Source organism: Notamacropus eugenii, chromosome 1 (assembly GCF_028372415.1).
Source record: "Notamacropus eugenii isolate mMacEug1 chromosome 1, mMacEug1.pri_v2, whole genome shotgun sequence".
Taxonomy (NCBI): domain Eukaryota; kingdom Metazoa; phylum Chordata; class Mammalia; order Diprotodontia; family Macropodidae; genus Notamacropus; species Notamacropus eugenii.
The window spans coordinates 40,074,328-41,227,760 of NC_092872.1; the positions used below are offsets into that span (position 1 = coordinate 40,074,328).

Genomic DNA, 1,153,433 nt, shown 5'->3' on the forward strand with positions numbered 1-1,153,433 from the left:
CAGTGAAAGGTTTTAAAATTCATAAATCTGGAGAGCTGTTCGTGTCACAAACAATTCTGCTATTAACATAATAGGCATTGCCAACTGTAGAAAGATCATGAATAAAGATATTTGTGCTTCCTACACTACTTTTTTCAGAGAAAACAGAAGTGATTAAACTCTGTACTTTTCCAAGTTAAGTGTTCAATTCTCAAAAAATTACTTTCAACCTGAGTTTTCTTTTCCAAATGTCACAGAAACAAGAATTTTCTTCAAATACATGCATTTCATTATCTCACAGAATGTAGCAGTGTAGCCACATTGAAGAATGTATTCTCCCTTGGTCAGTCCACAAGTGGAGTACTATGTTAAATTTTGGAACTCATATTCAAGGAAAGACATGGACATGTAAAAGAACATCTTGAGAGAGGCTAACCAGGGAAAGAAGTTCCCCAAGTTCCTCTTACATCCCTTCCAGTTCTGACTGATTCTGATGCAGTTTATATCAATTACGCAGAGGGATTTTAGCCTTAAATACTCCAGTAGCAATGCCAGGGATGTGACTTATGCCTTCACAGGGGGAATTGGCAGCCAAATGTTTGCTACAGAGATAAGGGACATTGTTATTAAGGTTTATTGTTATTTTTTTCTGTGCTTTAGGGTCCCCCTACCTTATCATTAAAATTTTCTCTTTCTTGTTCTAGCTTCAAAGTAAAACAGGAGACAAGATACAAAAGTCAACATATCTGTGTCAAGGTATCATAATTGCTTGGTTTGCTGCTCATACATAGGATTCAGACAGCTGGGAAGGGCCTAAGGAACTCATCTCATTTTTCAGAAATGGAAACTGAGACCTCAAGGGAGGATTTCAGTCTAGATCCTCTGACTCCAAAACAGCCTAAACTCATTGATTAGAGGAGATATGTTTGATTTTTAAGACAAACATAGATGTTTTTCATTGGTTACCCAATGAACAATAAAAATGCAATATGGTGGATTGGAAGGAATGCCCATTATCACTAAGATCACAAATTCATTGAAGTATTGAAGTTTTTCCTGAGTGTGTATCTTTACATTAAGTTCAGCTAAGCAGCATACAGTGAAAAGAGTGTTAGACTGGGAATGAGAAGACCTGGGTTCTAGTTTCTGCTCTTTCACTTATGTTAGCCTTGTGACCTTGGGAGAGTCACCGTACCTTTGTGAGCTGAAGTATCTTCACTGTAGCATCATGGACCTGGAGAGGTTAAGTGATTTGCTCAAGGTCCCATGGATAGTGACAGAGGTGTGAATTTGAATGCAGGTTTTCTGTATTTGGATGCTTCCCACTTTATTGCATGGCCTCTAAGTAACAAGGAAATGATGCCAATGGCCAATGTTGTAGGAGGATTGTAAGGATTGAGTGAAATAATGAATGTGAAATACACTTAAAAACTCTAGTAGCCAATGTTCACTACACTGTCTAGATCTACTTATTTGTTTTTTAAACTCACTAATTGGATTCATTATGAGTAACTCCATCCTTCACTGGCTCTTCCCATCCTCAGGCTGAATTTAGTCAAAGATCAGTGCTGCTTTAAGATTTGCAAAATTCTTTACAAACATTATCTCATTGTATCTTGGAATAGGTGCTATTATTGTCCACATTTTTACAGATAAGGAAACTGAGGCAAATGGAGGGTTTTTTTTTAAAGTAACTTGTCCAGGAGCTGATGGGTAATCTGCCATAATTAGTGAAACATTCGGTAAATAGTTTAACTTTCTCCCTAAGCTTCAGTCTCTTCATTTCTGAAAGGACAGAGCTGGATTCAGTGGTCCCTGAGGTCCATTCTCGCTCTGGACCTATGAAGATTCTACCTAATGGTATTTCTGCTTTGTTATTGACAGCAGTGGTGCTGTGGAATGGCCACTGGTGATTTTGTGACACGATAGGAGCCCCTCTCTCATTGTGAATGCATTCTGAGTGACAGGCCAGCAGCCCACAAATTCCAAACTGTCATAACAACTGAAAGGTCAAGATGGGCATCCATGAAACATCACTCAAGGCCTAGCTGATTCCCTAAAAGCAGGGTAAAGCCATGTAAGATTCTGGGACACAATGGCAGGCTAGGATCCAGGCATATGGCATGGAATAGCTCTTGTATGGCAGATTGTCTGGGATGCAGAGTCAGGAGACAGCAGCTGTGATGTCTTACAGCACATATTGGATCTGAAGTCCGGGGACCTGGGTTTGAAACTGGTGCTGCCATTTAATAGCTCTGTGACTTTTTCTAAGTAGCTTCCCCTGTCTGGGCCTCAATTTCATCTGTAAAATGAAAGAAGGGGGTGATCTGTAAACCTCATTCCAAATATAAAAATCTAGGGTCCTATTTGCCCTCTTTTACAATCAAAATCTTAAGAGTTTAAACCAATATTATCATGTCATTATGAGAGTGATTTCTGTAATCTTAACTCTTCCCGTGACTGTAAAATTTGATTAAGCTTTGGCAGAATAGCACTAGATTTTAGTCCGTATAATTGCCATTGGATAACAATGAGAATCATGTGACCAGATCAAGCCCTCCTTCCCGCCCCTGCAATTTCCTGTACTACTTTCAAAGCTTAGTGTCATAACCTCAGTTGGAAGGGGCCTTAGAAGGCATCTAATCTAGCCCCTCAGATGGGGAAACTGAGGCTTAGAGAAGGTAGTGACTTGCCCAAAGTCATGTAGGATGTGAAAGAGCTGGAATTGGAATATGAGTCCTCTGTCAACACGCTTGAATAGAGATCTCATCATTGCCAGACAATAAGCTTCTAGAGCAAAGAACCACAGGATTGAAAACTAAAAGGGACCTTAGCAGTGACCAATTCAAGGAGCACATCATGGGTCAGAGAGATGAAGTGACTTTTCCAAAAATCATATACATAGAGCTAGTAGGGTTGGCATTCAAACCCAGGTCCTCTGACTCCAAGATACACAAAACTAGCTGATTAGAAGAGACAGTTCTTTTCTAATTCATGGCAATCTGTACACTCAGCTTCCAGCGAATGTAAACTTGGGTTTGATTTGGTAGCATGTAAAGAGTCTGACTCAGGAGTCAGAAATCCAATCGCAGTTCCTCCATTTCCTAACTCTGCCCTCATAGACATACTCCCTTTGAGCCCATCATCTGTAACACAGGAATAGTACCTCCATTACTTACTTTACAAGACCGTGGTCAGGATCAAATGAGATAAAAATATATATATATATAAAAATATATATATGCTAACACATAACTAGGTGGTGCTATGTGTTAGTCATCAGGCTTTTAAACTGCAACTACTTTGTCAGCATCTTTTTTGGTTGCATGAGATTATATGATAGGGAAGTAGAGAGAGTGGTCATAGGTAGATAGAATGTAATAGAACAGTTTAGAAAAGAATACTGGCTTTGGAGCAAGAGGCCCTGGGTTCAGATTCCAACTCTGATACTTCCTACTTGTGACTTTGGGCCTCAGTTTCCTCTACTGTAAAATAAAGGTACCCGACTAGATGAGTTCTAAAATCCCTTCTGGATTTAGATCTGTGATCCTATATAAAACAGAAATGATTTACCTTTATCTCTCTCAATAAACAAATACATGGAGAAAGGAAGGAAGGGGTGGGGGTAAAGGTTGAAGGAGATCATTTATTTAGATTGGAATGGCTACATCATCCTCATTTATGAGTTAATAGCAGCACAATGCAGTTAGGAAGCACATTACAAACGGACTCCCAAACAAAGAAGATTCCCAGTTAATAAACAACCCTAGAAAGCTTAGTGTTACTAATCAGTGAGTTCATGGTCAAGGTAGGGGGAGTCATTCTAAAGTCAACTTTTCTTTGTCCAGAGAGAGCGCTTTATTTCATATAAACAACACTGATACTTGGATTCTAAAATTCACAGAGCATTACACTGAAGATTTTCTGGGGCTGGGGTTACATACAGTATTGGTTTTTATCTCACAAACTTAATTTAAGGTGCAGACAGTCTATATCCACATTTATTTTCTTTTCATTGTTTCTTTGGCACATTTCCTGATTTTATTAAATACAAAAATGAAGGTTAAAATGGACTGATACTGCAGAAACTTGATTATTTTGGACAACAGTGTCAATGCAGTTTTATGCTAAGTATTTACAAATCGAGGACAGTCAAAGCATGAACTTCCTTATGCTTTAGGAGAATGAACACCAGTAGAGCCGAACAGCTCCCTGGGGAAGAATAATGAGGATCAAAGGATGGAAGAGACTCCCCTGGGGTATTGCATATAGACATCGGACACTACGAAGCTCCTCTGTGGAAATCCATCATAGACACAGTCCTTTCCTGGTCCTCACGGTTTGTTCAATCCAGGACATTTAGTAAAATACAGCTTGGCTGATGCAGGTTGGCCCTCTCATTCAGACCTGGGTGGATACAAAAAGACAAAGGGCTCTGGGATCTAAGAAATAAGTTAAAAAACTGATCTGGTCTGTGAGTGGCTCTGTGGTATACTGTCTTATTGTCTTCTACAGAGCACAGGTGAGGGGATTTTTCTCTCTAGCAGCTAAGTTCTGAAAGTCCTAAAAGCATTGGTTAGGCCACCTCTGGTCATCCATTCCCTCCATCTGTCATGGTGCTCATACATAGAGATGGTACAGTAAGAGCCAGACTGACTTCTGCCTTCTGTGCCCCCATGGAGAAATGCTCACATGTCATCCAAGCTTATTAACAGCGGCTTTGTAGTTGCTTTTGAGGAACAAAGAAAGTATTTCACATTGACAGTTCAATTCTGACCTCTGGCAGCTCTATGAAAAAAATAAATGTTTGTGTAGAATAGACTTCTTGATAATGAACATTGTGGTGGGGTTAATAGTTCTTAGGTTTCTAATACATTACTTTTAAGACACAAAACAAGACCACCACCACCCCTCCCTATCTTAAAACGTTTATTGCAGGACTCTGCTGGTATGTTTTCTTTCCAAAGTAATTTGCTTCAGACAAGTGCAAAATGAAAAATTTGGCACACTATCCAGTGGACTTTTGGATGCAGTATAATCTGCCAGAAAAAAAAAAAGGTGGTAAGCAAAAGAAAACGTATCAAAGGAGAGTTCAAATAGTCCTGGGCTCAGAATGGCAGAAGAGCAATAAAAAAAAGGGAAAAATTGAACTATGCCCCGAGAAAACTGAATGATCTTTGCTCAATTTTACAGCTGTGATTCCAACAGTCACTGGTTTACATACTTCCAAATTCCATCAGTGATAATTTTTAAAAAATACAGATAATTATCTTTCTACCCTTCCTTCTCCCCCTTCTTCTTCCTCTACTTTCTGGAGCAAGGGCTATCCAATATAGAAAGTAATCTGGAAGTCTGGGTATCAGGTTGGCTAATTGCTTTTCCCCCCTCTTAATTATGTTTTAATTTGCTGAGAGATCTCTCTTGTGGTGATGTCCTGAAATGCTCCCAGCTCGGGGTATGAAAGGGGGTCTAGAACTGTGATGTTTGAGTAAATGAGATAGTGTCAGATTTGTCTATGGCAAAGCCTCCGTTGACATAAGATTTCTTGGTCTCTGCATCTTCATTATCAAGTATCGTGGATTCCAAGGCAAAGGGGTTCACAATGTTGACTTCAGATGTGACGTCCATCTGCTCTAGCTCTTTTTTAGAAAGCTTCTCTACAATTCCCGTTCCATATGCATCACCAAGAACATTCACCATGGTCCTGAACCGATCCCTAGAGAAGAGAGAAACCTTGGATTAGATAGATTATTTTTTGGTTTTATCTCAATTTGAAGAATGTGAAAGGACACTGTACTATCCAGTTTCCACTCAAGCTAACAAATCAGAGAATTTCAGAGTTGGAACAAATCTCAACGGCCATTTTCTTCAACTCATGCCTAAGAAAGGATTCCCTCTACAGAGTACCTGATAAGGAGTTATCTTTTGTTTGAAGGCCATGAATAACAGGGAACGCATCTCCTGAAGAAAGTCAATTCATTTTGGGACAATCTCTCATTGTGCAAATGAAATCATTCTCTCCAAAGTTATTAATGATTTCATAATGGATAAATCTAATGACCTTTGCTCTGTTTTAATTCTCCATGATCCCTCTGAAGTTTTCACAACTGCTCATCACCTCCTACCTCCTCTCTCCTCTCTGGATTTCATGACACAGCTCTTTTAGTTCTCCTACTTTTCCAATCACTTCTTGGTCTTCTTTGTTGAATCATCATATCATGCCCCCTAACTCTAGGAATACCCTTAAGACACTGCCATGGGCCCCTACTTCTCTCTCTACACCCTCGTGGGGTGAGGGGGAATCTTTATTAGCTCCCATGGATTTAATATCTCTAGGCTGACTCCTAAATTTACATATCCATCTCGTCTCTCTCCTGAGATCTTAGTTTCACATCACCAAATGCTTATTGACATACATTTTTTAAATTTGATGTCCCATAAGCATCTCAAACACAGCACATCCCAAAACAGAGCTCATTGTCTTTTTCTCTAAAAAAAAAACCTTTCAAACTTTTCTATTTTTGTTAACAGCACCCCTTATATGGGGTAGTGGACAGAGTGGTGCATTTGCAGTTCAGAATTTACTAGATCTGTGTAATGTTTGACAAGCTTTCCTGGGCCTCAGATAACATCTGTAAAAATGAGAGGATTAGATTTAAGGGTCTCTAAGGACCCTTCGAGCTCTAAGCTTCAGGCACTATGATCCTTTCAAATACCCATTTGCAATCTTTGTCAACTTTGACCCCTCATCATTCCTCATTCCACATATCCAATCGAATGCCAGATCTTGTCCATTTGACTGCCATATACATCTCATACGTCCCCTTCTCTCCATCACACAATTACCATTTGAATTCAGACCCTCATCACCACACCTGAACCACTGTTATAACCTTTTAATTGGTCTCCCCACCTCAATTCTCTCTTTACTCAGATCTATACTATACTTGTTCAGGCATTTCAGTTGTGTCTGACTCTTCTTGAGTTTTTCTTGGCAAAGATTCTGGAGTGGTTTGCCATTTCTTTCTCCAGCTAATTTTATAGATGAAGAAACTGATATAATCAGAATTAAGTGACAATTCTGTGTCCAGGGTCACACATCTATATTTAAGTGTCCAGGGCCAGATTTGAACTCAAAGATGAATCTTCCTAAATTCAGGCCTGATACTCTATCCGTAGCTGCCCCTGCTTTGTATATGCCTATACATATAATTTGTAGTGTTGTCTCCTCTTTTCCTCTTCCCCCTCCCTCCTTGAGATTGTAAGCTCCATGAATTTAGGACCTCTTTCTTCTTCTCTTTTTTCTTTGTGTCTCCAGTGCCTAGGACAGTGCACATAAGAAGTATTTAGCAAATATTTGTTGATTAATTGATTGGAGCTGAAGTATAAGGGGGTACATATGGAAGTTCAGAATTAGGCCAATAGACTTAGACTGAAGTCATGGCATCTCAACAAAGCTGTGACTAAAGGTAGGTAACGGCGTACTCTACAAGATGCAAGAAGGATACTTTTCAACTAAAAAGATAAATACACACCATTATAATGCTAGAAAACTGTACTCTATGATATTTACTCTTACATAGGTGAAGAAACTGAGGTTCCAAGAGATAAGTTGCCTCACCTGTGCTCATATTTAATTCACATATGTTCTAATGTTGGCTTAAAGCACAGTTCCCAAATCTTGCGTGGTGTGTGTTAACACCCAGTATTGTCTCTGCTCCCTAATCCCTACCCACTCAAAAAATGAAACCAAAAAAGCTAGCAGGCCAATACCAGCTTTCCCACACTTAAACCCAGACATCCCAAATACTAATTCCAGCATTCTGTCTACTGTATTATAGTGCTGATGAGATAAAATGAAGACCATATACAAAATGCAATTACTTTAACGTGAGAAGATTTTATTTTTGAACACTGACTCGATCTTGTGTTACTACATGTATTCTCCTCCACTGTGTTGTTTTGCTGGTAGATTTTATGTTTTATACTTGCAGTGGATATAATTAATATCTTTTCACTTTATAAATAGAGGACCCTAAGACCTCTTCATACTTCTCTCAACTGGATCAAAATCTACTCCCCCCACAACTTGGAAAGTCCCTAAATTTTCCTCCAGTTAGAAATCTGATTACCTTATTTTGTATTCTGATTAGTTATTTTTGCTATAATTACATGGACTTTATGGGCTTATTTAATTTTGGGGGAGGGGTATAAAAATCTGCTTTACTCTGTATTCAGGGTTTTTGAACTAACTGGGGAGTTCAAACTGACCCATTCTTTTGCATGCCTACCTAATAATTCATCTATGCTTAGATTGTTTCATTAGTTATTATTAATTACCCATTATAGTGGCCAATACCAAAGCTGGCATATATAGGCTAGAACTTGATCCGCTGATCAGTAAACATCAGCCTACTACGCGCTGAGGCTTGGAGATACAAATACAAATATGAAATACCTCAAGGAGTTACACTCTACTGGGGAACACAACATACACACATGTAAGTAATTACAAAATACAGTCAAAGTAAATACAAGAATTTTATTTGGGGGTAGGGGGTAGGGGAGGAGAAAAGAGGCATGCCAGTCCTTTAAATACTTGGAAATTAGAATGATGAAAGGCCTTTTGTTAGAAGTGCCTCCTGGGAACATTGTACGCAATAACAACAACATTGTACTGTGATCAACTATGATACTTAGTTCTTCTTCGAAATGCAATGATCTAAGACAATTCCAAAAGGCTCATGATGGAGAATTCTATCCACATCCGAGAAAGTACTATGGAGTCTGAATGCAGATCGAAGCAGACTATTTTCTCTCTTTTTTTCTTTCTCATGGTTTTTCCTTTTTGCTCTGATTCCTTCTTTCACAACATGACTAATGTGGAAATATGTTTAACATGATTGTACATGTATAACCTATGTCCGATTGCTTGCCATCTTGGGGAGAAGGGAGGAGAAGGAGACAAGGGAAGGAGAAAAAAGTTTGGGATTCAAAATCTTATAAAAGTGAATGTTGAAAACTATACATGTAATTGGAAAAAAATAGTATTAAATAGAAAAAAAAGAAAAGAAAAAAATAGTGTCTCCTGGTCTGAGTTTTGAAAGAAGCCAAGAATCCTAAGGAGTACAGGTAAGGAGAGCATGTATTCCGGGAATGGTAAGTAGCTTGTGCAAAGGTATGATGATGAGAGATGGAAAATCATGCATGAGGAATAATAAATGGGCCAGTTTGGCTGGAGAACAGAGTGTGTGAAGCAGAGTAGTATATAATAAGCCTGCAAAGAGAAGCTGCAGCTGGATTGTAAAGGGTTTAAATGCCAAACAGAAGTGTCTGTATTTAATTGGAGAGGCAAAAGAGCCATTGGAGCTTTTGAAGTAGGACAGCGACAAGGTCGGAATGGTCCGGTAGGAATATCACTTTGGTGGCTGTGTGCAGAATGGATTAGAGTGTGGAGACACTTGACAAAGGGAGACCAATTAGGTGCCTGTTGGCACAGTCCACTGAGAGGTGATAAGGGCTGGACCACATATGAATGGAAAGAAAGGGATGGATGTGAGAAGTGCTGTCAAAGCAGAATAGAAAATGCTTGGCATTTGTTTCTTAGAGGAAACCGGAGATTCTAGGGCTTTCACAGACTCAGGCTTCAGTAGTAAAGGGGAAAGGGGAGGGATGGAAAGGGGGAGAGGTAGGGAGGGAAGGGGAGAGGTGGTGGGAAGAGGTAGAGGGAGGGAAGGAAAAGGGAAGGGGAAAGAAAGAAAGGTGGGCAGAGGGAGGAAGGGAAGGAAGGAAAGGGGGAGAGGGAGGGAGCTCAGAGGCCATCTGGGCCAATCCATACCTGAACACGAAGCTTCAGGACGACATACTCGACAAGTGGAAAACCTCCAGGAAAGGGGAACGCATCACCCCACGGGGAAAGCTTTTCTATTTTTGTACAATTCTGACTGTTAGAACATTTTTCCTGACATCAAGCCTAGATCCACCTCTTTGCCACTTCCATCCATCATTCCTAGCTCTACTGTCTGAGGAGAGGGGCAGGAGGAGGAAAGAGACATGCCAGTCCTTTGAATACTTGAAGACAGAAAGGAAAAGGAAGAAGCAGAATGGGGTAAATTATCTCACATAAACAAGTCAAGAAAAAGCTTTTACAGTGGAGAGGATGCTGGGGGAGGTGAAGGGGAGTGAGAGAAACTTACATTCATCAGAATGGTTCAAAGAGGGACTAACCTGCACACTCAGTTGTGTATAGAAATCTATCTTACCCTCCAGGAAAATAGGAGGGGAAAGGGATAAGAGAAGGAGGGGAGTTAATAGAAGGGAGGGCAGATTGGGAGAGGGCGTAATCAGAAGCAAAACACTTTTGAAGGGAGACAGGATGAAAGGAGAGAGAGAATAGGATAAAGAGGAGGGGAAATAGGATGGAGGGAACTATAGTTAGCAAAAGTAATTGTAAAAATTTTTTGAAGCAGGTTTCCCTGATAAAGGCCTCATTTCTCAAACATATACAGAACAGAGTCAAATTTATAAAAAATAAGAGCCATTCCTCGATTGATAAATGATAAAAAGATATGAACAGTTTTCAGATGAAGTAACCAATGCTCTCTATAGCCATATGAAAAAATATGTTCTAACTCAAGATTGATTGGAGAAATGCAAATGAAAACAATTCTGAGTTACTACCTCACACCTACATTGACCAATAAGACAAAAAAGAAAATGAGAAACGTTGGAGGGGATATGGGAAAAATGAGATATTAATGCACTATTGGTGGAGTTGTGGACTGATTCAACCATTCTGTAGAGCAATTTGGAACTATATTTAAAGGACTGTAAAACCCTTTGATCTAGGTCTGTATCCCAAAAGAGATAAAAAACTAAAAGGCTCAGTATGTACAAAAATATTTATAGCAGCTCTTTTCTGATGGCAAGAACTAGAAATTTAGGAAAATGCCCATCAATTGGGGAATGGCTGAACAGAATGTGTTATGTGATTATGATGCAATACTATTGTGCTACAAGAAATGATGAGCACAATGCTCTCAGAAAAACTTGAAAAGACTTACATGAGCTGATACAAATCAAAATGTACTGTGTAAAAAGTAACAGCAGTATTGTAAGATGATCAGCTATGAATGACTTCTCTATTTTCAGCAGCATAATGATCCAAGACAACCGTGAAGGATTTATGATGAAAAATTCTGTCCATCCCCAGAGAAAGAACTGCTGGTGTCTGAATATAGATTGAAGCATGCTTTTTACTTTATTTTTCTTGTAGGCTTTTTTTGTGTGTGGTCTATGTTTTTTTCTCTCACAGCATGACTATTATGGAAATATTTTGCATAACTACACATGTATAATCTACATCAAATTGCTTGCCTCCTCAATGAGGGGGTAGAGAGGAAGGGACAGAATTTGGAACTCATAAAAATGAATTTTAAAAAATTGTTTTTACAAGTAACTGGGGAAAAAATACTAAAGTTTTTTTTAAAGGATAAAAAAAAATACTTGAAGACAGCTATCACACCCTGTCTAAGTTTTCTCTTTTCCAAGTTAAACACACTCAGTTTATTCAAGGAATTTGAATCCTCAGAGAGTGACAAATCTTGCAACTTCACAGAAAAGTGAATGACTTTGACTGCCAAGAGTCGGACAAAGCCCCATTCTTGTGAAAACTGCAGGTAGACTGAATTTGCTTATGTTCACAAATAATGTATTTATGCCCAATCTAGACTGTGCCAACACTGGACATAGAGCATATTGTCAATGATTGATTGACCCTCCTCTGGGTCAATTGGCAGCTTTCTGTCTTTAGATATTTCAGAAATGAATGCCATGGGTAATGAGTGGGACAAGCAAGAGAGAGATTGACTAGGTTCTGGAATCAAAAGATCTAAGTTCAAATCTTGCCTCTGATCTTTACTACTAGGCTCAGGTTTTCTTATCTGTAAAATGATCAGTCTGCAATTAATGTCAAGTCAAGTCAAAAAAACATTTATTAAACCCGTGCTATGTGCTAGGCATTGTGCTAAGCACACAATACTAAAACAAGCAGAAAGAAACACAGTCCTTACCCTTAGAGAGATTACATTCTGATGAGAGAAGACAATACACAAAAATTAATGGCTTGAAGAATCTTTTCTAGTTCTAGACTTCTGATCCCATACTCCCTATGTTGTTCCATTTTCACTTCTTTATGACCCCGTTTGGGGCTGTGTTGGCAAAGATACTGGAGTGGTTTGCCATTTCCTTCTCCAGCTCATTTTGTAGATGAGGAAACTGAGGCAAACAGGTTAAGTGACTTGCCCAGAGTCACACAGTGTCTGAGGGTAGATTTGAACACAGGAAGATAACTCTTCCTGACTCCAGACCTGGCATTCTATCCACTGTGCCACCTAGCTGCCCATATTCCTTATAGGATACTATAAAACACATCCCTTCCCTATGGTGACCTGGCTAGTTCTAGCTCAATCTCTGAGGTTGCTAAAGAGATGGAATCAGGACTGGTATGGAGCTTTGTGTTGTAGCATCTCCATAAGAGAGTTCAGCCTCCCACTGAATTATTCAGGGTCCCTCAGCCTCTTGTGGGGATGTTTGTAGAAGAGGCAGTTGCTGGATCATGGAAAGTATGTTAGATTTAGAGGCAAAAGCCCTGAGTTGTGTTCTGCCTTTGCTATACAATATGTGATCATATGCAAGGCCCTTCCCTTTTCAAGGATTCAGTTTCCTCTTCTATAAAATGAAGGAATTGAACTAGAGTCCAATGTCATGAAGCAGATAGAACACTGCACTTGTAACCACAAGACAAGGATTTGGATTCCTGCTCTGCTACATGCCACCTATATGACCTCATGGTAAGCCATTTGTCTTTTCCGTGCCTCAGTTTCCTCACCAATAAAATGAAAGAGTTGGACTAAAAGATCTCTAAGGTCCCTTTTATGCTGTATATCCTATGATGTACAAACTTTAAACTTCAAACTTTAAAATGTTATGATCAATAAGTGGGCTAAGGTCTGGGACTGAGTAGGAGAGGCACCTTGGGGATAGATGTGAGACCATGGATAGACACTAATCTCCTACTATCTGTCTTTTTGTCCCCTGCCCAATATCTAATCTTGGGCATAACCATCTCTGATGAGAAAATGGTGATACTATTTATTGGCATTTTAAAATCAACACTCATCTTTATTATGATGAGTTAATCTTTAAGCACCTTATCAGGTAGCCTAGTCAGAAAGAAATTAAGATAGCAGCACACGGTTCCTTGGGCCCTCTAGAAAGAGAATGGCCATAGGTATGTTTGGATAAACTTATCCTCTCACCCTCTTACGGACAATGAGATTGTTATAGTTAGTTTCGAGTCAGAAAAGTGCAACTCACAAAAACCAGTCAACAGCGATGATGAGGGTGACGTCTTCAGCTGGCAGGCCAACGGCACTCAGTACAATGACCATGGTGACTAGCCCTGCTTGGGGCACTCCCGCAGCTCCAATGCTGGCAGCTGTTGCTGTGACACTATGGCCAAAACATAAACACAAGAAACAGAGTTAGAAACGTAATCTTCCTTTTAAGGCCCTGTCTTACACCTGACTGTTGTTTCAACTTCTTTCCCAAATCAAACTGAGAAAAGTTCATGACTACTAACTATGTGTGTGACTCTGTGGGGGCATAGGAAGAAGGATTAGACCCTTCCTCTGCCCTCAGGAGCTTATGATCTGGTAGGGGAAATAAGACAGGCGGCATGAATACCTACAGTGCAAGGCAGAATATAGGTATGAAATGGAGAAGAGTTCTAGAGGAGAGGGAAATAACATCTTGCAGACATGGTCAGAGAAAGGTACATTTTGTTGTTCAGTCATGTCCAACTCTTTGTAACCCCATTTGGGGTTTTCTTGGCAAAGGTACTAGAGTGATTCGCCTTTTCCTTCTTCAGATCCTTTTATAGATGAAGAAACTAAGGCAAACAGGGTTAAGTGACTTGCTCAGGGTCACACATCTAGTAAGATTTGTCAGGAAGAGGAGTCTTCCTGACTTCAGGCCCCAAATTCTAGCTGCCACCTAGCTGCCCTGAAAGCTTCATAGCTTAATTGTAAAGGAATTTGGTAATTAGTGTTCCTCCCCCCCAAAAAAACACAATTGTATTCCTAGACCTTACTTAGCACATAAGAAATGTTTAATAAATATTTTCATTCATTGATTCATTTGGTAAAGTTCACAAAATACTTTCCTAATAACTCTATTAGGTAGTGAATAACACATATTATCCCTAATTTATAAATGAACAAAAAGGCTTAGGGACATGAATTTTATTTTGTCATGCATCTAGGAGAGAGGAAGAATGATCTGGGAACATTATAAGACTTACCTATAAAGTGACCTTTGGGTTCCTGCATTAGTAAATAGCTGTTAATTCTACCTGGAGTATAGAATTGTTTACTTAGTGGTTAAGTAATGAAAGTGACTACAAGAGATAGGATAGAGTGAATGAAAGAAGGTCAAAGACAGATCGTTGGGAGACAGTCACATTAGGAAGAAAGGAAAGAATGCAAAAGAAATAGAGATATAGAGAAAGGATGGTAAGAGAAATAGGAGAGGAATCCCCAAAGCACAATGTTGCAGAAGTCATGGATGAGAAAGTGTCCAAAGAAAGGGAAGCAACCTCATGTAAAATGCTGCAAGACAGTGAGGATGGAAAAAGTCAATTGGGTTTCGTTATGGGAAAGTCATTAGTAATCCTAGAAAACAGAAATCATAATAAAAATAATAACAAGGCTATTTATAAAACACTTAAAAGTTTACAAAGAACTTTATGATTATTACCTAACTTCATCTTCATTGCAACCCTGGGAGATAGACAGTATTATTCTCTCCATTTCACAGAGAAGGAAACTGAGGAGGATGCGCTGTTACTTTCCCAGGATGACACAGCTAGTAATTGTATGAATCCATATTTGAACTCAGGTCTTCCTGACTCCAAGTTCAGTGCTCTATCTATGGAGAATTTCAGAGTTTAAACATAGGCCTAGAGACTATTTAAATGAACCTTTACTTGATGGAGAATCTCTTTTATGACGTATCCAACAAGTAATCACATCCAGACTTTACTTAAAGGCTTCTAGTAGGATTTCCCCTCATTCAGTTTCTGCTCTCTGGAACAAGACCTGATAAGTCAGATTCCTCTTCCATCTGACTTGAAGACATCTAGCTGGCTTCCCTTTCTATAGGCTCAATATGACCACTTCCCCCCCTCACCCCCAAATGGATCCTCCTATAACATGTTTCAGAGGGCCCTCAACATTCGTGCCAGTCAGTCACCTAGGATTGATTAAGTACCTAGCATGTGTCAGGCACTGTTATGAACCATAGAAAGGCAAAAGTCCCTGCTCAGTCTAATTGGGGAATCCTTTGCCTTGTCAATACAATTCCTAAATGTGGCTCCTGGGACTGAATATGACATTCTAGATGTGGTCTGGAAAATAGATCGGTAATCTCTTCCTTCTGGATACTCTCCCTCTCAGGGCAGCCTTAGGTCTTGATAACTTATTTTGGCTGCCATCTTGCACTATTGACCCATGTTGAGCTACTCTGCGGCCTCCTAATCCACTGCTTTTCACTCCCAAGCTCCCTTTCAGAGGAAAGCCACACCTCACCCATTTCACATCTATAAAGTTGATGTTTTCAAAGCCAAGTTTAGGATTTTACATTTTTCCTTGGCAAGGAGAGTAGCTAGGTGGTTTAAGTAGATAGAGTGCTGGAACTGGAGTCAGGGAGATCTGAGTTCAAATCTGGCCTCAGATACTGACTAGCTATTTGAAAACTGGGTAAGTCACAACCTCTGCCTGCCTCAGTTTCCTCATTTGTAAAATAGAGATAACAGCACCTACCTCCCAGTGTTGTTGCGAAGATAAAAGTAGGATAATACTTGTAAAGTGTTTTGCAAACCTTAAATCACTATATATGTGTTAGCTATTGTTAATATATCAGTATTATCATATCTTATTAGACCCAGGTCACTGTTTTAGCCTTCACAGATCTTTTTGGATTTTGGCTCCATTAATCAATGTGTTTCTTATCCCAAAGTGTGGTAAGTACACCTTTGATTAAAGTGTTAAACAGCACAGGAGTGAAGGTAGATGCCTAGGTGTATCAACCCATTAACTGCTCCCTGCTCCCCTAATTAGTGAGTGCCTCATATGGATCATAGTAAACTCTAGGTAGTCTCATCCTCGTTTCACTGGACTCCTTGGCCATAGTAACCATCCCTGGACCTTTCCAAAACATGTGCTGACACTTTTGTTGGAAAGTAAGCTTTTTGAGGGCAGGAAGCTTTGTATCTTCACCCCTGATACTTATCTCAAGGCTTGATACATAGCAAGTACTTAATAAATGCTTTTTTATTCATTCATCAATTTTGCCAGTTCCGAATCCACCCATTTTTCCATCTTGTTCATAAAATCAGAGGCCATCAAAAGCGTGGCTGAAATATCAAAAAAACATATCTACAGTATTTCCCAATCTACCACATAGACTATTCTTTCTAGATATTTGGCTAGAAAGAGAAAAGATGAGAGCCTGAGTGGGTAGTAAGATCACAAGGTGACTTTTTTTTAAAGGATGAAAGGGATCTGGAAATGTATTTGACCCAATAGCAACAGAGCCTGTGAGAAAGAATGAATATTAATGTGGAAATTTGTTTTTGGTTGGACTCAGAGATTCCTAAGTCTGTGGCAGAGAACTGTATCCCCCAAATTATCTCCCTTTCAAACCACAGTCTTCACATACATCAAATGACTAGGCATTTGACATTTCATTTCCACCTAGCTCTTCTCAGGTGAAATCCTCTCCACTTCTGACCTTTCGGTAGTATAGTGTGATAGAATGAGAACACAGCCAGGAGCCGTGGGTTTGAACCCTGGCTCTTACACTAAACCATGTAACCATGGACTGATCATTTAACCTCTTGCGTTCCCTTTCATCTCTAAAATGGGTTAGACAATAATTTTTAAACTACCTACTTCCATATGGCTCTTGCAGGGAAAGTATGAACCTTAAAAAGTTTTGCAACTATGCTGTTGTTATTGTATCCTTGAGGCACTTTCCACACACAAATCTACAGCATGAGTCACAAAATTTCAAGAGTGCTGCCAACACTGCTCAACTTGGTCATGCTCAGCCAAACCCTGGGCTGGTTTGCTTCAATTTCAACAGTTTCCTTCTTCCTGGTAGGTAGGTGACTTACACTGAGCCTATAGCAATACTGCTCTGCCAAAGCGGGTGGTTTTGTGGCCACAAAGGCATATTAGACTGCTTTGTTTAATGAGCAGGAAGCCATGATGTATCAAGAATGAACAATTTTCTGCAGACTGAGGTTGGATATGGAACTGAGAGACTATATGTAGTCAAGGAGGACTCCGACTTTGACCTCAGTCCTGTTCCTACAACGTCCAGACATGCCACTTCCTTTGGCCCCCAACTCAACACCTTTAAAGAATTTCTGAGACTTCGCTGCAATTTACCTTTGACTCAGAGGGATTTCTTTTTTTTAGTAAAAGCAAACAAAACGTTTCAGAGTGCCTTTTTGACAACCTCAGGTTCCATTTTTAGGAGTGGGGGCACTCAGGGATCTGGAATTTAATTCTAATTAATAAACATTTATCAAGATGGAGCCCTTGGGGATCTGAAGAGCACGGTACGTCGGAAGAGATACAAAGATATTATCTTTGCATATTATCACTAGTTTAGATTGAATCCTAGATAAAATTGTACTTGGGCAGAATTTATAGTATTTCACAATACTATGGCACACACTGATCAGAAGGGCCAAGTCCTGTGATATCAAATGTGATTTTGTTTGTGCCTCCATGAGGGCCTTAACTGTCTAATGGTTTTACAGTAATCTCAGGATCATAGCATTAGAGCTAGAAGGGAGGGAGGAAGGAGAGAAGCAAAGAATAGAAGAAAGTAAAGAAAGAGAGAAGGAAGGAAGGAAATTAGCATTCATTAAGTATCTATTATATGGCTTGGCACTGTGCTAAGCACTTTACAAATATTTTCTCATTAGATCCTTATAATAACTCAGGGAAGTGGGTACAATTATGGCCTGCATTTAAACTTGAAGAAACTGAGGTAGGCAGAAGTTAAATGACTTGCACAGGGTCACACAGCAACATAAATGCCTCAGTTCAGATTTGAACTCAGATCTTCCTGATTCTAGCCCCAGGACACTATCTGCTATGCATCATGACCTTAGAGTTGTCTAGTCAAACCTCCTTACTTTATAGAGGAGAAAACTAAGGCCCCGAAGAGATAAATGACTCCCCCAAAGGGACAGAGTTGAACTCAAGCTTTCTTGACTCCAAGACTCTACCATGTCACCTAGCTGCCTTTAGAGATAACAGAGTATCTAGAAGGGGAGGGGAAAAATTCAATTCAGGAGGCATTTATTAAGCACCTACTACAAGCAAGGTAAATGAAATAAGGTTCTAGAGAGAGGAGAAGGAGCTCCCAGGTGTAGGCAGCAATGATTTTTTCAAAACAATTACTATGGGTCTAACATATTATTATTGGACTAGGGGCTAGTGGCTGAGGATGTCTTAAATGTATGGCTGGAGTATAATGAATAAATGTGTATGTATCTTGGTGCTTTGAATCTAGGCACAAGGCCTACTTTAGTAGTCAGGGTAAAAAATCAGAAGTACCAGGAAATGGAGAACCAAGGTGAGGAAGGAACACCTGCAGTGAAAATGACAGGTGCTCAGAAACAGGCACTTTACTTAGCTACTTTATGAAAGACTAGATTTGGACTCAGCACTTAAGTTTAAGGCCAGCCACGTAAGTTATATGATCACACGCAGGGCCTCAGTTTTCTCATCTGCCATGCCCTCTTGAAATCCAGTTCAAAGCGTGCTGGGCTTGGAGTCAGCAAGATTCATTATCTTGAGTTCAAATCTGGCCTCAGACACATTAGCTGTGTGACCCAGGGCAAGTCACTTAATTCCGATTGCCTCAGTTCCTTCATCTGTAAAATGAGCTAAAGAAGAAAATGGCACAGCATTCCTATAGTTTTGCCAAGAAAATTCCAAATGTGGTCATGAAGAGTCAGATAAAACTGGAAAAGGACTGAAAACAACAAACCAAGATGGCTGGGAAGAGGAAGGAGATGTTCAACTTGGTTTTCTACCAAAAAGTTTAAGTCTACTACAGAGCAGAGTTGGGGGATTGTTCTAATTGGTAGAACATGGGACATACCCTAGATTGTAATGAAGCTTTTAGGTCAATTCTACTCTGAACCCAATGCAGAGGATACCTTTGGATCAAACTGCAATGGCTGAGGTCTTGAGTTTAAGGGTTCCGACATATGTAGCTTTGGTTATTCTTGGGGAATGAGGCTATGCAGACAGAGTAGAAGTCAAAGGATCATAATCTTTAACTGGAGAATACTCAAAACTTTGAACTATCTTCACAGTTGCTTTATAGGGAGCCTACTAGTAATAGCAATGAACATTCATGTGACACCCTCACCCCACCTAATGGTGATTATCTTTCCAATGTCCAGATCCAAGTCATTGAGTTGTGCAATGAACACGGCAGCAACTGCTTCATAGAGGGCAGTTCCATCCATGTTGATTGTTGCACCAACAGGTAGAACGAATCTGGTGATTCTTTTGTCCACTCCGTTCTTTTCTTCTGCACAGCGAAAGGTAACAGGTAGTGTTGCTGAGCTGAACAAGAAAAAGGGAAACCAGTTCATAGCTGTGGAATGCCAGCCCTGTACTCCTTGAATATTGAAGCTTTTTCTTCTAGAAGGCTAACCTTAAAGAGTATAAAGTATTAAACCTACCTTTCAGTAATTCTAGAAAACAAAATTCAGAGTGCGAATCGTACCTCCTACAAATACGATAAAACCCTTAAAAATTGTTTCATATTAGAAAAGGGGAAAACATTTAGTGGGAGACAAAATATATTACCAGGCAGAGACACCAAGATACTACTACTATTATTTCTCAGTCTAAAGGTTATCTCTAAAACCATGGTACTATTGTATCTACCATTACAAAACAGAGGAAGGGACAGACAGACAAAGACAAAATTCAGAAGGGCCCTTTGGCCTCATTTGTTACCAGGAAAACAAAATATCTTTATTTACCTGGAAGAGATCATGAGGGCTGTGAGTAGTGCCTGTGCCATCCCCATGGCAAATCGGAAAGGGTTCTTTCTTACAACTAGAAAGTAGATGAGTGGGAGGACTACAATGGAATGTATGGCAAGCCTGTAAACAAAGAGAGACAGTTTTATAGATAATAATGGTGGTGGGAGGAGTACCAACTTTTACTGGGATAATAGGTCCATCAAAGCATTAAAGTGTTTTGAATATGTGTGTGTATCTATTTATGTATATATAGCCAGAATTATGATTTTACTGATGTGGGAAACTCTTCTTGTATAAAACTCCTTCCATTAATGTAGCTCAGCAATTTATAACTTAAAGTCTTAAAGATTTACCTGAGAACGCTTAGAAGTTAATTGATTTTTCCCAAGGTCACATATCTACTATGTGTCAGAGACAGAATTTGAACCCAGGTCATGTTGACTCCAAGCTAATTTATCAGTACAAAGTACAAATATATCCTTATATCTATATAGAAACTCTATACTTTATGTAAACATTTTCACATGCCTTATCTCATCTGATCATCATAACAACCTTGCGGGTTGGATACCTCTCCTCCTCCCCCAATTCCTCTTTCATGGATTAGCAAACTTAGATATGGAGGTTAAGTGACTTTCACAAGGTCACACGGCTGGTTAGTGGCAAGAACCAGGACTAAGGGCCTAGGACTTCCTGGCTACTTTTTCAACTACCACATATTTATCACCCAGACAGACATAGTCATAAAAGCCTGAGGAAGACTTCAGGCTCTCAGGCATTCTCTGTTTTTCAAAGTGTCATATTTTGAGACTCTTTTCGTTCTGTCCCACTCTCTCGGCTGGAATCTAGCTCGCTCCAAAGAAAGTATCCCCATTTCAGCTAGAATATTGGAATTACACAATAGGGGGACACAGAAGATATAGAGCAAAGAACTCAGCAAGTGATATACACAAAACAGAGTGATCATTTAAAGTCTGTAGCCTTTTAAAGTAAATCCTTGCTTGAGCAAGGATGAAATCAGTTGGAGAGTTCTGGATGTAGTCATTAGATCTGAAGGCAGAGTTCTTAGCTCATGCCTGAGAACTTGAGGTTTATAATAATGATAAGGATGATGACAATGAAGAATAGCGGTCAGAGCTTCCAGAGAGAATAGTAGGGGATGGAGGGTTAGCCTTGGAGTTAAGAAGAGCTGTTTTTTCCTTTCTGTTACATATGAGCTGCATGACTGACCATGAGCAAATCATTGTACTCCAGACAGTTCTGTGAGTTGGAGACTGGGTTCTGATCTGTATTGGCAGATAGATGTTTGTTCTACACTAAGCAGTCCCTGTATTAATGAATCACAGGTCCAGGAAAAAAACATTTAAAAATAGCTTCTGAGAAATAGTTAGATTGGATGGTGAATGGCATTGATCTTGGAGTCAGGAAGACTCCAGTTCAAATCCTGCCTCAGACACTTATTAACTGTGTGACCTTGATAAGTTATAACCTTTCTTAGCCCAAATTCCCTCATGTGCAAAATGAAGAAATGAAGAAAACAATGCTAACTCACAGGATTGTTGTGGGAATCAAATGGGATCATGTATGTTACGTGCTTTGCAAAAAAAAGTGTTTTGTTTTGTATATATGTTAGCTAATTTTTTCTTCTTCTGGGCAACTAGGTGGTACAGTGGATAGAACATGAGCCTAGAGTCAGGGTGACTCATCTTCCTGAGTTCAAACCTGACCTCAGACTTACTGGCTGTGTGACCCTGGTTACGTTACTTAACCCCGTTTGCCTCAGTTTCCTCATCTGTAAAATGAGCTAGAGAAGAAAATGGCAAACCACTCCAGAGTCTTTGCCACCAAAACCACAAATGGGATCTGAAGAACTGAAAATGTCTGAAATGACTGGATAACAACACTTTTTTCTGTATCACTTTTAAGTTCTTAGCCTTTTTTTGTGACATGGACCCTTTGGCTATCTGGGGGACCCTACATATGCACCCCTTCTTAGAAGTGTTTTTGAATGTGAAAAAAATACATAAGATCATAAAGGAGACAAAATATATTGCAACAGTTGTCAAGATTTTTTTTTTTTAAATTCAGGGACTCCAGGCTAAGAATTTCTCAAAATAGCTCTGTGAAGTAGGCAGTTACAAGTATTATCCCTATTTCACGGAGGAGGAACTTGAGATTCAAAGAGTTGGAGTGACTTATGGAAGGTTGGGGAGCCATCCCTCAGTACAGTATAGCAAGAATGGCGATCATTAGAGCCAAATTAGGAATTAACTTGCATATATATCATAGAATGGTAGAGCTGGAAGGGACCTTAAAGGCTATTTATTCCAAACTCCTCTTTTATGGATGGGGAATCTGTAGGGTGGGGGGAGAGGTAAATGACTCACCCAATGCCTTACAGCTAAAATAGTGGCATCTGTACCAATCTGAAAATGTTTCCATTTCTTATTGCCCAAGAAGGATCACAGAGCAGAGATTGCAAGCAACCTTAAGAAATGATCAAAAGGAAGATTGTATGACTTAGCCTTTCACTCAAAGACTTATTTGTCTGGAGTGAAGATGTACAGGATACAATGTGTGCCCTAATGAGAGGAGACACTGGCTCTTCAGAGTCAGGAGATGGGTTTGGACAGGTCCTTGGGGTATAGTGATAGGGATTGGGACTGGACCTGTAATTTCACTGACAGATCTGAGGTTAGGAACCTCTCTCTACCAACGTAGGTTAGCACCTTCTTTGTAATTTACAGACTTAGGGGTTGTCCAGAGCACTCGAGTGTTTAAGTGACTGGGCCAACACGCGTCAGTGGAGGTACTGAGACAGTTCTTCCTAGATCTGAGGTCAGTTGTTTATCCCCTATATAGGGGTGAGGAACCTGTGGACTCAAATCTATACATAGCCTTCTAGGTCCTCAAGTTTGGCCCTTATCCAAACTTCACAGAACAAATCCTTTTATTAAGGGGATTTGTTCTGTAAAACTTGGACTTAGTCAAAAGGCTGCACCCAAGGACCTAGAAGGCCACAGGTTTCCTACCCCCGTGGGTCTATATCATGTTGGTTCTCTCAATATGTGACCTTGGGTACATCATTTCACCACTCTGAGCCTCAGTTACCTCATCTTTAAAATGGAGATGTAAATTACCTCCGTGGGTTATTGTGGAAATAATGCTTTTGTCAAATTTGAAGACTATAGAGTACGAACTAGCTTTATTGGCAATGGCAGGTATAATAACCGAGAGGGTATCACAGGCTTTAGAAACACAACTAAGCCCTACAAGGCATTCGGATAGCCAAGTGATGCCAGTATTGAGAAGTATTTCCTTAAAATGTTCCTAAAACCTACAGGATGTTCTCAGAGAATGATTTCTGAGCAACTGGTAGGCCTGGAGCAATAAAGTCTGGTATAGCTCATTCTCCCCAAAGGCAGCAATTAGAACAGCATAATCCATTTCCAATTTAGCAATTAAAGAGCAGACCCAGAATTTGCTTATCTCAGAACTCTCTTTATAAATAGCCAAAAAAGCTGATTAAAAATAATAATAGGAGTTCATACGGTCTAGAACTAGACAGGCTCTGTGAGATCATCTAGTCCAAGACCCTCGTTTGGCAGATGAGGAAGCTGAGAACAAGAGAAGTGTGAAATGACTTCCACAAGGTCAACCAAGGTCATTCCTGAATATAGACCCACTGATTCTAAGTTCAGCATGCTCTCTCTTGCTATATACCATTTGGACTTGCTGAAGATCATACGGCAGTAAGCAGCAGTGGCTAGACTCTAGTCAGGTCCTGTAACTCCAGATGAAGGACTCCTCCCACAGTACCATTTGTCATTATCAACCCAACCACACCCATCCAAAGACTGACATACCCACTGAGCACCGTGGCCATGTACAGCCCCAGTTTGCGAAATATTTCCCAGTCTTCAACTTCGATGATCTTCCCAGCAATCAGAAATAAAATGCCCAGGGGCATATACCTAGAATGAAGAGAAGAAACATCACGTTCTGCAGCAACCGCAGTAGACAGTCGAGTTAGACTATTGGTAGAGAGAACAACGGATGACTTCTAGTCTCTTTCCTGCTCCTGAGAGCATTTGTATCTGGAAGGGGCCTTAGAGAACACTTAGACCAAACCCTTCTCTTTACAGAGCAGGAAACAGGTTGAGGAGGAGGTCTGAAGTAACTTGCTTAAGGTTACACAAATTAAAGAACAGATCCAGAATCTGAACCCAGGTCCTCTGACACTGTATCTTCCTCCTTCCCCTAATGAGGTTAGGATGAGATAGCTGGTTCTCTTTCATGTTCACAGACTGTACCTAAACAGTCACCTCACAAATGACTGTTCTTGATAACAAGGGAAACTGGGCAAGGAAGCCAAGGAGGAAAATAAGCATTTATAAAGTGGCTACTATGTATGAGGGACTTTACAAAATAGCTCATTTGGCCCTTATCACAACCCTAGGAAGTAGGTGCTATTACTCCCATTTTACAGATGAGGAAACTGGGACAGACAGAAGTTAATTGATTTGCCCAGGGTCTTAAGTGACTGATGCTGAATTTGAACTCAGGTCTTCTTGGCACTAGGAATAACACTATCTACTCTGATACCTAGCTGTCTCTAATTCAGCATGATGATCCAAAATCATTGGTACGCCTTTATTAAGCACATCCTGTGTTCAAGGTTGTGTTAGATGCTGGGGACACAGAGATGAAAAATGACAGAGGTTCTGCCTTTGGAGAGCTTACAGTGTCATGATGTGTGTGGGATAAGTAAGTGCATGATGGAATGATAGTACTGCATTTATATTGTACATATCTTATGTGCACCCAGTGGTTTACATGCTGTAACCTCCATGAGAATGTAAGGCCAGTGACTATAGTTGTCTTTCTTTGTATTTCTAGTGCTTAATACTACACCTGCCATATAGTAAGGACTTAGTATGCTTGCTAGCTGACCTACCAAAGGAGTGATGGGCACATTTTAGAGAGAGAGAGAGAGAGAGAGAGAGGGAGGGAGAGAGAGAGAGAGAGAGAGAGAGAGGGAGGAGAGAGAGAGAGAGAGAGAGAGAGAGAGAGAGAGAGAGAGAGAGAGAGAGAGGAAGGGAGAGGGAGAGGGAGGGAGGGGGAGGGAGGGGAAGGGAGAGAGGGGGAGGAGGAGGGGGAGGGGGAGAGGGAGAGAGAGATTACTTTCACCTAGGGCTAGGGGAATGGGAGGGAGAGTGGGAGGGCCCAGAGGGTAATACTCCCAAGATCATTTTCATTAGCAGAGGAAGGCCACACATAGGTTTTGGTTCACTTTGCGCAATCCTATCTATCTTAGAAATAATTTCATTGGCATTTTTCTTCCTGTATAATTATACACACTGATTCCACAATGTAGTGTGAACAGTAACAGAGTGAGTGACCTGGGCAAGATGCTCCCAGAAGTAGGGCTCAGAAGGGAATTTACAAATGATCTTGTTCAACCTGCCTCATGTGATAGATGAAGAAACTGAGGACTGAAACTAAATTCTCTATGGTGAGGCAGTGGAGACTTGGACAGAAGAGAGAAAATGATAATGGTGAGAATCATCTGGGCAAAGGAAAGGAAGTGGAGGGCTGAGGCGACCATTTAGCGAAGACAGGAAAGCTGTTGTTGCTTTACTTGGCTAAAAACTAATACAGGACAGCTGATGTTCACTAATAGTAAGGGCTTGTCTCTCCTCAAATGAGGATACAGTTTGTCTTAGCAGAGGCTGGATCCTTTCTTCAAAAAATAAAGAAAAAGCAGGTGATAATTGAAGAAAGACTTAGAGGTTTCTTGCAAATACTATTCATGTTGCATGTAATATTTACATGCTGTCAGGCTGAAGGTCAAAAGTAGTCTCATCATCTGAGAGATTTTGTGAATGAAAAGTGGGACCTCAAGGGAGCCTCTTATAGACTGTTAGGGGCTCAGGATCCCAGGAACACAATAATTCTAACCTTGATCCACCAGCAAAAATACTTGAAAGTCAGGGATTAGATTTCAGTTCCTTGAATGGATCAAAGTTCTACTTCCTATGGATGTGGAGCTCTAGAAGGCAAGTCAAAGACAGTAAACCTTTAAGAATCATTGTGTGTGAATGGTTTGAAATGAAAGGGTTTTTGAGTCATTCACCCCCTCTCCCATCACAATCACCAGAAGACAAGAGCATGGTTATCACCATATCTTTTTAATATTTATTATAATGGTAGATACTAACATAATATCTATTAAAACACTTCCCTAACCATACTCATTCCTCTCATGCACCCCCCACTTTTTGGCCAATCAAGAAAAAGCTGTCTTCCACCCTTTATTCCCTGATAGATGATTCAGTGGCTTTTCTGTATGAAAAAACTAGATGATCGGCTCTTTCACTTCCACATCCTTGTCTAGATATTGGCTTGTGTAACTCTCTCTAGTGTTCCAGAAGTGGGCTGGGCTGTCCCTGAGGCTAGAAGGTGCCCCTTCTTTGGAGACCTTCAATTAAGGACTGGATGACCCATGGTTGGATATGTGAATCTCTTCTGAGATTTTTTTTTCAGGTGTGGGGTGGGCTAGATGACTGCTGAGGTCTACTCCAACTCTGAAATCCTATGATTCTGGGATTTAACTGTGGGGTGAATACATGGCAGACACATAGAAGAGGTGGTCATTTTGGAGTAAGGCAATTTAACGAAAACTTGGAACAGCTTTCTTTCCTGAATAACCAGGGTCACTCCATGCATGTCTCTATAATCCTTTTAACTATTTCCTATACATTTTCCTCATGTACAAAGCCTGACCATAATAATTTCATGCTTTGTTTAGGGAAGCCATACAGTAAATAAAATGCTAGGTTTTCATGGCAGAACCTTAAAATAGAGTAGGAAGGTAACCCCTACTCCTATGGCCAAGTCATAAAATATTAACAGGTGGATTGTCCAGGGTAAAAGGTTGGGTTGCCCATGTCCTTCTCTGTGCGTAAGCCCTCCCCCAATGCTTTATCATAGTGTAGAGGTGACTCAAATCCAGGCTCTTAAAAACAATGTCAGTGGAGCACAAAGCAGAAAGGATTCAAGTGTGGGTCCAGAAATGGAAGATATGTCTGAGGATTGGTCTAAGAGTCTCATCACCAAAAAAGGGTGGCCACCATGGTAGGAATATTTTAAAATCAAATCTAAAGGATGGAAATATAGATTAAGGGAAGCAAGGAAAGGGTTGGAATGATTCCATACTACTAGAATCTTGGCTCCTTGGAGTGTAGAGGCATGCAGATTGCTCAGACATAGATACCTTTTCTATTGGAGAGAAAAATAAACCTCTTCCTTCAAAACTTTTTTTCTTTTTGGGAGGGGCGGGGAAGAAGAAAAGCAAAAGCCAGACAAAAATGAGCTCTCTCACCACATGATGATCTGAACAATTTGCATGGTCGCATCATTGAGTGCGTTGAAGAAGTCCACCAGAACTTGGCCCTTTTCTCCCATTTTCCCGATGACAATCCCAAACACAAGACAAAAGATAATCAGGCCCAGGACGTTGATGCCGTCTGAGTAGAAGCCCACTACTTTGTATTCTTTCGTTTTGTTCTGTGCAACAAAGCCAAGAAAATATCAGTGAATGATACAGATACAGCTGGCTTGCATAATCTGACATGACGTGATATTGCCTCAAGAACAGTCTCCATGTGAATGGACTCGCTCATCCCCTCAGCATGGATGATAACAATAAAAATAATAGGAAGAATAAAAATAGCCTAAGGATTTCAAGGTTTGCATTATCTCATTTGGTCTTCACGACATCTTTGGTAGGCGGGTACTTCTATTATCCCCATTTTACAGTTGAGGAAAACTGAGACAGAGAGATTAATTGACTTGCTCAGGGTCACACAATAAATGTCCAAGGCAGGATTTGAACTCAGATCTCCTTTGCTCCCAAATTCATGCTAGGTCAGGCCCACCTATCTGCCTTGAATGGTATCACAACAGTTAAAATCCATTAATGGCAAAATTCTAAAATTTCTAACATATAATTATGTTTTCATGAAGCAAGAGGAGTCGGCGGGGGGATTATACTGGACTACAATGCTGTGGTGGAACTCAACCCAAGAAGCTCATGGAACTTGGGTCAAATGCAATAAAAGATATTAATTTTAGATGATTGGAGGAAGGGGGCAGGGAAAGGAATAAGCATTTAAAGAATGCCTACTATGGGCCAGGCCCTGTGCTGAGCACTTTTTACAAAAGTCTCCTTTGATTGGTGTTGGAACATCCCTCCACATCTACAGGTGGCTTGAAGTTGTGGGATGTTACACAGAAAGTCAGGTGTGATGGCTATATCAAATGCTTTTGTATCTATTTGACTTTGATTTAGTTTTTATTATAAGAGGGGAAGGTATGGGAATTATCACCGAGGATTATTAGGAAATGATTGGAGCATAAAAGATGAATTGATTACAACTCTAGATTTGTAATGGATGTCAGAGATCATTTGGTCCAACCTGCTTATTTTACAGAAGAGGCAGAGCACTAGCTACAGCTGATATTTTATGTAAAGTATACATGTGGTACTCTGGATGTCTGAAGGAAGGAAAGCAGTTTCTGGATACCTGACTTTAGAGTCACATGGTAGCCAAGATACTGGGACAATCTGGCCCAAATTAATGATGCACATTTCTTTAGTGTTTTGCCCTTTACAAACACTTTTAAAAACAATTCATTGTAGAGTTTGTACAGGATGTACAAGTGCTATCTTTGTCTTACAGTACAGGAAACTGAGGCTCGGGGTCAGTGACTTGCCCCGGGTCACATTTGGAGCCGGCACTGGAATTTAAGACATCTTAATCCAGGAGCAATAATACATAAATAACATTTCTATCTCCTACTCCCTCTAATTTCTCAACAGTTCTTTACTGGTAAAAGAGAACAACTCATTGCCAAAAACATAGTACTTTTGGAACGGCAGTCGTCATGACAGCTGTTACGGATTCTCCTGTGCTGTTTGCCTCTGATTCACTGGAAGTCTTCACCTCCTCACGTTGGGTTTTGTACTGTGAATTGGAAAAAAGAAAGATTTTAAACTTGACTAAATGAGAATAAATGAAATTCTGGCCATAAGAATGAATGAAGGTGGCAGCTATCACTGAACAAACCAGTGGGAGAGTTATCCAAAAATATCCTGCCTGAGCCAACAGTGATCATGTAATGACTACTTAAAGTTCTGTGGTCTTTTGAGTTTTACAAAGCATTTTCTTCACAACAATCCTATGAGATAGGTAATGCACTTATGACTATCTCCATTTTACAGAAGAGGAAACAGGCGCAGGCCCACTGTCACACGGCTTGTAAAGTCAGATTGGAAAACAGGGAGGCACAAAAGGGTTGAAAGTGAGACATGCTCTGAAGCCAGTTCTGATTTTTGTTTTGAAGGCTTCTTCAATGATTATTTTGACAAATGTAGAAAAGAGCAGTTCAAAGGGTCAAACATTTAAATCATAAGATGAAACTACTGAGTCCCACAACCTTCATTCAAAAAATGTTCTCCCTTTCAAAATTTCACAGATAAAACTAGGAATAAATACATGGTATAATATTAAAATGGAGATTCAAATCCTAGTTGTAGAGATTTTGTTTAATAGACTGAGTCCTAACCATTGACATTTTTGTTAACTAATTTTTGAAAATGAAAAAAATTATAGTCATACAATTTATACTCCTGTCATGGTCTCTAAGCTATTAACATGTATATTGTCAATGAAGATAAATGACACTGTGAATTTTCTATAGTCGGGTCAGTACGTCTGTTCTCAGAGTGAGACTTCACAGAATCAATCAAACAAGTGAAGAGTTGAAAATGACCTCAGCAACCATTAAGACCGAATTCTGAACAAAAACCTCTCTACAACGTCTCTGAAGAGCGGTCATCTAACCTTCACTTGAAGAATTTTGGGACTAGGGAACCCATTACACCCCAAGGGAGATCATTTGGAATAATTCTAGTTGTTAGATAGTTTAAAAAAAAAAAATTAACCTACAATGTGCCTGTAACTTCCCTTTGGTTTTCAGTTAAGTCCTCAGTGGCCAAACATAACAAGTCATCCTCCTTCCTTGGGCCAATCCTTCAGATACTCAATCACATCTGACATGTCTCTTCTCTCTCTTCCCCAAGCCAAGCTAAACACCCCCAGTTCCTCTAATTGAGAGTCTTATAGTATGGTTTCCAGTTCCTTTGCTATCTTGCTCACCCTTCACTTAAAAAACCTTGTGTTTCATCAAGTCTGTGGCACGCTGCACGTAGGTGAAAGGAGGACCCGAGGAGCAAATACATTAGGCATAAAGCTTTACTGTAACTGAATGAGGCACATGAGGAAATTCACAAATCATCACTGTGCTGAGTCTGCAAAGACACCTTTGGAAGAAGCACAGTTCCATGCTCCAGAGGTCAGCACGAAGCAATGTAATTGGTCATTTTGCTGGTGAACATAGACTGTTCTGTTCACTCAATCTATGCAAATGAATGCAGCAGTATGTAATGGGCCCAGCTGTATAAATGCAAAAATAAACAAGAGAACAAGGCTTGAAATGTATGGGGTGAATGGACTGTTCAAACAATTTCCCAAAGAAAAGCTCAGCTCTGCTCAATGAGTGAGCAGAGTGCTTGTACTGAGTAAGACACTGTTAGGAAGACTGAATCACTGGGATTGCATGAGATTTCCCAACACTGGAGGAAAAGAAAGATGGGAGGGAAAAGCTAACCAGTTCATTTTTTTTCTGTATTTTATATTATTACATATTAAGCTATTATACTTTTTCTGTATCTATATCTATCTATCTCTCTATCTTAGTTCCTTATTTCATTGCACTGTTTCTTCAAAGGAAAACTCTTCAGTGCTAGGTCATAGTCCTCCAAGTTGGACTAGATGTCCAACTTCTTCCTGCTTAGATCTGTTGGGAGACAAAGAGGAATGAGGAGGGGCATGATACACACTAGGTACTGTATCCCATTTTTTTAGCCATGTGACTCATGGGGTAAAAATGAAGTTCCATTCCTGGAATGGACTATGGGCTGGCACCCATAGAAACCCAGAGCATGAGAATTCCCCTGCAGTTTGAAAACATCTCAAGAGTTTTCATCCATGGCCACATCTGGGGCTGGAATTTTGAAAAGGCTATTTCCTGGACCATACCAGCACAAAACTAAACTTAATTGAGGGGAAGAGGAGGAAACTCAAGCCCAAAGTAGTCATTAATTAATATTACCTGCTGAAAACAGGCTTGGACGAGATTCTCAGGGAACATATTCCTATTGGAGACATGGAACACAGAACTATGTTACGGCAAGAAGAATTTTATGTCTCTGTCTAATAAACTGATGAAGTTTAATTAAATCTAGGTAGCATTTTTACAATTTAGAAATCATGCATTTGGATCATGGGGGTCCCCGCTACCCCCACCCCATGGCACACTTTTTGGTATCTCCCTAGCTTCTTATCTGAAGACTTCGGCCCTCTATTTAATTTAGTTCAACAAGCATTATTTAAGTGCCTACTTTGTGCCAGGCACTGGGGATGCAAAAACAAAAATGAAACAGGCCCTGTCCTCAGACAGCTTACGTTCCACTGGGTCTATCATGTATACATGTTGTATTATTGTCTGTACATGTACATCCCCAAAGAAAATGCAAGATCTTTGAGATTAGGAACTGTTTCTTATTTTTCTTTGTATTCTCAATTCTTAACACAAGTACCTGACACAGTGGGCATTTAATAAATCAGAGTTCTCTTAAAGACATTTAGAAGCTACAGATATGGCCTTCTTAGACCTGCTAGGAGAGAAAGAGATGTCTGTGGAAGAGGAAAGATACACGACAAGAGAAATTTACATACTTTGGAAGCATCATTTTGGCTGATAGTTCAATGTTATCAAATATCAGTGATACTTATCTACTGCACTCAATAGAGTAGGCTCATTCTCTTCATTATAAATCTTTGAAAGAGGCATGATTTTGTTGGTTCATTTCCTAAATGAAATTGACATTGTGCACTCCCTGCATTCTTCCTTGAAGCATGACAGTCACTTACCTGATCAGGTCTAACATGGCATCCACTGTACTGACTTCAGGGGTGGTGCCTGTCCTGTCAAACTCGTCAGGTTTCTGGGACACACCAGGCTGGATGCTCACTACCAGTATAATACCTGTGACCAATGAGAAATCCCACATCAGAGTTACAATCTTTTAGGATGTTTGGAACTCCAAAGGGTAACTCTGAAATTCTAGCCTGTGTGTCCTATACTGGGGCTATAGGAAAGATAAATGCTGGGGATCTTAAATTACAAGCCAAACTAAGAGGTGGCTTTTATTTCAAGGGTCAAGAACTTATACTCCTGACTGTTAAACTAGTACCTGCCTAAACTTTGGGTCCCATTTAAAAGAGTAACCAGATGGCATTAATTCCATCTTTGAAAAAAAACTTGTGTAGCTTGGCTTCTACCTCCCAAATGCTTCTGAAAGCACCTGCTGACAAGACAATTCCTTTTCTCCTCCTTGGCCCACGAAGCTAGATTTAGCAGGTGGGAGCATGAATCATTTTCCTTTCCAGGAAGCTCTTTCAAGAAGGTGGCTTGAATTGTGTGATGTTGGCAGCAGAAAGAAAAAAAATTGCATATCAAGTGCTGCATGAAACTTCATTAATTCAGATTGTACTAATTTTGTCTTTGGGGTATTCAGATGCAGACTGGGCTTGTTTGCCATATTCTTTGATTCTTATTTCTCTTACAATCTAAAAATGATACTGTATTTTTGCTAAGGAAAGTAAAGGCATAAATATATCTGCAGAAGAGAAAAGATGGAGAGAAATTTACATACTTTAGAACCACTGGCTTATAATTTGATGTATCAGTTATTAATAGTTCTTATCTATTTGTTAAATCAGGATTGTCTCAGAGATTTATCCACATCTACCACCTTGTTCTGCCTGGTCCTCTGAGTTGATCCCCTTCTCTCTTCTCACAATGGAAATCCCTATAATTTCAACATTTATTAATCTCTATTGACAATATTTATGGTTAATGGCTCGGACCAGCATGAATATACAAATTATATAGCCATATATTTTTTCATGTTTTGAAAAATAACAAAAATAAAATGGTTAGGACTTGGTACATTAAACAGTCTACTAAACTAAACTTAAAGTTCAAATCTCCCTTTTGATATCATATACTGCTCCTCTTGAAGCTATGGCAATCAGTCAAGGATTAAGTTAGGCATTGTTGGCACTAAGGATATAAAGAAAAAAGCCCATTACTTCCTTGAAGTTGATATGATATCAGGGGAGATATATACACATTTAAATATATACTCAATAAACATGAAAACAAGGTAATTGTTAGAGGGAGAAACTAGCTGGGGTAAGGGCAGAGTAAAGGAAAGGCCTCATGTATTTGATGATGCTTGAGCAGAGGTTTGAAGGAAACTAGAGATTCAAAAGTTTGAACATGAGGAGGGAATGGTAAGGAGGTAGTGTGATACTACAGAACCCCAAAGGATCTGTGCATATATTTCATAGGTCTGTGAACTTGAATGGGAAAAAAATCTCTTAACTGAAATTCAGCCTTTCATAAAACATTATTCTGAGAAGGGGTCCACAGGTTTCATTAGACTACCAAAGAGGTGTGTGACTCAAAAAGGTAAGAATCAGAGGACCTAACTCTTTCCACCTCAAACATTTATTACCTGTGTGAAAAGTTGGCAAGTCACTTCCTGTTGCCCCAGTGTCATCTTTTGTAAAATGAGAGGTTTGGACTGAATGGGGAGGTTTTTTTTTAGCTCCAGATCTATGACCCTATGAATAAGAGTCTTCTTCCTCATTCTGTCATGGAAGTGGCCTGGGGTTCTTGAAGGTATTTATCAAAGTGTAAAGGTTTTGAGTATGTCAAGTGATGAACTTGGATCTTTGTTCAAGGACAAACCCATACATAGCTACGTAGAGAATCTTGTCACCAGAATCAGGCCACAGCAACTTAAGGAACTGCCTTTTGAAGTGTAGGGGAGGGTTGGGTCTATAGTGGTGGAGAAAGTCCTCCCACACAGATGAAATCACAGATCTCAAATACTGAATCACAGGAGGAATTACGCTCCCCTTCTGAAGCAGCTCCCACCTGCTACAGAGCTTAATTTTCTATTTGTGCCCGAAACTCCGAGGTGTTTAGAACCCTTCAAAGATGGAATTAAGGGGCAGCTACATGGCATAGTGGATAGAGCCCCAACCCTGGAGTCAAGAGGACCCAAATCAGATCCAGCTGGATACCTCCTTGGTAACACTTTACTAATTGCCAACTCTTACCGATGACTCTGCACACTAGATATTAAAATGCATTTCCCTGAAGTTGTTTCATGATTATCCTCAGTGGTGCATCCAGGAGTAGATCACCTGAGTTCTTGGCTTTTCTTCCTCCTCCCCGATGTGGCTAACAGAGTATAAAATGATCACCTCATTTCTGTCCCTGCCCAGGGAGGCCCTATTGAGCAGGGCAATAGCTGAAGGTCAGAAAACAATTCAGTTCTTTTGGCCAAAAGATTTCCCATAGAAACACAATCACGAGTTTTATGCTTAATAATAAAGATAAGCCCAACTCCTTTCAAGATATTATCAAATCATAGTTGTATAAAGTAATAAAGCTACAAGCTATAGTTGGACACACAAGACCAAGAGTTTACCAAGAACAACAGCGAAGACCGTAGTGCAGAAATAATATACAACAGCTCGTAATCCGATTTTCCCAGAGACATTGGAATCCAGAGCAGCAACACCTGGAAATATTAAAAAAAAAAAATTATATTTTTAGAAATTCAGTTTCCGGTTATTGAGCACCAATTGGTAACATAATCTTCAAGGTGTGAAGAGCAAAGGATGAGACAAGCTTTGTTTATCCATTAGGGAGTAAGCCTAACCCTGAAGATTTGGAATGTGTTGATATTATGGGCAACAACAACAGGAAAAACACTTTAAAGGATCACAGAATAGGAGGTCTTTATAGATCTCCAGCACAGTACATGCCTTCTCTCTGACATTAATTCCAATTCACCCTATACACAGGGTGTCCCAAAAGTCTTGGTGCAGTTTTAAATTACTAAAGCTAATACAGACACACCCTATGTATCTTTTGTGTATGGTTAGTTACGTGTTATCTTCCCCCATTTGATTTTGAGCTCCATGAGGGCAGGGAGTATTTGGTCTTTCTTTGCATCTCCAGCACTTAGTATAGATCCTGGAACACAGGAGATGCTTAATAAATGTCCACTGACTTCTTAGGTGATGCAATGGTTAGAGCACTAGGTTTGGAGTCATGAAGATGAGTTAAAATCCAGGCTTAGATGCCTACTGGCTATGTGACAACCTCTATTTGCCTCAGTCTCATCTTTAAAACGGAGATAATAGTACCCATCTCCCAAGGTTGTGGAGATAACTGCAAAGCACTTGGCTCATTGTCTGGTACATAGTAAGTGCAATATGAATGTTAGCTGTTATTATTACTGCCATCATCATCATCATCACCATTATTGTTATTGTAACAGTGAAGTCTCAGTAGGTGAAGCTGGGGGTTTTGGTTACTGATCAAATGATAGATTTCTACCCCTCAAAAGATAACCTAGAATGCCAAGTGCAGTTGCTTTGGGGTGAGGCTGGGGTAGACAATACTGTCTCCTTTTTAGAGTCAAATGAATACTTCCCTTCTACAATGACTGGTTTTGCGGGGAGCACAGGACAAAATGACAACCAAATGGAGACCAGACAAGTGGGGGGATTTTGAGCTTAATTCTCTATTTGTGCCCCATAGCCCTTTAAAGATGGAATTAAGGGGCAGCTACATGGCACAATGGAATAGAGACCCAGCTCTGAAGTCGAGGACCTAAGTTCAAATCTGACCTCAGACACGTAATAGCTGTGTGGCCCTGGGCAAGTCATTTAACCCTGATTGCCTTATTCTATCTCCCCCCGCCCCCAACACAAAAAGATAGAATTAGGAGAAAGCAACATGGTGTGATAAAAAGAGTAAAAGTCAGAGGATATGGATTTGAGTCCTACCTCTGTTAATTGCTTTCTGGATGACTTTGGGTAAGTCACTCTATCCTTGCCAAGTCTCAATTTCCTCATCTGTCAATTTGAGGGATAAGACTACTCCCTAGAATTTCTTCTGCAAATGATATTTATGAAGCACCTGAGACTAGACTCCTTAAAATAAAAAAAGACCCATTCATATAGGGAGTTGGGAGGTGGAGTATCATGTGGATTTTCTCTGTCTAACACAAGACTTGGCACATAGTGAATGCTTAATGAACTTTTGTTGATTGACTGCTTGAGTACTTTAAAGCAATTAATATGAACAGTTTTGAGGAATACAAAAAATATGGAAAGACCTTTTATGAAATAATGCAAAGCAAGAAAGGGTAGAAACAAGTATGTAAAGGCGTATGCCAGAAAAAGGATCATATGAGGAAATGAGAAAGAATGGACAAAGTATTCTAATGGAGATTAGTAGAAGGGACCAAAAAGAGTTATTATATTTGAAAGTAATTGATTTAAATATAAACTGTTACTTAGCAAGTAAAATCTTTTTATATTGAAGTTTCATGTAGTTTCTGACAAAATAACTAATTAAAAAAGAAAACTAGCAAAAATATGATTTGACTGTGATGATCTTTTTGTAAACCTTTCCTTAAAATAAGCTAAAGTATATTTTTCTCAATTTATTCTATAATCAGATATTAGGAACCAAAACAGAAAAGGAAAGAGCTATGCTTTAATGGAGCAGGTAGGTGACACAGTGGCTAGAACACCAGACTTAGAGTTAGCTCTGTGACTTCAAATTAGCCTCAGACACATATTAGCTGTGTGACCCTGGGCAAATCACTCAACACTGCTTACCTGAATTTCCTCATCTGTAAAATGAGCTGGAGAAGATAATGACAAACTCCCCCAGTATTTTTGCCAAAAAAAACCCCAAATGGCATCAAAAAGAGTCAGACTGAAAATGACTAAACAACCATATGCTTTAGTAGTTATCCTTATCAATGATCATAGAATTGAGCTTTGACTCCTATACTCCAGCATCCTTGATTTCACTGGTGTGAAAAACTGTACAGATTGAACCCCCAATAAGGACTTAGTAGATACCCTTCAAATATTTCTATGGCTTCTCTTCAACTCTCCCCCCCTTCCCCAAATTAAAATCACTTTACATCCAACTTGATGGCAGACCCTCTAAACTTAGCTAGGTTGGTGCTTGGACAATAGGTACACAATGGGAAATGAGTCCTGGACTTGAAGTCTTTCTGTCTCGATAGAATCAGAGTTTGTACTCCTTTGTCATAGCCTTCAAAAACCTTTGCCACGATGAAACATCCAAGACTTAGTGTGTTTCTTTTAACCATTTACAAATGAGATAATATTTTAAGGTATTTAGCACAATGTCTGGCCTGTAGTAGGTGCCTAATAAAGGTGTGCCCCCGCCTTTTATGTTTTTTTACAAAAACATTAAGAGTTTTGTTAACTAGTCTCTTATTTATTGCATTAGTGACTAGCTCTGGATTCATTCGGAATTCTAAGGGTACTCCTGAGGGGATTAGGGTACCTTTCTCTGATGCTCTTGACACATGCCCCATTAGCTATTGGAGTTAACTACAGTTGTAGAGGGCTAATACTGATTAGAAACATCATTGGATATGTCTGTTTCTTATCAATCTCACGTTTATTTTATTTGGAAAGAATTACTTTGAAGTTCGTGTCCCTGCCAAACAGGGACTAGACAAGAGGTATGGAATCCTTCTCCTGAAAACCCCATGCTAATTTCCAAAGCACATGACCACATGACATTTATTGAACTTCAGCAGCAAAGAAAATCCACCCTGGCCTGCTGCTCTAGGAAGTAACTGCTTAAGCCATTTCCACCCTCAAATCCTATTAAGATGAATCAAAGCACTCTATTGCCAGTCATGGCCTAGAGCAGAAGTACAGGCGTTGGTCTACTGCCAAATCATTAAAACAAATTATGAAATATTAACATATGCTGAAAACAATCATGCACATGGATTTAATTTGCTCTATGGGAATATTTGAAATCCTGTACCACTAGAAGTAAATCTTGAGAAAGTCTTAAAAAGTACAAAGGCACAATTCTTTGATTCTTCTTTAATTCTGACCACTATAAGTACCTTAGCTCGGTTGCTTAAATTTGGAAAACTGCACCTAAAGAAAACATTGATTATAAATATTCAGCTATTGTCTCTGCGCAGGCTTTTTGGAATTCTGTTGAACAAATGAAATGACCTTTTGCACTTTTCTTTTGGAGGGGGAGAGGTTTACTACCATTATAGCTATTTGTTAAAGCATGTTCTTAATGCTTTCAAGTAGTGCAGATCTGTTTCATGCTGATATATGATGTGGACAGACTTTTTTCAGGAAAGCTTGCTATTATGGTCTAATTTCTAATACATGATTCAGCTTACCTTTCTCCTCCTCTACAGCTGCAGGCCCTGTAAAATGGCCCTCTGCTATTCCTATCCAAGGTGACTATAATGTGGTCTGTATATAGTCATCATTGACCCTGCTTCTCCTATAGGAAGGCAGCTACATGGTATAGTGGATAGAGAGTTGGGTCTGGAGTCAGGAAGACATGAGTTCAAATCTAATCTCAGACACGTAATAGCTGTTTCACCCTGGGCAATTCATTTTACTCCTGTTTTCCTTAGTTTCCTCATCTGTAAAATGGGGATAATAATGATAATAATAGACTATATGGTTCACAGTTGTGAGGATGAAATGAGATATTTACAAGGTGCTTAGCACAATATCTGGCACATAGTAAACACTATAAGGGTTTATTATATTATTATTATTTAGATTGCTAGGCAGATATCTTTTGAAAGGTCATGGTTCTCAAAGGAGCCCTTTAGTGTTGTGGACCATCTTGTCCACAAACAGAAGCATCCGAGGGAGTTCATCATCTGGAAGGAATACTATTTGGACTTAGCAAAGAGCATTGTCCATGACACTAGATGACAAATGGTTGGGAATAAATTAGGAGAACAAGACTTCTGTTGTGTTGTTATGAATTTCCTCCACAACATCCTTAATAACCTTTGTTGGAAGATTTTTAATGATGGTGACTCTCATTACTTACTTAATGAGGAAGTCTTATTCTCTTCGAGAATACTCTGTTGTTGGTCTCTTTTAGTTCCACCATATGTCTTTCTGTTGCCTTATTGATGACCTTTCTTTTCTTTTCTTTTTTTTTTTTGATCACACTGCTCGATGATTTAGAGCCACTGTTGTTTTCATCCTTTGTTTTCAAAAAGGACCAATGACATCAGCAGGGTGATGTCTTGACTGGAAAGTGAACTGGATTTAAGTGAGGCAGGGCTGTGCAAAGTCATCAGCCTCATTCTCTCCTCCACAATCATCAGAGTCCAGTGGCAAGACATAGGTCAGGACAACTGGTAATGGACCAGGATACAGTGGGACACCTTGGTCTTTTTTTTTTTTTTTTAATCTAATGGTTCTTTTTTTTTTATTTTCACCTTGGTCTTTTTAAGCTGAGGTCTTTCCCATGTCTCAGTTTGTTTGAGGCAACACCCATGCAGTAGTTAAAAACCAGGTAAGAATTGAGTTAAAGATGGCCTATTTTGCCTTCACAAAAAAAATCAGGGAATGGAAGACCCCCCCCAAGTTTCAGATTCAGAGTCATACAACCCAACTAGAAGAATATCGGTGTTAGAATCCTCATGGTACCCAATCAGGGAACCTCCAAACTAACCTATTTGAATAAAATGTTGATGCAAAAAAAAATGAATAAAAGGTCCATCAACATGGACTATCACTATTTCCTATGGAAACTTAATCAACATAAAGCCAGTTACCAAATTTGGAGGCCACAAGAGCCTAGAAAATAGGGCCATATTGAAACCAATTTGAAGCAGTTGTAGACAATTGTTAAGTTTTCTGTATGAACATTTATATTTCAGAAATTGACTAGTGCTACAAATCAAGGATTTGTTAATTGTTTTGTTGCTTCTCTAAGACTGTGATTGCCTAAGAAAGTGGTGGAGAATATTAGTAATGCAGATTAAATTTAAAAGTGTGTCATGTATTTCCAGAGAGTCAGTTGTTAAACATTTATCAGCATGCCCCAGCAAGAATGTAGTTTAGCATGCAAACACTTGTTCTCTTTGCCAAAAGGAGAGACATACTGGTCAAGAGCAACACCACTTTAGACTGTATGTACATCTGTGCATGCAAATGTCTATGTGTGAATATATATATATACATATATACACACATATGTTGTTTTGTCATTTCAGTTGTGACCCCATTTAGGGTTTTCTTGACAAAGATCTTGGAGTAATTTGCCATTTCCTTCTCCAGATCATTTTACAGATGAGGAAACAGAAGCAAACAAGGTTAAGTGACTTGCCCACGGTCACACAGCTAGATTGTGTCTGAGGCTAGATTTGAACTCAGGAAGCTGATCCTTTCTGACTCCAGGTTCAACACCTTATACCCTGGGTCACATAGCTACCCCATGAATATATGTACATATACATAGAAGAGCTAGCTTTTATATGGCTCATGAAGGTTTGCAAAGCACCTCAATGTGTTATATTCTGTACTTACCTATCTTTGAACATGCAGTAACTGCACATTATATCAGGTACCCAATAGAGTGCCTAACATAATAAATTCTTCGTATTTATTATGGTGCTTAATAAATGCTTGCTTGTTTGAGTGTAAACTCCTTGAGGGTAGGAACCATGGCCTCTCATCTATGTCCCCCAGAGCATAGCACTGTATTCTACACATAGTAGATGCTTAATACATATTTACTGAATTGAAATGCCATTCCTGGGGTACATGTAATAAATCTTGTGGGGTTTCAGAGCAGTTTTGGCTGGGGTAGCAGCAATGATAACTAATGATAATGCTCCTTTATAAAGTCTTTTAAGTTTTACAAAGTGGATTAGAAAAGATATTTTACTTTATGGAAGAGGAAATTAGGCTCATAAATATTAAGTGACTTGGCCAAGAAACAGCTAGTGGGAATATGGATCCAGGGCTCTTCACTACAAGTCCTGGGTTCTTGATGTAACAGCATGCTGCCATTCAGGGAAGGCTTTGTCAAAGAGGTGGCATTGGAGGTGGACCTTGGAGAATGGGGAGGTTTGGGAGGTGAGTCTTTAAGGAGGGGAAAGATTTAGACAGATAGTAAGCCCAAGGCTAGTCTGAAAAACTATGGATGGATCTGAAGGATAGGATTTGGCCAGAATCAATACCTGAAGAATCCATAATTTTGTCAGGGTAGAGAATTGCTCATACAGAGACCTCCTACCCAACCAGATCACAACCCTGTCTTAGGATATAAATCTTAGGATACAAACCTGAAGCATGCAGAGAATATGTGACTTGTCCTGGTTCACAAATCTAGTAAATGGTAGAATTTAAACTTATCATCCTGACTCTAAGCATCACACTCTACCTCCTACACAAAGCCAGAGGGGAAGAACAAAACCTAAGGAGTGTGCCTCAGACTATGAGACATCTAGAATGCTTTTTACCTTCGGAACCTGTACACTTTGACCTCTGATTTCCTTAGCAGAATGTGACAGAGCTGGATCCGACAGGCTGAAGCTCTGGCTTCTGCTTGGAAGTATACAACCTGAACTTTGAACAAGAATGCTACAAAGGAAGTAGATGCTGTGAGCTAAACAATAGCAGGTTTAAAAAATAAACACCTGAAGGCACATGGGTCTTCCTAGAACTCTCTGATTTAAGCTACCCCCCACTGATTTTCCCAAAGTTATTTTTCACCACATCCCTTTCACTCAGAGCAACAGCACTAAAGGTCTTAACTCTTCAGTCTTGGAATTAATTGTTGAATTAATCATTTTTGGTTATGGTATTTATCTCTGAAAGCCACTGATTTTGGAACTATGAATATGTCCTGGTAATAAGGGATTATGATTATGATTATTTTAAATGTAGACTATTCCCAAATCTACTTTGCTGATTCTATCCTCTTTCATGAGCATCATTCAATTCAAGACACTTTGACGAGAATGGACTTGGGGTGTCAGGTGATTTAGGTTCTAGTTCCATTTGGGTCACTAAAATATCTAGAATGAATGAGAAAAAAAGCTGCATTTTATCAAATGCTTACTATGTATTATGAGCACCATGCTATGAACTGGGGGTACAGATACAAAAGTGAGGCAATCCCTGTTCTCGTTATGATAATTTGGACATGTCATTCCATATGGTGCAATGGGAAAAAGTCCTGGACTTGGATGGAGTTGGAAAACCCAGTTTCAAATCACAGTTCTGCTTGTTAGTAGCAGCTTTGGGCCAGTCACTGAATCTGAAAGTAAGAAATTGTACTAAATTATCTCTAAGATCCCTCTCCTCTCTCTTATTGGACTAAGTGGCCTCTGGTGTTTCTTCTGTCTCTAAATCCCTTATGCTTCTTTCTGTCTTCTTCAGCATATAGCCTCATGTCTAATACGTGATCATAATAGTGATTAATTATATGGAAACTTAAGGATAGCAAAGCTCTTTGCATACATTGTCCAATGTGATGCTCAAAACAACCCTGTGAGGGGATTCTCCACTTTACCAATGCAAAAACTGAAGCTGAGGTTTAGTGACTTGCCCACGACAACTTGGATAATTTGTGTGTGTATGCATGTGTGTCTGTGTGTGTACATACACATGCATAGTACACATACATACACACTAAGGTGTGCAGTTGAACTACGGTCTTCCTGACTTGAGGTGCCAGCTTCCACACATTCCACCCCACTGCCAATTATATAATAGGGAATCATTCTGTATTTGTGGATTCACTCTTGGCTCCTAGAGGGCTTGTCTAGGATCACATAGCTAGGACATATCAAGGTTGGATTTGAACTCAAGTCTTCCTGACTCGAGGTTCAATGTTGTACCACCTAATTGCCTCCACCTTATTTGGTCCTTACAACAACCCTGTGAAGTAGGTGCGATTCTCATCCCTGTTTTACAGATAGGGAAGCAGAGGTTGAGGAAGGTTAAGTGATTTGCTCAGGATCACACAGCTAGTAAATATCTGAAACAAAATTTGAACTCAGGTCTCCTTGATCCCCTTGGGCAGCAGCCTCCGACACTTATTAGCTGTTTGACCCTGGGCAAGTCACTTAACCCTGTTTGCCTCCATTCCTCATCTGTAAATTGAACTGGAGAAGAAAATGGCAAACCATTCCAGGAACTTTGCCAAGAGAACCCCAAATGGGGGTCACAAAGAGTCAGACACAACTGAATGGTTCCATAACACCATCAGCCACAACTACTTGACACCAGGTCCAGCACTCTGTCCATTGCACCATGCTCCCCTTGGCACTTAACACTGGGACTTGAACAGAGTCTTCCTCAATTAAAAGAATGAAATCAGGCCAGGCATAAAGGAGTCCAGTCACTAATAACTGTTTCAAACACACAACAGAAGTGGAAAACAATTCACATCAGTAGAACTGCAATGTCTATTTCAGTCAGAGAGTCCTCAGGTGTAATTTTGCTGAGTTGTGCCATCTCTACCACAAAGGAAAGTTAAGCTATGAAATAACTAGGTTAACTCAAATCATCTTTTTTCTTTCTCTGAAATCTCAGATTTTTCCTTTTACTAAACTGGGAAGCTGAATCACATTCCCCAGAAAATGAAAAGTTCACTGGAGCTTCTGTCCTATTAATTCAGAATAAAGGCAATTCTCCCAGAATCTCAGACCTTGCCAGAGGCTAGGTGACCCTGCCAGACTCAAACCTGGGCAGGAGTCTCCTTCAACTGTCCACTTACAGGCTCCATGGAAAGCCCCTCCCCCTCCAGGGGAAACTCACTATCTAGCAGGAGGCACCAATTCCTCTTTCTAACTGTTAGGGTGTCTTCCCAATGAGTGGGGAAAAAAACCTTTTTCTGAAGAATGCATTTTACTTCATATTCTACCCACCAGAATCAAACAGAACAAGTCTAATTCTCTTTCATGTGACAGCACTCCAAATATTTAAAAATTATAATCATGTTCTCACTAAAAACAAGCCTTTTCTTCTCCAGACTAAACATTTGCAGTTCAAACAATCCTCCTATGAAATATTTGGAGTTCTCATCCTAGCCCATCTAGGACTTTCAGATGATTATTATTTTATTTATAATAATAGTTATCATTCATGTAGGGCTTTAAAGGTTGCAAAGAGCTTTACAAACATCTCATTTGATGCTCACAACAACCCTCTGAGGTAGGGGCATTATTATCCCATTTCAAAGATAAGGAAACTGAGGCAGAGAGAGGTGATATGATTTTCAGAAGAAAAAGGGTGATAGGAAGTGAGTCCTGCTCAGAACACTTTCATGATGTATTTTTTATAAATTTTTTTAAATCAATGTCTTAGGTCTTGCTATCTAAAAATCTCTTATTTCTTTCAAGTTCAGCTTGTGGGACACCTTCTACATGAACGTTTTCCTGATCCTTCCTGTTGCTAGTGCCTCCCCTTAAATTACCTTTCATTTGTGTATTTACTTTATATATTATATACACATCAGTCTGTCTATGCCCATGTGCACATGTACATGTGCATATATACATACATACACATGTATGTTGTTTCCTCTGATAGAATATAAGCTCTTTGAGGACAGGAACTATTTCTTGTCAATAAGTCAGTCAACTAACAGTCAGTCAACTAGTGTTCAAGTACCTATTCTGCCAGACACTGTGCTATCCACTTGTCTTTATAGCACCTAACGTAATACCTGACAAATAGTTGCCATTTAACAGATATTTGTTGATCATTATTTGATTGTCTTAATGGGTATGAATTTTGGATGCTTAAAGACCATCTTCTAAGTTGTGAAGGGACTACCAGGTTGCATGAGTGGAGGACAAATAACAGATCCTTGACAGATCCTTGAAGTCAATCCATCGATCAACCAACATTTATTAAGCAGCTACCATGTGCCAGGTAGTGAGGTAGGCACTGGGGATAAAAATGGAACAATTCCTGCTTCCAGGTAACTTACATTCCATCAGAGGAGTCAAATATAAAACCAAAATAAGTCTTAGAAGTTTTCTTCTTCTTTTTGCGCCTCTCTTGGCTGGATCTCAAAGAGTCAAGCATTTCTGTACTGTGACGGGTGGCAGTACTGGTGTTTCGGTCCAATTGTCTGAGAATGCTTGAGATAATTTTCTGTTTTCTTTTTCAACTTTAGAGAAATGTTTAAGCAGCTTACTGCTTAACCAAAGCACATGGAAACCATCAGAAGCACCACAGTGGTTTTCAGAAGCTTGTCATTTTTAGCTCCAAAGTCCATATAATGCCCTGGCACCAACAGTCAAATTCCAGACACTGTGAGACTTAGCCCATGCCTGCTGATTACATGCTCCATAACCCAGTGATTACCCTAGCATCCATCTCCATAGCCCTCTCTAAGAGCCAATAATGGGGATAATAATACCTTCCCTTCACACAGCTCTTTGGGGTTAGCTAAGATCCATCCCATACATTATCTCATCAAGTTCTCACAACAACCTGGTGAGGCAGAAGAGGAGGTCTGACTATTCTTGTCTTAATAATGATGATAAACCATCTTGCCAATGCCAACCTTCTTTTGGTGGTGCTAGAGGGATGGTATGACTCAGAGCATCACCATGATCTCAGGAGAATCAAGATGGTGAGTGAGCCAAAGTGAAAGAAAAAAGGTACAGTGGGCATTGGGAGGCTGTAGCATATAGCTAAATCATGGCTCAACCATCTAAGCTTTCTAAGAGACCACTGTGACATGTGTGGCCAGAGAAAAGGAGGCAGGCCCAAGGTCATGTAGATAAATGCATGTTGCTATGGCTACTGCTAATGTAATGAGAGAAAATAAGAGAAGTGTGCCAGAATGGATGGAATGCTAGCTGACTTTGGATTCAAACCCTGCCTTTGCCACATGTTGGCTGTGTGACTTTGGGCAAGTCACTTAATCTTAACATGTATGTACATGTATGTGTTGTTCAGTCATTTCAGTCTTGTCTGACTCTTCATGATCCCTTTTGGGGTTTTCTTGGACAAGACACTGGAGTGATTTGCCATTTCATTCTCCAGCTCATTTTACAGGTGAGGAACTAAGGCAAACAAAGTTGAATGACTTGCCTAGGGTTACACAGCTAGTAAGCGTCTAAGGCTGGATTTGAACTCAGCATCACCTAGACAGCCCAATAAGTGTATAAGACAGGCATGTGCATATGCTTACACATGTATGCATATATTAGAGATCATTAAGTCAGTCCTCTCTGTTTTGCAAATGAGGAAACTTGGCAGAGAGAAGACAAGTGACTTTCCCAAGTCTAAACAGGCAGTGCCAAGATTTATCCCAGCTTCTCTAACTTAAGCTCTAGGGCTTTTTCTACTATACCTGATGTTTCTTTTCAAGAAAGTGAGAAATGGTATTTGGATTAGCAAATTTACCTTGCGGCATGACTATCTTCTGCCTCACTTTTTTGCTTCCTCTATTGTCCCTGTCCCCAGGACTATCTTTTTCATGGTATTGTTGTGATGTAAGACCATGTTCCCTGTTGAATGACTGAAGCTCTTTATATAACCCCTTTGCTGGTTCCTCAGAGAAAAGGCAAATTAATATCATAACTCCTCTTGATTCAATAGTTGTGCTGGCACTAACTACTTACTTTTTGATGAACTCAGGGAAAGGCATAAATCAATGGTGTGAAATTGCTTAGGCCTTCTCATTTTCTACACTCAGACAATTTATGGCAAGCTATTTTAGTTTTAGCCTAGAGAAGACAAAGCCGGGGGAATGCTAGACAGCTAAGCCTACTCTTTGGAACTGGAAGGGATCTTAGAGATCATCTATTCCACCTCCTTAATTTCACAAATGAAGAAACTGAGGCAAAGAGAGGAAAAATGACCTGCTAAATGTCATATGAGCAGTAACTTTCAGAGCCATAATTGAAACCCAAAGAGTTGGGGGGTAGGGGGCAGGGTTTGAGGAACTGATACAGGAAGTGATGCCAACTCATGCCATGACTCCAAATCCAAAATTTTTTCCACTACAACACATCAGATATCATATAGGCAGAGAGCATGGATGGTAGATAGTGGAAAGTGGATGGGGAGAACTTATTTGGTGTCAGGCATGTTGCAGAAGCATATCCAACACTTCCCCAATTTGTTTGGCTTTTTGTTATCCATGTCTTTAATGTGAAGTAGCATCCGTTTGTCCATCATAAAGGTTATACAATAAAATGAGATCATAGGAGTTAGAACTAGAAGGGAATATAGAAATAACTGAGCCCAATTCCCTGATTTTAGAGAAAGGGAAACTGAGGCTCAGAGAGGGGAAATAAATTGCTTGAAGTCACAGAAGTGCAAATTTCAAAACTGGAATTATAATTTAGGTCTTCTGGGACTCTTTGTCCAATTCCCTCACTTTACACGTTTCCATATAGTATGAAGTGTATAGCACACCAATAGCATTTCTAAAGCAAACATTTAATATTCTTGTCATTAGAAGTTAATTGCAAATGACACTTAGAAGCTGTATAAGTTTATAATCAGTTTCACAGATGCAAGGAGAAAGTATATTTACATATGCACTTAGATGTATATGTCAACCATTGGTTATCCACACCAATGGAGGCACTTATCAGCATGGATAATAGAAAACCATGGATAACCTTATTTTTCAGATCCTCATACACTGGGAAAGGGGCTGTAGCTTCTCACTTTTGGTAGGATAGGATAGTTCTAAGACTACATAACTACATGGGTAGAAGGCAGCTATATGTGGATGGATAAATATGCTCTCTAGCCCATAGACCTTTTTTTTTTTTTTTTGGAAACCCAGTTCTGTTTTTTCACTTAATAGTATTTTCTTTTTTCCAGTTATATGTAAAGATAGTTTTCAACATTCATTTTTGTAAGATTTTCAGTTCCAAATTTTTCTCTCTCCCCTCTATTCCCTTATCTGTCCCCAAGACAGCAAGCAATCTGATATAGATTATACATGTACAATCATGTTAGACATATTTCCACATTAGTCATGTTATGAAACAAGAATTAGAACAAAGGAGAAAAACCATGAAAAAGGAAAAAGAAAAAAAAAGCAAAAGTGTTATACTTAGATCTGCATTGAGACTCCATAGTTCTTTCTCTGTACATGGACTGCATTTTACATCACTCATCTTTTAGAATTGTCTTGGATCACTGTATTGCTAAGAAGATCTAAGTCTAATGTAGCTGACCATTGTACAGTGTTGCTGTTGCTATGTACAATGTTCTCCTAGATCTGTTTACTTCACTGAGCATCAGTTCATGTAAGTCTTTCCAGGTTTTTCTTAAATCTGCCTGCTCCTCATTTCTTATAGCACAATGGTATTCCATTACACTCATATACCACAACTTGTTCACCCATTCTCCAATTGATGGGCAACCCCTCAGTTTCCAATCCTTTGTCACCATAAAAAGCTGCTAGAAATATTTTGTACATGTGGGTCCTTTTCCCTTTTTCTGATCCCTTTGGGATATAGACCTAGAACTGGTATTGCTGGAGCAAAGGGTATATACAATTTTATAGCCCTTTAGGAATAATTCCAAATTGTTCTCCAGAATGGTTGGAACAATTCACAACTTCACCAACAAAGCATCAGTGTCCCAATTTTTACACATCTTGTCCAACATTTACCAGTTTTCTGTTCTGTCAGGTTAGCCAATCTGATAGATAAGAGGTGTTACATAAGAGCTGTTTTAATTTTCATTTCTCCAATTAGTAGTAATTTTAGAGCATTTTTATATGACTATAGATAACTTTAATTTCTTCATCTGAAAACTGCCTGTTCATATTCTTTGACCATTTATCAACTGGGGAATGGCATGTATTCTTATAAATTTGACTCAATTCTCTACCTAGTTGAAAAATGAGGCCTTTATCAGAAACACTGTCTGTACAAATTGTTTCCCAGCTTTCTGCTTTCCTTCTAATCTTGGTTGCATTGGTTTTGTTTGTACAAAACCTTCTTAATTTAATGTAATCAAAATTATCCATTTTGCATTTCTCAATATTCTCTCTTATTCGGTCATAAATTCATATCTTCTTCATAGATCTGACAAGTAACCCTTCTTTGCTCTTCTAATTTTCTTATGGTATTACCCTTTATGTCTAAATCATGTACCCATTTTGACCTTATTTTAATATATGGTGTAAGATGTTGGTCTTTGCCTAGCACCTGTCTTACTATTTTCCATTTTCCTAGTAGTTTTGTCAAATAGTGAAATTTTATACTGACCATATCAGTAGCAAAAATAACAAGGGGGTCCTGTAAACAGGGGGAACCTGTGACTTTGAGGCCACACGTGGCCTTTGAGGTCCTTAGGTGTGGCGCTTTGACTGAATCCAAGTCTTACAGAGTAAATCCTTTTATTAAGGGGATTTGTTCTATGAAGTTTGGATTCAGTCAAAGGGCCACACTGAGGTCTAGAGGACCACAGGTGGCCTTTAGGCCACAGGTCAATGACTATAATAATCTACTTTTTTTTCCCTAGCTTTTAAAGTTTCATCCCCAATTCATTAATCTCCTCTTTTCTCTGTTATATTCATGTAGTCATTTAAAGAAATAAAATTTCCCCTAAGAACTGCTTTGGCTACATCCTATAAGTTTTGGTATGTTGTCTTATCGTCATTCTCTTTGATAAAATTATTGATTGTTTCAATGATTTGTTGTTTAACACGCTAATTGCTTACAATTGGATTTCCAAAGAATTTTTAGTTTATCTTTCCATGATCCTTTATTACACATGATTTTTATTGTATCATGATCTCAAAAGGACGCATTTCTGCAATGGATTGTGAGGTTTTTATGTTCTAACATATACTAATTTTTTGTGCAGGTGCCATGTACCATTGAGAGAAAAGCATATTCCTTTCTATTTCCATTCAATTTTTTCCAGAGGTCTGTTCTATTCAACTTTTCTGAAATTTTATTCACTTCCTTAACTGCTTTCTTGTTTATTTTGTTGTTAGATTTATCTAGTTCTGAGAGAGGAATGTTGAGGTCCTCCACTAATAGTTTTGCTGTCTATTTTTTTCTGTAACTCACTTAACTTTTCTTCTAAGAATTTGGATGCTATACTATATGTTGCATATATATTTAGTATTGATATTACTTCATTGCCTATGGTACCTTTTAGCAAGATGTATTTTCCTTTTTTATCTTTTTAAATTACATCTATTTTTGCTTTGTCTGAGATCAGGATTGCTCCCCCTGCCCCCCCCCTTTTTTTTTTTGCTTCAGCTGGAGCATGATATATTCTGTTCCAGCCTTTTACCTTTACTCTATGTGGATCTCTGCTTCAAATGCATTTCTGTACAACATACTGTAGTTTTCTGGTTTTCAACCCATTCTACTAGCTTCTGTTTTATGGGAGAGTTCATCCCATTCCCATCACAATTATGATTACTGTTTATTTCTCTCCATCCTATTACCAAATTTATACTTTTCTTTCTCCTTTCACTTTGTCCCTCCTCACCAGTGTTTTGTTTCTGACCACTACCTCCCTCAGTCTGTCCTTACTTCTATCATCCTCCCCTTTTCTTTCCCCTTTCCCCTTCTACTTCCCTGCAGGGTAAGAAAAATCTAATTGAGCATGTTTGTTATTCCCTTTTGAGCCAACTACAACGTGAGTAAGGTTCAAACAATGCTCATTCACTCACTTCTTTCCCTCTACTCTAATAAGTCTTTTGTGCCTTTTTATGCAATGTATTTTACCATATTCTGTCTTGCCCTTTCCTCTTCTCCCAGTTTTTCTCCTTTTTTCATCCCTTAATTTTTTATGTCATCACATCAAAATCAACTTATATCCATACCCTGTCTGTGTATACACCTTTTAACTGCCCTAATATTAATATATTTTTAAAGAGTTACAGAGATCATCTTTCCATGTAGGGATGTAAACAGTTTAATCTAATTGAATAACATGGTTTTTACTTTTTCCTTCTTGTTTACCTTTTTATGCTTTTCTTGAATCTTGTATTGGAAGATTGAATTTTCTGTTCAGCTCTAGTCTTTTCATCAGGGAAGTTTGGAAGTCCCCTATTTCATTGAATATTCATCATTTCCCCTGAAGATTATGCTAAATTTTGCTGAGTAGTTGACTCTTGTTTGAAATCCAAGCTCCTTTGCCTTCTGGAAAAATCATATTGCAAGCTCTCCCTCCAGTCCTTTAATGTAGAAGCTGATAAGTCCTGTGTAATGCTGACTGTGGGTCCTTGATATTTGAATTGTTTCTTTCTGGCTGCTTGTGGTATTTTTACTTTGACCTGATAATTCTGGAATTTGGCTACAATATTCCTTGGAGTTTTCGGTGTATTCTTTCAAGATAATTTTACCCTCTGGTTCTAAGACCTCAGGGCAGTTTTCCTTGATAATTCCTTAAAAGATGCTGTCCAGGCTCTTTTTATGATTATGAATTTCAGGTAATCCAATAATTCTTAAATTATCTCCTTTGGATCTATTTTCCTGGTTAATTTTTTTTCCAATGAGGTTATTTTACATTTTCTTCTACTTTTTCATCCTTTTGATTTTGCTTGACTGATTCTTGATGTCACAGTCTTCAGCTTCCACTTGCTCAATTTTAACTTTTAAGGAACTATTTTCTTCAGTTTCCTCTTGGACAATTCTACTTTCAAAGGAGTTTTTTTCTTTATTGGAATCCCCCAATTTGACCAATTTTATTTTTTAAGGAGTTTTCTTCAGTCCATTCTTGGGCTCCCTTTTCCAAGCTGTTTACTCTTTTTTCCATAACTGTTCTGCATAACTCTCATTTCTTTTCCCAATTTTTCTTCTACCTCTCTTGATTTTTGAAACCTCTTTTTGGGTTCTTCTAAGAGGACCTTTTAGCCTTGAGACCAATTCACATTCCCCTTTGTGGCTACATACAGGCATCTTGGCATTGTTGTCCCCTTCAGAGTATGTTTTTTGATCTTTCCTGTTGCCATAGTAGCTTTCTATGGTCAGGGCTGTATTTTGGATTTTTGCTTATTTTTAAAAGTTGAGCTCTGCTCCTGGGGTACAGGGGGTACTGACCCAAGCTTTTTATGCTGGGGGTCAGGGGCCTGGCCACTGGCTTTCCACACCAGGGCCTCAGGTGCTTGTGGCTTGCCCATTGTGCTGGGTGGCCCAGCCTAGTTGCAACCTGTTGTGCTGGGGTTCTGGGGCTGGCAATTTGTGTTCTGCACTTACAACTGACCTACTGTGCCACTAGTCTTCTGGGCCAGGACTGAGGTCCTGGTTGCTCATTGGTGCTGTGGCTAAGAGCCTCTTGCTTGCCTGCACACTATCTGTGCTGTCCCTTTTTATCCAAGTGAGACAGACCTTTACTGAAGTTCTTCTTAAGTTATCATAAGCTGGAAAACTGTTTCACTCCATCTTTTTGTGGGTTCTGTTGCTTCAGAGTCCATTTAAAGGCTTGATTTAACATTGTTTCTGAGGGAAACTGGGGAGAGCTCAGGCAACTTCTTGGCTTCTCTCCACCATCTTGGCTCCACCCTGACCATTCTTCCTATATAAAATGCCTTTCCCATTCCTAAAAATTTATGTCTCTTAACTCCATCCAAACCTGACTTTCAACATTACTACTTCTAGGAAGCTAGATGGTGCAATGGATAGAACACCAGTCCTGGAGTCAGGAAGACCTGGGTCTTCAAGATCCAGACTCAGTTACTTACTAGCTGTATCACCCTGGGCAATTCACTTAACCCTGTTTGCCTCAGTTCCCTCATTTGTCAAATGAGAAGGAAATAGAAAACCACTCCAGTATCTTTGCCAAGAAAACCCCAGATGGGGTCATGAAGTTGGACCCAACAGAAACAACTGAACAACAACCTGCCCTGGTAAATAACTATAATAAAGACAAGCCCAATGATTTCCATTGGTCTTGGAAACTCCAAAAAGGAAGAAACTACTTCTATCAATGCAGGTCAGCACCTTCTTTACAACATTAATCTTAGAAAGTTAAATAGAACAAATGAGAGTTGCTCATCCAGTCTATGGTGGGAACCCAGTTCTTCCTAGTACCCAGACTGGAACTCTATCCACTATGGCACTGCCTTATCTGGTAAATACTACTACTACCACTACTACTAATATGACTACTACCACTACCACCAGCACTACTACTACTACTACGCTTACTACCACAACCACTACTACTGCTACTACCACTACTATATGTGTGTGTGTGTGTGTGTGTGTGTGTGTGTGTGTGTGTGTGTGTGTGTGTGGTGTGTGTTATAAAACACCTTCCTCAAAATAACCTGCCCTGGGAAATAACAATTATAGACCTATGATTTCATTGGTCTAGGAAACTCCAAAAATAGAGAAACTCCTATCAATGTAGATCAGCATTCTTCTTTACAATATTAGCCTTAGAGAATTATCTAGAGGAACTGAGAGTTACTTGTCCAGGGTCCCAGCCTATGGTGCACTTGAATGCAGTTATTCCTAGCACTCAAGACTGGTACTTTATCCACTATAGTACTGCCTTAACTGGAAAATACTACTACCATTACTACCACTACCATTACTACTACTGCTGCCACTACTACTACCACTACTACCACCACCACTATTACTACTGCTGCTACTACTACTACTACCACTACTACTGCCACCACCACTACTACTACTACTACTATTACTATCTTTACTACTACTACTACCACCACCACTACTACTACCACTATATATATAGTGTGTGTGTGTGTGTGTGTGTGTGTGTGTGTGTATGTGTGTGTATGTACATACATATAAGACAGAGGGACAGGGACAGGGAGAGGGAGGGGGGGGGAGAGAGAGAGAGAATGAGAATGAGAATGAGAATCCTGAGGGCAGAAAGGAGTCTTGAGTTATGTCATTATCTGGATGTTTGGCCTGAATTGAAGACTTAAAGGGAGGCATGAGAATTATCACTAACATTTAAAGGCTGCCATATGAAAGAGGGATTAGGTGTATTTTGTTTGGTCCTGGAGGGAAGAGTCAGACAGACCATGTGAAGTTTCAGAGAGGCAGCTTTAGGCTCAATCTAAGGAAAATTTTTCTACCAATTAGAAGCATTCCACTTTTTAATATCTTGGGAGGTATGGGTTAGATTAGATGGTCTCTGAGGTCCTTTCCAACTCTGAAATTGTGATTATGTGATTTAACTACACAGAGAAATATCAGAGGTGTGTTTCAAATCAACGTTACTCCAGTCTCCAAATCCATCACCCTTCCTTCCTTTCCTTCCTTTCCTTTCCTTCCTTCCTTCCTTCCTTCCTTCCTTCCTTCCTTCCTTCCTTCCTTCCTTCCTTCCTTCCTTCCTTCCTTCCTCCCTCTCTTCCTTCCTTCCTCCCTTCCTCCCTCTCTCCCTTCCTCCCTCCCTCCCTCTTTTTCTTCCTCCCTCCCTCCATTCCTTCCCATCTTCATAGCACTTCATAGAGAGTTCTGAACACAGTGGGTACTCCAAGAACACTTATGAACATTTACAAAACAGCCATCAAGAATTTTACTGAAGTTTCTTCCTAGAAATGATTAGCTCTGAGAAAGAGTTGAGACATTTGAGGAAGAATTGCCTAACAAAGTGTGGATTGGGCAGAGGAGGAAAAAATAGAAGAAAAATTTCTCACCTCTTGGCTTTTCAAGACTTATTCTGCTCAAGCGTCTTCCAGGACTATTTCCCCAGCTGCATCCTAGAACTATAAGTCTCAGTGACTTATGAAAATGCAGGGAGTGTGCTGGAGACAGCTTGCATAGGTTTGAAAGAGCTAATGGTTAAATTTGCATTGTGAGCATTTATACTTTGGAATCCAGCAAAGCTAAAATTAGAGTCTGATTGGCTTTATTGTTCATTTGTCTAGACTTAAGAAAATGACAGAGAAATGTTAATAATTTGAGTTAGCCTTAAAATATGATATATATACATTTCCCCATGTAGAAAAGCTTTTAAAACCAAGTTTGCTTTTTTACCAGGATAGTCTTGTATCCTAGTGACTCTCTGGAACTGACAGCAGCATATCTTGAACAGATTTTATGGTATCAATACGCCACAAGATGATGAAAGTTGTAGGACTGATTCGGCATATTCAGTCTAGATGCTTTTTATGGATGTTTTTGGCCCTAATATTCCATGCTTTTATACCAATAATGCTGTCTTAGTCTGTATACTCTTAGAAATATCTACAACTACTACTACTACTACCACCACCACCACCACCACTAATCTATCTATCAAGAATTTATAAAACACCTTCTTCATAATAATCTGTCCTGGCAAATAACAATGACAGAGACAGGACCTATGATTTCAGTGGTCTAGGAAACTACAAAAATGAAGAAACTACTTCTATCAATGCAAGTCAGCATCTATGCTTCTGGGAAACAGAAGATTAGAGCTGGAAGACTCTAATTATATTAGAGAGACTCACATGATTAGGACACTCAATGAAGTATTAAAGGAAAGGCCATTCTTGGACCATGAGATTTCTGTATGGAAGGGACCTTTGCATATGGTCCAACCCTGATTTTAAAGATGAGGAAAGCAGGGTCAAGAGAATTGCACAAAACCATATTTACGCAGCATTTTTTGGTTTATGAAGCAACTCCAGGAGCCAGGTAGTAGTACATTTATTATCATCTCCATTTTACAAAGGGGTAAACTGAGGCCCAGAGAGTGATTTGCCCAAGGCCACAGAAGTATTAAATAGTAGAGCCAAGATAGGAATCCAAGTACTTTGCCTTCGCACCCAGTGTTTTTCCATCGTGCTATTTTGATTCCTGTTGAATTGAGTTGCATTGCAGCTTGAGGAGGGTCTGAAATGTCGAGTGCTATCAATGATTTCCCTAGATCACTTGCTAAGCTGAGTTAAAGTGTAAAATATACTTCAGAAGCTTTACCATGTAAATGTCCCAGACTGTGTAAATAGCCCCTGCACAGTACAATTGCACTAAAGTATGTAGGTACTGTTACTGAAGTGGTTTTATTAAACCTGATTTTCCATTCATTTGCCCCTCTGGCTGCTTAATCTGGACCATCCTTCCATACCATTTCTGTGGACAGATAAAATTCATACTGTCACTCATGAATAGCCATATAAAGAAAGTTTGGAGGATTAGAAAGGACAAGACATTAAAAACAATTACTGTAACAACAAAAATGCTCCTTTCAGTCTTCTAACAAGGTAAGGTATCATGCCTGCTTTATAAATGGTGTTATGCCATGTAAATGATGAAAAAATGAATAAAAAATCAGATACCTTAAATACTCATTTGTTTTGCATAAGAATGATTTATGAGCGATTTTTTAGAAAAGCATCCATTGCGTGAAGTGAGAAATAGTTAATCTTTACATCAATTATAAAGAGGCATGGCACCCTATAAAACTGAAAGGAACATTCACTTATTTATTTTTAATGGTTTGTCTGTTCTAATCCTTAACATTTCATATGGTTACTCACGAGTAACTTTATCTGACGGTATTCATTTTATTTTCATGATTGAATAGTGAATTAAGCAACTCGAATCTATATCTGTATCTAATCTATAGCTATACATATATACAAACAGACATATATCATATCATATATAATATGTATATGCTAAATCCTCTACTGGATGCTCCCATATCTGTCTTCTTGTCTTCGGTCTGCACAAGAGAAGGCTGAGTATGGAGTGTCTCACACAGGGCCATCCCATGGGAGAGGAATCAGGTCTGTTCTGCCTGGCCCAAGTGAGAAGAAATCAGAGCCAACAAGTGCAGATTACAGAGCTAGACTTTTCTGTGTAAGGTAAGGAAAACCTTTCTAACAATGAGAATTCTCCAATAGTGAAACGGTAGTAGACTTTCCTTCTGTGGAGGTCTCCAAGTAAAACGTGACTAGTTGGATAACCACTTGGGGCAGTTGGGGTGGTTGCGGAGGCCATTTTTACTGGGTATAGGTTGGGCAGATAGTTGCTAAAGTTTTACAGAAACCTTCACATCTCACAGGATTATTCTAAGTATTTCTCAGTTTGTTGTAGGAGACCTAAAAAAGTGGCCTATAAATAACACATCAGTAAAACTGATGAGTTTGAGGTACAATACCATTTTCAATTACATTCCCACAGAATATAAATTCCTAGTGGATAAGTATTGTTTGATTTTTGAATTTTTATCCTTGCTTGACATATAGTAGGTGCCTAATATGTTTATTTATTGATTGACTTCCATTGTAACCTTTTATTTAAAGGAATTCTGTAGAGAACTTATTTGTAAAGCCAATATTCCCTAATACAGCTATATTAGAAGCCCAAATTTTGGTGTGTTGAGTTGTCTTAAAGCTAAAATTGAATCCTATTGATGACACAGCGCGGTATGAATAAAAAGGATTCTGGATTTGAAATTGGAGGACATTGGGTCAACTCCTGGTCCTGATTCAAATGTAGCAGTGTCATTGCTATTATGCGCAAGTCACTTAACCACTTGAGGCCTCAGTTTCTTCATTTGAATGGAGGATTTGGATTAAATGGTCTCTGAGGTCCCTTTGAGTTCTAAATGGTCCTAAAATAGCCACTATCTTGAAAGTTTAAGGAAACAAATCTTTGAGAGCAGGGATAGCTTTTACAATTCCTACTTCCCTTACACACATCCTACCCCACATGTCCTATCTAGGGGCAGTTAGGTGGCAAAGAGGATAGAACAGGAGACCTGAAGTCAGTAAGACCTGACTTTAAAACTGATCTCAGACGCTTACTAGCTGTGAGACACTGGGCAAGTCTCACTGTCTTCACGTATAAATCAATAGAAGTAGATGAGATGATTTCTAAGGTCACTTCTAACTCTAAAACTTATAAATCTAAGAATTTCTCCATTGCCATACACCTTAAGGAAGATAGGGGCCATCAGTTGTAGAAAGGCTTGATAAATTGTGGTACTTGAACGTAATATAATGAAATACTTTACTACATTCTAAGAAATGACAAATATAAAGAACTCAGATGCATATGGTAAGGCTTACATGAACTGACATGAAGCTGACATTTTTATAGTTTATTTCAATTGCACAAAGCATTTTCCTCACAATAAATCTGTAAGGTAGGCAGTGAAAGTATCATAATCCCAATTTTTACAGATGAAGTAACAAAGCTTGGGCACTGAGTGACTTGCTCAGGGTCGTACAGCTAATAATCGCTAGAGGTAGGCTCTAAATCAGCTCTCTTGGCTGTCTAGCTATTGCTTTACTGTGATGGTGCTAGGAATCTCTTGGTGTCTTTGTGTCTTTGGTCAGTACGGCATGTTACAGTAGAGAGAATGCAGCCCTTGGAGTCATTGGCCCTAGGCTTCAATCTCAGCTCTGCCACTCTACTGGGTGGCCTTGGGCAAATCCCTTAACCTCTTTGCTGGGATGTAGAAAAAGCTTGAGAGACATAGTTTCTGAGTAATTATTTTATTAATCATGCTGGTAATAATTAATAAAAGGGATCAATGACACTCTTGAATGCCAAATAGTCGTCATGCACCCCATTCATTGCTTATATGCCCTTGGAAGAGTGGGTATTCTTGAGGGCAGCAATTGACTCTGATTGGCTAACTACTAATGAGAAGAGTGAATGTTATAATGAGAAGTGGACCTCTTCTAATGGGGGGGCTGAAGGACTTGATTGATCACTCAGTCTTGGTCAAGGAGACATATCTATACCCATATCAATCTGTCTGAGGTCATCTAGACAAAAAGATCTACAGTCTTTGTCCGAACCTGCCAGAGTGGAAAACAATGGGCCGGAATTCACCAATAAAATTCTTTGTATGGTTCTCTAGTTGGGTGGGGTGCCCCACCCAGGATCAGAAGGCATGTACCTCCTGGATTTTGTAATCTCATCCATCAACAACACCTTCAGAGATAGAGCAATTTATAGACTTCCGAAAAAAATTCTGACCTATATTAACATAAGAGGGAAACAAATGTTTCTCTCACTAGGTCTCAGCTTTCTTATTTGCAAAACGAAGGATTTGGACTAAATCTTATCTTAGCTCCTCTCAGCTCCTGTCTCTAACCCTAATCCTAATTCTGTATCAGTGATGCTTAGTCTAATTTTCTTTCTGCTGTGCTGTACAGGAAGGAAAACGCACGATACAGCAGAAAGCGCATTCCTCCTCTGATGCTTACTACCTATGCCATTCTGGTGATCTCAAATAAGTCCCGATTTCCTCATCTAAAAAAATGAGGGTTAGACTAGATGGCTTTGAGATCCCTTCTCGCCCTAGGTCTGTGATCCTCTCTATAGCTACCTGTGACATCTTTTGTGTACACTCTTCATGCTACAAACGTCTAGAAGGGGAGTAATCTGAAATGCTATTAAAACTGACATCCTTGTTACGCCAGAGGATACTAGCTGATGCTTAGATAACCAAATGTTCTTTCTCTTGCCTCCTGTCACTGCGTGTGAGTTTATTTATAGCAACTGTGAATAATATCATCTTCCTCAGAAGACCTATCATCTGACTTGACTAGTGAAGATCTAAGAGAAAGAGAGGGAGGGAGAGAGAGAGAGACAAAGAAAGACAGAGAAAGAGAGAGACAGAAAGAGAAAGGTGAAAGAAGAGAGCACTGTATATACAATGACCAGGAGCCACCACAGCACCACCCCCCTCTAAACTCATTTTTCAGTCTGTCAGGAACACTTTCCCCAAAGGACAAGACCATTCTCCAAATGCAAAAAGCTCCAGGGATGGTAGAATGTCTCTAATTGGTGAAACTCAGCAAAGAACAAATGGACCCCAGTATTTCTGAAAGTACCTGTAATCATGCTGGATATAATTAGGGGCAAGATGATAAGCTTCAGCATTCGCATTAAAATCTCTCCAGGAAAGGCAAAGTAGAACTTGTCCAGATTTGATAGCTTGCTGTATTCTCGGACCAGGACTCCCACTCCAATCCCTAAAGGAGAGAAAATAAAGTTGGACACAACTATTGTTCAGACCTCCTTGGCACTTGACCCACAGATTTAAGACAAAGACAGATGAATAAACCATTCAATAAGGGTCCTTAAGAAACCAAGATCATAGAGTTAAAGTTGGAAAGTACTTAAGAGGACAACTTGTCCAACCCTCTTATTTACAGATTAATTCTCTAAGATCCACAGAGGTGAAGTGATTTCTCCCAAGAGCACACAGTGACCAAGCTTGGGTTTGATTCCAGGTCTACTTTCCAAATGAAGCTCTTTCCCTCCATATGCACTGCTGCATTTTTTGAGATGCTCTCAAATACCCATGATTGAGGCCAGGAATTTACAATATCATTTTCCAAAATTGTTCTACCCTACCCTATCCTACTCTATCTCACTCTAACCTACCCTACCCTATCCTACTCTACCTCACTCTACCCTACCCTACCCTACCCTACCCTATCCTACTCTACCTTATTCTACCGTACCCTACCCTATCCTACTCTACCTTATTCTACCGTACCCTACCCTACCCTACTCTACCTTATTCTACCGTACCCTACCTTACCCTACTCTACCTTACTCTACCCTACCCTACCCTACCCTACCCTACCCTACCCTACCCTACCCTACCCTACCCTACTCTACCTTACTCTACCCTACCCTACCCTATCCTACTCTACCTTACTCTACCTTACCCTACCCTACCCTACCCTACCCTACCCTACCCTACTCTAGCCTACCCTACCCAATCCTCTCTTAGTCCATCATTTCTTAAGGAAAAACAAGGTAACCTGCCTCCTCCTTTATTAATATCTAGGGACAATTAGACACTAAAATCTTATGGAAAAAGTTAATGCCACTTCAAGCCTAATCAATTAGATAATCCTTGAATGAATGGTTTTTAGACTGCATGCCTTTTTTTATTTTAAATAAGAGCAGCGGGATCTTTTTTTGTCATTGAGAAAATTTCCTCATTCTAGTTTAAGAGAGTAGTCTACAAGCATTAAGAAGTTAAGTGTCTTGGCCTGGGCCACAGTGCCAAAACATGCCAGAGGCTAGACTTAGATTCAGGTCTTCCTGGCTCTGAGACCAGTTCTCCAGGGTGGGTAACCTGCAGCCTCAAGGTCATATTTGGCCCTCCAGGTCCTCAAGTGTGGCTCTTTGACTGAATCCAAACTTCACAGAACAAATCTCCTTAATAAAAGGATTTGTTCAGTACCTTGGATTATGTCAAAAGGCCACACCCAAGGACCTACCCTATAAATGGCCTTGAGGTCATAGGTGTCTCACCCCATACTGCTTTACTCTGTTAACAAGTTTTTAATTTTATTTTTATTATAAAATTAATATTTTATAATTTTACAGGAAATATAATATGCATTTATTTCATAATAAAACAAATATTTTGTAATGAACTACATTTATTCTATAATAAAATAATGACTATAGATTGAGACATAAACTTCAGTTTATTATAACTACCGAGAAGCTGGAGAAGAATTTCATCTGAAACATCTTTAGTTGTAGTATCAACTTAAGTAATGCCTTGGGTTGGAAGATTATTTAATATATTTGAAAGACTTGCTCTAAAAGATCTAAGTTTGAATTCTGTTATATGGGGAATACACATAAAGGTCACATCACACTCGTGTATTGGGGTGGGCATGAAGAACTAAAGACCATGGATAAAATCTAAATAATGTATTAAATATCCTTTTCAGGGGTCAACAATCTAGGCCCAACCTGTACAGCTAATGAACTAAGAATGTTTTTTACATTTTAAAATAAAGATCGTATTTAAAAACATGAAAACCATTCTTAAATCACAGACCACAGAAAAGCAGACAGAGGCCATGTTGGGCTGTCATTTGGTAGCTTGCCTACCTCTCATGGATCCAGCCCTCAACTCCTATCACCAAACCTTTCACAAAGATGCAAAACTAACTTGTTTGAGCTTCTTTATTTTGTTCCCCCGCTCATCCTTTGATGATAAGACTAAAGAAAAGTATACTGGGCAGGGAGTCAGAGGAGAAGAAAAGGCCTGGGACAACGGACAACCTGGAAAACCCAATGTGAATTACTCAATTCTGGCTGTGCACAGTAAAGAACTCTGGGTCACTCTGAAGGGTCATACATTTGGGTGGGATTTGACTGTGTCCAGAGAGCACGGGAAATGAGGTCAGAAGAATAGGGTTAAAATCCTAGCTTAGTTATTTGGTATCTGTATGACCTTGGGCAAATCACTTCAACTATCTCCCTGTAGTTTCTCATCTTTAAAATCAAAGCATCACTGGCCTTAGAATAGGGAAAATCTTGAGTTTGAATCCTGCTTCAGATGTTTACTGGCTGAGTGATACCAGGTAACTGTGCCTCAGTTTCCTCATCTATAAAATGAGGGGGTTGCACTCTATGCCTTTCCAAGTCCCATTTAGTTCTAACTTATGAAGGGGATGAATATAGGAATCCTTAAGGTTCCTTCTGGCTGTAAATACAATGATCTGGCACTGAAATGTAGACATATATAGAGAATAGATGTATATAATATATAGAGACTATATAGTATCCCATATACTGTGTATAGTATTCTATATAGAGAGAATATGTAGATAAAAATCTATACATACTATATATAGGATACTATACAGTATATAGAGTACTACATGTATAAAACACATCTATAATACTATCTATATCTGTAGTATGTATATATATATGCATATATATACATATAGTATATAGAGCACAGACATATTACCTAAAAGATGTTGCTAGGACAAAACTTTGGATGTCAGTATTTTGCCAGATTCAACTTCTCCTAAGGCTTTTGGGTCAGGTGCTAGAGTAAGGAAAAATTCTCTAAGTATAAATAAGGAAAAATTCTCTAAGTATAAATTTATTTCAAGCCAAGAGACATTTATTAAGCACCCTCTAGGTGCCAGGCACTGTGCTAAATCATCAGAATATAAAAAAGTCAAAAGCAGTCCTGACCTCAGGGAGTTCAACATCTAATTTAAAGGCATGTCCAGTTCATTCTGTATTTTGTAAAATTCTCAAGGAGTGAGATTCCACTGAGTGCACTCATGTCAGGGAGGAGCCCTTTGGTTCTGCAAGGCCATACAAAGGCCTACAAAGCTAGAAAAACTGAGTACAAGCCCTACAGCAGACTGTTCTGAGGCCCAGTCTAATAAAGTTTAGAGACACTCATCCCAGTTGGTTGCCATGTTGCAACCTTTTTTTCTTTCTTTCTTTTTTTTTTGGCCACAGTACCTCAAACCATCAGCTAAGGTGGAAAGGGGATTGTGATCAACCTTTTTGGAGGAAGTGTCCACACTAAGCAAATCATGGAATTTCTAATGTACCAAAGTACCAATTTCAAGAACATGAAATGACCTTAGAAGGAATTACGTTGATGATAAGATGTTTGATCTGGAAGGTGCCTTAGATAACATCTAGTCTACCTTTCTCATTTAATAGAAGAGGAAACTGAGAAGCAGAGGAGGAAAGAAAATTTTTCAAGGCATCGTGGAAAAAAAAATGCTTGACTTGGAGTAAGGAAAATCCAGATTCCAATCCCAGCTGCTCCCATACTAGCTGGAGGACACTGGATGAGACTCATACCTTCTTTTGACCTCAGATCATCTATAAAATGAAGTTATTGGAACTGATGGCCTTAAAGTCCCTTCCAATTCTAAATCTATGATCACGTGAAGTTTTGGAGCTGGGTCTTATGTCTTTCCAGGGGTGAGGAACCTCGATCTTAAGGTCACATGTGGCTCTCTAGGCCCTCAAGTGTAGCCCTTTGGCCACAGGCTCCCCACCCTTACTCGACCTTCTCCCCTTCCCTGGCCTGCCCCAAACAACTTACACTATTAGAAATAGTGGGGGTACAGTGGAAAGAATCTTGGAGTCGGAATCAAAGGACTTGAGTTCAACTAGTTCTGACACTTATAACCAATGTGATCTTGAGCAGATCCTAAGTGCCCTGGCTCTAGCTTCTCTCCTCTGTGAAATAAAAGGGTTGAATAAAATGACTTCTAAGATCCCTCTCAGTCCTATATCTGTGTGTTCCTGTGATTATACGGATTCCTCTGGAAGCATCTTGGGGAGGTTGACAGCAGAGGAAGGGGGATAAGCCTGGCTGAAGAGATAAATCCTAAAAGTGCCCTGCTAAGCAGGCAGGGAACCTGACTGTCTCATCTGCCTCCAGTCTTATTACTTGTACTTTTGATAATTGACTGCATGCTTGAGAAAGCACATGAAAGCAGATTAGTTGGAGGGGAATGTCATTTGAGTTCGGGGACCTGAACAGTGGGGCAGATAAGACACAAGAGGTTGGATGTAATTATGATCGTCAGGGCGTCCGGTCTGCCAGGCTAGATTGTTTATCAAAGGATGACTTTGATTAACCTTGTTCTTGATATATGTTGCTGTTAATTGTTTTCTTTAATGTGGCTTTTTTGCCACCTTATGAGAATAATTACTAACAGAAAGGATATGATGGGGAAGTCAATGATGTAATTTTTGAGGAACATGATTACATTGCAGCAGAATGAAAAATAAAAATGTTGGAAATTTGTAGCTGAAGGGAGATTACGTATGTCATCCAATGTCCTCATTGCATAGATAGGAAAATTGAAGTTGAGAATGGTGACTGGACTAAGGTCACAAAGGCACCGTGGGGAAGAAGTAAGATTTGAACCCAAGCCTCTGGGCTTCAATAATTAAGTTTGAGAAACTAGACACAGGACAAGATGTAGCTAACAAATTTCAAAGTCAGGAGTTTAGGGCAGAAGATTTGGAAGGGGGAGAGAATAGTGTTTGAAAGGCTATCATATTGAAGAAGGATAATGATCTATAACATTTATATAGTGCATTAAGGTTTGCCAAGTGCTTTACATTTGTGACCCACACAACAACCCCGTGAGGTAGGTGTTCTTATCATGCCCATTTTACAGATGTGGAAAACAACACTGAGAGAGGTTAAGTGACTTGCCTAGAGTCACACAGATAGTAAGTGAGGCAAGATTCAGTCTCAGGCCTTCCTGCCCACAAGTCTCCTCGGCTCTGTTCATTGTACCACCAGCCTGATGTTTGAATTTTTTTTTTTTTTGGCCTTAGGAGAACAGAACTTGGAGCCATGGGTTGGCATAAAGAGACGAATTTAGGTTTGATTTCAGGAAAACAACAAAAACAGAAATGTTGGGGGTGTAAGCTCAGTTTCATGTGGACAGTCTCGGGCAGGTAAAAGTGAGTACTTCTAAAACCTTAGAGTTCTCATGAGGCCCCCCAGGGAATAGCTGGGAATTGAGGCGTGAGACAAGGGCTATCTCGTGCATCTCCACCTCTTCTCCGTGGGATACGTGCTGGGGAGAGCATCCCATCCTTGAGATTGGCCTGGGGTCTGAGCACACCTGTTGTTGACTAAGCTAAGGGCTGAGAGCACGCCCGGTATTGACGTGCAAACTATGCGGCGGGAGAGCTTAAGTAGGGTCAGGAAAGCCTGAAGGCGCTCTTTGTGCTGAAGGGCCCTTAGAGGGCCTCTCCCCTCTCCCACTCCCTTTCTCTTGCTGTACGATCTTTGCCTCCTTGGGAGGAGGAGGATTCCTCTCTCCTGAGGAAGAATTCACCCTGCACATGTAACCAAGACCCTGAATAAAGCCTAACCCTTGTTCAACTCTGGAAAGTCTCTTCTCTCACACGTTTATCCGGTTTGGCCAGCCGAAGACCTGCGACAGGTAAGGAAAGACTCAGGTAGCCCTTCGGCCTCTAGGCCGAACACAGAAACAGAAATAAAAACAAGTCCCTAACAATTAGAGCCATCCATAAGTGGAATGAGAAGCCTTGGAAAGGGGTGAAACCTATTTCTTTGAAGTTCTTCAGGCAAAGGGTAGATGACCACTCATCAGATAAATTATACAGGATTCTATACAGCAGAGGCTTTTAACTTGGGAATCAAGACTTTTTTTTTAAGTTGGCAACATTATTTCAATATAATTGGTTTCCTTTCTAGTTCTGCACATTTTATTTTATGCATTTAAAAACTTCCTTAGGAGGGATACATAGGACTCTATAGACCTACAAAGGGGTCCATGGTCCTCCAAAAGTTAACTCCTGCTATATAGGATTATTTTGTTAATTATACAAGATTCTTTTGGGAGATAATAGATTAGATTAGCTGGCCTGTGAGGTCCCTTTCAACTTTGAAATTCTATGATTCTATGAAGCCAGAGAGGCTATGTTCCTCCTTTATTAAGTGTTTTTCTTAAAATAAATACAAACTCCCAAAAGACTACCTCAGGGCAGGATTATGGTAGAGACAAGATCATCATGAATAAGGTCATACCTAGGGGCAAGTTCAAGCCCAAGCACTCTCTCTTTGGGGCAAGAAAACCCTCCCAGAGTGCCTCTCAGTCACTGGGAATATAAAAGGTCAAAGAATTCCCATGATGCTGTTTTTCCCTTTTGGTATCCCCAGAGTTTCATATAATGTCTGGCACACAGAAAGAGCTTAATAAATGTTTGTCAACTTTCTGCTGGGTTTGGATATCGAGAATATATCAAGAAGAGTAAAGATCATAGCAATCTCCTAAGAAAATTGCAGCCTTAGTGATGACTAGCACCCAATTCCCTGGCCTTTTCATTCCCCAAAGAACTAGGAAACAGAAACAATAAAGCTGGAAAATACATGATTAGAAAGCTCAGCTCTTTTCATTCAATTTCAATAATCACGGTTTGGAAATCTGGTAACCTAGAACGCTAGGGTAGGAGCAAAGGATGGGGAAGGCGCTCAGAAGACACACCAAGCTGGGGCCAATGAGGTGAAAGTAAGTAGCCATCAACCAATACGTAAACTCATGGAATAGAAGGATTTTAAAAAATGACTCCATTTCATATACATATACATATGCGTATATATACACACATTTATACACATGTATAGATACATACAAATACATGTATGTATATATGTGCATATGCATATATACATACACACACAAATATAAACACACATACTTTTTCTTCTGCTAAATATTGGTTGTCTTGTATCTTAACTTCTTGGTAGCCTGAAAATGATCTCTTTTCATAACTTAGATTTTTTTCAAGAGCACTTGGTCTAAATCTCTCATTTGCCCCTATTAGATTCAACACTGTAGCATATTCATCTGTGTATATGTTGTATCCCTTTAATGAAGCTGTGAACTCCTGGAAGGGAATAGTTGTGTCAGTTTTTCATCTCCCAGGGAGAGGGAAGCGGGAAGGAAATAAACATTTATATAGCACCTACTGTGTACCAGGCACATATTAAGCGCTTTTTATAAGAATTACCTCAGCTGATCGTCACAACAGCCCTGCATGGTAGGTGCTATTATTATCCCTGTTTTACAGTTGATGAATCTGAGGAAAACAGAAGTGACTTGTCTGGAGGCACACAGCTCATTTCTGAGGCTAGATTTTAACTCAGGTCTTCCTGACACCAAGCCTAGCACTGTGTCCACCATCCCCCTTCAATTCTCAGTGCTTGGCACAGAGTACTCACTTAATAAATACTTGTTGAATAACACGGTATACTGGAAATATCATTGAATTTTGTGTAAAAGACCTGGGTTCAGTCTCTGACTCTGCTGTTTATTCCTTTTGTTTCACTGACCAAGTCACTTCCCTTGGCAGAGCCTTTGTACTCTCAACAGTAAAATGAGAGTGTTAGACCAGACCAGGGGTGGAGCATCTGCAGCATCTGCAGCCTCAAGGCCACATGTGATCATCTAGGTCTTCAAGTGAGGCCCTAAAATGCCTCCTGGCCCCAGATGCCCTTCCCTTGCACTAGATCACTGTTTTTCAAACCTTTAGATCTCAGGAGTGGGGGCAGCTAAGTGGTGCAGTGGATAGAGCACCGGGGCAGGAGTCAGGAGGACCTGAGTTCAAACCTCACCTCAGACACTTGACACTTACTAGCTGTGTCACCTTGGGCAAGTCACCTAACCCCAATTGCCTCATCTTAGGTCATCTCCAGTCATCCTGATGAATATCAGGTCTCTGGATTCAGATGGCTCTGGAGGAGAAGTGAGGCTGGTGACCTGCACAGCCCTCCCTCACTCAAAAAAACAAAGTCAAGTGCAAGTCATGTCATTATTTTTCTGACGGCATGGTCTTCAGCAATGAAGGAGGAGCACACACATGCACGAACACACATGAAATCTCAGGAGTCCTTTGCAATGAAAAATTACTGAGGATCTTTTAAAAAACTTTTGTTTATATGGTTTATATCTATTCATATTTATAGTGTTAGAAATCAAAATATTGTAAGTATTATTATGAAAATAATTTTGATCTCACAGACCCACTGAAATGGTTTCAGGGACCCCCAGAGATCTCCAGATCACACTTCAAGAACTGCTAAACTAATGATCTCTAAGGTCCCTCTCTTTAAGGTGCCTGTGATCCTAAGAATGTTTGTAGAGGAAAACTTATTCAAATAGTGGCTGGAAAAAATTCCGTGAGAAGGTAATATTTTCAGAAATACTTAAAAATATTTTCCCTCAGCCTATGAGTCTTATTTAATCAAGAATATCCTAAAATTTAGAGCTCGAAGATGACCTTAGGCATTATTTAATCCATTTGAACAGATGAGACCCGAAGTGGAGAGGTTATTCAGTCATTTCAGTCCACATTTGGGGTTTTCTTGGCAAAAATACTGGAGTGGTTTACCATTTCCTTCTCCAACTCATTTTACAGATGAAGAAATTGAAGCATACAGGGTTAAGTGACTGGCTCAGGGTCACATAGCTATTTTAATATCTGAGTGGAAAAGTGATGCGTGCCCAAATAAATCATTTAGGTAGTAAACACCAAAACTCGGATTTGAACCTGAGTCCCTTGACTCCAAATGCAGAGCTCTTTTCAAATGTGCCGTGTCTTCTCCATACACTAAATTTTAAAATTTCTTTTTGTGAACTGTTGCTTTGGCCATTGGATTCAAAAAGCACACACACACACTTCTACTCTCTTTTATGCAAACAGAAGCAGGTGCTTCTTTGGCTCTGTAAATCTATGTCAAGTGAGACTCAGCCACCTTTTCTGGGGTGAACAGCTTGCTGTGTTCCAGCACAGCCAAAGTAGTCTTTTGCCATGAAGAAGCTGTTACTATGGTAACTCGTAATCTACAAGTGCTCAGTCAAAACAGAGGTATGAAACAACTAGACGAATAGGAACCAAGCTCTCATTCAGAACACAAATTTCTTATTCTTTAGGAATGAAGATAGACACTACTAATTTAAAATGAGATGCTGTGGTTCTACATGCCCACTTTTGTTCAGAAAATAGATGCTAGCTGGAAAAAGAAGCTAAAAGCTGCCTATGTAGCATCCAATCATTATTCTCCGAGATGATGAATTTTATTAATATTTGCTAAATATTAGCAAATATCCTGAACGATTTCTGTTGTTCAGTTACTTTAATTATATCTAACTCTTTGTGACCCCATTTGGAATTTTCTTTTTTTATTTTTAGAGGGGGGAAGGCAAGGCAATTAGGGTTAAGTGACCTGCCCAAAGTCAGATGGCTAGCACACGTGAAGTGTCTGAGGCTGAATTTGAACTCAGGTCCTCCTGCCTCCAGGACCAGTGCCCTATTCACTGTGCCATTTAGCTGCCCCCTGGAATTTTCTTGGTAAAAGGTGTTGGAGTGGTTTGCCATTTCCTTCTCCAGTTCATTTTACAGATGAGGAAATTGAGGCAAACAGGGTTAAGTGACTTGTCCGGGGTCACACAGCTAGTAAGTGTCTGAGGCTGGATTTGAACTCAGGTCTTCTTGATGCCGGGTCTGGTGCACTATCTACTACACCACCTTGCTGCCCATTTCTTTAAGAAGCAATATTATTACCTTCTACAAAGAAGACACTCATACTCTATATAGAAGACTCACATAGTATTTGAAGACCTAAATGCATAAATGCTTGTTTTGTTATTACATGCTATGTATTATATATAGTAAAGAGACCTCTGGGTTTAGAAACAGGAGAACTGTGAGTTCTGGTTCCAACCCTTCCTTGCTATGTGACCATTAGCTCTCTGACCCTTAAAATTCCTCATCTTTAAACTTGGGATGCTATGTGCCCTACCTGTCTTGGTGTTGCTATGAGACTGATACTTTGAAAACTTTGTAAACCTATATAAATCTGAGCCATTATTATCATTCTTCCAGACTGTGACTCCTCCACGTGTTACTGTTTTATGTGATTCTTGTGAATTTTTGTGAATGTTTCATTGATAATCTCCCCAACTTGTAGGGTTACTTCAGTATCTTGAGAGTGTTAATACATCATCTACTGTCTTGGTTTATTTCACTACATGTCTAGATCACTTTCTTTTATGGTCATACTATTTTTTTAAAATTAATTATAAAGCTGATTTTGGGATAATTCTTCTGGATAATATCTTCTGGATAACTGAACACAACAACTGGGGAGATAAGTTAATTTGCCTTTTCTGGTTTCAAAGTTAGGATGAACTGCAGTCTTCACATGGTCCACATTGCTACAAAGTGGTAGCCAGAGTAATGATAATAATAGAAGACATTGACTTGCATGTATGAAGATGTTTACCAACAATGATAGGGCACCATGACATAGTGGATAGAGAGAAAACCTTAGGTTCAGGAGGGCCTCTGGCTTCCGACACACATGACCATAAGTAAGTCACTTAGTGCTTCCAGGTAACTTTTTAAGAATATAAAATTGTAGACCAGTTGCAGACCACCTGGGGATCTATATTGGGTAGAGGGAGTTTTCACAACAGGATTTTCCCACAATAATAAATTCATAAATCCAAACGAACAGTGATGATAGGCTACTTGGAACCAACTACTTTCTTGACCAATACTTGGATTAGTCTATTATCCTAGAATAAAGACCTTCACTGAGATAAACTAACACATTTTAGTTGGTTAGAGTTCTTATTGTAATCCCTGAAATATGCAAAGAACTTTACAGAGACCTTCTTTTTCAAGTCTTTCAACAGCTCTGGTGAGGTAGGTAGTACAAATCTTTATTCAAAGATTAGGAAATTGAGGATTAGGGAGTAGAAATAATTTTTTTTTTTTAAGATCACATAGGTAGTGAGTTGCAGAAATGGAAGTATCCCAGACCAGCAGATCTATTTAGATTTCTGAGCTCTTTCCATGACTTCCTTACAGTTAGGCCTTTGTGGAAGAGAGGAAGAGGTCAGTTCCTCTCTGAGGTTTAACTCCACTAAATGATACTTCAAGAGAAACTGCACCTCCCTAAGCACATATCTTCTCGAAGTAAGAGCTGGCCTCTCTGGCGTTCTCTTTGTCAGAATTTGTTATTTCCATTTGATAACTGACATTCATAATTATGTCTGAGGTACTCCAAGAACATTCTGAATCAAAGACAGAACTTTATATCAAGTGCATTTTAATGGATTTCTATTCTTTAAAAATTACTACTCTATCTTGAATATGTAATAGTAGCTGTCAACCAGCATGCTTGATTAACCAGAACATGTGCTTCTTGACCCAGCTACATTAACAATGGCTATACCAGAAAGGCACTGCGAAAGTCAATCTGGCAGTCAGAAGACCTGGCTTCGGGTACTGGCTCTGCCACTTAGTAGCTGTGTAATGACAGGTAACTCAAATCATTTTTTCGAGCATCAAAGTATTCTCTTTAAATTGGAAGTAACAGTGTTGTTATGGCGATCGAATGGAATTTTATGAATAGGGGTTAGGGACTGAGTCTATGAATTCACTGGTTCAGAATTTGTAAGCAAGGAAAATCCACCAATGCAGGTCAATGCCGACTTGGCAATTTATTGTCAGTCTTGAGAGTTATCCGGAGCAGAAGTAGCTGACTACACTAAACTGTAACTGGTAGAAATTTAACAAAATAAATAAAACTACACCAGAACACAGAATAATGGTAATATGTGGTTTTCTAAATCAATACGTGTCCTGAATGGATCCTTATGTACAGTTTAGTAGCCCCTCCCTCCCCCATTTCTACTGGAGTTTGACACCACTGGGTCAGCATACTGAATAGCTAAGAGACACACAGCATTCCATGTTAGGCAGCATGGTCTTCCTAGCTTGGGGGAAAGCATGCTCTCCACTAATCCACACTGCCTCTCATTGCATTAATGAGGGTTACAAAGTGCTTTAATTTATATTATGTTACATATGCACCATATAAATATACAACATATTGCGCTACATAAATGTCCAAAGGGGTTATTATCACTTCAGGCATATAGGAGAATCTTCTTTTTCTATCTCATTCCAAATACAGACAGTGACAAAACAAACCAAGACCTATCATTCACTTGCTGCTATTTTTGAATTGTGTGCCCAGCAGAAACTGCATCTAAGTTAACCTTTCAGTCCAAGAGAGCTTAATACATAACTAAGATTGTATTTTTTGATGCACAATTGTGTTTTTTCTGTGCAATTCCAAGTCAACTTAACCATAAAAAATCTTCCATTTTCAAATATAATTGAAACCTCATATAAAACTCTTCAGGAAAACTCTACTGAGTTTAGGTGACTCAGTGGATAAGAGTCAGACTCTACCGAACAACCCAGGGTAAGTTGCCAAGAAAACTGCAAAAAGGGACTGCAAAGAATTAGATGCTACTGAATATAACTCAATAACAAAACTGTGGAAGGGTATTATGTCCAGAAGATCATGAGCAAAATAACTTGAATGCACTAATATAACATAAGACAATGTATATTAAAGCATCAAAAGCCAAATTCTGCTTTGGAACAGAATTCTGGGTAAGAGCAACTGTTGGTAAAATGACTATTTGCATTTAGTTTACAGACCCAAATTTTGCAATGAGTGACATTTCAAATTCAGGATCTTTGGGTGACGCCAAGTTTGGTTGGGGTTGCAGGAGTGGGAAGACCAGGTCAAGAGGGGACAAAGGTCAAATGAATATAGCATCTCATACTTTCTTGGTGCTTTACAGTGGTTTCCCAGTCAACAATTCTGTGTGGTAGATATAACTATCCTTACTTTGTAGATAAGGAAACTGAGACCTCTAGAGAGATGTAATAACACATCTCTAGCCACATAATTAATACGGGGTGAGTCTTGAACTCATCTTCTGACTCCAAATCCATTAGGTTTTTTTTTTTGTTTGTTTCTTTTACGTAACAGGTTTCCTCTCTGGTACAATAGAATCTTATCTAGCTGGACCATGAATGACGTATTCTTCTTAAACAAATATTCAGGAGAAAAGAGCCTTCTAACCTCTGAGTCTTTACTTCTTTTTGTCATTTTGTGCCATGGCTGCCTATTCTAGAATTACACAGGTTCCCCCTAGGCTTCTAGGATGGTTTAGAACTCAATAAAGATCATTAATCTTGCTTCCCCTCCCCCCACCACTTAATAGTGGTCTGAAATGGTCATAGAGACTCCTGTTCTTCAAGGAATGAATGATTTTATATTACTTTCCCTCATGTGTTTTACAGCTAAACTGGCCAACTTGCTACTCCCATAATGATCTTCTGCCTCCTACATCTGAACCTTTGCCTGGAATGTTTTCCCAAAAGCCTTTCCCAATTCCCCCAGTTGCTGTTGTTTTTCTCATCCAAATGGTTTTGAATTTATTTTACATATATTTTATATTGATTTATGTTCAAAGGATCACAGACTTAGAGCCAGAAGAGACTTTAAAGGCTATTTAGCCCAACATCTTCATTTTACAGATGAGGAAACTGAGACCAAGAGAAGGTAAGTGATTTGCCCCAGGTCTCCCAGGTAGTAAGTTATCAGATCTTCCGACTTCAGAGCCAACTTTCCTAGGCTTTTCTCTTTTTTAAAAATTTTTAATGTTCTACAATCACTACCATAAACCTTAGATTTTTTTCCACCCGACCTACCCTCCACCACTCCTCTCCCTCCCCAAGACAGCATATAATTCTATATAGGATCTACACATACTTTCCTATTGAGTACGTTTTCACTATAGTCATGCTACGTAGATGAACTAAAATAAATGGAAGAAATCATATAACAAATCAAATCAAAACATAACACACACACACACACACACACACACACACATACACACACACACACACACACACACTAAAATGATCTGCTACATTCTGCAAATGAATTCCATAGTTCTTTCTCTGAGTGTGGAAGGCATTTTGCCTTAGAAGACCATTGGGAATTTTTTTTTTTTAAGTTCTTGTGTTGTTACAAAGTTCCAAGTCTACCAGAAAAAACTCTTGCACACTGTGGTTGTTGCTGTGCACAGAGTTCTCCTGGTTCTGCTCCTTTCACTCAGCATCAGATCATATAAGTCCTTCCAGGCCTCTCTGAAGTCTTCTTGTTCATCATTTCTTATGGCACAATAGTACTCCATTACATTCATATACCATAATTTATTCAGCCATTCCCCAATTGATGGACATCCCCTTAATTTCCAGTTTTTGGCAACTACAAAGAGTGCTGTTATAAATATTTTTGTACGTGTGGGACCCTTTCCCATTTTTATGATCTCTTGGGGATACAGTCCTAGTAGCGATATTGCTGGGTCAAAGGGTATGCACATTTTTGCAGTCCTTTGGGCATAGTTCCAAACCGCTCTCCAGAATGTTTGGATGAGCTTACAGCTCCACCAACAATGAATTAGTGTTCCAACTCTCCCACATCCTCTCCAACATTTATCATTTTCCTGTTCTGTCATGTTTGCCAATCTAATAGGTGTGATGTGGTACCTCAGAGTTGTTTTGATTTGCATCTCTCTAATCAAAAGTGATTTAGAGCATTTTTTCATATGATTATAGATGTCTTTAATTTCTTCCTCTGAAAATTGCCTGTTTATATCCTTTGACCATTTATCAATTGGGGAATGACTTGTATTGTTATACATTTGACTCAGTTCTCTATATATTCTAGAAATGAGTAGGCCTTTCTCTTAATAGCTCTGTCATCTTAGGCAAATCAATTAACTTCTTTGGTTTTCAAGTTTCCTCCTGAAAATTAAGGGGACTTTACTAAGGATCTTGAAGTTCCTTTCACCTCTATAATTCAATGAGTCTATGAGAACACAGGAAGAATACCTATTGCTTACCCCAGGGATTCTTCACTTTTTTTGTGTGTCATAGACCCCTTTAGTGGTCTAGTAAAACCTATGGACTACTCAGAAAAAATGTCTTCTGGAATAAAGGATTAAAAAGGAAACTAATTATATTGGAATTAAGGCACTATTTTTTTTCCTATTCATAGTCACTCATCCCCCCACTCCACCCTGATCTATTCATTATTTTGATATGGATCTCACATTAAAAATCACTGGCATAGGCTATAACATGGAGTAAGGCAGGCTCTCCATTGAGCTAATCTGTCAGTCCAGGTCTTGGCCAGGTTGGGTACAGAATTGAATAGTTGCTCAGTTGTTTTAGTCAAGTCTGACTGTTTGTGCCCCTATTTGGGGTTTTCTTGGCAAAGACTGAAGTAGTTTGCCATTTCCTTCTCTAGCTCCTTTATGAGGAAACCAAGGCAAACAGTGACTTGCTCAGCATCTCATAGATAGTATTTGAAGCCAGATTTGGATTCAGAAAGATGAGCCTTTCTAAGTAGCTGACCCCAAGTAGGAGTTAGGTTATATTGGTTTAGGAACTTATGTAGTATTTTCAGTGATTACACTCTGTGTCCTAATAAAAAAAAATAATCCTAACTTTTAACAACGATAAACTTGTGGGAATTCATCAAATCCTGAAATGTCACAATTTCCAAACAATCAAGACTAAAGTTAACTCCAAGGACAACGGAGAGACAGGTAGTGGGTAAAAACAGACTGCATTCTGGTTAGCAAGAGCGATGTGTGCAAGAACTGGTAGAAAAGGCATCATCAAGAAAACGTGTAAATGAAGAGGGAATTAGGTTGGTCACATACTGAAAGAAAGACAAAATAAATAGATAGCTTCAGCTCTTCACTGGAAACCATTCAGTATTAATGGCCTATAGGAAGATCTCCAGCACCACGGGCAGATTCATAAGAGTCAAGCATGTTGAAACACAATAGACCTTAGAGGTTATTTAGAATAGTCTACTCCTTTAACAGCTAGGTGACATAGTGGATTCAGAAAAACCTGATAGCTGTGTGACCTTGGGCAAGTCACTTAACCTCTGTGTGTCTCAGTTTCCTCATCTGAAAAGTGGAAATAATATCTCCCAGGGTTGTTTCAAGGATCAAATGAGATTATAATTATAAAGTGCTTAGTACAGAGCCTAGCACATAGTAGGCACTATATAAATGTTATTTATTATCATTATTATTTTCTGAAGAGGAAACTGTGGCCCAAAGAAACAAAGTGATTTGCCCAAAGTCACAGAAATAGAAAGTAGATGAGTAGATTCTCTCCGCAGAATTTATGGTTTGCTATAGAACAAAACTGCATGGAAAGAAAAGCATGCTATCAGTTAATATTCTGCATCGTTGGAGGAAGTATTCACAGCAATGAGGTTATCAGTCAGTTGAAATATATGGGACTCTGAATGAATTCACCTTCCCTGGGTCATAACTATGTTGTAAGAGCCTGATATAACACAAGCTAATACAATAAACATTGCAATTCAGTTTAACAGATTTTTGTTTTGTAGTTATTACATGCAAGGCACTAGGTTAAATTCTAGGGATACAAAGACGATGAAAGAGAAATATCTTCCCTCAAGGAGCTTATATAGAAGCAAAAGGGGTGTGGGATAGTGGATAGGGCTCTGTCCCTATAGTCATGGGGGGAGGGGGAGAGGGAGGGAGAGAGAGGTGGGGGAAAAGGTGGGAGAAAGAAAGAGAGAGGGGGGGGAAGGGTGGGAGAAAGAGAGAGAGAGAAGAAAAGAGAATAAGAGCAGGGGGGAGGGGGAGGGGAGAGAGTGAGAAGGAGAGAAGAGAGAGCAGGCAAAAGGGAGAGAAAAGGAGAGAAATAAAGAGTGAGAAAAAGAGGAGAGAGAAAGAGAGGGGGAGAGCAGAGACAGAGGGAGAGAGAAAAAGGAAACAAAGAAGGAGAGAGAAAAAAGAAAGAGGGCATGAGAGAGAAAGGGAGGGAGAGGAGAGGGGGAGGGGGAGGGTGGAAACACATATACAGAGAGAGAGAGAGAGAGAGAGAGAGAGAGATGATCAATAGGACAAACTCCTGAAGGAGATGGGAGGGAATGAGATCAAGGGCAGAAGTTGAGAGTGTAGCCTTGTCAGGAAGGATCTCTCCTTTTTTTGAAAATGGAGCAAATTAGTTGCTTCACAGTTTCTCACACAATTATGATCTTTGTGTTTTGAGATGTTTGTGATTGTTGGTGACAGGATTTTTAAAAATTCAATTAAAAATGAATTGATTAAAGAAAGAGAAGATAGTTAAGATGCAGCAAAGTTCTGTGTTGATGATGAATGAAAATGAGAGAGTTCCTCATAGATGCCCTCAATCTTTCAAGTAAAGCAAGATCAAACACTATGAGAAGTGTGATAAGGACATAATCAGAGGAAGAAAAAAATGATTTTTATGCAGAGGTGAGGGCCTAGATGAGAGAAGATAGCAAATTTCTATCATCTCAGTCTCCATGGTATCATGACATCCTCTAGCAGCATCTAGCAGTTCAGGATTAGGAGCAGAAAATGAGCTCGGTTGGGGATGACTCAGGGATGCAGAATAACAGGGCATGAATAGTAGAGGGAAAAGAGTACAGAGGATCAAGTGTCTGTTTAATTGATAAATAGAGTCAAGACTATGAAGGAAAGAAAAGTCAGATTATGAATGGTGCTTTGGGAACACACGAAGAGAGATTGGGATCAGAGGTTATGCGAAGGATGTAAATCAGTTTTTAGAGAAGTACAGTAGCATAGATGAAAGGATAGGAGGCTGTAATCAAAGAAGAGGATTTCAGATTCCAAGGCAATGGAAGTCAAACAGTTTTGGGAAATGGTGAGAGCTAAGGCTTGCTCACCCCTCTTGATACTTAAGTGAAATGGAGAAAGAGGTCATGGGAGTTGAGATTAAAGAATTGGAAGACCAGAGTGTTAACTTAAATTCTGGCCTCCAAAGATGTGATCAAAGGGCAGGGAGATTCAGAATGTGATAGAAAATAGAGTCTGAGATAGTAGTACTTCTCTACCTTTTAAAGCCCAATTCCAATGCTACGTCTCTTCCATGAAGACTTTTCTGACACATCCACATCTTCAACCTCAAGTATTTTCCTTTACAATTCTAATTCATATATTAAGTAACAGTAAATATTATACTGTGTACATATCACGTACCTTCTCTAAACAGTAAGCTCCTTGTGGGAGGGGGAAGAAGGGAGGAACTGCGTTATTTAATTTTGTATCTCCTCTACCACCTAGTGTGCACAGAGATGGCATAAAATACACAGTTGTTGGGTGGTTTTTTTTTTTTGCCCTACATTTTGACTATTTCACAATTCGATAAGGTTGAAGCGGAGGGGAGAAAAATATTTTCATGCTAGTAGCATGGCAAACTGCCAGAGGAATGGTATTATATTCAAATTTCTAAATGGTTAGATAAATTTGGACTTATTCATTTAATTTCTCACCATCTGGAGGTGAAGATTTGACAACTCAAGGAAAGCTAGACTTGTTTATTAACACCTCAAAGGAGATGATCAATTTTTTAAGAAGCTGTGATTTTAGATTTATAGTCCTTAGTATATCAAGGATAACATCAAAAGCCTCACATCTAAATTAGTCCCCCCAAAAAGAAATACAAAAGGGAACACCATCAATATAGAGACAAAGCATTTTTATAATAGAAAAAGAAAATTGATGACCTAGGACAGGAATTTATTGAGTCCCTACTATCTGCAAGGTATTGTAAGTGTTTCAAGGAAGTCTGTGATCCAATCTCTGCCTTTAGGGATCTATAACGGGGATTAACAGTCAGTTAGCGTTTATTAAGTGCCTACTATGTGCCAGGCAAGGAGCTCCTAGTCTGACAGGGGAGGTACGACAGACAGAAATCCAACAAATAAAAGCCCTGGTTTTCAAAATAGCCTGGGGTGAGAAACCCTCTTCTATTATTTCATCACAATATGAATTTTTAACCTTTCCTTTAAATGCGCTCCTTTGCTGGGTTAACAGTGGGATCAATAGTTTTCTCCTGGAATAAAATACTGAAAGGATCCCAAGATCATCTGATCTAACTTTCTCATTTGGCAGATAAGTAAGCCAAGGCCCAGGGTTTACATTTTTATCAGTAAATCAACAAATATTTATTTAACTATGTGCCAGGTTCTGTTAGGTCCTGGGGATACAACGACAAAAATGAAGTAGTTCTTGCCCTCAAAGAACTTAACAGTCTGATTGAGCAGGCAATACATACATGTATAAGTATATAAGGAATACACAAAACTAGTTAGATTACAAGGCAGTAAGGGAAGTCATGAGTGAAAAGAAAGGGATGGATTTAAGATGTTTTGAAAGTAGACTCAATATGACTTGGAAAGTGATTGGATAGGGATGTGTGGGAGAGGAAAGAGTAAAAGATGACTCTGAAGTTATGAACCTGGGTGTAGTGTCTTGGATAGTAATAGGAAAGTTTGTTTTAAGTGGGGTGAGTTTAGGGAGGGAGTGATGATTTGTTTTGGAAGTGTTGAGTTGGGGATGCTGATGGACCACCCAGTAGGCAGTTAGTGATTATAGACTCTAGCTCAGGAGAGATATTAAATCTGGATATATAGTCTTGAATTAACTGGATAGAGATGATAATTGAACCCCAGAAAGCTAGTGAGATTTTCAAGGGAAAAAATGTGTAGATAAGACAATAGTGCCTTGAACATTATAAATACTTAATACAAGTTTATTGTATTGAAGAAGGACTAGGGCAGTGCCTTGAGGGACATCTGTGATTAAAGGGACAGAGATGGATGATGAACAAACAAAATAGCAAACAGCCATCAATAGCAGAAAGAGAAACAGGAAAGCAGTGCCATAGGAGTTGAAGGAGGAGGGACTATGCAGGAGAAGAGACTGGCCATCAGTGTCAGAATCTGAGGAGATGTCAAAGACACGAACCAAGAAAAGTTCATTGAATTGAGCAGTAAAGATTTGGTTAGTAACCATGGTAGTGATGGAGTGGGTAGCCTGTTTGCAAGGCGCTGACAGGTGAGTAGGAAGCCCAAAGTGGAGTCACAAGAAAAGTAGACAAATCTTTATAGGAATTTGGCAGAAAAAAGAGATGAAAGATACAAGATGCTTGTTTAAATGGATGCCTGTGGTATACCTTTTTCCGAACAGGGAAGACCTTTACATGAAGCACATTTCTTGAGGCAGCCATTCTGCTTTTGTATGGCTCTAATTGTTAGGACTTTTTCCTTCCAACGAACTTTTCTCTTTGCTCCCACTTCTATCATTTGGACTAAGCAGAATAAGTTTAATGACTTATTGCACTGTTTTTAGAATTACAGGATTAAGATCTAGAAGAGAGACTTGAGATCTCCTTTTTTTAATTCCCTTATTTGTTTAAATCAAGTTTGAATTTGGATTGAATCAAGATACACAATTGCAGACAGGCATGATCCTCTAGAATACTATAAGACCATTAGTTGGTGTTCATGATGGGTAAGATACCCAAACTAATTACAACATGGGTAAAAAAGAAAAAATCATGGTGTGGGGTGTAAAATTCAAGTAACGTAAATGGGTTTTGAAATGTCCCTAAAAATAACAAATGTGGCTAAGCTAAAAAGATATTGATAAAAAATGTTTAACACCAAAATGCCAAAGACAGATCCCTGAAACAATCCCTTATACTAGTCCCTCCAAGTTGACATTAAACGAGGAAACAACAACCCTTTATTAAGTGCTCCGTCTGTACTAGGTGCTAGGGATACAAAGGAAGGCAGACAGTCCCTGCCCTCAAGTAACCTACATTCTAATGGGGAGACAACATGCCAACAACTATGTGCATGTCGGATACATCTAGCCCATATCTCTATCCTGTTCATGAGAATAGCTTAAGAGACTTTGTCAAATGCTTTATTCAAAATGATTAAAGGAGACAATATTTATGGAAAAAAATCCTACACATAGCACAGTTCCTGGTGCTACATAAATGCTTATTGCACCTCCCCTACCCATAGCCCCTTCCTGAAAACCAGTGGATAGAGAATAGGAGGTTAAATTGCTCTGGGCTACCAGATGCTTATATTTGTTTCTTCCTCTCTGTCCAAATTTTAAAAGAGACCTTCATTACTGTATGCCTGGATAGGTCATCCTAAGATAGTTCTGCCTCCTGTAATCCAAACTTCATCCTGCTTCCCGAACAATCTTCATTGTGCTTGTATTTAATCACTTTTCCGCTCAGAAACTTTCAGTGGCTCCATATTTCCTCCTGAGTCAAGTTCAAACCCTTTGCCTGGCATTCAAAGGCCACCCCCAATCTGGTGACACTGAACTCTTCTATGCTTATTTCATATGAATCCCTTCCACACGCCGGCCAACTGGATTACCTTCTGTCCTCTGAATACATGCTGTGCTTTTTGGCCCCAGGCCTTTGTTCCCATACTGTGCCTTATTCCTGGAATATCCTCCATCTCCCTCTTCAAGTTGGAATTTGTCTTCATCATCCTTTAAAGTCCAGCTCAGATGCCTTCTCCAATCCGATTGAAACTTTCTCCTTTGTCCCTCACATGACACTTTTATAACTTGGTAGTGAACTCATTAGTAATGTTGTATATTATAGTTCTATCTGTATACTCTATTGGTTTTGAGATTCATGAGGGCAGAAAAATCTTTTAGCTTCTTTCAAGGATCAATTGAGATCCCATCTCTTATGGGAAGCCTTCCTGGATACCCAGGAGTTGGTAGATTTCTCTCTCCTCAAATTATAATCTATTTACTTATTTGTTTAAATGCTGTACTTCTCCAATGGATTATAACTTGCTCAAGGGGCAGCTTTTTGCTTTGCCTTTTAAATAATGATGATGATGCTAATAATGTTAGCACCATATTAATAATGTTAGCATCTTCAAGTTTACAAAATGCTTTATAAATATTATTTCATTTTATCCTTATTATAACTCTGGGAAGCAGATCCTATTTTATTTCCATTTTACAGATGATGAAACTGAGGCAGATAGAAGTTAAATATTTTACTCAGGATCACAAAGCAACTAAGTGGCTGTTTTTGGATTTAAATTTAGGACTTCTTGACTCTAGGTCCATCACTTTATCCACTTTAACACCCCGATGACACCTTGTACAAAGTAAATATTTAATAAATGTTTGTTGAATTGAATCTTCATATCCCAAACCTCCCTCCCCCCAGAAGTAGAATACTGTAATAAACAATAATTACAAATTTTTTTCTTGCTGCCACACATTTGTCATAGTTATCTCCTTCCCACTGCAATGGCTCTAAGAAACCTTTTCATCCTTCAAAGGCTACCTTGGAGACACAGTATGAGCTGCATTTCCTTTAATCCATGTGATATCACATGGGGTGACAGCCCAGCTCTCAAGCAAGCTTTCAGTGTTTGTAGAAGGCTGTGGAATTCCTGGCTTTCAATGCCACACCTCTTCCTTAAGTTCAAGACTGAGCTGTTCCTTGCTAATAACTAGTTTCACAAGTCTCTCAAACACCTTCTGGGCTCATTACACAATTTCAATAAAGCAGTTTCCCTTCAGAGCAAATCTCCAGTTCAGGAAATCCAGCCAACTCCCCCACATGTGGTTTTTGCCATATGTAATCACTCTCCCCTTGCTGGGAGTGAGGGGAGTAGGCTTCCATCATTTTTGTCTTTGCTTGCCTGAGTTGTAAACTTGGGTTCCCTTAGTACTGGGAGTCCCAGATGGAAGAAAAACTTAGCAGGGAGGGAAGTTATTTCCTTAGCTTCTCTCAGCCCATTCATGACTTGCTGGTTAGTTCAAACTAGTTCACATTTCTTTCTTTCTGCTGGCCATTGCTAATTTGCCAATTTACCTGCCCTATCCCTGTGTTCTAGGAAGTTTCCCTGAACTTCTTGGGAGTTGTGGCATTTTCTCCCCTTTGTAAATCTAGAATTGCTCTCTGATGTAAATTAGAGGGTGTGTGTGTGTGTGTGTGTGTGTGTGTGTGTGTGTGTGCGCGTGTGTGTGTGTGTGTGTGTGTGTATTTGTACACACTTTCACAGTCAAGTAAAATATGATATGTGGTGGAAAGAGTATTGGACTTGGAGTCTAGAGACCTGAAACTGAGTCTTATCTCTAATACTTAGTAGCTCTGTGACCATGGCTAAGTAATTTAATCTCTTTGAGCCTCAATTGCCTAATCTATATAAGGTGGATTCCACCTTTAAAGGGCTATTGTAAAGAAAGGGCTTTGCAGAGCTTTAAATATATTTATTATCATCATTCATAATTCCTTAGATTTTTGTTCTCTGTCCTTGGCATATTTGTCTCCTACCTCTCAGAATCTTATTTGATAAGGATAGATTAAAGAGTACTACCTACCAGGATTAAAATAGAAGCTATAAGCTATCATAATTTAAATTAATTTAAAAAAAAGTAGCTTACTGAGTTTGCTTGTGAAAACTGGAGACACACTATTTCAAGGCTAGGTAGGAGAATCATAGCTTTATGCGTTGCACAGATTTTGCTGCCAACTTTGACTCAGAAAAGCAAAGGTAAAATAAGGGTAACCAGGTTAAACTGGCAGAGTTAGAGGGAATTCTGTGTGTGTAGCAGGGAACTGTCCATACCTCCAGGTAAGGACTGGGAATAGAATGCCTAGTGCAAAGGGGCAGGTGAGATGAACCACTTAAAAATTTCTGTTCAGAATTCTTTTTACATTTTCTATTTATTAATGTTTCATATGGGAAAAATGTTGGCCAGCCCTTTTAGAGAAGTTCCAAAGGGTTCTGAAAAAAAGGTAAATTGACTGAGTTGCAAAAGATAGGCCAAGGAGGTTGCTAAGGGAACCACTGTACTTAAAATATTCGACATGAGCTCTCACCTCAGAAAGCAAAATGAAAATGGAAAGGACATTTCATTCCTCTGAGATTACTAGAGGATAAGAAAAGGGAAATATTTATTGGCTTGCCCTAGCTACTGCTGTTGAGGTCCGGGAACTATAATGTTGAGGTTTGGGGTGCTTGGGACCCCAAAATTCCAATACCCCAGGTCCTGCCTGAATGAATTCAACCCAAGCCTTCTTTCAACCAAAGTAAAAAAAGTTTATTAAAGATTCGCCATATTGGGTTGGGTCTTAAGAAGCCTCACCATTTGTGATGCTTGTATTGATAAGCAGGCCAGATAGAATCTGAGCTTGGAGGTCAGATGGAATTTATATACAGAAAGACTATGAGAAGGATATGGGGGTAATCTAGTAGTCTGGGGTGATGAGAAGAGGGTTTAGGGAGTATCTTGAGGAGGAGTTCAAGGAGGATCTCAATGGGACTGGAGTGACTGATAAAGGGTGGAAAAAAGCTGGAGGCAATCAGAAGATAATAGATAATGGAGGCCTGGAATGGGAAGCAAGTGAGGCAATCCAGAGGTAACAGAAAATGGAGGGCCAGGCTAGGTTACAGCCTAGGTAACAGATTTGGGTATGAAAAGCCAGATTAAGTGGGAAGATTCAAGGAATTCAAGGAGATTCCCAGAGTCTGTACCCCATCACTGCCTCAAATATTACTACTCTCCTGCCTCTCTAGCCAAGTCACTTTAAATCTGAAGCCAGAATAGCTATGCGATAGAATGGATGGAGGATTGCTGGTCCTGGAATCAGCAAGGCCTAAACTCAAATTTGGCTTCAAACACTTATTAGCTATTAGTTATGAGATCCTGGGAAAGTCCTTTAACATTGTTCTGCCTCAGTTTTGTTAATTACAAAATGAGAAAAGGAAGATTCCCTAACCCGGGTGGTTGTGAAGATCAAATGAGATAATATCTGTAAGGCACTTAGTACAGTACTTGACTCATAGTAATAACTGAATAAATTCTTGTTCCCTTCATCCTTTCATATTTTTTCCAAAGTTAATAAACTAGCTAGAGTTGCAGAAATGACAGCAGGATGTGGAGAGGACAAGCATTTTCCAGTATTAAAATATCCTTAGGACTTCAGCACCCTCCCTGTGTTTGGAGCTGTGCCAATTGTTATTACTCATTATAATAGTAAGTTTGTTGGGTCTATAATTAATAATTATCATTAATAAAACAACAATAATAATATGTTTATGTAGTATTTTAAGGTTTTCAAGCTAGGGATATGGATAGAAAATCCCCACATTTGTATTTGATGGGAACCATCTTCATCTAGGGTGGAGAGTGGGGTGGGGAAGAGGGAAGCGAAAGAAAAAGGAAAAAAATGTACATGGTAACTATTATATATTTAAAAGAATAGTAAAATGTATATAATAGATTTTGCAGTTTCATGTGCAATCCTATTTTTATTATATTACGGAAATGCTTGTTTTATTCCATCAATTAAAAATAAAATAAATGTGGAAGAAAAAAATGAGAAAAGGATATAAGAAAATCCCCCCTACTCTAATGGGAGAGACAATACATAGGGGAGGGTTCAGTTTAGGTTGCATATGGCCACAGCCTAATGGAGACTAGAGCTGGTATTCAAATGCAGATTTCCTGACTACAGTCCCAATACTTTGGTCACTACCTGCATCTCAGTTAACATTACTTACTGCTGTTTACCAAAGACAGAAGATATACTAGGTACTCAACCAAATCATGATCTAGAAACTCTCCAGAAATCCTTGGGAGGTAGATGTAGATTTTCTTCTTCTTAAGCTGTGATTTAACATCAACACAGTCTTACACATACACATACAGTGTGGTTTGAAATCACCTGTCCAGGCCTGTGACTCCCTCAGAGTATGGAAACTCCCTATACTGATGGAGATTGACAATGTATCTGGGGACCTATTTGATTAAGTGTTTTGCACAGGGTCACAAAAACAGCATGTGTCAGATGTGAAATATGAACCCATATCTTCCTGACTCTAAGACTGATTCTCTATTGAGACAGATTGCTCTCTCTATATATGTACAAGGCATCTCCGAAAGCTGGAAACTGCACCAAGATTTTTGTGATATCCTCTGTGTGTGCCTATGCATGTATGTATATGTGCATGTGTGTACATGTATACACAGTTACATATGGTGTGTATACATGTGTATGTACAAATAGAGGACTGTGTGCTTTGTGTACATGTATGTACAATGTATGTATTGGCTCATGGAGATTTATAGGTACACATACACGTACATGCACATATATAGTCAATTTGTTTTTTGGAAGATGATCTGTGGTCACATAGCATTGGCATCAGTATCTGAGATATAGTCAGTTGTGAGGATTCCAATCTTTTGATAAGAACACTTGAAAGATTTCATTCTGTCCTCTTAAAAGATAAAGTAACTAGATATCCAGGTTTGGAAAAGTCATGATTCTCAATCACCAGATTAAAATCCTTACCATTTAGTTCATTGACAGCAAAAGTTCCTTAGAGTACAGGTGAGCAGTAGGGAGAAAGTCTAAATTATAATGGATTAGGGCACAGATGTTACTCCCTCCCAAATTGATCTGTTTTACCTACATGTTCACAGAATTTAAAACAGAATGAGCTCAACTTGCTTTTTAATTTAGTTTTTTTGTTTTCATATCATCTTCATTTATTATTACAGCCTTCCATCTCTACTACCCATCAAATCAATCCTTATGATAATAAAGAGGGGAAAACAAAGGCAATTTGATAAAACCAACTGATATATCAACCAAGTCCCACATATATACAAAGTCCCATACCCATAGTCCCAGACCTCTGCACTCCCTACCCATTTGGTAGATTATTCCACCTGCCCATCAACTGCCTTGATCACCTAGGGATGACTACCCTAAGGCTTGCTCACTGGTTGGTGTGTCTCTGACTGGGATCAACATTTCTTGAGAAGCACCAGCCATATTGCCCACTTCATTACCAGGTCAACTGACTTCCATCTCCCTACCTCACTTTGCAACTCTTCTTAATGTTTTGTCTTCCTTATTAAAATGGAAGCTCCAGGAGAATGGATTATCTCTTTGTGAGCCAAGAGGCTCAATGAGTTCTAGACTTTATTCATCTACTAAGTACTCTGAGCAGGAGGGACATGATTAGATTTAGACATTAAGAACAATTACCCCTATATGGTGTGAAGGATGGACTGGAGCAAGGCAGAGAGTAGCGTAGGATGACCTCGAGGAGGGAGGGGGAAGTGGATGATGATGATAACAGCTAGCATTTGTATAGTGCTTCAAAGTTTGTAAAGCACTTTATAAACATCTTATTTTATCTTCACAAGTACATTGCTAGGTAAGTATTATCCTTACCCTCATTTTAAAGATGAGGAAACTCAGGCAGACAGAGGCATTTGCCCAGAGTTGCACAGCTAGTAAGTATCTAAGACCAGGTCTCGTACTCTTTATCTATCCAGCAATAAAGGACTAAGACAGTGGAGATGGGAAGGGCAATGGAATGGAAGAGCTAACTGATTGGTTTTGGGGGGATTGGAGAAATCTGATCAAATTTATGGGAAGGAACTAGCATAACAGCAAGGCAGAGATTCAAGACATATAGTTCTGGTTGCCATTCTATTTCTGCCTCTTTTTTTAAAGTTTCAGACAATGAAGTAGGTCACCAGGATTCATTTCTTCAATAAAACTGTGGATAGCACTATCAATAACATCACAGACCACACTGAACTAGAAGTGTTTCCTTTCAAAAGTTGTATATCTTTCTAAACATGATATACTCAATATATTTTTCTCTATAGGGTATACCTCAATTTCTTTGTTCCTTTAAGGGTCAGTATCTTATATCTGCATAGCACACACACACGTTAATAAATACTACCAGCATCAGTTAAATGTATAATCATCAATAAGAATTTATTGAGCATCATTTACGAGACCTTTTTGGGATAGAAATACCAAAAAGAATGGTTCCTGACTTCAAGGCTCTTATTGGAGAGGAGGTAATATGTACAAAAAAATGTATATGTAGAATAAGTACGAAATGAAAACAAGGTAGTTTGGGGAGGGAGATCACTAACAGAATCCAGGAGCAGGTCAGGAAAGGCTTCATCTGCTGAGTGTAGCTGATCTGCTCCTCTCTAAGGATGCACCCCATCCATCTTTGCCCATTCTCAGTGACTCTTCCATTGTCCTGTAATTTGGCCACAGGAGGAGCTGCCTAACATATGCTGGGTACTTTCCTCATATTCTCTTATCGTTGTAAGGCTACCAGTGGCCCGCCAAATGTCCTTGCTCTTGCCACAGGAATGGCTTTTTTTTTTTTAATAACTCATACATTTCTCTGACTCTATTTCTTACGTGGCTTATTATAGTATACATTTTTAAATTTAAATTCATAGTGCTAACTTTCAATTCCCTGCTGCATTATGGGAACTTGTATCCTTGGGGAGGCAGAGGCAGCTAACACTTCAATATGGTGGTTGCTGCACAGGACTGGAATCTTGAATGGAGAAACTGGGGAAGACAGAAGGTGGTGGTGGTGGGGCACTGGAAGGTGGGGTAAAGACTCACTAACTTCTGTCAGTTGGGAACTGCACCATTTTTCACTCCTCTCTCCTGCTTAAGAGGTATTCTCTGATGATTAATGAGATATGAATTTCCCTGAGGTCTCCAGATGAACAGTTTATAAATATAATGCAAAGAACTCTGTAAATATTGATAAACACTTTTCCTTTGTCATGACATGGCCACTCTGGAAAAAAGTTCTTAAAGGAAACACAGACGCAATGTCATTGACCAATTTCCACAGCTAGCCTAGTTAAATGTAATGAACAATTTCTGTAGCTCAAAGACCTCACAAATGAGAATAATCCTAGTCAATATTTATATAGACCTTTAAGGTTTGGATTAGTTGCCCACACATAAGTGCATATAATTATAATTAATATACATTTTAATTATATGTGTATAATTAATCTCATCTGATCCTCATGACAATTCCATGAAGCAAGTACAATAATTATTCCCATTTTATGGATTAGGAAATTGAGGTGATTCAAGGTTAAATGACTTTTCCAGGCTCACACAGGCGTTAAGTTTCTGAGAAAGGTTTGAATTAAGATCTTTCTGACACCATGTCCTGCACTCCATATCAAAAAAAAAAAAAAAGTTCCTGGACCCCAGGTTAAGAATCCCTGAATAGAGGATATATTAATGAAAAATGCTTGTTACTAGAAAAATAAAAGTTGTAAATAAACAAAAAAGAGAACCAATTTTCTAGAGGTGGTAGAGTATAAGTTTAAGGAGAGATAGCCTACAGTATTGGATAGAGAACTGAACTTGCTGTCAAGTTCTTCCCTGAGACCCATCTTAACTGTGAGACTCTGAGCTTGTGGCTTAGCCTCTCAATGCTCCCCGCCCTTCCCTCCCCCCCCCCCCCCGGGGCAACTCTCTAAGACTATTGTGGAGCAGAATTCCCAAGTTGGTAGAGGGGAGTCCTCACTGGGAACTCCCTGCCCAGATGAAATGACAGGTCCAGTTACTGAAAAGTTGGTAGGATGGGTAAGCCTAGTAGATAGAATACTCAGAATCAGAAGATATGGATTCATTGGTTCATAGATTTAGAACTGAAAGTGGCTGACAGGTCATCAAAATCAAGTCCTTCATTTTACAGATGAAAAAACTGAGTCTGAGAGGGATAAGTAACTGCTTCAAATCCCACCCTTCACACTTAATAACTGTGTAACCCATGGGCAAGTCCCTTTATCTGTGCTTCAAGTAGCAGTTTAAGATTTATCTGTGTCATAGAGGTGATCTGTGTGAAAGAAATGAGCCCCCATTGATGAAGTAACAGATCCTTCATGTACTCATCTCGCTATTATTTAGATGTGTATCATAAAGATTAATGAAGAGCTCTCTTGAACTCTATGCACAGAACCAGATGGGAGCCTGAATTACTGGTCTCACAGAGCTGGGTTGTGAGTTTTCTTACTGTTAAGAGATTAATCTTTAATATTAAAAAGTAGGAAAGCCCATTTTAAACAAGTGCGGTAGAAATCTACTCTCTAGGGACAATGTGTTTTAAATGGGCTGCCTGCTACCATTTGTTACTGGCTAATTTCCTTTAAGGGACCTTGAAATCCTAGCTATTTGTGTGACAGCAGCAGATCTGGGACTGCCATAGACTTTCAGTTCCTCAGGCTACTGGCGTTTCCCTGGCATGAGGCCAATGAGCTTTGCCTCCTTAGGACAATTATTTTCAGTCCCAGCATCTATTAAATGTAATCACATTTCCCAACAAGTAATTAATGTGGAAATGAAACTCACACACACATAGACACACACATATGGAGAGATGTTTCTACAGCTAATCCTGAATCATGACTGCCTATTCCTGTCTCCAAGGTTTATTATCCACTTTGATGATCTCAAAGGCCAGTGCCATTGGGTTCAGCAATTAGGGCTTAACCAGAATTAACACATCATTTTAGAAGCAAAGGATCATAGATCTCAAGCTGAAAGGGACCTCAGAGTTCATCTGGTCCAACCCTCTCATTTTACAGATGAGGAGACTGAAGTCCCGGGAAAGTAGATGGACTTGCTCAAGATCACACAGGTGGTGAATGCTGGGGGTAGGATTTGAACCTAGATTTTCTGTGATCCAGTGCTCTTTCCACTATAGTGTGCTAATTAAAGCATCCTTCTTAGTTCAAACATCACCACAAACATTCAATAAGAGCCTACTAAGTGCAATGCAAAAAAGGAGGTTCCCTCTCAGACATCTTCATTTCTTAGATTCCCCAATTGTTAAGTATCTCTGGTTTCACAGTATCAAATTAAACCATTGTACATTAAATTAGACCTCATCTAACAAGATGTGAGACATTTTGTGAAAAGTGAGATCACTTTAGCTGTTAGTATAGACATACAAACCCAGCCAGCCCCCTCTAGGGATTCTGATCCTTCTAAGGCAGCACAAAGTATCCCATTCATTAAACATCTACTAAATAACATTCTAGTGACACAATTAATGTTTGAATTACTTTTTAACTTGCTTCTGATTTCTACTTTGGGTCTGATTTTCATAGACTAAGTCAGAGTCACAACTAGCAATTTTTGAGCTCATGGCTCAAAGTCAACTTTTAAAAATAAATCACCAGCCCTGGAGTCAGGAGGACCTGAGTTCAAATCCAGCCTCAGACACTTGACACACTTACTAGCTGTGTGACCTTGAGTAAGTCACTTAACCCCAATTGCCTTGCCTTCACCCCTCCAAAAAATAAAAATAAATGCAATTGTGGAGTAAGCTGGAGTTCCAGGGGGAAGAGGCTTACCTGAGATAGGACTTTGTGTGGGAGGAAGGGAGGTAATGAACTATCTGTTACCTTTCTAGTTTAACCAATTATTCTTCCTAACAAGGTACAAAACTCATTTATTTCTAGTTACTTCTGGACTACAAGTACAGTCAAGCCTGGCCTTAGGACAAAGTAGAAACCAAAGTAAAGAACCTCTTAGTGATCTGTGGTGCATAGTATTGGACTTGAAGTAAGGAAGATCTGAATTAGAGACCCATCTCAGTAACTTACTAGCTGTATGACTCTGGGACGAGCCTGCTCCCTCACTTGTAAGATGAGGCTAATAAAATACTTGCCTCATAGGGTTGTGGTGAGAATCAAAAGCACTTTACAAAACTTAAATAATTATATTTATGCTGATTATTACTGCCACTACTACTATTATCACTTTACTACTACTACTACTACTATTACAACTATTATTACTTTGTAACTACTACTACTATCACTACTACTAGTACTAATAGAAATGCTACCACCACTACCAACTATTCAGAGAACTTTGCTGATATTAAATGTAACATTGTCCCTGTTCTCATAGTGTTTATGATCTAATAGAAGGGGATTAAACAAAAAACTTCAACACACAGTATTAGAGTATATGTATACTAGAGAGTCAAAAAATAGGGCTGTGAGAAGTCTGACTAGTCTCTGGTACCACGAAGTCAATCAAATAAGGTCTACTTGTGAGAGCTCCCCACTCATGTGAGTGGGGTTTTAAAGGATGGGTAGGAATTCAGGAAGAGTGGGGAGGGAGGAAATTACAGATTTAGGGAATATCATGAGCAAAGACAAATGGAGGGAAGTACTTGGTACGTTTGTAGGGTGGACAATAAAACCATTTTGGCTGCAATATAAAGTGTGGAGAAAGGAACAATGAGATCAGACTGGAGCCATATTGTGAAGGACCTTGTTTGAACTTGATTCAGCAGACGTTTGGGAGCCACTGAAGATTTCTGGAATCCCCCTGTTTGCTTGTGGATCCCTTGAAAGAAAAGACTTGTCTTTATCTTTATATCTTCTCTAATGTAGACAGCAGTTCTTCCAATATGGTAAGTAACAGAAAAGATGTTGAGTGGTTACTTTCTTTGAATTAATGCTATCCATTTAATCTGTCAGGTCTTAACCTATCTGGACAAATAAAAGCATAGCTAATTGTCTGAATCTAATATATGGAGCTTTGGCCACCAAAAAAATAATTAGGGGCCTTCCAGAAGTGTTTAAACCAGTGTACCACAGGATAATTACACTCAAAATGTGATTCTCTCTCTTTCCCCTTCCTTTCCTTTCCTCCCTTCTTCTCTCGCTCCTCCCCACTCCCTCCCTCTCTCCCCTCTTCTTTCTTCCTTTCTCTTCCCTTCCCTTCCCTTCCCCGTCTTCCTCCCATAAACAAGAATGCTTTTGTTCCTCAAGGATGCATGATTAAATCAAAGGTCCTTTCCCTCAAGGAATATTCTGTTTCATTTTTGTCTTTGTGTTTCTAGCACCTCAGAAAGTATCTCATGCAAAGTAAGAGCTTAATAAATGTCTATTGCTTAATTTATATCTCCAGTCCCTAGCACAGTGTCTGGCACACAGCTGATGCTTAATGAATTCTTGTTGGTTGCTTAGTATGTATACCCCTTTCACTAGTACAGATCATAATTCTCAATGCCTTGAGCTGTCACTTAATGAACTTCTTTGGCTGAGCTGTTAAGGTAGCTTTCCATGTCATGATGAGTCATTGGGGGATTTAGTGAAGGAAGATATGAATGGCCTGCAAAAATCCCAACATGCCAACAAATCTCTGAAATTTCTGGCTAGCATTATAGGAAACTCCAATAGTCTACAATCCCAATTACATGGTAATACTTGGTGGGTTTTTTTTGTAATAATTTTGCATTTACAGTATGTTATAGAAGAAAAGCTATGTAGACCAAATAAATTCAAGCATCCACTTGAGGATTTCAGCAGCTGTCCAGAAATGCATTTGTATACAAAGAACTGCTTTTGCTCTGAGCACAAAAGGCTCACAATTATGCCATTTGGGTTTCTGCTGTGATAAGTTGATTAGATATCGGATGTGGTGCAAGAGGTCTGTTTTGTCTTTCATTCTATTAATATGGGAAATAGGTCACTCCTGTTGTTTTCAATGAAAGTTTTTCAAAGCAACAATATTTCTACGCTTTGGAAGCCTCTTTAATCTGAGATGCTTAAAGCTAAAAACAAATTAATTAGACTTCTTCAGATCACTGCAGTGATGAAATAATACACTCATAATTTCATGTTATGTTAACCTGGTAATAGCCCCAGTCAAAACGTATTGATCTATCCCTACCATTCAGTCCCTGAGAGACAATGAGGAGTTAGAAACCATTAGTTCAGGAATACTTCAGTGAGGGTACCGATAAGTCTTGGTGGAGATAGGTGATTGTCAAGACTCCTGTGGGGGAATCTGTGGGCCATCCTCTCAGATAGTGGGTTTTCATGAGTTCCTTGAATATGCCTTAAGTTGATCAAGGCATTTTTACTCCAGTACATTTCTAGATGGCCAGCTCAGGTCTGTGGGGGTCTGCAGTGTAGGAGAAGGGATATGTAGAAGAAGTTGGGTTTGAAGAATGAACAGAATCTGGGCAGATGAAAAGGAAAGAGGCTAGGCCAAGTGTGTATAAAGAAACAGCTGGGACAAATGTGCAGAGGTGGGGATGGGTGTGGCAAATGCAGAAAAAAATGAAAAGAATGGTTTGGTTCATCAGTCCCTGGAGTCCTATGGGGAAAAACACGGCCTAGGAGGTAACTGACCATCTGGGCACAATACACTCTCTTTGTTCATGGGAGTCATTAAAGCAATACTTTCAAAGTTTTTTTTCTTTTTTAAACCACTACAGTAGACCTATTCCTATTCTTTCCAATGACACCAAGATGCTAATGCATTTTTAAGGAGGCAAGAGAGGGAGAGATAGAATTTTGGTATTCTCGGACTGAATCACATGCTTGCAACCTTTACCAGATGTGGATACCAGATGATGAGAATGTCAGTAGAAACAAATCTTTACGAGTACTCCTAGTTACACAGGGTATCTATGCATATAAGGCAAGGGCTCTGACCTCATGGGGTTTACAATCTAATTGAGGAGGCAAAACATACACTTAAAAAGGTAACTAAGAATATCAACAAAAATTCAGGATTAAATGTCAGATCTGAAGAAGGAGGGATATCCCTGTTGTCTGGGCAGAATGCATTAGTAAATAATAAAACCTTTAAGGGCTAGAGAGCCAGACTAAACTTCTGATCTCATTGGTAATAAGAAGCTCCCTTCTGGGTAGGGAAATTCTCCACCAATGCAGATCAGAACCTTCTCAGAGAAATCTTCAGAGCATCGAGAAGTCTTAATCCTCTTAGTGAAGCAATGACCAATCTATGGTCACGTAGCCAGTGTGGGTTAGAGCTAGAATTTGAATCTAAATCTTCTGACTTGGAAGCTGGCTCTCTCTGTACTCCATGATGCCTCTCAACTAAAAAGTTTAACATTTAGGGGAAAAAAAAGCTGACTCTGAAAGTACTAGCGTTCCGTGAGGTTTTTACAAAAACTAGCCAGAGTGAACTGGCATTCCAGTCCTGTGGAAAAGAAAGCAACAACCATGTATTAAGCCCAGCAGAAAGAAATTTAGCTAGTTCTGTTTGAATGTTGCCTTTTTTTTTTCTATTATGTGCTTGCCTCATACATCTCAGAACCCTCATTATCCTCTACAAATTTACAATCCCTTGCCTGGGAAGATGCTAATCTGCTAAAAGCAGGCTAATCTCAGACTCTTAGGTAAATCCTCAAGTTTATGTCCTTCCTCAGTATGTGTTTTATGACAGGATGTTTAAAGTCAGATGCCACGGAGAAATCCGGATCCAAGAGATAGCCTGATTCCCATTTGATGCTTCCCCCTGCCCCTTTCTGTTAGCTCATGTATATATAACCCTTTTTCCAACATACTTCTTATATAGACTACAGCTATTGTTACTGTAGCTTTATAGCAACCAGAAAGAAGGCAAATGGAATGTTGAGAAAAGCAGCTTAGGAATTGAGAAATAGCTCCCTTTGGAATCAGGGGAAGAAAAATGTGTTTTATCTATGATCCAGGCAGATTTATGAGAAATCCGTGGAAAAGACAAAGAAGGAAGAAGATGATGTGAAACTTGCTTGTCAGAATTGTCATAAGGGATATGTTTTAAAGGAACCTTATCAAGAGAATTCTATGAAAAGTTCTTGAGGAGTTGACAAGTACAGTGTGTTTTGAAATGACTTTCTTGTGACTACTGAAAAAAGGTCTAATCTAGTTTATTTATTGAGAGACTAAATTTAACTATTATCTTGGAAGAAATGTGAAGAATCCCAAGAGTCTTTAATAAGTATTTGGGGTGAACTGAATTGTGTGAACTTGTGTTTTCAGGAGGTGACTCTGGCAGTGACATTTGTCCCAGTCAAAATATTGTAAATATGTCACATTGTTATTATTACTACGTTATGGTTTTAATTTGTAATAAATTGCATATATTTAGTGATTTTAAAAGTTAAGCATAGAAAAGTAAGAAGCTACTAAAGGAAAAGGGGATTTCTCCACTTTATTAAATGATTAATATTTAATGAACTGGGATAGGGACTTGAGTTAATTATTAAGAAGAAAGCAAGTTTATTAATAATAAATTATTACAACCTACCCCTGGATTTCTTTAGAGCTTGGGAAGATAATTGCAAAATTAGGGAATGAGTTACGTGGCAGAATGAGGGATGACCTGCAGGCAAATATGACCAGATCCCAGATCTTATGATCTTGCTATATATGGAGGTCACATCCTTATCGACCTGTAAGATATACGTTCATATATGTGTACACAGCAACCCTTCAAAACTCAGGAGTCATTTCCTAAAGACTTCAAGAGGATTTCCCAGTTTGTCCAATTGTCTTTTTCTTAAATCACCTATGAGATTTTAAAATATGCTTAATTGTTAAATACATATAACGTTTTACTTTTCCCCAATTGGTTTAAAAATAAATGTATTTTTAACAAAACATTTGAACTTTTAGTTTAAAAGAAGCTTGCCTGAAGAAAAGTGGCTTAATCCTACAACAGTACCCACTATGTGCTAAGTGTGATGTCAGGTACTGGGGAGACAAAAGACAAAAAATATACCAGTCTCTGACTTCAAGAAGTCAGAGAGTCCTCTTCAAGGAGCTTACAATCTACCAAGAATGATGATGATGTCACAAAGTGAGTGTAGGGACAGAAGAGAGCCCAGGGCAGAGCCTTGGAGGTTACCTAAAGTTAGAGAGCATGGAAAGGAGGAAGATTCAGCAAACGAGACTGAGAAGTTAGGGAGGAGAACCAGGAGAAAGTAGTCATGACAATCTAGAGAGGAAAGAGTGTTTGGGAGAAAAGGGCAGACAGATGTCAAGGTGCTTGGCAATAAATGAATCAAGCTGTAAGTATTTGTCACAAAGCCCTAAATATGGTAAAGGCAATAATGATAACAACAGCTAGCATTTTATAGACTTGTAAGGTAATTGACATGTGTAATCTCATTTGACACAAAGGAAAAATGAAGAACATGTACCTCAGGAAGCAACACATACACATATAAGAATAAATGAAATACATGCAAAATCAATAGAAGACAATCGGAGAGAGCAGATGAAGACATTAGCAGCCTTGGGGTCAGGAAAGACCTCAAATATAGGTTGGCATCTAAGTAGAACTCTAAAGGATTCCAAGAGGCACAGATGAAAAGGGAGCCTATTCCAGGCACCGAGGAGAGTCTGGGCAAAGGTTACAGGAAAAGGAGATGAGATGTTGCTTAGAAAAACAGGAAAAATGTCAGTTTGACTGGATCTTGGAGTATTTGGAAGGGAGTAACATATAATAAGGTGGGAAGGTAGGTTGGATAAATGCTTCTTGATTGACATAGGAAAAGTTTAAATTTCCCCAAAGTTGAATGCTAGAGTAGAATGGGAAAGACCTACATGTACTAGAACAAGATAGGGTTAAACTATTTCTTTTAGCCAGTTAATAGAGGCCTCTTATTTTAACTTGCTAAGAGCAACCACTGACTTCATGCTACCACTGACTTCAGTGTGTAAACACCCAGAAAAAGCTATTTATAGCACCTGATAAAGAGATTCTGCCATCTTAGAATGAGAATCTGATAGTCTGAAATCTACCAGAGGCAGCTCTTGAGAAATAGTCAGTCTTTGTTCCTACCTTGGCCCTAACATTTTTCTTGTTCCTTCTCTAAAAAATTAATTCTTCCAACTAGTAAAAAGTAACTGTATATGCCCTCTTGTAGTTTAGGTTTTGTCTTTAAAAGAACAAAAGCTAATCGCTAATTGCAGATGAAGATGTTAAAGGCAGGAGAAGTTACTACGATCTATAAAAGCATTGCTTCTTAATCTGTGGCTCATGACCCCATATGGGGTCTCTGAAAATTTGGCAATGGTAAAAGGTTTCTGAACATGCAACGACCAGAACTTAAATCAACAATCAAATGTGTAATGAATCCAAGGTGTTTGGCAGCGCTTGCCCACCTTGTATCACACAATTTAAAGCATGTGTGTTTCCCATTGTGCATGTCCTCAGCTCATGCAACACCAACAAAATCTCAAAAAGTGATCAGGAGTGGAAAAAGTTTAAGAAACCCTACATTAAAGGATGATAAATACGATACTATAAAATTGCTTCTCCATTAATATAGATTACACATGCACACCATCAGATGGTTGTCGTTCATCCTTCATTTCTGAAGACAACTAAAGCATCACAAGGGTGGTATCTTGAGTCATCAAATTCCAGGGGCAAGATAAAAGTGACTGGTGATGGCCCAGGATATGTAGATGACCTTGGCATCTCTGATATCTGATTAAGCTCTAAGCACTCCACAGTGCCTGCTTCAGCCACTTTCATGGCTGTTGGAACAAACTGTGCTCATCTGCCCATTCCTCTGAGGGAAGTCACATGCTTGGGGTAGACACACCCTTTCCAACTCATCCAGAGGTTAGAGGTCTATCTGTTACCCATAACTTGGTATATAGCCCATCTACTGCAGATGCTACAGCTTTATGGACCACAGGTGAGAGTTGGGTGAATGGTAGATGAGCAGCCCCCACTGGAGGAGCTAGTCCTCTCTGAACACTCTATACACCATCAGATAGACAATTTTAAGTCATATACTGTAGACTAGCAGAAAGGATGTTCACTGGAAAGTGTTCGTTGAGGCTAAAGAACCCTTTTCCCTGGATGAATTAAACAGCCAGACATTGTAGCAGGAAGAAGACTGTGCTAAGCTGAAATTCTGTCTCTGACTTTTACTAATTTGGGGTCTTTGCTGCTCTAAACTTTCATGTCCTCATCCGTATAATGAGCATGATAATATTTGATCAGTCTGCCTCATCGTGGGAAAGAATACTTGGTAAAATTTAACATGCATTGTAAAGGTTCTTTACAATGAGTTCTTGTCATTATATAGTACTGAATGAAATAAGAGAGTTAACTAACTTGGCGTGTGTGTGTGTGTGTGTGTGTGTGTGTGTGTGTGTGTGTGTGTAGCAAAAGGGAATAACTTCAAAAGATTAATAATTATAGTTAACATGTATATAGTGCCTTCTATGTGCCAAGCACTGCATTAACCACATGACAAATATCTCATTTGATCCTTGTAACAACTCTGCAAGATAGGTGCTATTATTATCACCCCCATTTTACAGATGAGGAAAGTGAGACAAAACAGAGGTTAAATGACTTGTTTAGGGTCACACAGCTACTAAAGTCTGAAACCAGATTTGAACTAAGTTCTTCCTGACTCCAGGCCCCGACTCTATCCACTATAACAGTGTAAGAGCTAGGAGAAGCTTGGGAAAGTGATTATCTCTAAGGTCCCTTCTACTTCATCTGAGGATGAAGTAAGGGCTTTTCTCTAGGGAAGCTAAAAGCATCAGTGTACTTGATAAACCCTTGGAAAAAGAGAAAAGAGGAAAAGTTGAGCTCACAAAACTCATCTCTACTAAAACAAACAAAAACCAACCCACTATATTACATACGCCCTGGATGCCTATAAGCACATTGCCCCTATGGCACCAGAAGATTTATTCATAAAAGTAGAGCAAGAAGTCCACTAAATAATAATTAAAAATCCTTTCCAAACTACTTCATCAGATAGCTGAAATGCCACTTTGAATAGTTGAATTAACAAATTAATATCCAACCATCTTCCAGAAGCCTTTAGGAGGTTAAAACAAATAGATTTATAGGGAATAGTAAGAAATAAAAATAAAGTCAAGGAAAATGTCTTTTCCTATCGGACCATGAACAACATTTTATTTTATACTTATAATCATAGGCATATAGATCTTATCCTCCTAAGACACTACAATCTCCATGAGCACAAAGGGCAGATCTTCTCAGAATTGTTTATTTCTTCCCAGCGTCTACCATGGTTCTCTTTACCTAGGAGGTGCTTAATAAACATTTGTTGAATTAAGGAAGGAATAATAATGATAAATAACATTGTGCTAGTTTTAAAATTACTTCATATTCACCTTTCCTTTTACTTTTTAGAACAACCCTGTGAGGTAGGCAATGCAAGCTATGATTTTAGGAATAAAATCATTGAGGCTCAGGGAAATTTTTGATGCCTTATCCATGGTCACAAAGCTAGTAAGAATCTGAGCTGAGAGTAGTAGCTGTGATGTTTGATGGGAAGGGCCATTTGAAGTCTCTGCATCTGGCTTCAGATAACAGCCCTGATATTTATTTACTTGAGTAATTTTGGGCAAGTGACTTAACTTCTCTTGGTATCATAGGATCTCAGGGTTAGAAGGGACCTCTGAGGTGATCTAGTTGAGACCGTACCTAAACAAGAACTCTCTTCGATATCTTTAAACATTTTGAAGCAAAGGTCAATTTAGCCTCTGTTTCAAAACCACCTGAGCAGGGCAGGATGAGGATATAGGGATCTAGCTCCCAGATGGCAGCCAGTATAGTGAAGGACCAGTAAGGCAGTCTACAATTTGGTGATTCAAGAGCATTCTGAAGAAAAAAAGCTACCTATTTATCACTCCTCTGTGGCCCAAGTAGGATGCCATCTAGGGATGATAAAAGGGCCAAGCTAGAGACCCCAGGCTGAAGGGATTCCCATGAAATACACACAGCCAGGACAGGACACTCTCCCAACATGCTTGTTGGAACCTCCTTTTCCCTTGTCCTGGAAAGCTCACCTTAGCTTCAGTTAGCCTAAAGTCTCTCTTATATTTTACATATATCTTTCAGGGAACATGGCTACAGTACTATGCCAAGGAGAATAGGTGGGTAACAACATTATGTAAGGGATTTTTATGTAAAAAAGAGAAAGAGGAAGAGAGAGGGAAAGCATCTGTGGTAACCATGTCCTAAATGAATGCAGAGAGATCTGTTTCTTTCCATCTTCCTTTCTGGATATATACCTGAAAGCGATGTCAATTTCCTCATGTATAAAAGGTTGGACTAGACCAGGGGTCCATGAACTTTAAAAAAATTTGATAACTATCTTTTATTATATATGTATTATGCTAATTGTCAGTCAATAAACATTTATTAAGAACCTACTATGTGCTAGACACTGTGCTACACACTGGGGATATAAAAAGAGGCAAGAGACAATCCCTGCCCTCAAGGAGCTAATAATGGTCTATTGGGAAAGACAATAAATGTACACAGAGCAAGCTACATACAGGATAAATAGGAAACAATTGAGGCACTGAAATTAAGAGGGGTTGGGGAAGGCTTCCTGTAGAAAGTAGAATTTTAGTTGGGATATATTGTTTCCTACCTGATTCTATGTATTTTTATGTATTTAATAGCATTACTGTGAGAAGGGGTCTGTAGACTTCACTAGAGTACCAAAGGGGTCCATGATACAAAAATTAAGAAGAATATGGATTGTATGATGCAGATCAAAATTGTGTATGTAAGAATTCCCAACATTTCTAAGAAGAGAATTGACATTTCACCCTTAAGATTCACTTCTGTTTGGAATAAGATAAAAGTAATGTAGTTTATTGAAAAACTTAATGGATCTGGAGTCAGTAGACCTAGGTTCAAACCCTTACTCTCTTTTTAATGCCTATATGTTCACACTCAAATAGTTTTACCTCTTCAGATCTCAGTTTTCTGCAAAGTCTGAGCTTTAAAATTAGGAGATTGGATTAAATGACTTGTACTGTTTTACTAGCTAGAAATCCTATAGCTATGGGATTTCTTTTATTTTATATATTTATATGTATTTATAGATAAATGCTATCTAGTCTACATTTTACACATTTCAGATATAGAGAAAGTGAGACTAAGATTGGCGAAATAATTTTCCCAAGGTCACATGGCTAGTTGGTAGGTGAGCTGCTATGAGAAGTCTGTTCCCAGGCTTCTAAGTCAGTTCTCTTTACACTATGCTCTGATCTGGCTGTTTATGTGGGTTATAACAAGGTTAAAGCTTTCTTTTCATGGATCTGTTAATGAACAATGAGGGCATGAGAGGGATCAGCCTTCGCTAAAAATACTAATATTGACTTCAAATCTCTTAGCAGAAAAGCGAATTATTTGTCTCCCCTTCACTTTTCTAATCCAGTCTGCTGCAAAATTACTTAAAAAAAAAAACAATTAAAGATCATATTCTCCATCCCCCCTCCCCCCTATTTTGAACATGGGGATAGCATGGAGGAATGAAAGAGTCCTGAATTTGGATTCACGGAACCTAGGTTCACATTCTGTCTCTTACTACCTGCATGAACTTGGGTAAATAAGTCACTTGACCTTTCTGTGTCTTAGCTCCTCATTTAGAAAATGAGAAGGCTGGACTAAAAATAGCTTCTAAGGCTCCTTCCAGCTTTAAAAGGATCTATATCTTTTCTAAACTCTGTATGTCTTCCATCAGAACGGTGTTTTGCTTAATAAATTTAGGCGCTCTTGTGGGTGGAGTTGTGAACTGGTCCAATCGTTCTGGAGAACAATTTAGAACTATACCCAAAGGGCTAGAAAATTGTGTATGTCCTTTGATTTAGCAATATCACTACTAGGTTTGTGTCCCAAAGAGATTATTTTAAAGAAGGTAAAAGGATCTATTTGTATAGAAGTCTTTATAGCAGTTCTTTTTGTGATGGCAAAGAATTAGAAACTGAGGGTATGCTCATCAATTGAGGAATGACTGAACAAGTTATGGTATATGATTGTAATGGGATGCTCTTATGCTATAAGGAATGACAGGTAGGATGGTTTCAGAAAAAAACACGGGAAGACCTATATGAATTGATGCAGAATGAAATGAACCAAACCAGAAGATTGTTGTACACAGTTATAGCAGTATCATCCCTATGATCACCTAAGACTTAGGACTTAGCTACTCCAATCAAGACAATGATCCAAGACAATTCCAAAGGACCCATCTGTCTTCCTTCAGAAAGAGAACTGATGGACTCTGAGTGCAGATTAAAGCATACTTTTTAACTTTATTTTTCTTGCTTTTTTGGCAATGTGAGTAATATGAAAATATATTTTGCATGATTTCACATGTATAATTGATATCACATTGCTTGCCTTCTCAGTAGGTGGAGGAGGAAGAAAATTTGGAAATTTTAAAATAAATGAATGTTTTATATATATATATATATATATATATATATATATATATATATATATATATATATGCATATAAAGTTTAAAATAAATCTAGGTACTTGATAAATGTTTGTATAATTGAACCAATTAGATTTTGGGTAAGGATGATGCAGGAATTTTGTACTGATGGGACAATGTAGTTAAAATGCATGTAAAATTATAAGGATCTGGGATGCCGGGGAGGGTATGATGAAGGGGGTAGGGAGATTGTCACCAGAACCCCTGTGTTGTTCTCAGATAGGACAATATCCAGTGTAACTTAAACCCTGAGGTCATCGGAAGTCTTCCATCAAGTTCTACATCTACTTGGCAGTATGGTATAGCAGAAAGAACACTGGACTTGGAGCTTGGACAGAAAAACTTTGTTTGAATATTGACTTTGATAGCTGAAGGGTCTGCAACCAACAGCTTGAAACTCCCAAAGTCCCAGTGTTCTCAATTGTAAAATAGAGCTCATAAAGCTACCTAGCATATAGGTAGCATGTTGAACCTGGAGTCAGATAAGATCTGGGTTCAAGTTCTACCTCATATTTATGAGTTGTGTGATCTTCCCTGCCTTCCCTAAGCCTTGGTTTCCTCATCTGTAAAATGGGGCTACCTTATATAACCTACCTCAAAAGGTTATTTTGAAAATCATATGAGGCAAGATCTATCTATCACTCTAAAGTGCTACGTAGACAGCTCTTACCATTGTTTGAGCCTTCTAAACTACCACACAGATTTGTTATAAAGAAAACCGTTTGAAAACTTCCACGCTCAGGGTGAGTACAAGTTAGTAATTGTAGTCATATTGGAAAGAATGCTAAATTTGGAGTTAGGTTCGTACTCTTGCCTTGGCTCTGCCATTTGCTAGTCACATGGCCCTGGGTTGTGTGGGACAGTAGAACAATCAGTGACTTTGGAGTCAGTAGACCTAGGCTCAAATCTTACTTCTGCTACTTACTCCCTATGTAGGCAAGTCTCTTATCCTCTATGGGTCTCAGTTTCCCCACTTGTAAGATGAGGGGGTTGGGCTAGATGGACACTGAGGTCCCTTGCAGCTTTAACCCTGTCATCCTACATGACTTGATTTCTTTGAACTCCAATTTCTCTCCTTGATGAGTATATAATTCTGGCACTGACATAGTAAAGGACTCCAGAAGGACCCCTGGACATGGAGGAGTCAAAAGACTTGGGAGTTGTCATCCCAATTTCTGCAATACCTTGTCTGATCTTTAGCCTGTATAACTTCTATGAACCTCAGTTTCCTTATATGTGAAAGAAGAATAATAACACTTGCACTATCAACCCTGTAAGATTGTTCTAAGGAAAGCATTTGCCTCCCTTCATCATCATGAGCTATTATTAATGCCGCCTACCTTCCAGGGTTGTTCTAAGGATCCACTGAGAAAATGTATTCAAAGGTCTTTAGAATTGGGAAGCCTTAGGTAAATTCAAGTTGCTGTTATTATCAGTGATAAGGGGATGCAGTCCTATCTCAGATCTTCCCATGGGAATTAGCAGAGATGCCAAAATAGTCAGTCAGTCTTGGAAGTCACTGTATGAGACAAATGAAGTGAGAGACCTACATTTATCCCTGCTGCCTTTAAAAGTCTAGCTCCTATTACTAGCTCCAAAAGTGGACAGGGATCAGAGGGGTTTTTCAAATCCTGGTCCTTCTGGAAGGCCTGTGGACCTGTGGGCTGTAGCTTTATTAAAATATAGAATATTGGGATTCAGTGGGAGTGGCCCCACTGTACAGAAACTTGTCAGAGGGGAGAAAACACAGGAGAAATTTTGTTAAGAGGAGAAAAAGTAACCTTAAATTCATCTTCTGTAGAATAGTGGCCAGAGTAAAGGACTTGAAGTCAGGAAGACCTGGATGCCCATACCTCTAACAATTAGATCATGGACAGCTAAGTGGCGCAATGGACATAGTGCCCTGCCTGGAGGTAGGAAGATTCATCTTCCTAAGTTCAAATCCATCCTCAGACACTTACTAGCTTGCTAGTGACCTTGGGCAAGTCACTTCACTCTGCCTCAGTTTCCTCATCTGTAAAATGAGCTGGAAATGGCAAAGCATTCCAGCATTTTTGCCAAGAAAACCCTAAATGGGGTGACAAAGAGTCCCTGAACTTCTTCCCTGTAAAACGGGGGATAATACCAGTAATACATACCTCTCAGGGTTACTACAAGGCTCAAATGAGACAATGAACATAAAACACTTTGTAAGCCTTAAAACACTGTGTAAACATCAATTGGAGCTTGGACTCTACTGATTCTAAGTTCTATAAGTTATAAACCTTTTTATATAGTAACATGCAATAGACATGTGTTATTATTAAGACACTAAAACTACAAGTTATTCACAGGTAAAGGTAATACACGGAAGAAATCACAGGTCCTTAATGCATGAACATATTGTTAAGCCAAATTATTATTGATTTGGGGGAGGAGGGTCGACGTCTGTTTACATCAACAGAAATTAAGAGGCTAACGGAGTTTAATATATATCTCCGATCCATTACTGGAACCTTACCTAGCCAAGTAAGTTGTCCAAAGTATGTTATTTAAATGCAGTCAAGTGGAAAAAAAAAAACACAGGCGCACAGAGAAGAAATATGGAATGAAAGGAAGATTGGATTAGGAGGGGAGGAGTGCCCTCTGAGCAAATGACAATGAAGAATAATGCTCAGATGGTGATGAGGAGGAGGGATCTGGTTTTTCCTGCTACCTCTTTTCTCCATAAGACCCCCTACAGGTCTCCCTCCCTCTCTCTTTCTCACACACAGAAATCCAACTGGCAGCTTTTCAGACATGGTGAAAATGAATGCACTTACTGCCATCGCTCTGGCAGCCACCTCCTCCCTTTAGTGTCAGCAACACACACACACACAATTCCATAAACCAGTTACACACACACACATACACCCACACCACCATATACCCATAAACCAATTCCCCATTAGGAGCCAGTGACATTCAGCACCTAAATAAGCCTCTTAGTCGAACAGATCATTCATTCGCCTTCCAGCCCCTTCCAGATGGTGATTCAGAAATTTTTCTCTTAAAAGATGTAGAGATATTATTTTTTAAAGCATAATTATTTTTGCTGCCAGACGGAAGGACTAGACTGCATTTCCTTTCCCCTTCTCTTCCTTTCCTCTCTGCACTACCCCCTCGTTTCCCCCCAAACCACTGCCAGTTCTTGGTAAAAACAGAAAAACAGCAGCGAACGTCAAATAGGGAGCCACACAAAAAGCATTCTTTCTTTCTGCATGAAAAGATAAATGTGACCAGGAGGTGGCTTGAGAAGCATCTCCCTGTTTGAAACATAAGGGGGTTATCCTCGATGATCTCTGGAAGTCCTAGGATCTTGTGCATGGGTTAGAGATTCTTACCCCCTCCTCGCCCCCTCCCAACTGGGGACACATTCTTCAAGGCTGTCCGTGGGCAGACACAGCTGTGCCACCCACACGTACAGTCATACACACGCTACACATGCTTCACACAACCTCGAGTCCTGGGATGCACACTCCTGTGTTCGTGTGTGTGCAGTCACATCGGCAAGAAAGTAGCCCCTCAGGTGCATCTCCCTAGAGGTTCCCTCATCTGCCCTGTCTATCTCTATCCCCATCCCCATCCCCAACTCCATCTCTATCCAAATCCTCACCTAGGACCACAGCTAGCACTGTGGAGAGCAGAAGCCAGTTGTTCTTGAGGAATCGTTTGCAGTCCCATCTCTTCCTCGCTGGCTTCCCCATGGTGGGTGCTGAAGCTGCCGGCGCCAGCAGCCTCTGATCCTTGGCTGAGGGGCTCTTGATTTTGGCGGTGGGGGGGTCCCAAGGGGTCGGAAGCCTCCGGCCACCCGGGACAGAACAGGCGACGATGAGTCGGGGTAGCGGAGGTGTGCTGAAGCTTCAAGGCCGGCTGTTGCTCTAGAGACTGCTGCCGCTCCTGTGCTTGCCTCTCGGAGGCCGGAAGCCCGCAGCCGTGTGCTCTGCTCCTGCCACCCGAATGCCAACCTCAGTGGTGTGGGGTGGAGAGCGGGTTGGGTGTGGGGCTGTTCGGGCTTGGGCGGGCTCGACTCCTCCTGCTGCCGCTGCTGCGCTAGGCAGCACTGGGGCCAACCAGGGCCCGGAGAGGGAGGAGCAGCGGGCCAGCCGCGAACCGGAGTCCGCGGGGTGGGAGGCTGAGCGAGTTCGCTGAGGGTTTGCGGGGAGAGCCCCGCACAGCCTGCACTACCGTCCCCAGCCGAGTGGGGGCAGCAGAAACTAGGAACGCTTCTCCTTGAGGATCTCCCATATCTCCACAATTCTTTAGTGTCCTCAGTTCTTTTTGCTTTCGCAGAGGTGAGAACGCTGGTATTTGAAATCAAGAAACTATTCGAATCCAGGTTTTGCTACCTGTGCAACCTAAAAGGAGGCGAGCCCCTCTCTACTCCTGGTCCTCAGTTTCTTTAGTAGCCAAATGAAGGCAGGCGCTTAGATTAAATTTACTCTAAGTTCCCTTCCAGCCCCTATTATCTGAGGCTCTGTGCCAGCTAACTCAATTCATTCACTTCTCCAAATCTTTCTTTCCAGTCTCACACACAAGGTCTTCTAAAATGCCCTTCCTTGGATCCCAACCTGAATACCCTCTAATCCTTGGTACTATTTAGTGTTCCATAACGTTCACCTACTGAACTCAGTCGCACTCATCTACCTAACTGTGTACCCAACACATAAAATTACACTCCTTTTCCTAATGAGAAGTGTTGGGGGTAGTGGATACATATTTGATATATTTTTCTGTTTCTCTAGTCTTTGCTTACCCGGAGCATAGCCTCACTCTTGTTCGGTTCATTCATCATGATCACTTTTAGTGTGCTTTAAGATTTATACAGCTTGCTCTAAATCACTATTGATTAGAGAGATGCAAATCAAAACAACTCTGAGGTACCACATCACACCTATAAGATTGGCAAACATGACAGAACAAGAAAATGATAAATGCTGGAGAGGATGTGGGAGAGTTGGAACACTAATTCATTGTTGGTGGAGCTGCGAGCGCATCCAACCATTCTGGAGAGCAATTTGGAACTATGCCCAAAGGGCTACAAAAATGTGCATACCCTTTGACCCAGCAATATCGCTACTAGGACTGTATCCCCAAGAGATCATAAAAATGGGAAAGGGTCCCACATGTACAAAAATATTTATAGCAGCACTCTATGTAGTTGCCAAAAACTGGAAGTCAAGGGGATGTCCATCAACTGGGGAATGGCTGAATAAATTATGGTATATGAATGTAATGGAGTACTATTGTGCCATAAGAAATGATGAACAAGAAGACTTCAGAGAGGCCTGGAAGGACTTATATGACCTGATGCTGAGTGAAAGGAGCAGAACCAGGAGAACTTTGTGCACAGCAACGACCACAGTGTGGGAGAGTTTTTTTCTGGTAGACTTGGAATTTTGTAATAATGCAAAAACTTCTTATAAAAAAAAAAAATCCCAAAGGTGGTTCTCAAGGCAAAATGCCTTCCACACTCAGAGAAAGAAATATGGAAGTCACTCACAAAATGTAGCAGATCATGTTTGTGTATGTGTATGTGTTTGTCTATCATGTTCTGATTTGTTATACGATTTCTTTCATTTATTTTAGTCTGACTACATAGCATGACTATAGTGAAAATATACTCAATAGGAAAGTATATGGAGAATCTATACAGAATTGTATGCAGTCAATTGTATGGCAGTGATTGTTAAACATTAAAACATTAAAAAATAATAAAAAAAATAGAAAAAAAGAGATTTATACAGCTTTTCTAAGGACAATCTTTTAAAGTAGTAATATCAGCCCCCTTTACTGGACAGATGATGAGCTAAAACTCACAGAGATAAAGTGATTTGTCCAAGGTCGCACAAAGAGTGTCCAACTTCAACCTAAGTCAGAGACAATGGCAAAGGTCAGATCATCCTAGAGTCTAACTGGGCGTGTGCATTGTAAACTCTGATTAATGTTTGGTGCAGTTACCGTTAGGTATCTAGTTTTCCTTGGAAAGGCTATCCTTAGTTAAGCTCCTGAAACTAAGCTTGAGAATAGATGCATTTAAGTGGTCATAAAATGATTTAGATTAAATTAGTGGTCCTTATCGGTTTTTTTTTTTAATTCTCAAAGTCCTGATTTCTGAATAGATTTCCAAACTTTGCTTCCTTTTAATAACTCCGAAAATTTCTCCTTTTTTAGTTTCATGACAATCAGTGTCACTTTCACCATTTTTTTCCTACTTCTGCTGAGCCTGACAGCCCTTTTCCTCATCACCCTACCTAAAATTGGGCAATCCTTGCAGTTTTCACCAACTTTTGATTTCTAAGCCACTGTTTCAATGAAGGTTCCGTAGCTTGGGTAAAACAACAACAAAAAATTCCCTATGATTTGCTTTAACGTTTGAATTGTTTTTTTTTTTTTTTAACAACTCAAAATTTGGACTTGAGGTTTTGTCCTTCTCAAAAAGTAAGTACACTCTCTGGAAGCCTTATTATGAACTTGCATCTTAGTGAGAAAAAGAATCTTATTCTTTGAGAAGAACAAGTCCCTCCGCCCTTCCCCCCTCCAAGATGTAGAAGGCAGGAGGGGTTGGATATGCAGCAGGGGTCTAGGACCTTTTAAAAGATACTTTGCTAACTGTATTTTGATATAATTATATTGAAATCTTTTGTGTCTTATGCATTTAAAATGATTATTCTGAGAAGGGATCATGAGGTTTCAACCCACTGCCAGAGGGGGTCAGCATATAAAAAAGATTAAAAATCTCTTGGAGCACTGCTAATGGGAAGAAAGGTGGAAGTAAATATAGTATGATTTCCCATACTTAAGGTAGTGGCAGGGTTCAAAACAAAATCTTTGTGAGGTCTTCAGAGAAAAATTGGAACTGACCTAGAGAGAGCAGTCAGGTCCTCTTGGATAGGTCAGAGATCTTGAAATCTATCTGCAGGCTTCCCTTTGATGCTGACTTGGTGTGACTTGTGGCACTTTACCTCTTACCTCTAGGCACTGAGGGAGAAAGTGCTAATAGAAAAGGACAGTGCAAATATGAAGTATCACCATCATTGCCCCTTATACATAAATATCCTCTATCCCAAGGTATTCCAAAATCCCTTTTTACCATATTTCTCTTGCTTTCTTTAATCCTTTATGTATGTCTGTGCATAAATTTCCTAAATTCTTATTTTTCACAGCACAAAATATCCCCCTGATGCCAGATTCAGAGCCTCATCCATCTGTCACTCTGATAGGGTATAGACTCTGGGAACCTCCTTGAACTCCCCTTGAAAATCTTCCCACTTAATCTGGTCTTTTGTATTCAAATCTTCTACCCTTAACCTAGCCTGGTCCATCCTTGATTATTTCCCACCCAAGCTCTCTTTGTCTGATACCTCCCAATTTCCTCCAGCTGTTTCTCACTCTTGATTACATCACTGGTTACCCCAGTCTCATCAAGACTCTCCCTAGACCCTCCTCCTAGACTACCAGACCACCTCTAGATTTTTCCCATGGTCTTTCTGTATATAAATTCCACCTCACCTCCATGAAGGTGCTCAGATTCAATCCGGCTCAGATTCTGTCTACCTGAGATAAGTGTCATAAATGGTTAGGCTCCTTAAAAGTCAACTCAATATGGTGAATCTTCAATGAACTTTGTTTTACTTTGGCCGGAAGAAGACTTGAGTCGAATTCATTCGGCAGGACCAGGCATGTTGGTATTTTGGGGTCCCAAGCACCTCAAGCCTCATCATAATGGTTCGCAAACCTCAACAACTCCATAGAGAAAAAAATACTTTGACTTTGCAACATAAAGGTTAAACACTGATCTGATTGGGAGACTCAGTAGCTGGATACGAGCCTAGATATAGGTGAATGTAAACCAAGGAGAACTTAGCTTCTACCATCCAGAGCAATGGTTTGCTGGTTGTGCAAAGTAGCAAGGAAACACATGCAGTTTGATTAGCTTTGTCTTCATGGTAGAGTTACAGGGAGAGGACAGTCACAGCTCTGGTCCTGAGCTGCAGCTAATGGTGGCCATCTCTAGGGCTGTGGGGAGGGAAGAAAAAAAAGGAAAAGAAAAGAAATTTCCATGATAATTTTATTAAATGTTTAAAAGGAATAGCAAATTGTACATGTGCAATCATCTTAATGATTTTTTTAAACTATGGTATGGAAATGCTTGTTTTATTCCATAAATAAAAAAAATAAAATATCACATAGATAAAAGAAGACAGGTTACATGGGCTTCAGGACAACTTTCAGCATCCAAGATCAAACCTATCTAGACTTCAGAGAGGTTTGACATCAGAATGTTGGCAACCAGCAGCTGAATTTTTTGGCCCTGTTAACTAATGAAAACATAGAAGGACTGCCACCTGTGCCAGTAGAGAGAATACCCACACTTCAACAATCAAAAATCTTTGAAAATATCAAAATAATTGGCTAGCAAGGGGAATTGGGAATGATACCTGATTGAGTTAGAGAGAAGTCCAAACTGTTGACTATATTTAACGAAGAAATCCTGATTACTTTCATGTAAATGCTATTACAAAAAATAAGGATTAACAAAGTGTTGCTAAGAGCTCTAGCTGGATCTACTCTAATGAAGAGATGAGATTAATTTATAAATAGTGCATTGTTTATATGCACACTTTGCTATGGAAGCAATTTTTGAAGTCCTAGAAAATTACTTTTTAAAAATAAACCAAATATTCATAAATAAGAAATATACTTATGCAAAATGTGATACCAATAGTGAAAAAAATATTATTTTGGATAACAGAATCATAGCATATGGAAAAGAAAGCGACATTAGAGATCATCCCCTTCCCCATTTTATAGATAAGGAAGACTGAGACCCAGAGGGGAAGTGGTTGGTCAAATAAACAATAAGTAATAGAGGTAGCACTTGAATCCAGGTTTTCTGATTGTTAAACCAGTATGTTATTCCACTATAATGCAGCACAACATGAAATGTTATAAATATTTAAAAATGCATACTGTCAGTCTCTATATTGTCCTACTCTGGTGCCTCCTGTGGCATGGAGGGGACTGACCCCAGGTTCTCAAATACTATTTTAGTCAAGCACAAGATCTGGCAGTCTGCCATGCTGGAATGTCACCAAGTATAGTCCTAGGAGTAGACTATGTCTTCATTCAGAGGACAAGGCTAAATAAATAAGGCTTGAATATAACATTCATACTATATGCCAGGCACTGTGCTTTACAAATATCTCATTTGATTCTTGCAACAATCCTAGAAGGTAGGTGATATTATTATCCCCATATTACAGATAAGCAAACTGTGGTAGACAGAGGGTAAGTGACTTGCCTAGGATCACATAGCTGGTAAACTCTGAGGCTAGATTTGAAGTCAGACCTTTCTGACTCCATGCCCAGCACTCTATCCATTTCACCACCTATCTGGCTAGACTTGTTAGGACAAAGATGAATATTAATACGAAATTAGAAAAAAGAATGAAAATAAGAAGGTATTCAATGAAATCCAAAATAAATATCTAAAGATATCCAAAACGAAAAGGTCATCTAATAGAGCTGACTCCAATCTAGCCTATTCAAACAAGCTGTTGGTAGCAAGAAGTAGAACTGGATAAAAGAACAGACATGGGCATAGACTATCTCCATTTTAAAGGACATTTAAAAGATACCATAAGTCTTTTAGCTCTAGTTTCTCTAGTAATTTGTTCAACTCTACATTCCTCTTTTGTTTATCTTTCTTTTAGGTTTGTCCAAAATGGAGAAAATTAGAGTCCATTACTATTATTTTATTGCTGTCCTGCCTTCTTGTAATTCAGTTAATCTTTGCTATCTGGATTTAGATGTGAATGCAGAAGAAATATATAAGTTTAATACTGATATTAGTTTGTTGCCTATAGTTTCTTTCAGCAAGATGTAGTTTCCTTATCTATTTTTATGTTATGAATTTTTGTTTTTGCTTTGTAAGGAGGATTGCAATGCCTACTTTTTTGAATTCTCTTAATACGTAGCATTTATTCCAGCAATTTAATTCAGCAATTCATGACAAATTTTTACTCTACTATTTGTTGGTATACCTTTGCTTTTTAGTTGTTTTTGTAAGCAACAGCTTGTAGGTTTTGCTTTCTTATTCAGTCTTCCATTCTCTTTCATTTTATTAGATTGTTTAATCCATTCACATTTGAAGGTATGAGAGAAAGGTCCATATTTTCCTCCATCTGTCTCTGAATTGGGATTTCTTTTGGTTCCTCTTCCTCTATAAAGAAAATACTTTTTCTCTGGTTGCTTTTTGCTTAATCTAATTTAAGGCAATCCTATTCCTACCAGTTCTTTTTCTTCTTACTCTCAAGCCTCCCTCCCCCCTTTTGTTTCTCAGTCCTTTTCTAGTTTGAGAGTTTTTCTTAACTTATTAATTTGTTTTCCTTTCTTTCTTTTATCTAATTTTTTTCCCCTGCTCCCCCCTTAGTTAAGTAGTCCTCCTTCCTCTCTTCCTCTTCAACTTCTTTGGTTTGTTAATTTTTTTTTCATTTCCTGCAACTTTTTCTAAAAAGACTGTATATATATATACAGCTTTGGTCTATAAACACCTGATCTCTTTGCCAGGTGGAGATAAAAGGACAGCATAAGTTTAGAATACAAGCTCACTTATAAAATCTTACTGTCACATAAATCAGTAAGAAGCAGTGGAGGGGAAAACAAGTTTTCAGAGAGCTCAGTTAGAGAACCAATTAAGCAAAATCATCCCAAGGGCATTTAAGGATGAACATGAAAGGAAGATAATGAACAGATAAAAAATTAAATTAAAAAATATTTCTTTAATAAACTTTTCTTCATCATTGTTATCACAATTATACTCTAACATAAAAGTCCACATGTATTTTATGAGAAATTGGAAATAGCACTAATGAACACAATAATGGGGAAAATAAATACACTTGATTAAATAATAAGAATAATGATAGCCTTTGTTGATTATCCCAAACCCTTTGGTTCACTTCTACACTGATGACATACTAATGTGCTCTATATATGTAAAATAGATACAAGTTTATTGAAATCACGGGAGTATTTGATGTTCCCATGTAAAACTGTTCTCTGTTTAAAGTATATCAGCAGCACAAGGTTAAGAACAATTAAATAAAATGCAGTATTTTCCAAGGATACAATTTTATCCCTTTCTGTTCAACTTTAAATTTATGATAATTTCTTATAAAGAACTAAATATGGCTTCCACATTAAAGAGAGAATTGAATTAAAACATCTTATTTTCATTTGACATAGTTGGGTTATAGCAAGTTTTAGGGCTCTGCTGAGAAACACAGGAAATAATCCCTTTATCTTTCATATCTTTTTCCAATCTTATCTTTTCCCAATGACATAAAAATGTCTTGGTCTTGGTAAGTATAAAATTCCTAGTGTACAGGTAGAAAAGACAAACTTTGAAAGCTTCAACTTTAAAACCAGAGGTCAAATTAAATCATCAAAAGCAATGTTTACAAATAACTTGGTATTTTAAAGGCAAGACACTTCAAGTGCAAAGACACATCAAGGAGAAAGCTGTATCTAAATACATGAAGAGATTTACTGGCATCCTTATATCAAAGTTCGATGGGGAAAACATTAAAAAAAATTAACAGCTATGTAGCATCCCTTTTAATGGACACTTTCAGAACTATAAAATGGACAGTAACTGATTCAGAAAGTGTCCTAAGAGAAACTTGAACAATATTAATGAAACACAAGACACAATGTCTTAAGGTACTATAGAGAGATCAATGCTTTCTTAGCAAATAGAAGGAAGATGGATAGGCATTCTTAAAGCACAGAATGAACATGTCAACAGTCTACAGAAATTCTTCTCAAGCAAAGCAGACATTGCTTCACTGAGCAACAGTAAAGGCTGACAACAGCTATCTGTCAGTGGATTTGTCAAATGTAACCCAGAAGAGTTTATCTCTGGATGGATCCCCTGAAATAACTAAGAACTAAGAGAGAAATCAAAAGATCTTTCATGAATGAATTCAGCCAGCCGTATGTTTCCCAAGAAACATGGAACAAATGTCTGAGTCATGAAATTTGTTTATGTCCATAGTGGGGTTTAAGGTGGCAATTCAGGATCAGGCTGTTGCTATTAGAAATTGCAGAGCAGTTCTCCCTGTTACCTAGACTTAGTTGTCAAGGCAGACTAAGCAAGAAAATGGTAGAAATCCTGCCACTTTTCTCTGTAGTTTTCCAATGTTTAGGACTTCTTAAATACTTAAGAAGATTTGACCTGGTGCCCAGAATTATATAGCGCCTATTATGTACCAGATGCTTTACAAGAATTACCTCATTTGAGACTCACAAAAACCCTGAGAGGTAGATGCTGTTATGATCCTTATTTTACACAATGAGGGATAACTGATGGATAGTTTAAATGCTCCATTATATAAATATGTAATACTAAGAAATCTAGAGGAAGGTTCCCTAACACATTGAATGGATTTTCAGTGGGATCCTTATGGAGGACATAGTCCTCTTAACATAATCATTCTCCCAGCCTCATTCTGGACTATTGCTAGTGATAGTTGATGCTTTTAACTGAATGTATCTCACATTTTTTATTAAACAAATGATATAGTCCTTTATTTTCTATATTTAAATGCATACTTGTACCCATTATTCTTACTTTCTTTCTGTTTTGAAAGGTAATTGGGGTTAAATGACTTGCCCAAGGTCACATGAAGTTTAAGTTATTATTAAATAATCATTAAGTATCTAAGGCAGAGTTTGAACTCAGATCCTCCTGACTCTGGGGCAAGTGTTCTATTCACTGCACCACCTAGCTGCCCCTTGAACTCACTACTCTTGGCAGCATTTAAATTGTTTAGGATCAACTACTTTCTCTGACAATCTCCTCCAAACTTTATTAAATTGTTGTTTATTATAGTAATTCATATAATGCATACACATACTTATGACACATATATGTATATAGCATATGCCTCTTATAGTGTAATATACACTCCTGTTATATATGTATATTACATATGTATACACATATACATAAGTATATGTATATATAAGAGGTGCATATTATATCTGCACCTTTTACACACTCATAGGCAGCCTCTCCATGCTTATTTTATCCTAAGTCATATATGTTGGTGGTCAGGTGTGCTAGAAATAGTGGAGATTGTCTAATGAATCTGTTCTATTTATAGGAGATATCTGGGGTTTGAGCGTTTCCCACAATTCTTGACATAATTTAGTTGTATATACTTCAAAGTGCCTAAGAAACATATCTCTAAGACTTGTCAGTGTCAACCTCTCTTTGTAGCAACATCCTTTGAACCCATAGGTAGATAGTTTTATTCAACTAGATTTTTCCTCTTTCTATTACAGTTCTTTGTGTATAGTTCATATCTACCAACTAAAATATAATTCCTATGTTTCTTTGATGTGTGCCTTTTCAATTATTCCATTAACTGAAAGGGTTGTTCTAGATCATATAGAGGGATTCTTCTAACTCTAATAGTCTGTGTTGTTCCAAGGGATTGTATTTTTCATTCCTTTTCTATTTCTTCATTCTGCACACCCATATGAGGTACTTAGGAACATACTGCCCTGGAGTTATGGACATCTGATGTACAAATGATTCATATTTATAAATCTTATTCTGATGGTCAAAGAATGTTATTACCCAATGAAAAGCATTGTCAAAACATGAGATAATCTGTGGGTTCTGAAGGAGGTAAGAGAAATACTTTGAAAAGCTTTGTGAACCCTAGAACAAGCTGTAAGTCACAACTAATCTGCTTGTTTACCAGCACTTAATACAGTTCCTGGTAACTAGTAGGTGCTTAATAAATGTTTATTGATAATCGGACCCCTGTCCAAAAATGTATTCTTTAATATTGTGAAATTTTCCATTTAGCTTTTAATATGCACTGCTTGAAATTCCACCAATTAGAAAATGATTTAGCAATGCTTCTTTTTTGAAAATGCAAGTAACTCAAGGAGTTGCAATTTCCTTCTAGCTAAACAAGTTTCACTGAGGGAATGGAAGCTTTGATTGGGGGCAGTGAGGAGAACATTCTTCTTGGGGTACTTTTTTTTTTTTTAGGATGGAATAGGACAACCTGAATTTACTGGGAACTTTGGGAGAGAGCCACTCGGAGGTATGAGAGAGATATAGAAAGGGAAATGCTAAGTTGGTAAAGACAAGTTTCAACTATTTCAAGGCTGCCTAAGGAGGGCTATATATACCTAAAGAGAAGAGGCAAGACCTTCATTTTCCATCTTCGTGCAAAAACCTGGCATTTCATTTCCATGATGCAGAACTGAGGTTAATGTTATTATGAAGTAGTTCAGATACATCATGAATTAAGCAGGTTTTTGTGGAATGACCCAAGACTTTAATTACCATTTACAATGTGTTTCTATGGGGAATGTGTTCCAACTTCCAAACAAACAATTTAGAAACGATTTTAGGTTGGAAATCCCATACATAATGAGTGATTAGCAAATGTGACTGATCCCATGAGCCATTGCAAATCTCTGGTAGATCTGAAAAGCTATGTACAAGACCAGATTTTTCCAAGAGAATGGATAACCTCAAGGGAGTGTGCCTACACCTGTGTAAACTTTTGTTAGCATCCTCATTGTGCCAAATCTCCAGTTTTGATTGCAATGTTTGAATCTTCCATGTGATCTATGAATGATTCTCCTGCAAGAGATCCTTTTGATTTTGGCATGTTTGAATAATTTACTCAAGATTTCTCTTTGTAATGCTTTATCAAACTAGCACTGTTCCTCCTCTTAATTCAAGAGGTAGCACCTAGGGTGTGTGATTTAGAAGCTCTTAGGCTCCATTGAAATGGTCCATAGACTGAAAACACTTGAGAATTTGCATCACAGATTTGTAGCACATGGTTTTTCTTTGAGTATTTTATTTTGTTGTTTTAATTCTTTTGAAATGGATGAGAAAATCTGATATCTGAAGCTGTTCTTTGACCAAAGAGGGGATGGAACTATGAGACTTTAAAACAATCACTAAAATACAGGCTTATAGGATTTAAAGATGGAAGGGATCTTAATAGCTGTAAGTGCGAATGCACTTGGAGTAGGTGTAAGAATAAGGAAATACACACAACAGTGAAATCTCAGAGTTGAAAGGAGTCTTTGAAGTAATTTATTTTACAATTCTGTAAACCTGGGTCTAGAGGTTAAATGGATTACTCAATCCGATTTAAGTAATAATAATGAGAATAGCAAACCACTTTATTGTATAGTATCTCATTTGCTCAATAACCCTGTGCTACTGTTATCCTCTTTTTACAGATCTGGAGATCGAGGCTAAAAGTGATTAAGTGACTTCTCCAGAGTCACACCACTAAGTAAGTAAATCATTAAGGTAAGATCTGAACTCTGATCTTCCTCACTCCAAGTTCAGCACTTAGCCAATACAACATCTAGCTGCCTTAAGATAGTAACTGGCAGAGCTGGAATTCATACCTAGGTCCTCTGACTCCAAAGACAACTGGCCCTGTGATGTACAGACTACATACAACAAAGATAAAGAGAGCTTTCTAATTTCTTAAGAAGGTGGATGTTGTATTTGGAAGCATGAGGTAGTAGATAGATCACTGATTCAAAGTCGAAAGGAACCAGGTTTTAATCTCATCTCTGATACCAATTACCTGGGTGATTTTGTGTAAATTATTTTCCCTTTTTGGGCCCTAGTTTTAATATCTATAAAATGATTAGAAGAGGATGAAAGTTAATCATGGGTCATGGGATGGTCTGAGTTCTGCACTTATATTCATAGAATGTTAAAAGAGCCAGAGTAAAGAAATCTAAGAGAAAATAGCCACATTACCAATTTTAAGACCTTTTGGTGGAGAACTTAACTTCATGTGGAATAAACCAGATGGAATTAAAGAGGCCATGAATGAAATATAAACTTGGTCCCAAGTTGGCCCCAACACTACATTTTTATGTATAACTCAGGTGACAGAATAATAACTTTTAATATACTTCAAAAGAAATATCTTATGATGGGTAGACTATAATTCTGGAACTAAATTCTTAGTTGGATTGGTCCAGGACTTGAAAAAAGACTTTGTTATATAAATGTCTGGGTGAAATGGAAGAAAAAAACTCAACGACTAAACATGGACTAATCTCTTGGATTGCTTTTGGGTTGTGGCTTGGATAAGATAGGAGAACAATTACAATAAACGAATGAGGTAACTAAGAAGAAATGAGAAATATGTATACTAAGAGAAAAAAGGCTACATTATATGAAATCAAGATTATCTATTTAGATTTGGAAATTTCTAAATGATCACTAAATAATTTTCCTTAAGTAGTCAAGGACTAGACCTTTCCTCTCAATTCTTCCCCCTATAATGTTCTAAGATAGAACATTAGTTACAGAATCACACAGCGTTAGAAGTGGAAGAAACCATAGAAATCATCTAGTGGAACCTAATTTTATAGATGAGAAAATGGATCTAAATGATCAGTTACTTGTGGTTGTTGGGAGACTCAGGTCTTCTCTCTTGCGACTTCATCTTCTCTCACCTGTTTAATTCTTCTCTCTATGAAAATGACACCCAGTAACTCTTTCTCTTGCTTTGGTTTCTCTTATGAACTACAGTCCCACATCACCAACTGCCTACTGCATGGCTGGAATCAGATATCTGGTGTTGCTGCTCAGTTGTATGCAATTCTTCATGACCCCATGGAGCACAGCATGCCAGAACCTTCCATCCTCCGCTCTCTCTTGAAGTCTGTCCAAGCTCATGTTCATTGCTTCTATGACATTATCCATTTGATTGTCATCCCCTTTTCCTTTTGCCTTTAATCTTTCTCAACTCCTGTCATTTCATTATGTTACCAAAGTATTAAACTTTCTTCTGGTGAATAGCCTGAATTAATTTCTTTGAAAATATTGACTGATTTGGTCTCTTTGCTGTCTGGTATGTTTCTCAAACTGAACATAATTGAAACAGAACTCATTATCTTTCCCTCCAGCATAACCTGCTCCTGAACTTTCTTGTTACTATAAAGGACACCACCATCCTTCTAATCATCCTGGTTTGCAACTTCAATGTTGTCCTTAACTCCTTACTCTTATTCATACCACACATACAATCAATTGCCAATTATTGCCATTTCTGCCTCCATAACGTCTCTTAATATATCTCCTTTTTGTTCTTTTTGTTCACACATCCAACCACCTAGTTCAGGGTCCCATGATGTCTCACCTGGAACACTTCTATAGCCTCCTAATTGCTTTTCCTGACTCAAGTCTCTTTCCCCCAATTCATCCTCCACACAGAAGCCCAAATGGCTTTGTGAAAGCACAAATCTGATCATGTTGTCTCTTACTCAGTATTCTCCAGTGGTTCCCTAATACCTTGCGGATCAAACAGAAACATCTCTGTTTTGACATTCACAACCTGATTCTGACTCAACTTTCCTACTTTATTACATATCAGTCCTTTTCAAACATACTAGAGTCTAGTCACACTAGCCCTCTACCTATGATACATGATATTCCACCTCAAATGTGATATTCCACTTTCTGTCTCTCTCTGTGCTTTGCCCATGCCTAGAATGCATATACTCACTTCTGCCTCTTAGAATTCCTAGTTTTCTTCAAGATTCAGCTCAAGTACCACCTTCTGCATGAGTTCTTTTCTGGTCTCTCCAGTAGCTGGTGTCCAACCCTCCCCCCATATCTATTTTGTGCGTACCTATACATAAACATTTAGGATTACAGATCATAATCTAGATTTTGAAGGGGTGCTGACAACAGATGTAGGGTTTTCCCACTATATGGATGTAGTGGGAAATTTTTGATTTAGATATTGATATAATTCCTTTTAAGAGCCTGGCATCAAGTTTTAGTCTTAGAAGTACCCTATCTAGTTCTATTTTGGATGTTTGGAATACAGAAGCCTTGAATTCTATGTCTTTCCCTGATGGTAAGCATTGTTTTTCCTCATCAGAAAGGATGGGAGGAGATATCTGTTCACTAAGAAAGTAACCTTCTATGGTCTTATTTTTTTTCCCTTTTCTGGGCATTTTCCCAGCCAGTTACTTGACTTCTGAGTTTTCTCTCCACACCCACCTCACCTCCAGATCTGCCTAGCCAGAGCTTGGGGTCTGAGATTCAAATGCTGCTTCCCAGCCTCAGGGCTTTTGGTGGGGCAGGGCTGCTATTCAGTGTGAGATTAAGTTCAGGTGCTCAGGTGCTGGCAGGGGGTTTATGCGGAGACCTTCAACAATGAATCCGAGCTCCTGCCTGCTTTGGGAGTCCTTGTCTGCTGCCGCCTCTGCTGCTGCCTCCCGAGAGGGCCTGAGTTATGGAGACACCCCACTCCCCTCTCAGCGAGCCAAAAAGACCCTCTCACTGACCTTTGGCACCTGTGGGTGGAGGGACCTGCACTGCAGGTGGAGATTCCATCCCTGAAACCTGCTCGGATCTGCTCCTCTCCAGTGCAGTGCAGCTAAGGCAGGGCTGGGCTCTGCTCTGGGTCTGGTGCGCAACGGACCTTTCAGGTCCGTTTTTCAGGTCTCTCTGGAACAGAAATCTCCTCCACTCCATTGTTGTGTGGCTTCTGCTGCTCCAGAATTTGTTGGGAGTTCTTCTTTACTGGTATTTTATGGGCTGTGGCTACAGAGCTAGCATATGTGTGTCTTTCTACTCTGCCATCTTGGCCCCCCCCCCCCATCTAGTTCTATAATCTTAGAGAATTAATATGCTCCCCAGTCTCAGTTGTTTCAAAACACATACACACATAAAACACAACAACAAACAACAAAAAAAAACCTCAGGTGTTGAATTAGGTAATTAAAAATAGATAGTCTGGGGTTTATTTTATATATATATATATATACACATATATATATATGTACTCAACATGATGAGTTTCTTTGATAATTCTGTGTGTTCCATTTTATGTATTCAGAAATATTGTTCTGAGAATGGATGCTTAGAGTTCAGTAGACTGCCAAGGGGATTGAGAACACACATAAAAAGGTGAAGAACTTTTGAATTAGATATCTTCAGAGTCCCTTTCAGGTCTGAAATGCTAAAATGCCCATGATTTAACTATAAAGCACTGTCAATTTAAGTCTATTAACTTAAACTTAAAATTTTTCTTCTAATATTAAAAACTTTTCTTCTAAGAATTCCAACTATAGCTGACAGATTAGGAAGCTAGAGACTGAAGTCATTGATTAATGGCATCATTGGCTATTAGACAACTTACTGGGCTAGGTATCAGAGGATATCAGACTCTAAGGAGTCTGCTCCTGACTTTGTCAGTAACTTTAACTATGGAATCTTGGCCTCAGTTTTCCTATCCATGAAATCTAGGTATTGGACTGACAAGATAACTGTTCTCTCTAGCTCTAACACTGTGATTATGTAGCAAATCACTATCAAACCATAAATCAATAATCATTTTCTAAGTTCCTACAATGTACCAGGCTCAGATAAACTGAGACCTGGGAAAGACCTAGCTTAAAAAAGTCAGAGCCACTGCATCCAGGGCCATAGTCAGTCTTCCTGACCTATATCTTGTCACTGGACTCTGATGACTCCAGAGGAGAGAGTGAAGCTGATGACTTCACACAGTTCTCATAGTCTCCCTCAAATCCAATTCACTTGCAAGTCAAGACGTCACCCTCCTGATGTCATTGCTCCTCTTTGAGAATGAAGGATGACCCAACTGGTCAGTTCCAGTTGAACAGTGCTATTTCCTCCATTACCACCTCCTCCTTCTCTTCCACCACTGGTGTTACCTCTTCCTCTTCTCTTTCTATCTTCATGGGGAGTCGTACCCTTACATGTGCATGCTCCATACAAAGGAATATACGTTTTTAATATTTATGCTTCATAAAGTATCTTGGGTTTGGGGGGTTAGATTTTTCTTTCTTCCCTGCTTATTTATTCCATCATTGTTAATTTATTCCCCCCAAAACTTGGACAATTAACTCTTTTGTCTCATGCAGTTTTCATTTATGATTTCTTGAAAGACAAAAATGACACACCCTTGAAATCATTGCCACTGAGAGAAACTGAGGCTGGAGGAGTCCCGCGTTGCTAAAATTGATCAGGTACCCAGACTAAATCCAGCATCAATGTGTTGAGCTCTCAAGAACAGGGGAACTACTATGCTACCTAAGGAGAAGTGAACTGGGTTACACTTCCAGTCTGGATAAAATAGGGAGAATTGTTTTTAAAAAAAGGCATAATTGAAATTATCTCTGACCTTGAGAAGCTTACATTATATTGGGAAACACATATACACACAAAATAAAGATAGAATATATACAAAACACTGTATTTTCCCTAAGTTCTTGGCTGATATATACCCAATCTATTTTTGAGAGTGACAATTTTGGTAGAAACAGACAGTTGAATTCAGATATGAATATGAAGGGTAGGGAGTGGAGGTTAACACTAGGAGAAAGTGTAGAGGTAATATTACTTCCAGGCTAGTCAAGAAGGTGAAGCATAGGTAGCATGATGTAAGTTATTTGGATTCAGCATCCAAGAACCTGAGTTTGAATCCCGGGTCTGCCATGTGTCACTTGGGTGAACATATAAAAGTCCTTTGTGCTTTCTGGGACTCAGTTTCCTAATCTATGAAATAAGGGTATTAGATAAGATGATCTCTAATGTCTCTTCCATTTCTAAGTCCCAGGATGCTACAATTAGAATGAAGTTGTTTTTCAGTCGTTTAAGTTATGTCTGATTTTCATGATCCCATTGGGGCTCTTGACAGAGATACTGGAGTGATTAGTCATTTCCTTCTCCAGTTCATTTTACAGATGAGGAAAGGCAAACAGGCTTAAGTGACTTGCTCAGGGTCACATAGATAATAAATGTCTGAGAATGGATTTGTAATCAGATCTTCCTGATTCCAAGACCAATGCTGTATTCACCGTGCCACCTACATGCCCAGAATGAAGTGGGCTTAGGTATATTGGGTCAGGCTAGTCCTAACCTTGGGAAGACCCAAACTTTTGTATCTGCTCTTTCCTTGGAATGACTTAGAGTTTGATCACACACCTGGAAAATCTCCTGGAAGGACTACCTCCTTACTACCCCCAACTTCTATATTCAAACCTGTAGAAATGGGTTCTTACTTGAAATCCTGCATATAGGATTATGCACAGATACAGTTCTGATAATGAACTGCTATACCTGTGAATGGGGAGGGATATCTTTCCCTACTTTCCTCTACATAAAGGTCTCCTACACATACCACTAACTTCTAGGTGGTCCCAGATATTTCCAGCCTTCACTCCAGCCTCCTTCTCTCCATCCACGTTGACTTTGGTGCCCCTTCCAAACAGAACCCCAAAGTCCATGGCCTGGAGGAGTCAAGCCTCTCAAAGCTTTGGAAGGCTTGCCCTGGGCCTTGATGCTTTGATTAGTGAGAGCTCACTCTATCTGGACAGCCACATCTGTTATTATGCTTTGCTCTTGGCCATCTTCTTACTCTCTATTTTTTCAGTAGTAATCCTAGCTAACCCCTCCCCTCCCCAGTTCCCCAATAACCATATTGCTCTGAAAGTCATTATCAGATCACCACCAACATCGCTCTTTCAGGATGTTTTTCATTGACCAATTTGATTTCCACTCACCACCTCTATGCCTTCTCATATCAAAACACTGTTCCATGGCTACAACTCGCTTATATGTTGTCTCCTATTTGAATATAAGTTCCCAGAGGGCCAGAATTGGCTTGTTTTTGTATTCATGTACTCAGCATTTATGACAGTGCCAGATACACAGTTAAGTATTTAATGAATGCCTGTATGTTTGTTTCATTCATTTATTCAAGTGCCTTTTTGGGTTGCCTATTTTTGGTAACTGCATGGGTTTCAGAATGATTTTGTTATGATCCCATTGGCACATGCTCACTAGTACCTCAGCTCTGTATTCACTTGTTCTCCCTTGAGCACTCTCTGTTCTCAAGAAGACACTAAGATGTCTAAAGAAAAATGTGTCTAAGGACGCATCTCTAAGGCTTGTCAGAATCAACCCCTCTTTGTAGCAGCATCCTTTGAACTCTAGTCAGTTGCTTTATAAGGGATACTCAGAACCTCATCACCCAGATAGATATAACCTCTATTAGGGTTCCCTCCTCATTGCTCCGTAAATGCTGGCATTGTTCTGGGCTGAAGACCCTAGGACCCAGATCACAATGAATCTCATTGGATAGTTTCATAGATTCAGGGCTACAGCTTGCCTGTACATCACCATAATCCTCCTCTTCTCATGTTTCCTAAATCAAACTTAACACTAGGACAAACTCAAACTCCCCCACCCCTGATCTTCCAGGGATCCACGCTGAGACATCCATAAAGCTCTCATCCTGATTAATTCATAGCTTCCACATAGCCACGGAACTTTTCCCCTTTCTCATTTGGAGTAGACTCACACTGACCCACTTGCTCACTTTTTCTCACTTATATTCTACCTAGCATGTGCTCTCAGGAGCTGATTCACATACTCAGGGTCTGTTTATTGCTTTTCAATTTAGGCAAACATACTCCATTGATTAATAGCATTAGGTATGTCTTTAGTTATAGCCGGCCTGGGTGGGAATTTACAATTGCCTTCTTTGATTAAGGCTAAAGTGGTTGTTAGGGTCAAAACTAGAGCCCTTCATCTTCAGAATCTCTCATACTTGGCCTTTTAAATTAGTTTGAGGAGCTAGCTTCCCACTAAGACTTCAGTGGTCAGAGATGCTCATCTCTGAATTTAATCCACATCTCCACCTTTCTTCATAAAACCTGCTAATCTCAGGTAAATGAAATCACTCCTCTTCACCATCAAGTTCACTTCTGGCTTAGCAAAAATGCCTTGGTCTAGTTTAATTCTAATGCATCTTAGATCTGTGATCTCTGGACTGAGAATTGTTTACTGTAATGAGAGTGAGAGAGTGGATGAGAAAAGCCTATTTGCTTCGATTATATGACTGCAATCCTGAGAAGAGGTGTATATCAGGGGTGGGGAACCTGCAGCCTCCAGGCCCTTTAATAAAAGGATTTGTTCTGTGAAGTTTAGATTCAAAGGGCTACACTTAAGGACCTATAGGGTCTCTTGTGGTCTTAAGGCTACAGGTTCCCCACCCCTGAAAAACACCTGGGGGTTCAACTTTTCATTTTTATTGTGGGTACTAGATTCAATAGGATTCAGAGTTAGAAGGAACCTCAAAGATCATCTAATCAAATACCTCTCCCCATTTTACAGAAGACACTGAGGCCCAGAAAGGTGTAGAGATATGCTTAAAGCTATGCTGCAGGTGGTAAAACAAAATAAAACATCCAACTGAGAAAGACCTTGAAATTTTCTTACTCGTACTTTCTAGTACTAATACTAATAGTATCTAGTATTTTTTCTGTGTATGTGTTAGGCTCCCTGTAAAAGCTGGATTCTAAACTAAAGTTGATTCATGCCTGCTTGGCATGAATTATGCGACGTCAGTTAGGCTCCTGACTATGGAAAACATTTTTGAAATCTCACATTCCTTAAGACAGTAATTTGAGTTGCTTACATACTTTGTCAAGAGCCTGTAGGATCTCTGGATTTTGACCTTTTGTATTCTAGGATAAAACAGAATGATAAATGTAAATGTGACATGAAATATGCACATTCTAATTAAAGCATAAATGGTTGGGATGCAGTGTTTATGATGTTGACCTGAAAAAATCAGGCTTCTAAAAAGTCAGAGCTATGATGCTTTGACTAATACTGCACATGCAGAGCTCAATTCAGTACACCATCCAAACCAAAGAGTATTGTGGTCCATGGCTCTGGTGCTTCTCATGGCCACATTCCAAGGTGTGAAGAAAGCTGGCCAAGGAAGCTATTTGCAAGTAGGCTCCAATCTGAAATCCTACTAAACCTGCTAAGGTATGGGAGCCAAATGTGAATATGTTTGTATTACACATATATATGTAGAAGTGTATGGTTATAATTGTATTATTGTATACATATGTATGTGTATCTATGCACATATATATGTATATGTACACATCTAAGTATAAATTGTATATAATGAAGCCTTCCTTTTCCAAAGTTCTGGATAAATGGGATCTAGATTTTGAGGCCACCCCTCCCCAGTTTTTCAACTCGCTTTTATGTCTTTTCCTCCTTCAATAGGCTCCTTGAACCTCGTTTCACTCAGGGCTGCTATTTGGATGGAATACCTGTTGAGTTCTCTTGCAACAAGAGCGGTTCATCTTTCAGGTCTACTCGATTTTGTGTTGTCTGTAAGTGTGCACATGTTCCATGTGCTGATGATGAGTGGAATCATTTTTGCAGATGTTTTTCTACATTTTCTACATTTTTTTTGTGTTTCAACTACCTAGTGGGATTCCCTGCCTGTCATGGTAATCAGGCCAGGATTGGGTAAGCAGACAATGTTTAGGGCACCTTTTCTAGCCCCCTTCCTCACACCAGGAGGTGAGCAGTGTGATCCTTAAAAGGCTGCTCAGACACCCAGGGGGCTGCCGAGTCCCGCTGCTGCTTCCAGTGAAATGACCCTATGGTCTGGGGCGCCTGTGTGCGGGGTTGTGACTACAGCTCCCAGTGAATCTATACTCCTGTTTCATCACTTACCTGTCACCACAGGACTTTGAGGCATAATAGTAAAATAGTAAGGGTGATATCTTTTGATTCATGCATAAGTTGGATTTAAAAGAGGTAGAGTAGCACGAAATCGTCAGCCTCACTCTCTCCTCCAGAGCCATCATACTCTGGTGGCAGGACAGAGTCAAGATGACTGGCGATGGCTCAGGATGCAGTGGATGACCTTGGTGTCTTCAGTGTCTAACCAAGCTCTAAGTGCTCCACTTTGCTTGCTTCAGCTACCTCCATGGCTGTTGGAACAAATTGTTTTCATGCACCCATTAGGACATGATCCTAGAGAGATGGGCTGAACAATTCCATAGTGTTTTCAACAGACCATCATCAATCAATGCTGAGGACAATGCTGAGGCCATTGATCATTTACCTCAGGTTGAAGGCAGTCCCTCCTTAGCTGAACTTCCAACTGAAGAAGAGGTTTTGAGGGCCATTAGGTTCCTTTTATGTGGCAAAGCAGCTGATGCTGATTCTATTTCAGCTGAGATTTACAGGGCAGGGGAACCATTGCTCATACAAAAGCTGACTGAAATTTTCCAGGTTATATGGCAAGAGGAAGTTATCCTTCAGGAGTTCAAGAATGCCTCCATTGTCCATCTTTATAAAGGTAAAGGTAATAGATTGTCCTGCAGCAATCACAGGGGGATCTCTCTCTTAGTCACTGCTGGTAAAATTCTTGCTAGAGTCCTCCTTAATAGGCTGATCCTTCACCTGGAAGATGGTCACATAGCTGAGAATCAGTGTGGCTTCAGAAAGGGCCATGGAATAATTTATATGGTGTTTGTTGGCCAACAACTCCAGGAGAAATACCAGGAACAGAACAGAAGTCTGTACGCAATGTTTGTAGATCTGACCAAGGCTTTTGACACTGTTAGTCATGAGAGCTTATGGAAAATTATGTCAAAATTTGGTTGCCTGGAGAAGTTCGTCAGTATTGTATGTCAACTTCATGATGGCATGTTTGTCCGGGTTCTGGATAATGAACAAAATGAGTCTCATGCCTTCCCAGTCACCAATGGAGGGAAACAGGCCTGTGTGCTTGCTCCCATGCTTTTTAGCTTGATGTTTTCAGTCATGTTGTCAAATGCTTTCAATGAGGATGAACACAGTATCAAGGTCAACTACTGTACTGATGGTAAAGTTCTTCAATCTGAAAAGGGTACAAATCAACACCAAAGTGGAGGGAGTGTTGGTGCATGATTTTCTGTTTGCAGATGATAGTGCACTCAGTGCAGCTTCTGAAGCTGAGATGCGACAAAATATGGATCAGTTTTCTGCTGCCTGTGCTAATTTTGGCCTAATAATTAACACCAAGAAAGAACAGATGCTCCATCAGCCATCACCACACCATCCATACGTGGAACCATTGGTTACAACAAATGGAGAAGTTTTGAATGCTGTGGATAAGTTCACTTACCTTGGTAGTGTACTTTTCAGGGATGTACACATTGACGATGAGGTTGATGCATGTGTTTCCAGAGCTAGCTCAGTGTTTAGGAGGCTCCAAAGAAAAGTTTGGGAGAGAAGAGGTATTAGACTGACTACCAGACTGAAGGTCTACAGAGCTGTTGTGTTGAGCCGCATTGTTGTATGCCTGTGAAACATGGACAGTCTACCAGTGTCATTCCAGGAAACTGAATGGCTTCCATTTGAACTGTCTTAGGAAGTTTCTGAGGATCACCTGGCAGGATAAAGTATCAGATACTAAAGTCCTTGCTTGAGCTGAACTGCCAAACATTCAAACTATGCTTCAGAGAGCACAACTCCGATGGGCTGACCACGTTATTTGAATGCAAAATGTACACTTGCCAAAGACTGTATTATGGAGAACTCGCATGGGGCAGATGATCACATGATGGTCAGAAAAAGTGATACAAGGACACTCTCAAGGTCTCTCTAAAGCACTTTGGATTTGACTGTGCAACATGGGAGACGCTGGCCCAAGATCACTCAGCATGGTGTGCCCACTTCAGAAAGGGTGCTGTGCTCTATCAGCAAAGCAGAGTTGAGGCAGCATAAAGCAAACATAGGATGTGCACATTTGGAGTATCCACAGCAAATATTCACATGGACTATCTGTACCCAACCTGTGGTAGAGCATTCTGAGCTCATGTTGGTCTGAGCTCACAATCGGACGACACACTGAAACTTCACTTTATCATGGTGATGTCGTTTTGGTCCTCTTCAGGAACGGACAGCAACCAACCAAGCTCCTCGAGGTCAGGAACCATCTTTCATTTTACTTATATTTGTATTCACATTTGTATTCTTTTTGGTCCCTTTGAGAATGGAGGACAACAACCTATCCATCAATTTGTATTCATAGCATTTAGAATGGTGCCTGGCACCTAGTAGGTATGCAACAAATGCTTTTTGACCTGACTTGATATTTATAAAGTACTTAAGCTTTGCAAAGTACGTGCAGAATATATGAACATATATATACATATATATATAGGATATATAATATATAACAGTTTTATGTAAAAAGTACTTCAAACTTTGCAAAGTGTATATAGGATAAGTGGTCATATAAACAGTATATATAAATATATGAAAATAAACACATATCTAATATAATATCATGTATAAAGTACTTTAAGCTTTGCAAAGTACACATAAATTATGTATTACTATACATACATATATATAAATGTAGAAATATAGTAATATGCAGGGTATGTAAGTATAAAATATAAATTATATATGTATATAACATGTTATATATACATATAAAGCATATATAGGATCATGGGTTTAGTCTTGGTAGAAACCTTAGAGAACATCTAGTCCAGCTCCATCATTTTATAAATAAGGAAATGTGACCTGAAGGAACTGAGTAAGCATCAGAGTTGGGCGTTGTCTTCTGACTCCTAATCCAGTACACTTTCCACGGAACCAAATCCCATCTCAATCGTTTGAGTCAATAAATGACAATACTGTGTACTCTTGACTGTCCAAAGGATTTTTTCCACCATGCCCCCACACCCAGTATGGTCACCCCATCCCACCCTCATTTCAGTTCCTTTTAAATGTATTTCCTTCCTCCAATAGAATGTAAGTGCCTTGGGGACAGGGGCTGCCTTTCAACTTGCATGTATATTCCCAGCACCTCGTAAATGTTTATTGACTTAATAAATGAGAACTCCTTTTCATTTGGGGAAGCCAGGGAATACTTCATGGAGGAGATGACACCCAAGTAGGGACTTGAAGGAAGAGAAGAATGGATATGGTAGAGAGATGAGGAAGTATTTTCCTAAATAAACAAAGGGATCACAGAGGGCAAATTAAATGTGCTGGCAAAGAGAGTCAGTTAGGATTACTTCCTTGATCCCATCACTGTGTTGTTTAAAATAAAAAAGCATTGATAGCCTGACCCTAAAAAAGAGGTAGGTGAAGGCACTTCACCCTTTTTCTCTCTAGAGGTAGGGGGTTATGGTTGTGGACAAATCATAATATCAGTTTCTTCTGTTTTAGTTTTGCTGACCAGGTTTCTCTCCTCTCTCTTTAATTTTCTCTTGTAAGAGATGGCTCTCCAGGTGGAAAGGGGGTGGTGGTGAAGGGAGATATAGTGGGATATGCAAAAACAAAAGATGTTAATAAATTTTACTTTAAAAAGGCTCACTTCTTTTCCAAAGCCATCTGAATCCAGTGATCAGAGATTTAAAAGAAGTTCCCAACGGTTGAGCCTTCTCTGGATAGTTAAAAGGAGGACATGTACCAGAGTACATGAGAAATTGTAGGTAGGTTATGATTTGCATTGAGGTCAGGGACTCTTTTAACTTTTTCTTAACATCTTCAGTTCTTAGCTCTCTTCCCTTGCATATGCAAGGGCTCAAACTCATGAGCAAAGGGTAAACTCACAGCTGTGTGCATGTGCCCCCAGCTGGGGGATGGGGATGGGAAGGGGAGATATCTCAATAACAACTGTCCTTCCTGTACCTACTTAGTAAATACTCCAGGATTCACAAGGGCTATAATATAATAATAGCTGCTGCTGACTTAAGATTTCTTTAACTGTGTTAGGGTCAAGATGATAAAAGAGATAGGAACAATACCATTCATGGAAAAAATGATAGCAAAAGGAAGAGCAAGTAGAATAATACAATTGGATTGCAGAGTGCAAGGCAGGGAGGGACTCCAGGCTTAGTGCTCTGTCCAATGTACCACCAAGGTCCAAATACTTCATACAGGTACTTGTCCTCATTTAGGTACTAGGAATGCTAATGGCAGTTCACAAGGATGCACTACTGTAGCAGACGGCCTGAATCCCTACACGGCTTGGTGATGTGGTAAAGAAGAAAGATATGGGAGGCGGGAGAAGATAGACCAACTGCACGTTATTGATCTGAGGGTCAGGGTATTTATAGACAGAAACTGCAAGCCTACATGACATTCTGCTTGTGTCCTGCCCTAGTGATTTAATCAGTCTTAAAACTGTGAGCCTAGAGGACATCTACTTTACATATCCCTCATTTTCTGTAATTCTCTTGTTTGTCTCATGGAGACAGCAACATCTGGGGGGCATGGAGAGCCATTCTGGATGATAATGAGCACAGTCTCAAACAACAGTTTCCCCGAAGGTCTATCCTGATCTTGTCAACTGCACTCCACCCTGGCCCTCAACACACTATCTTCTACTTCTTCCATTGTCTGACCATTTTTACCTCTAATGGTGACTTTAATTTAGAAAATCTGTCATCTCATCCTAGTGACTGGGGAATTTAGATGATGCTGGCTGTACTATCCCAACTTTCCCATACCCTATTTCCTCTCCTGCTGGTCTCCCTACCATAACCGAAAGCAGCAGCTAGTGCTTCAGCATAGAAACCTCATGATATTTTGAGGACAAGAGTCTGGGCTGGGATTTTTTCCCTCTATAGCTTTGCCTTAATTGAGCCTGCCTTCACAACTCAGCAACAAGTGCAAAAAAAACCCCCAAAGGATTATTATGGCTTTGCTCCTGAACCTGCCCAGGGAGTCCTTGCTTAAGAAAGCTTCAATTATCTGAATTTAATTCAATACTAGGGTTTTCTTGCATGAACCACAGGAACCTAAATTCTGCCTCAGTTATTGACCCATCTATTAACCTCTGAGTTCCCTGTCCCATGTGTCCCCTTCAGGGAGATAGTCTCTTACCTCACTAGCCTCTCTCTGAGGGATTAAAGGACCTTCTTCCCACTGTGACCACCATCTCATAGGTGACTTTCCATGGAAGAGGTGGTCTCTATTTCCTGACCTACCCCTAGGCGGACATAGTTATTGAAGACACAGAGTCAGTTGACATTTCTGACTTTGCCTGTTGACCTGGGTCAGGACCCCAGGTTAGTTCCACTCTTAGGATAATCAGTCATGGAGGGAACTTGACTTTTCACCTGGTCCTTTGTCACTCCTATTTCAGCAGCTTTTAAGAGAAAATATTTAAATGATTTTAATTGTTAGAATTTTTAAAAATATTGATTATGAAAGGATAGAAGAATTCTCAGAAGAGATAAAGACAGATGCTAACTAGCAGGGAATGTATGCAGGACTGTGATCACATATCTATGCATTTTTTTTTTACTTTTTAGATCCACAGATTGAAGCAAGAAAAGAACCTTCTAACTGATCTAAAATGCCAGGAAGTCCAACTAAAGCTGCCTCTCTCTTTAGCTCTTAGCTACCCTGAGGCATAGTGGATGGACCATTTTTGACCTCCAGAAACTTCTGGAAGCTGGAGGGAAGTTGCCTGCTTAGGTTACTGACTTTACATTGAACAGTGAACTAGAGCTGAAAGACACTTTAGGAAAGAATTGATTGAAAACTGGATTCAAAATGGGAAGAGAGCAGGCTTAGGTGAAAACCAGATTCCACATTGGGGTTCCTGAAGTTAGGGGAAACCTTGAGCAGTTATACTGCTAGTACTATGATATTAGTGCTTTCTTCCTTCCTTCCTTTCTTCCTTCCTTTCTTTCTTTCTTTCTTTCTTTCTTTCTTTCTTTCTTTCTTTCTTTCTTTCTTTCTTTCTTTCTTTCTTTCTTTCTTTCTTTCTTTTCTTTCTTTCTTTCTTTCTTTCTTTCTTTCTTTCTTTCTTTCTTTCTTTCTTTCTTTCTTTCTTTCTCTCTCTCTCTCTCTCTCCTTCCTTCCTTCCTCCCTCCCTCCCTCCCTCCCTCTCTTCCTTCCTTTCTTTCTTCCTTCCTTCTCTCCTTTTCATTTTTAAAAATTTTAGGAAGAAATTAATATGTTTTTTTTCCCCTAATGTCAGGAATCCCATGTCAAGACCACCCATCTCTTCTTACTATTAAGAGATGCCCTGTTTTCCAAAGCTAAGGCCCAGCACTTGAGCTGTACCCTGAGCTTGACATAACAACAATCCTTTGCACTCACCATCTGGATGAACTCAGCCACAACAAAATTCCAGAAGTGTTTCACACCAGCACAAGTGGTCTCTGAGCTAGGACAAGCACCTGCAGTACCCATGTTCTGGCCATAAAGTCCATCTATGAATCAGACTTTTCTAATGTTGTTGTTACCCTCATTGTCAGGTCTACAACTCACTGTGCTATTGGATGTATTAAGATTTGGCTACATTAAAGTGGGTCTCTTATTAGATGGGGCCTCATCACATGTGTCTGGTTTCCCTCTTCCAGTGGAATAAGGAAAGCTTTTTACTTATGACCACTGTTAGGTCTTTGCATTTATTTTGTTTTTATTTTATTTTTCAGAGTTAACTGTGGTTGTGAAACCCTATGTGAGTTCTTTGGTATTTTAAGCATTCGCAGCAGTTACAAAACCTCTGTGACTCTTTGGTCATTTGTTTTTAGAGCTGACACCAATTATATATTAAAACAATTTCTAACCTTTTAAAAATTATTTATTTTTTTTATTTTTCATTTTTAACACAGTTCATATTACATAAAACAGTTCCAACTTTTGGTCAGGTGATACTTCTTTTAAAGCATTTACAATATAGATCACAAAATAATTTTTTTCTAACATTAACCAACTGAGACACATAATAATTATGTATGCTAACTTCACAAGCCCTTGACCTAATTATCTCCACACTATTACTAAGAATTAAAAGGATTCTAACTTATTGTTGTTGGTCTAAATTCCTAAGCCTAATAGCTTAATTTTAGACTTAACCTTGGATGTTCCCCTACCAACAATCTATAATTGAATAGATCTGACATTAAGCTTACAAACCTTTTGACTATAGGAAATTGCCACTAAGAGTAGGGACATTGCAAGGAAACATATATCTCCCCAACTTCATGTCAATTCCAGGCAGGAGCAGATTGTCAACTTGCATTCAGTCAGGCTTAAAGTCTGCCAGATGTCAGTGGGGAAACTGAGTCAGGAGAATCCTACCTCAGCCCAGGCTGAACAGTCACTCTCCCACCCTTCCCATGGGATCACCTTTTTCAGTTTGTACCAGCATCTCACAGAGTTACTGGCATCATGGATTGGAGGCCCAGACTGCCTTCCTTTCTATCCATACCTGGAGTTAGACTCAGAAGAACAGTCAGTTAATAGTCCCATAGCATCTTAAAATAGCAAGTTCCAATAACCAGGTTTCAGGTATGAGTATAATTTCACATTGGCTAAGGAACATCTTTTGAGGCAAATCTTAAGTGGCTTACATGCCTTTCTATACATGTTCTAGTTCCGGATTAAATAACAATCATAAAATCAAATTTACCATTAAAAGTTAACTTTTCCATCAATGCCAAATTTTACCTGAGGTTACCTGCCTCTAGGAAATTTAGACTAAAATTCTTTTCCTCAAACTAAAGATGTCTCTGATTTAGTCTCAGTAATTAATTCAGTCAATTAATTCAGTCAGTTTTAATACTAATTGCTTTTTACATCACTTTATAGCATGTCCAATTTTTCTCACCATCTCTCTCCTCCTCCCGCTTCCTAATACCTTGCCTTCTAATTACTCCTTCTCTCAATGTACCCTCCCTTCTATCACATCCCATGCTTCCCTTATCCCCATTTTCTCTATTTTCTTGTAGGGCAAGATAAATTTCTATACCCCATTACCTGTGTTTCTTATTTCCCAGTTATATGCAATAATAGTACTTGACATTTGTTTCTAATACTTTGAATCCCAACTTCTTTCCCTCCCTCCCTCCCTAACCATCCCTACTGAGAAGGCAAGCAATTCAATACAGACTAAATATGTGTCATCTTCCAAAAGACTTCCATAATAATCATGTTGTGTAATACTAACTATATTGTCCTCTTTCCTACTCTATACCCCCTTATTTTTTTATTCCCTCATTTGACCTTGTCCCTTCCCCAAAGTGTTTATTTCTAGTTACTCCCTTCTATCATTCCTCTCACCCCATTTGTCACCTACTCCCCTAATTTCCTGTAGGGTAAGATAGATTTTCATACCAAATTTAGTCAGCATGTTATTCCCTCCTTAAGCCATATGTGGAGAGAGTAGCTTCACTTTTCCCCTTTCCCCTTCTCCCTTTTTTCCTCCATTGAACAAGATTTTTCTTATGTCTTTTATGAGTTATAGCCTGCCCCATTTCATTTTTCCTCCCAGTGTTTTCCTCCTTCACCACTTAATTTTTATTTTATTTTATTTTTTGTGGATATCATCTCTTCTGATTCAACACAGTCTGTACTCTCTATCTATATGTGTGTGTATGCACAATCCCTCCACCTACCATATACTGAGAAAATTCTCAAGAGTTATAAATATTTTCTTTCCATGTAGGAATGTAAACAGTTCAGCTTTAGAAAGTCTTTTATGATTTCTCTTTCCTGTTTACCTTTTCATGCTTCTCTTGATTCTTGTGTTTGAAAGTCAAATTTTCTGGTCTTTTCATCATCAGTGCTTAAAAGTCCTCTATATCATTGAGTGACCATTTATTCCCTTGAAGTATTATACTCAGTTTTGATGGGTAGATGATTCTTGGTTTTAATCCCAGTTCCTTTGACTTCTGGAATATCCTGTTTCAAGCCCTTTGATTCCTTAATGTTGAAGCTGCCAGATCCTATGTTATCCTGATTGTATTTCCACAATACTTGAGTTGTTTCTGTCTAGCTGATTATAATATTTTCTCCTTGACTTGAGAACTCTGAAATTTGGCCACAATATTCCCAGAAGTTTCTCTTTTTGGGTCTCTTTCAGAAGGTGATTGATGGATTCTTTCAATATTTAGTTTGCCCTCTGGTTCTAGAATATCAGGACAGTTTTTTTCATGGAAAATGATGTCTAGGCTCTTTTATTGATCATGGCTTTCAGGTAATCCCATAATTTTTAAATTGTCTCTCCTGGATCTATTTTCCAGGTCATTTGTCTTTCTAATGAGATGTTTCACATTATCTTCTATTTTTTCAAACTTTTGGTTTTGTTTTTTAACTGCTTGGTTTATCTCATAGTCATTCATTTCCCTGAACTCAATTCTCTCTTTCAAAGAACTATTTTGTTCAGTGAGTTTTCGAACCTTCTCCTCCATTTGGCTAATTCTGCTTTTTAAAACTTCCTTCTCCTCATTGGCTTTTTGGATCTCTTTTTCCAGTTGAGTTAGCCTCTCTTTAAAGGTGCTATTTTCCTCAGCATTTTTTTTGGTTCTCCTTTAGCAAGCTGCTAATTCACTTTTCAAGCTCTTCCATGGCCTGAGTCCAGTTTAAGTTCCCTTTGGAGGCAGTGGAGGCAAGGGCCTTGACTTCCTGTGACAGTATGCCTTGTTCTTCCTCATCTGAAAGGGTGGGAGGAGATACCTGTTCACCAAGAATGTAACCTTCTATGGTCTTATTTTTTTCCCTTTTTTTGGGCATTTTCCCAGCCAGTTACTTGACTTCTGAATCCTTTGTCAAGAGGATGGTCTTATTTTCCCTCCTTTCCCCAGTGCTCTGTTCAAGGCAGAGATTCGACTCAGTTGCTCAATTTTCCTGCAGCTTTGGGTAGGGGTGGGGCTGTCACTGAGGGCTGGGGTTTAGATCAGGTGCTCCCCACCCCAGAGGCTTTAAGCTGAACTGCTTGGACAATGGACCCGGGTTGCTTCCCGGCCACCACCGTAGCTGCCTGCAGTCTGCTGCCTCAGCCTCTGCTGTGTCCTGGGGCTATTTCTGGGGGAACCCTCTTGCCCACCTGGGAAACTCCTCCCACACTGACTTTTGGAGCTTTCTTTGTTGCTTGTGGGTTGAAGTATCTGGGACTTTCCTGCTAAGAACTCTGCCTGGAGGTCTGTTCAGGTCCTGTTCCTCCCAGTGTCTCGCAGCCAGGGCTGGGCTCTGCTCTACTCAGCATCCCATGCAAAAGACCTTTCCTGTCAGCCTTCCAGGTTACTTCTTTCACTCTGTTGTTCTGTGGCTTCTGCTGCTCTAGAATTTGTTGAGAGTCATTTTTTACAGGTATTTTGTGGGCTGTGGGGGAAGCGCTAGAGTATATGCACCTTTCTACTCCTCCATCTTGGCTCCACTCCTAAAACAATTTTTAAAAACATTTAAAAAAATCTTTGAGTTCCAAATTTCATTTTTCTTTCCTTCCCCCCACTCCCTGAGATGGTAAGATATTATATATAGGCTATATATGTGCAATCATATAAAACATTTCCATATTAGTCATTTTGTACAAGAAGATTCACATAGAAAAACAATGAAAGAAAGGGAAAAGTAGCCTACTTAACTCTATATTCAAATAATAGCAGTTCTTTCTCTGGAAGCATAGTATGCTTCATCATTAATCCTTTGGGATTGTCTTGGATCATTGTATTGCTGAGACTAGCTAAGTCATTCACAATTCTTCATGTAAAATATTGCTATTACTGTGTACAATGTTCTCCTGGTTCTTCTCACTTCACTTTATATCAGGTCATACAGATTTTTCCAGGTTTTTCTGAAATCGTTTTGCTTGTCATTTCTTTTAGCACAATAATATTCCATCAAATCATATACTAAAGCTTTTTTAACCATTCCCCAATTGATGGGCATCCTTTTGATTTCTAATTCTTAGCCACCACAACAAGAGTTGCTATAAAACATTTTTGTACAAATAGTTCCTTTTTCTTCATACTTCCCCCAAATACACACAGATCCATGGGAAGAATGAGTTTCAAGTATAAAGGTACTGCAGTGAATTAATAAGAGTAACTCACAGATCCTGGTACTTAAGGGTCTGAAAGTCTTTTCTTGATTCCATACTTCGCATTCATTTCTGGTACAAGGGATTAGGCTTCTTGAAGCTCTCTCCCTCTATGAGTGATTTGTCTTCTGCATCTATTTGTCTGCTCTGCTCCCAGCTAGATGTGTTATCTTCTAGTATTCCATTTTGTGTGAGCATCCCAACTGGATGAACTGTCTGCTACTGGTCTAGCTCCTCTCATGATATGGTCAATTGGAGCCTGGGGGATGGGGAGGGAAGAGAAAGGGGAAAAATACAGAAGAGAAAAAAAAAACTGCTCACTCCTTTTCACCAAGATTCCTTCTCAAGGGCTTCCTCTGCAGTCTTAATTTTTAATTCCGGAATCTTAATCTCCCAAACTCAGTGTTCTCTGTTGCTCCTGTTTTTATATGTAGGCTGAAAGGTGAGAATGATTCAATCACAAGGATATTTCCCAGAATTCATCTGCCTTTATCCAATGGCCAAATCTCTAGATTCCTCTCCAGTAGATTAAGTATTTGCTCAACTCTTGTTGTGAGGTGTAGAGAATTTGCTTAGCACCTGGTTTATACTATATGATTATAGCTTTTACTTGATAAAGGGATTAAGGATAAGTCTTGTTTATACATTGGAACTAATCATGTCTATGGATTGATTACCTCTGTGATCATCTCCATTGTGGAATCATAGCCTTCTGTGATTACATTAATTGTGGTTGTGACAAGGGGAGGAAAGGATGCAGGCCTCCATTCTTACCCCATTCTATTTCAATCAGTAATTAATTAAAGTTAAGGAGTAGTGAATACAAATTTATTCAATTAAAATATATTAAGCTTAAGGCTATACAGGGAGTAACCGAGTCCTAGAGAAGGAAGCTAATCTAAAGTCTCTGTCTTCAAATATAGTATTCTTTTTACCATCCCCCATGCCTTTACTTATTCTACTTTTTAATTTTATGACAGACTATTTTTAGAGGCAGCTAGGTGGTATATTAAACACCTATGTTTAATAATTGCTTCTTTGTTTCCTTCCTTTTTCGCTCCCTCCCCTTCCCTTTCTTTATTCCCCCTTCCCCTTCCTCCTTTCTCTCTTCCCTCCCTTCCCTCTCTTCTTACCTCCATGCCCTTCCCTTTCTCCCTCTCTCTTCTGTCCCTTCTTCCCTTCTTCCCTTCCTCCCTTTTCCCTCTTTATTCCTCCCTCCTTTTCTCTCTCCCTTCCTCCCTTCCTCCCTTCCTTCTCTCTTTTATTTCTGCATTTGTTCATGGGCTTCTGCTGGCTCTTTGTGTAGTTCTTTTTCCTGTGGTGGGTTAAATACCCTCCATCATACCTCATACTTATATTACACATTGAGTATGTATGTGGGAGTTAGGGACATTTGGAGTAATCAAGTCATAAATTATATCCAAGTTTGATTTTGGAGATGATCAGGATTAATTCTAGTAGGAACAATGGGTCAAAGAGAAGTAAGAGGCACTGACCACCACACCATCTGGGACACCACACTGACGGACATCAGGTAAACTGAGTCTGGTGCAGGGAAGGGTGAACAAGATGGCGCTGGAAGGGATAGCCCCACCCCCGGTTTGTGTTTGTTACTATAGTTTCAGGTTTGTTTGTGTGTGTTACCATGGTTCATTGGGCTGGCTGGCAGAGACTATATAATCAGAGTGCTTGCTTGAATAAATTAGAGTTGCTTCATGACCCGCTCTCCTGCCTCATTCTTTTACTCACGAGCTCCACAGGAGGACGAGCAGCCTGCTGGTCAGGCATAAGACTTGCTCCTCTCAGTAAGCTATGCCATCACCATAGCAACTTGACACCCAAACTGGGGTCACAAGCAGGGGAAAGGAGCAGGAAGCTCAGCCAAGGGAAGTCAGGTCCCTCAGGAACCCCAGCTGAGGGAATCAGGTCCCTCAGTAACCCCCTGAGTGAGTCAGGCTCTCCAGAAGCCTAGACAGTGTACAGGAGCTATCAGGACAGGGCCAAAAGCAGATACCTGAGCGCGACAGGAAACTGTAGCCTGTCTGGCTCACCGACTTCCTCCGGGAAGCGGATCCAAGAAGCGGACCCAGGAGAAGACATGCACATTCAGCTCGAGTGAGATGAAGTGTAACTGTGAGTAAAATGGAAATGGGGAAAAGCTCACAAAAGTTGAGTCAGGGTCAGTACGCATTCTTTCTACATAACATGCTGAAGAATGTGTTCATAAAGGAAGACGGTGGCAAGGCAGTGCAAATGAGAACATTCATCACATCCTCGCAGACAGCCCCGCCAGAGTCAGAGAGTAGTACAAGGGACAATAGCCCAGAAAGGCAGGTAGCACCCATATATCTAAACTTAGAAGAGAGATGGAAGAACAGACAGATGGTGCAGGATTTGCAGGACAGGGTTAAAGAACTAACTGATAAATTGAGAAACCTACTGAAGAAAGAAAAAAGACACCTCAGAGATAAAGCTTTGAAACTCCCAGGTGGAAAGGAGGAGACTAGGCACCAGAGTCTTCCTCACTCCCACTTGCAGTTTCACAACTTTTTCTTTCAAAAACATTTTTAAGGAGTGGACACAGAAGGGAAATTTTCTTGAGTAAAAGTTAGAACCATAATTGAGCTGAAATTTGTCTTCTTGTACCCATTACTATCATTTCTATTGTCTGGGGTCATTCAGAAAATGCTTTGTCTCATAAACATGACAGCTTTTTAAGCACTTGATGGTTGTTATAAATGTCCTAAATATTCTCTTTTTTCACTAAATAACTTCATTTCCTTCAGCATAGACTAGTTGCCCTCCCTGCTTGCAAGTCATTTCCCTTACTTTGAAATTAAACTCCTGTTTGATTCTTGACTCTCCTGTCTCTAGCGTGCTGTGTTTGGCTCTGGCCACCCACCAGTTAGAGGCTGGTTTGGTCCATTTGACAGATTGGAGTGAGGAGAGGCTTGAGTTAGAGAAGTCAATTAGGAGGTCGTTGTAACAATCCAAGGAAGAGGTGAGGGCCTGAATTAAAGCCATAGCTGTATGAGTGGAGAGAGAAAGGGTTAGATACAAGAAATGTTATGGAAGTAGAAACAAGATTAGACACCTGATTAGATATGTGGAGGTTAGGAATTGAGGATAAATGTCAAGGTTACATACAAAGTGAGAGATTGGAAGAATGGTGGTGCACTCAACAGAAATAGGGAAGGTCAATAGAGGGGAGTATTTAGAGGAAAAGATGAGGAGTTCTGTTTTGGACATGTTGGATTTGAGATATCTTTGAGACATCCACATTGAAATGCTCATTAGGAAGCTGATGATGTGGGATTGGTACTCAGAAGATAGATTTACAGATAAGTGATGAGTCATCTCCACATTAGTTATGGTTTTGCCTTAGAGTCATATACCTCAATGATTACCTGAGCAGGAAATATCTTAATAATGTCCTGGACAAATGGCGATCTGGGCTTGATGATCTTCAATGGCAGGACAGTTGCCACTGTCCAATGTACCTACTCTGGTCCTTTGAAAATGGAAACTGGATCTGAAGATGGAGGACCTCTGTCCAAAACCTGACCTTCAGTGGTGTCAAGTACATCATCTGGAAATAACAGAATAAATAACTGACCTTTAAGCAGAAGTGTGCTGGTAAGTATTTAAAAATCACCTCTCTGGAAAAGTACTCATCACACTTTTTTAAGTTCAATTCACGTTATTAACATTTTCCCCCATCACTTTCCCAAATCTAGACAATCAACCAGAATATTAATGAAGACCTGATTTGTAGCATTTTCCAATTTTCAGAGCATAAATGTTTACACTGAAAATTTAATAATTGGCTTTCTTGAGCCTGTTTGAGTTGGCTCCTGCACATCCCAGCCAACATCTTGCCATCTGGCCTTGAGCTGCTCTTTAAAGACTATGGGACCTTCCACCTGGCCTACAGATGAATCTCCTATATGTGTTGTGCCCCCAATTAGATGTGAGCTCTTTGGGGTTTTTTATTTTTTTAGTTTTGGGGACAATTGGTGTTAAGTGACTTGCTTAGGGTCACAAAGCTAGTAAGTATCTGAGGCTGGATTTGAATTCAGGGCTAGCATTTGCTCCAGCTGCTCCAGATCATGAGGTTTTTGACAGGACAGGATGTCTCACCTTTCTATTTGTATTCTAGGCTCTTAGTATAGTGCTTTGTTGAGGGCCAGGGTGGAGTGTGGTTGACAAGATCTGGATAGACCTTCTGGGGAAACTGTTCTTTGAGACTGTGCTCATCACCATCCAGAATGGCTCTCCATGCCCCCCAGATGTTGCTGTCTCGGTGAGACAAACCAGAGAATTACAGAAAACAAGGGATATGTAAAATAGATGCCCTCTAGGCTCACAGTCTTATAAGACTGATTTAATCACTAGAGCGGAGACAAGCAGAATGTCAAGTAGGCTTGCAGCTTTCTGTCTATAAATACCCGGACCCTCAGCTCAAAAAAGTGGAGTTGGTCTTTCTTCTCTCGCCTCCTGTGTCTTTCTTCTTCTGCCTCCTGTGTTTTTCTTCTTCACCATATCATGGAGCAGTGTAGGGACGCAGGCTGTCTGCTACAGTGCTTGGCACATAACAATTGCATAATAAATGCTTTTTTTCCATTCCATATGATAATGCTTCAAAAGCGAGTCAGTAAATCATTATTATGGGCTTTTATGATATAGAAGGATATGTCCTCAGTTGAGGATCTCTCTCAAGTAATTCCATTCTTGATGATAAATGAACTTGTATTTTAGTTGCTGTTGAGTTCTCTTCCATGCCTTTGGCTTATATCATCTCATTTATTAATAATATGCAATGTGTTCACAGATGCAAATCCTAATATTCCTTCCACAGAGGTCATGATTATTGATTCTCAAATGCAATGGTGTTCTTTATGGATTGCAGAGAGCAAAAAGCCTCGTATAACCTAAGTGAGGGAGAACTGCATGGAAAACATTATTCATAAAGAATTTGGAACCCCAAAATTGGGGGGGGGGAAAGCCAGATGGATTGAGAGACCTGCTTGCATTGGTTGAATTATAAAGCTTTTTTAGATGCAAGGCCTTTTATGGGTGTCTAGAATGGCAAAGATGGTGAAGAGGAAGGAGTTCTGAATTTGAAATAAAGAAGACCTGGGTTCAAGTCTTGCTTCAGACACTTACTAGTTGTATGACCTTGGGCAAGTCACTAACTTTTCACATCTTCATGATGGAGTACTTCAGTATCTGTGCTTGGACCCCAATTCCAAAATCACATTTATCCTTAGCCTCAGAACACTATCCCTGGCAGTTTTCCCCTAGCACTAGGACAGCCTGCCCTAGCAAAACATTTATCTCTTTTTCTGATACGTTACCCAACTGTACCTATAGAATTTATTAATTTTAACTGGCTGTGTACTTCCTGAACTGGCTGTGTACTGGCTCATAAAGACATTTACTACTCACTGGACTATCTATATCATCTCCTTACCTCCTTACATATTCCTTGCATCTATTTTGTCAAACAAGACATTGATGGATGGCAGACTGGGTATTTCTCAGTCAGCAGTGACTGTTTGTTGACTTAGTGATGTTTCAGGCATAAAATCGTACCTCCATATAACCCCCCACCTTGTGCTATTTCCCAAAGAATTCTGGGTAAAATGCCTGTGTGGTAGATAGTAAAAGTGCATGCTCCTTTAAGAACTCCTTAACCACCTGCTAATCCCACCCTGAATCACCTAATTACCATATTTAGCACATGTTTTACTATGGTATATCTTATATAAATTTTAACTATACCGCTCCAAGGATGTAGATTCCCTAAGAACTCTTGCTGCTAAAAAGCGTAACAATAAATCCTTGCCAACTTAACTTCAAGAATGCTTGAGTCTATGTATTCATTCCAGATGACCCTGTCCAGTACTATGGTTCTTGAGTCTCTGAAGCCCCTCACCTTTCCAACCCTATCACTAGCTTTCTCATCTACAAAATGAGGGGATCAGACTCATTGACTTCTAAGGTTCCTTCTAGTTCTAAATCTAAGATCCTATAATCCTAAGTGAAAGGAGTTCTAGACCTGGAATCAGGGGACCAATCCAAGATCATTGTCTTCATTTGTAAAATGGGAACAATAATAGACTATCTACCTCATGAGCTCATAATTCACCTGTCACATCTAAGGATTTTTGACTGCATAGACCATTATTAAAAGAAAAAAAAAATTCTTAAATCATTGAAATAGAAAAGCAACTACTTAGTCCTATCATACGTCCCCTCATAGTAGGACAGATTGCTGTATCTCCTGGTTTTATTGGTGACCAATGATCATGAGAAGAATTTTGAATAGGATCAATCTTAACTCTTCCTTGACAATGGCCATGCCTAAACCGGTTAAGAATCCTGATCTGATCTTGAAAGAAGTCGGTGATTATTATTAACTCATCTTTGGAACTTTTTTTTTCCCTGTAAAAAGAAATTCTGGTAAAAAAAATTCTGCCTTTTTCACTTGTAAGTAATAGAGAATCTCTTCCTTCCCCATCCTCCCTCAGTGATCATAGTAAAAAGGATACTTATCCCATTTTCAGTTAGGAAGCTAAAAATAAATCTTGGGACTATGAGACCAGGTTGCAGATTAACTAATTCACATTCTCAAAAGGATTCTGTTGTCATAGTTCAGGTTAGGCAGTTACAGCTAGAAGCTTTTATGAGGACAAAGATTACGTCTGCCCCCTCCCCACATGGCTATCTGTAGACATGGACATTGAATGCAGTATAGCCTCATTTATGGAGGTTTAGAGGGGTCAGCAGAGTCTAATGTCAATAGTGATATGGCAAACAAAAAAAGCAGATACAATCTTGGGATGTACTGAGAGGCTGCATTGTGTGCAAAAATGGAAGTTGGGCATTCTGTTCTCTGCACTGGTGAGACATTGTCTGGAGCCTTGGTTTCTATTCTGGGGGTCTCATTTTGGGAAAAACATTGACAAAGTGGTTAGTATACAAGAAGATGGCCAGGATGGTGAGAATATTGTACACTCTACTTTGGGAGGATCAGTCAAATGAACTGGAGACTTTTAGCCCTATGATGAAAAAATTTAAGGAGCATGCCTATCTGGGGCTTATGTTTCCTTGGTATGATCTTTGAGAACCTATACCCTGCTCCCTACCTTAATGAGACATTGGACGTGGACAAGTGGATCTTTGTGGAACTTCAAGTTTGTGCCAGACATGTCTCTTGATGATGAAAAGTTACATGTATTTTGGAAAGAGGAATAATCCACTCCCACAGCTGTGTGGGCACACATTTTTTCCTGTTATCTGGAAACAAAATAATATGTTTACGCAAAGCTTGAAGGTTTACAAAGTGCTTTTCCCCCTATAAAACTCTTGTAGGACAGGTAGTGAATTATTATTAGCTTACATGTTTCTCACAACAAACATGTGAGTTAGTTTTTATCCCCATTTTACAGATGTGGAAAATACAGCTCAGAGAGATTTTGACTTAGTTATGATCAGATAGCTGTTTAATAGCCATGTTAGACTCTTATTTCCCTTTCTGATGCAATTAAATAATGCTGGAACTCAAAACAAGATCCTCTGACTTCTTCCTGGTTCACTGGGTTTTCCACTCCACCATGATTTGTCACTTTATATAAGAAAGGGAATTCAGAGATCAGGTTGTCATTCTGAATTTGACATTGTCACTTCTGCTGTGGAATTTACTGTGGAATAGAAACTACTGACCTCTTAGTCACACTATATTCCATATCATGTAGGGAAGAATTACTTTTAATAGATTCAGTTCCTGGTGAGTTTTGGACAGAAGTTTTTATAAATAGGGGGAAAGAAAAAAATCATTTGTATTTTTCTATACTCAGTCTCTTAGAAGTTGCCTGACTTCCTGCTATGTTGGCATCTAGAAAGAAAATGGATAGAGAATACAGAATTTGGTGAATATTAAAACAGGATTGGAATGCAGGAAACATTGTATGGAGAACAACTGGATCATAGGAGAAACCTAGGGACATAATAGCCGGCATTCATTGTAGCACTTTAAAGCACTTTACAAATTTTAAATCCATTATATCCTTTCATCTTCTTTGCATTTCAGCCTCAGAAGCCACATTGAGTGTACAGTCATCTGTGAACAAAAAGTGGAGCACCAACTTTCCTTTCACTTTGGTCTTGGCTTGTAGCCTTTTCAAGTTAAATAATTTACTATCAGCATGGTGGAGTATGGATTGATTCTCTGCCATTTATGCTAATTTTGACCTGACAATAAACACCAGCTAGCACTGGACCATCCCTACATGAAACCATTGGTCACAGTGAAATTTTGAATGCTGTGCATAAGTTCACTTATTCTGGTAACATATTTTCCAGGGCTGTCCATATAGATGATGAGGTTGATGCACACATTGCCAGAGCTATCTCACTGTTTAGGAGACTCCAAAAGAAAACGTGGGAGAGAATAAGTATTAGCTGCTTACCAAACTGAAGGTCTACAGAAGCATAGTGCTGGCTACTTTGTTGTATACCTGTGAAACCTGGACAGCACCATGCTAGAAAACTGAACAATTTCTACTAGAATTGTCTTAGGAAGATCCTGAAGATCACCTGGTAAGATGAGGTCCTTTCTTGAGTTGTACTACCAAGCATTCAAATTCTATTGCAGAGAGCTCATGCTTCATTAGGCTGGCCATGTAGGCTGAAAGTCAAACACACACCATTATACCAAGAACTCAAAGAAGGCAAGTGCTCATACAGTGGTCAGAAGAACTTTAGTATGGACTGTGAGACATGGGAGATACTGACCATCCAGCATGGTGTGCCCATATCAAAGAAGGTGCTGTACTCCATAAACCAGACAGAATTACAGAAGCATAAAAGAAATGTGAACTGCCCAAATCTAGAGCCATCTCCATCCCAAATGTTCTCACAGCCTACTTGTGCCCAACCTGTGGTAGAGCTCTCCAAACTCATGCTGGTCTGATCAGCCATAGCTGAACACACTGTATCCTGACCCCAGCATCGTGAAGTCATTGGTCTTCTTTGAATACAAAGAAAAAATACAAAAAAACCCCAACCCAAACCCAACATCCTTTTATCCTTACAACAGCCCTATGAGTTGATTGTTAATATCCTTATTTAACAGATAGGGAAACAGAAGTTCAGAGAGGTTCAGCAATGCACTCCAAGTCACATGGCTACTGTTAGAGATGGAATGTGAACATTTTGGTCTTGTTTATTTCCTATCTCTCCAGCACTTCTCATTAGGAAATCAAAGTATTGTTCCCAAGCCGCTAAAATGATTGGCGAAAAATCACTATCCTTAATGCTTTGGCTTCTATCTCATAAAACAAAGCAATGCTGTCCAAAGTACTTAAGACACTGGAATAGGCTACTGGGGGTGGAGGTCAGAATTTTTTTCCCCTGACATTCTTCAATCATCTCTTCAATAAGGGTTGCTAAACATGGGAAGAGACTAATTAGGGAGGCTGTGGGGGACTTAAAAATAGAATACATTGTCCTATCTGGGCCTGGTTAGTGGTGAGCCTTTAGGAAGGTAAGATTTTGAAGTAAATGACTTCTCAATAATTGTCTCTGCAATTCTAAGGAAAGAGACAATTAACCCTTTCAGACTTCTTTAGGTCCAGGGAACAGTAATGAGGTAACTTGGTAAAAGAGAGGATTGAGCCCTGGGCTTGGAGTCAGGAAGACCTGAGTTCAAAACCTCCTTCAGTCACTTCCTAGCTATCTGATGCTCTCTGCCTCAGTTTCCCCTTCCTTTGATGTAACACCTGCCGCACAGGGTTGTTGTGAGGTTCAAATGACTTGACATGTATAAAACACTTTGAAAAACCCTAAAGCACTATGTAAATGCTATTTATATTATTGTTATTAGTATTATCCTGACTCAGATAGTTACTAGCTGGTTGACCCTGGGCAAGTCACTTAACTGCTCTCAGAATCAGCTTCCTCATCTACGAAATGAAGGGCCCTATGACTTATTAGATCTTTACAGCTCTACATTTATAATCCTATGATTGCATTAACTTTTGGTTCCCTTACAGCCTTAGGTTTCTGAGGTTACTAAGCAGATGATTTGAATTTGTCATTAACAGTGGTTTTGCAAACCTAAGGGTGTTTTTTAGATAGAAGGAACCATTTTCATAAGAACTGGATTTCTGAAATGGATCCTTCAGCACATTCTCAGAAAAGACCTGGGAACTGGAAGATGCTTCATCTACCAAGGTTTTCTCTCTTAGTCTGATGACGGGGTATGTGAGGGTTTTGCTTTTCTAAATGGATCCTTCAGCACATTCTCAGAAAAACCATCATCATAATAGAAAAAAACTCAGAGAAGAGATAATGAACTATGCCTCTTCTTTCACTACAGAGAGGGTGAGGGACTACTGAGATGGAATATTACGTACATTGTAAGACAAGATTTTTGAATTTCTGTTTTTGCTTAGTCATTTTTCTTTGCCATGAGTTGAGGCATGAGAATTTGAAAATGACTATTGACTGCAATGGAAAAAATATCTATAAAAGGATTTTTTTAAATGGATAAAAAAAGAAAACAATAAGCCTCTCCTCACTGTGTACCCTGGACTAGGGGGGAGGGGCTCTTTTTGTAAGTCTCTGGAAATATAAGGGTTTTTTGGATAATAGCCATGGTTCAAATGCATTGGGAAAAAGAGCTATTTTCATTTTTAAAGGGTAGGAATTGGGTCACTCTTCAAACCCCATCCCAGAAGGATTCTAGGGCAATAGGATGTTGACATTTCTAGAAGCATACCGTCACTTTTAACCCAACCCATCCCATCAGAGTTATTCACCAGCAAAGCAGGCTCAACAATGAGTCTATTTGTGGGCAGTATCTTCCAGACAGCCTCTCATTTCCTTCATTTTGTCATGCCATTTCATAGACTTGCCAAACAGGGTCTGCCATAACTGGCAGAAGGAAATGCAACTTAGGGAGGGATGTCCAACATACCAATGGTGTGATTGTATTTTCCTGGGCAAGATTTGACTCATAAAAATACAGCTGCGGCAGTGGAGAGTCTGGATTGGTCATTAGCAGAGTGTTTTGCATAGCAAGTGATGCTTCTTGGGTGGAAAGAAACAAACTCTTACTTATGGCAATTAGAAGCCTGGGAAGCTTGTAAGCTCCACGTACGATAATAAAAGCAAGAAAGTGTGTCAGGAGGAACATCATTAGTTTAGTTTTCTGCTTGCTTAGGTTCATTTGTATGGCAGGACTCAAAGGATTTAGGGCACCTAAGGAAAACTTTTGTACTGCAGATTCAGAAGACAGGGTTTTTGTTTTTTTGGTTTGTTGGAAGGCAAACTCCTGAAATGATCTGAGGGAGGTACAGGTTGTCAATTACAAACTGATAGAAGACTTTCTAACCTTAGGTCAAATGGAGACTTGGGACAGAAACATTGATCTTGCTAGCAAGAGTAAATAGGTTCTAATGCATACTAAGTGTTTTTAGGTTTTAATTAGTTACCTGGGTGTTTTGTGTTCCAAAAGAGCTTGACTCATTGAAATGGAGACCTGGGAACTGGAAGATGCTTCATCTACTAAGGTTTTCTCTCTTAGTCTGATGACCGGGTATGTGAGGGTTTTGCTTTTCTAAAAATCAAGAAACATTTATTAAGCATGGACCATGTGCTACTGGAATACAAAGACAAAAAATAATTCCTGCTTTCAAGGGACTTACATTCTATAGAGGGGAAGTAACATATCCATACAAGCTAAATGCATACAGAATAAATACAAAATTAATACAAGTTAGTCAAATACATTATAGAGAGTCAGGACCATGGTAGCTGGGATTAGAAAAAAAACCTACAACTTTGTGTAAAAGGTAATGATAGTAGTTAGTATTTATATAATGCCTTAAAGTTTGCAAAGCACTTTACAGATGTTGACTCATTTGGTCCTCATGACAAATGAGATAACCTGTGAGGCAGGTGTGATTATTTTCTCAATTTTTAAATGAGGTAACTGAGGTACAGAGAAATAAGTGACACATAGGATCACATAACTGAAGTGTCTGAGGCAGGTGAGAATTGTGGTTTTCCTGACTCTAACTCCAGGGTTCTATGTACCCTGTACCACCTAATTGCAAAGGTAATATTTAGGCTGTATGTTGAAGGAAATTAGAGATTCTGTAGGCAGACAGGAAGGAGTGTAATCCAGGCATGGAGGATTGCTAGTGCTAAGGCATGAAAATGGAATTCAGAAAGTCCCATTTGGGAACAGCATGAAAATCAGTTTGCCTAGAAAGAAAATTCTGGGCCAAGCTGTCAACTGAAACTTGAGCTCTGGGAGAAAAAAACAGAAAGAGGCAGTAGAATCAAACACTTCCTGAAAGGTAGCCCCTCAGCTGAAGACTCCATCTAAAGCTAGAAGGAAAAAAAAGAGAGGTAAGGAGCAACAATGACATGAAAAGATCTCAGGTGTTGATAGACCCAATACAGAGCAGCACCTTTTGGGGAATAAGCCCAACAGAGAACAGTGCCCAATGAGGAGAAGGTCCAAAGAGATGAGCACAATTTCTACACCAGAAAACATTATAGGAGCAGGGAACCTGTGGCCTCAAGGACATATGTGGCCTTCTAGGTCCCTGGGTGTGGTCTTTTGACTGAGTCCAAGTTTTACTGAACAAATCCTTTTATTAAGAGGGTTTGTTCTGTGAAGTTTGGATTCAGTCAAAGGGCCATATTTAAGGACCTAGAGGGCCATACGTGTCCTTGAGGCTGCAAGTTCTCCACCCCTGCTTTAGCATCTCTGCAAGTTTTCAAGCTATGCTGGCCATATCTTCCCTCCATTTCTACCTTTCCATAGGTCCACTCTGACTACATGGTCTTTATAAAACCCATTTTTTTTCATTCACAGTACATTCCAGAATTATGGGACGAAATGCTCCAAGTTCTATTTTTCTTACTATACAATTTCATAAAATGCTTTTGATTTGAATGAATTATATTTTCTGAATGACTAATAGAAGCAAAACCCAGGTTGGGAATTTGTGAGCTATGGTTTTGAGTTATATGGACCCACAAAGCATTGTGAACCTGGTAGGTTTTCTGAGGGTCCCATGTAGGAAAATATTAGTGAGTGGAATATAATGAATATTGACTGTCGATGATCTTAAAATGTTCCAGGTATGTCATTTTATATTCCCATTCTTACTATTGCAGGTGTAGATGTAAATACAATCTGGATATGAATATAGATGTTGTAGGATAGATGTTAACCACCTTGAGAAGTGAAGTGTTTGTGCTCTGACCATTTGCTTTTTGATATTGAATGAAAGGAAGGTTGTATGAATACAGGTTGAATACTAGATCTTGGAGTGAGGGGCTAACATTTGTTCTAGTACGTTAGGAGGGAGGCAGAGTGGTAACCACTTTTTCTCAGAATTAATGAATAAAGCCTGTGCTTTTGGGATTATACTTGGCCATGAGCCCCAACTACAGCATAGGTCTCTGCATAGCCTCAGAAAAAAAATGTATATGTTTAGGAGTAGTGATGGATCATGATTATGCTTTATATAATATATAAAATGCTTAGTAAACGTTAAAGCATTCTAGAAATAAAATATTAACTATTATTATTATCATCATCATAGTTTATCTAAATTTTATCCTCTTCTAGTAGCCAGAACAGTATTTTAAAAACAATAGGTGTTTAATATTATTGAATAAATGTACGTTGGATTGATGGATGGATGAATGAATGAATGAACGAACCAACACAAAATATCTTCGCCTTCTGGTTATAAAGAGATTGATCCATTCTCTAGCCCACTGAAGAGTTATTATAGAGATCTACTCCTGAAATCACTCTAGTGTCTTTGCTGACAAAACTCCAAAACAAAGAGTTGGATGTAACTGAAAATGACTGAACAACAAATGGCAACTCCTGAAAGATAAAACAGTAGGGGGGGAAGATTGATATTACTCTGACCACCATGGAGATTCCCTCAACCCCAAAAATCTTGAGTTCTAGAGCAGAGGATCTATCCTTCATATATATAGGTGAGTGGGGTCCATTGAGAGTTCCCTGCTTATCTGTGAGTATTTATGTGTGGCTGGAGGGATTAACAAGTGAGTTCGGTGCTGGTCAGTCAGAAGCCAATGACCATGGATGAATCAGGCCTTAGCTTGATCTATGGAACTATGGTTCAGAGTCTGTTCTGAGACCCTATTTGTGTTTTGAAGTGGAGGGAAGAATTTCATAATGCTATTGGTTGTCAATGCAAAATCATGGAGGTAAGAGATCAAAGTATGTGTGGGGACCACTTGGCATGTCAGTTTGACTAGAAAAAAGAGTGAATGAAAGGAAGTGATATGAAATAAGATTGGAAAAGTAAGGGAACCATATTTTTCTGAGAGGAATTAAGAGGGCCAGTCCCACACAGACTGAATTTGTAAGTAGTGTAGAGCGAGTCCCATTTTCAGATGTGAGTGGTTCATTCTATGTCTAGTAAAGGATGTAAAAAAAAAACCCCAAACAAACCCAATGTTTGAATAGCTAATTTTTATTTGAAATGACCAGGAAATCATTTGAGCAATAGACAATGAACTTTCCCTTAAGGCACAGATTGCTTCTATACCGTTTTGCTAGCCCTTCATGTGTATAGCCCAAGAAAGACTTAAAAGAGTTTTAGAAAACTTTAGGGACTCTTAAATTGCAAAGTCATTTGGTAATTATTATGCAAATAAATAACCACTTCCTGGTTATGATCTAGTCTGTAGGGATGAAGATTTTAGGCAGCCATCGGAATACCTTATGGAGACGTTGGTGAACTCTTTCACCAAGGGAACCCAGGCATGTACCAGAAAGAATTATTGAAATGAAAGGAAAAACATCTGCTTTCCTAGCCCTGCTTAAGGGAACAGAAGTGGAGAGTCTCCTTTCAATCTTAGATTAAAGTTCTCTAGTCTTCCTGAAAGAACATTGATTCAGCTGAAGATTACAGACGAACCTGAAGCTTGAGGTGGTGGGGTCACAATTACCTAATGAGAAGCAAGTCTGGGGAAGATGTAGGTGGAGATGAGAAGGGAGAATGTTCTACGCTTGGGGGAAAGTCAGGGAAAACTCAGGCTTGGGAGACTGAATGTTGGAAGAAGTGGAAAGATCACTTGATCTTAGAGTATGTGAGTGGGATTAGGCAAAAGAAATCTGCAAAGGAGGAGGGGGTCAGGTTGTTGAGGGCTTTAAATGCCAAGCAGAGAAGATTTTATATTTGATCTTGGAGGTAATAGGAAGCACTGTAGTTCATTGGAGCTCATTGGGTTTTATTATTGCCAAGACTGTAAGATCTCCAAAGGTAAGGACTATGTCATAGTGATGGGGTTCGGACTCTGGGAGCCTCCTTGAGCTCCCCTTGAATCTTCCCACTTAATCTGGCCTTTCTTACTCAAATCTAATCTTCCCTTTTGTTCTGGCAGTTTTAGAAAGCCCATGGGCTTTTCATTATCATTCTACTGAGGTCTCTGTTGCACCCCCTACCCTGGATCCCATCAAAACCCCATTCCCCAGGCTGCTGACCACTCCCATCAAGATCTGTATCCATTCCCATACTGCCCCTATCAAGATCTCTGGATTGCCCCACCTGCTTCCCACTCAAACCCTCCATTGTCTGATATCTCCTGATAGCCTCCAGCTGTTTCCAGCCTTTGACCCTCCTAGGATTCCCTGATTGGACTTCTCCTCAAGACCCTTCCTAACCCCTCCTCCCATCACCCTGGACTACCAGACCACCCCCCCAGATCCCTCCTATACTATTTTGTGTATTTAAGTTCCATCTTGCCTCCATGAAGGTTCTCAGAGTCAATCCAGCTCAGACTCTTGTCTAGCTGAGAGTCTATCTGGCCCGCTTGTGAATACAAGCATCATAGATGCTTAGGCTCCTTAAGAGCCAACACAATTTGGTGAATCTTTAATAAACTTTATTTTCTTTGGCTTTAAGAAGGCTTGAGTCAAATTTGAGCACGACCTGAACTGTTGGTATTTTGGGGTACCTGTCACCCAGAACCTTGTCAACGGAGTTAGGGCTGAAAGGGACCTTAGAGATCATACACTGAGTTCAAGTCCTTATTTTGCAGCTCAAGAAACAGGTACAGAGGGTTCAAATGAATCTCCCATAGGTTACTCAGCAAGTTAACGTTAGAATTGGTTCTAGAACTGGTCGCCTGTTCCAGTGATCTTCCAAGGATTCCACAGGGTCCCTTGTCATTTCTATTGTCTCATATGCTTTAGGATCATAAGATCAGAGATGTGAAGTTGGTAGGGACCTTAGAAGCCATCTAGTTCAACCTCCTCATTTTTATAAAGGAGAAAATTGAGGTTCAGAGAGAAGTAACTTGCCTTACAGACAAAAAGTAGCAGAGCTATTCGACCCAAGCCTTCTTTCAGTCAAAGTAAAACAAAGTTTATTGAAGATTCGCTGTATTGGGTTGACTCTAAAGGAGCCTAAGCATTTGTAACACTTGTATTAACAAGCAGGCCACATACAATCTCAGCTAGATTGAGCTTCAGTTAGATTGAATTTGAGCCCTCCGTGGAGACAAGAAAGATCTTATATACAGACTGTGGGAGGGATCTGGGGGTGGTCTAGTAGTCTGGGTGTTCCAGTGATGGTCTTAATGGGAGTGATCAGTAGCCTGGGGTGTCTAGAGGTGTTGATGGGACTGAGTAGCCTGGAGAATAGGATTTTGATAGGATCAAGGGTGGGAAGTACAACCGAGATTTGGGCATAGTGATAATGAAAAGCTTATGGGGCTTAAGAGAGTGTCAGATCAAGTGGGAAGGTTCAAGGAGGTTCCCAGAGTCTGTACCCCATTATTCTGACTTCCAATACAATGTTCCTTCCATTGGGACACCCTGTCTCCAATTCTACCATTTCTGCATAGCTCCGATGGCTGTAACAGATATGTTATACTGCTTGAATTGATGGTTGTCTGTGTAATAATAGTAGCAATAATCACGGGCATTTATACAGCATTTTAAACTTTGCAGAGTGCTTTACAAATGTTATCTCTTTGATCCTCATGACAACCTTGGCAGTTAGTTGCTATTATCGCCTTCACATTACAGATGATGAAACAGACCAAGTGAATTTCAGGGTGACCCAGTAAGCATCTGAGGCAAGATTTGGACTTAGGCTTTCCCGACTCCATATCCAGTGCTCCATCCCCTGAGTCACTTAGCTGCTCAAGTACTTTTCACATCACATTTTATTTTGTCCTGCTGTTATGTAAGTCCTTAGACTTAGATGATAACAGCCTAGTTTGAGCCTAGAGATATCAGGAACAGGGATGTCTCTTTCTTCCACCTTTCTCAGTGAGTCTGCTAAATGGTTGCCACTGGAGGGCATTAATACCAAGTTTGAGACAAATAACTGATGAAGACTAGAGGGCAGGAGAAAAAAAAGATCTCTTCCTTTCCTCACTCCAAACATATTGGGCCCTTAGTGTTATGTCTATATCCTAAGAAGTTGTAGTCTGAAGTACTGACCTTTCTGGTCTTTGGAGGACAGTTCCCCAGGCTGCCAGAGAACCAGGGAAGTTAAGTTTTGTCCAGGATGAAAAGTGTTTGGAACATCAGATGTCAATGAAAGGTAAGGAGGTTAGGAGCCAGGGCACAGTGTCAAGCATCAACTATTCTTAGTATAAATGTGAACGTAACAAACCAAAGGAAGGAACAAAAACAGGAAGGTTGGAAGAAAAGAGAAGCAGAAGCCAAAGTTAAAAAATAGAACAGGGGTCACAAAAGCTAAAGAAAAACCACTGAAGTGGAGAGCAGAGTGACATCTGATTGATAGCTTGGACGTAGTGCCCTAGTAGTGAGTCCTTTCCAACTGAGATTGGAGATGCTGGCCAAACTCTTTTCTTAAAGGGATACTGCTGGGCTGCCCACAAGTCAAACCTTGTATATGATCAGATGAACGAATTATTGGCCCAACGTTTGCTTTCTTTAGTTCTAAGTAAGATCATTGCTTTCATTTGCCCAATTGAAAATTAAACTGAAAACAAAGATGACTGGTCTAGGCTTTGAAGTAGGATTGGCAAAGAGATTTTTATACCCTTAACTAGACTACATTTTCCCTGAGGACGGAGAACTTACCTAGTCTTGGTATCTCCCCCAGTGCCTAGCAATGCTTTGTACCTAGTAGGCCCTAAGCTAAAGCTTAAATGAAGGCTTGTTTCTTCTGTCTTCCTGCTGTTTGGAACCTGTCCCTGAACCCTAGCCCTCAAAAGTCCATCTGTCCACTGCCAGACTTCTTTTGCTAGAGGCCTGGAATTGGAATAGGAGGATCTGAGCTCAAATTTGGACTTTCTTGCTATCTATATGACTTTGAACAAGCTTCTCTGAGCCTTGGGGCATCTAGGTGGCACAGTGGATAGAGTGTCTGACCTGGAGTCAGGAAGACTCATCTTCCTGAGTTCAAATCTGGCCTTAGTCACTAGTTATGTGACCCTGGGCATGTCACTTAACTCTGCCTCAGTTTCCTTAACTGTAAAATGATCTGGAGAAGGAAATGACAACCTACTCCAGTTATCTCTGCCAAGGAAACCCCAAATGGGGTGATAAAGACTCAGACATGACTGAAAAAGAACAACTTTGAGCCTTAGTTTCCTTATAGGAATAGTAACAGCTGATGGGATTCAGACTCTGGGGGCCTCTTTGAGCTCCCCTTGAATCTTCCCACTTAATCTGGCTTTTCTTACTCAAATCTAAGCTTCCCTTTTGTTCTGGCAGTCTCAGGAAGCCCATGGGCTTTTCATTATCATTCTACTCAGGTCTCTCTTGCACCCCCCCCCACCCTTGATCCCATCAAAACCCCATTTCCCCAGGCTGCTCACCACTCCCATCAAGATCTGTGTCCATTCCCATACAGTCCCTATCAAGATCTCTGGATTGTCCCACCTGCTTCCCACCCAAACCTTCCATTGTCTGATATCTCCTGATAGGTCCAGCCTTTGCCCCTCCTTGGATTCCCTCCTTGGACTTCTCAAGATCCTTCCTAAATCCCTCCTCCCATCACCCTGGACTACCAGACCACCCCCCATATCCCTCCTATACTCTTTTCTGAATTTAAGTTCCATCCTGCCTCCCTGAAGGTGCTCAGATTCAATCCAGCTCAGACTCTTGTCTAGCTGAGATTCTATCTGGCCCGTTTGTGAATACAAGCATCACAGATGCTTAGGCTCCTTAAGAGGCAGCCCAATTTGGTGAATCTTTAATAAACTTTGTTTTCTTTGACTTTAAAAAGGCTTGAGTTGAATTCATTCGAGCACGACTCTGACTGTTGGTATCTTGGGGTCCATGATCACCCCTGAACCTCATCACAACCACCAACAGTATTATGGTGAGGGTCAAATGGGATTAATATGTAGAAGCACTTGCTAACCTTAAAGCGCTATATATATTGTTGACCTGAAAACTTGGAAGGCAATAGGCTAAATGCATACATTTTATGATTTAATTAATTAATTAATCAATTCCCCATAAAGAAAACAGTTACATAATGCATTATGGAGCCAGAAATGTTCTGGCTACCCAGTGCAGAAATTTTCTGGATTATATACATTTTGCCGTGAGAAAGGAACTCTCCTAATTGAGCAAATCATAAATTCAGTAAGACAGGACAATTAACAAAGTAATGTTGGTCAGGTCTTGGGATTCCAAGCTGGGTAAACATATGTCTCGGAAATCCCACCACTAGTAAGTGGCAGGCTTCCTGCCCTAAACAGATAACTGACATAGGAAAGGGTAAACAAAGTTCAATAGAAATTACGACCTAAGATGTCTGTGTTTTCTTTACCGTTAACATGCCATAACATAGTATATGTCTGCAAATATTAAGATATGGAAAACGTCCCATTATTCAAGATAGTGTCTTAGGTTAAAGGTCACTTAAGGAATGTTAAGTCAGCCTTGGCAGGCTTTTGTTGACATAGGAAGAGGCATTCTCTGAGTTTGCTTCAGAGAGAACAAAGAGATTATTCCAAAATTTTATATTAAACATTATCAATATGTTAGTTTTTTTTATTAAAAATCATAAATGATATGGGCTCAATTTCCTCATTTATAAATTGAGGGAAGTTATATTAAGTCAGAAGGTCTACAACCTGGGATCTACAGACCCACAAGGGGTTTGTGGATGAATTTTAAGAGGTCCATGAACCTGGATAGGCAAAAAGAAAAAAAAGTAGCTCTTTATTTTTACTGAGCTCTAATCGAAATTTATCCTTTCTTTTAATTGTGAATGTAGACCACAAACATTATTCTGAAGAGGCATCCCTAGGCTTCACCAAACTGCCAAAGGGACCCATGATACATAAAAGGTTAAGAACCCCTGACCTAGATTGTCTCTTCAAGGTCCCTTGCACTTCCAAATCCTACGGTCCTGTTGATGACAGATGACAGGCTGTCAACCACCTGGACCTCTGCCTTTTTTCCTGTAGTCAGATATGCTTGCTGTACTGTACCATCCACCTACTGAGAAATTTACCTGTTACTTCTTTCCACCCCATTGATGTCTCTCAGCTTTGGCAAGCCTTCTTACCACTGAGGCCCTGGTCTGAAGGTGGCTCAGGTAAAATATTAGCATAAATATCCAAGTGAGAGGCCAAATGGTTTGACAGGGAGCATTTAGAGAAATCAGTTTTAAAATTGTAAAGCTCCTCGTAGCCAAGATCCCTGCCCTGCTCTGGAGAGGCCAGTGACCCAGTGACCTGGTATTGGAACATTATATTTGGAGTCAGAAGACTTGAGTTTGAATTCTTTTTCTGCTGTGTTCTTCTTCTGTGACTTTAGGCAAGTCATTTAATTCCATTTTCTTAATCATTAAATGAAGGGTTTAGACTAGATGACCTCTGAGATTTCTTTAAGCTCTATAATCTAGTATACTAAAGTTTGGATGACAAAAAAATCAGATGTTTTCCCCTATTATATTGGGGCCATCTGCTGTGACCCCCATCCTCCCAATGGGGGAGATTTACATGCTGATAAAGATTCCACACCAGCTAGAAAGAGCAGTGGATAGAACACTAGATTTGGAGTAAGGAAGACTTAAATTCAAATCTGGACTCAGACACTTGGTGGCTATGTGATCTTGTGTGAATCATTTAACCTCTCTGTTTGCCTCAGTTTCCTCAACTGTAAAATGACGATATAATAGCACCTACCTCCCAGAGCTCTTGTGAAGTTCAAATGAGATTTTTGGAAAATGCTTAGCACATAATAGCTGCCTTTTTTGCTTTAGTCTTCTTGGCTATATTTCTTGCTCAAAGACCAAGCCTTAATCCCAAATCATTCTGGAGCTCATAGATTGGACAACAGGTTCCTACCCACCTAGCACAGAGTGAATGCAAATACTAAATAGAAACTTTCTCTTTTACCTAGGAACCCTGAGGGTCTTCCCCTCTTGGTTTGATTTTTTTTTTCTTCATTAAAAAGGACCATCCCATGAGTGACTACTTAAAGAGGTCTTTTCATTGAATGGGAGTATCTCACTCAAAGTGAGTATATGATAAAACCTTAATCTCAAATGGCCAGGGTCTTACATTGCATCCTGGGTCATCTCCAGTCATCTTGATGAATATCTGGCCACTGGATCCAGATGGTTCTGGAGGAGAAAGTGAGGCTGGTAACCTTACACAGACCTCCTTCACTCAAATTGAAGTCAAGTACAAGTCATGTCATCATCTTGATGTCATGGTCCTTTTTGAGAACAAAGGACAAACACACAACAGTTTCCCCCTTTCCTTTGAAATTGAGTAGGCTTATTCTAACCCATGCAGAATAACAAACTGGTTTTTAAAAGAGACAGAGGAACTAGAGACCAAATTGCCAACATTTGCTGTATTATGGAGAAAGCAAGGGAGTTCCAGAAAAGCATCTGCTTCTGCTTCATTGACTACACTAAAGCTTTTGACTATGTGGATCACAATAAAGTATGGCAAGTCCTTGAAGTGAGTAGCTGATCATTTTACTTGTCTCCTGAAGAATGTGTATGTAGATCAAGAAGCAACAGGTAGAACCAAATATGGAACAACTGGTTTAAGATTGGAAAAGGAATACAACAAGGCTGTATCATCTTACTTATTTAACTCAGGTGCAGAACTCATCATGTAAAATGCCAGGCTGAATGGATCAAAAGCCAGGATTAAGATTGCCAGGAAAAATATCAACAATCTCAGCTATACAGACAATACCATTCTGATGGCAGCAAGTGCAGAGGAATTAAGAAGCCTCGAAGTCCACTTCTGGGGGGAAAGGGCCATGGTACCTCAGACTGAGGGGGCCAGTCAGGAGCCTCTCCCGGGGTCTGGGCTGGGAAAGCAGGGGGCTTGGGGCCCGCTGGCCAGGCCATGGATGAGGATGGGCTGCCTCTGGTGGGGTCGGGCATAGACCTGACCAAGGGGCCAGCAATTCAACAGAAAAGGACTGTTGCATTTCTAAACCAGTTTGTGGTTCATACTGTACAATTCCTCAACCGCTTTTCTATGGTTTGTGAAGAGCTGTCATCTATTCCGGGTCTAGAAGATCTTAAATTTGAAATATCGACTGCAAATGTTAATGGTGTTCCAAATGGTCCTGAAGCCCCCTCAGGTCAACAGTCATCTCTGTCTCCTCAATCTGAGCAGAAGAGTATACAAGACACTGGACCACAGAAATGTGAAGCAGCTGCAGAACATATCTTAACTGTAGCTAAGGATCCAAAATATGCCAAATATCTCAAAATGGTTCAAGTGGGTGTTCCTGTGATGGCAATAAGAAACAAAATGATATCTGAAGGACTGGACCCAGATCTTCTTGAGAGACCAGATGCCCCAGTGCCTGATGGGGAAGGTGAAGCAGATGCCAAAGAGAGTTGATAGTGAATCTTCTTTTAGTGACTGAACTTCTTTTAATGACTGAATATAGCATTTATGTATCTTTATAATATATACGTGCATAGAAGGAGGGATGCTTTGACAGCTTATATACTTTAGACCTAAGGGGAAATCCATTTCTGTTATTTTAGAGGGTGACAACTTTCAGAGATCACCTCTCTTACAAAATATTTACTAGCCTAAGATTCTACAGCTCTGCATAATGGCTTCTAATCACAAGTTGAAGAACATATTACCTAGGAATCATCTTAATTTGTGCAAATTTTCTATAATGACTAACGAATTTGATCTGACTCATAAAGGAATTAATAACCAGCCACACAATCAGCCAAAAATTATTTCTGTGTTTTAAAAATGCAAAGGATTTTTTGTTATCATGGTAGATGAGTGGACATCTTATTACCACATGGAAGAATCTATAACCCCAGTGTACCTGAATAAGTAAAATGTAATTAAGAAGCCTCTTGATGAGGGTGAAAGAAGAGACTGTAAAAACTGGTTTGAAGCTTAACAAACAAACAAAAAAAGAAGCTAAGATCTTGACAACTGGTCCCATCTCTTCCTGACAAAAAGTGGATTTCATCTGCAATGGTTATCCCTAAATCTACATCCATTTCAAAGACTCTTTGTTGGATTATTGAAGAACTTCACAGTAATTCAGGGTATCCTTCAAATGAGTATTTGCTCAAACAGGATTTCTTACCCCAATGTGTCTGAAAATGAGTGATTAGATAGCTCTTGGGAGAGTAGTAATTCAAAAGCAATTGGAGTTCAAAGGATGGAGAAATTAAATGATATAGCCCAGAATGCCTCAGGCTTCTGTAACAATTAAACAAAGGTGTGACAGTAAGACTAGGAGATCAAGAGAGGATCAGAACTGAGGCTGAGTCAATCAAAATATTAAATCTAATTTAAAAACAACATGACCAAATTGGCTGATGCCAGAATACCATCTTCCAATTAATCCATGTTCTCAAAGGTTTCTTATGATGCTGTATATTTCAGAAGTGAAGGCTTTGGGATCTAGAAATCATGTTGCCATATTCTCCTATATCATGTTCATTTTATAGAGATCTCATTAGCAGGGAAAATGTGTCCCTATGCCAAGTATATGAAGTACTTCTTATTTCTACTGGGAAAATAACAAGGTGATTTCAGGAACTGTCTAAAGGTCAGGTCATTATTATGAAACTTAAATAAATGTTTGTTAGAGAATTTGATACCCTCTCCCTGCCCTCCCCTTGCATTTCCCTATCTCATTCTGTCTGATACACTGATTAGGAAAACTCCCAGATAGGGTAGGAAAGGAAGGGTCAGGGTGATTACACAGGGCTAAGATCCAAAAGCTGAAATAAATGAGGAGACCAGATGCCAAGCAGAAAGTGAGTTGGGAAAATCCATGTGAGATGAGGAAATCAAAATTCATGAAGCTGCCAGGTGTTGACTATTTGTTTGACACTTCCTGATTCCCAAATGTTACTGTCTTTTTGGGGGAGCAGATTGCATTCCTCACCAGAATGGGGCCACCACTTCTCCTTTAGCCTTGGTTGCCCTTAGGAAGTTATAGGCATGTATATTTCCCATAAATACTTCTACTAAGATATGTTGTAATTTCCCAAAACTATAGTTCTGTGTTTTGATTGATTCCAATTTGTATAACCAACAAACGAGGGTGTTGTGTCCCTACTTCCATGGAGGAGTTCAATGTATATTGGGAAATATCAAGAGAGAGAATCAGGAAGATGATAAATAAGCCTGAGACAGAATCAATCAATCAGTCAACATTTATAGGCATATCTCATAATAAAATGAGATAAAATAAAAAATAAATAGAATATATAAAAGAAATAATATATTATATATAATAGTAATATTATTAATAACAATATATAATAAAAATAAAACTCACTTTATTGTACTTTGAAGATGTTATGGGTTTTTTTGTTTTTGCTTTTACAAATTGAAGGTTTGTGGCCTTGAGTTGAGCAGGTCTGTTGGCATTATTTTTCCAACAGCATGTTCTCACGTAGTGTTTCTACATCACATTTTAGTCATTCTCACAATATTTTGAATCTTTTCATTATTATATCTGTTATAGTGCTTAGTGCTCAGTGATCTTTGATGTTACTACTGGAATTGTTTTTGGGTGTTATGAACCAGATCCATATAAGACAGTGAACTTAATTGATAAATGTTGTGTGTGTTCTGACTGCTCCATCAACAGGCCATCCCCCCTTCTCTTCCCCCTGTCTTTGGGTATCCCCATTCCCTGATACACAACTATATTGAAATTTGGCCAATTAATAACTCTACAATGCCTCCAAATGTTCAAATGAAAGGAAGAGTCAACGATGCAGCAAACTTCATTGTCTTATTTTAAGAAATTTCCACAGTTATCCCAACATTCAGCAACCACCAACCTGAACAGACAGTGGCCACTGAGGTAAGATCTTCCACCAGCAGAGCGATGATGATTCACTAAAGATGGTTAGCATTTTTTTTGGCAACAAAGTATTTTTAAATTAAAGTATGTACACTGTTTTTTAGACATAATGCTATGGCACACTTAATAGACTACAGTAGAGAACAGATATCTTTTATATGCACTGGGAAACCAAAAAATTAATTTGACTCACTTTGTTGTAATATTCATTTTATTATGGTGGTCTGAAACTGAACCTACAATATCTCCAAAGTATGGCTGTATTAAGGGCCTACTATGTGCCAGGCACTGTGCTAAGTACTGGGCAAAAGGATAAATGGCCAGGATCTTTGTACCGAAGATCTAAGAGTAACTAATAAGCCATCTTGAGGTCAAAGCAAGAAGTGCTTAAAATAACAGATCCAGGGAGACAAACGAATATGGTCAGAGTCCAGGAGTAACAGGTTCAAAGCTGGGAAGTGGGTGGGTTCTACCTAGAGTAACATGAAGTAAATATCATGGAAGGGTTGCTTTAGGTTACAAATAGCAATAATGATGCAGAAAATAAGTCTAAGGTAACATTACCTTAGGGTAGTGCCAGGTTAAGTCTGCACCATCACCTCTTAGGTAAAAGTAATGGGCAGCTAGGTGGTACAGTGGATGGAGTCCTATGTCTGGAGTCAGGAAGATCTGAGTTCAGATCCTGCCTCAGACACTTACTAGCTGTGTAACTGAGCAAACCACATAACCTCTGTTTGCTTCAATTTCCTCAGCTGTAAAATTGAAATAATAATAACTCTTACTTCCCAGAATTGTTGTGAGGATCAAATGAGATAAGCTTTGTAAAGCACACAGTGTTTGGCACATAGTAGGTGCTATATAAAAATGCTGCTGCTGCTGACATTAATACTATTTCTCCTCTGGCATACCCTTTTTGTGTCTGTGGCTGTAACTTGGTAGGATATTGATCAAGGACTTCCAGAAACTCTGGGATCCACAGGTGTGCGTTCTTCAGTACTCTCTGTACCCTGCTCCTGACTCTCTAGACTCCTTTTTTTTTTTCATTAAGGACCCTTGCTGAGTGCATATTGTTTTAGCTTTATTTTTTTTTTGCTTTAAATAGTATTTTATTTTTTCCCACAATTACATATCAAGAAAATTATTAGCATTCACTTTTATAAGATTTTGAGTTCCAAATTTTTCTCCCTCCCTCCTCTCTTCTGAAAACGCTAGGCAGTTTGATATAGTTTGTGTGTATATATATATGTATATATATATATACATACACATACATACACATATATACATATATGTATGTATACATATATGTATATATATGCTGTCATATAAAACATATTTCCAAATTCATCACAGTTGTGAAAGAAGAAACAGATCAAAAGCTCAAAAACATGAGAAAGAATAATGTAAGTGAAAAAATATTCTTCTGTCTACATTCAGAGTCCATTAATTCTTTATCTGGATATGGATAGCATTTTCCTTTGTGAGTTTTTTGTGCTTGTTTTGGATCATTGCATTGCTGAGAAAAGCTGAGTCATTTATAGTTGATCATCACATAATGTTGCTGATATTTTAGTGTTTTCCTGATTCTGCTCATTTTACTTTGCATCAGTTGTATAAGTCTTCTCACATTTTTCTGAAATCCACTTGCTCATCATTTCTTACTGCACAATAGTATTTCATTACATTCATATTCCACAATTTGTTCAGCCATTCCCCAATTGATGGGCATCCCTCCAGTTTCCAATATTTTGCCTTCACAAATAGGACTGCTATAAGTATTTTTGCACTGGTAGGTCCTTTTGCCTTTTTTATGATCTCTTTGGGATGCAGATCTAGTAGTGGTATTGCTAGATCAAAGTTTGGCTGCCCTTTGGGCATAGCTCCAAATTGCTCTCCAGAATAGTTGGATCAGTTCTTAACTCCACCAACAGTACTTTAGTGTCCCAGTTTTTTCCACATGTTCTCCAACATGTATCATTTAACTTTTTTTTGTTGTATCAGCAAATCTGATTGGTATGAGGTGTTATTTTAGTTGTTTTAATTTGCATTTCCTTAATCAAAAGTGATTTAGAGTACTTCTTCATTTGCCTATAAATATCTGTGATTTCTTCATCTGAAAACTGCTTGTTCATATCTTTTTGACCATTTATTAATTTGGGAATGGCTTGTATTCTCATAAATTTGATTCAGTTATCTATATTTTGAGAAATGAAGCTCTTATCAGAGACACTTGCCATAAAGATCATTTTCCATTTTTCTGCTTTCCTTCTAATCTTGGTTGCATTGGTTTTGTTTGTACAAAAGCTTATTAATTTAACGTGATCAAAATTATTCTATATTTTGTAATGTTCTCTATCTCTTGTTTGGTCGTGAAGTCTTCCCCTCCCACAGCAAAAGATACTATTTTACTTGCCATTACATGTCCATAGGTGTTTTGACATTACTTTCCTCTTTTGAGTTTGTGTCTTGGTCTTCCCTGTTACCACAATAACTTTCTAAGGTCAGATTTTTCTTTGTGGTTTTTTTGTTCACTTTTTTTTAGGGGTTGTTTTTCCTTTCTTTTAAATTTTATCTCTGCTCCCAGGGAGGAAGGGGCTTTGTCTCAGGCTTCTTCTGACAGTAGCTGCAGGCACTGACTATTTACCTAGTGCTGTGCTGATGTAACCATCCCTGCTATGAGCAATACCAGTCACCAACCAATTGCCATCTATAGTCCAAGAACCCTATAAATTGCATCATTTCCCTCTCCCTCCATACTATTAGCTCTGCTTTCAGTCCCACCTATATCTGCTTCCAGTGGAATAACCTTTGTGCTAGTGAGACCTGATAATTGCCTCTGAAGGTGCTAGTCCCCCTACTTCTCAAAAGCCATACCTATTGAAGACCCAGAAATGAAAGCTCTTGATTCCAGAGTCCTTGGCACAGTTAAATGGTTCAACATTAGAAGATGATATGTTTTATCCGTGAAAATCACAATAAAGAAAATGCATCAATTAACACTTTTCCAGTGTCCTAAGGACCACTGGGCCTTTCTATCTGCCCTGCAAGTGAAACCTCTTATATGTACCCTATATGTTAGTATGTGAGTACCTTGAGAACAGGGACCATCTTGCTTTCTTACTTATGTTCCCAACACATAGCATGGTGCTTTTCACACACTAAACATTTAATAAATGTTCATCTATTCATTCATTCACTCACTTATTCACCTGCATATAGTCTCACTATCTTTTTAACTGCTTCTTCTCTACTTTCTTCATTAGTTCCTTATCTTCTTCCTTACCCTCTCATTTAGAGTACCTGGAACCAATGGACCTACAAAGGATCTATGGGAAGATGTCAAGAGACCTGTGAATTCAGACGAGAAAAAAAAAAAAACATTTTTATCTTCACTCTTTTCTTACTGAAATTTTACCTTTCTTCAAATTACTAATTTTAATTATTCTGAGAAAGGGTCAATAGGCTTCCTGCCCAGAGCGTCCAGACACAAAATGTGTTAAGAATTCCTAATTTAGATCCTTCTCAGGGATCTACTTTTTGACTTCTTCTTTCATCTCTCCTTTACTTCAGTGACCACCCACTTTTACTCAGGTGACTCCCAAATCTCTGTTTCCAGTCCTGACCTCTCTTCTAAGCCTTAGTTGCTTTCAAATTGCATTTCCAATTGCTTTCGGGGCATCTATACTTGGATATCCCATTGATAATTGAAATTAAATATGCCCAAAACTGAGTTTACTAATTTTCTCCAAATGCTTGCTCCTCCATTTGACTTTACGATTCCTGTCTGGGGCACCTCTATTCCACTTCTAGTCTTTCATATTGTGACTGGAAAGTTCTCTTTGATTTTTCCCACTTTTTGATCTCTAACAGCCAGTCAGTTACCAAGTTCTGTTGATGCTACTTCCACAGTATCTTTTAAGCTGTGACTTCTTTATCCTTATTACTGTCATCCTAGTATATGGTCTCATTATCACCTGTCTAGAATACTGCAGCAACCTCCTAACAGATTTCTTCCACTTTTTCCTCACTTCAGTCCATTGGTCCTATTATGGGTAAGCTTTCTTACATAGAGATCAAATCATTCTACTGCTGTGCTCAAAAATTTTCAATGGTTCCATATTGCCAGCTAAATGCAATTATCTTTTTTCACATTGTGAGAGTTAGGGGCTCAGCACTCCTGTGATCTGGAAAATCCATGTAAAATGTTTTGGCTCTCCTTTTGTTCCAGAGAGTCTAAATCATTGGGAAAAATAAAATATTTTGATGTTATACAATATTATACATATATTTCATGCACTTCTGAGTTTCCAAACTTTTTTTGTGTTGTCTGCTCACCTTTGCATGTTGTTTGTGGCTTCCACAAAGCTTCCAAAATTCTCCTTTTATTTCTTATGTCAACTCATGATGTATTGAAACTGCAATGGGGAAAATTGGGATGTGGAAGGCATAACTGTAAGGTTTAAAGTCCCATTCCTGGCCCTGAACAACCCAATACTACCCTGCCTTCCCAGTTTTATCTTATGTTTCTTCCTTCCACACATTCCAGGTAACAGGCAGACTGGATTACTCCAGGACTTCTGAGTGTACCATGTTGCCCTTCTATCTCTATGATTTTTTTCATGCTGTTCTATATGCCTGAAATCCTCTCCTTCCTCTTCTTTACCCAATTAATTCTTTCCTACCCCTTAAAGCTCAACTCATACACCATCTCTTCCATGAAGCCTTTCCTACTTACAGCCACAGAATCACAGATGTAAAGATGGAAAGGGACCATAAAGGCCATCAAATTCAAACTGCCCATTTTATAGATGGAATTAAAAACACTTAAGTGATTTACTCAGGGACACATAGAAGTGTGTGAGTTGGGATATGAACCCAAGTCTTTCTGTCTCTAAGACTTAACACCCCATCTATTATCCCATGCTGCTCTGCCAAGGCCATATTGACCTTCCCTTGAAGGCTGTACTGTTTTCTATTTCTCCACTGTGCTTGTTACGTTATTATTCCATATTTTAGTGTTAAGTGTTAGTAATTCTCTCTCTACTGGACTGGGAGCTCCTAAAGGTCCTAACTGGCACTAATTCAACTGCCTTCATTAACCAAGCAATGCTTTAGCATGGGAGGATTGGGATCCCTTATCTAATTGAAACTTCTGGTAGTAAATTAGATAGGAAGGCAAATACTTTATCTGGAATTTAGCCAAAATACCAGTGCTAACCTGCTAAGGGAAGTGTCAGGAAATCTGAGATACTCCTAGAATTCTGATCTCTTCCATGTCTCCTTCACCTGGGACCCTGTATTTTAGTTATCTGTATTTTATTTCACTCTTCTCTTGCTGTATTTCTGGTTTTCCAGACCTCAGTACCATGTCTCAGCTGTAATCTCACTTTAATATCACGCATCCCTGGGCTTCCTCACCTTGAAATGTCCATCTGCCATGTTGGCTCCCTTCTATCATCAGTGAGTCCTTCTCAAGGCCTCAGTTTCTGGACAGGTCCCAGATCCAGTAACTTCATTCCTTTCCTAGCTGTAATTCTGATTTTCAGGACCTCCACACCATGGCAGTGAGAATACCTTCCTCCCTACCCCACTTTTAAATGCCCTTTTGTGTGTGGTCTTCCCTCATTAAACTGTAAAGTCCTTGAAGGCACGGGCTTTCTTTTTGCTAGTATTTCTATCTTTAGCCCTTAGAATAGTGTCATTCACAGAGTAATCACCTACTAAATACTTGTTGCCTTTTCTGTGTTAGGTCACTGGATCATAGATTTAGAGTAGGAAATGAATTTAGAGATCATATGATCCAACCCCCATATTTTATAAATGAGGAAACTGAGGTCTAGAGAGATTAAGTAATTTGCCCAAGAACACATAGGTAGCAGAAAGCAGAGTTGGGATGCAAACCAAGGTCTTCAGACTCTCAGATCCAGTTCTCTTTCCATTATACTATATTCCTTCTCATAGGATTGACTAAGAGTGGTAGTCAGAACTCACCCAGGACAGGTGTTCCTCTCATTATCCTCCTCCCAACATGTGAGTGTTCTGTTAAGGTCTTCTCTCCAAGTCAGGATTTATTAACCAGACTCAGTCTCACTTGGTTTGTGGAACTTGATGAGATCATAGCTTTTCCTATTGCCCAAAACTTGTCCTTGGCTGGAGACTGGAGAATCAGGGCTGATAGAGAGTTGGGTATCTGTCACATCCTTAAAACAAACAGAACTTTCATAATACCTTGACGAACCAAACTGCATCAGATGACTCAGTACATTTTATTTTTGCCCATAAAGCAAAGAAATGGTAGCATAAAAATGTTTATTTTTAGGTAAGATGATAATGACTGCTTACAATTATTTGAGTTTAAAATGCATTCGTACAGAAAGAAGTTATAGTAAAATTATTTTGAAAATTCATGCATCAATTAATGTGTCTGGTCCTCCTTGTGCAAAAGGCACAAGAAAGACAAAAGAAGGAAAGCTGGATGTCAAGAAACATGAGAAATAATAAGGCTAGATGTGTGGTTTACTTGATTTAGAAATTAACTAAGACTACTTACATATCAGCAAAACTTTTGTTTCAGTTAACTTGACAAAATGACAGGTCGATGGATGGATTTTATATTCTGATTAAAGAAAAATTTTATATTCTGATTAAAGATTAAAAGAAATTGTTTTTGCCTTCTAGGTGACTTATTAGGATTGAAATCAATATACACAATTTCTCTATCATGAACATGGTCTGCATGAAAACCTAGACATTAACCTTTAGCATGTCGATTACGTGCAATGACGTCGGTTTTGTACTAAATGACTAATAAGGAAATACTTTAGATAGGATAATAAAAATTTTGCAGAGATGTGGATTGGAATTTTTAATGAGTAACTAATCATTTATTGAATATTCAGAGAGGGATGGGAGGAAAGGTGTGGTTTTTCTCTAACGCCACTGATTAAGCTATCACAGCTATGGTGACTTAGCTGTAACTGACACTCTCCCACACTTGCTGTAATACAATAGGTAGTTATTGAAGCTGATGTTCTCTCTGTGAATGTATGTATTCCAATAGCCTTCTCTCTCAGATCTTATAAATTACTTTGATAAATGCCTCTCTAGTAATACATACTATGTAATATTGTTTCACCTACACTGATGTCCTATTCCCCTACCACACCGGAGCTCTGGAAGGATGAAGACTGTTTTTAATTGAAACTGTGCCTATCCATAGATCTCCTATCTCTAAGTCAAATTTCTTCTCTTTATCTTAGGCTGCATGCCCAGTGTTGCTTTGTATGAAACAGGCCTGATAAGTAGGGGAAGGACCTATGCCTATTTATAAACAAATATCCAGGTGATGTGGTTATCCAAGGCCAAAGCTTTTTTTTTTTTCTCCCACAGAAAATGAAATGATCCAAATGGGACACAGAATCATAGAATCTCAGTGGTTCTTTAGATGTATTCAGTTCACGTATAAAAGAATCCCTTCTACAACATAGCTGACCACCAGCCATTTAAACTTTCCTTGAAGAGCTCCACTGAAGCTGCCACTTCCTGTGGGACCCCTTCTTCTTTTGGGTCATTCTGATTATTGGGAAGATTTTCCTCTTACTGAGCCTAAGTCTGCCTCGTTACAACTTCTACCTATTATTCCTCATCCAGCCCTCTGGGACGAAGTGGAACAAGTCTGACCTCTCTTCCATAAGACAACCCTTCAGAGACTTGAAGAAATTTATCATGCCTATCCATCTTCTCTCCTCCAGGCTGAACACCTTCAACTACTTCATTTTATCCTTACATGAGATGAACTAAATGCATTTCACTATCCCAGCTGCCCAATTTTGGTTACTGTTTGACTTACTGAGGTCCTTCCCGATGTTTACCCTTTTTGACCAGAGATGGGCATGCTGCTCTGCACACTTAAATGTCATTGTGCTTTTACTTGGAGGAATTATGATAGTGTTGGAAAAATAATTCTTCTTAAAGGATGATTGGTACAGCAGCAAAAACAATGGCTCTGGAGTCAGAGAACCTGGGTTCAAATCCCACTTTTGAATCTTCCTAGGGGTGTGATCTTGGACAAGTTACTTCACTTTTCTATGCTGTAAAATGAGGTTAGACTAGATGGTTTCTAAGGTCCCTTACAGCCCAACATTTAGATCCTATGGTCCTTAAAAACAAATGCTAAGGGAAGAGTTCATGACCAAATGAAACAGAGAGGATCACAGTAAATAAAATGGATAATTTTGATTACATGGAATTAAAAAGTTTTTTTTTAGAAGCAAAACCAATGCAGCTAAAATTAGAAGGAAAAAAAGAAACTGGGGAAATTTTTCTTACAATAAGACCTCTGATAAAGGTCTTATTTCTTAAATATCTGGGAAATTGAGCCAAATTTATAAAATTAGAAGCTTTTTCTTAATTGATAAATGGTTAAAGGATATGAACATGCAGATTTTGGTAAAAAATGTTCTAAATCAGTATTGATTATAGAAATGCAAATTAAAACAACTATAAAATAAAACCACCTATAAAACCACCTCATACCTATCAGATTGACTAACAAGATAGAAAAGGAAAATGATATGCTGGAGGGCTGTGGAAAAATAGGGACACTAATACACTGTTGGTAGAGTTGTGAACTGGTCCAACCATTCTGGAGAATACTTTGGAACTATTCCCAAAGGACTATAAAATTTCTGTACCACTACTAGGTCTGTATCTCAAAGAGAGCAAAGAAAGGGGAAAGGGACCTATTCGGACAAAAATATTTATAGAATTTCTTTTTGTGTTGGCAAAAAACTGGCAACTGAATTCCCATCAATTGGGAAATGGTTGAACAAACTGTGGTATATGATTGTGATGGAATACAAGATATGATGAAGGGGATGGTTTCAGGAAAACTTGGAGACACATATATGAACTGATGCAGAGTGAGGTGAGAAGAATCAGGAGAAAATTCTACACTACTTGTAAGAGCAGTGTCTTAAGGGTAATAAACTGTGAATAAGGTAGCCACTGTGAGCAAAAAAAATGATTCAAGACAATTCCAAAGAACCCATGACAAAAATGCTATCTATTTCCAATGAGAGAAGTGCAGATTAAAGCATACTTTTTAAACTCTAGTTTTAAAAATTGTTTATGTGTTTTATTTTGCAACATAGCTAATATGGAAATATGTTTTGCATGACTTCACAAGGGTATTTTATATCACATTGCTTGCCTTTTCCATGGATGGGGGTGGGGTGGGAGAGAGAGAGAATTTGGAACTCAAAATAAGAAAAAATAAATGTTAGAATTTTTTTTTACATGTATTGGGAAAGATATAATGATATAAATAAAAATATCAAAAACCCAAATATTCCATCAAGCTTTCTTAATGCAAACCATATGCATATCTCCAGCTGACTTCAGTAGAGGAGGTGATGCCAGAACTGGCATCGGACATGCAGTTGACCTTTAGACTTTCTGTGGATTGAATTGAGTTATCCTGAAGATGTTTCATCCGGATCAGGGCTATATCTGCTTCACTTCTACCTCCACAACAACATACACAAAGTCAAAATGTCTCCAAATTAAAGTTTCAAAGTTAGATCTTTTTTTGCCTCTTTTCAGAAGATACAGAGCAGAGGCAAGTCTTCCAGGTTCAGAGATCACTTGCCATCCTTTAATTAGCAGCCTGTACTCCTTGTTCCCAGAGAAATAGATGGCTTTGAGCATTCCCAGATTGCTCATGTATTCCTTCCCCATCTCTGAATCAAGAAAAATATTCCTTTGAATGAAGTCTGGGAGAGCCTAGACCATCAGCCAGTAAGATATGTGCATTATCCATCTTCTGGTAAAGGTCCAGAACGTCCTTAGGGAGTATCCAAGCATAGAAATGAAGGCTACCAGGTGAATCTAAGAGAGATAATGATAGTCTAAAAAGAGAAAAGGGGAAAATGAAGAACAATTTTGCTGTCAGATGAATGTGAAGCTGACTTGGTATGCTCCAGGGAGCCCATCCTCCTAGAAATTTGAAATTTTCTCCTATGGGATTTCGAAGTATACCTGATCCCCTTGGTAAATAATGCTGAGGCTCTTTGAGTATGGTCAGTAGGACCCTTGGCTGATGGAACCACTCACTGGAGACCATTTTGCTCAAGAGGAGAAGGGAGGTGTTTAAAAATACTTAGAGGCAATATTAGGTTTATAACCAGAGGTGTTCTGGAGCAAGCTCAGGCCAGCAATCATTACAAATCAGGGCTTGATCTATACTTTTTTTGAAGACTTAGACTTAAGAATGTGATTCAGGTTGTTGTATGTACAATTTTCTGGATAGTTGATTGTTAAATATTTACCAGCACACTACTGCCCATGACCCAGAAATCAATACATCAACTCATACTCTGATAACTTCTTGAGGCTCACAGTATGAAGGAGAAAGGCCTCTAGATTTGTAGTAAGAGGCTCTGGCTTCAAATTCTGCCTCTTTTACTGTCTGTGTGTGTCTTTGGGCCAAAACCTCTCACCTGTAAAATGAAGAGGTTAGATTATCTCTGTGATCCTTTTCAGTTCTGACATTCTATATAATTTTAGAAACATATGAATCTCTATGGAAATTTTTAGCTCAAGACAGGACCATCAAAATATCTTTTAAGGACTGAAGATATAATAAATAACCCTAATGACAGAGACATACAAGTATTCTTGTAAATAAGGATGGAATTGAAGTACTCTTTGATACAAAGTAATGAGGTTTGAGGTAGAGGAGGAATTAAAAAAAAGAAGCCAAAGAATATTTTTTCCTGCTCCCCTTCCCACCAGGAGGAAAGAAGGAGCTCAGAGGGGAGATGAGAAAAGTCCAGCACCTTGGGGAGGATCTATCCAACCTCTTCATTTTTCAGAGTGGTAAATCGAGGCTTTGGGTGGTGAAGTAACTCTCCTAAAGTCAGTGAATAGGAGAGCTGAACCTAGAGAGAGTTGAAACCTAGGTCCTCTGATTCCAAAGGTTCTGCACCTCATTCTACATATTAATGGACAGCATGCATGAGCCAAATAGGAAGTATGATTGAAAAATAATTCAATAAACATTTATTTTGTGTTTCCTTTGTGCCAGATGCTGTACTAGATGCTTGGGAATATAAAGACAAAAATGAAATAGTCCTTGCTCCCAAGAGCTTACATTCTACTGAGTATAGGCAACATATACCCAGATACACCAATATACAACATAGGATACAACAATATACTCATTTAAAACAATAAAAATAATAACTAAAATGTATATAGCATTTTCAGGTTTGTGAAGCTCTTTAAGATATTATCCCATTTTATCATCACCATAACTCTGGGAGGTATCCCCATTTTACACATGAGGAAAATGAAGCTGGTTAAGTGACTTCCTCAGGGTCACACATGACTTCAAACTCAACCCTCTATTCATTACAGCTCCTAGCGTCTAGCAGATAAGTAAATATATTACACACACGCATACATATATAAGGTAATACACAAAATATATATATATAATATGTATGATTATGATTCCCCCAGTTGTTAGTGTCCCCACATACATATATGTATATGTGATGTATAATAATAAATTACATATAATATATGCAGCTAGGTTGTGCAATGGATAGAGTGCCAGGACTTGAAGTCAGGAAGACCTGAATTCAAATCCAGACTCAAACACTTAGTAGCTGTGTGACCCTGGGGGCAAGTCACTTAATCCTGTTTTCCTCAGTTTCCTCATTTGTAAAATGAGCTAGAGAAGGAAAGGGCAAGCCACTCTAGTATCTTTGTTAAGAGAATCCCAAACGGGGTCATAAAAAGTTGGATGTGACTGAAACAACTGAATAGCAACAGCAAATAACAAATAATCTAATTATATATCATTTAGTGTTTTATAATATAGAAAGTGTATTACATATATGCATGTGTGTGCGTATGTGTATGTGTATGAGGATATTAAGAACTGGGAAGAAATCAGAAAAAAAAAACTTCTCATGGGTCCTTGAGCTTAGTCTTAAAAGGAGTCAAAGGTTCCAAGAGAGAAAGAGTTGAAGAGGGTGGGAATTCCAGGCACAGGTGAGAGCACAGAGATGGATGACTCAGTATTGTGTACAGAGAATGGCACGTGGGCCAGTTTAACTGGAGTGTAAAGTGCACGAGGGGAATAATAAACAATCCTCTTTGAAAGAAGGGTTGGAGATATTTTGTGAAGGGCTTTAAATAGCAAACAGATAAGTCTTTCATTTTATCCTAACAACACCAGAGAGTCACCAGACTTCTTGAAAAAGGAGTGATTGTTCAGTTCAGTCTGTTGGAAATAACAGTTTGGTAGCTATGTGGAGGATACCTTGATTAGTGAGGGAGAGCCTCGGTACAGAGGAACCATTAGAGACTGTTACAGTCGTCTAGGTGAGAGGCCACAAGGGCCTGAACTGAGTGATTTTGTTATTAGTGTAGAGAAGGAAATGAATGTGAGAGGTGTTATAGAAGCAGAATCAACAAAACTTGGCAAATGATTGGAAAAAGGTGAGAGAGACTGAAGAGTTGACAATGAATCCTGGGCTGCAAACCTGGGTGAATGGAAAAATGGTGGTGCCCTAGACCTAGATGTCAAGCTCAAATAGAAATGGATCCCTATTGACTTAGAAAACCACAAATTAACAGCTATCTTGTATTTTTATTTATGTATTTTCCCCAAATTTATTAATTTACTTGTTTTCAGTTTTCAACAATCACTTTCACAAGTTTTAAATTTTCTCCTCCTCCTTCCCCCCTCTCTCCCCAAGATGGCATGCAATCTGATATGGGCTCTACACGTACAATCTTATTAAACACATTTTCGTATTAGTCATGTTGCATAGAAGAATTAAAATGAATGGGAGAAACCATGAGAAAAACAAAATAAAATTGAACAGGACAAAAGAGAAAATAGTCTATTTCATTCTGTGTTCCAACTCCATAGTTCTTTCTCTGGGTGTGGAAGGCATTTTGCCTCATGAGTCCTTTGGAAATGTTTTAGGTCCTTGCATTGCTGTGAAGGGCTAAGTTTATCAAAAATAGTCCTCACGCACTGTGGCTGTTTATTTTTAAAAACATTTTCCAATTACATTTTAAGCTGACTGAGGCCACATTGCGGAGTTTTACAGACCCACAGACCTCGAGTTTTTCGCCTTTGCCCTAGACAATTATAAGGACATAAGAGGAAGAAAAGATAATGAATTTAGTGGCCTTGCTGTATTTGAGGTCCCTATGGAATAACCAGATGCAGATGTCAAACAGGCAGTCAGAAATGCAGTATGGAAGATCAGTGAAGAGATGTGTACTAGATACATAGATCTGCATGGAAATAATAGTTGAGAGGTGATGGTATCATCAGGAGAGAATTAAGAAAGAAAACAAAGGACCAAGCCCTGGGGCAGGGGTAGGAAACCTAAGGCCTTGAGGGCACATGTAGCCCTCTAGGTCCTCAAGTGTGGCCCTTTAAATGAACCTCCTTAATAAAACGATTTGTTCTGTAAAACTTGGACTCAGTCAAAAGGCCACATCCAAGGACTCAGAAGACCACATGTAGCCTCGAGGTGGCAGTATACCTGGCACATACCCTTGTATAGGTGTTAGGTCATGGATGATGATTTTGTACAGGAGACTGAAAAGGACAAATGTCAAACAAGTAGAAGGAAAATTAAGAGAAGGGCATCATGAAGGAGGGGATGGTCAACAGTGGAACACTTCAGAGAGATCAAGAAGGATGACAACTGAGCAAAGACGACTGGATTAAGCAATGAAGAGCTCATTGGTGACCTTAGAGAGAATAATTTCAGTATAACAGTGGGAGGGAAACCAGATTACAAGAGGTCAAAAACTGAGTGGGACATAAGATAGTGGCAAGTGCCATCTACCATCCAAGAGACTGTTGGGCCTTGAAAGAATCCAAGTTCCGGACCCCATTTTGAAGGGCATGCATGAAAGACAACTTTGAGGAGTAGATAGAGAGATGGCCTTAAAGGTAGGTAGACCTTAGTTCAGATCCTGTGTCTGACACATACTGACTATGTGACCCTGGGAAAGTTACTTAACCTCTGAGTTCTCTAAGCAACTCTCCAACATTGTTTCAGAGAAGGTGCTGATCTGCATTGATCAGAATCAGTTTCCTCCCCTCCTGGGAGTTCTCTATGTCAGTGAAATCATAGGTCAAGGCTCTATTCCAATCCCTGGATGAATTGAACTGAACAAGAAAACAGTTGTCAGAGGGGAAGTGTTGCCATGAGGAAAGGGCTTTGTGATCCTTAAAGGGCAATAAGTGTTGTCACTAAAGATATTTAGAATGATCAGAAACAGCAAATCTCAGACTATGGGCACCAGAACAGACTGCCACCATCCACCATCTGTAGCTTCACTCAAGCTTAAAATTGTTGCTGTTTTTAACTCATCCTAAGAATAACTATTTCCATCTCTTAAAGGCAGGAAGGCCAAAGGGGGATCAGTGAGATATAATGTAAAATACATTGCCTTTGGAGTCAGAAGACTAAGTCCCAGCCCTGCTACTCAGAAGCAGAACGAGGGTGGTGGTTTGTGAATTTGCATAGGGCATTTTCCTTCTGTGGGCCTCAGTTTCCTCGTCTGCAAAATGACAGGGTTGGAATAGATAGTCTCCATGATCTCTGCTGTTTCTCAGGCTCCAAAGTTCTATAAACATTGTTTCTAGCTGTCTTATAACTTGCACTATACCTTATTGGTGCATTAGACCTTGTGCTGTAGTTAGTTTTATATATCAGTCTCGTATCCCTTACCAGATACAGTCTCCATGAAGACACGGCTCATTTGTACTTTTTCTTGGTATCACTCACAGTGATTTGTACATAGTTGGCCCTCAATAAGTGTTTGTTGATGAATAAAAGATCAAATCTATCTTGACCTGCTTCCCTGAGACGTTAATTAAAGAGAGTTAATCCTTTTTTTAAAGCAAATTGATTTTTCAAAAAGTTTTTGTTAAAACAAAGTGAAGAAAAGCATGATGCTGGATGTTTGACTTTTGCCCCTTCTGATTTATAGATACCTATGGGATGACCAGGCAAATTATACAATGAGCAATCATTTGTCTAGGGAGACTGGACTCTAGATCTGGATCATCTTAAGAAAGAACTATAAAAAAATTCCAGCTAGCATAGGTTAGGAATAGAGCTTAGAGATCATCTAGTTCCATCTTCTTTATTTTACAGATATGGAAATGAAGACAGAATGGAGAAAGTACATGTCTTAGGTCACATAGCTGGTAAGTAGAAGAGACAGGATTCTCCTGACTCTAAATTTAATGCTTTTTCCTCTACATTACAGTCATTAAGAAGCTGTTTTAAAATCTGTGCAAATAGGTTTGGGTCCCCCAGGCAGCTAATACTTCAAGTTCTAGAAGTAACATTACCAGTAGCTACTGTTAAAACAATAGTCGATGAGACCCCATCAGTGAGTTCCCCACTAAGAGTTAGTTGATTGATTAGAAATTAGCTCTTTGTAAAGGCATTTATTAAGATGACATAGTAAAAAAAAGTAGCTAGAAAACATTTCTCTGCTCCTGGCAACAAAAAGGTCATGTTAATGTCTTCCACAAATACTCACAGAATCTATGCAAATAGTGGGCACAAATTTCAAGTACAGTGGTAGTAAAGCACATGGGTAGGGAGTACATGTGTCAAAGAAAAATAGAACTCCAGACTTGTAGGGCCTTGGAAATCCATTAGTCCTCTCTATGACCCAACCTTCAATTACCAGGGTTAGCTCTCTTTTTATTCCATAGCCAGTTTTTTTTCCTTTTGTCAGGGGTCATGGTCTTAAAATTGCTTCCTCCCTTCGATGATGCTCTCTTTGAAATCATGACTATCTAGAGTGTTTGTCTCTGCTTCTTCCCATTGGTGATACTCTTTGAATCTATGACAATCTAGAGCAGAACTTGTAAAAGGTTTCTGAATGCTCAATGATCAAAAATTCAAAATCAAATACTTAATGAATTGGAGGTGTTTCTGGCATTACTTGTCTGTGTTGCATCATGCAACTTCACTGCAGCCTTGATTCTGCATGCACAACCTGTACACTTTGCCCTATACATGCCATCATACAATGCCACACCAATGAACATGGCCAGAAACACTTTGGCTCAGATTTGAGACTACTGTATGTATGAATTGCAGTGTTTTTATTGTACATACAAAATAGTTAAATGAATTTTGGCTTGGAATTAGGACAGAATTTCCAACAATTTCTGAAATGGCCCTAAACATGCCTCTGCCATTTTGCACTACATATTTATGCAAAGTGGCATTCTCAACATCGACGATTATAAAATCAAAATATCGATCAATTCTGAAAAACAATGAAGGTGCTCTGTGCCCTGCAGTATCAAATATTCTGCCAAGATTTAATTCCTTATGAAAAATAAACAAGCACATCCATTTCATTAGTATACAAATTTGCTTTCAACTTTAAAAAATGGTAAAATTATATGTATACCAAAGAATTTTCTTAAAATAAATTTCTTTGTGATTTATTATCAAGAAAAGCTTGATTTGTATACCTGTTTTGTATACCTATATACCCAGGGTTATGTAAAAATTTCTCGAGGGAAAAGAGGTCATAAATGGAAAAAGTTTAAGAAGTCCTCATTTAAAGTATATGTCTGTTTCTCCCAGCTGGACCTCAGTCTCTTTTGAATTGACTTCTTCAGTTCAGACTTTCAGAGTGAGTAAATCTACTGCTAGATATTTCCTTCCCATCAAGGGGTGGAAATCTGGGTTTTTTTTCCTGACTGCTGACATTCTCTATAACTGCCTCCCTGACTCTAAGGCTTAGCTACTTAAAGCCTTAAGGGGCTTGGCCAGTTTTTTTGCTTGGCCAATAACTAGGTTCCCTTTCTGATTTATTTATTTATTCATCTCTCTCTCTCTCTCTCTCTCTCTCTCTCTCTCTCTCTCTCTCTCTCTCTCTCTCTCTCTCTCTCTCTCTCTCTCTTCTCTCTCTCTCTCTCTCTCCCTCTCTCTCTCTCTCCCTACCTACCTATCTATCTCTTCTGTTGTTAACATTCCCTTCCACAAGATTATGAGTTCTAAATTTTCTCCCCATCTCTCCCTTCCTCCCACCCCAAGTTGGTGTGTAATATGTAAAGAAGAATTAGAACCACTGGGAAAAACCATGAGAAAGAAGAAACAAACAAACAAAAAAGATTAAACAATATGCTTTGATCATTCAGATTCCATAGTTTTTGTTTTTTTCTGGATGTGACAGCATTTTCCATCATGAGTCTTTTGGAGTTGTCTTAGATCCTTACATCAATAAGAAGAGATGAATCTATCAAAGTCATCGCACAATATGACAGTTAGTATGTACAATGTTCTCCTGGTTCATTCAACATCAGTTCATATAAGTCTTTCTAGGTTTTTCTGAAGTGTGCCTGCTCATCATTTCTTATAGTACAATAGTATTCCATTATCTTCATGTACCACGACTTGTTCAGCCATTCCCCAACTGATAGGCATCCCCTCAATTTCCAATTTTTGGCCACTGCTATAAATATTTTTGTGCATGTGGGTCCTTTACTCATTTTTATGATCTCTTGGGATATAGACCTAGAAGTGATAGTGCTGGGTCAAAGGGTATTTATATTTTTATAACCCTTTGGGCATAGTTCCAAATTGCTCTTCAGAATGGTTGGATTAGTTCAAAACTCTGCCAACAATACATTAGTGTTCCAATTTTCCCATCTCCAGCATTTACAATTTTCCTGTTTTGTTACATCAGCCAGTCTGATAGGTGTGATATGGTACCTCAGAGTTTTGATTTGTATTTCTCTCATCAGTAGTGATTTAGAGCATTTTTCATGACTACAGATAGCTTTAATTTCTTTATTTGAAAACTGCCTACTCATATCCTTTGACAATTTATCAATTGGGGAATTGTATTCCTGTAAATTTGACTCAGTTCTCCATATGTTTTAGAAATGAGATCTTTATTACAGACATTAATTGTAAAAATTCTTTCCCAGTTTTCTGTTTCCCTCTGAATCTTGGTTACATTGGCTTTGTTTATGCAAAAACTTTTCAATTTAATGTAACCAAAATTATCCATTTTACATTTCATAATGTCTTCTATCTCTTGCTTGCTCATAAATTCTTCCTTTTTCCATAGATCTGAGAGGCAAACTATTCCTTGCTCTCCTAGTTTGTTTACAGTATCAGCCTTTATATCTAAATTGTGCACCCATTTTTACTTTATTTTGATATATGGTGTAGGATGTTGATTCACACCTAGTTTCTGCTATACTATTTTCTAGTTTTTCCAGCAGTTTTTGTCAAATAGTGAGTTCTTATTCCAGAAGTTGGAGTCTTTGGGTTTATCAAATAGTAGTTTGCTATAGTCATTGACTATTGTGTCTTTTGTACCTAACCTGTTCCACTGATCCAACACTCTGTTTCTTAGCCAGTGCCATGTAGTTTTGATGGTTGCTACTTTATAATACAATTTAAGATCTGGTATGGCTAGGATACCTTCCCTTGCTTTTCTTTTCATTAATTCCCTTGATATTCTGAACCTTTTGTTCTTTCAGAAGAATTTTGTTATTATTTTTTCCAGTTCTATAAAATAATTTTTTTGATAGTTTGATAGTATTCAGCACATTATTCAAGTAAATTTACTTATTCAAGTAAATTAATTTAGATAAAGTTGTCATGTTTATTATATTAGCTTAACCTACCCATGTACAGTTGAAGTTTTTATTATTTAGATCTGATTTTATTTGTGTGAAAAGTGTTTTATAATTGCATTCATATAGCTCCTGGGTTTATTTTGCCAGGTAGACATCCAAATATTTTAAAATGTCTACAGTAACTTTAAATGGAATTTCTCTTTCTATCTCTTGTTGTTGTGCTTAGTCATTAATATATAGAAATGCCAGTGATTTATGTGGCTTTATTTTATATCCTGCAATTTTGCTAAAGTTGTTTTTTATTTCATGTAGTTTTTTACTTGATTCTCTAGGATTCTTTAAGTATACCTTCATATCATCTGCAAAGAGTGATGGCTTTGTTTCCTCTTTGCCTATTCTAATTCCTTCAAATTATTTTTCTTCTCTTATTGCTAAAGCTAGCATTTCTAGTACTATATTGAATAACAGTGGTGATAATGGGCATCCTGGTTTTCCCTTTCTTTTTTATTCAGGGGGATTGTCTACATTGCATAAAGGAATCACCTAGTGGTCTAGTTAAATTAACCTATTTAAAATGTTTCTCCAATTAGTTTAAGCATTCATTACTGTTAGCCTCTAGCCTGTGATTAACCTCTGACCTTTCAAAGACCAACATTCCCTTGCCCAGGAAAGACCATACATGATGTTGATGATTATGTTCTGTCCTGGGTCACACTTCAAACAATCGATCAACTTTAATTAAGCACCATTATGTTCCAGGTGCTGTGCTAAGTACCAGGGGCACAAAAGAAGGCAAAAGACAATCCCTGACCCTCAAGGAGCTTGCAACACTTGAAGAAGACATTGAGAAAGTAGAACAGGTAGCCTTTTAGGTCCTCAAGTGGCGCTTTGACTGAATCCAAACTTCACAGAACAAATCTTTTTTGGCCACATGTGGCCTTGAGGTCACAGGTTCCCCACCCCTGAACTAGAGTGTGTCCAGAGTAGTGCACCCAGAATGGTGAAGGGATTTGAGTTCATGCCATATGGGTATTAAGTAAAGGTTCAGGGGGCCATGATACCTGCCTCAAAAGGTTGTTATATGGAAAACGGACTTAGTTGTGAGGGCTGGAGTTTGCAAAGAGAGTAATTGAGACTCAATGCCATGAAAAATTTCCCCACACAGAGGAATGGAGTGCCTCACAATGTAGTAGGTTCTTTATTTCTAGAGATCTACAACAGAGGCCAGATGAGCACTTGCTGAATGTGCTGTGGAGGGGATTCTTATTCATGTAGGACCAAATGATCTCTGAGACCTCCTCTAACTGAAAATCTTTGATTCTATGAAATGAATTTTACCATATTTTTAATGACATCCAGAAGTCAAACTTCCTTCAGAACCAGTCTTATGCATGCTTATCAGCAAACCTAAAAACCTGCTGTTGTTTTGAGTCTGTCTCATTTTCTTGTCTTCAGGAGAGATGAAATAGCGTTTTGTCTCAGGCCCAAAAGTAACCTTGTGAAGACACAAAGGCAGTCTTTAGCTACCCCATTTCTGGAGGGGATTGGACTAGAACTAGGAGGGGTTAAGAAATAATTGAAGGGAAAATGACACCTTACATAAAGGACCTACACTTTTCCCTGTGAAGAGGAAAATAAACTCTTCTGGTCTATTTTCAGGTTTAAGACTCCCAGTGAATTAATAGTAGGAATCTCTGTTAGACCAAGATCGTAGAGGACCTTTAGAAGTAGAGACCCATAAGCTGCCAAAGGGAGGAGTGAGGAAGAGGAGAATATTTGCTTTGGTTCTTCCAGTGCTGGGATTCAAAAATCAATCTCTTTCCCCTTCCCCCAGAATCTGGGAACCTTTTTTCTGGGGCTTGGACTGGGCTCTGGTCTATTCACACTGTGTCAACCCTCCCCCTTGAATTTTTATTCTGTGCAAAGTTTTGTCAGTACGAGGCCTACAACATGCCCTTGAGTGTTGAATAAAAAATGAATGAAAGGTATTGAAAATGAATATTAAAGGTGGCCTTGAAGGAGAAAATAAAGGGAAAAGACTGAACAAAAGGCTAAGCAAGAAGATGTTTTCTATAGCCAGCCCCAGCTTTCTTCATCCTTTAATGGGCAAAATTTTCAAAAATAAGGATTTCTTTTGTTATCTTCTGCTTTTGCATCATCTAAATTTCCCTCTGAATCTTTTCTTCTTCCCCTTCCAGAGAGCCACCTTAGACAACAAAGAATTTTTCTAAAGAGTAAAGTAAAAGAGGAAGATGAGAGAAAAAACTCCAGTGAAACTGATTAATAAGTGGGGGAAAAAGCTGATAATACATGCAATGTTCCACACAGATGGAATCCCTCCCCCCGACTTCTGCAGAGAAGAGAGGGAGGTCTCATTCCATATATCTTCTCTGGGGGTAAGCTTGTTCTTTGTAACTTAATTGGCCAATTTTACTTATAGAAGGACCTTATTATTTTTGGCCTTTTTGATCCCCTTTACCACCCTTGACCTACATCATTTGCACCATCTTTTGATCCTAGTCCTGTTTATTCTGTCCCATTAGCTCAAAGGCTCATTGAAATGTCTAGCTATAGAAGGGACTTCAGAGAGTAGCTATTCCATCCCTTTCATTTTGCAGGGGCAGGAAGCTGGGGCTCATAAAAGTCAAGTAACTTGCTCAAGGTTATGTACAATGTCTTTATTCCAGGTGATGCAGTGGATAGAGCACTGGGTTTGGAATCAAGCTGACTCATTTTCATGAATTCAAATCTGGCTTCAGATCCTTACTAGCTGGGTGAATCTGGGCAAGTCACTTACCCCTGTTTGTCTCAGTTTTCTCATTTGTAAAATGAGCTGGAGAAGGAAATGACAAACCACTCCAGTATCTTTGCCAAGAAAACCCCAAATTGGGTTGTGAAGTGTCAGACACATCTGAAACAACAGAGTCATAGCAATTATTGACTTGTTTAAGATCCCAGATGTAGTAATTAGCAGAAGCAGCATGTGAACTCAGGTCTTCTGACTTAAAATCTATTTTTTATTCCACTCTATCACACTTTCTCATTACTGTAAAAGAAATGATCACTTCATGGCCAATTTTCTGAAGAGGAGGTACTCCAGTATCTTGATTTTTATGGGCCTGCCTGAAATTGAAATAGCTATAGATGAGTGGTCCCTTGTATGTTCCCTTGACATGAAGGCTACTCAGTGTACATCATTGAATGGAATATGACTTCAATGAATGTTCATTGAATGAATAATGTTCTTGCCATTGAAATCCTTCCCATTTTTCAAGGCCCAATTAAAATGATACATGCCCCTATCCCCTTTCCAGAGTACCTTTTTAAACCCCTTATCAGGAACTCATGCCCTGTGCCGCAGAAGTCCTATGAATATTAGTATTGCTTATATTATGGATATTCTGCTTTATAATTTAGTTACTTGTACATACCTTATTTCCCTTACTAAACTGTAAACTCTTTTATTTTAGGGCCCACATCATATACATACACACTTACATACACACATACATACATAGATACATATCCCACATTAATAAAATTCTAGGTCTTGTCCCCCTCCCTACTAAAAAGACCAAAAATAAAACTTATCTCCAAAGAGAGTACAGGATAACTAATGTTCCACTAATGTTGGACATTATGTCCCTAGACATCATGTCCCACTAATCTTCATGCAATGTCAGAAGTTTCAGAGAAAGTTTCCAGAATGTTCAGTGGATCTGGGAAGGATATGGATGAGTCATATAGGTTGAGCAGACATGAATAGGTTACTGTCTGTAATTGTTGCAACGAATATCCACACCAATGGAGTTGTGACTCCATTGGAATACTGGAATGAAATAAGACATTTCTTCAAGTATGTTATTCTGGGGTGAGAGTTCAGGTTCAGGTCAGAAGCATGAGTCACTACTAAGATCAATAGAGTATGTGTGTGTGTGTGTGTGTGTGTGTGTGTGTGTGTGTGTGTATGTGTTGGGATGGGAGGAGGGGGAGATGTTGTCTGGCTCAGTTAAATGGATCTGGCAGCAGGAGAACAAAGATGAGCTGGAGTTTAGCATGGAGTCCAGGCAGCTCTCCACACTTGGTTCTTGTGGGCTAATGGGTCTTTTGATGCATAGATGCTGGAGACTGGCCCCATCCTCCTGGTCATCATTTTGAATGAACTTCAAATGGGCAGCTCCCTATCCTTGCCAATATCACTGTACTATGAGGAAATGGCTATGTCTGGGTGACAGTAGATAAAGGAGTACTGGACCTAGTTCAAGAGGTATTCTCTTGAGAACACTTAGAATCCTATTGTGGTTTTACCTGTAGAATACTTCTTTCTCATGGGCATTTATTATCCTGGTTTCTCTTTCCTAATCAATTGAGTAAATGGAACAGTATTTCTGTGTGCCAAGCACCATTCTAAGTTCTCATGGTTAAGTGTAACTGACAAGCCTCAAATCTATTGGTGAATTAGTGTGAAGTCTACCCCAAGGGTGTGAAGACTTTCAGAGGCAGAATGGGTGGATGAGAACAATTTATTCCAATGGCTGATGCAGACATGGGAAGCTCTTAGAGCTTGGTCAGGCATCAGAGACACCAAAGTCATCTTTGGGGCCATCATCAGTCATCTTGACCTTTGTCCTGCCACTGGACATTGATGACTCTGGAAGACAGAGCAAGGCTAATGGTTTTGTTCAGCTCTGCCTCACTTGAATCCAATTCACATGCAAGTCAAAGCGTCATCATGTCAAAGTATCATTGGTCCTCTTCGAAAATGAAGTACCCATAATGGGGATACAATGTTCTGTGCACATTCTAATATAATGAAGCATGCTTGTAGGGTAGTGGTGACCAGGGAAGGATATTTTGGTTTGAAAAGTACAGGGTTGGTGAGTGGAGGTGGGGAAGAAGACTGACAAATCCTTTCTAGTAGCAATGGAAGTACTTATTTGATTAAGCTCCAGAACTAGAAAGGGGTGAAGGAAAGACCAGGCAGTGAAGAAAAACTAGAGCTCACCTAGCAATAGGGAGCCTTGTGAGACACTCACAATCAGAATGGGCATGAGCTGAAAAGGTTAAGTCTTTTCCTACAGGGCCTGGTCTCTGTCCAGAAAGCTAGGAGGAATGGTGAGAAGGGAAATTGAGTAAAGCAAGGCTAGAGTCAGCCTCCTCTATCCTCTTTCCCCCACCTACTGCCTGGTATAAAATGTATCTCTTCACCATATTTTTAAAATATTCATTGAATACCCTCTCTGCCAGGCCTGCACAACCTGAAGCCTGTGGACTTATGGAAGCTTGCAGCACTTCCTTCATATACAAAGAATGTTTTCCTCTACATTTTTTGCTGGTTGCCAGAAATTCTTTGGCCAGCCTCAAGTGGCCTGAGGACCATAAGTGGCCCATGGGCTGCAGGCTGTGCAGGCCTGTTCTATGCTTAGGGCACTATACTAGGTCCTGCAAGAAAAAAAAAATATAAGACATAGTTCTTGCTCTCACAGAGGTTATTATCTAATTAGAAAGACAAAATATACATGTAAAGAAAAGAAAAAGAAATAGGAAGTAAAAGATGATGTGTTCCAGACAATTGTTATAGAGTTCAGAGGGGTGAGGTCACCCAGAACTGGAGAAATTGGAAAAGATTGTTAGAAGTGGTTTGATACCAGATGATCTAGAAAACAAGGCTGTTTGAACATTTGCAATTATTCCTGGTCCTGGATCTCAGTCCACAAAGGAATCAAGCACCTATTTAGTCTGACTGGATGCCAAACCTGCTAATAGGTATGGGAACAGCAACTTCTACTCCTGAAAAGAGAACCTGGGATTTTAGATTTGTAAAGGGAAGATGTGAAGAGAAGTAGATGGTATAGAAAAGCTGATGAACCTCAAAAATAGTCCTGTGGTCTGTGGTCAAATTGCAACAGATGGTAAAGGAGTTAATAACTGTCAGTTGATAACATACAGGATAATGTAATATGGTAACCTGGGGGAGATCGACGTTATTTAGAGATGTGAGACATACTTCAAAACCCTTTTCTTTGTCTTAATTTTACAAGCCACCTTCGAAGAATTGAGGTATCTATCATCAGTTTCCACTCCCCTCCATAGCAAGGCTAAGAAATTAAAGGATGTGACCTGCTCTCTGTTGAGTGGACTGCCAAGCACAAAATCTAGCCCCTTATAGTCCTCTGTCTGAATCATCTTCAGAAAGCCAGGGGATCAGGTTCCCATTTTGATTCTGAGGCAAGGGACAGACTTTTGTCAGGCAATATTGGACACTTTGAAAACCAGTTGGTTTTCAGAATAAGTCTTTACGTAGAAGCAGCTAGGTCACACAGTGGATAGAGCACTAAGCCTGGAGTAAGGAAGACGTTTTCCTGAGTTCAAATCTGGCCTCAGACACTTATTAGTTGTGTGACCCTGGGCAAGTCACTTAACCCTGTTTGCCTCAGTTTCCTCATCTGCAAAATGAGCTGGTGAAGGAAACAGTATCTTTGCTAAGAGAACCCCAAACAGAGTCAAAAATTGTTGGACACACCTGAAATGACTGAATAGCAACAACTAAAGCTCTTGATAAAAGGTATTTTTTTTTCTATTGGAGGAGGGTCAAACCACGATGTGCAATAAGGAAACATGATGCTGCCTTTGAGGATGAGAATAACAAGTCATTTATCTCACTAGACTTTGGTTTCCACATCTGTAATATGAAAGGACTAGTCTAAGTGATTAAAGATCCCTTCTAGCTTAAAATCTTATGATACCATAAATTATATTAACTTGTAAAAGCACTTTACATTTAAAAGAAGTGCTCTCACACACATGATTTCATATGATCTTCAAAACAACTTTATGGAATGGGAGGAACAAGTGTTATTATTATTGCTGCTTGCTATAGTGACGGCATAGCTTACCGAGAGGAGCAAGTCTTATGCCTGACCAGCAGGCTGCTTGTCCTCCTGTGGAGCTCGTGAGTAAAAGAATGAGGCAGGAGAGCGGGTCAGTAAGCAACTCTGATTTATTCAAGCAAACACTCTGATTATACAGTCTTTGCCAGCTAGCCCAGTGAACCTTGGTAACACATACAAACAAACCCGAAACTATAGAAATGAACACAAGCTGGAACTATAGTGACAACAACAAACCAGGGTTAGGGCCGTCCCTTCCAGCGCCATCTTGTTCACCGTTCCCTGCTCTGGACTCAGTTTACCTGATGTCTGTCAGTGTGGCGTCCCAGATGGTGTGGCGGTCAGTGCCCCTTACAACTCCCCCTTTTTGTTTTAGACCCGATGACCTTCACAGGTTTGTACATCTCTCAGCTTGAATTGATTTTCAGTAAGCGTCCACATAGTATCTTTTATAGTTCGTAGGGCATATTTGAGACATGCTGGTATGAGACATATAACAATCAAGATAACAATACCTCCTGACAACAATGGACCTAGCCATTTAAACAATGAGGTGGAATGACCAAAAAGTTGCATCTTGTCTGAAACAAAATTTTCAGGTATTAACTTTTTTGTCCCTTGAGTATTTATATCCAATGCCAATTTTTCCAACAGTTTCATTTCACTTGAAATGTTGGTGAGCGTTAAACCATGTAACTGAGCTCTTATTTCTTCCCAATTAAATTCAGTGTCATTGTACAATTTGTTCATCATGTAAAAATGACAATATCTGTAATGACATCTTAAAGCCAATTGTGTTTCTATGGCCTGCAGTTCATCCCCAATTGCTATTACATCATTTCTTAATATTAGAATGGTCTGATAGACAAACACCAAGGATAGCCCTTCACCAGTCCTGTAAAGTTGAAATGTCTACTAATGTCCGAAGGTCCAATACTGGTCCTTGGCCTGGCTCACTGTTAGAAGCAGTAAGATGCAGCTGACTAATTTCATGGCTCAGGCGTTGTAGTTTCTTCTTTCTCTGGCAGAATCCCTGTGATTTCTTCCCTGTGTTGAATGATCCGTAGTCTTTTCACTGGTACCCAGATCTCCTTGTCTCCTGTAAAGATACAAGCATAACCCTTGCCCCAAGTTAGTATGGTATGTGGTCCACGCCATTGCCCTTCCTGATCTCGCCACATGGCTGTCTGTCCCATGGCCGGAGGGGTCCATTCCAATCTTTTCTTAAAATCATCTGGTGGTCTGCCTGATCTGACCATATATTTCATGGCAGGTGTAAGACCGTGCTCATCGAATTTTAAATAATTGATAGTGTAAAGTGCCAATTTTGATTGATCATGTGCCATGGACCTGGGTCCCAAAGCTCTCCCTTTTTGTTTTTGGACATATTGTTTTATGGTGCGGTTTGCACGTTCTACTATGGCTTGTCCTGTGGGGTTATAGGGGATCCCAGTCACATGAGAGATTCCGAATTCTGAGAGAAATTTTTGGAAGGCCGAAGCAGTGGATGCTGGGCCATTATCAGTCTTTAATAGTCGTGGGACGCCGTGGGTGGCAAAACATTGAAGCATATGACTACACACATCCTTGATTGCCTCTCCGGTGTGTAGAGCAGCCATGATGAAACCGGAGAAAGTGTCTATAGACACATGGACATATTTAAGCCTCCCAAATGAAGCTATGTGAGTCACATCCATTTGCCAGATATCATTAGGATGTGATCTCTTAGGATTGTACACTCTTCATGGCATTGGTGGCTGGAAAGGAATGCATGCTGTGCATGATTTTACAATCTTTTGGGCCTCTTTCTTAGTAAGTTTATATAAATGTCTTAATGATTTTGCTGATATATGAAACTTATTGTGAGCCTGCTGAGCTTCCTTAGTGGTTTCTAGGTATACACCTCCTGACACTACTTGATCCACAACCTCATATCCTTCTGCGAGAGGTCCTGGTAGATTGGAGTGTGATCTTATATGTAAAATGTGGAATGGGAACATATGTCCTCTTATGGTGTTTTGGACTTACGCTAGCAACTGTCCAATTTCTAATTGAGTTGATATGCAGGCAGTCTCTAGGTCTGGCTACATATCTACTGTCAGTAATGACATTGATAGGCTCATCAATTTCTAAAGCCTTCCAGACTGCAAATAATTCGTTCTTTTGGGTGGATGAGAACGGAGTATCATATACCTGCAACCATTTATCTTGATACACATATGTGGCTGCTCTATTTAATTTTGTGGCATCAGTAAATACATTCTTTCCTATGTTTCTCAGCCCATGTCCATGGTGTTTCCTGATATATGCTTAGATATATGCTTATTTATGTTCCCTGTTTTGAAGTATTGATTAATAATGACTTGCCATTCTGGGTATTCTGTACAGCATTTCTCTACTTGTTCTTTAGTGTATCTACAGTAGATGGCATCAGGATCTCTTCCTATCAGTTTCCTCACTCTCTGAATTGCCTTGTAAACCACTTGTGCAACTAATACACAGTAAGGGACACAAGACCTGTTGTGTATTCTCTTCAAGTGTATCCACTCTAATACCCCTTCTTCTTGGTGAAGGCATACTGTGGGAAGTTCCACAGTGAAAAGGATAGAGATATACATATTTTCTGTTGGTACATATCTCCTGGTGCTAGCCTCTACGATTTTTGTTTGAATTTTGGAGACGCACTCCAACGCTTGAGGAGTCCATTCTCGTGGTGAATTTAAGTCAGGATCTCCTTTCAGCATGTCATACAATGGGTGTAATTCACCTGTAGGTATTCCTAATTGTGGTCTGATCCACTGAAGCTCTCCTATCACCTTTTGCATATGATTGAGAGTCTTGATTTTAGACACATCTATTGCTGGTGATTTAATATGGATTTGATGTTCTAATATGGTGTGTCCTAAGTAATGTATAGGCAGGTCTTTCTGTATCTTATCAGATGGTATTTTTAAGCCCTGTTTGAGGAATTCTCTCTCTATCATTTGTAATGTCATTTCTAAGATTTCAATGTTATCATGAGCTCCTAAGATATCATCCATATAAAGGAGTATCAACACCTGGGGAAATCTCTTCCTGACTGGGTGTAATGTCTTGTCTACATACCACTGACAAATTGTGGGACTGTTTTTCATTCCTTGGGGTAGTACCTTCCATTGGTAACAATGGTATGGCTCCTGTAGATTGACACTGGGTACAGAGAATGCAAACCTATCCTTAACCTCAGTATGAACAGGAATACTGTAAAAACAATCTTTGATGTCAATCACCCAAAGTTTATAACTGCTGGGAATTGCATTGGGTGATGGCAAACCTGGCTGCAAAGCACCCATCGGCTGTGTGATGTCATTGATCTTTCTCAAATCAGTCAACATTCTGTATTTTCCAGATTTCTTTTTTATGACAAATACAGGAGAGTTCCAAGGACTAAAGGATTCCTCAATGTGTCCTAACTCTAACCGTTCTTGTACTAGGTCTTTCAGGGCCGTGAGATTTTCATATTTTAGGGTCCATTGATCCACCCACATGGGCTCATCTGAGATCCATCGTAATTTTGGTGGTGGAATTCTCATGGTGCTGTCATCAATGGACCCTTTCAAAAATTTGTTGTTAATCTTACCCCTAATTGTGTAAGAAGGTCTCTTCCCCATAGTATTATGGGAAGCCCTTCCAATACTTGTGGCCAAAATTTTCCTGATCTCTCCTCAAAAGTCCACTGTAGTGGTCTGGCCACCTCCCTGGCCCATTGTGAGCCTTCTGTGCCATATACACTGTTTTCCTCTCCTATAGGCCATTGAGATTCCCATTGTGAAAAAGGGAATACACTTCTGTCTGCACCGGTGTCAACAAGGCCTGTTTTAGGTATTCCTTCTATATATATATAGTAAGCATTGGTCTCTGATTGCCAATTTGTTGAGTCCAATATATTGTTTGTTCTATGTTATGATTCATTTGTATCAATTGTGCTACCGGCTGCCCTGTATCAACCTCAACCTTCACATTGTTGGAGTTGCACATCAGGGTCTTGTGTAAGGTACCAAGTGGTGGTTGCTGTACTACGGCCTGTAAGCCTGTGTAAGCATTTGCTGGTGCAGAAATGATAATCTATTGCTTTGTTTTGATGCATATTCCCTCTATTGGTAACCATGCTATTGTGCATGGAGGTATCAGGAAATTCCCTAGGCTTCTAATTAATTTTGACTGTATGGCACCAACTTGAGTGTCTGGTACCTCCTCCTGAATTCTAAAGTGGCCTGTGGGATCATCTCCGCGTCCTCCCAGTAGCCCCTCCTTTTCTCCTGGGCTGGAGGGACGCCCGTCTGCATGTTTAAATATTGAGCACTACCCTTGAGAGGGGAGAATGACCTACACTCTGAAGCCCAATGTCCTGTTTTCTTACATTTTGGACAGGATGTGGTTGGCTTACTCTTAAATGGTGTTCTGTTCCCTTGGTTCTGGAGTCCCTTTCTTCCCTCTGCATTGTCTCTACACTCCGTCCGGTAATGTCCTATTTTTCCACACTTAAAGCATCTCATTTTTTGGTCTTGCCAGTTTTAGCCTTAAGCTTAGCAATACATTCCTTCAGGGTTCTATTCATCCTTTCTACCTGGACTGAATTCTGGGGTCCAAGTACATGCACTCAAGCACCCCACCCTGTCTCCCTTTAAGCAGATGGGACCCAACGTATTTTGGGATAAGGGATGAAGGTCTTGGCTTCTGAAACTGCTTCCTGCTGAGACTGGACATAGAGCTGACCCTGCCTCACAGGGTCCCAACATTGGAGGGGTTAGGTCTTTAACCAGTATGAGGAACTTGATGATTCAGAGGGTGATAGGTGATATTACAATTCTGGAGAAAGGGACATCCTTCCACCTGGTGGAGGGAGGCAACTTACAAAAACTGAAGCACAATTTTTATACCCTAACACAGAGAATCCAACTTAATTGCTCATGTGGCTTTAGAAAAGAGGGGAGATTTGAGTAACTTTTGGGTACCTTCCAAGTTTCAGCTACAGCCCACAGCACTTTCACAAAGAAAGCTGGTAGCTGGTAAGGGGGGGAAAACCAACTGACCATCCACAAGCCCTGGATACCTGGAACTCAGGTATCTAAGGAGAGAGACCTTATGGAAAAGAAATTTTATTTAGCCACTATGCAAGTACTCTAACAAACCAAATTGTTAGGTATAACTGAATTCCTAAATATAAAACATCTTTGACTCTGTTTGAATTCAGATAGGAGTGAAATTTTCCCATGGAGTTGAAATAAGCAATGCACATTAACAGGAATCACATACATAAGAAATTTCATTTCAGATCCTTCTATCTCAAATTTAAAACTTGTCCTGATATAAAAGTCAATTGTTACAACTTTTGAGCAAGTCACATCATTATTTATGAATTATACAAGCCAAACAATTTTCTTAGGACTGATGACCATGTCCACATGAAAGGAGCCTTGGCAGTTTTACAAAATAAAAGGAATTGGCATGGATCCCATGCCTGCCAACTCCAAACATATAGGAGGACTGTTCTGAATGGGCAGAACCAGTCTAAATAAATTATTACTCCATTCATTTCTTTCCACACATAGTAACCATTAACAATTTTAGGTTTAGCATTAAAACAGCAGCTTTTTAGCTGTAACTCTTTCAACAGGCAAAGGTGAAAATACTTGGTTTTCTAAATAACATAACTTTTCCAACATCTTTTAGTTTCAACAAAATTCAGATTACAAATTGCTTTCTCTAACACCGTTTCTGGATTATAGAGTAAAATAAAAATCTTGATGGTTCTAACTTTTACTCAAGAAAATTTCACATCTGTGGCCACTCCTTAAAAATGTTTTTGAAAGAAAAAGTTGTGAAACTGCAAGTGGAAGTGAGGGAGACTCTGGAACAAAGTCCATTGGTGCCAAGTCTCCTCCTTTTCACCTGGGAGTTTCAAAGCCTTATCTCTGAGGTGTCTTTTCTCTTTCTTCAGTAGGTTTCTCAATTTATCAGTTAACTCTTTAACACTATCCTGCAAATTCTGCACCATCTGTCTGTTCTTCCATCTCTCTTCTAAGCTTAGATATATGGGTGCTGGCTGCTTTTCTGGGCTATTGTCCCTTGTACTACTCTCTGACTCTGATGGGGCTGTCTGTGAGGATGTGATGAATGTTCTCATTTACACTGCCTTGCCACCGTCTTTTATGAACACATTCTTCAGCATGTTATATAGAAAGAATGTGTAATGACCCTGACTCAACTTTTGTGAGCTTTGCCCCATTTCAATCTTACTCAAGGTTACACCTCATCTCACTGAGCTGAATGTGCACATCTTCTCCTGCGTCCGCTTCTTGGATCCGCTTTCCGGAGGACTTGGTGAGGCAGACAGGCTACCGTTTCCTGTCGAGCTCAGGTATCAGCCTTTGACCCTGTCCTGATAGCTCCTGTACACTGTCTAGGCTTCTGGAGAGCCTGACTCACCCTGGGGCATACTGAGGGACCTGATTCCCTCAGCTGAGATTCCTGAGGGACCTGACTCCCGCGGCTGAGTTTCCTAAGGGACCTAATTTCCCTTGGCTGAGCTTCCTGCTCCTTCCCCTTGCTTGTGGCCCCACGTTGGTGGGCGCCAAGTTGCTATTGGCCCCACGTTGGGCGCCAAGTTGCTATAGTGATGGCATAGCTTACCGAGAGGAGCAAGTCTTATGCCTGACCAGCAGGCTGCTTGTCCTCCTGTGGAGCTCGTGAGTAAAAGAATGAGGCAGGAGAGCGGGTCAGTAAGCAACTCTGATTTATTCAAGCAAACACTCTGATTATACAGTCTTTGCCAGCTAGCCCAGTGAACCTTGGTAACACATACAAACAAACCCGAAACTATAGAAATGAACACAAGCTGGAACTATATGGTGTGGCGGCCAGCGCCCCTTACAACTCCCCCTTTTTGTTTTAGACCCGATGACCTTCACGGGTTTGTACATCTCTCAGCTTGAATTGATTTTCAGTAAGCGTCCACATAGTATCTTTTATAGTTCGTAGGGCATATTTGAGACATGCTGGTATGAGACATATAACAATCAAGATAACAATACCTCCTGACAACAATGGACCTAGCCATTTAAACAATGAGGTGGAATGACCAAAAAGTTGCATCTTGTCTGAAACAAAATTTTCAGGTATTAACTTTTTTGTCCCTTGAGTATTTATATCCAATGCCGTCCCTTCCAGCGCCATCTTGTTCACCCTTCTCTGCTCTGGACTTAGTTTACCTGATGTCTGTCAGTGTGGCGTCCCAGATGGTATGGCGGTCAGCGCCCCTTATAGCTGCTAATAATAATAATAGAGAACATTTATATAGCACCTTACTTTAACCCTACTAAAGGCTAAGTGCTTTACAAATATCATCTCATTTGATCCTCACAATAACACTGGGAGGTAGGTCCAATTATTATCCTCATTTTAGACGTGAGGACACTGGGGCAAACACAGTTCAAATGACTTGTCCAGCTAGGCAGTATCTGGGGCAAGATTTGAACTTGAACATTCCTGACTTCAGGCCCAGCACTCTAACCACTGTACTACCTAGCTGTTTATAGGGATGAGGAAAGTGAGTCTCAGAGAGGCAAACTGACTTGTTCACAGTCTCACAGCTCATGACTGACTGATTCAGGACTCCATCTTGTTTTCTGACATTAGATTCAATGTTGTTTTCACCACATCACACCGTGTGGCATTTTGCCCTCCAGGGAAGCTTATAATGGAGGATTATAAATTAGTTACGTGGTCATCATCTCCCTGACAGGAGTCTCAGTTTGCCCCCTTGGTAAATGAGGAGTTTATCTACATATCAAAGATCTCTTCCAACTCAAAACTTAAGATCATCTAGTCCAACCCCATTATTTTTACAGAGGGAGAAAGTGAGGTCTAGACCAGGGAAATGATTTACGTAAAGTCACATAGTTATGTACAGCAGAATGGGCTATGCAAACTTCTACATCATGAAATGGTCAAAAATAATGGAAAAGAGGCAGAGAGAGAGAGAGAGAGAGAGAGAGAGAGAGAGAGAGAGAGAAGAGAGAGAGAGAGAGAGAGAGAGAGAGAGAGAGAGAGAGAGAGAGAGAGAGAGAGAGAGGTTTTGGGGAGAAGGAAATAATTAGATAGCAGGTTTGGGGATTGCTTTCTAGGGGAAGGACTGGAGAGGGAGGGGAATTGCTGTATGAATTAATGAAACCTGGAATATCCTAGTGTTTTTAAAATCAGGACCACAAATTCAACCCTGCTATTGAAAAATTTAAAAATGGGAAATAGACAGCAGAGATGACATAAACGCTAACTGTTGTTAAGTATAATAATTTTGTCAAGAAGCTGAACTAATGTAAATTAAATGATTCAACAAGAAGACCAATGGAGCTAAAAAGGAAAAAAGCACCTTAAAAAAAAGCATTTTACTTACCTGCCGAGTGGAAAGAGATGTCTGAGAAAGGCAACATCAACATTTATAAAATTTTACCAAGAAAGGTGACAGGCCTTTATGAGCCATATTGTGTTCTAAAACAAAGAGAATCAGTGAAAGTTAAAAATCAGTCTAAAGAAAACTTGGCAAGATATCCAACCAAGCAAATTCATCCTAAGAACATTCAAGGATGAAAACAATCAAAAGACTACAAAGAGAAGAAAAATGGGAAAGATTGTAAAAATTAAGTGTTTTCTTTACTAAGAGTCCTTGACATCACAGTACCTGGGTGACGACAAAAGTGTAGGAATGACAGTAAAGGGAACAAAGGTGGAAAAATCTGTCAGATTGGACTGAGTTTCTATAGAGGTGATACCAATATGGGGGCACTGAAGAACTAATTTGCAAGAAAGGAAAGATACCCAAGGTTTGGGGAAATCTGATACATAATCAATATCAAAAAAGGTGATTTAGGGAACATCAACAACTACTAACCTATATGACTATTCTATGATGTATACAAAAGTTTTATGAGTTCATCCTTGTATGAATTGAAAATATTGTCAGCATAGGTATTTGTAGGGAATAAACAGATTTTTGCACACGATATTCAACAATTGGCCAATTTTTTTATCATCTCACAACTGAAAGTTGTAAAGAATATTAGATCTTATTATACTTTTTATTTTTTGATTAGGAAGAGTATTACACTTTGTAGATAAAAAAACCCACTACTTTATAGGGTCTTTTACAACAAAGTGTCTCCAATCTTTTCATCAGCACTATTTAAGATTCCATGGAAGATGAAACAACAGAAATAACTCTACTCCAAGACTTTCTGATAGTCCAGTGGGATTAAACAGTAAGATATATTTCATCAAGAATATTTACTACTGTGTTTAAGGAAATCCAAGGCAGAGTTCAGTTCCAGCAGGGATTCTGGTTAGATGGTGAAATTCTATAGATATTCTTGTTTTATGAATCAGTTCAGTGTTTTTTTTTCTTTCCAGTTTTTAAGTCATGGCTGACTCTTTGTAACCCCATTTGAGGTTTTCTTGGCCAAGTTACTGGAGTGGTTTGGCTTTTCCTTCTCTAGTTCATTTTAAAGAGGAGGAAACTGAGGAAATTAGGTTAAATGATTTGCCCAGGGTCACACAGCTAGTAAGCATCTGAGGTTGGATTTGAACTCAGGAAAATTCATCTTCCTGACTTCAGTCCTGACACTCTCCACTGTGCCACCTAGCTGCCCCATGTGTTTATGGACCAAACTATATCAACCGAATCAAACTTCAAGATATTTCAGAGCCTCCTAGAGGAGATTTGGAGCTCTGTAATCCCTTAAGGAAGGCTGACCTATCCATATGCATAAAGAAGACCAATTTGTTGAAAAATTGTCAGTTCCTCAGATTTCAGCATGTGTCTGAATGGACACCCTAGAGAGCTCATCCAACGTTATGTATGTCTGGGATAGACAATACAAATGGACGAATAGTTGGGCTTTGAGTTGAATAGGAGGAGGAGAGCAGGCTGTATTGTTTTTTACTGTCCCCAAGCTTCCCATAAAAGCAAAGGTCCACTTTCCCTGCTTGCCACTCCCCAGTTCATTACTTTTGCTCCATGGAAGTAAGACCCAAGTTGCCATTGATATGGAAGAACTAAAGATGAATAGCACACAGGAAATACTAGGAAGATGCCTGGTGTATTCAAACAAGAGTTAACATATAACTAATAAGGAGTGGGAGGGAGGGAACAAACATTTATTAGACACCTACTATGTGTCAGGCTCTGTGCTAAGTGCTTTCCAAATATTATCTTATCCTGGGTGGTAGGTGCTGTTATTATTCCCATTCTGAGGCAATTGAGGCAAAGAGAGGGTAAGTGTCTTGCCCAGGGTCACAGAACTAATAATTATAACTAATACTTATGTAGAGCTTTCTATGTGCAGTGCACTGTGGTAAAGACTTTGCAAGTATTATCTCATTTGATCTTCACAACAAACCTGGGAAGTAGTTGCTATTATTATCCCACAGATGAGGAAACAGAGTCAAACAGAGGTTAAGTGACTTGCCCAGGGTCACACTACCAGTAAGAGTTTGAGGCAAGATTTGAACACAGGTCTTCCTGACTCCAGGCCCAGGCACTGTATCCACTGTACCATTAACTCCAAAGAACAGGAGTCAGGGACTTCATCAAAGAATTATAATGGCACAAAGCAAACTTGGGTTGATTGCCTAGTGAGAGTAAGGGATGACAGCTGGATGACTAGAATCTTCCACTGTTACCCTTGCAATGTCAAGGGAGATGGAGATGGCCTCCAGCATGGTGAGTGGATCCCTGATAGTGAACTTTGTGGAGGAAATGGACAAGGATAGTGTAGTTGTATAGTATGAGATGCAGCATTGGAGGGAACTCCTGAATTGATGAGATCACAGATCCATTTGAATATAGAGAGCATTAAGTTCATAAATGAAGTTAAGCTGTATTTTCATTTTTATAGCATTTGCTCAACCCCAAAATGAACAGTGAGTATCTTTCCAATTAATTTCTGTAAGGTGCATTTCATGGTTACATTTATACAAGTCTTGAGTATGTTGGAGTAGGTTAACTCCCAGATATTTATGTATTTTGTATACATTTTTATAGAATTTCTCTTTTCATTATTTCATCCTTTCTTTTTGGTTAGCACTTTGTAGAAATATCAATAATTTGTCTAGATTTATTTTGCCCCTTGCTACCTAACTGAATTTTTTTCATTACATTAGTTTCTTTACCAATTCTCTTAAGATTTTCTGAGCATACTATCTTGTCATCTCTAAATCAGGGATAGTTTTTCTCTGTTCTTTGAATACCTTTCTTCTTATTAGGGTTCTTAAGGTTCTTCTTCACCGGGTCATATATAAGATCATAAGATTTAGAGCTGTAAGGTACCTTGGAGATCACCTAGTCTACTCCCAAACCCCATTTCATAAGTGGTAACCTCAGCTTCAGACAAGTGAAGTGATTTGTCCAAGTCACATAGGTGAGTTGCCAAGCAGAGATCTGAATTCAGTTCAGTTTTGATGTTGAAAGTAAAATTCTACCTTCTACATTCCAAGCACTCTGTCAGTTCTAAGGATCTTTGGGAATGGTGCCCATTTGTAAAGATGGCACAATTTTGAACTGAAGAGGGTCAACTGTGTTTGTAAGAAAAAACTACTGTCATGATCCAGTTATATAGCCCATGGTTATCTTTCCCAAGACTTATTTTCTTTGGCTGATACTGAATGGGGGAGAGATGTATTATTATTATTATTTTTAATCTAGTATTCCTTTTCTTTTTTTAAAACACATTTTCACATTAGTCATGTTGCATAGAAGAATTAAAATGAATAGGAGAAACCATGAAAAAAAACCAAACCAAACATAACAAAAGAGAAAATAGTCTGCTTCCTTCTGTGTTCTGACTCCATAGTACTTTCTCTGGATGTGGATGCTATTTTGCATCATAAGTCCTTTGGAAATGTTTTGGATCCTTGCATTGCTGTGAAGGGCTAAGTCTATCAAAAAGAGTCCTCGCACACTGTGGCTGTTACTGTGTATAATGTTCTGCTGGTTCTGCTCACTTCACTCAGCATCAGCTCATATAAGTCTTTCCAGGTTTTTCTGACATCTGCCTATTCATTGTTTCTTATAATGCAATAATATTTTATTACATTAACATACCACAACTTGTTCAGCCATTCCCCATTTGATAGGCATTCTCTTGATTTCCAGTTTTTGACCACCACAAAAAGAGCTGCTATAAATATTTTTGTACATGTGAGTCCTTTTCCCATTTTTATGATCTCCATGGAATACAGCCCTAGAAGTGGTATTGCTGGGTCAAAGGGTATGCACATTTTTATAGCCCTTTGGTCAAAGGTCCAAATTGCTCTCCAGAATAGTTGTATTAGTTCACAGCTCCAGCAACAATGAAGTGGTGTTCTAACTGTCCCGTGTCTTCTCCAACATCCATTATTTTCCTGTTTTGTCATGTTAGCCAATCTGATAGGAGTGGTGTGGTAACTCAAGAGTTGTTTTGATTTGTATCTCTCTAAATAGTAATTTAGAGCATTTTTTATATGACTATAGATAGCTGTAATTTCTCCACCTGAAAACTGCCTGTTCATTGGGGAATGACGTGTATTCTTGTACATTTGACTCAGTTCTATCTATGTTTTAGAAATGAGGCCTTTATCACAGATACTGGTTGTAAAAGTTCTTTCCCTGTTTTCTGCTTCCCTCCTAATCTTAACTGCATTGGCTTTGTTTGTGCAAAAGCTTTTCAATTTAATGTAATCAAAATCACCCATTTTGCATTTCATAATGTTCCCTGTCTCTTATTTGGTCATAAACTTCTGCATTATCCATAAATCTGACAAACTATTTCTCACTCCCCTAATTTGTTTGCAGTATCAGCCTTTATATCTAGATATGTACCCATTTTGACTTTATTCTGGTATATGGTGTCAGGCATTGGTCTAGCCCAGTTTCTGCCACAAAGTTTTCCAGTTTTCCCCGTAGTTTCTCTCAAATGGTGAGTTCTTATCCCAGAATCTGGGAGAAATATTTTATTATGGCCACAATTCCAAATTACTAGGAGAAAACGAGGCATAATTTGATAATTAATCAACATTTATAATATCACTGTGTATTAACATTGGTATTATAAAAATTAATAATTTTGAAGACTTGTATAAATTTATAAAGAATGAAATAAGCAGAAGCAGAAGAACAATTTATGCAATGAGAACAATTTTGTAAAGACAAACAATTTGGAAAACTTTAAGAACTATGGTCAATTACCATTTATGATGCCAAACGACTAATGATGAAACATGCTGTCTGTCTCTTGACAGAGAATTGAATAGATTTAGGGGCAGAAGGAGAAATACATGCATACATACGTATTATATAATATATATAATATGTATATACATATCATATAGTTGATGATGAATTTGTTTTGCTTGACTATACACATTTGTTGTAAGAAATTTCTTTTTCTTTTCTCCCTAATGGAATGAGAGGTAGGAGGAAGATTTCTGTTCATCCAAAAGTAAAATTTAATTATTAATAAAAAGATAACTAAGCAGAGTAGAAGCCTCATAAGAGTGAAAAGAATACTGAGGATTCTTCATCAGGAAGCCTTGGGTTTAATCGTGCCTCTGAGACCTGTTATCTACATGACCTGGGCAATCTCTGTATAAGTCTGGTAGCTCCCTATGACTTATCTACTCAGTCATAGACTTAAGCCGTGGTTCCTAAATGGGTATTTCCCCAAACTGACAAGTCACAAATGTTTCCCCTATTCTAGCATCGCTTAACTAAAGTAGGTAGAATCCTGGCTGACTTTATTACATATGAGTGCCAGAACAGATTCGTAAGTTACTGGAATATCAGATAAAATATAGAAAATCCATAAGTGAGGCAAAAAAATGTTCCCTCCTCTGGAAAGAAGGGGGGAGCTTTTCTATACTGAAAAGGCAACATGGTATAATAGAAAAAGTCTCAGACTTAGAGATATTCAAGGTTGTGCTTGAGTTAGCCCTCAGTGGCTCCCTCACTGATCATCAGATTTCCTACATGAGCATTTATACTTAAGAAATCATCAAACAAATCAGGGCTATACTTATTGTTCTGCTGATTGCTTAGACTTCAGAAAGTGATAGGAAAATATTAATAATGTAGTTTAAACTTAAAAGCATAGAATGCGTTCTTTTTTTTCCTCTTCAGAAAGCCAGGTGTTAAACATCTGCTAGCATACCTCTGGGTTCATCAGATCTGGGTTCAAATCCTAGTTGTGGTGCTTGCTATCTGTGTGACTTTGGGCAGGTCATTTGATCTCTCTAGTCTCAGTTTATCCACCTGTAGAATGAGGTAGTTAAACACAATGATGTCTTAAGGTTCCCTTCAGTTCATCAGCCTGTGGTCTATTTCTTACCCAGTTTACAGAGCTTGAGGAAGGCCCTTTTGTTTTTGCTTTTAAAAATTGAAATATAAGCCCCTACAAGACCACATTAAATAGAAAGAACAATTTCTGGTTGTAGAAGATTTAAGGGCTTTCTACCCAGTTCATCTCTTGGAGAATTTTACAATATTTTACAGTTTCACAATAGTAGTAATAGCAGCAACAGCAAACATTTATAGAGTGCTTTGATTCAGATTTCCAAAGTGATTGAATCCTCATAAATCTGCCCCCAATCCCAATAGTCTAACTTCCTTATGGCCCCACTGAAAAGCAGTCATATACTGATTTTAACCAAACAGTCTGGCTTTACCCATACCTCAGGACCCCAGAATCAACACAGTCCCTGCCCCTAGCTAACCACTGCCCCCAGATCCAATTCATCTATTCAAACAGGGGTATCCTTGCTCTCAACCACAATCACATCATCCAATTAACTCAAGACAGGACCATAATACCTAATTATCCATCTTGAGAAGACAGGACCACAATAGCTAGTGCATCAGAGGGCAGCATGACTAGAATATTTGACCATTGAATCATAGAAAGGATCCCCCCATTACCTAATTCCTTGACAAACCCCTTCTGCCTTTTTAATATTCATAATTTCTGTTATGTAATTGCATCTTTACTCTAGAAAAAACCATGTTGTTTTTTCTGAAGTTGCTGTTTCCTGTTTGAATGTAGCCCACTAGTGAGGGCTATCAATCCTCAACAAATGCCTTTACTCATATTAGGGGTAGTCTGACTCTGAGTTCTTTGAGATGGTGCCACCACAACATACCGTGAAACCACAACAAAAGGACTTTATAAATATTGTTGCATTCTATCCACACAACCACCTTAGAAAGTAGGTGCTATTCTTATCCCCAGTTCACAGATGAGGAAACTGAGGCAGATATCGGTTAAGTGACTTGTCCAGGGCCACACAACTAGTACATGCCTGAGGTCAAATTTCAAGTTGGGTTTCCATTACACCATTTAGCTGTCAATTAGGAAAAGTTCTTACAGCGAGTAGTTGGGGTGTTGATAAAAGAGACTTTGATCCAGATGACCTCTGAAGATCCCATACACACCCATATCATGTTATTTCCAGTTGCCCTAATGTGTTATTTTAAAGGCAACAGGAGAAACGGAAAGTGAAAATGTTAAACAATCTCGGAAGCTCAAGCTGGAATGCTTGTAGAAATCGCTCTTTGGACATATATGGGCTTTGCTCAAACTAGAGGCAGTTCTGTTAGTGGGAACGTGGGCTTCCAGTAAGTAATTAATAACCAGTTTCTGCTCCAGAGGTCATAAAGGTGCCCTATGGACTTGGAGGAGGAAACATGAGGACAATAGTTTTTTTAGAGAGGTTTGATCACCCAAAGAATCAGGAGCAAGTATGTCATGTACTTCATTTTCCTCTTTTTTTTTTTTTGCTTTAATAGCCAAAGTGAAGGAAGAAGCAGTTTCTTGCTCGTTTGTTTGTTTTTAGGCTAAAAACAAGTTCCAGAGAAGCTTCTGAGCAAAGCGTTTGGGAGAAGAGCAGGGAAAAGCTGGCAAGCCCAAGTTAATAATGTCTCACTTCACGTCTAGTTAAGCATTTGTTCCTTAAGGTAACAATTAGCTTGGTCTTTAGTATGTTAACAACCTCAAGATGGAGTATATGAAAGTGATTTTCCTTCTTATCCCTGGCCCTCCCACCTCACACTTTTTAAAAGTGGGATCCAGGATTTCATCTGTCTAATCATTCAATGAACATTTATTTGGCACCTACTATGTGCCAGGAATTGTACTAAGCATTAGGAACATGAAGAAAGGCAAAACCCAGTCTCTGTCCTCCAGGATCTTATAGTCTAATGGGGGATGACAACGTGTAAACAACTCCATACAAACACACACACCCATATACATATGTACATGTACACACATGCATATATACATACATGTATACACACATATATATACCTATATACTTATGTTTATATAGGCATATATGCATGTATTACAATGTAGATGATCAATAGAGGGACTGCTAAGGACCTCCTTTTCCCCATGCAGATCACTAACTTCTCTGCATAGACTCACAGTTGGGGACGGGGGAGCACTGAGAAATTAAGGGATTTCACAGGCAGATTTTCTCAAGAGACTTGAACTTATGTCTTGCTGACTAAGAGGCTGAATCACTTTCAAGCCAAGCTGCCTCACTTACATGACTTATTTTGTATTATAATTATGTATATGTTATAGTCCCCCATAAATTTATATATGTTCATGGTGTCCCCCATAATATATACATTTCTCAAGAACAGAGATTAACTCATTTACTTTTTGTCTTTCTGTCCCTAGTATGTATCACTTTGCCTAGTACACAAATTTGTTGTTGTTCAATCATTTTTCAGTTATGTCTGATTCCATTTGGGGTTTCCTTGGCAAAGATTCTGGAGCGGTTTGCCATTTCCTCCTCCAACTCATTTTATAGATGAGGAAACTGTGGAAAACAGGGTTAAGTGACTTGCCCAGGGTCACACAGCTAGTAATTGTCTGGAGCCAGATTTGAACTCGGGAAGAGGAATCTTCCCAGTTCCAGGCCTGGTACTCTATCTACTATACCACTGGCTGCCCTTTTGTATACAATATAAAGACTTGTTGATTGACTGGAAACTCCATAAGGGCAAACTCTTTGTCCCAACTCAATGCATAGTGTTCTGTACACAGCAGTCACTTAACACATGCTCAGTGAATAAACTGAACTTCAAAGCATGGAGTAAGGAGAGGTGATGTTATCCTTTAAAAAAGTATTCCTTTGGAAAGGTATTATTTGTTGACCTATAAATTAGCTACTGAGGAGACAGTTTTCTTTAGCTCTGACTTTCTATTTTTTTCTGAGTTCTTAGATAATAGGAATATAGATTTACAGCCATAAGAAACCTGAGCAGTTATTAAATCCAACCTCATTTTACTAGTGAGAAAACTGAGGCATAGAGACATTGAATAATTTGTCCTAGGTCACACAGGACTGACATGGTATTCGTACACAGGTTTTCCTGGTGTGGAATCTATTTCTCCATCCCCTAACTACTCTGATGCGACCTGCTACCATTGAAAAAAAGTAAATGGGATATAAACGAAAGTATATAGTATATAATACTTACTACTGGAAAAGCGTTGAGGTTTTCCTACTTCAAATTTTAAAACTGTACCAAAGACATTCATTGTATGCTAGCGACACCTTCTGTCATCCTTGAACATTTCACTCACCCAGTCACTTCAACAAGAATATCTAAGAAGTCAATAAGGCATCATTTGTCAGGTGAGGCTTCCAAGAACCATGGGAAGCTGGGAGTAATTGTTCCCACCCTGTTACCTAAAACCTTGTTGTTGAGAAAAATTATAGATAAGAGAAATAACTGAATTGCTTGAAACTCCATGAGGGTTGCAGGAATTTTGACAAAGGGATAGATTAATGTAGAATTCCTCATCTACTTCTTAGGAGGTTGATTAGGTACAAGGTACAGCGTCAGGAACTTTGGTACAAAGACAGAATCAAAAAAGTCCTCTAGGAGGGTTCGTCCTACTGGAAAGAAGACTGTGACCTTATCCTGAGAAATAAATACAATACTTAGTAGGAAAGTCAAAACAAAGTAACTTCAGGAGGGAAAGTACAGTAACAACTGAGGGGGAGAGGCAGGACCAGGTCCAGAAAATGCCTAGAAGGGATAGAGTAGTCAGACTTCCCAGAGAAGTAGAAGTTATGTTGAACTTTGAAGGTTGGGTAGAATGGGTTGAATCTGCCCAGTGGAGGGGAAAAGAGGGAGTATTCTAAGAAGGGATGGGGTGGGGGGAATGATATCCTCTCTCTATTTTCCTTGCATTAGCCAGATGTGTCTGAGCCTGTGGTTGTGGTCTCTTCCACTGAGCAGAGGGCAGAAGGGAGGTAAGATGGTCCACAGCTAATATACAAAGTACTTTGCAACCTTTAAATGATGTGTAAATGTTGGTTATCGACATCAGTAGCAGCAGCGTTACTATGAGGCAACATGATAAAGGGGGAAAAAAATGTTGCTTCTGAAGTTAGAACAGCTCATTTCAAATCTCACCTCTGACTGTTTTTAATGGTGTGACCTTGGGTAAGTCCCCTATCTTCGCTGGGTGTCTGTTTCCTTGTATAAAATGAGAGTCCTTTCTAGGTTTATGAACCTTAGTGCATAGTTAATAAAGCACTGAACTCTTTCACCCATGAGGTTTTCCTGGTCCTGCTCTGTGGAAGCCCCTGTGGGCTTTGGACCATTGATCTAGAACTCAGGCTGCATTGTCTTATCTAACCCTCCAGATCTAGTATTTAGTAGACTTAGGATCTAGGAGTGTAGCATCATTGGGTAATGGGATTTTAGAGCCATAAAGGACCTGAGCAGTTTTTTTTCTGGCTTTGATCCTTTTTTTTTTTTTTTAATAGGTTAAGTTTGATCCCTAGAAATCAAGTATTTGAATTACAATTTCTCTGCTTTCTTATCTTTTAATCACCCAAGACTTCCCAGAATATTCAATTTCCTTTCCCCAAAATGTCCCATTAAAGATTTTGGTTTTTCTTCAAGATTATTATCGTTGTTATTTTTCAACACAGTTCCTTAGATTTACCTTTTTGTGTATTTTATAAACTCTCTATGTCTCAGCTATATGCAGCAGGGAGGACTCCCCCCACTGTACCCCTGTACCCATTCTAAGAAAACTTATTGGATATGGGAGATTCAGGGGAATGTAGTTGAGGATAAGACTGGGAGTGGTACATACCTCACACATTTGTTGTGAAACATAAATAAGGTATGCAAGTACTTGGTAAACCTGAAAATGTATTTAGATGTTAGCTATTATCATTTAACCACAGAGCCATGCATCGAAACTTTGACAACTAAGCTCATTCTCCCATGACTGGAGAAGATTATCCAGTGGTGGTCAGTTTCATAGAAGATTCTCCCAGAATCACAGATTTTTTTTTAGTTAGTTTATTTTTAATTTTCAACCTACACTTCCATAAGTTCGAAATTTTCTCTCCCTCTCCCCAACCTCTTCCCCAAGATGACATGCAATCTGATTATAGGCTCTACATATACAATCCTATTAAATATATTTTCACATTAGTCCTATTGTGTAGAAGAATTAGAATGAATGGGAGAAATCACAAGAAAGGAAAAGCAAAACAATATAAAAAAATAAAAGAAAATAGTCTGCTTTGATCTAGATTCAGACTCCACAGTTCTTTCTCTGGATGTGAATGGCATTTTCCATCATGAGTCCTTTGGAATTGTTTTAGGTCCTTGCATCGCTGAGAAGAGCTAAGTCTATCAAAGTCAGTCATCATACGCAGTAGTTACAGTGTACAATGTTCTGGTTCTGCTCACTCCACTCAGCATCAGTTCATATAAGTCTTTCCAGGTTTTTCTGAAGTCTACCTGCTCATCATTTCTTATAGCATAACAGTATTCCATTACAGAATCACAGAGCTTTAGAGATAGAAACAACCTCAGTGGCCATCTAGCCCAATCTATACCTAATATTATCTACTGTCACATATTCAACAAATATTATTTGGTCTCTTTAGGGGTAGTTAGATAGTAGTGGATAGAGTGACAGGCTTGGAGTTTGGAAGGCTCATTTTCCTGAGTTCAAATCTGTCCTCAGATATTAGCTGTGTGAACGAGCTAATAACCTTGTTTGCCTTAGTTTCCTCCACTGGAAAATGAATTGGAAAAGAAAATGGCAAGCCACTCCATTATCTTTGGCAAGAAAGCTCCAGATGATGTCATGAAGAGTCATACGTAGCTGAACAACGGCAACTCTTTTTGAAAACATCCAGTGAGGGGAAACTACTACTACCTGGGGCAGGTTATTAAGTTGTTGGATAACTGTAATTTTCAGGAATTTTTTTCCTAACATCAAGCCTAAATTTGCTTCTTTGCAACTTCATTCATTTAATTTATTCATTTGCAACTTCATTCATTTAGTTTATTCAATAGCATTTATTAAGCCTTGTATGGCAGGCATGGTGCTGAGTGCTGGGGATACAGAAATAAAGCAAATGAACAAATGAAATATTCCCTGCCCTCGAGAAGCTTTAACCCTCAAAGGCCATGCAGAGTAACTCTAGTCTTTCTTCCATAAGACAACCTTCCAAATGTTTGAAGAGAGCAATCAATTTCCCATGAGTCTTCTCCAGGCAAAACTTGATCAGTTCCTTCAATTGATTCTTACCCGGCATGGTCTCAAGGCTTTTATTATTCTTATTTCCCTCCTCTTCCACTTTCCAACTTGTTATGATCATTCCTACAATGCGGCACCAAGAATTCAACACAACACTCCATGTATGGCATGAAAAGGTCAGGGTCCAGAGGGACTATTACTCTTTTGGAAGGCATGGCTCTCTTATGCAGTTCAAGATTGCATTAGATTTTGTTTGTTTGTTTGCTTTTTTGGTTATCATGTTACCATGATCATTTAGGTTGAGATTGCATTCTATTAAAATTCCCAGATCTTTTCAAATCACTCCTGTCTACTTTGTGCTGGTAAAAACCATACTTTGAACTTGTGTATGATTTTACATTTGTCCCTATTAAATTCCATCTTATATTCAACCCAAGAGCTTTTTGGATGTGTTGACTCCTCTAGTCTCCATGTTAGCCATTCCTTTAACCTCTACAAATCTGATAAGAAGACCATCAAATCCCTTCATCCATGTCATTGATAAGAATGTCACACAACATAGGACCAACCTCAAATCCTTGGTGCACTCAAGTCCTCTGTCTAAGTTGACATTCAATCGTTAATTACTAATCTTTGAGTCTGATTATCCTGCCAGTTCCAAATATAACTAATTGTACTGTTATCTAATTGACCCACATGCCTCTCCATCTTTTTCTATTGGATAGTATTAGCTGCTTTTTCAGATGCTTTGCTAAGCTTTAGTTAAACAATATATATTGCATCCCCCTGATCTCCTGTTTTAACAATCTGTCAAAAAAACAAAGAAGTTTAGTCTGGCATGAATTGTTTTTGATGAAGGCATGCTAGGTGGATCTTTGTAACTGTTCTTTTCTTTTACTTTTATCTAATGAGTTGCTCCATAATTATGCAAAAAATTGAAGTCAAGCTTGCTGATTATCACCTTTGATGGCTTTTCCCTTTAAAGTCCTGGACTTTTATATTCCCCCTTGTTTTCATCATCACATACTTTTCTGTTTTTTAAAAAATCTTTTCTCTCGAGTAATATACCCCCATGTAAACAGTCTTTCAAGATGGGCAAGTGAAATTTGAAGCTCACCTTCAGTTATTGTCCTTTGTCATCTTAGAGATGGAACACAAAATTACTGAACTTTCATTTTATTTAATCAAAGAGCAGCTAGGTGGTGCAGTAGATAGAGAGTTGGGCCTGGAGTTCAGAAGACCTGAGCTTAAATGTGGCTTCACCCACCAGCCATGTAATCTTGGGCAAATCATTCTGCCTGCCTTAGCTTCCTCTGCTGTAAAATGGGGATAATTAATAGTCCTTGCCTCCAAGGGTTATTATGAGGATTAAATGAGATAATTGTAAAGCACTTAAGAGAGTTTCTGGCACATAGTAAGTACTGCATAAATGCTGGCTATTATTGTTATTATCATGAAGACCAATCCTCTTTCTTCTAGCAGCAGATATACCAGTTGTCATGTGGTACACAGGAGAGTACTGAAGATTACTTCCAAGGTGTGACATTCCCAGGCTTGGAGCGAGGCTTCAGGATGAAGAGCTGGTAGAGGAAGTCCAAACTGCAGTATAGAAGACAATGGCATTTTAACACCTGACTTCAAACACAAATCTGACTTTAGACGTTTGCTAGCTGTGTGACCCTTGACAAGTCACGTAACCTCTGTCTGCCTAAATTTCCTGATCTAATTTAAAATGATGATAATGTTAGCACTTGCTTTCTGGGCATATTGTGAAGATAAAAAGAAGATTACTGTTGTGTGTTCACCTATGAGGTATTTTCTTGACAAAGGTCCTGGGGTGGTTTGTTATTTCCTTCTCCAGCTCATTTTACAGATGAGAAAACTGAGGCACACAGGGTTAAGTAACTTGCCCAAGGTCATACAGCTAGTAAGTTTCTGAGATCAGATGTGAGCTCAGGGAGATTGAGTCTTCCAGATTCCAGGCCTGGCATTCTATCCACTGTGCTACCCAGTTGCCAAAAAGGAGATAGTGTTTGTAAAATGCTTTGTAAACCTTAAAAGTGTTATATAAATGCTAGGTATTATTACTGTTATTGTAGTAGTAGTAGTAGTAGTAGTAGTAGTAGTAGTAGTAGTAGTAGTAGTAGTAGTAGTAGTAGTAGTACCAGCAGCAGCAGCCATAATAATTATTGACTTTCTCCATCACTTCCTCCTCTTCTTCTGACAAAGCACAGTGTAGCAGCAGAAGAAATGTACTCCATTCCGATATTAACAAACTGGGTTAATGTACCAGAAAGATCCTGTGACTACTGAAAAAATGAGGAGGGTAGGGTCTGGGGACTCCAGGCTAAGCCATTCAGACTAGAAAAGAGACTGGGTACCTCTCTAATGGACAGTTTGCACTATGGTCTACAGTAGGGGTGTCAATTTTGACCTCTGGATCACATGTAGACTGTAAAGCTCCCAGGACAGCTGGATTTAGATTAACATGTAACTGGGAAATGCTTAACAAAATGAAAATACAATAAAACATAAGGAATGTTAATTTGTGGTTTTCTAAGTCAATATGCTGCCATTGGGATCTATTTGTATTTGAGCTTGACACCACTGGTAGAGGTTACTCAGCTCTTCCTCCGCGTGTGTGTGTGTGTGTGTGTGTGTGTGTGTGTGTGTGTAGGTAGGTAGGTAGGTAGGGGTGGTGGTGGTACATAACTGTTTGAGAAAGTATTAAAACCTATGTTGGTTTGATGGCCACCCAGCAAGCTGTGCTGATCTATTCCCATAGTACTCTTGATAGCTAATGGAAAGTCATAGTCTATACTGAAGTGGAGAAAACGATCTTGATTATTTCAAGGTCCACTGAAAACCAATCAAATGCAATGGAAATGAGGCAAATCAGAGAGGAAATCAGTTTTGGTTTCCAGATCTCAAAATCTCATCAGTTGTAAAGAACCATCAAAGGGCTGACTGGGCAGCATGATCCCTTTCCCACCCCTGGGTCAACTTCTCCCTTTTTCCACTTTCCTTCCCTTCCACACTAGGAAGGGACATCACCTCTTGGACTAATATGATTAATGCAGTAACCTAAATTCAATCCTCTCTGTCTCATTTCAACATGCTAGTTTCACATCTTTCCAGCAATGGGAAGTAATTCACTTGTTAAAACTTTCTCTTTTGTAGCTCCTGCTGGGTCTGTTTATAAAATGCTGTTTGTATCAATAAATGATTTAATTAATGAGAGCAGGTGACTGTTGTGAAGAGCTAGAGAGAAAGATGTGCCAAGAGGAGGTAGTCATAGAAAAATTCTGAGAGATAATTGGGAGTTGACAGTATTTCCTCCATATTCATCTTTGTTCCTTTGAGTTTTCTCTGGGGAGGTTTGCAAGCTGATCTGCTGTCAGGTTTTTCTGGGGAGTTTTTGGAGTGTCTTGTCCTTGCCACCAGATTGTTGCAGTATCTGTAACCTGGAACCGCCTCAGCAGAAGTGGAATGCTCTTAGATTTCAATATTGTATCTAAAATTCCTTAAGTGGCTCAATTTTAAGACAAAGAAAATTGCCTCCCAAGGATCCATTAAACAACCACTCTTGAAATTCCCATCATCCTTTAAGAATAAACAGGTATAAAAGGCTTAACTGAGCCTTTCTTCATTCCCCCATCCAATCAAATTGGAAAGCCCAGTCCTCCCAATTTAACCTAGAGCACTTTGTCCTGATTTCCTTTTGGCTTTTATCATTGTCACATGGGTACTTAAAGGCTTGTAGAATTTTGGGGTGGAGGGAGAGGAAAGTCTGGACCTTTGATTTCCTTAGTTTAGGGAATTCCCAGGATGGAAACTTCTATCACCAATGCAGACTGGTAGCCAGTACTCATTGAGAAGTTTAGTGACTTGCCCAGAGTTCCACATTCAGTATACATCTGTGGCTGGACTTGAATCCAGATCTTCATGACTCCAAACTAGCTCTCTACCCATCAGTTAGGATGATGATTCTGAGAATAAATACATATAAAACTTTACTGTTTTGAAGCTCTTTCCGATACATTATGCTGTCCTTGGCAATCTTGTGACAGAGGATGGGTTAAGGATTCCTATCCCCATTTTTCAGATGAAACTAAGATCCCAAAAGTTTGTAAGCAGCAGTCAACACTCCAAGCCAAATCTGATTCTAAGACCAGTGTCCTTTCTGTTATATCATACTGTCGTTTTTTTAGAAGGTTTTATTGGTGTGTTTCATTTTTATGTTAGAAAGATTTACAGATTACTACCACTTTTATAAGAAGGGTCCTGTAACAAAGTAAAACAAACAAGAAAAACTAATAATGCAGTAAAATATTATAATATATTAGCAATAGAGTATATTATACTATAGAAATATGATAAAATGAATACTAGTCATTACATTTGAAAATGCAAGAAACATTTACAAATGTAACAACCTCCTTACTTTTAAAAAAGTGAACAGAAATCTATTTTCTTTTCCTCCTACCTCCCCACTCCATTGGGAAAAAGAAAGGAAAAGCAAATTTCCTATAATAAATATACATAGTCCTGCAAAACAAATTCTCTTGAAGGCTAAATACAAATACACATACTTACAGCATAATATATACACATACACACATATGTATGTATGTACACATACACACACATATACATGTGTATATATGTATATATACACACATATATACATACACACACATATATGCATATATGTGTGTGTGTGTGTATATATATATATATATATATATATATATATATATATATATATATATATATATATATATATATATATATAAAATTCTGCACCCTAAATTAATCACTTCTCTGTAATGGATAGCATGTGCGTTCATTGGTCTTCTGGAATCATGATTGGTCATTGAACTGATCATAGTTCTTACAGCTTTCCAAATTGTTTGTCTTTTTAGTGTTGTTGTTATTGTATAAATTTTTGTCCCGGTTCAGTTAATTTCATTCTTCATCAGTTTATAAACCTTCAAAAGTGTTCATTTTCATATGACTGACATTATATTCTATAAATTTTTCTTCTGTTTCTGCTCAGTTCTCTACATATCAGTTCATTGTCTTTCTATGACTTTTTGAAATCATCTGTTTCCTAATTTCTTAGAGCATAATAGTACTGCATCACATTCATATACCATAACTTATTCACAATAGTCTTTGATGGGTGAAATTCCCATGAATTTCCAGTTTTTTGTCGCCACAAAAAGAGCTCTTATAAATATTTTTGTATCATAGGATCTTTTCCTCTTTCTTTGATTGCTTTGTTAAAGGGCACATACTGTTTAATATACCGTGCCGTCTTGCAATTCATAAAATGAAGCCAGATGGGTAGTATAACTATTTGCAAAAAAATGTCACATTCATAAAAAGACCCCCTGCCTTATGAGTTGAACTTATATATGCTTTTTCAGGCAACCTCCCACTACCCACATATACAGTGGTGTTATGGCTCACCTGTGAATGTTACAAAGGTTCTTCCTTGCTATATAGCTTAGCTGAAGGTTATAGTCTAACTCTTTCGTGAGGGTGATGTTAGGGAAAAAAAAATCTTTCCATGCTTACTTCTTTGCTAGCAGACAAGGAGTAGCTGTGGTTTTCTATTATCTATTCAAGTGTATTATACCCTATCAATGTGGTGAATAAATGAGAGTTGACACTATGGGCATAAGGTTAGAGTCCTGTTTTAATGAATATTATTATAAAGCCTTATTCCATGTAACAAGATGATTTGCATGTCCTGGCTGACATCCCAGCCCATAACAAGGTTATGCTAATGTGAGCATGAATTGTGTTGATGCCTAATAGCTGCATTTGCAAAACCCTATCTATACGGGGTCTATATGGCAAAGGTGGTGTCTCTCTTGTACTATTTTTTGAATGGGGATTATATTTAAATACAATTCAGGTGGTGCATCCTCTCATCTAATTCAAAGCATTCTGCTAAAGGGAAAGAGCACTGGGTTTGAAGTCAGACGACCTAGGTTTAAAACTCAACTCTGCCATTTGGTACTTATAAGCATTTGGACAAGTCATGACCTTCTGGGGCTTAGATTTCTTCCTCTGAGAAATATATGACATCTATTTCCTTTTAGCCTAATAGCCTATGATCCAACACCTCTATGATGTAAAAGGGTGAGTACCACGAGCACACTCTTTGTTAGGGAAGTAGATAAAATATAGAAAACCTAGAGATGCAATCTAATGCTATTTCCGCTATACAATGCTCAATTTAGTATCATAGAACCTCAGTTGGGACTGTAGCTCTGCCATTTGGTAGATGGGAAGCTCCCTGAAGAAAGAGACTTTCTTTTTGTATCTTTCTATATTCCAGACAAGAGTAGCTAGGTGGCTTAGTGGAGAGAGTGCCAGGTCTAGAGTTAGGAAGACTCATCATCCTGAGTTCAAATCTGGTCTCAGACACTTACTAGCTGTGTGACCTTGGGCAAGTCACTTAACCCTGTTTTTTTTTTCTCATTTGTAAAATGAGCTGGAGAAGCAAATGGTAAACTATTCTAGTATTTTTGCCAAGAAAACCTCAAATGTGTCATGAAGAGTTGGACAGGAGTGAAACAGTGACAAATCTAGACATATACAGCAGTGCCTTTTCCAAGCCCTATAGGCTAACTAGACTCTGAATCTGGCTGGGTTAATAATTTAAATTGTCTAAAGGCAGAAATAAAAATAAAAGAGCCAGACTACCTAAGTATACCAGACACTGCTAATGGCCCTTTCTCCTGCAATATCTAAGTAATGTTACTTTTGTACATTACTCCAGCTTCAGTGGTAACTAAATCTGCAGCTGTCCCTGGCCATGGTACCAAACACTTCTCTAGTATCAATGCTAACTAAGATGGTGGCCTCAGCTTTCTCATCTGTGAAATGAGAAGATTGGATTATGTGATCTCTAAGGTCCCTTTTAGTTCTAACATTCAATTTTAAAGGTTTCTCTGTCCCTTCAAGATCAATCCATTTGCTTTATGATGCCTAAAATTCTGTAAACAGCAGCATTTAAGTCCATGTTTAGAGATTAGGTTGAAAATGCAAATAGGAATAGGAGAGGAGGTACATGAAAACACATTCACAAAATAAATGATCAAGCATTTATGAAGTATTTTCTATACACTAGGCACTGTGTTAGACTCTGGGGATGCATAACCACAAAGGAGACACTCAAGTTTAATTAACCAATTAGTAAACAAGGATAAATGACTGTTCATAGTCCTTATTTGTTTTATTAGGAGGAATGTACTAGACCACAATTGAACATATTCCCCTGGTGTGATTGTATGGCAGGTTGTATGGGTGTGGTTGCATGAGTTAGACGGGTGGTATCCTCAGAGTAAGATAAATATCTTCTTTAATCTCTGTATCTCTTCCAGTGGTCTAATATAGTATACAATAAGGGCATTGATAAATATTTTTTGGTGGAAACAGTGGAGGTTTCAGAAGAGAAAATCAAGACATGAGACACTGGGGGTTTCAAATGCTTTACAACTCAGTTCATGGTTGGTTTTGAGAGAGGGACAAACTGAAACCATGGAGATGAATTTTTGGTATGTGAGGTTGGGAATGCATATAACTTTGCTTTATAGGTTATAATTTGCTTGGAAAGAACATTGGAATTGGAGAACAAGAGCCTGAATTCAAATCTTGGTTCTGTAAATCTTTGCAACCTTGGTCAAGATATTTCACTTTTCTGGGTCCCAGCTTTCTTATTTATAAAATGAGGGGATTCCCAAGCTTATAGATTTAGAGTTGGGAGAGACCTTAGACTTTATGTAGTCCATCCTCCCTCATTTTCCAGTTGAGGAAACTGAGTCTCAGAGAAGTTTAATGATTTGACTAAAATCAAAGTCATGTATGTAATAAGTGACAAAGCTGTCATTTGGACCCAGATTCTCTGACTCCAATGGATATCCTGTTTGGAGGGATATAGGGATGTTTAACCAAAAGAAATAAAAAAGAAGAGTTAGCAGAAGCATGGCAACTGCATTCAAATATTTGAAAGGTTCTGTCATTGAAGAAAGGTTAGATTTGTTTTGTTTGGTCCAAAATGGCAAAACTGAGAGCAAGAGTAATGAAGAAATGAATTTAACCTTCATATAAGGGAGAACTTCCTATTATAGCTTTTGGAAAGAATGGTCTGTCTTGAAAGATAGTGGACTCCCAATCACTTTAGGTATTCAAGCAAAGTATGACTGCTAATTGAGTATGATGTAGAGGAGCAGCTAGGTGGTACACTGGATAGGGCCCTGGGCCTGAAGTCAGGAAGATCTGAATTCAAATCCAGCCTCAACCTGTGTGACCCTGGGCAAGTCACATAACCCTGTTTGCTTTAGTTTCCTCCACTGTAAAATGGCTTGGAGAAGAAAATACCAAACCACTCCAGTATCTTTGCCATGAAAACCCCAAATTGGGTCGTGAAGAGTCAGACATGACTGAACAACAACAACAAAAGAGGGAATTATTTTTTTAGGTCTACGTTGAAATAGATCAGCTCTGAAAAACCCTTGGAACTCTGAACATTCTGTGATTATTGCAAACTAAAGGACTCCTAAACTCTTTCTAGCCCTTAGTCCTATGAAACCTATAAATGATCCTTATAAAGGATCTCTGTTTTATTGAGGTTTTATTAGTTGGTGGTATCTATCTATAAAAGGTTAAGTATAATATATTTAAAAAATGAGGGTCAGTGGTGGAGTCCTCTAAATATATTGGCACTTTGGGAGGTTATTTTTTTTTGTAAATATTTTCTTATTGGTTGATCATTAGGCTTTTGTGGTACAGCTGGCCTCATACTTGGTGACATTAATGGGAGCCTGTCCCTGGGCTAAAGGTAAGGACAAAGACATTTAATGGAATGTCAGTTTTTAGTAAGAGGATAGAGTGGTTATTACAAAGCATGGCCTTAGCCAGCATAGGATGGGAATCTCAGACCAGGGAATGGGTAATTGTGGAGTGCAGATTGTACCCCTTTCTTTGGTGTTCTTTGAGAAATTTGGAAGGATAGAGAGGAAAAGAAGGGAGATCCCTAACTGGATATGATGCAGCTGCTGGAAAATATAGAAGGAACCTCAGTGAGGTGAAGACTTCCATTTAAGCATCACCTTTTATCCAAAGCCTTTCCTGATCTCCCTAATGGCTAGTTCCCTCCCTCCCTCCAAATTACCTCATATTAACTATATTGTGTTGTTTGCCCTTCATGTTGAAGAGTGAATGACGTCATGATGTCAGGTCAATGTACAGTGTGTACGGTGTGGCTGATCATACCAAGATGAGTGAGGAAGGCTCTACCACAGGTCAGGCACTAATAGTCTATGTGATCATTTGGGAAAGAGGTGTCTCTAAATTTGTGCATCTCACATTTCTTTTGAGCTACCACAATTCTGCTTTATTCATAGAGTAAGTACAGCACCTTTTTCACCGTTGGCATGCTGGATGGTCCTGCGCCAGTGTCTCCCATGTCTTACAATGGATAACAAAGTTCTTCAGATAGAACTTGAGAGTGTCCTTGCATAGCTTTTTCTGACCAACATGTGAATAGCTGCCTTGTGTGAGATCTCTATAAAAGCCGTTTAGGAAAATTCACATTTGGGTGTCAATTATGCATATATTTATATTCCTGTACATTATTTCAGTTGTATCCAATTCTTCATGATTCCATTTGGGGTTTTCTTGGCAAAGATGTTGGAGTGGTTTGCCATTTCCTTCTCCAGCTCATTTAACAGATGAGGAAACTGAGGCAAACAGGTTTAAGTGACTTGCCCAAGGTCACATAGTTAGTAAGTATCTGAGGCTGTATTTGAACTCAGGAAGATGAGTTTTCCCAGACCCAGTACCATCTATATGTCCCTTCAGTCTTTGGGTAGTTGGAAACAACAGAGTTTCATTCTCAGTTGGCATTAATAATTAGTTAAATATGAAGCTACATGAAGGTGGCCTAAGGCATTCTCCTCTCTCACCACGGTCCCCTCCTCCCCCAATCTCTACCACCTTTCCATCCACCAAATGATGTATTGTCCCAGGCCCAATTTGTGGCACTGGCTTTAGTGCAAAATATTCCTCATTATGGTTCTACTTACTCCCTTTCTACTAACATATATGACTACAAGACATGGGCAAGTCAGTGACATGGAATGAGCTTCAACATGGGAGTCAAGTGACCTGGGTTTCAGTCTTAGCTGTGCCACTGGGCAGAACATTAGACCTCAGTTTCCTCATCTGTAAAATGAAGTGATTGGTAAGAATAGATGATCCTGAGGTTTTATTTTACTTCTCAAATTCTGTGCTTCTGTAACTCCGTGCCTCTTCAGTTAGATTCCTTTCCTTCTCAGCAACTTTTAAATCCCTGTTGGAGCCCCAGTCACTGGTATGTACCTCAGGGAAATCACTCCAGGCTAAGAACTTCTCTGGTAAGGAAGCGAAGCAGAAGGAAGCAAGTATTTATTAAGCACCCATTGTGCACCCAGAACTGTGCTAAATTCTTTATAAATGATGTGGCTTGATCCTCATAACAACTCTATGAAGTGGGTACCATTATTGATCCCATTTTATAGTTAAAGAAACTGAGGAAAACAGAGGTTAAATGACTTGATCAGAATCACACAGCTAAGTCTCTTTGGCCGGATTTGAATTCTGGTCTTCCTAACTCCAGGTCCAGTGCTCTGTCCATTGAGTTAGAGCTCTATCCATTGTCATCTAACCACTTTTCCCACACAACCAATGCAAAATGAACCTTACAGATATTTTGGGGGAAAGTTTTATGAATCCATATATAGTTCACCATTTTCAAAGAGCATTCACAAACATATTCTCATTTGAAGCTCCTGCTAACTCTGTGAAGTAAGCAGTACAGATACACCTAGAATGCTTTTTATCCCTAACTCTTAGAGTCCTGGGTTTGCTTTAGAAGTCTGCCTAAGCACATCTTTCTCTGAAGTCTTCACTGATCCTCCCAACTACTAGTGCCCCCACTTAGCTTAGTACTACTTTGTACATATCTTATGTTTGTTTATACTGTATGCTTATTTTTGTGTATATCATGGGCTGGATAGAATGCAAGTTCCTTACAGGGGAGACTGCTATCTTTACACCCTTAGCACCTGGCACATAGATGGATTGTCCCATTTGGTAGATTTGGAAACTGAGTCACAGAGAAGTGAAGTGACTTATCCAAGGTCACAGGCAATTAAGTAACTGGAGCTGGAACCAAAACACAGGTCTTCTGTCTCCTTAGCTCAGTGCTCATCCCATTCCCCTACCCTGGCAATGTGGGTAGTAATAGGATCCAGGCTTAAGGCTGACAGAGAAAGCTCCAGGGCAAGGAGCACTAGCTCCACCTGGGGCTAGCAGTATGAAATGCCCCCTCAAATATGCAGTAAGATGGTGGTGAAAGAGGGCTTTGGTACAGGCAATGGAAGATCAGCACTGTCTATACTATGCTAAAGCTGACAGTACATATTTCATGCTACTTTCAAATATGTGAGCGCAGGGGTTCTTAACAATTTTTTTGTGTCACAGTTCTTTTTGGCAGTCTGGTGAAGCCTGTGGACCCCTTCTCAGAATGATGTTTTTAAATATATAAAATACAATATCTCGAATTACAAAGGAACTGATTATATCAAAATATTTTTTAAAAACAAGTTCACAGACTCTAGGTTAAAAAGTCCAGGCACAGAAGTATTTCCTCTCTCCTTATGTTTTGAAACCTAGAAAACACCCTCTTTTGGACAATGCCCTAGTTAATTATTATTTGAGAAATATTATGTCTATTGAGCATTGCAAAGCAGCGAGTAAACAACAAAGTAAGCTCTATCCTTCAATCAGAATTCTGTTTGAAGATGGAAGTCCCATCAGCAACAAGGCATGAGGTGGTACAGTGAATATTGGGTCTGAAATCAGGAAGACATGAATTCAAATCCAGTCTCAGACACTTATTAGCTGTGTGACCCTGGGCAAGTTAATCACTATCTTCTTTGGTTTCCTCAACTATAAAAAGGGCACAATAATATCTTCTCCTCAGAAATGTGTGAGGATCAGCTGAGATAATGTTTGGAAAGCTCTTAGCACAGTGCTCAGCACATAGTAAATGTTTAATACTTCAATAATTTTTAAATTGTCTCTCCTGGATTTATTTTCCAGGTCAGTTGTTCTTCCAATGAGATATTTCACATTGTCTGCTATGTTTTCATTCCTTTGGTTTTGTTTTTATAATATCTTGATTTTTCATGAAATCATTAGCTTCATTCTTATCTTTAAGGAATTATTTTCTTCAATGAGCTTTTGGACCTCCTTTTCCATCTGGACAATTCTGTTTTTTAAGGCATTCTTCTCCTCATTGGCTTTTTGGATCTCTTTTGCCATTTGGGTTAGCCTATTTTTTTAAAGGGTTATGTTCTTTAGCATTTTTGGGGGTCTCCTTTAGCAAGCAGTTAACTCGTTTTTCATTATTTTCTTGCATCGTTCTCATTTCTCTTCCCAGCTTTTCTTCTACTTCTTTTACTTGATTTTCAAAATCCTTTTTGAGCTCTTCCATGGCCTGAGACCAAATCATATTTTCTTGGAGGCTTTGGGTGGGGGAGCTCTGACTTTGTTTTCTTCTGTTTGTATATTTTGGTCTTCCTTGTCACCAAAGTAAGATTCTATAGTCTGATTCTTTTTCCAGTTTTTACTCATTTCCCAGCCACTTATTTAACTTTTAAGCTCTTTGTCAAGGTAGTTCTCTGCTTCTAGTAGGGGTTGGGGGGTACTATCAGCTGCTGGATCCTCCTACAACCTGTGGGCACAGAGCCCCAGAAACAGTCACTGCTGCTGCCCCTGCTGCTGCCTCTTCAGTGGACTCCTCCACTCCCTCTACCACTCTGGGGCTGGGGCTGGACCACTCTACTCTCCCACACAGGTCCCACAGGCTTTTTCCACTGACCTTCCAATTTGTCTTTAGTGTTTTGAGGTTGTGAAGTCTTGTAACCACCACAGGTATCAGAGATTCAATCCCCCAAGGCCTGCTCAAGTCCTGTCTGTGCCAGGGTGGTCAAGGCTGGACTGTGTTCTGCTCCCTGCCCCATGTGATAGATGCTTCCCATCACCCTTTTAGGCTGTCTTGGGCTGGAGATTTGCTTCTCTCTGCCATTCTGTGTGTTCTGCAGCTCCAGAATTTATTTAGAGTCATTTTTTACGGGCATTTGGCTGGGCTTGGGGGGAGAGCTCTAACAGGTCAGTACTTTTACCTGCCATCTTGGCTCCACCCCACCTCCCCCATGCTTGTTTGCTTGTTTCTCCTTTCCTGTCAGTCTAATGAAAATGGAATGAATTCTCCCCATATTCAGTTTTACACTAGAAATGAACAGTTTGCTGTTGTCCTTTGGATTGATCACAAGATGGTGCCATTGCACAGGGGAGACACACACATACACACACACATACACACAGAAAGAGAGAAGAGGAGAGAGGGAGAGAAAGAGAGAAAGAGAGAGAGAGAGAGAGAGAGACAGACAGACAGACAGACAGACAAAGAGAGACAGAGAGACAGAGAGAATGCATTTCCTATCAGAGCACTGGTCAGAGAGTTCTAAGAATTCATTGTTGATGTAATGAACCCTCACTTAAACATAGCAAGAACATAGTCTTTAGTCTTTAAAATCTAAAGCTGGCATAGGTTCTTTGTTAAAGATATGGGGGTGGGGAGCGGAGAGCGTACCTTCATACCCACTCATACCTTAAATTCCCACCCCACCCCCAATGGTGCCATTTGTGCCTAGAAGAGCATTAAAAACTCCTTGTCATTCCTCCTTAAGGAGGTGACTATGTGCTATGTGAATAGGGGATTGATGGAGCCTGGATTGTCATACCTTCTCTATTCCGGATCCTGAGGTTGGTTGGCCCCTCAGTCCTCTAGTGCTGGATCATATAGGTGGAAGGGAATTCAGAGGCCATTAAGTCCCCATCCCCTCATTTTACAAAAGAGGTACCTGAGTTTTGGGGGAAGTTAAATGACTTCCCCAAAGACATATGGGGAGTGTCAGGGTTGGGATTTGGACACATTCTCTGACTCAGGGATACCTGATTGTTACATGCTCCACCCTTAAAATAAGGTAGGAAGCAGATCTGGCTTTACCTGGAGGAGGGCACATATTTAGTGCTTAAATAGTAGAAGGGAGCTTGACAAGAGAAGAGGGCTGAACATTGAGTCAGAAGACTCGGGTTTAGGTCTCTTCTGCCTCTTATTACCTGTATGATTTGTGAACTAGTCATTCAACATTTCCCTTTCTCTAGAATGAAAAAATAGATAAAATGACCTCTAAAGCCCTCCCAACTGTGAAAATACTATGCTTTTGAAGGGGATGGAACAGTATTTAATAAGCTAAATCTTTTCCATCTAAATGCTCTCTATATCTCTGTGCATCATTCTTTTAACTTAATACTGATCATCTCATGGAACGTGATTGGGATAAGCCTGTGGCCTGACCACTTCTGGTATATGCATATAATCTGGCCAGAGTACTTCTCAAGGAGCAGTATTTCGCCTTAGCTGCTCAGAGGCCCTGGCCACTTTTTGTGAAATATAGTTTGGCTTTTTAAAAGAGGACATGCATAAATGCATGCTTCTGTCTGGTCCCTAAGAGCCATCGCTCATGTCTCATTGATGGGGCAGGGATAGGCTGTGTCAAAGAGTACAGGCCATGGAGCAACAGGAGCTGTAGACTTCAAGGGAAACAACTTTCTATTCTTGCCCTCCTCTGAATATGTGGCTTGGGACTCCAATGGCTTTCTCTCAGATTTAATGGGATTTCTTCCCCATTCCTTCCCCACTTCTCCCTGGGAGCAATAGCGACTGCTTATACATAGGATTAGGCACATATGCTGACCTAGACAAGCCTGAGCCTGGACCCCAAGTCTCTCACTGCCTCTTTTGCTTGTATTTCTTTCCCTGAGGAAGAATGACCAAACAACTATCCTGATATGTATGCTGCTGGTTCCTTGTGGAGTCATTAAAGGGCCCAGAGGTGCTTTCATCAGCTACATCCTTCTCGTGGAGAAAAGAGAATCTTTAGCAGAGAGAGAGTCTTAGCCATTCCCATACTTACTAGAAATACGAACATTGAGTCAATGACTGGGACAGTGTAAAGCTAAGGTGAAAGTCAAATGCTCATTCAATAATGCCATGCAGTGCTTTATGTTGTAAGTATTTGTCAATGGGTGTTTATGAATCTTTTTTGTCTTATATATTTCTTTTGTGCTAGAGGAAATAAATAGCTGTCCTATACCTCATCTACTATGTACACTGAGTAACTTTTTAGAAAGGATCCTGTTAATGCCTTTGACAAAGACCAAGACATCAGCCCAAACTAACCTTTGTTTAAGAGATGAAGGCACAATGAGAAAAGGATCTGAGAAAAGTTATGGCTCCTTTCTTTGGGGAGCCCTCAGGATTGAGCACAGTTCTCATAAGTTCAGCACCAAGGCCTCTTAGTGAGAGAAGGCATTCTACTTCCTCTGAGCTTATGATTAATTATATTAAGGTTCTGATTCCAATTAAAAGGGAAAGGAAGAGATTTTAAATCAATGAAACTTTATGAAAAGATGTTTTTATAGGAAGACTGAGGATAGGGGATGGAGAGCCAATGAGGGGGAGAGGATGTAAAGCCAGAAGGCTGGGGGTGCCCTGACTAATGTTGCCCAACTTTAAAAGCACTTATTCCTGAGCTGTATGTGATGTCAGTACTTACCCTTCTCTGAGATTTTTCTGTTGGTTCTTAGGATCACAAGTGCATAGAGCTAGAAAGTGCCTTTGAAACTATCCAGTCTCACTCCATTTTTAGACAAGAAAACTGAGATCACCATTAGGGAAGGGATCTATCCAAGGTTTTACTCAAACTAAGTCTCTTCCATGGAGCCTTTCTTAACTCTAGTCACTTCAACCACCCCTCATTACTCAGATTCTGAGAGAGGAATTTATCATGTAAATGGGTTTTCTTTAGGTCTTTATATCTACTCCTTTATATTACTGCCTTCAGGATAGGATAACCCATGTGGTATTCCCAGAGTAGGACAGGAAGGTGGCTCAGTAAATGGAGTGCCAGAGGCTCTGTGAGTCAGGAAGACTCATCTTCCAGAATTAAAATCTGGTTTCAGACACTTACCAGCTGGGTGACCATAAGAAAGTCACTTCACCCTGCTTGCCCTAGTTTCCTAATGAGCTGGAGAAGGAAATGGTAGACCACTTGAATACCTTAGTCAAGAAAATCCCAAATGGGGTCACATATCTTACTCAGTTGTTTTGAAGATCAATTGAGATCTTGTGTGTAAAGTACTTTGCGAACTTCAAACTAAATGAATTGTCAGTGGTTATTAAATTCTAACTTCCTTAAGGGATTGGACCCACTTTCTGCTTTCCCTTTAATTTTACATAGATAGGGCTCACATGACTTTCTTGGACGATGGTGTCATTTATATGGTGATAATACTTCACATTTTGCATAATGCTTTACAATTTTCAAATACCATATTTAAAGAAATCATGTTTGGTCCAACAACTGCGTGTAGTAAGCAGATTATTAATTAGACCATTTTATAGAAGAGAAAAAAATCAGAGGTTAAACTACTTGATCGAAATGTCATAGCTATTTGGTACATGGGATCATAACCTGGAGCTCAAAGGGACCTCAATTTCCAGGTGAGTAAACTGAGGTCTAGAGAAGCAAAGTGCAGTAAATAAAAGAAAAGACATTCAAGTACAGGTTTCTACTTTAAAGGAGAATGTACTTTCATACATTCTACAATGCATATGTACATATTATATATGTATATGTATACACACACCTATGTGAGTATGCTTGTGTAATATGTATCCACATTGTAATATGTATGTAATGTGTATACCACATTGCTTCACATTTATAAGGATTAGATATCTCTGAAGTCCTTTCCATTTCTAACCTTCTAAGAGTCTAAACAGATGTCCCTTTTCTCCATTATTGTTACTGATGATGATATGCGTCCTGATGAAGCACCTACCTCAGAACTCATTAGGACCATCTCAGAGCCTCCCATCTCTGAGACTTGAGGGATACTGAGAATCTGGAGAGAATCCAGAGGAAAGGAGTTAGAGTCTTTTGGACTTGTTGTTTGTCTTGCTTAATGAAGGCCTCTGCTGACATAAATAGCATCTTTATTTACTCCAGCAGAGCCAGGGCCAGAAGAGGAAGACTTTTAAGCCATAATAAAAGAATCTTCCTGCTACCAGTGTGGACCAACTATATGAGTAGAGAGAATTCTGGGTTTAGAATCAGAGGGCACAGGTTTGAAGTGTGGCTTTCCTCTTTACTGTGTGACTTGTGTGACTTTGGAGAGGTCACTTTATCTCTCTGTTCCTCATCTGCACAAAGAAGGGGTTGGCAAGGTCTCCTTCAACCTAAAATCTGTGCTATTATAAGACTGCACCAGCAGTTTTTCAGTTCAGCTCAGCAGTTGTCTCAGAGGTGATTCAGTCCATTGTCAGCGTGAAGCAGGGGGTCTGGAATGGAAGTTGCTGAGCACGAGGGCTCAGTGGGAAAGCTGACCAGTCAAACCTGACCAGTGCAGGATTGTAATTTTGCTTAAGGATCCAATTCCGTGATTATAGGATTGTATCTCCTCCAATCCCTTTACTTCATAGAGGAGAAAATGCAGGGGAAGAGGTATAAAGTGAGCTGTTTAAGATCATACAGTGGTAGATCTGGACCCCAAACCCTAGTTTCTTGATGCTCAGTCCAGTGCTATTTAACTGTGTATGTATCCTATTACCAAAAACATCCAAATGTAAGGACAAAAGCACTTTCCCAAATGAAGTATTTGTGATATGAGAGTTATCTATAACTTTGGGTTATCTATCACTTTATAGTTCTCTGTTGGTCAGAATGAATATTGACTTTGGGTAATGAAAGTGAGTTGTAGAATGTTTCTTTTTAATGACCTTTGAAATTAGGAAAGAATGAACTTTTGACATCTTTCAGACAAGTCCACTAAGCTAGGTGAGAATTCCTTTTCCTAAAGCCCAAACCTGACATCCCTTTCTTCAATGCCCACCAAGATCTCCCCTTCTTAAGGGCCTGCTGCTGGGCTACCAGATGAACACAACTGCTTATAGCCTTTTGATGAGCTGGGAGTTCCCAGTTACAATTTATCCAGTAAAATTGTGGAGTCTTAGAGTGGCCTCACCATTCACCTTGTTGTTCATCCCAAGGACCAGTAGGCCCTTCTGTCTGCCCTGCCATGGATCCCTCCTATATGCGTGGTATTCCCCAACGAGAAGGTCAGTTTTCTGAAGAGCAGGGATTGCTTCACTTTTTTTTTTTGTATTCTCAAGGGCCAGTATCATTCTTGGCCAATAATAAGTCCTTAATAAATGCTTTCCCTTTCTGGTTCATTCCATTTGCCCAGGAAGACATTAAGTATATGTCTGTCCAGAATCACATGCATTGACTTAATGATATCTGGAAGTTCCTTTCAAATTCAACAACGTATTAAGAATTGACTATGCGTCAGGTACTATATTAGCTGTCTGTGCTAAATGTTGGGAATAAGTGCACAGTACTGCTGGGTGCTGATGTACAGGTAGAGTTGGCCAATCAACACTCTATCCTTTATGATAAATCCTTCCCACTGGACAGAGCTGAATCCTTCCCAAGCCTTTCCCATCTCCTCTAAGGGAAGATTGGAGACAAGGAGGTTGAGAAAGAGGAAGACACAAATTAACCATAATACAAGAGGGGAGTAGGGATTGAGGATAGTAAGGCTTCATGGAGAAGACGTAACTTAAACTCTTCACCCTTGTTGTCACAGATTTGCACAGTGAAAACAGTGTTGGGAGTAGATGTCAAAAGATTTTGGGCTTAATCTAGGTTCCCATGTTTACTATCTTTGTGATGCAGGGTAATTCACTCAATTTCTTTGAGCCCCACTTATACCACTTTCCCCATAGAGGGTGTTCATAAGGAACGTACTACATAAATGTGAACTGTCATTATTGTTCATATTATTATTAGAACCTGTGATTTCAAAAGGAACAGCTTTTCCATAAATTCCAATCAATGATTCTTCTAATCATGAAATCTCAAAGAGTTTCTTGGAGTACTGAGAGATTTTGACCTTTCCAATACCACATAGTTGGTAAATGTCAGAGGCAAGACTTGAACCCACAGCTTCATGATTCTAAGGTTAGCTGTCTATCCACTTTTGCCAGGCTGACTACCTTACTGAACATTTATCGTGGTGATGAATTCAGGTAAAGCTTCTGATGGATGCCTTGGCTGACTAGCCACCTGTGACCAGAAGGGGGAGCTAGTGGCCTTTCACAGTGTTGTTATTTTTCTGTTGGCCCAACAAAAAGCTTTCTAATGATATGGTGGCACCAGCAGTTGGCTCAACAGTTGGCTGCTTTCCAATGACATAGCAGTTCTGGCAGTAAGTGGGGCAGTAAATGCAGTCCTTGCTCTCTGTGCCCAACCATATGCCTAGACCAGACTGGTAGCTCTAGCACTGGTGCCACAAGCAGGCAGAGAACAAAAGTTTTGTAAACCTGAAGGTGATGAAAGAATGCTAGTTATTGTTATTGATAACATTAGTGTTAATGATCAACATTATAATTAAAGATTGAGTCTGGTATTGTCCTTCATTCTTAAAATCTTAATGATGACATTATTTATGACATGCTATTGTATAAAAATCTCCATCTTAAAAAAAAGAAGCAAGTAACAAGCATTTATTTATCAAACACCTACTATGTGCCAGTGATGGCACTGGAAATGCAGACTGTGAGCATGATATAGATATAGGTGGATCTATATATATATACACACACACATACATCCATACGTATGTATATATATATATATATATATATAAAACATAATGTATATAACACTATATAAAACACAATACATACACACACATATATTTATATACACACATGCACACACATATTTTAAATTTCTGAATTGGATCATCACAGTACTTAAATATCTGGTTAATTCATTAGTGTTGTGAAATGGAAAGAATGAAGAGACACTGGATTGGACGCCCAGCCCAGATACTCATTGGCTGTGTGACTTGAGGTAAATAACTGAACCTCTCTGAACTTAAGTTGGCTCAACTCATGAGTTGTTGATAATAATTGTAGTATCTGCTTTACAACGTTGTTGCAAGAATCAAATGCAATAATGTTTGTACTTTATAAATCTTAAAGTACAATATAAAATGTTAACTATTATTAATTATTTTGTTCAAATCAGTCACCCTGATGCTATATTACAGAAATCATCATTTTTCAATTGGCTATGTTGCCTAAAAGCACCATGGATTAGCATGATGGAATATATCCCATATCCAGTCTGTTCCAATAGCAGGCATATATTAAGCTTATAAGTACAAGATAGCATGCTAGGGATTGTGGATGCTAAAACAAAACAAAACAAAAGAGTATTTTCTGATATTATGGAACTTACATTCTACTCAGGCAATGCAACTTGTAAACAAGTAGGTTTCTACATGATCGTTTAAAGGAGAGAGAGAGAGGGAGAGAGAGAGAGAGAGAGAGAGAGAGAGAGAGAGAGAGAGAGAGAGAGAGAGAGAGAGAGAGAGAGAGAGAAAGAGAGAGAGAGAGAGAGAGAGAGAGAGAACTGACAATTAGGGGCAATCAGGAAATGTTTCCATAAGAAGGAGGCACATGAGGTGAGCTTTGAAGGAGGCTGCGGAATCTAAGAGGTAGAAGTGAGATAAAGTGCATTTTAGGTATGACACATGACATTTGCAGATGCACGGAGGTGGGAAATGGAATTTCAATGTCAGGTAAAGGCACAAAGGCCAGTTGGTTGTAGGAGGAAATTACCTAGGATGAGAAGGCATAGAATGGTTGTGAATAGCACAAGTGAAAGAAGTACCCACCCCAGTGAGATTGCTAATCTATTGCAGTATTGAAGTATTTAAGTTTTGGCTTCATGTATTGAGGCTGAGAGTGAACTCTATTTAAGGCAAATATACTACTGGATTCAGTGAAGAATCATTCCTGAGACTGGGGCCTCAGTTTCCTTATTTATAAAATGGAGGTGATAATAGCATGTACCTTCCATAGTTGTTAAGAAGATATAATAAGGTAATATTTGTAAAGTACTTTGCAAACCTCAAGGCATTATCATCATCATCATCATCTTCTTTATAAAAGGAGGGAGTTAGGTTGGATAATCAAGTCTCTTCCAGTTGTAAAAGCCTACATTTTTATTATCTGTAAAGCCACAGATGAATCAGACTAAATCATTTATTTGCTGTGATTAGTATTCATGAGAACAGGGCTAGAGGAAAAATGAAAAAGTCTTTGTTAGAGTCCTTAGTCCAAAAGTTCTTTCAGTGAATTATCCAATATATCCTACCTCAAAGTGATCCATTCCTCTTCCTTCCCTCCCAGCCTAAATACTCCAATTTCCTTAGCCTTCTGGTCTCAGGTAGGTGTGAAAAGGAAAGCAAGCTCAGACCAAACTAATTCACACTACTATGTGAATGATTGCTTGCTAGCCCCTTTCATTTACCTTCTGCGGAGTTCTGCTTTAAAAAAACCCACAACGCTCAACTAAGATAAATCTAGAACTGATGGTATTTTGGCTGGTATGACAAAGTAAACTGGATCTCAGACAGTATGGAGTTGTAATTTGATAGTGAAGTCCAAGTTGCCATAAATTATCCTCAGTATTCAACTAATTGTTCCTTATCCATTTAAGGTTGGTGATGAGCAAGAATCAGGACCAAGGTAAAATCAGGCCATTTCAAGCAAGATGCAGCAAGACCTTCCATTTGTCTCCTACTTGATATACATCTATATGGGTATCCATCTACCTCTTCTCACCCTCATTCACCTGAGTTTAGCAGGAGGCCATGTATTGTGTGGACACATGATCAAGTGAAGCTGAAGAAACCACTAGATTTTATTCAATCTGAAAAAAACATTAAAGTCTTCTTGTGTTCAAGATCCTATTGGGTATACTAGAGATACAAAGATGAAAATATGGTAAGAGTCTCTTCCTCAAATAAGCAAATAGGGGAGATATGACAAGTGTACAAATAAATATAATGCATGGTAGAACATCATGAGAGCAAAGGTGTCCATACAAAAGTCTAACATTTTGAGGAGGTGGAATTCAGGGAAAGTTTCAAAAGGGAGATAGAATCTGAATACAGACTGGCCAAAGTGGAGAATCTTCAACGGAAAAATGTCAATATGTTTGGAGCCAATCCTGGCGCGGCTTCTTACTACCTCAGTATCTACCCAATCTGTTCTTCTTCAGCGACCTACAGATTTTCAGAGGTCACCATCATCTTTAAAAAACAAAAAATCTGCAATTGACTCTAACATTCCTTCAAGTGATTATCCTATATTTCTTTCTTTTCACTGCCAAGCTGCTAAAACGAGTTGTCTACACTTGTTGCTTCCTCTTTCTCACCGTCTACTCACTACTCAGACAATGGCAACCCAGCTTCTGATGACATAATTTGAGTGACACAACTTTCAAAGCTTCTCTACCTTGTTACTTACGATGATACCTTGTTCTCAGTCCAACTTGTATTTGAACTCATTCAACTTTTGATACGCTAAAGACTGTCCTTTCTTCCTAGACATCCTCTTCTCCTTTGGCTGCTGTGTCACTATTCTCTCCTGATTCTCCTTTGAACTATCTGATCAGGATTTATCAGATTTTTTTGGTTGGTTTATCACTGCTTTTTGCTCCCTAAACATGAACATCTCCTACACTCTCTCCAGGGCCATCTATACTTATTCTCTTCTCTTCTCTTCATTCTCTCTCTCTCTTTCTCTTTCTCTCTCTCTCTTTCTTTCTCCCTCTCCCTCTCTGTCGCTACGTCTGTCTTTTTCTTTTTCTCTGTTTTTTCTTTTTGTCTTTTTCTCTGTCTCTCTCTTTCTCTATCTGTCTCTGTTTCTTTCTCAATTATATGACCTAGGAAACCGCACTTTCCTCATTTCTCAAATAAAAAGGGTGGGATTAGGATTATATATTCTCTAAGGTCTCTTCCAGTTTTGGATCTGTCCTGCTCTGAACAGGTGGAGATACCACAGGAATGCCTTCTAGGCATGTGGAATGCATGGAGGCTAGAGAGAGCTGAATGAGATAAGGGAATAGTTAGTATTCTGGTTTGGCTGGAATATAGAATGAAAAGAGGAATAATGGGAATTAAGGCCAAAAAGGCAGATTCAGAATTCTCTAAAGGTAGCAGCTTTTCTCTCAAAATATCAGTTTTTAAAGAGTTTAGGTTTTTTTCATAGGTTAGAAATGTCCCTCTTGTCATTGGCCAACTCCTGTACTCTGAAACTCATCTTTTGTTAGGTGTTTTCATTAAGGAATATTTATAGGCAACATCAGAGTATGCTAGTACTGGAAGGGACCTTTGAGACTATTAGTACAAGCCCTCATTTTATAGAAGAGGAAGGTCAGGCCTGGGGAAAGGAAGTGATTTGTCCAAGGTCACAAATATAAATGACAGATAGTATTGAAACCCAGACCTTCCAGCTCCAAATCCAGGGTACATTCCATATAACTAACCTGGTTCTTGAAGCTGCAATTTCCTAATAGATTTTAAAATTCCTTAGGACACAGGTCCATGTAGCATCCTTCCTAAAGGACAGAAGGGTTTGGGGGAAATTGCTATGTTTGGGGAGCCATGGAATCTCTACTACCTACTGCAGATCTAAAGACAAGATGAGAACTTTGATCAGACCCCTCCACTCTAAAAATGAGAGATTCAAGAATTTCATTTGGCTTTCAGCCAATGCTTAACCTAGAGGGCGGATTTTATGACTTGGCTCCATGGTTAGGCATTAATGGCATGCATTTTTAATATTTAATTTAGTGACAAGGCTTCTGTGGAGATTATATACAGCCTGCTGTTAAACAAATGGAAGAAAAGGGAAATGCTAAAGAAGACAATCTTACTCTAATGCTGGGTCAGGAATCCTGCCCATTCCCTGCCTGCCGAAGTCACTAGTAGAGACATCAGCAGGTAGCTTCCACAAAAGGCTGTCACTGCATCTCTGTAAACTCTGAAATATCTCCTTTTGGGACTTTTCAAGAACCTTTTAGATGCAGCTTTGAGATTCTGCAGTTGGTACCATGGGCTGATGAGTGCCAACTGTTTTGTTTTATGTTTCCAGGGTAGAGGAATTACATGAAATCACTACAGATTGAACAAGGAGGTAAAATATAAGCCAGTCTAATTTGGAAGGCATATTTGGAATTCTAGATGACTGTCTGATGGATATGTCATGGAGGGAATACTGGACTGGGGAGAGAAATGAGACTGGGAGATCTCTAAGGTCTCTTCCAAATCTGAAAGATGGGAATAAGGACATAGTTGATACTTGTAACAATAACTGACATTTGTAATAATAATACACATAAATATATAATCATTTGACTTTACAAAGCATTCTGCACACATTATCTTGTGTCCTTATCATAGTGAAATAGTAAAGTAAGAAATGAGTATCTTATTCTCATTAAAAAAATGAGACTGAGTACAGAGAGGTGATGTGTATTGTCCAAATTTACACAGCTAAGAAGTAACAGAACTTCAAGTCTTCCGATGAAGTAGTGCTGTGTTGATACATAGACAAAAACAAAACAAAGAATTATTGACTTCCTTTTGTTTTTACATCACAGTGATTCCTGATGCACCCCTGATGTTGAATCCTGTTTTCACAAAGGAAAAAAGCTAAGCACAATGAACAGAAAAAATGAACTTTTGGCATCATATGCAGCATTAAGTACCCATGGTCTTCCACCTCCTAGCACGAAAGAAAGAACTGTGTTTTCATCCTGTGTGTATCATTGCAAGCACTAGTTTAGCATTCCTTTTGTACTGTTTTTAAATTTACAGTATTGTAGGTATATTATATATACTTCTGTTTTCTTTCCTTGTATTTCAATACATACAGGTCTTCCCATGTTTTTCTAAATTCCTGACTTATAGACATAACTTAAATTTATGACTCAGTTTTTGTTTTTGTTTGTTTTTAAATAGCCTAGAGACAGAATCTGATAATTTTGGAGTAATTTTAAGCAAATAACGTTTATTTCTTTCTCATCCCAACAAAGCCTTTCCAGTTTTAAGGTGTTAATAAGAATGCTGATTTCAACCAATCTCAGTTAATGTGGTCACTTCTACTTTAGGCGGCCTTCTGGAGTTTGTATGTCCTTAAGGATTAGGAAACTCTGTCTTCCAGCTTGCATACTGAAGAGTAGAAGCCCATAGAGGTTTCTTTTTCCAGACTTGTTCCTTTCCTTCAGCCTTCATGTAGCATTCGTGGTAGCCAAGCAATCCACTCAATGACCACGGACCCATGTGCTTTTGCTTGAAATAAGGGAATTTGGAAATGTCTGCTCTACACGTTTTGGTCATCTTCATCCAATTTGATCAATTACAATTCAGTTGTCTGGCAGTCAACTGTTATGAATAATGAAGAGTATATCAACTGATTCCTAATAATCAATACACTGGCATTATCTACGCATGGCTTTTACTGGACCCTTGAAAAGATTATAGTGTCTCACTGTCACACTCATGTTGGGAATAAGTGCTCAGGAAACATTTTTTGTGCCTTTATTTTATAGATTTGTCTTACATTCACGTTGCTCTATGGATTAGGATAAAATATCTTCATTTTGCTTCATGAGTCTTCACAAGAACTTGTGAAACAACCTTATTTTCACTGTCATCTCTTTATGATCAGTCCTCCCTCCCTCTCTCCCTCCCTCGCCTCCTTTCTTCCTTCCTTCCTTCCTTCCTTCCTTCCTTCCTTCCTTCCTTCCTTCCTTCCTTCCTTCCTTCCTTCCTTCCTTCCTTCCTTCCTTTTCCTTCCCTTCCCTTCCTTTATTTATCCACCTCCCATCCTTTCATTCTTTCTTTTACAGAGCACTTAACATGGTATCATACACAGGTCACAAGTTATACTTTTTGTTGTCTCTTTAGATGTTATCTCCATGCCTCTGCCAAACCTCTCCTCTCATGTTTCCTCCTATCACAAGCTGGCTCTCAAAGTGTAAGCAAGCCGACTGCAAGTGTTGGTAGGTTCTACAAAGGTAGGAAGGCTCCCATTATGGGTTTGACCTCTGTTTGTATCATTCAAAGACCAGTCTACCTAAGAAGGGTTAGCCACCAAATGATTTTGTTTCTCATCACAATTCACAGAGTCATGAAGATCACTTATTAAGATATTCAGGGGCCATGATTTGCTTTTGTGAAGGGTAAATCTCTCCTGAAGAGAGCACCCAAACATGAATCTTGAAGTGTATATGATTTCCATGAGATCAAAATATTTGATCTAGATTCTTTGATATCCATAAGCATCTCTGATGAATTCACAACAAAATTTCTATTTTTTTTCAGTGAGTTGTTTTGGGGTTTTAAAATAAACCTTTTGTGGTAGGAATTTTAGTCAAACTGGCCCTGGGCCTAGATGGAAAATCTGTGGTCATCAGTATGACAACTACAAAAGAGATGGGTCAGCTTGGGATGGGGTTCACTTTCCTGTTTTCTTACTCCATTGATGATGCAGCAGCTTCTTTTATGATTTCCACTTGTACCCAAACCTGTCAGCAGAAAAATGAGAATTTCCTCTTCACTCTAACTGAGAGGACATTCTTAAAAAGAAATCAAAGTGAAAAGAAAAAAAGCTATCCTAATGACTTCAGAGGAAAGGTGATTAATCATGAGTCATATAAAATAGCCAGTCTTAAAAGTGTTCATAGACTGTTGTTTTCCCAGGCACATGTGATGTCAAGAAGAAAAAAATCATCACCCTTTAGTGATTTCATGTTGTTTGCCTCTATAAGCTTTCAGGGAACATTGCTCCTTGGTTTGTTTCTGCTTTGCACACTAGAAAGGGGACAATCATCGATCCCTGATAGTGGTGACATTTAAAACCTTCTCTTAAATGACAGATATTTTCTATCTCTTGATGAAAAAGAGATGGATTATATTCCAGACTAGCAGAGACAAAACCCAAATCAAGGGAAGATTGTGGAGTTGGCTCCTATGCCAACAGCAAAGTAGCTTTAGATTGGGCTTTTGGAGGGCTTATGCATTGTCAATCCTCTTCAGCATCTTTAGGAAAAAAAACCTAAACCAAGATGTAGGGAATAAAAGGCCCAGCCATAAATAATAATGCCCCATTAAGCCTTTTGGAGTCACTTAGAGTCTCGTAGACTTTAGAGATGAACGAGACCTCTGAAATTGTCTTGTCCAACCTTCTCCTTTTAAAGCGAGGAAAATGAGGTCCACAGAGGGCACATTACTTGCTCAGATCACATAGGAGGTAAAGTCATTATAGATTCAGATTTAGAACTGGAATGGCCCTTAGGGGTCAACTACTCCAACCTTCATTTTATAAATAAGGAAATTGCTACATCATCAATGTAGTAAGAAAGCAACTTGCTTCAGATCAGATGACAAGAAATAAGGTGATTAATTGCAGAATTATAGATTTAGAGTTGTAAGAGATCTTAGAAGGCATCTATTCCAACCATCTCATTTTGTAAATTTCTTCAACGGTTGAATAAATTGAGAGAGACAAGAGTTAAGTGACTTGCCCAGGGTCACACAGCTAGTAAGTATGAGACTGGATTTGAACTCAGGTCTTCTAAAATTCTAACCGTTACTTTACCTTGGTTCCTTAAAATGTCTTTTGCATGTAAGTTCTTCTTCCAGGTCACTCCAAGGGCAAACTAATATGTACATCCTAGAGTTTTGAGAGAGCAATCTGGAAGCCTAGTCTCCTTTTGGGGACTCCATCTTAAATCTGGACATACAACTTTTGGCAAGTAACACAAGAGAAGATTTGACTTTGACTGCCCCATATGTAAATCTGTACTTCTTTTCTGTGTGAACTTCAAGGTAGCACACAGCAGGGAAGAAAAATACACTAACCTTTAAAAGCTGTTTTTACCAGAAATTTGCTTAGGGTTTTGGATGTAACATTTCATCACTGTTGTGAGGTTGAGGTTGACAGGGGATGGGAATGAGAAAGTCTGGACTGATGGGACCAGGGTCATGCTGAAATTAAGCCAAATACGGATGTGGAAAACGAATATATTAGAGGAGCTTCTATATAGTTGAAAGGAACCTTAAGGATCTATTAGTCAAAGATCTTCCTTTACAGATGAGGTAACTGAGTCTTAGCCTTATGCCTTTTCATCCCTTCCCTAACTAGTCAATTTCCAGGATCATACTAATATCCTTAGAAACTAGATTTGATATTGCAAGAAACAAAAATTACATGTTACATGGTTCCAACCAGTAGAAAAGGTTCTAATCAGCTAGAAAGAGAAGGCTATTAAATGACACAGGAGAAAGTACATTAGATTTTTATCAAAAAAATAGGTAAAGTTCTAGTTCTGCTGCTTATTAGCTGTGTGACCTTGTACAAGTCTCTTTTCCTCTCTGGTCTTCAGTTTCCTCATCTGTACAATAAAGACCTTTTACAGATCACTTTAAAGATCATTGACAAAATTATTTCTATGGTTCCTTCCAGGTTGGAAGTCCATGGAGTAATTAATGCATCTTCCTTCTCTTCTTACAGTTCTGTTAGTATAAGATCTCTTGGAGGGCTCTCTTTTAAGATAACAATCCAAGGGCAGTACCTATTTGAAATACTGACAATGCTCTTTTCTGGGGCCTCAGAGCATTTGGCCTCTGGCTCAGCATCTCACAAACTCTCTGAACTTTGGCATTCTCCTAATAATCAGTCACAAACTTTTCTGAATGGTTGTTGCCTTTCTATCCTCCTTTAGTGAAAAACATACAAAACACAGGATTCCTTGATACTGGACTTTTTGAAATCAATAGGTTCTAAGCTGGAAGGGAATGCCCCAAATGCCTTGGTTGTAAGTTAGAGACAACAAGTCAGCTGCTTTCTTAGGATGCTTTTTTATAGTATTATATATAATACTAGATTAAGTTTTTACTACTTGGTATAGGCTTTGTATTTATTTCCTTGGGTATATGCTACATTTCTCCAGTAGAATATAAACTCCTTGAGGGCAGAACAGTTTCATTTTGTTCTTTGTATCCCCAGCATCTAGCATAGTAGTTTGCAAACAGTGGGTAGTAAATAAATGCTTAGGGAATTGAATTGAGTTGAACTCACTATACTGGCTAACCAAGCAGAAAGGAAATGGTCCAGTTCATTCATTTGGGAAGATCTCAATCCATGGGCTACAATTTTGAGGTCAACTTTTTCATGCTAAAAGCACCTTTGCAAATGTTTGAAGTTCCTCTAAAATGCCTCATCTGCTTTATAAATTACACTTTCATCCTAGCATGTAGGCAACTCAGAATACATCTATTGGCTTCTGCTTTTACTCAACATCAAGATTAATTATCTTTCAAGGTAAATATTGACTGAGGTAAAGACCAGGGCAATGTGTACCTCTCAGTTCAATAATTCTTGATGTTAACTTCAGCAGAATCAATGTCTGGTTATTGTATTCCCAAGAGGCAAAACAGGCAACTCTAGTGTTTGGAAAAGATTTTCCTTTTAAAATAAAATAGAAATGGAAGTCTGTTCATCTTGAGAGGATTGTATGGTGGTCCTGCATCTTCAGAATGGAATCTTAATTTAATGTGACAGATCCACCTGTCTTCTAAACACCAATCAGCAGTGGCGACATCCTCAGAAAGTGGAAGAATCATGCCAGGAAAGTAGAGGATGGGAAGCAAGAACAACAGATCCTCCAAGAAAGTACTATGAGGTTTGTTCTCACACTTATAACAATATAGAGCTTCTATGGTCAGAGTTGAAGGAAGTATGTTGTACTGGCTAGGGTACTAGATTTGGGATCAGGAAGGCAAATCTCCAACATTTGCTAACTGTATGTTGGGTAAGTCATTTAAGTTCTTTGATAAACCTCAGTTTCCCCATCTGTAATATTAATAATGATAACAATAGTTGTGAAGCTTAAATGAAATATGTCTGTAAAATTCTTGGTAAATCTTATAATTCTGGTTATTTTTAAAGTGGAAAGAACAAGTGACAGAGTCAGGAGACCAGTATTTGGATCCCACTTCTATCACTTCTGGTTAGGTGATGTATGTATGGCAATTTCACTACCTACACCATTGGCTTGTTGTCAGAATCAGATAATTCAATGATGATCAACTGCTACTTATTAGCTTTATGACCACTGACAAGTCACTTCAACTCATAGACCTTATTTTAAAATAGAAATAAAAATACTCACACCATCTAGTTCATATATTATTGTATGATATAGAATAGGTATATCATTTGCCATCTTAATTGGTGGGGAAGGGGCTGGAGGAGAGAGAATTTGGAATGAAATTGGAATTAAAAAAATAAACATTAAAAATTATTGAATGAACTTTAAAGTGCTGTGGCTAACATTTCAATGCTTAGTGAATTGTGAGATTGTTATTTTGTACCTAGCCATTGGAGCAGAGCCAAAACCATGAATTCTGGCAACCTTGACCAAATTCAGGCAAGACAGGATGCAGAAAATAGTCTGGCCGAGCTCAGTACAGTCATGCCAGTGGTAGGAGGAGCTAGTTTCCCAGAAAGTATAGCCTCTGTCCCTGTGACACAAACTGTTTGTTGGAACCCCTACCCCTTTGAGAACATGAAGGGATAGAGGATTTGGGGATACAGTGGTGGCAGAAGGTGGGACCTAGAGAAAGTAAGGATCCTTAGGGAATGAGAGCCCAGCATTGAGAATGAAAATGGAGTTGGTCACAGTATAGTTTTTGCTGCCATCAATCTGAGCCAGAAGTTTCTCCCTCCCTACAAGAGGAAGTAGCCTCATGAATGTCACTGCCCTGGTGCAAAGTTCCATTCACCCAGCCCTATTTGCAGCTTAGCTTTGGAGGCTGAAAGAATATCCAACACCAATGAATTTATCCAACTCTTTATAGTATTGGTAAGTAAGTATTTTAAAATCATTCCAAACCCTCCTACCCAACTCATTAGAGCTCTCTTCTAAGAATCTAATTTAGCCTTCTTTTCACACATGCTACTCTTTCTGACATCTGTGGGAGTTAGGAATGCAGAAGGGCTTTGGGTTCAAACTCTCAGAGGATTCACTATTGATAACTGTGCTCAATTTCTGGCTCATCAGTGAATTCCAAATTCATGCTCCACTATTTTTATTATCTCCATACTCATCTAGTTTCTTTCTAAACATTAACATGTGGGCACTTTATACATACCTTGATGAAAGTCTGATGCTGTATCCCACATCCTCCACATTCCCACTGTGTATTAAAAGCAGTAGCTTGCATTAAACAAGGGTTAACCTTACCGTGAGAAATACTGTTTTATCATGAAACTTGGCAAAGCCTTCAATTTCCTCCAGTTTAATATCTGTCAAACAGTCCCTCCCATTATCCAGGAAACATTTTCTTTGCTGTCCATGTGAAAGCTGTTATCTCCTATGGCAGATAGAGCCCTACCAAAGGTCTTTCAGCCACAGGAAAGATACCATCTTCATTCCCACCACTTTTTCTCGCTGTCTCTCTGGATCCCTTTGACAACCGCAAATTCCTCTACAAAGTGAGATGCTCTTGGTAATTTTGCTCAGGGTTTTAAAGGTGAAAAGGAAAATCATCCAACCCTTTTGCTCACAAAGCCAATTAAGCATATTGGCCAGCCTCACCAAAGCTAGAAGCAAACCTTCCTGGGCCTACGTAAGGCCAGTCAGAACAGGAATGTTAGTTCCTGGAGACAGATAGAGCATTAGGCCTGCAGTCAGGAAGACCTGAGTTCAAATATGACTCAGACACTTACTGGCTGTGTGACCCCAGGCAAGTCATTTAACCCTGTTTGCCTTAGTTTTCTCAACTGTAGGATGAACTGGAGAAGAATATGGCAAACCACTGTAGTATCTCTGCCAAGAAAACCCCAAATGGGGTCATGAAGGGTGGGATGTGACTGAAAAATGACTAAAAAACAACCACAAAGAATTTAATATGTATCAGCTGTATGTGATGGCAGCCAAAAAGCATATGTGCTATTGAGTTGCATTAAGAGAGCCCTAGTTTCCAGGAATAAGGCATTAATAGTTCCTGTTTTATTGTGCCCTTCTCAGACCATATGTACAAAGTTATATTCTGTTGTGTACAATGCATTTTAGGAAAATGATTGGTAAACCAAGAACCAAAGGAGGATGGACAGAATGGTAAAGAGCCTCTCATCCACGACATATAAGGATCAGTAGAAATAACTGGGAATGCTTAGCCTGGAGAAGAGAAAGCTCAAGTTGGACACGATAATAGTCTTCAAGTAGTCAAAAGGCAGTCATGTGGAAAAGCCCAGAGGACACAACTTGAAAAAAAATTGTCATGGAAACAAATTGAGGCTTAATAAAAGGAAAATCTTTCTAACAACTCAAGCTAAGAAGTCCAATGGGGTGCGTTGGGAGGTAAAGGCATTATTGGAGATCTTCACGCAACGATCACCTTTTTGGATGTGTCTTAGGAAGGGTACTTTTTGGGTATAGATTACATTCACTGAACTCTAAAGTACACTATCAATTCTGCAGGTCTATGGTTCTAAAGAAATTCCTGTACATAGAGATTAAGATGTTCATCCAAAGGTGAAGTATGATGAAGGAAAATGATCACATTTGCATAGAGCTTTGGTCTTTCGAGGGCATAGGAATTGGATCTGTGATTTCGTTGTAGAGGGAACACCCGTATAAGTTACTTTCTTCTACCAGTGCAGGTTGACCTCTTCTTCTTAACTTATCATTTTAGAGAGTTGCCTAGAGACTAGAGAGATTAGGTGATTTACCTATATTGGGAGTGAGACTTGAACTAAGGTCTTTTCCAGATGTCAAAATACTTTCCAATACAAACTCCTTGAAGACAAAAACTGCTTTTCATGCTGTCTTTTGTCCAGGAGAGTACCTTGTAAACAATAGATATTTAATAAATACTTGTGAAAATTAATAATTAAATTGAATTGAATCATTGCATCCATCTTGTAAGGCTAGTATTTAATGATATCCCAATTTAAAAATTACACTGTGTTGTGATTTAAGAAATGCTTGGAAGGTTCCCTCTTCCTAATATATCTTCTATGGTACCTAAATGGCTACCTTTGAAAATTATTTATTTTGGATTGACCACAGAATCTCAGAGCTGGAAGAGACTATAGATGTATATTATGTGTATATGTGTATGCATATGTATATATTCACACATGTATACGGAGAGGGTTTGTCTACATGTTTATATGTCATATGTATGTGTCTTATATAAACACTTGTTTCACTAGGCTTTCCCACAGGAAAGTTATCACTGCATCTCTAAGAATGAAATGGGATATTGTGGAAAGGATGGGATATTGTGGCTGCAAGTCTGGGCAGTTGTTACTATTTTGCTATGCACTGTTACGGAATGGATGAAAGAGTGTGATGGTAACTTAGGTCCATGAGTATCCATGAGAAATCAGCGGAGAAGGGAGAAAGAAAGAAGGTGAGGATAAAGTTCTTCCTTGTAAGAACTTTCTTAACTGTTATTTTATGAAGAAACATTATACAGAGAATTCTCTAAAGAGTTGGTGATAATTTATATTATATATTTTATATATATCACATAATATATTTATTATATTCACAAATGCATATATATACATACATATAGCATATAGTGCATTCAGGAAATACTGTTCTTCTGCTGGGTGAAACGAAGTGAAAGTACAAGTACTAACATTACTTACTGCTTGAGAAATTGACCTAACTTTCCATGAAGAGATATGATGAAGATTCCTGAAAGACTTTTCACAGGTACCCTAAGTGAACTGAGTGGTGGAATTGTGTCTCTAGGAGAGAAGAGATATCATCTGTTATTCAACTGAAGGTTTGAGGTGACTTTGGCAGAACCAATATGTTGTGAGTAGTTATCATTGCCTTTGTTTTATTATAGATTTGACATGTTAATAAATTATGTATTCTATAACTTTAATATTTGTTTAGCAACACAAGATTAAGGCAGATTTATTTAATATGAACAGAGATATGAGTAACTCTATTTGGGAAGCACTTTTTCCCCCTGAGTTCATTAAATAAATAATATTTAAGTGTGTTGGTATAGGGGTTTAAGTCAAATGATTAATTAATAAGAAAGACATTATAATTCACATAATTAATAAGAAAATACTCAAACATGCTCTGGTCTACTGTAGAGCTTAGAGTTTGATTATACATAGGAATAAGTCTAATAGCAGTCTGCATGATGACTTCAGGTGAAGTGGTCAACTGTATAAACTGCGTTTATACATACACATACATATATAATCTCACTTGATCTACACATCAACCCCATATGATTTTTATGATGACCTAATCAGATAGATACGTCTCTTCTCATTGTGTGACTCAGAGGGTCTCAATGGTTTTCTCAATATCATACAGTTATTGGCAAAAACAGCTGGATCAGAAACCTAGGTCTCTTTGCTTCCTATTCAGTATTCATTCCATTGTCTACCACACTGCCACCAAAATTTGTCATTTGCTGTTTTGGCCGGAAAAATTTAGTCTAAGCCAACGGATTTCACTCATTCATCAGTATGCAAATAGCTTAGTGGCATTAATCAAGTTGTTCAACCTTTTTGTATCTTTGTGTGTGGAATGAATGACTTAGCCTTTGGCAAAGTAGTGGTCATTGGGAGAATGCTCTCTCTTACTGGAGGTCTTCAAGCAAAGGGTGGATGGCCTTGATCTGGTATGTTGTGGAGCTGATTTTTGTTCAGGTTCAGGTTGGCAAATATGGTTTCTAAGGTCCCTTGTTGTTACTAAAAGATTCTGAGATCCTGTGATTGATTCAAAAGAATGAATTTTCAAAAAGGAGCCTTTCAGATAACATAGCAGGAAGGATGAGAGGAAGAAGACATTCTTAGATGGAGGAGCCTTCTCAGCATCCCGCAATTTATTTCATGTATAAGGGAAGTCTTAGAAGTTGGCATCATCATATCTGCCTTCTAGGATTTTTGTTTGTTGGGGCAGGTGATTTCTGTGGGAGAAAAAAAGTAAGTAAGTATTTAACTTAACTCAGTAAGCATTTATTAAGTACCTAATATGTGTAAGGCACTGTGCTAGGTCCTGGGGACACAAAGATAAAATCTAAGTCATTCCCTACCCTTCAGGACTATGTATATGAAAGTATTTAAAAAGTCAAAAACTCTCTGGGAATGTGATTTTTTTCTTTCTTCATATTCAGCCCTCAACCTCTCTGTTAAGGAATTTCTTTCTCAGCAAAGGAGACAAAGAAATTTATATTGACAAGAAGATGATAAAGATGGAATAGTTAAGAGCTCAGGTCATAAGGCGTAACTTACTGATTGCCTACAAGAAAAGGCAAAGAGCCATCATTCAAAGAAATAGTGTTGTATAATGAGAGGTGTCCTGAGTTGGAGTCTATGGACCTGGGGGAAAGTTCGGTTACTTTCTAAGCACATTATTATCTGAGTCAAGTCCTTCCACCATCTCAAGCCTCAGTTTCCTACTATGTAAAGTGGGGATAATAATACATATATTACCAACCTCACAGGGTTTTTGAGAAGAAAGTACTTTGTATACATGAAAGTACTTTAGAAATTTGATCACTATGATAATATTATGATCATATAAATATTAATTGTAATATAATATAAATATTACAATGTTATATTATAATCATTATACTATTCTATCTACATATGATATAATTAATATATGTGTAAGACCCTCTTTGGATTGACTGTCCTAAGCTCACACTACTGCTTCAGGTTGGGTCCAGAGAGAGGTGGCTGCTTCTTCTCTCACCTGTGGGTGACTATCCTTTTCATAGTAGCTTATTAATACCCATTGATATGCTTCGTATTAACAAAACCAATGGAACTCAGTTCTTAAGCAAAGACTTTTAATCAAATGGTATTTTGAGAATAGTAGATACAAAGCATTTCCACCCAAACCAGGGCAGACTCTCCCAGAAACACACATAGAGTCCACTGAAGAAAGAGTAGGAATGTATTTCATGTATAATGGTAGTAAGGCACATGTATGGGGAACACATTTGGCCAAAGAAACTCACAACCTCTGAACTGCAAGGCTTCAGCGTCCTTTCTTTCTCTAGAGGGTCCTCATGAAATTTTCTGGCACTGGTGATATATGAGTCATGCTATTACTCAGTTGTGCTGGCTTCTCATAGGGCTCATTATCTCAGCTGGTTGGGGTCAGTCTGCTGCTGCTCTGAGTCAGGTAGATTACTCAGCTGCTACAGTGGCTTCTCACTAGGTTTGTTTGTCATGGGCTCAACCAGGAAGATTGCCTGCTCTTGGCTCCAGTTGCCACTGGACTTAGGGGGGCAAGTCACTCAGCACTGCACAGCTGCCATACAGTACCAGATAGTCCACTCTGCTAAGTAGTAGCTGAGGCTGGACAAGAATGGACTGATCCATCTGATGTTGGACTGCCTTGGACATGACATCTCTGTTGGATGAGTTAATTTGCTGGAATCTCTGGGCTTGCTCTCAATGGGTAACGAAATCTTTCACCACATTCAGCTGCTGGCTCAGATGGGTGGTTCTGTGCTGTTTTCACCTGGAGCATTAGCTCTCTAAGGCCATAACCTTAATTTAAGACTAGAAGGAGGTTTTCCTCTTTGACTCCCTCAAGACCAATTGAAAAACCCAGTTGGGAGAGCTCTAACCTTTCCTTGTTGACAGTCCTTCTTGGTTCAGGGCCAATTCTCTTAGGCAAATATTATTTCTTTGGCTTATGGTGACCAGTCTTGATTCAGTGAATTATATTTCCTGAGATCTTTTTAGGGTCTTGTAAGTGTCTAAGGAGAAAGGTGCAGGCATCTTCCCATGAAATTGAAGCATTCAACTCTCAGATCTTTTCTAAAGAGTGGAATGTCTCTTTTGTACCTGAAAGTCTTCCTTTTGCATTTCAATATCTTTTTGTCTCTTCCAACCATCAAGTCTTACCTGGGACCATTACATATGCTTCATGAAATATTGTATTACATAGTACATGATATTAATGTTACTATATAATATCATGTACTATATTTATAATAATAGAGTCTTGGAATTTGACTTTGAGTTTCACCTCAGATACTTATGAAGTTTTATGATCTTGGGCAAGTCACTTCTCCGGGCCTCAGGGTCCTGATCTATAAAATGGGTATAGTAATACTTGGATTATATACTTCAGGAGATTGTCATGATGCTAGTATTTTGCCAGTCCTGAAGTGCTATAGAAATGAGAGTTAACAGGAAAAAAGGGAAGTTGGTAGTAGAGGGGTGGTTAGGACTTTCCTTTTCTTTGATGGACACTAACGGAACCAACTGGTAACCCTGAGTGGGTTTTCTTATTTAGGGCTCCATCAGTTGCAAGGAGGTTTCATGTTAGGGACCCCTTAGACCCTATCTTCTGCTGCCACATGAGGTTCTTTTTGTGCATGGACTTGGAGTACAGCTTGGCCCTTCTTTTGTTGACAACATACAAACACATATACATACCTTTTGCCAATGCCCAGTAAAGTTCATTGAAATGGCAAAGTGGTTTCCAACCCAGGTTTAGCAAAGAAACAAACTTTGGCAAATGAACTTGAGAAACCCATGAGGCTCCAACAGGCCTGATTAGTTTTGGTGCCCATGAATTTTCATACCTCTTCTTTGCCTTTTCAGTGCAGCCATCCAAGGTCAGAAGACTAAAGAGGTTAACGAAAGCATATCACATAACAAGCAATTTTACAAAGGACAGCATAATGAAGGTGCTGAGAGGTTGCTTGGTTATAAGTGCTTGAACTAGGCTACACCCTTGCTTTTGCCCAGCTCATGTGACAAGAAGGCTGTGACTTTCTCCCCCTTAACAAAATTGTCCCCTAAAAAAATAAAGAGATGGTCACAACAGGGAGAGTTCTAAGTTGTAACAGTTTTTAGAAAAGTTTTGTTGATTCCCTTTTTCATACTGGAGTCCTTTCATAAAATAGCATTATTCCCATTAGAATTTATCTCATAACAAAGGAAGACTGGTTCAGGCAAAGCAACAGACCCTTTTAATGGTGTAATGGAGCCTTTAAACTCCTTGGGACTTCTCTATCATACCCTAGGAATCTCTTCATCCTGGGAAGTATTTCAGCCCTGCAAGTCACACCTTAACAGTACCCTCTGTCCCTGAAGACCTTCTTTCTATTTGGAGGATGGAGAACTTCTCTGAGAACCTTCAATTAGGGAAGGTGCCCAGGCTATCCATATATTTCTTCATTTCCCATCCAACAGCAGGCACCATTCCCCACCCCCTGTGCCAGGTACCTTACCTCCCCCTCCCTCACTTCAGCTTTGTTCTGGGTGTTGTTTTACCACGTTAGACTGTAACCTCCTTGAAAGCAGAGCCTTTCCTTGTATGTACAGTGTAGGATACATAGTTATCACTCATGAAACATTTGATGACTATATCATATTCTGTACCAGTATCTCCCTTCTCTACTGAGAACAGGGAGATGTCTCATCACCTATGCTCTGGGACTGAGATTGGTCCTAACAAGGAATCAAAGTAAGGTTTCCTTTTAATGTTATTTCCATTCCCATTTTTCTTGTCCTTGTGTATACTGTTCTGATTCTATTTATTCCACCCTACCTAAGATTACGTTTTTCTGAATTACTCATATTCATAATTTTTATGCATAATAATATTCCATTATAAGCATATACCACAGCTTCCTATAAGCATATACCACATTCGCTAATCAATGGGCATTCATTTAGTTTTCAGTTTTGTGGGTAAAAATGACAAGGCCCCATATGTAACTTAAGTACATATAACATGTACAAGGTAATTAATTAAACATTTGTGGTTGTGGTACTTACTTGAAGTATTTTGCTTTTTTGTGATGCCACATAGATAGCAATCCAGTCAAAGTGTTAGAATTAACTTAGAATGTGACATCTATGTTAGCTACCAGGTAGCACTCTACTGAAGCTATTTCTCTCTATATTCTTCATCTGAGCAAATTTCTATTACCCCAAAATGAGCCCCACTGGACTTTCCCCATCCCCATCATTACATCTTGCAGCACATGGCATTTTTTCCTTACTTCTGGGCCCAAGGTAGTCCAGGAGATGAAATATTGGCCAAATATTAACATTTAAAATCTGTTATTTTGTCCCAACTTCCCTGAGACGTTTCAGACATTAATTTTTTTTCCTCCCTAGGCATCTGTAGATTCAAACATTCAGTATGTGATTCCATAGCTTTAATAACATGGGATTTAATTGTAAATAGAAACCCTTCTTCCTCTGCCACTGCTCACCTAACCATCATACCTACTTTCTCCTGGATCTTTGGATACTCACAGGAAAAATCCCCCAGCAGGTTCACATGTCAGGAAGGTGAGGGGTGTTCATTTTTTTATCTCAAGTTCATAGGTGTAAGGAAGTGAGGAAGATGATATTTTTCTCCCCAGACCATTGTATTCATCATAGCTACTAGTCCTCAGCTGATTCTGGGTCATGATGATCACTGTGTGCTGTGTGCTTCTTGCTTCCCAGATTGGTTCTAGCAGCTGGTCTTAACCCCAGATGCCACTTGTCTCTGGCTCTTCTGAATGAGAAGACAGAGAACAACACAGAGACTGTTAAATGCAGTTGCATGACTCCTGTTGCATTCTCCTGTGGCAGAGATATGATTTTAATCTTTCCCATACAGGAATCTCTGAATTTCCTCCTCCAGTCTTCCCCTGTGAATTATTTCTTTGCAGGAAAGATCTCTACAGAGGCAAAAGGAGGAAGCAAATTATTCTAGGCTACCTTAACTATTGGAAAAAAGCACATATTTTGTTATGTGAGCTATCAGTCTGACATTTTAGGTTATATGCTAAGTGGTGGAATTATTGGGTCAGCTGACATAAGCAGATGAGTAACTTTTCTCTCATAATTCTAAGTAGTATCCCAGATGTTGGATCAATTTACAACTCATTTAAACTCAATTTGATCAGTCAGTGATCAAACCAAACAATGAGAAAAAAGTTTCAATACATCAGGGAGGCCATGACCTCATCTGTGGGAGGAATTTCCCACACTGAAAATTACCCAGATAATCCATGGTTTTTCATATTGTCAAACTCTGTCCATTTCATTCCATAGATCCTTTATGGAGGATACACCCAATTTATGTGAAGCCTTCATCTTGGTTCTTAGTTCAGGGAAATAATGCAGTAAAAGCCCGATAAGAAGAGAGGTAGAGATAGGATCTGGATTTGTGATTTCATTAGTATTGGGAATTCCCAACTCAAGAGATGTCTACAAGCATTTATTAAGTACCTGCTACTGCTAAGTACTGTGCTGAGTGAGCACTGGAGATAATAAAAAGAAAGGCAAAAACCAGTTCCTGTTTTCAAGGAGCTAACGGGAAAGACAACATGCAAACTATACACAAATAAAGTATATACAGGATAAATTAGAGGTAATCTCAGAGAGAAGAAGCTAGTTTTAAGGAGGATCAAGGCTTCTTGCAGAAAGAGGAAGTTATGCAGGACCTGAAGAAACTCAGAAAAGTAAAGAGGTGAATATGGGGAGTGAATTTCAGATATGAGGGAGAGCCAGTGAAAATGCCTGCAGTGAAGAGATATGTACCTTGTGCAAGGATTAGCAAGGAGGCTGGTGTTACTGGATGGCAGAGTACCTGAGTTACCCTCAGGTCTTCTTGTGTTTGTCCTTCATTCTAGAAAAAGACCATGATGTCAAGATGATGACATGACTTGCAGTTGACTTTGATTTGAGGGAGGGAGGGAGGGCTGTGCAAGGTCACCAACCTCACTTTCTTCTCCTGAGCCATCTGGGTCCAGTTGCCTGATATTCATCAGGATGGCCGGAGATGGCCCAGGATGCAATGTGAAACTCTGCCCTTTCAGGCTAAGGTCCTATAGCATTCTCACTTTGAGTGAAATACACCCATTCAATGAAAAGACTTCTTTAATAGGTGCTCAAGGGATGACCACCTCAGGGTTCCTGGTTAAAAGAGAAACAATTACTATTTAGTATGTAAGAAGACCCAAAAGGTAGGAGAGGGGCAGGTTATGAATGGCTTTGAAGGCCACCCAGAAGAGTTTATATTTTGTAGTGAAAATCATAGGGAGCCACTGGAGTTTATTGACTAGAGGGATAACATAGTTGGACCTGAGCTTTAGGAAGATCAATTGGATGACTGAATGAAGGATAAACTAAATAAGAACATGAATACTATGAGTCTTAATGCACATTTTTGAAACTTCAAAATGGACCATAACATATTTAGAAAATATCTTAACAAAAACTTTGACTCCAACCAAATATAGAGCCCATCCCTAACTCACCTTTAGAATGATCAATACTTCTTCACCCAACGGGAAAAAGAGAATTGATAGACATTCTTAGATCATATGATAAGCAGGTACAAAGCCTGTAGAAATATTTTTGGAATAAGCAGATATCACTTTACTAAGCAGTAGTAAGGGCAGATAACAGGTACACTCCTTTAGATTTATCAAATGTAGCTAGAAGTGGTTTACCTCTAGTTGGAGCCTATAAAACAGCTAAGATCGAAGAATGAGATTAAAAAAAACCCATGTGTCACACCTGCGTTTAAGATTCAACAAATTAGTAAGTCATGTGAATTTGTTTGTAAAAATGAAGAGGGAGGTGAGTGGGAGTAGGTGGCATGATATGATGACATTTTAGGGCCAGATTATTGCCAAAAGAAATCACAGGAGGGTAGACTGTAGAACAGGAAATTGAAAAGAGTAACAGTAGACCAGTGAGTTGTCCTGGAACAATTTCTGTGTTAAATCCATTAAAGATAGGAGGATGAGATGATGGTTGTAAATAATAACAACAACTTTTATCAAATACCTTATATGTACTATCTTATTTATTTGAGTCTTTCAGAAATATTTTGAAGGAAGTGCTATTAATAACTTCTTTTTACAGATGAGAAAAACTGAGGGTAAGCATAATAATGTGACATTCTCGGGATCAAACAGCTCTTGAGCATCCAAGATAGGATTTGAACCAATGTTTTCCTAATTCCAAGCCCAGGCTTTTCTCTATTTCTTAAGTCTTTAAAATGAACCAACTGGGCTAAATGACCTCTAAGATTCTTACTAGCTCTAAGTTTTATGATCCTATTCCCCCAACCTCATTCTCTCCCCAGTCATGGAATGTTAAATCTGGAGAATCTAGGTTAACTCCCACCTGCAACACCTCAATCCTACTGAATTGCTTCCATGTAGAATTGGCCTGCTATGTTCGTGGTGGCCCAAGGACCAAAGGGAAAAATCATTTTACCATTGTTGCTATAACTTGATTTTGAGTGGCAAGCCATTATTTTACTCAGTAAGCCACATTCATGGCTTTTTATATATTCACCTATTTTAAAAATCCATAGGTATCATTTTAGTAATTACAATCTGAACCTCAGGTTCCTAATTCCTAATGTTATCTCATTATATGATCCAGGGGAAGTGAGTTAACTCTCCAGCACCTTCATTTCTCTACTTAGAAAATAGGGCATTACTGGGCATTGTCTGTGGTCTGTATTGATTTTTAGCCATGAACAAAAGAAAGGCTATATATTTGTAAATTGAAGGAGTGTAGCAGACAGAGATAAGCACCTTCTATAATGAGAAAATCCACTCTGCCATCTGTGCAGATGGGAAAATGGAACCTTATTTGTTCCAGAATTACATCACGTTGTCATAAAAATCCTGAGCACTTAATATTCATGATGAATCTTTAAGAAATAGTTTCATTTTGTTAAAAATGGTAGCAATTACTGACTATAAAAGTGGGAAAGAATTCTTTGGAGCTTAGGGCACATCTGATCTTTTCTCTAGGTTCAGAACACTGATTACATTTTAGGGAAGCTGTCTACTTGTTACCTCTGAAAGATACTCTTTTCATACCGCAGGCTGTATAGCCAATATATTACTCCTATAAGGGGCAACTTACTCTCTTAGGCTGAGAGCTTCTGAAAGCCAAACTATCATCTGTTAACACTTCCTCCTTGGCCTCTTGGGTATTTTCTTGACCTTGTAGATCTTTCCTTCATTCCTCACCCTACCCTCTCCATGGACCTTTTGTTTTCGCTCAGTTACTGATGGTCATCCCAGACCTGTGGACTGATGTTCATTGGACAAACTTGGCTTTTTCTCTTTACACACTTGATCCAAAACCAAGTATATTTTCTTCCTCCGGGTCTGGGGGCAGGCAACACCTGCCTTAAGGACTAAATGAATTCCTTTAAAAGAAAAATCAAGAATTCATTTGAGACTCTCACTAAATTATATAGGAAGCAAGTCACCCCATAAATACTGTTTTATGTTTTTGGGTACAAAGGGTTTGGTCTAAGACCACATGTATCATTTGATGATCACCAGAGTCCTCTGAGACACATATTCTTGACAGTTTTAACACCAAGAAACATTTTGGCAAATTAATTAGAATCTACACTGAGAAGGCCAGTTTCAATTCATTAGCATTCTAAAAGGAACCCAATTTGATTATTTTCAAATACACATGGAATTCTAGGTCAGTTGTTAAGTACTTGACAAGTCTATTGAACTGGTTAAATAAGCCGCTATGATCTTAGATACCAAGGGAAAGCTTTACCTTATCTCTGAAAAAGTTCAGGCTGAATTGATGAAGATTTTAGGTATCTAATTTTAAAAAATAGAACCTAGGACTGCTTTTGCCTTGCAAAATAATACAGTTTACAATTCTTCCTTGTATGTATCAAGAAATAAATAAATTAACAATAACTTATTAAGCACCTACTATGTGTCAGACCTTATTCTAGGCACTGGGGACACAAAGGCAAAAGTGAAATATCACTTTGCCCTCAGGGATCTTACATTCTATTGGGACAATTCAAAACATCAAGAACATTCTTTGCAGGTGGGATAGGGTTAGTGTTTCCTTGAGCTTTCATGTCAGAAACTAAAGCCAGTGACTTCATTAATTCATTCTCTACTAGCAATAGTAACAATACTAGCTAACCTTTTTATAGCTTTTTAAGGTTTGCAAAGTGCTTTACATATATTAACTCATCTAAGACTCATAACAACCCTGGGAGAGAGGTACCTTTATTATCACCCCCATTTTACAGATGAGCAAACTGAGGCTGAGAAGTTCAATGATTTATCCAAGGTCACACAGCTAAGCAAGTGTCTAAGTTAGGATTTGAATTCAGGTCTTCTTACTCCAAGTCAAGTCTTTTACCCACTGCCCCAGCTAGCTGTTATTTGCTGAACACCTACTTGAGCAGCAGTCTTTATTTTCACGTAGCTTATAGTCTGGTAAAGAAGACAAGATATTCACAGTTGTGATCTAACTGAAAGAGCTCTGGAATTGGAGTCAAAGGGTATAAATTAAAATCCTATATCTGCTTTATATTAACTCTGTGACCTTGAAGAGGTCACTTAAAATTTGTGAACCTCTACTTTCTACATTGTAAAGTTAAGGGATTGGACTAGGAGGTTATATTTAGTTTCTTTCGTAGCTCTAAAACTTATGCAATAGAAAGCGATACGTAATTAATTGTCCCTAAGACTAGAACAGAAACCAATGTAATCAGAGAATGGAGGGGAGGGGCCTAGCTTTGTGGGTGGAGGTCTTAAGGAAGGCATTTATGAAGAAGGTAGGTCTTGAGTTGGCCTTTGAAAGAAGGGTGGGGTTTGGGTAGGGAAAGAGGAAGAGGAAAATGCACAAACAGCTGGTGAAATGGAAAATAAACATTGCTTATTCAGGAGACGCTGAACTGGATCAACTCAGTTGGAGCTAAGTAGTTGTATAATAATAGTGAATAGGGCACTGAACTTAGAGCCAGGAAGTTAAGTTCAAATCCAGCCTCAGACATGTATTGGCTGTTTCAACCTGGACAAGTCATTTAACTTTTTTGGGCCTCAGTTTCCTCATCTGTAAAATGAGGGGGTTGGACTCAATGCCATCTAAGGTTCTTTCCAGATCTTAGTGTATGCTCCTATGAGCAAAGGGTTTGTTTTAGGGATTAGTAAGGAAATAAGGTTGGAAAGTGAGCTTGGGACCAGATGATTTTTTTCTGGTCAAAGTTCATTCTCTGAGTTGTTGATGGACCACATTCAAAGTTAAAAGGGGATTATATTAGGGAAAGCTAATGAAAAAGACTTATTCCAGCTCCCCAGGGTGACTATTCAGGGTTCTCACTGGCATCAATGGCTTTATGAAAAGTAACCAGCAAGTATTTATTAAATAAAACTGCAGTGTGTCATTTTCTCCCCCTCCGCTGACTGAGGTTGAATTGGATGCTGATTGTAGCCACTTCTGCATTATTTAGAAGCTGATTCTTCTGTCTGTGAACGTTCCAACCCCTTTGGTTTCCCCTCTTCCTCTAGCACCTATTATTTGATCATATGCATTGATACAGCAGGTGATGGGGGTGGGGGGTGAGGGAGGGCCACGGGAAAGAACCAAAGATGAGATTAGTCAAATTTTTATTTAATTTCATTGTTGTTCAGTAGTTTCAGTTGTTTCTGATTTTTGACAGCTTTTGGGGTTTTCTTGGCAAAGACTCTGGAGTGATTTGCTCTTTCCTCATCTAGCTCATTTTATAGGTGAGGGAACTTAGGTAAACATGGTTAAGTGACTTGCCCAGGGTCATAAAGCTAGTAACCATCTGAGGCTGGATTTGAACTTGGGTTCTCTTGACTCTAGGGCCAGAGCTCTATCCACTGCATCACTGAGCTTCCCCGTTGTTAGTAAAATTTGCTACTTTCTATTCAACTCAGCTCAATGAAAATATATCAAGAAACCATACCAATCAATCAACAAGCCTTTGTTAAGTGCCTACTATTCACTAGGCTCAATTAGAAAAGGACATGGTCCCTGTCGTCAAAGCCTTTATATTAGACTAAAACTACATAAAATTAAGCATAATTGTATACAAGACACTAAGCTAATATTCTAATAAAATTGCATATACGCAGCTAAGTGTAAAGAGCACTAAAACCCAGAATGAAATACCTGTCCTCAAGGGAGCCTGTGTTTTATTTGGGAGATACACGTGGCACACGCATGGCGGAGTCAAATCCAAGATAATTCAAAGAGAGAAAGAGGAAGAAGAGAAACACGTGGAGGGAATTGAGAAGGCTTTTGGGAGGAGATGGCGTGTGAGCTGAGCCTTGAGAGAGGAGAAAGACTGGGAAAGAAACATGGGAGAAGAAAATGCCTTCCAGGTATGAGCAACAGCTTGTGTCAAAGTACAGCAGGTGAGGACATATCCTTGTGTTCAGGGACCAGTTTGGCTGGAATAGTGTGTGTGTGTGTGTGTGTGTGTGTGTGTGTGTGTGTGTGTGTGTGTGTGTGTGTGTGTAAGATGAAACGAAGCTGGAAATGTAGGAGGGAGTGAGTGGAATGTTTTTAATGCCAACCTTAGAAGTTTCAATCTTGTTCCCCAGGCAAAGTTGTTCAGCAGGGCAATGACATTTGTCACACCTGAGCCTCAGAAAAACCATTGTGGTTGTGTGTGGGTGATAGACTGGAGAGGGATGAAACAGAAGCAGGGGAGACCTGTTTGGAAGCTACTGATGCAGTCTAGGAGAGAGGAAATGAGGAGCTGAAGTACAGTGGCTGCTCCCTGAAGAGAGAGAAGGGATGGTTGGGAGAGATTTTGTATGCTTAGAAATAACAAGATTTGCAACGGATTGGCTCTGTCAGATGAAGGAAAGTGAGGAGCCAAGGAAAAGAAACCTTGGCACCTGAAGGGATGGTGCCCCCACAGACCTCTTGGCTTCAGCTTCAACAACTTAGCTTTCTTAACCTTTACTTTTACCCTACCTCAGGCACTAATAGGAACGGTTATACTTTAGGCCTCATCTTTCTCCCCCAAAGTGGATGATTAATAGAAGTGATCACATCACATGATCTTGATTTTCATAATGTAACAACAGGAGTTTATTTGCTCAGAGATGGGCATATGCTGGAAGCTTGAGGAGAGATAAGTTTTGTAAGAGCTGCTGCAAAGAGTATTATCAAGATTTTGTTAGAGAAGAATTAAAGGATCACATAAGAGTGCAATTGAACCCAGTCAGCAGGGTTATATGTCTTCTTCCAGGATCATTCAGTAGCTTACAAGCAGGAATGGAAAAAGTGGTGGGAGTGACCCAGGTTTGATGATAGGAAAAACATATAAATGGCCCAAATATGAAGGACAGCGTTAACTGAAAGGATTAATGACAGAATTAAGACTATGAAGGAAAGTGAAGCCAGAGGAGTGAGCACTGAAAGAATGGGGAGGAAGGAAGAAAATGGAGGTAATGAGCAGGATATAGCTTTAGAAGGATTGAAAAAGAGGGAGAAATGGAAGGGCAGGAAAGCATTATGGGAGAGGCAAATCTCTATGTTCAGTATCCCAGAAGTTATTCAGTTTGGTGTAATGAGGAGGTCTACCGCCATTGCCAGGATAATATATTTTTTTAATGCAAAGATCTAATCCTGGTGCTTCTTACCTCCAAAGCCTTCAAAGCCAAGGTCAGACTCCTATTTCTGCTCTTCAAGGCCTTCATCAATCTGACAGTATGTTTTTCTTCCAACATTCTCCTCTTCTTTCTTTTTCCACCCAAAATAGATTTTTAAAATTTTTCATTTCTTCTTACCATTTGGCTTTTCATCACATTCTTTTCTGAATATACACTATTGTGCCACCCCTCCTGGAGGAATCTTGCCTTGTAACAAAAATTTTAAAAAGAAAAGAAAAGTTCCCACCAATACACTATTCCTTACTTCTTTAATGAGGAGAAGGCCCCATCCATATCCTCCAGTCAAATTCATTTCTTCCTCAAACAAATCTTGCAATCTTACATCTCTTTCCCTTTGCTCATGCTATTTCCTATTGTTGGTCTCTCCCTCCTTATGCTTTTCGCCTATTTAATTATTGTTGTTCACTTATATTTCAGTCCTGTTTAAATTGTCACGACCCCATCTGGGGTTTTCTTGGCCAAGATCCTGGAGTGGTTTGCCATTTCCTTCTTCAGCTCATTTTACAGATGAGGAAACTGAGACAAACAGGGTTAAGTGGCTTGTCTAGAGTTACACAGCTAGTAAGTGTCTGAGGCTGGATTTGAACTAGGAAGATGAGTCTTCCTGACTCTAGGCCTAGCACTTTGTCCACTCTGCCACCTAGCTGCCCTTCCTAAATTCTCACCCATACTTTAAAGGCCTACTCGAATACTACTTCTTTCAGGAAACCTTCCTGATTCCTAAGAACTTCCATGTGAGACCTCACAGAGTTTTCTTGTACCCACTGAAGCACTTACAGCTATTTGAGTTCTAATCTAGTGCCCTCAGTTGCCCAGTGCCTTCCCCTCTAAGATTACATTCCAATTATCCTGAATATATTTCGTTTGGACCTAGTTATTTACATGTTGTCTCATCCATTAAAATATAAGTTCTTCAAAGAGAGGGATGGATATATTTTTGTATCTTGATTACTTATCATCGTTCCTGGCATATAGTAAACACTTAATAATTGCATTTGCACTGATAGACTTTGCCTACACATTGTTTTCCCTCGTTGGCTATAAGCTCAATGAAGGCATGGATTATGTGTGATCTAAATGATGTCTCTCCTCAGTACCTAGAATGACGCTCTGCAAGGAGGAGGTGTTCCGTAAAGGTTTATGGTGACGCTGCTGTACTCCTGCCCAATCTTATTGTGGCAATCCCAGTTTTGCCCTTTGGGCATAATTGTTTTCCTTTCATCTGGATCTTTGGACTCCAAACTTTTTCAAACTGAAAGAGGGTCAGAATCTGCAGTTTCATAGGAATTGACTTATTTTACAATTGTTTGAGGATTTAGCTTTTGATCACAACATGCTTTAGGCCCCTGAAGTTCAGGGATGCACCGACTCAAACAGGAGGGAAAATAAATGAAGGCCACCTCCCACTCGCAAAGCCTTTGTTGCAGGTTTGCAAGGACTAAAGAGGTATAACAGTTTTGCTAAGGTTTCTTTCAGTGATAAGGAGCAAAGTGTAAGGAAATTCTCTGAGCCACTCAGTTCTTTTTTTATTTGTTTATTTGTTTTGTTTTTGCAAAATCCAAAGCAGCAAAATTTAAATTCATTCCTTCATTAACAGTTCTTTACTGGGACATAGCAGGTACAATGCACTGTACTAGCTCCTGGCTGGGAGTCAAAGCTTGGGGTAAAAAAGGTCCATGCTGTTTGGATCTTAAAATCAAATAACCTAGAATCAACTCATTTCAACCAATGTGTTAAATTTCTACCATGTGCAGAGCACTGTCTAGGGTAGAAAAATACGGATCCTGCTAATTAGGATCTTTTGGAATGGGGTGGAGAGGAAGGAGAAGTTGGGGAGGTCAGGGAAATATTCATTTAAAGCACATCTGCATCTACATATCCCTTTCACCCCCCACCCCTTTCCCTCTTTCCTAGAAGAATAAAATCCAGGACAGAAGTACTTTTATCACCAGACACTGAGAAGATACGTTTAATCTCATAATCTTCTATATCAAAGTCTCAGCTAGAAATAACCCTGAGTAAGAAGCCCAAGTTTCTGTAAAATGGAAATACACAGTAAAGCAGCAAAATGGCAAGGGGTTTAAGACTCAAATCTGATGATGGGTGTTTGAATCTCTATGGATGTGATGTAATGATTAGTTTCCATTGTAGAGATGACTTTTTAAGTTGATAACTTATTTTAAGAGCTCTGTAGATATGACTTGCCTTTCATAAAATCCCTTGACTTCTCTTCAGTCTAACATATTATCTGGAACATAGTTGGTGTGATCTATCTACGATACACATGTATGTATGGATATATACATACATATACATATGCATTTAACTAGCTAGGTGACACGGTAGATAGAACTCTGAGCCTAGAGTCAGGGAGACTCATCTTTCTGAGTTCAAATCTGGCCTCCAACACCTATGAGCTGTGTTACTGGGCAAGTCACTTTAACACCATTTGCTTCAGTTCCTTATCTATAAAATGAGCTGAAGAAGGAAGGGTAAGCCATTGTAGTATCTTTGCCAAGAAAACCCCAAATGGGGTCTGTATACCTCTATAGATTTTGTTGTTCAGGCATTTCAGTCATGTCTGACTTAGGTAGAGTTAGATAACTTCTCATCTGAAAAATATCTTGGTGAGCTTTAGTGGACTACAAGTTCAATATGAGTCAATAGTGTGACATAAAATATTAATGTGAACTCAGACTACAATAAAAAAGGCATAGCTTCCAGGAACTAGGAGATACTGCCCTTGCTGTACTGTGCCATAGTCAGATCATATGAAGAATATTGTGTTCAATTTTGAGAACCATAATTTAAGAAGGACATTGATAAATTGGAGAATGTCAAGGAGAAAGTAGTCAATTTCATTTCATGTTGTATAAGGCCTGGCTGAAGGAACTAAGAGCTCTCATCATCAAGATGAGAAGGGTGGAAAGTGGGGGGTTGTAATATATATCTACAGATATATCAGAAGGTAATTATAGAGAAGAAAGACTACATTTTATTCTGCTTGGCTCCAGAGGGTGAAACCAGAAACAACGGTTGGTAACTGTAGAGGCAAATTTAGACCTGATATTTGGAAAAACAAAACAAAATCCCACAAAACTTCCTCATCATTAGAGGTATTTACAAGTAGAATGGGCTGTCCCAGGTGATAATGGATTTCTTCTAACTGGAGGTCTTTAAGCAAAGATTGAATAGTTATTTGTCAAGTAGTGTGAATTTTTTTCAAGTAGGGACTGAAGTAGATGCTACTAAGGTTCCTTCTAACTCTAAAGTTCTGTGATTCTATACAGACTCCCAAATCTATAAATTCAGTCTTCCTTCTCTCCTCCCCCCATCTCTTCCTTCTCCTCTCCCCCATTCTGCCCTCCCCTCCCTCCTTCCTTCCCTTGATCTAGTCATTCATCAGCTCCCTTGTAAACAGCTCCTGGATGTCCCATAGCTATCATGGAACTCACCTCGATATATTCATGAAACAGAACTTGTTATCTTCTGTCCCAAGTTTATGACTCATCCAGACTTCCTCTCTGTCACCAGCTTTGTAATCCTGGAGTCATCCTTGAATCTTTCCCTTTCTTTGCCCTCATATAAAATTAATTGTGAAGTCATCAATTCTACCTCTATGAACTCTTTTCTATCTACCCACTTCTTTGCACTCATTCCAGTTCAAGCCCTCATCACCTTTTAGCTGGATTACAATTACAGCCAGTTTCTCTGATCTGCAAGCCAAAATAATTTTCTCAAAGCATAGACGTCATGGTCATTTCCTTGCTCAAAAACTTTCAGTGGCTCACCATTGCTTATGTGACAAAATTCAGACTCCTTAGTGTTTGAGGCCCTCTACATCTAGCTTTTATCCATCTTACTAGCCTCATTTCATATGATTCTTCTGAAGATATTTCTGCCAAAGTGGACTACTAGCCGTTACTGAATTTAATGCTTTTATCTCTTGTTTATCTGTGTTCATTCATGCATACCATTTTACATCTTGGAGTGTATTCTCACCTCACTTTACCTCAAAATCTTTGTCTCCCTTTATAGCTTAACTCAGTTACCACTTCCCCACATGAAGCCTTTTGCCACTTTTTTTTGTTTTTGTTTTTTTTCTCTTTCTTTATTTATTTAACTTTTAACATTCATTTTCACAAAATTTTGGGTTCCAAATTTTCTCCCCTTTTGTCCCCTCCCAAATATTCTCCCCTTTTGTCCCCTCCCCCCCCAAAACACCGAGCATTCTAATTGCCCCTATGACCAATCTGCTCTCTCTTCCATCATCCCTCTCTGCCCTTGTCTCCATCTTCTCTTTTGTCCTGTAGGGCCAGATAACTTTCTATACCCCTTTACCTGTATTTCTTATCTCCTAGTGCTTTTGCCACTTTTTTGACACTTTCTCCAGCTTGAGTTCTTTCGTTCCTCAGTTTTCTAGTACTTATTTCTATTCTCCATCCCCCTCCCCCACTCCAGCCCCCAGTAGAATGTAAGCTTCTTTAGGGAAGCAACTGTTTTGATTTTGCCTTTATATCATCAGCACCTATCACGATGTCTTGCATGGTACAAGTAGTACTTGTAGTGGTAATAATCATTTGGTGTTTTATGGAGTTACAGAAGGGAAAAAAAACCCAGCCAAGGGGTTCGGATTAGCACATTATACAGCATCTGAATTTGTCAATAGGTGGTGCTCAAATTGAATTATTCCTTTAAGTCTGCCTTACTTGTGGATAACTAGGCACTCTGCTCCTGCTGTAGCTTTTCCTATCCCTAAAAGGTTCTTTAGACTTATGTGGCATTTTCCTACGAGCTCTTGGGTTTCAGTCTAGTTCAAGAGATGAAGTCTTTTAAAAATATGAACTACACTCTTTAAGTCTGGGGCCATTCCCCTCAGCCCTAAGAGTATTTCACTTTAAGATATCATTCCTCTGCATTAATAGATTGAAACACAGTATGTTGTGACCACCTAGTTTTAATAATATGGGGCAATATAAACTCTCCCCAGCACACATGCTCCTTCCCAGGTTTTTGTTTTGGATGAGAATATTTCTCAATTGGAAGAAATGGGAAGGAAGGACATTCAGTCCCAATATCAGGTTCATGGATTGAAGGAAAGCAAGAGAGATGAAATTCTCCCTGACTCACCAAGCCAAGGATTCATAGTAGCTGCACATCCTCAGCTGATTCTGAGAGATGCTGATTCTGCTTTACTGCCTGAATCAATCTCTGGGTGCTCCCATGAACTGGGCTGTGCTTGCTTTTGTAGCTGCTACCTCTCTCTCAACCCTTAGCACTGCAATCTCACCTCTGGAAGTCTGAATCATGAAGATGATAGAAGACAGTAGAGGAGAGGAAAGCACAAAACATGGCACAAAGAACAAATATGTCATTTGATCCAAAAACTCTAGGAAGCTTTTTTTTATCTAGTTGGTTCTTGTGCCTATAGCAATAAAGACGAGGGGTGGGGTGGCGATCCTTCAGATACACATGGGAGAGAGGTAGTCTATCTCTCTGGGCTCGAATGTTAGAAATTGCCCTGCTGGCTTCCCTCTTTGAATCATTTCCTCATGTCCTGAGGATTTTTGTAGAGACAAGAAGATGAGGTAGATTTTCCTAGGCTCTCAGGGCATTGGACTAGATCAGCCTAAGGTCACTTCCTGCTCTAAGTCCTACGATCCTCTTATGTTGGTTTGGCAACATTCCTTTTCTCTGTAGCTGTGCTAAGTATATGCGGGGAGGCTAGAGAACATTTTTTAGACCAAAAAACATGAGAGGAAGCTGAAAAAAGGATCCATTCCCCATCTTTAAGGCTCATGCAATGAAATTGCCATACAGTTTATGTACAATTAGCATCACTGTACAGTGTGGATACAAAGTATTTTTAGGATTTCAAAATGTGATGATAAACCAACACAGTAGCTACGAATTCATCCTGAGTTTGCTTGGAGTGGTATAGGGGCAAGAGTACTGTATTTAGAGTCAGAGGACCTGAGTTTGAATCCTCCTTCTGCTACCATGGTCTTTATAACCTTTGGTAAATCACAGTATTGTGGAACTTTGGTTTCCTTAGTAAGAGAATGATAATAATGATGATAAATATTTATATAGCACTTCTTATGTGCCAAGTGCTTTACAAAGATTATACCTTTTGATTCTCACAGCAAACCTAGGACATAGGTGTTATTGTTATCCCTGCTTTACAGACGAGGAAATTGAGGAAATCAGAGGTTAAGTGACTTGCCAAGGTCACACAGCTAATATGCGTCTGAGGCTGGATTTGAAGTCAAGTTTTTCTGACTCCAGGCTTGGAGTTCTATCCACTGTATCACCAAGCTGCCCAGATCAGGAGGCTAAATGATCCCAGGAAACTCTATGATGCTGTAGGTTTTGTTACAAAGGAAGTATGTGAATTCCAAATTAATAATCGAAGGAAAAAGTAACCTGAAGTTGGTATAAGAGAATCTTCCAGGCCTGGACATGTTGGCACCTAAGTTTACGAATCAATCTATCTAAATAGCTAAAAGTTCCCTGTGGCCCAAATCTAGCACTCCAGGGATTCTTTAGACCCTGAGGCTTTGCTCAGACCTACTATTCTAAAATAAGAGTGGCTTTTGTTCCATACTTTTCTAACCTACCAGGGAGGCAGTCTCTCCCTACCCTCTAGAGAAGTGACCAGTGACCAATCCCCTTTCAGAACAATGAGTGAGCCAGGGAGCTGGATGCCTCCAGTTCAAATCTTAGAAGTTGCTTTGGGTGAGTCAATTCCTTACCCTGGCCTCAGTTGCCTCATCTTGTTTTCTCTAACATCTATTATACTCTGGGTGCTAATTCTTTTACTCTTGGCTTTTGGGCTATAACTGACTTTCATGTAGTGGAAAGAATGCTGCTGTCAGAAGACTTGGTTTGCGTCCTGGCTCAGGACATTTATTGGTTGGGTGATGCCACCTTCTCTTTACGTATCTCCCATCTATAAAATGGAGATAATAATGCTTGGTCTACCTACATCATAGGTTTTTTATTTGTTTTAGGAAAAAGTCCTTCACAAACCTTAAAGTTCTACAGACATTTGAGCTATTATCATGGGGTTCAAATTTCTCCTCTGATATTTGCTGGTTAGGTGACCACATACATGCATATTACTTGAAACTTTCTGAACCTCAGGCATCATTCTAAGACATCTACTAATTTTGCTGAGGAAATCACAGATTTTTCATTTATTGAAGATACTTGGAAGAGTTTTGTGAGGAAAGAGTTTTATATGCCTTAAATCATCATAAAAATGTGAGCTTTTATGAAACTCTTTAGTTCTTACTGTAACTTGGTTTTGTCTCTTAGTAGTTGTGGGTGTGTAAGTCACTTAACTTTTTCTGAGCCTCCATTTCCCCAACAAGAAAATGAGGGCATGCTACTACATGATCAGTAAGTCCCCTTGTAGCTCTGAAATTGACATTCTTAGAATGCATTATTACAATTTTAAATTAGGCCCATTTAAAAAATACCCATAAGAGATTTAAGGAATGAAAGTAACCTCCCCCAAAGCCCCTCATTTTAATCAAGTTTGTGTTCTAATAACCCTTTCCTAGCAGTGCTTGTGTAAGCTTTGGAGAGTTAAGAAGCAAACCCAAAAAGGTGAGATTAAGAACAAAAGCCATGCTGCCCTACTCCTAATGCGCAAATACATGATTTTCTACCTTTCAGAGAGAGTAGCAATTCATTGCAGACCCTGTAGCTGCCTCTGAATGTAAAAGCTATAGGGTGAAACCTAAGGCCTGGCTAGGGAAAGCTCCAGCCCTCCAGCCACCACTACTGCTACCATCTTGGGAAGATCATTGCTCTTTTGGTCCTTTTAAGGCCCTTCAACTTTGCCTAGGTAACCTGCTGCCAGCCAGACAACAGTAACTTCCCCATAGTCACCCTGGAGTGAGGTCTCTGGCTATGTAAATAGGGCCCAGAAAAGCCAGTTCTAGAACAAACCTGTTTCAGAAAAAGCCAGCACTGGTGGAAAAAGCTCCCCTGCTACGTGTGGTGGTATAGAATCTGAGGTAGATTTGAAGTCAGATCTGGGTGTGAATGTGGCTTGGGTGATTTTGGGTGAGTGAATGACTAGGAATATCTAGGACTCAACTGGCCAACCACTGGAGCCCCTTTTTTTGTGCTCTACTACCTATGCACTACTACTTCAGGAAGAGCTGAGAGTCAGCAAGTCAACAAACATTTATTAAGCACTCAGATACTACATACCAGACAGTATGCTAAGTTAACTTCTCTGGGCCACAGCTGCCTCATCTGTACAATGATAAGGGGTCAGACTGAAGCTCCTGACTTTCCTAGAGAGGCAGTGTGGCAAAATGGATAAAGTGCTGGATTTCCATGTCAAGTAGACGTTGGTTCAGATTTCCCTTTTGGCCCTAGTTGTGTGACCATGAATCATTTAATTTGCCTCAGTTTTCTCTTCTGAAAAATAGGGAAAATAATGGTATCTACCTCACAGGTTTTATTGGATCCTAGATTTAGAAATGAAAGGGACCTTAGTGGTCATCCAGTCTGACACCCTTCATTTTACAGATGTGGCTCAGATGGCTTAGCAGGAATGGGGAATCTGCGTTCTCAAGGACACAGGTGGCCCTCTAGGTCCTCAAGTGCAGCCCTTTGACTGAATCCAAACTTCACAGAACAAATCCCCTTAATAAAAGGATTTGTTCTGTAAGACTTGGCCTCAGTCAAAAGGCCACAGCTAAGGACCTAGAAGGCCACACGTGGCTTCAAGGCCACAGATTCCCCACCTTTGGTGACTTGCCCTTGGTGATTATAGTAGAATCACAGAGTCCTAGATTTAAAGTTAGAAGGGAACCTAGAGGTAATTTAGTCCAATTCCCTCATTTTACAAATGAGGAAACAGTTTCTGAGAAATTAGGGCATTTACCCAGTGTTGTACTGGTAGTAAGTTGTTATTTGTCCTTCATTCTTGAAGACAACCATGACATCAGGAAGATGACGTCATGACCTGCAAGTGAATTGGATTGAAGTGAGGCAGAGTTGTGCAAAGTCACCAGCCTCACTTTCTCCCCTAGAACCATCTGGATCCAGTGGCAAGATATGATCAGGATAACTGGAGATGGCCCCACTAGTATTAAGTGTGAGCTGGCTAACACAATTGGAATCAATGGAAAAGCTGGGATTTGAACGCAACTTCTGACTCTGAGGATCATGGGAGATAACTGCAGGGCTTCTTGCAAACTTTATATTAGTATATGAATGTCAGCTATTATCATTCCATGGCTTGATAGTAAGATTGCTGAATCTGGAGTCAGAAGAGTTGGGTTCCAGTCCTCTCTCTCCCACTTACTTCTGACATAACCACCCCTAGTGAAAACCATTGTTCTTTCTGGGTTCTCGTCTATAAAAGAAGAAATCTCTTTCAGCTCCAAAATCTTATGATTCTATACGTTTTCTGGATTAATTCATTATAATTCCTATAGAGATGCTTCCATGTTGTGACATTAAGACTCTAATGGGAAAGAGGTCTGCTACGTGCCCAGGATTTACTGTTGGCTCAACCCTGACTTGATCAACCCTTTTTTTTTGGTCCATAAGTGAAATGAGAATAGTAATATTAGGTCAGTCTTGGAGCCAGAAAGACATAGGTTGAATTTCTACCTCTGATACCTACTGACCATGTGACTATGGGCAAGTCATTTAACCTCTTGGTTCTCCACACAATCCTGAGACTCTAAGTTACAGAAGGATTGCTGTACTGCATCTGTGTATGGAGTTTTCACAATGGGAGTTCCTCATTTTGATGAAATCACATATTCAGACCACTACCCTCCCCTTTCCCCAGCCTGCACATCGATACCTAACTTTTGGAACTATGGTTCACCTAAATTATTAGATCGTAAGACTCCTAGACATGCAAAGGACCCTAGAGTTCTTCTTGTCCAATCTACTCTTTTCACAGATAAGGAAACTGAAAATCAAAGAGGGCTAGCAGTTTGCCCAGTGTCCCAGGTTATGGCAGAGCTGGGCCAAGAACCCATAGCTCTCTCCATTGTTACATCATGCCATAACATTCCAGGAAATGCTCCTAGTGTGCTGGAACAGAGTTTCTGTGAATCCTCTGTAAGGGTGGGACCCTAAAATTATGTTATCTGGTCACAGAACAGAGCAAAGCTTACTGACCCATAGAAGGAACTAACCCATAAACTTGGCATCAGCCTGTTCTAACCAGCTCCAGGTGCCATAATGGTTCTAAGGCTCAAACTTGAAGACCTGACAATGAGAATGTACTGCCTATAACCCTAAGGTGTTTGCATGAGAATGCTTAGAAACTTTACAAAAGCTATGTTTTTCTGGGTGGTAATGGCCATGGGGCCAACTTTAAGTGTTAGCCAAGTTAGTACCTAGTAGCCTAGCTATGCATTATGATCTGAGGGGGAGACGGACAAGGAAAGTTAGCCTATCCCCTTAAAGAGAATTTTTTTGCTGATTCTCCCAGAACACTTTGAGCCTCTCTCTATGCCACACGACTTTCAACAAGTTATTTACCTTCTCTATTAGCTTAAAAGCTCAAAAGCAGAGACTCTCTCTCCCTCTCTCTCTCCCTCTCTCTCTCCCTCTCTCTCTCCCTCTCTCTCTCCCTCTCTCTCTTCCTCTCTCTCTCCCTCTCTCTCTTCCTCTCTCTCTCCCTCCCTCTCTCTCTCTCTCCCTCTCTCTCTTTCTCTCTCTCCCTCTCCCTCCCTCTCTCTTTCTCTCTCTTTCTCTCTCTGCCTCTCTCTCCCTCTCCCTCCCCCCCCCTCTCTCCCTCTCTCCCCCTCTCCCTTTCCTGTGTCTTATACAGCTTTATAGCATCCTCAAAGGCCCACACAATAAGTGTTCTTTTTTTTTTAAACTAACTAATTAATTAATTAATTTGACATTCATTTTAACAAAATTTTGGGTTCCAAATTTTCTCCCCTTTTATCCCCACCCCAAACACTAAGCATTCTAATTGCCCCTATGACCAATCTGCTCTCTCTTCTATCATCCCTCTCTGCCCTTGTCTCCATCTTCTCTTTTGCCCTGTAGGGCCAGATAACTTTCTATACCCCTTTACCTGTATTTCTTATTTCCTAGTGGCAAGAACATTACTCAACAGTTGTTCCTAACACTTTGAGTTCCAACTTCTTTACCTCCCTCCCTCCCTACCCCTACCCTTTGGAAGGCAAGCAATTCAATATAGGCCAAATCTGTGTAGTTTTGCAAATGACTGCCATAATAGTTGTGTTGTGTAAGACTAACTATATTTCCCTCCATCCTATCCTGTCCCCCATTACTTCTATTCTCTTTTGATCCTGTCCCTCCCCATGAGTGTCGACCTCAAATTGCTCCCTCCTCCCCATGCCCTCCCTTCCATCATCCCCCCCCACCCTGCTTATCCCCTTATCCCCCACTTTCCTGTATTGTAAGATAGGTTTTCATACCAAAATGAGTGTGCATTTTATTCCTTCCTTTAGTGGAATGTGATGAGAGTAAACTCCATGTTTTTCTCGCACCTCCCCTCTTTATCCCTCCACTAATAAGTCTTTTGCTTGCCTCTTTTATGAGAGATAATTTGCCTCATTCCATTTCTCCCTTTCTCCTCCCAATATATTTCTCTCTCACTGCTTGATTTCATTTTTTTAAGATATGATCCCATCCTTTTCAATTCACTCTGTGCACTCTGTCTCTACGTGTGTATGCATGTGTGCATGTGTGTGTGTGTGTGTGTAATCCCACCCAGTACCCAGATACTGAAAAGTTTCAAGAGTTACAAATATTGTCTTTCCATGTAGGAATGTAAACAGTTCAACTTTAGTAAGTCCCTTATGACTTCTCTTTGCTGTTCACCTTTTCATGCTTCTCTTCATTCTTGTGTTTGAAAGTCAAATTTTCTTTTCAGCTCTGGTCTTTTCATCAAGAATGCTTGAAAGTCCTCTATTTCATTGAAAAACCAGTTTTTCCCCTGAAGTATTATACTCAGTTTTGCTGGGTAGGTGACTCTTGGTTTTAGTCCTAGTTCCTTTGACTTCTGGAATATCCTATTCCATGCCCTTCGATCCCTTAATGTAGAAGCTGCTAGATCTTGTGTTATCCTGATTGTATTTCCACAATACTTGAACTGTTTCTTTCTAGTTGCTTGCAATATTTTCTCCTTGACCTGGGAACTCTGGAATTTCACCACAATGTTCCCAGGAGTTTCTCTTTTTGGATCTCTTTCAGGCGGTGTTCTGTGGATTCCTTGAATATTTATTTTGCCCTCTGGTTCTAGAATCTCAGGGCAGTTTTCCTTGATAATTTCATGAAAGATGATGTCTAGGCTCTTTTTCTCATCATGGCTTTCAGGTAGTCCCATAATTTTTAAATTGTCTCTCCTGGATCTATTTTCCAGGTCAGTTGTTTTTCCAATGAGATATTTCGCATTATCTTCCATTTTTTCATTCTTTTGGTTTTGTTTTGTGATTTCTTGGTTTCTCATAAAGTCATTAGCCTCCATCTGTTCCATTCTAATTTTGAAAGAACTATTTTCTTCAGTGAGCTTTTGAATCTCCTTTTCCATTTGGCTAATTCTGCTTTTGAAAGCATTCTTCTCCTCATTGGCTTTTTGAACCTCTTTTGCCAATTGAGTCAGCCTATTTTTCAAGGTGTTATTTTCTTCAGCATTTTTTTGGGTCTCCTTTAGCAGGGTGCTGACCTGCTGTTCATGCTTTGACTGCATGTCTCTCATTTCTCTTCCCAGCTTTTCCTCCACCTTTCTAACTTGATTTTCAAAATTCTTTTTGAGCTCTTCCATGGCCTGAGCCCATTGGGTGGGCTGGGATACAGAAGCCTTGATTTCTGTGTCTTTGCCTGATGGTAAGCATTGTTCTTCCTCATCAGAAAGGAAGGGAGGAAATGCCTGTTCTCCAAGAAAGTAACCTTCTATAGTCTTATTTCTTTTCCCTTTTCTGGGCATTTTCCCAACCAGTGACTTGACCTCTGAATATTCTCCTCATACCCACCTCGCCTCCTGATCCTCCCAGCCAAAGTTTGGGGTCTGAGATTCAAATGCTGCTTCCAGCCTCCAGGCTTTGGGTCGGGGCAGGGCTGCTATTCAGTGTGAGATTAAGTTCAGGTGCTCAGGTGGGGGCAGGGCTGCCTCTCGGGCTCAGTTCCCTCCGGGGGTTTATGCAGAGACCTTCAACAATGGATCCAGGCTCCTGCCTGCTTGGGGAGCCCTGGTCTGCCACTGCCTCAGCTGCTGCCTCCCAAGGGGGCCTGAGTTATGGGGACACCCCACTCCCCTCTCGACCCGCCAAAGAGACCCTCTCACTGACCCCTGTCACCTGTGGGTGGAGGGACCCGCGTGGCCTCTGGAGATCCCGTCCCTGAAGCCCACTCGGATCTGCTTCTCTTGGTGCCGTGGGCACGACAGGGCTGTACTTGGCTCCCAGTCCCGGCGCCCAGTCCGTGGCACGAAGGACCTTTTGCGAGAAGTTTGCAGGTCCCTCTGGAACAGAAATCTCCTTAGCTCCACTGTTGTGTGGCCTCTGCTGTTCCAGAATTCACCATAAGTTCCTTTTTACAGATGTTCTGTGGGTTGTGGGTTCGGAGCTATGTGTATGTGCGTCTTTCTATTCCGCCATCTTGGCTCCGCCCCCTAATAAGTGTTCTTCTGTGTGACTGCATGAATAGGATAAGGATAGAGACTGTGATTGAGAGTGTTGAAAGAACTCTCTGAAATTCCTCCATTAGCAATTTATTTCTTTGTATTAACCATCATTCTTCCCTTAGTTCTTTTTTTTAATAGTTCTCATTTCAGAGGCATAAAGTGCTTTCCTTACAAAATGTTGTGAAGCAGATATTTACTAGACATTGTCAATCTGTTTTACAGATGAGGAAATTGCAGCTCACGTCTCACAACTAGTAAGCATCAAGACCAGGTCTGGAAGCTTTATTTTCTGACTTCAGTCCAAGACTGCTTCCATTATGCTGCGTTGCCCAACACCTTATTGGTGAATGAGTTCGTCAGCTCTCTACCTTCATAACTGGAGAAGTGAGACAGAATAAAGAGAAAGTGAGCTCCCAGAGATACTTGGGCAGCTAAGTGGTTCAGGGGGTAGAGCCATCACTTAACCTTGTTTGCCTCAGTTTCTTCATCTGTAAAATGAGCTGGAGAAGGAAATGGCAAAGCACTCTAGTATCTTTGCTAAGAAAATCCCAAATGGGGTCTTGAAGAGTCAGATATGACTGAAAATGAGTCAACAAGAATAATGAGAAAAAAGGAGTACTTGGGTTAAGGGGAAACTATCAGGGAGGGATACAGAAAAGTGAGGTCAGACACCTCCTGTATCAGGCTTTTATGAAATAAAAAGCCTGATGTCACTAGAATAGCCTCAGCTCTTTCACTCTTACCTAGAAGTACCAAATCTAATAGAAATAATTTCATATTGCTTAAGCATCTGTTGTTTGTAATTTTTTTCTCAAAAGACTGTCAATTGTTTTTGAAGGCATAATTATCAGACACTTTATGTGTCTGAAAGAAAATACTCCTGTGTAATTATTATGGTGCTGTGTTTATAAATGGAGCTTACTTGGATGAAGGCATGTGGAGGCAGATTGTGAATTTGAACATCTTCGCCCTAAAGGTAGTGTTCTGGTACTGAATCCATCTGCATGGAAGGAGGTCAAGGACTTGTTTCCTCCTCTTCCTCCTCTTCCATTATCTTAACTGCTACCTCTCCTTTTCAATGTAGCTTCTGGAAGGTTTCTTGATTTTTCATTGATTGTGGTCCAATATTCCATTCTGACGTTTTTGTGCATTGGTTTCCTATATACAATCCTTCATTATGTTCACAGGAGAGAGAGAGAAAACAGTGAATTCATTTAAAGACAATATTCATATTATCTTACTATAGAATTATAGGTCTAAAGAAGGAAGAGATCTTAGACAGCTATCAAAATCAATCCTCTCATTTTACAAAAGATGAAACTGAGACCCAGAAAGTTTAAATGACTTGACCAAGTTCACACAGGTAGGAAACAACCCTCCAATAACTCAGGCTAACCAGCCCCTACTCTGCAATTTATAGTGGTAGGGAGTGGTCTAGAGCAATGAATGTTGTTCTATTGGTTTTCAGGTCATTCATCTTCCTTCATCAAGGAGTTCAGAACTTGGCTTGGAGACTTCCTTTCTCCTCTAAACCTGGCCCTCATATTCACAGACTTCAGTATATGTGTGGATGTCCCCTCAAACACCTTAGCTTCTAAGTTCATCAATCTCCTAAAGCTGCATCTTCACTCCCCCTTAGCCAGGTACAGGGTTGGTCAAGTTTTAGGTCTCACCTTCAACCATGAAGGGTACCATCATGAATCGAAAAATCTGAACTATTTCTCTCCAGTCATAACCTCCTATTCTCCAGCCCCTCCTTCTGCTCCATCTAAACCTGTTCCTCATCATAACCTCCAGGCCCCCCCAACCCTTTAGTTCCTTCTTGTCTCAATCCATTACCCTTGGCTCTGGTCTCACTTTGCTTCTTAATCTTGACTATATACCTCACTGGTTCCAGTATACACTGTTTTCCAGACCTAGTCCTATCACTATTCACAACTGTCATTCCCTTACTTCCCACTCTCTTCTCAACCCAACCTTTCTGCAATTAGGTTTTCAATCCCAGAACTGAGTAACTCTCTTCAATGTTACCAATGATCTCTTAACTGTTAAAAGCAATAGCCTTTTCTCGCTACTCATTCTTTTTAACCCCTTTGAAGCCTTTGACATGGTCAGTTGACCGCTCTCCTCTCATTTTCTCCTCTCTTTGCTTTTGTGACACTGTTTTCTCCTAGTTCTCAAGGGGCTACTATATTCCAGGTTCTGTGTTAAGTATGGGGGATAAAAAGACAAAAGTGAACTTAGCACATTTTCATACTCAAACCTGTCTGGGATAGTCAGATAGTGTGGGAAGACCTTCTACCATCAGGGGTGCCCTTCCCTTTTGGGTTTCCTCTTTCTTCCCTCTCCCAGATCTAGGCCATCCCAGGGTTACTTGACAGCTGGCCCAGAAAAGACTGGAATTACCAACTCTATTGCTTTTATTGATGTGGAGCCTCATCAAGCTTTACAATCTGCCATACCATTGGCTCCTAATGTCCTCCAGCCCTAAACAGAAATCCTGCCTCTACACGCACCTCTTCCCTCCCTTCCCCTAACCAAGCATTGGTATCTGACTTATTGACCTAGTGCGTGGATCCACACATTGACCACTTAGAACTTTCCAGGCTTTCCCTGCCTCTCAGAAGCTGACATTTTGTTTTATGTATTGTTTTGTCCAATGAGAGTGTGAGTTCTTGCATTCAGAGACCGTCTTGCTTTTCTATTTGCATCCCCAGTGTTTCACAGTATACTTGGCATATAAAATGTACTAAAAGCTTTTTCATTCATTTATTTGTACTTCCTTTATTGAATTTTCATATTACCAGCACTTAGCATGGTGCCTGGTACAAAGAGGCACTTAATAAATGTTTATTAATTGATTTTTATCTTATAATACATGATTTTTGTATATTTTCTTTATTCAGCTAGACTATTGGCTCCCAGGAGGGGAAGGACTCTTCCTGATTCTTCACTTTATTCCCCAAAGTCCTTGGCACACATATTAGGGGTATAAATAAATGTTTGTTGAATTAAATTGAAAATTAAATTAAATTCAAATAATTAAAATGATTCTGGTGATGTTTAGCCTGGAGAAGAAAAGCCTTAGTGGGGGCATATAATTCTAAAAGTATCTTAAGAGCTTTCCCATGGGAAAGACTTTGTTCTTTTTCCACTTGGCCCTAGAGAGAAGAATTAGAAGCATTGAGGTAGATGCTGCAGAGACCAATTTTAAGGCTGATGTAAGGCAATCTTTCCTTAAAATTACAGTTGTCCAAAAGTAGAATGAGTTAATTTAGCTTATTGTGGTGAATTTCCTGTCCCTGAAGGTCTTTAAGCAGAGGCTGGATTTGAATCTCAACTCTCTTAATTAGTATCAGAGTTACCTTATAAAGAGTCTTAGATTTCATTTCTATGGATCTCAGATTCCTTATCTGTAAAGTAATGGTGATCATTTAAAGTATTTTCTTAAACCAATGATAACAAAAGATTGTTTCAGTAAATCCATGTGGACATTTGTACTAGATCTAATCTATGCCAGATAGCATCGAATGGTAATTGATGATTCTATTCGTAGCAAGATTTTGTAATCTATCATGGATCCCTTGGATCTGGTGAACTCCATGGACAACTTCTTTGTCTTCTTTTTCAACTTCTTCATCTTCTGCTGCTGCTTCTGCTTCTTTCTTCCTCTTTCTTCCTCTTCCTCCCTTTTGTATTTATTATTTAATTTTTTCCCAGTTACATGAAAAAATAATTTTTAACATTTGTTTTTAAAACTTTGAGTTCCAAATTCTCTCCCTTTCTTCTTCCTCACCCCATCTCACTGACAAGGCAAGCAATTTCATACAGGTTGTATATGTGTAGTCATGCAAAACATATCCATAATAGCCATGTTATGAAAGAAAACATAAAGAAAAGCTCAAGAAAAGTAAAGTGGAAAAAAGTTGCTTCAGTCTGTATTCAGATACCATCAATTCTTTCTCTGGGGATGGATGGCATTTTTCATCCTAAGTCTTTCAGAGTATTCATGGATCATCATTACTGAGAATAGCTAAGCCATTCACCGCTGATCCTCTTATAATATTGCTATTACTTTGCGCACAGTATATTTTACTTTGTGTCAAACCATGAAATCTTTCTAGGTTTTTCTGAGAGCATCCTGCTCATCATTCCTTACAGTACAATAGTATTCCATCATAACTACATACCACAGCCTATTCAATCATTCACCAATGGATGTGTATCACGCAATTTCCAATTCTTTACCTCCAGAAACAGCTGCCATAAATATTTTTGAACATATAGGCCCTTTTCCTTTTTTTTTTAAATCTCTTTTAGGATACAGACCTAGTAGTGGCATTGCTATATCAAAAGATATGTATGGTTCCACAGCCCCTTGGGCATAGTTCCAAATTGTTCTATAGAATGATTTAATGAATTCAGAACTTCGACAACAGTACATTAATGTCTTGTTTTTCACACATCCCCTCCAATGTTTGCTATTTACCTTTTCTGTTGTGTTATCTAATCTAACAGGTATGAGATAGTACCTCAGAATTGTTTTAACTTTCATTTCTCCAAGCAAAAGTGAGTTAGAATACATTTTCATGTGTTATAAATAGATAATAATTTCATCTGAAACTGATTATATCTTTTGATCATTTCTCAATTGGGTAATGTCTCTTATTTTTATAAATTTGACACAGTTATCTATATGTTTGAGAAATGAGGCCTTTATCAGAAAAACTTGCTTCAAAATTTTTTTTCACAGTTACTATTGGTGATTGAATTTCCCTCTATCTTATTCACCCTACCTCCTTTTATTCTTCTCTTTCTCCTTTCATCCTGTCCCTCCTCTAAACTGTTTGCTTCTGATTACCCCTTCCTCAAATCTGCCCTGCCTTCTGTTACCCCTCCCCTTCTCTTATCCTCTTCCCTTTCTATTTTACTGCAGGGTAAGAGATTTCTGTACCCCATTGTCTGTGTATTCTATTTCCCAGTTACATGTACAAACAATTTTTAACATTCATTTTTAAAAAGTTTCAAATTCTCTCCCTTCCTTCCTTCTACCCTCATTGGGGAGGCAAGTGGTTTGATACAGGTTATCCATGTGTAGTCATGCAAAAGACTTCCATGATAGTCATGTTGTGAAAGACTAACTACATCTGCCTCCATCCTTTCCCCCCATTTATTCCATTCTCTCCTTTCACCCTGTCCCTCCTCAAAAGTGTTTTTGCTTTTGACTACCGCCTTCCCCAATCTGCTCTCCTTTCTATCACCCCTCCCTTTCTCTTATCCCTTTCCCTCCTACTTTCCTGTAGGGTAAGATAGATTTCCATACCCATTTGAGTGTGTATGTTATTATTCTCCTTAAGCCAATTCTGCTGAGAGTAAGGTTCACCCATTCTCTCTGACCTGTCCCTCTCCTTTCCCCTCTACTGTAAAAGCTTTTTCTTGCCTCTTTTATGTGAGATAGTTTACTCCATTCTACCTCTCCCTTTCTCATTGTCCCCATACATTCCTATCTCACTTTTTAATTTTATTTTCTAGATATCATCCCTTCATATTCAAATTGCCCCCCCCACCTTGTGCCATCTGTCTTTATATATTTCCTCCACCTAACCTAATAATGAGAAAGTTCTCATGAGTTAAAAACATCATCTTTCCATGTAGGAATGTAAACAGTTCAACTTTATTAAGTCCCTTATGATTTCTCTCCTCTGTTTACCTTTTTATGTTTCTCTTGAGTCTTGTATTTGAAAGTCAAATTTTCTGTTTAGCTCTGGTCTTTTCTCAAAAATGTATTAAATCTCTCTATGTCATTGAATATCATTTTCCCCCTCCATGGATTACACTAAATTTTGCTGGGTAGGTGATTCTTTGTTTTAATTCTAGCTCCTTTGACCTCCAGATGATCATATTCTAAGCCCTCAGATACTTTAGTGTAGAAGATACTAATTCTTGTCTTATCCTAATTATGACTCCACAATACTAAAATTGCTTCTTTCTGTGTGCTTACAATATTTTCTCCTTAACCAGGGAACTCTGGAATTTGGTTATATTACTACTGGGCATTTTCCTTTTGGGGTCTGTTTCAGGAGGTGATTGGTGGATTCTTTCCATTTCTATTTTTCATCTGGTTCTGAAATATCATGGCAGTTTTCCTTGATAATTTCTTGAAAGATGATGTCTAGGCTCTTTTTTTCATCATGACTTTCAGGTAGTCCAATAATTTTAAAATTATGTCTCTTGGATGCATTTTCCAGGTCAGTTTTTTTAAAAATGAGATATTTTGTATTGTCTTTTATTTTTCATTTGTTTCATTTTTTTTTTTGATTTCTCATAGAGTCATTAGTTTCCATTTCCTCCATTCTAATTTTTAAGAAATTATTTTCTTCAGGGAGCTTTTGAACCTCCTTTTTCATTTGGCCAATTCTGCTTATTCTTCTACTCATTGGCTTTTTGGAACTCTTTTGTCATTTGGTCTAGTCCGTTAAGTTATTTTCTTCAGTATTTTTTGGGTCTCCTTTACCAAGCTGTTGTCCTCTTTTTCATGATTTTCTTGCATCACTCTCATTTTTCTTCCCAATTTTTCCTCTACTTTTCTCACTTGATTTTCAAAATTCTTTTGAGATCTTCCATGGCCTGAGGCCAATTCATATTTTTCTTGGAGGCTTTGGATGCAGGAGATTTGACTTTGTTGTCTTCTGAGTGTATATTTTGATTTTCCTTGTCACCAAAGTAAATTTTTATAGTCTGAGTTTTTTTTCAATTGTTTTTTCATTTTCCCAGCTAGTTACTTGACTTTTTAACCCCTTGTTAAGGTAGGGCTCTGCTTCCAATGTTGAGAGTGTACTGCACCAAGCTTCAGGGGTTTTATGCAGCTGTTTTCAGAGATACTTCTAAGGACCTGTAAGTTTTCAAGTTTCTAAGGTGGTATGATCTAAGAAGAGGTACTTACTCCCTTTCTGGCCTGTGCACTGATCCGTGAGTGACCATAAGCACTCTTTTCTGCCCTGAAACTGTGAAGAGGGTTCCTTTTTCTTTGCCACAAACTCTATTATGTCAGTGCTCCTTTTCTTCTTGGGACTGACACCCAGGACTGCAACCCAGGTCCAAGTATGGGCAAAGCAACAAAATCTTGCCTCAGTGCCAACAAAGGGACCCCTGTAATCTCCTTCTGACCAGTTGCTCAAAACATTTACTGTCTGTGAGCCAAGAGCTCTGGAAGCAGCCACTGCTACTGCCATCTCTATCTCAACCATATTTATTCAGTCACTCCCCAGGTCTGCTCCTGGTTTGCTGGGGACCAGTGATGTGGTGGGGTTGGGGCTGGACTGTGTTCTTCTCTCAGCCTGGTGCAATAGACCTTTCCTGTCAATCCTGCAGGTTGTCTTGGGTTGGAGATTTGTTTTGCTCTGTCATTTTGTGTGTTCTGCTGCTTTAGAATTTGTTTGGGGTATTTAGAGGGGTTTGGGGGAGAGCTCAAGCAAGTTCCTGCTTTCATTCTCCTATCTTGGCTCTACCCCTGTAGATTTCTTCTTAAAATAAAGTTTTGAAGTGCATTAAAAAAAATACATAGACTTAGAAAGGAAAGCAATTACATTGGAATACACTTATCAAAAAAAAATTGTTTTACAAAAGATTCATGGACCTCTGATTTATAAGGGGCCTTTTTCACCTGGAAAGGGAAGGGAATGGTGCTGTCAGTGTTGAATTAGAAGAATAGGAAAGACCAGCATCCATGCATAGAACCAGGGAAATGCTGACTTCATCAGAGAAGGAAACATGATGTAGAAAAGAAAAGATCATTCGATTTAGAGACAAAAGATCTGGGTTTGAATTCTGACTTTGCTACTTAAGAATTCTATATTATTGGGCAAAACATTTTATTTGAGCCTTAGATGTGAGCTTCAGAGGTATACCTTATGGCATTTTCTAGCTGTGTGATCTTGGGCAAATCACTTAATCTCTGTTTGGCTCCGTTTCTTCATCTGTGAGATGGGGATAATAATAGCACCTAGTGCAAGAATCAAGAGAGACAATATTTGTAAAGTGCTTAGTATTGTGCCTGGAACTATAAAAATGCTTGCTTTTATTAGTAGCTATTATGGAGGTTGAATTGGAGTGGGAAAAGACTTCAGATGGGGAGATCACTAAAAGGCTATTGCCATGGTTAAGGTGTGATATGATGTGGACTTGCAGCAGGGGAGTGACTATGTGAGAAGATGGAAGGGAACTTAAACAAGAGATGTTATGAATTTATAAACAACAACACTTGGGAACAGTTTGGAATTGAGAAGTGAAGAATCAAGGATCATCCTGTGTTTGTGAGGTGAAGCATTTAGGAGGACAGCAGTGCCTTCTGTAGTAATGGAGAAGTTGGCATGAGGAAGATGTTTGGTGGGAAAGATAATGAATTTTGTTTTGGATGTTTGAGATGCCTTCAGGACATGGAGTTTGAAATGTGCAAAAGCCAGGAGATGACATATTCCTGGCCTCAGAAGAGAGGTTAGGGCTGGATATTTTTGGGAATTATATGTAGAAAGATGATAATTAAACCCAAGGAATTGATGAGATCACCAAGAAAGACCATATAGAAGGAGAAGAGGGTCCAGGGCACAGCCTTGGGAAACTGTATTGATCATGTATTTTTTGTTTTAGTATAATCAAGATTGAATAATGTGATTAAAGATCTTCCCCACTCATTAATAGATTTGGGAAGGTTTTTAAGAAGACCTACACCTTTTGTTAAGTTTCTAATAAAGCATTGGTTCTCAAAGGTTGTGCTGCCTTCTGGCTCTAAAAAATGTATAAATACTCTGTGGGTAAAGTTTTACTTTGGGGCTTACTGATTGGAAATGTTTGTTTGACTGGACTCTGGGCAGCCACTAAGGAGCCCCCTAGCTTTGAAAACTCAGCTGTTGGTGCTTCTCTCTCTGTAACTATGTATGTATGGTCAGACATCTGTCGATCTGTGATGCATGTCAGACAGTTGGAAGCCTGTCTGTTGATTTTGATTTCTCTGTATTTTCCCTGGAGTTCAAGGTGCTGACTTTTTCCCCTGAACTAAGTGAATGATACATGTGCTTGATTAAAGTGATTGTTCATCCCTCAAAAGTTGCTTTTCCATTTAGAAAAGCATATCAAAGAGGATATGATAGCAGCCCCCCCCCCCCCAGTATTTTGGGGTCCTTGCTTTTCCAGAAACTAGCATTGTTAGCGAACAGGACTCAGAAGAATATTGGATTGTAGTCAGAGGGTTTGGACTCAAATCTTTATTTTGTTACCTGTGTGTTCTTGGACAAGTCATTTGAGTCTTGGACTCAGTTTTGCCCTGAGGGGATTAGACAGTACGGTTCTCAAAGAGGACCAAAAATGACACCACTATGATAAAGTCAAGTTTTAATGTATCCGATTGTGGCTGATCAGACTAATACAAGCTCCAAATGCTCTACCAGAGATTGGGCGCAAATAGTCCATGTAAACATTTGGGGTGGAAGAGGGTTAGACTGAATGACTTCTGAAGTATCTTTGGTCTCTAAATCTATGAACCTATGGAATAATTCATGACCCCAAAGAACTTCCATTCTATTGGTGGAAAAACATGTATAGATTTAGAAAAAGTCTATGTAAAATACATACAAGGTAATTTTAGGTGTGGGGGAACCATCAATTTTAATGTAGTAGAAAGAACTTATGGCACTGAAAGTCTTGATAGATCTCACGGTACAAAAGAAAGAGTTCTGGCTCTTAGATCAAAGGACCTAGGTTCAATAATCCCACCTTGGATGCTTCCTGTTGGTGTGACCTTGGGCAAGTCACAACCTCCCTGAGTCTGTTTCCTCACTTGCAAAATAAGGTGGTCAGCCTATATGACCTCCAAAGTCTCTTTCAACTCTAGGTCCAGGGTTCTTCTCTTGGATTCTACTTCTTCATCTGCAAAATGAGAAGTTTGGTCTAGATAATCTCTAAGGGCCCTTACAGATCCTGGTACCCCAACCTAAATTGTGTCTCAGCACCTAGAACAGCAGCTCATGTTGTATTTGGTACCTAATAAATGTTTGTTGTTATTTCTTGTATGCTTATGCTTCTCCAAAGCAGAAAGCAAAACCTGAGCTGATTGTGGTTCCTACTCCGTGTGACCCCTCCCGCCCCAAGGATGCTTTCAATTTTCTCCTAAATATGACCAAACATTTGCAGGGGACTTATCTTTACAGGAGATGGAGGGGCTGAGTTCCTGTTGGCCAGCCCCACATCCCCATGGCATTTATGGAGTGGGGGGGAGGGAGAAGGGGTTGGGTTGACTCATTGATTCATTACCTTAGGCATCTTTTTCTCATTAGAAGATTCATCCTTGATAAATATCAGTGCTTATCAAACTGATGGGATGGGCTCTCCTAATAGCCTTTATTCCTAAGGCTACATTGGGTGGGATGGAGAAGCTAATAATGTTTTTTCTTTTCATTTCTTCTAGAATTCTCTTTAGTTCCCTTGGGGAGCTTAGTGGCCCAGTTTTCTATAGAGTATGCTGAAAAATAATCAATTAGTGGAGTTGGCCACTCTCAGTCATTACACAGATGTAGCAATGGACATGCAGCTCTTCATTAAACTCAGCCATGGTGCAACTGCTAGGAATGAGTCAGAGGGAGACTTTTTTTGAGTTTCAGAATTTTTTTATTTTTGACTTATGTCCTTCCAGAATAGAAAGAGGTGAATCCAGCTGACCAAATCATCTGAAAATTCTAGCCTATTTTATTTAGAGAACCGAGGATTTAGAGCTAAAAGAGACCTTAAAGATTATCTACTTCAACTCTTCATTTTATACATGTGGAAACTGAGGCACAGAGAGGTTATGACCTGACTAAGTCATTTGAGTAGTAGGTAAAAGATTCAGGATTTTGTTTTCAGTTTCCATTTGTGGGACTTTTTTAAAAAAGAAAGATCTAGAGTCTTCCTTGATCTTTTCCTTATTCATTTGGTAGATGGTTTTTGTTCTTGCTCGTTCATTTTAGTCATGTCCAACTTTTTGTGACCCCCTTTGGGGTTTTCTTGGTAAAGATACTGGAGTGGTTTGGCATTTCCTTCTTGAGCTCATTTTGCAGATGAGGAAACTGAGGCAAGCAGGGACTTGCTCAGGGTAACACAGTAAGCATATTTCAGATTTTAACTCAGGAAGACTCATCTTCCTAACTTCAGGCCCAGCACCTTATCCATTGTGCTACTTAGATATCCTTGGCACATGGTATGAAACATAAATAATTCAATTTCCCACAAGGTGGGGGATGAATGAAAATTGAGTGCTGAAGCGTAGGAGACTGAATCACCAGGTAACCTGGAGCTGCTGCTGAGGATCCTTATTCTTTAGCAAATCCATACCTTGCCCCCTCCCTCACCCTGCAGCTCAAAATCTGCCCACTTCAGCAAAATCTCCCTGTTTGACTGCATTTCATTGGGTTTAGTCCTTTATTCTGTATACCCTCAACATTACAGACACAGTTTTTATTACATTTATTTGTGTCTTAATTAAACAAGTATAGACTGAGTCCCTGCTAAGTGTACGGCAGCATGCGAAACCCTGTAAGGGATACAAACAAACGTCTAGAACATCGTTTCTGCCCTCCAGGAGCTTTTATTTTATTGTTATTATTTTGTCAAGGCAATGGAGATTATGTGACTTGTCCAGGATCCCCCAGGCAGAAAGTGTGTGAGGTCATATGCGAACTCAAGTTCAGGGCCATTGTGACACCTAGCTGTCCCTGAGTTTTTATTGTGCTGGAGGAGACAGAATTTGAAGCCATGAATAATAATGATGAAGACGATGACGACAATAGCTAATATTTATATAGTGCTTCCTATGTGCCAATCACTGGGCTAAGCACTTCGTAATGGCATCTCATTTGATTCTCACAACAACCTGGGAAGTAGGTGCTATTATTCCATTTTACAGATGAGGACACTGAGGCAAGCAGTAGTTAAGTGACTTATCCTAGGATAACACAACTAGTCAGTGTCTGAGGTTGGATTCACACTCCGATCTTCCTGATTCCAGGCCCTCACTCAATTTACTGCATCACCTAACTGCTTTATAATTATAATTTATTTAGTGCTATCAGGTTTGCGAAGGGCTTCACACACCTGATCTAATTTGATTCAATGACACTGAACTCTTTGATATTCTTAGCACATCATAGTTCATCTCCCAACTCTGTCTCCCATGCCTGGAATTCTTTTCCCCCTCATCTTTACTTCTTATTTTCTTTCAAGTCTCAGCTAGAGTTACAACTTCTGCCAGGAGCTTTTGTAGCCCACTCCCTCCTCCCCTCCCTTAAAGCTAGCGCCTCCCCTCTGAGTTTATCTCTAATTTATTCTGCATGTATCTTGTTTTTGCACAGTTGCTTGCATGCTCTCTTCCCATCCAATGGGAGGTCCTTGAGATAGGGACATTCCCTCTCCCTTCCCCCGCCTAGTATGCCCACTGATTAGTACAGTGTTTTGCACATGTTAGGCATTTAATAAACGATTATTGACTTGACATGGTTTTTTACAGTCCTATGAGGTGTGTACCAACTGCAGGTTTAATTATCTCCATTTTACATATCTGGAAATTCAGTCTCAGAGAAGTTAAGTGACTCCACCAATGTCACATCCAGGAGAGCGCCAGAAACAGGATATGAATCCATATGTCTTTGCCTTCATTTACCAAGTCCAGCCCTCTTTCCATGACAACATATACCTTCCCATCAAGCAATGCAAGGCAGTACAGAATTAGGAGGAAGATGGTGTGATTCCTACAGATAGAGCTGCAAAAGGAGTACAGAGAAGGGAAAAATAACTCTTAGCTAGAACAATCAGGCAAGGTTTCATGGAGAATGTCAGATTCTAGTTGCATATTGAGAAACAATAGCTAATTATGTAATAGCTAAGGGGCACAGCAAATAGAACATCACCTCAAGTGATTCTTAGAAGCAGACCTGAAGTCAGGAAGACATGAGTTCAAATCTGATTGCAAATGCTCACAAGCTACATGATGTTGGGCAAGTCACTTAACTGCTGTCTGCCTCAGTTTCCTCATCTGTAAAATGGACACCCACCCACCTAATATTTGTAAAGTGTTTTGCCAACCCTAAAGTGCTATATAAATGCTATATTATTATTATTAAGCATTTTAAATTTTTTCAAAGATATTTAGGTATGTTATGTTATTTGAAGGATGGGTAGGGAACGAATGCTTGGTAGGAAGAACCTGGCCACCATATCACACCCTGATGGGTCCTTACGGTCTTTAACGTCTTCTGTTTTAAAGAATCATGGACTCTTAGATATTGGAGGGGGCATCGGTGGACAATTCCTCTGCCTTCAGAGGAATCTCCCTTATAGCATACCCAAATAGGGTTAGGGTGTAGTCATCCAATTTCCATCCCTGGAGGACTCTGACAATAACAAATTTACTACTTTCAAGGAAGCCAGTTTTATATGTCATAGGATCATCAGCCTTAGAGACCACCAAATCTAACCCCTTATTTTGCAGATAAGGAATCTGAGGACTAGGGAAGTCAAAAATCTTGCCCAAGTTCACATAAGAAGTAATCGTTGGAAGTAGAATTTGAACTCTTGTTTGCCAGTTAAGTGGCACAGTGGATAGAGTGAGGGGCTTAGAGTCAGGTAGACCTGAGTTCAAATCCAGTCTCAGACACTTACTAGCTGTGTGACCCTGGGCAAGTCACTTAACCCTGTTTGCCTCAATGTCCTCATCTATAAAATAAGCCAGAGAAGGAAATGGCAAACTATTCTAGTGTCATTGCCAAGAAGGCCCCAAATGGGGTCACAAAGAGTCAGACTTGAATGAAATTGCCCAATAGTCAACAACAAAGGAGACAAGGAAGAGAGAATGAGGTGATGACGGGTATAAGATAAGCAAATGAAGAGTCAGGTGAGGGAGAGAAAAAAGGAAGAGTAATTCTGGCAGAGTTGTGAGGATTTTAGAAAGACTGTTTGTTGTATAAAAATGCCCTCGATCCCACTGATCCTTTGGGATAAATCTCCCATGACCTCCCTGATTATTGTCTCCACTGTGGACAGGCATACTGCTCCAGCAACAATCTACTTAAATCCTAAATCCTGTGGGTAAGCAATCCAACTCTCCCTTGAAGTTAGCAGAAATCACTTTATGAAAACCCAAAGTTGGCCTCCCCTGGAATGACTAAACAATAACAAAACAAGCTGTGATTCCAGAACTAGCCATCTTTCCACCATGCCATGTTAGCTCTAATTATTAGGGATACTTTTCTTACATCAAACTACAATTGTAATGATACTAATCATGTTGATTCCATTTTTCTGAAATCTATTTCCATATAACTCCTCTCCATTTGCTTCCAACAGTTATTTTCCCTTTCTCTGTTCTCCCCTTGTATCTATGTCTGTATGCGTCATACCACCTTGCTCCTGATTGTGTACTGCCTGCAAGAATGTTGGGCTCGGCATCCAAAGGAAAGGCGAAGATATGTGGATTCATATCCTGCTTCTGACACTCATCATTTCCTATTGTGGCAAAGCAAAATCAGTCTGACTTTACTTTCCCATGACAGCCCTTCCAATAATTGAAGGCTGTTATTATGTGCTGCCCGCCTCTTTCCCCCAGTTAGCCAATTATACTCTTTGCTGTCCTCTGACTTGAATCTCTCTGTTCTATGACTGCTTATTCCTCACCAAATTTCAGCACAGTAAAAAAAAAAAATACCACTAGGTTGTTTTCTGCACTAAATGGGGCTGCCCTTCTACAAATATCAGCCAACAAGCATTTGTTAAGTGCTTACTCTGTGCCAGACACTGGGAGCATAAAGAAAAAAAAAAACATTTACTGCCCTCAAGAAGCTTATATGCAAATGGGGGAGACATGCTCCATCAATGTGAAAATAGTCATGTCTAAGGAACATGTGTGGGGAATGTGTGAACAAGGTACATGTGTAGATGAAGAAACAATTATGTGTGAGGAGAACACACACATACTTCTGATATAATGTAGGGTTATGTATCTTCTAGGGATTCTATGCTCTCCTTTCATTTGGACCTATTGTCATACAGTCTAAGGAACTTAGTCTACATGTTGCTGCCCTGTCTCAAAACATTTTCAGGTCATCTCTTTCAGAATCACCTTTGGAAGAAATTCTGAGCTCATGCAAGTGAAATCAGTCTTAGGAGTTATCACTATACTTCATTTGGATTGAAAACATGATCCCATGGCTTGATCACCTACTCTTTTCATCAGAATTGGCTCAAAGTGACTTTTGGCTAGATCCAAAAATGAAAACCACTCTAGAAGAATGGAGATTTGCCACCATTGAGGTTATTTTAAAGACCCCTGCCATAGTGTTATATTCTCACGAGAGGCCAATTCCTTCTGCAATCCTACATACCTCAGTACACACACAGCATCTGCTTTACATTGTCTTGGAGTATTGAGAAAGGGACTGAATAACTCACCTCCCTTTGCAAAATTTCTATCGGATGAATCAAGACTCATGATTTTTGTTCTGCCTTTATAGATTTCTTTTTTTTAATAGTTTGTGTATTGTGACCCTTTTTCCAAGCTTTCTGAAGAGTTTTGACTATCATAATTCCATTTGTGTGTAATGAATGAAGTCGATCAATGATATTGACATTACTGTCCCATTTAGTGGAAACATTGCAAAGACCTTAGGAAAAAAAAGGTCCTCTCTACAGTCTTGGTAGAAACTGTCTATAATAGTACAATATGAGAAAGTATTTTTTTTCCCTTTTCACTGGTAAAATTATAATGATAGAATTCTGGAAGACCTCTTTCCCAGTGGTTCCTGAGTGATGAGTCATCAAATAGAATTTGGGAAAGTTGGTAGGAATGGTGCCCTGAGATTGGTTGTACTTGGGTCTTGGGATTTGTCTATTTTATCAGTTAACTGAGAGCTAGAAACAGCCCTAAAAAGGAAAAGAAAAGGTTTAGGGAGGTTCACCCTAGGAATGCATCAACTTTGGAAAAGGAAAGCAGCTTATTGTTATGCCTTGAAAGGAATTGTCAATATGCCTCATAACCTGCCTTTCTAAACTTTGAATCCTCCCCAGTTTGAATCCTTTGTGACAGTCAGGCCAATTTACTAACAGTCTTTTGAAGACATCTTGCACATTTCTTGCTCCATGCCTTTGTCCAATCTCTTTCCCAATTTCTCCTTACTAGACCCTATCCCTCCCTATCCTATTGAAAATACAATCATCCTTCAAAGATCAGCTCAAGTTCTATTTTCTCCTGCAGGCCTTGTCTCTCTACTATAGCGTTACCATCACCTCTCCTTTATTTTTAAAACTTTTCATCCCTAACTTTTGATTTTATATCACTTTAATTTTCCTCTTCATTGTAATCTTTCCTTACCTTTTATAGAGAGCCATATCTTTTAATAAAGAATGTTTTAAAAGGAGGGAGGAAATGACTTTTTGAAAAATGAACCCACACATCAATCACACACAACATTATATGCATATCCATTGGGATCTTCCCTGCCCTCCCCATTCTGAATAAGAAAGGGAGGTGCATTATTATATCTCTTCTTTGGAGCTAAGCTTGGTCATTATGATTTCATAGCATTCAGCTTGGATAATTTATACTCCCATGATATATAGTTATAACCATTCATATAGTGGTATATTTAGTTTACTATTGTACTACCTCACACTGGCATTCACTTTTAATCTGCTTTATTGTCATAAGACATAAAGAAGATTTTAGGTTATGAGCTTAACTATATAGACACATAGACACACTTTAAACTTGGGGCTTGAGTTAAGTGAGGTATCAGATTTAGAGATCACATAGCCTCATTTGGCATTTAACATAACCCAAGGCCCAAGGTTATAGTTAATTTTACCACCATAAGTGAGTTAGATACTGAGAATACAAAAACTGGAAAGTAGTATTGATAACACAGCATGGTAGGGAGGAAAGATTACTACAGTCAGAATCAGAATCAATAATCAGTGAACTTTTAGTAAATACCTATGTGTCAGGCACTGCCAGGTACAGGGTTTACAAAGGCAAATGATATAAACTCTACTCTCAAGAGCTTATATTAATCCTAATAAATATATTATGCATGTACATGTATGTGTGTGTATATATAAATGTGTATATATTTAACATACACTCACATGTGCACATATATATTTAATTAAAATAAATATGAGTTAACTTTCAAGAACCAGCAAAGCTCTAGCAGCTGAATTTAGGAGAGCAGGATCCAAGTTGTTATTGACTGTGTCACTTACTAATGTATGACAGCAAGTCACTTAACATATCTGTAGATCAGTTTTCTTCTCTCTAAAATGAGAATGGTAATACCAGCCCAAATCAGAAGATCTAGGTATGAATGCTGGCTTTGCTACTTACTGTTTTAAGACTTTGGGCAAATTGATTTCATTTCTCTTGGACCCAACTGCATTAATAAGGTGAGATAGTTGGATTTGTTGATCTTTTAAATACCTCATTCATCTCTAAAACTATGATCCTAAGATATCTTTTTAAAGAAAAATTTATTTTCTCTCCCTTCCAATTTAGAATAAAAACAAAACCCTTGTGATAAATGTGCATGATCAAGCAAAACAAATTCCTGAAATGTCTACGCACAAAAATATGTCTCATTCTTCATCTTGAATCCATTAACTCTCCATTAGGAGATGGGTAGCATAGATTATCATCTGCCCTCTGGAATTATTTAGTTATTGCATTGATCAGAGATTTTAAGTCTTTCAAATGCTTTTGACTTTACAGTATTCCTATTTTATTTCTCATTCTCTACATTTCATCTTGTAACAGTTTTTACAACTCTTCCCATGTTTCTCTGAACCCAACCCTTTCATCATTTATTATGGCACAGAAGTATTTCATAACTTTTATATACATAACTTGTTCAGTCATTCTCTAATTCATTGGGGAATAGTTTCTCAATTAGTTTTTAGCTCTTTGTTATTACAAAAGAGTTGCCATGAATATCTTTGAATATGTGAGTCCTTTTCATCTGTCTTTGATCACTTTGAGGTGTAGGTGTAGTTACTAGAGGTACTACTGGGTCAGAGGGTATACACTTTTTAATTAATGGTTGGTTATAATTCCAAATTGCTTTGCAAAATGGCTAGATCAATTCACAGATCTACGAACAGTGCATTAATGTGCCCGTTTTCCTACAGCTCCTCAAACATTTACCACTTTCTTTTTTGACATCTTTGCCAATCTGTTGGGTGTGAGGTAGGACCTTAGAGTTGCTTTAATTTTCATTTCTCTTATTATTATTGGGCAGTTAGGTGAAGTAATGGATAGAGTACTGGACCTGGAGTCAGGACGACTCATCTTCCTGAATTCCAGCCTCAGACAATTACTAGCTGTGTGACCTTGAACAAGTCACTTAATCTTGTTTGCCTCAATTTCCTCAACTGTATAATAAGCTAGAAAAGGAAATGTTAAACTACTCCAATATCTCTGCCAAGAAAATCCCAAATGAGATTACAGATGAGAGTCAGACACCACTGAAAATGAGTCAATAACAACAAAATTATTATCGATTTAAAACTTTTTTTATGTGACTTTTATGTGACTGTTCATAGTTTGGACTTTTTTTTCCTTAGAAAGCTTCCTGTTCATATCCTCTGACCACTTATTTATTGGAGAATGCCATTTTTTAAAATAAATTTGAATCAATTCCTTATACTTTGGAAATGAGACCTTTATTAAATAAATTTGCTATTTTTCTAAGTTAGATCCTTGTTTTTCAAAAATGAAACAGTCCTATCTATTTTTATTCCCTTTAAGTCCTTATTGATAATCAGTTTGTGATTGCTAGGAAAAAAAGTTTGGGAGCTACTATAATAGAAGTCTATGAAATCCCTTTTCCTAAATGACAGCCATATATGACTTTTGTTCAAAAAGTCTTCAATCTTTGATAGAGTCAGGTAGCTTTGACCCTTAGGTATGTCTATTAACTGACTGGAACACCTACTGGTCCTATTGGGTCTTTAGATTGATGATATAAGCCCCTCATTAGCGGGCCAGGGTACCAGGTCAAGAACGACACTGAGGAAAGGGTGCCTTTTACTGAGTTCTCACATTTTTTATTTTTAGAACTTATTAGAAGACTGGGAAAACACTGAATTAGTCATCTCAGTACTTTTTATCACTGGACAGAGAGACTTTAGGATCTAGTTATTCTGTGTTTCTGAGAATGCTCCCTACCTCTGGCAATGATGCCAGCCCTTAAATGGTCAGGGCCCAAGCCTTTGACAGCAGTGAAAGAATGCAACATTTTCATAGATAGATCATAAAGTTGTGGTCAGATAAAGTAGAGGAGGTTATGTTAGAGACACATGGATAATCTATTTTTATTTATTTCTTTTAATCAGATGGTCTTTTATTCTAAATTTTCTTTAGGGCAATTTTCTCTAATGTGAAATAAAATCTGTGGTATAAACATAGGTACAAAGTGGTCCAGATTATATTTGAATCAGTGTTAAAATAATATTCAAAACTGTTTTAATTTAATTTAAAAGTTTAAGTTATCGCCTATATTTTAATGAGTATCATATTATTTTGAATCAGGTAGACTAAAGAGAGAGAGGTCTGGGAATCAATTGTCCTTCCTAACACTGTTTCAGAAGAATTTGAGTCCATTCAAAGGTACCATATGTATTTGTTATTCTTTGTTTGCCTCAGGTTGCAGAGATTGTAGTGAACAAAACCAGAATTCAAACTCAGGTTTTGTTAGGGCTAATACACATTGGTCCATTGACCTGAATTTTTCCTGTGTTTTGGGGGATGTGATAGGAGAGTAGAAGCAATGGTTGGCTGTGATGTGCTGCCTTGATTTGAAGCATAGCAGAGTGAAAGTAATAGAAACTCGCATTTAATGTTGTTTTACCAGGTTTCTTATAATAGCTTATATGTATATGATGCCTTTAGGTTCATGAAGTGGTTTATATATGCTGCCTGTCTGGATCCTTAAAACAACCTTGTGGGATCGATACTATTATCATTCTCATTTTGTAGATGAGGAAGCTGAGGTTCAAAGAAGTTGTGATTTGATTAAGGTCACAACTGAGGCAGGATTTGAATTCAGGTCTTCCTTCTCCAAGTCCACCCACTAGACCAAAAGTTCCCAAACTTTTTGGTCTCAAGAAAACTCTTAAAGATGATTGAAGACTCTCCCAAGAGCTTTTGTCTGTGTGTTTCATAGATCTAGATATTTACTATAGTAGAAATTAAAATGTCTTAGTATTATTATGAAAATAGTTTTGACCTCATACATGACCTGGAAGACTCTCAAGGACCCTCATAGGACCTTGAGAACCTCTGCTTTTAGACCATGCTTCCTCAAAGTTTTTTCCTCATATCAGCTCTGCGAAGTAGGTAATACAATCATTATTATCTCTATTTTACAAATGAGAAGACTGAGGTTTAGAGAGAAATTTAAGATCTACAGTCATAAAACTAGTAAAGGTGCAACACAGAATTCAAACCTAGGATTACTGATCTCTTTCTCCTAAACCATACCAGAGACCATTGAGTTAATGTCCTGACTGTGGCACTAACCAGCTGCATAATCTAAGCCAAATCTCTTAGTCTAGGCCTCACTTTGGTCACATAAAAAATGAGAAAGTTGGATGAGATGCTCTCCAAGGTCTAGTCCAGCTCAGAAATTCCATGTTTCCATGAAATTGCTAATCTCTAAAACCTTTCTCTCTATCTGTCAGAATTTGCTCAGCTTGTCAAACTGAGCCCTCTTTCCCCAGGACCCCGTTTTTCCAGATAGGAATCTGAATGTATTCATGTGATTGGTGCACATTGGGAATTTTCATATAAAGTGCAAAAATGTTCAAGACATGTATGCCAATAAATCTTGCAAAACTGTAACATGGACTATCTGGAATTGAAAACTTTTATAGTCTGAATGTTAGCTGGATGGAAAGTGTTTTTGAGGTTGTTGAAGTTATTCAAGTTTCCGTCTAATTCCCAGAAATGGTAAATCAAAAAACCAAGTTTATCCTGGGTTTATTGTCTTCCAGGACTTACTTGGTATGGAACATATGCTTACAAGATGGCTCATGCATTTCCTCATGGGACAAAATTCTTGTCTCCCTGTAGCAGCTAGCACCCTGGCATACACAAGAGGGCTTGCTGCACAGGTTCCTTTTCTAAAAGGAAAGCAGCTTCTGAGGGGGTCAACAATCTTCTTTAATCACATATACCAAGAGACAAAAGACAAGTGAAGAAATACAGACCAACAGATAGGCCTTCTAAACTGTATGACCATAAGCAATACGTATATCACAGATCAACAGACAGATCCAGCTTTCTGACCATTACATACATACATAGTTATCAGAGAGAGAAAACCCAAAGCTGGGGGGGCTCTCCTTAAGGTCTATAAAGAGTCTCATCTGGCACATGAACCTTCTTCCAAAGAGTAAGCCCCTAAAGCAAAACCTCATCTCAGAGTATATACACACTTTTCAGAGCCAGAGGGCATGACCTCATGACCCAGTATGCTAGCAATTAACAAAAGGTGTGGGCTTTCCTACAAAACAAGCCTCCCCTAATCTGAGGCCCATTAATAGGCAGGGAAGATCTTTACATTACACTCCCCCAAACCTTTCCATGCACAGAGCTGAGATGGGTAGGAGAGAGGGTGCTGGGAGAAAGAAAGTTGGCCACCAGATCAAATGGACATTGGTGATGGCTTTTGTTTTAAGGCTGAAAAGGATATTCAGAAAAATTAAAGGGAAAACTTATATTGAACTTAGGGGTAGAAAATAAGGAAGCAAGGTGACTAGGTTGGCACTCAAGGGATTAAAATCTTATTGGAGCTCAAAAACAAGAGAAATGATTTTTGGTATTTTCCTAATTGATAGTCAATCTGAAACCAGCCATACCAGCATAAAAGCTCATTACTAATGTATGTAGGGGGCTGTTTTGAATAATCTATTCCAGGATTTGATTTGAATCCATGTGAACCAATTTTTTCCAGGCCACATGAATGAATCCATGGGAAAAAAGTTCTTCCCTTCCTCCTTCTCTCTTAATGTTATGCAGAATAAGCCACATCAACACCATTCATTGCTTGTAAGTCCATTTTTGGTAGACTCCATGTAGCATGTAATGAAGAAGAAAAGTGTGCTATTGAATTCTGATATGGAAATCTGAACTTAAAAACAGTCTCTGATGGTTTGGCATCCACAGTATAAATTGGTCATAGTTTTCAACAACTCAGATCAAAGCCAAATGCTGTTTGTATTCAGACAGTGATTCAGGGTCTAGTTTTTATTCTATGTCTTTGAAAATCAACTACAGACATTTTTCATACCTTAGAAAAGAACCTTTGGGCTCTGTAAGTTGTGTATTATAAATTGTTTTGAGTCCTAGGAAGAGGTCTTACATCTTTTATCCAGTGTCTCTTTCAGTATCATTCCAGCATCCCTGTGGTGAGACAGATACTGTGATGATGGTCTCATGCTGTGAAGCTAAAAAAAATTAGACTAATTTAGAGAAATTAAATAATAAAGAGTAAATAAACAGATTAAGAAACATGTATATGGACTTCCTACTTTTAATGATAAAATGCATAGGAATTTTTATCTGTCAGGTGACAACTAACCTGAGCAAAATTATAATGAAGTTCAACTGAAGTGGACTCTGTGTCCCAGCTGAACCTTTCAAGAATGTCTTTCCATTATAACTTCCTTTTCTCCTTTTCAGTCCTCTCTCCTCAGTTGCCCGGTGCCATCATACCAGTGTCGGACTGCCCCTGTCCCCTGACTGTGGTATCCTTCCAACTGATGGCCTATATCTAGACCACCACCATCCTCTTCCCTTCATTAAAACGTACTGGTTTGTGACCCATTCCCTGAAGGCTCTGATAGATACTTGGTAGCCAACCTGAATACTCATTTGACCCAATATAGTAACAGTTGATAATAGCTAGATGTTTTCTACATGCTTTCCACTCCCAAATAGTGTTTTCATCTTAACTTCGGTTAACCCCCAAGAGTGAGTGAGCAATGTAAGACTTTCAGGTACTATAGGAGAGATAGTGGGGAAGATTTTATTTTCCCCCAACAGGGGTATCCTTTTGAGTTCCCTTTAAATCCTTATAAGACTTGACCATTTCCACAACTATTACTGTTAGTATTGTTGTGACTGGAACAGCTAGGTGGCACAGTGGATATGGTGCCAGGTCTGAACTCAGGAAGACCTAAGTTCAAATCCAGCCTCAGTTGTGTGATTCTGGGCAAGTTAATGAACTCTGCTCACCTCAATTTCCTCACTGTGTAAAATGAGCTGGAGAAGTAAATGGAAAACTACTCTAGAATCTTTGTCTAGAAAGCCTCAAATGAAGTCACCAAGAATCAGATATAACTGAAATAACTAAACAATACCACAAATCCTTGTCACTTAAGCAATTGCCTACTCTCTGTTCCTCTTCTTGCTATCATTTTTATAGGAGAGAACAGAAAAACTGGACAGAGTTGGAACAGAGATTCATATAAGTCTTCTCTGAGTCCATCCAACCTTCTATAACTTCTGATCACCTCCTTTCAATTTTGGCGGGTCATTGTTTAAGGTGGTAGGGAAGTCCTGGTTTAAATCACTGGTCTCCCATTTTCTTCTTTGTAAAACAAAAATAACAAGACTTGATCACTCCCACAATGATTATTTAGTTTGTGAATTATATAAGTATTTTGATTTTTCATATAAATATTTCGATTCACATAATAAACCTTTATTCAATTATTCCCATAAGCAGAACCCTGTGCTAGGTACAGGTAGGGGGAACAAACAATGACATAGACCCATCTTCAAAGAATTTAAACTAGAGATGGAGAAAGAAAGAGACAAAAAGTTCCATAGCATTTAAAAATGAAATAACGCAAGGGACAAGGTGTAAGTATCATTGTGGTGTGGTGTGTTCATCCTTCATTGCTGAAGAAGACCATACCGTCACAGAAATAATGACATGACTTGCTTGATTTGTTGTGAGTGAGGGAGGGCTGAAATATCATTGATCCCCTTTTGAAGATGAGGAAACTGGGACTCAGAAAAAAAATAAGTGAGTTGGCCATGGTCAGAGGTATATGTGATCACTCCCCCATGTAGTCTGCAATGCAATGACAATAACGTCCTTGCTATTGCGTTCATAAAACACTACATCTCCATACCACATGCCTTTTCCTAGGTTGTCCTTTGTCTGGAATTTTCACCTTCCTCAGTTATTCTAGCCCCAGCCAAAATCCTACTTTCTCCATCTGTTGGTTATCTCCAAAATTATCTTCTATCTAGCTGGTTTGCGAAGTTATTTGTAAATCATTCCCCTGACACAGCCCCTGAGACTGGGAGCACCAAGAGATAGGGGAGGGTTATTCTTTGTGTTTTGCTTTGCCTTTCTTTGTATCTCTAGCACTTAGCACAGTGCCTCATACATAGTAAGTGCTTAATAAATGCTTGTTGATCAACCGAACCAGTTCTCCTGACTGCAAGACCCCTTCTTTCTCCATTGCATCATACCAACAAATTCGTGGTATAGATAATTTGTGTTAGAACTGACACTTATATGGTGCTTTAAGGTTTGCAAAGCATTTCCCATCCCTTATCTGGTGCTCACAGCAAGTCCCTTATATAGGAGGAAACTGAGTCTTGGAGTGCTATGAACCCAGGATGGGAGAGAGCACTGTGGTATGGAGTGACCCGAGAAAATTTTATGGAAGAAATGGGACCCTAGAAAGTCAGAATTTAGATGGATGGATGGTTGAGTGGAAGGATGTTATAGAAAGTGTTACCAGAGGGAGAAATAAAAATTAATAATAACTAGCAATTATATAAGGGAGAGCTAGGTGATGCAGTGGATAGAGCACTGGACCTGGAGTCAGGAAGTCCTGAGTTCAAATCTGCCCTCAGAGGCTAACTTGCTGTGTGACCCTGAGCAAGTCACTTACCTCTGCTTGCCTCAGTTTTTTCAACTGTAAAATAAGCTGGAAAAAAGAATTTTCAAACCATTCCATTGTGTTTGCCAAGAAAAACTCAAGTAGAGTCACAAAAGTCAGACCTGACTGAAATAACTGAACAGCAGCAGTTATATAATGCCTACTATGTGCCAGGTACTCTGTGAAGCCCTAAATAAGTATAATCTCATTTGAGCCTTATAACAGCTCTGGGAGGTTGGTACCTTTATTATGCCCATTTTACAGCTGAGATAATTGAGGGAAAGAAAGGTTAAATGACTTATCCAAGGTCACATAGCTAAGTGTTTGAAATTGTGACTACAGGTCTAACACTTGATTAAAGGGGCCAAGGTCTCCCAGTGCATCCTGGGTCATCTCCAGTCATCCTGATGAATATCAGGTCACTGGACTCAGATGGCTCTGGAGGAGAAGTGAGGCTGGTGAACTGCACAGCCCTTCCTCACTCAAAACAAAGTCAAGTGCAAGTCATGTCATCATTTCTCTGATGCCAACGAAGGATGAATACAATTGCCCCAACATTCTGTCCACTGTGCTCCCCCTAGCTGCCTAGGTGTCTAAAGGCTTTTATGACTTTCATGGGAAAACACAGGAGAAAACCACTTCTCTCTCTCCTCCCTTTTTCCAATTTGCCTGCCTCTCCATGGTTTCACTGACCCATGGCCCTTCTAGCAGAAGATGAGCAAGGGCCCAGATATGATGGGCCACTCAGATCAATTTAACTATTCATTAGTAGTGCGGACAAAATGTTTATTTGGGGGAAAGAGGCTGAAAGTATGATTAAAGAAACCTTTTGAGGTGGTTTCATAGCCTTTTTTAGCTCTGTATTACTATAGATAATTGAGAGATATGGCTGCATGTGTGGCTATAATGTCATTAAAATTTGAAGCTCATTCTGTTAGCCCCTTTATCACTCATGTTAGAAATTCCACTGTCAGTAGTACTTACAATAGAGCTGCTTATAATGTTAACGCTTTGTATCCCAGTATTTTCTCTGTATATCAGTCTGGTTCTTTTTCTATCTCTTTCTCTTTCCCTTCTTTCTGGAAGGAATGAGAAAGTCGTGCAAGAAAGACCTTAATGTCCTGAACAATACATTGCCATAATAAATCAAATATCACCACCACTGTCATCCTTATGTTATCTAATTGTATTTTTCATTCATCACAGGGTCTAATGTTTCAAGTGCTCCAGAACCTCCCTATTATATTCCTAGAATTTTAAAAGGTAGGTTATTGATAATACATAAGACAGAAAAGCATCTAGACAGTCAAATGAAATAGCTTTAGGCTGAACTGGAGTAGATATCCTAGCATTCCAAGGTCAGAAAGGATAGAATACAATCAGTTAAAATAAAAGAGAGAAGGAGAGGGAGAGAGAGGGAGAGGGAGAGAGAGAGAGAGAGAGAGAGAGAGAGAGAGAGAGAGAGAGAGAGAGAGAGAGAGAGAGAGAGAGAGAGAGAGACCCACGGACACGAGACTCCCAGGCACCAGGGAAGCTGCTTTGACATATAATTCTTTTTCATCTCTCTGCCACAGTCCGAGTAAATCCCCGAGGTTGTATTTTAAATGGCATTGAGAAAAAGTTTAGTTGTAATAGAGATTTTGAAATTTTTACATTTCCTAATATGCACTGAGGTTCAAAGCTTATAATTTTAGACAAGCAACCAAGAGTGTACGCGGACCTTCTGGCTTTTCAGAATAGCAGTTTGACTCCCAGTGGATAACTGACCCCAATAGTTCAATTTGTCTGAAATACTCCTTGTGTGTTGTCTACCTCTATCAGAATGAGAGTTCTTGAGAGCAAGGACTGTCTTAGCACAGTGTTTTGCGTGTAACAAACAATAAAGAGTTATTAATTCATTCAGTGTGAAAGAAACCATGTCTCAAGTCCTAGTAGATTTCCATCATAGTGCAGGGGTGTGTTGGGAACAGATTGTTAAAGTTTCATTGTGAACATCTGCATTATACATACATTCAAAGGCTACAAATCAGTGCTTGATGTAGCTTCTCTGTGCCTCAGTTTCCTGATCAGTTAAATGAGAATTAAGAATAATGAGTATATTCCTCATGGCTTGTGTAAGAATCAAATGAGAAAACATAAAGGAATTTGCAAACCTGAAAGTTATATATTATTATTATATGTGTGTAATATATTATATAATAAATATCATATGTGACATAAATCTATTATATGATGCACTTATATATTTTTATTGTTTTGAATGTCTCTAGATTTGAGAAAATATTCATGATGCAGATAAAACTTAAAAGTGTGCCATGAGTACGTTTTTCCCCTCCAAAGTTGGTTGTTAAATGTTTAGCAGCACACTACTGATAGAATGTATTACTTGACATCATCTTGGCCCAGTGAAAATATTGTAGACAAACAATAAAGTTTTGCTTTGTTATTTAAAACTTGCCTAATATGATGTCATCGCTGATACTTAAATGTGATTTCTAGATAGTTGGTGCCTCCTGGATTAGCTTGTTGAGATGCTGGATGGCAGGAACTCTGTTTTACATTGATCTGTTTTCTTCCTTGTGGCCTAATGCAGAAGGCATTGTACTTAACTGTGCCAAACTGATTCCCTCTGTATTGGCCGTAGCTGGTACATAGCAGAAAAGTAATAAATAATTGAATGAATGAATGAATTCTTGTTCGTCTTTTTTCAATTTCTCCATTAAAAGTTTCCTTGTTTAAAAATATATATTTTTTACATTCATTTTTTAAAATTTTGAGTTCTTAATTCTTTTCCTTCAGCCCCCTACCCATTGAGAAGGCAAATAATATATCAGTTATATGTGTGAAGTCATGCAAAACATATTTCCACGTTTCCATGTTGCAAACATGCACATGTACACACATAAGAAAAGCTAAGTAAGTGGAAAAAAAAGTATGCTTCAATCTCCACTCAGAATTCATCATTATCTCTGGATGCGCATAGAATTTTTCGTCATGAGCCCTTTGGAATTGTCTTGGACCATTGTATTGATTAGAGTAACTCAATCTTTCGTAGTTGAGCATTGTTACAATATTGTTTCTATTGTTTACAGTGTTCTCCTGGTTCTGCTTATTTCACTTTGCATCAGTTCATATGAGTCTTCCCAGATTTTTCTGAAACCTTCCTCTTCATCATTTCTGATGGCATAGTAGTATTCTATATTGATTGTATGCCATAACTTGCTTTGCTATTTCCCAGTTGATGGAAATCTTCTCAACTTCCAATTCTTTGCTACCACAGAGAGAGCTTTTAGTTGAATTTTATAACCTATAGTCCCTGAACTTGTTTTTTTTTTTTAATATATTGAGAACTGTATTTCAATAAAATTTTTTCTTTTGTAGTCTTAGGCATTTCATTTTAAGCATTTAAAAATATTATTCTAAAAAGGGATCCATAGGTATCACCAGACTGCCAAAGACATCCATGACACAAAAAATGTTAAGAACCCTTGCATTAGAAGATTTATCACATATACTAGAGTTCTAGTTCTTTCAGGATTTTATGCATCATTTTGGCTTTCCATCAATTATCCCTCTTACTGCATGATTAGCCCACTTTCCTTTTTGATCATGGGAATCTTCAATGATATGTCTGTTTCATGCCACCTTTTAGACATGAGTCACCACTGGCAACATGCTGCAGTCTATTTATACCCCCAAGGGTCTTGTCATTATCTTTTGAATCCCTACAGTTCTGATCAGCAGAGGTATGACTCCAAGAAGAAAATATTACAGTTAAAAATACAGGCTTTTGTGGCAATGAGCAGTTTGGGATCACTGAAAGCACTGTCTAATTTTCCAGATATGATGCAGCTCAAACATTTCCTCAGGCTCACTTTATTTATCCATCTAAAGTGCCTGTCAAAAATGAATTTATTCATCAACTAACTCAATGAACTGCCCATCCAACGGCCTGACAAAGAATCACGGAAACCCTGAGTTTGACCTTATCGGTCATGTAGAGGTCATTTATTCATGAATCCCCTTTATATTCTCTCTGAGAAGTGGTCATTTGTCCTCTGATTGAAGAGGAGGTAAGTCCTCCTCATTAAAAATCTTGAAGCAGAGACAAGATGGCCACTTTCAGGTATGTTATAGTGGGGATCCCTTTTAGGTATGGGTTGGAGTAAGCGGCTGCTGAGATCCTTTACTACTCAAAAAGTAGTCAGTAACATCTGTTATGTCTAAGGTAACCTGTTCTACTTTTGGACATCTCATGTTAGAAAATCTTCTTTTTACTTATGCTGAAATATGCAATTTCCATTAGTTACTTTGAATTCTTTCATTTGGGGTGGAGGAAGACAAGTTTAATCTCATTTATATATGGCAGACCTCCAAAAACTTGAAGACAAACATCAAGTCTCCGTAAGTCTCCCCTTCTCCAGGACAAATAGCCCTGATTCCTTCAACTAAGCTTCATATTCTGATTGCTTTCCTCTGCATATACTTCAAATTGTCAATGTATTGCCTAAAGATAAACTTCCTAAAATCTGGGAAGTATCCATTTTTGAGTACATACATGAATAAGTGAATGGCAAAATTGGAGCCATAAAAGTGTCTGTCTCTTCTGTCCATTCCTTTAAGAGTGTTCTTGAGCACTCAATTTGAATTACAGAGCCTGGCTGTAGCAGAAGTCAGTTAACAAATATTGAAACAAGCGTAGAGTATATGGTATGATACCTGGATAGCCAGGAGTCTATAATGAAAACTAGAAATACTTCCTGCCATAAATGTGCTTACTTGCTAAATTGACTAGTTATCACTGGTCACCATGTATGTGACTAGTTACGTCCTGTGGGAAGCATGGTGCAATGGTAAGAGTCCTGGATTTGGATTCAAAGGACCTGGGTTCAGATACTGACACTGCTATTTATTACTTGTGTGAGGCTGGGCAAATCATTTTACCTTTTGGGCCCTTAATTTCCTCATCTGCAAAATTAGGGGATTGGATTAGTTAAAGTATAAGGTCCCTTTAACTTGACTTCCTATTAATTCCAGGATCAAATACAGAATGTTCTGTTTGGCATTTAAAACCCTTCATGACTCCTACTTTTCCAGTCTCCTTACTCCTTGATCCCTGACATATACTTTTCTTTCCAGTAAACCTGGCTATTTCATGGACAAGATACTCCATTTCTTGACTTGAATGTTTTCTTTGGCAGTCCTCCATGCCTGGAATTCTCTCTCTCACCACTGCTTACTCATTTCCTTGCTTCCTATAGGTACCAACTAAAATCCCATCTTTTACAAGAAACCTTTCCCCCAACCTTTCTTCATTCTAATGTCTTCCTTTTGTCAATTATTTCTTACTGATCCTGTATATACCTTGCTTTGTATATATTTACATGTTGTCTCCTCTACTGGATTGCAAACTCCACAGAGACTAGGGCTGTCTTTTGTCTCTTCATAACCCGTCCACCCCACATATCCAGTTTTCTTAATCTTACACCACCCCACCTTACATATTTGCTGCTCTTGGTCTTCCTGACATAAAACTCTCCACCTCCAGGCATTTTCTCTGGCTGTCCCCCATGCTTAGAATGCTCTCCTTTTTCACCTCCACTTCTCTGACTTCCTTCAAGATCCAGTTAAAATTATAGGAAACCTTTCCCAATCCCTCTTAATTCTAGTGCCTCTGCTCTCCTGACTATTTTCTATTTCTCCTGTCTACATCTTATTTATGTGTAGCTGTTTGCTTATTCTGTCCCCCATTAGACCATGAGTTTCTTAAGGGCTGTCTCTTGTTTTTCTTGGTATCCCTACAGTGCCTGAAACATACTAGGCACTTAATAAATGCTTACTGACTGATTGACTTTCCAAATGGAAAAGATAGTAATGTCCTGAAGAACCTTCAAATGCCAATTCATTAAAAAAGAATGACTAAACACCTATCAAGTGTTTACTCAGCACTACTTTAGACTTATGAAAAGAAAATGACCAATATTGATGAGTTTGTGTGATCCATTTGTGGTAGATCCAGATGGAACCCTCTTTCTAGCCCAAGGGTTTGTAGATCAAATGTAAAAAAAGAAGGCAAGGAAGCCTTGGAAGTGATGGATCCCCAAGCTCACTACTTTACCTGCATAGCTGGTAAATGAATGCCAATTATGTCTATCCCTTTGTGCACAGACGGCAAGGGGCTAACAGTCAACGATACTGGCATAAAAGGTCAAGACCTTGGGAAGGAGATTACATCACACAGTCATTTTGTTAATTCTTCTGGTAGTGTATGCCTTCTGATTTCAGTGGAGAGTTCCCTAGCTTGAAACCCCATCCTCATGTTGACTCCTAGCATCCTGCTGGAGTTAAGCTCCTGAGCAACTTCCCATTCCTGACTTGACCTAAGTGGTAGTCTGTACTTATGATTTGTACCATACCCTTTTTTCCCAAGAGGAGGTTTCCCATAAAGCCTCATGATTGCCCTAATCAAACCTAGAAATCAGTCTCCCAATGGGTGACCCAAGAATGGGTCTGGGGAATATTTTGTCTGCTCATAGATTTCTACCCCCCATCCTCTTTGTAGCCACTTTAGAGTGCCTACAAGGATCCCATAAACCTAAGAAGGTATATCTTTGTCACATTTTTATTTGTTTTGATATTTTGATTCATGATCACCGTCTTGTGAGTACTTCTTCTACTTATTCAGATCACAGCTTATCTACTCTTATTCCTGTCCATTCCTTTTTAAACCAGATTTGTGACTTTGTTGGTATATAGAGTTCCTACTAAGGCAACTCCCATTGCCGTTGTAGATTTGTACAAACTCTGATTTGTTAAGTGATTTGCCTAGGATTACAATTTGGATCAGACATATGACTGGAACATAGGCCTTTCTGACTCCAAAGCCAGCTCTTTCCCTGCTATAGAACATTGTTTTTAATTCATTTCTTGTCATAAATTTTCTATAGAGAATATGCTCAATGTGCTAGAAGCTCCTTCTGGTCCTTCCACTATTTTGTGGATACCAGTAGAGTTGTACTTAGGGTAATATGAAATGGAAATTCATGGGTCAGGGAAATATTTCACGATATGTAGGGTGGTACTTCAAATGACTCTTGAAGGTTAGAATGATTCAGTATTCTGACTTAAACAAAGGATCTTGACCTTGGAAGAGAAAAAGAAATAATATTAAGAATATAAAAAGTTTGATTATTATTAAATATAAGTCAAAAGATCAAAACAAAACAAGATTATCCCAATCATGTTGATAATGAAAAATTGCATAACTCTTGTGTATTGAGGGAGAGCTTGTGACTGAATTAACTAGCAGAGGGATGAATCAGACGTAAGTGTCAGACATTGATAAAGTAATGTTAGATTTGTTATATTCCATTATTTGCACTGCTCTCCTAGGAAGATAAAAGTGGAAATTTTCCATTTTGCACATTAAGTTCCCCTCTTCAAGTTGGCAAACATTGACTTTTTCCACTGGATTTCTACCTAATTGTACTCAAGCCAACCTCTATTTGATTTTTGTCTAGCTGTGCATGAATATCATCAATGTTTTTGGTCCAACTTTGCTTCAGGTTGGGGGTTAAAACTGGCTCCCCATCCCACTATGGATACCATAGCAGTAAACAACTCTGGAGGTGGAAGGAAGGGAAGTTTCAGGAATGTGTCAATAATTCTTAAGCTGTTTGTTGACAAGTATGTTATCATTTTACCCAGATTGTACCATATAAAAGTTTCTAGGTAAACTTTGTTCTCAGAATGTTTTCTCCAAGCTGTCCCTGCCATGCACAGTTTCTACTATAACTCTTCAGATAAGAGGCTTCAATTCTCCTATCACACCGACAAAGAGATAGGGCTTCATGTAAACATTCATGTATAAGCAAGCACACTGAGATGGGCCTCAGGAGAACTAGATTCTAGTCTCTGCCCTCTTACGTCCATGCTCTATGACTTTGAGAGCGTTAATTCATGTATGGTAGGCATCAGTTTCCTCATCTATAAAATGAAGGACTAGATGACCTTTAAGGCATCTCCCAAATAATAAAAGCCTCTGGGTCTATGTAGGGCACCCATTTTCTTTTCTTATGTCTGGTGGCTTGTCTCTTATCCCTGCCTCCCACCCTAATCTTTAGCTTCTAAAATCTGACCCATACTTTAGGGCCCAGCTCAAAAACTACTTAATTTCATAAAGCCTTTCTTGATCCTCTGGGCTAGCTTGCCTGAAAGATCCTTCTCATCTTAGCATTTCTGTAGCAATCAGTTTTGTAATTCTTGTGATGCACTGAATACATCCTGCCTCATAGTATAGAACTACAAATCTTGTATATGTCTTACAAAGCTGTAAACTCCTTGAGACCAAGAGATATGTTTTGTGGATGTCTATACTGCCACAGGGTTCAGCACAGTAACTTACACATCGGAAGTGTTCAATATATATATTTCCTGAATGAATGAATAACAAACAAGGACAGCAAAATCCTGTTTGCCAACATATGCTGCATCAGTTTCTGGGGTAGCCATGATAAGCTCAGGATAAGACTGAGGAAGGTGCTAGGGGAAGTCCCATCAATCTGGTTGAATCCTGCTGAAATGAATTTCCTAAGTAGCAAAACCCAAGGAGAAAGGGTCATTTTTGGCTCACTTTGGAGAGTAATGTGGCATGAATTACTTTCTTTGATTGCGTTATTTTTCTTAGAGGCACCTAGATGACATAATGGATAGAGTACTGGACTTGGAAGTCAGAAAGATCTGATTTTAAACCATGTTTTAGATATTTAAGTAGCTTTATGAACCTGGTCAACTTAACTTTTCTTAGCCCCAGTTTCCTCATTTGTAAAATAGAGATAAGTTTAGAATTTATTTCACAGGACCATTATGAAAATCAAATGAGATAATATGTGTAAAGTGCTTCATAAATCTTAAAGGTTCTCTGCAAATGCTAGATGTTAATATTTCTAAAAATAATTTCTAAACTTTGGGGTGCTATATTAACGTAAATGGGCAGCTAGATGGCACAGTGGATAGAGCACTGGGCTGGGAAAGATGAAGACTCATCTTTCTGAGTTCGGCCTCAGACATTACTAGCTGTGTGACTCTGGCAAGTCACTTAATCTTGTTTGCCTTAGTTTCCTTATCTGTAAAATGAGCTAGAGAAGGAATTTGCAAACCACTCCAGTATCTTTGCCAAGAAAACCCTTATTACGGTCATGGAGAGTCAGACATGATTGAAATAATTCAATAATAAAAATGTTAATACTTTTTATAATTCACATGGAAGTCCATTTCCACTTTCCCCCTTGCACTTACCCACCACAACTCAAGACAGCAATAATTCACTTTCCTATAGTACTCTGCTTGAATGATAATTCAATGGATTTCATTAAAGTGAATGTTCCTTCCTCTGGGGAAGATTATAATTCATCTATCTCTTACTGTTCTGCATAGTTCTTATTTATGTACTTCAGGATGTCTTCTCTAGAGAACCAGATAAATGGAACTTGTTGCAGCCTACTTGTAGCTATATAATGCATCTCTTCGTGGCACTTTTACAGGTTTACCTGCATCTTGATTCTTTGGAGATTGTGGTGTGCTTTGGTACTCAATCATAAACCATCAGTGGATAAACATTTGTATTAAGAAGATAGATCTTTTTTCTTCCTGCAGAGGAGCCTGGAGTTCTTAGAAAATCTGAAAAGTTGACCAAATATAATTCCAGACTCTTCTCTTCCTCCCTCCTTGACTCATTTTCCATCTGCAATGACCATTCCAGATGCATACATTGATATCATAACACAATGGCCTGGCCATCCAGGTCTAGACAATCATTCTAATTGAAAAATTTCTACTTGAATGCTTTATTGTAGAATAGAGGTAATCCTAGGTTCTTAAAGGATGAATGTAAGCTCCGATTGGTCTCATTATCATGAAAATTTAGTGATAGATGGGGCTTAATGTGTGAGGACTAGCCTAGCTAAATACCTAGCGGTTTTGCATCATTGGGATGGCCAACAGGTGATGCATTCTTTTTTGTTTGTTTTTTAAAATACATTTATTTTAAACATTAATTTTTTAAAAATTTGAGTTCTAAATTCTCTCTTGAGAAGGCAAACAATATGATATAACTTACGCATGTGAAGTCATGCAAAACGTATTTCCATACTAGCAATTTTGCACAAAAAAGGAACAACAAAACAAGAAAAAGAAAGAAAAATATAAAAAGTGAAAAAAGTATGCTTGAATCTGCATTCAGACTTCATCAGTTCTTTCTCTAGAGGTAGAAAGCATTTTTCATCATGGGTCCTTTGAAATTGTCTTGGATTATTGTCTTGATCAGAGGAGCTAAGTCTTTCACATTTGATCATCCTTACAATATTGCTGTTTCTGTGTACAATGATCTCTGGGTTCTGCTCATTTCACTTTGCATCTGTTCATGTAAGTCTTCCTAGATTTTTTTGGAAATCATCCTACTTGTTTCTTATAGCAAAATAGTAACTCATAACAATCAGATACCACAACTTGTTCAGTCATTCCCTAACAGATGGATATATTTCCTCAATTTCCAATTCTTTGTTACCCCCAAAATTTCTGCTTTAAATATTTTTATACATATACATCCTTTTCCCTTTTCTTTTATTTCTTTGAGATATAGATCTATTAGTGGTATAGGTCAAAGTGTATTTGATAGTTTTTTAGCCTTTTGCACTTAGTTCCAAAATATTCTCCAGAATAGTTAGACCAGTTCACAGCTCTACTAACAGTGCATTAGTGTTAGTTGGTGAATTCTCTTGCCATGCTTCAGGGCACCCCATGAAAAAAAGATAATTGAAAACGTGCCTCAGTCCCATGTGAGAGTGGTAAAGTGGCAGAGGATGCTAGGACTAACAGTTTTTAGACCATCTAGAAATATTTATATGAATTGACATGCTGTTGTGAAATCTGAGTCACATCAATATGGATATTCTCATGATAAATGAAAACAGAATATAGAAGAAAGTCACATATAAATGAAAAGATAAACTCCAAGATTCTCTTTGGAGAGACAAACAGAAGAGTTGGCAAGAATGGTTCCATCATGTTGGCAAACACAGAAAGAACCATAAATGCACATGACATGGTCATCTTGCCTTACAATGCTCATAATTAGCATAAATAAGAAAAAATGCCATCACAAAATATTGAAGCTTACATTCAAACAGAGTTTGAATTACGGAGTTATAGAGCTCAGGGAGATAGAGAAATTGTTTGAAGAACTCAGTAAGACCCTTCAAATTAAAGAAACATACTTGAATACTGGGTGATTTCAATGCAAAGATGGGCTAGGGGAAGCTTCTAAAAATATTGGAAAATATGGTAGGGGATTAAGAAAGAAAAGAATTTAGGCTTGTAGTAGACTACACAGAATCTTCATGTCTCTTTCAAAAGAGAGTCAGAAGATACTGGACATGGTGAATTATGAACTATATCACCAAAAAATGAAATTTGACTTATCTCAACAGATAGGAAATAACAGCTAATATCATAACCCGATATCTATATGCAGTCAGATCATGGACAGAAGCAAACATCAAAATCAGCCTCTGATCAGAAGGTTAAAGAGAAGATGATAAATTCAATTGCATCAGCTTGAACTTGATTTATTCAAAGGAACCACTGGTGCTGAAAACTGGGAAACAGAAATTGGCAAAAACTTTGCCTTGTATTATCCTCCCTTCTTTGAAAAGTTAAAGCATCATAAGTCTTTTGATATGGGGAAGAGACCAAGTAAGCCCACCAACCACCTTTGCAGCAGATATTGACTATGCTAAGTTGAACAAGATTGCAGCTAACACTGGTTTAGAATAAATACTTATTTGTAATACACTATGAGGTAAGAGGGTAAAAGATGATGAGCAGTATTGCCTCATAAAACAGATCACTGCAATAAAAGGAAAAACAAATCTATAGAAAGCTTATTATGAGAATCAGCTAAGACACATCATACCCAAAGTATTCACATATGAAACTGACAGAAGAACAAATAGATGGAAAATAGAACAATATTCATCTAGGGATCTTTTTTCAGCATCAGTATGAATAGTCACTTCATTTGGATCATATAATTTCAGAGCCTGATTTTTTTTGTTTTTAAAAAGGCAGAAATTAAGTTTTTTATTTCAAAATCTGAGTTATGATTGACCCCATTTATCAAGTGCCAATGGTCAGTTGCCACAACTGTACCAAGTTGTTTGTGTATTTAGCCAAAAGGGTCTGGCCATTAGCAGACCAGGCTAAGGATGTGCATTGGGGAGGCTTAGCCTTGATGCTGGTGCTGATCACTTCTTAGTTAAGCTCATCCACAATGATTTTGCCCTCTAGGTCCCAGATCTTGATACTGGGTCCAGTGGCAGCACAGAGCTAGTAGCGATTGGGTCTGAAGCAGAGGGCATTGATTATGTTACCACCATAAGTGATGCTTACCCTCATTGAGGTCCCACAGCATGACCTGACCATCCTTGTCTCCAGAGGCACAGAGAGAACCATCAGGAGAAACTGTAATTATGTTTAGGTAGCCTGTGTGGCCAATGTGGTTTGTCTTCAGTTTGCAGTTGGCCAAGTTCCAGACTTTGACCAGCTTGTCCCAGTCACAGGAGACAATGATAGGGTTGCTGCTATTGGGTGAAAAACGGACATAGGACACTGACTCTGAGTGGCTCTCAACCTGCACAGTGTATTTACAGACACCCAGGGTATTCCACAGCTTGATAGTCTTATCCTGTGAACCAGAGACAATCTGGTAGTTGACAGAAGAGAAGGCTACACTCAGTACATCTTTGGTGTGGCCAACAAAACACCTGGTGGTAGTGCCAGTTGTGAGATCTCATTGTCTCCGTGTACCATCCCAGGAGCCTGAGAGTGTAAATTGGCCATCAGAGGAAATGACCACAATACTAACAAAATGTGAGTGACCTCTGAGGGTACGTTGGGGGATCCCATAGTTTGTCTCATCTCTGGTAAGCTTCCACATGATAATGGCCTTATCTCGGGAGGCTGACAGGATCATGTCAGGGAACTGGGGAGTTGTGGCGATCTGGGTCACCCAGCCATTGTGTACCCTGAAGAGTCATCTGTTCAGTCATGATGACGAGACCTCAGTGGATCACTCTAGGAGGAAGGATGGATCCTGACTGCACAGAGAGAGACCAGCTGGCTCCCCTTCATGCTAGCAGCCCAGCAAGATAAAGTCAGATTCTGATGTTCTATATGAAGAACTAGAACCTTAACCACATGCCAAAGAATATGAACCGAAGGGAACTTATTTTATTATGTATCTTGAGTGTGGGGAGAGGCAGGTAGGATACCAAAAGAGTAGGAAAAATAATGAAAAATATTATCCTCCAAAGGACAACCTGGGTGCAGCTGGGTGGCACAGTAGATGGAGCTCAGGACTTGAAGTCAAGATGACCTGAGTTCAAATCCTGCCTAAGTCACTAACTTGGTATATGACTCTGGAAAAGTCATTTAGCCTGTGCCTCAGTTTCTTCATTTGTAAAATAGAAATACTAATAAAAGACCCTGTTTTCCTAACTTGTGACCAGTAAACAGCCATGAGCAGAAAAGTCTCTTATGATCCATTCTATGAAGTTGTGTGAGAGGTCCTGCATGGAACCCAATACAAATGCAAAAAAATTTTTGGAAACTGTGGAGCTGCAGATCTGTCTAAGAACTAGGATCCCCCAAAGGACAAATGTTTCTCCAGCACCATCAGGCTCAAATCCACATGCCAACCTAAGTTTTCTGTGTGAGTTCTGGAAAAGCAGCACTGTGTTGAGGTCAAGGCTGTAGAAATCCCCACATGGATTTTGAAGATGTTGAATAAGAATGAGAAAATGGTTAAAATGTACCATGCCTTTTTGGCCTCTGAGTCCTTGATCAAGCAAATTCCTTGAATCCTGGGTCCTGGTCTGAACAAAGCCAGCAAGTTTCCATCTCTGCTCGTTCACAGTAGGATATGATTGCAAAGGTCAACAATCAAGTTCCAGAAGAAGGTGCTGTATCTGGTGGTAGATGTTGGCCACATGAAGATGACATGATGAGATTGTCTACAACATCTCTCTGCTGTCAATTTCCTGGTTTCTCTGTGAAAGAAAAACTGGCAAAATGTGAGGGGATTGTATATCAAGACGTTGTATATCAATTATATATTAGACAAGCTCTGTCAACTGTGTTAAATCAGCATGATGCTAATAAATGCAAGAAACCGATAATGAATTAATAAATGGGGAAGCCTCTAATAAAAAAAATAATAGACCCTGCCTTCAGTTTTTGTGAGGATTGGATCAAATAAAAAATATTTATAAAGTGAGAAAAATAAAATGGCAAACCTACCCTTCCCACCCAGGGCATTTTAGCTAGATTATTACAGATATATCTTTAGTTTAATAGGTCTCATGATAATTATAAATTCAAGCAAATCCTAAATAATTGATGAAATGCTAGCTGTCACAAGCCTCATTAGATGAGTAGATAAACTTTAGGGATCTCTTGGGTAATGACACATTAAATAACAGTGTTTTTCTTCTCTCAGCTCTATTTCTACAAGTTGTCAAAGAATATAAGGTACCTCATATGTTGTGCCTTGACCTCCTTCTATTACAGTGTCAGTCTTTTGAAATATAAAGATCTGAAAATTTCCATATAATGCTTCTCAGGCCATTGGGGCATTATTTTCTGTGCATCATGCTGAATGACCCTCTTGAGCCTACAAAGAAAGTATAGGATTCTGACTCCTAAACACTTTGAGGTTGTGCAGTTTTCATTTTAATTTGTTTTACAGAGAGGAAAACTGAGGTCTAGAGCAGTAAAGTGATTTCTCCAGGGTCACATTAGGATCATAAGTGGGGCGGGCAGAGTCACTATATTAAGTTGCTCTGATTTCCAAGTTCATGTTATTTTCCCCTGTGCCGCCTGATTTTTCTTGCAGCTTCCATACCTATCAGTCTCATTCCTGCGCTAATGCAGCAGGAGAATCTGGCTCCACAAATGGCATGTGATGCATCCAAAGACTCAGTGTTCTCATCTTTCTCTGCTAAGGCTGAGTCCAGCAAGCTGGACTTAATTGCATCAAGAGTTTTTATGTGAATGTCAGTGATGTTGCAATAACTAGCCACAATGGGATAGTCATGGCAATTTTTAAACCACGGAGTGTCTTTGTTTTTGTGAGCTTGTCTCACGCTTCATTTTATGTGAGTATTTCTGTATGGGTGTCTGTGGTTAAGCATATCTCTTTCCATCCTGGACCCAAACACTTGCATTGAGGAGGAGATAAAGAGCAGAAAGAGAAGCTGGAATATTGACAGAATGATGACATTTCCTTAGCATTTATTATTTCACTGCTTTTGCGTTTTGGAAAAAAAGAATATTCTGGTATGAATTTGTGTCATAGACATAAGAATAACAATCCCCTAAAAGGGGAAACAGAGTGTGTATAGGACTATAGCAAGGTTTATGTAAAAGTATTGTATAAATAGGGCTATTTGTGATATTTATTTCAGAGCCAAAGACTCATTTAGGCTGACGTCCCCAGAGAGGGAGAAAAATTAGCATATTCATTGTGTTTTGGTTACAGTTCCAAGGCTAATCACTTATTTGATTAAGTAGGGGTTTTTCTCCCCCTTTTATTGGAGCCTTTACCACCTGTAAGTTAATCAGGATGTGTGGGGACAGAGAGTTTGGGGAGGGGTGACTGGGAGAGAAGAGTTTTCTGGGAGGTAAGCAAAAGGCTTGTGAAATTCCAAGGGGCTTATGAAATCAGAATGGATGTTTATTTACTAATGGCAACCAGGCAAAAGTCCATATTTAAATGCTCATTTAACTCTAAGAGTAAAAGACTAACTCTGATCACAACAATAACGCTAATAATCTCATAATAATGATAAGCATCATATACTCCAATAATTCAAGGCATCTGGGATCTCATTCTATCCACCAGTGGAGATTGCTGCTTATCCACAGTCTGTTGTTATTTAATATTCTTATCCATGTCTTTACAAAGAGAGTCTTTAAAAACCCTAGAGGTCTTCTTCTGGCTCTTTTGTAGAATGTAAACTCCTTAGGAGAAGGGTTGTCTAATTTTTGTATTTGTCCCAAAGACTCACCTGGCATATATGCATTTAATATGTGCTCATTATTTGATATTGACTGATTCTTTTAATATCTGGCCTTTCTGTTAGATCTTATCTTCCATAAACGAACAGTCTCCTCTTTTAGCATTTATACGTCTATCCATATCCATATGTGCATGTATCTATGTGTATGCATACCATACACATATATATACACAATCTTGTATGCAGTGGTGTCTTGGGAAATGTTTAACAACTGACTCTCCAGAAATGTACAGCATGATCCACTTTTAAATCTAATTTACATTTTAAACATTTTTCTCCATCACTTTCTTAAGTCTAGACAATCAACAAAACAATAGATCAAGCCTTGATTTGCAGAGTTTGCTGATACCTGAGATATAAGCACTCAAACTGAAAATTTAACAGTAGGCTCTGGCTCCATCGCATCCCTTCCTATTTGCCACTTCTCAGGCATAATTCATTGTAGATGATATGCTCTAGCTTGCTGATACTCACATGAATCTTCGCATTGATCTTTGGGGTTATCTGTAATTTTGAAATATACACACATATGTACATATACACATATATGCATGTGTTTGTGTGTGAGCACATATGTGCACATGTATATATGTAGATATTATGTATATACTATACATCCCTCTCACCCCTCTCTGGCATCCTGGGCCATCTCCAGTCATCTTGATGAATATCTGGTCACTGGATCCAGATGGCTCACGAGGAGAAAGTGAGGCTGGTGACCTGCACAGCCCTCTGTCACTCAAAACAAAGTCAAGTGCAAGCCATGTCATCATTTCTCTGATGTCATACATTTGAAAATGAAGGACGAACACAACAACATGCCAAAGTGACATATACATACATGTCTATGTATACATACAGCATGAGAAGTAATGTAGCATAGTGGAGAATAAAGAACTAGGTCTCAGAGTCAGGAATACCTAAGGGCAGATCCTGCCACTGACACATACTAACTGTGCAAACTTGGGTACTGTCATTTATGTAACCTTATTGCCATAGACAATTCTCTTAGATTATCATTTGTTGATCACAGGTCCTCATCTTCACTGGTAAAGGGAGTTTCTTTGCTGGGAGTTCTTGATGCCAAGGAAATCATTTCCCATTCTACACACATACACATACACACGTGTTTATATACATACATATGCCAAGGTGATTTTCCATTTCTCTATACCCACAAAGCACACACACATATATAATGTAGTGACTGTACATATAGGCCTCCAGCAGTTCTTTGGAAAGAGTATTATGGTTGGAGTCAAGAGCTCCTAGGTTCAATTCCCAGCTCTGCCCATTAAAATCTGTGTGACTTTCAACAGGTGATTTAGCCACTATGGGTTTCAGGTACTTCAACTGTAAAATGAAGAAATTACACTAAACGAGTAGACTGAACCATTTAAGTTCCAAGAGGCAGGTCTTCACTCTGACCAGAGAATGACAAAATTTTAGGTAATGACATAAATTGTAGGGAGGGTGGTGATCTGGGTTAATAGAGGACATTCTCATGCTGACAAAATTGTGGATCCTTCAAATTTTCAATGTATTTATACATGTAGACACACAGATATCATATCTATCTACATATCTGTCACTGTCATCTTTCTTTTTTTCCCTCCAAATGCTTCAATGTGTTTTCAGTTTTCAATAATCACTTCCATAAATTCCAAATTTTCTCCCCCTCCCCACCTCCTTCCCCAAGATGGCATGCAATCTTATATCGGCTCTACACATATAGTTCTATTAAACACATTTTCACATTAGTCATGTTGCATGGAAGAATTAAAATGAATGGGAGAAACCACAAGGGGAAAAAAAACAAACATAGCAAAAGAGAAATATTCTGCTTCATTCTGTGTTCCAATTCCATAGTTCTTGCTTTGGATGTGGATGGCATTTTGCATCATGACTCCTTTGGAAATGTTTTAGGTAACTGCAATGCTGTGAAGGGCTAAGTATCAAAAAACAGTCTTCGCATACTGTGGCTGTTATTGTGTATAATGTTCTCCTGATTCCACTCACTTCACTCAGCATCAGTTCATATATGTCTTTCCAGGTTTTTCTGAAGTCTGTCCATCATTTCTTATAGCACAATAGTATTCCATTACATTCATATACCACAACTTGTTCAGCCACGTCCCAGTTGATGGGCATCCCCTCAATTTCCAGTTTTTAGCCACCACAAAAAGAGCTGCTATAAATATTTTCATACATGTGGGACCTTTTCCCATTTTTGTGATCTCTTTGGGATACAGCCCTCAAAGAGGTATTGCTGGGTCAAAGGGTATGCACATTTTTGTAGCCCTTTGGACATAGTTTCAAATTGTTCTCCAGAATGGTTGGATCAGCTCACAGTTTCACCAACAATGAATTAGTGTACCAACTCTCCCACATCTTCTCCGACATTTATAATTTTTCTGTTCTGTCATGTTAATCAATCTGATAGATGTGATATGGTATCTGAGTTGCTTTGATTTGCATCTCTCTAAGCACTAGTGCTTTAGAACATTTTTTCATGACTATAGATAGCTTTAATTTCTTCCTCTGAAAACTACCTGTTCATATTCTTTGACCATTTATCAGTTAGGAAATGACATGTATTCTTGTAAATTTGATTCAGTTCTCTATATATTTTAGAAATGAGGTCTTTATCACAGATATTAGTTATAAAAATTCTTTCACGGTTTTCTGCTGTCTTCCTAATCTTGGTTGCATTAGCTTTGAAAGCAAAACCTTTCAATTTAATGTAATCAAAAGTTATCCGTTTTACATTTCATAACATTCTCTGTCTCTTGTTTGGTCATAAATTCCTCCATTCTCTATAAATCTGACAAATAAACTGTTCCGTGCTCCCCTAGTTTGTTTATAGTATTAGCCTTTATACCTAGATCATCTTTCTTTCATCCCAAAAGTCTTTGTGCAGTCCTAAGCCTCAATAACAAAATGAGTTAAGCTTTAATAGCTTAAAACTTCTCTAAGAATGGGATATATAGAGTAAACCTGTATATAATATGTAAGATCATATACTGATGTGTCCTAATTAACTGCATATCTACCAAATAATCTTAGAATCAAAGACAGGGAAGAGACTGCAGAGGCCAATCAGTCCCAATTTATGTCTGATTAGGAATCCCTTATACAACATTCACCATGGTGGTCATTCAGTCACTATTTAAACACCATCAGTGAGGAAATTCCAACTTACCTCCCTAGAAAGTTTTTCCTTAAAATAAGCCTCTGTCTACCTCATTTCTACATGCTATTTCTCATTTTACCCTTGGAGCACAAGCAGAAAGAATAAAATCCCTTTTCCACATGGTTTTGTTTTCTAACGGATCTGTAGTTTCATCAGCATAGGGAATTTCCAGTGAGGAAAGTTTCTCCATTGCTCTAGGTCAGTAATGTATGATTTTAGTGACATTTTTCCTCTTGAGGATAATGAGAAGTTAAACAATGCCTAGGATTTTATGGTGTTGGGTGCAGAAAGAGAACCCAGGTCTTCCTGAGGCCAAGGCTTTCCTATTATCTGTTAGACTCTAACACCTCTCTACTTGATAGCCCTTCAAAAGCCTCAAGACTGCCATGATCTCCCCACTTGAAGTCTTCTTTTCTCCTGGCTAAACATTGCCAGTTATTTCAAAGATAATCATATAATGTGGTATCCAGTCCTCTAACTCTCCTGATTACCTGCTTCTGGACCTGTTCTAGTTTGCCTATGTCTTTCCTAAAATGTGGTATTGAGAAATGAACATATTATTTGAGATTTGTTCTGACGGGGGCAGTGGACTAGTAACAGCCTCATTCTGGACATCACCCCTTTCTTATTGATGCCTAAGAGAGCATTAGGCTTTTTTTTAAAGCCGCTATATCATACTCTTGCCTCATATTAAGCTTACAGTTCACAAAAATCTCCAGATCCCCCTTTTCCCAGAAACTGATGTCTTGCCATATTTCTTTCATCCTATACCTTGCTTTTTTAAAAGTTGCTTTTTAGAACCCGTATGGAAACGTACATGAATCACCATTAAATTTTATCTTGTTCAATTGTTTCATTTTTTAAAAAAAACCTGTAAAGATAGTTTTGAATGCTAATTCTGCCATTTGATATGTTTAGCTATCCCACTGAGGTGTATGTCATCTGAAAAAATGATAAACATGGCACACATGACTAGGTCCAGTGATAAAAATGTCCAAGGATAAATCCCTGGAGATTTCTACTAAAGACCTCCTTTCAAGTTCATATTGACCTATTAACGACTACTTTTTGCATCCAGTCATTCTATCAGCTCCAAAGCAACCTAAATTTACCATTATTCATATTAGCTAGCATGGGAGCTGTTAATGCCAAGGGATTTTCTCAATGCTATTATGGCATGATCTGTTAATTCTTCATGATCTTTCAAAGATCACCCACAAGAGCTAGAGATTCACATCTTCACTGCTTCATAGTTTCAGGGCTGAAACCAACCTCAGAGATTACTTAGAATCATAGTTTTAGAAATGAAAGAAACTTTAGTAGCCTTCTAACGCAACTTCCTTATTTAACAGATGAGGAACTTTATAGATGATGCCAGAAGAGTTACATGACTTGCTCTAACAAGTAGTAAATAGCTGATCCAGTACTTGAACTTAGGTCCTTTGACTCTAAATTCTATATTCTTTCCACTCCACTCATGTTCATCCTGGCCTGTTGAGGGTTTTCTGATAATTCTCCTCATTTATCTTTAGTTTACACTATTACTAGCCAGCTTGTTCTGTCCTTTCCAGTTCATTATGCTGAGAAAACAGAATCAAAATAAGGATTGAGTAGTTCAGCCTTCTCAGGGTGAACCATCATCTCCAACTCAGCTACCTAGAGCAATGGGCCTAACCCTTCATTCATTCTCCCCTTTCCCCAAACATAACTAAACAAATATTATTTGTTTTCCTAAACATTCATGGACAGTTTCAGCTCAGTCTGAGCTTTAGGCTTAGCTAATTCCCTTGAGAGTCTAGATTCGTTTCTTGAAAGGAAAATTCTTCATTTGGGCTGTCACTCCAATTAATGAGACAAAATTTAAGACAAAGAGAATTTAAAAAAGTCTATTATAAGTATTTCAAAGTAGCACCATATTGATGGACTGATCACTGAAGGTCAACAATGATCTCAGGATGGGGCCAGCTTTTATTGGGAACTTCCATAATGAGATAAAGACAATTTAAATAGGCAGATATCAACAAAAGAGATTGGGCCCTTTCATCTCAGTTCTTCCCCAAGGTAGCAAAGTACAGGATAATTTCTAGAAAGGGGTAACAATGTCACAGGTAGAGGGACAGGGCAAAAAAAGGTAAAGCAAAAAGCTGCAGATTCGATATTGCCTTTCCCAACAGAGCCTCCCCCAACACTGATTGACAAGTAGGGCCGGGAACAAGGGATAGCTGAGTCAATATAGTTTTCAGTAATCAGAATATGTATTTTCTAAGCTTTCTATCTTCTCTAGCACCTAGCACAATTATCTAAACACAGCAAGCAATCAATATATTTTTCCTTTTAACATATTGTTAAAAATTTGTTTTTCGCATTCATTTAAAAACAATTTTGAGGAGTGAGTTTTCTCCCTCCCTCTCACCTCTCTTCCACTCATTGTGAAGGCAAGAAATGTGATATAAATGTAAAATAATACAAAAGATATTCCCTTTTTAACAACATTGCAAAAAATGCAAGAAATAGAAAGTGCAAAAAATAATGCTTCAGTCTGCATTCAGACTCCATCAGTTCTTTCTCTGGAGGTGGACAGCGTTTTTCTTCATGAGTCCTTTAGAATTATCTTGGATCATTGTATTGCTAAGAATAATTGTCATTCAGAGTTGATCATCATTACAATATTTCTGTTACTGTGCATAATGATCTGGTTCTTCTTACTTTGCATCAGTTCATATAGGTCTTGTCATGTTTCTTTTTTCTGAAAACCTCCTTATCATTTCTGACAGAACAATAGTATTCTATCACAATCATACACCACAATTTGTTCAGTCATTTCCCAGTTGACAGACACCCCCTCAGTTTTCAATTCTTTGCCACCACAAAAAGAGCAGCTATAAATATTTTTGTACATATAGGTGTTTTTCTCTTTTTCTTTGATCTCTTTGGGATACAGACTTGGTAGTGGTACTGCTATATCATGGGGTATGCACAATGTTATAGCCCCTTAGACACAGTTCCAAATTGTTCTCCAGAATGTTTGGATCAATTCACAACTCCATCAGCATTGCATCAGTGCACCTGTTTTTCCCACATCCCCTTCCTCCAACATTTGAAATTTTTTAGATCATATTAGCCAATCTAATAGGTGTGAAGTGGTATCTCAGAGTTGCTTTAATTTGCATTTCTCAAATCAATAGTGATTTAGAGCATTTTTTTCATGTGACTATGGATAACTTTGGTTTCTTCTGAAATCTACCTGTTCATATCCTTTGACCATTTATCAGTTAGGGAATGCCTTGTATTCTTATAAATTTGACTCAGTTCTTTGTATAATTGAGAAGTGAGACCTTTATTAGAGAAACTTGCTATAAATGTTTCCCCCAGTTTCCTGCTTTTTTTTTTCTCATCTTGGCTGCATTTGTTTTGTCAAAAAAAATTAAACTTAATGCAATAAAAACTACCCACAATAGACGATTATGTGATGTACATGCTATGTCACATGATTGACATGCTACATCATATGATAGAGTGTTAGACAAACTACATTATGTGATGGGCACACCACGCAAGCCATGTCATTTGATGAACACACTGTGTCACTGAACACCCCATTATGCCACAAAACAAACATGTTGTGTCATGTGGATGGACATGCCACACTACGAGGTGAAATGACACATGCTGCACCATGTGACAAATACTCCACGTCTGGCATCAGACACACCACATCACATTATGCCACACAACAAACATGCTACATTATGCTATGAATAGCCATGCCATAGTTAAACATGCTTGCTATATCATGAACATGCTGTGCTATGTGATGAGCATGTCATATTGTGGCAAACATGATAAACACATCATGTGTGATGAACACACCATGCCATGTGACAAACCAGCTATATAACATGATAAATCAGGGTAGAGCACAAGCATCTTAAATATTATTAGTAGTAATAATAATGATGAATAATTATAATAATAATTATTATTATTAATAGTAATCGTAATATAGCTAGCTTTATATAGTACTTAAAAGTTTGCAAAATACTTTGCAAATAGAATCTCATGTGATTCTCAAAGCAACCCTGGAAAGGAGGCACTATTAACATTCCCATTTTGCATATGAGAAAACTGAGGCAGACAAAAGTTAAACGACTTACCCAGGGTTCTATAGCTAGTAAGTGTCTGAGGTCAGATTTGATCTCAGGTCTTCTTGGATCCAGCTCCAGTATTCTGTTTGCTGTACCACCTAGCTGCCTATGAAATATGTGAAAGATGCCATTTGAAGTGATGTTTAAAGAACATTAGGGATTCTAAGTGATGTAGATGAATAGAGAGTGTTCTAGGCATGGGAGAGACAGCTTCTACAGAGCTTAGAGATAAAATGTGGAATGTAGTTTGCGAGGGATGGTATCAGCTGGGCTAAACTAGAACATGAAGTAGGTAACGTGTAAGAAGAAGATTCCATGAATGTGTCCACTACCATTTCGGTGACCTAAAACTTCAATCTTTGGTGACTGGGCTATTCTGACTCAGCCATATTGTATCATTAGAAAAGTATTGGTGTTATAAAGAAAATTTTTTCTTCATGAAACAGCTTGGGGCGGGAGCGGGATTGAAAGCACTGTGCAGTTTCCCAAATGCAATTCAATCAGTCAATACTTCTCAAATATCAGTGCCTGGCACTGCTCTAACACCTGGGGCTCCAAAAGAAGCAAAAAACAGTCCCTGCCCTCAAGGAACTTACAATTGAATGCTCCCTAACTCTTCTCCCCCTTAGTTAATGGGGGGGATGAAGAAAGAAAGGAAGGGGGGTAGAGGGAGAGCATATATTTTTATTGCAGATTGTACAATCCGAATATATAAGAGCTGGAAGGGACCTTTAACATGTTGTACAGTCTGTGTTTTATTATGAGGACACAAGGGAAACTAGGTGGTGCATTAGATAGAGCACCAGTGCAGGAGTCAGGAGGACCTGAGTTTAAATCTCATCTCAGACACTTGTCTCTCACTAGCTGTGTGACCTTGGCCAAGTCACTTAACTCCAGTTGCCTCATACTGGGTCATCTCCAGTTATCCTGATGAATATCTGGTCACTGGATTCAGATGGCTCTGGAAGAGAAATGAGGCTGGTGACCTGCACAGCCCTCCCTCACTCAAAACAAAATCAAGTGCAAGTCATGTCATTATTTCTCTGATGGCACAGACACAGATCAGGACACAAACCCCAGAGCAGTGAAATGACTAGCTCATGGCCACACAAATAGTAAGAAGCTGAGATTTGATCCCAGGTACCCTAAATACAAATTGGTCAGTAGAGGTAATTTTCTCTTAGACTCTAAACTTAAGCTTAGTTGGACTCAGAAACCTTGAAAAATATATTTGCTTCAGCATTTTTGTTTACAGGAGTCTTTGCTGGAATAATTAACTTTATTTAGGCTCATGTATACAGCAGGCAGTTATGTGCTCTCAAAGAAGGTCTAATAATTGTTTTTCAAAATTCCATGTAATCAAAACCACATTCATAGGATGACCTATCTGGAGCTCAAATGGGTGTCTGGTCCAACCGCCTCCTGTTACAAGAAAGGTTAAGTGACTTACTCAATATTGTATAGGTAATAAGTATGAAATCCAGGAGTTGAATGCAGGTCCTGTGACTCCAACTTTAATACTTCTTCCACTGCACCATAATGCCTCCCATGGCAAGTCAGAGAAGGCTTTAGAGTTGGAAGGGACTTTAAAGGAAGAGAGTATTATCACAAAAATAAATAAATAAAGATGCCCTTAAGCTTTTTTTTTTTTCCAATGCTCCTCCAGGATTCCCTGGATGAGGTGGGCATGAAATCTTTACTCTTTGGTCAATTGCAAGTTAAAATGCATGAAAGTAATTTTGTTTTACCCTCCCATCCATTAGTTCTTCGTGGAGTCAATAAAATGGATCACAGGCTTTGGAAAGAAGGAGACAACTTGTAGGTCATAGTGTTCCTCTGATACAGAGATAAATTTGCACTTTTAATTAACCCTGCATCGAAAGAAATATTGTCATGAAAACAAAATGATTTATCAAGAGCTTTCCTATGCATGCTGGTGCAGGACTTCACTCCTCTGAATCCCTCACCAGTGTTGGTATGACAAGCATTTAAAAATGACAAAGAAAGAGCTTGTGAAACATGAAAAAAGGGTACACAGAGTTGTACTTGAATACACTTGAAACGTTTCCCCTGACTGCCATTCCAGTGTAGGAATTGTTATGTCTATCACTGTAACAATTATTCCTTCCATGTGCCAAACACCCATCTGCATTAGACAAAGGAGGAGTCCCATGTTTTTATGTGTTTGATGAATGTTAGAGAATAATTGTTTGAGGTTACTGAACTTTAGGCATCACATCATCTCTTTAAACTAATTGGAATTTCAGGGAAAAATCCAATTTTGAAGTGCATTTTAAAATTCCAGATACACTTGTTGCTTTTAAATATGCCTTTTCCCCCCCAATATTTGCTGCTATTCAGTAACTTTTGAATACTCACATATACTAAATGTATACTACGTAACTACTTTCCCTCAACTAGTATGTACTCTGTATAAAGTTTTAAGAATGTATAAAACTCTTCCAAAAAGGTATTTGTGTGTTAAAATATTTGACAGTATAAAAGCAACAGTGGTTGTGTTAATTTTGGCTTGATAATTAAGACCAAGAGAACAGAGATTCTCCACCAGCCAACACCATAGCATCCATACATGGAACCTCTGGTTACAGCAAATGGAGAAATATTGAATGCTGTGAATAAGTTCACTTACTTTGGAAGTATACTTTTCAGGGATGATGAGGTTGACACACACATTACCAGAGCTAGGTCATTATTTGGGAGGTTCTAATGGAAATTGTGGGAGAGAAGAGGCATTAGGCTGCCTATCAAACTCCAGGTCTACAGAACAGTTGTGTTGATCTCATTGTTGTATGCCTGTCTACCAGTTCTATGCCAAGAAACTGAACAGATTCCATTTGAATTGTCTTAGGAAGATTCTGAAGATCACCTGGCAAGATAAGATATAGGATATGAAGGTCCTTTCTCGAGTTGATCTGCAAGGCAAGCATTAAACTCTACTGCAGAAAGTGCAACTCTGATGGACCAGCCACATTGTTTGAATGCCAAATGTACCTTTGCCTAAAAGATTATTTTATGGAGAACTCACACAAGGCAAGTGTTCACAAAGAGGTCAAAAGAAGTGATACAAGGATACTCTCAAGATTTCTCTGAAGAGTTGGAAATGATTGAGAGAAGGGAGATGCTGGCACAGGACTGCCCAATGTCCCTTGCCCGTATTAAAGAAGACACTGTGCTCCTTGCACAAAGTCAAATTGCAGTAACTCAAAAGAAATGTGACATGCACAAATTTAGAGATATCTCTACTCCAAACTTGTATGGAGTATTTGTACCCAACCTGTGGTAAACCCTTCTGAGTTTATGTTAGTCTGATCAACCACAGTCAGACACGCTGTACTTTGACCCTAGCATGGTGATGCCATTTTGGTCCTCTTTAAGTACGAAGAACAACAACTAAGTTTTACATAACACTTTAGAAATATTATCTCATTTGATCCTTATAAGAATTCTGAGAGTTAGGTGCCATTATTATCCCAGTTTTACAGATGAGGAAATTGAAACAAGCATAGGTTAAGTGACTGGCCCAGGGTCAAACAGTTAATGCCTGAGGCTGGATTTGAATTCGAGTTTTCCTTATTCCAGGTCTATCTCTTGATCCACTTCACCACTTAGTGGCCTCTAGTAGGGGACAGAGGACTACCGCCCAGTTTAGATTCCCCTCCCCCTTCTAGATAATGAAAGTGATGAGAATGGCTGCATAGGATATAGACATGTGACTAAAGCACATATATGCACTATGTATGTACAGTATAGTTGAAAACTTCAAGACTTTCACTACATTTCTCTTATGCAACAGAACATGGTACAAAAGAGAGTCAGAGAACCTGGATTCAGACTTCGGTTTTATCATTTAATCTCAGTTTCTTTATCTGTATGATGAGGAAGCAAGAGCAGATGGCTTCTCAGGTACCTTCCCTCTCCAAGGCTATGACTGTAGGCGTATGTACTTCCCCTATCCATTTATGAGTGTGCTTTGTAATCTCATGACTGCTGACCACTGTGTGAATTATTACTTATGAAGCATTGTGATATATTTAGTACCACACATGCACACACGCAAACACATTTGTCTCTCTCTAGATAGCACACAGTGGATAGAGGGTTGCACTTGGAAGTCTGTAAGTTCTGGGTTCAAATCTCTCATCTGAAACTTAGCTCCATCACCACAGGCAAGTTATGGCTTAAGTTCCTTGAGCCTCAGGCAAATTCATGAAAATAAATTAGGGACATGCCAGTGACCCATTTGGTGGAGGGAGTTCTCACTCCTAGAAAATCCCAGGTCATTTAGATAGTTTCCATCTTTCTTTTTTACTTTCGGCCAATCAAGCCTTCTTAAAGTGTTTTTGTCTGTTGTAGTTTTTCGAAGGATAATTGGATCAAAACTGGAAAGAATTTCAGAGATAATATAGTCAAATAATTACAAAGTTGGAAAGGACCTCAGAATCAAGTCCAGCCCTAAACCGAACAATAAACTCATTTGCAATTTCCTCAAGAAGTGGTCACTTAACTACTGCTTAAAGACCTCCAATGAGGAACCACCTGAGGCAGTCCATTTTACTCTTTGGACAGCTCTAATTGTTTGGATGCTTTTTCTCACATGGAGCCAATTACGAGGCTCCCTTCCACTTGGACCCATTGGTCCTAGCTCTACTTTCTGGCGCCAACCAGAAGCCCCCTCATTTTCCAGGCAGAGACACTGAGGCCCAAGCTGGTGAACTGAGTTGCACCAAGTCATCCAGCCTAGTTCCTGGGAGGCCTGGAACTGGAATCCAGGCGTCCTAGCTTTTGGTCTTTTCCAGGTACCACAGCTGTTTCCCTTTGAGCACCTAGGTTTAATGGAGAAGAAAGCACTTTGTAAACATTAAAATACCCAATAAATGCAAGTTATTATAGCCCAAGGTCATTCTGGTCGTTCATTCTGGGCTGGAATTGAACCGAAATATTCAAATTCCAGATCCAGGGCTCTTCTCACTGCATGAAGCTGCTTCGACTTCAGGGCCCTCCCTTCAGGCCACTGAAATTTCTCCATCTCAAAAAAAAAAAAAAAAAAAAAAAAAAGTAAAACAAACAAGAAAACAAAACAAACAAACAACCAACCACGACAAAAATGAGGTTCAGTCATCAAGTGATGTCTTTCTTCTGACTAGTTTCCCCGTCTCCCTATGTGCATGTGAGTGTGTGAACGGAGAGAGGGAGACACAAGCTCAGCCTTTGAATTAGCCAACCGGGTGACCAGGCACTACCCGCCCCTTTGCCCCCCTCCCACCTCCCTCCCCTTTTCATTCCTCTGTTGCTCCCTCCCTCCCTTCCTCCTCCTCCTCCTCCTCCCTCCCCCTCCCCGCTCTGGCTCTCGCACTCAGGAAGCGGCTGGCTGCTGGCCCTCACAACTAACTCTCTCTTTTACTTTCTCCCTCCCTCTTCCCAGTCCTTGCGATCCCCAAGTCCACGCAGCCTTGGGAGAAGAGGCACAGGGTAGAGAACACCGCTGCCGCTGCTGCTGGCTTCCCCCCTCCCAACTCCTCCCCATCCTCGGAAGCAGAGGAGCCTCGCACCCCTTCCCCCCTGCCACAAACCTACTCTCCCCCCCTCCCCCCCCCCCCCCCCCGCAATCATTGGGTATCACCCGCCAGTCCACAACCTCATCATCAACCAGACTGGCTAACTTTCCCTCCGTGGACAGGGATGAGCACAACAGGCCAGGCACAGTGAAATGGAAACTTAACTTTAACATATATTTTTTAATTTAGATTTTTTTGGGGGAGGGGGAGAATGAACTGATGCCCAGGGGGCATCTCCTCTTAGACGTGCCCACGCAGCCCCAGCGAAAAGCACCCCGGCTGGGTTTTGCTGCCCCATTCCTCAGCTCGGATGGAAGTTTGCATTTCCAAAGGCCAAACCCTCCAAGCGTGCTGAAGCGCTGGGAGCCAAAGTTGCTGCCTGATACTCAGCCCCTTGCGAGCAGGGCTGTCATTCTCTCTGGTGGAGAGGAGAGAGAGAGGCAGCCCGGGGAGAGGAAAAATGCACGTTGAGCTTTGTTGTGGAAATCCTGGTTACCTGGTAAGTGGATGCCATAGGAACTTCGCTTGCAGGCAAGAAAGTGAGTGGGGGGGGGAGGGGGAACCTTCCAGCTTCCAGGGACCTGTATGAGAAATAGTTTTCTCTGGAAACCCTGTGCGGACGCACTGTTTCAAGTGTCGTGTCCTTCAGTCCTATTTTTTGATGAGGAAGCAGCTTTTTAAAAAACAGTATTATTTTTAAGACGCGGGAAAGGGAATATACTTTTCTTGTCAGTGGGGTAAGAGAGCCCAAAGAGTGGGAGTCAGGGCGGGACGGAGTGCTCCTGGACCGCGGTAAGAAACTGGAAAGTGAAGAGACTTTAAAGCAGGCTCTGGAAAGGAGAGGATTCTTTTTTTACCGAAAGGACCGGCTGTTGCTTAGAGATCAGTTCAAGTTAAGGGACTGGAAGGCATAGTCTGTGCCGACCGAAAAGTTTGTGTGAAAGAGAAAGTTTGGGGAAGTAGGTATTGAAAGGGTGATATAAGTTCATTCTTCAGACATAGACTGACGATCGATCTATCTATCTATCTATCTATCTATCTATCTATCTATCTATCTATCTATCTATCTATCTATCTATCAATCTCTACCTACCTACCCACCTACCTACCTGTCCAGCTCTGATCTATATCATAGCCTATTTGCCCCATATACGTGTATAACAGTAGCAGATACGTAGTATTTTGTACACACATTGTTGTAGCAAATAGACCCCTTAGGGGTGCTTTATTTAAACCCACGTGTTTGTTGATATACGTGAAAGCAGTGTTGGACTTGGGAGTGGTTTTTTACAGCAATATATTCCCACTATAGGGCTTCTCTGCGTAGGTATCCATACACACACCTGTGTCCAGTATCCTTGAGTGTTGCCAGCACACAGACACACTCAGACACAAACAGCCCGCTGCATGTGTCACCGAACGTTTACGTTTTGATCGTGCATAGCAAAATGTCAGGACTGTTTTGAAAATGTCTCATTTTCACTCTAAAAGGACTTTGTCCCGCTTCAGTCTCCATAAATTACCCTTGTGTGTTTTTGAAGGAAGTCTGTCCAAACTGCTCTCCGGAAAGCATGAGTCTGCAGTTCGAGTTCTTGGGCACGCACGCACACACTCACACACACACACAACACACACACACACACACACACACACGCACGCACACAAATGAACATGCACACTCAGGATCCTGTTCTCTCCCCCTCTCCGTCCCCCAGCACTGTGGTGATGTAGACTTCCAAATTACTCACTTTAGCTGACAAATCGGTCAGGGAATGAAGAAACAATACTGTCTGGAAACTTTGGGGGCGCGTCTCCTTGGTTTGGAAGGATTTGTCATCGTGTAGATGATTAAGTTAGGTACCTGGAGGGAGAAACTTTGGGAAAGTTCATTTCCGGTTGTATTATCTCCAGGGTGTTGGGGGTGGGAGTGGTGGTGCAGTGGCCTGGCTCAGGCTGGGGCTCCCACATCTACGCAGTTCCCGTCTTTTGCTGCACCTTGGCACAGGGGTTCCTCGCTCAACTTGCCCCAGGCTGGGGGCTGGGGCGGGGGGCGAGGGGGTGTATGCGCCTCTGGGGTGGGAGGCATTTGGGAAAGGGAAAGGGAGCAGGCCCGGACTTTATGTGCCGCTCTGGTCCGGGTAGCCATTCATGAATGTGACTTTATTAAAGGGTTGCTGAGCGAACCGGAGCCCTCCCGGCAAAGGGCTTATTCAGTCCGGAGTTGCACAACAGGAAGCCTGGGCGCTTTTTGTTTTGCTTTGTTGTCCTTTCTGATAGGATAGATTAGTTTGGTGACTGTGACGAAGGACTAGGAAGGGAATGGTCTCCCCCCATCCCCCCACTCCCCCAATCCAGGCTTTCCTTGCTCTTTAACACCCCTCCCGCCTCCCATGCTGGCCTTCCCCAGGTAGCCAAGGTGGGGAGAGGAGCCCTTGCAGAGAGGGCACATTCACCCAGCCCTGGGCACATGGGGCTTCGGGCTACTTTCAGTCAGCCCAGAGATTGGGGTATGAGAGGTTGGCATAAAGGGGCTCATTCCTTTCTTTTCCCTTTTGCCCCTTTCAAGTTCCTGGGATAGTCTTTGAGAGCCCGGCCTGGATTCAATCCTGGGAGACCTGGCATCCTAAGGGGGTGGGGTGCCTCTCCTTTCTGCCACAGGCTCAGTGAGCACTGACTTTCCTCATCTCTCCTTTCTCCTTTTAGGCACCCTGAACCCCTCATCCCCTTTTCTCGACAGGCTCTGATCCTGGAATTGCAGGACAGTTTCTCTGCCCATCCCTGCTTTGCTGCATGAGCGCTTACTGTGCCTTTCTTGGGTCTCCCCACCACGCTCCCTTTCTTTTGCCACAGCCTTCTCTTCTTGCTTTGAGGCACCTCTGCATCTTTTTGTTTGTTTTTTCCAAGGTCGAAGACAGGTTCTCTTCTCATTTCAGGTTGGGAGAAGAGAACTGGGGTGCCTCTGTTAGGAGGGAAGTTCTTGGGCTCCCTCCAGCGGTGAAATTACTTCTAGTTTGTGGGGCACGGGGGAAAAATCACGTCATTTTAGTTTACTAGGTTGGTTCATAGGGCTGAGAATTGAAAGGGCGCTTATGGATGATCTAGTTCGTTCTCCTTATCTGAAGCATGGGGAAACTGAGGACTACAGAGTTAAAACAATTTGCCCAAGGTTACATATTTGCTAAGTGGTCAACCTAGGATTTGAATTTGGATGACTTCTTTTTTCTAATAGTCATCTAATCTAACACTCTGTTCACCTCAGTTCTCCACACCCCCCACCCTCTTTACAAGCAACAAAAGGGGCTAGGGAAGTTATGTGACTCCCCTAATTAGAAAAGTGACTGAGTCCAGATGGTAAAGAAGAAGCTTGCTGTCAAGAATTTCATTCACTCAGTATGTATTTATCAAACCCCTTCCATAGACAAAGCACTGTGCTAGAGACTCTTTGGAAGATGTCAAGATGTGAGGTACCATGGTGTAATGGGGAGAGCTCAGGACTTGGGAGTTAAAAAACCTGTATCCTAATCTCACCTCAGACTTTTACTATGTGTCTGAGCTTTAAATCACTTGATCTTTCTGTACCTTAGTTTCCTTATGTGTTAAATGAGGGGGTTATATGACTTCTAAAGTTGCTTTCATATCTATGTCAGTGATACTATGAATGACTCAGCCTCTGCCTTACCTTTCTGGGCCCTCAGAAAGCACCTTTTCCTTTCTTCCCATTATCCTCATCCCCTAGCCAAAAAATAGGCTCCTTACACCTCTAGTTCATAAAATCTTAAATCTCATTTTTTAAGAGTTTCTAATATTATTTCTGGCTCTTCCACAACCTTTCTACTTGAGGAGTCAGCTGAATCTCTCTTTTTTTTCTCTCCTTCAACCCTTTCCCCTCCCATCCCCAATCCCTCAAACTAGGCCTGTCCTTTTCTTTAAAGTACTAATAGTTTGGATCAGAAATAGCCACATTTTTAGTTACATCTTCCTCCTATTCTCTCTTTTCCTGAATGGTCCAGGTTCTAATTCTCTGGACTTCTTTTTCTACTGTAACCCCCTCTGCTTCTTTGAAGTTGCCTTTTATCTTTTGTCTCCACCCATTAGAATGTAAAACCCCTTGAGGGTAGGGATGGCCTTTAAAAATTTTTTATTCTATGTATATTCCCAGTATTTAGCACTGTGTCCAATACTTAATACTTGTAGACTTGGTATGAGAAGGCTAACTGTGGCTATTACAGTGTTATTGAGGGTTGTCCCTAGAGAGTTTAGAGCAGTTAGGAGGACAGAAATGCTCATAGTATCATTGTGGAAATTATAGGTCACTTTAGAAAAAGTGTAAGTGAAGGTTTGATACTGGGTGCTATTTGTAAATAAACAAATATCTCATAGGGCAGTTAGGTGGTTCAGTGTATAGAGTGCTGGGTTTAGAGTCAGAAAGACCTGTCTGCCAGTGTTCAAATTTGGCCTCAAATTCTAGCTGTGTGACCCTGGGCAAATCACTTAACCCTTTGTGCCTTAGTTTTCTCATTTGTAAAATGAACTGGAGGAGGAAATGGCAAGACACTCCAGTATCTTTGCCAAAAAAAACCAAACCCAAACCCAAATGAGGTCACAAAGAGCTGGATGTGACTGAATGACAACATCTCATAAGTAAATATAGCAAGTAAATATTATAAATAAGTAATATTTCATAAAATGAAATTTTAAAAATGTTTTATAAACCTTAAAATACTATTTAAATGCTGATTATTAATACTATTGTTTGTAGGACTAAGAACATTCCACAATAGTTTTAAAAATCACTTCTAAAGAGCACCAATCTTCATATATCCCTTCATATATTTTAATACCATAGTGCTAAGGTGAATTTTGAAAGTAAAAATAACATTTGGGGTTATTTTATAGTCTTTGTTATTTCTATTCCCCCAGATCTGACCTTAATAACTAAATATTATCTAATTAATATTAATGTGACTTTAGCCCTTGATAAAAAGATTTGTCCTGTGAAGTTTGAATTTAGGCAAAGGGCCACACTTGAGGACCTAGAGGGCCACATGTGGCCTCAAGGCTGCAGGTTCTCCACCCCTGCCCCAGGAGATTATAAACCCCTTGAGTCCAAGGATTTTTTGTTTCTTGTCTTTGGATTCCTAGCACCTACCACAGTTCTTTGTATACTGTAGGTGCTTAATAGTTGACACTTGAATTGTAGCCATTTTAAACATGTTCTCCTTATTTTATAGTTTGTTAATTTCTTACCTTCAGTCTTACTTGCTGGAAACAGAAATTAGGGAATGCAAGTAGAACTAGAAAACTATTGTTTAATTGTTTTTCCCTCCTTGATTTGCTATTGGCTAATTAGGGGAAATATTCTCTCCACACGTCTACCATGGTAGAATTTCAGAAAACTCTACTCCAAAGACATAGATGATGTACATTCTTGGGACGTGTCAAGTTCCTGGAGTATATTTTTGGGAGAAATTCATTGATTATGAGAAAAAAGAAAAACACCTTTTTGTTTGGTGGAATCCACAGTGCCCTTGAGCAGGACAAATTAACTCTAGACCAAATCAGGGTGGTAGGGCAGGAGGCAGGTCTCATGGAAAAATATCCAGCTATTTTCTATCCATGATGTTCCTTTGCCAGCTTAGATTAGTGTTCAGAAGTATTGATCCTTCCTCCTTTTGTTTACTGTTGTCGAGAGATAGTGTGGGATATTGGAAAGAACGCAGTATTTGGGTTGGATACTCTAGGTTCAAACTGATCTGCTACTTACTGCCTATGTCTCCTTTCTAGGTCTCAGATTTCTCACCTGTGAAATGTAGGGGCAGAACTATCTTTTCCGATCCCTTGTAGTTCTGAATCCTATCAACAGAATTGGGAAAACCTCTTTTTTCTTTGTTTTTTTCTTTTTGTTTTATCTTCTTTGTTCTCTTTTTGCAGTTTTTGTTTTACATCCCATCAAAGTAGGTTGTACTCCTTTCATTAATATGGATCACAGCCCTTCATTTCTTGGGTCACTAAGGCTTTGAAATCATCACCTGGTGGCCAGCCTTCTGGTAGTGTACTTTTCATTCAGCTAGACTGATTCTTGGACAGCAAACACTCTTAGTCACTGGGCCAATTCTCAGAGTTTTACATCTTGGTAGAAACTACTAGAATTTCTTATGTACTGGCTTAGCCTTTGAGAGTTCAGGGTCATATCCAAGCCATCTAGACCACTCAGAGCAGGACTTTGGTGGAAAGATAGCACATATCCCTAGAACTCTGATCACCTTTCTGCCCCCTTCATTCGGAGGTCTCTATTGTATTTATCTGTTTTAACATCAAAGATCTATAGTTGGAAAGGACCTTAGAAGCCACAGAGTTCAACATCTTTGTGTTAGAGTTAAAGGAACTGAGACTACCCTGGTATGTTATTTGCCCAAGCTCCCACAGGTAACAACTGTCAGAAGCAGGATTTGAACCCATGTTATCTGGCTCTAAATCTAACCCTTCTTTCCACTTCAGGCTACCTGTGTAACTTGGACAGAAGTAGAGTTCTTCCTGCTGTACCACAGGATTTCATTTTTATCTTTATACAAAGATATGTAGATAGATAGGTTTATATCTGTCTATCTATATCTATATCTATATAAAGTGCCTACCTGACATAATGCTTTGTGCATAGTAGGTGCTTTATAAACATTTGTTCCAGTGAATTAGTTGAATGATGAACGCTTCCCAGTTATATGAGAAAAAGATTTCTAAGCCCCAAGTTTTCCAAGATGATGGACCTTCAAGAAAATTTAATGCAACAAAATCACAATACACTGGTGAACATCATCTTGAGGATGTTTATAACAAGGGTATCTCATGTAGAAGTCATTTAATTCACACTTGCTGAGTCTCCATTATATGAAGAATAGTGTATTAGGTGCTATGTAGAAGACTAACAAGAAACAGAAAACCATTCTCTGACAATGAGAAACTTATAGACCATCTAGCAAACTCAACTTTGCTTGGTAGGACTATGGAATATTTTATTAAAGGCATGGCTAGTGAAAAGGAAATGATGATCACAATGCTGCTTTATTAAAATAGTTTGTGCCAGACTAACCTCATTTCCTTTGTTGACAGGATTATGATACTATTAAAGTCAGGAGAAGGCTATAAATATAGTTTACCTAGATTTGGGCAAAGTGATTGATAAATTTTCTTATGTTATTCTTGTCGACAAAATGGAGGGATATAGACTTCATGATAGTACAGTTAGTGGAATTTGAAATCAATTGTGATATTGCCAGTGGAGTGGCCCAGCATTCTGACTTTGGCCCTGCACTTTATTTTTAATGTATTTGCATTTATATTCTTAAATATTTCCCAGTGCACTTAAAATTTTTAACATTCATTTTTCAAAATTTTGAGTTCCCAGTTCTCTCTGCCGTGCCTCTACCCCACTCCTTGAGAAGACAAGCTATATTATATCATCTATGAATGTGAAGTCATGTAGACCATATTTTCATATTAGCCCTATTGCAAAAGAAAACACACACATGTACAAACCCAAGAAAGATAAAGAAAGTGGAAAAATATGCTTCAGTCCATGCTCATACTCAGAGTTCATCAGTTCTCTTTCTCTCTGGAGGTGGATAGCATTTTTCATCATGTTTCCTTTGAAATTGTTTTGGTTGATTGTCTTGATTGGAGTAGCTCAATCTTTTACAACTGATCGTTACTATCCTATTGCCAATATGGAGCGCAAAGTTTTTCTAGTTTTGCTCATTTCACTTTGCATCTGTTCATATAGGACTTCCCAGTTTTTTTCTAAAAACCATTCCACTCATTATTTATTATAGCGCAATAATATCCAAGCACAATCATATATCATTCTACGCTTTAAAAAACATTTTTCTTCATGATATGTAAAGAGACACAGAAAAGGTATGCTTTTTGAGTCTGAAGTTGTTACAAAGCTAGGAGAGATAGCTAACATGTTATATGAGAAAATCAAGTTGCAAAAATATGATGGTTCAAATCTAACCAGATCAACTTTATTAAGGAAAACTGTAAAATCTGTAATTGGTTTTAAAAATTTAAGAAATTCAAGATGAGAGATATCTGACTAGATAGAAGTTTATCTGAAAAAGACCCAAGAGGTTGAGGTGGACCACAAAACTCAATATGAACAGTAAGTTGAATGACAGGCAAAAAACATAATGTCTTAAGCTGCCACCCCAAGAAGAAAAGTGTTTAGGAGGAGGGCAGTGATAGCTTCACTCTTCTCTGCTCTGTTCTGACCACATATGGAGTATAGTTTCCCTTTCTAAATGCCGCATCTTAAGGCAGACTTCAGTAAACTTGAGAATATCCAAAGGAGGGCAAGCAGAATGATGGGCATGTCATATGAGGGTAAGATACAGCTTGGGAAGTGATGAGATTACTGAATTTTTTGAATTTGATTTAGATTTAATTTGAAGGAAGCTTCAATGACTCCCTATTGCCTCTAGGATAAAATACAAATTCCTCTGTCATTTAAAACCATTTATAATCTGTCTCTAGTCTATCTTTCTAGACTGATGGTGCATTATATCCCTCCATTTCCAGCTAAATTAGTCTTTGTGATGTTCTACATAGGAGATATTCTGTCTCTCATTTTCTTGCCTTTGCATGGTTCCCCATTCCTGAAGTGTTCTCCCTCCTCAGCTCCAATTCTTTGAACCCTTAACTCCAACGCTCAGTTTAAGTACCTCTTTCCTCTACCTCCTTTAAAAATCTTTTCAGAATTTCTCTATTGTTCTTCCTGGAATTCTATTTTGTGCATATTTTATATTTATCTGGGCACATGTTATCTTATAAAAATGCAAATATCTTGTAAAATGTCATGTCTTGTACAAATGTAAACCTCTTGAGATTAGGGACTGTTTTATTTTTATTGTTGTCTTTGTAAACCCTCTGTGACTGGCACAGAGTAGGTACTTAAAAACCCTTGCTGACCTGAACTGATGGAAGGAAAATCTCCCTAACTTTGAAAGAGTTTCTGAATAACCAGGTCGATCTGAAAGTGGAGTGAGCTGTCTCAGGGAGTAATAAGCTCCCCTAACTGAAGATCCTTAAGGAAAGGTTGGAGGACCATTGTTGAAATGTTTTAGGGTGGATTCTTGTTTGAGTGGTGATTAAATTTAATAGCTTCTCTGTAATATTCTGTGATTCTGTGAGATTGAATACATAAAAATGAAACTGATTAAAGAACTGAAAAAGTAACATGAAAAGTGCAAATATAATCTAAATGAAGGGGAAAAAAGCATTTATTAGATGCTTACTATGTGCAAAGCATAATTCTAGGCTGCTAAAGACAAATTCTAATCACCTTTCAAGGTTGAACTCAAAAATCACTTTTTCTATCAATATTCTCTATCTACCCCAGCTCACAAATTAATGAATAATTGACATAATGAGTTGAATTCAGTGTACTCTTCAGTTAATAATTTAATGAATGAATGGGTTCTATATAAGCTCTATCTCTTCCCCATGACTGTTATCTTTACTGGTTCTTACGTTAATATTTCAAAGATTTGTTGTTGTTTTCTATGATTTAAGCTTTCTTCACTTATGCAAGCCACAGTCACTGGTGATTTAGAAAGTAGTTTTAGAAAGATATTATGGCTGAAGAATTTGTCACCCAGCGGACAGAGTCAGAAATATCTGAGTTCGAATCTGACTTCAGATATTTCTGAGCTCTGTGATCCTGGACAAGTTACTTAACACTCTGTTTGCCTTAATCTACTGGAGAAGGACATGACAAACCCTTCCAATATCTTTGCCAAGAAAACCTCAAGTATAATATGGTTTATAGGGTCATGAAGAATCAGACATGACAGAATGACAAAACAACAACAAACCACCTCATACTGGACAGTGGACCTTTGGGAATTTATTTATGTGTACATAGGAACAGACTTAGAGAACGTCCCTGGACCCATGACTGAAGTCTTTCCAGGTTATTGCAAAGGGGAAAGGGGAAGGGAATCAACATTTATCTGGTACCTACTATGTTCCAGACACTGTGTTAAGTACTTTGTGCAAATATGATCTCCTTTGATTTGGGAGTTTCCTACTATTGTGTACAGTCTTTGAAATCTCAGTTTCCCCAACAGTATGATGAGTACACATTTGAAAAAAGACTTCAGTGGTTACTCAGTCAATCTGGGAGATCACTGATAGATATAAGAAAGAGAGTTGAGTGTAATTTTGCTTGAATTAAATGGATTGAATTGGATTCTTGTGGTAGCTTTTTAGGTGGATGGTCATCATTTGTGTGCCAGGGTCAAAACAGAACAGGATAACTAGTAGATTCGAGTAGTATTATTTCTGTGAAAATCTCCATCTTGAGGAAAAAAGAACAGACTTGAAAAGTGTATGAGATAGGAGATACTCGTTGTTAAATGATAAAATAGATTCACAAACACAAATCCAGTTTTAATACTTTGTACAAGCAACTCTTGGAAATACTGCATAGTAATGAGCGTTGGAACAAAAGAGTGGTAGGCGTAGAGGAATGGTGAGGGAGGGGCACAGAATCACAGGAACTTAGAGACAGAAAGAACCTTCTAGCTTACTTCTTCTGACATTTCTTTTTACAAATGAGGAAACTGAGGTCCAGAGAACTTCATGTTCCCCTTTGGGCACAAAACCAGATGATCTGGGTGAGTCATGGTCGCCAGGGGGATGTTAGTTTGATTGATCTGTACAAGAAAAAACCTTATGGTATCATTCTTCTTGGTTAATCTTTAGGAATTAATAGTAGCAGTAATAATAATAAACAGGTAATATTTATATAACACTTTAAGGTTTGTGCTTTTTAAACATCCTCATAATCACCTTGGGAAGTAAATGCTATTATTATCCCCAATTTACAGATGAGAAAATTGAGGCAGACAAAAGTTAAGTTAATTTGCCGAGCAAGGGTCACACAACTAATAAGTAGCTAAAGTTAGGTTTGAACTCAGGTCTTCCTGACCTCAAATGGATGAAGTTAATATTGCAATGTTGTCCTTGGGCAGATAGGGTCAGAGTGTATGCAGAGCAAGACCAAATCTTCCTTTTTAAAGAGATTTATAAAATTTTCAATGCATCATTATTTCTGAGGTGCAAAAGTGGTATTTCTCTGTTATTTTAGGCATGTTAAATACCACACACCACAACCAGAGGCCACAGATATGTAGGAATTCTTGTTATTCCTACGTGTGAAGGAATGGATTAATATTTTCCCAGTCTTTCTCAGCATGACCAATAGATTCCAACTCTGTCTGTGACTTGACTGAGAGTAGATGAGTCATCCAGAGATTTTTTTTTTGAATAAATATGTTGTCATGTTGGTTAGGGACCTACTCATTGTTACAGAGTTTCATACCTTGGCAGTCATGTCAGCAAACGAAAACAGACTGTTGTTCAGAGGCTCTAGGTTTAGAGAAGTCATTTGAAAAATGGGCAAATTGCTCTCTTTGAAGCAATTCTTACACGTCAGGATATAAATATTCATTTGCACTTAACGCTGAACTGGAAAGTTTAGGCTGTGAGAGCAACACTTTAACATATTTATGTGTAAGGACTTGCTAAGTGGTTTGATTTAAAAAAAAAAATCTTACTTAAGTAGATCCACTTTCCCCCTTTTCTTGAAGTTGCTGCAATCTCAAGCCTTGCCAGCTGTCATTCATGTGGACTGATGCAATGATTTATACAGGACAAATAGGCAAGAATGCCCTTTTCATTTTGTTTGCTGTATTTTATTACCTGTGCACCTCCTGCAGTGAGTTTGGTTGAGTTAAAAAAAAAAAAACCTGCCAGCATCACCATCAACAAAATCCCCTTAAAGCAAAATCATAGCCAGATATTTTGAATATTTTTTTAAAGACAAATTATTTTTACAGTTCTTCCCAAAGAAGAAAACTGTGTCTTAAACGAGCTATTGACATGCAGAGTTGTTCACTCTTTGCCATTCAGGTAATGAATGCAGCAGTGACATCATTGAGAATGTGTTCATTTTTCCATTTCAAATTCCCTTTTTCAAACTCTAATGGGTAACTCATATTAAAAGCACTCTTTGAAAGACTTCAATCTTGAGACAGCTAAATGTGTTAACCTCTTTTTCTTTCACTCGACACTTGGTATCTTGAATGATTATTAATTCATATCATGCATTTACTGAATACTGAAGTCTTTGGGGGCAGAATACAAGAGAAAAGTTTTAAAAGCTACTGCTTTTCTTTGTAGCATCTTCCTGCAATGAAATATCTTCTGAACCATTTTTGGTGCTCTAGTTGATAGGATACACTCTGGCATGGAGGCCAAGCTGAATATGGTAGTCTTGGTCAATCTTTGAGAAAATGGATGATTTCATATCCCACTAGACAGATTCGATTTTTTGAGGTAGTAAGCATGAGTGGAGGTTAGCATGAGGATTCATATGCACAGAAAATTCAGGCATAACTTTTGTAATTTTATGTGAAGTGGGGCAAAAAGGGCTTTGCTATATCCCTTCTGTTCATTTTCCCTATAGCACCAGGTGCTTAAAACATCAGATGATTCTCTTGTAAGCACCTTCCAGGAATGGGGTAAGGGTTGTATATTCAGAGTGTCATCTAACTTACAGGTGCATAACATTTTACTATTCACACACTGATTTTCTTTGCATTGTATACATTGCGTATACTTTATCCTTTCACAACTCTGGGAGGAAGGACGTTTTGTCCACATTTGTGAGATGAGGAAACTGAGGCCCAGAGAGTACCTATCTCAGCTAGTGAGTGGTACAGTTGGGGTTGAGGTAAGAACTCATGCCTTCTAACTCTTTTTCCAGAGTTCTTTTCACTGCATCCTATTCTCTTTCACTACACTAAGCTCTCTCCCCATGCTGGAACATGTTTTTCATCCTAAATCAATCAATCAATAGGTCTTAACCAACACACATTTATTGAGCACCTACTTTGGACAAGGCCTGGTAGAGAATGAATTCAGTGATGGTACTATGTTATCTTATTGTTTTAGAGTTTAATAACCAAAAATGGCAGTTTAAGACTGGGTGGTTCTTTCATCAAGCAAAATGTTGAAGGCTTATTTTGCATTGAGGATATCTTTCTATCTAACTATGAACAAAGAAATGACCGTGGAGCTCAGGCCACTCTTTGATGGATCTAAACATATAATGTAATAGCCACAATAAATACTCTTGGAGGTAGTGGCTGGGTTCAAAAGAGGTAAAACCTGCTTTCTACTCAGTGATCTTTTTGAAATGATTGATTTTTATTTTGAGCTACATTTGTGACTTCCAAGTTGCTTTTACCAGCGAATTGCCGGGGTTACATCACAAGGTGCTGATAAGGCAATGACTAGGAGGAATTTAAACCAATGTCCAGTATAACTGTTACTATCACACTAAGGGGATACAAGGATCCTACACAGAAAGGTGATATATGTTATATGAATGCACTGAAGTGGGCAAAATAAATTCTAGGAGAGTTAAAATTTTTTTAATACTATCCCCAAACCAATATTTTCCAGGTTTTAAATATCTTCATTTCACCTGTAGTTGGTTGGCATAGAGTGATAGAGTTTATAGACACTAACTTGAAGCCCCAAAAGGTAATGTCTCATTTTAAAGACATTTTATTTTTGTAAAGCAATTGGAATTTTCCACTCAGAAGCATTAATTCCTCAAGTGTGTTGGTAGTTTAGTCATTTTTTTCATGATTTTTCATTTTTTTTAAAAGGAAAATTATGTTGGCTAGCAAAATTTCTGTACTCACTACCCCTACCCCTATTTTAAAACAAATAAAGAAAAATAACTTTCTTAGATCAAAAATGCTAAAAAATTGCTGAGAAGAGATGTGGAAATGTCTTTTTAAAAAAACCTTCAGAAGAAATGCACATTAAAGAGTCACAAAATTCAGGAAACATCATAATTCTGAAATCAACATTAGAGACAAAATTAGCAGATGACCTCGAGAAAGGAGGCTTTGGAAACATTTTCTTCAATACTTTTGGTGTAAATGGGCACTACCAGGTAGCTCAGTCCTCCAGTTTAGAGCTTGGTTCTATTTTTTCTTCCTGCTTTTCTTTTTTCTTTAAGAAAAATTCAAAATGGAAGGATGATATTTCTTGGTGGGGTTTGGGATTTTTTCCTTCCTTAAACAGGCTCCTGGGGATTTGGTTCCAGAATTCAAAATTTCTAACTAGTAGACTTTCATAGAATCTTTGTGATGTGTCTTTTTGAGTTGTCTTTGGGAGGAAGTTAGAAAGTAGGAGGGAGAGGATTATTAATATCTTGTTGTTCTTAGTGGAATGTTGTTTTAAAATATGTGTAAAACGTGAAGCTTCTTTTAAATTCATTGTAAGGGAGAAGAGGCTCTCCTTGGGTAAATTCTGCAAATCTGATTCTTTTAGGGCCTGTGGTGCAATGGGAAACACTCTGGATTGGGATTGCAAGATGTGAGTTTTACATTCTGCCTCTACCCGTTATTAATGGCCTCAGCTTTCTTTTCTGTAAATTCTTGGGGGGTGGAACTTGAAAGGGAATTGGATCTCCAATGTACTTTTCAACTCCAAAGCTGTGGTCAGCAGTCTCTTGAAATGAGTAACAGACTTGGGGAAGGCTGGAAATATTTCAGTATTACTAGAATATGTAGGTGTTGGATGACTGGAGTGTGCAAGTGCATACAGTATCACGCTTTCTACCCTGCTGAATAAAAACCTAAAGGACTGGCAAAATTAAATTAAACTTTGTAAAGAGGGATATTATAATACATAGACCTGCTAGATACTATCCAGTATTCATTTAGAGAAGGAGCATTATGCCGGACCAATACAATATATCTCCCCTGTAATAACCTCCTGTTTCCACATGTTTGCACTTTCCTCTAGTTAAAATTACAGACAAGAATAGTTTTGATTTATTGGTGACATCTAATATAGCTGTGTTTATATTGTTGCCAATAAAATGACTTACATGATTGGTTTTTGTTTATACAATCTTTTCTGGGGAGTCAGTCACCTGTGTTAGGACAAGGTACATTCTGCTTTATTAAAATGAACCCTTGGGATCTAAGAACATTCAGCTCTATCTGTCCTTGATTGAATTGCAAAATACGCTTCACCCTGTAGCTGGGCATGAGAATAAATTATATGGCCCATCAATAGGCTTTCTTATTTATATTCTCCTGGCTAAAAAATACTTAACAATGAAAACAATTAGGAAAAGATATGTCACATTAGTGACCAGAGTAGGAACTCCCTAATTTTGAAAAGGTCGTTTTCATGTCATTTAAAAATTATTAACTAAAAAGGGAACTACATCAACATGTATGTACAAATATGTATATAAACAAGAGTCCACAAAGGATTCAGGATTCTATTTTAGGTAGTTTCCTCATTGGCAAAGGCTTTTTCTCCTTTTTGACCTTTACATTAAAGCTGAGTTGTCTGTGCAGGGTAATAGCTACTCTGCAAAGGCTTTTCAGCACGAGGAATGGAAAATGCAACAAAGACTAAATGTAGCCTAAGGAAATTAAATGATGTATGAAAATTAATTATTAACTGGCTCATCAAATGAATGATGACTCTAAATGAGTCTATTAATGTTATTTGCCAAGAAACAGCTTTTGACTTCAGGTGGATATGATGGAACCTAGGTTTTTTGGAATGATTTCTTGGGCCTCACTGGGTTAGCATTGTTTCTTTTATGATCAGTTAAATAGTAAGGAATGGATAGGGTTGAACACAGAGCTGGGAGTCAGCACCTCTAAGTTCTAATCCTAGCTCTCCCGGGAAATGCCTGAAGTTATCCAGCCTCTCCACATCCCCAGTTTCCCTTGTGTGCTAAATGGGATTCCATAGTGGAGACCACTGGACCTGGAGGTAGAGACTTGAGATTGAGACCTGAGCTCAAATCTTAGGGCAAATGACGACTTCCCCTTCTCTGGGTCTCAGTTTCCTCGTACGTAAAATTTTATGGTGACTTACAGATAGAAATCTTAGGAAAACTGCACCTGTTTCTAGAATGTAGAAGTGCTGGGAAAGAAGGAAACACTATTAAAATACTCAGTATTCATTTATTAAGCACCTATTATGGGTCAGGCACTGTGCCTGATACAAAAAGAGGCAAAAGACAGTCCTTGCCTAAAGGAGCTCACAGTCTAATGGGGGAGAAAATCTTTTAGCACACATGGTGTTTAAACTACTCTCCTTCTGTTTGGAGCTTTGAAAAGAGGAATGTCACTTCATAAAATAGTAGACTATTCAAGTGCAAGTCATGTCATCATTTCTCTGATAGCATGGTCTTCTTTGGCAATGAAAAACGAACACGACAATAACATCCCAAATACACAAGTGATTAAAATCGACACTGATGTTGTATACTCATCTCCCTTTTCTTTTGCAACACCCCAACCTTGTGCCTCTGTATGAATAGCAGTGACTCAAAGTGCCATAAAGAGGAAAGAAGAAAGAACCAGGAAAGATTTTCAACTAAGGGAGAACTTCCATACATACATTTTAAAGTCCTTAGTCCTTTTCATTTCCTTGTTAGATTTTCTTTTTTTAATATACCAGTAGGACAGGGGTTATTCTATTGATTGGTTATGGCTTATCAACGTATAGGGTTGACAAATCCATTTCAAAGAGATTTTCTCTGATTCTCTGGTTGGTGCTAGGGGTTTAGGGCAACATCAGAGACCATCCTGGAGGCTATCTTATTCCATTTATGTTAAATCCATTAACAGTTTCCAATATTCACATTTCTTAGTCTGGAAGATAATTACGAATTCTTTCTAAGCAGTCTAAAGAATCGTAGAATGTTGGAGATATAAAGAACTTAAGGATTATTAATGTAACCATCCTCATTTTACAGATGAAAATTCTCAAGTCCAGAGAAATGAAGGGTCCAAAGCAATATAGCTATCTTGTTGCAAAGCTGAGAGTAAACCTTGCCCTCATGACTATTTCCACTAGAGTTTGTTTTTATGAGTGAAGCATCTGCTGTTGATTGTATTCAGCAAATACAATGTTTCTTGTGTACAATGCATCAGTGTTAGATACTAAGTACATACCAGAATAGATAAAAAACTAGCGTTTATATAGTGCCCTTTACATGTAATCCTGTCCTCACAACAAGCCTGTGAAAATAGGTGCTATTATTATCCTATCTTATAGCTGGGAAAAGTGAAACAGAGACGTTAAGAGACATGTTCAAGATGATGCAGCTCATAAGTATTTTGAGGCAGTCTTTGAACTTGGGTCTTTCTGACCCCAGTTCACATGCTATATATACACTGTATTACTTTGCTGCATCTCTCAAAAAAACTTACAAATTAATGAGAAGCACCAGCACATAAATGAAATTTTTTTGCTCAGAGCCAGAACTCTGAGTTTATGTCACCCGGGTTTGATCTTGAGGGGCATCTCCCAAACCAGTCTCTTTGTCCAACCCAGCATTTCCCTTGGGGATACCAAAATATCATAGATCTACTTCTCTGCAGAAAATTTAAAAGCTCACATGCAAAGCACCACTCAGGGCTACTGAACAGACAAGCCCCTCATCTCTATCATGAATCTTACCTTTCCCAGGGAGTCCTTGAGACAACATTTGAGTCCCTCCCTCAAAAATAAGGGGATGGGGAAGAACTAGTGTGGGCAACTGAGTGCCAACCCTTTCTATGTAATGACATTTTCTTCCCTTTTCCCTGTACCTTGCTCCTCGACTATTTCAATAGCCTGCTGATGGATCTGTTTGCCTCAAATCTCTCCTCCCCCTAATCCACCCTCCATTCAACCACCAAAGTGATTTTCCTTAAGTGCAGGTCTGACCATGTCACACCCTTCCTGCTTGCCCAAATTAATAAACACTAATGCCTCCCCAGTACTTCCAGGATCACATATAAAATCCTATTTAGTATTCAAAGCCTCTTTGCAGTTTTCTTACAACTTACTCCTTGCCACGTACTCTCCAGCCTGGTGATACTGGCCTTTTCTCCGTTCCATGAACAAGACATTCCATCTCTGGACTCCCAGATTTTCTCTGGCTGTCTTTCATGCACAGGATACTCTCTTTCCTATACCCACTGGCTTGCCTGAGGAGGAGAAAGTGAGGCTGGTGACCTTGCAAAGCCCTCCCTCACTCAAAACAAGGTCAAATTCAAGTCATGTCATCATTTCTCTGATGTCATGGTTCTCATTGAAAATGAAGGACAATACCTGAATGGGGACCCAGCTAGTTGGGTACTTCAGCTCATCCTCTCTCTCAACCTCTCCCTCTCCCCTTCTTTCTCCTCTCCAAAAGAAGGTAAAATTTTGATGGCCAGAAGCAGCCCAGTTAACTTGGGCTTTACTGGTTAGATTTCTTTCTCCTCCCTCCTTCCTTCCTTCCTTCCTTCCTTCCTTCCTTCCTTCCTTCCTTCACTTCCTTCCTTCCTTCACTTCCTTCCTTCCTTCCTTCCTTCCTTCCTTCCTTCCTTCCTTCCTTCCTTCCTTCCTTCCTTCCTTCCTTCCTTCCTTCCTTTCCTTCCTTCCTTCCTTCCTTCCTTCCTTCCTTCCTTCCTTCCTTCCTTCCTTCCTTCCTTCCTTCCTTCCTTCCTTTCCTTCCCTTCCTTCCTTCCTTCCTTCCTTCCTTCCTTCCTTCCTTCCTTCCTTCCTTCCTTCCTTCCTTCCTTCCTTCCTTCCTTCCTTTCCTTCCTTCCTTCCTTCCTTCCTTCCTTCCTTCCTTCCTTCCTTCCTTCCTTCCTTCCTTCCTTCCTTCCTTCCTTCCTTCCTTCCTTCTCTCCCTCCCTCCCTCCCTAAAACCTTATACTCAGTGCCCTCTGAAGGCTATAGATTGAACAACAATGGGTCCCTGCCCAAGCTCCACTCAATGGCTGTTTTTTGGACCCTCCTGGCTTACAGTGAATGCCAATAGTAACTGTTGTTTTTCTTTGAAATAATGCTGAGGGTCCTGAGGCCTCTCCCAGTTTGAGTTATTTATTTTTCTTTTCTATTTAAAGGGGGCATCCCCTGGCTACTTCTTAAAGAGACCTATTCACTGAATGGGCATTATTTCACTTTAAGTGAGTACTTGAAAAGGCCTTACCCTAAAAGGCCAACGTCTCCCATTGCAACCTGGGCCGTCTCCAGGCATCCTGATGAATATCTGGTCACTGGATCCAGATGGCTCAGGAGGAGAAAGTGAGACTGGTGATCTTGCACAGCCCTCTCTCACTCAAAACAAAGTCAAGTGCAAGTCATATCATCATTTCTCTGATGCTATGGTCCTCTTAGAAAATGAAGAACAAACATAATTGGCTTCCCTAGTTTCCTTCAATAGGAAGCCTTTCCCAACCCTGTATAATGATTTCCTAGTTATCTTGTATATAGATTGCTTTGTGTTTTTTTGTTTACTGTCATCCATTAGATGGTGAGGGCAACCACTATCTTTTGATTCTCTTTCTGTATCCCCAGGACTTAGTACAATGACCTGAACCTCAGTACTTGCCAAAGAGACTTCAGGGATTTCATCTATGGGGCTTTTTTACATTGTGTGTTGTTGATCAGTCCTGTCTGACTCTTTGTGACCCTGTGGACAATATCAAGCCAATACTGTTCAAGGGGTTTTCTTAATGAGGATACTGGAATGCTTTGCCATTTCCTTCTCCAGGAGATTAAGGCAAATAGAAATTAAGTGACTTGCCCAGGGTCACACAGCTAGTAAATGTTTGAGGCTAGATTTGAGCTCAGGTCTTCCTGACTCCAGACCTAGTGCTAGATCCACTAAGCTAGCTAGCTAGCCTTCTTTTACCCCAATAGGGAGAAGTATTTATTACCAGAGCAAAGTTCTTATCCTTTAATCTTGTTAACCCAATTTTGGAGGAATTAACCTTGATGAGATTTTTTTCTTTTGGATATACCTGTATATAAATAATTGTGATGTAAGGCAGAGTAGTACCAGGTCCTAGGAAGCTTATTATTATTTTTCTTTGCTTTCTAAGAGCAAAGCTATTCTTTATATCTTTCTTATTTATGTAATATTTTATTTTTTCTCAATTAATTGTAAAATTTTTAACATTCATTTAAAAAAATTGAATTCCAAATTCTCTCCCTTTTTCCCTCCCTCTTTCCCCTACACCCTCGTTGAGGAGGCAAGACATTTGGTATGTATGTGCAGCCATGCAAAACACATTTCCATATTAGTCATGTTGTGAAAGAAAACACAACCAAAAAACTTATGCTTCATTTGCATTCAGACTCCATCAGTTCTTTCTCTGAAGGTGGATACCATTTTATCTTAAGATTAGCTAAATCATTCACAGATGATCATTGTATAATATTTCTGTTACTGGTTCTGCTTACTTCACTCTGTGTCAGTTCATTTAAGTCTTTCCAGGTATTTTTTAAATAGCATCCTGCTTCTAATTTCTTATAATACAATAGTATTCCATCACAGCCATATGCCACCCTCTGTTCAGTCATTTCATTCTTGATGGGCATCTCCTCAGTTTCTAATTCTTTGCCACTACAAGAAGAGCTGCTATAAATACTTTTGTACATGTAGGTCCTTTCCCCTTTTTTATGATCTCTTTGGGATATAGATAGAGTAGTGGTATTACTAGATCAAAGAGTATGCACAGTTCGCTTATCCTTTGGGCTTAGGTTCAAATTACTTTCCACCCTTCCTTCTGTTAGCGCCTTCCCATCTTATTCCTTTATTCCCCCTTACTTTCCTGTAGGGTAAGATAGATTTCTATACCCAGCTGAGTGTATGTGTTATTTCCTCTTTGAGCCAATTTGGATGAGAGTAAGGTTCAAGCACTCCCCTCTTCCCCACCTCCCTCATCTTCCCCTCCCCTGTAAAATCTCTTGCACCTTTCATTTGAAATAATTGCCCCATTCTACTTCTCCTTTTCCTCTGTACATTCTTCTTTCTCACTCTTTAATATTTTTTAGTTATCATCCTGTCATACTCAACTCATACCCATGTCCTCTGTCTATGTGTGGTCCTTCTAACTGCCCCAATAATGAGAAAGTTTTAGGCATTGTAATTGTTATTATCCCATGTAGCAATATAAACAGTTTAACCTTATTGAATCCCTTATGAGTTCTCTTTCCTGTTTACGTTTATATGCTTCTTTTGAGTCTTGTATTTGAAAGTCAGATATCCTGTTCAGCTCTGGTCTGAATCTCTTTCAGGAAGTGACCAGTGGATTCTTTAAATTTCTAGTTTATCTTCTGGTTTTAGAATATCAGAGGCAGCTTTCCTTAATTGCTTCTTGAAGTATGATGTCCGGGGTCTTTTTTTCATCATGACTTTCAGGTGGTTCAATAATTCTTAAATTTTCTTTGATCTATTTTACTGATCAGTCTTTCTAAGGAGACTTCACATTTTCTATTTTTCATTCTTTTGATTTTGTTTTATTGTTTCTTGATATCTCGTAGAGTCATTAGCTTCCACTTGCCCAAATCTAATTTTAAGGAATCATTTTCTTTAGTGAACTTTTGTACCTCCTTTTCCATTTGGACATTTCTACTTTTTAAATTCTTTAGAGAATGTTTGTACATCTTTTTTCCATGTGGCCAGTTCTGCTTTTTAAGTTTTCTTCAGTGGATTCTTATCTTATTCGTATCTTTTTTTAATCATCATTTGACCTATTCTGTTCTTTTAGGTGTCATTGTTTTCTTCAGTATTTTTTATGCCTTCTTTACCAAGCTGTTGAATCCTTTTTTTCCATAATTTTCTTGCATTGCTTTAATTTCTTTTCCCAATTTTTTTCTCCATCTTATTTGCTTTTTAAAATCCTTTTTAGAGCTCTTCCAAAGGAACTTTTTGGTCCTGAGACCAATTCACATTTTATCTTGAGGCTTTGAATATAGCAGCTATGACTTTGTTATCTTATGAATTTGTGTTTTGATTCTCCTTGTCACCATGGTAATTTTCTATGGTCAGGTTCTTCTTTTGTTGTCTGTTCATTTTCCTACCTAGCCCATTTCTTGACTTTTATGTGAAAGTTGGGCTCTGCTCCTAGAGAACTATTCCAAGCTTCAGGTTTTTGTGCAACTGTTTTCAGAGCTAGTTCTCGAGGAATGTAAGTTTTCAATTCTTCCAACATGGTATGATCTATGGAGAAATGTATTTACTACTTTCCTGGCCTGTGTGCTGGTCTGTGAGTGATCACAAGCATTCTTTTCTTCCTCGGAACTGTGACTAGGGCCCCCATGCCAATGAGGCCACAAACGCTAGTGTGCTAGTGATCCTCCTTGCCCTAGTTCTGCAACCAGATTTGTTATGAATGACATAATAGAGTCCTGCACCCTGTACCAACAAAGAGACCCCTGCAATCTTTTTCTGACCACTTGTCCAACTCCATTACTGCCTATGGGCTGAGAGCTCTGGAAGCAGCTGCTGTAGATTCAGTTGCCTGCAAGGCTTGTTATTGACTTGCTGAGACCCAACCTACTGCTCTCTTGTAGGGGTATTGCCTACATTGAACTGAGCTCCACTCTCACCTCTGGTGAGATAGACCTTTCCTGCCAACCCTCTACATATTCTTGTGCTGGAAAATTGTTTCACCCTATTCTTTGTGGGTTTTGCTGCTCTAGAATTTATTTTGAGGCATTTAAAAGTTGTTTGTAAAAGAATTTGGGGGTGTTCAGACTACTTCCTGCCTTTTCTCTACCATCTTTTCAGGAAACATGTTGTTGAGAAAACCCTCCCATAAGGTGATAACTATCCTATAAGATTCCATCAGCCTTCATGCTCTACCTCATCATCACTCTCTGTCCTGATTGGAGAGTTGAGCCATGAAATCTAAAACCTCCATTGAAGGAGGATGATCAGCTCAGACATCTCTTTTTTTCACCTTGTGTGCACTATGGGGCTACTCTGACTTTTCTACTGTGTGTCTGAGTTAGATGCCTTCCTCCACCTTTTCAGTCTATTGTGTTGTCTTACTTCCATCAGATTGTAAGCTCCTTAAAGGCAGGGACTATTTTTCTTTCCTTTTTTTTTCTTTTTTTGTATTTGTATCCCTAGCACTTAGCACAATGCCTAGCACATAGTAAGTGGTTAATAAACATTTGTGGTCAAATTGAATATGATAGCATGCAGGAGATGTCTGGAGTGAATACAACGATAAATTTAAGGAAAGGGAGATCACTTTTGGGAGTGAGGGGAGGGTTGGTCAAGAGAATGTCAAAAAGGAGATGGTACCTTGGTCTTTTAAGGAAGGGACAAACTTCATGAACCAGAGGACGTAGGGATCCATCCCAGGTATAGGGGTGGGGCAGGGTGGAGATGGAAGATAATCAGCTAGCATTTATTAAATGCTTATTATGTGCCAAGCATTCAGTTCACTAGTACTGAGGATACAAAGATAAAAGTGAAACAGTACCTGTCCTCAAGGAGCTAACATTCTGTTGACAGAGACAACATGTGTATATACAGGTATATATATGTGTGTGTATATATATATACATATATATATACACACACATATACACACACATATGTACAGAATATATACAGGGTAATTTTCTTGTGGGAAAATATACAGATAGGAAAGGGGTCAGGGAAAACTTCTTGAAGAGGGTAAATAGAGATTGGAAAAATAGAGATTCTAGGACAATACTAAAGTGATGGGGAGGTGAGGATGAGTCCAATTTAGATGGAATATTGTGTTAGTAGTACGAAATGAATCTTAAAAAGTAGATTGGAACTGAACTGTGGAAGGCTTTGAATGTCAGTTAAAAGTTCTATTATTATTTAGTTGGAAATGGGAAATCCACTGACGTTTTAAGAATAAAAGGCATGGGTTATCCTACATACTATCCAACTTGATTAGTCAACAAGTTGTTGAGAAAAAAGGTGCCCATACAATCATACCGTGTTATTATGATTTTGGAGCTGGCGTATATATTTAGAATATACTCAAATGAGTTTTTTATTCGTGGGTCTGACACTGGAAAGGCTATTCAGTGACAGTTATTGTGGAAAAGTGGAATTTGGATATGTTTAAATGTGGTTTCTTTTATCTCTAAACTGGTCTTTTTGGATCACTTTGAATGAAGTGATTGACTTTATCATTGACTTTAGCACTTTTTCCTTATGGTGGTAATAATTTTTCTTGTTGGCTATGTTTTTTGGATATCGTATTTTAAATTATAATTTTATTTTTAGTTTGACCCTTAAGCTATTTAACAATGAAAGGGCATGGTTTGTAAAAAAACGAAAACAAAATAAATATCTTGTCAAAGGCAGGCAGGTACAAGTGTCCAATGCCTAATTAAGCTCCTAGTTATTTAATTATTTATTCTTTTGCATAATTTCTCCATCCTACTGACCCAACCTAATAGTTTGATAAGTAGGTATGTTTTTTGTTCAGATTTTTGATGGGAATTCCTGATTGTATGTGTTCTTGCTGCCAAAAATGACTCCCTTGTTTTAAAAACCTGAAAATGGACATAGTCTAAAAATTTACAGACACTTGTCACTTGGACCGTAGACTCAGTGACTCATATTTCCAGTTCTGCTGGACAGTTCCCCAGTTTAAACAAATTGCCAGTAAATCATATTTCTTTCAATTTTTTTTTCTGGTACTGAGTAAGTGCTTTTCTCTGTAGAGTTCAAAGGACTCCACAAACATCATTTAATTAATGTCCAAGAAATAAATGGCAAATGTTATCTGGTAAAACATCAGAAAACAAAATGACTTGCCATAATCCCCCAGTGAATCAATAGACTGACCGGGAATAGTATCTAGTTTTTTAAAATATGAATACTAGGAAGATTGCATTGAAGTCTTTCCAGGGCAGAGATGGGAAGATTATCCTGAAGTATTATCTCTTTCTCATTTTTCTGCCTTAAATCAAGTGGTTGGCATTTTTTTATATATCTTTAAATACTAACTTTTAACTAGTCTATTATGAAATCCTAAAAAGAAATTGTTGGAAAATTTGCTCCTGGGAATGAAGCAAACAACAGGGGCAAAGGAGCAAAAAGAAGCCCTATAATTTATATGACTAAGGTGATCATAGATTTAGACCTAGAAAGGACCTTAGAGGTCATCAGATCCAACTCCCTTATTTTATAGGTGAGGTAACTGAAGCCCAGAGCTGGTTTAAGTGATTTGCTAAAGATAAGAGAAAAAGTAAATGAAAGAGACAGAATTCAACCCAAGTTCTGTGATTCTGAATATTTCCATTGTAATATGCTGATCAGCTAAACAGTCACAGCGTTATAACATTATGATGGGGTATAGTTATAATGTATTAATAGCATTATTTTGGAAGAACCTTGGTCAGGACAGCATTGTGTGTACTATCCAGTGGTATGCTAGTAAATATTTAATAATCAGCTCTCTGAAAAATACAGAAAACACTTTTAACTTTATATTTTTAAAATTTATATTAATATTTTATGTTAATATTTATATTTTAAAAAGATTTTTCCCCATCACTTTTTAAAGTCTAGCCAATTGACCCTCCAAAAAAAATCAAGCCCTGATTTGTACTTTGATGACTTCAGAAGTATAAATGCTTACCAAGGAAATTTCAACAATTGGCTCTCTCAGACCAGTTAGAGCTTATTTCAGTAGACCCTTGAATAACTGTAGATCATTTGAAAAATGTATATACTCTAAAAATTAGATTTTTTTCTCATTGTATCTCTGTAAATTAGCTTTTTCCTTGCTCTAGATTTTCTTTTTAAAATAGTATTTAATTTTTCCAGTTGCATGTAAAGATAGTTTTTAGCATTCATTTTTAAAAGGTTTTGGGCTCCAAATTTTTCTTTCCTCCCCCCTCTCCAGGACAGCAAGAAATCTGATATAGGCTATACATGTACAGAAAGAAGAACATGAACATAAGGGAAAAACCATGAGAAAGAAAGAAAAGGAGAAAATAGTACACTTTGATCTGGTTCTTTCTCTCTATGTGGATAGGATTGTCCATTACGAATCTTTAGAATTGTCTTGGATCATTGCGTTGCTGAGAAGGGCTAAGTCTATTACAGTTGAACATCACCACAGGGTTGCTGTTATTGTGTAAAATGTTCTCCTGTTTTTGTTCACTTCACTCAGCATCAGTTTATGTAAGTCTTGCCAGGTTTTTCTGAAATTGGTCTGCCCATTATTTCTTATAACACTATTGTGTTCCATTACATTCATATACCACAATTTGTTCAGTCATTCCCTAATTAACGGGCATCTCCTCAATTTCCAATTCTTTGCCACCTTGTATGTAAGGTCCTTTTCCCCTTCTTTTGATCTCCTTGGGATATAAACCTCATAGTGGTATTAGTGGATCAAAGAATATTCCCCTAAATTTTCTAAAGAATTGTAGGAAGCATAGAAATTTTACTTGGAGGTGTGTGTGTGTGTGTGTGTGTGTGTGTGTGTGTATGTGTGTACATGGTGAGGAGTACAAAGGTTGCTAGCACTACAATGAAATGATTTTGTGGTTAGGGGAGAAGGGATAAAGGTCACTTACTTCATTAACTTCCTTTTAGTTTTGTTTCTGAGAAAATTTACATCAGTAGTGTCAAACTCAAATAAAAAGAAACTACTAAGCCATTCACACAGAGTCTGCATATTGACTTAGAAAACCATGGATTAACATTATCTATGTTCTACTGAATTTTTATTTATTTTGTCATATATTTCCTCATTATAAGATCAAATTCTTGTGGCACATTCTAGAGTGTTGCTGGCCTCTGTTTGTTTCATCCTTCTGATTTACAGGGACTCAGGTTAGACTGGAAGCATAGTGGAAGTGCATAGGCATCTCCTCATCTTTTACACAGTTCCCCCTAGGTCCTTTATTGTTTTACTAAGTGTGAGATTGTGATATAATGCATAGATTCATACTGGCAAATGGTTATACTAAGGAATGTAGGCATGATGCCAAGCATTTAGGAATAAAAAGCAAAAACAGAATAGTCCCTGCCTTCAAGGAACTTATGTTTCCCTGGGAGGAAACAACATATACACAGATAAGTCAGTACAAAATGTATACAAAATATATACATAACACTAGCAACTAGGGAAATCCAAAAAGGCTTCTTGTTAAAAAGTGGCATTTGAGTAAAGCTGAAAGGTGTGAAAATGTCTGGCCTGGGGAAGCCTTACCTCTTTCTGGAAGTTCTGACCTTCCCATCTCATTCTTCCCCACCCCCACTTACTTCTGAAGGGCATATCCAAATGGGAACCGTAGATATTTGGGGCCATGGTGGCATTGTCGGTGTATGATTTCAGAACGTGGCCCTGAAGACTGTGGGTACTCATTCCTCTCTGCTCTTTGGTGGAGTGGGTATTCTGTACATCTCTGGGCTTGATTTTTCTACATGTGGTGCCTGGTGTAGCAGAGCATAAGAACAGTGGATTCAAGAGTCAGAGGACAAGGACGTGGATTTGAGTCCTGACTCTTCTTGCTACCTACATGACCTTGGGCAGGTCATTTACCTCATTCTAGGTCACATGAGTTTCCTCATTTGTGAAATGAGATGTCAGACTATCGTCAAGTTCCCTTCTAGCTGTCTTTGGCAGTTCCATGCAGGGTCAATGTAACTTAGAACATTAGATTTCTTTTTTCTTTTGCTTATATTCCACTTTCATGCCTGCTCTCTCTTTCCTCCCCTTCTAGAGTGTTAAAAAATGAAATTGTCGGCAGTATGGTAGCTTAGATTTATTTCTCTGCTCATGGGCAATATCATGTTATTACCCCAACATTCCTGGCTTCACTTCCCAGCTTTCTGCAGGCAACTACCTATCCTAAACTTATTGGAAGCCAAGACATGTCATGGCTCACTTTCCATTATGTGCCACACAAGGGCACATCTAAGTAAGGATATGTATTGAATCCCAGTTTTAGAAATCAGCTTCCTAGAGAGATAAGGGGGAACATAGAAGATTTATTACAAGGAGAAAATATTCTTGGAATTTGGTTTGCTCATAAGTATTTGCTCATAGACAGTCTAATTTTTGGACTATTTCAGAGACTTGAAGTTCCTTGGTTTCTTTTTATAAAAATTAAATTAATTTTTTTAGTTGATAAGAATCTGTTTTCTTTTTTTGCATCATCACCTTTATTGAGGTAAAAAATAACAATACGAAAACTCTTATAATAAATATTTATAGTCAAGCAAAACAAATTCTGTCTTGGTCATGACCAAAATATGTCTCATTCTATACCCTGAGTCCACTTCCTCTCTGTTAAGAGGTGAGTAGCATTCTTTATCATTGGTCCTCGTGATTGTGTTGATCAGGGTTTTCAATTCTTTCAAAGTCTCAGTTTCTAGAATTAAAGGCACCATTAGGAACTTTTTTAAATAACAATTTCACAGCTCACAAAGATTGAGTTGTGTTTCTTCTAGGCTAGAAATCTATAATTGTCAAAATGAACTATTTCTTAGGAAAAGAGATAATTTGTTTAGTACAATTGTGACATAGGTATCTTTTTTAAAAACCTTTATGTGGATACTGGGGATATGGACTATTCCAATGAAGTATTTTCATTCTTGATTTTTAAAAAAATTCCTATGTTTGTTTTTAAAACAGGCATAAATCCTATACCATGGGTAATTTACTGAACCTGGCCTGAAAGAAGTCACCAGTACCACTGGATTTATTGACTCCCCTAGCCACTGGCTTTTCACAATGAATGGAAGGTCATGCAGTATGAATCTGCACCGTACATCAGGCACCCCACAGGGTCCAGGGATGATCAGTGGCCAGCACATCCCTCCTGTCAGAGTTCCATCAGGGACATCTTGCCCATCATCCAATGGCAGCACACCCAGCCCTGCTGTTGGAAACCTCCATCTCAAGCTGCCCTCAGGAGGAGGAGTAGCTCCTCAGAGCAACTCAGCTGATAGTCCCATCCACCTTCCAGCACTGAGCCCCAGGAGACAAGTGGTTACCAATGGGAAGCCTCTATTCCAGGTTCCCCAGGGGCCAGGGATGCCAATGCCACATTCTTTGAAGCCAAAACAGCAAGACTTTGGAAACCCCTTTCCTACAAATCCAGGGAAAGGTAAGATTATGTATCCATGTTTAAAATTTTAAAATTGAAATTGTTTTTGTTTTCCAATCCAAATAATCCCCCTCTGTCCCTAAATAATGTTGTAAAAACCATAATACAAACTGAGGGTCATAGATGGCTTTCTGATAATGATACACAACTTGTTTCATTGTTGTGTGAAGCAGTGTGTGTGCACACATCTGTGTGCATGTGTGTGATGTGTGGCCCAATACACAAATAACAAAATTTAAATTTAGTTTGACCCTGGATTATGATAATTTTACCAGACATCACCATCATCTCTGACTGCTGACTATCCATGTGGAAGTTGTATAAATAGGAGGAAAGAGTCATAAGATATGTGACGTTAGGGCAGGAAGATTAGGAAAAGGTAGGACAAGGGTAGGGAATGGCCTCAGTTGCTCTAGAATGCTCCTGGCATATGGGATGAGTTTGGCTATGTTTATGCCTTTTGGTGTTAGACATCTGAAGCCATGATAGATAATTGGTTCTAGTGCTCACAAAAGTCAGTTGGGAGCTGGGGGATGCAATGCCATGGAGAAGAAGACAGGACCTAGGGAGTGACCAGTTGCTTAATTTATTACAGACACTTTATTTGAGTAGAGTGGTGGTGTTATGTCAAAGTAATAGGAAGAAGATTATTAAGAGTAGGAGTGCAGTTTCGATATAGTTGTTGACTTCAGATAATTGAAGTGAAAATTGTTTGGGCTAATATTTCAAGGAATTGTGAATATAGGGAACTATAAAACTTCATTAATTTGAAATCCATGGGACTGGAAAATGCATTTTCAATGAAACAGGTATGAATATCATTATGAAAGAACAATAGGACATATGATGAGGGGGAAGGAGAATAGGGATTGCTTTGAATTATACACAATTTTGATAAGCTGATGTTGACTTAATAAGGTTTTACCGCATGTGGCGTTGCTCATTGTTAATAGGTAAAAACAGAACATATCCCTTGCAAAATCAGTAGCTTGTAATGGAAAAGCTCACAATTATATTGTCCTCAAGGTATTTGTAGCATTGGATTGTTTTAAATATTTATATGAAATGTACTTAACAGAGCAAACTCAACATTGATCTACCAAGCACCCACACAAATAGCCACTCACTCCCTTAATTATGGGGAGTAATGATTCATATCAGCAAGTGACAAACACATCTGACTGCAGTTGTTTTAATATCCATATATTTCTCTGTGGAGTGCAGTCTTCTTTTTTTTTTAAGGGGTCTTATGGGCTGATTAAAGAAAAACCAAACAAACCAAACAATTCTGTGCAAGGCTATGAGATCTGACCTTTCCCTGTTCAGCTTTGAGACAAGCAATCATCTTTGGTACTGACATTTGAAGTAAGTGTAAGAACAGGTTTTCCAGGGGCTGCTTTCTATTCATATTGCTACCATGACACACTTGGCACATTGGCAGTTTAGGAAGTAAAGCCTCTTTAGCATAAAACGCAAATTTGAACTGTGAGGGGGCTGAGGCCCAGTGAACTCTTTCCATCACGCTTGGCTAGTGAACTGCAGTTTGCACTGTTAACTTTTGTAAGGGAAGTGTTCATAAGGAGAATAGGACCCAGTTTCAATGGTAATTCCAAAAAGTGCATGCCCAATAAAAATGAAAGAGACCACAGAAAAATCAGTTTGTTTCACCCTTTTATTTTATAGAAAAGGAAACGGAGACCCAGTCAGGGGAAGATTTGTCTAAAGTTACATAGCTAATTAGGGGCAGGGTTAAGATCCAAATTCTTTAAAACAGAAGGGTGAGGGGGGGAACCATATCAGTGCCATATACATATATATGTAGTATATATTCAATAAATGTTCACTGATTTGAATTAGTGATGAGAGGGATTTATTCCATAAAAGGACTATAAATTGTTTGATAGTGTGTATATATATATATATATATACATATATATATATATACACATAAAGTTTGAAAGCTCATATGAGATTCTCCAGTGAGACAAACTTAGAAAATATACATTTCATCATAAAATTTTTCATTTTAAGGATATTTACCTTGTTACAACACATTCTTGTTCCATCTTCAGTTTAAGAAAGGCAGTACATCACTACATGCCTCAATGAAATCCAAGACATTATAACTGCTATTTTAAAAATAAAGTTTCCCCTATGGATTTGGAGCTATATGATAGTTATACATTTCTCCTCCCCTTTTTTTCATATATACGTTAAATTAGTAGATTTGTCTTTCAAAAAGAAAACACTAAGTTCTATAACCTTGTCTATTTTTAATGTGGTGAAATAAGCACGATTTTATATATATGTGTATGCATACGCATATGTACGTGTATATGTATATGTGTATATATGTGTGTGCATATACATGTAATTTGACTCAATCAGTGAATAAGGAATAATTGAAAAAACTGGAAAGTATTCACCTAACCAGGATATTATAGTACTATGTATGGGTTTATAATATGACTAATGGTAACATTCCCTACCTCCCTCTCAATTGCTCCACATATAAATAGTTAAAATAATTAAACAGATGAGACTGCAAGAAAACCACTTTTTGCTTACCATGTGATATATTTTTAATATAAGTATTTAAAGACTTAAGACATCTCTGTGTTCTGACAACCTTGAAGACTATAGAATTGAGAGGTTTTTTTTCACTTTAAAATACTTTTTACTTCACTGCTTTCCTTGGAGGCAAAGGGAATTAGTTACTCATTAGCATTTGTAAGCTGTTCATTATTGTTAGAAAAAAATGGAATGACAACAATGTAGGACATTAAACTATAATTTGGACCTCTTTTCCTATTTAATACCGGTGTTGTGAGTTCTTTGGTACAAAACTAGTTTGGTCAATATAACATACTAAACATCTATGGAATGGAAATAATGATTGTTTTCAGACAATTTCTTTTTTCTTAAGGGTTTCCTTTCTTAGGAAAGGAATTCAGCTGGTTAGAATGCCGAGTTAATGAAACTCCTAAAGGAGAGGTTGTCTCATTATGGGACAGTTGATTTAATTGCCTGACCCGACCACCCTCCTTAGTAATGTAATTACCTTAAGTAACATACACTAAACCATTAGTTTCTGGACAGCTAGGTGGTTCAGTGGATAGACTCATCTTCCTGAGTTCAAGTCTGACCCTCTGGACAAGTGACTTAACTCTGTACCTCAGTTTCCTCATCTGTAAAATGAATTGGAGGAGGAAACAGTAAACACTTCTGTATCTTTGCCAAGAAATCCCCAAATATGGGAGGGGGGGGGATGACTGAAAAATGACTAAACAGTAAGAACACATTTGTTAAGAATATCATGTGCATTTGAGAAAATGTATAGAGCTTAGTGGCCTGTAATGATCAGAGAATGTTAGAGCTAGGAAAGGACCTTTGCAACTGTCTAGGGCCAACCTTTTTATTTATTGGATGAAGAAACTGAGGCCCAGTGAGCAGTGACTTGCCCAATTAAGTGGCAGAGTGAGGATTTGAACCTAGCTTCTTTCCCTAGGCAAAGCTTCTACTCCTTGGGAAACAACTGATGATGAAGTCCAGTTAGGATGGTTTCAGAGTAAGAAAAAATAAGGGTCTTGTTGCCTCTAGAAGACGGTGGTTAATATATGAGCTGCCGAAAGTTGTGGCAAATACACACAGCAACCTACATTTTTCCTCCTTTGCTTTTTAATCATTTATATTTCATTGCACTTCCACTGTGGCTTCCTGCAGATTTAAAGCAAATAAAGTTAATATTCCAGAAAAGGTTCCAGAAATAACCAATCTAGTCAAATACTAAAGGCATTCTTCCAGTGGATGCAGCCAGTTTTCACTGAGTCTAGCCAAATAGGTAGGTGAAACACAATGTTTACTTTTGTTTACTATCTTGGCTACACAGGGGCTACTTTTGTGTGATTTATTAATGCTGGGTGTAAATCAAATGCATGATGGATTTCCAAGCATTACTGAATGGCATGCATGATTTGTTCCAATTATAAAAGCTGTTTGTCAGCCTCATAAAATTCCTCCTTAAAAGAATCACAGAATCCTAGATTATAAGCTGGAAGGCACCTCAGAGATCACATAGTCCAGCATCCTCATTTCATAGTTCAAGTATTAGGCATTAGGAGAGGTGCAAAGTTTAGAGAAGCTGTAAACTCTCATAGAGCTTACAGTGTGTGTGTGTGTGTGTGTGTATGTGTGTGTGTATGTATATGTGTGTGTGCATGTATGTGTGTGTATGTGTGTAGGGGGATATAAAGGCACAGATACACATAACTACAATGTGCAATAATTCATGCTAACTGAGTTAGAGAAGTACATTAAACAAAGTGTCACGTGAAGTTCAAGAATGAAAGTTGTTACCAACAAGGAGGAAAATGAGGAAAGGCTTTCTGGAGGCAATAGCATTTTGGACTGGCCTTTAAAAGATGATTAGGAATTCATTAGATGAATATGGTAAGGGGAGAAGATTCTAGGTGCAGGGAACAATTTGTACAAAGGAGTGGAAGTGAGAGTATGCAGGGCATATTCCAGGACAGATAGTCCAGTTTGATTGGAGTATGAGAGGTGTGAGACAATTGTATGAACCAAGGCAGGTGACAGGCTGTTAATGCCTAGCAAAGGAGTCTGAACTTCCTAAAATGGACAGAAGGGAGCTACTGAAGGTTTAATTAGAGGAGTGGGGGTGACCAGATCAATGTATCAGGAAGTTTAATATGATAGCATGCCTCCTTAAAATTTATATGCTTTCAGAGGTGACACTGGCAGTCTCCCATGTGCCTGGAATGCTCTGCTTTCTTACTTCAGCCTCTCAGTATCCCTGGCTTCCTTCAAGACTCAGCTTAAGTTCCATCTTTTATAGGAAGGCTTTTCCCCAGTGCCCCTAGGTGCTAATGCCTTTCCCTTTCAAATACCCTTCATCTACTCCCTATATGTGTTGTATATACCTAGTTGTTTGAATGTTGTTTCTCTAATTAGAATGTGAAACCTTTGAGGGTATTTTCATTTGTCTTTGGGTCCCCAGCACTTAGTACAGTTTCTAGCACATGTTGCTGTTGAGTCATTTTTATGTCATGTCCTACTCTTCATGACCCCATTCAGGGTTTTCTTGGCAAAAATACTGGAATGGTTGACTATTTCCTTCTTCAGTTCATTTTACAGATGAGGAAACTGAGGTAAACAAGGTTGAGTGATTACCCAGGGTCACACAGCTAATAAGTGTCTGAAGCCAGATTTGAATCCAGAAAGATGAGTTTTCCTGATTTGAGGCCTGGAATTCTACCCACTGAGCCACCTATTTGCTCTTAAGTGCTTATTGACTGTAAGAGAGAGTTCAAAAAGAAAGGGAAGAAATATATGTTTACCTTAGTAAAGTAGTAAAGCTGCACTATTAGGAAGAAATTAACTGAAATTCTATATATGTAAAATTGAACTGGGAATTCATGGTTGGAAACATTTAGATTTTAGAATAAATAAAATTGTAGGATTTAGACTCAGGGATTTTTGAGATCGTCTAGGCTATAGAGGTTCTTAACCTGGGGTCTATGAGCTTTTTTATTTTTAAAAAAAATTGATAACTGTATTTCATTGTAATTGGTTTGCTTTGCCATCTTATGTTTTATTTTGAGAAGGGGTTCATAGGCTTCACCAGATTCTGGAATAAAAATATTGGGAACCCTTGAATTTTAGTACAATCTTTTTTTTTTTGCATATGAAGAAATTTAGATCTTGTGAAGTAAAAATAATTTGCTCAAAAGATCAAAGAGGTAGTAAGTAAAATTACGATTTTAACCCATCTGCTGCCTCCAGATTGAGTATTCTTTGGACTACACCCTGCTTCTTTTAGCATGGAAACAAATATTAGTTTGATTTTAGAAGCAGTAGTTGGTGAATAGACTAATTCTTGGATGTGAGGAAGTCTCTCTAGATATATTAGACACTAAGACATTAATTTGTATGTTTTCATAAAAATTATTGTGTATAATTCAATCCTTTAAGGCTTGGTGAATTCATCAATTTGGTTTCCTTTTTTACTGAAGCAAATTTCAACCCCTTCAGACCAAAGCAGTTTGTCTTTCTGAGTTTCGGTGGCAGAAAAAACAATCACTTTCTCTGGGGCCATCCTTCTGACTTTGGGTCTCCTTAGAGGCTTTCCAGCTTGGGTGGTCTATCCAGAGTTTGAATTCCACAGAGTCAGAATCCAGGGTCACCTCCATCTTAAGATGAGGTATCTCAGCAGGACTTTAGTGAAGGCACTCCATAGTACTATTAAAATTCCATTAAAGTGATTACCATTACAAAGAAGGGCTCTTTGTAGCAGAGCTGTTTCCATGTTCTTTTTTGATGACTGACTGAAACACTGGTTTGATGACACAGTTATAATGAATACTCTACAACTGGGTTATCCTCTGGAACAAATACATTGCCTCAGCACAGTGGCTCCAACAGTCACTCTGAGTCAAGAATATACCTGATTATGGACTGATTTTGCATGATAGGTCAGAGGACTGTAGGATGATGGCAAGAACTGGCAGGGTCCTCAGAAGTCATGCATGCAAATGTGAGTAAACTGAAGTCCAGGAAGGTTATGAGTTGCTCAAGATCACACAGGTATTTAAGTGTCAAGGTAGGATTTGGGTCTGGTTCCTCTAACTCCAAAGCCCAGTGACCTTTCCAGTGTACCACTGAGTTTCTTGACGTGGGGCAAGTCACTTCATTTTTCTGGGAGTCTGTTTTCTCATCTGTAAAGTGAGGAGTTTAGACTGGACAATTATTAATTCAATAAAAACGTTTGTTAAACAGTTCATGTGCAAAGCATCATGCTAGATGTTGAAAATACAAAGACAAATCAGCCCAACTAAAGCAAACTTAAAACTGACTCTACCTTCCCATACATTAAAAAAAATACTGGGATATAATATGTGCACATGTAAGTAAAGACAAAATAACTGGAAGAGGGAGAGAACAGTTTTAAATGGGGGCAGGGTGAAGGGAAGAGATCAGGAAAGACTTCCAGTAGGAAGTGAAACCCAGGCTAAACCTTCAATGTCAATAAGGATTCTGAAAGTTGAAGTTCAGAAAGGGTGCATTCCAGGAATGGAGGACAGTTTATAGGAATGCACAGAAGAGAGAGAGGAACCATCAAGTCCAGAGAACTGTTAAAAATACAGTTTGCTTAACAACTGCAGAGTTTTATTGACTGTCCATCTACAATATTTCTTGACTCTCTCCTTTTCTTCTGACTAATATTATGACCACCCTAGTTTGTTCCTCATTGCCTGCTTTCCTTTTTTCTTTTTTTTTTTCTTCATCACTTTTTACCTGGACCATTGAAAAGCCTCACATAGTCTCATAGCATCCAGTTTCTCATATCTTCAATTTTCCCTCCACACAACTATGACACTGGCATTTCTAAAGCACAGGTCTGATGCCACTTTCCTGCTCAAGAAGCTTCAGTGGAAGCTTTCTTATTGGTTCTAGAATAAATTAAAATTCCCTTTATAACATCTCTTTGGTAAGATGTGGGATCACTGCCAAAACCCTGGGAATCTTATCTCCTTCCAGCCTGGGAAGAGGTGGGTATTGTTCTTTGTCCTTCATTCTTGAAGAGGACCATGACATCAGGAAGGTGATGCCATGACTTGCAAATGAACTGGATTTAAGTGAGAGAAGGTTGTGCAAGGCCACCAACCTATTTTCCCCTCCAGAGTCATCTGGGTCCAGTGGCAAGATGTAGATAGGGATGACTGAAGATCAGGGCTGGAGGAGCAGTTTCCTCCTCCAAAGGGAGTTTTGGGAGAATTGCTGAGAGAGAGAAAGCTTAAGAAGGGAGGAGAAGGAGAAAAGAAGAGGGTGGCGTAAAGTCTTCTTTCCACCCCTACCCCTAGCAGCTTGATGTCAGCAGGTGGTGGTAGTTAGATCAATAGTTCTTTCCATCAAACTAGAGCCTCTAAATCAGACAAAGAGAGGCAAAAGTTTAAGGGGCAAGTGGGAGATGTAAGAATGTAATTTTAAAAAAATCATAGGTGCTAACTTAAGTGATTGGAATACTGAGGAAAACAGACTTGAGGAACCATTGGTCTTTACTCTCCTACCTTGACTTCATGGGCCTTTGTTCCTGATCTCGTCTACTTAATCTACTAAAGACTATATCTGGCTGATCTCATCTTATTTCTCATAAACACTGCTTTATAACTTTTAAAACCCTTCACAGTGGGACTCTAGCCTATCTTTCCAGGCCAGTGACTATCTCCTGCAAACACTCTCTATTCTAGCCAAGCTGGTCAACTTGTTAATGCATGTCATTCTACCTCTGTCCTCTTAACACAGATGTCCAATGCTTTCTCTTTACTACTGACTCTTGGAACTTCTCACTCTCTTCAAAACTCAGCTCAAATGCCACCTCTTACAGTCTTTCCCAATTACCCCAGTTTTTAGTCTAGTCCCTCCTCCCAATTCTTCTGAATTCATTTTGTATATATGTGCTATTTACTTACCTATGTACATGTTTACATCCTCGCCAGTAGAATGTAATCTCCTTGAGGGTAGCTGCTGTTTAATTTTTGTCTTTATATCCTATTGCCTAGCACATAGTATATATACTTGGTGCATAGTAGTCACTTAATAAATTACCTCCAAATTAAATTTTCGAATGTAGAGTGTGTGAAGGTTAAGTTCTTTTTATATTTCTGATAGTTATCATTAACTTAGAAACCTAGAACTTGTTAAAATTCTTTGTCCTGTCATCAAGTCCAATTACTTTTTAATTTCGCTCTGAAACCAAAAAATAAACAAAAAACCTGGAGCATCCACATACCCATTAAAAAAAACCCACAGACTTGAGAGCTTAGAAGAGAGAAGGGTAGTAAGAGCAGAGGGTGCATGATCCTTTGATCCTTTCCAATTTAAATCCAAAGTAGCGAATTTGTTTTTATTTGTTGACTCATTTCATAAAGGTTAAGTCTTACCTCTGTTTCATTTCCAAGCCCACAAAATGAGATAATAAACATGAAAGCAATTGGAAAAAATTTAGGACTATTGAGTAGATATAAAGTACTTTGTTTTCTTTTAATTATTATAACGAAACTATTGTAATTATTAACAAAAGGACAGCAATCATCCTCCATCTCCAAAATTTGGTGGTCCCAATATGTTCATTGTCCTAAAGAGCTTTAGTCTGAAATAATTCATTTAACACTCTCCCCCCATCACCCTCCCACAACCCCCTCCCAATGCCCCCCCCCCCCACACACACACATACACAACTGATTGAAGGAAATGGTAATGTTTGACCTGGGGAAGAGGACAATTGAGAGGTAATATGGTCTCTGATTTTAAATATCTGAAGAGTTATCATATGAGAAAAGGATAAAACATTGTCTTTAACCCCAGTTAAAGTCAGTTTATGGGTCCAGTAGAAAATACACTATAGCAAGTAATCAGGCTACATGGGTTCAAATCTTCTCCCTGGTTTTTTTTATGTATGCATTTGTGTATGCATGTATTTAAATTCAATTTTATTTTATTTTTAGTTTTATATTCTCTCCCTATTTCCTCTCCACCCAACCCAAATGGGAAGGCAAGAAAAAAAACACAGCCCATTACAAATATCTAGTCATGCAAAACAAATTCCTGAATTGGCCACGCCCTGTGTTATCAATGAGTTGTGAGAATGTAGGCAAACCATTTAACTGCTTTGAGTTCTAGTGTCTTCATTTACAAAATGAGGGCATAGATTGAATGACCCCTAGGGTTCCTTCTGAGGGCAGCTAGGTGGTATAATGGACAGAGTACCTGGGCCTGGAGTTAGGAAAACTCATCTTCCTGAGTTCAGTCTGGCCTCAGACACTTGTTAGCTGTATGACCCTGGGCAAGTCACTTAATCCTGTTTGCCTCAGCTTTTCATCTGTAAAATGAGCTGGAGAAGAAAATGGCAAATCCTTTCAGTGTCTGTGCCAAGAAAACCTTAAATGGGTCACAGAGTCGGACATGAGTGAAATGACACCAAAACAGCAACCTCCAGAGGCAAACCCAAAGGGAAGAAACAATAGAGACAGATTTCAGTTCAATATAAATTTATAGGAGGTAGGGAGTTCTCCATCTTTAGGGAGGTTCAAGTAGAGGCTGCCTAAACCCTCAAAGGAAATTTTGCTGAAAGGAGTCATGCTTCAGGTGGGAGTTTTTCCTAATTCAAAATCACTCCCAATAGCCTTTAAACTCAGGGGACAGTTTAACTGGACTCATCCACAGGATTTGACCAGAGTCAATGAATGAAAAAATTGCTTCTCAGGGACACATGAGAGAACAATGACATTTTATTACATACTGTGCAATAGCTTTCTAACTGCTTCAGGTTATAAAGGCGAGTTAACCCTCCTACTAGATTTATACATGTATGCATTTATTTATGGAGGGCAGTGATGATGCAAGGAATTAGTTTCATGAGATCTGAGAATAAAAGTTGTCAAAATATAGATTACTGGATTTCTAGTGTATGATAGTATCATGTCTGGTAGTTTTGGCTTTTGTTTAATAAAGACAAACTATTCACTATAGCTGGAAAACTACTGCAAACTTAAAGAATTATAAATCATGGTGGGGAGAGGGAAGGAAAGGGAACAAGAAGTTGTTAAATGTCTACTATGGTCCAGGCACTGTGCTAAGTGCTTTACAAATATCTCATTTGATCCTTAAGTCAAAGGTGGCAGGTGTTATTATTATCAGCATTTTACCTAAGAGAAAACTGAGGCAGATGAGGTTAAGTGAGATAAGGATCACCCTCCTACTAAGTGTCTGAGGCTGGATTTGAACTCCTGTCTTCCCTGCTCCGGACCCAATACTTTATTTAAATTGTTTTCTAAAATTTAATATAATTTATTTTCAGTTTCCACCACTCACTTCCACAAGATTTTGAATTCCAAATTTTCTCCCCATGTCTCCCCTCCCACCACCCCAGGACAGTGTGCACCCCAACCACCCCTTTCCCCAATCTTCCCTCCCTTCTATCACCCCCCTTCCCTCTATTTTCCTGTAAGGCAAGATAGATTTCTATGCCCCATTGCCTGTACAACTTATTTCCCAGTTGCATGCAAAAACAAATTTTAACATTTATTTTTGAAGTTTAAAGTTCCACATTCTCTGCCTTCCTTCCTCTCCACCCACCCTTACTGAGAAAGAAAGCAATTCGATGTAGGTCATACATGTGTAGCCATACAAAACACTTCTATAACAGTCATGTTGTGAAAGACTAACCTTATTTCCCTCTAGCCTGTCCTGCCCTCCATTTATTCCATTCTCTGCCCCCCGGCCCTGCCCACAATAGAGTTTGCTTCTGAATACCCTTTCCCCCAACCTGCCTTCCCTTCTATTATTCTTCTTCTCTTATCCCCTTCCCCACTGCCTTCCTGTAGGGTAAGATAGATTTCCATACCCAATTGAATGTGTGTTATTCCCTCCTTAAGCCAAATCTGAGGAGAATAGGGTTCACTTGTTCTACTTATTTCCTTTTATCTCCCCCCTCTTCCCCTCCATTTGTGAAAGTTCTTTCTTGCCTCTTTTATGAGATGATTTACTACATTCTACCTTTTCCTTTCTCTTTCTCCCAGTACATTCTTTTCAACACTTAATTTTATTTTTTAGGTATCTTCCCTTCATATTTAGCTCACCCTGTGCCCTCTGTCTATTTGTCTGTCTATCTAGCTATCTATCTGTATGCATGTATATACACACACACATATATACATACACATACATACATATACACATAAACACATACACATATATTCCCTCTAACTACCCTAATACTGAGAAAGGTCTCATGAGTTACAAATATCATCTTTCCATGTAGGAATGTAAACAGTTCAACTTTAAAGAGTCCCTTATGGCTTCTCTTTTCTGTTTACCTTTTCATGTTTCTCTTGATTCTTGTGTTTGAAAGTCAAATTTTCTATTCAGCTCTGGTCTTTTCAACAAGAATGCTTGGAAGTCCTCTATTTCATTCAAATTCTATTTTTTCCCACTGAAGTATTATACTCAGTTTTGCTGGATAGGTGACTCTTGGTTTTAAACCTAGATCCTCTGATCTCCAGAATATTATATTTCAAGCCCTTAGATCCTTTAGCGTAGAAGCTGCTAAATCCTTTGTCATCCTGGTTGTTTCCACAATACTTGAATTGTTTTTTGTTTTTTCTTTCTGACTGCTTATAATATTTTCTCTTTCACTTGGGAACTCCGGAATTTGACTACAAGATTCCTAGAAAGTTTCCTTTTGGGATGTCTTTCAGGAGGTAATTGGTGAATTCTTTCCATTTCTATTTCCCTCTCTGGTTCTAATATATCAGGGAAGTTTTCCTTGATAATTTCTTGAAAAGGGATGTCTAGGTTCTTTTTTTGATCATGGTTTTCAGATAGACCAATAATTGTTAAATTGTCTCTCTTGGATATATTGTCCAGGTCAGATGTTTTCCCAGTGAGATTTTTCACATTGTCTTCTATTTTTTCATTCTTTTGGTTTTGCTTTATAATTTCTTGATTTCTCATAAAATCATTAGCTTCCATTTGCTCCACTCTAGTTTTTAAGGAATTATTTACTTCAGTGAGCTTTTGAACCTCCTTTCCCATTGGGCCAATTCTATTTTTTAAGGCATTCTTCTCCTCATTGCCTTTTTGGATCTCTTTTGCCATTTGGGTAACACCTTTTTAAAGGTATTATTTTTTGGGGGGGCTTTTTTGTGTCTCTTTTAGCGAGCTGTTGACTTGTTTTTCATGATTTTCTTGCATGACTCTCATTTCTCTTCCCAATTTTTCTTCTATTTCTCTTACTCAATTTTCAAAATCCATCTGAATTAATCAGTTGCACTACTTTTGCCCTCTTGGAGGGCAGAACTAGGAATAACGAGTGACAGATTACAGTTCAGCACATAGAAAATCTTCTTAATAGTAAGTGCTATCTAGAAGTGGAATGAGCTGCCTTTTGGGGCAGTGAATCTCCTAACATCAGAAATGCTTCAGTGGGCCTGGAAGACCTTGAATTCATGGGGATTCTGTAGATGGAATCCTTTATTTCAGTAAGAGTTAAATGATCACCTGTTAGGACCCTTCCAACTGTAGGATAACAATAATAAATCTAATAATGCCAAAACTGTAATAATAACTAGAATTTATATAGTGCTTTAAGATTTGCAAAGTGCTTTACAAATATAATCTGACTTATCCCTGGGAGGTAGGTGCTTTTATCACTCCCATTGTACAGATGAAGAAACTGAAGCAGAGGTTATGTGACTTGCCCAAGGTCACATACGTCAGAGTTACCTGACTTGGGAACCAGTGCTCTCATTCTACTGTGACATTTAGCTGTCTCTGTAATTCTAGAATTAATTTTAATTAAATATATATACACATATACATATATCATGTAATGTATGCATATATTTACATGTATAATATAATACACATGCAAATACATTTTTATACGTACATGCATATGCATGTATACATGTATACTGCAAAGCCACATATGTCATTCCTCTTTGAGGTCAGTTTCATGTCAGTTAATAGTTTTTAAAAAGTTCCACTTGGCTGTTTTCCAGCTTGGGTTGTATTAGGTTGCCTCCCCAATCCCCATGGCTTGTTGTCCCAGATCCTCTCCTTCCAGAATAGGAACTGAAATCCAGCTCTGCTGCGTCATGAATTGGAAGAACTAGACAGAATTAGAATTTCCACTTTTCACCACCGATTGTTGTGAGCTGTCAATAGAGTCCACCACAGCCAATCTCTTCTACCACACTCTAGCACTCTTTGTATCTAAGACAGCTTCATGTCCACCACCATTCACCATACTCTCAAATAAACTTCCTGTATCTCTTCTGCTTCATTACTAGACAGAATAGTCTACACTTGTTACCTCTACTTCCTGAAAACACCCTTCTGGCTTCCGACCCTCCCACAGTATCAATATTGCTTTCTTCAAGGCATCTCTTAAATTCTAAATGCAATAGCTTTGTCTTATGACAAATCTGTTAAAGACTCCTGCTTTCTCCACCTAGGGAACTTTTTTTGTTTTGGTCAATAAGACATTTTATGTTCAAATCCCTATGATAGAATAGTACCTGTTTTGTATGGTTTAGTTTGGTTTCCTTTTAAGAGGATAGAGAAACTGTCTTCGTGGTTTAGTTGGCTGGGAGACTAGAGCTCGAAATATTGGTTTTACTTATTTGTTTCCTTAGGTACAAAAGGCCTAACTTCTGGAGGAGTTAGTGACTTTAACAGAATTTAACAGCGATTTCAATAGAACTTCTCCTACCTTGTGATATCTTTCTGATCTAGCATTGTGATTACCATAGTGAATAAGGGGATGGAGGGGTGTAACATTTAATTTTAATTCCTATCCTTTTCAATCTCCTGAATTTTTTCATTTTTATCTTTTTGATGTTAGCAAAGTCATATTTATTGCATTTTATGGTCTCCTACCATCTCATTGCATTTTTATTGATATCTTATATTTTTATATCACCTAGATTTCCCCTTGTATTCCTCCCTCTTCCCAATTCCAGAAAGCTATTCCTTATAACAGTGATTTTAAGAGGAAGAAAAGAAATTAAGCAAAACTGATCAAAATATTGAAAAATGGGCATAGTATGCATTGTTCCACACCTATGGACTTCCCGTTTCTGCAAAGGAGAGGGGAGTGGGTCTTGAGTTCCAACTTGTTCTTTAGATCTTTTCAATATTCTGCTGTGTTTGTTTCATGATTCTTCTTTGTAGTCATTTAGTCATTTTTCAATCATGTCCTGATCCCATTTGGAGTTTTCTTGGCAAAGATATTGGAATGGTTTGCCCTTTCCTTCTTCAGCTCATTTTACACATGAAGAAACTGAGGCAAACAGAGTTAAGTGGCCTCCCCAAGGTCACATAGCTAGTAAGTGTCTGAGGTCAGATTTGAACTCAGGAAGATGAGTCTTCTGGACTCTAGGTTAGTTATGCACTAATTCTAACTAATGCACCACCTAGCTGCTCCATGACCATTATTGTAGTCTTTGCATATGTTGTTTTCTTGACTCTGTTTACTCCATTTTGCATCTATTCGTGAAAGTCTATCAATGCTTCTCAGTGTCTATCATATTTGTCATTTCTTATAGCATAGTGGCATTCTTTTACACTCATCCACCACAATTTGTTCATTCCCCAGTCAATGGGTATTTAATTTGTTTATAGTTCTTTTCTACCAAGACAAGTGCTCCTACAAATATTTTGATATTATACAGTCTTTCTTTTTGTAACTGACCTCTTTGTGGTATATGTCGCCTAGGGGTAGAGTCTCTCATCAAAAGGTATGGACACCATGTTTGCTTAATTCCAAATTGCTTTCTATCATGGTTGTACCAATTCAAACCTCTACCCAATATGCATTACTGACTGTCTTTTTACAACTACCCTCACATTGACTAGAGCTATCATTTGTCATATTTGCCAGTTTCTGGGTATGAGATAAAACTTAAGAATTGTTTTGAGTTAGCATTTCTCTTTTTAAAAACTAATTTGTAGCATTTTTTCATAAAGTTGTTAATAGTTTGTAATTCTTCTTTTGAGAATTGTTTGTTCACATTCTTTAATCACCTCTCTGTTCAGGACTCTCATTACATTCTAACACTGAGCCTAAATCTCTAGACTAGACTGAGTTAAGCCTTGACAAGAATAACCTCATTCAATAAACATAATTTTGTGTGTGCATGAGAGAGAAATATCTTAACCGGAATTATCTAGCATATAGACTATTGGGGAAATTCATAACTTAAAAAAGAATTTACAGATCCATTAAAATAACTTCTATAAACTGACTATACTCCTTAACCATAACCCTTTGTTCACGTTATTCCCTTCTTCCCTGTAGCATCACTGTCCCTTGAAATCTCTTTTTTCCTAGAAGACCTGTCTCAGGTACAGTCTCCTCCATGAAACATTCATGATCTCCTTCCTCTCCCCATTATGTGAAAGTATTTTGTTTGCCTGGACCTCTCCTTTGCATTCATCTCTCTTCTCATGTATTTACACATGCATCTTTCCCCTGATTAGATCAGATTAGATTGAGAGAAATGTCTTTTATATATAACTTCTATGTCTAATGCCTAGCATAAGGACTGATATGTAGTAGAATATATATGCACATGCATATGCACAATACATATATACATATGTGTATATTCATATACACATATGAGTATAAACATACACTTGTGTGTTTGTATGCAGGTGTATATTTGTACATGTACATACACATGCATACACAGATACACACACATCTATTCACACACATACATGAATTGGTCGTCTCCTGCGAACAGGAATTGGGCAAGAAGTGAGCTGTCTTTCTATAATTAATTAATGAAAAATATTAAGCATTTATTTTTCAAGCACTGTACTGAGCTCTTAGGAAACAAAGAATGGCAAAAACAGTTACCATCTCAAATAATCTTGAGAATTCTAATAGAGGAGATAATGTGAAAATAACTTGGTATATACAAGAAATTTACAGAGAAGGTGTAAGGCAGGAGAAGTTAGGTAAAGGCTCCCTGTAGCAGGTGGGATTTGTCCTAGGACTTGAAGGAAGCCAGGAAAACTGAGGTGGAAGTGAAGGAGAGCATTCCAGGCACGAGGAATGGTCAGAACAAAGGCACAGAAATGGGAAAGGGGGTGTCATGTTTGAGGAAAAGAAGTAGGCCAGTGAAGCTGGATTGCAGAATTCAAGGAGAGGACTGGAGATGTAGGAAGGGGACAAGTTATGAAAAGCTTTAAATGTCAAACAGAAGACATTATATTGGATCCTAATGGGGATGGGGAGCCACTGGAGTTTATTTAGGAGAAGGGGTGACATGGTCAGCCCTCCACTTTAAGAAAATCTGAGGCTGTTGACTAGAAGATGGATTGGGGGAATGGGAAGACATTTGAGACAGAGACCAACTTGAAGGCTATGGAAATAATTCAGGCATGAGATGGTGAAGGACAACACGAGGGTGATTGCAGTGTGAATGGAAAGAAGTGAACATATATATGAGGGTTCCTGTCAACTTGGAAATCAGCTTTGGCAACTGACTAGCTATGTGCAGTGAGTGAGAAGTAAGCGATGACATCAAGGTTGTAAGCCTGGGTGACTGGGATTCTCCTAGTACCTTCTACAGTAAAGGGATGTTGGGATGGGAAGAGGATTTTAGGGGAAAGATAATGAAATCTGGTTTGCAAGTGTTGAGTTTGAGATGCCTGTGGAAGACATCCAGAGACTCCTCTGGTTTCCTTTCCTTCTCTTCTACTCTGTAAAAGATATTTTTACTGAGAGGGAAGACCTGATAATCCTTGGCTAAGAACTTGTTTTATTAGAAAGTCTTGGCACTCTGGAACTTGCTGTCACTTTCTACAGCATTTCGAAAGTACATCATACAATCTAACAGAGATTTGTTAAGTGCCCATATGTGCAGAACCCTCTGCTAGGTACTTAGCAATACAAACATATATGTATGTACACACATGTATGTATTTATATATGAATTTATTCTTGCCTACAAGAAGCTTATAGTACAGTAAGGGAAATTTTTGGGGGTTCTGTCTTCAAGGTTTCCTGATCCGCCATACCAGGGTCAGTAGTCCAGTCCAAAGACTGTCTAGAGTTTTCTTCTCTCCTGGAGCCAGAGTTTAGAGGATAGCCATCTCTTCCAGACTGGCTGGCTTGTGAGGGGTCCTGTGCTCTCAGAAGTATGACTACCTCTTATAAAACTGGCTGATCTGTAAGGCTGGCCAATCCTTCTCATCTTTGTTCATCTAAGGCCCAGAGGACCTGGAACCCAGTGAATAGAAAATGTCTGCAAACTTCAGGAATCTGGCCAAAGTCCCATAAAATTGGAAGACAAGCTGCACTGGCTTAAAAATGCTGTTCATTGAGGTTAGGGATGGGCATGGGGGTGATTAGAGGGGAGTGTTTTTCTAGCTTCTGAAGGGTTGGCACTCCCCCTCACACCCATCCACCTCCTCCCTTCTTTTCCTCCCCCTACCAACACACATATTACAACGTCTTGGTTTTTGGGAAGGAATCAAAGGTCCCTGTGGTCTGTTTCTTGTGTAGTGCTTATCAGCAGCTTTGTGAAATTTATGGGTTTATTCAGAGCCAGAAGTGATTTCAAATTAGATTCAGGGGGTTGCCAAATGTCACTATTTTTTTGTTTTTGGCAAATTTTGAACAAAAGAATAATTTTGGCTCATGTTCAACAGTAAGCTTGAGTAAAAATCCTTGATTTCTTTTCCAAATAATCTTGAAGTTACTGCAGAGTACATCTTGTTATCATCCTTTAGAATACACACATACACAACTATAGATGTATGCACATATATATTTATAGTGAAATACTACGTATAATTATTGCAGTGTGAAATCCTTTATTGTGCTGGGAAGGAGGAAAGAGAGAGAAAGGGAGAAGGGAAAGAGAGAGGGAAGAAGAGAGAGGGAAAGGGAGAAGGATAAAGAGAGAGAAACATACCTCAGTATAGGCTCCCAGTTAAGTCTATGGCTACTGGTTCTTCCCCCAAGTGTGGTCCACTCTTTTATAGCAAACACTTACTTGGAATGTAATGAAAGCTAGTATATCTTTATCTGGAGACAAAATCCATTATAAAAGTACAGATAGCAAATAAACAAGGTTTAAAGAGCTCCCACAGGTAAGCAGACTTGCCAAACTTGCCAATCAATCAATAGTGAGACAGAGGAGAGGTAGGAAGTAGAAAGGGGATAAATTCACCAGGTTCCCAACGTGGCAATAATTTCTCTGCAGGCAGATCACTCCTTAAATGAGCCATTGAACCCAATAAAGCTTCAACTGCTCATGATTATAATCGGTTCTAAACAGCAGTGCTATTTCTTTGCAGTCAGCTGGTTGTTGACCTGGTACATGTCTGCACCCTAGGGCTCCAAAATTTCTGGACTTCCTACATTGATCCCTCTATACTGCTTGACTTTATCTCCTATGATACTTAGGTTTCTCCTTCTAGTTGGGCAACACTACTTCCCGTCAGTCCCTTTGCCTATAATGGCTTCAACTGAATGATTATCCTGCTACACATACAATGTCCCCTTCCCCCCAAAAAAGCTAATATGGAAAATATCCTAGAATTTAAAAAATGTTGAAGTAGCCTAGGTCATAGAAACTGATAACTTAATAGATTTTTAAGTGGGATTCCATTATTTTATATTGCCATAAGAAAAAGAAGCGTGATATGTAGATTTGCATGTAGGAAGGAATGGATATAAGAATTATCTTTTCTTTCATATATCCCTCTTGGTTTCCAGTCCCTGTTCTGACCCTGAACAATGATGGAAGACACTAAAACACACACACACACACACACACACACACACACACACACACACACACACACTTCACTGGAGCCATGTCAAATGGAGAGAGACTATAAGATGTCAGTTCATTTTAACTAGAATCAGCAAAAGTCTTGGATAAGGTGTTGGTCTGGTTCTTTCTCATTTAGCTAACTGGCTCATCTGAAGCCAACTGGCTCATTTACTGAGTGACAAAACAGGAGCCAAAGTGTATGTATGAAGTAAAAATGCTTTAGTTTTGGTTGATAGCAGGTTATGAAGTTGTCATCTCTGTAGTCCTTTATCAAAATTTATAATCTTTCGTAAGGGAGATTTTATCATATTTGAAAATTGGACAGTGAAATTGTATGACTAAATGCCTTCAGTACTGTCATACCATATGATGTGCGTGGGTGTCTGTGTATACGTGTGGACAAAGATATCAGTATGTCTCCTATTTTTTTTTAACATATTTGGAAGATGCCAAATAAATGCAAAAAGTTTTGAAATGAACACTGCCGAAAACATTGATATGTGTTGAGTCAGGTGTGAATACAATGATTAATGCATTTGACTTGCAGACCCATAACTCAACAAAGGGTTTTTCCTTTGTTTATTTTGTTTTGTTGTAATTGTAAATAAGAATAAACTATCAGTAGGTGTACCCGCTAAATCCATCCACTCTTTAGGGTCTGCAGATACTAAAAGAATAGTCTCTAACCTCTTGTGATTTCACATCCCTATTAGTAAAAATTTTGCACACACAATCCAATACATGTATGTTTACTTATAAATTATGTGCATATTCTATTATACTAACATATACATTATATATAGCTCCTACAAAAATATAAATTAGAAAAGGATGAGATAAAATGAAATAATGTTTGATGCTAAGATTAATAGATAGTCATTGGAATTTAATGGTAAGAAAGTGTTGTGGACAGACCTGTGGAAATCACTTTGGCAATTGTGTGATGCATGGATTGAAGAGAGGAGAGTCTTGAAGTGGGGAGAACATTTCAGGGTTATTTTGGGGTCCAGGTGAGATGTGATAAGGGTCCGAACAGGGAATGTGGCTATGCAAATAGAAGCGAACAGATGCAAGAAATGTTGTGGCAGAATAATGATAAGATTTGGCACCTGGCTAGTTGGAATGAGAATGAGGAGTGGAAGGTGACATCCTGATTATTAACTAGGGAGATTAGAAGAATGTTAATGCTTTAGCAAATAATAGTGAAGTTTGGAAGAAGGGTGGCTTTTGAGGAAAAAGATAATATCATGAAATCTGTTATGAATCATAACCTATTTCTGTATGTTCATCTTGTACAACCATTCTATCCCTCCAGAAATAAAAAAGAGGGAAGGAAGAGTTCTTATTGTTCCTCAACTGCCCTTAGCACTGAACCTCCCTTCCAAGGGTTACCTATAATAATCTCTTACTTCTATTTACGTAGAAGTATGTAAACAGTGTCTTTCTTCATATGTCCTTTATAGTTAATTTGGGGACAGCTAGGTGGTGCAGTGGATAGAGCACCAGTGCAGGAGTCAGAAGGACCTGAGTTCAAATCTCACCTCAGACACTTGACACTCACTAGCTGTGTGATCTTGGGCAAGTCACTTAACCCCAGTTGCTTCATCCTGGGTCATCTCTGGTTACTGGATCCAGATGGCTCTGGAGGAGAAGTGAGGCTGGTGACCTGCACAGCCCTCCCTCACTCAAAACAAAGTCAAGTGCAAGTCATATCACCATTTCTCTGATGGCATGGTCTTCTTCGGCAACGAAGGATGAACACACAATAGTTGATTTGAGTATTTATTAATAGTCAAAATGACTTATTTGCTCAAATTCATTTTTTTTAATTTTTGGAGCGGGGAGGTAAGGCAATCAGGATTAAGTGACTTGCTCAAGAGCACATGGGTAGGAAGTATGGAGTTTGGATGTGAACTCAGGTCTCCCTGACTCTAGGGCTGGTATTCTATTCACCGTGCCACCTAGCTGCCCTACAAATTTATTCTCTTTTATAAGGGGAGGTGATGCAATTGTGGTTAAGTGACTTACCCAAGGTCATACAGCTAGTGAGTGTCAAGTGTCTGAGGCCTGATTAGAACTCAAGTCTTGCTGACTCCAGGAGCATTGCTTTATTTACTCCACCTAGCTGCACCCAAATTCATTCTTAAAACAACATTGCTATCACTGTATACAGTGTTCTGCTCACTTCACTTTTCATAATTTCACGCATATAATAATAATAATTTCATAATTTTTTGTGTTTCTAAGATCATTGAGCTCCTCATTTCTTTTTTTTGAATGAATAACTGTTTTTAATTTTTATTTATTTTATTCTGAACTTGGGAAATCAAATAATCATTTCTAACATAACAGAATAGGGAAAAAAGATGATTGCACATGAAACTACATGAAGCTCTTATGTAGTATTGCTAATTTATTATATATTACATACTATACAGTACCTAGAGTATATATGTATACATACTACATATTAGTATTATGTACCAATTGCTATTCTTTTAAAATGTATAATAAAGTTATGATATAACTTTCTTTTTTCCCTTTTTTCTCCCTCCAGATATCTACCATTGGACGTGTGTGTGTGTGTGTGTGTGTGTGTGTGTGTATGTGTGTGAGAAATCATTTGGCACATACTTCCATTTGTCAGTTCTTTCTCTGGATGCAGATAGCATCTTCCTTCATAACTCCTTTGTAGTTCATTTGGGTATTTATAATAGACAAAATAACAGTCACAGTTGTTCTTAAAACAACATTGCTGTTACTGTATACAATGTTCTCTTGGTTCTGTTACTTCATACAAGTCTATCCATATTTTTCTAAGGTCATAATTTCTTATAGGTCAGTAGTATTCCATCACAATCATATATAATAACTTGTTCAGCCATCGCCCAATTGTTAGACATTCCCACAATTCCCAGTTCTTTACCACCACAACGAGAACTACTATAAATATTTTAGAACATATAAGTTCTCTTCCTTTTTCCCTAATCACCTTTGGGAGCAAAGCTAGTAGTGATATTGCTGGGTCAAAGGGTAAACAGTTTAACAACTCTGTAAGCATAATTCCAGATTGCTTTCCAAAGTGGTTGCATCAGTTCACATTTCCACCAACAGTAAATTAGTCACCCAATTTTTCCACATCTACTCCAACATTTGTCACTTTTCCCTTCAATCATTTTAGCCAGTTTGATAGGTGTGAAGTGATATCTCGTGGTCGTTTTAATTTCCATTTCTCTAATAAATAGTGATTAATAACTTCTGATCTGGACAAATTTTGCTTTGGACCTACAAGGTAGTGAAACTGAACAGTATTATGCTGCTACTCATTTTCTTTTTTTCTTTCTCAATTAGTTTTGTATTTAAAGATATCATAGGTAATAACATAGATAGCTTCATCTTATTTAATAACAGACATGATAGGCTGTCATTAAGTTTGCCTGTTGGACTCTTATTTTCATCCTGGTCTGGGCGACTATGTTTTTTTTTTTAATTTATTTATTTCAAGTTTTCAACATTCATTTCCACAAAATTTTGAGTTCAAAAATTTCTCCCCATCTTTCCCCTCCCCCTACCCCCAAATGCCAAGCATTCTGATTACCCCTACCACCAATCTGCCCTCCCTTCTAACATCCTTCCCTTCCCTTCTCCCCATCTTCCCTTTTGACCTGTAGGGCAAGATAAATTTCTATACCCCATTACCTGTATTTCTTATTTCCCAGTTGTATGCAAGAATAATACTCAACATTTGTTCCTAAAACTTTGAGTTCCAACTTCTCTTCCTTACTCCCTCTCCACCCATCCCCACTGAGAAGGCAAGCAATTCAATATACGCTATACATGTGTAGTTTTGCAAATGACTTCCATAATATGTGTAAAACTAACTGTATTTCCCTCCATCCTATCCTGCCCCCCATTTCTTCTGTTCTCTCTTTCGACCTTGTCCTTCCCCAAGAATGTTTACTTCTAATTGCTCCCTCCTCCCATTTGCCCTCCCTTCCATCATTCCCCTCACCCTGCTTATCCCCTTTCTCCCCTACTTTCCTGTATTATAAGATAGGTTTTCATACCAAATTGAGTGTGCATTTTATTCCTTCCTTGAGCCAAATGTGATGAGAGTAAGCTTCACTTTTTCGCTCTCACCTCCCCCCTTTCTCCCTCCATTGAAAAGGCTTTTTCTTGCCTCTTTTATGAGAGATAATTTGCGCCATTCCATTTCTCTCTTTCTCCTCCCACTATATTCCTCTCTCACCCCTTAATTTTATTTTTTTAGATATGATACCTTTCTATTCAACTCACCCTGTGCTCTCTTTCTCTCTCTGCATTTGTGTGTGTGTGTGTATGTGTGTGTGTAAAATCCCACCAACTACCCAAACACTGAGAAAAGTTTCAAGAGTTACAAATATTGTCTTTCCATGTAGGAATGTAAAAAATTCAACTTTAGTAAGTCCCTTATGATTTCTCTTTCTTGTTTACCTTTTCATGCTTCTCTTGATTCTTGTGTTTGAAAGTCAAATTTTCTTTTCAGCTCTGGTCTTTTCATCAAGAATGCTTGAAAGTCCTCTATTTCATTTTTTCCCCTGAAGTATTATGCTTAGTTTTGCTGAGCAAGTGATTCTTGGTTTTAATTCTAGTTCCTTTGACTTCTGGAATATCATATTTCACACCCTTCAATCCCTTAATGTAGAAGCTGCTAGATCTTGTGTTATCCTGATTGTATTTCCACAGTACTTGAATTATTTCTTTCTAGCTGCTTGCAATATTTTCTCCTTGACATGGTAACTCTGGAATTTGGCTACAATGTTCCTAAGAGTTTCTCTTTTTGAATCTCTTTCAGGAGCTCATCAGTGGATTCTTTAGTATTTAGTTTGCCCTCTGGTTCTAGAATATCAGGGCAGTTTTCTTTGATAATTTCATGAAAGATGATGTCTAGGCTCTTTTTTTGATCATGGCTTTCAGGTAGTCCCATAATTTTAAAATTGTCTCTCCTGGATCTATATTCCAGGTCAGTTGTTTTTCCAATGAGATATTTCACATTATCTTCCATTTTTTCATTCTTTTGGTTTTTTTTTGTGATTTCTTGGTTTCTCATAAAATCATTAGCCTCCATCTGTTCCATTCTAATTTTTAAAGAAGTATTTTCTTCAGTGAGCTTTTGAACCTCCTTTTCCACTTGACTAATTCTGCTTTTTAAAGCATTCTCTCCTCATTGGCTTTTTGAATCTCTTTTTCCCATTGAGTTAGCCTATTTTTCAAGGTGTTATTTTCTTCAGCATTTCTTTGGATTTCTTTTAGCAAGGTGTTGACCTGCTTTTCATGATTTTCTTGCATCTCTCTCATTTCTCTTCCCAACTTTTCCTCCACCTCTCTTACTTGATTTTCCAAATCCTCTTTGAGTTCTTCCATGGCCTGAAACCACTGAATATTTATTTTGGATATTTGAGATACAGAAACCTTGACTTTTATGTCTTTCCCTGATGGTAAGCATTGTTCTTCCTTATCCAAGAGGATGGAAGAAGATACCTGTTCACCAAGAAAGTAACCTTCGATAGTCTTATTTTTTCCCCTTTTCTAGGCATTTTCCCAACCAGTTACTTGACTTTTGGATTCTTTGTCAAGAGTAGGGTGTACTCTGGGGACCTGTAATATCTCAGTTCCTCAAGATGGCACAATCAAGCCTGAACATTGCTCTGGGAGCAACCAGAAAACTTTTGTGCCCAGAATTTGTGAGTAGTAGAATTTCCTCTCCACAACCACCTCACCTTCAGTTCTGCCATGCCAGCGCTGGGAGCTAAGATTGAAATCAGCTGCTCAATTCCTCCAAGGACTTTACGATGAGGCCTCCCACAATGAATGGGGGTTGCTGCCTTCTCTGGGAGGTGCTGCTGCTCTCTGAGGCCTCTGACACTGCCGCCTGGGGGCAGAGCTGTGGGGAGACCCTGCTCCCTTCTTGGCCAGCTGAAAAAGCCCTCTCACTGACCTTTGGCACCTGTGGGTTGAGGGAATCTGTGTTGCTGCTGGGGACGCTGTCCCTGATGCGTGCTCCTGTCCTGCTCCCCTGCTCCTCCTGTTGCTGCCTGGCCAACGCTGGGCTGAGCTCTACTCCATGTCCAGTGTGACAGACATTTTTCATCAGCCTTCCAGGTCACCCTGAGCTGGAAATCTCCACTCTGTCTTTCTGTGGCTTCTGCTGCTCTAGAATTTGTTGAGAGTCTTTCTTTACAGATGTTTTATGGGCCTTGGGGGAAGAGCTAGAGTATGTGTGTCTTTTTACTCCACCATCTTGACTCCCCAGCTCCTCATTTCTTATAGCACAGTAGTATTTCATCACAATCATACACCACAACTTGTTCAGCATTCTCCAATTCATGGGTGCCCCTGCAATTTCTAGTTCTTTGCCACTACAAAGAGAGCTGCTATAAACATTTTAGAACATATGGATTTTTTTCCTTTTTCTCTAGTCATCTTTGGAAATAGACCTAATGGTGGTATTTTGGGGCCAAAAGCTATAGGTAATTTAATAACTCTTTGGGCATAATTCCAGGTTGCTCTCCAAAATGGTCCGATCAGTTCATATTTCTGCCAACAATGAGTTAGTGTCCCAGTTTTTCCATATTCCCTCCAACATTATTGATTTCCCCTTCAATCATTTTAACCAGTTTGATAAGTGTAAAATTTTTCACAGGGGAGGGACTTGGGATTAATTGTTAAAAGCAATGTGAAATTTCCAAAATAGCAATCAAGTCTGTTCTTTTCTTCTAATTTAATCTTAGGACTAACTCATTATTCATCTGCTGTGCCTGTACTAGGTATATGTACTGATCAGACCTATGCACTGAAGTGTGACCTCTATGGGTCATTCAACTTTGTCACAATTTGGGCAATAAACACTTGTTTTCCTTTCGGTTTTTTCTGTGGGGACTGTTAATAGCTATGTGAATCTGGTCAAACCCATTAACATCTCTGAAGCTATCCTGTTAGGTGGAGACAATAATAAATATTACAAGGTTATCATGAGGACCAAATGATATGATTCATGTGGAATGCTCAGTGCATCTTAACAATCTCTGTAAAGATGAGGGATTTTTTGTTATTGTTTTTAGTCCTTACATGATTTTCATGGGTGTTGTGATCTCCCAATGAGGAGATTCCTTCTATCCATACAGACTGGCAATTTTCTGTAACTTATAGTCTTGCAGAGTTGACTGAGCAGTGAGAGGTTGAGTGACTTGCTCTTGTCAGACAGTCAATATGCATCAGAGGCATGATTTGAACCCACATTTACCTGAGTGATCATACCATCTTCATCATCATTGACATTCTTCTCTTCTTTTCTATTCTCCTTACCTTCATCAGCATAATCATATCTTTTTTTTTAATCATGGACCTCATTAAGGAGGTCCTGAAATGTTCTGCAGGTTAATACAATCAGAATGAAGTCACCTGCAAACAGGAGCATCACAGTCCATTGGCAATACTTCTTATACATGCAGCCTGTGCAGGGAATCCTAATAGTAGTAGGAAAAAAAACCTTTGATGAGCATATACCACATCATAAGACTTTCCAACAATTATCTATATGCTTGTATTTATCAGAAAATCTTGATAAATTAACTTAAGTCTATCTTCCTCCTTCCCACATTTTCATCAAAGATATCCTTGACATGTATGTAGATTATTCTGATAAAGGTTTTCTATAGATGAAAAAGTAACTACTTGGATCATTCATTTAATAAACATTTATTAAGCACCTAATGTATGCACAATGCTATTTCATATGTTGAGGTTACAAAAACAAAAATATTTAACAGTCATTATTGTCTAGGACTTTACATTCTACTTGGGGATACAGCAGATATACTGTTAAGAAAATGTCAGATAATTTGAGCAGAAAAAGAGCACTAATAGCCAGGGAAATTAGGGACAGCTTCAGGTAAGAGGTGAAACTGGATCAGGACCTTGAAGTAAGATTCATGGGCAGCTAGGTAGTACAGTGAATAAAATGAAAGACTTGTAGTCAGGAAGAACCAGTATATGAACCCTGTCTCAGATTCTCTCCAGTTGTGTGGCTGTGAACAAGGCACTTAACCTCTGTGCCTCAGTTTTCTTATCTATAAAATGGGGTTATAACATATCTTTCACAGAGTTGCTATAAGGATCAAATGAGTTAACGTGTACTTTGTGAGCTTTAAGACAATAATTATAAAAATGTTAATTTACTACTGCTACAATGACACAGTGATGACTACAATAACATTTACTCTACCACCAGGAAAGATAAGGATTCTGAGGGGTAGAGATGGGGAGGGAGTACATTTTAGGCATTAAGGACAGCTGGTATGATGCATGGAGACAGAAGATGGAATGCTAAATTTTGAGAACAGTTCCCATACTAGTTTGCTGCCTATGTAAAATAAGAAAATGTTCTCTTGATGGGCTGAGTTTTTGTTTTGTTTGGTTTCTCCTTTCAAATCATAATACCACTTGAAATTTTTTCCAACCCTTTGGTACCTTCTCCCAGGGATATCTTGTAGGGCAGTCTCCCAGTGTTTTCAAAATTGTGGCACATTTGACATGTTTCTTTTGTGTAGTTACTCTATACATCCATTCTTCTTTCCTTCGTCTTTTTAAAAAATATATTAGTTATTTTTATCATTATTTTCTTTTTGCATTTTGAGTTCCAAATTCTCTCCTTCCCTCTCACCCCTCTCCTACCCACTGAGAAGGCAAATAAGTGATATTAATTATATGTATGCAGTCATGCAAAACATATTTCCATATCAGCAATATTGCAAGAAAAGCATGAAAATTATACTTCAGTTTGTACTCAGAGTTCATTAGTTTTCTCTCTGGAGAAGCATTTTTTTCATCATGAGTCCTTTGAAATTGTCTTGGGTCATTGTATTGATCAGAGTTGCCAAGTCTTCCAGAGTTGGTCACCATTACAACATTGGCATTACTGTGTACAATGATCTCCTCATTCTTTCCACTTACTTTGCATCAGTTCATATATATTTTCCCATGTCTTTTTCTGAAACCTTCCCCTTCATCATTTCTTATAGCACAATAGTACTCCATTCCAATCACATGCCTCAACTTGTTCTGCCACTCCTCAATTGATAAGCATCCCCACAATTTCCACCACAAAAACAGCTGCTATAAATATTTTTGCACACATAAGTCCTTTTCCTTTTTCTTTGATTTCTTTGGAATACAGACTTAGTAGTAATATTGCTATGTCAAAGGATATACACAATTTTATAGCCCTTTGGGCATAGTTCCAAGTTGTTCTCCAGAATGATCATATTAGTTCATAGGAGCAGCTAGGTGATGCAGTGGATAGAACACCACCAGTGCAGGAATCAGGAGGACCCGAGTTCAAATCTCATCTCAGACACTTAATACTCACTAGCTGTGTGACCTTGGGCAAGTCACTTAACCCCAATTGGGTCATCTCCAGTCATCCTGATGAATATCTGGTCACTGTATTCAGATGGCTCTGGAGGAAAAGTGAGGCTTGTGACCTACACAGCCCTCCCTCACTCAAAACAAAGTCAAGTGCAAGTCATGTTATTATTTCTCTGATGGCATGGTCTTCTTTGGCAATTAAGGACGAACACACACATTAGTTCATAACTCTACCACCAGTTTATTAACCTATTTTCCTTTAAACTCCCCCTCCCCCCCAGCATTTGTCATTTCAGATATGTGTGAGGTGATACTCTAGAGTTGTTTTAATTTGCATTTCTCTCATAGTGATTTAGAACATTTTTTATGTGACTATAGATAACTTCAATTTCTTCTAAAGGTTGCCTATTCATATTCTTTGATCAATAATCAATTGGAAAATGGCTTATTTTTACAAATTTGACTTGATTCCTTATATATTTGAGAAATGAGACATTTATCAGAGAAACTTGCTGTAAAAGTTTTTTATATTAGTTCATTGTCTATGGTACCCTTAAGCAAAATGCAGTTTCCCTGCTTCCTTCAGTTAGGTCTGTTTTTGCTTTGAGATCATAATTATTACCCCTGCCTTTTTTTAACTTCAACTAAAGCTTAATAGATTCTAGTCTAGTGATTTATTTTAACTCGGTATGTCTTTCTGTCTCAAGTGTATCCTCTGTAAGGTCTTTAATCCATTCTACCTATCTGCTTCTGTTTTATGGGTGAGTTCATTCCATTTACATTCACGGTTATGATTACTATATACTTCCCTCTATCTTACTTTTTATGTGTATCCTTCTCTTTCTATTTTTATCCTGTCTTCCTCAAGAATCAGTTCTGATTCTGACCATTGCCTCCCTTAATCTGCTTTCCCTTTTATCACCTTTCCCCATTTCTTTCCCCTTCCCCTTCTATTTCCCTATTGAGTCATAAACCCAACTGAGTGTGTGTATGTATATTCTTCTTTCTTTGAATAAATTCTAGTGAGAGTGAGGATCAAGTATTACCCACTATTTTTCCTTCCACTGGAAAAGCTCTTCATTGTGTGCCTCTTTTATATGAGACAGTTTCTCTATTCTCCCTGTCCCTCCCTGTTTCTCCAAGTGCATCCTTTTTTCTCACTTCTTCATATTTTTTGGAGATCTTCCCAACATCATTGACTCACACTTATGCCTTCTATGTAGATCAGGGCCCTTGCTCTAACCTCTCCACTCTGAAATTGCCACCCAGAACTGCTTATGGTGGGTAGAGTTGTCAGTCATCACCAGCTGCACCCAATGATGTCCAACGTTTGCCTGTAATCTCCTTGTGTTCCCCCGTCCCTTTACTCTCTTTGAGATGAGAGCTCTCAAAGCTGCTGCTGCTGCTATCTCCAAGGCCTGCTAGTGGTGTTGCTGCCATATGCATGCACTCTGGACAGACCTCTACCCCGGTGTCACAGACCTCTTCTGCCACCATCCTAAGTTGTTTTAGACTGGAAAAATGTTTCACCCAAACATTTTATTGGCTCTGCTAGTCCAAAATTTGAGTCGAGGCATTACTTTAAAGTTGTTTGAAATGGAATGTTGGTTGTTGCCTGTCCTCCACCATCTTTGTAGTTTCATCTTCCTAAGGGCCATTTTTTCCTTCTTCCTTGAGCATGCTAGGGATTAATCTTAAGTGTGGTGGTTTCATTTTCATTAGTTAGAAAAATGGATCATTATAGAAATGCTGACAAATCCATTTAATTTCTTTTTGTTGTCTTCCTGCCAGTTTTATCTATGAATGCTCTAAGAATAATTTAGCTTATTTGGGTCTCATGCCAAGCTTTTTGCATGCTTGCTTTTGCTTCTACTTCTTGTCACAATTTTATGAATTAATAGGAATATATGTACATATGTATATGAATGAATACACACCTACCTTGTACTCTTTAAATGCCTCTACTCTTCTTTATTAGAATTATTTCTGCTTGAATCTTCAAAATGCCATGCTTCAGACATCCTCTTCCTTCTGGGGCCAACTTCTGCAAAATATTAGACCACTGGATATTATCTATCCATTCTCTGAACTCTTCAGAATCGAATCTTTCAGAAACTAAATTGCATGTCAGCTTGTGACTAAGCTGCCTTCTCCTCTTTTATTGAGATCTCTGTGATGGAGGTTAGTCCTAAAGGTTCCTCTTGTTTCCACTTCAGCAACCAGTTTCACATTGGGTCAGAATTGAGTCTGGAAAACTCCTTATTGTTATCTGGAAAACACTGTTGTTATTACAACCACCTTTTGAAGGATGAAATGCTCATTTTCCCCTTCACTATCCTTCAGTCGATCAGTATTTATCAAGCACCTACTATATGCTACGTATTGTCCTAAGCACTGGGGATGCAAAGAATGGTAAAAAGACAGCCTGTACTCTCAGAGGGTTTACATTCTAACAGAGGAGACAACATTCAAATAATTATGTGCAAACAAGGATAGACTGGAGATAATCTAAGAAGGAAGGCACTAGCATTAAGGGCTTCTTCAAGCAAAGATGCACTGGGGATGCTGCAGAAGGGTTTCTTGTTAAAGTATAAATTGATTAAGAGACCTTTGAAGTAACTTCTACCCTTGATATTCAGTTATCCTTTGTCTCCCAAATCTAGTTTTTATTGTTCAGTCATTTCAGTTTTGTCTGACTCTTCATGACTCCATTGGGGTTTTCTTGACAAAAATACTGGAATGGTTTGCCATTTCCTTCTCCAGCTCCTTTTACAGATGAGGAAACTGAAGCAAACAGGATTAAATAACTTGCGCAAGGTCACACAGCTAGTAAGTATCTGAGGTTGGATTTGAACTCAGGTCTTTCTGAGTCTGTATCCACTGCCTTGCTTAGCTGCCCTCCAATTTAGTACTTCTTATGACTCAGAGTTATTATGATCGAAGTTATTAGAAATTTTCTGATAAAATGTTTTGCAAAGGTATGATTCCAGTTTTGTATATAGAATGGAATATTTGCATATATGGGCAGAGGAGGCAGAGAAGGTGAGTTAGATATTTCCTGCTGACATGTTTACAATGCTCAGTCAATAATAAGACCCACCAAAAAATTCACAAATGCAGATGCAAAATCTTACTTAGAGACGTGTTAATAAGACTCTCCATTAATGCCTAATGCTGAAATATGTATCCCACTGACTTTAAGAAGAACTATATTTAAACTTCACAGAGGCAGAATTGGTCTCTTTGTGTTTAGAGAGAGAAAAGAAAGAATGGGTCCAAACAAAATTGTATTTTGAAAAGCGGCTTTGCCAAGGAAAGCTTCTCTCTGTGTTTTGACCCAGTTCTAACTTTTGACACCATTCCAGAGTTTCTCACTATCAACCCAATGCCCTGAGAAATAGTGCAAGACTCTAGGGTGTGGAGGGGACAAATCTCTTCTGACTTACCATGGCTGGAATATAAGGATTATGGATTTTTTCCAACTGGGAGGACTAAAGTAACCATATCGACTGTCGTTCATTACTGGTTCTATTGCTTTCCCTTCTCCTTCAAAAAAAAAAAATTCTCCAAATGGAAAAATCCAAACAGGATCCCTGTATAAAAAGAAGGACAATGGCATTGCCATCATCATAATATTCGGACAAAAGGGTTTTTTCAAATGTGTTTTCATGTTTCTGTGGGAGGCTGGGTTGTAATAAACAAGAGACATTGATAGACACAATGCCTTGTACCTAATAGCATAATAAATGTTTTAAAAATGGAAATGAATAGATCCTACTTAATGAATATTAATGAGCTATGCACTTATTTCTTGGATAAGAGTTTCCCCTCTAGGGATAGGCTGGTAAACTCTAGCTCACAAACATGACTTACAAATGACCTATACATGCAAACAGCTGTTCAAGTTTGTGTATCCAAAAAGGATGGGAACTTTCTTCTTTTCTTTTTCCTGCCCCACATAGGAGGACTCTGTGCCTAAACCTGAACTCCAACCAGTTCCATTAATGAAATGGTCTAGTTTTACTCTGGGTTTCAGAAGTTTTTGTGGGTTCATTCTAGAGACCTAATCATAACGTGCAACATTTCTATGGTAAGATGTTCCTGAGTTCCAAGAAATTACCCGATCGTTGACCTTTAGGAACATATATGGTTTGTGAGCTGGGTACAGCCTGGACCTAGGTGCCTCCCCTTAGTAGATTATTGGAGAAATTTTTGTTAGCATTGATAGTATCTGACCCTTATAAATTTAAAAGATCTCTAAGTCAAGCAAAGGCTCTATCTGCACAGAATAGGAGTTATAATTGGTACTTTTGAACTGTAAGTTTCAGTGGACAGATGGCTAATTTTCTAGTCAACGACCTAAGTTTGAAGTTGAGTCTGCTACTTCTGAAATAATTTTATGCTCTTTTCCCCTTTACTACTCTTGATTTTGCCTGGTAAGGGGGAATATTCCCATTTTCCACACTCAAAACTACCAGATGGCATTTTATCCCAGGAAGCATTAAAAGCCATGGATGTAAGATTAACAGTTTGCTTGGTCTGTCTGTTGTGGTGACAAAGTACAATTTTTATTTCTCTCCTCTTCTTTCTCTGTGAATTAAAAGGCAAGTAGGGGCAGAGCTTTGCTTCTTTTGCTTTAGTTAAGTATTATCCTCCTTTTCATGAGTCACCCTTGCATAACACTGTGGCAAGTACAACCTGAAGGCTCCCAAGTTCAAACTTTGATCTGAGTTCCATCTATATGGAAGTGGAACTAAGAAACTCATTACAATGGAGGAGTGGATGAGGAAAGGCATTATGCACAGAGTGCCTGCTACCTGGTAGACACTAAATAAATACCTGCTGATTGATATATAACCCAAATGACCATCTCCCTTTTATTTATATGATTTCTTCCTTGTCCCCTATATCCCAACTCCAAAAACTCTCTCATCTTTCTTGACTAAGAAATACTTTTGAAGTTCATTGGTAGGATGGTTCAATTAGAGCTTGCCCTGTCATCCAACTTTCCATATGTTGGACATTTAGGTGGATTTTGTTCTCTCTGAACTCCAAGAAAGACATAGCACTTTTTTACTTAGGGCAAGGCAGTGTGGAGTAATGAAAAGACTAATAACCTTGGAGACCAGGCCTTACTCCAGTTCTAGTTCTGCTATTTACCATGTATGGGCAAGTCATTTAACTTTTCTACACTGCAGATTCCTCATTTGAAAAATTAGGGGTTTGTACTAGATTGGAATTTTGGAATTGGAATTGAAATAATTTATTTTTATGAGATTATCTACTCTATCAGGAGGATGAGAGAATGAGGCAGAGACATTGATTACTCTGTTGACTGTCTCAAATGCTTGTTAGCTCAAGTGGGATGGGTGTGGAGTGCTGACAGTATCAGGAATGACCAAGTTGATCTCAAAGGTTGACCAATTGATCATGACTGAATATCTAGGGATCCTGAACTAGAAGATATTTAAAGTTCATTCTAGCTCTATTTTTTCTAATTCTTTTTGAGTACTTATGATATTCCTACCACATGCTGAGGTCCCATACTTAGCCTGAGATAGCATCCCATGGGTGGGATTGCCATCCTTATTAAGTATAAATGAAGCATGTTCAGAGAAGGGATAGGATATGTTGAGAAGAATATAGGAGATGATAGAGCTGCAAGGGTCTGCAAATATTTACAAGAATAAGGTTCATTTCTGGATGACGGGGTATTGTAGTAATAATAAGAAATGATTTTAGGAGTAGGATTTTAAAAGTATTTGTCAGTTGAATAAAGGTTTGGTTTTTACCAGATTTTGAATGTGGATTCATTCTTGGATAAATTAGAGTGAAAAGAAAATGAAAAGGAATGAATATAGTTCTGAGTCCACAAACAAAAGGACAATGCTTTATCCAGACTTTGTCTCTGACCTCATACCCAACAGTACTTGGCATACATTAGGTAACACTTATTATTTATTTGTTGAATTGAATTGAATGTAAAAAATGCCACAAAGAGTTAGCTCAATAATACATATTTTCTACTAAGTGTTTTCCATTAGATATTTTGTGAATATTCTGTGTTCTCTAAATCTATGATCCTATGCTCCAAGATTGAGAGGTAGCAGCCAGTATGCTGGCTTTTGTGTCAGTGTTTCTATGTCCAAATGCTTATCTCTTATGTGACTGATGTAAGTCATTTCACATTTCTTCCTGCTTTCCTCATCTACTCATAAGATGAGTAGGTTAGATTAGGTGGTCTCCATGACCTTTTATAGTTCCAGATCCTATGACCTTTTATTAACTTCAGAGTGGATACTAGCACATGTCCACAAAATAGAAGAGGAAGAAGAAGTTTTCTAAGTCAGTATGAGGCCCCCAGTGAACCTTATAAATGGTTTAGTGGCCCCCAGTTATATTGATACCACTGTCCTAGAACCCTGAAAGAACAGGTAGAAGTCAACCTCTGGGGATGCATTTTGCCAATTCAAATGGAAACTGAGATAGTTGTTCAGGAGAATGAACTACATACAAAATGAGGGGTTGTAATAACTTGATGACAACTGAAGTCCCTTAGGGCTTTAGATCTATGAGCCTATGACTGGAAATATGATAGGCATTGAAGGAGTAAAGAGAGACAAGCAGGACCCCAAAAGAGGAAATATTTGTTGAATTTGAGACAAGTGGACAAAATAGCTTAGACATGAGTAGAATTTACTCTGAAAGAGGGTAATCTTTTAATAGCAGAAGAATGAATTTGATGATATCTTACTAATGTATCTGTTTTTGTGATCTGTTTGAAATGAAACCAATGTGTAGCAGCAAGCCTGGCTTGTTTAGCACAGAGGAGGCCAATCAGTCAGATGGTGCCAACGTATGAACAAGTGAAATGGAGGAGATGTCCCCAGGAAAAAGAGAATGTTTCCTTGGACAATTCTGTGTTATAAAAAATATGCATAGCTTATTGCTGTTGAAAGAAAAGAACTTGCAGAGCCAGTTCAAGACTCCAAAAAGAATGAGTGCATGACTCAATTTTATTTGGGAAATGTTTGACTTGACAGTTTAGGAAGAAAAAAGCAGGAAAATCAGCTCTTGATCACAACCTTTGTAAATGTCCCATTAGAAATGAACCCATGGGGATCCACAGCAGGTGCTGAAACTGCCCTGATGCTTCTATCCTGGAAGGAGATGTTTCTAGAAGGGCTTAATATCTGAGTGATATTTCCCAAGTCCCATTTCAGGGACAAGCATGGGAGACCCTCAGAATTGGCAAAAAAAAAAAAAAAGAAAAGAAAAGAAAGATGGAAAATAGAAAAGAGAGCTTTTAAGGAAAGTGCATGTAAATTGTAGTCCCACAAGACCCCCTGTAGTGCTGTGAAAATATTTTGCCTTTAGCTAGGTGGCAGAGAAACTTTGTTATCTGAGTTCTTGGAGAAACAGCCGTGACTTACTTCTTCCTCCAGGCAGAGGGAATGTCTATTTTATTTTGCGTGGATACACTTTAAATTTTGACAAACAAAACTGTTTTAACCCTTATGGGGAAATAAATTGTTTTCCCTAGGATTTAGTGCTTTGCAGCATCGAGATTTAATTGCTTTGAGAATCAAGATTGCTGGAGTGGGGGAGGGGCTGCCCAGGGAAAAAGTAGGCCTAGAGAAGTCAAATTTCTCTTCTCTGTTTCATCTTTTTGTGCTTTGCTAAGGCAGGATGGGAAAGAATATAAAGATACACATGACAGTGACAAGAAGGTAAAGTCAGTAAGTCTAAGTCAGCTTGATGGTCATTTGGAATACTGTGTCTTAGAACTCCTGGTAAAGTAAGCTCATCTTGAGTAATTGTTGGAAGAGAAAAGACATTAACGGAAGATGATAATGCATTTGGGCTTCATCTAACCAAACTGGGAAAATCGCACACTGACCTTTATTTTGCAAATTATGTTCTCTTGTCATCAGGGTCGGGGAGCTATTTGATTCAGATTTAGGGTCATTGCCCCAAAGCCTTAATGGAGTAGAGTCCCACATGTGTTTGTCCATCCATCCATCCATCCATCCATCCATCCATCCATCCATCCATCCAATACTTACTGAGCTCATCTGTCTCCTAATAAACTCTTACATTTTTATATGCTATCTTTCTGAAGTGGTTTGTCCTCAATATCTCATTTGATTCCCTGGGATGAGGGCTGATTTAGGAGTTAGAGGATTTACATTCAAGTCCCATTCCAGCCACTTGCTGTCTGTGTGACTGGCCAAATTATTTAACCTCTCTGGGTCTCTGTTTTCTTATTTGTAAAATGAGGGAATTGCCCTTTAAGTTCCCTTCCAGCTCTCAGTCTCTGATGTTACAAATCTGTTTAAAGACAAATTTATAGTTGATAAAGGCAACTCCAATTTTCAAAGCATTTTGATCTGGGTTAGAGGGCCTGAGTTAAAAACTAGGTGTAGCAGCTAACTTGCTTATGTGAATTTAGAGAAGTCCCCTTTTTTTTCTATTATCCTAAAGTACCTCTGTGTCAAATGTAAGGGAGCAGGGAGGAGGAGGATTTTGATGGTGGTTGTTGACTAACTTACTTGCAGTTCTTTCAGGTTCTAAAGCCTATGAGTTTGACTTTAAACATGTCTGAGTTGGAAGTGAACTGAGACTATCCATGTGGAAGCATCCAGTAAGATGAGAAGTTTCTCAGAACTACTTCAGTCTTTTGTTATTTTTCAGTTGCTTTCAGTCATATCCAATTCTTCATTGACCCCATTTGGGGTTTTCTTTGCAAAGATACTAGAGTGGTTTGCCATTTCCTCTTCTAGCTCATTTTGTAATGAGGAAACTGAGACAGAGTTAAGTGACTTGCCCAGGGTCATAATCTGATAAGTGTCTGAACTCAGAAAAATGAGTTTTCCTAACTCTAGACTGAGCACTCCATCCACTCACTACCTAGCTGTTCCACTTCAGTCTGGCTTGGGTTTTTTCATGGTATTTGAATAGTCATAGTGTAGGAGACTTACCACTACCACTATGAAAACTGTACTATGAAAGGAGATAAAGGGTAGCCTGTCCCATACAGGACGCCCATTTCTTGGGTTTATGGAGCACATGAACTCATTTCTATTTAAAAAGTGGATTTTTTTTTTATGGAAGTGGAAGGTCATTTTCCTTTCTCTTTAGTCACTCAAGGAATAATAAGCCTGTTTTCCAAGGAGAAATGAAAGTATGACACCCAACCAGTCATACCTCCTTTCATTCAAAACCCTTCTTCAATTCCCACTTGTAGGAAATGTTTTCAGACTAAGTAGAATGAGTGAGGAATCATGTCCATTTCATTTAAAGAGTCCCTAGGGTCAGAATCTTGAATGGTCAGTTAGTCTACTCTTCCACCTTTGATCAAGAACACATCTAAAAATCCTAGAGAGTTGAGAAGCAACCTTATTCTAAGAAACTTTAAAAGGAGATCCCATTACCTTACCTAGTATCCCATCTGGCTTCACCATCCTCTGTAGGATAATTATTCATGCTGCTGAAGGTCATTTTTATATCTATCTTTCCTCAGTCTTCTTTTCTTTAAGGTAAATGATCCCAATAGCGATCCTCTGAATATAGTAAGTATTTCCTCAATATTGTCTACTTTTATGTAATTATTTTATTGTGATTTTCACACAATAAGTTTTCTATTGTGTATATTATAATTCTGTTGCTTTTTAGTGGTTTCTCTTCAAGATTTGTATCATCCATCAAATAGAAAAAAAGAAAGGGAGAAATAATATCTTAACCTTTCCTGCACAACAGTCAAATTAACCATAAAAAGTAATTTGCATTAGTATTGCATTACTGTGTGCAGAATCTGAGGTTTGTATTGGGATCCTCCCTAAGGCAAAACTGTAAAGGAAGCAAAAGTTTCTTTGTCTGTTTGTCTCTCCCTCACCTTCTCTTTCCCCCATCCCATTGATGGTGGTCTGTTTTTTATAGTCTTATCCTAGATGGCCTTAATCTTCCTGATGGAAATCAACCAACCTCTTTTAATGTTAAATAATTTGGGACACCTGTTGAATATGGGAGTAGAAGCTACCTCTCTGGGGTAGCTGAATCTTCATAGAAAGTCAAAGTTTTCTTTTAAGCTGAACTCTGAGGTCAATTCCTACAAGAGATCTTTCTGTCCATTCTAAACACTGCCCTGAAAAACTTTGGATTTATTTCCTATATGCCTATTTTATATATACTTACTTTATACATGTAGTCTTCCTTTATAGAGCATAAGGTCTCTTAGGTTCTATAAGGACAGGAGATTTGTGTACTGTGTCCCTGGTACTTAATATATAGGTGTTTGCTAAAATGTTGATTGATTGACTTTTAAGAAACTTTTTATTGATACTTAAAAAAAAAACTTGATACTTTTCAGTGCATTCCTCCCCTTTGTGTTGATGAGTACTGTTAAATACACTAACATATTTGCCATGACTGATAAGGTATGCCTTATTCCATAACTAGTCCACTACTTTTGGGGATAGCTAGGTTGCATAGTGAATGAATGGCAGGTCTGGAGTCAGGAAGACTCATCTTCCTCATTTCAGATCTAGCTTCAGACATTTACTAGCTATGTGACCCTGGGCAAGTCGCTGTTTGCTCCAGTTTCCTCCTCTGTAAAATGAGCTGGAAAGGAAATGGAAAACTACTTCAGTATCTTTGCCAAGAAAACCACAAATGGGGTCATGAGGAGTCGGACATGACTGCATGAACAACAAGAATCCTCTGCTTTCCTGCCAAGAGGAAAGAGATAAACATTGCTGTTAGTAATTTCAATAAGCATTTATTACATGCCTACTATATTCTAGACACTGCACTAAACACTGGAGGACAAGAAGCAACAAGAAACAGTAAGAACAGCACAGGAATCTTGAAGATGAAAGGCTTTTAGGATCCAAAGAAATGAACCACTGATAGGAGAAGGATAGGTGACACTGACGTTGCTAGTTTTCTAGCGTCCCCTTATATCCTGATTGGAAAAAGGGTAGCCTTACTTTTTGCCTTGTGGTATACTCACCAAGTCTGGTGGGCAGACTTACACTGTGACCAGGGTGAACTACCTAGCTTATGGGGTCCATTCATTGTAGCATTTAAACTGTTTTCTGCTTAGTTTCAGTCCCCCGAAAACTTGGAAGCCTTATTCTCTAATTTTGTGTTCAAACCCATGAGTAACAGGGGCCAGTTGTCCCTTCTCTACTTCCTAGAAGGCAGCTTGAACCAGCCCCGCTTCACTCATAACCATTGGGAAGGAGACAGAGTAGGAGGCAGAGAGTCAGATTGCCCCTTTTGTATATTTATTGAGACAGCTGGGTTGTGCCATGGATAGAATTCTAGACCTGTTGTCAGGATAGCCTAGGTTAAAATCCAACCTCAGGTACTTACTAGCTGTGTGACCCTGGGCAAGCCTCTTAACCTCTGTTTGCCTCAGTTTCCTCATGTGTAAAATAAGGTTAATCATAGTATCTATTTCCTAATGCTGTGAGGATAAACTGAAATAATGTTTATAAAATACTTAAGTGCTATATGAATGCTAGCTTCACTTATTTATTTATTATTTAGTTTCACCTAGTAGTCAGAGAACTTTGTTATTTCTCATTTCAAGCCTCTGAGTCATCAGCCCTTGAGGCTCAGAAGCCAATTAGGGAACTCTTCCTCTTCTCTTAATTGAAAACCTCTCAGTCACTCATGGACAGGTGTCTTTTTTTCCCCCCAAGCATCCCCACAGTAGACTGGAACTGGGCAGAAAAGATCTATGCAGGCTTCAAGGAATGACTCCCACAGGTCAATACACCTGCACTACACTAGAATGTAAGGGGTTACAGTAGAGACTGTGGCTATCACATGGGGGTTCTGGGGAACTCCGGATGCATTGTTCACGTGGTTAGACAACTTCAAGGAGCAAAGGTGGCTCTCAGGGAAAGCATTAGTCACATGCAATAACCACTGGAGTCAGAACCTCCTGTCAAGGTTGAGGGTTTGTTATACACCTTGTGTTGTTGATTTCACCTCAAAGAAAGCAGCTGGATTCTTAGAGGTGTCTGAATAAAGAGGCTTGTTCTTTTGGAAGAGGACTGCTGAGAAAACAGTAAAATTTGATCAATTTTACTATAGATTAGTTGGCACACATTTTTCCTCTTCCTGAAGATACCCTGGGAATAAGAAGTTAAAAAGCAGCCAAGCATGAGAGAAAGGAGGAATGAACAAAATCATATTCCTGAGGCTGAGCAGACTAGGAGTTACCAAGATATACAGAGGGTGACAGGGAATAGGGCAACTTCTCCCTTGGTTATACACTTTTATCATCATCAGACTCAGACACTGCCCATTTCTTGCAACTTAAAACCTTGTCTAATAGAGAAACTAGATTTGAGTCCAGGCTCCAAAACTGATTAATTGTATGATGGTGGACAAAGTAACTTGACTTCCCTGGACCTCAGTTTACTCACCTGTAAAATAGAGAGAATCATTTTTATACTGTCACTGGGTTTTTAATGAGGAAAGCATTTTATCAAACTTGGCAAGATATAACCTTTTGGAGATTCAGTTTCCTCAACTGTAAAATAGGAAGAATTATTCTTATACTGTCTATTTCACATGATTTTTGTGAGGAAAGCAATTTATTATCCTTGGGTAAGGCACCATCTCTTTGGGACTCAATTTCCCTAGCTGTAAAAAGGAAATAATCATTTTATTAAAATTATCATTTATTTTTAACATTCTTTAAAAAAATTGGATTCCAAATTCTCTCCCTCCCTCAAGCCCTCCTCTACCCATCAAAAAAGCAAACAATATGCTATCAATTATACCTATGAAATCATGTCACAAAAAACCAAGAAAAATAAAGAAAGTGAGAAAATTATACTTCAATTTTCACTCAGCATTCATCAGTTCTCTTTTGGAGGTGGAGAGCATTTTTCATCATGAGTACTTTGGAATTGTCTTGGATCATTGAATTGATCAGAGTAGCCAAGTCTTTCACAGTTGATCATCATTACAGCATTGCTGTTACTGTGTACAATGTTTTACTCCCTTGACGCTACATCAATTCAAATAGGTCTTTCCAGGTTTTTGTAAAATACTCCTCCTTGTCATTTCTTATAGCACAATAGTGTTCCATCACAACCATATGCAGCTTATTTAGTCATTCCCCAAGTGGTTGCTGTCTCCTCATTTTCCAATTTTTTACCACTACAAAAAGAGGTACTATAAATATTTTTATACATACAGGTCCATTTCATTTTTCTTTAATCTCTTTGGGATACTGACCTAGTAGTGGTATTGCTGGGTCAAAGGGTGTGCACAATTTTGTAGTCCTTTGGGCACAACTCTAAATTATACTCCAGAATGGTTGAACTAATTCACAACTCTACCAACAGTTCATTAGTGTCCCTGTTTTTTCATATCCCCTGTAGAATTTGTCCTTTTCCTTTTTTGTGATGTAAGTCAATCTGATAGCTTGAGGTAATACCTCAGAGTTGCTTTAATTTGTATTTTTCTAGTCAATAGTGATTTAGAACAGTTTTTATATGACTGTAGACAACATTGATTTCTTCTTCTGAAAGCTTCCTGTTCATATCCTTTTGACCATTTATCAATTGGGAAATGACTCTTTCTAAAAAAATAAATTTTGACTTAGTTCCCTTTTTGTTTGAGAAGTGAGACCTCAGAGAAACTTGCTGTAATATTTTTTTGAAATTTGTTCATTGTCTATGGTACTTTTTTGGTTTGAATAATATTTTATTTTTCCCCAATTACATATAAAAACAATTTTTTTAAAAAAAATTGAGTTCCAAATTCTCTCTCCTTTTCTCCCTCTCCTCTATTTGAGATGGTAGGCAATTTGATATAGGTTATACATGTGTAGTCATGCAAAACACATTTCCATATTAGCCGTGTTCTGAAAGAAAACTCTTAGTTCTATATGAGACAATCATTCATATATTGTCTATACTACAGAATGTAGTGTGAGGATTTTTGTGAGGAAGGCATTTTATAAAATTTGGGCAAGTTGCACCTTCTCACAGACTCAGTTTCCTCTTCTGTGACATAAGGAGATTCTACTAAATGGCTGAGAGTCTATTCAGGTTCTTGATTTATGATTTTATGATCCTACTATTTAGAACACAATAGAAATATGAGTTATTGTCATAACCACTGTTTATAAAGAGCCTCTAGTTCTTTATGCACATGGTCAAGGTAATCCCTGGTGATCATGTTGGCCATTATTATGCTAATGTTTTACAGTCAGGGTAATCTGAGAAACAGGATGCTGAAGTTTTTTTTTTTTTCTTTCAAATCCTGGGCACACATTAATGGTGCCAGCAAGCAAACCGGCAAGGTCCCTCCTGAAATCTTTTTTTTTTTTTTAATTTTTAATTTTCTTTATTTTTAGTGTTCTACAGTCACTACCATAAAACTTAGATTTTTTTTTTTCCCCTACCTACTCCACACCTCCCCACTCCTTCCCTGAGATGGCATACAATTCTATATAGGATCTACATATACATCCCTATTAAATACATTTTCACTATAGTCATGCTGTGTAGAAGAATTAAAATGAATGGGAGAAATCGTAGAACAAAGCAAAACATAATACACACACACAAAAATGATCTGCTACATACTGAGATTGACTTCCACAGTTTCTTCTCTGGATGTGGAGGGCATTTTGCCTTAGAAGACCACTGGGAATTTTTTTTTAAGTTCTTGCATTGCTATGAAGTTCCAAGTCTACCGGAAAAAACTCTTGCACACTGTGGTCATTGCTATGCACAAAGTTCTCCTGGTTCTGCTCCTTTTGGTCAGCATCAGATCATTTAAGTCTTTCCAGGCCTCTCTGAATCCTTCTTGTTTATCATTTCTTATAGTGCAATAGTATTCCATTACATTCATATACCATAATTTATTCAGCCATTCCCCAATTGATGGGCATCTCCTTGATTTCCAGTTTTTGGCCACTACAAAGAGTGCTGCTATAAATATTTTTGTATATGTGGGACCCTTTTCCATTTTTTATGATCTCTTGGGGTTACAGACCTAGAAGCAGAATTGCTGGGTCAAAGGGTATGCACATTTTTGTAGCCCTTTGGGCATAGTTCCAAACCACTCTCCAGAATGGTTGGATCAGCTCACAGCTCCACCAACAACGAATTGGTGTTCCAACTCTCCCACATCCTCTCCAACATTTATCATCTTCCTGTTCTGTCATGTTTGCCAATCTAATAGGTGTGATGTGGTACCTCAGAGTTGTTTTGATTTGCATCTCTCTAAACAAAAGTGATTTAGAGCATTTTTTTCATATGATTATAGATATCCTTAATTTCTTCTTCTGAAAATTGCCTGTTCACATCCTTTGACCATTTATCAGCTGGGGAATGACTTGTATTGTACATTTGACTCAGTTCTCTACATATTCTAGAAATGAGGCCTTTATCCCTGAGATTAGCTGTAAAAATTCTTTCCCAATATGCTACATCCCTTCGAATTTTGGTTGCATTGGGTTTGGTTGTGCAAAAATGTTTCAGTTTAATGTAATCAAAATTATCCATCTTGCACTTCATAATGCTTTTTATCTCTTCTTTAGTCAAAAATTCTTCCCTTCTCCATAAATCTGATAAATACACTATTCCTTGCTCCTCCAATTTGTCCATGGTATCAATCTTTATACCTAGATTGTGTGCTCATTTGGACCTTATTCTTGTGTATGGTGTCGGGCAGTGGTCTATGCCTAGTTTCTGCCACACTGTTATCCAGTTTTCCCAGCAATTTTTGTTGAACGGTAAGTTCTTATCCCAGAAACTGGGGTCCTTGAGTTTATCAAACAGTAGATTGCTATATTCATTGCCTACTGTGTCTTGAGTACCTAGTATATTCCACTTGTCTATCCTTCTGTCTCTTAGCCAGTACCAAGTGGTTTTGATAATTGCTGCTTTATAATGCAATTTGAGATCTGGTAGCGCTAGGCCACCTTCCCTAGAATTTCTTTTCATTAGTCCCTTTGGTATTCTGGACCTTTTGTTCTTCCAGATGAATTTTGATACCATTTTATCTAGCTCTAGAAAATATCTATCTGATAGTTTAATTGGCATGACACTAAATAAGTAAGTTAATTTAGGTAGAATTGTCATTTTTATTATATTGGCTTGGCCTACCCACGAGCAACTGATGTTTTTCTACTTACTTAGATTTGACTTTATTTGTGCAAAAAATGTCTTGTAATTGTGTTCATATAGTTCCTAGGTTTGTTTTGGCAGGTAAACTCACAAATATTTTATAGTGTCTGCCCTAGCCTTAAATGAGATTTCTCTTTCTATCTCTTGCTGTTGGGCTTTGTTATTAATATATAGGAATGCAGAAGATTTGTGCAGGTTTATTTTGTAACCTGCAATTTTGCCAAAGTTGTTTATTATTTCAAGTAGTTTTTTTACTTGAATCTCTGGGATTCTCTAAGTATATCATCATATCATCTTCAAGGAGTGATAACTTAGTTTCTTCTTTGCTTATTCTAATTCCTTATCTTATCTTATCCTTAGCTTATCTTCATTGCATATAATGCTTGCTGAAGGTTTTAGGTAGATGCTGCTTATTTTTTTAATGGAAAATTCCCTTTATTCCTGTGTTCTCCAGCCTTTTTAAAAGGCATGAGTGTTGTTTTTTGTCAAAAGTTTTTCTGCATCTATTGAGATAATCATGTGATTTCTGTTAGTTTTGTTGTTGATATGGTTGATAATGCTAATAATTTTCCTAGTATTGAACCAACCCTGCATTCCTGGCATGAATCCTACCTGATCATAATGTATTATTCTTCTGATAAGATGCTGTATTCATTTTGCTAAAATCTAATTTAAAATTTTTGCATCTATATTCATCTGAGAAATTGGTCTATAATTTTATTTCTCTATTTTGTCTCTTCCTGGTTTAGCTATCAAAACCATATTTGTATCATAAAAAGAATTTGGAAGGACTCCTTCACCAATTTTCAAAAATAGTCTATATAGTACTGGAATTAACTGTTCTTTAAATGTTTGATAGAATTCACTTGTAAATCCATCCAGCACTGGAGATTTTTTCCTAGGGAGTTCGTTGATGGCTTGTTCAATTTCTTTTTCTGAAATGGGGTTGTTTAAGTATTCGGCTTCCTCTTCTGTTAATCTAGGCAATTTGTATTTTTTAATATACTCATCCATCTCATGTAGATTGTTGAATTTATGGGCATAATGTTGGGTAAAGTAATTTCTAATTATTGTTTTAATTTCCTCATTGGAGGTGAGTTCATCCTTTTCATTTTTGATATTAGTATTTGGCTTTCTTCTTTACTTTTTAAATTAAATTGACCAAAGTTTTATCAATTTTATTTGTTTTTTCATAAAACCAACTATTGGTTTTATTTATTAGTTCAATAGTTTTCTTAATTTCAATTTTATTAATCTCTCCTTTGGTTTTCAGTATTTCTAATTTGGTATTTACTTGGCGATTTTCAATTTGTTCTTTTTCTAGCTTTTTCAGCTGCAGTATTTTCTCTTTCACTTGATAGTTCTGGAATTTGACAATAATATTTCTTGGGGTTTTTAGTTTGGGATCTCTTTCGGGAGGTGAATGGTGGATTCTTTCAATGACTATTTTGCCCTCTGCATCTAGCACTTCTGGGAAGTTTTACTTGATGATTTCTTGGAAGATATTGTCCAGACTCTTTTTTTCATCATGGCTTTCTGGTAGGGCAATAATTCATAAATTTTCTCTCCTGGATCTATTTTCCAGGTCAGTTATTTTTCCAATTAGATATTTTACATTTTCTTCTATCTTTTCATTCTTCAGATTTTGTTTGACTGATTTGATGTCTTATAGAGTCTTTAGTTTCTATTTGCCCAATTCTAATTTTTATCAGATTGTTTACTTCAGTTAACTTTTGCATTTCTTTTTCCATCTGTCCAATTATTCCTTTTAAGGAATTATATTCTCCAGTTAGTTTTTGAACTTCCTTTTCCATTTGTTCAATTCTCCTTTTTAAAGAAATGTTCTCTTCTTTGAATTCTTTTTTCATGCTTTAAAAATCATTGGCCAGTTTCTCTTCTGTTTCCTTCTTCAGCTGTTTCGGGAGAGCTGTTTGTGCATGTGAGCAGTTCATAGTCCCTTCTGAAGTTTCATATGGGAGTACAGTCTCACTACTGACCTTTTTGGTATTTGTGTTTTGGTCCTTGTCTCCATAGAAATATTCTGTGGTTTTTTTCACCCTTGCTTTGCTTTTTCTTGCTCATGATGGTGATTGTGTGTTGCAATTTCTGTGTGAGTTTCCACCTCTCTGGGGCCCCTTTCCTTCAGGTTCATTTCTGAGTAAGGGGAATCCCCCTTAGCTATTTTCCTAGCCTCAGGAGTTATGATACTCTTTGCCCCGTTGGTTGTTCCACTGATCCAGGATTTTTCTGGGGAAATATTTTATGGTTCTTTTGTGGTGAACAAAGGAGGAGGAGAGAGCATTTACCATTCACCCAGCCATTGTGGCTCCCAGAAGTTCAAGTAGGTGACTTACAGACATTTAGTCTTTGGACTGAAAGTCTCTGGAGCTGCTACAGGCTGATATCTAGTGCTTAGTGGCTGTCACTCACTTGGCTCTGCTGATCTCCTGCCCTGGGCTGCTACTCTGCCTTTCCACTGTGCTGCTGCTGTCTGCAGCTGCCCCAGGGTTCCCTCACCTGAAATCTTGTCATAAGGGTCCTTCATCATCTTGAAGGTGTTAGAGATAGTCTCTGTAATAGCATACATACCAGAAGAACAGAAGAAGGAAAGTGGTGGTCCCAGAAATACAATATATATGAAAATTTAAAATATTGTCAAATAGTTTTATAAGGAAGATGCCAGTGGAGGAGGAGAGGAGCGGAACATTATAAAGGATATAACCCAACTCAAAGAAAAAAGAGACCAGCAAAGGATTTTTAGGGCAGGGCAATTAAAGGCAAAAGTCCAGTTTTGAAGTTACTTGATTCCAAAAGGAGGTAGCATAATCATCAAAAGACTTTGTATGAAAAAATGAACCAAGTAAAGTAAATCAGACTGGGACTTTATGGGAGCAAGTTATAGAATTGGCTTGAATTGGCTTCTTACTATCAGGATTGGGCCAATAGAAATGTAATAGTAATAACTACTCTTTGTGGTATTGTGGAAAGGGGACTGGATAAGGAAACAGGAGATCTGAGTTTGGGGCTTTGCTCTGGGGTAAACTAAATCAATGAACTTGGGCAAATAACAATTTCTTTAAGCCTCAGTGTTCTTACCTTTAACAAAGGAGTAAATGTGCTTGTACTGCCTTCCTTTTAGGGCTATTGTGGGGAAAGTATGCAAACTTTAATGGCATTACATTCTTGTGAGCTAGTATTATTATTATTTATTTATTATTAACCAATGTTTATCGGATTCCATTTGGCACGTCACCTTACCTCTCTGAGCCTTATGTTCTTCATTTACAAAATATTGGATATTTTAATTTAAATTATTTATTTATTTATTGGATATTTTAATTTAAGTATTGGATAGGATGAAGTTTGTGGTCATTTCCAACTCTAAAATTATAGATAATCTAGGAAAGTTCCTCATTTTATAGATGAAGAAAATATGTTCAAGTACAGGGAGTGATTTACTTAAGGTAACATAGTCAATAAATAACATTGAGACCAAATTTAAACTCCATTGTCTTGATTCCTTGTCCTATGTTCTTTCCCCCCAACAAATGAGGGAAAATATCCAATTTTGAACACTAAGGTCAGGCTCAGAATCATAGACATTCCCATTTTGTAGATAAGGAAACAACCTCAGAGATGTGAAGTAACTCACCATTGGAGCATAATGAGTACTTACATGGATAATAATCATAGCTCAGACTTACGTAGTACTTTTAAGGTTGATAAATTTACACAGAGTTTTAGCTGTTGAAGCAACCTCAGTGGTCTTCTAATCTAATATGTTCCCACAAAGAACCTCCAATATAACTTATCTGACACAATCTTTTAGTCTCTTATTGAAGACTGCCATCGTTTTCTGATGGTCTGTCCCACTTTTGGACAATTCTGAGTTTTAGGATTTTTTCCCCCATATCAAGTCTAAATTTTTCTTTTTGCAGCTTCTATTCATTACTCCTGGTTCTGCTCTCTGGGACCAAATAGAGCAAATTTGACTCCCTGTGAACTGCACTTCTAGTACTTGAAGATAGTTATGCCCCTGCTAAATCTTGAAGTTATGTCACCTTTTTTTTTGTATGTCTTATGAACTTTGAACATGTAAGAATTATTCTTAGTTTTCCCAAGCATCAAAAAACAGGCAGCAGATTGATTTAGCTTGTAAAGATCTTTTTGAATCTTTTCTCCATCATCCAGCTTGCAAATTTCCTGTGCATGCTATGTAGGACTTTGTATATCCTTGACAAGTATGTTGAAGAGCCCAGGACCAAGTAGACACTCCTGTGGTACTTTTCTGGAGTAGTCCTGCCACACTTACTTTGAACCATTCACAACTAAGCTTTGGGTCTGACCATTCAGCCAGTTTGGAATCTTATCTAATTTCTTGTTATAGTCTAACTAGTCCCTCTTCTGCCATCTTTTCTACAAGAATAGCATTACCAAAAAACTAAGTAGTACAAATTAAATTATTAACATTAAATCAGTGGCCAAAAATTAGGTAATCTATATCTAAAGCATTTCCTAGGTCTGTCAGTTTAGAAACCTAGTCAAAAAAAAAATTAGTTGGGCATGACCTGTTCTTTATGTAGCTGTGTTGGCTCTTTGTAATCACTTTGTTGTTTTCTAGAGGATTATTAGCTATCTCTTTAATGGCTTGTTCTAGAATTTTTACGTAAATAAAAGTGAAGTTTACTAGTTTACTTTGCAGATTCCACAATCTTTCCCTTTAAAAACAAATAAACAAACACAGGGACAGTACTTGTCCTTTTTTGGTCATGTCATATTTTTTCCGTTTTTCCAAAATCCCAAGATCACTGACAATGGCTCAGCAATCATATTAACTCCTTGGACTATTTGTGATAGCTGTAACTCTATGCCCTCAGGGATGTATGATTCAGATTTGGGAAACAAAGTCAAGTGTGGAGTTGTTCAGTGGTAGGAGGCAGTAAAAGTTACAAACATGGATACAGTAGGGGTAAATAATAGGCACCCTCCTCTTCTTCCCATCTGTAGAACCCTAGACTACATCTGAATTAAGAATTCATTGTGTTCAGGTTCAGTGTTGAACGACTTGAAGTTTTGGAGTGTTGAAGCAATCCTTTTAACAGTCAATAAAACAGGGTGGTCATCTGCTTAGTAGACCTTAAAGGGGCTACCTGAGCTCTGCCATTTCATCATCCTTTCTCTGGGGCATATGGCATAGATCTCTCTTTACCTGTCCTCTACCTCTTCTCCTTCCCTCTCTCTCCCCCAATTCCCTTCACTCTTTTCCCCCTTCTCTCTCTTTTCTCCCTTCTGCCTCCTCCTTTTTCTCTCCTGTCCTCTCTTGTTCTCCCTCTCGTTCTCCCTTTTTCTTTCCCCTGGGAGATGCCCCCCTTTCTTCCCCGCTCCCCAGTAATGGAAATTGCCTAGAAATGTCAACTAGAGCATATGCTTCCTTTGTGAGCCTAGCTTGGACTTTGGCTACTTTGTGTTGTTTCCAGAGAATAGGTGACAAAATAGCCATCATGACATAGCATTTTTGAGAGTGGATGCTATGGGTGATTTAGGATTCTTGGGTTCCCTATTTGTTGACCTTTTCAATTACAATGCTTCAAGGAAAAGAAAACCACTTTGGAGGAAGAGTTCAAACCCTGCCTTAGTTTGCCAAGGGAACCTAAAAGAATTGTTCAACTAATGTAAAGTTAAGGTATAAGTACAATGTCTATTTAGCTGTCCCCCCTGAATATCCTTTGTTTAACTATTTTAAAGATCAATTTCATGATAGAAAATAGTAATGCTTATAATTTTCCATGTCACCTTTAAGTTTTTGTTAATGTGCTTTTGAGTCTTTTGTGTTGAAATAATAAATAGCTATCCTATTCTGGATTTACATTGTACATTTCTATGTCCCTTTGGGGCCACCCTAGACTTGTGCCAAGTGTAAATTCTAAGTGTTTTTCTCTAAGACTTCAGGGTAGGGGCATAAAGAGCCAGTTAGTATGAAGAAGAGCCTATTTGCATGATAACTTTATTATATATTTAAAAGAAATAGCAAGTTACATAAAAGATTTGCAGTTTCATGTGCAATCATCTTTTTATTATACTGTGTTATGGAAATGCTTGTTTTATTACATAAATTAAAAATAAAATAAGTTTTAAAAATACATTTTTTTTTTTAAAAAAAAGAACTGTAACTAGTTCACACCTTAGTGGGAGAAGGCAAACCCCCTCAGTCCTCCTGGTTGAGTGCCAATCTGTTATTCCATGGAGAAAGAGCAGGTGGTGGGAAGAAACTTAGAATGTGATGAAAATTTTTCCTGAAATTTGTTAATTACTCGAGAACTAAGCAGATTGAAATGACTAGTCATCTGAAGAGAAGCAGAGGTGACCCAGTAATCACACTGCCCCTTCCAGGTTTAAGTCATTTGTCTGACTCATGGAAGTCTTCATGATGAGTGGCTTTGGATTTTCAGGGTGAAGGGGAATGGTGGGGAACTTATTTATCTCTTTCATATTTACTATAAATCATCTGGATCTGGAATATTCCTGGAAGGAAGGCAGTTTTGTAGCATGATTAATTTGTATTCTCATAACGGCAGTCAAATCTCAGTCTGAAAAGGATTAGAAGGTTTGGAGACAAATGCCTCAGAATTTCTCAATAGAAACAAAAGACAATGCCCTCTTATCCCAAACCAAGCTAAAATAGAGTAATACCCTACTATTGGCAGAGTTGGTGAAGTTATTAAGATAAACAGGATGGAAAAGACTAACCCTAGGATAACATTAGTTAAATGCCACTATGTTCCCTTGCTTTTAAAGTACAGGCTTTCCCCCTCTGTCCCTTTTTATTTTGAGCACATTATCACAGTGCCCCAGGAAAAAGTCCTAGAGAAAGCAATAGGAAGTTCTCTAGGATCTCTCCTTGAGGTTTGAGTTGAGTGAGCCTTAAATCTGCTCACTGACTCATAACTTCTAGAGAATGAGGAGAATTTTAGGGGAAATACTGTCGTGAAGAATTTTGGCAGGAAGACAATGAATGCAGAAAGCATACTGAAAAGGCAAATTGAAGGAGACATGTTTTATTGGTCTGCATATAAGCTTTTTCCAAATATAGACAACCTTCAACCTCCCTCTCCCCATTAGACCTCTTTGAAAATAACCACACATAAGTTCACAGGATTTAATAGAATTAGAGCTAGAAGGGATCTTAGAGATTATTTAGTTTGAGTCCCCAAGAATACACTGAAAAATAATTTTGCAAAATTATACTTTAGTGCTTTAACAGATTGATTCATAATCTCATCAGTGTAGGCCCTGCTAGTACCACCAGCTGATATCCATTTCTGCCTTTTCAGCCTGTGTGGTTCTTGTCCATATATTTCTATAAATTTGCCACAGGTGATCTATCCAATATGCCTGATGCCTTCCTTTTATACTTTTAATATTTAATTTAATATAACTAATTAATTAAATGAATAAATTTAGAATTAAAAATATTGAAATGTAATATTTCTTGAATTCAAATGCAATACCTGGGCCATCCATCTGGAATACCTTAGTTTGGTTACATGACCAACTCAGCTCCATTTCCACAGGTCCATTTCTTCCAGTCTTCTGGTACTATTTGGTGCATTCAAGTAAATACAATCTACTATCCAATACATGGCATTCCATTGCCCTTTGGGTTACTTGCAATCTGGATTATTCTGAAATCGTGTTGCTCTATTACTTATTCCATCAAAATTGGTTTATCTTCAGTGATTCTCTTAGTCCTTTATTTGATCATGACCTCTTCCCTCATCCATAAATTAGAAAGGTAATATCTTCTTGTTTCTTTAATTTGTGTATAATGTCATTTGTTACGTCTAAGTCATGTCTCATTGTGGAGCTTATCTTGGTATATAATGTGAGATGTTGGCATATCCCTAGCTTCCGCCAGACTGCTTTTCCCAACAATTTTTGGCAAATAGTAAATAATCTTGCCTCAGTAGATGCAGTCTTTGTGTTTATCAAACACTAGGTTATTAAATTTGTTTGTTTATGTTTGTTGCATATGTAATCTATTCTACTGTTCAACCTCTCTATTTCTTTATCAATACCCAATTGTGGTAAGTTTTACTGTTTTGTAGTATTGCTCGAGATCTGGTGTAGATAGGACCCTTCCCCGATGTTTTATTATTTTCCATCAAATGAATTTTATTATACTTTCCTTAGCTACATAACTTAATTATATGATAGTTTGATCCATCTGGAATTGAATTAGTAAAATGATTTAGAAAATATTGTCATTTGTATTGGTTTGGCCTACCCAAGAGCAATGAAAATTTCTTTAACTATTTAGGTCAGTATTTGTATAAAGAATGTTTTATAGTTGTATTCATAGAGTTTCTGTATGTGTGTCTTGGTAGGTAGATTTCTGAATATTTTATGGTTCTGTAGTTATTTGAAGTGGAATGTGTCTTTCTGTCTCTTCCTGTTGGGTTTTTATTGGTAATTTGTAGAATTGACAGCAAATTACGAGGATATTCTTAATATCCTATAACACGACCAAAGTTGTTTTCAATAATTTATTTATTTACATTTATTTGTTATTTATTATTAAATATTTATATTTAAGTAATCTTAATCGCTATTTATTTATTTATTTATTTGGCTTTTTATTTTATTTATTTGACTCACTATTTGACTCTAAATATACCATTATAACATTGGTAGAAAGCAATAGTTTTGTCTCTTGCCTATACTTAATCCTCCAATTTTATTTTTCTCATTGATTTAGTTAGCATTTCTAGCACTGTATTAAAGATTAGTAGTTACAATGGACATCATTGTTTTACCCCTAATCTTACTGGAAAGACCTAATGTATCCCCATTACATGTAATGACTGTTGGCTATTGCCATATACTTCATATAAGGCATAATAATAACACTTATCTTGCAGAGTTGTTATGAGGATCAAATGACATAATATTTGTAAAAAGTGCTTAGCACAGTGCCCGTCACATAGCAAGTACTACATGAATACCTTTCCCATTGGTTTGGTGAAGAAAGATCTGTCTGTTTCTATGTTTTCTAGTTTTTCTTATCAGAAATGAGTGTTGTATTTTGTCAAAAAAAAGTTTTTTCTGCATCTATTCACAGAGCCACATGATTTTTTTCTTCTTGTTATTGATACAATCAACAGTGTTTATAGTTTTCGTAATGTTGGACCAATCTTCAATTCCTGGTAGAAATCCAATCTGGTTATGCTTTATAATCTTTGTAATATAATGGTTATATTATATAATCTGCTAATATTATATTTTAAAATCTTGCAACAATACTCATTTGGGATATTAATTTAAAGTTTTGCTTCTCTACTTTGAGTCTCTTTGGTTTAGATATAAAAACCATATTTGTATCATGAAAAGAAATTTGTAGCATCTCTTTATTTCCTATTTCTGAAAAGTTTGTAAATTATTAGAATTAATTGGTTTTTTTGAATGTTTGATAGAATTTTCTATTAAGTCTATGCATGACTTGTTCAATTTCTATTTTCTAAAATTGGATTGGTTAAATTCTCGATTTCTTTTGTTGCTAATCTGGACATTTTATATTTTTGTAAGCGATAATCCACTTCATTTCACTTGTTGGTTTTAGTAATATAAATTTGGGTAAAGCAGTTTCTAATAATATCTTTTATTAATTTCTTCATTTGTTCTGAATTCTTTGAAATTTTTTTTACTGGCAATGGGAATATTGGTATTAAAAGGATAGTCCTTATGCAAGGAACAGTGTGGTATTACTGAAAGTATTAAACAATTTCCAAAATGTGAATAAGCCTATACACTTCTTTCTACTCAGTTCTTGGTCTAATTCTGTGTATCTGTCCAATATATACATACCCAGTGGACCAAATGAAATGATCTGCTGGACCAGTTGTTATGTCGTAATCTTGACAATTTGTATTTTTATCCTCTTGACTTTTCTTATATACATCTGTACAATATTAACTTGGACATCATTTAGGAGACTGCAACTTGATGCAGTCAATGCAGCATTCTCCACAAATAGGAGCATCTGGAGAAACTCACCCTCTATAGCAGGAAAACCTAGCAGAGGGTCCATTAACTTGTCTTTTTTAAAACTATTTTGATAATTATTTTAATATAATTGCTTTTCTTTGTAATCCTATGCATTTTATTTTATGCATTTAAAATTTTAATTCTGACTATCAAAGTGTGGGGAGGTGTTCATGGCTTTTAAGAAAAGTTAAAAATCTCTGATTTCTAACAAATCCATCATCTGTTTAGATTGTGTACAGAATGTCCTTCATTACGTTGATGAACACTTTTTATGATCATATCTCTTTGTTTTGCCAGTTATTTATACTTAGAGGATTGTTGGATAAAGTTGCTCTTTTGGTTGAATCTTTCAGAGTCTTCTTTGTTTTTTAACATGCATAGGAGACACTTTGTTAGAAGAGAACCTTCAAATAATGTATTTTCATTTTAATTTAATTTAATATTTATTTATTAAATTCAATTTAATTTCATGTTAAATAAAACACTTTTATTACATCGGCAAATAACAAACACAACTCATTATTTGAATAGTGTATACCTAGGAGTCAGTCTTAAAGATGTGATCTACTATAAAAAAGTCATCCTTCGAAGTCTAACTCATATCTTTATCAAGGATATCCTCAATATCCTTGCATTATAGCATTCTGATAAATATAGAAGAAAGAGGTAGTTATTGATGTTTGATTGGTTGTCTTTCTTTTTTTTGTTGTTACATTTTCATCCATGATATTTATCCCTCTTTGGACTCTGTCCTTCTTTTAGGGATATATGGGAAGTTCAGGAAGGTCTAACCCCTTGATGGGTGGCCTTGCTTAGCACTTTTCAGGGCTGCTGAACCATTTTTGCTGTTCATCTTTTACCCAACTCTCACCTGTAGCTGCAAGAAGCTGTAGAATACTCACAGCCACACACTGGTAAAATCATCTTGGCAGATAGACTAAACTAGATTGAAGGTAATCAGTAGGCCTCAAATACATTGGTGAGTTAAGGGTGTGTCTACCCCAAGCATGTGAGGATTTCCCCTGGTGGAATGGGCAGTTGAGAACAGTTAATTCTAATGGTAATGAACCTGGCAGAAGCAAGTATTATAGAGTGCTCAGAGCTTGGTCAGACATCAAAGAAACTAAGGGTATCCACCACATCTGGGGCCATCATCTTGACGTGTCACTGGACTTCAATGACTCTGGTGTGCTTTGTTCTTTCTCATCCAAAAGGATGGAAGAAAACACCTGTTCAACAAGAAAGTAGCCTTCTATAGTCTTATTTTCTTCCCTTTTTAGGGCATTTTCCCAGCCAGTTACTTGACTTTTGAGTCCTTTGTCAAGTGGAGGGTATACTCTAGGGACCTTAAGTTCTCAGTTCCTCCAAGGTGGCACAATCAAGCATGTACACTGGTCTGGAATTTGGCTACAACATTCCAAGAAATTATCGAGGAAAACTGCTCTGATATTCTAGAACCAGAGGGTAAAATAGAAATGGAAAGAATTCACCTATCATATCCTGAAAGAGATCTCCAAAGGAAAACTCCTAGGAATGTTGTAACCAAATTCCAGAGTTCCCAGGTCAAGGAGAAAATATTACAAGCAACCAGAAAGAAACGCAATCAGGAAATACAATCAGGATAACACAGGATTTAACAGTTTCTACACTAAGGGATCGAAGGGCTTGGAATATGATATTCCAGAGGTCAAAGGAGATAGGATTAAAACCAAGAAACACCTACCCAGCAAAGCTGAGCATAATACATCAGGGGAAAAAATGGAATTTCAATGAAATAGAGGACTTCCAAACATTCTTTTTGAAAAGACCAGAGATGAATAGAAAATTTGACTTTCAATACAAGAATCAAAAGAAACATGAAAAGGTAAACAAGACAAAGAAACCTTAAGGAACTTATTAAAGTTGACCTGATTACATGGAAAGATGTTATCTATAACTCATGAGACCTTTTCCAGTATTAGGGTAGTTAAAGGGAATATATATATGTGTATATATATATATATATATATATATATATATATATATATATATATATATACATATATATATATATAATATATATATGTATGTAGGTGTGTATGGGTATGCATGTGTATATTATATATGTATAGATATGTATATGTACATAGGTGTATGTGTGTGTATATACATATATGTATATATGTACACCTACATATACATAGACAGAAGGCACAGGGTGAGCTGACTATGAAGGGAGAACACCTAAAAAAATAAAACTTACTGTTGAATGGAATGTACTAGGAGTAAGAGAAAGGGAGAGGCAGAATGTAGCAAATCATATCATGTAAAAGAGGAAAGAAAGAGCTTTTACAATAGAGGGGAAGAGGGGATAGATAAAAGGAAATAATTGAGCCTTACTCTCATGGGATTTGGCTTAAGGAAGGAATAACACACACTCAATTGGATATGGAAATCTATTTTACCCTGCAGGAAGGTGAGAGGGAAGATAATAGAAGGGACAGCAAATTGGGGAAAGGGATAATCAGAAGTAAACACTATTGTGGGAGGACAGGTCAAGGAGAGAATAGAATAAATGAAGGGCAGGATAGGACAGAGGGAAATGTATTTAGTCTTTTACAACATAACTATTACGGAAGTGCTTTGCATTGTTACACATGTATGACCTATATTGAATTGCTTGTTTTCTCAGTGAAGGTGGGTGGGGACGGAGGGAGAGAATATGGAACTCAAAGCTTTAAGAATGAATGTTAAAAATTATTTTAGCATGCAACTGGAAGTTAGGCTTTACAGGCAATGGAGTTTACATATCTATTTTGCCCTACAGGAAAATAGAGGGGGAGAGGGGAATGGAGAAGGGTGGGTAATAGAAGGGAAGATAGACTGGTGGAAGGGGTGCATGGAGTGCATGCTGTCCTGGGGTGAGCGGTGGAGAGAGATGGGGAGAAAATTTTGAATTCATATTCTTGTGGAAGTGTGTTAAGAACTGAAAAATAAATAAATTATATATTGAAAAAATAAAAACAAAAATTTAATGAGAAGAGTGAAATTGTTTTACTTATCTCTTTTAATAGCTGACTTAATAGAAGACAGCCAGATTCATGTATCCACTTCTATATTCAATCTCATGGAATATGTCATTTTGGTTGAATCTCATGAAGAAAATCTGACTTCACATAGAAATGTAGTTGGAAAAGGTGGAAGTATTTTAATAGGCAAATAGCTTTATTATTGTGATTATTGCTGTTTATTAATGATTATGAAATAGTTTTGACCTCTCAGACCCCTGGAAGTTCACAATCTATATGCTTTGAGAATTGCTGATCTAGGGTGATTCCCACATTTTACAGATGATGAGGTAATTTGCACAAGATTACATAAAGATTCAAACCTAGCTTCTCCAGATTCTGTATCCTTTTCCTTCAACGTTACATCACTTTTAATTGAAAGACATATTTAAAATACTGTCACAGTGAATTTATGGAGACATTTTGTAAATTGCTCTTCATATACATATTTAGATTTTTTCCTCCCCTTTAGGAAAGGTCATTTTTTTAAGGGAGTATTCTTTATATGGTGTGGCCTATATACAGAGTAGCCAGTATTCAAACCCTTATGGTATTATTCAGTTGTTTCCAGCTGTGTCTGACTCTTCATAACCCCTTTTGGGATACTGGAGTAGTTTGCTGTTTCATTTTCTTGAAACTGAAACAAACAGGATTAAGTGATTTTCCAAAGGTCACATAGATAGGAAGTGTCTGAGGCTGGGTTTGAACTCGAGTCTTCCTGACTCCAGGCCCTGAACTCTACTTACCATGTTGTCCATACGGTATGCAGAGCCATATAATTAGGGTTAAGCTATGGAACTTTATTCCAGAGAACTGACATGGGTGGGAATCCCTTGGCCCTCCAATAAGTACCTTCAAGAATGTAGTACCTTCCTCCCTTCTCCAGGGTCTGATATGGTTGTATGCTTTTTCTATGATCCATCCATTTTTCTCATTTACTATCTCCTTTTCTCCCTCCACCAGCCTTTCTCTTGGAGTTACATGATTTGAGGGGGAGGTATAAGGAACATGGGTCAGACTGTATGGGGCATAAGATATTCCTTCTCCTGAAATATCTAATGAGGAAGACTGTTCTTTGCTTTGTAGGCCCAGGAACTTGTACATACCTTTCACAGGAAACGGAATCGGCAGCCTTGGCAAATGATAGTGTGTGCCTGGTGGGATCCTGAGGTCTACATGTCCCCTAGGGGAGTCTTCCTGGCCTTAACTTGCTCTGATCCCTGCCCAGAAGCTGTGATCCAAGGTCTTCACCCACAAAATCTCTCTTAAGTCTCTGGTCAGACCTGTTACTCCTCCCCATAATTTATTAGTCCTGAGTGTCAGAATTCTTAGTCTTATGGTTTTGAAGGTATTTGCCCTTCAGTCACCCTTTTACCCATAGCTTTTCAGAGTCTTTCTGCGTTCTCTAGAGTCAGCTAGGTGGCATGATAGATAGAAGGCTGGGCTTGGAGTCAGGAAAACCCGAATTAAAAATCCTGCCTCCAATACTTACTAGATGTGAAATTCTAGGTAAACCATTAACTTTACTTTTTCTATCTGTAGAATGAAGATAACAGGAGCATCTGCCTCCAATGAGTATTTGGAGAATAAAATGAGACCATATATGTTGAGTTCATGGCAAACCTTAAAGAGCTATATAATTCTTTATTATTCTTATTAGCTTCTGTTTCTGTTGCTGTCATGCTATGGATATTTTTCATCGAAACAATTCCTAGATATTCCCATTCATACTCTATACACCAATACTTGTTCAGTTGTTTTTAGTCATTTCCCATGGTTCATGACCCTATTTGGGCAAAGATATTGGAGTAGTTTGCCATTTCCTTCTCCAGATCATTTTACAGATGAAGAAACTGAGGCAGACAGGATTAAGTGGCTTATCCAGGTTCTTAAAATCAGTGAGTATCTGTGGTCAGATTTGAACTCAGGTCTTCATGACTCCAGGCCCTGTGCTCTATCCACTGCACCACCTACCTGCTCCTTCCATATACTAACAGGCAGGGTTAAAGTGATTATATTTTCAGATGAATAATTTAAAATATGATGCAAAAGCAACTCTAGTGGTTACTTTAGAAAATACACAAATAATTCAGATAAGGGTTAAGGGAGTCCAGGCTTGGGAAAAAAGCAAATACAACAGAGAAATAGGCCACCTGGGTTGGGAATGGGTTCTGTCTCCCTCACTGGAAATCACTAAGGGGAGGCTAAGTGGCCAGGTCAGGAATGTTATGAGAAGGTCATTCCTGACCAGGTACAGATCACATTAGATAGCATCAGAGGTCCCTGCCAACTCTGTGATTTTATGTCTGTTGTTATGGACAGAAGAGAAAATAAGGCATTAGCCAAATGACAGAATAGCTTAGACCTTGGTGTATCAGAGCTGTACTACAGTGATACCCAAACTTTTTGAGTACTATAACTTTGTATAATTTGGGGTACTATGATTTATAATCCCCTAATTTTGGTCTCAGGACTCTTTTACACTCTTAAAAGAGACTTTCAAGGGGTCATATGGTCAAAACTAGTTTCAAAATAATACTAAGACATTTGAGTTTCCAATAGATTAAACATCAATAAATATTTATTTACATAAAGAAAAGTTCTTGGGGTTAGGAGTCCCACTCAGTGGATTTTGACATTTCAAGGAACCCTCCCACTGAGTCCTTTGCTAGACTGGACTGTTCCTTTCTAATGACAAGTCACCCTTTCCAATCAGCTCAGTAGATAACCACTTATTACAGGTCTGTAATTCAAGACCTTGGGTTCAGTGCCGGGAACAGAAAATTTGAACAAATAAGGATATTGTCTCTTCTAAGAATTTAATTCTTCTGAAGGCAAGAAGGATAATTTATGTTTTGAAATTTCAGTTTTGTCTTTCTTTGTCTGCTTTTTAAAAGGTACTGGTGTTCATGGTTGTTGTTGTTGTTGTGTGTGTGTGTGTGTGTGTGTGTGTGTGTGTGTGAGTGAGACGAAATTATCAGTCATAGCTTAGAAGTGGAAGGATAAAGTTCATTGTTTCAATCCTCTAATTTTGTAAATGAGGACACAGAAGCCCAGTGAGTTTAAGTGACTTTCCTGAGGTTACATAAATAGTAAGTCTCTGAAATCAAGAACTTTATAGTCTAGGCCTACAAACAGTTACACTCCTTTTTACAAATACTGCTGTTACCCAAAGCAAGTCATGATATGTTTTTAAGTGAACAATGTGAAAGTAAAGTAGAAAAGATCCAAAAAAAGTGCTGAGGGAGCTCAAAGGAGGGACAGCTGAATGATGGCTGTGGTGCAAGAAATGGATCAGGGGAGAATTCATAAAAGAGGTGACACTGAGCTGAGATTTAAAGAATGGTCAGGATTGTACAGACAAGGATCAGGTAGGTTGGTCAGAGGGCATTCGGTTTGAAGGGAATACAGTGAGGGAATGAGTAGGCTGGTCATAGCACACAGTTAAGTTGGGTAGTTTGGAATGACTGGAGAGGAGAAGACTACTGGGATGCAGAGACTGGGTAAGATCGCAAAAGAGAAAAAATTGTAAATTTTGGAAGAAATTTTCACCTTTATCCGTAGGCAGTAGAACTTCACTATAACATTTTCAGCAGCAAGGTGACATAAGCATATGTAATTGAGTTCAAGGAAGATTATGTGGTAATGCTTTTTAGAATGAATGGAAATGAGAAAAGTATGGATGTAGCAGGAGACTTTTTCAGTTATCCATGCAAGAAGGTAATGAGGCCTTGAACTAGGATGGTGGCCATGGAAATAGAGGGAAGAGGATGGTTGGAAGGGATCACTGTTGTTTGGTGGGGATGGGCGGGCATGGAGAAGTGGAAGGCAGTAGTGGGAAGGGTAGATTGGAGAGGGGGATGGGATAGTCAGAAATAACTGTAAGATTAGGTGACTGGAAGTTTAGTGGTACCTGGAACAGATATATTGTAGGGAAAAGAAAGTTTTCAAGTTTTCCTAAAATGAGGCACACCCAGACCAGAGAACAGTTAGTTAGGGCAGTATTTGTAAAGAAAGTAATTCTCAGTAATCATTTTCTTTAAAAAATGACTCTTCAGTCCCTCATACCTCTGGCAGGGTAGAAAGGGGAAACACAACACGTCCCTGATATTTTGTTTGGAGTGAGAAAAGTTCAAAATTACCATGTTGATAAGTGAAAGACACAAGGGTGAAAACCATCCACATACATGCCTCATGCATGAGGTCACTCAGACCCTTCCTCACCTTGAAGGCAGAAGAATTACCCTCCATCCTCCCCTCCCATCTCCCTTTATTTTTGACAACCTCCTCAGATCTTGAGTTGGAGAAAGGAGCAGGTCCCCTCCGATTAAGCTGTGTGAGAACCATGGACTTGGTCAGCCAGAATCTTTTGCCTGCAGTTGTCAACAAAGGCTTGTTTTACTAGGAACAATGACTGCGCAGGTTTGGGGAGAGTGTTGTGTGCAAAAGATTTAATCAGTAAGCAGCTTGAGCCATACTCAAAATCTCTTTTACATAGTTATTTTGCTGTTTAGGGGCTATTGTGTTTCTGTCAGTTGGCACCGTCTGAAAAAGGAATTCATCAGTATGCTGGGATGCCTCTAACATAGAAAGCTTGACTTGGTCTTTTTTTTTTTTAAGTTGTTCTCTTTAATCAGTTTCCACCAGTTTACAGTCCAGTTATTATTGCTGTTTAAGTACAGAAAAGTGATTAAATGATAATGATCTTGGTGCCTGTCCAAGATGACAGATTTTTTTTTTTCCGGCTTCAGAAATATTGCAGTATCCCAATCATGGTGTTTAACACACACACACACACACACACACACACACACACAAACACACCCCTTAATCACACAGAAACTAGAAATGAGGGCTCTTGGCAATTGGGAGAGGTATACAGCTAGAGCCAATAGGACTAACTGGGGAGAATTCTTCTGTTGGATTTGGCTCCTATCAAAAGGGTTTAGTACAAGACATTCCCTTAACCTAATTCTTGCAGGGTTTTAATGACCAAGTAAAAACTGTTGGAAAGTAGGAATGGGGGTCGGGGGAGTGAGCAGTAGAGAACAAGGTTGGCCTTGAGGCTTAAAGCTTACTCAGTGTGTGGAAGCCTCCTTCATTTGGGCATTGTCCATTACTGTTTTCAAATTAGATTGCTAAATGTTCTTTCCCCAACTTATGCTTCTGTGTTGTTATATTTGAAAAGGTTAGAAAAACTGAGCATGTGAGATAAGCCTGTACATTACTACATGTGCTAATTCCAAGTATTTTACTTTATGCTGGACTACAGGAAGATCTAATTAATACATCCACTGGGAACACAACTCATTTTAACAAAGTCAGCCTGTGTGTGGAGAGGGTTGTAGGAACTTACTGTTTCTTTAGACCCAGGTTGAAGGTAGAGGTGAGGGGAGCACTGACGCTGCCTCAGGAAGAAGCCTTTTGGGGGAAATGCAAGGCACTGAAATTGTCATGTTCGTTCATGCCTGCACATTGCTGGGTAGGTGTGGGGAGTCCTCAAGGAGACATGGAAGGATCATAATACTACAGAAAAAAGCATTGTATTTGAAGTAAGAGGATATGGAGAGGATATGGATCATCTCTGAATCTTTAGTTTCTCATTTACAAAACGAGAATTGAAGTAGATGACCTTCAAGAACCCTTTTCATGATTCTATGATCCTAGGAAGTCTACTTCCCTTGCATTATAGGGAAGGATACTGGGAAAGAAGGGAATGAATCATCAAAGTTTAGTGGAGAGGGACTATAGTTAAAAGTTACTGGTAAGAAAACAAAAAAGGGAACCCCTTCCTGTAATGGAGACTTTCTGTAGGTATATTCCTGTACCTGTAGCAGCTCATATTTTTACATCATTTTAAGGCTTACAAAGTACTTTCTGCTCAACGTGTCTGTGAGTTAGGTAGCATGAGGATGTCTTAACTATGCTCATTTTATACATGAGGAAGCTGAGACTCTGATAGGTTGTGATCTGTTATTTAGAGTGGAGAATAAATCCAGGTATTCTAAGTCTAGCATGCTTTCCACAATGTAACTCAGCCTCTCTGTAGTGATGATTGGCGCTACAATTAATCAATTAACTGAAAAAAATTTTAATCAAGCAATTAATTATTTACATGTTAATAATTATTTTATATTCTAGGCACTGTGCTAAATGCTAGGATACAAAGAAAGAAAAAAAATAACCCCTGCCCTGAAGGAGCTTATATTTTAATAGGTATGGAGGGAGACAACATGTAAATAAATCATTGCATATAAGAGATGTACAGTCAGCTGCGACGTTGTATACCAGAAACTTGAAGCTAAAACCTGTTGAGAAGAGAGGCAGGATGAATTATGACAAATTCAGTCGTAATTTTTCCTTTTCTGGATCATGTTTCAAAATGTATCTCTTCTCTTTTGCCATAAAACTTGCTAGTTTGCTTGTTAGTAAACTTAACAGTTCCAATGTTTCATGTCAGTCTGATGTCTAGAATTCATTTTGTTTGACTTACTGCTATGCAGATAGCCATGACTTCCAGATTTGAAGGCTCAATGCATGTGTTGGGATGGGCAACCTTTCAGCTGTGCGGATGGCAATCTTTCCATTCTTTAGCGGATGGCCTTTGTGGATTAAGTTATTAAAAAAATAAGATATGTAATTTTGTTGTTTCTCTTTTTTAGTCCTGCCTGGCTCTTCATGACCCCTTTCTGGGGTTTTCTTGGCAAAGATACTGGAGTGGTTTGCCATTTCCTTCTCTAGCTCATTTTGTAGATGAAGAAACAGAAGCAAACAGGGTTAAGTGACTTGTCCAGGGTCACACAGCTAGTAAATGTGTGAGGCCAGAGGAGTCTTCCTGACTCTAGTACTCTGTCCAGATCACCTCCCTACCCCTGTCATATATAAAGAGCCTTGCAAAACCTTACAGTGCTATATAAACGCTAGCTATTATCACTGCTGTTACTGCCACTAATATTTGACAGACAATCTTCTGATCATGAAGTTAATTAAGATAGGTCTTGGACAATAGGTATAGTCTGTTACTGGCCCTGTACTTAAAGCCTGCTTGGTGTAGGACCTACCAAAACTTCTTTTCTACTGCATGGCCTTCAAAAACATGGATTTGCATTCATATCACATTGAGGCACTGAAGGATATTAATTTAACTCAGCCCAACTCAACAAGTACTTAAGCCCCTACTTAATGTGTGATGTTGTACTAGTTACTCTATCTTGTGGGAGGAATGAAAGACTATGATGAGATGAAAATAATAGTTTTCTCTTTCACTTCCATCAGCTCTTCAGATAAATTCTTTTGAAACTGAACTGATTTTTGAAATCAAGGATGCTAATCACATAGGGTCATGGAACTTTAGAAAGGTCCTTTAAAGAATCTCTAGTCTATTTTCCACTCTTCCATTTAACAAAAAGGAAAACTGAGAATCAGAGAGGGAAAGTAATTTTTCCAAGGCTACACGACTAATAAGTAGTTGAACCACGATTCGAATCCTGATTGTCTCATTTGGAAAACTGTATTTTTTTTTAAAGGGCACAACAGTACCCTTGGTAGGAAGGAGGTGTGGAACAAAACACTGTAGTATCAGCAGTTTAGTTATGAGTTGAGAATAGAGTTGAGTGGTAGCCTAGAGCAGGGCTTCTTAAACTGTTTTCACTCATGAACCTTCAGCGCTTCTTAAAATGTGGGGCATTGTCCCACATTTTAAGAAGCACCGGTCTACAGTTAAAAAGTACAACCAGAAGATCCCCTTTACTTAAGACATCTCATCAGTTAGATTGTAAACACCTTGAGAGTGGGAATGTCTTTTGCCTCTTTTGCATCCCTAGCACTCAGCATAATGTTGGCACATAGTAAGTGCTTAATAAATGTTTATTGATTGATTAAATTAGAGATTCATTTGGATTAATAAGTGAATTAATAATTAATTTATGAAATTATGAACTCTGGCCTCAGATGCTAGCAATGTGGCCCTGAGCATATCACTTAACCCTTTTTGCTTCAGTTTCCCCATCTGCAAAATGAGCTGGAGAAGGAAGTAGCAAACCACTCCAGTATCTCCACCGTAGGACATGATTGAAAAAATGACTGAACAACAGTGCTCAATTCTTTGGGTACTCACTGGAAAATACTATGATGATCGCAGGAAACAGGACTGTAGTCATACTTTAACAAAGCACAGAGCAGGTGAGAGCAAATTTCATAGAAAGTACAGAAAAAAGTAACAGAAGGGGTTAATAGCGGATTGGGAGGGTATGGGGATGGGATGATGAAGGAAGGCAGGGAGGATGAGGAAGAGGATGGAAAGAAGGAGAGGCAGAGTATCATTGACATAATCATGGTTTAGAATTGGGAGCACTAGGAGGCAATGGACTAGTTGGAGATGGAAGAGTCCTCAGAGGGGCAGGAGTTTGAGGCCTCATTTTTATAGGATTATTGGTGGGATTATTTATCTGTGTGATCTTGGGGCTAGTTCATTAACATAACCAAATCACTTCAAAGTTGTCTGTAAAGCTTTAAAGTTAATATGTGTACATCATCTCAAAATTATCAGCACCATTTGGTGATCTGCTGTGTGGAGGTCTGGAATTTGTCTGGAATTTACATATCATGGGACCAAAAAGCCCTGATAGCAAAATCTAGTCCTAGATAGCTTCCCCTGACTTAGCATATATTACCAGGATGTGATTTTTGGTTAATAGATGATGTAATTTGTAAATCACGCTCCTTTGATCTTTGGGATGGTTTTGACGTGAATTCTGGGTTCCCCATTGCAATCTTACTTTCTACGATTGCCCCTTAAGGGGCTGTAAAGGCTACTTATAAATTTGCTATATTGACTGGAAGGGGGATGGTGGTAGTGAGGGGACATCAGTACAATGTACAATTTTAACACAACAAGATCATCCATGACCTAATATCAACTGCTAAAGCAGATGACAACCTGGCTGAGGTTTTTCTCCCTGAATGTGAGTTATAAATCAGGGAGGAGAGAAAAGGAAAGTTAAAGGAGAAAGAAAAAGAAGAGATATGAACCAGCTTAATTCAGATTCCAACCTTTTTTATATTAATTTTGATAAATAGCTCACATTTCAATGATACTTAGAAGTTTACAAACAAAGCACACAACAATTCTCTGTTGATGTAGACATATTTCTCATTCTATAGATGTGGAAACTGAAGCTCAGAAGGCTTAAGTGACTTGACTAAAGCCACATGATTATTAAATGTTGCCTCCAGGCTTTCAACTCAGATCTCTGACTCCCAAATCCAGCACTCTTTCCACCGTGCTTCAGTTTGCCGAGATCCCTGATTTGTGGGCTCCCAGAAGACCTTCCTCTCAGGGTTTCCTGTTTGTTGTTTATTAAAGCACTGCTATTGCATCAATTCTTCAGAAAACAGAGGATCTGGATTCTTCTTTGGTTACCTCGAATGGTCAAAGTTTGGAATAAGTCTCCTAGTGCTACCTTTAAGGTAAATGTCAATTTCAGCTAAGCTTTCCAAAGAATAATATTGGGAAAGAAGCAAGCTTCTAGAAACTCTCAAGAACCAATTTTCAAAGGATTTGACATTTGATATGATAGAAACTCAAGTATAAACTTCCACTTAGCTTTCACATGTGACCTTGCAAAACAGTTGGATAATTCTTGTGAACTGTTTTTTCTTTCTTTCTTTAAAAGACACAAAATTGGGGCAAGAGACAAACTTCCTTTTTATCAAGGCTGTGATTGCTAAAACAATAGCAAAAACATAAACAGTGTATTTTGTAAAAAGATAAACAGATCTAAAACTAATAAACCACAATTCCAGAAACTATTTCTGCCCTGGTCAACTTATTAGAATACCTCCAGAACCTTTAGACCACAAAAATGTCCAGCTACTTTTTGTGTTCACTATTGGCTTCCACTGACCACAGATGAATAAACTGGTTGAATTTTGCCTAAGCTCCAAGCTTGAGTTTTGCCTAATAACTTGCATTGGGGTTTATTTTAAGACACCCCAAAGCCTATCGGAATTCATCAGCTGCATGCAAATCTCACTAGCTATTGATCTGAACTTTAAATGGAGCGCTTATTTCAGCTTTCTCTCCTGATGGACTTCTCCTTTGCCATTGTGATATCAGAGGAGTCGGATGCTTTTCCTTCCCCTTTCTTTCTGGGAAACAAGTTTTTTGAGACTTTAGGAAACAAGAAAATAAATATCTGCTGTAAGGAAATCAGCAAAAAAGTTCCTTTCAGTTCTCTGTTTTCAGCAATAGGTGGCACCAGCCATTTCTGTATTGATGCTGGATATAGACACAGATGCATCATCATTTTTGTCATTTTTTTTCATGCTGCTGTGTTTGCAAATGACTAAAAGCACAGAAATGTCCTTCTGCAAATCTAGCTTCCAGTAAACAAGTACACCTAAGATCTGGTAAGAGTGACAGCTAAATACATCAACTATCTCTGTTGGACACTGTATATTTAGCCCTACCTAAATGTATGGGATGCTCGAGTTCCCTTTTGGCTCCATGATGCTTTGCACTCCCAGTCCCCAAAATCCCAAAGTGAGTGTAGCACTTAGCACAGTTCCTGGTACATAGGAGGTGTTTAATAAATGCTTGTTCTTTGGTCAATAGTGGAAATTAGAGTAGTTATATTTGGAGTCAGCATACCTGGGCAAGCCATTTAACTGCTCTGTTTCTTTATCTCTATAATGTGGATTATGATATTTATACTAACTACCTTGCAGGTTTGTTGTGGGAAAGGTTTCAGAAACATTGAAATGCTATAGAAAGGTGAAGTGTTAGTGTAGAAACACGATTCATTGAATTTCTTAGAAGATACAGATTCTTTCATTGACTCTAAAAAGGGGGAACGTAGGAACCTTCAGGAACTGGCTTCTGTCAGTGCAATTCATATTGGGGTTAGAGGTCATACTAGGTGTGACCTCTACATCCATTTGAGATGACTTTCATTGCTAAGATTCTTCTATTCCAATGACTATTAGGAACGAATGACATCTTTGAAAAGAAGGACTTTTATAACCCTTCTACAGTTCTTCCCACATTCAACATTCCTAGCAGCCAATGCCTAAAAATAAACAAAATTGTAAGGAAGAGGCATGGAATAGGCAGTTATGGATGCATTGTGATGTGCATCATTGGAAGGAACATCCTAATAATGCTTGAAGGCACAAATGCATTTGAGTACTGACTTTCTGAAAGCAGAATTTAACTCCTTATAAGGTATTTTTTACACTGACTGAACAAATACTTTGAAGTAATATCTCCCAAGTCTTTGGTTGAAAATTTGTGTCTTTGCTTGTATCAATGACCAAATGTAAGGCTATTTAACATAGAGTTGTATATTGTCCTAGCTTCAACTTTCACCTGTGTGTGGGTGACTTACAGATCTTTGTGACCAGACCCTGATGTTTCTTTCAAAATCAAGATCAGGTGTTCTTAACTTTTTTTTTTTTTTGAGTCACAGAACAATTTGAAATTCTGGTGAACCTTACAGATCCCTTTTCAGAATTATGATTTTAAATGCCTACAATGAAGACAGGATTATTAAGGAAAACTATTATATTGAAATGCAGTTATCAACATATAAAAATAGCAGCAAATAGTTCACAGACAACTTAAAATCTATCTGTGGACCTTGTGAAGAACCCCTACACTAGACCTATATTATACATATATACCTCCTAAATCTTTCTATGTAGCTGAATCTCCCTGTGGGAGCCCCTTATGGTAGGGGGGTCTCTTATTGGGGGCATACATTCAACGGGTTAAGAGAAGCACAGGCAGACAGAGAAGGAGTTAAGACTGTATGGAAAAAAGGACATCCTTCAACCTACAGAACCCTGGGCGTGCAATGTCAGATTATTGACTCCTACATCATATTTTCTTCTTGTTGCTAATTCCTCAGTATCTGACTCCTTGGCTCCAGTTTTCCTCAGGGCTCCCTAGAGGAAACCTTGCACTTACCCACTGTTTCCTCCCAAGATGAATTTCCCTGGTATGATTTGGCCTCCCACACATTACCTCTCTGGCTCAAACTGTTGACACCTTCTTCTAAGTACCTTATGCTTGCTCTATCAGTTCATAGAATAATATAACCTAAAACTCAACATTTCCTAAAATTAACTCAGCCTGCTTTCCTCAAATCAGATCTTTTCCTTTACCTATTTTTGTCGTCATTATGTCAATCACTTAGGCTTGAAAACTTCTAATTATCTTTAATTGTCCTTCTCCTACCATCCATCCTCCCCCCCTCACCGTCTCATCAGAACTTGTATATTCTTTCTAATAATGTCTTCTAAACCCTTCTTTTCCTTTCTGATTGCTCCTAGTTCAAATCTCCATCATTCTGGATCTAGAACCCCCTAACTAATTTCTTTCTTTCCACTGTCCAATCCATCCTACATAAACTCTTTAGATGGATGTTCGAAGCTTTCCTAACCTACCTTTCCAGTTCTACTCACAATGCTGGAACCAGCAAATTGGAATGAGCACCACCATTAAAGAGATCCTGGTGATGTCACTGCTTGGGCAGTGATGGGGATAGTCAATGGAAAATAAGGGAGAAAAGTTGATGGCTCTACCAGTGGGTACTAAAAATGGGTTCCTCTCTTCCCTTGCACCACTTTTGCCTCCCCACCAGTTGCATGTTATTCATTTTATCATTTCTTTCCCCTTTAAAGACTGTTCATGATATTTATGTAGACCTGGTTTCTTGCTTTGATATCTGAAAGATCGAGAATATCATGAGAGTTTGAGTTTTTTATTTTTAAATTAATACACGTTGCCATCCTCCATACCTTAGTAGATGAACGTTGTGATTTTCTGTGGCCCAAATTTGTCAATTTCTTGATAACCTGGCAGTGAGCCTTTCTGAGATATGCTATTCCTTGGACACTGGGTCTGGAAGTCATCCTTGGGTCCATGTTTGAAACTTCCCTAGTTTGGAGGGGTCTGCCAATACAATGCTCCACTAATGTCACCTTGGAGTGTCTAAGGTCATTTCCACAGTCCAGTCAAGAAACCTGATTTTACTATAATTAAAATGTTTTAGGATTACAAGATCATAGAATTAGAGCTGGAAGGGATTGAAGAAGCCATCCAACTCAATCCCCACCTTTATTCAGGTGAGAAAACTGAAGCCCAGAGAGATTAAATGACATTACACTAGGTTGCACAAGCAATAAGAAACAGTCAGTTGAAAAGTATGTATTTAGAGTTTTCTAGATGCTGGACACTGTGCTAATCACTGAGGATACAGAGAGAGGCAGAAACACTCTCATTACCCTCTTAAACCCTTGTCATCTTAAGGGAGAAAACAACATATAAATAACATATTAAACATGTATGAACATACACAAGCAAACATATAAACAACATATGAAAATTGTCCACACAAGTAGCTTCTATTCAAACTCAAATGCTCATCCTTTTACTGCAAATCTGACATTTTCTCTACTACACTATGTGTGCATGTGCATGGATGACAACATAATATATGATTTCTCTCTGTTCCATATTCCCTTAAAGATGGCCCAGGGCTCTGGATCCCAGAAAGGAGAAAGAATCCTGCTTGCCTTTAGATATGAATCTTTCCTGTACCTTAGGAATTAACTTCCAGGCTACATACTATGAAGAACTAATCAAAAGAATCCAGAAAATGGTCCAGTTTTCTTATCTTGATCTTTACTTAATTTAGTCTACTCCATGAGGGCAATGTTCATCACACTTCTCTCTGATACAGAGTGCTACCCTGAGTAGACCTTCCTCTTCTACAAATTTCCATGGAGGGGAGCAGGGATAATGGCTTGAGTGTTTGGATTTCAAAGGATTTTCCTGCTGGGATGCAGGCAGCATGCAAATCACAGTAAATAGAAAAGGTGCAATGGTACCTAGATTTATTGCCCATAAGTGAAAGGCAAAGTTGAAATATCTAAACTGTTTCTTGATAAATCTGAACATATGCTAAGATATGTTTCTTTTTAGACTCTAATATCCCTAACAAGGAAGAAGGATGAACAGTTAGAAATTGGAGTTTTATTCATTCCATCATGGGCTTTATGATTTGTTACCTACTTTACTAAGTCCCTTTGTTTTGATTATGGTATCAGAAGGAAAATGTTGACTTCAACTTTATCATGCTATATCATTTAGTATAAATAATGCAGACCCCTTTTTTTCCATGAGAATTTTTTTAATTTTTCTGATTATCTTTTGTTTTTACATCATCTTCATATCTGTATATGCTCATCCTCTCCCCAAGTCATTCTTAGTAGCATGAAAAAAACAGAGGTAGGTGAGAGAGAGGCGGGGGTGAGGGGGGGAGAGAGAGAGAGAGAGAGAGAGAGAGAGAGAGAGAGAGAGAGAGAGAGAGAGAGAGAGAGAGAGAGAGAGAGAGAGAGAGAGAATGTGTGTGTGTGTGTGTGTGTGTGTGTTTGGTGGTGGTACTGAAAGAAGATTGAGTCTCTATTTCCAATCATTTGTCCTTCTTTACAGAGCCTGGTAGTCCCCTTGCTCACAAGGGCTCACTATATTGTGCCTAATCAATTTAAATCTGACTTTAGCTCAGAACTCCTGAGCTCAAATGATCCAGTCTTGCCCTCACTCAGTAACAGGGATTATAGCTAATGTACCACCACATCCAGCCAAAGTTTGGAATTCTAAGAGGTTAAGATAGAAGCAGCTGCATTCCAGGCATGGAGATAGAAGATGGAATGTCCTGTGTGAGGAACAGCCAGTAGGTCACTTTGGCTGGAATGTAGTGCAGCACTTTAAATGTTAAAGCCAGTTTGTAGTTTACCATAGAGCTAAAGGAGAGTGACTAAAAATCTCTTCAGCTGCTGTGTTATGGGGTGTATGTGTGTGTGTGTGTGTGTGTGTGTGTGTGTGTGTGTATGGGTGTACTTTAGGTTTATCAATTCGGAGGGTATATTGGAGAGGGGACAGGCTCAGGGACAGGGAGACCATTTTTTAAAAAGAGATTCTTGGAATAGTCCCAGTTAGAGGCAAGGGCCTAAACTACTGTGGCGTCTGGGTGAATGGAGAGAGGGATCTGATATGAAAGGTGTTTTGGAGATGAAATTGATAAGACTTGACAATTTTGGCAGATTGGATTATGGGATAAGGGAAAGTAAAGAATTTAGATTATGTTCCAGGTTGCAAACTTGAGGGAGTGGGAAGGATGATGATGTTCTTTCTGGAAATAAGAAACTCCAGAAGAGGGATGCATTTGGATGGAAAGATACTGAGTTCAGTTTTGTACTTGTTAAATTTGCGGGGACTTTGGCAAGAACATACAGAAGTGTCTAATAAGAACTTTATAAAAATTAGAACCATGGGAGCAGATTATATTCCCAAAAGAACAAGACAGAGGGGGAAAAGAAAGGGGCTCAGAGTAGAGACTTAGGGAACATGCACAGTTGGGGGTAAAATATGAATTAGGGTCTATGAAAGGGGACTTTAAGAAGGAGTGGACAGACAGGAGAAGAATTAAGAGAGAGCAGTATCCTGAAACACAAGGGAGAGACTCAAGAACCTGAGAGTTATGGCTAGAAGGAACTTCAGGAATCATCTAGTTCAGCTACCCTATTTTACAGAGGGGGGAGTGAGGTACAGAAAGGTGAAATAACTTTTCCAAAGCTGCACAGACAGAAAGTTTTAGAGCTGTGATTTGAACTGAGATTTGCTTACTTCAAATCGAGTGCTCACGAAATTGCAGCATTCTAAAAATTCAAAACCATTTGGGCCCCAACGGTTATAGAGAAGACAAAAGAATAGTTCAAATAAACAGCTAGTGAAAATTGAGAGCATAAGAAAAGATTCTGAAATAATTCGTAGATTTATAGATTTTTAGAGCTAGAAGAGAACTTAGAGTTCAATTCCTTATTTTACAGAGTCCCAGAAAAGTTAAGTGACTTCCCAAACAACAGAGCTGGAAATAGAGTCCAGATCTCTTGACTCCCAGGCTTGCATATCTTTTGCTACACATAATTTGCTAATAGATTTTCTCATCTTGAACAGATACATGATACATATGTAAAATATACCTATTTTCAATTTTGGCTGAGGTTGGAAGCTTTATTAAAGTTTCAAGTTATCTTTGCCTTTGTACCTGATGCATATTAATAGAATCACAAAATGTTAGAGCTAGAAGAGATTTTAGTGATCTAGTCTAACCCCCTTACTTTACAAATGTAGAAACTGAGGCTTCAAAGGTTACATTCAGAGTCTTTTTTTTACCACTCAAATTTATGCTTCTTTTGATGAATAGACTGTAGCTTATTCATGGTTCCAGAGTTCAGGTTGTCAATCTTTCCCCATCTCATGCATTTAATCATTTCAGTCACTTGGAAATTAAGAATATTTGAACTTCATGACTCTTTCTCAGATGTGGTTAAATAGTGTTCAAAGTTGCTGAGGTCACCTTCACCCTCAAGGAGTAGCTAATGAGATCTTCCCTTAGGTCGCACTGGTCTAAATTTCATGGACCACTACTGAATTCATTTCAGGAGGCCTGGTGACTCAAACAGCAGTTTATATACTCTGAATGACTCTTCTCTAGCAGCCCACATGAAAGCGTTTATGTTTCTGGTTAGGTTGCAGGAATGAGTTTTCTTAATGCCATCACCGAATTCCAAAGATGAAGAAAAAAAAGTTACTCATGCCTTTTCTAATGACTAAAAAATTTTCCAGCGTCTCGGCTGTCTAGTTCTCATCGTGTAGCAGTTCCATTACCAAATCGTCATTGGTATAATTTGAGTAACAGGCAGGTATTAGAAAGACCAACTAAATAAAAAATCTGAGCCATAAATTCCAAGACAAAATTGCAGAGTAAACTCTTTTTGAGAGGCCCTCTTTATGATGCTAGCTAAAGTAGCAATTATATGTTTAACTCTTGGCCATACAAGATCATGCTTAGGAGAGCATTACTGAAGATGAACCTTCCAATACTGCGATGGTTTAGTCATAGTGTGAGTGTTTTATATTCCTGGCAAAGTGGAGTGGGCTGCTGAAAAGTGACTATGAACAACACCACCGTTCTGGCTTTTGCGGGGGGAGTTATTCTAGGGAGTGGGTAAGTTTTATTGATGTGTGTTGGTTTTCAAACCAGCATTTCCCATCATACTCCCCTCTTCTGTAATAGACATGGTGAGGCTTTTCTTGTAACAAAGTTAAATAGTTAAGTAAAAACAACTGATATAATGACTGACGTCATCTATGACATTCTACATCTGTTGTCTGTCTATGTTGTTTTAATGCCTTTACCTAAAAAACTATGGAGAACCCATACAAGGCAGGTGCTTACATGGAGATTGGAAGAAGGGATACAAGGACACTCTTTGAAGAATTTTGGTATTGATTGTGATTTGGCAGAGGACTGCCCACCACGGCATGCCTCCATCAAAGAAACACTCTAGGAGCAGAGCAGAATTGCAGTAGCTCAGAAGAAAGATGTGCACATTTAGAGACATCTCCACTCCAAATGTTCATATGGACTATTTGTGCCTGACCTGTGGTAGAGACTTATAAGGTCTCGTTGGTCTGATCAGCCACAGTTGGACACACTGTACCTTGGTCAGAGCATAGTGATGTCACTTGGATCATCTTTGAATATGAAGGACAACAGCCAAAGCAAAGCAGCCTGTAGTCTATCCCCTTTCTATAAAGAGGATAGAGGCAGCATTTCTCATCTGTTTTCTGGCTATAAGATCAATACAGCTAATCTGAGTTCAGTTGCACTTTTCTGCTGTTCTCTTACCCACCCCTCCCTCTTGTAGTTGTATATTTTGTGCTGATTCTGCTTACTTTTCTCTGCATCAATGCCTATGTTTTCCATGTTTGTCTTAGTTCCTCATATTTCTCATTTCTTATGGCATAATTGAATTCCTTTCCTTTCACATAGCATAATTTGATCGATGGGTATCCACTTTTTTTTCTAGATTTTTTTTGGCTATATCATTATACATATTTTGAATGGGACTTTCCTTTTTGTCTTTGATCTCCTTGGGGGTAGCTGTCCGTGTTTTTTTTTTTTTTACATTGGTGATATGAGGTATAGCATATTTTAATATTGGTAAGAAATAGACTGGGAGGAGGAGCTTTTGCACCCATCTACTCTGACTTTCCATTTCCACCCCTCCCCCAGTTTACAGGTGAAGATACTCAAGAAGGCTGTGACTTGTTCAAGGTCACCACAGCTAGTTAAAGGAGCAGCTGGGACAAAAGCCAAGGACTTTCAGGGGCCACCAAATGAGAATAATTTGTTCTGAGTTCTTCCTGGGCTTGAGGTTTTTGCAGTTTCATTTGCAACAGTATCCACCATTTGATCCTTTCAACACCGCACCAGTTAGCAGTAACTTTCTAATCATCTGTCTCAAATATACCTTGTAAGTGTGGCAGTGTACCCCAGTGATTTTCTAAAGTACACCCAAGAATTATAGAATTGATTTCATTCAGGGCAAGTTTTTTGCATATGATTTGCTTTGTTTTGTCCTTGTAGAAATGACCTTTAAGTCTGCAAAACTGGGCTTGAAATGGGGGAAAGGGGCTTTTCAAGAGATTAAAAAACATTTTTTTGTACCATTTGGAATAATCTCCTCAATAGTGTCATCCTTTAGGCCTTCAATCAAAGTAGTGCCCTGGAAATGTGGAAGAATATGGACTTTCAAAACAAAACAAACCCAATCCTTAAGAATGAAAAATATTTAAACTCGAGGAAAAGGCTTAGCTAGGAATTTGGGGGAGGTTTGGGTCAGATCTTATAACACACTTGTTTGCCCAAATCTCATGGTATGTTACTGCCAATAGGAGGAAAGCTGGTTCAGGAAGTTCCAGTGGTATTCTAGATACTGAACAAACAAACACACAGTCCTTCGCTTCAAAGAAGCTTAGCTCTACCATGAAAACAAGCAGCCGTCCAGGTGTCCAGGGACTTTTAAAAGAAGAGTTCAGGGTAGTAATAGTGGAAGTGCCTCACCTGGGGTCAAGAGGAACATAAGGTTAAAATCTGATCTGATGTGTGCTGGTTGTAGTGTCCTGAACAAGTCACTTAAACCTGTCTTGGGAGTCATTAAATGGAGTTGCTGATGTTTAAACTACTTACCACACTGGGCTCTTGTGAGTAAGGACCTATAGAATATTAGTTATTATTATTTATTATAATAAATGAAAGAATGATGAGTCTAGAGTGAATCAGAAATCAAAATCAACATGCGTTTGAGCATCTCTTCTGTACTGAGCATTTGGGGAGGGGAGGTGTAGTACATTTATACTTAATTTTATGTTCCAGCAACAGTAATACTCCCTAGTGAAGCCTGAGCCAGATTGTGAAGCAATTGAGAACTATTTAACAAAATAAAACATAGATAACACTACATTTTAAAACTGAGCCAATAGTTAGCCAATAGGGACCCTTATGTGTGGATCAGTGGCCTGTGACTCTATGTGCATTTGATACCACTGCCCTATACTATGTCATTCCTGCTATCCCTAGTTATCAGTGCTCTCTCCTACCTCAAACTGCTTTGTATTTGTCTATCAGTTTACGTGTTGTATTCCCCAGTTGAATGTAATGTCTTTTAGGGCACAACCTGTTTTTTGTGTCCATCAGTGTGCCTCACGTATAGCATACTCATGATAAATATTTGAAGGATTGAATGGATATCTGTGTCAGTATCTATATGATGCACTCCCTGCCCTCATGAAGCAGAATAGGACCTATATTCGAGTAACTATACTACAAAAGAGTACATAAGTCCCTAACAAATACAAAATGTCATAGGAAGCCAAGGCTAGTCAAAGATCACTGGCAGAAGGGAGGATCTGGGAGAGCTTCCAGGAGGAGATAGACTTTGAGTAAGGACTGGTGAAAAGGGTGGGACTTTAACAGAGAAGAGTCTGTGTTTAGGTGCATTGTGACCAAAGTTAGCAAGGCAGAAATGAAGGTGAAAGTGAGGGACTGGAATAGTTTTTCTGGAACATGGGACACTGAGAGGGGAGTAGTATGAGATAAGGCTGGTGGTATCAGACCGTGGAGGTAGGTATACTATAGCTCTCATTTCCATTCTCTATGTTAATTTGTTTCATTGAATCCAGGCAGGTCCTCCTTTTGCCTACAGACATAAAATGATAGAATTTTAGAGATCGTTTAGTCCTGGAGTTCTTTATTCCCACCACCCCTCCTCCTTTGTCAGCCTGGTGAAACCTGTGGGTGGAACCCTTCTTGGAATAATGTCTTCAAATACATAAAATAATATACAGAAGATTACAAAGGAACTAGTTTGATTACGAAAATAGTTACCAAAATATCTTTCAAAAAATTGAAGCATTCCAGATAAAGAACCCTTGACCTAGCTCAAGCCTGGATATTTTCATAGATAGAATCTGAGAAAAAATATAATTTGGCCAAGATCACCTAGTTAGTAACTGAGGGAATCAGGAGAATCCAGTTCTCCAAATGACCCATTCTGTGCTCCTACTCGTATGTCACTTATGATCTTCTTTGTGGAGCAGTAGTAAGAAAGATATGCTCCAAGGAAAGAGAATACGTGGGAATGGGAGAAATGCCAGTACTTGTAGAGCACAATCTTCCTGATTTCTCCTTAAAAGATAACTTTTTTTTAACACCAAGAGCTGAAATTATAGGAGCTAAACGAAAGGCTGCTGAAAAGTCACCCAGACAGAGATGCAAGCAGCCATTCATCTTGACCTGAGCACAGGCCTTGTGAATGTTCACACCTTGGCATGCGAAATGAAACCCTGCAGTTTTTCCATGTTCCTGACAGCAAAAAAGATTTGGTATCTTTTATCTCAAACATATGCACTTGCTAAGCCAATTTGTTAGGTATACAAACCCCAGACACAAAATGTACACAACATTTTTATGAGTTAAATTGTTAGCATATGGCTCAACTTTCCCCTGGAAATTGTACTTTCAAGTCAGAGGGCTTTCCCTGGCTACACTTGTCCTAAATGAAAGTTTACTTCTGTATATTTCATTTCAAGGTGCACCATCTTTGTCCCCTAAATCATTAAACATTAGATCTCCTAGATTAGTGATTTATGTCTACTCTTCCAGGATCCATGATTTTTCTTGGCCCGGGCATTATTTCAATCCATGTGCCTTAGTACATGGTCTTCTTGAATTGATGCGGTTGAAAAACAAATCATCATCTGGTGGGCAACCTTACGATGATGAATTTACCCAAGCAGGGCCCCACAGGAGAGGCAGAGTCTGTCATCAGGTTGGTATTTGCAGTCTTTCTGGGTTACTGGCACTCACCAAGTTAACTCTAGTATAGTCAACAAGCATTTATTAAGCCCAAACCACTGTGCTAAGTACCAGGAGATACAAAGAAAGGCAGAAAAACAAAACAAAACAAAGAAAAAACAAAACCCTGTTCATAATCTAATGAAGAGGAAGGAGAACGAAGAGTGTACAACACACAAACCACTATTCATTCGATAATAATAATAGCCAAGAGGAAGTGAGTCGAGTTCTGGTTCTGCAGTCCTGCAATCCTATAAGCCAAGCAGATGTGAAGGGATACTCTGAGAAACAGCATTGGGCAGAGGAAAGAATGCTGAGTTTGTAGTCAGTGGGTCAGAGTTCAAACTGTGGCTCTGCCATTTATACCCTATGTGAACTTGGGTATGTCAGGGTAACTTTTCTGAACCTGCTTCTCCTCATTCATAAAATGAGGATGCTGGATAGCATAACCCGTAAGGACCCTTCCATTTCTAAGCCCATTATTCTTTAATGTCCTATCATGACCCTCGTTTTTCAATAGCTCTGCCCATGGAGTGGAAGTATGTCACAGTCTGCCAAACTAGAAAGGCTCTCTAAGTACGTTCCAATCAGGAGGAGGGTAGACCAACTTAGCTTAACCTGGTTTGGCCACAAGGCGATGAATTCTTAGGTTATGGAAGCCCATGAAGTAGATTGTACCACATTAGTCTGAAAACAAAATAATCTATTTCCAAATATAAACTATTTATCTCCCCAAACGTAAAAGGAAAAAGAAAATGAAGAGATATACTCTGGGAAAAATCCAACAGTGAATGTAAGCTGAAGTCAGGTTTTTATATATTTTACATATTTATATATTTAGGCTACTCTACTAAAGATGAAAAAATGGCAGAAAAACTCAGAGAATAAAATATTGGCAAACAACATGATATGTAAGTTTTAAGCAGGGGATCAACTATATCCAATCCAAAGTCACATACTTTAGAGGGATCAAAATCCAGAGCAGAACCAAGGCTTTCTCTTTCCAAATCTATCATTCATTGCATCTTCATATTATCTTTGGTTGAGTAGGAGGAGTTGGTATATTCCTTGTTCCCACTGCCACTTCTAGGATCACTAGTAACCTTTCCTTCTTTGAAGTTTGTTCATTTATCATTATTCTCATTCAGTCAAGATTATGGTAGTGGTCTATTGACTTCCAGGAAACTTTTTTTCCTTCAATGAGTTTAGTTCCTGGCTCAATCCTTTTGTCCTCTCCAATTCCTGCCCTTATTCTAGGGAACTTCAACATACATAATGATCAGACTCCCTCAAACACATTAACCTCTTAATTCCTCAGCTTACTCATTTTCCACTTAGCTATCAAAGTGATCTTCCCAAAATGCATGTTACCTGTCCCCATTCCCCCAACTCTGTAAATTGCAATGGCTCCCTGTCTCTGCTAGGATCCTTTACCTTCCTAATAGCCTTTTAGCTGCTTTGGAGACTACTTTTACCTGGGGATATTTGAATGTATATGTATATAGGTGTGTATGTATGTATACATACACACCTATATACATATATAGGTATATATACATGCACACATATATTGATTAAAGGGAATGCTTATTTGAACCCTTAGCTCCTGAGTGAGCCATCAAACTGTTGTTGAATTGGTCCCTGGATAATGCATCATACATAAGACTCAAACCTAACTCTTTCTAGCTTTGGAGTCAACTTTCTACTACTCCATGCTGCTACTACTGGTGATGATGATGATGACAAAAGAGACCAGGTCTCTGCCCTTATAGAGTTTATCTATTTAGGAGATAAGTTTTAGCTGCCTGACACTAAGGAAATTAAATTACTTGTCCAAGGTCACCTAGTTAATCAGTGTCAGAGGAAGAACTTGAACCCAGGTCTTCCTAACTCCATATCCAGAGCACTATTTACTATTTCATTGTCTCTCTGCAAATCACGTCATAGGATTGTAGACTTCAAATCATAAGAGATCTCAGAGACCCATCTGGTTGAACCCTTTCATTCCACAGATGAGAAAACTGAGGTGCAAAGAGATTAGGCAAGTCGTATAGTTAATAACAGAACCAGGATCTAAACTCAGGTCCTTCATTGCTAAATACAGAACTCTTTCTGCTACTATATGATCGTCCCATGTAGAAAAGAGTTCACTTGTCCCTTTCTATTTTCATCTACACATCACTGTAGGCATTTTGTATTGAATGGCAACATGTTGGATGTTTTAGATAATTTGAGTATTTTGATATCTGAGTTATTACCTGTTTAATTAAGGTCCATTTAATGATTGATTTTAATGTATCTGTGATCCAACATTTTCATTTAGCAATATTGTTTGGGACATTTTTTTTATGATGGAAGTAAGTTCATTTCAAAAAAGTTCAATTATATTTTGAGATCATGTTGGATGGCTATATTTGTCTAATAATTTGTTCATTTGATAAAGAAGCCAATGTTATAGGCTCTAATTCCATGTATTTAGTGAGCTTGGCTCGGAAGAATCTTTGTCCCATGGCCACGATGCCCCATTTAGTCGTCTTGTGCCTTGCAAACATGTTCCCTTAGTCTTTTTTTTTTTTTTTTTTTAGCTTTTAACATTCATTTTCACAAAATTTTGGGTTTCAAATTTTTCCCCTTTTCTCCCCTCCCCCCCCAAACGCCAAGCATTCTAATTGCCCCTATGACCAATCTGTTCTCTCTTCTATCATCCCTCTCTGCCCTTGTCTCTGTCTTCTCTTTTGTCCTGTAGGGCCAGATAGCTTTCTATACCCCTTTACCTGTATTTCTTATTTCCTAGTGGTAAGAACATTACAGCTGATCCTAACACTTTGAGTTCCAACTTCTTTAGCTCCCTCCCTCTCCACCCCTTCCCTTTGGAAGGCAAGCAATTCAATATAGGCCAAATCTGTGTAGTTTTGCAAATGAATGTTCCCTTAGTCTTAAGGAGAACTGGTTGAGGAACGTAGATAGTGGGAATGACCAAATGCCACCAAACATCAGTTCTCCACTTCTGGAAAAGTAAACTCAAAATGCATGCAGAACTGCTGATGGGTCAGTAGTGTCCTCTTCAGAGAATGTATTATTTAAATGAAAATTTTCATAATTTCAAGTGTAAAGTCTAAATTAGCCTTAATGGGAATGGAAACAAGAAAGAAAGTCCATTTTGATGAGCTTTTCAATCTTGTAGCAGCTGTTAAATAAGTCCCATATGTTTGTAAGTCTTCATCTTTGTTTAATTTCAAAGAAGTCATTATTTCTGTCAGATATTTTCATAAATACTACTTGATGCTGCCATGGATTGTAATTTCCATAGAACTCTCATTTGTTTAAATGTTTGTTAAGTTCTCCTTTGGGCTGCCAGGTGAAAGCCACAAGAAAATGAATCATTCATCATTATTGCAGAGTATCCATTGTGACCAGGCCACTGGGTGGGATGAAAAGAAAACTGAATCTAGAGGTAGAAACAGGTTCGAATCCCAACTCTAACCCTTAATACCTCTTTTGTCATGGGAGAGTCACTTCACTTCCTAGACTTGTGTTTCCTCATCTATAAAATGTAATGATTAGCCTAGATGATTTCTAATACCCCCTCAGGCTCTACATCCTATGTCTCTGATTGACTAAACTGTTACTTGTCTGACCCTCTTGTACAATCCAGCTTAATAATCCTACCTTAGTTGCTGATGGAGGTGAGTTGGATGAGCTTCTTCATCCAGAAAACAAGGAGAGATATACAGATAAAGACAGCTGAAATGACTAATGAATATCCTTTGGTCTGTATAGTCAAGATATGTTTTTTTTAGTAGCAATGTGTTGCTGGTAGAGTTGAACTTATAAGGAAAGCTGAGCACCACAGAACTGATACTTTCAGATTGTGGTGCTGTAGAAGGCTTTTGAGAGTCCTTTGCTCAACAAGGTAACCAAATCCATCAATGCTTTAAAGAAATTAATTCTGACTTTTCACTAGAAAATCAGATACTGAAACTAAAGCTTAAATACTTTGATCACATTATAAGAAGAGGAGATAGGACTCATTGAAAAATTCCCTGATTTTTGGAGACTGTGAAGGCGCAAGGAAAAGGAAACAGCCGAGAATGAAATGAAATTCTGCCAACCAGAGTTGGCATTTAAATTTACTAATCTGTTTATGATAGGAGTATTCAAATTCAACTGAAATTTGCTTAACCTTGATTGGACCATTAATCTCCCTTTGTTAAGCTCAGTATGAAACCATACAGTCCCTTAGGTTGGGCTGTAAGCCAGGATATCACTAACTCTGAGAAGCAGTTCCATGCACAACTTCATTTCTCTTGGCTGTGCTAAAATGGACTGTTTATCACTCAGTAAACCTTGTGGTGGGATCAGTTTGAGGCAGGCCTGGCCACGTCTCTCTATTATTTCGTATCGTGAACTTGAACGAGATATACATGGTCAAATATTTTATAACTTTCAAAACACTTGCCCGAATTCTCATATATAATTTTCACTTGATCCTTGTGAGTTCAGTTCTGTAGTCTTCGTTTTACGTGCCTTCTAAAGATGAACATTATGGCCTGGTGGGTGGCTGTGAGACTTTGCTTGGTGACTGGCCTAGCTTAGAATCACCAGCAGTTCTTGGGCACTTTGCAGACAGATGATGTGTTCAGCTCCTGTGTATTGTGCAGGGTGCATATAGAGCTGTGTGTGTGTGCGTGTGTGTATGTGTGTGTTTGAACGTATGTGTGTATTCATGAACACACTTACCTTTTCTTAGAAACCTCTGCAAGCAGAGCCTCAGCTCTGAAAAGAGCCACTTGCTTTCTGTGTAGTCAGAGAGAGGGACTGTGTTGACAGTAGCTGCCTGGGGAGCACTGAACAAGTTTTTGAAATGCTACAATGCTCTAGTTCAGCATATGGCCGACATCCAGGTATAGGGTTGGAGCCAAATGAATGAGGCCATATTCATGCCTTCTTCTTTGCACACATTCCAAAGCGTAAAGTTCTCTTCAACTGCTAGGGTTTGGGTTCGCCATTTTTACTTATACCCAATTTACTTCTCAAAAAAAACAACATAATTGCTTAGTACCAGTGGAAAAGATTATAGGGGAATCTGACCAAAACAAAGGAGAGTTTGCTTTGGAAATGTTGCCATCTCCTTTCTTCGCTTTCCCCTAATGTTTTCCAGTGTCACAATTTTTGGCTGCAGTCTTTTTTTCGAAAGGATGTTTTGTGGCTTAGCTCTTCTTTGAATATTCACCCTTTAATGTACTGAGGTACAGTAGGCTCTTATACTGTCATGTAGATGACACTCACTCTTGTTTACTGTTCGGTGATGGAGATCTTTTCAAAGCAACATATGCAGCTTTCCTTGTTCACTTCTCAACAGGGTCCCATGACCTGTAACCAAGAAAGGGCTCATGACCTTTTGACATGGTCACTATTACCTTTAGGCATCTATCTGCCTAAGACCTCAGGATCCAGCATAAGACTTTTCTCAGGGACACATACAGTGGAGTGGGTAACTCAAAAAAAAGACACATAGGCTTGCTCCTTGGCCATTTTTATACCATGCTTTTATGCTTCTGTTTATGCCTTCCATACTGGGACATGGACTTGTGTTTGGTGAACATTCATCATTTCTAGCCTGTCTAGATCCATCATGCTACTGATCCTTGGCCATTTTCATTCTAAGCCCCAGTCCTCATCACTGCATTCTTTCCACTAATTGCTCTGGCAACAGTAATTAAATCATTATTGCCCTTCAAGTAAAGGATCTATCAATCATTACCTCTAACCCTCTACTCACCATCCCTATGATTTCCTCTAACAAAAAATTATTCCACCTCTCCCTTGTAAGCATTGTCTTCTCCTGGTAAGCTTCTAGAGGTCAGGGAATGTCTTCCTTTTTTGCATTTGTATTTCCAGAGCAAAACATAATGCCTGTCTTGGGCAGCTAGATGGCACAGTGGATAGAGTGCTGGGCCTGGAGTTAGGAAGGCATGATTTCAAATCTGACCTCAGACATTTACTAACTGTGTGACCTTGGGCAAGTCACTTAACCCTATTTTCCTTTTCTGCCAAATGAACTGGAGGAGGAAATGACAAACCACTGTAGTATCTTTGCCAAGAAAATCCCAAAAAGGGTCATGAAGAGTCAGCACTAAAAAAAGACTGACCAACAAAATTACCTCTCTTATGTTGTTTTGTTTCTAAATAACACCAATTCATAAAGACCATTCATTAAAGAATGGAAGGGTTGCCATCTGCACAAGTGAAAGATGTGCCCACACCAGTACAATCATTGATCCTTCAAGTCAGTATGGAAGTAATGGTTGTCTGTACAACATTAAGTCAAACAAAAGGAAGAGTCAGACTTGACTGATTTAGCAACAAAATAGTGAACTCTTAAACGCTTTTTGATTTATTCATTCATTTATTCATGGGGAAAGTCACCCAAGCAACAATCAAAGCTGCCAAACTATTCATAGTGAGGTTTCACCTGACTTATTCTCTCTCTTCCGATACAATCAGCTTTTTGGACACAGTAAAAGGGCTAGTTTCGAGAATATCATTACTGAGGCCTGGGCTCTCTCTGCTTTTTATCTGCTGCGTGTAGGAAGCTTCAGAGTGGGAACAAGGCTAATACCTTCCCTAGGGCAGTGGGCAGCAGGTGGTAGCATGTCATTCGTCTCACAGCCAGTAACTTTACTATGATTGTTTATTGACATGTCTTTAAGGTTGAGGAAAGAAAAATAGGGGTTGGGGTGGAAAGGTTTGGGAGAGGTGCAAGGGTTTGGGAGGAGTAGAGGGGGTAGGAATAATTTGTTAGGAAAAAAAACACACTTGGATCATTTAGAGACATCCGTCCAAGGCTAGGTTGAACTTTCCACATACCAAAGATCATAATTTGGAACCTAGAGAGATGTCTTTTTGTTGAGGGAATAGGATTAAAGAAAACAAAACCAAACCCCAAGCAAAAATCAAACAACAAGACATTCAACTCAGTGACTGAAGTCTGTGGTTACCTGAGGTCATTTGTGTATTCATGACAACTTGGGCTGTGTTTGTAAGTCTAACCAATTCATCAAGTCAACCCACCTTTCTTTTCTTCAAGGAAATGATTAAAACTAAGGAAGGAAAAGTACCATGGCAGCCGTTTTCTGTCTATTTCAGTAAAGGGAGAATCACGTTAACCTATTCTTCCTTCAGCAGCCTTCTGTGAGAATTTCTATGGTTTTCTGCTCTAGCTGGCTTCCTTGACAGTTGGAAAGGGTTCTGAAGACCAATTGTGCGAGCAATTTTTTTTCAGTTCACCATCAGAAAGAGGATCTTTGTCTTAGATAAATCAGAAAAATCTGTGTACTGGAATATTAAAAATGATTTTAAAAGAACCATATTTTAATTTACTTTTTGATATAGTTGTTAAATTAATCATATATCTACTCCTACATTTTTTCAGAACTGTTTAATAATAATAAAAAACCCTAGCATTCATATAGCACCTTAAGGTTTGCTTTGATCATTTTATCCTCGCAACAACTCTGTAAAGTAGGTACACTATTTCCCCCAATTTAAAAAGGACGAAATTGAGGCTGAGAGAGATTAAGGACTTTAACATATTTACATAGCTAATTGTATTTTAAGGCAGGATTTGAACTCAGGTCTTCTGAACTCGAAGGTCAATACTCTGTATACTGGGCACTTCCAGATTTGACAACTTCTCACCCCCTCTTCACATTTCCTATCTTCTTACTCTTTATAGTGCCCTCCCTCCTTTAGTCATGGACTCTTTGATCCAATGACACTGTCTTCCATGCTATCCCTCAAATAAGACACATAATAGGCATTTAATAAATACTTACTGATTAACTAACTTCCAAATCTACTATTTTTGGAGTCAGACATATAGTAAATATTTTATTTCCTATTGAAGGAGAAGTCATTGAAAATGCTTCTTTGGAAATAACATAAAATTTAATGCTTTTAGAAAACTTCCTGGGGCTAAATGGCAGCATTATTATTTACATGTATACCTTTCCCATGTGTTTGGGCAGAAGATTGTACTGGGAATGCTCTTGCATCAATATTCAATTGCAGTAAGATGGTCATGGTCGCATGGATCTGCGAGTGGGTGATGGGCTCTGTTGTACTTGGTACATTGATAATGAATGGAAGGGGTCAGAGAACTCAGGATGTCATTATGTCAGCAAGCTAAGGAGGCCAAACAGAGCTCCTTTCCTTTACCAGGACTAATTTTTCCTTTAGATAGGTCACGCCGAAGTTCCTAAACCATCCTTTGCAAAAGTTTATAATCTCTGTTTTAGAAAGTAGAAGTGTTCCTCAAGAATGTCTTTAAACAGGTTTGGTGACTAGTGGTATTCATCCTTTATTCTTCTCTGAGCTCTGTTTCCCACTCTCTGGACTTCATCATAATGTGGGCTTCTTCCAGCATCAAGCCTCTCAGCTCCCTTTTAAATGTATTTCTTTCCCACGTAAAAAGTAAGCTCCTGGAGGGCAGGGACATTTTTCTTGTATTTATTTTCTTATCACTTACCACAGTACCTGACACCTAGAAATATTTAATAAATACTTATGGACTTGACTTGATTTGATAGTGATCACAGATCTACAGCTCCTGCCTCCATAACATGTAATTTCTAGCCATTAACTAACCACATGGGATCTAATCAGGGCCTTCCTGAGGCCAGATGTTGAGGGTGGGGGAAGGAGTTTGAGATTGTATGTCTCTACATGTCACTTACATATTAGTGTGCTGGTAATTAGCCTCTTTGAAGAAGAGGGATGAGGACTGGCCCCAGAAAAATCTTATTTCCACATCAATGAGGCTGCCATTTCTGCCCCTTTATATGTTCCTTTGTTTAACATTTCCCTTCCACAGTCATAAGGTTTTATGCCTTGATGAGATATCAAAACATAGACCTATCTCTCAGTAAAGCTATTAGCATGACTTAGTTATGTGATACTGACCAACCTTTTTCTTTGAGCATATGAAATGTGCTTTTACTGTGCCAGACAGTTTTATAATTATGTAATTTGTCATGTCTCAGACCTGAGAATCCAAGCCTTCTAGGTAAAGGGCCCAAGGGAGGATTTTTTTCAAAAGTCTGAATCCCAAATTCTGACATAATCTTGGTTCTAGGGGATTAAAAACATTTGTGAATTTAATTAAAAACCCAAACTAGCCAACACAAAAGATCTAGATTCACCAATGGAAATACTTTCACTGTCCACTGATGTTGACACAGTAAACTGTACAGGACAATATAGAAGCTATTTTCTCCAGACTTTGCAGAAAGTCTCTGCCTTCTTAGACTAGCTATTTGACATGTTAATAGCTTTGAAATAGAATATGGGTCAATTTTACCACTGCCTTCTTTCCGCAAAAATGCATATTTGAAAGCTTTTATGACAAGATGACCAGAGAGCAGAATTTATTTCCGGAACAATTATCGTATTTTGTGTTAATGTTTATTCCATTAACTTTCATCTCGAGTTTTGCTTGATATATGCTAAAATATAGTGTATATTAAAAGAGTGAGGACCTTGGCAAAAGCATAAGTAATTTGGTGGTACAGAGTTTAAATGTATCATGAATGGAAATGCAGGTTCATGGACTATTAGAATAGGAAGGGACTTAGAGATCACCTTGTCCAACCTTCTCATTTCACATATGAGTTAACTGAGGTCCAAAGAAGAGGAATGCTTTGCTCAAACAAGTTAGTAACCAATTTGAGACTATGAACCAGATCTTCTGACTGCCAGGGTGGAAGCGGGGAATGAACTTTTATTAAATACTTGCTGTGTGTATCAGGTGGGGTAGATAGGTGGCTCAGTGGATAGAAGGACAGGCTTGGAGTCCGGAAGATTCATCTTCCTAAGTTCAAATCTGACCTTAGACATTTACTAGCTATATGACCCTGGGTGAGTCACTTCATTCTATTTGCCTCAGTTTCCTCATCTGTAAAATGACCTGGAGAAGGAAATGACAAAGTACTCTAGAATCTTTGCCATAAAAACCTCAAATGGGATCACAAGGAGTCAGCCACAGCTGAAAATGACTGAACCACAAAATATACCAAGAATTGTACTAAATGCTTTGCAAATGTTAACTCATCTGATCTATCAGAGCACTCTTCTTTCCACAATATCAAAGTACCTTCCAAATAGCATATCCAGTATCTTATAATCTAATCTAGTCTAAACAGAACATTAGAGATTTAAACCTTGAAGAACAAGGCCATCTGTTCCAACCCTCTTATTTTACAGATGAGAAAATGAAAATACAGAGAAGTTAAGTGACAAGTCCAAGGTTACAAAGATAAGAAGTGAGTGACAGTCAGAATTTGAACTGAAGTGTAGAGCTTTATTTTAAAGTTCTCTTTATTCAATCGCTCTCTCACTCTTCTGTCTCTTACATATACAGAACAGGTATGGACAATGTACTTCTATTTATTCAACATGGAAACTTAAAATGCCTACAAAAGCAAAGACAGAGCCCATTTTCCATGTAGACAGGTAACACTCATTACATAAAGACATGTCTGGTATAGGGTGAAAATCAGCAACAAAACAAGCTCTCTTGTTGGGTTGGAAACCTTTTCTATGTTGGTTGAATGACCTAAGGTGGCTTTGAAATGGAAAATTAGACAGATGTGGCTACTGCTCTTCTGAGTCAGTCCCTGAAACTTTAGATTTAAGAAAGGAAATTATAAGAAGCAACACTGGGGTAAGATGGGGGGCCATGACCTTAAATTAAATCCTTTATTGAATGGGCAGCTTAAGGAACAAAAGAGAGAAGTCCTCTCTTGAGCTCATCTTGATTCTACCCCAAGAAACAGGCCATACCCACTATGTGGCTCAGGGTATTGACTCCTTTCCCACAAATACTTTACTATTGTGACTGAAGAGTAAAATACTAATAGAAGTAGCTTAGTAACTCTCTCCATTGTTATTGATTTGAATTTGGACTTCATCTTGTGTCATCTATCTCAGGAGATGAGACATCCTTCTTGGAAATACTGTGGCTCAGTCAATCCCTGCCAAGGGTAAAGAAGATAAAGGGTTCATATTTCCGTGACTTGAGTTACAGATGTGTTTCTTGACAGTTTTCAACAGAGTGGTGCTAGGAATAGATTGATAGCTTCTCTTTAGGGTACTGGGAGATACACACACAGATGCATAGACACACAGACACAGATACACACACACATACACACACATACACACACTGAATTCTTGGATCTAGAGGAAGACTTAGTAAAATGAAAAGCAAGCTGGCTTTGGAGTCAGAAGAGCTGAGTTAAAATCAGAGCTTTAAAACTAACTGTGGGACTCGGTGAAAGTTGCTGAATTGCCTTGAGTTTCAATCTACTCATTGATAAAATGAGGGAGTTGGACTGGTTTATTACTAAGATTTCATCAAGCCCTAAATCCTATAATATTGCTTAAAAATAGACTGTTTTCTTAGTTTGTACCTGTAATTTCATCAGTCTAGAAACTCTCTATGAGGAAACTACCTTCTCTGATGTAGCTGAGGAACTTTTGGGGAGCTTATAGTCTTAAAGAGGGGTGTGTGTGTGTGTGTGTGTGTGTGTGTGTGTGTGTGTATGGTGGATGAGTGGTGCTAGAGTGAGATTAAAAGTGTAGTGAATTGTCTATGATCATAATAAACCAGTTTTGATTGACCATCTTCTTTCATGCCCAACACTATACTATTTAAATGAGTTATCATTTATTCCTATTGGAATTCAGAAAACTAGAAAAGCTTAGGTTTATAGATTTAGAAATGAATCAATACCCCCATTCCATAGATGAGGAAACTGAGACCCAGACAGATGGAATAACTTGTCTAAGGTTATACAGGAAACGTTACAGAACTGGAATTGAAGGTCTTGCCATTCCAAATCCAGTAAGCTCTATCCATTGTATGTTTGAAATAATCAAGGGGAGAAGGAGTCTTCCTGAAAGAGGTACACTTTCAGTTTGGTCTTGAAGAATGGGTAAGATGTACATAGGCCAAGGGAGAAAGTAAAGGCTTTTCATGTGTGTGGTGGTGGTGGTTAAAGTGAAAGAAATGTTGGAGTGTTTGTGAGACAGTGAAGCAAGTTCTGACCAGAGCAGCAGGTCTGTATTTGGGGGAACATGGGGGAACATGAAGGAATAGGAATGAAGATGTAGTTTCAGGCCAGATTATGAAGGACCATGAATCCTGTGAAAGAGTTCGTTTCTCACAAGATTAGCAAGATCGCCACCATACCTATTTATTTCTTCGTGGCAGCTAGACATTGCTCATTTTTAAACCAAAAATTCTAATTCCATGGAACTTAGAATCCCTAAATGGGAAAAGAATCCTCAGAGCAGTGCAATGAAGCAAGGCTTTTTTTAAAAATCTCTGTTTAACAGTCATAAATAGCTCGCTGAATATGAATTTAAGCTGACTAAATCTGAAATTCTATTCTGGTTCAAAGCATCCTGCACAGCCGTGTTTTCAGATTGGTGATTTCAATGGATTTCCCAGCTAATATATTAAGGTATCGAATAAACTAAGATTGCAATAAAATTGGAAAGGCAATTAGCTGCCTAGATTTTACTGATATCCATAGATAGTATAACCTGAATTTGAGTTTCTGGGCAGATTCATTGCAGATGAAATGATTACTCACACCACAAATCCTTTCTGTATACAAAGTCATCATTATACGTACTTAGTTCTATTTTCTCAAGAAGGGCTTTACTTGAGACTTCCCTTTGCTTATTTAGTCTTGCCTACAGAGGCTTAAGTGGACGGAAGTATATGTGATTATTCTGAAGAACTCAAAACAAGTGGATGGAAGAGCCAGTGTTTTCTGGTGTTGTCTTTCAGTGTCTAGATGTTCAATGTCAATTCATAGAACATACTTTAGAGAACGAAAAAAAACAAAACCCCCAAACAAATACAAAAGCAGACCAAAGAGAAAAGGCAGTGACATAAGGCCTTGTTTGCTTTTTCCCCCTCACATATTTAATTCTGCAGCCTTGATAATGGAGCACATGGAGAAATGAAGTTTGATATGACTGTCATTTAATAAAGTCACCAGTTGTAGGGCTTACTTGTGGAAAGGGAAATCAGGCAATCTGCAGAAGCATGATGAATACTGGCTCTGAAGACACAGGACCTGGGTTTGTTCTTGTTCAGTTGTTTGAGTTGTGCCTGACGTTACTTTTCTATGTGACCTTGAGAAAAATGTTTCGCTCCCTTGGGCATCATCACTTTATGTTTAAAGCTGAGAAGGATGGACTATGTGAGTTCTAAGATTCCTTTTATCTCTAAATCCTGTGATTCGCAATGGAGATTTATCTTCTATTTGGCTTTTTTTATTGAAGTTAGGTAACTTGAGTTTAAAAACAACTCTGTCATTTGCTATCGTATGACCTTGGACAAGTCACAACCAGTCTGTGATTCTGTGTTCGTAAAATGAGGTTGATCTAGATCCTTTTCTGTTCCATATCTATGATCTTATAACATCTTTTTTCTTTTAAACCTGCAACCTACTTGCAATTCTTTCAACCAAAACCATAGTTTCTCTGCTATAATAGTTTCTATTGGTATTTTACCAAGCTCAAGTAGGTGGGGCACTCCATGGAGCTAATTTGTACTGGATAAAAATGGGCATTTCATGCTTCATGCCCCTCTGAGAAGAGTAAAACAGAATTCTTGTTTTAAAACATATGCTATGCCATATTGAGCAGTTTATAATGATTATATTTTTAAGACCACTCTTTGGAAATCATTCATTGCAATGGTCTTCTCTCAGACCCCATCCATTGACGTCAGTTAAAACTCCAAGGAAGATGTGAGTATTTCAGAACTGGACCCTTGCCATTTGAAGTTGCAGGGTTTTTCTTTTTTCTCCTTTATTTTCTTCTTTCCTTCCCTCATTCTAACCCAAACCCTGTCCTCACCTCAAGTTCTTGTCTATCTGCTGGACTTTAGTCATTTAAGAGAGGAAATGGATTGCCTTTAAAAAAAATAAAAGAGAAATATTTTAAAAAATCATCTAGTTTCTCAGGTTACTTATGTGCGGCAGAGATCTGTTTTGACAAATAAAAGCCTTTCACTCCCGGGATTTAACTAAACTGAGTACTCCAGGCTCAGTCAGGACTGCTGTTGGCAGGCGAGAAGGTTAATGTGACGTTAGTGGAATGGAAGTAACTTCGCTGTTGGTTTACAAAACTGTTATCAAGTCGCACACACTAAACATACTGTTTCGAGCAGGCTGTCGCTGTCAGCAGCTTTGTTCAATGCACATATATCATTTCTACTTTTATTAAAGTGGACGTACTCTACTCCAGCCAGTTAGGGGAAAATTTTAATGACAATCATAAAACAAGCAAAGACCTTAAAAAGTCAATGGATTTAAAGCTAGACACCAACTCATCAACACCTCCATCTTACACAAGAGGAAAGCAAGGCCCAGAGATACATAAGGACTTCCCCAAATCAATGGACTAAGTGGCAGAATTAGGACCTGACCCCAGGTCTTCTAACTTCAGATGGAATGCTCTTTCCAGCATAACCTATGGCAGTGGTGTGACCCTTTGATTTGAGGTGGCAGTGCAATGAAAGGGGACCAGGCTGATGGTTATTGAACCTATTTATAAAAATTTCCAGTCTGATTTAGTGGGGGAGGGAATAATAAAATTGCATTTTAATATTAAAGGCATCCCTTTGCATTCAGTGAAAGGCACTTGACTAAAACATAGCTGAGAGGATTTATTTTTGCATAAATTGGAGTTTTGCAAATGAAATCAGGTCCTGCCCCTTCCTCTTTCTCTGTTACACTTGGAGGGATGGGTTTGTATCCTCTCAGTTGTTTTATGGGGAATGTGTAGAAAGTATTCCCTCTTCCTGCTTGTAAAAACCTGTCTAAATTCACAGCCGCAGAGCACAACTAGACTACTCAGCTTAAAGAGTGAATAGAAGCTTTCACCTCAGCTGAGAGATTGGGTTTAGATACAAAGAAGGATTTAAAACATTGTAATGGCTCATAGGAAGTGATTGTGGAATCTTTTCTACTGTATATCCTTATGAATAAGAACCTCCCTACCTGAATGTAGGGGAAATGGACTCTAGTCTCCCTCAAGCCTGGAGATTCTGAGATTTAACAGTATGAACTGTCTTTTGCTCCTGCCAGGAAAAAAAAGTGTTTGGTTTTAGTGGGCATTAATATCGAAAGAAAGGAAACTGGCTTGGGTTAAGTAGTTGTTATTTATCATCAATGTGGATTCAGTTATTTTTCTGAAATCTAAATACACCAAATACTTACATTAGAATAGATTTGGCTCATCACGGTCCTCTGTCTTGGTATCCCTGGCACCTCAGTTAAATAGATGTTTGAATAATTCAGCTCCACTATGCAAATTAAACTAGGAAATTGATTTGGTCAGATTGCCTTTAAATATATATTACTTAGGGTTGATTATCACTTTTAGGGATATTCTAATTTAATAATGATAATAATAGTAGCTAACATTTATATGGCATCTACTATGTGCCAGGTACTGTGGCAATAATGATGATAATAACAATGGTTAATATTTATATAGAGCTTACTATATGCTAAGCACTATACTAAGCACATCACAATTATTATCTCATTTGATCTTCACAATAGCCCTGAGAGATAGCTGCTATTATCACTGCCATTTTACAGATGAGGAAACTGAGGCAGGTGGACGATTCACACTTGCCAGTAAGTGTCTGAATTCATATTTGAACTCAGGCCTTCTTGAGTCCAGAGCCAGCCCTTTACTCACTATGCCACCTAACTTCCAGTTGAACTATAATTAAGACAAGTAAATAGGGAATGCCAAGATGGTTCAGCCCTAATTAGACTCTATGCAACTCAGTGTTCTGTATGTATTGGTGGCACCAACTGATATTTTATGAAGGGAACAATTTTCCCTGGGAATCATCTTCATTGGAATCAGTCTCAAATTGCCTTAAAATAGTCTCGGTTCCTTGAATTCAATTCAACAGTTTTTTGTTTTTTTTTTAAGCACTGACTTCATGCCAGGGACTCTGGTAGACACGAGGGACAAACACAAAGTTGAAGTGGTGCCTCCATTGTAGATCTGTCATTGATGATTCACCAGATCTAATAGTCTTTCCTCAGACTTCAAGCTTCCTTATCTACCTGCTGCACTTGACCCTGTTAACCACCCCTTTCTTCTTAGAAGACCACTGGATAGAATACTGGATTTGTAATCATTAGGACCTGGATTCAAATCCTTAATCAGGCATTTACTTAGCCATTTGATCCTTGATAAATCATTTGATTCCTTAGTCTCAGTTTTCTTATTTGCAAAGTGGAGATAATTATAACACCAGCTTTATAGGGTTGTAAGACACAAATGACATTAATATATTCAGGGCTCTTTGTAAATACCAGTTATTACTAGACTTATTCCTCTCTGGGTTTTTGTGACAGTACTATCTCCTAGACTGACTGAACTGCTCCTTCTCCATCTCCATATCTTTCCCCCTCACATTGGGTGTTCCCCAGGAGTCTGTGGTAGACCCCCTTCTTTCTTTTCTGTATCTTCTCTTTCAGTAACCTCATTAGCTCTCATGAATTTAAACTATCAGTTTTGTATAAATGATCCATACATATAAATATATGTCCCTATTTTATGCTTCTCTTACTGTCAATAATCAAAGGGCCATGAACCAAGCTCTCTATAGTTGTATTTATCAAGCAATCTTGCATCATTTTAGCTTATACGTGACAAATTTCTTGTTGGGGGAATTTCCTTTACATCTATATTTTTTATTACCAATTCTTTTTTTTCCTTTTATGAGCCAATTAGGGTTACGCAACTTGCCCAGGGTGATATAACTAGTAAATATCAAGTGTCTAAGACCAGATTTGAACTCAAGTCCTCTTGAATCCAGGGCTGGTGCTCTATCCACTGTACTACCTAGCTGCCTCCATGTATTATCAATTCTAGTAGTTTTTATTTTTTTTAATCAACCAATAAGCAGCAGTATCTTGTATTCTTTGTATTTTTCAGACAATTAGCTGACTGTAAAGATGTAGTCTGCTTTTGTGAAATCATTTGCAAAAGCCTGCTTGTTTCCATCTCAGTTTATCAAAAGACCCTAAATATGTATGTAGAACATCCTCAGAAAGATTTTATAAAGTTGGGAAAGTAAATATATGGGTTGGTAATTAGTGGTGTCTTCATGATCACCTTCTTGGTGGGCCATCATTTTGGGGGCTAAGTTTTTTTGTAACCTCCTCCCTATCTAGCTTTATTCAAAGCTTTCCTCGTTGGATTACATCCAACGTTTGAGCTAATCTTCCACTCAACTGCAACTTGATTTTGCCTTCTGGTTTTGTTTATCACAAGAATATTAATATTCTATGCTTCTAATAGTTTGTTAGTTTGTTAGTCATTTGATGTCATATTTAGATTATGTACAGGTAAGTTAATGTTTGTAGATTGTCTACAAACTGTGATTCTTAGCATCCTCTGCTACCTTTTCATTATGCTACCACCATCCCTGATGAATCAGAAAAGGGCTTCAAGGGATAAGGACCTATTTCTTAAAGTTACTTCATGGGTTACTACAACCAAAGAATCCATCTCTTGTGGCCTACCTGCTAATGACTCAGTATTTTACTAAGATGGTATTTGAAGGGACCTGAAGCTTTTCCAATATGGTAGAACCTATCAGAAATTATACACCAATGGCATAGCTTGATCTTCTGTAAACTTTTGGGCATCTCTTCTAATATTCTTTCTTCATTATAGCCACTGTTATGAGTTTCTAGTTTGGTTAAAATTCATATCCCCTCTTCCCCTATCCTTTTCTGTGCAAAACATTTTTTGTAAAATTAGATTTGTGAGGCTCCAGGCAAGTACATTATTGTCAGCCCTTGTTAGAGGAGCTGCATTGGCTTGAAACCTGTCAAACTTCCTCTTTTTGAGAAAACTTGACACTTTTTTCTTGTTCTTCACTCTAAATGGGGAAGGAAGAAACTATTGTTGATGGAGAATCTGTCCACTTATGCTAAACAGATGAAGGAACTTGAGGTTTTAACAGTTGGGACAAACTTACCAGTTTGGCCTTTTTCTGCCTCCATGGTTTGTAAGCTAGTGACCAGAACCTTCCAAATACCTCCAGGAGATCTGTCATTTCATAGGTGTTGACACTATCTTTCCTCACAGAAATCCCAAATTACTCTGCATCTTTAGACATGTTTTTCATGAATTGCTGTCATAAGAATTGACTTTCTAAGGAAGAGTCTCTCAAAATTTAAATAACTAGCTGGGGGAACCAGGCATGTTTAGCCTGGAGAAGAGAAAATTAATGGGCCTATGATAGCAGTCTTTAAATGTTTTGATGGTCTGTCATGTAAAGGAGGGTTAGATCTGATCTGTTTGGGCCCAAAGGGCAGAACCAGGAACACTAGAGATGCAAGTGATGAAGAAGCAAATTGGACCCTATGTCAGGGAACAAACTGAACCAAAGTTCTTGGCAATGAGAGCCCTCCAAAAGTGGAATGGGCTGCCTTGAGAGGTGATTTGTTCCCCCTCTTTGGAGGTCTTCAGGCAAAGACTTGACAAGTATATTATAGGATGGCTTGTGTGTGTGTGTTTGTAGGTGTGTATATTTGTAAGGATTGGACTAGATACCTTCTGAGATTCTTTCCAACTTTCATATTGTTTGATTCTGCATGAATTTAGCTCGACTGGCACGAAAGGCAATAGGCATTATGCTGTTGGGAGCATTCTCAAAGCATTTCCCATTGTAAGTAAGGCTGAAGCTTGTGATCAAGTGACCTTTGAGAACATATGCACACACCCATACTACAAGAAGAAATGATATCCACAGTTGGACCTTAGCAGAGGACTGAGCTGGTAGTTTAAAGAAAATATTAATTTGAAAGTATATTATGCATGACTCTGGGGCAAACTTTTAGATGATGACCGAACTCAACTTCTTTTCTCCTCTTTGATTATTAATAGCCTGAGTGCTTCCAGGTTGCTACTAAAGCTTTCTGGTATGGTTCACACATTTTGAGCTTTGCATTTCAGACTGAACACTTGCAAACTACCCAAATATAAACATCTTTAACGAAGCAATAAAATACTCACTGGAAACAATGCTCAAGGTGTGAATTATTACACCATCCATAACACAGGCTGAAGTGTGACTTATTGTGATTACAAAATGGCTGTTTGCCAGGATGTGAAATAAAATAAGAAACCTGGCAAGTCCTATACTTAAAAAAGAGAAATCCAATGTTAGTCCCCCTTTCCCAAACGCATTTTTCATTGAGTAGCAAACACAAAAATCATAATCCAAATTTTAAAAGCTCGTTTTCTTTACTTTTCATTTCATTTGAGATTTTATGTTTAATTTTGTTAATGCCCCTGCTCCTTCCACACCATCACTCCCCCATGTTTACAATCTCTCTTTGTGTTTTAATGATATTATATTAATGGGTAAGAGGGGGGCTGTCTTAGTCTTCTGGCAAACACTGAAGTAAAAAACAACTTGAGAAATACATGAAAAGAGCAGTGAAAAGAACAGAAGACTTGGATTCAAATTCTGTCTCTCCTGCATACTGCCAATGTCACCTTTGACAAACCACTAATTTCTCAGCACCCTTGTGTTCTCATTTATGGGAAAAAAGGGATCAGACTAGATAATTTCTAGCTTCCTTTCTATTATTCTGTTATCATTATTGTGTTAAATTATTATTATTGTGTTAAACCTATAAGTGTCAATAACCATGAATCCTTGCATATTGGCTTGCATAGACAAGCATTTCAGATTTCTTTATGCAATTGAGATCTATGAATTTCCTTTATTAAGCACCTCCCTAAAACTGTTGCCAATATTGTGACATTTGATCCTTACAACCCTGGGAGGTCAGTGCTGATATTATCCCTATTTTATAGCTGAAGAAACTGAGACAGACAGGTTAAATGACTTGCCCTGGGTAACACAGCTAAGAAGTACCTAACTACTCAAAGAATGGGGAAAGTGAAGTCTAATAGTTTAAGGCAGGTCAGAGTTAGAATACATCTCCATTGTTTTCTGTCTACTGAAAGCGTTTTGAAAAAGATGATGTTGTCTTAGACATGCTTCAGCGTTGATGTTCTGGACCACTATGTTAAGAGAAACAGAGAACTGGAACAGAGTTGGTGTATTGTAGGAGAAAGAATAATGATGCCCTGTGATTTGTGGAGTTTTTGAGGATGGTATAGATGGTACATGTCCCAATGGACATGCTCTTGTGAATGTATTTCCATGTGCTCTCTCTATTTCCTTCTTTGGGTAAAGTGTTGGTGTTGATGGGATGCTTTAGATGTGGATGTAGTATTCTCTGTCTATACTTTCAGATGACTGCCAGGGAGTGGGTATGTTTACACTGGAGGGGAGGGGATGTGGTGTATCATTGCCTGCTGCATCCCTGAGATCATTCCCTCTGACTCTCTCCTAAAACATGACTGTACCAACAATAGAAGGAAGTCTGGCCAATCTGAAGACCAAGAAGTGGTAAATATGTGAAATATATTACCTTGTGCATGGATTCCATTTAAATTCATGTGTCGGAGAAAACTCAACTTATTCGGATATGTGTGGAACTAGCAATATATACCATTGTGGAATAAACCCAGTTTACCTTTGTGATCCTTTAGCCTTAACTTCATTATTTCATTCATTCATTCAATACATTCAGTCCCTTCTATGGGCAAGACAGTGTTCTGTGGAAGATACAGTGAAAAACAAGAGTAGGCCCTCATTGTGAAGAGTTTATAATCTTGTAGAGACAATCAGATACATTTAGACAAATGTAACAAAATGTACATTTTGTAGTCCAGGCAGGTAAGCGGGAAACAGTCTTATAAAATCGCTTAAGGTTTGAGGTCACTTTCAGCTGAGGGAAATCATCAAGGGCTCTCTATTGGAAGAGACATTTGAGGTAGGTCCTGAAGGATGGGGAGGGAGGAGGCTGATTAAAAATAAAGTTTTTCACCAATTTGAGGATTATCTTTGTGCAGGGAGGCTAAGCGCCCTTATGCTGTCCTCTAACTATCCATATTCTTTATCATCTTTCTGGTACCCTAATGATACTCTACCCCTATCCTAGCCCTATTTTCTTGGAACTCTAGTCTATACTGTAAAACTCATAGAGAAGTTCAAGCTAAGGTATTAATGGCTGATATTTGTTTATTCTTCTCAAGCGAACATTTGTATTTTAATTGTTATATGGTTATATAGTTTAATAGTTTAGTTTCTAAAAGGAGTAATGGAGCAGCCAGGTAGTCAATGGATAGAGCGCTGGGCCTGGAGTCAGGAAGACTCATCTTCCCAAGTTCAAATCTGACTTCAGATATTTATTAACTGAGTGATGCTGGTCAAGTTACTTCACCCTGTTTGCCTCAATTTCCTCATCTGTAAAATGAGCTGGAGAAGGAAATGGGAAACCACTTCAGTATCTTTGCCAAGAAAATCCCAAATGGCATCACAAAGGGATGGACAAGACTGAAAATGATTGACCAAAATAACAAAAGGAGTAATATGGGCCAATTAGAAACTACTGTGTGACCAGTGTGAAAGAGATTGGGGGGAGATAAAGAATCCTTTTCAAATTATACTTTCCAAATTATAAGCTGCCCACTCTGCTTCCTGGCCCTGAGATATATGTGTACTAGTCAAAAATATTGCTCAATTGTTTCTGTGTAAAAATTACTTTAAGTAAGAGGAAAATCTCTTTACATATAAGAAATGCTTCCATGAAAAGATGAGCAGCCTAAATTCAGTGCTTTTGAAAAAGCATATAATTGCTAGCTTATCTCTGGGACAATCAATATACTTTTACTTCAGACTTTTGCTAGATGAATCACGAAGGAAATGTTTCACAAGGATTTGACTTATTCAGTGATGACCCATGCCAACATGCATGTTGATGAATTTAAAGAATGACTGTTGCTTCCTTTGGAAATATTCTGGAATAAAATCACATCTGTCTATCACATAACTTTTTGGTACTCCTTACCTTTTTTTCTGCCAACTAAATTTTAAAAAATCCTAAGACCCACTAGGCACATGGATATTGAAGGTTTCCCCTCCACCACCCTACCCTTTCTTTGCCATTTTCCCTCTAGGATCCTGAATGATCTGGATATAGCTCCCAAGTGCTTTAGTTTGATCCTCTATAAAGACTGGGGACAATTTCAAACTGACAAAACTTTAATTGTTCCATAGGATTTAAGAACTAAAGGGAGCAGTAAAAACCATAAGGTCAAAAAAATTAAAGAACTGGAAGGGAACTTAGAGGTTATTCACTGTGCTCCCTTCTCTCCCCTTAATTTAAAAATGGGGAAAGTGAGTCCCATGAAGAGCAAAGGGACTTGCATAGATTTATGCTGCAAATAGTCTAATGTCTTTTAGACTACACTCATATTGCTTCTTTTGCTTTGTGTCTGTTTGAAAAAATAAACCAGATTCCTATCTCTTAAACATCTATTGAAAGTATCTTCAAGGGGGAAAAATCTTTGTATCAAATTTCTTCAGTAAGGCTTTGGTATCCAAGATATATGGACAGTTTACAGAAATATACAAGACCAAAAGCCATTCCCCAAAGATAAATAGTTAAAGGATTTGAACAAACAGTTCCCCAAAGAATAATTGCAAACTCTTAACAACCATATATAAGAATGTTCCAAATCACTACTAGAGAAATGAAAATGAAAACCACTTCAAGGTTTCACCTTACACCAGTAAATTGGCCAAGATGACAACAGATGAGAATAGTTGATGTTTAGAGGAGTTATATAAAGAAAGGTACACAAATGAATTGTTTGTGGAGCTTTGAATCTGTATACCATTTTGGAATGTACTTTGAAATTACACAAATAGAGTGGCTAAAATATCCTTTGACTCATAGATCCTACTGCTAAGGTATATACTCCAATCAGGTCATCAACAAAAATAAAGGCTCTATATTCACCAAAATATTCATCACAGTGCATATTGTGGCAGCAAATAATTGGAAACAAAATAGATTCCCATTGTTTGGGAAATAACCAACAAATTGGGGTGCATGAATGTAATGAAATATTAATGCACTTGTAAGTATTATGATATAATTTTATAATAATATGAATATGATGAATGCAGGAAAACAATGCAGTCACTACAAAAATATAAATGGATAGAACAATAACCATAAAAGAACAGAAAATGAATGTCACAAAATTAGAAAGAGGAAGCATGACCTCACAGATGAGATATGAGATATGTGGAACATTTCATATGTTAATTTTTTTCCCAGTGTGTTGATTGGCTTTGTTGAATAAAGGATGGGTATTTGGGACAGAGATTGGAAAGGGATATAGGGATGATATATGTGGGGAAATTTAGAAGATATAAAAACAAAATAGGTCAGTAAAGTCTACTTTTTAAATTGGAAAAAGGAGTATCCTCAAGAAAAGATCCTCCTCTGGAGTTTCTGTGAGGTTATTTGTTATATAAACCAAAATCACCCTTTTTATTTTGTGACTCTAGGGTCCCTGGTAAGAAGTGACTGTACAGTTTATGCGTTTCTCTTTGCTATCATTTCTAATGTTGTAGATTAGTCAGGATTCACCAAGATGAAGATGCCTTCTTTTGTACTTGGCTCTTTTTTCTTTGCTCCTTTGCTCAGGTCCTTTTCAGGCAAGAGATTATCTAGTTTCAGGGTAGATGTGGTTGCTCCAGATTTATGATTTGGTCATTGTGAGAAAAACAAGAGATTATTGATGTCAGGGCCCTATGATGTCAGGCTGCCAAGATTCTGTAACCTATGATTCAGTTATTATTAAAAGAATAGGCAAGGTCTTAGAAGGTGTTGGTTTTGACCTGTGACAAAATATCATTCCCCAAGCACTTTGGTATACTGTGTGATTAAAACCTCTGGACATAGCTTGTGCACAAAACTTTCCAAAGGGGGCACACACACACACATGCACACCCCACGTAGGAATCCAAAAGCCAACATGACATTACTCAGCTAATCAGATGGTATCAGTTTTGCAATGCTCTGTTATAAAGAGGTGTAACCTAGATATTACACTTCCTTTTATTAGGGCAATCAGATCTGTAGTTTCAATGAAAGGGCTAGTTTAGAGAATACCAGGTCAGAAGTTGCAAATCTCTACCTCCTATGGTCACCCTCAGAATGGGAGAGGGTTTGATGTCCTCTTCAGGGATATTAGCAAGAGCTGCTGTCTTCCTGTGCCTGCTCACCTGCTCTGTTTTCCCAAGTATGAGAATGGTCCTTTCCCTTTCACTTAAATTATGGCCACTCACTGTGGCAATTGAAATGAGGATTCTCTGAATTCAAAGAAATTAAAAATGAGAGACCTCATCACTTCCTCTTATCTATTTTAATTTCTTTATTTAGTGGGAAAATGCATTTCCAAATGAGTAAAGGTTATGTTGTAACCAAAGCAGGATGGGGAAAAAGAAACGTAGACTGAGGCAATGGTATGGCAGCTTTCCAGATCATAACAGCGTGGCAGTCCAAAGATGGCTTCCCAGCAGTCTCTTTTTATTTTTTTTTTTTGGTATAGAAGTTCCATCTCTTCTGCATATTAGAGATGCTCCCTCCTTTTAGGGATTTCAGCATGGTGATTGGTGGGGAACAAGGTGTTATCTACTACTTCTTCTTTCAGATATTTGGGGATTTTTGAGCACAGTAATTATAATTACTTGAGAGACGTGAAAGCATTAAAGTGTAATGTTTTCTGATCTATTTAAGATTAGCTAACAAGAGGATTGTGGGAGGTCAGATGGTGGCAGATGCTATTGACTCTCTGAGTCTAGATGGATTGTAATATATGAAGTTATTGGAAAAAGAGAGGGGGAACTTCAGAGCTGATTTTATGGTTGAAAGCAAACATAAGACTGCTGACATTTATGGAACATGAGCTAGTTATCAGGCAAATGCAAGGAGAATGGCATTGGGTTATTTTCTTAAGTGAAGTATCAAAGGTTTCATAGAGGTACTGCTTTTTTCTCAATCCCATTTGGATTCTACATGGGAAGCACAAATTTAGACTCCAGGAGAGAGGGAGAGAGAGAGAGAGAATAAACTTCCCCCATACAAAGATCCTAACGGGGGGGAAAGAGCTTATGTAGTAATATATTTATATTAACTTATTAAATAATGACATTTTATATGAATATGCATATATTATATTAAAGTGTATACAAATGTGTGTGCATGGACATAACACTTGGAGTTACAAAATTCTAAGACACAAAATCATATCCTTATACACATAAGGATATACAGACCAGTACAGAACTACAGGGACCAGACATTAGGGAAAACACTGCAGGAGTCAACCCTCTGTTGACCCTTCCACACCATGCTAGAGTATTTGAATTTTTTTTAAAAGTTATTATTCATTATAAGCTTCCTCTGATTCCTCATCTTGGGATGGGAATGATTTTCTGTTCTCTAAGGCTGTCTTTTTACATTCTGGAATTCCTTCCTTCCTCATCTCTGCCCATTAGAATCCCTAGTTTCTTTCATAACTGCTCAAGCGCCAGTGCTTACAGGAGGTCTTTCTTTATCCTCCAGCTGCTAGTATTCCCTCCTTCCTCCCCCCCCCCCACCATTATCATCCCATCCCCAGTGCCACAAAATTATCTTTTTTCTTTTATTTACTTTTTTACTTGCAATGTTGTCTTCCCCAATAAAATGTAAGCTCCTTGAAAGCAGGGACTTTTTTATTTTTTATCTAGCAGTAGGCACTTAAGTGTCTTCATTGTATGATGTGCATCTTTTAAGAATTCAACATTAGAAGGGAAAAAAACCAATTTTTGTGGGTTATTTTATATCTGAGGTTCCTGGAACTTTTATATAAATACATTTTAGAAAGTGTGTGTTTTCTTTGGCATCTTCAAAGAACATTTTTGAGCTGAAGTTCAGAGATTATGCTGTTTTGCTAAGTATATGTAATAGAGGACTGTACTCACTGATAAGGACTTGAATGCTTTCTATTGTACTACTGTATGCAACCAAGAAATTGGCTAGTTCTTTGAATATTTGGTATGTCTTTGTTTCATTTGCCTCACAATTCTTTGTGACATTCCTTTCTCAGGGGTTATGGGTCTGTTGTTTAAATTTTTCAGTCTCTTACTTCCCTGGGTAGTTGATTCCTGGCAAGATTACCGGACCTGATGTGCTAATACCTGGATTCAATCTCCTCTGGCTTTAACCCTCACTATGTGTGTGACCTCGGTTAAGTCACTTTCTCCTTCTTTCCTTTGGGCTTCTGTTACAGTAAATCATTTGAAAGCTGAGTAGTTCGACTAGGTTATCTTTAAGGCCCCTTCTAGCTCTAGTAATCGATGATGTGGGAGAGGTCTAATTTAGGTAGAAACATGAGGGCCAGACAGATAGTGGGGCAGAACCACTATTGATCTTCCATTTGCAGCAAAACCTATGTAGTTCTCCTCCTTCCCTGGTGGGATGAAAGAGCCAGGATCAAAAAAAAAAAAAGATCTTTATATGCTAGAATATTTGGTAGAATTTGATAAAATTCAATTTAATATTCAATAAAATTCAAATGAAGTTACATTAATAAATGCAAAGTCTTTCACTTGGGTTCAAAAAGCCAGTATTCTAAGTATACATTGAGGAAGGTATGACTATTATTGCAGTTCATCTACAAAAGATGCCAGTTTTCTGGACTATAAACTCAAGGAGTCAATAATGGGACTGAGCAGCTAAAAAGATATTGATCTCTTACACTGAGTTGAGAGTCTGATAAAAAAAAATGGTGGTCCAACTGTACGTTGTCCTTCTCAGACCAGTCTGGAGTATTGCCACATTTTAGAAGGCAGATTCATAAGCTGAAGATTATCCAGAGGAAGGCAACCAGATTTTCAAGTGATGGACCAAGTTATCGTAACACATGAGGATCAGTTGAAGACACTGATGACATGTAGTTTGGAGAGGAGACTTAAAATGAAACAATGTAGCTGTTTTCAAGTTTTTTAAAAGTTGACATGCTGAATAGGGATTAGACTCATTCTGTTGGGCCCCAAAGGGCAGAAATAGAAGCAGTGGGCGGAAGCTGCAAATAAATGCTTGATATAAGCAAAAACTTCTTAACAATTGGCAGTATCCTAAAGGGAAATCAGCTGCTTTGGGAAGCAGTCAGTCATAGGTTGCCCACCAACTAAAAGTCCTCAAGCAAAGACTGGGTAGATGACCATCTGATGTGTGTTATAAAGGGGATTCATGTTCAGCTCTGGGTCCTACGAGATGAGGTCTTCTCCAATTCCACGTCTGAAATTCTATGATTCTTTGAATAATAAGCTTTATCACTGCACTTGTGTGTTATCAAGGAGGTCTTGGATCTATACTCCATGCAGACTTCAATAGTCCGAAGAACACAGGTAACTTGACATGATCATTTAGTATTTTCAAGGATAATTACCTGATTGGTATTGAACAAATATTAATATGTATATTTATCCATATATACATATGTGCATATATTCATGTATACACAGATATTTGTATGTGTACCTCTCTATATGTATGTATGTGTGTATTATATATTGCTAACTCTATAGCTATAGAGGTATATCTATATATTACACATATATATATCTTCATTTCAATCCCCAAAACGACATGGTCAATCCTTGACTTATTGACAGGACCCCTGAATTCAAATTCCCTCCTCTGACCTCATGTGGCCTTTTTTTTAAAGCTATGGGTGGAATTGTTTAGTCTTTAAGGAGGAAGGGAAAAGAATAAATGTTTATTAAATGCTTGCTATATTCCAAGTTCTACACTAAGTGCTTTACAGATATCTCATCTGATCTCACCACAGTTCTGTGAGGTACATGCTATTATCCTTCCCATCTTATAGTTGAGGAAATCAAGGCAGGCAGAAGTTAAGTGACTTGCCTAGACTCACACAGCTAATAAGTGTCTGAGGCAGGATTTGAACTTATTTTCCCAGCTCCAGGCCCAGTGTGTATGTATGTGTGAGTGTGTGTATGTATACACACACATATAATATGTGTATGTATATAAGAGATCATATGTATACTATTTCTTATATATATGCATATACACACATTTATATATGCTTACATGCGTATATACACAGATTTATGTGTAGATATAATCACCTATATGCTATTGTCACATATGATTATAGTTCCCTATGTAGTTTATTCTCTTACTAAATTGTAAGCTCCCTGTGAGCAAGGAATGATTTTCCTGAAGATGGTATCTCTCCCAACACCTAGAACAGTACTTTGCTCACAGTAGGTGCTTGATATATTTTTGTAGCTCCATGAATTCTATGAATTGTTGCACTGGAACACGACCACGCTAGTTAGCTGGTTAGCGCAAGGGCCTAAGGAACTGCTCTGTTCCCCTTTCTTCTCCTTCCTTTCCCTTTCCATCTAGCAGGCACTGTGGTGGGCCCTGAGATACTAAGACAAACCCTCCATAAATGGGGTTCATTAAGACTAATATAAAGTAAATGTTTGTTCGTATGATCATAGCTTTTGAACCAGAAGGGACCTTAGAGACCATCTAGTCCAGCCCCCTTATTTTTCAGGCAGGGAAACTTGAAACCTAGAGATGTTCAGTGACTTCCCCAAGGTCACACAAAGTCGTAAGTTGAGAACCTGGCTTTCAACCTGGGTCTTTTTTCCCACTCAACAGTCATCACTCTAATGAATCACAGCTATTTTTTGTCAAAATTACCTGAATGGAAATCCTATGATCCTGAGAAGGGAACATGACATCAAATGTGTCAGAAATGAATCTGAGTTTGGTCTGTGGAACAGGTGGAAGCTGGGATAGCTAGGTGGCTCAGTGGATAGAGTAATGGTTCCAGAATTAGGAAGACTTACCTTCTTGAGGCACTTATAGCCTCAGAAACATGCTAGCTGTGTGATTCTGGCCTCAGATGCTTACAAGCTGTGGGACTCAGTTTCCTCATCTGTAAAATGAGCTGGAGAATGAAATGGCAAACCACTCTAGTATCTTTGCCAAGAACATCCCAAATAGGGTCACCATGAGTTGGACAAAACAGAAGTGATTGAACAATAATAGCTGGCTCTACTAGGTTTCTGTAACCTGAACTTTTGGGGCCTATTATGGTGGTAAGGATGACTATGTACATGTCTTGTACTAGACTAATTAACCAAGAGCTGATTTGCCTCTGTTAACTCCCCGACTTGCCCCTGTAGCAAGGCCACCTTGTACTACACTGAACAAGGAGGAAGGCTCACTGATAGTAGGAAAGACAGATGTATCAACAAAACTTTTAAAGTAAACAAGGAAATACGTGCTTACAAGTGGGGATTTATTCCAAGTCTGAAAGTGATTCATTTGCTGGCATCTGTGTTTTTAACATCCCGAGTGTTTGGGAGGATGAGCTCAACTTCAATTCACTCGAATCCTTGGGGTAATAGGCACTAAGTACAAAAAAAAGGCTTTTTTAATTTTTTTTTTTTTTTTTTTTTACCAAAAGGGAACGCTTAGCAAGCTGTTAATGGATGGAAGTGTTAAAAATCAGTTCTTCATTGTACTTTCTTGCTGTAAAGGAAGCCAAATGCAAGAGACATTGTATTCTTTCTCAACTCTCCAGCGTAGATTTTTTTTCCCCTTTTAAAATGAACGTTTTGATGGAATCCTCTGGGAATCTGATTGAACATCAGCTCTCCATTTTTTAGTTCCAATTGACAATCACTGTGAAACTTACAAAGTGCAAATGTCACTGACCCAATTCTAAATGGAAAGCACCAATATCCACCAAATTAAAAACGAAGACGACATTGTCAAATATGCGGACAAATAATCACGGACAGATTCCTTCCACATGACTGCTCTGGTCATAAATTCCAGTGTCATGTGGTAACTTATCAGTTCATTAAAGGTCAGACTGAGTGAGGCAAGTGGTTCTCCCGTCAGACCACCGAAAAGAAAGCTTTTGAAAGAATCGAGTAGTAGAAAACCTCCTTTAGCTGAAATTTCAAAGTCTCTATTTGAGTTTTTATTTAGTTCCACAAATGGGTTTCGTTAAGTGTGCATTTCTTTTATTTTCTTTTCATCAGACAATGTCAGCATTTCTTTTTTTTGGTTGGAGCACAAAACAGAGTAGGTTAAATTTTTACCTACTCTCTCACTAAGCAATTCCCATGGATTCTTTCCTTAATCTGGGCTGATGACTCCAAGCATAGCAAGTATACACAGGATTCTTGTGACTGTTTCATAGTGAATAAGGACTTCTTTCCACCTTCCAATGGTTTGAGCAAATAATGGGCAAACTAATAATAAGTTTGTTTAGATCAATAGACAGACTGGTGAACTAGACAAATAGCTTCAGATCAATGAAAGGTATAGAAATGAATTTTAACTTCCTATTAGACTATGAGAAATCTGCCTACTAGAGTATATGTGATATAGGATTTGTTTAGCAACGTCATCGACATCCGACTATATTTCTGTGGCATAGTAGATGATAGCTGGATTTTGAATCACGTCTACTTCAAACACACTTACTAGTTTGTGTGACCTTGGGAAAGCCACAGTCTTTAAGAAGTATATCTGTAAAATGGGGATAATAATGGTAACTACCTCACAGTGTTGTCATGTGGATCAAATAAAGTAATACGTTGCAAAGCACTATTTAAATGTCAGCTACATAATTATTACTGGATGGCAAGCCAGACCCAGGAAGGTGAGAAGAGTCAAATAATGATCAACTTTAGCCCTGGGAAGGACGTTTGAGATAGAAAACCAGAGGCCCAGGCTAGGAAATGGTCAGTACCAGGTCACAGATAATTAAAGGGAGAACTGAATTATAAGCCTAGACCCTCTGATTCAAGATTTAGTGCTCTCCTGTAGGTACCACGTCTTGTTATTAAGGCTTTATTCTTAAATGTTTCATTCTCTAGTATGCAAGATTTTACCCTGCAATAGAATTTATTCTTTTGATGTTTCAGTAATGACAACAATTTTTAATAGTTCCACAGCCACTGTCCAGCTGTGGGAAAGGTTTTTGGAAACAAAAATTAAAAAAAAAAAGTTCATTGGGCTAAGTACCATTGGCAACCTATCATGGGAACAGAAAATGTCTCTTAACAAAGGCCATTATAAATCAGATAGAGTTCATTATAATGTCAGACACACATATTCTGGATGAAGCAATGAGAACACACCATAGATATTTTACTAGAATCATTTGGGGCTTTGTTTTGTGTAACTGGCACTGTTTGCTAGTACTGATGGTCATTCCTGGAACTTCCAGGATGATGGAAACAAGGCCAGTAGTGTGTGGTCATTTTCATCCACATTTCATTGATTGACTTACTCATTGGCTTCAGACCTCAACACTCATTCTTTCTATATGTCTTCACAACATTTATGTGTACTACCATGGAATCACCTTAGAATTAGGCACATTAATGATCACTTTCACTTGAAGAACTTCTTGTTCAGTCATTCAGTTGTGTCTGATTCTCCGTGACCCTGTGGACTGTACTGTCCATGGGGTTTTCCTGGCAAAGATACTGGAGTGGTTTGCCAATTCCTTCTCCAGATCATTTTACAGATGAGGAAACAGAGGCAAACAGGGTTAAAAGACTTGCCCAGGGTCACACAGCTACTAAGCATCTGAGGCCTCATTTGAACTCAGGTCTTCTCGACTCCAGGCCAGGCACTCTTTCCACTGAGCTACCTAGCTGCTGCCTACTTTAAGATCTAGATGCTACAAAGTTAGAGAAAATATCTTCATAAAAGCTATTGCAGTGACTCTTCAGGTACAAAATGCTCAATATCATTTCATATATTAGCTATCTTTTTCCTATTTATGAATGGATCAATTTCTTGAATGCAAAGATCAGGAGAGACTATCAAAGGAGAACCCCATTAATTTATTCAAGAGAGAATTGTTAATGCAGAAATATGCTGCAGGATAGCAGGATATAACAAAAGAAATCCAAACAAGAGGACACAGAACAGAAAGAGAGAAAATGATGAATGATAATATTTCACATTTACGTAGAACTTTAGTTACATCTCATTAGATCCTCTGAAATTTAGCAGGGAAAGTAGTGCAAATAATGATTATTCCTGTATGCAGGCTGTCCTCTTATGCTTTGAATGCAGTTTCCTTCATCCCTGCTTTCCAGAATCCCTCCCTCTATTTAAGGTTGAGTTCAAAGGCTATTTCATGCAAGAGGCCTTTTCTGATCCAGTTATCAGCATCCTTTCTTCCAACTTTCACCCTCCCTCAATTACTCAGTGTTAACTTTGAATGCATTTTGCACTATGTTATCTGTGTGTTTATGGTTTCCTTCCAATAGAATGTAAGCTCTCTGAGGACAGGAAACATTTTTACTTTTATTTTTATATTCCCAGAACTTATCACAGTACCTGGACATACACAAGGTGCTTGTTGGCCTGTTGAATTGAACTGAATTCTCATTTTCAGGATGAAGAAATTGTAGCCCACAGAGGTCATGACTTGCCAAAAGTCAGAGGGTTATTAAGTAATGAAGCTTGCTTTTGAAACCTGGGTTTTCTGATGCCATAATCAATGCAAAATATTGTATATACAGTAGACTATTCCTTTGTGACTATAAGGTCACAATTATTGTACTGTAAAGTATAATAATTATTATACTTATATAATTATAATTATATATTATAATATATAATATGTTATAACTAATATATGTTATAATATATTATATATAATATATCATATTTATCTATATTATAATAATATAATTATTATACTGTAAAGTATAAACACCAGTTGTTTTGATATGACATGTTTAAGAACTTTAATTGTGATTTGGAGGAGCTTGTTACTTGAGGATTCATTTTAGTTACAGATTTAATGAACTTCAACAGATACATATTAAGTGCCAACTGTGTGCAGAGCAAGTTCTAGGTGCTGGCGAAGATAGCAATCTTAACATGTGATCCCTAACCTCCTGGAGTTTATACTCTGGTAGCAGAAGAAACAGCTATAATACACAATAATTATGATACTGCAGCTAGGTCGCACAGTGGATAGGCATACTGAATAAGGATTAAAAAAAAAACAAAAACACAAGTTCAAATCCAGTCTTAGACACTTACAAACTGTGTGACCCTGGGTAAGTCACTTAACCACTGTCTGTCTCAATTTCTTAATCTATGAAAAGTGGATAATAATAGCACCTACCTCCCAGAGTTGTTGTGGGGACCAAATGAAATAGTATTTGTAAAGAGCTTTGCAAATTTTACAGCACTATACAAAGGCTAACTATTATTATTAGCAATTAAGCAAAATAGGTACAAAACAAAGTTACATGATCATTTAAAAATTTAATAGTTTGTTTTTCCCCAATTATATGTAAAAACTGAGAATCATTTTAACACTTTTTTCTCTCAAAGATTCATTCATTTTCTGATTGCCTACAAATTACATTTTTCTTCTACTAATACTTTCCATAGGTAAATTATACAAACATACCCTGCCTAATAGTGTTAAAGGATTCCACAAAACCATGTTACAAAGGACAATCAATTTCACAGGAATAATTAATAAATGCATATACTAGGTTAGAATTGGCTGCATAACAGCATTTAATTTGAATTAATGACATTATAATTATTTATCAATTATTCCTGTGAAATTGATTGTCCATTGTAGAATGATCAGGATAATGTCATACATATTGGGAATATCTAGAATTCATTTTTTTTTAATTTCTTGGTTGTCAAGATTCTGACTGGATGGTATTTCTCCCCATTGATAGAATGCAATAATTCTTGTTCACTGGTTGGTTGGCAGGTTGGTATTTTCAATGAAGACCATACTGTCTCCACGGTTTCATGAATGTTGGCTGGTATAGTAGACTGTTACTATTGCTTGATGTATCAGTTCAAGGATTTGGGCATGTTATAGGTCAAATCATATCTCCAGAGCTTAACTACATGTGTGAAAAGTTTGATATAATATAGCCTGTAAAACAAAAATTTTTGCTACCAAAAAAGTAGACAAGCAAGTAATTTCAGAGTGCAAGTTGTTGTGTTTGCCCTTTGTTCTCGAAGAGGATCATGACATCAAGAGGATGACATGACTTGCAGTTGACTTTGATTTGAGTGAAGGAAGGCTGTGCAAGGTCACCAAACTCACTTTCTTCTCCTGAGCCATCTGGGTTCAATGACCTGATATTCACCAGGATGGCTGGAGATGGCCCAGGATACAAGCCCTAGAGTCAGGAAGACCTAATTTCAAATATGGCTTTCCATACTATCTAGCTGTGTGACTCTGGGCAAGTCACTTAACTTAATCTCGATTAAGCTCAGTTTCCTGTTCTGTAAAATGAGGATAACATTAGCTAGCACCTATCTCTCAAGGATGTTGTGAGGGCCAAATGAAGTAAGATTTGCACAGCATTTAGAATAGTGTCTGGGTGGTATGGAGTAACTTTGACCTGTGTCCTTGGATACAGTACAACATCATGGGACCACGGTTCCACTCAAGTAACATTCAAGTCTGTCTGTCTCTCTCACTTTCTCTCCTCTCCCTGGGTCTGTCTCTGTCTCTCCATCTCTTTGGTGTCTAGATCTTGGTATCTGTCTCCCTTCTCTACTTCCCTTCCTTTTTCTTTCCCTTTCCTTCCCCCCATCTTTGCCTTCTCCCTTTTTCTGCATTTCCCTCTATATCTCTTTTCCTTCTCCTTCTTTTTCTCCCCTCTCCCTCCCTCTTCTTCTTTTGCTAATTACTTTGCCCTCTCAAAGACTGAAATTCTTTTTAAAATTTGCTTCTTTTAGGAAGCCTTCTCCAGTGGACTGTAGCTCACTCCGATCGCTCTTATTTTGCATCAACTTCGTACTTTCATCTTCAGTTTTATACCCTTTGATTTGAACTTTTAAATACATGTTGCTTTACAGTAATTCTCATATAATTTCATGTGGGTGTGTCTTATAAATAGGATTAGAGTGTAAACCTCTTGTGGGCAGGGATCTTCATTGGCTTTTGTTCTGCTGCTGCTCCTAACATAATTGCATATTGCCCTACATCTAAGAGGCATTCAGTGTTTCAGATTTAATTAGCCGATGTGTAAGAGCGTTCACGTTCAAACTTTACCTCTGACATTACTAGTAGGTTTACCGTTGTGGAATCAGCGTATAATCTTAGTGAATTCTAGGGAACCAAAAGTACTTAGTAGCTGCCAGAGTCCAGGGTTATTGATAGTGTCAAATGACTTTTTAAGGTCAGTAAATACAATGTAGAAATTTTTATGTTGTTCCTCTTAATTCTTCTCCGTGTGCCAGGCAGCAAAGGTCACATTCATGAGATAAGACTCCCAGGAGCACCTGGTTGATGATGTTGGGTAATTTCCAGTATAAGAAGACACAGGCCAAGATCTTAGGCAGTGGAGAACAATTCTGTGGTTAAAGGAATTGGTGATGTTTGGCTTGGAGAAGAGAGCACCGAAGAGGGGACGTGATAGCTATGTTCACATATTTTAAAGGGCTGCCATGTGGAACAAGGCCCAGATATGTTTTTATTGACCCTAGAGGACATAACTAGGAGCGATAGTTCTGTAGAAGGTGCAAAGAATGAGATTTTGCTTTGATGTCTAAAGAAGATTCCCAGTAATTAGGAATACCCTAAAGTGGCATGGTAGTAAGTTTCCATCTCTGTAAGTTTTTGCTATTACATTTGTTAAACAAGCATCTACTTATTCTGCCTGTCATTTGGTAGGCGCTGACACATATGAACAGCTTGATTGACCAAGGTTTCTTCAAAATCTTGTTGGGGGAATCCTAAGGGTTCATGTGTGAGTGGGATTAGATTCCCTCAAGGGACTTTCCAATTCTGCTTTTCTATATTTCTAAAATATCAGATTCAATCCATTTTGAGAAACATTTATCTTAATAAATACTGTGTGCTGGGCACACTGAGTTTTGAGGTCCCCTATGCACTTTGAGGACCTTTCTTGTAGAATTTCTGAATGGGGCCATTCCAAATAGATTTGAAAGGATCAGCTATGGCATCCAGCCCTGCTGTACTACCACTTTCCCCAAGTCAGTCTGCCTATGAAACCTTGCTTTGGCAATGATCAGTTTTCTCAGTCTTTTTTTCCATTGTTGATAATAGTATAATAATTTATTTCAAAGGAAAATATGAAAGTTGGCATATAAAATTTTGGTAAAGTTAAAAAAAAACTGGCATGGCCACCTATGTAACGTTTTTTTTTCCTCCCAAGTAACATTCAGTTTCACAGCTAGAGGCCAGGTGTTGAGATAACACTATTTGAGTAGGACAAAATGAAGAGAGGCTGTTAGGAAATAGAGGTTTCCCATGGACTTTGAGACTGATTGCTGTGTAATTTTTGGTGAATCACTGTTTTTGAGAAAATGGGCATGGAAATCTCAGTAAGATTGCTAAAGGTTGTCACAGGTCAGTGGTATTCATCCATTTATTCAATAAATATTTATTGAGCATTTATAATGTGCAAGTCATTCAGACGCTTGTGTAATTTCTTTTCTTCTTCCTTCCCGTATTTGAGGTAAAAACATCAAGATAAAATAAAGGATAGTTGTGTAGAATTCCAGTTTCTGAAAGGTAAGGATTGCCTTGCATAGTACCCTGTATGTAGTAGATGAGTTATGAGTGTTCAGATGTGGTACACTCACGTCTGTACATAAAATGATTTCATGTACAGATACACTTTTTCACACAGCAATATAATATGTAGCAATCACAAGTTTGAGAATTATTTTACATACAATAGTTGGGGATAGAATTCTCATATTGTCATGGCAATAAATCTGTTTAAGTAAATGTGCCCTTCCTCATCCTCACTTTCTCTATTGTGTCATTCCAGTCCATGGAGTTCTCCAGTTCATTTACTCCTCTTTGAATCTTATTGACTTTTGCTGTGAATCTGTGGTTCATTGTGATTATTCTCTTTGGAGGAGATCAGGAGGTTCATTTCTAAAACAGAGTAGCTTCCACAGTAGTCTAGTAAACAAGGATAGAGCAGCCCAAGAGTAACTCTCCTCCTCCTCTAGAATATTGGTTAGTCATGGAAGCAAACTGAAAGAGACTTTAGAACTTTTCTGCCCTAAAGTTTTATGTAGTGTGGAAGCCCATTCTACAGTGTTCCAGATATCTGGTCATTAAGTCTCTTCTGGATGGCATCTAGGGTTGGGGATCTACCACCTAAAGGGGACCAAAGGGAATAAATAATGAATAAATAATAACGAAGTACTTCAAATAAAAAATATATTTGAATATTGTTTTAAGTAGTAGTTACACATTTTGCTAGAATAATTGTTTTCTTTATGTGGTTTTAAGGATTCATTGCATTCGTAAGTGGGAATTTATTATGTCTTGAGATTAATGCTTTTTGCAGAGGAATAAATTTCTAATTTATAACTTGAAGTGAGGAAGGATGACTCAACACACAAAAATTCATCTTACAGTTTTGTTTTTTAGTGAGCAGTTCCATAAATTGTAGGGGTAATGCTTACTACAGTCAGTTATGGAAAGAGCTCTGTGGCTTCTGGTTGAATTCCTACACCAGAGGGGGTATAATTTCAGATCATCAAATCACAGAATTTTAGCCTTCAGCCATCATCTAGTTGGACTTACACATAAAAGGAGTCTATTATAACATAATGGACAAATAATCCTCTTTATGATACAGAGAACAGGTATGAAACTTTCCATTACATATTTCTTGTTTTTGTCTTAGGAGTGAGCATATTTTGAGGACTGTACTTTTAAAAAATTCCTCATTTTCAGAAAAGAAAAATGAATAAAATCTCCCTAAAGGAGGACCCCCCCCCCCAAGACTTATTTTGACTTGTCAAATTATATAAGTTGGTATTTATTTCTCAGTGCTTTCAAATTTAGCTAAATTCTGTAGAATATAATCCAATTTTCTGTTCTTTTAAACAGAACCACCCATATGGGTACTTATGGGAGTATCCATATGGGTAAGGGGCCAATGTTAGCTCTAATTGAGGATAAGAGATTCTCACTTATTCCTGTAAAGTTTCCAGTTTAATTTATTAAATGTTATTATGTTTTTCGCTGTAATATTAGAGTAGAGCACAATACACCAGAATGTTTACATGGAAAACAACTTGGCACCTTGTAAAGGTTTTAAGGAAAATTACAATGCATACAACACAAGAAGATGGAGAATAAATTATTTTGTGAAAGTTAAAAAAAAAGTTGCATTATTTCTCCAAATGCTTCTATTACTGAATAATACCGAGTTTCTAAGTCTTTGTTCAGCATATAATGTTGCAAGCTAATGCGGTAGACGTTGGTTAAAGATTCTTGAAACAACTCTTTTATCACAATTCAATTTCATCCCTCTATTCAGTCACTTCACAATACCAGCACTCACTGCAGAACTTTGTTTTGGCCACAATTCTTAGCATATAATATACAGAAACATTTGGGCACTGTCTCTTTTGGATCTTTGTCTAATTCGCTAGGTTTCCATGGATGAAATAAGTGGAGTCCAGTCAGTAGCCTCAAGTCAAAAATATCTTTAAAATGTGATTTGTTTTAAGGCATATAATTTCAAGAATTTTACTTTTGGTTATTCATTACACAGTCATTTATACCAAAGAGATAATCTAGGGTTTTGGCAAAACATGGTCCTTAAAAAAAAAGCACAAAACAAAGAAAGGAAAGGTTGGTCTGACAAATTGCTTTTGAGCTCTGAGATGAAAACTTTGATCTCATTAGCTAAGGCAAGATTATATGTAAACCCAGCTAGTTACTCACTTTAGCATTTTATCTTACAAATCTCCATTGGTTAGGAATTTGCCCCAGACTTCAACATGTGATTACAGGTTCTTGCTGTAGCTTTGTTCTTATACTTACCCTTCCAAATGTCCCCTCATCCGTAGACTCAGATCACATAAAATTTCTTTTACAGAGATTTGGGAAGGCATATACATATACATATATACATATGTGCATATACACAGTCATAAATATATTTATATATACATAGATATATGTGTACATGTATGTGTACACACATAATATATACATACATAATGCACACATATATACCTACACACATGCACACACACATATATACACATGTATATATACATGCACACACATACATATATATGTTTGTGTAATGGAATTAAACATCAGACCTGTGATTTAATTGTTATAGGGAACTCCTACTTGCCAAAATTTCATCTACCCAATGCAAGTTGGCACCTTCTCTGCAACTTAGAGTCTTAAGGAATAACCTAGGGTACAGATTGGTTAATTGCCTTGCCCACAGTCATGCCACCACTATCTGTCAAAGGTAGGATTGGAACTCAAGTCTTCCTCAACCCAAAGCTAGCTCTTTATAAAAATAAAGATGTCTTTCAGAGACCTGTGGAAAGACTTGAGCTTAGAAGATAAACAAATGAAAAAAGCATTTATTAAGCTCCTATTATTTGCCAAGGGGAAATAGCATATCTGTAGGATTGGTGGACAGAGAAGGAAGGGATGATATGGGAAAAACCAAGGGTGGTAAGGGCAGCAGTAGGGTAGTTGACCATTGTGGTTATCATAGTAATAGTTTTGGATTGTCAGAGCAAGCAGTGTAATGGGGTTGCATATGGGCCTAGAGTCAGGGTGGGAACTGGTGGAAACAAGGGTCCAAGGTGCAAGGGAGTGTAGAAACAAGTGGTTTTGTTCATCCTTGGGATGGTCTCCAGTCCAGTTTGAGGAGTAGAGCTGTATCAGTATGGTGGGGCTGATGGAAAAAATGAAATAATATAATGAAACAATAACATGTGAGCAAAGAAAGCATCCTTTTGGTAGATACCATTTGTTCAAATAGTTAGTCATTCATTCATTATTTAAACAAATATTTAATAGGGCTTACCGTTTGTGGAGCAGTTAGGTGGTACCATGGGTAAAGTGCTGGGCCTGAAAACAGGAAGTCTTTTCTTTTGTCGCTGTGTGATGCTGTGTGACCCTGCGAGACCTGGCAAGTCACCTAAACCTCTAGTTGCCTCAGTTTCTTCATCTGTAAAATGGAGATAATAATGGCACCTACTTCCAAGGATTGTTGTAAAAAAGTGAGATGATATTTATAAAACATTTAGCAGAGTCCTTGCCTGGCATATTGTAAATGCTACGTTAGTGTTAGCTATTATTACTGTTATTAAACAATGTGCAAACTCTTGTGGAACTCAGTCTAGCAGGGAAGCAAGATACAAACACAGAAAATAATAATGAAAAATATCATGTGTTAATTGCACTAGATGGGTTCAAAACAGTTATGTATGGATGTATATGGATGTATATATATGCATATATATATATATTATGAGTGTGTATGTATTCTAAGAATGAAGATTATTATTGATCAGCGACTGAGGGAAGGATTTAAGAAGGAAATAACATTTGGGTTATTCTTTGCAGGACGTATGTGAATTCCACAAGTGAAGGGTGGGGGAGAAAAGACATTCCAGGCAGGGTGTGAATTTATGAGGCAGGGGAACATATAGTATTTTCAGGAGGCAGAAATTAGTATAGTTTGTTTGAAGTGTAGAATGTATAGAGATGAGTAATATAAGATAAACCTGGAGAGATAAGGTATTGACATATTGTGAAAGATTTTGCGTGGCAGGAAAGGGAATTTGGACCCTACTCAGGAGGCAATAGGGAATCACTAAAGCTTTTTGAGCAGGGAAGTGACATGATCACTTCTGTGCATAAGAAAGATTGGTTTAGTAGTGATATCAGTGACAGGTTGGAGAGAGGAGACAGTAGAAGTAGAAGAGTTATTAGGAGGTTATTGAAATAGCCCAGTTAGGTATAAATGAGGGCCTGTAGTTAGGTGGTGGCAGTGGGAATATAGAGTAAGAGATGAATGCAAGAGATATTTGGAGATAGAAGTCATTGTTGTTGTCATTCCAACTCTTCATGATCCCATTTAAGGTTTTCTTGGCAAAGATACTAGAACAGTTTGTCATTTTCTTCTCCAGCTCATTTTACAGATGAGGAAACTGAGGCAAACAGGGCTAAGGATCCCAGGATCATAGTTAGTACGTGTCTGAGAACGGATTTGAACTCAGGTCTTTCTGACTCCAGACCCAGCACTCTTTCCACTGTTCCACCTAGCTGCCCCTATGCATAGGACTCGGTAAAGTTCTACCTAGTGCCCGTTATCCTCTTTTTCTTCTCCTCTTCCTTCGCATCACTCTATGGTTAGGATAAGAAAGGAAGAGGGAGAAACCAAAGGCTAAATAAAAGGATAAAGGCTCGAATTCTCCAGGACTGTAGTGTTTCAGTGATTTCACTGAAGTGTGTATTACTGCCCATCCATACCCACTCATCCAGTCCCCCTCTTGTTTTTGTACTTCAGCTCCCCTGTAACTTTCCCACATGAGATCCACCTGATACGTTAAGGGAAATTAGAACATGACAGTTGGAAATGGTTTAGGGAATCTTAAGCTATCTTCTATCAATTTATCCCATTGCATTACGTGTTGAACAAAAGCGTACGAGCTCAGAATATTCAACAAAAGTATTTAGAGAAATGACCTGACGTTTTTATTTCTCCAAAGTAATTTATTCATAAGGGTAAAGGCTTTAACCCTAAGATGGGCTTCCTTTGAAAGAGAAAAATGTATACATACATGGTTATAAATAATTAATAAAATTATTATATTAAACAAAAAACCTATCTGATCTATGTGACAGAAACAAGTATTTTTTTCCATTTCACCTTTTATTTGTAGAGGCAAGAGCCCTATTTAGCACCATATAATGTATTTTCTTCTCCCTCCCATTCTTCATCAGTATGTGTTACATACTTTGCGTTTCTACCATATCTCCTGATGCCTTCTACCAGGAAGCATCTTATCCAGATTAAACGTAAAACTTATGTGACATCAAGAGTCAGGGGATACTTTGATCATGTCTCACTAGGTCTCCCTCCTCTCCCTCTGCTCCCCTCACACCCTCATAATTCATATAATGATAAGAAAGATAGAACTTTCTTTTCTCTCTTTTCCTTCTAAAGTCCCACAGCATTATCCCATCTTGCTCTTGCCACCTTCATCCTGCAATTTGTGATTTTAACCTTGGGTGTGGCAGACACCCAAATATGGGGGAAAGGTATAAACCTTTCCCCTCTTCCCAAGTCACTCTTACCTCTGTGTGCTTTATGCCACTGAGTTCTATTTCTCCACCTTTATAGTCTCCAATAACCTTGCTGTTCTAAATACTCTTGCTCGTCACATTCTTTATCTACACGGAGAATTGGAGTACCATCATAGAACAAAGTACAAACTCTTTGGGGAGGAGGAGTCAGGGATTGTCTTCCATAGCCCAAGCCTTGTGTTCTCTCCAAATCTGGGGACATGTTGGAGGTAGGGGAGGGAAAGTGATGCAGATCTTTGCAGTAAGATCCCATTGGCTTAAGAGGCCCAGGAGAGAAGTTTAGTAAGTCACAGAAGCAGCAGAAGTATCTGGCATAGATTCTTAGCATATATGGGTAAGATGCTGCTTATTTTTATTTTCCTGTTGAGGAGGCCAGCAAGACTTCAACTGTATTTCTATGTGGTACTAAACAAAGAATCTCAGAGTAGTAAGGGATGTGATAAGGGACTTTAGGAATATCTAGGCCAACTCTTACCCGAAGAGGAATGTCCTCCCTTGACAGGTCGTTATCCATTCTGTGATAGGGAAGACACTAACTCTTGAAGCAGTTCTGTCCACTTTTGAATAGCTTTAATTATAAGGATGTTTTCCCTTATACCATGCTAAAATCTGCCTCTCTGCAACAACCTCAGTACCATAAGCATGGTCCAAAGCACCATGGTAGTTCGGAGCAAGGAGGCAACTTTCTGATGGGACTATGGGGGTGGGAGGTGGCTTTAATAGGGATGGAAACATTTAAATTGGACCTTGAAGGAAGGGGGATGAGTTTTCCTTAGGTATAAGTGGGAGGGAAAGTAATTCTAGCTGGTAACAACATTATGAGTGGAAGTGAAAAAAATTCATAGATTTTGGAGACCTTCACTTACAGGTCATAGTTGGAGCCAAGGGGGTTTTTGGAGCAGGTTTTAATTGCTTGGATACTGGGGTGTTAAATTTTCATTAACACCTAAGAAATTGCCCTACAAATCAGGGCCTGGTTTATTGTTCTGTTGATTGTCTAGTCTTAACAAAGTGTTAAGAAAGTCTATCCATGCCTTCTTATCCCATCACTCCCATAGAGGAACTACCCAGGGTTGGAGGCTTTCCTCTTTTTTTTTTTTTTTTTTACGTTTCCTGGATACTGATGTAGTACTCAGGTTGAGCATGTGTTATGATCCTTTACTCCAGCTAAATGATTGGCCCATATACTTTTTTGATTATACATTTCCTAAAGGATCTCCCTTGGGGTACTTTTTACACGTTAAAAGTAAAAAAGATGTGAAATATGCTTCAGTCAGTCTTCATCCACTGTATATCTTTCCATTGGCGTTTGAGTAGGTAATTGTTTAGTGTTTACAGACATATATAGTGGGACCGAGAGGATATGCGTGGTTTTAAAACCTACAATGGGATTATTAAAAGTGCTATGCAGTTTTCCAAATATAATTCATCCATTCTTCTTCCTCTTCAGTTCTTGACCCAATTTATTGTTCATTTGCAGCATCTATACCAGATGTTTTTCCTCAATGTACTAGCCATGCAACTGTATGTCATTCTGAGTAATAGGTATTTTTTAAACAATTTAGTATTCTCTGTATGGATAATTATTACACTTTTGAATAATCATGGATCTCATTGAAGAGACCCTATAATATTCTGAGGTTTGATACAATTACCACAAAGTCATCTGCAAGCAGGTACCTTGGAGAAACTCGCAATTTATCGGTGAGGTTCTAACCCTCTCCTATTCAGGCCTTGCAAAGGACACTCTCTAGGATAGCGACAAACACCTTTGGTGAGTATACATCTGCCTGTTTTATGCCTCACTTGTTAAAGATATGAAGATAATTTATCCCTTCAGTCCAGATGCTGCAGCTTTGTTGTCATTTGTCCTTCCTTCTCTAAGAGGATCAGGACATCAGGAAGGTGTTGCCATGACTCGTGAGTGAATTGGATTTAAGTGAGGCAGGGCTGTGCAAAGTCACCAGCCGCACTTTCTCCTCCAGAGCCATGTGGGTCCAGAAGCAAGATACAGATCAAGATGACTGGAGATAGCTCTCACAGTCCAGATAGTTACAACATACACTGATCCAGGTGGTTGTATTTATCAAGGGGTTTTTTATGTTCTTAACGTATTCATCAGAGACTCTTCACTGGAGGATAATCTTTAAGATTGTTCTTTACATTACTGAGTCAAACGCTTTCTTGAAATCAATGAACAATGAGCACAGATGGATTTTGTATTGTCTGCATCTTTCAGTAATGTATGTGACAGTGAAAATGTGGTCTCTTGTAGAGAATTATCTGTGAAAACCTGATTGTTTTCTCTTTATAATTTTTTTCACCTCTGATACATTTGGGGGAGATCATTCTCATAGATTTTATAATGATGAAAAAGTTGGCATGAAGGCAGCAGTTATTGATATTTTCTCAATTGCTTTTTTGAGGATGAACAGTATTCCCAATTTCCCCCCATTCTTTTTTGTATGATTCCCTTCTGGAAAATATATTGCAAAAATAATTCTGCAATGCTTTCAAGACTGTGCTGCCTCCACCATGGATTTCCTTGGTGTGTACTTGGTCTGGCACAAATTATCTTTAGAGTTTTGTTTCAAGAGCCATTTCAAATGACTAAAATAGCACATCTGAAATTAAGGTGTTAGGGTCTAAATGGGGTGGTTCTTTAGTCACTGATGATAAAAATAAATCCTTATGCACACATTGGTTAATATATTCCATTTCTGGTCTATTTCATTTTAATTAACTATCTGAATGCTTCTGGGATGATGCAGTTCAGATTCATCTAAAGCAAGTTTTTTGTAATCTTACCATTTTCTCTACTTTGTAAGTTGGTACTTCTCATAGTCATTTGTCATCTTCCTCTACATTATTTTATAAATAAGTTTGTATTCTAAAATAATGTAGCCTTTGTCTTCCATGTCTCTGTATTTAGCAAGGAAACTAGGATTCCATTTTCTAAGGCAGTTTCTTTCTGAGCTTCTGTTTTTGGGGGGTGGGGCAAAAACTTCACTAATTCACACCGAAGTGCAAATTGCTACTACAGTATAAATTTGATTATTCCTGAGTTATTTGTATTTTTATAGAAATAAAATCTTAAGAAAAAAGATGACATTCTAAACATTGAATTCTAAGAACTTTGGGGGCTAGGAAGGCTTTCTTAGTGCTAATGAAGTCATACCATCTGGATAATTTTCTATTTGCCAGTCAATAAACCTTATTAAATACATATTATGTACAAAGTTCTTTTGTCTCTGACCTAGCCATATAAAGACACACATGAAAGACCCTACCCAGAAGGAACTGGCCTTGATCAGTAAGTAAGATTGATATGAATGGGTCCTGAAAAGAAAGATACATAAATTGCTCTTATGGGAGAGAATCTGAGTTAACTATAAAGGAGAGATTTGGCTAAAATGTTATGAAAATCTTCAGGGTGAAATGGCTTTTACCTTGAAGGATGCAGGAGGGTTTCTTGGAGGAGGTGGCACCTGAGCTGGATCTTGAAGGTAGAGAATACCTGTAATTTATCAACTGAGTCTGCTTATACCTCCAGATGATTATGAGTGCTTCTGGGTATTAATCATATTCTCTCACTGTCATTTCCCTCTAAAAACTATTGCATAACTTCCTTGTGGAAAAGAATATTGCTTTTTGTTTTCAAGAGGCTATTTTTTTGAGGTGGAGAAAGTGAAATTTAAATTGCTATTAATACAAAAATGAGCCCTTCAGAGAAAGTTTCTTCACTTTAGTCTTATGTACTCCTGAATTAACTATTGCTCACAGACATCCTAATAAAATAACAAAGGGTACTGTACTTCCAGAATGTGATGCAGTGCAGATAAAATCAGGTCTGTGTTAAATTCTAGATGTCACATTTCCACCACACTTTAGACATTTAACATTGCCTCTTAGAAGAAAAATTAAGGAAAATTCTAAATTAATCACTCCTCATTCTCCTTAACTCTGCAGTCACCTTGCTGGTTTTATTTTTTAAATAAACACTGCAACTTTCAGGAAGAATGCAGCATCTTTTTAGTTCTTTTAAGCCTAGTGTTTTCTTTCCTTGACGTGTCATTGTGTTTTACTCTCATCCTTCAGTTATGAAATCTCTGTTGTCCTCAAATAGCTCTCCCACCTCCTACAGTATCTTTAGCCTCCCAATATTGTCTTCCTCATCTCTAGAGCATGTTATTCGCCATCTAATTTTAGATCCCAGACAATATCCCCTAAGCAGCCTCTTCAATGGATGGATAAAAGCTGTGGTTAAGATGTCATTCCCCATAAATCAGTTTGGGCAAGGATGAAGGCTGGGGGCAGGAACTAGAGTAGTCTTTACAGGGTCTGAGCCATTCAAAGTCAGCTTAATCCTCCCTCTTATTCCCACTGGCTTTGTGCTCCTCTTTGGAAGGTAGATGGACTCTCTTTAACATGAAGGAATGAGCTTTTCTGTTTTGTCAGAGTGACAAAAGGCCTGGAAAATTCCAATTAATTAGCACGCCTTGGGCTAATGAAAGAATAAAACTGAAGGAGAAAAGCCTTAAGCTTTCAGGGAGTGTAAGCATGGAAGGACAATGCTGGTTTCAAATATTTGGGTCTGTTTGTATAATTTTCCCAGGGTTTTCCTCTTGGTTACTCGAAGAGATAAGATTGGAGAGACAAGTGGACGGTTTTGTTTGGATCAGGATGTAGTAACATGTCGGCTTTTACAAAAATTAAATAACAAATCCTAATTTGAAGGAGGCAGCTAAAGGTGGGGCTACAAAGCCAGTATAATTAAAACTGAGAGAAGGACATTTTGCAGGTTTGGGGAACATTGTATACAATGGTAACCAAGTCCTCACTGAGCGGATTGGGAAGTTCATTGAGGATCAGTCATCTAACATCAATAAATTGCTTCATTACAGCTCTCAATTGTGAATCTCATAGAATTTGACCTCCAGGAATGCACAGTGACTAGAAACCCTAATCACAGCTCCCATCTGCAGAGTGCTTTAAAACTTACCAAGTATTTTTCTATCAACAGCCCCATGAAGGAGGTTGTGGAAGGTTATTTATGTTTTATTAAGGAAGAAATCGGAACTTAGAGAAATGTTTTGCCCATAGTAGTATAGCTAGCTAATAAGTGGGAGAGTCAGGGTCCTCTGGGTCTGAGTCCTGGACACTTTTCATTATATGTTATAATATCCATGGGGGAGGAATTTCTTGTACTTTGTTAAATTAATTGTTCTCTTTTAAAACCTGTCATGCTCTCCCAAAAGTTCAAAGTGTCCTTAGATCTAGATCCCTCAATTGAAGAAAAAATTAACTTGAGAGGCACGAAGCAATCTCAAGTTAGATGTGAATACATGTCCCTTAAGTTAATTCTGTTTTAGACTGAAATCCTATGATCCTACAAGATTATCACTGGTAATCTGAGGATGAATGTGGGGATTGTGGCAAGAATGTACATTTAGGGATGGATGCTGATCTTTGGTTGACTGAAAAGCATGGAAGTCCCAGAAATTAAGTTAGATGATGTAATATGATAGACTTGACAGTCCTGTCAGCCTAGCATAAGTAGCTTCGGGAATAATTTAAGGTGAGGAGAGCTCATCAGTTCTAAATGTCATCAGTCTGTCCCTTCCCTACCAGCTGTTATTTGCTTTTCTGTTCTCCTTGTTGGGTTGGGACCATGCCAGGCTTCCTTGGACTTTCTGAATTGTACTTTCTGAAAAGTCAAAGCTTTGTGGTTGGAATGAGAATGGATTAGTCCTCTTGGAGTTCTTACTGATGTGTATACAAGAGAGCAAATGAATAAGTGTTTTAGATGAATATCCAGTCTTACTTGGCTAGTGAATTTGATGGCAGTCATAGAGAAATTCAATCCAGGTGCAAGTCAAAACATCATCCTTCTGATGTCATTGGTCTCCTCTGAGAATGAAGGGCACACAGCAACAGAAGCGATGACAACAACACGGAGAATGCTGAAGACCAACTTAGATGAGCTCTATCACCCTTTGAAATTATTCTTCAGGAGATAATTGTTTTCACTTCACTGAGGGTCTTCAAATAGGGACTGAATCACTTCTTATTGGGTACATTATATAACAGAAATGTCAAACACTTGGCTCTTCAGAATGATCATGCAACACTCCTGAGTACAATCAGATGCAGACTGAAATGTAATTGGGGAACATTTAACAAAATAAGCAGAAATATGATAGAATGTGGGTAATGTTAATAGGTGGCTTTCTAAGTCAATATACCCCCACAGGAATTCTTATGTAAGGTTTGTTGTTATTTTCAGTTATGTCTACATCTTTATGACCCATTTGGCATTTTCTTGACCAAAATACTAGAGTAATTTGCCATTTTCTTCTCCAACTCATTTTACAGATGAAGGCACTGAGGCAAATAGAGTTAAGTGACTTTCCAAGGGTCACAGAGCCATTAAATCTCTGAGGCTGGATTTGAACTTAGGTCTTCCTGACTCCAGATAGGAGTCTGTACCACTGTACCACCTAGAAAATGCTTCTATGTGTGGTTTAGTGATCCCTTGTTTCTATATGAGTTTGACACTACTGTTATGGGGAGTGTCCTAGATAGGTATAGTTTATATTCTGTAATCTCTATGTTTCCTCCTAACTCATAGATTCTTAGGTTCCTGAGATTCAGTCAGGTTGGGGATACAGAAAAAAAAGATTATGTAGCAGAACCAAAACAATTTCTTGGAAACACAAGACAGATTAATATAAACAAGAAAACCAGTGAACTTTTGCATTATCATGATGATGATAAGATAATGATGATAATATTTATTTTAAAAAATTATCCATATGGTAGATTATCTTAATTCATTAGAAACCTTTTATTTCTTGGCCTCTAAATATACCTCAAAGTGGATGAGAGAGTTTCAGGCAGTTGATCCATCAGAGGTATAACATGGACTTTCAGAATGGCTTTATCAGTCTCAGCATTTCGGAAATCTGTGTCTAAGGAGGTGCAAAATTCAGAAATGGCATGGAGGGTCATTGTGAAGATTAAATGAAATAATACAGGTAAAGTGCTTTGTACATCTTAAAGTGTTATACAGATGTTACTTGTTATTTATTATTATCATATCATTATTGCTAAGGGAGAGTGGAAAAGAGTTCCTTCACCACCTTCCTATGATTTGTTATCTTTGAGGAAAAATTCAGAAATAGGTCAGTTATTGGAAAGGTTCTTGGTGATCCCAAACAATATAGTTATGCCCTTCCAGAAACCATAAGGCTTATCTGGGTCAGAGAATCTCTCTTTGCACGTAGCCAGTTCTGCCAGTGTTCTACAATAGTAGTCATTTTATTAACTCCTGACAATAGGCTCTACTCTCCCTTCCTACTTAAACCTCCCAATAAGTATATTGCCCTGTTCAGCCTATAATGGCAGCTCAGTTACAGACAGTTTAACAGACACTATCTTTGCTCCACCTCGCTTCACTTCTATCTTTGGTCAAGGTCCTAAAATTAATATGAATAAAGTGAAAGTTACAGGTGTAATTTCAAGTGAGTCAATTACCTGGACTTCATGGTCACCAGATGCACTCTTTTGCCCCCAGTCTAGTAATCTTGCAAATATGGGCTACTCTTCCCAAGGGCAACCAGATAAGAGAATACATATAAATTAGCACACATTTCCCACTATTAGAAAAAAAAAAACACCTCAAAGTACTTAACCTACTTTGGTGATGGTTCAGTAGCATCAATCGTGTTATACAATATTAAGCAAAAGGTACATGTTATTATACATACACATTATTATACAAAGGGTACATGGTAAACATATATTACAGAGAAGAGAAAATGCAGATTATTTGAAATTATGGCTAAGTTTCAAATCACTCACATTTGGTATAGTAATGCATTAAGAGAGACATACTATGCTAATGGTATTCAAAAAGTCTTACAATCATCCCATTCTGAATCTGTTTCTAGCTTCCTTCTAATTTGAATCTACTGATTGTAGGAGTCATTAGAGAAATCCATAATGTAGGACATCTATTCCCAGAGAGTTGATTATAAAAGTGACAGGGTAAATTCAGCAGTCGGTAAATTAGATCTGATGAACATTCCTTGTACAAAGCATGAGGGTGAGGTGGGGAGGGAATGTATATAAAGATGAATTCAATTCAATTAAAAATACCTTTATTAAATGTTTACTTTGTGACAGTCCCAATTCTAGGCATTGGGAATGTAAAGACAAAAATAAAACAATTCTTATCTTTAAGGAGCTATTAAATCTATTGGGAAGTTACATTGTGTAGTATAATAAAAGGAAAATTTTCCCTGACTTCAAGAAACTTCCAATCTAGTGGGGGAAATAAGATAGATAATAAGAGGCAGAGCATGGAAATATTATAAGCTACATAAAGTGCTCTGGGAGCACAGAAGAGAGAGAAAAAGATTACTTCCAGCTGGAAGAAATGAAGGCAGATTTTATGGGGAGCTGATAACTGAACTGGGCCTTAAATTAGGGGTAGGATTTCAACAGGTGGAGAAAAAGGGTGGAGAATGTGGCATGAAATTTTATATTGAGAGAGCAGCATAGGTATATTCAGGGAATGGAGGAGTCTTCCAATTTGACTAGAGTACAGAATGCCATGCAAAGGTATATATGGAAGAAAATGACAACGTTACATCTCAAAATCTTCTTTCCCATCCTCCTGTGAGAGTTGTTAAAGAGTTCACCTTTATATGAAAAACATGAGCACTGATATATTGATCAAATGGGGATAAATGAACCTTGATATACAGGTAAGTACTATTGACTAAGTAAAAACAAAACAGAAGTTTAAAAGCCTTCAATTGAACAAAAAGAATATTTTTCCCCACTAAGAAAAATGTCTACGTGTGTGTTGTGTGTGTGTTTGGAACCATGGAATAAATTTTGCATATTTCTTCAGGGTACTGCTACCATAGCAATTCAAACTTTTGTAGTCTCTGATGGACATGCTTGAAATATATACACCCATTAACAAGATTATCACTTGAAGAGACAATTGTATTTTCACTGAGGAGGTTTTTTGAGGATAAAATTTATTGATATTTAATGAAGCATGAAGCTTTTAAATGAACCATGAAAGTAATAGCTAAACTAATTAACTGAGCATAAAGGCTCCCAGAATACATATGTTATGTGGGCTGTATGCTTATTATTTCTGCCTGGTTACGTTGACATCCTGGATAACATTCTCATATATGCTTTTGGGAAGGCACATTCAATCCTGCTTGTAATGCAGGCAATAAAGGAGGAAATCACCATTTAGATTTCCTTTAAACTTGGATGGGATGTTTAAGTCAGGCTGTGCAGGTTTATAGGTTATAATTTCGCGGGGTTAAAACTGGTGATAACAACATATTATTTCCACATATTTGATTTAAGCCTCCAATCTTGCTGTTGCACTGAATGATAAATCACCATCTAGTTTAAAATATGAAACTTCATCTCCCCCCTCCTCCACTTCCATAAACTTGCCAATGGAAACTTATTTTTATATGTGGGAGTCTTCTGTTGTACAGTGGGGATACATTGGGCCTGTTTCTGTGGCCTGTGGCTGAGCTGCTGAAATAGAAAGGAGCAACCTCAGCCCTGTCACACAGAGCCAACCCTCAGATGTGCAAGTCTGGAGGAGACAACTGAACCTGGCCTCGCAGGGTAGACCCTGAGTAAAATTGGGAAAGTGACAAAGCTTACCACAGGATTTAGAGCCAGGAGAGATCTAGGTGGGCATCTAGTTCAGCCTCCTCCCCTCTTTCATTTTTGAAAAGGAGAGAATTATGTTTCATGGATGGGAAGTGTCTCGTTCGTTGTTATGTGGTAGATCAAAGAGTTAGAATTTGAACTCAGATCCTCCAACTCCAAATCCAGGACTTTTCCCACCATACTTTGCTGCTTCCTCATTGAGAGTTCTTTTGCCCTTGTCTAACCTGGTGCATGCTACATAGTCTACATTACATGCCCTTAGGGCTTTGCTTACAGGTATATATATCTATTGTAATTTCCAGTATGGTTTGGTTGTTAAGGGCTGAGCCATGAGATAGAGATCATTTAGTCCAAACTTCCTATGTTAAAGTGGAGGGAAATGAGATCCAGGTATCCTGAGTGACCTTTTTTTGGCCACCGGTTGGCATAGTGGTTAGAATAGTACACTTGACATTAAAATGATGTGAGTTCAAATCCTTCCTCAGGCACTCCCTAGCTTGGTTAATTTGCTTGAGATCTTTCAGTCTCAATTTCTTCATCTATAAAATAGGGGAAAGAATAGCAGGTGTCTCACTGGGTTGTGGTCAGGAACAAATGGAATGATGCATATAAAATGCTTTGTAATCATACAAATACCATGTATTAGGATGAGGATGAGAATGATTATTAATAGTCACGCAAGGGGTAAATGGCAGAATTTGGGTTTAAAGTCAAGTCTCCTAAAACCGAACTGCTTTCTGTACGTCTATAGTTGTCACCTAGTGTTTCCACCTCATTCTCATTTCTTTCCAGAATTTCTCTCCCTCCTACTGCCCCAGAAATGTGCCACATAGTATATTGAGGATGAATGAACCATTCATGAGTCATTCAAATCTGAACAGCAGTTGCCCAACAGTCCCAAAACTGCTCCTGAAGTCTTGAGATCCTATTAGTAGCTATAATAGAGGAAACCTTTATTAACCTGACCTCCTAAAACCCAATACCCCATGTAATTAAAGAACTAGTAAAGAATACCTGTGGCAGAACCCCTTCTTCTCTAAAACCCAGACACAAAATCCATGAAGGGACTAGCTGGAAGAACCCAAGATTCCTCTGGATTGGCATTAAGAATTCTTGTCAAATGTTTTATCATGAGAAGAGTGTATTTGAAAAGAAATATTTTCAGCTTTTCATGAAAAACAAATGAGATGCTCCTTGAATGATAGAGAATGGAAGGCCGAAAAGCCACTCTCTGAGAATCTAAATCAGAAATGTAGAATCACACAAAAAACCCAGAACAAAACAAAAAACCCATCAGTTATGTGTATGGGAAAACGGCTTTCTTAAAGATTAAAGGAGGCATGTCACAGTGGGCTCTGGGATGCCAACTATAATGATAGACTAAAAATACTAATAATGACAGTCTTTATTTCTAGGGTGCAAAGTTACTCATATAGAATACCTTGTAACACACAAATTTCAGTCTCATAAAAGAGTCTAGTCATTTTCACGTGTAGGATAAACAGAGTGAGATTTCTTTTTCCCATTTAGAAGATGAGGAAATGGAGCTGCAGAAGAGAGAAGTGGTTTATCCATGGTTATACAGCTATCAAGATAGCTTACAACTAGAATTCGAATTTAAGTCTACTGACTAGATGAGTACTTAGCGTAGTTTCAGCCATTTCGATGTTTCTTTTTTTAAAGTCTTTCTCCATTCCTTTGCTCCCACCCTCCTTTTTTGGCAGCAACTCTATAAATGGACATACAATCCTGTGCTCATGAAAAACCACATTGCAATAACTTAACTCCATAAGAAAGTAGGATTATAAAAGGACTTAGAAGTGGAAGGAAACTCAATGACCATATGAAGCCTTATCATCACTTACAGATGATTTTCACCTTTTAAAGACTGTGCCAGCTAAGTAAAATTCTTCCAGGTTTTACCAATGAATGAATGAATGAAAAAGCATTAACCATGTGCTTAGTGTGTAGAAAGCATTAAGGATGTACAGAAGAGGGAGGCAGTCACTGCTCTCAAAGTTCACATCCTGAATTTGGGAGGTGGCCCCTATAGCAGGGTTTACGTTCAGGACAGATGGGTTCCTTTGGGTGCATTGGCAGAGTGGATGGCAATTCCTTGGTGGCTGGGGTTGAGTGGGTTTAGCAGTAGGGCACATGGTGAGGTCTGCTAAGCTAGAGAGTGCAGTACCAGGGAAAATGGTAAACTCTGGCAGTTATTAGGATGTTATGGCAAGGCAGATGATAAGTGCTGATAGAACATCTATCTAACTGAAAGGATTTTACTTCATGACTGCCTTCTTGTCAAAGTGGTACAGCCATGTCTATCCAACAGCTAAGGGGGAGCACGAAGGCCCTGAACCTAAAACTATTGGGAATGCCAACCAGAGAAACTTCACAGCACCACAGACTTAGAGCTGGAGAGCTTCTTAAGAGATCATTTAGCTCAATTTCCTCATTTTACAAATGAGGAAACTGAGTTGCAGAGAGGCCAAGTAAGTGATGAACCCAAGATTTGAACCCGTGGTTTCTTGATCTAAATCCAGCCTTTATTCTCCATTGTTTTTCTTCAGGTAAGAACTCAGTGATGCATTTCATGTGTCTTGGCCAAGGGTATGACTGGCTAAGTTCATAGAAGTCTCATCACCGGGTTGAATATAAGGTGACAGATTTCTCAGCCCAAGCAGCTTTCAAAGACCACACTCTAAGCTACAGAATGATTGCCTTTCACATTCAGGGAGTAAGTTTTCACTTAGATGACATCAGAGCTTGAAAATATTGAAGTGTTTAGCTTTTCCCAAATACTTGTGGAGTAGCTTAGGGAGCTACCAATTGGAAGAAGTCACTCATCTGCTTATCATCCTAGGGTCATATAAGCAAAAGTGAGCCACATCATATTACTACTTGATCTCAGTTACTGATACATGCAGCGAGAAAGACTCAGCTATCTGTATGTCTAGTGAATAAGTAGAATTCTGTTTGGAGAAAGATTTTTATTTTTAACTAGAAGAAGGTTCATTTATACCCAACACTGGGTTATCATATATTAGGCATGCCAGAAATTCTTAAAATAGTGGAGTCAGAAGAGATATCAGAGGTCATCTAGTCTAACTGCCTGTCTAAGTACTCCTGTTATAGGGAATTTGCTACTCTCTGGAGCAGTCTATTTTACTTCTACAAAGTTTTAAATATTAGAAGGTTTTGTTATATGTTGAATCAAAATCTAACTCTTTGTAATTTCCATCCATTGGTCCAAGGGCTGCCCTTAGGAACCAAGAGCTAGGAAGAATTCTCTTCTAGCCCTCCTCCAATCTTCTTTTTCCACCCTTCCAACTAGAAATATCTTCTTTTCATTGATATTTTTTGTTTTTATATGACATTTGTTTCCAAATATATACACTTTTCCTCCCCTCTCCAATAAGGTATTGTTTGTTACAGTGATTTAAAAATAAGAGGAAAAAAAAGTTCAGCAAAGCCAACCATGTCTGATAATATATGTAGTATTCCACCTAACATCCTGCCCTTCTGCAATGTGGCTCATAAGGAACATTTTCTCAACTCTTCTCTGGGGCCAAGTATGACTGTTATATTTATACAGAGTTCAGTTTTATTTTTGTTCATCTTTGTTATTTTCCTTTCTATTGGCATCATTTCAGTCTTCGGTTTATTGTTCTTATGGTTTTGTATACTTAAGTTTGCATCAGTTAACTTAAGTTTTATTAAGGTCTGAATTTTTCATACTCCTTTTTCCTTCCAGCATAGTAATATCCCACTACATTTATGTGCTACCATTTATTTATCTCCCAATTGATAGGCTTTTATATCATTTGATTAATTACCACCTCCCAGTTGACAGGCAGCAAGGTAGTAGAGTGATTAGAGCCTGAGGCTTAGAGTCAGGATAGCTAGAGTTCAAAATTAGCTGTAGACACTTACCTGTGTGACCTTGGGCAAGTTACAACCTCCATCTGCTTCAGTTTCCTTAGTGAAAAAATTGGGAAAATTAAAGCACCTATCTCACAGGATTGTTGAAAGGATCGAGTGAGGTGGTATTTGTCACATGTTTTTCTGAATGTCTAGCACATAATAGGCCCTTAATAATATTTCTTCCCTTCCATTTTCTTCCTGTTATTTCTGTTTTTTTATTACTACAAGAAATGTTGATATAACTTTTTTTGGGGGGGGGTGCTGCACATAGAACCTTTCTGTCTTGGACTTATTTGGAGTATATGTTTTTAGTAAAATTCCAAATTGCTTTCCAGGATTGTTGGAATAATTCATACCTTTAATAATATATTAGTATGACTCAACCAATGTTGACATCCTTCCAAGTACTGCTGTTATCCACCAAATTTTTACTTCTTTAGGCTATAGTATATCTCCCTCTTCCTTATGCATTGTTTAAGAGAGCCCTCACGAATCTTGTCACAATCCTCTGTTTCATTGGTATAAGAAACTCCTCAGTCAAGAAACTATCCATCTAACTCCATCTAACAATTCAAATGAACAAATTCTCTGCAATTTATAGTCATTGTCTTATATGTGGGGCCTGAGGTACTGAGAGGTTTTTTGTCTTGCCCAGGGTTAACACCGTTAGTATGTCAGAAATGGGAATCAAATTCAGATTTTCCTAATTGCAAGACTGGCTCCCTATTTACTGTACCTTATTATCTCTCCTTTAGTTTAATGGCAGCATTATTTCCCTTAAAATTTGGGTACTTCTGCTTAATTTTCTTATAATTCCTAGTTAGGCCCATCTCAGGTTTTGATTTTCAGAGTACCAAGATGAGATTTTTCCACAAGGCTTTCTCTATGTTTTGTAGGAGAAAGTATGAGTAGGTTTAAGAATGAACAGATGTGTTCCATCAGTAAGCAAAGCCCCATATCATAGGGACTCCATCAAATCCCACTGGTATAATGAAGAGGCCTTTCATTATTTTAGAATCCTGAAGGCCTAATTTTCTTTCAGAACAAAGACTTGTAGAAGTCAGCACAAGACACAAAAGAATTCCCTAAGCACACAACTGCAAATTGGACAATTGTTTGGTGATTATTACCATGCCAGGAAATAATAATAAAAAGCTCCATGGAGTGCTCATAAACTTCCTTTGAGATGTTGATCTTTAAAAGAAGAAAAAAGTTATGCTGTCAAATTTGAGATGCCTCAACTAGATTTTTCTTCTATTAACAAGGTACTTGCTATTTACAAGCAGACTGAAGGTTGTTTTAATGGAATTTTAAATTCCTATGAGTATGAAGAAGCTCATTCCCACTAAATGAACAACTACTTCAGCTTTTAGGTCTCTGAGCAAACCCAAACTGAATTCCTAGATAATAATAGAAAAAATTGCTTCTTTTCTATCCTCAAAATTCTCACCTTGTAACTTTTCTTAAAACAATACCAACAAAAAAAATGATCTACCAAGCTATAGTCCAACTGGGAGAAAGGTTGAGATTACCAGTTGATAGGAAGAGGGCATCCTGGGTGTAGTAGAAGCATTAGATCTTTAGTTATAGGACATGAATTTGAGTTCCAGCTCTGTTGTTACTAACTGTGTGACCTTGAGCAACTCAACCTCTCGGAATTTGTTTTCTCATTTCTAAGATGAAAAAGCTGATTTGGTCCATCTTTCTAGTAATTTTCCTACTCTAAATCATGATCCTGACGTTTGGCACACTTGATTCAAAGATATTTTCAGACTCCAATTTCTATATTGGCTTTATGCAAAATTGTGAAGTGAGGAATTCTTTCAACCTTCTCTTTCTCCATCCATTGTTATGAAGAATTCTTCCTTTATTTTCCCACTCACAATGCATCCAGTACCCTGAAAGTCTCTACTTCCTACCCCCTACCAAGGCCAGTTCTCTGAATAGGTCTTTTCAACTATTCCTATCTTATTTTCATTTGTCATCTGAGTCTTCCCATGTGCTTCTGAATTCAGACAATATAAGTAACAATCTATTTAACCTATACATAAAGCCTAACCAGGGATCGAGAGATTAAAGGTTAACCAGATTCTTTTGCCCAGAAAAATAGCTACTCTTCACCCAATGCCGGACATAGCCCATTCGTCTACACTTTAGAGATAAGGCAGATGTAAATTTGAGAAGGAACCTGCATTTCCAAAGGTCATTTTGTACCAGAAAAATGTTAGGTATAGACTTCCTAGAATGCATGACTGATTGGGAAAGGAGAAAGGGCATTCTTAGGTTCATTTCCCTTTAGAGAAGGCTTCATGGAGGACAGGGAATTCTAAACTAGTTTCAAAAGAAAACAAGGAGAGTGCATAGAAACTTTAATGAAGGTCCACATATCAGCCATTAAAGCCAGCAGTAGATAAGGAGGTATAGTCTTGGTAATGGAGCATGAGTAGGAGAAAGATCATAGTAGTTAAGTGACTAGGCATATTCTCCCTGACCGTCTTCTCAGCAATAATAATAGTGATCCTTTGCCATGGTCATTTTCTGGTCTACCCTTTCCCCTGACCACAAGCCTCTTAGAAATGGCGGAAGGGGCAAAGTGGTTGTGTGGGAGGTATTAACGTTGGCATTGAACTTAGAGTAACATCATTATCATCGCTCTAATATTCTCCATAAAGAACTTTCTTCAACAATATTGTGAGGTAAGTATTGACAATGTTCCTTCAGTACTTTGAACATCTCTGTTATCATTAGTTTGAATACTTTCTCCCTTCATTGACATATGCGTATTTCTTTGTGATTTAGCAGAAACTCAAATATTGCTTTGCTGCTGCCAACCTGGTAAGGAGCCTCCTCAAGAGTGCATTTAGGTTGGTCTTTGGCTCACAACCTGGTGAGGCACTGAATGGTACAGTGGATAGAGTGCTATGGAGTCAGGGAGACCTGTGCTGAAATCCAGGTTCAGACGCTTACAGGCTATGTTTGGGCAAGTCATCTTTCTACCTCGGTTTCCTCATCTATAAAATGGGGATGATAATAGCATGTACCTCCCAGGGCTATATGGAGTATTCAAGGAGGACTAGTGCCTCTTGGTATAAGGGATTACTGAACTCTTTTTCAAGGTTTTGCTCATCCACCTTTGGTATCTACCTGGCACTTAACTTTCACCTATAGCTTCAAGAAACTGTGGCATGCATAGTGACCACACCCTGGTAAACTAACTCAGCAGATGGACTAAATCAGTCACCGAGTTATGGAGGTATCCAATTCAGGCATAATAAGACTTCCTCCAGCAGAATGGGTGGATGAGAACAACTCTTTCCAATAGTGGATGAAGCCGTCAAATGCTGTGGGGCACTTAGAACTTGGTCAAACATTGAAGTTGTCAAAGTTATCCACTGCATCCCTGGCCATCTTTTTAACTTTTGTCTTGCCACTGGACTTCAGTAACTCTGGAAAAGAGAGTAAGGCTGATGGCTTTGTGCAACTCTGCCTCCCTTAAATCCAGTTCACTCACTAGTCAAGACATTGCCTGTGATGTCATTGGTCTTTTTTGAACGTGAAGGGCAGACAACACAGCACCACCTTCCCAGGTTCCTGTGAGGATAAAATAAGTTAATGTTTGTAAAGTGCTATCTAAATGTTAGGTATATTCATCACCATCGTCATCATCTTCAGCTTCATCATCATTATCACAGTCATATAGCCCCATTGCTGTAGATGTTTCCTAGTATTTAAAATTTTTCCAGCTTGTTGCCCGGTGGCATAGTCTCCAAGAACTTAATGTTGTCCCATGCCACATGAAGACCTTAGAGTAGGCCTATTGTATTTGATATTAAAGTACCTGAGGCCCTCTTATTCAACCCACCAGAACAATAATCTCTATACTATAGAAGAATGAACCAAACCTTTTTTCTAAGGCCTCCAAAGAGAGGGGAACTCATTACCTCCAAAGGCAACTCGTTGCACTTTTAGATAGCTCTAATGGTTAAGAAGTTTATCCTTAAATGGATAAAGATGTAAGTATTGCTACTTCCATTCTGTTATTGAATCAGAAAAGTTATGTGACTTGCCCAACATCTCCTATAGTCTCTTCTGACCCAATTATAATATCGAAAGATCTTTTATTTTCTTTCTTCAGAGGTCAGCCCATAAGAGAAGTCTTTTCTGAGTCCTGAAATTGTTAATGCTCTCTTGCTCCTGAATTTATTTCGTATTTCCTTCTCTATGCCAATATTGAATCCATCCCATAGATTGTAAGCTCCTTGGGGGCAAGAACTGCTCCACCTACACTGTTGTATCCTTAGTGACTTGCTAAAGTTTTGTTGAATTGAATTAAACATACTATGTGGAAATATTGGAGTATTTGTGTATGGAGACTTCATTCAGGAACTATGCTCATGAATAAGAATTCTTGCTTCATTCCCTATATCAAAGAGAAAAGAACACTAAACGAGTGACTGTGAGCACATTCTCACTGGTCAAGTTAAAAGTTAACTCTTCTGGGAAGTTAACCACTAACTTCTTTCCTAAGCCAAAATGAGAAAGCACAAGACAGCTACTTTCAAAGGAATGGATCTGATGTTTTTTTAAATTAAATGCTGGGTTTGATCATGTTGATCCATACCTTGAGTAAAATCCATCTGTAGGGGTTATGGAGCTGTGTACAGTGTTGGGGAGCAGATGTAAATGTGCCTTCTTGCCTCCAGTGAGGACCCACATAGACATGGAGCATTCCTTCTTCTGAGTTTAGCCATTAGAAAACCTGTGCTTTTATTTGTATAACTTTAGCTTCACAAAACTGCTTCCAGAAAGGCAGATGATCTCATTACTCTCTGCTTTGAACTAGCCAAGTTAATTACCTGCTCCATATTGTTTGCACCAGCCAGCGCTGGCCACCTTCTCAGGGCAGTTTCACTTGGAGAGAGACATTGTGTTCTCTGCACATTTTGTGGGTTTCTTTCCCTGTGTACATGAGGATTGGTGAGTGCACAAATCTGGCTCCACCCAGGGGCTTGATTATCTCATGTTATCATAGCAACAAACTGAGTTCACATTCATGCAAAGCCTTTTGCAGAGTTTGGTAAAAAAAAAAAAAAAACAAACAAAAAAACAAAAAACAGCAAAAGAACATAGCCAACAATAGCAAAAGAGGGTAGTCATTTCTTGATACAAGAGCAACATGGACCTACGTGTGTTTCCCCACCATACAGTGGAGAAGCTCATTGGGAGCTAGGACTGGTTCATTTGTGTGTGTGTGTGTGTGTGTGTGTGTGTGTGTGTGTTCCCTATGCCTAGAACAGTGCCTAGCACACAGCAACTAGCTTGTTGATTGATTACACACACACACACACACACACACACACACACACACATACACAGACACAGACACAACACCCTGTATATGTCATATGTATATATGCATAGATTTTTTGTTTTTTCCTTAACAAGTTTATTTCTGTATTTTGATTTAAAACAAGGATAAAATGAAAACGCATATTCAATGCCTTATAATATCTTATTTATAATGCCTTAAGGACACTTTACTTACACTATTTTGTCCCTCAGATACAACAAAGTGGTCTGAAATGAATAATTCAAGTATAGGGTCCTTCATGTGACATAATTAGGTTCACTTCTTATTCATAAGAGTAATGTTGAAATGTACACGAGGGCTGCAGAATCACAGAATCATAGCGTTGGAAAGGACTTCAAAGGCAACCCATATCTAGATGAGAATCTACGCTACTTCTCAGTGATCTTGAAGGTCCCTTGCTTGTCTAATATTCTTTGATTCTACATGGGCAGCTGGAGAGAGAAGACTGGAAGTGCATAAATTCATGCCACTCTTGTGACCAAGCCATCAACTTCTTTATCTGTATAATGGGAAGTCCTATGACTTCTTTGAATCTTCCCTTCCTCTGAACCCCATCATCTTTGCATTTTAATTTAATTTAATAGGAAATAATTAAAATTTGCATTTTAATATAATTTAATTAAGATTTTAATTATATCAAGAACATACTGTTCAGGTTGACATGTAAACAGAGTGCTTTCTCGATGAATGAATAGCCCAGAGATAGAATCCTGTAAACATGTACCTTTAGATATCATATGCGTGGATGGGGAGCTAAGAGGAGGATGCGTATCCATGATTGCCTCACCCTCTGTCTGATGTGCCAACCTCTGTTATGTTTGGGCACCAACTAGGCATGGCAAGGAGGCTGTCATAAATGACCTGATGTTTTGCAACTGTAAAAATGAAGTCTAATGTTTTTCATGACCAGCAGATTTAAAATGAACCCCCCTCTTAAAATCTTGTTATATTAATCATGTTCTGTCTTAGAAGAGTTATATGAAAACTAAAAATCCAGTGCATTTACCTTTTTACCTTAACTGCTAGGAAATTCAGAGCAAAGTTCAGAAAGAGGTAAAGGGGAGGGGAAGAATGATGGAGGTGAGGAAGATGCAAATAGTTCGTATGAGGGAAATTATTAGGCTGTGGTGCAGGTGGGAGGGGTGGGAGAGATGCTTTCCAGTCTGCGTCCCGAGATGGGAATTCAGTGTCTATGGGTGGGGAAAAGAACTGGTTTCAGACTCTCCCAGGTAAGGGGCTTAGGAAAGCTTTATGCTAGGAAAGAATCATTGAGCTGAATGTTAAAACTCTAATGATACAGGGAGGGAATTGCTGTCAAATAATGATATTTTTTACAAAAGTATTCCCCAATTCCACACATCCCTTGCACCATTCTGTATACTTTTACAAGCTTTGATTGAGGTGGGAAATAATTCCCTTAATTCTTCAGACCCTTGAGGGCTGACTGGGAGCTAAAAGGAGCTGCTACTGAATTTGTGATCTTTGTGATCTCCTACCTCCAGGCTCCTTATTCTAAGGCTAATGGGGTCTTTGCTGTGCAGGTGATTCCAGCCCCTTGTGTCTTCTGGAAGAGTGACTGAGGGGCCCTTTTTCTCCTAGACCAGGAGAGGGGAACCTGTGGCTTTGATATCACATATGGCCCTCTAGGTCCTCAAGTGCAACCCTTTGAATCCAAACTTCATAGTTCAGTCAAAGGATTGTACTGAAGGACCTAGGAGGCCACATGTGGCCTCAAGGCCACAGATTCCCCACCTTTGCTCTAGACCATCCCAACTTTGCTCTTTGCTTGTCTTATATTTTCCAGAGAAAGAATATGGAGGATGTCTTGGGTACAGGTCCTCCCATGACCTCCTTAGATTTCCCCTAAGATAGACCCCTCCAGCCACAACTGGGATATAGGCTAAGGTTTTTTCAAGTGCAGAGGCATTCCTCCTGCCAAGCCTTTGGAGACAGGGAGAAGGTCAGAAGTTGTGGGAGCCTGGAGAAGAGGGAAGTAGATAGAGAACATTTCTCCTCCAGCATGTGTTGGCCTAGTTGTCCTATGACATCTTTTACAACTGTCTTAGGAGACACTAGTTGTTTGCTAACTGGTAACATCTATTTCTCTGCCTCATTTAGTTTGTCTTTGGTGAATTTGTTTTTCGTTGTTTTGTTTTATATTGTGCTTAATTTTGCAAACTACCTCAAACCATTTTTTTCAAAGTAGGTGGGAATAGAAATCCTTCTATCTAACCAATCTGTGATCTCCCAAATGTAGATACTTACTCCACTGGCACTCATTGCATCCTGGCCATACTTTTTCATCCTTTATGATTCTTTTCCTTGTCTTTTCCTATCAACCTTAATAAAGCAATGACCTAATGTGCAGAGGTCTTCCTTTGATTCTTTGACTGTTTTGTTGGTACCCATGCTGCACAGGTGCTGTTCCTCTGCAATTGCTTTGCCATTACTTGCTCCATGTCTGCCTCCTTCCTTTACTGGCAGGACATGTTTCTGACAATGTCCTTTAGCCTTTTTCTCACTCACAATTCATCATTAGTAATAAGCTGAATTCTGCTGTATTTAAAGTCACTTGGTATTTCTATCATCTTTTGGGTCATCTGGAATTGGAATTTTTTTTTTGAGATGGAAAGAGGGAAAGAAGGAAACAATAATTTATTAAATGCCTACTATGTGCCAAGGACTGTGCTAAGTGTTTTACAGATATTGTCTCATTTCATCCTTACACTATCCTTGAGAGGTAGGTGCTATTATAACCTCCATTTTGTAAATGAGGAAACTGAAGCAAGCAGATTAAATCACTTGCCCAGGGTCATACAGCTAGTAAGGTTCTGATACTGGATTTGAACTCAGGTCTGCCTGATTCTGGGTCCATCTCTCTGTTCACTATACCATCTCAATTGTAATGATCCATAAGTATCACAGAACTGCAGTGTTTCTGAGTTAGAAGAAACTTCAGGTATCATATATTCCAACCCATATATAGATATGAATCATCTCTATGATATACCATATAAATGATTGAAGGGGGTAGAGCCAAGATAGTGATGAGAAGACAGGTACTAAACCAAGCTCTCCCCAAGACCCCTCCAAACAACTTTAAATAATGCCCTAAAACAAATCCCACAGTGGCAGAACTCACAAAAGGATAGGGGGAAACAATTTTTGAGCCCAAGACAATTTCAAAGTCTAGCAGGAAAGGTCTGTCCCACTGGAGTGAGAGTGGAATGCAGTTCAGTGTATGTCAGGCCAGCAAAACCTGGCCCCAGCAAACCAGGAGCAAGCTTTGTCAGTCAATGAATCAGGAGCTACAGTGGTTGCTTCTGGAACTCTCAGCCCACAGATGGAAAAGGGATGGAAAAATTGGTCAGAAGCAGATTGTAGGGGTTTCTTTGCTGGCACTGGGGGCAGTTCTCTGTTGCTTTCCCCATACTTGAATCTAGGTTGTAGTCCTGAGTGTCAGTCCCAGGGCAAAGAGGAGCCTTAGCCCACTAGAGCTAGTCGAGCAGAGACTTTCATCACAAGTCCAGGGCAGAAAAGAGTGCTTGTGGTGACTCCCAGACCAGAGCACAGAGCAGGAGAGTAGTAAACATACCTCTCCTTAGATCATACCCCCTTGGAAAAACTGAAAATTTACAGGTCCCTTCCAGTTACTAAATTTGGGACAGTGTACCCTCCACCCTGAAAGGAGAGCTCCACTTTAAGAAAGAGTTAAAAGTGAATAAATAAGCTGGGAAAATGAGTAAGCAACAGAAAAGCATTTGACCATAGAAGGTTACTATGGTGATATGGAATATCAAAATACATTCTCAGAAGAAGATAGCAAAGTCAAAATTACTACATCCAAAACCTCAAAGAAATATTGTATTGGTCTGAAATCATGGGTGAGTTCCAAAAGGATTTGGCAAATCAAATAAGAGAGGCAGAGGAAAAATTGGGAAGAGAAATAAGAGTGATAAATGAAAATCAAAGAGTCAACAGCTTGGTGCAGAAGGCACCAAAAAATGGCAAAGAAAATAACACCTTAAAAAACAGACTAGGCAAAATAATAAACGAGGTACGAAAATCCAATGAGGAAAGTAATACCTTGAAAAACAGAAGTGGGCAAATGGAAAAGGACGTGCAAAACTTCACTGAAGAAATAATTCCTTAAACATTAAGGAATTGAGAAAGTGGAAGCTAGTGACTCTATGAGATATCAAGAAATAATAAAACAAAGCCTAAAGAATGAAAAAATAGAAAACTATAAAATATCTTATTAGAAAAATAACTGACCTGGAAAGCAGATCTGAGAGAAATAATTTGGAAATTATTGAACTTCCTAATAGTCCTGATAAAATAAGAGCCTAGACATCATCTTTCAGGAAATTATCAAGGAAAATTACCCTGATATTCTAGAACCAGAGGGTAAAATAGAAATTAAAAGAATCCACTAATCCCCTCCTGAAAGAGATCCCAAAATGAAAACTCCCAGGAAAATTATAGCCAAATTCCAGAGCTCCCAGATCAAGGAGAAAATATTGCAAGTGGCCACAAAGACATAATTCAAATATTATGGAAAAAGAGTCATGATAACACAGGATTTGGCAGCTTCTACATTAAAAGATTAGAGGGCTTGGAATATGATATTCCAGAGGGCAAAGGAGCTAGGGGATTATAGCCCCAAATCACCTACCCAGGTGAGTATAATCCTTCAGAGGGAAAATGGATATTCAATGAAAGAGAGGACTATCAAGCATTTTTGATGAAAAGATCAGAGCTGAATAGAAAATTTGACCTACAAATACAAGACTCAAGAGAAGCATAAAAAGGTAAACAAAATAGGAAATTCATACGGGATTTAAGGTTAAACTGTTTATATTCCTACATGGGAGGATATACTTGTAACTCATAAGAACTTTCTAATTATTAGGGCAATTAGAAGATACACACTATACACATATACACACATATAGATACATATGTATATATACACACACATATATACAGACATACATATATATATTCACACATGAATATATAGACATACATAAGTACATATTACACACACAGGTAAGGGGGCATGGGTGTGAATTGAATATGATGGAATGATATTTTTTAAAAATAAAATTAAGGTATGAGAAAGGAATGCACTGGGAGAAAGGGAAAAGAAGAGGTAGAATGGAATAAATTACCTCACACAAAAGAAGCAAGAAAGAGTTATTTCAGTGGAAGGGAAGATGGGAGAAGTGATGGGGAACTCTTGAACCTTACTCTCATTGGAATTGGCTCAAAGAGAGAATAATATACATACTCAGTTGTATGTAGAAATTTACCTTACCTTAGAGAAAAGTAGAAGGGGAAAGGGATAAAAGAAGAAGGGGTGCTCATAGAAGGAAGGATGATTTGAGGGAGGCAATAGAATAAAGCACTTTTGAGGAGGGACAGGGTGAAAGGGGAGAGAGAATACAATAAATGGGGCAAATAGTATGGAGGGAAATATAATTAGCAACAGTAACTGTGAAAAATTTTTTGAAGCGTTTCTCTGATAAAGGCCTCATCTCTCAAATATGTAGAGAAATGAGTCAAATTCACAAAAATAACAGTCATTCCCCAGTTGACAAATGATAAAAAAATATGAACAGTCAGTTTTGAGATGAAGTAATCAAAGTTATTTAAAGACATATGAAAAAATGCTCTAACTTGCTACTTATTGGAGAAATGCAAGCTAAAACAATACTGAGGTACTACCTCATACCTATTAGATTGGCTAATAGGACAGAAAAGGAGAATGATAAATATTGGAGGGGATGTGGGAAAATTGAGACACTAATGCACCATTGGTGGAGTTGTGAACTACTTCAAACATTAGGTAGGGCAATTTGGAACTATGCCCAAATATAGAAGCTTTTTTCTGGTGGCAAAGAATTATGCATTTAGATGTCCATAGCTTGGGGAATGGTTGAACAATTTGTGGTATATGATTCTGATTGAATAGTATTGTGATATAAGAAATGATGAACTAGATGCTCCCCAAAAAATCTGGAAACATTTATTATGAACTGATGCAAAGTGAAATGAGTTGAATCAGGAGAACATTGTACACTGTAACAGCAATATTGTAAGATGATCAACTGTGAATGACTTAGCTATTCTAAGTGATACAATGATCTAAGACAACTCTGAAGGACTTATCATGAGAAAAAATGCTATCCATTCCCAGAGAAAGAACTGAATATAGAAAGAATCTGAATATAGAGCAAAGCATACTTTTTTGCTTTCTTTATTTTTCTTTGGTTTTTATTTTGGTCTATGTTTTCTTTTACAAAGTGACTAATATGCAAATATATTTTGCACGATTGCACTTGTGTAACCTATTTCAAATTGCTTGCTTCTCAATGAGGGGGATAGGAAGGGAGAGAATTTAGAACTTAATTTTAAAAATGAATGTTGAAAATTGTAACATGTAATTGGGGAAAAATAAAATATCAAATAAAATAATTTATGTGGCAAAAGAAAGTTACATGGACAACGTTAAAGGCTCACCTATTGGTTGAGTTTCTTTTAAAAAATGTATTTATTTTATTTTTAATTTATGGAATAAAATAAGCATTTCCATACCAGTACAATAAAAAAAGATGATTGCACATGAAGCTGAAAATCTATTAGGTACATCTTGCTATTTATTTAAAATATATAATAAAGTCATCATATAAAAATGATTGAAGACTTCTAATAAATGGGAGCACTCTTCCTCCATGGGTAGCCTATATCAGTTTTCAGTGGTTCTTATGTTAGGTAACATATAAGCCTATTTTATATGTGGATAGCTAGGGGACCTAGCTTACCTCTGTACCTATTTTCTATCCATTTATCTACATGGTAAATGGGAGAGATTTAAAGTTTATTGTTGTTGTTGAGTCATTTCAGTTTTTTCCAACTCTCCATAATCCAATTTGGAGTTTTCTTGGCAAAGATACTGGAGTGGTTTATCATTTCTTTCTCCAGCTCAGTTTTTAGATGAAGAAGTGAGGCAAACAAAATCAAGGGACTTGCCCAGGGTCACATAGCTAGTAAGTGTCTAAGGTCGTATTTGAACTCAAGAAGATGAGTCTTCTTGACTTCAGGCTCAGACCTTTATTCGTTGTATCACCTAGCTGCCCAACTTAAAGTTTAAAAACTGAGGAATTCCAACCCCCTAAAGTTAATTATTAGGTAAATAGCTGTTGCCTGGCTTATGTCCTGTCCAGCAGAGGTACAGATTTTGAAATTATACTAGACAATCACCGTAATTCAGAGTTAGGTTTCTGACTGAAGGGACCAAACCCCATGCCAGAAAAAAGTCCAAGACTAAGCTTAAGGAATTAGTTATTTGGCACAATTCATCTCTTTGTTCTTAAGAGCATGGAACTTGGGTCTCAAAATCTCCTGTATGAGAGCTGGGAGGCTTTAGAACCCAGATCCTGAGTGAGGAAGTAAAACAGGTAGATCTTTTACGGTCCTAGGGTCAGGGTTGATCCTTTTTCTAAAAGAACTAGTTAGTTAAATGAGTATAGTGGTATCCTAGCTAAGATTATCAGCAGAGTCAGAAGTTGGAGCAGGTGGATACCACGATTCAACAGCAGGGACCTAGACTCTGATTCTCATACAGTGTAGTGTTGTCCAGAGACTATGAGATTGGCATTAGTAAGAGCAAAACCCGGCAGTCCTGAAGCATTGGATGGTGCTTATTCCTCCTCCATTTAGATGTTTTGACCCCACTTATTCTCTATGTGGGTTCCTCTCTACTTCTCTCTCTATATATGTGTGTTCTATATATATCTACACTTTTCTTGCTTTTACTAGGTACATTTATACAAGAGTTTGTCCTAGGTCTATGAGGGCAATATTTTGTTGCTAATTCCTTACTCTACTGCTTTATGAAATGCCTTTGTTTTTGAGTTTTCTGGCTATTAAAGGTCAATACATTTTATGTTGCCTTATAAGGTATAGGTTAGATATAGGTTTGGACAGCTAAGTGTGCAGTGGATAGAGCGCTATGCCTGAAATCAGACTCATCTTCCGGAATTCCAATCTGGCCTCAGATACTTACTAGCTGTGTGACCCTTGGCAAGTCACTTAACCCTATTTGCCTTAGTTTCCTCACCAGTAAAATGAGCCAGAGAAGGAAATAGCAAATTACTCCAGTATCTTTGCCAAGAAAACCCTAAATGGAGTCATCAAGAGTTCGACATGACTGAAATGACTGAACAGTGACAACAGGTATAGATTAGGAATGTGGAACCTTGAACCTAGGGTAACTATTTTCTGGGGAACTTGTTCTGAGTAAGGAGGTGGGGCATAGTTAGAAAGTTTTTCCTGATGTCCAGATTTGCCTCTGCGAATTCCACCAGCTGTTCTCTGTTCTGCCCTCTGGGATCAAGCTGAACACATTCTAAGTCCTCTTCCACAATGATTGTCCTTCATTTACTTGAAGACAACAGTTATTTCCCTCCTCAGTCTTCTTTTTTCCAGGCTAAATACTGTCTGTTCTTACAATTGAAGCAAGGAGTTTGGTTGCCAAAGTGGTTGTTTTTCTGTGAATATTTCCCAGCGTATTGCTGATAAATTGATAATTCCAGGAAAATAAAGGCAATGAGTGGGCCCTCCCCACTGGTAATAAGAATTGGTTGCTTTGTAACATGTAGGAAATCTTGAATCTGAAAATACAAGAGAGTTCATTCAGATAACAACTGTCTTTATAGTAGGTGGAAGACTATGTTTAAAGCTAAACTGCTTCAATCTCCTATCCTTTTACTGGGATGGGGGCCCCACACCACTGAGAAGTTATTGTACAAGTGTGGATGTTTATTTAAAAATCAACTTGCCAGAGTTAGGTGGCTTTGATAGGGCTCTTATTCTTTTCAGTTTTCTGTATTTGTGAGCACATTCTTGGGAAGATTGCAGTTGGGTAGTGTTGCATGTCAGAGATGAGGGAGGTTTAGTTATTAACCCAAAATAGAGGGTAAAGAGGGGAAATGGGCAGGCTGAGGAATGAGGAAAGAGATGGATTGAAACATTTCCAAAAGGTATTTTTGCTGTTTATACTTGTTAATTATTAATGCTAATTATTGATGAGAAATGGTTTTGAGTTACACACTGTGCATTGTTTGGGAATGGATTACCTTATTTCTTATCTAGGGCAATTCCTTTAGCAGATACTAAACTTTTTCAAATAATCAATTTTTATTAATTCAACAGATGTGAAAGGATTTAAAAAAACTAAAGATAGAATCCATTAATACCTTCAAGGTTTAGCTTTTAAAATGTCTCACCCAAATTTGGGTGGCTTTTTAACAAAAGAAACCTTTAATTTTTTTTCATATTTCATGTGATTAGAATTTGAGAATAGAAAAATCTAGTTAAAAATGTAGCCTAGTTTCAGTGTGATTAATTAATGATTGTGAGTACTTTAGAAGAAGGAAAATGCTAAGTTAGTTATTAGTGTTGTCCTTTATCCCATACTTCTGGGCATACTTGAGGGCAGCTAGGTGGTACAGTGGATAGAACACCAGTGCAGGAGTCAGGGGGACCTGAGTTCAAATCTCACCTCAGACACTTGACACTCACTAACTGTGTGACCTTGGGCAAGTCACTTAACCCCAACTGCCTCATCCTGGGTCATCTCCAGTCATCTTGATGAATATCTGGTCACTAGATTAGTTCTCTGATGGCATGGTCTTCTTCAGCAATGAAGGACGAACACACGTACTTCTAATCATTTTCTAGGTATGTGTTCTAGAGTTTTATTTTCTTGGATATTATATTGGCAGTTCATTATTTTGACTTTGAGAAAACATACTACCTCCTTCCCCTGGAATTGTAGAATCACAGAACTTGGATTGGAAGAGACCTCAAAGGTACACTAGTTTCACCCATGCTTAAAGTGGAATCCTTTCTACACCTTCCTGGCAAATGGTCTAGTTGACTCTTGTGTTAGTGATCTTAACACGGAGAGATTGGACTAGGCTTGTGGGTAGGATTGCCCATTGTTGTACAGAATTTTTGCAACTTAGAGGTCATGTGTTGAGAGAAGGCCAGTACTGGTTGAGTCATAGAAAAACTAAGTGTTGAGCTACTTAATCACAGGATCATGATGTTTTGAGCTGGAAGAATCCTTTAGAGATTATTTGTCCAATCCCTGAACCTTACAGACAAAGAAACTCAATTTTGAGAAGAGGAAATGATTTGCCCAGCATCACACAGATATTGATTAGTAGATCTGGGATTCTACTTGACATAGTTGCGTGGCCACCTGGTTTGTATATAGCATTTTAGAGTTTAAGAATCTTCATTTAATTATTTTAGATCTTTTTCAAAAGGATTGTTTATAGGATTTTCCGTGGTCTAGTTTATATTTTCCAGTCTTGGACCATCTTTCTTTGGTCAACTAGATGAATTGTTTTCATTTGAGTGCTGAATTACATACAGATTAGGTCAGTGAGTGGCTCTGCTGAGTTATTTCTTCAATCACTTGTATGTTTATAATACTTTTAAGTTTCCTTTACAACATCTCTTTGAGAAACGTTCTGTGTGTACGTGTGTATGTGTGTGTGTATATGTATACATGTATATATATGTGTATCTATCTATCTATATTTCTCAACAATTTACAAGTGAAGAAGCTAAAGTTCTGAGGAGAAACAGCAATAGTGGAGTGGATAAAACCCAGGCTTTGGAATCATAAAGCCTAGATTCAAACACTGGTTTGATGGCTTGCTGTTTGAACATGGTCAAATCACTGTGTCCATCTTGATCCCAGTGTCCTCATCTATAAAATCAGAGTGTTAGATTTGATGATCTCTAAAATCTCTCCTGGTTTCAACATTGTAGAGGTTAAATGACTTACCTAAACCCACGCAATGGGTAAATGTTGAAAGTAAGATTCAAATCTAGGCCACTTGACTTGTAAAACAACACTCTTCACTGTACCATACTATTTAGGTAGCTAAAATAAGCAGAACAACTGAGGGCAACTTGACTCTTGTGCTTTCTTCATTTTTTTCAAGCAGGGGGATGGGACAAGAGTGGTCTGTTGTCCCTACCTAATGGCCTCCTTTTTGACCCCAAACCAGACCATTATTTCTGTCATCCTTATGACTGGGTCACTGATCTCATCTTGGAGTTTTGCATTCGACTTGTGAGTGGGTTGCCTTGCCACTCCTCAGAGACCTGACCTGATTTCCAAATGCTTTAGGCTAGTGCTCTTCCTTCCTTTTTAATGAAGTTTATGGATAATTCAGCTATGCTTCCAGTGGGCACTTTTTTCTTGGTGTAATGAGAAACTCAACATTGATGGAGACTGAAAAACAGTTGCCTTGGTGGAGAAAACTGAAGCATTTGTCAGCTTCATTAAAGAAGACTTCTGTTACACCCAGAAGTGGCCGAGATATACAAGTGACCATATCAAGTGAACAACATGTTCGTGCTAAAAATTCTCCAGAACAATCCTAAAGAAATATAATACAGGTGCATTATTGTATTCTTGTGCAGAGTTAAGTTTACTAAGGGGGAAAAACTGACTTAGAAAAATAGAGAAACAAAAGTTTCCTCTTACCAGATTTCAGTTTTTACTTCTCATGACAGCTTACCATTAAGAGAATCATCTGGTTTCTAGTCCCTACTAATGGATGAGTTTTCTCTCCTTTTCCATTTAGAGACCTTTGGGGCATTTTTTTTATTCATAAGTGAAAAATGTATCACAGCTTTATATCCTTTTATTAATAGTTCCTTCTTGCACTTAACCTCATCTCTGACTTTTTGGCATGTAAAGTCCAGTGAGCTCATGTTTAATCATGTATAAACAATCATCTAATTACATGGTTTTGAATTTTCATTTGACCGACTAAATACAAATGACATAGAAAAGAGGAACCTGACAACCTTCCTGTCTTCTGATACCTGGATTTTTCTCTCTCCACCCCCCTCTCCTTTTTTTTCCTCCCACTACTCTCTCTCTCTCTCTCTCTCTCTCTCTCTCTCTCTCTCTCTCTCTCTCTCTCTCTCTCTCTCTCTCTCTCTGGGTTTTCAATGCACGTTATAACTTATCAAAAAAAAATCAGTTTGTATTTGCCAAGTTTTCTAAGGCAAAATTGTTCTTTTCAAGGCTACATATCAAAAAACAAGTTGGTCAAGCTGAATTATATGTCTTCTTTTCAAATCTCTTTCAAACTATTCTTCCTTCTGATATGGAGGTGGTGCTTGCCTTCCCAGTGGTGCTAGGTATCAGGTGGCAGCTGAACATTTCTGTGGCGAGGTTTCTCAATCTTTGCCCCTCCGTTTTTCTCCCTCAAGGTACAATAAGCACAATTCCAATTACCTTTCTTTCCTGTTCCTCCCCATTCTCCACCCCCCCCCAAAACTATCCAGATTGACATATTTTTGAAGGAAGGTGGTGGGAAAATCTTTTTGAACAACTGTATTTAAATAGGAAGGAAGAGGTCAGGTCATTCTCTTTTCTTGTTCCTTGTCTTGGTTCTTGGTATTATTCTGAATACCTATCAGAAATTCTACTAAACAGTCAGATGGCTTTAAAAAATAAACATGGCTCATTCAACCCTATATAAATGTATTCAACATGGTAAAAGAGAAAGAAGAGAAAAAGAAAGGCCTCTCTACATTTTCTGTGGAAACTTGGAAAAATAAAAGTCATTCAAAGACATTTGAACCAAACTCCCAATTTAAAAAGTACCATTCAGTAACCATAGGATGGAGGGAAATGTATGAAATTTGACATCAGCTGTTCCTTTGCTCACTAATACTTAATCAAGATAATTCAAATGCATTATTTCAAGATTTCCTGACTTTGAAATACAAACACATACTGAGATACGACCGCATAAACACAACAGCATCCAGTGGAAGAATAAAGAATTAAGTGGAATCCTCATGTCATGGAAAGAGTGTTGGACTCAGATTCAGGAAACCTTATTTCTCTTTCTGCTTTTAAATTTTATTAGTTGAACCACATGGACAAATTTTAAATTTTTTTCTAGGTCTCAGTTTCCTACTCTGTAGAATGAAAGAGGTTGGACTAAATGATCTAAATTCTTTGAAATTTGGGAGCAGAAGTTATTTTTGGCTCCATATGAAGAATTTAGGATTAGTAGGATCTTCTTGCTAGGTTGAATCTCAAAGGAATCCTACACATTGAAAATCTTTATAGAGGCACCTTAATAAACATTTTATCCATCACAGCAGGCTAAAAAGACCCAGTGCTTTATGGGGAATTACTCCACCATTCTATTCCAAACCATTAAACATTTGTTTCATGGTTCATGTTTCATTGTTTAAATGGGCCTTTGAAAACTTTACTCACCATGCAAGAACACTAAATAAGGCGTCTACCTCCAGAAGTTATTGTCTGACTTGCTAGGAAATGTTAAGAAGAAATAGGAGTGCTCTCAGGATTTATCATTTCATTTACTGGAACCAGCCAGAATGAGAGGCCCTGTTAGACCTTCATAAAATATTACATTTAAATGAGCCTTTGATGGATCACTATGGATTTTAACATCATCCTCCAGTTTTGCTTCAAAGGTGTTGAGATCTTGTACTCTTCTTTATGTATTATCTGTGTTCCCAAAAGACAGGTGGTGTGGCATAGTGGACAGAGGGCTGGTCTAAGGGTCAGGACAAGCTAGGTTCAAGTCCTGACTCTAACATACACTAGCTGTGTGATCATAGACAAGTCACTGCGCCCCTAAGAAACTAACACTATGTTACAGATGGATTGCCAATCTTTATAAGTGAAAAGAAATTCCACACTGAGAGTTTATTCCCTAGATCAATGAAATCTCATGTTTAGATATACCTTCTCTTCCTGCCCCATAAATAAGAATGCTTCCTAAAGAAACCTATTTTCATGGCATTTTTCTGTATTTTAATATTCACTTTTCGGCTCCAGAGATGTATCATAGTGCAGTAGAAAGATTTTTAGTACTGGAGTCAGAAGGCTGGAGTTCCAGTTTTGATTCTGATTCTTACTGGCTTGGTGAGCAAACCACATACTTTTCAAACCCCTACTTTCCTTATCTGTAAAAGAGGGAGGGGAAGTCATTAGTATGATCTAGTTCACAAGACTTGTGAGAAAAGCACTTTGAAAACTTTTCCTGCTATCTAAATGTGAGTTATAATGATGTTAAACGAAAAACTATTTCTTATTGTAGCATGCTACACAAAAACCTGGTGATTTGGGGGGAAAATATAAACTTGGTGACAGTTGAGGCTTTATTTAGTGGCAACAGTAAGTATCAAACTATTTTCCTTCTATTTTCAACATAATGGAAAGAGATAACTTTTATTATTTACTGTAGGAAACCTCTAGTTTTTATCTTCACCAATACTGACAAATGTTCATTATTAATGGATGCTCTAAACCCAGGTCCATAGGTTTTTGGATAAAGGTGGGGTCATCTTGGGTCTTGTTTTAGGTCCTGCATATGTTCTTAAAGATTCTTAGTTCACTCTGTTCTGTTGTATAACATTTTCAAAGAATCTGTCTTTCTTGTCCTTCCACATCCCACCATTTAACATTTTTATATAGCATCTAAAAGTTTGCAAAGTGTTTTATCAATATTACCTCATTTCATCTTGACAACAATCCTGAGAGATGCTATATTATTAAACTTCATCTTACAGATGAAAATGAAGCAGATAGAGATTAAATGACTTGCTCAGGGTTACATAGTGCCTGAGGCTGGAAAGGAACTCAAAACTTTCTGATTCTAAGTCATGGCTGGATATGAACTCAAAACTCTCTGATTCTAAGTCACATTCTCAATCAACTATCCCAATTAATTGCCCCATAAAACTGTGGTGTCTAATCACCAGGGCAGCTAGGGGACACAATGGAAAAAATACCAGACCTGGAGTCAGAAAGACCTAAGTTCAAATCCAGGCTCAGGCCCTTACTAGCTGTGTGACCCCAGGCAAGTTACTTAGCCCTGTTTGTCTCAGTTTCCTCATGAGCTGTAGAAGAAAATGGCAAACTACTCCAGTATCTTTGCCAAGAAAACCCTAAATGGGGTCACATGGATTTGGACACATCTGAAATAACTAAACAACAATAATTAATTCTCCTTAGTTTTAAAGGATAGTTGGAATTTTTTGCCCTGAAATAAACTCTCCAGAGAAGTTTATGCTCTATGTATTCCTTAAAGATCATTTTGGCATTTATATATTCACTTGGGTGTGTTTTGGGGTCCTCTTACTCATCATGGCATAATGGAAAGACTTAGGTTTGAGTGGCACTTTCAACAGTTACTAGTAATGTGACCCTGAATAAGTCACCTGACTTTTCTGAACCTTGGTTTTCCCTTGTAAAATGGGGTTCACAATACTTGTAATACCTACCTCAGGAGACCATTGTGAGGCTTTAAAATAAAGTTTCTGTAACACTGCTAACCTTAAAGCTTATCTGTTACGATCATTAGATGGTTCCAAGCACTTTAATTTTCTAAAGAAATGCAGTTCTTGTAGTGATATATTCTTACCTGTGGGAGAAGCTACCGTCTTAGATTTGACATACTGGAAATATTTTATAATTTTTGTTGCAATTTGGAGATAAATTCATTCCAAAATTGTCTGTGAAGCAAATAAAGTAGATTCCTAGTTCTCATTATGTGTGTTCTATGAAATATCATACACACTTATTATGAAGGCCCTTAGATTGACCACTTACTGGTTTATTCCTTCATCAAACTTTTATGAAGTACCTACTTCTGTGAAAATCATTATGGAAAGATAAAAAGTTTTGATGATACCAGAGCTCTGCCTTCATGGAGCTCCCTTCATTAAGCAAATTCTACCTGAGGGAGGCTGTTTCTTTTTGTCTATTTATCTCCCGAGCCTAACACACAGCTTACGTGGCACATAGTAGGTCTTGTTAGATTGAATTAAATCAATGGAATAGAGAAGTACAAAACAGTTCATTATATTATGTGGGTGGATGAGAAAATTTTTATTGACCAAGGGGGTCAAGAAATTGACTTTGAACTGGATCCTCACTCACTAGCACAATTTTTCTAGTGAAGAAGGAGAGAAAGACCTTCTAGGCATGGGGAACAGCACAGGAAAGGCATAGAGATGGATGAATGCAGTGTGTGCTGTGTTCTATGGTCAGAATGCCCTTGGATTACACGAAACTTCTAACTTGTCTTCTACAAAGAACATCAATCATGGTCTTTGTTTCATATAGTCAGGGTTCAAATTAAGTAGCTGTCATTGGCATCTTGGATTGGGTGCCTGTTTTTGGTTGTCATGGGAAAGATATTTGGAAGAATTGTTTGTGGAATTGAAAGACATACTTGGCTTTTGGAAAAGAGATTGGGATCTGCCATGGCATAAAAATCATATCCTTCACAACATGCTAACTTTTGTGCCTTTGTAATGAATGCCTCGGGGATTTGCCTCTTCGTCTCTGATGCCATTGTCATCCTTCTAACATGAGCCCTTTTCACTTTTCAAGTGAATTGGGACACAGCCTTTTAGTTGGTGTCTCTGTCTCTACTTTTCTCCCCTTTAATTCATTCTGTAAACCACTACCAGATTAATCTTAATAAAATCCCCTTTTCATCAGGTCATTCCCTTACTTGAAAACCTACTAATGCTTATTTTCTGAGTTTACAAGGTCAGTCATTCAGAAATCATTTGTTAATCATCTAATGTATAAAAATTGCTGAGAACACAAAGAAAGGCAACCCACCCCCCAAACCTGACCAAACAAACCAAAAACCAAAAACAGACTTTAAACCTTGATTAAGTTCCTATTGTTTGCAAGATGCTGTCTTATGTTTCAGAGAAAGATACAAGGGTGAGATCAGGCACAGTCCCTGCTCCTTGTGGAACTCTCTCCTTAAAAAGTTGTCAGAGAAAACCAGATCAATTGTAATACACATTAAAAAGGGCTAGCACTCCTAACATGGTACAAAAGAAAGGGTCATAGGACAATAGATTTAGAACTTGAAGAGACCTCAAAGGTCATTTAGTCCAATATCCTCCTTTTACAGGTAAGGAAACTGAGGCCCATTGAAGTTGTCACACAGGTAACACAGATTTTAAGTTTCCAGCAGGAGCTAAGAGGAAAGATCATTGAACACATGAAAATGCATCATTAGAATTAAGCTTCAATTGTAATAAATTCAGCCAATCTCAGCAATCCATAAATTCACCTATTTTACCTGTGTGAATACTTTTACTTCTCTACATTGTAATATGCTGACTAGACAATACATTTGTTGTCATCATTAGTGTTACAGTAGATCAAGATAGCATGTGTTGACAGTGACATCCAAGGCTAGTTGTTGAGAGGATGGGCATTTTAACAATCTTTTCATATGTTAAATATTATTGTGGAAGGTGGCAACCTTCAGGTAAACAAGCAGATTTTGACATGGAGAACAGAAGGGTTGGCATAAACACTATCATCAGTGATCATCAATATTTGTTAGCTGACTGATGGACTTCAGAAGTAACAATTCTTAAAATGTATTGTTATTTTATTCATCATTATTTCCTTATGAGGTAGGGAGGAGTTAGGTCTTCTTAATAACATCTTATCAGAAGCTGAGGAAACAAAGTAAAGGATCCATGAGAGCATATCCGGGGTACTGATTGGAGCAGGAAGGAAAATGATATTCTCCAATCACTCTAAGAACAAATATGACTCCCTTTAATTCAGAGAGAAAATAAAATGAGTAATGTGCAAGATTCTGTGCTACGTGGCCAACATTCCTGAATGGTGACTGAATCTACGAAGAGTATTAATGTGAAAGTTATACTCTTCTCTGTGGGTATAAACAGAATAAGGGAAGCCAGCAGAGTTCCTGAGGGCAGTAGAGGTAGTAGGCCATTGCAATTCATCTCTTGGCACTTGGCTTTGGATTTTTCTGAAGTGTTGACTAGGTAAAATTTGGAGTCTTACATGGTTATCCTGAATGATGGAAAGGGTTTAGGGAAACTTTGACTGCTTCAAAGGATTGAAGCAAAACAGCACTGGTGGAAGGAAGAGCCATCTGTTATGTATCCATTTATGGTTCATTAATCAATATGGGCTTTCTTGTAATTTCACCATAGTAGAGATCATGTGCTTTCATGCCATCTTCATTGCTGTGCCTCTGTGAATCCTTTGAACTTGTAAAAAATTGTGTTGATGTCAAATGCGGGATGTTTTGTATTCATACATTTCTTATTCTTTCAGTGAAAGAAGACTGTGAGCACAAGGTGGGGAGAGACACTGATTATATTATATCCCATTTTATGTGTTCGGTAATTTCAGTCATATCTGACTTTTTGTGACCTCATTTGGGGTTTTCTTGACAAAGATCCTGGAGTTGGTTTTTCATTTCCTTCTCTAACTCATTTTAGAGATGAGAAAACTGAGGCAAACAGGGTTAAGTAACTTGCCCAGGGTCACATAGCTAGTAAGTGTCTGAGACCAGATTTGAATTCAGATCTACCTGACTGCAGGTCCAGTGCTCTATCCACTGTCACCTAGTTGCCCTAACTCTTTTTTGTACTGGTATAACAATGCTGTATTTCCTACATTTTAATATATCTTTGCTTGTATGAGTACTATCTTCACCATTGCTGATCAGAAATCCCATGGATCTTTGTTGATAGTCTTTGTGAATTACCAGGCTACAATTGTTCATTAGGTGATGCCATACTTTTGGGGTGATGAGAGACTCTTTGGATTTACCTAGATTGAGTCATGTCACAAATCCACCATCTATGTCACGTGATGATGTGCTTTGCTGTGCATTCTTTCTAGGGACAAAAGAATTAAGCTCAGTCATGGAGAATTGGATACGTAGCTTAAGGCTAAATCTGCAAGATACATAATTCAGATCATGACTTTGATGTACTCTGTGTTCTGGCCTTACATCTGCAGAAGAGAAACTCAGGCATGCCATCTGCTCTCCTACCTGATTTTCTCAGAGGGCTAGTGTTCAGGAACACACAAAACAAGCATAGAGTATAAAAAGGGAACCCAAAGGGTTATATGACCAACTCAGTGTACCATTGTGAAGCCCCCTGATGCTTTCCTGGCATTTTATTCCCACATTCTCCCATGCAGTATGCTATGAGACTCACAGAGAATGGACAAGCTTTGACAATTACACATCAGTGATGGTCCACATCTAAATGCTTTCTCTTATCTCATGGAGAAGCAGACAAAAGTGAAAATACTGATGGTTGTACTACAGACCACTGAGACAGGAGGAAGACTTCTATGGGTAGTTTGATTAATAGATTAAAATTCCAACACTGCAACATGATATTGTGGTCATGGGGGACTTCAATTAGCCAATCAGTAATAGTTAACAAGCATTTATTAAGCAATTACAATGCGCCAGGCACTGTATAATGATTTGAGACTGGAGTGAGCTCAAGGGAGAATTTAGAGCTGAACAGACAAATCTAAGAATCATGTGTATAGAGATGATCTTGGAACTCATGGGAGTTGTAAAAATCACTTTGTGAGATAGCATTGAGGGGGAAGAAAAAGAAGGTTCAGGACAAATGATTTAGGAAACAGCAAATGTTAGTCAATGTGACCTAGATGAAGATCCATCAAAGGAGACTGAGAAGGAATGTTAAAACAGGTAGGAGAAGAGCCAGGAGATAGAAATGTCATATAAACCTAGAAAGGAGAGAGTATCCTGGAAAAGACACTGATAAATAGAACTTTACTAAATAGGGCCATGGCAATGAGAGAAAGGAGAAAGAAAAGGTAGGATTGAGCTACATCAGAGGAGGGTGATGCAGATGAGGGTTACATGCTCTACAAGCATTTCAGATCATAAGATCTGAGCCCTTGCTCCCATGTACCCATTTACTCAAAAATGATAGAAATCCTGAGAAAAGGCCTGCTTTTCCTTACAACTTCCTTTTCTGATTCATGCCTATCCATAGGCATAATAATGTAATGTACTGTTTCTTTACTCAAACCTTTCTGGTAACCTGAAGTTTTGTTGAAACCAGAGATTAGTCAGGGATAAATATAAATGCAAACGTAGCCAGTGAGCCCAACCTGTGCCTAAATGTTAGGAATTTTCTTAACATGGGACTCAGAACAATTGTGATTGTACTCTTTAATTCAAAGTGAATTCAGAGGAGAAAAATGAGGGACCATTATATTTTTCTTAGACTTAACAACCTAATTATTTTAATAAGGTGTTCCAAATCGATTTAGGTACTCTCTCTTTCTTTTTTGCTACGCTTAGAGAAAATGATAAATTTTCAACCTGTTTTATTGATGATTTCATCCGTCAAAATATGGAGAAAATGGCAAGAAAAACTTCTATTCTCAGTCCAATTCTGGTCAACAAGAAGGAGGCGGTTGTTGCTAAAGCAGAAATGACAGGAATTTTGGGGAAGTTCATCATCTTTGAGTTATGATAGGGAATGAGGGGAAAATTGGACCTAAAAGAGCATACAGAATAGATTTGGGAAGAACAAATTTCTAGGAGTTCAGAGAAAGGATAGGTAGTATGCAATGGGTGAATATTTTGCATGAGAAGTTGACTCAAGAGGGATCAGGTGCAACCAAGGATGAAATTCTGAAGACATGAACAAAAATTCTAATCTGTTCTGTGAGGGAGTTCTGTGAAGGAGAGCTGTCAAGGGAAGCTCATGTGGCTGCATAGGGAACTAATTCACAGACAGATTCAGATTTTTTTAAAGACATTAAGGAAGTTTGAGACAAATGTAAATACTGAAATGGTATACAAAAGAATGAGATTGTCTTCTTCAGGGACTGTAGAAATGGCTAATACCAAAATGAGTTGAGGCTGTTGCTAAATAAAGGGCATCAAAAGAGTGTTTCCTGTGTGTATGTACATTCGCATGTACGTACACACATTCGTATGTGTTTATGTATTTTTCTTTTTTTAAGGTTATGTTGAGGTTAAGAAAAGGCTCGAAGGAGGGTCAGGACCAGTGTTCAGGACAGATGGGAAGATGGTAAAGGACACTGGTGAGAAGACTGAATTTTCCAACTCTTATTTTCTATAAACCTTTTCAGTTATTTGCATTTGTTTTTATCTTCTGTGATTTATTTTTTAAAATCTGAATTTGTCCATGAGTTAGTTTTTTTTTCTAACAGAGAAGATTTTCTTTGAATTGGGAAAGACAGAACATAAAGGATTGGTTGGAAATGGAAATCATTACAAGATAAGTGATATGGTGGCCAAAAAGTGAATGTGAACTATCCTATAATGTATTTCGATAGATTTCTACCCCAGTTAACCCAATTTAAAAGATTTTAGAAAAGATAACAGAAAGCTTCAATCAAGGTGCAAGTGAGCAGGATGATGGAAGGAGAAGAGATCATGCCACGCGAGAAATGGTTTAAAGAACAGGAGGTATTTTTTTGCCCAGGAGAAGAGTGGACTGGATGGAGGGCAAGGGAATGATCATATTTGTTTAAAGAATTTCAAGGATTGTCCAGTAGAAGGAAAATTAGCCTTTTCTTGCTTTGCTCCAGTGGGCAGAATTATAAGCAGTGTATAGAATTTGCAGAGAAGAAGATTGAGGCTTGATATAAGAAGAAAATCTTCAAAACATTTAAGAATTATGTTAAAATAGAACTGTTGGCTTGAGGAGATAGTGGATAAACATTTTTGGGGGGAAACTAAGAGAAATTTGGTCAGATATTGATTCCATCTCTTAAATTCTGTGGTTCTCAGAAAATCTGAAGAGACAGATGACACTTCATAGTGGAGGTAACATCATAATTCAAGTCTTGAAAAGGATTTTGATAGGCACCGATGAAGATGGAATATCTTCCAGACACTGAAAACAATTTGAATGTTTCCTCATCATTATTATTTGTAGACTCATTACAAAAAACAAATTGGATGCAAATTGCTAAACCAAGTCACACTGGGTATCAAGTGAAGTCTTTATTTAGAGTTATGAGATTCAGGTTATAGATTAACTCTAGCATTCAGTTACTATATGATCCTGGGTAAATAACTTCCCTTCTTGGTGTCAGCTTCTATCTCTATAAAATGAAGGAAATTGGAGATGATTTTTAAGATCTCTCACAATCTTAAATCTTACAATCCTATGACCCAAATATAAGACAGTTTAAAAATAATAAGTTTGTTAGGTCACACTGCTGGTTCATAGACTTTGAAATAAAAAAAAAAACACCATTCTCCATATCTACTGGATGGCAGTATCTAAAATATATGTGCTGTTTAGAGTTTTTGTCTATCTTCATTTGAGCAATAAGTGTATATGTTTTTTTAAAAAATTGTGTAGTGTCTAAAAATAAGCAATATTTCAAAAAGAAAACCAGCACGTGGGTAGGGATGGCACATCTGGTAGTTAGCAGAGCTATACAGTTTGTTTCCAGGGAATGATGAGCCAAAGAACATTCAAAGCTGGCCAACTGAAAACTTTTTGTTCTCTCACAGTGACACCTGGTAAAATGATTGGTTTCATCAAACTGAAAACAAAAAGAGCATTGGAGTTGGGTGATGAATTAATGCACCAAGAGCCTGATTACACATAAGAAGTCTGGAAGAGCTACTGGATTTTCAAATGCCGGAGGGCATGGACTGTATATAATTCATCTTAGGATGAGATTTTATAGTTGGAAGGAATTTTAGGTTGTTTAGACAGAGGAAAGAAGTGAGACACCAAGACTTACCAAAAGCTACATAAAGTTGGCACATAAAGTGGCAGAGCTGGAATAGACCCAGGTTTTCTAACTCAGAGATCTAGTTTTCTTTCCACTATAACACACTGATTGTTTAGTCTAACCCTTTCATTTAACAAAGGTGGAAACTGAGGCCCAGGAAGGGAAGGAACATGACATATCCAAAGCTACGTAGTGATGGAGCCAGGATTCAAAGCCAGGTCTTCTGAAACCATCTCCAATGCGTTTTGCCACCATGCCATAGCGTCTACTTTCATAATCACAATAGAACTTTGAACATAAGAATTGTTCAATAAAGGTTTCTTGAATGAAGACTTCTTACCATTGCATTCTCAATAGAATCTAAACACCTTTAGCAAAATGTTGAGAATGGGAAGAAGTGATTGCATACCTACCTAATTGTCATTTTCACTCATATTTCTAGAATGACAGTAATTGCATGATGATAAAGTTGAGCCTAATGTAGAAAGGCCAACAGCTGTGCAGATAAAAGATTCCATTTCTGCAGGCATCTGCAACCACTCCCATTGCTATGTAACAAGCATCAACCCATCAGTTCATTCCTTTGCTACTGTTGATTGTGTTTGGTGGAGAAGCCACAATGTGATAGTGATAATGATGATAACAATGAAATAGTAATCAACCATTTAGAGAGTATTTGAAGATTTATGAAGTTCTTTAGAAACACTTTCTTATTTTATTGGATCCCTGGTTTTGCTTCTGACAGATTGATCAATAGTTTTTGAGTTAATAAAATAGAATGAAAGGGAGAGGGATGGATGAATTGGTTGATTAGGGGTCTGTCTCTGGAATTCTCTTTGTATCTCTGTCTTTATTTCTGAGCCTCTGTCTCTTTCTACATGGGTTTTCAGAGTCCCTTCCCAAAAGATACCATATTTGTGATATAATTTAACTTTATTATTTTGTTAGTGCATTCACACACATGCACACTTTTGAGAGAGAGAGAGAGAAAGAGAGAGACAGATTGAGATTGAGATTGCTTGAACCTACGTTTGAGGAAGCTTGGAAGTTTAGAATAGGTGAGTCTATGTCTGGCAAAGGCTATTACAGAATCGTAGGATCAAAGATTTATGCCTAGAAGGGATCAGAGAAACTATCATAGAATCTACCTCCCTCCCAATTTTACAGATAAAACCGATAATGAGAAAGATTAAATGACTTGATCCAGACTAGTAAGTGTCTTTTATGAACTCATGTCTTCTGCTGGATTCTGTTTTTCCCACTGCTTTGCCTGGCTGCCTATGCTTGATTACTCTTTCAAACCTTGGATTATAGGTTTGAGGGCCCTCTCATGTAATGGTCTCAGAATTTAGGAAACAATGAAGACATAGCCTTGGTGCATGTGGAATTCTGACTGGCACAATTCTGAGCCCCTAGAATACAACAGGCCTAGAATCTAAATGTGTTGGTGGGAGGTTGGGGTTGGGAGGTTTGTCATGCAGGTAGATTGTCATAAAAGTCTACGGTCAAACAGTTGTTTGCCTCCATTTTACCCGGCAACTGATGTATCTTTATCAAATTAACTCAATTTATTCTTACAGAAAATTCTCAGTTGGGCTACAGAAATGGCAAGACATACTCCTGCTTTTACATACACAAAAGAAAGATGAGTACCAGTAGCTAGCGAGAACTGATTGTTAAATTTTCAGTGTGGCAATTTACATCTTAGAAAAATCAACAAACATTATAAATCAGCCCTTGGTTTATTTTTTTGTTGATTTTCTAGGCTAAAGTATGTGTTTGTCCTTCGTTGCCAAAGAAGACCATGCCATCAGAGAAATGATGACATGACTTGCACTTAATTTTGTTTTGAGTGAGGGAGGGCTGTGCATGTCACCAGCCTCACTTCTCCTCTGGTGCCATCTGAATCCAGTGACCAGATATTCATCAGGATGACTGGAGATGACCCAGGATGAGACAATTGGGGTTAAGTGACTTGCCCAAGGTCACACAGCTAGTAAGCGACAAGTGCCTGAGGTGAGATTTGAACTCAGGTCCTCCTGACTCCTGCACTGGAGTGCTCTATCTAATGCACCACCTAGCTGCACCTTCACAGGAATTGAATGCCTTGGCCAAGGTGGGCTCAACTGAGTGCCTAATGTATCATAATTACTTACTAGACATATTGTGATTGATCCAAGAGATGACAGATAATGCTAATTGTAGCACACTGAACAGGAGGATAATTTTACAAATAGTGATAGGGAGTGGAGACTAAGTATCCTATCTGTCTATCCATTGTTACTCCCAGCACACTGCTTCTAATAGGATGGAAAGGAGATTTGGAGGTTAAGATATTAGGACATATCTCAGGTTGATCAATATACTAATATACTACTGCTACTACTACTAGCAACAGCAGCTGACATTTATATAGAGTTTTAATGTTTGCAGAATGCTATTCAAATGATCTCATTTTATCCTCATAAAAGTCTTGTATGGGAGGTGCTATTATTATCTACTTTAAGAACAATGGATAGAGTGCCAGATCTGAAGTCAGGAAGACTTATCCTCGTGAATTCAAATCTGGCATCAGGCACTTACTAGCTGTGTAACCCCAAGCCAGTCTCTTAATCCTGTTTGCCTCAGTTTCCTCATCTGTAAAATTACCTGGAGAAGGTAATGGCAAATCACTCCAGTATCTTTGACAAGAAAACCCCAAATGTTGTCACAAAGAGTTGGAAATGACTGAAAAAAGATTCTGTATGGATAAGCAAACAACATGACAGGTTAATGACTTGCTCAGGGTGCGATAGATAGTAAGTATCTGAAGCGGGATTCAGATCTGTACCTTCTTAATGTACCTTCTTAATGCAAAAGCTTACAATGAATTCAGCAAAACAAACAAACAAAAAACCTAAGAAACTATTCAGCATGCTTGCTGTCAAGATGAAATCTGTGTTTGGTTAAGGAATACAAAACAGCTGGAATCGGTGATTCATGAAGGTAAAAGAAGTCTGGATAACTTGGATGTGGGTGGGGAACATTTAGTTTAAGCATCAGAGAAAATTGAGAGGATGTCATCCATGGGAAGTTATGGGGTTTTAAGCTTCCTAAAACCAAAACCAAATACCTAGTGCTTACCTGAAATCTTGGGAACTATTGGGAGTTTTGAGAAGTAAATTAATCTTAACATAATTCAGAGATCTGGTCAAGGTGATTGTTTAGAAGTCCAGTGTCTCAGAGTGCTAAGAATTCTTAAATGTGGCTGTTAGGGAAGATGACAAAGTGAATTTAAGAAAACTTATTTAAATCATTAAGAATATATAAAATTAAGCCAAAATGATTCTTGCTTTGAAGTGGGGAAAAGAAGATAGTAGTTACACTATCCTACTTTGGTTCTAGGTCCAATAAGAAGAGAAAAAAAAACCCCACATACATACATATATTACATATGTGTGTATGAATACTTACATATACATATATAGATGCGTATACCTACACACAAACACACAATCTATCTATCTACATGAAAATTTGGTCAGAAATTCTTAGAACTTAATTTGCTAAAGCTAGGCTCAGATATTTCACTTAGAAAAAAGGGGAAAAGAATATACAGTCACCCAGATTTGACCAGTTGGTTTGCTAAAATGTTTGAAAAAAAAAGAAGCATAACCTTGCAGAATGAAGGTCTTGAATGATTTGGCCATGATTATTATTTTTAGCAAATGACTCATGACAGTGTTTGCCTCTCCTCTCTCTGCTTCTCACTTTTCTGTAACAGCAGAGATTCTTGTGGGTTTCTGTCTTTTTTTTTCCTCTCTGGGGCTGTCCCAAATTTTCTAACACTGGAAGATTGTTCCTAATGGAAATAAAAAATTCCTACCAGAGTTGGTTCCTATGCTGCTGTCAAGAAGAAAACTTGCTCAAGAATCTTGTCATCCTGGTTTTTTGGATACTTGGTTGTATCTTAGGGAACATATTATTGGAAGCAAGGGGAATGGACCAGGGCTGGAAAGCTGTAGCCTGGAGTAGTAACCTTTTTTATATGTCCTCACCAAGGTTTTCTTTTAAAGCAAGAAAAGGATAAACAGAAGAAAATAGGATGGAGGGAAATATATAGTAATCATAACTGTGAATATGAATGAAATGAGTTCATCCATAAAGCAGAAATGAATAGGAGAATGGATTAGAAACCAGAATCCAACAATGTGTTCTTTACCAGAGGCACACTTGAAACAGAAAGACACATACAGAGTTAAAATAAAGGGCTAGAACAGAATCTATTCTATTTCATCTAAGGTAAAAAAGGGAAGGTGTACCACCAAGGCAATATACACAGCACTGGTGGTGACTATAATATGCTGGTATAGTTCTCAATTGTGAAATATAGCAGACTCTCCATAGAGAAGGCAGAAGAAAAACATTTATTCAGATACCAGAAAGCCATATCCCAAAACCAGGAAGTCAAATCCATCATACTAGCCAAGAAATCAATACACGTTGGCACTGCAGGGGACAAAACCATTGCCAAGCCTCCTCCCCTGCTGGGGCCTTCCCACAAATAAACACTCAGGAGCCTAGCTGTTTACTTGACTATGTCCTCTCTCTCTTCTCCCCAACTGCTCTTACTCACTTCCTCTCAATTCTACTCTACCCTTCCTGTTCCACCTATTCATCAAACTCCTCCCACCACATGTGACTTAGGCTTCCATGTGATTTAAGCAGGTCACATGGGCCTATTAATGAATGGGAAAGATCTTCCCATTTAAATTACCATTACGGAGAGTTAGCATGATCTTAGACAAAGTCAAAGCACAAATAGACTTAGTTTGAAGAGATAATCAGGGAAATGACATATTGATAAAAAGTATCATAGACAATGAAGTAATATTAAAAAATTTTTACTAGTTTTTTTGATAAAGGCTTCTTTTCTCCAATATATGGGAAGAAGAGTCAAATTTATAAAAATAAAAGTCATTCCCCAGTTCATAAAGTATCAAGGTATATGAATAGGCAGTTTTCAGAAGAAGAAAACAAAGCTATCTATAGTCATATAAAAAATACTCTGAAATCGCTATTAATTAGAGAAATGAAAATTAAGACAACTCTGCTAACTACCTACAGAGAAAGAACTGAAGAACTCTCAGTGCCAAATGAAGTTTTCTCACTTTCTTCATTTTTCTTGCTCCCCCCCAATATGGCTAATATGGAACTATGTTTTACATGATTTCACACGTATAATTGATATCACATGACTTGCCTTCTCAGTGGGTGGAGGAAGGAGAGTAAGAAGAGAGAGAATTTGAAAAACAAATAAAATAAAAAGAATGATAAAGTGAATAAATAACATATATTTTAAAAAATTTCTCTTTTTAACACCAGAAGGGCAGATGCTTAAGAAAAACAGACCTATTGAATTGATATGCATAGCAGAATTTCTTTTCTCTGGTGATGAACTGAGATGTATTAACATCTTCAAGAATGTGTGGTGTGTCCTGCCACTTGTCCTCTGTGGGAGACACATAAGGAAGGGGAAAGGAAGGGCATATGGCACCCCCTATGTGCCAGACTCTGTGCTAATCAGGGCTTTTTACACATTTATCTTATTTCGTCTTCATAATGACCCCAGGAGGTAGGTGCTATTATTATTTCCATTTTACAGTAGAAGAAACTGAAGCTAACAGATTTTTTTTTTAAGCGACTTCCTTAGGGTCACACAGCTAGTAAGTGTCTGAGGACACATCTGAACTCATGTCTTCCTGACTCCAGGCCCACTGTTAATCTTCCCAATACTCCTTGCATTTAGAGGTAGATATGGAATAAAGTGTCAGTTGTGGTACACACTTGCTGGGAGACCTGGAGTAAGTTAATTCACATTTCTAAACTTTACTTCTCCAGAAAAGATGGTGTATAATCCACCCACCTCTCAAGGTCTTTAAGAGGAAAGTGTTCTGTAAAACTGTCAAGTACTATTGGAATGTAAGCTATTAGATAAGGAGCTTGTAAGACACAGTTCTTTCTGGCCTTGGGTATGACTTGCATGGAAAGAACAAAATCTAACAATATTGTGGATGAGAGGTGATTGTGTAAACCCAAAGGTCTCTGCTATGTTATTATGGTAACTTCATCTCTAGTAGTAAAAAAAAATAAATAAATAGAAGTCTTCTTTGTTTCTATGACCCCAAACAATATGGAGGCTAGAGGAAGTTGAATGGAGAAGGGGTTCAGCATGAATTGGGATGTATATGTATTCTACTTTCTTGCATACAGGATATGAAAGCTAATCTGCTTCATTTGTTTTTAGGGGGTCTTGGCTATGGGCCTCAGTGCAAGTCCATTGGAAAAGGCAGCTGCAACAATCTAGTGGTCACCAGCAGTCCCATGATGGTTCAACGGCTGGGACCCATATCACCTCCTGCAAGCCAGGTCTCTACAGCATGCAACCAGATCAGTCCTAGCTTACAGAGGGCAATGAATGCAATCAACATGAATATACCTCCTTCAGATACCAGGTCTTGAGTTATTTATTTGTTTTTCTTTCTCTACAGTATAATGACATGCCCCCAGAGTGTTTTTTCCCTCTATTTTCTCTACACATACTCATGTGCATGCATATAGTCATGCTATTTCAACCTATTTTAAGGGGATAACATATTTGTTTAAAGGGATAACATATTTGGTTCATTACAATCTTTATTGGAAGGAAGAGTTTTAAAACTGGGAGGCACACTATAGCTAAGTATTATCACCAAATCATGGAAGGGGAAGGGACCTCAGAAGCCATCCAGTCCCACTCATATCTAGGCAGGAATCCACACTACAACATCTCCAGCCAGTAGCCATCCAGTCTCCACTTGAATATTGCTAGAGATGAGAAGAATAATATGAGTGGAGCTTAGTAAAATTCAAGGAGAAATTTTCAGGTGCCTAGTGGTGGAATCCTGACTTGTAATATTGTCAAATCCCTGGCATAGAATGACATAAACATATGAACAGTAATGCGACCAAGAGAAATTTGAAATGATCTAAGCATCTAGCTTCCCTGCTGAACAGCCATACAATGTGCCTCAGTCATATATATGTGTATATATGACTGCATATGTGCACATATATATTTGTGTATATGCATGCTTCCACAGATTTATTTGCAACACGTCCTAGCATAGTGCCCAACATAGAGTAGGTGTTTAATAAATATTTATCACTTTGTCATTTATTCATACATTCAACATATTCTTTTTCACCACCTATAATCTTTTTAAACCCTAGTTTCAAGCACTAAGTGGGAGGGAAAAAAAAGTCCCTGCCCTTCAGCAACTTAAGACCTAGCTGAGGAGAGAAACTGTACAAGTGTAAGGCAGTAATTATAGTCATGTCAACATCTCACATTTATATAACATCTCAAAGTTCATAAAGTGTACTCCTTTAGGACTGTAGTTTAAGCATCATGATCTTCACTGAGTAAGTGTCCAATGAATGGTACCAGAAATAAATTTCATTTTTTTCTTTCTGTTTCTCTACTGGGAAATTCATTGAGTGGGTTGGATAATGGATAATGAAAAGAACTGGTAGCCATCTTCCTCAGTAAAGTAGTTTTAAGACTCTAAGGCTTAATTTTAGAATGTGCTGCTATGCAATAAAATGTATTTATTTCAGTGATTGGAATATATTATTTATTCTTTCAGAGTCTATCTAGCATTTTTAGAAAAATAAAGCTTCTTCCTCCCCTTTTTTCATTCTTTTTGAAAACATGCATTTTCCTTTGTTTCAGGAGAGGCTATAAAATCGTAGAGTTCCAGAATGGTTAAGCTTTTTTTTAAAAAGAAAAAGAAAAAAAATGCCATTTTTTTTTTTGAGATAGAAGTTTGTTTTTTCTTACCTGAGATATTTCATGATAGGAAGCTGCCTGTCATTTCCCCATTGATGGTTTTGCCTTGAGGGACTCCTCCAACTTCCTGAGAACTGCATGAAAAATTAGGTGTGCTCATGGGGTATATGTCACCAGGAGCCCTTCATATACCTGTCCATGCCATGTCCAGGTCCAAGCCTTGAAGGCAGAGTCCTCATAATCAATGGAACAGCATGACTGAAGGCATCGAAAATTCATGCCATGTAACTCCAGTGACACCTTTCCTTATGTTGATCATGGATAGGTCATTATTTTCTTGTTTTGGAGTATATTTAATTTCTTAAAATGACTTTCTATTTTTGAAATGAAGCACTTTAAAGGTACATTGAGAAAGTGTGTGTGTGTGTATGTGTGTGTGTGTGTTTTAAACTTTTCATGGAAGAAATCTAGATTGTTTACCCTGCAGTAAGAATCTTTTATGGGGGAACAAAAAAGCCCTAACTGGAAGGGGGGCACTTAAAGGATGAACTTAATTTTAAACCATTTTAGGGGCAAGAGGCAGATTTACTTGTGCTATTTAAAATGCATGTGCATGTTCTCATCAAGCAGCTTGAGGATGGAGAGCTAGTCAGCTCAACTCAAAGGTATTTTGGTTTCTAGGGAGAAGTAGAAGATGAAAGGGCAAAAAGTTCCCTTCATGCCTTACCCACCAAGGGCTGCCTGGCAAAAATGAATCAAGCAAGCAAACCAATAAAAATGAACTTTTTTGATGTGAATTGTGCCTGCTTTGCAGAAATATAAAACTTCTGCTGGTTATATAGGAAATATAAAAAAAAAGTCCTTGTTTCACTCAGTGAGACTGTTTATCTGAAAGGACAAGAATCACATAGGAGAGAGAACATAGAACATGTTCTAGAAGGTGCTCCAAAAATCTTCATTATAAGTTATTAAAGTTTAAAATGGCACAAAGACTTTTGGGACACCTCATAAAGTCTCATAAGCATGTATGTCTGTAATGATTGCCTAAAAAGGCAAATGAAGTATATCTTACCCCCTTGGTTGTCTGTTCCCATTGGCAAGTACTTTTCCCTAACTGAGAAGCCTGAAATGCTCACAGGGCAACCGACCATCTTTCTTAATTTATCACTCAGGCAAGAGAAGAATTAAAATGATTCAGTGTTTTTCTATAGAATGTCTTACCTTTCAAAATATGTTTTCATACAACATGAATGTAGATTTTTATCATTATGAAATCCTGTGGGTTATGTAGGATGTTATTATTTTTAGACCAATTTTATGGATGATGATGAACAATGACTGGTCATGCATTTTCTTTCCTTCTTTGTTTCTTTTCTTTCTCTTTCTTTTTTCTTCTTCCTCCCCTCTTTTTCCCTTCCTTCCTTCTTCTTGTATTTTTTAACATTCATTATTATATTTTGAGTTCCCAATTCTTTCTCCTCTCCAGCCCCTCCTATACTTATTGAGAAGGTAAACAATATAATGTTCATCATACATGTGAAAACATTTTTCTTTTTCTTTTTAACATTCATTTGTAATGAATGTATATTTCTATAGCACCTTAGATTTAAGAAGTTCTCCTTTAGATGAGTCCTATAAACCTGGTTATGCTGTTCAAGAGATTTGTTACCTTAAGGGAGTCACTCCCCATTTTTAAGCCTTGGTTTTCTTTTCTGTGAAATGAAATGATTGGAATACGTTATCCCTAAGGCTCCCCAAGCCTAATTTTCTCATCCATAAAATGAAAGGATTGAACTAGGTGATCTCCAAGGCCCCTTCTTGTGTGGTCCATTCTGTATAGGGCAAATATTATTTTCTTCTTGCAGATAAAAACTCATCCAGAGTCATACTAAGTGAGAGTTCTGGACTTGAACTAAGGTCTCCTGAGACCAAGTTGAGTGCTCTTTCTTCTGTACCATGATTGAAAGCCCTGGCCAAGGTTATAGCTAGAGAGAGCACCAAGGCAGCAGGCTAATACATGGCATGCCATGGCATGCCAGGACCAGAGGGGCTGCCATAAGTTAACTTTCTTCTTGCCTGTCTGAGGAACAAGAGGCTTCTCCGTTGGGGAGCAGTGGGGATTCTGGTTTGCTCTGGAATACATTTAATAGACAGTCTATGGAATGACCCACAGAGTTTTGGGTTTTAGGAAATCTCAGTTTCCTTCTCTGTACAATGTCAGGGTAAGGGTTGGAGTGAGTTGGGGTGGAGTATCCTTGAGGATACTGTTTCAGCTTTTATATTTTATTAAACCACTCTTTGTTAAGAAATTCAGGCAATTCTGGTCTTGGGAGTTGCATAGTCCAATATGCTGTACTTCCTGAACCAGGGCTTCCAGTACAATGAAGGACTAGACCAAACCTTCTATAAAAGATTTGAGCAGCCAACCTAGACACTAGCTTTAGGGAGCTCAGAGGACCTGTGGGGAAAGTACTGGTGAGGTATCTTTTTTGGCCCAGTTACTCTGGTGACTGATTTTCTCTCATGGCCTGAAGCTCAAACACTGCGTACGCATGTGTCATGCCCTGACAAGTGAGAGATTGTTACCTCATCAGCCACAATAGCTTTTCAACCACAAACTCTGTGCCTTCCTATCCATTTTATTCTATTTGAACCATATCTGCTTTCCTTTTACGTAGATAGGCCTCCAGATTGGCCAGCTACCAGAAATAACACCTTTAGGATCAGATGAAAACAAGAACAAGTAGAGTATTATCAACCTATTGATAGAAATGTAGCCCTGCATACTTCATGGCCTCTCCCACAGTCATTGCCTCTTCAGTAGGACAGGTGATTGAATAAAGATGTGTGTAATGCTCCATAGAGACTAAACTAGCCTCCCTTTGCTCCCCCTTTCCTTCCCTCTCCTTCCTACTTTCCTTTCCATCCCCCTCCATTCCTTCCTTCTTTCTCTTCATGGTTCCTTGTAGCTCGATGGCTCAGGGGATACAGCACCAAGCGTGTAGTCAGAAAGACCCAGTTCAAATCTGTCCTCAGACATTTACTAGCTGTGTGACCCTAGACAAGTGTATTGTTAATGCATTTTTGGGAGCAGCTAGATGGTGCAGTGGATGGAGCACCAGTGCCAGGAATCAGGAGGACCTGAGTTCAAATCTCACCTCAGACACTTGACACTCACTAGCTGTGTGACCTTGGGCAAGTCACTTAACCCCAAATTGCCTCATCCTGGGTCATCTCTAGTCACCCTGATGACTATCTGGTCACTGGATTCAGATGGCTCTGGAGAAGAAGTGAGGCTGGCGACCTATACAGCCCTCTCTCCCTTAAAACAAAGTCAAGTGCAAGTCATGCCATTATTTCTCTGATGGCATGGCCTTCTTCGGCAATGAAGGATGAACACACATGGTTCTTTCCATACTCTTCCTACTCCCCTCTCCCTCTTTTTCCTCCTTCCTTCCCTCTTCCTTCCCTCCACACCCACCTTTCTTCTTCCATCTCATCTTCTATCTTTCCCTCCATTGCTTCCCACCTCCCTCTTTCCCTTCCTTCCCTCTCTACCTCCCTCCCTTTTTTTGAGACCTCTATGAACCTACGTTTGTGAGGCCAAATGTGTTGCATTTCACTTCTTATTCATGTTTTTCCGGTACCCTTGGGTGATTTGAGGGTGGTCTCTGTGGGTTCTACAAAGCCATATAAAATAGGGCCTCCAGTGGGATGTAAGGAAAGGAGCATTTTCATTTTGACCTTTGTATAACTAGCACCTACCACAGTGCTTGACATATAATAGATGCATGCTTGACAAATCGACTTCAATCTGGTCTTGAAGAGGTTATAATTTTATTTAGCAAAATAGAACACAGGATCATAGCAATCAGAGGTTTTCTGACCCAACTGCCCCATTTTCCAGATGAAGAAACTGAGGTTCCAGGAAAGCAACTGACTGCCCAAAACCACATAGGTATCAAGTTGTATATGCAAATGATAAATTAAGTGATATATAAAAAGAGCTACATGAAAAGTAGCGCTAAGTAGAAAGAGTGGCTGAATGTGAACTCAGGAGCCTTGGGTGTATATCCTAGGTATGACACAAACTACCTGTCCGATCTCAGGCTATTTGTTCACTTTGCCTCTTTCACCTTCAGCATCTTCATTTATAAAGTGGAGATAATAATAGCTATACTATCCACTCACAGAGTCATTCTAAGGGAAGTATATGAGTGTATAAGCAGGAATCGTTTTATTTAGGCTAAATAAATGACAGAGATAATACATACCATGGAAATTCATCGGAACTGAATCCCTTAGGGTTAACACAGCTGGAAAAGTCATCACCCAGGAATGAATCTAGAAAAATCATAGGGTTCTAGGCCTTCAGGCTAAAATGAATACTCAAGATAATCTGATCTAGTACCTACTTGATAGACAGCAAAAAGAGGAAAGCAGTTGTTATACGCAGGACATTGTAATTGTCAGTCTTGAGTCATTAGAAACATAGGGGATAAGTAGTTTCATGTTACAACAGAAAGAATATACTCTCCGTATCCTTAAGGGGAAAATATTTTTATTACAATCATATTAGAAAAATCAAATTGATCAATAAACAAGCATTTATTTGCCAGGCCTAGAGGCCTGTGTGGGCTACCTGAGTCTTTCTTACCTCACCTCCGAGGTCTTCGGCTGGCCACGCCGGATGCACATATGAGAGAAAGGACATTCCAGAGTCCAACAAGGGTTGAGCTTTATTTCAGGGTCTAGTTACAAGTGCAGGGGGGTCTTCCTTAGGAGGAAGAGGGGGAGATTTCCTAAGGAGGCTAGGATCTTAAGGGCTTGGAAATAGAAGTACAAGCAGGGAGAGAGGGGGAGGGGAGAGAGGAAAGAAGAGGAGCGGAGCCTACTGTCCTCTTGGCTCCTTACGTGCTAAGAGAACTTTCAGGCTTCCTCAATCCTACTTAACCTTCAGCCACACAGTTTGCATCTCAATACCGTGCTGTTACATAACAACAGTGTGCCCAGATCCGGGACCATCTCGAGGGCGGGGAGATCTCTCTCCCATCACGTTTCTCACGGGAAGAGGCGGAATTACTCGAGATAGCTCGGTTCACCTCTATTCCCTGCCATTTCCTGGGAGGGTCTCGTGAGAGCTCTAAGATTTAGAAGCTCCCACCTTTACCCGCCCGAGACTGTCCACATGGAATTGAGCTTCCAATCCCAACATTTATTAAGTGCTCACTATGTGCCAGGCGCTATTGCTAAAAAAAAGTTTAAATGGAATGTAGAGTCTTTGCATGATCAAGTATATCAGAAGGAAAGGGGAAGGAAAAAGACTCTTATTGGATAGCTACTTACTATGTGCTTTAGTTAGCACATTTGCTAGGAGTTCACCTTTGTGTGGCTACATGGTGTGGTGAAGTGCTGCACACCTGAAATCAGAAGACTTGGTTCAAATCCAGCCTCTGACGCTAGTTCTATGTTATGAATATAGACAAGTCATTGAATCTCTCAGAATCTCTATTTCCTTATCTGTAAAATGGGTATAATAAGTGCAGTGCCTATTTTCTAGGGTTTTTGTGAGGAAAACCATTTGTTAGCCTTACAGTGTTATATAAATGTGAGTTGTTATTATCTAATCTAGTCATAAGTTGCACATAATTTGAGGGAGAGGACATAAATCCTTTAACTTTGGAGAAGATGAACCAGATAACTTTTGAGAACTCTTCCTGATCTTAGACATAGAATAACTTTAGGTCTGTCATAAGTGAATCAGGTGAAGAGGAATGAAATACTTTTTAGATACAATTCCTGCTTTTAAAATGAGAAATGCACCAGTATTGCTGGATTCAAGATGTTCTTTCTCTACCTGACAGGGATCACTGAGCTCAGTCAATAAAAGCCTGATGCTTTATTTTCTAAAAGCCCTTCCAAGTTATTGGGTGAGAATCAGGACCTGTCACTTCTTACTAAAATGACACTGACAACGTTCAATGAATCAGAGATACCACTGTTCCATTGCATGACTGGAGAGTGCCTGGGAAGTCATTGGCCTGTAGAAAAACTCTTATCACAAGATTTGAGACCTATCCTGGGTCACTCTCAGAACACATTGTGGGGAGCACAATGATGAATATTCCTCAAAATTCTGAAAAAAACCTGTAAAACTGGGCATCAAAATCCAAACCAGTTGTGCCTTCACCCCTTCTTTGGGTGTGACATGAGTGAATTTCAGAAATATTAGGGTGTGTGTGAAAAGTCAAATTATGTCAAGGACAGTTACTTGCAACTCTCACCATTAACGTCATTGGCAAACATTACTTCATTCTCTGAGAAAAACTCATTGATCCCTATTTGGTCACTGTATGTGAAGAACCTGGAAACTAAAATATTTAATGCTTAGATATAGAAAATGGTGATCTTTGGATCCACTGTGTGAGGGGGGAGAGAAGGAAGATAAGAACCTTGGATGATACATTCTGCTCTTTTTATTTTGTAATGGTTTGCTCTTCTCTAGCAGAAATAATTGTGGTATTCAGTCTTAGAAGTCTTACAAGAATTTAGACAACTTTGATTTAAGATTATTATTTTTAGATCAAAAACAAATCAGTGAAGATACCTGCAACTCAATAGGATCTCAATACAAGTACAGATAAAGGCAGCCCAGTTTTCTAGACCCACCTAGTTTCTGTGTAGTGGGGTAAAGGGAGGCATATAAATTCTTGTGTTATAACGTTGCCGTTTCTAACACATTTGTTTCTGTAATTATTTTTGCACATATGTGAAGAAAAGAGCTTAATTACAGAACAGGATGAAGTTTTTAAGTGACTAAAGCAGTAATAGAAACCATTTTTGTTAAATTCATAATTGTCAGAACTGAAAGAGACCTTAGTGATCATCAACCCAAGTTCAGCAAATGACATTACAAGATAGTTCTTGACACATCATAAAGGCTGGAATTGGGACGGGAGTTTTAAGTTTTCTTTCTCCTTAGTTATATTTGTACCTGAAATTATGAGAAGTTAAATTCTTTTTAGGATGAGTCTTTTCAAGGTTAATAATAGTAATGATAGTGATGAAATAACTCATATTTTTATAGCACTTTAAGGTTTGCAAAGTGCTTTATATATGTTCCCTCCTTTGATCCACTTACTAATTTTTTTAAGGTAGGTAGCAAATGAATTTTAATCTTCATTTGATAGATTAGGGGACTTGGGTTCACAGAAGTCATGTGACTTTTCATAGGCACACAGTAATTAAAATGTCTGAGGCAGGATTTGAACTCAGATTTGCTCTTGATTCCAATACCATGCTCCATTCTGGGGGTATGAGATGGATCTGTATTCATAATTGATTATAGGGTTATCAGTTGCTGGACTTGTTATTTTTATTTTCTTGTTTGATGTTCCTGTGATACTTTAAGATATGAAGGATAAAGCTTCCTAGGAGTCATGAAGCAATATTAAGTCACCTGTACATAATGCTTATGAATCTATTGGCAGATTGTTAAGAAGAAATGACTTTGAATCCATCCATCCATTCAATAGATATTTAATTAAGCATCTTCTGTATACAACGCATAGATGCTGGGCAGTGGCTCAAATAGAAAAATAATTTAGGTGTAGTTCTTGCCCTCATGGATTTTACAGTTGAAATGTGAAGATACCTATAGCACTCATTACTGTTATTATTGATAGTAATACATATTTGCTTCTTGTTGGAACCCACCCTACTTTCTACCTCATTGCCAAAAACTCACATTCCTAAATCCTTCATTTTAGCTTTATTCATTGAGCCTTGAACACATCTTGTTCTTACAGTAAATGAATTTCAGCATTGGAGGGGATCTTAGATGTCATGTAGTCTAGTTAGTTAGAAATCCCTTTTCTACAACACTTGATAAATGGTTATCCATCCTCTCCTTGAACACCTCCAATGATGGGAAACCCAATATTTCACCCCATTCTCATTTTTAACAGTATTAATTACTAGAGAACTTTTTCCTCATATGAAGTTAAATTTTTTTGAGGCAATCACGAGTAAAGTGACTTGCCCAGGATCACACAGCTAGTAAGTGTCTGAAGTTAGATTTGAACTCAGGTGCTCCTGACTCCAGGGCCTATGCACCACCTAGCTGCCCCCTGCAGTTGAATTCTTTCTCCTTATAACTTTTAGCTTTTTGTCCTTTTATTTTCCAGTCTCTTTGCTTTGGGTCATGGCATTCCATATGATTAAAATTTCCTTCTCTCTATCCAAATACTCCTCCTTCAGTCTTGCAGGTTAAAATCTCATTTCCTCTGTAAAACCTTTCCTGATTATCCCTACTTAAATTGCCATCTATCTCCATATTCAGAGTTCCTGAAATGATTAATTATATTACAATTTTTTTATCAATTAATAATACACTGCCTTGTGGATATTTCTTACCTACGTGGTTGTCTTGAAATATTATCCAAATCCTTCATTTCTTTGAAGCATTCAGAAGGGATAGAAGTAAGAAAAGCAACGAAAGAAGAAAGCATTTTTACATATCTATATCTTGTTTTCTCAAATATACAATAAACTCTATGAGAGAATCTGTTTTTGGGGGTGTGGAGTATGGGGGAAGTATTATCCAAAACATCTGGTGTAATGGTCTATGCATAGACGTACTGGCTGGTTTGATTTGGTATAAAGGAATAAATAAATTATTCTTGGTCTCTAGAATAATCTATAAAATATTCATCTCTCTTTTTCCTTTTATTTCTCTTTCTTTCCTTCTATCCTGAATGCTTCAAAAAACAAAAACAAACCAAGATCTACATATTATTTAGTTCTGAGTATGAAAATTATTTTTAAGAACAGATTTTTTATCTTTCCTGTGAGCATCAATCTTTATATTTCTTCATAGTAAATTTCAGTGATACAGAAGAAAAGGATTTAGGCTTAATTATAACTCTGATTTGGGGCTATTTATTTGAGTACATGATTAGGAGAAAGGTATAGATGCTTGTTAATATTCTTTTTAATTCTTTGGAAATCAAGATTCTACTAAAACATCTATTTTTGTTTTGTTTTGTTTCTGTCTTGGCCATTCTAGGTCTCTCATGTCACGGGAGTCTTTGGCATCCACAACTTTGAGTCTGTCAGAAAGTCATTCAGCCTTGAGTGTGAAGCAAGAGTGGTCTCATGGCTACAGGACTCTTCCTTCCCTTCCTTCCAATTCAGGCTCTCAGAATGGCAGTGATCTAGGAGATTTACTTAGCATCCCACCTGGGACACCTGTGTCCAACAACAGCGTCTCCAATTCATTGCCCTCCTATCTTTTTGGCATGGAAAACAGTCACTCCCCTTACCCTAGTCCCAGACACACTTCAACCAGGTCTCACTCAGCCCGTTCTAAGAAGAGAGCTCTTTCCCTCTCCCCTTTGTCTGATGGCATTGGCATTGACTTTAACACGATTATCCGAACCTCCCCAACATCCTTAGTTGCTTATATCAATGGTTCCCGGGCATCACCTGCCAATATCTCTCCACAGCCAGAGGTCTATGGACATTTCTTAGGAGTGAGGGGTAGCTGTATTCCACAGTCGTGTTCGATCCCAAGTACTCAGCGAAGTCTTCTGGTGACCAGCGGCAGCCTCACCATCCCTGCTTACAATGAGAATGGGGTGGTAGAGTACCAGCGCATGCAGCAGCTGGAGCAGAGCAGCTTACAGTCAGCAATTATGAACAACATGGTGGTACAACAGGGTTTGCCCGCTTCAGACAGCCAGCCAGCTGGTTTATTAAAAAGTGAACGATTGGATGACTTTCCAGCTGGTGTCATTGATATTCCTCCTCCTCCTCCACCTCCTCCTTTGCCACCACCACCACCACCACAAGGGCCCCCACCCCCTTACCATGCCCATCAACACCTTCACCAGCCTGATCTCCTCCACCATTCCCATCCACTTCCTTTGCCCCCTTCTGCCCAAGGTCCCCAGCAGGAAGAGGATGGAGAATTAGATGATTTTAATGGAAAGCACTGCTGTCGCTGGATTGACTGCAGCGCCATGTATGATCAGCAAGAGGAGCTTGTACGGCACATAGAGAAAGTTCACATAGACCAGAGGAAAGGAGAAGACTTTACTTGTTTTTGGGCTGGCTGTCCTAGAAGATACAAGCCATTCAATGCCCGATACAAACTGTTGATCCACATGAGAGTCCACTCAGGAGAGAAGCCGAACAAGTGTACGGTGAGTCTTAAAAGCCCAAACTTGAATATGCTAAAGCCAAAGCCTGTTTTTGTGTGCTTTTAGATGCATTCATTGATTTCTGTAATTGTATATTTTATTTTCCCCAACAATAACTTTTATTTTTGCCTTTTGAAAGAATGTCAAAAATAATTTTCCAATATACTCTTCACTTGAATCCTGTCTCCTAGAAGAGAAAAATTCAGTAATACTCAATCAGAAAATTTATCATTTTTGAAATTTATCTATGATATTCACCACATCTCCATTGAGAAATGGCTGATGTGTAAATTCCTCTTTTCTCTGGTATCCAGATTGGTCATTGCATTTCTGAATTCAACAGAATTTTAGTGTCGCTTTCATCTACATTATTTTGGTTACTGTGCACTTGTTTTCTTGGTTCCACTCTCTTCCCTCTGAATCAGTTCATAAAAGGCTTCCTGTGCTTTTCTAAATTCCTTATATTTATCATTTCTTATGGTGCAGCAATATCTTATTATCATATGTCCTTATTTGTTTAACTATTTACTTGGTGAGTATATTGTTTCTAGGGCTTTTTTTCCTCCTATTACACAGAGCTCTGCTACAAATGTTTTACTGTATGAAACACTGAAAGTTCTTATTGTGATCGAACTCCTTTGGATATGTGTATGTATGCATGCATGTGTGTGTACACACATATACATATACATACATAGAATATACACACACAAAAATATTTCAGTGGTACCACTTGAGAACTAAGTATTTATATATGTGTAAAAATATACATGTATATGTATACATGTATACACACACACACACATATATATATATATAATATACGCATATACGTGTGTGTACCAAACATTTGCATATAGATATTTAGATACATACTTCCCAGGTGGTGAGATATATATATGTATGTGTGTGTATATATATACATATACATATATATATACACATATATGTGTATATGTGTGTGTATTCATATTCAGTGGGATGTCAAAGTTTAATTTTGTAGGAAGTCCAAGATATAATTTTCCCAAACATAGCTTACAGGTATGGATAGATCATATTAGCCTTTGCTTGTTAAGTACAGAATAAACATGACCATTTTAGAAAATAATAGCTGAGGATGGGAGTAGCATTTACTTGTTGCGTAAAATATTTCCTGTGTATTTTTCAGCTTTTGGTGTTTAGCCAAGTAACATAATGTTTCTTTAGTTTGCGAAGCCTTTCTAGAATCATCCATCCTGTGATACTAACCTTAATAAAGTAAGTGCTCCACAGTTAAGGGAAATACTCAAGCATTCGTGCTGTCCTTTCTCCAAACCAATGAGATCAAAGTTGACCAGATATGTATTAACTTGGGGTTTTTCACCTATTTATGGATATGACTGATCTGGGGAATTTACATACCATCAGCAACCAAGGTTTAGATCTTATCCAAAGCAAATATTCTAAGCCTTTCCCTCCTATTTCTCATAGAAAGTGAAAAATAATAGGGAAAAGTTTGCTCTTTTGAAAAGAACTCACCAGTCAGCAGCTTTGCTAGCAAAAATTATGCTTCATATGCCCACTTAGACTCTCACGTTATTTTGTTCAGCTGGGTAAATAAGTTATAATAACTGATAGCTATCGTTGAGATGTGCAGGACTTAAAGTGAGCAGGATTGTATAGGCACAAACCTCTTTTCAGGGTAAGGGCATTTGGGGAAGAAACATGAGGAGAAGAAGCTGAGAAGGGCCTACTCCCTTGGAACTGGAGACAAACAACTTGGATGCTGAGTTATTTTCCTCTCTTTCTTTCACAGTATAGCTTTTCATCTAAATAGCTATTTTAAAATAAGTGACTCCTCATTTATCTCCCATCTAGTAGATACTCTGAGAATATACAGAGGACATAGAAAGGCAGCATGGTATAGGGGAAAATGGACTGCTGTGTCTCCAGAGGTGATGGTGGTAATGGTTGTTCAGTCATTAAGTCATTTCTGACTTTTCATGACCCCGTAGAGTTTTCTTGTCAAGATATTGGAAAGGTTTGTCATTTCCTTCTCCAGCGGACTAAGTAAAACAGAGCTTAATGACGTGTACAGGGTCACATAGCTAGCAGTTGCTGAAGGCTGAATTTGAACTCAAATCTTCATGTGAGCCACCTAGCCATGAGAGGATCTGGGCTCAAATTCCTCCTGTCTTACTTAGTCCCTATGTAACCTTGGATAAGTAATTTTACCTCTTGGTGCTTCAGTTTCTTCATTTGTAAAATGGGGATTTTGGACTCTGATTCCTTCTGGCTCTAAATCTATGATCCTATATCGTGAAAAAAAAAAACTGCCTGTAATAATAAACCTGAAGTCAGTTGACACCTATTTTGTTTGCTAACAGTCTTAATGGAGGACATTTCAACTCTGATAGTCTTGGCGACTGCAGGAAGGATTTGCACTGCCTCAGACAGCTTATTTTAATGGTCATTATTAGTGTGGATGGAAAGAAACATTTCTTTTGAAGTAAAAAAAAGTGGGAATTCCAAGAATTCCCTGTACATTGGAGATGCTGTAGGTTTTCACGTGTCGGAAACATAAATCTCTTGGAAAAGGTGCTGACTTGAACTCTGGTTCTCCCTTCCCTGCCTCCTCTCCCTTCCCTGGCAGGTTCTGATAATAAAGAATCTCTACCATATGCTTATGTTTGCTGAGTTGTCCTCAATTAATGTTATGAGCAAGCAAAACAGGTGTCAACTGATTTCAGGTTATAATTAAAGGCAGTTTTTTTCCCTTTGTGGTAGTTATTTTTTACAACAATCTTTTAAAAATTCTTTGGATGAAATAAAGATTAAATTGTGTGTGTGTGTGTGTGTGTGTGTGTGTGACATCATGCTGTTATCCTTAAGGTGAAACCTGAAACTGACACATTGGGAGAATGTTGGCTTGTACGAATCAGGAGAATAAGAATATTTCACCCTGCTAAACCTTACTCTGTGAGTGGTATTCTACATTACGTGTATCAGAAAGGGAAAGATAACTGTAGGCAATCATATTTATAGTTCAGAGCATGCTGGTGAGTTGCAGCTGTATTCCAGTCAGAAAAGACCTTCAAGCTTTAAAAGAAAACAGTCCAACCTCTAGTTCTGACTAACCTTGGGTGAAAGTAGTTCACTGGATTTGGCTTGATTGAAATAAATAAGTCATGAATTTTGGGGAAAAATTGTGTTGCAAAATGAATTCTCCAGAAGTACTTCTTCAATTTTTTATTATTCAGTGACTTCCATAATCATTGTTTACAAGAGTTTTCAAATGCACAAGGCTTTCTTGGCATAAGATCAGCTATTGTCAAACTCCAAAATTCCAATTAAAAAATAGAAATATTTCAGTGAAAGAGAAAGCCAAAAGGTGCATTTTTTCAGGCTGGTGTCAAGTTTTTTCACTGTTTAGTTAGGATGAACATCAGAGTTGCATTTCTGCCTTCTACTTTGTCCCTATCCACCACCACTTTCTCCTCTAAGGTAGATTATTATATGTGAGTCTGCTGTTTTTCTTGATACATTTAATAGAATCACTATTGACCTATTAAAACCTACAAGTCCAAAGCATTGACATGTTTTTTTTTCCTTCCTTAGAAATGCTTTTCCTGTCTTCTATGGCACTTGATACCTACCTGTCTTACACTGTGATTCCACTCTATTCTACTTTATCCTTATTGTAGAATATTTTATAACATTAATATTTGGGTGGGGGTCATGTCTTTTGCTACACTGAAAGTGCCATGAAAGCAGGGCTATGTCTTAATTACAATGCTACCAAATAGCACAGTGCTTTGTATGTCATGAAGAATGAAAGAATGAATGGATACTGCATCAGTATTTACATCTGAATGTTTCTTAAAAGTTGTATTTCTAGTTTTAGGACTCCTTTTCTTGGTAAACCATGCACTCTCCCATAAACCATATGAATGAGTCACAGTCATCATGCCTTCCGAAAACCAGGCTATATGTTGCCAGACGATTTCTGATTGTTGTTTGGGACTACTGTCAACTTCAGACAAGATTATTGTGTAATAAAGGTTTAGCAATGTTGTCAACCGATGATGGAAGAAGAGCTGTCTGCCACTGCAGATATGGATAGGCACCCAAGAAAATGTATATCTACCTACTGCAAACAACATATTTCTCATTTTATGAACATTAGGTTTTTGAAGTCAGATGGAAATAATCGCTAAGACTGCAGTATTTTATCTTTCTTCACTTGAAAAAAAATCTAGTGGCAGCAGACTTGGAGCTTCAGAGTCAGTGCCAAATAAAATGACCACATTTCTCTTTTGGAAACACGAAATGATCTTTTGGTTTCTGTGGCTGCATCACATGGTGTCACTGTAAGGAACGTGCTATTTTAAAACAGTTCGTATTTTTTTCTTCGTGATTGTTTAACTGTGATTAATTTGGTGTGTACAATTTTTGGAGCTAGTCATCATTTTCACTCACTTAGCTTATTGACCCAAGCAGATATGATGGCCCAATTGTGCCCAATCACCATGGCTACAGGCAACACAGGGCGATTTTGAAAGGCACAGTGAAAAAAAAAGAATATGTGAAAGGTCCGCCCACTGACAGCATGCTTGCTGTAAGAGGCTACTGCCAATGCGGGCGGTGCCAAGTTGAGTCTGGGCACATAAAACAATTCTGTTCAACAGGCATTATTAAAGCATCTGCCCCATGCAGGCAGCTGTGCTAGGCAGTGGGTAGACAAAGATAAAAGTGACCCAGCCCCTGCTCCTAAGAAGTTTGCAATCCAGCAGAAGGGACAAGATGGTAGCTAGGTAGTTAGAGCACTAGGCTTGGAACCAGGAAAATTCATCTTCATGATTTCAAATCCAGCCTTAGACCCTTACTAGTTGTGTGACCCTGGGTAAGTCACTTCCCCGTATTTGTTTTAGCTTCCTTATCTGTAAAAAGAGTTGGAGAAGTAAATAGCAAATCACTCCAGTATCTTTGCCAAGAAAACCCCAAATGGAGTCATGAAGAGTCAGACATGACTGAAAAAATGAATGAACAGTAACAGAAGATAAGACGCATTTAACTGTTTATATAAGTAAAAATGTGATGAATAATGATCCAGGGTCAGAGGGACTTAGGGAGGGGAGGGATCACTTCTAGCCAGGTTATAAGGAAAAGGGCATGGGTAAAATTATCTGTAATCAGGATTCTTTGGGGGTAAGTAGATTAAGAAGGCTAGTCAGGAGTGGTGAAACTGAGTCTGGAGTGAGTTAAAATTGTAAAGAGATCAGTACTTAGTAGGTCAGAATATATTATAGGTAGCACAATGATTTGGTGAATAACAATTTGTCTCTTATAAGTCTCAATGTGAGATGTCAGATTCATCGTCATCATTCTCTCCCTTTGTTTCCCTCTCTCCTTTTGCCTCCCTCTCTCCCTTTGTCTCCCTCTCTCCTTTGTCTCCTTCTCTCCCTCCCTCTCCCTCTTCCCCTCCCTCTCCCCCTTCCCCTCTTCCGTCTCCTTCCCTCCCTCTTTTCCTCTTTCCCTCCTAGTTTCTCTTCCTCTCTCTCTACCTCTCCATTCCTCTACGTCTTCCAGTTCCTCTCTGTGTCTATCTCTCAAATATCTCTGTCTTTTCTCTGTATCTTCTGCGTCTCTCTTTTTCTCCTCTGTATCTGCATTGCTGTAGACACAAGTATGCAAAGAGCTATAATCTAAGACATAAACACTTTAAAAATCTACAAATTGCTATGGGTTCAAGAGAAGGTGAAATTCTATATGACTGAGTCGGGGGAGAGGAAAGAGAGAGGTACATGAATGGAGCCTTGTAGGAAGAATGAATTTATCATGTGATTACCATGTGCCAAGTACTGTGCTAAGCTTAGGGGATACAAAAAATAAAAGCAGACCCTCAGGAAATCACATTGTAAAAGGCGAGTCGTAACTAGGGAGGTTATGTTGGTTTTGAAAGTTATCTGATGATAAGTAGAATCAGAGACTGACATCCCCTTTCTAGCAGCATTGGTAGCATTCACTTGATCCTTGCTGCAGAAGTGGAAAGGACAGATTTCTCAGGATCATCTTCTTCCTTTATCCCCACACTTACAAAATGAAGGGGTTGGGCTATACATGGGCTGTATGCTTTAGCTGTTAAGTCCTATGATGCTGGGAAAGCCCCAAAAAGGCAGTGGGAAGGAGAACCCTTGAACCTTAAAAATTGTATCCATTTCTCCTAACCATTTCCACCTCCTTTGGCAGTGATTGCTCTAATTACCTAATTAATATATTAATATTACCTAATTAATACCTAATCTAATACCTCCACTAAACCTAGAGGGAAATACACACACACATACAAGCACCCCCACACACACACATACAGCCATCAGAATGAATAATATTTAACATGTGGAATCATTGCCTTAATAGACTTCTCAATAAAATCTGTCTGGATTTACTAATCTCCTAGGTAGACAAAAGGGAGTAGATTAGCAAGGATGATAGGATACATCATCATCATGTTATATAAATATAATTAGTAGCAATTTAAGGTTTACAGAGTACCTTTCCCTGAAGAATCCTGTGAGATTTGCCCTGCAAATATTATTATCCCCATTTTACAGATGAGAAAATTCAGCCTTGGAGAGATTAAGTTCTGGCTGTCAAACTGTTTCCAGAACTTGGAGAAACTGATGATCTGCCATTGTGCACAATAGAAAGCAATTTTGCCAGGAGTTTTCAGAGTAGAAACAAGGGACCTAAGGGATTATGAGCTGCCACTTGCACACTGCTTATTTTTCCTGGATGAATCTTACCCAATCACAAAAGACACTTTTGCAAAACTTTCACCCACCCATGGATTTTCATAAAAATGTCACTGACCAAAAGACAGCTTTGAATTTTGTATGAATTGACTCATTTCTCCACAGGCATTTTGACTGGCAAAACCTAGAATATTTGCTTTGGCCTGAATATAAGGCAGTTCACTTTTAAGTATATCTCCATAACATTCAAAAGTGAATGCAAGAAAATAAATTCAGAGCCTAGGCTATTACCCTACTTGTTGACTGCTCCTAGACTCTCTAGGCCAGGATATTTGATCCAGCCAGGATATATCTTGTGGAAAACTAATTCATCATGAATCCCAGGAAAGGGCAAAAGGTGCGGATACCTCACAACTTTTATTATGTGACTAGACTAGGATTTGGTATTTGTAATTATAGCCCTTTAGAATCTAAGGAATCTTAGAGGATCATTTAGAGTCCACACTCATCTTACAGATGAAGAAACTTAGACCTGAAGGGGAAGATGAGGATGATGATGATACGTAACATTTATAAAGTACTTACTATGTGCTAAACACTGCTATTTTTATCGCATTTGAAATTCATAATATCCCAGGAAAGTAGGTACTATTACTATTCCTTTTTTACAGATCAGGAAACCGAGATAAGCAGATGTTAAAGTCACATGTCTAATAAACATCTGAGGTCAGATTTGAACTCAGGTTTCCTGACTCTAGGTCTAGCTACACAGCTACATGGGAATTAAAAACTAGATTCTCTTAATTGATGTTCAATAATTATTTCCTGCATATAGTTTTTAAAAGCGTCTGCAGTCTGACACCAACCCTTAGGTAAAAACTGACAATGGCACTTGAATTGGTTTAGCTTTGGAAGCCTACCTTACAGAATTGTACTGAGGATCAAATTAGATGATACATGTGATGTGATTTGCAAACTTTAAAGCACTATTTCAGTACCATTATTAACATTAATAGCAATATTTCTCACAGCATCAGTATTACTAGTTCTGATCTTTTTTGAAAAGTTTATTTAGAATTTATCTTTGTTAAAAAGAAACAAAAAAAAGCAATATGCCACGGTGAATACCAGCAATTCTTTTAAATGAAATTGATGCAAAAGAGAGAAAAAGAGTTGAAGATTTATCAGCAATGACAGTTATATCACCTGTCTAGTTTCTTTCCTTTTCCATGGGTCGTCGTGCTTATAAGGCCATCCTCCTTTCCAAACAATTGTCAATTAACTCTTGGTTTCAGCACTTTTCTGAACAGGTGCCTTAGCCTTTATAAATCATTTCTAAAAGTGTTCATAAAAAAATTCTCTCCATGCATTTAAAATTCTGGACAAAATAGAGAACTTTTAGGATCATTTTGTGTTTTAGTTAGTTTCCCAGGTTTCTGTGGCCAAAGAGCTCATCATCATTTGGCTGACCTAATCGTTAGGAGTCTCTTACTACCTTGCTAGCTCGAGAGAACTGTCCAGAGTTTCTGCTTCGTGGGCTTAGCCTTGGAGATACTGGAGTCACTTATGTACCATAATGGGTCATGGGGAGATTGTAGGATCTTGGGTTTAGATACAGAAGAAATCTTGGAGATTCTCTAGTCCAATTCTCTCTTATTTTATAGATGAAGAAATGGAGACATTCAGAAAGGGAGTGTTCTGCCCAAGGTCCCCCTGGTAGTAAATAGTTGACCTTGGGTTTGAAACTAGGTCATTGAACTTCAGATATAGCACCAGGAGACTTTTTGAAAATAATGCTTTCTTCCAATAGAAAGGGTAGCATTTATGCTTTTAGTAATACCTAATGTTCAAGCATACTCTTGCTCCTTAGATACAGTAAATTACCAAAGACTTAGTCAACTACTAAAAATCAAATTTCCCCTTTTATCAAAATGCCTGATGTGATTAAATGAGTAAAATTACAAGTTATATCTTCTTCATCTCTCTGGGCTGAAACACCACCAGTGAAACATCTGGTAAAAATCAAGAGACAATGTTGCTTCTAGTTCATTTCCCATAGGGCATCAATCTGTTGAATATCCACTATTACAGACGTGATTGTAAGACTTTTCCCTCAAAAAGATAAAATAATACCCCAAGATATCTTTGAGGGGTTTTCTTACAGCAAAGAGCTACATGTGCATATATTTGCATGTATAACAAATGTCCTGCAGACATATATTTATCACTCTGGGCTTCATATCCCCCCAGAAAAGGTAAAGGAGAAGTCTCAGAAATTCTCTCCAGATGTGGCATTGGCTGAGGTCTATAAGGTACCTGCCAAATGGGATTTTACATCACACAACCAATTTAAGAATCTGCTGTTGGAGGGAGGAGGGGAGTAATTTCATTTCCCCTGAGGAGGCATTTGATCCAGTTTACCTGAGGAACTAGCCTTTCATGAACTTTGTCCTGAAGAAAAATTAGTAGCAGATTTGGGCCAGCGTTTCAGAGCATACAGTGGTATATGTTTCTTTTCTCTAAAATTCCAGCACTAATGAAAGTTATTAGATAATCATCTTGCCCTATTTAAGAGGCTAAATATTTGTTTGGGGGAATTCATCTTCACTAGAAAGAAAAAAAATCATTAAATACATGATAGTACATTGCCCCTTTAGCTGTTTTTAATGTTGCTTCATCTAATTTTGTGCATGCATAGCATATTTTATTTTATTATAATTTCTAAAAAATCTTTCACCAATTACCCAGTTGTGAGGTTAAAAAAAAACAAAAAACAACAAGTCTCTAATCTTGAATGTTCAGTTCTTATATGAATTCCAGTCATTAGATGGTTTCCTTAACTTATTCGAACTGTATAAGTGTGTAAAATAAGTTTGGAGTCTTAGAAAAGTCTCTTGTCTGAATCCGAATACTTACTGATGCTCAATTGGCCAAAAAAATTTGCAAAGGATATACTTTCTTTGAGTAGAAGTGCTGACATGTTCCAAGTCCAGACAGGACTTGACTATTCAGAGTGAAAAAAAATTTTTTGAAAGTTTTCTAAAAAAGTTAGCCCCCCTTTGATCTTTTAAAAAAGTTTGTTTCAAGTTCTGAGCAAAGTACCATGGAAGAAGTATTTTTATTTTTTCCAGACAGGTTTATGAACTCTAACTATAATTATGCAATCAAGGCCAGCACTACCAATTGTGCAAAGTAGATTCAGTTACAGAGAGTGGGGGGCAAAAGAAACTGGAAGAAATAGATGTTCGTTTCACATCTGGCACCGTGAAGTTGTTAACTGCCATGTCCAACTCTGGAGCTGCCATGCCTTGCTTCCTACCCTGAAAGGCAGAAGAAATCAGTGTCTGATTAGTGGGGAAGGAAGATGTGGCACCCCACACAGAGGCACAGAGAAGGATGGGGGCTGCAGTTGATTGCTGAACCTGGCAATAACCCTATTCATTGTTGTTTTAAGGGGAGCTTTGAGGGGACCCTTACTTTTCTTTTCCAGCGTCTCGCCTATTGGGAGGAACTCTCTTGTTGAAGTCTTCCCTTATCTTTCTCCCCCTCCTCCTTCCCCACCTCCCAGTTATTGGTGCGATCTTCCTCCCCAAATGTTACTAGAACCTTTTATCTGATCTCTCTTTTCTCATTTTTATTCCCTTTCTTCATTCATTCAACAAACATATTGCACACTTACTATGTGTCATCTTCTGCATTAGATGCTGAATGATAAAAAGATAAATGAGAAATCTTCTTTAGTACTTACCTGTGTAGCTGGTGTAGCCTCTCCATCACATCTGCCATTCACCTCCTCCTTCCCTTCCAGTAACTTCATGGAAGGCAGAGGCTCCAACATTTTTTCCTTGTTTTCCTGGCAAATAACATTTAAAAGGTGCTTAATTCATGTTATTTAAAATGGCCCCCAATCTAACAGTCTTCAAGCTGAATTTATAAGGATTAAGAGTATTTGGCAGAATAAGTTTTTAGCAAATAGGGGATGTACTCTTCAGTATGTTATCAGGGAGGCAGGTCAACTGAGTCATAAATTCAGGCACACATTCTGAATCTCATGAATTGGATAAGAATAGGTCCCGATCCCAAGCACCTCTTAATGGTTATTTTTTTTGAGCCCTCTTGGTTCACAGTGAATGTAAATAGTAACTATTTCTCTTTTGGTCACCAACCCTGAGGGTCTTCACCTCCCAGTTTGATTTTTTTTAATTGAAGGGACAATCCCTTGACTGACTTCTTAAAGAGGACTATTCACTGAATGGGTGTTGCCTCACTCAAAGTGAGAACATGAAAAGACCTTAGCTTAAAAGAACCAAGTTCTCCTTTTGCATCCTGGGCAATCTCCAGTCATCCTGATCAATATCTGGCCACTGGACCCAAGTGGCTCTGGAAGAGAAAGTGAGGCTGGTGATTGTGCACAGCCTTCTCTCTCTCAAAATCAAAGCCAATTGCAAGTCATGCCATCATCTCTCTGATGTCATGGTCCTCTTTGAGAATGAATGACAAACCACAAAACACACAACCACAACTACTGCCATTAGGTCTTAAGAAAGTATCAGCATATATCCAGTTCTGAAGCTGCCTCTAGGCACTTTGTAAAAGTGAAGAGACCAAGATGTTGGTATGGTCTTCTTTAAACCGGACTTTATAACATGACCATACAACTATATATTAGATGGAGTGAGAACAATAGATCCAAGTGAAACCTTATTTCATCATTAAGAAGTTCTGGGCCATCTGGTTACCTATGATTATTTTCTCTGTGTCCGCCTGTCTATGTTCCATGATGTTACTTTGGAGAAAGTTTTGCACTTTAAACTGTGATAGAAAATACCTAGTCTGATAAGCAGCATATCCCAAATGTATAGATAGGAAGGACTCTTTCACAAGGTTGCTTGAGAAACTCCTAGCTGCCAGGTGGTACAGTGGATAGAACGCTAGTGCAGGAGTCAGGAGGATCTGAGTTCAAATCTCACCTCAAGCACTTGACACTCACTAGCTATGTGACCTTGGGCAAGTCACTTAACCCCAATTGCCTCATCCTAGGTCATCTCCAGTCATCCTGATGAATGTCTGGATGACTCTGGAGGAGAAGTGAGGCTAGTGACCTGTACAGCCCTCTCTCACTCAAAACAATGTGAAGTGCAAGTCATGTCATTACTTCTCTGATGGCATGGTCTTCTTCGGCAACGAAGGCCGAACACAACATCAACATGAGAAACTCCTCAATTTTATTAGGAAGAGAAAGAAACAAATATTTATTAGGTACCTATCTGGCTGGCACTGTGCCCCAGTGCTTTACAAATATTATCTCACTTGATCTTCACCACGACTCTTGGAAGTGGGTGCTATTATGATCACCATTTTATATTTGGGAAAACTGATGCAGAGGTTGAGTGACTTGCCCAGGGTCACACAACTAGTATGTGTCTAAGCTTGTTTTGAACTCAAGTCTTCTTGACTTTAGGCCTAGCTCTCTATCCATTGTGCCACCAACGTGCCTAATGTGTGCTTTTCTTTGGTAATGACTGTAGACTCCTTGAAAACTGGTTGTTGGATGACTAATGTGGAAATATGTTTAACATGATTGTCCATGTATAACCTATGTCAGATTGTTTCTTGTCTTGGGGAGGGGGGAAGGGAGAAAAATTTGGAGCTCAAAATTTTACTAAAATGAATTTTGAAAAGTATTTTTAGATGTAATTAGAAAAAATACTGTTAAGGAAAAAAAAGAATATTGGTAGTGGGATGACTCTTGAAGTCACTGGTCATGTCACCCTGACACAATAGTTCTGTTTTGTCTAACAAGATATGTGTGCTTAATATGTGACCTTGAGAGGTCACTGCGTGTTATAGCTTATGATTATTAAATGGGTGTCTCAAATTGTAAACTTTTGTAGTTGGTTGTGTGTGGATTTCAGAAATAAGCCATTTCCAAGACATGTCTATTTTTTAAACCAAGCCTCAAGCATAAAACCAGTAATAATGTGCATCAATTAATAATTTTAAGACTAAATAACTAGTCATCACTGAGATGCTATAGAGCTCTTGTACAGATGAAACAAAGTATTAGCTTGTCCTACTGATTTCCCAAATATTTAGTTGGGAGTTAGTGCTATCCTTTTAATTTAATTTTAGTTTAATTTTAATTCAGTTCAGTTCATAGGATTGTAGATCTCTAGCTGGAAGGGACTTTAAAGGCCAGCTAGTCAGGCATCTTCATTTTATAGATGAGGAAGTAGAGAGGTAACTGACTCATCATGGAAGCACTGTCTCACATATATGAGGGGGAGCATACATCTGGTTCTTTACTATGGAGTTTCCATTTTTAAAAAGTAGAAAAACTGGGGACTGAAACCCTTTGACTACTTGGTGAGAATGATGAAGGTGTGGACAGATGCCATGTGGATTATTTTGCATGCGTTATCCTCCCTTAGTTAAACATTTCCTTTTGTAATCTGAAAAGAGAGGACTGCAGCTAACCAAAGCTTCCGATTGACACTTATTGCACTAAATTTGCCAAATTTTTTTTAAGGTTTCTCTTGTCAGCCTTGAATTTTCTTTGGAATTTTTCTATTCATATCAAGTTAATAAGCAACAGAAATGAATCCCTGAAATGTTTAGGGAAGTACAAATTGAATCAATCTTGATCAGAATGGAGTCAGTTTACAGTGATTAAGTAAGAAACATCTTAACGCCAAATGTGCCTATTTAACCTTGGAGAAAGAGCAATTGAAGATTCAGTCTTGTAAATCTAGCCAAGATTATATAATGATAGATTATAATAACACAGTGAGCAACTAGGTGGTACAGCGGATATCAGGAAGACCTGAATTCAAATATGACCTCAGGCATTTACTAGCAGTGTGACCTTGGACAAATCACTTAACTCTGTTTGCCTCAGGTTCCTCATCTGTAAAATGAGCTAGAGAAGGAAATGACAAACCATTCTAGTATTGTTACCAAGAAAATCCCAAGTGGGGTCACAAAGAATCAGACATGAACAAAGTGACAGAAAAACAAGAGCAAGAACATTATCTTACATTTATATAAAATCCTTTAAAGTTTAAAAAGCAATTTCTTCAAAACAGTTCAGTGATGTAGGTAGTATAAATATTATTGTACCCATTTTACAAATGAAGAAACTGAAATCTGGAAAATATGAATGACTCATCACTCATGTTCACAGAGGTGGGAAATGTCACGACCAGTACTAGAATCTTCATCTTCAAGCTCTTTCCATCATGCCATATCCTCTTCTCTGCTGTCTACTCATTGGTTTCCCCTGCACATGTCACAAGTCATGTGGCCAAATGGGCCAGCTGATAATGGTCCCAATAGTTTGAGTAGTTCTAGGATGACCATTTGACCCCAAGATTCTGTTTGTGATTAATTTTTTGTGATTTACTAACTTCACCTAGGCAAGTATTCAAGTGTGAATGAATAGCTAAAAGAGATAGAGTATATAATAGGCAGAGGGAAGATCTGGTGATAATACAAGTGGGTTGTAATCCTGAAATTACCCATGTGACTGCCACTAAGTCATTTTTCTCAGCTGTAGCCATCTTATGTAAAATGAAGGAGATGGGCTGGGGGATGACTAGGATGCTTTCAGTTCTATGTTCTATGACTTTATGAGCAGTTTCTAAAAGGGTTTCTCAAATAGTCCATTGTATCACTTTGTGGATTAAGATGAAAAATCTACTTAATTTCTCAGTTTTAGGAATGGGTTTGGGAACTTCAAGTCCCATCCATTGATAGTATTAAAAACAAAAAGAGTCCTTTCTCTCATCCCTTCCCATTCTTGGAAGATGTATCTTTTCTTCAGGTCTACCACCTCCTTGTTCTAAACTCAGGAGTTTCCCTAAGGCATGTCCTTCTCCTTTCCTAGTGTCTACTACTTGTTACATCTCCTTGCCTCCTTATCCAAACTGCTTTTAGGAGAGAATCTGATAAAAATGTTCAATTATGATAAGGCTAATAATTGACAGAACTTAATGTGTCACATCTTCCCTCTCCCTCACCCCTCCCCACACTTCACTTGAATTTTTGTAGAGGTCAAGCCTTAAACTAGGGATGGCTAGGTGGTATAGTGGGCCAAGAGTCAGGGAGACCTGAGTTCAGATCTGGTCTCAGACACTTACTAGCTGTGTGACCCTGGGCAAGTCACTTAACCTTATATGCCTCAATTTCCTCATCAGTAAAATGAACTGGAAAAGGAAGTGACAAATCATTCCAGTATCTCTGCCACGAAAACCTCACATGGGGTTACAAAGAGTGAGACATGACTGGACAATAATACCAATCCTTAAACTAGAGAACTGTAACTCTAAGGCTCAAATTTTAAGCACCAGTAATAGATTATTATTCTTTTTAAAGGAACAGTGAGTTGTAATGGTATATTTAAGTTGTCATACTGACCCTCTTCAAGTTGCTCTGTTTTAAGGTCAGGTCCTATTTTCGGGTGCCTGAAGGGATTCTTTCTTTATGTTTTTCATTTATACTCAACCAGACCCCGAACTAATTCCCACTCATGCCCTAGAAAGGGTTGCTCCTGAGATTAGAAATTCTCCTAATCTTTTCTTCTCCTCACCATTTAAATTCACCAGCCTTTCTCCCCACCCTTTCTCACTGACTATCCAAATTTCTCTTTTGGATCAAAGATAGACAACTTGTTTTAGGCGTGTATTATTCTGTCTCCCACTTAGAGGTTACAATGGTAGCTGGATGGCAGAATCACCAGGCCAGTTTGGTAAGGGAATTCCCCAAGGTTGATGTCCTTCCTTCCCTATTTGCTGTCCAGGCATTTCTTCAATAGTGGTCCTTGAAATTTGGTGCCCCTTGGGTAGCTCAGTGTTTCCCACTTTCTATAAATTACCCTTCTGCCCCACTGTCAATGTCCTTTCTACCCAGTTCCTTGTGTTTATTCTGTACTTCCCTTCTTTCCTTTTGCAGACATATTGATATTACCCAGGCTTAAAGCTTTCTAAACATTTCTTCTTCTTACTCACAATCCTATCATCCTCTGTGAATCCTACTGTTTTTATCGCTGCTACCTCAATGTGTCTCTAAGTTTCTATTTCCTTTATTTCGTGCCAGTTTTGAAAAGGGATAAGAAAAAGTTGGATTCTCTAACAGTCTGAAGTATTGATTCTGTTAAAAAGAGAGAGAGAGAGAAACAGCATTTCAGAGCTAGCCTCTGAGGACCTTGTAATGGTGTCTAACCCTATTCACCATGACTACTGACTTGCACTTGGCAATTAATTCTGTTGCTGGGATTCTCATTTGAATGATTCTATTTTAGTAAGGCAGGAAATCTCATTTCAAGATTGGAGTCAGAGTATTATCCTAGGGCCATCCTAAAGATTTAGGTAGAATAAAGGGTCCAGGAGAGAAAACCTCAACTCAAACAGGGAATGTCACACAAGCCAAAGGAGATATTTTTCTGGATAGATTTTTGTTGTCACACAGCTAGTAAGTGTCTGAGGCCAGATTTGAACTTAGGTCTTCCTGACTCCAAATCTGGTGCTCTATTCACCTCAATGCTCAATGGATAAGATGTTAAATTTAATCACTACTAATGGGTGGACAGGACATCTAGGTGGAGGGAAGAGAAGGGACAAAATGGAAATAATTCTTGGTTCCTCCATCTCCCCAGAACTAATTTAAAGTGGTAACTTTTTCTTATGGATAACTCTCCTTATGATGATCAGACGCATACGTTTGGCTTCTCAACATGTCTAAGAAGTTAGCAGAAATTATCTTACTTTAGGGCAGGATGAATGAAATCCCTGGGTGATGGAATGACTTGAAAAAATATCTCCTAAAAAAGGATAAAAGGGGAAATAGTGTGCTTTCCTAGTAATCTCCCCTTGTTCCCTTTATACCGATCAATGAGAAGGTCTTGAATTTAAGCCTCCTAAATATCCAGTTTTGCCATGTCTTCTAGTTAAAAGGTGCAAGGGTAATAATTATATTACAGAAATACCTAGTTTTAAGGGTTAGTGGTGATCACATGAATCATCAGTTTAGAACTGGATGGCACCTTAAGACATCTGGTGCAATTTTCTCATTTAATAACAAGGAAACAAGGCCTCTTAAAGTTGGTCGACTTTTCCATGGTCACTTAGAGTAGTGAGTTACCAAGTAAGAATTTGAAACCAGAAATTCTGACATAAAATTCGTTTTAATTTTCATTGTACCACACTGTTCTTGGTGACCATTTTCAGTGAAAAATTTTCAAAGACCATCATTTATTTTTTATAAGTTTTTTATAAATCTTTTTTACTGTTCAGTCATTTTAGTTGTGTTCAACTCTTCGTGAACCCATGTGGGGTTTTATTGGCCAAGATACTGGAGTGGTTTGTTATTTCCTTCTGCAGTTCATTTTACAGAAGAGGAAACTGAGGCAAACAGGGTCACACAACTAGTAAGTGTCTGAGGCTGGATTTGATCTCAGGTCTTCCTAACTTCACACCTGGCACCCTATCCCCTGTGCCACCTAGCTGCCTTGTTTTTGTTTTTTTTAACATCGCCATTGTTATACCTTCTCAGAAAGCCATCTTATACTACAAATAGTATTTTTTTAGAGAAGAAAATAAGGCAGCAGAACTGATCGATACATTGAAAAAATCAGAAAACATGTGCAATGTGTAGTAGCTTTGAACTTCCTACCTTCATGAAAGGGTGGGTTGGGGGTGAAACACCATCTTCCTTATTTGTACAAATCACTGTAACTTGACTTTGGATTCATTGACTCCTATTTGTGGTAGCATCAATCCCCCTTACTCTCAGTAGATTCCATTGCCATTCCATCACCCCTTCTGGGAAATATTGTCAGCTCATTGGGATTACTCAGTTTCTTCCACCTTTTCTAAATTACATGTTCTTGGTGCAGAATTCCTTCTGTTCCTCATCAGTTGTGGGTTATGAGAATGTTCTGGGTCTTCATGTCCCAATTCCCTTTCCCCCTTTGCCCCTCCCTTTCCTCACCAGCCTTTGAGGGTGAACAGTTCATTACAGAAGGCAGGGCCATCCATGAATCACAGAGAGACTCACTATTGTGCAAAGAAATTTGGTTGCAAGTACTGTTTTGCTGCCTAGGATCCTGAAACACAATATTCTCCATCTATTCATAAAGTCGCTTGCTTGATACACACAGCATGGTTATAAATGCTGTCTATTCTCTGAATGCTTGCTTTTGGTCATGAACTGGCAAAAGCTCAAGGAAAAAATGACAATGTGCTTCTATGGGTGCTTTTGGTACATTTCCATGAATATATTCAGACAAAATGAAATCCCCTGGCTCTTTATAATATGCCCTTTAGTGCGTTAAGCTTGCAAAATTACCCCCACGGATGACAAATTGTAAACATCGGCAATGCCACAGTCCTAGTTCAAGGCCTGTCTCTGTGTACTGCCGACGGTACTCACATCCTAGAAACGTTTAGACAATTTTAAGAAAATGAAGTTATGCAAACAGGCTTATCAGGATTGACAATTAAGAAAAAAAAAAACATCGCTGATACTAATTAGGAGTCCTCACATCATAGAAGGACAAAGCCGCTTTTGTATTACAAAAACCCTTCTTTTCCTACTCACTGCGACTCTGATTGCTATCCAGTAGCTTTGGATAATTGGTCTGACCAAGTTTCAGAGCCATGACCTTTTAGCCCTTCTCAGATGGTTCAGAGGTATTTGTCAAAACTTGTCCAAGGTGTTGGTTGGAGAGGGGAGTTGGCACAGGAGTCGGTTAAGTGGTGTCATGATGAAATAGGTTCCGTTTGTTTAAGAAAACTTGGCCTGCTTCATAAATTCATTGGGAGAACATTTGTGAACTTGACATGGGATTGTGTTTATTGTTATCTATAGTATCCCTTTGAACAAGCAGGCCCGAACTACTAGTCGTCTAGTTGATTTTGTCTTCTATGGCTGTCTGGGTCAGCATGATCCCAACTCCATTGTGTGAATTGGGAATGTGGGCTAGCAGTTGGGACGTTGGTTTTATGCTGCACTTGGGGCATGGGTCCTTGATGGTGAAACCAGTCAAGGAAAGAGATCTATGGGTTGGGTGAATAATGAAGAAACACTCTAATTGCTTGCCCCATGGAGGCAGTTAATCAGAACCAACAAACAGGTACTCACAAGTCACTCTTTTGGAATTTAGAACTTGGAGAAAAATTAATTTCAGTCTCAAGGACATAGATCTTGGTAAAAATCAATGGGCAATTTAGATCAAAATTGAAGGTACACCTTGACCGTTTACTGTGTAGATGATTTATTTTGAGGAGGGGGAGTTTCATAAAAGGCATTTTTAGAGCCCCGATTATGCATTTCCTCCAAAGATTGGTTAGCTAATCACCATCAATGGGTAATAAGAGTTGGCAAAAAAAAGCTATTGTGCTGGGACAGGATCAGGTCCCCAAGCATCTTGAAAAGCTCTTACTGCACTTGGCAAGCACATGTACTCAGAACTGAAATGTGAAGTCAGATTCTCACTTCTCTGAGATTGTTATTCAGTCACTTTTTAGTTGTGTCCAACTCTTCATAACCCAATTTGTGGTTTTATTGGCAAAGAAACTGGAGTGATTTGCCATTTGCTTATCTGGCTATTTTACAGATGAGGAAATTGAGGCAACCAGGGTTAAGTGACTTGTCCAGGGTCACATAGCCAGTAAATATCTCAGGCCAAAGTGAGTTCCCTTGGCACTCTATCCACTGTACCACCTAACTGCCCCTCCTGAAGATTAAAATATGCTTCGCTGAAAGTATTTGCAAAGAAAACCAGCTTTTATCTTCATGATATAAACATGCTTCTCATTAATCAGATACGGTAACCAGCTCTAAATTGTTATTCGTTTTGTTTTTGGCTCTTCCACATCCATCCTGGTAGGTATTTCCCAGAGTTCAGGACAGGAAAATTACCTTTATGTGGGGAAAAAATAGAAGTCCCATCCTCTTCCTGACTTAGCTTTACGTTGCATTTTTTAAATTAAAAAGTCTTTAGATATTTTAAAAATTAAAATTATGTACACAGATACACATTTATATATTTATGTATATTGATATGTTTTAAAATATGAACATCTGATTACATGGGATGGGATTGCAGGAGTTGTCCTCCATAGTCTGCCATTGAGACTGAGCTCTCTCCGAGTCCACAGAAAGGATATAAAAGGGAAGGGGCATCACAGATAAAAAGGAGAATCACCTGTCTTTGGGAGAATATGGCAATGACTATTATTTCAAGTGGTACTTTGTTTATAATAAGACTGGGTCTACAGGAAGAAAAAATAATTGTACCTGGCCTATTGTCTATGCTTCATCTTTCCCTTGAGATTGCTTTATTCCTCCTTATTATCTAAAGATAAGTACAGATGACTACAGCTGGCAGCATTTTAAATGATAGGAGGACCCAACTGAAAGTCCAGTTAAGTAGATAGACCATATGACAAGACCAGTACTTTGAGTGCCTGGGGCATGGTCCCATCATCCTAATGGTAATCCCATGATTTTTCACTATACTTCTGAATTAGGTTCCATCCTGACGTTGTCATGGTCTTTCCTCACATTTCTATTTGATGGAGAGAATGGTCAGTTGGCATAGCAGAGTAGCACCAGAGGGCTATTGAATTTGGGGCTATCAGGAATGGGGTGGTGAGGAACAAAGTTTGCTGGGCTTTGGGGAGATCTGCACCTGGCTCTTTTCACCCTGAAATTCTCAAGAGTACCCAAATCAAGAAAAAAAAATACATGGAGAATGGATGTAAGAACTATGAAGAGAAATATGCTTCAATTATTCTTAAAATTGTGTAGGAGGAATACTATCTTAGTTTTATAGAATGAAGCTCCCCCAGTGTCTGAACTATTCTCAGGGAGAAAATCAGGTGCTTAAAGAGAAGCAGAGAACGGAATCAGCTTTTGTGGAGCACCTACTATGTGCCAGGTACGGTGTTACATGATTTTTACAAATATTATAGCATTTGAAGCAGTATGAAATCTTTCATACCATTAAGATGATTCTTGGTAAATCCTGTTCTATAACTTCAAATGGTACCTTGTAGCCTCAGGAAATAAATGTAGTTTACTTAGAGTCCCTGATTCGCTTTTTGGGAGTACACAGTGTACTAGGAAGACATGCCCCAATGAGGATAATGACTTGTAAGTCAAATGGTAGAGGCTTTAAGGAGGAGAGATTTGTACTCATTTTTATGTTCTGAATGTGTATGTTCTATGAAAATCAAGCCAGAATGATGCAGTGGAAAGTGTGCTAGATTTGGAGTCATAGGTCCTGGGTTCTAAAGCTTCTTGCTTATGTGACTTTGGGGAAGTCACCTAATCTCTTCTGGGCTACATTCTTCTCATCTATAAAATGAAGGAATTGGAACTTTAAGGTTGCTTATAGCTCCCAACCAGTGATCCCATGATTCTCTTTCCCCTTGTTGGTTATCAAAGTCAAAGTAGGAATTGCCTCATGGAAACAGAAAGTTTCCTTTTAAAGACTAACACCTCCCCACAGTCAACACCTTTTACTATTGACACAGGTTCATGAAATACCCTTTGTATACCAGGTATTGAGCTTGTTTACTCATGATTATGATATCTGGGGGAAAACACCCTATTTGGTAGCTTTGGGAAGTTTTATGATCTTCATGGCCGCAGCAATAAAACTTTATTGCCTCGGGCAGGATGCCTCTTTTGTTTAACTGAAGTGCTATTTCAATGTCTACAGCCAGAGAAAAGATCAGGGTAATTTTTCCCTCCTCTCTATTTCTTCCATCCTCTTTTTAGCTCTCTCATCTTTTTCTGCTTTTCATTAGCTCCTCTCTTCTTCCTCTCTCTTCCTTCCTTCCTTCACCCTTCCTTTCTTGTAATATCACATCATGTAATATAATATAAATAATAAATATTATTAATAATAAAATAATATAATATAATTAATATAATATAACTATAATATAATTAATATAATACAACATCAGCATAATTCAACATAAACATAACATAATTAATATAACATAATATATAGTATAACATAATATAGTAAAACATAGTATAGCATAATATAATAACATAACAATACTAAGTGACCATGAACAGAGGGCAGCACTTGGATTCAGGAAGAACTGAGCTCAAATCCTTTATCAGACATTAGCTATGTGATCCTAGGGAAGTCACTTAACCTCTCTATGCCTCAATTTCCTCAGCTATAAAATGAAGATAACTTCTACTTCAGAATTGTTATGAGAACTAAATGAATTAACCTGTGTAAAGTACTTAGTAAACCTTAAAGTACGGTGTAAGTGTTAGCTGTTACTATCCGATGACATGTCATAACATACTGTGTTGTCACACAAAGTTATAGTACTGTTTTATATCATTATACCATGCTATGTTATACCATATATCACATTATATTTATATATCATATTCACTTCTATTGTTGGCATATGTTATATTTATATTTCTATAGAGAGATGTTAGAGGTGAGCATCAAGATGACTGCAAAATATTCATCATAAAAAAAATAGCAGCCCAATACTTACTAAGTGGCTCCTGCTTGCAGAGCCCTCTCCTAGGGTCCATAGAGATGCATAGTTTCCTTAGGCCCACATTTGCATCTCCAACTGCTGATAGGACATATCTACTGAGATATCCCCCTGGCATCTCAAACCTGATAAACCAAGCTTATTTGCCTTTTTCACTCCCACTCTTAGGCATTCCCAGCATCCCCGCTGTTAGCAGGGCTCCCTTCCTCCCTCCTTACATTTCCTTGTATCTCATTATTTGTGTTCACACTGTTCTTGAGGACTGAGACCCATATCATTGGCTCTCTTTTGGCTAATAAAGCTCCTTGCTCATTAGAAGGTGCTTAATTACTGTTTGATGTCATTGTTGGACTGAGTTCAGAGGCTTCCCCTGAGATCCCCAACTAAATGTCCCCTCCTAAACCTCTGTACCTATTTTGCATATATTTTCTATTTTGACAATTTGGTCTACGGACTGGGTGTTTCTTGAGGGAAGAGACTATTTCATTTTCTCTGTGTCCCCAATACATAGCACAGCATCTAGAATATAGGTTCTTGGTAAGTGCTTGTTGATTGATATAATGTGTTTTCTACCTTTGTGAATCTTATAGCCAGACATGTAACCTCTGGAATCTATGCTTGATTGATTTGATGTCTATGATAAATAGCATATTTGGCACATCAATGCAGCTAAATATATCATTTAGCATAATTATGCTTTATTCATATTATTCCAAGGCGGGGTTGATTGTTTCTATAAACTGGGGGACTTTGGATGCCCAAAAATATATTTGGAAACATGACAGCTGTGAGACCATAGGAAGTTGTAGAGATAGAAATATCTGACTTAACAAGATTCCAGGTTTCAAATTCCTTACAACCCCAAAACATTTATTAAGGGCCTCCTGCATGCAAAGCATGGTGGAAAGCACTGGGGAAGATAGGGAGACAAAGTTTTAATGAGATGTGATATAAAATATTATACAATGCATGCATTATCTGTAAATATGAATATCTTTCCCTTGTCTCCTGTTCTTCCTCTGCCACTATTGTTTTCAGCTGACTTCCCACTTCTGCTGCCTCATCTATTACCTATCTCCTTCCAACAATTTCTCCAGCTTGTAATTAACTGTATCTCTCCCTTGATGATACCAAGGCCATTTTGAGACAGGAAGGGGGTAGTCTCAACATAGCTGGGTGAAGTGGGGCAAAAGGGATATGTATGTTCTCTGTGTCTTATGGTAAAATGAAATATGAATCAATTTTTTTCATTGAAATCACACTAAGATGATATTTAAGTTCCTAGTCAATACACAAAATTGACCTAGATGACCCTATATAGTTTCAGTGGAAAAATGTATTCTGAATTTTAGATGACCAGTATATGAGTAAACCTTTGGACCATGGCCCATTTCCAAGTCAAAGATAATTTCATACTTTTTAATGTAGTTTTCACGTTATTTTGATTCAGAGAACTTATTACTAAAACTCTTAGAATTTTGACTAAAGAAAGGAGGATCAATGCTTATGCCTGGCTTATCACCAATGATTAATAGTGCCATAGTAAGACTACCTAAGGGAAGATCATCATAGATTACAGATTTAGAGCAGAAAGGAACTGAGAAGTCACTGAATCAAACTTCTTCATTTTACAGTTGAGGAAACCAAAGTACAGAATGGGTAAATAATTGTTCAGGGTCATGCAAATAGGAAGCCAAGAAAAATTAGAGTTTTATAAAGCAACCAGCTGCTGTATTGCCTGTTCTGTGGTCCTACTGTACTCTTGAAACAATTTGCCACTTATTTGTTAAAATAAAACTTGTTTTGTTTCTTTTTCCCCTGCAGAAAGTAATGAGAATTCTGTATTTTCTCTGCTAATTATGTCCCTAAAATATGACAATCTGCATCATGCATCATGTAACAGATTAACAAACAAACCAATATTTTAAACATGACCTAGGTTTGAGGATGATTCAAGTATAATGGGATATATGTCTGGATACATGTATGTATATATATATGCATAGAATCATATGTGTTAGTACGTACTTAACGGGATCTCTGATTTCATCAGCTCCTGGTGAGTAATTTTCTTTCCAAAGCCAATTCGTATTTTGTCTGCAACTTATAGTCTTATTTGCCTAGGGCCCTTAGAGGTTAAGTGACTTGCCCAAGGTCCCCTAGTTAGTGGTAGAAAAAGTAGATCTTGAGCCCAGATATTCCTGACTCCAAGGCCAATTCATTAAACCATACATTAAATCATTCTGCCTATAGTAGTTTTATACTGCTTGTTTTCTCCCTTGGTCCACCCACTTATAACAACAGAGTTGGAACGCAAAATTGGCTTGGGTATTTTTGACCACCATTCATGTGCAGTGAGGGGGCTATCATTGTGGCTAGTAGAGGACTCTAGAAACTTGAAGGTTATGCCAGCTTGAGGTCTGGCAAATCTTAAAATACAGCACTCATTTCTCTGCTTCAGAATTTTCTACAGGTTTCCCTATAAGTGCTTTCCGTTTGCCTCCACCTTGCCTTGGCTACCATACATTCCCTCAATATTTAATCCACAAGAGCAATTTTGATTTCGTTGTTAACATTGACTCTAGAACCGAGGCATGATGTACTAAGTAGATAAAACAGCTGCACCCACCTAGAAGCTTAGAGGAGATTGGTCCATTTTCTTCTTGTTCCATGCTACGTATCACTCAAAAGACTACGATGCACACTTTTCTGTGAGCTGAAGTAGCCACTTGAGCCTTGCTAAAAGTAAAAAAAGGCTGTTTTGTTTTTAAATTTCTTTTAGTTAAAGAAATGATCTGATCTTGGACATGACAAAAACGTTCTCTTATTTTGAGATGATGTGAATTACCCTTTTGAATTCAGCCATATTCATTTACAAGAATATCCTCCACCCCCTTATAACAATGAATTAAAAAAAGCAGTTTAGAAAACAATCAGCTCGATGGCTTAAATCTGACATAGGTGATGTTGCAGGGCTGTGGCTCCCTAACTCTGGAAAGAAGAAATTATTTTTCATCTTTTCTGTGGTACCAAACTATGTCATTTTTATTGTGTGCCATTCAGTTAGTTTTATCATTCTTTCAATTCACATCTTTGTAACCATTGTGTATACTGTCTTCTTGGCTTTATACTCTGTATCAGTTCATATAAATCTCCCCATGTTTCTCTGCATTTTTATTTTCCTGGAGCAGTAAAGTTTCATTGTATTCATGTACCATACTTAGTTTAGCTGGTAGGTAGTGGTTGGGTATCTACTTTCACTCCTAGTTTTTGGTTCCCACAAAAAATTGCTGTATGAATATTTTGTACTGTATGGAAGGACATCTTCCTGTCTTTGACCCCATTGGGGTATATGCCCCAATATATAGTAGAATGTATAGGTTAAAGGTCATGGATATTTGTCATTTCTTTAGCATAATGCCAAATTGCCTACCAAAACTGTTGGAACAATTCACAGCTTATAGCTGGGGAGGAAGCGCATGTAATGGCGACGTCTTTGCTGCTCTGATGTATCCATTTGATTAATCCATATAAAGATGCCATTCATTTTTATCATTACAGCTTTCTTTGTCTTTATAATTTCATCATTCTTTTCCTATGATTCAAAATCCCTTTCAGGTTTTCCACTGGCTAGGAAAAGTGTAGCTTATGTATAGTCAGACCAACCTTGGTACAGACACTGTGGATCCCTGGAACCAACCTGTCTAGACAAGTGAATTCCCTTTTGTATGAGTTGACTTCGCTTCCTGTTATTCTAGAATTAACCCTATGAGTTTTGGACCTGTCTCAGATAACCGCTTGAAATCCTTCATATGAGTAACTTTGTTGGCTTTTGCCCATGTGTGGTTATGTTTCTGTATTTGGTTTTTTTGTTGTTGTTTTGGTTTGGTTTGGTTTTTACAATACAGGCAAGGCAGAAACTGAGACTATGATGTAGTAATAGCTAATAATAACAACTATTATTTATATAGTCCTAGGCACTGTGCTAAACATTTTATAAATTTTGTATCATTTGATCTTCACTACAGCACTGTGAGGCAGATGCTGTTACTATCCACACTTTACAGTGGAGGAAACTAAGGCAAACAGAGGATGAGTGATTTGTCTGAGATCATACAGATAGTTAAGTAACGGAGGCTGGATTTGAATTTAAGCCTAAGTAACTGAGGCTGAATTTAAGCTTGCCTGACTTCAGGTCCACTGCACTTTCCCTCAATTATGGAATATGATTGATGTGATTACAACCAGGGGTATGCCAGAGCCATCTTTGCTAGCTGATTATTCAGTTTTCAGTGTGAGCTATTATGCCTCAGAAATCAGTAAACTCTAAAAATCAGGACATCTAGGTGGAGCAGTGGGTAGAGTTCAGGTCCTAGAGTCAGAAAGGTTCATCTTCCTGAGTTTAAATCTGGCTTCAGACACTTACTATCTATGTGACCCTGGGCAAGTCATTTAACCCTGTTTGTCTCACTTTCCTCATCTGTAAAATGAGCTGCAAAAGAAAATGGAAAACCACTTCAGTGTCTTTGCCAAGAAAACACAAAATGGGGTCATGAAGACTTGGACATGATTGAAGAAATTGAACATCAAAAAATCAGGATCTGATTTAGTTTTGTGGATATTTTAGACTTAAGAAAGTGAAAGAATGGATGCTAATGATGCATATCAGGTTTAAAAATGTGTTATATGAACAATTGCCCCCTCTCCCAAAGAGCTGGTGGTTAAACATTTGCAGGGTGGTGTGGTGGGGGGAAGGCAGAGGTGGCACTGAAAAGGAACCCAGACTTCAGATATCAGCAGAATTGCAGTAGCTCAAAAGAAACATGAGATGCACAAATTTAGAGAGATCACCACTCCAAATGTTCTTATAGACTATTTGTGCCTGACCTGAGGTAGAGGCTTCTGAGCTCTTATTGGTCTCATCAGCTACAGTTGGACACACTTGACCCCAATGTAGTGAAGTAATTTTGATCCTTTTTGAGGAACAAAGAACAACGTGTATATCCATATCTCTTCACACAGAAACATACACACCCATATACATATATAGGAGATTAAACTTACTACTTCTGACTTTTAATTGATATTATAGAGGAAATCATTATTTTGCCATAGAAACAAACGTTATAGGTATTTAATTTTTTTTGCATTTGAAAATAAAGTCAGCCTTATATTTTGTTACTTGTAAAAATAATAATAATTAGTTTCATGTGATTTTATGGTTTATGAAATATTTCCCACACAACAAACCTGTGAAGTAAGAGTTACAAGAATTATCCTCTCTCCCTCCTCCCTCTTCCTTCTTATTTCAGAGATGGGGAGATTAGAGTCCATATATATGTATATAATGTATGTCTCATTCAGGGTCATGAAGTTACTGTCTGAGTCAGGGTTTACAGTGAATCTCCGGCTTCTGCCTTTGGTTCTGTTTTCTCCTATTACTACTGCTATCTTTCTGTATGATTTGCATTAGTTCCTTTGACATGGAGCTAAACTTTCCTTCCTAATTGCCACATTTTGATTTTGCCTGTGGGAGGAAAGGTTGATGAGTTAGCTAACTCTCTGAGTCCCTCTATCTAGCAGTCAGTGGGGAAATCCTTGGCATGAATGTTGTCGGGGTGAGAACTGAGAACTCATGCTCAGAGAATACTGGGCTAGCATACTCTGTTCTGATCTTTCTTTTACCCTGCTCACCCAACTCGTGTAATACTTTGAGCTCCTTCTATCAAAGGGTTATTTACATGCTTTATATATTGTTACTTCTACCATACATCTAACACCCACTCTTTTTTCTCCACTCACATAGCCCCAGTCTAGATGAATCGTTTGTCAGTCCTTACTTCGATTGTGTTTGTAAGAATGCAATTTTATTGATATCTTTTGTGTTTACGTGACCTATAGTTTTCAATAAACCTCACCACCTTCCCTATAACAAAGAATAACTAAAAAAGAGGAGAGAAATAGTTTAGCAAAATTAATATATTGAAAAAGTCTCTCTTGACTTGATTATTGCAGTAGCCTTGACATGGGTTCCCCAGTCTTTAGTCCCTTCTCTCTGTAGTCCCTTATTCATTCAGCTGCCAAATTAATCTTCTAAAAGTATGAATTCAACCAGGTTGCACTCCCATAAACTAATAGGAAATGCATACACTGAGTGGGAAAGCACCTTCTTTCCCCTCCTTTGCTCCAGGGTTTCTTCTTACCTCCTGACTCCTCCTTTTGCCCTTTAAAGCCTTTCAAGATGTATTTCCAAATTTACTTCACATTACTACTCTTTTCTGCACTTTTTTGCCAACCAAAGTGACCTATGTCCTGTTGCCCTTTGGTGATATACCATCTCCCATCACCATGCCTCTGCAAAGGCTGTGTCCCTCATGCCTGTCATGCTCTCCATAATCACCTCTGCTTTAGGGGTTCTCTAGTTTCATAATAAGAGAGATACTGGTAGGCCAACATATTACAATATATATTAAGGTTAAATAGTTTTAAAGCCACCCAATCACTGCCTGTAAAAAGGCAGATTTGTGCAGCGTACAGTCTGTTAAAAGAAATGCTACCAAGGCCTTAGTTCATGTGCAGTTAATCTCCAAGGGTGATTTGTTTACTGGGTTCTGCTGCCAGACATATGTGTTGCTTTTTTAGGGGCTGAGGGTTAGTGATGAAGCAATTTATTATGTTTCTGTTGCAAAGCATATCAATTTTGCTCATGGAAAATTTTGAGTGGTTTTTCTGTATTGCTCATCTTCCACTCCCCCCATAGAAAGGGGGGTTTCCTCTTCCTTCCCTGTTCCCTCCTGTTTTCTCAACCCCTTCCCCCCTCCTTAGTAATTCTTGTGTCACTGAGGCAAATCTCATTAGGGATCTACCAAGGTCATAGAATGACATGACTGTGTAATTATGTTTTTCGGACTGAACATTACTCAGAACTGCAAATGGAAATTTGCATTTAAATCAGAGAATATTAGGAAGGCTTGAAAGTGGACACCTCTTGGCTTCTATGAGAAAGCTGACTTGGAGGGTCCAGAATTTTTGGGTTTGTTTCTCACCCCCTTGAGTTTGCCAGCAATTCCTTTGGCAACCAGTAAACATTACCCTGAGCATGAAAGAGCCATGGGACCCTTTGGTGCAGAGCCCCCCTTCCATTTTTGGCCTGAACTCTCTAAATGGGCTATTGACGGCTGTCCCAAACCCAGTGGATAATGGGGCAATGCTCAGCTTAACAACTACGCTAACCCCACTTATGCAAGAGGCAATTGGCAGCATAATTAGGCTCTTCATGAGTTCACAAAAATGAGATTATCATGATAAGCATCATCATAAATAGTACAATGGGAAGCTCAATTACATAAAAGAAAATGGAGGTCATATAATGGCTGCTTAAGGAACAGAAGGTCTACCATGTGTGCCTAATGTTGAACAAAAGCATGTGTGGACTCTTGATCTTAGGCCAAAAGAATTCATCCTTGCAAAATGTCAGTGTGCAATGCTGGTAAAGTCCCTGGCATCTTGCACTGTCTTAAGAGCAATTAATAATTTTTTAAAGCAAAGTAAAACTCAGTTGCCAGCATTTCACTGGTGGGGGGTAGGGTATAAGGGAGGTAGAAGAAAGAAAAAAAGAAGGTAAAAATGATCATTCTTTTACTTGTTTGTTTATTTTTGGGGGGCACCCTCTCTGTTCTGAAATTCAGGAAGAATAATGACCTCATATAACTCGGGCATCTTTTGGAAACCTATGACCTCATATAAACTCATACTCTCCAGGAAGTCTGAGTCAAAAGGGGGCATAGCAAACACAGCTATTGATCACACAGGGTAGAGGAAGGGGAACCTCATCAAATGCCATAAAAATATTGGAGTTTTGGAGAGATGGATTGATCTAGACAAATTTCTAGCTTCTTATCATGTCTGTGTTTCTTATCCTGAGTCAATAGTGACCCCAAGGTCTGAATATCTGGAGCTGATCTTTTCATTTGTCTCAGTTCCTTACATTTTTGGCACTTGTACCAAAGTAGCCTAAATTCTGGTTAATGATTTTTCTTCTTATTTGGATTTCACATTCTCTGCCCTCACAAAATGGGTCCTTCCCACACTTAAATATTTGCTTGATTTCCTATAAGTGAGATGTCAGCCCCGGGCAAAATATGATAGGTCTCTCAGGAGGCTTGAGACATGTGAAAACCAAGTAGTAACAGATACCTGTATTGTGACTAGGTGAGCCCTCAAGGTCCAGTGTTTAGTTTAGTACACATAAGTTCTCTCCTGTGTTCACTGTTAGGGTATAAATTGGTCAATAAGCATTTATTAAGCACCCAATATTTACCAGGCACTGCATTAAACACTGAGGATACAAAGAGTCTATGCCCTGGAGGAGTTTACAGCATAACATGCAAATAATCCTATACAAACAAGATATTTATAGGATGAATTGAAAATAATCAGCAGAAAGAAGGCACGAATTAAGAGGGATTAGGGAGGACTTCTGTAGAGAGTGGGATTTCAGCTGAGACTTGAAAGAAACCAGGAGGCAAAGATGAGGAGGAAGAGCATTCCATGCATGGGGGAGAGCCAGAGACAATGCTGGGAGCCCAGAGATGGAGTGTCTTGTTTGAGCAACAGCGAGGAGACTATTTGCATTAGAGGCATTTGCACAGAAAGATTTTCATTCATTTTTCTAATAATTAAACCTGGGAGTGAGGATTTTCCTTTGTTTTTCTGCCTTCTTTGGAAGAATCTCTATAATTAGAGCAACCTAAAGGCAAGGGGGTCAGTTCCTCCAGAGTACCCAAGTTTAAGAAAACTCACAGATCTATTTAGAATTTGTATATGATAGGCAAATGCCTTAAAAATTTCCATGAATACTATTAATACACTCTGTAACAGAAACATCCCAAATCACTTCATCAGCTAATCTACTGCCCCTAAAACAGAGCAATCTGTGCGTCTGCTAGTAGAATACAGTAAACAAATCACCCTCTGAGGTTAATTGGACATGCACAAAGGCAGTGTGGTATAATGGATAGGGTACTGGCTCTCAGAGATAGCAAGACCTGAGGCCAAGCCCTACTCATCACATAGACTCTATGTGATGACAGACAGATCACTTCTCAGTGCTCCCACACAATTTTCTAAGACTACAAGTGCCAAGCAGCTAGAAAACTTTTTTATTGTTTTGAATTTCCTACACCAATGAAATCACAAGTGTGTGTGTGTATATATGTACATATATATACACGCATGCATATATGTATATATACACACATACATATGCATACATATGTGTGTATGTATTATGAAGCCAGCTAGTAGGATGAAGAAACAGAGATAGGGAGAGGTCAAAGGAGACACTGAGAGCAATAGAGTTCAGAGGTGGAGATCTAGTCTTTCTATAAACCAGCAGATAGATGGATAAATGGATTGATAGATGTATTTATCTCTTTTTTGTTTCTCCTCATCTTCCTCTTTTTGCCTTCTTCCTTTCCTCTTACTTTGTCTTTTGCTCACTGCTTCCATCTTTCCCTCAGTTTAGAATAAAAAATTGATATTGACGGCACTTCAATGCCAACAACACTCCTGTCTTGCAACTATCCTTTAGTGCAAATGGAACAAGCATCTCTATTTTAAATGTGAGCAGACAGATGCTCAGTCAGTCAAGTGACTTGCCTAAGATCTCCCTGCTAGCACGTGTCAGAGGTGGCATTTGAACTGAAATCATTCTGGGCTCTAATACCAGGTGGCCTTTCTGGGGGAGCAGAATCAGATCAAATCTGAGCCCCAGAACTGTAGGACTGAGGCATCTCAGAGAAGGCTATCTATGTGGCCTGTGATCACACTGACTTAGAGGCTACACCAACCCAAAGGACATGCACTCCAATTTGTGGAGGTTACTTCCTCGGCCATTAGATTTTCTTTTCATTTTGGCAGAAAGTCATTGCATTGAATGAAGATTTAGAACCTAGAATTGTGGAGTCATTCAAAGGATAGATGTTTTCACTTTCATTTCAGTCTGAGTTACTTATTAAGTAGCTGCTATGTTGAAACTGTTACTGACCTGTGTCTCATGGTGAGAGACGATATCTACACATTACACAAAAGGCAGAAAGCTTTCATTTTTGTTTGTTAAACCCACCAGTCACTTGTGGAGAAAGTCTATATCATGCCAAATAACTGGTCTAACTTATTTTCTTGATGTACTTTTTGTTTTGAACTCATATAGACATAGTCTGAGAAGGCAGTAATAATATACTGGAAATGATTTGAAATTTGAAAGCTTGGATTCAAATGCTGGTTATGTTTCTTTCTATTTATGGAATCTTATACAAGATATGTTCACTCTCTAGGCTCCAGCTTCCTAATCTGGAGAAGGAGGAGATTGGACTAGATGCTCTCTCAACTGTAATACTGTGTTCTAAACTCTAAGTCTTGTACAATAATGTGTTTCTTTGGTGATATAATTTTTACCTCCTCCAAAGTTTCAACTATCAGCTTCTGTGTGACTAGCTAAGCTCTAGAGCCAGAAGGACCTGAGAAACTGTCTAATCCAACATCATCAGAGGAAGGAAGGTTGTGATTTGCCTAATGTCACAGGGGTACTAAGCATCAGAGCCAGGGTTTGAACTTGGGTCCTCTCACTCTAGAGAGCCACTGCCATTCCATTCTATCACATTGCTTCTTTGTTCTTTTTTCCTGGGTTCCATCAAAAAGATGGTTTCACCTTTGATTTTGCTAATCCAAGTGAAACAGCACAGCAATCATGAAAGATGCAGAAAATGCAAGATCTTGTTGAATATATTGTAGGTTGGTTATAAAAAATTGACTGATAGATCAAAACAGACTCTTAGGGGCTCACCTCTAAAAAGGAATCTCTTATATATGCTAAGATCATATGAGATTATTTGATAAGTATAACCATAAAGATAACTCTGTTCATTGAACCTTTGATTATTAATATTAAGAAAAAGAACTGTGGAACTAGAAACTGGGAGCATGATGTAGCCTGTTGTATCCTGAGACTGATGTATAACTTTTACTGGCTTTAGCCATGAATTCCCACTGAGCAAGATGCATCTACAATCACATCTCTACAAAAGAGAGACTAAACTTACCAAAAGAAACTCCATAGTCATTTAGAATCATAATAAAAGATAAAAGAGGAAGATCTGGGATCTACAAAATTAAAAATAACACTGTAGAAGTAAGACATCAAGAAGATAAACATGAAAATTGGCAGTATAGAAAAGACAGTGGAAAATCTCAGTGAATCTATGGACTCTACAAAGAATGAAATAGCAAAGAGAGAACAAAAGCCAATGTAGTCATGGAAAAAACAAGTAACAGGAGAAAATTTGTTTTAAAAATGGGAAAACTGAAAGAAGACAAGATTGCCAAAAACTAAGTTAGCCAACCAGTCAACAAGTATTATTAAATGCTTACTGAGTCATTTACAATCTGAGAATTACTAGTCTCTAGGAAAAAAGCAAAACAAAACATGAATAACAAAGAATCTGAATACCACATTTCCAGAAAATGAAAATTGCCAGGCAGTACGAAAACAGAGGGCTGAATACAAATCTATAGAATCTTTAAAATGAGAGCAGAGAAGTCCTACGTTTAACAGAGATCTAATCTCCTAGTTTCAGAGTTGCAGTGCTGAAGAGAGGAGATTGAAAGCAGCAAGGAGGAAACAATTCACATATCAAAAATCACTAATTAAAATAATATCAGACTACTCAATGATGATAAAAAAATGAAAGATAAAAAAGATAATGATAAAGATATGAAATACGTCATGCCAATCACACAGGAAAAGAGATCTGTACCCCAAATTAACCTCTGCTGTAAAGCAGACCTTGTTTTATCATGACAAAAGATGATTTCAGAAAAAAAGTAATTTTTTCATTCAGTTAAATTTAAAAGAGATTTAGAAAAATTCTTTGACATGCAGACTGGTCAAGCAGCTAAAGTTTAAGAAGATAATCTTGATCTGAATGCAAGTAATGATTAAAGGTTGAGTTAATGCCTATGTGCTATAAGGAGGTTATAAGACTGTATCTTTTAAATTACACTCCAAATAAGGATAAGAATATAAGGATTGAAAACCTGGAGGCCAGGAATTTGAAATGAAAATTCTTTGATTATCAGTCAATAAGCATTGAATAAAAACTTAGGCTCTGTTGAAAACTGGGCATATAAAGATCAAAGTGAAACAGTCCTTGTCCTTAGGCTCATATAAGTTCTATTAAGGGTGATTGTCTGCGTATGCATGTATATATGTATATGTACATATATATATACATATGTGCAAAATGTGTACAAAATATGTAGGAGGCATTTAGCAATTGGGGGAATTGGGAGAAGTGTCAAGTAAGAGATGGGTCCTGAGCTGAACTTTGAAGGAAATTAGGAATCCTGAGAGGTATAGATAAGGAGGGAGTGTCTTACAGTCATTGGGACCAGACTGTACCAGCATGAAGATAGGACAGAAGCATCAAGAAAGGCAATTTTTCTGGACTCTAGAGGAGAAAAAGAATTAAGCTGTGTGGAGGATTGAAGGGAAGAGAAGGAATAAGCAGTGAACTAATAATTCTTGAATTTGTGCCGCAGGAGAGGGTTAATCAAAGAAAGAGAAATTATGATAACATTCTCATCTTGGCCATGTGGAGAAGAATTTTTTAAAAAGAGAAATATTGTTAAAAGTAAAATTCCAAGATAGTGCTTTGATGTTGGTGGGAGAGAGGACTGATTCTATGATTCATAATAGATTGTTGTACTGTATGAAAAAATGCTTCAACTCGCCAACAATTTAACAATAAGAGGAATGCAAATCAAAATAAATAGAATTTTACCTCATACCCAGCCAATTGGCAAAGAACGGTCAGTGTTGGAGGGATTGTAGAAAGACAGATGAGCATATAATGCACTGTTGGTAGAACTGGGATTCAGTCTATCCATTCTGGAAAGCAATTTGGAATAATGTGAAGATACTGACAAAAATATCTAAACTGTTTGACTGAGAGTGAAGGCATATACCCCGGTAAGGTCAATGATAAAATTAGAAGTTCTAGGTATCCCAAACAAAAGCAATTATTCACAATTTGGACTGTATTTAAACAAGTTATGGTACATGAATATAATGAAATGTTACTGGACTGTATGAAATGGTGCAGATAATGCAGAGAAGCATAGGAAGACTGATATGAACTGATACAAAGTGAAATAAGCAGAACCAAGAAAACAATACACGTAATCACTACAAAAATGTAAATGGAAGTAACACCCAAAACTCCATTGAAACTGAATATTATGAAATTATATTTAATTTTATTTCCAAAGAAGATATATTAGAGCATAAACTCCTTGAGAGTAGTGATATAAATACATTCTTTAAATGTATTTATATCATCAGCACATTGGTATTGGCACATGGTATAAGCTTAATAAAAACTTGTTGATTGATATGAGAAAGCATGTCCCTTCTTTGGCGAGGTGGTGTACTATGAATGTGGAACACAGCAGTTAATGGCAGACTTTTTCTAGATACTGGTTAGTTTTTTCTGAACCACTTTTCTTAAGTGCTAGTTAACTATGTGTTAAATAAAAACAAAAGATGAAAATAAAAATTTATTTTCAAAAAGAATGGATTGTTATAAAGCTAGAGATGCTTTAATTGTGTGAGACAGACTGAAATGAAGAGAAAAAAGGTAATATAATAGGGTCTAATAGAGGAAAAAACAGATTGAACACTTGCAATCTGGAATATATATGAATTTATTACCCATTAAAAGTACAGTAAAAAAAGAAAAAAAAACTAATGAATTGAAAATCACATTAAAATCACAGAACAACAAATTAATAATCCCCAAACTAGCATTAAAATAAGTCAATAAACATTTCTTAAACACTTACTAGAGACTAGAAACTATGCTAAACCCTGGGGACACAAACAAACAAACAAGAAAAAAATCAAAGACAGTCTTTGCCCTCAAGGAGCTCACAGTCTTATAAGGAAAGAAAATGAAAGCTGAAAAGTAGGGTGGCTGGAGATGAGAGAGGGAAAGTCCAGTAGGTATAACGTAATCCAGAGGAGTATAAGCAAGTAAGAATAAAGAGTCAATTTTGAAATTTGAAGATGAAATAAAAGAAATTGGAAAGAAAAAATAGAATAATAAACTAAAGGCTGAATAGCAGAAAAGATTACAAAATTGAAAAAAACTGTGCTGATTTGATTATTCAGAGAAAACAAAATAAAATTTAAAAGGAAGAATTCATGACAAGTGATTTAGAAACAAAATAAAGTATCATTAACTGCAATACAAATTATATCATAACAAAACTGAAAGCTTAAATTAAATGAATAGATAGCTATACAAATATAAAATACTCAAATTAACAAACAGAAATAGATAACTTATGTATTTGACCTCAGAAAAAAATTGAGTAAACTGTACATTATTTTCCATGAAGGAAGAGGAGTATTTTTGAGATCAGAAAGATTTATAAAATCAATCTTTGTAACCATCTAAGGAGCTAATTATCCCAGCACTACATAACTGTCTCAAAATAGAGAAGAAAAATTTGTCAAATGCCTTCTGTGAAGCAAATGTGTTTGTGATTCTCCAATCAAGGTGAGATTAAGTAGAGAAAAAGATATCAGTAATGGCCATAAAAACATCAAATAAAAATGGAAGTGATTATAGCAATTTATTTAAAAATTATTCATTGTGATTGTGATGGATTTATGCTAGAAATCTAAGGATGACCTAATTTTAGGAAGATAAATAAATCATTAATAAAAAATTCAAATGGTAGTAACAACAGATTCAGAAAACCCTACCTACCGGTGTAGCAATCATTCATGTTAAATACACTCAAAAAATTAAGAATGAAAGGATAATTCCTTAAGATGGTCAAAGTCACTTACCTAAAACCGTGAAGTAGCAATCCTTGTAATACAGCAGTACTACACAAACTTACCTAATATGACCACCAGTGAAGGAAGGCTAGCTATCCTTTGTCATCTTCAGATTTAACCAAGTATTGGAAAAGCTATCTGTAACAATGAGAAGAAAAACAAATTAAGAGGAAAAGGTATTGAGAAAGAATGAGAAAAAATATATTTATTGGTGAATAGTATATTTTGTTTAGAAAATTCTAGAGAATTAATGAGAAATTAATGAAGATAGCTAATTGCTAGAGCAAAAAAAGATATAGAATAAATCCAAAATCACCAGCATTTTTCCACATAGGTAACAATTACCAAGAGGAGATTGAGAAGCACCATTTATAATAACAACAAAATGCATGAAATGTCAGGGAACTCACCTGATAAGAAACTCATGGTACTTCTATAAATACAACTAGAAAACATTTTTCACAGAACTAAAGGAACATATGAATAAGAACCATTCAGTGTTCATTATTCAGCAGTAGCAATTGAATAAAAGTATACTATCCACATTACGCTATAGTTCTGAACACTCTACCCATCTACCAAAAGAATAATTTATAAAAGGTCATAAAATTTAACAACAGAATTCATGTGGAGAAACGAAGTTTCGAGAAGATGTATGGAAATAATGAAAATGAAAAATAATAGGAAAAATAATGAAAATAATAACGTGAAATAGACATTGCCAGAGCTAATATTTTAGTATAGCATAGTAATCATCGAGAAATGGCTTGTTGTAGTTGATTGTTTACATCTTAGCTAGGAAGACCTGGTTTCATAGCCCATCTCTGATATACTCCACCTATGTGACCTGGGCAAGTCTGATTTAACCTATAATTACTGCAGGAAAATCTCCTAGAATACAACTTGTAGAGAATCTGCCCATCTGGATCGGTAGAGTTTCCTCAATGGGAGTCCCTAAAACCGCTGGAATCACAGTAACTACTTCCAAGATTATCTTGTATTAGATACACCATTAAAAAAAGGTTATAACAGTAAATTATATGCAACACTTAGAAGTAGGTACAATAATTCAGTCTTCAATAAACTCATAAATACAAAATACTGCTGAGAAAACTAGATAGCAGTTTGTCAGAAAATAGGTTCATATTAGCGTGTTGCATCATATAGTACCATAAATTCCAAATGGATGAACTAAAATTTTATAGAAACACAGGACATTAGATATCTCGCACCTAGAGATAAACAATAAATTCATAAACAGCTATGATATGGAGAATGTTGTAAAAGAGAAAATTGATTACTTTGTGATTTGCGTCAATGGAAGGAACATATATGATTGGTGACATCACAGTTCCATTGATTTACTGAACAAGATAAAAATCTCATTACAACACATCTCGTTCCTCAACAAAGCTACTTCAATTAAGAATGACCAAGGTAATTAAATTTAGTACTTTTCATAGGTTCTTAGTTAAGGCCATTTTAGTCTAGTCCATTTATTTTACAGAAGAGGAAACTGAGACCAAAAGAGGTGAATTGATTTGCCCAAGATTACACGGGCAGTAAGCATTTTCTAATGCTTACTTGCAAGATTTGAACTCCCCTCTAGAGACAGTATTCTTTCCATTGTACAATGCTGTTTCATTTTCAACCATCAGCTAACTCTCAAACTTGCCAATTCAAACAAAACTTGCTTAAACTGCCCTTTGGAATACAATAACATTAAGAAAAAAAGAAAGATTCAGGAGAGAGGAAGCAAAAAGGGATTGGAGATGATATGTCTGACACCTTCTTTCACCTAGCATTAGGAATAATAATATTTGTGTAAGTTACCTCACACGATTGCTATGAGGAAAGAATTTGATAAACCTTGATGGGATACAGAATTGAGATGCTAAAGAAAATCTATCGATATATTTCTGTAGATAAACAGGATTTAAACTTTATTTTACTACTGGGTCTTACAGACCCCAAATTTCATTTCTTTTATATACTGGCAATAGCAAATTTCCTTGACACAAAATAATATGGAAATGCTGGTATTTTTATAGACATCATAGGATTTAGAGTTGAAAGGGTTCATCTAGAGGTCACTTAGTCCAATTTTCCAACTCCCCCCCCCCCCTTGTTTTTTACAGATGTGGAAAATAAGTCCTAGAAATGATTTGAGAAAGGCCCCATAGCAAATGATGAAGCTGAGATTTGAACCCAGGTCCACTGACTATAGCCTTCAATTTAAAAACAGAAGCATTTGAATTTGGTCTCTACCAGTTACAGGTCTGAGTGATCTTGGGCAATTTTATCTTCTTTGGATGTCAGCATCCTTATTTGTAAAGTAAGGACTAAACAACATGAAGTCCAAAGTACTTTACAGCTCTAAATTTCTGATTCCATCACCCTTTGACTTCAAAGGCTTTTTAAACCTTAAAATTTCTACATAAATGTAGCAGCAGGCAGCTACGTGGTACAGGGGATGTGTAGTGCTGGACCTCAAGTCAGGAAGCCTGGATTCAAATCCATCCTCAGACACTTACTAGCTATGTGACCTTGAGTAAGCCACTTAATCTCTCTGTGTGTCAGCCTCCTCACCTGTAAAATGGCAGTACTAATAGCAGCTACCTTCCTGGTTGTACTGAGTCTTAAATGAGATAATATTTACCAAATGCTTTGTGAAACTAAAACTACTATATATGTGCTGGTGAATATTCATTTCATTTTCATCTTTTTTTGAATTCAGTTGGAAATACTCCTGGTACAAGTCATTATGCTGCTTTACTGCTTTCTTTTGTGTTAAATGTTTTGTGGACTATTATACAGTTGAATAAAAAATTGCTTTTGTAATTGAATAAAAGTACTGGGTTACAAGCCCATCTTCTGTAGAATTGTTCAAAGTATCTTTGAGGCAACTTCAATAGCAAATGTGATGATAGCCATGACATGTATCTGCTCCTTTTCTCACATGGTTTCAATTTTATCCACTAGATTTTTAGGTTGTGAAAGCATTTTATTTCACATATCTTACATATTTATTACAGGCAAAAAATATATTGTTCTTAAATTTTTATGGAGCAGTGTTATGTGTGGGTGATTATAATTACTACTGTTTATAAAGAGAATTGTGAAGTGAATTTGTACCCCGCCCCCCATTTTTCAGGAGAAATATAAATGGCTTTCTGGGTGACCTGAGTCAGAGTGTAGGTGCTGGGTGTTACAGGGGAAAGAGTGCTGGACCTTTAGCTGAAGGGCCTGATTCTGAATCTCTTTTCTGTGGCTTCCCACTTGTGTGATCTGGGCAAATAGGATCTGGGCAGCAGCTTCCTTCTTGGTTAAAAGAAAGGAGAGGGGTTATTGGAGGAGGTGATCTTTAAGGTCCCTTCCAGTTTTAAGTTTATGATTAGAATTTCTGTGTGAAAAGTGGCAGCCCTTTGAGAGGCATGACAAGTAGTGACCCAAATCTGCACAAGTTTCTGGCTCCAAATCTTTAGTAAATGCTTCTTTTCTCCTTTACCTAATAGGGCACAGAGTTTGTTTTCATTCACTCACAAAGGGTAGAGTTCCTTATTTCCCTTGGCAGTATCTATGGCATGCAATAGAGATCCTTCAAGTATTAAACTGGAAAGAAATGGAGAGCATGGCTTATTCTCTATTAGCTGCAATCCTCTCTTTCTCTCTTCTTCCCTGCCTTCTGAATAATAGTTTTCTAGTACAATTCTAGATTGTCTTCTAGAATAGTTAGACCAATTAGCTTTTTTGTTGTTGTTCAGTTGTGACTCCTCATGACGCCATTTTGGGTTTTCTTGGCAAAGATCCTGGAGTGGTTTGCCATTTCCTTCTAGAGATCATTTTACAGATGAGAAAACTGAGGCACATAGGCTTCAGTGACTTGCTCGGGTCATATAGTTAGTAAGTATCTGAGGGCAGATTTGAACTCAGGAAGATAAGTCTTGCTGACTCCAGGCTTGGCACTTTGTTCAATTTGCTACCTACCTGCTCATATTCTTAGCTCTAAGCTTAGGAATAAATATCTGCGTGCCTGCTTCACCATAGCCCCTCCAGTTTTGATAATATTTATCTTAGATTGTTTTGTCATTTGCAATTTTATCATCTTTTTCAATTTGTTGGTAATAAGGTAAAACCTTAGATTTAATTTTATTTCCCTTACTATAAGTGATTTGGAATGTTTTCCCAATCGTTTTTTGATCATTTTCTTTTTCTTCTCAAAACAAGTGAGGAGCAGAGACCATTCCAGGCAAAGGGTCATCCTGGGCATAGGCACACAGATGAGAGATGAAATGTCTTGTGTGCAGAACAGCAAATAGGTCAATTGACGGGAAGATATCATTCTTAAAGTCGAGTAATGTGTAAGAAGCCTGGAAAAGTAGGTTGATGGCAGATTTGGAGGGGCTTTTAAAGGCAATCAGATTCATTTCTCATTTTATTCTAGTGACAAGGAACATCACTGGAGCTTCTTGAATGAGGGAGTGATACAGTCCAATCTGCATTTTAGGAATATGATTTTGACAACTGTGTGGAGGATGAACCAGAGAATGGAGATACTTGAGGCAGGGAGACCCCTCATTTTAATAGGGCAAGTGAAAGAGGTGATGAGGGCCTACACTAGGCTGGTGGCTATGAAAATGGAGAAAAGGGAATAGATATGAGAGACATTGGCGAGAGACCATCAATGAAGCTTGTGAAAGAGAATCACTCATTGTAGCAACTTGAATGAGGGCTTTCAGTATGACTTTAAAGAGTTTTAAAAAATGAGATTGGATCAGTTGCCTTTCACTTCCTAAATTTGCTGGAAAAGGAGCGTATGTCTGTGGTAACTCTGCATCTTCTCTTGGGAAGGCAAAAGCGGAAAGCCTCCATACTCAAATGAAATTGAATGGGGCATGTTCTACCAAGACAGCTGAGGTCTCAGGAAGGTGAGAAATTGGAGGGGGATATCAGGATCCTCCAAATCTACCTGCAAATTGAGGCATCAGGGTGGCAAGTCTTTTTGGTTTTACCTTTTGTTGACCAGCGGTTGTCCTGTCTCTGACATACTAATAATATTTATAATCATGCGTTACATATGTTATCTCATTTAGTCCTCATGATAACTCTGTGAAATAGGTGCTATCCTTTTTCCCATTTTACAGATGAGGAAACTGAGGCAGACAGAATTTAAGTTGCTTGCCCAGAGTCACAAGCTAATAATTGTCCAAGGCAGGATGTGAACTCATGTCTCCCAGGCTCCAGGTCCAGGGCTCTTTTCACTGCATCATCTAGCTGTCTCGTGGGCACAAGAGTAAAGCATGCTCCTACCTTTCCCAAGAATTTTAAAATACTGATTGACTAGAGAATAAATCTGCGTATTACCTGCCACCTTCATATGCTACCTGTTATCTTGCATCCATATGTATGCTTTGGGGTCTTTGAGAACTATAATTACTTGAATGAGATATAAAGCACAGGGTTACCTAATTCAGGTCTACCAAGAAGGAGGGGGTGTAGAAAGGGTCTTACTTGTTGTCTCAGGGCCCTTTGGACCCAAGTGGGCACTTACTTGAGAAATCGTAATTTCAGGAAGACAGAGAAAATCTTCTCACCTGAATTTAGTGGTAAAAGCAAAAAGAAAGTGAGAAACAATTAAATCTGCATGACTTTACAAGATAGTAGCAGTTTAATACAGACGTGAATCTTCCCAGGGAATTGTGCTCTAAATTGGCTGGCTGTTGCCAGGAGGATAGACTTGGGTTATTCTCTCAAGTGAGGATTAAAGGCCTCTGATGGAGGTTTCTTCCTTAAAATTAAAATGAAAGCTTTTCCCCTTGAGATTCTATATATGAATATTAACTCTGATTCTAGAAGGAAAGAAGGAATCAACTCGCAGTGTACTGTGATCCTAACTTGAGATGGAAAGGCCTGAATTATCAATGGCGCTATGCATAACTGTGTTATGCATGTCCACATTTTCTAGCAAACAATATAAATTCACTTGCATTCTCCAGAGGACGGATTGTGATAAATCGGCAATTTATTAGATATGGAAGTATAAGAGAGATAAGAGTCAAGGATCAATTTGACCTTCCTAATACACCTTGCACGCATCTCCTTTCTTCTGACACCACCATCATCTTGGTTCACTCCCATCTGGACTATTGCAATAGCAATAGCAATAGTTGGTCTGTTGTTACAAGTCTCTCCCCAATCCCATCCATTAACACTCAGCCATCAAAGTGATATTCTTGAAATTCAGATCTGAGTACATCACTCAATAAACTCCAGTGACTTTCTGCCACCTCCAGGATCAAATATAAATTTCTGTTGGACTTTCAAAGTTTATCATAATCTCTCCCTCTGACCCCTAGCTTTCCAGTCTTCTTATAACTCTGACACCCCCAACATCTACCTTGGACTCTGTAATCCAGTGACATTCTCTTCCTTGCTTTTCCTCCTTATACTGGTTGACTCCATGCATGGAATGCTTTCCTTCACCTCCAACTCCTGGCTACCCTGTCTGCCTTCTAGTAAAAGCTAAATTTCCTCTTTCTGTAGGAAGCTCTTCCCAGTCCCATTTAATTCCATTATCTTCCCCTTATGACAATTTCCAAGTTATCCTGTATATTGCTTCTTCGTACATAATGAGTTACATGTTTTCTCTCCCATTACATTGTGAGCTCCTCAAGGGTAGGAACTGTCTTTTACCATTCTTTGCATCCCCAGTGCTCAACAATGCCTGGCACATAGTAGGTGCTTAACAAATGTTAACTGACCTCTTGACTGACTGAGGTTGTAAACCTGGGAGACTGAAAGGATGATGGTGTGTTCATCCTTTGTTGCCAAAGACCATGCCATCAGAAAAATGATGACATGACTTGCACTTGACTTTGTTTTGAGTGAGGGAGGGCTGTGCAGGTCACCGGTCTCACTTCTCCTCCAGAGCCATCTGAATCCAGTGACCAGATATTCATCAGGATGACGGGAGATGACCCAGGATGAATCCATTGGGGTTAAGTGCTCTATCCACTGCACCACCTAGCTGCCCCTGATAGGATGATGGTGATCTTGACAGAATGCTGGTGCTCTTAACAAAAGTAGGGCCATTCAGAAAGAATGGTGGAGAGAATATAATGAACTCTGTTTTGGATATGGGAAGTTTGAGGCACCTCTGTAATATCTAATTAAAGGTATCCAATATATGATTGATGTTATTGTGCTGGAATTCAAGATAGAAACTGGGGCTGGACATTTGCATCTGGGAGTTACTAGCTGTTGAATCCATGGGAGTTTGTAATATCACCAAGAAGGAGTATATATAGAGAAGAGAAGGTCTGAACCCTAGGGTAGGTAACACTGTTACTGAGGTTTTTTCTTTACAAAATTTTCCCCTGTAATTCTGAAGCAGCCATACAGTACTCCACCCACCCCACCCTCCTCTCAAGTACATTTACCTTGAATTGGCAGCAATATTAGAAATAAATATGTAGAAACATATTTATATGTATGTCCATATATGTATATAAACCACATATACAGATAGGATATTATAGTTTAAAATCATAATTTCTTTGAATTAGTTTTCTTTCCACACAAAAAAGTTCTGTGATAGAAAAATAAATTAAATACTGGATCACTCCAATGTAGATCTTTCAGCTTATTTTTACTTCTGGCTGTAACAGAGCACTCTCTCTCAGCTGATAATTGCTTCTCAAGTACAGTACTCTTTCTGCTGGGGAAACATGCATGCCCATAGACCTGGAGTTTACGCCATCCAATTGCAATTGTAAGAGACCTGAATATTTGGGCTATTTATTAAGAGAGGGATGGAAAACTTGTGCAAACTGAAAAGCTATTTGAGAGCTGTCCATCCAAGAAAGAAAAAAGAAAAGCAAACATTTATTTTTAAAAATTGAGAGAACTCTGTTGCAGCTTTTACATGGATATAGGAGTAGAGACATCTCTGTCAAAATTACATATGCATTGGTAACTTTATCTGAATGGCCATCTATGCCGTTTTCTCTCTGAGGAGGTAAAACTAGGCCTTTGGAATGATGCTGGCCTCATTGGCATGCAGCCTTTTAGGATACTGGCTACAGGACAGAGTGCTTTGAGTTTTTTGAAATATTTTTTGAAAATTCCTGCATTCATTTTGATCATTTCTTATGACTAGCGACTTTATAAATATGGGGATGTTTAATCTCGTCTAGTTTTTTTGCGTTGTTAAATATGCTCTGGCTTTACCCAAATCAGAATCTGAAACAGTAAATGAGGGATGGCATGACTGTGTGGACTTAGGGGCCTTTGAGCTTTGACTTGTAGTGTTAATTCAGATTCAGCATAAAATATGCAGTCCATTTATAGGCCTTCCTTGTCAATGGAAGGATACAGACTTTTAGGGTACAGACTTCCCAGCACAGATGGTGTCTTATCCAGTTGTCTTCGGTTTCACTCCCTTGCTTCTGAGAGTCTGCATGCTGCCCTGGATTTCCTTTTCATTGCTTCTCATGACTTCTCTTGGAGGCAGTACGGTATAGTGGTCCCCCCTCTGTTACCCCCTCTGTGCCTTTGGCTATGTTCACTGAGCATTCCTAGAGCTCCATTTCTTTATCTGTAAAATAGATGGCTTCTGAGGTTCCTTGTAGCTTTAGATCCATGATCTTCCTTGCTATCTTCTTTCTTTCCTCCCTCTAGTCTTTTCCCTCACACAATACAGAATAGCAGTCAATTTGTAAGGAGGAGTCTGCTGAAATCTCACCATCTTAGGCCTTGGCCATAATCTCAGAGTTATAAACATGCATTTTAAGGAACTCTAATGTTATGATTTTCAAATGAACTTTCTTGGGATCATAGACTTCTAGTTGACAGGGACTTTCAAGGTCACCTAGTCTCACATCCCCTTCCCCCTGACTAATTTGTTGATGAGATCACTGATGATTAGAGAGTTTTAAATGACGTGACCAAGGTGTTACAGGCAGTAAGGGACTGAGGTAAGTTTTGAACCCAAGAACTCTGACTCCAAAGTCAGTGATCCTTTCACTATACCATTAAATGATTATCACTTAAATGAATTCTCTATGAAATGATCCCAATGCTTAAAACTAAGATTTTGTGAGTGATGGAATTAGTTGACTACACACATACACACACACACTGCCTTGAGCTCAGTCTGTATATATTCTATTTATACAATCCTTTTCACAAAAAGAAATATGTATGTATGTATATACACACACACACACATATATATATACATTTAAATACAGAAACATATATATATGTATGTGGTATGCACACACACATACACACAGATATACTGGATTCAGTAACCTAAAGTCCCTTCCCATTCTAAAGCTACAGTCCTATCAACATGTGCTCTCAACCAACCATCTCTCACCCATGTGTCTCACACACAGCTACATAAGCATTCATGCTTATGTCTATAGATAGCCACACATAGACAAAAAAAGCAGAAGAAAACACATTCAGGTATCCACATTCATTTCTATAGCTGGTGGTAGATAATTCAAAGTGAATTTAGAGCCATAACTAGGATGGAGCAGTAAGAGCTTTGCCTAGTACATTTAGTTAGGGAATCCTGACGGTACTTCAATAGCATAGACAATACAGAGCTCGTCATCTAATTATTAAGAACAATTAGTTGAAAGAGGAAGAAATAACATTATGTGCTAGGAGTGAATTCCATGCACTTTCTTCCTTCCTCCATTCCCAATTTCCCCTCTAGACATGGTTTCAAGTTGGTGAGCTGGTGTCTTTTTCTCTCCTGCCTTGGGGTGGTATCACTTTTTCTCAACTGAGACTGTGCTTTATGTCATGAACACACACACATACACACACGCACACACACACACACACACTTCCGAAATAAGCCTGTGGAGTAGCTGAGAGAACAGATAAATGGGGCTAATAATTCCTATAAACAGAGTTGGTACTTACCTACATGATATGATTTCAGGGATGATGAAAGATCTACCTCTTGGTGGTTGTCTCTTCACCAGCCTTGCTGTCTGAAATTCCACTACTTCTATCAGCCAGGGGAGCCTCTCTTTGTCTCTTGTGTTCCAAATACTTGGCAATTTCTTGCCTTTGCTCATACCCTTTCTTCCCCTCCTGGGACATCATCCTTCTCAAATCCTTCTTCATTTTCAAGGCCCACTGAGTTCATGAGGACTTCCTATGTTATTCAGGAGCCTCATCTTCCTCCGAAGTCTTTGTGCACTTGCTGTATGTCTGTGCTCCTCCTTTAGTTTTAATGGGTCATCTAGAACCTTGTGGAAGAAAGGTACAATTGATCACCTCAGAGTTTTTCTTGACTTTTCACTTGTCGTCTTATCTCCAAACTTAGATCTCTAGCTCCTTTATGGAGGGATCTTTTATTTAGAATCCTAGATTTATAATGTGTCCCCTAGAAGGATTTAAAAGCAAAAAAACCAACAAAACAACAAACTTCCAGCATCCTAGAGATCCCAGGAAATACGATAAAGTCCTGGATGGAGTTAAATTTGAGATATTTACGTGAAATGGATGACTTTTTTATTAAACATATTGAGTAAGAGATAACCTTGAAATTCTATTAAATTCCTTTTCTTCTATCAATGTCTTCATTTCTAAAATGAGAAAGTTAAATGAAATTATCTACCTCTCAGTTTCCTTCCAGCTCCAATTCTCTTGACATGTGTCCCACAAATCAAACCCTCATTTTTCCTGCATTTGTGCCCAAGTGTGATCAGATTGGACGGACACACATGCAAGGCAAGTGTTGCCACCTATAGGCAGACAATTTGTTATATCTGACCTGCATAAGGGACCTCAGAACAAGGGGGCAGATTTTACAGTAACTCACAAAACTTCTAACTTCGAGCAATGAAAAGATAGCTAAATTGAAAGTCTGAAGAGCAGCTATGGTTCTGTTAACTGTGGGCTCTGCCAGTTTTTTGACTTCCTGAGTTTCAATTTCATTATCTGTCAGATGTAGAGAAGTACTTTGTGTATCTGAAAGCACTATATGAATTATTCTTAAATCTTCTTCTCTTTATTGTCATGATTCTCACTCTAGGAATATTCGCTATCTTTAATCCTTAATATAGATCATTGACAGAAAACTGATATACATTTTGTTGTATCACCTACCATATACATACACACACATATATGTATATGTACACAAACACACACATGTACATATGGATACATGGATGCATGCGATGTGATTACATCTTTCATCATACATTTGTGTATTTTTTTAATCAGACCTGTGATTTCATCAATATAGAGAACTCCTGGTTAGGGATTTCTAACAACGAAAACTGGCATCTGAAATTTATAGTGAGTAAGAGAGAGAGAGAGAGAGAGAGAGAGAGAGAAAGGGAGATGAGAGGAGGGGGACAACAAGGAGGGAGAGGGAGAGAAGGAGGGTGGAAGAGAAGAGAGGGTGAATGGATGGATGTATACCCAAAGATGGGTGGGTGTAAAGGGGTCTATTATATGAAAAATTTTGGAAACTTATTTCTCAGCACCTAACCTACCATAATAGTATCTAAGTATGGAAAATTGCTAAGGCATTATTTCTAGGGGACCTCATTGACTATTAATCCATTAGCACCGATTCATATGTTATCATGGTTTAGGTTATCTCTTCAATTAGCTCTCACCTGGGAAAATAAATGAGGATTATGAGGGAATAGGACCTAAGATTGGCATATTCTGATGAGCAAAGGAAAGCCTCTGGATTTAGGGTGCTCTCAGAGGAGGGCCAAGCAGAAGTAGAAGATTAGAAGAATCCCAGCATATTTCGGTCACCATTTTAGGGCACTCACTGCTGGGGAAATAGAGCAAGAAGAACTTTTACCTATTGAATGACTTTGCTAAGGGTATATCTTACATGGGAGAGGTTGAACTTAGTGGGTGGGTAGGTGGAATTTGTTGGAAGTGGGCAAGTACGGTAGAGAATGAGTGAATGATCATCAAAAAGAACTCATTCTTATAGTTCAACTTAGGATATTGTTGGGATATTGCATTTAGTTTAGTTTTCTTTTTTCTATTTCCTTTTCATATCTAAATCTTTGTGTAAACTTAAGGACAGTCATTTGTTTTCCAAAAGTGTATTCCTCTTGACTCGTTGAATTTGGGAGTCAATACTGGGCTGAATCAGCCCCATCTACACATTTCTACTCACGTCAGCACAAGCCCCTGGTGACTTCTGAGCACAAACCTTGGCATTCTAGAGGGTAACTGTGTGTAGATTTAGATGTACAGATGAATGACTGAATTCTAACTTGGTGTTCTGGAACCGGCATCCCCCTTGATGAGGTGAAAGCCAGAGAGTTGTTAGGTCAGTAGAGCCCCAAGCTGGAGGCACATCTTTCCTGTACAGCATGCCTCTGTTGTTTATAACTTTCTGTAATGTGTGATAACAAAGAACAGTGTATGGTAACAAAGAACACTCTGTTACCATGAGTTATTTTAACCACCATCTCTTCGGCTGCTCAGCCTTTTTTTCTCTCTTCTATATCGCAACTCCATTTCTGGCTCCCTCTCTTAGTCACCCGCTTCCACCTCCTCTCCAGCTGCTCTCCCTTTTCTCTTCTCTCTCCTTGGCCTACTCCTTCTCCAGATCCTTGTTCCCTCTCTACTGCCATGAGCTTTACATGGACTTTTTGGCATGGTAGCTAATGCAATTTGGAGCTTTCCCTTTGAAAAAGTCCTCCATATTTTTAAAGAAACCCTAAGGAAAAGAGTTGTCACAGATATTGATCAGCTTTGGAGAAATATGAGGGGAGAAAACCTTTTTTGTACATACACACGTTATAGATTATATATTTATTATACTATTTATCTATTATGTTATAATATTTATATTACTTGTTTTTACAATTATGTAATATAATACTATTACTATATCACCTATTTATATATTATAGGAATATTTTATATTATATACTTATGTATAATTATTATCACTGGTTAAAGTATTTCTGGTTTTTCCTTGTATTCTTCCTTGGAAAGAAGTAAGGGTTAGACTGGAGAAAAGAGACATCATTCCTTTCTGTAGCCTAAAGCAGTGATAAGGAGCAGTGGATAGGGAGAGCATGGAATTTAGAGCTAGGAAAACCTGAGTTCAAATCCGATCTTAGACCCTCACTAGTTGTGTGACTCTGGGCAAATCACTTAACTTCTTTGTGCCCCGGTTTCTTCATCTAAATTAGATTGGGGGGGGGGGTCAGAATAGTGAGTGACTAACTCACAGGGTTGTTGTGAGGGTCAAATACAATAACATATAAAGTGCTTTGAAAATCTTAATGCACTATTTGAATATTAAGAGGATGATGAGGATGATGATGATGGTGATGATGGTGATGATGGTGATGATGGTGGTGATGGTGATGATGGTGATGATGGTGGGAAGGGGGAACCTCCACGTAGAGGCAATCCTGGATCTTTTGAGATCTATCTCAAATATGCGTGACAGTTTTTTTCTGGAGTCATATTCTAATATGTGTTACTTGTCTTTCATTCAGGAATGAAGAATGAGACAAGGTAGGAAATAATAGACCATATATCTATTTTAATGTTCTAGGATGGAAATCTTTTGATTTGAGAGTGCCATGGTTTATCTCCCCTTGCTCTAGTAGTTAAAATTATAGAATATTTTTAATTATTATTTTTTTCAATTATCAAGCATTTAAAGTTTTCTCCTCACTTTCTCCCACTATGGGTGGAGAAAAAAGAAATACAAAATTTTTGTAACAAATATCCATCATCATACAAAACATTATATCTGCATTGTCCATTTTTTAAAAAAAGTCTCTCATTCTTTGTATTATCCCACCCTAGAGGCTGAAAATTCCTACCTCAATTTGGAAAACACATTTTAAATAATCTTCTTGATTCTTGTATATCTGATATTTTGTGCAGTAAAAACTTTAGAAGTTTAAGTCCTATAAAGAGAGAATTCAAATGTGGGGAAATCCAAAGGACTTGGACAAAGGCAGGCATACTTCTACTTTAGGGAATATTATAAGACAGATATTGTTTGATCCTGTGCCCTGTCTACCTGTCTACCCAGGTGATCAGATCAGTGGATGTAGAGCAAAATATTGATGAGTTTAAAGCCTCAAAGTCCATTCTCATACATACCAGTTGACTTTGTACATATCAAAACTCTGGTTTCTTAGCTCGAATGTGTGTCTTTGAACATAGGTGGGGCCAGGAAGCCTCAGTACAAACACATCACTGCTGTCGTTGTAATTGCAACTTGGAGTACATCTGTAGACAGTGAATCATTTCCAGGGATCAGGTTATTCTTACTGAGGGCCATTCAGATCTTTTCATAATATAGAATATATCACTGAGCTCTGAAAGCTCCCTCTTTCTCTCTGACTTTTTTTTTCCTTGACTGTGGTCTCTGAAGTAGGAAAAAATCACAGGAAATTGCATAAAGTATATGTAAAATCCCTCTCTAGCTTGTATCAGAAGTGATTGCTTAATTTCTTCACACACTGTGCTAGGGAAATCCCAGAAAATATTTTCAAAACATCTAAGGTGAGAGGGGAAATCTCTGTTTTTAGTATCCTGGCTTGAGATGGTGATGTTAATCAGATTTCAAGGTTCATTTTGACTCGATGCCTTGCGGGACACTGATCAAAGTTCTATGAATCCTTCTGACACAGAGTTATTCATTACCCTCCCCAGCACATAATTGTGGACTGTCAGAAGACTTAAGTTTTCTGTAATAAATGAGAAGCATGCCTGAGGCTTGCTGAGGTGTTAGTTTAATATCCTCGAAAGATAGGTTGTTTTTCTTTCCCCTCAAGATCTGAACAGATTGGTATCTATCTGCCCAGCAACATACATGAGAGTAAAAAAGTTTGGAAACTAGATTTTGCCAAGAGACAGTGGCTTAGTTTTTCCTCTTATCTCCTTCCCCATTCTCCTATCAAAATCTGACCAGCAAGGGTAAATAGTTTGAATTTTGGCAGGGTCCATCAACATCAATAAGGAAATATATATTTTTGTGTGCCCACATGTAGTTACATGCAGTAAGATGTTGGTAAATTGGTGCTGATAACCAACACCCCTTTTAAATTGCAGCTTTCATGATGCTCTTACTCCAGGATGCACTTATTTCTCTTGGTTTTGACAAGATGTCAACTATGATATGCTCTGAGCATAATCTTATTTATAAGGTACTGGAATGCATTAGAAATCCATGCAGGGAAAACCTAAATGTCTCCCTGGCAGTTACCATTATGACTCCTCCCTCCTTTCTCCCCCCATCTCCCCATTGTTTATTTGCATTTAAGTTATTAGCTGATTATGCACATGAGGATCTATTTAGCAAGTACGAATCATTTGTCTTTGGTTGATTGTAATTAACTGGGGTTTCTAGGAATATTTTGCTTCTCCTTCTTTCCACTTCCTTCCCTCCCTCCCCACCAAAAAAAATCCCCTCCTTCTCTGAGCTGAAAAACTCAATTTAAATCATTAGTCATGTTGGCAAAAATGGTGGAGGTGGTTCGAGGGTTCACAACGGCTTCATGAAAATCATCACTAGGGATGCTTCTTAAATATTCTGTTACAGAAAAGGCAACGCTCATTCAAAACAAAGAAACAAAACCCCCAACATCTTTTGATCACACTATTTCTTGCAGAATAGTAATTGCATTTCACTGAAATCATCAGTGATACATCAGTATTTTGGAGCATTGGCCTAAATTTGAACGTGTGCCATGTTGCGTATATTTTGTGATAGAGTAGAATTGTATTCATTCATACATTTATTCTGTCGTGAATATTTACCAAACCTTTATTCTGTGTAAGATATTTAGGCATGAGAGGAGTTACGATCAATCAATATATATTAAGCACCTACTATGTGCCAAGTACTGGGCTAAGCACTGGGGATACAAAAAGAGGTAAAAGATAGTCACTGCCCTCAAGAAGCTAACAATCTAATGGAGGCCAACATATAAAAAAATATATACAAATAAGCTATATACATGATAAATAGGAAGTAATGAACAGAGGGAGGGCACTAGAATTAAGAGAAGTTGAGAAAGTCTTCTTGTAGAAGATGGGATTTCAGTTGGGACTTAAAGAAAACCAGGGAAGCCTTTGGCAGAGATGAGAAGTAGAACAAGATATGGTTCCTGTACTTAATGAGATTACAGACTAGGGAGATAAGGCACTAATGCAAATGAATATAATGTCCCAGATTGCATGAGATACATTGCATATGTGCTTAATAAAGTGAGCATCCAAAGTGAGGTTGATCATTTCAGTGTATTACTGACCAGGGTGTATCTGAAGAGTCTTCACAGAGGTGGTGGCATTTGAGATGAGATTTAAAATAAGAGCCATAATTCAACAGGAATGGATGAACATGTTAAAAATACTGTAAGTAAAGGCATGAAGTTAGGAGGGCATAGGATATGTGTGTGTGTGTGAAATTTCCCAGAATTACATATTAAAACAATTTTAAACATTTTTTTAAGTTTTGAATTCCAAATTCCATTCCTCCCCTCCCCTTCCACCTCCCTGAGATGGTAAGCAATCAGATATAGGCTATACATGTGCAATCGTAAAACATTTCCATCTTAGTCATTCTGTACTAGAAGATTTCAATAAAAGAAAAAGAATGAACAAAAGTGAAAAAATAGCATGCTTCAGGCTGTATTGAAACAGTATCAGTTCTTTCTCTGGAAGTGGATAGTGTGCTTCATCATTAGTTCCTTGGGATTGTCTTGGATCATTGTATTGCTGAGGATACCTAAGTCATTCACAGTTCTTCATTGATCAATGTTGATATGACTGTGTCCAACATTCTCCTGGTTCTGTTCACTTCACTATGCATCAGTTCATGTAAGTCTTTCCAGGTTTTTTCTGAAATCATCCTACTTGTCATTTGTTATGGCACAATAATATTCCATTACAATATACCACAGCTTGTTTAGCCATTCCCCAAATGACTCCCTTTGATTCCCAAATCTTAGCCACCACAAAAAGAATGAGCATAGGACATATTTAAGGGACAGAAAATCTGTCATATGACTGTACTGTATCACATATGGGAAATAGTAATAAGGTGAGACTGAAAAGGTTGAGGGGACCCCTGCTTACTGAATGCTATATTAAGGAATTTGAACTTGATTCAGGAGATGAGAGGGCAAAATAATAACTGGACACAAGGAAGATTATTCTGGCCATGGTATGAAGGAGAGTTTGAAGGGACAAGTAAGTGAAAGCAGTATTATTGACTAATAAGTAGTCACTAATGACACCTGGATGGTGACAGTAGCAGAGGACTGGGGAGGTGGTTATTATAATAGATTACCTACTGAGCCAAGCCTCCAAACTTTGAGAGAGAGCTATTGAGGCATATCATATTTCACTGCATAATCATCACAGATTTTATGCAATTTTTTTTTTTGCAAAAAAGTAGAGCATAACCATTATAATGTGAAGTTTTTAAAAAATTGTCCTACTATTACTTAAATATCATTTATTACTAAACTCTCTTGAGTGTAAGATTAGGAAGTAGGGAATATGTGTGAATATACATTAAAATTGGGAAGATGTAAGTTTTACCATATGACATGACTTACTCATGGCAGCTTTGCCTGGCTAACCACTCTCCTTGAGCCAATGGCTCTTCATTGGGTTGAGTGATGGTATCATTAGTACTGCAGCATTCTAAATAAACCATACAAGTCACTTTTAGAAATATATTGACAATGTGCATGCACTGAGAATTCTACACTCAAGGCTTGCAATGTGCAAAAGATAAATGCAAATCCATGTGCCACTAGTGAATACATTACTGTTCTGTTTATCTTTTAAGTGGCATGACAAGCATAATTATACCACAGAATGTTAACACAATGAAAGGTTATAAACCGATTTTTTGGATTGGGAAAAACAAAACAAAACAAAGTGCAATGATTATGCAGTGAAATACAGTAGAATCCTCTTGGATGTGGAAGTCTTTCAGGCTGCATGTTGGAAAAATGTAGATGACATGGCCAAAAAAGGTTTAGACCAACAGTTTTTATTGTAAACTGAACCACTGTTGAGGCATCATTTTGAAAAGGAAAGGGTATGGGTTTGGCACTGAAGTTTGAGTCTCAGCTCTAACACTAAGTAACAGTATGGCCCTGGGCAAATCATGGCCCCATTCTGAATCTCAGTTTCCTCATCTGTGAAATGAAGATAATAATGGAATAATAATTATGGTTGTGGAAGCTGTAACAAGCTATGTGACTGAAAAAAAGAGTATTTGAGGCATTATAGTGATACCTATGTTATCCACTGTTACTCAAGGGTTATCATGAGGCAGAGTGCTTGAGAAAGGTAAATTCTCAAGATGGTGAAGTACAAGTAGTAACTCAGCTGAATTCTTCCAACATTCCCATCCATAAAGCTTTAAAATAATGCCTCAACTTGAATTTTCAAGTGGAAGAGCCAACAAAAGATGTGAGACATTTTTGCAGTTGAAGAAAACTTAGGAGGTTGACAGGAGAGGTCTGTGACTTGGGGCTGGGAGCCAGCACAGAGTACAGTGCACACAGTGGCAAAACTAGCAGTAGGCTTCAACAGTGACTGCAATAGCCCAGAGAAGGTAAGGGAGTCAGAAAGAGATTACAGTGAATACTTTGCTTCCACTGGTATGGAATTCAATTACATTGCCTAAATACAGTTCCAGGTTAGAAGAACAGCCATAGTGTTTGTGGTCACAGGAGAGTAAAGATCCTGGTCACAGTTTCAGGACCAGGAAGAGTTCTATCTATTTTTGTGGCTGAAGGGGAGCAACTTCCCTTCCTGGGTCAAGAAGAGAGCACAGATCAGAACAATAACCACACCTTCCCTTGGATCATACCACCTTAAAGTCAATGAAAACTTACAAGTCCTCAGAAGTAGATCTGAAAACAAAAGCACAAAAAATTCAAAGCTTGGGACAATGCCCTTTTCATCCTGGGAGAAGAGGCCAACTTAAACATAATATTAAAAGTCAAGAAATAGACTGGAAAAAAATGAGCAAACAATAACAAAAAAGAGCCAGCTCATAAAAATCTATGGTGGTGACAGGGAAGATAAAGATACAAACCCAAAAGGCAACAAAGTTTAAGCTTCTATATCCAAAGACTCAAAGAAAAATATATATCAGCTCCACCCTATCCTCAAATTCATGGAAGAGCTCAAAAAGGAGTTTAAAAATCCAGTAAAAGAGGTAGAGGAAAATAAATGGGAGTAATATTTTGAGAATTATGAGAAGAGAGTAAAGAGCTTAGCAAAAGAGTTATACAAAATGCTGAAGAAAATAAAACCTCAAAACCCAGAACTGGCCAAATGATAAAAGAAGCAAAAAAATCCACAGAGGAAAAGAAGTCCTTAAAAAGTAGAATTAGACAAACGGAGAAAGAAGCACAAAAATTCAGTGAAAAAAATTTCTTAAAAAGTAGTATTGGATAAATGGAAAAAGAGATACAAAAGTACATTGAAGAAAGTAACTCCTTTAAAATTAGAATTAGGAGAGTGAAAGCTATTGATTCCATGAGACATCAAGAAACAAAAAAAAAAATTAAAAAATGAAAAGAAACTAAGAAATACCTTATCAGAAAAACAAGTGACCTGAAAAATAGATCAAGGAGAGAAAATTTAAAAATTATTGGACTACTTGAAAGAGAGAGAGAGAGAGCACTCTAGTCTATATACCATCTTTCTAGTGCAAGCTGCCAGAAGGAAATAATTCAAATATCATAGAGCCACAGTAACTATCACACAACATTTAGCAACTTCCAGAAAAAAAGGAGGGAGGATTTGAAATATAATATTCTAGAAAGGAAAGGAACTGGAATTATAACCAAGGATCACCAACCCAGAAAAACTGAGTATAATCCTTCAGAGGAAAAATTAATATTTAATGAAATAGAGGACTTTCAAGTATACGTGATGAAAAGACTGAAACTGAATAGAAATTTTGACTTTTAAACACAAAACTCAAAAAAACCTGAAAAGGTAAACATGAGAGAGAAATCATAAGGGACTCAATAAGGTTAATTATATTCCTATATGAGAAGATGATAGTTGTAAGCCCTAAGAACTTTTATCATAATTAGGGCAGTTAGAAGGAATGTGCACAGAAAGAAAGCATGGGCGTAAGTTCACTATGATGAAGTAAGAAAGAAGGATGCACTCGAAGAAGGATAAAAGGAAAGCAAGAATGGAGGAAATTATCTCATATAAAAGAGGCACACTAGGAAGAGCTTTTACAATGGAGGAGAAAAAGGGGGAAGTAGGCAGCACTTGAACCTCACTCTGATCAGAATTCATTCAAAGAAAGAATAACATACACATTCAGTTTTGTATAGGAATCTATCTTACTGCCACAAAGAAACAGAAAGTAAAGGGCATAAGAGAAGAGGGGAGGGTGGGTAGAAGGCAGGGCAGACTGAGGGAGGCAGTGATCAGAAGCAAAACAGACTTCAAGGAGAGACAGCATAAAAAGAGAAGAATGCACAGGGAAAAATATGATGAAGGAAAATACACAGTAATCATAACTGTGAATGTGAATGGGATGAACTCATCCATAAAATTAAAGCATATAGCGGAGTGAATTCGAAACAAGAACCCAACAATATGCTGTTTACAAAAAACACACTTGAAATAGAGACATACACACAGAGTAAAAACAAGGAACTGGAGCAGAATCTATTATGACTTCAGCTGAGGTTAAAAAAGGCAGGGGTAGCAATCATTATCTCAGACAAAGCAAACACAAAAATAGACCTAAGTAAGAGAGATAAGCTGGAAAGCTACATTTTGCTAAAAGATATAATAAACAATGAAGTAATATCAATTTAAACATATATGTATCAAATAGCAAAGCTTCCAAATTCTTAAGGGAAAAGTTAAGGGAGTTACAGGAAGAAAGAGAAAGCAAAACTATACTGGTGGGAAACTTCAATTAACCTCTCACAATTAGATAACTCTAACCATAAAATAAATAAGAAAGAAATTAAGGAGGTGAATAGAACTTTAGAAAAGTTTGATATGATAGACTTCTTGAGAAAATTGAATGGAAATAGAAAAGAATATACCTTTTTCTCAGCTATATATGGCACTTTCACAGAAATTTACTATGCATTAGTGCATAAAAACCACACAAATAAATGCAGAAAAGCAGAAACATTAAATTCATCATTTTCTGATTATAATGAAATAGAAATTCCATTCAATAAGGGGGCCATGGAAACAGATTAAAAACTAAGTAGGAAAAACAATCTAATCCTAAAGAATTAAATAATATTTAATTAAAATTAAAAGAATTGAATAAAGAGTTGGGACAGCTAGATGTTGTAGTGCATAGAGCACCAGCTCTAGACCCAGGAAGTACTGAGTTCAAATCTGGCCTTAGGAGCTCTGTGATCCTGGGGAAGTCACTTAATCCCAATTGCCTCAAAAAAAAAAAAAAAGAATGAATCTGTAAAAGAACAAATCATAAAAACAATATTTTCATTAAAGAGAATGATAATAATGAGACAGTTTATTGAAATTTATGGGATGCAGTCAAAACAGTACTTAAGATATAATGCCAACATGACAGAATAGAAACAGACACCTTCCTGAGCTCTCCCCCCACACCCCTCAAAATATCTGTAAAAATGAATCTAAACAAATTCTAAAACATCAGAAGCTACAAAATGATAGAGTAAAACAGATCTCCAGCCTAAGACAATCTGAAAAGCTGACAGAAAGGGTGTATTGCACTGGGCTGAGAGAGGAGCTCAGCCCAGCATGGGCTGCACTGGCACAGACAGGACTGGAACAGGTCTCAGGGTGCTGAACCACTGGCAACTGTAGCAGTTTCCAGACTTCTCAACCCACAAACACCAAAGACAGCTACAAAGGTCAGTAGGAAAGCTCTCTTAACTGGGTGAGAGAGGAATGTGGTCTGGCCCCAGCCCCAGGGTGGTGGAAACCTCTCTTACAGCTGAGCTACTTCTGGAGGTCTAGGCCAAGAGACAGTGGGGGAATTGAGTGACTGATCTGGGTCACAGTCCTGAGTGGCAGTCTTGGGATGAGAAGGAGTGCTGGCGTGGCAGAACTGTTGGAAGTTATGGAGAGGGAGTCTGACTTGCAATTCCAGGGCAGAAAAGATTGCTTGTGGTTGCTCACAGAGCAGAGTACAGGCCAGGAGAGGAGTAAACACTTCTTTTTTGAAAGTAAACACTTTCTTTTTTGGAGGAACTGAGAATTTACAGGTCCCTAGAGATATCTCTGAAAACAACTGTACAAAATCCATGAAACTCAGAGCAGTATGCCCTCCACTTGACAAAGAGCTCAAAAGTCAAGTAATTGGCTGAGGAAATAACCAAAAAGGGGGAAAAATAGGACTATAGAAAGTTACTTTCTTGGTGAAAAGGTATTTTCTTACAATGAGGAAGATCAAAGCATACACCTGGAGGAAGAAAGCAAGGTCAAGGCTCCTCCATCCAAAGCCTCCAAGAAAAATATGCAATGGTCTCAGGCCGTGGAAGAGCTCAAAAAGGATTTTGAAAATCAAGTAAGAGAAGCAGAGGACAAATTGGGAAGAGAAATGAGAGTGACGCAAGAAAATCATGAAAAATGAGTCAACAGTTTACTAAAGGAAATGCCCAAAATGCTGAAGAAAATAACACCTTTAAAAATAGACTCACTCAAATGGCAAAAAAGGCCCGAAAAGTCAATGAAGAGAATGCCTTAAAAAGCAGAACTGGTCAAATGGAAAAGGAGGTTCAAAAACTCACTGAAGAAAATAATTCCTTAAAAATTAGAATGGAGCAGATGGAAGCTAATGACTTTATGAAAAATCAGGAGATTATAAAACAGAACCAAAAGAATGAAAAAAATAGAAGACAATGTGAAATATCTCACTGGAAAACAACTGATGTAGAAAATAGATCCAGGAGAGAAAATTTAAAAATTATTGGTCTACCTAAAAACCATTATAAAAGAAGAGCCTAGACATCATCTTTCAAGAAATTATCCAGGAAAACTGCCCTGATATTCTAGAACCAGACAAGGAAACAGAAATGAAATAGAATGGAAAAAGTCTACCAATCACCTCCTGAAAGAGGGTCCCAAAACTCCTAGGAATATTGTAGCCAAATACCAGAGTTCCCAGGTCAAGGAGAAAATATTATAAGCAGCCAGAAAGAAAAGAAAAAAACAATTCAAGCATTATGGAAACAAAATCAAGATACACAGGATTTAGCAGCTTCTACACTAAGGGATCAGAGGGCTTGGAATATGATATTCCAGAGGTCAAAGGAGCTAGGTTTCAAACCAAGAATCACCTACCTAGCAAAACTGAGGAACAGGGTGAGCTAAAGGGAGCATACCTAAAAAATAAAATTAAGTGTTAAGAGGAATATACTGGGAGAAAGAGAAAGGGAAGGGTAGAATGTAGCAAATCATCTCACATAAAAGAGGCAAGAAAGAGCTTTTACAATGGAGAGAAAGAAGGGGGAAGGGAGAGGGAATAAGTGAGCCTCACTGTCATTGAATTTGGCTTAAGGAAGGAATAACACACATTAAATTGGGTATGGAAATCTATATTACCCTTCAGGAAGACAAGGGGAAGGGGATAGGAGAGGGTGGATAATAGAAAGGACTGCAATTGGGAGAAGTTGAAATCAGAAACAGATACTATTGCAGGGAACAGGTCAAGGGAGAGAATGGAATAAATGGAAGGCAGGACAGGATAGAGGAGAATGTGGTTAGTCTTTCACGACATGATTATTATGGAAGTATTTTGCATGGCCACACATGTATAAGCCATATTGAATTCCTTACTTTCTCAGTGAGTGTGGATGGGGAGGGAGGGAGGGAGAGAATGTAGAACTCAAAGCCTTAAAAATGAATGTTAAAAAAATGTTTTTGCATGGAACTGGGAAATAAGTTGTACAGGCAAGGGGGTATAGAAATCTATCTTGCCCTACAGGAAAATAGAGGGGAGGGGAATGGGAGAAGGGAGGGATGGCAGATGGGAAGGCAGAGTGGGAAAAGAGGTGGTTGGGGTGCATGCTATTAAAAAAATAAACCATTGGTTAATTAGATTTAAAAAAAAAAACCAAATTGCCAGTATAAAAAATGAAAAGAATGAATATATCACCAACAAAGATGACATTGAAGCAAATATTAGGAGCTACTTTGCCCAAATATATGCTAACAAAAATGGCAATCTTAATAAAACGGATGAATATTACAAAAAATAGAAACTGTCCAGATTAGCAGCAGAGGAAATAGAATGCTTAAATAAAGTTAATTTAGAAATGGAACAAGCTATAAAAGAGCTCCTTAAGAAAAACATCCCCAGTACTAGATGGATTCAAAAGTGAATTTTACCAAACATTTAGAGAACAATTAATTGCAATGCTATATAAACTAATGGGAAAAGTAGACCAAGAAAGAGTCCTTATATAACACAAATATGCTGTTGATATCTAAACTAGGAAAAGCAAAAACAGAGAAAGAAAATTGTAGATCAATTTCCCAGAAGAATGCTGATACAAATAATTTAAATAAAATAGTAGCAGGACAGTTATAGACATATATCCCAAAGTTCATACATTATGACAAGGTGGAATTTATACCAGGAATGCAGGTTGGTTCAATATTGGGAAAACTATCAGCATAATTGACCATACAATGATCTCAGTAGTTGCAGAAAAAGCTTTTGACAAAGTACAACACTCATTCCTATTAAAAATACTAGAAATTAAAAACACTAGAAACAGGAATAAATGGAGCTTCCCTTAAAATGATAGTGTATCTAAAACTATCAGCAATCATTTTGTATAACAGGGATAAACTAGAAGCCTTCCAACAGTATCAGGGGGTAAAGCAAGGATGTCTGTTTTCACTACTGTTATCCAACATTGTGCTAGAAATGCTAGCTACAACAATAACACAAGAAAAAGAAACTGAAGAAATAAAAATAGGCAATCAGCAAACAAACTGTCACTATCTGCAAATATCATAATAGCATACTTAAAAATCCTAGAGATCAACTAAAAAGCTAGGTGAAATAATTAACAACTTTAACAAAACTTCAAGTCCTAAAATAAATCTGCATAAATCATCAGCATTTCTGTATACTCCCAACAACGTCCAGCAATGAGAGATAAAAAGAGAAATCCCATTTGAAATAACTGCAGATAACATAAAATACTTAGGACTCTATCTGACAAGGCAAACTGAGAAATTATTCAAGCACAGTAACAAAACACTTTTTACACAGTCAGATAGAAACAATTGACTCTGACTTTAAATTCCGATTTTTAATACTACATCCCATGTTGTCTGGGCAGCTCGGTGCAAAAGTGGATAGAATGCTGGACCTGAAGTCAGGAAGACTCATCTTTCTGAGTTCCAATCTGGCCTCAGATACGAAGTACTTAGCAGTTTGTGACCCTTGGTTAGTCACTTCACCATTTTTGCCTCAGATCCTCATTTGTAAAATGGGCTGGAGAAGGAAATGGCAAACGACTCTAGTATCTTTGTCAAGAAAACCCTAAAAAGGGTCACAAAGAGTCAAACATGACCAAAATGACTGAATAGCAATAAAATATTGTTTTAATCTCCCAGGGTCTCAGTTTCTCAATCTGTAAAGTGAGAAGGTTATACTAAGGTAGTCTCTAGCATCCCTTGAGTGCTTGATCATATTTTCTATGACCTAGATGCAAGATATTAGTACTCTAATAAGACAAATGAGTATATCTAGAATTCACCAGCCTAGCAGCACAGCCTTGGTTCTGGAGTTTACAGAAATGAGGGACATTTAATTGAACAAAACCATAATGGAACAAGAGTATAGCAAGCTACCTTTTAAAATGAACCTTCTTACCTGTGTTCAATTGCTTTCTGTTTAGGAATGTTGAAGGTTGTCTTGATTCGGTGTTTTTCAAAGGATCAAAAATGAATCACCAAGAAACAACTTGGAAAAAATGTAAAGAAAAAAGTTGATAGTTTGCAAAGTATATACACAGAACATTAAAAGCAAATTACTCTTATTTGGAACTTTCAATACCCTCTTGGAACTCTGAGGTAGTGATTTTTTTCCAGCTTCTGTGAAAGGGAATGCATTCTTTTTTTTAAATTATTTTTTTAAGGGAATGCATTCTTGAGTCAAAAATTCTCATGCCAAACATTAGTCAAGATAAGATTTTTATAACTCTTTTATGAACTCTTGAAAGAAAAGAGATTATAATGAACAAAATGCTGACCTGTCTTTAACATCAACAACAGAAACACAATTAGAATTGTGTCTATCTTCCTTTTCCCAGAATTCAGAAGCAAACTCCTGTTTCCATTTAGAACTTTCAGTTGTGATACCAAGGCAAGACTTGGCCATAGTAGACAATCATACTTTATTGTTTATTCATTCAGTTATGTCTGCCTCTTTATTACCCCATGGACCACACTGTCTATGGGGCTTTCTTAGCAAAGATACTGGAGTAGTTTGCCATTTCCTTCTTTAGTGGATTAAGGCAAGCAGAGGTTTAGTGACTTGTCCAAGGTCATACAACTAATAAGTGCCTGAGGTGATATTTGAGCTCAGGTCTTCCTGACTCCAGGCCCAATGCTCCATCCACTTAGCCACCTATCTACCTCCTGAAATTTATTCCTCCATAGAATATGGTTCTTGTAGATCTAGGACTGAGTCCTGTCTCCATCACTTATTCACTGCCTGACCCTGGGCAAGTCATTTATCTGTCTGAGAGTCAATGTTCATATCTGTAAAATGGAATTTATACAATGTGAAAAAATGGGAAAGGGGTTAAATTTTGGTTAAATGGTGCCTACCATGTGCCAGGCATTTTGTTAAATACTTTGCAAGTATTATCTTATTGGATCCTCCCCATAACCCTGGGAGGGAGGTGATAATATTATCCACATTTTGTAGATATGGAAACTGAAACAAACAGAGGTTAAGATGCTTGTCCAAAGTTACACAGTTAAGTAATATCTAAGGCTAGATTTGAACTCAGGTCTTCTGACTCCAGGTCCAGTGCACTATCCACTGCTCTACCTGCCTGCTGTCATATAAAAGAAAAGAGAAACATTTATTAAGCTTCTATATGCAGAGCACTAGCTAGGAAGTGGGTGGTGGTGCAAAAGTTAGATAAGACCCACTCTTCATGAAGTTTGCAGTCTGATAATAGGTTAAAATATCAACACAGATAGCTATGTTAGAAAAACCTATGCGATGCAAAAATAATTGTAGTATTATTGTATTATAATAATAGCTAGCATTTATATAATGTTTTAATGTTTGCAAAGTGCTTCACAAAGATTATCTCACTTTATCATCACAACAGCCCTGAGAGGTGCTATTATTATCACCATTTTACAGATGAAGAAATTGAGGCAGAAAGAGGTTGATTGATTTGCTCATGTCACATCACTAGGAAATATCTGAGGTAGAATTTGGACGCAGAGCTTCCTGACGCCAAGTCCAGTGATCTGTTGACTTCTCTATAATAATACTCTTGCTAACTCTGTTGTTGGGAAAACAATTTATAAATTATTATATTCCTCAGTACTCCAAGCCTTTAAAGCTCTCTATAGTTATGGATTGTCATCATAGCTCACATGAAGGTAAATGTGTAGGGAAGACTACTGGATTTGGAGTCTGGGGCCTTTAAGATTCCTTCTACAGTTTGCCTATGAAGTGCCCATCATGTCTTTGCCTGAAGACATCTAGTGAAGTGGAACCATTGATCAAGCAGCCTGCTATATTTTTGGATATCATTAATTGTTGGGAAACTTGTCCAGCTGACATCTGCCTCTCTGTAGGTTTTGCCAGTCCTACTTCTGACCTCTGGAACAGTGATAAGTAAATTTCATCTCCATTCCACGCCACAGTCCTGATATTTGAAGACTCCTGCCATATCCCCAACCCTGTTACCATTCTCTAGACTAGAACTGTCCTTGATCCTTCTCAGACCATGCTTTTCAATCCCATCACTATCTCTTCCTTTAGGGGTGCTATAGCTTTTCACTGTCCCAGTTAAACTGGCACCTCAGGCTCAATAAAATACCCCATATGTGGTCTAATCACTGACCACAGTATAGTGGGGATTCTTTCTGCTATTAATCTCGACACCAGTTCTGGTAATGCAGCCTAAGATTGAAGCTTTTATAGCAACCACATTCCACTGTCATCTTCCTATCGAGTTTGTAGTCAACTAATACCCCTGGGTCTTTTTCACATGAACTGCTACTAATCTAGATCTTCTCTGTTCTGTATTTGTGCAATTGACAGTTAAAACTTAAATGTAGGATGCTGGAGTATATTTTCCCTATTAAATGTCATCCTACAAGTTTTGGTCTGTAATTTCAACCTACAAAAATCTTTACTGAATTTTGAGTCTGACATTCAAAGTATCACCTATTCTGACAAAGTTATTGTACTCTGATAATTTGACAAATTTATGTTCCTTTTTAATTGATTTAAATTTTTTATTAATTTTTAAAGAAGTTTTAACCAGAATAAGGTAGTATACATGACCATGTGGAATACCACTCAGGATCATTCTCTCTGTTCCTGTTATTCAACCAGCTATGAAATAAGCAACTATATTCTGTTATCTTACCTCCATTTTTCATTTTGTTCACAAGAATATCAAGAGACACATTCCCTCACATTAATGAAATCAACATAACCTATGTTTTTGGCATTTACTTCATCTATCAGTCTAGTAATTCTTTCAACAACAACCACACACAATTAGACTAATTTGACATATCTAGTTTAGGTTGATCCAGTGCTGGTTCTTTGTGGTCATGTTTTGTTTTCTAACTTCTCATAGCCATCTGTTTAAAATTTTGTTTTAGATCTTTTCCAGAGATGGACATCTAGTTTATTGGGATGAAATTTCTCGAATGCACCTTTCCCCTTTGCTTAAAAAGAAGGCCTGTCTCCAGTCTTTTTAATATTTTATCCATTCTCCATAATTCCCAAGAGACCATCAATATGGTTTAGCAGTTATATCTGCAAATTCATTTAGTACTCTAGAGTGTGAATCATCCAGATCCATGAACTTAAACACATTTAAAGTATCTAACACTCCATCTTCCAGCTTTTAATTCTAAGTGACTGCCCCCCACATCTGAAACTCTTGTTCGCATTTCTGCTTATTTCCAAGTTTCTTTAAGTCTTGGCTAATGTCTCACCTTCTATAAGAAGCATTTCTGAATTGTTTTGAATCCTTATTGCCTTCCCTATGAGATTATTTTGTTTGTACCAAGCTGTTTGTAGGTTGTCTCCCTGCTTAGACTGGAAGTTCCGGAGATGGTGAACTGTCTTTTGCCCTCCTTTGTATCATCACTGCTTAGCACTGTGTCTGACACATAATAAGAGCTCAATAAATACTTGTTGACTGACTCACTAGTAATATTTTTTTCCCAGCATGAATATCATTCTCCTTGACAGAGAAGTTGGAAGCAAAAGAGTCAAGTTGTTCTACATTCCCTTTTGTTGTAGCATGATGCTATCTGGTGCAAACACGGAGCAATTCCTTCTTTGCTTGTCTTAATTTGGAACTGCTTTTTGTTGCCAAAATATTTCTGAAACTTAGATTTTTGTGGCTTTTATTTGGTCTTCTGGAGTCTACTCTTACAAGTTTCTTTTATTTCCTTGTATTTATTTTACTGATTCTTTATCCCTCTTTATAGCTTTAGTGTGTATTCTCTTGAAACCTGAGCTAATTAGAGAATTCTCTATGTAGCCACAAATCTTTCTTTAGAAATCCTCTCTTTTTCCTTATTGTTATCCACTATGATTATATGAAAGGTGGAAGAAAGGGTGGGAAAAACAAAGATAAAAAATAATAAGCATTGTGTCCAATTGGAGTGAGAGGTGAGAGGACAGTGGGAGATGAGAGTCATAGGTGCTTAAAGATATCCCTTGAGTCTAGGATCAGAAATCAGCGCTTGCTCCATAAGAGTGACAATGCTGCATTTTAGGAATTTCAAGGAAGGGTTTGGTATTCAATTCAACCCCATTCTCAGATAAGAGGAACCATTAATTTAGTGTTCTGTACCATCATACTTATGGTGCAATTTATTTTGTCATCTCTTTATTTTGTGATTTGGAACAAATTAAGTTTACCTTGGAGAGTCAGTTTCTGCATCTAAAAGTAATACTTGATTACAGACTTGTGAGGCTTCAGTAAGAATCATATATGTGAAACATTTTCTAAATTGTACATAACTATATAAGAGTCAGTTATTATTTTCAATAATAATAATTCAGTGTCTGGTTTTCTTTTGAGGTTGGAACTTGAGCCATGACAGTTATATGTGAGTATTTTTCTTCTCCAAGTACAAATCTATGTGTAATGCTTTGCATGATGCCAAAGAGGCAATTAAACATTTGCTCTATGGTCCGTAGGATAACTTGAGCTTTTTGTATTTCGTCAGGGGGGACCGGGAAATGGCAATTATCTCCTTTGCCAAAATACTGCCTAGTGGTTGGATGTGGCAAAAATTCATGCCACAGAGTTTCCTTCTCCAAAATCATTTGTGCATTTGGGGATATTCCCATTCTAGTAGAAGCCAGAGGGACTGGAGTCTAATTGAGCTGTTGACATGGTATCGTTCTGTACAAATGTTGTGTGAGACAAGAGACAATAGCCCAGAAACAAGGGCGAGGAAATGTGGCTCCCTGCAGTAGTAGTTGTAGGAGGAGATGATTCTGGGTGGGAGGCTGAGAGTCCCAGCGTGGACAAGGGGGAAGCAGTGCAAAGTTGTAAAAGTAGCTTGAAGATTTTAAAGGCAAGGGGAAAAGGACTCCTAGCTCTGTGCTAACATCTCATTTGAGCCTCACATCTACCTGGGAAGTAGGTGCTGTTATTCTCCTCATTTTATAGTTGAGAAAACTAAGGCAGACAAAGGTTAAATGATTTGCTCAGGGCCATGCAGCTAATACTAGTATGTATCTGAGGCTGGATTTGAACTTGGCACTTCCTAGGGCTCAGTCCACTGGGCTAGCTAACTGTGCCTAGCAGAAGAGAATGTAGAACTAAGGAAGAATACAAGGTGAGTCTGTGGAGGCTGGAGGCACTGAAATAACCAGCTCTCTAAAAAGTATGGAAGCCAAAACATATGAAGATGTTAAGAGGAGCTCCAGAATAAAAGGCTCTCACTGCATACTATATGCTCAGAGGGAAGAGAAATGCTTTGTTCCTGGTCATTTTTGCCACTAAGTCAGGGTTCCAGTGACTGTAAGAAATGTAGCTTTAGCCTCATGCTAATGAGTAAACTTGAGACCTAGATGGAAGTTAACTTTACTTTTCCAAGAACCAGGGACTTAAAAAAAAAAGGCAGCTCAGCCTGGGCATTCTAATAGAGATTGAATGTGTCAGCAAGAAATGAAAGAATTGTATTAGAGAAACCAATAGGAAGAATGTGTTAGATCTGTGTATAGCAGACTGAAAATTATGAGACTGAGCATGCAGCCTGCATCTTCTCCAGAGAGATAGATTGAGAAATAGCTCTGAGTGGACAGCTATGTGGCGCAATGGGTAGAGGGCCAGGTGTAGAGTCAGGAAGACTCATCTTCCTAAGTTCAGTTTTGGCTTCAGACAATTACTAGTTGTGTGACCCTGGGCAAGTCACTTAACCTTGTTTGCCTATTTCCTCATCTGTAAAATGGTCTGGAGAAGCAAATGGCAAACCATTTCTCCAGTATCTCTGCCAAGAAAAGCCCAAATGGGGTCCTGAACAGTTAGACTGGACTAAAAAATGAGTGAACAACATGTCCTAACACTGGGAATGTAAATATAATGAAAAAAAAATATAGTCCCTGACCTCAAGGATCTTACATTTGAATAGGGGAAGACAACACATTAAAAAAGGAGCTTACAGGGGTAGGAAGTTCAGAAGGAGTCTAGGGAGTCATGAGCTGAACCAGGTTTCATGCAGGCTGGCATTTGGACTTCAAATGGAGGTTCCATAAGGAGCTTACCAATCAGGAGGAGACTGTACAAAGCATTGCCTGTGAGGAAAGACCTCTTTCAGACTTCTTTCCTTCACCCTACGGTTTTTGCCAACATACAAATATATACTTCTTCCAGTATATTCTCTTACTTTAGAAGTCTTGATTTTAAAAAGCTACAAAATGCAAATGTAATTGTCTCCCAGTCATGATAAAGTAGGATGGTGACTTGTGGTTGCTAGATATTTTCCTTAAATTAGTCACCAATATTTAAAAATCAAAACAACATTTCTATGGGGAAAAATGCTAAATGTGGTTAAATTTCAGAGCAAAAGCACATACTTTTATTTAACAGTTGTTTTAAAAATTAATTTATGATTTGGGTCTGATTGGGTAAAAATTGGGAGTTTTTGGTAAGAATAGCTCTGTCATTAGGTCCCTCATAGATAGCATCTCCAGTCTCTTATCCCTTTAAGGTCTGTCATTATCTAAAAAAAGGAAAAAAATCCTAAAAGTAGAAACAAGAAAAACACAGCTGGAACTGCAAAGCAACTTCTTTCACATGTAGAAATCTCTATCGCAGGCAGGATGAAATAATAAGATGTTCCTACTTAATTTGGTTTTTCTGTGAAAAGAAAAGGAAGCAAAGAAAATAAAATAATGTTTTATTTACAGTCACATATTGGATAAGTGCAATGGTGTCTGAGAAATACATAACTATTTTAAATTCCATTACATGTGTGAGGGAGGTGATAATCCTACTGATCAGATCAAATCCCAAGTACTGTCTTTGGTTCTGGAACAAATATTTTTAAGAATGATATTGGCCAGCTGATTCATGCCGAAAGGATGATGTATGGCAAGAAACCATGCCTTACAAGGATTGGTTAGTAGAACTAGGGATATTTAATGTGGAGAAGGGAAAACTGATATGATAGCCATCTTCAGGTAATGAAAAGGCTGCTATGAGGAAGAAAGATAAAGTCTTTTTCTACTTATCCCCAGATGGTCAAGCTGGGGCAGTGAGTGAAAGTTGAAATAAGCAGATTTGAGCTAAATATTTGGGGGGGAAAGCAACAAAAGAACAACTTTGTGACAACCAGGATTGTATAAAAGTAGTAAAACCTGCCTTGGCAACTACTGAGTTCTTCATTGCTTGTAGATCTTCAGGCAGAGCTTGAACGCTGTGAATACCATTAGAGGTAGTACCTATTTAGATATGGGGGATATATTTGATGACTTCAGAGATCTCTGAACCTCAAACTCTAAGGTTCTCTAAGTCTATGGAATTATAAATTCATGTACTGCTCCCCTTTCCCCTTCTTGACAGTCTTCTCCCCCTTTCCTTTTACCTCTTAACACAATGGTTTTCATAGTTTAGTGACTAAATAAAGCTACTGATTCTTACTCCCCAGAGGGGGTACAGATGCCTTTGAATAGTGGTTCTCCAAATTGCCAATGCTTGAGAATATTTAGGATGCCTCCTTAGGCTCTTCTAGTCAGTACCGTTTGTAAGTTGTTTCTTTCCTACAAACTCCTACAGTCATTCTTAAGAGCATCAAGGAACCATCTTATCAGTGATGACTTGATCTAGTAGTGAGTTACTCAGTTTTATTTAATGAACATTTATTACATGCGTACTGTGTGAAGAACTCTGTACTAGATACCAGAGGATGTACAACAATGAGTAAAGATATATCTCTTGCTGTGATGGAACCTAATTGTCTAATAGGGGACTAAGATGTCCACAGATGACTATGTTGTAAATTGGAATGAAAGAAGTACATAGAAGTTTAAGGAGCAAGGAATCACAAAGCTAGGGATGTACCCAGGAAGGATTCATGGAGGAAATGTCATCTGAAATGTTGACCTTTACAAAAGAGGAAGATTTCCATAGGTAGTGTTTAGGAAACTGTTCAGATTTGGAGAAGGACCTAGACAAATACGCAAAAGTAGGAGGATGTGGAGGGGGGTTGGCTTAGAGTAGGGGAGAGATAGAGAGAAGGTAGATGACAGGAAGAATGTGGATGTCTGGTGGAATAAGGTTTCAGAGGGAATGGTTTATCCTGTATAGACACAGTTTGTACAGTTATTTGTGTGAGGCAGGAGAATGCTCTAAGACATGATTTTCAGTTCTGATTCAATACTTTGATTTTACTGTAAACAATCAAAAATGCCACCAGTGATTACAGTGTCATAATAGCTGAATGAATGAAGCTTGTGAGCATTCCACGATTTGTCATAGTCACAAAAGTTGAACATTCATATGCTGAACACTGTGATGGATCCTCATGACATGTGAGCCTTCCAGTTCATTTTCATATTCTAAGTACTTTTATGGTTATTTTTTCCCCTCAAGATTTGCTCTGATATTTCCCTTTGGTAGAGAGGTGGCCATCAGTCCTCTAGGATATATGTGTGCTTCACAAGCATATCTCAGGGGGCACAAATTTTCATTTACTTTTGTTCTGTGTTTTGTCAAAATGTGTGATCTTAATATAGGAGTACCTCTTACAAAAGAGAACAAGTCTCTTTAAATTGTGTGAATATCCTTCTCTGGAACAAAATGTGCTTATATTCCCTCCTTTGCCACAAAATATATAAGCGACAGTGTCTTTTATATATATATATATATGTAAGAGAATTCACTATAGCCCATTGGAATAAGCCTTGGACAAGGATTCAGAAGGCCTGGAGTGGAATCCCATTTTTCCTGCTGACTGGCTGCATGGTCATGGAAATGCCATTTTTATCCCACTGAATCTTAATTTTATTACCTGGAAAATGAAAGTATTATATCATTAGATCTAAAATAGGGGCAGCTAGGTGTTGCAGTAGATAGAGCACCTGCTCTGGAGTCAGGAGGACCTGAGTTCAAATCTAGTCTCAGACACTTAATAGCTGTGTGACACTGGGAAAAATCACAAACCTGACTGCCTCCAAAAAACAAATGGGATCCATAGACCAGTATAGCCCTCCTGACCTTAGAGTGCATGACTTTTGGAAGAAAAAAAGTTTTACTTTTTTAGCTAGGCTAACACACCAGTAGGGTTTAACTGACTGGAATATCTGACTCTGGGGACAAATTCTGGGCACCATTTGGGCCCATCTCACTTTCTGAAGGCATATTCTCTGTCATGAAATTGCTGGAGTCAAAGTCAAGAGTTACCACCAGTGGTAGCATGGCAGACTTGGAGTCAGAATTGTGATGTGCCATGATGGAATTTACCCCACCGACTTTGAGCTGTGGTTTGAGATCCCAAGGATGTTGCAGAGAATATTTTTCTTTAGAATGCACTAGATGCTCACAGAGGTCTTTCCAACTGAGCTTCTATGGATAGTCTATTCTGGGAAAATCACTCTCCCTCTGTGACTGTATAGAATTTGATTAAGTATTAGCATTAGGCTCATAACTGTGCTCTTTTAGAATAAAGATTTTTAAACATCTTGACTACTTTTATATTATTTGTAAAATAGTCATAATTTTGAATGGTTAAGAAGTTAAAGAGGGTATCCCAAAAATCTTAGTGCAGTTTTAGCATAGGACATGGTGTATTTCAACTTTTTATCAATTCGTAAATCCAACACACATGGGTTTCTGTTAGTGTGCCCCACTATTACAAGATTCTGGATTAAATTAGGTGATTTCTAAGATTCTTGTGTATCTCCACATATTTACAAATTAGTAGCTTGTGACTGAAACAGAGATACTGCTTCCCTGGCTGCAGCACATTTCTGCCCTCTATCCTGGATTTCAAACAATAATTCTGGGGCTGGCAAGAGTATGCTCATAACATCATCTTTTTTGCCATCAGATACATCCCCAAGGGTATAACCAAACTGATTTTTTCCGAGTAACTTCCTAAACTGGCATAGGTACAATATCTGGGCAGTGGGAATTCCTCCCTCTTCCCCCCAGGCAAGTATGTGTTTGGTTGTTCTCTTAAAATGAAATGCGGCGTTCTAGAAATATTCCCAATTCTCGCATAAAAGAGCTTTGGCAAAAAAAAAAAAAAAAAAGGAAAAAAGTGTAACAGCTGTAAAAAGGCCCTTGTCTAAATTTAGTGGTTTAATTTCTCCTTAAGTATTCACTGTAGATAAAAAAAAAAATCAGTTTTCATTCCAGAGCACTTCTTGCTTCAACCTGGATGTAAGAATGCAATTGAAAAATGAATTTTTAAAAATAATCCTGCAAAAGATGCCTGGTAGCTGGCAGCTAAATTGAAAAAAACCTTGAGCATGAAACAGATAACCAAGGTGATCTGGATAGTCTGTGTTGGCTCAAAGACTGAGCCCTTAATGAGGGGGTAGGAACAGAGAAATTGAACATTTTGAAGAACTTTTAAGGGTAAATGGGGGTATTTCTCATTCTACCTTCTTCTATGGAAATGAACTGAAAAGTTTGAAGCTCTAGAGTTTCAGAGGGCTGGAGGACCCTGACACAAAGGGATATCTGTCCCTCAAGCAGCTCCTGCATAACGACAGGCATTTACTGAATAGTCATGATGTGCTTTGCATATTTTATATGTTTGAGGCAGGTAGGTGATCATTGGATCTAGAGTCAGGAAGACGAGTTCAAATTGACTTCAGAATCTTATTACCTGTGTGATCTTGACTGAGTCATTAAAAAACTTTGCCTCAGTTTTCTCATTTGTACAGTGGGTACAATAATAGCACTTCCCTCCCAGGTGAGGTTCAAACAGCGCCTGGCATGTTATAGATTTTTGTATTAATGTTAGCTATTATTATTAGTTATTACACCTGAACTTCACAATAGCTCTATGAGATAGACACTACAAGTATAAGGAAACTGAGGCACATATAATTGATGTGTGACCTATACTGGGTCATCCACAGCTGATAAATGCAAGAGAAGGATTTGGGATCTTAGTCTTTCTGAACTTGGGTTGAACATTCTCTTCCTTATGACACATCATTTCCAAGTAGCTGTATGTTGGAACCAGCTTTTACTGGCAAATGCTATAAATTAGAGCTTGATTTATTATTTTATTGATTATCTAGACTTAAGAAAGTGATGGAGAAAATGCTAATAATGCAAGTGAAGCTAAATGTGTATTGTGTGTGTACGTGTGTGCGTGCGTGTGTGTGTGTATGTGTGTGTATGTGTGTGTGTGTGTGTGTGTGTGTGTGTGTTTTCTGGAGACCCAGTTTTTGCAACACCAGCACAACTCTGCCTCCAAGTCTGAAGGGATGCCATGGCATCAACCTCAAAGTCACAGTAATTTGACTTCAAGGTAAACAGTTTGCTTCTCAGATCTGTAATTTAATAAAGCCTTACTCCCTTTCCATACATTTACATACAGCGTTTGCATTAGCTGAATCTCTAAATGTGTTCTCTTTCTTAGACTACTCACTTTTCTTTTTGGGTGTCAGGTTCTTCTTTTGTAAAAGAAGAGAAATGGACCAGGTGATATCTACAGTGGTTTCCAACTCTAAAATTCTGTTCTCAGTTTGCTCAGGATTATTCAGAAGAAAACAAGACAGAGTCAGAGTTAGGAGATGGCCCCCTCTGCGTATCTTCTTTTTTCTCTCTGTAGGTAGAAATACTACCTAAGGCACCCAAATATCATGAGGTGGCCAGGCTTGAGATATGTTTATTTTTCTTGTAACAAAGGATAAGCAAAACTGGTTTAAAGTTTTTGTTTTTACTTATTGGGAGTAGAGTGTGAGGGAGTTGGTCTATCTAGCTATGTCTCAGATCTAATCCTTCATTTTATTCTTATTTGAAAAAGTTCTATCACATGATCCTTGTTTCCTTGTGTTCTTCCTAATTTGGGATAACTGCAGTATGTTTTTTCCTGGGGTCTGAAAGACAGGGGAATTTATCATTGAATAGTTTTTACCAATATAATCTAAATATATATTAGCACAACATCCTGGTATATTGAATAAGTCTTTTCATCTACAATATTTTGTGCTGAATCTATCCAATTAATTGCAGTAGATTGATTTCTGGATTTAGACTCCTTTTTTTTCCCCTTCCTTTTTTTTTTTTCTGGCCTGGAGGAAAATTATAAGGTTAGTATGTAAAGCACTGTCTTTGGAAGACAATTCCCTAATTGGTAAAGCATGGCATTTGTGTTACCTAATGCATTAATTTGAAGAGTTAAGGATTTCTGTGAAAGGAACACATTTAATGTGCCATTTCGAAGACATCCATTTTTTTTAAACTTGGCAGATTTATAATTATTTATCTAAAAGGATTTCAAAACCACTGCAATAAGAACTAACAAAGTCATGAAGGTAAAATAATGAAAACAATAATAAAAAAGTTTCCTTTTTTGCTCCCAAGTCATCTCTATCCCAGCGCCTCTTTGATTTTCGTCTCTCTATGGGGCTTGTTGCTGCCACAGTGTTAGTTAGGACCCTTATGAGTCAGAAAAAAGTTGAAAAAGAGTCCTCAAAATTGTTACCCTCCAGTCCTTGTGTGATCCAACAGGCCAGATTTCCTTTCATCTATAGTTTATGGTTATTCATAAGCACTGAGTAAATAGTAACTACTTAAGTGTTTGTTGATTGATTTTTCTGGGAGAGAGAATCGACCTAGGCTTAATAAAGAAATAATTCCTAGCTAGCTTAGTGATCATTTGTCAACCCTTTCCTTGGGGATCACAGACCATTTCCCAATTTTAATTTTGTACATTTAGACATGCCCCTTTCCAAAGAAGATACTTTATCCCTTTGCTGTGTTTATAGATGCATAAAAATTTGATTCAGGACATGTTTCTCAGCCTCTTCCTATGCAGAAAGCAGACTAAATAAGCAGCAGACTTGGCAGACTTAAGTAGAGCCGTCCCTGACCTCAAGAAACTTGTGTTCTACTTGGGAGGCAATAATGTGTACACAGGATTAGTCTAGAGCATATAAAATAATTTCTGGTAGGAAAGATCCTAACACTTGGGGTCTGGGGAGAGGGTGAGGACAGGTTCCTAAATATAGTGTAGGCTGATTTGCTGTGGTCAAGCTCTTGATTCCAAAAGTTGAACCCCAAATAAAGATTTTGTATACTGCACTCATTATAAAATGCCCGTGATGGTGTTTAAAGCAACACAACAGACAATTAGGTCAATGCTTTTGGGGATTTTTGAGCTCATCATGTGGCATTTTTCCTACATTGTGTATCACCACCCACTTGTACATACTTATCTGATATTAATTTAACTCTTAGCCTTTTGAACCACTTTATGCCTAGAATGCCATGGTGTTATGGTAGTAGTTGAGTGGTATGCTATCCGGGGTCTCTATCTCAATTGTCATTTTCATCAAATGGCTTATTTGAAGAAATGGAAATCAAGTGTATCAGATTTGCAGATGACATAAAGCTCAAAGGGAGAAAAAATGAGCTGGGTGAGAGAATCAAGTTTCAAAAGATCTTCATTGGCTAGAATGACTCAAAATAATAACACTAAACTTGACAGGATTAAAGTATCAGACCTTGATCTTGCTAAAAAAAGGGTCTGAATATCAATGGTTGGTGCCTGGCATCAGCAGGGACAGAACTGAAAAATCCAGAGCCTTTATCTTAAACCTGAAACCAACATTGTTAAAGTAGTGATTACCAAGAATGACTGTAGGACATTTGCACAATTCCAACTAGATTCTCAAGGTTTTTGAGTGGCAGCATGATTTGTTGGAAATAACCCTAGATTTGGGAGTCATGAGAGCTGGGTTCAAATCCCAACTCTGTTACTTAATTGCTGCATCTTTGACAGTTCCTTTTAGCCTTATAAAAAATGGAGATTCTAATACTTGCTTTACCTCCCTTATTAATCTATGATAAGGAAAGTGCTTTGTAAATTGTAAAGCACTGAAGAAATGCAGATATTAGTAATGATAAAAGTAAACGTTAATTTCCCAAATGGAAACAATTACATGGAAACAAATTAAGTAAGACTTAAGAAAACAATATATCATTTTCATATTGTTTTATATTTACTTACCACCTTCCAGTGATGAATTGCATAATACTCTACAGACCTTAACTTTTATAACCCTATTACTCAGAGTGGACAGTAATAAAGTAGTTCCATCTCATTTCATATGAGTAAAATTGTGATAGAGAGGAGATGTGACTTGCCTGAGGCCATTTTGAAATGCATATTAGAACCAGGATTTTTATGGTTGTTTAGAGCAATAACAAGGTTGGGGCAATGGAGCTTAGCCCTAGGGTACCAGATTTGGTTGATTATTGTCCTTCTTTCTGAAGAGGATCAAAATAACATCACTATGTTGGAATCAAGTTACAGCATGTCTGACTATGGTTGATCAGACCAATATGAGCTTGGAATGTTCTACCACAGGTTGGGCACAAATAGTCCATATGAACATTTTGGATGGAGATGTCTCTTAAGATTTACACATCTCCTATGTCTTTTGAGCTACCAAAATTCTGCTTTGTTCACAGAGCACAACACCTTCTTTGAATCAGGCGTGCCATGCTGGGGCAAGGGAGGTGATGTCCTTTGCCAGTGTCCCATGTTGATTCCAAAGTTCTTCAGAAAAATATGAGAGTGTCCTTGTATCCCTTCTTCTGACCATCATGTGAGCACCTTCCGTACATGAATCCTTTTATATAACAGTCTTTTAGGCAAGTATAAGTTTGGCAATTGGATTTAGCGGTCCTTTATAAACAACTGAGCTTAGCACTTAACTAGACAAATTAATTGAAATTGGAAGTTACTAGACAGCCTTACCCAAAAGGAGTTCCTCCCTACCCTATCCTCATGTTAATTTTTAAGGTATTTTTTACCTCTTATCTTGGATATGGGTTGACATATTAAATTAGAAGTCCCAACAGATAGGTCCAGCAGGAAGTTAGTGATGCATGACTGGATTTTTAGGTGAAACGTTAAGACTGGGCATATGGTTTGTGCAATCATTAACATAGAGATGATCATTGATGTTATAAGATTGAGACCATTAGAGGAGAGGGTACTCAGAAAAGCACCGAAGACAAAGGCTTGGAGGACACCATATTAAGGGAGCAGGAGATACTCTAAGATAAGGCAGCAAAAGATACACATTTTATCCCAGCCATTGTTTTGTTTATGGGGGGGGGGGGAAGGTAAATTTATATGGATATATTTTCTTTTTACATGAATTAATTTCTGAATACTTTTTTCCTCCTACTTCTGCCATGAGCAGTTCCTTATAACATAGAATAAAAATGAGAGAGAAAAAAGCAATTAATCAAAACCCTTCAAATATTTCAGCAGAATCAGATGGCATATATGTTGTTCTAGGTCCATAGTTCCCCACTTCTGGGGAAAAACAAACCAAAAAGCCTACCTTATGTTAAAAAAATTCACAACAAAATAAAGGACAAGCTTGGTCATTATAATTGCATAGCATCTAATTTCTTTTATCTTTATTCTTTCCACTTATGGTCATCATTTATATTATTTTTTTGTTTCTGTTTACATCAGTTCACATAGAACTTACACTGAGGTACTGCAATTGTGTTTAGTCATTCCCTAACTGATGAACATCTGCTTTGTTTTTGATTCTTTGCTATGAAGAAAAGTGCTACTAGAAATGTTTTGTTATATCTGAGACCATCTTTGATCTCTTTGGGATGTGTACCTAGCAGTATGATCTGTGTACCAGAGCAAATAGATTTTATTTTTTTTTTACATTCTTAGCATATTTTCAGTAGTTTTCCAGAATGATTTTAACTCATAAGTCAACCAAGAGTATATCAGTGTGCCTATGTTTCTGCAGTTAGGGAAACATTGACATTTCCATCTTCTGTCATCTTTATCAGCTTTCTGGGTGTGGGATTTATTTTGATTTGCACTTCCATTAATGATTTGGATCAATTGATAGTTATTAATACTTTGTATTTCTTCCTTTAAGAGCTGTTTGCTTTTATCCACTGCTTTGTTTTGAATTTTGTTAAACTCTTCTTTGATTTTCAGAATTTCTATTGTGTTTAAATGGGATTTTTAAAAAAAATCTCATTTTCTAATTCCCACTTCATTAATTTGCCTTTATTTCATTGATAAAAATACTTAAAGGTATACATGTTCCTAACAATTCCCTAATAATAACTTCCCTGATTTGGCTGCATGCCCAAATTTTGGTGTGTTCTAATTGTTGTCATTCTCTCTGATGAAGTTTTGTTTATTTTTTCTATAATTTGTTCTTTGACTCACCAATTTCTTAGAATTAAATAATTTAATCTGTAATTTGTAAACCTTTTTAAATTGTCCTCTGTTGAATATAATTTTTATTGTACATGGTCAGTAAAATATGTTTCATATTTTTGCTTTCTTACATTTGTTTATCAAATTCGTATTCCCTAATACATATTTGTATTTGTAGATATGCCATCAATGCTGCAATATATGCATACTCCTTTTTATTTCCATTTAGTAATGGTCAAAATTTGAGAGTATGTAATTTTTCTAAAAATCTGTTCAGGTCCTTCTCTTATTTCTTGTTCATTTTTAAAATATATATCTAGATCTGAAACAGGCACACTGATCTCTCCCAATATTATTTTTTATTGCCTTTTTGGCAATATTTTTTTATTTCTCTTTTTCTCATTAAGCATTTTGATTAGAAGTGTCAAACTTGCAATCCCAAAACTGCATTCAGCCCACACCACTTCTAAATGTGACTTGACTCAGATTAGTGTTAGGAAATATTTCACAAAATAATCTGGGAATTATTACAAAGTCATTGAGAAATATTTAACAAAATAAATAAAAATACAATAAAAGGTAGATATTAACATTTGGTTTTCTAAGTGAGTATGCAGGCTGAAGGGATTTATGTATTGTTTAGTTGCTCCTGTTTCTTCTTGAGTTTGATACTGCTGTTTTAAATACTATTCCATTCAATACATTTATATTGAGCATTGATATAAATTTATTATCTACGGTATCTCTTACCATAATGTAGTTTCCCTGATTATCTCTTTTAAGTATATTTAATGTTGCTTTTTCTGAAAACATTATTGCTAACTTTGTTTTTAATCCGTTCATCTGAAGCGTAATAGAATTTTCTTAATCATCTTATTTTAACCCTTTGTGAATCTTTATTTTCAAGTATTTTTTCTTGTAAACAGCATTTGTTGAATTTTGCTTTATAATCTATTCCAATATCCTCTTCAATTATATGATTGAATTCATCCCAATCATAATAACAGTTATGATCATTAAGTGACTGTTTCCTTCCTTCTTTGTTCATGCAGCCCTCTTTAGAGACATGATGAGGATGATGAGAAAGGAGTATACTTAAATCCAGTGTTCTTTACTTGATTCGGGCTACTCCCCTCTTCTCTTTCCCTCACTCGGACCACAATTCCAGATTCTTACTCTTCGTTATTTCTTTTTAAAACCTGTTTGCATCATCTACTTCTTGAAATTAGACTTTATTTCACTTATGACTAATCTCACCTCAAACCTATCCTCTTTTTTAAATCTCCCCCTCTCTTTTCTTCCTATTCTCTCTGATTTTCATGTTGAGTTTGATGTATTTCTATGCCATGCTCTGCATGTATGGGGATCCTTATTGGAGTAGTTATTGGAGAGAACTGTGTTATACTTCTACCTTCTGCTCCACCATATTTGCTGGCTCTCCTAATCACTTGCTGCAATCACTCATCCATTGTGGAATGGTTCTTGGATTAGTACACATTTATATTCATTCCCGATGTGTCTTAGCTTTCAAATCCAAATTAGTGAAGCTTTTATCCAACTTCCATTTGTATCTTATTTTTATTCATATAAAGCTTTTCAATTTCAACATTATTAAAATGATAGGTTGCATATTTTATGATTGTCTCTATCCCTTGGTTAGTTAAGAATTCATCCCTAACAGAGCTATGAAAGGTGATTGATTTCATTCTTTTATAAATTGTTTATGATTTAACCTTTAATTTTCAGGTCATTTATCCATTTCAAACTTATTATAGTATATGGTATAAGATGCCTGTCTAAATTTAATTTTTTTTTCCCAAATCTCTTTCAAGATACCACATTAGTTCTTGCTAAACAGGAAATTCACCCCCAAATCATTTCTTTTCTTGATTTTATTGAACACTGAATTACTGAGTCTCTTTGTTCCTAATTCTTGCTATCCAGTTTGTTCCACTGATATACTTTTCTGATATTTTAGTGATCAACAAATAATTCTGATGATAACTGCTTCATGAAATAAATTGAAGTATTAAAGTGCTATTATGTGCTTTCAATCATTTATTCAGTCAGCAAGCATTAATTAACTACCTGCTATGTGCCAGGCACTGTGATAAGCACTAAGAAAAAAAGAAAGGCAAAAGGCATTCCCTGTTCTCAAGGGGTTTACAATATAACGGGGGAGTCAACATGTAAGCAACTCAGTATGGAGTATCCTGATAAATGTTAACAGCTGGGTCTCTGAAAAAGCATAACACATTTTAAGTTTCATCTGCATTATTGACATTTCTCCTTCACTTTCTTAAGTCTAGATGATCAGCAAAACAATAGTTTGATCCATGGATTGTGTTGGGTAAATGCTCACACTGAAAAAGTTAGTGGTTTTCTAAGAGCTGATCTGATCTGGCTCCAGCACACTCTTGAATTGGAGATAATCAAAAGAGAGAAGGCATTAGCATTACTGGGGATCAAGAAAGACTTCTTGTAGGAGGAAGAATTTTAGTTGAGACTTGAAAGAATTAGGGGGCAGAGCTGTGGAGGGAGAGAATTCTAGGCATGGGTGATAGCAAGAAAATGCTCAGGGTTGAAAGAGAGTATCTAGTGTGAGAAATAGCAAAGAAAACAGTGTCATTGGTTCTCAGAGTACTTAGTGGTGTAAAAGGGTAAGAATCCTGAAAAGGCAGAGGGGCACCAGATGATGGAGAGCTTTAAAGACCAAGCAATAGTATTTTGTACATGATCTTGGAAGCAATAGGGAGTCACTGGAGTTGATTCAATAGAGAGGTGATTATCTATGTGTTACTTTCATATCAGGAAGGATGGAAACAGTAGCAGGACCTCCAGTATCTCCTAGCCTTGATTTCTACTTGGAAGCTGGGAGGCTTGGGTGAAGGAGCTCTTAGCTTTTTATTTTTATTTATTTTAAAATTGTTTTCCTTTAGGTTCTAGATATTGTTTCTCCACCTGAATTTTGCTATTATTTTGCCTAGTTCTATAAAAATCCCTTTTGGTGATTTAATTAGCATTGCATCAAACCTATGAAGTAATTTAGGCAGTATTGTATATATATATATATATATATATATTTTTATTATATGAATTTGACCCAAAGATGAGAATAAATATCCCTCTAATTATTTTAGTTATTCTTTTATTTCTTTAAAGAATGTGTTGTAATTAGATTTATGCATCTTAAATATGGTTGGATAGATTTGACTCCTAGCTATTTTACGCACAATGTAGTTATTTTGAATAATCCATTTTGTTATTTTCCCCTTGATTCTATTATTGCCATATTGAACTACTATGATTTTTTATGACTTTATTGTCTATCTTTCAAATTTGCTGTAGGTATTAGTTGTCTCAATTTCTTCACTGTTTCTCTGAGGTTTTCTAAATTAACCATCATGTCATCATTTAATAGGGATCATTTGTTCCCTCTTTGTCTATGTTTATGGCATTAATTCTTTTGTCCTATTGACAGTTTGTATTTCTAAAAATATATCAAATCAAAATAGAGAAAAAAAGCATTCTTACATTGCTCCTGTATTTATTGGCAGTGCTATTATTTTCCTGTTGCAAATATTGCCAGCTTCTAGCTTTAGACAGATAAGTTTCATTATGTTAAAATGGTCCTTCTATACTAGTGCTTGGATTTTTAGCATAAATGAGTATCGCATTTTATCAAAGACTTTTTTTGTATCTATTGCTACGATCACGTGGATTTGAATGCTTTAGCTTTTAGTATAATTAGTTATGCCGATGTTCCTTCTGTTGACCCAGGTATAAAAACAGCTTAGTCACATGGAATAATTTTGAACATACTATGGCATCTTTTCCAAAATTTTATTAAAATTTTTGCTTCAACATTCAATAATGATAGTTTGAACCTTGTAAGCCACTTAATATTTGTTATGTGAGGATTAGAGCAAACCACGCAGTAGAACTACCCATGAAATATAATATATTTGAACCCAGTATTAACAAGATTATTAAAAAAAAAATAGGTTGCTTTCTGGAAGTTTCAAATACTTTAAAGTTGTTTCTTTTCATATGGGGCATTTTTATTATTGAAATATTGATTTAAAATGACAAACATGAAATTTAGAAATCATTAACATTTTAATTCTTATATTTTTATAATGATATGATACTCTTGAAAACACCAGTTCTCATCCCAGGTATTGCATTAGATTTTGTTTTGTGCTTTGTCAATGTATATATAATGTATTATATATATGTGTGTATATGTGTAGATATATGCATACATATGTGTGTGCATATATATACATATGTATATATATGCATATATATACATATGTATATATATATATACCTATATCTGTATCATCTCATTACTAGACCATTTCTTTTCTTAACTGATTTATTAATTTCTTTTTTATTCAGGCTTTTATATCATAGTCACTTAAGGACGTACATATCTCCCCTCTCTTTTTCTCTCTCACACCCAGATGTACTGAGGAACTTGTGGGGGATTCTTTGCCATTGGCTTGAGGCCCCACTGGCTATATTGTCTTCAATTTTAGGGCCCAGCAACCAATACCACAGGTTCCTTTAAATACTTAGTACCAGAGAGATAGCTTTTTACAAAGTAATACTTAATTTATTCAAAATATTTCCTTTACTCAAAAATATAGTAGTACCAGTGAATCCAGGTATGCAAGTCCCTGAAAAATATGAAGGTTTGGATTAAATTATCTCTAAAGCTCTCATTCTGTATTTGGTGGAATGAGCTAGTCCATAGTAACAACACTTCTGAAGATGATGACTAATTTTATCGTTGGGCAAATATATCTAGGATTCTGCTCTTATTTGGGGCTGCCTGCTGACTTTGTGCAGCCCTTGTAAATAGAAAGTGGTCAAAGATATGAGGTCTGTAGATGGACCTGCTCCTGAGTGAGGCAGAGACAAGGAGACTAAGTGGGTTCCCTTCCTAAATGATAGTTGGGAATATTCAAAGCAAGATGTATATTCTGAACATTGTTCCTAGATCCTTAGCAGCTTTCTTTGTCAGGCTGTCCTCCAAATAGTGCCTTTTTTGCCCTTTCTAAAGCTTTGGATAGGTCCCTGTGGAAGTAGACAGGAGAGAAGCAAGGTCTGTTTGTGTATTCTAAAGCCCAAAATGGGGAAAAACACCTATAGATGTTCACAGCATATTATGTTGTCTTTACACTTGGGTTCCCAAATGTAAACAATTTAAAGTTTTTAGCAGAGGGCATATGCTCTTTGCAAATGTCTATCATTTATACCTCTTTTCTAAGATTTACTTGGCAGCGGCCATTCTGCCATACCATCGTTTTGAAGAGCAAGGAGAATTTTATGGTGATTTACATTATGTGTGAAGACCTAGTGTCATAGTGAAGACATTGCTCCCTTTGTTCCATGTGTAAATTACTCTCCCTCCTAGGATTCAAGGTGAAGGGACTGGAGGAACACCTCTCCACGCCCTGGGTTTATCAGGGACAATGAAATGTTCCTTTTTAGAGGGTGAGGGGCCAAGAACTATGATCCTGTGGTGGAGGTGGAAAGGATTTGAAATAGCAGAGGGGAAATTTGATCCTTGGCAGGAGTTTTGAGATCAAAAAAGGATCATACTGAGGATGGAGGGAAGTAAAAGGACCACGGTACCCTTGGAGCTATACACAAAACAAAATACATTTGAGGGTCATCCTGAAGAGAGAGAACTGTATACTCTGAGGAGGACTGTTTCACTTATAAGGAATGAAAAAGTAGGAACTCTCAGCTGATTGAAGATCAGAGGGTCAGAGAAATTAAGAATAATGATGGTTGATGAGTGCCCACTCAATGGTCTTGGGGTAGCAGAATACCTGGCACATAGTAGGCACTTAATAAATGCTTGTTGCCTTGCCTTCTTGACCTGATAGTAGCAACTGAGCAGAAAATTGTCTTCTGGTAGCATATATACAACACATACGGGGACCCTCTGAAAATGTGTCCAAATGGAAAACTACCTGCCCCTTTTGGTGTTCACATGTTTTAAATTGCCAGAAAGAACCTACAAAGTATTTAACTCAACCAATATTTATTAAGCACCTACTAGGTGCTAAGGGAGATATACATTTTAGAATAATCATAAAGGGCCCAATGTTAGATTGGTAAAAGATTTCCAAGAAAGTGCCCTTAGGATCTATGTTCGGCATCCAGTTGTTAATATTTTTATCAATAACTTAAATAAAGATATAGATAGGTTGATTATCAAATTTGCAGATATGACAAAACTATTAGGGACAGCTCATACACTTGATGACAGAAGCAAGAAATAAAATGTTCTTGACAGCCTAGAGCATTAGATTGAATCCAATAAAAGAATCAGGGAGGTGCCTTCTGGTTCTCATTCTGTGATCCTGTGATCTACCTCTTTTTAGATTTTCTGAATGACCATAGATAGAGTAGTGTAAGTATTGTCTAACTTGAATTAGATGATCAAGTTTGTTACTCCCCAATCTTTGACCTGTATAGTATCATTAGGATTAAGTCCTAAAGGAATGGATTTTTTTGTTGTTCAGTTAGACTCTTCTGACCCTTAGTGACACCACTTAGGGTTTTCTTGGCAAAGATACTGGAATGGTTTACCATGTCCTTCTGTAGCTCATTTTTACCGCTGAGGAAACTGAGTTAAGCAGAGTTAAGTGACTTGTTCAGGGTCACACAGCTAGTAAGTGTCTGAGGTCAGATATGAACTTTGGTCTTTCTGACTCAATGCTCAATGCTGTCTCTATTGTTCTTCACAGGACAAGGATAATCCTAGCTGCCACTGTCCTTCATAGGTACAGATAGGGAGGAGAGTGTGAGTAAATAGCCATTTGTCTAGAAATTCTAGGGCACTGAAAGCTCAATATGCATCAGTGGTGTGATATGAACAAAACATTTTTATAATAGGCTGCTAAGTGGATAGACAGGCAGTGGATAGAGTGACAGGTCTGGAGTAAGGAAGATTCATCTTTGCACATTCAAATCTGGCCTCAGACACTAACTAGCTGTACAACCCTGGGCAAGTCTCTGTTTGCCTCAGTTTCCTCATCTGTAAAATGAGCTGGAGGAGGAAATGGCAATTATCTTTTTCAAGAAAGTCCCAAATGGGGTCACAAAGAGTTTGTCATGACTGAAATGACTGAATAACAAAATAAAGAGGTAGCTTCCAGAAATAAGAAGACTATGGTCATTCTGTCCTCAGTACTACATCCCACTACATATGGTTTATGTTCAGTTCTTGGAGCTGCAGTTTAGGAAGGGTATTGATAGTTTGGAGAGCATCCAGAGGAGAGTCACAAGGATGGTCCAGGACCTTGAGACCCTGCTAGATCACTTAAAGGAACTGGGGATATTTCATGTAGAGAAAAGAAGACTCAGAGGAGATGTTCTAATTGGACTGGGATTGGGACTCTGGTGCCAAATGGGAAAATGAGATACAAAGGATAGAAATTGCAAAGAAGAAAATGTAGGCTTGAGCTCAATGGAAAAAAATAAAAACAAACCAAAAAAAAAATCCTAAGAATTATAGCTATTCAAAAGTTTAATGGGCTACCCTGGAAGAGAGTAGCCTCCCCCTCATCAGAGAGCTTTAAGCAGAGGCTAGATGATTTGTTGTGGAGGTAGCAGCAGGAATTCTATTTTGGGGAGGGGAGCTGAACTAAATGGCTGCTAATGAAGATCCCTTTCAGCCCCTAAATTCTATGACCCTGTGATCTCCACCATTGACAGCATTCCTCACGTTTGTTCTAAGAAGTGTCAAAGGTTTCCTGGTATAGAGGAAAAAGTTGAATAAACGATTTTTTTTAGGCTGTTCTTATATTCCCTGGGAAGTCAACATGACCTTTATTTTTTCCCCTCTTTTCTTTCATTTGAGAAGGGTGAACTGGCTTACACAAAATGTGACTTTACACTGTGCCTTTCAGTCAAGGACAAATAATAAGCCTGAAATTGTCCTCAAATGCTTACTGAACCTGAACTCCTTCCAGAGAGTGAAAAAAATGCCTTTCTTCTTCTTTGTTCCTTTTTTCCTAATTATCCATTTATTTAATTATCATTGCCACCTGTGTCTGGGCTTTTATGTTTCTGCTCATCACAAGAGATGTTCAGATATTTCTCTAAGTTATTTTTTTCCTCTAGTGGACAAACTGCAGTTAGGAGAAGAGCGAAGTTCTTGAATTATCACTGCTTCTGATTTCCCCATCCAATGTTTAGCTGTTCTCTTGTGTATTCTCTTAGGGCATTGCAAAAGCACAAATCTATAGTCAGAAAAACACACTTAGGAAGCCAGCTTCAGGAAACCAAACTGTCTGAACCTTCACAATGTATTTCCCAAAGGATCAAGGTTGGCATAAAGCAAAAATTTTGTCTTTGGTGCTACCAACTTCCCTTTTCTAGGCATCTTTCACAATCTACAGAAATACCTCCTCCTTGTTGCTCTTTGTATCTTTCATATCTTCCTGATTTCTCCTAGCAATAGTTCTTGGGGGAGAGGGGAGATTGAAAATCAACAACTTATACCTCAGTGTGAATCCCAGGCAATATTAGTTGGATCAGATTGGAGAACTGTAGGAGACCACCACAGACCATTTAATCCTGGAGATGAGTAAAATGTGCACTCACAGAAAAGTGGTTTACCATCTTCCCCAGAGGTATCTGCATCCTAGGTTATAGAAGAGAAGGATTTTTATCACCTTTCAAGGGGAAATAGATAATCCAGTGGAGAAATATGGTGTTTAGGGCCAGGAATGCTTTCTCTTTGGGCAAGTGTAGAAGTAATTCAGATAGAGGCAGTCAGGTGGCAGAGTTGAAAGAACATGGGACGTGGAATTAGGAAGATCTAGTTTCAAATCTGACTTCAGACATTTACTAGTTGCATGATGTTGGACATTTAACTTCTGTTTTCCTCAGTTTCCTCATCTGTAAAATGCCAATAAAAATAGCATTTACCTCTTGTGTTGTGATGATAAAATGATCAAATTCAGAAAGCATTTTTTAATCCTTAAAGAGATTAGTTATTGTTATTATTAATATGAAACTGTGTACCAAGAAAATTTGCTTGATATAGTGACAATATTCATTATATAATATGGTGACAATGTCCATTATATTAGACAATGTCCAGTAAAGGACAAATGAATTTATGCCACATGATGATCAAATGAAAGAAATGGCAATGTTTAACCTCTAGGGGAAAAATATTCATCAGGATCATGATAGGGGCCTTTCAAGTATTTAAAGGGCAGTCATGCCAAAGTGGTCTTAGACTTGCTTTCCTTGGCCCCTTAGGACTGAATTAGCAGCACTGGGTAGAAGTTACAAAAAGACCAATTTAGACTCAATGGGTGGAAACATTTCCTAATTCTCAGAACTATGCAAATGCAGAATAGGTTTCCTCAGAAGTGATGGTTTTCCCCTCGTTGGAGGCTTTTAAGCCAAATCTTGATGACTTATTTGGTATGAGGAAGAGGAAACTCATGTTCAGATATGGTTTGAAATAATTAACTTCTGAGGTTCATTCCAATTTTGAGATTTCAAATCTAGTGCTCTTTCCAGAGCAGCTAGGTGGTTCACTGGATAGAGCCCTGCCCTTAAACTCAAGAAGACTCATTCTCAAAGTTCAAATCTGACCTCAAACACTTACTAATTGTGTTACTCCAAGCAAATCCCTTTACCCTGTTTGCCTCAGATGCTGTACAGTGTGATAATAAGACATCAAATCCCTGCAGCAGATAAGGGCTAAGTTTGGACTCAGTGATATGGATTCAAATCCCGTTATCTGTTTATTATTATCTGTGTGACTTTAGGCAAGTCTCCTGGATTCATTTTCTCATCTGTGAAAGGGCATGGGGAGAGGAGACATTAGACTAGATGACCTTCCAGTTCTTAAGTCTATGGTCATATTGCTCTTAGAAGACAACCCGATTTCTAAAGTTCTCTGGAAGTATAATCTTGATTATTATTAGAGATGATGATAATTAGAGAATATTATTATAAATTCTTATTATTAGAGATAAAAGTTATTAGAGATTATTAGAGATGAAATTAGAGATGAATTATTAGAGATTAAAAGGAGCTCCCACATCATCTATGCTGAAAATCTTCCCCACTCCTCCATATTACATATAAGGAAACAGGGCCACAAAGGTTAAGTGATTTGTCTAATACAGCTGTGGTCAGAAAACCAAGATGTAATCTGGGCTCTTTTCCTTACTAGATACATGACCTTGGGCAATCATGGGGAAGGCTTTCCACTGAAGTGGCCCTAAGAGTGCTAGGTTGGAGTCAACAGTGGGTGAAGTCAGGCCACCTGCAGTGATAGTTTTCAAAGCCTCATTTCAAAGCTGCAGGGAGTCAGTGTTTTGGACCATTTGTGTGCTCAAAAATGAGCTCAGTTAATTTATTGTACAAAAAGAAAAAGGGCAGCATCTATGATTGCTACACCAAGCCTTTTTTTTTTAATACCTGATTAATGAGGACTGTTCTTGTAAATAATGGTTATTTGTCCTACATTTGGTCTATAGAGTGGTGCTTTTTTCTGAATAGGCCCTGATAGGAGCTGCACCCCCCAAAATGGGCCTTCAGATTCTGAATTCAACTCAGTATATCACTAGAGCATTTTATAGCAAGTAGTGGATCAGGGACCAGAATGGGAACACAAGGCTTCTCTCTCTTGAAATGGCTCCTCTTTGTGAAATGGCTCTGGGAGGCTTCACTTACTGAGGCCTGAAGTAAATCCTGTGTGGTTATAAAGGCAACATTTAATAATAGAGTGCTGAACTTGGAGTCAGGAAGACCTATGTCCACTTACAAATATTATAATTGTATGACTGTAGGCAAGTGCCTTACCCTTTCTCGGCCTTAGGCAATTAATACTTAGACTGATGGATCATAATTCTAGAGATGGAAGGGTTCCCAGAACTCATGCAGTCCAATCCTCCCATTGGCAGTTGAGGAAGCTAAAGCCCAAGGTCATGCAGACAGCAAGTAAGCATGTATGGATTTGAATACAGGTCTTCTTACAGATCCAGGACTTTTTTTTTCTCTTTGCCTTCTACTGAGTCATGCAGTGGTGTAGAATGCAACCTATCTTGTTGGAGGAAGGTCTCACTCTGTCACCTGGCACACAGTAAGTGCTTAATAAATGTCTGTGGATTGATTACTGAAATTCCAAATCCTTGGCCTATTGATATAGACTCCCAGAGTAAAGAGCTGAAATGTTATGTAGACCAAACCCCACATTTTACAGAGGGAAAAACTGAGGCTTGCAGATATGGAACCATCTTTCCCAAGATCCTCCACAGTCAATAAGTAGAAAAGTCAGGAGTTGAAGGCACCCCTCCAAATTTCAAATCTAGTGCTCTTTTCAGAGTAGCTGGATGGCTCAGTGGATAGACCACTGCCCTCAGACTCAAGAAGACTCATCCTCACGAGTTCAAATCTGACTTCAGACACTTATTAGTTGGGTGACTCTGGACAAGTCACTTTACCCTGTTTGTCTCAGTTTCCTCATCTGCAAAATGAGCTGGTGAAGGAAATGGCAAACCACTGCATTATCTCTGCCAAGAAAGTCTCAAATGGGATCATGAAGAGTCAGGGACGACCGAAATGACTCAACACGCCTACCCTGACCAAAAGTGCTCTTTCTGCATCACTAGATTGCCATTTTTGGCTGCCAGAGGTAGAGTGAATATAATACCACCTCTAGAGTCAGACTTGAATTCAAATCTTACCTCAAGCACATACTGGCTGTGTGCCTCTAGGCAAGTCATGTGACTCTTCTCAGACCTAGTTTCCTCATCTGTAAAATGGGGATAATGATAATATCTACCTCATATGGTTGTTATGAGTATCAAGCAGAATGATGTACGAAAAGTGTTTTGCAGACTTTTAAGAGATGTTATGCTCGCTATTATCCTCATCCTCGTTGCTAGCACTCTAAGGGCATTCTACATTTTTTTCATCCCAGATAAATATGTCATTCAGTGGGCTTCTTTTAGACTACCCTGTAACCCTCACTATTACATAAGGAAGTAGGAAATCGCCACTGACAAGCATTCTTATCAAGCAAAAATAAAAAAGTCACAGTATATTATTGTACAAATAGCACTGGATTTGATGTCTAAAGACCTGTGTTCAAATCCTGGCTTCTTCCCCTCATGACCTTATTTAGCCTACATTTCCTTATCTATAAAATGAGGTTAAAAAAATGACATCAAACACTAAAGTTATGATACTGCGACTTCAGAATAAGTGCTGAAAACAGAAGTAGGTGACGCCAGCGTGGTATAACGAAGAGAAAATTGATATTGTAGTCAAAAGACCTGAGTTCAAGTGTTAGCTCCCACACACTTTAGCTGCATGACTCTGGGGAAATCATTTCATTTTCTTTTACTCCCCAATTTTCTCATTACTACAATGGGGATAATAATATTTGTGCTATTGACTTCGAAGGGTTGTTGTAGATTAAGTTCTTTATATAGAGCTTATTGGTACAGAGTTGTTTGCTTATTATCTCCCCCGTTAGATTATAAGCTCTTTGAGGTCAGGGATTGTCTTGCCTCTTTTTGCATTCTGAGTGTTTGGAACAGTACCTGGTACATAGTAGGTGTTTAATAAATGTTTTTTGTTTGACTGATTATAAACCTAAAAATATTATGAAATTGTTATAATTATTGTGGAAAGTTCTTTCTAACCAATCTGTAGTTCAACATGGCAGAATGTAAAAAGGCTAAAACATCTTTCCAGTATTGAGAATTAATTAAGCATGAGAAACAGCTCATAAAGACTAAATACAGGGCTTATGTAATAGGGACAAGAGGTGAGAAGGTCTTATAGTAAGAATGAGACAAAAAAAGGTTCACAGTTTGTGTGTGCCACATTGGGAATCCTTTGAAACTAAATTTTCCTTGAGATTTACAGGAAAACCTAGATAAGAATTTCCTAATATAAAATGGTGCAAGGGGAATGGAATGTGCATTAAGGAGATTGTGGTCCCATCTAAGTATTGAAAAATCTTCAAAACTGTTCTTTTTCATCTCTTTTCTTCCTTCCCCCCTCCCTTAACTAACCACTTAAATCCCAGCAAAAATAGAAGAAAAAATAAGAGAACTATTTTTTCAGGGTAGCATAATGAAACTAGTAGAAGATTAATGTTCTTTTTAAACTCTGAAAAGTAAAAGGCAGAGCTGTAGGAAATGGCCTACATATCAATTATTTATAACTACCAGTAGGTAGATGTCATAGTGGATAGAAGGTGAGGGCTGAAATCATGAAGACCTGAGTTCAAATGTGACCTCAGACACTTACGTGACCCTGGGCAAGTCAGTCAACCCTGTTTGCCTCAGATTCCTCACCTGTAAAATGAACTGGGGGAAAAAAAATGACAAAATGTCTTCAGTATTTTTGCCAAGAAAACCCCAAATGGGGTTGAGAAAAGTCAGATATGACTGAAACAACTATACAACAACACCATTTTTATAATACCTATAAGGAACTAAGAAAATGGACCATGTAAGTGACAATTCAATCAAGCTTTCAAAGAACAGTGAATACCTGTACTACACAAATTAGTCTGAAAAACTGAGAAAGAAGTCACCTTGCCAAATTCCTTTTATGGGCCAAAAATAAGCCTAACATCTGAACCAGGGCAGAAGCAAGCAAAGAAAAGGAAACAAATTGTGTATGTGTGTTTGTGTGTGTGTGTGCGTGTGTGTGCGTGTGAGTGAGTGAGAGAACCACAGAAACAGAGACAGAGAGAGAAACAGTGACACAGAGCTGAGGAGAATGATATGTCATGTACCAGAAAGTAGAATGTGGGACAGGAAAGAAGAATCAGGAAAAGAAATAAAACAGATGTGAGAATGAGGTGAGAAAAAAGAGGTGGGGGAAGCAACAAAATACTGTTTAGTGCTGATTACTTTCCAACAGTACCACTGTGCCACAGTATGTTCTCTTTCAGGATCCCAGAATTCCTCAGTAATCAGAAGTTGACTTTTATTCTTCTTGATACCTGAGGCAGCTCTGGGATCTTTCTTGCCTATTGTACTTGGAACATTCTTAAAAAAATAAACTGTTGGTATTAATATGGAATAGTGTACAGTTGGAACCCAAGATGCATCGAACAAGATTGTTTGCTCAACGCTGATACATGCACAAGATGTTCAGGGCTGATAGGTCTCGTTGACTAAGTTTCAGTGCCTGTAACTATTTTGAATCTTGGCCTGCTCTGAACTCATCACACCACGTATTGGTGACTATTTCAAAGTAAAAGAATGCAGTGAAGTCATTGCCACTTCAGAGTTGGCTTTAAATAGTAATGTTGAAATTGTTATTAGGAGGACAATGTTATACCACTAAATGCAGAAGACATACTAAGTTGTAGATAAGATGCTTGTCCAGGTCTACGCTGCCTGATCAGCTAGTTCCAGTTCACATTTGGAAGGGAGAGAGATAACATTATGATGAGGGTACATAGTTGTTACATCTGATTGAGAACATCAAATGCTGAAAGATATATTGCTGTCTATTGATCACAAGGATAATAGATACTTCATTCACTTCTGCAAATAGTTTTCATCTTAAAATGAGATGATTACCATCAAAGTAGGTTAATACAATTTGAAAATGAATATGTAGACAATTAGGGTGATGTTGTTCTCACTTCCCAAGTTAACATTCTTTGTACTTTTTCTGGGGTGAGCTTTAGCTCACATTTCTGTAGTGTTTATAGGTGGCAAAATATTTTAATTTCAGTAGCCTAGCAAGGTCAGGAATTGAAGTTTTATGGTTCCCTTTTCACAGATGAGGAAATTGAGCCTGAAAGAAGTTCATAGTCACAGAGCTAATAAGTGGCAGAAAGAGATGCATAGGTTCAATATTATTTCAATATAGAAGTTAGCTATGATCTGTATGTGGTGGTAAAAGAATTGGATCTACAGTTAGCAGACCTGGGTTGCTACCCTTGGTTAATCTTGAACACCTCACTTCTTTGGAACTCAGGGTCTAAGGACCTTTGGGGATGTCTAGTGCAACGCCTTCATTTAGTTTCCCCATCTTTATAATTCTCGTTATTGTACAATTGTTTCAGTTATAACCAATTCTTTGTGGGACATTTGAGGTTCTCTTGGCAGAGATACTGGAGTGGTTTGCCGTTTCCTTCTCCAGCTCATTTTACAGATTAGGAAAGTGAGGCAAACAGGATTAAGTGACTTGCACAGGTTCACACAGCTAGCTAGTGTCTGAGGCCAGATGTGAATTCATAAAGATAATTCTTCCTTTCCTCAGAGCCTAGCTGCCCACATTTTAGAATATTCATAATAATATCTTAATTGTTAGAGTCAGGTGTTATGAAATATAAATATTCAGAGTAGGCTACTGGACTGGATATACCAGATGTTTTTAACTATCCATTTAAGTAATTTTATGTTTGATAAATACATTTCTCAAATTCAGTTTACAAACACATTTAAGCATCTTCCCTACCTTGTTTTGGGTGCTATCAGACCAAAATGAATTAATCCTACCTTTATGGAGTTTAATGTCCAGTAGGGAGGATATAATAAATACAGCATGAGAATACTTGTTAAGGGCCAAGAGAGACCCTCATAAAGTCAGTATTCACTGAATGGGTATTACCTTGCTGAAAGTGAGAACCTGGAAAGACCTTAGCTTAGAAGGGCCAGGGTCTCCCATTGAATCCTCCTCTTGTCCTGATGAGTGATGTCCTGATGATGTCACTGGACTGAAATGGTGCTGGAGGAGAAAGTGAGGCTGGTGACCTTGCACAGCCCTGCCTCCCTCAAATCAAAGTCAACTGCAAGTCATGTCATGTTCTCCCTAATGTCATGGTCCTCTTCAAAAAGGAAGGACAAACACACCAGGGTTCAATGGAGGGAGGAACCATACATAGGAAAAAGAAATAAGAAAAGCTTTGGATTTGGAGTCCAAGACATGGGTTTGAATGTATTTGATCCTTCAAGTCCCTTCACTCTTCTGAGTGTCATTCTTCTATTGTCTAAAATGAGGTACTTGCATTAGAGGTCCATTTTATTTCCAATATTCTGGGACTCTAGAGGAAAGTAGTTGGCTTGGTCAGGAGACTTAAGGATAGAGAAAGAGTTCAGATTGGGGCATGTTCAGTTTGAAGTGACAGGACATCTGGGTGAAGCTAGAAAACACAGAAGTGGAGTTGAACCCTGGAAATTTATCTCCTTAGTTGTTAGTGTCAGAGAGGTGAGACTGGAAGAAATCACGGTGGGAGAGAGTATACAAATAGAAGAGAACTGAGATTGAGAGTTAGGTAAGGGTAGGAGAGAAAAAAGGACACAGGAGAAAGAAAAAGGAGATAGGAAAATGGTCAAAGGCATGGGGGGAAAGCAGGATAATGGCATATTATAGAAACTAGAAGGGGAAAAGAGGATGAAACTTAGACAATCAAAAAGAAAAACAAGGTAATAGCGTTTCAGAGTTTGAAATGCTCAAGTCTACTGGCTGATTTCCTTTAGACTATGGCTGTGTGGGAGGATTCAATGAGAGAATGCCCATGGTAACTTTTTTCTGACCCATGAAGCACTATACAAGTGTAAGGTGGTGTTATTATTGTATTATGTTTGTAGAAATGCATTTATAGCATTCCTATTAGTCATTCAGGGCACAGTGTCTTTATGCTGTATTAAATGGACTGTTTTCCCATCATGTCAGGCTCACAGTGGCCTCCGTGTAACCCTCTGGCACAGGTATTATGGAAAACAGCAATTTTTCTCATCCTGATGAACAGTTGCTTTGCTTTGCTTTACAAAGATGCCAAGCCGAGGTCAGTATACCAAACTAGGTGTTTAAAAAAAAAAGACGCGGTAGACAAATGCTTACAAACAGCCAAAAGGCCAACAGACTTATCCTTGTTCAGCATAATCTTAAACTGGAAAGTGGCTTATTTCTAAAGGGAGTTATAAAAGACTTGTGTTACGCTGGTACCCAGAAAGGGGCTGAGGTGGAAGGTGTGGGTGACATTTCTAAATGCAAAGAAAAAGACTGCTGAGAACACTGTGTCCCAAAGTACAGCAAAGAAACATTTTTGTTTCTCAGCAGAAATGTGGCCATTTCTTTTACATTTCGGGAACTGCAGCTCTAAGAGCCCATGCTGCTTTTTCAGTCCACTTCATTTTCTTCAAGCAAGCCTTAATGAACCTGCACCCCCACACATACACACATGCCCCCTCCTTACAAAGGTATATACTCTGAAGGCTTGGCTCCAAAGTTAATACCATTTTCTTTGGGGGAAATGCTTTTAAGAAACACAGCATTCATTTGCCATTGTGTTCTCTATGTTCACTGCCTTTGGAGTCTTACGTTATTTTAAAGTGTGGCGTAGTGAAAAGAGGAGTGAATCTGGAATCATAAAAGCTAGTTTCAAGTCTTGGGTCTACCCTTTTCTAGCTGGGTCACTGCTGTCACATCACTTCAACTCTGAGCCACAGTTTCCTCATCTGTTAAGTGGGAATAATCACGTTTACACCACTTGCCTCACAAGTATGTGATGAGGAAACAACTTTGAAACTATAAAACACCAGAGAAATGTCAGCTATTTTCATGAAATAGCTTGAAGTTTATCTGCCCTCTCCCTTTTATATTTTTTTCACAAAATTAAAGAATATTGGAATTAGGGACCTGAGAGTTCATGTAGTCTTCATCATAGTTACAAGGCATCCCTACCACATTAGATTCATTCAGAGGGTATCCATGCTTTGCGTCAACCTCTCCAAAGAGGAAGAACCCCTCGCCAACCAAGGTAGACTACTTTAGCTTTGAACAGTGTTGGCTGTTAGGAAACTTTTCCTGATGTCATTCCCTTTGCCACTGACATCCCCTTTGCCACCTCTACCTGTTTGCTGTCTCTGCCCACACAGAGGATGCCTAAGCCCTCTTCCTCATGACAACTGGTTGTGACTCTTCCCATCTCAAGGTTCACCACCCTCTACTCTTTCAAGCTATCCTCATAAAACATGGACTTTCAACCAAGGTGAATTTTAGTATAGATGGCATGATACTGATTGGATGTTTTATCCAAAATTTTTCCTGATGCCTTCAGTTCTCATATATAACAGATCTTCAGAGGTGGAAAGGATCATAGAAATTATATCATCACCCTCATCATTGAGGAAATTCAGGATCAGAGAAATGAAATGTGCCCAAGATCTCACAGCTAATCATTAAGACAAGTGAGATTTGAATTTGAGTCATCAGACCCCAAATTCAGTTTTCATTCAACTACCCCAGTCTGTCTTTTTTTTGAATCAGTCTTTTCTAATCCTAGCCCAACTTCTCCTGTCCTTACACTACCCTAATATTTATGTCTTTTTGTAAAATATATGATGGTACTGTAGCCATTGTACAGTTGTTGAAAAACCTTCCAATTAAAAAACTTTGAACCTGGAACGTCAATCTGGAAGAGAAAACCTTTGCTTTATTTTAGTGAAAGAATTCTGTCACGCAGAGTTTATTGATGTTGACTTATGACCCTATTGCACCCAATGGGAGACAGACATGCTTCTGGAGATTAGCAGAATAGAGAGAGTCATGTTCCCCATTTTACTGGGAAGAGGAAAAAATCTCCTTCAAAGAATACTTTTAAAATCACATAGTAATATCAGAAGTCTGAGTGTTTCCCTTGACCTTGAATGTTAAGGATATGATTCCCCACTGTCCTTCTATCCTTGAGAAGATATAGAAGAAGTAGCACATACAAGGGGAGAATGATATGTTTTCATATCTTGACATATAACAATGGCGTCTCCACGCCTAGGGCATCTACATAAGGCAGGAATGATCCAATTCTTCTTTGCCAAGGGAGAGCCCTATCAGGTGAAATTTGGCTTAAATATTGTGAATACATGTCTGGGAAAAGAAGCATGCCATTTTTTCCCAAACACTTCCATAAAATCACCAAACCTCAGGTTTGGAAAGGACCTCTGTGAGCATCATGTCCAGCTCATACCTGAATAGGTTCTACCTGTACAATATCTCTAACAAGTTTTCATCCACTTTGTTCTTCAATGATGGAGAAATCTCTGGTGAGGATCTTAGTATCTGCACAAAGGAGGCAGACATATACAACATTCTGAAATAGCCCATTCCATTTTTGGACAGTTATAATTATGAGCCTCTTTTTTTCTCTCTCCACCCTCATGTGTCATCCCAACATGCTTCTCTGAAAATCCCACTCATTCCACATAGTTCTGCCCTTTGGGTCCAAGAAAGCAAGTCAATTACTTTTTTACATATGACCATCCTTCAGAAACTCAAAGACAGCTATCATGTCTCCTCTCATTCTTTGGTTCTCCGGACTAATTATCCCAACTTCTTCCAACTCACAAGTCATCTTTCTCTAGACCTTGTCCTTCCTCACATATGGCGCCACTCAGATGGGATCTCAGTTTTCTATATGAGGTCTGATTGGGTCAGAGGACAGTTGAACTATAGTCCTATTTTTCTGTTAGTACAGCCTAAATTTCCATAAGCCTGTCCCTCCAAGGGGGTTAGAAATTCAGCCTAAGTATATAATTCTGTGACAAGGTGAGGAAATCTCTCTGAGGCATGAAGCTGCCTATCTTCACATTCTCATTTCCCACTCAGTTTCAGAAAGATTTTGGTTTAGGGATGTGATAGGCTCAGGAGGTCTGAGCCAGAGTAATTCTGGGAGGACTGATTTTGTCTGGAACTCATTCTAGTCTGGAAGACCTCTTGGAAGATGAATGGATTCTGGCTACCAAATTCTGTCCTTCTTATAACACCCACTTCAAATTCCACTTCCTCCAAGAAACCTGTGTTTATTCTCATGTATTGACCATTTGTTGTTCTTATGTCTTTACGTCAGTGTTTCAACATAGAGATACTACCTATGTTACATATATCTGACTCAGTGAAGCCTGATGCATATTAACAGTTAGCAGCTTTTTCAATGCCTTCTACTCTCTGTGACTTCTATACTAGAGGCTTTTCTCTCCCCTCTCCTCTCACCCCCATACCCCACTTAAGTCCAGAGAGCAACTTAAGTCGAATCCTGGGTTAATGTTGCCACCTGATGGCTAACAAGAGGTACTGTGTTACCTAACATCTCTTCCCCTTTGCTTCCTTTCTTTTCCCTCACAAGGATGACAGACATATTTTCCATTGTTCACCTCTTAGTCTTCTCAATCTCTCCCCCACCATTCCAGTATCATATTTATTTCTTTTCCATGCTTCCACACTTTCAAACAAGTTTTGCTGAATTACTTCAAGAAAAATCTCCTTTGAATCCATCTTCCTATTTTATGTGTGAACCCAAAATTGAGTACAATCTGACAATTGCGTATTGTTTGGTTTGGGCCAACAATTTCATTAGTGGAAGTGGCTGGTGGAATAACTTCATTCATTAGCAGAGATGGGTAGTAGTTCTGCAAATGTGAGTCTTAGTTGCCTGGTGCATTAAACAGAAGTTACTTGTCCAGGGTCATATAGCCAGTATGTATCAGAAGTTAGACTTGAACCAAGGTCATCCTGAATCTGAGGCCTATCCTACACCACACTACCTTTCATGACAAGAGTAAGATTAGTTTGAGCGATATAGCTGTATCAAAAATAATTGAATCTACAAATTTAAAATGAAATTATTTCTTTATTTCTTGTGAGAGTGTTATAATGGAAAAGTCAGTGGACATGGAATCAAAAGGCTTGGACTTGAGTCCCAGCTTTGTAGTGTTAGTTAATAACTTTCCATAAGCCATTTTACTTCCTCTAAGATTCCATATATTCATGAGAAAATATGTCTTAATTTGTCAAACATTTATTAAGCTTCTATGTATAGGACATTATGCTAAAGAAGATAAAAAGCTTAGATAAGATATCATTCCTAACCTTACTGGGTTTAGTAGGGAGAAAAGACACAGATGTCATGTACAATGACATTATTAATTATTATTAATTAATTAATGTTATTAATGCACAAGTGCATTAGACAGATGCTAACCAAAGAGCTTGTGGGGTATTTCAGGGCCTCCTAGGATCATCTTTCTGCTTTCCCCCTCATATTTGTGGTTCAGCTGTTTTTTAATAGTGTCTGACTCTTCATGACCCCATTTGGGGTTTTCATGGCAGAGATACTAGAGTGAATTGCCATTTCCTTTTCCACCTCATTTTACAGATGAGGAGAATGAGACAAACAGAGTTAAGTGACTCGTCCAGGGTCACACTGCTAGTAAGGGTATCAGACCAGATCTGAACTCAGGAAGATGAGTTTTCCCAATTCTAGGTCTGGCAATCTGTCCATTGTGCCACCTAGTTGCCCTGCCCCCTCCTATCATAGATGGGGAAATCAACACGTAGGGGGTGTTGTCAGGGGGATTCTGGGAAAGCAATTTGGTTTTCTGAAACCAATATAGTCACTATGCAAGATGCAGCTTTTAAGAAAATAATCCATCTTTAATGCCTTGTAAGAAGATAATATTTATACCACCTACTTCACAGGGTTATTGCGAGGGAAAGCTCTTGCTAAACTGTAAATATAGTTAAAAGAGAAATGTAAAGTTATTATTTAATTTAATTGTTTTATTTAATTGCTTATGTCACAATAGTAACTTTTGTCATCTTTTATTGCAAATGCAAAATATTTGAGATGCATTATGATTTAAATAGGTTTTTGTGGTCTTGGCTGGGAAGCTAACTGTGATTTTTAACTCTGTTTATAGCATTAATTTTATGGGGAAATGTGTTTGCAGTTCTAAATACTTTATCCTACATTTAAACCTAAACGAGTTCTCAAGTACAAGAAGCAATTTTTTTCAAAGAAGCAATTTTTTATATTATTTTTTTCAAAGTAGCAATTTTTTATATTAATTTTTTTTCTATTCTCCAATGTTTCATATATATTGATCATTTCTGTAATCAGATTATAAGTTCTGGGAAAGTAAGGGCTCTGTCTTCTGATTCTTTTATATTCCTCATATTGTCATCACCATGCTAGTCATAGAAGATTTTTAATAAATAAATTAGGACATATAATATTATATGGAAAGTCACTCCAAAGGATCAGATTAATTCAACACACAGTTAATTAGGCACTTAATACACCAAGGCTAAGGAAATAAAAATTACTCTAAAGAAAACAAAGAAAAAGAATGTAAACTCTCCCTTCCCCCCCCAAAAAAAAACAAAAATAGGGAGAGCAAGTAAACTAGACTAAATATACCCAGAGGAGTTCAGCGCTGCAAGTCACAAAAGGTATCATAGAATCAAAAGTTTAAAATTGGAAAGAACCTTAGAAGCCATTAAGTCCCAAATCTCTCATCTTAATAAATGAAGAGCCTGAGGCACTAGGAAGTTAAATTACTTCACCAAGGTCATAAAGCTAGTAGGTGTTTGAGAAAAGATTTAGCACATATCTTCCAGACAATAAAACCAGTGCCCTATCCACAATGCCATGGTCCATCCACATCAGCAAACACAAACCCATAGACTTACCTTTCCATCTCTGCAAAAGCTTGATGAGCATAATCTGCACATGTATCAATGTCACGCTTGATGTAGATGGTGTTTTGCAAATGATATTCCTTAAATGAGCACATCTTCAAAGTCACACATTTGATTGAAAGGTATCAAGAATATATTATCATTATTTGTTGTCTTTACCAAAAGCATTTAACTTTTTATAATGAGTCGTCACCTTAAAGGCTTTCCCTTCAACAAGGTGATGCCACTGCATATGTCAAATTATATGATATATGGAAAGATACAACGACTGTAGTTTGGATGGTAAACCCTGTTTTAATATTTTGTGAGGCAAAATAAGCATATTCCACTGTTGTGAAGGATGTGCAGAAAGTGTACAAATGGAATCAATCAACAATCAGTCAGTGAGTCATTCGTTTGTTTCTGTATTAGGCAGCTAGGTGGTGCAGTGGATTGAGCACCAGTGCAGGAGTCAGGAGGACCTGAGTTCATATCACACCTCAGATACTTGACACTCACTAGCTGTGTGACCATGGGCAAGTCATTTAACCCCAACTGCCTCATCCTGGGTCATCTCCAATCATCCTGAAGAATATCTGGTCGCTGGATTCAGATGGTTCTGGAGGAGAAGTGGGACTGGCGCAGCCCTCCCTCCCTCAAAACAAAGTCAAGTGCAAGTCAGGTCATTATTTCTCTGATGGCATGGTCTTCTTCGGCAATGAAGGATGAACACATACACGTTTCTGTATTTGAAGGATTACTTCTTTTTTATTCTGGGATGCTATAGTCAAGAAATAGATGAGATCTATGGCTATTAGAGTTCACTAAATATTTCTTCTTTTCTGCTCTTTTTAAAATTCAATTTGTTATTTATTTTAGCAATCTTTTTTTAAAATTTTGCATTTCAAATTCTCTCTCTTTGTAGTCCCTCCCCTGCCACTGAGAAGGAAAGTGATGTGATATCAACTATACATGTGAAAACATTAAAAACATATTTCTTTATTAACTGTGTCATTAAAAAGCAAGAAAAATAAAGAAAGAGAATTATACTTCCATTTGTACTTAGAGACCATCAGTTCTCTCTCTGGAGGTGGATAACAATTTTTATTGAGACCTTCAGAATTGGATTTGATCACTGTATTGATCAGAGTAGTAAGTCATTCACAATTGATCATTATTAATATTGCTGTTGCTGTGTACAGTGTTCTTAGGGTTCTGCTCACTTCACTTTATATCAGTTCACAAAAATCTTCCCAGGTTTTTCGGAAACCATTCTGCTCATCATTTCTTATAGCACAATAGTACTTTATCACAATTATGTCTGACAGCTTGTTCAACCATTCCACAATTGATGGACATGCCCTCAATTTCTAATTCATTGCCATCACGCACAAAAAAGAGTTATTATAAATATTTTTGTACATATAGATTCTTTCCCTTTTTCCTTTCATCTTTTTGGCATATAAACCTACTAGTGCTATTTCTAAGTCAAACTGTATGCAAAATTTTATAGCCTATTGGACATAGTTCTGAATTGTTTTCCAGAGTGGTTGGACCAGTTCACAACTCTACCAGCAGCTCTTTACTGTACCTATCCTCCCACATCCCCTCCAGTATTTTTCATTTCAACAATCATTTATTAAGCTCCCACTCTCTGTCAGGTACAGGCAGAGATTTCCTATAGATGGTGAGATCCTCCTTTTTATAATTGCCATTGCATGAATTGCATCAAACTCTGGAATGATATAGACTTCCTAAATGAGATTCGAAATTACTCACATTTGCAATTACTCAAGAGTTTATCTTTCTTATCAACAAGATTATGATATACAGTTGAGTGGGCAGACTACACATTATCTTCTTAAAAGGTCCAGAAGCACATTTATCTTTCACCATGCAGGGATGGATAATGAAATGAAACTAGAAGTGAATAGGAGGAGGTAAGTAGACTATTATATTTGGAAAATTGTACAATGCTTTTTTGTTGACCCTAAGCTTTGCCTTAAAATAAAGGAATATTTTTCTAGTCAAAATATTCTTTTTTTGAACTGCATTAATTTATTTGTTTTAAGTTTTCTACAATCACTTCCATAAGTCTTAGATTTTCTCCCTGTCCTTTCCTCCTCCCTCTCTGAGATGGCATGCAATCTTATATGGGTGCTACACATAGATTCTTATTAAGCACATTTTCACATTAGACATAGAAGAATTAAAATGAATGAGAGAAACCATGAGAAAAACCAAACCAAAACATAACATAAGAAAAAATATTCTGCTTCATTCTGCATTCCAGTTCCATAGTTCTTTCTCTGGACATGGATGGCATTTTGCCTCAAGAGTACTTTGGGAATGTTTTAGGTCCCTGCATTTCTTTGAAGAGTTAAGTCTACCAGAAAAATTTCTCACATAGTGTGGTTGTTACTATGTACAGTGTTCTCCTCGTTCTGTTCTTTTCACTGAGTGTCAGTTCATATAAGTCCTTCCAGGTCTCTCTGAAGTCTTCCTGTTCATCATTTCTTATATCACAATAGTATTTCATTATATTCATATACCATAACTTCTTCAGCCATTCTCCAATGGATGGGTATACCCTTGATTTCCAGTTCTTGGCTACCACAAAGAGAGCTGCTATAAATATTTTTGTACATGTGGGACCCTTTTCCATTTTTATGATCTCTTGGGGATACTGTCCTAGAAGTGATATTGCTGGGTCAAAGGGTATGTACATTTTTGTAGCCTTCTGGTCATAGTTCCAAATTGCTCTCCAGAATGGTTGGATCAGCTCACAGCTCCACCAACAATGAATTAGTGTTCCAACTCACCCACATCTTCTCCAACATTTACCATCTTCCTCTTTTGTGATGTTAGTCAATCTGACAGGTGTGATGTGATATCTCATAGTTGTTTTAATTTGCATCTCTCTTATCAATAGTGATTTAGAGCACTTTTTCATATGATTGTGGACTACTCTAATTTCTTCCTCTGAAAATTTCCTATTCATATCCTTTGACCATTTATCAATTGAGGGATAGTCAAAATATTCTTTAGCTAACAACAGTAATAATTATAATAACTAACTTTTATATGGTACCCACTATATTCCAGGCACTGTGAAAATTATTTTAGAAATATTGTTTTATTGTATCTAAAAATATATTACTTTGAGTCACATAATAACATAATCTCCAAAGAATTCAGGTTTCAGGTAACCAGAAAGTCAATGCTAGGAGAAGTATATGGTGGGCAGGAGTAGACTGCAGCATATTATCATCAATTAATTATACAAGTAAAGTGGCATAAATTATGTCATTGGAGACTATATGATTAGAAAATGAGATGGGGGTCATATAAAATGAGAATAACAAATAAACACTCCTCAAATTCTGTTTTCTATAAATTTTTGAGATCTAGAGAAAGTTCCTTAGTGCCATGCAAGGACTTTCTGTGGAGGATTAATGGAAAGATAGAGATGAGTCTGTCAGTGAAGGTCAATGGATGCAGAAATCAAATAGATTTTGTCTATGGACCACCTGGACAGAAAGAGGAAATAGATGCATTCATAATGCAGACCATCTAAGGATCACCTGGTGGAACTATGAATATTTATCTCAGAGAGGAGCAGGCTTAGGGACACATGATAACTGTTTAAATATTTGGCAATCATTCATCTTGAAGGATTGAGAATTGTTTTATTTGTCCCCAGAGAGCAAAACTAAGAGCAGCGGGTGAAAGTAGTAAAACAGCAAGTTTAGATTTAATGTCAGAAAACCTTAGCAATTAGAGCAATCCTAAAGTTGATTGGGTTGCTTCAGGAAATAGTAGTCTCTCACATTAGAAGTTTTTGAACAAAGACTAGATGATGACTTGTTAAGTATATTGTAATAAGTCTTCCTTTTCAGGTGTGGATTGGAATGGATGACCTTGGTGGTTCCTTCCAATTTGGAAATTCTGTGACAGAATGAAGTGTGGATGGATTGCAAGCTGCACTTGTGGACTGCATCCTACATGAATGCAGTCATAGATACATTGAAGCATAGCCAGGACACTTTATTCGGACTAAGACACAAATATTAACAATGGCACAGATCTTACTCTCTAAGAGTCAAATATGGGAGGAGGGGAAGCAGTGATGCCACATTTAGAAATAAATGTAATACAAGGTAGAACAAGATGGGGCAAAAGAGAACAATGCAAAATAATATGATAAATTTAAGGAAAGAAGGGAAAACTTTTATCTTTGTTGACGTAGGCGAATCTATGCTTAAAATAAAACAAAATATTGGGAGGATACATCAGTGAAACTGGAGGAACTCAGATTCAGTTAGATTGGGAATGTTTGCAATCTTGGCTGAAGATGCCTCTCCACTAAAGTCATTTTATCTATAAGAAACTAAACTGATGTGACCCCAAAGTTATGAATTCAGGTTCTACTTTAATCAGGCATTTTTTAAGATACCCCTTACTCCAACAGCCTTCAGCTTTAGATCCTGACTTCCCCCTACACTGAAGTATTCTTACATTTTCTGTATTGTGAATAAATGAAAATAAAATCTCATGTAAGACTCCAAGTTTACATCCTGTGAACAAATCTTGTTTGGAAGGGGTAAATGAGCTTCTATATGGCATAGAGGAAAAGGTGCCAGGAGACCTAAGTTCTAGGCCTGCCACTTTCATTAAGTCCCTAGGTGATTTGGGGGAAATTAATGAACTTCTCTGGGCCCAGGCTCATCATCTCGCTGGCTATTAGATCTAATGTTTCATCCAGTCAAGCTTCCATTATTATGAATTTCCTACTTGGTCTCACGTGTGTGTGTGTGTGTGTGTGTGTGTGTGTGTGTGTTCGTCCTTCATTGCCGAAGAAGACCATGCCATCAGAGAAATAATAACCTGACTTGCACTTGACTTTGTTTTGAGGGAGGGAGGGCTGTGCAGGTCACCAGCCTCACTTCTCCTCCAGAGCTATCTGAATCCAGTGACCAGATATTCATCAGGATGACTGGAAATTACCCAGGATGAGGCATTTGGGGTTAAGTGACTTGCCCAAGGTCACACAGCTAGTGAGTGTCAAGTGTCTGAAGTGAGATTTGAACTCAGGTCCTCCTGACTCCTGCACTGGTGCTCTATCCTCTGCACCACCTAGCTGCCCCTGCTCTCACTTTGGGTAATTTGGGATATGCTAGTTTTCTTGTCCAGTGGGGTATAAGACAGAATGCAGGAGAAAGCATTTTCTAGTTTTGAATATGAAAAATGTCACAGAACAAACTCCTTTCAATACTCAGGTTCTCAATTTCCCTTTCTGTAAAAATGATGACCTTGGGCTAGATGAATCTTCTTGTCTCTTCTAGTGCTAACACTCTATGGCTATAAGCTTGTCTATACAACTGAGTATTCATCTGCCAGCTTCCAGTGAAAAGGAAGTACATGAATACCCACAGAAGAAAGCCAATGAAGAACGTCAGATGGAGAATTTCATGTTGTATATTTTAATTTGATTTTAATTTCAGGGATTGATATAAAATACAGTTTCCAAATAACCTATGACAAGTGCTTAATTTGTAGGAAGTTTATTAATAAAATAAATCTTTAAATGGGAAAAATTGTAAGGTTACAGAAGCTTGACAACTGATGAGGGTATAGGCAAAAAGAATATTTGTTAACACTTCTTGTCTAAGGGACTTTAACATGACACCTGTTCTAGCAAACCAATAATTTAGTGATTGGACCATCCTCTGTACTACCAGAGCAAACACCCTACTATGGTGAATCCTCAGTGCTGTGTTCTTCTTCTCCCTATCCCACTGGACTATTCTGTCACTACTGCTACTGTTTTTCCCCTAAGGTAAATGAAATACTATAAAATAAAAATTCCTAGTTATTGCACAGCACAGGAGCTTTTTCTGGTAATTCACATTTTCTGTAGGCCTGATTTGAACATGAGATGAAGTTTTCTTTTATGGCATATAAATTAGTTGACTAATCATTGATAATGGCAAAGGATACTGGAGTCTGTTCTTAGATAAAAGGGCATAATGTAAAGACCATTGGACTGAAATCAGAAGACTTCAGTTCTAACCCCAGCTCTGTCAACAACTAGCTATGTGAGCTTAGGCAAATGATTTCCTCTCTCTGGGTCTCAGTATCCTTCTTTGTCAACCGAAATGCTTTGGACCAGATGACCTCTTTAAAATGCAGTTTTTATATCCTATGAGAGTAATTATTCAAAAGAGGGAGAAGGTAGGTACTTAGGTTGGTACTCTGGCAAGTTCTTGCCTTGTCTTCTTGATGTTAAACACTGAAGAAGGCAATGTCAGCTCCAAATAAAGCAATCATTAAGTGTTTATGAAGTTCCTATTATATGCTATGCTAAACACTTGGGGTTACAAAGACAAATTCCTCAAGGAGTTCACATTCTAAAGGAGTAGGCAATATGTACATATGTAAGTCTATAAAAGTTACCTAAAAAGTAGATACAAACTAACATTAGAAGACACTTCTAGCTAAGATGAGGGGAGAAGAGAGCAAGGGGATGATGGATGGATTACAAAAAGCAATGTTTGAATAGAGTCTTGAAAGAAACCAGTGATTCCAAGAGATGAACATGAGAAGAGAGAGAAAACAAGCCAATGTGGAGAAGAGGAGTTGGGAGGTGGAATATTGAATATGAGGAATAACTTGAGGCCAGTATTATCATACAATATCACCTATCATACATCATACAATAATATACAATATAATAAATACTGTATAAATGATCATACAATAAATAAATAATCATACCATCATATACAATATGATGGAAGTATAAGTATTGTATGCATTCTATTGTATGACATGCAGTCATCTTTGGAGGGATTATACAATCATCACAAGGTAAGAAAGGACTAGGATGTGAAGAGCCTTCAATGCCAGAGTTTATCCTTGATCCTAGAGATAACAGGTAATAACATCTCCACATTTAGATCTCAAAGAGCCCTTGGAGGTCATCTAGCCCAAACCTTCATTTCATGAAGAGAGAGATTTAATAATTTGTCCAAGGTCACCGAAGCAGGAGGCAGCAGAGTCAGAATCTGAACGTGATCTTCCTGTTCCAGTGTTTTTTATGCCATGTTTACATATGTGAAGTATTAGTTTTTGCAGAGCCTAAAGTTGTTGATTTAGGTGTCAGCGATCCGAGTGTAGGATTGGGAGCAAAGGAAAGAATTATATCCAGGTGAAAGTCACTTTCCGGAACCTGCGAGGGGTTATTGGACTGATAAGCCCAATCACAAACCGTTGGTCTTGGTGTTTTCTTTTTTTCTATCTAATGCTCGCGTTTTGGTTTGCTGAATGAGCTCTGACTCCACTTACTGCTAGGCTGCTGTCACATTAGGGACATGTCGAGGCATTTCCTTTTAATCATGGGGAGGCAGCATGTTGGGGTGGGAAATCGTATTGGATTTCACCTTTAATCTCTCAGACATCCATTTCTTTACAAGCGGCCTCTTCATTGAAAGGTAGGAGTTAAGAGTTCAGAGAGTGTTGGCGGCTCTCTCCCGAATGGCCTTTATCATCTCCGTGACAGTTTTTTCCAATTTAGTTAACAGTTTATTCAGTTGCAAAACGCCACTGACTCATGTAATGAGAGGGTTCCCTGTGTGTCAACAGAAAGAATTTTCAGTGCCTGGTAACAAGTTGGGCAACTTTCAGCCGTACTTCAAAAGAAGTAGTCAATCAAGGGATAATATTTTTGGAATGTCAAAACTGGAAAATGACTGGCTGCTAATCAGCCTAAAATAAAACCCTTGATTAATTGCAAAATGAATTATCCAAGAGTGATAAAATATGCTCACACTTCCTTGAAGTTTTATACCAGGTTTATGGCATGTAAACCAGGTGGACAGGAAGAGGGAAGGGAGGTTTTAGTCTTTAAAACCAAAGTTCTATTTCCTAAAGTTCTTCCCAACTCTCCAGAGAGGCTGGTTTATAGCTGTTCCATCCTTTGAGGTGATTTTTTCCCCCTTGCTGGACTTGATAGCTTCCCTGTTTTCACAGCTATCAAAATAATTAATAATAATAATGATACATTAACTATGTAGTGTTCTTTCTAAAAAGTAAGCTTATTGGTGGTCAGGAGGCTGAAGGCTGGAATGTACAATTCAGAAGCTGCCCAACTTTCCAAGATCATATCCCTTTGTGCCTCCCTTTTTTTCTGTTCCCCATAGCTCTACCCAATACGAATATTCATAACAATTTTCATTTCCATAGTGCTTTAAGATTTACAAAATCCCTTCCTCATGCTCTTTTGAGGTAAATAATAAAAATCTTATCATTATCGTTTCACAGATAAGGAAACTGAGACACAAAGATTAGGTGAGTTGCTCAAGGTCCTGCAACTTTTATAACTTTTATAAGCTATAACAGTTTAAAAGTTCACTCAGACTTTTGGGATACCCTATATGTTGGACCAAAAATCCAAAAGTTTGAGTCAGCCTTGCTTACAGTTTCCAAATATTCTTCCAACCTGAAATGATTTTAAAGTGTATCCAGCTCAGAAGGACCTTGATCAGGGAGTCAGTAAACATAATGGATCAAACACAATATGTATAGCAAAGACAATTACTATCTTGTCTGTAGGAAGGTCCATCACTTTTCTTTTCACTAAAGTATTTTAAAAGTATTAGGACCCAACATGTGCATTTTAAGAAGTAAATTTCAGTTCCCTTGCAGGAATATTAAACAACATTTATTATATGAAATCATGAGTTGTTCAGCGGAACTGACAGTGACCATAAGTTCCATGAGTCCTTAAGTTGCACATCTTTGGTCTCCATATTCAAGTCAGGGGGCGGGGAGGAAGGATGAAAAGGAAGATGCCAACTTTGATTTAGAAATACATCCAGACTTGCTCTCAGAAATAATTGAAAGGTTGAATACCACTTAAAAATGATTGCATCTACACAGAACTATTTAACAAAGCTTTGTAAATAAGACTTTTTTTTTTTTTTACAAAAAGCGATGACCAAAGCAATTGTGATTTTTGCTTGTTGTGATTGCCTAAGGGTTTCCAACCCTCCAGAACAGGATAGAAAATTATCTGTTTTGTTGGAACACTTCTTGGTGATCATGTTTCTCATGATAAACTTATCTGTTAATTCACTTATTTGTCCCCAAAGTTCAAGTGTGCCTCAGGATTGATGGGTAGCTTGAGTTAAGTTTTACCTAACTCACCTCCTGCTAAAGGACTACAGGTAATCATGAGTTGTTTTTAAGAATCAATGACCTTAAAAAATGTTTTACATATAGTTGGAAAATATTTAATAAAATAAATTTTAAAAATCTTAAAAAAGAAAACCACATATTAACAATATCTATATTCTATTGCATTTTTATTTCCTTAAATATTTCCCAATTATATTTTTATTTGGTTCAGGCTATACTCTGAAGTGTTAGGGCCAGCGTCTGACACCTCTTGCTTGAGGAATACTTAAGGATTAAGAGACTTGCCCATATTTTTTGAAGGAATAGCAAGTTTTACATAATAACTTGCAGTTTCACGTGCAATCATCTTTATATTATGGAAATGGTTGTCTTATTTCATAAATTAAGAATGAAATAAAATTTCTAGGAAAAGAGAGACTTGCCCAGCCACTGGAAGAGAAAATTCTATATAAAACCTGGATGTTTTTCTGAAGTGGATTTTAGTTACCAGATTACCATATGAATATTGGTAAAACATGACTACACCTAAAAGATAACATGGATGAGGTCACTAGGTGGCACAGGATATGAAATGAGCTTAGATTTCTGAACTACCTCAGACACTTATCCTGAGCAAGTCATTTAACTTCTCTTAGACTCATTGCCCTCACCTGTAAAAATGAGGGCATTGTACTTGGTGGCTTCCAAGGCCCCTTCTAGGTCTAACTATATGGACACACTGAGGAGCATTTTTGGGGGGGTCCCCTCAATTGATATCTCCTACTCTATTTTATCTTTTATAAAAGTAGAAAAGTGAAAGCAGAAAAAATGTTTTGGGGTCTAACAATAATGGTATATACTTGGTTATAATTTCTCCTTATTCAGAAATGGCATGGAATTGGGATCCATATCTCTGTTTCCAAAGGCGGTTAAGATGAATTTCTTGAAAACAAACAAACAAAAACAAAACAAGATGTGATAAATGGCAGGAATGAAAATCCTCCCCATATTCCTATTATTTTTATTTAGTCAGCATTGCAGAGAACTTTCATCATCTTATGTAGTAATTTTACTCTTCCCCTTCCCCCTAAAACTAGTTAATTTGCCTTATTTGCTTCTACCATTTTGTTGATTAAATCTAAAAAGAGATTTGCTGCAGACCATGCCCAGGAGGCTTGGCCATCTCAGCTTTGGAACTCATTCCTAAGACCTGAGTTGCCCTGGTTAGTGAGAGAGTCAAATGCCCCACTATAGTTAGCTTTCTCTAGGCAGGCTTCATGTCCCTCTCTCGCCATCTTTTTGCAAGTCTACTGCAAGTGCCCTTCCCAGTCATGAAACTGTAACCAAATCAATACTGCCTCTGCACCTAAAAATGATGTGCCAATCATCTGCTTGATGACTCTGCTTATCAACCTTGTTGTTTCCTCACCAAAATGCCGTCCCTGGCCACCACTTAATGATTAGAATATAAAGTCCTTGAGGGCAGAGATTGATTCCTAGTGTATTTTTATTCCCAGTGCTTAATATAATAATAAATGTGTCTTAAATGACTTTTCATTCATTCTTTGTCTATAGATTCTATAGTCTACTGTGTGTCATGAACTATGGAAGGAAGGCAAAAAACACTCCCTCTCAGATCTCTTATTCTAGTGAAAGTCTAGGGAAAATAAAAAGGATTGGGAAAGCCTTCATGTAGAAGGTGGGACTTTAGGTGAGCCTTGAAGGAAGCCAGGAGACAGATAAGGAGTCAGAGAGTTACAGGCATGGGGGACAGCCAGGGAAGATGAATGAAGTCTGGAGGTAGACTGTCTTATTCAAGAACAAGGAACCATTATCACAGAATCACAGAATGCATGGTTTGGAATAAAGAATAAGAAGACTGGAAAGGTAGGAAGGGGCCAGGTTTTAGAGATCTTTAAGAGTCAAACAGAAAGTTTTATATTGGATCCTGGAAATAATGAGGCACATGAGTATATTGATAGGGACTTCTGTAGTCATACCTGACATATGTGGGTAAAGGTAAAGGGTTAATGAACTCTTTTGAGGAGATTGATGGTAATTCTATTTGTATAGAAAGGGCATTTCTCCCCTTTTTAACAATGATAATAACTCACATTTTATAATGCTTTAAGGTTTGTAAAGCACTTTTCTTACCAAAACCCTGTAAGGATAGATATAGCAAATATGATTATCCTCATTTAACAAATGATGAAACTGGTCACAGAGCTACTAAGTATCTGAGGAAGGATTTCCTAGTTCCAAGCTCAGCGTATGCTACTTCTTCTTGTCTTAACAGAGAGAAATACCTGTAAATGTCAGCTAAACATTCCATTGCTGCAATTAACCAGCATTCTCCTGGTTAATTCCTGGCTACAGATTATCTGCTGTTGGCCCTTTGAAATAAACCTAAATGTATGTTTCATCCTTCACCTTAGTGTTAAACTTGCCTTGGGACGAATCTTAAGAGCAGGAGACATATAGAGAGCTAGCTTGCTCAGCTCCTCTGCAAGGTCCCTGCCAGGGAATATTCTCCCTCAGAGCCTGATTTCTGAATGTCTTGTCCTTCTGCAAACTGGCAGGAGTAATGGACTGACTGGAAAGCTAGATTGAACAGGCACTTAGTAAGCTGTCAAGTGAGATTGTCTAAATGATTTCAATACGAGCTTATTAAATTGTTTAGGAACAAGGAACACGCACGATGCATGTTATTTATGGTACTTGCACTCTCACGCCTTGGAAACAAAATATAACATGTCCTGTGCTCAAATTTAAGTTAAAATATTCTTCAGCATCTAGATTAAGGGAATGATGAAATCAAGTGAATATGGATGGAGGTGGGGGCTGGGAGAAACAAATTGAAACACCCCAAACCTCCAGGACAAAAGAATACGCTGAATTTTCACCACCCACCTTCCTAGTCTATCTTGAAAATATTTCAATCACAAAATGAAGCTGGTTTTCCTTTCCATGGCACTGCTTTAAAATAATGTATTGCGAACCTGGAAAGCATGCCTGTGTATCCAGTGTTTCTTGATTTCAGCAAAACTGCCTCTATTGTGAGCAGCTGCCAATTTGCAAAGCTAAAGATACCCTTGTATTTTAAAGCCCTGGAACCATGACCCTTTCTGAGTGCTGTGGAGACATTTCAGCAAATGTGAAAAAGGGATGGATTGGCTCCAGGACATGGATTTCTTTTTCTTTCTTTCTTTCTTTTGAAAGCTGAATCATTAAAGCTGTGACCTGGAGAGTTGTTTACTAGGTAGGATAGGAGGTGAATGGAGAAGAGGATGTCTAGTTGATGGATCTGTGTCTAAGGGACGCTAGCTCTGTCACCTTTGCAGTCCCCTTTAGATTGAGAGGCCACAATTCTAAACTAAGAGATTAAGACAAGGATAAGATTAGGGAGAATCTTAACACTACCTTACCCCTTATTTTCTCACCCACCCCAACCATAGGAATATTCAGGAATCCTCTTCCACCCTGGGTCTTATCCTATAAAACTGTGAACCTATATTAATGGACATCACTGAAATATATGGTTTTGCTCATTTTCAGATTGGCACCTAATAAATCAAATGAGTGTTTTTTAAGAGAAAATAGACATCTTTTACCAAACCTGGAAAAGGAAGGGATTTTTTTTTTAGTGGGTGATTTTCTTAGTCGTAAAATGTGGTATGCATTGTAACATGATTTGAACATTACTATATTATCTCACAACATATTAGATTCCCCCACCCCCTGCAAAAATCTAATTAAATTATACCCATTACTAAAGTTCTTGTCTAATGCCCTTTAGTGGCACAGTGGCGACCTTGAGGTTTGTGTTTTTTTTAATTATGTCAGCAGAGGACAAGTACTACTAGCATGTGACAGATAGTATTTGTCTTAGAATTGTAGCAGTCATGGATCTGGGAAGGAACTTACCGTCTACTTAATCCCTCCACCTGTAACAAAATCCACTCTACAACATACTGGACAAGGCTTGACCTTTACTTAAAAGCATTTTAATCAAATTCTAAGCTTCTCCAATAGAAAGAAGGTCATAAAATTCACAGCCATCAGGTTGGCCACAGAGTCATTTCTAAACCAAGACAGTGCTTTATAAATGTCTGGTTGAATCATAATTGACCATCATTAGTCATGAAGAGGACAGCTAGGTGAAACGGTGGATAGAGTGCTAGACTTCCTGAGTTCAAATCAAGCTTCATACATTTACCAGCTGTATGACCCTGGGAAAGTCACTGAACCCTGTTTGCCTCAATTTCCTCACCTGCAAAATGAGCTAGAGAAGGAAATGGCAAATCACTCCAGTATCTTTGCCCAGAAAACTCCAAAAAGGTACACAGAGTCGGATCAACTGAAGTGACTGAACAACAACCACTACAAAAACCCATGAAGACTATCTAGGACTCCATGCAACCCCAGAAGTTGTTGCTTACTGCAACATAGATGCCAAAGATGGCAGGAACTCAACCTCCAAGAAAATCAGGGGATCAGAACCATTAAGTATTTGACAATGTATTCAGGATATATAGGTTTTCCTTCTACCATCTACCTTTCAAAACTTAATTCCATCTGATTTTCAACCAAAATAAATCTGCAAGAGTGTTTGAAACATGTGCGTGGCCAGAGACATTTTTGGTCAGAGTATATGTTGTAGACAGAGTTAGATGTGAAAAGTAAGTGTTTATTTGTTATGAAAACTCAATGGGGCTATGATTTTGAAACTAGAGAGATAATTAAGACTAATTTGTGCCATGCTTAGTGTGCTGTTAGTGCCCACTACGTGATGAATAATTATAATAATTTTCTCCCAACTAAAATGAGAATCATTCTACTCATCTCTACTCATCCTTTAAGGATGTCATTTAGGTTAAATATCTGAAAAGTGGTGATGGCACACCTTTATAACCTATTGTTTGATTTCAGGACTAATTCCTACCTTGTAGGTAAGACATTTTATCAGGTTTTCATTGTGTGCAGCTTACAGGTCGCAGAGAATATGATTTTACCTATGGCATATCCAAATCCATTTAACAACAAACTGGGCTATGAAATAATTCTACTATACTTACTGTGTTCATTTTTATAATTCAAACGAGTTTTTATATAGAATAACCTGATTCAGTGATTCCCTGTAGACTATTCCAGTAAAGAAACAGATCTGAGCTTTTATACTCCATCTGGGCACCAGCCATGCTTCTTCTGGGTCTTTTTGACTCAAGCAAGCAGAAACAGAGAATGATTTCAAAAGCCCCAAAGGACCCAGTCTTCGTAAATTTCTCACCTCTTAATTCCTAGGAACTTCCTTCCCTTTAGATTAATAAGTCTTCCATCATAATAGGTTGCCCCCTCTTAAAAGCATTTGTCATTTTGAGAAATCTAGAGAGTCAAGCTACTTTTATTGGCTGTGTAGGACTCATAATTAATCCTATCTTTTCAATTTAGTGACTAGCAGGTCAAAGGAAATCCTCCTCAAGAGGATAGGAAAGTTGGGATTCTTAAGTGATTTAATTCCTCCTTATAAGGATTGCATGCTAGTGATAGGCTCCAAACCCCACCCCTCTCTATGTTAGCCCTCCATTCCCTCTACAATTTTTGCCAATCTGTAACCGAATAGATTCCAATGATTATCACATTAATTTCACATCCTTCTGCTGCCGATGCTTTCTCTTCCTTTGCTCTGAAAGAATAAGCAAGAGCCCAAAGAAAATATAATCCAAGTTCCCCACTAAGACAAACACTTGTGGAAAGCAGGAAACAAGAAGGGACAGAGTTCACTGGACTTCCTCAGGGCCTGGACTGGTTTCTTTTATGCTTTAGCCACACAGATACAGAGCTCATGCTGTGAAGGGTCTCCAAAGGGGCTGTGTCAACTGAAAACTAGTGCATTCACACTGTGATGGAGATAGGGTGAAATTAATTAATTCCTTCCACACCATCATTATTATGACCTTGGTTTTGATTTTTCGAAATGATGACAGCCACATTTGCAGTGTGTACAGCCATTCTTCTAATTAGAATGGGATCACAGAAATTTTGATACATCTCTCCTTTTAGGAAGTATATGTGATTTGATTTCATAAACCTGATCTAAGCACCCTTGGGCATACCAGAGTTCACAAGGACTTGGCCAAAGGAAGGAGAAAGACTGCTGTCCATCTAATAGTATCAGCATAGCTACTAAAAATTTCTTCATGATAGGTCACTTGGGAAACAGTGTTTTAAATGCTGCTAGGTTTCTTTAGACAGAAGGAACATGAGTCCAGGAACAGAGTGGTAGATTTTGGGGAAGAGGAAATTTTTTTTCAATAAATTTGTCAATAAGCATTATTTAAATACCCATTGCCAGCCACTGCATTATGTTCTCAAGCCACAAAGACGAAAATGAAAAAATTCTTGCCCTCAAAGAAGCTTACGTTCTCTCAAGGGAAATAACCTGTATTCTTGAATGCATTATGTACCCCACCCATCTATACCCAGCTGGCCATAGTTTATATATTGCATGAAGTTCTGGGACCAGTTCCTTGACAGTTCAGAAACAGCACCTCTGCCATTTCTTTCTACCTATCATCCTCATTGTAAGCATTTATCCAAACAGCCCAGGAAGTCACTGAGTATGAAAAGGAGGCCATTAACAAAATTTTTGACATTCTTGAGCTTCTTCTACATACATTCAGAGATATTGATGCCCAGTCTGTCTGAAGTAGTGTCACTTGTCCAGCAATCTCTTCCTAAGAGGCTTATTTTTTTCTGGTCTAGTGATCAGGTTTACTCTGCTGCCTGCCCCAACTGCCTTACCAAATGCTACAGAGGAGCAGGGTATAGTGAAAATGTCAGTCAAGTTTCCTGAGGACCCACTGTACTTCGTGGCATGTGGCTACTTGACACAATTGAGAACCATGAGCTTAGACCTTCAAATGATTAAAATGAGGTAAATTTATTATGACACAACGTGTTCCAAGGAAAGGATATTTGGGGCAAATCTGGAGATCAAACATCATCTAAATCTGTGTATGAATTAGATGATGTTTAATCTGGAGATCAAACATCATCTAAATCTGTGTATGAATTAGAACCATACAGATATATAGCTATATTAAAAGGTCCCATTTTTAGCTAATGGATCAAAACCAAGTTCCTTCCTTTCTTTTTTATGTAAAGAGATTTTCTGTAAAATAAGGAATTTGTAAATGTTGCTAGAACAAGGAAGAAGGATTTTGGAAGACTTTACCCTTAGGACTGGGATCATGATGGTATAATCATACTTTCTCTCTATTAGTTCAAGGGCTCTAAGCTATGTGCACAGTCCTGCAACATTAAGAGATATCATGAACAGATGTGGAAAGGGAATTGCTTACAGCTCCATGAAGAGAGCTAAGACCAGCACATCCCTTTGTAATTTACCATGTTGAAGCTAAATTGGTGATGTGTTATTGCGCAAAGTAATTCATGGTGCTTAGCTGGTATTTCATTAACTTATCTACAATTTAGCACCAGGGGCTTGTTTTCCAGCTCTAGATCTGGAAAAGGTACCCACTAGTCCCTTAGGCTCCAAGACACTTTGTAACAGGAAATGTGAAAATAGCTTCATTATGTCAAAGTGGGTGTTAAAAATACTATTCATTAAAATGAGATTCATCTGTATTACATTTGGTGAGATTGTTGAACAGGAAACTTGACTAATGTACAATGAAAGCATGCATGTTGAAAGTACGTTTTAAAGAGTGGAAAATGAGGCACTAAAAGTTGTCAGAGATCAGACAAATTTCAAACTAAAGGTTGGCAAGACACACTCTGTAAAAAATGACACTTGTGTTAAAATGGGATCTTGTGATCTCTCAGCTAAGGGTCCAAACTCTGGTCAGAGTTCACATTAACACACCAAACTTAACATCCATCTGTGAATTCTGGGTTATATAAAGACTTACAAAGAACTGGAGAAGGCTATTTTCCTTAACTAGCGATAGAAGGATGTCATACTCATGCATGAAATGCTAGTAATTACTGATTGTAATGGTATCAATTTAGCATTAATCAAGCTGCACATTTGTTTGTTCTTCTAAGCTAACATATTATGTACTAATTTTATCATCATCCAGAATTTGACCTTTAGCTAGAACATAGTCTATTTGATATAGCGTTGGCATCAGAGAACGTGAATAACTTGTCTGAGAGTAAGTTTCATATCAGACATATGAATTTCTCATTTTAATCTCTCAAACAAATTATTCACTCTAAGGATCTCATACTCTTGACTGCTGGGGACCCATGACACTTCTCTGTCTCTTTCTCTTTCTCTTCTTTTCTCTGTCTGTCCTAGTGCTGAAGTACTAGGAGAGAGAGATAGTGAGAGGCAGAAAAAGAAACAAATGACTCAGAAGATGTTGTTAAGTATTCAGCTGACTGAAGTGAGTGACTGCCACTCATCCTTGCCCAAACCTTTGGTGTATTTTGTCCTTGAGGCCTGAGGAAGCATAGAGCTCACTTTAGTTCACATTACTTTCATCAGGGACTTACGGAACACAATGGACCACAAATATGGACCTTTGAGGAAAGTTGACTTGCCCAGAATTGAACTGATCTTCCACAATGAAGTCTCACCTGTCCCTCCGTCTTTTCTTTCTGCCATGACAGTCATTTCTTTAGCTACTAGTCTACAGGTCAGCCTGAGCTCCCCATTTTTGATATGCTGCCTATAGAAAGCTTCAGAGTAGGAATGATGGGGATGTTCTCTTTAAGGCTTTAAGGCAACAACTGCTGCCTCCCTGAGCTCATTGTCTAACCTTCCCATCCTCCCAAGTGTCTCCACACTCCCTTTCACTCTCTGAGGTCACAGAGAGTCTGCTTTTTTGCTCTATCAGCAGGGTCCAACGTAGATGTTGATTAGAACGTGCTGAACTACCAAGGTGATCAGGAAATGCACACCTAGTATAATTTGCTTGTATCAAAGAGATAGCCAGAGAGTGTGAAACATGAAACCAAATTCACTGTGTTTATTGTACGCTTTAATGTGTACTGCAGCTTGATGCTAATTCTTCAAGCACTAAACAATTGTGATGTAACAACGACAGGAGGAAAGCAGAAAGTAAAACATGTAACAGGGTCTTATTGCTTAACTCTCACAACCAGAAAATAATAAAAAAGAGGCAAAGCCAGGTGGCAGACTTTGTGTTAAGAAACAGATACTTCCCATTCTTTCTTCTTAGATTGCAAAACCTATACGAATCCTGCATTTACAAAGTGATTTACAAAGTGAAGATTTAGAAAATTCTTCCCTTGCCCTTCCCCAAATTGGCAAGCTGTTCAGGTGGGATGTGGATGGTCCTGAGGTTGAAGAGCTGTTATTTCTTGGCAGGGGAGGTGGATTTTCCAGATTTTACATTTAAGAAAATGAAAGGTTTGAGAGATTGAGTAATTTGTTTAAGGTCAAAGTTCTATTAAGTTGTATTGCTCCAATGTTGAAAGGACCATGAATTCAGGGATCTGAATTAATAATAAAATAATCTGAATTATTTATCTGAATTCTGGATCTCACCCAGTGATTACCATAGTGGTCTGTATGCAGCAGGTTCTTAATAAATGTTTGTTGTGTAGGACTAACATGGCAATGCCAAGGAGATTAAGATGCTAAAGGTGGATTCCTACCAGTTTGGGCAAAAACAGGGGCAGGAGGTAGAACTCTGGATCTGGAGTCAGGAAAACCTGAGTTCATATGTAGTCTCAGATACTTACTAGCTGTATGACCCTCAGCAATTCACTTACCCTCTACCTGCCTCAGTTTACTCAACTATAAAATGAGGATAATAACATTACTTCTCTCACAGGGTTGTTTTAGGGATAAGAAGAGATAATATTTGTAAAGAGCTTAGCCCAATGTCTGGCACAGAATAGGTGCAATATAAAAGATTATTCCTTTCCCCTTTCCCTTTCTTCTGCCCTGCTCCACTGCACCCCCCACCCCTGAGGAGTTGCCTTCACCCTGTAACTGCTGGGGTTGGTATTTTATTGATAAATAAGGTCTTGTCAGCTAATGGGATTGTGTTTTAGCTTGAAGTCAGGAGAACATCTGCTTTCTATAGTCCCACATGGGTACCAGGGGAAGAGAAACTGTGGAGGAAAGCATCACCAGCTACGAAAGCCTTAGCCTGGAGCTCCAGGACTGAAGCTCTCCTGGAGGATCATGTTTGAGGAGTGTTGGGATAGATAATGTAGCTCTGATCCCATTCTGTCTCCAACCGCCCTCCCCCCCCCCCCCACACTCTTATTGGATAGCCAAGGTGATGATTTCTCAGTCTCCCGTTCTTTTCTTCAGAGGATACGGGCCTATTTTGTGAATTCTTTATTTTTTTCCTTTGTTTTAAGTCATACATTATGATAAACTTGATTAACTATTGCGTTGTTAATCCATGAGTATCTTTGCTGAAGTGCCATGGAGAGGAGCTATAAAAGCACATTAGAGGGGGGAAATCAGAAAGTGACTGAGAAAGAGAGAAAGTTACAGTTGTGGAATCTTCAAAATTTCTTTAGAGGAAAACTTTCTACCTGGGTCCCAAGATAATGAATGAATGAATAGTCCAGATTTTTTTTGAAGGAGGGAGTATGAGGAAGGGTCTGTCACTAGCTGGGTTGATATTAAAAAGGAGTCTTTTGTTATTTTCCTTCGTTTTTTCCCAGCTTGGTTGGATAGAAAAAATCTCCTAGTAGAGAAGTATAGCCTGGCCCACTCAAAGATGGGAGCAGAATTGATGTGACTGAAGTACAGGGATCAGCTGGGTGACATAATAAGGCCTTCTGCCACCCCCAGACACAGAAGCACACATCAGTGCAAGAGTTGAATAAAGTGAATTGGTCAGATTGGCACTAGAACCCCGGTCTTCTGACTCCAACTCTGGGCTAGTATCCTGTACACTATACTTGCTGTCTCAACTCTAGATTGGAAGCTTCTTGAGGATAAATCAGCAAGCATTTATTAAGTACCTACTAAATGTCAGACATTTTGCTGAGTTCTGGACAAAAGAAAGGCAAAAATATTGTCCCTACTCTAAAGGAGCTCACAGTCTAGTGGACAGGGGACAAAATATGATCTTTGCATCACAAAGAACTTCCTCCACAGCTAACTGTTGATTGACTGATGAACTGATTTTGCATCAGAGCTGGCTGCTCATGTAAAAGGAAGTGACAGAAAAGTCATGGTTAAAGGACTCATCGAAGCAGGGTTACAATTACTTCCCTAGACCTAAAGCAGCATCTGTCCTTACAATCTCTGCTCAAGTCAGCCTCCTGGCACTTGTGCACAGACAAAGCAAGACAACCTTATAATGAGATCAGGCATTTTAAAACCATGGGGGAAGAGAGGGTGGGGGACAGCTAATACTCTGGGATAGAATAATTTCGTGATTCCTGAAAGAGAGAAGTTATTAATGGAAGAATAAAGGCTGATGGGCCTTTGTCATAAGCACTCAGGGCTAGATGACAGGCACGTGATGGCCAATTGAACTGCAGTTCCTCACCATTGGAAAAAAAACTTTTGCATTGTGATTGTCAAGTTTCAGATCAGGTATCAGAAAACTTCCAGGGTTGCGTTGCCCAAGAGTGAGACCTCAGTCATTCCTTGAACTGTTTAAGTGTTTGTGTTCAGTTTAGTTATCATTTGATCATCTGCCAGCTGGTAATGGGATTGTGGTGGTTTTGCGCAACAATGAAGTCCTCAAAGGGCTGAAAAAAACATGACAGAAACAGTGAGTGGCAGGATTCTTAGATGTCTCATTTAATGCTGAATGATTGAGTACAGCCTTGTGGAGGAGGCTGTTCAAAGTCTGTTTTGGATCTGAGCAATTGTGGCCAAACAAGAGCTTGTTCTTGAACAGAATGGGGGTGGGTGGGCAAAGATGATTTTTAAAAGGAAAGAGAAGTCCTGAGGCCAGGAAAAAGGCATTGTTTTCTTCTCTGGGGCTCCTTGGAGTCACTGCAAATGGAATTGTCTAGTCTTCAATCCCCTCACTGCCTGGATTCTCCCTCTATCTCTCCTCTTACTTCTGAGTTGATTCGAACGCAGGAGCACCAAGCATGGGGTTCACAGACCTCCTAAGAGGTTTGTGAATAGATTTCAGGGGGTTTATGAATCTAGGTGGGGGAAACATTGACATTGACATTTTTCCTGACCTTGGCTTTCTTTGTAATACCATGTGGTCTATATTTATGCATTTAAAAACATTATAGTGAGAAGAGATACATAAGCATGACCAAATTGCCAGAGGAGGTCATGACATACAGAGAACCCTTGCTCCAACGTGTGCTAGTCTCATCAAGCTCCTTGGCTCTTTTCGGGGAAATACCTTTTATTTAAATGAGGAAGCAGTTGATGTAAAGAGAAGATGAGAGAGATAACTGACCAATGGAGAGGAAACATAAAAGGCTTTGGCCAGGAAGTCTTTTCAGTAACAAAAGACATTTCAGACTTTAAGGAGTCTTCCAAGACTTTGGTGTTGAATCCATTTGATGTGACTTTGGGCTAATACTGCCCTGAATTCCCAAAGACTGATATATGGAGTATGTAAAGCAGAAGATATATGCGTATGCATGTGTGTATGCATATACACACATATATGTATATGTACACATACATATTATATATACACATATCTATACTTATGATTTTATTATATGTTAATACTTTACACATGTATAGATATTCTACTTAGTTTATTCTGAGTTTAATGAATGTACTATGGCAAATATGACTAGCCTTTGGGGTCTTCATGCAGTATCTCAGCCATCTATTAGAAGGCAGTAATGGTAGATTATAAATAAACGACATAAAAGCCAAAGCATCGCCACAAACTTCTAACTTTTCAGTGATACCTATATGACTGAGGTGGACTTAACAGCTGAACTGCTTTTTTCCCAGCCACACTGAATAGCAGTGAAAGGGAGGAAAGTTTGGATGGATGATCTCTACTGGGGAAAGACTATAGTGGCATCCTTCTACTTTGCTCCTAGTTCCTGACTGCCTACGATGCTTTTTAATTATGAATCCGACGTCTTCAGTATTGGAGTCCTCTCAAGTTCTGCTTTGCGTGATTTGTGTCTGCTCGACTGTTACTTGAATAGTTTCTGATATCACTGTGGACCTGGACTCTGCTCTCCTAGTGGAGGAAGTATTGGCCTGGACTCAAGGGTTCAAACCCTGGCTAACTAACCAAGCACAAGTAGCAAGCCACTTTGTTTAATCTTCCCCAACCCCTTATTCTCTATCTCTAAGGGTGGATAATGTCATTTATTCTAAGAGCATTCAATAACACCTACCTACTATGTTCCGGTTGCTGAGCTAGAGCAGCAGGGTAGCAAAGACAAAAAAAGAAGCTAGTATTTATGACTTACTACTTGATTTATTTCATAGATGTTTCTGGATTGCTAACTGGTATTTTTCCTAAAACCCTGACCTTCCTGTGCTTCTGACTTTCCAGGTGGCTTTGAAAGTAGGGTTAGAAAGGAAGATACCATGCAGTATGCTAAAACATAGAAAGGAAAAGACAGAACACAGGACCAAACAAGATAGGTTCAAGGTGTCCCTGCAAATACACACTACTATGAAAATGACTTTGTTGTTATTTCTTAGACATTTTTCCAGTTATATCTGACTTCAGGACTCCTCTGCAGGTTTGCTCAGCAAAGATACTGGAATGGTCTGCCATTTCCTTCTCCAACTCGTTTTACAGATTGGAAATGGTTTAGTGACTACCCCAAGGTCACATAGCTAATAAGTGTCTGAGGCCAAATTTGAACTTAGGTTTTCTAAACTCCAGACCTGGTACTCTGTCCACTTTATCACCTACCTGCCTCTATGTGACTGTACGACAAACCACCTAAAGTTGGGCCTTGGCCAAATTTTGACCAGGCAAAGCTTGGTTTTGTGAACTTTCCCCTATCACACGTATAGTGCTATCAAAACTTACCTGTTTTGTTTCCTATTCATCCTCTCAGGGCTGTTTTCTTTTCTGCTCATCTTGTAAACTATCCTTGATAAGGGATTAAGTCCATTCCTTTTCTATTTAACAGCTATTTATAAATAAGTGTCTATTATACTGAGAGCATAGTGCTAGGGAACACATTTGCAGTTAACAGGAACCTGCCAGAGACACAATTCTTTAAGGTAAAAGAAGGGTTCTAACATTTGAGCAGAGTGCCATTCCTTAGTTAGCTCCTTCAGTTCTAGATGGCAAGGGTCTGTTCTACTCCCTCCCCTGCCCTGTCAAACACCTCCCATTGAGCTCATTTTTTCTAAGACTAGGAAGCAGATGGCTATCTCATGTAATCAGAGCCCAACACCATCACTGGTTGTCAAGGACTCAGCCTTCTTCAGTGGGCCTTCTGTCTAGGCCTTCTATCACCACCATCAGCAAAGGAAGAACTCAAGCTGTACATCTGACTTTCTCTTGGCCAGGAGTAGACCAGGAGGCTTCAAAAAGGGGGGGATAAAAGAAAGAGAGGAACTAGAGGCTATAGGGCCCCTGCTTTAACATTGACTGTTTCTATTTGCATTGGCAGGTGGATTGAGGTGGATCTGGCAGGAGGAAAGTGGGCTTCTCTTATCCATGCTGCTGCCAGATCCCATTAGTGTTCAGCCCACACCTCCACCAATTCCTATCCTGGAGTGTTTTTCATCTCCAACACTTCTCCTCTTCCTCTTCCTCTCTTTTGCCCTGTCCCAAACTGCTTTTTCTCTGCCAAATGTAACACAGACCTGCAGGGAACATTCTAACAACCTTTGGCAGGAACTTCAGGGTCCAGACAGCCCAGTCCAGAATACGCCCAACCTTTCCTCCTTCCCAGTTGCCATCATGGCTTCCGCTTTCCCCACTTGCTTTTCCTGGGGATTGCAAAAGGTCAGGCCAAATACACCACCTGATCAGACCCTTCAGTGCTGTAACAGCTGATCATTGACTGATCAAAACTGCTGGTTCACCTCTAGGGAGGCCTTTGCATGCCTTGCTGCCTCTCCCTAGCAAGGAGAGATTTTTGCACCAGCTGGATTCTCAGCTGTCACCATAAACAATGAGCATGAACCACCTTGTGTATGTGGCACAGCTGAGGAACCATCTTTCCACATGGGCTGAACAAGCGAGATGGCCATCCTCCCTCGTGCTCCTGATGTCACACGTGGTGCTCAGGAATGGCTCTGTAGGAGAGTGGAAAGAAGTCTTCTTTTCTTCCTGTCCTTTTTTTTAAACTTCCTAATAATTTTGCCAACCATGTTCCGATTCTTTTGGTGGTGGAAGGCAGCATCTGATGCCATAATGAAGACTCACCCTTGCATCATCCCTGAGCAGGATCTGCTCCTTATACACCTTTCTTGAAGTACTTTTTGTACTAAGAGAGTGCTGCTAACTCTTTGTGAATTATTCTAGCAACTAGCATGGAAAATAAAATAGCTTATTACTCAAGCAGGAGATCCACCAGTATTTCCTTAATTATTTTAGTCTATTTCTTTTTTCATTGTGAATTTAGCAGTCATTAGCAGAGACATTTAAAAATGAAAAGAAAAAGAAAGAGGATTGTGTGTACAACTCTACTTCTGTTGCATATGGTTTTTTTTAAGTAAATATTAAATTTAAGGTAACAATAGAGCTACCCTCTGTGTTCCTTTGTAATGTCTTTCTGGCTTCCTTCTGCATACTTTCAAATGCTTTATTGAGTCTTTCTCTGTCTCTCTCTTTTTTCTCTCTCTCTCTCTTCATCCCTTCTTTCCTTCATTTCTTCCTTCTCTTCCCTTCCTCCTTTCCTCCTTTTTTCCCTCACTCTATCCATTCATTCATTCATTCCTTCCTTCCTTTTTTCTTCTCTATCACTACCCTTTAACTCATCCCGAAAGGATCTCCTCCCTCCCTATCTATTAACCATACTTTAAAATCTACTTGTTGTGAGTAATTCCTTCTTTGATGCAGATTGCAACCTCTCTGTGACTTAGCAGATGATCTTCTCCTGGTGGCTATTTAGGGATGAGCTTTTACTAGAGCTTGTGTTTTAGTGTCACAACTTTTGAGAACCCAGAGTTACTTCCATGACAAAGAAGTAGAAGAATACTACTTTCCTCCCATATCTTTTCCCCTCCAACAATCCCAGCATCTGCAACTCCTCAACTGAATCTGCCAAAAGAATTTCAGTTATATCTGTTGATTAATTGATAGTTGTTTTGGAGAAAATACAATATCATGTCCCTGAAAAACCTTTTCTACTGTATTGCCTCTTCTCAGTGATTTTTTTAGTTTTGTGAAAAGAATGAGAGGGATAGAAAAGAAAATCTTTTTTTCTTCGCAGTTGAAAACACTTGGCTATTAGAAGGATATTTCATTGTCTGGTCAGCCCCATGAGTAGACTGGATAAAAGTGGGGTGGTTAAAGTGTACCAATCAATGATTCAACAAGAAATTATTAAGCCTCTACTATGTCCTAGGCACCATGCTAGATGCTAGAGACATGTTGTTGTCATTTGGTCATTTTCAATCATGGTTGATCCTTTGTGACCCCATTTGGGGTTTTCTTGGCAAAGATACTGGGGTGGTTTGTCATTTCCTTCTGCAGCTCATTTTATAAATGAGAAAACTGAAGCAGAGTTAAGTGACTTGCCCAGGGTCACACAACTAGTGAGTGTCTGAGGCCAGATTTGAACTCAGGGAGATGAGTCTTCTTGACTTCAGATCCTATACTCTCTCCACTGCATCATCTAGGTGCCAACAACAAGAATAGTTACTAAGAGTTTAGTATGGTTCCTGACACATAATAGGTGCTTCATAAATGCTTATTGACTGATAGACAAATATACAAGTAATTTGGGGGTATGCTGTGTGTGGTGGGGGAGAGGGATAAGGAAAGTTTTACGTTGTGCCAGACATTGTGCTAGATGCTGAGGATACAAACACAAAAGTAAGACAGTTCTTGTCCTTCAGGGGCATACCTTCTAGCGGGAGGATACAGCATTTCACAGATGAGGAAATATAGGATAGATACTTTTGTAAATCATTTTGTAGATACATCATGTAGAGAGCAGGGAGAACATTCACAACTGGGGGGAAATGAGGAACTCATATAGAGTTCTATAATCCCTGGCATCCTCTGCTCCATTTTGAAATTACCAAGACCAAAATCATCCATGAAGTAGAAGGTCCCACTTAAAATAATTTGTCAATAGCACCCACTGACGCAATCTAGTTAATCAGATTAGCTAATTGACTGAGTCTAAAGATATCCTACCTGTAAGTATCAGTGGGAGAGAATTTGGCCAAGACAACAAGCCTGGAATCCCTGGGGGCAGCAAGAGAATTCCAGGCCAGAGAAATCAGGACTGGAATAGGACCTAAAAGCAAATAGGGTGGTGAATGACCATGGATGGGGAAGCTGTATAGGTCTTACTTGCTTCTAATTTTGCTTCAGACCGACCCAGGTTGGGTATGACCTGTCTCAAGACTTTCATCTGACTATCTTTTCCTTAACAGGGGCCTCAGGGTAGGCCTTTCCTCTTTCAGAGAGATGAGTAGGATGCATGAGTGTTCTGCTCTGCAGAATTCCCTAGCTTTAGTTCCCAACAATGATCAACTTAACCTCACATGTCAGTCAGAGGATTCCCTGAGACACCATTTTGTTGTGATTTCAATTTAGTCGACTAGAAAGGACCTCAGATAACCATATCAGACTTGTCTCAAGATCAATTATTTTGTGTAGCTGATTCCAGGAGATCTTTATGAAATGGAGTTATCTTTGTTTTTAATTTATGGAATGACTGAACGACTTGTGGTATATAATTGTGATGGAATAATACTATGCTATAAGAAATGATGAGCTCAGTGATCTTAGAAAAATATGGACAGACTTGCACAAAATGATAAAGAGAAAAATGAGTAGAATAAAGGGAATATCATATATAGTAACAGCTATATTGTTTTTAAAAATGGGGATCACCTTATTAAGTTTCTCCTCTTTTATCTTCACAGAGAAGGTAAGAATTTGGTTAATAAGCAAAGATGGAAACTCAATTAGATGCCTTGGATAGTATGTTGTGTCCCATATCCCTCTTCTAACACCATAGTATAAGGGATGATAATAACAACTTATATTTTTATATATTGTTCCAAGATTTATAAATAGCTTATCTCCTATTACATAATTTTATTTTCACCTTTAAGTCCCTCTATTCATTTTAAATATGAGGCACTAAAATTAAGTAATCTACTTAGGGTTACATAATTAGTAAAGTTATGAAGTAGGATTCGAATCTAGGGTTTTTTGGGTTCTATGTCCACACTGTATCATGCTGCCGGTGTGTTACTCTCATTACAGTCACCACATGCTAAAAGAAGAGAAAAGAACTTTATCATTTTGGAGTACAGATTTTTCATTCTAGTATTTATTGATGTTGGACACTTTTTTCATCATTCTGGGTCTCAGTTTCCTCATTCCTAAAGTGAGGATAATTACCTTTATTTCACAGAGTGGTTGTGAGGAAAGTGCTTTTTCAATTACAATGTAATATACATGAGAACTCTTATCATTATTATTAGAACTTTGGGCTATTCCTCATCCTGAAATACTTTCTGTTGCCCCTCAGCTCCATTAACAAAATGCCTTTTGGCAGGGCTATGGCAGAAATTGGACGGGTTAGACAATTTCTTCCTTCATTCTGATAGGTAGTAGAAAAAATTTTGAGAGACATTGGTCAGCTCTGGGCTATTTTCTCAGATTTTTTTTATCTAAATGGTAAAAATGTAAATTTCTAAACTTTTTTTCTTATCCAGACAGAGGATGCATTTTAGATTAAAAACCAATGCTCAAAATAGTGACTGAAACAGTTTTCACACTGTTTACCTGTCAGGCAGGAGTGTGAAGGGGAGAATTTACAGCCAAGGCCTTCAAACTGGAGCTCTAGGGAGTGGAGTTGGGAGGAGGGATAAAGAACACGCTTCTCCCAAATTCTTTTGGCAGCTTTTGTGGAAAGTCAGTTGAAAACAGAGAACAGATGAAGGGGGCTAATAAGTTTTTTTTCTTCCAATAATAGCTACAGACTGTGAATTATGAACAGCAGGTAGGAAGATCCTATATAGATCTGAAAAGATGCTCCGCCTATGTGCTAATACACATGATTTTAATTATATTATTGTTTCCTATTTACACTCATCCCGGAGCCTGGCAGCAGGGTTTCCATGATTCATGTGAATGGCTGGTGGGCCTATCTGTGGTGTTTGGAAAGGGGAGGGAAGAAAATCGCCAAGCAGACTAAGGACAAAACTGGGCATGGGAAACTGTTTTTTCTTAGGATACAAATAAAAATTAAGACAATTCCTGTCCTCAAGAAACTTACTTTTTATAAGGGGTCTGAAACATGTTCACAGATGAGTAAATATAGAACATATTTTGTTGTGGAAGTGTTTCAGTCATGTGTGATTCTTTGTAACTCCATTTGGGGTTTTCTTGGCAAAGATACTAGAATGGTTCACCATTTTCTTCTCCAGCTCATTTTACAGATGAGGAAACTGAAGCAAACAGGGCTAAGTGACTTGTCCAGGATCACACAGGTAGTAAGTGTCTCAGGTCAGAGTTGAACTCAGGTCTTCTTGACTCCAGTCCAGGTATGCTCTTCACTGTGCCACTTAGATGCCTCTAGATAGATGACAGAAGAAAGATGAATGAAAGGCAGACAGATTGAACACTTATTAAATACTTACTATAGGTCAGTTATTGTCACAAACACTGGAGAAACAAATACAAATAAGCAAGACAATTTGCTCCCGAGTGACTTTCATCCTTATGAGGAAAGACAACACCACGTAGCTGGGAGCTAGAAGGTTGGAGGGAAGGCGAGGTGATACAGTTTGGAGATGGGAAATCATATAATCTGGAGAAAATAAGGCAAAAACACATCTATCAGAACTCAGTGTGGCTTTAGGGGTGGAGTTTAAATTTCTGGTGGCAAAGAGGAGGGTAGAGGTTGTCCAGTTCAGCCTGCGCTTTTTACAGATGAACACAATGAGGGTCAGTGATTCTTCTTGTGCCAGAACACTTTGCAGATGATTACTTGAGTACTAAACCTCTCTCTGAAGATGCTAAGGATGATTAGCAGCTGTCCCAAGGGATTGCCCCTAAAGAGGATCCTAAACCAAGGTCAAGGCCCATTACTTTTCAAACTACTATCACCCATGCCCAAAGACAGTTAAATGAAATCAAAACATTTCCTTTTATAGCATTTTCCTTCTCCTTTAGTATTCAACAGAATCTTCCTAAATATTCAAGTTGCACTCATGTGCAACTCAATTCAGAATGAGACCAGGCCCATAATTTCAGTCATATATGGAGCTCCTGGATGAGGAAGCTTATTTTATCAGCATAGATTGGCACCTGCCTGGCAACTTAATGTCTTAGAGAATTGCCTCTGGCTCTTTCACCTGTAGCCCTGTAACTCACAGGGACTCTCTTGTGCAAAGGCATGGAAATCTAGACATCCAGTGCTTATAGCACTTCTGGGCACTCTTACTTAAAACAGCTTTGTTGTTTGATCTAGGCATCCAAAGCTTAGCACAGTTGTGGCACATAGTAGGCACTTAATAAAGGTCTATCAATGGATCTAGATATCTAGTACTTAGTATATTGCCTGGTACAGAGTAGGTGCTCAACAAATGTTTCTTGATTGGTTGGTTGACTGATTGATCAATCAGTTGATCTCAGTAGCTATTTGTATTTCCTCAAATTCCCTGTATTTTCTATTTGAATATTGCCATGTCATAAAATGTCAAGAGTTTCCCTTGTTTCCACATTCTGACTCCATCCTACCTTTCCTACCTTATTTCACCTTCTACTTCATTCACAGGTTCTTTTTCCTAGTCAAAATGTACTATTAACTGCTCTTGTCCTGTCTTGTCCTGCCTCTTCTTGCTTCTGTGCAGTGGGATTCACTCTCTCCTCTTCTCTGCCTGTGAAAATCCCTTTTTTCCTTCAAGGTCCAACTCAGGTGTCATTTCCTCTTTGATCCCATAGAAGGTAAGGTTCCTGAGGTCAGGGTATGTTTCACTTTGTATGCACAACACCTAGCAGAAGCTTTTCATATAGGAGTCACTAAAGAAAGATGTCATCTTAAATGAAAGTGAATTCTCCTAAAGGGTCTTTCTGGCTACTCCTTTTGCCCCTATTGCCACATTCTTCCTTGTTTTATAATATTTCTGCTGATTAGATTACTGGGAGCCTTCTCCCTTTTTTGGTTTGATTCTTTCATCTCCAACTTCTTACCTTTCATAGGTAAATAAATAAATGATTGTTGAATTAAATTTAAAATAGAAACTGTTCTTAAGTGCACCCATATAAAAAAATGAAACCTTCACTTACCATGAATATTTGTCATGTAAGGAGCTCTAGAAAAGATGAACATTAAGCTAGATCTGGAAAAACAAAAAGCAGTGATCATGGTTTGACTGAGGCAAGAGGGTACTTTCCAAATAGAGGCAGTCTCTTGGCCAAGAAAGATGTCTGTAAGGCATATGCAGCTCGTGGTGAAGAATCTAGCCTGGACACAGTGAAGGGTCCATCATGTAGTGGTATGAACAGGTGGTATGCAGGACCAGTAGATGTGAAGCTGGCCAACATCTGCTCTCACATATTTACTGATATTTCATTTTTTTTTTGGTGAGAGTGGAAGGGAACCAAAATATAAGATTGTATAGGCTGTTGAAAACTATAGAACTCACAGGGAGAAATCTCTCTTTTTTGGCCTTCTTCCCTTAAAGAAAAGTAACAACCAACAAACATGTTTCCAAACACACCTTCCAATGAGAGATGCCTGAAATGAACAATCCATTTTTGTAACACATATCCGTTTCACACACTTCTTGGCACTTGTGCAGCTGGTTCAGCCACACAACTTGTCATGTGCTGTTGCTGAGTATCATATTATGCATTAAATCAGAATTTTAATTAGGAAGCTCAAAGTTAGGTTTCTCTGGCAAGCACTCCATACAGATCATTAAAATATCTTCAGTAAATATAAATGTGGTACATTCCCACTGGTAAACCACAGCCCTCTTTGACCAACACAGAACATGTGTAGCCTTTAAAAATCTTGGGACAGACAACCAATGGAAAGTAAATCCTTTATGTCATTTATAGAAATATGAATTCTTAACTAAAATATGCACAAAATAGTGCTTTTAAATTATTCATTACCGGAATTGTCTTATGCCCTCTGTGCCTAAAATGAGATCTGTATAATGCTTGTAATCAGCCCTTTAGTTAACATTTCCACAATCTGATCCTGAAGGAGATACAAGGTCACCTCACCAAATTTTGGGCTAGACCATAATTCAGAGATCCAGCCCTAGGTATCAAAACTGCAATGTTTTTTTGTAGCATTACTAATTCATCAAATACGGTCAAATGTAAGGAGGGACTTTGGCAAGAGTCTTGCTACTGAGAGTGGTTATTGAAGCATCTCTGTCCTAAAAAAAAAAAAGAGGGTAGAGATGCTGAGGCTAGAGCAAAGACTCACTATTAAGTGTTTTAAAGGTCAGGCTGATCTTTTGCCCTGCCATCACTTTTAGAGGAGTCATGTGATTAAAGATGACAGCAAAGTGGATAGTTAGAAAAAAAGACCTTTCTTTCCATTGAAAAAATCTATTTTTGCTATACTTTTATGATCAAATTTATTTAAAAGTATAGAATAACTCTGCTGGTGAAGACCAGATAAGGCAACAAACTGGTATTCTAAACTCTGCATTAGCATGAAGGAGAAAAGCATTCTTCATGTGACAAAGAGATCGATTGTGAGACTGCAGCATGGGTGATCCTCCTTTTAATCACTCTCATGGCAGCTGTTATTTGCAGGTGACTTGCTAATAGCATGGTGTTTCCATGTATTGTCCTCAGACTTGGACACTCAAGAGAAAGCTTCTTTAAGATCCTGTGGGGTCAAAAAAAATCCAACATCTGGCTCTTATGGGAAGCAAGGAAAAGTCAAATTTACACTGGCAAGTACCCTTCCTCAAAGGCTTAAATGTTTGGCTGTGTGTCATGCATGCATGGTAGAAAACCTTCTGTTGGGATTTCCTGGGGATCTGGTTCCAAGGTATAAGATCTTATGGGGACAGGATGGTTTGACATTAGCAGAACTGTGAAAACTAGAGATTAACTGACATATTGGGTTATGTTGCCTGTTGCATTTCAGGGAATTGATTCGAAATCAACATGATATTCAGAAAGTAGTGTATAGCTACATGTAGGCATCTAAATAAGCCACAGCACACTGGTTAGGAATGGAGGAGAAAACACTCCCAAGTTCCTCCTGAGTTAAGAGGAAAGTTAGGGAGATCAGACCATGAATTTGGGATTGACTTTAAGGCCAGCCTAAATGAGACACGGATGTTCATTTAAACCTTTTGCCTTGGAGTCATTTCATGTTAAAGCATTTGCAATTATTCGTACCCTTATACAGAATCCTCTTTTAGGAGATTTGTACAGTTTTGATATTTCGTGCCCAGTGACATCCAATGCCTCTACTTTCTTAATCAGTAAAATGAGATTAATATTACTTGTAGTGCCTACCTCATTAAAAGAATCAGATGTATTAAGATATATAAAATACTTTTCAAAACTCTAAAGCACCAGGTAAATGTTAGCAGTTTGTGTACCCAGGAATACCTGGTCAATTTTATGTATATTTTTGCCATGATAGTTGATTAATTATTATAAATTTTAGAGCTTGAATCAATCACTAAACAAAAATTTATTGGGCATATGGTGTGTTGGGCACTGTATTAAGTATAGGAGATGCAAGTAACAAAAAAAACAAAAACCTGAAACATTATCTACTTAGTGACATGGAAGAGAAAATGTTCCACTTGGAGTCATGAAGACCTGTGATCAATATTTCTTTAGACACCTGTTAGAGATGTGATCCTAGCTAAGTGACTTTACCTTGTTCCATCTCAATTTCTTCATCCATAAACAGAGGGAATATTAGCACCTCTTTTACAGGATTGAGAGTATCAAATCAAAATCAAATGAGATAATATATGTCAAATACTTTACAAACTTTATACATTATGTAAATGTTAGCTATTATTATGAATGGAAGGAGTTTATATTTTCTCAAGATCTTACAGATGCTTAAATTTAACCCCCTCATTGTAAGTTTGTGCAAATTGAGAAAGGGCAAAGATTAAAGTGATTTGCTCAATAAGCTGTAGCAGAGCTAGGAGTTCTCACCTTTGGGTGGAAAAGGTAAAGTTAAGGACCAGAGGAATCCATCTCTATTTACTGCTAGCAAGAAAGACCTCTTCTATTCCTCCCTTCACTGAATGCTAAGAGTTGCCACAGCAGGGAAGATGTATATGCTTGTTTCCTGAATATTTCAGTAACATATCTCTGCAGTCACAGGAAGCTCATCGGCAAGTTATCAGCAAGAAGTGAATCCTAGCTTTCACATCTCCTGACTGCCACTGGCACTGCTTTTACCCAAGCTATGGCTACAGAAAGGCAGCTTGGTAGAATGGAAAGATTGTCCTTGAAGTTGAGATTAAAATTTGAGCCTTCCCTCTGACAATTGCTGGCTAGGTGACTATGGCTATGTGGGGGTATATTTGTGCCTCAGTTTCCCCTTGTATAAAAATGAAGAAAATAGTCCTTTCACTACCTAACTCACAGGGTTGTTTTAAGGAAAGTGTTTTATAGATTTTGGGATGTTGGACAGGTTGTTTCATTTCTATGGACCCCAATTTCTTCCTTCATAAAATGAAGAGATTCCATATTCCATGATGTCCAAAGTCCCTTCTAACTTGAAATGGTATGACCAACCTTAAATTATTGTATAAATGTGAGAAATTATTAGGATCATGGAATTTGTATAGTTTGGCTTTTGCATAAGGAGTTATTTTTTTTAGATTCATTAACAGTGGTATCAATTTTATGGAAATATGGGCAAATTCCCTGAACCTCAATTTTCAGGTCATATAGCTCAGTTTTGTTCCATGATTCATAAAGTCTGTATGTATCAAAGGACAACTGCCTTTCATAGGAAGTTTTTATATATATATATTTAAAACCCTAAAAATTATCATTACATACCTGAAAATATTATTACTGTAGGGACAATGACTTTTGTACTAGGTACATAGCGTATACTCAATAAATACTAATTAAGCAGATTCATAATTTTAATAAATGCTTGTTGACTTGACTTGACTTTTGCTGATACCTGCCTTCCATCTAGACAGCCAGTTGGTGCCCTGGATAGATTATTGGGTTTGGAATAAAAAAGACTCATCTCCCTAAAGTAAAATCTAGCCTCAGACACTTTCTCACTATGTGACCCTGGACGAGTCACTTATCTTTGTTTGCCTGGATTTCCCATCTCTAAAATGAGCTAGAGAGGAAAACATGGCAAACTACTCCAGTATCTCTTCCAAGAAAACCCCAAATGGGGTCATGGAGGATCAGACGCAACTGAAAAATGACTTAACAACAACTTTCCATCCAGACTAATTCCTATATGACTTTCTCTTTCCTTTCATTTTAACCTGTTTTTCCTTCCTTTCCTCTTTCCTTCTTTTCTTTTACCCTTCTTCTATTTTTCCCACCCTCATCCCTCCCTTCCTTTCATCTTTCCATTCATCTTCAGGGAAGCAATACATTTTTTTTTTAACAAAAGTCATGAAATAGAACACGTGGATGCTTCACTATATCTGTGATCTTACCAACGTGTGTATCCTCCTAACAGTGTATTATGTAGATCCCAATCTAGCCACATAGTCTCATGTGGCACAACTTTTGCCTTTGCTTTCCCATAGCAAATATGTCTCAGGAAACACCCAAGTAAGCTCCTTTACAAAGTCCACATCCTTCTCCACCCTGAATAGTCAGATTATTGATTATTAGCAGAATGGTGGGATTTGTCCGTTACTTCAGGCAGTGAGTAACTAACAATGACCATTGAATTTGGCCATTGGATTTTTTGTTTGTTTTTGCTTCTCCATATAACTTTCTACTATTTCTGTCATAATAATAATATATATATTTATATTTCTTTGGCTCTACTTTCTTCACCTTCCAACACTTAATACAACTTTTCCTGTATTTCTCTGACTTCTTTATATGCATCATTCCTGGTGGTGAAATCATAATTCATTCCATTCATGTGCCATAATTTGCTCAACTATTCCCCAATTGTTGGGCATATATTTTATGCCCAATTATTTGTTATGACAAATAATGTTGCTATGGACACTTGATTGGAATGTTTTCTTTCTATCAATTACCTTCTTGAAATACAATTTTAGCATTCTTTAAATCTGAACAGTCTTCCAGAATGGTAGAATCACTTCACAGCTCCCCCATCAGTAAATTGATATGCCTCTTGTAGACCCTCTAACAAGGAATGAGCTTTCCCATCCATCAATATCTTTGCTATCATGGTGGGCATGAGGGGATACCTCAGGATTCTTTTAAATTGTACTTCTCTCTGCAGGAGCTTTTTAATTTTATGTAATTAATATTGCCTGTTTTGTATTTATGATTGTTTTCTATCACATGTCTGATTATGAATTGTTAAAGATATAATATTCCCTTCTCTAAATTTTCATGGTGGGACTTTTTCTGCCTCAGTTGTTTAGCCATTTGAAATCTATTATTGTGTAAAGTACTTTTCTATTAAATTTCTGATCTATGTCCCTTTTTTTCCCCAAACTGCCTTCCATGTTCCACCCTCACCTCTCCATCCCCACCCCCATAAAATATGTTATCTTTTAAGGGTAAGGATTGCTTTATTTTTGTTCTTTTTTTATCTGTGGCATCTAGCATATAATGCCTTGCATATATTTAATAAAGCCTTATGGAACTGAATTATCCATAGGTCCTCTCTAATAAGAAGCCTTCATACTGGTAGTTTTTCTTCTGAGGATAAGCTATTTGCTTTAGTAATCAGTCTTACCTTTCTCATCTGTTCTACTTATCTTTTAGGTTCACTCTTTTCTCTTTCCTATCCAGTACCAGAGAGTTTTGCTAATTACCACTTCATAGTATAGTTGGAGATTTAATAGTGCCAACTCTCCCCTAACTTTTTTCCTATTGTTTTCACTGAAATTTTTGACCTGCAAACAAATCTTTATTATTTATTTTTTAATTTATAAAGAATTCCATTGGTGATTTAATTAATTTAAGTGATTAAGTTACCTTAATTTTATATATCTGTGGAATAATTTGGGTACTGTTTTTACTACTTTAGCACAGCCCAGACATGACCACTGAATATCTTTGGAATTATTTAGGTCTTTGCTATTTCCTAAACTCAGAGACGTTAAGTGAATTGCCCTGGGTCACATAGCTAGTAATTGTCTGAGATGGGATTGAACCTAGGTCTCCCAGACTCCAAATCTTTCATTCTATGTACTTACACCATATTACCTTTCATATTCTTCTATATTTCCTTCCTCCCCCCAAAGAGGATTCTTCTAATGATCTGAAGATCTTCCTGTGTGTGTGTGTGTGTGTGTGTGTGTGTGTGTGTGTTTTAAAAATTTTGTGGATACTAATACAATGTGGAGGAAGTCCATCTCTCAGCTTCACAACATAGTTGGGCCAAATCCTTTTCCTGCCATTACAGGGCATAGTGAACAGTCAGTCAGTCAGTCAACAAACATTTATTAAATGTCTACTGTGTGCTGGGCTCAGTGCTAAGTGTTAGGGATACAAACAAAAGGAAACAAAGAACTCACTGTCTGAAGCAGAAGACAACATGCAAACAACTATGTCCTAATAAGCTAGATACAGGATAAATTGGAAATAATCAATAGAGGGAAAGCACTAAAATTGAGAGGGATTGGGAAAGCCTTTCTGTAGGAAGTGGGATTTTAACTGGAATTTGAAGGAAGTCAGAGAAGCCAAGAGACAGAGATGAGAAGGGAGAATGCTCCATGAATGGGACATTCAGTAAAAGATCAGGAATCAGGAGATGGAGCAGCGAGGAGGCCAGTGTCCCTGTATCACAGAATAGGTGGTGAAGGGGTATGTGTAAGGTACAAGAAGACTAGAAAGGTGGATCAGGGGACAAGCTATGAAGGATTTTAAATGTCAAATAGAGGATTTTATATTTGACTGTGGAGGTTATATGGGGCTACTAGAGTTTATTTGGGGGAATAATAAACTGGATTTTATTGCATAGGAGTGCATCACTTTAGGAAAAATACTTTGATGGCTAAATGGAGGATGGACTGGAGTAGAGAGAGACTTGTGGCAGGCAGACCCACCCACAAACTGTTGCAGTATTCCAGGTGTGAGGTGATGAGGGGCTGCACCAGGGTAGTGGTAGTATCAAAGGAGAGAAGGGGGCATGTACAAGAACTGTTATGAAGGTAAAATCAGCAGGCTTTAGAAATAGGTTAGGTGGGGTGGAGCAGTGAGAGATAGTGAGGAGGTGATGATGCCATGTAGCTTGTGAGCCTAGTTAACTGGAAGGTTGGTAATGCCCTCAATAGCAACAGAAAGTTGATAAGGGATAGATCTTGGACTTGGAGTCAGGAAAACCCAGTCAAATCCTGCCTTCGGAGACTTTATGCAAGTCTAGACATAGGCAAGTCATTTAACCTACAAAGAGGTTAGTTTCTTTGTTTCTTCATCTGTAAAATGAATGAACTAGACTTGGTAACTTCTAAGGACCCTACCAGCCCAAAGTCTGCAATCCTCCTATATCCTAGATGATGTCTCATTGACCACAATGGTATATAAGCATCGTGAGTATGCACAACAGCCAACTCATTCCCATACTACCTCTCTCCATTGCCTTCCACAGGAATAAAACAGCAAAAGAAAACCATGTGGTACATCTTTGATTATTTGTTTACAGTAGCTGTTTCTATCTCCATTGTAAAAGTCCCATAGGCATTGTAGGAGAATTCCAGAATTTCTCTTCTCTCAAACAGAAGTTCCCAGTGTCACTTGTGATTTTAAATAATTATCATCACACAATTAGAGAATCCCCATGCAGACTGGGAGCAGAAGCAGCCAAAACCACATTCACGTTGATCTTGAATATTTGAATTATTGAAAAGTGAATTGTTATCCTGATACTGTCCTATGAGCTTATTAGTGAAAGGTGTGGTAAATTATTATTATAATTTATGATCATTTTTAGAGGATAGCTGCACCTGTTATTTCATTGGTTTAGGGAACACACTGTACCAGTAAAGACCAGTAATTAACTACTTGTCAACTAAGAACCTTAGAGAGTTGTATTAAAAGGTTAAGGGACTTGACCAGGGTAATCAGGGTCCCCTAGCCATCTGTATCAGAGGTAGGGCTTGAAATGAGGTCACCTATTTATTCATGATGCCTTTCACTTGTGTGCTAAAGTATAATTTAAAATAATAAAATAAGAAATACTTCCATTCCCTGAGCACCGTGGCTCCTTGAAATTTGTACTATGTGAGCATCTAGCCTTTTATTTTTATTCCCAAAATTATTATAAAAAGACTAAATCATTGGACTTATTATAGTCCAGTTAATCATGAGAGCTCTTCTCTTAAATTTTACATACATGTATATGTGTGTGTACATACATATAATTTTTCTCTTCCTTCTCCCCAAAGTATGTATAAATCTTGTGGTTACAATGAATTTTTGCACTTACGATTTAGTAATCTGTCTAAAGTTCTAATTGAGAGCTGAATGGTGAGATTTTACGAGGAAAAATTGCAATGAATTATCCTTTACTGAAATCCATTGTTACATCACTGATTTGTTTTGGTCGTTTCATAATGTGCCTAACGCAAATTACTTTTGCTTCTTCCAAAGATTGCTGCATATTCATAAACCTTCCCTTCCCAGAATAACCTCAGATTTCTCATAAGAAATCAAAGCAATTCGATTTTCTTTCTTTCCTTGATTCTCTGCCTAGTTTCAGTCATTCTGTTATGTTAAAAAAATGTGTTCTAAAAGGAAGATGAGAAATAGCACCTCAGATGGTACCTTGGGTTATATGTTATAGAAGGTGCAGAAGAAGCCATGTGGTAGTGTCAGCTAGAGATGTCAAGCGTGTGGCCCATGAGCCGCACAACACTCTTTGGTGATGACTGAACCATATTAAAATGTAATTGGGAAAAATTAACCAAAAAAATAAAAATACAATAGAACATAAATAATGTTAATTTGTGGTTTTGTAAGTCAATAGTGCCCCGCAGAAATCCTTAAGTACTGTTAGGGGCCTCAGTTTCTGTTTGAGTTTGATATGACTAGTGTAGACAAAAGTGTTTGATTGGAATTTGAGGAGCTGTGTTAGAGTCTAGCTCTATGTCCTGTCTATGTGATCTTGGGCAAGTTACTTTACACTCTTAGCTCCAGTTTCTTCATCTGTAAAATGAAGAGGATTTTACTAGATTTTTTCTAGTGTCCCTTCCAGTTCTAAATCTTGTAGGACTAAATCTTATATGATGTTTTAGAATGGAGCCATCCATCTTTCTACTTGCTGCAAATAGGTTATTAATGGGACCTGTGATTTAATAAATATAGAGAACTTTCAGATGAAGAAGCACCCTTTGCTCATGAAGGTCTTTACTTTTTCCTTCTCTTCTCTTCTCTTCTCTTCTCTTCTCTTCTCTTCTCTTCTCTTCTCTTCTCTTCTCGTCTCTTCTCGTCTCTTCTCGTCTCTTCTCGTCTCTTCTCTTCTCTTCTCTTCTCTTCTCTTCTCTTCTCTTCTCTTCTCTTCTCTTCTCTTCTCTTCTCTTCTCTTCTCGTCTCTTCCCTTCCCTTCCCTTCCCTTCCCGTCTCTTCTCTTCTCTTCTCTTCTCTTCTCTTCTCTTCTCGCCTCTTCTCTTCTCTTCTCTTCTCTTCTCGCCTCTTCTCGCCTCTTCTCTTCTCTTCTCTTCTCATCTCTTCTCTTCTCTTCTCTTCTCTTCTCTTCTCTTCTCGTCTCGTCTCTTCTCTTCTCTTCTCTTCTCTTCTCTTCTCTTCTCTTCTCTTCTCTTCTCTTCTCGTCTCTTCTCTTCTCTTCTCTTCTCTTCTCTTCTCTTCTCTTCTCTTCTCTTCTCTTCTCTTCTCCTCCCTTCCTTCCTTCTTTCCTCTTTCTTTTTTTCTTTCACAACATATAGCTTTAGAGAGTTTCCTGGGACATTAAGAGATCAAGTGACTTTTCCAGTGTCACAACCACAAATATTGAACTAAACAACAAACAAACAATAAAACTTTACTCAATAAGGTTACAACTTGGAGAAATTTTCTTCTTCTTGAAGAAAGGAATTTTATGTTGCCAACGTGGACTGAACTATTGAGGAAAAAGGTAAAGTATAAGTTCCATTAGATTATTATTTATACATCAGATTTATTCATCTGGGAATATAATATGCAGTGGACAACATTGTCTCTTGGTTGACGTACCCTGCCCTTGATTTGTTTTCAAATTTCAAGTAGGGGTCTGGGCCTCAGTTTCCTCATCTGTAAATAAAGAGGGAAGATTAAAAAATCTCTAAGGTCTTTTCAGCTCTGATGCTCCATAACTTTAGAATACTCCTGAACCAGGAAGAAATGCTCTTGCTTAAATAGGCAAATGACTGTCCCTCAGTAGTGACTTATCCAGCTCTACTGATTCTACAACTTCTTTCTATCTCTGTCTGCTTCTGTCTCTGCCTCTTTCTCCCTGTCCCTTTCCCTCTCTCCCTTCCTCTCTCCTTCTTTCTCTCTCCATCTCCCTCTGTCTCTCTTTCTCCTCTCCCTCTCCTTCTCTTCTTCTCTCCCTCTCCATTCTTTCCTCTTTGTCTCTTTCTGTCTCTATCTCCCTCCTTCTGTCTCTGTCTGTCTCTCCCTACCTACCATTTACCAGAAAGATATAGAAATGGGGAAATGAAAGAATTGGAAACTCTGTCAACTCTTTGCTGCTTAACAGTAGCTCAGAGAGAAATACTTGAGGGGAGAGAGGAGGAAGCCAGATGAAACTATTGGCAGTAAATAATGTGGATTTTGATTCTCCATCCTTACACCCGTGGACATTCAAAAGTTGATTGAACTTGGGTATGAACTTCTTGAGGAATTAGTTCTATCGAATTTCTTCACTCCCAAGGGCTCAGCATCCTTCAGGGGCCCAAACAGCCTTTGGCAAAAGAAAAGGAGACTTCTTTGGTTTGTGTCATGGGCTACTTGTTGCTGAGGAAAGCAGCCAGACACATAAATGCTGTGATATGTAGCAAAACATTTCATCTTGACAAATCACTATGACTTGAGCCATAACAAGTGAGATGGAGTGCAGAGGTCTGGTACAAATGATAGAAAATGATACTAAAGGTCTCAGAGCCAAAGTATTCTAGATGGGTAGTGTTTTACACATACTCATATATGCGTACATATGTGTATATGTGTATGTTTATAGATACAGGCATATATTAAGATTTATACATGTGTTTTTAAATATCTATAATTACGTGTATATATAAACGTCCATACATATATTGATATACATAATTTTACATACGTACACACGTAACTACACATTATATACATAGATATTTATATACATACATACACAAACATGCATAAATACATATGTACACATATTTTAAGTGACTGGAAAGTAAGGCATCCACCCCCCCCCCATTAAAATATGCAGCTAAATTGAAAAAAAAAAGGAAAAGAGAACCAAGAGACCTAAAACAAAATTACCCCATGCTGTGTTTGAGGCTAGGCAAATCATGGGAAAGACAGCAATTTGAAATGTCATGCTCTTTTCCTTCTCTACGTTCACAAGTAAACACAATAGTACTAAGTGAAAAGAACACAGGCATTAAAATGTACCATTCTTTAAAGACATAATGAGCTAATACAAGGCAGTCTAGAAATCTATCTGTCTATCTGTTTATCCATCTATATTTTAAAGTATGTATAACTGCTTTCTAGGTAGAATTAGATTATAGCTGTTGTGTGACTCCTACCTCCATGGTAGACTTGGGGAACCCTGGCTCCTCCAAAAAACCAAGCCCCAAACCCCCTACCAACAATCTTTACAACCATCTTAGGAAGGGAAAATCAAATGTACCTGGGAACCCACCTGAAGGGAGAGTTGAATTAGTCCCTTGGTTCCTTCCAGACCAGCCTGGAGTGCATTGTTCTGTGCAGTAGCTGAAATAGTTAACCTGAAAGACCACTGAGCTTGGAATCAGGAGGACCTGAATTACTAGTTAGGTTGCCCTAGGTAAGTCATTTACCCTCTCTGTGCCTCAGTTTCTTCACTTACAAAATGAAGCATCTGGAGTTGATGCTGGTTTCTTAGGTCCTTTTCAGCTCGAAAATTTATGATTCTATAACTTATGAATTCTCCTAGCTTTAACCACATTCTTCTACCTCTCTCTTCCAAGAGTCTCTGACATTTATTCAGGTCTCTCTGACACACCAGATGTTGTTTTAGCATTTTGTTAAAATTCTTTAGTAATCCTATGTGAGGCAGCTGCAGAGCAATGGATGGAGAACTGACCCTGGAATCAGCGGTTCCTGGGTTCAAATCCCATCTCTAGCACATGTTGGGTAAGTGACCCTGTCCTAGTAATTTAATATTTCAATAATTCAGACTATTTTCTAAGATTACAAGTCCAAAAGTGCAATAGTAAAGGACATTGCCTCATCAGGAGTTGCCTATACCAATGTAATAAGCCCAGTTCAAAAGATCCAAGATTTACCAAGGTGATAGTGCAACAACAACTAATATTTATACAGACTTTCATGGTGTACAAAGCATTTATATGCATGTGTGTGTATGCATGTGTATATGTGTGTGGGGTGTGTGTATATAAAATTCCATTTGGTCCTCACCACAACCCTGTGAGGCAGGTGATATTTATTATTTCCATTTTACATATGGAAAAACTGAGTCTGAGAAGGTAAGCAACTTACCCGGAGTCATATAGCTAGCGAAACTCTAAGGTCAATTTCAACTCAGGTCTTGCTCACTCTGTAGACTCTAGCACCACCACCTCCCAACCTCAGTCCTATCCCCTTTCCCTCCTAAAGTCATTTTTGGTTACCTCATCATACTGGAGAGAACACTGAGCTCTTGAAGCTCAGGTCAGGAGAACACTTAGCTCTGACAGATCCTACCAAGTTTCAGGTGACTTGCCAACCAGCCCTAGCAAGTTGAGAGAAGCTCAGCATTAGAAGGTTGGCTACCAATCATTGAACATTTTGGAGCCACAGCAACTCATGAAGACCCATTCCCAGCATGAATACTCATCAATTCCCAGGGAACTGATCTTTATTTATTACCCTCCACATGGACAAAATCTCAGACATTTTGGGCAACCTCACTGACACTTTGAATGTCATTATTATGACTTGATTTTCAGTTTTTCCTCTCTTATTTTTTAAAGCAATAGACCTTTATAATGATATTATATATTCCTCTTTATTATGATGTTATAGCATTTTATAGTACTATTCTGGACTTATTGGGAAAAGTGGAGTATAGTTTTCCTATTGATTTTCTTAGGACTTGTAATGAGTATAAATATACAAGCAAACGTTCATTTGGCACATAAAATAATGCTGTACATGGAATCTAGAAGACCCAACCTGAAATTGTGCCCACAACTTAGTATCTGTGTGAACTTGGACAGTTGCTTAAACTTTTGGACTCTCTGTTTTCTCATCTATAAATGATGGGATTGCAGTAGATAATCTCAAAAGTCCCTTCTCATTCTATTTTATTTGAGCTGATTTGCACTGACCTCAAGGAATCCTCATTGCTTTCCCCAATTCCATTTTCATCATTGACCCCATTCTTTTAGTCATGTTGTTTCACCCAGTTAGAATGTCTTTCTTTCTCTCTTCATTCAATCTAAATACTCATCCTTCAAGATTCAGCCTTGGTCATAGCCCCCAGAAAGAAATGGAGTCAGTACCTTAGAGGATAGTCTTTACTTATTCCCTTAGGATTTCTTACATTAGTTTTCTCTAACTGAGTGTACTGTAAGCTCTTAGGTAACTGAACCTCTCATCTCTTCCTTCTTCCCTATCACCCACAGCACTGTATTAGCCACCTAGTAATGCCTGTTAAATGCGTATTGGTTTAATAAGGAAAATGCTAATTGAAGCGTCCATTAGATGCTTAGCATTGAGAATACACAGACCCTGATGATAAAGAATTTATATTCTAAAGGCCCCTAAATGAATAAGTACAAATTAATAAGTCAGTAAGGCTTTTTCTTTCCTCTCTCTGAAGTGGAAGGTTCAAGATAATGAAGGGAGTTTATTTTGGATTGCAAATCAAAGATATGAGTAAGAGTATAGGTTTATGCAAATTTTTTGGTGTTATTTGGAGATAGGAAAGATTTCAAAATTAATAATGGAACAATAGCTTGCTTATCCAAACTCAATTTCAGTTCTTTAAAAGTATGCAAATTTCTCTTTAAAAAAAGCATCAATCCAGATACATTTTTGACTAAAAGAAATCTGGACGATGAGCCTCTCTAGTTCTTAACTGCATTTTACTGATTCGCTTTATTCATTCACTCATTCATTCTTTAAACTAATATTTCAGCATCTACTACTAATGCTAATGTATCATTAGCACTGATCATGCTGCTATTAATTAATTGTTTTTAATATTCTTTTGATGAGAATTCTGTTCTTGTTTTTGCAATTAGATTGTGAATTAATTGAGAGCTAAGACCATAAGAGATGCTTCCTATACCCCTGCTATCCTGAAATTTAGGCTGTCTCTCTTGTACAGTCCATTCTATGATTTGAAATTACACCTGCCATCACTGTATGAGAAGCCATTCTATCAGCATTTGGTCAGTTCCAATCCAATGCTCCTTCCTGTTAGCTGCATACCAGGTAGTCACTCCCAGCTATCAACAGATATCTTCCCCTTTTTATGACAAACTTCAATACTGTCCTACTTTAGCTCATTCTAATGCTGCTCCCTGAATATCTTTCCATTTTTCTCTTATGTGTCAGAAGTCTATAAGAGGCCTTTCTTGGTGCCCTCGATCATTATAATACCACATTCCATAAAATATTCTGCATATATTTATCTCTTTATTTGTTGGCTCTCTTCAGTAGGACATAAGCTCCTAGGGGACAGGGTCCAGTTTGCATGTTGTCTTTGAATCCCTAAAACCCTAACATAGTACCTTTGGTAGGAATTGATGGTAAACCCAGTGTTGAAAAGGATATTGCTATCAATCAACCAATCAATCACTCCATCACAAAGCTTTTATTAAGACATTACTGTGCACCAGCTAGATGGCACAGTGGATAGAGCACTGGACCTGGAGTCTGGAAGACTCATCTTTGTGAGTTCAAATCCAGCCTCAATCACTTATTGGCTGTTTTACCCTGGTCAAGTCATCTAACCCTGTTTGCCTCCATTTTCTCATCTGTAAAATGAGCTGGAAAAAAAAATGGCAAAACACTCCATTACTTTTGCCAAGAAAAGCCCAAATGAGTTCATGAAGAGTTGGACATGACTGAAAGGACTGATCCACAACAACGCATCAGACACTATGCTAAGTTCTGAGGATCCAAAATCAAAACAAATGCCTGTTCTAAAAGGAAGAGCTCCCATTGTAATAGGAGGTGACAGAATATTGAGTGGAGTAGTGGACAGGAAGTTCTTTGTCTAGGACATAGGTAGGGAACCTGCAGCCTGGAGGCCACATGTGGCCCTCTAGGTCCTCTGGTGCACCTTTTTGACTGAGTCCAAGTTTTATAGAACAAATCCTTTTATTAAAGGGATTTGTTCTATGAAGTTTGAACTTACTCAAAGGTCCACACTTGAGGCCCTTGAGGCCACAGGTTCCCGAACACTGGTCTAGGAAGTCCCAGGAATGGTGCCTGGAGCTATGGGAGGGTTGATTGGCATGAGTTGATTTGACTACAGTTCCACAGCTAGAAAGACACCAAGAGGTAGGGATCAGGGAACATTATATCTCCATCTCAAAATGTGCTCAAAATATTCTGAGAGAATTTCCTCTACCTTCAGAGTAATAATGGGGATTTAGAGTGGCTGGAGGACATCGGGGCAGTGTGGGAGTGGAGAGCATATGTCAGGTAAAAGACAGAGGAACCTTTGCATTACCACTGTCTCGGAAAATCCATCATTAAAAGACTCACTCCAATAAAGCTGGCCCAAATCTAACTAGAAGTAGTATCTTTTCTCAGCATCAGTGAAAACACACTGATCCCTTCCTGGGAAGAGTTTTCTGTGTCAGAAACTGACGGCATATTTATAGTCTCTTTTATGTCAGCTTGTCAAGTAGCATCTCTTAACACAGCTTGCTTTCTGGAAGAATTGTGTCCTTGTTTTAGGCACAGGGAAAGACTAGAGCCAAACATGTTGTGGTCTCCTTTATGCAGATTCCACTCACACTTCAGCTTCACTGGAGATGCCAGGTTTCCACCTGACCATACACATAAGGCTCCAGTGATTTAGCACACTAAATAAGCCAGAGGAGAAAAGGAATTCTTGCTCCCTGGAGCTCAGCCGGGGGCTTTTCTGGCCAACTCGGATCATTTGTGTTTCTCTAGGCCTTGGGAAATAATTCTGGTGTCTGCTTGGGATACTGAATTCTGTCATCTAATTTGCGTTTTTGAATGAGGGTGTCAATGAACATTTTTGAGAGCCTTAGTATACATTTCCAAGGGTAGATTATGAGGATGGTTTGTGAGTAATAGTGTGTCAGACCTAATTCAAGGGAGTTGGACACCCAATGATAGAGTGCAAGTCTTTGGATTTAACTCATCTGTCTACAGGACTACCATATTCACAAGTGGAAACTTATAATAAAAGCAAAAATATAAAATCAAAGTTAACCAAAAAAAAAGTTGTGATAATAGAGTTAGCTCCTCTTTAAAGCTCCAGAACACCAGCCAACATAGGTTCCAGTCCTTGTTAGATACAATTAGATTCCATTAACAATCATGGCCATTTGATTTTTGTATGGTGTTCAAGGTCCATGTGTCATGGCTTGTGTTTTTATTGGTATGAAAACTCTCTTCACCCAGTGGAATAGATGGTAACTCATCTACAACTTATCATCTTAAAGGACTGCCTGAGGCTCAGAGAGCCTAATTTTCTTTCCCACTGTTTTTGACAGTGTTACAGGAAGAATTTGAACTCAGGTCTTTGTGTCTCCAGGTCTAGCATTCTGTCTATTGCACCTCTGATACCCCTGGGCAGAGTTCAACACTTTTCGTCAAATAACGCACTAAAAAGTAGGTAAATGCTATATTGCTGCTTACAAAAATCTCCTAAAGCTATGCTGTCATTTTGCAAACTATGTGTAAGCCCAATGAGCTAGCTGTCCTAACACTGTTGTGGCCTTAAGTGATTCTAATTCTTCTGAATTTGAATTCTTTTCCTGAAAACTACTAGTGCTTTTGAGAAAATGCTTTCCCCTCCTCTGGGCCTAGGTTTCTTTATCTGTAAAATAAAAGGGGTAGGTCTCAATGACCTCTAAGGGCCTTCGAGTTTTAAATCTAAGATCCTGTGCCTTTGTAATTAGGAGAAAAGACCTGCAAGGGCTCAGGACTAGAAGGTCTCTAAGGTCCCTTCAGGGGCAACTAGGTGGTAAGGTGGTTAGAGCACTGGGACCCGAGTTCAAATGTGACTTCAGATACTTGTTAGCTAGACACTTGTGATCTTGGGCAAGTCACTTAACTCTGTTTGCCTCAGTTTCCTCATCTGTAAAATGAGCTGGAGAAGGAGATGGCAAAGCACTTCAGTATCTTTGCCAAGGAAACTCCCAAGGCGGGGGGGGGGGGGGGGGGTCATGGAGAGTTGGACATGACACAACTGAACAACAAGAAGATCCTTTAAACTCTAAATTAGAAGTGTTTTTCTTGCTCTTAGGAGGCGCTTAGTAGTAAGACTGGTTGGTTGAGCAAAACAGGTCTTTGAAAGTATAGTAAACTAGATTCCTTTTATATTATTTCTATTTTCATTCATATCAGTATTGATCCAAATTGACGACAGTCAAGAAGGAGAGCAGGTTTAATATGAAATTTTTAACTGGAAGATAATAACTGAAATCCCTTGGATGCATACAGAGGCAATAATTGGTTTCTAGACCTTCCACAAAGGGTAGATTTCTACCCAAAACTCTTAGAAAAGATTGGAATCCTTATGTGGCAGGGATCATGAACAATTTCAAGTCCAGGTGTGTGGTGAAGTTGACATTTCCAAAGCAAATAAACCCCCAGGGCAGGAGTCTAGGGAAACTTGTCCAAAATTCTGGGTGTGTTGTAAGCCAAAGATTGTGTTACCAGACATCTCTCAAAGGGAAGACACATTCTCCTTTTAATTCTCCTGTCTTTACTCCAGCTGGCATCTTGAATATATGTAATTTTGTCCATTTTCTTTCTTTTTTTTTTAGTTAATTAAGAACTTAAAAAGAAAAAAAATCACATTAAAGTTTTATGAGACTCAGTTTTTCTTCACAGCAAAATGAATAATTCCATTTTGATTATAAGTGAAATTGTAATTTTCTGACAGCTTCTAGCATTCTGCTCAGGGATCCTTTTAACTTCGGCCTCTAATGCCCTCCATTTCTTACTTCACTATCCTACCTTTAATTCTCTGGTTGAGTAATCATAGTAAGAGAAAAGCGACATTCTACTCATTTATTCTGACTTTAGATAGAATGGCATGGTAGTGGTACTTGAGGGGGAGAGAAGGGAAGATGTTTTGCTGATGTTTTTGATTTTCATAAGGTGACGTCATTTTTTTCTTGTGATTTAAGATGGACCCCACAATAGTTTGGGTGCTGCCCAGATTTAAATTACTACATATGCCAAGTAGTGGCAATATTCTGGTCCACAAGTGCCTAGAAGGGCCCTTAAACATTTTGAGGATGCCATATTTTCAGAAATAAATATAAGCAGTTTTAGAAGTGACTTTAATTCTTCAAAGGAAAATCTCATGGGGTTCATACTTAACTAGAAATCCTAGAATGGTTCAGAATTCTTAACCAGCCTATCCCAAGGCAGCTTGGAATAGTCAATATGGTATAGTATTTTGAGTCATGAAAACTTGTGCTCAAATCCCACCTCAGAAACTTACTATGTAGGCAATCTTGGACTAGTCCCTTTAACTTCTATGGGCTTCTGTTTCTTCATCTGTAACATAATGGACTTAATGTCTGTGAAATACCCTTCTTTTTTTAAATATGTGATCCTATAATTTGCCAACCTGGCAATAGTGCAGTTCTCCCAAAATGGAAGAAATTGGAGGGTCAGATGTAGAGTATGGTCCAGTGCTACTATTCTCAAGTACTGTAGCAGAGAGAAAGACTAAATGGTTCCTCATGATTCCTTCCCATCTATATACTAGAATTCTGTCTGTACTAAGAGGTTTCATGCCAGTTATGTCAAATTCAGAGTGTCAGCAACTGGACATCCTGCTCCATCTGGACCCCAAACTATTCACCCTGAGGCAGCACTGTCTGCTTCTGTAATGGAGACAAAAGAGAAAAGTCTGTTTAATGCAAGAACAACAAAATAACATAACCTCATGGAAAAACATTTCCATGGGAAAAGACCCAAGTTCAAATCAGTGTGTGGGAGTGGGCCATCAAAAAACTATTTTTAATTAGGTTATGGTTTTTCAGATACCTCTGGGCCATTCATTCACATTGTAATGTGAAAAGGAACAAATTTGGAACTAAGTGGGCCCTGCCTTGCCTTGAATCTCTCTTTGTCACTCTTGAATACAATGGAGTATGGCATCCGAGTCGAAGAGAGCATTGTGCTAAATCAACATATTAATAACTTGACATGCACGAATGACATCAAGTTGTATGGATCCACTAAACAAGCACTTTAAACATTCCTTCATCTAGTTGAAACTTTTCACAAAAATATCAAAGTGTCACTTGGACTCAATAAATACTAAATTCTTAATAAGCATCAAAGAAAATAGAAATTGAAGCTTTGATCCTGAATCCTAAGATCAAATTGAATCTATAGTCGAAGGTAATACTTTTAAAGTCCTCACTCTCCTCCACTTAAGACACATAGAATATAAGACTTTTAAATCGAAAGTTAAGCCTTAATGTTCTAAGATAATGGTTGACATCCTGAAGTCAAAATTTAATGAGAAAAACACATTGAGAGCAATGAACACCTACCCAAATCACTGTTAATGTATCCATAGACATGACATACATCATGTGAAGGACATGCCACGTTAAGTGTCCTGGTGCCTGATTGTTTCATAATGCTGTGAATGCTCTAAATGTTGTGATCCTTTCCCCAGGAAAACAAAACCCATTAATACAGATCCTAGTCTCCTTTCTGAGCCTAGCAAAGGACACCAACAAAGAAGAATTTCATTCGGCATTTAGGATCCATGGACAGATTGACCAATCCCTTTTAACACGCTGGGAATGCATTAGGAAAAGACAGATGTTGGCAGTCATGACTCAGTGAGGCTTCTTCCCTGGCCAGGCAGCCATGTTGCCAAACATATTGTGGAATTGTGTTTATCAAAACTATAAATACTGAGGATTTGGACGCTTCACTGTTTGGTTTCTATTAAGTTTTCCTCAAGTTGAATTACTAGGTTATTGTGATTGTACCATTTTAAAGATGAATGGAATTAGAATTTTGAATTATATAGATCTGGAAGATCTAAATTCCAATCCCCTCATTTTAGGATTTTGAATATCTTGTTCAAGGTTTTGAAATAGAAAAAAAGTCAATAATTATAGCAATTTGAGGTTTATACCCATAAACCTAGCCAGTATGACTAGTATATAAAATAATTGGCTTGGAGTCATCAAGATTTGGATTCATGTCCCACCTCTAGAATTCATTAATTGTGTGACTTTGGGAAAGTTACTTAGTTTGTTTGTGCCACAAACAGCTCCCTAGAAATTATCTAATAAATCCTACTTTGGTTCCCAGACTGAGAATTTTTTATGCTGATGAAATCATGCAGCCTTCAAGTATTCAGTTCACAAGGGTAAACAGTGCAATTATTATCATCTCTTATATATAAGGAAAGTGATATTCAGAGAGATATGACTTGTCCAGAATGACACACTTAGTGAGTCCAGGATTTGAACCCAAGTCCAGGGGTCGACCATTTTCCCCACTTTACCATGTTGCTTTCCTATAACAATATTAAGAACTGGGAGTTAGGTTCACAAAATACGTCAAATCCAGTTTCATGGTCTTTAAGAATATGGAGGAAAGTAGGTAAGAGTTGTACGCTGAGGACCCTGGAAGAAGAATTTAGTCCTTCACAGAAGAAAAGGATGAATCTGCTGAATAGGTGGCTGATAATTAGAGGGGCCAGACTGAAAATCAAGGAGGCCCCATCCCTTTAGCAACTGGCTTCTTTGGTTAACTGCCTTCCCCTTGCTTGGTAACCTTATATTACTTCCTTTTTATTATCCTTTCTCTCACTTCTCATTTATTCCTCTCTTTTTTCACTGACATTTTATAGGCACTATAGTATAGCATCTTCCCTAGAAGTCAGTAAAGAATGTTTGCATTGCTAATTTTGTGGCTGGACAAGTCATATAACCTCTCTAGACCTCAGTTTCTTCATCTGTAAGATGAAGTTAGATTAGATGACTACCAAAGTTCTTTTAACGCATAGTATGCTCTTCTGATATAGGGAAGGTCCATGAAGGCAAGGGACACATATTTTAAAGGAGGAGAAATGTAGACACGGGAGAGGAGGGGAAATGGAGACATGTTATTACAGGATTTTGTGACTTCCCATTCGGATTCACTGGACAGAATTTCCAAGGGGTAAAAAGTTTCTATTTCTGTCCTTTTTTATTTGTTCTATGAAAAGTGCCTAGCATATTTGGTATGCTGTGTCATTTCTCATCTTGGCCAATGTCATAAAAAATAGATTAAAAAAAATAAAAACTTATTGACTCAACAATTTTACATAGTGGAAAGAACTCTGAATTTTGAGTCAGGGGACTCTTCTTATCTTCACTGTTATTCACTACCTGTTTCATCTGGATAAGTTATTTTACTTTCTGAGACTCAATTTTTTGGTCTGTAAAATGGATGATTGGACTAGTTGCTTAATCTCTAAGGTCCCTTTCAGCTCTAAATGCTCTAATTGTAATCAAACTTTGTTGATCTGTCTGAGTTCTTTTAGAATAAAAATCAAAAAGACTTTAGAACAAATTTAGTCATGGAAGGATCCTTGGAGATCAATCACTAAACTGATAGAACTGAATAGAACTCATTGTTGGCCAATTAATATTTACTAGATGGTCACAAGGGTCCATATAGGGTAACATACCCTTACCTGTGGGTGCTCTGCCCAAAAGAATGTAAATTTTGATCGCTGAAATTTGACAAGATGTCTTGGGGTTTACAGGCTAGATTGCTTTCTTAAGGATCATGCCTTAAACCCAAATCACTCTGGCTCTAACAGATCAGCCAACAATAGGTCCCAGGACAAGCCCCACTTGGTCATTGTTTGGGTCCTGATTGGCTCAGAGTGAATGGAAATAGCAATTGTTTCTGTTTTGACTAGAAACGCTGAGGGTCTTTCCCTCCCAGCTAGTCTTAATCACTGAAAAAGACTTAGTCAAACTGAGTCCTGTTAAAGACCTCAGCTTAAAAAGGCTAAGGTCTCCCACTGCATCCAGGCCCATCTCCAGTACTTCGATCCGTCTCCTGTCACTGGACCCAAATGGCTTCAGAAGAGAAAATGAGGCTGGTAACTTTGCACAGACCTCCCTCACTTAAATCCAATTCACTTGCATGTCATGGCTTCACCTCCCTGATGTTATGGTCCTCTTTGAGAACAAAGGAAAAACGCTAGCAACATCACCAACAACTTGACGGTCAAGAGAACATTGTAAGAGAGATCCAGAAGTCTTTGTTATGATTGAGGTCTTCAGTGATGATGGCATTGGCTCCGTACTTGTAAGAGTAGATTGGGTTAGGTGGCTTTTAAGGTACCTTCCAACCCTTACATCGACTGAATCAGAGACAATGCAGGTGAACCAGGGAAGTTCGAAGTAAGTTGGCATGGTTATCGCAGTGGAGATTGAACAGGCAATGCTGCCTCCAAAGGAGGGCCCATGTAGCTAAGGCACATAAGTGAGGGAAGCAGGGAGATCATTACTAATGGTTGTGACAGAGTTTTCAATGTGAGCAGAGAGGAAGAAAGGATGACAGTCTATGACTCTAGGTGCAATCAGTTAAGGTAAAGCAGCATGACTAACGTGGCTTTGAGTCTGTGAGTGTCTGCCCGTGTATGTGTGTGTGTATGTGTCTGTATCTGTGTCCGTGTGTCTGTGTGTGTGTGTGAGAGCACAATGGGTGGTCTTTCTTCTAGTTGAACTGAGTCCCAGCTCTGGAGTCTAGGCAATTAGCATCCATTAGCTAAGGGTGGTTTCTAAGGATTCTTTGTCATTAGGTTCAGTGGAAGCTATGTCTCTATTAAAACTGCCTGAGACAGCTTCTGCAGCTAGAGCATGCCTAGTAGGGAGCTACAAAAAGTAATGCTAGCAATTCAAAGAAGAGAAAGTCCCAGAGGGACTACGTGGGGGAGAGATTCCTAAGTAGTTTCATGGAACAGACCATCTTGCTCTGTTTCCTGTCTTAACATCATTCATTGTCCATTCTGGAGTCTATACTGAGTCCTTCTAAGATATTTTAGATTTTCAAATGTGTAACTTTGTACAGTTTTTATGGGGGAAGGAGAAAGCTAATTTCAATGAATCCCATCCTCCCGCAACCTAAACCCCTCCAGGACTGCGAGGCAATAATCTTGGGAAACTGTATTAACATTTTGGAGTCTTAAGAATATTTTTTCATAAAGTTATACAAATGAATAATTTGATTGCCTTAAGGGGTTATCTCAATTTGTAGTCATATGCAGCTTTAAGAACTTTTAGTTACTGGAAAAATCTGGTTGGGGCAAAAGGGCATTTTTTTGTGTCCCTTAATAGGGAATCTGCCTCAAAGTTTCCAGCAGAGCGCAGAGCACAGAGGAGGGATTCAGGTCAAATGAGTGAAATTGAACTCGGGTGAGGAAAGGAGCAGTTTGGGGGAATGAGGTGCCTGTCCCTTTGGAGAACTGTGGTGTTGTCATAATTTCTCTCTCTCTTCAGGTTGTCCTACTTTAAAAAAAAATGACTGTTTCAGTTAAGCAGTTCAATATATGGCTTGCATCCATCCATCCTGAATGAGAGGAGTGCAGAGAGAGACCGTGTAGTAAACACAAAGTGCTTATCAAAATGCCACTTGTCCCTACTTTTCCATTTAATTATCAGATTTGCTGGCAGCTGGAAATAAAGAAGTAGGCAGAAGAAAAATGAAGCTAGAGCTAGACAGTCATCTCATGTGAACTAAAAGCCAGTCAAGAATGGTGATTTCCATAGCATGGTACTTAAAAAAAATTGCTTATCTCATTTTAAAATCTAAAACAAGTAAAACAATGTTATCAAACATTTACCACATTATTATATTGTGTATTAAGTAATTTATTATATACTATTTAAAATAATAAAATGAACATATTTTAAAATTTCATATAATTTCGAGAGCTTTGTTTCCAATTGCTAAAGGAGTATCATCTTTCCTAATGTAACCTAAGATGGCATTGCCTTTGTTTAGCTGCCATATTGCTTTGCTGACTCTTTTTGAGCTTGCAGTCTCCTAAAACTCTCCTCTTCCCCTCTCATGGGACATTTGGTTTAGTCATGGCCCCCTTTGGTAGTGGTGAAATTGATTTGTGAGTCCAAGTATGGAATTTCATATTTCTCTATATTTAATGCAATCTTATTCAGTTGGGAACATGATTCTAATCTATCAAGATTCATTTGTATCTGGGCTCTGCCCTCCAGTATGTTAGCTGGCTTATCTGCTAAGGTCCTTTTAAACATAGGTGCATGTAATCTTGTGTTAGGTACCATATAAATTGACCCAAGCTGACCTAACCCTTGCTATTTTGAAACTTGAAGCTTATGAGAAATAATATTCATGGACAGAGATATTAAAATATTTAAGATGTAGAAAAAAGAAAAAGAAAATACACCAAGTCAAAACAGAGTACATGTATTAAAGAAGGAAATGAGAGAATTAGGTGGGATATCATATACTGTTTGGATAATGGAAGAGGGAAGAGATTCATCTGGGGACAGATAAGACATTCTCAGCTTAAGATGTGTTTTGGGAGCAAACTCAGAGCTAGAATAAGATAATTGGTTAAAGGTGACTGAATAAGATTATCTAGAAGAATTGAGTTGACTAGCAAGCCATTAAGAGTAGACGTGGGAGAGAAGTCCTAGTACAGGGCTTTGACAATGTAAGATGAAGCTCTCGGTCTCCATTCAAATTATGTGCTAAGAAGTCAGTGTCAGACTTAGGAAGAAGAGGGCAGAATTGTATTTATTAGCAGACAACACAACTTTGGATTGACTGGATCATGGTGGTAAAGAGTATCAGTGGATACAGAAAGACAGAGATTATGAATAATTGTATTGAAAAGATTATAATGAATAATAATATGTGATAAATAAATAATAATAATGTGATAAAGCAAGTGAAGTTCTGGGCTGGGACAATCAGAAATCTGGATCAAATTTCAGCTCTGACACCTACTAACCATGTAACTTTGAACAAATCACTTTACTTCCCTGGGATTCAACTTTCTTCATTTGTAAAATCTCTTATAGGACCTACCTCACTGGGTTGTTGTGAAGACAGGGTTTCCTTTGTAACCTATGATGTGCTATGGGAATTAAAACAGTCATTGCAATTAATAATATCAGTTATATTAAAATATAACAATATGATCGCAATGACTGATATAAACAATATAATACTCCCAAATAACTGTAAATAGTATCATATTATTAACTAATTATAATCTAGTTGAAGGGGAAAATAACAAACAGGGCTAAGCAGATAGAGAAGAGGTTAATTTGAAAGGTGTGAAAATGAAAGCTATAGGTTTGAAAGATGCAATTATTGTGGCTCCCCATGTTAACAAGGCTCTTTGTGCTTCCAAGTAAACCTCTGTTTCATCTGCCTGGTCCAGCAGCAGGTAGATATGGAATCATTCCATCCATCATCTTTGAAACATTGGCTACCTAAGCTCTCGGCTTTTAGGAGCGTTTTCTCACATTGTGATAGCATTGTTTTTTCTTCATTCAATAGACAGTGACCCTGGAACTTCATCCAGAGGAATTTCACCTTTCTCCTAGACTGGCTTCCTTTTCTCCTCTCCTCTGAGATTTTCACGAGAAACCCTGCAGTCTATCAATCCTTATTGTGAGACACCTCCTTGTCTCTGACATTTAGACCAAGGGTCGATGCACTCAGCCGGGTGAATTGGCCTTTTGCTGTCACGAAATGTTACAATTTTACCCTTTTTAAGAAAAGTGAATGCCATTTCATTGCCGCATTATGAGAGAGATTAGGTTCCACTCTCCTCTTTTCATGCCGCGCCCCCCCCCCCCAAAAAAAACCTTCACTTCACACCCCACATCCCAACTGGTTGTTACATCTTGATGGAGAAATGACAAGATTGTTCAGATCTGGGCTTAATTCAAGGAGAGATGCACTGTCCTCCTCAGAGAAAGACTGAGGAGATAAATGCCTCACAAACCTCTAAAACAGGTACTTCTCTAAAAGGACTATTAAAGCAAAGTAACATCTCCATGATCTTTGAACTAAACCGTCATCCCACTATTATTGATGTGGCCGCTTTCAGGGATCTAATTAAAATCTGAGTGACAGATTTGTTATTGAAAATCTGCAACACAGCTCACATCCCTCACAGACACACTGGGGCAGGGTAAGGGATCTGATGCTACAGTGGGTGCTACATTGTGCCCAGAGTAATTCAGTCTAGCCTTTAATTTCTTACTGAGTGCCTCTCGTTAGTCATTTAATAAAAATGGTAGCAGATTAACACCCGAATCTTCTCCTGTATCCACTAGGGTTCTCATCAGAGCAGCAGATCTACAAGTTTGTTCTGCTTCAAAGGGAGAGTAAAACTTGTTCAGATAAGGACTCTCTGATCAGCCCTGATGTTTTAAATATTGGCTTTACATGTCAGTTCTAAATGGGGTGGTCGTTTGCATCAGGTACTGTCATCCTCTCGGCAGATGACATCTCATCCTCCTTTGATAGAAAGTGTCTTTGAATTTCTGGATAACAAGTTATGGGTGATCACCAAGTAGCAGTCTGTAGTTCTGGAGCTTACTAAACAAACCGCATAAAGCCCAGAGTAGGAGAGCATGACAGAAGGCTGAGTTATCTGAAAATTTAGCTAAGATTTTTTTTTTTAATAACAGGAACCATCTGTCATGGTTATTCTGATTTAAGGGCTAAAAGGGAGTGGAAAGCTTAGCTGGTTGATGAGACAAATTCTCTCAAAACATTTTTAAACCTTTCCTCTGGTCAGAAACATATTTTCCCATGAAGGTGTCACTCAGATGTCTACAATTGTTGTCAAGTCTTTTACACAGAAGACCTTGGTGTTTGATACGCCTTGAAAAAATGGATAGGAAATGAATAAAAGGGGGAAGGAAGGTTAGGCTGAGCTTAGAACTGGCCCTTTGGGAGGAGGGGGGAATAATGCAGAGCTCTGCTCACAATTACTCTGTTAAGGTATCCTAGAACCTCAGAGTTCAAAATTGCCTCAGAGTTCATAGAGCTCACCCTAAATAGTGCAAGTGTCATCATTCTTGATTCACATACGAGGAATATTAGTCAGAGAGAAGTGACTTGTCTAGGGTCACACAGCACATAAATGTCAGAGTCCAGACTCAAACTTAGGCCTGCTCTCAGTCTAGCATCTTGCATTGGAATACCGAGCTAGCACAGTAGATAGGGTACTGAACCTGGAGTCAGGAAGACATCTCCCTGAGCTCAAATTTGGCCTCAGATGTTTACTAGATGCATGACCTTGGGTAAGTCATGTAACCCTGTTTGCCTCAGTTTCCTCATCTACCAAATGAGCTGGAGAAGGAAATACAAACCACTCTAATATCTAGAAAAGTCCAAATGGGGTTTCCAAAGATTGAAATGACTAAACAACAAAGAGCCTGTAGTTGGAGGGTACCATTTGGTCTAATTCCTGTCTGAAGCAGGAATCCCTTCGATAGCTTCACTCTCATTGTTAATCACCAATTTTCTAATTTTATAGTTGAGTAAACTGAGGTCCAGAGAGGTCAAGTTATTCATCCAAAGTCACACAGGTGTTAAGTATCAAAGCTAGTATTCGGACCTAAAGCCCCTGATTGTGGAACCAGTGCTTCTCCCAGGTGGCCTGGGATTCTGGCTAGTAGAATGCAGAGGACAGTATTCTGTGGCATTTGGAATCTGCCAGGGAGGGATCATGTTTTCACTCACACGTCATTCATCATCTCCTTTCCATTCCCTTCACATTCAGAGAAAGTTTCCATTCTCTCTTAACATTATGTATGATGCTGTACTGAATAAAGCCATATCCTTTTGTTCAAGTCCCCCAAATGTGAAGTTAGAAAAAAATTTATGTCTTTTGAGTCGGTAAGACAGAATTTATCCTACCCCACCCTCTTTCTCCTTAAGTTATTATTTTTTCCTGCGTGTTGACATGAAGGCAACTGGGTGTCATTTGCCTGTAAATAACACAAAGCATATGGGGGCAGGGTTGGATTTGTCATACATTGTCAAAATATTTTCCCCCCGTGAAACCAAATTCTTTTAGGGATGGTTCCAAATGTGCCTGATTTCCCCAAGCAGTGAGTAGTGTGACCTTTTACATTAGCAGACATATTTATAAATACACGTATGCTTAGCCAGGTCCTGATTTGCTTCCCATCAGAAGGGAGGAAAGACTGGATTATGGTGTATCACCTTGTTCAATTGTTTGTCATGTCTGACCCTTCTTGACCCATTTGGGGTTTTCTTGGCAAAGATGGTGGAGTGGTTTGCCATTTCCTTCTCCAGATCATTTTACAGTTGAGAAAACTGAGGTAGCAAGGATTATGTGACTTGCCCAGCTAGTAAGTGTTTGAGACCAGAATTGAACTGAGGGAGATAAATCTTCCCGAATCCAGACCCAGCACCTCTATGCCCCGTGGTATTACCTAGCTGCCCTGTACGTCACCTATGCTGGTTTTGTTCTACAAAACTGATTTTCCTCAGCAGCTTCCACTCATCATTACCAAGTTTAATCTAGTCTTCGGCAAGGGGCACAGTACCATTCTTTTAGAGGGGATATGGGAAAGAGAAGTCTTTCAGCTTATATTTTTGCTTTTGCATGTTTAGGATCAGGATTATATTAACGATTTAGTGAAAAAAAAGAATAAGAGATAGGAACTGGGACTGTGATTTCATCAGTATAGGTAACAAATGGGTGAGAAAGCTCCCTCTACAAATGCAGTTCAGCAGTAACAAAATTATACAAATAACACTAATGAGTCACACTTCTGTAGTGCGTAAAAGTTTGCTGTGTGTTTTCCTCATGCTAGTACTGCCCGTCCTTTGATGTAAGTAGTACTAGTGTTGTTATAGCTTTGCTATGAGAGAGTAAACAGAGGGCTAGTCCAGGGACAGTTTTGTTTAAGGTCGCCAAGCTAGTAAATGCCAACGAGTATTCAAGCCCAGGTTTTGGGACTTCAAGGGTAACCATCTTTCTATCACACCATGCTGAGACCAGCTGAGAACCGCTGCAATAAAAACCTAAATAGAAGATTTTTTATGTTCAGTTGTTTTTCAGTCATGTCTGACTCTTCATGACCCATTTGGGGTTTTCTTAGCAAAGATATTGTACAGCCATCGATTTAAGGCTAGAAGAGATCTTAAGGATTATCTATTCCAATGTCTTCAATTTATGGGGGAGGAACTGAATATCACAGAGGGGAAAAAGTAACTAATATGAACATATCCTAACATTTACTTTCCCTCTCCTGATACTAGATTTCAGGCTTATTTCACACACACACACACACACACACACACACACACACACACACACACACACACACACAAAACAACAATACCCAACAGCAAATAAACAAACACCAAACTGAAATGCAAATCAGACAATATTAACAACTAGGTCCCAAGTATGTTTTCTCAATGACAAATTGTAAGTCAGTCTTCTCCATGACCAATCATGGCAGGGAAAAAACTGTTTTTGGTAGTCTGTGTTCCAGGAACATTATAAAAAGAATCCACTTCAGGTACTTTGAATCACTTACATGAGGCAACTTGTAACTGAAAATATGAAACAGAACAAAACACGCAATTCTCTTTCCCAATATCACTAAGGTTTGCCTGGGTTTCAGGAAATAGAATCCATTTCCCTTGGTCACTTTTAGATGATAAATATAATGGCAATTCTAACAATAGTTGGCCTAGAAAGTTTTATAATTTGTGTGTGTTCTTGAGGTGACTTATGTTAAGCTCTTTTCATGAATGAGCTTTTCCACCTTTTTTTCTTTCTATTTTACCTTTCTCCTGACCCCACCTGATATGTTCTCAGATAGTAAAATATGTATTGAAGCTGAAAATTCCTTTCCTCCATTTTGTTTTATGCAGCAATTAAATAAAAAAAAATAATTAACTAAGGGACCACAATATGAGGAGCTCTATGCTAGTCACTGGGGAATAGCATATTCTTTTACGTAATACTTAAAGGCTCCATGATCTGACTTCAACCTTTCTAGATTTATTTTGTACTATTCCCTTTCGTTCATCCTACGTCCCATCCAAATTGAACTTCTAATTATTTTATGCATGAAATGCATTTCCCTATATCTCTGCCTATTGTCTATCTTCTGACCATCCTTCTCTCCCTCTTTTCTTCCCTTCTTATTCCTTTACTCTTTTCCTCTTCCACCTGTCTTCTTTCCTTCCTAGTTTCCATGAGTTCAGCTAGGTGCTAAGGTGTATGAGCATTGGACTTAGAGTTTAGACAATGTCAGTTCAGATCCAGCCTTAGACACTTGCTAGTTGGTAACCATAGGCAAGTCAACAAGTCACTCAACTCCTGTTGGCCTCAGTTTCTTCATCTATAAAATGGGGGTAATAGTAGTATTTACTTCCCAGGGTTGTCATGAGGATCAAATGAGGTGATATTTGTAAAGTCCTTTGTAAACATTAAAACACTATAAATGTGTTAGTTATTATTTCCTTCCTTTCTCCTCTTTCCCTCTCTCCCTTTTTTGTTTCCATTTTTTCTCCTTCCCTCTATCCTCCCTCCTTATTTCCTTAGCTCAGAGGCCACCAAAGTGATCTGTCCAAATTCACATAGGCAGTAAAATAGCTAATAAGGAAATATCTAAGCACTTGCCTGTACTCTCCTGATGCCATATGTCACAGGAGCCCATTTATTTCGCCTTCCTAGAGTAGAAAGTGACAACTCACACCTTAAATTTTCCTGTAGCACTTTCTCTAAATCTCTTCTTTATCCTATCATTCTCATTTATGTTCATGCTGTATCTTCTTTTTTTAGATTGTAAACTCTTCCAAGGCAAGGACAATGTTTGGTTTTGTCTTTGTATTTACAGCATTTCCCATAATGCCTTGAGTATGGTAATTGGGTTGTTTGTTTAATTGACTTAACATTTGGCTATTTGGTTCAATTAAAAAAACATTTAAAAATTTTTTTAAAAAACCCTCCAATGTACCAGGTCCTGCTTTAGGTGTTAGCATTATGATAAACAAAACAAAAACACAGTGCTGTCTCAGACCTCGAGAGAAGTGGAAAGCATTCACTAATTTAGGCATACCTATGAATACAATTTCATTGGAGCTTATAGTTTAGCTGATAGAAACATAGATCCTTATGATGCACAATTCAACCCCTGCCTCTGACATTTTCTAGTTGTGTGGCAAAAGGTAAGTCACTTTCTAACTTTTCTGAGCCTTGTTTTTTCTCTTCTTTAAAATGGGGATAATCACACTTATAATATTTACCTCAAAAGACTGTGATGAGAATCCAGTGAGATTGAAGTCCTGTCCCAAAATCCTCTGGTATGGGATGGAGATGAAGAAGTGCTGAGAGAATTCCATCAGGAGAATCTCTTCAGTTCTCTTTGGGACTCTTCAAACTTCAAGTCTTCTTCAAGCATGGAGTCCCTTTGGGCATGTTTGGTGATCAACTTTGAGAAGGAATGAAAGATGCTAATCCTATGTTAAGTTACTAAAGGAAAAGACTCTAGGAAGACATGAGAGGAACTGGCAGTCTCCATCATGTTCCTTTCCCTAGCTTGCTACCTTAGAGATTTTTCCTCATTGGGTGAGATCCAAGACTCCTTCTCTTGGTTAAGCTGAGTTATCTTGCCCTCAATGGGAGAACTCCTTCACTCTGTATGATCCGATATGCATTATCCCATACAAAACTCCTCTGATCTCTGTTTTGCCACAATTTGGACCACTGGTTTTCTTTGCTATTTTACATATGTTCATTGGGAACATAGGTGGGAAAGGGGTCAAAGGTTGGGTATAGAGCTTGGGATGCCCCTTTCCCTCTGATAACGACAAAGCATTAAGAAGTTTGATTGAATCTGATCATATCCCCTAGACTAACAGTATTTAAGGGAACAGACAGGTAAAAGTCTAGGCTGGTGGCTCCGCTCTTGAGGAGAGCAGAGTAATGGCCTCCGGCCCCAATTTCCTACTTTGTTTCTTAGCAGGAATGAAAGTTGCCATCAGAGACAAGCCTATTCTGCCTCCTGTAAGGTCATACCATGGCACCCCACCATGCTACATATAGAGGATAGCATGTTACATATGGGAGACAGCCCCAACCATATGTGTGGGTCTCTCTACCAAGATATTGTATACAAAGTACTTTTTAAATTTTAAGATGCTACGAGTGTCAATTTTCATCGTCATCTTCACCACATTCATTTTGCTGTTGTCCAATGAAGTATAAGCTTCCTGAGGACAGGAAAAACTTTTCATCCAATGTTAGTATAACTGTAGCCTAGCACAGTGCTAGGATTGGTGCAGGTACTTAAAAATTTGTGTTTTATCAAATTGAATAGAAATGAGAAACATATAGCACAACATTCCATTATTTAACTATGAGGGTGGGGGGGAGAAGCAGGTAAGGCACAAACCAAGTAAGTACAACCCTCATTTTTACATGTTCACTTGGACTTCAAACATCATTGCTCTCTAGGTGGTAAGATAAAAGCAAACTTTTTGAGGCCAAGGAAATGGCATTGCCTCTCTTAACTGCATATTTTTTTTGCAAGTGAGTTCATTTTCTTTTCTTCAGTTTTACAGGAACAGTGAAATGTGTAAATAGGAGGCCTTAATTCTCCCTCAGCTGCAATCCATAGTCTTTAACACTTCCTAGGTGGAAAAAAAACACAGGAATGCTGTTCTTTTAAACCCATAATAGTTTCATTGTAAATTCCCCATGTACTTGCTGCCCTTTGAGTTTCTGAAAAATTGCTTTTTTGGGTGAGGGTGTGAATGGTGCTGAGTGACTTTTACAGAAAAGCAGAAGCCACACGTGTTGGGGAGTGTTGTTGTTTGATGGTGGTTTGGGTTTTTTTTTCTCACTCAGTGTCTCAACGACATTAGCATCACTAGGAAATGGGAATTTCAAAGAGAGTAGTGATTCTTTATGAAGCTCACTACTCATTAATATGGGCAAGAAAGGTAACCCAGCAGCTTCTGTTGAATTGAAACATAACCCCTCCATTAGCTGTGCATCGCAGGGAGGTTTGATTCCCAGAATTTAATTAGTAAAAAAAAAAAAAAAGGAAAAAGGTGGGATTAAATCACAGTCCATGGTATTCATCGATTTGTGGAGTGCTATTAAAAACATTCATTAATTTGTTCAAACCCATGCCTGATCTGTCATTGTGATGTAATTCATAAAATTTCACATCCATTTAACATCAGGAAAGGGGGAGGGGGAGAAAAGGTGTAAATCCGGAACTCTTTACTCTGTTTTCATGTATGGTAGAAAAGGTCTTGAAGGAGCTTTACACATTTTGCTTGTAAAAGAAAGTAAAAATGAGTGAGAATTTGAACCATATGTCCACTTATTTTTTGCACTTAGAGAAATCACAAGTGATTTGAGCTTGTAAAATCTTGGTTTTGTAAAAAAATTTTATTTTTCAAAGTCTAACAAAAGTCTATCAAGTTTTAGGGCAGTTCTTATGGGAAATTTTAGTTTACTGGCTTCAGATTGTTATGGCAAACAAATATGTTAGAGTAAAAATATGTTGAAACATTTTCCCATTTCCCACCCCTACCCTCTACTAACTTCAATGCACTGTACAAAAATGTATGACTTATTTCATTTATGCCCAATTCATCCAAATGTACCGTTTCTCACCTCCTTATCTACCAGACTTCTCTATTTCTTTTAAGTTCATATTCTGTTATAATAATAAAATAACTTTATTGCTTTATAAATGCTATCCCATTTAATCCTCACAATCACCCTGGTGGGGGGTAACTATTACAGATACAAATGCCTTCATTTTACAGTTAAGGAAACTGAGACTCGGAGAGGTTCAGTGATTTGCTCATAGTTATACAGCTAGTAAATTTCAAAAATGAAACTCAAGTCTCATCGGACTTCAGGTGCAAGACTGTTGAATTATTCTACTTTTTGTTGAGAGATTCTTAAAGAATTCTTTCTTTCCTTCTTTCTTTCTTTCTTTCTTTCTTTCTTTCTCCCTTCCTTTTTTCTTTTTATCCCTTCCTTCCTTCATTCCTTTCTTTTTTAAAGCATAATTTACTTCTTAAAGGTTCATTTCCCCTTTTTGCTTCATTTTCTTTATTTGTTAAAAGAAGGGATTATACTAGATGATCACTGAAGTTCCTTCCAGCTCTAATATTCTATTATGCCACATCTTACAAAGATCCTAGTCCTTTAGTATCAAAATTATTCCACAATAGAAGTCACAATCATTGGAATAGTCCTAAATGTTCAGAAGTGGTAAATTCATCCAACACAACCACCACCTCCTACAATCTGGTTTTCTAGAGGTAGTATGGAGCAATGGACTGAACGTTAGTTAAGGCATCAGAGAACCTGAGTTTGAATGCCAGCTCTGCTACTTACCTTCTTTTGACCTTGGACAAATTATTCACCTCTCTAGACCTCAGTTTCATCATCTATAAAATTTATAGTATCAGAGTAGATGTCTTTGCAAGTTTCCTTCAGAATCTAAATTGAGGATCTTTTGGTCCTAAGGTACTTCAGGTTGATTGGAGGAAAGAGTTTTTAAATAATGCTATCCCACTTGACCCCAAATGATTCCTAGGGCTAAGCCTCATACCACACTTCCCCACCCTACCCCTTTGTCCTTTCTAAATTGTCCAAAGTGAGTAGTAAGGACGTGGAAGATAGGTAGTTTGGGAATCTGCACATCAGTATTGCTAGTCAAATTGAAAATTACTCATTAGGCAAATTGCCAGGAGGAAGACCATTACAGAATAAGCAGAAACAGTACAGCTCATTGACCTGCCCCAACTACTGAAAATATAGCCAATATCTTGCATTGGGGAGATAACAATTAGAGCATTAGGTATTAAATGACATGAAATAATTTATATGCCTTCTAAAAGTGAGCAATTTGCTTCTTCCTCATATGTAGAATTTGACTGATTATCTAACATGCAGTCAGGGAGTGGGAAAAGGTTGTGTATCACTGCAGGCAGAGAAGTCAGATAGTGTTCTGGTTTGTCATGGGCCCTTAATTCATTCTAAAACCTGGAACATTTTCATGCTCTTTTTAAGCCTTCTAAAATAAAAAGGCCAATTGCATCACACCTCATCCATATCAGCTTTGAGCACAGCCACTTACCCGATGAGATAGATGTGCATCGACATGCAGGTTTTGAGTTTCCCATAGAACACATTCACTTTTTCTTGGCTTCCCAAAAAGGTGAAATGAATTCCTGAGACATGGTAGAGACTGAAGGAAAGCAAAGTCCTTCTGACTTAATGATGTATAAAACTACTCTGAACCTTCTCTTGCTGAATATATCTTTTCCCTGATTGTGCGGACAGTAGTAACCTGCCCATTCTCCTATAGCTTCATATTAGCCTAGAGGTGGCACCCAGCAGAGCATTTTTTTCTTTTTTAAAAAACAATATTTCCTTTTTCCAATTACATGTAAAAATTTTAACATTCATTTTAAAAATTTTTGAGTTCCACATTGTCTCTCTTACCTGCTCCCCATTGAGAAGGCAAGCTATTTGATATAGGTTATACATGTTCTACCGTGTATACAACACATCACACCACATGTTATGTTATTTGTCTGTAATAAAACATCCATATTTACTGATTTTAAAAGAAGGAATATATACTGAAAAGGGTCCTGAATTTGGAGTCAGAAGACCTGGGTTTAGTCTACCTCTGCCAGTTATACCTAGTAGTGCTGATAAGGAATCCCCATGAAGTCATCCCATGTATTCAGATTTGTGTTATTCAAAGTTATAATTATGTAAAACTTAGCCATTGGTTCCAGCCCAATGGAATAATGCAGTATAAATTCAAATAATGTGCCAAATTTGCGGGATTTCATTATACACAATAATTTGGACCTGTTATATAAAGCTTTATGATGTCAGCCCTTGATTTTCATAACTGGAAAATGAGGAGGCCAGACTACATGACTCCTGAGGTACCTTACGGCTCCAGTTCTGGGGTCCTCTGAATGAAAATTAGTTCAACTCATTTTCTAGCACTAGAAAGGCAGCAGAGCAGATCAGGCATCCCTATTCACATTACCTGAGGTGGATGAGCAAAGTATTCAGTTAACCACAAGGCATCCTCCTTTTACTACTACTACTAAGTATAAGTGTGCTAAATAAAGCCTTTAGCACATGCCAATCAGATAACCGTGTGTTTAGGTACCAGCAACTGGATCTCTATTTGTGTTTAGGCTTTGGCTGTGCATCTTGGCAGTTGTGGGGCCAGCAGAGACCAAGCGTGTCCGTTGTATACATATCTTAATAATAAGAGAATCTCTATCTTTTCCACTTAATTTTTTTTCTGGCAAACAAAATGTTAATGGGGGAAAATAGCAGCTTATTTAGACATCATTATTTTAAAACACTACCACTTCTATGTGAAATGTCAACTTGAGTGTTCTAATACTCTGCAAGTTATACTGTGATCTCATCCACGGGAGAATTTCCTTATGGAGATCAAAACCTATCCCTATTGGTCGGTGCCTTGTGGTTCTCATGCATATCCTCCATAGGAAAATGACACTTCAAAAATTTTAAGGTTCCCTGACTTCATTTGCACAGAGGTTCCCTCCACTAATACAAATTACTGCCCCCCTGCTCCCTCACACATCCTTTAGTATTACTTGCTATAGCCAAAAGATTCATCTCCTGCTGACCACTCTTAGTGATGAGTCAGTTTCTCTGCACTTAAATAAATCGGTCTTTGAGTGATGTATGTTATATAATTTGAACCCATACTCCAAACTTTTGGCTTTGTAGGAGCTGCCGGAGCTTAGGCTCGGTTGGTTTAATCTTTAAGAATCCAACCCTGCCTTTATGCCACAGCATCAAAGATTTAGAACTAGAAGAGAATTTCATGAGCCTCTAGTCTAACCCCTTCATTTCACAGATGTGGACCCAGAGAGGGGATGTGACATGTGAAAGGTCACATAGGGAGAAAGCAGAAGACAGGGATCTAATTAAGAGATGGCATGGCATAATAGGTAAGGCTTTGGACTTGGGACTCAACAGGACCTGGGTTAAAATCCTGGCTCAGACACCTACTCACTGTCTTGTTCTGGGCAAATATTTGGTGGATTTAACATTCCTTTCTATCTTTTTGTTTTTAAATGTATTTTTATTGATAAGTTTTGTTTTTGTATCACCTATCTTTCCTTCTGTAGCATTCTCTCTCTTCCTTCCCAGATAGCCATTGCATTTAGCAAAGAAATTTTTTAAAAAGAAAGAGGAAGAAAAAACCCAGCAAAACCAATCAATCCATTTCTTATAGTAAAATAACATTTCATCACATTCATCTATTACAGTATCTTTGACCATTTCCTCATCAGTGGAATCCTCCTTTGTTCTATTTCTTACCAGAAAAAGTACTGTTATAAATATTTTTGTGTATGTAGAGCCATTCTTTTTCTCAGTGATCTCACTGGGATCTGTGCCTAACAGTGAAATGTCTAGGTCAAAGAGTATGAATATTTTAACCACTTTATTTGCATAATTCCAAATTACTTTCCAGAACAGTTATATTAATTCACAGCTCCACCAAGGCAAGTCAACAAGCATTAGTGTGCCTGTCTTTCCACAACCCCTCCAACATGTGCTATTTCTGTCTTTGGTCATCTTTGCCAATTTGCTGAGGAAAATGAGATGCAGAGAATTTAAATTCTTTTCTCAGGATTAAGCAGTGAATAAGTAATAGATTTGGGAATCCTATTTTCTAAATAATGCATCTTTTTTCCTTTGAAAAAATGTTTCTTGGGCAGATGACTATAGTGGTCATGATCTATGTGGGTAATGGACTTATCACACTTCCTTATTCACATACCCATACAAGCTATTGGGGAATAGATTGATTTTTACTCATAACACAGCTTTTGACCTCATGGACTTTGCAGATTCCTGGGAGAAGTATTAGGAAAAAAATATTCATATTGGTCTTAAAAACCTATGATTTCATTGATATGGGAGATTCCTATAGGATGAAAGATCTTTTATGAAAGTAGATCAGTACCTCCTCTGTAGCTTATAGACAGTTGCCTACAGAAATGAGATGTTGGATGATTTATCTAAGAGCATATGGCCGGTATTTGTCAGAGACAAAACTTGAATCCAGGTCTTAACTCCATTCAAGGCAGTCTTTGTTGATTTTCATGTCTCTGAAATTTCCTCACTATTGGATTTCTTCCTGAGTAGACAGTATAAGGACTGTAGGATCAAATTGGTTTTGAGATGTTCTTTTCCTGTTGAAATACCTTGCTTATGACTGTTTTAATCCCAGCCCTTTACCAACACTAGGGGAAGAAAAAACAACAATGAGGGCCTTGTTTACTTGCAGCTTTAGGAAATCTCTGAGCTTAAACAGAAGAATCTGTGCCAGAACTATGGAAGTTATATATGTGTGTACTTGCACTGAAAGCCACACAATCATTGTTTTCAAACTACCCTAAACAGCTAGTTCTTTAAACCTAATGGAGGAAGAAAACTGAAATCAAATTATTGTTTTCCTGGTACTGAGGGGGTGAAAGAGGACAGATTTGTAAATTTGGTGCCCATCATTCATCTAGAAAACAGGATTAATTATAAACTGAAGGTGAACATAGATGGCATCGGCTCATGAAAACGGAAAGTCATGGGACAAAACCAATTCCTTTGTAGATCATAATTTAGAACTGAAAGGAATCTTAGAGTTCATCTACACCAACTCCCTCATTTTACAGAGAAAAATAAGTCCTGAACAGATCAAAATACTTACTGAAAATGACATAGTTACTAACTGGCAGAGCCAATATTCAAACATTGGTCCCCTGGTGCTAAGTCCAGAGGTTTTTCCAATGTACTAATATGATAACATGTGTTTGGTAATTTGAATTAATTTCTGAGTTTTGGGGTGATTTTTTATAATAAAAGAACTGTATAATCAAGCCTCCCCTGGAGGGAGTGAAGACATTCAAATGTGAATTCAAACAGTCATTGACATTATCTGAACCGGTCCCTCATTTTTATTCTCTGTTTTAAGGTAATTTGACAAGTTCACATGAATCAGGAGAATTGATCTGTAACTGTTGCTTTGTTTGTTATAAGAGATGACAGACCAGAAGGCCATTTTTTGGAAGGGTCTATAAAGGTGATTGATATGAAGGAAAAGATAGTGGGTATCAAGCTAGACATCAAAGAAATAACTTGAGTATTGAAAACCTGAAAGATAGTGATAATGGTTCATAGAGTAATATTAGATACTGGCCAGTTCTTGACTGATAATCATTGAAATGGAAGGAGTAAGGTGGTATAGTAGATAGAGTACCAGGCCTAGAGTCAGGAAGACTTAACTTCCTGAGTTCAAATTTGTTCTCAGACATTTTCTAGCTGCATTACTGTGGGCAAGTCCCTTAACCTTGATTGCCTTAGTTCTTCATCTGCAAAATGAGCTGGGGAAGACAATGACAAAGCACTCTAGGATCTTTGCTAAGAAAACCCCAATGGGATCATAAAGAGTTGGACAGAACTGAACAATGACTGACCAACCACTAAAGTAACTGCTTTTGTGAATTTGTTCCAAGGAATTATGCCCAAATAGCAAATAAGTAAATATTTATTGAATACTTACTGTGTGGAAGGAAGAGAGTAAGAAGAGTGAATGACAAAAACTTTCATCCATCAATAATTTTAATACTGATGCATCCCTCATCTTCTCAGGCTAGAGCACTATTTTCAATCCTGGGCACCTAGTTTTATGAAGGACATTGAAAATTTAGAAAGTGACCGGTGGAGAACAACCAGTATAGTAAAGGGTCTTGAGTTCATGCCATATAAGGATCTGTTAAAGGAGAAATGGCTATTTAGCCTGGGGAAGACTCAGTGATAGCTATCTTTGAGTAACTGAAGGTTTGTCATGTAACAGGAAGCTTAGATTTCTTCTGCTTGGTCTCAGGGGCTTGAACTAAAGCAATGGTTGAAAGATACAAAGAGGTGAATTTTAGTTTTGACATCAGGACATATTTCCTAACAAGTGGAGCTATTTAAAAGTAGAATTCCTCCCCCTTCCCTTGAACCCCCACTTTATCTAACCATTGGAGGATCTACAGACAAAGTCTAGATGAGCACTTGTTATGAGACAAGCGGTAGAGTTGCAATCCGAAAATCCTTCCAACACTGAGTTTCTTCCATTCACACTAATGTGGGTACTGTCCGTAGTTACAGATTGTAATGCCTTCCTACCTTCTTATTTTGTATGATTGCTTCTATTGTCTCCCTATATATCCTTCAGAGTATTTATACATTCTAGAAGTCTTTCTTTTGTTTTCTTATATTTCGCAGAAACCGGCACAACACCTGGGGTATCTATCTATTATGCTTTGCTCTTGTGAAATGCCTAGACCACCTCCTTTACAGGCTTTTTATACTAATTCTCAACAATTTTGTTTTATATGACAAGCACTTATTCCTCTATCCCCACGTGTTAGCATTCTCTGAGGCCAATTATCCTACTATGTATCTTTCCACTTCCCCTTGGGGTTGCCTGAAATTAGAATTCTTTTGAGATCTTAGTGTTCTGTGACTTGTAGATATACAGGATCAGAGGGAGAATATTGTTTAAGAGAGAGGCATTTGTGGCAAAAAACAAACAACTTGACATCACTGAAAGCCTTGCACCATCTGCCAGCCACGATTCCGTTCTCTTCCTTCTAATAATACATCCTTGGGAAACATTTTAGGTCTGGGTTGCAGGGAGTATCCTGGGATCTTCATCATTTGTTATTTCTTCTCTTTCAAACTTTTTGCGTTTTTTACCTAAATGTGAATTCTAAGAGACCTTTTATTCAATAAAGGAAGAATAGTCTGAAAAACAAATTGATATTTCAGCCTTCTAAGTCTTCAGCTCGTGCTGACAAATTAATTGTCTGCCTTTTGCTCTTTTGAACAGTAAGCTTCATTGTTCAGTTTGCCAGGTCATATGCATTTCATTACAGTACACCTTAGTGACAAAGAAAGCTTAACGGTAAAAATGAACCCAAAGATGAGTCAAGGGTTTGGCTTTGATTCAGTGACTCAGCCATGGACAAGTCATCTGACATGACAGTCTCTTCAGTGATAAAATGGAAAAGATCTGTGGAAACCCATGTTGATGGAGCACAAACACATTTTTCAAGTGATATTTTTGTCCCTGGAGAATGAGGAAAACTATTGCTCACTCCGATTTCATTCCATCCCTACAGCCAGCTCTGAGCCCCAGTGGGGGTGGAATTCATACCTTCTTAAACATTCAGAAACGTCTTTGGTGGTTCAGAGATTCTTCTCAAGGAATTAAAAGCTTGAATTTCTTTTAACGATAATGATGTCCTGAGATTAACTTAAATAGTTCATTCTTCCTGGAAAAAATCTTAAGAGTCTTTCCCATGGAAAAATAATCATGATCACATAGAATGCTTTTAGCTACTAGCAGCACTATTTACAACAATGAATATTTATATAATATTTCATGACTGAGAAGTACTTTACTTCAATTGGACCACCAGAAGAACCTTACGAAGTTGGCAATGTAGATAGTGTCTCATTTTTATAGATGAGGAAATTGAAACTCAGAAAACATGCACATATATGTGCACATATAGCTCTATTTATATATGTGTGCACACATTGTGTGTGTGTACATAAGAGACAGAGACACACACAGAGCGTAAAGGAGAAAGGGGAGGGAGAGGAAAGAGAAGAGGAGGAGAGGGATGGAGGGAAACACTTAATAAATACTTGTTAAATTGGGACTGGATTATTTTTTCTTCACAAAACCATTACTTATATCCAGATCTTCTGACTTCGAATTCATGAACTCTTTCCCTCGTACCACATTGCCACATTGTTGCTGTTCAGTCATTTTCAGTTATGTCTGAGGCTTTGTGTCCCCATTTTGGGTTTCTTGGCCAAGATACTATAACAATTTGCCATTTCCTTCTTCAGTCCATCTTACAGATGGAGAACTGAGGCAAATAGGGTTAAGTGACTTGCCCAGGATCATACAGCTAATAAGTATCTGAGGCCAGATATGAACTCAGCAAGAAAAGTCTTTCTGACTCCAGGTCCAGCACTCTATCCACCATGCCACCTAGACCCATGTTGCCTCCAGAATGTGTCAAATATTTTAACTTTGGTCAAATCACCCCAAATATAATTATTTTCATATAGGCTATCCCAGAAATGTGCATTTTTCGTATGTGCTTCTATCAATAGTTACACTCATTTTTTCAGAAAAATCTTGTGTAAAGTCTCACTACCTATGCAATAGCAGATCATGTAATCAATGCTATTTGGCCGATTCTCATTTCCATCTGAGTTATAGTCATGTGAATGTTTGTCCTACCCAGACTCTCCAACTGTCGAGCATAATTACAATGAGTTCAAAAGCTACCTGGAAGTGAGAGTTCATTCTGAATGCTGGACTTCTGCTAATAGATGAATCAGATAGTTAGGGCCCTTAACCCCTCACTGGATCTGTCACGGATTTGAAATTCTATCCAAGATCCTAAAAAAGTGATAACTTACTTATTAAAAGTCACATAAGACTTCCCTACCCCTCCTCTTTTCTACATTCTCACTAATTTAGACTAATTAAAAGGAAAATCTGTCTAGTAAATAACTAATTAAATGATTTTTTTCTAAAAAAAGAAATATTGTTTGGTGTTGAATTTTTTGTGTACGTACGTAGTATATGTTTATATTTCAAGTGCATATAGTAATTTCGATAGGTAAATAAAAACTTGCCTAGTAGTCATCCTTATGAGATCCTTAAAGGAATTGCTTTGTGGAATGAATAAGAATTATTTGTAATTATCATATTGATTGTTCATATGTAAATTGCACTTCTGAGATACTTGAGGGTTCTTAGAATAGTTGGTTCTCTTAGGAATCTTTCAGAAATTCTTTCAGAAAATCTTTCCGAAATTACTTTATGTAAATAACTTATAAATTAATGGAGTTTTGATTAGTGAGGATCCCTAACTTGTTTCTTCCATTTCAAAGAAGTTGCTGTGTTCTAGATTTGAGGAAGCTGGATAGCACAATTGCTAGTGCCTTGAGCCTCATATCAAGAAGACCTGAGTTCAAATGTGATCTCAAACACTTACTAGCTGTATAACCCTGGTCAAGTCACTTCACCTGTCTGCCTCTATTTCATAGGGCTATTGTGAGGATTGGATGAGATCCTATTTGTAAAGCACTTAGTTCAGTGCTATCAATCTGTCTATATAATCTATCTAATTATATGTCACAAAGTATGCACTATATAAATGTTATTTATTACCATTATTATCTCTCAGCATTGGAGTTGTTAAATAAAATGAAGGGGAGTAAAGGGCCTCTGATGTCTCTTTTAACTCTAAAACTTTTAATGGTTTCAGCCTCTCCTTTCCTCCCTGCTCGGTTCCTGAATTCCTAAGCAGTTCAAGTAGCAACAATGAGAGAACTAGGGGAATCCTCAATGTGTCATTGAAGGAGGTCACTTCTATCATGGCTGTTTCTGTGTCAGGCGAAAGGACTGGACTTGGTGACAGTTCCTTGTCCTAGTAGTGTCTCTTCTTTCTACTAGAACAACATATTTCTGGTTCCCATCTCAGTCTCTGTTTGGCTATAAAATTAGGAAGCTTATCTTTTTTTTTTCTTAAGGATCCCATAAATCCTGGGTAATTCTAATGTATATTTTGTCCAGAGGTGGGGTTTATAGGAGTGAAAGAGTCTTAAATGTTCAATTAGTGAACTTGTTGGTCCGTTAAAAAGTAAGCAAACAAGTGAGGGAATTCCAAACCATATTAGTTGAAGATTCATTGGAGGATGAGAAATATTTAGCCCAGAGAAAAAAAAGTTGAAGAAATGGAAAGCATTGTGATGCCCTTTTTCCAGTCACCGACTATCACCCTTCACTTCAACTTCAACGTTATCATCCTTTACTGCTCACTTTCATTCGTCTGTCACGTCCAGTTAGCCGCCAAATCATTTTTTCTGTCTCTAATGTCTCTCACTCATATTCTTTCCTTTCTCCTCACGTAGCAACCACCCTAGTGGTCCTCATCTTCCTTAGACTACTGTGGTAGCCTTTTCCTTAGTCTCCCAGTCTTAAACTTTTCCCCAATCCAATTCATCTCCTGTGCAATTGCCAAAGTGATTTTCTTAAAATTCTGATCTGATAATGTTACTCTATTACTAGAGGCTTTTGCCTTCTAGGATCAGCTATGTGCCCTTTTGGACATTTAAAATTCTTGAAAACATGGAGCCTTTTCATCCTTCCATCATTTCCTTCCATGCATTCTGTGATCAAGCCAATACTGATGGGCTTGATCACACAGAACACTCCATCTTTGTGTTTTGTCTCTCATTCCTAGAATATACTCTTTGATAGGACCAGGTTTCCCCTGTTTTCCAAAACAAGGATTAGTTTCCCCAACAGGTAATAAAATTGTTTCTAGTACTGATTGTCCCCTGCCTCCCTTGATGAAGCTTTCTGGTCACCCAAGAGCATCAAAAGTCTCACCCTTATAGAATCTGGACCCCTCTGATTTGGTAGATGTCTGACGACTAGGTGAATTACCATATCCTTCTCTTTTGACTATGAGTTTCCATAGGGAAGTGGGAAATTGGACAAGGAAATTCATCTAGAAGTTAAGGGGCATTGTATCTTTGTTGCATATATATGTTGGTATATTAAGGCAAAGTAAACATACTTTGATTAACTGTTTAATGACCTATAAATGTTTCATTTTTCTCCAAATGAAATATGAATCAACAGAATGCTGGCTACCTCCCCACCTTGGAATTCCTGATTGCTAATAAGAAGATAACCTTAACAACACCAACAAAAATGATGAAAATTCCCTAGAAATGGAATGGGCTTCCTTGGGATCTAATAAACTCTTTCACTAGATGTCTTCAAACAGACATTAGAAGATCATTATTTAAGATATTAATCTGTGCTGCTACAGAGCCTCTTACCTCTAGGATTTTCTAGAATATTGGGCAACTTGTGGACCCAGTGGATAGCACCAAACCTGAAGTCAGGAAGATCCTAAGTTCAAATTCTAGCTCAGACCCTTAGACCTTGGGCAAGTCACTTAACTTCTTTCCCTGAGTTTCCTCATCTGTGAAATGGGCATAATAATAGCACTTACCTCTCAGGGTTGATGTAAAGCCCAAATGAGATCATTGTAAAGCACTTAGCACAGTGCTTGGCACATATAAAGTGCTATATAGATAATATTATTGTTATTTTTGCTATGATTATCTTTATTTTTTGATGACTTAACATCTGCCCATCTCACCAACTGACAGCAATAAATGAATAAATGAATGAATGGATGAAATGAATGAATGAATGAATGAAAAAGCATTTAGTAAATGCTTACTATGTGTCAGGTGCTGTTTTAAGTTCCAGGTGCACAAATATAAGCAAGCAGGTCCTTGCCTTTAAGAAGTTTCCATTATAATGAGTGAAAACAACACATAGAAAGCAAGTTAACAAGCAATGGAGGTGAGGATATGGAATGATATAGTCCAGGGGTTGAATTCAGGTTCCAGTGGGAAAGGAATTAGGAAGATGACTGGACTGTCAGTAGAATGATTTGAAAAAGGTCAGAAAGTATTCCAGAATCGCACATTCTGTGACATTTTCTATCCTGAATCATCTCAAGCTGATATCTCAAGGGAAAATGAAAACGCAAATGAAAGATTCTGTATGTGCTTCACGTTATTTTCAAATATCTCAGTATGATGTCCTAAGTATTATAGAGGCTTCTTGAAACTATCATTTCATTAAGAATTCATTATTATATCTGTGAACGTACTTAGCCAAAATATGTAGAACATAAGATTGGTTTGAATGCCTGATTTAATAAAATATATAGTATTTACTTAAAATTTTGGAAAATTTGAAAAATTAAATCTAAGATAACATAAAGAAGTAAGGTTTGTTTTTTTCTCTCTTCTCCTTTCTCCCTTTTTTTCTTCCTTCTTTTCTCCCTCCCTCCTTCCTTCCTTCCTTCCTTCCCTCCCCCTCTCTTCTTTCTTTCTTTTTCTTTCTTTCTTTCCTTCTTTCTTTCTTTCTTTCTTTCTTTCTTTCTTTCTTTCTTTCTTTCTTTCTTTCTTTCTTTCTCTCTTTCTCTCTTTCTCTCTTTGTTTCTTTCTTTCTTTTTTCCTTCCTTGACCTTTTGCCAAACACAGTGCTTAGAAAATGTAATTAATGCAAGTGTGTTTTGTATGCTCGGTAATAGATTTTCCATTGAAACATAACCTTTATAGGAGCTTTTCTTTATTGCTGGCTGTCAGCTGAAAATTAAATGAGCTCACAGCTGAGTATCAGATTCATCTTTCTGTCTACAAAAGGCTACATGAAAGTTCGAGGAGATGTGCAGCATTAATGGATGAGCCTTTGAATTAGTTCCATCAATCTCCTGGCTACTTGGAGCCTAAAACCAGACAACAGAGGTGATAGTGACAGGTCCTAACTCTGTATGTCTCTCCCAGCAATACTTTAGTCTACTGGTGATTGCACTAGTTAACACACTAATCATTTCAATATTATTACTTCTTCTGCTTTAGTGATGTGTGATTTTGTCAATGTGGATACCCCATTTACTGATACAGATCATAATTCTTCCATGTTAAAGAAAATAGTTTTTAGAGTTATTATAACTGAAGATGGCTTACTAGATAGATAGATAGATAGATAGATAGATAGATAGATAGATAGATGTATATGCCTGTATATACGTTTGTGTGTATTTCTATACCTGGTGGCAAGTCTAGAAGGACGTGCATCTCTCTAAACTTAATCATTCTGGTTCTATGACAAAAGACAAAAAGATACAATGTCCTGCTGGCCATGTACTAGAAGCCTTTCCAACTTGGCAGGACCCTCTAAAGCTTACGCTTACCTATAAAGCCTTCAGAAATCCAGATTCTCCTCTTTGTCCCAATGAGACATTAGAATGGGGGGAGATAGACTTAGGGCTGAGCTAAAATCTACATGGTACTTTTTACAAAGCACTTTAAGGATAGAAATAGGGACTGGAATCTGAGAGTTCACTGGTACAGGAAATTCTAAGGCTAAAAAACTCCCTGTACCAATGAAGGTCAGTACTATTTCTGTAACCTATAGTTTTAAGGTCAGAACTATTTCCATAACCTATAGGGAATTATCCAGAGGACTGAGAAGTTAAGTGATTTGTCTGGTATCCCTGAGTCAGTAGGTCAGAGGTTGGACCTGGTTCTTCCTAGCTTTGAGGCTCTCTTGCAAATCTTCCCATATATTATTTACATATTTTTATAGCTTCACATATATTATTTAATTTTATTCTCAAGACAGTTCTGTCCTCTATTATTGTCCTCATATTACAGATGAGAAAATTGAGACCAAGAGATGTAAAATAACTTATCAAAGGTTGTCTTTGTTAAAAGTTGGATGAGTGGCTGAGCTAGTTTAAACTTAGTCCTCTCCCTGTAAATCCAGGACTCTTCTCGCTACAACATAATGTCTCTGTGACATCACTTATTAGCCAAAAAATAATCCATACTATTCCCCAAATTTCCCCACTTACTATTAGTGCTAAAATAAATTTGGTTCATTGAGATTCCACACAGATGTTGAAATCAGACCCAGAAATGGGCATGAAGATGTTATAAATTAATCAGTACATTGATGTGCACTATCACTAGGTATCTTAGCCTTTTGTACCTTCGAGTTTGCCCTCTTGGCCAGCTTCCCAACCCCCACCGGCAGGGGTACTGTCATTTAGATTCTTAGGCTTCTCCTCTGTGCCAGAAGGATGCATGACATTTAGCCTACATTGTTTAAGCTAGCTGCTAAGGCCAAAATCAGTTTTCCAAGTTTCTTTTACTTTTTGGGTGTCAGACTTAAGTTCAGAAAAGAATTTTCCTTTGATTCAGAAATTTGTTACCTATATTCATTTTTTTCTCTCCATTATATGATTATCCCAGTGAGAATGAACCACTCTTTTTCTCTCTCTGGCTGAACCAGTGAAGGTTTGGAGGTGGGATTCCATTTGGCGAAGCCCCAGAAAGTTTTCAGTTTCCTGAGAATATTCAGATTTCAGTAGGGTGCGGTCTGACCTAACAGGGAAACAAGAGCCAGATCTCTGGCAGGGCCAAAAATATGGCAAGAATACTCTTTCTTTGGGTGTTTTAGCACTGTTTCCAGACTTACTCAGAACTCCAGAAGTGCAGGGAATGTGTGAACATGTCAAATTAATGAAAAACCAAGTTAAACATTTCAGAACCTGCGAAGAGATTCGGTTCCAAAAATGAGCAAAGGTTTGGGGAGGGCCTCAGTTTTCCAGCTCTGTTTAATCCATCCTCCATTGTAACAAAAATAAGTCTTTCAAAGAACATAGATATTTGAGGCACTTGGCAAAAGGCAGCACCTGGCAATCTTTCCCTTATTTATAATGCATAATTATATTTGCCTTGATATATGTGTACATTTCATTACTGAACCTAACATGGACTTTTGTCAGATGCCAGTTATTGATTAGCACGAACAACTGTAAAACAGAGCTTTTTATATATCAAGAAAAATTACTTCTTCTACCCCCCCTTTTAAATCATGGCTGATCTCATTGGACATTTGGGGAGAAAACAACTTCAAATTCACATCCAGATCTTGGCTGCTAATTCAGGACTTTGTTAACATGGAATTTGCCAAGTTTTTAGCCCACTCCTTTGCTGAAAGGAGGGAGGATAAGTCCCTGCTGCCAGAATAAAGAGTGAATGACATCATTAGAACTCAGCTAAATCTGAGGATCCCATGAAGTTCTGGTCTATGCCTTTTTCTTTTTTCTCCTTTTTTTCTCCTCTCTTCACAGAACTTCCTCCATCCTTTCTACAATCATTTCTCATATTTTAAAGCAACTACCTAAAGGCATCACTACTTCAGTGATGAGCCATGGGCCTATCAGATTTGTTTGAATAACTATAATTAAGAGCAAAGAGGAATAACCTTTACTCCTGAGATTTAATCTTATTGTCATGCTCTAATGATATTAATATCCATAAAGGAAACAGGATCTTTTCAGAAGGAGTGAAATGAATTTTGCTGGTGAGAAAACTAAGAAGCCTTTAATGAGATTATCAGATATAAGATTTTAGCTTCTCTGAAGTTTTTAAACTGGACTCACCTTCTACAGTCAGGGACTCTTCTTAATTCTAGTGCCTTTTCTCTGTTAATTATTTCCTATTTATCCCTTATATAGCTTGTTTCATATTTATTTGTTTGCCTGTTGTCTCTCCCATTAGACGTGTGTGCCTTGAGGACAGGAGCTGTCTTTTTGCCTCTTTTTATGTCTCTAATACTTAGCACAGTCCTGGCATATAGTGAGCACTTAATAAATGCTGATTGAGTGTTTGAGATTTGTCCAAAAAGTGGAAATGAACTATTACAACTAGGGACTGAAAAGGAGATGAGTTTTATCGTTGCCATGGATTTTTTCCCCTTTTGATTAGATTTCTATTAGAACTATCTCTGGGATCATTCATTCATTTCTAAAGATAATCTAGTATTGTGTTATCTTATGGACATTCAACAAACATTTAATAAGCTATTAAGTATAAGACATTGTGCTCGGCTCTGTGGATACAAAAAAAAGTAAAATGTTCCTGCCCTCATGGGGCTTGAAGTCTACTAAGTGAATGTGATATGTAAACAGATGACTAAAAGCAATGGTGTCCAGTAAAATATAAAGTAACTTCAAGAGGTAGAAAGTACTAACAGCTGGAAGGCATTCACACTGGGCTTTGAAGCAGGCTAAGGATTCTCAGAATTGGAGGTTGCATGAGAGAACATTCTGCACGTGGAGATCTAAAGACACATAGGCTGGGATTTTCATGGTGTTTCTTCTTTGTGGTATGGGGAAGCCCCTCCTTCTTTCTCTGTCTCTCTCTCTGTCTCTGTCTCTGTCTCTCTTTGTCTCTCCCTCTCTTTGTCTGTCTCTGTCTCTCTGTCTCTCTGTCTCTCTGTCTCTCTCTCTCTCTGTCTCCTTCTCTTATTTGGAGGCAATGGTGTGAAGTGACTAGCCCAAGGTCACGCAGGTATTTAAGTACCTGAGATAGGATTTGAAACAGGTCCTTCTGACTCCACGGCCAGTGCTCTTATCTGCTACGAAGAAATGAAACAAGGATACCCTTGATCTCTCTCTCTTAAGAATTTTGGAATTGATTGTGTGACATGGGAGACACTGGCACAAGACCATCCAGCATGGCATGCCATCATCGGAGAAGGTGCTGTGTTCTATGAGCAAAGCAGAAATGAAGTAGCTCAAAAGAAATTCAAGATGCACAAATTTAGAGAATCTACCCCTAATATTACATGGACTATTCCTACCTGACCTGTGGTAAAGCATTTTGAGCTCATATTAGTCTGATAAGTCACAGCTGGAAGCACTATAAATTGACTCTAACATAGTGATGTCATTTTGATCCCCTTTGAGAACAAAAGACAACAACCAGCCATGACATCTACACAGAACAGCTAGCAGGTCTATTTGAGCAGTTCAGAGAGGATAATACCCAAAAATTATCTAGGAATGATAAGCAAGTGGTCTTGGATCAATTCAATAAGATGTAGAATTTTATCAATTTCATCACATTTTAATTTTTCATAAAAAGATAGCATGTATAATTATTACAACATTAATAATAATAATTTTATTTTGCCTAATCTGTATGTATGAAGCCTTAATGTGAAAGACTAGATATAGGGATGGAGAACCTGCGGTCTCAAGGCCACATGTGGCTCTACGTCCTCAAGTGTGACCTTTTGACTGAATCCAAACTTCACAGAACAAATCCCCTTAATAAAAGGATTTGTTCTATAAAACCTTGACTCGGTCAAACAGCTGCACCCAAGGACCAAGAGGGCCACATGTGTTGTTGGGGCCACAGATTTCCCACCTTGGAAGGGAGAAAACAAGAAGGACCAGGACAGAACCTTGAAGAGCACTCTTGGTTAGGGAGCATGACAGTGGCAAAGATTCAACAGAGATGGAGAAGGAGTGGTCAGACCAGAAACAGAAGAAGGAGAGAAGAAGGTCCTGAAAACCTTGAGGAGAGGATAGTTTTAAGAAAACAGTTATCAACAGCTTGGAAGGCTACAGAGAGCTTACAAAAGGATGAGGATTAAGAAAAAGTCATTAGATTTGTCAATTAAGAGATGATTGGTAACTTTGGAGAGATCAGTTTCAGTTGAATGATAAGGTCAGGAGTCTAGATTGCAGTTAAGAAAGATAGAAAGAGTAAAGGAAGTAGACACATTGAATGTAGATGGCCTTGTTAAGGAGTTCAACCACAAAAAAGAAGAGATATCAAAGGATACCTGTCAGGAATGGATGGATACACTGAGAGTTTTTGGATTATGAAAGAGATATGGCCATGTTTGTAGGTAGCAAGGAAGCAGCCAGTAGACAGGGAGAAAATGAAGATTAGTGTGAGTGGAGATGATAGGAGGAAAAATTTATTAGAGGAGATGGGATGGAATGTAATCATTTGTGCATGTAGTGGAGTTTGTCTTGGCAAAGAAAAAGACTATCCCTTCTTACGAGGTAGGGGTAAAGAAGGACAAAGTGGCCAGAAGAATCTGAGTAATATCAGATGAAAAGAAGAGGGAGCTCTTAGTAAATGGCCTCAATATTTTCAGTGAAATATGATGCAAGACTCTCAAATGAGAGGGTAGGGGGAGGGGAGTCATGGAAGGCTTTCAGAAGAATCAAAAAGTTTGGAAAACCACTGTACTGAGCTAGGATAGGGAGTCAGGGAGGTATAAACATTTTTCTTGTAATGAGAAACCAGACATTACAGAGAATACAGTGGAAAGGTTGGATGCTTTAGAGTGACTTTTGATGGAATTGGGTCAAGGGGCATTGCAATGAGATAGCTACCAGTGGAGAACCAAGAATGAGTTTAAACCTGAAACCTGACATTCAGAATCACTGGAATAGGGGAGAGAATGACTGGGTAATCATTGAGGAATGACCTCAGGTAGTTTATCATTTTCCATAAGTGTTCTTCAATCTGGGGGTGAAGTTGACCCAGGGCATCAGGATATAGTGATAATAACCAGAAAAAGAGGAGGGTTTGAAGTTGTACAAGTAGGAGCAAGAGATCTCTATGAAATTGTAGGTGACTAGAGAGAGTGCCAAGACTATAGTGCTTTCATAAAAAACCATGTAAATAATTTTCTAAGACCTGATTTATTCAACTAAAATTAATAATTCATAGAATTTTTAAGACAACATAAGAAAATCTTAAAATTAAAGTAAAAATAACATGTACAGGTATTTTTATTTACAAAATTTATTATAATATTTATAATTTATAAAAATATCATTTTACTTTTGTTGGCTTTGATTTGAACTTTGTTTTCATTGAAGGAGGTGGATGGATTTACTTGGTAGCTATGTGCAAAAAATATTCATTATTTTTGGACATTGCTTCTTAACCTTTTTCCACTGGAAGTTTTCTCCAAAGGTTTGGAAAACTATGTCTTATGTGACACTGGTAAACGTACTAGTTTCTGTCTCTGTGACTTTCAGCAAATCACTTCTCTCTCTGGAAGTAGGTGAATTATAAGATTCCTTCCAGCCATTACACAAGGTTCTTAGCCTTCACAATACTTGAAAGAGATGGTGCTTCTACCCAGCACTGCCTGAGAGTCCTCAGATACTACATGATTGCCTTCTGATTTTCAAATTATCATGCGGGTGTAGGTGAAAAAGAGGCCAAATGCAAATGAGTAGTGTAGATATGTCTATATGTATTTGATTATACCTAACTTCACTTTACTGACATTCTCAAATGTCAGGGACTATCTTGAATTTGGAATCTCTTTATTTGTTCACAGTATAAATCAATTAATTAATAAGCATTTAACCAGCACTTACTGTTAGCTAGGCTGCAGGCTAATTACTGGGGGAACACAAAGACAAAACTGATCTCAGTCACAGCCCTCAGGGAACTTGTATTCTAAGAAGGAATCTTATAGGCTTTGGAGACCAACTCTCACATATTACAGATGAGGAAATAGATGAGATTTAAATGACTTAACTAGAGTAATACAGCTAGTAAGTGTATGAAGTGGAATTCAAACCTAGATCATCCTGATTCCAATCTAACACCCTATATATCATATCACATCACGCCTCACAATGTACTTTTCCCAAAGTGAATGCATTTGCTTAGCAAGTTTCCCTTATTTCTTTTGAAAATTGGCATGCCCTGGCACTGGATCATGTTTGTGTTCTTTCATAGGAAGCTCTCCCAAGAAATTAAGCTAGCCTAGGTTTACTAGGTGCCCATTAAAGGCATGGTGGAGTAGAATGACTAAAGAGTTTTTCTCTTCCTCTGATGCTCTCCTGTAGTGCATCACTATGGCATATAAAAGGACCCTGATTTCCTAAAGAATACACTGTGGCAGTGTTCATGCTCTTGAGGAGTCTACTGAATTGGAAAAGCCTTTTTTGTTTGTCAAAACTCTGAGAACCAATTTAACCTGAGTTCAGAGAGGTCTATCACCAGCCTGGCTGTGATGGGAGGATGGATATCTTTGGTTACTCCAATTCCTAAAGACCTTCAGAAAAGGTATAAAGGAGTGACCATCTGCTGATTCATTGGAGGGAGTACCTATATGGATGAAACCATGACATTTTCAAAGTATTGAGAGAGGAAAGGATATTTCATCATACCTCATATCTTTCAAGCCTTAGTTTTTATTGTTTTTATAAAAAAAAAGAATGATGAGTAGTACACGGCTCTTGTGACATGGGCCATTCAATTTATACTGTCTCTCCCTCTTGCAGGGTCAAAATGACATCACATGCCCTACAGTCAGGGCCTAGTGAGCTCTGATCAGGCATTTACTTTCTTGTAACGCAAGGACCATCTTAGTGTATGCCTTGTGCTGCTGTCAGAGCAATGAGGGTCAGTGGTTGCAGCAATAAATTAGTTCTGACAAGCTTAATGACCCCAAGGAAGAAAAGTCGGTGGCTCTGATAGCAACTGCAGAAGAATTGGTGAACACAGCTGAGGTGGGGCTAGGGCACTGTTAAAAAAATCCCCAATCCTCTCTGGCAGGCCAATTACACCATTCAGCAAAGGGGTGGAAGGCTGCCATCAACTTCGATAGTTTTACAAAAGTATCAACAAGTCGTATTTCAATCAATTCCATTTAGTCTGGTAAGGAATCAGGACATTGGAGGAAACAATTGGACCTTTCAAGCCATGTACATGTTAAAAACTTGTGCAGAAAGGCAAAGAGAAAGCTTTTGTAAGGAACTGCTCAGCAGTCTTGATGGACTCTTATAGGTATTAATAATGGTAATATTGGTAATGACAATAACTGAACATCAACTGACATTTGCACAACATTTTATACTTATAAAGCATGTTATATCCAGTGTCTCATTTGATGTCTAGAATAACATGTAGGTAGAACAAGTTACATTTTACAGAGGAGTTAACTGACTTGGAGAGCTGCCCAACATGATAAAGCCAGAACCTTAAACAAGGTCTTTGGATACCAAGTTCCATGTTCTCTCCACAACAGCATATTGACTCTCATTAGAAATGGCAGGTAAAGGATAGGTAACCTTTTTGTAATTTGATTTACATAACAAACAATGAATTAATTAATGGAAATGGACTAAAGGAAATCCCACATCTCAAGTGGGAAAAATATTAACTCAATATTAGAAAAGATTATTGTTATTCGACTCTCTAAGAAAATAAATCTGGAAAAGATTAGGGAAAACTGTGAATTGAGCAGTTGTACACTTGAGATTTTGGCAACTATAATTCATTGCAGTTCATCTTCTAAACTGTGTTAGAAGGGATAAAAAGGGAGTTGAAGGGATAAAAAACAGGACCTCAGGATTCCGATTAGTCAGTCAATATGCATTTATTAAACTCCTACAATGTGCCCAACTACCCGCTGTGGCTCTAGAAGCTGTAGCATGCACAGCAGACACCCCCCCAACCTTGGCAGTTGGGTTAAACTAAGTTGAGGGTAACCATCAGGCCTCAGATCCATCAGTGAGTTTAGAGAATGTCTACTCCAAGCATATGAAGACTTCCCCCAGTGGAATAAGTGGACAAGAACAATTCGTTCCAATGTTCATGAAGGCAGCTGAAGCAGGCTATGTGGAGCACTTCGAGCTTGGTCAGACAACGAAGATGGAAAGGTCATCTTCTGCATCCTAGGTCATCACCAGTCATCTCAACTTTCTTTGTCCTGCTGTTGGATGTTGACAACTCTGGAAGATAGAGTGAGACTGGGCAACTCTGCCTCACAAATCCAATTTACACGCAAGTCAAGACATCACCCATCATTCACGATTTTACCCCAAGATATCATTGTCAATAACAAAAGATGAGCAATAACAAAAATGTGCCAGGCACTGTGCTAAGTACTGGAATTATTATATTATAGTTGTATTCAGCCCCCATACCTTCAATAAACTATAATTTTTGGATGAGTAGTGGGATGATGATTATTCCGTATTAACAATCACCTTTTTAGAAAGATATTTTTCCTAGTCTTATTGTTTATAATTATAAAACATAATTCATGCAATGTTATCAAGTAAGTTTATGAGTGGAAAAAAGAGACAGAATGATAATGCAGTGAAATCATCAGATGACAAATGGACCAGTCATCATGTTCCATTGGTATCCTTACTATGTTAAGAGAAAGTGACATTTTGGGTGTATCCCCTTTGATAAATTTATTAGAAGACATGAACAAGAGTTACATAGAAGAAATGGACATAGATGGCTCACAATCAGCATCACTGGAGGGAATAATTATGTTTATGAGATCACAGATCTTATATTTAAGTTTCTGAATATGTAATTAATAATAATGATGATGAAAATTATAAGTCATAGCTATACAATGCTTTATGGTTCCCACAAGGTTTTTGTTACAACAGATTTTAAGAGTGGCAACAGTTCCAACCATAAAAGACTTTCTGTAAATACCTGTCTGATCCTTTATCTATGATAAACTCTTGGTTAATGGCATAACTTTGCATTTCTGAAAGTCTATCTTGACATTAGAAGATTCATGAGGGCTTAATCTCTTAATTATTTCTAGGTTATAGACTTTGAAAAGTCATGAGTACATGGGATTAGGGACTAGACCTGTGATTTCATTGACATACGGAACTCCTGGGTGAGGAAATTCCCTGTACTATTACAAGTTATAATCTTCCATGCAACTTACAGTCTTAGAGAGTTGCTCACATAGAACATTGACAGTGTAAATGACTTGCATGTTAGTATGTCAGAGGTAGGATCTGAACACAGAGCTTCCTGGTTCTAAGACTAGTTCTCTGTCTCCACACACTCTTGTAGTCCTGAGTTCAACACACAAAAAGTGAATTTAAGTTAGAGGAATGTCAAGATTTTTCTTGGTAAGTACTTTGTGATTCAATTGGAAAGGGAATTCACCAGGAACCCTCTGAGTCTTAAGGTTTTCTTTGGCATTTTGCAAATCTAACAATATATAAGTGCTCAATACCATTTAAAATAGGTTTCCCATACAAATTACATGTCCAATAACTGTGAAATGGCCAAAACAAATTGTAGTACATGTGCATAATAGGATATTACTATGCTGATGAGTATGATGAATACAGAGAATTATGAGACTTACATGAACTGATGCAAAGTAAGGTAAGCAGAACCAAAAAAAATAAGGCACAACGTCTGCGACAATGGAAGGACAGCAATAAAACAATAGATACTGAATGCTGTGAAATTAAACTGGTCAAGCATGGCCCCACGGAAGAGAGATGACAAACATATCTCCCTGTTTCTTTAAAGAGATGAAGTACTCTCAGTGCACATTGCTTATAACATCAGAATTTTGTTGTAAGTCAGTTTTAATGAATTGTTTTTCCTACTTTTTCTTTATTTAAAAATGGGTTTTCTGGGAGGAGAGGAAAGATACATTGGAATTGTGGATGACATGAAAACAAAAGATAACAACCATTTATTTTTTTTAAATATATAATTTTTCTAGACTCACGTCAATGATTTAAAGTTAGTATAGTAGAGTCACTCCACTAATGTTCTTCTCCAGTGCCTCATGGAGGTGATACCAGGTTCACAGAAGCTGTTAGAGCATAATACAAATTTGGATAGATCTCCCCAATCTGGAAAGACATTGCGTAAAGACCCTTGTTGGATTATTTCTCTCATTCAAGGACCAAGTTAAATAGAGGGAGACTCTTCTCCAGAGCATTGACTGCTAGTATTGAATTGTTTTTGCCATAACGATCTATGAAGACCTGTGAGGCATAAGGTACTTATGATTTGCATCAGCAGAGGGTGTGTTGATGAGATGGCAAGCCTTTGAAGTGCTGGAATGCAGTGTCAGGGTAAGGTTTTAATTCTCTGCACTAATTCTGTATTATTAATGTGTCCATATAACCCATTCAGTGATGCTTTGGTTGTCATAAGAAGAATCTATTTCTTGATTAATCCTACAACTCTCACTTCGTTTGTCTCTTTGTTCAATGCATACTTCAGCGTCTGTTTACCCTTTTCACTGTCACCTCAATAGCATCTTTAAGAATCTTTTTAAACGTGCTAATTATAAAGGTGAAATTAAAGACATTAATTGGTTAGTCAACCAAACTGGGAAAGTGTTATTAAATCCAAATACATTGATAACTGAATAAACAAGAACAGGTTTAATGTGTAGGCAGTGTAAAACAATCTCCAAAAAGTCCTCATAACTCATGACTGTTTATTTTTTCCTGTTTTTTTTTCATAATTGACCCAACCCCCAGCCTCTGGGCCATACATTTAGAGAACAGATATGAGGACACTTTGATATTTTGTTATTTTATTGTCCTGGTGGGATTAGAGAGTTTAAAAATGTAGTTTGGAGTTATCTGGTTTTAGTTTCTAACAGGTGGGATGTCCTGAGGCGAGTCATGAGTACAATTTTTTTTTAATTAGGGAGAAGTTGTGTGGGCACAATCATGGTTTGCTTCCAAGTTATGATTATAACTATAACTACTGTTATTTTTGTGGTTTATTCATTCACTTAACAAACATTAAGTACTTTCCACATGCAAGGCACTATGCTTACAAAGAGGAAAGATAATACAGTACCTGCCCTTGAGGAGCTTAAAATCTTTAAGGGCAACGGAAGTAAACAAAGGAATCTAAACAAAATGTTGTTGGAAAATTTGTGAATACAGAAATCATTTTCTGATGGAGGTAGAGGCAGGAATCAGGTAAATTTTCCTACAGGATATGGTAAATGAAGTAGGCTTTGAAGGAAGAGGAATTTCAAAAGTGATAATGGGTGGATGAATGAATGAATGAAAATCATCTATCAAATGCTATGTGCCAATATATACTAAGCATGAGGGATACAAATGGAATCCCTAGCCCCAAGAAGCCTGCATTCCAATGGGGGAGATAACACAAATAAGGAAGTGGTGGCTAGGGAGGAGCCTTTTGGTCCAGAGAGTTACACATATGATGAGTGGAGCTATAGAGGAGTAGGCTCATACACCTTTCCCACCATCCATGGCAGAGTTGATTTGATCATACTTCCAGGACTGAAAACAGGAGGCATGGAAAAGGGTATAGGTGTGCATATGGCAAAGGGGATAGAGAGATGATGACTGGGAAGGAGGAGTAAAGTGAATGCTTGAGACCTGCCTGAAATAATGGGTCAGGTAGGGTAAGTCACCAATCAGGATACTGGGGTCTCAGGTGGACAATCTGGAGATGAAAGGATTAAAGCCTTTAAGTCACCTCTGGTTGGAGTTGCAAGGCAGCTCATATAACACATAGCTAACATTTGTATAGCAACTTAAGTTTTAAAGAATACTTAAAATATATTATCTCATTTGATCCTCCTAACAACTCTTTGATAGGAGTGATAGTATTAGCTTCATTTTAAAGATGAAGAAACTGAAGTATGGGGAGGTAAAGAGGCTCACTCAGGACAATAATGATGCTAACATTTATATGGCACTTTAGGATTTGTAAACTCTGCAAATTTATCTACTTAATCCTCACGATAACTGAGGAAGGTAGGTGCTACTATCCTCATTTCAGAGACTGGGAAACCAAGGCTGAGAGCTTAAGTGACTTAAATCACAGAAGTAAGATATTTTTAGGACTAAATTTGAATTCAAGTGTATCACCTAATCCAACTACTAAAACTCAGAACCAGAATTCACACCCAAGTCACTCTATTGTTCAGCCCGCTTTCTGCTCACTAGATGCAGCGGGAGAAATCAAAGTGAACATAACATACCCTTTTTTGTCATGGAACTTACAGTCTTAGATTGTGGCTTCGGTATTTTGAGACTGCATCTTGGGCATGTGAGGAACTTCTCCATATTTGAATGTCCAAGGTACAAGGTCTTCATGCCATTTAAAATAAATCAATGATATTACATGATGGTTTCTGTAATTGATAAACAATTTAGACTTTGTTTAGTCATGGAATCCAAAGAGAAAAAACTGCATCTAATGCCCTTGGGTGCCGTACGATAAGATTCTAGCTTCAGTGAGCTGTTACTTCCAAATGAGCTCAGAATGAAAGTCATGTCTCAGACCCCTGTTGGTTGTATGGAATGAGGCCTTTATGTGGCTGGCAAAAACCATGTTACTGAAGGGCAGAATCTCAGCTGAATTAGACAAAGGGCAGCAAAGCCTGTTCCATGGTGATTTGCAAGCTTCTGTACACAGGAATTCTCTGTTGATTTGCAGAGAGGCTGGGGTCTAAAATTCAAGACTCTTTGGTTGTAACATTTAATAGTCCACTCACTCTGGATTTTTGGCAGACTTTTGTTTGGTTTAATTCTTTTTTCCCTTGGTTTGGGATTTAAATAATTGAAATTTGAGAACATTGTAGTGACTTGAAATATATTGGGTTTTTTTTTTTAAGTGACAGAAGAGATTTCCTTAAGTTAAGGTGTTGAAAAATCAGAATTTCACTTTTACAAGTGACTATAGGGTTAAGTGGAGGCAGCTAAATGGCTCAGTAGATAGAGCACTGATTCTGGGATCAGTAAGATATGAGTTCAAATCTGGCCTCAGACACCTGATAGCTGTGTGACCCTGGACAAGTCACTTCACTTCGGTTTGCCTTAACCCATTAGAAAAGGCAGTGGCAAACCATTCTGGTATCTTGGCCAAGAAAACCTCATGAACAGTAGGGTCTATGGGATCATGGGAAATTGACTAAATAATAACAGCTAATTGGGTTGTGTAATCAGAGTTGGTCTTTAATAAAAGATGTATATGCAGGTAATTTGCCTAGAGTTCTAGAAAATGTGTTTGTTTGGGGTTTTTCCCCCTCTCTAAATCTTGGGAATATAAATGGCACTAAAAATTATTCCTAGGAAAATGCAAATGACAGGTCCTACTCTGACCACAGCTTGAGAGTTTACTATTTTTCTCAAGCTTTCCACTGTGTAAACTTTCTTATTATTTAAAGAGAAACATACATAAGTATGCCATATTATTGATCAGTATCGCTTCTCCAGAATAAGACAGCTCATCTTTCTATTCCATTGGCCTCCTAAGCCAACTGAGTTTTAACTTAATTTAGGCTCAGTCTATTACTCATGCTCCAGGTGGGTAATCACTGAACCTAATTTTTCAAGCATCTTTCTCTTTTGTTTTTTAAATTCTTTAAAAAAAATAGCTGTGGATATTATGTGAAGATTGTAGATAAGAGGTGGGAGAATTTAAACTGGGTTTTCTGACCCATTTATCCTCATCTGATGGCAGTGCTATTTAGGGAAAATCTGTCCTGATGTCTTAGAAGCTTAGAAGCTTAGAAGTCTTAGATGTGGGGATAACACCTATTTTTTGAAACTGGAAAATTCCTTCAAACTCACCTCCTTGCTATTACCCACTAACTACCTTCTATCCTCTCCTTTGGACGGCTGCTTCTGACACCTAGAAGCTTTCCTTCCTCTCATTCACCTCTAGGAATCCCTTGCTCCATTCAGCAATTAGATTAATATAATATAATATAATACTATATTTTGTATAGTATAGAGTGGTATATGGAAGGCTTCCTGTGATTTTCTCATTTGTTAGCACTTTTTTTATTGGTGTATATTGTGCCCCCCAGTCCCATGGGCAGAATGTTAAGATCTTTGAGGGCAGGGATGTTTTCAACGATATTTGAGCAAATCAAATCAAGTACAAAGCTTCTCTGCCTCCCCCTTTTGTCTTTGTACTTCCAGCATAAGCCCTGATGCATAGGAGGCTCTTATTAAATGCTTATTGGAATGAATTCAATTGAACTCTGTCTCAAGCTCAGTCTGGCACACAGGATGAAAAGTATCATCTCATCTTAAGTCGTCAGAAAATCCTATCTGGAGAATTATAATACAAAAATTTCCCACAAATCCACATCTTTTTTTTGCTTGTTTAGTTTCCACTTAGAACTCAGATCTGACTATACTATCTGCGTTTAAGTTGTTGGTTTTATTTTTTTTAAACAATAGGATAGAAAAAATCTCTAGGTTGATATCTATAGACCTCTGAATTACCAGAAAACTTTATCTGCAGAATGATGCATAAATTCCCTTCACCAATCCCACTTTTGCTCACTCAGTTCCTGAACTCCGGGCTCAAATCTGACTATACAATCTATGTTGAAGTTGTCTCTTTTTGTTAAAATAAAAGGGTAGAAAAGGTTTCTAGCTACATTGAGCTAATAATACCTATCATTCAAATAGAGTTTGAGGTTTATAAAACATTTTTGATATTTTATCACTTTTTATTCTCTCTACAACCCTAGGAGTTAAGTGCTATTACCTTCATTTTACAGATGAGAAAACTAAGGCTGAGAAAAGTCAAGTGATTACCAAGGGATTCACAAGTCATAAGTAGAGAAGGCAGGATTTGAACCCAGGTCTTCCTGAATCCAAGTCCAGCCACTGAACCACCTTGTTACTCTAAATTGAGATTTACCCTCAAGCAGGGAACGATCCTTGATGTTGACTTTAGAAGTAACACATGCTCTTGGGTAGCCATTGAAGATGGAGAGACCTGCCACCTCTTTGTAACCAGACTCCTCCTAAATTATACACCATGATCCCTCCAGATGACTGAACTGTCCCACCTCCAATTTTAAACCACTCTTTCCCCAGACTACCATGAGCTCAGGCTTCACGACTGATTCGAGCAATAACTCTTTCTCTCACCATGGTGATTCCACAGCTCTACTTTATGACCTCTCTGGCCTTTTCCTGGGAGATCTCTGCTCACCAGGTGGGCTTCTTTTCACTTTCTCGTCTCTGCTTTCTACCCACTGGCTTATAGCATGTGTGCTATTGTCTGAATTGTGATGAATTTTGGATTTAGTTGCAAATGGTCAAAAGCATGTTTTTAGCTGAGCAAATCAAATCAAGTTAAAAAGCTTCCCCCCCTCCCCCTTTATTCTTATTACACATCTCAGCAGGGAGGAGGAGGAAAGAATGCATACTCTAGATTCTAAAAGAATTTCTAATATATGTTCTTTCTCCATAAGATACAGAGCTTAAGCCTTTCTTTTAGACTTTTTTTTCCTTCTTCTAAATAAACAGGGCCTAATTGGAAAAAGCTGAGAGAGCTAAGTACAAAAGAATAAAAAACATTTACTGAGCTTGGAAGTGCATATTGAATGTTGCAGAAAATTTGCATATGGATTACTTGTGAAAAAAATAGAAACATTCTCAGCCCATTTGTTACTGTGATGGACTCCCACTGACTAAAATCCAAGTACTTTTGCCTTGTTTTCTCCAACTGTTCTTTTCTGTAATCATTTTTCTTTAGCCACAGGGCAGTTAGTCCAGGGTTACAGTTTGTCCTGGGAAAAGGACAGAACTGGAGAAGTAGCAAGGCTTAGAATACTAGCAGGCTCCCCACATTTTGAGCAATGGTCTTTTTTGCACTGTTCGTTCTTCTAAGAACCTGGCTGTCTCTTTTTTGGAGGGCAGATAGAGGAACAGTGCTTCCTAGGTTTCCGTTTCTAGTTCTGCATTTATGGACTGGATGGGTAGTGTGCAAGTTTTTCCCCAGTACCTCAGTTTCTCCATATGGAAAATGAAAGGCCCTACTCACAAAAGGCTTCAGGAAAATTAATGAGTATTTACAAAATAGCTCAGCATCCCAGAATGTAAAATTCCACAGAAGTTCGAAGCATCCTTATGCTGGCAAGAACAGATTACTGTTAAAAGTATGTGTGAAATACATTTTCTATTTCCTTCCCAACAAAGGATTTGCTGCTGTTTAGTCCTTGGTTGCAGTGGGGGGAGGAGGGAGGGAAAGAAGCAGAAAGGAATATTGTGAATCAAGATACTGAATTGATATTTTAATATACCAATTGGCATAATACAAGGGAAAAGACAAAAGCACCGTGCTGATTGTTTTCAGCAAGCCATAATATTGGGAGAACGGGGAAGGAGAGGCTAGCCTTATGATGAGTGATTCCAATTAAAAGAACCTATGCTTACACAAGAGAGCACACATCAAATGTTAACAAAGGGGTTGTTATCAAATGGATATTTCAAACCACTGAACTCCAAGCCCCAATTAAAAATCATTGAATGTGACTGGGGTGTAAGGAGGGCTGGATGAAGACTCATCTGTGTCATCAGGGCCATAGTTTAAACAAACAGACAAATGAAAAGATGGCCTGCATCACTTTAAATAACTTGAAGAAAATTAAGGAGACTCAAGATCAGAGTAAGATAACAGAAATTGATTTATATTAGCTAGGTGCAAACCTTCCAACAGTGATTCAGTATTCAATTAAATCCTATCCAACCAATGTCTTTTGAGTTCTCACTGTCCTCAGGGACATTGCTAGGTAATAGGGATCATACAGACATTGAAACAAAGCATTCTTTGCCCTCAAAAAACTTACACTCCACAGGGGTGTACACAATCTGAAACATTAGAAGTGTTTAGTCATTGATGGTGGGGTTCGTGCAGGGGTTCCAGATAGGCTTGTGATAATAAGCAGTACCTGAAATGAATCTGGAAGGAAGCTGGGGATCCCAAAAGGGAAAGAGAGGTGCAAAAGGAATGAAATTTCAGGCATGGAGACTGTGTAAATCATTTCATTTTTATGGGCCTTAATTTCCTCCTCTGTAAAATGAGGGGTTTGTATTAGATGATCTTTGGCATTCCTTTCAGTTCGTATCTGTGACCCCAAAACAGGGAAGATGTGGTGATAGGAGATGGAATGCTAGGTTTAGGGAGCAGCTAGTAATATAATTTAGCTAGAACATAGAGGATATGAAGGAGATTAGTAACAAGTAAACGAAATGGCAAACCACTCCAGTATCTCTGCCAAGAAAACCCCAAATGGGTCGTGAAGAGTCAGACATGTCTGAAATGACTGAACACCAACAGCACAGTTTGGAAAGATAGGGTAGGTTCAGAATGTAAAGGATAGATTCAGACACCAGGCTAAGGAGACTATATTTTATCCTAGAAGCACAATTGGGAGCCACAGAAAAATTTTGAGCAGGGGAGTTACGTGGTGGGAACTATGCATGAAGTAGGTTGTTTTGTCACCTGTCTGGATGATAGGTCAGAAGGGGAAACAACCAGGAGAGAGACTTATCCTGAGGCTATTACAATAGTCCCAGGTTAGACGTTATGAGGGTCTAAAGCAGGGGAGACCGCCATGTGTGCAGAAAGCTATAGGGTATGCCATATTGAGTCAACAAAACTTGGCAACTGATTAGAAATAGAAGCCGACTGCCTGGTTGCATACCTGAGTAACTGCTATAGTGGTGGTGCCCTCAACAAAAATAAGAGACATTTATGGAAGAGAGAGGTTTATAGGAGAAAACAGTACATTCTGTTTGGGTCATTCTGAATTTGAGATGTGATTAGGACTTCAAAGTGGGAATGTCCCCTAGGTGGGAGGAGAGAAAAATGAATCCTGAGTTCAGGAGAAAATTTACAGTTGTGGATTTTGGGTTTTTTTTTTTTTTTTGGTCTTTTTTGGAGGTGGGAAGAGTCATTTCCTTCAATCTGATTATTGAATTCTTGGGACTAGATCGGGGTGAGGAACCTGCCACCTGAGGCCACATGTGGCCTTCCAGATCCTTGGTCCCAACCCTTTGACTGAGTCAAAGTTTTACAGAATTCATTCTTTTGTTAGAGGAATTTATTCTGTGAAGTTTGGATTCAGTCAACGGACTTGAGGACCTAGAGGGTCACATGTAGCCTCAAGGCCCCAGGTTCTCCATCCCTGGACTAGATAATATCAAGGAGAGAAACAGTGTAAAGATAGAAAAGAATAAGGCCCAAGGCCAAGCCTCGGAGGACACCTACCTTTAGGATGTGAGGGATAATCTAGCAAAAGAGAATGAGGAGTAGTTAAATATGTTTTAAAATATTTGAGAGAATAGAAACACTGAAATACAAAGGTTAGCACAACCCATACCTGTGAAGGTATCCCACCTACAGAATTGATCTAACTTCAGGAGAGAGCATTGCACAGTAACCAAAAGGAAGACAGTGACCAGGGAAGACTGCATGTAAGCTAATGCTGAGGTGAAATAGGATGAGGACTGGGAAAAGGGCATCTGATCCAGTCAAATTGCAAGAGGTTAAGAAGTGAGTGGGAGGTGTAGTAGTAAAGCAATTAATATAAATTACTTTTTCTGGGAGTTTGGCTGTGAAAGAGAAAAGAGATGTGGGGTAGTTTGAGTAGATGCCAGGGTCTACTGAGAGTGTTTCATGGATGACAGAGGCCAGGCTATGTTTGTAGGTGGTACAGAATGAGCCAGGAGATAAGGAGAGATTGAAGATGAGATGCAATGAAGGAGTGTTTCAAGAGCCTAGCTCCCAGAAGAGTTCCAAGAGGATGGGATCAAAAGCACAGGTCAGAGGGTCAATACTGGCAAGGGGAAATCTTATTTCTTACTCAGATACTGGAGCAAAGGCAGACAGAATGGGAAATGAGAGAATGGGAGATAATGTAAGGCTAGAGCATGTATAATGATGGGCTGTGAGAAGAGGAAAGGTTGTCAGGAGAGAGGAGGTTTCATTGAAGACAATGAACAGGTATAGGAGGAGTGAGGTAGAGGGAGAGATAGAAGGAAAGGAAGTTTTTGACCAGAGAAGGTAATTTCAAAATTCAGGATCTTGAAGGTGGCAGAGTTATAGGTTATGATGAGACCTAATGTCTGACCATCGCTATGAGATATAGTAAAGCTATAGTGCTTGGGAGTTGAGAAGGTTGAGGAATTTAGATGCTAGGGTGATGGGATCCTATAAGATTGAAATTCGTGATTATGGGGACAGAGATTTTAATGGAAAGGAAGGCTGTAAACCAGATGCCAAACTTTTTGAGAGAGGGAGAGTGACCTAAAAGTCAATAGATGTCTTCATCTAAGATCTGAACAGGGTGATATAAAGGATGGAGTGAACACTAAAGGAGAGGTTGCCACATGATGGCCATTAGAGGGAGGCTTCAGAAGTGGAAGCAGGGATCCCATAATATGCTTACTGCTCTTTCTAGCCCAGTGCTTTGGGGAGTAGGGCAGTAAAGAATGGGCACCCTGTAATGGAGAAGGTTATCAAGAAGTCAGTGTTTTCATTAGGGATCCAGGTTTCAATAGGAGGAGAATTATGGAAATGATATGAGAGGTAGTGGTCTAGAATGAAGGATTGTTTGAGCTTCCTTTGGGGAGGGTGATTTATTCATAGTTGAAAAGCAAGGTTAAAATACTGTTATTAAGAGGAGACCTGGTACAAAATGGGGAAATCAGACTCAAGGTTCCAGAAGACACAGAGAAAAGGGAAAGCAGAAGAGGATCGGGAATGGGAATGCATAAAGCTGAACTGGATTGAAATAGGAGCTTGGAGCAAGGTTGCAAGGTCAAAGAATTCATGTCTTGACTGATCATGATTCTGAACCATTGGGATCAAGGAAAAAGGAGATGGAATTTTGCTTTCCTTGGAATTATAGAAGTACTCATTAACTAGTCCCCCTATTCTCCAAGGTTATCTAATGGCTGAGGGTAGCATTAACAGGTTCTCTCTCCAAATGCCAGGGGAGAGGGCTTTGATTGATCCATCAGAAACATTGGATGCCTGGGTTTTCAGAGACCTGACTGACCTCGCACTGTCGTCTCACACAACCTCCTTTGTCAGCTCTTTTCTATCATTTTAAGATGGTGGGAATGGACTCTGAACACTAGTGTGTTCTTGGCTCCCAGCTGAGCCTGGTATTTGAGATCGCTCTCCTAGGTGCTGCAACAAGAACCTAGGACACTGGGTAGTTATAGAGGGCTAAATAATGGAAAATGTTTTTGTTTTTCCTCAGTGAAGAAGAGGGCAATAGGTAGAGTGGTCAGTGCCTTAACAAGTAGCCATAGGTTCCAGTGTGCCAAATCCCAAGAATAGCTTGTCTGGTGATGGTGAAATAAAGAGCAGGGGCAGGATCATTGGTGCCATTGGTGGCACCCATTTACTCGGGTGGTTAGGGTATTGTTTACTTGTCCAACAATTTGAATTGAAAAAACAATGCAAGCACTCTCTCTACCTGTGGCAATAGATTATAGACTGAGAAAACCATCAATCAAATCTCATCCCTAAGAGGGAAACGAAGCCTCAACCTCCTGGTCTAGTAACAGAAAAGAATTGACTGGGCAGGTGCCTTGGCAACATCTCTTTACCTGGAGGATCAATGATAATAAAGGGCTGAAGTTCATCTTTTGCTAGTACTCACAGCAAGGATTTGTAAAATATTGATTGAGTAGATGGGAAGAAAAAGTTTAAGTACATAAAAAGAGCCAATACCTTGTGGCATGTAAGTTATTACTGGGGGAAGAAAATAAGTACAAACATTCTCTAGAGAATTTCCCATCAGAGAATGTCCTTGCTGAAAACCTGAGATAATCTCTACTCTCATTCCCTTCCCCCTAATTTCCCTGATGCAAGTGAATTCTTCATTTAGGTAGTTAAGACAGTGGAATCTTTGGAACAATAGCTGAGTTCTCCAGAGAATTGCTATAGCGCAGATGGATAGCTATTTACTGCCCATCTACTGTCCTTGCCTAATTCATATTTATGTGGGTGTGAGGTCTGAAGATGGGATGAATGAAATAAAATGAAAAAAATATATATTTGTTGAGCTTACCTTGTGCCAAGTACTGTATTGGTAACACAAATACGAAGTTAAGTAAGAGATCAACGCTTAAGGAGCTTACCTTATGAAGAGACTTCATACTTAAGGAAATTCTTGGCCAGGTTGAGGCACTTGAGTCAGGTAATATTATTGGGAAGGTGATTGGTTCCATAGAGGAGTGAACTGATGCAGCAGATTCAGACACAATGTCAAAGTTGGTTTGGTCACACTTTGTAGTTTCAAATCTGCTTGGAGGCAGCCTGGGATAGGAAAGGGTACTTCCACAGGCAGTTAGTTGGTCTAGGAACTGTGGAGGAGGTGGTTAGAGAGGAAAGAGTTGAAATGAAGCATTTTGTTGTTTTTATTCAGTTATTTTAGTCGGGTTTGACTCTGTGATCCCATTTCAGGTTTTCTTGGCAATGATACTAAAGTGGTTTGCCATTTTCTTCTCAGTTAAATGACTTGCCCAGGGTCACACAGCTAGCAAGTGTCTGAGGTCAGATTTGAACTCAGGTCTTTCTGACTCCAGGCTGAGTGCTCCATCCTAGTTGCCCAGGAAACGAAGTATGTTCTGGGGCTTTCCTGAAATAAAGTTTAAGGAGAAGCAGTTCCCAGCCAAAGATTGTATCAGGAAATTCCTCCCTGATGTGTTCTCTGGTGTAGACTTGCTCATGACCTGCTTAAGGCATTATCTGGCCCCTGATATTATTGGCCCTCTACTTTTCCATGAAATCCAAGGGACAGGAACTTGAGGTGACCAGATAGAATAGTGGATATGTACTTGGAGATAGGAAGACTTTACTGAAGTTCCCTGTGGAATCTGGGTATAAGATGAAGTTAGACTCAAATAATTAGTTGTCTTTGTGGCGCAGTCATTTCAGACTCTTTGTGACCCCATTTTAAGGAAATTTTCTTGGCAAAGATACTGGAGTGATTTGCCATTTCCTTCTTCAGCTCATTTTACAGATGAGGAAACTGAGGCAAACAGGGGTAAGTGACTTGCCCAGGGTCACACAGTCAGTATCTGAGGTTGATTTGAACTCAGGTCTTCCTGGTTCCAAGCCTGGTACTCTGTGCCTCCACCTCAAAATCTATGATTCTAGGAGTAGACCTGTGATTTAACTCCCTCTGCCAGCTTGAGAATTTAAGTGACTTGCCTGGGACTATAAAGTCACTGTATCAGAGGTTGTACTTAAACTAGATCTTATGTACTCCCTACCCACTATGCTTATCTTCCTTTCTGAATTTACTAGAAAGGGAATTACAGCAGCTAGGTGACCCAGTCAATAGAGCATCAGACTTGGAATCAGGAAGAATCATACTCATGAGCTCAAATCTGGTCTCATATAGACTTAGTAGCAGTGTGTGATCTTGGACAAGTCTCTTAACCCCCAGTTAAACTTACCTCAGTTTCCTCATCTATAAAATGAGCTTGAGAAGGAAATGACAAACCACTACAGTATCTTTGCCAAGAAAACTCCAAATGGGGTCACAAAGAGTCAGAAGAGTTTGACTGAAGAACGAGAGTCCATTCCTTTAGTACTTAATCCTAATGATATGTGTACAGGTCAAAGACTTGGGAGAAATAAACTTGATCACCTAATTCAAGTTAGACAATACTTACATAGCTTTCTAGCCATTCTCTCTTCCTCTACCCCCATCTTAGGGATTCTAACTAGAGGTGGATTGTAGCAGAATGAGAAATGGAAGGGACCTTAAGAGCTTAGATGGTTCAACCCCCATATTTTGCAGTTGGGGAAACTGAGACTCAGGGAAGTTCAGTGACTTGCCCAAAGTCACATAGAGGCATGTATCAATAAGAGGTAAGAGAGGAACAAAGGTCATCTAATGCTAGAGATAGTGTCTTCTGGTAGGTAAAATGACAGAAGAGAGGAAAGGAGGGAAATATATTCATACACTTTTAAGTTTAATCTGTATTATTAACTCTATCTTAAGTCAAGACAATCAACAAAATAATAAATCAATCTCTGATTTGTTGGTTTTCTAAGGTAAATGTTCACACTGAAAATTTAACAATGGGCTTTCCCAGACCTGGGAGAATTGGTTTTAGCACACTCTTCAGCATAACGTTTTCCTTTCAGGGTCCCGTAATAGTAAGAGCATCAGACTAGGAGTTGGGAGATCTGTGTTTCAGAGCCTCATTAGCTCTTTGATCTCAAGCTTCACAGCTTTCACATCTGTGAAAAGGACGTAATAATCTCATTGTCCTTCTAACCTAAAAGGGTTGTTCCTCAGTCAAATGAAGGAACAGACAGAATAATACCTTGTAAACTGGAAAGTTCCATGCAAATCTAACGCCTTATTGTTAGTAGTAGGTGGTTAATAAACATATTGATTTATGAAGGGAAAAGCCTGACAAAGAGGCAGAATCACCATCAGATGATAATAGCTAGCATTTATTCAGTGCTTTTTTTTTAATTAAGCATTTTACAAATATTATCTCATTTGATCTTCACAACAATCCTGGGAGGTAAGTGCTATTTTTCTCCCCATTTTGCAGATGAGGAAACTGAGGCCCAGAGCAGTCAAGTGTGTGACCTTGCCTAAGGTCACATAGCTAGTAATTGTCTGAAGCTGGATTTGAACTCAGGTCCCTCTGACTCCAAGCACTCTATACTTTGTGCCACTTAGCTGGCCTCAAATTGCATTTAAGACAAATAGAAGAATTCGATCATCCTCACAAGAACCAGTAAGCAGAATGAGGTAGTCCAGGGAACCTCAGTAAAATGGTAGCCATGGTGAAAGTAGCAGAAGAAAAATTTTATTGTACAAAGCCCATCCCTTATCCCTAAACCCTCCAAAGGGTTGTTGTCTTCCTTCAACATTCCATGTCCTTGGTTGTAAAGAGTTATTTCTCCCTTTTTGGAGTTTCCTCTCCATACCTCTTCATCTGTGTCCCCCAGTAACATAAAATCTAACGCAGGCCTTAGGGAGGTTTCTTTTTTTTTTTTTAATGTCATATTCTCCATAGGCTCTGCTTGAAATGACCTCTGTCATTTCAAGTTTAAGATTAATTTGCATATCTAAATAGATAATTCAGTCAATTACTGGTGGAGCTTCTGTGTTCTGAGAAGAGGTTGCCTTTCATTAAAAGTCAGTACCAAATTGCCATGAAATTTGGAGCTGTAGAGAACCATCTTCTTCTTCTTCTTTTTTTTTTATGTTAAGGACAGCTGCCAAGGACAGGATTTTTCCGGGCTCTGAACTAATGTCTCTGGTCTAGTTTCTCTGTTTTCCAGCATGCGTTCCTTCACTAAATACTACTCTTGGAAGATCAAAAGCAGCATCCCCTGATTTCATTTTGTTCTTGGCTGGGGCTCAGGATGGCTATTTTTTCTTAATTTAAGAAAAGCTTTCTTTCCTTAAGGAGAAAAGAAGTAACTCTGTAAATCATAAGGCAATCATTCAAGTTTACTAATACAATATGTCCCAAAGTTACTCTAGGACCAATACTCTTCTATATTATTTACAGAACAGCTGAAATAATTGGGTTTTGAATTTTCAGATTCCTGTAAAGTCAAGCCCATTGTCACTTCTTGCTCAGAATGATTGCACCATATGTATGCAGCTTAGCTATTTCTTCATCTCCCTCTAGGATAGCTTTTTCAAAACGGGGAGAGATATTTATGTCTGTGCAGTTGGAACCTAGAAAACATTTGCATTTCATATAGCATTTGGAAATGACAGAGAGCTTCATTTATACATTCTTTCCCAACCCCATCTCTTTTCTTGACCAACCTGTCTGATCTCGAAAGCCCCGCCTATCCTTTATTATCCCCCTTATTCCTCTTTTGATAAAGCACAGTTCAATTTAGGAGATAGTCATCCTAAATGGATTTTTTTGACCAATGAGAAGGCTGAGAGGAAGAAATTTAAATACACACACACACATGCACACATACACACACATACACATTTTAAGGTTTTAAAATAACAATTATTTCCTAGGGGTGGGATGGGGAGGAAGCTTGTTCTCTCACTTTGAGATTACCAGAATTTGGTATTATGTGAGCCTATGAACATGGGAGAATAATTAAGAAAGGAAGGAATTTTTAAAAGGCGTTTATTGAGCCAAGTGGAGCAGTGAGGTGATGTAGTGGATAGAGTGCCAGGCTTGAAGTCAGGAAGATCTGAATTCAAATCCAGCCTCAGACCCTTACTAGCTGTGTGACCCTAGGCAAGTCACTTAACCCCATTTGCCTCAATTTCTATATCTGTAAAATGGGCTAGAGAAGGAAATAGCAAACCATTCCAATATCTTTGCCAAGAATGCCCCAAATAGGGTCACGGAGAGTTGGACACAACTGAAAAACAACTGAATTATAACATTCCTGATTCCAAAGTTAGCACTTTTTCTACTGCCCCATTATAAAACACTGCATCTTTTAAACTGAGAGCAAAGCATGTAATGTTTCTGTCTTTGTGTCTCTAGCACCTAACATAGACCAAAGGATTATAGGATCATAATTTTAAGCTGAAAGGGACCCTAGAAAGTCTCAAATCCAATCCACTCCTTTACACATGTGGAAAGTGACATATTTAATAAATGTTTGTAGAACTAAGTTGAAATTTTGTGGTGGAAAATGAACCAAAAGGGGGAAAGAAGAGAAAAAAAGCAATTTTGAGACCTGCAGGCCCCACCCATATGTAAATGATTCAGCTGTACACAAATGATTTAATAAGAATAACATTGGCATTCCCAGAGTAAAAGGTTTCTGTTTTCATCACTGCCTAATTGCTAATCAAAAGTGCTGAGCTGGCAAATAAGAGGAGGGGAATAGGGATAGGACTTTCATGTGCAAATTTTGAGTGAGTTTCCCATAAAATTGAGTAGTATAAAAACCTCCTCTCCCAGGAATTAAAATTCTGGTAGAATAGCCACAAAAGAGCCATATTAAATATAGTAATGTGTCATATATGGGGAAATTCGGGAAACGTAAGGAAATCAAGCCCAGAAGAGTAGGTACTTTTCCCAGCTAAGGGAAATGATAACATGATTCAAATTTTTCTCTCTCCATTCCACGTGATTCTACCCAGGCCAGGTAACATTTATTCATTTTGGCAGGCTAGGGTGTTGGTTAGGGAGCTGATCTGAAGGTCAGGAAGATGTGAGCTCCAGTCCTGTTTCTAGCACCATACTGGCGTTGTGATCCTGGACAGAGGAACCTTTTGGTTTCCTCAAGCAATTCTCTAAAGCTATAGATTACAGAACCCTTGCTGCAGTATACATTGCTAGGAGTTTGCTGACTGGGAAGTTGCCTATGCCAATGAAATCACAGGTCTGGGCCATAAAATTCCCTTATTCTCTGAATACCTATTTAGTAGTGCAAGATACCCTTTGCTAAGTGCTATGAAGATATGAAAATAGCCCTACCAGTACTTTGAAGAGGCAGGGTGGTACAATAGAAAGTGCTTGGAGTTCTAATTCCTGGGTTCGAATGCCACCTCTGCAATTGACTACCTTTGTGGCTTTAGACAAGTCACTCAATCTCCTTGGGCCTCAGTTTACCAGTCTAGGCTAGATGACCTCTGATCTATGATGTTATCCTTTTTAGGAACTTATTTCTTAGTCATTTCCCTATCTGCATCTGAATTATCTTTAAAGAATAGCAGAGATCTCCAATTGATAAATGGTCAAAGGATATGAACAGGCAGTTTTCAGAGGAAGAAATTAAAACTATCTATTGTCATATGAAAAAATGCTCTAAAACACTATTGATTAGAGAGATGCAAATCAAAACAACTGAGATACCGCATCACACCTATCAGATTGGCTAACATGACAAAACAGGAAGATGACAAATGTTGGAGAAGATGTGGGAGATTTAGAATACTAATTCCTTGTTGATGGAGTTGTAAGCTGATCCAGCCATTCTGGAGAGCAATTTGGAACTATGCCTAAAGGGCTACAAAAATGTGCACACCCTTTGACCCAGAAATATTGCTTGTAGGACTGTATCCCCAAGAGATCATAAAAATGGGAAAGGGTCCCACATGTACAAAAGCATTTATAGCAGCTCTCTTTGTGGTGGCCAAAAACTAGCAATCAAGGGGATGCCCATCAACTGGGGAATGGCTGAATAAATTGTGGTATATGAATGTAATGGAGCACTATTGTGCTATGAGAAATGATGAAAAGGAAGACTCCAGAGAGGCCTGAAAGGACTTATATGAACTGATGCTGAGTGAAAGGAGCAGAACCAGGAGAACTTTGTACACAGCAACCACAGTGTGTGAGGAATTTTTCTGGTAGATTTAGTCCTTCATTGCAATGCAAGGACTTAAAAAACTCCCAGCGGACTCTTGAGGCAAAATGCCTTCCACATTCAGAGAAAGAACTATGGAATTTGATTGCAGAATGAAGCAGACCATTTCTTTTGTATTATGTTTTGTTTTGTTTTACAATTTCTCCCATTCATTTTAATTTTTCTATGCAGCGTGACTAAGGTGAAAATGTATTTAATAGGAATGTATGTGTAGAACTTATATCAAATTGTATGCCGTCTCAGGGAGCGAGTGGGAAAGGAGGGGAAGGGAGGGGAAAAAATCTAAGATATATGGAAGTGATTGTAGAACATTGAAAACAAATAAAATAATTTAATTTAAAAAATTAAATTAAATTTAAAAAGATATAGAGAAAAAAAGAATAGCAGAGATGATCCCAAATATAGGAAAAGCATGTTTCTGTCATTGAGCAAGGGCTTTGTGGTGGATTTTGAGAAGACAGCTTACCTTTGTTGGAACAGAGAGAAGTTCTCACTGGGTGGCATTTCAGTTTATGGTTGAACATACTGCAAAAGTTCAAGGCTCTTCAATGAATGTGGGCTCGATCTTTGGGGAGAACCAGAAGATGGGTTCTTTACTCACATTAACCTACCACATAGTGCAAGACACTGTGGGAATAATTAGCTGGATTGTTTTGCATTGAGGCTGGGGGACTGCAATCATTGAAGGGAATGATTTTGCCAGGAATGAAGGGCTTATAGTAGTCTTTGCTATTTCCAGGGGTTCTTCTGTATAATTTCAATTTGGAGAAAATTGTTGATGTCATTAAGGATCATTGCCTCTTACAATAAAGCCAAACTAGTGATGCTTTTTTTATCCTAAAAGAAATAAAAATAACAATTAAAAAATAAGTCTAGTTTTCCAAATATTTTCCCCTTGTTTTATCTTCAGCCTCCATTTGTGAGACACAACTTCTCTCAAAGAAAGAGAAATGAACATATGTTAAAAAGAGGGGGAGAGCAAGGATATAAGTGAACCAGCCACCTCTTTTTCTTTAAAAAAAATTCAATCAACCATGATTTTGAATACAAGACATTAAGGCACTGTAGGGTAGGACACATGACTTCTCATCCATATCCATCCTTATATCTTGGCAGAATTTTAGTGGGTACAGTCACCCTCAGGATGTATGAAGCATCAAGTTGGATTGGATGGGAAATTATTAGATGTAGCAAGTAAGGAGAAAAGGCACACAACCACTGGATTCCTAAAGAACCTTAGAAGAGGTAGATTTTGGAAGAGAGACAAGTGTGGCTGATAGCTTAGAGAGTTGGAGCTAAGATCAGAAAGATGTGGGTTTGAATCCTGCTTCCTATACTTGCTATGTAGGCCTTGAAAATTGTTCCTTTATCTGTAAAATGGGGTGGCTGGAAACAAAGACCTCAAAATTCCGCTCCAGCTCTGTATTTCTAATCTTATGAGTGGCAGGAATTCAAACCAGAATGGAAGAAATATGTGTCAACCAATCATTCCATGGAACTAAAGGCAAAATGCCCATGATGCTGAATGGTTGGGTCTAATGATGGTTTCTAGAAGAATAGTAATCTTTGAGAGAAGACAGCAAGGTAAGAAGAATAAAGGAAGGAAAGAAAAAGAAATGTTTCTACATTTAGAACAGAATGGGAGTGGGAAAACTTTTTTTAAAAAAGCTGAAATTCAGGAGTTGAGAGGAAATTTTCTAACGGTGGCCAGGTGAGGTGGAGAGAAAAGTGTGTTTGTCCTTTGTTGCCCGAAGAAGATCATGCCATCAGACAAATGATGACATGACTTGCACTTGACTTTGTTTTGAGTGAGTGAGGGCTGTTGCAGGTCACCAGCCTCACTTCTCCTTCAGAGCCATCTGAATCCAGTGACCAGATATTCATCAGGATGACTGGAGATGACCCAGGATGAGGCAATTGGGGTTAAGTGACTTGTCCAAGGTCACACAGCTAGTGAGTGTCAAGTGACTGAGGTGAGATTTGAACTCAGGTGCTCCGATTCCTGCACTGGTGCTCTATCCATTGCACCACCCCGGAGAGCAAAGTGGAGATTCTCTGGAAAGGGTATATGGATTATGCTAGGGTGAAATGAAAGAGAGGCAAGAAGAACAGTGAAGGCTTCTTGGGGTCAAGATAGGTTGTCAAAAAGGACTTTTAATAAGAGAGAAGTAAACCTACAATCTGGATCATAGCCTGGGTGAAATTGTGAGGAGTGCACATAAATCTGTGATGTCAGAGAAAACCTATGGAAGTTTTCAGTAAGGCTTAATTTCAGGACCAAGTTCAAATATTTTCCAGTTTGTTTCAAAAAATTCAGCCAATTTCAGATGATCTGCAAGAAGATACATAGAATAATATCTTCAAGTAGAACATCATAAAAATCCAGGAAGTTTTAGTTCAGGAAAGTCCAAGGTCAAGAAAACATTTGGTTAATCCTTTATACCCATGTGGCAGTGATGGAAATTTTACATTTGTAAATAAAAGTAGATTTAGATATAATTTTTTAATCCTGTCTTTCCTGCCCACTTGCATCCTTTCCAAAACTTCCCAGGGCCAGGCCTTAAGTGGCAAAAGCCATTACAGACATCATGTACTGTATTCAGCATTTTTTGGAATTAACTCAGGGTAGGCCAATTAATGATAAATTATTCTCTCTGTATGTGAGTTTCCTTTCTCACTTGACAAATCCCCTACCCACAGATTTTCAACACACATACTAATTCTGCATTCTGTGTGTGTGCATGGATGGGTTGGGGGATGGGCGTGTGGGTGTATAAGCGTTAAAATGTGTGCCCATGGGTGTATTCACAAGCACATAGGCAGGCAGTTGTACTTTGTGTTTTTGATAAGATAAGTAAATTGATTAAAAGCAGTTTGTCTCCATGCTGTATATATGTTAGTATACATTCTGTTGAAATCCACAGATAATTTCACCATCAGAGATGACAGAATTCAGCACCCATCCCGGGAAACTCATCTCAGCAAATAAATATACTGCTTAACTATATACAACCGAGGATGCCAATTCTTAATAAAATTGCTGATTTGTGATGGCATTTCTTAGCTTTGAGGGCAAAGAATTGATGGGCTCTAATGACCCTTTCCATCTGAGAGTACGCCAGCTAAGTGCCCCAGTTGGAAGGGGCAAACTCAAGGCCTTGGTGGCAGCCTATTTGCTCTGAGCGTGCACACCCTGAGGGAGAAGACTTAATTAGGATCCCTCAGGATTGATCCTAAGCTGTGCCCCTGTTCTGAAATTACCAGCCACAGCATAGCAGGCAGACACATGGTATGCTCGCTGAATTCATGGACTGGCTTATGGAGGTAGCCTGACCTGGGGCAAATGGTAGAAAAGGCTCAAAGACCTCTTTGTATAAGGAGGCAGGCCATGGACATTCTGAAGTGCTCCAATGAGGTTCTCTTGTCCTGGATTATGGGGGGGAAGAGGGTCCAGTCTCTGGGGCATTTGAGAAAGCTAAATAAACCATTAGGTCTGTTTAAGAAGAATTCTTTGGGGGTGTTTATTTTCTAGAGGTATAAAGAGGGCACATGCTTTTTCTGCCTCAAGGGACTACTAATAAAAAAAAAATGTACTCCATAGAAATGTATATATTTTAGTTCAGGTTAAGAAAGGGTATGGTAGGGAAATGGTTCACGCAGTCCATCAGCATTTCTACAAATTTCTCAGAACATCAATGAAGATGTTAATATATGACATCAACAAAAAAATACAACCATATGTTGCTATTAGTATGGTTTTCCCACATGAGTAACTCCTAAAACAGTTAAATGTATAACATACACTAATTTTAGATCACATAAATCTAGCATTTAAAGCCCATAAATATTTTCTATAGCTTTTGTATTGATGAGCATTAGACGTCATTTTGAGGGATATCTGACTATTTCATTAGGAAACATTAGATTGCTAGATGAAGAGCCTTGGAAATAAAATAAATAGAGAGTTTAGTCAAGCATCTTTCTCTTTTACCCTTTTCTGATCTTTTCTCTCTTTTCTCCCAACTTTTCTACTACTTAGCTGTCCATGAAAGATTTTGCAAACGATGTGTTAACAGATGTATTAGATAGATAATATGAATGGATGATGAACTAGTCCTAAAAATGAACTCGAGGAGAGAGGGCTGACTTGCCCTTGGAAAATTATATTGTGTTTTAACTAAAAACAAATATCTCCTTGAAACAGAAGCAATCTAGAGGAAAGCTGCAGGTACATTGGATGCGCTGCCTGTGGAGGATTTAGAGGAAGACACTGGACACTCATCACACAAGATGGGAAGGAATCTGCTCTGTTGTAGAAGGCATCAATATTAACCACAGAACTGCTGAAATATTGAATCCTTTTGTATAATCCTCCTTCCTTCTCCATCACCTTGAATTATCCCCTTTTTGGAATCATGTTATTTCTATATTATATTGAAAGAGCCAGGTGTAGGTAAGGACACAAATAGATATCATTTTGGATATCATATGACTATGGAAGGTCATGAGATCAGAAAAAGTCTCTGAATTGGTCATTTAGACAATTTTTTTTACAATTGTGAATAGGTGGCCCTTGGTGGTATTTCATTTTCTCTTAGTTACCTCGTTCATGCTAACCCAAATGCATTCATAATCTCTAGGACATTTTGCTTGATTCCACATTGAGGTCATATAATTAAAGGACTTAATACTAGAATATACCTAAGAGATAATCTGATCCAACATCATCATTTTACCAAGGAGGAAACTAAGACCTATAATTTTGTGTGACTTGGACAAGGTCACATAAGGAAGAAGGAGCAGATTCAGGATTTGAACTCACACCTTCTAACGCCAGATCTAATGTTCTTTCCACTATAAGAGGCCAATATGCTAGCAGCTAAGTGATATGGTGAATGGAGCAACGGACCTGAAGTCAGGAAGAGTCATTTTCCTGAGTTCATATCTGGCCTCAGATACTTACTACTATATGATCCTGGGCAAGTCACTTCACCCTGTTTGCCTCAGTTTCTCATCTGTAAAATGAGTTGGAGAAGGAAATGGTGAACCACTCCAGTGTATTTGCCTAGAAACCCCAGATGGGGTCATGAAGAGTTGGATGAGACCAAAATGACTGAACAACAACAAACCGAAATAACATTTTATCAATGTGGTAGGGGCTACCCAACCCTTGTTGCTAGTATATTGCTATTCTGAAGCAGCTTGGTTTGCCTCTGTAGGCTTCTTATCCTGTGGTGATGGGTACTACCTGACTGCCATAAATCTAGACCACAGACAGCAGCTGGGAGACAGGCATATCCTCAGAAACCTTTGTATCTTTCCGAGACCCTCTCAGCTTTACCTATAAAATCCATTCAAAATTCTCCATCTGTTGATGTCACCACCCTCTATCCATATCAGCCCAGGAGAAAAACAAAAAACATATAGAAACAGAAATGAAGCTATATCAGAACAGCAATTTGCAGTATGCAAAGACTAGATCACCTCTTGCATGTTTTACTATATACATACATATATATATACATATATATTTTTCAAATATCAGATGGCATTCTTTAAAAATACTGAAGGTATATTAATTTTGCTGCATCTGTTTTATATCCATCAACAGATCCTCTTGACAGGCTGCTCTAGCACTACAAAGTACAGTAAATGCTTAGCTGGGTAACCTTTGTGTTCTACAGAATTTTTAATCAAAACCAAGAAGCACAATGAGCCAGGAAATTCTATTTATGAGCTGGTTAACGACTTTAATTTGCACACCATAGTAAAAGAAAATCACAGAAACTATGATTCCTTTATTGCAATTTAGGAAAACATTACAGAGGGGGCTTTATATTAATCCCACAAAACTTTAATACTTCCAGAAAATCAGAATGAATCAAGACTCTTTGCCACTTTGGAATGCCAAATTCATGGCTTGAACTAAAGTGGCTGACTAATTGAGGCCAAGGTGTTATATCCTCTTCCCCTCTCCTGCTGCCACCACCACAAAGAACACCTTGGACACATAAAGGTGCTGTTTGAAAGTACAAAATGCAATTTTGCTTAGATTCTTGGCTCCTTTGACTAATCACAACTTTGGTGTATTGACTTAATTAGAGTGAAGAGATTATCACACCCTTCATGGCACAGTGAAATCAGAAGACCTGGTTTCAAATCCCCTCATTGATTCTTACTACCTGTATGACCTTATTCAAGTGACTTAACCTTTCTGGGCTTTGGTTTCCTCATTGACAAAATGAGGGAATTGGACCAAATGGCCTTTGAAATTCCTTCTGATTCTAGATCTACGACCAAGGCTTTCATGTCAAAGATTTTACTATTTTTATTTATAGTAATTCATTTTTAAAATTTTGAGCTCCAAATTATCTACCTCCCTCTGTGACCTCTCCCCTACCCCATTGAGAAGACAAGCTATATGGTATCTGTTATATATATGCAGTCATGCAAAACATATTTCCATGTTATATGTTAGTGTGGGGAGGAGCAAGAAAATGAAAAAAGTGAAAAATATGCTTCAATTTGCGTTCAGAGTTCATCATTTCTTTTTCTGAAGGTGCATAGCATTTTTCATCATGAGTTCTTTGTTATTATCATGGATCATTATACTGATAAGAGTAACTAAGTCTTTCACAATTGATTATCATTCCAATGTTGCTATTACTATGTACAGTAGTTCTCCTGGTCCTACTCACTTCACTTTGCATCGGTTTGGGAAAGGGAAAAACCCTTTCTAGGATTTTTCTAAAAGCATCCTGCTTGTCAGTTCTTATATCACAATCATATTCTGTCACAACCATATACCACAACTTGTTGAGCCATTCCACAGTTGATGGTTATCTCCTCAATTTTCAGTTCTTTGCCCCACAGAAAGAGCTGCTAGAAATATTTGTGTACATATGGTTTCTTTTCTTCTTTCTTTGATCTCTTTGAGGTAAAGATATAGCAGTAGTATTGCTGAGTCCAAGGTTATATATAGTTTTATAACCCCTTGGGCATAGTTCCAATTCATCTTTCGAATCTCTTGCTTTTTTTTTTTTTTTTATAAATGAAGTGATGTTTTCCTTCACCTTCATACCTCAAGGGAAGACTTAGGAAACTAACCTTGGGTTAAGTAACTTAATTTCTCTGGCTTTCATCTCCTTTGTCTGAAAAATGCTGATTTTGGAAAAGGTGACCTTCAAGGGTCCTTTTTGCTCTAAATTTGCTATTTTATGATCAAGTATGACCCAAGAGCTACAGCGATGAGGGAAAGAACTCATGGGAGCTTGGTCAAGCATTGACAGAAGTGACTTTGGACTAAATGGAAAAAGGGATAAGTGAAGTCTTGGGACTGGTACAAACATACTTCATCTCTCCCCATTCTCACTGTGGAATTAACACTGGAGAAGAAAATACAAAGTAGAATTCTACTTGCTGTGATGAATATATGAATTGAGATGTTCTTAAAAGCCTAGAAGTATGTGAATGATTTTCTTTTTTTCACCCCTCATGTAGCACTTCACACAAATTAATGTCGTACAGTATTAAGATTTATTCAAGAGACTAAGACTGATCTGAATGCATTAGGAACAGAACCGACTAAGTAGAAACCAGCCAAACCATATGTCATGAAGCAAAGAATACTGATTAAGAAACAAAAGCAAACAACTGAAATGCTCTTTTAGAACCTTCCTGTTTGACTTCTATGTCATTTTCTTCCATTATTATTTTTCTCTATTCAAGACAATGCTTTCTGGCACCTACCCAACTCATGCTTATGTACAACTTTTCGAAGTGCTTGACAAGACTTTTAAAGACAAGACTTGCCAGAAATTTGTTAATAAATGTGGGGTTCTTGGTTGTTTTATTGTCTTGTTCTATTAGTCATGCTTCACACTAAGTTTTAGCTACAGAGATGACCTCATATTCACCAGAGGTCATTCACTGTCAGTATCACATATGAGAGATGCTATGGAAACCAGATCAGGAAAGAGTTGCTGTTATTAGTACTTGGAGTAAACACTTATGCTTCTCAGTAGACTGAATCCATCTGTAATAAAAGAAATAACTATGGGATACAATTAAAATGTAGGGTGAAAGTCTGCCCTCACTTGGTACCAATGTCATTGTTTGGTTGGATTTTTGGTTAGCATCAGGGCCAGTCAACCATTCATCAAATTGAATAAAGACTTTGATTGGTTGTTATTCAGGTCTGACTGGCTTGATATTGATTGACAACTTATCCTGGAAATGAAAGGGGGATACAGGACTCATTCTGTGTCCTCTTATTCCATCTTTTCAAGAAGAAAGAAAATGAAAGTCCTTATTAAATATTTAATAAGTAACTTATTAACACAACTATGTACTAATTACCATTCTAAGCTCTGGGGATACAAATTTAAAAAGCAGTTCAGTACTTACTCTCAAGAGTTCCCATTCTCACTGGGAGAGAAAACGCATAAGAGAGTAGAACTTCAGGGCTGATGGCAAAGCCCACCATGGGGTGTCTTAGCAGGTCAGATGGCAATGTTTGAGTGTCTGAAGGGCCTGTTGGCAAGGCCTGTGATGTGGACTGATGGTCTCACCAGAAGACCTTACCCAATCCCCAGAATTTTCCAAGTGTGTCTTGCTGCTGAAGAGATATTAGGAAAGGAACAGAATCTCTGAATCATGCTTCTTCTTCCTAATACCTTGCAAATGACTGCATTGAAGACTGGAACTTTCTCCACCAGCAGTTTTAGTACTTGAGGCAACCTCTATCCAGGACAGTCCACCATGACTGGGTGAGCTGCCCTAAATGCACACTCAAGTCAACTTTGTAATTCATAATAAAATAATATGAGAAGTAATTAAGACACAGTCAGTTGCGCAGGGATGAAGTTTAGTTACTAGAGTGACTGAGGGATAGAATCTGAGTTGGAAAGAACACATATGCCCTCTAAATTTCCCACCCCGGTCCAAAGCCCTAGTGTTCCTAGGCTAGTTATGAATCTATACCCCAGATGGTTACTTTATAGCCCTGTTCACTAAATTGATCAACAAGTGAATTCATGTATTAGAACTTCCCATTTTAATCTGTGAGAATTCTCTTTCAGGTCCTATCTCTAGTGCTTTGTCTATATGTCTCCCTCTTTCTCTGTATCTTTGTGAGAATTAGAAGCCTCATATTTTCATTTCCATCTTTAGAGTTCATTAAGTGGCAGAATTATTCCCCCTTGTAATCTTAGTGGAGCAGAATTCTTGGATTTACTGTGATAATATCCACAGCATTAAAAATGTTTGCTGACCTTTATACTAATGCTTCTCAGTCCTCTCATTTCAATGACCGTACATGAGATGTAAGTGAGCACGTAATTCATCAGCCAGCTCCTAAAGCCACACAACATATCATGGCACCAGCCAACACTAATGGGATTAATTGAACTTGACTGATGAAATTGTAAAAGCTCAGACTGCTAAGGGTCATAAACAGTGATACCTTAATTGAATTCAAATGTATATTAAAAAATGTCCAGTATCATAGAATCCCCTCTGCCTTTGGTCTGTTGACATTAGAGATGCTATGGAAACCTGATCAGGAAATGGTTTCTGTTATTAATACTTGGGGTACACACTTATGCTTCTCAGTAGACTAAGTAGCTGATTAGGGGAGGGAGTAATATTCCCCTTGATTATTGGTTACACATATGGAATAAATCCTATTTTAATGGTGTCTAATGAGCCTTTCATTTTCAGTACCTTACACAAAAGCCTCTAATAGAAAGGGAAAGTAATATTTCAAAGGTCATCTTAATGCCACTTAATGTCAACGATCTGTAATCAAGCCAATATATATATAGACGATGATTACAGCCCAGTTTTTGATTCTTTAAACAAAAAATAGTCCAAAAAATTAGCAGAGCATTACAAGCTAGAGGATTTCTGAGGACTGAGGAAGTTGTACTTTTAATTAAATCTTATGATTTGAAAACAGCCACAGTATTACTGTGGGGGAGGTTTCTTGTGGGATTTTTTTTTTTTTGCTTGTTTGTTTGTTTGTATCCTCCTCAATATGAAACTTCATTTGATATTTCATAACTCAGGGCATTTTAAGTTCCCTTATTTTCTAAGATGTTTAAATTGGTCAATGATCTCAGTGGTGTGAAGCCTCCATTTAACCATTCAGGTTTCTACCTCTCCACCCTTTCTTTTCCTATACCATTCTTTTCCATGTGCGGCTTTAAGGTTCCTTTAAATATTCCACTCAAGACTCATGCCTTCTCTGGTTCTTTTACTCTTTTGAGGGGGCCAATATAGTATTTCAGCTATCCAGCTATTATCTCTCATTTCTGCTACATGGCTAAGTCATCCCTCTTGCCAATCGAAAGTGTTTCTTGACCATGTTGTATATTCCTCCTTGGACACAAATCATCTAGGTTGTGCACTAGAGTCTACATTTATCTATCTCATATCAATCTGTTATGCTTGTGTTCTGCCTACAAAGCCAGAGAAAGCCACGGGTTGAAAATTATGACTCACTTTTCCTCTTAGGATAAGCTATCTATTCTGCAACCAAGGGGACATGATATATAATAGAAGGAAAGTAGAATATCTGTCTATATATCTTTATATCTCTCTGTGATTAAGGATATTCCTATGGAATAGGAGTAAGAAGACTCAGGGCAGAGAAGGACTTTATCTAGACTTTATCTAGAAAGATACCCATTGGCCTACCTGGGAGAGTAGCTCAATGCCCAGTGACCCAGTGGTTGCATAATAATTTGCACAGTATCGATATATTGTCACTTGAACTGCCTATAAAGGAATATTGGGGAATTATCTGACATACTTAGATGAATGAGATTGTCCAACTGTGCCCCAAAATATGACTGCTATCTCTTTAATCTTCTGGGTTTGACCATATATTGTACTCGATACCTCAGAGAATAAGGGGGAGGCAATATGGCACAGTAGAAGGAAACACTGGCTTAAGAAATAAGAGACTAGTCCTGTGTTCTAGTCCTGCATCTGAGCTTGTTGTGGGACTTTGGACAAGTCATTTGACTTATCAGGGGGGCTCAGGGAAGACTGGGTTGATCTATGTGATCTCTAATGTTTCTTCCAGGAGGAACCTTTAATATTTTATTCTCCTCTATATCCACTATTACACCTAGTAGACACAGCACTTCAATGAAGAGTGTTATGTATGCTTTCTGTTCTTAGTGTGTCAATCAAGCAGTCAGTCAATTAACGAGTATTTATTAAATACCTAGGCATTGTGCTAGATGCTGTGGGGTCTTCAAACAGCTTAAGTTCTTTTAGGAAACACATATACAGAGATAAAGACATATAAAATAGACACAAAATAAAAATATAAATACAAGTTAATGGCATTAATTTGGACAAGAGAGATACTAACAACTGTAGGAATCAGGATTTTCTTTTACTTCCACTTCCTCTGATTTTAATTAGGAGGAAAAGGGGGGTTGTTTGCTTTCCCATAGTTCCCTATCATTTGTCTCTGTCTCATTTTATTTGTGTCTGTACTATAGTTTCTCTGAGATTCCAATAAGGGGTAAGAAAGTATCTAAAGGAATGAGCAAAACTCCTTAGGTAGTTCATTAACATTTGAATATATTCTGGAATCTTCTAGCAATTTGGCCTTGGACAAGTCATTTAGTTTCATTAAACTCAATTCTTTGGTTATAAACTGGGAAAGATAATCCTTGGATAACCTCAAAGGGGGTGAGGGTTATGGAGAAAGTACTTTGTGTAGACTAGTAAATGCTATGAAAGGGTGAGCTACTGCTCTTAGCAGCTTTGAATTTGCCATTGCCAGCAAAACCTAGGATTCACAAATGCATAGAATTCTGTAAACATTCTGGGAGCAACTGTAGCCCAGCAATACTAGCAATTAATTATTTATATGCTTGATAGCAATTCAGTTGAGGTCTAGAGGGGTCATGGAAGAACTGGCCTATCCACCGACGACGACCTGTCTACTGGGTTCCAAGTCTTGAATGGAAGTTCAGAAGCACCACAGCAGACACAGAGGGCCTCAGTTATCCCAGGACATCCAGAGATACTGACTTCATTTTCTGCGGTCATCTCAGACTGCTATGTTGGTCCTTCAACAGCCCAATATTCTCTCTGCTTTAGATTTTGGAAAGATATGGAATGGAGAGGGCATTAGGGCCTGCCCTGTTCACCCCTCAGGTGGGCCCCATAACTGAACCAAAGCCAAGAAGAAGCCATGCTCAGAACCAGGCTACAGGTTTGGCATGCCTTGAAACCACACGCTCAGTACAGCCCTAAGTGTGGTTCATTAACTGATGCCAAGTTAAATAAGCTCAGCTCCAGGAGTTTGCTCTGAGTTGTCATTCAGTGAGAACCTAATAAATAGAGGCTCTTACCTAAAGATTAGGGGATAACTCCTAGTCCCTTTATCTTCAGTTGAAAAAACCTGGGGAATTGCCCCTTTTATTTTTCTTCCCTTTTAGGTCCTACTGCCAAAAGCCACACAGCCTTGTATTTCTTTCGCTGTGTTGTAAAAGTCCTTGGCTTCATCAGCAATCATCTTCCGTTCAAGCTAAATTTGTTCTTTTTTATGTGAAGAAGAAATCAGGAAAACACCAAAATTATTTTAAGCAAAATATCAAAATTGAAATAAACCAACATATGTCTATGAAACAAGTATAACTCCCAATCAAAAATAAATACAACTTTCATAAATTCCTTTAAATATTTCAGCATGTGGAATCCAGGCATTTAAATAGATGGTGGGTTGGCTTACTGGATCACCCCACTTAGGTGGGATGCCTTTTCTTTAGAGATCAAGATCCTAATTAAGCAGGCTTGATCATTTGAAAATAGCCTCATTCATGATAATATTCTCCACCAGTCATGGCCATAAGGGAAGAAAAACCATAAATGACATTATGTCATACAATACAAATTATACCTTCTAACCTTTAGTGGGAATCATTTTGGATCTCAAGACTTGAATCTTCTCCATGGCTCTGAATCTTTGAAGGTGATAAATTTTAAGAGCTATTTCAATTTTATAGGTCATTTTATATTTGTAGATGGTCCTTGAGTGTGAAAACTCTATATTCAAATGTGCTTTAAATGTTTAAGATCTGACTATAGTCATTCTATGCCATCTCTAATCCATTTTTCATACTATTCACCGAATAATTTTCCCAGCATATCAATAGAGTTGTGCACATGACTTCAGTAGTTCCCTGATACCATTGTAATTTAATTTAAACTTGGTGAGCTTGAATTCACAGTACTCTAGAATCTGGCTCTACTTGCCTTTCTGGGCTTATTTGCTTTTTGTCTCCATATACTCTCTATATTATTTGTCCCCCGTTTCCCCTTGACTTCTCCCATCCTTGTGTTTTCGTCTATGCTGCTCTCCATCCCTAGACTTTAGTCACCCTTTCCCTGCCCCTATTTCCCCTTCTTGAAGTCTCTCTCTTCTTTCAAGGCCCGCTTCCACGAAGTGCTCCTCTTTCACAAAAATGGTCTCTTCCTTGCATTGCTTAAAGTACTTTATAATTATCTCACTGTCCTTTGTAGCAGAGTTAATTATGTATTTGTCCTTCCTCTCTTTATATGGGGAGAGGGGGTTTGGGGTAGGAGGGGAAAAAAGTATTTCCATATTGCCCACCCAGGCACTGGGTACTGTGCCAGGTACTATGCTGAGTGCTTTACAAACATTATCTCATTTGATCCTTACAACATCTACCTGTAAGGTACATACTGTTATTATCCTCATTTTACAGTTGAGCAAAGATTAAGCAACTTGACCAGCATCTCACAAACTAGTAAGTATCTGAGACCAGCTTTGAACTCAGGTCTTCATGACTCCATGAAGTATTCACGAGGCCACCTTGAGGATAGGGTTTACATTATATTTATCCTGTGCTTTGTAGATGCATAAAAAATGTGTGTTACATGGAACCGTGGGATGTAGTGGATAGAATAGTGGGTCTGGATCAAATGTCCTTAGAACCCCAACTCTGCAACTTATTACACGTGTGACCTTGGGTAAATGACTTCATCACCCTAGGCCTCTGCTTCTTCATCTCTTAAATGAGGAAATTGTGATACGTATTCTCTAAAGCCCTTTATAGCTCCAAGTCTTATGATCCAATGGATTAAAATTGCTAGAATAGCTTGAATTTTTTTGAAACTAATTCAAGTAAATATTTGTGTTTCTCTGCTCTTGCTGCACCATTGAGGAAGTTTTCTGAAACTTTCACAGTTTCATCTTTACCCTCCCTCTTCTATAATATTGTTTTATCAGTTTGACAGCAGAGTTTACAAACAAATGGATTACCTATTTTGAAAACGTCTTTGCCACAGAGAGGTTTTCTTTTGCTCTGGTCATCTTATTCGGTGTGGCTTATTCTCAGATACTTTCTTTCAGCTTCTTGTGACTTGGTCATATATTGTTTTCATATTAAAGATATTTTTAAAGATACAGAGAAATGATATGGTTATGAAGCACCAGTAGGTGTACACACTGCCTTTAATGATGGCTCCTCAGGCTTCTGCATTCTGCATTATGCTAATTTGTTACTATGACTTTTGGTAGTTTACCAGTTACCAGAAAGTTTCTTCCCTCCTGGTTCTTCTAATTTAGACCAATTTGGGAATGGAAAAGTGTGTTAATTTTTCAATAAATCTTTAAGACACGCATCACTGTATTTTTACAAACTTGTCCAGATGGCTCACAGCTAATTTTCTCTGACATAAGTAATCACAAAAATCTAACCCAAATCTGGTACATCAAGTGACATGTATAGTAGGTGGAGAAATGCAGTTCCTATAACATCTGAATGTTTTCAAAACTGTGCTTGCTTGCTGATTTTTTTTTTTTTTAATCTGCCATTCCCCAGGCCATTTTCCTTTCTTCCTCAATGAGTTTAGTTTCTGGCTCGGAGACATCTTCTTCACCCCAAATCCTGCTCTCACAGAGTCATTCTCGATGCCCCACTCTCATTCACCCCATATATCCACAAAGTTGCCAATCCTTATAATTTATATCTCCACTCTCATAGCCACCCCCCTACTTCATTCATTTGATCAGTAAGCATTTATTAGGCACTTAGAGTTCAAGCCTTCATCACACTTCACCTAGACTTTTGCAAAGGTTTCTTAATCAGTGTCCCTTCCTTAAACTTCTTTCTACTTCAAGATATCCTCCTGCTGAAATGATTTTCTTGAAGTTCAAGATTGACTTTGTTACCTATTCTACTCCATAAGCTCCAGGGGCTCCTTATTCCCTCCAGAATCAAAGAGTTAAATTCTTTGGCATTAAAAGCTCTTCACAATCTAGTTTCCTTCTGTCCTTCCAGTTTTACACTTTACTCTCCTTTACATACTCTATGATCCAGCTATATTGACTAAGGTCTGTTCCTTGGGTAGGACATTCTATCTCCCATATCTTTGTCTTTGCAATGGCTATACTTGAAATCTTTTCCTTCTTCACCCTGATCTCAGAATCCATGACTTCTTTTAAGAATCAGCACAAGCACCATCTTTGATGGGAAATCTTTCTAAGTGTCCCCTGTTGCTAGTGCCTTTCCTCCTAGGGTTGCTGTCTATCTACCTGTATCAGCAAGGACCCCAGTATACACAGGAAGACCTGCTGTACAGCTTCTTAGATCTGCTTTTCTAAAAGGAAAGCAACTTTTCAGGGGTAAACAATCTACTTTAATCAAGCACATATATCATTTACTTAGTTCAGGGGGAAAAGTCAGCACCCTGAACTTCAGAGAAAATACAGAGAAATAAAGATCAACGGACAGGGCTTCCAACTCTGAACATTATATACATACATAGTTAGCAGAGAGAGTACTAATATCTGGGTTTTTGAAGCTGGGGGGCTTCCTTAGTGCCTTCCCAGAGTCTCATCTGGCCATACAAATACTTCCAGTGAGTAAGACCCAAAGTAAACGTCACCTCAGAGTATTTATATACTTTTCAGAGCCAAAGGATAGGACCCTCTGACCCAGCGCCTCAATAGAAATTAACAGAAGTACTGAGGCCTCTTAATGGGTGGGGGAGATCTTTAACTCTTACCCCCACCCACATTAATCTTAAATTACCATTACACTGTATCTTTTACCTACCTATTTACATACATGGTTTTCCCCTCAATGGAACAAAAGCTCTCCAGGCAGGAAGTAGTCTTGTCTTTCTTTCTGTCTTTCCAAATTAGCATAATACCTGTCACATAGTGAGTGCTTAATAAAAGTTTGTTGATGGATAGATTAATAAAAATAAAAATTTAGTATTTCTCTGACATGACTTAAAAATTCAAGGCCCTCTCAACAATTAAAAAAATAAATGTTTTCTTTTTACAGTTTGAGGGCTGCACAAAGGCCTTTTCGAGACTAGAAAATCTCAAGATTCACCTGAGGAGCCACACAGGAGAAAAACCATACCTGTGCCAGCATCCAGGATGTCAGAAAGCCTTCAGTAACTCCAGTGACCGAGCCAAGCACCAGAGAACCCATCTGGACACTGTAAGAATGGATAGAGTTTTTCCAATTTAAGCTTTAATTCCCAGTGTTAAGAAACCTTTACATGACAGCTAGAAAGACTGGGGCTAAGGTGGAGGCAAATTGACTTTACGGCCTACATATTGATTACCCAAGACATTATCCAAGGCAGTAGTACCAATAGAAAAGTGGCTAGAAGGTGCCACAATCACATATTCTCACTCTTTCTTTCATACAAATTCAACTAAAACCTTAAAACTAACTGGTAGGAAAGCCTATCAAATCAGTTGTCTGGTAACAGAAAGAGAATTTATATGGGTATCACACAGTAATTTACACGTACAAACTAGCTGATAGAAATCGTCATCATCTATGCACAAAGATGGTATACATGCACACATATATACATACATAAGTATCATTATGTGCACTGAATATGATAATTATAGAAATGCTAAGTCATTTTTCAGTCATGTCTGCTTCTCAGTGACGCCCTTTGGGGTTTTCTTGGCAAAGAAATTGGAGTGGTCTGCCCTTTCCTTCTACAGTTCACTTTGCAGGAAACTGAGGCAAAACAGTTTGAAGTGACTTGCCTAGGGTCACAGAAATCGCAAGTATCTGAGGCCCAATTTGAAGTCATGTAGATGGGTCTTTCTGACTCCAGGCCTGGCATTCTATGCACTGCACCACCCAGCTGCCCTAACTATTGAAGCATGATAGTTTAAATATTACCTCTAAAACATTCTGATTGTCTGACACTGGACAATGTCACTTGATGTCTCAGTCTTGTGGGCAACTCTATGAGACTCTAGGTGGCAGAGAAGATACTAACAGGCATTGGCAGAGGGAAACTCTTCACTTGGGACTCCTGACTGTGCATTTTCACCAGTTCTCCCCCATACCTGGAATTTATTTCTTCCTTGTCTTGATCTCTTGCTTTCCTCTGAGCCTCAGCTAAAATTCCATCTTCTTCAAGAAGTCTTTCCTGGGTCCCTTTAATGCCAGTACTTTTTCTCCAAGATTGTGTTCAATGCATCCTGAATACATTTTGTTTGTACGTAGCTCTTTGCATGGATCTTATTAGACTGTGAGGTCCTTGAAAGCAGGAACTGCTTTTGCCTTTCTTTGTATCCTTGGTGCTTACAGTAGTGGCTGCCACAGTGTAAGTTAATAATTAATAAATACCCGTTGACTTGAGATGGGAATTCCCCATACTAATGAAATCACATGTCAAGACCCTATTCAGATGCCTTAGTCTTTAGGGTTTTGTTGTATTTTACTTTTCTGAATTAAGAACCACCTGAAAGCTCCCTGAAGTTTTTCTTATTTTGCGCAGGCATGAATTGAGTGCACAAGTAGCTTTGTGAGAATCTCTGTCTTTAGACATTCTCATTGTTTCTGTCCTTAGAAGGGTGCAAAGGATCAATATGGATGATGACAGTGATGATAGGATTTATATAATGATTTCAGATTTGCAAAGCTCTTTGCAAATATTTCATCCTCACAACAAGATTGTTGGGATAGAATAGGAGCTCTTATTATCCTCATTTTTACATATAAGGAAACTGAGGCAGAGCTTAAGTGGCTCTGGCATAATGAGTTAACATTTATATAGCACCTCAAAGTTTGCGCATTATTTCATTTGATCTTCCACAGCTCTATGAAACAGGTGCTAACCTTATCCCCATTTTACAGATGAGCAAACTGAAGTAGTCAGAGGTTAGGTGACTTTTCTAGGGTTGTATAGCTAAGTGTCTGAGATTGGATTTGAACTCAAGTCTTCCTGACTCCAGGCCTAGTACTTGTGTCACCTGGCTGTATTAGTACTTCAAATATTCATGATTTCATAAAAACCCCTCTGTTCCTTCATAGATGGTTTCTGTGAGTGGTTATGGCTGAAAAATTTAACTCATTGATTACTTGAGAGTCAACTGTTTGGGGATGAACATCTTTGAATTTAGTCAAGCCAGTCCTCATGTAAAATTCTTAATGGCCAAATGCAGTCTACGTCAGTACCTAGAGCTTTTCCAACTTAGTAAGACCTTTTAGTTTGCTTTCCACCTGCATGGACTTGTAGAACCCAAGATTCCATTTCAACCACTATGAAGCATTAAATCTGGTTTTAGTAGAACAGTAATATGATAGTAGTATAAGGTTGTTGTTGTATTCATCCTTCGTTTGATGACATGACTTACAATTAATTTTGTTTTGAGTGAGGGAGGTCTGTGCAAAGTCACCAGTCACACTTTCTCCTCGTGAGCCATCTGGATCCAGTGACCAAATATTCATCAAGATGACTGGAGATGGCCCAGGATGCAATGGGAGACCTTGACCTTTTAGGCTAAGGCCTTTTCAGGTACTCACTTAGAGGGAGGTAATACTCATGCAGTGAATAGGCCTCTTTAAGAAGTAGTCAGGGAATAGCCCCTTTAATAAGCCAAAGAAAAAAATAACCCAATAAAGCTGTTCATGTCAAACAAAAAAAACAAAGTAGCATAAAAAGGGAGCAGCTAGGTGATAGATTGCTGGGCCTGGAGTTAGGAAGACTCATCTTCCTGAGTTCAAATCCAGCTTCAGACACTTACTAGCTGTGTGACCCTGGGCAAATCTCTTCATCCTGTTTGCCTCAGTTTTATTATTTGTAAAATAATTGGAGAAGGAAGTGGTAAACCATTCCAGTATTTTTGCCAAGAAAACACCAAGTAGGGTCATGAACAGTCAGTCGGTCATGACTGAAATGACTGAGCAAAAAATAAAAATGAAAAACAACAAAACATAAAGAGGTAGTGCCATGCGATGGCTTAGAAAGTTGACCATAAACCAGGAAGACCTGAGTTCAAATCCTAACTCTGACTGTACTCTCAGTATGACACTAAGCAAATCACTTAATCTCTCAGTGATCTGGGAGACAGATCTATGACAATAAGCTCTCCATACCAGCAAAATCTCGGGTCTATGACTGAGTCTCAAAAATAGCTACTATTTATATAGAATTGTAAGGTTCATGAGATGTTTTACACACACGATCTCATTTGATCTTCTCAATAACCTCATGAGGTAGGCGGTATAAGTGTAACTATCTTCATTTTGCAGCGATAGCATTCAGCTAATTAATCCCAAGGGCATAATTTAATGGTGCATACCATATCTCTGCAGCCACTTGAACTTTCAGATAAACCCTGTGAAAACAATTGCTTTTCACTCTTATGCCTTTAACTCTCTTAATGTCCTTTATCTCTCATTTTCATACACCTTTCAAACATCTCTGCTTATTTTTTTTGAACTCCCATAATACGCTATGTTATTTGCTTTTCCAATATGCATGGAATTCTCCTCATATGTGGCCAGTTATGACGACATGTAATTCCACTTAACAAAAGCATTGGGATAAATGTATTATACTTATCAGGTATCCCTTATCCCACATTCTTGCAAATAATGTATTCATGACAGTACTTTTTCAGTGTTAATATTCTGGCATCTATTATTAAACCATAGCAGAGCTTGAGTTTTAAAAAGATACTGTTATTTCTACACACCTTCTCATACATATTTACAATTATTCTGATATCATCGTTGACATCTTTCTTACATTTTTATCTGTTCCTATTTGTCACTAGTGATTTCAAATATGCAAACATTATATGCCTTTGAGGGGGGATATTTCTATGTAGAAAGCTTTTAGATGCAGTCAGGTGGAGCAATGGATAGAGCTCTCGACTTGCGGTCGAGAAGACTTGAGTTCCAATTTGATACGTCGTAACTGGGTAGCAAGTAGTAAGTCGGTTCATCTCTGTCTGCCTCAGGTACCTTTATGTGTAAGATGATAATAACAGTACCTACTTATAAGGATAGTAGGAGGTCAAAGTGAGATACTATGTGTAAAGCACTTAGGAAACTTAAAGTAACATGTAAATACAAGTCAGTGTTAGTATTCATTATACAACATGTTGACAATATATATATATAACTTATATATGAACATAACATATGTAGAAACATATGTATAGATAAATTAAACATATTAATATATTAAGTATATACCACATTTAAAAAATTGTGCTGAATGCTAGGGAGGGGCCCCTGTCCTCATGGACCTTATAGAGAGAGGGCATGACTTAGAATAAACCTATTAAACACACATGACAGATAAGTGCAGGAGAAAGGTCCAAACCAAGTACTATTCAAAGTATGAAGAAGAGAATCATTGCTGACTGGTGGGGAGGGAGAGGGTCAGGAAAGTCTATATGGAAGAGATGGCATTTGTGCTGGGAAGAAATGCAATAGACAGAGTTGTTGGTAGGCTGTTCTCTGCATAAGAAAGAGTATGGCATCAAGCACAGGAATCAGGCCAGTACAAGGCTGAAAATCACATGTAGAGAGGTTAGTGTGATAGAGTGCCAGGTTAGGAACCCCAAACTAAAAAAGACTGATCCATATTTAGCAGTCGTTCAAAAAGTTTTGATTAGAAAGGGTGACTTGGTAAGATTTTTATATAGGGAAGATTCCTCTGGAAGTAATATGAAGAATTCGTTAACAAAGCCGGTTTGAGAACTACTGGCCTAGAAACTTCTTCTGCTTGCTTCTTGTGGTATGAAAGTGATCCTGGCCCCTCCTGAGGTATGCCAGGTGAGCACAAGCGGTAATCAGTGCTGCCCAGATGAAAAACATAGATTTATTGGGGCCAGTGATGGAATGACTATGTTATTTGATCAAGTCCAAGCTTAGCTAAGTTAGAAGAATCTCATCACACAAGTTGGCCATAGGGTAATGAAGTTTTATACCACCAGCACCCATGAAGACAAGCTCCTTAGGAATGGAGGGATTGGCTGTGTTCAGGCAGTACCCACACAGGTAAAAATCACAGATCCTTGAAGAGTACAAGGAAATATTCCTCATGCTATAAAATTACTAACGAAGTATTCACCTTTATAAATTTATTCTGCAAAAGACTAACCTTTTACAATCCATCAACAAGCTCATCATTCGTGAAACCGGTTTTGCTCATTTAAAAAATCATTTAATTATTATTTTTGAAAACACGTGTTTTGTGTTTGCTTGTTGGTGCCATTATATCCAATTGGATGGAATATTTTCCTAGTCTAAAAAAATCCTAAAATATATAGGTTTTTCAGTCATCAAACTGTGAATTAAAAGCTGAATGAAAAGGACAGATATTTGGGTTGAATCCAGAGGATAGGCACATATATCACATAGACTGTAAAATAGTATTAACTCTATTTGTTTAAAAAAAAAGATTAACTATTTTCCGAATTAGACAAGTGATCTGGGGCTTTCTATATCTGAGTTCTGGGTTACAGATTGCAAGGATGAACAAAGAGAGGATGAGCATGTAAAATGCATCCATGTTATATATACATGGGCTCAAGTGCTTCTTTGACCAAACTCCAAAAAGAAATATAAATGATATGTTGACTCTGCATTGTTCTGCATTATGTAAATCTCTCCTCTCTATCAGGAAAGGTAATAAAGAGTTGATTTTTAAATAATTAATTTATTTATTTTCAATTTTCAACAATCACTTCCATAAGTTTTAAATTTTCTACCCCTCCTTCTCCCATCCCTCCCCAAGATAGCATGCAATCTTATAGGAGTTCCCCACATACATTTTTATTAAGCACATTTTCACATTAGTCCTGTTGCATAGAAAAATTAAAATGAATGGGAGATGCCATACGAAAAAACAAAACATAACCAAGGAAAAAATAGTATCCTTCATTCTGAGTCCTGATTCTACAGTTCTTTCTCTGGATGTGGATTCCTTCTTGCATCATGAGTCCTTTGGAAATGTTTTAGGTCCTTGCATTGCTGTGAAGGGCTAAGTTTATCAGATACAGTCCCTGTACACTGTGGCTCTTACTGTGTATAATGTTCTTCTCGTTCTGCTCATTTCACTCAGCATCAGTTAAAGAGATGATTGATTGCTTAAATGCAGAAGTCATCCTCAAGGTCAGAATGATTGCCAAATGGAAAAGAAACAAAAGACCATTCTAAAATGGTCATGGGAATTCCTAAAACTAAATCTGGCTTCCAAAAATTAGGCTCCTAGAACCACAGAGCTGGAATGAAAGTTGCAGATCACCTAGTCCAACTTCTTTATTTCACAGATGAGGAAACTAATGGCCAAAGAAGTTAAGTGACTTGTCCAAGGTAACAAATGGTATTATATAGCTGAACTATGCTAATTAGGGTAAATAATGATATGGCTTCAGAGTGGACTGTGAGATTCTACCCATTCTCTGAATCATATTGAACCCACTAAATAGGAAGAAAACCATAATATAAGCTTTCAGGAGTAGGGTAATGTTATCCCCACGTAGCCTGGTCTATACAATACCAAACATGCTGATTCAAAAATGGAAAAACCTAGTAAGGTAATGTGTAGATGTTGTCTTTACACAACAACAGGGGATCTAGATATTTGAAAAGAGTAGGACTTTTGACTTGTTCTTAATTTGTATTTATATAGTGGCCATCTTGCACATGTGAACTTAATGGATCACCTATCAATTCAAACAACTATTTAGTTAATTACTGTTTCCATGTAGTTTAAATACATTTATTTTCTAATTTCCAGCACAGGGGACCAGGAAAAAAATTTGATTGGTAAAGGCCCATTGTCTCAAATGTTTACCATCACTTTTCATTATAGTTGGTATGTGTATTGACAGAGATGCATTTTGCATTACATTTCTAGTACGCTCCAGAGGCCATGTCCCTGAAAAGCTAAAAATTTACACTTTACCAAAATTATGTAAACATAATTAAATGGGACATCAGCATGTAGTCTCTGAAATGGATGCCTCTAAGGTCTTTTCTCATTCTGACATATACTAATTCTATGATTCTGAGTAATCGCAACTTGTTAAGACGGCCCCATAAACAGCAAGACCAGTTTTTTGACCCCCTACAACTCACACAACTGTGTAGGTGGCCTGTGGTGAATAGGAGTCATCAGGACTTTGGGTCACATCAGAGTCAACCAAATGCTTCTAGATATTACGCTTGTAAAAAAGCAAAATTCTTCTTCAAAACTAATCATCTGAAAAGCATGTAAAACAACCTGCTGCAGTGGGTCCTGTTTCTCATCTGATATCTTTTATGCCTGTTTTTTGCAACATACATTTTTTTTTCTCCTCATGCTACACTAACTTTTCCTTCTTAATTCTTTCTCTCTCTGAATCAGGTCTCTTCTGTAACACTTCCCAGTCTTTTCTGGACTATACTACAACTTCTTTACCTGACTCACTAAAGAATGTGTGTTTGCTAGTTTCTGACTATGCCAAAGATTACTCTCAGGGCAGAACAATTGTAAGTACATCTCGACACACTCCCTAATAATTTCAATGTTAAAAAAAATTGTCACAGGGTTTCATGCTCTACAGGCTGGTGAATTGTAAAGTAGATTCTTAACAGTGATCAAAGATTCTCCATCTCTTTGTTTTGGGTTTTGCTTTTCCCCCCACAAAGTCTGCTTTTCTTTTTTGACCTGATATAAAATTACCAGGTTTTTCTACATGGATTTTGGGTTTGTTATCCAGTCTTTGAGATCAGACTCGGTGACAATGCATGTTTGGGAAATCAGGAGGCTTAGCATGGATTTTTCCCTCGTTTGCCTCATGATTTAACCACAGCTGTTTCTTTGTTTCCTTTTTATTTAGAAACCTTATGCATGTCAAATTCCAGGATGTACCAAACGCTACACAGATCCAAGTTCCCTAAGAAAGCACGTCAAGGCACATTCTTCCAAAGACCAACAGGCAAGAAAAAAGGTAATTTTTCAGAGTTCTGCCCAGTCAGGAAAACACATCCTCAGGTATTGGTATAGCATAAGCACTGTGCTTAAGGTGTAATGTGTTTTAGATTGTTTAATGAGAGAAGTCTTCCGTGAAGAAATGTTAAGCCTAGTGTTGGTGTAGCTAATATATCCAGATAGAAATCTGTGGATTGATTGATTTGTAATGAAAATCAGAGAAAATAGTGGTAGAGAAGTTACCTGAGTTGAAAAGTCAACCTGTGCCAAAAAATAGAGCTGAATATTTAGTAAAAAATATAAATGGGGGGGGGGGGGAATTCCCTGCTAGATATGTTCTCATAAAATATTAGATAGTTAAAACTGTTCCATTCCCAATAATATAGAAAGCAAAGGCCTTGAAAGCAACATACTTAGTAAACATACTACAGCCCCTCCCTCCTACCTTAAACCCCCATCTCACTTCAAGTGAGGAGAACAAAGCTGGTCATTTCTATCTGTGCAAATTATTTCTGTCTCCCACTCCAAGTATTATCTTATCAAGAGGAAATTTAAAAGAAATGCTTCTGTCGTGGCAGCCAGCTGTAAAGACTGCTTTATGTTTGTGGGCATGTAGGATGTCTGATGTGTGTGACAGCCAAAAAACCCCCAAAATCAGACCCTTAAGGTTCAAATGTCCTACCACAGCAATAAACTGTGTTGACCCATTGGGGCTGATTCTGGCTCTTGGGGCATTTGACTAATGATGAGTTCTATATATGACTTGTAACCTCAGTGGTTGCCAGAATCTTCTGAGTATCATTTGAGTCCCCTCTAAACAACCCAGAAGGCAGTCTGAGACTCATCTAGTTTCAAGAGATTGAACTGTATGGTCAGGGAATCAAAAGACAGTTTCAGGTCAGCCCCCTTTCTAGTCAGAAGCTATGAGTTCTTTTACACTTTGAAATAGATTTAGTGCTTTTATGTTGGTAAAATGCTCTACAATCCTTTGTGTTGTTCATTTTCCCTTCCCAAAGAGTTGCTAGCACAAGGTTAGGCTGAGTGCTCAAAGCTATGACCTCTTGTGAATGAAGGAGAGTGGTGCCTAGGTGCTGAAGAATTAGATAGATGTTCTCAATCACGTGGGCACCCACCCTGGGAAATGAAGTACAGGAATCATGGAAACCTCTCTTCTGGAAATACTGTCGGACTTATCCAGCTCAGACCCCATATGGTTAGTATTTGCAATATTTAGGCACAGGCTGGGCTAAAATGTGGTACCTTACCTGGAAAAATAAAGATTATGTGCCTGCCTGTTGCATTACCAGTGAGGGAAATGGTTGGCTCAAGTAAATTACTAATGCAGACAAGAGTAAAAAGAAAATTATTTAATCCACTTAAAAGCACAATCCACAGCAGAAATAATTGCGGAGAATTAAAGGGGATCTAGCAGAGCTGCTATTTGGATAGCCCCGTGATGGTGATTCACAATTAACCATGAATAAAAACTGCCTTCCATTATAAATGTTCCACAATTGGATGCTTCACTGATTCGTTCTGGCCTTGCTTTATTGTTAGTTCGTGAGATTTTTACTATAGCCTCGAGTCCACAACACAAATGACATTGCAGGTACTAGCTCAGCCCATTCTCTTTTTCTTTGAAAGAATGGAGTGAATGAAAAAAGATATTTACTGAGTGTTTACTACATGTTAGGCATTGGGGTTACAAATACTTAGAGTAACTTTTGGTGTGGAACACAATATATGAATTGTACATAGCAAAATATATGGAGCAGGGATTGCCTCAATTCCCTTTTTATATACCTAGTCCAATGCTTTATATAGAGTAGGCATTTTATACTTGTCAATTAAAACATACAGTGCTATTTTTTCAGACCTAGAAAACATAGATTTGAAGATTTCAAGAGCTGGAAGGAACCTCGGAGATAATCAAGTTCAGGGATTCAACCCTTTTTGTATCCTGGTCCTCACTGGCAAACTTTGTGATGGATCCTATGGACTCCTTCTCAGAATAATGTTTTAAATGCATAAAATATATAGGATTACAAAGGAATGACAATGAATTACAGCTTAGAATAATTACAATTATCTTGAAATACAACTACCAAAATATAAAAAAATACTCAAACTGGAGGTTAAGAATGCCTGATTCTAGTTCAGTGTCCTTATTTTACCACCAAGGAAAGTAAAGCCCAGAGAGGCTAGAAAACTCCTTTAAGGTCATCCACTGAATTGGTGATCCAGCCAAAATCAGAATCCAGCTCCAGTCATATTTAATCCAATGTTCTTTCTAACACATCACAGATTCCTCTCTTCTCATCTCTTATTCAATTTAAAAGAGGCAGCATAAGGAGGCAGAAGACTATCAAATGGAAAGAAGGGTATCTTTAGGAAATTTTTTTGATTTTCTTTTGTCCTTATCCCAACTTCTGTGTAGGGAATCAGCAGATTTTGCTGTGTGGAAGATACTCGCAACACCATTTAAAAATAACAGCTTTTAAGACCACAAAATAGAATTTGAGGGTCTATTCTTAGGCAACCTTCAAAAGGCCATTTAGACAACAAGGAAATGAACTTTCTAGGACCATTAGCATAAAAAGATGCAAAATCATGATGTGCTTTTCACACTGTCATCAAAATGAGTTAGTCTTTTGTGTGTCATTGGTACTGTCATGTTCATTTCTAGCAAATAGCTAAGCTGGACTATGGCTTGTTATTATTTCCAGGCCAGTGCTTACTTTCATATTTTTAACCTGTTCATCTACAAAGCACTTAAAGACAAAAATGAACATTAACCTCAGGAGGAGCAAGGCTAACACATTTGACATCAATCAATTTGAATTTTCAAACTTTGCATTGGCATTCTAACATATAATGTTTACAAGGTACAATGGAGTCACTGGACCTTTGAGAAATTCTAATTGCTAACTCACATCATGCTTTGGTATTTGAAATATTTCCTGGCAGTTATAATAAAAAAATGCAAGAAACAATAAACCTTTTAAGGCAGAATTAAGATTATTTACGACTTTAATTAAAATAGAAAATTGGCATCATGTCAAAAAAGCCTTTACAAAAATGTGAATTCATCAAAAATAACCATAAAAATTCCAAGGTGATAAAGGCATAGTGGGGTAATAGTTCCAGCCCTAGGGAACTGTTCTGTTGAAAAGAATGAAACCCTTTACTGTCACACCCTGTTAGTCATGGATCCGTTTAATATATCCTGCCTGACTGCCTCTAATCCTCTTTTTAACCTCCCCCTAGACACTAAATGACATTATTTTGGTGTCTTAAGTTGCTGGCTTTATGAGCCTGCACCCTGAAATATGTTCCAGAGACCAGGCACCTTCAGCCACAGGAGAAATTTCTAGAAGGAGATGGCAGAGATACCACATATCCAAGGATGAACAATTCCCAGCCATAAATCTCTTGTTTTTGTCCCCACACCTGTTGAAATTCATCTTTGGAACCCAGTGTCCAGTATTCATCCCATTTCTGCCAAAATATACACCTATTTCATGGAAGGAGGTGAAATAAAATAAGAAAAAGCCTAAAATTGTAGTTAATTGGTATGCAAGCTGTGCAGAAATATTCTCTTCTGCAGAGGAATTGGGATAATTTGACTCATTGCATGCAGAGTAACTTTTCTCATAGCATAATATGTGCACACCCACACAGCTCATCAGCTGGTGTGCAGACTTCTTCCATCTAATCTGCTTTGCAGATCTTGAATCCATTAAATAAATGATCTATACAGGTAAAAGAGCATTGAAACCCAGAGTCACCAGCTATGTTCTCAACTGGGCATAGAATTGATCCTGTAGGGTGAAAAGCAGACTTGTCTTTCAATTCAGTATTCTGAAGGGAGGATGAAAAAAGACAATTCAGGCAATGAAGCACCTGCAGAAAATTTTCAGCACTACAAAAGTTTTATCAGATTGGTCTTTTCCTTCCATTTTTGCCTTTGGAGATCTATAAGCAAGGGTTATTTCCTTCCCTGTTAAATTATCTTAATTGAAAACGAAAGTGACACGAATCTGGAAGTTAGGGATATTAAGAATGAGTCTTCAGTCTGTTTGATGCAGTTTGGGGAGGGATTCTTGCAATCACTCACTTTCAATCTCGGACAATGAATCCCCTCATTTACTTTCGATTCAGAGATGTCATGAGAAAAGTCACAAAGCACAGAATCTAAAATTTGTACAAATACATCTGGTGTTTATACTTGCCATCTATAAAAAACTAGCCCCAAATATCCTTTAGGCTAACCTTTAAGGTAGAGCAGTTATAATACTGTATCTATATATCTATATCTACATGTAATATACTATAGTATATATCTAGAACTAAATATAGTGTACAATATATACTATATACTATACTATACTGTACCTTCCTCTCTTCCTAAAACCTGGCTGGAGGACTGTAATAACTAACTTTGCAATCTATCACCTTCTTATCAAAATAGAGTGTGGATTTGCCCTGTTTAGGGTAGTATGTATGCCCTTGAAAAGCTGAGCAAAAATTTAGGGCTGGTTAATTGGATAATATTAATATGCTAGAGGATCACATTATTTAAAGTAATCCTCTGATGAATTCTTTGTCAAAGTAAATAATTCTTCTGTAGAATAGTCACCATACAATCAATCCTATTTATTTAAAATTAAAATACACCTGTATGAGTCAATGGAAATAAGATCATCTTTAATGTCCTTTTCAACCTTTATGTTGAATTAGTGACAATTTCCATTAAAAACAGTACTAAGTAGTAGACTTCTGAATAGTATATTGGTTTAGGTGTTTTAAGTTAATTGTTTTAAGCTAATAGAGGTTTTCAGTAGAAGCCTATACTGGGATCTAAGAGACCTCTTCAACTTCATAATCCCACTGCTCCCCCACCCTCAAAAGCAAGACCATGTCTGAACTTACAGGTGCCCTCTTCCGGTTTCAAGCTGCCAATACCGCTTCCTGCTTACTTGAGTGTAAACCTTAGTTCCCTTTCAAGAAGGAAGCCACATGCACCTTGTCTTATTCCCTGATAAAAGCATCTCCAGACTTCTAATATGTGGGCATTATCTATAGGTAGGAGGTACTCTGGAACCATAGAATCTAGACTTGATTTACCCATCTTTTCTTTCAACTAAGATGTCATAAAAGTATTTAAGAGAAACATTCATAATTTGACCTTTAGAAAAGAATTAAGTTAAAAGTTAAAAAAAAAAAAAAAAAGCAGGATGGGTCAAACTACCAAACCATTGGTAGCCTGTCTGCTCAGTCTGAGAAAACATAATACCTAAAAGATCTAACTTGCAGTCACTTTGTTCACTGGTAACAGTCGCCCTGATTTTTGCCTGGACTTCTGACCCCAACCAGACATACCCTAAATGAACGTCATTAGGGATCTGAATGAACTGGGTGAAATATAGGTTATTAGTAGCCAGGATGAGAATGTGGATGAGTCAATGCAAATCAATGACCACTGTTAGAAACACAGGTCAAACTGCATGACTTCCTGATGATGAATAAGTAGTGACGTCGTTCTATCCTGAGAGCAGTATATCTCTTCTCTCTCTGCTCTCCCTAGCAGTGATATCATCAACTACCATGAGTTAAATTATTATTTTTATGCAGATGACACCTAGATCTATATATATCTGACTATGCTTACTTTCCCAAAAAGTTCAGTCTTTTATAGCTTATTGACTACAGGACGTTTCCAGTTAATTTTACCATAAGCAACTTAAGCTTAAGATATCTAAAATGGAACTAGTTACCTTTTCCCCCATACCCACTCTTCTTCCTGACTTTTCTATTTCTTTAGATGGGCCCACCCATACTTCTGGGCACCTAGGTTTTCAACCTCAGTTATCCTTGACTTTTCATTCTCCTATTTTCATATAGAATAAGTTGCCAAGTCTTGTTGATTCCACCTCCAAGGCATCTCTCCCTTTCAGTCTAACTCACATGATCATCCCCTTGGGGCCTTATCACTTGTCTCTTGGAATATTGTAGTAATTTTTTAATTGGTCTCCTTGCCTCAACTTCCTACTTTTTAAAATCCATACTCCACAGTTGTCAACGTGATAATGTATGCAGGTCTGATCACATCAGCTAGAGGCAAAATTGATAGAGTTCTGGGCCTGGAGTCAGGAAGAATCCTCTTCCTGATTTCAAATCTGGCCTCAAACATTCACTGGCTATATGACCCTGGGTAAGTCACTTAACCCTGTTTGCCCTGAGTTCCTTATCTATAAAATGATCTGGAGAAGGAAATGGCAAACTACTCTAGTATCTTCACCAGGAAAACCCAAACTGAGGTCATGAAGAGTTGGACACAACTGGAATGACTGCACAACAAGAACTGATCATGTCAGTTCTCATATTCCAGCTTCTGATGTGTTCTCTGGTTGTTAGTCATGCCTGAAATGAATGCTCTTCCTTCTCATCTCTCCCTACTGACTTCTCTGGCTTCCTTGAAACATCACCTAAAATCGCATCTTCCACAAGAGACCTTTCTTAGCCTCTCTTGATTCTAGTTAATTCTAGTTCCCTCTACTAATTATTTCCTATTTGTCCTGTACATAGTTTTTTGTATATATTTATTTATTGTCTTCGCTGTTAGATTGTGTGCTCCTTGAGGGCAGGGTCTGCCTTTTGCTTCTTTTTGTATACCTGGGAATTAGCACAGTTCCTGGACAGTATGTGTCTAAGGTGGGATCTGAACTCAGTTTTTCTTAATATCAAGTATAGCACTTGATTCACTATGATTCACAATGATGATACCAAGATTTTAAGCCTAGGGGATAGAGGGAGCATTAACAAAATCTAGGGAAGTCAAGAAGAGAGGTGGATTTGAGGGAAAGATGAAATCTGCCATTTCAGACTCAGTGAGTTTGAGGTGCCAATGACATGTAAAGATAGAGGGGAGGCATTCTAGGTTCTTAAGGAGAACACAGTTTATGAGACTGACCTCCAGGTTCAAATGTGCCTAGGTAGACTAGTGTAGCCCAAAATGGGCAGATGATTGGAATGAAGGTGTTGAATCCCTGAAGGTCACAGTAAAAGTCAAGATGAAGTCAGACAGGAACTTTAGGGTCCTGAAACTCAGAGATAAACAGAGCTGTTGAGGTATTTGGAAAGTGATCATGTGGGAAAGGGAGATATTTGTTCTATTTGGCCCCTGATGGTAGTACTAGGAGTAGTGGGTTGAGGTTTTAAAGAAGCAATTTAAAGCTTGAAACTAGGGAAAAACTTGCCCAAGTAAAATGGGCTGATTCAGAAGGTGGAATAGGTTCCCCTCACTGAAGTTCCTCTAGCAAAGGCTGAGTGACCACTCGTTAGAAATCTTGCAGTGGGCCTTCTTTGAGGGGAGGTATAAGTTGTGCTAAATCAATGATGTCAAAAGCAAATAGAAGTAGAGACACTAAACCTTACTTAAAGATCTCTACAGGCTTCATGTTGACTTAGAAGACCAAAAATTACCATTATCTGTGTAGTTATATTTTATTGATTAGGTGGTTAAGTGGTTCAGTGGGTAGAGCCCTGGGCCTGAAATAAAAAAGACCTTAGTTCATATCCAGCCTCAAACACTAGTTTTAGGACCTTGGACAAGTCACTTAACCCTGTTTGCCTCAGTTTCTTCCTCTGTAAAATAAACTGGAGAGGGAAATGGTAAGTCACTGCAACATCTTTGCCAAGAAAACTCCAGATGTGGTCATGAAGGGTTGGACATGGCTGCACAGCAGCAACGATGTTTTATTGTATTTTTCTTTTATTTTGTTAAATATTTACCAATTATATTTGAATTGGTTGGTCCTATTTGGGAGTGTAACTGGCAGTGTTTTTGACCCCTCAAGACTAGATGGCTGCTGACAGTCCTGAACTTTTTGTAATAATCATTCTCAAGAATTTATTTTTACTTGAGATTCAAACTCAGTGACAATTAGAATCAGTAAATTGTACCACTACTTGATACTTGTAGCTTTAAAACCTACAATTTCATGTGACAGAATTTTACTTTCTTTTTCATCTAAAATTATTTGAAAAGCAAAACTGTCACATTTTATTGAGCTCTGCATAGACCACCAAATAAATACCCAAAGAATGAGGGCATTTTGACAATCGTTCTCGTGATCAACTCAGTATGTATGGTATCTAGCATTGTCCCATGTGCAGTGAGTTACTTACTAATTGCTTTTTGATTGATTGACTGACAATCTTAAGCTTTCTTCTAAACCTCACATTCCCTTGGCTGATTAGTTTCTGTTCAATCCTCATGCAAATAATTAGCTAAGTTGAGTGGGGGGGAGGGAAGGAGGTAATGATTCAGCTGAAATTCTCATGCTACTTACTTACTTAAAGAAAACAATACCAAAGACCAACCCAGTCTTACAAATGCCCTTGGTGGGAGTTCTATGCTTTATTTCAAAGTCTAAAGAGCTGCCTGAGAAAATGAGTGGTGGTGACTGGTGTTTTAAAATGTTTACTGTGGTATTTACCTTTTCTGTTCCTTGAACTCAATTCTAATCTCCAGCTAGGACTGATTGCTGTCTGAGATGCTATCCTTAATGGCAAGTCTGGAATTTCTACTATATTCGAGCTTTCCATATTCTTCTCTCTCCCTCCATCTTTATTTGTTGAATTCGTTAACTGAGCTGGGAAGACTTTTTTTTTCCAGGATGCCTTCACACAAGTACCTTAAGAAATCTAATTTATAGGCAGTGAGTAGAAGTTTACCTTTATATAGACCTTTGGGTAGGAAATAGGATGCAATTTGATCTTCTTATGATCTAGGCTCCTTAGTATTCCAGACCTGAAATAAGGGGACTGATGGGCTCTTGGCCAGGGTTGGAATGTACCTAACAAGAGCTGATAAAAATGTATTTTCCTGGAATCTTGTAAGTCTAATCAAAAAGGCTTTAAACTGAAAAGGAAGAGAGGTAAAAAAAAAATTTGCTTTCATATACCATCAATTGAATTACTGTGGAGAATAACTATAATGCAGGAGAATAGTAGTAGAAATGCCCAGAAATTCATGGGAGAAAAGAAGCCCATGGAAGAGGCCAGGCTCAAATTTAGAAATTATTGGCAACAAGCAAGGTGAACTTAGAGATACTAAGGCAAGAATACAAATTTGGCTTCATAGACCTCACTGGAACTTAGTGAGATAACAGAATTTCAGAAATGAAGGAGGCCTCCGTGGCCACTGAACCTGACCTATACCCCCAAAGAATCCTCAGTATCGGGTTATCTATCAGTTATCTAGGATTGGCTCTAAGACATGAGCTGAGGGGGAAAACTCACTAACTTCTAAAGGAAGCCCTTACATTTTTAGAGAGCTCCAATTATTAGAAAATTTTTCATTTTATTATGTCTTAATTCACCTTTTTCTTTTGTAATTCCCATCCATCACTGCAATTTTAGGTTTCTGGAATCAGACAATTACAGTCTAATCTTTCTTCCACAGGACAGCTTTGCAAGTACATAAAGATAGATATGGGATTGAAATATAACTCTGGAAGGGCATCTGAGTGCAAATGATAAGGATAGATAAAAGAGGACGTTATGGTATGGTATAGTGTATATATTAAGAAGATATGCTCATGTGAGAGAATCCAGACACCACAGTAGAAGGGGGGGCACCGGTCCATCAGAACACATTTATTAAATACCTACTATGTTGCTATGTGCCCAGGATACAAGTGCAAAGAATAAAATAATTCCTATGTGCGGTGACCTTACATTCCAATGAGTCATGGTAGAGAACATTGGAGTGAAGATATACACCAAAACAGAGGTAATAGCACCTGGTACTTAGTAGGCATTTAGTAGATCTTTATTCTATTGTATTTTAGGGCTATTTTAGTATGCTACAGATTCCCTGAAAGGAAAGAGGAACTTGAGGATTTGAGAAAATCTATCACCAGTCTGGCATAGAGGCTTGCTGTAATTGTGAAGGACTACAATTATCCAGACTTCTGTTGGCCTCTAACAGGTCTTCCAGCTCTAAAGCTGTGATCAGTCAATCAGTAAACATTGATTTAGTGCCTATGATGTTCCAGGCAATGTGCTAAATGCTGGCGATACAAAAGGAGGCAAAAGACAATCCTAACAAATATGATCCAAATTCTCATTTTGAGTCCAATACACTATCCTCATAATATTCTTTCTTTCTAAAAGTCTGGTAACCTTGTATAATAAAAGGAAATGGCTAAGCACCATATTCAGGATTCAGTCTCATTAAGCGCACAGAATCCCCTATGCCAACCATCATTATTTGAGGTAGAAGTATCAAACATTCATTTTTTAGCAAACTTTTGGAGTTACTAGGTTTATATGTATGTGTTTCATGGAGATAACAGAAACAAAATGCATTTTGACTGAATTTTTGTTGTTATTGAAAGTTTAATATAGTAACCTGGTCTTTTCTATCCATATACTTTTTAACAAGTTTATATTTACTTGTAGAAACTATAATGTGTAGGCATGTTATCCCTACCTCTTTCCCCCCTAACTTTTTAAAATAGACATCATTAAAAGTCATGTGTTTCTTAAAAAACATCTTCAGATATTTTGACAATATCTTAATGCCTAGCCAAGAATTCATTTGATCCAAGAGAATCATGGAACACTTTTCAGTTGTGTTTAGGAAAGAGGCAATCTCTGGAGCAAAGTATTATGATGATCCATTTCCCCCAAATCCATGAAATTTGGACAATGGGTACGAGATTATAGATTTAGAAGACTGAAACTGCCTAGAAATTAGCTTGATTTCCTATTCACTCTCACTATACGCTCCCAAATATCAGTATTGGAATCACAGAATATCAGTCCTTGGAAGTATGTTCTAGTCTGTTCCAGAGGTGCAGAACCTGCAGCCTCATGGCCACATGTAGTCCTCTAGGTCCTCAAGTATGGAACTTTGACTGAAGCCAATAAAGGGAAATCTTCATAGTATAGGGTAGAGTCGCATCTGTATGGACTGCTTCCTGTACATCTGATTAAAGGGGTTGAAAAGACTCATTAACAAACCTTTGTTGGCTCATTTCAGCAATCAAGTGGAAATTCTTTTGTGATTAGTGTCTCGAACGTAGCAGACAGAAGTGGTGTTAAAAAAGTGTTGTTAATAGAAACTGGTATTTTTTCATGTTTGCTGCATTTTAATTTTTGAAAAGTGTTTTCACACCCACAATTTCATTGTATTCTCTTGCCCTCAGGAGTTATGATGAATCTGGTATTTACTGAGAATTCCTTTTAGGTTTAGTTCTGATATGTATGTAAACTCAAAAATAATAGATTTAAAGGTAAGGGAGAAAGTTAAGCGTTACGTCTACAAGTAGTATGTTCCTTTCTTATGTAATTCAGTCAAGAAGTGAGCATTTCTTAACTGCTGACCCTCTACCTTCTCAAGTGAGACCCTTTCCACTAGCTACTGAGCAGACTAAAAAGGAAAAAGAAAAAAAATAACCTTCACCCTCAAAACTTTACATTCTGATGAGATAACATATAAAAATCAGAATATGCAAGGTAAATTCAAGGTCTATGGAAGGTAAGCTTCGAGATGTTGCCTTACTCTAAATGACCTGTACCAACAATATTCAGGACTGACCAATGCAAAGCCATCTATCAAAGCCTGCTCCTTCAGTATAATCTTGGCCTTTTGCCAGACATTTTGGCAAACTGTTTTTCTCCCACTCAAACAATGAAAAGCCTATTGAAAAAATCCTGACAATGAGTATCATTTGTCTTTGGGATTATTAATTGATTTTGGTCCTTTAGAGTGGATTTTAGTCTACATTTAATGGTTGGAAGACCTCAGTAGGGATAAAATTTTAGCCAGCTTCATTAGATTTTCGAGTTTTTAGAAGTAATTTATTAAAATTCTAAGAACAGAAGCACATTGAGGGACACCTTTAATGGAGTTAAAATAGAAGCATGAAAGTATGAGACCTCAGGATGGGGAGGTTAGGAAACTTAGAGGTCCCACCAGTACAGTCTTCCTTCTAGTGCTAGAATCACTTTGAGCTACATAGCTCAAGGATTAAATCTATTAAAAATTCATCTATTAGATCTAGATTAAATCTAGTTCCTCTAATACATAATAACTTCTAATATTTGAAAGTAGATATCATTGCGTATAGAAAGACTCTATCCTTGGGCCTGTGCTGTCCAGAATTTCATCATTGACTTGAATAAAAGCGTAGATGCTATACTTGTCAAATATGTGTAAGATGTGAAGATGAAAGAGAAGAAGGGGTATTCTAGAGCCAACTTGGTGGCTCACAAAAGCCAATTGTTAAATTTTTAGTGTGAGCCTTTATACTTTGGAAATTGGCAGATGCTACAAATCAGTGCTTGATTTGCTATTGTGGTGATTTCTAGACTTAAGAAAGTAATGAAGAAAATGTTAATAATGCAGATTAAACTTAATAGTGTGTCATGTCTACATTTTTTTTCTTCCCAGAAAGCTGGTGGCTAAACACTTATTAGAATGAGCTAGTTGTTAAACATTTATCAGAACAAGAGCTGGTTGTTAAATACATAGAATGCCCTTGGAGAAACTATAATTATTTTGAATAACAGAACCCAGATGCCAGAGGTTCTAAATAGACAGCAATGTATTAGATGAAATCTCACAAGGATAAATATAAAGTTCTATACTTGTATTAAAAAAAGAGAAAAGGTAATCATTCTATTTTACTCTGAAATCCTACTGTTACATCTGAATTCTGTTTAGTTCTGAGCACTGTACTTAAGGAAAGGCATTGACCAGTTGGTACATATTCAGGGAAAAGTGAGCACAATTGTAAGAGAGGCTGGAAACCATATTATATAAGAATTGGTTGCCTGAAGAAGTAGTGAATTTTCCATTACAGGCATTTCTAAGTAGAGGTTGGATGACCACTTGTTGAGAGTGTTATAAATATGGTTCCTAATAAGGTCCAGGCTTGACTTAATGATCTCTTAGACCCTTTTCCATTCTGAGATTTTATGAGCCTGAATCATATAATAAATGACCATTTATCAAGTAAATATCTGTCTCAGCAGCCATCAATGACAGCTGAATGCTATTATAAGGACAGTGATCTAAAGTAGCATTCAATTTATTGGTAAATGTTCAACAATTATCTCTGCAGGAAAAAAAAAAACAAATTATGACCAACACACTTATAAGTTTAATGTTCATTATTAATATTTTAACCATTATTTCCTTAAGACCATCAACAAAATGACAAATCCAGCTCTGATTTGTAGTATTGAATAATTTCTATGGTATAAATGCTCACATTGAAAATTTAACATTCAGCTCTCATGAGCTGAATTCAAGCTGGCTCCAGCACATCCCTAATTTAATATGTTCCTGGACTTCCTAATACCTGATGTTAGCTTTAAGGGTTGAAAATACTCATTTTCTACTATTTGCCCCTGATATTAAAAGTATCGTTAGATGGAGAATAGAGGTTGTCTTGCCTCTGACACATACTGGCTTTGTGACCTTGCAAGTCATTTAACTACTCAGTGATCTCAACCACTAAGACTATAAATTACAAGAGAAGGTTCCAATCTGCATTGATGGAGAAAATTCCTCTCAAAGGACTCTCTATAGGAAAAAAAAAAATCACAGGTTCATCCCTTCTGCATGTCCCCAGAGAGATGCAGGGTTGAGGAAGAATGAAATTCTTCCTTTCATTCTGCCAATTCGATAAATACAATAAATGCTGTCAGTTGAGGATGAGTCCAAGGCAAGACAATTTTGAGTCATTCTAAATTAGTCTTAGTACAGAGTATATCATAAATCATGGTGGTTCCCAATTCTTTGAGTATTTAGATCCTCTGTAAGAATTCTTCATTAGCTTTAGGGATCCAACACTAATCCCTGCTTTCCCCCCAGAGTCATCCTGGATCTTGGAAGTGGTCCCAGAACTAGGACAGAGATATGAGATGCATAGTTTTTAATGGGAGGAGGTGACTGAAAAAAAAAACAGGGAAGGTTTAAGTAGGTCATTATGTAAGAGGTCCTGAAGAACCTCTTCTATGAATATGGATAACTTATGGAAAAGGAGGAGACCCTCCAAAGGAAGAGGAATCAACTCCTCCTAATTGTAGTGGCTTCCCTCTATTAATTATTTCCTGTTTATATATATATATATGTATATATATAAATATACATGTATACACGTATATCTTACTTGCATATGTTTGTTTGCATGTTGTCTCCCCATTTATATTTTTATATTGTGAGTACTGCAAGGTCATGGACTGTTCTTTGCCTGTTTTTTTGTATCCTCATCATGTAGCACAGTGCCTGACACATAGTGGGTGCTTAATAAATTAGTAGGTGCTTTATTGGTTGATTAAAAGGGTATATGAAGGGATTACAAAGACCAGTACTTATTTTACATACACCTAACCCTTATTCTACTTTCCAGCTTGGCATAAAATGAATAATTTTAGCCATTAAAAAGAAGACAGCTTAAAAGAGTATTTCACTCACTACCTCGCTCCATTTTATCTTTCCAGGTTTATTATGCATCATCTTCCATCCAACCAAACCTCATTCCTCATACACAGTCTCTATGCCTTTGCCTCATCCTGGGAATAACTCTCTCTTACCATCTGCCTCTGAGAATCCTTACCTTTCTTCAAATCTCAGCTCCTACTTGTACCTATTTATTTATGTGCTATCTCCCCCATTAGAATGTAAGCACCTTTCACACAAGATTTTTTCTTTTTCTCTTTCTTTTCTTTTTGTACCTCTATCACTTAGAGTTCCTAGCACAAAGTAAATAATAAATGCTTATTGAATGACTGATCTCCTCAAATTAGCTGAGAGGAACATCCCTAGATTGTTTTTTCTTTAGTCTTAACATATTTTGTGTGTGTATATAGATAGACAGACAGACAGACAGACAGACAGACAGACAGAGACAGACAGACAGACAGACAGACAGACAGACAGACAGACAGACAGACAGATAGATAGATAGATAGATAGATAGATACAGAGATCCTTTAAATGCCAAACAGAGGGATTTTTATTTGATTCTAGAGGCAACAAAGATCCACTGGAGTTTATTAAGCCGAAGACTGACATGGCTAGAATTGTGCTATAATATATCACTTTGCCAGCTGTGTGAATGATAAATAGAAGAGAGAAGAGACTTGAGGCAAGGAGACCTAATATGGGGATACTACAGTGGTTAAGGTGAGAGGTAATGAGCTCCTGCCCTAGGATAATAGTCTTGAGAGAGGCAAGAATGGGGTGGAGGTAAAAATAATGTGGAAGAAAAATCAACAAGACAAACAAAATTTTGGAACTGATTGGATGTGTTGGGTAGGGAGTTTGGGAATTGAGGACAATTCTGACAGGATGGTGATTTTTTATCAAAAACAGCAGAACCAAGAAAAGGGGAAAGTTAGGTAAACACTTGAAACTACTTAAAATGATTGTCAACTTCCATCTTTGAAAGTACCTAATGTTAATTATCAATTCTTCTGCCTGTATGATTTGGTTAATTGCTCATTATCCTCTATTTGCTTGTCAGCACAGTGTAAACAGGTAGAATCTCACTTTAACTAATATTATTATTATTTCCAGTTCTCTAGAATAAAGCCATTTGCAATTCCTAGGTGTAAATTGTGACTTTGAGCAAAACATTTAACCTCTTTGAGACTCAGTTTTCTCATTTACAAAATGAGGAGATTATACTAGGACTTAATCACTAGATGATTTTAAGAACCCTGATAGCCCTAATGCACTAGGGCATGATTTGCATGTGATCAATTTAATTAAAAATAAAAATCCTATGTAATTTTAAAAAGGAGTACAGTAACAGTAGTGAGAGTACTGCTCTCAGAGAGAAGACGTGGATTCAAAATACTACTCTGGTCCTATTGATATCTTGATGGGGCAAGATTCATTATACTGAGCTCAGTCTTGGCACCTTAAAAATTGGGAAAATAATGCATTCACTAGCACCTCACAAAGTTATTGTGACAAAAGCACTTTTTAAAAATCTTATGGTACTATTAGAGTATGGTCAATGATGACAACAAAAATGATATGTTTTTAATCTTGTAATTTTTCTCTGAGTTTCTAAAAGCTTCCAGGCAGTACTTCAAAAGCAAATATCTTTGATATATGCCAGACAGAAATAGTTCTAAAGGGCAGTACTGTTGGCTCATGGTGCAAAAGCAGGAAATGGCCTTTGTTAGTTTCATTAGTATGTTCAGCACAGACATAAGCTCAGCGTATCAAAATTTGCTGTTTGTCCTCTGGTCTCCAACAGTATTCTTCCACACAAATAGTCTCACCATAAACAGCCAAAAGAAGACTTTTACATTCATAGAATTTGAAGGGTCATAAGATTTAGAGCTGGGATGGGCTTTGGAGATCATCTAAGTAGAATACAAGCACACAAGAGGTGCTTATCAATCAATCAAAAAGTATTGATTAAGCAGTCACTTACTTTGTACCAAGCACAGAGCTAGAACCCAGGGATGGAAGTAAAAAAGGAGAGGATCCCTACTCACAAAGAATTTATATTCTAATTAGGGAAACAAAGACATGTGAAAATATAGAAAGCATAAATATGAAGTTAATATAGAAAAAATAAGTAGCTGAATACAAGGTAGCTTGGGAAGGAAGGCACTAGCAGTTAGATGGATCAGTAAAAGTTTCATGTGGAAGGTGGTGCCCGAGGTGAATCTTAAAGAAAGAGAGGAATTCTTTGAGGCTGAAATGTGGAGGGAACATATTCTAGACCTGAGGGGAAAGCCAGAGTTGAGTGATAACGACTAATAACTATCTATAAGCAGAATTTAGCTGAACCCCAAGGACACGCAGCTAATGAGTGGGAGAGCCAGAATTAAAACCGAAGTCCTCCAAATCCAGTGCTTTTTTTTTTTTTAAACCATAACTTCTGCATATGATGTCAGTTAGAATTGTTATGGAAACCACTGTTTTTCACTTTGCAGATGGCATTTGTGATTTGGAATTACAACACCCTGTTTATGTGCATTTTTTGCATTGAGGACATTCTCCAGTATTGCAACATTTGAGAAGTCCCCTGCCAACCAGCAATTTTCTCTGAGCATCAGTTTTATACAATGGAAATGGAGTAACCATTCCATAAACCCATTGTGTCACGACTGAATAATTTCTATCCTGTAGCCTGCAGTCTTAGATTGTGCCTGCACAATTTTTTAGTTTAAGTTTCACTCCTGAGGATGCAAAAAAAAAAAAAAAAAAAGATAAAAAAAATCTAGTTTCTTCTTTGGAGAGCAATTGAACTTAAGGCTATTTCCTCTATTGTTTTCCACGGAGTCTCATTTAAAATATTTTATTAATGCAAAGAGAAATGCCTTCAAAGGCTAAGGGTCAGTGAGCAGTAGCCATGACAACCAGGAAACCATTCTGCAGAAAAAATGCAGTAAAGAGTAAGTGTTTTAATCCTTAACTTTAATCCCTTTACTTCCTGTTCTCAAAATGAAATATAAATCAGGCACCGTGCAGCGCAGCAATTTTTCCTGAAAGGGATGTTGGCAAAAGAGGATTAGTAATGGACAGAAGTGTTTAAGGAATTTAATCACACAATTTGTTGTAAAACTTTTGAGACTACGAGTGACCAGCTCCTTTGAGTGTGGTCAATGAGAAACAACAAAACGTACTTTGAAAGTGATTAGAGAGCTAGCGAAGGCAGGCACCCCTGTTTATTGCAGCTGTTACATCATTGCCGCCTGTTGTAAGGACATGAGAGATCAGGGAATTGGTTTGGTGCTCCCCAATGGGGGAGGTGGCAGACTGGGGGTCTTTCAATGGCGGCCGAAAGTCATGCTTTTGATCTTCTAGAAATGAGAGGGGAAAAAATAATAAAGCTGGCTGTATTTTTCATCCCACTTTTCAGCCATGCTTTGTTCCTGTGGTGGGTATTAAAAGGATGTGTCTTCTCTGGTGAGACTGCTCTGGCATTTAAATTTAGAGGAAGGATGTCCAGCTGCTATGGACTGTAACAATGGGATGGGCACCTGGGGAGAAGTCTGTTAATTTCCTGAACATTGGTGACTCTCATATTTGTTTCTGAGGTGTTACTTTACCGAAAGTATTAGTTGGTGTGAATGAATTCCTTCATTATTATCTACGTTCTACTTCCTAGGCTTATGAAGTGATTTACAATAATAACAAATAATCATGGGGGAGGGGTGTGCTAATTGCTATGATGGATGAGCTATATGGAATATAGAATGTATGGAAATGAATTGAGACATGACAGAAGATTGAGTTTATGGGCTCTACAAGACCCAATAACTGAAAGAAATGCACCAGGTCTTATAAATAGTGGGAAGAAGACTTAACTAGAAAAATTTCAAAGAATCATTGAATCTCCAAGTTTGAAAAGGTGTTAGAGGTCATTTAGTACCTATATGAGCAGGAATCCCTTCCACAACATAGTTATATGGCTAATATCTTATCCTCCAAATTTTTAAGATCTCCAGAGATGGAAAAGTCATTATATACCAAGACAACCCATTCCATTTTGTATACCTTTGATTGTTAGGATGCTTTTCCTCAGATTGATCCTATATTTGCTTTCCTGTTATTTTTTATTATGGTCTTGGAGTCAAACAGAAGTAATTCCTCTTCCACAGCCATTCAAATATTAATATTTTTAATTTGGTTGCATTACTTCATAGGGAATGAAATGAGAATATGGTGGAATGGACATATGTAAAAAGATTACGGATTTAGGAGTCGGAAGTCAAAAGAAAATGAGGACCATCTCCCTCACCCCTCAGCTTCAACATTCTGTCTTCTAGGCACCAAAAACATGCTAGACTTTGAATCTTTAAAGCTTATAGAAAAATTTTATCTGCCTTCCCCTCCATAACCATAATTATGCCTAGGAAATTTATTGAAATGTTTTGTAACACTAGAATTTCTGTGGCAAGGTTTTCCAAATGCCCTATGTATAGATGACATCATGCTAATTACATGTAGCTCCAAAACACCACAAAATTTTCTCAGTACATTTCAAAGTCACTAGAAAAAGATGGTCAAGCAATGTACACTGGAAAAACAAAGTGGATACAAAATAAACATCATCCAAATTATTTGTATTTGAATAGGAAGACAGTTGAGTTAGTCCAGCACTACATATATCTAGAAAGGCACTGCAAAAGCACAAGATCTATGGGTCTAAAATTGAAGACAATGAGGAGACTAGACTGGATCATATTCCATTCAGTAAATTATCCCTGATGCAAAAGCTCATTCTTTTAGCACTGATATTCACCTTGAACACCATGATATCTGAAGAATCAAATTTGCGGGTAGCTCAAAGGACAAAGGAATCACACATTCAGTTGAAATAGAGATTAGCATCTTATCAACAATGACACGTACATGAGGATATAAAAGACATTTTCAAGAACAAAACAAATAAAAAACCAGAACATCAGGTGCGTTGATCTTGTAACAAAAGTGAGGAATTAAGCAGCCTGTGTGAATATTTTTTAAAACCACAAAATAAATCCTCCAGGATATTGGTTAGATCTCTAGGGAGAATTATGAAAAGTTGTGGTGAAAAATCACACAGGATAAAAAGGCATGATTATGGCTATAATCTCTCTGGGGGGAAGGATGCTTACACTGATGAAACCATGAATCCACCAAGTAGTTATGTATTCAAATATTAAAATTTTTAGTTTTCACATCCAAAATATAAAAAATTGGGAAGGAACATTGTTATGTAGGAAATATAACATTAATGTTTATCCAGTAATATACAGGAAAGAAAAAATCTCTGTTCTGCTTTTAATTGCTATTTCCGTTGATTATTTCTTTCTCTCTCTCTCCCTCTTCCCCTCCCCTTTCCCCCCCCCTCTTTCCCCCTTCTTTTTCTCCTCTCCCTCTCCCTTCGCCCCCCCCCCTTGACTATGTAGACACAAGGTGATTTCTGGAAAATAGCTCTAACCATTTTTTCTCAACATATTTCTTGGGGACATATTTTTCACTTGCCTTTTGGGAAAAACTCAAGAGGAGAGCAGGTTAGTGAGGAAGTAGGAGTCATGATTGTCAAGAAGTGTCACTAAAACAGTTGCTTTTAGAAGTAGATATATTGTCCAAAGAGAGTTAGCATGTTTCATTGTTTGGAGTGTTGGATTTGGAGTCAGGAAATACGGGTTCAAATCCTGGATCTTATGTGTAACTCCTTCTGTGATGTCCATCAAGTCACTCTTTGAGATTCAGTTTCCTCATCTGCAAAGTGAAAGTGTTAGACTAGGTGACTTAGGAAGCCCTGATTCTATGAATGAAATATGTACCTATGCACTCTTAAATCTCTTACAGTCAAACTTTCTAATTAAAAGAAAGGGGAAAAAATAGATCTCCCTGCCTTAAGCTCAACATCTATCCCCACACTTGCAAAGGTATAGCATAGGCAGTATCTATAGTCACAAATCAATTCAATGAAAGACAATAGGAAGGTGGTATAAGAGGGCAAAAGTAATTACTAGATAGCAGGCCAACTTAATTAAACCTCAAGAATATTTGAATAGAAAGAAAAATGATATGCTTGAATGGATGGAATGGAATGTGTGTGGTCATATTATTTCAGATCAACTTTTGTCCAGAGGAATTTAGGTAGCTATCATAGGGGTGAACCATTTAGTTTTGCTTTGTGTGTTCACAGATCCATAACCAGGCTTTGAAAAGCAAAGGAGGATGTTTTTAATAACAATGAGAAACGCCACTTTGATTTTCCTATCTCTGCTTTAAAAAAAAAGCAATCTATCCTTCAGTTGAATGTTTGTCTTTCTTTGGATAAAGCTTGAATCCCCCTTTGATTGTCTGGGTTTGTATATCATTTTCCAGTCAGAAAGAATGTAAAGTTCTTGATGTCAGTATTAGAATAATATTGACTTATGAAAAAAGTGATGTTTTTACAAATGTAGCAATAGACAAATTCCATTCCACATGCCTTTCAGCTGCCAACATTCTTTAGAGTCTTGACCGAAAAAAGGGGAAAGAGGGGGAGTCTGTCTTAGCTAGTTGGAGAGCAGCACTGCTTTTGTTATCTTAAATGGGATATTAAGAGGAAATACTTAGTCACAGCAGTGTTAAGAAGTTTGTGGCAAATACATTTTGCACCATATATCAATCAACAAATATTTGGTAAGTACCTGCTATGTTCCAGGCCCTGGGTTGTGTCCAGTCTTCAAGAGCAAAGAAGAAACAATTGCTACTTTAACATTTTTGTTAATGTCGGGATCCTGAAATCCAGTGTGTGTTCATCAAATACCATCAAGATGACACAATACGGGATGGCAGAAGCCAGCTGAATGATCCAAATGAGCTATGGTTTAAGATTTAGTTGCATAATTAATTTTTGAATATAGGCCATCTACAGTTTATGGATTGCCTCTTTTAGCTAGACCCCCACTATACAAATGATGACTGTGACCAGGTGGCCTTAGGAGTCCCCCTTCCCTGTCAATAACCACAAAATGGGATATTTCCTTCCCCTTGTCAATGCTGCACTTCCCAGGGCTACCTGAATTCCCACTTCTCACCTTGCCCCACAACTCATCTAAGACAATCTGTGGTGGTAGCACTGCTAAAGAGGTGAGGAGTTCTCCTCTCCTTGTGCTGCTGTTTGGTGAGAAACATGGCCCTCAGGCTCCCTGTTATCTCTTGAGTCCTCAGGGCAAAGGAGATCTTTCAATCTTTGTCAATGCGTGGGAGGGGGTGCTGAATGACAAAACCCTGGATCCTTTGGATAGTAAAGTGAACACAGTCTCACTGAGGGTATTCATTTTCTAAAGCCCATTGAAAGAAGATGAGTTTTGGTTCCATTAGCTCAAAGGAATCAGAGCAAGCCAATGGTGGAATTAAATATTTCTTGAAATCGTGAGTCTTGGAAAATCTGAGACTGATTGTGGCTTTGCTTTTTCTCTTTCTATAAAGAGAAAGCAGGGTGGGTAGAAACATAAAAGATGGGTGGTTTCTTTTTTAAAAAAATTTTCTCCTCTCATTCTATTTTTTAATGTTGCCAATGGCTAAGTAGCCTTCAGTACTTCAAGAGATTCTGATTCCATCAAGGTAGGGATTCCTTCCTCTGGCACAGAGCACAACCACGCCTGTAGGACAGGGGTGTCAAAACATGGGGTCAGCATGGGGCCCACAACACTCCTCAGTCCAACTCAAACCAGATTAAAATGTGATTGTGAAATAGCAATATAAGTTATATAAATATATATATAATTATAATAATATAATAAATATAATATAATGTATAAAATATATTATTATTAGCAAAATCAATAAAAATCACATTGAAACAGAGATAACATTACATTTTAAAGTTGTCAAGGTTCTTTCTGTATGATTTAGTAGCCTTCATTTCTGTTCGAGTTTGATATCATTGTTCTATGGGATCTAGATATCCAGCACACCAAAGGACTCCTCTGGTTCTTTAAATACTGTATTGAAGGAGCAGCTAGGTGGGTCAGTGGATAGAGCACCAGTCCTGAGTCAGGATGACCAAAATTCAAATTTGACCTCAGACGCTTAATTGCTGTGTGATCCTAGGCAAGTCACTTAACCCTGATTGCCTTCCTCCTTCCCCCCAAAAATTTAAGTAAGTAAATAAATAAACCATCAAAATCAACGAAGCATTTAGGCTATCCATCTGTAATCCCTTATCCTCCCTCCACTTTGGGAGGCAGAGTAAAACAGTAGGAGTGTTAGCTTTGGAGAAAGAGGACATGAGTTCAAATTCTGCCTCTTCCATTTATTATCTATGTGACTTCTGTCCTCACTTGGCCTCAGTTTCCACATTTATGAAATGAGGGGAATTGAACAAAAATGGCTCTAAAGCTCTCTTTCAGCCCTAAATATATGATATTACATGATTGCTAATTCCCTTTCCTACTCCTCCAAGCCCTCAGTGGTTTAGCTTACTTTCACACCAGTCATCATTAATAATATGCAGCCACCATTTTTCACTCATTGTGCCTTCATTCACTGTCCTTTACTTTGTCTGAAATTTTGATGCTTCTGAGGTCATAGAGTTCTGTGATTCATAGGCAAGGAGTATTAAAAGGAGAATATTTGTGTTTAAAATATGAGCTTTTGCTTTAGCAAGCAGCAGTAGATCAATGAAAGCCTGACATCAAGATAGATCCAGTCTGAGCTCTTTCTGTTTAATGCCTGGACCTTTTCTCAATTCATCTGCAACGAATGCCTAGGACATATGTACTAATAGACTAACTCAGTACACTGCCTGCCCAGCTGCATTCTTTATAGACTTTTGGTTGTTGTTGTTTGTTGGATTGTGTGTGTGTACATGAACACATGTTTACTTTGCATGGAACCATTAGAAAACCTTACATTTATTATGTGCTTGCTTCAGAACCAGTGAGTGAGACAACCTCTAAGATTGCTTTGTTCTACCATAGGCTAGAGAAATGTTAGTCAAAAGCAATAGGTGGTTTAGGTGGAAAGAGAAGCAGGTGGAGCGATGAATGGGATAGGGGAGGGGAGAAGGGAAGGGCCAGAAAGAAAGAGCTGGCCTGAATCCAAGCAATATCTTTAAGGGCTTATTCTGGCAGGAGGCGAAAGTACCTCAGGTATCTTTCAGCCTTCATCCGTACTCTTACAATCATGAGCCTTCTCTTGTCCTATCTCAGTTTTCACCCTTATGGAGCCCTTGGGAGAGGAACAACTCATTAGGAATCTCTTAGTGATGAAGAAATTCCCACTCTCATTACTTTGGTGAGGGGAAACAGAGGTATGTTCCTGTCATCCTACTTTGGAACTCTGAGCACATCTTTCTCAGAGAAACACTGATATATATGGTAGCTAGCATCTCTTACTATAGCACTAAACTTCAATATGCTATACCACTGTTATTTCTTAAACAAATTAGTGTGGGTTAGCCTAAGGAACATAGTATTATGAAAATAATATGGGGAAATAAATCTGGAATATCAAATAAGCATTCTGATAATGGAAAGATTCTTGTATTCAGAAACAGAGGACGAATTGGGGTATAGGTGAAGAAAGTCAAAAGCCCTGGATTCAAGTCCTGTTTCCGAATTTCCTAACCTTTGCAACCTTTCCAGAGCTTCCACTTCCTTACATGAAAAAGGAAGGGATTCAATTAGAGGTTACCTAATTTCACTTAATTTCAAAATTCCATGTGAACCATCTTTCACCCAGAGATCAGTTCCAGTCTAATTTTGTGGACTGCCTGATCTTCCTGACCCTCTCTGTCTATAAATGAGAGATTCCCAAAGGAAACTGGCTTAATGGAAATCTCTTGGAGATTAATTATCCATGATATGCCAAAAGTCATTTAATAAATTTCAATGTGGAAAAATACCCTAGAGTGGGAATTCTTAAACTCAATTGGAAGTTATTTGTAATAACTAAAATAGGTTAATTCATTGTAATTATGAATAATCCTTTTGGTAATAAGTTAATTCACTGAGAATCAACACTGCCCTAGGTGCTGTAGAGGACAGTGGAATGTTCTGGTCATTAACCTTAACCCTCTTGGAAAAATCCTCCCCATCTTTCCTTCTGGCCAAGTTTCTTCAGAAACATATTTTTGTGGCATTGGATTGCTGAACAACAAAGAAAGGCCCTGCAAGGTGATGCATAGACATGCACAGCCCAGATAGAATCCCCTCATTGGAGAAAGGCAAAACAAAAGGGCCTTTGATTGTTCCCCATTTTCTTTGGAAGCATGTCATGCTTCAGGCAAGCAGAAACCCTTTGCTCTTGGAAGAAAATTTAATGAAACCAAACATGGAAGAGTAGGAGCCTCCCCCTCCCCCCCAATTACTTCCACTTGACTCACTTAATCTGGGGTGATTATTCAATCATATCTGAAATGAGAAAATGACAGGAGTAGAATTTCCCTCTCTTCTTCCGGGAGCTTATAAACATTAACAGAAGAGCTGTGAACAAAAACAAATACCAATCGCTATCGACACTACCTTGTTTTTATATATGAAGAGAAATCCTTACATTGTTAGGGACGCAGCTCAAGTTTCTGTATGCAGAAACCTTGTCAAGCCTGATGGAGGATTTCATTATGGAGGTGGAATAACGATGATTTGGAACAAATATTTCGTAATGGAAGGTTGCGTAGAAACTAAGCAGCCTGGCTATTTATCTGCACCTGGAAAGAAAGAGAACTTAAGTGTGAAAGTAGCCTACCAAAGCACATGGAGAGGTGAATGGCAGGTTGCTACACTTTGCCATATCATTATCAAAGCCTTCTGCCCAGGGCTGTAGCACTTGTCCCCGCTATGGCATATTACACATTTAGGCTTAGAGAAATACATGCAGCGAGAGCCTAATTATGTTCCAGTGCATGTGATACATTTTGAGGCCTCTCAGCAGTGACCCCTGATCTCCAGGCTTTCTCTGCACACAGCTGGGTCCCAGGCCACCAAGAGTAAGGCAGAATGGGGACAAGGACAGGGTGAACTGCACGTTTCTGAACATATTTCTCCCTTGTGCCGTGAACATGTGGTTCAGGCTGCACTCCAAGTCCAACAGAAATGATACTGGTTAATCTGTTCTTTGAAAGGATCAGTCTTTTCTCCACCTCTAACAAAGATCACTGAGCACTGGCTCTATTGTATGTTTTTAAACACATCTGTCTTCATACATAATTCACTTATAGGCACCTTGAGATATAAGGCTGTGCCCTATGCTTAAACAAATGTTTCTGTTCCGTTAGCAAGCATATACTGACTACCAACTATATTTACCTTGAGTTATGCTCGCTACTATAGGACCCATCCAAATACTTATACATGGCTCCTGCCCTCAGGAAGTTTAAAATCTAGATGCACAAGAGAATATTAATGCATGAAATAGAAAATAGCTTGAGATGAACTGTATGGTTTTCAATATGAACATAATAGATATTCAGGGAAGGGAGAAATCAAGGTGACCCAGTTTGGTCACCTTGTAAGAGTAAGATCATGGAGAATGTGGGATTTAAGGTGGTCTTTAAATGAATGATTCAGTGGATTGAGTGCCAGGCTACAAGTCAAATTCATCTTCCTGAGTTAAAATGTGGCCTCTGACACTATCTGTGTGGCCTTAGGCAAGTCACATAACCCTGTGTGCCCCAGTTGCCTCATCTGTAAAATGAGCTGGAGAAGGAAATGGCAAAACCCTCCAGTGGCTGGTAGGTGGTGATATCTCTCTCTGCCAAGAAAACCCCAAATGGGGTCATGGCAAGTTGGACATGACTGAAAAATGCGTGAAGACCAATTACAATGTCTTGATGGATAGATGGAAGGAAGAACGGCATTGTGCCCAAAACTGGACTGAGAATTATTCCCTATAGTAAGGCAGAGATCACTGGCTGTAGGGTCACAGGACCTGGGTTCAAATCCTATCTCAGATACAACTTGTATGACATTGGATAAATTATTTAACATCACTGGGACTCAGTCTCCCCATCTGTAAAATGAAGGTGTGTCTCTAGCTCCAAGTCCATTATAATGTGATCACCTAACTAAATATTGTATCATCTGCTTCTTTGCATTCATTCAATCTGTCACCCCTGCCTGAAAGGTCCTCAGAAGGGGCTAAATTCTCATCCCTCAAGTACATTCTTTTCTTTTCTCAAGGCTCAGCTCAGATGATTCCTCCTTCCCAAAGCCTTCTCTGACCCTCCTACTATCAAATGAATGATGTCTCCTCCTCACATTTTCTTAGGGCAACTTAATCTGGATCTCTCCTTTGCTCACATCATGACCCACCTTATATGACATTTACTTGTGTATGGGTCATATCCCTCACTTCCCATGCCCAGAAGAATATAAGATCATTGAGGGCAGGAACTATGTCCTTTTTGATCTCTATATCTCCTAGGCCTACCACATTTCCTTGTAGCTATTAGGTGGCCAATAAGTGTGTTGAATTCCAAGCAGAGGACTGCAGACAAGAACTTGGAAAAAAAATGAGGGTTAGAGGAGGTAAGGAGAAGGGGGATCAATGAAGAATCAGACTTCAGCAGAAAGGATTTCCTGCCCCTTCTGCCATTCTTCCGGAGCTGAAGCCCCTTTCAGCAGACCTCTAGTACCTCTCACTTTCCATCTGTCTTTTTGTTGGTCACCATGTAACATACAAGGAGATCTTACTTCATTCTGCTGTTGTGTCGTCTCAGTTTCTGACCAAAGGACATAATTTGTTGAGAGGACAGAAGGAATATGGAAGAATAGACAAAGATGGTTCTGTCTTGGAAAATATGATTCAAAACCATTGGATACTGGACTAAGGCCATATACCAGTGCCTTATAGTGGCATGGAAGTGACCTAAGGGTCTCAAAGGTCATGCCAGTGGAACACAGGCTTTGGACGTGGGCCTTTTGATGGGCTATATTTCTGTTATTTGAAGACGAGCCTGAGGAGAAACTCAAAGCAGGATGGTAGTCACCAAGTATTATTTTTTTTAATCACAGCAACAAATTGAATTGCCTTTTGGGGTGATTGAGTTCTCAGAGGTACTGAGATCATAATGTATTTAGAGCTGGAAAGGATTTTAGAAGTCATGTCGTTTTGTACCCCTGTTTTACAGATGAAGACGCTTAGTCTTAGAGCAGTGCAATGACTTGCCCAGGGTTCTATAGATAGCAAGTGACTAAACAAGGATTCAAACCCAGGTCCTCCAACTGTAAATCCAGGAGTATTTCCACTGTGCCTGTGGTTGAGATATCCTGAAGCAATAAATCCTCAATAAGTATTTATGAAGCACCTACTATATGCATTGGGCTCTGTGCTAAGGAATGAAAATGCAAAGAGAAAAAGGAAACACTCCCTGCCTTCAAGTCATTCTAAAGGGAAACGGGGATAACAACATTAACATCCAGGAATAATACAAAAATTAATATAAGGTGCTGCAAGGACATCGAATGCTTCAGGGAATTCAGAAAGTTTTTATGTAGAAGGTGGAGCTTAAGCTGAATCTTGAAGCCAGTTATTCTGGGAGGTAGTGGTGATGAGAGAGATGACTGTTCCAGGCTTGGGGGATGTGAGGATTTTAGTTTGGGCATATTGACATTAAAGTGACAGTGAGACATTCCACCAGAGATGTTCCCTTAGACCAGTGGTGTCCAGCTCAAATAGCAACTCCTTTCCAGCTACATAATGACTTTGAAAACCACAAATTCACATTATTTATGTTCTATTGTATTTTCATTTATTTCGTTAAACATTTCCAAATTATGTTTTAACCTGGTTACGGCAGTATTCCCAAAGGGCTGCCAATTTGGCACCTCTGCTTTAGAGAAGTAGAAATGTAGGGCAACCAAGAGGACAGAGGTAGAGATGTTAAGTTCAGTAGGAACATTCTCATTTATATAATTAGAGAATCCAAGTGCTGAAAGGAATCTTAGAGGTTATCTTGTTTAACCTATAGAGTAGCAAAGATTCCTTCTACAAAATCCATAGCAAATTATGGGAACCAAGTCTCTTCCTAAAGACCATTAATGAGTGTGAACCCATTGACTATTAAGGTAGCTCATTCCATTTTTGTGTCACTCCTATTAACAAGTTATTCTTTCACCAAGCTGATTATCTGGTACTCTTCCACCCATGGTTCCATTTATTTGTTTATTTATTTTTCTGTTCTATTTAAAGGGGTCATCCCCTGACTACTTCTTAAAGAGGCCTACTCACTGAATGGGCATTACCTCACTTTAAATGAGTACTTGAAAAGACCTTAGCCTAAAAGGCCAAAGTCTCCCACTGCATCCTGGGTCATCTCCAGTCATCCTGATGAATATCTAGTCACTGGATCTAGATGACTCAGGAGGAGAAAGAGAGGCTAGAGACCTTGCACAGTCCTCCCTCACTCAAAGTCAAGTGCAAGTCATGAAATCACTTCTCCGATGTCATGGTCCTCTTCACAAAAGGAAGGACAAATACAACAACCCACTGTTCCTGGTGTTGCTCCCTAGGGTGAAGCACCCACTAACTACATTTACTTTTTCATAGGACAACCCCTTCAAACATTTCAAGATAGCCATATCCGCTAAATATTCTCTTCTCCATACTAAACAGCTCCAATTTCCTGAGCTGATCATTATATAGTATGTTCTCTAGGCTTTTAATATCCTGATCATTTTTATCTCTTTCCTAAAACATGATCACTAGAACTGAATACAGTACTTCAAGTGTGGCTAGACTACAGCAAATCTGGCATCATTGCAAGTCCTGTTCTAATCACTATGTTTCTATTGATATACCTTAGACTAGTCTTAGCTTTTTTGGCTACCATGTCATAGGGTTAAAAATTATTGAGCTTTCAGTTCACTAAAATCTCCAAATCTTATTCACAAGAAATGTTAGTTGACACTGCCTCCTCCTTCCCATATTTTTTGGAACCCAATCACATTTGTTCCTATTAAATACCATTTATTTTGATTCAGTGAGTCATTCTAGCTCTCCAGATATTTCTGGATCCCAATTCTGTCATCAAACCTGCTAACTATGCCTTCAGATTTCATGTAATCTGAAAATTCTGTTACATTTGTTAGCACACCTTCCAAGTTATTGAAAAAAAAAATGCTAAACATACAGGGCCAAACGAGAACTTTTCCTAAATTTATATCATTTTGTTAACTTTTTAAATTTGGTCATTCAGATAGTTCCAAATCTACCAAAATGAACTGTCTTCTAGTGTATTTCTCTGGGTACTTTTCAGAAGGACAGTTTGAGTTACTTTGTCAAAATCAAGTGTGGCATGGAGAGTGCTGAGTTTGAAATCTCAAGGACCTGGTTTCAAATTTTGCCCTTTTCAGTAATGCTTTAAATAGGACCAAATCATTTAATCTTTCACAGTCTCAGTTTCCTCATCTGTACAATGAGGATCTATATTTAACTATCATAGGGTTGTTGTGAGGCTCAATTAAGATACTGTGTAACTTGAACATGTTATGTAAAAGTCATTTATTATTACATGGAATCTTTTCCTTCTCTACCACTCTAGTTTTTGTTGTTCAGTCATTTTCAGTTGTGTCTGACTCTTCATGACCCCGGTTGGAGTTTCTTTGGCAAAGATACTGGAGAAGTTTGCCATTTTCTTCTCCAGCTTATTTTACAAGTGATGAAACTGAGGTAAATGGGGTTAAATGACTTGTCCAGGGTCCTAGTAAATATCTGAGGCTGGATTTGTACTCAGAAAGAGGAGTTTTTCTGACTTGAGGCCTGGCACTCTGTCCACTGTGCTACCCAGCTGCCCCATCACTCCAGGTATTTTGTCCAAAAAGGAAATGAGGTTAGTCTGGAATAACTTGTTCTTGATGAAGCCATGTAGGCTTCTACTGTTCACTCCTTCTCTTTCTAAAGCACTCACAAACCTAACCCTTAATAGACTCTAGAATATTGCCAGAAGCAGAAATATAACTTACTGGTTTTGAGATTTCTAGGATCTAACCTTTGGTTCCCTTTTTACACAGAACTGGGACCTTTTCCCTTCTCTATTTCTATGACACACCTCCCATTCATCATGGGTTTTTTAAACCTCATGGATAGCAGTTTAGCCATCACCTCTGCCACTTTCACTACCACAGGGTAGAGGTCAACCAGGTCATTCAATAGGGCCTGAACTCATTGAGACTTGCTAGATGTTGCCTACTTCTTTCTTTTTCTTAGATCTTCACTGGCCACTATCCATTTTTCTTTGGTCCTTCTGAAGTCAAACAAGCTATTCTTTGAGAAAGGAAACATAAACCGGAGTTGGGTGTTTGACCTTCTTAAAGGAAAAATTAGAGAGCATTTATTAAGTGCTTACTCTATGTCAAGCACTGGGTTAATTCTAGGGATACAAAGAAAGAAAAAAATCCCTATTCTCAAGGAGCTCACAGTCTAATGGGGAGAAAACATGCAAACAGCTGTGTGCAAAAAAGACATATAGAGGATAAACTGGATGAAATTGTTAAGGGAAGACACTATGATTAAAGAGAATTGGCAAAGGCTTTCTGAAGAAGGTAGGACTTTAGCTGATACTTGAGGGAAGCCAGGAAAGCAATGAGACAAGCATAAGGAGGGAGAGAGTTCCAGGTAGAGAAGACAGCCCTTGTTATCGTTAGCCAGACCATGCCAAACATGTTTTCAATTTGTTCTCAACGTAGCTGAGAAACAACAGCGTTTGTTATTTTTAGCATTCATTGAAAATCTCAGCTCATTCTGGGCTTTAGGGATCTTAATACTGTTTTCTATATAAAAGAGTAATCTTTTGTATTCATCCTCAGTTACTCACTCTGGCTTCCATATTCTAGATACGCTTTTAAAAATCTAAATGCCATGATATCCCCTTCCACCCACATAGGTCTCCCTAGGCAACTCTGTCCTTTTCTGGCCATCATTTTGCTTTCTTTCTTATATGTTCAGAATTTCATTTTTAAGAGCATCCCACCACTTGTGGGCTGACTCCCCTTGGAAAATGTTAGGCTGTTGTAATCCTACCTGTTGTTTCTCTGAACCTTTAAAACTCTGCTTTCCTAAATCTAGGGTGCTCAGTAGTCGGTCTAGCTTTCCTCTCCTTTATCAAAAACTCAGTGATGGAATATTTACCTGCTTTTAAAGTTCCTATTGTTTCTCCTATACCAATCAGTTCTACTTTTTTGGTCAGATTCTATCCTTATTATTCCTCTACCTTTTAAAGATTAGAAGATGTAATCACAAATCACAAATTCATTGGTTGCTCTTTTTTTTAATAAAGAACTCTTGCAAATTACACATCATTGAAGTCTCCTACAACTCCAGAATCAAATCAGGTGTGTACATCATGAAGAGCATGAGGATCAATACATCGATTCATCAGCAGACATTGAAACAGAGCTGATATGATTAGAGGTGTTTACTCCATACATTGTAAATAAGAAAGAATTAGAAATTTGAGGAACAGATCACAAACCTGTAAGTATTAGAATTCTCCTAGAGCTCATGTTTGTAATCTGTTCCCCAGATCTGTAATTCTTCCCTCTTTACAAAGAGCATGAAGTATACACTTTAACAATGTTATCTCTGTTTCATCTTCCATTGATCCTCATCCAAATTTGCTCTACCATGTCAACTCTCAGTTTTCTGGATTTCCTCATGTAAGTACATATTACTAAAATATATACTGCTTCACCCCACCCCCTGTAAGTTCTTTTTTCTTTCTGAGTGAGGCATTCCCTTCCAGAGCCCAATTCCTATCATAAATCTCATGCCTTAAAATATAACTGAAACCTGAGAGGTCAAGTTGATCTCATTGTGTTAGAATCTCAAACTTATCATTTTTATAATCCATAAATATATCTAATGTAATAGATTTCACTTCTGGACTTCTTCTTGGATATGGTCTTCCATTAATACAGTCCTTTTTCTTAGTATTCTCCAAAGTGGGAGTCATGACTGGACCTCAAGGAGTATGTGATCACCAGTTGGAAGATAGGAAAATGGGTTGAATCTCATTGTCCCTATAAGAGCCAATCATAGGACTTGTTTCCAGTATAACTACACTCACCTTAATTCCTCCAAACTTCCCATTCCATACTCCCCTTGGTTTATAGAAGCTTCCATCCCTCCCGGTTCTTAGTGATATATTGATGCTTAAGGGAATAATCCCGTTGTTTCCCCAGCACTCTCAGTTGTTGCAAGTACCATTGAGAAAATTCTACCACCACTACCATCATCCCTGCTCCCTGCCTCCCAGATAACCTAGTGGCTGTGATGGTTACTGCACCTGGGGGCAAAGACTAGAGAGTATGAATCCCATTACCCTCTTCTCTTTTTTATCTTTTGGGCAGGACAAAGTGAATTGTACTAAATGAAAAAGTCATGGCTAAGTCATGCTCTGTATCTTAGATGTTATTACATTATTTCCTTCCCTAAACCCATACCTCTTCCAAGCTTCCCTAAAATGGCTGTGGAGAACATTATTCTCATTCAGATCACCCGGGTTCATAACCTTGTGATAGCATCTTCAGCTCTAAACCCTCGATCATCCCACGTGTCAAAATCAGTCGCCACATCTTAGCATATCTGTCTCCACATCTCTCAATTTGCTCTCCTCTCTCTACTCAAAGCAGCCCTCCCAGGCTGTTACCAATTCTTGCCTGAACTATTGCAATGGACATTTAATTTGTCTCCTTGCCTCAAGTCTCTCCCCTCTCCAGTCAATCGTGTGCACAGCTACCAAAAGGATTTTCTTATGACCATGTCACTCTCCCAGGCAATAAATTCCAGTATCTCCCTATTGACTCTAGCATCCAATGTCATTTCATCTTTATTTCATTATTTAGCCTCTTTTTAGTATTGGTTTTACAAGGTACATAATCATTAATACGTTACCATAGGCATATAATTTATAAATATTAAATAACATATTTTGGGAAAGTATATGCTTATTTTTGTTCTAAGGGAGATGACAATCATGAAAGTTAGAAGACCACTTCTCTATTCAGCTCTTCTGCCTTCCGTTTAGTATCTACTGATTTCTATAGGGCCAGATATAAGAATTATGTGAGAAGCTTTCTCCCTTCCCCCATTTTCAGTTTGCATTGCTCTTGAATCAATCTACAAGGCTCCAGATGACTGTTTTTACTGGCCCTTGTTAAATTCACTCCATTCATCCCCTGCCAAGATTCTATCATGCCTATATTTTAAGCTTTGGTACAAAAAGCCACTGGATTTGCAAAAAATATATGAAAATAATTGACAAACTTTGAGATAGCAAAAGTTATGGAGCAAGATAGTGAATAAAGAAACCAGTATTCAAGAGCTTGAAGGGTCTTTAGGAGGTTAAAATTGAATGGTGAAGGGTAGAGAGAGTAGGTGTAGACCACTATTTTAACAAGGTCATTAACAAAAGGAAAGAAAAAACTTAAGTTCATGACTTGAAATGATGATGATGGTGATGGTGATGGTAATAAAGATACTTACAGCTATCATTTATATAGTACCTACTATGTGCCAGGTAATGTGCTAAGTGCTTTACAAATATCTCATTTAATTCTCACAATAAGTCTGAGAGGTTGGTACTATTATCTCCATTATATAGTTGAGGAAACTGAGATAAAAAGGTTAAATGACTTATCACATAGCTAGTAAGTGTCTAAAGTCAAATCTGAACACAGGTTTTCCTAATTCCAGACCTGGTGTTATAGCTACTGCATCACCTGGCTGTCTAAGAAAATCAATTAATAGAGATAGAAATAATAATATAATGGTTATATGAAATTATTTCTGTATTTCAAGAAAATTAGAGCATACCTTTTTGCCTGTCCCTCATTAGACTTGAATAATTGAGTACCCACTATAATTCTCAGTCATACATGTGAAAGGGTAGAAAGATGGAGAGAATGGGAGGAAATGGGAAAAAACCCACAAAACATTTTTTCATGATCTCTTGGGGAGTTTTCTGGAAAAAAATGGAAAACAGACGTTTTCTACCTTATTTTTTCTCTTTCCCCCAAGACATTCACATTTTTAAGAACACTAAACATGATATTTCAATGTGCAAATGAAGTCAAACATAGTGCATTTTAATGTTTCTAAACTGACATAATGGTTAGATTTGTAAGGAATACTACGTAAAGTAAGTACTAATTTTTCTTATCCTCCCCAAAATTTCCTTTTCCTCCTAAAAGAAAACCACCTTCTTCTTCATTGAGTCTAATTTTTTCAAGAATTTGTACCTCATGATGGATGCTAGTAGAATGTGTTTCCAATAATCTACATTTCCAGAACATAGCAATCCCTACTTTAAAGTTGAACAAAATCAGATGGAGGTCAGTCTCTGATTTCCCCCATCCATTAATTTATTTGATCTCTTTAGAAGAAAGACACTTTTAAAAATTACCTCAAATTGACTTTTCTACTATGTGTTCTGTTGTTCAGGGTTCCATTCATGCAGTCCTCCTCTTCAGCCTGACCTTTAATGAAACACCTAGCAACACAGGAATTTAGAATTTGAAGAGATCTTTAGAAATCAGCTAGGCTAGGCCAAAATACTCATTTGGAAAACTGAGGCCCCAAAGACTGAAGTCACCGAATAATTATCAGATTTGGGGTTTTAGAAGTAGAAAGCATCACAGAGTAAAAGTTGGAAGGAGCCTTTGAAACTGACTAGTCCAACTTCTTCATTTTGTAGAGAGGCTGAGTTATTTATTCAAAGCCACATAGGTAGTAAGCAAAAGAAATGGGATTCCTTCTCAGGTCCCGTGACTCCAAGTTCAGTGTTCTTTCTATTCTAGTCAACTGTTCTTGCTCTATATTTGAAGAAACTGAAAGTCACAAGGCAAAGTTATTTATTCAAATTCAGGCAACTAGTGAGTAGCAGAACTAGAATTCTTATCCAGATTCTCTTACTTCAAACCCAGTGCTCTCTGCACTAGTCCACAACCTCTGTTAAAGAAACAGATTATACATAGCCAATGTGGGAAATTTTTTTGGTTGATATGCATGTTCTAATGGTTTTGCTTTTCCTTTTTCTCAATGGTCAGGAAGAAATGGAAATAAAAGAAAATAGATTTTTGTTCATTGAAAAAATTAAACTAAAAGTTAAAATGATAATCTTATTTATGGCATAGTTTATTCCTAAGATGTGGACAAGGAAGATGGGCAGCAAGGTGGAACAGTGGATAAAGTGAGAGGTCTGGAATCAGGAAGATCTGAGTTCAAAACCAGCTTCAGACAATTTACTAGCTGTGTGACCCTGGGCAAGTCACTTAACCCTATTTGCCTCACTTTCCTCATCTGTAAGATGAGAGGGAAATCACAAAGTACTCCACTCTCTTTGCCAAGAAAATCCCAAATAGGTTCACAAAGTGGGAATCAAATGGAATTATTGAATAGCAAACAATAACAGTGACAGGGAAGAGGAGAGAGTGAGGTGATGATGGGGTAAAAAATAAGCAAATGAAGAAATCAGGTGGTGGAGAGAAAGAAGGAAGAGCAATCCCGGTAGAGTTGTCATGGTTTTAGAAAGGCTGTTGTATCAAAATGCCATTGCCCTTGATCCGCTCTGACCCTTTGGGACAAATCATCCATGACCTCTCAGATTATTGTCCCCACCATGGACAGGAATACTGTTCCAGCAACAATCTACTTAAATTCTAAATCCTGGGCAAGCAATCTAACTCTCTCTTTGCAGTTAATAGAAATCACTTTATGAAAACTTAACTATATAGTGACGCCAATGCTAAGGAAAACTTGCAGGCATTTGGCTCCATACATGTGACCCTAATTTCATGAAAAGCCTTTATTACTACTGATAACATTAAAAGCCTTGAGAATAGGTAGGTAATAGAAAGCAGATAGGGGGTTGATGACTACTCTGGGTAAAACATATGGGCCCCAGAACACGTTTTAAGTATAGAAGATAAATTAGAAGTGATTACCAGAATTCATGCTAAGCCTTGATATTTTTTTCCTTCTTTCAGTTTTAGTTAAGCTGCATGTGTTTTTAGGTTAGCACCCAAATAACAAACATACCTTACAAAGGCCTCAAGAGCATTAGGCATTCACTCTGGAGATTTTTTGGTCAGGAATGCAAACGTAGACTAGCATGTGCTGAAACTGTGCAAATGGTTTTGCAAAAAAAAATTATTTTACACATGCTACATGTGCTAAATGGTCTTTTCCCCCAGTCAGGGTCACTATACCATTTTTGCTTTTCTGGACTGAGCACAGGACATATGTTTATAAATCTCTAGGCTTTATGAGGTTGGAAAAATACTTCTCTCTAAACAGTAACTTACTGCTGATTAAAAAACACACAAACCAGCCAAAAATAATCCACAGTACTTTTACTTAACATCTGCTTTCTTTCCTCTCCCTTTCTGCAAGCTTATATAATCTGAGATCTCTGCCACTAAGGTAATTCTTTGATGCCTCATTGCCACTTGCAGGTGGACCCTGGGTTCTTGAAAGCTGTGCCAACATAATATAAGCCCCAGAGGTCCAACCAAGATGGAATAGCTCTCAGTATCAGTCCAGTATCAGAAGACCAGCCTAGTAAAGTAGAAAGTTCCATTACCCAAGTGGTGGTAGAGTGATGAATAATTTATTTGTTTGCTGTTTGGATCACCATGCAGCTCGCAATTCACAAAGACAATCCCTTAAAGTGTAGTGAGATCAGTATTTTCAGTGGAAGAAGGGCATATCTATTCTGATGGTCCTTCAAACACTGGCTCTCTTCAGATGGAAAGGATATAAGGTCAGAGCTGCAAGGGACTTCAGAAGCAACCTAGCCTAAGCCCTTCATTTTACAGATGAGAAAACCAAGGGCCAGGGAGGTTAAGTCATTTGCCCAAGCTCACACAGGTTCACACATCAGAGACAGGGTCTGAACCCAAATCCTCTGTCTCCAGAGTCAGTACTCTTGACCTGGCACCATGATGTTTCTTAGGAATAAAATTATCACAAGTAAATTTTCATGACTATCTTTATTGCTTTTATAACACCTATATGCCAACTTGATAATCTAACTAAGTGTGTTACGATGTTATTACTACCACTACGTATGATATGCATTAGAAACAAGAAAAAGGAATATAGGAAGCTAGGCTCTTGAAAGTACAAATACCAAAGACTAATCAGTTTTGTTTCCCAACATATTGTTGTAATTTCTCCCCCATTTGCCAAGTGCCAACCATGTGCTGGTTGGGCTAATTGATCCTTTCTTGGATCTTAGGTCATTCTGCCTTCCCAGGAAAATATTCCCAGGAAGTATTCCTTTTCCATCTTTGTTATTGTTTTTTTCTTCCCCCCCCCCCTTTTTTTTAGCTGCGGTCAAGCATGGAGCTCGATCAAGATATCTTCAATAATTGCCTCACCATTCAGCCTCTCCAACCTACCACTTCTCCACAGGATGTTGTAGATGGTACAATGGGAAGATCGCCAGGATCTGTCCACGACATCTATTCAGGTAAAAAAAAAAAATTGGGAATGAAGACGAAATGACATTAAACATCTATTTTTTCATTTTTTTGTTTAAAAAAATGCTCACTCAAGAAAGACCCCCTCCTTAAAAGTTATTGTATTTTGCATTTAACATGGAGCTACAGATGGGCTTATATGTGTTTTTCATGATTCCTGAGATAATTTTGGCAGCAGACTGTTTTTTCTCTTAAAGAAACAAAGTCGAGGAAAACATGTGTCCTACTAGGACTGGACCTTTGCCAACAGTTTTGTTCACCCATCCTTTTCAGTCACCTTAAATTCATTAAACTTGATTTAGAACTCAGAAGCAATGTTCCCCTTGAAGCAGGTCACAGGCTGCTTGTGTGTTTCCTAATAGAACAACATAAAGCATGGTTTTCTTTGCATTTTAAAAGGAACTCCTATTAAGCCATGTTCTCTAGGAAAATACAAATCAGCAAATTAGGCTGGATGTTTTTTCATTACTGTTTGTCACCATCCATAATGCTATGACTTCCAAGTCATCTTTCCTCTGGCTGAGTTTAAGAAATAGATGACTTAGTGTCTGAATACTTCATGTATGTATTGAGAAATGAGAAAGGACCCCCTATCCAGGAGGAAAATTATTTTCATTCTAAAGACTCACTGATTTGGTGGCATCACTTAGGTGAAAGACATGTGTGGGTGTGTTTTCAAACTTGACAGTTCTCCATCTGTTTATTCAAATGCCAAAAAAGTACATTAAGCAAATTGTTCTGAGGCCCCGTCATCAAGAAATATATAGTAATAATAAATGCCAATTATATTGTGTGTTTAGTGTTTGCAAAGCATTTCACGTGTTTCCTCTCATTGGAGCTTCATAGCTTTCTTGTGAGCTGGGTACTCTGGATATTGCTATCTCTGTTTTATAGATGAGGGAACAGAGGCAGTTAAATGACATGCCTATGGTCACCCAGTGAATAAGTGTCTGAATTGGATTTGAACTCAGGTCTTCATGGTTCCATGGCTAGTGCTCTATTGATTGTGTCACTTAGCGCTGCCTTTAGTTCAACTTACACTGAAATAAGAATTGCTTCTATAAAAATACTGAACAGGATTGAATACAGTGCCTGCCACACAGGAATGCTTGATAAAATGCCTATTGATTGATTTATTGAAAGATAAATGACTTGCCTAAGGCCACACAACCAATAAATGCCAGAATCACCTCAGATTTTAACGCAGATTTTCCAGACTTCCAAGTGCAGCACTTTGTCCACTGGTGGCTGTCTTCCCTCATTTAAAGATGTTTAATTATGGCATTGTGCTAGAATCTTCAAAGATTTTTAGAGTTTGGAAATAACATAGTCTCTGCCGTCAGGGAGCTGATAATCTAGTGGAGGAGGTACTTTTTGAACAGAATATTAGATTTGGAGTCACTTTTTTGATCTTAGGCAAATCACTTCCCCTTTGGGGACCTCATTTTCCTCCTCTAAGGAAATAATAAAATAAAGTCATTGGACTATACAGTATATTAGTTTCCTTTCAGCTTGAAAATCTTATAATTCCTGTGGGGTAACCATGGGTCATGATGACCAAATATTATAGAGGTACAGCTTCACATAAAAACGCATTCAAATATTTAACTACACATACCTACCTATAAACACTTACATGTGTATATGTGCACACACACACACACATAAAACAACAATCTTACCTAAGACATCAGAAGTGAAAGATTGTGGCTGAATTCTCTCTAGGTTAACAGAGAATTCTCTCTAGATTAATAATAATAATCAAAAATGTATTTTTGATATGCACAAATTCATTTTTTTACTTTCATTCTTTTTCAAAAAAATTAAGTAATTCTTTTGTAACGGACTAACCTCAGTGCTGTGTTTATTAATCACTGTGACTCTATTTGCACAGTGTTTGCAAGCTATTTTCAGGATACATCATTTACTATAACTTACTAAAACACTGAGCATGTACCAGGGGAAGAAAAGGAAAATTATCATGAATTTAGAGCTAGAGGGAAGATAGAGTTAGTTTATTCCAATCCTCTGATTTTATAAAGGAAGAAATTGACCCAGAGAGGTTCAATGATTTGCCTGGGGTCACGAGTCAAAATTTGAATATAAGACTTCTGATTCCAAACATAATCCAAATTTCCCCTCAGAGGTCAGAAAGTAAAAGCAGTACAAATGCAAATGCAAATAATAATAAACTAAACTAATTAGTTTCTGTGTAAAAAAAAGAGACAAGTGGAAGGTGAATGGAAGGAGGTGAACAATTTAAGTAAATTGAAAAGGAATTAGGATTTGTTCCCTTTACAGCTCCAATGACATATAAATAAAAGCTCAGGAAAAAATAAACTTCCCAAGGAGTTTTTCCCTTAAGTTTACCTTGTTGTAAACATTTGGTGATGAACTCATGCCCCTGGAGGCACAAGACCAGAACCTCTATAATAGGACATTAGACACCAGTGTTATTCAGGAATGGGCAAAACATTTGGGAAATTCAAGTGTGAAGAAGGTGAAATCTCTGAAATGGAAACTTTTAAAACTAGCAGAAGGTCTTTTACAGGACGTAGCTAAGGCTCTGAAATGGAAAATTTTGGTGCCAGTAAAGAGTGGCTTGAAAAATTTTAAGGGAACCATAGTTTGTATAACATTAAGATAACTGGGAAGGCTGTCACTTGGATACACATACATTTTGTAAGTTTCCTAAAGTGCTGAAAACAACAGTTGAAGAAGGTGGATACACACATCACCATATTTCTCTAGTTGATGAGATGGGTCATGAGTGGAAAGGTGTGCCCCACAAGACATCTATTTATGTGGAAAACATGATTGCACCAGGGTTCCCTGCAGTCAAGTATTGTTCAGTGTGTCTTCTTGGAGGCATTGTTAAAGATGATTTCAAATTCAAGTTTTTCTCCTAAATTATTCCGAAAATCCCAGCTCTGTGAAGGGCTGCTCCACAGTGGAATGTACTAGAAATCTGACAATCGTGCAGAAAGGATGGATTGGCAAAAATGGGTCACTCTCTGTTATTGGTGCTGCTGGTCTATAGTTTTGGGCCATTGACTGTAGACATTATCTGTTTTCTCGGAAATGCCCTAGGCCAGTTACTAAAAATTAATGGAAGAGATAAACCTGTAGTTGGCAGCTAGGTAGGTGGTACAGTGGATAGGGTGCATGCCTGAAGTCAAAAAGACTTTTCTCCCTGAGTTCAAATTCAGCCTCAGACACTTGTTAGCTGTGTGACACTGGGGAAATCACTTAACCTTGTTTACCTCATTTCCTCATCTGTAAAATGAGCTGAAAAAAGAAATGGCAAATCACTCTAGTGTGTTTACCAAGAAAACCCCAAATGGGATCACAGAGAGTTGGACTTGACTGAAAACAACTAAACGGCAAAAAGTTTCAGTTAAAGGAAGTATGGTATGTCTAGAACATCATGGGTACCCTGGACAGCTACTCATTCATGGAATTCATTTTCTTCTTAATGCATCCAGGAGAGAGAGAAATAGGTTAGAGAGTGTTCACGGTGAATGTCTACTTTTCAGGTAAAATACTATGCTAGAAATTGAACAAAGCAGAGTTACCCTTGCAAATAATAAATTCCCTCTTACATAATGCTTTAAAGCTTACAAAGTTTATTTCTCAAAAATCTGTGAGAGATAGGTAAGATAAATAATATTATTCCTGTTCTATAGATGAGAAGGCTGAATCCCAGAAAAATTAAATGATTTGTTCAAGATTACACAACCAGTTGGCATTATAGTTAAGGACCTGAAACCAGAAATTCTCCTGCTAAGATTAGACCTCTTCGTGGTGTAATAAATGGGGGGTGGGGCAGATTTGTCAAACCTTATTCTTGGCATCAGGAATACAAAGACAAAATGAATCAGTCTCTGATCTCAAGGACCTTACATTCTATTAGGGGAGATAGTAAAGTATAGTGGAAAGAATGGTAAATCTGGAAACAGAGGCCCTGGCTTCAAATCCCTCATCTGGTGGTTACTTCCAATGTAACCTTGGGCAAGTCATCTGACTTCCTAGGCTTCAGTTTCCTCATCTGCAAAATGAAGGGTGTGGACTCAGTAGCCTCAGTGGCCTCTGAAATCTTCTACTAGATCTTATGATTCTATGGCTGTATCCTGAGTGTCTCAAAAGTCTTAATGCATTTTTAGGCTTTTAAAGTTGGGTTCAGGAAAGGCTTTATGCAGAAAGCAGTGCTTGAATTAAGTGTTGAAGGAAGTAAGAAATTCTGTGATGGGGAAGTAAGGAGGGAAAGACTTCCAAGGCATAACAGGGGCCAGTTTAACTGAGATGGAGAGTAGTGAAAGACAACCGATGCAGAAGGAGACAGGAAAGGTAAGTCAAGACCAAGTTGTGAAGGACTTTAAAAGTCAGACAGGAATTTATATTTTATTCCAGAGGAAATGGGAAGTACGTGGATTTTATTGACTAGGAAAGAGACATAGTTAGACTTGAGTTTAAGGGAGAAAAAACACTACATTGCACTCCTTTTATGACTTGGGCAACGAAGATGCCATAAAAGTTGATGCAGTTGAGTTGGTGAAGTTGAACAAGAGATCTATGAAGTGAAGAACTCAGATCCTAGTGGGGAAATCTCCTGAACATCAGGGTAACAGAGATTACCCTGTGCCCCTCCAGTGATGAGAAAGCAATTTCATCACATTTTGAAGTATGTTTGCAAATTCTGGTAAAAAACTCTATCATGAACTTGGTCTTGGGTTTTGAAGTGACATTAATGTCATGGCCAGTTATTATAGAGAAATATATAATGAAAAGAATATCTTTAAATACCTATATCTGAAACCACACCTGAAAAGCACTGATCACTTGTCCAAAGAGATGAGAATTCTCCTTTCCCTTTTGTCATTAGAAATCATAAAGTGCATATATATTGAATAACAGAAAGTGACTGATCCAATTTTTTCTGTATTTAATATTGCAAGTAACTTTGTTTCAGTCAGTGTGGAATACTCCAAGTGTAGACACTCCTCCATTGATGCAGATTGTATCTCCATTTAAAACTTACATTTTACCTGCATCTAGGACTAGATAAGCCCTAGGGAGTTGATTGAAATAAGGAGGAGTGACTTGCCTAGGGTCATACAGCCATTGCAGGTTAGAGGTGAGATCTGAACATAAATCTCCTTGACTCTAAGTCCAGCACTCTATCCAATATGGCAAGAACTCACATTTATGTAGCACTTTAGGGTTTGCCAAGCACTTTACATACAATATTTGATCAGATTCTCACAACAACTTTGTAAGGTAGAGTATTACTACTCTGTTTTACAGAGAAAGAAACTGAGGCACAGAGGCATTGACTTGCCAGGGTCACATAACGAGAAAGCATCAGAGGCAGAATTGGAACATAGATCTTCCCGACTCCAAGCCCTCTTCTTTACCCGTTAATCTAGCGTTCCTTTAATGTTTTCTTTGAAATCTATTTACTAAAAATGTGATGTTTAAAAGGCTCTGTATTTTCAGTTGTGACTTTTTATGATCCTTCATGGACAAAGTTATATGCACTTATATACATACATGTATATAAACATATCACTAATATTTTATTGGAAATAATAAAATATAATTTGATTTGCAAACATTTCATTTACATATAACACATCTATTGACTAAAGTGATACTTTCAGGTTTGCAAAGGTTTTCCTCACAGAAAGGGAGATTCGGAGGAGACACAGTCAGTAAATCGTATGTCTTGCAATGAAGATGGGAAAGGGTCATAGGTTTTTGAAGTTGGACAGCTCCCACACACATACCCCTTTTATGAATGACAAAACTGAGGCCCACCAAGGGGATGCTGTTTATTCAACTTAATTTGCACAGGTCATAAATAACAGATTCCAACTTTGAGACAAGGTCCTTCAGCTCCAATTCCTGCATACTTTTTGTTTCACCAGATAAGCAGGGTCCAATCTTTCAGACTGGAAAGTCTTTCATGGGAGAAAGTAATATTTAGATTGTGGTCTTTCAGATGTGAAATGGAAGGTTTGTTGGAGAGGAGCAGGAAGAATGTTTTAGAGCTTTAGCCAACTGAGTGTTGGACTAGGACCTGAAAAATGACATGCTGTAGGTGGCATGTAGAGTCCTGTGGGGGGAGGTTTTCTAATGAGATTTTCTCATGGGGTAGTTATTAGGATCAGATGAGCACATGGCTGCAAAAGTATTCTAACAAAAATATGAAGAATTATACAAATGATATAACTGAATAGTCTTGACTGGTGAGTGAGGGCAAACCTAACTAGTACTTACTATCTACTGAACCCCATATCAGATTGTGTTTAACATCCAACTATCTACTGTGCTATCTTGCCATCTACCCTGCTGGTAAACTTGTCAACTAATCAATCACTCTTTGGATTAACTGTCCATCCATGTGACTCCCCAGACCAAAACTCCTTTCCCTAGACACAATTCCCCTATATATGTTGCCTTCACCTATTGGAATGTAAACCTCTTGAGGGCAGGCATTGTCTCATTTTTGAATTTGTCCTTCCAACATTGAGTGCATAGTAAATGGCTTAATTATGTTTTTATTTTACATTTTATAAAATCATATTGTTAGTATTATCATCAAAGGTTCCCCTTTTTATTTGCTACCTATCTACAGAACAACTGATATCAATCTCATGGTAAGGAAAAAAGAGAGGATGATTTGGAAAGGTTGGAAATAATCATGGTAATAACTGACATTTATGGGGTGCTTCCAGGTTTGAAACATATTTTCTACACATTGTTTCATTTGACTCTGTGCGGAAGGTATGATGTACATTTTACAAATGAGTTAACTGAGTCTCAGAGTAGTTAAATGGCTTGTCTGTGGTCCTTCCTACCTCCAAATCCAGCATTCTAGCTATTACTATGGCAGGTGTGAAAGGCAAATCATAGGAAGGGATCAGCTGGTAAAGTAGGCATGCACCACCATCTTGTAATATCTCTTCTATTGTTGCCTTCATCTAGGGAGATAGTATCACAGGGTCATACACTGAGAGCTCAAAGGGATGTCAAAGACCATTGATTTATAAATGAGGAAACTTGAATAGGCCTGTAAAAGAAGTAGCCAGGGCATGGCCCCTCTAATGAGGTCAAGAAAAGGAAGATATCAGGCTGGATGGAAAACAGCAACAGTTGCAACTGATAATCACTCTCAAGCTAGGAGGATCCAGAGGAGTCCTCAGGCAGAGCCCCAATGGACTCCCAGGTTCAGAGTGCAGTAGGTTTAAGGTTTTGAGAGGGAACAGGACAGGGGACAAGGGACAGGAGAGGGAGAGGGAGAGGGAGAAGGAGAGGAGGAGAAAGGAGTCAATAAAACCCAAGTCAACTGGGCATCTTTTGGCCATACAAGTTTACCTTCCCTTGAAGAGGGAAGGAAGGGGAGGGGGAGGCAGACAGGAGAGGTGGAGGTGAGTTACCCAGCTAGCATTCATCCAGCTACATCTACTCACAGGACTGTGTTTGTCCTTTGTTGCTGAAGAAGACCATGCCATCAGAGAAATGATGACATGACTTGCACTTGACTTTGTTTTGAGTGAGGGAGGGCTGTGCAGGTCACCAGCCTCACTTCTCCTCCAGAGCCATTTGAATCCAGAGACTTAATATTCCTCAGGCTGACTGGAGATGACCCAAGATGCAGTGGGAGATCTTGGGCCCTTTAGGCCAAGGTCTTTGCAGGCAGTCACTTTGGGTGAGACCACACCCATTCATTGACTTAGAGAAGTTAAATCACTTGACTAAGGTCACACAGACTGTAAATACCAGAGTCAGGATTTCGATTCAATTGTCCTGACTCCAAATCTTTGAATATTTCCACTGTACCAAGATGCTAATATATAAAACTTTAATTGTTACTTAATATGTCATTTACTTATGTTTTTTCCTTCCTAGGTAGATTGTATGAGAGCAGTTGGGGCCATTTCTTCTGTTTTGTTACATTTCTCCCCCTCCCTCCACCCACCAATACTTTGTACAGTGCATTTAACATGTTAAATGTTTCCTAAACACATAGTGACTTTATTCAGGCAGCTAGACAGTGCAGTTAGTGGCTAGAGCACTCGGCTGAAAATGAGGAAGACCTGTGTTCAAATCCAGTCTTAGACACTTGCTAGCTGTGTGACCCTGGGCATGTCATTTAATCTCTGTTTTGTCCAGGGTCCTTAACTGTGAAATGTGGATCATAATCGTATCTACCACACAGGATGTTGCGAGGATCAAATGAGACATTTACAAAGCACTTAGCGCAGCGTCTGGCACAGGGTAGGTGGTACAACCATCTAGCTCTTGTTATCATTCCTGAAGGCATATCTACCATTTTCTTTTCAACAAAATTCCATGACAACAAAGCTATTTGAGTGTCTTGGGGAGTTTTATTACATTGGGGGTTTACCTTTAATATCCCTCTTGTCCCGTAACAATAAAATTAGAATCATTGTGCTATCTAGCTATACCCTGACACCAGTGTTCTACTGGGTGTTGTACAAATTTTTATCCCCACCAGAATGAGGAATACCAAGGCTCTATTTCTCCACTAGCACAGGGAATGTCTTTGTACGCTGCTCCATGTAATGTACTAGAGACAACGATGTCATTTCTTGTTTCAATTTTCCACATTTACTAGCTCCTTTCTAGTCTTGTTAGTGTTTCACACAAGATTAAGCTAAATTATACAGTTTTACAATATGTATGGTTTTTTGCTATAAAAATATTTCTGTGGTGAGCAAAGAAGCCTGGAGACATTGGATGGTGAGCCTGGGTTATTGCTGCTGTGGGAAGCAGAGTTTGCAATTGTTTCCCTTTTACTCATATTAAGAAAATGTGACTCCTTTGGAAGGGGCATAGCTAGGGTAAGGGAGTGGGGTGGCCACCCTAAACAGAAGAAGTAAAACCAAGTGGGGTATTGAATTCATTTCTATTTAACAAACGTTTATTAAGCACCTAGAGTATACAGAGTACTGTGTTGGGTCTTGGGACTACAAAGGTAAAAAACAAAAATTCCTTGCTCTCAATGACTTTAGTCAAGTATTAAAAATAGTAGCATCTAAATGCACTTCAAGCGCTGCAGCAACACTTTCCATCTATTGATGCTTTCAAATCTCACTACAACTCACCTACCTAGGTGCTATTGTTATCCCCATTTTATAAATTAAGAAACTGAGGTTGAGAGAAGTTAATGTGACTTTCCCAGGGTCACATCGTGATTAAATACATGGATCGTCATTTTAATTTAACTCTTCCTGATTCCAAGGGCAGTGCTATCGTATCGTTTCAGTGCCAGACTAGAACACACAATGGGAAAATAGATAGGTAGGTAAATATGCTAACAAGTTGGAGAGATCAGAAAAGACTCCCTGTGGAAGGTGGCATCTGAGATTTGAAGGAAGCTACAGATTCTGAGAGGTGGAAAAAGGGAATGCATTCCAGGCATGGTGGAAAGCACAAGGTGGGGAGGGGGAGAGAGAACTTTGAGAACATTGAGTTCAGGGAGCAGCTATGGTTGAAACTGTAAGTGTGTGATGATGAATAAGGTGAAATGCCTGGAAAGGTAGATTAGACTGTGGGAGGAAGCAGTAGGTAAGATTGTGTAAGATGAGAAATCCCAGACTGAGGAATCTGTATTTTATCCTAGAGGCAATAGGAACCTACTGAAGAGTGCTCAGAAATGGTAAGGTAGTGTGGGGCAGGGTACCTTCTTACCTAAAAATACATCTCCTATTTTTCTTAGTGCTTTACTGTGACCAAGAACTTTCCTCCCAACATCTCAGTGCAGATGGGATAGAAATATTATCCCCATTTATAGGTGATGCAACCAAAGCTCATAGTGACCCCAAGTAATTGAAAGCTGGAAATGAGATTTCAGTTTGATTCTCTTGACCCCAATGAGTGTTCTTTCCCTCATATTGTCCCACTGCCTTTCATTACAAACAGTCCTAGAAGTAATGAGTCCAACTTCTAGGTCAGTAGCCCTGGCAGGGAGATAGGGATTAAAATTGCCTAAGGACCCCCATTAAGGTTGAGGACCAGAATGGAAAATGATATAAATTTTTATTTGAAAGGGCCCTAAGATGGAAGAGACCTTAGCAATTTTGCCTAGTCTTATCATAATACATATGAGGAAACTGAGGAAAGAAGAAAGCTTATGTGACATATCCTCAGTCATATATCTAGTCAGCACCAAAACTTAGGTCTTCAAGCTGTAATCCAGGGTATATCTCTAACCAAGCCAGGTAGTTTTGTTTTTGGTCTTTGGTTATAAAAAAAGAAGAGGAAGGAGTCAGTGAACAATACTTAGGTGTTTTGTAGAGTGCCTAGCAAATATTAGGTACTATAAAAATGCCTGTTCTCTTACTTGATGAAAAACTTCCTTGACTCAGTAGTCTCTTGGGGTCAGGAGGGCTTTTGGCTAAGTAATATCACATAATCGATTTCTATGAGCTTTGTTCCCTAAAGCAATCCATCATCATAATATTGATGAAGCATGGGACAGGATTTGTCCCATTTCCTTCATCATAAGATTTTTTAATGTTGTTGATTGAAAATGGAAAATAAATGTTTCAAAACTCTCTTCCTTACCTGAAGGGCTGTTGAGTAATGTGTGTGTATGTTCATCCTTCGTTGCCAAAGAAAACCATGCCATCAGAGGAGTAGCGACATGACTTGCACTTAACTTTGTTTTGAGTGAGGAAGGGCTGTGCAGATCACCAGCTTCACTTCTCCTCCAGAGCCATCTGAATCCAGTGACCAGATATTCATCAGGATGACTGGAGATGGCCCAGGATGAGGCAATTGGGGCTCAGTTACTTGCCCAAGGTCACACAGCTAGTGAGTGTCAAGTGTCTGAGGTGACATTTGAACTCAGGTCCTCCTGACTCCTGCACTGGTGCTCTATCCCCTGCACCACCTAGCTGCCTCTAGTAATATATTATATTGCATAGGGGATAGAGTGCTGGATGGGAAGTCAAGAAGACAAGAGTTTAATTCCTGCCCCAGACGCTGACCAGTTCCCATGGAAAAAATCACTTCTCACTGCCTCAGTTCCCTCGTCTGTAAAATAGTGATAACAGTAGCACTTACCTCCCAGAGTTATCTCAAGAATCACACTCCTTCTTTCCTTCCTTCCTTCCTTCCTTCCTTCCTTCCTTCCTTCCTTCCTTCCTTCCTTCCTTCCTTCCTTCCTTCCTTCCTTCCTCCTCCTTCTTCTTCCATGGAGATTAATAAGTTTCTTTAGTCTGCTAAGTTTTGACCCTCAATAATTCACTTTATGTCTCAGAGTATCCTCATTTGTGATATAAGACTAATAGTATTTAAATTGTTTCCCACAAAGTTGTAAGCAAATTTTTGTAAATTATAAAATACTATAGAAGTGTTAGTCATTATTGTGATCGTTATTATTTCACATCTGGCACATCATTAATTTGTATTAATAGTCTGAATGCCTTTTGTTGAATTCAGTGAAATGAAAATGGAGAAGAGTGTATTATGAAGAGGAGATTGGTTATTTATTTGAGGAAGACCAATCCCCTTTGAAGTAATAGCGTCAGTACTAACTGACTTGCCTCATAGTTAGTGTAGTGCCCCCTCTGCCTTCTTTCCCAGATCATATACCCTTGTATTAGCATTTATTTAAAAAGCGCCTCCTCTCTGCAAGGTACTGTCCTAGGAACTGGGGTATGAAATCAAAATCTTCTCTGCCTTCAGGGAGATTACATTTTAGAAATGGAGGAGACCTTAGCAATCCTCCTCATTTTATAAATGAGGAAACTGAACCACGGGGCTGTGAAGTCACTGGTCCAAGTGGGCACTGGAACCCAGGTCTCCTGCTTCCCAGACAAGTATTCTTTCCACCACACCTCCCCACTTCCTCTTCACATAATAGCACTCTTCTCCATGCCATAGGAATGGAGAGAGAAAGAACACCTTATTTGTTTATTGGCACTGTGCTTTTCAGGCAGAATTCTGTCCAATACCTGTGCCACCTGCTTTGCTGATGCTAAAAACTCTTTTAACAGAAGTCCTTTTATTCTATACTTAGAAAACTTAAATGCAAATATCCTTGGAAAAGGTAGCATATCTATTTAAATTCTTACTACTACTGCTGCTGCTGCTGCTACTACCACCACCACCACCACCACCACCACTACTACTACTACTACTACTAATACTACTACTGCACTACCACTACTAATAGCTAACATTTTTATATTATAATTTTATATAGCATTTAAGTCATACTCTATATATTTCATTTCACATCAACTCTGTGAGGTAAAAGCTTTATTTTCCTCATTTTACAGATGAAGCCACTGAGGCTAAGAGTAGTTAAATGGCTTACTCTAGATCTCATAGTTAGTAAGTGTCTGAGACAGTATTGAACCCAGATCTGAGGATAAAGTTGGATTAAATAATTCATTCAGTCAGTTGACAGTCACTTATTAATTGTTTCCTGTGGAAGGGACATTCAATGAGACAAAGGTGAGGAAAGAGTGTGTTCTAGTCGTGGGGCAAATAATGGCCAGTACAAAGATACAGTGGAGGGAAATGGAGTTTCATGTGCAATGAACAGAGAGATGCCAGTTTGGCTGAACCACAGAACGCAAGAGGGGGAATAATGTACAATGAGGATGGAGACATAGGTTGGGACCAGGATGCAGAGAAGTCGAAGCTAAACAGGGAAATTTAAATTTTAATTTAAAGGCAATAGGGAACTATTCCCACTGAGTGTGGGAACAACATGGTCAGATGTGAAGTTATGGAAGCCACTTTGGGAGAAATGCAGAGAATGGAATGAAGTGGGAAAGAGACATGAGACAGGGAGAACAATTAGGAGGCTCATGTGTGCACACATATGTACATGCACACACATGCATATACACACATTCATCTAGACAATGAGAAATAAAACCAAATTATACCTCATCCAGATTTTATATGATATGATTGTTGATAGTTATATAAAATTTATAAAATAAATACTTTACATGTGCTATTTCATCTGAGCCTTACAATGATCTTGTAAGGTAAATACTACCAGTATCATATCCCTAGTTGATAGACTGATTGATTAATTGAAGAGTTAAGCACCTACTTTGTTTAGAGCCATGCACACAGCTGTGGGAGAAAGGTAACGTTTAAATTAAGAATAGCCTATGTACAAGTTACACCTTCCTCCTCAACCTGTACTCTTTGATTAAGTGACACTGTCCTCCTGGCTGTTTCACACACAAGACACTCCATCTCTCAGCTCTAGGCATTTTCTCTGGGGCCTCAAACACTTTCCCTCCTCTACCCTGACTTCTGACCTCCTAGCTTCTTTTAAATCCCAACTAAAATCCCACCTCCTTTAGGAAAACTTTCCTAACCTCTCTTAACTCCATTGTTTTCTCTCTTGTAATTATGTGCTATTTACCTCACACACAGCTTACTTTCCATATTTTTTTTTGATGTGGTCTCATCTATTAGATCATAAGCTCCTTGAGGGCAGGGACTGTCTTTTCTTAAAAATTCTTTTATTTGTTTCCAGTTTTCTACAATCACTTCCCTATATCTTAGTTTTTTTCCCTCTCACCTTCTCCTTTCCTCCTCCCTCCCCACTCCCTTCTGAAGATGGCATGCATAGGGACTGTCTTTTATCTCTTTTTGCATCCCTAGTGCTTAGCACAGTGCATGGCACATAGTATCTACTTAATATTTATTGAATGAATAAATGGCATGGAGAGACAATTGGACAGACTGTCTGCTTACAAATTCAAATACAACCTCTGATGTCTATCATCTGTGTGACCCTGGGCAAGTCACTTAACCTTGTATACCTCAGTTTCTGTATAAGTAATATGGGGATAACAATAACATCTATCTCCCAGGGTTGTTCTGAAAATAAAATGAATTAGTACTTGCAAAGTGTTTTACAAGCCTTAAATATGAGCTGTTATCATTATTATTAGCCATCATTTTACCCAGGACAGCTTGCAAGTAGCCTTTATGACGAGTTCATACTAAGCCCCCAAAGAAGACAGTCTGTTTTAGAGAGTTAGAAAGGGGATCTGAGGAGTACCTTGTATACTTTCGAAATGTGTGTCAGTGAAGGACTAAACAAAACAATGTGACTTGGCATATAGGAATAAGTGTTTGCAACATTTCAATGCAAAACTACATCAAGAAGTTGGAAACAATGAGTGGGAAACCATGAGGTCGTACCGTAAAGTCTTCTGGAGGGAAGACTGGATGGGATTACCCATCAATGATCTTTTAGCTCATAGGCTCAGAAGTTTTAAGCTGGAAGGGGTCATAGAATCCAGTATAATTCAACAAACATTTATAAAGTACATTCTATATGTATAATATTCTACTTCCAGTTGGGACACAAACAAAAATGAAAGACTGCCCTCAAAGAGCTTCTGTTCTGCTGAAGAAAGACAATATGCACAGAAAAATAACTAGAAAGTAAATGCAAAGAAGAAATACTTTTCTGAAGTTAGTAGATGTGATTAAAAGGGAAACCAAAAATAGTCAATAAAGGAACATATTCTTGTTTTCTTCTTTCTTTGTGTTTACAAATTCAAACTATCAGATTGCAGTAAGTCAGGAAAATTCCTAAGGTGCCAAACTCCTAAACATATTTTCTTTCTTTCCTTTTAAAGTTTGATTTGTGTGGGATTTTTTTTAACATCACATTTATACATCACACCCATATTCTGTGAGAAGTTTCTTTTGACAAAGCAAAACAATTAAGGTAAACTAATACTATAATGATCTCATCTGAAAGTACATGCAACTGTCTGCATCTATAGCGCCCTCTTCTCCATTTTAAAGTGTTTTTAATTAACATAAATCTATTTTTTCTCTCTCCTACCCCTATACCATTGAGAAAAAAGGAGAAGGAAAAGCAAATACATAGTACCAAATATACACAGTAAAGTAAAACAAATTACCATCTTGGTTACATACAAAAATATATATGTTCCTATATGCTAAATCTATCACCTGTCAGGAAGTATCTGTCAATATGTTTCATCATCACTGGTGTGGAATCATGAATTACTATTGTGTTGATCATTTTATAGCTTTCAAAGTTTTCTGCATTTATCATATTGTTATTGTATAAATTGTTCTCCTGGCTCTGCACATTCATTCTTTATCAGTTTATAGAAGTCTTCAAATTGTTCATTTTTATAATATTGAGACCATAGCATAAATTTATTTTCCTGCTTCTTCTCCCTTCACTCTGCATCAGTTCATATAAATCTTTCCAGGTCTCTCTGAAACACATCTGCTTCCACATTTCTTACAGCACAATACACATCACAATTCCATCACATTTACACACCACGGCTCATTCAACCATTCTTTGGTTGATTGGCATCCTTTTAATTCTCCAGCTTTCTGTCATCCCAAAAAGTGCTGCTAAAAATATTTTTATACATATAAGAACTTTTCCTATTTCTTTGATTTCTTTTAGGTATAAGCTTAGCAGTGATATAGCTGCATCAAAGGGCATCTAAGCCTATTTTTTTAGGGGAGACATACTATAAATGGTGCTTCTTCTCTCATTCCTTCAGTCTCACCTTCTCCCTTCTCCCTCCTCCTCAAATAGCTAGCAATTCTCTACAGCATTTTAAGGTTTGTAAAGTGCTTTGCATATATTATCCCATTTAGTTTTCACAATAGCCATGGGGTGGGTAGGTTATAGATATTTTTACTGTCATCCCTACTTCATAAATAAAGAGACTGAGGCAGAAAGAAGCTAAGACTTGCTTGAGGGCCACATAGCTAATAAGTGCCCAAGACAGGATTTGAACTCAGCGTTCCTGGACCTCAGATCTAGAACCTTATTCTCCATGTTACCTAGCAGCCAGGAATCCAGCAATCTGGCAAATGCTGGATCTCTTACTAGGGGATTGACAGCCTTCTATTTTAATCATTTTGATACCTTTCTATGCCACTAAGTCTTTGTGAGTATCTGGGGTTAGGGTTAGGATGAGTAAGAAGGGGGAAGTAGTGTCAGTTAGGATTAGGTATATCATTATTGAAAGAGCACAGCTTGATGCATAAGGGATTGGCAGAAGAAAATTTTAGTAATGTGCCAAGAAGATGATAGCTGTAGTGAAGTGTGTATGTGTGTATTTAAGCAAAATGCCTTTGTTCTGAATTTGAAATATCCTGAATGGCTCTCTCAAAATGCAGTTGTTAATTATATCTGGCATTTCAGCATGTTTCACAATGACCTTTGAAATTCATTTGATGCATATCCAAAATAAAATATTCTCTCTCTTTTTCTCTTCTCTCTCTCTCTCTCTCTCTCTCTCTCTCTCTCTCTCTCTCTCTCTCTCTCTCTCTCTCTCTCTCTCTCTGTTTGTCTCTCTGTCTCTGTCTCTCTCTTTTGTTGAATAATGGGAGAGAAGAAAGTAGAGAGGCAAGCCCCTAAACATGGCTCTCCCAGACATTTCTTCCCTCGCTATAGACCTGCATCCATGACGGGGAAATGTAATCGGGCAGCTAACACAGAAGTTTCCAGCTCTCTGGGGAATAGCTATTTGTACAAGAAGCTGAATATTCATGTAACTTTCCAGGACATCAATACATCCTCATTTTACCTTATTTATTTCAGTTCCCCAGTGAACAGTTGGACTCTTAAGCTAAAAGCTAATAGGCATGTTCTTCAGTTCTGTATCTTCTCTCTAGCTAATAAATGGGTCTCCCTAACACATTTGTTTATCCCCTGCCAAAGCTATCCATCAGGTGACACGTATTTGTTTTCTTTGTCGTAGTTCACAGGAGACAGGTACTATTGTTTGCCATCAATTAGCTTGGGGTCTTGTGGCAGGGATGTATAAGCTGGTGTCATTTCTCTCTGACAGCCACCCAATCCGATTGAAAAGGAATTGTTTCATTATCCACTCATCAGGGCTGCTAGATAATGATACGGCTCCTTGGCAAAATAGAATAAAAAAAGACAGGCAGAGAGAATAGATTTTTAGGAAATGGCAATATTAAAATTATTCATGCCCCAAGGAGGAGAGAAAAAAGATCAGGGGGATGACTGTGGAGCCCGCAAGAAGCTCCTTTTCCATAATAAAGGTAGAATGAGTAATGATGCGCTTCCTGAGTGGAGAGGAAGGCATTCTGAAAAAGAGAACCTACCATAGCCAGAGACAATGGTGAAGTAAGTATTCGCTGAAGAGTCTCTCTAGCTCATCAATTAGCTCCACGATCCAATTTTCCCTCTGAATGACCCTTACAAAATATTTTTCTCTTGCCTATATGTCCTCCACTTTGTGCTCTGAAGTCAGGAGAGAGGTTTCCTCTACAAATCTGAATGGACATGCAGTTGAATGACCTAAATGGGAATAAAAACAGAAGCAGAGCACGGCCAGCCTCAATTTTCCCCTTTCAAGGACCAGAACTTTAATCACACAGCCATTACACTTCATTCCTCTAGGAATATCTTGACAGAAGTTGTTTTTAAATTCAGGAAATTAACCAAGACAGTATCTTTCTGCTTGTAGAGAAACAAACACAAAGAGTGCTGAAAATGTAAAGTACTTCAAGATAAACTAAGCTTGAAGGAGGACAATTGTGTTGACATTTTAGTAACAACCATTTTCACTCCTTAAGGAAGTGCAGTTATGCATGAAAATGACTTGTTATCTTTTTAAACTGAAATGTGTTCTGATTTGTGAGTAGGAAGCTGTGCACTAGTCTTATCTGCCCCCCCAAAAAACCCAGTATTTTAACCCTGTGAGTTTCCCCCTTATCACATCAAGTAGAAAAGCTGGGAGATTTTGTTTCTGTTAAATTTGTAATTTTTCAGAATACATAATTGAGACAGTAACAAAAGCTTGAGAGTCATTCTGGTATAAGGGATGGCAAACTGGCTTTGGAATAAGGCAGAACTAAGTTTAATCTTGGACATATCCTGCCTATATGACCCTAGGCAAGTCACTTAATCACTCAGTGTTGTAAATTGGCCAGCTGGTGGTGATCAGCATTGGTAGAGGGAGTTTCCTTACCTGGAATTCCCTGTACCAATGAAATCACAGTTCTTTTTATTTTTTGTTCTTAATAGTTCACATTTCTACGTAATGTTGGTTAAGACCCTTAGCTTTCCTAGGATTCATTTTTTTTCAACATTAAAATGAGTGGTTGAACTAGTTGTACCTCTTACTTCTAGAGTTATGATTCTGTATATCCTCTTAAAGCCTAGAAAACACTTTCTAGCTATCATCTTATTTTATCTTCATAGTCCTTTATATATTTAATATAATTGATATATATATTGAATACATTTATAATATGTTATGTATATATATGTATACACAGACACATATATATGGATAAAACTTTTCATTTACATATGTCATCTCATTTGCCTGCATAATAACCTTGTGAGGTATATGCCATCATTATTTCCCATTCTACAGAGGAAACTAAAACTTAGAGGAATTTACTTGCCCAGGATCACCTACATAGCAAATGTCAGAATTGGCATTCTATCTCATGTCTTCCTGACACCAGGTCTAACATTTGGACACTCTGCCGCCATGTCCCACCATTCCAAGGAGGCCATCTTATCACCAAACAACAGGTCATCAGATAATAAAAGCTAGAAGCTGGGATCCGAATAAGTGAGGGGACTTGTCTCAGGAGCATAGAGCAGGAACTCAGTCCTGGAATCAGACTTCAAATCCAGTTCTCTTTTCACCATACCACACCATCCAGTGACTGGCCCTTAATTAAATATCCATTTCTTGACAATGGCAGAAGGGCTAAAAGTGTCATCATGCAGCCTAGAGTTCAGAGCTCAAAGAGTACTCAGAATATTTAGCACAACCATTTATTTTATAAATGGGAGAGATCTAGTGAGCTTAAGTCACTAGGTCATAAAGAAGAAAAATAGCAAAGGCAGACTTTGAACCCAGATCTGCTGGTCTGATATGTATTCCCTTCTGTTTTATTAACCTATGATCAAATTTCTGTTTTCCTCTTTCTGTCTTCCTCTGTCTCAGTTTGGAACGCTTTGTCTCTATCTCTATAGCTTTCTTCCTCTCTTTTCCTTCTGTTCCTGCAGCAGATAAATTTTGCTTCATAAATCTTCCAAATCATTAGAGACCCGTGAAATAAATGCTATGCTACTCTAAAAAGGGTTAATTCACCTCCCATGAGTAATAATTATATCTCTCCTGATTCATTATTGCAGTGGATCTAAAATATGAAATGGGATCCTAATTTTTAGCACATTCCCTTTAAATGGCTTCTCCAAATGCATATTTATAATTGAAGCTTGGTAGATGCAAACCCAGTAAATCCCTTCTCTCCTGCATTATTGACAGAGTGGAAAACATTTCAGCTGTAAATTCTGCTGCATGAATTTACTAAAGGACAGTTTCTCTTCTAATTGCTCATTAATAACTCCTTGTCCATCCCTCAGATCAATATGCCCCTGATGTACACTTGAAATTTTATTGAGAAACAGGCACATTTCCTACTAAGCCGCCTGTTAGTGGGAATCAAGTCATTTACTAAATGTCTTGCTTATGTTTGATAGCTGGACAATTGCCATTTTAAATACTAGAACCATTTTTAAGGTGTAAAGGCAGAAATGGACAAATATTATACATGATTAGTTGATAGTTAAATGGTTAACCTACTGTTGCATGTTATGTGTGATATTTTCATTTAAATGTGCCAATTCCCAGGACTCAGATTCTCTATGTTGCCAATGGAACATGAATAACATTGGAACAAAAGCTTTTTGATGATCAGTTTCATTTAAAGATACATCATTCTCTGCCCTAGCAATGACTATCTTGTTTTCACCTTTACAGGCAAATCCTATGAGTTCTGTATATTTATTATAAAGTGATAGAGCAAATGAAAAATAGTTTCTTCTTTTCAATAGTAAATTTGAATTGGTTACTCACCTCTTTGTTTATATATTTTAATTAGGAAGAAAGAATATAAAATAATATCACAAAATTTCTTCTGTCTTCCTATGACCATATGAAAAATTTACCTACTTCAGAAGTCAAGAATCTTTGATTTTACAGGCATGATTCCCTCCATGAACTCAAATCAGAACTCCTCCAAACCTTCATAATAGTTTCAGGAGTTGATGAGGTTGAAAAAAAAATCACTTTATGGACATCAGTATTACAAAAAGGTGAGAGTATCCAGGAAGCATGGGTACCAAAATGTTGCAGAGAGATCAAGGATAAGGATAGAGATGTAGTAGTTAATGTTTAACTACTGGCTCCTGGAAGGGGGTGGGCATATATCTACAACATGCTTTAAAGTTTAATCAGCATTAGTAACATTTTTTTTCCATTATACTGTCCACTCTAATTAACAAAACAATATATCAAGCCCAGATCTGTAGTGTTTTCTGATTTCTGAGGTGTAAATGCTCACCCTGAAAGTTTAACAATTGACTTTTCTGAGTCAGTTTGAGCTGTCTCCAGGACACTCCTGGACAAGGATTGATAGAAGGGATTTTTACCCCAACTGCAACTAGACTGACTAGATCGGTCACTTAAGAGATTGTTGATTACTTTGCACACAGGAGTTTCAGTTGAGTGATGAGATAAAAAGAAAAACAGCTTGTAGGGAGTTAAGAATGTGAAAGAAGAAATGGAGGCACTAAATATGGATGGATTTTTCGAAGACTTTGGCTAAGAAAGAGAGAAGATCTATGGGATGTTAGTGGTTTAGTGAAGAATTTTTCAAGGACAGAGACAGTTGTTTCTGTTTGTACACGATGAGGAAGGAACTAGTAAAAAGGGATTGAAGATTGAGGGAGGGAAGCAATCTGTTGGAAGACAGGAGGGAGTTTGAAAATGAATGCAGATGTACTAGTGAGGTAAAATGGAGATGAACTGGCCACCTCTTCATCAGAGGCAGTACTAAAAGAATAAATGGTGGGGAGTTACGTCAATGAGTTGTGAGATGAGGAAGAGCAAAGAGGGAGTATTGCTAGTCTATCAGTAACTAAGTCTAGTATGCCTAGCGTAACTAAATAGTTTATTACCAAATGGTCCATATGTAAAGGCTTTCCAACTTGGTGGGAATTTTCAGAGCCTGAACTTCATTAGTCTTGCAAAACCCAGAGAAATCTCCTTGCTTCTGTAAGGACTCACAGATTGTTAGAATGGGCAACAACCTTAAGAAATTTTTCTATACTGTCATCCAATCTCTGCTTAAAAATCTTTACTGAGTACCCCAGCTGGGCATTGTTGGAATGCCTCTGGTTACTTTATTAGCTATGTATTTGATTTTTACATATATATATGTATGTATGTATGTATGTATGTATGTATGTATGTATGTATGTATGTATGTATTGCTAAAATTTTCCTGTTTGTAAATTCCACCCATTACTCCTCATTCTGTTTTCTAGGGTCAAGCAGAAGAAGCCTAGTTCTTTTTCCAGTTAATAGCCTTCAAACACTTGAAGATGGTTATCTGACTTTCCTAAAGGTCTTATCTTCTCCAGACTAAACATGCCCAGCACTTTCACTCAATTCATATATGACACAACCTCAAGGCTGCTCATCTTCCTGGTTGCCCTCTTCTGGATACTCTCCAATTATCAACATCTTTCCTAAAATCAGTACCCAGAACTGAATGTAGTATTTCAGAATGTAGTATTTCAGATCAGGGCCAACCAAATGCAGAGGAAGTGTCACCTCTCTTGCTCCATTGACTGTCCCTCTCTTAATGCAGCTTGAGATCACATTAGTATTTTTTTGACTATCTTATCCCACCATTGATCCATCTGGTGCTTGCAATCCGTTACCTTCCCCAATTCTCTTTCTGAGGAATGGCTATCAAGCCATGCCTTCCCTATCTTGTGCTTGGGAAGTTGATTTTAAGAACCCTTTTATTCTTCTTAACCCCACCATAAAATAACATTCATCACCATGACAGCCACAACCCCTCCTGGATCCAGAGTACAATTTATCCTCAGTTTGTTCTACTTCATGCTGAAATAGCCCTAAAGATTGGTATTCAGCATAGTATTTCCTTTCATTGACACTATAAGGCAATTGTTAGTTTGTTTTTTAACTTAGGAACGGAGAGAGCTATCCATTGCATCCAAAGCCACTTGAGTCACATAAAGGAACCAATCTTAAATGCGGTGGTCTCCATATCTAAGCAGATATTTTTATATTTCAAGGATTGGTGATCTCATCAAAGTTTAACAATTGAGAAAGGTTGAAAGAACTGAGAATATTTAGCCTAGGGAAAAGAATTTTCAGGGGGCAGATGATATATGTCTTCAAATATTGGAAGGGCTTGTCATGTGGAAGAGGAATCTGATTTGTTCTAGTTATAATGTTTTAAAAATATTTATTTTATCTTTAATTTGTGGAATAAAACAAACATTTACATGACATAGTATTAAAAAAAGATGATTGCGCATGTAATTATAAATGTAATTATGTACAACTTGATATTCCTTTCAAATGTATAATAAAATTATCATTTTTTTCTTCCCTCCCCTTAACCCCCCAGCAGTGGTTACCATTAGATACAAATATATGTTTGTGTATATGTATATGTTCATACATATACATATGCACATACATACATACATATACATGTGTGTATGTGTGTATATAAAATCCTTCTATACATACTTCTACTCATCATCTCTTTTTCTGGATGTACAGAGCATCTTCACTTTTTTTAGTTAATTTAAATATTTGTAATAGTCAAAATGATCAAGTTTTCTTAAAATAATATTGTCGTTACTGGTAGAACTGAAGGGCAAAACCAGGACCAACAGGTAGAAGTTGCAAAGAAGACAAATTAGCTTTGATGTTATTTAACAACAAACAAACAGAACAAAAGTGAAAAACTTCTTAACATTAAAACTATCTGAGAGTAGAATGGACTGCCTGAAAAGGTGGTGGGGTTCCCCGTCCTTGGAGGTCCTCACATAGAAGCTGGAAGGCCACTTGTCAGGAATGATATACTAGAGATTCCTTTGTTGGATCTGGGTGGCATTGGATAATCACATAATACTTTGTGACACTGAGAACTTCTTCCTCTTGGGTAGATCTCAACCCACATACATCTCCCCTCATCTTGGGTGAGAAGATGCTCATGTCTTTGCATAAATCCTCTATAGAGGATCCACCCAAGGCACTGAATGGTTATTAATAATAGTTGGCTTTATAACTGCTAATTGGGCATGTTGTATTGGAGATTCCTTTAGTGTTTAGGTTGAACCAAATGACTACTCAGATCCCTTTCAGCTCTCAAATTTGGTGATTCTGTAAGATTTATATAAGATTTTCTACTCATATAACATAACATTATCTTACAACAATCCTGTGAGATAGGTGCTATTACTATCCCCATTTTATAGATATCCCCATTTTACAGGCATCTGAAAAAGACTTGGACAGATTTTTTCTTGGTCAGAAGTACTAAGTGTAGCAGGGTTACTTCTACTATTTTCCTCAGGAGGAGACAATAAATAAGTAAGAACTTCCATAATCCAAAACTGCTAGAAAAAAGTCCTGAATGTCAGGGGAGTGATCTTACAGTCCCTAGTTTAAAGCAAAGGATCGATATAGTAATCCAGATCCAATTACTAATTTTTTCTTCCTTGGGAATTTCAACATCTCATAATCACAAAAGAAATAAGACTTTCCAATATTTTCATCTACCATGCCTAATCAATTACTCCATTTGCCACTCACTGCCCATGTCGCAAGGTGACTTAAAAGACTTTTCCCAGCTAAGAAAATGGCAATGACCCTGTAGTAACACTAAACAATGAATGCTAACCCCTTTGGACATCATACTGACACTCAAGGTTTTCATCAATTCAAGCTTACTAAGAATTTTTTGCACCCTGGAGAAATAGGCACAGCTCTGGGCTATTACTCAAGAGGTGTTGTGTACCTCATTGCAATGTATTTAGTATATTAAATGGCATAGTTAATTAGAAAGATGTGACAATAATCTAGGCAATCAAGGGCATGATGGATATTTAATAGTTATATTAGTGCTTTTTCACCTTGAGATAGAAAATTGCCTTCTCCTAAGCTGAGTTTTCTCTGACGTGTGCACTTTGGGGAGGTAGCGGATGCCAAATTTGGGCACAGTAGCTAAGAAGTGGTGATATTGACAGATGTTCTAATAAGCTGGCATTCAGGATTGCTTCCTAGGATGTTTGAATATGAAGCTTAATTCAATTTAGACAAACAAATACAACGAACATTTAAGGGCCTGCTGTGTGCAGAGGGCTGTTCTACAAGCTTGGCAAAATACAAAAGTTATATGATAATTAAAGTGATAAAAATAGTCCTCTAATGAACTATGTTTCCATTGGTGTTGGGCTCTCCCTGTTACCTCTGCAAACTGCAGTCCCTCTAAGTCTTAAGAGAGTCTTTTTGAATGGCTTTTGTCAAAGGTTCATCACCCCATGGCTACTCTGGTGGCAGCCCTCTTTAAAATGACTAGGTCATTTTGACTATTATAAGTAACCAAATTAATTACAAAGGACATATGAAGGAAGACACTATCTACATACAGAGAAAGAACTGATGAATAGAAATATACGTAGAATGATTTTACACATATATACACACTCATATCTGTGTCTAATGGTAGCCATCTTCAGAGTGAAGGGGAGGAAAGAAAAAAAGGAAAAAAATTACATGATAAATTTATTATATATTTAAGAGGAATAGCAAGTTGTACATAACAGACATGCAGTTTCACATTTTTATGTTATGGAAATGCTCATTTTATCCCATAAGAATTAAATTAATAAAATTTTAAAATAAAAAAATTTAAAAATTAAATTAAAAATTTATTAAAAAAAAATTTAAGATAAAATGAATTTTTAAAAATAAAATAAAAATAAATGCCCTATGTTGAACCTTATATAGTATACAAGAAGTGAGACTATAACTGACCCCTAGCACACAATTCCTTTCCAACTGTAGGGATTTTAAGATTTAGTGTTCTACTGGAACTGTCTTTGAAGGGGGGTCACAGGACGCCTTTAGTGCAAGAAGAAAAAGAATATAGTATGTAATGATAATAATAGTAGCTCACATTTTTATAGTGCATTAAGATTTACAAAACTTATATTCAGGTTATGGTCTCATAGAAGAATAAAGCATATGCTAGATAATTAGAAAATTAATGAATTATGAAAAAACATAAATGCTGGGGATATGAGTATTTAAAAAAGAGAAAGTTCTTTTCCTTAAGGACTTTACATTTTTATAGAAGACAACATAGTGGAGTGGTGACCAGGAAGATATGTTTTATTTGGGGGAGATAAAAAAGGGAGAAGAAAGACTAGATTACATATGATCAATTTGTTCATAAGCTTAAATGTTGTTCAAAAAAGCTAGAACTTTTAAATCAGCCGATAAACAATATTAACCACCTGCTATGTGCCTACATATCATACAAGATGCTAAGGATAAAAACAGAAATGAAATACTACCTACCCCTAAGGAGTTTATATTCTATTGGAGGAGACAACGTGCATATGCACTGGGTCCCATTCTATACTGTGATGTAATGATAATAATGACAGCTCACATTTCTATAGCATATTAAGATTTATCAAACTTTGGTGAGGGATGAAGCATATTTGCCCAGATAAATATAGTATAAATGAATTAATAAATGAAAATGGATGAGAAAAACACAAATGCTAGGGATTTGAGTATTTAACTAAGAGATAGTCCTTGGCCACAGAAAGTTTACATTTTAAAAGAAGACAACATACTGGAGTGGTAATGAGGGAAGTGTGCCCACTCTGTAGTACCAGCAGCTGCGAAGAGAATGGCAAAGATCAAGGACTCATTTGAGTAAATTCTGATTGCTACTCATGCCATCGCCAAAATATAATGATTAAAAATTAATATATGGGAGAATTTATATATTAATTATTAATTAATTATTATAATTATATATATAAATTGATATAGGAGAAGATGATATTCCACTCTGAATGTTAGCCAGCTCCTGCCACTTCCTGATCATCATGACATCTATGGGAAAATGGGAGACAACAGGAAAAAATAGTCTCAAATCAGGAGAGAAAAAGGTTAAAATCCTGTCTTTGGTGCTTACTAGATCTTGACTATGACCTGGTCACTTATGATGCCTCAGTCTCCATGTTTTTATCTGTAAAATGAGACTAACGCTAGCTATAACAACTACATCAAACGGCTGTTATAAGAATCAAATAAGATATTGTATACAAGTTTTCTTGCAAATATTAAAGCCCTACGTGCATATCTGAGACCAGGAAAATGCCTAATTCAATTAGACTAAAATTTCCTGACATTATCCTTTTCTCTTCCCTGGATATTTGCATTATTAATAAGGGGATTAATAAGGGGAAAGAGATTGCTTAACCAAAGCAGCTTCAAATGATAGAGCTTGAGAAGAGAACTTTCGTTAGATTTGTCATCTTGAGAGATTTTTGGTATCTTTGCAGAAAGCAGTTTCAGTTAAGTGATGAGGTGAGGAGCCAGTTTTCAGAGGTGTAAGAAAAGAGAGAGTGGAAAAAAAGTAGAGGCATGATGTATAGATGGTTTTTTTAAGGAACTTGACTAATAAAGGAAAGAGAGGTATAGAAGCATAGATGGTATGGATGGTAGGCTCTGGTGAGGATTTTTTTTAAGGCTTAGGGAAATATATACATCAAGGAAGAAATATGAGATAGGGAGAGACTGAAGACTATAGGGAGAGGGAATGATAATGAGGGCAATCTGTTAGAGAAGAGAGGAGGAGATGGAATTGAAGGAAGACATGATTGAGAGGATATCAAGGTATTGTGAGATGAGGAAAGGAGATGATGTTCTAAGTTTAATAGCCTCTGAAGGCACACAGTCCAAAACTAAGCCCATATTTGAAGGCTTTGCAGATAGGTAAAAACTTCCAGAGATTGTACCTTATTATAATGGCCTTCTATCTCCCAGCGTCACCTCCCTGATATGATGTATGAAGCATCATAGAACTGGAAGAAGCTCCAGTGGCCAAAAGTTCAACCCATATCTGACAAAGAACTCCTTTTATGATATTATTCACTGTTTACAATTTCATTTAGTCTCTGGCTGAAAATTTCTTCTGAGTACCCTTAAGAGTTTGATACTGTGATCGTAGGGTAACAGATGTGTTTTGGAGCTGGGCATCCATCATCAGGGCTTTTTGAATTGTACCAGTAGTACCAACAAGTAGCCCTGACAGGGGTGGGACCTCATAGACTATAGGGCTCTAGCCACAAAATGCACCAAACATCTACCACATTTCATTTCCAAAGCAAAATATGCTGTTCTGCATCACCCTTCTCCTCCCCCCCCCCCCAACTGTGCCAATCTCTCTGCCTTCCCCAGCCCGAGGTCACCATCTTTTCTTCATTAGCTAGAGATGTCTAGGGAGGAGCCGCGGTAAATTTTATTTGCTGGTCTATAAACTCTAACAGCAATTTCTTTCCTTTGCTATGATCATTACCCATATGCCCCAAGCTTCATAAGTGAGGAGTATATTCAGTCATTACTATTTTAAAAGTGCCTAGAAGAGTTCACAGTTTCTTTGTATGTAAGGGGGAAAATGTTTACAAAGTGTCTTTGTGACCTCTTATTCTTCCATTAGAATATGGAGTAGTGCATGAGCCCAAGCCCCAGCTTTTCAAATCCTAATATTCATGCTACTGCCACAATCATTCCAAACAGCCTGCTCCCCTGGGTGAAATTATTATTTGGAATAAAAGCCGAGTTCTGGCTCCCTAAGCGAGTATAGCAATAAACGAGGGTAGTGATTCATAGGGCAACTCTCGTGTGTTTGCAAATGTGCAACTTTTATTGAGACTGACGCAGAGAACAGAAGCCCTACATTACCTTTTCTAGCTGGCAAGCATTTGCCAGCCTGCTTCAAAACCTTTTGTAGTTGGGTGGAGAGGTGGGAGTAGTGGTGGTGGTGATGGTGGTGGTGGTGACAGTGGTGGTTAAATTGCTGCGGGAGGGTGGAAGTAGGCAGTGGTATACAGGACAGAATTAGACCTACAAAAGGCAGCAATAAAATCTATGGAATTAAGTTATCCTAATATCAGTAGTTTCTGAAGAGAAAGGTAGTACCTGCATTTTAATGGGACCCTTTAAGTGAAAGAGTTATGGTCTCATTAAGAGTACAGAACAGGAATTTGTATTAAGCAGTTTATTGCCAAGGGCTTGTATCTGTCTGTTTTGTGCCTGGACTTGGGAGATGGGAGTACTAATTTATCAATAGAATTTCCACACACTCTTTCCCTTTTAATTCCCTTATTTCTCTCAAAGATCTCATTCTTCCACTTTCTACCTTGGATACACTAGAAGGCAGTTCTCATAATTGTCATTGTCCAGGAAATTTTACTTCTCTGACTGAAGACTAGGTTCTGAAAAATTCAAAAATCTCCCTTCCTCCACAAAGGAATTGAATTTGGAAATGTTTTTACCTTCTCAGACCAAGTACAAGCATATATCTACCTCTTTCACATGCTTCTGCTGCAAGTTACTATCAATTGTTTCTGGGGGTGGGAAGGAAACTTCACACATTCCTAGGTTCCTCTTCTTCCTGAACACTTGTCTATTTCCTCAAAAATATACCAAGGCTTTGTTAAAACATGACTTCTTTGTATCCCGAACATGACTTTTTTGTCCATACATGTGCATAGATAACTATATGCACACAGATATGTATACACATATTTAATCATATACACAGCATGTAAATGCATGGCTAGTCAGAGACAGCCTAGTGGAGAGGAAGACATAGAGTAAATATGGAATGGAAGATCTGGATTCATGACCCACATTATCTTCTTTACTAGCTACAAGACCTTGGGCAATCACTTAATGTCTTTTTCTCACTCTCAGTCTCTTCATCTCCAACTAGGTTGCACATTTTCAAAAGCCTCTTTTAGCTTTAAATCCTATGAGCACTTGAATGAATTCTTAAGGAACAGAAATAAACAGACCATCTAGCATCATGTTACCTATCACGAAAGTGGTAATTAGATGTAACTCTGCCTGGCACAAATTCAATATGGTGGAAGGGTAATGGTGGCATCGTTAAGGACAGTCTGACTATGTGTATAGTTGTGACAGGAGGCAGGGAAGGGAGGAGAGGGAGAAAATAATCAAGTGCCTGCTTTGTGCCAGCCACTCTGCTAAGGCTGTTTGATGGATATTTTCTCATTTGATCCTTACAACAACTCTGCAAGGGATGGGCTATTATTATCCCCATTTTACAGTGGAGGAAACTGTAGCATATTTGAGGTATGAGTTTGAACTCCATAAAGTGATTCCATAGAATTTGAAAGAGGGAACTGGAAGACAGAAGTCATAAAGACAGGACTTCAAGTATGGTGGCAGCAGCCATGGCATTTAGATCCTAGGTCACCAGAAAACTAAGAGAAGAAATATAGAGACTGTGGTTCCTAAGAAAAGGAAATGTACCCCTATGGCATTAGCACACCATGGGAGAGTCCTGTTTTCCCTATGTAATTCACGGATGTATGTTAGCAGCAGATGTTAGATTCCCTGAGAATTGGGAGGATAAGGTCATGATAAGAGTATGCGATTAGAAATAATTGGAGGAACTCAAGGTAGGGAACTCTCCTGGAAAGAAAGCACATGGTCCAATATATGATCCAAGTTATGGAATCATACTAGAAATAGTAGGAGTTACTGAGTTCAACCCCTTAATTTGCTAAGTGAACAAACTGAGGCCCAGAATAATTAAATGTCTTCACACAAGAAGTGGTGGAAACAAGATTGAAACTTAGGTACTAAAACGCTAAATCTATCTCTCTACTATACTACAGATCACACACTTTGAAGGTAAGACAGTCTCTTAGTGAAAGACAGCCTATCAGGGATGTGCTGATAAATGTTTGATGAACAAGGAGAAATGTTCACAGGACACTTTTCATTTTCATCTACATTATTAATATTAACACTCAAATCTAGGTAGTCAACAAAACAAATCAAACCTTAATTTGGTGAGTGTGCCAATTTCTGAGATGCAAATGCTCACCATGTAAATTTAACAATCGGCTTTCCTGAGCTGGTTCAAGATGACCCCAGCATACCCTTGTCTCAGGATAGTGAGATCTCTGCTGGGTACTTTGGGCACATTGACAGACTCTTCCCTGACAGGCTCCAAAAGGGACAAGCAAGGATTTCTTGTGTAGCTTTGTAACAGTTAGCCAGGACTAGGTTTCAAGCCTTGGGGTACATTCCACTACAGAAGATTAGCATGTCAATCAGTCAGTAAATTGTGAGTGCCTCCCCCCACCCCCCCACACGAAATGACCGAACATTTATTTCATAGATATTTCCTACATACTTCGATATATGCACATTGTTTCCCCCAACAGAATTTATGCTACTTAGAAAGTATAAACTATTCTGGTTTTGCTTTTGTATCTTCAGAGCTTGGTTCAGTATATAGCACATATTAGGTGCTTATTCGGTGCTTATTGAGTGATTAATTGATTATAGGAGCTAGGATTAGATCAAGGGCTCTTCATCTGGGCCTATCAACCTCCCAGGGGTTTGTGAATGGAAAACATTAAATTCTTTTTTTTTCACTATAATTGGTTTCCTTTATAATCCCAAGTATTTTGTCTTATGGTTTTTAAAACCATTGCCAGACTGACAAAGAGATCTGTAACACCAAAAGCAGTTGAGAATTCTTGGACTAGATGGCCTATGGTGCCATCTCCAGCTCTAGCGTTCTATGAATTGAAAAAAGCTAGCGCCCATTGCTTTGAATCACCACCTCTAGTTAGTCTGAGTTCCAGGAAGTGCATTTGAACAATATTGAGACATGGAATACAACCAGGGCTGTGCCATCCCTCACTGTCCCCCAAGGACCCTAATACCAATGATATGGTAAGAAGAATCAGAAATGAATATACTAACTTATTGTCATGCTTGCAAAACTGAAGGATGAAAAGATAGAGGACCACCAGTGGAAACGTTAGAAGCTTGTTACGGAAGGCAATTCCATCCTGTTCATACAAGGTCTTTGTAGGAAAGGGTGGTGCTTGAAGGACAAGCCAGAAAGGCAGTGCCCAGCCTAGAGCAGGCTGAGGAGCTCTTGGCTGCAGTGGCAATGAAGAAAGTGTTAGCCAGCCAACTGCCTGACTATTATTAATAGGTGGACCCCACTCCGATGAGTTAAAACAAAACCTGTGTCTATTCAGCAAATGAATTGGACCAGCTTTCCATCCCCCATCCCAGCATGTCTCTTGTCAGTCACGTATAGATGAAGCCTTTGCTTTTTTCCTTTTATCCCTCCATTTGTGTATGTGTATGAGTGTGTGTGCGTGTGTGCTTGTGCACGTGTGCTTTATTTTATTTGTGGCTTAGCTTGAATTCCTTGTCGTCCTTTTTTCTTTCAGCCACGATTTTCTCCACTCACTCAAGCCGGAGTGGAACAGCTGCTGGGGCTGGGCCTCCCCCACATCCCGTCAGTCACCCTTCTCCGGGACATAATGTACAGGGGAGCCCCCACAACCCCTCCTCCCAGTTACCTCCTCTCTCGGCTGTGGACTCAGGAACTGAAAGGTAAGACCATCTGTCTCTTCCTCCTAAGCAGTGACACAGCCAAGCCTCCCTGCACCAAGAAATGATTTGACAGTTGCTAAATTTTATTAATAATACATTGGTGGGTTGATTTACCCAAAGGTGACATTTAAAAAGTACATACACATTTCACAAGAATCCAGTCTGCTCATTCTCTGGGTTTTTTTTTTCTTTTTTTCTCCTGTTTGGGGAAAAAAAGATATTAGCGACAGTCACCTAAAGTGTCTATTTCAGGGGAAAAAAAACAGCAGAATTTCCCTGTTGTTTCAACACCTCCTGTTCAGTCGTCACATATGTAGGCCATGTTAAGATGACCGTATTTGTCTGTTGATCAGTTTAAGATTTTATTTTGTAACATAAAAGAACACACTTTTTCCAAAGGTTTTTGAGAGGACTGCTGATCAAAATATCATAACTCTCTATCTGTTGAAGTCCCTTCTTCCCTTCTGTTAAGGCTCTTCTCAGATGCTATCCCATGGAGGGACAGGTTCTTTGACTCTCCCATGTAACAGCAATCTCTCCTTCCTGAAATGTCTTTTAGCACTTGGACTCCTTCCCTCAACTTTCCCTTGTATCACAGTTATTTATGTACTTACTCTTTTTGTAGATTGATTAATGATTCTGACCCACCCTTCTTTCATAAGATTTTAGCTTCCTCCTTGAGGGCAGCATCTGTGACATATACATCTTTGTTTCAGTGCTCAGTTCAGGGCTTTGCACACAGTAGATGCTTAATAAATATTTTAATTGAATTGAATTGAAGCTTGTCACAAAATTGGATATAATGGAATCCAATCCCAAAAGCATTTCAATGTCTACCATGTGCTATAGAGATCAAGAAAATGTAAAAAGTGATTATTGCATTCAAGGAGCTTCCATACCAGTATTTTAATAGCCTGCTAATTAGTCTCACTGCCACAAGTCTTATCTCACTCCATTTCATCCTCCATTTATCTACCAAAATGATTTTCCTAAAAGGCAAATGCAAACATATCACCCCTCTACTCAACAAACTCCAGTGGCTCCATATCACCTCTAAAATCTAATAAATCTAAATTTGTTTGGCATTCAAAGCCATTCATAATTCACTGCAATGTTTCCAGCGTTTTTACACTTTATACTCCAACCCACACTACAATTCTTTGATCCAATGAAACTGGCCTCTTTGTTATTCCTCAAACAAAATGCTCCCTGAGAACTTTCAATGGCTGTCCCCCTTCCTGGAACGTTCTCTTTCCTCATCTGTATCTCCTGGTTTCCTTTAAGTCCAGTTAAAATCCCATTTTCTATAGGAAGTCATTTCCATTCCCTCTTAATTCTAATCCTTTCCCTTTGTTAATTATCTCCAGTTTATTTTTTCTTTTGCATTCCAAATGTTTTCCAATTACATGTAAATTTTTTAACATTTTTTTTAAAATTTTGAGTTCCAAATTTTTCCCCCCTTCTGTCCCTCTGTTCACTTTACGTTTTGCATCAGTTCATGTAAATCTTCACAGGTTTTTTTTTTTCTGCAAGCATCTTACTTCTCATTTCTTAAAGCACAATAGTACTTCATCACAATCATATACCATAACAGGTTCAGCCATTCCCCAGTTAATGAAAATCTACTCCATGTCTGATTCTTTGCCACCAGAAAAAGAGTTGCTAGACATATTTTTGTATGTATAGATCCTTTTCTTTTTCCTTTGATCTCTTTGGGATATAGACCTATTAATGCTACTGCTGGATCTAATAGTATACACAGTTTTTGAGCCTTTGGGGTATCGTTCCAAATTGCCCTCCAGATTGCTTGGATCAGTTTATAACTCCACTGACATTAGTGTCTCAATTTTCCCATAGCCCCTCTCACATTTATCATTTTTCTTTTCTGTCATATTAGCCAAATTGATAGGTGTGAGGTGGTACCTCAGAGTTTACCAATTTGCATTTCTCAAATCAATAGTGATTTAGAGCACGTTTTCAAATGACTACAGATACCTTTGATTTCTTTTTCTGAAAACTGCCTGTTCATATCCTTTGACCATTTATCATTTAGGGAATAACTTGTATCCCTACAAATTTGACTCCATTTTCTATGTAATTGTAAAATGAGATCTTTATCAGAGAAACTTGCTGTAAACTTTTCCTCCAGTTTTCTGTTTTCCTTCTTGGCTACATTGGTTCTGTTTGTGCAAAACCTTTCTAATTTAATGTAATCAAATTTATCCATTTTACGTCTCTCTCCCTCCCTCTCTCTGCTGCAAATTCTTCCCTTATCCATATATCTGACAGGTAAAACTATTCCATGTTCCCCTAATTTGCTTGTGATATCACCTTTTTGGTCTGAATCATGTACCCATTTTGACCTTATATTGGCATATGTTGTGAGATGTTAGATTATACCTAGTTTCTGCCAAACTGCTTTCCAGTTTTCCTAACAGTTTTTGTCTAATAGTGAGTTATTGTCCCCAGTGCTTGGATTTTCAAGTTTATCAGACGTTAGATTAATATCATCATTTACTACTGTGTAATATATACCTAATCTATTCCGTAGATCCACCACTCTATTTCTTAGCCAATATTGGTCTTAGCCAATTCCCTGTTTTGATAATTACCACCTTGTGATGTACTTTGAGTTCTAGTATGACTAAGTTACCTTCCTTCACATATTTTTTTTCATTGTTTCACTTGATATTCTTGACCTTGTATTTATGCAGATGAATTTTATTATTTTTTCTAGGTCTATAAAATGATTTTTTGTAGTTTTATTGGTATGGCAATGAAAAAATTAATTGAAGTAGAATTGTCATTTTATTTATTTCATTGGCTTGTTGAGATCTGACTTTATTTGTATGAAAAGTGTTTTATAATTGTTTATATAATTTCTATTTTCGGCAAGCAGACTCCCAAGAATTTTATATTGTCTATAATTATCTTAAATGGAATTTCTTAATCTATTGCTATTGAACTTTGTTTTTAATATTTAGAAATGCTGATGGCTTATGTGGGGTTTTCTATATCCTACAACTTTGCTAAAGTTGTTAATTATTTCAACTAGATTTTTAGTTAATTCTGTAGGATTCTTCAAGGATATCTTCATTTCATCAGCAAAGAATGGTAATTTTGTTTCCTCATTGCCTATTCAAATTCCTTCAATTTATTTTTCTTTTCTTATTGCTATGTGTAGCACTTCTAACAGAATATTAAATAAGAAAGCTCCACTTATTCCTATGCTTTCTAGTGTTTTCAATAGGAATGATTGTTGTATTTTGTCAAAAACTTTTTCTGTACCTATTGAGACAAGTATGTGATTTCTATTGATTTTGTTAGTAATGTGGTCAATTATACTGATAGTTTTAAGACTATTGAAACAGTATGTCATTCCTGGTATCAATCCCACCAGGTCATAGTATATGATCTTAGTGATATATTGCTCTAATCTCCTTTTGCTAGTATTTTATTTTAAAAATTTGTATCAATATTCATTAGGAAAATTGGTCTATAATAGTTTTCTTTCTCTGTTTTTGCCCTTCCTGGTTTAGGTATCAGCATCATATTTGTGTCAAAAAGAAATTTGGTAGCACTACTTTGCGTATTTTTTCCAAGTAATTTATATAGTATTGGAATTAATTATCCTTTAAATATTTGGTAGAATTTATTTGTGAATACTTCTGGCCCAGGGGATTTTTTCCTAGGAAGCACTTTATCTTTTATGTAGTTTGTTTATGTAGTTTGCATGTTATCTTCTCCATTAGACTACAAGTTCCTCAAGTTCAGGGATGCTCTTTTGCCTTCCTTTGTATCCTCAACTCTTAACATCATGCCTGACACATAGTAGTTGCAGGGAAGGTGGTATTGGGTTATAAAAGCTAAGGAGAGGAGTTCATATTTCATCCTGCCTGCAAAAGGGAGATACCTGAGTAGAAGAGTCTCACTGTGAGATCTGGAATTAAGGAAAATTATGCATATACCATCTAGAGAACAAAGAAGAATGGTGAGAGATTTGAGAAGCAAGGACATCCAGGAGAAGGTAACTGCAATAATCTTAGTGAGAGGTGAAAAGGACACGAACCAGGAATGGCTGCATGAATAGAAAGAAAGATTCAAATGCAAGAGATGTCATGAAAGTAGAAATGGCAAGCTTTAGCAACTAAATGGATATGCGGGGTAAGGGAAAGTAAGAAGACTAGATTAATGACACAGTTAGGAATCTGGTAGACCAAGACTGAAGCAGAAATAAGAAAGATCAGATGAGATGAGAGTTTGAGAGAAAAGTCAGTGGGTTCATTTTTCGACATGTTGAAATATGATCTTGCTGGGACATCTAATTGGAAATGTACCATAGTCAATTTGGTAACAGAGAAGAGGAGAGACTGGGGGTATATAGAGTCTCCAAGTCATCTGCATAGAGGCGAGAGTTAAAGCCATGGAATTTAAGGAGATTGCCAAGATCTTGGTTCCTTTGGGATGGTTATAGAACCGTAAAACTCAGATTATAAATCTAAAGCATAAAGAGACCTCAGAGGTCATTTGGTCCAATTCCTTCATTTTATACCTGAGGAAACTGAGACTGAAGGAGGTTAAGTACTTCTCCATCAACTTAAGCCTGGACACTTCCACCTGTAGCCTGTCCTCTCATGTGTGTGGATCTTTGCACAAAATGAATGAATGACCGCATAAAAAAAGTATTTAAGTGCTTACTCTATGACAAGCGCTATGCTGAGTGCTAGGAGCAGATACACAAAAATTTAATCAGCCCCTGATCTCAGGGGCCCTCTTCACTTCCAAAGGGGACAACGCATGTAGGGGAATAGTTAAGGGAGAGTATTATGGTCCTGAGTTGCAGGAATGATGAGTGGGGTGATAGGGGAGCAGATTGACATTCTAGGAGAAACACCAGTTAATTGATTATGATTCCAAAACTGGGTGGTAGGGAAGGGACACAGGAGAGTGCAAGCAAGGCAAATGACACGATTATATGGAGAAGATGTTTGGAGGTGGGGAGCAGGGTAGAGAGTGAAGTGAATCATGGTTATGGCTTACCTGAAGTAGCGGGTAGGATGACGCAGGCACCAGTCAGGACAAGGTAGATATTCTGAAAGTGGTGAAATGTCCAGGACATGGTTTCAAGGACTTTGTATTTGTATCCCTAGCACTTAGTACAGTGTGTGGCACATAGTTGCTATTGAGTTATTTTCAGTCTTGCCTTAGTCTTTGTGACACCATTGGGGTTTTCTTGGCAAAGATATTGAAGTGGTTTGCCATTTCCTTCTCCAGCTCATTTTACAGATGAGGAAACTGCAGTAAACAAGGTTAAATGACTTGCCCAGGGTCACACAACCAGTAAGTGTCTGAGGCCAGATTTGAACTCAGGAAGATGTCTTCCTGTGATTCTAGGCTCACTTCTCTATCCTCTGCACCACCTAGTTGACCATGGTACATATTAGGTGCTTAATAAATGTTTACCAAGTGACTGACTGATATGAGAAAGAAGGTAGCTGTTCCACTACAACAGAGGTTCTTAAACCAGGCATCTATGGACTCTTAAAACCTCATTTCAATATAATTGGTTTCCTTTATAATTCTATGTATTTTATTTTATGCGCTTAAAAATATTATTCTGAGAAGGGATCCATAGGTTTTGCCAGATTAGCCAACAGATCTAGGACATGAACAAACGAACCTTTGTGCTAGACCTTCCATCCATCCCTAGTTGAACTCACTGCTAGTCCATTCTCCATTGGGCATAGGTGGATTCTGGGAGCACCACTCTTAAAGCAGACTCTCCATATCTTGACATCTTAGGTGGTGGACTGATTAGCAGCTAATCTCAAAGGAATGCGTAGAAGTTCAATAGATAGTGAAGGCTCTAGAGTCAGAGGACCTGTATGAAAAAGCCAGTTATTGATGTTTGTTACTTGTGCAACTTAGAGCAAGTACACTTCATGTTCTTCTGCCTCAGTTTCCTCATATGAACAATATGGGGCCAGTGGTTTGCATTCAGTGATTTCTGAGGCTCCTTCTGACTTTAGTTCTATCATCCTCTGAGCAATAGATCTTCTTTGTACCAGTCACTCTATAGCATGGTTATATTAACATCTCTTAGGGGGTCTTTTTGTGGGTGGGGGGGGAGGGAGAGGACTATATTAAAAACAACAACAAATAATATATTTAAAATCTCTGAATTTCTTGTCTGCATCTTTAAAAACATTTATTGAGCTGCTTCAGGGTGAAAGGTAAAGGTACCCCCTGTGTCACTTAACAACTTCTTGCAAAATCTGTCACTTGGATTGTACAAATGATTGCTGTACTCTAAATCCCAGGCAATGAAGAAAGGAAATCTTGGAAGATATACCATACATTCTTGTAAGTTGAGGCAACTGTAACTTCTTGTCACAAGGGAGCTCATTTTCAGCTTCATTGTAAATGGCGTTAGCCACAGGCTTTTTTCCCCTTCTTTTCTTAATCATCTCTTCGCATTTGGCTTTACTGTGAACTCTTTTCAGCAGCCTCATGGAGTTCAGTGACAATCAATCTAAATTTTCCATTGCTCCATTTCATCTCATTATCAATAGCCATAACGATCTTTAAAAGATGACCAGAGCAGAACAATTTCTTTGCCTCCTTTATAGCTCTGCAAAAATTAGGCAGCTCTTACATCCACTTCTTGGTTATTTGGATAAGCTGCTAATTGATATCCTCAGCAGCCTGGGGGAGATATCATTCTATTTGTTACTCTTCCTAGAGATGGTCTAGATGGTTTTATTCTAGGCTTATTCATTTCTCCAAAAGAAGCACAGAGAGGTATTGCCATTAGTTTTACACACATTTTTTTCATGTGAAAAGTAATTAAAACATGTCAGTAGCAATACAGTACAATGAAAATAGGTGCATTTACACTATTGTCCTCTGAACGTGGTGTTCCATGGAATGGATTACTAGCCCACCTGCACCTCTTAGAATGCTTAGCTTTTCTTCAAGGCACAACTCAGGTGCCAACTGATCTAGGAACCTTTTCCTGAGTCTTTTGATTATTAATACTTTTTCCCTTCTCAAATTATACAGTATATTAGTTTGCATGTTGTTTTCTCCTAATAGAATATAATTTCCTTGAGTGCTGGGCCATTTTTATTTTGTCTTTATATGCCCAACACCTAAAGCAGAGCACAAGCTTAATACATGCTCATTGAATAAATGAATGAGTGGATGAGTGCATGTGATGTGCTCTATCAAGTGAATAAAATGGACAGTGCTTGACCTCTTACAACTTAGTATTTAAGTCAAGAATGCTTAAATGGACAAATGAATCCTGTTTGAATGAAAGAGGAAGCTATGAAGTGATTGCAAGTGCCAAAGGAGTGTTAATAGGAGTGAGAACAGGGTATAGGAGAAGCAGGCGGATTTATATCAGTGAATTATCAGTTACCACGGAGGGTCCTACCCAGCAGCAGCAATGGAACAACCTCCATGAGTTGTACACTTTTTGTCAGCCATGTTGAATTGGGCAGGTCACCTCTCCTTCATTTAGCTTTGGGGAAAAAGAACATAAAATAGAATTGAATTATTAAATGTGTTTGTATTTTTTCTCCACATGCTAAGAGTAAGAGGAAATTTGCCTACATGAAGCATTTGGCTTAATGCCTTTTACTCTGTGTTTAGCTGGGAAATTCCCCAGCAAAAACTAAAGCAGTTTTCTTAAAGGAAATGGGTTTATCACACTTTGCAATTTTTAAGCAGGAAATTGGCATTTTTCCTGTTTGGGGGCTATTTGTTCATAATTTGCTTAGCTAGAACTTATTAATAAAAAGGTCTGAGTCATACGAAGAAGTCATGAAAGGTTCACCTTTGGTTAGAGTCAAGCTCTTTGATACTTCCTATATTAAAATAAAATAAAAGCCAACTCTCTTTATTTGATGAGGTCCCATCTTTATCTTTTAAGATGATCACAGTGACACATCATTTATTTGATTGAAGTAGTATTCTTCTCAATAATTTAATACTGATTCAAGTTTATTATGGTAAATGATACATTTAGTACACGTCAGAATGAATAAGCCAGTGTGACTTTTCATTTATCACCAGTCAAAGTCAGGATGTTGGTAGAACATTAGCTGGTTTTATACCATAGTATATTAGTCTGTTTGGAGAAAATAAGAGTAGTCACCACATTCTCATTTTTAATGTGGAAAGAAGTTAGGCTTCAAGAAGATATAATTAGGCTATGTAGGCTTAAATGGTAAGTTTCCAGTTTCTGGGTGTGTGTATACATCTTGTCTGAAAGAATGTCAAATCCATGAGAATAAAACAATATTTTTCTGTTATACATGGGGCCCTCCATCCAGTACAATAGGAACTTATTTGAGAAAGGACGTTAAAAAACTGGAGTATATTCACAGGAGAGTAGCCAAAATGTGGAAGGAACTGGGGACCATGCTATATGATGATCACTTAAAGGAACTAGAGATGTTTAGTTTTAGAAGAGAAGGCTAGGGGAGTAGAGGTTCTATGAGGGAAAACTTGCTGCCTGTTAGAATTGTTCAAAAGTGGAATGAGCTCCTTACAAAAGGAATAGTTCTTCCTCCATTAGCATCTTCAAGCAGAGGATTGATAGAAAATCATTCTTTGTAGGGGAGTTTCTCAGGTAAAGTTTAGACTAAATGACTTTTGAAATCTGAGATTCTCAGACAAGAAGAGGCTTCCCCTGCTTGTAACTTACTACTAGTAAGGGACTTGAGAATTCATTCACTCATCTAGTAGCTCTTTGGAAAAGAGCAAGGAGTCTGATCAGATGGAATTTGAACTCAAGTTGTGTTAAATGTTGTTTTTGATAGCATTTCATCACCACATCATTCATTCATTCATTCTTTCATGTTGGGAGTAACTTGAATTTGGATCTCATTTCGGACATTTCCAGGTGTTTGACTATATATGGACAAGTCACTTAAGCTAAGTTTTCCAAGCCTCAGTGTTCTCATCTATAAAACAATGATAATAATACCTCTGGTACTTCCCTCATAGGATTGTAAGGATAAAATGTGATAATGTAGGTAAAGTACTTTATAAGCCTTGAAGTACTGTATAAATGACAGCTCTTATTATGGCAGTACTGAACTACCTGTGGATTATAGAAGAAAAAAGGGCACAGTGTCTACCTCAGGAATGTACAGTCTAGTTTGAAAGAAGAAAAACATTGAACCTGAAATAACTAGAGGAGACGTTAGAGAGAATAATGAGAAATTCATCAAAGTATCCGCACCAGAGGAAGGATTCCATTTCCTCAAGTCTTCATTGAGGGCAACACCTGGCAGCTCTGGCTGGTTTTCATTCATTATCCATTAATGTTTCAAATGGGGCATTACTTCATCACTCTAGGCACACTGATGTGTAGTTGCTTCTATTTCTGTGCCTTTCTCCACCTTTCTGTGTGTAAACCTTGATGAATTTCATAGGTGTTCTATTTCTAAAGAGAGAGTTGGAAATGTGAAATCCCTTTGATAGATACAGGGACAGAAAAACAGACCTCGGTTTTTATCCACCTTTCCAACATTCTTTCTTACCTACTCCTCTGTGCTACCATCCCCTCCAGCCCTGCACATACATAGGACCTTAACCTCTTTCTCCCTCCCCCCACCTAAAATTCCATACAATACAATAAATGTTTATTAAATGCCTGTTCTGCAAAGAGCATTATTAAGTGATTCAGGGAGGTGTGCAGGATTAGATAGGATACAATTCTTTCCACCAAAGGGATTTAGGATCACAGATCTGGAGCTGAATTGGAACTTGGAAGTAATCTAAGAGAACCCTCTCATTTTGCAAATGAGGAAACTGAGTTCCAGAGACATTCCTTTAGGTCACACAGTAAGGCCCTGGGCCAGGATATTTTTTCTTTAGGGCATCTGATTCCAAACCCTGTGGGTTCTTGAGTTTAAAATTATAGTAAAGGGATACAATATAAGTATAGAAAAGGGGGCTGGATCTGTGATTTCATGGATATAGAGAATTCCCAGATGAGAATATGCTCCCTTTCAATGGAGGTTAAAACTTCTACAACATCTGTATGAGTATATGTGTATATATGTCTCTTTGTGTGTGTGTGTGTGTATATAGTGTGTGTATAAACATATAGTTGCATATTATATATTTTTATATATTGTATATTTATACGTATTTGTATATATTATTTATATATGTACATACAAATATATGTATATATTTTACCCATGCCACTTTTTCATACCCTGCCTCTAATTTTAACACCTCCCTGTTGCTTACTAAGTGATGTTGTCAATCCTTTGCCTAGTATTCAGTGACCTCTAGAAACTGGAGCCACCACCCTATCTTTTTGGACCAATCTGAATTTTACTCTTTCTGATGGAACAATTTCAATTTCTTTTCTCTCTCTAAAACCTTCTTTTAACTCGACCCAATCATGCCAATCTTACCCTACTATATGCTCATCACATTCATTTAGCATTTACTTTTGGTTTTGATTTTGTACATATCCGTAACTTACTCTTCCACATAGATTATAAGCGTTTGAGGGCAAGGATCATGCCTTAAAATACTTCCTTGTGTCCCCCAATGCACCTAGCACCACTGTCTGTGTGCAGTAGGAAACAAATGAGTAAGTTTCAATGAGAGAAAACAAAACTGTGACATAGCACCCTGGATCCTAGAATCAAAAACCTGATTTTGAATAACCATTCTGCTTTATTACCAGTATGTCCTTGGGCTAATCACTTCCCTATCTTGTCCTCAGTTTCTTCATCTGTGAAATAAGGGATTTTTTTTTATCTCTAAGGGCTTTTTCAGTTTTAAAGTCTATAGTAATACCATGAAAATCAGTCACATACATACAGAATAAATGTGCACGTATTAGGTTCCCAGATGTAGGTCATGTGCATGTGCATATATTTATATATGTGTTATGTGAATAATAATAAAAATACACTCTCGCATGGGACTTTGTACCAGGCACTGTGCTAAGTAAGATATTTATAATATATACATACATACATACATACACACATATACATATGTATACATTAGTCACCAATATAACAGGATAGAGATGTGTATATGTGTATAAAAATGTATCCACACACATATGTGTATGCATGCCAATACACACATATATACATATCTCTATCCCACATATCGTCCCTAGTATAAGAATGTATGTATGCATATATAGTCACTAGCTACCTATATATGGGATATATGTGTGTATACACATGCATACATACATACACATGTATGGGAATAGGGATTAGACATGTTATTTTATTAGCGTATGGAACTCCCAGAAAAGGAAACTCCCTCTCTCAATGTAGGTTGGCACCATCGCAACATCTTACTGACTCAGTTGCCTAGAGTCCACAAATTAAGTGACTTGTCCAGGGTCACAGAACCAGCACGTATTAGAGGAAAAACTTGAATCCAAATCTCCCTGGCTCCTAAATTGGTCACTCTGTCCAGTACCTTGCTTTGCTTTTCTATTAAAACTATTCCCTTTCTTGATTCTATGTGGATAGTTAGACTACAAAGAGATGAGGGGAAAGTCCTTTTTTTTGGAGACTAGAAATTGAGATGAGAAAGCTCTGAAATCAACCCCTGACTTGGTTGCCTGTGCCACATTGAAGGAGAGTCCAAATGGCTGTGCATCACCTGGTGAGCACCTGGAGGTTTTGGTCAGGCTGTCTGGGGAGGTACCCATTAATGCCTGCGTCTTATAGTTTGCTCATTGAAAAATGATATATTATCATCATGACTATTCCTAAAGACCCAAATAATGGACTAAAAATGAACTATTTGACACTGAAGGATAACTGTAGAAGGGTTATCTTGATCATGGGAAAAGGAAAAAAAGGCAAAAATAGTTTTTAAAAAGTGAGCCTCTGATAGCTTTTTTAAAGCCTGTTTATTAGAAATCATGTTATTGCCTCTTCTTTGCCTTTTACTGTCAGTGATTGGTTAATGGCAAATAATCATGATCATTATTAACTCTGTTTGAGCTGGAGGGCTTTCTGTATGAGAGGGATGAAGCTGCTTTCCCAAGACATTCTCCTCACATAGCAGCACATGGGACCTGCTCTTCCACAGAGCACTGCTTATTCCCATGGAGAGCAGCCCACAAAAGTCATTCTTCCTTCAAAGTGATCCAGTTGGGTAATCATAGGACAAAGCCGTGCTTCATCTAAAACTACAAACATTGGTCAGGTCAATAAGTTCTCTGAATGAATAAATTTTGTTTCTAGTGTTACAAGCGTCCAGATAATATATTCTACTTAGAGTGAAGGCCAAGGAGGACCATTAATATTTCTTATGAATAAGAGAAAATAATTTGCCAGCCTATTCTGCCCTTGAAAGATATAGGCAGTGAAATGAATGAAGAGTTATACCTGGACAGAGGGGCAGTAGTCACCTTGGCCAAAGATCCAAGTCAAACTGGCTCTTGAATAAGGTGATGGATTAGCTCAAGTAGAATCATAGTTCCTATCCCAGCTCCTTCATCATGTACAATCTCTTCCAATAGTTACCCTATTTGTTATTTGATGAGATAGCTAGGCAATGTGAGATAGAGACCTGGATTTCGAGTCAGGAAGACCTGAGTTTGAATTTTGCCTCAGTCACTTGCTAGCTATGTGAGCCTGGTCAGGTCACTTATCCTCATTTTGCCTCAGCTTTCTCTCATCAGTAAAATGGTGATAATAATATGACCTCACTGGCAGCATTATTGTAAAGAGATTATATATGCAAGATGTTTGGCAAACCTTAAAGTTTTACATAAACCTAAGGTCTTATGATTATCATTCATGGGTAATCAGAAAGTGGTGATGTCTGAATGCATAGCCTGTCACTGAACACACAGCTTTGAGTCTTGGTACAAGACTCAACATCAATTTTTTTTTGTATGTGTTCCCTTCTAAAAGCACCAATAATGCTTCATTTAAAGTCGCAAGGACAAATGAGAAATCAGGGAAATTTGGTTGTCAATAAGAAAGACTTGCTTTTTAAGTTCCAAAGAGGTCATTTCCCCTTGCTGCCCAAATCCCAATCAGCCATATTTATTTTGTTCCCGCATTCCAAACAAATCCACCTTCTATTAAGCCCAGAATGATGTTTTCTTAATCCCCCTCCATTTTCAGTCAGGAAAGTGAGTCAGGATATTAGAAAGGAGGACTTGAGGTAAAATGGAATTCCTTTTATTTTTTTAACCTAAACTGAGGGATTGTTAGCATAAGGCAGTATACGGTACAACCAGGGCATTATTTGGTTATTTGAGAATGTTCTTTTCATATGCTTTCTGTGAAACAGCAAACAACCCGGAGACAGCCTTCCAAAGCATTAGCCCACAAGTGGTCCCAGCCTGAGTTGAGACATCTAATGTTCACATATTACAAAGCTCCTTGTATCTGGCATGAAACAGGCTGGTTGTATGAAAGCCTATACTTAAAGTCTTTAACAATGTGGTTTTGAAATTAACACAGTAATTTCCTCTCTGTGGGGACAGTTAGGAGACTTGGCTGCTAAGAGGATGTATCTCTTTTTCATTAAGGGAGTGAATGTCCCTGTTCATCAATGATGAGGAGAAATGGATGCTAGCAGGAACTTCACTTCCTTTCACAAAAATAACCAACATTGCCTTCTTTGGTTAAGAAATTAAGCGGACAGGCAAAAGGTCTCTTTGTCCTCATCAACCTTCTCTTCTAAGATAAAATGAAGCTGATGCATCTGAGGACACATTTTACGGAGAGTTTTTCTTGTGACCAAAGTCATTTCTTCAAAATGATTTCTGGCACTGAGATACAGGACCAAGGAAGACTGGCCAAGCCATTTAGAATATGTTATTACCATGACAACAAGTATTTGTGGAGTGCCCAGGTTTTCAACTAGGCGAAGCAATAAGAGGTTTTACCCCAGGGCTCCCAAAATTTAGAGCCTACTGACAGCATTTATATTCCCCCAGGAAGTAGAAACAACTGTTTGCCTCAGTTTCCTTCTCTATAAAATAGGAATACTCACCCCCCAGGGTTGTTGTGAGGATCAAATGAGATAGTAATTGTAAAGCACGGAACACAGTACCTGACACACAGTAAATGCTATCTAAAATATTAGCCATTATTATTATTTTTATTAAATAATCCATGTCATAATATATTAAATAATTCAATATTAACTAGTACAGTGGCTGGCACATAGTAAATGTTATATGAATGTTAGTCATTATTATTATTAAGTAATACATTTATAATATATTAAACACATTATAATAACTAGTATAGTGACTGGCACATAGGAAGTGCTATATAAATGTTGGTATTACTATTAATTATTCCTATAAATGTCACTATTGGTTGGTAAGAAGGATTCATTAAAATAGGAAAGTAAGGATTTTGTTCTTGCTTCTCCAGCCCCTATCACACTCATAACAAGTACTTAATAAAGACTAGTTTTGGTTATAATTTCAGTTCATCAATGGTCCTCTTCCTCTCTCCGCCCTATTCTAGGACCACACCTCAGGTAAGTCTTTCCAACAGTGACTTCAAAGTGTCCCAAGGCTCTCATCCTGAGGCCTCCCTCCACATACAACATAAAGACAGTGGAATTCCTCTTGAGTTGATCTGAGGTTATCCTGAAATTGTCTTGCATCAAGCTTTGTTTTGGGTGCTTTTCTTAAATACCTGAATCTCTATCCACATCCCTCTACCAATCGTTTCATTTTCTAAGACTTTAAGACATGTCCAACGAGCTTTGTGAATAGCCCTTTTCCAACCACAGACTTTCAGCCTATATGAATATGAGAAAGAACTGATTTGGTTATTATAGGAAACTTCTACTATGGGAATACCCTCTATTGAGATAAATTACTTATAATTCATTTCTAACTTAGTAGAGGCCTTAGAGAGATTAAATGATTTGCTTCTGAGATCACATGGCGAGTTAGGATCAAGAGATAAGACTTAAAGCTAGGTCTGTCTCATTCTAGCTAATTTGCTGCTGTCTGTAGATTTTCAATTTATGATGCATCAAATGAGTCAAAACTACCTCTTTCTGTCTCTCTCTGTCTCTCTCTTTCTCTGTTTTTCTCTCTTTCTCTTCCTCCCCCCACCCCAAGTTGCTTGCTAAGTCCTATTCATGAGAGAGGGTATAGAAAATTCCTTTGTGGTTACTGTAGTGATTACACAGCATCCTCAGGATTAAAATTTTATTGACTCTATCATACTTACACATGTTATTATTGGCCAAAACATCACTCAACCAGCTCCTTTTAAAATTTACATTTTATATTTACCTCTGTGGTCACTTCTGGCAACACATTCTAAAGGCACCTGACTGTACCCTACTTGAGTAACTTATTTGAAGTTATTTTGAATTTATTTGCCAGTGATGTCTTCAAGTGACTCACATACTTGCATTCTGGGGCACTGTAAAAAAGATTTAGATTTGGTAAGTCTTTTTTTTTCCCTACCTTACTGACTCTTCTCAATCTTCAGTCCAAAGAGTGGTCTTTGGTTACTTTTTTCAAGTTGAATTCTTGCCTTAAACCTGTCTGGCAAATTTTTCCCCTGTGATTTTTCTCCTGATAGTAAAACACTGAATTGAATGTAAAGTCTTGAAAATCATTAAAATCTTTCATTTTGCTAATTAAAATTGGGATCTCCAATTTATTTTTAAATAATTCATCAAGAACCTAGCTCTAGTGGGGCAGAGTAAAAGCAGGAACTTGCTTCAGCTCTCCCCCAAACCCCTTGAAATACCTGTAAAAATGACTCTAAACAATTTCTAGAGCAGCAGAACCCACAAAATGACAGAGTGAAACAAATCTCCAGCCCAAGACAACCTGGAAGGTTGACAGGTAAGGTCTGTTGCACAAATCTGAGACAGGAATACAATCCACAGACTGATCCTAGAAAACCTGGAGCAGGTCTTAGGAGACTGAATCACTGACAACTGTGGCAGTTTCCAGAATTCTCAACCCACAAACATCAAAAAAAACTTAGAAGGTCAGTAGGAAAGGTCTGTCTGACCATGGTGAGAGAGGAACACAGTCCAGTTCTAGCCCCAGGGGAGCAGCTGCTGCTTCTAGAGGTCTCAGCACACAGATGGTGGGGAGGGCTAGTGACTGATCAGAGGGGGATTGCAGGGATCTGTTTTCTGGTACTGAGGCAGGATTCTCTTGCTTTGCCCATGCATGGATCTGGCCTACTGTCATAGGTGGTAGTCCTAGGATGAGGAGGAATGCTGGCATGGCAGAGCTTGTGTTGGTGGTAGAGACTTAATCCTCCTCACAGTTCCAAGGCAGAAAAGAATGTGTGTGGTCACTTCCAGACCAGAGCACAAACCAGGTCTGTGAACATACAACCTTGGAAGAACTGAAAATTTACAGGTCCATATAAATATCTCTGAAAACAGCTATACAAAAACCCTGAAGACTGGGACAGTACATCATCCACAATGGAAACAGAGTTCTACTTTAACAAAAAGTTAAAAAGTCAAGTAATTGATTGGTAAAATGAACTAATAGTAGGGAAAAAATCAGACTATAGAATCTTCCTTTGGTAACAAAGACAATCAAGACATACAACCAGGAGAAGACAACATAGTCAAAGTTAGTCTTTAAGTGAGACAAAACAAAGTCCAAAGCCTCCAAGAAAAATATGAATTGGTGTCAGGCTATGGAAGAGCACAGAAAGGATTTTGAAAATGAAGTAAGAGAAGTAGAGGAAAAATTAGGAAGAGAAATGAGAACAATGTAAGAAAATCATGAAAAACAAGTCAACAACTTGCTAAAGGAGACCCCCCAAAATGCTGAAGAAAATAGCACCTTAAAAATAGACTAACACAAATGGCAAAAGAGGTCCAAAAAGCCAAAGAGGAGAAGAATGCCTTAAAAAAGCACAATTTACCAATGGAAAAGGAGGTCCAGAAGCTCACTGAAGAAAATAATGCCTTTAAAATTAGAATGGAGCAAGTAGAAGCTAATGACTCTATGAGAAATCAAGAAATTATAAAAGAAAACCAAAAGAATGAAAAAGTAGAAGACACTGTGAAATATCTCATTGGAAAATCAACTGACCTGGAAAATAGATCCAGGAGAGAAAATTTAAAAATCATTGGACTACCTGAAAGCCATGGTAAAAAAAAAAAAAAAAACCTAGAATTCATCTTTCAAGAAATTATCAAGGAAAGCTGCCCTGATATTCTAGAACCAGAGGGAAAATAGAAATTGAAATAATCCACAAACCACCTCCTGAAAAAGATCCCAAAATGAAAACTACCAGGAATATTATAGTCAAATTCCAGACTTCCCAGGTCAAGGAGAAAATATTGCAAAGAGTCAGAAAGAAACAATTCAATTATTGTAGAAATACAATCAGGATAACACAAGATTTAGCAGCTTTTATATTAAAGGATCTGAGGGCCTGGAATATGATATTCCAGAGGTCAAAGGAGCTAGGATTAAAACCAAGAACACCCATCCATCAAAACTCAGTATAATATTTCAGGGGGAAAATGGACATTCAATGAAATAGAGAACTTTTAAGTATTCTTGATGAAAAGACCTGAGCTGAATAGAAAACTTGACTTTCATATACAAGACTCAAGAAAAGCTTGAAAAGCTGAACAGAAAGAAAAATCATAAGGAACTTATTAAAGTTGAACTGTTTACATTCCTACATGAAAAGATGATATCTATAACTCATGAGACCTTTCTCATCATTAGAGTGGTTGGAGGGAATATAAATACATGTATACACACACACACACACACATACACACATATACGTATGTATATAAAGACAGAGGGCACAGGATGAGTGGAATATATGAGGGGATGATATATAAAAAATAAAATTAAGGTATGAGAGAGGAATGTACTAGGAAAAGGAGAAAAGAAGAGGTAGAATGGAGAAAATTATCTCTCATAAAAGAGACAAGAAAAAGCTTTTGCAGTGGAGGGGAAGTGAAAGGGAATGAGTGAAACTTACTCTCATAGGATTTGGCTAAAAGAGGGGAAAACATACACACTCATTTGGGTATGGAAATATATCTTAACCATAGAAAATTAGATGGGGGAATGGGATAAGAGAAGGGGGATGATAGAAGGGAGGGTAAATGAAGAAAGAGGGCAATCAGAAGCAAACACTTTTGAGGAGGGACAGGGTCAAGAGAGAACAGAATAAATGGGGGGCAGGATAGGAGGGAGGAAAATATAGTTAGTCTTTCAGAACTTGACTATTATGGAAATATTTTACATGACTGCGCATGTATAGCCTATATCAAATTTCTTGCCTTCTCAATGAGAATGGGTGGGGAGGGAGGAAGGGAGAGAATGTGGAACGAAAAGTTTAAAAAACAAATATTAAAAATTGTTTTGCATGCAGCTGGGAAATAAGATATACAGACAATGGGGTATAGAAATCTATCTTGCCTTATAAGAAACTAGAAGAGAAAGGGGATTGATAGAAAGGAAGGCAGATTGGGGGAGGGGCTAATCAGAATGCATGACATCTAGGGGTGAGGGGAGGGGAGAAACAGGGAGAAAATTTGGAACTCAAAATCTTGTGGAAATGAATGTTGAAAACTAAAAATAAATTGCTAAAGAAAAAAAGGAAGAAAAATCTGGAAAAACTAAACAACAAAAAAGGAACCTAACTTTAGGTTTTTTGAATGAAAAACTTTCTTCATTTCTTAGTTCATTTTCTCATATAAGGTTGTAGGGAGGTCAATGATTCTACCTCCATAACATCCCTCACATTTGTCCCTTTCTCTTTGCTCACCCTAGTTCAGGCCCTCATTGCTTCGCACCTATACTGTTGCTTCCTTATTTGTCTCCCTGCCTCAAGCATGTCTTCTTTTTAATCCATCTTCCACACATCTGACCAGATCACTTCCTTGCTCAGAGTTCCTCAGTGGTTCCTTATTGATTCTAGGCTAAGAATATATATACTCTTCACCTTGATATTTAAAAGCCTTTATAGTCCCCAAACTGTCTTTCTAGACTTAATTCACTTGATTTTCTTTCATACTGTCCATATACCAGCTTAATTGGCCCAATTTACTGTTCCTTGAACTCAACACTTCACCTTTTGCTTTTGTGCTTTCTTGTAGGCTTCTTACTAACCTGACTGGCCCTCTGAAGCCAGCTCAAAAGCCACTTCCTCTGAGAAGCCTTTCTTTCTTTCTTTCCTTAATTTATCTTATATGGATGTATCAAATTTTCTTACAACTGCTCATCTGCATAGGACCTAGTAGACTGGAATCTTCTCAAAGTTATAGATGGTTTTTCATTTTTCTCTTTATATCCCTAGCATCTGCACAGTACCTCACATTGTGGGTACTTAATACATGTTTATTGAGGGGAATTGAAATGAGTATAAATGAAGTATAGCAAGTAGGCCATGGCCAATGACCAAAGTAAGAAATGTCAACTGACCTCAATGGAAAAAAAATATCTTCATTCTTTGAGGTTATACTTAATTTTGACAACAGTCAAAACTCACTTGAATTCCATCTGGAGGCAATCAGGGTCATACTATTCATGAGTGCTGGCTAAGCCTGCAACAATAACCACTTATGAGACCTTGGACCAGTCATTCCAACTCTCTGGGCCTCAGTTTCCTCATCAATGAAACAAAAATAACATTACTCATGCTACCAACCTCACAAGATTGCTATGAAGCAAAGCATGGTGTAAACATCAAAGCAGTATAGTAATGTATCACTGTTCTCATCAACATGGTCATTATAAGAGAAGGAAGCAAGCCTTCCCTTTCCCTACAGCAATCCAAATTAATCTTGCCTTGCCTCCTTTGGAGTAATGATATCACAGCCAGAATTCTGACATCAAACACTGAGGAGCACCCTGGTTAAAAGATTATTTTCTCTCGTGAGAAGTTGGCAGAATCAGACTTTTCTTCCCTTTCTCTCCATCACATGAGATTCTGAAATGCACAAACAACCCAGTGGCAGCCAATTTCACAGTGAAGAAATTTCAGACAGCTCAGGCTCTTGGTGAAAGTTTGCCTTGCATAATTCATTTTGCTGACATAACCAGGGTTCCCCCTCCCCCCATCCTTTTCATTTTCACAGAGGAAAAGAAAAAAAATACTTCCATGTCTCCTCGGCTCTGTTTAGGCATTTACCAGAAAAAAGGGGCCTTCAAACTTTGGTCATTGATCGCTGTGTTTTCTTCGTGCACAGCTTGCCCCCCTTGACTTCTGAAGGAGTGCTCCTGAAGCACGCTTTGTCTGGGCCAGATCCTGTCACTACCCAACCTAGTAAAAACCTTTTTTTCTTTACTGAAAACTTTGTGGTGGTAATAATAAAGTTCAACCGGCTGTGAAGGCATCATTTTATAGCTTTTTCACAACCAGGAGTTAGGAAATTTTGGCATCACCCACTTCCCAGTGGAAATGACAAGGGATATTTGGTGACTCATTTGCAGTGAACACTGTTCCAACCTCTGGTAAAAACAAAACCAAACACAATGTAGAGTTCATAAAGAAAAGCGTTCCAGAGATATTTTCAGATTCATTGAATAAACTTACATCCATCACCCTGCTTGATTCTTGCCAAAACCTTTGAGATAGGTAAGGCAAACATAAGCATTTCTCCTGATGGGACCATGACAATTAAGAACCAATGAGAAGCCCCAGGGATTGTTAACCTGGAGAAAAGAATGGACTTATAGGATTATAGACCTAGATATCAAGACCACATGTATTTTTACAGATGAAGAAACTGAGAGTCAATGAGATTGAGGCACTGGTCCAAGGACACACAGATTGGGATTTGAACCTAGGTCTTCTGATTTCAGATACATTCCTTTTAGACTTTGGAGACAGATGATGTATTTGAAGGACTGTCACATAAAAAGATTGGGCTTGTTCTGTTTGGTTCTGGAGTAAAGAAGAAGTGGATCAAAGTTGAAAGGAGGCAGAATTAGGCTCCATACAAATAAAATCTCCAGCCTACTTCAGGGCAGAGTGGGTTCCTGCTCATTGTAGATCTCTTTCTCAGAGGTGGTATGGATACCTACATATGTATATACATATATACATATGTATACACATGTATATATGTATACGTGTGTATCAATACATTGATAGATGAGTTTTGAGGTGTCTTATAATGCTTCGGATTCTTTTGATTCTGTGATTATCACATATTTTATGATAGTTTTCTCATTTTCTAGAAAAGGAAGTTGAGGTTCAGAGAAGTAGTAACTTGTTCAATATCACATAGTTAACATCTAATGCCGCTGAAGGTACAATCCCATGCCTTCCAACTCCAAACCCTGTCCTCTTTCCATTCTACTTTGCTGCCTGTAATTAGGCTTTCCCATAGTTTGGATGCTGATTTCTCTTGGATCTTTGGATGTAATGGGTCAACTCCTAAAGACACAGAGTTCTTTGCCTGCTTTGGTACTGTCTGTGTGGACCATGGAGTGCAGCCCACAAGCCTTGATGGCAGTTCCTTCGTTGTTGAAAGCTGGTCTTGATTGTTTCAGAAGCAGAATTCAATTTGCAGTTCCCCCAGTAACACACTGTGATTCATTCGGGGACAAATCTGGATTGAAATGAGTCCAAGTTTCTCTTTTGTGAGACAGAAGGGAAGTATAAGTAGATACTATAGTCACCCAGATGAGTAAGCCAGGAATTCATGAAGTGATTCATAAATCGTTATAAAGACCACTAAAGTCTACTAAAAAGGAGCCCTGTCTGGCTATACAAAGTGGGGTATTATCATTGGGCTTTTTTTTAGATGTTAAATCAAATGTGAAATCCTTAAAACTGTGCTTTTCATTTTAGGTTTTGAAAAGGATTCCTTTTTTCCCTGCAGTTGGCCGACTGCTAAAGCCATTTTTCATTGATTAGTTTTCACAGATGAATTTTAAAACCCCAGAGGATGATATCCTGCAATTCTTTGGCATAGGGGGACACCCCCCAAAACACCCCCTCCATAGACCATTTTGTGTCCATTGTTTCTGCTCCCTGGCAGCAAATCAATAATCTTTTCATGCAGATACTATGAATGAAGCTATTCCAAGTTTCTTTTGCTTCAACCTGAGACCTTTAACTCCTCAGGAAAGAAAACAAAACACCAAATACCACAGCACATATCAACCAATGTAGCATCTGTCTGCTGGTGAAAATACACATATGTTTTGTTTTTTCTTTGGGAAACTGCTCAGCTTCTCCACAATCCTGAAATGCTCAGCATCCCTGCTAGAAATGTGTAAGGATTAGGCATAATTGATTAGCAAGAAGCAAACATGTCCAACATATTCTTGACCTATAATCAGGCTGGTTCTGAAATTTGGGTCAGAGACCAAAGTAACAATGGTGAGACAGAGGAGCAGAGAGGTGGTGCAGTGTATAGAGTGCAAAGACTGGAGTCAGGAAGACTCAGCGGCTTGAGTTCAAATCTGGCCTCAAACAACTTACTGGCTTTGTGACCCAGGATGAATCACTTAGTCCTGTTTGCCCCAGTTTCCTCATCTGTAAAATGAGCCGGTAAAGGAAGCGGCAAACCACTCTGGTATCTTTTCCAAGAAAACCTCAAATGGGGTCATGAAGAGTTGAACATGACTGAAAGATGACTGAACAACTACAACTGGTGAGATTGACGAGGCCTTTAAGAAGAATGGTTATAGAGTTAGGCAGGTTGAAAAAAGACCCAAAAGGGTGATTCTGCTTTTGGTGTTGCTCTAGAAAATGATGAGGTCAGTAGGGTCAATGATGAGCTCTAGCAAGCCCTTACCTTCCTTGAATTAGGTAGCCATGTTTCATCGTGCCTTGTGTTGGTCCTTCATTCTTGAAGAAGACCATGACATCAAGATGATGCCATGACTTGTAGCTGACTTTGATTTGAGTGAGGGAGGGCTGTGCAAGGTCACCAACTTCACTTTCTTCTCCTGAGTCGTCTGGGTCCATTGGCCTGATATTCATCAGGACGACTAGAGATGGCCCAGGATGCAATGTGAGATTTTGGCCTTTGCAGGCTAAGGTCTTATCACTTTCTCACTTTGAGTGAGATACCAATCTGGACAATAAAAGAGTGAAGGGCCATGTCATATACCAATACCATTTTAGCATATAGTGTGTAAGAGATGCAAGCCAATGCTGCTCATTAATTTTGATTTGTTTATTTACTTACTTATTTATTTGATTGTTCATTTTGTAAGGTGGGTGGGATAAAAATATAAAATCTGAATAAAAAACTATTGTAAGTAGCAGAACAATTATACAACTTTATTGTGCCCCTTCAGAACTGAACCCCAATTCACATCAACAACGTTCACCATGGTAGGCTGGATATGTACCATTAAAAGTTAACAAAGAAAGATGCAAGAAAATTCATTGTCCAGTGGAAGAGGGAAGTAAGGGGGGTCTGTTAGATGATCTAGAATAACCAACGCAGCCTGGCTCACCTTTGGAGGATGGAGGAAAAGCCACCATCTTGAATTTGGTCTGATAAACACGCACATCTTCTGGAGAGGACAAGTGCTCATTAGTATGTACTAGATGTAGCATTACCACAATTTCCATATACTCTTAGGGCGTGTAGTTGGAAGCCACTTTAGATATTATCTAGTTTGACACCTGAACCTCCTAGCCTCCTGTCTCATTTCACAAGTACCTCACAGTTTAATGGGAGATAAAACATGTAAACAATTATGTGTAATTTATATATACACATATATATGTACACATACACACACATGCGTACATATGTGTGTATATGTATATATGTCTGTGTGTATGTGTATATGTGTGTGCATATATATAATGTATGTATATGTTTATATTATATATATGTATCAAATTGGAAATGATCATTAGAGGTTTATCATTAAGGAGCAGTGAGAAAGGTTTATGGAAAGTAGAATTTTAGTAACAAAAGGAAGCCAGCTAAAAGGAGGAGATATTTGTGGATTACATTCATCCTTTTTCTGTTCTTTGTAAATAGAAATGTTCATGTTGGATGTTGTCTGTCAAGTTCAGAATAACAAAAGGTAAAATTTTATTTAAAAAAGTTATAGTCCATCAGACATATAATAATAACCTAAATACCTTCCCATGAGGAAAGAACTTAGGGTTTGAGAAACATTTACTAAGAATTTGGACCTTGTTAAGAGAGTTATCTCATGCATAACAAGGAAAATAGTAGTCCTTTTCAGTTTTCCTTCAGTTGGACTGCATTTGGAATATTATCTCAAGGCTATGATGTTTCCCTTTAAAAGGCACTTTGAAAAATTGGAGCACTTTCAGATAAAGACCAATAGGATGCAGAGAGGACTCTATGTCATCTGTGCTATAACAAGGAATAGAAAATTAGATAATAAATGTACTGCAACTGGGTTAAAAATCAACTCGACAAGTACAAGGTGGGGGAAGCCTAGTCAGCAATATGTCTAACAAAGCAGTCTGGGAGTTTTAGTGCATTGTATGCTGAATGTGAGTCAACAGTGATCTGGCATTCTACTCAAAAGAGAAGAATATGATCTTGGGCTACATAATGAGAGGGATGGCTTCAGGAACATGTAAGTAAAAGTTCCATGGTACAGTACCTTCATCATGGAAGACCTTGAGTCCATACCATATAAAGATCAGTTTAAGAACTGGGGATATGTAGCTTGGATAAGAAAAGACTTGGGGAGACACAATATCTATCATCAAAGATGTGATTATAGAAAATTATAGATAAGAATTTGTTTTGTTTAACCCCAATGGGAAGAGTCATAAGCAATGGGATGAAATTTCAAACAGGCAAATTTAAATTTAACCTATAGGAAAAATTCCTAATGATTAGAGCAAGCCTCAGTTGGTTCTCTCAAATTCTCCAAGCAGGGGTTCTCCAAGCAGGGGTTTGTTAGGTATTGTATAGAGTAGTTCATTGTTCCTATATAAATTATACTTGGTGAACCCAGAAGCTCCTTCCAACTCTGAGATTCTATGATGACTTTTATGAGTATAAAGGGGGAAAATCCTAGAGGTGGCAAATATCCAGCACCATGACTAAACACCAAATCCTCCTTACTCCTTAGTTTTTAAATCAGAATATTCAAAATAGTTATAATAACAGGTAACATTTACAGGACACATGAGTGCTCTTGGCTTTCATCACACAAGTAATATAATTGTAACATCTGCATTTTGCCAATGAGGAAACTGAGGCACAAAGAATTGAATCCATATACCCATGTCAACTAAGCTAATAAAGTCAGGATTTTTAGGTCTTCTGAGTCTGCTCCAGTCTTTTCCAAAATAACCTCAGTATTTTTCATTTTAAGGTACTATATAAGTGCTCTTCAATGGTGCTAGCCATAAATCTTTCAAGTCTTATGGCTAGTAAAGGTCAAGAAAATAAAGATTATCTTCAAATGGTAACACTTCAGTATCTCAACGAATCTATGATGTCTTTGATATGGGTATTCTCTCAGTTTGAGCAGATGATAACCTGTGTATGCCTTCTTATCTCATGTAATTTCCACTGATAGATCTTCTGATATCATCACCAGAGTAGTCTTCTAGAGCACTGTTCTCTCAGCCTTTTTTTTTTTCTATTTTGAGGATAGCAGTGGAACACAAGAACTGCCAATATACATTATATCTCACTTGTGTCACATGACACTCTCTTTCTTTTTATCATACCTTTCCTCTCTGATACCCATTTCTTGACAATAGATCATTACTGGGAATTTACTGCATCTAATTTGTGCCTAGACATCTCTCTATTACTCTTGGACCACCCACAATTTTAATTTCTTAGAGATTATGACGTTTCAAGATTAAAAGCACACATCATTGTTGAGAGAATGTTTGTGTGGAAAATGTGTGTCTTTGCCCTAAGGAAGACTTTGGGATCATTTAAAGCACTCTACATTTTCCCAAGTGCAAGCCAACGCCATTGTCTTTATCCACTTCAGTTCTGAGTCCCAACTCAATGTCCATCCATCAATCCTTGTCTAAAATGTTTTCTGACATATTAACTCAATTGACAGGCCATCTAACTCCATTTCATAATCTAAACGAAAAAAACCTCCAGTTAGTTTTTTTCATTGAATTATTAGACCAGTGTCTTTTGAGTCATCATAGCTTACACTGAAGGAGCCCCGAAATGTCCTGGGGCTTGATGTAATCAGCAAAGTATTATCTGTAAGTGGGAACATTTACCAGATCTCACCATCCCTAGGGAACACCTCTTTCATTTCAACTCTGCATAAGAAATCTTTCATGACAGTGACAAACACCTTTGGTGAGCACACTCCCTGTTTTATGTCTCACTTTACATGAATAATAAGAGGGTCATTGAACAGATTTATCTCTGTGGCTACATTTGTCAAAAGTCTATGATCTTAATATGTGCATTGAGAATCCTCTTCAGAGGAAAGAAAGCTTCGAAGGCTGAATTTTACTCTATTGAGGCAGATGCTTTTCTGTAATCAGAAACAATAAAAATACAGTGAGATCTTGTCTTCTCTGTACCTTTTATTCAGCCATGTGACTATAAAGATGTGGTATTCTATGAAGAATTGTGAGTGAAAACTTATTCGTTCTCCTCTCATATTTTCATCCAGGATGCCTATGACACACACATAGATCATTCTCATAAGCATTTGATTGAGTTTAGAATGTAGACATATGAGTCACTAATTGCTGGTTTTCTTGCTTTTATCTTGAAGACGTTTTTATCAGCTGTGATTCTCCCCCCCTATTCTTTTGATATCTTCCCCTCACTGAGATACCTTATAAGTGAACACTCAGAGCTTTCAGGAGTATGATTTTGTCCCACATAGATTTTAACAGAGTATCTCTGATCCAGCGGCTATTACCTAATTTGTCTTTGGGAACTAAAGTGATAGGACCAGATGCATTTTTTTCTATCACTAACAATAAAGAATATTTTAGGAAAACCAACAAATATATATCACTCTCCATACATTTCTTGCCTTCTTAACCAGTTTTATCTATGTATGTTCTTGGGATGATTGGTTCAGATGGGTCTCATACAATCTTTTGCCGGGAAGCGTCACAAGAGGAGAACCAACAAAGGGGCATGATAGAGAAAGTTTGGAGTGCATGCAGCCTGGAGAGGAAGGAAGTCATGGCTGACCTGAGTATTCTCCATAAATGGAGATTCAGGAAAGGATCAGTTAATAAGAGGGAAAGACTGAAGGAATAAAAGGTACTTCCAATGTGTAAATTCCAGGGCTGGAGTGAGTTTCAAGGATGAAGAGTTTTGTAGGGCATGGTGGAAAAGGTCCAGAGTATAATATGGAAAGAAATTAATTTTTGGAATTATTAGTGCTTCCTTGAATATGTTGAGTCAAAACTACTAAATTATTTGCAGTATCTTTTCATCTTTAGTTTTTCTTCTTATTTAATATTAGTTTTGATCTCTGGTCCAATGCGTCAAAAGGCCTGACTACTTCTCATGACATCCACAGCAGTTACCAGCCTCCTTTGATGTGTCAATCTTATTTTAATAATATTTTTGGTGTTTGCCACATCTAGCATTTACCATGTTTTGTTTTGTTTTTCTGAAAGAATATGGTTGATGCTATATTGATGTGAGTCTTGTGACTAGTCTACAAACCTTTGGGCTCTTTCATTTTCTAGGTATGAGCCATATTTTACATTTTTTTACCATCTCTCCCTGTGTCAACTTTTACACTGATGGCACTAAGTATTGAAGTTGACTTGTTTTGGAGGACCTTGATAGCTTGGTTATAGAATGTGTTTTCTTCCTCATACTCAGCACCAGAAGTTGATACATAAGCTACAAGTATCTCCTTGGTACTTTTTTTATTTTTATTTTTTGCTTATACTCAACATGAACGCTACAAGATAAGATGAGTAAATATCTTATGAATTGATGTTTCTTATTACTTTTATGTGCATGATGAAACAAATTCTGTTGACTCCTGTATTGACCTGTCCAAGATGAACATTTGAGCCACCCTTCCTGTATCAACCTATGCAAGGAGAACATTCATTTCATTTAGCTTCAACTTATTTTTTATCTTCTGGTTTCACTTATTATGAGACTATCTGTATCAATTTATTTCTTCTCAGTGGTATATCAACCCACTCTTCATTGGACAAAGAACTCACATTTAGAGTGCCTACAATTGTGGGTGATTTATAGATGGCTCTTCCTCCTTTTCCAACGTTCTATTACTAGAAGGGAAAGAGGACCCCACAAGACTGAGGGCCATCTATGTACATTATGGGTTATCCTGATTGAAGAACTCACTACTTAGACGATAGGCCTCTCTGTTTCAGATAGGTAGTTCTTCATGTAGTATATTCTATCAATGGTACCACATTTATCACCTTTCCAATCTAGAGTTATCTTATTGCTATGATGAGACTTTAGAATAGGAATTTATGAGTGATGGTGCAAATGATAATAATATTATTCATAATAATAATCATTTACATTTATATAGCTTTTAAAGACACAAAACTGCCTATCTTATCAAAACTGTTAGGCAAAGCTAACTTGACTAGTTTGAGTTTTTTCCATTTCTACCTTCCTCTGCCCACTCTCTATTGGAAAAACTAATGACCAAGGACATAGCCCGAGGCTATGCAGATATGATGTCAGACATCAAGACAAAAAGTGAACAATTCAGTCAATCATCAGAATGATTCCAGTCTATGTGAGAATCTATTTTTAAAGTCTCCAGAGAAGGACATTCCATCATCTTCCCTGGCAACTCATTGAAACATTTAACAGTTCTCACTGTCAGGAAACTCCTCCTGCAATATGTTTCATTTCTTTTGCCAAAGCTTAAGTCCATTTTTTTGGTCTTGTCCTGAAGAAAAATGAAAAAAGCTGATTGCTGTCTACCTTCTTTGTGACTGCCTTACCATACCTGAAGAGCTTTGTTAATTCCAAATGGTCTCTAAGGTCCCTTCTAACTCTCAGCATCTATGATTTCTATGAATTTTTGTCATTTTTTTCATCATCCCCCTCTCCCTCCATAGTTCTTCTCTTTTCTTAAATCCTCTTTGCAGTTTGTATTGCAATCCTCACCAATGTCTTTGTACCCTTCACTCAGGGATAAGGATAATAATTCATATTTATATAACATTTTTTAAGATTTGCAAAGCATTATCCTCGGAACACTCCTGTGAGATAGGAAGTGCAAGTGTGATCATCCTTATTTTATAGAGAAGGAAAGGTGCTCATGGAATAAATGAATGAAAAAGAGTTTTTTCAACCGCAAGGCACTATGCTAAATGACAACACTACATATACAAAAGAAAGACAGTCCTTGCTCTCAAGGACCTTACATTTTAATAGAGGAAGATGTTACATACTGGGGAATGGTATTTTGGTCAACAAAGTCGTAGGGATGTTGAACAGAATCATAAAGCAATAGATTTACATGTCCTTTCCAGGAATGGGAGTGTTAATTTGATTACTGTTCCCAGAGTAAGAAGTGGAAAGTTGGTGGTGGAGGAGGAGGGGAGGGGAGAGAGAAAGGGAGGAAATATACTAGGCAGCATGACTTGAAGATGTCTAGAACTCAGCACATTGGTTCTGGGAGAATCAACAAAGTAGGTTCTCACTAGCAAGAAGTTGGAGGAAATAAAATAGAAATGATCACTCAGTTAGTAAGTGAAAATGTGGAATTTCAGACCCATGTGATAGAACTTGGAGCTGAAAAGAACCTTAAAGATTATCTAATTTAACCTCATTTGCCAGGTGAGTAAAGTGAGGTCCAGAGAAATGAGTTTACTCAAGGTCACACAGGAAACAAGGAACAGAGTTGAGATCTGAACCCAAGTCCTCTGACTCCAGAACCAGTTTTCTTTCAACTATACAAATGTCTCTCCTGGCTCCAAGTCCAGTGCCCTTTCCACTACCACAATACCACTCCAATGAATTAGGATTTCTTTGGGAATCATTGCAACACATTTTGGGAAAATGCTTATCTCTTGCCAATCTCCCTGCATTTGGAGGTTTAATGATACCAATAATTCAAATTCAATTGAATTCAGAAGAGCAAGTATTTGTTAAGCACCTTCTGTTGCAAAGGGCTATGTTGGACTCAGGGGAGAGAGATAAGGAAAGTAGGAGACCCTATTCTCAAGGAACTTGCAAAAGGGGATTCCCATCTGATAAAATCATATGATCATAGGATTTAGTGTTGGAAGGGACTACCTCCTTGTTTTATAGATGAGGAAACTGAAGTTTAGAAAGGGGATGTGATTTGACTGGTTCTGGGAAAGGGTTTGGAGACATGTCATCAATACAAATAAGCATGTGACAGGAAAAGAGAGAGATTCTGGTGACATTATTCCGGAGAACATGGGTTCACAGATGGAGCTTAGGATTTGGAATCAGGAAGACCTGAGTTCTAATTCTGTCTCAGACACTTAGCCAGCTCTGAACCCTTAAACTCTTTTCACCTCAATTTACCTAGCTGTAACATGGAGATCATGATACCTATAATACCATACCAGGCTGACAGTGATTTTACAAGTCTTAAGACAGGGATAAGGGGAGAGATTAGACATATGATTTCATTGATACAAGGAACTTTCATATGAAGAAACTCCCTCTATCATCACTGTTGCATCTGCCCTACAACGTATATATAGTCTTGGTTGCTTAGAGCACTGAGACATTACATGAAGGAGTACTTACTATGTGCCAGGTACCATGATGACATGCTTAAGGGGCACACATCTAGTATGTGTCCCAGTTGGGACTTGAATTCAGGTCTTCTTTACCATGAAACTGGCTCTCTATCCTCCTATGGCTTGTTACAACTATACAAAGCCCATAGAAACATCACATATTTAACATAATCATCAAATTTGAGGGTAGAAAGACATCTCATTGGCCGCCTCGTTCAGCCTGAACTCAAAAAGAATCTCTCCAAGAGCATTCTCAGTGAGTGGTGATTGATCCTCTGTTTGAAGACCTACAATCAGAACAAACCCATTATCTCTCAAGGAAGTTATGATCATGATGTTGCCAATGATGAGGAAAAAAGATGAATTTAAGAAAGGAAATATCACTTTCAGTTAGCATCCTTTAGAGACCCCTTGCTCAATAAAGCTATGAAAGCCATGTCAGTACTCTGGGAAGCTTCCATAGAGTTGATGAACTTTGCCCAAGGTACTGATGCCCTCTGTTCCATACTCTTTGCCATCTGCTATCCTTACCCAAACCTTGCAAATTTGCACAAAACTCTTCCTTCTTTCAGATATAAAGCTGAGGAAGGGTGTGTGTGTGTGTGTGTGTGTGTGTGTGTGTGTGTGTGTGTGTGTGTGTGTGTTGGGGGAACCTAAGGAGGGAAGTGAAATTGGGCAAAATAAACACCAGAGAAAGTTGAAAAATCAATACATCCTTAAGGAGAATATTCTTTTGCTAAGTATATTTTCTGTCCTTCTTTATTTGAAACCTGTTTCCTAAATTTTGGCAGACCACTTTGAGCTCATGCTAAGGTTACTCCAACTACACTAAGTGAGTGGAGGGTGACAGCCTGGATTTTATGTTTGTTTTCCTTCAATGCAGTCTGTTTCCTGTAAGCAGGGATTTTCCTGGTCTTAGTGGTTTGTATATTTATATAACAGTGATCTATTGTTTTAAAAGCATAAAGAAACCAAGGAAGAAGACAGTAAGTGGGAGCAAATGAAGCCTTGTAAAGTTTAAGCCTTGTAAGGTTAATAACGATAAATACCAAGGCATACAGATTAGCAGCTGGGGGAAAATGGAGATTATTGCATTCCAGAGTCATATTTTGTAGAATAATTAGCCTGGACAGAACTTCTGAGATTATTGAGCCCATTCTCTAGCTTCTGGGCACAACTCTCTAACAGAGTGAATCCGAATTACAATGTCTCATTAGTTCAGCAGCATCATCTTTCTTATACAGAGACCTTGTTATATCATCACTCTGCTCAAAAATATTCGGTGACCCCCATCACCTGCTGAGCAAAAACCTCTTTTGCCTGACATTTGGCAAACCTGTTATAGTCATCCATTTCTAGATATCTCTTTATTTTCCTCCTTTAGTCTCTCTTCAAAAAACTCAACCCACTCTTCTGCCTCCATGCCTTTAATCCTGCTTTTCTGTTTCCTTAGATTGGGCTTCCCTTACCCCCTTTGTGCCAAGCAAATTCATGCCAGTCCTTTGAAGCTCAGATGCCACATCCTCCAGAAATCCTTACATGGTCTTCCCAGTCAGCCTTTCCCCCAGGCTTAACATAGTAGTTCGTATACTATCATGTCTTAAAGTGATATCTCTATGTGTTTTATCCCACTACTAGATGGAAACTTTATGAGCAAAGGGATCTCGACTTATCTAAACCTTGCATTTCCTCCGCCATTTTCACAGTTCTTTGTACACTGCAGGTGCTTGGTAAATATTTGTTGAATTGATGGATTAATGAGTAAATAATTGAAACAAAGTACAAGGATTCTAGCAGTATGAAAATATCTCTTTATCAATTTTTTTTTGAAATTTTAACGGTTGAGAGAAATCTGAATTTTATGTTTTCTTGCCTTTACCAGGAAAGATAGATTGAGAGAAAGAGCACTAGCAGTTGGGGGATCAGGAAAGGCTATCTGTAAAAAATGGTATTTTAGTACATCTTAAAGGAAAAGTGGGATAAAGTTAAAGTAGGAATGAATTCTGAGAAGAGAAGACTGCCATTGCCAAGACACAGAGACAGAAGATGGAGGGTTCGGTGTCAGGAACAGAGAGAAGGCCAGTTCATCTGGATCACAGGATGTAGGAAGTAGAGTAATGTACTTTGAATCTGGAAACATAGGTTAAAACCAGGTTGTAAACAGTTTTTAAAATTAAATTTAAGAGAATGTATTTCATCCTAAAGGCGTCAGGGAGCCACTGAAGTTTATTGACTAGATGAGTGAAATGGTTATAATTGTACTTCATGAAAATCACTCTGGTTCAAGTTTGTAGAATAGACTAGAATGGGAAGTGAACTATGAACTGGCTATGTGAGTAAAGAAGAAATGCCGAGATACAACTCTGGACATGTTGGGTGAGGGAGAATGATGAATTGAGGCTAACATTACTGAAAATTATAAAAACGTCATTCTTAGGGAGGCAAGATTTATGAAATGGTAGAAACCATGCAATATATCACTGAAGGTCACAAAAATGTAGCACCTATCCGATACCTTAAAAAATTGTCAGGAAGCTAGAATTACATGCCAGAAGACTTATCTTTTATTATCCAACAGTCAACAAATTACTGTAACTACAAATAAAAATTCCCCCAAATCATTGAGAATTCAACAAGCAAATTGTATTGAAACTGGATCATTATTACAGACAGATCCTGGGCTCTGACACTATGGATGGCTCTGGATTCCAGAATCCTCTCGTGCAATACAAATGTATATCTAGCTAAGTCAGTGTTGCCTTAAGCTATAACTCTTGGCTCAATCGAGTATTTGCTGCCTGAGATGATTTGGGGGTTCTTTGGGGCCCCTCACTGTGGCAACTCTTTTATGTGCTAGATTTTTGAAGCAAACATTTACAAGCAAAGGCAACATCTTAGACTTTCTCCACTGACTGTATTTCAAAACTGAGAGTTCATTTTAACAAATCAGGTTGTAGTTATTACAATTTTATGAAATATCTTCTCATCCTTACCCTTTCTTCTAATTTGATGTTCAATTTTGGCTCTTTTCTGTATCTTTTCAATTTTCTGACTACTTTCAAACAGCTGATTCTGAAGTTATTCCTTTTGCCAGGAACCAGTAGTTTCATGTCTACTAAGATAAGTTTCATTTCATATGATGTTAATCTGTGCTTCCCATGCCTACATCCCAAATCTCTTCTGGAAGAAAGTATTCATATAGTGTTTAAAATACTGGACCTGGAGTCAGGGATACTTGGGTTCAAATCCTGCCTTCTACTTGCTCTGTGATAAGCAAGTCTTCTAACTTCTCTGAGTCTCAGTTTCCTCTGAGGAAAATTGAGGAGGTTGTACTTCCACCTCTAAATATTTGATCTTATAATTCCATATAGGTATAAGACTTTTGAATAGTCTTTAAAACTTCAAACTTTCTTAACCCTAAACAATATTTCAAAACCTGTTTTTCACACTCTTCTATGCCTACCTTAACATTAAAGTCACCAACATGTGTATCAAAGAATATATTGATTTGATTGGGGGGTATCTTGTTAAATTCTTTGTAGTGTTTCTCTCCCTCTTCTCCCTCCATAGCAGATGTTGGTATCCAATCTGCATTTATCTGCATGGTCCTTCTTTTACTTATGATGTTCATCATGAACAAGGCAAGATGATGCCAACCAAGTATCTCATAAAATAATGTTTCACATCGCCTTTGGATATACAGTGAAACTAACTCCACTAACTTTTTTTTATTTGCCTCTCTGGGGCAGACCTGTCAGCCATCTATCCATTTAGCTATGGATAGAAACAAAACTTCCTTTTGTTTCATTTATTGTAAAAGGTCGATATTGATATGGGTCACTTCTTCCAATCATACGTCATTTCAACGATCATTGTACCAACACTCCACACTTAATGTTCCAACAGTTAAGTTAATGTTTAATTAATGCTAGCCTCTACTCTGTTTTCTGTCACCACCAACATTGTAGAAGCAAAAAGAAGGTGCCTAAGAGGGCCATTTTCCCCCTTTTCTCTTTGTTTCACTGGTTGCTGTGGCCAAAAAATTTGTCACCTAGTGGCCAACGACCTGGTGATGAGTCTCTTCAGAAGCAAACTCAGCCTAAATCAAATGCTTTCTAGAATGGGAGGGCCTACAAGAACTTGTGGTCTGTAGCCTTCAAACTCCACATTCACCTCTATGCCATGATGAGACACCAGAGAAAGATTTGGCGGAAGTCTTAGAAAGATCCTTGGAAATGATATTCTCAGTCCTGTACTTGTTTACCAAATTCTTTTAACACTTCTTCTCAGTGCAATATCTATTGAAAGGATAATAGCCTCCGAAAAAAAATATTTACCTGGCAAGAAATCTTCAATTAATGTTTTCTTTAAAAGAAGTAGCAGTGGAAACCATCAGTAAACTAGGTAGCTTAATACAGCACTTGCTACACTTTAACAACTGCCTCTGTCCACTGAAATCGCATATCTTAAGAGCGGTGAGGGAACTTTCAAGTTATCTAGTCCAATATTCTTTGTCTCTCTGTTGTTTCTTAACTCATCTATATTGCACCCCAATAGAAGGTCAGACTAGTTTTACATCGTGTCTCAACTAAGCTGTTCCAATAGGGAAGATGGAGGGGAGAAGAAGACAGGAGAGCAGAGGAGAAAGAAGGAGAAGAGAGGAAAAGGAAGGGGAAGGGAAGAAGGCAGGGCAGGACAGAAAAGAGATCTCAGTTTGGAGTGTCATCCTTTTGAGATGTGGACTTTAAAAGGCAGAGAGCGGTAAATTGATTTATTACAAAGAAGTTAATGACATAATCAGATAAGGGATGCTAGTTCCACAATCTGTGTCTAAAAGGGTGGAAGAACAACTAGTTGAAAAGTTGGTAATTTGTTAAGTTGCACTTCTGGTAAACTTAGGACCACTGTTCATTTATTAGGACTTAATTGATTTTGATCTAGGAGTCAGGCCCAGATTTTCAGAATCAGGTAAATTTTTCAGCTTTTAGAATTATTAGACTATTATAATAGTCTCCAAATTGGATTCTCTGTCTCTAACCTCTTCTCTATCTTGTCTGTATTTCTCACAGCTACTAATGTAATCTTCCTAAGGCACATGTCACTCCCCTGCTCTAAAGTCTTCAGTAATGTCCTAATACCTATAGAAATGAAGCAAATTCCTCAGCCTAGCATTCAGGGCCCTTTACAATCTGACTCCATTCTGCTTTCCCAGCTTTACTCCACGTTGTTCCCTTTCATAGACTCTACATTCCACTCAAACTAGACTGCAAGCGGTTCTTCAGTTTCATTTTTCATCTTTAATCTCTTTGCATTTATTGTGAAAGCTGAATGTTTCCCAACCACCATATCTGTAATGTACTCCTTTCCCACTGTGCCCCCGTCTCCTCCCTCCCTAGTGTTAAATCTTCTTCCTTCGTGATTCAGCTTAGGTTCTATTTCTCCCAGTCAGTCAATTAGCCTTTCTTAAATACCTACTATGTGCCAGATGTTGCTCCACCTTCCCCTCGTCCTAGCACCCTCTGGCTCCTCAGTTTCCCAGAGTCCCTTGCTGGATTGCTCCAGTTCCCTTTTTCCATTCTTCCTTGATTTAGACTTATATTTACAGGTGTTGTATCCCTCCCCACTCCCCACTCAGTAGACTGTAAGTTTAAGGATGACTGTGCTTTTTTTTTAATCTTTGTGATGAGTACACCAGCACGCTGCCTTCTACAAGTAATTACTTGGTAAGCATTGAATTTCATGGTTGTTCAAGAAAAGAAGTGTGTATGTGTGGGGTGGAGGGTGGGGGTGAAACCAAATCCAGATTGCCAAACAGAATTGATTTGTTTCCTCAGTTTGATACCCAAATTTACATCTCTTCGGATATTTAGATGGATTGGAAATATCCCTTGGAAAGGCCAAAAAGGGAGCAGAACCTACCTAAGGTATTTTCCAGGCTATGGCTTTGCCAGGGCACTAGTGCTCACCATTCTATATCCATTCCCTTCCTCTATTCTCCTATTGACAAACAGACAGGAACTGAGACTATGAGCTGGGAATGGTGTTATGGCTAAAGACTATTATGGACTTGTGAGATGGGTCCCACTGATGCCTGAGTACCCGGAAGTGCTGGCTGGTGCCAAAATGCCTGGATATTCTTATTTTTACATTGCTAGGTACCATTGTGGAGTGAAGACCTCTTTCTAAATGTTCCATTGATAGCCAACTAGGTGGCATAGTAGATAGAGCACTTAATTATGGTCTAGGAAGACCTTAGTTCAAATCTTCCTCTAACATTTAGTAGCTAAGACTCCAAAAAAGGCTCTCTAATTCAATGGGTTTTTCTGTGAGTTGTGGGTAATTACAACACCTACATCACAAGTCTTTTGTGTGTCTCAAATGAGATAAAGGGCTTTGCAAACCTTAAGACACCATATAAATTTTGTTTAGCTTTCATACTGTTCTAGAAAGTATGCCCCCCTTCAAATTTAAGAGAATTCATCTGTATTGAAAGCTTCCTTTTAGTTTTCTTACTACACGATATTACAAGATAAAAATATACCTTCCCTTATGTATCCCAGATAAAACACAACCTCTCTGAACCTTAGCTTCCTCAACCATAAATTGATGTTAATCATATTTATGCTTGCTCTTTTTTTGTGGTGGCTAAGAATTGAAAATCAAAAGGATGCCCATCAATTGGGGAATGCTAAGCAAGTTGTGTTATGTGATTGTGACGGAATATTATTGTGCTATAAGAAATGACAAGCAGGAGGATTTCAGAAAAAAACCTGGAAAGACTTACATGAACTGACACAAAGTGAAATGGGCAGAACCAGGAAAGTGTTGTACACAGTAACAGCAATATTGTACGATGAATAACTGTGAATGATATAGCTATTCTCAGCAATATAATAATCCAAGACATTTCCAAAGGACTCATGATGAAGCATACTATCCACCTCCAGAGAAAGAACTGATATTGTCTGAAAGAAGATTGAAGCTTGCCATTTTTCACTTTCTTTTTTTTAAAGACTTCTTATATAAAGATAACTACTATGGAAATGTTTTATATGATTGTACATGTATAACCTATATCTGATTACTTACTACCTCAGGGAAGTGGGAAGGGGAGGTGGTAGGTTTGAAACTCAATACTTAAAAAAATGTTTAAAGACCGTTTTAACCCGTAATTGAGGGAAAATAAGATATGATAAACAAAAATAATATTTGTTACCTACCTCACAGTGCTGTTGAAAAGAAAGTACATTATAAATTCTAAAGTGCTAGGTAATGAGTTGTTATAAACATTCATTCCCTCCCTTTCTACCCTTCAGAACAAACATGATTGGCATAAGGAGCTGCAAAAGATGGTTTCCCATTCTGTTTCTGTTTGAGCCAAGGGAGTGCTTTGTGCCAAGCACAGAACCCACTTCAGCCTCTAGGGCTTTGCATTTCAAACCATACTTGACCCTTCTGAGGTTTAAGTCAATTTACTCTTGGCAAAGGGAAATGCATTGTTTGAAAAGGATTAAACCGTCATACCAAAACCCTGTAACACTTCTTGGACATCACATGTGTCTTACAAAACAAAATTTTGATGAGCTAAGTGTAAATGAATCAGAAACATATGGATTAAATTTCCCTTAAAATACAAATGGATTTAAAAATTAGCAGAAAAAGGGGGCCTGGCAAAATGTGCTCTGAGCTTCGCCAACCTCCAAATGTTTGAAATCAAGTTTGAAAGACTTAACAAACCCACATGTAACTGTGGGGTTTGTTTGTTTGTTTTTTCTCTCCTTAACTGGTTTGTTTAATAATCATAGTTAAGATGTGAGTGAAATGAGAAGCTCAGGGGAGGGAAAGAAAGGATAAAAACCAAATAATACCAGTATATTTGTTAAGAGTGTATTGTCCTTCTCTTTCCTAAACCTTGGTTTGTGATCAGCTAACAAACATTTTGCCTCAAAAGTTTTGTTTTTTTTTAAATAATTTAACCTTTGCTCCAGCCATCTTATGTTGCTTCCATGTTTTTTCTGATTGTTTCCTTAGGTTTGCCCCTTCTGCTCCATCTCCCCACCATATCAGCCCCCGGAGAATGCCAGCCCCCACTTCAGTCATGCAGAGACCATCACCTTCCCATGTTCAACAGTCAGCAGGATCACACTTGAAGTCATACCAGCCAGTAACAAATTCTTCCTTTCAACCAAATGGCATCCATGTCCATGGTAAGGAAAAAAGAAATAGAAAATTATAGTATCTTCATTTGAAAAAGCTTTATTGTGGTGGTAAAATTGCCCCTGCATCCTCAGAATACATTTGAATCAGAAGAGGAAGGTTGTGCTTCAGTTTCTTGTGACCTTCCTTTGCAGTGATATGTATAAAAATAAAAAAAACTTTGGAATTCCTCTGTATTTTGCAGACTTGAAAATGAGGTGGCATTATCTCTGAGCCTTCAAAAAGAAGTCCATAGAACAGGGCCTTCTGGCCCCCTTTCCCCTAGGTTTCTCCATCACAATGTTATTTATGTATAGTTACACTCTGCTTCCAAAAGTTTGTAAGTGAACCAGGAGAAAAACAAAGATGCTGAAGGAAGCCTGCCCCCTCTAAAACTGGGATGGACCCTGCAGCCTAAGAAAGAGTGGTAGATAAAGCTGAGTCATCAGCTAGATATTTGGCTCTGCCAAGAGGACAAAATAAATGGGCAAGTGGGTTCAGTAAGAGGGAGTAGGTGAGGATGCAGGCTGCATCCTCTGTCTTATCAGTATCTGCAACAACCTTCTCTCACAAGGGAACCTCAATACTGCAGAACAAGGCAGAGAACTCCCTAATAGAGTCTTCTCTGTACCTGCCTCTGCAGAGCAGAGTGTTAGGTTGGTTGGCCTGTCTTGTTTTTTACTCATCTCATCTTGGGTCAGATGCAGGCAATGGGGTATGAGGAAAGAGCACTAGATGACACGTGTGAGGAGAGGGGCTCAAATCCAACCTCTGTGTGATCTTAGACAATCACTTAACCTCTCCGGTAATCAGTTCCTTCAACTGTTAAATAGAGCTGTTGGACTAGAGGGTCTGAGATCACTTCTGGCTATAAACCTGTGATCCTTCTTCATGTCAAGTCCATTTTAATTTTGGTACTCCTGACTTGAATTGTCGGTCTTAAACCATAATGGGGGCTTACTGAGAAACATTCAAATTTTCCTATATAGCTCCCATGATTTTTAATTAAATAATTAGACAGAATACTGGAATGTTAGTCAGAAAATCTAGGTTCTAGCCAGATCTAAACTGCTTTTGCAACTCAATTATTAAATCATCAATGTGAGCATTTACATTGCAGAAAGTGATAATCTTCATAAATCACGGTTTGATTTTTTGATTTGTGATTGTCCGTACTTAAGAAAGTGTTAATAATAGAGCAAACTTAAAAGTGTGTATGTAATTATATATATGTATATAGAAAATGTATATTCAAACATATATGTGTATGTATATGTGCATACACATATATTTGCAGAGCCTGGTTGTTAAACATTTAAAAGCACACCCTTATGTTACTCTATAATCATTGTTTAAACTCAAGAGCAGTGTAGTAGAAAGTTCAGTGAATGAAATCATCACTGGACCAGAGCCTGGTAAGTATAGGCTGATCATAATCATAATTATAATATATTAATAATAATGATAACTGGAATTTTTTATAGTGCTTTAAAATTTGCAAAGTACTTTACATCTATTATCTCATTAAAGCGTCAGGACACTCTTTGTTCTGGACCACTCTGGTTAATGAACTGCAGCCTTCTAATGTCCATCATGGGTGTCTTCCTTGCTCTTTTAATCACCCTCAATGTTGATTCATTGAAATTGTATTATTTTATGCTTTGCTGGCATAAGCATCTCCTAAATACCGGTGGTAAACAGATGAGATTTTTTGTGTGTGACAGAGGTGTTGGGGATCATTGAATGTGTGATCAAAGGCAGGCATCCCATTCTCTTCTTCCTGCTCAATTATGATTGGAACTCATGTCTATTTGCAGTGCCTTTCCAAGATATAAGTGCTCTTATGTTCTAAATCAATGGTCACATTAGGTGAGGAGTCAGTAAACTACAGCCTGTGGGTCATAGCTGGTCTACAACCTGGTTTTGTACAGTCCTTAAGCTAACCATTCTTAGCCCAACTTTGGTCCAGGAACCATGGTTTGCTGACCTCTGGTTAAGCAACAGACAATTCATCATCTTTTTTTCTTTCTGTGTAGTTTGGTAAGTTACTCTTTTGAATGTTTGTAGATTTCACTGAGGAAACCTTTTTTTTCTTCATATATTTAATTTTATTTTAGTTCTGACTTTTCATTTTTTTATTTCAGCCTTAAGTACTAAAACAAATAAACAATAAAAAAGTAAAAGAATATTAACTTATACATCGAAGCTTAAATTGAGGAAATTTTTTGATACTAAGGGTCTTGATTACCCTCTAGTCTCCAGTCACCTCCAGTACACAAGTATCCTTTCATCTTCTCCCTGAACCTCCAGGACTGGAGCTGGGAGCAATGATCATATTAGCTCTGTCATCACTCTTTGATGGAGTATATCGGCTTCTGGCCCCATTCGTTGGGCAGAAGGTAGCCCATGCTCCATCATGAGGCCTAGGAATGATTGCCTATATTGATAAGAAGATGGATGATAGGGAAGCTGGAATCACTGAGAAGGTATCCTGATAACTTTCCAAGCTAAAGTGTTCTTCCCTGGTCACCCTATTCCTATATGTTGTCTCCCCAATTAAAATGTAGGCCACTTGAGGACAGGAACTATCTGCTCTTTTGTTTGTATCTCTAACATTTGACCCATGACATGGCACATAATAAATGCTTGATGAATATTTTTACATTGATACCCCAAGACATTTATAAATAGGAACAACTGGATGATCTTACCATTTCTTGGGAAACCATCATCCATTTGATCTCTGCATAGGACAGACATCCTCCATGACAGTGGCAGATATTTTCTGGCAATCAGATATCCTCATTTTATGCTTTGTTTGATATCAGTAACCCCAGGATCTGAAGATAGAAGGAATCTTAGAGATCCACTAGACCAATCTCCTTACTTAACAAACAAGGAAACTAAGGCTCCAGAAGGATAAAACCAGCCCAAGGTTGTTTAGCAAGATCATGACAATAGCATACAACTATAACTAAATGAAAGCCCACAGGGTTCAATCAGTGCCAGTGTTGCTATCTGAAAGCATCCCTGTGTTCTCGTAAGTGTGTCTTCCAAGGAGTTCCTGACTTAATCAATCATCATCTCAGAGTTCTGATGGCATCTGACTCAGATGCCCTCACAGTTCTCCATAGTAGATGGAGGTCAAGAAGTAATGTTATTGCCATTTTTAAAAGAGGAGAACCGAGGCAAAGGGCAGCATCAATCGTCTGGCTGAGTCTAAGGTATGAAGTCACCCTTGAGATAAGTGTGACATCTGCATTAGTGGTGACTGATTTAGAAACTAAGCCAAGCTGGTGTTCCATTAACAGCTTTTTAAAGAAGTGTTTGATGAAATGCACATTTCAAAAAGATTCATATATATACCATTAAGTTTCCTCACCCAGTGAGTTCCTCAAGACCAGAACTCAACTTAAAGTTCCCTTCAGCTCTATTTAATTACGTAGAACAAAAATGCAAAACTGTGCTAACTAGCTGTGGGACCTTGAGAAACTCCCTTCCCTCAGCCTCAGTTTCCCCTTTTGTAGAATAAGAGATTTATATTAGATATTCTTTAAAGTCTGCTTCTGCTCTAAATCTATGATCATATATGAAGCAATATGGCAAAATTGAAAATGCACTTAGTCTGTTGTCTGAAGACCTGGGCTCAAAATTGAATTCTGCTACTTTGCATTTTCCTTGTGGGATTTTGGGCAAATCCTTGCACCTCTTCACCTTCCTGTATCTCAGTTTCCTTATCAGTAAAATAAGAGTAGAGAAAATTTTTAAAACTACAAAGACTCTTAGAAATTTGGTCCATCTTCCTCAATTTGCAGATGTGGAAATCTGCAGAGAGTACATGATTTTGTCCAAGGTCACAAAGTGAATGAGCATCGGACTGAGGACTTGAACCCAGGCCTCCTGACTCCTAATCTGTGATGCCCCGTTGCCTTTTTAGTCTGGTCCAATTTTGCCTTGCTCTCCTTGAACATTGTCTACCTTAGGAAGCCACCTGAATTTCTGAAAATCTGCAGATCACCTTTGCTTTGGGTTTGAGCCTGATACATTCTTTTTACTCACTTTGGTACATTTCTTTAAAAATATAATGGCCACACAGGACATGATTCATATTCTATTTAAATAGAGTACCAATCGCTTCACTGAAGTGTAATTACAGAAAGACCTTTTTTTTCTTTATGCTTAAAAAATTGAAAAAAAAAAAGACCTGAGTAAATGAGGAGGGAATTTCAACTCTATGAAAAGACTGAAGGAATATTCCTTTGACTCATGTACAGATTAGAAGCTGGCTAGATAAAGAACACGTCCCTTCTCAGATCTCAGCTTCCTCTGTGCCATTTTAAATACATTCTTCCTCTCCTGGGACATCACTGGGAGACTTTCAATACTATTTTATGGCATAAGATTCAGTTCTTTTTTTTTTTTACTCTAAAAATAAAACTCCAGAACATATTCCCCTGATCTACTATAATTCTGTAAGAAATAATAATAGCTGACATTTATATAGCACTTCAAGATTTGCAAAGCACTTTACATATATCGTTTGAGTTTCACAGCAATCCCATGAGGTTGATAATTTAATGAGGTTTTTAAAAAAGGAAGAGTTAACTTTTCAATGATCATACAGTTAGTAAGTATCAGAGGGTGGATTTGAACTAAGGTCTTTCAGACTACTGTGTAACTTTGGGCAAGTTATTTAAGTTGGGCACTCAGTTTCCTCATCTGTAAAACTAAGGAGTTGAACTAGATTATCTAGAACCTTTCCAGCTCCAAATCTATGATCCTATGATTTTAGGATGTCTGAGATCCTTCCCAGATGTAAATTCTAGGATCCCAGCTTCTATCAGCCAGGACAAATAACTACCACAGTAAGCTATTTTTTGAAGACCTTCATTTGTTTTCTCTTTCATTTTATAGTGATTAAACGGAGTAAGTACCTTTGGGTAGCAGTTTGATACAATAGGAAGTAAACTGGAGTTGGCATGAGTTCAAATCCTCACTTTGTAACTTACAAGCTGTGTAATTGTGCTCAAGCCACTCTTTAGGGCTCAGTTTCGTCCTCTGGAAAATGAGAGTTGGAATAGATGGTTGCCAAGGTCCCTCCTAGCTCTAAACTGATGCTCCTATGCTCTGTGATCCTACAGATCTCTGTGAATCCATTTGATTCTGAGCTCCATGAAGGCAGAGGTTGTTTGTGGCTCTTTGTTATCCCCAGTGCTTGGCATGGTGCCTGCTGTATTGTAGGTACTTAATAATCACTCCTTGACTTGAGTCCTTGAAAGATCATCCTTCCTGTTGAAGGGACAATAATGTTCTCTGTCTTCACCATTCCTAGCCAAAGTCTGTTAACCATGATCTCAGTTTACTCCCAGACAACTGAAATCTTTCCTCTGAAAACTACTCTTTCACTGCTCACTCCTGTCTTTTTTCTCCTTCTCTAAAGTTTCCCAGTAGCCAACACAAAACTTTCAATCAGGCAAGGTCAAGTCATTAGATTTCATTAAGGAGAATACCATGGAGTGCTTTCTCCAGCCTGAGCCATTTGATATATATCATGTAGCTATGGGGAGCAGGAGCCTTCCCTGTTAGTCTCTGTCTCCTGCAGTTCATAACCTGCCTTCTCATGATTTAAAGAGCTGTAGCTACAGCCACTGAACCCTCCATTCAATCTGCTACCAAAACAATGGTGACATTTTTCTGTCTCGACGTGTAGTCTTAAACTTGTCAGCTCAGTTTAAATTGGCTCCGTCAAGAAAGAAAGGATTTCGTGGCCAACATCTTTTTGAACAAAATGATTTGTAAATGGTTTCTCTGGCTTTTAGCAGAAGTAGCTTTCAAATTCATGTAAATCAACCAACATTAATATTTAAATAGGAATGAAGTAGCAGGTATGCCTTTAAATAACTTCGTGCTCCATCAGCTGCTTACATCAGGTTCTGACTTCTGATTTCCAAGAAAGAGCCATTTTGGAAACAGAAGTGATGACCCATCTTGTTTCTCAAAATCTACCATGAACTGAATGTTGGAATGTGTGTGTTTTTTTAAGCAAGTTATGGAGATAATAAACAGAATCCTCTCCCAAGGGAAATTTAGTCACAACTACGGATGCTTTGTTGTGAAATAATGTCAGTAAGCTCAAAGGAAAAACCACTGCTAAGAATTTGGGGATTGTGTGGAAATGGGCTAAGTCCACGTTCGAACTCCTGTTTGTAATCACAATACAATATCATGGTGTAGGAAGATGGATTTCTTCACCAACAAGGAAATAGTTAGATACCAAGAACCCTGTGAAATGAGTAGTCACTGAGCAAGTGAGCCAATCAAGATGTGCTAGGATGTTTCTTTTATTATCATTGTTAATCATCATTTACATGAATAATTACATTAAGCTCAATAATGCTGTTCTAAATGCTCACAGAGGACTAAGGAATAATTGCCTGCTCCAAGGAGATTAGAAATGAGTGTATGAAATCAGTGCAGATCACTGTACACAATCACCTAGAATAACTTACTTATGTAAATCTTAATGAATTCCAGCAATTCTACAGAGTAAGGATAACATACACACACACACACACACACACACACACACACACAAGTAGAGACTATCTAATATACTCTTGCAACTTTAATTATCAAACATGTAGGTGGCAAAGTAGGGTGGATAGAATGCTTCCCTGGATTCAAATCCAGCTCCTGACACTCGACCAGTTATGTGGGAAAGATGAGTGGGTTCCTCCTCTGGTAAGCTCTTCAAGCATACACCACTTTTGAAGTGTGTTAAAAGAAGGATTCTTGGGGCAGGGGCCATAGGAAGAGGGTAGATAACAACTAAGATTTCTCTCAAAGCTGAAATCGTGAGATTCTTTGTATCTCTGGGTTAAGTCCTTCAACCTGTACTACTCCTGGCAACTTTGCTAGGAACTAATAAGAAAAATTAATATGAATTAAGCCCTGAGTGGGTTGCAGTCTACCTGGGTAGAGTTCTTGTACTTGAAGTTTTCTCTATTAATGAAATCTCAGATCCTTCTCATGTTCATTTCCCATAATGATTAAATAAGCTATTTTAATAAGCAGTTATGGAAAAAGCCCCCATACTGCATTGACTGGGCTACCTCCCACCCAGGCACATCACTTAAATATAGCTAATAAATATGGTTATGGACAGGAGAGGATCTCCTAGTGCATAGTGGTTGGTCTACTCTCTTTATAATGATTTGTTTCACCATGGTTTTCTGTGTAAAGTCCCACAGTTGCCCTCCAGCACTCCTCTTCTCCCCAATTCAGGCTGGTGTGTTCTCAGCACCCTAATCCCTACCCAGGTGGCAAATTTACAATTCACTCCAGTACCCTCCTGTGACCGCAAAGAACTGGTCTGACAAGGCACTAAGATTTTCAGTGATTTTTTTCTTAATCAGTCAGCATTCATTTGGCATCTACCATAGTCAAGACACTGTGCTAACTACTTGTGAACAATAAATTAAACAATTAGCATTGGTTAAGTGCCTACTATGTACCAGGTTCTGTGACAGTCAGTGGGGGATACAAGATAAGAGAGAAATATTTCCTGCACTGGAGGAATTTATAATCTAAGTCAAATAATATGTGTGTGTATATATGTGGTGTGTGTGTGTGTGTGTGTGTCTGTGTCTGTGTCTGTGTGTGTGTATCGAAATATTTATTTACAAGAAAGATGGTACTGGACTTGCCATCAGAGGATCAAAATTCAATCCTGGCTTTGATATTGAGTACTGGATGACTTCAGACATGTCATCTATAAAATAAGGGGTTAGATAAGGCAGATTCTCTATAGTCTCTTCCAGCTCTGAACCTCAGATCCACTGACAATTTTTGGGAGGAGGGCACTAGTAGCTAAGGAGACTCCCAAAGGTGTTCATGTAGAAGACAGCACAGACAAAGGATTCTGAGAAGAAGCAGTACATTCTAGTCATAGGAGGTAACCAGAAAAAAGCACAGAGACAAAAGACAAAATATTGAGTAGCATTAAGAAGGCCAGTTAGGCTGGACCATAGAGTATGTGAAGAGGAATCGTAAAAATAAATAAATATACTTATAATTTTATATAATACATTTATAATATATACAAATTATGTATACTATAGTATGTATTATAAATTACATATAATTATGTTATATTATATGTATCTATAGAATATAAATATTATAAATACATATAATTTATATAAATATACATAAAATATAAAAAAGTTTAGAACAGTAGGTTGGGGTCAGGCTGCAAAGGGCTTTAAAGGATAGCCAGAGGAATTTCCATTTATTTGTAAAAGTTAAATTGATTGTAATGTTAATGTAAGGTTAATGGTGGGTGGAGGGAGGAGTTAAAGATCTTCCCTGTCCATTAATAGGCCTCAATACCTTCTGTTAATTTCTATTGAGGCACTGGGTCAGAGGGTAGGTTGTGCCCTCAGGCTCTGAAAAGTGTATAAATAATCTGAGGTGAGATTTTACTTTGGGGTTTACTCTTTGGAAGAGTTTGGCCAAATGAGACTCTGGGCAGCCGCTAAGCAGCCCCTCCACTCCCCCAATTTTGAACACCCGGGTGTTGGTGCTTCTCTCTGGTAGCTATGTATGTATAAAATGGTCAGATAGTTGGAGCAGTCTGTTGGTCTTTATTTCTCTGCTTGTACTTTCTTTGTTGGCATATGTGTTTGATTAAAGTGATTGTTGACCCCTCAAAAGTTGCTTTACTTTTAAAAAAGTAGATCTAAGAAACTGCCCTTCCATATATGCTCAGGTCCTTGCTTTTACAGGGAGCCTCTGGAGTTTGCTGAGAAGGAAAGTGACCTGGATCAGACCTTCATTTTGGGAAATTCACTTTGGCAGCCTAATGGAAGATGGATTGGAGTGGGGAGAGACTTGAGTCAAAGACCAGTGAGGAGGTTATTACAATTCAGTAGTGAGAGGTGTTGAGGGTTGGAAGTAAGATGGTGGCTGTATAAATACAGAGATGGCAAGATTTGGCAATTGACTAGATATATGAGACAGATGAAAGTAAGTGTGTGGGTTAAAAGATCCTTACCCAAAATTTTAAATAAATTAAGAGGCTTCTCGAGATAAGAACAGAAACTATTTTATTCAATTCTCATGAGAAAGGGGCGTCCCTCCACCAGGAAGAGGCTAATCGAAGGAGGCAACTTACAGAGGATAAAACACCATCATATATCCTTAACGTAGAGAATCCCTCCCCCCACTATCCCATGTCTCCATTGGCTGGAAGGCAGACTTGCAGTCTAAGTGCAGAAAAACTAGACAAATCCTGGGAAATATTCACCTATCCCAACACACTTCCTTATCTAATACCTAAGTAACTGCTGATATGGCTATTCTATAACTAAAGTAAAAAAAAAAAAAAAGGGTGAGGTGGGGGAGAGAGGGAACTTAGCTGTTATGGCCATAGTATCAAACAAAGAGAGACTTGATTAACTTCCAAGTTTTGGCTACAGTCCACAGCACTATCAGAGAGAAGGGAGAGGAGCCCTGGATTCCTGGAAATCAGGGATCCAGAGAGAGAGGCCTTATGGAAAAGAAATTTTATTTGGAAAATACAATATTCCCCATATTTTATTATGAGAAGTCTTCTCAGTGTCCTCATTTCACTTATAAGGAATGGAGGATCACAAAGGTTTTGAACCTGGGTGACTAGAAAGGTAGTGGTGCACTTGACAGATATACCAGAATTTGAAAAAGGGGTATGTGAGAAAGCAGTGATAGCGAGTTTTGTTTTGGATCTGCTGTGCTTGAGATGTATATTGAACACTAAGCTGGAAATTTACAAAAGGCAATGTTTGACATGGAGACTAAAGCTTAGCTGAGAGAATGAGACTTTGTCAGGTTCTTTTCTGTTGTTGTTTGCTCATTTTTTTCTAGCCTGTGTCTTGCCTTTTAACTATTTGTTAAAGTTGGGCTCTGCTCCCGAAGTAGAAGGGGCATTGTCTGAAGCTTCAGGTTTTTTGTTCTGTTGTTGTCAGAGCTAGTTCAGGGAGTCTGTAAGTTTTCAGTTCTTCTGAGGCAGTATGATTGAAGTAGAGTTGTGGTTATTGCTCTCCTGATCTGTACTCTGATTTATAAGAACTGAATTTATAAGCATTCATAGTACCATTTTCTGCCTTGGAACTGTGATCAGGGTTTCTGCTCCCCTGCAGCTGGGATCTCTAGAGTTCTAGTGCTCCTTCTCACCCTGAGACTGAGAAGCAGAACCAAAAGTGTGGGCTATGCAAAAGAATCCTGCACCTAGTGTAAGTGGCCCTTATAATCTTTTGAACAGTTGTGCAACACCCTTACCATCTATAGGGTGAGAGCTCTGGAACTCACTGCCATGGATTCAGTTGTCCCCAAGGCTGGCTACTGGCTTGGCCTTGTGAGGCATAGCCTATAACTGGCTGCATTGTGCAGGGACCTGGGGCCTTACTGATGGCTTGCCAGGTGGGTGTGCTTTGGACTGTACCCTCCTCTTAATCCAGTGATATAGACCTTTCCTGCTAACCTACTAAATTGTCTTGGGCTAAAATAGTGTTTCACCATGTCCTTTTAATGGTTTTGCCACTCTAAAATTCATTTTGAGGCATTATTTTAGAGTTGTTTGGAGGGGAATTTGGGAAAGGTAGAATGAGTCCCTTTCTTTACTCCACCATATTGACTCTGCCTTCAGTCCTTTACATTTCTGAAAATCAGTTAAGGAACTTTAAGCTAATGCTTTTCCTGGAAATCTTGGAAGTTAAATTTCAGGATTTGTTTGGTTTTCTCTTTTGATGTTTGGTTATTTTTATTTTTTTTTTCCTGATCTGTGGCCAGAAACTGAAATGGAAAATGAGTATATATGTGTATATATATATATATATATATATCCCTTTAAGTGGCCAGAGTATAGGCCCATCTCCATATACATTCCATAGGATGGACACTGTTACATAAGAAATTCAGATTTCCTGAGGCAAGCAATCTCAACCCTGAGCTGTCCTATCCTGACTCTGGACTTGAAACTGAAACCAAGAGAGGTCACTTTTTAAATGCCTGGGTTCTAATCTCTGTTAGTCCTCTAAGATAGTGTATGACCTTAGAGAAATCCATCTGGACTTTAATTTCTCCATCTAAATCACAATGGAATTGAATTAGATTATTTTAAAGGGGCTTCCTAGCACTTACCTCCTATAGCATATTGACTCATTTTCCCTATTGTGTTAATGAAATTATATAATGTGTGTGTTAAGAATGTGTGTTAAGAATTGCATAATGAAAGTGTATTAAGAAAGAGTGTTTATATCCCCAAGAGATCATAAAAATGGGAAAGGGTCCCACATGTACAAAAATATTTATAGCAGCACTCTTTGTAGTTGCCAAAAACTGTAAATCAAGGGGATGTCCATCGATTAGGAAATGGCTGAATAAATTATGGTATATGAATGTAATGGAGTACTATTGTGCCATAAGAAATGATGAACAAGAAGACTTCAGAGAGGACTGGAAGGACTTATATGATCTGGTGCTGAGTGAAAGGAGCAGAACCAGGAGAACTTTGTGCACAGCAGTGACCACAGTGTGCAAGAGTTTTTTTTGGTAGACTTGGAACTTCATTGCAATGCAAGGACTTAAAACAATTCCCAATCGTCTTTTAAGGCAAAATGCCTTCCACATTCAGAGAAAGAACTATGGAATTCAATCGCTGAATGTAGCAGATCATTTTCTTTTGTATTATGTTTTGGTTTGTTATATGATTTCTCCCATTCATTTTAATTCTTCTATACAGTATGACTATAGTGAAAGTGTATTTAATAGGAATGTATGTGTAGAACCTATATAAAATTGTATGCTGTCTCAGGGAGGAAGGGGGAAAGGGAGAAGCGGGGGGGGAGGGAGAGGGAAAAATCTAAGTTATATGGTAGTGATTGTAGAACACTGAAAATAATAAAATTTATATATATATAAAGAAAGAGTGTTTAGAAGAATAAAACTTCCTAGGAAGAGCAGCAGTGCAGCGTCTGGATTTGCAGACAAAAGATCCTCAAAGATAGGGACTATTTGGAGATTGTTTTCTATATCCCTAGCACCTAGGATAGTGCCTTATACATTTTTTTTTCCTAAATGTTCCCATGATTTCATCCAAGTGTGAAGAAGATGTCCCAGTGACTATTGGCACCTTCCCTCCAACTTAGCTTGAGAGAGCTACCTGGGGCATTGAGAAGTGACCTTCCCAAGTTCATACATCAGATGTGGTAGATCTGGGACTTGATCAAGGGTCTTCCTGACTCCAAGGCCAAATCTGATTGTTATGCCCCTTTGCCTTACCACTAGTGGATGCTTAATAAATACTTCATGGATTGGATGGGATTCGACTGGGGTCATATGATGGGTCTGCCATTTATTAGCAATCTCCTTCACCTTTCTGGGCTTCAATTTCCTCTACATGTATGACCTTATTATAGTAGGTACCAACACTTTTCTCCACCCCATTCCCTCCATGGAGCATCACCATTCCTGTTTCCAAGCAACTATGTGGAAGCTTTGGGTATAGTTTAGCTGTAATGTACCTACAGCCATATGGAAGCTGGGCAGAGCAGTGGGGCCAGTCATCTCTCTACTGTCCATCTCTCCAGAGAAGTTCAACAGCCCTACACAATTCACAGCCGTAAAGAATGGGAAGAGGTATGAGGCAAGCTGCCCCCTTTTGTATATGTACTGATGAATAAGCTCCTAGCCAATAAGATCCTTAGCCAGTAAGGGCACTTTTCATTATTTCACAGTGTTAGGCCCTGGATGACAAGTCATATTATCTAGAGTCCCTCATTTATAATAAGATACCTCCATGGGGTCACCCACAACCAGAAATGGTGACTCTGATTCCTGTTGGTGGGGTGACAGCTCTTACAATGCTCTGTTCTTAAATGCAAGAATATATGTTCTCTGTATGTCCAATTTTAGTAAAATAGAGATTAGTAAGTCACAGAAAAATAATACAATTCACATTTGGGTGTTTCAAATGTTTATGTTTGCCTGATTTCCTCAAAACCAACCTGTCCTACATAGCCATTTATGGTCTTCCACTGGGTTTTCTTACTGGGAATTCAAACAAAGTTCTGCTAAATAGAAAAGGGAGTTTCCATTGGTTTGTGACAAGGATAACCAGGCCTTGCGCTGCCAGTTACTTTAGGTAAGAACCAGATCCTAAAAGGGAAGTGCTTAGAGCCCATAGTTAGAATTTTTATTGTATTTTATAAACATTTCTTTTTGTTTGGAAGCTGGTGTCATCACTCCAGAAAACAACTGCCTGCCTTATGTCCAGAAATTATAAATCTCTGACTCTAAAGGCTAGTGTTCTTACAAGCAAATTAAGTACTTTTGAAATTATTCTGTTTAAGTGGCTACTTCATTTGAATTTTATGGACAGATCAGGGCCATGTCAGACTGCATTTTGTAATCCCTATATTTGCAACTGTGATTTTCCTTGTAAACACAAGGGACTGTTGTTTTGGGGACAGTGTAATGGAGTGAACAGGAATAGGAGGAGTAATGGGTGGAGGGAATGTCAAAATGACACATCAACGACATCTGGCTTACTAGTAATGAGGCCATTGTGTCAAATCATTTTAATAGAACAAAGAAGATCAGCCTTTGCTTGCCACCCTCAGATCCATGGTCCAGGCTCAAGCTTGTGTTCCAAAATGACACACCCTGGGCATATAAGATCTTAGGGTTCTCACTGATCAACCAATCACTGGATGTTTGCTTCTTTCTTGGTTGACTCTGATTCTCCTTCCCCCACTTCTAGCCCCATCCCCTCACTTGGTTTTATGGTCACTGGAATTTTGTGCACAGACCATTATACTTAATCTCAGGTCACATAAAATCCACTGAAATTGAACACACAGAGAACATATATTCTTGCATTTAGGAACAGAGCATTTTAAGGGCTGTCCTCCCCCCAACAGGATTAGGAAGATTATCTGGATAATTCAAAGGACAGGAAACTCCCTACACCTACATAAAATCATTGCATATAACTGTAATTAATTAATAAAAGCTTTTATTGAGGGCCGTGTTCTGGACACAATATTAGTTATTGGAGATACAAAGAAAAAAATCTCTGTTCTCAAAGCTTATGTTGTGCTAGGGTGGAGGGAGAAACAAGTTAACCAGGGGGACTTTCCTAGCAGGTAAGGGGATCTGGAATGTAGGAGTTGGCTTTCTTGCTGAACTTTGAAAAAAGCTGGGAATTCTAAGAGATAGAAGTGAGTGCATCCAGAGGAGTACATTCCAGACATGAAGGACAGATGGCATGTACCAAAGTATGCATATGGCTATCACAGTATCATAGATCTGAAGTTGAAAGGGACCTTAAACATCAACTAGTCAAGCTACCTCATTTTACAGATAAGGGGGCTGAGATTCAGAGAGAGTACATGATTTGCCCCAAGCACAGTAAGGGGAACAGCTAGAATTTCAACTCTGGTCCTGAGATGTTTAGCCCTTTAAATTCAATACTCTCTCCCCTGCACCATAAAATATCATGTATGAGAAATAGTAAGTAGATTGGTTTGGCTAGAACATAGAATGTTTGAAGGGGATTAAAATGTAATAATACTGAAAAGGCATGATGGAACCAAAGACTTTGAACATCTAAGAAGTTTGTATTGGAGCCTAGAGGCAAGAGAGAACCACTGGAGCTTTGAAGCTGGGAGTAACATGGTCAGGACTATGTGCGTTGTGTGTTATGTGTGTATGTGTATGTGTGTATGTGTGTGTGTGTGTGTGTGTGTGTGTGTGTGTGATTGGAGGGGGCAAAACTGGAAATGAAAAAAGCAGACTACAGGCCATTGTTGTGTTTTGTCCTTCATTTTCAAAGAGGACCATAACATCAAACTGATAACATGACTGGCAGTTGACTTTGATTTGAGTGAGAGAGGGTTGTGCAAAGTCACCAGCCTCACTTTCTCCTCCTGGGCCTAGTGACCAGATCCTCCTGGATCTAGTGACCAGATATTCATCAGGATGACTGGAGATGGCCCAGGATGCAATGGGAGACCCAGGCCCTTTCAGGCTAAGGTCGTATCACATTCTCACTTTGAGTGAGATACACCCATTCAATGAATAGGCTTCTTTAAGTTACTCAAGGGATGAGTTTGAACCAGCTGCGGGCGGGGGTCCTCACCTGGCCCAGCTTGCACCACATGCTGACCCCACCATTGGCCACCTAGTCAGACAGGATGAAGTAGAGCTTGTCGGGAGTAAGGCACAGCATGCACATCTTGGTCATCTTGGAGATGGTGTTGCTGAATATTTCAAGAGAAAGACAATAAGGGCCTGAACTAAGTTGATTGTGCTGTGAGTGGACAGAAAGCTGTGGATGAGAATGATAGTGTGGTGGTCAGATCAATAAAACTTGGAGGACAAGAGGAAGGAGGAAAAAGCAGAAGATAACTCTTGAGGTCACAAACCTGGGCGACTGGAAAGATGGCAGAAATAGTAAGGTTAGGAAAGGGGTAAGTTTGGGCTGCAAGATGAGTTCTGTTTTGGACTTGCATACAAAAATCAAAACTTGTATCTGAAGTGTGCATAGTCCTGGAGAAAGTGTTTTTATGAAAGAGATGGACTACTAAATTATCCAATTAATTGCTTTTGTATTCTCCTCTGTTTTGTATGTGTCAACATAGCCATAGTAAAAGCACCCATGTTTCTGTCTCCCACAATAATGTGTCTCTCCTTCTTCACACTCTGATGTTACTGTCACTTGTCTGCACCTTGAGGAATGGGATGTATCTCATTCATCTTTACATTTCCAGGGTCCTGCTTACTATAGGTTTAATAAAAAATTACTTGGCCAAAAAGCATTTATTAAATGCCTACTATGTACAAAATATTATATGAAGGGAGATAGAAAATTAGATGACTCAGATGTTAATTGTCCTTTTCTTTGATGCTTATGTATAGATGTGGGGAGAGAGCCTAAGGTTCAGAGGCAAGTTGTATAGACCCAGCTCTAGTGGTTCCTGCAAAAAGGCAAGATGTCCCTGCATTTGGGTCATGAGTGTCACTTCTTCAACTGTTACTCTCCACTTTTGAATATGGTAAGATGGCTGCTCAGCCCTGGCTGTTTATTGTAGTGCAGGGGAGCTCATACAAAAAGCATCATTCCATGCAGTGATCACTTTAACAAATTTTATTGACATTCACAAGGGAAGGAGGAAAACAACTGTGATCATCTGGCAGAGTTTTAGTGTGTGGTCTCTATGCCCATAAGATCAGTGGTCAGTACCTCCGGGGAGGACAGATCCATGTTCTAGTTGAAGGCCCTGAGATCCTCAGGGCTCAACATTATAATTCACTTTAGACAAAGAACCAATGTTAGACCAATGGGAGATTGCCCTGCTTTCCATAGGACCAGTAAAATGAAGGTATTTTCTAAATCACCTAATTAGGAAATTGGAATGCAGAGCAGGGAAGCAGGAATGAAGAATAGAAAGGCAGGAAAACTAACTCTAACAGTACTATTCTAACAAGAATATGAAATGGGAGGCTGGGCCCGTATCAGTCAAATCATGTTTCAGGAACTCACATTTGAGTTGAGGCAAAATTTCCTCATGTGGCATCTGGGCTTTAGGCTTCCATACCAGGGAGAGAAGAAAAAGGAAGGCACATTAAGAGGGAAGGAGGGTGTTAGAGATTGGGGAGTCATAAGGATGCAGCCATTAGGTCCCTGGACATGGGCATGGACACTGACTGGGGACCCTCATGGGAACCCTCTATGGTCCCACGGAACCTGGAGTTTCTCTGAGGAGGACTGATAATGACTGCTTCCTTTGGGACCTTTTAGTCTACTCCTGGTGACTTGGTATTCTCTCAGTCATTAAACAGTTATTAAGGACCCTTTATGTGCCAGCCAATGTGCTAAATGCTATGGATACAAAAAAAGGGAAAAGCCAGTCTCTGTCCTCAGAGTTCACAGTCTAATGGGGAAACTGATATTGCCAATAAATACGTATAAATAATCTATGTACAATGTAAATAGGAAATAATCCACAGAGGCTGAGGCAGCTAGGTGATTTGGTGGTTTGGTGTAAAATTGACAGAGTTGGTCAACAGATGGGATATGGAGATAGGGTGGGGGGTCAATGAGAGAGGGAGCAGTGAGAGATAGTGAAGAGTCAAGTATGTGACATTGTAAGCCTAGAGGACTTACTGGGAAGATTGTGGTCCTCTTGACAGTAAAAGAAAAATTTAGAAAGGGGTAGGGTTTGTGATGGGGGAAGGGGGATTAAGTAGCCTCTTTCCCTTCATTATCATCTAGCTACCAAATGACCAAGTCAAAATTTGAAACTCAGGTTTTCTCTCCAAGATCAGTGATCCTTCCATGATATTACCCTGTTTTCCCACATATTGCATGACATACAAGTTAGTCAGAAAATGGAACTCCAACCCTTTTGTAGAGGTCAAGTGAATGATAAGTTCAGCTTTGGACATGTTGAGTTTTAAATGTTTGCCCAGCATCCGGTTTGAGATGATTGAAGGGAAGTTGGAAAAGTGAGTCTGGAAGTCAGCAGAGAGATTAGGCCAGAATAAGGAGATCTGAATCGAGATGATAACTGAATCTACAGGAGCTAATGAGATCCCCAAGTAAAGTAGAATGGAGGGCGAATAGACTGAGCCCTGTGACTTCTAAGGGGTAGGCAGTTGGCAAATGTGCCCCTGATTTCAATCAATTTCCATTCTGGCAAGGTGATGACAAAAACTCAGATAATTGTGTCATTTTGTTATTGTTATGGTCAATTATGCTAATAATTTTTTTTTTTAACTATTGAATCAGCCCTGCTTTGCTGATATGAATTCCACCTGGTCATAGTGTATGTCTTTGTGATGCATTATTGTAATCTCCTCACTAGTGCTTATAATTTTTGAGACAGACTCTTCTTGCCGATCTCCTAATTTGTCTTAGGATGGAAAGTTGTTTGGAGGGGAATGGGGAGAGCTCAGTGAGTTCCTGCTCCTACTCTTCCAACTTGGTTCCACCTCTCCAGATAATGAATTAAATGTGATTTTTTTCTCTCATGTTCTTCCTGGATTTAGTTTCAGAGCCTTTACTTGACACCCCAAAGCACTGGGTCAGAGCAGATTTACATTATGTATCATTTTAGGCTAACTGCATAATTTCCTCCATGACTCAGTTTCTTCCTCTTAAAAATAATGACAGAATCTCCAAGTTGGGATGGATCTCTCAGGCCATCTGGCCCAATCTCTGCCTTAGTAAAACTCCCCAGCAACTGCTTATCCAGCCTTTACCTGAAGAACTCCAGGAAGAGGGAAGCCATTGCCTTCCAAGATCTCTTATTCTCCTTTTGAGCCCCTCCAGTGGTTAGGAAGTTAACTTTGCAAGGTACCCTTAAGAAGAGGCGCCCACCGGAGCAAGTTTTCCACTCTTCCTTTTAATTTATCCATAAGATACTTTCTAGAATAATTTTTCTTAATAATTGAATGAAATGCTTCATATCTGTCAAAATTTCATGAAAATAAAGATGTAATTTTGTTTCCATTCTGCTTTATGGGCCCCTGGTTAAGAACCATTAGAACAGAAGATTTCAAAAGTCTCTTCCAGCTCTGGGGCCTAGTTCCCATGATGCTCTATAATAGATTTTTCTGAAATTCCTTTCCCCAGTCAAAGCCACTGGAACAAGGCCTAGGACAGAAACATTTGTATATAACAACAGGAGGATTTACAATAATACTGAGCTTGTCATGAGAAAACTCAAAGTTCATACATATATACATATCTATACATATAGACATGGTTATCATATATACGTATATATATACACACACATATATACACATACGGATTTTTCCCATTCTACTGTATAGATATAGATATAGATACACACACACACACACACACACACACAGACACACACATATATATATATATATATACGTATAGAGACTTACTTTAAAATGTATATTCATCGGGTCATTCTGCAGGTTGAATTTTTCTCTTCTTGCAGAAGTATGTTATCACAATTTAAGTCCACATAAATAATCTGCCTATGTATGTGTATTTATTCACTTAGAGATATATAATAGGAAAAGTGATTGAAGTCAAAACGTTGTAGTTAGAAAATTTAGCTTTGATTCCAACTCTGCCTCTTACTAGGTGTTTAACCCTGGACTAGCCCCTTCTATTCCTAGGCCCAAGTTTGATTGTCTGTAAAATGGGTATAAGATATGTTATAGGGGTATGGTAAGTTGAAGGTATTTTAAGTCCTAAAACCCTGTGGAAATATTCTTTCTATTATTAATAGCCAGAACACATTGGATTAATTATCTCCATTTTGAATATTCATAACTTGGAATTTTTAAGTTGTCAACAACTATATTTTTTCTTTGGTCTTTCAAATAAAAATCAAATCCATCTATTATAATTTTAGTTCATCTGCTATGTCTCCCTTTAAATAAAGATCTGGGAACTAGGAGAGGATACTTATGGATTTACATGACGTACTGGAAAGAACACTGGAGCTGGAGTCAGAAGACTCGGAATCCATTGCTCAGACACTATCAGTGTGATCCCAGAGGTCTCTTCCAGCTCAGAATTCTAGGTCTGGATGATCCTGTTGTCTGTCTTAAATGATCCAAGAATAATAGGTGTAGCAGTGGGAAAAACAGGCTTGCAATCTGAAAATTTGGAGCAAGTTCATATGTATAGATGATATAGGTTTTCTTTTAAGTACCTTGATTTCAATCTATTTATAGACACACACACGTATATGTATATATATATAGCATGGCTTGTTCAGTTGTTTGCGTTGCAGTGATGATCAAACGAGATCATGCAGAGCACTTTGCCAGCCTTAAAGTCCTATATCTACATGAGTAACTATAAATATGACCCATACAAATAAACATGTATGTGTGTATGTATATGTATCGTGTATTCATGTGTATATATGTATGTGTGCATGTATATATGTGTGCATATATATATATGTCTATATATGATGTGTGTGATACTTTAAAAAAAGCCACCAAGATCATAGATTCCAGGTTAAGAACCAGTGGATTAGAAAAAAAAATGATCTCAGAGCCTTCTTCCAGCTCTAAATATGATCCTATTACTAGATTACAATGAAGTGAAGGGGCCCAAATGGAGGAGAGTGGGGCAGTGTTCCCAGTATGTGTCCAACAGCTCTGAGCCAACTGGCTCTGAAGGCTAGAGATGGAAAAAGGAGACAGTGATGCTCTCCCTGGCCACCTTCCCTATGCTGTGAACCATGCAGGACCCAGCCCAGTGTCCTTTGGGAAAAGCCAACTCAAGGTGCTCTTGGGAATCTTAATTGGGCTTATTAGAATTTAAAAGTCTATTGTTTTCCCAATTGAACTCAGAGTTGCTTAAATGTCAGTTGTAAATAGCTCAAGTGTTTTGCAAGCTGGTTCAATTCTGGGGGAAAAAAATCTGTCTTCTAACTACACAAGCCTGTGAGCCATTCTCACAATTTCCACATTTATGGACTCAGACAAGAGGTATTTTCAGTTTTTAGCAGACAAGAAGCCCTACCTCAACTGAGGACCAGTATGATGAGGCTGTCCAGGCAAAGGAGCTCCCTTAAAAAATGCTTTTAGGTCAGGAATACTTTCATTTTCAAGGCCAGTCACATTTTTCTTTTGAATTAATGAAAAATCATTTACTAATGCTCACTACTTCACAGGCGCTGGGGACATAAATACATTGAACACCTTTCTGTATAGAAGACAGAATATGAGTTCCATAATGGCCCTTGATGGAAGAGATGGCCTCAATTTTGTTTTTAAATTCTAGCTTTAGCACAATGCCAGGCTTATAGTAGCACTTAAATACTTTCTAATTCAAAAGTACAGTGATTCTTTATCAGACTAGAAAATATAATTGACTTAAAATTTTAGGGCTGAATAGGACAGTAGATGAAATCTAGTCCAGGGTATATTAACCTATCTTGAGTCAGGGGACGCCATTTTCAGTCCTTGTGAAGCCTTTGGATCCCCTTCTCAGAATAATGTTTTGGAATACACGAATTATATGTGTATGTATATGTACATATACAGATATATGTGTCTGTATACACATATATATGTATGTATACACACATATATATGTATATATGTGTGTATATATATACAGATATATGTGTCTGTATACACATATATATGTATGTATACACACATATATACATATATAATTGCATTTCAATTAAATTAATTTTATATATATGTAATTATCAAAATACTTTTAAATCTAGTTCCCAATCCCCTGGTTAAGAACCTACTCCTAAAAGTCCTATGGGTAGAGCACTGGATCTGAAAGGACAGGGTTCAAATCTAGGTTCTGCCCCTAGCACTAGTTGGGTGACCATGAACAAGTCATATCACTACTCTGGGTCTCAGTTTCCTTATCTGTCACAGGAGGGGGTGGGACTAGAGGACTCCTAAAGGTCCCTTCTAAATAGTACCCTTCTATTATTCAAAGTTTCTCAGCAAATGGTCTCTTTTTTTTCAGTTCTCAGCTGGGAGGGGGGGACAATGGAGGATGTGAGGAAGGATGAAAAGGTTTGAAAGAATTGCTGTGGAGGGTTAAATAGTGAATTGATAACAGAGGGGTAGAAGTAAGGCTTCACATCAATGAGGGCCCAGTTGAGGTTCTGTAACATAAACTTGTAATGGCTGCAATCAAACAGTTGCATGATTTTCTACACCCTTGTTCAACAACACATGAGTAGAGTGGATGGTGGGCTAAAACTTGACAGGGTACAATTGGTGATATGACAAGGAGACCAGGAATTCTACTAGTGTAGAATCAAACTGGTTTACCAAGAGGTCAAGTTGGGAAAAGGGAAAAAAGAGTGGTTAGTGAAGGCATGATGACCTGGCCTGACCTGGATAGAGGTGAGGGGATATTTGGAAAGTCAATAGATTGTGATCAGTTAAGGGAATTTCAAAGTTCCTGATCATGGAGATGGTACATTTGTAGATGATGGCGAGATCAAAGGTCACCATCTTTGTATGTGGCCAAAGTGGTGTAGAGGAGTGGGTTGATGAAGCAGGAGGTGAGTGTGTTTGGGGAATTAACAATATGAATGTTGAAGTGCCCTCGTAAAAGAACAGGAGTTGGGAAGGAGAGTAAGATTGTGAGTAAGATACTGAAATCGTTGAGGAAGAAAGAGCAATGTTCTGGAGATCTATCATCAACAACTACCAGGATTTTGATTGGGTAGAACATGTGAATTGTATGAACCTCAAAGGAGGAGAGAGGTTTCTGAGTGAAGGTGACAGGGGAGAACCTGCAAGTGGCTGTGGGTAAGCAAGGAATATTCTAACTCCTCAACCTCACTCAGTTGTGTGAGTCAAGTCAAGATAAATGAGGGAAAGTGCAACCAGTGTTAGAAAAGGTAGCCAGGTTTCACTGATAACCCCAAGATGGAAGAAGGGGGAAAGAAAAGATTTAAGATAAAAGTAAACGTTCTCTGGAGTGTGCATTAAATAAAACACAATAAAAGGGTATATGTGTTGAGGAAGTTGGGGAATGGGGTGAGAATGATGACCTATAGGAGTTCAGAAACTCTGGGAGGTGTAGGGTATGATCAGGTTAAGGAGGTGGTGGTGGTTTGCCTTACCTGGCACATGGTGTTTTGCTGCTTTAGCTAGGCTGACTAGCCAGTCCTCTGTGTGTGTGTATGTGTGTGTGTGTGAGTGTGTGTATGTGTGTGTGTGTGTATGTGAGAGAGAGAGAGAGAGAAAGAGAGAGAGAGAGAGAGAGAGAGAGAGAGAGAGAGAGAGAGAGCTGATTTTCAAGAATTATCATATGTCAGGAATGATCAGGAAAATAATGGACCAAAAAAATTGACCAACTCCGAATCTGAATACTGGCTTTGATATAATCCAATTGGATTTGAAGTTGGAATACCTGAAAACAACATCAAGACTGCCTAAAAAGCATCAGTAAGGGGGCAGCCCATTCCACCTTTGCATATTTCTAAGTGCTAGCAGATTATTCCTTCAACTTCCTAGTTCTCCCCACTGGTATCAAGCACATCTAGTCCCTCTTCCATATACTAGCTCTTCACATATTTAAAGATAGCTATAATGTCTCAACTGAATCTTCTCTTTTCCAAACCTCCTCAGTTCCTTCAATGAGTCCTCATGTTAGGTGATCACAAAACCCTTGGCATCCTAGCCACTCTCCTCTGGACATGTTCTAGGTTATTGACATTATTCCTAAATTGTGCTGCCCAGTACTAAATGCAATATACTTGATGGAGACTAAGCAATGCAGCACACAAATGGAAGATTGCCTCTTTTTGGACCTTGTGCCTTTCAATGTAAACTTATAATGTCATTAGTTCATCTAGGAACCACATCCCACCAGGCACAGCATAATATGATATTGCAGACCACTGAAACACCAAGATCTCTTTTTCATGGCCGTTGTCTTTCTAACTATGCTTTTCCCATCTTGTATTTGTGAAGTTGATTTTTTGAACCCAAGTAGAAGACTTTACACTTGTTCCTTATAAATGTAATTTTATTAGATTAGGCCCAATATTGTGACCTTTTGGGATCCTAAGTCTGGCATCCAACATGCTAGGTATGCATCTATGTTTGTGTCATTAATAAATAAGACTCCTTTAAAGTTGAAGCTGACCTATTCATAACTATTCTGCAGATCTAGCCATTCAGATCCATTTTATCTGTATTATTATCTAGCCACCTTTTAACAAGAATAACATGAGAGACTCTAGGAAATGATTTGCTGGAAATCTAGGTAAATATTTATCTACACCATTCTTCTGATCTACCAGTCCAGTTAACCTGTCAAAAAATAAAATGAGGTTAGTCTGACATGACCTGTTCTTGCTAACACCATACTGACTTTGAGATCACCACTTCTGGTCTTAACAAACATTCCTTTAATAATACAATGCAGCATTCTGCCAGGAATTAAGGCCAAGGTCACTAGCCATTAGCTTTCAGGGTCTGTTCCTTTCTCTTTTGTGAAAATTAAGACAGGATCTATAGTTCTCCAGTCCTCTAGCACCTCTCCCTTCCCAATGACCTTTCAAAGATCATTGACAATAATTCAGTAATTAGATCTGCTGGTTTCTCTAGTGCCCTATCAGGAAGTTTGACAGGGTTCAGCAACTTGAACTCATTAAGAAAATACCCCCATTCTTTCTTTACTTTTCTTGGGTGTTGACTCTGTGTTTTAGCCACTTTGACTCAGTTCTTTCAGGTCAAAGGTCTTCCTTCTGTGCAGAGAAATAGAAACAAAAGACTTGATTAGTCCTGTCTTCTCTGTGTTATCAGTTTTCATTATCCCTTCCTTCACTCCCCTCTTAATACAACTGTCACAAAAATCACAGAATTTTAGAGTTGAGAAGGACCTCAACCAGCATCTAAACCAACATGAACAAGGAAACGAATTGTCACTGAAATCTATGCCCAGTGAATTGGCATCTGGCCTCACCTGAAGGCCTTCAAGGGATTGGGGGAAGCCATCTCCTCCCAGGACAGTCTATTCTACTCATGAGTAACTCTGATGGTTAGGAAATTTACCCCACAAGCTAGCCTAAACTTGCTTCTCTTGGTAGTATCTATATGTTGCTCCTAGCTCTGCCCACTGGGTAAAACATGACATCCAGATACTTGAAGATACCTATTGTAACTCATTATATACTCCAAGCTAAATAGCTCCCCCTAAAATGAGAAGGTATTCTGTTTCTCTGGATTTTGGTTGAAGACTTGGGTTCAAATCCCATCTCAAACACTTACTAGCTATGTGACACTAAGCAGATCCTTAAGTGCCTTCAATTACTCATCTGTAAAAGGAGAGAGTTGGACTCAGTGGCTTATAGGTCCCTTCCAGTTCTAAATATATGATCTTGTGTTCTGATCCTCATATGACATGGACTCAAGGCCCTTCCCCATTCAGTTGACCTCCTCTAGATCTCCAACTTAGCAAAAATTCTTCCTAAAATATGGTATCTAGTACTGAAAACATTATTTTAGATGTGGTCTGACCAGGACAGAATACAGAGGGACTAGCATCTCTTTGTTGGTGGAAGCCATACTTCTCTTAATGGAGTCTAAGATTATATTAATGTTTTAGCTGCTACATCATATTACTTTCTCATCTGGAGCTTACATTCTACCAAGAGCCCCAGATCCTTTTTTTCAAACATCTACCATCTAACCGCATGTTCTTCATCTTCTACTTGGGAATTTAATTTTTGTTCTTATTGTTCACCTTTATAAATTCATCCCAATGTCAAGGCCTTTTTGGAGTCCTGTCTCTACCATCTGATGTTTTTAATTGTCCCTCCAAGCTCTCTGTCCTCAGAAGTTTTGATGAGCATGTCATACAGCTTAGGGCCAAGCACAGATCCTTGGGGCATTCCACTAGAGACAAGATGGAATTGAATCACAGCTTCTCTTTGAGTCCAGCCATTCAAATAATTCTGAATTCTTCCAAATCTCTTACCATCTGGTCTGTGTCTATCTTTTCCGCAAGAATAATATGCATGACATATTTTGTCAGAGAGCTTGCCAAAATCTAGGTAAATACATCCAACATCTTTCTCCTGATCTATCAAGTGAATAACCTTGTTGAAAAGGAAAGTTAATCTGATATGACCTATTGAGGAAGTTATGTTAGTTCTTTCTCACTACTTCTTCTACTAGACATTCTCTATCCATTTTTGTAATGACTCATTCTTATACTCTTCCAAAAATCAAAATCAAATTCACAGGCAAATTGTGTTCTCTTTTTTTTAGGTAGGTCCAAAATTTGACCTTCTTTAGTCTTTCCCTTTTCCATAATCTTTCAGATGTCACTAATCAGGGTTTAACAATTATATTGAGCATTTTTTTTTAGTTCCCTGAGGATATAGTACATTTGCCCCAGGTGATGACTTTATCAAGTATAAGTAGGTACTGTTTTAATATCTCCTTGATTTTCTCAACAATCCATTATCCATCAGCCATTTCAGTTCTATTTGTTTCCAGTTCCAGAGTAGTTCTCCTTAGTAAAGAAAAGCAAAGTAAAATATGATTTGAGCCACTCTACTTCTCTGTGCAGGTAGTTGTCATCATCCCATCCACCCCAAGCTGTGCTCCTTTTTTGATCTTCCTCTTTCTCCTAACAAAGAAACACAGTAAAACCCCCTTTTTGGTGACCTTAGGACTTGGTTCAACTTTCCCAAATAATAGGCGCAATTTTTCGCAGTTGTTCAAGTCTACTACATTGGAGTTTGACTCTTAACTCTTCCTCATTCCTCATAACCATAATAATAGTAATCTATTGCCAAGTATTGCTCATTTCTACCTCCATATCTCTTGCATCCACCCCCTTCTCTCTATTCACAAGGCCACTACCTTAATAGAGGTCCTTATCACCTTGTGCCTAGACTATTGTAATAGCCTCTTAAATGTCTCCTGGCTTCCAATCCCTTTCTTCTCAAATCCATCCTCCATGAAGTTGCCATAATGATCTTTTTAAGGCACAATTGTGATCCAACATCACTCTTTTCTTCAAGAAACCCTTTGGTTTTCTGTTACTCTTAGGATGAAATATGTACTTTTCAGTTTGGCTTTTAAGGAATGACACAATCTGATCCCAACCCCCCTTTCCAACCTTATTGCATATTAATCCCCTTCATCCATTGACATTCCAAGTTTGAACCAAACTGGATTACTATTTCCCAGCTTAACATTCTAGCTTCCATTTCTGTACAATTCCTGGAGAGACACCTTTCCCAGTGTGTAGAGTTCATTTTCTCTTCTTATCCACTTCTCTGGATCTTTATCTTCCCTCAAGGCTATATCAGAGCTCATTTCCTCCACTGTGAAAACTCCATCTCAGTTGCTAATGCTCTTTCCCCTCCTCAAATTACCTTGTTTTAGATATCTGCATTCCCATTGTGCATTGCATCATCTAATAGAACATAAGTTCCTTGATAACAAGGGCTATTGGATTTTTGCCTTCATGTCCCCACTGCCTGGCACAGTGCCTTGCACATAGTAGGTACATAGAAAATGTTGTTATGAAAGGGAAAACTCTTGAGCCCAAGTTAGTAGATGAGATTTCTGGTCATTGATGAGTTGTCTAGTTATGAAAGTCGGGAAGGGTATGCTAGGAATGTTTCTTCTCATTGTTGGAGAAGGATGAGTGAAAACTGACAAAGGGGGTGGTCCCCTTCCTTTAAAGATCAGTTTCCAGTGTTGAAATTTGTTTAGAGTTTGGGTTTTCCACTTTCCCACTCTGTCACCAGGTTGCATGCACATTCACTCAATAAGCACCAAATTTTCCTTTTCGGCCTGTGTATCTGTGGCATGGCCCCAAATGCTATACTTCCTCAAGGAGCCCACAAAATTATAGTCTCTGAGGAAAAATAATTAGAATCATAAAGCTCAGAAGTACACATCCTTTCTTCTACTTGGCAAGAAAACAGCCATGCCACTAAGAAGGAATGGTTTTGCCAGCTCTGCCTCTAACCACTAACATTTACTTATTCCACTCTCTAGGCCTAGATGGTTTAACACCATTGGTAAGAAAAACAGTACCAGCCATGCCTGTGCTCAGCAGAGTGACTGGGCACAGTGTGTGGCTTATCCCAGCTGCCCCAGGACAGTTTCACTCAAATTAGCACTAGAATAACACAGCTAATACCTGTTATTTTTGTAGGTAACAGCCAATTGGTTTCTTCTTCACAACTTGAAGGCAGTCTAGTGAAGATAATTTCTTCTTTGTACATGTCTCAAAACATCATTTTAAATAAAGTTCATTTATATTCCTCTAGATACCATAATTCCATAATGGTTAATTCCTTGGGATATTGCAATTGACCAGCTGCTGCTAATAATAATAAGCATTAATATAGCTCATTAAGATCTGCAAAACACTTTGCATATGGCAACTCATTTGATTTTCACAAAAACTTTCTAAAAGCTGAGCTCTTACGTGTATGATACAATAAAAGTCATCCCAATTCCTATAAAAGTATTTGGTCACTTTTTGCTTCATTCACTTCACCTCCATTTCTACAAACATTTAGTAAATATGTAAATATTAAACAGAACAAGGACTACTGTATACTCACTTAGCTCCCTTTCCTCTACCTTCCACACATGCTCTATGATCCATTCACACCAGCTTCCCTTCTGTTCCTGTTCTGCCTCTTCATTTCTGCCTCTTGGCTTCCTTCAAATCCCAGTTAATGTCCTACCTTCTGCAGGAAGCAAGTTCTAATCTCCCCTACTTCTAGTGTCTTCTCTCCATTGATTATTTCCACCTTGTCTTGTATAGAGCTTGTTTGTACTTAGTTGTGTGTTGTCTCCCTCACTAGATTGTAAGCTCCTTGAAGGCATAAACTTGTCTTTTGCCTTTCTTTGTATCCCTATGGCTTAGCACAGTGACTGGAACATAGTACATGATTAATAAAGGCTTATTGATGGAATACCAGGCACTATACTAGACCATGGGGACATGAAGATAGCAGTAAAATGGTTCTTGCCTTCAAGAACCTTACATTATATTGGGAATTTACAATCTGCTGAAGGATGCAACATTGGATAAAGAGGGAGCAAATCCAAGGATCACTGCTGGTACATACTGACTTAGAAAACTACATGTTAACATTATTTATGTTCCATTGTACATTCTTTTATTTTGTCAGATATTTCCCAATTATATTTAATCTGGTTCAGGCCATACTGAGGAGTGTTGTAGACACCTTCAGATAATATGTTTTATCCCTTTCCTTTACTATAGCATTTGGAGGTTAAAAAAAAAGGCATTGAAGAAAATCTAGCTCAAATCTGCAATTTTACCAGTCATCAAACTGAGCCTCAAAAACATAAAGCAAGTTGCCCTAAATACATGGCTACTATATAAGCCAGAGCTCAAGTCTTGCAACTATATATGTCTGTTGCTTTTTCCACTATGCCACATAAATACATAACAGGGCCTGAGTTCAAACCCTAGTTTTCTGACTCTAAATCTCTTTATCACTGTCCATTTCTGAGTAATCTTAAAAGGGTTTTTCTTTATTCCGTTAAGCTGCCTTTATACTAATTGTTTGACCTTTGCCCTCCTTTTTAAATGTCATATGTCACTCTATGGTTCTGTTAGTCAGACCTTTATTTAATTTTAAGTTAAAAAAAGGCCTTCACCAGCAATTCTGATAAATACTGAAATCAAGATGGTGATTTTTAAAAAGTGGTCTCTGTGCTTTTTGGACAATAATAAAAAAGCCTAATGAATTGGGAAAGGGGGAGGAAGGCCACTGGTTTAACTTTTTTTTTACATTTATTATTTTTATTTTTCAACAAGCAATTTTAAAAAAAAATCATTCTATCCCTTCTTCGAACCCTCTTACCCCCATCAAGATTATGGATTACTGATCTTGGCTCTGTTTGAATTGAGGCAAGTGTTTCCCTGATGATTTGGGCAAGGCAAATACATAGACTTGAAAAATTATATGATTTCTAAGTTCTCTTCCAATCCCAGGAGTTCATAAGCTCTGGCAACATGTGCTGAAAATAAGAGGACTCAAGTAGTTATTCAGTTACTGACTGCTCTGACCACACCTTTGGCATGGACCAGTATAGTGAAAATTTCACTACTGGTTGAGGTAATTAATGCACGAATTTCACTTGAGGTGGCAGCCCCGTGACCTATTAAAGTTATTTATTTTCATGGCTCTTCATCCCCATTCCTTTTTGGAAGCAAAAATATCTGCTAAAATAGGAGAAATTTTGCAACTAAAACCTCCAATGAAATCTTTCTCTGATGCCATTTATGGTTGTCAAAATGACCCTAGGTCTTTGAAGGTTAAACCAGTAGAGTTCTGACAGCTTATATCAACATAGAGAGATTTTGTGTCAGATCCCACAGATTCAGTGATTAACTCTATTTTTCAAGTACCAACCAAACTAAATGAAAGTCATTAGATGATTTGGTTTTTTTAGCCATGGCAGTTCATGAAATCATTTACTATGGTGGAAAGTTTTGGTCTACATCAATGGATAATCCATTACGAGAGTGGTTTTGTTAAAGAATCAATAATTTCCAGAAGATGGTAAGTCTGCTTAGATTTTTATCATTTACATGATTATAGCCTGAGATTCTATTTGTCAAGTTTGCAGATGAGAAAGAGCTGTGAGTAAGTACATGATAAGAGAGTCTGGATCTAAACAAAATCATGAGAGTTCATAACATTGGGAATAGCTATTAGGTTCTCAAGACTTTTTTTCAGGCTAACCATCCCTATTCCTTCCCATCAATCCTCATAAGGCATGACCTAAAGTTCCTTCATCATCCTGTGTGGCTTCTTCTGGGCAGGTTATTAATGTCCTTCTCTAACTGATATACAGAACTGAATATACTACTCCAAGATGTGGGCTGATCAGAGCAAAGTACAAGGAGACTATCACCTCCTTATTTTTGGCCAATATGCTAATATGTCCCTAGCCTTCTTGGTTCCTATATCCCACTCATGCTGAGTTTGCAGCCCACTAAAACTCCTAGATCTTTTCCCCTATGAGCTGTTATCTAGCTATGACTTTTCCATATTGTATTTGTGAGGCTTATTTTTTCCAACTCAAATGTATACAAGGAAAGAGTGATACCTGAATCTGAAGCTCATCTTTACTGGTCAAAGGAAGGAATATATACATACACATACACATATAGAGTTGGGTATGGGAATACTTTTCAGCCAGCAAAGAAACAGAAGAATAAAAGGAAAGTTATATTAAATGAGGGACTATTCAGGAGCAAAACAAACTCTTAATGATGATGGGATAGGAAAAAAAGAGCTGGAAAAAATAAGAGATGAAAAGGGAGAGAAATACACATACAATTAGCTATCAGGATTGTGAATGGGATGAACTCATCCATAAAACAAAATTGGCAGATAGGATGGATTTGAAACCAGAATGCAACAATATACTTTTAAAATAACTTGAAATGAAAAGATTGAATTAAAAGAAAGAGCTGGAATAGAATGTATTGTGTTTCATCTGAAATTAAAAAAAAAAAAAGGCCATGGTAGCCATCATGATCTAAGAGAAAACAACATCAGAAATAAATCTAACTCAAAGCAATAAATAAGGAAACTACGTTTTACTACAGGGTACCATAGGAAGAATTACTCTCAATACTAAATATATATGTACCAAATGATATAGCATCTAAATTCTTCAAGGTAAAGATAAATGAGTTTTTGGGAGAAATAAACAGTGCAACAGTAATAGTGGGAACCTCAATTTGCCCCTCTAAAACCTAGAAAAATTAAAACGAAAGAACTTGAATAGAATTTTGGAAAGATATGATGAGCATCAGGAAAATAGATCTGTTTTGAATGCATGATGCCTTTACAAGAATTGACCATGTGTTAGGGCATGGAAACTCACAAATACAGAAAAACACAAATACCAAATGCATATTTTACTGACCAACCTCAATGCAGTAACAATTATATATTCAACAAATAGCCTTTGAAACAATGGTTAAAAACCAATTAGAAATGAAATAACTTAATGCTGAAGAATGGGTGGGTCAAAAATTATAGGAAAATTTAATAATTTCACTAAAATGACAACAACAATAACACAGCATATCAACAATTTGGGGATGCAGCCAAAGCAGTACTTAAGGAAAAACGTGCTTTCATCAATAAAAGAAAGAATAGAATGATGAACTGGATATTCAACTAAAATGACTAGAAAACCAACAAATTAAAAAAACTCAATTAAGTACCAATGTGGAAATCCTAAAAATCAAAGGAGAGATTAATGAAATGGAAAGAAAAAATTGAGTTAATAAATAAAACTAGGATCTGTTTTTTAAAAAGACACATAGAATAGATAAGCCACCAGCTAACTTAATTTAAAAAGAAAAAAAATTCATTATCAAAAATGAAAAGGACGAGTTCATTACCAATGAAGAAATACAGCAATTATTATGTACTATTTTGCCCAACTATATGACAATAAAACTGACATGAAATGAACGAATGTTTACGAATATCCAAATTGTTCAGATGAATAGAACAGGAAGTAAAGTACTTAAATAACTCCATAGGAGAAAAAGAAATTGAGCAAGCCAGAAATGAATTCCAAAAGAAAAACTTACCAGGACCAGATGGATTTACAAGTTAATTCTACCAAACATTTAAAGAACAATTAATTCCAATAATAAACTCTTTGGGAAAAAAAATAAAGGAATCCTACCAAATCCTACATCATTTGATACAGAAATTGCACTTAGCATCAAAATCTAAGTATAACAATAAAAAAAAAGAAAGGAATAAGCATGGGCAAAGAGGAAATAAAATTATCACTTTATATAAATGATATTTTATGAATAAATAAATGATAAGATGGTTTACTTAGAGAACTCAAGAAAGTCAAATAAAAAACTAATTAAAACAACTTTAGTGAAGGTGAAGAATATTAAAAAAAACACAAATTATCTATATTTCTGTATGTTAACAACAAAGTCCAGAAGGATTGATAAAAAGAGAACTTCCATTTAAAATAACTACAGACAAAATAAAGTACTTGGGAATCTACCTTTGCCAAGATACACACAGCAACTATATGAACACATTCACAAAATGCTGTTTACACAAATACTAATCTAAATAAATGGAGAAGTATTACTTATTCATGGATAGGGTAAGCCAATATAACAAAAATTACATTTTGTAAATTAAATTACCTATTACCAAACTACTAAAACATACCTTTATAGATCTAGAAAGAATAGTAACAGCATCTGGAGTAATAAAAGATCAAAACTATAAAGTGAATTAATGAAAAAAAGGCAAAAAGGAAAGGAGATTAAGAGCAAATTATACTACAAAGACATAATCATGAAACAATTTATTCCTGGGTAAGAAACAGGGTGATCAGTGAAGTTAATCAAAGAAACAAAATAAAAAAGCAAACAAGTATAGTACCCTAGTGTTTAGTAAAATCCCCAAGTTCCAGTTGTTGAGGCAAGAACTCACTTTATTCAACAAAAACTGTTGGGGACATTGGAGACTAATCTAGCAGAAAGAAGGTATAAACAACATTTTATGACATATACAAATGTACTCTCCAAATGGACACATAATTTAAACATAAAGGGTGACATAAATAAAATTAGAGGAGCATAAAAGAAATTAGCTGTCAAATTTATAGATGTGGAAGTTTATGATCAAGTAAGAGTTAAAGAGGTACAAAGGAGGTAAAATGGAAAATTTTTATTAAAATCCAAAAGTTTATGCACAAACAAAATCAATACAGCTAACATTTAGAAGAGAAGCAGGAAATTGGGAGGAAAAAATCTTTGCAGCAAGTTTCTCAAATAAAGATCTTATTTATAAGTTCTACAGAGAACTGAGTAAAGTTTATAAGCAATGGTCAAAGGATATGAAAGAGAAAGAAATCCAACCTATTGAAAGCAACATGAAAAATGCTATAAATCACTAATAGAGAAATGTAAAATAAAGTAAAATTAAAATAACTGGGGCACCACCTCACATACAAAAATTCAAATGCCAAATGCCAGAGGGGTGGTGGGGAAAGAGGTGCATTAATATACTATTGATAGAGCCATGAACTGTTCCAAACAAATTCTGAAAAGCAATTTGCAACTATGCATAAAAAGCTGTTATAATAGGCATACCCTTTTGACCCAGTGATACCACTAATAGGTCTATACTACACCAAAAAAAAAAAAAAAATCAAAGAAAACGAACCCTTTGAACAAAAAAGTATTTATAACAGTTCTGTCTGAAGTGGCAAAGAACTGGAAACTAAGGAATTATTCATTAATTTTGGAATGGCTGAAGAAGTTGAAATGGAATATTAATATGCTTTAAGAAATTATTAAGGGGATAGTTTCAGAGAAACCTAGGAAGACTTCTATGTACTGATGCAAAATGAAGTCAACAGAACCAGGAAAATAATTTATACAAATAACTTTATCTGTGGTAACTCACTCACAATATGACCTTCATGGGCTACATTAGTTATTAGGGTTAAAGCTATAAGAGAACTTGGATATCTAGATAAATCTCTTCCTTTTACAGATGGGGAAACTGAAACCCAAAGAAAGCGACTTGTATGAAGTCATACATAGAGAAAGTCAGAGTTGGGATCCAAATCTAGTCTTTCCACTACACAACATCGTACTTATATTGTAGTAAATATCAGTGATGTCACTGAAATGGCTAATTTTAAAGGAGAGCTGTCTTTCAATTACTAAGTGAGTCTGCAAGGTTGTTTGAGACCCTATTTCCAATGTTTTTTTGCTCCCTTCATGCTTTACAGGAAACTCACGGCTATTTCTTTGTTTCAGGGCTCTACGGGCAGCTACAGACATTTTGTCCCCCTCATTACAATGATCCTCAGAGAAACATGGCCCATGGCAACTCCTGCAATGTGGTGCCTTCCTTTGAAGATTGCCTTGTCCCTGCATCCATGGGTCAAGCAGGATTCGATGTTTTCCACAGAGCTTTTTCAGCTCATTCTGGCATTACAGGTCTGTTTGACACTGGTGGCTTGGAAACCAGGGCCAAAATATCAGAAGGAGGGAATGTCCCTTTATTTGTACCATTTATTTTCCCAATATTTTGTATCATACCAGGGGCTCTCCTCAGTTCTCTCCTATCCGCCCTAAACTTGCCCAGCATGATAATGCTGTTTAGGGGTATTGTTGGCTGGGCAGCCCCCATGGTGAAGTGACCCTCTCATCACCAATGGCTTCCTCTTTTCTCTTCTAGTGTATGATCTACCGTCAGGTCCCACTGGTATCTTTGGAGAGTCTCTACGAAATGGACCTGAAGATGCCACCTTCCTGCAGATCAGTGCTGTGGATCGCTGCCCCAGCCAGCTCTCTTCTGTCTATACTGAAGGCTAAAAGCCACCTGAGCATCTAATGCTCATCCCCAAACCCTCTGCTTTGAATCCCCTTCGCCTTCATCCCAGTCTGGACCCCAAGTGCCCAGGTGTGCAAACCCCAAGGGCACAGAAGGATCCTTGCAGAAGAGGACTGGGAGATGTGAGTCCTCACCAAGCCTTCAGAAGCCTTTCTTTTTCTGCTTGCTGAGTCACATGACAACCCCAACTATCTTTTCAAAGGGAATTCAAAGACTGAATGAGAAAGTGGCTGTTGTTGGGAGACTTTTCACAGGGAACCACTGACATCATGAAAGAAAAAAATGCAGGCTTGGTTTGGGGACAATCCTCTTTTCCCACAAGGACAAGTCTCTTAAGGCACAAAACTATGCCAGGCACATGGTTCTGTGGTGCTTCTGCAGCTAATCAAAGCCAAACATAAAAGGGAAAAAAAGTAAGAGCTTCTGACAGATGTCTTTGGTGGAACCACCTCTCAGAGGCCCTCCAGGGATGCCCCCTGGCCCGGAGATCTCCAGCAAGCTTGGTTCAGCTCTCCCATTTTATACCCACAGGCTTACCAGTAGAGTGCTTTTTGATATTTCTCTAATTACGTTATTTTATGCAGCGAATAAACAGAATCTGCCAAGTACAGTGACTTGAAAGACAACTTACTTATATCCCAGCCAATTTTTCCACTTGTAAGAATTAGGGTACCTTTTGTCAGTTAAAAGCAGAAAAAACAAACACATAACCCAACAACAACTTTCCTGTGGCCTATTTCTGGCATGTCCAAATAAATAAATAAAGCACCCCTAACTTGTATTTCCCCAGCCTTTAAAATCCTTCCCACACAGACCCAGCAGAACTTGAGAGTACTTTGATCTCTCACTTTTGTACTTAACAGAAGATGAGTGACTGAATTACATACTAGCTGTGCTCCTCCAGCACTGGATGCAAAGTCTTAGAGCTGATTTAATTCAGTAAGATTTGGGCCTCCCACTTCAAAAAGTTTGTGGTAAGAGAAGGGCTACAGACTGATAAATTAAATCCTATTTTGTTCCTCTGGCCAGGTGAGACATGGGCGGGTCTTTAGCTGGATAAGGCAGAATCTGGGGGAGCTGAGAGGAAGGAGGGAGGTTCCAGACATGGCGTCTGTATAAGAGGAACCGAACAGGGTACTGAGGTAGAGAGTTACTCTTTAAATACTGTCCTCCTCTTCTAACATGGTACTTTTCTCTATGCTCTTCCTTTTCGCCTCCTTTTCTCCTCTCTGTCTATCTGTTTCCTCCTCCTCCACAATCCCAGCTTAGGCCCAGACCACTCCATCCCTAACACCCAGTTACCAGCTTTGGAGAGAACTGGTGAGAAACCAGTTGAATGTCAAAACGGAGGAAGCCTGAGACATGGAATACAGATTTGAGGATGGAAGAAAGATAGGAAGCCACCATTTCTGAAATGCTAGCTTGGAAGCCCAGAATTTAAATTTTGCCTTATCTCAGTACATAAATTTCAAGAGTAGGTGGAAAGGAAAATCGCTATTTTTGATATCTTTTTAACAGTAATAAGTTCTGGGGCATAAGACTGTCAACATGTTCAAAACACACTAAAGGACATTTTGATACTATTATATTTAAAGATTAAAACCACCTTTCTTTTTTATTTATAATAGCAGAAGGGAAATAATCTCATTAGCAAAGTTATTAATAGGACAATAAAGAAATCCAGTGTTGTGCCTAAAATCATGGGTCATTTCAAATACTGCTGAGTGACTTGCAAACTTCAGTAGTAAATTTTCCTACAGGACCCTGAAGTTCAGTCTCAATATTAAGTCTAAAGATGAGTTGAGAGAACACGTGTTGGTCTATAACAGGAGTGTCAAACACACAGTCCACAGGCTCCATTGCAGCGATACCCCCAAGTGGACCTGAACCAAATTAAACTGTAAGTGGGAAATATTTAACAAAATAAATAAATTTACAATATAATATAGATTATGTTAACTTGCTGTTTTCTAAGTCAATATATGGCCTGCAGGGATCCCTATGTATGGTTTAGTTTCAATTAGACTTTGATACCACTGGTCTACACTGTGGACCCAGGTGAAAATAAGCTAACTTCTCTGTACACAAATGGGCCCTACTATCAGAACAACCAGTAAATAAAGATTCAAATTTATAAGAGCTTAATTGGGGAGCAATTATTTTGTTTTACATGAAGTTACTCCAGGACATTTAAAATATAATTAAAAAGCAAAAATTGAACTGCTTTGCACATTTTCAGGAGCCTATAATCAGCAAGCATTTATTAAGCACCTACTGTATATTCTAGGAATTATGCTAAGTGTTGAGAATTCAAAGACAAAAGTGAAACAATTCCTTGCCCTCAAGAAACTTCTATTCTTTCAGGGGTAGATAATATGTATGAACACATTTTTTTATAGTTGTATGGTAAAATCTTTTTAGTCTAAATCATCCTGATATTTGATCCTTTGTCAGACACAGGCTAAAAAAAGAAAAATGCTTCAGACTTTTCCGAGATAATCAATTAATTCTGAACTCTGAAGCATTTATGACTTACTCAAAGTACATACAATTTATTCATATAGAGAAAGGAGGAAAAGGACGGTGTTGGGTGAAACAGTTCATAGACTGGTGATGTCACCAATTAATCTCCCTGTCACATCATGTGACTATGATATTAATCCTAACATGGAAAGGGGCCTAAGGTGAAGCTGAAAATTTCAAGGATGACTATCACCAGTCTGTTCTAAAAGACAGCTCAAAAACAGCCAGCATTCCTTAGGAAGGCATACTTGGCTCTCTAACTACCAGTGTTATTTCTACTTCTTTCTTAGGCATTGTCACCCCATCACTGGCATCTGCCTGAAGTGAAAGTGCAGAGAGGTTCTATACACAGTAATAGTTACTACCATTGCCCTAACCTCTCCCGACTTCCACAGTATTTATGGCATGAAAGCCACCATATAGGTACTGCAGGAGGGGCTGCAGGCAATGAAATCAGGGATTTCTGCTGGGTGACTCTGTGGTTAGAGTGCTTGACCTGGAGTCAGGAAGACATGAGTTCAAATCTGGTTTCAGATACTTGCTAGCTGTGCAACACTGGGCAAAACATTCAAACTCTGCCTCAGTTTCTTAATGCATAAAATGGAGGTTAAAAGAGCAATCTCCCTTCCAGAGTTGTCGTGAAGAGAAAATGAGATATTTTTGCAAACCCTGAAGTGCTTTATAATGCTATTACTATTATTATATTTATAGGATCTTAGAAGATCATCATCTGGGAAAAGATTTTTGAAGTTATCCAGTTCAATTTCATTTTTAGATGAGCACATTGAAACCCAGATACGTAAAGTGACTTAAGGTCACATGAGTAATTAGTGGCAATTTCAAGACTTGAACTAAGGTCTCTCACTCTTAGACCAGCGTTCTTTCCACTATACCACAACAGATGGCAAGTCCAACCTATAAACCCTCATTCTTTCCCTGTCCCTGTTCTTGCATCACCCCCATAATACATCATTGGATAAATGGGAAGAAAATAGTGACTGATGGACAAAAATCTCACCCATACACAACTCTCCAGGTCATCCCTTATCCAAGTCTCAGCCCTATGTTAGATGTACCTAAGTACCTACAGGAAGTGTGTATGTGCATTCATTATTATTCTGGTACTTTTGTAAGCCTACATCTGGAAATTGTTCTCTATCCATTTTTACCTTATTATGTAACTTTTCTGAAATATCTGAACAGGGATTGTCTATCCTGGGTTTTTTTTTTCTTTTCTCTCTCTTTTTTAAAAGAGGTGCTTGCGAAAACACACCATACACATAGTTCAATGCCAGTTATGGGATGGTATAAAAGCAACACACCTGAAGACATTTTGTTTGCTGCATTATCTTATTTCTCAAAAGGGATTATATCCAAAGGCTGTTATAGATTAGATTCAGATCTGCTATGATCTAAATCCTCACCAGCCATTTATTTACCTCCCTTTGCCTTCTTTGCCAAGTATCACAGAGATAACTATGGTTGTAAAAGGACCTCTGTACTGGAGTACAATGGTGATCCCACTTGTGGGGTTAGGAATGGCTAATTATGAGAAAATGAAAAATGCTTGGTCATAAGACCAGTTTCTCAAGGGAAGAAAAGTTGCCCTCATCTGCCCAAGACCACCATTCTATCTCAATTGCCTTGAACGTTTGGAAATTATGACTTTGTGCATCATGTGGGATTTTTCTCTTACTCTTTCGACTACGTCGTCTACTTGCAGCATTTGTTTTAAATGGCACTTTTAGTTGTTGGTGCGGAATTTGTGTGGCTATTTTTTCCTGTGAACAGCTACAGCAGAGAGACACACATTGGAAAATAATAGTATGTGCAAAAAGAAAAGATTTATTTTGTACAGACAGCAAAGCATCCTGTGTAACATTGCTTACACAAAGCACTTTGGAAGAAAAGAAATGGAAATCTGTTTTCCATAACTCATACAGACTCTTGTACATAGTTATATATGCTCACATATAGATATGAACTGCATATATCATACTGTATATCAGGCTCATTCTATTCTAGTGCCACATCTGGTGCCTATTGTCATAAATCTTTTAAAGAATTAGGTACTTTTTTTCTATTAATATGTATAGTTTTGTGATTTGTCACAGTTATGTTTCATATAATCATAAGTTATTTTGTCTTGTTCCATGAAGTCCTTTTTTTATGTCAAAGGTAAAATGAAGGGTTTATGCACTTGGTACAAAATAAAACTGGAAATGTATAACAACCCCAGCATGGTGGAAATTGTCCTTTGGGGTGTCCTTGGAAGCACAACTGGCCTAGCTAGATTTCTTTTTGTTTTGGGTTTTCTGTTTGTTTGTTTTTTTGCCATTAGGCTGTGGCATATTAGAGCTGGCTCATATAATTAGAAGCAGATAAATGGGGGGAAGGGAGGAGCACCTCCAAGGGCAGTTTTTAAATGCCATGTTGCTTTAGGCCAAGGTCGAAGCCTGGATTCAATTATAGATATGAGAGGAAGAAATGACAGTAAAAACGTGTGTCTCTCTGAATCTTTTACATGTTGGGACTGCCCATAAATAAAACATGAAGTTTGGTTTTGTCAGACTTAATTAAAGCTCGTATACATGTTTTATTGGTTATCCTATTAATCTGCTTCCCAAAGTAGTTAAATGTGTGCAGGGCCTTAGGGCTTGTAGGTCTTTCAGACATGATGCTATATACTGATACCGTGCTTTGAAAAAGTCCAGAGAGCTTGACATTTAAGGTGAAGAGATTTCTGTGTGCTGATGACTAAAGCTATGGACCTTTTCATTGAGTGGCACCCTGAGGCACTGCTTCGCAAGACAGAAGCGTTGGATTGCTACTGTGTCCTGAATATCCCCATTAGAAGCGGTCTGATTTTTCCCAGTGTGGAATATGCCATAACATCCAACCATTGGTTAACTCTCTCCCAAGCTATTCTTCAAGTGAGGATGTCAGAAACATTTTTTTAAATCCAACAGAAATATTTTTTTAAAAACAATACAAATAAACAAGGGGAATCCAGCATAAATACATACCATTATCATAGAAAGTATTTTGAGAAAACTGCCCACCTTCTAGGTTCTATGGCTTCATTTTTTTACGGTATGGGAGAGAATAAAACAATTGAAGATGGCTAATAGCTGTAAGAAAAGATGGGGCTAACTCCAGGAGACTATGGATATAATTGCTTTGGGAATAAAGTTCCTAGCTCAGCTTACTAAACAGTCTTAATATTTATTTCACGACTATTTTAATGCTGGGGCATCATCAATGTGGCTAATCCTGCCATCCATACAGGTTCAACTCATCCACATCTTAGAATTCCCTAAATTGCTTACAATGCACCACCACCCCAAAACAGAAGAATAGATATATCATCAACATATCATTCAGTGGCCAATCTTCTAATAATGAGTCTCTCTCCAAACTTACCTAGGCTAGTCCTCAGTCAACAGATATCTCATAGCCAGACCAGACCTTTACTCTTCCAATCCCAACAGAACTGGTACTATCTTAGTATTAGCCTTCAGGAAGTCGTTTGGTGAGTCATTAGAATAGATTTCAATGGAAAGTAATTATTTGAAGTCATAACATAACAATCCAAGTCCCACTATTACATCGGGGTCTATGATTTCAACAATGTGGAGACTCCCTCCACTGAAGTATATGATAGCCTATGAAATATCACCAAAACTCTCATGTAGGCTAAACATTCCAAGTTCCTTCAGTTGTTCTTCTTGGGGTATGACTATGAGACTACTCAAAAGGTAGCTCAGTGGTGCAACAGTGCTGTGCCTAGAGTCAGAAAGACCCTAGCTCAAATCCTGCCTCAGATACTATCTGTGGAACCCTTACAAGTCACTTAACCTCTCTACCTCAGTTTCCAAACTGAGAATATTAGCATCTACCTCCTAAGATTGTTGTGAGGATCAAATATTTGTCAAATACTTAGACAGTGCCTGGCAGCTAGTAAGTATTTATTAAATGTTCATTCTCTTCTCTACTCACCATCTTCATTGCCCTCCACTGGATGAGCTCCATTTTATTAATGTCTCTCTTAAAATACGTCCTTAAGAACTGAACATAGCATCCAAACATGGACGAACCAATGCTGAGTGAAGTGGGACTACTACTTCCCTTGTTCTAGATGCCATATTTCTGTTAATGCAAACTAACTTTGCATTAGTTTTTTGGCAGCCACGTCGAAGTATTGACTCATTCTTATCTTGTCATCCAGTAAAACACATTCTCCCTATCCTGTACTTGTATAGGGGTTTTGTTGTTTTGTTTTGTTCTATTTTTAACTTACATTTGGGTATTGTTCTTATTAATTCTTATTAAATGTATTCTTGTGAAAATTGGCCCATTATTTTAGATTATTGACTTCTTTTGTGGACACTTCTGTTATCCAGTGTATTAGCTGTCCCTCTCAGTTCTGTGAAATCTAAAAATATTATTAGCATTCAAAGTATTCAGCTTGGAGTAATTGAAAATGTTTAATATGACAAAGCTTGGAGTAGACCGTGCTGAAAGACCACTTCTTTTAAAGGCTTCATTCTTATGTTGACCTTATCACTCTTTGGGCTCAATCATTCCACCACTTATGAATTTATTTATTTCATTGTCATCCATTCCACATATAGTATACACATGCATTTGTGTGTGCATAAAGTGTGTTACGCATGTGTAAAATAGATCAGACATAGATCAAAGCTCCAATGCCAACGAAAATGGGACGAAGCCTGTGGGTAACCTCCGCACTTCCATCCTAGATGAGATAAAGAGATTTGGTGGTTGTTTTTTTTTTTTTAAATTACTTTGACTACAGAGCATTTTCCTGATCTATCAGTATATTGGTTTGCTACAAAGAAGATAATGAGTTTTGGCAAAACTTTTGAATAATATATGCTATCTCAACATTTCCCTTTCTAAAGGTTCACAATCATCTAAAATTTTACTAATCATCACTTTCAGATTTTTAGGTTTGTATCCTGTGGAGTCAACTTTTCCTACACTTTAAAAATAATTGATGTCCTTTTTTTTTTTTTTTACAATACACACACTTCAGTATGTTATTTCTCCCCAACAATGAGCAATCCTTTATTTAATTTTCTTAAAGGATTAAAACACTGATAGTTCATCAACAGATTAAATCTCAGAGATGTTGACAGAGGAAAAAATAGAAAGAAAAGTTATTGTACTTTGAAGGAAAATGAACCAAAACCCTCTGATAAAAAAAAGAATACTGTAGATACCCCAGGGATCATGGAATAACAATAAGAAACTCCACAATTATTTTTAAACAATCAAACCTTTAAGAGAAGATAAGAGAAATGAAATTCAATTAGAAAGTAGTGCTGTCAATTCAAAATTTAAAATGACAAACATCAGGGTAGAGAAAAGAGGAATTATGATATAAATTCTCTCCAAAGAAAGAGCAGACCTAAAAGAGAATGATAGATTTGGAACACAAAAATGGAATAAAATATAGTAGAAGAGAAGCAAAAAGCAACAATTTAAAAAGAGTACACAAATTCTATATAATTCAAAGTAATTGTTCTTAAAGACAGTATGAACAGTGATAATTTAAGGATCATGTCTACCAAGGGAATATGATACATCATAAGAATGAATCCAAAATGACATAAAATAATACAAATAAACTATCCAGTACACACAAAGAACTGAACAAAAGAATCCACCAGAGAAAATCCTTATACTTAAAACTCCAAGGAATGTAGTGGTTAAATTTCACAATTTCAATAGTAAACATCAAATTATGCAAACACTTTCAGGTATTAAAATACTTCTTAACTTAATAACTAAGGACTACTCCCACAGCCATGAGAAACTGAAAAAGACTGAAATAATGTAATCAAGAGACAAAGGAATTCAAAACTGCAACCAAAAACTGTCTTTCTTGAACAGTAGAGCATAATTATCAATAAAAAGCTATACTTTCAATATAAGAGATTCTTCTAAATGATTCTTAAAAATGAGAAGAATATTTGACTTAAAATATTCCAACAAGGACAAGAACTCACTACTTGAAAAAAATTTGTTGGGAGTACTGGAAAACAATATGGCAGAGACTAGGTATAGAAAAACATCTTACATCATATGCCTAGATAAGGTCAAAATAAAGGGGGATACAATAAGCAAGGTAAGGGAGCATGGAATAGTTTATCTATCAGATATATGGATAAGGAAAGAATTTATGACCAAACAAGAGACAGAGAATATTACAAGATGTAAATGAATCATTTTGATTTTATTAATTTCAAAAGATTTTGCACAAACAAAACAAATGTAGCTAAGATCAGAGGGTAAGTAGAAAGCTGGTGAGATATTTTACGGCAAGTTTCACTAATAAAGGCCTTATTTCTCAAATATATAGAGAACTGAATTAAATTTATAAGAATACAAGTCATTCCTCAACTGATGAATGGTCAAAAGGATATGAATGGGAAGTTTTCAGAAAAGGAAATCAAAGTTTTCTCTAATCATAGGAAAATGCTCTAAATTACTACTGATTATTTAATTATCAAATTATCAAATTTGAGTTACCACCTCAGACCTATCAGATTGGTAATCTGACAAGAAAGAAAAATGATAGATATTGGAGGGGTATGGGAATATTGGGACACTAATGCACTGTTGGAAGGATTGTGAATTGATCTAACCATTCCGGAGAGAAATTCGGAACCATGTCCAAAGGGCTATAAAATTGTCCGTACCCTCTGACCCAGCAATACTACTACTAGGTCTATATCCCAAAGAGATAAAAAAGGGGAGGATAACTTATTTGTACAAAAATATTTATAGCAATGTGTGTGGGGGTGGGTGGGTGGGTGTGTTTTGGTGGAAAAAAATTGGAAATTGATAGGATGACCATCAATTGTGGGAATGACTGAACAAGTTGTGGTATATGATTGTAATGGAATACTATTATGCTATAAGAAATGACAAGCAGGATGACTTCAGAAAAACCTGGAAAGACATGCAAAGCAGAGTAAAGTGAAGTGAGCAGAACCAGGAGAATATTGTACACAGTAACAGCAGTATTGTATGATCAATTGTGAATGACTTAGCTGTTCTCAGCAGTAGAATGATCTAGGACTCATGATTTAAAATACTATCCACCTCCAGAGAAAGAACTGATGGAGTCTGGATGCAGATTAAAGCATACTATTTTTTACTTTTTTTATTTTTTCATGTTTTTGTCTGTGTTTTCTTTCACAACATGACTAATATGGAAATATGTTTTGCATCACTATACATATATAACCTACATCAAATTGCTCACTATCTCATGAAGGGAGAAGGAGAATATAGAACGTAAAAAGTTAAAAAAAAATTCATTTCTACATGTAATGGGGGGAAATAAAATCTATTTTAAAATAATTCCAAAACGATACTAAATCTATTATGGAACTGATAAGTGAAACCAAGAGCTTTAAAAAAAACTTACAAAACTGACAAACCATTAACTAGAATATTGAAGAGATAAGAAAATCAAACTATCCAATTGCAAAAAAAAAAAAAAAGAGGAAATAAAGGGAATTAATGGAAATCATAATAACCAATTACATGTCATTGAAACTAGGAATACTAAATGAATAAGACACTATAAAAATACCTACTGAAATGAACCAAATAAGAAATAAAGAACTAAGTTTAAAAACTTGAGGATCTTGAGACTTGTGATGGTCTACATTTATATACAGTTTGATCCAAAATGTAATAGATACAGAGGTCTTCTTGTACTTGTAGGTTAGCTGATCTGTCATATCATTTACCTGGACTCATTGAAAGAGAAAAAAATATAACAGATGTCCAAATGACATTAAATTATTACTCTTCACCACAATCAAGGAAGAAGGACTATTGATCTGTGGGGCAAGAAGGCTGAAGCTGATGTCAATAATCTTGACAAAGACACTGGTGTCTCCCTTACCTCCCTGAGACTGCCTCTAGGCAACTTATAAGAGCTGGACCAATGTGAATTGGCCTTTTCACAGCAGAGCTGATTAAACTGACAGTGGGGGTGGAGGATACAGAGGGTCAAGTGAGACCCCTGTGTGGTGGAGCAGTACTTCTCTGGGCAATCTGGTTACTTGATTGACTCTGTGTGTGTGTGTGTGTGTGCGTGTGTGTGTGTGTGTGTGTGTGTAGAAGAATTTCCTGAAATCTCCATCAAAAATCCTTTCCTGATGCCTCCACTTGCTGGACTTCTTTCCCATCACTGAATTTATTTTTTACATATTTGCTTATCTATGATATATTGTGTTCTCCAGAGAAATATAAGCTCCTTGAGGGCAGAAACTAGATCAGTTTTGTCTTTGTATCCTCAGTGCCTAGTACCATTAATAAATGTGTGTTGATTGCTGACTGAATGATCAATTAGGTGGACTATATATCAAAACGATGGATACCATAAGGCATTGTACATAATGATAGGTCAGATTCTGATGGCACATCACAAGGGGAATGACCACAGCATCCTTAAAAACATGTTTGCAGCCTCCTCAGTTGTGCCCATACCAGTGGATTTGAGAGACATTCAATCAGAGATCATAGGAAGCTTACACTGTAAAGGGACTTAAATGATGAAGGTGCTAAAACAATCCAAGAAAAAAAATTAAGGAATGCCACAGCATCATTCAACACTTTGAAGCTTGCCAGACAGCAAATGGTTTGAGCATTTGTTGTAGTCTGGTACTTTTAAAATAAAGTAATACGTTGTCATTTTTAAAAATCCATATGTTTCCTGGTTTGGCTTTTCTCGGTGCACAACACACATCTGTATAGTCTGACCTGCTATACTATGTAGTATGACGCATCATAGCAAAGAGCTACATAATATGATTCATTGACCTGCACATCATGTAACATACTGTATACCTCTGAAGAGCAGAGTCCTTAACATATGAAAAAGCCCTTGGTAACTGTTCTAACCTACACTGGTTCTTCAGTTCTATTACCAAAACATAGGTGCTCCTTTTCCATTTGTACATATTACTGAGCAACCAGCAGGCTGGAGTTATTTTAAAATCATGGTAGCCATTCTCTCAAAGAGCTTATATCACAAAGACAGTGACTTTTTTCCCAATGTCAATATATCTACATCCTCTCATTCCTTTGTTATCCATTCGCATAAAAGATAAGTTAGTTAGGAGCAGGTGAAGTCTCAGTCAAAGTTGCCCTCAAATATGATAGAAAGCCAGTTGTATGAGATTTTGGAAAATTATCTAGAAAATATGTTCTCAACATTCCATAATGCACAGATTTCCCTTGGGTAAGTAAGTTCCTTCCATGTTAACACAGATCCACACTTTAAAGTTTTGTAAGCTATTCCTTTGGAAAGGCAACAAGGTATAACAAAGAAATGACTAAACTTGGAGAGTAGAAAAGTCCTTCTGAAAATCTTTACCCAATAAAAGTCTGAATCATAGGCAGGTTTAGCTGTTCTGCATTTTTAGAGGACAGACCCCAAGAAACAGAAAAGAAAAAAAACCTGGAACTCTCCCTGGGAGGAGTTGCCCTAGTCCTTGAGCTATGTTCCCCTTTGCCTTAGATCCTGGATCACCTAAATTGGGATTTGCCTTTGGCTGGACTGAGGTCAGGGTCCCAGTTCACACATATTATCGAAACATAGTGTAGTTCAAAGAACATGAGCCTGAAAACTAGGAGGCATGGTCTCTAATTCTGAGTTGGCTTTCAATTCATTGTTCACCATAGGCAAGTCAATTTTCCTCTCTTAGATGATCTCTAAGATCTCTTCCAGTCCTAAAATTCTGTGGTTATATTCCATAAGTATTACTACAGGCCTTGTTACTCTATTCATTCAACAAGCACCTAATTAGCTGCTATATGCTAAATATTATCCTAGGTAGGTACTGAGGATGCCAAAGCAACTAAGTGATACATTGGTTATTAACGATGGAAGACCCAAGTTCAGGTGTGACACTGGGAAAACCACTTACCTTATCATCAAATCTCTTCATCTGTAAAATGGAGCCAATAACAAAATCTATACTCAAAGTATTGCTGCAAAGATTTAATGAGATCAAGTAAAACATTTTACAAACCTTGAAGCACTATATAAATATTTCTATTATTGCTATTAATATTACAATAATGGAGGTAAATGTGGAGCACCATCTGTCCTTGAAGATCTTAAATTCTATTGGGTTGAAACAAACTAGACAGTGATGGGATACTTGTGGCCTCCAGGCCACATGTGGCCTTCTAGGTCCTTGGGTACAGCCTTTTGACTGATTCCAAGTTTTACAGAACAAATCCCTTTATTAAAGGGATTTGTTCTGTGAAGTTTGGATTCAGTCAAAGGTCAAAGAGGACCTAGAGGGCCACATGGGGGCTCAAAACTGCAAGTTCCCCACTCCTGACTAGGATCATAGATTGAAGGGAACTTGGAGACTATTTAGTCTAGCCAAGTAATTTTATAAATGAAAAATCAGACCCAAAGGAATTGTGACTTGCTTAAGTTCACATAGATAGTAAAGGAAATAGGATTTGAACTGAGACCCTCTGAATCCAGAAACAGTTATCTTCCCACCGAACTTGATCTTCTTTATTTACATGGGTAAATTCTGTCAGTCAACAAGTACTTATTGTCTACTATGTGCCAGGCATGTTGGTAAGCACTGGGGATACAAAGAATATCGAAAGAGAGTGAGCTCTCAGTCCAATGGGGGAAACAGCATGAAAACAATTACATATTACACATGTATATGCATTCATATGTTGGTATGTATATATGTACATGTATACACACATATGTAAGTATATGAGTATGTATATATTTGGCATAGGAACATGGAGTACAATGGTTTTCATATCTAACTTGAAAATGAATACAGTCATGTTGGGAAGTGGACAAGCCAAGAGAGAGTACACACACACACACGCACATACACACACACACACACACACAAAATTAGAGATCATCAATACAGAGAAGATTCTTACATTAAGGAAGAAGAGGAAGATTTCTTAGAGAAGGTAGGGTTTTTTACAAGAATTAAAGGAAACCAGAGAAGTCTTGAGGCAAAAATGAAGAGAGAGTTTCAAGCATGGAGGACTGCCAGAGAAAATGCCCAGAGATGGGAGATGGATTATATATCACTAGATTGAGCAGTATGTGGGAATGTGCAAGATGTAAAAAGATTGTAAAGGTAGAAAGTGCTCAGGTTCAGAAGGCATTTGAATGCCAGAGGAGTTTAGATTTGATCTTGAAAGTATATATAAAATACATAAGGGTAAATCCAAGGGAATTTCAAGGGAGTGGAGAAATACAAGCAGGGGAGACACCAGGAAAAGACTCATGTTGAAAGTGACATATTTAGATGATCCATGAAGATTCTAAGTTATAAAAATGAGAAAAGAATGCTTTCCAGACATGGAGAATATGAAAAGGCATGTTGATGAAAGATGGAATGCCGTGCACAGGAAGCATTAAGTACGCCATTTTAGTTGTCCCACATTTTTTGTCCAGAGCCCTAGATGAAAGATGCTTGTTTCCCAAGAGTTTCCACCATAACCCTCTCTCAAGTTTCCAAGATTAATTTCTCTCTTGGCTTGTCCTACTTTCTAACATGACTGTGCTCATTTTCAAGTTAGATATGAAAACCATTGTACCACATCTTCCCATGCCAACTTATAGATTTACTGCCAAAGTATATTTGCCTGGTTGTCAGCATCATTAATAATTCACAAATGAGAAGGACCTGTTTGGTGAACTGTGACAAAGAACTCTTTTCTGTGGTCGCTGCTCAGATCTCCAGCTCAGCTTTGAAGTCACTGGGACATGCCAACCTTATACCTGGCCTAATTGAAAGTCAAGAGGAAAGTACAATGAGTGGATTCCCAAGAAGGAAAATTCAGTGGAATCCTTCACTTTTCATACTCTGTGAGTTCAAATCTTTTGAATAGATAAGAACCCCACCTGCCAGATAGTCAAGGAATGTTTCACTGAAACACAGGAAAGAAAGATGCTAAGCGGTCTATGAAGACATGATGAAGAAACATCAAAAACAGACATGTAGTTAGTTATAACATGGCTGGATTTTTAGGATCACCTCTCAGGAGAGAAAAGGGTTCTGAACTAGGAGATCAGGGTGAGATAGCTAAGCTAAGTAATGCAGCGAGTACTGAAGCTCTGGAGTTGAAGTTAGAAAGACCTGAACTCAAATCATGTCTCAGACATTTGATAATTTTATGAAGCTGGGCAAGTCACATTACCTCCCTTAGCCTCACTTTCCTCAACTATTAAATGTAAGGCACTGGACTAAATGACCTCCAAGGTCTCTTCTAACCCTAAATCAAAATCAAACCTATACCTATGGTTTGAGTTCCAGTTCTACTACTTATACGTACTAAATGCTCAATAAATATTGGCTGGATTGAATTTAATTGAATACCTGTGTGACACTAGTCAAGTCACTACCTTGTCTTTTCCTATACCACAAACATCATAGGGTTGTTTGGAAAGTGTTGTATAATCCCTAAAGTGTTGTCTAAAATGAGTTCCCCAGTGTCATTTTTCCCTCTGTCCTCTCCTTCAATTGGATCTACTAGGTTGGGTCCCCAGGGGAGTGACTACATCCTGGTTCAAGATACTCTGTGGATTTTCCCTCCTCAAAATCATAGGTGGGCATGAATCCCTACTGGTATGCTTTCATTTCAGTGAACCAACAGACAAAAATAGCTCAAAGGAAAGGTATTTATTAATATAGTATAGAATAGTAACCCTCATAGACATTTCCCCTATAAATCTAGAGCACATTTTGCCCTAAATGCATGACATTGTTATGAAGAATGGGTACCTACACAGAGAACATTGATAGGGAGGCATTCATTTGAAGTGTATACGCATAAGAACAAGGCAACTTCCCACATCCTTTCTCTTTCTGTGTTATCCTCTCACAGCTCTTCTCTAGGCGCAGCCTCTGCTGAACAGATTGATCATCTGGGCACCTTGGCCTATTTCCCCTTGTAGCTTAATTCATAACTGCCAGGTCTAATTCTCACTTGGATCTATAGCTGGCTCTCTTCTCTACTTCCAGGAGTCATAATCTTCAAGACTGTGTTCTTGTGAGTAAAACACTTTGTAAAGCACAGAATATTATATAACTGAGTTAAACTTGAGTTACTTATATAACAGGGCAAATGTTGTCAGCAGAATTTTTACAAGTTTTGGTTCCTAGTTCATTGCCATTCTTAGCAACTTCTATTCATCTTTGATCTGACCCTGATTCACTACATAGCAGAGGCTCATATAGATTTGTTCAATAATCAGTGGCAACATTGATTAGATTCTACATCAGGACCATAGGATCATGGATTTATAGCAGGTAGGTCTCACCTAACACTTGTTCTTTCCTTTTGCAGTTCATCAATATTTTAGTCTCTAGATTATTTGTTGTTGTTTTATAATACTTTGATAGCTATGTTTCAATTTATTTGGTTTCCTTTGTAGTCCATTTTCTTTTACACATTTAGAAACATTATTCTCAGAAAGGGCCCATAGGCTTCACCTGAGGTGCCAGTGAGGTCCAAGACACACAAAAGACTTAGAACATCTACCTTAGAGAGTTGTTGTGAGGCTCAAATAGGAACATACATATAAAGATGTCTACAAACTGTGCAATTCCATATAAACATAGTTTGACATAATAATAATAACTATTATTATGCCTCACTGTGGGCCTTGAAGTAACCTTAACTCCTTGAGGGCTATTTTTATATGCATGTAAAATACATTTGAGTACCAGCATGACAGCAGATTATACCCACTTTCCAAGGACCAGTTTATCTAAGTTAGGTTGGACAATAGGCTGGTCATTTTGTGATAAATTCTTTAACCAAGGAAACCCATCAAACAAAGACAAATATCAAATGGCCTGGGTCATAAGTCATCCTCTTCAGCTTTTGCAGGTATATTAGCAGAGTGTGGAAAAGGGGCATCAACTGTTAAGAATTGCAATTTTTTAATCAACTATACACGTTTACGACAAAGAAAAACAACACTAGAGACCAAAGGCGAATAGGTTATGTAGAAACCTGTTGTCAACATATCTTGAATAGATTCTTTAAGAGGGAGCTGGAAGGCCCTGGCCATGAAGAAAACAAATAACAAAACACACACACAAATGAAATGTGTTGTATTTTGATAGACGGGAAGTGACTGCTTACTGATGAGTACTCATTTTTAATCAGTTTTCAGTATGTATCAGAATTACTGGTTTAGAACAAAGATAAAAGTCAATATGAAATTGGGAGAAAGAATTTTAAAAAGAGCAGTTATAATGTGCAAATGAGGCATCTCCAACCTGACCTATTTAAATAGACTATTAGTGGCTAAAAATAGGTAAAACAATGGTGACACCGCGTATTACCATTTCCTAAGGATGTTGAATCAATGTAAATTAATTACTACAATGAAGAAATCAAAATAGCAGAAATTGTTTAATCCAGTAAATTCTAAATCTCCTAGCCAAATGGAAAAATATCGAAGGCAAGCGCAACACCAGTTTTGATAACCAACTAGTTTATAGTAGAAAATAGTGGAAGATTATGCATGGTATCATCTTGGAAAATGGTGGGAAACAATGGAAAGAAAAACAAATTTCCAGAAAGCATGGTGGGAGACCCAAATAAGCCAGGTTATCCTGAAAGTATTTAATCAATCAATAAACTCTCATTTATCTTTAGGATTTAGATATGAAACTAGGAAGATAACAAAGAAAAATAGAAAAGATCTAGAAACATTTCTGCAATAAACTCTTTCCTCCAACAATGACAGTCAAGCCACTGCATTTCTGCTCTAAAGTCACAATTACCCATAGGTTACAGGAAAAAAAAATAAAACAGGACAAACAAAAGATAACAAAGATGAAAAGACTCCAAGGTTTTGCCCAGATGAAATCTATATGGAGGAGGGGTGTATTAGAAGGGATACAATTCTGAGGGTATTAAAGGATGATCAGTTTTCAATATAACTGAAAGAGGGGACACCAATACTCTGAAAAAACTTGGACCTTATTTGCTTTATCAAAATGAGCTAAGCAAACAACAGCTACTAAATGCCTGCTCTCCCACCTCTATGAAGTCTTCATAAATAAACTTCATATTCATTAAGAACATCCTTGGTACAGGTATAACAAGAGAACAGAACCTTTTGCAAATGCCATTTGCCAGTCAAACAAATCTTTACAGACATACATTTGATAAAAACAAACAGGCAATGAAAGATTCCATTGTGTTTAATGTTTGTTGGTTTTTTGAAAAAACATTTGATTCTGTGGAGAAAAATGTTGGCTGTCCTCCAGGAAGATGTCTCCATTGTCTGTGCAAAACCCATACAAGCCTCCTTGAAATCTGTAATGACATAGATACACTGACTGACCTTCCAATTATTCGCATCATTTGAGACGTAAAGTATGGAGACCTATACTCATTAAAGGTGTTTACTGCCTTTGCAGAAGATGTCCCAAACAGAATCTAAATGAAAGTGGGATATCTCACAGCTGATGAGGCACTCCAGATGCTACAATTTACAGATGACTATATGTTGACATCATATGTAAAACCCTGGAACATTTCGGCACATCTTAAATGAGTTCCATAATCGCTCCTAGGAGTTTCTCCTAACTAACCCCAAAGGGAAAGCCAAGTGAATGAAAGATATCTATTGTCCAGATTCTGACAAACGATTAAATGATCAGCCTATAAAGCTGGTCTAATAGTATAATATCAATACAATACAACTCAATTCACTAAAGATTCATTCAACACCCAGTAGTGGCTAAGTACTGCACTGGGTACAGAGGATATAAGGGCAAAACCAAAATAGTCTTTGTCTTTAAGTATCTTACACTGTATTACATACAAGTAAGTGGATATGAAGTATCTGAAAAGAAATACATGGTTATTTCCAGGGGAAGAGTGCACCAAAAAACTAGAAGGATGAGGAAAGTTCTCATGAAGGAGGTAGTTAATGCCTGAGATGGGCTTTGGAGGAACATGGGAATTCTAAAAAGTAGAGGTAAGGAATCCAGATGTGGGAGACTACCTGTCTAAAACCCTGGAAACAGGAAACAGAATGTTGTGTATAGGGAACGCCTAGCAGGCCCATTTGACTAAAATGGAGGGTATAGCAAGGGGTGACGTAAGGTTGGAGAGGTAAATGAGAGCCATATTGGCCAAGGATTTAAATGCTAAGCTCAGGAGTCATTTTATTCTAGAGGCAAAAGGGAGTTCCTTGTGAACTAAGAAAATAACTGCTAAATGCCTGCTCTCCCACCTCTACAAAGTCTACGAGAGAAAAAGAGAGAGAAGAGGGAGACAAAGACAAAGAGAGAGAGAGAGACACACAGAGAGAGACAGAGAATGAGAAAGAGAAGAGAGAGGAAGACAGAGACAGAGAGACAGGTAAAGTGACACAGTCTGATCTATGTTTTGGGAATTTCTGTTTGGCAGCAATGTGAAGGATAGATTGGAAAGATGAGACACTGAAAGCAAAGAAGTCAAGGCTATTATAATAGTTCAGAATAGGAAGAGGTGATAAGAGGCTGAAATAGGGTAGAGGCTGTGTCAGTAGAGAGAAAGGAGTGCATGTGAGAGATTTTATGGGAATAGAAGCAACAAAATTTGGCAACAAATGGGATATTAGAGTTTTGGGAGAGAGAGGTTGACCCAAGGTAGTGAATCTGGGTTTCTGGAGGACTGTGGTATCTTCAACATATCTAGGAATGTCTTGAAGAGGGATGTTTGTGGGAAAATATAATGGATAAACACTTCAAACAGAAAACAAAGTGGACATAGAATTGAAAAGGAAGAAGAGAGAGGGATGGATGACCTTTGAAAAACTGCATAGTGCCTTTAATAATCACAGTCTTCTCCCTAAACCATAGGTTCATGTTTTTAATACCAGTATTCTGATATAAGTATATGTCACATCAGACCTCATGAGTCTTTTTTTTAATTTTTACCAAGCTATATATATTTATATGATTCAGCATGGCCATGAGTCACAGGATACTAGAGTCTCTAAACAATTAAACTTGACGGTCACCCAAAAGGCAATGGAGAAGCACATGCCTGACATAAGTAGACTATAACATACTGCCCTTGAAGATTCCACACTGGAAATTTAGCTGAAAGAATGTCATTAGACAGATATATGAGAAAAGGAGATGACCTGGTCACGTAGGGAAAGTGAAAGATAACCAACTGCATTTTCCATTATTATGGAAATACTTGCAAGATATTTAGAGTAAGAGCTATCATGCATTGGGAAGACTCCTGCAGAGTCACACCAGATCAGAAGGTATGAATGAGTCTGATGTGATTTATACTGCTGAGGGGACTACCTTTATCAAATAACAATAATGAGTATTTATATGGCACTTTAAGGTTTGCAAAGCACTTTACAAATGTTACTTGATTTTACAACAACCCTGGGCTATAGGTCCTATTATACTCATCTTGCAAATGAAGAAACTTGGGCAGACAGAGGTTAAGTGATTTACCCAAGGTCACACAGCTAGCAAGTGTTTGAGGCCGAATGTTAATTCAGGTGTTCCTAACTCTAGGTCTAGGGCTCTATCCACTGTGCCACCTAGTTGCTTGTAATAAAGATGAAAAATCTGTCAACATATTTTCCTTAAAGGTCCTCATGAAAGTCCTTTCTGATTGATATGCATATACATACACACACACACACACACACACACACATATACACACAACCCTTGAATACATGTGAATTGGCTAGGAAGAAGCCAATATCTGATGTTACATATGCCAGTTCTCTGGGAGCAGGTAGCAGAATCAGAAGTGCCTTAGCTGGTGTAATTTTGATGGACAGCTCTAGGTGGGATAAGATCACAGCTCTTGTGATTCCTTACTATTTCATTCAAGTGCAAGATGTGTGGAAGCTTTCAAACAGTCACTTACAATGCTGGACTGGCATTTGTCTTGGAAATACATCCACACAACAAAATGATGACACAGGGAAAGAAAACCCAAGCCCATATAGCAGCACTGAATCTTACCCTATCCAGTCCCTTGATTCTCATCGTATAACCACTATAGTCAGCATTTATATAACACTTAAAGGTTTTCCAAAGATTATACATGTCATCTCATTTGATCATCAAAACAACTCAGTGAGGTAGGTCTTATTATCCCATTTCACAGATGAGGAAACTGAGATACAAAGAGGTTAAGTGATTTGTCCAGTGTCACACAACTAAAGCATCTGAGGCAGGATTCGAATTCAGGTCTTCCTAAGTCCAGCACTGTCTATACTGTGCTACCTACCTTCATATCAATTGATCTCATTACCTCATCTCATAAGGCAGTTCAATCCAAACCTACTCCAGTCTTTTTCCTATTATGACACAAATAACCATTGTTCGCATCAGCTAAAAACTTTGCTATGAGTAGATTGGAGTATTCCTCTTCAGGCATTTCCTCATTTTCCAGGCTTAGCATAGCCTGAATTTTTTTCTTATTTTTCTGGCTGCATTTATTTTGGATTTCTTTGACTTGTCCACATGAGTACCTCTTCCCTTCTCCCTCCCCTTAACTTTCTTTTGGGTGTTGCCCCTCATTCAGTTGCAAGTCTCCAGGCTTTTTTTCTGTATTTTTCCCCAATGTTTAGCACAGTGCCTGGCATATAGAAGGCTCTCAACAAATTTTTATTAATTATGACTATATATTCATGGCATGTCTGCATTCCCTTCTGTATCCAAGGCTGACAAGGCCCTGTTCCTTTCTACTGACATCTGGTATTCATGCATATAGGACCCATAGTCAAATGGAAGAAAAAGAATGAAAGAGAACATAGTTGAAAGTGGCCACTTAGGGATACCAGGAACAGAGAGAACCCAGAGCAGAAAATCTAAAGGCATTAAAATCCTAAATGAGCAGATACAGACTTAGCTATCTCTATACATCATTAAAGAGGATGAGCTTAAAGTAAAATGATTGAAATTCCATGAGTTATCAAATGTTATTAGTAAATAAACCTTTATCATTAAATTGTTGATTCCATCCCTGTGATTCCCAAAGCCTTGGGCTTTCTGGAATTCTTAGTTAAAAAAAGTCAAGTTTCTAGGCAATGATATTTAAACGCTAACAAAAGTCTTTGTTAACATGTCATTGTTAACAGATAAATCAGCAGCATAAGTACAGTTTTAAGTATAGGATGGAAGAGATTTGATGAAAATCTAATCCTGTCTTGGGGTGCATTCACAGAAGTATGGCATCTAGAACAAGAGAGGTGATGATCGCACCATAGGATGCTCTGATGAAGGCATATCTAGAATACTGTGTTCGTAACCAGGTAACACATTTTGGGGAAGACTTTAATAAACTTAAAGACCCCCAGAAGGAACTGATAAGAATGATAAGAGAAATAGAAATTGTGCTATACAATAATTAGCTAGAGGAACTAAAATGTTTATCCTAGAAATTGTGAGTTATCTTAAATTATTTAAAGGCCTGTAATATGGAAGAGAAATTAGATTTGTTCAGTTAATTCCAAGATGGTAGAATCAGAGTGTGTGTGAAAATTGCAGAGAGGCAGATTATAAAGCAAATGTTAAAAACTGGAACTTTTAAAATAAGATAAAAGCTGATTACTTTTAAAAAGCAGACAATTTCAGTTATGTAAATTTTTAAAAGTTTTTATATAAACAAAAACAATGCATCTAGAATAGGAAGAAAAGCAATGGATTCAGAAAAGTCATTAACTCAAACACCATTGGTAAAAGTCTGACATGCAATATATCTATAGGGAATTAAAACAAATCTATAAGATGAAGAGTCATTCCCTGATTTAAAAGTCATACATGCAAACTATCAATGACCATGTGAAACCCCTCCTCCAAATCACTATTAAGAGAAATGCATGTTAAAAGACATATCACTTAATACTCATAAAATTGGTTAAAATCAGGGACTGAGTTCAGAAAAAAAGAGTGACATTCCCTGGTTGACAGTTTTTACCATGATCAAAGAACTTACATTCTGATACCACTTTTATCTACATCCAGGCCTTTTCCCCTCCTAGTTTCTAAAAGGGCATCTTATTGCAGCAGTGCAAGGCTGCTATTCACTCTGGTAAATATTGAGCCCAGGTAGGTAGGTGGTACAATGGAGAGGTTGCCAGTAAGCAGTAAGTAGTAAGAAGTAAGAAGATTGAGTAAGATCTTCTTGAGTAAGAAGATTCATCTTCCTGACTTTGAATCCTACCTCAAACATTTATTAGCTGTGTGACCCTGGACAAGTCCCTTAATCCTGATTATCTCAGTTTCCTCATCTATAAAACAAGCTGAAAAAGAAACTGGCAAACCACTCTGGTATCTACTCCAAGAAAACCCCAAAATAGGGTCACAAAGAGTCAGACATAGTTGAACAACAATATGAGTATTAAGCCAAGATGAAATACCAAGAAAGTTACAGCAGGTCAGCAAAGATCAGCAAAATTTTAATTCATAGTTCTCCAGATAAAACAGAAATTATTGTATATTGAACTTTGGATAAATATGAGATGGTAGCAAATCTGGGTTGTATTTCAGAGGGATTTTGTCAGAAAAGCTATCATCTTGAGAGTCCTGCTTGAAGTGAAAAAAAATTCAACGTGACAGTATGTGGTAAAATAACATACTAAAGTAAAATAGGCTAATGTTTTGACTATGTTACATACAAATTTTATTTCAAAATCACAGAATGGTGAAGGTAAAAGAGATTTTAGAGATTAATGGGGCTTAGTGGAAAAATCATTTGATTTGAATTCAAAAGATCTGATCTTGAATCCTGGGCAAAATATTTTCCACTTGGCAGATATTGGGGTAAATCATTGTACTTTTTTTCAGTATTAGTGAAAGAAGGGAATTGGACAAGATAAATTCTAAGGTCCCTTCCATTCTAAATTTTATGATCCCATTAGATCTTCTTCTAACCCACTATCAACTTCAAAAAAAGATTAGGAAACTAGAATTCAAAAAACTGAAGTGTTAGGACACAAAGTTTTGGAAGAGGTTAGCCTTGGACTCATTCATTTATTCATTCATCAAGTATTTATCAAGTTTGTTTTATGTTCCAAATAGTGTTGCTAGGCACTAGGAATAGGATACAAAGACAAAAAAATAATTTTTCCTGCCCCCAAGGAGTTGATGTACTATTAGTGGGAAAGCAACATGCACACAGTTGAATAAATATAAAATATAAAAATGTACTTATAAAGTAATTGCCGAGGTGGCACAAATTTATTAGGTGGGTGGAAATCAGGATAAGCTACATGTAGGAGGTAGACCTTGAGCTGAGCACTGAAGTAAGTTAGCGATTCTAAGAGTTGGGAGAATGAAGCATATTCAGACATGGGGTGAGGGGCGGTGGTGGGGTATACAGTCAGTGCACAGAGCTGGAGATGGGAAATCTAATAGCACAGACAGGGAACAAGTAGGGCATTTTGTACACAATATATATTGATTGTGTGAAGGAGAATAATAGTAAGTCTGCAAAAAAGGAGAAAGGGAGGAGGAAGAAGGAGCCATGGGAAGTCCCTGGAGGAGGGTTTCTTGAGCCATTAGAACTTCCTGAGCATTTCCTCATGTCTTCCACATGGATCAGACATATGCTTCAGGAAAATCACTTAAGTGGTTATGTGGCTTTGTGATGGATAAAATGGAAAACAAGACACTGATTAGGAAGCTATTTCAATAATCCAGGTGAGGTGTGATAAGACCCTGAACCACAGTGGTAGCCACTTGAGTGTCAAGAACAAGAAAGATTCAAGAGATTAAGTGGAGGCAAAATGGGCAAGATTTGGCAACTTATTGATTGGATATGTGGGGTGAAACAGTGAGGAATAGCGGGTATCCCTGAGGTTATAAACCTAGATGACTGGGAGGATGGTGATCCCTCAAAAAAAACAGAGAAATTTGGAAGAAGGGTGGGTTTGGAGGGAAACAGAAGTTCTCCTTTTAAAAAAATTGAGTTTTGAATGTCTTTGAGACATTCCATTGGAAATGTCCAATAGGTAGTTGATGATATGGTTCTTGAACTCAGGAGAGAAATTAAATGCAGTGGATAGAGCACCAGTGCAGGAGTCAGGAGGAACTGTGTTCAAATCTCACCTCAGACACTTGACACTAGGACACTCAGTCCTAGTGTCCTTAGACACTAGTGACAAGGTCACTAGCTGTGTGACCTTGGGCAACTCACTTAACCCCAATTGCCTCATCCTGGGTCATCTCTAGTCATCCTGATGAATATCTTGTCACTGGATTCAGATGACTCTGGAGGAGAAGTGAGACTAGTGACCTTCACAGCCCTCCCTCACTCAAAACAAAGTCAAGTGCAAGTCATGTCATCATTTCTCTGATGGCAGGGTCTTCTTCAGCAAGGAAGGATGAACACACACACAATCTGAGAGGGTCATCTGCATAGAGACGATTAAACCCTTGGGAAGTGATGAAGTCATCAAGATGGGAATTATAATGGGAGAAGAGGACCTAGGATAAAATATTAGGATATATCTAGAGTTCAGAGGCAGACTATAGATGATGGCCCAGCAAAGGAGACTAAGAAAGAGCAGTCAGGTAGGAGGTGAACAGAGGCTTAAAAATTTAAGAAGGGGAAAGGGTAGCTAAAAATGTCAAATGTCAAATGTTGTAGAGAGATGAAGAACAATGAAAACTAAGGAAAGGAAACTGGTAACTTTAGAAAGGGTAGTTGCAGTTGGGTGATAAGGTTGGAGTAAGATTGCAAAGAGCTAAGGAATTGGATGAGAGGAAGCTTTGCTTAGTTCTAGCTCAGCTGTGATGGAAAGAGTCAAGTTGCTATAGTGAAAAGGGGCAGAGTAGCAGTAGCTAGTATTTTTTGAGGGGGGGTTGTGGAACCTTGTTCATACTCTAGCAAGACACCTCCCTAGCTCCCCTGATGGTAGTTCAAATGAGTACCCTTTTCCAGGAGAAGCTGAAGAAAATAAGTATTTATTAGTGTCTGTTATGTGCCAGGCATTATGCTGAGATCTGTTCCATTGCAAAACATGTAGTCTATGAACTAGATGACCAGGAAGGAGACACTGAGCATATCTCATTGCCAAGAGATAGAAAAATGGTTGGACACCAACTTAGATGCCTAGTCTCTATTGTCTAAAGGGCATATTTGCTAGATCAACTATATCACTCACTAGTGGGAAGCTAGAGGTAAGTTCCTCTGGGTGCACAAGTCCAGGACCAGACAGATATTTAAAAAAAAAAAAAACTCTGAGGGAGCAAAATCATGCTAAGATTGTAGGATTATATTGGTGAGAGGAAAAATAAATAATAGTGGACCTACCAGTTAGAAGATGCATTATACCTTGCAGTGCCACAAATTGGTAGCAATACAGAATCTTCTAGCACCTTGGACACACTAGCTCACAGGACTTGAAATCATGGGAGAAATGGCAGGGGAGATAAAAACAAGTTCCAGGTGATGGACTAGTGTCAGGGAAGCAAATAGACCATGGAAACAATGGTCCAGTTCTGGAATAGGCTTCAACTAAAGGTAATAGAAACCTACACAAGAGTACATCAGGTTCTTTAATTACAAGATAACCAGCTGCTGGTCTAGTGCATCAAGTTGGGGAAGGACATGTACTAACCAGAGATAGAGCTGAACATATAGGAAAGATAGTAAGATAATTAATTTATAGTTAGATGGGACCTTGAAAGACCATGTGGTCCAAACTCATTTGACAGAAGATAAAACTGAAGGTCAGAGAGGATGAATGATTTGCCTAGCGACGCAGCTAATAAGTGGAAAAACCGTTACCCCAAAGACTCATGACATCAGTTTTGGTCCTGAGAGTCCAAATCTAGGGCTCCCTAGATGATAAATATCTAGTCCATTAACATGACTGTACTTGAAGGCTTACTATCTCAGTAGAACAGAGTCATCCACACATTATTATGAAAGATTTAATGAGAGAGAGATTGAACACTGAATGGTGTTTAGGGGCTCTAAGAACTTGAACCTGAGAAATAAAATCAGACAAAACCCTGCTGTACAAACCTGGAAATAACCTGCAATGGGTTGAACCCATACCATTTCATATTCAGAATTTTTGTCCATATTTTGGGACTTAGAAGACTGGAGGGGAAGTGGTTAATTGGCATGACAAAAGGCACTAATAAATATGTCCACCTCAGTAACTCTCTCTCTTGGGGACTGGTTAAAGGGTAATGTCAATGTTCCTGTCAAAAATCCTGGAAAAATATAATTCTGTTTGGGAAACAACAAGGCTGATTCTTTTTCTCCAAAGAAATGACATTTATTTCACATTAAAAATCCCATAAAACTTATTAAAGAACCTGGGGGAAGCCATTTTGGCAGATGAATTTCCCATCAGCCTACTTGATTTTACTTCCTGCCTTTCATGAATATACATATATATTCATGAAATACATACATATTACATATATGTATGTATCTATATAAGGCATATATGTATATGTGTATGTATATATATTATATATATAAAAAGCATGAGACTCCCCACTGTGCTCTACATTCATATGCATCTGTCATCCAATTTACAGCTTGCAAAGGAGGTGTTAATTAGTTGGCAGATGCACCTACAGAGTTGGGCGGGGGTAGGAAGGTCTTCAGCTTTTACTATTCATATAAGCAGGAAGTGAGAAGAATGGAAACTCACTTGGCTCCCCAAAATGGCAGCCTCCAAGTCAAAGTAAGTGATGAAACTACAACAGGTATTTCTTTCTTTCCAAAAACAGAGTCTATTTCTGGTTTGGCATGATTAATTTCAAAGTATTTATATCTCCTTGTTTGTGCCCTATGGAGTTAATTTTAACTAAATTTCAAGTGTTTTTTTTTCCTCTTCTGGAAAGATAAAATCCTTCTGGAGAGGAAAAGAACCCTTTGAATTTGGGTGAGTTCTTAAGTGAACCAAATTAGCAGTCCAGACTGAAAGATGCTAATTTCAACCAGAGAAAAAGCACTGAACACATTATACAGTAAAAAGGAGGAAGAGAGCCATGCACCAAAACTTTCACTGGAGCCAGGACAGTCTCTGGGTGAGGTGGGAAGTTACACACAGGTGGAGCTAAAAGAACTTTTCATTCATAGCAAATGAAAAAAGAAAAGAAACTTGGCTTTAGGTTGATTACTGTAACCACTGATTGGGGTGTGGGGTGCACAAGCTGTTAGGGGAGAAAGGAACTGAAAACACACCCTGAACACTGTACTTGGATCCCTAGCATCTGTACTTCAGAGAAGCTGGTCAGATTATCATAGCCTGGAATTCACAATTAGCTGATGAAAGGGAAAAAGTAGATCTTAGGGAAATGTTTGACAAAGTGTTTCCCAAAATCTGGCTCACAAAATAAACTCACAATGCATCCTGTTGCAGCATGGCCTAGAAATGTATTTTGTAACAGGGACCCTGTGACTCCACTTAGCTCCATCCATAAACCGAAAAGCAGAGGGGTAAATGGATCCTGAGAGGAATGTGACATACCTCTTTGCTACACAGAATTTGAAGAGAAGAGCTCAAGATCAGAGACACAAGGCAGAACAGAGGAGGCAAGATGGCAAGAAAAGCAGAGAGTTTGCCTCCATGTCTAATCTGTCCTTTTTTGGATCCCATTGCTAGAGAAGATGATTGTAGAAAAGATTCATTCTGAGCTACCTCCCTGAGATCAGATACCATGAATAATAGTCACTCCCAAATTCTTGCCTCATGCTACAAAGGTGACCTAAGAACCAAAAGCTAAGTTCTAACGATCACCTTTACTACATAAAGTGACTTGAATATTATAGGGGGTGATAGATAAGATTAAATTATAGACAGACCCACAAAGGACTCCGGAGATCACCTTGTCAAACCCTCTCATTTTATAGACATCCAGCCCTCTCATTTCATAGATTAGGATATCTCAGATAGATTGTGATTCACTTCAGATTCCATAGGTATTAAATGGCAGAGCTGGGAAGTGAACTCAGCTCTTCTGACTACAACAATCAGTTGGGAAATATGTTGTGTTTGCTGTACTCCCTTGACTATCCACAGGATGAACAGCTATGAGATGCCAAATAAATTCAACCATGTCTGCTCTAGAACTCTGGGTTCAGAGTGGCCTATTTGTCACTTTTTGGGGTGCCTAGTCTAGGAGAAACTAAAAGTACATGCAAAAGGTGTTTTATTTGGTATTATCTGGTGCTTCCTAAGCACTGATATTCCATATCTTGTTGTCCATTTTAAAAAAGCCAGCAAAATGTCAATATTTAAAATATGGACCTTTGTTTTCATGGAAAACTTGGAGTCAGTAAAAGAGCTTTATAATTTCCAAAAAGTAGTCTCTACTATCACTCTCCTATTCAACTCTGGATCCAACTAATCATTCATATGTACTATCCATCTCACATAGACATACTGTTGAACAAGTTTGTAGGGTGTCCATAGAAATGAATGTTGAAATCTCATCAAAGGATGTTTTGCATCCACTTGGTCTTTCCTGTGTTAATAGAAGTCAAATTTCCTTGAATTATTACAGATTTCTTCCAGAAGGCTCTGTAGTGCCTTGGGACTTGATGTAATCAGCCTGAAAACAGGAGCATCTAGAGGACCTCATCCTCTACAGGGAATTCCTCCTTGACCTGGACTTTATCCTGTATCTCATCCATCATGGTGGCCAGTACATTCAGTGCACAATTTGTCTGTTTTATTGTTGTTATTGAGTTTGCCCTTCATTCTCGAAGAGGACCATGACATCAAGATGATGACATGACTTGCAGTTGACTTCGATTTGAGGGAGGGAGGGCTATGAAAAGTGACCAGCCTCACTTTCTTCTCCTGAGCTATCTCTGTGTTTTACATCCTACTGTCAAAGGGTCACTGGGCAGGGCTATTTATGTTGTTATGTCTTCTGATCAATCTTGAATGCTTCTTTTGTATGGATGGAAGAAATCTTGCTACAAAAGAACCTAGAAGCTGTTTTATTCTATGGATTTAAATTGTTTTTTGTAATTAACAGTAAGTACAATGGGCTCTTATATTCACTATGTCATTCACTTAATTATGAAATTAAAAGGAAGAAAGGAAACACTTATTAGGCATTTATTAGGGACCCAACTGCATGGCAGGTATTGTGCTAAGTGCTTTATATTATCTCATTTGATCCTCACAATAAGCCAGGAAGGCAAGAGGTGTTGTTATCCCCCTTACACATTTGAGGAAACTAAGGCAGAGAGAGATGAAGTTACCAAGGTCACTCAGTAAGTAAGTACCTGGGGCCAGATTGAACTTGGCTCCTCCTGACTCTAGATTCAGCATGCCACCCAGATGTCTCTAAAGTAATAAGAGTAAAAATATTGCTCACTGTCAAAAATTGCAAAATCTGCTTGCTTGGAAAAATCTACTTACTCTCTGTTGATACCCTCATAAAAGATGACCTTGATTTGTGCACATGTGACTCTCATGAAGATTTTATAGAAATAGGAGAGTAGGCATATGTAGCCTTGTACTGGGATGGGATTAGAAAATCCATAGTCTTTTCAAAATATTTTTGGTCTTAATAACATCTTTTTTTCTGTGCATTTGGTATCTTCTCCTCCTTCAGATACTTCAAATTTTGATCCCTCAATGACCTCACAGTTGTGTCACATCCAGCACATATCTCCCTTATGAAAATTTGGTGCAACGAGGCTGTTTTCCCTGTCTTTGTTCTCCTTATTGCCATTTCTATTTCCTCTATGAATACATTTGAGTCTGTGATACAGTTCCACTGTCCTTGATGGAGAGAGATTTCTATTCTCCCCTTCTTCCACTATCATCCTTGAATGACCTTGAAATGACTTTGCTTATACGTATATCTTGACAAACTTTCTGTAAAATGATTTTACCTTCTACTATTTCTCTCGGTTTTACAAGGTTGTCTCGCTTATAGCTGTCCATTATCTTTCATGAGATCTTACAAATGAATTTATGTTCTAATCTGGTATTATCTTTGGCAGTTATCCCTATCCATTTGGCAAATAAAGATGTTTGCTAAGGTCCTTGAGGGGCTCTTGGAGGCTCCATAATGTGGGAATTTATTTATATTGGTCAAATTTTGGGATGAAATTATTATTTTTCTTATTTTGATTTTTCAATTACTTGTTTTAATTATTCAGGATTAAGCTATTTTAATTGTACATCATATCTTTTTCTTAACCAAGCTCTGATGAGCTAATGGCCTTGACTTGAGTTTATACAGGCAGTTGACTCATAGTTCCCATATCAATAACAAGTCTTTTTACTGACTATTAAAATTAGAATCTATTTCTTCCCTTATGGTGTCATTTGGTACTCACCATTTCCATCACCTACTACTTCTTTTTTTGGAAGAAAACATTCATCAGATTCATGATGTATCTCTATAATCTACAAGTTTTTATTCTTCCTTCCTGAACCATGCTTTTCCATGTATTTCTCCTAATCCTCACCTATTCCCACCTTTGTAAGGTGGTTTCCTACTCATTTTTTTAACAGTACTAAACTTAGTCATTTCTGTCCTCTTACTGATCACATATTTTGTCAATACTTCCTCCAAATATTTTCATCCTATGACTCTGATCACCATCACCCCCAATACAACTCTGACATTAGTTTCCTCATTTATGAAATGGGAAATAGAATGCTTGTCAGGTAACTTCCTCTATATGGGTGTGTGTGGCTAAATATATTAACAAGCAAAATATTTTGTGCAGCAGGGAATCTGAAAGTATAGTGCACATGACAAATGTGCCCTGATACATTTGAAAGTGCAGGGACTTAACTCATGAAATATCCACTCTTTAGAAATCTCAATTATGTTTGTAGGTAAAAATCCTGAAGAGTATACTATACCATGATTGGATATACTGACCCCTCCAGGAAAATAGAGCTTTAATTTACACCTCAACACCTCCCCTCCCAGATTCTTCAATTAATCTATGTCATCTTAAGAAGAATGGAAGTTTAATGTCTCAAAATTTTGAAATAAGGAGAAATATTGGGATTATAAATCTAGAGACTGAAATCCAAGGAATTTCTAGCAGCCACTTGAATGTGTTCATCATTCCCATGATGCACTTTGGAGGAAAATAAAAAACCAGCAATCAGCATTCTAATTCTTTGCTGAAAACACATTCCACTCACAAAACAAAAACCTTAGGAAGAAAACCTGGATATATTTTAGGTGCTGACTCAGCAGAAAAGGGTTGAGGGGAGGGTATGCTTCCCAAATCAATATACTCCTCCAGGCCCTATCAGAAACCAAATTTGAAATACGTAGGACTGGGACTAAATACAGAGTTTGTCTGTGGTCTTTTCCCTCCTTCTTTGTTGTAGTCTAATTGTTTTTTTTCTAGTGTACCTGTCAGGTCTCAAATAAAATGAACTGAAAAGGGCACCAAAAATAGCCTTTATTTTTTTCCCAATTCCCATGCTACGCTCAGGGAGCTTGCCAGGTGTCTTGAAGGAGAAGATACAAGAAATTGTAACTGACAACTAGGCACAAACACAGCATTTACTAATCTCATCTCCTTACCTATCCTCAGGTTCTCATTTTAAAGTCTGATCCTGTGATTTCAATAGCATAAGGAACTCCCAATAAGGACATTGCCTCTACCAATACCAATGAGAAACTACTCTGGAATTTATATCCTTAGAACTTTGCCTGGAGGATCTGAGGAGTTCAGTGGCTTGCCCAAGGTCATACAAACAGTACATGTCAGAGTTGGGAGGTGAAATCACTGTTTCTAGGATAAATCACTTAGCACCATAGATCTAGACTTAGAAAACACCCTAGAGATCATTTTCTATACAAGCATGGGTGTTTCCCTTATTGCTTCCCAGTTTCAAATCTCAACTTTTCTTCTAAATAGAATGATTTATCTTTGTTATCCATAACAGTCATGAGATATAGTGGGGGAAACCCAGAGGTCCTGTTGTTGATTTTATTCCTGCTACTTACCACCTGCAGGATTTTAGGAAGGAAAGCTCACTTTTCTGGATCATGGCTTCCTCAGCATTCGAGTAAGTGTAAGCTTCTTGAAGAACAATGTCTTTTGTGCATGTGTCTTTATATCTCCAATGTCTAGTACAAAGTTCATGCTTGTTCATTGATTGAATGGTATAGAAATAGGTCAAGATGATCCCTAAGTTTCTTTTTTAGCACTGAATTCTATGATTATCCCACAATTTTTTTTCACACAATTTTACTTCAAATGGGAGGTCTCTTTATATGAGAAGGTATCATAAAATGATTCTGATGAAGACTACTATATATACGTACATATATATACACACACATGTGTAAATATATATACATACATACACACATATACATATACATACACACATATACATATACCTATAACCAAGGCTATGATATATACCCACAGAGACCAACAGACGAGAGGAAAATGTCAAAGCAAAGTCAAGCTGGATGTAGCAAAGACAAATTTACTTTTGACTTGACCATGAACGTGCCAGTAAAACAAGAGGGAAAATAGCAGAATGGTTCCAAGGTCCCCCTAAGAGAAGCAATGTAAATTTTCACTATGTGTCCCAAGGTAACAAAATAATTTTAAAAGACCCTTCGGTTATCTCATCTTGCAGGATTTATGATGAGCATAAGCAAACAGAGCACCATGAAGATAATTACAGCTTATCATCAATATCAGTTGTAGAGGATCAAGAGAGAGAAAAATTCTACAAAGAACTCAGCAACATACTCCAAACTGAGTCAACGCAGAGTTTAATATTTGGTGATGTAGAAGTGAAAATGGGCACAGGGGAGGACAGTGAAAGGCATGTTGGAAAACAGAACTCAGGTTTGAGAAATGAAAGCTACTGAATGCTGGTAGACTATTTAGAAATCTCACACTTTTATATCATGAATACTTTCTTCCCGAAGACAGGCAAAAGGTGTCAGACATGATGATCCCCATACAACATCACACACACACAAAATGAAATTGCTTCATTTTAACAGACAGGAGATAACTGGTTCGTGATGTACTGCATCAACAAACGCTGTCTATGTACAGTCAGGCTATTGACTCAGTAGAGCAAAGGTAAAAATCATCACTAAATTATAAGAAAGGGTAAATATGAGAAGACACTGTAATAGCTTCAACCTGACCTATTCAAATGAGCTGTCATTGGAGAAAAATCAGAAATGAGAGGAAAAAAAGGCAAAAAATATTGGATTAACGGTAAGAGAGATTGCCTTCAGGATCCTATCTTTGACACATACTAAATATCTGACCCTGCACAAGGCACTTAAACCTTTCACACCAGAGTTGTCAAATAAAAGGTCCACGGTGTGGTCAGAGCCATGTTAAAATGTAATTGGGAAATACAACCAAATAAATATAACATATAGATATAGATAATATTAATAATATAGATAATTTTATATAGGTAGAATATATATAGATATATAGATAATATAGATATATTAATATCTATTAGGTATTATAGATAATATAGACATATTAACATAGCTAATATATATATCTATATATAGAATATAGGTAATATTAATATGTGGCTTTCTAAGTCAATAGCCCATAGGGACATTTCGACCAACCTGCTCAAAGTAATTTTCTAAGAACATGCAAAGAAAGGACCAACCTGATCTGGTAGAGAGAGTGTCAAGAAGTTCTCGATATCAGGGAAATCACCCATCCAGTCCCACAACCACTATTCCTATCTGCATGGTTACCTGAGAACATAATGAGGCAGGTCCTTAGATGACAGAGATCAGTAGACCTATACTCAAACCATTTTAAGCTTTCCCCTGAAGCATACACTTTGAGACTTTGGTATCATTTCTAATGTCAGGATAAAGTATCAGGGTAGGACTTTGGTGGAAGTGCTCATATAACAGTGGAGAACAACGAAAGTGAAAAAAACTCTACAGAAACCTAGACATGAGTCACAGCACCCCAAGATTATGGATCGAAGAAAGGGATTTTAAAAAACAGAAATTGAAACAAACTTATCAGTGTTTCTATAATGATCTCCTTTCATCCTCAGTGGTAGAGAAACCACCACATTTACACTCTAGCACCTCAGTTCCCTAAGCGCCTATTAATAAACTTGTAAAGGCTTTTAAGGCAAACTTGTGAAAAGTGGCTGAATCAGACCAAGTGCACACCAAAAAAAATGTGCTTCAGGCAACTCAATAATGAAAACATTGAATCATTTTATTGAATATCTAAGAGAGACATTCTAAAGGAAAGTGAGAAAATCATATATGATAGTTAAAAGAGAATATCCCTCTCTTCTCTTTTTTCTAAAATCTTTACCAAAATGATCTACACATGGATTGAAGGTACTCATGATGAAAAGGAGAACTAGTAAATTCTTGCCAATTGTATTTTCCAGTAAATATAGTCACACAACTGACTAAATGGTGACCAGAATACTTGAGAGACATAGCCAAGGAGGAAATTCTTCTCAGTGAGTCTCTGATTAACATCAAGGGAGATACAAAACAGAGATACTGCAGTTCATTAAAGTTGTTTAACATTGTCGTGGAGGTTGTGACATACCACGTCCTTTAGAAAGAGAGAATGCCTACAGATAGTGAGATCCTACAGATGTTTCTGGAGGTGATAGTGTGGTGATTGCCGCAATTCCTATAACATTAAGTACCATTTTCAATGAAATCCATAATTCTTCTCCTCCTACTCAAAAAAAAAAAAGAAGAAAAACAAACCTATTATTCCGTACAGAAAACTCTAAATGAATGAAAAATGTTTTATGTCTAGATTTTAACATTTTTACATACATGGTCAGTCCACTGAGATAATACATCAATACAAAACATCCAGAACAGGCAATTAAAATAAACAGTGAGCTGGATCTAAAACTGAAGAGAAGGAAATGATAAGGCTGTATTGCCATTGGAGCAGGGAGCGATGCATTTAATGATCCTAGGCACTTTCCTGGCATAACCCACTTAAAAAATTCTTTTGGAGATTCTGTGTGGTTGGCAGTCATGGAACAACTTTGTGTCTGAATTTCAGGTGAATTAAATGCCGATGGAGAGACACATGTGAATACAAGTAGGCTTCCATCCATTTCCAGTGATGACAGGTAACGCAGCAGATAGAGTACCAGGACTGGAGTCAGGAAGACTCATCTTCCTGAGTGACCTTGGGTAAGTCACTTAAGCTTGTCTGCCTCAGTTTCCTCATCTGTAAAATGAGCTAGAGAAGAAAAAGTGTACATGTGTATGTATACACACATATGTAAACCATATACATACCAACACATATATACACATAAACATACTCAAGAATCATTAAAGATGAGAAGGCTTGGAAAAATCACCAGTTGGTTTGAGAGGGTAGAGAGTATTAGAGAACCTGGTTTAAAATCCTGCTCATTATTTAATACCTGTGTGACCTTGAGCAATTCACTTAATTTCTCTGGGTCTCAGTTTTCTCAGATATAAAATAAGGGGTTTGGACTAGAAGGCCTTTAAGGTCCTTTCCAGTCTGTTATCTATCATCCTGTGAATGAATCTTTTGCAATCAACACTGATTAAAAGAATGTCCACATATACAAGGTCATAGGTCCACTGAAGAAGTGCCATGCACAAAGTACCTCACTTGACACTGGGGACACAGAGCTCCATTCTCAAAAAAATTCACGTACTAATAGAGGTAGCTAGCTAGCATTTATATAGTACTGTAAGGTTTACAGAGTACTTTACATATAGATTATCTCACTTAATCCTCCCTTGGAAGATAGATGGCAGTAGTATCCTCATTTTATAGATAAGGAAACTGAGGTATAGAAGTAAGTAACCTGTCCAGGATTATACAGCTAGGAAGTATCTGAGGCAGATTAGAATTAAGGTCTCCCTGGCTTCAAGTCCAGCATTTTATACACTGTGCCAGCTATTTGACTTTAGAGATAGCTACACACACACACACACACACGCACACGCACACACGCACGCATGCATGCACGCACGCATGTTCATTATATAAGGAGAAATGAAATAAATGCAAAGCATAAAATCAGGCAAAATGTTATCATAAATTCAAGAAAGAGGAGCTCATTCTCTCCTGGGAAAAGGGGTAAAGGACATGAAAAAAGACTACATAGAAGAAAGAGCACCTAAGTTAGGAATAATAGTCAAGGGGAGAAAAAGCCAAAGGATGTTTTCAGTAAAAGCATAGAGATAGGAGAGGAAAGGATGGTACCAGGGGAGCAAGAGTGATGGTCTGCAAAGGCCAAAATACGAGATAGAAGAATCTACCCTCTACTCAAGAAATCAGGTGAACTGCTTACCTTCTTCTGAGATTTGTCCCTAACAAAGCGATTCATATAGGGTCCCAATCTTTTCATTCACAACTACTTATGTCTCCTAGGTCTCAAGATCATTGTTCAGGAGAAGTGCCCTGGCAGCTCAGCAGTAATGAAAAGACTCAGCTCTATGGTCTATTGATCCCTTCCTCATCCATTATCCAGGTGGAATCATGAAGCGTAGGATATGGTCAGAACAAGCTTCATGGCTTTGGGAGCAAGACTTTCACATCAACCAATATTTTATCAGTTTGCCTTGGATTTCTGCCTTATTGACACAGTTTATAAGAGTTTGTACATTCCACAGAATTGGATTTAGAGGTGGAAGAGACCCTACAGATCATTTTTTTCCATCCTCATCATACAAAGAAATTGAGTAGTGAAGTGACTTGGCCAAAGTCACAGAGTTAATAAAGGGTGGAGGAAGAATTTGAACCTAGAACTTCTGATTCCTAATCCAGTATTCTTATACCATTCTGATGCCACAGTGTGGAGATATTTGCTCCAACCTATTTACTTTAGAGTGTCCTTAATTAAGACAAGATAGATAGACAGATAGATATAAATAGGCAGGTAGAAAAATAGACATATCAAAAAAAAGAGAGAAATAGGTAGATATAAATAGGTAAATAGAGAGATAGATAGCTATAACTAGATAGGTGGATAAATAGAAAAAAGGTAGGTAAATAGGAAGGAAGGAAGAGAGAAAGAGAAAGAGAGAAAAAGAGAGAAAGAAAGAAGTGGAGAGAGATATATATAAAGATATAAATGGGAGATAGGTATAAATAGGTAGGTAGAGAGACAGAAAGACATATACCTATATACACACACAAATACATACACAGGCAAAATGCTGGATCGCAGCACAGAAAAGTGAATAGGAGTCAAACAGAATGTAAACTTTCTACAAGTTGTTGTTGCTGTTGTTATAAAGCAAGTCTAAAAAGGCAGCCTGCTCATGGGTGAGTGTGAGTGTGAGTGTGTGTGTGTGCGTGTGTGTGTGTGTGTGTGTGTCCGTGTCCATGCAAACACCCAACCACAGGAGTGCTGGCCTCAGTCTAAGAGCCTTACCTCATTCAGTAAGCATTTAACAAAGGGAGCATTATTGAATGAGAACTAATTATCAGGAGGGAAAGGCGAGACAGAGAGAAGGCCAGGGACAAAGAACACCTGACAGGATGAAATGTTAATAATTCACCCAGAGGCCTCTGAGAAAGCAGAGTAGCCAGAGAGAGGGGCTTCATGCATCCCCTGTATAAAATTCTTATTTTAAAGGTTTCTTTTCCTTTGAGCCAAAGACCTTCAAGCCAAAGAATATGGAAAAGAGGAGCGATAAAGGAAGGTGAAGGGGAGCTGCCTCTTTTCTACCTAGGCAGGTTGTCCTGTTCCCAGCCCTGCTGTTACTTCCTGTACTGTATTGTGGGGAGGGGCATTGGGTCAGATCCTTTTTTCCCCTCTGGGTTCCAGGCTCCCCACAGTTAATCAAGAAGATTGTGCTCAGGAATTCCAAGTATGCCACTTAAACAAGTGACACAATCTAGATAGAAGGCCACACATGGGCAAAGGGAGATTCAGAGAAAGAGGTCAAAGCTAAGGCTAGGGCACCACCCCATGTTAAGTGAGTTAAGCCCTTCATTTAACTTTATCCTTCATCTGAATATTATGGCACATGGAAATATGAGTGTACTGGGTGAGCAGAATTTTGCTAAAACATATGTGTTTTGAAAGAGAAATGAATACTATCTCCCAGTTGTCATGCTTCAGTAAATAGGTAAGGACAAAAGAAAATAAGAGTATTTCTACGCACAAAGCAGAACATACAAAGAAGAATGCATATGAATCTCTAATAGGTATAGCTTTTCCTTTTAAGTACAAGTGTCGCAAAAGTCTTAGCTCAGTTTTAAGCTTTCAGAACTTAAAAGTTTTAAGTGAAAAACTATTAAGGCTTAATATTACACTAAAACTTTTGGGGTATTCTGCATGTGATAAATTCAGTATGGTTTTTCAGAGTTGTCTTGCTTGTCTCTTTCTGGCTTTCCTTCTGTTATCTTCTATACATTTAAAAAAATAACACTTCAGTGACCCTTCTTTTCTTCCTTTTTGGCAACCCAGTTGTTAGACCCATTCTCCTTCCTAATCTTGCCCCTTTCATGGAAAAAAAAAGTAAACCCATGTAACTGACACGTAATCAAACAAAAATCATCCTCACATTGGCTGTGTCTAAAAATGTATGTCCCATTCTGCATCTTGGATCAACCACCTGCCTATCAGGAAATTAGTATCATGTTTCATCATCAGTCCTCTGATGCTTGGTTATGGTCAGATTTCTCAAGTTCAAAAGACTTTCACATCCTATGGAACTTCATGGTCCTAATCTAGAAAATGGATGAATAGCAGAGTATTTCTAAGAAAGGGGACTAAGGTTCCTGAGCTCCTTCAGTCATCTTTTCTACCTGGTCCTACTTTCTCTTTCTGAATTTGCCAAATCATGAAAATGCAACTACCACCATTCAACCGAAATGTTTGTTTATGGAGTTATCTTTTTTTTTTTTTGGCCATCTCCCAGTTTGTTGCATTTAACTTCTTGACAGTGTTGGCCTGGAAAAGAAATACTTCCTAATCTTTGTTGATACTTGGGAGGGTCTGCAGCTCATCAAGTGGAAAATTAGAATTAAGTGGAAATGGCTCTTGGGAAGAGATTGAGACATCATCTTGTGTCTTATATACTGCAAAGTGTTTCGTGACTTTTAACTATTAAATTCTAATGATACTCATTCAGCAGGCATTTATTGAGTAATCTGTTTGTCTTTTACTTTTCCCCAGACAGGATTCAGGAGCCATAGGATGATTGGGGTTGAAATGTCAGCCATCCTTTAAGTATTAGTAGGAGCCTCCTCTTCTTCGAGGTCAGTCCAAGCCTTCTTCTGAGACATTACTCTCACTAGTCCTCTTTTACATCCTTTGATATCTTCTTCATTGTTTTCTTCTCACTTCCTTCTAAAACACATTCTATGAGATTATCCTTGTCCACTTCTCATTCCTCTGCCTTCTTCTTTGATGATCTCATTCATTTTCACAGTTCCCAAATCCCTTAACCTCAGGTGAGGTTTCTATCCCAATCCCCTAGCTATTTATTAGACATTTATATCTGGGATTTCTATCAAGACCACACACTCAATCTTTTCAAAACTAGACTCAATTTTGCCCTCATTCATGTTCCTATTGACAACATTTCTATGTCTGTTAATAGTCCCATCCTTCTTCCATATAAGTGAACATTAACTTTAAGGAATCCCTGGTATGTAACCAATTACCAAGTTCTTTCTTAGGACTTTCAGCTGGAGCAGGGCAAATTTCACAAGTTGCATCTGAGCTGAACCTTCAAATAATACAAAGCTCCAACAGGAAAAGATGAAGAGGGAATAATTGTAGTGTTTAGAGGTAGAATTGCCCTTTGGAATTTCCCTCATTTTATAGAGGAGGAAATTGGGACCCACTGAAATTCAAATAACATCTCTAAGGTAAATCCTACCCTCAATATCTTTCACATTCATGTCTTCCTTTCCATTATCACCATCAGCTATTCATATCTTTCTAAACCACAGGTGGAGCCACCTAGTTGAACTCTGACATGCCTCTCCAAACAAATTCAAAATAACACTTCAACTCAAATTTGGAGCTGCAGAGTCAAAAAAAAAAAATAGATCAAGATGAGACATTTCTTCTGGCCTAATAAAACTTAAGAGGTTGTAGAAAGCTGTGACACCTAGGGTAGAAGTCTATCCAGAGCTATGTATGAGGTAGCAGAAGCAGCAGCTTTGGGAGCTCTCAGATCAGAGACGATAGTGGGGTCAGACAACTGTTCAGAAAGATTACAGGGGATCCTTTGCTGGTACTTGATACACCTGGCACTCATTAGCAACTCTATTGCCAAACATATCTCTGGGATGCAATTCTAGGGTATAGAGAAGCAATGGTGTTCAGGCACAAGGAAGTAGGGCCTACGGTCAGTTCTAAGGCAAAAAGAGCACTAGTATTTGTGGATTCAGGGAACAGGGACCTTTCCTAGGTAAAGACAAGATTGAAGACCAGGAAAGGAAGACTATGCTATCCTGAAACTACCAAGAATTTGTAAACTGCCACAACTAACTCTGAAATCAGCAGCATGAAAAAAGTCTGAAACTTGGGACAATGCCTCCCCACAAGATGAGCAGAACTCCATAGCATTCAAAGTTAAAAAAAATAGGTTGGAAAGGTGAGCATACAACAACAATAAAAATGCTAATACAGTAGGAGGGAAGACCAAGACAAATTCAGAGGAAGATAACAGTATGAAACACCTACAATAATGTGAAAATAGCTACAACAGTATGGAAAGAGATTTTTTTTTAAAAAGCCTCAAAGAAAAATTCTAGTTCAACCCAAACCCAACACAAATTCCTGTGTTGAAGAAAGAGATGAGTGGTAGAGGAAAAAATGGGAATAGAAATGAGTGAAGCGAGAAAATTACGAAAAGAGAATTAACACCTTGGTAAAAGAGACAAAAAAAAATGCTCAAGAAAATAGCAACTTAAAAACTAGAATTTACCAAACAGTAGAAGAGGCACAAAAAGTTACTGAAGAAAAGAACTCTTTAAAAAGCAGAATTGGCCATATGGGAGAGGAGGTCCAAAATCTCACTCAAGAATATAATTCCTTAAAAATTAGAATTGGGCAAGTGGAAGGAAGATAATGACTCCATGAAATAAAGAAACAATAAAACAAAGTCAAAAAATAGAAAATAATGAAAAGTTGCATTGAAAATAAAGTCTGACCTGGAAAAGAATCAAAGGGACTTAATTTAAGAATTATTGGACTACCTGAAAGCCATGATCAAAAAAAGAGTCTAAATGCCATATTTCAAGAAATTATCCAGGAGAATAGACCTGATGAGAAGATTCTGAGAAGATGGTGAGTAGATTAGGAAATTCCAAGCTCTCAAGATTTTCCCCCACAACAAATAGTCCCTCAGGATAAACATAGGGAGCTAAAAATAAATAAGAATAGGGACAATCAGAGAAGATCTGAAGAAAAGTCCCAGGATGAGGTTTGGTTCCTGTTAAGAGAAACCATCTCCAAACTCAGTCCTAGGTCCACTAAAAAAAAAAAAAAAAACAAGAAGCAAGCCCTAGGATTAGCTGTGTTGGGAGGCTGCCTTGGCCACTGCCACAAGAACTTTTACCATTTCAGGACTGTGAGGGATGTTGGGTGACTGAGCCAGAGAAGATGGAAGGAATCTCTGCTAACAAGTAATGCTAGACCCATCTATACTGCCGAGATGAGAAGGAACCAGCACACACCTAGTAAGCACAGAAGCAGTGCATCAGGGACACTGTTGACTGTGGACATTTACAGGAGGCTGAAAATCTTGGTTCCAGTTCCAGACCAGAGGGGAGAACTGAAGGAGAATCTGAGGACAGAGCCACCATGCCCCTGTCCCAGGACTAGAAGTAATAATAAATACTAAGCTACTACAAATTTAAAAAAAACTGCATAGGCAAAGGAAAAAGAATTCAACCGTAGATAGTTACCATGGGAATAAAGAAAACCAGGGTTTGTCTCCAGAGGAAGGTACTGAAGCAAAGAAACCTTATTCTATGCCAAAGAATAATGTCAAATGGTCACCTGCTCAAAAAAGAATTCATAGAACTTTAAAAAAAATTTAAAAGTGAAATGAGAGAGATTGAGGAAAATCTAAAAAAAAAACAATCCAAGAAAAGCAAGAAGACTCTGAAAAGAAAATCAACCAATTAGAAAATCCAGAATCTTAAGGAAGGAAATGACTCCCTGAAAAGCAGAATTGGGCAAGGGGAAATCACAACAATTATGACATCAAGAAATATTAAAACAAAATATAAAGAATGAAAAATAGAAGAGAATGTGAAACACCTCATAAGAAAAATTACTGATCTGGAGAACAGATCAAGAAGCGAAAACACAAGAATAATCAGACTATCTGGAAGCTATGATCACAAAAAGAATCTTGATGCAAGAATACAAGAAATAATTTAAGAAAATTGTCCTGAAGCATTAGAATAAGAGAAGGGGAAGTAGAAATAGAAAAAAGTCCACAATTCACTGCCTGAAAGAGATCCTATAAGGAAAACCCATAGGAATATAACAATCAAATTCTAAAACCCCCAGCTCAAGAATAAAATATTAAAAGCAACAAGAAAAAAAACTTTAATATGGTGGTGACTCAATTAGAATCACTCAGGACCTAGCTGCAGTGACACTAAAAGACATCAGGTCTTGGAACACAATATATCTAAGAGCAAAAGAACTAGGGTTTCAGTAAAAAAAACATCATACCCTGCAAAGCTAAGCATGATCCTGAGTGAAAAAAAAATGAACATTTAATAAACTGTCAGATTTTTAGGACTTTATTAAAAAAAAAAACCCTGAACTTAAAAGAATTGACATACAAAAGCCAAGAGAAATATAAGGTACATATCACAAACTAATTACCGGAACTCAATAAGTACAGTCTGTTTACTTCTTATGTATATAAAATGTAAAACGTAGGTCTAAGATTATTATTAGTAATGGGGGTACTTCTGAGTATGATATAACTTTGAAATAAAACTGCTTAGGAACAGCTAAAAAGTGTAATTTTTTAAAAATGGTGCAAGAAGAAGAACCAACACAGAAGAATTAGATGGAAGAGGAGGGTTGTTAATTCTGGAAACTTACTTTCATTGGGAATAGGTTCAAGAGGGAACAATATCTAGAAGAGTATAAAAGTCTTCTAAATTTAGAAAGAAGTAAAATGTTAAGGGGATAGGGAGAGAGAAGAGGATAAGAGAGGGATCTCTAGAGGGGAGAGTGAAAGAATAGGTTAAGGGAGGTATAGAATGGTGTTTAGATTTATGGGAATGAGAGGATAAGGGAGGGATTCTTGGTGGGGATGGAAGGGTGGTTAAGCAATAGGAGGCCAAGGTAGTAGGTAGAAGTAAAGTACAGGAATTAAAAGGGATAGGAAATAAGAGATACACACAACCATAAAAACAAAGGTCAGAAACAGACTATATCCACACTTAGTTGTAGCCTTCTGGGGGGGAGGGAGAAAGAAAGAGGGAAAAAAGAACAAAGTAAAAAGTGCACAGCAGAGAACAAAAGAAATCTGACAAGGAAGCAAAGAAAAGATGGACAGTCTCAACACAACAAATAGTATTTACTATATAGGCTTTCTTGAAATGGAAATTTAGTGCTGTATATTTTGAATTCTCTGATGTTCTGCTGTGCACATGGCATGCTGATTTTTTTTCTTATTTTGTATTTAAGTTTCAATATTTCAGTTTGTAATCTTTCTCTTTTGTATTGTCTATTTAAGTTTTAGTAATTAAAAAAATAGCTCTGATGTCTTAGATCCAGAAAGTAAAAAAGAAATTGAAAGAATCCACCAATCCCTCCTGAAAGAGAATCCAAATTTAAAACTCCCAGGAATATCGTAGCCAAATTCCACACCTTCTAGGTCAAAGAGAAAATATTTCAAGCAGCCAGAAAGAAACAACTCAAATATCATAGAGCCACAGTCAGGAATACACAAGATTTAGCAACTTCTACATTAAAGAAACCAAAGGCTTGGATTATGATACTTCCAAAGGCAAAGAAGCTAGGACTACAACGTACCCAGCAAAACGGAGTGTAACCCTTCAAGGGCAAGATAATATTTAAAGAAATAGAGGACTTTTAAGCATTGTTGATGAAAAGACCAGAGTGGAACAGAAAATTTGATTTTTTCAAATACAAGACTCAACAGAAACATAAAAAGGTAAACATGAAAAAACAATCATAAGAAACTGAATGAAGTTAAACTGTTCACATTCCCACACTGGAAGATGATACACATAATTCCTAAGATCTTTATCATTAGTAGGGCAGTTAGGAGTTTACACAGAGAGAGCTATCTATATAGCAATATGAAAAAATACTCTAAATCACAATTGATTAGAGAAGTACAAATTAAAACAGTTCTCAGGAACTACCTCATACCTATCAGAAATTAAAAATGCTGGAGTGGATGAAGGGAAAATAGGTATACCTATGAATTTTTAGTGGAGAAGTGAACTAGTCAACTACTCTATAGAACAATTTGGAACTATGCCCAAAGGTTTATAAAACTTTACATACCCTTTCTCCCAGCAATACCACTCCTAGGTATACATCCAAAGAAATCAAAGAAAAAGAAAAGGACCTATATGTACAAAAAATATTTACAGCAGATTTTTTTGTGGTGGCAAAGAATTGGAAATCCAAGAAATGCTCATCAATAGGGCAATAGCTGAACAAGTTGTGGCATATGATTGTGATGGAGTGCTGTTGTGCTATAAGAAATAATGAGAGGAGTGCTTTCAGAAAAAACATGGGAGGACTTATATGGACTGATGCAAATTGAAGTGAGCAGAACAAGGAAATCATTGTACACATTAACAGGAACATTGTACTATGATCAACTGTAAATAACTATCTTTTCTTAGCAACACAATGATCCAAAACAATTCCAATGGACTTATGACGAAAAATGTTATCCACCTCCAGAAAAAGAGCCTGAGTGAAGATCAAAATATACTGTTTTTACTTTATTTTCCTTTTTTGGTCTGTGTTCTTTCTTGCAACATGGCTAATATGGAAATATGTTTTGTGTAACCGCACTTGTATAATCAATAGCAAAGTGTTTACCTTCTCAAGTAGAGGGAGAGAATTTGGAACTCAAAAATTATAAAACAGTGTTCAAAATTGTTTTTACAAGTAAGTGTAAACTAGACTTCTTGAAATAGCCTTTTAATTAGTTTTTTACTGATGTAATTCACCCAACATATCACTGCCACATTAAGCTTCCAAATGACGGTTCTCATTCCATCAATCCAATGCTTGAAAATTTTCATTGACTCCCCATTGCCTACCAAGTAAAAGTCCAAAGTCTTTAATTTACCATTTAGGTCTCTTTCCTCTTTGGCATTGATCTATACTTCTAGATTTATCTTTTTACCATGCTCCCTCACCGTATTGTTCAGTCAACCTGGATTACTTACCTTTCCTCAAACATACTCCTCATGCTCCTTACTCTATGCAAATAAGGAATATCCCAAACTGTTTCTATTTCAATATATTTTTTCTGCCTAGAAGCAAGCCCTAGACAGAATAGTCATCTATTCACCGCTGTAATGAAGGGGCCTCCCTCTGCTCAAAAAACTTCAAGGGCTCCCCACTATTGAGAGTTCTGTATATTTAGAACTTGAAGGGACCTCAGAGGTTGAGTCTATCCCCTTCATTGTCCAGAAGAGGAAATTGTGTCCCAGGTTAACATCCAACTGCCTTCACCTGATATTTAAGATCTTCCACAATCTGATTCTAAAATTCCTTTCCAGACTTTTCCAGCACTGTTTCTATTCACCCTCTCTATGCTCTAGGCAAACTGTTGGCTAGCTTTTAGTCAGTATCACCTTTCATTCTCCTTCCTCTCTGTATTGGCATAGATCCCTCCCCACCTCCTCCTCACACCTTGAATTCATTCCAGCTTCATCTCTGCCTTTGGAAATCCTTTCCTAATTTCAAGACCCAGCTCAAATACCAGATTATTTATGAAGCTTTCCCTGATTTCCCCAAGGTGAAACTGATTTCTCCTTCATATTTTCTTCAATTGACTTCACTGACCTTGTCACTTTTTGTCTTGTATCATTCTTACTTGCATGTTTCTCGTTCCCCTTTAAGCTATTACTCTCTGACTCTAACCTTACCCTATTTTCCCACACTGTATGATTGCATAGTTCTTCTTTTTCTAGTGCCTAATACAAGGATTCATTCTTAACAAGTGCTTAAAAATATTTGCTGAGTTGATTTGAATCAGAGAAGCTTCCAAAGCTAACTGGTAATATAGAGTTACATTTCCCATGTTTTGGAAGCAAATATGTCATCCATTTGACCTAAATTTGAAATGATGGAAAGAAGTTACTTCTTTAGTTAAGTAAATTCAACATTTATCAAACACTCCACATGAATAAAGTGTTGTATAAATAAGTCTGCTCCTATCAACAAGAAGGTTAAAAAGTTTTGTAGAGGACAGAGTATTAGGGCTGAGTATTTGTCTTGAGGGACAGAGAGGTAAACTGGAATACTAATTAGAGAGTAGACCTCAAAGCTAGGAATACCTCTTGAGTTCGAGTCTTGACTCTGACACATAATATTCGTATAACCCTGGGCAAGTCACTTACCCTCTCAGTGACTCTCAAAGAGTCTGCTCTCAAGACTTTAAATTGCCAAGCAAATGTCAACCAGCATCGACAGATATATTAATTAAATCACAAGTCCAGTCCTCACTTGTTAAAAGATGAGTTAGATTTCAGTTGTTAAAGACTGAGGAAGAGTTACCCCCAGAATAGGGGTGGTGAGCAAATAGCACATTTTGGATCAATATATTCAATTTTGAGTGCCATATTTTTGAAAGAATTGATAACTTGGGAAGCATCTAGAGAGATGGACCAGAATGTGGAGATATTTGGGGATCACACTTTACAAGAATTAATTGAAAAATTTGGTTCATTAACGAGAAGGTGAGTTTATTTCATTTTGGGGTGGAGAGGGAGATTACAATGGTGGCAGTGGTATGACTATGATAATTGTCTTCAAATATGGGGAAGAGGGATTTTCAGATCGGTTCCACTTAGTCAACCAGGGTCGAACTAGATACACATCATCATCATCAACAACAACACACATTTATTAAGCACCTACTATATGTCAGGCACTGAACTGAGCAGTGCAGATACAAAGAAGGGCAAAAACACAGTCTTCAAGGAGCTCGCATTTTAGTAAGGGATAGAAAATGCAGGCCACATACAGACGTTGATATATTGATAAATATTACAATATAAAGACATTTGAGGGCTACAAACATAGTGTGCCATAATATCTGAAGGATGAAATTGTTAACCAACAGAAGGTCATGGAAGGCTTTGCAGAGGAGCTTTGAAGGATCTAGCTTGGGATGAGGTCTATGGAGAGGATGAGTACAAAATGATTATGAGACTTTGAGGAAAACACAGAGCATACCAATGTCAAGTAAGCTCCATTCTCATTCCTCTTTTTTCATCTTTTTGTTTCTAATGAAATTTCTAGAATACTGGGGGCATCTGTTGTGGTGGTGGTGGTTTGGTTAGAGGTTTTGCACACTCAGGGGCTTGAAGAAAATAAGTAAATGCATACATCTTTCCTCTGAAGCTATCTCAGTATTTTATAGATAAGATTTTTGAGAATTAAAATGCATGGAAACAACAGCATTCAAATCTTAATTAATTGTATTTTTAAGGGGAAGAGGCAAATGAGAGGGGGGAGGGGGAGAAAAAAGGAAAGAAGAGGGAACAGGGGGAGTGAAGAGGGGAAAAGGAGTTTCAAACATTTAAAGGAATTTTTTAAAAATAAAAAAACTTTCTGGGATACATCCTAGGCAGGACTAAACTTAGGAGAATGTAGTCAGGGTTCTGACCAGTTGTACAAAATGTAGGTACCTTAACTTTGGAGGATTCTGACAGTACTTGAAGTCCTCCAGCACTGATAAAATGGCAGTGCTTAGTGATTAGTTAGGGGGAAAAAAAAACTAATTACTTAGAACATGTTGCTACTAGGTGATGGGCTGGGACAAGTTTGTTCCCCGGATTTGCCTTCTTTATCTCAATGCCACTTGTGGTTAATGGTATTTGGACTAGGTACAAAATTTCCTAGTTTATAGCAGTCCTGTTCCTTTTATCTCATCTGTAATTCTTTATAATGCATTTAATTCAAATATATCACTGTGTGCCTCCTATTTTCAGAGCATTGTCCTAGGTACTGGGAGGAAAATAGGTTTGAATAAGGCATTTTTCTTGCCTTCATCAATTCTAATTGTTACATGTTCACCATTTCAGGTTTCTCTGATCCTTCCAGTTGGTAACGACCTTCTCAGACTCCTCGTAGTCCTTTGTTTTGAAACACTCTATAGCAGTCAAATGTTTCGAGCCCTCAGTCAAGTACTTGGCCCAAGCTCTGGGAGAATCAGGTCATGGCATCTTGCAATGGGCCTCAATTCATGTCCGTTGGCCAAAAGTCCTACTGATGTGAAAAATGTTTAGAGTACTCAATGGGATCAGTGCTAGGGCATTACTGAAACAATTGATGGAAGTCTGTTTTCCCACAAACCAAGACTCCCCTCACTAGCTTTTTTTTCATTAGTCATGCTCTCTCACTTCCTAGTTGTTCACATGGTACTATGCCACACTGAATAGAAAATATCTTCACAAAGTAGTATGGGGATATAAGTTTGGCAAAATACCACAATTAGTAGCTAATGATTAAATCCATTTGGTACTCATTGTACAGTACTAATATTATTTATATGGAATTCTTAGGGGGCAGTTAATGTGGCTTCATCGTACAGTTCAAGAGGAATTTCTCATCCATTATCACTAAATAATCTCCATTTCTTGTAAATCCCTTAGCAAAGGCTTCTTATAAAAGAAGTTAAAAGGAATAAATCCTCTGAGATATTACAGGATTCTTGCTGTGTGACTCCCACGGACTTGGATGAGAACTGCTTAGTTTAAACCTTCAGCTTTGCTCTGACTGCTCATCCCACAGTGCCTTTAATGCAGGATGGGAAAGGCAGCTATAAATATTTGTAATGGAGCTAACATTTGTATTGGTTTGCAATATTTTCATCATGGTAGAGCAGAGGGTAGCTAAACTCTAATATTTATTTTCAGCCTTGTTTTCTGAGATCCCACTTGTCCCTTGGGTTTGGGGAATTAGGATTCACTTCAGAAAGCAATGGAGTGCAGACAGGGGTGAGAAGCGCATATTTCTTCTTTCAACCTCTTTCAAAACCCTCCTTTTTTTCTGAAAGAAAAAAAATACTTTTTTTTTTGGCCCAGACAAACCCTGGAGATACAGAAAGGCATCCGCAATAGCATGTACAAACCCTGCCAGTTTTGAAATACTGACATCCAACTGCCAACTATGTCAGCTTCTAAAGGTAGGCAGAGACGCAGCTGCCCAATGGAGGAACTTTCAAGATTTCATAGGTCCCATGTACAATTAGACATGCAAGAAGTGGCAACCATCAATATTTTAGTTGACTTAAAATTTGATTTCACATGAAATTCCTTCAGCAAAGGGGGAAAATGTAGAAAATACATGTTATATATCTGGACCTCAGTTTTTTCTTTTTTCTTTTTTTATAAATGAGGGGGTAATAATGGATTGAGCCTCTTCCCTTTCAACTCTCTGATCTGTGCCTCCTTAATAATTGTTATAGATCACTGTCCTCCACCCCTCATCTCCAAACTCCAAGCTAGCGTTTAACATAGATATTAATAAAGATCTAAAATGTGCTTTTTAATCATACAGTTTAACAGATATTTCAGTTACTGACTGTGTGATCTCATTATCAATTGTGTGTATGTAGAAAATCAATATATCAATAAAACTTTTATAACATATAAGTATTTTATTTGGGGAATAAATTTAAGTGCCAGAGTGCTACTCTGGTACCCTTAAAACAGAAAAAAACCTAGAAGAGAGGTTTATTATCATATTAATGGAGAGAAAACCCATGTCAGTAAGATCTACTAATGTACTGAAAATGACAATATCTTATTAAATAAGAAAACACTGAAAATTTGTCAGATGGCATGGATTTCTTCCATGAAACTTTATGACTGCCAAATATTTCCACTAGATTCTTCTTTTGATAGCTCATTATGGGACGGGGGCTACCCTGACATCATCAAATTATGCTAGTGAGACATAAGTTCTGGTTGATCTAAAAGATCTGGAAAAATTTTGAGTATAGGCTTGGTATCATCTGCATGTCAGCCCAGCTAAGCTCAAAGAGTCTCATGAGCTGAGTGTTGACCATGAGGAATCAAATGTTCCTACCCACAGATTCTCACAAAAATGTCTCCCAAGAAGCAAGGGTTGTAATAGTATCAGAGAAGGAAAGACCCACATACCAGCTGATGAAATGATGCATTCTACAAATGTTGATGGGTGTGGTCAGGAAAATCATGTGTTCTAAGTTTGCATTACTACGAGAGAAGTAGTCTGTCAATCAAGTGACATCTATTAAACACCTGTTACTTACCAGTCACTGCTAAGCATTGGCGATACAAAGAAAGACCAAGTTTCTTTAATAATAGCCTAAGTATTGAAATCAAATGAGATATTATCTGGTATAAAGAACTTAGGTAGGAAGAGATATGTCCATCTAAAGCATCTGCCAAAATGAGGACTATGAAAATGTTTTACATGATTGTACATGTATAACCTATATCTAACTATTTACCATCTTAGGGAGGAAGGAGGGGAGAGAAAACAGAAGGGAGGAAGGCAGAGAACTTGGAACTAAAAACTTTGAAAAATATTTTTAAAAATTATTTTAGCATGCAATTGGCAGAAAAATATGTTAAATAAGATAATTATCAAGTAAAAAAAGTATCTGCCAATATCATCAAAGCTATCCTACTATCTGTACAAACTCAGAAAGGTTCTCATTCCCTTAAAGCTCTTGTTTATAGGAGAGATTTTGCTTGCATTGAACCCTCAAACACAATAAAGCTTCCTCTGTGAATTCCGCTGCAACACCAATGGGACTGGTCTACAGTTTTGACTTCACAGAATTAATGATGAAATATATCTCCCTCCTCTTAGTTGAAAGGTGGCAGACTGTAGAGATAGAATGTGGTTTAAGATACCAGAAGCAGTCACTGTATCTGTTAGCTTTACTTAAGTGTCTGTCTTTATTATAATTGGTATTCTCGAGAGAGAATTACTATGGTGCAAAAAAATATATAAAATAAAATGAAGAACTTGGTAAAACCATTCATTCATGAAAAGTAAAGTAGATGAAAGATGCTAATTTCCTGAATTGTGATGTCAAACTCAATGAGTAGTACACCTGCATATACCCATCTGCATGGTATACACATATATAAGAAGGAACATGATTTTTTAGATAGAGATAACCTTGGAATTATGGAGAAGGGTTCAAATACTACCTCTAACATATGAATATATATATTTGTGTGTATATGTACATGAGTTTATATATGCATATATATGTATATGTATGTACACACACACACACACACACACACATATATATTGACTGTGTGACTTTGGGCAAGTCACTTAAGCTTTTGATGTCTTTGGTGTCTTTCCCTCCTTTCAGATACTTTGTGGGTAAATCTATAGACAGTCTAACAATTGTTTTACCCCTATAATTAATTTCTTTTTTTACACTTCACTTAGGTAGGCACTGTTCCACCCCTTCTGTGAGCATATCCCAAGCCATAATGTCAAAAGTCTATGGTTCCAATGTTCTTGACTGTAAAAAAAAAAAGTTTGTAATAAAAATCTTGGCAGATCTTTTCCATCTCCTCTCAGTTTTATCCTTAAATGCCCTCAGGACTACTTTGCTTAGTTGGCTCTCTTGCCAAGCTTTCTTTAGACTGGCTTTTCCCTCTACTACTTTTTGCTGTATAATGAGGAGATACTGCTCATCATCTTCTACCAACATTCTCCAGGAGATTTTTACAACTGAGTTTGCATTCTCAACCTTTATTTTCTTGGGCTGCTAATATCTCTTCACTTGGCAAATAAAGTGTTTTTAAGATTCTTTTACTGTCAATGTGACAAATGATTTAAATAATTTTTATATGAAATTATTCTGATTGGTATCAATATCCTTTCTTCTCCCATCTTCCATTTTTAAGTATTAATAACATTTAAATAGATTGAAGTTGTAATTGAATGTTATATATGAGAAAAAATTTTAAATGGAGAAATACAAAATGTTAAAAAATATTAAAAGATGTTCAGTTTCCCAAGTAGTTAGAGAAATGCAAATGATGATAACCTTTAGATACTTCACTCCCACCAGAATGACAAAAATAGCAAAAAAATATTTTTAATTGACCAAATTTCATTTTGGCATGGTTTCAGGGGAACAGGCACACTAATTCATTGTTGGCAGGACAGCAGACTAATGTAAACATTTTGGGAAACAGCATTTCAGTATTCAAAAAGAGACTCGGAATTGATTATGCCTTTTGGCCCAGAAATTCGGTTGTTGGAACTTTATCTTAAAGGTTTCAGAAAAGGGGAAAAAGTGCCATGTATATCCATTTATATGGATATTAAAATTACATGTTATGTACATTATAGAATTATGTACAATATTTTAAATATATAATATCTACATTATGTGCCCACATAATATATGCATATACATATACACGTGTATTCACAACTACTGAAAAATATTCACTTATTCTATTCTGTAATGGCAGACAAAATGTCTACATATGGAAGAGTAGACAAGTAAATTGTGATATGTTACTATAGTGAAATAGTTGGAGCACTATAAAATTCTAGGTGTGAATGCAAGGAAGTATGCAAAGTTCTGTTTAATTTGATGGAAGACAGGTCAGCATAACCAGACCTGTATACACATTGCAAAGAGCACTGAACTTGGAGTTATGGGATGTGAGTTCAGTTTGCAGCTCTATGACTAATTATCTGTGTGATCCCAGTTGAAGTCATTTGACTTCTACCTCAGTTTCCTCAACCACAAAATGAAGAATAGAGCTAGATGAATTGTCTTCTCTGACTCCCCATCTAGATCCCATGATACTGACTACAAGGAGATTTTTGCCAAAGGTGACAAAGCCTGAGAGTCTTGCAAAGAGACCCAGAACAAATGCATTTCTTGCCTATTTGTTCTGTGAATTTGTGTGGTTCTACTTTATTAAATGTTGAGGGTTTCATGTAAGATTGCCTTCCTTTATTTTGTAAATTATTTGATTATTATTCTTTGTTGATGGTTACTGAGTTAATATTTTTTTCAAAGCAGCAAAGGAACCAGTTCTGCTGAGGTCCCTTCAATAATATTAAATGGAAGAAGGAGGGAGGATCAGAAGAGGATGAAGATAGAGGATGAGGAAGGAAGGAAGGAAGGAAGGAAGGAAGGAAGGAAGGAAGGAAGGAAGGAAGGAAGGAAGGAAGGAAGGAAGGAAGGAAGGAAGGGAGGGATGGAGGGAGGGAGGAAAGAGAGGGGTAAAAAAGAAATGAGGAAGAAAGAAGAGAAGGGGCAAAAGAGGTTATGATGATCATTGTCCTTCATTCTTGAAAAGGACCAAAATGACATCACTATACTAGAGTCAAGTTTCAATATGTCTGACTGTAGCTGATCAGACCAATATAAGCTCAGAATGCTCTACCACAGGTTGGGCACAAATAGTCCATGTGAACATTTGAAGTGAATACTTCAATTCTGTGCATCCTGTGTGTCCTTTGAACTGACTCAATTCTGCTTTGCTCATAGAACACAGCACCTTTTCTGATGTGGGCATGGCATGCTGAGCAACCCTGTGCCAGTGTCTCCCATGTCATACAATCAATTCCAAAGTTCTTAAAGAGAAATGAGGAAGAAAGAAGATAGAGAAAGGAAGGAAGAAGAAAGAGACAGGAAAGAGGATTATTTAGCTGGAACAGTGAAAGGGGGAGGGGTAGGTAGAGGAGACAAGGTGCTGTTAAAGATTCACTCCCAGCCACTGCTACTAAATATAAGTTTGTTGGTCCACATGGTAGATCTAATTTCACAGGAAAGGTTGGGAGACTGGTGACCCTACTGCAACATGTGGTTCAGCCTCCAATGGAACTTCAATTGACTGTTTTCCAACGAGTGTGGGCCTCCCATACTTATTGACCGGGATGACTCTGACCACCAGATAGCATGACTTCCTCCCTTCCCCTCTCCATACAATTTCAGCAATCCACACTCTAGGCTTATAGGCAGGGTTTCCATATGTCCCCCTCCCACCACCTCCACTAGCCTTACAGAAAGGGTCACAGTCAGCACACACATTCTCATTCTCATCCTCACCTCACATCACTTCAACAGCTCCAGTATCCAGCCAATGAAGAGATATAACACTATTCCCTCACTGCAACAAATCTTGCCTCTAGTTACCATGTGGAGAACAATGGCATCCAGTCAAGCCTCATCTCCTACCTTAGCAATTCACCACTCTCCACCTCACCCCAGAGATTGAAGGACTGAAGCCACATATTCACCCTCAGTCTGCTAGGTAATACGTTCCATGTTCTTCAAATTTTCTTATCCTACTTCTCTTTATATCTAGGTCATGTATTCATTTTGATCTTGTCTTGGGAAATGATATGCTATTGCTCTATGACCAACTTCTGCCAGATTGCTTTCCGGTCTTCCCAACAATTTTTACCAAATAACGAATTCTTATCCCCAAAACTTAAGTCATTGCACTTGTCAAATACAAGGTTATGTTATTTATTTGCTGCTGTAAATTGTTTGTTACTCTGTTCCACTGATCTACCTTCCTATTCCTTAACCAGTGCCAGATCATTTTGATAAATACTGCCTTATAATATAGTTTAAGATCTGGTACTGCTAGACATCCTTCCTTTACATTTTTTCATTAGTTTCTTTGATATTCTCGACTTTTTGGCCTTCCAAATATATTTTTGTTATTTTTTCTCTAATTCAATAAAATGAAATTTAAGTACCTGACCACTCATTTAAGACAAGGATAACACTTAGCTTACTCTCACCAGCCATAGCTCTATCCCACCAAATGCTGGTTGCATAAAAGATAATTATGAAAGTAAGTAGGAAATCAAAATCTAAGAATTTATACAAGTCATAGTGGAAGAAATATGTGAGATTAAATGAGCTATTCAGAAACAAGATGAGATCTCAGTTCAACTAAGGAAAGAAAATCTCACTAGGGGAAGTGAACTCTTGCCAATCTCTAGGATTACAGACAGAGAATCATTGGTCACATTGAGGGCTAGATTACTCACATATCTCTGATTCCACGTTGGTCCATCATTCACAAATTTATGCTTTCCTCTTACACCTCTCTTTGATTCCTTTTCTGCCTGTTACAGTAGTCTCTTTAAATTTCAAGAAATATCTTCTGTATGTACATAGAGAGGCGGTACATCACATCTAAGGTCAGAGGTTCCTCAGTCAATAGTCATGTCTCCCTCCATGTAAGTAACATTCAGAGTCATAAAGTTATCTTTCCTTCTTATTTTTTAATTGTAATTTTAAATGATCAATTACTTATTTCTTCTTCTTTACAAATATGCATAGTCATACAAAACAAATTCACATATTGACCACAGACAACAGTATTTATCTCATTCTAAATATTGAATAAAGAGCAGTCTTTTAGGAAATTAGCTTGAACTTGCAAGAGGAGTTAGGTTACATTGCTTCCATGGACCAAAGTTCCTTATCGTCCCTAGAAAAAATAATTTGGGGTAAAGCTTGAAACCAGTAACTACATAGCATAAGCATAATTATAAGCGCTTTAAATAATAAATAAGGATGATTTTGCTGGACTCCTAGTAACCAACCTATGATACTAATGAACACAAAGAATAAATGTGCACTAACTGCATGTAATACACATGACACATACAGAGCACCTCCTAACAAGACACATTAGTGGCAATATACTTAAATTATATGCAAGGCATAATCCCTAACAGCTCAAGAAAACATGCATATCCACAGTACACGGTAATTAACCATAAGCAGCAAAGCAAAATATGGCCAGACCTGATTGGCCAGACCAATTGTTCAATTGACCTGATTGGCCAGACCAATGCAAAATACCTAGTCAAAGCTATCTATCTTTAATAAAATAATACTATCAATAGGCCTACATAAAAATAAACCCTCTGCATTGCCTCTAATCATAGTTCCTTATATGGTTCTGAAGCTGAGTTTTGATTTTATATTGACTTTGCTTTCTTTTTTAGCTTGATTGCATTACTTTCATTGTTGTACAAAACCTTTAAATCTGTACTAAATGAAACAACTTTACTAAGAACAATGAATTGGAGTTGTGGAGAGACATATTTCATTTTTTTGTTAGGAAAAATATCCTCACTGTAAGAACTGTGCCTTAAAAGGAAATGGGTTGCCTCACAAAACATGGTCACTTGGGAACTTCAAGCAAAGGCTTGGGAAGCTATTTCTAGTCAGGCCTGAGTGGGACTAGAAGGCCATTGACATTTCTTCTAACACTGAAATTCTGTGATTTAGTGATACCTTGTATCCAATAATTTCTTCTATTTGTTTATAGGATAAAAATTTATCTACTCTCCAAAATAGATATGGACAAATTATTCTATATGCATCATTCACTTTTATGTTTGTCTATAAGCCAGTTGGAAATTAATGTGGCATATGTGTGAGGTCGAGATCTATATTTATTTTCCCACATATCACTGAACATTTTTTCAAAGGATAGTAAATAATGAATCCTTTATTTGGTTTTTAATTTCCAGGTTTATCAAGCACATAGGTTTCGTATCAATGTAGGGACCCTCTACTTTATTCTATGGATCAGTTTTTGTGGCTGTTCTTCAATTACTCAGTCATGTCTGTCTCTGTGACCCCATTAACCATAGCAAAGCATACCAATACTGTCTGTGGGGTTTTCTCAAAAGGATACTGGAGTGGTTTGCCATTTCCTTCTCTGGTAGATGAAGGGAAATGGAGGTTAAGTGGCTGGCCCAGCATCACACACAGCTGGTAAATGTCTGAGGTCAGATCTTCCTTGCTCTGGACCCAGGGAGCCACCTTCCTGCCTATATTTTTTTTATTTTTTTTACCCAGTATTAATTTCATAACTGTTTTCATAATCAATTTCATGTTTTCTTATAATTTTTTAACATTTCGAAGTAGAAGACTACCTTCATCAAAATGTCCCTTATTGTTGGTTATTTCTTTTTCCATATAAATTTAGATATAATTTTATCTAATTCTATAAAGAAATCCATTTTTGTTATTTTGGTTGCATTATACACACACCCACATACACATGTATATTCACACACATATATACACACGTATATATTTATGACAAACCACTCCAGTACATATATGTGTGTATGTGTAATATATATTTTATATATATACACACACACATACATAAGTACAGACACACACCTTAAATCTATAAATTAATTTAGTGATCACTGTCTTTATAACTGCTAATCTGACCCATTCACAAAAATTGAATGTTTCTCCAATTATTTAGATCTTCCTTTATTTCTATTAGAATAGTTTTATAGGTAACTTTATGTGCCTCACATGTTGTTCAGTTGTGTCTGGCTGTTCATGACCCCATTTTGGGGTTTTCTTTGCCAGTGGTTTCTTTGGAGTGGTTTACCATTTCCTTCTCCAGCTCATTATAAAGATGAAGAAAGTGAGGAAAACAGAGTGAAGTGACTTAGTGGAGTTATACAGCTAGTGTCTGAAGCTGAATTTGAACTCAGGTTAAGAACTCTATCCAATGTATCACCTAGCTGTATATGCCACATTAATTCTAGTATTTAATATTTTTAAATGAGATTCTTATTTATGGTCTTTTTTCCTTGTCTTTTTCTTATTTTAACTATGCAAATGATTTTTCTCTTACCACAGTGCCTAGTATACTATAGGTACTCAATAAATGATTGTTAACTAACTCTTTCCTCTTAAAATCAATTTATTTCTATTTTGAGGGGGGAGTTGCTGACTTGGTTGGATTTTTCATCTATGCTATTTGTAATAAAACAATATTTTGATCACTCCATCTCTCCCTTTACTCATTCTAATATCTTTTCCCTGTCTGATTGTGACTACAACAATTTCCAAGAGTAGTAAAAGCAGATATTCTTGTATTATAACTATTTTAATTGAATTATAATACAGCAATTAGTTTTAAGTCAATATTTTTGATTGAATAGATAAAAATCCTTTTTCTATTCTTTTTATGTTTTTTAATACCAAGTGAGGGTTGGATTGCGTCCAAGGCTTTTTGGAATCCTTTGATGAGATTATGTAGCTTTGTTGAGTTTTTGCTGACGGAAAAATTACATTTATAATCTTTCTAATACAAATCTAGCCTTGAATATCTATTATGAATCCATCTTGATCATCATAAGCATATTTTAAATATAATACTCTATTCTGATCGCTAATACTTTATTTTATCAATCAACAAGCATTAAGTGTTTACTATGTGTCAAGTACTGTGTCAAGTACTAGAGATACAAAAAAAAATAGTCCCTGCTCTCAAGAATTTCAGTCAAATATTGTACTTTTGAGTCTATTCAGTAGGGAGTCGGTCTATCCAAATAGAATGAGATCCTACACCAATAAATTACAATATGGTGATGTATTTATAAATAAAAAATAATAAAAATAATTATTACATTTAAATAGCTTCTTTCAAATGACAAAGAGAAGGGTGTGGTTTTTTATTAATTTTTTTTTTTAGTCAATCTGTCCTTCCTACTACTTCATTCTTCCTCTCTGCTGAGCATGTTTCTGTTTTTATTTTTAATCTTTCAGCATATCTACATAGGCTGGTAAAAAAAAAAAAACTCCCATATTGACCATATCTAAAAAGTATGTCTCTTTCTGCATTTTAAGTTCATCACCTCTATGGCAGGAGGTGAACAGCATATTTCATCTTTATTTTTTTATATATTATTATCCATATAGTCAATCCCTCAAAAAGTTGCTTTTCTCCTACAATATTATTATATAAATTGGTCTCCTAGTTCTGCTCATTTCACTCTACAATACTTCATAAATGCCTTCTAAGTCTCCTCTGAAACTGTCCATTTTGTACAACACAATAACATTCTATTCTAATTGCACGCTCAATTTGGTTAGTCACTCCCAAACACAAGGCCAACATGTTAGTTTCCAATTTTTGACTATCACTAAAAAAGCCACTATAAATATTTTTGTATGCGGAGATCCTTTTCTTCTTTGATTTCTTTGTATTATTTGATTTCTTCTAGTTCAAGGTATACACATTTAGCAACTTTTGGGGCACAGCTCCAAATTACTTTCCTGATTGGCCAGACCAATGCAAAATTCCACCAACAGTGCATGTATGCCCATTTTCCCACAGCTTCTTGAACATTTGTGATTTTCATGTCTTATTGATCAGTCTGATGGGTATGAAGGAGAACATTTCTCTAATTCGTAATTTAGAGCTTTTTTCATATTATTGTTGGTAGCTGGGATTTCTTCCTTTGAAAACTGCCAATTCATTTTCTTTAATCGTTTATTTACTGAAGAGTGCTCTCAATTTTTTTTTTTAATCACCCATGGAGTCATCTGGCCAAGATACGGTACTGGGGGAGAGGGAGGTGCCTGTACTCCTGTGGACATAGGGGTACTTCAGCAAGGTAATTCACTAGTACCTTTAAAGGAAAAATATTATCTATGTTCTCCTGCTACAAACTCAGTCATTTATTTGCAAATAAACCTTCATTCCATTAACATTTTATAATTTGATATCATATCATTATATGTAATATTCCCTGGTAGTGATCTTAATTTCTTTTTATCTCTATTTTTAAAAATTCTGATCTTTTGTGATTAGTACCTTTTTCCAACTTAAAATTGCTAAAAATTGGGATAATTTTTATTTTGTATGGCTCTTGGTGTTGGAATAATAATATTGCAAAAATAGAATTGAAAGAGACTATCACGGTTTATCTATTCTAACCCCTTGATTTTAAAAATAATAAAACCAAGTCCCAAAAAGGTTAAGTATTTGCTCAAAGTTATATATATACTAATTACTATTTCTGCTCTTAATACCTATTTTTCTTTCCTTATAAATATTGTTTATCTTTTTCATATGTCTTTAATACAAACAATAAATTTAGCCTCTTTGAATTGTGACTATTTATGTTAAATAACTAATCAACAACGTTAGGAAATGCTTTGACTACAACCTACAGGTTTTGACCCATGGTATTAGTGTCATCTTTTCATTTTTAATCTCTTCTTATTTTTTTAGCTCAATTATTATTTAATATGTTGCTTTTTGTTTTCGTTTAACCCTGATTCTTTCTATATTATTGTTATTCATTTTTATTATACTTTGATCTCAAAATAGAAAACATATAAATTCTACAATTTTCAATTGCTGAAGTTTTTCTTTACCCAAAAACATGATTTTTGTGGAAGTTCTGAGTACAGTAAAAAGAAAAAAGAATGAATTCCATATTCCTCCCATTTAGTTCTCATTTTTTGTTATTTCTAGTTAATTTTAAAATAAGTAGAACATCTTTTTAGTGTTAATTTTACTAAATTTTTCATATTCAGATAATGAAATTATTATTATATTTTGTCTATTTCTTCTTCTTGCTATTACCTTTTCTTTTCAGAATTTGACTGTCAAAGTTTTAGTACGTACATATTCCCCTGAAGTATTATACTCAGTTTTGCTGGGTAGGTGATTCTTGGTTTTAGTCCTAGTTCCTTTGACTTCTAGAATATCATATTCCACGTCCTTCGATCCCTTAATGTTGAAGCTGCTAGATCTTGTGTTATCCTGATTGCGTTTCCAAAATACTTGAATTGTTTCTTTCTAGCTGCTTGCAATATTTTCTCCTTGACCAGGGAACTCTGGAATTTGATTACAATGTTCCTAGGAGTTTCTCTTTTTGGATATCTTTTAGGAGGTGATTGGTGGATTCCTTCAATATTTATTTTGCCCCCTGGTTCTGGAATATCAGGGCAATTTTCCTTGATAATTTCATGAAAGATGAGATCTAGGCTCTTTTTTTTTGGCCATGGCTTTCAGGTAGTCCCATAATTTTTAAATTGTCTCTCCTGGATCTATTCTCCAGGTCAGTTGTTTCTCCAATGAGGTATTTCACATTATCTTCCATTGTGTCATTCTTTTGGTTTTGTTTTGTGATTTCTTGGTTTCTCATAAAGTCATTAGCCTCCATCTGTTCCATTCTAATTTTGAAAGAACTATTTTCTTCAGTGAGCTTTTGAACCTCCTTTTCCATTTGGCTAATTCTGCTTTTGAAAGCATTCTTCTCCTCATTGGCTTTTTTTACCTCTTTTGCCAATTGAGTTAGCCTATTTTTCAAGGTATTATTTTCTTCAGCAGTTTTTTGGGTGTCCTTTAGCAAGGCGTTGACTCACTTTTCATTCTTTTCTTGCATCTCTCTCATTTCTCTTCCCATTTTTCCTCCACTTCTCTTACTTGATTTTCAAAATCCTTTTTGAGCTCTTCCATGGCATGAGACCATTGAATATTTATTTTGGATATTTGGGATGCAGAAGCCTTGACTTTTATGTCTTTCCCTGATGGTAAGCATTGTTCTTCCTCATCAGAAAGAATGGGAGAGGATATCTATTCACCAAGAAAGTAACCTTCTATAGTCTTATTTTTTCCCCCTTTTTTAGACATTTTCCCAACCAGTTACTTGAATTTTGGGTCCTTTGTCAAGAGTGGGGTATACCCTGGGGATCTGTAAGATCTCAGTTCCTCCAAGGTGGCACAATCAAGCGTGTATACTGGTCTGCGAGCAAGAAGAGGTTTTTGTGCCCAGAATCTTACTAGAGTTTTCTCTTCACGACCAGGTCGCTTCTCGTTCCTCCAAGCCAGCACTGGGGGGCTGAGATTCAGATAAGTTCCAGGGGCAAGGCTGCCATTCAGTGTGAAATAAAGATCAGCTGCAGCAGGGCCTATACAAAGGGCTGAGGTAAGAATCAGCTGCTCAGTGCCCCCAGGGATTTTACGATCCAACGATGGATGCAGGCTGCTCTAGGGGCTGCTGTGGGAACTGCTGCTGCCAGCCCCATGTGGCCTCTGCTGGCCACTGCCTGAGGCCTGGAGCTATGGGAAGGCCTTTCTCCCTTCCTGGCCAGCTGAAAAAACTCTATCACTGACCTTTGGTGCATGTGGGTTAAGGGATCTGTGAAAAGCTGCTACTGTGACTGGGGATTCTATGCCTGAGGTCTGCTTGCATCCTCCTCCCAGAGCTGCACTGAGTGGCCAAGGCTGGGCTGGGCTCTGCTCTGTGTCCAGTGTGACAGACATTTCCTGTCAGCCTTTCAGGTCACCCTGGGCTGGAAATCTCCTCCACTCTGTGGTTCTCCACTTCTGGTGCTCTAGAATTTGTTAAGAGTCTTTCTTTACAGGTATTTTATGGGCTGTTAGTAGGTACATGTTAATATTTTTAACTCTTTATTATTTACTCATCACTATCATATTATCTGTTCCCTTTGATGCTTCATTATAGTTACCCTTGCTTTTTATAAACTTGCACTTGCTTGATACATTTCATACTGGCTGCTGCCATGGATTATCTCTATATCTTTATCCACCCAACATTTCTCATAAGCAACTATGGCAGCAAGTAGGGTGGGATTTATTTGTTTGGAGCTGTTTTCCAGGCTCAGGCTAAATTGTGAGCACCTGAGGGTTCAGTCCTCTTTGAGCCCTGATAGTTTCCAGCTGTGCTGAGTCATGTCGGGTTTTGTGCCTGCTGACTCAGTCAATCAGGAGCTGAGTCTTCGTTACATAAACTGAGATGTTTGTATTTTACTTTGGTGGTTCTCTTATGAGAAGGATCTTGTGATTACCTAGTCTAGACTATAAGTGGCCATACGTTCAGACTCCCAACTGCTCAGATGTAAAGGCTTTCTTGATCCAGGGATGTATATAAATTTTATGGCAATATTGCTTTGATTCAGGCAGTTGTCTTTATCTCTCTGCTTATATTTTTCTGTACGTTGAATATAATTATTATAATTGTTGGCCCCTCAAAAGTTGCCTTTCCTTTTATAAAAGCAGATTTAATAACGTGTGATAGCCGCCCCCCTGTGTATGTCGGGGGGCTTACTGATACAGCAACATAGCCATAGATTTCATTATTTCATCCATTTTTTAAATTTTCATTTTAATAGGGAAATTTAGACCATTCACACTTGATGTTACAAATTCATTTTATGTGTATTAAGGCATTACAACCTTTATTTTTGTTCTTAATGTTCTCTCGAGGAATTGAAAATCGTGTATTCCTCCTATAACTATTTCCATTATTAAGATTACTTAAAAGATTTAATTAAATTTCTGTAATATATTATTTGTGAGTCAATGAGGCTTTATTCTCTGTTTCCCAAAGACTGGAATTTTTTTACTTGAAGATCTACAACTCCTTTGATTTTTCTGTGTAATAGACTCATTGGTGAATGAAAGCCCATACCTTATGAATACGAACATCATGTTTCGCCTGATGTAGTCCCCCATAAAGAGAATAGCAGTAAGCCTCCTTCCAGTAATCCATGTTGAAAGAGAATAGTGAGATCTGACTCCCCACTTCAAAGCTTGCAAAAATATTATATTCCCTTCTAACTTAGTATATGGTAAAGAAAAGACTTTTTTGTACACTGGCTTCATTATTGTTATTATTACATGATCTTCCCCCTCCCTATTCCAGATGTTTTCATTGATTATCCCCCATGCCTCAAAATCTCTTCTTCCTTGACTCCACCTGGTGATGGAGATTAAATTTGTTCACCTGGCACCACACAGCAGAAAAGGAACTATTGACAGAAGGTACAAAGAGGCAGGGATAGACTTGAGGTAAGGAAAATCCTTCTAACAATTAGAGCTACACAGAAGTTAAATGGGTTTGTCACAGGAAGTAATGGATTTTCCATCACTAAATGTCTTCAAGGAGAGGCCAGATAACCACTTGAGAGACTCTCACTCAGATACTAAGTACACTGGGAAGCCAGCTATGAGATTCTGTGGTTTTCTAAGAAGGAAGAATTCAGATAGATATGAGGGGGGAAGACCAGGAAGATAAGGTTGAGAGCATCAGTAAAGAGAAATTGATAAAAACAGGGAACAAAGACTTCCTTCCAAACAAGGATTTAAGTCCATAAGATTTAGCATGGATTTCATTTTAAAGTTCTGAAGAAACAGAACTATAAAAAGTTGGTAACTTGCCCAAGTAACACAAGTAGCATATAGTGAATATGAATATGAATCAAGTTCCCTGACTCTTTCAGCTCTAAATCCTACAATCTATAATACCATGTGCAAAGACATACATAATGAGACCATAAGTTCAATTTCCCTCTGTTTTGCTTCCAAGAACTGAACCACAAAGTTTAGATAAAACACTGGGCAGTCATTTCACAAGGAAATACCTCAAACATTTAGGAGTTTCCCTGACATTCTAGTTAACAGGAAAGAAATATTTCAAAAGAACAGGTGTGGTGGTGCCCACCTATGTTTTCTGATAGCACTGAGCTTGGATATTCTGCACTGAAGTAGAGCTAGAGCTTTTGCGGTGTTAAAACCAAATCTGGCATCAGTATGTTGAGCCCCCAAAAGGAAGTGGAGAAAACAGGCTGCCTAGGCAGCAGTAAACCAGCCCAAGTCAGAAATGGAGAAGCCCTAATCCCACCACTGACTTTCTATGTGCTCTACCACTTTCTAGCTACCATAGGCTTCTAGTTTGGCCATACACATTTTGTTTACAAAAATAAGGTTTGCTTACCATAAAATATGCTGAGTATTGACAACAATGGGTCCGTGTAGAGCAAAAGAACACTAAAAATGGAAGTAGACAACTAGTGTCCAGAACTCTCACTCCATTATTACTATCTATTTAGCCACTGAAATTTCACTTACTCTCCATGGACTTCAGTTTCTTCATCTGTAAAAGGAAGATCTGAATTAAATGATGTCTGATTTCCCTTCCAGCTTGCATACCTATGGTCCTCTGTGTAAACCTTAATGAACTATATAAGCAAGAGTTTTTCTTATCAGTGCTCAAGAAATGAGTAGAGTGAAAGCAGGGACTTCCTTGAGCTTGCCCCCAAACCCTTCCAAATGTCTGTAAAAAATGACTAAAAAAATTCTAGAGCAGCAGAACCCACAAAATGACACAATGAAACACATTTCTAGCCCAAGACAACCTGGAAGAACAAGAGGAAAGATCTATTGCAGTAGTGTGAGAGAGGAGCATAGTCCAGTGTGGGCTGCACCAGCACAGACTGGGCCCCAGCAATGCCTGTGGTAACTCTCAGGGGACTGAATTACGGCAGCTGAGGTGGTTTCCAGACTTCGCAACTCACAAATGCCAAAGACAGCTTAGGAGGTCAATAGGAAAGGTCTGTCTGACCTGGGTGAGAAAGGAGCAGTCCAGCTCCAGCCCTAGGGTGGTGGCGGTAGCAGCAGAAGTACTGGCTACTACTGGGGCTCCAGGCCCACAAACAGTGGGGGTATCAAGCAGCTAATCACAGGGGGATTGCAAGGATCTCTTTGCTGCCACTAAGGCAGGATTCTCTTCCTTTGCCCTTACTTGGATCTGGGTTGCAGTCCTGAAAAGCAGTGCTGGCATGGCAAAGCTTGTGGCAGTGGTGGAGAGAGAATCCTCCTCACAGTTCCAATGCAGAAAAGAGTTCTTGTGGTCACTCACAGACCAGAGCACAGACCACTAGAGAACCATATACCTTTTCTTTGATCATACAACCTTGGAAGAACTAAAATTGTAGAGGTCCCTAAAAACATCTCTTAAAAGAGCTATGTAAAACCCCTAAAGCTTGGGCTAGTACACTCTCCACTCTGGAGGCAGAGTCCTATCTTAACAAAGAGCTAAAAAATCAAGTAATTGACTGGGAAAATGATCAGACAGCACAAAAAGAAATCAGACTATAGAATCTTACTTTGGTGACAAGATCAAAACATACAACCAGAAGACAACATAGCCAAAGCTCCTACATCCAAAGCCTCCAAGCAAAATATGAATTGGGGTCAGGGTATGGAAGAGCTCAAAAAGGATTCTAAAAATCAAGTAAGAGAAGCAGAGGAAAAACTGGGTAGAAAAATGAGAGTGATGCAAGAAAATCATGAAAATGAGTTAACAACTTACTAAAGGAGACTCCAAAAATGCTGAAGAAAATAACACCTTAAAAACAGACTAACCCAAAAGGCAAAAGAGGTCTAAAAAGTCAATGAGGAGAAGAATGCCTTAAAAAAGTAAAATTGGTGCTCCTCAGTCCTGAGTTCAAATGTGACAGGGTAAGGAGCAGCTGAGAGGGGCTAGCTCCAGATGGAGACTAGCTGCAGGGCTGTGTCTTCTTTAGCCTCTGCCCTGCCCCTGTAGGTGGGAGGCTTGAGAGAGAGGGAATGGTTCCTGTGCTGACAGTCAGACCCAGAAAGAAGCCATTTGAGTGCACTGGAGATGACCCTGCTATTGATGGAGCTACAACTTGGGCCAGCCCTTCTTGAAAACAATTTTGAATAATGTTGAGAAAACTATTAAACTGGGCACACGCCCTTTGGCCCAGCAATACTACTACTAGGTGGCAAAAGGATCAAAGAAAGAATAACCCATATGTACAATATTACTGGCAGCTCTCTTTGTGGTATCAAAGAATCAGAAACTGAGAAAATGCCCATCATTTGTGTAATGGCTGAACATGTGACAGTATACAAAAGTGAGAGAAAATGTTGTAATATTAGAAATCACACAAGGGACTTTTTCATAGAAACCAAGGAATACTTATATAAATCATTGCAGGATGAAGTAAGAATAAGAGAAAAAACTAACCAATGATAAACATTGTAAAGATTAACAACTTTGAAAGATGTAAAAACTCTGATCACCACAATGACCATTTTTTTTCAAGAGGATTCATGATGAAATATTTTACCCAACTTCTGGCGTGTATGTGATTGACTTTTATATTAGACCTTCCCGTGAATAATCTGAATTAATTTCTTTAAATATCAACAGACTTGACCTCTTTGCTTTCCAAGGGACTTTTAAAAATATTCTCCAGCACCACAACTCAAAATCCTACATTCTGTGGTGTTCAGCTTTCTTCATATTCTGGACATGGTCAACATGGAAATTTGTGTTGCTTGCCTATGACTTATTGAACAAGGATTTTTGCTATCCTCCCCAATGTGGAGGGGAAGTGGGAGTGCTAGAAAATAGATTTTTGCTAAGGGTGGCCCTCCTTCCTTAGACTGAAGGAGGAAGGATAAGAAGAATTCCTTTTCCTAGGGGCATACCTCCCTCCTGGTACCCTGATAAGTCATATCTGTTGGTCTAATGTATAATAAAGCTTTGAGATTTAAGTTCTTAATTCATATCAGGTTTTTGGGTAAATGCTACGTTTAAGTGAATTAAACTAGAGACTTAAGAGGCAGCCAAGTGCAAAGTAATGAAGACTAGGTTGTATGTCAGAAGGCTGACATTTGAGAGTTAGCTATAATTTTTAATAGCCAGTTGACTTGAAGCACAGTTAATAATGAGAATGAAAATATTTTCAATTATCATTGAGGATGAATAAAAAAGAAGTAGATCAGTATAAAAAAGAGTAGTGGAGAGACAGCAAGGCCTGAAAGAAAATATTCTGGTAATAAATGTTACAAAAAAATTTTAAAAGCCTAGCTTAGAAGCAAGATCAGAGACTAGTGAAGACCATATTTCAAGACTGATGAAATAATGGTGATAAGAAGGGATACCTGTGAGAAAGCTATACAAGTTAAATCTTCTTTGACTTTTTTTTTCTCATTGAAGAATGATGAACTTAGACTTAGAATGAGAACCCCAAAACTGTCAGCAAGAAGTAAAAGGAAACAGAACCCTGTGAAGTTCTTGTTTTTTTAGTTGGTAGCTTCTGAATTTCCCCATCATTTTCCTCAAACCAGTCCTGAAGTTTGTAAGTGTTCTGACCCAGAGGAGCAAAATGCAGTGCTGTGCACCAAATCTCTAAAGGTTGCCCACTACTTTCCTGCTCTCATGTTTCCAACTGTGCTCAACTTTCCCTCCAAGTTAGCAAAACACGTATAACCTATATCAAATTGCTTGCCTTCTCATTGAAAGTGGGTGAGGAGAGAAGGAGGGAGAGCATGTGGAACTCCAAGTTTTAAAAATGAATGTTAAAAATTATTTTTACATGCAACTGGAAAATAAGACATACAGACAATGGGGTATAGACATCCATCGTGCCCTACAGGAAAATAGAAGGGAAGGAGATAAAGGGAGGGGTGATAAAAGGGAGGGAAGATTTGGGCAAGGGGTAATAAGAATGCATGCTGTCTTGGGGTGAGGGGAAGGGGGAGATGGGGAGAAAATTTGAAACTCAAAATCTTGTGTAAGTGAATAATTTTTTAAAAGAAATGGAGTAATGCTCTAGGTCCATTGAAATGTGGTAACTATTCCCTGGGTTGCTGGCATGGGGAGTTATCCATTCAATTCACAGGTAACATTAACCTGGGAGAGGTGGTTAACCAGGAAAGAGATTTAAAAGCAAACACAGTGAAATTCATGGGGAGCAAATACATTTGGCTTAGAGGTAATACATCTGAAGAAAGGGGTAAAAGTCAACACAGAATAAGCTAAGAATGAATGATTATAATCAGTGCTACAGCTATATAAGTAGGAGTACTAAAGCATAGAGAAAAGGTACCCCTATAATACCTCTGACAATATCAATATCAATCACTAACATTTACGTAGCTTTAAAGTTTAAAAAGTATTTTACCTATGTTATTTCATTTGACCCTCACAACACCCCTATGAGGTAGAGTTATTATTCCCTTTATATATATTATATATATATATATATTATTATGCATAATACATATATATATTAGGTTAGTACTCCCATTTTACAGATGAGAAAACTGAGGCTGAGAATGATTAAGTGCCTGTTGCCTAGGGTGATGTGGCTCTTAAATATTTAAGGCAAAATATGAACTGAGGTCTTTCTGACTCCAGGTCCAACACTCTGCCTACTGTTTCACCTAGGAGGACCATTAGAAAGCCAATTCTGAAGAGTCTGGGAAGATGAAGATAATTTGAGGGTTTTTAAATTGACTTCGTAAGGAAAATTTTGAGGAGTTGGGTTTATTTAGCCAGAAGAAAACATCATCCTCTTTCAATACAAGAAGGATGATTCTACAGGAAATGGAGAAATAGTTGAAAAGGCAGCAAGAGGGATTTGGGCTAGATATAAACAAAAATTTCCGGCCTCATTTATGAATGTCCCATCAAGGGAAAGTTGGGAAATCTTTTTCTGAAAACTTTTTTTCTTTCCCTGGAGTGGTTTAAGTACTCTCCAAAGCACTAATCTGATGCTTTATCATGGATAATAGTAGCCTTGTTTTGTTAAGAAAGTAATGCACAAGTTGAGTCTGTGGCTCCCAATCTAAAAAGACTCAGGGTACAGCCCCAATAACATTCATAGCCTGTTTTCCAAAAGACTGATTTATTGCCATATGGAGAATTCTTACTTCATTCTCTAGCCATGGCAACCAGTGAAACAAATGGAAACTCTTAAAAGAACCCTCAACTTCTGAAGACCCCTTCCTCTGCTGCCACAAGGACAGAAGGCTGGTAGGGGAAAAGACAGGGGTTAGTGGTGCTAACAGTCACCAAATTTTGAGACCATCTATAAATATCATTTCATGTGGTGGTGTTCTTAATGCAATCCAAAGACCAATAAACAGCTCACTACTAGAAAAGAAACTGAACCACATCCATATTGACATTTTCACTTTAAATGAAAGCAGACAATGTGAAAGAGCCATAGCTAAATGGAAGGATGGTTCACAGGTTCTCCTCAGAGAGGCAAATAAAGGAGTTGGCAGAATGCATTTCACTGTGCCCAAGGGCCAGAAGAAACATCATAGCATGGGACATTTGGTCATCTTGCCTTGCCATGCTCATGTTGAACATAAATGAACAGACCGCCATGAAGATAACTGTGTCTCATGTGCCAACATCTGTTGAAGAGGATGAAAAAGGAGTAAAATTATACAAAGAACTTGGCAAGATCCTCCAAATCAAATCAACAATATGAAAATACTCAGTGGCTGTGATACAAAGGTGGGCTTTGGGAGGTATCAAAGACAAACAACCAAATCAACAAACAAAACCTGAGAGGAAAATGTCATGTCAGATATATTTGGAGTCAGGAGAACCTGGGCTCACATTCCACTTTAGTAACTCAAATTCCACTTAGTAATTATCTGATTCAGGACAAGTCATTTCAACTCTTTGAGTCTCAGATTCTCATCAGCAAAGGAGTAGGTTGAGCTAGGTGACCTCTAAATTCCTTTCTAGCTCTAAATCCATAATTCCATATTGGAAAGAAAGGTTGGAATTAAGAAATTAAAGGGGTCAAAACTTTGTAGGATGTTCAGAAACTTTGAACCCTCATATCACGATTACTTTTGTCCAAAAGGAGCCTATGGATGTGGTGAGCACAGAAAAAGATCACAAAAATAATATCAACTATATGTCAACAGCCAGTAAATCAATGGATGATGGAGCAATCATTATTTCAGAATCAGCTGGAGTGACAAATAAGACAGTTAGTTAGTAGGGATCAGAAGTAGAATTGGGCTCCTTCTTGTAGTGATCATATTACTCCAGGATATATGGACATACAATTTTTAAGACTTTGAACATCAACTGCCTACAACACAATCTACTAAGTACAGAGGGGATATAAAGAAAAGAAAGAAAAGTGGTTCCTAACCTCAAAGAACTTACATTCTACTGAATGATTAGTGTCAATGATCTTATTTTAATATGTGTCAGGGCATGATTCAAGGGCATTTTCAAGGGCATTATTTCAGTCACCTGGAGTGAGAAAGGGTAAATGATTTGAACAAAGATAAAAATGAACATCAAATTAGGATATAAATGACAAAACACAAAACAATGACCTATTATACAAGTTGTTGCCCTTAAAAATGGGACATAAATTATCTCAGTACAACTCACTTCATTCTACATGAATTTGTAAGTCTTCCTAGGTTTCTCTGAAATCACCTCTTTCATTATTTCTTACAACACAATAACATTTCATTTCATTCACATACAAAATCTTGTCCAGTTGTTCCCCAATTGATAAGTACTCCTATAGTTATTGGTTCCTAACCACTAAAAACATCCTCCATCCTTAACATATCCTTTCTTTTATAATCATATGCTGGTGATGATAGGCTTTACATAATTCTTGCTTGGTAGTGCATTTCACCCTACACGCACATACGAAGCTCTCCATTCTCCACTGGATGACCATCAACTTTAATAAGTAGGAGGACAATGGAATTCTATGATGCCTACCTGTGCCAAGCCATATCAGTAGAGTGAAAGGGTATGGTGATGGTTTGGTAAGAGACAAAAAGATCTCAAATAAAATTATCATCTATTTGTGTGATGTTTTTTCTGTGATGATAATTAAAGCTGACTTTTAAGTAATTATGAATGTCTTTTAAAGGACTCTGCAATCAGCTCACTGTCATCCTAAAACAGAAACAATGGAATGAAATCATCTTCCATAGGAAATTCCTCTTTCATTTGGAATCTGCTGTAGACATTCCTAGACAGAGACAAACATCTATATCACACATATGACATTCAACAAGGTACTGCCCATGCAAATGTTGATATCATAAAATCATAAATATGACCTAAGAATATAACTGACTCATTATCCTCTTCTTATTAATACTAAGGGGATAAAAGTTGCTTACTAAAATTATTCACCACTGTCATAGATGATTTCTGCACAAAGTCTGAATGGAAGACAAATTTTGTATAGACAGTGAGATTCTTCAGATGCTCCTGTTTTATGAATAATACTGTGCATTAATTAAAACATTACTGGGAATCGATAGTTTAAGCCCTGGTTATTCACAAGAGATCTGACTAGCAGGTCACAAATGAAAAATCAAGTGAACAAAGAATATATATTGCCCAGATTATTATACATATATATTATTGGGTAACTTATTAAATTGCACAATCAGCACATTTGTCTTTGGAAAGCATATTATAAAAGAAGGGAAATAAGTCAGTAATTGAATAGTAAGAAGAAATGAGCCTAGATTACACTGGGCAAATGGAGCAGTGTTTTCAAGCTGCTCCTGGTTACCAAAGCCCATCTGTTGAATACCAATGTTTTTCAGTGATGCTATATGGCTGCAAATAGTAAAACATCACAATCTTATCCATTAAACTGTAAACTCCTTGAGCGCAGAGATTCTCTTGCCTTTCTTTACCTTTCCCAGTATTTAGCAGAATTACTGGCATGTACATGTGGGTAATAAATATTAGCTAACTGACTGACTCAGAGGATAAAGATTTATTATAGAAATTGACCTCAGATATCTTTAAGTCCAACTGTTTTATTGTAAAGGTGAGGAAACTGAGACCCAGAGGGATTGTGATATGCCCAGAGTAGTTGTCAAATAATGGAGATGTAATAAATGTAATTAGATCACATAATATTACCATGGATATATGAGGAGAGGCACAGAAACTCTGTCAAAGACATTGAGGAACATACAGGAAAAGTGAAGAACAACACTGACCAAGCTGTTTTATTAGCATTCATATAATATTTAAAGAAGTGGAGGAAGGTCTCCAGCATATTAAGTAGATTCTCTAGGACTCCTGGAAGGAGTGGAAAACACCACAAAGGATTTTTTAAAAGTTTAAATAAGTTGTGAGCTGCATTGGAACAGAGAATACCCATATTGATGAAATCCTAGTTCTCTGAAAGTATTACAGATTATCAAATTTGGAAGAGGCTTTAAAGATCATAGAGTCCAATACTTACTTGAATAAGAATCCCCTCTACGAAATTCTCAAGGAATAACCTTCCAGCCTCTAAGACAATTCATTTAGTTCTAGAGTAATGATAACTATTATTGGAAAGTTTTTCCTTATGTGTACCATAAATATTCTCTTCTAACTGATGGCCATGACCAACCTCTAGCAATTCACATGGCAATAAAAGATATTAACATAAGGAATCAGGAAAACATTACCAAGTGTATGGCAAGAAACAGAATACCATAAGGGCATATGGGGCAATTTCATCACTTCTGTGGATTGAAGGCAAAGGTCTCAGAAGAAAGACAGGTTTGGGAAATAAACAGCAGTTTAATAAAATGATGTCTGACAACAAGACTTTTATTTCTTAATCATAGCTTAAAATATAAAAATGGCCAAGTTCCAGGAATGGAGAGGAGATGGCAGAATAGAGAAAGCACTTAACTGAGCTCTCCTAACATTCCACTCCAAACAAGTTTAAAATACTTCCTCAAATCAACTTCTGTAGTGGCAGAACCAATGAAAGGTCAAAATGAAACATTCTTCCAACCCAAGACAACATAGTAGGTCAGAAAGAGTGATCTGTAACACAGGGGTGGAGGCTGGCCTGGAGCTCACATGGATGAAGCACCTGTGGTGGGACCAGATAGTGGTAAAAGAAGCAGTAGCAACTTTGAGAGTTCTCAATCCAGAGACAGTAAAGGGACCTGGCAACTGATCAGAAAGACATTGCAAGGGGCTCCTATACTATTACTAGATGCAGCATCAGATGCTTTATGGGAACTCCATTGCTTATGCCCACTCCTGGATGATAGTTCAAGAGAGAGAGGAACTATTGGTCAATAAGGAGCAGAAACACTGAGAGGCAGTATCCCTTTTGATCACAAAGAGTCAGGGACCTTGAGGAACAGTATTACTTCCACTGACAAGGAATTAGACATCCTGAGGAATAGTATGACTTCTAGTCCCAATAGAGAAGAAGCAGTGAAAAGCAGTATCAACTGTAATCCCAAGGAATCAAAGGTCATTCCTGGGTAAGGACCAGAGTGCATACCAGGATAGCAGTGAACACACCTCTCCCAAGATCACAACAGCTTGGAAGTATTGAAAACTTCCAAACCCCCAGAACCAAAACTAAAAACAGCAGGAAAAAAGTCTGAAGCTTGAGACAGTGTTGCCCACCATGTCAGAACAGAGCTCTATGTTAACATAAGGTTCAAACTGAAGAAATATGGTGGAAAATGAGCAAACAAACAAAAAAGAATTTGATCATAAAATGCTTCAATGGTAAGACAGAAGATCAAGAAACAAACTTAAAAGACAGTGATGTCAAAACAGTGAGACAAAGCCTCAAAGAAAAAAAAGATACAAATTGACCCCAAGCCCAACAAGAATTCCTGGAAGATGTTAAAAAATTGATTTTCAAATGCAAATAATAGTGGTAGAGGAAAATATTAGGTAAAGAAATAGAAGCAATGGAAAAATATGAAAAGACAGTTAACAGCTTGGTGACAGAGGCACAAAAAAGAAAGAAGAAGAAAATAGCTCCTTAAAAAGCAGAACTGGCCAAATGGAAAAGGAGATACAAGATGTCACTGAAGAAAATAATTCCTTAAAAATTAGAATTGGGCAAGTGAAAACTAATGACTTCATGAGAAATCAAGAAACAGAAAACAAATTGAAAAGAATGAAAAAATGGGAGAAAATGTGAAATATCTCATTGGAAAAAAGAACTGAACTGGAAAATAGACTGAGAAGAGATAATTTAAACATTATTAGATAACCTGAAAGTCATGATCAAACAAAGAACCTAGACATCATATTTCAAGAAATTATCAAGAAAAAATTCCCCTATATCAAAGAATGAGAGGGTAAAGTAGAAACAGAAAGAATTCATTGATCACTTCTTGAAAGAGAGCCCAAAATGAAACTCCAAGAAATACATAGACAAACTGCAGAACTACCAGGTCAAATAGAAAATACTCTAAGCAGCCAAAAATAAATAATTCAAATACTGTGGAGCAATAGTTAGGATCACACAAGATTCAGCAGCTGTCTACTTAAAGGAGCTTGAAATATGATAGCATAGAAGGCAAAATAGCTGAGATTAAAAGCAAGAATAACCTGAACAGCAAAAGAATATAATTCTTCAAGGGAAGAAATGGATATTTAATGAAGTAGAGAACTTTCAAGAATTTCTTATGAGAAGACCTGAGCTGAATAGAAAATTTGACTTTCAAATACAAGACTCAAAATAAGTATTAAAAGAAAGATGTGAAAGAGAAATAATAGGGCACTCAATAAAGTTAAATGGTTTATATTTCTACATGGGAAAATTATACATGTAACATTTAAGAACTTTATTATTATGAGGAGAGTTAAAAGGATCCTACACAGAAAAAGTGTGAGATTGAATCAGTTGTGTTAGGATGATACAAAAAATGGATAGGCAAGAAAAAAGATGCCCTAGGAGTAGGGAGAAGAGAGAGGAAGAATGGGAGAAATTATCTCAAATAAGAGAGGTACACAAGGAAAAATCTTTTTACAGTAAAGGAAAAATTATGGAAAAATTTTTACCCAGCAGAAAAGTAGGAATGAAAGAGAATATTGAAAGAGAAAAGTGATAAGAGATGAGGGCAAATAAAAGAAGACTGTGTTCAGAAGCAAAACAGACTTTAGATGAGAGGATAAAATGAGAGAAGGATAAACAGAAGAAAATAGAATGGAGGGAAGTGGAACAGTAATTATAACTGAATTCACCCATAAAATAGAAGTGCACAGCGAATAGATTAGAAACTACAATCCAAACTATGTTGTGCACTTGAAACAGGGACACTCCCACAGAGACAGAGTTAAAATAAGGGGCTGGAACAGAATCTGATTTATTCCAGCTTAAGTTAAAAAAAAAAAGTCAAAAGCAAAAATAGACCTAATTGAAAGGCATAAGCACACAATGAAGTAATATCAATACTAACCATACATGCACCAAATGGCATATCACCTAAACTCTTGAAAGAAAAATTAAATAAATTACAGGAGGAAATCAACAGTAAAATTATGCTAGTGGAGATTTCCCTTCTCAGAGTTAAAGAACTCTAACCATAAAATAAATAAGAAAGACATCAAGGAGAAGGATAGAATCTTAGAAAAGTTAGATATGATAGATCTCAGGAGAAAACAGGATGAGAATAAAAAGGGGTGTATCTTTTTCTTAGCTGTACATGGTATCTTCACAAAAATTTTACTAGGGCATTAAAAACCTCACAACCAAGTGTAAAAATGCAGAAACATTAAATGCATTCTTTTTAAACTAAACTGTAATAAAAATTACATTTAATAAAGGGCCATGAAAGTATAGAAATAAAACTAACTGGAAGTCAAATAATTTTATCCTAAAGAATGAGTAGGAAAAGAATCTATATGTTCTAAAAGGTTTATAGCATCTCTCTTTGTTGTGGCAAAGATCTGGAAACTGCAGACATGCCCATCAATTGGGGAATGGCTGAACAAGTTTTGGTACATGATTGTGATAGAATACTACTGTGCTATAAGAAATGATGAGCTCAATAATTTTTTTTTTAAAAAGAAATACTTGCATGAAATAATGAAGAGCAAAATTAATAGAATGAAGAGAACATTGTATACAGTAAGAGCAATATTGCTTTAAGAACTTTGAGCAAATAACTTGTTTTAACTTATAAGCAACTAAATTAACTGTAAAGAACATATGAAGAAAGACACTATCTGCATCCAGGGAAAGAAGTTATAAATAGAAGTATGCATAGAACATAAACACATATGCACACGTGCACACACACCTATTTGTGTCCAATGGTAGCCATCTCTAGGATGAAGAAGGAGAGGGGAAAAAACCAGAAGAAAATTTACATGATAAATTTGTTGTATATTTGAAAAGAATAGCAAGTTGTGCATAGTTTATTTGCAGTTTCATGCACAATTGTCTTTTTTATTGGATCATGTTATGAAAATGCTTATATTTTATAAGTTAAAAATAAAATTTGAAAATTAAAAGGAATGAGTAGGTGAAAGAACAAACCACAGAAACATTCAATAGTTCAACCAAGAAAATGATCATGAAACAACATTCCAAAAGTTATGGAATGCTGTCAAAGTAGTAAAGAGGAATGCATATCTCTAAACACATGCATCAATAAAATAGTAGATCAATAAACTGAGCATGGAACTCGAAAAAAAAAACTGGGAAAAGAACAAATTAAAAATCTCCAATTAAACAACAACATAGAGATCCTAAAAATCTAAGAAAGATTAACAAAATTGGAAGATAAAAAATTTAGACTAATAAATAAAACTAAGAGAGCTGCCTTTATGAGGGGGAGCAAAATGGAGAAACCATGGTCTATTTGATTTTTTAAAAAAGAAAACCAAATTACTAGTATTTTTGAAAAGGCGAATGCATCACCAATGAAGAGCAAATTAATTATTAGGAATATTTTTCGCAATTATATGCCAGTAAAACTAAGTGAACTGGATGAATATTTTCAAATTTTAAGTTACATTAACAGAAGAAGAAATAAAATACTCAAATAATCCTATCTTACAAAAATAAATTGAACCAGTCTTCAATGAGTTCTCTAAGGAAAAAAAGTTCCCAGGATCACATGGTTTTACAGGTGAATTCTACCAAACATTTAAAGAACAATTAATCCCGGGGGAGGGGGGGCGGGGGGGGACAGAGCCAAGATAGTGTGGAGCTACAGTCAGGATCACACAGGACCTTGCACATTCTAAATTAAAAGATTGAAGGAACTGGAATATTGGAATAAGGCAAAGTAGCTGGGATTAAAACCAAGGATCAATTACCCAGCAAAGTTGAGCATAATATTTCAGGCAATGAGATGGATATTCATTGAAATAAGGGATTTCCAGACCTTCCTGATAAAAAAGACAGAATTCAATAGAAAATTCAATCTTCAAACACAGGTCTCAAGAGAGGCATAAAAAAGTAAACAGGAGAAAAGAAAACTTGTTACTCAATATGGGCAAACTATTTATATCCCTATAAGGGAAGATGATACTTGTTAATCTTCAGAATTATACCATTGTTATGAAATGTAAAAGGGATATGCCTAGATACAGGAAGTGGGTATAAAGGAAATGATGTGATGACAAAAGTGTGATTGAAAAGTATGAAGGAATTGTAAGAGATGTGAAAAGGAGGAGGCAGAAAATGATAAATTACATCACAGGAAGAGGCACAAAATTATATTACAGTAGAGGGAAAGAGGGGAGGGAAAGAACATAGTTTGAGAGGTACTGTCCTCTGATTTAGTTCAAGGAGGGAACATTTATATACTTAATTTAAGTATATAAATAAAACTACCTCTGTAGGCAGTAGGAGTGGAAGGGGGAAAGAAAGGGAATGGGAGGCTAAAAGGGAGGGAAGAAGTAGTAAGGGTAAAGGGGAGTAAAAGAGAGCAGGGTTGAAAGAAGGAAGGGTAGACTGCGGGAGGTGGTGGTCAAAAATTAAAACTCTATTGTGGAGGAGAATGGAGAAATAAAAGGTGGGAAAGAGGATGGAGGGAAAGACACACATAGTAATCATAACTGTGAATGTGAATGGGATGAACTCTCCCATAAAATTCAGATGGATAGCAGAATGGATTAAAAACCATAGTCGAACAATATATTGTTTACAAGAAACACATTTGAAATGAGGGGATACACACAGGGTAAAGGTAAAAGGTTGGACCTGAATATATTGTGCTTCAGCTAATGTAAAAAAAAAAAAAAGCAGGGGTTGTAATCCCAATCTCAGACAAAGCAAATTCAGACATAGATCTAATCAAAAGAGATAAGAAAGGAAACTATATCCTACTAAAAGGCACCACAGACAATGAAGCAATATCATTACTAAACATATATGCTCCAAATTGTATAGCATCCAAATTCTTAGAGGAGAAGTTAAGGGAGTTACAGGAAGAAATAGACAGAAAAACTATACTAGTGGGGGACCTCAACCTCCATCTCTCTGAACTTGATAAGTCTAACTTCAAAATAATCAGGAAGTTAAGGGGGTGAATAAAACTCTGGATAAGGTAGATATGATAGATCTCTGGAGAAAACTGAATATCAATATGCCATTTTCTCAGCAGTACATGGCACATATACAAAAACTGACCTTGTAGCACAAAAACCTGACAGTCCAGTGCAGAAAGGCAGAGATAGTCAATGCATCCTTCTCAGATCAATTCAATAAAGATTATATGTAATAAAAGGCCATGGAAAGATGGACCAAAAATTAATTGAAAACTAAATAATCTAAACCTAAAAAATGAGTGGATTAAACAACAAATCATAGAAACAATCAACAACTTCATTCAAGAGAATGACAGTAATAATAATGACAATAATGGGACAACCAACCAAGTCTAATAGGATGTTGCAAAAGCAGTTCTTAGGGGAAGCTTTTTATCTTTGAATGCCTACATGAATAAAATAGAGAAAGAGCAGATCAGTGAATTGGTCATGCAGTTGAAAAAAGCTGGAATAAGAACAAATTAAAATTCCACAAGTAAATGTCAAATTAGAAATACTGAAAACCAAAGGAGAGATTAATAAAATTGAAATCAAGAAAGTTATTGAACTAATAAATAAAGCTAAGAATTGGTTTTATGAAAAAACAATAAAATTGATAAGCTTTTGGTCAATTTGATTTAAAAAAAGAAAGAAGAAAACCAAATTACCAATATCAAAAATGAAAAGGGTGAACTCACCTCCAATGAGAAGGAAATTAAAACAATAATTGGAAATTACTTTGCTCAACTATATGCCCATAAATTTGACAATCTAAATGAGATGGATGATTATTTTAAAAATTTTAAATTGCCCAGATTAACAGAAAAGGAAGTCGAATACTTAAATAACACCATGTCAGAAAAGGAAATTCAACAGACCACCAATAAACTCCCTAGGAAAGAATCTCCAGGGCAGGATGAATTTACAAGTGAATTCTATTAAACATTTAAAGAACAGTTAATTCCAATACTATATAGACTATTTGGGAAAATTGGGGAAGGAGTCCTCCCAAATTCCTTTTATAATACAAATATGGTTTTGATACCTACACCAGGAAGAATCAAAACAGAGAAAGAAAAATACAAACCAATTTCTCTAATTAATACAGATGCAAATATTTTAAATAAGATTTTAGCAAAAAGAATACAGCAACTTATCAAGAGAATAATACATTATGATCAGGTAAGATTTGTACCAGAAATGCAGGAGTGGTTCAACATTAGGAAAACTATTAGCATTATTGATCATAACAACAAAACTAATAGAAATCACATGATTATCTCAATAGATGTAGAAAAAGTTTTTGACAAAATACAATGCCCATTCCTATTGAAACCACTGGAGACTGTAGGAATAAATGGAACTTTCCATAAAATAATAAGCAGTATCTACCTAAAACCTGCAGCAAGCATTATGTGCAATGGAGATAAGCTAGATACATTCCCAATAAAATCAGAGGTGAATCAAGGATGTCCATTATCACCACTATTATTCAATATGGTACTAGAAATGTTAGCTGTAGCAATAAGAGAAGAAAAAGAAATTGAAGGAATTAGAATAGGCAAAGAAGAAACTAAGTTATCACTCTTTGCAGATGATATGATGATATACTTAGAGAATCCCAGGGATTCAAGTAAAAAACTATTTGAATTAATAAACAACTCTATCAAGGTTGCAGGTTACAAAATAAACCCACAGAAATCTTCTGCATTTCTATACATTACTAACAAAGCCCAACAGTAAGAGATAGAAGGAACTAGGGTAGATACTATAAGATATTTGGGAGTCTACCTGCCAAAATAAATCAAGAAACTATATGAACACAATTACAAAACACTTTTTGCACAAATAAAGTTAGATATAAGTAAGTGGAAAAACATCAGTTGCTTGTGGGTAGCCTGAGCTAATACAATAAAAATGACAATTCTACCTAAAATAATTTACTTAGTCTGTGCCATACCAATCAAGCTATCAGATAATTATTTTCTAGAGTTAGAAAAATATATTATCAAAATTCATCTGAAAGAACAAAAGATCCAGAATGTCAAGAGAACTAATGAAAAGAAATGCCAGGGAAGGTGGTCTAGCTCTACCAGATCTCGAATTGTATTATAAAGCAGCATTTATCAAAACCACTTGGTACTGGCTAAGAAACAGAAGGGTAGACCAGTGGAATAGGTTAGGTACTCAAGACACAGAAGGCAATGAATATAGTGGTCTACTGTTTGATAAACCCACGCACCCCAGCCTCTGGGATAAGAACTCACTGTTTGACAAAAATTGGGGAAACTGGATAACAGTGTTGCAGAAAGTAAGCATAGACCAATGCCTGACACTATACACAAGAATAAAGTCCAGATAGGTATATGATTGATACTATGGACAAATTGGTGGAGCAAGGAATAGTGTATTTATCAGATTTATGGAGATGGGAAGAATTTTTGACTAAATGAGATAGAAAGCATTATGAAGTGCAAAATGGATCATTTTGATTACATTAAACAGAAAAGTTTTTGCACAACCAAACCCAGTGCAAGCAGAAAACTGGGAAAGAATTTTTGCACCTAATATCTGTGATAAAGGTCTGATTTCTAAAATACATAGAGAACTGAGTCAGATGTACAAGAATACAAGTCATTCCCCAGTTGATAAATGATCAAAGGATATGAACAGGCAGTTTTCAGAAGAAATTGAAACTATATATAGTCATATGAAAAAGTGATCTAAATCACTATTGATTAAAGAGATGCAAATCAAAACAACTCTAAGATACCACATCACACCTATCAGATTGGCTAACATGACAAAACAGGAAGATGATAAATGTTGGAGAAGATGTGGGGGAGTTGGAACACTAATTCATTGTTGGTGGAGCTGTGAGCTGATCCAACCATTCTGGAGAGCAATTTGAAACTATGCCCAAACGGCTACAAAAATGTGCACACCGTTTGACCCAGCAATACTGCTTCTAGGACTGTATCCCCAAGAGATCATAAAAATGGGAAAGAGACCCACATGTACAAAAATATTTATAGTAGCTCTCTTTGTGGTGGTCAAAAACTGGAAATCAAGGAGATGCCCCTCAATTGGGGAGTGGTTGAATAAATTGTGGTATATGAATGTAATGAAATACTATTGTGTTATAAAAAATGATGAACAGGAAGACTTCAGAGAGGCCTGGAAAGACTCATATGAACTGATGTTGAGTGAAAGGACCAGAACCAGGAGAACTTTGGACACAGCAACAACCACAATGTGAGAGGAATTTTTCTAGAAGACTTAGTACTTCATTGCAATGCAAGGACTTAAATAATTCCCAATGATCTCTTAAGGCAAAATGCCTTCCACATCCAGGGAAAGAACTGTGGAATTCAATCGCATTATGAAGCAGATCATTTTCTTTTGTATTATGTTTTGGTTTGTTTTATGATTTCTCCCATTCATTTTAATTCTTCTATGCAACAGGACTAAGGTGAAAATGTGTTTAATGGGAATATATGTGTAGAACCTATATAAAACTGTATGCCACATCAGCGAGGGAGTAGGGACATAGGGGGAAGGGGAAAGTGAGGGGAAAATTCTAAGGTATATGGAAGTGATTGTAGAACACTGAAAAAAATAAAATATTTTTTAAAAATAATAACAATTAATCACAGTACCCTAAAAATTAATTGAAAAATAGATATAGAAGGGGTCCTACCAAATTCCTTTTATAAGACAAATAATGGTGCTGATACCTAAACCAGGAAGAGCAAAAACAGAGAAAGTATCCAATTTCCTTAGTGAATATCAATGCAAAAATTTTAATAAAATACTAGCAAGGAGATTACAACAATGTATCACAAAAGTCATTAATTATGACCAGGTGGGATTTATAGCAGGAATACAGAACTTGTTTTATATCAGGAAAACAATATGGATAATTGACAACATCAATAACAGAAACAACAAAAATTATGTGATTATATCAATTGATGCAGAAATGGCCTTTGACAAAATTCAACTACCAATCCTCTTTAAAAAGAAAAAGAAAATGTAGGAATCAATGTAGCCTTTCTTAAATTATAAGTAGTATCTCTCTAAAACCAAGAGCAAACATATTCTGCAGTGAAGATAAACCTAACATTTCCCCAGTAAGATCAGGGATGAAGCAAGGATATCCATCACCACCACTATTGTTTGATATTTTATTAGAAATGCTACATGTAGCAATAAGAGAAGAAAAATAAATTGAAGGAATAAAAATAGGCAACATGAAAACAAAACTATCATTCTTTGCATACAATATGATGGTATAATTAGATAATCCTAAAAAATCAACTAAAAAACTAGTAGAAATAATAAAAAACTTCAGTAAAGTTGCAGGATATGAAATAAATCCACATAAATCATCAGCATTTCTATATGCTACCAAGAAAACCCAGCAACAAGACAGAAAGAAAAATTCCATTTAAAATAACTACACACTGTATAAAGTTCTTGAGAATCTACCTGCCAAGACAAACCCAGGGATTCTATGAACATAATTATAAAAACATCTTTCACACAAATAAAGATGCATCTACACATTAAGAGAAATATTAATTGCTCATGGATAGGCCAAATCAATATAAATAGACAATTCTATGTAAATTAATTTCCTTATTCAGTGTCATACCAGTCAAATTATCAAAGAATTATTTTATAGAGCCGGTAAAAACAGTAACAAAATTCATTTGGAAAGACAAAAGGTCAAGAACATCAAGAGAATCAAAGAAATAAATTATTCCAGATATCAAACTATATTATAAAATGGTTATTATCAAAACAATCTGGTACTGTGAATATAGAGTGGTGGATCCATGGAATAGATTAGGTACAAAATACACAGTAGTAAGTGACCATAGTCATCTAGTGTTTGATAAACTCAAAGACGAAAGTCTTTGGGATAAAAATTTAACAGTTGACAAAAATTGCTGGAAAAACTGGAAAAATACTTTGGCAGAAATTAGGCATAAGCCAACATCTCATACCATATATCAAGATAAAGTGAAAATGGGTAAATGATTTAGACATTAAGGTGGTATTATAAGTAAATTATGGGAGCATGGGAAAATGTACCTGTCAGTTCTATAAGTAAAAATTTATGACCAAACAAGAAATATAAAGATTATGAGAAGTAATATAATTTTGGTTACATGAAAATAAAAAAGCTTTTGCAGAAACAAAACTAGAACAGACAAAAACATGAGGAAAACAGGAAACTGCGGAGAAATTTTTATAGTAAATGACAGACATCTCATTTCTCAAACATATACGGAACTTAGCCTAATTTGTAAAAGTAAAAGCCATTCCCCAGTTGATAAATGGTCAAAGGATATGAACTGTTTTCAGAAGAAGAAATCAAAGCAGATAGTCACATGGAAAATACTCTAAATCACTATGGACTAGAGAAATTAAAATTAAAACAACTCTGAGATATAACCTTACCCCTATCAAATTGGTTAAGGTGTCAGAAAGGGAAAATAACAAATGCTGTAGGGCATGTGGAAAAACTGGGACGATAACATACAGTTGACGAAATTATAGCCCAAACATTCTATTGTGCATACCTTTTGACACTGAAATACCAATATTAGGTTTGTGTACCAAAGAAATTAAAGGGGGGAGGACCTAGTTGTACAAAAATGTTTATATCAGCTTTTTTTGTGGTGGTAAAGAATTGGAGGTTGATAACATGCCCATCAATTGAGGAATGGTTCAGCAATTTGTAGTATGTGATTATGATGGAATACTGTTGTGCTACAAGAAATGATAAGCAGGATGGGTTCAAAAAACCTAGAAAGACACATATGAGCTCATGGTAAGTGAAGTAAGCAGGACTAGGAGAACACTGTACACAGTTACAGCTATATTGTAAAGATGGTCCTCTGCGAAAGATTTGGCTGCTCTGATCAAGACAATGATCCAAAACAATTCTAAAGGACCCATAATGAAAAATTCTATCCAACTCCAGAGAGATCTCTGAGTGTAGATTGAAGCATTTCTTAACTTTATTTTTCTTATTTTATTTTTGTCTGTTTTTTTTTCCAACATGACTAATATACAAATATGGTTTGCAAAGCTTCACATTTGTGCTTTTTGTTCAGTCACTTCAGTTGTGTCTAATTCTTTGACCCCATTTAGGGTTTTCTTGGCAAAAATGCTGGAGCACTTTGCCATTTCCTTCTCTAGCTCATTTTACAAATGAAGAAACTGAAGCAAATAGGATTAAGTGACTTGCCCAAGGTAACACAACTGCTGTGTCTGAGACCAGATTTGAATTCAGGAAGACAAATCTTCCCAACTTCAGGCCCAGCACTCTATCCATTCTGGCACTTCACTGCCCTTGTATAATCAACATCAATTTGCTTGTCCTGTCAAGGAGGGAGGAGGAGAAAGAGTAAGGGAAAGAATTTGGAACTAATTCTTAAATGATTATTTTAAAACAACATGTAATTGGGAAATACTGAATGAAATAAATAAAATATATTAAAAAGATAGAAATGGCATGGTCTTATGTAGTGATCGAGCATGACTAACTAAAACTAGTAAAAACATATATTTGCCTGGATCACTACAAATATTATCAAAACATTTTTTCAAAGATCAAGAGAGGATCAGTGACTTATTTGCCAAAGATCATACTAGTAGCAGAGTTGGGTTCTGAACCCAGGTCTTTCCAATTCCAAAGTCAGGTTTCTTTTTGTTCTATTAAGCTTATGAGAAAAGGTGGATGAAAGTACTGGAAAAAAAAACTGTTGTGCCTTAAAATAAAAGAAAAAAATAAACAATTTGTGAGCCTAAATTTCTTTATAAAAAATAAGAAAATAAATCAATCTTCTCATTTGTTTGTGTGGGGAGACTGATGAGGGGTTATTTATAATGCTTTGAGAATAATGAGAAAATTCTGAGCTCCTACATTATGGGCAGATGTGGTAGAAGAAGAATGTGCTCAGGGACAGAACTTCTTAGTTTTGGATCCAATGTATTATTTCTGGGTCTGTGTCTGGGACATGGAACTGAATATCCTGCTTCCAACTGGAAATATGCCTAGAAGAACCAACCTTGACCCACCTCCTTCCTCTTAACAAATCAACCTGGGCACCTTCCTAGGGAACACAGAGACAGCTCTTCAAGAATTTAGGGTCTTGGGCCAGTGGCTGTAGAGCAAGGCTATTTGGGGTTTCAATCATTAGGTTGTTGGTTGGTTCAGAGAACATTATGGGAAAATCTGAGTCAGTGGAACACTTAGCCAGGGTAAAATTGTCAACCTTGGCTAGGAGTATCTCTCAAGAGAGTCAAATTGTCTCTCTCCTCATCAGCTGTTGCAAATAAAGCTCTCTGCTAAGTATCTCTTCTAGACATCTTCTTCTGCTGCTGTGGCCCCCTCTGTGTGAAGTAAAGAGTAGAAGTCCATTCTTCAGACCCAAGCTCCTGACAGTTTTCATGAGTCTTGGCTTCAACTGGCATCAGGGTCCACATATTTGAGTTTCTAGGTTTCAGAATTGGTATTAAAATGGGTAGAGAAGAGAACTTTTCTCAAGTTGTGTAATATTTACCAGCTGTATGACCATAGGTGACTCATTTGACCTCTCTAAGCCTGGGTTTCTTCATCTCTGGCAAAATTCTAGAAAATAATGACTTAAATCTTTAATTATGTACATATTTTATGCATGTTTATATGTATACGTATATATTTACATGTGCTTACATATGTGTGTGTGCATACATATATGTACAATAAATATATGCATGTGCTTATGTACATGTATGCATCTCTGTGTGTATAGGTATCTTTTTGCACCATTTTTTACACAGTGACTATCCCATTAGAATGGCAGCTCCTTGAGGGCAGGGACTGTTTTGGTATTTCTTTGAATTTTCAGTCCTTATCACAGTGCCTGCCACATAATAGGTACTGAACAAATGTTTGCTGACTGTTGACTGAAAAGCATTCAACCTATATACATCCTTAAAAATATGCCATAGAGAGTACATTATAGAAAGAAAACTAGAAAGAGTGACCCAGAAATTCTCAGTGAATAAAAACTAGGAAAGGAAACAGTAATAAGTATTATGTCCTCTGAAAAAATGAATAATAATAAGCATGGTGATCTAAATGTCCTTATATAAGGAAGTAAATTCAACCTAACTGATATCCTTCACAAAACTGTATTCCTGTAATTCATGACAGTAAAGAGGTTGTCAGTAATTTTTTTTTTCAAAAAGGCTATCCCAACAAAGTATAAATTCTGACAGATTCTAAAATGCCAGAAAGACTTCAAGTACATTCCTAGCAATAGTTCATATCTTCTTTCTATGGACCTGCTAGCTAAATATAAAAGAGGCTTATTAATAGAAAGCTAGGACTTGGTGATGACTTCTTTGGCCATGGCAACTCATAAAAGAATGACAGATACAAAATGGCCTTCATTTTTATGTGGTCCTCTCCCACTTTTGCAGTGACTATGACAACATGATTAGAAAGAGACAGCGTTTCTGATCCTTTTCCAGACCTTCTTCAAAGATTGACTGGACATATAAGAGAAACTGAATTGTATTAATTTCAATATTCACTGTAAGTGAAACCAAAAGACACAAGCAACTTTTAATTAAATATACACATAGCTCAAAGGTTCTGTTTAGAGAAGCAAATAAAGGAAGTGGCAGAGATAGTCTTTATCATACATATAAAGACCACAAAAGATCATTTCATGTGAGATTTGATTATCTCATCTTAAATTGTTCATAATGATCATTTATGAAAAGACCATTGTGAAAATAACTTCAGGTTATTTACTAACATCTATTAAAAGCATGAAGTAGGACAACTGTATGAAGACTTGATAAGGTCTTCCTAATTAAATTATTGCTTATGCTACAGTGGCTTCAATGCAAATATGGGCATAAAGAAGAAGAGGGGAAGATACGAAAAAAACATAGTTTAGGATTAAGAAACATGGAAAGTCAAAGGCTTGAAAACTATATAGAAGATTTGATCCTCTCTGTTATGGATACTTTCTTAGGAAGATAGCTTGTTGGGTGACACTGGAAATGCAGACCACCAAATATAACCCAAAAGTGAAATTAGTTATGTTTAATAGATAGAAAATGACTTTTCATTAGTGTGAAAGTCATTTCTGAATCCAATGTTGTAACACGAATATGTCACCCATAGCAGCCACTGTGAATATGCATGCATATTTCCAGGGTAAATTTGCAAAATATAATAAACTCTCCTCCTCAAAGGCAAAGCCAAAATATTTATTTGGGACATCATTAGAATACCAAAAGGTAAGATTTAACAGGATACTTATCATGAATCTAGGGAGTGCTGACATCTTAAACCTTCTGTCAGGCCTCCCCACAAAAACAACTTACCCTAGACAAATTCTTCCCTCCACCCACTCACAGCTAGCTTCTCTCTCTCTGCTCCTTGGGTCAACTGCTACCACTCATAGCTTGCTTCTTTCTCTCTGCTCTGCCTGTGTGTTCTTTTCTCTCTCTCTCTCTCTCTCTCTCTCTCTCTCTCTCTCTCTCTCTCTCTCTCTCTCTCTCTCTCTCTCTCTGTCCCTTCCTCTCCCCTCCAGCAAGCTCCTCTCAGTCTAAGCTCCATGTGACCAAGGCTCCATGTAATCACAGGCTCCATGTATTAGGCTATTAATGCGTGGGGAAGATCTTCCTATTCTATTAACATTACAAATGTCTTGTTATCAATACAAAATGAAAAGATATGGTATGTAATCACTACATCTTCAAGATGACATCAAAATAATGTGAAATGAATAAAAGACAGCATTGACATAAACTCTTACCAAGGAAGCTTAATGAATGCAAATCCACTCGCACAACAAGGAGACAAAAAGAGTCAAGGAATCACTTCAGCTAATAAATGCATTATTGCTCTACTTAAGTAGAGATAGATGGAAGGCAAGGGAAATTCCAGTTTAGCACAGAAGTACTTTTTAAAATTTCAAAGAAATATGGTTGAGGGTTATGGGTAGTATAGTATAAAATCAAAACATAGCAAAAGAAAGAAATGAGTTAATAAACAACTTAATGAGAAACTCAGCTATGCTCAAATCATTCAGAGATAATTTAAGGAAACTAGAAGGAAAACCAAAATTGTGTGGGGAAAAAAATAGAAAAAACCATAACGATTTCTATAAGATACTTTTCACCTATGTAAACTACACATTTGTATTCTAAACAACATAGTACATTAACATCAATGTACTTCATGAGAAAATAAAAATGTCATGAAAGAAAACAAACATCAAAGAGCAGCTAGAATAGACAAGCATATCCAGAAGAAGTCAGTACCAGGGGTGACATCATTTTGAAGGCATTGATAATCAATTCTCAAGTTGTCTTAAAGATAAATTGATGGCAAAAACTTAGGGGAAAATATCTTAGACTTTAGATCTTAGATCTTGAACATCAATTTCTACAACCAACATACCTACTTTCTTTAAAAAATTTTATGAGAATAATCTATATCTTCCACAAGGGTCTTTTTGATTAAGGTTTGAGGAGTAATTTTCCTACAAATTATATTCTTTGATAAAATACATCTTTAAAGTCACATAATTGATCAAAAAGTATACAGAAAGAAGGAGGAAAGAAACTAGCAATTACTAAGCACCTATTCTCTGTGATGGGTACTGTGCTAAGTGCTTTACAAACATCTCATTTGATCCTCACAACAACCCTGGGAGGTAGTTGCTATCATTATTCCTATTTTGGAAATGAGGAAACTGAGAGAGAGAGGTTACATCACATGCCCAAAGTCACACAGCTGTTAAGTTTCTAAAGCTAAATTTGTACTCAGATCATCCTGATTCTAAGTTAAGAGCTCTATCCACTGAGCCACCTTCCTACCAATGAGAATATAAGACCCTTATTTCTCTTATTTTGTTTATATTTTTTTGAAAAGATTTTATTGGGGAGGAGCCAAGATGGCAGAGTAGAAAGATACAGATATTCTAGCTCCGAACCCACAGCCCATAAAATACCTGTAAAGAAGAACTCCCAAAAAACTTTGGAGCAGCAGAAGCCACAGAACAATGGAGTGGATGAGATTTCTGTTTGAGAGAGACCTGAAAAATTGACCCGAAAGGTCACTGGACCTGGAGCAGAGCCCAGCCCTGCCTTGGCCATGCGGCACCAAGACGAGCAGATCTGAGAAGGCTTCAGGGACAGAATCTCCAGTGGTCACCCAGGTCCCTCCACCCACAGACACCAAAGGTCAGTGAGAGAATCTTTTTGGCTGGCCAGGGGAGTGGGGTGTCCCCATAACTCAGGCCCCCTTGGGAGGCAGCAGAGGAGGCAGCAGCAGACAGGAGCTCCCAAAGCAGGTAGGAGCTCAGATCCATTATTGAAGGTCTCCACATAAACCCCCTGAGGGAACTGAGCCCAGTGTGGGGGCCCTGCCCCCACCTGAGCACCTGAACTTAATCTCACACTGAATAGCAGCCCTGCCCCCATTGAAAGCCCTAAGGCTGGGAAGCAGCATTTGAATCTCAGACCCCAAGCTCTGGCTGGGTGGATCTGGAGGTGAGCTGGGGGTGGAGAGGAAACTCAGAAGTCAAGTAATTGTCTGGAAAAATGGCCAGAAAAGGGGAAAAAAATAACACCATAGAAGGTTACTTTCTTGGGGAACAGATATCTCCTGCCATCCTTTCCTATGAGGAAGAACAATGCTTACCATCAGGGAAAGACATAGAAATCAAGGCTTCTGTATCCCAAACATACAAAATAAATATTCAATGGGCTCAGGCAATGGAAGAGCTCAAAAAGGATTTTGAAAATCAAGTTAGAAAGGTAAAGGAAAAACTGGGAAGAGAAATGAGAGAGATGCAAGAAAAGCATGAAAAGCAGGTCAACACCTTGCTAAAGGAGACCCAAAAAAATGGTGAAGAAAATAACACCTTGAAAAATAAGCTAACTCGATTGGCAAAAGAGGTTCAAAAAGTCAATGAGAAGAATGCTCTAAAAAGCAGAATTAGCTAAATGTAAGAGGAGGTTCAAAAGCTCACTGAAGAAAATAGTTCTTTAAAAATTAGAATGGAACAGATGGAGGCTAATGACTTTATGAGAAACCAAGAAATCACAAAACAAAACCAAAAGAATGAAAAAATGGAAGATAATGTGAAATATCTCATTGGAAAAACAACTGACCTGGAAAATAGATCCAGGAGAAACAATTTAAAAATTATGGGACTACCTTAAAGTCACGACCAAAAAAAAAGAGCCTAGATATCATCTTTCATGAAATTATCAAGGAAAATTGCCCTGATATTCTAGCACCAGAGGAAAAAATAATTATTGAAAGAATCCACCAATCACCACCTGAAAGAAATCCAAAAAGAGAAACTCCTAGGAACATTGTGGCCAAATTTCAGAGTTCCCAGGTCAAGGAGAAAATATTGCAAGCAGCTAGAAAGAAACAATTCAAGTATTATGGAAATACAATCAGGATAACACAAGATCTAGCAGCTTCTACATTAAGGGATCGAAGGGCGTAGAATATGATATTCCAGAAGCCAAAGGAACTAGGACTAAAACCAAGAATCACCTACCCAGCAAAACTGAATATAATACTTCAGGGGGAAAAATGGTCTTTCATTGAAATCGAGGACTTTCAAGCGTTCTTGATGAAAAGACCAGAACTGAAAAGAAAATTTGACTTTCAAACACAAGAATCAAGAGAATCATGAAAAGGTAAACAGCAAAGAGAAATCATAAGGGACTTACTAAAGTTAAACTGTTTACATTCCTACATAGAAAGACAATATTTGTAACTCTTGAAACTTTTCAGTATCTGGGTAATTGGTGGGATCAAGCATACACACGCACGCACACACACACACACACACACACACACAGAGTGCAGAGCACAGAGTGAATTGAATAGGATGGGATCATATCTTAAAAAAATGAAATTAAGAGATGAGAGAGAAATATATTAGGAGGAGAAAGGGAGAAATGGAATGGGGCAAATTATCTCTCATAAAAGAGTCAGGCAAAAGACTTTTTAGTGGAAGGAAAAAGAGGGGAGGTGAGAGAAAAACATGAAGTTTACTCTCATCACATTTGACTCAAGGAAGGAATAAAATGCACACATTTTGGTATGAAAACCTATCTTACAATACAGGACAGTGGGGGAGAACGGGATAAGCAGGGTGGGGGGAAAGATGGAAGGGAGGGCAATGGGAGGAGGGAGCAATTTGAAATCAACACTCTTGGGAAGGGACAGGATCAAAAGAGAGAATAGAAGCAATGGGGGGCAGGATAGGATGGAGGGAAATATAATCTTACACAACACGACTATCATGGAAGCCATTTGCAAAATTACACAGATATGGCCTATATTGAATTGCTTGCCTTCCCAAAGGCAATGGATGGGGAGGGAGGGATGAAGAGAAGTTGGAACTCAAAGTTTTAGGAACAACTGTCCAGTACTGTTCTTGTTACTAGGAAATAAGAAATACAGGTAATGGGGTATAGAAAGTTATCTGGCCCTACAGGACAAAAGAGAAGATGGGGACAAGGGAAGGGAAGGATGATAGAAGAGAGGGCAGATTGGTGATAGGGGCAATCAGAAAGCTCGGTGTTTTGAGGTGGGGGGAGGGGACAAATGGGGAGAAAATTTGGAACCAAAATTTTGTGAAAATGAATGTTAAAAGTTAAATAAATAAATTTAAAAATAAAATAAAAAAGAAAAGATTTTATTTAGTAGAGCAAAATATCATCTTAAAGGTTCAATTCCAACAAGATTTTCCCCATACCTAATTCAAAATAATGCAAGACTCCTTGGATACAAGAAATAACTGTTTGATGACCTTAAGACTATTAAAATCAAGTAAAGCATAAAACAGGGAGATATGTGCTTGCCCAATGTATGTGCCACAAACATGGGAAATATTCTAAGTTGGAACGAAAGAAGCATCCCATATGTATGGCAAGGTTCTCCAGATACTGTTTGTGGATGATGTTGTTCTGAGTGCATTAAGCCCTCCAAAATGAGATCCAAAATCACTCAAAAGTTAGCTCTTGTTAGCCTATCTAGTGTTCAGATTATGGAATTGGATGGACAGTCCAAAGGGCTGTTTCATTTGTGTTGGGTCCCATGTATCTATGCATCTTTCAGAAAGCAGAGTGAAGGACAAGAAGCTGGACCCTGAATCAAACAGGAAGAAAACAGGGAATTGCATTGTCTTTGGAAAAGTACATTGTTTAGGTTTTGTTTGTTTTTTTTCTTAAAAATTCCAAACTTCTCTGAAAAATAGAGCCTAACTTTTAAGATCAATATTCTCTCCATGATTCAGCATGGAATCTTGGAATGCCATGGCCTTCAAAGATTTAAAATTAAGGATAAACCAAAGGCAAAGGAAAGGTCCATGCACAGCATGAATAGACTGCCACACGTTACTAACAAGGAGTTGCAAAAGAGAAGTGATATAAAACATGTCTTCAAACATGTGTGAATGAAAGAGTTGATTTGCTCATGGAATGAAAGTAAAATATGCCTGAGTGCTCCATTAATAAGCAAAAACATTTTTTTTAGGAAATTTCAACAAAAGGCTCCCAACATATTAAGTAGAACCTATGTGGAAAACATGGACAGAAGTCACGTGAGATGTGATGGCATGGATTGGTTGACATCTGCATTATTAGAAAAAGTACCAAGACGAGGAGAAGTCACTAAGAGTTGGTGAGATAGACCCAATAACTATTTATGTATGTATGCGTGTGTGCATGTGTGTATGTGTGAGTGTGTGTGTGTGTGTGTGTGTGTAAGATCTAGAAGAATGAAAGTTCAGCTCACAAATCATTTAATGATTTTTTCCCTTTTAATCACCTTCAACCATTCTAGAAAACAAGTACAGGTAATCTAGTGCCTGCCTCTGTAGCAGGTGCAAGATAAAACTACTGCCCTTGGGCTAGATTCCCTTCCCTCTTCCTTCATTTAAATAACATCCAACCAAAGATTTGTATGCTTAAAAAAATCTGAAAGTGGAGTAGCCAATAACAAGATGGGACAGAAAGAAAACTCAACAGGAAAGGGGAACATAAAGGTTCAGGCAAGTGCACAAAGTCCTTTGGAAATACTGAAGCTACTGTTAAACATCTGATTTCAAAAAGATGAAAAATATATTTTTTCAGATATAGGAGAAAACGGAAGTTAAAGACCTTCCCATTTGCATTGTAGTTGAAGAAAAGAGGAAAAATATGTCTATATTGGAAAAGTGTCACTGAACCAGGTCCATTCTTTGCCTCAGTGCTACAGTGCTTCTTCTCCCTTGCCCTAGGTACCAGTCACAACCTTTAATCATCAGGGTTTCTCTGTAAAGTTGGGGGCCTCAATGTGGCCACAATTACATTGTGGAACTGATTTCCCCTCCCTTCCCAAGTCTCTACAAAAATTCTCTGCAAACCATCCTAAAAGCCTTCACCCACAGTTCATGACTTCAGTGATCCATGGGATTTTGATAAAGTGTCAGTATTTCCATGGCTACCATGATTCAGGGACAGATTCCAGGACAGAATCAAAATGCTTTGCTAATCTTAAAGTACTTTATGAAAGCTAGTTCTTTTTATTATAGCTATTACTCTGGGATAAGAACTTAGCAAATTAAACTGTTATGTTATTCTAGTCCTGTACTCTAAATTCTTGAGATCTGCTCAGTTTATTCATCCTCCATTCCTGAAATACAATGATTCTCTATCTCTGCATCCTGAAGTCCTTCATTTTGCATCTTCCTTCAAATACCAGATCAATTGCTACTTTTACTAATAACCCATCCCCAGATGGAACTGCTCTCTCCCTCCCCAAGTTTTCTTGAAACATCTTATGGGAAATCTCTTCTTTAACCTTAGTTATTGCCTTATCTTTTATCCTATGTGATTGTATTCATATCGTGTGTCCCTTTCCAACTAAACTATCAGTAGGTTGAAGTCAGCAACTGCCATGTTTTACCATCTTGTCTCAAAAGTTGGCTAAGTGTTGGACCAGCTATTATTAAGTTTTATGATGTCAAGGCCAAGAGATGATATCACTCAGACATCTCATTTTATATGAGTGTGTGAGAAAGGTCCAAAGCAAAGTGCTATGTTGGGAGAAGGGGGATTGTATATGGAGGAAAATAATAACAGCTAATATTTATATAGCACTTGTTATGTGCCAGGCACTGTGCTAAATACTTTATAATTATTTTATTTGATTCTCACAACAACTCTATTTTAGTTGGGCTTTTAAAAGTGAGCAGTAGAATAAAGGGAGAAGGGACATTCATAGGAGTTATCAATTAATAAACAAATGTTGATTAAATACTCACTATTTGCCAAGCTGGATTTAGAGGTAGAAGAGATCTTACATAGTACCAAGTACAAACTGATAACATTACAGATAAGGAATAGGGGATTCTGACTTGTTGTGGAGCAGTATACACAAGGATAGAGAACTGAGGAAATACTGAAGGAAAGCAGAGTAACATACTTTGCAAATTAGAGAATACAATGAGAAGAATATTTCCATAGCTAGAAACAGAAGGTGATATGAGATTATGTAGTTCTTTGAATAACAGATCAAATTATTTTAATCTTATTTATTAGGGAATTTTCAGCAGTGAATATTCCAGGAAACATTGAAGAGAAGGAACAAATCTTTGACCAATGAAAAATAAAATTTTCTAGCAGTAGATGCAGAATGGATGGGGATAGGAGTGAGAAAAACTGAAGCTATTATTTGCAAGCTCCTTTTTCTCCCTCTGACCACCTATGTTCAACCCCCACTATTTCCTCTTTTACTTCAACTTCTGAAGAAGACATGGTCCTTCCACTATGTGGACCCTCCATCACATCCCCTGTCATTTCCTCTGGATATTATCCCCTGCATTATCTCTGTTCTCTCTCATCTTTAATCCTTATCTACTAGTTCCTTCTCTACTATTCACGAACATGTCCAACTCTCTCTGATCCTTAAGGAACCTTCACTAGATCCTACATAATCAATAGCTATGGTTCTATAGCTGGTCAGGTTAAGCTACAAGTGCCAATGAGCATTCAAAATAGAGATGACTATAAACAATTAGAGATGTGGGTCTAAAGCTTAGAGGAGAACACCAGACTGAATGTACAAACTTGAATTTATCCTCATGGAAATGGCAGGTATTGAAGATGTGACAGTGAATGGGATTGCCAAAAGAAGAGTAGGCAGAGTGATGAAAGTCAAGGACAGAACTTCAAGGAATTCCCATTTTAAGGGGTCAAAGAGACCACTAAAAGCATAGCAATGACTCAACCCAAAAGAGATTCATGGGACCATGGATCATAGATATAGAGCAGGAAGTGACCTCAGAAGCCACCAAGTCCAACTCGTCAATAAGAATTCTGAGTAATCAGAAATGTCAAATGCTATAGGGAGGTTAAAGAAGAGATGAGCTAAAAAAAAGTTCTCTGAACTTGGCAACGAAGAAATCATTCATGACTCATTTTGAGAGCAACTTCAGTGGAAATATTTTGTCCTTCAGGATGAAAGTCAGAATGTCTTCTTGGTATTTCTTTTGATTATTAAAGAAGCCGTAATTCACCAAGAGAGTTTTCAACTGTATCTAAGAGAATAATGTTATCAGCAAGGGACTTCAAATCAACAATGAACAGGAGGCTTCTTTTATGGTTCACATGATTGTACTATAGGCTATCCAGTTTCCAAAGTTCCACTTGGGACCTTAAACTTGGATTCATCCATATGCACAGATAATTACTTACTCTCTGGTCAATCTTGAGATGAGGTCATAATACTTAATGTTTGCCCTTGCTTCTATTTCTGTACAGAAGGGTTCTGGTGTAGGAAACAAAATGGAATTGTGGCTCAACTAAGACCAAGCAGACATTGGGATGAGTCACCAGAAGGGGAGTAAATGTTAACTGAAAAGACAGTCCTTTCGTTAAAGCAGAAACCAAAAAAAGAGTAGCAAAGGTTTGTTTTCTCAAACAGTTTCCATCTATAAAAAGTCCTTTGCTAGACTTTCATAGAAACTTTAGGAAAAACACATCTCTTTCTGCCCCATTCCCTCCCCCTGCAAGTCCAATCATCCTAGTTAGGGGCCCCTAATACAGTAAACAGGCACCAATGAGTCAGCTGCACAAAAGTGAATGTGCCCAATAGTGCAGACTCTGCTGACTCATTTTTTCTCTTAAGCACATGTTGACTCACCAAGAGTTCAAAAAGAAATGTTGATGACTTAAGACTAGCTTTTGTTACTTTCTTTGCTGAACTGTTCTCTAGACTGAATGAGCAACAAGTTGTAGCTGTGGATACCTTCTTTATAAAAATAGAAATGCAGTCACTTAAAACAATAAAATGACTGCTCGAGAAAAAAAAGCCAGTACATTTTCTCCAGGAAGATTTTTGAGTTAAAGTATCAGGGGTTTGGGTAAAGCAAAATGAAGCCTACTAAAATAAAATACAGTAAAGGCCACAACTGAGAAGAAAGATGAGGAAGAGGGAAGGAAAGCCCCTGGGTTGTAGGCTCAAGGGACCTAGAGGATCATATGAATACAACAGGGTCAAACCAGAGCAATGTTTGTCTTTATACAAAATAAACTGACATATAAGTCCTATTCTCCCTGAAGTATTTTGAGTTCTAGCATGTAGCTCTTACTTGAAAGCATGAAGTAGTAAAGATAACTCTAGATTTGAAGGCAGAAGATCTGAATTCAATTCTTGGCTTTTTGATTTATAGCTTGGGTAGACCTACACAAGTCCCTGAAAATTCTATTGGTGGGTAGAGATAAGATAACAGAATAGAGACAGGAAGTCACTTAAACTCTCCCAAATTCCCCTCCAAACAACTTTTTACATCTCAAATTTTAATTCTGGAGTGGCAAAATCAACCAAAAGTCAGGGTGAAAGAATTTTCCAGCCCAAGATAATTAGGAGGTTGGGAAGAAAAAATGTGTCTCATATTAGTGATGGTCCAGGCTAGAGCTGAACAGGTTGTGCCACTGTAATACCAACAGCTGGTCTTGGCAGAGGTTGCATCAATAGTAGCAGCAGCTGTTTTAGGAGTTTTCATCCCACAGACAGAAAAAGGGTGAGACAAATGGTCAGAGAGAGATTACTGGAGATCCTTTCTTGGTGCTGGACTCAGGATGCTGTTACATTGCCTATACATTGTTTCTCAATCACAGTTTTGGAATGAAAAGGAACATTAGTACACTAGCATTGTGGCTGCAAGGGTGGAAAAGGCCAGGTCACAGTTCCAAGGTGGAGAAGAGTGCTAGTATTTGTGGCTGCAGGTGATCAAGGTCCTTTTCTGAGTTAATACCAGAGCACAGGCCAGGAGAGCAGTGACCATACTTCTCCTTAGATAATACCACTTTGGAAGCACCAAAAACTTACAGACCCTTGGAAAGAGCTCTGAAAATAGCTACACAGAAACCTTAAGTTGGGAAATTGTACAGTGAACCCTGAGAGCAGAATCTAACTTTAACATAAAGTTAAAATTCAAGAAATGGGTTGGAAAATAAGCATGTACATCCATAAAATAACCTGCTCATATAAAGCTACTGTGATAACAGAGAAGATCAAAACATAAACTCAGAAGAAGACCAAGATTTCAAAAGAACTATAAAGCAAAGCTTTAAAGGAAAAATAAATTGAACATAAAACCAGCAAGAATTCTTGGAAGAGCTCAAAAAGGATTTTTAAAAAAACCAAACAAGAGGCAGAAGAAAAATTGAGAAAAGAAATGAGTGATACAATGAAATTATGAAAAGGGAGTTCAACAATTTCATAAAAGATGTACACACACATAAACACTGAAGAAAAGAACACCTTAAAATGGAATAGGCCAAATGTCAAAAGAGACAAAAATCTGTGGAAGAGAAATCTTTAAAAACAGAATTGGACAAATGAAAAGGAGGTACAAAAGTTCATTGAAGAAAATAATTCCTTAAAATTTGGAATTAAGCAAGTGGAAGTTATTGACTTATGAGACATCAACAAACAATAAAACAAAATCAAAAGAATGAAAAAAGAAGAAAATGTGAAATATCTCATTGGAAAAACAAGTAACCTAGAAAATAGATCAAAGAGAAATCATTTGAGAATTATTAAATAAGCTGAAATCATGATTTTAAAAAAGACTCATCTTTCAAGAAATTATCAAGGAAATCTGCTCTGATATTTTAGGATAAAAGGACAAAATAGAAATGAAAAGAATCTACTTATCACCTCTTAGAAGAGATCCCAAAACCCCAGGAATATCATAGCCAAATTCCAGAGTTCCCAGGTCAAGAAGAAAAATATTGCAAGTAACCAAAAAGAAAGAAATTAAATATCATGAAGTCACAGTAAGTATCACACAAGATTTAGCAGCATCTATGTCAAAGGAGAAAAGGTCTTGGAATATGATATTCTAGAAGGCAAAGAAACCAGGATTACAACCAAGAATCACCTACCCAGCAAAAGTAAGTATAATCCTTCAGGGAAAAAAGTTAACATTCAATCAAATAGAAGACTTTCAAGCATTCTTAATGAAAAGAACAGAGCTGAAGAGAAAATTTGACTTTCAAATATAAGATTCAAAAGAACCATAAAAAAGGTAAACAGTAAAGGAATATCATAAGACACAATAAGATTAAATTGTTTACATTCCTTCATGGGAAAATAATACTTGTTACTCCATTATATGAGTAGGTATAGAAAGAGTATGCATAGATAGAGGGTATAGATGTGAGCTGATTATGATGGGATGAGAAAAAATATGAGGATTAGGAGAAGGAGAAAGGGAGAGGTAGAATGGGGTAAACTAGCTCACATAGAAGAGACAAGAAAGAACCTTTACAGAGGAAGGGAATATAGGGGAAGAGAAATTCCATTTAAAATAATGGCAGACAATATAAAATACTTGGGAGTCTACCTGACAAGACTAACTCAGGAACAAAACACATTTACAAAATGTTTTACATAAATAAAGTCAGATATAAACAACTGGAGAAATGAAATTGCCTATGAATAATTGCTTATGAATAGGCTGAGCTAATATAATAAAAATGGCAATTCTACCTAAGTTAATTTATTTATTCAGTGCCACACCAAGCTATCAAAAATTATTTTATGTAGTTAGAACAACATAATTCATCTGGATAAATGAAATGTCAAGAATAATGATTCAATGTGGGGACAAAATGTAAAGGAAGGTGACCTAACAGCACCAGATATCAAACTGTATTACCAAATGGTAATCATCAAAACAATCTGGTACTAAGAATGAAAGGGTAGATTAGTGGGATACATTTGGTGCACAATACACAGTAGCAAATGAGCATAGTAATCCAGTGCCTAATAAACCCAAAGATCTAAGCTTTTGGAGTAAGTGCACTATTTGACAAAAAATATTTGGGAAAACCAGACAACAGTATAGACCAACATGTCACACCATATATAAAATAACATCTATAATATAACATCATGTAATATAGTTTGAGGTATGACACTGCTAGGCCACCTTCTTTCATGTCATTTTTCATTAATTCCCTTGATGTTTTTAATCTTTTTTTCCAGATGAGTTTTGTTATATTTTATGAAATAATTTTTGGTAGTTTTATATGACACTGAGTAAGTAAATTAACTTTGGTCAGAATTTCCATATTTATTATATTAGCTTGGCCTATCCATGAGCAATTAATTTTTCTCCAGTTTTTTTAGATCAGACTTTATTTGTGTGAAAAGTTATAATTGTTTTTATATAGTTCCTGGATTTTTTCAAGCAGGTTGACTCTTAAGTACTTTATATTGTCTGAAATTATTTTAAATGAAATTTCTCTGCTGTCACTGAAACTTTCTTGGTAATATATAGAAATGCTGATGATTTATATGGATTTATTATATTCTGCAACTTTGCTAAAATCATTAGTGATTTTAACAAGATAAGTCAAAATGGGCACATGATTCAGACATAAAGCAAATTAAGAGAGCATGGAAAGTTTTACCTGTCATATCTACAGATAAAGAATTTAGGACCAAAAAAGATAGAGAACACAACAGGAAGTAAAATGTCTAATTCTAATTATAATACATAAATTTAAAAAGTTTTGCAAACAAAATCGATGCAGCTAAGATTAGATGAAAAGCAGGATTTTTTTAATGGCAAGTTTCAATGATAAAGGATTTATTTTCCAAATATACAGAGAACATAAGAATATGAGTCATTTCTCAAATGATAAATGATCAAAGGATATGAACAGGTAGTTTTCAGAAAAGGAAATCAAAGCTATCTATAGTCACAAGGAAAAAATATTCTAAATCACTACTGCTTAGAAAAATGCAAATTAAACAACTCTGAGGTAATACTCACCTCTATCAGATTGGTTAAAATGGTAGAAAAAAATGACAAATACTGGAAGGAATGTGGGGGAAAAATGAAACACTAATGCAGTGTTGGTAGAGTTGTGAATTGATCCAATAATTTGGAAAGTAATTTGTAACTCTGTTCAAAGTGCTATAAAACTGTGCATACCTTTTCACCCAGCAATACCACTACTAGATGTATATCACAAAGACATCTGAGGAAAAGGGAAAGGATCTATAGGTACCAAAATATTCAAACTGCCCTTTTTGTAGTGGTAAGGAATTGAAAATTCCCCCATTAGTTGGGGAATGACTGAAAAGTTGTCGTTTAGGATTTTGATAGAACACCATTGTTCTATAAGAAACGACAACCAGGACTCTTTCAGAAAAACCTGCAAAGATCTGCACAAACTGATGCAAACTGAAGTGAGTAAAATCAGGAGATCTCTGCTGTCCAGAGTAACAGCAATATTATATGATGATCAACTACGAATGGCAGCTATTCTCAACAGCATGATGATCTAAGACAATTCCAAAACTGCCATCCTACTTCCAGAGAAAGAACTGATTGAGTCTGAATGCAGATCACATTTTTCTGGGGTGTTTTTGTCTGTTTTCTTTTCCAATGTGGCTAATATGGAAACATATTTTGCATGACTGCACATGTACAATATATATCAAATTGTTTGCCTTCTCAATGAAGTGGGCGAGGACAGAGGGAGAAAAAAGTTCTATTGGCTCTTGTTTTCTCATGTGTAAATTAAAAGTATGGGACTATATAACTCACATTTTTATAGCGTTTTTCTTCTCAATTATAACAGGAGTATGGCAAGTATTTGCAATTGCCTTTTATAGATGAGAAAACAGTCTCAGAAGAGTTAAGCGATTTACTTAGTGTTACTTAACTAGTGAGTATCAAAGCCAAGATTCAATACAACTTTCCTGATGCTAAGACCTGTAGGAGTTTTACACCCCTCCCCACCCCATACTAGTCTGCCTTTGATGATCTGGAGCAGGTCTTTGGCCTCTAAAGGCCTGTCATAGCATAAAAATTAAGCTTGACTTCCATGTAAAAGATGACAACTAGATGTCTCCCATTGCCCTGAAAACATAAGAGGGAAAAAGAAAGATTTGTGGTGGGCTGGACTGGATTAATTTTAAAATTTCTTCTGTCTATAAAATCCTGGGTTTCTAGAGAGCCTCCTTATTCAAGGTTGGCTTTGGAGAAACCAAGTTTTTTTTTTATAAACTTCTACATGCTATAGATGAGCTATTATTTTACACATTTATCAGCAGCTGGAATGATGAACCTGAGCAGCCCCTGAATAGGTTTCATGCCCAAAACTCTCTCTCCCCAACTGATTTTTGAAACATACCAGTGCTACATTCCTTAGTCTTTAACACGCTTTTTAAAAAATATAGTTTGACACAAGTCTCAGAAACCTGACTGTAGAAAGTGATGAATGACGTTTATATAGCTTTTAAAGGTTTACAAAATGCTTTATATTCATCATTTCTTTCTGATGTTCACAATAAACCTGTCATGTTGCTACTATCACTATCTAGACAGTAAGCACTTAATTAATCTTTGTTAACTGACTAACCTCATGTTATATAATGGAAAAATCCAGACAGATAAAGGCTAAGTGACTTGCTTAGGTTCACAAAGCTAGCTAATATTTGAAGAATTCAGATCCAGGTCTATCCAACTTCAAAATCCACTCCATCAGGTGCTAGTAGAGATGGAACAATGAATACCTGGGTAGGCAGAATGGGGGAGAATGGACACTGACCAGAGGCACAAAGAGCAATGGAGGCAATCTGCCCACTTTTCAACATTGCCCAAGATTAGCCCTGCTTTGGGTTCTTTGATTCAACCCCCCACCCATCCACCCACAGTGCCTAGCACCTGGTGAAAAGTCAACATTGGCACTGTTTGGCGTCACCATGAGCTCCTTCTGCTAAGTTCCAAACTTAATTAAAGCTTGTTGACTCTAACTAAACTTACTCACGCTTAACTGAACATCAACGAAGATCTCAATGAAAACATTTTAAAGTCAATAGCTAAAAGTAGAACATGTTTTAAAAGCAGAGATGGAAGTATAAGAGTATTAGCATTAATTTTCTAATTGGTATTTAACTCTGTGCTTGACAAAAAAGAGCCCTCATCAAGGCCTCAGACAGGAACACAAGTGGTTATCACATCAAGCAACCAATTACACCAACAGATGATGGAACTTCTCTGTATGGGGATTGGTGCTTTCTATAAATTATCTTAGTTCATATTTGCAGCTTTAACTTTGAGATTTATCTTCAGATCAATCTACAGATTCAACGAACAGATCTAGGCTAAAGGGATCCATATTGGTGGAACTTGAAATAAGTAAGGAAAACCCTTAATGTTAATGAACTTTTTACATTATTGAACAGGTACTTCCAATTGAGCAAACATTTACAGTTATGTCTACATTTTTCTTTCCACCCAGTACAACGTAAGCTGTTTGAAGGGAATTATTTCCTTTCTTTTTATCCTTATATCACTAACAAGGAGCACAGCACCTCATATGTAATAAGTGTTTTATAAATATATGTTGAATTAAACTCCCATTCTGTGCAAAGCATAAAGATGGGGGGAACTGAGAAAATGGACCACCACAGCGTGGTTCCTGCCTTCAAGAAGTGCATAATCTTGCAAAGGGAATCAACTAGGTTTGCAGATAATCATACATAATTTAAGTACAAAATACCCCAAGTTTTCCAAGAATGAAATAAATACAAAGTATAGAAGACAGCATAGGAGTTATTGTGTCAAATATTACTTCTGGACAAGACTCAGGGCATGACTGATGCTCACTTAATAGATCAGAAGGAAAACAATTCAGAAAATTGTCCAGGCATGCTTAAAATAAGAGATGCTGATTTGCATCAACGTTGCTGTCTTTCTAAACTATTTTGGGGGCACTAGTGAAAGCTGATTAGTATTAGTACTAAGGACACTAAGTTGGTAATTTTAATTAGTCTTCCCAGGAGCTTTGGGGTCAAAGAATAAGTTTTCTGTCCAAACTGTCTTAGACAGAGTTCTTTCCTCCACAACTATAGAGGCAATTTAAAAACAGCCAATTTCATGATTGTAAAGTGCTTTGAGCTCTTTAAATCAAGGTTACTATAAATTTGCCATTTGGTGGGTTTTTCAATCTCTGAACAGAGGCACAAGTAAGAGAATGATGGGGAGGCTCAGAAGGTGTTGTCAAGGTTATAGCTGCCCAGAGATTTCATTACTGAGTTTCTCAGTATTCTCCATGGCTCAGGTGGCTTACTGTGAAGTCCAATGTAGAAGAAATCCTCAGGGATATCCATAACAGCGGGAGACAAGACACACAAGGAAAGTGATCCAGATCACAGGGTCAGACTCCTCAGAGCTATTCTGACTTACTACAAGGAGGTCAGAGAATCTTCTATCTAGAGCTGGAAGGATGCTCAGAGGCTGATCTAGTCTAACACCCTCATTCCACCAACTGGGAAACTGAGATCCAAGAAAGTTAAATGTCTAACACAAGGTCATATAAGTAGCAAAAATTCAGGAGTGGAAATTGAACTCAGCTCCTCTAAATACAATTAATGCTATTTCCACTGTATCTTGCTTTCAGGTTTTCAGGCTTTTTCAAGTTTTGAAGACTTTTTCATCCTCCTCTCCTGGTCAACAAGTTGAACTGCACGGACAAGCATAAAAGCTATTTTAGAAACACCTTACCTTAGACTAAGGTCCAGGTTTTCCTTGGTTCATCTGCTGATATCCTCCCTAGCATGATTCACGGTTGTTTCTGCTTTCCTGCTCCCTTAACTCATCTGCCCTACCTTCCAAATTATAGTAACAGGTAAGTTATTATCAGGATAGAATCTTACAGTGAAATGCTTGGGCTGAAAGAGACCTCAGAGGACATCAACGTGACTTCCCCAATGACTCACAGTGTTAGAACAAGGGCTAGAAAACCCCACTCTTCTTCCTCAGCCCAGTGCTTTCAATCATACTACATGAGGGTTCATTGTTAAACTACTATTATGTTCATTACGTAATGTTCAGATTTATGTAAGTCTGTGACTAATCCACATTTTTAGTATTTGATCAGATGTGGAATATAAAAGAAAAAACACTATTAAAAACCTGAGATGTGGGCCTTTTTTGTAGTACAGCTTCACAATGAAGCACACCCTGTATAGCTGGATATTTCTTAATGATGGAACATTCTCCCAAAAGCTACAGTGAGCTATGTCTGTCAAGATGAATTCCATATTACAGCTAAATAATCGCAGAAATACTTGACATTCATGTACAATCACTAGGGAGAAGATGGGATAATTACCGATCTTTTAAACTGAAAGCTTGTAAAAACTATTTGACAGAGCAATGTGGACACTTCTTTGGATACACACAGGGATATGACAAATGTTTAATCTGTGCTGAATTCACATAGGAAGCTGACCATATGCCCCTTTGGTCTTTCTGTTGGGTGCTATGGCTTTGTTTTTGTTTTGTTATTATTTTTTTTTTAAAAAATCAGATTAGATAGGATTTGCTTTCTTAATTATGGGAAACCTCTCATTAAATGACAAAGTTCAGGGACCAGATAGAAAAAGACCTATATCTAGTCAATCTTCTTTATTTTAAAAGACAAATGATAAGAAAAGTCTTGTTAAAATCCTGAAAGTACATTCCCCATCTCCCTGACTAATAAGTAAAAAAGAATTGTTTTCTAGCCATTGAATATACTGCTAAACAACTGCTACCTGCCAGTAAACTTGTCATATCTCATGTGTGCCCATGCATTTTGAATTTTTACTGTGAATCTAAAACCAGGAATGAATCAAGGAGGACAGATGCCTCTTCCCTTGAACCTTTTATTTTCTTTCTTATTACATCCTGAACCACAATTCATGTGAGCTGTGGACAGTCATGCATCAGGAGTCAGGTCCAGATCAATTATATGCCATGCACTCTATACATCTGAAATTTAGCTTAGTTTGACGTTTTTAATAAGTATTGTGCAATTAATGTTGACTCAAATCCTCCTTCAAATGATCACGCCATTTGGAAGTAACTATAGTCTACCAAAGGCTGTACTTGTATAATTTGAGCTGGAGTAAATCCATCAATCTAAAAGGAGCCTTCAAGCATAGGTTCAATGACTAATTGTACATATTAATAAGGACTGGCATGGAACTAGTCATAGCTAGAGAGCTAGCCATCATGACTAGCTTTTATAATTAACAAAAGTGTCATAAAGAAGAGAAGGGAATGTATATGCTACCAAAATCTCACATCCTTTGAAACATTTAATGATTATGAATGTGATAAAGTTGGGATGTTTCACAAGACAGGAGTAAAATTAGGGAACATAGTTGTATTCAAGTATTTGCAAGATCATCATATGGATGAGATGATACTTGATGCTTAGAGCAGAACTAGAAATAATTGACGAACACTAAAGACAAACAGATCTATCTTTACATAAAGATTTTTTAAAAACCCTTAAAATTAGAGATGTCCAAAAGGAGAATTATCAGCCTTAGAAGGTAGTGGGCAGCCCATCACTCAAGTTCTATAAGCAGAGGCTAACTGACTACTTCTGAGATATTGGAGAAAGGTTTTTTCCAAGTGTGGCTTGAACTATATAACCATAATAAGCCTTCCAAGTCTAATATTCTAATTCTCTATTAGTATAATTTTCTCCTACCATCTTCTTCATCCCAAGATCATTTAAAATATTGGTCCAAAAAGTATTAAAGCTTGATGATTTAAAAAATATTTTTATTAGAGTATCAGAAAATGTTTTTAATTGGAAAGTTATGGGTATAACTAAGATCTAAATAGTAGCCTCTGTAAGTCTGACAAAAGGCAACACAAGAGGTTATTCCAAAAGATATAGTAACAGGTCCTGCATGATAGCCCACACAGAGGGACTATCACTCATGGATCATGGATGCCTAAGGCTTGTTAAAAACCATATTTTTATATGATGCCCACAGTAGCCAAATATGTCAAACTCTCAGAAGTTAAGAACTATCTACTAGTTTAAAATAAGTTATTCATCTAACTTAAAATTGATTGTTGACATCCATGGAAATAACCAAGATGATCATATAGAGGAAGCACTACAACCAAGTTCATCATTTCCCTTCAAACAACTTTAAAATAATGTTTCAAATAAAAATCTAAAATGGCAAAGACAACAAAAGATCAAGGTGAGATATTCTTCCAGCCGAAGATGACTTAAGAGGTCAGAAGGAGAAATCTATAACGTGGATGGGGGCTGGCCAAGAACCTAGGTAAATGCAACATCAGTGGTAGGACTTGGTGGTGGTGACAGCAGCAGCAGCTTAGAGACTCAGAGATGGTAAGAAGATCTGGTAACTGGTCAGAAAGAGGTTACAGAGACTCCTGTGATAGCACTGGAGATAGGACTCAACGATGCGTGGCAATTCTATTCTTGATATCCTCTTTCAGGCCATAGTTCAAGAGCATTTTCAGTCACATAGGGGTTCTGAGGAGAAATCAGTCTCAGCCCCAAAGGAGCGGGGGCTCTTACCAAATAAGGACCAGAACACAGACCAGAACAGTGACCATACCTCTCCTATCACAACACCTTAAAATTACTGAAAATCTCCAAACTCCCAGAATTAATGCTGAAAACAGCAGTGTGGGGGGAAAAAACAGAAGCTTGGAATAGTACCTCCTCCCCACTTTGGGAAAGAGCTCAACTTTGACATAAAGTTCAAAGCAAAGACATACGCTGAAAAAATTAGCAAACAACAACAAAATTACCTGACCATAAAATCTACTAAGACAACAAGACAGATCAAAATGCAAGCTCAGAAGACAATGGTGTCAAAATAGCTACAAGAAACACCTCAAAGGGGAAAAGTAGGAATTGGATACAAGTGCAACAAGAATCCCAGGAAGAGGTAAAATGATTTCCAAAATCAAAATGAAAGTGGTAGAAGAAAACCTGGGTAAAGAAATGAAAGTGATTCAAGGAAATTATGAAACATCAACTAACAAACTTGGTACAAAGGCTGAAGAAAATAACTTTAAGAATAATTGATCAAATGGCAAAAGAGGTACAAAATTTCACCAATGAAAATAACTCCTTACAAAGCAGAATTGACCCAGTGGAAAAGGAGATACAAATGCTCACTGAAGAAAATAATTCCTTAAAACTTACAATTAAGCAAGTGGAAGTTAATGACTTTATAAAACATCAAGAAACAATAAATCAAAAGAATGAAAAAATAGAAGAAAATATGAAATATCTCATTGGAAAAACAAGTGACCTAGAAAATAGATCAAGGAGAAATCATTTAAGAATTATTAAGTAAGCTGAAACCATAATTTAAAAAAGATCCATTTTTCAAGAAATTATCAAGGGAAACTGCCCCAACATTCTAGCACCAGAGGGAAATTGAAAGAATCTACTGACCACTACTCAAAAGAGAACTCAAAACAAAAACTCCAAGTAATATTATCATCAAAATCTATAGCTCCCAGGTAAAGAAAAAATACTTCAAGTAGCCAAAAGGAAATCATTCAATCACTGTGGAGCCATAGTCAGGATCACACAAGATTTATCAGCTGCCACCTTAAAGGAAAAAGTGTGTAGAATATGATATTCTGGAAGGCAAAGGAGTTAGGATTACAACCAAGAATAACCTGCCTCTCAAAACTGTGTATAAAACTTTGGGGGTGGGGTGGGGGTGGGAATGGACACTTACTGAAAGAGAGGAGTTGCAAGAATTCTAGTAAAAAAGATCAAAGATAAATAGAAAATTTTACTTTCATATACAAGACTCTAAAATTGTCAAAAAGTCAACATGAAAGAGAAATCATAGGGGATATAATAAAGTTAAACTTTTTACATTCCTATCATGCAAAATTATACATGTAACTCCTAAAAAGTCTAGCATTGAAAAACTCCATATATATGAGGGAGAAAGAAAAGGGGAAGGGGAGAAAAGGAATGGGTAAAATTATCTCACATAAAGGAGGTTCACAAAGAAGAGCTTTCACAGTGAAGGAAAAAATGGTTGGGAGGAAAACAGGTAATGCTTGAACCTCACTCTCATCTGAATTGGTTTAAAAAGGGAAGAAGTGAGTATAGATAGACTACATGATTGGGTATAGAAATCTATTTTACCAACAAGAAAGTAGAAGAGGAAAGACACAAGAAAAAGGGGGGGGGGGGAGTGAAAAAAGAAAGGGCAAACTAAGAGAGGCAGTGGCCAGAATCAAAACACACTTTTTAGAAGTGACAGGGTTAAGAGAGAAAGAAAAATATAAAAGCAAAGAAAAATAGAATGGAGGGAAATGCACAGTTAGCAATCATAATTTTAAATAGAGTGAACTCACTCATAAAACAGAGGCACATAGCAGAATGGATTAGAAACCAGAATCCAACAATATTCTGTTTATGAGAAACACTTGAAATACACAGACAAAGTTAAAATAAGGGCCTAGAGTAAAATTTTTATTCTTTAAAGTAAAAAAAAAAATTTAGGGATGGCAATCATGATTTCAGACAAACCAAAAGCAAAAACAGATCAAATTAAAAGAGATAATCAGGAAAATGGCATCTTATTAAAATGTACCATATACAGCAAAGTAATATCAGTACTAAACATATATGCAACAATGGCATAGTATTCAAAGTCTTAAAAGTTAAATCCGTTACAGGAAGAAATAGATAGTAAAACTATATTAACGAGGGACTTCAATTTTCCTCTCTCAGAAGTAGATAAATCCAACAAGAAGTTGCACAAGAAAATAAAGAAATCACTAGAACTTTAGATGAGTTAGATATGATAACTCTCTAGAGAAAAATGAATGGGAATAAATAGGAGTACATTTTTCTCAGATATACATGGTACCTTTACAAAAATTTGACCATGAATTAGGACATAAAATCCTCACAAACTAATATAAAGAAGCAGAAATATTAAATGTACCCTTTTCAGACCATAATGCAATAAATATTACATTTAGTAAAGGAGTGTGGAAGCATAGATTAAAAATTAATTGGAAATTGAATAATCTAATACTAAAGAATGAGTGGGTCAAAGAACAAATCATAGAAACAGTCATTTCCTTAAAGATAATGACGACAATAAAACAAGGTACCAAAATTTGTGAGATGAAGTCCAAAGCAATACTTAGGGGAAGTTTTACGTCTATAAATACATACACCTTAATAAAAGAGAAAAAGAACAGATCAATGAGTTGGTCATGAGACTAACAAAAGCTAGAAAATGAACAAATTTTAAAACTTCAATTAAGTACCAAAATGGAAATCCTGTAAATTGAGAGTAATAAAATTGTTAAAAAAAAAAATGAACTACTAAATAAAAGTAGGAACTAGTTTTATGGGAAAAAATAAAGCATTGGTTAATTTTACTTTTAAAAAGAAAGACAAACAAATTACCAATATCAAAAATGAAAATACCATCATTGAAATTAGGAATTATTTTGCACAATTATATTCCATTAAAACTGACAATCTAAGTAAAATGGATATTTACAGAAATAGAGATTGTCCAGATTAACTGAAGAGGAAATAGAGTACTTAAATAACATTCTTTTTAATATATATATATAATAAATATATATAACTTATTTATTTTTCAGTTTTCAATATTCACTTCCACAAGAATTTGAATTCCAAATTTTCTCTCTATCTCTCCCCACCTCCCATCCCAGGAAAGCATGCACCCCATCCACCCTTTCTCCCAGTCTGTCCTCCCTTCTATCACCACCCCTTATTCTATCCCCATCCCCTCTATTTTCCTATTGGACAAAATAGATTTCTATACATCTTATTCCCCAGTTGCATATAAAAACAATTTTTAACATTCATTTTTAAAACTTTGAGTTCCATATTGAATGACATTCTTTAAAAAGAAAGAAATTGAACAAGCTATAAATGAGTGCACTAAGAAAACATCTCCAGGACCAGAGGGATTCATAGGTGAATTCTAACAAATGTTTAAGGGACGATTAATCCCAATATTATATAAACTATTTGAAAAAATGATAAAGAAATCCCCCAAATTCCTTTTATGACACAAATATGGTTGGTACCTAAACCAGACAGAGCAACTTCAGAAAAAGAAAAGAATAGACTAATTCTCCTCATGAAAATTGATGCAAAAAAGTAAAAATTCTAGAAAGAGATAACAGCAATAGATCACAAAGATCATTCATGATGATGACCAGGTGGGATATATACTAGGGATGCAGGGCTGGTTATATAAATTAGGGGAAAATATAAGCAAAACTGACCATATCAATAAACAAAACAAAAAAAAATCATGATTATATCAATGGATACAGAAACATTTTCACAAAATATAGCATCTGTTCTTAGAGAACTCTAAAGAATAAACTAAAAAAGTTGAAACAATTGGCAACTTTAGCAAAGTTGCAGGATATAAAATAAAATCATTAGCACTGCTACATACTACCAGCAAAACCCAACAGGAAGACATAGAAAGGGAAATTCCATTTAAAATCACCGCTAACAATTTAAAATTCTTGAGTGCCTACCAGACAAAACCAGTAACTATATGAATACAATTACAAAACACTTTTCACACAAATAAATACAGATCTATACAAGTCAATATAATAAAAAATATTACAATGCTATGTAAATTAATTTACTTAATCAGTTCCATACTAAAGAATTATTTTATAGAATTAGAAAAAAAGACAATAAAATTTATCTGGAAGAACAAAAGGTCAAAAATATCAAGAGAATCAATTTTTTAAATGTGAGAGCATTTCCAAATTTCCAACTAAATTGCAAAGAAGTAATCAGCAAAAACAATATGGTATTGACTAAGAAATACAGTGGTGGATCAGTACAATAGATTACATACACAATAAATATACAGTAGTAAGTGACCATAGTAATCTTGTGTTTGATAAACCCAAATATCCAAACTTTTGAGGTCAAGAATTCAGTATATCACAAAAACAGCTGCGAAAACTACAAATTAATTTGGTAGAAACTGGGCATAGACCCACATTTCACACCTTACATCAAAATAAGGTCAATTGGTTTGTGATTTAAACAAAAAAGGCAATATTATATTAGAATAGTATGCCTAGAGAAGTAAGAATTTGCGACCAAACAAGAGACAGAGAAGGTCTTGGGAATTAAAATGGATAATTTTAATTAAATCAAATTAAATTTTCTTGCAAAAATAAAACTGATGCAGCCAAAATCAGAAAGAAAAGAGGAAACCAGGAAAACTCTTATAGCAACTTTGTCTAATAAAAGCCTCATTTCTCAAATTACAGAACTGAGCCAAATCTATAAAAATAAGAGTCATGTCCCAACTGATTGAAGGTCAAAAAGATATGAACAAGCAGTCATAAGAGTTAATCAAAGTTATAAAAAAAATGTCCTAAATCCCTACTCACTGGAGAAATACAAATTAAACAACCCTAAGATATCATCTCACAAATATCAGATTGGCTAACATGACAGAAAAGAGAAATGACAAACACTGAAAAAATAGGAACACTAATGCACTCTTGGTGGAATTGTGAATTGGCCAAACCAGATAAAAAATTAGGAACTATCCCCCAAAAGTTATGGACATGTGGATATTCTTTTCCAGTAACACTACTATTATCTATATCACAGACATCAAAAAAAAAAAAACAGAAAAAACGACCTATATATGTAAAACAAAATAGTTATAGCTGTTCTTTTTGTGGTAGCAAAAAAAAAAAAATAGAATTTTCCTCATCAACTGGGGAATGACTGCTTAAGTAATGGGAAAGGATTGTGCTAGAATGGTATTGCACTAGGGGAAGTGATGAGCATTATAGTTCCAGAAAAACCTGAGAAGTCTTATATGAACTGATGCAAAGTGAAATGAAGCAGAACAAGGAGAACATTGTACATAGTAACAGCAGTATTGTAATAATGATCAACTGTGAAAGATTTCATTATTTTGATTAAGAAAATCATCTAACACAATTTCAGGGAAGAATACTACATCTGGAGAGAAAACTGATGAATTTTGACTGCAGATTAAAGATACTTTTTTATGTTTTTCTTGCTTTTTTGTGTTTTGTTTTGCAATTGAATAAGTTTTGTGTAACTTGCATAGCTGATAACATGTTGCTTTCTTTCTCAAGTGGTGGGAGAAGCGTAGAAGGGAGAGATTTAGAAACTCAGGTTTTTTTTAATGAATGGCATAAATCTTTAAAAATGAAATTGGTAAATATTTAATGAAATAAGTAAAAACAAGTATAATTTTTAAAAAGAAAATGAATTGCTCAAAATCAAAAGAACCTAGTTCCACCTCACACTTAGCAAATTAGCAAAGATGGCAAAATAGTCATCAAAAATAGTTAATGTTTTCACAGTTGTGGGAAAATAAGTGCACTTATGCCTTGGTGGATCTATAAAGTCATACAACTATCTTGGAAAGTAACTTGAAATTATGGAAATAAAGTGACTAAAATACCCACACCCTCTGACCCAGAGATTTCATTACTAGACATATTTCCTAAAGAGGACATGAAAACAAGAAAATCCTTAGATACACCAAAATATTTGTGGTAACACTTTTTTTGCGGTAGTAAACATCTGGAAACAAATAGATGTCCTTTAATTAGAGGATGGCTAAATAAACTAAGATACATTAATGTAATAAAATATTGTGATGAAATTAATGACACATATGACTAAAACAAAGCATAAACATATCATGTGATGAAGAGTGAAGAAAGCAGAGCCAAGAAAAGAATATAAACAATTATTACAATATTGTAAATGGAAAAAACAACTAGAAAAATGAAAGTGAATGATGCAGAATTACAAAGTACAAACCTGGCTACAAAAAAAGAGATGTGAAAAGACACATAATCTCATACCCAATTCCTCTGTAGAGGTGGGAGGTCCACATGTGCATAACACTGCATATGTTTTTCAAACTTCTTCCAATGTATTGATAAGTTTTAATTCTTTTTGTTTTTTTCTTTTCCTTTAAAAATATATTTTGTTAAATGGGATGGCTCTCTGAAGGGGAGAGTAGGGATGCTGGGAGAAATTTAGGCTATGCAAAAACAAAAGATAATAAAAAATATTTGTTTTCATAAGATATAAATTGCTCAAGTAGTTATCTCTGGTCTGCATGGACCAAATAGAATTGGCGATATATAGCAAATGGGTCAGGATGAGCAAGACAGAGAAATGCTTTTAGTTCCTGTTATTTGCCTCTACCCTAGTCAGACTACATTTAGAGTTTTGTGTTCAGTTCAGGGCCTGACACTTTCAGAGAAATACTAACAAAATGGATTACATGTACAGGAGAAAAATGAGGAGAGTGAGGACATCATACCACATGTGAAATAGTTGAGGGATTCTGTTTTGGTCAGAGGAGACTAGAAAAGAGGTAGTTAGTGGAGATGGATTGCTCTGGAGAACTGTTGCAAGAAGAGGGATAATGTTTGGTCTGTGGTACTCCAGATGTATAATCCTCTGATTCTATATTGACCATTTATGGTTGTTTTATACCTCATTTACCACTTAGTTCCAGTGTGGTCAGTCAGTGAATCTTTCTCTATCTCAGTCTCTGATGCTGAAGATTTTAGATTCTCTTGGAAGGGACTACTAGAAGTTGTCCTACCCAAAGTAATCCTCTCTAAAACATCCTTGCCAGAGAGCCATTCAGCTACACTTAAGATATTTCCAGTAATGGAGAGCTCACTATATCATAAGGTAGCACATTCCATTTTTGGCCAGTTCTAGTTTTTCATAAGTTTTTCCTTGCATTTACCAAATACCTGTTTATAACTTCCTTCAGCTTTGGTATTGGTGGTACCCTCCTGAGTTAATCAGAATAAATCAAATCTCTCATCCAATCCCCAAATCTCGCTCAAATGTGGGGATTACCTTTATTTCCCTAATTTTTTTCTTCTCTGGTCTTTTCAGTCATGTCTGACTGTGGCCCATTTGGGTTTTGCTCTTTAGCAAAAAATACTGGAGTGCCATTTCCATCTCCAGCTCATTTTACAAGTGAAGAAACTGAAGTAAACAGGGTCAAGTAACTTTCCCAGGACCACATAGCTAGTAAATGTCTGAGCCAGATTTGAACTCACTTTGATGAGTCTTTCGGACTTCAGACCTGGCACTCTATCTGTTGCACCACCTAGCTGCTCCTTCATTTGGTCTAGACATCTCTAATTTTTTAACCTTTCTTGATTTGACATGGTTTCTATTTTCTTCTGGATACATAACAGATTTTCAATGTCCCTTTTAACATGATTTATTTCATTTTACTCTCTTCTCAAGGATGATAATGGAAATAAGTGAACGACTATTTTCCCCTTTCCTTATACACATGAAGACCACAATTAGCTCCCTCTTCAGTTTTTTCTTCTTTTTGTTAAATGGAATCATCTCAATTTCCCTAATCCTTCAGCACAGACTTTTTTGGGGGGAGGGAGAATTAGTCACAGGCAAAAAGGAGCCATGGAGATTTCCCCCAAGGGGTAAAAGGCATAGCTGGAGAAGGTTTCAGAATACTTGTTGATTGACTCAGTAATAACCTGCTGAAAAATAGATTTTATTTCACTGTGAAGGGGACAAACCTACCAGAACTGGAGGCACAATAAGACATGTGGGTAAGGGAGATTAGAAAGAAACCTATAGCTAACTTCTGTCATGAAACCAAATCAGCCAGCCCTGGGATTTGGGAATCAAATGAATTCACAAACGTCTTAATGCCCTCACCAGCTTCTGGCAGGGTTTTATCTCTTCCACAGACACCTGCCTCCTCTTGGTCCATGGATTAAGTAAGCTCTGATCTCCAGTCTTACCCTTCAGCCATTGCATTCCCTGGAGCAGTCAAAATGTCACTTTGAAATAGCTCCTCTGCCTGCTTCTGAGTTTGAGAAAGGCTGTCAAAGAAATGTACTTGCTTCTAAATAAGTCAAGTGACCAGCTAGATGCATGGTGAGCTGAAATAATTGTTAAAAGTTGGGGTTTGGGAAGAAAGCTTTTGTACTAAGAGAAAAACAAAGACTTTCTGACTTTGACCTATACCTGATATGTTCCAGCAAGTCAAAGTTATAGCAGGGAGTTTGCTTGTGCTTATAGACAAAGGTATTGGTTTCTTAACATGGAAACCGATCCTGTCGGCTTCAGCATTTCATCCAAATATTTGAGCTACGTTGATATGCGCTGCCATGACACAGAACATGGTGTAATGGATAGGGTCTGGTCTTGGATTCAGGAAGACCTGAGTTAAAGTCCTATCTCTGATTCAGTTTAATAAAAAGCCATTTAACCTCTTGGGGCCTCAAGCATAACTCAAAGACTATTAAGTTATAGATGAGCAACGCGTTCCTACTATCAAAGGGAACCTCACACTAGGTATTTCCCATTCCTAGGTTGATGAAATCAGAGCCTAAACCATCTTTTCCAACATCTATCCCCTAAAAACTCTTGCCTGCTATATGAAAGGGAGGTTCATAGCCCAAAGCCTTATGGCTGTTAATGGGCAACTCCCAATCAGGCTCCTTTATCACTCAGGGCCCTTGCTTATTCCAGGCAGATAAAGCAAAATAATTTGCCAACTTTGATCTTTGAAACATCTCTTAGTGTCAGTTTAATCCCAGAGTCAAATGACATTAGTGACAAATGGCCAAACTGGGAGAAAAACCACTGAATTTAGGGGCCAGAAGACCTGGTTTCTAGTTCCAATTCTACCTCTGGCTTAGTGATGACTTCTTCTCTCTGGACCTCCATTTCCTCTTCTATAAAATTAAGGCATTGCACTAGGTTCTTTTCAGATTCCTTTTTTGCTCTAGGAAGCTATGATTCTATGACCTTTGGCTCTTAAGTTTGTATTTCCAGACTCAAGACATTCTGAAAAGAAAACAGCGGTAATGGCTCCATTTCTCAAAAAAGTCCACTGTATTTTCAAAAGATGATGCCTTCTACTAGGTAAGAGAAGATGTAGCTAAGTGGTTCATTGACCAGAACACTGGGCCACAGGACACAGAAGAAATGTGTTCAAATCCAGCCTCATTACTATTACTTGGGCAAAGTTATTTAACTAACCTCTGCCTTAATCCACTGAAGAAAGAAAAGGGTAGAAAGTTAAGATTGAATGAGCAGCAAAGGGTTACAGAGAAACTAAAGAATTCTGCAACATTATTTGGTCCTTTATCCTTTCTAAATGATGTGTCTCTGGAATTTCTCATATTATGTCATTCGATTTGTTAGATGGGGCTAGGTGAGTGCAAGTCCTACTGACTGGTAGCATTAAAAGATGCTTATAGTAGCCAACATGAAAAAATGGGTGTATATATATCTGCCAGGAAAGTGTTCTGCACTCACAGCATGATTACTAATAATAAATTCACTTCCTGATTTTAGATAACAATGCCAAATCCTTCAAACAGCTCAGAACCTCATGGGCTCTGCTGCTAGAGGGGACCTGCGATATCATCCGATCTAACTCTCTCATTTTACATTTGAAGAAATCAAGGCTAATGGAAGGTGAGTTAATTTCTCAAGGTTATACAGCAAGTACATTAAGTTGCAGAATAAATGAATAGTATTTATTAAGCCCTTACTATGTGCCAAGTACTGTGCTAGGTACTAGAGATATAAAAATTAATCAAGTCAAGCCTCTGACCTCAAAGAACTTACATTCTAGCATGATTCAAATGATGCATTTATTGAATTGAACTCAGACCTTCTGACCTTCTAAACCTACCTTCTCACCTATGGAAAGAAAGATAATACATAGCAAGTGATTGGGAAACCTTTAAAGGGGTGTATAAATGTCAGTTATTATTAATATCCACAGAAACACAGTCCTGCTCATCAATGGTTAGGAGTTATAAATATAAAAATATTTGAGAGACTTCTGCAAAGCTAATTAGATACTACGGCCCATCTTCTCCCTCCCCCCACCTTTTCTTTTTCAGCAAGGCTCCCTCTCTAATGAAAGGCAGTTCAATTAGAAAAGGCATTTCCATTCTAAACCTTGACAAGAAGTGCTTGCTGAAATAAATCCATGATACCAATCTGGAAAGAGCAATGTGTATTTCTCATGCCAGGTAGTGGGAGTAGGGCTGGGGGAGAGAGGATAGAACAACAGCCCACACTTCCAAATGCCAGGTTCTAAAGAAAATTGTTGATCTGCAGTGTACAGTTTGTGCAAGAGTCAACGAGTAGACAAAGAAAATTCAGACCTTTGATGACCCCTGGTGAAAAAAGTAAGCACTGCATTGAAGTAGGGACCAAGCTCAAGATTTTGCTTGAAGTGAAGTCTCCTGGATTCTACCCCCATAGCAAGGAAGAAAGATTTTATCAGTGCCTAGTTTAATGCAGCAGGCTTTGAGATAGCAGGCATTCCATTAGCACAGTTGCTCGAGCATCTGTGTGGCTCCCAACAAATCTCTGGGCCAGGGATAACTGCACGTTTACATCTCTGCTGTTCAAAAATGTGTTTATGTAGAACAATAACTGACATTCACATGGGGCTTTAAGATTGCAAAGTGCTTGGTAACTGTCCTTTCATCTGAGTTTCTTCAAACTTGTGGGAGGTCAGAGGGTCCACGCTACTGGCACTATTGCCCCCATTTCGCAGGTAAGGAAACTGAAAGTCTAGAGGTGAGGTAGGTGGATTGCTCTTTGGTAACTCAGCTAAAGTGTCAGAGGTCATATCTGAACCTACATTTTCGTGCCCTCTAATGTGGCATCTGCTATACTACACGAACTCTCATCCATACTAGACTGAACTTAGATTGTGACCCTTTGCAACATTGTAGATGGAATTCATATTGGTTACACGGATATTAAAGATTCCCCAGTCCTTGAAAAAACAGGATCTGTAGTTTCAATTCAGATGGAATATATATTTAGTAATGTTTTATTGAAGAGCTGAGAGGTGTGAACCAACCTTCTTATGTAACCCAAATTTAAAGTCAGATACTTAAAATACAATCCTTTTCTATGTCTTGGGTGAGCATGAATGTTTCCTTCCTTCTCCATCAATTCCTACTTCAGCTGGACAAATGAGTATCTTATAAACAGTGTTATGGAAGAGTTGTGAAGTCTGAAATCTTCTGTCAGCTTGGGAGCAAAACCTCTAAAAAACAAGCTCTTGTATGCGAAGGAAAATCTAGCAGGTTGTTAAGTGTGGGGTCCCTATCCATCGTAAAGCTATAGTGCTTATCTGCAGTCATTTGAAATGGTCTTTGAAAGTCTTACCCAATTGGTCCAATTAAAGGAATATGGCATATCAGATAGTGTGTACCATTAATACAACACAAATGAAAACCATTTGGCTACTGAAACTATTGCCTGCTCTACTAGCAGTGGGTGGGCTGAGCTGAGGTCATTTTGACCTCTTTGTGATCATCACCCACTAGGTGGAATGGTTGGAAAAGGTTTCTTGGTTCTTTTGCCTTTTGTTTTCCCACCACCCACCAAGGAACAATTTTTTAAAAGAAATAAGTGAGCCCAAGTAAAAACGACACCAGGAAACATATTCCCAGAAGGCTCAAGAAAGCCTCAAATCTCTTCCCCTTCCTTTTATTTCCCCTAACGAAATTACAGGGTTAGATGGAATCTTAGAAATCATTGAGTCTACATTTTACTAATGAGCAAATGAATGGTAAGGGAAGTGAAGTAACCAGTCCAGAGTCATAAAGCTTTGGTTTCAGAATTGGTTCTAGAACCCAGATATCCAGACTCCCGGGCTAGTGCTTTTAAGTAGGTAGATGACACAGTGCTGGTTTCAGAATCAGAAGACCTAAATTTAAGTCTAATCTCAGACACTTACTGGTTGTGTGACTTTAGAGGAGTCCTTTCACTGTCTTAAGCCTCAGTTTCCTTATCTGTAAAATGGAGATTATACCATATATCTTGCAACCTTGACGTGAGGATAAAATGAGAAATGTTTCCAGTGCTTGGCACACAACAATCATGATATCTTCCTTCTATTCAGGAACTAAGGGGAGACACAGTTACATAAGGATCTGCCTCTAGTCATGTGAACCTGAGATGTGTCTAAGTTGAGAGTAAGAAGTCCAATTAAAAGTAAATTTCAGTAACAGGGTGGAGACAAGGAACAATGGGGAGAACTTGAGTAATGACTGTGAAACTGTGAAAGCCTTTTTAGTCACTTTTTTTAAACTCTCAGAAAATCTTTTGGGTTTTTTTTAAAACCACAGAACTCACTTTTATTCTCATTTTGTGCCATGTGGTACTATTATTTGACATCAATTTAATAAGATACACTTATGAGTTTCACAAAATCCTTTCCTACTAACAACTCTGTGAAACAAATATCATCCCCATTTTACAGATGAGGAAGTTGAGACTCAGTGAGGTGATGTGATTGGCTAGTTAAGTGCCCACTCACCTCTTCTGACTCTAAGACCAGTGCACTTATCATCGCATCACACTGGTATTCAATATAACCCAATATGTTCAAATTACTACCATCATTATGAAGTGGCACTAAGTACAATAGGGTAGGGCTAGCACTCATATGAATGACATTCATTTTGTGGTACTTTAACTTATAATGGGCAAAAAGTCTGTTCCAGGACTTATAGCCAAATGTCAGTGTTTTCTTAAAGGTTTTAAGCATCTCAATATTGGTACTCCATCAGGATACAAATGCATTGCCTTGAACGTGGATGATACAAACTGAAGGTTATGAAATTTTAACTACCAAGCATGGCCCCAAAGAAGAGCTGGATATAAAAAGCTCTTTTTATTTTCTTTCTTCCTTGCACACATGAGACACTATGGATGTGGAACATTCTACAAATATGGGCATTGGTTGATGCATTAGTTCTGTGGATGTTTTCTTCTTTTTTTAATTGTTCATCTTTTGCCTTTGTTTTTTATATAAGGTACAGTTCCCTATGAGGAACAGGGGAGAGATGATATGTCAGAAAATGCCCATGATAGACTGATAGATAGAAAAATGTTAATTTGGAATAAAATAAATGAAGATTAGGCACACACACACACACACACACATATACACACACATACACACACACACAAATGTTCTTCCAAAATCCTCAAATCTCGGAAATCTTAGAGTTATAAGGTCCCACAGAGGTTATCTGATCCAACCCACACCCAAAAAGAATTTAAACCTTCTCCCCATCTTGAGGTAGCTCATTTTGGGATAGTGCTAATGGTTAGAAGTTTATCCTGATATCAAGTCTAAATTTGCCACTCTGGCTTATTCTCGCTGCCCCCAACTTTGCCCTCTGTGGCCAAAAAGAATTGATCTAATTTTTCTGTATAACTGCCATTTTAATACTATTAAAAGGACCATACTTTCCCAAAGTCTTCTCTAGGTTAAACATTCCCTAGCTCCTTCAACCTATCCTCATTTGACATGAATTCAAGGTCCTTTGTCATCTTGGTTGCTCTCCTTTGGTGGAGGTTGGTTGGTCTATGTGTACATGAACATAGTACATCAGTAGCAAACTGACCAAGGCAGAATACAAAGCATCACTTCCTTCTTATTCTGGATGTTAGTCTCTCTTAATGTACCACAATATATTATTTGCTCTTGACTGCCAAAGGAACTAAAAGTAGTTTTTATTTGTTTTAAAGCAAATGTCTAAAAGGAAAATTTAAACTTTGCCTACACATACCTCTAGGATGGTGTTTAACCTTAGGTCTACGAACCCCAAAGGAATATATGAAATATATGAATATATGAAATCCCAAAGGATCCATGAACTTGAATAGGGGAAAAAATTACATTTTTATTTCAATATAATTGGTTTTCTTTGGAAACCTTTGAGTTTTATTTTACACATTTAGAAACATTATTCTGAAAATGTGTCTACAGACTTCAGATTGCTTAAGGGATGCAGGACACAAAAAGTTAAGAACTCCTGCTCTAGGCAGTACCCACAGGGAGCCACCCCAGTACAATAGAATTCTATGCTTTTTTTACAAGATTACCCAGCAGGAGGGTCTGCAATTGCTCTTAGTAATTAACTTCAGGGTTTAACCCTCATAAAGACATGAACAGTTCATGCTTTTGTTGGAATGAGCCAAGAAGCACTCACGCATCACCCAGAGATAGGAAGAATTATTCATCTATAGGGCTGAAGCATCCAGGACACCCTGAGGGAGAGAGAGGAGGCAAAATGATCTGGGCAGGGTAAGCAACCACCCCCTTTTGATCACTTTGTTGTTGGCATCATTCTTGGCAAAGCTACTGGAGTGGTTTGTCATTTCCTTCTCCAGCTCATTTTATAGATGAGGAAACTGAGGCAAACAGGGATAAGTGAAATGGCCAGGGTCACACAGCTAGTAAGTATCTCAGGCCACATTTGAACTCAGGAAGATGAGTCTTCCTGACTTCAGGCATGGTACTCAATCCATTGTGCTACCTAGCTGCCCCCCAAAAAACACATCAAACAATCCTGGAGATGCTGGTGAATGAACCTCAGACCACTATCTCCATTTCAGTCCTGATGGAGACTGTCCAGGTACTTTAATGCAAGAGTTCTGAGAAAAGTAGTGGTACAATATCCAAACTATAGAACATATTTCCAGCCTGGCCCTTATGAACAACTGCCACCAATGAACAGATAGTCATAGGAGTCTTGGGAATGGTAGTACCCTCCAAGTCACTGCTTCCAGAAACTCCTGTGGAGGAAGAATCAGTCATACCCACCCAAAGTGAAGTCAGGCCAGCCTAGTAAGACAGCAAGACAACTTAGAGAAAACCCAGGAAACTACATGTGCCAGGTAATTCAAATTGTCATTACCATCTTCATCACAATCTCTCCTAAATCTCCTAATTCTCCCTAATAGAATACAAATTAAAACAACACATCTCACACCCATCTTTTCACAAAGATGTCAAAAAAGTAGAAGTAGTCATTGTTGGAAGAGCTATGGGAAGACAGATACACTGATGTGCTGTTAATAGAGTTATAAAATGATCTAACTGCTCTGGAAAATGATTGGGAACTTTGTTTGGTGGGAATGTCCCCTTTGACACAGAAATGCCACTGTTGGGTATATGCCTTAAGGAGGTCAAAGTCAAAGGGGTAAGCCCTATACATAGACCAAAATATTCCTAATAAGTCTCTGTGGTAACAAAAAAACTATAAACAAAGTGATTTAGATCAGACAATAGCTAAACAAATTGTGGTATACATTAAGTAACAGAATAATACTGTGTAGTAAAAAATAATGAAAGGAAGAATTCAGGGAAACATATGAAAACATAAATGAATTTCTGCAGAATTAAGTAAGCAGAAAAAACAGTATGTACATATACATATGTAAATTTAAAAGTTACTATAATAACAAATAGAAAGATAAAATGAAATTAAACACTGTATAATTATAATGGCTAAGCTTGGCCCCTGCTAAGAGAAGGGGGAAAAAAGCAATTGACTGTCTTAATTGAAGATGTAGGGCACTATGGGTTTGGAATTTTTCTTAAAATAGCATGATTGACATGCTGGTTGATTTGACTGAACTTTTTTTAAGCCTTTACTACAAGGCAGTATTTGCTATAGGGAAGGGACTTATCTAGAAGTAGCTAGGGCTCTAAAAGAAAAGAATGTTAGCCCAATCCAAAAGGCAGCTACTGAATATACTACATAAGCATGAATAACTAGAATCACTATTTAGGTTAGGTTACCACTATATTTTCTCTTAGGCAGTTTGGGAAATCACCAAGACTCTTAAATCTCAAGTTGGTATAAGCAAAAAACCCATATGGGAGTCCAGGGACATGAATTCTAGTGCCAGCTCTGCCACTAGCTACGTAAATTCAGTTAAACCACAGGGCTTTCTGGGCCTGAATCCCCTTATCTATAAAGGGGATTGGACAAGATGGCATCTAGATAAGCTTTTTCAGGTGAGTTTCTAATAATTCCCTAGCATGATTTCTGTTTGGAAGCTGTCCATCTGATTAATAAAAGAATGGACAGGTGGAAGGGCAGACCTCTAGTGACTGCCATGGATTCAATAGTCCAGATGCACAGAGTTTAATTTACTTATTTTATAGATAAGAAAAGTGAGGTTCTATGAGGTTAAATGCCTTAACCCAAGGTCACATAGCTAATAAGAGATGATTTAGATTTTTCCTTTAACTACAAATTCAGTTCTGGTTCCTACTACTATTTCCTACATTATATCACTTTGAGTGAAAATACATTAACAAAGGTAAATTACCATGGATGATAATGGTCATAGATCCACTATATCACACTGTCTGCCCAAAATCATAGAATTATATAAGCCCCCAGGAATACATTCTTCAAATACTTTGAAATCAAATCAAGACAAATACCATTCATTATATACAGTAAGCACTATACTAAACACTGATCCAAAGAAAAGCAAAATAGTTTCTACCCTCAAGAACGTATGCCAATAGAGGTAGTAACACACAAACAACTACATAAAAACAAGATTTTATACACACATGGACACACACTATATTTTATATATACATACACACATGCACTGGTGTGCATACACACACACACACACACAAACACACACAGGAAAGGCTTTTTGCAGAAGGAAGGATTTTTATTTTTATCAATTTTTTTGCTACTTGAGGGAATACTTGAGGAAAACTAGGGAAGCCAAGAGATAAAGATAGAAAGAGAGAGCATTCCAGAGATGGGGGACAGGCAGTGAAAATGCATGGAATTGGAAAATGGAAATCTTGTTCAAGGAACAGCAAGAAGGTCACTGTCTCTAGATCACAGAATGTCTGAAGAAGAGTAAGGTTTGAGAAGACTTGAAAGGTAAGAGAGGGTCATTATGAAAAGATTTTATAGTTAGAGGATTTTATGTTGGATTCTGGAGGCAAGAGGGAGTAACTGGAGTTTACTGAGTTGAGGGTAGGTAGGAGAAGATTGGCATGGTCTGAGCTATACTTTAGGAAGATACATTGGTAGCTGAATAGAAATGTTGGGTATACAAAACCTTTCCAGCATGGCAGAAAATGCCAGAGCTTGTCATTTCTTTGCCTTCAGGAACATAAGTCATCATTCACATTTGATGTTTATCAACTGCATAATTAAAAAAAGACATTATTAAGAAAAAATCACAACAGAAAGTTATCTCCATGCTCTGATCATACATGAGGTTGGGTTTTCTTGTTTTGTTCTTAGGTATGGGGTGGTTCAAGGCACTGGGAGAGACACCCCACAATCTCTTCCTCTTTAGGCACACCCTCTCATTAGATCACTGCATCTTTGTTGGTTATCCCTTTAGCTTCCATTAGCAAGAGCTTCCACTGATTGATAACCATCAAGACACTACACCCTACACATACACCAATATACTATGTTTTAACAACATAAAGAAAATAATGGTCAGCCACTTTTAATAACTGCTTTGTGGCATTCAAAGTGAGATTAAAAGGTTAAGAAGGGGATGGAGCCAAGATGGTGGAGCAAAAGCAGGGACCTGCTATAGCTCTCCCCCCAACCCCTGAAAAAAATTGTAAAAAATGACTCTAAAACTTCTAGAGCAACAGAAGCCACAAAATGACAGACTAAGGCAAATTTCCAGACCAAGACAATCTACAAGGTCAACAGGAATGGTCTTTCACACTGGACTGGGGGCAGAGCACAGTTTGGCATGGGCCACACCCCCATGGACAGAGCTGGAGCACTCCTTACGGGACTGAATCACTGGTGGCTGCTTCTCAACCCAAAAATGTCAAAGGCAATTTCCAAGGTCAGTGAGAAGACTCTCACCTGGTTGAGAGGGGAACATGGTCCAGCACTAGCCCCAGTCCTAACCCCAGGCCCAGGGCAGCAGTGACCACTGCTGAAGGCTAGGCTGCTCCTGGAACCCTCCATTTAACAAAGATCTCAAAAGTCAGGTAATTGACTAGGAAAATGAACAAACAGGAAAAAAAGAAACAGACTATAGATTCTTTATTTCTCAGTGAGGAGGTATTTTCTATGTCATTGGTGACAAGGAAGATCAAAACATATAACCAGAAGAAGAAAACAAAGCCAAATTCCCTGCTTCCAAAGACTCCAAGAAAAATATGAATTGGTCTCAGGCCACAGAAGAACTCAAAATGGTTTTTGAAAATCAAGGAAGAGAAGCATAGGAAAAATTGGGAAGAGAAATAAGAGTGATGCAAGAAAATCATGAAAAACAAGTCAACAGCTTGCTAAAGGAAACCCCTCAAAAATGCTGAAGAAAATAACACCTTTAAAATTAGACTAACTCAAATATTGGTCCAAAAAGTCAATGAGGAGAAGAATACCTTAAAAAGTAGAATGGGCCAAATGGAAAAAAGAGGTCCAAAAGCTCAATGAAGAAAATAACTCTTTAAAAATTAGAATGGAGCAAATGGAAGTTAATGACTTTATGGGAAATCAAGAAATTATAAAACAAAACCAAAAGAATGAAAAAATAGAAGACAATGTGACATATTTCACTGGAAAAACAACTGTCCTGGAAAATGGATCCAGGAGAGATAATTTTAACATTATTGGAGTGTCTGAAAGCTATGATAAAAAAAAGAAGCTAGACATTATCTTTCAAGAAATTATCAAGGAAAACTGCCCTGATATTCTTGAACCAGGGGGTAAAATAGAAATGAAAGAATCCACTGATCACTTCCTGAAAGAAATCCCAAAAAGGAAACTCCTAGGAATATTGTAGCCAAATCCTAGAGTTCCCAGGTCAAAGAGAAAATACTACAAGCTGCCAGAAAGAAACAATTCAAATGTTGTGGAAACACAATCAGGATAACACAAAATTTAGCAGCTTCTACACTAAAGGGTCAGATGGCTTAGAATATGATATTCCAGAGGTCAAAGAAGACAGGATTAAAACCAAGAATCACCTAGTCAGCAAAAGTAAGTGTAATACTTCAGGGGAAAAAATGGAACTTCAACAAAATAGAGGACTGCCAAGCATTCTTGTTTTAAAGACTAGAGCTGAATAGAAAAATTGACTTTCAAATACAAGAATCAAGAGAAGCATGAAAGGGTAAATGGGAAAGAGAAAGCATAAGGGACTTATTAAGGTTGAACTGTTTATATTACTACATGGAGGGATGATATTTGTAACTCATGAGACCTATCTCAGTATTAGGATAGTTGGAGGGAATACATATATATGGCGTGTGTGTGCGTGTGTGTGTATGGATGTGTTTGTGTGTGTGTTATGTGTATGTATATATAGAGAGGGAGAAAGGGAGTGACACAGGGTGAACTGAATATGAAAGGATGATATCTAAAAAGGAAAATTAGGAGTTGAGAGAAATGTACTAGGAGAAAGAGAAAAGGAAAGATAGAATATAGTAAATCATCTCACATAACAGAGACAAGAAAGCTTTAACAATAGAGGGGAAGAAGGGAAAGATGAAAAGGAATGTGACACTTCCTCTCATCAGATTTGGCTTCAGGAGGGAATAACATACATACTCAGTTGGGTATGGAAGTTTATCTTACCATACAGGAAAGCAGGGAAGGAGGGGATAAGAGAGGGGGAATAATAGAATGGATGGCAGATTGAGGAAAGGGGTAATCTGAAGCAAACACTTTGGTAGAAGGACAGGTAAAAGGAGAGAATAGAATAAATGAAGAGTGGGACAGGATAGAGAGACATATAGTCAGTCTTTCACAATATGACTGTTATGGAAGTGTTTTGCATGACTACACATGTATAACATATATTTAATTGCTTGCCTTCCCTATGATGGTAGATGGGGAGGGGAGAAAGGAAAGAACGTGAAACTCAAAACTTTAAAGATGAATGTTAAAGATTGTTTTTACATGAAACTAGGAAATAAGATATATAGACAAGGGGGTATAGAAATCTGTCTTATCCCATAGGAAAATAGAAGGGGAGGTTAGGGGTGGGGGTGATAGAAGGGAGTGCAGATTAGAGGACAGGGTAAACAGAATACATACTGTCCTGGAGTGGGAGGAGGAGGGAGATGGGGAGAAATTTTGAAATTCAAAATTTTGTGGAAGTGAATGTTTAACACTGAAAATAAATAAATTTTAAAAAACAAAAAAGTCAAAAGAAAAATGTTAAGAAGGAAAGAAATGGCAAAGTATCTTTCAGAATGAGATTTCAAAATTTAAAATAAAAAAAAGACATTATCTTGAGTACCAAAAGAAAAATAGTAAAATACATACATACAGGGAAAAAATAATTCTAGCAACTCATATAAAAACCTCTTTTCCACAGCAAACCCACAGATAATGAAACATGCCCACTTTGCAGACAAGTAAACCAAGGTTCACTTAAAGGTCAAAGGACTTCTCCAAGACCACATTGTAAATAGCAGAACCAGGACCTCACAGGACTTACATCCCTAAATCCTTCACTCTATTCAAATTGGCAATTGGTAGTGAATTGAGGCAACGTGGTATAATACAGAGAGCTGACTTCAGTAAGGAACACTTGCTTCTGACACATATTGGCTGTGTGACCCAGACAAATCATTTCCCTTCTCAGCACACTAGGCTAGACAACAAGAAGGTACCAATCTGCATTGATAGAGGGGGTTTTCCACCTCCTGGAGTTTTCTATACCAACAAAAATAGATCCAGTCTATACCTATAAAATCTTAGAGGAAGAAAGAGACCAGAAAAGTCATGAAATCCAAACCCTTCATTCTACAGATACGAAAATGGTATTTTATACTTTTGCTAAAAAGGGTTTATTTTCATTAATTCTCTGAATGTTTTTTTCTCAAATAGGAAAAACCCTAATCATAACTGGCTTGACCAATGCATTCTCTCTCATTTTTTGAGTTATTGCAGGCCTACCCTAGAATTCATCATCCACCTGATGGCAGTAGCCTAAAATTGCAGGCACAGAGAACCTAATCCAATCTGTAGATAATCATTCTTGTAAATGTAAGCCTATTTATATAAAAACTAAAACTTTTTTAATATACATTAAATACCCAATTTGTACCCAATACCCAATACATTATAATTGGTGCTGGAGGTTTATATGCATGTAGGCATATATAGAATTGTTCAAAACTTAACCATTTATGGAAAGGTTAACTTAAGATACCGTAACTTACCTGAATCTCATGTTAGAGACAAATATCTCTGTCAGTATTTTTTCTTTTTTCAACTCTCAGGATCTGTTTTCTTCTGTAGCAAGAGAATATCTTTCTGATAATTACTTTCTACAGGTCAAAGGAGACACATTTACTGCTAAGCTAAATTTTTATTTTCATGCTTTTTCAGTTGTTTTTCCAACTTCTTTCATTCTATACCTCAGAAATCTTTTGAAAGACCTACAAACTGCATCAACATCTTTTCATTGAGAGTATAAACCAGTTTCGGGAAATATTTATAAACTTCATACCCTAGGAAAAAAATAAAACAGTCCACATTTCTCAGCCTCAGACATTAACATATAGTTCTCAACAATTCCTTCCTTCTTCATTGAATATCTTTAGTAGATATGAGTCAGTCAATAATCATTTATCATTATGAGCTTACTTGGCACCAATCTGAAGATACGAGGATAGGCAAAAGACAATGTTTGATCTCAAGGAGCTCTAGTAGGGGAGGAAATATGCAAACGACTGTTGAAAAACAAAATATATACAATTGTTGTTTGTTGTCATTTGTCCTTCTCAAAGAGGACCATTGATATCATGAGGGTGACATCTTGACTTTTGCATGAATTGGATTTGAGAGGTAGTTTCACAAAGTCATCAAGTTCATTCTCTCCTCCAGAGTCATCTAAGTCCAGTGGCAAGACAAAAGTCCAGACAACTGGTGATGGCCCAGTATGTAGTGGATGACCTTGTCCTTTCTAAATTAAGGTCTTTTCCAGGGCTTGATTTGTCTAAATTGAAGTCAATCAATAGATCTCTTACCATAGAACCAAACAAGTTTATAACTGGAAGGAAAGGAAAGAACTTGTTCAATTTTCTTTTGAGTAAGCAAAGTGTTGTGTACAATACAGCTTGAAATGTTGTTTAACATACTCAGCAGGAATGGTCATCAGATGAAGAGACTGTAGAAATCCCAAATCTACTACCCCTTAGATCCTCCTCCACCACAGAAACATGGAGTCAGAAGAAGAAAAACTCTCACAAACCATTGTTTCCTGGGACCTCGCTATCTGTCTCTAATAAGGAGTTCTGTCTGCTTTTTTAGCCCAATTAGTTCATTCTCTCATGGTATAGGCTAAATGGACCCACCAACCACAGGAGAAGTTTGCTCCCTCCATCTTTCTCTTGAGTCCCACTGACCTTGAATACAGTACTCCTCTACTACGGCGAGGATAGTCCTTTTTCAGGTTGGTGGCACCATGGACAGACTACTGGACCTGGAGTCAGGGAGGTCTGAGTTCAAATCTGGCCTCAGATACTTACTAGCTGTGTGACCCAAGGCAACTCACTCAACTTCTGTCTGCCTCAGTTTCCTCAACTATAAATTGGAAATAAAGATAGGACCTACTTCCCAAGACTGTAATGATTTACAAAGGGGATGGCATAGTGACCAGCATATAGTAAATGTTTAACAAATGAGTGTTTCCTTCCCCCTTTCCCTTTTTCTCTTTAATCAATTGCCAGATTTGTCTGCTCTCTTCTCCACAACTGATGCTGGAGGACAAAGACAGAGATTGGACTGAGGTAGTTAGAATTACCACAGTAATATCCTCCTAATTCAGTCTTCCCAAGGGGAAGAGAAACTGTTTGCATACACTCAGCATTAACAGTAATGTAACCATCACTTACGTACAGGTTAGGCAGCTGCATGGTGTTTATATACCAGATCCAGACTTCTGTGTTGAGATATTTATTGATTTTCTCACTTGATTGAGATGAACTCATCTTTTCTGCCCTTTGCCTAGATCTTTTTTTTCCCCCAGCTGCCTAAAATTCTATATTCTCTCTTTTACTGAACATATTACTGTGAGCCAATCAAGAAGATCCTCGCTTCCTAATGTCAGCTTTTCTCCTCTTTAAAAAGAGGAAAAAACAATAACCCAATACCTCCTCCCTCTTAGCCCTAACTCCTGATTCACTCCCTCATTCCTCCCACGCAGATACCTGTTTTCTCTCTGTTGTTTACACAGAGAGAGCTATCAACATGAAGGCCTCTTTTGAGAAAGCCAAAGAGACATCTTGCATTTACCCAAATAATGGGGTCATAGGGAGAGAGAGATGCAAAGACAGATGGGGTAGGGAAAGAGATGTACAGACAGATGGAGTGACATTCAGAATGAGCACTGCAATAATAACACTGAAACCATAAAACTATAAATTCCAGGAAAAGAACACGAGAACGCTAAAAATGCCAAGAGCTGGGTTTAGCAAATTGCTGGAAATCTGGCCAAAGGACCTTGACCTCAATGCAATCAGACCTAACTCGACCAGACTTTAGGTAGAGACCCTGTGCAGCCTCAGAAGTTAAAGCACTGGACTTTTGATAGTTCTGTGACCTTGACCTTGTATCACCTTTCTGAATCTCAGTCTTCTTCTCTGTAAAATGGAGATAATAATGCCTGTCATATCTTCCTCAGAGGATTATTGTTTGTGTTATATAAATAATAACTTAGCCTAAGAACTTTCAAAATTTTTCAATGTTACATGGTTATCAGTTATTTTTCAGTATCTTCAACAGTAGCTTCTGTCTGCCTTCAAATGAACTGACAGTCCATTGAGGCATAAAAATCACACCTGGCCCTCAACATATACAAAAATAAATGGAACTTAATTGAAAACAAAAAAAAAATCTAATAGATTGATAATATGGAAAGGAGAGAATATAAGGTTTAGAGAATAGATTGTAAGTCATTACAATTCAAATTATTTTCAAAAACTCTCTTATTCATATATTAACTATTAAAATCTTTCCACTAAAACTCTATAACCTTGAGTTTATGTCAAGACGTGCCTTGTGATCTGTGGGCAAAAAACATCGTGTACTCCACAATTATTTTATTTCAGTATTCACCTAAGTGATCTCTCTATGTGATAAAAGGGGTTCAGGCAACAGTTATTCACATGCATTTTATTGAGAGCTTAGTACATTCAATGAACTATAGTAAATGCCTGGGATACAAAGAATGACAAAATAATCCCTGCCCTTAGGGAGCTCACATTTTAAGGGAGGGGGCCAATGCATAAATAGCTAGGTACATACAAGGTATAGAAAGTAGATGGAAAAGTAATCTTACATGGGAAGGCACTGGGGATGAGAACCAAGCAAGGTTTCTTCAATAAAGCAGCAATTGAGTTAGGTCTTAAAGGAAGGCAGGAAAATGAAGAGGTAACCATAAAGAGGGAGAACATTACAGGAATGGTGGCGCCTTTCTTCCTTATGCTTTTCTTGCTGTATTTCTGACCTTCTCTCTGTCTCTCTCTGTCTCTCTCTGTCTCTCTCTCTCTCTCTCTCTCTCTCTCTCCATTTATTCATTCATCACTCCTGCCTGACATTCTCCAAGTCAACTGTTTGACTTGACAGTCTTCCATCTACCTTTTCATGTAGCAGGTTGGACTGACTACATTTGTTTTTCCTTCAAATGGAATCTCCTCCCCCAGGACTTGTACACTTGCTATATAATCCTACAGTTAGTGTTGGAAGGGACTTCAGAAGCCATTTAGTCAAACCTCCTCATTTTACAAAATAGAAAATTGAGACCCAGGGAGGGAATTTATCCAAGGTCCCATAGCCTCCAAGTGGCCAAATTGAGATTAGATTCCAACTCCATCAACTCCCAATCCAGAACATCACCTTTCCTATTAAGTGCTCCGCCAAATCATTGGACCTTAGGCACATATCCATAGCAGACCCCATAATTTGGGGAACAATTCAGGAACCCAATTACTGGGAAATAGGAATAGAACAGCAACTTAGATACTGGATTATCTAACTCAGAACAAGACACACTTTGCAAAGTTCCCATGTCAGTCATTGCGCACATAAGGAAATAAACTCACATAAGGAGCAAAGCGTAGAAAACAACATTTCAGTGAAAGCCTACTCCTTGCTTTGATCATTCTCTTGTCTTCAACATAGTTTTATGAATTTCTCCAATTTCCCTGGCATGGTCAGTTTCAACTTCTGATTTTTAGAGCTTGTCACATTAGTGTTACCAGGCCATTCTATTGTGTATTCATCTATGGGGGATTCCATTCCTTTTTAATCTTTTACCAGTGAGTTCCCTAACCATCCATATCAGTCTCTTTACACAACTCCCTAGCTTTCTTTCATATATTAATTGTTGATCATTCCCTCTTCAGAAATTCACTCTTAAGCTCTTTCCTGTCTGGGCTAACTCTAATTATAGAGTTTTAGGCCGTATGATTCTCTTTTAACCTCTCTGAAATACACTCCAAAATCTCAATTCTTTGGCAGACAGTGCCTTTCTTTCCTCTTTTCTATTATGAACTCTAAAATGAATTATTATTTTTTTCCAGGGTTCATAATTTTTTCTTAGCAATTAGTTCTTCCTTATTAGAATTAAGAATTAATTAGATTAAGCCCAAACCAGCAGCAACCTGTGTTGCTTACTCTGTCCTTTGGACAAGGAAGTTACTGTGGACAAGTCAAGAATTCATCAGCTGGTTTTGTTTTGTTTTTAAGAAAAGAGAGTCTTGCAAAAGATATCTAGTTCATTAATCTCCCTCACCACCACTCTACCTAATCTGTGCTCTATGTTCCCTTTGACCAGGCACTCTAAAGCACACTCTTACCATAATACTATTTCTATACCTCTCTCCACTGGATCCTCACCCAGGTGCTTTCCACCAGGTTTCCACCGTTGGGTTCCTATACTTTCTCATATAATTATGTCTTTTTGTCATATATAATGCTACTCTACCATTCCTTTTAAAAATTGTTTTCCTTTTGAGTAAAGCACATTCTTCCATTGTCTAGTCACAAGTCTCACCCTACTAAGTCTTAATAATAGTTAAGAGATCAAATTTACCTCATTAAATTAAGAACTCTGATCCATTTTCTTAATTAGCCATACTTTTTAATGTCTATATGTAGATATCTGAAGCTATATTTTATATTATTTATGTTTTTATGTTTTAAGTACTGCTCTTCATGGTATCTAGATTGGCAGATGTATGGGAAAAGGTTTCTATCTTTCTTAAGTTTAAAACCCTCCAGACCAGTCTTGGTTGATCAACTCCCATCTCTAGCCAAGAGCCCAACAGCCTATATGTTAAATCATCATCCGGAAATCAAAATTCTGTTCTCAGATACTTGTTCACTTTGCTAATAACTTCTGAAGCCCCTATTTTTAATTAAAAACATCAGAAGTGATTAAAATCCCATTTCCCTGAGAGTGTCAGTGACTCATCCAAGACTTGAAATACCTTGCAATCCTACATGGGTCCCTTTCAGGAGTATCATTTGCCTACCCCTCACAAAAAAAACAAAAACAAAAAACAATCATTTACCGGTAGTAAGCAATGATAATCAGGTATAGCAAGCCTCGAGAGACTCTCTGCTCTATCTCAGATGTGGGTTCGTCCTTCGTTGCCGAAGAAGACCATGCCATAAGAGAAATGATGATATGACTTGCACTTGACTTTGTTTTGAGTGAGGGAGGGCTGTGCAGATCACCAGTCTCACTTCTCCTCCAAAGCCATCTGAATCTAGTGACCAGATATTCATCAGGATGACTGGAGATGACCCAGGATGAGGCAATTGGGTTAAGTGACTTACCCAAGGTCACATAGCTATTGAGTGTCAAGTGTCTGAGGTGAGATTTGAACTCAAGTCCTCCTGACTCCTGCACTGGTGCTCTATCCCCTGCACCACCTAGCTGCCTCCGATGTGTATGTATACACAGATATACAGATATGTATATGCATATACATATTTACATATACATATCTGTGTATACGTATATGCATATATACATACATTCCTATGCATACATATATAATGTATACATACATATGTTTACACATATATACTGATAGATATACAGATAACTATTTCAACTTCCTCAATCATATGTATTTAATACATTTTGAAATAGTATTCTGAGAAGAGGTCCATAAGTTTCATCAGAATGCCAGAATGCCACAGCACATGCAGAAAAATAAAGAGCTAGGAATCCCTACAAAGAGATAGCCTCCTATCTCTGTTACAAAGTGTGAGGCATTCAGTGGTCATTTTTCCTTTCCTTTGGTGTCCAACTTCCAACCTCCTCACACTTTTCTGTCTCTGATTCTTTCTTTCCCTTTGAAGTACATCCTTTTGTTTTCTAGAAATGCTTTAATGGATCCAATAATCTAGAGGCAGGGAAAGCCCTTTTCTCCAGCAGAGAGACCAATTCGCCATTTTTGCAGAGATAACAATGAAGTGATTTCATAGAAAGGCAAATATAGAAAACACTCTGCAGCTCCCTGCAAACTTCCCCTCTGTCTCATCTCTTCCACCACCACCACTTTCTGTAAACAAGATAGTCACTTATCTTGTTAACTTCGTAGGTGGCTCTTGCTGCCAGACACCAAGACAAGCAAACATCTTCCTTTCAGTTTTGCCCTGGGCAGGAGGAACTTGCTTCCTGAAGCCTCCAGAGTGAGGAAAGCTTTATTTATTCAGGGCTCCACCACCTTTCCTCTCACTAAGATTCTGAATTGCTCAGCTGCCTTTGATCCACAATTAGACACTTTTTGCCAAAGTCCAAGCTACAAATAGAAGCTGCCCCCAGCTGTTGTCTATGAGAATATTTGAAGTAGGTATCCAAATCCCAACAATTTTTTGCTTTCCCTTCTCTCTTTCCCTGCTGTGATCAGACCTTTCCTGATTTTTTTCTGTCTCTTTCTCTGCATTTTCTGCCTCCCTATATGGTACCCCAGGGTAGCTAGGTGGTGCACTGATCAGGGCCTGGAAAGAGGGAGATCTGAACTCAAATCTAATCTTAGACACTTACTAGTTATGTGACTCTGAGCAAGTCACTTAACCTCTATTCACCTCAATTTCTCAACTGTAAAATGGGAATACACTGGAGAAGAGAATGGCAAATCACTCCTGTATCTTTGCCAAGAAAACCCCATGGACAACATTCATGGAATCACGTAGAGTTGGACACAATTGAATGACTGAAAACAAGAAAATACAGGATCCCTAACAAATGATCATTTACTCAGATTAAGATTAAACACTTATGAGCAAGTCTTGATGCAAGTCCTGGGGTTAAAAAGACAAAAATGATCTAGTCCTTTTCTTTTAGGAGCTGAGGGAAATTCTTTGACAAGGTGTTCTATAGGACATGAACACTGAAAGATCTCCAGGAAACAGGGAATAAGTAGACACAATTCTTCTGAATTAAAGCCTTGCTGATCCAACTAAATTCTTGAAAAATGCAAATAATTCCAAGAGAGGTAACAGATAAGCTTTGGTACATAACAACCTGATACAGGTGGTTTTATTAGCAACCAATTCAAGGTGGTAGTGGTGAAGTTTAAGGAGAAAGAAGGAGAAATAACCTTCAAGTAGAGGATGTAATTGGCAAATCTGTGCCTGGTTTGTTTACTGAAGTGGGGAAACAGGACTCCAAACACAGTAAGGTAGTCAACAAGCAATTATTAAGTACCTTCTGTGTGTCAGGCACTGTACTAAGAGCTGGGGACACAAAGGTCAAAAAAAAATAGTCCCTACTCTTAAGGAGCTTACAGTCAGATAGAGGAGGATTGAAAAGGATCAAAGTCAAACGTTGCTAATTTGGAACCGTAGAACTCATAGAAAAAACTATGTGATTTAGTGGCTATAACACTCCATTCGGAGTCTAACACATTTCCTGTGTAACCATGGTCAACTCAAACAACCTGTTTGAGCCTTAGTATCATCATCTGTAAAATGGGGACACACACTTGCCCTAGCTTTCTCACATGTTTAATGTGAGACCAAATAAGGTAAATATGTGTAAAATGTTTTGCAAAGTGTGAAGGGCTATGTAAACCCTAGTTCTTATTGAATGATTTAGAACTGAAAGAACATTAGGGATCACATCTTCTAATCTCCTTTCATTTCAAATCTGGGAAGGAAGAAATCAGAGCAATGGTTTGGGTGTCTGGCAGATTTTTTTTTGTTTTAATATTTAGCAATGTTAGCTTATTTTGACCTCTCTGACTCCAAAATGTCATCTTTGTGGGCTGTTTACCATTAAGTAGTAATTTGGGGGTGGAGGAGAAAGGTCCCAAAATGTTGTTTTCATTCATTATGGGGGAACTCCTGTTGCAGAAACTCCTTCAACTAATATTCCAATTTCTCTGTCATTTGTAGCTTTGGAGAACTTCCTAGGGACAGTAAGATGTTAAGTGACTTATCTAGGGTCACACAGCGGAGGCAGAATTTGAACTCAGGTTTCTTGACTGTAAGTCCAGGAAATTATGAACTAAGCTACCTCTAAGTGGTACCTGGCATGAATAAATAGGTAAATATTGAGAGGGGCGTTTCTGTAAAGAAATTTTTTAAGGTAATTGCAATCAACATAAACAAAAGATATTTATGGGCATAAAAAAGAAGTACTGCTGGCCTTCATTAAAAGCAAAAATAAAGAGGAAAAGAGAGAGAAATTCAGATTGAAGTTTCTTCTGACTTTTTTTTTGACAGCTCAGATTTAATGAGATGCCCTTACCTGTTGGTCCAGGCAATGCCTTTTTTGCTTTATGTCCAGGTGTTTGGATTGGAATTTTACTGATTTTTTTAGGTTCTTAGGTCAGTCTTTACTGTAACTCATAGAAACATCAATAACAACCACAAAAAAACTGTCTTGAAGGGCTGGCTCCAGTAACACAATTTAAGATATATGGTTTGTTTTTGAGCTTTACCTTAGTTAGCCTTCTGATTGGGAGCTATTTAGTGCCACTATATGGTATCAAGGCCTGAAACAGCACAACCTGCAAAGAGCTAAAGAAGAGCCACACTCAGAAGATGATGGAGACGCATAGTGATCATCAACAGACTGCAACACATAACCATCAAGGAGCCAGTATGAAAGGCAGGGAGTCCAGGTTGTCCACTAACACCCTCTCTATGTCAAGGTGAAGAAGGAAAGGCCTCTGACATGTAGAGGGACCTCCACCCTCCTTAGCGAACTTTGGGAGAGCATAGATGAGAGTAGCTCAGGACAGGGGAGCAAGAATGGACGGTGATCTGCATCTGAGGACAGAACTCCCAGATTGGAGTATTGGAGTATATTGAATGTATTCCTAGAGACATTGGGTAGGTATCAAATGTACTTTTCAAATGCGTTTATCTTGTAATATTACATCTTACATAATATCTTCTCCCTTTATCACTTTGTAAGCTCTATGAGAGCAGGGACTAAATATACAATGGAAAAAGCACTGGACTTGGATCCAAGAGATCTGCTACTACTGACTGGAGGTCAAAGGCAGGTTGTGTCACAGAGGTCTAATTCCCTTGTCTTTTAAATAAGAAGAAGAGTCTTTGTATGACAGACCTCATGAAATCTATAAAAAAAGATTTTATAAATCATAAAACACTATGGAGAAATGTAAATTGTTATTATCTAACCTTCTTATTAGTAATAGCTAAGTGACTCAGTAGATTGAGCACTGGGTCCTGGAATCAGGAAGACCTGAGTTGAAATCTGGCCTCAGATACTTACTAGCTGTGTGACCCTGGGCAAGTAACTTAACTCCGATTCTCCTCAATTCCTCATCTGTAAAATGAGGACACATGGGAGACAGAATTGGCAAAACACTTGCCAAGAAAATCCTTGCCAATGCCTACTACAGTGACCTGGGCACAGTAGATGCTTTAAAAAATGTTTGTTGAAATTTAAACAGAAAGGGTTTAGTTCTTCCCTCTTAATCATCAGCAGTATCCTTCTGAAGACATGAACAGTTCTGCACTTGATCCCATAACTTCATGGGTCTAAGCAACATTACCAGATGAATGAGGTTAGCCATCAGTGTTTTACCACACTTGGTTTAGTGTCTTCTGCCTTCTTTTGCCACATTTCCCTCAAACATCCAGTACCTTTCTGTACTTCTACTTATCAAAATATATCTCTCCTGAGTCCCAACTAATAGGATGACAAGCTCCAGTTCTGAAACCAGGTAGTATTGACCCCAGAAAGTTGATTGATAAAATTAGCAAATCCTACAAATCACAATTTGGTTTATTGTTTTATTGATTATATTCTCAAAAAAGCAATGGATTAAAATGTTAATAATGCAAATTAAACTTAAAAATGTGTCCAGCATATATTTTTCCTCCCAGACAGCTGATTGATAAACATTTACCAGCATATCCCTTCAGAAAGCCCTGATTCTTCTAGAGATCATAGCATTTCAACCTTACAGATCACCTACCCCAATCTTTCAGTTTACAGATTAGAAAACTGAGAATCAAAGTAGAAAGTGACTTGCCCAAAGCTATATAGGTAGAAAATTGAAAAGGAGTGATACAACCCAGATCCTATAATTCAAAATCCACAGCTTTTTCATCCATACCATACGGGAAATAGGATAAACAAGCTCCTAATGGGTTGTGCTTCCTGAGGAAAAGTGTGCATTTTTACTGAGGCCATTTGGAGACAGGGTGATATTGCAAAAGGGCCAGTGGCTTCTACCTTAGGATATTGGAGGCCATGTGGAGCAAAACTCTGAGTGGAGCATCACAGTTGAGAATACCAACCAACCAGGGCACAAACATATGGAGAGAGGCAAAGAAAGGGGAGGTAAGATTTATCCAAAGTCAAATTTGCCTACTTCATGATTTTGCCAAAGGCAAAAATGCCCCCCGTTTTGAGATATCTATATTCCAATTGGAATTCTTCCTTCTCTCTCCCTCAACTTTACTTATATTTTTACATAGCCCCAATAACAGTTTGGGGACTCCATTAGTCCATAGTTTTTGCATGGCCCTGTCAAAAGAGTCACTGCCAGGTTTGGAATTAAAAGTACTATGTTAAGACACAAATAGACAGTGGGACAGAACATTTGAGAATTGACCTCAGAGCAAGAAAGCCCTGGGTTCAAGCCCTGTTTCTGACACATATCGTTGATATTATCCCAAGCAAGTTTCTTGACCTCTTGGTGCTATAGTCTAGACAATGGGATAAGATTGTGTAACAGCAAGGATTCCCAAATACACAGGAGGGCCTGCTGTACAGGTTCTTAGATCTGCTTTTCTAAAAGGAAAGCAACTTTTGAGGGGTCAACAATCTACTTTAATCAAGCACATATATCACTCACTTAGTTCAGGGGGAAACGGCAGCAGCCAGAACTTCAGAGAAAACACAAACAGAGAAATAAAGGCCAACAGGACTTCCAACTGTCTGACCACAGATGAACAGACAGATCCAACTGTCTGACTATTACATACATACATACATACATACATACATACATACATACATAGTTAACAGAGAGAGAAGCACCAACATCTGTGTTTTCAAAGCCGGGGGCTCCTTAGCAACAACCCAGAGCCTCATCTGGCCAAACAAACACTTCCAGTGAGTAAGTCCCAAAACAAAACCTCACCTCAAAGTACATATGCACTTTTCAGAGCCACAGGTCTTCAAAACCCTTAAAAACCAGTACCTCAATAGAAATTAACAAAAGGTATGAGTCTTCCTACAAAACAAATCTCCCCTAATCAAGCTTCCCTTACTGGGCAGGCTCATTAATGGGTGGGGAAGATTTTTAACTCTCTTTAATGTAATTAACATTATAGACTGTAAGTTATCTGGAGGAAAGAAGACAAATGATAAATGTATTCAAGTATTTGAAGAGCTGTCAAATGGAAGAAGAATTAGGCTTCTTCTGCTTGGCCTCAGAGGCTGATCAGTCTCATTCATCAAACATTTATTAAATACACAGGCATTATGCTAAGCATTAAGGACAAAAAAAAGTTTAAAAAAGACAATTCCTGCCCTCAAGGAGCTCACAGTTTAGTAGAGGAGACAACATGAAAATTATTCTATACAAACAATAGCTCTACAGGATAAATGGGAGATAATCTTAAAAGAATGCACTAGAATTAAGGAACATTAGAAAAGGTTTTCTATAGCAGGTGGGATTTTAGCCTGGATATGAGGGAAGCAAAGAGGTGGGAATAAGGAGAGAGAGCATTCCAGAATCAATGAATATGGATGGAGTTGGGAGATGTACTATCTGGTTCAAGAAATGGCAAAGAAGCCAGAGTCATAGGATCAAAGAGTATAATGGGGAGGAGTAAGATATAAGGTGAAAGGTAGGTGGGAACCAGGGCTTTATGAAAAGCTATAAAAATCTTTATTTGCGATGATATTTGTAACTCATGAGACCTTTCTCAATATTAGGATAGTTGGAGGGAATATGTGTGTGTGTGTGTGTGTGTGTGTGTGTGTGTGTATACACATGTATATTGACAGCTAGGTGGTGCAGTGGATAGAGCACCAGTGCAGGAGTCAGGAGGACTTGAGTTCAAATCTCACCTCAAACACTTGACACTCACTAGCTATGTGACCTTGGGCAAGTCACTTAACCCAACTGCCTCATCCTGGGTCATCTCCAGTCATTCTGATGAATATCTGGTCACTGGATTCAGATGACTCTGGAGGAGAAGTGAGGCTGGTGACCTGCACAGCTCTCCCTCACTCAAAACAAAGTCAAGTGCAAGTCATGTCATTATTTCTCTGATGGCATGGTCTTCTTCAGCAATGAAGGATGAACACACTTGGTTCTTTCCATACTCTTCCTACTCCCCTTAGCAAAAGATTGGATGGGGGAGGTGGGAGAGAGAGCAAGGCATCAAGGATGACATCTAGATTTTAAGCCCAGTGGATGAGTAGATGGTGGTACCCTCTCAAATAACAGAGAAGTGTGGAAGGGGAACAAATGAGACATATAAATGGAAAAGAGAAGATGCCTCAAGACAACTCTTGGGGAGAGATGAGAGTATCAAAGAAAAGAGGATGATCGATGAGGTCAAGGAGGAAAAGGCCTGAGAAAAAGCAGAGGGCAGAATTAGGAATAATGGATAAAAATTGCAAAGAGGCCCTTTAGGATTGATGTAAAGAAAAACTTGCTAACTACTGGCATTATCCATATCCATAACAAGTAGCATTTATTCTCCTTTAAGAGTGAGCATTAAATTGGTGGTGGAGTTGTGAACTGATCTAACCATTCTGGAGAGCAATTTGGAACTATGCCCAAAGGGCTACAAAATTGTGTATACCATTTGATCCAGCAATACCACTACTATCCCCTATCCCAAAGAGATCATAAAAATGAGAAAATTACCCACATGTACAAAAATATTTATAGCAGCTCTTTTTGTGATGGCAAAGAATTGGACATTGAGGAAATGCCCATCAATTGGGGAATGACTGAAGAAGTTGTGAATGTGAATGTAATTGAATACTATTGTTCCACAAGAAGCAATAAGGAGGTGAACTTCAGAAAAACCTTGAAAGACTTGCATGAACTGATGCTGAGTGAAGTGAGCAGAACCAGGAAAACACTGTATACAGTAACAGCAACATTGTAACCAACTTTGTTACATTTAACTCTTCTGAGCAATGCAATGATCTAAGACAAGTGTCTTAGTTCTCATGATGAAAAATGTATCCCCATCCAGAGAAAGACCCGTAGAGTCAGAATGATCAAAGCAGGCTATTTTCTCTTTTTTGTTATCATTTTTTGTTTGTTTTTTTCTTTCTCTTGGTTTTTCCCTTTTGTTCTGATCCTTCTTTCATACCATGACTAATGTGGAAACATGTTTAATATGATCAGATTGCATCCTGTCTTGAGGAGAGAGGAGTGCAGGGGAGAGTTTAGAACTCAAGATCTTATAAAAACAAGTATTGAAAACTAAAAATAAATTGATTTTTTTAAAAAAGAAAAAAAAGAGTGAGCATTAAATGGAGACTAGGTAATCATTTGTCAGAGATGCTATTGAGGGTATTCCTTCTAATGGGTTGGATTAAATGCCTTCTGTGATCCCTTCTAGTTCTGACATTCTATAAATCTGTGGCTGAGAGAGAGGGCAGGGTAGCCTGATAATGCAGAGGAAAAGATGCCACCACAAACTAGCAGCATGTACACAATATCTAAAATAAATGAATGTTTGCCATCCTTTCTCCACATTATGGCTAGTTAAAGGTACCTTGTCAAATAGCAATAGCTTCTCCTCTTCCTGTACTCAGGCAGGTGGGCACATAGGGCCCGCCTTTCTCTCAGTCTTCAGAGAATCCTGTGCAACTAAGATGATTTTTGTATGATTTTTGCTAATTTTTATAAACTGCCAATTCTCAACCAAAAGGGATGGCTATAATGACATAAGCAGTAAAAAGTTTTAAGGATAGAACAGTTCCTGTAGGGCAGTCTTCATCCTTCAAATCACTAATAGTGGGAGCTGTCTTTTCTCTACTGTAACAGTCTTTAGGTGTATTAAGAAACATTAATTAATTAATTAAGAGACAGCTTTAAAAAAAGATTACGAACTCAAGAAGGCATGAGCTCAGAGCCTAGCTCCAACTCTTACTAGCAATTTGACTCCAGGGAAGTAGATTGATCTCTATGAGCTGACTCAGTTTCCTCATCTATAAGATGGGAACACTAATACTTGAATTATCTTCCTCATAGGGTTGTTGTGAGAAAAGTACTTTGTTAACCCCTAAATACTAAGCAATTGAGAATTATTTTTTTAAAATATATGGATAGATAAATGGATAGATAGGATTTGTCCTAAGGTCATAAATGTTGACCATCTTCCAGAGCAAAGTTCATTCCCTAGCCTTAGTTTCCTTATATGTAATATGGGACTGTGATATCTGTACTCTCTATCCCCCCCATGATTAATTTTGAGAGCCAGATGGACAACTGTACATCAAGTGTTTTGTAAACTCTATAGCGACATGTAAATGTTAATTATTATTATTTATCCTCCTGAAAATGTTTGGAATGCCATGTATTTTCACTTCCTTGTCACTATGGACTCAGTCAAGACGGGGCACATTGTGTGGGGAAAGATACTATGCTCTCTCCCTTTCCCCCTTCCCTTTTAAAGCTACAAATTACAAACTAATATTGTGACCATGCTTTAGTTTGAAGTCCTTGGTTCCACCTAAATGAGAAACCTTGAAGTCTTTCACTATCCCTGCCAAAAATAGGTGCAACCATGAGCTTTTCTTATAGCATTCTTACTAAACACTTTCTGATAGAATACTGGGCAGAAGTTTAAGAAGGAACTCTTAAGTTCCTAGAAAATGGATCAAGGGGGTAAACGGATTTAGAATGAGAGCATTTTAATTTAATTAAAGTCATTTTGCCTATCACTACCCTTCACTGGGCTGAATGGTTTTAGGGAAATGAGACTATGTGAGAGACTATTGTTTTGGTGAATGATTCAAAACTGTTACCTGTTTTTTTGTGGAATTTTGTCTTTCTTCGGGTCACTATAAATTGTAACTCCAAAATGGCCTACGTCAGAAAAATTAGCAAAGGCCTAGGAGAAACTCTGACCTTTTGGATTCCTCTCTCTCATCAGTGATGCATAGAATTAGAATAACTTAATAAATTCTTCCCTGACAAGCTTTGCCCAAAATGCAGAGTACTGAATTTTTCTCCCAAACAGCCTTCTCCCACCATCTGACGCTCACCCCAGGTCCTTTCATTGCATCTGGACACTCCACCAACATCTTTTCCATCCCCACCTCCAAATCTCGTGCCTATTTCAATCTACTTCAATCCTTTGAGGCTGGAAGGGAAAGCTTTATCCCAAATGCTTCCCCCACTCCCACCCTCACCCCAGAGTTCTAGCGCTGCTAACTCTCCACAGCAAGGAATTGTATTTCATTCCCTTCCTGGGAAAATGCATTGGGAAAACTTTTGAACAAATATAGTCAGTAGGAAGTAATGTTCTCTGATTCTGGATTGTAGATATGGTAATCACCATTAAAGTCTAGCCTCAGTGCATCACTGCTGTATGGAAACGACTTGTTTCTTGAAAACAGTGCCAATGAATGGAAGGTCAGACAGGTCCTTCCAAGCTGCAAAAGCCTCAAGTACCACTCTAGTTATAGTCTGCATATCTGTTGTGTGAGGACTGGCCTTACTAAAACTGAGGAAGCTTAGAGCCAGATCAGTCTAAGGGTAACAGAGGTTCTTTGGGCAGCACACTGGTCTTGGAGTCAGGAAGACCTGAGTTCAAATTCAGCCGTAGACACTTACTAGCTGTGTGATCCTGGGCAAACCCCTTAATTCTGCTTGTCTCAGTTTCCTCGTTTGTAAAATGAGCTGTAGAAGGAGATGGCAATATCTTTACAAGAAAGCCCCAAATGGGGTCATAAAGAGTCAGGCACAACTGAAATGACTGTTCTGGGAGACCCCAATCAGAGGAGAGAGGGACCCAATGTGTAGATTCCAGGGCTAAAGTAAACTTTGAGAATAAGAGGTTTCTGGGACATTCTGTAGTGGCACAGTAATCTAAAGTACAGCCTGGAGAGGGATGAGTTATAAGAATAGTTCCCCCAAAAGTTACCAGTAACCTAACAGTTCAGGGCAGCTAGATGGCATAGTAGATAGAATGCCAGGTCTAAAGTCAAGGAGTCAGCTCATCTTCTAAGTTCAAATCTGATCTCAGACACCTACTAGCTGTGTAACACTGGGCAAGTCACTTAATACTGTTTGCTCCAGTTTTCTCATCCGTAAAATGGACTGGAGAAGGAAATGGAAAACCACTCCAGTATCTTGGTTAAGAAAACCCCAAATGAGATCATGAAGAGTTAGACACAAATGAACAACAAAAACACATTGATAGTTCTCATTCACCTTGGGGGAAAGGCTCTATCCTGGGTATGTGCTATCAAGATGAGCTGAGTTCACGTCCTGACTCTGGCCATGTTAATCCAGACAAGTCCCTTAATCCTTCACTACCTCTAGACTATAAATTGCCGAGAAAGTGCCATACAGTATTGGTAGAGAGAGGCCCCTTATTGGGAGCTTCTTGTGCTAATAGTCTGATGTAAGTAAAATGTGTTATAACTTCTTTACTTATTTGTTAAAAGTTCAATGGTTTTTGTGTTTCTGGTATTTGCTGGGGGCGGTAGGGAGAATGGGGAAACGGGGGGAATGTTGTCTGTCACATTCCAATGTTTGGATTTTAGACGAGACGGAGCTTCCAGGATGAAAAGGTTCTTAAGCTCTGAGAAGTCTCATTGGGTAGACTTCCCACTCTAAGACAACAGTCATTTACAAGGTTATCACTAAGGTTATTGTGAGAAACTTCACCAGGAAGATGATTCGCTCCAAGATAATGGCCATCACCAAGGTCAGGCAGAAAGGCTCTTGTGTATAGCTGAATACAGAAATCCCCAACACTGCCAGTCATGAGCCAGGCCAATTGAATACTGCCAAATCAGTGAGTGTCTGCAGAATATCTGAAACACAGATAAAAAAATGATGGATGTTGACTATGTATCATATGTGAAGCTTTATATATACATATACATACACACATTTTATGTGTATATGTGTGTGTGTATAGTATGTATACATGCAAATATATATGTATATATATGTTGGCAAGAAGAATTAAACCTTGAGTTGTGTTCCCAGCTGTCCACAGAAGAACGAGCTCACCACTGATGTAGAGAATGAGGAGCCATGGCCAGGCCGAGTGCTGGAGACAATCCTGATGCAACACCCTTCACTAGCATTTGGGATCCTACTATTTCTATTAGATCCTTCACCAAACCTGGTTTTGGATACATGAATTGTGCCTTGGGTTGTGCCTTTCTATTTAGTAGAATGGTAATTTGGCTTACCATATAAACATTCTCTTTCTAATTCCAGGTAGTTGGACCTCCACCTGCCACAATCCCCTGAAGTGCTTGTAACTAACCCCTTAAAATAAAAACTACCTAGGACAGCTGTGTGCTGTTGTTAGAAACAAAAGAAAGAAGTAGGAGAGAAGAAACTGTGATCTGCCTCCACCAGAATGCTAGGCTTTTGAGAAACCCTAACAAGAAAGGGGGGACAGGGGGGAGGAGAGTTGTTCTTATATAGAAACCAGTATAGGGTGCCAACAAGCCAGATCCTAGACTGGTTACTGCCAAATTGAAATGGCATTGGAAAGCAAGTTCCCCATTCTCCAGGCCCAGTCTGATAGCATCGCAAGATATTTTAATAATTGTAGTCAGAGTGTGCAGAGTGAAAGGAAATTCCTGGCCTATAAATGGAGAGTGACACTACGGAGAACTTTGAAACCTGGGAAGACAAAATAGAGTGTGAGAAACAATGCTGGATTTGGATTCAGGGGACATGGGTTCAAGTCCTGTCTCTGATACTAGCTGTGTAATTTTTGATTAATCACTGAATCGCTTTGAGAAATCAGGGTTTTCACCTATAAAATAAGGAGTTTGAATTCTAATGTCCCTTCCAATTCTAAATCTATGACCCTAAGAATCCTTCCCTTTGATTTTGGGGGAGATTCTCATGGGATTTGCACCTCCCAAAATCACATATTTTCAGAGTTGTGTGAGCCCTTAGGGACCATCTAATGGGGGTGGGGGGGCAACCTGCAGACACAAGTCTATATGTGGCCCTCTAGGTCCTCAAGTCTGACCCTTTGACTAAATCCAAACTTGATAGAACAAATCCACTTAATAAAAGGATTTGTTCTGTAAAACTTGAACTCAGTCAAAAGGCTCTACTCATGGATTTAGAAGGCCATATGTGGCCTCAAGGCTATAGGTTCCGCACCCCTAATTCTAATCCGTAACTGAAAAAGAATTCCTTCTGCTTATGGTTTTGGTTTTGAAAAGAAAGGGGCAGGGAGAAGGAAGAAAAAAATAAGATTTGTATATGTGCAAAAAAAAATTAATTTTAAAATAGAGATGGGTAACAATAGGGAAAATAGGGAAGACTGAGAATCCAAGCACAGAAGGAGAGAAGTAGAATCCACACGATGTTGGTGCTGTAGGACACTGCAGGTGCCCTCAAAAGAAGTTTGATGATTTATGCAATCCTATTAACCTGTATTACTCATTTATGAACCTTATTCAAAATTTTATGCATTGAATGGTTTACAGGTTGAAGTACAAAACCATTCTTAAAGGTTAAAAGAGAAAGAAACCTTTTTGCAAGCTACCTTACAAGGAGTCATGCAGCTTTTTCTGGAAGATCTCATTTAATGTTAGTATCCAGTATATTTGTCAAGTCCTAGTGTCTTAAGATTCACATCTGTAATTCTCTCATTTTGATGTACTTATTCATGGGAGACCAGAGATACCTTGTCTAAAGGATGCTTCAAAATCTGCATTTTGTTCTGCCAAGTCAGATAGTTAGGTGCTTTACATTTCAATACTTTTAATTCATTTCTTTGGGTCCTCTTTTTATATATGCTGCTTACAAACCATCACTACCTTAACTGGCAGTGTAATGGTAGGTAGCATTTATAATAGCATTTGAAGATGTACAAATGGCCTTACAAATGTTATCTTATTTGATTGCTAAAGCAACTCCAGAACAGAAGGAGTTACTATTATTATCCCCATTTCGTAGGTGACGAAACTGAGGTTTACAGAGGTTACTTAACCTGTCCATGGACTCACATCTAGTAAATGCCTGATATTCGGTTTTCTTTGTCCAAGTCCAACACTCTAGCCACCAAGCCACCTTTATCTGAAGGTCTTTTTGAAATAAGTTAGACTGGCCCTAGGATGACAGGTGTCCAGCTGGGAGGCAGCACTGGGCTAATAACTCACAGCCTTTCCAGCTTATTGGGATCTGCCAGAGTTTGTGACACGTGGGCATATCCCTACTGGGCAGAGGTCATCTCTTCATTATAATGGCACATCATGGTAGAACTTTAGTGAAATGAAGATAAAAGCAGTTTTTACAAAATCAGTATGGTAGAAAGTCATATTTTCTACATTTTCACCTCATTTTAGTGTAATGCAAAAAGTATCAGCTAGAAGTCGGATGTTTTAGGTTCATATATCTTCGACCTTAGACATCTCACCTCACTGCCCTGTACCTCAGATCTCCCATAGGAAGGGACTGGTGTAGGAGATCTGTAAGGTCTCTAAATCCAACAGTCCTATTTTTATGCTGTCACTGAGGTTATCTCAATGCATGAGATGATTCTTAAGAGAAGTTTAGAGATGGAAAAGCAGGGTAAGTATTTGTTAAAGGTTTCTATATTATTCTTTTTTTTCTTTATGAGGAGTAGTAAATCTGTGATCTTTTCCATTCTTTTTAAATTTGCCCTTCTTCAAACTATCATGAGAACAGTTCCCTAAGTGCCCCATCCCTCATGAATTGTGTGTGTATATGTGTGTATGCATATATGTGTACATACATACATATACACATATGTATATATATACATACATGGATATATAACCTATATGTATATATTATCAGGTCCAGCCATTCCTCCCAAATTCATCTTTGGATCCATTACCATATCTTCACATAGCATACTGGATATTGAGGAGGTAAAGTCCAAGAATGGCACTTCCATTATTGTAACCAATTAGAATACAATGTTGTTGTTCAGTTGTGTCTGACTCTGATACTGGAGTGGTTTGCCATTTCCTTCTCCAGTCCATTTTACAGATGAGGAAACTGAAGCAAACAGTATTAAGTGACTTGCCCAGTGTTACACGGCTAGTAAGTGTCTGAAACCAGATTTGAACTCAGGAAGAGAAGTCTTCCTTGTTCCAAGCCCAGTCCTCTATCCACTGCACCACCTAGTTGCCCACAACCAACCCAAATAACTAACTTATCTGTTCTACTTTGTGTTTGCTGTCCTACTTCCACTTTTATCTAGAAGTGACCCCATGATGATCTGACTTAGCTGTATCACATAACTCCCTGGAAGCTTTTCTGTTTGTATTGTGAAGTTGAGTCAGATGGATGCCACTTCATTTTCTACCATTCTCCTCCAAGATGTTTGATAAATTAGCTTTGACATTACACAGGTGACTTCCTCAGCTGCCATTTTTCTTTGCCTAACAAAGGGGCTAAGTGGTTGATGGCTAAAGAAAATTGAGTTTTTTCATGGTATAGTAGAAACAGCCCTGGTCTTGAAGTCAGATGATCTGAGTTCAAGTCACATCCCTGATATTTACCAGTTGGGTGTCCTTTAGCAAACCATTCAAACTCTTTCTGCCTTAGGTTCATCCATAAAACAGGAATAATGAAACTGGCACTACTCATGTCATATGTCTCTTGTGAGGGAAATGCCTAATAACCTTAAAGCACCCACAATATGAGTGAGGGCTGTTATCATTATTCTTAGTGGCTGTAAGCAATTGCAAGTATGTTTTTATTTCATAAGTATTTGAATTTTATAAATCATATTTCATTTCTGACAGCCAAGATCAGAAAATACTGTTATATGTGAACAACTTATATTAAAGGAAAAATTTAGCAAGCCAAACAAAAGCAAATACCTTGGGGATTTGGCACACCAGCCCTATGACTTTACTGGTATTGGGAACTCCCAACTGGGAAACTCCCTCTGTATCACAGGAGGAAGTTGTCAAGATTTTGTACAACTTTTATTTCTCTCCCTTCATGCCATTCAACAGATTTTTGTACATAAAGTACAATTTTCTCCATAGTGGTTTTTGTTTTTTTTGCTTATTCTCATCACAAACTAGGACCAAATAACCCAATATCTCATGTTTCTTATTATTTTTAGGTATAGTACATGAAACCAATTCCATTCCCTCTTTTGTCTTTCCAACGTGAACTCTGGGTTACCCTTCATTTGCAGTATCTTTTTGTTTTCTCACTTTATGAATCACAAAAATGTGTATATCTTTTTTTCTAATATCATGTTTACTTATTTGTCATTTGATATAAATTTCACATTTATAATAACAGCAATTAAATTAATGTTTAACAGTAGTTAATGTTAACAGTACTTAAATTTATATTTACCATATTCTTTAAAAATTTTCAAAAGGTGATTTAATATTCTCCATCACTTAATCTGTTAATTAAAAAAGGTTGAGGTAGGAGATATTATTGCAATGTGGCCAAATTCAAGTTTGACCTCCCTTTCTCTAAATAGATTAGTTTTATCCATTTTCATTACCATAGCCTTTACTACTAAACCAGAGCAAACATATTATTACATCAGCAAAAGAGATATAGAAAGAAAGAGTTGCCATAGATCACCCTCATATCCATTGCCAATACCAAGGACAAAAAAATTCTGGTCGAAGCACAGGTTTCCTTAGTGGTAGCATGTAGCACCATGTTGGCATGTAAAGGATGGAACACTGATTTGGAGAACCAGAGTGACCTAATTTTGATAGTAGGCAAAGATAATCCTAATAGCAAAATAAACAGATAATCCCTCATATCTTATTTTCCTCAGAGTAGTGTTTTGTGATCATTAGGACAGTGTACTGAGACAAATTTAAGGAATAATAATTTTTAAATCCATTACCTGGCCAAAGATTTCTCCAACATGGCTACTGAATATTTAAAAAGACTATTTCCTGAATCCAAGTCATTCACCTTTCCGTTTGAAATAGAAACCAAGCTTGAGGATATTTAAAACTTGACAAATATTCAAGCTCCTCTTGATATAAAGCTGGATAAAGAATTTCCATGCTTGATCACATAACAGATGGCTCTCTGCAAGAATCTTTTTAATATTAAACAGACAATTCATGCCTACAAGAAATTCTCCCTATAAATCAACAATTGAAAATATTAAAAACATCCATTCATAAAGGCTATAAATTTTTTACAAGGATTTACTAACCCATTTTAATGTCTATATCGGTGGAAGGAAGGTAATGTTAAAAAAAATGACAAAATCATTTAAAGTTGTGTTGAAATTCCACAGTTCTTTTCCGTTTGCCTTCAGAGTTAAATAAAAGAACAAAATCTTTGACATAAATCCTTGCTTTGATGCACAGGTGAAACTGAATTCTTCAAGGTCCTGCCAACCTAGAAACGCCTTAAGTACAAACCAGCAATGTATGCACATGGACAACCAGTCTTGATAAGAAGCCCCTCTCCAGGTTGGCCACAGATGCTTGGAGCCACAAACTCACAAAGTCCACCAACTAAGGCATAGAAGGGTTATCATTTACATCCATGAAGGAAGGGCCCAAACTGATGGAATCATGGCATTTTGAAGTATGTGTACATGCACAAATACATGAACTTAAAGCATAAAAGAACACAGTAAAAATGGATTTAATGTTGCTAAATTAGACAGTTACAATAATTCTTTCTTTACATAACTCATAAATTTTTTTCTTTTACTGGGTTTCTTGATCTGCTAAAGACTTATTCTAATTCTTTGGGATGTAAAGGGGACCCTGGGTTCTCAAAGAAAAAAATCTTAGCTTGGTGCCTGGCCTAGAGTAGGTACTTAATGAATGCTACTGAAGTGACTGCTGAGCTCTGATGGGGCTCTCCCAAGAAGTCAGGAATTCAAACATGCACCTGTTTCAAGTAAGGATTTAAGTAAGAATGTAGCAAATTTCAGGGAGATCCATCACCAGAGGATTTACTGCCAAAAAAAAAATTGACAATGAATGCTAGAAGTTGTGACTCATGAACATCTACCAAGGCACAGAGATTTTTGCCTCTGTCTGTGAGGGAGTGATCACACTGAAGAAAAAATGGAAACCTGAAATTTTGAAACTTGGGGTGAGACAGATTTCAAGTGGTAAATGCTGAATTTCCCAGTCCTTCATATGTACCGGACGTGCTTTCCTCAGTATAATTTCTTGATCCTTTCAACTTCTCCCAGTTCCCGAGCCCCATTCTGGATCCTTTCGACTCCTTACTGAACTGGGTCCCTGTGACCTATTCTTTGATATTTCTCACCTACACTACCATGTTTGGCACGTCAAACCCTCACCCTGGGCAACTCTGATATATATTTGCTCCGCTTCTGCTCCCAGCCTGCCAAGTCTTAGGAAGAAGTTGGACTGACCTTCCAAAGAACTTTAACTTACCTCTCTAGAAATAAATAGGAGATTATTTTATGCTTGAGTTACTTTGAAATCAACTGACCAGCATAAAGGGCCTTAATCTTAATACCAATCTGCCTGAGTAGAAATAATATAGTCATCCAAAAGTTTCAAATCAAGCTTTTCCTTCTGTTCTTTTCTCTCCTGAGCATGCTCCCAGTAAGGAAAGTATCCCACAAAGACGATGAGGACTGAGAAAAGACTATTTGATTTGTTCCAAGGTCATTTGTGACCTTTAAATGAGCTATTTCAGTAAAGTAGTGAGTTTAGAAATCTGACTGCAAAGGACTAAGGACACAGTCCTTAGGAAGGAAGGAGGTGTAAGTGTCAGACACAGCAATTTGGGGGAAAGTTTAGTGATGAAGAGGAGAGAGTGTGCCTCAATGGCCTGGAAAGGTCAAAGGAAAGCTTAAAAAATAAAGAATGGAAATGTCTAAGTACAAAAGGAAGCAGATAAAAAGCCAGCTAATATTTATACTTATTTCTTTACACATTGTCTTCCCCATTAGAATGTAAACAGAGAAGGAGCCAGTGAAGGAGAGATTAAACATGTGTGAGATAACAGGAGTGACTCCTGGAACAAGGTGCTTGGAGGAGGCAGGAGGGAAAGGGAAGACGTGGGCAGCCTTGGGGAGGAAGAAAGAGAATTCTTTTTCTGTGACCCTGTGAAACATAGTTTCTGACTGTCACTAGACAGAATTTGTTTTCCCTAAAGTTAGTGGTGATTCATTAATTGTCAGCTCTAACATTCTTTTCTCAATCTTTCTTCTTGACCTCGAAACAGCACCTCTCTCTCTCTCTCTCTCTCTTTCTCTCTCTCTCTCTCTCTCTCTCTCTCTCTCTCTCTCTCTCTCTCTCTCTCTCATTCTTTTTGTGACACTGCTGTCTCCTAATTCTCCTCCTACCTATCTGACCATTTCTCCTCAGTCTCCTTTACTGGCTCATCAGCCCTACCATACTATCCTCCCCCAAAATATGTGCATGTCCTAAGGATTTACCATGAGCTATCCACCTTTTCTCTTTCTGTGCTCTCACTTTATGACCTCATTAACTCTGATGGGTTTCATTATTATCTCTACATAGATGAATCCCATATTTTTCTATCCAGTCTCATTGTCTATTTCGAAGTCCAGTCTTACATCACCAACTGGATGTTTCACACTGGATGCCCCATAGTCATCTCAAACTCAACATATCCAAAACAGAACTCATTTTCTTTTTCCCAACATAGTCCTCCCTTCCAAACTTCTCTGCTTCTTTTGAGGGCAAAATCATCCTTCCAGACTCCCTGATCACAACCTCAGTGTAACAATGCCTCCCTCCTTACCTCACATATCTAACCAACTGCCAAATCACATTATTTCTGTCTCCATAACAGCTCTTGCCTCTGCTGCCTTATTCCCATAACCAAAACCCTAGTTCACTCCTTCATTATTTTTCAGCTGTACTTTTTTCCCACTGAATGTGGTGGCTTTATTCATGGTATACAATATAGGACTCTAGGCTTCTTCCCCCTACTACAGGAGTGCTTTGGCACAAGGATGTGAACGGGACATGGGATTTTCATTATAGGAATGCAATTTAGGAATGTAGACTCCCCAGTGGTAGATCTCCTTTTTTGGCTGGGGATGAAGGTCCATGGCTTTCCACTTTACTCCTTGGAGGTCATGTAGACCATGAGGTCTACTACACAGTTGCTGTAACCATACTCGTCATCCCTGGAAATGAGCTTGACAAAATGGTCATTGAGGGCAATACCAGCACCAAGCACCAAAGGTAGAAGAGTGGGTGTTGCTGTTAAATTCGCAGGATATAACCTGGTCCTCTGTGTAGTTCAAGATTCCCTTCAAGGGTCCCTCTGATGCTTGCTTCACCACTTTTTTGATATCATCATATTTGGCAGGTTTCTGCAGGCATCAGGTCAGATCCACAATAGATATATTGGGAGTAGGAACACAGAAGGCCATGCCTATGATCTTCCCATTCAGCTCAGATATGACTTTGCCTATGGCCTTAGCAGCACCAGTGGGGATGATGTTTTGAGCAGCACCATTCCCATCATTGCATAGCTTGCCAAAAGGGCCATCTACTTTCTTCTGGGTAGCAGTAATGGCATGGACTATAGTCATGAGTCCTTCCACAATACCAAAGTTATCATGAATGACCTTGGCCAAGGGGGTCAACTAGATGGTAATACAGGAGGCATAACTGATAGTCTTAAGGGAATTATCATATTTCTTATGATTCATTCCTATCAAGAACATTGGGGCATCAGCAGAAGGGCAGGAGATGATGATGCACTTAACTCCATCCTTCAAATGAGCCCCAGCCTTTTCCATGGTGAAATCTCCAGTAGATTCTACAACATACTGAGCTCTGGCATCTCCTCTTTTAATATTTTTGGGATCCTACTTCTAGAAGACTGTAACTGCTTTGATCAATTGCATTGATAGCCACATTTCCATTCTCAGTTTTGACAGTGCCCTTGAACTTGCCATGGGTATAATCATATTGAAACATATAAGCCATGTAGTTGAGATCATTGAATGGGTCATTGATGGCCATGTCATCTACTCCAGCTGAATGCAGCCCTGGTCAGCAGGCACCCAATATGGCCAAATCCATTGACTCCAACCTTCACTATCTTGTTTCAGGCATCCAACTGAAGCAACAGAACCTGATACCTAGCTTGGGAGAAAGCTGAATTTCATCAGTACTTTTGCAATAGCTTCTTAATTGTTTCCCTGCAGCAAGTCTCTTCCCTTGTCAAATCTACTACCCAGATGCCAAAATGATTTTCCTAAAGCTTAAGTCTGACGGTGTCACTCCCCTTCTCAAAAACCTCCTTTGTCTCTTAGGATCAAATATAAAATGCTTTGACTTTTCAAACTTATCCCAAGCCCCTTTCTATCATTATTATACATTACTCCCTTTGCTTTATTCTTAGATCTAGCTAACCTGTCCTATTGGCTGTTCTTTACACATGGCAATTCTACACTGGCTGAACCCCATATCTGGAAGCTTCTCCCTGTATCACTCCCTTACTTTCTTCAAGACTCAAATCAAGAGTTCACCTTCTACTTGGAGACTTTTCCTGTCCCCTCCACTAATAGTGCCCTCCCTTCCTGAACTACCTTGGTTTGGCTGGGAGGGAGTTTGGTTGGTTTTTTGGTTTGTTTGTTTGTTTTGTAGGTAACTACATGACTCAGTGCATGGAGTGTAGGACTTGAGTTTGAATTGTTCTTCAGATTCTCCCTGTCTGTGTGACCCTCACTAGTCACTTAACTACCTATACAACAGTTCTTTTACCTGTAAAATAATAATAGCACCTAACTCACAGAGTGGTGAGGATCAAATGAATATATATAAAATTCTTTGCAAACCCTACAGCACTGTACAAATGCCAGCTATTCTTTTTATTATTATTTATTCTGCTTATTCATATGTCTCTGTGTGTTGTCTCACCCAAAAGACTATAAGTTCCCTAAAGGGACAGATTATATTTTTTGTCTTTGTGTCTCAAATGCCTTGCATAGAAAAAGCAGTTAACAAATGCTTTTTGAAACAAATTCTTGGAGGAATGAAGGGGGGACTTTCATGTTGGACAGCTTCAGCTTTCTCTGGGAAGGAGGAGGCAGTTATTTTTATGAGCATGAGGGATGGGCTGCATCTGAAGACTTGAGGAAAAACAAAAACGTTTGCAATCACCATTACAGATAACGAGCTAAAAAGTCAACGAGAGCCAATGAGGCAGCACTTTCTTGTCTTCTCCTTCATAGATGGAGTGGACTAGCAAATCTGACCATAAGAAATAGCATATGTCACCTCTTAGCTCCTAGTAGCTAGGCTTACCAAACCCCAGGGTGATCATTACAAAATTGAGTAATTGATGTTATATGAGTAGGAAGAGAGATTATGACAGGGAATTCCCTTCTGCAATACATCCAACAAGGTGGGGAGGGAGGAATGAAAAAGGAACAAATATTGATTACTGGTTTAGTAGGTGCCAGACACTATTCTAAGCACTTTATAAATATTACTGTGTTTGATTCTTACAAAACCCTGGGAGATAGGTGTTATTATTCCCATTTTACAGAGGAAGAAATTGACACACAGAGGCATAGTTTCTAGGAAATTAATCATTTTATCAATAGTTCGTGTGTTATTAATAAAATGGATTACCATTTGGCCATCTCTCTTAGACAAAAGACAAATCATGGCAGTGGTCTCACAGATTGTACCCCCTTGGAAGAATGGGCATTCCTGAGGGTGGCAATCAACTCTGGTTAACAATTAGTAAGAGAATGAATATTATAATAAGACATCAGGACTACTGGAGACGGCTCCCATGGAGCTGATGGAATCAACACGTGCAATAGAATAGAGGAAAAAGAAAAGAGCAACTGCCTCAGCACCAGAAATGACACTTTTCTACTTTCCCCAGAAAGTCAAGAGACTTGACCAGATAGTACTAATGCATCTCCTGAGCTTTGTGATTGTCTTTAGCATTCTATATGTTATAGTGGAAAGCACTAGAATTGCAGTTAGATGTCCTAGGTTTAAATCTGCCCATTAAAATCCATGTGATCTTGGGCAAATCTTTGGGCTTCAGTTTCCTTATTTGTAAAATGAGGAGGGTAGACAAGATAACTTCTAAGGTCCTTTATGACTCAACCTATAGTTCTTTGCTGTTTTCAGGATACCTTTAAAAATATTTACAATACAATATTTTAAAAATACATAGAAGTAAAGAAAAAAAGCACCTAGAGGAGGACATAAACAAACAATTGTCTTACTACTGTATTTAATATATACTTTAAAGAACTATGTCACAAAAGTTCAGAATTTCATATACAATCATTTTTTCTGCTTTTATGTGTTGATAAGTTCATATTTGTTGGTGCATATTTTCATATTCAAAAGGAAAAAGAATATTTAATTCCCCCACATCCAAAATTTCAGATGCCACTTTCATTCAGTCAATTGGCAAGATGGTGGAAAGTGTCAAGGGTGAGTTAACCTCTAAGATTTTAGCAAATATCTCAAAATCAATTTCTGGACTATTTGGAAACTTTAACAATGAATAATTGATTTATTCTGTTCTCCTCATATAATACCCATTACTTTACACACTAGTGACATATATTTCTGAAATCCATTTGATAATCTTCCATCGATCAAAGACGTATTTACGCAGTGCTCATCACGTGCCAACAACATGTACACTTGGAAATTCAAATGCAAAGAATCAAACATTGTTTACTCTCAAGCAGTTTATATTCTAATGAGGAGATAATTGCATGGGCAAGTATATACAGAATAAACACAGAAGATAAATACAAGATAGTTGGGAGGGAGGGCAGTATCAGGAAAGGATCCCTATATTTAGATCTGTTTCCCATGGTGTTTGATCTGTGTCTTGAAAGAAGAGAGAGATTCTATAAGGTGGAGATGAGGAGGGAGTACGTTCCAGGCATGGGGGACAACCAAACAAAGTCAAGAACGTGACATAAGCCTAAAGGATAGTAAACATCTATGTCTAATAAAGGGATCGCTGTGATTGATTATTCAGTAATCAGTGCTTTCATTTTTCCTAGAAAAGAGACTCCTAGGCTATATGAAGAGTGCTCATTTACACTTATATTCAACTATCAATATCACTGACTCTCTATGGTCTGATTACTAAAAAGTAAGCTCTTTGAGGGCAGGAATTGTTTCATTTTTGTCTTAGCACCTCCAGGACCCAGTATAAACGTTTATCGATTTGAATTGACTCAACACACAACTGGGAATAAAGGGTAGAGTAAGGATTTCTCCAGTACCTTGATTATTATTCTGAGATACAAGGAATTGACAATATTTTTTTCATCTTCTTTGCAGACACTCCCCCTTTACCCACAGGTCAAAGATAGATGGAGGGGGCAACTAGGTGGTACAGTGGATAGAGCACTGGGCCTGGAATCAGGAAGACATGAGTTAAAACCTGGCCTCAAGCATGTACTACCTGTGTGACCTTGGGCAAGTCCCTTAACTCTGTTTACCTCAGTTTCCTCCTCTTAAAATGAGACAACAACAATACTCCAGTATCTTTGCCAAGGAAACCCCAAATGGGATCATGAAATCAGACATGACTGAAAATGATTAACAATAAGATGATAGATAAATGGAGACCAATCTTGACTGCCTTTACCTAGGCGGACCAGAGAACTATTCATTCTATCCTTTAGTTCCTTCCAGCTAGCCAGAAACCGGGAAAGGAACCCCCAAAATGTAGTCAGATCAACACTGTACAAAGAAACCAGTTGAAGTAACCCAAAGATTTACTGTTAATTAAACCTTCTACAAATTAACCTCAAAAAAAATATGAATTAAATTGGATCCCAGTAGGCTTGAGCTCATTTATTAGAGACAAATTTGAGAATAGGGGTCTACAAATTTAGTTTTTTGATATTTTTATAACTATATTTCAAGATAATTGGTTTTCTTTGTAATTCTTAAACACAGTGCTTCACTGGAGTGTGGAGGTGACCCTGTGTTCTTGAAGGCAAAGGAGGGGTAGTTTAAGAGGATTCAGAAAAGTATGTTTATTACAACTGAGATGAGCAACATTCTCGCTCTTCGGTTGCTATTCCAACGAACTTTTCAGCTTCATAGCACATCAGGAAATGATTCACCAGATAACTTTACCCAGATTGCCCCATTATTTCTAAGTCCAGAGTTCACCAAAGGATTTTTTGACAGCTGTCACTGACAGGCTGGGAAGTGAAGGGTTTTTTCTTTAGAAGAAACAGCAAATTGTCTTCTCTTCTAACCCTTCCCAAAGTGCCTGGAAGCCAAATAGGAAGGGTTCAACTCTGGTGGGAAAATCATTCAGAAAGCAAGCTACTTATTGCTGCTTCCCTTTGCAGAGGCAAACTTCATTTGAATTTGCATCTTGGCTATAAATTATAGTAAGGAATCATTTCTTTAATCAATCTGGTTGAGTGCCTTTCTTTCCAGAAGCTCACATTTTTATGGAATCTCTCCCTCCCCACCTTCTTTTCCCCACAAATCTATACCTCCATTTTTCCAAGAAAACTCTCATTATTTTTAGAGGGAATGCTTGAAATAAGAACACAGTTACACAAATACTCTCTGTCCATTTATGTGTCATCCAGCATGGTCTTCAAGAGGAGAGCTACAAATGTCATAGCCACCTGCTGTCACAGTCATGAAGACCACCTGTCACCTTTACCTTCTAATAATCTCTTTTCTCAAGAACCCCTCAAATCTCAGCGTACATGGGGCCACAAAAAACCTAGCCTTCCAGTCCTGATCTAGGAACTTCTTCTTCTCCCAAGCTGGCAAGAACTATGATTCCTGGGGTCTTTGTGACCAGCTAAAGTCTTGCCAGAAGTTTCCATCTAACAGATGGAAAAACAGACCCAAGGCCAAAGACTCTTTCAATGGCAAAGCTATAACTAAGTTTCAATTTCTGCATGTTCTAGGCTAGGGTTTTGTGTTTTTTATGTGATTTGTTTTTTTGTTTTTGCTCAGGCCATGCTGCCTCCTGGGCTATTTCTGCTCCTTTTGCATTACAATTCTGAAAAGGCCAAATGGAGTGTTAACGCTCATGCTCAAGGAAAACATCTGGTGTAGGCAGTTGCTGACTGACTAGTAATATGCGTCTTTTGCTGCCAGATCTAAAATGAACTGGGGAGAATGTTTCCACTTGCCAAAAAACTGTTGAAGGCTCCATATTGGGGCACTCTCCCCATAAAAGAAAAACCTTATATGACTTTCTGTGTGACTGTAAAAGAAGGAAAAAGAATCAGTCCTTCCTTTGCAACAAAAAAATGTAATTTCACCCTTAGCATGGGTGAAAAGAGGGTTCTGCATAAGGAGGGGTTTGTCCCCTTTGGCTTAAACTCCTTGTGTGGGTCCCAGTTTCAAAATGACTGAATATGGAATGCCCCTTATTCACCATCTCATAAGGAATGTAGTTTGTTATTTTATTTGGTTTTTCACTTATTTATTTATTTTATTTCAAGGGTCCTTTTAAATAAACCTGTTTTTTTTTTTTTTTGTTTTTTAATGTTGAGCATAAGTTGCTGAAACAGTGCCTAGCTCACAGGATTATCAAGAGGAAAGTGCTTTATAAACCTTGAATTTCTGTAATAAATGTGAGTTGTTGTGGGTTTTGGTATTATATCACCAATGGCAGTCTGCATTTGAAAAGTGTCATAAAGAAATCCAGACATGCGTAGAAAGAGGGAATGCAGTTAATATGTGAAGAATGAGGGATAACAAAGAGACATCAATGGGTTGCACAAAATATTAAAATTCAATTCAATAAACATTTGTTGGGTCTACTAGTGAGGTGCTGGGGATACAGACAACAGCAATAGTCTCTGCCTTTGGGAGTTTACACTCTACTTGGAAACCAGCAAGTTTGTTTAAATGTGTTTACTTATTTACTCTAAGTTATTTAAGTTTATTTACTTGCAAAACTAAATAAATACAAATCATTTACTCTCTATTTACCAACTAAGTACAAAGAACTTGAGGAAAGATTCTTCATCTTCTTCTGGGTCCTTGGGCAGTTTGGTGAGGCCAGTGGATCCCTTCTCAGAATATCTTCTCTAAAGGGGAGCAGAGCCAAGATGGCTGAGTAGGAAGACAGACATACTCTAGCTCTGTCCCCATAGCCCATAAAATACCTGTAAAAAATGACTCCAAACAAACTCTAGAGCAGCAGAAGCCATAAAACGACAGAGCGAAAGAGATTTCCAGCCGAAGGCAGCCTGGAAGGTTGACAGGAAAAGTCTATTGCACCAAACTTGGAGCAGAATGCAGCCCAGCCTTGGCCACTCTGCACAGCACAGAAAGGACTGGAACAGGCTTTAGGGCACAGAATCAGGGGTAGCAGCTGTGATTTCCAGATTTCTCAACCCACAAACACCAAATACAGCTTCAAAGATCAGTGAAAAATCTCTTTCACATGGGTGAGAGGGGAGCGAGGTTTGGTCTCAGCTCTGACCCCAAGGCAATGGCAGTCGATGTGGCAGCATCCACTTTTGGAGCCCTTGGCCTAACGACCCTGGGGGAATCAAGTGGCAGATCTGGGTCTCGTACTGAGTGGCAGTCCTAGGAGGAGCCCTGCCATGGTGGAGCTGGTGGAGGCTCCGGAGACAGAATTCTACTCACAGGTCCTGGGCAGAAGAGTGTTTGTGGTTGCTTTCAGACCAGAGAGCAGGCCAGGAGAGGAATAACTCCTCTCCCTTGATTGTTCCACCTTGGAGGAACTGAGAACTTACAAGTCTCTAGAGTATACCCTCCACTTGACAAAGGACTTAAAAATCAAGTAACTGACTAGAAAAATACCCAAAAAAGGGGGGGGGGGGGAAATAAGACTGAAGAAGGTTACTTTCTTGATGAAAAAGTATTTTCTTCCATTCTTTTGGATGAGGAAGAACAAAGCATACCATCAGAGGAAGACAACAAAGACAAGGCTTCTACATCCAAAACATCCAAAAAATATGTGATGGTCTTAGGCCATGGAAGAGCTCAAAAAGGATTTTGAAAATCAAGTAAGAGATGTGGAGGAAAAATTGTGAAGAAAAATGAAAGCAATGCAAGAAAATCATGAAAAGCAAGTCAACAGTTTGCTAAAGGAGACCCAAAAATTGTTAAAGGAAATAACACCTTTAAAAATAGACTAACCCAAATGGCAAAAATCCAATGAAGAGAAAAATGCTTTAAAAAACAGAATTAGTCAAATGGAAAAGGAGGTTCAAAAGCTCACTGAAGAAAGTAGTTCTTTAAAAATTAGAATGGAGCAAATGGAAGATTATTACTTTGTGAGAAACCAAGAAATTATAAAACAAAATGAAAACAGTGAAAAAATAGATGAAAATGTGAGGCATCTCATTGAAAAAATAACTGACTTGGAAAAGAGATCCAGGAGAAATAATTTTAAAATTATTGGTTTACCTGAACACCATGATCAAAAAAAGAGCCTAGATATCATCTTCCAAGAAGTTATCAAGGAAGACTGCCCTGATATTCTAGACCCAGAGTGTAAAACACAAGTAGAAAGAATTCACTGACCCCCTCCTGAAAGTGATCCAAAAAGGAATACTCCTAGAAATATTGTATTCAAATTCCAGAGTTCCCAGGTCAAGGAGAAAATATTACAAGCATTCAGAAAGAAACAATTCAAGTATTGTGGAAATACAATTAGGATAACACAGAATTTAGCAGCTTCTACAATAAGGGATCGAAGGGTTTAGAATATGACATTTCAGAGATCAAAGGAAATAGGATTAAAACCAAGAATTACCTACCCAGCAAAACTGAATATAATACTTCAGGGGAAAAAATGAAATTTCAGTGAATTAGAGGACTTCCAAGCATTCTTGTTGAAAAGATCAGAGCTAAATAGAAAATTTGACTTTCAATAAAAAAATCAAAAAAACATGAAAAGGTAAAAAGGAAAAGAAACCTTAAGGAACTTATTAAAGTTGAACTGCTTACATTCTTACATGGAAAGATGTTATTTGTAACTCATGAGACCTTTTCCAGTATTAGGGTAGCTATAGGGAATATGTATACATAGGCGTGTATGGGTATATACGTATATGTATATTATATATGTGTAGATATGTATAAATACATGTGTGTATGTATATGTATGTGTATATATTTATGTGTATATATTGTGTGTGTGTATATATGTATACATAGATAGACAGATATGAATATGAATGAGAATACCTAAAAAAATAAAATTTACTGTTGAATGGAATGTACTAGGAGTAAGAGAAAGAGAGAGGTAGAATGTAATAAACCATCTCACATACAAGAGGGAAGAAAGAGCTTCTACAATGGAGGGGAACAGGTGAGAGATGAGAGGAAATTGTGCCTTACTGTCATGGAATTTGGTTTAAGGAGGGAACAGCACACACTCAACTGGATATGGAAATCTATTTTACCCTGCACGAAGGCAAGGGAGAAGGGGATAGGACAGGGAAGATAATAGAAAGGACAGAAAATTGGGGAAAGGGATAATCAGAAACAAACACTATTGTGGGAGGACAGGTCAAGGGAGAGAATGGAATAAATGAAGGGCAAGATAGGACAGAGGGAAATATAGTTAGTCTTTTACAACATAAATATTATGGAAGTGCTTTGCATTGTTACACATATAAGACCTATACTGAATTGCTTGTTTTCTCAACGAGGGTGGGTGGGGAGGGATAGAGAGTATGGAACCCAAAGCTTTAAGAATGAATGTTAAAAATTGTTTCAGCATGCAACTGGAAATTAAGCTATACAGGCAACTTAGTATAGAAATCTATTTTGCCCTACAGAAAAATAGAAGGGAATGGGAATCAAAGAAGGGTGGGGAATAGAAGGAGGACAGACTGGAGGAAGGGGTGGATGGGGTGAATGGGTGGGGAGCGGCAAGAGATGAAGAGAAAATTTTGAATTCAAATTCTTGTGAAACTGAATGTTAAGAACTGAAAAATAAATAAATTGTATATGTGTGTGTATGTATATATATATATATACATATATATATAAAGAGAATCTCTTCTTTAAATGTATAAAATACAATATGTAGATATACAAAGGAAACCCCATTGAGATGAAATAAAATTCTCAAGATTTTTTTCAAAGTGATAAACCCTAGGTTAAAAACCCCTGAACTGATTAGTGTTGGCCAATTCTCTATGGAAGTTTTTCAGAAATTACTGGCAAGAATTGCAAAGGTCTGAAGGAAGTAAGTGATTGGTAATCCAGGGCTGTGAAGGGATCAAAGGATTATGATTCTAGGATTTAGAGCTAGAAGGGACTATTTACTGAAACTCCCTGGTTTTACAAATAGATGAGGAAGTCAAGGACCAGCGTACTGAAGGGATTTGCCCAAGGTCACACAGCTAACTCAGCCCAGAAGCATCTCTTCCATGAAGTCTTTCCTGACACTACACCCATGCGCTATAAGTTACAAGGTCATAGAACTTCAGAGTAGAAAGGAGTCTCAGATATGACCTAGTCTAACCAAAAATGAGAAATAAGGAAGCACTTGCCATTTTGGATCTTGCCACCAAAACATTCTCACAAACTGTGATATGAAGTATTCTCTAAACTCAGATTTTCTTAGAGCACTCTGTCTGGATTGGTCCTTTACTTCGATCACGCTCCACTTTATATTGTAATTATGTGGATACATGTTGTACCCTCATTCCCAAAAGACTGTGAGCCTTTTGAGAACAGGGACTATGATATTTTTCACTTTTTTTATCCCCATTGTCTATCCCAGCACCTTGAATATATCTTATAATAATAGCCAGCATTTACATAGTGCTATAAGGTTTACAAAGCATTTTATGGCTATTATCTCATTTTATCTTTACAATAACCCTGGGAGGTAGGTGCCACTATGAATGTCATTTTACAGATAAGGAAATTGGGGAAGGCAGAGGTTAAGGGACTTACCCAGGATCACATTCATAATAAGCATCTGAGACAGTATTTGAACTTAGGTCTTCTTGACTCCAGGTCCAGTGCTCTATCTAGTTGCCAGCATACAAGTTAACTACTAAATATTTGCCATTAAAAGTATCAGAGATAGGAGTTGACCTTGGAATTCTGTCTTTGAGTCCAGTATTTTTATGCATGTGCTAGCTGCCTCTTGAATACTCATACCACTGCTACTATTGTCTGATTCAGGTATTTAACTATGTTGGATCTAACCCATTTACCTATCTCCTCTCTCTATTGTACTTGTTCAATATGTGTTCAAGTGTCTGCAAATCTCTTACATCTGTCTACATGACTGTTGTCTGTCTTATCTTAATGGTTTACCATAAGGCAAGAAATATGTCTATTGATTCACTCAAGGTACTACCTTAGCATGTTACCACTTACAGATGGTGCTTAAAAAGTGTTTTTTAAATGATGATAATATTGAATGCTAGGACATGCCTAGATTGCCACTGCAATTTTACTGGCTATGACAAAATTAATTGATATAAGCAGCACATAGGTGGCATGGTGTTCTGGAAAGCATGGTAACCTTAGAATCAAAAGATCTGGGTTCAAGTCCCACCTCTGATTCATAATACTTGTGTGACTATAGACAAGTCATTTCAACCTCTTGAGTCTCATTTTCCTCATCTGTAAAATGAGAATGATAAGAATTACATCACCAGTCTCACAAAGAAATACTCTGAAAATCTTTCATCTGAGTGCCTTTTATACAATAAGACTGAAACTGAGATCATTCATTCCTCTCAAAAAGTCACTGATTATCAGGGGGTAACATCATCAATCTGAATATGTTCTGGGTCAGAAATGTTATTTCTGAGACGTAAAACATCATTTCTCTGCACCTTTTTTCAGAGACATCTAGGTGGCTCAGTGGAAAGGGCACAGAACCTGAAGTTAGGAAGACCTGAGTTCCTATCTGACCTCAGACACTTGCTAGCTGTATTACACTGAACATTACTTAATTTCTGTCTGCCTCATTTTCTTCAGATTTAAATGGGGTCCATACTAACAGCTGCCTCCCAGAGTTGTTGTGAAGATCAAATGGGGATCATATTTGTAAAGTGTTTAGCATAGTACCTAGCACATAGTAGGAGCTTTAAAAATGCTTCTTTCTTTCCTTCATCAGAAAGTTGATTTACTTTAATAGATGCACCATCTTGTAAATAAACTTTTGAGATTATTAAAGATGAAGACCCTAAGTATATGCCATTTCAAAAAGAATTTTTAAAATTTTTCATCCTTAAATCCAAAGTCTTTCATGATTCGTGACAAGGCACAAATAAAACCTTTGACACTAAGGATTACCAAAATACCAATGGAGAAGGTAAACAGGTTGATGAAGGACCTTGAGTCCATCTCATAGGACTTTCAGTTGAAGGAGCAAGGCATGTTTAGGCTGGAGAAGAAAAGACTGAGGGAAGAAATGAGAGCTGTCTCCAAATATCCGAAAAGCTGTCACTTGGAAGATGGATCAGATTCGTTTGATTTTGCCCCAGATGGCAGAACCAAGAACAATGAATAAAAATGGCAGAGACTAGATTGTGCTTGATGTCAGGAAAAACAAAAGCAATAATGTTCCAACAATTAGAGCAATACACAAATGGAAAGGAATCCCTGGATAGAGCAGTGATCTCCCTTTCCTTGGGGTCTTCAAGCAGAGATTTGGTATAGTAGGGTTTTTCTGGTGTGTGTGCATGTGTGCGTGTGTGTGTGTGTGTGTGTGTGTATGTGTGTGTGTGTGTGTGTATGTGTGTGGTATTGGTTGGTCACTGAGGTCCTGTCCAACTCTCTGTCATCTCTAATTCTAAATGTTTCATGGTGGTCATGAGTCAGTGGGAGCCCAGTACAAAGAAGGAATTATGCAGAAATACTTGAGTAAAAGTCATTATAAAAGTAGTAGATGAATGGGAAAGAAGATGGATTGGGTCACATAGCAAGAGTGTGAAATATCCAATGGATATTTCCAGTTATTCTAATGGTATCCTCTCAATGTCTTGTGATCTCAAAGAATGCCTCTAGTACTCCCTGTGTTCAAATTATGACCAAAAAAAAAATATGAGTCCAATGAGCTGGGAAGGCATACAGATAGGCTACAGTTTACAACATGGAAGAGAGTAGCTACACAGCCAAGATCACAGATCCATCAGAGTATTCAAGATTTAGCTGCTCAGATGCATGTTATCTTGAAGGTACTGAAAGAGTTAATTTTTAGAAAACCAAGCATTATGAATGTGACAGATCCTTGCCCCTCCCCCTACCTAAAGCTTTTGAAAATACCCAGAATTTGCTTCAGGAGATATGCAAAAACATCACACACACACACACACACACACACACACACACACACACCCCATATAGTTAAAAGATCAAGGGAAGGAATGAAAGATTAAGCGGCAGATGAGATAATAGACAAGATAATTACAGAGCATTAACAGGCTCAGATTTATTTTTAAGATGTTTGAGCTCTATTTAGAAAAAGCCCATTGCTGACTTTATGTGAATCTTGAATGAATTGTCCTCAAACATGTGAATAGTAATGAGCAAAGTTTCATCTGCTTTTCATGCCAAGACCCCTAGATGGTTAGGGTTTGACTGAGGCACAAGGGTGAGCTGTCATGGAGTAATAACACACATGCTAGGAGCTCCTGTCCCTCTAAAAAGTAGAATAGATCTACATTTTAACCACCAGCAATCTTCACTGGATCCTTTTTTGCCTAACAGTACACATTTACAAGATAGATGGTCAAGGTTAGGGATGGAACGTGTGATTATGGGTCAGACTGGAGCTAACCAGTCTTTGTGGAAATCAAATCCTGCTCCCAATCTTGGTCACATTAACCATGTTCTAGCTGACTGAAATATCAGACATCACTTTCTGTGTGATTTTAGGCAAGGCACTTCACCTTTCTGAGCCTCCGTCAGTAAAGAGGGGATAAATAATGCCTCCACTCACAGGGGAAGAAAATTTCATAAATCTAAAAATAAATGTGAATTATGTGAAAAAATATGACCCTAGACAGCAATATCTATCCATTCATTCACTTAACAAACACTTATGAGGCACCTACTGTGTGCAAGGTACTGTGCTAGGTGCTGAGGATTTAAAGCAAAAAGGAAAAATAGTCCCTGTCCTCAAGGAGCCTATATTCTACTACATTTTTTAGTTCTGTAAAGGGAAACAGATTTTCCATTTCAGAGGTGATAGATACACAGTGGCTCCTCAGGCTAGAATATGGATTGAAAATTGACTGTGGGAAGTGAAAAATGAAAACTTTGACATCAAGAATTTAATCCATGGGATCAACTCAAAATCAATAAATGCAACTACCAAAAAAACAATTTTTAGTAGTAACTCTTGACTATATAATTAACAGATATTTATACAGCACTTTGAAATTATTTTGGGCGTTCTTTTTTATTTTTGTCCAGACCCATGATTTCACTGGTGTGGGGGAACTTCAGAGGCAGGAAACTCTTCATCAATGCAAAACAGCAAGTTCTCTACCTATTTTAACCTTAGAGATCTTAAGTAACTTGTATGAGGTTGAACATCCAGCCTATGGCAAGGGTTAGACTGGAACAGAGGCCATCTGGAATCTAAAGCCTTACTAATCCCGAGGCTAGCCCTTCATCCACAGCTCCATGATGCCTCTGCTTGATGTACCCAAAATAAAACCTTTCTTGCTTTTCTAGCTATTAGTGCTTCCTTTCACCCAATTTTCCTTTATTTATATTGCATTTATTCTAGCATAGTGCCTGTCATATAATAGGTGATTAATAAACGTTTATAGATTGATTGGTACTATCTCCCCCAATAGAATGTAAGCTTTTTGAAGACAAAGACTCTTTTATTTTTGTTTTTCTTTCCCAGAATTCAGCACAGTGCCTGGCACGTAGTAGGAACTTACTTACTGATTATCTTACAACAATCTTGTGAAGCAGATATTGCTGTTCTCATTTCACAGATGAGGAAACTAGTGCTCCAAGAAATCAAGTTGCCTCATCAAATTCATACAGCTCATAATTAGGAGAGCTAAGATTCAAACCCAGGTTTTCCTTTCTGTATTGCCTCTTATATAGTCTGCCTGGAGAAGTTTCACTAATCTCATTAAATAAAAGGGACACAAACTCTCCTTTAAATCTACACGTGCAGTGTGTGACTGAAAGAAATGAGCCCTGCCTGTTTTTCAGAAACTATCCCCCACATTCTAATTTGCTAATTATATCCTGCCATTAGAACACTGCTTCCAGCTACCTGAGGTAGAGCTGTCTTAAGAAATCTACTCCCTTGGGAATGTCATGTCCATCACTGAGATACCATCAGAGAGGACAAATTTGTTGATGACCTAGGCATGTTTGAAAGATATCTCAGATTTGCTGCAAATCACACCATTGTGCACTCCAAGGAATTGGACCCAGCTTTGCATAACATTCTTTCATTCCAGAGATAGGCTGCTTTGAATACCAGGGACCACAGGCAAATAATGCATCCAGTTCTTCAAATAATCTCCTCCTATATAATCTCCTCCTGTCACCTGATGATTACCTGGGGAGTTTGGAGCAAGTGTACAACAGTAGATAGACTCTAAATTCCCTTTGACTGTCAGGCAGAAGGAGAAGTGTTAGGTATGTGTGTGTGTGTGTGTGTGTGTGTGTGTGTGTGTGTGTGCTGAAAGGGTGTGGAGAGGGGGTTGAGATCCCCAGAACTCAAGCACACGTCAGTGTTCAATCAATAGCTCGCTGCCACATGTGAAGCTAAATTTAAGCATATGTTTTTGGTTCCAGATACCTTTTTCTGACTGCCAAAGGCAGAATAGATCTTAAATTTTGTGTTTTTTTAACCATCTTGAATCTGCGTATAATTTCTTCCCAAACTAAAATATAATATAGTGCATTTATCTTAAGTGTGTTCATGTTTGTTTGTGCCAATGGAGCATAGTTAAAATAATCCATATATAATATATATACAGATTTATATATGCATATATATGTATAAGAGGAAGCTTATTCCAAGTGCTTTTTTCCTAAGCCTTTTGCATAGTTCATAGGTAAATGATGTGTAATATATCATGTACAATAGATCTCTCCAAAAAAATCACATTTACTGTCTAAGAGAGACAATTTTCCAAGTAAACACAGAAAGATTTTATCCTTTCATAGTTGTTGTTAAGCAAAAGTCATAGCTGTCTTGATGTTATTTGTTATGTAAAATATGATCCTTTTACCTTGCAAAGAATTTGGGACAATATTCCAGGGTATGCTTGGAGTTCCAACTCTACTTCTTAGAATAACTTACTGGACCTCTAGGCATAACCAAAACCACAAGCCAATTCATCCTGAAATAACAGGAACTTTCATCGTTGCCAAGCTAGTTTTTCTGGACAAATACATCAAATATTGTAACAGTTCATTTTCTGCATAGAAGACAATTAAACAATGTGTGGCACCTTGCTGAATTATGGAATGTTTATTCTATTGCATAAGCATTCATTACGTACTCATTACATGTCACACATTATGCTACGTTTTGAAGACATAAAGACCAAAATGAAAGAAACTCATGCTAAATGAGTTTACATTCTACTGGAAGGTTGCCTCATATGCACAGATAAACCAATATGGCACAAACATAAAGTCCTCTGAAGTCAATTCAAGAAGTAGACCAGGACCAACTGGAGGAATCAGGGAAGGTCTCATAGGTATTTAGGCGGTGGCAAGTAGTTGTGTTCTAAAAGAGATCAAAGATTCTATGAAATAAAGATGGAGGGGGCAGGGTAGTACCTGGATCAAATGTTGGATTTAGAATCAGGAAAATCTGAGTTCAAATCATGCCACAAACACTAACTATACACTCCTACAAAAATCACTTCAATTCTGAAGTGTTTTGCACACAGCAAAGTGCTTTGCAAACCTGAAACCAGTATATAAATGTTAGCTACTATACTATTATTATTATAATGTTCCAGACATGAGAAACTCCAGGTGGAAGGTAGAATATTAATCTATAGGGAATCAATAACCAATTTGGCTAGATAGTTAGGTTGGGGAAACCAATGAGTTACAGACATAAGAAACAACATAAGTAAAAGTAAAGAGATATGTTGTTTCTTCTTCAAGGAACAGCAAGGTGGTCGGTATCATGAAGTCACTAATACATTAGGGGAGTAAGTAAGAAAGGAAAGGTGGGAGCAGGTTGTGAAGTTTAGCTGAACGCCAAATAGAGGATTTTATATTTGATCTTGGAGGTAATAAGGAGCCAGGGGAGCTGATTGTATAGGAGGATGACATTGCCAGATCTTCTTGTAGGAAGAATAATTTCATAGCTGAGTGGAGAAGAGACTGGAGAGGAGAGAGATGAGGCAGGGACAGCAACCAGCAGCTACTGCCATCATCAAAGTGATGGCAGGTGATCAGGGCTTGCACTAGGGTGGTGGCAGTATGAGAGAAAAGAAGGGAATATATACAAAAGATATGAAGCATCATACACACACACATTCTGACATTATATATTTATACACACACATATATAGTATATGTATGTATGTATGTAATATATTTGTATATATATACATATATATATATGACTTGGCAATAGACTGATTATGAAGAATAAGAGTGAGGAACTGAGGGTGACATATAGGTCACAAGGCTAAGAGACTAGGAGAATGGTGATATCCTCAGCAGCAATAGAGACATTCAGACACAGGAATGGTTTGGATGAAAAGAAATTGAGTTTAGCTTGGGATGTGTTGAGTGTAAGATGTCCACAGGATATCCAATTTGAAATGTATAATAGGCAATTGAAGATGCAAGACTGGAGGTTAGGAAAAAGATTAGGGCTGAATAAGTAGATCTGACAATCATCAACCTAGAAATGAAAATTGAAGCCATTGGAGTTGATGAGATCATCAAGTGAAATAGTAAGAAGAAAATGATAAGAGGGCCTAAGACAGAAACATAAGGGACACTTACTTCTAGGGGGAGTGACTTAGATGAAGATCCAGCAAAGAAAACTGAGAAGTAGTGAGATGGGTAAGAAGTAAAAGGGCAATCAGGATAGAACAGTGTTAGTCTGTCAAACAGTCGATAAATATCAGGAGACTCCTATATGCCAGGCAGTGTACCAAGTCCTGGAGAATGCAAAAGATAGTCCCTGCTCTCCAGGAGCTCACAATCTAATGGGATAGAAAACGAGCAAACTATGTACAAACGTGCCATGTGCAGTATAAATTGGAGATGATCAAAGAGGGAAGGCAGTAGAATTAAGGGGAAATGGAGCGGGTATCAAGGAGGAGAGGGTGATCAAGAGTTCCAAAAACTACAGAGACATCAAGAAGGGTGAAGATTGAAAAAGACCATTAGATTTAGTAATTAAGAAATCGTTGGTAACTCTAGAGAGAGCTATTTTGATTGAATAAGTAAGTCAGAAGTCAGATGAGAAAGACAGCCAGACAGAGAGAGAGAGAGACAGAGAGAGAGAGAGAGACAGAGAGAGAGACAGAGAGACAGAGAGACAGAGAGACAGAGAGAGAGAGAGAGAGAGAGAGAGAGAGAGAGAGAGAGAGAGAGAGAGGAAAAGAAGTGGCACCAATTACAGACAACCTTCTGAAGGAGTTTAGCTACAAAATAAGGGAGAGATAGGAAGCATGGATGCATGGATAGTGAGAGTTTTATGAGGATAAGGCAAAATCAAACATATTTATACTTAATAGGGAAGCAGACAGTAAACTAGAAGACACTGAAGATACTAGAGAAAGTGAGGATGATGCAAGGAACAATCTACTGGAGAAGATGGTATCACTTGTTTATGTAGAGGAGTTTGCCTTGTTAAGCAAAAGGGTCGCCTCTTCATATGAGATAGGAAAGGAGAAGATAGTAGCCGAAGACATTGGAGTGATTTGAAATATGGAAGAAAGGAGGAGAGCTCTTTGCAAATGGCCTCAAATTTTTCAGTGAAATATGAGGCAAGGTTTTTCGCTTGGAGAGTGAGAGCTGTAGGAGGTGTAAGGAAAGATGAGAAGTGTTAGAATAGCTGCTGTAGTGAGTGGGATATTGAACTAATTAAGAAAGTGTAAAATTATTGCCTTACAGCAGTGAGGGCCCAGTTGAGGTTATATAACTTAAGTTTGGACTAACTTATTGGTGCAGACTTTGCAAGTCAAATTTAGCACGTCTTGAATATATATAAAGATATAAGCAAGTGGCCAGAATTATATAACGGAAGCTTGCTATTTTCTACAAACTAATGAAAACTAAATCCTTTTACTACAAACTCCAAAATATCCTTGAGAATTCAATTTTTTAAAAAAACAACATTCTAGAACTAGTGTATCATCACAAATAAAACAGTTGTCCACAATCACTGGGATACAATATTGGCTTATTTAAAATAAAACAAAAACCAATATTCTTAATGGATATCTCATTGAATATTCATGACTTCAAAACTATGTACTAGGAAATGCTCTAAAAAAAAGACTGAGTCAAAGAAATCAAAGACTTGTGGAATGGGATGAAGTAAATGTCATCCCCATCATCCTGCCTACTACTGGAATTGTTCTAAAGATGATTTCATTAATGAGTTGACATTCCCAATATTTTCTATTCAATTATAAAAAGCAATCATTTTAGCTAATTGCACAATAATCCGCTGAATGTTAAATATCAAAGGACAACGATAGAAGAGCAACTTGACCTAAAACCATCTTTATCCGAACTCCATCAAATGAAAATTCAAAACTGAAACTTTCTCATTAGAAAGTGAGAAAAACTAACTATGAATAAGTATTATTATATGCTAAAAAACTTCATTCAATTATAAAAAGGAGACTCTTTTTATCTACCCATGATATAGATCACAGAACATTAACTATAAAAGAATAATAGCAGGATAGGGACTTAACAAACATTTCTATGTAAATTACAACCTTGCTTTCTCACAAAGTCATTGGCCTCCATCTGTTCCATTCTAATTTTGAAAGAACTATTTTCTTCAGTGAGCTTTTGAATCTCCTTTTCCATTTGGCTAATTCTGCTTTTGAAAGCATTCTTCTCCTCATTGGCCTTTTGAACCTCTTTTGCCAATTGAGTCAGCCTATTTTTCAAGGTGTTATTTTCTTCAACATTTTTTTGGGTCTCCTTTAGCAGGGAGCTGATCTGCTGCTCATGCTTTGACTTCATGTCTCTCATTTCTCTTCCCAGTTTTTCCTCCACCTCTCTAACTTGATTTTCAAAATTCTTTTTGAGCTCTTCCATGGCCTGAGCCCATTGAGTGGGCTGGGACACAGAAGCCTTGATTTCTGTGTCTTTGCCTGATGGTAAGCATTGTTCTTCCTCATGAGAAAGGAAGGGAGGAAATGCCTGTTCACCAAGAAAGTAACCTTCTATAGTCTTATTTCTTTTCCCTTTTCTGGGCATTTTCCCAGCCAGTGACTTGACCTCTGAATATTCTCCTCACACCCACCTCGCCTCCTGATCCTCCCAGCCAGCGTTTGGGGTCTGAGATTCAAATGCTGCTTCCAGCCTTAGGGCTTTTGGCAGGGGCAGGGCTGCTATTCAGTGTGAGATTAAGTTCAGGTGGTCAGGTCAGGGCAGGGCTGCCTCTCAGGCTCAGTTCCCTCAGGGGGTTTATGCACAGACCTTCCACAATGGATCCAGGCTCCTGCCCCCTTGGGGAGCCCCTGTCTGCAGCCGCCTCTCAGCTTCTACCTCCTGGGGGGGGCTGAGTTATGGGGGCACCCCACTCCCCTCTCAACCCGCCAAAGAGACTCTCTCACCGACCCCCGTCACCTGTGGGTGGAGGGACTTGTGCAGCTGCTGGAGATCCCGTCCCTGAAGCCTGGTCGGATCTGTATCTCTCGGTGCTGCGGCCACTGCCGCAGCAGGTCTGGGCTGGGCTCCGCATCTGCAGCGCGACAGACCTTTTGCGAGAGGTTTGCAGGTCCCTCTGTGGGTGGAGTGACCTGCGTGGCCACTGGAGATCCCGTCCCTGAAGCCCGCTCGGATCTTTTCCTCTTGGTGCCGTGGCCGCGGCAGGGCTGCACTCAGCTCCCAGTCCCGGTGCCCAGTCCGCAGTGTGAAGGACCCCCGTGAGAGGTTTGCAGGTCCCTCCGGAACAGAAATCTCCCTCGCTCCAATATTCCGTGGCCTCTGGGTGCAGAATTCGCCATGAGTTACTTCCCTGTAGCCGTTCTATGGGTTGTGGGTTCGGAGCTATGTGTATGTGCGTCTTTCTACTCCACCATCTTAGCTCCGCCCCCCTGTAAATTACAACCTTAAAAATGCAGTGAGATAATAATCACAGATAACATTTACATAATACAATAGGGTTTGCAAGTCATTTTATGTATGTTATCTCATTTGAGCCTCAGAATAACCCTGAGAACTTCCATTTTGCAAATGAGAAATCTGAGACTCAGAAAAGCTAAGCGACTTGTGTAAGGTCACACTGTGAGTGTCTGAGACAAAATTAAAGCCCAGCTCTTCCTGACATCAAATTCCTCATTCTATGCTCAAAATTAGGCTAATTAGATTAAACTATCTAGCAAACCATAGAGCAGTTTGTTCTGTACAAGTCATGAGATTACATCAGGAACAAAATCATAGATTCTCAAATTTCTGAAGCAATTCAAATGGCAAGTCATCATTTTCTAGCCATCTCTTGTGATTATAGAGATTAGCATGTGATAAAGAGACAGCTTTGGGGTACACCGCAACAGTGTGTACCACTGAGGTGTCAAACACAAGGTCCATGGACTAGATGTGGCCCACAACTCTTATTGTTCTTATATGTTTTTAAGGTGTTTATGAAATAAAAAATTCATAAACCTGTGTTGTTTTCTAAGTAAATATGCAGATCCTTATGTATAGTTTAGTGGTTCCTCTTTCTATTTGCATTTGACAACACAGGTGTAGTGCATTGAGTTCTTGAGATGGGGTCAAGAAGACTTGGGTTTCATTCTGCCTCAGACAGTTTTTAGCTATGTGACCTCTCTGAGACTCAGTTTTTTCATTCTTAAAATGGGAACAATTATATACCCTACATCACAGTATTGCTGTGAGGTTCAAATGATGTGAAATAAAGAATATAAATAAATAAATATGTAATATAAATAAGTAATACACATATGAACATATATGTTTGTGTGTGTGTATGCATGTGGGGGGGGGCAGGCACAGGTGTGTTGAGAGCTCACAGAGAGGAAACAAATCTCTCTTTTTAAAAAAAATTATTATTTCTATTCATTTCATTAGATATTTTCTAATACAAGTAAAAAATTTAACAGTCATTTTTGAAAACTTTTGATTTCCACATTCTCTCCCTCACTCCTAATCCTTGCCACTTCTTGAGCAGGAAAATAATTTTATATAAATTATATGTGTGAAGTTGTACAAAAAGTATTTCTATATGTTTGAGAAATAAAATAAACCAAGAAAAATGAAGTTTAAAAAGCATGCTTCATTCTGCATTCAGAGTTCATCAGCTCTCTAGAGGTAGAGAGCAGTTTTCATCATGGGTCCTTTGGAACTGTCATGAATCAATGTCTTGATCAGAGTAGCTGTCTTTGATAGTTGACCGTCCTTAAAATATTGCTGTTACTGTGTACGATGTTCTTCTTCTCTTCTTCTCTCTTCAGGTTGCATGAGTTCAAGTCTTCAGAGGTTTTTCTGAAAGCATCCTGCTCATCATTTTTTATAGCACAATAATAGTATTTTTTCCATCACAATCGTATACTATGAGTTCTTCAGGCATTCCTCAATTGATGAGCTTTCTCTCAGTTTCCAATTCTTTGCCACCACAAAAAAAGCTGCAATACATATTTTTTATACAAGTGGTCCTTTTCCATTTTCTTACATCTCTTTGGGATACAGACTTGGTAGTGGTATTTTGGGGTCAAAGGGTTTGCAGTTTTATAGCTCTTTGGTGAGAGTCCCAAAAAGTTCTCCAGCGTAGTTAGGGTACTTCACGATTCCACCAATGGTGCATTATTGCCCCAATTTCTCTGCATCCCTTCCAATATTTGTCATTTTTCTTTTCCATTATGTTAGTCAATCTGATAGATGTGAGGTGGTAATTCAGAAATGTTTTAGTTCACATTTCTCTAAACAGTAGTGAAAGCAGCTAGGTGGCACTTTGGATAGAGGGTCAGTTTTGGGAGGCCTGAGTTCAAATCTCACCAGAGACACTTACTAGCTGTGTGACCCTGGGAAAGTCACTTAACTCTGTTTGCCTCCATTTCCTAATCTGTAAAGTGATCTGGAGAAAAAAATGACAAATCACTCTAGTATTTTTGCCAAGACAACCAACCCCAAATGGGCTCATGAAGAATCAGAAATGACTGAAAAATAACAACAAAAAAATCAGTAGAGATTTAGAATACTTTTTTCATGTGACTAAAGATAACTTTGATTTTTTTATCTGAAAAATAATTCTGTTCATATCCTTTGACCGTTTATGAATTGGGGAATGGCTCTTATTTCTTATAAATTTGGCTCAGTTCCCTATATGCATGAGAAATAAAGTCTTTATCAGAGAAACTTTTAAAAAATTTCCCAGTTTCCTGCTTTCCTTCTAATTTTCACTTCATTAATTTGTTAATACAAAGTTTTTTTAATTTCTTGCAATCAAAATTATCCATTTTACTCTCTGTCTTTTTTTTGGTCATAAACTCTTCCCTTATACATAGATCTGACAGGTACATTCTTCCATGCTCCCCAATTTACTCATGCTATCACCCTTTATGTCTAAATCATTTATCCATTTTAACCTTATCTTGGTATGCAGGTACGTTAATGGTATGTTAATCTATGCCTAGTTTTTGTCAAACCATTTTCTAGTATCCCCAGCAATTTTTGTCAAATATTAAGTTCTTATCCCCAAATTTTGGATTTTGGGGTTTATCAAAGACTGGATAACTATGGTCATGTACTACTGTGTACTATGTACCTAATCTATTCCACTGATTCACCACTGTATTTCTTATCCAGTACCAGACTGTTTTGATACTTGCTGCTTTGTAATATAATTTTAATCTAGAATTGGTAGACTGTCTTCCTTATTACTTTCCCACATGGATTCCTTCAATATTCTTGACCTTTTGTTCTTCCAGATGAATTTTGCTACTATTTTTTTCTAGCTCTATACAATAATTCTACAGTATTTTGATTGAGATGGCACTGAATATGTAAATTAATGCAGGTGGAATTATAATTTTTATTATATTGGCTCAGCCTACCCATGAGTAATTAGTATTTCTCCAGTTCTTTAGATGTATCTTTCTTATATGAAGTGTTTTTTAACTGTGTTCGTATGCTCTCTGGGTTTGTCTTGGCAGGCAGATTCCCAAGTATTTTATATTATCTGCAGTTATTTTTAATGGAATTTATCCTTTTCTCTCTTCCTGCTGGGTTTTATTAGCAATATACAGAAATGTTGGTGCTTTATGTGGGTTTATTTTATATTCTATAACTTTGCTAAACTTGTTAATTGTTTCATCTAGTCTTTTAATTGATTCTCTAGGGTTCTCTAAGTATACCACCACATGATCTGCAAAGAGTTAGAGTTTTGTTTCCATGTTGCCTATTTTTATTCCTTTAATTTATTTTACTTGTCTTATTGCTATAGCTGGCATTTCTAGTGGTGATAATGAATATCCTTGCTTCATTCCTGATCTTATCAGGAAGGTTTTGAGTTTATCCCTATTACAAATAAATTTTGCTCTTGGTTTTAAATAGATACTACCTATCATTTTGAGAAATTTCCATTCATTCCTTTGCTTTCTAGCATTTTTAATAGAAGTGTCATATTTTGCCAAAGACTTTCTCTGCGCCTGCTGAGAATATCGTGATTCTTGCTTTTCTGTTATTGATGGTCAATTATGCTGATAACTTTCCTAATACTGAATGATCCCTGCATTCCTGGTACAAATTCCAGCTGGTCATTATGTATGATCTTTGTGACATATTACTGTAATCTCCTTGCCAGCATTTTATTTAAAATTTTTTCATTGCTATTCATTAAAGAAGTTGATCCATAGTTTTCTTTCTTTGTTTTTGCTCTCTTTAATTTAGTTATCAAAACCATATTTGTGTTATAAAAGGAATTTGATAGGAATCCTTCTTTACCTATTTTTTCAAATAGTTTACGTAAATGTTTGGTAGAATTTACTTAGGAATCCTTCTGGTGATAGGGAGTTTTCCCTTAGGGAGTTCATTGATGATTTGTTCAATTTCTTTGATGAGGTTGTTTCACTATTCTATTTTCTCTTCTGTTAATCTGTGAAATTTATAGTTTTGTAAATATTCATCCATTTCACATAGATTGTCAGTTTTATTGGCATGCAGTTTCATGAAATAAATTCCTAATAACTGTTTCTGCTGTGTTTGAGATCATGATTGCTAACCTTGTCTTTTTTTACTTTAGCTGAAGCATAATAGATTCTGTTGAGGCCCCTTATTTTAATTCTGTTTGTGTCTCTCTGTTTCAAGTGTGGTTTTGTAAAAAAACATATTATTGTATTTTGGTTTCTAATTTATTATTCTGTTATCTACATTCATTTTTTTAATACTAGTGTACAGATTTCGAGGAAGACTAGTACCTCTTGTGTGAGGGCTGCTGAGTCCTTTTTAGGGATTCTTTCCACCATGGCCTATTTGCCATGGCAAGCAGGGTTGAAACACAAAAAAGTACAAAAATCTTTTGCAAAGCAGATTCCATTCCATTCATTTTTCATTTTGTATGTTCATACTTATGGACAAGAAGAAATCCACTAGACCTAAAAGATGAACAGCTCTTGTTTCAAAAAGAACTTGGCAGGTATTGCTTCTAAATGGCAACTCTGAATGAATCAAGGCAGGAAAATGATGACCAGCTTGCCAAAGTTATAACTGGATACACGTTTTTCTAGAGTGGCCTCAATGACAGAGAGCACCATGAAATTGGCATAGGTTTTACAGTCAAAACTAATCTAGTCCATACACTTGTATGCCTACCAAAAGGAGTGAGTGGTAGGTTTATGAGAATTCAATTGCCTTGCAGGAAAACACCATGCTACCACCATCAGTGAGTATGTTCCCACAGTGATGAACTATGATGAGGACAAAGACAAATGTTAGGAAGACCTGGAGACCCTCAGCATCAATTTGTTTAAAAATGAAAAGCTTGTAATTTTAGGTGATTTAATGCCATAGAAGGCATCGACTATCAGACATGGAAGGGAGTCCTTGGGAGGAATGATGTCAGAAACAACAAAGCAATAGTCACTTACCACTAAAAACTTGAGTATCTCATGACCTTCTCATCACCAACACCATTTCCTGTTTATCTAAACACAATAAAATGTTGTGGATGTATCCTTACAGTAAATGTTGGCATTTAATAGACTCTGTCATTGTAAGGAGAAGAGACAGTCAGAATGTGAGAATAACAAAGGCAATGTGTGGTGGACTGCTGGACTGATCATAGACTTATCCGCTCCAAACTAAACATTCACATTCAACAAAAGGGGCAGCCCCAAGGCAAGACAATTACCAGAAGACATAATGTCAACAAATTAGAGTGCTTCTCTGAGCATCAATTGTGTATTGATAACTTAAAAGAAAGCAGAGCTAATATATGGTTGGCAACAGTGGAGCAAAAAAGAAGTGAGTAGTTTTCAGAGATTTAGTGTAAAGCACTGCTTTTAATCATCTGGGTCAGAACAGTCACAAACATCAAGATTGGTTTGACAAAAATGATGAGGAAATTCAGAAGCAAAAAACAAGAACTCTGCAGGGTTTACCAGCAGGATAGTTCATCTATCTTTAAGAAGGCAGCATTTACCAATGGGATCATCTTTAAGAAAGAACATTTATCATCAAAAATAAAGTGCAAAAGAAGCTTAAAGAGACGCAGGATTCTTGACTCAGTAAAAAAAGGTAGATGAAATTCAGTTTTACACTGACAATAACAATCCAAATAACTTTTATGATGTCCTAAAGGCTATTTTGGGCCAAAGACCTATAGTGTATCTCAACTACTCAGTGCTGGAGGATCCATTGAGTAGTGATAGTGATAAGGACTTGATCTCAGAAAGATGGGTTGAACACTTGCAGAGTGTTCTCTACAGACTGTCATCAATCAATGCTGAAGCCATTAACCATAAACCTCAAGTTGAAGTCAATCCCTCTCTAGTCAAACTTTCAACTGAAGAAAAGGTCTTGAATGCCATCAGGCTCCTCTTGTGTAACAAAGAACTATTACTATTTCAGTTGAGATTTTCCCAACAAGGAGGTCCCCTGGTCATACAAAAGCTGGGTGAAATCTTCCAGGTTACATACCAAGTACAGGTTATTACCCGGGAGTTCAAGGATGCTTCCATTGTCCATCTCTATAAAGGAAAAGGAAATAGGTGGTCCTGTGACAATCATAGCTAGGATGGGGGGAAGTCTCTCTCTTAGTTATTGCTGGCAAGATTCTTTCCAGAGTCCTCCTTAATAGGGTGATCCTTCACCTAAAAGGTCATTATCTACCTGAGAACCAGTGTAACTTTAAGAAGGGCTGAGAAATGATTGACATGATGTTTGCTATTCAGCAACTCCAGGAGAAATGTCAGGATCATAACAGAGGTCTATACACAATGTTCTTTGATCTAATTAAGGTCTTTGATATTGTCAGTCATGAGGTCTTTTGATACATTTTGGTAAAATTTGGTTGCTTGGAGATGTTCATTAGTATTGTACATCAATTGCATGGTTTCCAGAGAATGGCTGATACTTTCATGCATTCCCAGTCACCAATGGAGTGAAATAAGGCTCTGTGCTTGCTCTTATGCTTTTTGGCATGATATTATCAGTGATGCTGTCAGATGCCTTCAATAAGGATAAAAATGGCACCAAGGTCAGCTACCACGCTGATGGTAAATTATTTAACTTGAAAAGGCTATATAAGCTAAAACTAAAGTGGAGGGAGACCTGGTGAATGACTTGTTAAAAGATGATTGTACACTCAGTGCAGTCTCTGAGGCTGAGATTCAACAAAGTAATTTTTGTCTGACAATTAATACCAAGAAAACAGAGGCTCTCCATCAGCTAGCACCACATCATACAAATATAGAACTATTGGTTACTGCAAATGGAGAAATTTTGAATGCTGTGTTTAAGTTTACTTACCTTGGCAGTATACTATCCAGGGATGTCCACACAGATGATGAGACTGACACATACATTGCCAGAGCTAGCTCAGTGTTTGGGAGACTGTATGGGAGTATGGGAGAAAGTATGGGAGAGAAGAAGACTGCCTACCAAACTGAAAGTCTATAGAGCCATTGTGTTGACCTCATTGTTGTACACCTGTGAAATCTTCATAGTCTACTCTCCATTGTATTTTCTTCTGTTTATCCTCTTTCTCTTTTTATCCTGTCTCTCTTCTAACGTCAGTTTTACTTCTGACCACTACTGTCTTTTTTTTGTCCTCCCTTTTACATTCCACACTGCCCCTTTATCTAATCCCTTTCCCTTCCTATTTCCCCATTGGGTAAAATAGATTCCTGTTACCAATTGTCTGTCTGTATGTATGTATGTACGTATGTGTATGTGTGTGTATTTTTTCCCTCATACCAATTTAGATATGAATGAGGTTCAATTGTCACCTCCTACCCTTCACCATTTTCCCTTCCACTGTAAAAGCTATTCCTTGTGTACTTTTTTATGTGAGACAATTATTCCCATTCTTCTGCTCTGTTTGCTGTTCTCCCAGAACATCTTTCTTTCTCACCTATCCATTTTTTGACATCATCCCAATATAATTGACTTACTTATGTACACTCATTCTATGTAGACTCCTTCCAACTGCCTGTAGCAGCAAGCACCCTGACAAATCCAGGATAGCTTGCTAGCATAGGTTCTTAGATCTGCTTTTCTAAAAGGAAAGCAACTTTTGAGGGGTCAACAGTCTTCTTCAATCACATATACCAACAGAGAAAATACAAGCAGAGAAATAAAGCCCAAAAGATGAGGCTTCTAACTGTCTGACCATAAGCAATACATACATCACAGATCAACAGACAGATCCAACTGTCTGACCATACATATATACATACTTACAAAAGAGAGAAGCACCAACATCTGGGTTTTCAAAGCTGGGGGGCTTCCACTGTCCGCGTCTTTAAAGGAAAATGAAATAGGTGATCTCATCTGGCACACAAACCTTCTTCCAAAGAGTAAGCCCCAAAGCAAAACCTCACCTCAGAGGATATATATGCACTTTTCAGAGCTGGGGGCTAAAGATCCTCAGTGACCCAGTGCCTCATTAGAAATTAACCGAAGGTGTGGGCCTTCCTACAAAACAAACCTCCCCAATCAAGCTTCCCTTAATGGGCTCCACATGAGGCCTCTTAATGGGCAGGGAAGATCTTTAACTCTCATTAACATTACACTGTCCTAATTATGATAAAGTTCTTAGAAGACCTTCACTGGAAACAAAGTCAAGTGCAAGTCTTGTCATCATTTCTCTGATGGCATGGTCTTCTTCGGCAATGAAGGACGAACACACTGTTTATTCATATAGAAAAATAAACAGTTTAATCTTCCCTTATGATTTCTCTTTCGTGTTCCTCTTTTTTATGCTTCTCTTGAGTCTTGTATTTGAAAAATCAGATTTTCTTTTCAGTTCTGGTATTTTCATCAGGAATATTTGAAAGTTTTCTTTTTCGTTAAACATCAATTTTTCCACTGAAGAATTGTACTCAGTTTTGCTGTATAGGTGATTCTTGGTTGTAATCCTGGTTCCTTTGCCTTCTAGAATACCATATCCCAAACCTTCACTCCTTTAACATGGAAACTGCTAAATCTTCTGTGATCCTGACTATGGCTCCATGATATTTGAATTGTTTCTTTTTGGATGTTTGCAATATTCTCTTTTTGACTTGGGAGCTCTAAAATTTGGTTATAATATTCCTGGAAGTTTTCATTTTGAGATCTCCTTCAGGTATTGATTGGTAGATTCATTTAGTTTCTATTTTATCTTCTGGTTCTAGGATATCAGAGCAGTTTTTCCTTGATAATTTCTTGAAATATGACATCTAGATTCTTTAATATATAGCTTCCAGGTAGTCTAATAACCCTTAAATTATGTCTCCTTGATTTATTGTTTCCAGGTCAATTGTTTTTTCAGTGATACACTTTATATTTTCTTCCTTTTTCCCATTCTTTTGATATTTCTTTATTGTTTCTTGGTGTCTTGTGGGGTTATTAGCTTCCAGTTCCCCTATTTGAATTTTTAAGGAATTAATTTCTTCAATGAACTTTACCTCTTTTTTCATTTAACCAATTCTTTTTTTTAAGTTATATTTTCTACAGCATTTTTGTGCCTTTTTACCAAGCTGTTAATTATCTTTTCATAATTTGCTTCCTTTGATTCCCTTTCTTTACCTAATTTTTCCTCTACCAATTCTATTTGATTTTGAATTTTTTAACCTCCTCCAAGAAGCCCTTCTGGGCTCGTGTCCAATTCACATTTTTTTCCTCTGTTTTGTAGCTTTTTTGACTTCATTCTTTTCTTCTGAATTTGTGTTTTGATCTGCCTGTCGCCACAGGAGCTTTTTATGGCAAGGGTTTTTGTTGTTGTGATGTTTGCTTATTTTTCCAACATATTTCTTGATTTGTAACTTTATATTAATATTGGGCTCTCTTCCTGGCATGGGGTCAGAGAGGAGCACTGTTTCAAGCTTCAGGCTTCCTTGCCCTGCTGCTTACAGAGGAAATTCTGCAGGGCTGGATCTGGATAAAGGTTTGGCCAGTGCTCTCTTGGTCTGCACTCTGATCCTGACCCAGGAAAACTCCTGACCCCTTGGAATTACAATCAGTACTACTCTCTGAGACAAAATCCCTAGGACCAGATGTATTCACAGGTGAGTTCAATCAAACAATTAAAGAACAATTCATCCAAATACCGTATAAATTATTCAAAAAAGACTAAAGAAGGAATCCTATGAAATATCTTTTATGACACATAGTACATTCAAAATACCCTCCTCATATGCCTTATCATCTCTACCTGTTGAACTTTTATTCATCATCCTTCCAGGTTCATTTTATATACATATTTACCATGAAGTATTCCCTAATATTCACCTAGGAGAGTTGCCTCTCATTCTTATGAAATCTCACAATCCTTTGTAATTTTCTTAGGCTTTGTTATATTTTACTTGGTCCTAGAATTATTTATATGTTATATCAGTTTCCTCATCTACAAAATGAGCGTAATTACCTGATAGAGCTGATGAGAAGATCAAATGAGATAATTAAAGTTTTTTTTAAATACATAGAAATACTATATACATGTCAATTCTTATTTTTCAGAGAAAGGTAAAATGCCATAGTGGTGGGGAAGCTAGAATAGGACACTTGGTTTCAAATTCCTCCTCTTACTCTTACCAGCTTTGTGATATCAGTAAATTGCTTAATCTTTCTGAATTAATCAATTGATCAATAAACCCTTGTCAAGTGCCTACTGTGTGCCAAGTTCTGTACTATGCCCTAGGGTATATAAATACTAATTTTAAAAAAGACAGACAAGGAGCTTACAATATGTTGAAAAGGGAAGAGGTGTAGTGAAGTTACCCAAATGCTGGTTTTGATGAAGAGTTCCTAAGAAGTTTAAAAGTAACATAGCTGGTGAGAAATAGGAAGGAAAAGTGTGCTGAGCTTCCCTCTATAAATAGACAAAAGTGAGCAGTGTCATGGCCCTGCTCTCCAGTGAAATACTTCAAGCATCGGTGTAGAAAGGACTAATGATATGTGAATACCAGGCAGATTCAATCTTGCAGCATAATGAGATTTCCCAATTAAAGATTTCTTGAGGAACAGTTGATGATAGTGGGTTCCAAAGGAGTTCAAAGAAAGAAGTCCAAAAACAATGTAGCTGGTGGGAAATAAGCCTCAGTACTTCTCTCTGTGAAATGAGAATTATGATGAATGTTGTATCTACCTTACAGGGTTGCAAATGAGATTATCTATGACCAGCACTTGGCAAACATAATCAGAGATTCAAGGATGGACAGGACTTGTGAGTTTAATTTCTTCATTTTGCACTTAAGGAAACTGAGGCACAGAGAGGTTAAGTGATACCCAGATTCACACCTCTGATAAGTGACTGAGGCAGGATGCAAAGTAACATCTTTCTGATTCTGTCTTCATTATATCACCTTTATGTCTCACCTAACGCATCAGTTTGCTCTAGAAGGCACTCAATTGAATGAAATTAAAATTGCATTGCATCTTTTTTTAACTCTCTCAGTTTCCCAATTCTTGTTTGGCAGGACTTCTTTTGAGATATACATCACCAAAATTCATCAATAACAGCTTATTTTCCTCCATCAATAGGAATAAATACACTTAGCTCGCTTATAATCTTATGCATTATATTATAATTCAATCATTTCAATGAAAGACCTTAGCTTTTGTGAAGCTGCACTGTATAATATTTATTTAAAAGTTCATAGTATTTCAATCAATTTATGCATTTTCTGTTTTGTTACTTTCCTTGTTTTATTTTCTTTCCTTCTTGCATATAAAATTGTTGGTAGTTGCCATGGCAATTCTAATTGATTTCTTTCTGCTGTTTTTGCAGGCTTTTAAAAAGATTTGCACAATACATCCTTCATATTGTTATTTTTATCTCTGTAAATTTGTAATGGCCTCTTGAAAAAAAAGCGGGCTTACAAGAGTAGCAGATGTTACTTTGCCCCAATCAGGAGACTGTGAAGAACCGGAGAAAAGCGAGGAAGAAAAATCAGTCATAGAGGGCAAGGAGAAGAAGAGACTAAGAGCTCAGGAGTAAAATGATGTGCCACAAAGAACAGGATCAGAGAAAGGAGTTGGTAGCAATGAGAGATTGAGAGATGTGCATTTAGAGGGACATTGACTTTTCAATGTAAGCCTAGATTCGAAGGAATGAACAGAAGTATTGGAAGGGGCAGGAAAAGAAGAACCAAGAATGCATGCAACTCTCATTGAAAGAGAGGCTTTGATGGCAGTACAACTGAGGCTTGGATGGCAGTAAAAATCTAAGTGAAAAGGATGAATAATTGCCCAGATTAATAGAAGAGGAAATAGAATATGGAAATAAACCCATCTTGGAAAAAGAAATTGAATAAATCATCAGGGAACACCCTAAGGAAAGTCCCTATGACCAGAAGGATTCAAAAGTGAATTCTACCAAACACATAAGGAACAGTTAATTTCAATAATATGTAAAACATTTGAAAAATAGGTAAAGGAACAGTCCTACCAAATTCATTTTATGACAAAAATGTAGTTTTGATAGAGGACAAAAATAGAAAAAAACTATAGACCAACTTTCTTAATAAATACTGATGCAAAATTTTTAAATAAAATGCTAGGAAAGAGATTATAGCACTATATCACAAAGATCATACACTATGACCAGGAATGCAGAGCTCATTTAGTACTAGGAAAACTATCAGCATAATTGGCCATCAATAACAATCAATAACAAAAACAGCAAGAATCATGATTTTCTCAGTAGGGGCAGAAAAAAAGCCTTTGGCAGAATGCAACTCTCACTCCTATTAAGAATGCTAGAAAGCATAGGAATCAATGGAACTTTCTCAAAATGATAGGTAGTATCTATTTAAAACCAAGAGCAAGCATTATTTGTAAAAGGGATAAACTCAGAACTTCCCAATAAGAACAAGAATGAAGCAAGGATGTCCATTATCACTCCTAGAAATGCCAGCTATAACAATAAGAAAATAAGAAAAGAATAAAACAATAAGAAAAGAAAACTATTGAAGGAATAAAAATAGACAACATGGAAACAAAGCTATCACTCTTTGCAAATGATGTGGTGGTATAGTTAGAGAATCAATTAAAAGACTAGTTGAAACAATTAACAACTTTAGCAAAGTTACAGAATATAAAATAAACCCACATAAAACATAGGCATTTCTATATATGACCAACTAACCCCAGCAGGAAGAAATAGAAAAAGGAATTCCATTGAATAAAACTGCAGATGATATAAAATACTTGGGAGTCTACCTGCAAGAAAAACCCATAGATTATATGAACACAATGACAAAACACTTTCCACACATCTAAAGACACATCTTAAGAATTGAAGAAATATTAGTTACTGATGGGTAGGCCGAGCTAATATAATAAAAATGACCATTCCACCTAAATTAATTTACATGTTCAGTGCCATCTCAATCAAATTACTGAAGAATTATTTTACAGAGTTAGGAAAACTTGTAACAAAATTCATCTGGCATAACAAAAAGTCAAAAATATTAAGGGAATCAGTTGGATAAGATGTTAAGGAAGCAGCCTACCAATGCCAGATTTTAAACTATATTGCAAAGCAGTAAGCACCAAATCTTACTGGTACTGGAGAAGAAATATAGTGGTGGATCAGTGAAATAGATTAGGTACACAGTACACAGGAGTAAATGCTCATAGTTATCTAGTGTTTAATAAACTCCAAACTCCAAGCTTTGGGGATAAGAACTTAATATATGACAAAAAATTACTGGAGAAACTGGAAAATAGTTTGGCAAATACTAGGCATAGACTACCATCTACATCACATACCAAGATAAGGTCAAAATGGATAAATGATTTAAGACACAAAGGGTGATATCATCAGTAAATTAGGGTGGCGTGGGAAAAAAATGTACCTGTCAGATCTATGGACAAAGGAAGAGTTTGAGACAATAAGAGATAGAGAGGATGACAGAGAGTAAAATGGATCATTTTGATTGCAAGGAATAAAAGGCTTTGTATAAACAAAATTAATGAAGTGAAAATTAGAAGGGAAGCAGAAATCTGAGAAATTTTTTTAAGGTTTCTCTGATAAAGACCTTATTTCTCAAGCATATAGGGAACTGGGTCATCCCCCAATTGGTAAAGGGTCAAATGATATGAACTGACAGTTTTCAGATAAAAAAAATTAAAGCTATCTTTAGTCACATGAAAAGCATGGTTCCAATCTCTACTGATTTTGTTGTTTTTCAGTCATTTCTGACACTTCATGAGCCCATTTGGAATTGGTTTGCTTGGCAAAAATACTGGAGTGATTTACCATTTTCTCCTCCAGGTCACTTTACAGATGAGGAAATGGAGACAAACAGAGTTATCTGACTTTCCCAGGGTCACACAGCTAGTAAAGGTCTGCGACCAGATTTGAACTCAGGCCTCCCTGACTCCAGGTCTGTCACTCTATCTAAAGTGCCATCTAGCTGCTTTCACTACTGTTTAGAGAAGTATGAATTAAAACATTTCTGAAATACCACCTCACATCTATCAGATTGGCTAACATGATAGAAAAGGAAAATGACAAATATTGGAAGGGATGCAGAGAAATTGGGGCAATAATGCACCATTGCTGGAGTTGTGAAGTACCCTAAGCACTCTGGAGAACTTTTTGGGACTCTCCCCAAAGAGCTATAAACCCTTTGACCCAAAAATACCACTACCAAGTCTGTATCCCAAAGAGATGTAAGAAAAGGAGAAAGGACCTACTTGTACAAAAATATTTATTGCAGTTTTTTTGTGGTGGCAAAGAACTGGAAACTGAGAGAAAGCTCATCAATTGGGGAATGGCTGAAGAATTTGTAGGATGTGATTGTGATGTAAAAATACTATTGTGCTATAAGAAATGATGAGCAGGATGCTTTCAGAAAAACCTCTGAAGACTTATGTAAACCCAAACAACTTGAAGAGAGAAGAACCAGGAGAACACTGTACACAGTAATAGCAGTATTTTAAGGAAAGTCAACTATAAAGACTTAGCTACTCTGGTCAAGAAAATGATTCATGACAATTCCAAAGGAGCCATGATGAAAAAATGCTCTCTACCTCCAGAGAGTTGAAGTCTGAATGCAGAATGAAGCATGTTTTTTAAACTTTGTTTTTCATGGTTTATTTTGTTTGTAATAGCTAATATGGAAATTTTTTTAAGACTTCCATGTGTATAATTGCTATCAAATTGCTTGTCTTCTCAAGGAGAGGTTAGAAAGGAGAGAATTTATAACTCGAAATTTTAAAAAATCATTGTTAAAACATTTTTACATGTAATTAGGAAATATTTAATGAAATAAATAAAATGATTTTTTTTTAAAAACCCTGCATATATAGCTTCAATCCCTCCACCAATGTTTCTTTTCCCAGATTAACCAGAGAATGTTCTCATTCAGAGTAAGAGACTGGCTAGCAAAATGAAGAAAAATTTCTCCTACAGACACAGGAGTATTCTTTCCTCTATACTACCAATGAATAGGAACATGTGTTGTTAACATGCATGACTAGAGTTATGTATATGAGAAATATCATGTTCGTAAGGACTTCCATGACCACAGAACACACATTGCTAGGGCATTTCATGTCATTCCTCTTGGAACACCTTTCATCCTTTAGTAGCAAGCTTACTTCTCTGCAGAGTTGCTATCTTCTGTAGGTCTGGTCACCTATTGTTGGCTATTTTCTTTGCTACTCTACATTACTGAGGTTCTCTGCTAGCCTAATCCTCTCTGTGTTGCAACCTTTTGCTGGTGAACCTACTGGGTATCCTTCTACTGTTTCTCTACCCTTCTCATTTGCTAGTTCTCTGCTAAATAGATTTTGGCTTGTGGGAGAGAGGCAATCTACCTCCAGAGAATATTTTAGCTCTTGTGATTCAGAAATGCCAACCAGAGAAGCCAGTCAGTCAGAGAAATCTTTCAATATTAACTCATTCTTTTGAAATCTTTTCTTCTGCCTCAATGCCAATCTGAATTAATTCTACTCCATGAGTTTGTTCATGAAAGTTCCTTTTCAGTTATCACAATGTCCTGGGTCATTACATGAGCCTATGCAAATTATCTCAGGATCATCATTTGGCAGGACTGTGGGATGGGAATAGATAATTCTGCATTCCTGCCAGCAACAAAATTGCGGCTCTCCCTACACCTATTTACTTTAATGCTTCAAGAATCTAAAATTTCATTGATGTGAACTCCCTCTATCAATGTATCTCACAACCCCTATGTGCCTTAAAAAATCGTGAGTTGCTGGGGTCAAATATATTCATTACTGGTTGGTCATACTCAGGTGATGAGACAATACAAATGAAATAAAATTTCTCAGACCTTAGACACAGTCTCTCTATTCAAAGCTTATTCAGCTCAATAGAACTTGCTAAATCACTGCCATGACCTTTGAGAACCCAGGGTGATTTCCACGATACTATATGGCATCAGCTTAGGACCTTACTGAAGAATGGAGAGGAATACTAGATATTCATTTATGACAACAAAAAAAGTACATATACACACAAACAACAATTAGCTCAGATTTAGTTCTTTCTTCCACTGGCTATGCTTAGAGCTAGATAGCTCTCATAATTTCCATGTTTTGCTCTCGTACTTATGCTTCAAAAATTGAGATATTGATTCTGAAAGCATCTGCGAACTGTTCTGCTGCTGCCCATGCAGAGCAAAAACAAAAACAAAAAACCCAACTAAGTGAGAAATTCAATGGAGAGTCCATGTGAAGGTGCGAATGTGGATATGTCCGTGTATCTGCAAGATAACACACGGAGAAAAGGAAATAGTGAAGGAAAGGGATTGAGTGCAAAGTAATTTGAGAAGTGTTTGTATTTAGAGCTTTTTTCCTTTTCACATTTCAGGTTTGGGAAATTAGTTCAAGATTAAAAAAAAAGAGGGAAAAGTTGATACAGGTCCACCTCTCTACATCAATGTTTTCCTGAAGGTTTAGAGATTCACTGGAATCTCAATGGAATGTCAAATTCCACTTAAGCCAGGAGTGGTGGGAGAGAGACAATTTATTGAGAGAAGTGCACATTGACCCATTCTTTTTTCTCCCAGACAAGGTCAAGTGCTTCACTTTTTTTTATTAACTTCATGCCGTTTTTGTTGTAGAACAAGCACAAGAACACAAAATAAAATGTTCCCTAACGGAAGGACGAGGTGTAAAACATTATTCTAGACTCTCACTGAAATTTGGGGGTTGGTAAAGTGGTAGAAAGAATTAAGTGACTGAGGAAAGCATTTTCATTATTATCCTCTTAAAAATTAGATGAGAAAGTAAATACACAAGTATAAAGAAATGCACGGATGAATCCTGTGATCTTTTGGGAAACCACTCAATATTCTGAGACACTTGGATAGGGGGAATGGGAGATTTCCCAGAACTTTGAATGAATAAATGATATTTCTGAGTAGGGGTCTTGGGACAGCGAAAGTACCAGGTCTGTTGTTGTTAACCATGTCATCTTGGGCAAGTCAATTAACCCTTCTGTGCCTGAGTTTTCTTATCTTTAAAAAGAATAGGCTTAGATTAGCTGATCTCCCAAGTCCCAACAGCTCCAACATTTAATGATTCAATATACATAGGAGAAAGTTCAATATTTGACCTGAATGGTATGTGACATTCAATTCAATAACTGAAAAAGAATACATATTTATTAAGCACCTAAGATATGCACGGCTTTGTGATAGGTTCTAGAGATACAGACATAGGCAGAAGCATCTTGGTATTTGTGTATAGATCCATCTGTCCAAGAGAGGTGATGTTTTCTGTGAATTGGGAGTGGCAGAGGATTCTGATGAAGATATTTTCCCTACCAAATGATCATTAGGGCTCATAATGAGCCATTAGGGCTGTCATGACCACATGAAGTAAAACAAGAGGATGAGGATATGGGGAAGCTGAGGAATCAGGACTATAGATGGGGAAAGGATGATCAAGCCAAGGCAGAACAGAAGAAATAGTGAAGAAGTAGTGGGATTGCATATCACAGAGACTGTTATAAGCAAAGTCAAAGATACCTGTCCTGACATTTTCATTCTCTTTAGTGTAGTTGATCCAGGATCTTGCTTAAGCCTCTCAGAGCATAAGTCTCTTTGAGGACCTCATTTCCAAAGTCACTGGGTTGGTATGGGAGTGGAATAGAAGGATGCTATACTCTTTTCAGAATGCATACCAATATTTTTGTTGTCTTCCTATTTATTTCTATCCTGATTATATCTTTACTACTTCTATGCTATTCCTTGCTTGGATTGGTTAGCATGGTAAGCAGCCAAATATTCCGAAGTTTGCAGTTTTTCAACTTCGTAAGAGCAAATGGGCTGAAGGAAAGACGTAGTGAGATTCTGAACTTCTCTTTCAACCTTTATACCTGACCATGAACAGTGAAGCCAATTATATCTCCCTGAGTGTTCTAGGAGTAACTCTTGAAGGTTATGGGTTTTGTTTAACTATCTCATCAAGTCCCCATTCCATTGTTTCCTACTCCCCATGTCACTCTCAAGTGTCAGTTAATATCTCTTCAATGTCAGCTAACCAATCAGCATCAAACAACTTTTACAAAGGAATATTTACTGAAAAGATAGAGCAAGAATAGAAATGCTAAGATATTGCACTGAACCAGGAACATACTGTCCCTTCTACCACTAACTCTCTGAGGTGAATGAGCTCAATCTTAAAGAAATTGTTTGAAGTATTTCCCCCTTGACAAGTTCACTTCCAAATGAAGTTGCAGAACATGTTACTTCCTAGATGTAGGACCTGGCCTCTCAGTTACTGAGTTGTTTCATTGTTGGGTTGGCTCAAATAAGACAATCTTCAAGACTGTGCTGGAGCACCAGACTCAGCTACTAGCCAACTCTGATATGGTCCCCTTCCCCTGGACCACTGATAATCCAACATTTTAAAGTTTCATAAGGCTGTACACCTCAGTAAATGTGAGATAAGCCACAGAATACCTGCAGATTCTCTGAAATGAAGACCTTGGTCCCTCTATTCCACATCATCACAAAATTCCCAAAGCAAGATCATGCAGCATCCATTTAGGGAATTGCGAGAGACAAACAGTGCATTGCAGATAGTCCTAAGGACTGGAATCTTATCGGCCAATCCTCCATTACAAATACATCACCTTTAAAAGTACACATGATGTAATTATGAACCTATGAGGGTTCTGAGGTTATTGGCTCTACAAAAGCAAGTGAGAAAAAATCTAATAAACAACAAAAAAAGAACAGTTTCTGCTTGCAAAATACTTCTGTGCTACACAAAACTAAGGAAAGTGGACTGAAACTAAAGGGAACTGAAAACAATTTCACAGAGGAAACCTGAGACAAACTTTGAAGGAAGACAGTTTCTAAAAAGCAAAAGTAAACAGGGTGTATATCTGAGACACAGAGAATGACCTGTGTAATGCACATAAGTGAAACATACCCAGCAAGTAATCTGGTTTGATGGGATAGGGGTTGATTATTATCCTTCATTTTGAAGGAAACCAAAGTGATACCACTATTATGGGTCAAGATATAGTGTGTCTGATCAAACCAATAGAACTTCAGTGGGCTCCATCATAGGTCGGACACAAATAATCCATATAAACATTTGGAACAGAGAGGTCTCTAAATTTTGCATCTCACATTTCTTTTGGGCTACTGCTGGGAATATAGGTACAAGGCTAGGGATTGGATTTGGGGTTCAATGATTTAGGAAAATCCTTTTACCAATGCAGCTTCTCCTCTATAAATGAAAGTGTTAGCTGCCTAAATCACTGAGGGTTTACATGACTTATCTAAAGTCCCACAGCCGTATGTGTGAATGATAGGACTTGAACCCAAGTCTGTCTGACATTGAGACCAGCTCTCTATTCATTATGTCACCCTGAAGTTTATGTCTGGAATATAGAGGATTGATGTGAGATAATGCTGGAAAGGTAAATAAGAGAAATTATAAAGGACTTTTAGTGTCAGGGCAAACTTTTGCTTTGTGTTTCATTTTAATCCACAGGCGGTAGGAAATCATATTCAATCCAATCCAAACAAACACTGAAGTGACTACTATATGCAGGGCATAGTGCTTGATGCTTGAGGTACAAAGACAAAATGAAAAATCTAATTTCTACCTCCAAGACAAGGCAGTTAGGTGGTTCAGTGGATAAAGCACTGGCCCTAAAGTCAAGAACAACTGAGTTCAAATTCAGCCGCAGGTACTTATTAATGTATGACTCTGAGCAGCTCGCTTAACTTCTGTTTGCTTTAGTCTAGAAGAAAAAGAAATACCAAAGCACTCCTATATATTTGCCAAGAAAATCCCACAAATAGTATGTCCATAGAGTCACAAAGAGTCAGACACAACTGAATGACACAACAGCCTCCAAAGAACTTACATTTTGGAGGGGGTGAGAGAAGGAACACAGGTGAACAGGTGATATGTAACCATAATGCTTGTGGAAGACATCTAAGGGGATCAGAAAAGGAAAGGCTTCCATGAGAAGTGCCACATGAGCTGAATTATAAAGGAAGCTAAGGTATGGAGGTAAGAACGGAGATCTTTACAAGGATACTGAGGAAGGAGAAAGACCTGTGTTCAGGGAACAGCAAATAGGCCAGTTTAGCCACTAGATCTAAATATCTAGCCCTTATCTCTCTCTTGAGCTCCAGGTCTACATCACCAGTTAAATACCTCAATTTGGGCATCCCAAGATTAATGTGACTTAATTTACTCTTTTTTTCTTTATAAAGGATACAATGTTGTACTTAGAGTCAGGAAGACTTAGGTTTGAACACCAGCTCTAACTGTTACTAGTCTTGGGCAAATTATTTAACTTCCTGAGTTTCAGTTTTCTCACCTATAAAGCAAGGATAACTGAAACAATGATAACTGTTGTACCTACCTCACTTAGTTATGGTAAAGTTTAAATGAGACAATGTATACAAAGTGTTTTGCCAACATAAAAGTACAAATATAAAATTGTCATTAATATTATGTTTTTATCAAGGTATTTCTTCCCCTGGGCTCAATCCTATATAATAGGAGATCATAAGATCATAGTATTTAGAGATGAAAAGGACTTTAGCCAATTCCTTCATTTTACAGATGAGGAAACAGAGTCCTCAAGAGCTAAGGTGACTTGCTCAAACTCACAGAAGCAAGAAATGAGAGAGATTAGAATCAAGGTGTTCTGAACTTAAATCCATCGCTCTTTAGGAAAAAAAAAAGATTGCCACATAAATATTCATAGTCTGCTAATTTTTGTTCTCTGTAGCTTTTTAGGTATTACTTATTACCATAAGTAGATGCTATTCGGAATGTAAAATAAATTAAAATACCACTTGTTCTCATACTATTTTCCTTTTTACTGCAACTTGACAATGATACTGACAGTGCTTTCCTGGTGGAAAAATATGTCAGCATTGAAGAGATAGGTACATCACGGGCTGAAAGAACATGGGAATTTTTCAGCAGAATTACAAAGGCTCCTCTCTTAGTGATTCAAGGACAAGAAGCCTGAGCTGAACGATCCCCTTCCCAGGCCATGATAATACTCACCACGCTATTAAACAAGGCCAAGAGCTCTACTTAATTTATTCAAAGGACACTGGTATTTGTTCTTTTTTGTTTGTATGGTTTATTTTGCATTTCTGAAGGAAATACTTTATTTTTCACAAGTTATTTTTCGATGTCCTTGCTTCAATTATTCTCCCATTTCTGAGATGTATACTTAATCTACAAAGGGAAAAAAACATTGCAATCAGTTTATTCAGAGGGAGGGCAAGTGGGAGAGAGGGAAGTCATTTAAGGATTGCTTGACTTTTTACTGATCTGCCTTGTGAGTTAATATAACCCTGAAATGATTCTTTCCTCCTTATTTCCTCCGTTTTTCTCCTCCTCTTCTTTCTATTTAACTTCCTTCAGACTATCACTCTCTCCCATCTCTAAGGGTACTCTCTGTTCACTAGGTGTCCTCACAGCTGGACTATTAAATAATGAAAGGGCTGCCTCCCTGGAGAAGGGAGAGATTCAGTTAATTTCCCTGACCCTCTTTCAGGTTACAACACCCAGCTTCTTTTTCATCTGAGTCACCTTTTTAGCTCTGACAGTTTCTTTGCCATTGATAAAAAGGCACTTCACAGAATACACCTGACTGGTTCTTCATATCTCTTTTTCTCTTGATCACAAGGGAATCCCACTAACACCCCAAAAAGTAATAGATGGTTGCTATGTATTGGTTTGCAAGACTCCAAAGTTCTCCTGAGTGGTTTTACAAAATATTGGTGGCCCTATCTTTCAACTACTTGGTATGGGATGGCTTGTCACTGGTCTCCTGTCTTAAATATTCCCTGAACGCAAGCTTTCTTAGTAGAACTCTATCACTTTGCTAAAGATAAAAACAACAAAACTGAGTATCATGCTATCACTTTTCTCAGTGTTTCTGAGATGAAGCCAATAAATACCACCGTTGCTTCTAGAAAGTGAGCATCCATGGACTGCACTATCACTCCACAGGCAAAACCCTACTTCACCAGTCCCCTTATCTGTGGTCTCCCCCTTTCCTTCAAGTCAGGGACTGTCTTACTCTGTATTTGTATTTCTGGCACTTAGCATAGTATCTCACACATAGTAAATGATTAGGATATGAATGATTAGTATGAGGAACGCCTGGATGAAGAAAATTCTTCTCTCAAAGCAAGTTAGCACAGTCTTTTCAGCTTATTGTTTCAGAGTGTTGCCTAGAACAATGAGAGGTCAAGTGACCTGCCCAGAGACTAGCAACCAATATGTGTCCAAGGCAGGACATGGATCCAAGCCATCCTGACCAAGTCAGCTCTTTATCCATTAAGTGAGGACTGGCTCTTTCATGGGTCAACCCCTATAAGCATGTGCAGCATGCTCAGTCTGATGAAATACTACAAGAGGACTTTGGAGAATGAAGAGGTATTCCACAACTGCTGCCAGTCTATTTATTGCATGCCATTTTGATAGGCTGCTAAGTCCGAATTGGACTAAATACAAGAGATTGCTCTGAAGACAACTTAGTCTCCTTCCTTTTTTGCTGCACCTGAGTGAGGAGGCAACAACTACTGAAAGTCTTTGGATAGAGAGAAGGCCAGTAGCCTCATCTTACCACCCAGGGCAATATGAAACTATGAGCACATAACCCTGCAGTTGCTTCACTGGCTATCTGGTCTTCCCTGCCTTAGGTGAAAGGGAACTGGAGGTAAAATGGACTAGGCTGTGACCTTCTGAGCTTTGCATGGTTGGAAGAGCACCATTCCTCAGTTCATAGGCAACTGAGTTAGATGAGACACTAACTCTGAGGAATGATCTGCAGAATCAATCACAGCTCTGAATCAGACTTGGCAGTAGAGGCACCAGTTTCTGCAAGCAAGGGAGTCACTTCATCTATCAGCTATGTTGCATTGAAAATCAAATTTGGTGGGGCCAATGCTTTGGTGCAACCAGTTTAAGTCTGAGCTAGCTCCATGTGGACCAAGGTAACATAAGGAATAGTATATCCTTAGTTACTGGGAGAAAATGCTTTATAACTTCTTGATAGATCATCTCAATAAATATCCTTTTGTAAAAAAAAAAAAAAAAACTACTTGATCTCAGTTGGTTAAGTAAAAGAAGGCACTAATCAATGGTATCAATGCTATTGAGACAATATGCCAGAATGGGAACTTGAAATTATAACATTAGAAAAAATACCTATAATTCCTCAGGGGTACTCTAGAACCCTGAGGGTCAAAGGTAACCTAGTTCTGAGGATTTGACACAACAGTGTAAGTGAGAATTGGGATAAGGACCTCCAGAGTCTATAAAGGTTACACATTTGTTCATTCATATTCTCCACATATGCAGTATAACTTGATGACTTTCCTATGTATGTATGAGGAAGTAATCTTATGCCTTTTATAGATATTTGATGACATTTTGGGCCAGTAAAATATGTTTCTTATGAGTCCAAAAGTCCTTTGTTGACCAAGGTGTCAAGAAATCATTATGTATAAAAGAAAGCTAAAATACTAAAATTTTTGGACATAGCTAATACAGTCCACAGTGGGGAGGAGAGAGATTTTTATCTCTGAAAATATAAACAAAACACTAGAGAAGATTAATGAACTGAACACGCAGCTTTTAAACTATAAACTCAATAAATTAAAAAATTCAAAGGAAGATATCTCAAAAATTTGAGGGGATCATTGAATATAATATCATATTTTTAAAATGTGATGGTTAGTTTTGTTAAATTTTTCTCTTCCTCTTTTTTTCTTAAAGGTTTTGTTATAAGGTATGACTTTCTGGGATGGGGAGAGGAAGTGGTACAAAGAAAATGTAGAAACAAAATATATAATTTATTTGTAAAAGAAAAATTGAGAGAGCTGAAATTAAAATTACTATAAAGTGATTTTTTTTTACAGATCAAGAACTGATTTCGAGAACTAACAAAACTGATTAAAAAGAGAGAAAAATCAAATTATCCCATTCAGAAATGAAAAAAGGATTCCTTAATGAATGGGGTGAAGCAAAGAAAAAGAATTATCTGAAACTCTTATACATGATTACATGACAGCAAAAGTGAGAACTTGAAGGAAATGGTTAATTAGCACCAAATAATAAATTAAATATACTCAAATAAAAAAACAAGAAATATAGATAATAGAGAATCTAACCTTATAAAGAGAAGCAGAACAAACCACAAATTCATTTCTGAAGGGAGAGAATCCTGGTCTGGCAGGATTTGCAAATGGATCCTATTAAGAATTTTAAGATCAAGTCATACCTGTTATAAAAAAGTCGTTATAAAAATAGAGAATAAAGGCACCCTGCCAGCCCCTTTTATAAGATAAACATAGTTCTGATCCCTAAAACAGGTAGAGAGAATTATAGATCAATCTCCCTCACAAGTGTTGGTGTAAATTTTAAAAAATAAATCTTAACAAAGATGCTACAGTAATAAATCCAAAACATAATTCACTGTGATCAAATTGAATTTGTACAGGATACAAAGATGGTTCAACATTATAAAAAAACAATAAATAGAAATCACACCAAAAAAAATCATGGTTATGTTAATAGGTTCATAAAAAGTCTTTGTCAAAACATAGCACTCATATATGTTAGTCCAAAAAAGCATGGGTACGAAGGGAATCTTCTTTAATATACTAAAAAGTAAATAATAAAAGTAAATATGCAATGGTGAAACGCTGGAAGCTTTTCTGAGAAGTACAAGGGTAAAGCAAAGCTGTTCCTATTCATCACTACTATTTGTCATATTTCTATGAATGTTGGCTATAGCCATAAGTAAGAGACAGAAATTAAAGTGTAAACATCACAACACAATAACAATATCGTCCATATTTACATATGGCATGACAGTCTACTTCAAACATCCCAAAGAATAAATAAAGAAGATAATTAATAGCTTCAGAAAAGAAGTGGGATAAAAAATAAGTCCATGAATGTCATTAGCAATTCTACACAGTACTAGATGAAAAATAAGCAATACTGGAAATTTGATAAATATTTGGAAGCTAACTGACCAAGACACATTCAAAACTCATATAGAGTAAATAAAACTGTAAAACCATTAAAAAAAAAACAGATACTGAAGAAAACAAATAATTGGAGAGAGGTTCATCTTTTATGGTTAGGCAGCACCAATTTAATGAAAATAACTGTCCAGGGGTAGGGAACTTGTGGTCTCAAGGTCGCATGTGGCCTTCTAGGTCCTTGGGTGTGACCTTTTGACTGAATCTAAGTTATACAGAACAAATCCTTTTATTAAGGGGATTTGTTCTGTGAAGTTTGGATTCAGTCAAAGAGTGGCACTTGAGGACCTAGAGGGCCACACATGGCTTCGAGGTCGCAAGTTTCTTACCCCTGGTCCATACTATCTCATCTAATTACAGGTTTTGTGCTATATTAACCAAACTGCAAAATGATTATTTTATAGAACAAAACAATAACAAAGTTCATTTTTAAAAAAATAAGAAGTTTTTAATACCAAGTGATTTTTTTTAAAAAAAGCAAGAATGACAGGGGCACAGCATTACTAGATGCATGTATCAGCAAAATTATTTGGTACTAGTTAAAAAATTGAAAAGTTCATCAGAGCAACATATTAGGTTTTTTTTTTTTAAAGAGCCAGAAACAATAAGATATTGTGATTCAGTGTTTGATAAACCCAAGGACACAAACTACTCACGGAAAGATTCTTTAACTATCAAGAACTGTTTTAAAAAAATGAAAAGCAGTTTGGCAGAAATTGGGTTTAGATCAACAATTTAGCATATATCATAATCTATATAAAAAGTCATATGATAAAGAAATTAGAGAAAACTTGTACTTTTTGTACCTATTGCTAGTAAAGATAACCTATAACCAAGAAGAGATAGTGAAAGTCACAAAAAAAAGATGATTTTCATTATATAATATAAAAAAAGAGAATAAGGAGAGAAATAGTAGAATGGGAAAAGATTCATGTATCAAATACCTCTGATAAGAGTCTTTTAAAAAAGATATAAAGAAATTATACACATATATGCTACATACATATATATACATATATACTATATATGTGTGTACATATGTATAGATATATAGTGTGTGTGAGAGAGAGAAATTGAGTCATGCCTCATAAGATAAGAGGGCAAAGGATAAAACCTGTTTTTGAAAGATTGGAAAATTATTAACAATAACAAGATTGTCATGAATCATTAACTATAAGAGAAATATAAATTAATAAAGCTATTCATTCAAGTAGTTTTGAGGTTTCATCTCACATTCTTCCAAGTGGCTAATATTATAAAAGATGAACATGGTTGATGCTGGAGAGAATGTGGGAAGACAAGCACACTAACATAATGTTGGTGGAACTGGGAATTGGTCCAACCATTCTGAGAAACAATTTAGAATTATGTAGGAAAATTGACAATATTGTTTACATAACTTTACACAGTAATTTCATTACTAGCATTAAATCTCAAGGACATTAAACATATGAAGAAATTCTCATGTATACCAATACTATTGATAATAATTTATAATAACATTTATAATATTTATAATAACATTTTTGTTATAATAAAGAATCTGGAAACAAGTAAATAACAATTTATTGAGAAATGACTGAATAAATGACTGTTCATGAATGTAATGGAATATTTTGCGTCATATGAAATTACATTAATAAGTAATCAGAGAAATTTGGGAAGATCTATATGAAGGGATGCAAAGAAAAGTGGGCACAACCAGAAAAATATCCAAAATGGCTACAACAAAGTAAATTAAAGCATCAGTAAAGAAAAAGGCAAATTCTGATTTATTGTAACAACTCTCCTTTAAAGAATTTATGATGAAACACACCTTCCTCTTTTCAGGGAGAGATACAAAACTGCAGATACAGTGGGTGGTATTCATTGTCAGACACAGTAGCTCAATCTGTTGATTTATTTACTTGAATTAGAAGTTATATGTTATAATGAAAGTACAATGAGGAGGGGCTATGTTCAAGGGGACATGGCCAGTATAAAAATGAAAGAAAACAAGAAAGTAGAAAGGCAGGAAGGAAGGCAGGAAGGCAGGAAGGCAGGAAGGCAGGAAGGCAGGAAGGCAGGAAGGCAGGAAGGCAGGAAGGAAGGAAGGAAGGAAGGAAGGAAGGAAGGAAGGAAGGAAGGAAGGAAGGAAGGAAGGAAGGAAGGAAGGAAGGAGGCAGGGAAGACAAAATAGAAGCAGAAGCATTAGTGAGTCAACAGCAGTCAGTAATTGTGGTGGGATAACTAAGGTCTACAAGGGAATAAGCCTAGAAGTGACAATGCAGCAGTTTGGGAAGGTTGCTAGAGGCTGGGCTGAAAGAACTTCACAGAAAAGTCAGATGAGCATGTGTGAGGACAGAGGCAAGTTGGCAGCAGCCCGATAACCTAAGAGAAAGAGAAATAATGATGGCACTGAGAAGAGCAGACAGTGAAAAGCAAATAGGCCAGTATCCCAGGGAGAAACGGGGGTGCTTAGCAGTAACTTGGCATTTAACCTGACTTGGCTAGAGTTCTGTGTCATTTTTAGTTATTTATATGGTGTTCTATTTGGCTCAAAATATTCCAATCAAAAATCCAATTATGAAAATAAATTCCAGTTTTGTATAATGTAATACTCATTTTCAGAGGAGGACCTGACTATGAGAAGGTTATGACAACCTACCATAATACCTTTCCATGGTCCTAACATGTTACATTTGCCAAAGATCAAGGAACATCAACCTATGGTATATGCATTAATGGTGACACATGAGCTAAATTTGAGTGGCATGTCCTAGACCAGCTCTTGGAGAAATATAAAGTGTACCTTCCCACTGCCCCCATTAGTGTCGTTTTCCTTCCCTCTGGAAAGCTTTGGTCATCATCATCATCATCATTCTCATCATGAAAATAACCATAACTACTTGATATTTATAATACATTTTCAAGTTTGCAAAGCACTTAATAGATGTTATCTAATTTAAGACTCACTACAAACCTGTGAGGGCTATAGATAAAATTATCACCATTTGCAAGGTGAGAAAAAAGGCAGAGGTCAAGTGCATTGCTCAAGAAAACACAGTCACTACATATCTAAGGCAAAATTTAAGTCCCAGTCTGCATGATCCCAAGTCCATTGACATCATTTTCCTTTACCCCATATAGTTCCTTTTTATCCCACTTCCCATCTAAGAGCATGTGGAAGTTAAGTACATAAAATTTTCCTTTTTGGAGGGGGAGAGGAAATATCAGAATACTTTCACTTCACCACAGAGTTAGGGCTCAAACCCATGATCCCTCAGGAATATGCTTCTGGGTCCAGGGATGTAGCATGCTCTGCCAAGCTAATTGATTAGCCAACACAGTTCACTTAAGTCAATACCAAGTGAAGCAGAAATCAGAGCCCCTTAAATTTTCCACCGACTTACTTATATTCTTGGCAAAGAGTCAGAAAATATAAAAAGTCCAAAGCTTTGGAATGATATTCCTGGTAAGTTTACCACTGACTCATTCTTTGACTTGAATTTATATGCTGAAGTTCTCTTTCCCTATCTGTACATTATATTTATGATAATAAGGTTATTATTAACATTAACTTACATTTATATCGTTCTTTAAAATAGACAGTATTTTATTATAGTTTCCAGAGATCAGGTGGTCGTAATACTGTCCTCTGCCCTGGTCAGATCACATCTGTTGTGTGTAGTTATCATAGTTTAAGAAGCACCTAGTATGTTGACGGGTCTTAAGTCCATGCTACAACAAGATCAGGTAAAATAACTAAGGATGTTGAGCCTGAGGAAGGGAAAACTCGGTGGAAACACGATACCTGACGTCAAGTACCTGTAAGGTTACCATGGAAGAGGGATTCGATTTCTTCTGTTTGGCTCCACAGGGCATGTTAAGGAGCAGTGGACAAAGTTGCAAGGAGACAAGTTCAGTCATGATGCAAGAAAAAGATCACTAATAATTAAAGTTATTCAACAATATTTAGCTATTTTTTCTTCTTTCCCCCCCTTCTTTTTTTCCCCTTCCTACTGGAAACCTTCCTTCTGTTGATGACCTTGAATTCATCCTATATGCCATGTTCATCCACACTTGTTTTTTTTTTTTTTTTGCAAGTTGTCTCTCCCATTAGATTTGAAAGCAGGAGTTTCTTTTGCTTTTCTTTGCTTCTCCAATGCCTAGTGCAGTGTCAAGAATGTATTAGGTGCTTCATAAGTGCTTATTGACTGATGGATTACTTTCCATAGAATTATTCCATCTTTGGTTTCCATGGATCTCTCATGTTATATAATGCTAAATATTTCATGGGGCTATTTCCTTAAGGGGAAAAAAAGCCACTGTGACCCAGAAGTAATGAATTTGGAGAAACAGGACCTGGCCTATGGTAGGTCAATTCATCTCTCTGGAGCAAAGGTTTCTCATTTGTAACATGAAGGGAATTGGACTAGATGTTACTTCAGTACTAAATCCTATAATACAATTTAATCACCAGTTTAATGAAGCACAATGGCTAGTTCATAGACATATGCTTAAATTACAGACTGCAGAGGAAACTCCTACAAAAGGATTTAAACAGTTTATGACTTGCCACCCAAAATATGTGTTCATTCTTCTACACCTCCACACCTGGTAATATTTCAATCTAACATTTGTTAGAGGATTTTGAGTTCATCTTGTTTATTTTCTGTTTCTTTCCTTTCTGATGTACATTTCATGTGCAAAACTGAAGGAAGTCTATTTCCACCTTTATGGATACTAATCAATCATATTCTTAGATTATACTTTTGGTAGTATGTCTAAAATTTGCTGTGAGCTGTTGAGTTTCAATTTCTGCCCCATTCCCTCCCTTCTGACACCCTAAAAACAAGGCATTTGAAGTGCATAACACTCTTTGGTAGAGTGTTACATGATGAGAAGGTCTATTAGGAATATATAGGTTTTAATGGTTATTTTATATTAGATAACATTTCTTGACATTTCACCATATTGCAAATCATTAGATAAATATTTTCCATTTTATGCCTACCTAAAGAAACAGCGAAGTGGCAAGACAGAATGAACACAGGGCAGCCCATTGCATTTGTTCAAGATCAAGGTTGCTGTTTTGTGCCTCATCCCTATTTCTATCATGGCCTTACAGAGTAATGTAGAAGAAATCCGGATTAAGCTAAATGTTTTACATAGTTCTGTCTAAAAGTTATAGCTCTTATTTTATTTAAAACTGTAAATGGTCCAACCAGTCTGGAAAGCATATTGGAATTATGCTAAATCAACAAATACTTACTAAGTGCTTGCTATATGCCAGGCACTGCAGTAAGTGAGGAAACAAAGAAAAGAAAAAGGTAATTTCTGATCTAAGAGAGCTCACACTCTAATGGGGGCAGCAACATGCAAACAACAACGTACAAATAAGGTATTCACAGAATAAATCAGAGACAATCTTGAAGGGAAGATACAAGCATTAAGGGAAACTAAAATACTAAGTGATGAAAATGCCTGCACTCTTTTGACTCAGAGAATCAAAGAAGAAAAATCAAATTAAAAAATACAAGCATACAAACCACTCCAAAGAGGTCAACTATAAAAAGAAACATTTCATTTACACAAAAATACATTGTCACAAAAGTCTTAGCATAATTTTCAATTTTAATAACTTCAGAAGTATTAATGTTATAAACTTATAAAAAATCCACTTGAAAGAGTAATTACTGGGGATGAAATGATGGGATAGAGAAAGCATTGCAACCCACCTCTCTCAACATTTCCTTCCAAACAACTTTAAAATGATGCTTTAAATCAAATTCTGGACAAGCAGATTTTTTTAAAGCCATCAGTTTGAACAAAAAGGTCAGGATGAAACATTTTTCCAGTCCAAGACAACTTAAGAGGTCAAAAGCAAAGGTCTGGTAGGACCAGGGAGAGTGGCAACACCAGAAATGAGCCAGAGGTAATAAAAAGAGATTACGGGAGACGCCTCTGCCAGCAAAGGGCACAGGAGTTGGTGGTTGATGTTGCTGTTGTGGTGGTGGTGGTTGTTCAGTCATATTCAACTCTTCATAATCCCATTTGGCGTTTTCTTGGCAAAGACACTAGAATGGTTTGTCATTTTCTTCTGCAGCTCATTTTACAGATGGAGAAATTGAGGCAAATAGAGCTAAGAGAATTGCCCAGGGACAGACAACTAGTAAGTGTCTGAGGCCAGATTTGGACTAACAAAGATGAGTTTTTTTCTAACTCCAAGCCTAGTACTCTATCTTCTGTGCCACCTCACTGCCCCATAGCACTTGGTACTATTTCACAATTCCATTGTGAAGCTTTTCAGGTTACAGTTCCATGATGGAGAAGAGCACTAGCACTAGTGGTCCCCAAAAGAACAGGGGCTCTAAGAAGCAGTAGAGCTTATGACTGCAAAAAAGCAGGTGACTTTCCTGAGTAAGAACCAGAGAATAGATCAGGAAAGCCTTTCGTTGGATACATACCTCTCCTTGAATCACACCACCTTGGAAGCACCAAAACTTATGAACCCTGAGAACTAGTTATGAAAACAGAAACAACAAAAAGCCTGAAGCTTGGTAAGCTTGCCCTTGAGGTGAGCAGAGCTCAAATTTAAAGTTCAAAGTTAAGAAATGGGCTAGGAAATGAGCAAACACATCAATAACAAGAATCTGACTAACCAAATATATGATGGTGACAAAACAGATCAATACACAAACTCATAAGAGACAACAATGTGAAAAGGTGAGAAGCAAAACCTCAAAAGAAAAAATGCAGATTAAACACAAACCCAGCAGGAATTTCTAAAAGAACTAAGGAAAGAGCAAAGTAATTACTTAAAAATTAAATAAAAATAATAGAAGAAAAATTAGGAAAAGAAATTAAAGCAATACAAGAAAATTATGAAGAGAATTGACAGTTTGATAAAAGAGGCACAAAAAATATTGAAAAACATAACACCTTAAAAAACAGAATTGGTCTAATGGTAAAAGAAGTACAAAACCTTACTGAAGAAAAGAAAAGAACTCCTTTGTAAAACAGATACAAAACTTCACCAATGAAAATAACTTTGTAAGAAATAAAACTGGTCAAAATGGAAAGAGAAGTAACAAAATTCACCAAAGACAATACTTTCTCAAAAATTAAAATTGAGCTGGTGGAAGTTAATGATTCAATGAGACATCGAGAAACAATAAAAGAAAGCAAGCAAGAAAAAATAGAATAAAATGTGAACTATCCTACTGGAAAAACAACTGACCTAGAAAATAGATTGAAGAGGCAATTAAAAGATTATTGAACTACCTGAAAGCCAAAATTTTTTTTAAAAGGGGGCCTAGATATCATTCAAGAAATTATAAAGGAAAACTGACTTGATATCTTAGAACCAGAGGACAAAAGAAAAAGTAAAAGAATCCACCAAACACCATCTGAAAGAACTCAAGTGAAAACTCCCATGAATATGATAGCCAAATTCCAGAGCTCCCAAGTCAAAAAGAAAATGCTGCAAGCAGCCAGAAGGACATTTTTCAAATACCATGGAGTTAAAGTAATGATCACAAAAGATTTAACAACTACCATGTTAGCAGAGTGGAAGGCCTAGAATATGATACTCTGGAGGGCAATGGGGATAAGATTAAAACCAAGAATAACTTACCCAAAAAAATTGACTATATGTTCCTGATAAAAGGACAAAAGTCAAATAGAAAATCTGACATTCAAACATAAGACCAAAGAGAAGCATAAAAAAGGTAAACATGAAAGAGAATTCACAAGAGATCTAGTCAGTTAAACTGTTTGCCTTCCTATGTGAGAAGATGATACATGTATCATAACAACTTTGATATTTTTAGGGCAGTTAAAAGGTTTCTACATAGGCAGACAGCATGGGTAGGAGTCAATTATGTTAGAACGATCTCCAAAAAATGGAGGAATGAGAAAATAGAAAGGGTAAGGGAAAGGAAGAAAAAGGAAAATTATTTCACTTAAAAGAGAAGTGCAAGTAAAAACATCCATATTTGAGGGGGAAATGGGGAAGAGGAAGGCAAAGCATGAAATTCACTCTCATCTAAATTGGTTCAAAGAGGGAAGAAAAAAATAGATGATGGATAGATAGATGATAGAAAAATAGATATATTGATAGATGAATGTATAGATGAATGATATTAGTATGTATGTATATACACAAACTCAACTGGGTACAGAAAGCTGTCTTATACAATGGGTAAGTTGGAGTAGGAAGTGGGTAAGAGAAAGGATGGGGGAATGATAAGATGGAGAATTAAAGGAGCCTGTGGTCAAATTAAGACAGATTTTGTGGAGGGATAGGCTAAAAAATAAGACAGAGACAGAGACAGATGGGAGGACAAGGGGAAGATATTTGGGGGGATAGGTGAGAGAGAAAAAGAGTGAGAAAGGGAGAGAGAGAGAGAGAGAGAGAGAGAGAGAGAGAGAGAGAGAAATGAAGGAAGGAAGGAAGGAAGGAAGGAAGGAAGGAAGGAAGGAAGGAAGGAAGGAAGGAAGGAAGGAAGGAAAGAAGGAAGGAAAAAAGGAAGGAATGAAAGAAGGAAGGAAGGAAAAAAGGAAGGAAGGAAGGAAAAAAGGAAGGAATGAAAGAAGGAAGGAAGGAAAAAAGGAAGGAAGGAAGGAAGGAAGGAAGGAAGGAAGGAAGGAAGGAAGGAAGGAAGGAAGGAAGGAAGGAAGGAGGAAGGAAAGAAGGAAGGAAGGAGGAAGGAAGGAAGGAAGGAAGGAAGGAAGGAAGGAAGGAAGGAAGGAAGGAAGGAAGGAAGGAAGGAAGTTAGGAAGGAGGGAGGGAGGGAGGAGGAAGGAAGGAAGGAAGGAAGGAAGGAAGATCACAACAGTGGATATGAATGGGATGAACTCACCCATAAAATAGAAGTAGATTACAGAATGGATTAGAAACCAGAATTCAACCTTGTTTTATTTATAAGGAACATACTTGAAATAGAGATACACATACAAAGTTAAAATAAGGGGCTTCAGCAGATCCTCTTGTGCTTCATTGACATAAAAAAGACAAAGTAGCAATCGTGATCTCAAAGTAAAAATAGACCTAATTAAAGGAGTTAAGCAAGGAAACTGTATCTTGCTAAAAGGTACGATACAGAATGAAGTAATGTCCATACTAAACATATATGCACTAAATGTCATAACATCTAAATTGTTAAAGAAAAAGTTGAGTTATAGGAGAAAATAATAAAACTATAGTAATGGGGGAAATCAGCTTAACCTTCCCAGAACTAGATAAATCTAGACATAAAATAAATTTAAAAAGAACTCAAGGAGATAAATAATCTTAGAAAACTTAGATGTGTTAGACCTCTGGAGAAACTGAATGGAGATAAAAAATAATATACCTTCTTCTCTGTCATATCTGACAACATCACAAAAATTGACCTTGTGGGGCACAAAAGCCTCACAACCAAATACAGAAAAACAGAATTGTTAAATGAAACCCTTTTTTTTTTACTATAATTCAATCAAAATTTAAATTCAATAAAGAGCTATGGAAACACACGTTAAAAATTAATTGGACATTAAATAATCTAATCATAAGGAAAGAGCATATCAAAGAAGTAACATAAAAACAATCAATAATTTCATTAAAGAGAATGAAAACAATGACATATTCCAAAATTTGTGAGATACAGTCAGAGCTAAATTTAGGGAAATTTTACACCTCTAAATGTTTTCATTGATAAAAAAGAGAAAGAACAGATCAATAAATTGGGCACACAAATTAAAACCATAAAAAGAACAAATTTTAAAACATCAATTAAACACCAAAATAAAAATGCTGAAAAAAAGGGGAAATTAATAATGTTGATAGAAAAAAGCATTGAACAAATAAATAAACTAGGAGCTGGTTCTATTAAAAAATAAATAAAATAGATAAACTATTGATTAATTTGACTTTTAAAAAAGAAAAATGAAAAGCAAATTACCAGTATCAAAAATTAAGAAGATAAATGTACAACCAATGGTTATGAAATCAAATCAATGACTAGGAGTTATTTTATCCAATGACATGCCAATAAAACTTATAATCTATGTGAAATTATTTGAATATTTACAAAAATATTAATCACTCAGATTAACAGAAGAGGAAATAGAATACTTAATAACCCTGTCTCAGAAAAAGAAATTGAACACAACAAAAATGATCTTCCTAAGAAAAACTTCCCAGGACTAACAAATTTAAAAATGAATTTTGTTAAACATTTAAAGAACAATTAATTCAATGCCGCATAATACCACCACTCTATAAATTATTTGAAAAAAATGGGTTCTTATACAAGAATACAAGTCATTCTCCAATTGATAAATGGTCAAAGGATATAAACAGGCAGTTTTCAGAAGAAGAAATTAAAGTTATCTATAGTCATATGAAAAAATGCCCTAAATCACTATTGATTAGAGAGATGCAAATCAAAACAACTCTGAGATACCACATCACACCTATCATATTGGCTAACATGACAAAACAGGAAGATGATAAATGTTGAAGAAGATATGGGAAAGTTAGAACACTAGTTCATTGTTGGTGGATCTGTGAGCTGATCCATCCATTCTGGAGAGCAATTTTGAATTATGCCCAAAGGGCTACAAAAATGTACATACCCTTTGATCCAGCAATACCGCTTCTAAGATTGTATCCCCAAGAGATTATAAAAGTGGGAAAAGGTCCCACATGTACAAAAATATTTATAACAGTGATGAAAAACTGGAAATCAAGGGGATGCTCATCAATGGAGTAATGGCTGAATACATTGTGGTATAAGAATGTAATGGAATACTATTGTGCTACAAGAAATGATGAACAGGAAGATTTCAAAGAGGCCTGGAAAGACTTATATGAACTGATGCTGAGTGAAAGGAGCAGAACTAGGAGATCTTAGTATACCACAGTGTACGTAATATGAGAAGAATTCTTCTGGTAGACTTAGTACTTCATTGCAATGCAAGGACTTAAAACATCCCCAGTGGGCTCTTGAGGCAAAATGCCTTCCAAATCCAGAGAAAGAACTATGGAATTTGATCACAGAATGAAGCAGACCATTTTCTTTTGTATTATGTTTTGTTTTGTTTTTTATGATTACTCCCATTCATTTTAATTAATTCATTTTAATTCTTCTATACAACATGACTAAGGTGAAAATGCATAGGAATGTATGTGTAGAAACGAAAAAAAAAGAAAAAAAAAGTTCTTTTTATGACACAAATATGACACAAATATTGATGCCTAAAACATGGAGAGCAAAAACAGAAAAAGAAAACTATAAGACAATTTCCCTAATAAATATTGATGCAAAAATTTTAAATAAAATACTAGCAAGGAGATTTCAGCAATATGTCCCCAAAATCAAATACAATGACCAGATGGGATTTTTTTTTACCATAAATGTAGTGGTGGTTCAATATTAGGAAAAGTATAAGCATAATTGACCATATCAACAACAAAAACAAAAAAACATATTATTATAATCAATAGAAGCAGAAAAGGCTTTTGAAAAAAATACAACACCCATTCCTATTAAAAACACTGAAAAACATAAAAATAAATGAAGTCTTTCTTAAATTGATAACTAGCATCTTTTTAAAACTAAGAGCAAGCATTATCTATAAGGCAGATAAACTAGAAATCTTCCCAGTAAGATTAGGAGTAAAGCAAGAATGTCCATTATCACCACTATATTTCAGTACTAGACTCACTAGTTATTATAGCAATAAAACAAGAAAAAAGAAAATGAAGAGCAAGAACATTCAAGGAAACAAAACTATCACTCTGCAGATGATATGGTGATATTCTTAAATCAACTAAAAACTATTAGAAACAATTTTAATGATACTGCAGGATTAAAAAAAAATCAGAAATCATCAGCACTTCTATATATTAACAACAAAACCCTGGTGGAAAATGTAGAAAGAAATTCTACTGAAAATAGCTACAGACAAAATGTACTTGGGAGTCTACTAGCCAAGACAAATCTATTGTATGAACATAATTGCAAAGTACTTTTCACACAATTAAAGTCAGTTTTAAACAATTGAAAAATTATTCATTGCTCATGGATAGGCCAAGCCAATATAATAAAAATGATAATTATACCTAAGTCAAGTTACCTATTTAGTGCCATACCAAAAAAAGTATCAAAAATTATATTTTATAGAGCCAGAAAAATTAACAAAATTCATCTGGAAGAACAAAATGTCAAAGATATCAAAAGACTCAATGGGAAAACATGTGAAGAAAAGTGGCCCACAGTACCAGATTTAAGACTATATTCAACGCAGTACTCATGAAAACAATCTGATATTGGCTAGGAGAGAAAGTGGTAGATTAGGGGAATAGATTAAATTCACAATATACAGTAGTAATTGATCATAGTAACGTAGTGTTTGATAAAACAAAAGATCCAAGCTTTGGAAGCAAGAACTCACTTTTTCACAAAAAACTTTTGGAAAAACTGGAAGACAGTTTGACAGAAACTGAGCATAAAACATCTTTCACTGTCTATCAAGATAGGGTCAAATTGAGTACATTGATTTAAGCATAAAGGATGAAATCAAAAGTAAACTAGGGCAGCATGGGAAAATTTACCTGTCACATTTAAATAAAGAGGATCACAGGAAGTAAAATGGATACTTTTGATTACATGAAATTTAAAAGCTTTTGCACAAACAAAACTAATGCAACCAAAATTAGAAGGAAGGCGGAAAACTGGGAGGGAGGAATTACACAGCAAATTTATCTGATAAAGGCTTCATTTCTCAAATACATAAGGAACTGAGACAAATTTATAAAAATAAGACCAATTCCTTAATTGATAAGTAGTCAAAAGATGCAAACAGTTTTCAGAAGAAGAAATCAAAGTTATCAGTAGTCATATAAAAATGTCCTGTATTGATCAGAGAAATGGAGATTAGAATAATTCTGAGGTAACACCTCATATCTATCAATTTGATTAACATGACAGAAAGGAAAATGAGAATTTCGGAAAGGTATGTGGGGAAAAAAGAGATATTAATACACCATTAGCGGAACTATGAACTAAGCACTCTGGAGAGCAATTTGGAACTATGCTCAAAGAGCCATAAAACTATGCACATGTATACACAAGATGAGCAAGATATGCAAATTTAGAGAACCCACACCAAATGTCCACATGGACTATTTGTGCCTGATGTATTGTAGAGCATTCCAAGCTTGTGTTGGTCTGATCAGCCACAATAGTACAAGTTGTAATTTGACTCTAATATAGTGATGTCATTTTGGTCATCTTTGAGAACAAAGGACAACCAACCAACCAATTGAAAAAATGTGCCTTTCTGGAAAGGGCAGAGGGAGTGGTATATTGGGAAACGCTGATAAGTATAATCTCCTTTAGGACCGGGACCTGTTTTTGCCTGTCTCTGTGTCTCTAGTGCATAGCAAAACATGGTGCCTGGCTAGTAGTAAGAGCTTAATAAATGTTTGTTGATTAACTCATGTAAAAATAAAGGATATCAATAAAAATTTTTAATATTTTTTTAAAAAATAGAAGCTATGAATTATATGTGTGTGAACAAAAATACCCTCTCTTTACTAGGGGACCTCCTTTACCCAAAAAAAACCCTCTTTTCTTCTTAAACACATAAGCCTCTCCTGCATTAATTTTTCCATGCGCATCCCCAGAAAGTATAGACTTCACAAAACATTTGTGGTTGCTTATCTTCATTATAGTATCATTAGCATAGTTCTATACATTCCTAGACCAAGTATCAGTGAGTAAACTCCTGTTATCTTCATAGCAGTCTCAATGTACTTGCAAATCACTGCCTCAGTTGACTTCCTGGCTTTCCAACATTTCTGTGACCTCCTGAGGAATGGATCACCCTCCTGTTGATATCTAAGGAGCCAAGCTGAAGCTCCACTTCAAGTATTCATTCTATCTCCATATCTAATTCCCTCAGTGAAATGATTACAAAGGAGAGACAAACAATCCTAAAGATGAAGACTCCTCCCAGTTCTTTCCCTTCTTGAAAATTTTAAACTATCAGTTACCATACCTAATGTGGTAACTTGGGTCCTTGACCCTGTGTTATCCTCAGTTATTTCTTAACCCTACCTATTCTGTATGATTCTATCCTCTACAGAAAATGGGGCTTCTTCACTGTTACCTTGATTTAGTAGTTGCTACTGAGGAAAAATATTACTAACTAAATCTCCCTCATCTCTTTTCTGAAGTCATTTGTGGAGAAAAGGGAAAGACTGAAGTGCTGGAAAGCAAGATCCATTTATGAATGGACGTTTCTATTGCTCTGGGGTCTAGCAAAGGTATAGAAATATTTGTAGTGACAAGTCCTAGGTTTGGGTTTCAGCTTTACCACTATCCGGCATTGTGTAACCTTGGAGAAGTCCCTTAATCTCTTTGACCCTCAACTTTTTCCTCCTTAAAATAATAATAATTAGAATGCCTGTTTCTTTCACAAGATTGTCATGAGCATCAAGTGAGATGATGCTTGTGTACGTGACTTACAAAGCTAAAGCACTATATGAAAATAGGATTAGTTTCAGAATTGTAAAGGACTTCAGAGAAAATGTCCAACCCTAGAATTTTACAGAGGAGGAAACTGGGACTTGCAAAGATGAAGTGACTTACTGAAAGTCACACAGGTTTTTTAGTGGTAGAGCAAGATTCAAATCCAGTCTCACAGTTCCAATTTCAGCATTCTTTCTGAGCTACAGTCACCCAGATTGTAGCCCTCTTTGCTGTAAATGCAAGTTAACCTTATTATCAGAGGACTCTTGGGACTCTATTGTGAGATAAAACCAACAATTTATTTTTAAACACAATTAAAAACATGACAATTTGCAATTAAGTTTGAGGATAAGCCTGCCAGGCTATATCTTTTGCTGAATCAAGACAATGAAAATAATCAATTCAGTCATGTGCCATACTTAATACATGGTGAAGATAGCAGGATAATGCTGCATAAATGCAGTGACAGATTTTTGCACTGACTGAAATGTAGGGAACAAGTCATAGTAGTAGAAAATGTGTTTTACATAAACCAGCAAGGAGAATCATAAAGAAGCTAGAGAATCAGCATCATATTTATTTCAACTACGATCTCAGATTATATGGTATAAAGTAGAAAAACACAAGTTGTAAAGAAAATATTGATCTGTGTGCTTTCATAGAACTGTTGATTTGGAGCTAGAAGATATCTTAAGAAATCATTTAACCCAATCCCTTTATTTTACCGATAAAGAAATTGAGACCAGCAAGTGTAGGTGACTTTCCCAAAGTCATACAAGTAGAGCACTGCAAAGTTGGGATTTGAACTCAGGTCTTCTGACTCTGAAGATAATATTCTTTTATTGTTCCTGGAATATGTAAATACATAGTCTTTCAAATGGATACATAATAGGATGTATCTGCTTATGCCTTTAAAAAAGTACCATTCAGATAATACTTTTTTAAAGCATAAACAACTCAAATGGCCTTTCCATATAACACAGACATCAAAAATTAAAATCCCATCTTGCTCTTGAAAGTACTACTGCTTTCACTGAGATTTGATCTTTACTATTTAGATCAAAGATCAACAACACTCTCACTTCATCACAAGATGCTACAGCATCTCAAAACAGCAAACTCTTGGGCCAACAGTAGAGTGTAAATTTATGGCTCCAAGACGCAGCTTTTCCAAAGTCTAGTGCTCCCAGAGAGCCATGATGGCAACAACTTATGAATTTATATGTTGTTACAGATTAAAGTAATTACTTAGACTGGCTCAGAGACTCAAAGCATAATCCCCACTCCTAAAACAAGCTGTAGATTGCAATTTCAACTTGAAAGCTATGGTCGACTGGTACATCTTATCAATATTTCTGAAAACTATATTTCCACTGAGAAATTATAAAAGAAATGACTGCCATGCAATTTCTTTATGCATGTCATTCTTCCAGAGTCAGCAAACATAAAAAAGTCAGCAGGTGGAGCTCCTATTCCCTCAGCAGGACTGATATAAGTCCTTCTGTTGAAAGAACTTTCAATTACAGACTGTCTCTTAGACAGCCCATGTTAGCCTCCCTGCAGACAGTCTCAGAATAAAACATGGAAAAGAAAGAATGTGAGACATTACAGCATGCTGTCAAAGGTCATGAGGGAGAAGGAAAGAGAAAGAACAGAAGTGAATCTTTTCTCCCTTTTTTTTACTGCTATCATTTAACATCTTCCCCCCAATTAACAATGATGGTGGCATTTTTAAGCAATGAAATTTATTATAATGTTCTCGTACATTTAAGCTATGCTCCTCATATTCCTCATTCTTTATCCTTCCTGCTCCAACGGCCCTTTCAGGATATAAGGGAACTTCATCATAGATTTCAACGATTCAGGCTAACCTCTGAATCAAGGCAGTTGAGAGACACGAAATACATTGGACAACTCTTCTAAAATTTATTTATTTATTTTTGCTGTTAATGTGACAAGACAGCCCCAATGAAAAATTTGGGTCTTTTCCAGGCATCCAGTAAGTTTGATGATGACCCATCAGAACAGTTGAATGCTATTTTGTTAAAGGAAATCTCTCTCTCTCACACACACACACACACACACACACACACACACACACACACACACAGCTTCTTAATTCACTGTAGTTGATATGCACATAATTCTTTGAGTTTGAAACTTACTTGGGATCTCTTCTCCACTTTTCCATTTTAAAGAGAGGAGTGAGAAACTGGGTGATCAAATTCATTTCTTATAGGGACCTGGCACATGGTATCATGTGATAGCAGATGGCATGTGAAAGCCTTTGTGAGAAATATGGCCGCTGTTAAATAGACAGTGAATGTGCAAGGTGGAGAGTACATCCTCAGAGTGTCATTCAGCCACTCTGGCATCTGCTGCAAAGTAAACAACATCCAGTTTACTTTTAGAAGGAACGTTAATGGAAAGGACCAGAGGAAAGTCATGGAACATCAAGTAGACACCACCTGCTGCTGGGTGACCAAATGCACGAAGAAAGGTCAATGATACTCACTCCAAAGGGGAGTTAGATTCAGACATGTCCTGGAAATTTGAAATTCATCAAGTTAGTGAATGAGAAGTCAGAACAACTGAAATCTCCAGGGCTGTAGTCTCAACTGGCAGAAAGCACATAAAATCCCTATTTCCCAATTCCCAATGAACATTTCTTTTCTTCATTGAACACATGTGGCAGGGGGAGGGAGGAGGAAACGAGAGGAAAATGTGGGTATGCTCCACCGGCACTGACATCTCCCAGGCAGGTGCGGCTGCGAGCCCTTTGTACATCCTGAAACTGACGTTGCTCTTCTAATTCAGCCTAAGGAGGAGCAGAGTTCTGCTCTGTAAGGCACATGCAAGGCAGCATGCTAATGAGAATTATTATTTAGCAATGTAGAATTGGCATCCATCTCCTGCAATCTGCTCAGCAGCAGAAGCAAAAAGGGCAGAGGCAGAAAGTCAGAAAAGCAGCTTTTCTGAATGCTCTTCTGGAGATTTGGTCACTTTCAACACTAGGCTAAGCCAAGTATAATTGTATGCTTTTATAAGTGCAATATCTTTTTCCCAAATATAATCTATTCATGCCTTAAAGGGGCCTCCAGAGTTTTATTTTTTCAACATTCTCTTTTAGCCTTCTCCCTCTCCATTCCTCCTCCTCCCCAAAATTAACGGCTTATCTTTTTTAAATCCATCAATTGAGGACCCATGAAGTCTGATTTACACTGCCTTTAGGAATCATTATCCTGGTATCTAAATTCAAGTTTTGTTATCTTGAAGGTTCATCCCATTTTTCAGAGGATGGGGGTATAGATTTGGTAGTAGAATGATTCCAGATAAAACTCTTAAACCCATTAGCTATGATGCATTTACAGTTTGGATTCAACTAAGCAGTCTCTGCCATGTGGATGGACCAAAGATTAGTAGTCCAAGCATAATGCTTCAGAGCATTTAAGCAGAGTCGCACAGCAAAGTTGCAAAAAATGATCAAAAAGTACATGAAGTGAAAATCAACCAATGAACACGTATTATATACCTATTATGTACCAGGCATTGTAATTGGCTTTTTCAGAGGATTATTGGAGAAGCAGACTTTTCACTTCTTAGCCAAAAGTTGGTGAACTCCAGGTGCATAATGAAGTACACATTGTTGAACAATGTGGTGATTCATTTTGTATAACCATACTTTTCTTTGTTACAATGAGGTGTCATTAGGAAATAACAGTGATATGAGGGAAGAAAGAAAATCAAAAAAATATTTTTTAAAGTTTGTCATACACTAACATGACTAATAAAGACTCCTTATAAGACAAACTTTTAGTGATATTATCACTACATAATTAATAATTGTGGTGAGATAATCGATCACTAATATATAATACTTTAAGTATTATAAACATTAAGTAAATTTAAGAATAGAATATAAAGGGCATGAATCTCTGGGTTCGAAGACTAACTTTATAGCCATTCCAGGAAAATACTTAGCCTGTTTGTGCTCAGCTGACCGTGTATAAAATAGGAGTAATTTTTAATCACTATACAATGAAACTGACCTCAGAGAGCACTCTCTTTCTGAAACCATTATTCAAAGTGTCCAATATTCTCTGGAACATCAGGTAGTTTCCTTTCATCTCCCTTACCTAAAGCAAAATCTCTATAAAAACCCAATTTAGGTTAACAAAACCAAAAAAATAAAAGGTAATCAATTATTGACTTTACATGATATTTCATCCTGGAATTTAAAAACTAGAATATTTTAAGCATATGCTTTATTGAGTTTACAAAAACTTTACACTTAACTTTTTTAAGAACACATAAGTATACTTGAACAGTGACACTTAAGGAGATTAACCTCAATTCCACAAAATAATATTCTTCTTGACAAATAATTTGAGTCTTCCTGTCACCTCTCTAACCCCCTATCATCATGGATGCCTGTGCTCAGTAAATGCTTACAAGTGAAAACACAGTTGGTTTCTTGGATAGGTTTCACCATATTCCTCTTAGTACCTCTACCAGGTGGTTAATTATTAATGTGTTTTTATTTTAAGCTACATAGATTAAAAGACAAACTTACTGGCAAACTCCTATTATTATTTCTTGGAATAGTCTGTCAAATGCTGAATAATTCTCAGTTGTTTTTTCTTAAGCTTTCAGATGTGATAGATATAATTCTAATACCCAATTAGGAGGAAAATTAAAATAAATTTTAATTTAATTAAATTAATAAATTTAATTTCACCCTTCTAATTACAAATGAAATTATTTTAGGGGTCAGTGGAATCCACTTCCCTCTTGCTTTTTCACTGCCCAATTCAGCACATCCCCAAGAAGGAAAAAGGATTCTTTGGGCTTCTTTACACATCAGAAAGAGGTCACCAGGGAGGCAGAGCTGTTTGGAAAGGGAAGTAGAATGCAAAAATCAAAATAGAGTAGATAGAGAAAGGAAGAGTTAATAATAGAGAAGATATGGAAAGTAAGGAACAAAACTTGTCAGAATTTATACAAATCAGAAGAGAAAAGAAGTAGGGGTCTGCTGTTTAAAAATTTTTTAATACAAAACAGTATTTGGAGCTGAACAAAGCAAGCCACAGGTACAATTCCTATCCCTTGGAACTTCAGTTAAATTTCTTTCATTATTCATGTAGAATTCATTTTAGCAAACTGCATTTATGAAAATCCAGTTCAAATTTACAGATAAAATACAGTGTAGGGGTTATTCACATTATAAGACATATTGTCATAGTATTTTAAGGTATTTTAAAGATCCTTTTGAAGCATTTTAAAGATCCTTTCTGGAAGTTTACCATCTACAATGAGTGGTATAGACACTGATAAATGAACAATACAATCAAAAGCAGGTGAGATTGTAGAAAGTGGGCAAATATCCAAAATAATAAATTGCAATGATTAAATATGTATGATTAGGTGTTAAATGTGATACCTTATGGTGTAACTTGACAGACCTGACCCTGGAGGTAAGATTCAGGTAGTCTTTGAATTATGGCATTGGGTAGATTTTTAAGAGAGATATTGTAAATATAAATTTTGATCAAACCATCATGGAACTCATGGGAAACCTTTACAATTTCTGCAAATATTTCCTCAAGTATTTCTTTGACAGGTCACACTGAAACCACAGCTACATATGTAGATATCTAATAATACATACAGTAAGAGAGTGGCATTGGCCTGAACAAATGCATCTTAGGTATTCTTTCACCTCCCCTTTTCAATATCCTGCTCCCTACTCATCAAGCCTCCCTAATCTCACTCCAAGGATCTTTCCTGCTTCCTATCTCTATAGGGCAGGTAACCGTTATTAGAATTCCATTAAAATACTAGCTGATAATAAGAGTTATTATAGAATTTAAGTGCTAGAAGGAACATAAAAGATTATTTTATACTAAGGCTACAGAGGTAAAATGACCCATCCAATGTCATAATCTTAATCCCCAAGCTCTGGACTATTAGGCAACAACTCTACAGCTATAGTTTAAATTGTTACCTTTCCCAGTGATGCTGTCATCTTATGAAGGACTTTTGGAATATCTCTCAAAATCCAAAGGCAGGATTCCCTCCTTAATAGATGCATGTATAGAGGCAAGAAGGGCCTCCTTGTATCCCTCAAATGTTTCTATGTAATCAGTTGCTCAGTGTACCTACTACTCTCAGAGTCAGTTCACTATAAAAGCTGAAAGGAATTTCTTCCAAAGTAATCCAGTAAAAAGATTCATGACTAAAACGGTTAGGGATCCACTCTACCAATTCACAAAAATGTTGTCACCTAAGGAAATAACAGTTGTCAGAGTATTTTGTTTCTGTTCAAGTATTGAAGAATTTTGTTGGGGAGAGAGAATGGTTAAGATCAATGCACAGAACTCCAAAGTGGAAATTTACTCTAAAAATGTCAATGATCAGCTTGATTGTGATTTACCATACTACAGAGTTCCCTAGGCCTCTAAGAAGCTGATTGATTTGCCAATGGTCACATAATCAATATGTCAAAGGTAAGCTTTGAACTAAGCCTTCTTGGCTGTAAGAGCAATCCTCCATCTCGTTTTGCCTCATTTTCTTTTCTTTTTTAAATATAATTTATTTATTTTTAGCTTTCAACATTCACTTCCACAAGATTTTGAATTCCAAATTTTCTCCCCATCTCTTCCCTTCCCCCATCCCAGCACAGCATGTACCCAAATCACCCCTTTCCCCAGTCTTCCCTCCCTTCTACCACCCTCTTTCTTCCATCCTCTTCCCCTCTATTTTCCTGTAGGACAGGATAGATTTCTATACCCCATTGCCCATACAATTTGTTTCCCAGTTGCATGCAAAACAATTTTTAACATTCATTTTTAAAGCTCTGAGTTCCCCATTCTCTCCTTTCCTCCCTCCCTAACCAAGGTCATTGAGAAAGCAAATAATTCAATATAGGTAAATACATGTGTATCCATGCAAAACACATCCATAACAGTTATGTTGTGAAAGACTAACCACATTTTGCTCTGTCCTGTCCTACCCTCCATTTCTTCCATTCTCTCCTTTGACCTGTCCCCCCACAATAGTATTTGCTTTCCCCCAATCTGCTGTCCCTTCTATTGTCCTCTCTCTTCTATCCCTATTCCCCTGCCTTCCTGCAGGGTAAGATAGATTTCCATACCCAGTTAAATGTGTGTTATTCCCTCCTAAGGCCAAATCCTATAAGAATAAGGCTCACTTATTCCCTCTAACCTCTCCTTTTTCCCTCCATTGTAAAAGCTCTTTCTTGCCATTTTTATGTGAGATTATTTATTACATTCTACCTCTCCCTTTCTCTTGCCCCCAGTACATTCCTTTCAACACTTAATTTTATTTTCTAGGTATCCTCCCTTCATATTCAGCTCACTCTGTGCCCTCTCTGTGTATGTGTGTGTGTATGTCTATGTGTATGCACACACATATATACATACACATATACATACATATATACACATACATATACATACACACATGTATATATATGTGTGTGTGTGTGTATACATTTCCTCTAGCTACCCTAAAACTGAGAAAGATCTCATGAGTTACAAATATCATACATATATCATCTTTCCATGTAGGAATGTAAACAGTTCAACTTTAATGAGTCCCTTATGGCTTCTCTTTCCTATTTGCATTTTTCTCGTGATTCCTGTATTTGAAGGTCAAATTTTCTATTTAGCTCTGGTCTTTTCTCTTTTTTTATTTTGATTAAATATCGACTTTTTCCCAACTTATTTATTTATTTTTAGTTTTCAATATCCATTTCCACAAGCTTTTGAGTTCCAAATTTTCTCCCCCACTGTCCCCTCCCCCACCCCAAAAGACCTTGCATTCTGATTACCTCTTCCTGTAATCTACTGTTCCTTCTACTACACCCCTCCTTTTTTTTTTATCCCCATCTTCTATCTTTTCTTGTAGGGGAAGATAGATTTCTATACCCCATTATCTACATTTCTTATTTCCCAGTTACAATGCAAAAAAGAATTCTCAACATTAGTTCCTAAAACTTTGAGTTCTAACTTCTCTCCCTTCCTCCATCCTCACCCATCCCCAAGCAGTTTCAGTATAGGCTATATATGTGTAGCTTTACTAAAGACTTCCATAATAGTCATGTGAAAGACTATATTTCCATCCATCCTATCCTGTCCCCCCATTTATTCTATTCTCTTTTTTGACTTTGTCCCCCCCAAAAGTGTTTACTTCTAATTATGACCCTTCTCTCATTTGCCCTCCCTTCTAACATCACCCCACACCTCACTTATCCCTATCTCCCCTACTTTCCTGTAGTTTAAGATTGATTTTCATACCAAATTGAGTGTTCATGTTATTCCCTCCTTAAGACAAATGTGAATAGAGCAAGCTTCACTTTTTCCCTTTCACCTCCCCCTTTTCCCCTCCACTGAAAAAACTTTTTTGGGTGGAGCCAAGATGGTGGAGTAGAAAGACACACATATACTGGCTCTCCCCCCACAGCCCATAAAATGCCTGTAGAGAGGGACTCTCAACACATTGTGGAGCAGCAGAAGTGGAGAACAACAGAGTGGAGGAGATTTCCAGCCCAGGGTGACCTGAAAGGCCCACAAGAAATGTCTGTTGCACCAGACCTGGAGTGGAGCCCAGGCCAGCCTTGGCCATGTGGAATGACTCTGGGAGGAGGACACCTTGGGGGCAAAATCTCCAGCCACAATAGCAGCGGTTCCCAGATCCCTCAGCTCAGAGGCGCCAAAGGTCAGTGATGGGATTTTTTCAGCTGGCCAAGACCATAGCTCTGGTCTCAGGCAGCAGCCCACAGAGACCACATTGGGCAGCAGCAGTTCCCACAGCAGCCCTTAAAGCAGTCTGCATCCATTGTTGGAGCAGAAAACCCCTGGGGGCACTGAGCACCTGACTCTTACCTCAGCCCTGTGTAGAGGCCCTGCTGTAGCTGATCTTTATCTCACACTGAATGGCAACCCTGCCCATGCAGCTTATCTGAATCTCAGTCCCCAGTGCTGGCTTGGCAGAACTGGAGGTCAGGTGGTTATGGAGAGGAAACTGCTAAGATTCTAGGCACAAAAATCTCTTTCTGCTCCCAGACCAGTGTACACACTTGATTGTGCCATCTTGGAGGAACTGAGATCTTACAGATTCCCAGGGTATACCCTACTCTTGACAAAGGACCCAAAAGTCAAGTAACTGGTTGGGAAAATACTCCAAAAAGGGAAAAAAATAAGACTGAAGAAGGTTACTTTCTTGGTGAACAGATATCTTCTCCCATCCTTTCTGATGAGGAAGAACAATGATTACCATCAGAGAAAGACATAAAAGTCAAGGCATCTGTATCCCAAACATCCAAAATAAATATTCAATGGTCTCAGGCCATGGAAGAGCTCAAAAAGGATTCTGAAAATCAAGTAAGAGAGGTGGAGGAAAAATTGGGAAGAGAAATGAGAGAGATGAAAGAAAAGCATGAAAAAATGAGTCAACAGCTTGCAAAAGGAGAGCCAAAAAAAATGAGGAAAATATATATTTAAAAATAGGCTAACTCAATTGGCAAAAGAGGTTCAAAAAGCCAATGAAGAGAAGAATGTTTTAAAAAGCAGAATTAGCCAAATGGAAAAGGAGGTTCAAAAGCTCACTGAAGAAAATAGTTCTTTCAAAATTAGAATGGAACAGATGGAGGCTAATGACTTCACGAGAAACCAAGAAATCACAAAACAAAACCAAAAGAAAGAAAAAATGGAAGATAATGTGAAATATCTCATTGGAAAAACAACTGACCTGGAAAACAGATCCAGGAGAGACAATTTAAAAACTATGGGACTACCTGAAAGCCATGATCAAAAAAAAGAGCCTAGACATCAATCTTTCATGAAATTATCAAGGAAAACTGCTCTGATATTCTAGAACCAGAAGGCAAAATAAATATTGAAAGAATCCACTGATCACCTCCTGAAGGAGATCCAAAAAGAGAAACTCCTAGGAACACTGTGGCCAAATTCCAGAGTTCCCAGGTCAAGGAGAAAATATTGCAAGCAGCTAGAAAGGAACAGTTCAAGTATTGTAGAAATACAATCAGGATAACACAAGATCTGGCAGCTTCTATGTTAAGGGATCGAAGGGTGTAGAATATGATATTCCAGAAGTCAAAGGAACTAGGACTAAAACCAAGAATCACCTACCCAGCAAAACTGAGTATAATACTTCAGGGGAAAAATGGAGTCTTTCAATGAGATAGAGGACTTTCAAGCATTCTTGATGAAAAGACCAGAGGTGAAAAGAAAATTTGACTTTCAAACACAAGAATGAAGAGAAGCATGAAAAGGTAAACAGAAAAGAGAAGTCATAAGGGACTTACTAAAGTTGAATTGTTTACATTCCTACGTGGAAAGACAATATTTGTAACTCTTGAAACTTTTCAGTATCTGGGTAGTTGGTGGGATTACACACACATACACACACATACACACACACACAGCACAGGGTGAGTTGAATAGGATGGGATCATATCTTAAAAAATGAAATTAAGGGATGAGAGAGAAATATATTAGAGGAGAAAGAGAATGGGACAAATTATCTCTCACAAAAGAGGCAAGTAAAAGACTTTTCAGTGGAGGGAAAAAGGGGGGAGATGAGAGAAAAAACATGAAGTTTACTCTCATCACATTCAACTAAAGGAAGGAATAAAATGCACACTCATTTTGGTATGAAAACCTATCTTACAATACAAGAAAGTGGGGGAGAAGGGGATAAGCAGGGTGGGGGGGGATGATGGAATGGAGGGCAGTGGGAGGAGGGAGCAATTTGAAGTCAACACTCTTGGGGAAGGACTGGGTCAAAAGAGAGAATAGAAGCAATGGGGGGCAGGATAGGATGGAAAGAAATATAGTTAGTCTTACACAACACAACTGTCATTGAAGTCATTTGCAAAACTACACAGATATGGCTTTTATTGAATTGCTTGCTTTCCCAGTGGGGATGGGTAAGGAGGGAGGGATGAAGAGAAGTTGGAACTCAAAGTTTTAGGAATAACTGTTGAGTATTGTTTTGCATAAAATAGGAAAGAAGAAATACAGATAATGGGGTATAGAAAGTTATCTTGCCCTACTGGACAAAAGAGGAGATGGGGATAAGGGAAGGGAGGGATGTTAGAAGGGAGGGCAGATTGGTGACAGGGGTAATTAGAATGCTCAGCATTTTGGGCTAGGGGGAAGGGAGAAATGGGGAGAAAATTTGGAACTCAAAATTTTGTGGAAATGAATGTTGAAAACTTAAATAAATAATTTTTTTAAAAAAAGAAAGGAAGCTTCTGGGATCCTGGGAATCAGAGCCAGGCCAGCATCTGTATTCCAAGGAGCAAAAAGTAACCTTTGGAAGTGATTTCCAGTAGCAATAGTTAAGATAAGGACTCACATCTGGACATGAATTTGTTGATACCATTTCTATAAAGGAACTAAGCTAAGTTTGAGTCTATTCTCCCCAGTGTGAGACCTCCCTGATGAGGGAAACTTTTTGTACTTTTACTCTTGCTATATCTTCAAATTAAATATCCCTTTGTAAAATCAAAAAAAAAACCTTTTTCTTGCTTTTTTTTATGTGAGATAATTTGCCCCATTCCATTTCTCCCTTTCTCCTCCCAATATATTCCTCTCTCACTCTTTAATTTTATTTTTTTACATATCATTCCTTCCTATTCAACTCACTCTGTGCCCTCTGTGTGTGTGTATACATACATATATATATGTATGTATACACACACACACACACACACACACGTAGGTATATGTATGTGTGTGTATATAATCCTTCCAAGTACCCAAATGCTGAGAAAAGTTTCAAGAGTTACAAATATTATCTTTCCATGAAAAGTTTCAAGAGTTACAAATATTATCTTTCCATGAAATGTAAAGAGTTCAACTTTAGTAAGTCCCCTATGATTTCTCTTTCCTGTTTACATTTACATACTTCTCTTGATTCTTGTGTTTGAAAGTCAAATTTTCTATTCATCTCTGGTCTTTTCATCAAGAATGTTTGAAAGTCCTCTATTTCATTGAATGACCATTTTTTTCCTTGAAGTATTATACTCAGTTTTTCTCTGTAGGTGATTCTTGGTTTTAATGTAAGTTCCTTTGACTTCTGGAATATCATATTCCAAGCCCTTCAATCTCTTAATGTAGAAGCTGCCAGATCCTGTGTTATGCTGATTGTATTTCCACAATACTTAAATTGTTTCTTTCCAGCTGCTTGCAATATTTTCTCCTTGACCTGGGAACTCTGAAATTTGGCTACAATATTCCTAGGAGTTTTTCTTTTGGGATCTCTTTCAGGAGGTGATTAGTGGATTCTTTCAGTATTTATTTTACCCTCTCATTCTAGTATATGAGGACAGTTTTTCTTGATAAATTCATGAAGGATGATATCTAGGCTCTTTTTTCGATCATGGCTTTAAGGTAGTCCCATAATTTTTAAATTGTTTCTCCTGGATCTATTTTCCAGGTCAGTTGTTTTTCCAATGAGATATTTCACATTGTCTTCTATTTTTTCATTCTTTTGGTTTTGTTTTGTAATTTCTTGGTTTCTCATAAAGTCATTGCCTTCCATCTGCTCCATTCTAATTTTTAAAAAACTATTTTCTTCAGTGAGCTTTTGAACTTCCTTTTCCATTTGGCTAATTCTGCTCTTTAAAGCATTCTTCTCCTCACTGACTTTTTGGGCTTCTTTTGACATTTATTTGACTTAGTCCATTTTTAAAGGTGTTAACTTCTTCAGCATTTTTGGGGTCTCCTTTAGCAAGCTGTTGACTCATTTTTTTATGATTTTCTTGCATTGCTTTCATTTCTCTTCCTAAATTTTCCTCTACTTCTCTTACTTGATTTTCAAGACCCTTTTTGAGTTTTTCCATGGCCTGAGACTATTTCATATTTTTCTTGCAAATTTTGGATGTAGGAGGCTTGACCTTGCTGTCTTCCTCTAGTTGTATGCTTTGTTCTTCCTTGTTGTAAGAAAATACCTTTTCACCATGAAAGTAACCTTTTACAGGCTTATTTTCCCCCTTTTGGTTATTTTTCCCAGCCAATAATTTGACTTTTGAGGTCTTTGTTAAGTGGAGGGTGTACTGCCCCAAATTTCAGAGGTTTTGTGCAGCTGTTTTCAGAGATATCTCTAGGGGCCTGTAAATTCTCAGTTCCTCCAAAGTAGTATGATCAAAGGAGAGGTGTTTACTCCTCTCATGACCTGCACCATGGTCTGTGAGCAACCTCAAGCACATTTTTCTGCCCTAGAACTGTGAGTACAATTCCCTCTCCACAGCTGCCAACATTTCTTCCACATCAGAACTCCTCCTTGCCCCAGGACCACTACCCACACTGTGACCCAGATGAGTTGCTCAATTCCTTCACCTTCTGTAGGCAGGGAGCTCTGGAAGTAGCTACCACTGCAGTAGTGGCTGCTGTTGCCCTTTGGGGCTGGAGCCAGACCAGTTTCCTCTCTCATACAGGTGAGAGAGATTTCCCTCCGACATTTGAAGCTGTTTTTTGGTGTGGTTGACAAATCTAGAAACCACTATTGTTGCCATTGATTCAGCACCCTGAGGCCTGCTCCATTACTGTCTATGCCAGCATGGCCCACACTGGACTGTGCTCCACTCTGAGCCAGGTGCGATAGACCCTTCCTATCGGCCTTCTACATAGTCTTGGGCTGAAAATCAGTTTCACTCTGTCATTTTGTGGCTTCTCCTGCTCTAAAAAATTTTAGAGTCATTTTTTACAGTTATTTTGAGGGGTTTGGGTGGGTAGCTCTGGCAGGTTCCTGCTTCTACTCTGCCATCTCAACCCCACCCCTCTTATTTTTTTTAGTGAAAGAATAGCTTGGATGAAATAGTCTACACGAATAATCATACAGATCTGTCAAGTTTAAGAGGCAGATATTAGGTACAATGAATCTCTAAACTACTTTCCCTGGATTAAAAAAGATAATAGGAGCTGGGGAGCTTCTGACTATCCTCTTTTCTCTTCTCTTCCCCTTCATTTTCTCTCCACCCATAAGCTATATAGATATATATACATACAGTCTTGGCAAGACAATAGTGGAGAGACTAAACTTGAATAAAAAGAATCTGAAAATTTTAGGAGAAAATGGATAAGAAAATATAGCAATTTTGAAAAAAGGAAAAGTACTTTACTGAATTTAGATCTCACTCCACCCTCTTTAAAGATACAACTCTATTTCATTTGATGTTCATGCTTGACGTTGGTGAAATTATTTCTAATCTTATTTCTAAGAGTAAAGGCATAAAAATGCTCACTTAAAGAATGTCAAAAACTTGTCAAACATCAAAGAGCTGTTATACAACAACATTTTTCAGTCTACAATATCATATACAGATTGCTTTCCTGTTCAAATATCACAAGGCCTAAAAAATGAAAGGAAATCACACTTAGCAAAGAATTCTATGAGTTTCTTTAAATTCTAAATATTTCAAAAGTATTTTGAAATAATCAACAAATATCCCAAATTTGACAAATTCAAAACCTGGCTGGAGATATCGTACATGATAATGTTGCTATTCTCACCCAGAATCGTTATTGTTGTCTCAGCAAAATGAAAAGCCAGATGGAAAAAAGATTTGGATTCTTTCATTTATGATTGTTCAAAAGCCAAGTTTCGCATGGAAAGCTAATTTGGGGGGTGGGTGGAGAAATTCACCCTCTTAATGACTACTAAAAATTAGTGACATTTCACTTCAAATCCTAATAAAGCTAAGAGGAAATGCTAAAAATTTACTTAAAGAATTTAACTTCTATATATTTTTGCCCTTCTTGCCTCTTTGGTTATTTGGGCTTGTGAATCTCTGTTTTCCTAACTATATTCATAGTTCAGAATATCATAAAGCTAGAAGGAAACTCAGAGGTCATCTACTCTGACCCCATCATTTTACAGATGAAGATATTGAGACCCAAGAGGATAAATGTTTTGACCAAGGTAACACAAACAATAAGCATCAGAGGTTGGATTTGAACCAGGTCTTCTAATACCAAAGGCATTGTTCTTTCTACTGTACCTCATTTAGCTATCACAGAAATATGAATTAATTTTCCCTCTTCCTTAGACCAGGTTGATTCTACAATCAATCATTAAGTTACAACACTTATATGCATAAGTTAAATAATAATATAATTATGTTCATTAATAATAAATAAATAATAGAAAGTTCAATTTAAATTAAGAAAATCCTGAGACAATTCAGCACTGAATCCTGAGGGCACCTAATTAGCCATATGAAGGGATATGCAAGAGCCAATTCTATCTAATTTTGAGAGCTGATTGTTAAATTTTCATTGTAAGCATGTTCACCTCAGACATTAGTAATTGCCACTAGTAAGAACTTGATTTATTGTTTTGATTGTCTAGAGTTAGGAAAATGATGGAGAAATTGTTAATAATGAGTATTAAACTTAAGGTTTGTTCACATTTTTTTCTAGTCTGGTAGTTGAACATTTACAAAGACGCTCCTGAATTGCTCTAAAATAGTGCTTAAGCTTAGCAGGAGAGTAGTGGAAGGCTCAGGGAATGAAATCATCCTCAGAATGGATATTTGATGACTGTTGGCTAATAATAACAATAAGAACAGCTGGTTTAAAGGTTTGCAAAGTCCTCATATTCATTGTCTCATTTGAACCTCACAACTGTGGCCAATATACTTCAGTAAATAAAGTGAGCAGAGGGGAGGGGCAAAATAAGTGTTAATATAGCACTACTATGTGTCAGACATATGCCAAGCACTTTATAAATATTGTCTCATTTGCTCCTCACAGCTCTGTGAGGTAGGACCTGTTATTATCTCCATTTTACAGTGTTACTTTCAAATCATTTGCTTTATTGTGCATCGAGTTGCAAGTGCTTCTGGGTTCTTCCCTTTCCACCCTCCCTCATCGTAAGGCAGTTAGTGCCTTACTGAGCCCCTAGAGTAGTACAAGTCCACTTCCCTCCCTTCCTTTTCTTGACTATTGTTGTTTTGGCTGAGCCCTTTCAATCATGTCTGACCTTTCATGATCCCATTTGGGGTTTTCTTGACAAAAAAATGGAATAGTTTGCCATTTCTTCTCCAGGATATTTACAGATGAGAAACTGAGGCAAACAGGGTTAAGAAACTTGCTCAGGGTCACACAGATACTAAGTGTTCTCTGAAGCCAGATTTGAACTCCAAAAGAAGGGTCTTCCTGACTCCAGGCCTGGCCCTTTGTCTATCTACTGTACGACCTAGTTGCTGCATCTGGACCATGACATTAACCAATTCAACTCTAAATTATTATCAATTCTCCAATTACTCACCCCTTTATCCTCTCACCACTACTGTTTGCTGTTCTTCACCCTCATTCTGCCTTCAAAGAGGACCAAGAATATCCTGAGGGTAGAGTCTTGACTTACACATGAATTGGATTGAAGTACAGCAGAGCTGTACAAAGTCTTCAGCCTCACTCTCTCCTCCAGGGTTATCGATGGGCAATACAAAATCAAGAGCACTGGCAACGAACCAGGATGTAGTGGAGGACCTTGGACTTTCTAAATTAAGATCTTTCCCAGGTCTCTGTTTGTTGGAAGCCCTGTCCTTTCAATAACTAAGGAATAGGTAAGAGATGAAACAAAAGATAACCCAATTTACCACTGCAAAGATATCAGTCTGGAAAGGGAAGACTGTCTGAGTTTCTGGCCAGAACAGAAAAAAGTTGTTGTTGTTTAAAATTATTCAAAGCCATCAAAAACTAAACAATGAGTCACAAAGACTTGAGCTGGGGCTATTATTGGCCATTTAATGAAGGCTAGAGTGATTTGTGTTTGGTTGTTGTCCTTTATTCTTGAAGACGACCAAAATGACATCACCATGATAAAGTGAAATTTCATTGTGTCCTGCTGTGGCTGATCAGACCAATATGAGCTCGGAATGCTCTACCACAAATTGGGCACAGATAGTCCATGTGACTATTTAGAGTGAGTACTCCAAATTTTCTCATCCTGCGCTTCCTTTGTGCTGTCTCAATTCTGCTTTACTCAGAGAGCGCAGAACCTTCTCTGATGTGGGCGTGCCATGCTAAATGGTCATGTGCCAGTGTCTCCCATGTCATAGTCAAATCCAAAGTTCCTGAGAGAGATCTTGAGAGTGTCCTTGTATCACTTCTTCTGACCACCATGTGATTGCCTGCCCCATGTGAGTTCTCCATAAAATAGTCTTTTTGGCAAGCATACATTTTATTTTCAAACAATGTGGCCAGCCCATCAGAATTGTGCTCTCTGAAGCATAGTTTGAATGCTTGGCAGTTCAGCTCAAGCAAAGACTTCAGTGTATGGTGCCTTATCCTTCCAGGTTATCTTTGAATCTTCCTAAGACAATTCAAATGGAAGCAATTCAGTTTCCTGGCATGGTTCTGGTAGACTGTCCACGTTTCACAGGCAAACAACAAGGTCAGCACAACGGCTCTATAGACTGTCAGTCTGGTAGTCAATCTAATGCCTCCTCTCTCCCAAATTTTTCTTCAGAGCCTCCCAAACACTGAGCTAGCTTTGGCAATGCATGCATCAACCTCATTGTCAATGTGTACAGACCTGGAAAGTATACTACCAAGGTAAGTGAACCTGTCCACAGCATTCAAAACTTCTCCATTTGTTGTAATTGATGCTTCCACATATGGATGGTGTGGTGGTGGCTGATGGAGCACTTGTGTTTTCTTGGTGTTAATTATTAAGCCAAAATGAGCATAGGCAGCAGAGAATTGATCGATACTTTGTTGCATCTCAGCTTCAGAGGCTGCATTGAGTGCACAATCATTTGCTAACAGAAAATCATGCACCAACACTCCCTCCACTTTGTTCTTAACTTGTAGCCATTTCAAATTGAAGAACTTACCATCAGTACAGTAGTTGACCTTGATGCCATGTTCATCTTCGTTGAAAGCACTTGACAACATGGCAGGGCTGGTATTTGGATGTGATACCTGTTGAGTTCTCTTGCAACAAGAGTAGTTCGTCTTTCTGGTCTACTAGATTTTGTGTTATCTATAAGTGTGCACACATTCCATGTGCCAATGGTGAGTGGAATCATCTTTGCAGATGTTTTTGTACATTTTGTACGTGTGTGTGTGTGTGTGTTTGTGTGTGTGTTTCGACCACAAAGTGGAATTCCCTGCCTGCCGTGGTAATCAGGCCAGGTTTGGGTAAACAGACAATTTTTAAGGCACGTTTTCTAGCCCCCTTCTTCACACCAGGAGGTGAGCGGTGCAATTCTTAAAAGGCTGCTCAGACACCTCGGGGGCTGCCAAGTCTCATTGGTGCTTCCAGTGAGAAATGACTCTAAAGCCTAGGCCACCTGTGTGAAGGCTTGTGACTACAGCTCCCAGTGTATCCACACCTATTCATCACTTGCCTGTTGCCACAGGACTTTGAAGTATGACAGTAAAATGGTATGAGTGATATCTTTTGATTCATGTATAAATTGAATGTAAGTGAGGCAGTTACATGAAGTCGTCAGTATCACTCTCTCCTCCAGAGTCATCATAGTCCAGTGACAGGACAGAACCAAGATGACTGGTGATAGCTCATCCAGTGGATGACCTTGTCATCTTCAGTGTCTGACCAAGCTCTAAGTGTTCCACATCACCTGCTTCAGGTGCCTTCATGACCGTTGGAACAAACTGTTCTCATCTGCCCATTCTACTAGGGGAAGTCTTCACATGCTTGGGGTAGACACCTCCCTAATTTGCCAATGGGCTTAAGACCCCTCAGTTACCCTCAACCTGGTTTGGCCCATCTGCCAAAATGGTTTACCAGGGTGCGGCTGTTGCACATGCTGCAGCTTCTTGGAGCCACAGGTGAGAGTTGGGGGGAACAGGTGGACACCAAAGATGGAAAGTAGCCACCACACCAAATATACTGGTCCTCCTTGAACATACCCTACACCCCAATTTGTGTTTAAAAGCATAGTCAAGTAGCTTCATTTAAAAGACAATCTGCTTGTTTTAAAGTCTGTCTTTCCAGAGCTGTATTTCAAGAAACCTAAAATGAAAACTGTGTGAGACAGAAAGTAAATTATTCTAAAAATAGAATAGAAATAAAAGAAAATAGGAACATAAATAAAGAAAAATAAAAATGAAAAGTAGGAGAAGGAAGAAAAAGAAGAAGAGAAAGAGAAGAAGAAGAAGAAACAGTAGCATTCTCCACCTTCTGCTTGAATTGGCAGGTTGGGTTCCCAGAGGACAGCTACTACTATTCTCAGATAACATGATAAAGTTAGTCAATACACAATGCTGTTCTAAGAAATTAGCTTACTCCTTCCCATTAATATACACAACATCCATGGGAGAAGTAAGACTAAACTTAGACCAAATTTCTTACACATGTAAGAAATATATGTGACAAGGTTTAACTCACAACACCTGCTCTGGGTGTCCTTTCTGTATCAAGACCTCATATAGAACCCTTGTTGTCGTTGCTTGTCTATCATTTTTGAAGAGGACATCATGGAGTGATGTCTTGACCTGAGCATGAATTGGATTTAAGTGAGGCAGAGCTGTGCAAAGTCATCAACCTAGCTGCCTCCTCCATAATCGTCAAAGTGCAGTGACAAGACAAAACCAAGATAGCTCTCTATCACCACTATTCATCCCTTGGATGAGCCCTGGATTACTCTCACCTTCCACCTCTTCAGTTCCAATTTATGTGCTGCTGATAAGAGCTGAAGAATGTCCCACAATTGTGCTTACTGGGTAACTATAAACTCATGTTATCCAACTTCAACTGGTCTCTTACCATATCAAGACAATCATTTCTTCCTAATTGATTCCTTAGCTTAGTCCCCCCTGAAGCCATTCAATTCTCTCCTTCATTTCTCTCCTTCCTTACTTCATTGAGAAAACTGTCTATTCAAAATGAGTTCTTCCTTCTCCCTTTCTCTTCATCTCAAAATCCTTTGATGAAATGTCCTTTCCCTCAGTCTCCTATAATAAGATGGCTCTTCTACTTGCCAAAATCATTACATTTATGTGTATGCTTGATCTCATTCCCTCTTGTCTTTTCCAGCTAATTGTCCCCTTAGTCATTTCTTTCTCTCTAATCTGCTTCTTCCTATGTACTAATTCCATCTCTACTACCTTCAAGAATGCCTAAATCTCTCTCAAAATTTATCTAATAAGAAGAAACCTCCAGTGGACTTACAGATGTTCTGCCCATTTCCTATTTTGTACCTGTGAGTGTGGTTTGGATTGGATTCAATACTATAGCATTTGTCCTCTGCTGAGAGGGGATTAAGTAATCTTTTTCTTCATTCTTCAGCTAGTTGTATCCCCTGCCCAAGTGCTTCAGAGACAATTTGACTTAAAATTTAGCTTATGACTTAGAGCAAAGGTTTTCCCAAGTATCAGGAGTAAAAACTGCATTCAAAAGCTACAACATAAATCAGTTATGAGGGAAAGGTAACATTCCTACACACAAAAGGAATATATAGCAGCTCTTCTATCCCTTTATTGTGACTTAGTTCTAATTAGTCTTTATCTAGTATATAATTCCTTTACTGGGAGGTTGAAGAGGTGGAGAGATTTGCAGAGAATGCTAATATAACATCCTGCTGGTTATGTAACTAAATCTATTAATTTAAAAGCAAGAAAGAGCTAAAATGTACAGATAAGCAGTGAAATACAAATGTAGCATTCCTCTGGCCACTAAATGAAATCCTTAAAGGGGTTGGGGGAATTCAAAAGGGGAAACATGAGGAAAAATAATTTCAAACAATTTTTATCAATTTAAAAAAAACTTATAGTCATAGTGTCATGTACTGGATAGAGGGCTACATCCTCCTTCTGATACTATGTGATCCTCTGCACTTACTAAACCTTTCAGAGCTGTAGGCAATTCTCTTGGAGAAGATATTGACTTGGATTGGCAGAGGGAGCTTCTTATTCAGCAGTGCCTTTTATCAGTGAAATCACAGGCCTAGTTCCCTATCCCACTTTTTATTAGCTTGATTTACGTGATATCCTGGAAGGTATTTTAGGTTTACATTATTTCTCTTCTCCACAACATGTATACTAAGGATACCACAGTAAAATAATAATAACTCCTATTTCTATAGAGTTTTAGTAGAAGTGTGGCATGGTTTAAGGGGTGCTGAACATGAAATCAGCAAGAGTTGGATTCTAATCCTGCTCCTGCCGTGTACTAGTTATATGACCACAGACAATTCATCTTCCCTCTCTGAGCCTCAGGCAGTTATCGAAGAGTATATATGTCATATAGGGGCTTGAGAGTTGCTTCCTTGGAGGGCAGAGCTCCCTAACCAATGAAGTCACAAGTCCTGGGTATATTGATACAGAGAGCTTTAAAGTTTACAAAGCACTTTCCGCACAACACCCCTGTGAGATGGGTAGTATTTTACGGATTAAAAAGCTGAGGCTCTGAAAATGTAACTGGCTCACTCACAGTATGACAGACATAGTCTCCAAGACTGGTTTCCAAGTCTGCTGATTAGGAAGTCCTTGTCCTTTCTTACTATGTCACAGTGTCTCTCAAAAAGGCAGTATAGTCAACTCTTGGTTGGAGAGGGTATGCCTTTCTACCAGCTAGACTCTTCAGAATGTTTTTTCCCCCCATCTAATTTTTTCCCCACGTTCATCACTCTTGCCATCAAATAATGGATAAAAAAAGGAAAATAATAATTCAATGAAATTCAGATCAGCCAATTTTGCTACTTGATAGCAATTCTGATTAAAAAAATACAATGGAGAAAGGGAGAGGAAGAGACTGAAACCAATTGCTAAAATGAAATTTAAATACGATCTTTGTCTTGTATTTATCAAGAATTTCTTTAGATTGCACGAACACAAATAATTGAAAATTAACTTTATAGCTTTCTCTTTTTTAATGGAAGAGAAGTAAGGTTAGAAAGTAGAGCAATTAGACTTTGTGGAAAAGTAAATTTAGGGGAAATAAGAAAAGAGGAAGAGCAAGGAATGGTAACCAAATAGGGGGAAAAAAGGCTTTGGAAAATCAGAATTTATATTAATTATCCCCATGTAGCTTAGGAAACCACAATATCCTTTTAGCCTAACCATGCCAAGTTTCTCCCTAAATTTAAGCACTTTGGTTTTTAATTTAAATATAAGCATCTCACTTTGAATTATCCTCCAGACAATAAAAAACAATTCCTGAAAATGATTTGGAGGTTAACATTTTAGTTAACCCACTCATGAATTTATCATTCCTATCATACTTACAAGTGCCATATCTAAGTATTCCTTCTCTTTATCAGGACACCACTTCAGACAGGCCAAATAAAAGCACATGATCTGAGAGAAAGCACTCAATGAAATAATTATCCAGTTGGCTTGTCAATGTTTGACTGGAGAAATTGACACTGGAATCCCAGTTGGGGTTTTTTGGTCTGTTTGGTTGGTTGTGTTGGGTTAGGTTGGTTCAATGTTCATACTGAACTTGGAATAGCAAATAGATTTTTATTCTCAATGTGCAGACAGCTTTCTTTCTGCAGATGTGGAGATACTGTTTGAAGCATTTTATTTTCCTGTTTATAAACTCTCAGAGGTCATCCCTTTTGGTTAACATTTGAGAGATCCTTCTGTTAAACCTTTTGGTTCTTGGAATCAGAGATTATTTGAATTTGACGGAGCCTTAGAGATCATCTATTATAACCTCCCCTCTACAGATTGGGGAACCTGAGGCCCAAAGATGTGAATGACTTGCAATAAACCAAAAAGCCAAAGGCATTTTTATCTGAATTGATGCTAATTCAGATGTACTGCTTCCTACCCCAAATTCCCATATTTGTACAGTAGCTTTTTTAAAAAACCACAGTTCAAAACTTCCAACTTATCCCTATTAAATTTTATCATATTTGGCTTATTTCTAGTGTTTCAGCTTTTGAGATCATTTTTCAGGATGAAGAAGAGCAAAACAAGAATACAATATTTTTACTTCCTTGTTACCCTCAGTTAATATAAGCCACAGCAATGTAGACACACACACACACACACACACACACACACACACACACTCTTTAAGATCATAGAAACATGGATTTAAATCTGAAAGGGACCTTAGAGATAACCTGTCTAAATCTTCTAATTTTACAAATGAAGAAACTGATTACCAGATAATGGAGAAAGGGATGTACCCAAGTACTAATAGGCAGAAATAAGGTTCTAATCCAGGTTTTCTGATTCCAAATCCAGCTTTCTTTCTGTCTGTAAAAAAAAAATACCATATCCTTGTAATTATCTCAATATGGCATCAGGTCTATTTAAGCACTTAAAAATTACTTTCGATTTCAACGAAACAATGAGGATGGTGGCTATATAATGCATAGGATGATTGTCTTTCATAATCATCTCTTCAAATAGTGATCTTCACAGTGGGGCCTTCTGACCTAAGAATTTTTATCTCAGAGCCCAACATTTCTTCCTTATAGGATGATCTATAAAAGTTATTCTCTTTTAGCCAATAATAATCACATAACTGTCTAGTGGGAAAAGCTAGAAGATTTAGGTCTTTGTCAGTTCAGGTAAGTTGTTTAATCCCTCTGGGTCTCAGTTTCTTCTTCTGTAAAGTTAGAGAGTTGGTCTTGATTAATATAGACCCAAATAAAGACAAATTATACATTATAGCTCCACTAGGGTCTCAGAAATTGACTAATCAAATATTTATATCATCCATGGTTTTCTCATCACTAAATGTTAATACTGCTTAGAGATCCCAAGATCCTTTTCAGCTAGGTGCTACTCAAAATCTCTCCCATGCAGTCAATTAACCAGTCACTTCAATGAAAAGTTTAGCCTACCTAGTTACCCAGATTCATTTAGATAAAATATAAAGGGAGGTAGAAGGTAAATAAAAGTGTTCACTAGTATTAATAGAGCATGTCTAGCCCTGGAGGCAGCTTTTCAGGCATTACTGTAGACCAAACACAATTAGGTTTAACCCAATAGGATCCATGTAAATTTAATAATCACTCATAGATTATATAATCTAATTTAAAATCACTCTAATTAATTTAGGAATTAAAAGAACACTCTTTAAAAGGATACAAGATTCAAATAAAACACTACTCAGTTCCTCTTACAGAATCAACACAGCAGTCAGGAAGATATTCCCCAGAGAAGAAACTTCAAAGTTACTGATGCTATTTCTTACCTGAGTCTAAACCTCTTTATTCAAGTGGAAGAAATCTACCCAGCTCCATTTAAAGGGCCAGTCTAGTTCACTTACCACTGGAGCAACTAGTTAATGTAGGAAACACTGGGTGAGCCCACAAATTAGAAAGAAAAAAAGGGAGGGAAAGAAGGGAAATGGGGTTCAGGCTATAGTTCCATTGCTTCTTCCCCAAAACAATCTTCTACCATCCCATGAATCATTCACATAAAATCACTACAACCCTTATGATACTCAACCAACACTGTCACATCCAAGGACCCAAACTTGGATGCTCTTTCTCCCTTATGTTCCTTTCCCAACATTCTACTCCGAGTCTATATGGGATCCATAACTAATCCACACTCTTTGCTTTCTCCCTCTCTTTCTTGCCATCTCTTTCTTTCTTTTCCACATATCTATTAAATGTTAAATTATTAATATATTAAATTATCAAATATATTATATATTATTATATTAATTTATTCACATATCAAATTATTAAACATATTCTTATGTTTATTTGTTAAATTATTAAATAGATATATTATATATTAAATTATTCATGTATTAAATTATTAAATAACTGTTATTATTCATATATTAAATTCATTAAATTAAATTCATAAATTAAATGTTAAGGCTCTTCAAATTTTGATAACATATTGATACTTTTATTTAGCCCAGGGAATAATTAATAACCACAGATACTTTCCCCCATAGCTATCTGCTTCGTCTCTTTCCATATCCTGATCATGAACTTATTCCCAATAACTGCAGGATTACCCCAACACTATTGTATGAAATATTTCCAATGTCAGCATCAGATTATATGTGTGTTTTTGTACAACATGTGCACACATACATATATATTTTATACATGCATATATACACACACATGTATGCACATGAACTTTGGGAACTGTTTTAGAATAACTTAAATGATTCTGGTAAAAAATTCACCATTTCTTTTCCTATCTTACCTGGATAATGGGATGAAAGTGATTTATCTTTCATATATTGGTTATTGTTGTTTAGTCATTTGGTTCTGTCTTCCTTACCCCATTTGGGGTTTTCTTGACAAAGATACCGGAGTATTGGAGTTTGCCATTTCCTTCTTCAGATCACTTTATAGATAAGAACCTGAGACAAATAGGGTTAAATGACTCACTCAGGGTCATACAACTACTAAGTATCTGAAGCCGGATTTGGACTCAGGAAGAGGAGTCTTCCTGACTCCAAGTCCTCTACTCTATCCATTGTGTTATCTACCTGCCCTCTTTCATATATTACTCACATAATTACCATATCCATATTATCATATCTTATGTGTCCATACATTTTATTTATAAGTGAGCATGTTTATATTTATAAAACCAAAGAGCTGGGAAAGAGCTTTCATGATTAAGGGGTCCAACCACCTCATTTTACAGGTGAGCAAACTGAAGCTCACCTATTAAGAGGTTAAATGATTTTTAGTCATTTTAGTAGCAATACTGTAGTATCATTACTGTTGTTTGTCCTTCATTCTTGAAGAGGACCATGACATCAGACAGCTGATGCCATGACTTTCAGGTGAATTGGATTTAAGTGAGGGAAAGCTATGTAAAATCACCAGCCTCACTTTCTCTTCCAGAACCCTCTGGGTCCAGTAGCAAGATCTAGATCAGCATGACTGGAAATGGCCTGGATGCAGTGGGAGACCTTGGCCTTTTTTAAGCCAAGTCTCAGTTTGACTGAGACAACACCCATTCTGTGATCAAGGCTAGGCAAGGAAGGAGGCAAAGAATTATCTAGTCCAGAAAAGAAAATGATTGCGGAAGGGGAAGTCCCTCAGGATTTCTGATCAAGAAACAGTTGCTATTTGCACTGACTTGGAGCCTTCAGGGCTCAAATAATGTCCAGGTGGGACTGAGGCTGAGATCTATTGTTAGCCATTCAATTAGAAGCAGAGTGATTAGAGTGCAAGGCAACATCCTTAAGAAAGGAATCTAGCTTGTAAAGGCCAAGATATCTTGTGAGGTTTCAGGGATCAAAATTGACAGCCCTTTGGGCAGAGCATCCACCGGTAAAAGTATGATACCCTATGTGGAAAAGGAGAGGTGAGGGAAGGGGAGTGAGAGGAAAGGAAGTAATCTATAAACTGTTGGAAGGAATAAGTATAAATAATTTATTCAGTTGTGTTTTTTTAAACTGTTTGACACATGCATGGATGCAATAAACTTCTACAAGAATAAAT

At 38.0% G+C, this 1,153,433-nt stretch overlaps 2 protein-coding genes and 4 pseudogenes across 3 annotated transcripts; 3 read left to right on the forward strand and 3 right to left on the reverse strand.

Annotated features, from left to right (window-relative positions):
- Window positions 1-3,605: 3,605 nt before the first annotated feature.
- Window positions 3,606-107,291, reverse strand: SLC1A1 (solute carrier family 1 member 1). Its single transcript, XM_072597399.1, has 12 exons — window positions 106,783-107,291; window positions 59,978-60,118; window positions 34,821-34,913; window positions 32,185-32,299; window positions 31,364-31,406; window positions 29,056-29,154; window positions 27,510-27,694; window positions 23,992-24,099; window positions 20,123-20,245; window positions 19,503-19,697; window positions 13,357-13,491; window positions 3,606-5,695 (listed from the first exon to the last, which is right to left on the reverse strand). Exons 1-12 carry the CDS (start codon window positions 106,871-106,873, stop codon window positions 5,449-5,451), a joined length of 1,575 nt encoding a protein of 524 aa, XP_072453500.1. The 5' UTR covers window positions 106,874-107,291; the 3' UTR covers window positions 3,606-5,448.
- Window positions 107,292-161,275: 53,984 nt separating this feature from the next.
- LOC140522611 (WASH complex subunit 3 pseudogene) lies at window positions 161,276-162,254 on the forward strand (annotated as a pseudogene).
- Window positions 162,255-308,804: 146,550 nt separating this feature from the next.
- LOC140522622 (small ribosomal subunit protein RACK1-like) lies at window positions 308,805-309,736 on the reverse strand (annotated as a pseudogene).
- Window positions 309,737-310,204: 468 nt separating this feature from the next.
- LOC140500412 (large ribosomal subunit protein uL1 pseudogene) lies at window positions 310,205-310,828 on the forward strand (annotated as a pseudogene).
- Window positions 310,829-325,452: 14,624 nt separating this feature from the next.
- On the forward strand, window positions 325,453-917,597 carry GLIS3 (GLIS family zinc finger 3). Of its 2 annotated transcripts, XM_072597414.1 has the most exons (12): window positions 325,453-326,179; window positions 354,213-354,687; window positions 516,176-516,256; window positions 524,217-524,424; window positions 534,808-535,945; window positions 759,405-759,566; window positions 767,225-767,335; window positions 805,127-805,268; window positions 836,723-836,888; window positions 875,588-875,763; window positions 910,146-910,328; window positions 910,570-917,597. In XM_072597414.1, the coding sequence occupies exons 2-12, from the start codon at window positions 354,312-354,314 to the stop codon at window positions 910,704-910,706; spliced, it is 2,880 nt and encodes a 959-aa protein (XP_072453515.1). In that variant the 5' UTR covers window positions 325,453-326,179; window positions 354,213-354,311; the 3' UTR covers window positions 910,707-917,597. The 2 variants fall into 2 exon arrangements, with proteins under 2 accessions (XP_072453515.1, XP_072453523.1); XM_072597422.1 differs by lacking the exon at window positions 516,176-516,256 and having other exon boundaries at window positions 325,454-326,179.
- A 148,682-nt stretch (window positions 917,598-1,066,279) lies between these two features.
- LOC140500490 (glyceraldehyde-3-phosphate dehydrogenase-like) lies at window positions 1,066,280-1,067,640 on the reverse strand (annotated as a pseudogene).
- Window positions 1,067,641-1,153,433: the final 85,793 nt, after the last annotated feature.

Coding starts and splice junctions, on each gene's coding strand:
- SLC1A1 (XM_072597399.1), bottom strand. CDS start 106,873: ATGGGGAAGCCAGCGAGGAAGAGATGGGACTGCAAACGATTCCTCAAG. Junction 32,300..34,820: donor GGTCTTCGCTGTTGTTCTTG/GTAAACTCTTGG, acceptor CATTGGTCACAG/GTATTATACTGGTAGTGAGC. Junction 31,407..32,184: donor GCCATGTTAGACCTGATCAG/GTAAGTGACTGT, acceptor TGTCTCCAATAG/GAATATGTTCCCTGAGAATC.
- GLIS3 (XM_072597414.1), top strand. CDS start 354,312: ATGAATGGAAGGTCATGCAGTATGAATCTGCACCGTACATCAGGCACC. Junction 805,269..836,722: donor TGTCCACGACATCTATTCAG/GTAAAAAAAAAA, acceptor TTTTTCTTTCAG/CCACGATTTTCTCCACTCAC. Junction 875,764..910,145: donor AAATGGCATCCATGTCCATG/GTAAGGAAAAAA, acceptor TCTTTGTTTCAG/GGCTCTACGGGCAGCTACAG.